Consider the following 1,153,433-nt stretch of genomic DNA (forward strand, 5'->3'; position numbering starts at 1 on the left):
ACTTTGGATCTCAGACTTCAGATCCCAATTTCATCTTGGATTCCAAATCTTGAATCCAATTCCATTCAAAATTTCCGAAACCAAAATCCATCTTGATTCCAATTCTCAAATCTAATTCCATTTTCATCTCAGATTTTCAAAATCCAAATTCCTATTTTCAGATTCTAAATCCAAAATTCAACTTTGAACTCTATTTAGAATCCAGACTTTGGATTCAGATTCCATCTTGAAATTTCAAACTTTCAAATCAACCTTACTTCTCAATTCTATTTAGATTTCCCACATTTCATTCCTATTTCAAACTTCCAAATTAGAAATCAATTCCATTCCAAATATTCATCCAAGTTCAAACTTCTAAATTCAAAGTTCATTTATGACTTTGAAATTTCCTTTCTTCTCTTTTTTTTTATCTCAGTTTCAAGATAATTCCTTTCAAAATCCAGATTTATTTTCCCAAAGCTCTTGATTATTCTAAAAACTTAGAACTTTAAATCTTAAGTTCTAAGTTAGAAACCATTTCTTCGTTTTATCAGATTCATCTCAGAAACACTTGGGAAAATTTCAAAATCATTTTTTGAAAAGAGCATACATCTTTTCATGGCACAAGCATGATTCTCCAGCAATGCCGTCAGCGTGGTGATTTGCTGGCGATGCCATTAGCGTGGTGATTCGCTAACGATGCCATTAGAATGGTGATTTCCTAATGATGCTGCTGGGGTGGTGATTCTCCAGCAATGCCATCTGGGTGGTGATTCTCTGATGATGCCATTAGAGTAGTGATTCTCTAACGATGCCGCTAGGGTGGTGATTCTCTAACGATGATATGATTAATGATGTTACGATTAATGATATCATGTGATGATGATATGATTGACGATGTCATGCGAGTGATGTTTCTTTCGTGTTTTGTTGTGTTAGAGTGGTGATTCTCTAACATTTATCGTCTAGAATGGTGATTTTCTAGCGATAGCGGCCTTGTATGGTGTCGCTTGAGTCCGTTCGTGGAACATGCTTTTATGTCGTGTTGTGTTGTATGATTGAGTTGTGATGTGACTTTTGTTTGAATTGTGTGTTGTGTGCTCATGATCTTTGTATGATTGCTGCGATTATCGTTTAACGAGCGTGGTTGTCAGACCTATCGAGTGATTTTTGTGTCTTTTGTCATGATAGATGACTTGGAAGACTAGATGCAATGATATTATGGGCATTGTGAACAACCTTGCAAAGGTCGTGCAACAGCAGATAGTTGTGATCCAATAGTTGGGTATGAATCTTCAGCACGTAGCCCAAGGTGGGCATAAAATGAGCACGGTTATGTATAAGCGATTCATGGATTTGGATCCTTTTGCTTTTGAGGGTAAGACAGACCCTGAAGCTGTTGAGTCGTGGATACGTGAGATAGAACGAATTTTTCATGTTTTGGGTGTCCCAGAGGAACAGAAAGTGAATTTTGGTACTTATCATTTGAAAAACCATGCTGAGAAGTGGTGGGACATTCTCTTCGGCCAGATTCAAGGACACGAATGTTACGTGGGACGAATTCGTCGAAGTTTTTAACTCTGCGTATTTTCCGAAGCATGAACGAAGTAAGAAGATGCAAGAATTTCTGGATCTTCAACAAGGAACGATGACCCTATCTGATTATATCATGAAGTTCCGTTGTTTGGAACGATACTGTCTGAATGTTTACGTCGCGGAGAATGATCGATCAATGAATTTCGCTCGTGGTTTGAGGCCTACTTTGAAAACCAAAGTGTTCACTAGCGGGCCAAAGTCGCTCCAAGAAGCTATTGAGGTAGCTACTCTATTGGATGAAGACCAAGCCGAGCAACAGACTCATGTTTTTGCGATTACAAGTGAGAAGAAACCTAGTCGGGTGGAGTCTTCGCCACCTACTAGAGAGCGGAAGCGTCAGAAAGTATCTCAGAACCGCCCGCAAAGGCAATCACAGTGATTGAATGTGCAGCAGAAGTGTCGACGATGCAACAAAGATCATACTTCTGGAGCTTGTCCTCGTTACGATGGCAAGTGTTTTAAGTGTAGACAACCTAAGCATATAGCCAAGTTCTATCCTAAGAAGTCTACGAGAGACTTAGTTGTAGCCGATTAGGCTCCGTCAGATGAGATCTGACTATTTTGTGGTTGCTTGTTGTTTTGTGATTTCACAGACGAAATCCTTTTTAAGGAGGGTAGGATGTAAAACCCGCGAATTTTTCTAAGAATTTCACTGCTCACCTAGTGTTGAAATGTATATTTTCGTGTGTATATGAGACTATATTGCGTAATTTGATATAAATTGACTATGCTTTGTGTTTTAGCTTTGTGCGCGCGACCCGAAAATCACATAAATACACTGTGTAAGTAAGAAGAGCCTAATTCCGGACGAATTAGCTTCTAAAATTTTAAGGGTTAATTTATAATATATTTTTGTAGTTTGTCCCGGAATTTGGGACTCATACGATGAAAAAAAATCTGTCAGTGCATGTGAATTATGAGTTTTGCTCTAATATTGGACACGAGTCGTAATACGCTTAATTCTTGCAAACGAAAGAGAATTTTCTTAAGAGTCATTGAACATTCTATGTTAATTAAGATGACAAAAATAACTAAATGATTTATGGAAGTCAATTTAATATTTAAACGCATTAAATAAGCATTATTTTGAAATATCACAATTGGCGATTTTTGGATTTGGATCCGGGTCGACTAGAGGAGGACCCAAACCCATTGGGCGACCTCTCTAGAGGACGATTTTGGCTATGGTGGACCAGCTGGTCAGAGTTTGACTAGCTGGGTGGCATTATTGAAAGTATTTGCATGGTTTTTGAAAAGAAGGCCATGATTGGCCATTGTTCTTTTCAAGACCTCATGATGAAGCCTAGAGCCCATCATGAGGGGCGTTTTTCCATAAAGAGGAGCATGGGGCTGGCGCCCCATGGTATTTTTTGAAACTAATTTGAAAGTTTTCAAATGCTAAAAATCAGTTGGCTGGTTTGGGAGGTAGCCAAGGGCACTCCCTTGTAAATTCTAAAAACAATAAAGGCTTTTTGAAACTCTTTTCAATGCATTTTTGAAAGCCTTTTTAAAAGTTTAAAAAGGAAAGACATGTATTGGGTGTGGGCATGCTATGGGGGGGGGGGGAGGCGTGGAGCACCCCAACCCTCCATCTCATTAGCTTCAATCCCAACCATCCCTTTTCTAAAACCCTACATACTTAAGGAATTAAGAGAGAGAAAGGGGAGCACTTCTCTTTTGGACGATTTTTCTAGGAAGCTCTCTCTCTCTCTCCTCTTGCTCTCCCCTCTCACCTCTCTTATTTCTTACTCTCCAAAAACCGTGAGCAGCTTCATCCCCATCCTTGTGAAAGCCTAGAAGGTGAGACATCTTTTCACCTACCATATGTGGTTTCGATTGATTAAATCTCTACACGATTCTTGCGGTTTTCATGAGCTACTATTACATGTTCTTAGGCGTTTTCTGTAACGCCCCGGATTTCCAAAACAAAGCTAAGTTAAAATTTTCATGAATTTCTTTTTTTTTTCTTTGCAGCGGACTTAGAAAAGCTTTTAGCAGCAGAATCAGACGATAATGAGTCGTCAGTTTTAGAAAACTCCGAGCACGTTGCAAGTATGTGGCCAAACAACTCATTGACCACCCAAGTGTTCCATTTTATTGAAAACCACATGTTTATTACAACATCACTGCTTGGAAAAAGCAGTATAGGTTCAATAAAAGGAAGCAGTACAACTCTGTCTAGACAAACCCTAAAACTTGATGCCGCCTTACTCCGCATATCGCTACACAGGTCCAACACCTGAAATCCCCATTAAATGAGGTCAGAACCACTGATGGTCTGGTAAGCAAGCAATCGTATAACCATTCAACTCAAGCAATGCATTGACCACTCAGGGTCGCAGTTCATAATAACGATGCTCCAGCCTCCAAGACTTATCGTATATCGCAAGAGCCTCCTCAGGGCTATGAGTTGAACATCTGCTCAAGTCTCCACGACTTAGCCTTGACCTCTTCCAGGTCTCAAAGGGATGTTTAGCTCAAGTCTTCATACTTGGCACATCTGTATTCCACGCATCTAAGGACAACTCCTCGAGCTTCGCTTAGCTGTGCGGATACAACACCGGTCTTTGCCCAGTCGGTTCAGTCGTATACCGATCATGACACCTTCACAAAGGTTATGCAGGACTGACTCAACAACGTTCATACACTCATACATTCAAGCATCGCTGAACCTAGAGCTAGTGCATTGTTTCAATAATTAACCTCCTTCACCCTTGGTACGCGGGCGAAGCATTGTCCGGGCATCAACTCGACGTTCTGGGGGTTGATTATTCTATGTATTTTAGATACCCCAGAGACCAGTTGACCCTATCCATAGTAGGGCAGTGTGTTTCAACTAGAAGAACCCTACTAGGCTCATATTCGGATGTATCCTCTACTTGCAGTAGTTGGGTTCAATCCTTCGATCTTAAGGATAATAACGACCCCAAAACCCATGAGTGAGTGAGGCCATCGTAGACTCTATCAGGTCCAAAGTAAAATACGTGTCACTCAAGACTGTACCATCACTGTCATTCCACAGAGAGCATAATTCCTGAAGGGGTCTGCCAGTCTTACAATTACTTGGACAGATATTTGCATGCCATTTAGGCAGCCTGTGTCTCAGCACTACAGGAGTATGTACCCGACCCCATTTAGTCTGCCCCAACATAGTCATCAACTGAGGGGGTACCCCTAACACGATTTTCAACCTTGGGGTATGTGCGACCTTAAGTCTTATTCATATGCATGCAGAACACCGCTCTTGGCACTACGGCCACCACGAGCATCAAACCTCTTTTGGGTGGAAATAATACACTCTGGCTCTTTGACCCTTACGAGTCTGGTTGTGTAATCATTCTCAATGAGCATGCATATGACTTGATCTAAATAGATCGGCTACTCGGCGTATTTTTTAGCAATAGTCCAAACCTGGTTAATGCGCAACCTCTACTCTGGCTCAGTGGCCCTTACGAGTAAGGTGCCCTCGCAGGCATAGGGATACGATCCGTTCTGGCATCGTTCCATCAACGGACATCATTATGTCGTTCAACTAATTTTGACAGTTCTTCTGCCAACCATTTCGTCAACACCTCCCCTGCTCTATCGGCAGTGGTGCGACGAACCTTTTTACGTTGTTGAAAGCATTCTATGAACTCGGTAGCACTCTGTTGTATGACAGAGTATCCTGCTATGTTCTTTCTGAGCTATTCTTAGCTTCTTCAGAAATTTCAGTAGCACTTTCTCTCTTTAACGGAGAAAGCGTGTGTTTCTTTTATCCATTTCAGCGACTTCTTCCCTCTTTGGCAGGAAATCGCTACGCTTAACTCAAGAAATGGATGTGCACCGTTGTGTGTATCTTACATCCATCAAGGTTTTAGGAACCCTGGGCCATAGCCAGGCCATACATAATTGACTTAGTCTTTACGTAAAGAGCATTTTGCCAAAAAGCAAAGCCTTTCCAATAGGGGTTTCATTCGTCAAGCAGAATCTTGAACGAGGAGCGATAAGGGAATCACATTTGCGATTTGAAGTGGATCTCCATTTGAATACTCATTTTACCCGCCATATATGTAGTATAAGCAGAAGCATGTGCTTTATACAGCGGCGGCATAAAGAAATGCATATACTATTGTTAGGGGTGTTTAACCGAACGAAATATTCCACATATATATTTGCAGAAAGCAGAAGCCTTGGTGTCTTTCAACACGACGGCGTAAGTAAATGCATAATCAAAAATTGCAGAAAGCATGAGCCTTGGCATCATACGACGCGACGGCAAAGGTAAATTACATAGCCTATGCGATATAAGACGTGTCGGCAGAATCAGTAGATATACACCTAGATCCATATCCAACGATAGTTACGAGGCAAGCGGGTGAACCCCGAAGTGTTCTGAAGGTCTCAACCAAGAACTAAGGCAAGATACCATTTTTAAGAACGCATATATTGCGTATTTGAATATATATATCCGACGATAGTTGCGAGGCGAGCAGGTGAACACTAAAGTGTCCAAAAGGGGCTCAACCAAGAACCAAAGCAAGATACTACTTCATAAAGTATATGTTATATACAAACAATCAAATACTTGAGAGAGATGGATCAACGAAGAGAACTTACTTCAATTTGTGAAAGAAATGACTCCAAAATGCTCTGATGCTTTGAACGAGGTTCAATCCTTCCTTCAAGAGGTCTGACTAGGTCTGGGTTCAGAAAAATCAAAACCAGAATCTGGGACAAAAAAGACCTTTGGCTTTGACTTCAAACCCAACTAGGTTCAAGTCAAGTCAACTAGGTTTATACCAGGTCAAGTGGGTTCAGACCAGGTCAGGCAGGCTCAGACCAAGTCAGGTGGGCTTAGGTGAGTTAGGCTAGGTAGGAGAGGTTTGGAAAAAGGAGGAGAGAGAGAGGGCTAGACGATTTTTTAAAGGAGGGGGGCTCCTCTATTTATAGATTCTGAAACTTGAGCCCCAAGTTTCAGAATTTTTATTTTAGTCCATAGCTTTTTCAGAAATTCCATTTGATCTTATCTAGATGAGTCACTGATCTTATCCATCTAACTGTTTGATCTTATCCAGAAGGAATATTCCATAGAATATTCCCTGGAAGGTGCTGAAAGGTCCTAGAAGGCTCTAGAATATTGTAGAATATTCTAGAATATTTTTTGAGAAATATTTTTGTGGGTCCCACAAATATTTTCACGAGTCCCGCAAAAAAGTCGAGTTTTCGATATTTTTTCTGAAAAATTCTGAGTAGGTCATTATTTTCGTATTGACGTAACTAAGAAAGTTGACTCGTACAAATCTCTTGATTTCGCTTATGTAGGAAGTTATGGCTTCCAGAGTGTTTGAGCATATATTCGTGCAGATACAAATATCCTAAGTATATTTAGGTCGTAGAAATCAGTTTGATTCGCTTTACGGTAAAAATGCTATTTTTCACTAGAAAATGCCTTAAGAATTTATTCAGAGTTTGAACTGAAAAATTACGGGTCTTACATCATTACCCCCTTAAAGGAATTTCCTCCGCGAAATTCAGTTAAGAGTACTAAGTGCGTAACTCGGGATATCTCTCCCATATGTTAGATTCATAATGTTATTCACTTAGTTCAATATCATATTCATTCCAATCATAACCTCATATCATGATTCATGGTCGATGAGGTATGCTTCTCATATCTGAGTTCAAATTACGCTATAACCACAACAGTTTTGTTGAATCAATGTTCTTCCAACTGGCTATCAACATAACCATCTTGTGTAACTATTTCATACACACAGATCATTCTTCTAGAGATTAACCATATTGGAATAAGTCCCCTATCTGACTACCTGGTATTGGAAACGTACCTCCTCACAGGTTCGCCCTCGTTAGACTTACCTGATATTGGATCAGTACACCCTCACAGAATCATACTAGCCAAGCTACTAATTTTGGAACATATACACTCGCACAGAGCTGTATACACTCACAGGCTCGCTCTGGCTAGACGATCTGATCTTGAATATGTAAAACCTCACATGACTCACTTTTTGGGAACAGTTCCTCAATGGTTTATTTTATTAAGTTATTTTTAACGTTCTAATTATGCAAACTTAATTTCTCAATCATGTGGTCTATAGCCATCAATTTTTTTGGGTATAAGCACTTAAAATTTCAATTTAACAAATCCAATATTACTATAGAGAGCAAGGATACATATCGATCCAGATGACCGTACACAAGGTCATAAGCCACTTGTCTCAAGCATTTATTGAATCTTGTCTTTCAATTGCTTCTTACCCTATACAACTCTATCTATCAAGGTATTCAGATTCCTTGATATGATCATTATCCATGAGTTGTTTGGCTGTCACCGCATAGACACGACCTGCCATGGGTTTCTGCTCTGCCCTAGGTAGTGGCAGTCATTGTTGTTGAGAAGGTCCTCCAGATCCCATATTTCTTCGTTGAAAATCTGAGGCCTTCTTGCGACATTCTCTTACACGATGCTTCAGTTTGCCGCAATATAGGCAACCTTCTGTATCGCGAGGACAAACCCCTCCGGGATGATCTGAGCTATACCTCGGGCATCGGAAATTAGGTTGTTGGTACGGCTGATTGGCTTCTACCATCTGTAATGGCCGCTCGGCCTGTGGAGTAAAGTTGTTCTCTTGAAAATTCCTCTTATAAAAAGGTGGTTGCGATTCTTGGCCATCTGGGAACGTTCTCTTGTTGTTTTCATTACTTGTTACTGATCTCTTTACTATGATCTTTTTGGATTGCTCCTAGTCCGCACTAATCTTTGAAGTTGTCATCACAGCGGCCTGGAATGTCTGGGGCATGCTAGTTATCACACGAGACCGTAGCCCTTCCCAAAATTCATTGATATATTTATCGGCCCTCTCCTGGTCAGTGTCAAATAACCGAGAGCAGTACTGCTCAAGGTTCTGAAACTTGGTAGTATAGTCGATGAGACTCATACCACCCTACTCTAGTTATAGAAACTCCATCATTTTTTTATTTCTGAAGTGCAACGGGAAGTAGTTATGCAAAAATGCTCTCCGAAAATCATTCCAGGGGATGACTTCGTGATGTGAGAACTGGATAATCCTAGTGGTATCCCACCACTTTCGTGCATTATCCTTCAGCCTCTATGTGCCGAAGTTAGTCTTTCTATTCTCTGGTACTCCCAATACCAGGAATGCATGCTCTGTTTCCTCAATCCAGCTTTCTTCAAGCTCTAGATTAGCACTGCCAACGAAAATCGGTGGGTCGATGTAAACACCCCAAATTTTCACTCACTTCCCTGACATCTCCATCAATCATCACATTTCGGTTCTATGAAATCACTGGAGGGCAAAATGGTCATTTTCTGAGAGTTGACCTTGCAAAAAAAATGAGATTTCATTTCTGAGTCTCAAAATTTCTCCAAACTGCAAAATTTCAAAATCCTACTCTTGACAAGAAGCTAGAATTTTCAATTCCTAAGTCAGAGGGGCATTTCAGAAAACATGTCTTTCCATAGCATTGCATGAACATTTCACACGATTTCACTGCACAACATGTCATTTTGAGATCCAGAACTCCTGATTTTTAAAATCCTCATTCCAGATTCGAGTTTTAACTCTTTTCAAAATTGATTTTAAAACCCTGGGTCTTTAAAATTGCCAATCTTTCCCATTTTACCCCTAGGACTCTGAATTACAAAAGTTTTTTTTTTAGGAAAACAATCTGGATAATTTGATATTTATTTTAAATTTAGAACATTTTATCTCAAAACTTTTTGCAAAAAGACTTTAAATCTCTTTAGAAAATTTTTGTATTTTATATATATTTATTTATTTATTTATTTATTAGCTCTGAAAACCCATTTTCTTCCAAATTCTTGAAAAAAAAAAGGCAATTTTATCTCGTATTATAAAAATTCCAAAAATAAGTTATTTCTTCTGCTTTTTATTTTCAAATAAATGGTGTGGGACCCGCCTTGAACTAGCATCACACTCAGACTCTCAGGTATGTTTCTTATTTTCAAGCGGAGTCCACCCGGAGATGGCACCAATTTTGCAAATTCCTATTTGTAAATTTTCAATGTTATTTATCTTATAAAATAGTTAGTGGGCCCACACACAGGTGGCGCCCCACTAGAGCTCCCTGTAGGAAAATTTGCCAAACAAAAATAAAACTTATGTCAAAAAGGTTTTAAATCCGAATGTGGTAGCATTACCCTAAAAACTCCTGTTTGTTTGGTTTTATTATTTTATTTATTTCTTTATAACAGCAGCCTTAGATGGCGCCACGACCCAACTTTCCTAAATTTTTTTTTTTACCTAAACTTAAGATAAACGCACCAAAAAATTTGAAAGTGATAAAGGTTTGTCCTTTTTGAAAACGGCGGATTTTCAAAACCAATTAAATTTTTCCGTTTCAAAATTTTCAAAAAAATGTAACGGAACCGCAGAAGGAAAGCTGCGATTTTGTTTTGGAAAAAGGGCTCAAAACCTTTAAAAAGGGGCATTCGGAAGGAAAGAAGAGGCCGATTTGATTTTGATCTTTTTGTTCTTATCGTAGAGGCCCTTTTTCTCTGCCGTGAAGCCTTTCCCCTTTGGGATTTCGGCTCTCCTGTCCAGATTGTAAAGAGCTCCCCGAGGCACCTTCCCATTTCCTTCAACCCAGCAGCAGAGGGTCCCAACACAAAAGGGGTCTGCGATTTCTCTGAGGAGTCTGCAATTTCTCTGAGGAGGCTGCGATTTCCCTGGAGAAGGCCAACCCTCGACGGCTGCTCCCCCCTATCTCTGGATTTCGTCTGCTCCCTCTCCATTAGTCCTCGCTCCCCTCATGGTTGCCTGCTTCCATCCTCTCTCAACGAAATCTTCAAGGAGCTCGATTTAGTTGGGAGCAAAAGAAAGAGGAAGGACCCTTCTTGCGCAATCCAAACTCGCCCAAGGTAAAGGCCACTCTCTCCTTGTTTTCTTCAGTCGGTTTCCTACTTCGTCTCCTTCCTTGTTGACCTGAACATTTGATTCCTTCAAATGTTCTTATTTTCCTTATAAGTGCTACTACCATTGAAGCAGGTTATGTGATATCAATCTGCATGTAGCAGTATTGATACACATCAAGCAATATGAACTTTAGCCCCTTTGCTGGCTACATTCCCTCCTTCATAGTTTTTAGACCCTTCATTAGCCTCTTTACATTTCATTTTTTTTCATTATTCAAAAGCATGTCATGGTAGTTCTGTACATTTGGTTAAAATTGATGTGTTTCATGACCTTACTGTTTCCCAATCATCATCATCTGTATCCATCTAGGTCGGCCCCTCAGCGATTTGATCAATTTTGCTCATGTCTATGGGGGAAGGTGGGGGCATCAGATTTGATTCGCTGTAGGGTCACAGTCTCACTCTGGCAATCAGATGGAGCATATGATCTAATTTTTTGATCAATCCCTAGTTTGAATTTCGAAAATTCGATGTCTGCTAAATCAACTCATTGCACAGGGTTTGAAGGATCTGCAATCGATCTACTATATGTAATATAATGACCTATGTCTATAGTCAGGTCATCCAAAATATGAAAATTTGTGTCTTTGTTTTAAATATCTTAGCTTATTTTATCTGGTGCCTGGATTTGATCAAGCTTTGGATATTTTTGTGCATGCCATCTGTGTGTTGTCGTTGGAGCTGGTATCTCCTGTTGTTGGAGGGCTGAAACTTACATTTCAGGTAAAGCTGTGTGTACAGTCATCAAGACTAGTTCATACAGAAATCTTGCAATATAATGCTCCATACACCAGTGTTTTCTGCTGAACAATGGTAAATAGGGCTGATTCGCAGGTATAGATATATCATATCACCCATCTTAAGATGATCTCCCATTTCCATTCCATCTAGAAATTAAAATGTTACAGAACATACTATGCTGGTAATATCCCAAGTTCTACAAAGTTTTCTTGCATTGTTCTGTATACGTCCTGAATCAACTCATTGCAAAATTTCTGATTTACATTTCTGTTCTTCTATTACAATGTCTGATGTGCTTTTTCTATTGTAAGTCTCTCTGCAAGTATTTCATTAATAGTTGCTGAAAATTCCTTACAAACGCATTTTATAAATTTTTTGTTAAAACCCTTTTACAAAATACATTTCTTTGTACATTTGCTACACAGCATAATGTCTGACTTTCATTAGCCTGTTATAAATACATTGCTGGACACTCCAACGATATATTTTGTATCATTTTTCAACTATTTGCTGGATACCTGCCAGCATGTTATCATATCCCAATACCCCTTTACCACCTTGTAGCCGTTTCCATAGTGTCATTCAACCTCCTACTGCACCTACATTTCCACTTGCAGCATCACTTGCATATTTTCTTTTATCCTCACTACACTTTCCACAACATCTTCACATCTCCACTATGCTTTTCACAGCACCCTTAAAGCCAGTCCATGGTGCTTATGCAGCACATCTCCTGCACCTTGTTCCAATTTCAATAATCAAATATCATTTGTATATCTAGTCTATTGTTATTCTGTTTTATTAAGATTTGTCTCAAATCTCCAATAATGTATACATTGTAAAACATCTGTTGCATGGGTACTATGCATATTTGTCAATGTGTTGCTGATTTTGTACTTATTTCATGCTCTATTCTTGGCCCATCATGCCCGTATAACATCTATGGTAACATCACCCTTTTTACATTCATCCCACCCACATATATAGCCTATCATTTGTATGTATACATCTGACAAAAAGGAAACATATCTCTCTCTCTCTCTATATATATATATATATATATATGAGCCTCTTCATATGCATTCGTTTTTTATGCATAAGCATTTAGGTAGATATTTTTTCCTGTAAATACATCTCCATCATTACATTCATTTAGCATAAATGTAAGCATTTAGAGATATATGTATATATTTCTCATTTAAGTTTAAGCATGGTACCTAGATATTATCATAGGCATTTCAGTCATGTTTTAGCCATTGTATTGTATATTTCAGTGTAATCCAAGTGTAATTACTTAGGCATTGTCTTTCATGTGAAATTTGTAAATTTCTCTTTTGTATGCCATATTTCTCGTACTAATTCTCATTTTGCAGAAAAATCTTGAAGATATGGTTTCTTTTGGAGCTATCAAATATTTAGTTATATTTTTTTTTGTCAATAATGTAACAATCAAATCTAAACTTTGGAATAATATTTATTTTTTTGCTTAGATTAAGATGCATTTCATATAGTTTGAATTCCTTATGTGATTCATGCATTTTATTTTGAAAATCACTTTTGATGGACTCGAATGGCACGTGCACCAACTCTTAGAGAGTTGATGAACTCGGTGGAGTCCATATTTACGGCCCTAGTCGGAATATGGACGAGACCCGGATCCATCATCTTTCTACCAGTCATATTTAGCCTACGCTCTTAGGCTATCTTCAAAATTGCACATCATATTTCCAATTTTGCAAAATATTGTGAATTAAATCAATTAAACTCTGAACATATTCATGACCACAGTCAGAATATGTGAAGAATTTACTTTGACTTAATACACATTTTTCCAACAAATTTCTTAGAAAATTTTTCCAGATGTCCTTTTCCAAAGTGCATTCATACATTCAAATCATCTGCATCATGGCATCATCTGCTTTTCTCATGATTTTCCCAAGAAAATTTCACTCCATGGAAATTGATTCCTCAAGAAACTCTGAAAATTTTCGAAGTTGGATTTCTCAAGTCAAGTTTTCCATGATTTTCCCTAGAAAATGTCCTTTTCTTGAGATTCATTTTCAAAAGGAATTTCTCATCTTTCTCAAGAATCAAAATCAATTTTCAAATATTTCAAGGTTAATATTCTCAGGATTTCAGTTTCTCGAGTTTTGATTTTCATTCTCCAAAGAGTTTTTCAATGAATTTCGATCATTTTCCTGAGAAACTTTTCAAAAGCTAGAATTTTCCCGACAGACATTTTCCTTTTTAATTGTTTATCTTTTCTCAAGAATTCTTTCCATTTTTCCAAGATTTTCACTCATTCATGATTTTCCCAAAACTTCCTAAATTTTCTCGAGATTTCAAATCCTTTACATCAAAGTTTCCTGAGAGACTGATTTCCACCTTTTCCCTGAGAAATATTTTTCAACTCCAAAGCATTTTCTGAGCATACGTCATGTTTTCCAACTTGCATTTTACAAAATCTCATAGTACATGCCTGAATTCTCTGTGCATTTAGGATAGAACACAATTTTGATAATTTAACTAAGTCAAGCACACTTTTGGTCCTTGGTTTGATTACCCTTGTTAAAGGCGGCAGAAACGGTCGAACCTTGTACCGACAGGTCGAGCCCCATCCCATGGATTTTTCCGCTATTTTAAAAAATGGAGGCGAGTATTTCAAAACAATTTTCAAACTCAGGTCAAGTTTGACTCGCAAAAGCATTATCCTCTCTCTCGCGCAAGGAAGGGAGGATGGAAAAATTTTGCGACGATAACAGGTTTGGCGACCGTGATGGGACATGTCCTTGTCTGATCAAAAATGTGCTTGGCTTAGTTCAATTATCAAAACTGTGTTCTTGAAATGTCAGCTCTTTTGCTTTCTGATATCATGCTGACATTGACTGCATATAGCTTAGACATGGTTTGGTAGGACCAGATTGAGGAGATATTTTCATGTTCACATAGACTTAGGTCTAAACACAACTCTCCTCAATTTAGGATCTGAATGCAAACAATGTATGCTTCTTCAAAGATTTTCAAAAGTCTATCTCTCTAGGACTTAGAGCCCTCTATTTCTTGCATGTGATCATTTTTTCAAACCTCCTTTACCTATCTTTACCTGGTCTTCACGTTGCTGGGCTCTCTTCCAGAACCCTAGTTCGGGACAGAGCCTCACAACTGGGCCACTTATTTGGGTTAACACCCCCCTACCACGTACTGCGGGCCACAGTCCAAAGTATATCGATAGGTGCTCAAGGATGTTGGAAAACCTTACCTTAGAACCAGAGTTGAAATTATATGCCACGTACCTCGGATTTTGATTCGGGTATATCAACATAACTGAATTAGACAAAGATGATCTGAACCTAGAGTTAAGATTAGGGTCCTACAGTTGTTTTCCAAAATGATGTATATAGAGTCAGCCTTCTAGGGAGCGTTGTATGTGCATAAATGTTTGTGCAGGATGTGACTATTTGTATGCCTGTGATCATCGCAAAAATTTTCCTCTCTTGGGATTTCTCTCTCTTCCTTCTCTTTTCCTTTCTAATACCTATTTCCTCCTTTTTGTAGGGAGAAAGTAAAAGACAGAAAAGAAGAGAGAAGATAAAAGAAAAAGAAAGAGGAACTCTTTTGCGAGGTCTCACTTGACCTTAATTTTGAAGATATTTAAGAAAATAACTCACCTCCGTTTTGAAATATTTACGGGAAAATTGAGAGACGAGATTCGCTCGTCGGTACAAGGTTCGACTATTTCTGACGCCTTTACCATGGGTAATCGAACAAAGGGTCGAATTCATGCATTTTTGCTTTGCTAAAAGATTATCTAAGAATTTATTCTAAGTCTAGATGCACAAAGAATCATGCTTGTGCAAATGCAAGAATGTATGCTCTTTCAAAAATGATTTTGAAAATCTCCAAGTGTTTCTGATGAATAGAGTGAAGAAATGGTTTCTAACTTAGAACTTTAAGATTTTAAAGTTCCAAGTTTTGGAATAATCAGAGTTTGGAAAAATACATCTAGACTTTGAAAGGAATGTTTTTGAAGTTGAAATAAAAGGAAAAGAAAGGAATTTTCAAAGTCATAAAATGGACTCTGAATTAGAGTTTTGAATCAGGATAGAGATGAAATTTGTAATTTTGAATTTCAGTTTTAAAGTTTTGAAATCAGAGTGAGATTTGAGAAATTCAAATAGAATTGAGAAATAGAATTGGTTTTTGGAATCTTGAGAATCAAGATAAACTTGAATTTTGAAATCTGGAATGAAAATGGAATTAGATATGGAGATAGAATTTGATTTGAAATTTGGAATTCAGGATGGAATTTAAATCCAAAGTTTGGATTCTAAATAAAACTGAGATTTAAGATTAAATCCTGGATTTAGAATCCTGTATGGGAATTGGATCTGAAATCTGAGATCCAATGATGGAATTGGATCCAAAATTTGGAATGGAATTTGGACCTGAAATCTAAGATCCAAGATGGAGTTGGATTCTGGATCCTAAAATGGATTTTGGATCTGAAGCCTGAGATTCAAGATGAAGTTGGATTCTGGATCTAGGATCCTAAATGGGGATTGGATCTGATGTCTAAGATCCAAGATGGAATTTGATTCTGGATCCTAAAGGGAATTTGGATCTGAGGTCTGAGATCCAAGATGAAATTGGATTCTAGATCTATGATCCTAAATGGGGATTTGATTTGATGTTTGAGATCCAAGATGGAATTGGATTCTGGATCCTAAAGGGAATTTGGATCTGAGGTCTGAGATCCAAGATGAAATTGGATTCTGGATCCTAAATGAAATTTTGGATCTGAAGGTCTGAGATCCAAAAGTGGAGTTTGCACTTAGAAATCTGGATCCAAGTGGGGATTAGTATCTTAACTTTGGATTTTGGATTTTGAAAGTCCAAAAGGGACTTTTGAAGATGGATCTGGGTTTTGAAAACCCAGATTGAATTTAAAATTTAGGAAGGGTCAAGCTTTGAGATTCAGAATCAATCTCAAATTATGATTTTGAATTTAAAGATAAGAAGATAAACTTGGTTTTGAATCAGAAGATGAATAAAAAACTTCAAAGTTAATTTGAACTTTGAAGTTTGGTTTTTGAATTTGAAAATTGAAGTACAAGATGATTTTGAAATTTCAAAGTCAAATTGGACTTTGAAATTAAATTTTTGAATCTTGAGAAATAGAATTGAATTTGAATCCATAAATAAGGTTAGATCTGAGAAATGAAAAAAAAGAATCACTTGGAATTTTGAAAAGGGAATTTTAAAAATATGATGCAATTCTATCCTAAATGATGAATGAATTTAAAGGATTTGAAATTTGGATTTTAAAAATCAAATTTCATTCTTTAAATGAATGTAAATAAGATTAATGATATAATACACTCCTGACTATGGTCATTGAATGTATTATATAATAATCACATTTAAATTCACGTGAAGAATCAAACATATGTTGGTGCTTTTATAGAGTTTAGAATGAAATTAACTCTCAATATATCCTGACTATGGCCATTGATATATGTATTGAATTAATTTTAAACTAAACTCTGATAAAAAAGGAAGAATATATGAAAATATGATGAATTTTGAAAAGGATCCAATATAGATCTAGTGTTTATTTTATAAAAGATAAAAATCCTAAGTTTTGTTTACATCCTCACTATGGCCATTGATGTAAATCATCAACTTAGGATTAATTACCTCTTACGAAATGGTGCACGTGCCATTCGTGTTCCCATTTGTGAAACTTTGAAATGAAGGAAAATGATGCAACAAATGATATGCTCATTCATTATAATCTAGAACGGGAAATGTAAATTCTCATTAAGATCTAATCTATTACAACACTTAAAATACAAATCCCAAGTAATGACATTTTCCACATATTTCCTGCAAAACAACTGGTTAGTATGAAAAGAGAAGAGAAATGGCACATATCATATAGATGTCAATAGTAAAATGCTCATGTACCAAGATATACATGATGGAAAAGATGGGAAATGATATATATATACTTATATACATATCTATGTATATATGTATATATGTATATATGTATATATATATAGGTATACATACATATATGATATATACAAATAAGATGAGAATTGTGGTTGGAAATGAGTGAAGGTGTTGTGGTAGGTAGAGGTGATAATGTGCAATGGATAATATGAGTGACAAAAAAAATGTTGTGCAACTAATATTGGCAAAGGTGTGGAGCTGGATGCTGGCAACCGTAGGTGGCACCATAAATGTTGCAACAGCCATGATTATGGCTAACAAAAAAGATGTGCTGAAATGAGCCAGCATTATGCTTAGTGGATGGTAGGGGATGTGCAGAAAAATATGGCCAATGCTACTGTAAAAGCTATGTGAATGGGGATGACACATGGAGAGACACAGAGTGAGTATGAGAATGCACTTGAACAAGTAAGATGCTATGTGTAATACACAAGGGTGACAACAAGTGGACTGGGTATTGTTGGGGGTTGCAGCAGGGAAGGCTGTAAGGTAGGTGCTTGTAAGATAATGGAAGTGCATGAAAAGTGGTGGGGATGTGTGTTTCCATGAGAAAAGCTAAGGTGCTGAAGATGCAGCCAGTTGTAGCAACATTCTTCATTACAGTAGGTGACCCAATGAAATCACAATAGTGTGCACACACTGCTATGGAGATCAAAAGTGCAATTGCAGTAACGCCTAAAACACCACTGTAGGAGACAATATGGGTGCATGTTGCTGCGTAGCAGATGCAAAAGCATGTAACATGCGGCTGGAATGAAGGTGGGCTGAAGGGAAGGTACACAAATACCAATTTGATGGGTAGTGGAGTACCAACGATGAAGATAGCACTATGTTGCAGTCAGCATGATGAATATAGAAAGTAAGGGATGAGTATGTTGTTGTAGTTGATGAAATGGGTGCAGCACAATAAAGGTACTAAGTAAGTGGGGCTGGGGTGCAGGTGAGAGTTGATGATGCACAACCAGCGAAATTTATGCATTATGGATGTGAAATCAGATGTTACATTATATGTATGATGATGCTGAAAATATATTGTAAAATATATGTAAATGTGCAGGTGATAGTGGGAGTTTACTGCTGCAGCTGGTATTAAATGCTAGATAACAAATGTAAAAGGGTGGCGCCACACAGGAAAGGCAGGTTATAAACAAATAAAAAAAAATGACAACTATGCAAAAGAATGCCAAACCTGACAATATATCCAAAAATGCATCCAGAACATCAAGCTTTTGAACCAATATGTAGAGAATTCTTGGTAATGCTAGATCATTCTAAAGAAAAATAACTTTCAAAAGGAAAAGGAAAATCAGTAAAGAGCCATAGAGACATACCCTAGTCTCTTGATTAAGAAAGACTACTCTCTTCATTAATAGGAATAATAACCAGCCATACCACATCCCATCCGATCATTATCTGCTAAAAGGCTAACTTTTCTCTCTTTTTTTTTTTTGATCTGAGCAAACTTACAGAAAGATGAGGATTGAAAGAAGAAATAACTGAGATCTTGAAAGCTATTTATCATTAACCAGAAATATTCATTCAACCTTAACTATGGCAATCTTTTAGACAAGCATGGCAGCATGAATATAATATGTCAGACATAATTAAGCATGAGCACCAACAAGTGGTGCTTTATTCACTGTTGCAACTAGTGAAATACCTACATAAACACAATATGCACATAACCACTTTTGAATACTTTAACTAATACGCAGGTAACCTACATCAGATGATACTTAACAGATGTTGTGAGGGTGTATATGTGCTGAAAATGGATTCAGTTTATCCCCAATCATTTCAAGCCAATTGGGATCACCTGCTTATAATGCCATTATGCAATTCCTAACATTGGCAAACTGTCTCAGAATCATATTAATGCTTATAAGTTTCTGTCAAGCACAGGTTGCGTAAGTGACATCAGGTGCCAAGATACAATGCGTTGCTCAGCTTGAGCCATATGCATGTGCCTATTCAGGTGGAAATCACTCAAAGCCCAAATTGAACCTTTGTGGTAGCTCTTTTCAGCTTGATCTCACATGGTCAATTCACTTCGATACATCGGACCCTCGCAACTTGAGACTCATGTAAGCCAGCCATTTTTTTTTAATAGCTGATTATGACAATCATCTCTGACGAGCTTAAATCTGGATAGTCCCATTGACTGTAATTCACATTCCTATTGCAGAGGCCCAGATTCTTGTTTCAGTGGATCAGGATGGATGGGCAGCAAACCAAATTGAGGTCATGTGAGGTTTTCTGCTTAAGATCAACCCTCAAATTCAGCAGACTGGATGAGAATTGGGCTACTAATAACCCGTAAGCTTGAGTCAACAATAGATGGTGACTGTAGTCTAATGGGGTTACCAAAATGAAAGCTGATGCAAACATCGACTCAATGTGCAAGTTATCAAGGACAGGGCAAAGAGGAGGTATATAATAATGCTAGTCAGTAAAAAAAAATGTAGTAAACCGATGAATAAATGTAAACACCCCAAATTTTCACTCACCTCCCCGACATTTCCACCCAGCATCATCATTCACCTCCCCGGAAATCGCCGAAGGGCAAAATGGTCATTTTATGAGTCTGGACCTTACAGAAGTCTAAATTGCATCTGCAACTCTCAAAATTTCTCTATTTTTGGCTCAGATGTTCAAAATTCTACTCCTGACAGGAGACGAGAATCTCCAAAGCCCGGTTCAGGATTATATTTCATAAGACATGTCATTGCATAGCATTGCATGAACATTTCATATCACTGCACTGCACATGTCATTTCGAGGTCCAAAACTCTCGATTTCAAAATTTTCAATCCAGATTTGAATTTCAACTCTTTTTTAAATCAATTTCAAAACCCTGGGTCTTCAAAATGATCAATTCTTCCCATTTTACCCCCAGGACTCTGAATTTCAAAATATTTTATCAAGAAAACAATCTGGATAGTTTTCAATATGGATTTCAGCCACCTTATCTCAGATTTTGCCCTTTTGACAATTTCAAATATCTTTCTTATACAAAATTGCCCTACAGGGGCCAACTCTTTTCAAAATTTCTGTTTTGCTAATTAGTCTAGATTTTATGAAAATTCCAAAAAAAAAGAATTTACTGTCTTGTCCTTATTTCAATAAAGAAGCAATGTGGGACCCACGTTGAGGTGGTGTCACATAGGCTTTTCTTTTGAAAAAACTGAATTTTGAAAAAAATCCAAAAATATAGGAGTCTTGTCCCTAGATTGGCGCCACTTGTCATTTTCTCTCTCCTTCCATCCTCCGACACGTATCAGTGTGGGGCCACCTTAAGATGCTGTCACATGTCATTAGACATCCTCTTCATTCCATGCCACGTGTCAGTGTCCACCATCTTCACCCTGTGCCATGTGTCATTCCAAGGTCACCATGAGATGCCACATGTCATGTGTTGTCCTGTTCAGAAAAAGTAAAGCTTGTCTCCCCTGAGGTGGCACCAGTTGAAGTGTGTCTCCTGTAGAGGACACGTGTCAATCTCTCCCTCCTTCAGAAAAAGCAGGATGACACAAGTCTCTCCTAACTTTTCTCAGAAAAGTAAGTGACACATGTCACTCCTAGCTTCTTTCAGAAAAAGTAGAGGACATGTGTCACTCTTGGCCTTCTTCAGAAAAAACAACCATTCAAAAAAATTCAAACAAGACCTATGTGGCGCAAATCTTGAACTTTACTTTTTTCTTCTGGTCTGAGATGGCGCCACATGTTCCTTGTTCCTCTCTCCTGCCACATGGCATTGTAGGAGCCACCCTAAGGTGGTGCCACATGTCCACCCTCTATTCTTCCAGAGCCAACCTCATTTGAATTTCAAATTTCTTCCTTGAGGTGGCGCCATCTAAAGAACCTCCTCCAGCAAGCTGACACTTGTCAGGTATGGAACCATCCTGGACTGCCACATGTCCAGATCTTTTTTCATCAGAAAAAGTAGAACTCAAACTCCTCTCAGGGGGCACCTTCTGAGCCCACTACTCTGTTCTTCTGAGATGTGTCAAGAGCCACTCTGATGTGGCGCTACATGGCATGCTCCTACTGCTTCTAGATTCAAATCTCAAACACCTTTTGAGGTAGCACCATTCTAGATCTCCCACTTGGCTTCATTTTTTATTTTTATTTTATTTAAAATAAAAGTAGCCCACCATGAGGTGGAGCCACATGAGGGCTCCCTGCAAAAAGCAAACTTTGAATTTCAAACTCCAGGTAGCACCCTCTGAGGTGGCGCCATTTGGGAGACTCCTGTAGAGAAGATCAAGCTACATTTTGAAAATTTCCAAAAAAATCCCCTGCTGAGGTGTCTCACCCACAAAGTTCTCATTTTTATTTTCTGAAAAATCAAAATGGCATGCCTTGAGATGGCGCCACATGGAAGGTTCAGATTCACTATGTTTAAATTTTGAAAATCTCCAAAATTTCTACAAATACCCTAGCCCACGCCCAGCTCAAGGGAGCCCTGTTTGAGAACTGAACTTCATAATTCCATTTTTTTTCTTTCTTGGTTTCCTCTAGATTCACGCCCCTCTGGAGCCCATTATTGAGGTAGCCGCTCATTTCGGGAGTTCCAAAACCACATGAGAACACAAGGTAAGCCCCTATTCCAATCGATTTTATCATGATTTGATTCGTGTTGTCGTTTGAAGAAAGAGCTCATCTGAGGGATGGATCGAGCTATTCTCATAAAATGACATATATCAAAAAAATGTTTTAATGCTTTTTTTGATTAGATTTCATGCATTCATCATGTTCATGCATTAAAAATAGGTAAGATTTATGTTTTATTTTATTTAAATATCATGTTCCATGAATTTATTTAATATTTCATGAATTCAGCTTCATTTATGTAACTCTCTGTTTTTGTGAGTCAGTCTACACGTCATTTCATGCATTTATTTTTTGTTAAAAATTCTGTGAAAATCATAGTATGTGCCCTTAGGTGTTCCTAACAATCTGCCAAAAACTCGGAATGATTTGAAATTGTTTACTGCATTAAAAGTTCAAAATGGTAGGTCGGGTTTTGTTACCCGGGATACGTTTTGAAAATTTACTTCCGACTTGTAAAATCGAGATCTCTCTCATATAAGGTCCGATTTTAGATCCAAAAAATGTCCTGAACTAGGGATGATGTCTAGTATTTAATATGATGTTTTCAAATTTTTCAGAAGTTTTGTGACATCTGACAAAAATCCGAGAGTTCAGGACACGTGTCAGAGCCTGATTTGGGTCTCTGAGATTTTGGATCGACTTAAGTTGATAGGTTATCCTTGGGTATTGCTCCAAATCCGAATCTGTAAAAACTGAATGTCATGTTTGGGATGTCCTCTGTTTGAATCTGAAATCTTATGATTTTTAGAACAGTATTAATATCTGTTTTGGATTTGTCTTGTCAGTCTCCTGTTTTGTCATATTCGTCTGCTTTGTTGATTTAGGCATGAAAAGTCGTATTTTTATCTTTGTTCTTGTTGATCAAATGCAGAAAGCATAAACGTAAAAGTTGTTCTTGTGTGTGTCATTAGTTCCTCAGTTACATATCAGAAATTTCTATAGTAGAATGCTATTTTACATCGGATTGGGTTGATTTTGCCTTCGTCAGAATCAAATTCTCGTTACCGCACTCACCGTAGTTCAAATTCCGGCGCTGTAAAAGACAAAATTTCTTATTTTCATGTCATTTAGCAGTCTGCAAAATCTCAGATGTTTCTATGGTGGAATTTGCGTATTACTGCATTAAGTGTTGCATTTGGTTCGGGTCCGTAGGCGAAATTTGCCCTTTTTAGGATTTTCTTTAAATTTTAGTATCTAAACCAAGTCATTTTGTGCGTTTTAACATTCTAGGATGTTTATCAGAATAGGTAGATGCTCCATACTGAATTTTACAGCATTTGGAATTCATTTGAGGCTCGGTTTAGCCATATCATCAAAACAGGGCCCTGGGGGACCCTGATCCAAGCGAAAATCAAGCGAAATTCATTATTTTTCATGAATGATAGCATGTCAAAATTCTGCTTTTACAATCCTAATGTGTTTAGCAGTATGTCATAATGCCTCATACTGCATTTCATCATCATTTGTTTCAATTCGAATTTCAAAATCTCAATTTTACCAAAATTTCCTTCAAAAAACCCTGATTTTAAAAGTGTAACCTTAATATTAGGGGTATTTTGGTCATTTTGACCACAACTTCGAATTTCAAACTATTTTCTACTGAATTTCTTGCATTTACATTATTTCAAATATCAAGAAAGCATGAAAATAGGGTTTATATCCAATTAAGTCCAATAATTTCAGAAGATTATTGGAAAATGTTGGAAAAACCCACATATTTGAGCTAACCCCATTTCAAGTTTGGCAGGAACATTCAAAAGAAGGAACTGAAGTCTGCAATTTCTCTTTATTTCATTTATTTAGTGATGTAATAATGTAAATTTTAGAATAAGAGATTTAATTTTCTGCTTAGACTAGGATGCATATCATATAGTTTGAATTCATGCAATATCTTGTTTATGTGATTCTTGCATTTTATTTCAAAAGCACTATGGATGTACACAAATGGCACGTGCACCAACTCTTAGGGAGTTGATGAACTCGGTGGAGTCCATATTTACGGCCCTAGTCGGAATATGGACGAGACCCAGATCCATCATCTCTCTACCAGTCACATTGAGCCTACACTCTTAGGCTATCTTAAAATGCACATCATATTTCTAATTTTGCAAAGTATTGTGCATTAAATCAATTAAGCTCTGAACATGTTCATGGCCACAGTCAGAATATGTGAAGGATTTATTTTGACTTAATACACATTTTTCCAACAAATTTCTCAGAAAATCTTTTCAAAGTGCATTCATTCACTCATATCATTTGCATCATGAAATCATTGGTTTTCTCATGATTTTCTCAAGAAAACTTCATTCTCAAGAAAATCGATTTCTCAAGAAACTCTGAGAATTTTTCAAAAGTCGGTTTTCCCAAGTCAAGTTTTCCACAGTTTTCCATGGAAAAGGTTATTTTCTCAAGATTTTCAAAAGGGAGTGTAAACACCCCAAATTTTTACCCTCATCCAGTGTTTGTCCATTCCATAAGTCATTACAGATCATTGCATGTCATTGCATGTATTCTGCATAGCATTGCATGTCATTACATCTCATCTTCGAGATCCAGCACTCTTATTTCAAAACATTCAATCCAGATTTGAATTTTAAAGCTTTATTTCAAAATCAATTTCAAAACCTGGGTTTTTATTCAATACTTTGTCATTTTCCAACCCCAGGACTTTATATTTCGAAATATTTTCTTAGAAAACAATCTGGATTCCTTTCAAATTCAAACTTTAATCGATTTCAATTCATAGATGAGACCCATTTAGATGGTGTCGCTTCTGAATGCCTCTATTCATCAAATTTCTCAAATTTTTGAAAGTTTCAGTCCGATCAGGACTCTGTCTCAGAGTCCTAATCCGGTCAGAAGTCTGTTTTACTTCCATTCTCAATCTTTTTCGATTATTTTCAAAATTTAGGTCATTTTACAGAGTCCAGTTAGTTCAGGACTCTATTTTAGAGTTCGGTCGAGTTAGGAGTCTAACCCTGACTGTGTTTTCTAACTTATTTCATCATTTCTTAATAAAATCTTTTGAAAATTCTTTCATTTGGCTTTTAAAATCTAAAATCTCAGAATCCTAAGAGTTCAGGACTCTAACCCGGAGTTCCAGTTCGCTTGAGACCCTATTTTCAAGGATCTTGAATTTCAAATACTGATTTTAACCCCTTTTCAAAGCCATTTTCAGTGTTTATTTCAAAAATGTTCAAAATTCGATGTGGGCCCACTCAGTTGGCACCATATCCAGAGGAATTCTAACTCAGTTAGGACCTTATGCCATTTCAAAAATCCTAATTTTAAGTTTACTTTTGAAAATCTTTTGAAAACTCCTTCAATTTCAAGTTTTAAAATCGCTTTTTGAAAAACTCAAGTAGGACCCACTCGGGGTGGCGCCATATTCGAGTAAGTCAGGGATAGACTAGGGGTAGTTGATGTCTTGGTTAGTGTTAGAGGTTTAGAAGAGTCAAAACCATTTTGAAAAACTCATTTTTGAAAGTTAGTTTTTAAAACTAGTGTTTTTAAAGGTTTTTAAAAGTGTTTTAAAAAACCAATGTGAGAGAATGCCAAGTGGCACCACATTTGGAATCTTTTTTAGGTTTAGCTAGGGGTTAATTAAGAACTATTTAGGATAATTTAGACTAGGGGTAGTTAGGTAACTCCACCCCAAAATCGCCCCCCTTAGAAGAGTCCAAAAATTTTTAAATTGTCAATTTTTAAAACATAAAAAAATTCTATAAATAGGGACCCATAGGGGGTCGATTTTCCCAATCTCTCTCCTATTGGATTATTGGAGCTTCTCTCTCCTCTCCAGCCTTTCCTCCATTGCTGCAACTCCAAGGTATGAACTTCTTCACTTTTCTTATTTTATTTAATGTTTTTTAATGCTTTAAACCTAGATTTAGGCTTGGACACCAATCCTTATGGAAGATCAACCATGGTTTCACCTCAAGAACTATCAAGAACCAGCAAGAACAATCCAAGAAGGTGATCTAACCCTGTTTTGGATAATTTACAGAGATTTTAATCCATTAGAATTGATTTTAATATGATTCTTTACATTATTAACCAATAAAATATATGATTTACCCTTTTTAATGGGTTAAATCTATGTTTTAAAGGTGATATCAAATTCCAGCCATTGATTCCCTGTTTTTAATTTATTTTCATGGTTTATTCATGTTTGTTTTACGTTCTATAGCATAGAAATAAGTTTTATTTACTGTTTTATGGCTTATTTTATTTATTTACATTAGTTAATGCATGGTTTTTCAAGTTTCTTAAATTTCTTTGTGTTTTAGGTTTAGAACAGTAAAGATGATGTTATTTCGGATTGAAGCACTCGTTGTTTATTTCTGATTTTTTTATATGTGATGCATGCATGAGTTATTGAGTTACTGTAGAAAAATCAGAGGTTTTGGATCTCAGGAACCCTGTCAAAAAAATCAGACATCAAATCGGGTTTTTAAAGCTTTAAAATCATGGTTAAAATCAAGAAGGTAACTTGCTGTGATGATATTTCTCTCATCTTATATTAGATTTTAGATCTGTAAAGTGCTATGGATTCACATTGAGTAGATCGGTCTGCTGTGAAATTTTCGAATTTTTTTTATCACTATTTAGTATTTTTCCCCTTTCAGAGAATCTGTTTTTAAATTTAAAACTCGTTAGGGTTTACCAAAACCCTAATCAGACTTGTGTTAGTCATAAATCCCAAACCACAGATCCGATTTTAGATCTGTAAAAAGTGAGTATTATTATTTTTATGTCTACTGTTCACCACTAAAATTTCAGATATATTTGTTTATAATTGCTATTTATTTCTGTATTTTCAATCTGAAGTATCCGTTTTAATCCCTGTTAAAAGTGATATATTTTAGCTCAGATTGCCGGAAGGCTTTCTCCCTAACCGAAGATGCTTTTCCCGATCTGTAAATTGGGAAATCTCTGTTTTCCTTTCTAGTTAGTCTCTGTAAAATTTCATAAATTTCCATGGAGATTTGACCCCTGGTTCAGGTCTTGGATTGAAACTGGTTGGTGAATTAGGTCAAAAATAGCATATTTTTAGGGTTTAATGCAATTTTCGGATTAATTTAATGTCAAAAAATTATTTTTATGATTCCAATTCGACATTAGGGTTATAACAAGTGCATATACCAATTTTTATGGATTTTGGAATCCATTTGATGGCTGAATCAAGCAAATTGCAAAACCGGGTTCCTGAAAGATCCAAAAACACTGCAAAAATCATAAAATTTGTGATATTCATGGATTTTCGTGCATAAGCATATATTTTTAGGGTTTAATCATGTTCATAATCATATTAGGATGCTTTAGGTTTAATTTTGTGCTCATTTGATTTCATTTAGTGCATAAAACCTAAGTTTTTACCAAAATCTCTTTTTAAAAACCCTGATTTCAAGGCCATAGTCTTGCTATCTGGGGCAATTTGGTCATTTGACCTAAATTTCGAAATCCCTAACCCTAATTTTCATATTTTTAAGCATGTCATATCATATTTAGCTTAGTTTATTCCATTCAAATTTCAAAACTTGCATTTTATCAAAATATCTTTCAAAAAACCCTAATTTCAAGGCCATAGTCTTGTTATTAGGGGTATTTTGGTCATTTTGACACCAATTTCGAAATTTCATATTTTACCTTTATTATTTCTTCATATTTTATCATTTTGATTTAAGGGAATCATGGCAAAAAGGCTTATATCTAGCAAAATCCAACAATTTCCTGATATTGTTGGATAAATCTAGAAAAGCCAACATATTTTCATTAACCAAGTTTTATAGTTTTGCAGGTACATTGAAGACTTTATTTTTCATGTATTTAAATTTCAATAGTGATGTAACTTGTAATTAAACTTTGGAATAAGAATTTATATTTCCTGCTTAGCTTCGGTTGCATTGCATATAGTTTATAATTTTAATGTGTGATGGATGATGATTCATGCATATTTTTATAAATTCACCATGGTCTACACGAATGGCACATACACTAGCTTTTATGAAGTTTATAAACTTGGTGGAATTTGTATTTATGGCCATAGTCAGAATATGAATGATACCCAGATTTATGATCTTCACATTAGCCACATTCAGCCTACACTCTTAGGCTAACTTCAAAATGCACTGCATTTCTCAAAAAATACAAAAAGTATTTCTCAATTCCTCAAATCCATATTCATTCATTTCATGCATTTGTCAACTCCAATTCAAAATCCAAGTCAAGGAAATTGAATCTCCTAAGTCTTATAGCAAAATCGATTTTCCCAAAGACATTGAATTTCAATGATATTTCAAATATTTCCCAAGTTCCAAATTCAAATTTTCTAAGTTGGAATTTCAATTTCAATGTTTAAATTCAGAGAAACCAAATCTCAGAATCGATTTTCACCAAATGTCAAGGATTTCTCAAAATCGATTTTTATCCCAATTCACGATTTTTCATGTGATACCTATTCTAAATATTTCAATCATTCAAAGCAAACATCATGTTTTCAAATGTGCATTTTCTGAAAATTCATAGCACATGCCTGATTCTATGTGCATTTAGAGATTAGAATATGATTTAGACAAGTTGAATAGAGTAGAGCATAAGATTGATCCTTGGTTCAATTACCCCTGTTAAAGGTGGCAGGAACGGTTGAACCTCGTACCGACAGGCGAGTCCCATTCTACGGAATTTTTCCGCATTTTAAAAACGGAGGTGAGTTATTTTCAAAAACTTTTCAAAGGTCAGTTTGATTTGCAAAAGTAAAATTTTGCGATGATAACAGGTTTGGCGACCGTGATGGGACCTGTTTTCGCCTGATCAATCTAATGCTCTACTTAGTTCAAATTGTCAAAATAGATTTCCATTGAATGTCAGCTTTGCTTTATGATATCATGTGAACCTAGGAGCCTAGACTTGAACCCAGCTGACATGGAATGCATATAGACTAGGTATGGTTTGGTAGGACAATATTGAGGAGAATTATTCATAGACTTAGGTCTAATACAACACTCCGCAATTTAGGAATTGTATGAAAACAATGCTTGCTTCTTCAAATATTTCAAAATTCTATCTCTTTAGGACTTAGAGCCTTCTGTTTGATTGCATGTGCTCATGTTTTTCAAAAATCACCCCACCTGTATTGTCCCGGTCTTCACGTTGCTGGGCTCTCTTCCAGAACCATAGTTCGGGACAGAGCCTCACAACTGGGCCACCTATTTGAGTGAAAACCACCCTGCCACGTACCAAGGGCCATAGTCCAACGTATATCGGAAGGTGCTCAAGGATGTTGGAAAACTTGAACCTAGAACCGGAGAAATTGATTTTATGCCACGTACATCGAGCCTTGGCTTGAGTATATAGGCATAATTGGATTGGATACAGTTGATCTGAACCTTAGAGTTAGGATTAAGGTCCTACAGATATTTCAAAATTTGTGCATCTAGAGTCAGCTTTTAGGGAATGCTGTATGTGCATACTTGTTTGTGCAGAATGTGATTGAATATGTTATAGTCATTTCCTTTTATTTTCCATATTTTCCCCGATTTTCTCAAAATTCCCCAATCTATGTCCATGTACTGTCGAAGTTTTAAATCTTGGATGATTTTCCAAAATACTTCATTTTCCATTTATTTCTCCATATTTCATCAAACCCTAGACGATTTTCCAAATTTCCCTTCATTTCCTTCAAAACTCTAGGTGATTTCCCATCTTTCCTGTCTTCTGGATCTCGAATTTCCTGCTTTATTTTTATCCTGCCTGCATTTTTCTCAAAATTACTGTATTTTTCTCAAATCTTATTCCAATTTCCATGTCTTCCAGTCCGATGGCATTCAGTCAACTTGATTCAGTCTTCCCTGAGGGTCACATCTCCTACGAGGTGCGACAACGTCTTCCCGAACATCGAGTCATCAGCATCGGATCCTTCTTTCCCCAGTGGTATTATTCATGGTTCAAGAACTTCTCTCGTATGTTTCCGGACCATCTGGATGAGTGTGGATTGGAACTGGCATCCGCAGTGGGAAAGCAGATAGTCAACGGCAACTTGATCCATGCACTAGCAGAGTGGTGGAATCCGAGCACTTCTACCTTCTGGTTCCCGTGGGGCGAGATGACAGTGCTGATGGATGAAGTTTTAGAGATCATGGGATTGCCCGAGCCAGCCGGTCAGCCTGGAGATCCATTGGAGAAACAGTTTTTGATTAATGTTAAGGGTCTGGACCCTAAGGATGCCTTAGCCCGCATGACAGGACGCAAGTCTTGGCCTCTGATTGAAGAAGATGGAAATGAATATGTGGATCTGCTCGAAATCTACAGACAGCATGGGACATTTGTGGAAGTCAGTTCGTTGTCTAGGACAACTCGAGAGAGAATTCAGCATGCGATGGTTCTGTGCACGGTGGGATTGGCTTTCTTTCCCGACGGACGAAATTACATGGATATCAGAATAGTTCAGCTTCTAAGGAGATGGGGAAGTCGACAGACCAGCCGCCTCTCAATAGCCATAGCCGCACTCGCCTTTCTATACCGAGGGTTGACTCGTTTCGCACTCGGAGAATCGATTCTAGTCGAAGGGTGCACCTATGCCTTGCAGTCTTGGTTCCTCCGGCATGTGCCAGTCCGAGCCAATTCATTCAGATACAATGGAGAGAAACTTCTTCCAGTTGCACGATACCGGTTCTTGATCGACAACCTCCAGGAGGAAGAGGTCGTATGGGACTACTTTGATCGCCAGGAATCACCTCCCAGATATACTTATGCATACGACAAGCGATTCAGGCTACTTGGCCCGTTTTTCTACGCATACTATCATCCAGAGCGGTGTGTCAGGCAGTTCTCTCAGAGGCAGAAGCGCGTAGAGATTCGTCCACTAGTCGGGGTTCTGCCAGAATTCGATCTCGCATCAGATCAGTGGTCCGGAGCATACCATTCTGCCAGACATGGCTGGGATTCCTTTGTCAGTCTTACTATTTTTCCTGGTCCTCGTGTATCTTCTGATTATCTGGAGTGGTGGAAAATTGTTTGTCCCCCTCCCCTTTGTCAAGTGTATTATTGATAAAATCATGTTTTTCCTCTCAATAAAAATTCCTTTATTTTACATTGGTTTGACGACCTCGCCTCAGTAACAAGGCATACCTTCAGTTGTTTATCTTGCAAATAATAGCAACACAATTGTCGTAATCCCAGCGACGACTCAATCCCTAGTAATGGGATATTATTTCAATTGTCTACCAAAATTCTCAACAAATATTTTCCTCCAAACCAAATTTCCTTCAGAAGCCTAACCATCAGTTCTGCCCTGCAGAGAGCATCAGTAATATTCAAGAGAACATTTGTGATACCCGATGGTTGATACAAGATCCAGAAACAAAGCCGCATCAGTTGAAGGCATCGCGTACTCAGTAGCTTCAGAAGAGGAAATGGACTCACCCCGTAGTCAGGGTCAGCAAGCAGAGGATGACATGGATCCCCAAATGTACGTCATGTTCAAAAAAATGATGACCAAGATGCTGGCAGAGCAAGCTGAGGCCAGTACTGAGCAAATTCATACCAAACAGAAGGATAGGGATCACACAACAAAGAATGTGAAAATCATTAAAAAGCAGAATCGCCATGAGAAAATGTCTGATGAGTCAGAATCAGCAGATGATACTGACAAAGAGTATGAAAACAAGCGAGAATTCAAAAGGTCGACTCAGGGGCAGGGGTCGGCCTACAAATCCAAGAATCAGTCTGTTGACGACCCTACGCAGTCACAACTGAAAGATGTGATGAAGATGGTTAAGGATCTTCAAGCTCGTGACAAGGGCAAAAGAGTCTTTACAAGTGAAGACTTCTATGATGCACTGGATGGGGATGATGATCTCGATAACCTCCCCAAGAAATTCATTAAGTTTGATGGTTCGGGTGTCCCAAAGTCACACCTCGCCCTTTTCTTTGCAGAGTGTTCCAAGTTCAGGAGGAATAACCGAGCCTTATTTCTTTGTTTCCCTCGCAGTCTGGATGGTATTGCAGCAAAATGGTATTCAGAGCATATTAATCCCATAGAGCTGAAAGAGTTTGATAAAGTGGTCAATTTGTTTATTGAGCGCTTTTTATTCAATGTTGAAGCACTCCCGACTCTCAGTCATCTCTGCAGTCTGAGGCAGAAGGAAAACGAGAAGGCCAGGGATTTCATTCACAGATGGAGATCCGCTTGCAATAAGATGCGTGAGCCAATAGCAGAAGGACACACACTATCTTTGATCCTGAGCAACTTCTCGCAACCCCTGAGGGGACTGATTTCTACATCTCCATCGAAGAGCTTCATAGAACTGACAGAACGAGCTGAATGGATTGAGTTGAGTATGGAAAATGGATCTTATGAAGGTTTCATATTCACCAAAAGCAGCAGTCAGCAGGAATCTAACAAGAAAACCCATTTTACCTACTCTACCAGCAACAACAAGAACCATTATAAGGGAAATGTGAAAGATCACAGCTCTGGCCCAGGGGGACCAAACCCCAACAAAAATGAGCAAAAAGGTGAGTCGATTCCCCAGTATGATAAGCAACCTCAGCGATCTTTTGAGCAAGGGTCGAGACCTCAAGAAAAGTCGAAGCACGACAACTGGAGTTTTGAATGTGACTTTACTCCCCTAGATCAACCGCGTGAAGAAATCCTTGAATATATGTTGGTCAAAGAGATGATTAAGCTCCCAAGAGTCAATGATCCTCCTATCACTAGGGGAAGATATAAAGATCAATTCTGCAAGTTTCATCGGGCCATGGGGCATGATACCGAGTACTGTTTCGTTCTCAGGAATATTATTCAAGACTATATCGATAAAAATATCCTTGTGGAAGGCAAAGAAGAAGATAAAGCAACCAGCTCATCAGCCCCTTAAGAGCGACAAGGCCATCACTCTTTCATTCTTGCATTTTGCTTTCGTCGTTTTGTATGCATGGCATGGTCTCATCTCTTTCATCAATAAAATTATCAATCTTCCTCATAGTTTGGCATCATCTTTTGTATTTCTCCTTTTTTACAAAAGGCCTTTTCACAATGAGTAACCTCTTTCAGAGTGTCTCCCGAATTCATCAAGAAGCACATCGTCAATCTTTCCACTGTTATCTTCAAAGAACATTCCTCAAATATCAATTATTTATCCTTTCATCCAATATCTTACTCCCCCATTACACTGGGGCATTATTTTAAAAATTGTCTTCAAAACATCCTGTATGCAGGCAGGTACAAGCAAATCTCTCATTTTGCACACATGTGTACTCATTTACATCATTTTGCATTTGCATCAATTCATTTGCATTTTTGCATACATCAACTTGCATCAATCCAATACCCATTTAGGATAAGGGATGAATTCTGAGACTCATGGCATTTGTCTAGGTCAGCGTGAGGGTAAAAGATTGAAAATCTCACATTACAATCATCAAGCGCTTTCTAAACACCAACCTTTTTCAAGTTCGTCCTGCGGGCCGAGTTTTTATCAAAACCATTTTTACCGGTCAACCTTCGGGTGAAGCGAACTTTCTAAATCCAGTTTTCACTGGTCGAACTTCTTAAATCCGGTTTTCACTGGTCGAACTTCCTAAATCCAGTTTTTGCTGGTCGAACTTCTTAAATCCAGTTTTCACTGGTCGAACTTTCTAAATCCAGTTTTCACTGGTCGAACTTCTTAAATCCGATTTTCACTGGTCGAACTTCCTAAATCCGGTTTTCACTGGTCGAACTTCCTAAATCCGGTTTTTACTGGTCGAACTTTCTAAATCCAGTTTTCATTGGTCGAACTTCCTAAATCCGATTTTCACTGGTCGAACTTCCTAAATCTGGTTTTTATTGGTCGAACTTCCAGAATCCAGTTTTCACTGGTCGAACTTCCTAAATCCAGTTTTCGCTGGTCGAACTTTTTAAATCCAGTTTTCACTGGTCGAACTTCTTAAATCCGGTTTTCACAGGTCGAACTTCCTAAATCCGGTTTTCACTGGTCGAACTTCCTAAATCCGGTTTTTACTGGTCGAACTTCCAGAATCCAGTTTTCACTGGTCGAACTTCCTAAATCCAGTTTTCGCTGGTCGAACTTCCTAAATCCGGTTTTCACTGGTCGAACTTTCTAAATCCGGTTTTTACTGGTCGAACTTCCTAAATCCAGTTTTCACTGGTCAAACTTCCTAAATCCGGTTTTTACTGGTCGAACTTCTTGAATCCAGTTTTTACTGGTCGAACTTTCTAAATCCGGTTTTTACTGGTCAAACTTCCTAAATCCGGTTTTTACTGGTCAAACTTCTTGAATCCAGTTTTCGCTGGTCGAACTTCTTAAATCCAGTTTTCACTGGTCGAACTTCCTGAATCCAGTTTTCACTGGTCGAACTTCCTGAATCTGTTTTTACTGGCCGAACTTTCTAAATTCAGTATTCACTGGTCAGACTTTTTCAAAGCCCAGCGTTCGTGCGGGTACTTTTTTTGAAATCCAATGCTCTTACTGGTAACCTTCCAAAATCCAGCCCTCGTACTGGCAATCTTTCAAAACCCAGTGCTCGTGCTGGTAACCTTTCAAAATCCAGTGCTTGTACTGGTAATCTTTTAAAACCCAGTGCTCGTACTGGTAATCCTTCAAAACCCAGTGCTCGTACTGGTAACCTTTTAAAACCCAGTGCTCGTACTGGTAATCTTTTAAAACTCAGTGCTCATACTGATAACCTTTTAAAATCCAGTGCTCGTACTGGTAACCTTTTAAAGTCCAGTGCTCGTACTGGTATCCCTTAAAAATCCAATGCTCGTACTGGTAATCTTTTAAAATCCACTGCTCGTACTGGTAACCTTTTAAAGTCCAGTGCTCGTACTTGTATCCTTTAAAAATCCAGTGCTCGTATTGGTAATCTTTTAAAATTCAGTGCTCATACTGATAACCTTTTAAAATCCAGTGCTCGTACTGGTAACCTTTTAAAGTCCAGTGCTCGTACTGGTATCCTTTAAAATTCAGTGCTCATACTGATAACCTTTTAAAATCCAGTGCTCGTACTGGTAGCCTTTTAAAGTCCAGTGCTCGCACTGGTATCCTTTAAAAATCCAGTGCTCGTACTGGTAATCTTTTTATACAGTGCTCGTATTGGTACTTTGTCAAAGTTCGGTCTTCATACTGGTCGCAACATAACTCTCACATTGAGGTTCAGGCTTAATCTTTAGACCTGCGAACCAAACAATCTGTATCAGACTCTTGGGTCGTTCCATTCTGTTAGTCTGACATTCGGGTTGCCGATTTTGTCAAGACCTCTAGTCATTCGTGTTATCAAGCAGTTCTTTGAGTTATCAAAAGCTATCAAAATCAATCGCCAAGTATCTCTCTTGCGAGGGACCCTTGTTTCCAGGGAGAGTTCGAGGGAGCTCGTTTCTTTTCGCATGTCTTTATTGTTCGTTCGTTGAACCCCTTTTTCTAGGGAGAGTTTGAAGGGACTCGTGATTCACGAACAGTTTGCAAAATAATCTTTATTGTCACACAAGGAACCCTTTTTCTAGGGAGAGTTTCGACGGAAGCTCGTCCTCCTTGTAGCCTTAAATGTCTTTTGTTAGGCCACCCCCGTCGTCGAGGACCCTTTTTCCAGGGAGAGTGTGAAGGACTCGTTCCTCTATGATATCCTTTCAATATCTGTTAGCGGCCCCCTTTCCATAAGAGAAGCCTAGAAATAGGGAGTTTTGACGAAAACTCTATTTCTCTTCGAAAGTTCGTTTTGCAAACACCTCCTCTTCAGGGAAGAGAGGAGTATCTTTTGTTACCCGTTCAGGTAAGGGTCAAGCCTGAGTCTCTCCTTTGGGGAAAGGAGAGGAGAATCTAGCCACGGATGTGTCATTTAGATCTCAAGTGATTTCTTTCACCAAGGATTTCAGGAATATTTTGCCAATTTGTCATGAAAAATAGTTGTTGATCTCAAAATCTTTACTGCATAAAATTGTACCTCAGAATACCTTTAGTATTACTTCCGAAAGGACAAAGCTTTTGTGAAAAAGGATTCAAAATTCAAAATCTTTCTATTGGCCAACCAAAAGGATGAAGAATAAATCCGCGATATGGCCAGCAAAGAAAATTCAATGTTGTTGTAAAGCCAGAAGTGATTGATATTGATCGCAGTCAATGGCATATTTTTAAAGACCATTCTTGGAAAATAAGCAGTCAAAATATCCTGGGTGATACAGAAAAATCCACTCAATCTCCATATCTCCTCAATCACCTAAGCTGCAATTAAATATCTGCAAAAGGGATCTCTCAACTGTCGTCAAGATGAAGGCGAATTAGACGAGTCGACCCCCGGGGCCAAAGAAGATTTGAATCATCTCCAAGATGACGGAGTTTGTGACGGATCCTTCCAGGGAAAGTTCAGATCACCGTCGAGATGAAGGCGAGTGTGATGAGCCTCTCGACAATCCCTAAAAGGTATTTAATTTCCGCTATCATCAAGAGATTCCCAACCAATGAGCCAATAACCATCAATATAATCCCTGAGAGAAAAGAAGGATCGGAACATCTCTGAGATGAAGGAGTTTGTGACGTACCCTTCAAAAAAAAAATAAAGAGAGAAAAAGCTAGGACATCTCCAAAATGAAGGATGATGTAATTCCCTAAAAATCCAAGAGAGCTCCAATTCTATCAAAAAGAGAGTGCGGAAAGATCATCATGAGAAGAGAATCCCAGGATATCAGACTGCCGAATCTATCAAGAATCTTCTTTAATTTTGTGAAATTCTTTTATCAATATCCTTTCGCTAATAGCTCTCGCAATATCAAGAATACATTCTTTTCCGTCCATATCAATGAAATTGATAGCCTCCTTGAAGGAAAGTCAATTGCAAGTAATTTGAATTCGAATCTTGATTCTACGGAGTTAAGCCCAGTCGGAGGTAATACTTCAGGTAGAAAAGAGGGAATATTTTTCATATATATATGTGCTTATCATTCTTGAATTAACTACAATTTTTTTATCTTATTGGCAATCTTTTTAAGTTATCCTGACATGAAGTGAGAACTTGATGTTTATTTTGATGTATCCAGGCGTTGTTGTTATCCCCTTTAGGATCGGATGATGGGAGTTGTCCAAGATCCTTCCCTTCTTGTTTTGATTTGAGTGCCTGGGCTCTCAGATTCGCACACTTCCCTATGCTCCCCACTATCCCACCATAGACAGTTCCCGTTCAGGTTAAGGGTTAAACTTGAATTTTCTGCAAAAGGTCATCTGTCTTAAAAGCCATTCAGTCTTAGCAATGAGACGTCCAAGATCAATCCCTTTTCAAGCTTTAGGGAACCCCCTTTCTTCCTTTTGCAAACCCCTCTCGGATTTATTGTGCAGAATTCGAAGGTTCCATCATGGTTTCTTCATTTGAGAATTCCGTATATCGTCCCCTTTCAGGTTAAGGGTTAAGCCTGAACCTCGTTTTTCCACGAGGTATCGTCCCCTTTCAGGTTAAGGGTTAAGCCTGAGCCTCATTTTTCCACGAGGTATCGTCCCCTTTCAGGTCAAGGGGTTAAACCTGAGCCTCATTCTGATGAGGTATTTCATTTATCGTCTCCTTTCAGGTTAAGGGTTAAGCCTGAGCTTCGTTCCATACGAGGTATTTCCTGTCCCATCCAGGTTAAGGGCAAAACCTGAATCTCACTTCTTTTCGAAATAAAATTTTCTCCTTATTCTTCATTTCATATCTATCATCATCATTTGAACTAATTCTTTCATACCCAGTCAGATTCATCTAACTGGGGCATTTTTATAGTCCAAATTTGGTGTGTTTTCTTTGCCACTAAGCTCGGCTTTCAACCGGCTTAGCAGCAAAGAGGGGCATCTATAAACATCCCAAATTTTCACCCTCATCCAGTGTTTGTCCATTTCATAAGTCATTACATATCATTGCATGTCATTGCATGTATTCTGCATAGCATTGCATGTCATTACATCTCATCTTCGAGATCCAGCACTCTTATTTCAAAACATTCAATCCAGATTTGAATTTTAAAGCTTTATTTCAAAATCAATTTCAAAACCTGGGTTTTTATTCAATACTTTGTCATTTTCCAACCCCAGGACTTTATATTTCGAAATATTTTCTTAGAAAATAATCTGGATTCCTTTCAAATTCAAACTTTAATCGATTTCAATTCATAGATGAGACCCATTTAGATGGTGTCGCTTCTGAATGCCTCTATTCATCAAATTTCTCAAATTTTTGAAAGTTTCAGTCCGATCAGGACTCTGTCTCAGAGTCCTAATCCGGTCAGAAGTCTGTTTTACTTCCATTCTCAATCTTTTTCGATTATTTTCAAAATTTAGGTCATTTTACAGAGTCCAGTTAGTTCAGGACTCTATTTTAGAGTTCGGTCGAGTTAGGAGTCTAACCCTGACTGTGTTTTCTAACTTATTTCATCATTTCTTAATAAAATCTTTTGAAAATTCTTTCATTTGGCTTTTAAAATCTAAAATCTCAGAATCCTAAGAGTTCAGGACTCTAACCCGGAGTTCCAGTTCGCTTGAGACCCTATTTTCAAAGATCTTGAATTTCAAATACTGATTTTAACCCCTTTTCAAAGCCATTTTCAGTGTTTATTTCAAAAATGTTCAAAATTCGATGTGGGCCCACTCAGTTGGCACCATATCCAGAGGAATTCTAACTCAGTTAGGACCTTATGCCATTTCAAAAATCCTAATTTTAAGTTTACTTTTGAAAATCTTTTGAAAACTCCTTCAATTTCAAGTTTTAAAATCGCTTTTTGAAAAACTCAAGTAGGACCCACTCGGGGTGGCACCAGATTCGAGTAAGTCAGGGCTAGACTAGGGTTAGTTGATGTCTTGGTTAGTGTTAGAGGTTTAGAAGAGTCAAAACCATTTTGAAAAACTCATTTTTGAAAGTTAGTTTTTAAAACTAGTGTTTTTAAAGGTTTTTAAAAGTGTTTTAAAAAACCAATGTGAGAGAATGCCAAGTGGCACCACATTTGGGGGATTTTTAGGTTTAGTAAGGGGTTAATTAGGAACTATTTAGGATAATTTAGACTAGGGGTAGTTAGGTAACTCCACCCCAAAATCGCCCCCCTTAGAAGAGTCCAAAAATTTTTAAATTGTCAATTTTTAAAACCTAAAAAAATTCTATAAACAGGGACCCATAGGGGGTCGATTTTCCCAATCCCTCTCCTATTGGATTATTGGAGCTTCTCTCTCCTCTTCAGCCTTTCCTCCATTGCTGCAACTCCAAGGTATGAACTTCTTCACTTTTCTTATTTTATTTAATGTTTTTTAATGCTTTAAACCTAGATTTAGGCTTGGACACCCCTCCTTATGGAAGATCAACCATGGTTTCACCTCAAGAACTATCAAGAACCAGCAACAACAATCCAAGAAGGTGATATAACCCTGTTTTGCATAATTTACAGAGATTTTAATATGATTCATTACATTATTAACCAATAAAATATATGATTTACCCTTTTTAATGGGTTAAATCTATGTTTTAAAGGTGATATCAAATTCCAGCCACTGATTCCCTGTTTTTAATTTATTTTCATGGTTTATTCATGTTTGTTTTACGTTCTATAGCATAGAAATAAGTTTTATTTATAGTTTTATGGTTTATTTTATTTATTTACATTAGTTAATGCATGGTTTTTCAAGTTTCTTAAATTTCTGTGTGTTTTAGGTTTAGAACAGTAAAGATGATGTTATTTCGGATTGAAGCACTCATTGTTTATTTATGATTTTTTTATATGTGATGCATGCATGAGTTATTGAGTTACTGTAGAAAAATCATAGGTTTTAGATATCGGGAACCCTGCCAAAAAAATCAGACATCAAATCGGGTTTTTAAAGCTTTAAAATCGTGGTTAAAATCAAGAAGGTAACTTGCTGTGATGATATTTCTCTCATCTTATATTAGATTTTAGATCTGTAAAGTGCTATGGATTCACATTGAGTAGATCGGTCTGCTGTGAAATTTTTGGATTTTTTTTATCACTGTTTAGTATTTTTCCCCTTTCAGAGAATCTGTTTTTAAATTTAAAACTCGTTAGGGTTTACCAAAACCCTAATCAGACTTGTGTTAGTCATAAATCCCAAACCACAGATCCGATTTTAGATCTGTAAAAAGTGAGTATTGTTATTTTTCTGTCTGCTGTTCACCACTAAAATTTCAGAGATGTTTGTTTAGGATTGCTATTTATTTCTATATTTTCAATCTGAAGTATCCGTTTTAATCCCTGTTAAAAGTGATATATTTTAGCTCAGATTGCCGGAAGACTTTCTCCCTAACCGGAGATGCTTTTCCCGATATGTAAATTGGGAAATCTCTGTTTTCCTTTCTAGTTAGTCTCTGTAAAATTTCATAAATTTCCATGGAAATTTGACCCCTGGTTCAGGTCTTGGATTGAAACTGGTTGGTGAATTAGGTCAAAAATAGCATATTTTTAGGGTTTAATGCAATTTTCGGATTAATTTAATGTCAAAAAATTATTTTTATGATTCCAATTCGACATTAGGGTTATAACAAGTGCAGATACCAATTTTTATGGATTTTGGAATCCATTTGATGGCTGAATCAAGCAAATTGCAAAACCGGGTTCCTGAAAGATCCAAAAACACTGCAAAAATCACAAAATTTGTGATATTCATGGATTTTCGTGCATAAGCATATATTTTTAGGGTTTAATCATGTTCATAATCATATTAGGATGCTTTAGGTTTAATTTTGTGCTCATTTGATTTCATTTAGTGCATAAAACCTAAGTTTTTACCAAAATCTCTTTTTAAAAACCCTGATTTCAAGGCCATAGTCTTGCTATCGGGGGCAATTTGGTCATTTGACCTAAATTTCGAAATCCCTAACCGTAATTTTCATATTTTTAAGCATGTCATATCATATTTAGCTTAGTTTATTCCATTCAAATTTCAAAACTTGCATTTTATCAAAATATCTTTCAAAAAACCCTAATTTCAAGGCCATAGTCTTGTTATTAGGGGTATTTTGGTCATTTTGAACCCAATTTCGAAATTTCATATTTACCTTTATTATTTATTCATATTTTATCATTTTGATTTAAGGGAATCATGGCAAAAAGGCTTATATCTAGCAAAATCCAACAATTTCCTGATATTGTTGGATAAATCTAGAAAAGCCAACATATTTTCATTAACCAAGTTTTCTAGTTTTGCAGGTACATTGAAGACTTTATTTTTCATGTATTTAAATTTCAATAGTGATGTAACTTGTAATTAAACTTTGGAATAAGAATTTATATTTCCTGCTTAGCTTAGGTTGCATTGCATATAGTTTATAATTTTAATGTGTGATGGATGATGATTCATGCATATTTTTACAAATTCACCATGGTCTACACGAATGGCACATACACTAGCTTTTATGAAGTTTATAAACTTGGTGGAATTTGTATTTATGGCCATAGTCAGAATATGAATGATACCCAGATTTATGATCTTCACATTAGCCACATTCAGCCTACACTCTTAGGCTAACTTCAAAATGCACTGCATTTCTCAAAAAATACAAAAAGTATTTCTCAATTCCTCAAATCCATATTCATTCATTTCATGCATTTGTCAACTCCAATTCAAAATCCAAGTCAAGGAAATTGAATCTCCTAAGTCTTATAGCAAAATCGATTTTCCCAAAGACATTGAATTTCAATGATATTTCAAATATTTCCCAAGTTCCAAATTCAAATTTTCTAAGTTGGAATTTCAATTTCAAAGTTTAAATTCAGAGAAACCAAATCTCAGAATCGATTTTCACCAAATGTCAAGGATTTCTCAAAATCGATTTTTATCCCAATTCACGATTTTCCATGTGATACCTATTCTAAATATTTCAATCATTCAAAGCAAACATCATGTTTTCAAATGTGCATTTTCTAAAAATTCATAGCACATGCCTGATTCTATGTGCATTTAGAGATTAGAATATGATTTAGACAAGTTGAATAGAGTAGAGCATAAGATTGATCCTTGGTTCAATTACCCCTGTTAAAGGTGGCAGGAACGGTTGAACCTCGTACCGACAGGCGAGTCCCATTCTACGGAATTTTCCCACATTTTAAAAACGGAGGTGAGTTATTTTCAAAAACTTTTCAAAGGTCAGTTTGATTTGCAAAAGTAAAATTTTGCGATGATAACAGGTTTGGCGACCGTGATGGGACCTGTTTTCGCCTGATCAATCTAATGCTCTACTTAGTTCAAATTGTCAAAATCGATTTCCATGGAATGTCAGCTTTGCTTTATGATATCATGAGAACCTAGGAGCCTAGACTTGAACCCAGCTGACATGGAATGCATATAGACTAGGTATGGTTTGGTAGGACCATATTGAGGAGAATTATTCATAGACTTAGGTCTAATACAACACTCCTCAATTTAGGAATTGTATGAAAACAATGCTTGCTTCTTCAAATATTTCAAAATTCTATCTCTTTAGGACTTAGAGCCTTCTGTTTGATTGCATGTGCTCATGTTTTTCAAAAATCACCCCACCTATATTGTCCCGGTCTTCACGTTGCTGGGCTCTCTTCCATAACCATAGTTCGGGACAGATCCTCACAACTGGGCCACCTATTTGGGTGAAAACCTCCCTGCCACGTACCAAGGGCCATAGTCCAACGTATATCGGCAGGTGCTCAAGGATGTTGGAAAACTTGAACCTAGAACCGGAGAAATTGATTTTATGCCACGTACATCGAGCCTTGGCTTGAGTATATAGGCATAACTGGATTGGATACAGTTGATCTGAACCTTAGAGTTAGGATTAAGGTCCTACAGCTATTTCAAAATTTGTGCATCTAGAGTCAGCTTTTAGGGAATGCTGTATGTGCATACTTCTTTGTGCAGAATGTGATTGAATATGTTATAGTCATTTCCTTTTATTTTTCATATTTTCCCCAATTTTCTAAAATACTGGACGATTTTCTCAAAATTCCCCAATCTATGTCCATGTACTGTCCATGTTTTAAATCTTGGACGATTTTCCAAAATACTTCATTTTCCATTTATTTCTCCATATTTCATCAAACCCTGGACGATTTTCCAAATTTCCCTTCATTTCCTTCAAAACTCCAGGTGATTTCCCATCTTTCCTGTCTTCTGGATCTCGAATTTCCTGCTTTATTTTTATCCTGCCTGCATTTTTCTCAAAATTCCTGTATTTTTCTCAAATCTTATTCCAATTTCCATGTCTTCCAGTCCGATGGCATCCAGTCAACTTGATTCAGTCTTTCCTGAGGGTCACATCTCCTACGAGGTGCGACAACGTCTTCCCGAACATCGAGTCATCAGCACCGGATCCTTCTTTCCCCGGTGGTATTATTCATGGTTCAAGAACTTCTCTCGTATGTTTCCGGATCATCTGGATGAGTGTGGATTGGAACTGGCATCCGCAGTGGGAAAGCAGATAGTCAACAGCAACTTGATCCATGCACTAGCAGAGCGGTGGAATCCGAGCACTTCTACCTTCTGGTTCCCGTGGGGCGAGATGACAGTGCTGATGGATGAATTTTCAGAGATCATGGGATTGCCCGAGCCAGCCGGTCAGCCTGGAGATCCATTGGAGAAACAGTTTTTGATTAATGTTAAGGGTCTGGACCCTAAGGATGCCTTAGCCCGCATGACAGGACGCAAGTCTTGGCCTCTGATTGAAGAAGATGGAAATGAATATGTGGATCTGCTCGAAATCTACAGACAGCATGGGACATTTGTGGAAGTCAGTTCGTTGTCTAGGACAGCTCGAGAGAGAATTCAGCATGCGATGGTTCTGTGCACGGTGGGATTGGCTTTCTTTCCCGACGGACGAAATTACATGGATATCAGAATAGTTCAGCTTCTAAGGAGATGGGGAAGTCGACAGACCAGCCGCCTCTCAATAGCCATAGCCGCACTCGCCTTTCTATACCGAGGGTTGACTCGTTTCGCACTCGGAGAATCGATTCTAGTCGAAGGGTGCACCTATGCCTTGCAGTCTTGGTTCCTCCGGCATGTGCCAGTCCGAGCCAGTTCATTCAGATACAATGGAGAGAAACTTCTTCAAGTTGCACGATACCGGTTCTTGATCGACAACCTCCAGGAGGAAGAGGTCGTATGGGACTACTTTGATCGCCAGGAATCACCTCCCAGATATACTTATGCATACGACAAGCGATTCAGGCTACTTGGCCCGTTTTTCTGCGCATACTATCATCCAGAGCGGTGTGTCAGGCAGTTCTCTCAGAGGCAGAAGCGCGTAGAGATTCGTCCACTAGTCGGGGTTCTGCCAGAATTCGATCTCGCATCAGATCAGTGGTCCGGAGCATACCATTCTGCCAGACATGGCTGGGATTCCTTTGTCAGTCTTACTATTTTTCCTGGTCCTCGTGTATCTTCTGATTATCTGGAGTGGTGGAAAATTGTTTGTCCTCCTCCCCTTTGTCAAGTGTATTATTGATAAAATCATGTTTTTCCTCTCAATAAAAATTCCTTTATTTTACATTGGTTTGACGACCTCGCCTCGGTAACAAGGCATACCTTCAGTTGTTTATCTTGCAAATAATAGCAACACAATTGTCGTAATCCCAGCGACGACTCAATCCTTAGTAATGGGATATTATTTCAATTGTCTACCAAAATTCTCAACAAATATTTTCCTCCAAACCAAATTTCCTTCAGAAGCCTAACCATCAGTTCTGCCCTGCAGAGAGCATCAGTAATATTCAAGAGAACATTTGTGATACCCGATGGTTGATACAAGATCCAGAAAGAAAGCCGCATCAGTTGAAGGCATCGCGTACTTAGTAGCTTCAGAAGAGGAAATGGACTCACCCCGTAGTCAAGGTCAGCAAGCAGAGGATGACATGGATCCCCAAATGTACGTCATGTTCAAAAAAATAATGACCAAGATGCTGGCAGAGCAAGCTGAGGCCAGTACTGAGCAAATTCATACCAAACAGAAGGATAGGGATCACACAACAAAGAATGTGAAAATCATTAAAAAGCAGAATCGCCATGAGGAAATGTCTGATGAGTCAGAATCAGCAAATGATACTGACAAAGAGTATGAAAACAAGCGAGAATTCAAAAGGTCGACTCAGGGGCAGGGGTCGGCCTACAAATCCAAGAATCAGTCTGTTGACGACCCTACGCAGTCACAACTGAAAGATGTGATGAAGATGGTTATGGATCTTCAAGCTCGTGACAAGGGCAAAAGAGTCTTTACAAGTGAAGACTTCTATGATGCACTGGATGGGGATGATGATCTCGATAACCTCCCCAAGAAATTCATTAAGTTTGATTGTTCGGGTGACCCAAAGTCACACCTCGCCCTTTTCTTTGCAGAGTGTTCCAAGTTCAGGAGGAATAACCGAGCCTTATTTCTTTGTTTCCCTCGCAGTCTGGAGGGTATTGTAGCAAAATGGTATTCAGAGCATATTAATCCCATAGAGCTGAAAGAGTTTGATAAAGTGGTCAATTTGTTTATTGAGCGTTTTTTATTCAATGTTGAAGCACTCCCGACTCTCAGTCATCTCTGCAGTCTGAGGCAGAAGGAAAACGAGAAGGCCAGGGATTTCATTCACAGATAGAGATCCGCTTGCAATAAGATGCGTGAGCCAATAGCAGAAGGACACACACTATCTTTGATCCTGAGCAACTTCTCGCAACCCCTGAGGGGACTGATTTCTACATCTCCATCGAAGAGCTTCATAGAACTGACAGAACGAGCTGAATGGATTGAGTTGAGTATGGAAAATGGATCTTATGAAGGTTTCATATTCACCAAAAGCAGCAGTCAGCAGGAATCTAACAAGAAAACCCATTTTACCTACTCTACCAGCAACAACAAGAACCATTATAAGGGAAATGTGAAAGATCACAGCTCTGGCCCAGGGGGACCAAACCCCAACAAAAATGAGCAAAAAGGTGAGTCGATTCCCCAGTATGATAAGCAACCTCAGCGATCTTTTGAGCAAGGGTCGAGACCTCAAGAAAAGTCGAAGCACGACAACTGGAGTTTTAAACGTGACTTTACTCCCCTAGATCAACCGCGTGAAGAAATCCTTGAATATATGTTGGCCAAAGAGATGATTAAGCTCCCAAGAGTCGATGATCCTCCTATCACTAGGGGAAGATTTAAAGATCAATTCTGCAAGTTTCATCGGGCCATGGGGCATGATACCGAGTACTGTTTCGTTCTCAGGAATATTATTCAAGACTATATCGATAAAAATATCCTTGTGGAAGGCAAAGAAGAAGATAAAGCAACCAGCTCATCAGCCCCTTAAGAGCGACAAGGCCATCACTCTTTCATTCTTGCATTTTGCTTTCGTCATTTTGTATGGATGGCATGGTCTCATCTCTTTCATCAATAAAATTATCAATCTTCCTCATAGTTTGGCATCATATTTTGTATTTCTCCTTCTTTACAAAAGGCCTTTTTACAATAAGTAACCTCTTTCAGAGTGTCTCCCGAATTCATCAAGAAGCACATCGTCAATCTTTCCACTGTTATCTTCAGAGAACATTCCTCAAATATCAATTATTTATCCTTTAATCCAATATCTTACATCCCCATTACACTGGGGCATTATTTTAAAAATTGTCTTCAAAACATCCTGTATGCAGGCAGTTACAAGCAAATCTCTCATTTTGCACACATGTGTACTCATTTACATCATTTTGCATTTGCATTAATTCATTTGCATTTTTGCATACATCAACTTGCATCAATCCAATACCCATTTAGGATAAGGGATGAATTCTGAGACTCATGGCATTTGTCTAGGTCAGCGTGAGGGTAAAAGATTGAAAATCTCACATTACAATCATCAAGCGCTTTCTAAACACCAACCTTTTTCAAGTTCGTCCTGTGGGCCGAGTTTTTATCAAAACCATTTTTACCGGTCAACCTTCGGGTGAAGCGAACTTTCTAAGTCCAGTTTTCACTGGTCGAACTTCTTAAATCCGGTTTTCACTGGTCGAACTTCCTAAATCCAGTTTTTGCTGTTCGAACTTCTTAAATCCAGTTTTCACTGGTCGAACTTTCTAAATCCAGTTTTCACTGGTTGAACTTCTTAAATCTGGTTTTCACTGGTCGAACTTCCTAAATCCGGTTTTCACTGGTCGAACTTCCTAAATCCGGTTTTTACTGGTCGAACTTTCTAAATCCAGTTTTCACTGGTCGAACTTCCTAAATCCGGTTTTCACTGGTCGAACTTCCTAAATCCGGTTTTTACTGGTCGAACTTCCAGAATCCAGTTTTCACTGGTCGAACTTCCTAAATCCAGTTTTCGCTGGTCGAACTTCTTAAATCCAGTTTTCACTGGTCGAACTTCTTAAATCCGGTTTTCACTGGTCGAACTTCCTAAATCCGGTTTTCACTGGTCGAACTTCCTAAATCCGGTTTTTACTGGTCGAACTTCCAGAATCCAGTTTTCACTGGTCGAACTTCCTAAATCCAGTTTTCGCTGGTCGAACTTCCTAAATCCGGTTTTCACTGGTCGAACTTTCTAAATCCGGTTTTTACTGGTCGAACTTCCTAAATCCAGTTTTCACTGGTCAAACTTCCTAAATCCGGTTTTTACTGGTCGAACTTCTTGAATCCAGTTTTTACTGATCGAACTTTCTAAATCTGGTTTTTACTGGTCAAACTTCCTAAATCCGGTTTTTACTGGTCAAACTTCTTGAATCCAGTTTTCGCTGGTCGAACTTCTTAAATCCAGTTTTCACTGGTCGAACTTCCTGAATCTAGTTTTCACTGGTCGAACTTCGTGAATCTGTTTTTACTGGCCGAACTTTCTAAATTCAGTATTCACTGGTCAGACTTTTTCAAAGCCCAGCGTTCGTGCGGGTACTTTTTTTTAAATCCAGTGCTCGTACTGGTAACCTTCAAAAATCCATCCCTCGTACTGGAAATCTTTCAAAACCCAGTGCTCGTGCTGGTAACCTTTCAAAATCCAGTGCTTGTACTGGTAATCTTTTAAAACCCAGTGCTCGTACTGGTAATCCTTCAAAACCCAGTGCTCGTACTGGTAACCTTTTAAAACCCAGTGCTCGTACTGGTAATCTTTTAAAACTCAGTGCTCATACTGATAACCTTTTAAAATCCAGTGCTCGTACTGGTAACCTTTTAAAGTCCAGTGCTCGTACTGGTATCCTTTAAAAATCCAATGCTCGTACTAGTAATCTTTTAAAATCCAGTGCTCGTACTGGTAACCTTTTAAAGTCCAGTGCTCGTACTGGTATCCTTTAAAAATTCAGTGCTCGTATTGGTAATCTTTTAAAATTCAGTGCTCATACTGATAACCTTTTAAAATCCAGTGCTCGTACTGGTAACCTTTTAAAGTCCAGTGCTCGTACTGGTATCCTTTAAAATTTAGTGCTCATACTAATAACCTTTAAAATTCCAGTGCTCGTACTGGTAGCCTTTTAAAGTCCAGTGCTCGCACTGGTATCCTTTAAAAAGCCAGTGCTCGTACTGGTAATCTTTTTATACAGTGCTCGTATTGGTACTTTGTCAAAGTTCGGTCTTCATACTGGTCGCAACATAACTCTCACATTGAGGTTCAGGCTTAATCTTTAGACCTGCGAACCAAACAATCTGTATCAGACTCTTGGGTCGTTCCATTCTGTTAGTCTGACATTCGGGTTGCCGATTTTGTCAAGACCTCTAGTCATTCGTGTTATCAAGCAGTTCTTTGAGTTATCAAAAGCTATCAAAATCAATCGCCAAGTATCTCTCTTGCGAGGGACCCTTGTTTCCAGGGAGAGTTCGAGGGAGCTCGTTTCTTTTCGCATGTCTTTATTGTTCGTTCGTTGAACCCCTTTTTCTAGGGAGAGTTTGAAGGGACTCGTGATTCACGAACAGTTTGCAAAATAATCTTTATTGTCACACAAGGAACCCTTTTTCTAGGGAGAGTTTCGACGGAAGCTCGTCCTCCTTGTAGCCTTAAATGTCTTTTGTTAGGCCACCCCCGTCGTCGAGGACCCTTTTTCCAGGGAGAGTGTGAAGGACTCGTTCCTCTATGATATCCTTTCAATATCTGTTAGCGGCCCCCTTTCCATAAGAGAAGCCTAGAAATAGGGAGTTTTGACGAAAACTCTATTTCTCTTCGAAAGTTCGTTTTGCAAACACCTCCTCTTCAGGGAAGAGAGGAGTATCTTTTGTTACCCGTTCAGGTAAGGGTCAAGCCTGAGTCTCTCCTTTGGGGAAAGAAGAGGAGAATCTAGCCACGGATGTGTCATTTAGATCTCAAGTGATTTCTTTCACCAAGGATTTCAGGAATATTTTGCCAATTTGTCATGAAAAATAGTTGTTGATCTCAAAATCTTTACTGCATAAAATTGTACCTCAGAATACCTTTAGTATTACTTCCGAAAGGACAAAGCTTTTGTGAAAAAGGATTCAAAATTCAAAATCTTTCTATTGGCCAACCAAAAGGATGAAGAATAAATCCGCGATATGGCCAGCAAAGAAAATTCAATGTTGTTGTAAAGCCAGAAGTGATTGATATTGATCGCAGTCAATGGCATATTTTTAAAGACCATTCTTGGAAAATAAGCAGTCAAAATATCCTGGGTGATACAGAAAAATCCACTCAATCTCCATATCTCCTCAATCACCTAAGCTGCAATTAAATATCTGCAAAAGGGATCTCTCAACTGTCGTCAAGATGAGGGCGAATTAGACGAGTCGACCCCCGGGGCCAAAGAAGATTTGGATCATCTCCAAGATGACGGAGTTTGTGACGGATCCTTCCAGGGAAAGTTCAGATCACCGTCGAGATGAAGGCGAGTGTGATGAGCCTCTCGACAATCCCTAAAAGGTATTTAATTTCCGCTATCATCAAGAGATTCCCAACCAATGAGCCAATAACCGTCAATATAATCCCTGAGAGAAAAGAAGGATCGGAACATCTCTGAGATGAAGGAGTTTGTGACGTACCCTTCCAAAAAAAAATAAAGAGAGAAAAAGCTAGGACATCTCCAAAATGAAGGATGATGTAATTCCCTAAAAATCCAAGAGAGCTCCAATTCTGTCAAAAAGAGAGTGCGGAAAGATCATCATGAGAAGAGAATCCTAGGATATCAGACTGTCGAATCTATCAAGAATCTTCTTTAATTTTGTGAAATTCTTTTTTCAATATCCTTTCGCTAATAGCTCTCGCAATATCAAGAATACATTCTTTTCCGTCCATATCAATGAAATTGATAGCCTCCTTGAAGGAAAGTCAATTGCAAGTAATTTGAATTCGAATCTTGATTCTACGAAGTTAAGCCCAGTCGGAGGTAATACTTCAGGTAGAAAAGAGGGAATATTTTTCATATATATATGTGCTTATCATTCTTGAATTAACTACAATTTTTTTATCTTATTGGCAATCTTTTTAAGTTATCCTGACATGAAGTGAGAACTTGATGTTTATTTTGATGTATCCAGGCGTTGTTGTTATCCCTTTTAGGATCGGATGATGGGAGTTGTCCAAGATCCTTCCCTTCTTGTTTTGATCTGAGTGCCTGGGCTCTCAGATTCGCACACTTCCCTGTGCTCCCCACTGTCCCACCATAGACAGTTCCCGTTCAGGTTAAGGGTTAAACCTGAATTTTCTGCAAAAGGTCATCTGTCTTAAAAGCCATTCAGTCTTAGCAATGAGACGTCCAAGATCAATCCCTTTTAAAGCTTTAGGGAACCCCCTTTCTTCCTTTTGCAAACCCCTCTCGGATTTATTGTGCAGAATTCGAAGGTTCCATCATGGTTTCTTCATTTGAGGATTCCGTATATCGTCCTCTTTCAGGTTAAGGGTTAAGCCTGAACCTTGTTTTTCCACGAGGTATCGTCCCCTTTCAGGTTAAGGGTTAAGCCTGAGCCTCGTTTTTCCATGAGGTATCGTCCCCTTTCAGGTCAAGGGGTTAAACCTGAGCCTCATTCTGATGAGGTATTTCATTTATCGTCCCCTTTCAGGTTAAGGGTTAAGCCTGAGCTTCGTTCCATACGAGGTATTTCCTGTCCCATCCAGGTTAAGGGCAAAACCTGAATCTCACTTCTTTTCGAAATAAAATTTTCTCCTTATTCTTCATTTCATATCTATCATCATCATTTGAACTAATTCTTTCATACCCAGTCAGATTCATCTAACTGGGGCATTTTTATAGTCCAAATTTGGTGTGTTTTCTTTGCCACTAAGCTCGGCTTTCAACCGGCTTAGCAGCAAAGAGGGGCATCTATAAACATCCCAAATTTTCACCCTCATCCAGTGTTTGTCCATTTCATAAGTCATTACATATCATTGCATGTATTCTGCATAGCATTGCATGTCATTACATCTCATCTTCGAGATCCAGCACTCTTATTTCAAAACATTCAATCCAGATTTGAATTTTAAAGCTTTATTTCAAAATCAATTTCAAAACCTGGGTTTTTATTCAATACTTTGTCATTTTCCAACCCCAGGACTTTATATTTCGAAATATTTTCTCAGAAAACAATCTGGATTCCTTTCAAATTCAAACTTTAATCGATTTCAATTCACAGATAAGACCCATTTAGATGGTGTCGCTTCTGAATGCCTCTATTCATCAAATTTCTCAAATTTTTGAAAGTTTCAGTCTGATCAGGACTCTGTCTCAGAGTCCTAATCCGGTCAAAAGTCTGGTTTTTAAGTCTGTTTTACTTCCATTCTCAATCTTTTTCGATTATTTTCAAAATTTAGGTCATTTTACAGAGTCCAGTTAGTTCAGGACTCTATTTTAGAGTTCGGTCGAGTTAGGAGTCTAACCCTGACTGTGTTTTCTAACTTATTTCATCATTTCTTGATAAAATCTTTTGAAAATTCTTTCATTTGGCTTTTAAAATCTAAAATCTCAGAATCCTAAGAGTTCAGGACTCTAACCCGGAGTTCCAGTTCGCTTGAGACCCTATTTTCAAAGATCTTGAATTTCAAATACTGATTTTAACCCCTTTTCAAAGCCATTTTCAGTGTTTATTTCAAAAATGTTCAAAATTCGATGTGGGCCCACTCAGTTGGCACCATATTCAGAGGAATTCTAACTCAGTTAGGACCTTATGCCATTTCAAAAATCCTAATTTTAAGTTTACTTTTGAAAATCTTTTGAAAACTCCTTCAATTTCAAGTTTTAAAATCGCTTTTTGAAAAACTCAAGTAGGACCCACTCGGGGTGGCACCATATTCGAGTAAGTCAGGGCTAGACTAGGGTTAGTTGATGTCTTGGTTAGTGTTAGAGGTTTAGAAGAGTCAAAACCATTTTGAAAAACTCATTTTTGAAAGTTAGTTTTTAAAACTAGTGTTTTTAAAGGTTTTTAAAAGTGTTTTAAAAAACCAATGTGAGAGAATGCCAAGTGGCACCACATTTGGGGGATTTTTAGGTTTATCTAGGGGTTAATTAGGAACTATTTAGGATAATTTAGACTAGGGGTAGTTAGGTAACTCCACCCCAAAATCGCCCCCCTTAGAAGAGTCCAAAATTTTTTAAATTGTCAATTTTTAAAACATAAAAAAATTCTATAAATAGGGACCCATAGGGGGTCGATTTTCCCAATCTCTCTCCTATTGGATTATTGGAGCTTCTCTCTCCTCTCCAGCCTTTCCTCCATTGCTGCAACTCCAAGGTATGAACTTCTTCACTTTTCTTATTTTATTTAATGTTTTTTAATGCTTTAAACCTAGATTTAGGCTTGGACACCCCTCCTTATGGAAGATCAACCATGGTTTCACCTCAAGAACTATCAAGAACCAGCAAGAACAATCCAAGAAGGTGATCTAACCCTGTTTTGGATAATTTACAGAGATTTTAATCCATTAGAATTGATTTTAATATGATTCTTTACATTATTAACCAATAAAATATATGATTTACCCTTTTTAATGGGTTAAATCTATGTTTTAAAGGTGATATCAAATTCCAGCCATTGATTCCCTGTTTTTAATTTGTTTTCATGGTTTATTCATGTTTGTTTTGCGTTCTATAGCATAGAAATAAGTTTTATTTACTGTTTTATGGTTTATTTTATTTATTTACATTAGTTAATGCATGGTTTTTCAAGTTTCTTAAATTTCTGTGTGTTTTAGGTTTAGAACAGTAAAGATGATGTTATTTTGGATTGAAGCACTCGTTGTTTATTTCTGATTTTTTTATATGTGATGCATGCATGAGTTATTGAGTTACTGTAGAAAAATCAGAGGTTTTAGATCTCGGGAACCCTGCCAAAAAAATCAGACATCAAATCGGGTTTTTAAAGCTTTAAAATCGTGGTTAAAATCAAGAAGGTAACTTGCTGTGATGATATTTCTCTCATCTTATATTAGATTTTAGATCTGTAAAGTGCTATGGATTCACATTGAGTAGATCGGTCTGCTGTGAAATTTTTGGATTTTTTTTATCACTGTTTAGTATTTTTCTCCTTTCAGAGAATCTGTTTTTAAATTTAAAACTCGTTAGGGTTTACCAAAACCCTAATCAGACTTGTGTTAGTCATAAATCCCAAACCACAGATCCGATTTTAGATCTGTAAAAAGTGAGTATTGTTATTTTTCTGTCTACTGTTCACCACTAAAATTTCAGAGATGTTTGTTTAGGATTGCTATTTATTTTTGTATTTTGAATCTGAAGTATCCGTTTTAATCCCTGTTAAAAGTGATATATTTTAGCTCAGATTGCCGAAAGGCTTTCTCCCTAACCGGAGATGCTTTTCCCAATCTGTAAATTGGAAAATCTCTGTTTTCCTTTCTAGTTAGTCTCTGTAAAATTTCATAAATTTCCATGGAAATTTGACCCCTGATTCAGGTCTTGGATTGAAACTGGTTGGTGAATTAGGTCAAAAATTGCATATTTTTAGGGTTTAATGCATATTTCGGATTAATTTAATGTCAAAAAATTATTTTTATGATTCCAATTTGACATTAGGGTTATAACAAGTGCAGATACCAATTTTTATGGATTTTGGAATCCATTTGATGGCTGAATCAAGCAAATTGCAAAACCGGGTTCCTGAAAGATCCAAAAACACTGCAAAAATCACAAAATTTGTGATATTCATGGATTTTCGTGCATAAGCATATATATTTAGGGTTTAATCATGTTCATAATCATATTAGGATGCTTTAGGTTTAATTTTGTGCTCATTTGATTTCATTTAGTGCATAAAACCTAAGTTTTTACCAAAATCTCTTTTTAAAAACCCTTATTTCAAGGCCATAGTCTTGCTATCGGGGGCAATTTGGTCATTTGACCTAAATTTCGAAATCTCTAACCCTAATTTTCATATTTTTAAGCATGTCATATCATATTTAGCTTAGTTTATTCCATTCAAATTTCAAAACTTGCATTTTATCAAAATATCTTTCAAAAAACCCTAATTTCAAGGCCATAGTCTTGTTATTAGGGGTATTTTGGTCATTTTGACCCCAATTTCGAAATTTCATATTTACCTTTATTATTTATTCATATTTTATCATTTTGATTTAAGGGAATCATGGCAAAAAGGCTTATATCTAGCAAAATCCAACAATTTCCTGATATTGTTGGATAAATCTAGAAAAGCCAACATATTTTCATTAACCAAGTTTTCTAGTTTTGCAGGTACATTGAAGACTTTATTTTTCATGTATTTAAATTTCAATAGTGATGTAACTTGTAATTAAACTTTGGAATAAGAATTTATATTTCCTGCTTAGCTTAGGTTGCATTGCATATAGTTTATAATTTTAATGTGTGATGGATGATGATTCATGCATATTTTTACAAATTCACCATGGTCTACACGAATGGCACATACACTAGCTTTTATGAAGTTTATAAACTTGGTGGAATTTGTATTTATGGCCATAGTCAGAATATGAATGATACCCAGATTTATGATCTTCACATTAGCCACATTCAGCCTACACTCTTAGGCTAACTTCAAAATGCACTGCATTTCTCAAAAAATACAAAAAGTATTTCTCAATTCCTCAAATCTATATTCATTCATTTCATGCATTTGTCAACTCCAATTCAAAATCCAAGTCAAGAAAATTGAATCTCCTAAGTCTTATAGCAAAATCGATTTTCCCAAAGACATTGAATTTCAATGATATTTCAAATATTTCCCAAGTTCCAAATTCAAATTTTCTAAGTTGGAATTTCAATTTCAAAGTTTAAATTCAGAGAAACCAAATCTCAGAATCGATTTTCACCAAATGTCAAGGATTTCTCAAAATCGATTTTTATCCCAATTCACGATTTTCCATGTGATACCTATTCTAAATATTTCAATCATTCAAAGCAAACATCATGTTTTCAAATGTGCATTTTCTGAAAATTCATAGCACATGCCTGATTCTATGTGCATTTAGAGATTAGAATATGATTTAGACAAGTTGAATAGAGTAGAGCATAAGATTGATCCTTGGTTCAATTACCCCTGTTAAAGGTGGCAGGAACGGTTGAACCTCGTACCGACAGGCGAGTCCCATTCTACGGAATTTTCCCGCATTTTAAAAACGGAGGTGAGTTATTTTCAAAAACTTTTCAAAGGTCAGTTTGATTTGCAAAAGTAAAATTTTGCGATGATAACAGGTTTGGCGACCGTGATGGGACCTGTTTTCGCCTGATCAATCTAATGCTCTACTTAGTTCAAATTGTCAAAATCGATTTCCATGGAATGTCAGCTTTGCTTTATGATATCATGTGAACCTAGGAGCCTAGACTTGAACCCAGCTGACATGGAATGCATATAGACTAGGTATGGTTTGGTAGGACCATATTGAGAAGAATTATTCATAGACTTAGGTCTAATACAACACTCCTCAATTTAGGAATTGTATGAAAACAATGCTTGCTTCTTCAAATATTTCAAAATTCTATCTCTTTAGGACTTAGAGCCTTCTGTTTGATTGCATGTGCTCATGTTTTTCAAAAATCACCCCACCTATATTGTCCCGGTCTTCACGTTGCTGGGCTCTCTTCCATAACCATAGTTCGGGACAGATCCTCACAACTGGGCCACCTATTTGGGTGAAAACCCCCCTGCCACGTACCAAGGGCCATAGTCCAACGTATATCGGCAGGTGCTCAAGGATGTTGGAAAACTTGAACCTAGAACCGGAGAAATTGATTTTATGCCACGTACATCGAGCCTTGGCTTGAGTATATAGGCATAACTGGATTGGATACAGTTGATCTGAACCTTAGAGTTAGGATTAAGGTCCTACAGCTATTTCAAAATTTGTGCATCTAGAGTCAGCTTTTAGGGAATGCTGTATGTGCATACTTGTTTGTGCAGAATGTGATTGAATATGTTATAGTCATTTCCTTTTATTTTCCATATTTTCCCCAATTTTCTAAAATACTGGACGATTTTCTCAAAATTCCCCAATCTATGTCCATGTACTGTCCATGTTTTAAATCTTGGACGATTTTCCAAAATACTTCATTTTCCATTTATTTCTCCATATTTCATCAAACCCTGGACGATTTTCCAAATTTCCCTTCATTTCCTTCAAAACTCCAGGTGATTTCCCATCTTTCCTGTCTTCTGGATCTCGAATTTCCTGCTTTATTTTTATCCTGCCTGCATTTTTCTCAAAATTCCTGTATTTTTCTCAAATCTTATTCCAATTTCCATGTCTTCCAGTCCGATGGCATCCAGTCAACTTGATTCAGTCTTCCCTGAGGGTCACATCTCCTACGAGGTGCGACAACGTCTTCCCGAACATCGAGTCATCAGCACCGGATCCTTCTTTCCCCGGTGGTATTATTCATGGTTCAAGAACTTCTCTCGTATGTTTCCGGACCATCTGGATGAGTGTGGATTGGAACTGGCATCCGCAGTGGGAAAGCAGATAGTCAACAACAACTTGATCCATGCACTAGCAGAGCGGTGGAATCCGAGCACTTCTACCTTCTGGTTCCCGTGGGGCGAGATGACAGTGCTGATGGATGAATTTTCAGAGATCATGGGATTGCCCGAGCCAATCTCAGAATCGATTTCTAAGTTGGAATTTCAATTTCAAAGTTTAAATTCAGAGAAACCAAATCTCAGAATCGATTTTCACCAAATGTCAAGGATTTCTCAAAATCGATTTTTATCCCAATTCACGATTTTCCATGTGATACCTATTCTAAATATTTCAATCATTCAAAGCAAACATCATGTTTTCAAATGTGCATTTTCTGAAAATTCATAGCACATGCCTGATTCTATGTGCATTTAGAGATTAGAATATGATTTAGACAAGTTGAATAGAGTAGAGCATAAGATTGATCCTTGGTTCAATTACCCCTGTTAAAGGTGGCAGGAACGGTTGAACCTCGTACCGACAGGCGAGTCCCATTCTACGGAATTTTCCCGCATTTTAAAAACGGAGGCGAGTTATTTTCAAAAACTTTTCAAAGGTCAGTTTGATTTGCAAAAGTAAAATTTTGCTATGATAACAGGGAGTCTCTCACCTTTCTAAAAAATCAAGATCGATTTTCAATTTCTCAAGGCTAAAATTTTCTGAATTTCAAGTTCCTAAGATTCGATTTTCCTTCTCCAAAAGTTTTCCTATGAATCTTCAAGCATTTTCCAAAGAAAATTTTCAGAGCTATAGTTTTCCTGGCAAACATTTTCTCTTTCAATGTTTATCTTTTCTCAAGAATTCCCTCCATTTTCCGAGGATTTTCTCACATCCTCAGAAACTTTCTTATGATTTTCAAATCCTTTTATTTGAGTTTTCCTGAGAAATTGATTTCCATCATTTGCCTTAAAAAATATTTCCAACTCAAAAGCATTTTTCAAGCATGCATCATGTTTTCCAACTGGCATTTTACAAAATTTCATAGCACATGCATGAATTCTCTGTGCATTTAGGATAGAACACGATTTCGATGATGTAACTAAGTCAAGCACAATTTTGGTCCTTGGTTCGATTACTCTTGTTAAAAGCGGCAGGAACGGTCGAACCTCGTACCGACAAATCGAGCCCCATCCCATGGATTTTCCCGCAATTTTCAAAACAGAGGTGAGTATTTCAAAACAATTTCCAAAATCTGGTCAAGTTTGACTCGCAAAAAAGGTTTTCCCTCTCTCCCGCAGGGAAGGGAAATCAAATTTTACAATGATAATAGGTTTGGCGACCGTGATGAGACCTGTCCTTGTCTGGTCAAAATTGTGCTTGACTTAGTTCAATTATCGAAATTATGTTCACAAAATGTCAGCTCTTTTACTTTTGATATCATGCGAACCTAGGAGCCTAGATTCTGACCTAGCTGACATTGACTGCATATAGACTAGGCATGGTTTGGTAGGACCAGATTTAGGAGATATTTTCATGTTCACATAGACTTAGGTCTAAATATAACTCTCCTCAATTTAGGATCTGAATGCAAACAATGTATGCTCCTTCAAAGTTTTCAAAATCTATCTTTCTAGGATTTAGAGCCCTCTATTTCTTGCATGTGATCATTTTTCAAAATCTCCATTACCTATCATTACCTGGTCTTCACGTTGCTGGGCTCTCTTTCAGAACCCTAGTTCGGGACAGAGCCTCACAACTGGGTCACTCATTTGGGTTAACCCCCCCTACCACGTACCGCGGGCCACAGTCTGAAGTATATCGGTAGGTGCTCAAGGATGTTGGAAAACCTTACCTTAGAACCGGAGTTGAGATTACATGCCACGTACCTCGGATTTCAATTCGGGTATATCGGCATAACTAGATTGGACAAAGATGATTTGAACCTAGAGTTAGGATTAAAGTCCTACAACTGTTTTCAAAATGATACATCTAGAGTCAGCCTTTTAGGGAGTGCTGAATGGGCATAAATGTTTGTGCAGGATGTGAGTTTGTATGCTACCTTTATTTCTCTCATATTTTCCCCAAAAATATTTTTCAAATATCCATATTCTCATCTTTTCCTTTATTTTCTCAAACCCTGGATGACTTTTTAAAATATCCTATTTCTTTCAAAACTCCAGGTGATTTTCCATTCTCCCTTTCTACTGGATCTCAAATTTCCAGCCGCATTTTATCCTGCCTACAATTTTCCAAAACCATATGTTTTCTCTCATTGGATTTTCAATCCTTTTGTATATTTGCAAAATTCTTCATCTTATTTTCCTAAGGCATACCTTGATTGTTGTGGTGGAAATTGTTTACCCACTTGCCTTCTCCTTATTCTAAATCCATTTTCGGATTGTTTTTCCAAAAGATATCTCTTTTCTTCAAAATGGTGTTTTCCTCGTGGTTGACGACCTCGCTTAGGTAACAAGGCACATTTTCCGTTGTTTATTTCCCTTGCAAAAGGATGACAACACAATTGTCGTAATCCTTACGACCACTCAATCCCTATTAATGGGATAATCTTCCAATGGTCTACCATATTTTTCTCAAAATTTGATCCTATCTTTGCTCTGCAGAGTCCTGCAGAGAAAGAAAGAGAACACAAGAAAGCCTTCACAGCATTTGATGGTTCAGACAAGGTCCGAAAGGAAAACATCATTGCAGCGTATCAGCTACTCATCAACATCAGAAGGAGAGATGAATTCGCCAAGGTCAGACAAAGACCAAGAGCAGCCATAAGATGATAGTATCGACCCTCAGATATACGCGATGTTTCAGAAAATGATGAAGAGGATGATGAGTGAGCAGGCTGGCATCAACTCAGACAAAGATCCTTTCAGTCAGAGAATTAGAGATCGTGTGGCCAAGAAATCAATCAAGTCCTCTGAGAAGAATGTTCAAGATACTTCAAACGAAGGAGAGTCAGCAGATGATACCGAGGAAGAATGCGAGATCATTCATGAAGCAACTCGCAAACCAAAAAGTCAAGTCGCAGAAGATCCCCTGCAGACGCAGTTCAAAGAAATGGCCAGAGTTGTTAAAGACCTGCAAGCTCATGACAAGGGCAAGAAAGTCTTTACCAGTGAGGATTTTTATGACGGTTTAGAAAGGGATGAAAATCTGGAGAATTTGCCCCGCAAGTTCATTAAATTCGATGGTTCTGGTGATCCCAAAGCCCACCTTGCCATGTTCTTCGCCGAATGCTCCAAATTTAAGAGAGACAATAGGGCCCTATTTCTCTATTTTCCTCGTAGCCTAGAAGGCACTGCCGCCAAGTGGTACTCTGAGCATATCAATCCAATCGAGCTACGAGAATTCGATAAGGTGGTCAACCTATTCATTGAGCGATTTCTGTTCAATACTGAAGCGCTCCCAACATTGAGCCATCTCTGCAATCTAAGGCAGAATGAAAATGAAAAGGCAAGGGACTTCATTCGCAGATGGAGAGAGACCTGCAATAAAATGAGGGATCCTATATCAGAAAGTCATGCTTTATTGCTGATCCTCAACAATTTTTCGCAACCTCTAAGAGGATTAATCTCTACCTCACCCTCCAAATCTTTCGTTGAACTCATTGAGCGAGCAGAATGGCTCGAGCTGAGCGTGGAGAATGGAGTCTATGAAGGCTTCACATTTTTCAAAAATAACCCTCAAGGTGAACAAAAGAAGAAGGCTCACTTCACTTTTGCGGCCAAATCTTTCAATAATAGCAAAGACAACAAGAATGATCATGGCAACATTTTGGAGAGAATCAAAAAGCAAAAAGGGAAGGACATCAACAGTGATAAACCTCTCCAATCCAGCCCTCAGCATCAAAAGAAAGATCAGGAAAAATCAAAGTGCAAGGACTGGAGAACTGATCAAGAATTCACACCTCTGGATGAGACACTCGAGAGTATCCTTGAGTATATGCTTGTGAAAGACATTGTTCGGTTGCCTAAAGCCGTTGATCCTCCAACAATTATGGGCAGATTCAAAGAACAATTTTGTAAGTTTCATCGAGCAGTAGGGCACGATACAGAAAACTGCTTCGTCCTTAAGAACATTGTTCTAGACTGCATTGACAAGAAGCTCCTCGTTGAAGATGAAAAGGAGGACTAGTCATCCTGACTAAGCTTTTTCCACAATCATTCTAGAAGATGACAATGCCAACACTTTCCTATTTCTCATCTTGCTTTTTCAAAAGAATAATGTAATCCCTTTCTTCTTTCCTTGATTTTAAAGTATCAATAAAGTCATCGAATTTTTCAATAACTTGGCGCCATCTTATTTGTTTCTCCTTCCTTTTGACAATGTCTCTATTGTGAGGAATGATCTTGAGAATGTCTATCAGTCAAGAAGCTTGTCGCCTTATTCATCAATTATCCTTCTTTTATTCAAAAATTTCCTCCCTAGTTACACTGGGGCATTTTTTTGAAAATTTATCTTTACCTCAAAACATCATGTATGCAGGCAGGATAAACCAATCTCTCATTTTGCATATATATGCACTCATTTGCATTAATTTTGCATTCATTTGCATCAATTTGCATTCAATCATATTCATTTGCATTAAATTTGCGTCAAAATTTCCCCTTCAAGTTAAGGGATAAACCTGAATCATTTTCCATAATTCTTCAATTTCGACCCTCGGGTCATTCAATTCTTCGATTTCGACCCTCGGGTCATTCGATTCTTCAATTTCGACCTCTGGGTCACCCAATTTCCAATTTTCAATTCAAATTACCAAAATTCTCAATTTCGACCACGAGGTCATCCAATTTCTATTTCCCGTTCAGGATAAGGAAATAATACTGAAACCATTCATAGAAGCGATCCAACTCTCTATAATGGTCCTCGTTCTTCATTGAACTGATAGGGTTCCAAGTGAACTGATAGTCGTTCTTCATCGAACTAATAGTCGTTCTTCATTGAACTAATAGTGTTCTCAAGTGAACTGATAGTCGTTCTTTATCGAACTAATAGCGTTCCCAAGTGAACTGATAGTCGTTCTTCATCGAACTAATAGTGTTCCAAGCGAACTGATAATCATTCTTCATTGAACTGATAAGTGTTCCAAGCGAACTGATAATCGTTCTTCATGGAACTGATAGTGTTCCAAGCGAACTGATAATCGTTTTTCATCGAACTGATAGTGTTCCCAAGTGAACTGATAATCGTTCTTCATTGAACTGATAGTGTTCCAAGTGAACTGATAGTCATTCTTCATCGAACTCATAGTCATTCTTTATCGAACTGATAGCGTTCCCAAGTGAACTGATAGTCGTTCTTCATCGAACTAATAGTGTTCCAAGCGAACTGATAATCGTTCTTCATCGAACTAATAGTGTTCCAAGCAAACTGATAATCGTTCTTCATTGAACTGATAAGTGTTCCAAGCGAACTGATAATCGTTCTTCATTGAACTGATAGTGTTCCAAGTGAACTGATAATCGTTCTTCATCGAACTGATAGTGTTCCCAAGCGAATTGATAATCGTTCTTCATTGAACTGATAGTGTTCCAAGTGAACTGATAGTCGTTCTTCATCGAACTGATAGTGTTCCAAGTGAACTAATAGTTGTTCTTCATTAAACTGATAACGTTCCCAAGTGAACTGATATTCGTTCTTCATTGAACTAATAGTCATTCTTCACCAAACCGATAGTGTTCCAAGTGAACTGATAGTCGTTCTTCATTGAACTGATAACGTTCCAAATGAACCGATGGTCATTCTTAATTGAACTGATATTATTCCCAGGAATGGTCGTTCTTAATTGAACTGATAGTATTCCCAAGCGAATTGATAGTCGTTCCCAGCGAACCGATGGGCGTTCTTAATTGAACTGATATTATTTTCAATGAACCGATGGTCGTTCTTAATTGAACTGATATTATTCCCAGTGAACTGATAGTCGCCTCCTTTGGGGAAAGGAGAGGATAATTTTCGTCACGGATGCGTTGAGCCGGACCTCAAATGCTCTCTTTCACCAAGGATTTAAAGAATATGTTGTCAATTTGTCGATGAAATTACTTGTTGATTTCAAAAACTTTATTATACAAATTCTTACCTCAGTTTACCTTCAGCATTACTTCCAAAAGAATGAAGCTTTTGTGAAAAGAGATTCAAAATTCAAATTCTTTTTATTGGCCAACCAAAAAGGATGAAGGATAAATCCTCAATATGGCCAGAAAAGAAGATTCAATGTTATTGAAAGGCCATAGATGATTGATATTGATCGCAGTTATGGCACATCTCTAAAGATTATTCTTGTAAAGACAAGGCAATGAAAATATCCTGAGCGCTAGAAAAAGAGAGAATTCATCCAAGCCCCGTCTTCTCAAAATCACCTAAGCTGCAATTAAATATCCGCAAAAGGGATCTCTCAATTGTCGTCAGGATGAAGGCGAATTAAGCGAGTAGATCCCCGGGGCCAAAGAAGATTTGAAACATCTCCAAGATGATGGAGTTTGTGACAAATCCTTCCAGGGAAAGTCCAAAGCACTGTCGAGATGAAGGTAGATGCGATGAACCTACCGACAATCCCTAAAGGATATTTAATTTCAGCTATCATCCAAAGATCTCTAACCCATGAGCCAATACCGTCAAAGAAGGACCGAAACATCTCCAAGTTGAAGGAGTTTGTGACGTACCCTTTCCGAAAAAAAAAGAGAGAAAGAGAGGAAAAAGAAAGAGAGAAAATGTCAGATTATCTCCAAAATGAAGGAGAATGTAGCCAAAACCCAAAAGATCCCAAAAAGAGTGTAGAAAGATTATCATGAGAGAAGCTCCCAGGATATCAAATTGCCAAATTTATCAAGAATCTTCTTTAAATTTGTGAAATTCTATTATCAATATTCTTTCATCCATTGCTTTCATAATATTAAATTCTCACTTTCCTGTTCATATCAAGGAAATTGATAACTTTCTTGAAGAAGGTCAATCACAAGTAATTTGGATTCCCAATCTCGATTCTACGAAGTGAATCTCATTTGGAGGTAGTACTTCAGGTAGAAAAGAAAGAATGTTTTTGCCACAATATGCATCATTTTCAAATATTTTGGATCAACAACAAAATTCTCAACATTTTGACAATATTTTCTAGCTATCCGGACGTGAAGTGAGAGCTTGACATCCGTCTTTGATACATCCTGACACCAATTTTAAATCCCTCTTAAGGACTTGATTCCCGCCCAATCAGGATAAGGGTACAAACCTGAGCCTCATTCAAAAAGGTATTTCATCTTCCGTCCGATCAGGATAAGGGTACAAACCTGAGCCTCATTCAAAGAGGTATTTCATCTTCTGCCCGATCAGGATAAGGGTACAAACCTGAGCCTCATTTAAAGAGGTATTTCATCTTTCGCCCGATCAGGATAAGGGTACAAACCTGAGCCTCATTCAAAGAGGTATTTCCGCTTCCACCCAATCAGGTTAAGGGTACAAACCTGAATCTCACTTTATGAGATATTTGATTCCCCAATCAGGTTAAGGGTCAAACCTGAGCTTCGTTCCATGCGAGGTATTTCTGTCCCATCTAGGTTAAGGGCAAAAACCTGAACTTCACTCTCGCAGAGTGAATCTTTCCTCTTCATCCGCCATTTCATATCTACCAATCTTCACTGGGCTAATATCTCTATACCCGGTCAGATCCTTCTAACTGGGGCATTGTTTTTAGCCCAAATTTGGTGTGTTTTTCTTTGCCACTAAGCTCAGCCACTAGTCGGCTTAGTAGCAAAGAGGGGCATCTGTAAACACCCCAAATTTTCACTCACCTCCCCGACATTTCCACCCAGCATCATCATTCACATCCCTAGAAATTGCCGAAGGGCAAAATGGTCATTTTCTGAGCCCAGACCTTACAGAAGTCTAAATTGCATCTGCAACTCTCAAAATTTCTCTATTTTTGGCTCAGATGTTCAAAATTCTACTCCTGACAGGAGACGAGAATCTCCAAAGCCCGGTTCAGGATTATATTTCATAAGACATGTCATTGCATAGCATTGCATGAACATTTCATATCACTGCACTGCACATGTCATTTCGAGGTCCAAAACTCTCGATTTCAAAATTTTCAATCCAGATTTGAATTTCAACTCTTTTTTAAATCAATTTCAAAACCCTGGGTCTTTAAAATTATCAATTCTTCCCATTTTACCCCCAGGACTCTGAATTTCAAAATATTTTATCAAGAAAACAATCTGGATAGTTTTCAATATGGATTTCAGCCACCTTATATCAGATTTTGCCCTTTTGACAATTTCAAATATCTTCCTTTTACAAAATTGCCCTACAGGGGCCAACTCTTTTCAAAATTTCTGTTTTGCTAATTAGTCTAGATTTTATGAAAATTCCAAAAAAAAAAGAATTTACTGTCTTGTCCTTATTTCAATAAAGAAGCAATGTGGGACCCACGTTAAGGTGGTGTCACATAGGCTTTTCTTTTGAAAAACCTGAATTTTGAAAAAAATCCAAAAATATAGGAGTCTTGTCGCTGGATTGGCGCCACTTGTCATTTTCTCTCTCCTTCCATCCTCCGACACGTGTCAGTGTGGGGCCACCTAAAGATGCTGCCACATGTCATTAGACATCCTCTTCATTCCATGCCACGTGTCAGTGTCCACCATCTTCACCCTGTGCCATGTGTCATTCCAAGGTCACCATGAGATGCCACGTGTCATGTGTTGTCCTGTTCAGAAAAAGTAAAGCTTGTCTCCTCTGAGGTGGCACCAGTTGAAGTGTGTCTCCTGCAGAGGACACGTGTCAATCTCTCCCTCCTTCAGAAAAAGAAGGATGACACATGTCTCTCCTTACTTTTCTCAGAAAAGTAAGTGACACATGTCACTCCTAGCTTCCTTCAGAAAAAGTAGAGGACACGTGTCACTCTTGGCCTTCTTCAGAAAAAGCAACCATTCAAAAAAATTCAAACAAGACCTAGGTGGCGCAAATCCTGAACTTTACTTTTTCCATCTAGTCTGAGATGGCGCCACATGTTCCTTGTTCCTCTCTCCTGCCACATGGCATTGTAGGAGCCACCCTGAGGTGGCGCCACATGTCCACCCTCTATTCTTCCAGAGCCAACCTCATTTGAATTTCAAATTTCTTCCTTGAGGTGGCGCCATCTTAAAAACCTCCTCCAGCAAGCTGACACTTGTCAGATATGGAACCATCCTGGACTGCCACATGTCCAGATCTCCTTTCATCAGAAAAAGTAGAACTCAAACTCCTCTGAGGTGGCACCTTCTGAGCCCACTGCTCTGTTCTTCTGACACGTGTCAAGAGCCACTCTGATGTGGCACCACATGGCATGCTCCTACTGCTTCTAGATTCAAATCTCAAACACCTTTTGAGGTGGCGCCATTCCAGAGCTCCCACTTGGCTTCATTTTTTATTTTTATTTTATTTAAAATAAAAGTAGCCCACCATGAGGTGGTGCCACATGAGGGCTCCCTGCAAAAAGCAAACTTTGAATTTCAAACTCCAGGTAGCACCCTCTGAGATGGCACCATTTGGGAGACTCCTGTAGAGAAAATGAAGCTACATTTTGAAAATTTCCAAAAAAATCCCCTGCTGAGGTGTCTCACCCACAAAATTCTCATTTTTATTTTCTCAAAAATCAAAATGGCATGCCTTGAGATGGCGCCACATGGAAGGTCCAGATTCACTGTGTTTAAATTTTGAAAATCTCCAAAATTTCTACAAATACCCTAGCCCATGCCCAGCTCAAGGGAGCCCTGTTTGAGAACTGAACTTCATAATTCTATTTTTTTTCTTTCTTGGTTTCGTCTGGATTCACGCCCCTCTGCAGCCCATTATCGAGGTAGCCGCTCATTTCGGGAGTTCCAAAACAGCATGAGAACACAAGGTAAGCCCCTATTCCAATAGATTTTATCATGATTTGATTCGTGTTGTCGTTTGAAGAAAGAGCTCATCCGAGGGATGGATCGAGCTATTCTCATAAAATGACAGATATCAAAAAAATGTTTTAATGCTTTTTTTTATTAGATTTCATGCATTCATCATGTTCATGCATTAAAAATAGGTTAGATTTATGTTTTATTTTATTTAAATATCATGTTCCATGAATTTATTTAATATTTCATGCATTCAGCTTCATTTATGTAACTCTCTGTTTTTGTCAGTCAGTCCACACGTCATTGCATGCATTTAATTTTTTGTTAAAAATTCTGAGAAAATCATAGTATGTGCCCTTAGATGTTGTTAAAAATCTTCCAAAAACTCGAAATGATTTGAAATCGTTTACTGCGTTAAAAGTTCAAAATGATAGGTCGGGTTTTGTTACCCGGGATACATTTTGAAAATTTACTTCCGACTTGTAAAATCGAGATCTCTCTCATATGAGGTCCGATTTTAGATCCGAAAAATGTCCTGAACTCAAGATGATGTCAAGTATTGAATATGATTTTTTTAGATTTTGTTGAAGTTTTGTGACATCTGACAAAAACCGAGAGTTCAGGACACGTGTCAGAGCCTGATTTGGGTCTCTGAGATTTTGGATCGACTTAAGTTGATGGGTTATCCTTGGGTATTGCTCCAAATCCAAATCTGTAAAAAATGAATGTCATGTTTGGGATGTCCTCTATTCGAATATGAAAGCTTATGATTTTTAGAACAGTATTAATATTTGTTTCGGATTTTTCGTGTCAGTCTTTTATTTTGTCATATTCGTCTGCTTTGTTGATTTTGGGCTTGAAAAGTCATATTTTTATCTCTGTTCCTGTTGATCAAATGCCGAAATCATAAACATGAACGTTGTTTCGGTGTGTGTCATTAGTTCCTCAGTTAAATATCAGAAATTTCGATGGTAGGATGCTATTTTGTATGCAATTTTACATTGGATCGGGTTGATTTTTCTTCCGTCAGAACCAAATTCTCGTTACCGCACTCACTGTAGTTCAAATTCCGGGGCTGTAAAAGACAAAATTTCTTATTTTCATGTAATTTAGCAGTCTGCAAAATCTCAGATGTTTCTATGGTGGAATTCGTGTATTACTGCATTAAGTGTTGCATTTGGTTCGGGTCCGTAGGCAAAATTTGCCCTTTTTAGGATTTTCTTTAAATTTTAGTATCTAAACCATGTCATTTCGTGAGTTTTAACATTCTAGGATGTTTATCAGAATAGGTAGATGCTCCATACTGAATTTTACATCATTTGGAATTCATTTGAGGCTCGGTTTAGCCATATCATCAAAACAGGGCCCCGCGGGACCCTGATCCAAGCGAAAATCAAGCGAAATTCATTATTTTTGATGAATGATAGCATGTCAAAATTCTGATTTTACAATCCTAATGTGTTTAGCATCATGTCATAATGCCTCATACTGCATTTCATCATCATTTGTTTCAATTCGAATTTCAAAATCTCAATTTTACCAATTTTTCCTTCAAAAAACCCTGATTTTAAAGGTGTAACCTTAATATTAGGGGTATTTTGGTCATTTTGACCATAACTTCGAATTTCAAACTATTTTCTACTGAATTTCTTGCATTTACATTATTTCAAATATCAAGAAAGCATGAAAATAGGGTTTATATCCAATTAAGTCCAATAATTTCAGAATATTATTGGAAAATGTTGGAAAAACCCACATATTTGAGCTAACCCCATTTCAAGTTTGGCAGGGACATTCAAAAGAAGGAACTGAAGTCTGCAATTTCCCTTTATTTCATTTATTTAGTGATGTAATAATGTAAATTTTAGAATAAGAGATTTAAATTTCTGCTTAGACTATGATGCATATCATATAGTTTGAATTCATGCAATATCCAGTTTATGTGATTCATGCATTTTATTTCAAAAGCACTATGGATGTATATGAATGGCACGTGCACCAACTCTTGGGGAGTTGATGAACTCGGTGGAGTCCATATTTACGGCCCTAGTCGGAATATGGACGAGACCCAGATCCATCATCTCTCTACCAGTCATATTGAGCCTACACTCTTAGGCTATCTTAAAATGCACATCATATTTCCAATTTTGCAAAGTATTGTGCATTAAATCAATTAAGCTCTGAACATGTTCATGGCCAGAGTCAGAATATGTGAAGGATTTATTTTGACTTAATACACATTTTTCCAACAAATTTCTCAGAAAATCTTTTCAAAGTGCATTCATTCACTCATATCATTTGCATCATGAAATCATTGGTTTTCTCATGATTTTCTCAAGAAAACTTCATTCTCAAGAAAATCGATTTCTCAAGAAACTCTGAGAAATTTTCAAAAGTCGGTTTTCCCAAGTCAAGTTTTTCCACAGTTTTCCATGGAAAAGGTTATTTTCTCAAGATTTTCAAAAGGGAGTCTCTCACCTTTCTCAAAAATCAAGATCGATTTCCAATTTCTCAAGGCTAAAATTTTCTGAATTTCAAGTTCCTAAGATTCGATTTTCCTTCTCCAAAAGTTTTCCTATGAATCTTCAAGCATTTTCCAAAGAAAATTTTCAGAGTTGTAGTTTTCCTGGCAAACATTTTCTCTTTCAATGTTTATCTTTTCTCAAGAATTCCCTCCATTTTCCCAGGATTTTCTCACATCCTCAGAAACTTTCTTATGATTTTCAAATCCTTTTATTTGAGTTTTCTTGACAAATCGATTTCCATCATTTGCCTTAAAAAATATTTCCAACTCAAAAGCATTTTTCAAGCATGCATCATGTTTTCCAACTGGCATTTTACAAAATTTCATAGCACATGCCTGAATTCTCTGTGCATTTAGGATAGAACACAATTTCGATGATGTAACTAAGTCAAGCACAATTTTGGTCCTTGGTTCGATTACCCCTGTTAAAGGCGGCAGGAACGGTCGAACCTCGTACCGACAGGTCGAGCCCCATCCCATGGATTTTCCCGCAACTTTCAAAACGGAGGCGAGTATTTCAAAACAATTTCAAAAATCCGGTCAAGTTTGACTCGCAAAAAAGGTTTCCCCTCTCTCCCGCAGGGAAGAGAAATCAAATTTTGCGATGATAACAATAAATGAACTAATTAACAGGCTAAAGTGTGTGATGCAGGATGCCATATGATGGATTTAATCAAGAAATTCCATAGGATGCAACAAATAAAATCAGAAACATAAATCATGGAGCACCAAAACGATGTGCTGCAGTATGATGAAGTGGATTGATATGAATGACAACCATTGACGATGATAAGATGTTAGAAAGAAATAGATGAGAGGCATGGGAATGATATAAAAACAAAGGTGCAGAAGCCTGGTGAACATAAATCCAAACCGAAATACTTGCAGGGGAATTTCAATGAGGTAGGAAAAATATGATGCTAAAGCATGAGAAATAATATTGTATGATACGGGAGATTGACAATGAAATTACATTGAAAACAGAAGGTAAATCATGTATAAACAGAAATAAAGGATAAACTAGGCCGAAAGCACACCCGAAATCGCAATGAATCCAAAAATAAATTATCTACAAATGTTGGAATAAGTATTTTCCATTAATATTGCACATGGATAGATCGATGTTGCTACAAGCAACTCGATGCTACCCAGAGTGCTTCAATGGGGCATCGAACGGGAAAAATCAAAGAAAACTGAAATTACAGAAGAGAGAGTACTCACCTGTTTTTTTAACAGAGGGTTTTGTTTTTCTTCTAACGACTGTGGAGGAAGCGCCTTGAGGGATCATTCTTCCACCCCTAATAGAGTCTAGTTACAGGGATCAAACTCAAATTCAGGATCAAACTGTGGCTTTTGCAAGATTAAAGCGATGGGATCAAGGTTCCTCTTCTACCATGGAGGGCTTTCACTACCGATCGCTGGAGGGTTGGTCTTTTTTCAGTAATGTCCAGAAAGAAGAGAGGGGGAATACGCATGATGGAGAATGATGAAGGTGATGGCAATGGATGCTGTCGATAATGGATTAGAAGGAAACTTGATGCCCCTTGAAGAGGCTTGAATCCCCCTTCTTAAAGAGGGGAGGGAAGTTTCCTGAAGGGGAATTGGTTAAGCATTGAGGGCTTAGAGAACAAAAAGCTGTTGAAGATCGACGATAGTGGGGAGTCCTCCTGTGATGGAGTTCGATGGAGATTTCTAGAGGGGGAAATGCGCGAGAGCAGGCCGTTGCGACTTTTTTTTTCAAAAGAAGGGTCCCTTTTAAGATTTTTTTTTATAAAATGGTTTATAATGCGGTTTTTAGCAAAATTAACTTTTAAAAAGCTTTAAAACCATTTATTTTTCTCGTAGTTTTTCCAATTTTTTGGTTTTTGTGTTATTTTTCATTTTTTTGCATTTTTAGAATAAAATCCTAAAGTTTTACGAGAAAACAAAGATTAAAAACAATTTTTTTGTATTTTTTCAAAAATATTTAGAAAAGAGAATTTTTCTGAGAATCCAAAGCTATTTCTCTAAAAAATTCTTCAGAAAACGAATTTGGACTCGAAATGTGAGGTGATATTTGAGGTTTGGACCTCGAATCGAGAAAATATAAAATAGTGGATCCAAATGGGTGCCGAATGAGCTGTTTGAGCCATTCAAAAAATGTTTTTGATATTTTATAATTTCAATTTGTAAATTAAGTAATGCGGCTCAAATTTGGACCTTAAACACCGGGTTCAGTTCCAAAATCGAGTTTGAATGAAATTCAATCCAGAAAATCTAAAGAACAACTGAAATTTAGTTTTGACTTTCTCAAAAAATGGTGCCAGGGGAAAAAAGGTCATTTTTACAAAAATTTTGAAAAATTTGGGGTGTTCACAAATGCCTCTCTTTGCTACTAAGCCGGTTGAAAGCCGAGCTTAGTTGCAAAGATAACACTCCAAATTTTGAAAATGCCCCAGTCAGCAGATCTGAACTGGGTGTGGAAGAATTTATTTGAAAGATGGCTTCTCAGGCTTAAAACCTTATCCTGAATGGTTTTGGGGAGACAAAATCCTCAAAGATTATGTGATCAAATAATAGAAATGAGGAAATCGATATGGGACTTTGGGTGAACATCCCGAAATGGTGGAATAAGAATTTTGATCAAGTCTCATGGGTGAGACATGATACGCTTTTTGGAATGATTCAGGTTTAGCCCCTGGATGAGACGAAGATATATCAAAATGAATTGAATGGGGAAAGGAATACATGAGAACCTTGATGGGACATTTTTGGAAAAATGCCTCGTGAGGTGAAGTTCAAGTAAAATCCTATCCCGGAGGGATATACGAAGCATGGATTCCTCGATGGGAAGAACCATGATGGGACTAGAAGAAAACATCTCGTCAAAACGAGGAATTTTGTTTGGAATGAGACTCAGGTTTAACCCAAACCTGAAAAGGAAGATACCTCGAGGGGCGAGGTTCAGGCTTAACCCTTGACCTGAAGGGGATGACCAAGATGGAATCCTCAAATGGAGAAACCATGATGGGACCTTCGGAGTTTGGACGAACAAATCCGAAAGGGGTTTGCGAGAGGAAGAAGATGGGGTTCCCTAAAGCTTGGAAAAGGGGATGATTTTGGGTGTCTCATTGCTGAAGCTGAAATAGCTTTTGAAATGAATGACCTCTCACAGAAAATTCAGGTTTTGACCCTTAACCTGAGTGGGTACGACCATACGGATTCTTGCATGAGAAAACCGTGATGAGAAAGGAAGAGATACTTCAATCGAATGAGGCAACTCTTTTGGAAAATATAAACAACGTTAGGTTGCATCAAAAATGGATATTGAATACTTATTTCATTCTTGGAATAACTAGAAAATTTTGCCAATAAGATAAAATTATTGTTGATTCAAACGCTTCAAAAATGTGCACGTATGTGCAAAAAGATATTCTCTCTTTTACCTAGAGTATTTCCTCCATCGAGGCTAACTCCTCGGTTTTAAGAGTCAAATTCAAAATTTTAGCATTGATGATTTTCTTCAAGGAAGCTATCCAATTCCCTGATATAAGAAGAGAAGAAATATTCTTAATTTCATAAAAGCAAGTAATGAAAAGATATTGATAAAAGAATTTTGCATGAGAAAAGATGACTTCTGGCAATTTTGGCATTTTGAAATCTGGGTGTTTTCCTATGATGATTTTTTTGCACTCTTTTTGAGTCATTGAACTTTCTCGGTTTTTCACATCATCCTTCATTTGGATGTGTCGTGACTTTTCTCTCTTTTTCAGGGAAGGGTACGTCACAAACTTCTTCATCTTGGAGATGTTTCGATCCTTCTTTTATCTTAGGGATTCTATTGATGATATTGTCTTGAAAGGTCTTTAGATGATAGCAGAAATCAAATATCCTTTAGGGTTTGTCGGTAGGTTTATCACACTCGCCTTTATCTCGACGGTGATCTGAACTTTCTCTAGAAGGATCCTTCACAAACTCCTTCATCTCGGAGATGATCCAAATCTTCTTTGGCCCCGGAGGTCTAACTCGTCTATTCGTCTTCATCTTGATGACAGTTGAGAGATCCCTTTTGCAGATATTTGATTGCAACTTTAAATGAATGTGAAGACATGGGTTGAGTGGATTCTTTTTGCAGATATTCGATTGCTGCTTAAATGGTTGAGAAGACAAGGATTGAGTGGATTCTTTTATGGCTCAAGATATTTCCACTGCCTGATTGCCAGATAACTGTCTTTAAACATGCGCCATAGCTATGATCAATATCAATTCGCTTCTTGCTTTTCAACATCATTGAAGATTTCTTTCATCAATCATATCGAGGACATTTCTTACATCCTTTTGGTTAATCAAGAGGAAAAGTTTTAAATTTTACCTCTTTTTGCAAAAAGTTTCACCCTTTTTGAAAGAAATACTAGAGGTAATCTGGGGTAATTCTTTCATGTAGTAAGAATATTGGAATCAACAACTGTTTTTAGCAAATTGGCATAATGTTCCAGAATCCTTTTGTGAAATAATCACTCAATATGGATTTTGATGAGACCTTTAGTTGTAATTTGGAGGAACGGTTTAAAAATCAGACTCGACTGATAAAAGACATTAGATTTTGGAAATCCCGACCAGTTATAAGAAACTGAATTTTGATAATCCTGACCAGTGAAAACACTGGATTTCAAATCCCGACCATTTATGAAAAACTGGATTTTGAAAATCCCGACCAGTGAAAACACTGGATTTTAAATCCCGACCAGTTATGAAAAACTGGATTTCAAATCCCGACCAGTGAAAACACTGGATTTCAAATCTTGACTAGTTATGAAAACAGGATTTTAAAAATCCCGACCAGTGAAAAACACTGGATTTCAAATCCCGACCAATTATAAGAAACTGGATTTTGAAAATCCCGACCAGTGAAAACACTGGATTTCAAATACCGACCAGTTATGAAAAACTGGATTTTTGAAAATCCCGACCAGTGAAAACACTGGATTTCAAATCCCGACCAGTATGAAAAACTGGATTTTTGAAAATCCTGACCAGTGAAAACACTGGATTTTAAATCCCGACCAGTTATGAAAAAATTGGATTTTAAATCCCGACCAGTGAAAAATACTGGATGTCAAATTCCGACCAGTTATGAAAAACTGGATTTTAAATCCCGACCATTGAAAAATACTGAATTTTAAATCCCGACCAGTTATAAAAAACTGGATTTCAAATCTCAACCAGTGAAAAATACTGGATTTCAAATCCCGACCAGTGAAAAATACTGGATTTCAAATCCTGACCAGTGAAAAATACTGGATTTCAAATCCCGACCAGTTATGAAAAACTAGATTTCAAATCCCGACCAGTGAAAAATACTGGATTTCAAATCCTGACCAGTAAAAAATACTGGATTTCAAATCCCGACTAGTGAGAAATACTGGATTTCAAATCCCGACCAGTTATGAAAAACTAGATTTTAATTTGAAAAGGTTTTGAAGGTTTGAAAATGATTGAAATTGGGAGATTATAATCCGAGGGTTGAGAAAATGATGAAGTATTGCAACCCAGAGGTTGAGAACTGATGGAATTGAGAGATTAAAGATTTTGAAGGTTTGGAAATGATAGATTTGAGAAGATGGAAAACTCGAAGGTTCGAAAATGAGAGAATGGAGAAATCGCACCCTAAAGGTTTGATTTGTGGAACAAATTTGATTTGGGAGCTCCACACTTATGAGTTGGGACTTTTCGAAATACATGACCAGCGAGATGCTGGGTCTTTTTGGAATACATGACCAGCGGAAGCTGGATCTTTTGGAATACATGACCAACGAGTGTTGGATCCTTTTGAAATACATGATCGTCGAGGGTTGGATCTTTTTGAAAATACATTACTAGCAAGATGTTGGATCCTTTGGAAAAATATGACCAGCGAGATGTTGTACATGACCAGCGAGATGTTGGATCCTTTGGAAATATATGACCAGCGAGATGCTGGATCTTTTGGAAGACATGACCAACGAGTGTTGAATCCTTTTAGAAATACATGACCAGCGAGATGCTGGATCCTTTGGGAAATACATGACCAGCGAGATGCTGGATCCTGTGGAAGTACATGACCAGCGAGATGCTAGATCCTTTGGAAATATATCAAATTTTGGGAAGTTCAAGTTAAAACTTTAATTTTGCAGAAGGAAGGTCTTTGATCAGAAGACTGAATTTAGAAAGTTACCGGTGTGAGAACCGGATTTTCCAGATGAGCTCAATATATGATTAGAAAGTTTGAGAAATAACCAGTGCGAGGACTGGGTTTTGAAGATGAGCTAGATTTTCAAAATGAATTTAGAAAATAAAGGTTCTTGGTGAGAATTAATGGACCATCATAGTTTAATTGCATGTGGTCGGCTTTAAGGATTTATCCCCTTATCCTGAACGGGGAGAAATAATAAAAAAAGAATACCTCATTGAAAGGAGGCATCAGGTTTATCCATTAACCTGAAAGGGTACTTTTTTAAAGACAAAGGTAAATAAAAGATAAGATTGATGAAAATTGTTTAAAACATGACAAACATTGATAATAATTTGATGAAAATTTGATTAATTTGAGAAAATAAAACATATGAAAGAAATTATCAAAGATCACAAGATCATTTGAAAGTTAGTAGGATTTGAGAAAAGGATTTTGTCTAATCTTGCCTGCATATGATGAAGGAAGATGATTATAGATCACAAATAAAAATGCCCCAATATCATGAAGAAGAATGTAAGAATTGATAGAAGATCATTGTTTTATTGAAATGGCTCTTTGAATAGTACAAAAGGCTTTAGAATGAAAATTGTAAGTATAAAATTTCTTCAGATGCAGAGCGTTGACATGATCTGGCATTTCCACCCCATCTACGTTGATTAGACGATACGAGTTGCGAGGCAATGCTTCCTTAACCACATAAGGGCCTTCCTAATTGGGTGACCACTTGCCCTGTGGTCGATGCTTGAGATGAGTTGTTGATCTGAGCACCAAATTATTAACTCGAAATCTTTTCTCAATGACGGACTTGGCATAGTGTCGAGCTATCCTTTGTCGATAAGCTTGAGCATGCTCTGCTGCCTTGAGCCTTTTTTCATCAATTAGATCTAGCTGCACCAATCTTTGCTGTTGATATTGATCAAGTGGCAATTCTATAAGTGAGGCAAATTTGAGAGCGGGCTTCTGGACATGGAGAGGTAACACCACTTTAGTTCCGTAAACAAGTTCTGAAGGAGTGGCATTGGTCGGAGTCCGAATGGTGGTTCGGTAAGCCCAAAGTGCATCATGAATTTTCTCATGCCAATCTCGACCTGTTCTCACAGTCCTCTCTAAAATGCGGATCAGATTTTTATTGGTAGCCTCTGCTTGGCCATTCCCTTGAGGATAGTAGGGAGCTGAGAAATGATGGCAAATTTTGAATTTAGAACAGAAGGTTTTCATCCTCTCATTTTTGAAATGACTTCCATTGTCGGAAACAATATCATGTGGTATGCCAAAGTGGCAGAGAATATTCTTGTGAATGAAAGAAACAACATGGTGGCCTTCTACTGTGTGTAGAGTAACAACTTCAACCCATTTGGTGAAATACTATGTCGCAGCCAGAAAGTATTTGTAGTCGTTTGAAGCAGAAGGAGTAATCGGGCCTATGACGTCGAAAGCCCACATAGAAAATGGCCAAGGAGAAACAACTGATTATAGATATGTGGCCGGTGCATGAATGGAAGGCGCGTGCATTTGGCACTTAACGCACTTCTTCACAAATCGATGACAGTCCTGCTGCATGGTATTCCAGTTGTACCCTGCTCGGACGATCTGCTTGACGAGAGTCTGATAGCCAACATGGCCACCACAAATCCCTTCATGTGCTTCTTGGATAATTTTCATAGCCTCTTCTTTGTCTAAGCATCTTGCATACTCAGAACTGAACCCACGGCGATAGAGGACATTGGCAAGAATGAAATAACGAGTAAGCCATACGCTGAATCGCACGCTGCTCCCTTTTTGGCATTTCTGGTAGAAATTCACCAGTCTCAATGAAATTTTTGATATTTTGATACCAAGGCTTCTCCTTCTGATCGACCTGGTTTACTTGCATGGTTGAAATGAAAGCAGGTTGCTCAAGTCTGCCAACTTCAAAAGAACGACATGATTCACTGCCTTTGAATGATAAAATGGAGCCCAGGCTGGCTAAGCCATCGGCTATCTGATTATGCTCTCTTCTGATATGGCTGAGCTGAAATTCTTCGAAGCTATCTACAAGAGCTAGGACGATCTTCTGATATGGGATCAATTTTGAATCTTTCACTTGCCATTCAGTGTTAACTTGACTGACAACAAGTAATGAATCGCCAAAGGCATGCACTCTCTTGACATTGAAACTTTGCAGAATTTTGAGGCCTTGTATCAGAGCTTCATACTCGGCCATATTATGAGTGCATTGGAAACCAAGCTTGAGAGAATAAGGGATCATTTCTTTTTCTAGAGTGATTAACAAGACTCCAATCTTTATGCCAGACATATTTTTAGAGCCATCGAAGAATAGGTTCCAAACTGGAGGCTGTTGGACATTGCAGATGTGCTCATCAGGGAAATCATCCTCAGCTTTAATTTCTTCTATCAAAGGAAAATCTGCCAACTGATCTGCGATCGCCTAGCCCTTAATCGACTTTTGAGAAACATACTTGTAAACACCCCAAATTTGCACTCACTTTCCTGATATACCCATTAATCGACACATTTAAGTTCTCCAGAATCAATGAATGGCAAAATGGTCATTTTTTGAGATTGAACCTTGCAAAAAGTCCTAAAATCCATTCTCGAGTCTCAAAACTTCTCTATTTAGACTCAGAAACATCTTCAAACTGCAAAATTTCAAAATCCTATTCTTGACAAGAAGCTAGAATTTTCAATTTTAAATTCAGAGTGGCATTTCAGGAAACATGTCTTTGCATAGCATCGCATAAACCTTCCACATCATTTCATTGCATAACATGTCATTTTGAGATCCATAACTCCTGATTTTCAAAAGTATCGATCCCGATTCGAGTTTCAAATATTTCAAAATTGATTTCAATCCCCTGGGTTTTTAAAAATTGCCAATTCTTCCCATTTTACCCTCAGGACTCCGAATTTCAAAAGTCTTCTCAAGAAAATGATCTGGATAGTTTTTGACATTGATTTTCAAGATTTCGTCAGTTGAAAAGAGGGGGACACAATTTCAAATTCATAAGACCTTATTTCAAACTTTTACAAAAGGGCTTTGAATTTCTCCACATCTTTCTAAATTTTACCCTGAAGAGCCATTTTCTTCTAAGTTTTGAAACCGAACCAAAGTTCACTTCGTGTTTTCTAAACTTAGCTTACTATTATGAAAATTCCAAAAATCTCACTTGGCTTTTATTTCAAATAAGTGACGTGGGACCCACCTTGAGGTGGTGTTACACTCAAATTCTCAAAAATTTCTCTTATTTTTAAAACAGTGCCCAATCGAGAGTGGCACCGACTTATAAAACTCTTTCATTTGATTTAATAAAATAATTAGTGGGCCCACGTAGGTGGCACCCCACTAGAGTCCTCTGCAAAGAAAAACAAACTTTTTCAAAAAGTTTTCAAATCCAGTGAGGTGGAACCACCTTAAAAAAAAGGGGGGGGGAAAGAAAAGAAAAAAAACAAAATTCGTTTTTATCACTTTTTTTTTTATTACTTTTCGCCCCCCCAAAGGGCGCCGCCGTGAAGCCCTACCCACAAAAGGGGTTCACTTTACCTAAGTTGCAGGTAAATGAACCCAGATTTCTGAACAAGCCAGTTGCCCCCTTCTCAAGGATTGACGAAGCTTTCAAAAATTTTCAAAAATTCGTTTAAAAGACCTTCAAATGCTTTCGAAGGTTTGGTGGAAAAGTTTAAAAAACGCTGATCTTTTGGATAAAAAACATTGAAAATCTTTAAAAAGGCCCGACTTCTCCCATTTCGGGGGACCCCTCTTCCTTCTCCCTTAACCTATCGCCCCTTTTCTTGACACCAAGGTCGGTTCCCCTCTCCTAGCAGAGGACCTCCTCCCATCTCGGCTAGCAGGAGACCATCAACTTCCACTATTCTTCAAGGAAGTTCCAAAGAGCCTGCCAGACCTAAGGAAGAAGAACCCCCTTTGTTGGTTGTCGATCCTGCACAAAGGGATCCATCTCAGCACGCCAGTTTCCAGGAGTCAACCTCCGAGAGGTGTGCAACGCATAATAAGGTAGGGAATCATCCCTTTCTTTATTGGCAGACCTTCTGAGAAGTTATCTCCCATCATTTTCATTGAGGCAGACATGCGCCCAACCATGTTCACTTAAGTATTTTATTTTTACATCAGCATAGGTTTGCCTCATTACCTATGACTGCGAAACTGGGTAAATAGGCATTGTATTCATTTAGTGGGGATCATAAACTCTGTTCATCGGTTGAAGTGGCATGCATACATGGTGGTCTCTTGCATCGATGAGCGATGATGCCTCGCAATGGCATCATCCGCTACCCCCCCCCCCCGAAGATCATATTTTCTAAAGTCTGCAATTCCTTTCTTCTTCTTATTTTTTTCCTCTTTTCTTTTCTTTTTGTTTTTTGTTTTGTTTGTTTATCTTGACATAGGATGATATTTGGTTTTAACTGATGAATTTTCAGAATCATATTCGCATCATACCATGTTACATGACTCCACTTATGCTAGTGGGGGTCATTCTGTAACTAATTTCTAGTCTGCTAACGTTCCAAATTTTTTTTTTTAAATTCAGTGGAGGTGATATTAGTTGGTATCATTCTCATCTTCCTTTAGGCAGCCCTGTTATTACCCATGTTTCCCCACATAGTAACGTTTACTATAACTCCTCTGTATTTCAATCTTTTTTTTATCCATACAATTTTTTTTTTTTTGCATATGCATGTCATGACCACAAGCGATACCCTTATGGAGCTATCGTAAAGAAAATAGCACCCTGGACCCAGGTGCAACACCGGAGTTTGACATAAGTCATCATCTCAATTTGTTATAATGTTTCATTTACATATTGCAATAGTAGTTGTTGTTATCTGTGCTTTAAGTTTCTTTGTTTTCGGTAAGCTCATATCCAGGGCATTGTTTTAATGATAATCAAAGCCCTTAATCTAATTGATATGTTAGTCTGCAAATTCTTCTTAGCAGGCTCAGCACTAGAGAGTTTCCTGTCTGTTTTTTCATTGCTTACCTCTTTTCCTCTCATAAAGGATACTGCAATTCAAGAAGTATAACCATTTGTTTAAACATTTGATTCATAGTTATCATCTGTAAAATCCAGATCTGGATTTTTGCTGGGTCTTGGTGAAAAACATTGGTTGTAACAGGGGTGATTTACGTTTCACCACTATGAGATGCCATTTCGGAAGATCGGTTACGTTTTTTTTTTCTTTTTTCAATACTTGCCAAAGTCGATAAATATCTGTCATATGGGCTTTGTATTCATCATGAGAGATGTGATTTCACAACACGTTACTGTGTTCCCATGGATATAACACCTAGTCCTAAGTAGAAATGACCAAGACAGTCCTCTGTAATTTGAACCCTTTCACAACCTAACAGCATCATGGTAATCGACATCAAGGTAAAACACTCGCTCAGTTCGGCTAGGGGATGTGGATTCAGATTGGCAAAGCATAAGTGCTCCAGCATTGGCTGTGTGCCATTGCTTCCTCACCTTTGTGTTATATTTTTTTTTCTTTATATTTCAGCCTTTTAGATCCCTACACTCTAATTTCTGTATAATTATCTGTTTTTTTTTATGCACCTGTCTGATAAATCTTACTTTGCTATCACCACGCTGGCATAGTTAGGAGAACTTGCTGGTATTGAAACTGGCAGCAACCTATTTCTTCCCCTTTCACCTTCACGGCTGGCATGTAGATGCTAATAGTATAGTGCTTCTCCCCTACACACTCTATTATTGCCTTCTATTATATCTAGGCACTTTACATTAAGCACATCACTATTGCATGTATCTCTATCATTATGTATAACACCATTCTAGTAAATTGATGCACAGCTCCGGCACATTATATCTGTACACTATATGTCTCACTGTGTTATAACTACAGCTTCAGTAGTTTTTTTTTTTTACCTTATGATTCTTGCCTCAACCATATATGGTGTTTTACAAAACCCTTTATAACAGTTTTCTAGTCCAGGTAAGATTGATTTGTAAGCCGGTGCTGTAGGAATTTATTTTCCTGGCATGCCATTCGGTACATATAGGTCATCAGTTTAATCCATGTGCATTCCATTTTTCAGTTTACCAATGAATTAGAAGTCGTTTTGATCTTTACGTTGTCCTGCTGTAAGTGCTTTATGGCTAAGTAGGTTATGTAAAAAACACTATATCCTGGGAGCAACCTTTGGATTGTACGCTGCAGAATAGCTGATGTTTCCTCACTTTGCTGAATGTGAGCATGGTCATGTCATCACGTGGATGTCTAGTGTATCTTAACATTATTTCTGCATGATATATAGAATACTCTTACGCAAGCATTGATGAATCCCCAGGCACATTTTCATAAGCATTCCATATATGCTTCCAATATTATAGTTTCATAGACATTTTCCTTGTAATTCATATATAATCGTTGGTGCATTGACACTAATTTGAGATTCATGATCTCTTTTGCGTTATTCCTTGGTGCTAACTCACTTTGTAGAAAAGGCCGGGAAATGCCAAGTCCTTTTGAATTTTTTTTTTTTTACGTCAGAATTGTAACAATCAGATCTAAACTTGGAATAATATTTACTTTCACAACTTAGATTAGGTTGCATATCATGTAGTTTGATTTTGTAATATCCTGATTATGCAATTCATGCATGTTATTTCAAAAGCACTATGGATGTACACGAATGGCACGTGCATCAACTCTTAGAGAGTTGATGAACTCGGTGGAGTCCATGTTTACGGCCTTAGTCGGAATATGAACGACACCCAGATTCATCATCTTTCTACCGGTCACATTGAGCCTACACTCTTAGGTTATCTTCGAAATGCACATCATATTTCCAACTTTTCAAAATATTGTGAATTAAATCAATTAAACTTTGAACATGTTCATGGCCACAGTCAGAATATGCGAAGGATTTATTTTGACTTAATACACATTTTTTCAACAAAATTTCTCAGAAAATCTTTTCAAAGTGCATTCGTACATCCAAATCATTTGCATCATGGCATCATTTGCTTTTCTCATGATTTTCTCAAGAAAATGTCATTCTCCGGAAATCGATTTCTCAAGATACTCTAAACATTTTCAAAGTTGGATTTTCCAAGTCAAGTTTTCACGTGATTTTCCCTGGAAAATGTCATCTTCTTAAGACTCATTCTCAAAAGGAATTTCTCATCCTCCTCAAGAATCCAAATCGATTTTCAGGTATTTCAAGGATAATATTCTCAGAATTTCAATTTCCTAAGTTTGGATTTTCCTTCTCCAAAGAATTTTCCCATGAATTTCAATCATTTTCCAAAGAAAATTTTCAAAGTCAGAGTTTTCCCTGACAAGCATTTTCCCTTCAAATGTTTACCCTTTTCTCAAGAATTCTTTCCATTTTCACAAGATTTTCTTGCATTAAAAATTTTGCCAAAATCTTTATAAATTTTCTTGAGATTTCAAATCCTCTTATCAGAATTTTCTGAGAAATCGACTTCTCTTTTTTTTTTGAGAAATGCATTTCAATTCCAAAGGTTTCCTAAGCATATATCATATTTTTCCAACTTACATTTTACCAAATCTCATAGCACATGCCTGAATTCTTTGTGCTTTTAGGATAGAACACAATTTCGATGATTTAACTAAGTCAAGCACATTTTGGTCCTTGGTTCGGTTACCCCTGTTAAAGGCGGAAGGAACGGTCGAACCTCGTACCGACAGGTCGAGCCCCATCCCATAGACATTTTCGCTATTTTCAAAATAGAGGCGAGTATTTCAAAACAATTTCCAAAATCCGGTCAAGTTTGAATCGCGAAAGCATTTTTCCTCTCTCTCCCGCAGGGAAGGGAAGAGGGAAAATTTTTGCGATGATAACAGGTTTGGTGACCGTGATGGAACCTGTCCTTGTCTGACCAAAATTATGCTGGACTTAGTTCAATTATCGAAACTGTGTTCTCAAAATGTCAGCTCTTTACTTTCTGATATCATGCAAACCTAGGAGCCTAGACTCTGACCTAGCTGACATTGACTTTATATAGCTTAGGCATGGTTTGGTAGGACTATATTGAGGGGATATTTTCATGCTCACATAGACTTAGGTCTAAATACAACTCTCCTCAATTTAGGATCTGAATACAAACAATGTATGCTTCTTCAAAGATTTTCAAAAATCTATCTCTCTAGGTTTAGAGCCATCTATTTCTTGCATGTGATCATTTTTTCAAACCTCAATTACCCATCATTACTCGGCCTTCACGTTGTTGGGCTCTCTTCTAGAACCCTAGTTTGGGACAGAGCCTCACAACGGGCCAATTATTTGGGTTAACACCCCCCTACCACGTACAACGGGCCACAGTCCGAAGTATATTGGTAGGCGCTCAAGGATGTTGGAAAACCTTACCTTAGAACCAGAGTCGAAATTATATGCCACGTACCTCGGATTTCGGTTCGGATATATCGGCATAACTGGATTGGACAAAGATGATCTGAACTTAGAGTTAGGATTAAGGTCCTATAGCTGTTTTTCAAAATGATGCATCTAGAATCAACCTTTTAAGGAGTGTTGTATGTGCATAAATGTTTATGCAGGATGTGACTGTTTGTGTTACCTTTATTTCTCTCATAGTTTCCCCAAAATATTTTCCAAATATCCATATTCTCATCTTTTCCCTTTATTTTCTCAAACCCTGGATGACTTTTCTAAATATCCAATTTCTTTCAAAACTCCAGGTGATTTTCCATTCTCCCGTTCCACTGGATCTGGAATTTCCAGCCGCATTTTATATCCTGCCTATAAAATTTTCAAAATTTCCATAATTTTTCCAAGTCTGACTCCAAGTTTTCCTCTGTTTTCAATCCAATGGCATTCTGTCAAGTCGATCCTATCTTTCCAGAAGGTCACATCTCCTACGAGGTGCAACAAGGTCGTCCCGAACATTGAGCCCTTTGAACCGAAACTTTCATTCCCCGGTGGTACTATTCCTGGCTCAAAACCTTTTCCCGAATGTTCCCGGACCATTTAAGCAAGTGCGAATTAGAATTGGCGTCAGCAGTCGGAAAGCAGACCATCAATGGCAACTTGATCCACGCAATGACGAAGCGATAGAATCCACAAACCTGTACCTTTTGGTTCCCATGGGGAGAAATGACCGTTTTAATGGATGAATTTTCAGAAATCATGGGATTACCAGAACCATCCGGTCAACCAAGAGATCCATTAGAGCATCAATTCCTAATCAATGCCAAGGGTTTGGATCCCCGAGATTCTTTAGCTCGTATGACAGGCCGCCGATCTTGGCCTCTGATCCAGTTAGACATAAATAAATATGTCAACCTGCTCGAGTTGTACCGCCAGTATGGGACCTTCATTGAAGTCAGCTCACTATCAAGGACAACTAGAGAAAGGATTCAGAATGCAATGGTCCTATGCACTGTAGGATTAGCCCTCTTCCTAGATGGACAAAACTATATGGACATCAGAATAATCCAGCTTATGAGAAGATGGGGAAGTCGACAGACCAACCGACTCTCCATAGTCATGGCAGCGCTCGCTTTCCTATATCGGGGTCTTACTCATTTCTCACTTGGAGAGTCTATTCTCGTCGAAGGTTGCATCTACGCACTTCAATCCTGGTTCTTCCAGCACGTTCCAGCCCGAGCAAGCTCTTTCAGATACAATGGACAAGAACTCCTTCCAGTGGCACAGTACCGGTCCATGATCGACAACATTCAAGAAGATGACGTAGTCTGGGATTACTTTGATCGACAATTGTCCCCTCCTAGATATACATATGCTTATGGCAAGCGGTTCAAATTGTTGGGACCATTCTTCTGCACTTACTACCAACCGGAGTGATGTGTTCGGCAGTTCTCCCAGAGGCAGCAGTATGTCGAAGCCAGATTACTATCAGGAGCTATGGCAGAATTTGATCTCACTTCCGCACAATGGTCCCAGGCATATCATTCAGACCGCTACAGATGAGATTCTTTTATTTCTCTTAAAATCTTTCCTGGTCCTAGAGTGTCTACCGACTATCATGAATGGTGGCAAATTGTTTGTCCTCCACCTCTTTGTCAAGATCAATAAAAGTTCAATTTTCTTATTCCAATAAAATTTTCTCTCTCTATTGTGGTTTGACGACCTCGCCTAGGTAACAAGGCATATTTTTGTTGTTTATTTCTCTTGCAAAAAGAATGACAACACAATTGTCGTGATTCCCGCGACGACTCAGTCCCTAGTAATGGGATATCTTTTTCAAATTTTCTACCATATTTTCAGCAAATATTTCTTCCAAAAAAACAATTCCTTCAGAATCTAATCAGGTCTTTGCCCTGCAGAGAGCATCTATAACATTTGATGGTTCAGACAAGATCAGGCAAAAGAACAATGGCATCTCAATACTCGTCAGCCTCAGAAGAAGATATGGGCTCCCTGCGATCCGAGAGGAGTCAAGAGCAGCAACAAGAGGTTGATGGCATAGACCCTAAAATGTATGCCATGCTTCAAAAAATGATGAATAAGATGATGAATGAGCAGCCCGGGACCAGCTCAGAAAAGAATCCATTTAGAGAGAAGTTTAACTTGAGACTTCAAAAATAAGAATATACAAAAAGGAAAATCTGAGTCGGAACCCGGTTTTTAAGAAAGAGAAAAACAAAAAATGGAAAATGAAATCCTGAGTCGGAACTCAGATGGGAAGGAAAAGATTCCAACCCGGGAGTCGGAAATTAAAGGAGTGACAAAAGCATGAATAGATTTCGACGATGAAAAAGATTCCTTCGAGATCCTTGACCCAAGGTGGCCTAAGATCCGAATTTATTTATGATGGCTTCAGGATTTTTTCCCTATCCTGAGGGAGTATAGAACAAAATTGGAAGTGAATTGAAGAATCTATAGGAAATAATTTAGATTTATCCCTTAACTTGAAGAAGAATAACATTTATAAAAATGGAGAAGAATTTAAAGAGATTTATTGAAAATTTGTTTTGAAGAGGAATCCTCACGGGTAGCAGCGATGCTTGATGTTTTCTTTTAAATCGTTGTAATTTTGAAAAGATTTTTAAATGTAAAACATGTGAAAACCAGACATCAAATAATAAAAACCGGTTCTCACTAGTGGATGAGACCGGGTCGAACTCAGGGAACGGGAATATTTTGTATTCAAGCACACAATTCTAAACTATTCTTTATTGCCGAATTATTGAAATGTAGAATGTTTAAGAAAAGTAAAACAACTAACTATTATAACAAATGAATACCCTTCGCAGAGGGCGTAAAGTGCAATATTTACAAACCCAATTAAATTCCTAATTCTAAACTGAAAAGTAAAAAGAAGCTTTATTCTTCGTACTTCGTGTCATGTAATCGCTTCCGCTCTAGTCTGTGCTATCCTGCATAATTCAAATGAACACGAGCAGTACCAGAGATAGACATAGACTATACTAAACTAGCTAGATGCTAAAAATAGAAAATTCTAACACGTTTAGATCCGAAATATGATTTCTAATTAGATCTAACTAATTAACTACAGTTTAAGTAACTAACCAACTAAGCTAACAATTACAAGATGAAACAAACAAGAAAACATAGGAAATCGAGCATGATGAACAAATTGAAAAGAAAAAAAAAATCAAAAGGTCAGAATGTAAGAAAAGAAGAAATTGAATAGAAAAACTAAGCTAGATGAATATATTGAAAAACAGGAAGATGATAGAATTGAAAAACAAGAGAAAAGCAGGAATTGAATATCATGAAATGAATATTACAAACAGGAAAATTAACATCAACAAGCATGCAATTAAAAATCATATGGACTTAAGCAAAACATAAAAGAAATGAGCAGAAAATTAAAAGAAACTGAAATGAAATAGTAATTCAGGATACTTTGAAATGAAAGAAAACAAACTATTAATAAAATCAAAACAGGAAAACTACTATTACTAAAATCAAAACAGGAAAACTAAAATAAAAAAAAAAATAGGAACTCCACCGATCAAATGTATAAGCATGAACATGAACATAAAAAAAAACAAAGCAGTAAAAAAAAAAAACACAGGAATTGAAGAACTCAAAGCAAAGTTGCAGGAAAAAAAATAGGAAATTAAAACATTAATCAACAAAAATTCAAACAATGGCTGAATTGAAAACGTGAAATAAGATGTAATGAAAGCAACAATGAATGAAAGCAACAAGAAATTAGGGACGAATACATCAAACAACTACTGAATCAATTAACAAAATCTAAAAAAAAAATCACTGTAAACTAAAAGATCGGCCGATGAACAAAAGAAACATAATCGTGAATGTATTTTTTTCATTTTTGTTTTTTTTTCAGTTTTTTTTTTTCTTTTTATTTTCGTTTTACAGATACGGCAATAACAAGAAGAAGATTTGAAGAATAAGAAGAAGAAGAACGGAATTAATGGAAGAAGAAGAAGGATTAGCTGAAGAAGAAAGAGATCGACAGAAAAAAAATCAGAAAAAGAAGAAGAAAAAGAAGAAGATCAGACAAAGCAGAAGAAGAAGAAGAAGAATTGGAAGAAGAAGAATTGGAAGAAGAAGAAGAAGATGATGAAGAAGACTCACCGTGAACTGGAGGGGTTAGAGGAGAAGCTGGCGGTCATCGACCGTGCGTCGTTGCCGGATTGAAGATCCATCACCACCATCGGCTGGAAGACTGAATAGAGAAAGAGGGAGAAGGGGAAAGAAGCAGCCGATGGTGGTAGCTGGTGAGAAGAGAAGGAAGAGAGGGAAAAAGGGGAAAGAGGGGAAAGAAGAAGAGGGTCTGGCGTACAGGGGAGACGCCCTTTTTTCTCTGTTTTGGGGTTTTAAAAAAAACTTCAAAACTGGTTCACTGGTTTGTAACAACTTTTGAAAGAAATGCAAACCGGTTAAACCGGTTTGTGTTATATTTTTTTTTCAGTTTTTTTTTTAACAAATGCAAACCGGTTTGAACCGGTTTGGTTTATTATTTTTTTCTTTTAAAAAAATCTAAAAAAAAAAACTATTTAAAAGTTTTTGTTTGCTAAAAACCTAGAAACCTTATTTGATTATTATTATTTTTTTTTATCTAAAAAATATAACTATTCTAATCTATATATTTAATATATTTTTTTTTTCATCTTTTCTATAAAGAAAACCAAAATGATTTAACTAAATGGCAAAATGAAACTATGTTTCTCTATTTTCTTTATTTTTTTATTTTTATTTTTAATAAAAACTAAAACTAAACTACTATGACTATAACAAAAACTAAAATATGCATAAAAATGTAAAATAAAATGAATTTTCATGCATTTTCTATTTTTAAATCATTTTAGCACATTTACTCGAAAACTAACATAAAATTGGGTTTTTGAAACATTATTTTATAAAATCATGCATATTTAAATGTTAATTAACCCTGAATTATATAAATGATCAAATACCCCCACGCTTATGTTTTGCTAGTCCTCGAGCAAACTAGAAAAATGCAAGAAATCAAACTATCACCTAACTCACTTTCGTAGGAATCACGGTTGTATTTAGCTTATGCAACAAGCCCTTTCAACCCCTGGGTTACCCCAGTGGACGAGTAAGGTCTCGTGAGGGTTTGCAGTGATGCTACCCACAAACATCTCTGTCATGTATGCATAATATTACACATCCTCATAAGCAGTAGGTAATTAAAGACTTTGTTTTCACAAATACTTCCTGTTACAAAAAAAATCAAGACATAATTAGAGTCTTTTATATACCACCACAGAAAAGAATTCTTTCACTTTTCTAAATATCATAATTATTTATGTTTTATTCTTAGAAAATCCAATAAAAACATATTATTATTTACTTATCCTCACTCATATGTTTTCTGCACAGGTTTTCTCAATCACACTTCTAAGCACTGAACTTTTCTTTCTTTTTCAGCTCTTTTCTCGATTTTTTTTCATTTTTTTCACGCTTTTTCTTTTTGCACACTTATTCTTCTCTTATAGCTTGCGTGTGGTCTGCTTTTATGCCTTGTGCAATGTCAATATCTTCTATACTTTTTCAATACATACCAAAAGATATCAACTAAGACATAAAAGTGACTTCCTTCATTCACCCTTATAACATGAGAGTCAAACATTTCAACTTGTATCTGTTCTCAGTTACTTAGGATCACAAAGTTTTTCACTCTCCTTTTCGAAAATGGAATTAAAAGTTTCAACTTACATCTAAGTTCCATCTACTAAGGATTGTGGAATTATCCAAACAACCTAACGCATGCTATTTTTTCTCTTTTGAGTTTTTTTTTTTTTTTTTTTACACTTTTGTTCATTTGCTTAGTTTTTTCAAAAATAGAACTGTGCATATTCATATTTGCAATTCAAAATAAATTCTAACATGTATCTATCATCATTTCTTTGAAATCTGCATAAACAACCATAATTTTTAGATTTATGTCAGAAAAATTTTTCGTGGGGCTTAAAAATCCTCTAAAAACATTAGATTTGAAATAACATTCATATAAGTTCAAACTCTTTCTTTAAAAATCTACTTTTCATGAGAGATGTGTAAACATGTGCAAGAACGTAAACAGAAATATCAAGGTGTGCACTCTACACCCTCCCCCATGCTTGAATGACATTGTCCCAGTGACACTCCCCCATGCTTATATGAAACTACGTGAATGCACATGAGAGAAATAAATGAGGGAAAAGAGTAGAATAACATGACATGAATTAAAAATGCACGTTCTATGAAGATAATGAATGCAATGTATACATGACAAAACACAAAACTCATGAATGAAACAAAAAGAACATGAAAAACTCATGAAAAAGTAAAAACAAAATAAAATCTATAAATTCTAAGCAATTCTAATAATATACAAGATATGGGTTGCCTCCCATAAAGCGCTAAGTTTCACGTCCCCAGCTAGACGGATCCCTGGAAAAACCTTCATCGTCCATGAGATCAATGGACATGAAGTATCACTCAATGAGGCTCTATAAAGAAAAGAATGTCATCTGTGGCACTACGCACTGTGTTTCCATCACGTCTTCCTCTAACTGTAGTATCAAAACTCTCTCGACGTGAAGAACAGAGATTAGTCTCATCTGAGAGACTGGTCAAGAAATGAGAGTCTAGGACCGACCAACTATCAATGAATGCAACTTCAGACAAGTGGTGAATATGATCAGGCTTGACTTGGTCAAGCACCTCCTTCATTTGCACCTCTTGCTTAGTAACAATTGGTGATCCTAAAGGCTGAGAAAATGGGGCTTTATATGATGAAAATGTATGCTGTGAGTAAGGCCCCTTCTGCTAAGGTATCATGGAGATCGACTCGTCAGTAGAAATGATATGATGTTCATGAGTCGATTCCTGAGTGGAGTGAGACACCTTCCCATACTGAAGGGATGTAATAGATTTGACTTGCTCATGATGTGAAGCAGTGGGTTGCAAGTCAAATGACATGGAATCCTCTCCCTTTGAGACAACAGACTGACTATGAAGGTTCCCCTAGCTTTGCCTACTCAAGGTCTCAACCAACTGTCCCATTTAAGTCTCTAGCTTGGCTATTGACTGCGTATGGGAGCTCAAAACTTGTAATATCCTATCTTGGAAGGATTGACTAAATGAAGGCTCATGAGGATGGGGTTGAGTATAAGCATGTTGGGTTGGAGAATGAACCTGTGAAAAAATGGGGCGCGAGTAACCTTGTGAAGGGTTACTGGGTCTATACTGTGTTTGAGAGGGTTGATGGGATGGGGAAATAGACTGGTTTCGCCAACCTGGGTTATATGAGGATGTAAATGAATCGGGCATGGGTTTAGCGAAACCTTGGGCAGCATTCACCTGCTCCTGAACGAATTCAGGATATAATGGCGCTGCCGGACAATCCGCAACACAGTGTGCAGGGCTAGAACATAGCTCACACACTCTTTCTACTGGATTTCTCGAGGAATTGGCTAGGAATTGATCTAACTTCCTAGTCAACTGGTCAACCTTGATACGCAATTCTAACTCGGACCCAACTTCGGAAATCCCAACTTTCCTAGGACCACTAGACAGAGATGTAGTCCTATCAAGCCGTGAAGACAAGGTATGATGCATCGTGTTTTCACTCAAGGTCTCGAATAGAGACAATGCCTCGTCCTCACTCTTGAGCATAAAAGTGCCCCCACAAGACGAATCAACCATTTGACGATGCTTTTCAGTAAGCCCGCCATAAAAATACTGCACCAACTGCCAACGAGGCACCTGGTGATGGGGACACTTGCGGAGAAGATCTTTCAATCTCTCCCAAGACTCGTGAAACTGTTCTCCCTCAATTTAAGAAAAACTGGTTATAGCTTTACGAAACTGGTTCGTCTTACCAATTGAGAAATATTTTTTTAAGAATTCTCTTTGCATTCCTTCCCAAGTAGTAATACAAACCGTCTCAAGAGATTTTAGCCAGTGCTTGGCTTTATCTTTGAGAGAGAACGGAAAAAAAGTTAACCTCATAGCGTCGTCTCCAAAATTATTGATTCGCAAAGTCGAGCAAATCTCAAGGAATTCGTCGAGATGACGATATGGGTCTTCATTGCTAAGGCCATAAAACGAAGGTAACATTTGAATCACACTGGCCTTAATCTCAAAATGGCTCGCTCCTACATCAGGTCTCGTGATGCAGGAGGCGAGGTATACGTATTTGGCATGAAGTACTCCCTCAAAGGACGGATCAATTGATGATCGTCAGCCATTGCGTATACCTTGGAGTAGACCGGTGTAGCACACGTCCTAACTTTGGGTTTTCTACCTAACTAACGCACTAAGTGGCCAAACCACGCAAACCACAAAGCGAGTAAACTAAAAACAAAAAAAACTAAACAAACACCACGCAGTTACACATAACAGAGATTATGCAAAAGAAATATAAAATCTATGTGTACGGTACCAATCGTACACAATCACCTCTAAGGGAATCCTAATAGGTGGGCTATGCAAAAAAGTAAGCTCGTCTCTAAGATATGCACATATGTGGTTCTAAACCTAAATGCAACACAAACACTAGGCAATAAAGTGAATACTAATATTACGCCGTTCCCCGGCAACGGCGCCAAAAATTTGATGTCTTCTTTTAAATCGTTGTAATTTTGAAAAGATTTATAAATGTAAAACATGTGAAAACCAGACATCAAATAATAAAAACCGGTTCTCACTAGTGGATGAGACCGGGTCGAACTCAGGGAACGGGAATATTTTGTATTCAAGCACACAATTCTAAACTATTCTTTATTGCCAAATTGTTGAAATGTAGAATGTTTAAGAAAAGTAAAACAACTAACTATTACAACAAATGAATACCCTTCGCAGAGGGCGTAAAGTGCAATATTTACAAACCCAATTAAATTCCTAATTCTAAACTGAAAAGTAAAAAGAAGCTTTATTCTTCGTACTTCGTGTCATGTAATCGCTTCCGCTCCAGTCTGTGCTATCCTGCATAATTCAAATGAACACGAGCAGTACCAGAGATAGACATAGACTATACTAAACTAGCTAGATGCTAAAAATAGAAAATTCTAACACGTTTAGATCTGAAATATGATTTCTAATTAGATCTAACTAATTAACTACAGTTTAAGTAACTAACCAACTAAGCTAACAATTACAAGATGAAACAAACAAGAAAACATAGGAAATCGAGCATGATGAACAAATTGAAAAGAAAAAAAAAATCAAAAGGTCAGAATGTAAGAAAACAAGAAATTGAACAGAAAAACTAAGCTAGATGAATATATTGAAAAACAAGAAGATGATAGAATTGAAAAACAAGAGAAAAACAGAAAAACAGGAATTGAATATCATGAAATGAATATTACAAACAGGAAAATTAAGATCAACAAGCATGCAATTAAAAATCATATGGACTTAAGCAAAACATAAAAGAATTGAGCAGAAAATTAAAAGAAACTGAAATGAAATAGTAATTCAGGAATTCATACTTTGAAATGAAAGAAAACAAACTATTAATAAAATCAAAACAGGAAAACTACTTTTACTAAAATCAAAACAGGAAAACTAAAATAAAAAAAAACAGGAACTCCACTGATCAAATGTATAAGCATGAACATGAACATAAAAAATAACAAAACAGTAAAAAAACAACAACACAGGAATTGAAGAACTCAAAGCAAAGTTGCAGGAAAAAAAAAACAAGAAATTAAAACATTAATCAACAAAAATTCAAACAATGGCTGAATTGAAAACGTGAAATAAGATGTAATGAAAGCAACAGTGAATGAAAGCAACAAGAAATTTGGGAAGAATACATCAAACAACTACTGAATCAATTAACAAAATCTAAAAAAAAAATCACTGTAAACTAAAAGATCGGCCGATGAACAAAAGAAACATAATCGTGAATGTATTTTTTTTCATTTTCATTTTTTTTCAGTTTTTTTTTTCTTTTTATTTCCGTTTTATAGATATGGCAATAACCAGAAGAAGATTTGAAGAATAAGAAGAAGAAGAACGGAATTAATGGAAGAAGAAGAAGGATTAGCTGAAGAAGAAAGAGATCGGCAAAAAAAAAATCAGAAAAAGAAGAAGATCAGACAAAGCAGAAGAAGAAGAAGAAGAAGAAGATGATGAAGAAGACTCACCGTGAACCGGAGGGGTTAGAGGAGAAGCTGGCGGTCATCCACCGTGCGCCGTCGCCGGATTGAAGATCCATCACCACCATCGGCTGGAAGACTGAATAGAGAAAGAGGGAGAAGGGGAAAGAGGGGAAAGAAGCAGCTCATGGTGGTAGCTGGTGAGAAGAGAGGGAAGAGGGGAAAGAAGAAGAGGGTCTAGCGTACAGGGGAGACGCCCTTTTTTTTCTGTTTTGGGGTTTTAAAAAAAACTTCAAAACCGGTTCACCGGTTTGTAACAACTTTTGAAAGAAATGCAAACCGGTTAAACCGGTTTGTGTTATTTTTTTTTTTCAGTTTTTTTTTTTAACAAATGCAAACCGGTTTGAACCGGTTTGGTTTATTATTTTTTTCTTTTAAAAAAATCTAAAAAAAAACTATTTAAAAGTTTTTGTTTGCTAAAAACCTAGAAACCTTATTTGATTATTATTATTTTTTTTTATCTAAAAAATATAACTATTCTAATCTATATATTTAATATATATTTTTTTCATCTTTTCTATAAAGAAAACCAAAATGATTTAACTAAATGGCAAAATGAAACTATGTTTCTCTATTTTCTTTATTTTTTTATTTTTATTTTTAATAAAAACTAAAACTAAACTACTATGACTATAACAAAAACTAAAATATGCATAAAAATGTAAAATCAAACTATTTTTCATGCATTTTCTATTTTTAAATCATTTTAGCACATTTACTCGAAAACTAACATAAAATTGGGTTTTTGAAACATTATTTCATAAAATCATGCATATTTAAATGTTAATTAACCCTGAATTATATGCATGATCAATGCTCCTATGAGGGGTATCAGGATTATCCCTTATCCTGAATGGGAATGTCTCGGACAATGAGGGTCAGGTTTTTTTCTTAACCTGAGGGGAAAATATAAATAAAAGAATACCTCATGGGAAAGAGGCATCAAGTTTATCCCTTAACCTGAAGGGGGTACTTTTTAAAGATAAAGGAATAAAATTTAGTAAACATAAAACTTAATGAAATTTGACAAATTGATAAAATTGACAATAAGTTGATAAAACTTGATTAGATAAAAAGAAAAATGAAATGAACACAATTTAATGAAGATAACCAAGTTAACAAAGAGTTGGTAAGATTTTTAGAAAAGGACTTGTCTAATCCTGCCTGCATATGACGAAGGAAGATAAGTATAGATCAAAATAAAATGCCCCAGTATCAGGGGGAAGGAGATTATTGCTTTATTGAAAGACTTTTGAAGAGTACAAAAGGCCATGATGAACAACTCAAGTGTAAAATCTTTTCAAATGTAAAGCATTAATAGGATCTGGCAGCTCCACTCCATCTGCGTTGATCAAATGATAGGAATTGCGGGGCAGCGCCTCTTTAACCACATAAGGGCCTTCCCAATTGGGTGACCACTTGCCCTTCGGCCGATGCTTGAGATGAGCTGTTGATCTCAGCACAAGATCATTGACTCAGAATCTTCTCTCAATAACTGATTTGACGTAGTGTCGAGCTATCCTCTGACGATAGGCCTGAGCGTGTTCCACTGCCTTGAGCCTTTTCTCATCTAATAGATCCAGTTGTACCAACCTCTGCTGCTGATACTAATCAAGCGGGAGCTTGATGAGCGATGCAAACTTGAGTGCAGGCTTCTGAACGTGGAGAGGTAACACCACCTCGGTCCTGTAGACGAGCTCTGAAGGAGTAGCATTGGTTGGAGTCCGAATGGTGGTTCGGTATGCCCAAAGTGCAGTGTGCATCTTCTTGTGCCAATCGCGGCCTGTTTCCACTGTTCTTTCCAGGGTGCGGATCAAAATTTTGTTAGTGGCCTCTGCCTAGCCATTTCCTTGAGGATAATAAGGAGCTGAGAAGTGGTGATGAATCCTGAACTTCGAGCAGAAAGTCTTCATCTTCTCATTCTTGAAATGACTACCATTGTCTGACACAATATCATGGGGGACGCCGAAATGGCAAAGAAGATTTTTATGGATAAAGGAAACCACGTGTCGGCCTTCTAATGTTCACAGAGTTATGACTTCGACCCATTTGGTGAAGTATTCTGTAGTCGCGAGGAAATATCGGTGGCCATTAGAAGCCGAAGGAGTGATCGGACCAACTACGTCGAAGGCCCACATCGAAAAGGGCCAAGGAGAGACCACGGATTGCAAGTATGCGGCTGGCGCATGAATGGAAGGTGCGTGCTTTTGACACTTGACGCACTTCCTTACAAATTGATGACAATCCTACTGCATGGTTTTCTAGTAATATCCTGCCCGAATAATCTGCTTGACGAGTGTTTGGTAGCCGATGTGACCACCACAAATTCCCTCGTGTGCCTCTCGGACAATTTCCATGGCTTCATCTTTATCTAAGCATCTGGCGTACTCAGAACTGAACCCACGACAGTAGAGAACATTGGCAAGGATAAAATAACAGGCTGACATGCGCTGAATCGCGTGTTGCTCCTTTTTTGGCATTTCCGCTGAGAATTTACCAGTTTCAATGAAATTTTTGATGTCCTGGTACCAAGTCTTCTCTTTCTGAGTGGCTTGGTTCACTTGTTCAACTGGAATGTAGGTAGGTTGATCAAGTCTGCCGATTTCGAATGAACGACAGGATTCTCTGTCTTTAAAAGATAGGATGGAGCCTAAACCGGCTAAGCCATCTGCTATATGATTGTATTCCCTCTTGACATGATTAAGCTGAAATTCTTCAAAGTTGTCTATGAGAGCTAAGGAAATCTTTTGATAAGGGATTAACTTTGACTCCTTGACTTGCCATTCAGCATTAACTTGGCTTACAACGAGCAATGAGTCACCAAAGGCATGTACTCTCTTGACATCAAAGTCTTGCAAAATTTTGAGGCCTTGTATTAGAGCTTCATACTCGGCCATGTTATGAGTGCATTGGAAGTCAAGTTTGAGGGAATAAGGGAGCATCTCCTTTTCAGGAGTGATTAGTAAGTTACCAATTCCTATACCAGACATATTTCGGGCTCCATCAAAGAATAGAGTCCAAATTGGGGATTCCTGAATACTGCAAATACGATCGTCAGAGAAATCATCTTCTGCTTTGATCTCTTCTGTCAACGGGAAATCTGCCAACTGATCTGCAATGGACTGACCCTTGACTGACTTCTGAGAAACATATTGTAAATCGTACTGCACCAGGAGGACTTGCCATTTTGCAATTCCTCCAGTAAGGAAGGCTGCTCAAGGATGTACTTGAGGGGGTTAAGTCTTGACAGAATTTTGATCTCTGAAGCCATCAGATAATGTCTTAACTTTTGACACATCCATACTAAGGCTAGGCATGTCTTCTCCATCTGAGAGTATCTTTTCTCATAATCGATGAAGGTCTTGCTGATGTAATAGATGGCATGCTCAATCCGGCTGCCTTCCTCGTACTGCGTAAGAAATCCCTCGCAAGCATTATGGTTGACGGAGATGTACAAGAGAAGCGGCTTTCCCAGTTCTGGTGGCTTCAGAACTGGTGGATTGAGAAGATACTGCTTGATGCGCTCAAATGAGAGCTGACATTTTGGTCCCCACTCAAACTTCACTTCTTTTCTCAGCAAGTGATTGAAGGGTTCGCACCTCATGGCCAAATTGGAGATAAAACGTCAAATTGACTGAATACGACCTTGAAGGCTTCGCAGCTCTTTAAGATTGGTAGGAGGCGGCATATCAATGATCGCCTTCGCCTTGGCAGGATCTACCTCTATGCCTTTCTTGCTGATCATGTAGCCAAGCAGCTTGCCTGACTCCACTCCGAAGACGCATTTCTGTGGATTGAGTCTCAGCTTGTAGAAAATAAGTCTTTCAAAGACTTGGTTGAGAGCATCAAGATGATCCTCTCCTTCCTTGGACTTGACCAAAATATCATTCACATAGGCATCCATATTTTTGTGCATCTGGTCATGAAAGATAACTGCCATTGCTCTCTGATAGGTTGCCTCAGCATTCTTGAGCCCGAACGGCATGACTGTATAGCAAAATGTACCCCAAGGCGTAGTGAAGGAAGTTTTGGATTGGTCACGAGCGGCCAATTTGATCTGATTATAGCCTGAGTATCCATCCATAAAGGAAAACATGGCATGACTTGCCGTGCTATCGATCAGAAGATCGATGTTGGGGAGTGGATAATCATCTTTTGGGGTGGCTTTGTTCAGATCTCTGAAGTCAATACAGATCTGGACTTTGCCATTCTTCTTGGGAACCGCCACGATGTTCGCCAACCAGTCTGGATATTCAATGGTCCGAATGAATCCTGCTTTTAATAATTCTTCAAGTCCTTCTTTAACTTGTGGTGTCACTCGAGGATCCATCTTTCTCAATTTTTGCTTGATTGGTTTGCAATCTAGCTTCAACATAAGGCGATGCTCGACTAACTTGGAGTCTAAGCCTGGCATATCCTCATAAGTCCAAGCGAAGACTTCCTGATGCTGCTTGAGGAAGTAGACGAGCCTTTTCTTCTCATTCGAACTCAAGCTGGAACCAATCTTGAGGATTTTTGGGTCATCTTCTGAACCGATGTTGACATCCTCTGTCGGGTCTTGAACTAATGGTGATGGTTCATCCTGCTTCTGAATACTGGCGAATTCTGGCAAAGCTTGAATCGTCGAGTCGAATTCTGCCAACTCTTCGATCTGCTCTGTCATTCTGCTGACTTCTGCTCCTGCCTTTGCCTTGCAGATTCTAGCCGGTCGGGATTTATTTTGAGAAAAATTGGTATTGATGACGAGTTTTCTGAGCGATTTTGGAGCCATGATCCCAGCAATCCTGAAAGCGTAACGAAGGTTTTTGAGAAAAGGATAAAAGGTTTTTTGAAAGATAGCCTTTTGTAAGAAAACAAAGAATGACAATTATGGAAATAGAGATATAAGCGAGAATTTGTGCACACCAAGATGAGAAATAGGAATCAAAATTTCATTGATTTAAGTAACTCTGATATTTATAGACGATGGAAGAAAAGAAAGAAAACTGGGGCAGATCTTTTGCCCCTTACAAGATGACTCAAATGGGAAAGAAAAAGCAGAAAACATTGGCATTGTCTTTATTGTGCTCCTTTGATGAAAATGGTCTTCTTGCCGGATGATTGACCTGTGAAACCCAAGCCTGTACCTTCGATATGCTGAGCAGGGACGATCGGTTCCAGAATGCCGTCTTCATTCCTGCCTAGGCCCCTGAAGGGCTGATAACCGTGTTTCATCAGAAAATCAAACCCTCTCTTAGCTTTTGAGAACTGAGGAAAAAGAGGGTGATCCTGAAAGGAAGTGCAGTCGAGGTGCCCACCTAGTTTGAAGAAGTGGGGTCCCTGCCATTGAACCACTGCTGCAATATTCTCCGTTGGCTGGACTTCTTTCAGTTTCATCATGTCCAAACTTTCACTTAAATTGATTTCATCGACTTCTCGGATGCTCGGGATGTCGGCCGTGAAAGTAGGACGGGGAATCATTGGCTGCGGGAGTCGCTCTTTTGGATCCTCTCCTAGGACCGTAGTGATCATGCCTCTCTTCGACCACTTGATGCATTGGTGTAAGGTTGATGGAACAACATTGGCGTTGTGGATCCAAGTGCGTCCAAGCAATAGATTGTGCATAGGTGGCACATTCACTACGTGGAAAAGGACAGTATGCACCGAATAGTTAATGAAGATTTCGAGGAATATCTTTCCCTTGGCCGTCTGTCCATGGTTGTCGAAACCGTAGATCGTTATCGGATCCGGGGTATATTCCTCTTCTTTTAAGCCCAATGCCTTGGCTGTTGTCTCCGGACAGATATTGAGGCTGCTGCCTTCATCAACGAGCACATGGGGGACTGTCATGCCCCTGGTTCACACCACTATGTAGAGAGCGTTGTTGTGAAACGAATGAGGCTTTGGAAAATCCTCATCCGAGAATATGATCGGTGCATTCGTCATTGCTTGATTGACGATCTGAGCCATATCCTGCGGGGTGGTGCTAGGCTTGACTTTAATTTTTCTGAGAAGCTCTTTTAGCACTTGTTGGTGCTCGGGTGAAGCGTGGGTCAGATCCAGGATAAAAATGTTGGATAGAGCGGTGATTGGCTTCTGAATTGACTCTGAAGCTTTTCCTTCCTTCGAAGCCGCCTTAATAAAGCACTTCGGGATCCTGGGAACTAGGCTGGCAATGTCTGCCGTTACTTTTGTTGATTTCTGTTTGCTGGAAAATGCAGTGATATCCACCCTCTTGGCGGAAGACTCCGCCTGACGAAGGACCAGGACCTGATGCTGATCCTTAATGTCCTGACTAGAACATGGCTGGATGCTACCTTGAAGAGAGAATGCCTGCTCCGTGATGACTGAAGCTGAGTGCTTGGGAAATGGCTTGGATAAAATTTCCAGTTGCTCTTCTTCATCCTCGATTAACAGGTTCTTGTCGATGCAATCCTGGATGATGTTTTTAAGGACAAAACAGTGCTCTGTGTCATGTCCAACAGTCCAGTGAAACTTGCAGAATTTATCCGTCCATTTTCCCATAGTGACCGGAGGATCTTCCACTTTGGGGAGTTTGATCATTCCCTTTGACATCATATATTCTAAGATATCTTCGCGGGACTGTTCCAGAGCTGTGAACTCTCGGTCATAACTCCAACCCTCGTGTTTCGGCTTTTCTGACTGCTTCGCTTCTAGATGAGGTGTTGACTGAACAGGTTGTGGCTTGACAAACTTCTCCTTTTGGGCTGCAGAGTTTGTCCTTTCGGCCCTGGAATGTCCGACATTCTTGTTACGATTTTTCTTGCTCTTCTTGTTGCCAGAACTACCGCTGCCTTGATCTGAGAATTCTGTAGCATAGGCGACATGTGCCTTTTTCTCTTGATCAGGATTCATTCTGACAAAAGGATATCCTTCATAAAGGCCATTGTCTAGGCCGGTCTCGAGCCATTCAGCTCTTTCGATTAGTTTGATGAATGATTTGGCGGGTGAAGTAGAAATGAGGTTCCTCAGAGGTTGGGCAAAATTAATCAGAATAATCTGTAGGGAGTGCTCCTCCAGGATGGGAACCTTCATTCTGTTACACGTGTTTCTCCACCTGTGGATGAATTCGCTGGCTTTCTCATTCTCATTCCGTTTTAAATTGTACAGATGATTGAGGGTTGGTGAGGCTTCAACATTGAACATGAAGCGCTCAATGAACAAGTTCACGACTTTATCGAACTCTCGTAGTTCGATAGGATTAATGTGGTCTGCATACCACCTGGCCGCTACCCCTTCTAGGCTGCGCAGAAAGCAAATGAACAACGCCCAGTTATCTTTCCTGAAACGGCCGCATTCGGCATAGAAAGTGGCCAAATGAGCCTTAGGGTTGCTCGTTCCGTCAAATTTAAGGAACTTGCGAGGGAGGTTTTCCATATTGTCATCCCCATCCAGGCCATGGTAAAAATATTCACCGGAGTAGGTCTGCTTGCCCTTGCTTTTGGCCTGAATATCCTTGATAGCCCAATTCATTTCTTTCATCTGCTCTTGCATCGGGTCATTAACCGGAATGGGTTTGTTGATTGATTCGGGCTCTGCAGTGGTCTTTAGAAGCTGCGGCGGAGGATTTTGATGATAAACAAACTACTCTTCTTCTTTTGATTCCTCTTCCACTAACTCTGTTTCTTCAGAAGTGGTGTCAGGCTGGACTTTCTTCTTGATGATCCTGATTGGCCTTTTCACAGCCTTCTTCTTGGGCTTGCTTTTCGGAGCAGCCTCCTTCTGGCTGGCTTCTGCCTGTTCTGACATCATTCTGGTCATCATCCTTTTGAACTGGTTGTACATCACAGGGTCTATATCATCGGCCTGATTCTGATTCTGCCCTCTGACTGACTTAGGAGAGCTGACTGCCTCGACTTCACTATCGCTGTGCTGAGGAGCCATTTCTTTTCCAGCTCTGGTTTGCACCATTTTCGACAATGCCAGATGATTTCTTTGTAACTAGAAGAACGGTTAGAGTCTAGAGGAATTTTAAAAAATGCAATCTTTTGAGAAAAAAACATGAAAGAAGGAATTGATAGATGATTTAAACAAGTTATCCCATTACCAGGGATTGGGTCATTACAAATTTTGCAATAATTGTGTCCCCATTTTGCGGCAACGAAAATGCGCCTTATGACCTAGGCAAGGTCGTCCATCGTGAGAGATAATCGAAGAAGAATATAAGAGAGAAGTCTCATCACTGGGGATGAGGTTGTCCCGAGGATCGTAACCATATAAAATTTGGCCAAAAAAAAAAGCTCTTTATCAGAACAAAAAGTTTGCATTTTCATTGATGACAAAATTTAAATACAAAGAGAGGGTGGGCACACAGTTTGCCACCATTCTCGATACTCTGATGATACATTAGGACCAGGAAATATAGACAAAGAAATGAAAGATTCCGAAGTGTATTTGGTGACGTGGTATGCTCCAGACCACTGAGACAATCGTAGATCGAACTCTGGCATGCGGCCCGTCGGGAAGTGGGTGTTGACACGAATCTGCCGCTGTGAGAACTATCAAAGACACATCTCTGGCTGATAGTCGACGCAGAAGAAAGGGCCGAGCAATTTGTAGTGCTTGTCACAAGCATAGGTGTATCGAGGAACGGTCTCTCTTCTGTCGAAGAAGTCCCAAATGATTTCCTCCTGATGCAGCTTCTCGATCAAAGCTCAGCAGTGAATGGCTGACTTTGGTTGCTTACTACTGAATCTGAAAGAACTGGCATTTGACGGCACATGTCGCAGAAACCATGACTGCAAGGCATACGTGCATCCTTCCACCAAGATGGTCTTTGGTTGATATTTTGAGATGATCTTTTTAAAACAATTATTTTCAATAAAACTTTGGAAAATCGTCAACCAAAAGTATAAAAACCGACTTTCCACAAAGTGGTAAGTACGGGTCGAATCCTCAGGGAACAGGAATTAATCAAGATATTTCTGTAAAATTTAATTTATTAATTACAAATGTCAATCTACAATTATAAAGCTAATACAACTACAATTAATCACTAAAATGAAAATGAAAAAACAACTAAGTCTTCTGCTCCACACCAAGGGTATTTCTGTCTTTTTGCCAATTATTCACTCATCGCACTTGGACAATAACCCTGTAAACTAAATATGTTTTTCAACGTAAAAATGAAGGAAAATATAAAGTTAGTATTCTATCCTAACAATGAAAACAATAAATAAAACTAAGTCTAATTTTACGAAATTAATAAAACAAATGCTAATTATCAGACAATAATGAAATAAAATACTAAACTAATTCTAAAATTAACTAAATTAATTCTACTAATGCTGTATGATGATTATGCATCTCCTAAAATGCAGACATTACTGAAAACAGGTCTAAAATGCCGAAACTAAGAAAATTACGAAACTGCCCCTAACTAGTGTAAAATAGAATTCTGACAGGTTGTCGGAAAACCACTGTTTGACAAGGCAAACGAGGTCCGATTTTCCCGAAACTTGTTCTGTTCTGTAACTGACAGATTAAACAATCTAACCGTTTTTACAGAACAAAAAAAATATCTGAAACTCCAGATATAAGCATTTCAAAACTGAGAAAAATCAGGATATCGAAAGTCCTGTAATTTAAAAACCAGAAAAAGCGGTTTTCGCAAAACGCTTAAAAATCAGACCAAATCAACTCCGAAAGAGCTGAAATTTGGTCTGCAGTCAGATAACACGTTGATAAAGTGAATAGAACAAAAATTTGCTAAAAACTCAAAATTTTTGCCTACGAAATTACGACAGTGCGATGCAGCAAAAATCAGTCTTTTCTTTCAATGCACTATTCACTCTATTAATCTATTTTACACACTAAGAATGTAATCTAAATGTAATGCGGATTTAAATGATCCTATATGAGTGATTATATGCTGATATTAACTACGATGAAGCTAAATAAAATCTAAATGAAGTATGATATGCATTTTATGACTAATAGCTAAATGAAATAATAATGCAATTACAACTAAGGCACTAAATCATGCAATTAACTATATGACTAAGTGCTGCACCAAATATAAACTAAATGCACTATACTAACTAAATTATTAACATACAAGAAACCAACAAGCACACATCAAATCAACAAATATAAAATTTAACTAAAACAATTAAATAAATAACTATACTAGCTATTCTAAAATCACTATGGATTAAATCTAAAATGAATGAGAATAAAAGGTTGCAATAAAATATGGAGTTGAAATAGGACTAGGGTCGACTCTACTAGGCTCGGTTGACTTAGGTGGACTCGGTTTTGACTTAGCTAAGGTTGGGTTGACTTGGCTAAGGTTGACTCGAACTAGGCTCGGTCTTGACTCACCCTGGGTTGGACTAAGACTCGACTAGGGTTAAGTCTTGACTAAGTTAGGTTTAAGTAAGACTAGGTTGGACTCGGTTTAGGGTTGACTTAGTCAACTAAGGTCAGTTTGGTTTAGGTGGGCTCGGTTTAGGTTAGGTTGGATAAGATAGGCTCGGACTAAGGTTGACTCAACTAGGCTTGGCTTAGATTAGGTTAGGTAGACTCGGTTGACTTAAACTTAGGTTCGGTTGACTCAACCTAGATTTGACCTAGATTAGGTTTGACTTGGACTAAGGTTGACTCGACCTATACTCGGTCTTGACTCACCCTGGGTTGGACTAAGACTTGACTAGGGTTAGGTCTTGGTCTATGACTTGACCTAGAGTTGACTCGACCTAGGTTTGGTCTATACTTTGACTTAGGCTAGGCTCGGTTTTGACTAGGTTAGGTTGGACTCGGTTGACCCAAGCTTAGGTTAGGTTTGACTAGGCTCGAGTTGGGTAAGGTAGGCTCGGGTGGGTTTAGACTAGGGTTTGACTCACTTAATTGGGTCGACTAAAGTAGTAGCCTCTTAATTATCCTAAAATTAATTCAAAGTTAACGATTTTAATGTAGAAGGTTGGAAAATAAGGTAATAAGTAGCAATGCTCAAAATTTGAAATGATTTGGATTCTCAAAAATCGCCAACTTAATGAGGGAGTTACACTCCTTAATTATGTTTAAAGGCTCTCTTTGGAAAAATGAAAAGTCCAATCTAAAAACCCACGATTTTTGCTTTTCAAGATGGAATTAAATTGCTTTTATTTCTTTATGGAAACCGTGGAGCCTAGATTGGAGGTTTAATTAAATTTCAAAAACACTTTCCAAAGCCAATGAGTAACTCCTTTCTTTAATGGACATTCAAAATTTAATGCTCTTTTGAATGCTCCACATGATTTTTGAAGAAACTACTCTTTCCAAAAACTTTTCAAATGCAATTACCTTAATTACCTTCCTTCTCAAAAATCGTCAACCCTAATGGTGCTACTTTCTAAACTAATGCAATTAAAACTACCTAGGGAATAAAAGGATTTAAATAGAAAAACAATTTTCTAGGATTAAATGCTACCCTAATTCCCAAAACTTACTTAAATGACCCCTAAAAACGGCTAACGCAATAAACCCTAATACATTGAACCTAGACACCTTCCTAACCTACCTAATTGCAATTAATACTTTCTAAAAAATCGACCTAGATCTCAATTGGAGCTCTAATGGCTGCCGCCCCACCTTGGGGAAGAAGAAGACCAACAAAAATAAAAATATAAACTAACAAAAATGATTAAACTAAGTAACCACTTGTAAACACCCCAAAATTTTCAAAAATTTGTAAAAATGACCTTTTTGCCCCTAACTTCATTTTTTGAGAAAACCAAAGCTAAATTTTTATCATTCTTCAGATTTTCTAAATTAAAATCCATATTGATATATTCAAAATCAACTCCGGATCCGAATCCAGTACATTAAATCCATATTTCCTCAAAATCCGGATCAAAACCCATTTCTGAAGAAATTCTCTCAAAATAGCTTTTAGTTCTCAGAAAAATGCCCTTTCGTAAATATTTTTGCAAAAACACAAAAAAAATAGTTTTAATCCTTATTTTCTCACAAATTTTAGGATTTCTACCTAAAAATACAAAAAAAATGAAAAAATAACACAAAAACCAAAATTTTGGAATTTTTTTGAGAAAAACGAAGGATTTTTAATCCTTTTGAAACCATTTTGCCGAAAAACTCATTTTCAAAACCATTTTATAAAAAATTCCTAAGAAGGGGACCTCTTTTTGAAAAATTGAAAATTTTCAACGGACTCCTCCCGCGCTTCCCTCTTCTTCTCTCATCACCGTCCGATCTGCAACAGCCTACCTTCATCTCCACCTTCAATCCTCAACGAGTTTTCCCCTTTCGAAGCTTCCATTCCCCCTTTAAGAAGAGGCGAGCTCCTGTCTTCAGGCATCCATTTTTTTTCCTAGAGATCGACTTTTCCTTCCTTCAGATCCATCTTTGCAATCCATCAAATTTATCTCCTACAATCCGTGAACTTCAACCAGCTTTTTTTTACCAACATTGCTTCTGATCAATACTTCTTCTGAAGGAGATACCCGTCACCCACATCCATTATCAGCATTATCCATCCCATTATCGAGAAGGAACAACTTCAATAGACTTCTGTTCATCCAGCAACTCCATCGGTGATCAAGTTGATCTTCTAAAGGAAGGACTTCAACCCATCTTCCATCCAGCATCTCCCCCATCCAGAACAGTCGATCGAACGTCCGCCTTTCTTCTTTCCTCCTTCAGAAACTCTGTAAACTGGGTAAAGTTCTTTTCTCCTTATTTTCAATTTTTCTTTCTTTCATTTTTTTTTAGAGCTGCCATTGATGCACCATTAGTGGTGTCGATGCTGCTTGTGCAAATATCGACCCATCCTGTGCGATATCAAAGGAATTCCCGAAATTCCTACATTATTCCCTTTTTTTTTATTACTCTTTCCTTTTCTCCTTATTTTATCGTTCGATCTTCCGATTACTACAAGATGTGCATATCGAATGGTTTATTCTATATTTTATTTCTAAGGATCGGATCATCCATCCTGTTAACTGAACTTTTATTACCTTTATTTCTGAGTATTCGATGATTCAAAAACCTCCTAATACTACCCTCCAGTTTGTTTATATTCTGTTTTCTCTGACTTTATCTACCCATTCCCTATTTCGTTTCTTGATTGGAATATTATCTGTATATCTTCTGTCGTTTTTTTTTTTAGAACAAATGGGTTTCAATTATGAGATATATTCATAATCTATATATTCAGAGAGTTCAAGTTCACATCATGTTATTATTTCGCTATGTTATGGGCATCGTATGACTGTCATCTAACGTCCTCTGTATGTTCATACCTTCTCTGTTTCACCACATCATGCCATTCACTTGATGTTAATTTCCATTTAGTGTTACACTCCTTTTTCTGAGTAGTGGATGTTCATGGCTCGCATACTTACATCCTCTATATCGCCCATCCAGGTAAGTTCAAAAGTGGTTTCATCTTTCTCCTATTTCTGGATTTTACCATCTGTAATTATCCAATCTACTTACATGCAGTAATGTTGTGTTGGACATTTGTGAACACCCCAAAATTTTCAAAATATTGTAAATATTTCCTTTTTGCCCCTGACCTCGTTTTCTGGGTAATTGAGTCACTTTTAAATCTAAATTTCATTTTATTTCTCAAAGTTTTTTCTAAAATTAAATCCATTTTATACATCCCACTCAATTTCGGATCCGGATCCAGATAAAAGATCCAAATCTGAGCATTGTCATCCAATTTTAAATTAAATTCTCAAAATTACCAAAATAACTTTTAAAAGGCTTAGACACTTCGTCCGGTATTCGTTTGGATCTATCGCGTTGTATTCCTCGATTCGAGGTTTAAAACTCGAATATTTTCTCAAAACTGCGTCCAAATCCATTTTCTGGAGAAATTTCCTCAAAATAGCCTTGAAAAACCCTTCTTTTGTAAATATTTATCAAAAATGCAAAAAAATTAGTTTAAATCCTTGTTTTTCCGAAAATTTTAGGATTTTATTCCAAAAATATCAAAAAAATGTAAAAAATGAAGAAAAGAACAAAAATAAATAAAAATATAGAAAAGAAACAAAATTCAGATTTTGGAAAACTCTTTTTGAAAACGATCTTTTAACTAAAACCATTCTTTTGCAAAAAACTTTTGAAAAGACCACCGTTTTGAAAACTTTTTCATAGGGAACCGCCTTTTTGCAAAAGCCCCTTTTTAACGTTTTTTTTTAGGGTTCGGAGACCCTCTCTCTCGACCCATCTCCCTTCTCTCAAACCCCTTTGCCACCAAAACCCTCAGCCGTAGGAGTTTCCTACGACCTCTCCAAACCCTCGATCGCCAACGGCCTGGCACGCTTCATTTCTACACCTTCGATTGCCAACGACGCACAACCTTCGCCCTCCATCATCAAACGGCTTGCCGTTCCCCATCCTTAGCCCTCCATCTCTAACGGAAGCTCTTCTGGAGTCTTCTTCTTCTTCTTTAAAAGGGAGGCCATTCCTCACACTCGGTATGAATTATCTGTCGATCTCATCCACCCTCACGCAGTGCTCTCTGTCTCTCGCGCTTATCACTTCAGATCAACCTTCCTTGAAAGATATCCATTTCTGTTCACGATTCACTTCACATCGAGGACCACCACCCATCCGTGTCGACTTCTCTGGAGCGGGCTTCATTCTGAACAATGCCCATCGGCACTTTACCCTTCCCCTCTGGTGATCCATCTTTGATTAGTGGAGGATAAATTGAACATCAGCTAAGCTACAAACTGGTACTTATCTCTCCTTTCTCCCGAATTTCGATCTTTTTTTTTTAAGTTCTTTGTATTTCCCTTTCCATTGTTGAAGTTGTTTTCCCCTTTTGGTCATATTCGCCTTTCCCTCTATTCGTTTTTTTTCTTTTATCCTTTTATTTTCTTTCCTTTTTTTTTCTTTTTTTTTTTTCTTCTTTTTGTTTTCTTCTGCTTTATTTGGTATTATCCATTAATGCATGTTCTGCAATCCCGATTTGCATGTAGCAAATCAGGTTGCAGGTAAGCAATATCGAGAGGAGCAGAGATGTTCTGACAAATTTTTTTTACTCATGGTTTCCTCTTTTTATATGCCGATTCACCTTGCATTTGGAGTTCCTATTAGTGTGGTATCCTTTTTTTTTTACTTTATTTTCCTAGGATTATTTGTTTCTATCGCCGCTCTATCTCAACTATCCCTTTTCTCTTTTCTTTTTTTTTTTTACTTCTTAAGTCAGCACCAATGTCTCTTTCTATCATCCTTTTGGATAAAAACTTCCAGAGTCAGACACTGATTTCTGACAGAAGCAGAGCCATCGTGAAGATTAATTCACGGTAAAATGGTGATTTCCATCAGTTAGTGCTAAGCCCATTCTGAAGGGACTAAGAAAGAAGTCCCGCCAGATCATATGCTTGTTCAGATCGTTTATGAATTTTTTTTCTCATCAAGTTTTGACCTGAAGTGACTTTCTCTAGCATCATTATAGCATAGATTCATGTTTTCCATAACATTAACTTGTGCTCTTGGGTTCTTCAAGTTCCGACCATGGTATCTGATTGTACCTAAACATAATGTAAATATGTTTTTTTATCATGATTTGAGTTTGTGCTTCACCAGGGGATCGAAGTCTACTGTATCCCCGATGCTCCATTTCATACCCCTCCCCCCAACTGCATCATGTCGTCCAATTTGGTCTAGCTTTTATTTCAATTTGACATATCCCTGCTTCTGAGTATTGAATGTTCATGGACTCATATATCTATATTCTTTGCATTCTTATCCATATAAATTTAAATTGGTTTCATCAACCACCTATTGCTTTCGTTATTAAATTTCATTGCCTATAGTCATCTTGATCTATTTTGCATCAGTCTGTTTCACCACAATGCAGTATAATGTTTGGCACTCCTCGATCTGTGTTTCTAATTTTATGCATTGTATTCCATGGCACTTGGTGATTGGATCCACCGTATGACATCCTGCATCATGCATTTTTAGTATTAGCTCACTCGTTCATTAATTAATATGTCTTTGCTTATTTGCATTACTATATATATCCCCTAATCTCTGCAATGTGTCATATAGTCTATTCTTTGTTCTAATATGTTGACTCCATCTCATATCATATCACCTTCTGGTTTCCATTATGAGGATCTATTGTATGTCTTTTTTATTTTATCTCCTGTCTAACATATATTGTTTGGTACCCTCCCTTCATCAACATGGTGTTCGGGTTCTGATCCTCTAGCTTCATTTGGTAATGGCGAGGACTTTCCTCTGTATGCATTCATCTCGATATTTTTTTATATTTTGTCTTACTACATGTTGTCAAACTATATACATATTTCTTTCCAAATATCATATACCATGTGCCTTTGATTAACAACATGTACATGACATGGTAAATTGAAACATGAATGTTGAGGAACTTCTTTGTATGGGTACATCATGGCAAACTTGATAAAACACCAGACTTGCTAATGGACCATTGACATGAATGTCCATCTAGTAGAGGAAAAGGTAAAATCGACACATTATTATTCAAGTTGGCATAGGTGCAATGGTGTGTGGCTGTATGATGCTTATTCAGGTAAGAAAATGGTTTGTGAGCATGTGCAAAGGTATGCTCCAGAGAGAATGTCATTTACCCAAGAAGTAAGACCAAAAGAGTGAATATTGATGAAGTTGTTGAAGAAATATGTCCTCTGTGTTTAAATGGACCAGTGGTAACTACTTCCAGCCATAAGGATAAGTTTGTTGTCGTCATACACACTTCTGAATGACTTTGCAATGGAGATCAGGCATTAAAATTTAAACTGTTAAACAATTCTGGTAAAACTCTAACCACCATGGGCTTAAGGTAAAAGGGAAGTGATCTACGATCTGGTTCAAAAGATGCCCTTTGCTTGACATTCACAGTAGGTGGCTTCCAAGGACCAACCATATCTGAAATTTGTGGACAGGAAGGACTGGGGGGGGCTACATGTAGATCCATTAGTGATTTAGAGGTCACAAAAATTGAGGTTCTCCTTCTTTCATTTGAGGTTAAGTGCAGGAGACAAAACCTTTGGCAGCATTCCTTTTGTTTATTTTTAGCAGGTGATTCAAGCAAACCTACAGCTGATGATGCCACCGACTGGAGTAAATTTTCTGGAACATTCTGACAGAAGATCTATTTGAGTGGTTTCATACTACAGATGTCTTATCTATTCTTAATTTTTCTGCAGAATTTTGCTAACCTATGTCTGTTTGGTTTCTTTCAGCCCATGAATATAATATTTTGGTCAACAAACGACATGATCTGTGCAAACCCCTGCAACTTGAAGTTACCATTGGGTAACTAAGTTACACTATCATTAGTTTATTTTGTAATGTATCATCTGAGTTCTTATTTTTTTTTATTAATGATGCTTGTCAATTTATAGCCATTACATGTTTATAACTCAGGCACAATGTTTGTTTGAAATTTGTTGAAAGTATACTTTAGAATCAGGAAGATTTACATGATTGCTATCTTCAAATGAGTGTTATAGAATCGTAGGGGTACGTTTTCACCATCATATTATTTCAAGAGTTGTTATTGCTATTCCCCCATAGTTTCACCATACCCTTGTATCACTCATTTGCACTGATTTTCGTTGCATCGATCCGTTACCTCTGAAACTGAATATTAGTTAGGTGTATCCTTTCTTTTGTGCAAATGTGTAAAAGATTGTGCTGAGAGGAACAAGCCTTTAGATTATTGTCTCGTCCCAGTGATCGAAAGCATAGTGGAGTCTAGAGGTTCAAAAGTGACCTTGTGGAGATTATTATAAGGAAATTAGATCACTATATTCCATTTGGGTGGTGCATCCTAATTCGTAGCCTGGTCTCTCATGTGTTCGCTGCAGACAAATAACCAGAAATAACTGTATGCATTCCTATCCTTACTGAAGCTTTTACTGAGAAACAAATGATTTCCAATGCTTCAAGTCATCAATGTCCAAAGTCCTGGCCGAACATAAAGCACCAACTGGTCATCATGTTGCCTTCTGCTACCAGGGAGGCTGGGAGTGTTGTCAGTTCTCCATATGGTTCAGAAATTCATCGAAATGAGGTTGTTACTGTGGGATCATTTGGATAAAATCATTTTCCTTGCTCAGAAATTTCAAACTTAGCAGGTCCTTATATGCAAAAGGGTTGGCATAAGTGCTAAAGTGGTTGCTAGTCTTTTTTTTAGAGGAAATTCTCAAGGTGAGCCCGATGAATTAATAATTTAGACAGCTTATGTCCTTGCTTGCCCCTTTGTTGGGAAATACTATGTAAAACTCCTGTGCCTGGAGGACAACACAATCTCCTCAAATTTCAAGGATATGCTGGACCAACATCTTAAGGCTATGTGCAAGATGGTCATGAAGAACAGGCTGATGAAGGGAGCAGTTCTGTTAAGACTAGAAAGTTTTTTTTTTTTTTTGCCGTGATTCTGAAAATCACATCCTTCACAGTCATATGTACTCTAGCATCATCCCTTTCACAACACCCTGCACCGTGTTACACCCACAGGTACAGTACTTCCAATACTACACTTGTTGCATATACACTTCAACATTCTGAGCCTTCAACAAACCACCTTGTTTGCTGCAAATTCTTACCACCCGCACGCCACTTGCATTTACTAGAGTCCTTCTCACACTATCCTTTTCACCACTGTGCACCACTAGTTTAATACAGCAACACACTGTCTTCCACTTCCATCATCTGAACTTCTGACTTTCACCACATGACATACTCATCAATAATAGTATTTAGGTCATTCTATGATGCTTTACCCCACCTACTTGTTGTTGCATTTCATACTTTTAACAGCTGCAAATGTCATACTCTATATAGCATCACCTTCATTGTGATCATCTGCCGCCACCTGTGCACATCTACTATACAACCATTATATAGCACCTATCACTTCTATCTCATTGTCAAATATACCCACTATATGCACCACCACCACACTCATATTTCCGCACCTCTTTTCCATAAAACACCTCACTGCACAACACTCCCTTCCCAGCATCACCTCCATTTTTGGTATTCATTTTTCCCGTTACATCAACCATCATTGACTGCCCATCACTTCTTCATATATCACACCTTGTTTTATGTCCCTTCATCAGCATCACTCTCATTCACCTGCATTTAATGTATATCAGATATGACATATATATATATATATATATATATATATATATATATATATATATATATATATATATATATATGTGTGTGTGTGTGTGTGTGTGTGTGTGTGAATACATACATATATATATGTATATGTACTTGTATGTACTCATGTGAATATAGGCATGCATACATATATATATACGTACATATATAGGTATGTATGTCATTTTCCATTTTTTTATCATATATATCTTGATATATGAACATTTCACCATTGATCTCCACGTGATATGTACAATCTCTCTCTTCCTTTCATATTAATCAAGTGTTTTGTAGGGAATGTGTGGAAGATATCATCATTGGGAGTTGTAAATTTTGGTGCATTGTGATAGTTAGATCTTAATGAAAATTTACATTTTCTGGTTTAGATAGAATGAATGAGCATTGTAAGTATCATAAATTGCTTGTTTTCATACTTTTTGCCTTTATTTCTCAAAATCTCACAATGGAGAAACACGAATGGCACCTGCACCATTTCATAAGAGGTAATTGATCCTAAGTCGATGATCCACATCAATGGCCATAGTCAGGGTGTGGACAAAACTTAGAATTTTTATCTTTTACGAAATAACACTGGATCCACACTGGATCCGATTTTCAAAATTCATCATATTTTCTTAAATATATATTTTTTTCTTTTATTAGAATTTAACTTAAAATTAACTCAAAATATATACCAATGGCCATAGTCAGAGTATATTGAGAGTTAATTTCATTTTAAATTCTATAAAAGCACCAAATGTATTTTATTCTTCTCTTGAATTTAAATATAGATTATTATATAATACATTCAATGACCATAGTCAAGGATGTATTATATCTTCAATCTTATTTTAAATTCATTTAAAGAATGAAACAACTTTTCAAAGTCCAATTCAAAATTCTTCAAATTCATTAATCACTTAGGATAGATTTGCATTATATTTTCAAAATGTCTTTTTCAAAAACTCCAAGTAAATGTAAATACCTTCCTCAATCTATCTTCAATCCTTCTCAAATCCAATTCATTCTTTTAATTTCCAAAATTCTATTCCATTTTCAAATCTTAAAGATCAAACTAACTTTGAGATTTCAAACTCATTTTATATTCAAATCAGATTTCAAAGTTCAATTTAACTTTGAATTTCCAAATTCATTTATATTCAATTCCAAATCAAATCCAAAAGTCAAATTAACTTTGAGATTCCTTCCACCTTTATTTCAAATTCCAAATTCAAAAATTCAAGGTCTAAATTGGCTTTGAAATTTGTTTGTATATTCAAATTCTAAATTTCAAGTTCAATTTTAAAAAGTTCTTGATTCATCTTCTGAATTTAAAATCCAAATCCATTTTAGGATCCAAGATTCAATACTCATATTGGATCTCAGACTTCAGATCCAATTCCTCTTTAGGATCCAGACTCCAAATTTCACTTTGGATCTAAGACTTCAGATCCAAAACCATCTTAGGATCCAGAATCCAATCTCACATTGAATCTCAGACTTCAGATCCAAATCCATCTTAGGATCCAAAGTCCAACTCTACTTTGGATCTTAGACTTCAGATCCAATTCTCTCATAGGGTCCAGAACCAATTTTATCTCGGATCTCAGATCTTAAATCCATCTTTAGATCCAATTCCATTCCCAATCCTAGATTTCAAATCCAATTCCATTTTCATATCTCCTTCAAGATTCCCTAAATCCATTTCTATTTTTCAAATACCATTTGACCTTCTTAAATCCATTCTAAATTTCAAAACTTTAAAGTCTAAGTTCAATTTCATCTCAAGTATTCCTTTCTTCTTCTAAATTCAAGTTCAAAGTCCTTCTCTGACTTTGAAGCTTCATTTCCTTTCTTTTCAAAACTTTAAATCATTCTTTCTCCAACTCTGATCATTTCAAAGACTTAGAACTACTCTGATCCATCTCAAAAGTTCTAAGTTAGATTCAAATCATTTTTTTTACTCCCTTATCAAGTCCATCTCAGAACACTTGAAAATTTTCAAAACATCTTTCAAAAGGAGCATACATTTTGCATTGCACAAACATGATTCTCTGTGCATTTAGAGTTAGAATAAATTCTTAGATCATATTTAGGCAAAGCAAAAGGCATAGATTTGATCCTTGGTTCGATTACCCCTGGTAAAGGCACCAGGAACGGTCGAACCTCGTACCGACGAGCGAATCCCGTCTCTCCATTTTTCCTGCGAATTTTTCAAAACGGAGGCGAGTAATTTTCTAAATGTTTTCAAATAAAGGTCAAGTGAGACTACGCAAAATAGTTCATCTTCTCTCTCTATCCTTCTTTCTTTTTCTCTTCTCTCTTTCTTTTCTTTCTTTTTATTTTTCTCCCTTCAAAAAGGAGGAAAATAGAGGTTAGAAAGGAAAAGAGAAGGAAGAGAGAGAACATCACGAGAGGAAAATTTTTTTGATGATCACAGGTTTGGCGACCGAGATGGGACCTCGTCTTCGTCCGGTTGGAACTATGCCTTTGCTTTGCTTTTATATAATCTAAGTCTTTATTCTAACATATGTCAGCTACATTTTCCATGCAAACCTTAGGAGCCTAGATTTGGTCCTAAAGCTGACATCATTGCATATAGGATCTAAGTATGGTTTGGTAGGACCATATTGAGGAGATTATATCCATGTTCAGATCAGACTTAGGTCTTAAATACAACTCTCCTCAATTTTAGGAATTGAATGCAAACAATGTATGCAAGTGTATGCTTCTTCTCATTTAAATATATCTCTTTAGGACTTGCATTAGAGCCTTCTGGTTTTATCTGCATGTGATCATGTTTTTGAAAACATCCCTACCTATATTGTCCCGGTCTTCACGTTGCTGGGCTGTCCCACTGAACCATAGTTCGGGAGAGAGCCTCACAACTGGACCACTTATTTGGGTTCGCGCCCCCCTACCACGTACCTAAGGGCCATAGGCCGAGGTATATCGGTAGGTGCTCAAGGATGTTGGGAAGCCCTTACCTTAGAACCGGAGAAATATCTTATATGCCACGTACTTCGAGCTTCGGCTTGAGTATATCGGCATACCTTGATTGAAATCAGATGATCTGAACCATAGAGTCAGGATTAAGGTCCTACAAGCTATTTCAAATATTGCATATAGAGTCAGACTTTAGGGAGTGTTGTGTGCGCATCCTTGTTTGTGCAGCTATGATTATGCGATGTTTTCCTTGTGTTCTCCTATATCGACCTCTTTTAAAACCCTGGGTGTACTCTTTAAAACTTCCTCTATTTTCAAAGACCCCAGGTGCATACTTTTTCCTTTGCCTATATTTTTTTCCCCTTTTTTATGTCAAAACTTTTCTTAAAAACCCTGGAAAGTCTTTTTCAAACCCCCTGTTCTTTCCAAAATTTCCAAGATTAATGTTTGACCCCTTCTTTCATCGAAAAGTCTATCCGTAAGTCCTGCATTCTATCTGACCCTTTTCCTTGTTGCCTCAGTATCACTCCGATGGCATCAGAATCTCCCGATGCTATCTTTCCTTGGGATCATGTCTTCTATCAAATAAAGGATGGAACCCCAGATCATCGGGTCATTCAGTCTCGTACCTTCTTCCCTCGGTGGTACTATTCTTGGTTCACCGCCTTCTCGCGTATGTTCCCAGACCACTTGGACGATTGTGGATTGGAGATGGCATCGACAGTTGGCAAGCGAACCATCAACGGCAGTCTAATTCAAGCTATGGCAGAGCGATGAAATCCGCATACCTGCACGTTTTGGTTTCCGTGGGGAGAGATGACTATGCTAATGGACGAGTTCAATGATATCATGGGATTGCCAGAACCAGCTGGTCAGCCATATGACCCGGTCGAGCAGCAATTCTTGATCAATGTCAAAGGGGTAGATGTTCGAGAAGCATTGGCCAGAGCTACAGGGAGCAGATCCTGGCCTCTCACAGAGATCAGCGGAAATCAGTTCATCGACCTGTTCGAACTCTACAACAAATATGGGGCCTACGAAGAAGTCGATACCTTATCTCGGGCAGCGAAAGAAAGAATCCAACATGCCATGGTCCTATGCACAGTGGGGCTGGCATTCTTTCAGGATGGTCATAATTTCATCGATATCAGAGTCGCCCAACTCTTTCGAAGATGGGGAAGCAAGCAGACCCGTCAGCTTTCAGTATCCATGGCAGCTCTAGCTTTTTTCTACAGAGGTTTGGCTCGATTTGCCCTCGGAGAGACCATTTTGGTAGAAGGGTGCACGTATGCCCTGCAGTCGTGGTTCCTGCGACATGTGCCGTCAAAAGCCAGTTCTTTCAGATTCAGCAACAAGCAGCCGAAGTCAGCCATTCAGTACCGAGCTTTGATTGAGAAACTGCATCAGGAAGAAATCACTTGGGACTTCTTCGACAGAAGAGAGACCATTCCTCATTACACCTATGCTCGTGACAAGCGCTACAAACTGCTCGGCCCTTTCTTCTGCGTAGACTATCAGCCAGAGAGATGTCTCAGACAGTTTTCGCAGCGGCAGATTCGTGCCAACTCTCGCTTCCCGACAGGACGCATGCCAGAGTTCGATCTACGGTCGGATCAGTGGTCTGGAGCATACCACGTTGCCAAATACACTTGGGACTCCTTTATTCCTTTGTCTATATTTCCTGGTCCTAATGTATCATCAGAGTATCGAGAATGGTGGCAAACTGTCTGCCCACTTTCTCTTTGTATTTAAATTTTGTCAATCAATGAAAATGCAAGCTTTTTGTGACCAAATCTTATTTTGTTTCATATAGTTACGGATTCATCCCCAGTGATGAGACCCATTCTGTCTATTTCTTCTATCCCTCGTCATGACAGACGACCTCGCCTAGGTCATAAGGCTTATTTTATCACCATAAAAGGATGACGCAATCATTGCAAAATTTGTCAATTCCTTCCCTCATGTCTTTTTCTAAAAGAAATCACATTTCCAAAAATTTCCTCCAAACCCTAATCATTCTTTTCACCTTCAGCAGGAAATGACTGGCATTGGAAAAATGGTGGTAACAAGGGCACGAAAAGAAACAATTCCTCAACACAGCGACAGTGAGGCCGGAGGGATGGATTCCCCCAAATCAGTCAGAGGACAGAATCAAACAGATGATATAGATCCAACCATGTATAATCTGTTTAAAAGAATGATGACCAAAATGATGGCTGAGCAGGCTGAGGCCAGTCAGAAAGAAGTTGTTCCAAAAAGCAAGCCAAAGAAGAAAGCTGTAAAGAAGCCAGTCAGGATTGTTAGAAAGCAAGTACAGCCCGACACCACTTCTGAAGAAGCAGAATCAGTTGAGGAATCGGAAGAGGAAGAGCAACTTGTTTATCAGAATCTCCCACCACAGTTGGTAAAAACCGCTGCAGAGCCCGAATCCATCAATAAGCCCGTCCCGACTAACGACCCGATGCAGGAGCAGATGAAAGAAATGAATCGGGCCATCAAGGATATTCAGGCTAAAAGCAAGGGCAAGCAGACCTACTCCGGTGAAGATTTTTACCATGGCCTGGACGGGGATGACAATCTCGAGAATCTCCCTCGGAAGTTCCTTAAATTCGATGGAACCAGCAACCCCAAGGCTCATTTAGCCACCTTTTATACTGAATGCGGCCGTTTCAGAAAAGATAATCGGGCGTTATTCATCTGCTTTCCTCGCAGCCTAGAAGGGGTAGCAGCCAGGTGGTATGCAGACCACATTAATCCTATCGAACTAAGAGAGTTCGATAAAGTTGTGAATTTATTCATAGAACGCTTCATGTTCAATGTTGAAGCCTCACCAACCCTCAATCATCTATACAATTTAAAACAGATGGAGAATGAGAAAGCCAGTGAATTCATCGACAGGTGGAGAAGCACCTGTAACAGAATGAAGGTTCCCATCCCGGAGGAGCACGCCCTGCAGATTATTCTGAATAATTTCGCTCAGCCTCTGAGGAACCTCATTTCTACATCGCCCGCTAAGTCATTCATCAAGCTGATTGAGAGAGCCGAGTGGCTCGAGACCGGCCTGGATAATGGCATGTATGAGGGTTACCCTTTCGTTCGAGGAAACCCTGAGCAGAAGAAAAAGGCTCATGTTGCTTATTCTACGGATTTTCCTGACAACAACAGTAGCTCTGGCAAAAAGAAAAGCAAGAAGAATCGTAACAAGAACTCAAGGCATCCTAGGGCCGAAAGAGCAAACTCAGCAGCCCAGAAGGGAAAATTTATTAAGCCGCAGCCTGTTCAGTCAGCGCCCCAGTCAGAAGCAAAGCAGCCGGAAAAGCCGAAGCATGAAGGTTAGAGTTATGATCGGGAATTCTCAGCCTTAGAACAGTCCCGCAAAGACATCTTAGAATATATGATGTCGAAAGGAATGATTAAGCTCCCCAAGGTGGCAGACCCTCCCGTCGCCATGGGTAAATGGACGGATAAATTCTGCAAATTCCATCGGACTGTCGGACACGACACCGAACATTGCTTTGTCCTCAAGAACATCATTCAGGATTGTATTGACAAGAACATGCTAATTGAGGACGAGGATGAGCAACAGCCAGAGATCTTGTCCAAACCATTCCCTAAACATTCAGCTTCGGTCATCTCAGAGAAGGCATTCTCTCTGCAAGGCAGTATCCAACCATGTTCTAGGCAGGACATTCAGGATCAACATCAGGTCCTAGTCCTTCGCCAGGCACAGTCATCCGTCAAGAGGGCGGATGTCACCCCATTTTCCAGCAAGCCAACAAAGGCAACGACCAAAGTGGTCCCCAGGATCCCGAAACGCTTTATCAAGGCAGTTTCGAAGAAAGAAGAGGCTTCAGGGTCAGTTCAGAAGCCAATTACTGCATTATCCAACATCTCTATCTTGGACCTGACTCACGCCTCATCTGAGCACCAGCAAGTGCTAGAAGATCTTCTCAGAAAGATCAAAGTCAAGCCTAGCACGACTTCGCAGGACATGGCTCAAATAGTCAATCAGGCCATGACGAATGCGCCAATCACCTTTTCGGATGAGGATCTGCCAAAACCTCATTCTTTTCATAACAACGCCCTATATATAGTAGTGCGGACCAGGGGCATGACAGTCCCTCATGTGCTAGTCGACGGGGGCAGCAGCCTAAATATCTGTCCAGAAATGACAGCCAAGGCGTTGGGTTTAAAAGAAGAGGAATACACCCTAGATCCGATCACGATCTACGGTTTTGATAACCATGGGCAGACAGCCAAGGGGAAGATATTTCTCAAGATTTTCATCAACTATTCGGTACATACGGTCCTGTTTCATGTAGTGAATGTGCCACCTACGTACAATCTGCTCCTCGGGCGCACTTGGATCCACAATGCCAATGCAGTCCCATCAACCCTGCACCAGTGTATCAAATGGTCGAAGGGGGGCATGATCACTACGGTCCTAGGAGAGGATCCAGAAGAACGACTCCCGCAGCCGATGATTCCCCGTCCTACTTTCACCGCCGACATCCCAAGCATCAGGGAAGTCGACGAGATCAATCTGAGTGAAAGTCTGGATATACTGAAATTGAAAGAGGTCCAGCCCACAGAAAATGTCATCGCAGTTGTTCAGTGGCAGGGACCTCGCTTCTTCAAGCTGGGAGGACGCCTCGATTGTACTTCATTCAAAGATCACCCACTTTTTCCTCGATTCTCCAAATCAAGGAAAGGATTTGACCTCCTAATGAAGCACGGGTATCCGCCCTTCAGGGGCCTGGGCAAAGATGAAGATGGCATCCTGGAGCCGATCATCCCCACTTAGCATGTCACCGGCGCAGGCTTAGGTTTCACAGGTCAGTCATCAGGCAGAAAGACCGTCTTCGTCAAGGGAGTTCAGTAATGAAGACAATGCCAGTGTTTTCTGTTCTCTTTCCTTTTCGTCATCTTGTAAGGGCAAGATCCACCCCAGTTTCTTTCTTTTCCTCAAAACAACTGCTTGTAAATATCAAAGTTTACTCAATCAATGAAAAGTTTATTTGCTCTGTTCATTTTGGTGTGCACAAATTCTCTGCTTATATCCTTATCTATGTTGTCATTCTTTGTCTCTGTACAAAAGGCTATTTTTCGAACATTTTACCTTTTCTCAAAAGGCCTCCTTTTCACTTACAGGATTGCCAGGATCATGACTCCTAAATCATTCAAAAAGCTCGTTATCAATACCAACCTTTTTCAAAATAAAACAGCCAAAGCATGCAAAGCGAAGACAGGGGCAGAAGTCAGCAAAATGACAGAGCAGATTGAAGAGTTGGCAGAATTCGACTCGACAATTCAAGATTTGCCAGCATTCAGAAGCAGGATGAACCATCACCATTGGTTCAAGATCCAACAGAGGATGTCAATATTGGTTCGGAAGACGATCCAAGAATCCTCAAAATTGGTTCCAGACTAAGTTTAGATGAGAAGAAAAGGCTCATATACTTCCTCAAACAGCATCAGGAAGTCTTCGCTTGGACTTATGAAGATATGCCAGGTTTAGACTCTAAGTTAGTCGAGCATTGCCTTATGTTGAAGCCGGATTGCAAACCAATCAAACAGAAACTCAGAAAAATGGATCCTCGAGTGGCACCACAAGTTAAAGAAGGGCTTGAAGAGTTATTAAAAGCAGGGTTCATTCAGACCATCGAATACCCAGATTGGTTGGCGAACATTGTGGCAGTCCCCAAAAAGAATGGCAAAGTTCGGATTTGTATTGACTTTAGAGATCTGAACAAAGCAACTCCGAAAGATGATTATCCACTCCCCAACATCGATCTTCTGATCGATAGCACGTCAGGCCATGCCATGTTCTCCTTCATGGATGGATACTCGAGCTACAATCAAATCAAATTGGCTGCTCGTGACCAATCCAAAACTTCCTTCACCACGCCTTGGGGGACCTTTTGCTATACAGTCATGCCGTTTGGACTCAAGAATGCTGGGGCAACCTATCAGAGAGCTATGGCAGTGATCTTTCATGATCAGATGCACAAGAACATGGATGCCTACGTGGATGACATCCTGGTCAAATCTAAAGAAGGAGAGGATCATCTCGATGCTCTCGGCTAAGTCTTTAAAAGACTTATCCTCTACAAATTACGACTCAATCCGCAGAAATGTGTCTTCGGGGTAGAGTCAGGCAAACTGCTTGGCTACATGATCAGCAAGAAAGGCATAGAGGTGGATCCTGCCAAAGCAAAGGCGATCATTGACATGCCGCCTCCCACCAACCTCAAAGAATTAAGGAGCCTTCAGGGGCGCATTCAGTCTATTCGACGTTTCATCTCAAATTTGGCCATGAGATGCGAGCCCTTCAATCACTTATTAAGAAAAGAAGTGAAATTTGAATGGGGATCAGAATGTCAGCTCTCATTTGAGCGCATCAAACAGTATCTCCTAAATCCACCTGTTCTGAAGCCACCAGAACTTGGAAAGCCGTTGCTCCTGTATATTTCTGTCAACCACAATGCTTGTGGCGGATTTCTTGCGCAGTATGAGGAAGGAAGCCGGATAGAGCATGCCATCTACTACATCAACAAGACTTTCATCGATTATGAGAAGAGATATTCTCAGATGGAAAAGACGTGTCTAGCCTTAGTGTGGATGTGTCAGAAGCTGAGACATTATCTAATGGCATCAGAAATCAAGATCCTGTCGAGACTCAACCCTCTCAAATACATCCTTGAGCAGCCTTTTCTTACTGGACGGATTGCGAAATGGCAAGTCCTCCTGATGCAATATGACTTGGAATATGTTTCTCAAAAGTCAGTCAAGGGTCAGTCCATCGCAGATCAGTTAGCAGATTTCCCGTTGACAGAAGAGATCAAAGCAGAAGATGATTTTCCTGACGATCGCATCTGCAGTGTTCAGGAATCTCCACTCTGGACTCTATTCTTTGATGGAGCCAGAAATATGTCTGGTATAGGAATTGGGATCTTGTTAATCACTCCTGAAAAGGAGATGCTCCCTTATTCCCTCAAGCTCAATTTCCAATGTACTCACATGGCTGAGTATGAAGCTCTAATACAAGGCCTTAAAATTTTGCATGACTTTGATGTCAAGAGAGTACACGCCTTCGGCGACTCATTACTTGTTATCAGCCAAGTTAATGCTGAATGGCAAGTCAAGGATTCAAAGTTAATCCCTTATCAGAAGATTGCCTTAGCTCTCATAGGCAACTTTGAAGAATTTCAGCTCAATCATATCAAGAGGGAATACAATCACATATCCAATGGTTTAGCCTGCTTGGGCTCTATTTTGTCTTTCAAAGACAGTGAATCCTGTCGTTCCTTCGAGATCGGCAGACTTGATCAACCTGCCTACATTCCAGTTGAGCAAGTGAACCAGGCCGCTCAGAAGGAAAAGCCTTGGTACCAAGACATCAAAAGCTTTATCGAAACTGGAGAATTCCCACCAGACATACCAAGAAGGGAACAACGTGCAATGCAACGCATGTCAGTTCGCTATTTCATCCTTGCCAATACTCTCTACCGTCGTGGGTTCAGTTCTGAGTATGCCAGATGCTTAGACAAAGACGAAGCCATGGAAGTTGTCCAAGAGGCGCACGAAGGAATCTGTGGTGGCCACGTCGGCTACCAAACACTCGTCAAGCAGATTATCTGCGCAGGATATTACTGGAAAACCATGCAGCAAGATTGCCATCAATTTGTAAGGAAGTGCATCAAATGTCAAATGCACGCACCTTCCATTCATGCGCCAGCCGCATACTTGCAATCTGTGGTCTCTCCTTGGCCCTTTTCGATGTGGGCCTTCGACGTAGTTGGTCCGATCACTCCTTCTGCATCAAATGATCACAAATACTTCCTCGCAGCCACAAAATACTTCACCAAATGGGTCGAAGTTGTCACTCTGCGAACGGTAGAGGGCCGACACGTGGTTTCGTTTATCCATAAGAATCTTCTTTGCCGCTTCGGCGTCCCGCATGATATTGTGTCAGATAATGGCAGTCACTTCAAGAATGAGAAGATGAAGACCTTCTGCTCGAAGTTCGGGATTCATCCTCACTTCTCAGCTCCTTACTATCCCCAAGGGAATGACCAGGCTGAGGCCACCAACAAGATTTTGATCCGCATTCTGGAAAGAACAGTGGAAACAGGCCGTGATTGGCACGAGAAGATGCATGATGCACTTTGGGCGTACCGAACCACCATTCGAACCCCAACAAATGCTACGCCTTCAGAGCTTTTTTATGGAACAGAGGTGGTGTTACCTCTACATGTTCAGAAGCCCGCACTCAAGTTTGCGTCGCTCATTGAACTTCCACTTGATCAGTATCAGCAGCAGAGATTGGTGCAGCTTGATCTATTAGACAAAAAAAGACTCAAGGCAGCAGAGCACGCTCAGGCCTATCGTCAAAGGATAGCTAGGCACTACGCCAAATCGGTCATTGAGAGAAGATTTTGAGTTAATGATCTTGTGCTCAGATCGACAGCTCATCTCAAGCATCGGCCGAAGGGCAAGTGGTCACCCAATTGGGAAGGCCCTTATGTGGTCAAGAAAGCATTGCCCCGCAATTCCTATCGTCTGATTAGCGCAGATGGGGCGGAACTGCCAGATCCTATTAATGCCTTACATTTGAAGAGATTTTACACTTAAATTCCTAGCCTTTTGTACTCTTCAAAAATCTCTCTCAATAAAGCGACGTTTTTCTATTAAATTCTCACATCTTCCCCCTGATACTGGGGCATTTTTTTTATTTTGATCTATACATGTCTTCCTTCGTCATATGCAGGCAGGATTAGACGAACTCTTTTTCTGAAAAAAACTTGTCAATCTTTCAGTTGATCTATTTTTATTTTGCATCTATTTCATTTTCCGATTTGATTGAATTTTCATCGATTTGTTATCTATTTTTATCATTTTGTCAAGTTTTTATCAAGTTTTATCAAACTTTTAAATTTTATCGATTTTTTTTGTATTTTACATCCCTTTCAGGTTAAGGGTTAAAACCTGAACTACTTCCCATAAACTCTTCAATTCATATTAATCTTTTATTCATTCTCCTCCAGGATAAGAGAAAAATCCTGAAGTAATCAAAGTTCAGACCATCTTGGGTCAAGAGCCTTGAATAAATCTTTTTAATCATCGGAATCTATTCATGCTTTTTGTCAATACTTTCAAACCGACTCTTGGGTAGGAATTATCTCCTTCTCATCTGGGTTCCGACTCGGATTTTCCTTCTTTTATATATATATTCTCATTCTTGAAGTCTCAAGTTTCGACTTGAACTTCCTTTTGAATCCAACGCTCGTGTTGGACAATTCTTTGTTTTGAGGATTTGAGTTTTCGAACCCGATTCTCACTTTCTTTCTTGTATTAAAAACCGGGTTCCGACTCGGATTTTCCTTCTTTTATATATATTCTCATATTTTTGAAGTTTCAAGTTCCGACTTGAACTCCCTTTTGAATCCAATGCTCGTGTTGGACAATTCACTGCTTTGGGAATGCGAGTTTTCAAACTCAATTCTCATTCATTTTCTCATATTTAAAAACCGGGTTCCGACTCGGATTTTCCTTTTTTGTATATTCTCATCTTTTTGAAGTTTCAAGTTTCGACTTGAACTCCTTTTTGAATCCAATGCTCGTGTTGGACAATTCACTGCTTTGGGAATGCGAGTTTTCAAACTCAATTCTCATTCATTTTCTCATATTTAAAAACCGGGTTCCGACTCGGATTTTCCTTTTTTGTATATTCTCATCTTTTTGAAGTTTCAAGTTCCGACTTGAACTTCCTTTTGAATCCAATGCTCGTGTTGGACAATTCACTGCTTTGGGAATGCGAGTTTTCAAACTCAATTCTCATTCATTTTTCTCATATTTAAAAACCGGGTTTCGACTCGGATTTTCCTTTTTTGTATATTCTCATCTTTTCGAAGTTTCAAGTTCCGACTTGAACTTGCTTTTGAATCCAATGCTCGTATTGGACAAGCTATTGTGAATTCGAGTTTTCACTCATCACTTCCCCTTCAGGATAAGGGATAATCCTGAAACACCGGCAATCATTCTCACTTAATTCTCAAGTATCTTTGAATGTCGGTCTCATTTTTCAAATTCTCCTATTGAACCATCCAGTGCTCGTGCTGATGTGCATTTCAAAAACCCGGTGCTCGTACTGGTGTGCATTCCGAAAACCTGGTGCTCGTACTGGTGTGCATTTCAAAAACCCAACACTCGTGCTGGTATGCATTTCGAAAACCCGGTGCTCGTACTGGTGTGCATTTCGAAAACCCGGTGCTCGTACTGGTGTGCATTTCAAAAACCCAGCACTCGTACTGGTGTGCATTTCAAAAACCCAGCACTCGTGCTGGTTTGCATTTCGAAAACTCGATGCTCGTACTGGTGTGCATTTCAAAAACCCAGCACTCGTGCTGGTGTGCATTTCGAAAACCCAACACTCATACTGGTGTGCATTTCAAAAACCCAGCACTCGTGCTGGTATGCATTTCGAAAACCCGGTGCTCGTACTGGTGTGCATTTCAAAAACCCAGCACTCGTGCTGGTGTGCATTTCGAAAATTTGGTGCTCGTACTGGTGTGCATTTCAAAAACCCAGTGCTCGTATTGATGTGCATTTCAAAAACCCAGTACTCGTGCTGGTGTGCATTTCGAAAATCCAGTGCTCGTACTGGTGCGCATTTTTAAAAAACCCAGCGCTCGTACTAGGGCTTTCTTTTTGAAATCTAGTGCTCGTGTTGGCACATCTAGTGCTTGTGCTAGTATTTGGCTGACTAATCAGTTGGCCCTCCAGGTTCAGTCTTTGTGCTAACCAAGCATCATCATTTCAAGCTATAAATTCTCAATTTCGACCTTCAGGTCACCATTTTATCAAGAATCAACCTTTTTCTCTTGCGAAGGACCCTCTTCAGGGAGAGTTCGAGGGAGTTCGAGGGAGTTCGTTCTTTTCGCATGCAACCATCTGTCGTTCGCAAGGACCCTCTTCCAGGGAGAGTTTGAAGGGACTCATTTTCTTCGCGAACAGTTTGCAAAACAACAACCAACTTTACACGAGAGAACCCTTTTTTTCCAGGGAGAGCTTCGACGGAAGCTCGTTTCTTTTGTGGCCCCTGTTTTTATCATCTTTGGCCAACCCCTTCACAGAGGACCCTCTTCTAGGGAGAGTGTGATGGACTCGTTCCTCTGTGATACTTTCTCAACTTTGTTTTTTGACCGCCTTTCCATGAGAAAAGCCTAGAGATAGGGAGTTTTGACGAAAACTTAATTTCTCTTCGAAAGCTCCGTTTTGCAAACGCCTCCTCTTTCAGAGAAGAGAGGAGTATTTCCAACTTCCCATTCAGGTAAGGGCTCAAGCCTGAGTCTCTCTTTTTGGGGAAAAAGAGAGGAGAATTTTGTCATGGATGTGTCAATTCGATATCGAGCATTCTCTTTCATCAGGGATTTATAGAATACGTTGCCAATCTACTATAAAAAATCATTGTTGATCTCAAAAGTTTTCATCGCATAAAAGAATTTATCTCAAACTACCTACAATATCATTTTCAAAAAGAGCAAGACTCTTGCAAAATAAGAACTAAATTCAAGCTGTTCTGTTGGTCGACCAAGAGGATGAAGAAAAATCTTCGATATGACCGGCAAAGAAAAATTCAATGATGTTGAAAAGCCATAAGTGAACTGATATTAATCATAGCAGTGGCGCATTCTTAAAGATTATTCTTTTGGCGGTAAGACAGTGGAAATATCCTGGGCACTAAAAAGAACCTACCCAATCCATATATCCTCAGTCATCCAGGCTAAGCTGCAATCAAATATCCGCAAAAGGGATCTCTCAATTGTCGTCAAGATGAAGGCGAACTAAGCGAGTAGACCCCCGGGGCCAAAGAAGATTTGAAACATCTCCAAGATGACGGAGTTTGTGACGAATCCTTCCAGGGAAAGTTTGGATCATGGTCTAGATGAAGGCGGATGCAATGAGCCTACCGACAAACCCTAAAAGATATTTGATTTCTGCTACCATTTAGAGATTTCAACCCAAGAACCGATGTCATAATTCCGGAGAAAGAAAAAGAAGAATCGGATCATCTCCAAGATGAAGGAGTTTGTGACGTACCCTTCCTCGAAAAAGAGAGAAAAGTCAGAACATCCCCCAAATGAAGGAGGATGTAAAAGAAACCAAAAAAGATCCATGGTTCAAAAGAGTGCAAACAGATCATCATGGGAAATGCCCAGGATATCAAACTGCCCGAAACCGTCAAGACTCATCTTTATCTATGTGAAATTCTTTATCAATGTCTTTTCACTTAATTGCTTTCAAGAAGCTAAGAATGTTTCTCTCTCTTTTCATGTCAAGGAAATTGATATCTTCCTTAAAGAAACTCAACAGCAACAAATTTGATTTTTAGATCTTAAATTCTATAGAGTTAGCCCAATTGAAGCTAATACTCTAGGTAGAAAGAGGTGATATCTTCACACATGAGCACAATTCAATCATTCCGAATCAACTACAATTTTTGGCATCTTATTGGCAATATTTTCTGATTATCCCAACATGAAGTATGAACTTGAAGATCGTTTTGACGTATCTTGACGTCATCCCTCCTTGAGACTGAAAAGTCCTTTCCTTCCGTCTGATCTGAGCGCTCTCAGATTCGCACACTTCCCTGTGCTCCCCACTGTCCCGCCATAGACAGTTCCCGCTCAGGATAAGGGTTAAACCTGAACCTTTTGCAAAAGATCTGTTATTGTCAAAAAGCTATTTTCAGTCTCAGCAATGAGGCGCCCAAGAACAATCCCTTTTCAAGCTTTAGGGACCCCCATTTTTATCCTTTTGCAAAACCCCTCTTGGACTTATTGTGCAAAGTCTAGAGGCCCATCACAGTTTTCCTCGCTCCTCGAGGATTCTGTATTCATTCAGGCTAAGGATTAAACCTGTCACATCGCCCCTCGAGGTGTAACCCAAAAACCTTCTGCGAGAGGTCGGTTGTTTTTAGAAAGCTGATTTTAGTCTCAGCAATGAGGCGCCCAAGATCATCCCCTTTCCAAGCTTTAGGGAATCCCCTGTTTTTCTCTTCTCGCGAACCCCTTTCGGATTTGTTCGTCCAAATTCTGAAGGACCCATCATGGTTTCTTCATCCAAGGATCCCGTATGATCATCCCTTTCAGGTTAAGGGTTATGCCTGAACCTCACTTCATGAGGTACCTTCCATTCAGGTTAGGGTTAAACCTGAGTCCCATTTCCGACTAGATATCCTTCTAGTCCCATCACGGTTCTTTCATCCGAAGATTTCGCTTCACCTCCCACTCAGGTCAAGGGTTAAACCTGAATCTCGCTTCAGCGATGCATCTGTTATCCCATCACGGTTTCTTCACTCGAAGATTCTGTGTGGTCGTCCCTCTCAGGATAAGGGCGAAGCCTGAACCTCGCTCCGCGAGGTACCTTCCTTTCAGGTTTGGGTTAAACCTGAGCTTCATTTAGACGAGGCAATCCTCCTGTCCCATCATGATTTTTCCCACAAAGGAATCCGTGCTCTTTGTACATCCATCCAGGAAAGGATCGTCCTTGAGTTTCATCTCATGAGGCATTTTCCTCAAAAATGTCCTATCAAGGTCTGCCTATATTCCTCCCTCATCCAAATTACCTTGATCTATCTTCGTCCCATCCAGGTTAAGGGCTAAACCTGAGTCATTCCAGAGGGATGATCTTGTCTCACCCATGAGACCTGATCAAAAATCTTATCTCCCATCATTTTGGGATCTTCGCCTAAAGTCCCATCACGATTTCCTCATTTCTATCATCCAGTCGTATCATTGTCGAGGATTTCGTCCCCCCAGGACCGTTCGGGTTAAGGTTTTAAGCCTGAAAAGCCACGTTGTGAAATAATCCTTCCACACCCAGCTCAGATCTGCTGACTGGAGCATTTTTCAAAATTTGGAGTGTTTCTTTGCCACTAAGCTCGGCTTTCCACCGGCTTAGTAGCAAAGAGGGGCATCTGTGAACACCCCAAATTTTTCAAAATATTGTAAATATTTCCTTTTTGCCCCTGACCTCGTTTTCTGGGTAATTGAGTCACTTTTAAATCTAAATTTCATTTTATTTCTCAAAGTTTTTTCTAAAATTAAATCCATTTTATACATCCCACTCAATTTCGGATCCGGATCCAGATAAAAGATCCAAATCTGAGCATTGTCATCCAATTTTAAATTAAATTCTCAAAATTACCAAAATAACTTTTAAAAGGCTTAGACACTTCGTCTGGTATTCGTTTGGATCCATCGCGTTGTATTCCTCGATTCGAGGTTTAAAACTCGAATATTTTCTCAAAACTGCATCCAAACCCATTTTCTGGAGAAATTTCCTCAAAATAGCCTTGAAAAACCTTTCTTTTGTAAATATTTATCAAAAATGCAAAAAAATTAGTTTAAATCCTTGTTTTTCAGAAAATTTTAGGATTTTATTCCAAAAATATCAAAAAAATGTAAAAAATGAAGAAAAGAACAAAAATAAATAAAAATATAGAAAAGAAACAAAATTCAGATTTTGGAAAACTCTTTTTGAAAACGATCTTTTAACTAAAACCATTCTTTTGCAAAAAACTTTTGAAAAGACCACCGTTTTGAAAACTTTTTCATAGGGAACCGCCTTTTTGCAAAAGCCCCTTTTTAACGTTTTTTTTTTAGGGTTCGGAGACCCTCTCTCTCGGCCCATCTCCCTTCTCTTAAACCCCTTTGCCACCAAAACCCTCAGTCGTAGGAGTTTCCACCGCCCTCTCCAAACCCTCGATCGCCAACGGCCTGGCACGCTTCATTTCTACACCTTCGATTGCCAACGACGCACAACCTTCGCCCTCCATCATCAAACGGCTTGCCGTTCCCCATCCTTAGCCCTCCATCTCTAACGGAAGCTCTTCTGGAGTCTTCTTCTTCTTCTTTAAAAGGGAGGCCATTCCTCACACTCGGTATGAATTATCTGTCGATCTCATCCACCCTCACGCAGTGCTCTCTGTCTCTCGCGCTTATCACTTCAGATCAACCTTCCTTGAAAGATATCCATTTCTGTTCACGATTCACTTCACATCGAGGACCACCACCCATCCATGTCGACTTCTCTGGAGCGGGCTTCATTCTGAACAACGCCCATCGGCACTTTACCCTTCCCCTCTGGTGATCCATCTTCGATTAGTGGAGGATGAATTGAACATCAGCTAAGCTACAAACTGGTACTTATCTCTCCTTTCTCCCGAATTTTGATCTTTTTTTTTAAGTTCTTTGTATTTCCCTTTCCATTGTTGAAGTTGTTTTCCCCTTTTGGTCATATTCGCCTTTCCCTCTATTCGTTTTTTTTCTTTTCTCCTTTTATTTTCTTTCCTTTTTTTTTTTCTTTCTTTTTTTTTTTTTCTTCTTTTTGTTTTCTTCTGCTTTATTTGGTATTATCCATTAATGCATGTTCTGCAATCCCGATTTGCATGTAGCAAATCAGGTTGTAGGTAAGCAATATCGAGAGGAGCAGAGATGTTCTGACAATTTTTTTTTACTCATGGTTTCCTCTTTTTATATGCCGATTCACCTTGCATCTGGAGTTCCTATTAGTGTGGTATCCTTTTTTTTTTACTTTATTTTCCTAGGATTATTTGTTTCTATCGCCGCTCTATCTCAACTATCCCTTTTCTCTTTTCTTTTCTTTTTTTACTTCTTAAGTCAGCACCAATGTCTCTTTCTATCATCCTTTTGGATAAAAACTTCCAGAGTCAGACACTGATTTCTGACAGGAGCAGAGCCATCGTGAAGATCAATTCACGGTAAAATGGTGATTTCCATCAGTTAGTGCTAAGCCCATTCTGAAGGGACTAAGAAAGAAGTCCCGCCAGATCATATGCTTGTTCAGATCGTTTATGAATTTTTTTTCTCATCAAGTTTTGACCTGAAGTGAGTTTCTCTAGCATCATTATAGCATAGATTCATGTTTTCCATAACATTAACCTGTGCTCTTGGGTTCTTCAAGTTCCGACCATGGTATCTGATTGTACCTAAACATAATGTAAATATGTTTTTTTATCATGATTTGAGTTTGTGCTTCACCAGGGGATCGAAGTCTACTGTATCCCCGATGCTCCATTTCATACCCCTCCCCCCAACTGCATCATGTCGTCCAATTTGGTCTAGCTTTTATTTCATTTTGACATATCCCTGCTTCTGAGTATTGAATGTTCATGGACTCATATATCTATATTCTCTGCATTCTTATCCATATAAATTTAAATTGGTTTCATCAACCACCTATTGCTTTCGTTATTAAATTTCATTGCCTATAGTCATCTTGATCTATTTTGCATCAGTCTGTTTCACCACAATGCAGTATAATGTTTGGCACTCCTCGATCTGTGTTTCTAATTTTATGCATTGTATTCCATGGCACTTGGTGATTGGATCCACCGTATGACATCCTGCATCATGCATTTTTAGTATTAGCTCACTCGTTCATTAATTAATATGTCTTTGCTTATTTGCATTACTATATATATCCCCTAATCTCTGCAATGTGTCATATAGTCTATTCTTTGTTCTAATATGTTGACTCCATCTCATATCATATCACCTTCTGGTTTCCATTATGAGGATCTATTGTATGTCTTTTTTATTTTATCTCCTGTCTAACATATATTGTTTGGTACCCTCCCTTCATCAACATGGTGTTCGGGTTCTGATCCTCTAGCTTCATTTGGTAATGGCGAGGACTTTCCTCTGTATGCATTCATCTCGATATTTTTTTATATTTTGTCTTACTACATGTTGTCAAACTATATACATATTTCTTTCCAAATATCATATACCATGTGCCTTTGATTAACAACATGTACATGACATGGTAAATTGAAACATGAATGTTGAGGAACTTCTTTGTATGGGTACATCATGGCAAACTTGATAAAACACCAGACTTGCTAATGGACCATTGACATGAATGTCCATCTAGTAGAGGAAAAGGTAAAATCGACACATTATTATTCAAGTTGGCATAGGTGCAATGGTGTGTGGCTGTATGATGCTTATTCAGGTAAGAAAATGGTTTGTGAGTGTGTGCAAAGGTATGCTCCAGAGAGAATGTCATTTACCCAAGAAGTAAGACCAAAAGAGTGAATATTGATGAAGTTGTTGAAGAAATATGTCCTATGTGTTTAAATGGACCAGTGGTAACTACTTCCAGCCATAAGGATAAGTTTGTTGTCGTCATACACACTTCTGAATGCCTTTGCAATGGAGATCAGGCGTTAAAATTTAAACTGTTAAACAATTCTGGTAAAACTCTAACCACCATGGGCCCAAGGTAAAAGGGAAGGGATCTACGATCTGGTTCAAAAGATGCCCTTTGCTTGACATTCACAGTAGGTGGCTTCCAAGGACCAACCATATCTGAAATTTTTGGACAGGAGGACTGGGGGGGGCTACATGAAGATCCATTAGTGATTTAGAGGTCACGAAAATTGAGGTTCTCCTTCTTTCATTTGAGGTTAAGTGCAGGAGACAAAACCTTTGGCAGCATTCCTTTTGTTTATTTTTAGCAGGTGATTCAAGCAAACCTACAGCTGATGATGCCACCGACTGGAGTAAATTTTCTGGAACATTCTGACAGAAGATCTATTTGAGTGGTTTCATACTACAGATGTCTTATCTATTCTTAATTTTTCTGCAGAATTTTGCTAACCTATGTCTGTTTGGTTTCTTTCAGCCCGTGAATATAATATTTTGGTCAAAAAATGGCGTGATCTGTGCAAACCCTTGCAGCTTGAAGTTACCATTGGGTAACTAATTTACACTATCATTAGCTTATTTTGTAATGTATCATCTGAGTTCTTATTTTTTTTATTAATGATGCTTGTCAATTTATAGCCATTACATGTTTATAACTCAGACACAATGTTTGTTTGAAATTTGTTGAAAGTATACTTTAGAATCAGGAAGATTTACATGATTGCTATCTTCAAATGAGTGTTATAGAATCGTAGGGGTACGTTTTCACCATCATATTATTTCAGGAGTTGTTATTGCTATTCCCCCATAGTTTCACCATACCCTTGTATCACTCATTTGCACTGATTTTCGTTGCATCGATCCGTTACCTCTGAAACTGAATATTAGTTAGGTGTATCCTTTCTTTTGTGCAAATGTGTAAAAGATTGTGCTGAGAGGAACAAGCCTTTAGATTATTGTCTCGTCCCAGTGATCGAAAGCATAGTGGAGTCCAGAGGTTCAAAAGTGACCTTGTGGAGATTATTATAAGGAAATTAGATCACTATATTCCATTTGGGTGGTGCATCCTAATTCGTAGCCTGGTCTCTCATGTGTTCGCTGCAGACAAATAACCAGAAATAACTGTATGCATTCCTATCCTTACTGAAGCTTTTACTGAGAAACAAATGATTCCCAATGCTTCAAGTCATCAATGTCCAAAGTCCTGGCCGAACATAAAGCACCAACTGGTCATCATGTTGCCTTCTGCTACCAGGGAGGCTGGGAGTGTTGTCAGTTCTCCATATGGTTCAGAAATTCATCGAAATGAGGTTGTTACTGTAGGATCATTTGGATAAAATCATTTTCCTTGCTCAGAAATTTCAAACTTAGCAGGTCCTTATATGCAAAAGGGTTGGCATAAGTGCTAAAGTGGTTGCTAGTCTTTTTTTTAGAGGAAATTCTCAAGGTGAGCCCGATGAATTAATAATTTCGACAGCTTATGTCCTTGCTTGCCCCTTTGTTGGGAAATACTATGTAAAACTCCTGTGCCTGGAGGACAACACAATCTCCTCAAATTTCAAGGATATGCTGGACCAACATCTTAAGGCTATGTGCAAGATGGTCATGAAGAACAGGCTGATGAAGGGAGCAGTTCTGTTAAGAACAGGCTGATGAAGGGAAATCCAAATCCATTTTAGAATCCAAGATTCAATACTCATATTGGATCTCAGACTTCAGATCCAATTCCTCTTTAGGATCCAGACTCCAAATTTCACTTTGGATCTAAGACTTCAGATCCAAAACCATCTTAGGATCCAGAATCCAATCTCACATTGGATCTCAGACTTCAGATCCAAATCCATCTTAGGATCCAGAGTCCAACTCTACTTTGGATCTTAGACTTCAGATCCAATTCTCTCACAGGGTCCAGAACCAATTTTATCTCGGATCTCAGATCTCAGATCTTAAATCCATCTTTAGATCCAATTCCATTCCCAATCCTAGATTTCAAATCCAATTCCATTTTCATATCTCCTTCAATATTCCCTAAATCCATTTTTATTTTTCAAATACCATTTGACCTTCTTAGATCCATTCTAAATTTCAAAACTTTAAAGTCTAAGTTTAATTTCATCCCAAGTATTCATTTCTTCTTCTAAATTCAAGTTCAAAGTTCAAAGTCCTTCTCTGACTTTGAAGCTTCATTTCCTTTCTTTTCAAAACTTTAAATCATTCTTTCTCCAACTTTGATCATTTCAAAGACATAGAACTACTCTGATCCATCTCAAAAGTTCTAACTTAGATTCAAATCATTTTTTTTACTCCCTTATCAAGTCCATCTCAGAACACTTGGAAATTTTCAAAACATCTTTCAAAAGAAGCATACATTTTGCATTGCACAAACATGATTCTCTGTGCATTTAGAGTTAGAATAAATTCTTAGATCATATTTAGGCAAAGCAAAAGGCATAGATTCGATCCTTGGTTCGATTACCCATGGTAAAGGCGCCAGGAACGGTCGAACCTCGTACCGACGAGCGAATCCCGTCTCTCCATTTTTCCCACGAATTTTTCAAAACGGAGGCGAGTAATTTTCTAAATGTTTTCAAATAAAGGTCAAGTGAGACTACTCAAAATAGTTCCTCTTCTCTCTCTATCCTTCTTTCTTTTTCTCTTCTCTCTTTCTTTTCTTTCTTTTTATTTTTCTCCCTTCAAAAAGGAGGAAAATAGAGGTTAGAAAGGAAAAGAGAAGGAAGAGAGAGAACATCACGAGAGGAAAAATTTTGCGATGATCACAACATTCCATGATTCAATGTAAATTTAGCTTTTACATTCTCACGACATTTTTCACACTTCTATGAGGTATATCACATGGCAATCTGTTTAGGGTAGCAATTATCAGGAAGTGACCAGTTTGATGAACCATCTCATTTTCCTACCAAGCTCAAAATCCTTCCGAGTGATGTCTAGGAAGTGCTCCTCTGAGATAATGGTATGGCCAAGGATACCCTAAGGATCTTTTGATGGGTAAAAGATGGACCTGGTATCATTACAGACATCGTGGTGTCTAAAAAAAAAAGAAGCAGAAGAGCAAACAAAATAATAAAGGGAGTTTTATCGTATGGAGCTAAAATGGTTGTCATTGGGATAGGACTGAAGTTCCAAGGTGCTCCTGGGTTAAGCCATAGCCTAATCCAGGTCGTGCCAAATGAAATTTCTTTTAGGCACACTCACAACCAAAGCTTTGATGCTACGGTTGGGACTGACTTTTTGATGATTAACTGCCATTCATCCACTATGGCCTTATGAACGTTTTGGGAGTTTTGATTATTACAGGAACAAATATTTGTACTGAAGAATCTGTCATGGATGGTTTAAAATCCCTGTGAAAACAAATCTTGCATTAGCCTAATTCATAAATCAATGGATCACCTTTGTTTCATAACAAACCAAATCAATTTGCTCTGAATATTTGATTTCTAACATTGATTTGTCGAGTCGGTTAGCTGCCATCAGGGGTAAAGTTGGCCTCCTGCGTGAAGTCCCAACTCAAATCTGAAATGCTGCTGGCTTCAATATCATGAGAAAAGCTGTTAAGTGAGGAGATGTGCTCTCCAGAGTTCAGCGAGCAAATGTTGGTTCACCTCTGAAGCAGTGAACGAGTCCTATTACATCACTGGACTCGGTTGAGATCTACTAAGCATTTGTTAAGAATAATACCCTTCTTTTTTTTTCCTGTGTCTGCCTTTGAATTTCAATGAAATATTTGGGCTAACTTCTAAGGTCAGATCCTTGAGTTGTTGTGGAAAGCAAACTAGCCTTATTCTCAAGGCACTTTATTCTTTTTATTTACCATTCATTTTACAGTTCTCCAATTATGCAAATATAAACACCAGTTTATGTTAATCTTAAGTTCAATACTCCATCCGATCATTCATAGTCTCATGCTATGGATCTTTTATTGTTTTTGCATCCCAGCATGCTATCTCTTGCATGTTATTTCTTTTATTATTATTATTGATCCTTTGTTTTCATTGATGTGTTACATTGAGTGCAGTTAACATCAGTTCCTCTCTATACATGCACTTCTATGTCTTTGATTTTGCTGCCATTCATGTATGTCATTAGCAATTTTACTAAAGCATTCCATCTGATCATGAATACCTTTTTTTGAATCCTCAGCATAACTCTCCACTTCACCTGTTCAGCATCATCAGTTTATTTGGAATTATTGATCCTGGGTTGTGGTAGGTATTAACATTTATATGTCCATCATCTTGATATATTTTGTGGCATGATATCAGGGCACCGTGAGACTGATCCAAGTCAGGTCATAAGTGATGAGTCTTATTTTTTGAGATTTTTGCGTGAAGGCTCGGTGAAAAGGTTGCAAGGGCTAATTACCACTGCAGAATTCAAGAGGCCCACCTAAGGTTGCAGATAGACCTGCGTGGATTCATAGACCTTCAATAGTCCCACCAGGTCAAGGAACCATAGCCTTGTAGGGAATTTTACTAATGCTTAGAAATAGGTCCTATAGTTACACCCATACAACCCTTAGGATTCACCCAGCTGATGTCTGACAGGTCTGTTGTCCATTTCCTTCACAGCTGCCATATATTCACACTTAGCCCCCGCCCCCCCCCTTTGTCGCACCTGCTAATTCATCACCTCCACTACGCTCTTTTTATCACTCGCACATCACTACATTCGCTTTGTTCTTTTTTCTTTCCATTACATGTTACAACCTCATTCATTTACTGATATATCATACCCATTTCATATATTTTTTTTACAGCATTCACTGCACAGTCCTTGCTTGTTTGCATTCCCATCTGTTCCTTTGCTGCAACTCACAAAGAGTACCCACTGTAGCACAATAGCGTTCACTTGTTGGCTGTGCGTTACAGCTCCAGCAACCCTTACTGTCCCCACTTTACTGCATCAACACTCGGGCACTTTTTTACTTAGCTGTATGCACAATTCCCAACAGTTCTGTAGTTTCCTTTCATCTGCCGAAGACAATCATCGCTGCGATGATTTTTCTGCATCTACAGCAACTCCCTGAATTGCTATAGCCTCATTGCTGTAAATTACAAATCAAGCTTGCAGCAAACTCAGTTGGTTGTACCTGTTAGGCACATCCTCATTTATCTTTACTAAGCACATGTTATATGTATATATGTACATATGTGCACATATGTATTTACATATATGTGCCATTTTCCATCCTTTTTATCATACATATATTTTTACCATTTCATTTCCATATATATATGATTTTCCTTCTCTTTTTCATTACTAACCTGGTTGCTTTGCAGGAAATATGTAAAATATATCATTACTTGGGGTTGTACATCTGGTTTTATCTATTGTAATAGTTAGATTGGAATGAAAATTTACATTTCCTGCTTTAGGTAGAATGAATGAGCATTGTAAAATATCATGAATTGTTTGTTTTCATGCATTTTTACCTTTATTTCTCAAAATTCTCACAATGGTGAAACACGAATGGCACGTGCACCATTTCGTAAGAGGTAAATTAATCCTAAGTTGATGATTTATATCAACGGCCATAGTCGGGATGTAAACAAGACTTAGTATTTTTACCTTTTATGAAATAACACTGATTCCACACTGGATCCCTCTTTTTAAAAAATCATCGTATTTTCTTTAAATATTTTCTCTTTTATCAGAATTTAATCTAAAATTAATTCAATATGTATACCAATGGCCATAGTCAGGGTATATTGAGAATTAATTTCATTTTAAATTCTATAAAAGCACCAAGAAGGTATTTTATTCTTCATTTGAATTTAGATATGATTATTATATAATACATTCAATGACCATAGTCAGGAGTGTATTATATCATTAATCTTATTTAAATTCATTTGAAGAATGAAATATGATTTTCAAATCCAATTTCAAACTTATTCAATTTCATTCATCATTTAGGGTAGAATTGCATCATATTTTCAAAATTCCCTTTCAAAAACCCAAGTGATTGTGAATATCCCTTCTTCAAAATTCTATTTCAAATTCCAAATCTACCCCAATTTCAAAGTCCAATTTGACTTTGGAATTTCAAAATCATCTTATATTCAAACTTCAAAATTCCAATTCAATTCAAAATTCAATTTCAAAGTTCCATTTAAACTTTGAAATTCTTGATTCATTCTCAAAATCAAGTTCATCTTCTTATCTTCAAAATTCACAAGTTTGAGATTGATTTTGAATCTTGACTCTCCTTAAATTTTAAATTCAACCTGGGTTTTCAAAACCCAGATCCATCTTCAAAAGTCCCATTTGGACTTTTCAAAACCCAAATCCAAAGTTAGATCAACTTGGATCCAGTTTTCTAAATATAGTTCTACTTTTTGGATCTTAGACTTCAGATCCAAATTGCATCATGAATTCCAGACCTTAGATCCAAATTCCAATTCCTAGGATCTAGAGCCCAACTCATCTTGGATCTCAGACTTCAGATCCAAATCAATTCTAGGATCCAGAACCCAATCCTACATTGGATCTCAGACTCCAGATCCAATTCCATCTTAGGGTCCAGAGTCCAACTCTATCTTGGATCTCAGATTTCAGATCCAAAAACCATCTTAGATTCCGAACCTTGAATCCAATTCCATTCAAAATTTCAGATCCAAATTCCATTTTAATTCCAATTCTTAAAACTAATCCCACTTTATTCCAGATTTCAAATCAAGTTCCCATCTCGGATCCTAAAATCCAAAAATTCAACTTTGAACCCTATTTAGAATCCAGATCTTGGATTCAGATTTCATCTTGAAATTTCAAATTTCTAAATCAATTTCATTTCTCAATTTTATTCAAACTTCCCAATTCCATATTTCCTCCTGATTCAATTCCACTTTCATTTCTATTTTGATTCAAAGTCTATTTATGACTTTGAAAATTCCTTTCTCCTTCTTTTATCTCAAAAACTTCAAAATCATTTTCCAAAAATTCAGATTTATTTTCCCAAGCTCTTGATTATTCTAAAAACTTAGAACTTTAATCTTAAGTTCTAAGTTAGAAGCCATTTCTTCACTTTATCAGATTCACTTGGAAATTCTTCAAAACATTTTTTAAAAAGAGCATACATCTTTTGCATTTGCACAAGCATGATTCTTTGTGCATTTAGACTTAGAATAATTTCTTAGATAATTTCTTAGCAAAACAAAAGGCATAAATTCGACCCTTGGTTCGATTACCCCTGGTAAAGGCGCCAGGAACGGTCGAACCTCGTACCGACGAGCAAATCCCGTCTCCCAATTTTCCCGCAAATATTTCAAAAACGGAGGCGAGTTATTTCAAAAATTTCCAAAATTAAGGTCAAGTGAGACCCGCAAAAGAGTTCCTCCTCTTCTTTCCTTTTCTATTTCTTTTCTCTTCTCTCTTTCTTTCTATTTTTTATTTTCTCTCCCTTAAAAAGGAGGAAAATAAGAGGTTAGAAAGGAAAAGAGAAGGAAGAGAAAGAATATTATGAGAGGAAAAATTTTGCGATGATCACAGTTTTGGCGACCGTGATGGGACCTGTCTCCGTCCGGTCGAGTTATGCCTTTTCTTTTGCTTTGACATTATCTAAGTTTTTTTCTTCAAAATGTCAGCTATATTTCGATGCAAACTTTAGGGAGCCTAGATTTTGTCCTAAGTTGACATCATTGCATATAGGATTTAAGTATGGTTTGGTAGGACCATATTGAGGAGATTATTTCATGCTCACATTAGATCTATGTCTGAAATACAACTCTCCTCAATTCTAGGGATTGAATGCAAACAATGTATGCAAGTATATGCTTCTCTTCATTTTAATCTACCTCTTTTAGGACTTGCATTAGAGTCATCTGATTTCTTGCATGTTGAGCATATTTTGAAAACCTCCCTACCTAATATTGTCCCGGTCTTTACGTTGCTGGGTTGTCTCACTGAACCATAGTTCGGGAGAGAGCCTCACAACTGGACCACTTATTTGGGTTCGCGCCCCCTACCACGTTCCTAAGGGCCATAGTCCGAGGTATATCGGTAGGTGCTCAAGGATGTTGGGAAGCCATTACCCTAGAACCGGAGAAATATTTCTATGCCACGTACTTCGAGCTTCGGCTTGGGTATATTGGCATATCTTGATTGAAATCAGATTATTTGAACCCTAGAGTTAGGATTAAGGTCCTACAAGCCATTTCAACTATTGCATTTAGAGTCAGCCTTTAGGGAGTGCTGTGTGCGCATCCTTGTTTGTGCAACTTTAGTTATATGATATTTCTCATATATATATGTATCAAACCCTTTTTTAAAACCCTGGGTGTATTATTCAAAAACTTACCCTTATTTTCAAAAACCCCAGGTGTATATTTCTCTCTACCTACATTTCTTTTCTCTTTTAGATCAAATTTTCTTCAAAACCCTGGAAAATTTCTTTAAAAATTTTTCTCATCCTTTTTAAAATTTCCAGGTTTGATTCTTTAAAGAGTTCATCCGTAAGTCCTGCATTCTCTCTAAATTTTCCTTATTTCTTCTTTACCTCAGTATCACTTCAATGGCGTCAAATTCCCTCGATGTTGTCTTTCCCCGAGATCATGTCTTCTATCAGATTCAGGATGGATCTCCGGATCTGCGGGTCATCCAGTCTCGACCTTTCTTCCCTCGGTGGTATTATTCTTAGTTCGCCACCTTCTCACATATGTTCCCAGACCACTTGGATGACTGTGGGTTGGAGATGGCATCAACGGTAGGCAAGCGAACCATCAATGGAGCTTTGATTCAGGCCATGGCAGAACGGTGGAATCCACGTACCTGCACATTCTGGTTTCCTTGGGGAGAGATGACTCTACTGATGGATGAGTTCAATGATATTATGGGATTGCCCGAGCCAGCTGGTCAGCCAGATGATCCTGTCGAGCAGCAGTTTTTTATCAACATCAAAGGGGTGGATGTTCGAGAAGCCTTGGCCAGAGCAACCTGAAGCAGATCCTGGCCTCTTATTGAGATTGGTGGGAATCAATTCATCAACCTATTCGAACTCTATCGCAAGTATGGGACCTACGAGGAGGTTGACACTTTGTCTCGAGCAGCAAAAGACAGAATTCAGCATGCCATGATCCTATGCACACTGGGGTTAGCTTTCTTCCAAGATGGTCAGAATTTCATAGATATCAGAGTTGCCCAGCTCTTTCGAAGATGGGGAAGCAAGCAGACCCGCCAACTTTCAGTCTCTATGGCCGCATTAGCCTTTCTGTACAGAGGCTTGGCTCGATTTGCTCTTGGGGAGACCATTTTGGTAGAAGGGTGCACTTACGCCCTGCAGTCGTGGTTCCTGCGACACGTTCCCTCGAAGGCCAGTTCTTTCAGATTCAATAGTAAGCAGCCGAAGACAGCCATCCAATGTTGAGCTTTGATCGAGAAACTGCACCAGGAGGAGATTACTTGGGACTTCTTCGACAGAAGGGAGACCGCTCCTCGATACACCTACGCTCGAGACAAGCGCTACAAGTTGATGGGCCCTTTTTTTTGTGTTGATTATCAGCCGGAATGATGTCTGAGGCAGTTTTCCCAGCGGCAGGTTCATGCCAACACCCGCTTCCCGACGGGCAACATGTCAGAATTCAACCTATAGTCGGATCACTGGTCTGGGGCATATCATGTCACTAAATATACCTGAGACTCCTTTATTTCTCTGTCTGTATTTCCTGGACCAAATGTATCATCTGAATATCGAGAGTGGTGGCAAACTGTCTGCCCACCCTCTCTTTGTCATTGAATGTTAATATCAATAAAATTTACTTTTTGGCCAAAAATTTTATTTCTTGTATTTTGTTTATAGCACAAATAGTCACAAATTTTGAGTGACGACCTCATCCTGGGTAAATGGGACATTCCTTCCACATTTTCTTCAATATATTTCCTCATGGTTGACGACCTCACCTAGGTAACAAGGCACATTTCTCTGTTATCATCAAATGGTAACACAATTATCACAAATCGTGTGATGACCCAATCCTGGGTAATGGGATAATCGCTTGAAATTGTCTACCAAATCCCTTCATTTCTTGCTTTTTCTCAAAGAAATTATGATTTTCAAAAGCTTCTCCATATCTAACCATTCCCATATTCTGCAAGAAAGCTTTGGCATTTAAAAATGGTTCAGACAAGGGCTGGTAAACAGGCTGCTCAACGGCACAGTGACAACGAACTCGAGGAGATGAATTCTCCTAGATTATCTAAGAAGCATGATTCGGGGGATGAAAGCGATGTTGATCCGGCCATGTACCGATTTTTTCAAAAGATGATGACCAAGATGATGGCCGAGCAGGCTAAAGCTGGTCCCAAGAAGGCAGCTTCTAAGAGTAAAGCTAAAAAGAAGCCCATGAAGAAGCCAGTCAAGATCAGCAAGCAGAAGATTCAGCGTGACAGCACCTCGGAAAATTCAGAATCAGCAGAAGAGAACGCCGAAGAAGAGCAGCTGATTTACGTTTTGAAGCATCTGCGGCAGTCCAAGAGGCCAGTGTCAGTAAACAAGCCCAAGTATGGGGCCCCCGCAGAGGATTCGATTCAAGCTTTGACCAAGATAGTCAAGGACCTGCAAATCCGTGACAAAGGAAAGAGGTCATACACCAGGCAGGACTTCTATCTCGGTTTAGAAGGGGACAAGGATCTGGAGAACCTCCCCCGGAAATTCATTAAGTTTGACGGAACCGGCGATCCAAAAGCTCATTTGGCAATGTTCTTCGCAGAATGTGCCCGGTTCAGTGAAGATAACCGCACCCTTTTTCTCTGTTTTCCCCGTAGCCTGGACGAGATAGCAGCGAAGTGGTACGCTGAACATGTCAATCCCATCGAATTGAGGGATTTTGACAAAGTTGTTAATATGTTTGTTGAACGCTTCCTGTTCAACACGGAAGCCCTACCTACCCTAAACCACTTGTGTAACCTCAAACAAGAGCCCAATGAGAAGGCCAAGGATTTCATCCATAAGTGGAGGAGCATTTGCAATAAGATGAGGAATCCCATTTCAGAAGAGCATGCCCTTCAAGTCATCCTAAACAATTTTTGTCAGCCTCTAAAAAGTCTCCTTTTCCCATATCCCTCCAAATCCTTCATCGAACTAACAGAGCGAGCAGAATGGCTCCAAATGGGGGTAGAAAATGGGATGTATGAAGGCGTCGCTCTGGCCAAAAACATCCTGGACCCAAAGAAAAAGGCCCATTTTACCTACTCAGCTGATATCCCCGAAGACAATCAGGGCAGTAGCAGTAAGAATGACAGCGGCAGTGGCATGAGGCCTGAACAGAATAGAGGCAGAAAGGGGAAGTTCTTCAAAAGCAATGATAAGTCTCTCCCAACTGGTCCTCAACAAAAAGGGGACTTTCAAGAAAAACCTAAACACATCAATTGGAGCAAGGATAGAAAGTTCACTCCTTTGGACCAGCCTCTGGAGAAAGTGCTGGAATACCTGCTATCCCATGGAATGGTGAAGTTACCTAAAATTGCGGATCCTCCAGTATTCATGGGCAAATACAGAGAGCAATACTGCAAATTCCATAGAGCCATGGGGCATGATACAGAACACTGCTTCATCTTGAAGCATTTGGTCCAAGACTGTATCGACAAAAGCATCCTCGTAGAAGATGAAGATGGCCATCATTTTCCATGATCAAATGCACAAGAATATGGATGCATATGTGGATGACATTCTAGTTAAGTCTAAAGAAGAAGAGGATCACCTTGATGCTCTTAGTCAAGTTTTTGAAAGGCTCATTCTTTACAAATTGAGGCTTAACCCTCAGAAATGTGCTTTTGGAGTTGAGTCTGGCAAATTACTCGGCTTCATTATCAGCAAGAAAGGGATCGAGGTGGATCAGGCCAAAGCAAAAGCCATTATTGATATGCCACCTCCAACTAATTTCAGAGAATTGCGAAGCCTTCAAGGGCGTATTCAGTCTATTCACAGATTCATCTCTAATCTGGCCATGAGATGCGAGCCTTTCAACCATTTGCTAAGAAAATGAGTTAAATTTGAATGGGGATCAGAATGTCAGCTCTCGTTTGAGCGCATCAAGCAGTATCTCCTTAATCCACCAGTTTTAAAGCCGCCAAAACAGGGAAAGTCTCTCCTACTATATATTTCAGTCAATCAGAATGCCTGTGGTGGATTCCTCACTCAGTATGAAGAGGGCAGCCTGATAGAGCACGCCATCTACTACGTGAGCAAAACTTTCATTGATTATGAAAAGAAGTATTCTCAGATAGAGAAAACTTGTCTAGCTCTGGTCTGGATGTGCTAGAAATTGAGACATTACCTATTGGCTTCTGAAATCAAGTTCCTATCAAAGCTTAATCCTCTCAGATACATTCTTGAGCAACCTTTTCTCACTGGACGGATTGCGAAATGGCAAGTCCTCCTAATGCAATATGACTTAGAGTATGTTTCTCAAAAGTCGATTAAAGGCCAAGCAATCGCAGATCAGTTAGCATATTTCCCCCTGACAGAAGAGATTAAAGCAGAGGATGATTTTCCCGATGAGCACATCTGTAATATCCAACAGCCCCCAGTTTGGAACTTGTTCTTCGATGACTCTAAAAACATGTCTGGCATAGGGATTGGAGTCCTGTTAATCACTCCCGAAAAAGAAATGAACCTGTATTCTCTTAAACTTGGTTTCCAATGCACTCATAATATGGCCAAGTATGAAGCTCTAATACAAGGCCTCAAAATTCTGCAAAATTTCAATGTCAAGAGAGTGCATGCTTTTGGCGATTCACTACTTGTTGTCAGTCAAGTTAACACTGAATGGCAAGTAAAAGATCCAAAATTAATCCCATATCAGAAGATCGTCCTCGCTCTTGTGGACAACTTCGAAGAATTTCAGCTCAATCACATAAGCAGAGAACACAATCAGATAGCCGATGGTTTAGCCAGTCTGGGCTCCATTCTATCCTTCAAAGGTGGTGAATCATGTCATTCTTTCGAAGTTGGCAGACTTGAGCAACCTGCTTTTGATTCAGCTATGCAAGTAAACCAGGTCAATCAGAAGGAGAAGCCCTGGTATCAAAACATCAAAAATTTCATCGAAACCGGTGAATTTCTACCAGAGATGTCAAAAAGGGAGCAACGTGCGATTCAACGTATGTCTACCCGATATTTCATTCTTGCCAATATCCTCTACCGCCGTGGGTTCAGTTCTGAGTATTCAAGATGCTTAGACAAGGAAGAGGTTATGGAAGTTATCCAAGAGGCACATGAAGGGATTTGTGGTGGCCATGTTGGCTATCAAACTCTCATGAAGCAGATCGTTCGAGCAGGGTACTACTGGAATACCATGCAGCAGGACTGTCATCGATTTGTGAGGAAATGCGTCAAGTGCCAAATGCACGCACCTTCCATTCATGCTTCGGACGCATACCTACAATCAGTTGTTTCTCCTTGGCCATTTTCTATGTGGGCATTCGATGTCGTCGGCCCAATTACTCCTGCTTCCAACGGTCACAAATACTTTTTGGCTGCGACAGAGTATTTCACAAAATGAGTTGAAGCTGTTACTCTATGCACGGTAGAAGGCCGTCATGTAGTTTCTTTCATTCATAAGAACATTCTTTGCCGCTTCGGCATACCACATGATATTGTCTCAGACAATGGAACTCATTTCAAAAATGAGAGGATGAAGACATTTTGTTCTAAATTCAGAATTTCCCATCATTTCTCAGCTCCCTATTATCCTCAAGGGAATGGCCAAGCAGAGGCTACCAAGAAAATCTTGATCCGTATTTTAGAAAGGACTGTGAAAACAGGTCGAGACTGGCATGAGAAAATTCATGATGCACTTTGGGCATATCGGACCACCATTCGGACCCCGACTAATGCCACTCCTTCAGAACTGGTTTATGGAACTGAAGTGGTTTTGCCTCTCCATATCCAGAAGCCCGCTCTCAAATTTGCTTCCCTTATAGAATTGCCACTCGATCAGTATCAGCAGCAAAGACTGGTGCAACTGGATCTGCTAGATGAGAAGAGACTCAAAGCAGCAGAGCACGCTCAAGCTTATCGGCAAATGATAGCTCGACATTATGCCAAGTCTGTCATTGAGAGAAAATTTCGAGTTAACGATTTGGTACTCAGATCAACGGCTCATCTCAAGCATCGACCACAAGGCAAGTGGTCACCCAATTGGGAAGGCCCTTATGTGGTTAATGAAGCGCTTCCTCGCAATTTATATCATCTAATCAATGCAGACGGAATGGAAATGCCAGACCCTATCAACGCTCTGCATCTGAAGAAGTTTTACACCTGAAATGTTCATTCTAAAGCCTTTGTACTCTTCAAAGAGCCATTTCAATAAAACAATGATCTTCTATCAATTCTTACATTCCTTTCCATGATACTGGGGCATTTTATTTTAATCCATGATCATCTTCTTTCATCATATGCAGGCAGGATTAGACAAAAGCTCTTTTTCTCAAATTTTGTTAATTCTCATTTGATCTTGTGATCTTTATTCTCATTTCATTTGATTTACTTTTTGGTTTGAGCAAATTTTCTTCAAGCTATTGCTCATCTTTGTCAAATTTTAACAAAATTTTCAATCTTATTAAAATTTCATCTACCGTTATCTTTAAAATTACCCTTTCAGGTTAAGGGATAAACTTGATGCCTCCTGTCAATGAGTTATTCTCTTTTTATTTCCCCCGTTCAGGACAAGGGGACAAAATCCTGAAAGTCGACCACATACAAATAAACTATGTTGGTCCATTAATTTTTACCAAAGAATATTTATTTTCTCAAAAATTCACGTTGTTTAGCTCATCTTTACAACCCAGTCCTCGCACTAGGGTATTTCCCAAAATCTTTAATCATATATTGAGCACATTTGGAGGATCTAACCCTCGCACCAATAACTTTCTACATTTGATCTTTTGATCAAAATCCTTTCTTCTACAAAATTCAAGTTCTAATTTAAAATCTCTTAAAAGCTAATGTATTTCAAACGTCCCAGTTTTTACTGGTCAGGTATTTCCGAAAAGATCCAACACTCGTTGGTCATATATTCTAAACGTCCCGGCTTCTCTCTGGTCAGGTATTTCAAACGTCCCAGCCTTTGCTGGTCAGGTATTTCAAAAAGATCCAACACTCATTGGGCATGTATTTCAAACGTTCCAGCTTCTTGCTGGTAAGGTATTTCAAATGTTCCGGCTTTTTGCTGGTCAGGTATTTCCAAAAAAAAAAGATCCAACAACTTGTTGGTCATATATTCCAAACGTTCCAGCTTCTCGCTGGTCGGGTATTTCAAACGTCCCAGCTTCTGCTGGTCAGGTATTTCAAAAGATCCAACACTCATTGGGCATGTATTTCAAACGTTCTAGCTTCTTGTTGGTAAGGTATTTCGAACGTTCCAGCTTTGTGCTGGTCAGATCTAACACTCGTTGCTTATGTATTTCAAAAGTTCCAGCTTCTCGTTGGTCATGTATTTTAAACGTTTCAGCTTTTGCTGGTCAGGTATTTCAAAAGATCCAACACTCGTTGGGCATGTATTTCAAACGTTCCAGCATTTCGCTGGTCATGTATTTCAAACGTTCCAGCTTTTGCTGGTCAGGTATTTCCAAAAAAAGATCCAACACTCGTTGGTCATGTATTTCAAACGTTCCAGCTTTTCGCTGGTCAGGTATTTCAAACGTTCCAGCTTTTCGCTGGTCACGCATTTCAAACGTTCCAGCTTTGCTGGACATGCATTCCCAAAAAAGGACTCTGCTTTTGGTCATGTATTTCCAAAAGATCCAGCTCTCGCTGGTCATATATTTCAAAAAGTCCCAGCTCACAATTTTCGAGCTCCCAAATCAACCTATTCCATAAATCAAACTTTCAGGTTGCGATTTCTCCATTCTCTCATTACCAAACCTACGGGTTTCAATCTCTCAAAATCTATCATTTCCAAACCTTCATATCTCCAAAATCTCTCAAGATTATCAATTCTCCAACCTCTGGGTACAATGTTTTCAAAAAATTCACCATTTTCTAAACCCCCAGGTTATAATCTCCCAATTTCGATCATTCTCAACCTTTTTATTAAAACTCCGTTTTTCATAACCATTTGTGTATTTCCCAAAAGACCCAACACTCGTTGGTCATGTATTTCCAAAATGTTCCAGCATTATTGCTGGTCATATATTTTAAATGTTCCAGTTTTACTAGTCAAGTATTTCAAAAGGTTCCAGCTTCTCGCTGGTCACATATTTCAAAGGTTTCAGCTTTCGCTGGACAGGTATTTCAAAAGATCTCAACGTCTATTTGTCATGTATTCCAAAAGGTTCCAGCTTTCGCTGGTCATGTATTTCGAAAAGGTTCCAGCTTTCGCTGGTCATGTATTTCAAAGGGTCCAGCTTTCGCTGGTCATGTATTTCAAAAGTCCCAGCTTTTTGCTGGTCATGTATTTCCAAAATCGAAGATACAACTCAAGTTCTCATTAAAATCTATATTGAGTGATTATTTCACAAAGAATTTGTGAAAACTTTGCCAATTTGCTAAAAGCATTTGTTGATTCTAAATATTCTTACTGTACAAAGAGAATTTCCTCAGACTACCTCTAGTATTTCTTTCCAAAAAGGTAAAACCTTCTGCGAAAAGAGGTAAAATACAAATCTTTTCCTGATTGATCAACCAAAAGGATGTAAGAAACGCCCTCAATATGATCAATAAAAGAAATCTTCAATGATGTTGAAAAGCCAGAAGTGAATTGATATTGATCTTGGCTATGGCGCATGTTTTAAATAACTTTCTGGCAATCAGGCAGTGGAAATATCTTGAGCTATAAAAAGAATCCACTCAACCCATATCTTCTCGTTTTCGTTTAAAAAGTTGCAATCAAATATCCGCAAAAGGGATCTCTCAATTGTCGTCAAGATGAAGGCGAATTAAGCGAGTAGACCCCCGGGGCCAAAGAAGATTTGAAACATCTCCAAGATGACGGAGTTTGTGACGGATCCTTCCAGGGAAAGTTCAGATCACCGTCGAGATGAAGGCGAGTGGGATGAACCTATCGACAAACCCTAAAAGATATTTGATTTCTGTTATCATCTAAAGACCTTTTGAGCCAATGCCATCAATAGAATCCTTGAGATAAAAGAAGGATCAGAACATCTCCAAGATGAAGGAGTTTGTGACGTACCCTTCCCTGAAAAAAAAAAGAGAGAAAAGTCAAGATCCATCCAAATGAAGGATGATGTAAAAAACCGAGAAAACCCAATGACTCAAAAAGAGTGCAAAAAGATCATCGTAGGTAAAACACCCAGATATCAAACTGCCAAAGTTGCCAAAAGTCATCTTTTCTCATGCAAAATTCTTTTATCAATATCTTTTCATTACTTGCTTTTATGAAATTGAGAATATTTCTTCTCTTCTCATATCAGGGAAATGGATAGCTTCCTTGAAGAAAATCATCAGCTTTAAAATTTTGAATTTTACTCTTAAAACTGAGAAGTTCACCTCATTTAGAGGAAATACTCTAGGTAAAAGAGAGAATATCTTTGCACATACGTGCACATTTTCAAGTGTTTGAAACAACTACAATTTTATCTTATTGGCAGAATTTTCTAGCTATTCCAAAAAGGAAATAAACATTCAATATCCATTTTTTTTGATGCAACCTAGCGTTGTCTATATCTTCCAGAAGAGTTGCCTCATTCAGTTGAAGTATCTCTTCCTGTCCCATCGCAGTTTTCTTCAGTCAAGGATCCCGCATGGTGCCCCCACTCAGGATAAGGGTCAAACCTAAACCATTTGCAAAAGATCATTTAATTTCAAAAGCTATTTCAGTCTCAGCAATGAGACGCCCAATTTCTTCCCCTTTTCAAAGCTTTAAGGAACCCTATATTTCCTCCTTTCGCAAAAACCCCTTTCGGATTTGTTCGTCCAAATTTCGAAGGTCCCATCGTGTTTTCTCCTTTCGAGAAATCCGTATGGTAGATTTCCTATTCAGTTTAAAAGTTAATCTGGAACCTCGCTTCGCGATGTATTTTCCTTGCAGGTTTGGGTTAAACCTGAGTCTCGTTTCAACGAGATTCCTCGTTTGGACGAGATGATTTCTTCCAGTCCCATCATGGCTCTTCCCATCAAGGAATCCATGCTTTGTATATCCATCCAGGATAGGATTCCTACTTGAGCTTCATTTCATGAGGCATTTTTCAAAATGTCCCATCAAGGTTCTCATGTACTCCTTTCCTCATTCAAAACACTTTTTGATATATCTTCGTCCCATCCAGGTTAAGGGCTAAACCTGAAAAATTCCAAAAAGAGTATCTTGTCTCATCCATGAGACCTGATCAAAATTCTCATTTCCCACCATTTTGGGGTTTTCACCCAAAGTCCCATCACGATTTCCTCATTTCTATCATTCGATCACACCATCTTCGAGGATTTCGTCTCCCCAAAACCATTCAGGATAAGGTTTCAAAGCCTGAAAAGCCATGTTTCCCAAATAAATTCTTCCACACCCAGTTCAGATCTGCTGACTGGGGCATTTTCAAAATTTGGAGTGTTATCTTTGCCACTAAGCTCGGCTTTCAACCGGCTTAGTAGCAAAGAGGGGCATCTGTAAACACCCCAAATTTTTCAAAAATTTGTAAAAATGACCTTTTTGCCCCTGGTTTCATTTTCTGAGAAAACCAAAGCTAATTTTTTATCATTCTTCAGATTTTTTGAATTAAAATCCATATTGATATATTCAAAATCAACTCTGGATCCGAATCCAGTACTTTAAATCCATATTTCCTCAAAATCCGGATCAAAACCCATTTCTGAAGAAATTCTCTCAAAATAGCTTTTAGTTCTCAGAAAAATGCCCTTTCATAATTATTTTTGCAAAAACACAAAAAAAATAGTTTTAATCCTTATTTTCTCACAAATTTTAGGATTTCTACCTAAAAATACAAAAAAATTGAAAAAATAACACAAAAACCAAAAATTTGGAAATTTTTTGAGAAAAACGAAGGATTTTTAATCCTTTTGAAACCATTTTGCCGAAAAACTCATTTTCAAAACCATTTTATAAAAATTTCCTAAGAAGGGGACCTCTTTTTGAAAAATTGAAAAATTTCAACGGACTCCTCCCGCGCTTCCCTCTTCTTCTCTCATCACCGTCCGATCTGCAACAGCCTACCTTCATCTCCACCTTCAATCCTCAACGGGTTTTCCCCTTTCGAAGATTCCATTCCCCCTTTAAGAAGAGGCGAGCTCCTGTCTTCAGGCATCCATTTTTTTTCCTGGAGATCGACTTTTCCTTCCTTCAGATCCATCTTTGCAATCCATCAATTTTATCTCCTACAATCCGTGAACTTCAACCAACTTTTTTTTACCAACATTGCTTCTGATCAATACTTCTTCTGAAGGAGATACCCGTCACCCACATCCATTATCAGCATTTTCCATCCCATTATCAAGAAGGAACAACTTCAATAGACTTCTGTTCATCCAGCAACTCCATCGGTGATCAAGTTGATCTTCTAAAGGAAGGACTTCAACCCATCTTCCATCCAGCATTTCCCCCATCCAGGACAGTCAATCGAACGTCCGCCTTTCTTCTTTCCTCCTTCAGAAACTCTGTAAACCGGGTAAAGTTATTTTCTCCTTCTTTTCAATTTTTCTTCCTTTCATTGTTTTTTAGAGCTGCCATTGATGCACCATTGGTGGTGTCGATGCTGCTTGTGCAAATATCGACCCATCCTGTGCGATATCAAAGGAATTCCCGAAATTCCTACATTATTCCCTTTTTTTTTATTACTCTTTCCTTTTCTCCTTATTTTATCGTTCGATCTTCCAATTACTACAAGATGTGCATATCGAATGGTTTATTCTACATTTTATTTCTAAGGATCGGATCATCCATCCTGTTAACTGAACTTTTATTGTCTTTTATTTCTGAGTATTCGATGATTCAAAAACCTCCTAATACAACCCTCCAGTTTGTTTATATTATGTTTTCTCTGACTTTATCTACCCATTCCCTGTTTCGTTTCTTGATTGGAATATTATATGTATATCTTCTGTCATTTTTTTTTTAGAACAAATGGGTTTCAATTGTGAGATATATTCATAATCTATATATTCAGAGAGTTCGAGTTTACATCATGTTATTATTTCGCTATGTTATGGGCATCGTATGACTGTCATCTAACGTCCCCTGTATGTTCATACCTTCTCTGTTTCACCACATCATGCCATTCACTTGATGTTAATTTCCATTTAGTGTTACACTCCTGTTTCTTAGTAGTGGATGTTCATGGCTCGCATACTTACATCCTTTATATCGCCCATCCAGGTAAGTTCAAAAGTGGTTTCATCTTTCTCCTATTTCTGGATTTCACCATCTGTAATTATCCAATCTACTTACATACAATAATGTTGTGTTGGACATTCCATGATTCAATGTAAATTTAGCTTTTACATTCTCACGACATTTTTCACACTTCTATGAGGTATATCACATGGCAATCTGTTTAGGGTAGCAATTATCAGGAAGTGACCAGTTTGATGAACCATCTCATTTTCCCACCAAGCTCAAAATCCTTCTGAGTGATGTCCAAGAAGTGCTCCTCTGAGATAATGGTATGGCCAAGGATACCCTCAGGATCTTTTGATGGGTAAAAGATGGACCTGGTATCATTACAGACATCGTGGTGTCTAAAAAAAAAAGAAGCAGAAGAGCAAACAAATAATAAAGGGAGTTTTATCGTATGGAGCTAAAATGGCTGTCATTGGGATAGGACTGAAGTTCCAAGGTGCTCCTGGGTTAAGCCATAGCCTAATCCAGGTCGTGCCAAATGAAATTTCTTTTAGGCACACTCACAACCAAAGCTTTGATGCTACGGTTGGGACTGACTTTTTGATGATTAACTGCCATTCATCCACTATGGCCTTATGAACGTTTTGGGAGTTTCGATTATTACAGGAACAAAATTTTGTACTGAAGAATCTGTCATGGATGGTTTAAAATCCCTGAGAAAACAAATCTTGCATTAGCCTAATTCATAAATCAGTGGATCACCTTTGTTTCATAACAAACCAAATCAATTTGCTCTGAATGTTTGATTTCTAATATTGATTTGTCGAGTCGGTTAGCTGCCATCAGGGGTAAAGTTGGCCTCCCGCGTGAAGTCCCAACTCAAATCTGAAATGTTGTTGGCTTCAATATCATGAGAGAAGCTGTTAAGTGAGGAGATGTGCTCTCCAGAGTTCAGCGAGCAAATGTTGGTTCACCTCTGAAGCAGTGAACGATTCCTATTACATCACTGGACTCAGTTGAGATCTACTAAGCATTTGTTAAGAATAATACCCTTCTTTTTTTTTCCTGTGTCTGCCTTTGAATTTCAATAAAATATTTGGGCTAACTTCTAAGGTCAGATCCCTGAGTTGCTGTGGAAAGCAAACTCCCCTTATTCTCAGGGCACTTCATTCTTTTTATTTACCATTCGTTTTACAGGAGTTCTCCAATTATGCAAATATAAACACCAGTTTATGTTAATCTTAAGTTCAATACTCCATCCGATCATTCATAGTCTCATGCTATGGATCTTTTATTGTTTTTGCATCCCAGCATGCTATCTCTTGCATGTTATTTCTTTTATTATTATTATTGATCCTCTGTTTTCATTGATGTGTTACATTGAGTGCAGTTAACATCAGTTCCTCTCTATACATGCACTTCTATGTCTTTGATTTTGCTGCCATTCATGTATGTCATTAGCAATTTTACTAAAGCATTTCATCTTATCGTGAATACCTTTTTTTGAATCCTCAGCATAACTCTCCACTTCACCTGTTCAGCATCATCAATTTATTTGGAATTATTGATCCTGGGTTGTGGTAGGTATTAACATTTATATGTCCATCATCTTGATATATTTTGTGGCATGATATCAGGGCACCGTGAGACTGATCCAAGTCAGGTCATAAGTGATGAGTCTTATTTTTTTAGAGTTTTGCGTGAAGGCTCGGTGAAAAGGTTGCAAGGGCTAATCACCACTGCAGAATTCAAGAGGCCCACCTAAGGTTGCAGACAGCCCTGTGTGGATTCATAGACCTTCAATAGTCCCACCAGGTCAAGGAACCATAGCCTTGTAGGGAATTTTACTAATGCTTAGAAATAGGTCCTATAGTTACACCCATACAACCCTTAGGATTCACCCAGCTGATGTCTGACAGGTCTGTTGTCCATTTCCTTCACAGCTGCCATATATTCACACTTAGCCCCCCCCCCCTTGTCGCACCTGCTAATTCATCACCTCCATTACACTCTTTTTATCACTCGCACATCACTACATTCGCTTTGTTTTTTTTCTTTCCATTACATGTTACAGCCTCATTCATTTACTGATATATCATACCCATTTCATATATTTTTTTTACAGCATTCACTGCACAGTCCTTGCTTGTTTGCATTCCCATCTGTTCCTTTGCTGCAACTCACAAAGAGTACCCACTGTAGCACAATAGCGTTCACTTGCTGGCTGTGCGTTACAGCTCCAACAACCCTTACTGTCCCCACTTTACTGCATCAACACTCGGGCACTTTTTTACTTAGCTGTATGCACAATTCTCAACAGTGTTGTAGTTTCCTTTCATCTGCCGAAGACAATCATCGTTGCGATGATTTTTCTGCATCTACAACAACTCCCTGAATTGCTATAGCCTCATTGCTGTAAATTACAAATCAAGCTTGCAACAAACTCTGTTGGCTGTACCTGTTGGGCACATCCTCATTTATCTTTACTAAGCATATGTTATATGTATATATGCACATATGTATTTACATATATGTGCCATTTTCCATCCTTTTTATCATACATATATTTTTACCATTTGATTTCCATATATATATGATTTTCCTTCTCTTTTTCATTACTAACCTGGTTGCTTTGCAAGAAATATGTAAAATATATCATTACTTGGGGTTGTACATTTGGTTTTATCTATTGTAATAGTTAGATTGGAATGAAAATTTACAATTCCTGCTTTAGGTAGAATGAATGAGCATTGTAAAATATCATGAATTGTTTGTTTTCATGCATTTTTACCTTTATTTCTCAAAATTCTCACAATGGTGAAACACGAATGGCACGTGCACCATTTCGTAAGAGGTAAATTAATCCTAAGTTGATGATTTACATCAACGGCCATTGTCGGGATGTAAACAAGACTTAGTGTTTTTACCTTTTATGAAATAACACTGATTCCACACTGGATCCCTCTTTTTCAAAAATCATCATATTTTCTTTAAATATTTTCTCTTTTATCAGAATTTAATCTAAAATTAATTCAATATGTATACCAATGGCCATAGTCAAGGTATATTGAGAATGAATTTCATTTTAAATTCTATAAAAGCACCAAGAAGGTATTTTATTCTTCATTTGAATTTAGATATGATTATTATATAATACATTCAATGACCATAGTCAGGAGTGTATTATATCATTAATCTTATTTAAATTCATTTGAAGAATGAAATATGATTTTCAAATCCAATTTCAAAGTTATTCAAATTCATTCATCATTTAGGGTAGAATTGCATCATATTTTCAAAATTCCCTTTCAAAAACCCAAGTGATTATGAATATCCCTTCTTCAAAATTCTATTTCAAATTCCAAATCTACCCCAATTTCAAAGTCCAATTTGACTTTGGAATTTCAAAATCATCTTATATTCAAACTTCAAAATTCCAATTCAATTTCAAAGTTCCATTTAAACTTTGAAATTCTTGATTCATTCTCAAAATCAAGTTCATCTTCTTATCTTCAAAATTCACAAGTTTGAGATTGATTTTGAATTTTGACTCTCCTTAAATTTTAAATTCAACCTGGGTTTTCAAAACCCAGATCCATCTTCAAAAGTCCCATTTGGACTTTTCAAAACCCAAATCCAAAGTTAGATCAACTTGGATCCAGTTTTCTAAATATAATTCTACTTTTTGGATCTTAGACTTCAGATCCAAATTGCATCATGAATTCCAGACCTTAGATCCAAATTCCAATTCCTAGGATCCAGAGCCCAACTCATCTTGGATCTCAGACTTCAGATCCAAATCAATTCTAGGATCCAGAACCCAATCCTACACTGGATCTCAGACTCCAGATCCAATTCCATCTTAGGGTCCAGAGTCCAACTCTATCTTGGATCTCAGATTTCGGATCCAAAAACCATCTTGGATTCTGAACATTGAATCCAATTCCATTCAAAATTCCAGATCCAAATTCCATTTTAATTCCAATTCTTAAAACTAATCCCACTTTATTCCAGATTTCAAATCAAGTTCCCATCTCGGATCCTAAAATCCAAAAATTCAACTTTGAACCCTATTTAGAATCTAGATCTTAGATTCAGATTTCATCTTGAAATTCCAAATTTCTAAATCAATTCCATTTCTCAATTTTATTCAAACTTCCCAATTCCATATTTCCTCCTTGTTATCATCGCAAAATTTTCAACTTTTGCAAGTCAAACTGACCTTTGAAAAAGATTTTGAAAATAACTCACCTCCGTTTTTAAAATGAGGGATTATTCCGAAGAATAGGACTCGCCTGTCGGTACGAGGTTCAACCGTTCCTGCCACCTTTAACAGGGGTAATCGAACCAAGGATCAATCTTATGCTCTACTCTGTTCAACTTGTCTAAATCATATTCTAATTTCTAAATGCACATAGAATCAGGCATGTGCTATGAATTTTCAGAAAATGCACATTTGAAAACATGATGTTTGCTTTGAATGATTGAAATATTTAGAATATTTAGAAAATGTAAATCTTGGAAATGAAAAATCGTGAATTTGGATTTGAAATGTACTTCTGAGAGAAGTAAAAAAATCGATTTTGAGGAATCCTTGACATTTGGTGAAAATTGATTCTGAGAAACTTGGTTTCTCTGAATTCAAACTTGGAAATTGAAATTCTAACTTAGAAAATTTGAATTTGGAACTTGGGAAATACTTGAAATATTCTTTGGCAAATCCATATTTTGAGAAAATCGATTTTTGAATAAGACTTAGAAAATTTTTGATTTCTCTAACTTCAAACTTTGAAATTGACTGTATAACTTAGAAAATTGAGTTCTTGAACTTGAGAAACACTTGAAATATTCTTTGAAATTCAATGCTTTTGGGAAAATCGATTTTGCTATAAGACTTAGGAGATTTTGAGGAATTCAATTTCCTTGACTTAGAATTTGAATTGGAATTGGCAATTGCATGAAATGAATGAATATGAATTTGAGGATTTGAGAAATACTTTTTTGTATTTTGAGGAATGCATTGCATTTTGAAGTTAGCTTAAGAGTGTATGCTGAATGTGGCTAATGTGAAGATCATAAATCTAAGTATCATTCGTATTCTGACTATGGCCATAAATACAAATTCCACCAAGTATATAAACTTCATAGAAGCTAGTGCATGTGCCATTCGTGTAAACCATAGTGAATTTATGAAAATGTGCATGAATGATACATTCATCAGACATTTAATATTTGCAGAATTAAACTATATGCAATGCAATCCTAGTCTAAGCTGGAATTTAAATTCTTATTCCAAAGTTTAATTACAAATTACATCACTATTGAAATTTAAATACAGGAAAAATAAAATCTTCAATGTTCCTGCAAAACTAGAAAACTTGGTTAATGAAAATATGTTGGCTTTTCTAGGTTTATCCAGTAATATCTAGAAATTACTGGATTTTGCTAGATATAAGCCTTTTCCTTGATTACCTTAAATAAAAATGATAAAGATATGAAATCAAATTGAACAAATAATGAATATAAGATATGGAATTTCGAAATTGGGGTCCAAATGACCAAAATACCCCTAATAACAAGACTATGGCCTTGAAATTAGGGTTTTTAGAAAGATATTTGGTAGAATGCGAGTTTTGAAATTCGAATGGAATAAGCTAAGCTAAATATGATGTGACATGCTTAAATATGTAAAAACTAGGGTTAGGGATTTCGAAATTGAGGCCAAATGACCACATTACCCCTGATAGCAAGACTATGGCCTCGAAATCAGGGTTTTCTGAAATAGATTTTGGTAAAAACTTGGGTTTTTTGCCATAAATGAAATCAAATAACTACAAAATTAAACCTAAAGTATCCTAAGATGCTTATGAACATAATTAAACCCTAAAACTATATGCTTATGCACGAAAATCCAATAATATCACAAAAAATATGATTTTAACAGTGTTTTTGGATCTTTCAGGTATCCTGTTTTGCAATTTTCTTAATTCAGACATCAAATGGATTCCAAAATCCATACAAATTGGTACCGGCACTTGTTATAACCCTAGTTTTGACTTAGAATTATAAAAATAATTTTTTGAGATTAAATTAACCCGAAAATTGCATCAAACCCTAAAAATATGCTATTTTTGACCTAATTCATCAACCAGTTTCAGTCCAAGACCCAAACCAGGGGTCAATATTTCATGAAAATCTATGAAATTTTACAGAGACAAACTAAGAAGAAAAACAGAGATTTCACAATTTACAGATCGGAAAAATCATCTCCGGTTAGGGATAAACCCTTCCGTCAATCTGAGCTAAAATATATCACTTTTAACAGGGATTAAAACGGCTACTTCAGATTGAAAATACAAACATAAATAGCAATCCTAAACAAAAATCTCTGAAATTTTAGTGGTGAACAGTATACAGAAAAATAGTAATACTCACTTTTTACAGATCATGAAGTGGATCTGTATTTTAGGATTTATGAATAACACAAGTCTGGTTAGGGTTTTGGTAAACCCTAACGAGTTCTAAATTTAAAAACAGATTCTCTGAACACGGAAAAATACTAAACAATGATAAAAAAATCCTAAAATTTCACAGCAGACAGATCTACTCAATGTGAATCCATAGCACTTTACAGATCTAAAATCGAATATAAGATGAGAGAAATATCATAACAGCAAGTTACCTTCTTGATTTTAACCATGATTTTAAAGCTTTAAAAGCCCGATTTCATGTCTGATTTTTTTGACAGGGTTCCCGAGATCCAAAACCTCTGATTTTTCTAAAGTAACTCAATAACTCATGCATGCATCACATATAAAAACATCAGAAATAAACAATGAATACTTCAATCCGAAATAACATTATCTTTACTGTTCTAAACCTAAAACACACAGAAATTTAAGAAACTTGAAAAACCATGCATTAACTAATGTAAATCCATAGAATAAACTATAAAACAGTAAATAAAATTATTTCTATGCTATATAACATAAAAAAATCATGAATAAACCATAAAAATAAAATAAAAATAGGGAATCAATGGCTGGAATTTGATATCACCTTTAAAACATAGATTTAACCCATTAAAAGGGTAAATCATATATTTTATTGGTTAATAATGTAAAGAATCATATTAAAATTAATTCTAATGGATTAAAATCCTTGTAAATCACCCAAAACAGGGTTAGATCACCTTCTTGGATCATTTTTGCTGATTCTTGATGGTTCTTGAGGTGAAACTATGGTTGAATCCATGAAATAGGAGGTATTAAGGGCTAAAATTGTTTTAAAACTATTAAAAACATGAAATAAAAGCTAAAAATTAAACAAAATAATTACCTTGAGGTGGCTGCAATGGAGGAAGGGCTGGAGAGGAGAGAAAAGCTCCAAGAATCCCAAGGAGAGCAAGTAGGAAAAATCGACCCACTATGGCCTTCTATTTATAAAAAAATTTTAGGTTAAAAATCAAATGTTTTAAAAAAATTGGACTCTTCTAAGGGGGGGGCGATTTTTGGGTGGAAAGACCTAACTACCCCTAGCCTAAATTATCTAAACTAATGCCTAATTAACCCCTAGACTTTCCTAAAAAATCCCCAAATGTAATGCCACTTGGCATTTTCTACATTTGGCTTTTTAAAACACCTTTAAAAACACTAGTTTTAAAAACTAACTTTCAAAATGAGTTTTTCAAAATGGTTTTGACTCTTCTAAACCTCTAACACTAACCAAGACATCAACTAACCCTAGTCTAGCCCTGACTAACTCGAATATGGCACCACCCCGAGTGGGCCCTACTTAAGTTTTTTTTTTTCAAAAAGCGATTTTAAAACTTGAAATTGAAGGAGTTTTCAAAAGGATTTTTCAAAAGCAATCTTAAAATTAGAATTTTTAAAATGGCATAAGGTTCTAACTGAGTTAGAATTCCTCTGGATATGGTGCCAACTGAGTGGGCCCACATCGAGTTTTGGAAATTTTGAAATAAACACTGAAAATGGCTTTGAAAAGGGGTTAAAATCGATATTTGAAATTCAAGATTTCTGAAAATAGGGTCTCAAGCGAACTGAAACTCTGAGTTAGAGTCCTAAACTCTTAGGACTCTGAGATTTTAAATTTTAGAATTCAAATATAAGAATTTTTGAAAGATTTTATCAAGAAATGATGAAATAAGTCAGAAAACATAGTCAGGGTTAGACTCCTAACTCGACCGAACTCTAAAATAGAGTCCTGAACTAACTGGACTCTGTAAAATGACCTAAATTTTGAAAACAAACGGAAAAGATTGAAAATGGAAGTAAAACAAACTTCAAAACAGACTCCTAACCGGATGAGGACTCTGAGACAGAGTCCTGATCGGACTAAAACTTTCAAAAATTTGAGAAATTTGATGAATAAAGGAATTCAGAAGCGACACTATCTCAATGGGCCTTATCTGTGAATTGAAATCGATTAAAATTTGAAGTTAAAATGAATCCATATTGGTTTCTGAGAAAATATTTCGAAATATAAAGTCCTGGGGTTGGAAAATGACAGAACGTTGAATAAAAACCCAGGTTTTGAAATTGATTTTGAGAGAAAAGCTTAAAAACTCGAATCTGGATTAAAAATTTTGAAAACAGGAGTGCTGGATCTCAAGAATAAAATGCAATGACTTGTAATGCGGTGCAATGCAATGAAATGATATGCAAAATGTATGCAATGATATGCAATTACATATGAAATGGACAAACACTGGATGAGGGTGAAAATTTGGGGTGTTTACAGATGCCCTTCTTTGCTACTAAGCCGGTATAGGGCCGAGCTTAGTGGCAAAGAAAACATACCAAATTTGAACCATAAAAAATGCCCCAGTTAGATAAATCTAACTGGGTATGAAAGAATTAATTCAAAGAATGATGGTAGATATGAAATGGAGAATAAGGAGAAAATCTTATTTCAAAAGAAGTGAGATTCAGGTTTTGCCCTTAACCTGGATGGGACAGAAAATACCTCGTATGGAACGAAGTTCAGGTTTAACTCTTAATCCTGATTGGGAAATGAAATACCTCATCAAATGAGGCCCAGGTTTATACCCTTAACCTGATTGGGAAATGAAATACCTCATCAAATGAGGCCCAGGTTTATACCCTTAACCTGATTGGGCAGAAAATGGAATAGACCCTCGAAAGAAAAGACTGTGATGGAACCTTCGGATTTCCGCACAATGAATCCGATAGGGGTTTAGCAAAAGGATGGAATTGGGGTCCCTAAAGTTTAAAAAGGGATTTGATTTTGGGCGCCTCATTGCTGAGACTAAGTAACTTTTGAAATTGCCTTTTGCTGGAATTGGTGGCTTAACCTCAAGCCGAAATTGGACTGTCTATGGTGGGACAGTGGGGATACAGGGAAGTGTGCGAATCTGAGAGCCCATGCACTCAAATTATACCAAAGAAGGGAAGGAATCTTGAAAACTCCCATTATCAAGTCCTAAAAGGGATGGTGTCAGAATGCGCCAAAGATGAACCTCAAGCTCTCGCTTCATGCCAGGATAGCTAGAAAATATTGTCAAAATGTTGAAAATTATTGTTGATTCAAAATAATTGAAAATGATGCACATTGTTTTGAAAGTATTCCCTCTTTTCTACCTGAAGTATTACCTCCGACTGGGCTTAACTCTGTAGAATCAAAATTCGAATTCAAATTGCGTGCGATTGACTTTCTTTCAAGGAAGCTATCAATTTCCTTGATATGGACGGGAAAGAAAGTATTCTTGATATTGCGAGAGCTATTAGTGAAAGAATATTGATAAAAGAATTTCACAAAATTAAAGAAGATTCTTGATAGATTTGGCAGTCTGATATCCTGGGATTCTTTTCTCATGATGATCTTTCTGCACTCTTTTTTTTTAGCAGATTGGAGCTCTCTTGGATTTTTCGGGAATTACATCATCCTTCATTTTGGAGATGTCCTGACTTTTCTCTCTTTTTTTTCTTGAGAAGGGTACGTCACAAACTCTTTCATCTCAGAGATGTTCCGATCCTTCTTTTTCTCTCAGGGATTATATTGATGATTATTGGCTCTTTGGTAGGAAATCTCTAGATGATAACTGAAATTAAATATCTTTTAGGGTTTGTCGGTAGGCTCATCACACTCGCCTTCATCTCGACGGTGATCTGAACTTTCCCTGGAAGGATCCGTCACAAACTCCGTCATCTTGGAGATGATCCAAATCTTCTTTGGCCCCGGGGGTCGACTCGCTTAATTCGCCTTCATCTTGACGACAATTGACAGATCCCTTTTGCAGATATTTAATTGCAGCTTAGGTGATTGAGGAGATATGGAGATTGAGTGGATTTTTTTGTATCGCCCAGGATATTTTGACTGCTTTATGTTTCAAGAATGCTCTTTAAAAATGTGCCATTGACTGCGATCAATATCAATCACTCATGGCTTTGCAACAACATTGAATTCTCTTTGCTGGCCATATCGCGGATTTATTCTTCATCCTTTTGGTTGGCCAATAAAAAGATTTTGAACTTTGAATCCTTTTTCGTGAAAGCATTGCCCTTTCGGAAGTAATAGTGGAGGTATTCTGAAGTAATAATTTTGTGCAATAAAGATTTTTGAAATCAACAAATGTTTAATGACAAATTGGCAAAATTTTCTTGAAATCCTTTTGTGAAAGCGAGCATTTGAAGCACAACGCAACACATCCATGACAAAAATTCTCTTCTCCTTTCCTCAAAGGAGAAGATTCAGAAATTAGAATTGGGAATTACTCCTCTCTTCCCTGAAGAGGAGGTGTTTGCAAAACGAACTTTCTAAGAGAAATTAAGCTTTCGCCAAAACTTCCTAACATTAGGCTTCTCTTATGGAAAGGGGGCCGGAATTGGTGAGGTTGGTAAATTGGTCATGAAGGAACGAGTTCATCACACTCTCCCTGAAAAGAGGGTCCTTCATGATGAAATGGCCTAGTCTGAAATTATGGTTACAAGGAAAACGAACTTCCGTCGAAGATCTCCCTGAACTAAGAATTCCTTGTATGAAATTGGAATTTTGTTTTGCAAACGGTTCACAAAGGCACGAGTCCCTTCAAACTCTCCCTAAAAGGGGGCTAAGTGAACGAATTGGATAGCATGCGAAAAGAGCGAGCTCCCTCGAACTCTCCCTATACAAAGGGTATCTCGCAAGAAAAATTTTTTGGAATTCGGTATTGGGTGACCAAAAGGTCGAAATTTGGAATTTTGAATTTTGAATTTTTGAAATTAGAATTTTGATATTTGAAATTAGAAATTGGAAATTTGGAATTTGGAAATTGATATTTGGAAATTGGAAATTAGAAATTGGGAATTTTGGAATTTGGAAATTGATATTTGGAAATTGGAAATTGGAAATTGGAAATTTGGAATTTTGGAATTTGGAAATTGATATTTGGAAAATGGAAATTAGAAATTTGGGAATTGGATGAGTGATCAGCACGAAGACTGAACTCAAGAGGTCGACTGACCTAACCATTCAGTGGAACACTAACACGAGTGCTCAATTTTGAAAGGATACCGGTATGCGACTGGTTTAAAATGTACCAGTTTGGATACTGGATTTTGGTTCAGTTCTGGTGATTGTCTTTCAATCTTAAATCGTTAGGAATTGTGATGGGATTGATAGTTGAAATCTCAATACTGACCAGATCGTTATTAATGTGATTGTATGCAAATGAATGCAAATTGATGCACATGAATGCACAAGTGCGTGAAATGAGAGATTTGTTTATCCTGTCTGCATACAGGATATTTGTAGATAAAAACAAAATTTTAAAATGCCCCAGTGTAACTGGGAAAAAGAATTTTGATCATTATTGAAGAAAATTTGGAAGAATTACAAAGAATAGGAAATTGTTCAAGTATAGAATTTTTTCAAATGTCGAGCATTGATGGGATCTGGTAATTCTATTCCATCAGCGTTGATGAGCCGATATGAATTGCGAGGTAGTGCCTCTTTGACAACATAAGGACCTTCTCAATTTGGTGACCATTTGCCACCCGGGCGGTGCCTGAGATAAGCTGTTGATCTGAGCACTAGATCATTGACCCGAAATTTTCTCTCAATGACAGATTTTGCATACTGTCGGGCTATCCTCTAGCGATAGGATTGAGCATGCTCTGCTGCTCTGAGCCTTCTTTCATCGAGCAAATCAAGCTGTACCAGTCGCTGTTGCTGATACTGATCAAGAGGTAATTCTAGAAGTGATGCAAATTTCAGAGCAGGTTTCTGAACATGTAGAGGTAGTACTACTTCAGTTCCGTAGACAAGTTCTGACGGAGTAGCATTCGTTGGAGTTCGAATGGTGGTTCTGTATGCCCATAATGCATCATGAATCTTTTCATGCCAGTCACGGCCCGTTTCTAAAGTTCGCTCCAGGATTCGAATCAGAATCTTGTTGGTGGCTTCTGTCTGACCATTCCCTTGAGGATAATAAGGAGCGGAAAAATGATGATGAATTTTGAACTTTGAGCAGAATGTCCTCATTCTCTCATTCTTGAAATGACTGCCATTATCCGACACAATATCATGCGGTATACCGAAACGGCAAAGGATATTCTTATGGATGAAAGAAACCACGTGTCGACCTTCTACTGTGCGTAGGGTGACTGCTTCTACCCATTTAGTAAAATATTCTGTTGCGGCAAGAAAATATTTATGACTATTGGAGGCTGAAGGAGTGATGGGGCCTACAACATCGAAAGCCCACATGGAAAATGGCCATGGCGAGACGACAGATTGCAAGTATGTCGATGGCGCATGCATCTGACATTGAACGCACTTCTTCACAAAATGATAACAATCTTGTTGCATAGTTCTCCAATAATATCCTGCTCGGATGATTTGTTTGACGAGAGTCTGATAGCCAACATGACCACCGCAAATGCCTTCATGTGCTTCTTGCACAACTTCTTTGGCTTCTTCTTCGTCCAAACATATGAAATACTCAGAACTGAATCCACGACGATAAAGGACGTCGGCAAGAATAAAATATCGAGCAGACATGCGTTGAATTGCTCGCTGCTCTCTCTTTGATAATTCTGGAAGAAATTCGCCAGTTTTAATGAAACTCTTGATATCATGATACCAAGGCTTCTTCTTCTGCTCAGCCTGGTTTATCTGCTCTACTGGGACAAAAGCGGGTTCATTAAGTCTGCCAATTTCAAAGGAGCGACAAGATTCTCCACCCTTGAAAGACATGATGGATCCCAGATTAGCTAAACTGTGTGCAACTTGATTGAAATCTCTCTTGATATGAAAAAGTTGGAATTCTTCAAATTTGTTGGCAAGAGCTGAGACAATCTTCTGGTAAGGAAGTAATTTCTGATCTTTCACTTGCCATTCGGCTAGGACTTGATTGATGACGAGCAAGGAGTCGCCATAAGCATGTACTCTTTTGACATTGAAGTCCTGTAGAATTTTCAAACCTTGTATCAAAGCTTCATACTCGGCCATATTGTGAGTGCACTGAAAATCCAGTTTGAGAGAAAAGGGAATCATCTCTTTCTCTGGTGTGATTAGCAGAATTACGATTCCTATGCCTGCCATATTCTTGGAACCGTCGAAGAATAAATTCCAAATTGGGGATTGTTGAATATTGCAGATCCGCTCATCGGGGAAATCATCCTCAGCTTTAACATCCTCTGCTAGAGGAAAATCTGCTAATTGGTCTGCAATTGCTTGGCCTTTGATAGATTGCTGAGAGACATATTCCAAGTCGTATTGCATTAATAGGACTTGCCATTTGGCGATTCGTCCGCTGAGAAATGGTTGTTCAAGAACGTACTTGAGAGGATTTAATTTAGATAGAATCTTGACTTCAGACGCCAATAGATAATGTCTCAATTTCTGACACATCCATACCAGAGCTAAACACGTCTTCTCTATCTGAGAGTATTTCTTCTCGTAATCAATAAAGGTCTTGCTCACATAGTAAATGGCATGTTCTATCAAGCTGCCTTCTTCGTATTGCGCCAAGAATCCGCCGCAAGCAACTTGATTAACTGAAATGTATAGCAATAGGGGTTTCCCTAATTCTGGCGGCTTTAAAACAGGAGGATTGAGAAGATATTTCTTGATGCGTTCGAACGACTGCTGACACTCTGGTCCCCATTCGAACCTCACTCCTTTTCTGAGCAAATGATTGAAAGGCTCACATCTCGTGGCCAAATTAGAAATGAATCGCCGAATTGATTGCATGCGTCCTTAAAGGCTACGCAATTCTTTGAGATTAGTCGGGGGCCGCATGCCAATGATAGCTTTGGCCTTAGCGGGATCCATTTCTATCCCCTTCTTGCTAACCAAGAAGCCTAGCATCTTGCCTGATTCGACTCCAAAGACACATTTTTGTGGATTGAGTCTTAGCTTGTAAAGAATGAGTCGCTTGAAGACTTGATTAAGAGCTTCGATGTGATCTTCCTCTTTTTTGGATTTCACCAGAATATTATCGACATATGCATCCATAGTCCTGTGCATCTGATCATGGAAAATAACGGCCATAGCGCACTGATAAGTGGCTCCATCATTCTTAAGCCCAAAAGGCATAACCGTGTAACAAAAAGTGCCCCATGGCGTGGTAAAGGATGTTTTGGATTGGTCACGAGCGACCAACTTGATTTGATTATATCCGGAGTATCCGTCCATAAAGGAAAACATAGCATGCCCGGCTGTGCTATCGACTAGGAGATCAATGTTTGGGAGCAGATAGTCATCCTTCGGAGTGGCTTTATTGAGATCACGGAAGTCGATACAGATTCACACTTTACCATTCTTCTTAGGAACTGCTACAATATTCGCCAACCAATCCGGGTAATCAATTGCTCGAATGAATCCTGCTTTAAGCAGATCCTCAAGTCCTTCCTTGACCTGTTGCTCGATTCGAGGATCCATTTTTCTCAACTTCTGCTTGACTGGTTTCGCCTCAGGCTTCAGAACGAGGCGATGTTCCACCAATTTTGGATCTAAACCTGGCATATCCTCATAAGTCCATGCGAATACTTCTTCATGCTGCTTGGGGAAATTAGTGAGCCTTTCTTTCTCTCCTGGACTCAAACCACTGCCAATCTTGAGAATTCTAGGATCGTCTTCTGATCCGATATTGATATCCTCAGTCGGATCTTGAACTAAGGATGATGGCTCATCTTGCTTTTGAACCGATGCAAATTCTGGCAGTTCTTGAAGAGCTGAATCGAACTCTGCGGATTCTTCTGACTGCTTTGCAGTTTGACTGCATTCTGCTCTTATTCTGACCTGATGAACTATTGCTGATTTCGAACAGGCTTTTGGATTAAAGACGAGCTTCTTGATAGATCGGGAAGACATTCTGAAAATTGGAGGATAAATTGATTTAGGGAAATTGCTCATCATGAAATAAATTGCTTTTATTGAAAATAATTGGAAAGATAAAAGAGCAAAATGATTTCAATTTTGTGAAGATTTAATATTGAGAAGTAAAGAGACAAATGGCACCAAGATAGAAAACTTGCAACTTTATTGAAAGATAGAATTAATCAAAATGACAATGATGAGAATGAAATGGGATATCATCCTGACAAAAGAATAGAAAAGGAAAGACAAATGAATTCTTCTAATGCGTTCCCTTAATGAAAATAGTGCCCTTCTGAGATCTTCGGCCATTAAAGCCCAATCCGGCCCTTTTAGAGCAATGCTGAGGAATCACTGGTTCAAGACGACCATCTTCATTTTTGCCTAGGCCTTGAAAAGGCTGGTAGCCATGCTTCACTAGTAAATCAAATCCCTTTTTAGCCTTCATAAATTGGGAGAATAGAGGATGACCCTTAAGTGTGTTGTAATCAATTCATCCTCCAATCTTGAAGAACTGTGGGCCTCCCCATCGGGTCGTAGCCACCATATGCCCGGGTTGCTCTGTCATCTGTATTATTCCCGAATTCTCTTCAAAGCTGACCTCTTCAATCCCTCTAATGCTAGGGATATCAGTAGTGAAAGAGGGCCTGAGAACCATGGGCTGTGCTAGCCTCTGCTCCGGATCTTCGCCTAAGACTGTCGTGATCATACCACCTTTTGACCACTTGATGCACTAATGCAGAGTAGACGGTACTGCATTTGTGTTGTGGATCCATGGTCTCCCGAGAAGCAGATTATAAGTGGGCGGCACATTGACCACGTGAAAGAGAATTGAATGGACCGAGTAGTCAATGAAGATCTCCAGGAAGATTTTTCCTTTCGCTGTTTGGCCATGATTGTCGAACCCATAAATGGTGATTGGATCTGGAATGTATTCTTCTTCTTTAATGCCCAAAGCTTTGGCGGTCATTTCCGGACATATATTGAGGCTGCTGCCTCCGTCGATCAGCATATGAGGAACTGTCATCCCTCTGGTTCGAACCACAACATACAAGGCATTGTTGTGAAATACATGAGGTTTAGGGAGATCCTCATCGGAGAAAGTAACTGGAGCATTAGTCATGGTCTGATTGACTATGTGGGCCATGTCTTCCAGAGTTATGCTTGGTTTCACCTTGATTTTCTGCAACAGATTATTTAATACTTGCTGATGTTTAGCGGAAGCTTGGGTTAAGTCCAAAATTGAGACATTGGATAATGCTGTAATAGGCTTTAGAGTGGATGTCTCACTTTTCTTTGGGACGGATTTAATGAGATGCTTAGGGAGCCATGGCATAGTTCTGGCTACCTCGGGAGATACCCCAGCGGGCTTGTCAGATACTTTCATTTTGCCGAAAGCTAAAATAAGGTCCATCTTCTGGGCCTTGGATTGAGCCTGTTCCAATACCCAAACCTGATGCTGATCTTGCATATCATTTTCAGAGCATGGCCTGATATGCTCCTGTGGTTGAAACGACTGTTCGGTGATGACTACTGTAGAATGACGAGGAAATGGCTCTTTTAGAATATCTATATTTTCATCTTCCGCACCTTCTACCATAAGATTTTTATCAATAAGGTCCTGAACAATGTTCTTCAGAATGAAGCAATTCTCAGTGTTGTGCCCCACTGTTCGATGAAATTTGCAAAATTGGTCTTTGAATTTTCCCATAGGAGCGGAAGGATCGACCAGCCTGGGCAATTTGACCATCTCCTTGGTCAATAGGTACTCGAGCACAGTCTCGAGTGATTGATCTAATGGAGTGAACTTCCTCTCATAGCTCCATCCTTCGTGCTTCACTTTCTCTTGGGGTTTTGGTCCCTGCTCTAGCTGAAGCGGCTTGCTGAATTGCGGGATCGACTTTCCTTTCTGGTCATTCTTGTTTGAACCTCCTGCCCCATAACAGAAGTCTCTATTCTACCCCTTGCGATGATTCCGTTTATTACTGACAAAATTAGTGAAATGAGTCTTCTTTTTCGACTCATTCTGACTGTTGTTCTTGGTGAAAGTGAAACCTTCGTAGAAACCATTTTCCATACTCAATTCGAGCCATTCGGCTCACTCTGTTAACTCTATAAAGGTTCTGGATGGTGCGGTGGAGATGAGGCCTTTTAGAGGCTGCGAGAAATTGCTTAGAATCAAGGACAAAGCATGCCCTTCTGATATGGGGTCTCTCATCTTATTGCAAGCTGACCTCCAGCGGTGGATAAAATCTCGGGCCTTTTCATTTTCTCTCTGTTTCAGGCCACAGAGGTGGCTGAGGGTCGGGAGCGCCATTGCATTGAACAGAAAGCGCTCAATGAACATATTCACCACCTTATCAAATTCTTTCAGCTCTATGGGGGTGATGTGCTCCGAGTACCATTTAGCTGCCGTTCCCTCCAGACTGCGAGGGAAGCAAAGGAAGAGTGCCCGATTGTCATGCTTGAATCGTGAACATTGAGCAAAAAACATGGCGAGGTGAGCCTTAGGGTCGCCAGAACCATCAAACTTGATAAATTTTCTGGGGAGATTATCCAGATTGTCGTCCCCATCTAAACCATCATAGAAGTCTTCGCTGGTGAAGACTTTCTTGCCCTTGTCGCGGGCCTGCAGATCTTTGACCATTCTCATCATATCTTTTAATTGTGACTGGGTAGGGTCGTCAACAGACTGATTTTTGGATTTGTAAGCCGACCCCTGGCCCTGAGTCGACCTTTTGAATTCATGTTTATTTTCACATTCCTTGTCAGCATCGTCAGCTGATTTTGACTCATCAGACATTTCCTTGTGACGACTCTGCTTTTTGCTGATCTTCACATTCTTAACGGTATGACCCTTATCTTTCTGTTTGGTCTGAATTTGCTCAGTATTGGCCTCAGCTTGCTCTGCCAGCATCTTGGTCATCATTTTCTTGAACATGACGTACATTTGAGGATCAATGTCATCCTCAACCTGCTGTCCCTGATTTTTAGCTGATCGGGGGAATCCATCTCTTCTTCTGAAGCTACTGAGTACGCGATGCCTTCAACTGATGTGGTTTTCTTTCCGGATCTTGTATAAACCATCGAGTATCACAAATGTTCTCCTGAATGTTGCTGATGCTCTCTGCAAGGTAGAACTGATAATTAGGCTTTTGAAGGAAATTTGGTTGGAGGAAAATATTTGTTGTGAATTTTGGTAGACAATTGAAATAATATCCCATTACTAGGGATTGAGTCGTCGCTAGAGTTACGACAATTGCGTTGCTATTCTTTGCAAAATAAACAACTGGAAATATGTCTTGTTACCTAGGCAAGGTCGTCAAACCAAGGTGAAATGTAGAATAAAGGAATTTTATTAAAAACATGATTTTATCAATAATACACTTGACAGAGGGGAGGGGGACAGACAATTTTCCACCACTCCGGATAATCAGAAGACACACGAGCGCCAGGAAAAATAGTAAGATTGACAAAGGAATCCCAGCCATGTCTGGCAGAATGGTATGCTCCGGACCACTGATCCGATGCGAGGTCGAATTCTGATAGAACCCCTGCTAGTGAACGAATCTCTACGCGCTTCTGCCTCTGCGAGAACTGCGTGACGCACCGCTCTGGATGATAGTATGCGCAGAAGAAGGGACCAAGTAGCCTGAATCGCTTGCCATATGCATAAGTATATCTGGGAGGTGATTCCTGACGATCAAAGTAGTCCCATACGACTTCTTCCTCCTGAAGGTTGTCGATCAAGAATCGGTATCGCGCAACTGGCAGAAGCTTTTCACCATTGTATCTGAAGGAACTGGCTCGAGCTGGCACATGCCGGAGGAACCAGGATTGCAATGCATAAGTGCACCCTTCGACTAGAATTGATTCTCCGAGTGCGAACTGAGTCAACCCTTGGTATAGAAAGGCGAGTGCGGCCATGGCTATCAAGAGGCGGCTGGTCTGTCGACTTCCCCATCTCCTTAGAAGCTGAACTATTCTGATATCCATATAATTCCGTCCGTCGGGAAAGAAAGCCAATCCCACCGTGCACAGAACCATCGCATGCTGAATTCTTTCTCGAGCTGTCCTTGACAACGAGCTGACTTCTACGAATGCCCCATATTGTCTGTAGATTTCGAGCAGGTCCACATATTCGTTTCCATCCTCCTCTATCAATGGCCAAGACTTGCGTCCTGTCATGCGAGCTAAAGCGTCTCGGGGATCCAGACCCTTGACATTAATCAAAAACTGTTTCTCCAATGGATCTCCAGGTTGACCGGCTGGCTCGGGCAATCCCATGATTTCTGAAAGTTCATCTATCAGCAACGTCATCTCGCCCCATGGAAACCAGAAGATAAAAGTGCTCGGATTCCACTGCTCTGCTATGCATGGATCAAATTGCCGTTGATTGTCTGCTTTCCCACTACGGATGCCAGTTCTAACCCACAATCGTCCAAGTGTTCCGGAAACATACGAGAGAAATTCTTGAACCATAAATAGTACCACCGGGGAATGAAGGATCCGGTGCTGAGGACTCGATGCTCGGGAAGACTTTGTCGCACCTCGTAGGAGATGTGACCCTCAGGGAAGACTGAATCAAGCTGACTTGATGCCATCAGACTGGAAATCATGGAAAATTGGAATAAGACTTGGGAAAATACAGGAAATTTGAGGAAAATGCAGGCAGGATAAAAATAAAGTAGGAAAATCGAGATCCAGAGGACAGGAAAGATGAGAAATCACCTAGAGTTTTGAAGGAAATTAAGGGAAATTTGGAAAATCGTCCAGGGTTTAATGAAATATGAAGAAATAAATGGAAAATGAAGTATTTGGAAAATCGTCCAAGGTTTAAAACATGGACAGTACATGGACATAGATTGGGGAATTTTGAGAAAATTGTCCAGTATTTTAGAAAATTGGGAAAATATGGAAAATAAAAAGGAAATAACACATTCAATCACATTCTGCATAAACAAGTATGCACATACAACATTCCCTAAAAGCTGACTCTAGATGCACAAATTTTGAAATAGCTGTAGGACCTTAATCCTAACTCTAAGGTTTAGATCAACTGTATCCAATCCAGTTATGCCTATATACTCACGCCAAAGCTTAATGTACGTGGCATAAAATCAATTTCTCCGGTTCTAGGTTCAAGTTTTCTAACATCCTTGAGCACCTGCCGATATACGTTGGACTATGGCCCTTGGTACGTGGCAGGGGGGTTTTCACCCAAATGGGTGGCCCAGTTGTGAGGCTCTGTCCCGAACTATGGTTCTGGAAGAGAGCCCAGCAACGTGAAGACCGGGACAATATAGGTGGGGATGGTTTTTGAAAACATGAGCACATGCAATCAAATCAGAAGGCTCTAAAACCTAAAGAGATAGAGATTTTGAAATATTTGAAGAAGCAAACATTGTTTTCATACAATTCCTAAATTGAGGAGTGTTGTATTAGACCTAAGTCTATGTGAGCATGAATAATTCTCCTCAATATGGTCCTACCAAACCATACCTAGTCTATATGCATTCCATGTCAGCTGGGTTCAAGTCTAGGCTCCTAGGTTCACATGATATCATAAAGCAAAGCTGACATTCCATGGAAATCGATTTTGACAATTTGAACTAAGTAGAGCATTAGATTGATCAGGCGAAGACAGGTCCCATCACGGTCGCCAAACCTGTTATCATCGCAAAATTTTTAACTTTTGCAAGTCAAACTGACCTTTGAAAAAGATTTTGAAAATAACTCGCCTCCGTTTTTAAAATGCGGGATTATTCCGAAGAATGGGACTCGCCTGTCGGTACGAGGTTCAACCGTTCCTGCCACCTTTAACAGGGGTAATCGAACCAAGGATCAATCTTATGCTCTACTCTGTTTAACTTGTCTAAATCATATTCTAATTTCTAAATGCACATAGAATCAGGCATGTGCTATGAATTTTCAGAAAATGCACATTTGAAAACATGATGTTTGCTTTGAATGATTGAAATATTTAGAATATTTAGAAAATGTAAATCTTGGAAATGAAAAATCGTGAATTGGGATTTGAAATGTACTTCTGAGAGAAGTAAAAAAATCGATTTTGAGGAATCCTTGACATTTGGTGAAAATCGATTCTGGGAAACTTGGTTTCTCTGAATTCAAACTTGGAAATTGAAATTCTAACTTAGAAAATTTGAATTTGGAACTTGGGAAATACTTAAAATATTCTTTGGCAAATCCATATTTTGAGAAAATCGATTTTTGAATAAGACTTAGAAAAATTTTGATTTCTCTAACTTCAAACTTTGAAATTGACTGTATAACTTTGAAAATTGAGTTTATGAACTTGAGAAACACTTGAAATATTCTTTGAAATTCAATGCTTTTGGGAAAATCGATTTTGCTATAAGACTTAGGAGATTTTGAGGAATTCAATTTCCTTGACTTAGAATTTGAATTGGAATTGGCAAATGCATGAAATGAATGAATATGAATTTGAGAATTTGAGAAATATTTTTTTGTATTTTGAGGAATGCAGTGCATTTTGAAGTTAGCCTAAGAGTGTAGGCTGAATGTGGCTAATGTGAAGATCATAAATCTATGTATCATTCGTATTCTGACTATGGCCATAAATACAAATTCCACCAAGTTTATAAACTTCATAGAAGCTAGTGCATGTGCCATTCGTGTAAACCATAGTGAATTTATGAAAATGTGCATGAATGATACATTCATCAGACATTTAATATTTGCAGAATTAAACTATATGCAATGCAATCCTAGTCTAAGCTGGAATTTAAATTCTTATTCCAAAGTTTAATTACAAATTGCATCACTATTGAAATTTAAATACAGGAAAAATAAAATCTTCAATGTACCTGCAAAACTAGAAAACTTGGTTAATGAAAATATGTTGGCTTTCCTAGGTTTATCCAGTAATATCTAGAAATTACTGGATTTTTCTAGATATAAGCCTTTTCCTTGATTCCCTTAAATAAAAATGATAAAGATATAAAATCAAATTGAACAAATAATGAATATAAGATATGGAATTTCGAAATTGGGGACCAAATGACCAAAATACCCCTAATAACAAGAATATGTCCTTGAAATTAGGGTTTTTAAAAAGATATTTGGTAGAATGCGAGTTTTGAAATTTGAATGGAATAAGCTAAGCTAAGCTAAATATGATGTGACATGCTTAAATATGTGAAAAATAGGGTTAGGGATTTCGAAATTGAGGTCAAATGACCACATTACCCCTGATAGCAAGACTATGGCCTCGAAATCAGGGTTTTCTGAAATAGATTTTGGTAAAAACTTGGGTTTTATGCCCTAAATGAAATCAAATAACTACAAAATTAAACCGAAAGTATCCTAAGATGCTTATGAACATAATTAAACCCTAAAACTATATGCTTATGCACAAAAATCCAATAATATCACAAAAAATATGATTTTAACAGTGTTTTTGGATCTTTCAGGTATCCTGTTTTGCAATTTTATTAATTCAGACATCAAATGGATTCCAAAATCCATAAAAATTGGTACCTGCACTTGTTATAACCATAGTTTTGATTTAGAATTATCAAAATAATTTTTTGACATTAAATTAACCCAAAAATTGCATCAAACCCTAAAAATATGCTATTTTTGACCTAATTCATCAACCAGTTCCAGTCCAAGACCCGAACCAGGGGTCAATATTTCATGAAAATCTATGAAATTTTACAGAGACAAACTAAGAAGAAAAACAAAGATTTCTCAATTTATAGATCGGAAAAAGAATATCCGGTTAGGGATAAACCCTTCCGTCAATTTGAGCTAAAATATATCACTTTTAACAGGGATTAAAACGGCTACTTCAGATTGAAAATACAGACATAAATAGCAATCCTAAACAAAAATCTCTGAAATTTTAGTGGTGAACATTAGACAGAAAAATAGCAATACTCATTTTTTACATATCATGAATCAGATCTGGATTTTAGGATTTATGAATAACACAAGTCTGGTTAGGGTTTTGGTAAACCCTAACGAGTTCTAAATTTAAAAACAGATTCTCTGAAAAAGGAAAAATAATAAACAGTGATCAAAAAATCCTAAAATTTCACAGCAGAAATATCTACTCAATGTGAATCCATAGCACTTTACAGATCTAAAATCAGATATAAGATGAGAGAAATATCATAACAGCAAGTTACCTTCTTGATTTTAACCACGATTTTAAAGCTTTAAAAACCCGATTTGATGTTTGATTTTTTTGACAGAGTTCCCGAGATCCAAAACCTCTGATTTTTCTACAGTAACTCAATAACTCATGCATGCATTACATATAAAAAAATCAGAAATAAACAATGAATACTTCAATCCGAAATAACATTATCTTTACTGTTCTAAACCTAAAACACACAGAAATTTAAGAAACTTGAAAAACCATGCATTAACTAATGTAAATCCATAGAATAAACTATAAAACAGTAAATAAAATTATTTCTATGCTATATAACATAAAACAAACATGAATAAACCATAAAAATAAAATAAAACAGGGAATCAATGGCTGGAATTTGATATCACCTTTAAAACATAGATTTAACCCATTAAAAGGGTAAATCATATATTTTATTGGTTAATAATGCAAAGAATCATATTAAAATTAATTCTAATGGATTAAAATCCCTGTAAATCACCCAAAACAGGGTTAGATCACCTTCTTGGATCGTTCTTGTTGATTCTTGATGGTTCTTGAGGTGAAACCATGGTTGAATCTATGAAATAGGAGGTATTAAGGGCTAAAATTGATTTAAAACTATTAAAAACATGAAATAAAAGCTAAAAATTAAACAAAATAATTACCTTGAGGTGGCTGCAATAGAGGAAGGTCTGGAAAGGAGAGAGAAGCTCCAAGAATCCCAAGGAGAGCAAGTTGGAAAAATCGACCCCCTATGGCCTTCTATTTATAAAAAAATTTTAAGTTAAAAATCAAATGTTTTAAAAAAATTGGACTCTTCTAAGGGGGGGGCGATTTTTGGGTGGAAATACCTAACTACCCCTAGCCTAAATTATCTAAACTAATGCCTAATTAACCCCTAGACTTTCCTAAAAAATCCTCAAATGTAATGCCACTTGGCATTTTCTACATTTGGCTTTTTAAAACAGCTTTAAAAACCTTTAAAAACACTAGTTTTAAAAACTAACTTTCAAAATGACTTTTTCAAAATGGTTTTAACTCTTCTAAACCTCTAACACTAACCAAGACATCAACTAACCCTAGTCTAGCCCTGACTGACTCAAATATGGCACCACCCCGAGTGGGCCCTACTTGAGTTTTTTTTTCTTCAAAAAGCGATTTTAAAACTTGAAATTGAAGGAGTTTTCAAAAGGATTTTTCAAAAGCAATCTTAAAATTAGAATTTTTGAAATGGCATAAGGTTCTAACTGAGTTAGAATTCCTCTGGATATGGTGCCAACTGAGTGGGCCCACATCGAGTTTTGGAAATTTTGAAATAAACACTGAAAATGGCTTTGAAAAGGGGTTAAAATCGATATTTGAAATTCAAGATTTCTGAAAATAGGGTCTCAAGCGAATTGGAACTCCGAGTTAGAGTCCTAAACTCTTAGGACTCTGAGATTTTAAATTTTAGAATTCAAATGTAAGAATTTTTGAAATATTTTATCAAGAAATGATGAAATAAGTCAGAAAACACAGTCAGGGTTAGACTCCTAACTCGACCGAACTCTAAAATAGAGTCCTGAACTAACTGGACTCTGTAAAATGACCTAAATTTTGAAAACAAACGGAAAAGATGGAAAATGGAAGTAAAACAGACTCCTGACCGGATTAGGACTCTGAGACAGAGTCCTGATCGGACTGAAACTTTCAAAAATTTGAGAAATTTGATGTATAAAGGAATTCAGAAGCAACACTATCTCAATGGGCCTCATCTGTGAATTGAAATCAATTAAAATTTGAAGTTAAAATGAATCCAGATTGTTTTATGAGAAAATATTTTGAAATATAAAGTCCTGGGGTTGGAAAATGACAGAACGTTGAATAAAAACCCAGGTTTTGAAATTGATTTTGAAAGAAAAGCTTTAAAACTCGAATCTGGATTAAATATTTTGAAAACAGGAGTGCTGGATCTCAAGAATAAAATACAATGACATGTAATGCGATGCAATGCAATGAACTGATATGCAAAATGTATGCAATGATATGCAATTACATATGAAATGGACAAACACTGGATGAGGGTGAAAATTTGGGGTGTTTACACTCCTGATTCAATTCCACTTTCATTTTTATTTTGATTCAAAGTCTATTTATGACTTTGAAAATTCCTTTCTCCTTCTTTTATGTCAAAAACTTCAAAATCATTTTCCAAAAATCCAGATTTATTTTCCCAAGCTCTTGATTATTCTAAAAACATAGAACTTTAATCTTAAGTTCTAAGTTAGAAACCATTTCTTCACTTTATCAGATTCACTTGGAAATTCTTCAAAACATTTTTTAAAAAGAGCATACATCTTTTGCATTTGCACAAGCATGATTCTTTGTGCATTTAGACTTAGAATAATTTCTTAGATAATTTCTTAGATAATTTCTTAGCAAAACAAAAGGCATAAATTCAACCCTTAGTTCGATTACCCCTGGTAAAGGCGCCAGGAACGGTCAAACTTCGTACCGACGAGCGAATCCCGTCTCCCAATTTTTCCGCAAATATTTCAAAAACGGAGGCCAGTTATTTCAAAAATTTCCAAAATTAAGGTCAAGTGAGACCCGCAAAAGAGTTCCTCCTCTTCTTTCCTTTTCTCTTTCTTTTCTCTTCTCTCTTTCTTTCTGTCTTTTATTTTCTCACCCTTAAAAAGGAGGAAAATAAGAGGTTAGAAAGGAAAAGAGAAGGAAGAGAAAGAATATTATGAGAGGAAAAATTTTGCGATGATCACACCACTATTTTGATAAAACTAAAGTAAAATATAATAAAAAGAACTCCTAATTACACAAATGCAAACATGAACAGCACTATGCTGGAATTCATTAAAAACATAAAGAAAATAAAACTCGATTTTTGTAATTTTTTTCAATAGACACAAAACACAAAAAAAAAACAAAATGATTAAAACAATTATTTAGAACAATCCTAAAACACTGAAATGAACTAACACAATTTTATGCTGCTGTTAACATACAAAACACACAGCAAACCACATGACTTACCAACCTAAACACACACATTTAACAAAAATGCAAAGATCGGCTAGAATAAATCTAGCCGATTTTTTTTTCTTTTTAAAAATGAAAGCAAAACAAGACACAATCAAATCCCACGAATAAAATGAATCAAAATGAAATTTTATAATTGGATTTTCAGTAGAACAGAACCAAGAACACCTATGACAAACTTGAAGAATCGGCTAGATGAAGATCTAGCCGATTTTCACGATTTGGTTGAAAAATAAAAAAAAACTCGATTCAAATGAATCAATCAAACAAATTCACCTAAGCTAACGTGCTGGCTTATGCACAAAATCTAATCTAAGGTTGAAACAAAAAGAAAAATAAGAAACACACAGAAAATAAAAAAATAAAATCAAACACAAAATTTCGGTTTTAGCTAGAAGAGAAGGAAGAAGAAGACCTACCTCTTGGAAGATCCGACGACCGGGGGGATGAAGAAGAGCAGACCGTGGCTTGATCTTGACGTCCCAAACAGTTTGAAAATGCTGGACTTCACCAAAAAACAGCACCTTTGCAGCTGCTACACGTTGGAGATCCACCGAAGATGGAGTATACGTCGATTCTCGATCGGATGGTGTAGAAAACCGGATGGAGGTAGGGCCGGCTCACCTTGTTGGTGTGTTTCGCACTCCCACACAAGGTTAGTAGTCTCCACCTCTGCTACACCTGCAAAAACACATCAAAATGGTGAAAACACAGCAAGGAAGAAGAAAGAAATGCAAAGAAAACACAAGGGAGATCAAAATATGCTTGGAACCCAAGCATAAACCAGTCTTCAATGGCCAAAACGTGGGAGAATGGAGAGGAAGGAGGTGCTGGAGCTAGAGGCACTGCAAGGGGCGTCCAAACAAAGCCAAAGACGCCTAGGGTTCCTCTAAAAAAACTATTTATAATTTTGACATTTTTCAGAAATAAGGTTAAAAAATAAAAAATTGCTAGGCGCCACTTTCTGGGGGGTTTTCTGCAAAACTTTTTGAATTGGATATGGATAGGCGTGTGGGTTGGGTTTTGGGCTTTCTAAGGGTTGATCCAAAGTCCAAATAACCTAATTGGGTCGGATATGGATCCGATCCACCTCGAAATCCGTGCCCAAACACTGAAATAGCCATAATGCTCTCATTTTAACTCCGATTTTTCTGAAATTTGAACCATAACCCCTTACTATCAAAATACATCTAAACATGGGTTTAAAACTTTAAACTTGATACAAAATGCATGAAAAACTTATTAACATGATGCGCATTTCATGCATCATCAAATACCCCCATGCTTGAATGTTTGTTAGTCCCTTAACAAACCTTAATTATGCTATACAACAGAGACAAGAAATGCTAAATATGAATGCATAAAAACTAACTCACTTTCGTAGGAATCACGGTTGCATTTAGCATATGCAACAAGCCCTTTTAACCCCTAGCTTACACTAGTGGACGAGTAAGGTCTCGTGAGGGTTTGCAGAGATGCTACCCACAAACATCAATGAAATGCAAGGATGATTTTTTTCAAAAATATGTGGCTCTTAAGAATGCAGTTGGAACAAATATTTCATGTAATTGACATTCTCAAAACAAGTTTAAAAATCTCATGCCACCACAGTAAAAATTCTTTTCCTTCACTTTTCTAATATTGTAGCTAGTTTATGATTTTTCTCAGAAAGTCAAGTATTCTTATGTTTTACTCATTTATTCTCACTTGTATATTTTTTGCACAGTAATACACATATATGCCTAAGCAATGAAAATTTTCTCATTCACCACATTATCTTTTTTTCTTTCTTTCATTTTTCACCCTTTTTCAAATTTGTTCTCTTGAGCATTCTTCTCACATGAGCACTATTTCGAATAGTCAGTTTTCGTGACCCGTGTAGCGAGCTTTGGGTCATTGACTCCCAAGCCGGCCGGCCTTAGCGCACTAGATACGGAGTATCCCTCGGACTTAATTGCTCGAGTCACTAGACCTTCTATTCTAATAGTTTACGTATAGTCTTCCTCTCGTCATGTGCAATCTCTCTATCTCATAGGCTTTATATGTAGTTCATGTAACGAGTTTTCGAACCGGTGGCTCCCAAACCAGCTGGCTTTGGGGCACCAAGTGTAAAACACCCCTCAGATTCTACTTACTCGAACTACAAAGGCCACAGATATCAACTAGACAAGAGGATGATCTCCTTCGTTATCCTTTTCGTTAAGAGTCTCAAACCCTTCATCTCGTGTCTGAGTTCTACTACTAGGATTCACGAAGACATCAACAACTAAACGTAGCTCTATTCTTTTTAAACTCATTTTTCAAAAACATCTTTCCATTGCTTATTTCTTTCACAAAACACACTGTGCATACTTATACTAAAGTGATTCAAAATTTTCTAACAATCAAATACTATCTTTTCTTTGAATTTTCTCATGAATAACTACTCTATTTGACTCAGTTCAGGAAAAAAAAATTTCATGGGGCTTTAAAAATTTATAAACTGTTAGATTATGCCAAAAACAATCATATATGATACAACTTGTTCTCAAATGCCTACTTTAATTACCAGTCATAAAAAAAAAATTGAAAATTTTGTGCATCTAAACCACCCCCCCATGCTTGAATGACACTGTCCCTAGTGGCATACAAAATATATAACAATACGATGCACATACACTAAAAGACCAAAGAATATGGGAGAAAGGATAGATACAACCTGATCTGCTCTGAGCTTCTGAAGTTGAATTTCATCTGATCTTTGAATTCTTTGAAAGCTCTGCTCTGTACCTGGTAACTGATACACTAAATGTTAGATTCATCCTGCATAGATCAAAAACAAATGTCAGCACAATTGAGATAAAATACTGAATAATAATAAAAAAAATACTAAAATAAAAAACAAACTAGTGTACGTATGATACATCCCTCTGGTTGAATCCTCATGCCTTCGTGAGATGCACTATCTCACACTCACCATCCTGCAAGGAATCTGAAATAAAGGGCTTCAATCTTTGCCCATTTACCTTGAATGTACCTTGGGTCATAGGATCGAATAATGTCACTGCTCCATGGGGAAATACTTCTTTCACAATGTAAGGACCTGTCCATCTCGATCTTAACTTCCCTAGGAATAAATGCAAACGAGAATTGTATAACCACACTTTCTGCTCTGGCTCAAACACTTTCCTGGCAATATGCTTATCATGAAATGCTTTCGTGCGAGCTTTGTATAATTTGGCATTCTCATACGCATCATTCCTGAGTTCCTCTAATTCTGAGAGCTGCAGTGCTCTCTCTTTGCCAGCCTGAGTGAGGTCAAAATTCAATTTCTTGATAGCCCAATACGCTCTATGCTCTAACTCGACAGGAAGATGGCATGCTTTCCCGAATACAAGGCGATACGGGGACATGCCAATGGGAGTCTTAAATGCAGTTCTATATGCCCAAAGTGCATCATCTAAGCGCTGGGACCAATCCTTGCGGTCCGGGCGAACTATCTTTTCTAAAATTTGCTTAATCTCCCTATTGGACACTTCAACCTGTCCACTAGTCTGCGGATGATATGGAGTGTTGAATCTATGATTGACAGAATATCTTCTCAGCAGAGAAGCTATCTGTACATTCTTAAAATGCTTGCCACCATCGCTAATCATCGCACGTGGCACACCAAAACGACTGAAAATATTGTGCTTAATGAACTTAAGCACTACTCTATGATCATTGGTCTTGGTTGCCACAGCCACGACCCACTTGGACACATAATCAACCACAACCAGAATGTATAAATTTCCGAATGAAGGCAGAAATGGTCCCATGAAATCAATGCCCCAAACATCAAAAATCTCGACTATCAAAATCGGAAGCAAGGGCATCATGTCCCTCTTGGACATGTTCCCAATCTGCTGACATCGAAGACATCGTCTACAGAACTCATGAGCATCCTTGTGGAGTGTAGGCCAATAAAATCCCGACTACAAAACCTTTGCAGCTGTCTTCCTACTGCTAAAATGCCCTCCACAGGCTAATGAATGGGAAAAATTAAGAATGGACTGGTACTCCTCCTCCGGAACACATCTCCTAATGATCTGATCTGCACAGTATTTGAACAACTCTGGTTCATCCCAATAATAGTGCCTCACTTGAGATAGGAATCTCTCACGCTCATTTTTGTTCCAATGCTCAGGTATCTGCCTCAAAACCAGATAGTTCACAATATCTGCAAACCAAGGTAACTGCGGTGTACTGACTGACATGATCTGCTCGTCGGGGAAAGAATCACTGATCGGTCTCTGATCCTACATGGTCTCTATGATCAGTCTGGACAGGTGGTCTGCTACTACATTCTCGCTTCCCTTCTTATCTCGAATCTCGAGATCAAACTCCTGTAGTAGTAGAACCCAACAAATCAATCTCGGTTTGGTGTCTTTCTTATTCAAAAGATATTTCAATGCCGCATGGTCAGAATAGACAACCACCTTCGAACCGAGTAAATAGGACCTGAACTTATCCAATGTAAAAACTACCGCAAGTAGCTCCTTCTCTGTCGTAGTATAATTCATCTGAGCATCAGACAGAGTTCTACTAGAATAGTAGATCACATAGGGTTTCCTATCAATGCATTGTCCTAAAATAGCCCCCATAGCTTAATCAGATGCATCACACATAATTTCAAATGGGAGAGTCCAATCCGGAGGTCTCAAAATGGGTGCAGTAATCAAGGCCTCTTTGAGAATCTCAAAGGCCTTCATACAATCCTTACCGAAAACAAAGGGCTGATCTTTCTCCAGTAAAGTGCAAAGCGGTCTAGAGATTTTGCTGAAATCTTTTATGAACCGCCTATAAAATCCCGCATGCCCTAAAAATGATCTAATCTGCCTCACAGAGGTGGGTGGAGTCAAACGGGAAATGGATTCCACCTTTGCTCTGTCAACCTCAATACCACGCTTGGACACAATGTGTCCAAGCACAATCCCCTCCTGGACTATAAAATGGCTCTTTTCCCAACTCAGGACGAGATTTGTTTCCGCACACCTACTCAGTACTCGAGTAAGTTTTTGGAGGCAATCTTTAAAAGAAGAGCCATACACTGAAAAGTCATCCATAAAAACTTCCATCACATCATCTATCATGTCCGAGAAGATAGCAAGCATGCACCTCTGAAAAGTGGTCGGGGCATTGCAGAGCACGAACGACATACGTCTAAATGCAAAGGTGCCATAAGGACATGTAAACGTAGTCTTCTCCTGGTCGTCAGGATGGACAACTACCTGATTATATCCTGAATATCTGTCTAGAAAACAGTAGTAGCTCTGTCCTGCGAGTCTCTCTAAGATCTGATCAATGAATGGCAATGGGAAATGATCTTTCCTAGTTGCCACATTCAGCTTCCTATAATCGATGCAAACTCGCCATCCTGTAGTGGTCCTCATCGGAATTCTCTCACCCTTCTCGTTCTCAACCACAGTGAGTCCTGACTTCTTCGGCACAACCTGAATCGGACTGACCCACTGGCTATCAGAAATACGGTAAATGATTCCGGCATCCAACCACTTCACCACCTCGTTCTTCACAACTTCCTTCATGTTGGGATTTAGCTTTCTCTGCATATCCCTAACTGGCTTGACTTCCTCATTACAATGAATTCTATGCATGCAGAATGAAGGATCAATCCCCTTCAGATCAGCAACTCCCCAGCCAATCGCTTGTGCTCTCGAAGAATAGTCAGCAATCTCTGCTCCTGCTCCTCAGTGAGCAGGGACGAGATGATCACATGCAGAGTGTCATCATCTCCAAGGTATGCATACTTGAGTGAATCCGGTAAGGGTTTCAACTCAAGTTTCGGAGGTGACTCGATCGAAGATTTGGCGGGGGTCTCCGCAAGTGGAGGAAGAGTCTCAATGATGGCTCCCCAAGGTGGTCTCTCTGACGACACTCTAGACACATCTACACTATCTACACCACTATTCTTCTCTATATGGTACAAATCTAAAGAATCTTCAGTAATATACAACTCGGGCTGCTCCTCCACTAACTCATGTGTAATATCTACATGAAAGCAGTCCATGTCTCCCGCTGGTCCCATCGCGACATTGAAAATATTTAGCTTGACCTTCCGATTGCCGAATGAGAGATCCATGGCTCCGGTCCTACGGTTGATGCACGTATTGGCAGTCGCCAAGAATGGTCTGCCTAAAATAATCGGAGTCTGGTGCTGGCTATCCATTCCTTCCATATCCAGAATAATGAAATCGACGGGAAAATAAATGTCATCCACCTTAACTAGCACGTCCTCTAAGACACCTCTCGGTACCTTGACAGAACGATCTGCCAATTGAAGTGTAATAGGAGTCGATCTCATCTCTCCTAGCCCAAAAGAATCAAAGAAATACCCGGGCAGAATGTTCACGCTTGCTCCAAGATCGAGCAATGCGTGTTCTATCCGGATGTTCCCTATGGTACACGCAATGATCGGGGCTCTAGGGTCCTTGAGCTTTGGTGGTGTTTGATGCTGAAGTACTGAACTCAACTGCTCAGTAAGATGGACCCTGTTAGGAACTCTCTCTCTAGATTTCCGCTTCTGCGTACATAGCTCCTTCAGGAATTTGGCATATGCCAGCACCTGCTGAATCGCATCGAGCAAAGGTAGGTTGATCTACACATGCTTGAATATGTCAAGTATGTCCTGGATCTTCGCACCTTGCATCCCTCTATATCCCGGAGACTCTAATGCTTTGGGATAGGGTGGTGGGGGAATATACTCTGCTGGCTCCTCCTCTTTGTGAGAAGTCTCACTCCTATCCTTCTTCTGCATTGAGGATGAAGATCATGATGATGAAGATAATGAAGATGAAGATGGGGATAAGGATGATAATGATGGCTGAGCCGACGTAGGTGAAACAATGGTCTCTGGCTCCTCTATCCTCTCTCTACTCTCTCTCTCTCTCTACTCCTGACGTGATACTCACGTCCACTCCTCGGGGCCATAATAGATTTGGCCTGCTGCTGTGTCTCAGTATGAAACAGGCCTCCAGTCATCTGGTCCTTGCCCTTCGGGTTCATGACAGCCTGACTCGGCAATGTACCCTCGAGTCTCCTACTAATAGCCTTAGCTAACTGTCCCATTTGCGACTCTAACTTCGCAATGGACTGCGTATGTGAGCTCAAAATCTGGCTACACTTCTCGAAGGCATTCTGATTAGAGGTTTTCACCTCTTGGAATGCCTGATGAAGTCTCTCCTCAAAAGATGTCTGCGGGGCAGATTCCTGCTGAATCGGGGAAGGGACTGAAGAAGAAGAAGACTGAGAATAGCTCGGTCTTTGAAATGGCTGAGTAAAAGCTGGCTGCCGATTTGGCTGAGAGGATGTAGGCATCTGCATGGAAGACTGTGAATTCTTCCATGAAAAATTGGGATGGTTACGCCAACCCGGATTATATGTCGATGAAAATGGGTTATTCGGCGGTCTGACGTAACCCTAAGCTGCCTGAACTTGTTCTTGAACAAATTCAGGGTACTGAGATGCCGAAGGGCACTCAGTGATATCGTGTGCCGGACTGGCACAAAGAGTACACTCCTAATGTGTAGTGGCCGGTGCTGAGAGAAGCTGGTCCACCTTCTGAGCAATCATGTCTACCTTGCACTGTAGTGCAGTAGATGGATCAATCTTAAGAACACCAGCTTTCTTCTGAATGTTGGGTGTGGCTCTATCAGAATGATAGCTTGAAGCATGGTGGAGGGAATTCTCGGCCAATGTATCAAATAACCTCCATGCTTCATCATCGCTCTTCAGCATGAATGTCCCTCCACATGAAGAGTCGATCATCTGACGATTCTTGTCAGACAATCCATCGTAGAAGCTCTGCACCAGTTGCCATTTCGGTACCTGATGATGAGGACATTTCCTGAGGAGATCTTTCATTCTCTCCCAGGTCTCATGAAAGCGCTCACCATCTAGCTCTAAAAAGCTAGTGATGGCTCTACAATATTGGTTTGTACAACCAATGGAAAAGTATTTTCGAAGAAACTCCTGTTGCAATTGATCCCAGGACTCTATTTCTACAGAATCTAAGGACTTTAGCCAATACTTGACTTTGTCCTTCAATGAAAAAGGAAATAGAGTCAACCTCAAAGCATCATCATCGAAATTCTGTATCTTTATAGTAGAACAGATTTTGAAAAATTCATCTAAATGTCGGTAGGGATCTTCATGACTAAGGCCATAAAAAGATGGGAGCATCTGAATAATGTTGGCCTTAATCTCATAATGTGGCGCTCCTACATCGGGTCTCCGAATGCAGGATGCCTGGACATAATCTGTGGGAATAAAGTATTCCCGCAAGGGACGTGGATGAACTGGGGGTGGAGGTGGAGGATCCATGTCAGCCATTGTTGTCGAACTTCGATGAGAATGTAAAATTCTCTCTGGGTTGTCAACAAATGGGTGTAATGGGGTTCCTAAACCTCGTCTCCCCTGCATACACTGGTACTAAGACTAGATGTAGGCAAACAACCTAAATCTAAATCTAAACTAACACAAGTACTAAAATGTAAATAAAACAAATAACAGTACTACGAAACAGAGATGCTATCTATCTATGTCAGAATTCTATAACTAAATAAAGAAATAACAAAGTAAACTATTCTACAATACTGAAACAAATAAATACAGGAAATCACAAACTAAGTTTTTCTAAAACCCACCTGTCCAATCGCTCCTTACAGAATGAAAATTAAGTGAATCCTAGAAAGAACAATACGTGAATCCTATATTTACTAACTATGTTAATCCTATATTCACTTACTAATCCTACTAACTAAAAAGAAAACAACTAATTAACTAACTAAAACAAATTAATAAATCAAACTCTAAGAAATAAAGTAATTAATTCGCCGTTCCCCGGCAACGGCGCAAAAATTTGGTTGATATTTTGAGATGATATTTTTAAAACAATTATTTTCAATAAAACTTTGGAAAATCGTCAACCAAAAGTATAAAAATCGACTTTCCACAAAATGGTAAGTACGGGTCGAATCCTCAGAGAACAGGAATTAATCAAGATATTTCTGTAAAATTTAATTTATTAATTACAAATCTCAATCTACAATTATAAAGCTAATACAACTACAATTAATCACTAAAATGAAAATAAAAAAACAACTAAGTCTTCTGCTCCACACCAAGGGTATTTCTATCTTTTCACCAATTATTCACTCTTCGCACTTGGACAATAACCCTGTAAACTAAATATGCTTTTCAACCTAAAAATGAAGGAAAATACAAAGTTAGTAATCTATCCTAACAATGAAAACAATAAATAAAACTAAGTCTAATTTTACGAAATTAATAAAACAAATGCAAATTATCAGACAATAATGAAATAAAATACTAAACTAATTCTAAAATTAACTAAATTAATTCTACTAATGATCTATGATGATTATGCAGCTCCTAAAATGCAGACATTACTGAAAACAGGTCTAAAATGCAGAAACTAAGAAAATTACGAAACTGCCCCTAACTAGTGTAAAATAGAATTCTGATAGGTTGTTGGAAAACCACTGCTTGACAAGGAAAACGAGGTCCAATTTTCCCAAAACTTGTTATGTTCTGTAACTGACAGATTAAACAATCTAACAGTTTTTACAGAACGAAAAAACAATATCCGAAACTCTAGATATAAGCGTTTCAAAACTGGGAAAAATCAGGATATCGAAAGTCCTGTAATTTAAAAACCAGAAAAAGTAGTTTTCGCAAAACGCTTAAAAATCATACCAAATCAACTCCGAAAGAGCTGAAATTTGGTCTGCAGTCAGATAACACGTTGATAAAGTGAATAGAACAAAAATTTGCTAAAAACGCAAAATTTTTGCCTACAAAATTACGATAGTGCGATGCAGCAAAAATCAGTCTTTTCTTTCAATGCACTATTCACTCTATTAATCTATTTTACACACTAAGAATGTAATCTAAATGTAATGCAGATTTAAATGATCCTATATGACTGATTATATGCTGATATTAACTACGATGAAGCTAAATGAAATCTAAATGAAGTATGATATGCATTTTATGACTAATAGCTAAATGAAATAATAATGCAATTACAACTAAGGCACTAAATCATGCAATTAACTATATGACTAAGTGCTGCACCAAATATAAACTAAATGCACTATACTAACTAAATTATTAACATACAACAAACCAACAAGCACACATCAAATCAACAAATATAAAACTTAACTAAAACAATTAAATAAATAACTATACTAGCTATTCTAAAATCACTATGGATTAAATCTAAAAAGAATGAGAATAAAAGGGAGCAATAAAATATGGAGTTGAAATAGGACTAGGGTCCACTCTACTAGGCTCGGTTGACTTAGGTGGACTCGGTTTTGACTTAGCTAAGGTTGACTCAAACTAGGCTCGGTCTTGACTCACCCTGGGTTGGACTAAGACTCGACTAGGGTTAAGTCTTGACTAAGTTAGGTTTAACTAAGACTAGGTTGGACTCGGTTTAGGGTTGACTTAGTCAACTAAGGTCGGTTTGGTTTACGTGGGCTCGGTTTAGGTTAGGTTGGATAAGATAGGCTCGGACAAAGGTTGACTCAACTAGGCTTGGCTTAGATTAGGTTAGGTAGACTCGGTTGACTTAAACTTAGGTTAGGTTTAAATAGGTAGGTTCGGTTGACTCAACCTAGATTTGACCTAGATTAGGTTTGACTTGGACTAAGGTTGACTCGACCTAGACTCGGTCTTGACTCACTCTGGGTTGGACTAAGACTTGACTAGGGTTAGGTCTTGGTCTATGACTTGACCTAGAGTTGACTCGACCTAGGTTTGGTCTATACTTTGACTTAGGCTAGGCTCGGTTTTGACTAGGTTAGGTTGGACTCGGTTGACCCAAGCTTAGGTTAGGTTTGACTAGGCTCGAGTTGGGTAAGGTAGGCTCGGGTGGGTTTAGACTAGGGTTTGACTCACTTAATTGGGTCGACTAAAGTAGTAGCCTCTTAATTATCCTAAAATTAATTCAAAGTTAACGATTTTAATGTAGAAAGTTGGAAAATAAGGTAATAAGTAGCAATGCTCAAAATTTGAAATGATTTGGATTCTCAAAAATCACCAACTTAATGAGGGAGTTACACTCCTTAATTATGTTTAAAGGCTTTCTTTGGAAAAATGAAAAGTCCAATCTAAAAACCCACGATTTTTGCTTTTCAAGATGGAATTAAATTGCTTTTATTTCTTTATGGAAATCGTGGAGCCTAGATTGGAGGTTTAATTAAATTTCAAAAACACTTTCCAAAGCCAATGAGTAACTCCTTTCTTTAATGCACATTCAAAATTTAATGCTCTTTTGAATGCTCCACACAATTTTTGAAGAAACTACTCTTTCCAAAAACTTTTCAAATGCAATTACCTTAATTACCTTCCTTCTCAAAAATCGCCAACCCTAATGGTGCTACTTTCTAAACTAATGCAATTAAAACTACCTAGGGAATAAAAGGATTTAAATAGAAAAATGATTTTCTAGGATTAAATGCTACCCTAATTCCCAAAACTTACTTAAATGACCCCTAAAAACGGCTAAGGCAATAAACCCTAATACATTGAACCTAGACACCTTCCTAACCTACCTAATTACAATTAATACTTTCTAAAAAATCGACCTAGAGCTCAATTGGAGCTCTAATGGCTGCCGCCCCACCTTGAGGAAGAAGAAGACCAACAAAAATAAAAATATAAACTAACAAAAAACGATTAAACTAAGTAACCACTATTTTGATAAAACTAAAGTAAAATATAATAAAAAGAACTCCTAATTACACAAATGCAAACATGAACAGCACTATGCTAGAATTCATCAAAACATAAAGAAAATAAAACTCGATTTTTGTAATTTTTTTCAATAGACACAAAACACAAAAAAAAAACAAAATGATTAAAACAATTATTTAGAACAATCCTAAAACAATGAAATGAACTAACACAATTTTATGCTGCTGTTAACATACAAAACACATAGCAAACCACATGACTTACCAACCTAAACACACACATTTAACGAAATTGCAAAGATTGGCTAGAATAAATCTAGCCGATTTTTTTTTCTTTTCAAAAATGAAAGCAAAGCAAGACACAATCAAATCCCACGAATAAAATGAATCAAAATGAAATTTTATAATTGGATTTTCAATAGAACAGAACCAAGAACACCTATGACAAACTTGAAGAATCGGCTAGATGAAGATCTAGCCGATTTTCACGATTTGGTTGAAAAATAAAAAAAAACTCGATTCAAATGAATCAATCAAACAACTACACCTAAGCTAACGTGCTGGCTTATGCACAAAATCTAATCTAAGGTTGAAACAAAAAGAAAAATAAGAAACACACATAAAATAAAAAAATAAAATCAAACACACAATTTCGGTTTTAGCTAGAAGAGAAGGAAGAAGAAGACCTACCTCTTGGAAGATCCGACGACCAGGGGGATGAAGAAGAGCGGACCGTGGCTTGATCTTGACGTCCCAAACAGTTCGAGAATGTTGGACTTCACCAAAAAACAGCACCTTCGCAGTTGCTACACGTTGGAGATCCACCGAAGATGGAGTATACGTCGATTCTCGATCGGATGGTGTAGAAAACCGGATGGAGGTAGGGCCGGCTCACCTTGTTGGTGTGTTTCGCACTCCCACACAAGGTTAGTAGTCTCCACCTCTGCTACACCTGAAAAAACACATCAAAATTGTGAAAACACAGCAAGGAAGAAGAAAGAAATGCAAAGAAAACACAAGGGAGATCAAAATATGCTTGGAACCCAAGCATAAACCGGTCTTCAATGGCCAAAACGTGGGAGAATGGAGAGGAAGGAGGTGCTGGAGCTAGAGGCACTGCAAGGGGCGTCCAAACAAAGCCAAAGACGCCTAGGGTTCCTCTAAAAAAAACTATTTATAATTTTGACATTTTTCAGAAATAAGGTTAAAAAATAAAAAATTGCTAGGCGCCACTTTCTGGGGGGTTTTCTGCAAAACTTTTTGAATTGGATATGGATAGGCATGTGGGTTGGGTTTTGGGCTTTCTAAGGGTTGATCCAAAGTCCAAATAACCTAATTGGGTCGGATATGGATCCGATCCACCTCGAAATTCGTGCCCAAACACTAAAATAGCCATAACTCTCTTATTTTAACTCTGATTTTTCTGAAATTCGAACCATAACCCCTTACTATCAAAATACATCTAAAATGGGTTTAAAACTTTAAACTTGATACAAAATGCATGAAAAACTTATTAACATGATGCACATTTCATGCATCATCAGTCTCTCGGAGGGCGAAACGAGCTAAGCCTTTGTAGAGGAAGGCTAGAGCTGCCATGGACACCGAAAGCTAACGGGTCTGCTTGCTTCCCCATCTTCGAAAGAGTTGGGCGACTCTGACGTCGATGAAGTTTTGACCATCCTGAAAGAACGCTAGTCCCACTATGCATAGGACCATGGCATGTTGGATTCTTTCTTTCACTGCTCGAGACATAGTATTGACTTCTTCGTAGGCCCCATACTTGCGATAGAGTCCAAACAGGTCGATGAACTGACTTCCGTTGATCTCTGTGAGAGGCCAAGATCTTCTCCCTGTAGCTCTGGCCAATGCTTCTCGAACATCTATCCCTTTGACATTGATCAGGAACTGCTGCTCGACCGGATCGTATGGCTGACCAGCTGGTTCTGGCAATCCCATGATGTCACTAAACTCATCCTTTAGCAGAGTCATCTCTCCCCATGAAAACCAAAATGTGCAGGTACGCGGATTCCACCGTTCTGCCATAGCTTGAATCAGACTGTCGTTGATGGTTCGCTTGCCAACTGCCGATGCCATCTCCAATCCGCACTCATCCAAGTGGTCTGGAAACATACGCGAGAAGGTGGCGAACCAAGAATAATACCACCGAGGGAAGAAGGTACGAGACTGGATGACCCGATGATCTGGGGTTTCATCCCTTATTTGAAAGAAGACATGATCCGTGAGAAAGATAGCATCGGGAGATTCGGATGCCATCAGAATGATACTGAGGCAAGAGAGGAAAAGAGTCAGATAGAATGCAGGACTTACAGATAGACTTTTGATGAAAGAAGAGGACAGACATAAATCCTGGAAATTTTGGGAAGAACAAGGGACTTGAAAAAGACTTTCCAGGGTTTTTAAGAAAAGTTTTGACATACAAAAGGGAAAAGAATATAGGTAAAGGGAAGATATGCACCTGGGGTTTTCGAAAATAGAGGGAAATTTTAAATAGTGTACCCAGGGTTTTAAAGAAGTTTTTGATATACACAGGAGCACACAAGAAGATATTATACACTTATAACTGCACAAACAAGGATGCGCACACAACGCTCCCTAAAGGCTGACTCTAAATGCCATATTTGAAATAGCTTGTAGGACCTTAATCCTAACTTTTAAAACATGGCACTTGATCCAAACTTTTAAGCTGAGTTGAGCATTAAATTGATCTGTCAGTATGATTATTAGCAGGAATAGTGTTTAAAATTTATGTATGGAAATCTTAGTGAAAGGGCAAATTAAAATAACATGGTATGACTTAGATATAGGGCTCGACAGTGACCGATTACCATGATCCCGAACACAGATGCAAAAACGTAACTACCAAACATACCTTACTGGTAGTTGGTGACACCGGTGATCAGGTAGCTGGGCAGTGTGTAGATGGGCGGAGGCCAGCAAGATTATACCTGTAAAAAGAAAAAAAAGAAAAAATAAGAACATATCAATCTCAAACCAGGATATGTGATTATCAATCATGCGTTATAAGGCAGCTGTAGCCATTGTGAGTCTGGAAATATATGGATGCCGCGGAGGGCGAATGAAGCTTCAAAGAGGAGACATATGAGGTGCATTAGCTGTGCACAACATGAGAGTAAGCAGAGGTTACACTGAGTAATAACCTACAACGATTCACATATACATACTTGGCAACACTATGCTGTGAGTGGTGGCGCAAACTCTAAACCTGATTTTCTTCCCATGTCAGCAATAATATACAAGTGAAGGCCAGGATGCAGAGATCAGCATATTACAACAGACGAGATATAGAGAATAAAATTATGTGAAGTTTGCCATGGCGAAATCATAACTGGAACAACCACAATATTTGCAAATCTGTGGACCTAAAATCCCAACTCACGCAGTCAAACTGGGTATCTGAAGCTCCACCTTGATGTAATGAGATTGCGAGAATGATATTAATGTAAATATCCACTTCAAATGTGCTACAAGATAAGACAATCAGGAATCATATAATTAATTAGTATATAATGAAAATGCCATGGTGGTGATGATAAACAGAAGGTATTGAGCTGAAACCATTCATGCTGACAGCAATATCCTTGACTTATTGCCCATCATGGACGATTGCTGAATCGAGATACTACCTCATGTCTTTAATTAACCGACCCACTCTAGTGTATTGACGTTAATCTGCTTAGATAAGCATAATGAGGCATGTAAATAATGAAAGGTACTGGAAAAGCAGGGTCGAGTTTTCATGTCATCCACGTCACCAATTTTAAGTTGGTCACAGGATCCGGACCAGGGGTGTGGAAAAGACATGAAAAAAAATAACAACCTACTACCAAATATAGCATCATAGTAAAAACACAGATGGTCAGGGCTCAATCCGATGGTAGATATCTCGATGGTACAGTAATCTCTGTCTATATTGAGATAGATTCCTGACGCCTCATATGATTTGATAAACATGAGAATGCAATAAGTAATGCAGATTGAAGCAAACAGGTCAAAATAGAGAAAATTGATTAAAACAGAATAGGCATTGAAAGAGACTTCAAGAAATGCATAGAATGCAGGCTCGGTTTTTTTTTTTAGGCTTCTCCACTTTGCCTTAATCGCAGGAAACAAAATGCAATTTCATTGTAAAAGAGAGCACAACATCCCTTTTAGGGGAAGAAGATGCAGTGATTATGAGCAAGGCACAATGAATCAAATTCAAGAAATATTAAATCACAGTGGTATTATCCAATTCAAACAATTACTCCTGCAAGAAACAAATCATGAAGACGAAACAGATTAATAATACTAAACTGTGAGATATCATGAAGAAACTTTATAGAATGATACTGAAAAAAAAGTTTGTGAAGCAAAGCTAGATGATAGGCTAAAAGAGAAACTTACAAATTGTTATCATCGCAAAATTTTACTTTTGCAAATCAAACTGACCTTTGAAAAAGTTTTTGAAAATAACTCACCTCCGTTTTTAAAATGCGGGAAAATTCCGTAGAATGGGACTCGCCTGTCGGTACGAGGTTCAACCGTTCCTGCCACCTTTAACAGGGGTAATTGAACCAAGGATCAATCTTATGCTCTACTCTATTCAACTTATCTAAATCATATTCTAATTTCTAAATGCACATAGAATCAGGCATGTGCTATAAATTTTCAGAAAATACACATTTGAAAACATGATGTTTGCTGTGAATAATTGAAATATTTAGGAAATTTAGGAAATGACATCACATGGAAAATCGTGAATTGGGATTTGAAATACTGTATTTGAGAAAGTGAAAATTGATTTCTGCAGAATTTAGAGGTTTTTGTGAAAATCGATTTTGAGAAATGTGAACTAACTCTAGAAAGCTTGATTTCTTTGAATTCAAACTTTGAAATTGAAAATATAACTTAGAAAAATCGAATTTGGAACTTAGGAAATACTTGAAATATCATTGGCAATCCATATTTTAAGAAAATCGATTTTGAATAAGACTTAGGAAATTTTGAAGAATTTGATTCCTTTGACTTGGAATTTGAATTGGAGAATTCATGAAATGAATGAATATGATTTTGAGGAATTGGGAAAAACTCTTTGTATTTTTGAGAAATGCAGTGCATTTTGAAGTTAGCCTAAGAGTGTAGGCTGAATGTGGCTAATGTGAAGATCATAAATCTAAGTATCATTCGTATTCTGACTATGGCCATAAATACAAATTCCACCAAGTTTATAAACTTCATAGAAGCTAGTGCATGTGCCATTCGTGTAGACCATGGTGAGTTTGAATATGCATGAATCATCATCCATCACACATTAACATTATTTAAAAAAAATAAACTATATGCAATGCAGCCTAAGCTAAGCAGGAAATGTAAATTCTTATTCCAAAGTTTAATTACAAATTACATCACTATTGAAATTTAAATACAAGAAATTAAAGGAAAATAAAGTCTTCAATGTACCTGCAAAACTAGAAAACTTGGTTAGTGAATATATGTTGGCTTTTCTAGATTTATCCAGCAATATCGGGAAATTGCTGGATTTTGCTAGATATAAGCCTTTTCCTTGATTCCCTTAAATAAAAATGATAAAGATATAAAATCAAATTGAGCAAATAATGAATATAAGATATGAAATTTCGAAATTGGGGTCCAAATGACCAAAATACCCCTAATAACAAGACTATGGCCTTGAAATTAGGGTTTTAGAAAGATATTTGGTAAAAATGCAAGTTTTGAAGTTTAGATGAAATAAACTAAGCTAAATATGATGTGACATACTTAAATATATGAAAACTAGGGTTAGGGATTTCGAAATTGAGGTCAAATGACCAAATTACCCCTGATAGCAAGACTATGGCCTTGAAATCAGGGTTTTTAGAAAGATATTTTGGTAAAAATTTGGGTTTTATGCCCTAAATGAAATAAAATAACTGCAAAATTAAACCTAAAGCATCCTAATATGCTTAAAAACATAATTAAACCCTAAAACTATATGCTTATATACGAAAATCCAACAATATCACAAAAACTGTGATTTTTGCAGTGTTTTTGGATCTTTCAGGGGCCTGTTTTGCAATTTTATTAATTCAGACATCAAATGGATTCCAAAATCCATAAAATTTGGTATCTGCACTTGTTATAACCCTAGTTTTGACTTAGAATTATAAAAATAATTTTTTGACATTAAATCAACCCGAAAATTGCATCAAACCCTAAAAATATGCTATTTTTGACCTAATTCATCAACCAGTTTCAATCTAAGACCCGAACCAGGGGTCAAATCTCCATGAAAATTTATGAAATTTTACAGAGACTAACTAAGAATAAAAACAGAGATTTCCCAATTTACAGATCGTAAAAAGCATCTCTGGTTAGGGAAAAACGCTTTTGGCAATCTGAGCTAAAATATATCACTTTTAACATGGATTAAAACGGCTACTTCAGATTGAAAATACAGACATAAATAGCAATCTTAAACAAAAATCTCTGAAATTTTAGTGGTGAATCGTAGACAGAAAAATAAGAATACTCACTTTTTACAGATCATGAATCGGATCTGTGGTTTGGGATTTATGACTAACACAATTCTGATTAGGGTTTTGGTAAACCCTAACGAGTTTTAAATTTAAAAACAGATTCTCTGAAAGAGGAAAAATATTAAACAGTGATAAAAAAATCTGAAAATTTTACAGCAGACATATCTACTCAATGTGAAGCCATATCACTTTACAGATCTAAAATCGGATATAAGATGAGAGAAATATCATAACAGAAAGTTACCTTCTTGATTTTAACCACGATTTTAAAGCTTTAAAAACCCGATTTGATGTCTGATTTTTTTTACAGAGTTCCCGAGATCCAAAACCTCTGATTTTTCTACAGTAACTCAATAACTCATGCATGCATCACATATAAAAGAATCAGAAATAAACAATGAGTACTTCAATCCGAAATAACATTATCTTTACTGTTCTAAACCTAAAACACACAGAAATTTAAGAAACTTGAAAAACCATGCATTAATTAATGTAAATCAATAAAATAAACCATAAAACAGTAAATAAAAATTATTTCTATGCTATATAACGTAAAACAAGCATGAATAAACCATAAAAATAAAATAAAAATAGGGAATCAATGGCTGGAATTTGATATCACCTTTAAAACATAGATTTAACCCATTAAAAGGGTAAATCATGTATTTTATAGGTTAATAATGCAAAGAATCATATTAAAATTAATTCTAATGGATTAAAATCCCTGTAAATCACCCAAAACAGGGTTAGATCACCTTCTTGGATCATTCTTTCTGATTCTTGATGGTTCTTGAGGTTGGATCTTGGTTTAATCCATACAATAGGAGGTATTAATGGCTAAAATTGATTTAAAAGTATTAAAAACATGAAATAAAAGCTAAAAATTAAACAAAATAATTACCTTTTGGTGGCTGCAATGGAGGAAGGGCTGGAGAGGAGAGAGAATCTCCAAGAATCCAATAGGAGAGAGAGATGGAAAAATCGACCCCCTATGGCCTTCTATTTATAAAAAAAATTTAGGTTAAAAATAAAAGGTTTTAAAAAAATTGGACTCTTCTAAGGGGGGGTGATTTTTGGGTGGAAAGACCTAACTACCCCTAGCCTAAATTATCTAAACTAATGCCTAATTAACCCCTAGACTTTCCTAAAAAATCCCCAAATGTAATGCCACTTGGCATTTTCTACATTTGGCTTTTTAAAACACCTTTAAAAACCTTTAAAAACACTAGTTTTAAAAACTAACTTTCAAAATGAGTTTTTCAAAATGGTTTTGACTCTTCTAAACCTCTAACACTAACCAAGACATCAACTAACCCTAGCCTAGCCCTGACTGACTCGAATATGGCACCACCCCGAGTGGGCCCTACTTGAGTTTTTCAAAAAGCGATTTTAAAACTTGAAATTGAAGGAGTTTTCAAAAGATTTTCAAAAGTAAACTTAAAATTAGAATTTTTGAAATGGCATAGGGTTCTAATCGAGTCATAACTCCTCTGGATATGGTGCCAACTGAGTGGGCCCACATCGAGTTTTGAAGAATTTTGAAATAAACACTAAAAATGGTTTTGAAAAGGGGTTAAAATCAATAGTTGAAATTCAAAGTTTTGAAAGTAGAGTCTCAAGCGAACTGGAACTCCGAATTAGAGTCCTGAACTCTTAGGACTCTGAGATTTTAAATTTTAGAATTCAAATGTAAGAATTTTTGAAAGATTTTATCAAGAAATGATGAAATAAGTCAGAAAACACAGTCAGGGTTAGACTCCTAACTCGACCGAACTCTAAAATAGAGTCCTGAACTAACTGGACTCTGTAAAATGACCTAAATTTCGAAAACAAACGGAAAAGATTGAAAATGGAAGTAAAACAGACTCCTGACCGGATTAGGACTCTAAGACAGAGTCCTGATCGGACTGAAACTTTTAAAAATTTCAGAAATTTGATGAATAAAGGAATTCAGAAGTGACAGCATCTCAATGGGCCTCATCTGTGAATTGAAATCGATTAAAATTTGAAGTTAAAATGAATCTAGATTGTTTTCTGAGAAAATATTTCGAAATTTAAAGTCCTGGGGTTGGAAAATGACAGAATGTTGAATAAAAACCCAGGTTTTGAAATTGATTTTGAAAGAAAAGCTTTAAAACTCGAATCTGAATTAAATATTTTGAAAATAGGAGTGCTGGATCTCAAGAATGAAATGCAATGACATGTAATGCAATGCAATGCAATGAAATGAGATGCAAAATGTATGCAATGATATGCAATTGCATATGAAATGGACAAACACTGGATGAGGGTGAAAATTTGGGGTGTTTACACAAATACAGTGGTCTGCGACCGTAACAAATTTAACAACATGAATGACTAAAGAATGTACAAGTTCAGTAACAACTTCTATTAAAGGAATAAGATGTCAAATTAACAGAGGAACTTCGGTAACCGTGAGCAAATACTAAACACAGTGAGCGATTCGTAACAAAACTAAAGAAAGAGAGAAAAAGAAAAAAAAAAGAAAGAAAGAAAAAAAATGTGGGAATCTGATATCATTCCGTTGGTTGTTGCACAATAGAAGGATCGGTGTTGCAATAAGCAATCCCAGTCCCTCCGGAGTGCGTTAATAAGGACTGATGTAAAGAAAGGAGAAAAGAACAAACAGGGGAAAAGGATTTATCGTATTCCCCTTTACAGAAGTGGCTGGTCTTCTTGGTTCTGCTCCTTCCTTTGACGAATGAGAGATAGTTCGTTCCTTCAGCAACCTGGGTGCCTGCTGATTGGGGAAGAAGACTGGCTGCTTGAGATTCCTATGAAGATTACTCGTGATGGGTGTTACTCAAAGAAGATGGATGCCCGATAGCAGATGCGAAAAAACTATCTCTTAAGAAGATCGATGATGTGAATAATGGGTGCCTTTTTTTTTTCCTTTTGCTTTTCTTCTCCCCCCCTCTTATAGACGTCGAAGAAACCTCGAGAAGGGGGTTTCTGTTGCAGATGGAGGGTGGATGAGAAGGGCTTTGGAGATTGGCCGATCGTCTCCCTCCATCTTGCATCCTTGGTGTTGCCTACTGTATCCTGCGGAAAGCCAAAACCCTAGCCGATCCTCAGAGGGGGAGAGGTCGTTAGGCATCGAGGGTTGAGGATCAAAATGGGGGTTGATCGCAGGGGTGGAAAGTGAAGAAGGGTCAATGGCTGCGATGAGCCGAAGAGGGGAATCGGGCGGCTGATGGGGGAAAAAGATGAGGCGATTGGCTGAGGGTTTTGGTGAGAGAGGCGAGAGAAGAGACTGAGAGAGGGAGAGAGGCGCCGTAACCCTCTCTCTTACGAAAGGTTTTTCGTAAAAACCCTAAAAGGATAAATTTACAGAGGGGTCTTTTTATTTTCGGGTTTTTACGAAGAGGGGGCTCCCTAACAAATTTTTTTTTTTAAAAAAAAGGTGTTTTTCATAAAACTCGATTCTCAAAAGGTGTTTTCAAAGGATTATTTTTGTGCTCTATTTTTTCTATTTTCTTTTTTTTGTTTTTGTTTTTTTCTTGACATTTTATATATATATATATATATATATATGACATTTTTAGAATAAAACCCTAAAATTATGAAAAGCAAAGATTTAAAACTTTTTTTTTTGTATTTTTGAGAAATATTTACAAAAGTGGTTTTTTCTGAGAAATCAAGGTCATTTTTGGGGAAATTTCTTCAGAAAATCGGTTTGAACCCAAGTTTTGTGAAAATGTTCGAGTTTTGAAACTCGAATCGAGAAATATAACATGATGGATCCAAACGGATACTGGACGAAGTGTATAAGCTTTTCAAAAAGTTATTTTTAGAAAATTTGATTTTAAACATTGGACAACGAAGCTCAGATTTGGATCTTTTATCTTGATCCGGATCCGAAATTGAGTCAGATCTATGAAATGAATTTAATTTCAATAAATCTTGAGAAATAAAATAGAATTTAGATTTAAAAACTGACTCAATTAACCAGAAAATGAAGATAAAGGGCAAAAGGGGGATATTTACAAACTTTTGAAAAATTTGGGGTGTTCACAGATGCCCCTCTTTGCTACTAAGCCGGTAAGAAACCGAGCTTAGTGGCAAAGATAACACTCCAAATTTTGAAAATGCTCCATTCAGCATATCTGAACTGGATGTGGAAGAATTATGGCTTTTCAGGCTTAAAGCCTCGTCCTAAATGGCTCTGGGGGACAAGATCCTTGAAAATGATATGACTGAATAGATAGAAATGAGGAAATCATGATGGGACTTTGAATGAAGGTCCCGAAAATGGTGAAGGATTTTGATCAAGTCACATGAGAGAGGCGAGATCAATCTTTTGGAATGAGTCAGGTTTAGCCCTTAACCTGGATGGGACGAAGATATATCAAGATAATTTGGGATGGGGAAAGGAATATAAGTGGACCTCGATGGGACATTTCTGAGAGAAATGCCTCGTGAGATGAAACTCTAGCATGATCCCTTCCTGGATGGATATACAGAGCATGGATTCCTCGATGAAAAGAACCACGATGGGACTGGAGGAAAACACCTCGTCGAAACGAGACTCAGGTTTAACCCAAACCTGAAAAGGGAAAATACCTCGAAGCACGAGGTTCAGGCTTAACCCTTATCCTGAAAGGGACGACCATACAGAATCCTTGAACGAGGAAGCCGTGATGGGACATCAAATGCATCGCAAAAGCGAGATTCAGGTTTAACCCTTGACCTGAGTGGGGGGAAATCGCACGAATTCCTTGGATGAAGAAACCGTGGTGGGACTAGAAAGGATATCCAGTCGAAACGAGATTCAAGTTTAACCATAACCTGAACGGAAAGGACACCTCGCGAAGCAAGGTTCAGGCTTAACCCTTAACCTGAAAGGGCGACCATACAGAATCCTCGGATAGAGGAACCATAATGGGACCTTCGGAATTTGGACGAACAAATCCGAAAGGGGTTTTTGCGAGAAGAGAAAAACAAGGGATTCCCTAAAGCTTTGGAAAGGGGATGATCTGGGGCGTCTCATTGCTGAGACTAAATTAACTTTCTAAAAACAGACGACCTCTCACAGAAGGTTTTGGGTTATACCTCGAGGAGCGAGGTAACAGGTTTAATCCTTAGCCTGAATGGATACAGAATCCTCGAAGAGTGGGAAAACTGTGATGGGACCTCTAGACTTTGCACAATAAGTCTGAGAGAAGTTTTGCAAAAAGATGAAAAATGAAGGTCCCTAAAGCTTGAAAAGGGGTTGTTCTTGGGCGCCTCATTGCTGAGACTGAAAATAGCTTTTGACAATAACAGATATTTTTGCAAGAAGTTCAGGTTTAACCCTTATCCTGAGCGAGAACTGTCTATGGTGGGACAATGGGGAACACAGGGAAGTGTGCAAATCTGAGAGCGCTTAGATCAGACAGAAGGAAAGGACTTTTCAGTCCTAAGGAGGGATGACGTCAGGATACGTCAAAACGAACATCAAGTTCACACTTCATTTTGGGATAATGAGAAAATATTGCCAATAAGATGCCAAAATTGTAGTTGATTCAGCATGATTGAATTATGTATGAAAAATATCACCTCTTTCTACCTAGAGTATTAGCTTCAATTGGGCTAACTCTGTAGAATCAAGAGTCAAATTCAAAGTTTGTTGTTGTTGAACTTCTTTAAGGAAGACATCAATTTCCTTGATATTAAAAGAGAGGGAATATTTTTAGCTTCATAAAAGCAATTGAGTGAAAAGATATTGATAAAAGAATTTCACATAGAAAAAGATGATTCTTGGCAATTTCGGGCATTTTGATATACTGGGCATTTCCCATGATGATCTTTTTGCACTCTCTTGAGTCATGGAGCTTTCTTGGGTTTTTACATCATCCTTCATTTTGGAGATGCCCTGACTTTTCTCTCTTTTCAGGGAAGGGTACGTCACAAACTTTTTTATCTTGGAGATGCTCTGATCCTTCTTTTTCTTTCTCAGGGATCAGGTTGATGATATAGGTTTATTGGTCAAAATTCTCTAGATGATAGCAGAAATCAAATATCTTTTAGGGTTTGTCGGTAGGTCCATCACACTCGCCTTCATCTCGACGGTCATCCGACTTTCCCTGGAAGGATCTGTCACAAACTCCATCATCTTGGAGATGTTTCAAATCTTCTTTGGCCCCGGGGGTCTACTCGCTTAATTCGCCTTCATCTTGACGACAATTGAGAGATTCCTTTTGCAGATATTTGATTTGCAGCTTAGCTGACTTGAGGAGACATGAATTGGGTAGGTTCTTTTCTGACTGCCCAGGATATTTCCACTGTCTTAGTGCCAAAGAATAATCTTTAAGAATGTGTCATAGCTATGATCAATATCAATTCGCTCATGGCTTTTCAACATCATCGAATTTTCCTTTGCCGGTCATATCGAAGATTTTTCTCCATCCTCTTGGTTGACCAACAGAAAAAGTTTGAATTCAGTTCTTATTTCACAAAAGTCTTGCTCTTTTGGAAATAATACTAAAGGTAGTTTGAGATAGTTCTTTATACGATGAAAATTTTGAGATCAACAATGACTTGATAACAAATTGGCAAAATATTCTTAAAATCCTTGATGAAAGAGATTATTTGATATCAAATTGACACGTCCGTGACAAAATTCTCCTCTCTTTTTTCCCAAAAAGAGAGACTCAGGCTTAAGCCCTTACCTGAATGGGAAGTTGGAAATACTCCTCTCTTCCGTGAAAGAAGAGGTGTTTGCAAAACGGAATTTTCGAAGAGAAATTAAGTTTTCGTCAAAACTCCCTATCTCTAGGCTTCTCTTATAGAAAGGTGGCCGAAAAACAAAGTTCAGAAAGTATCACAGAGGAACGAGTCCATCACACTCTCCCTAGAAGAGGCTCCTCTATGAAGAGGTTGGCCAAAGATGAGAAAAAATAAGGGCCACAAAAAGAAACGAGCTTCCGTTGAAGCTCTCCTTGAAGAAAAGGGGTTCTTTTGTGTAAAGTTGGTTGTTGTTTTGCAAACTGTTTGCGAAGAAAATGAGTCCCTTCAAACTCCCCTCCGGAAGAGGGTTCTCGCGAACGAAAGATGGTTGCATGCGAAAGGAACGATCTCCCTCGAACTCTCTCTGAAGAGGGTCCTTCGCAAGAGAAAAAGATTTGAAATTTTGACAAAATGATAACCCGAAGGTTGAAATTGAGAATTTAGAGCTTGAATGATGATGATTGGTTAGTACAAAGACTGAACCGGGAAGGCTAACTGATCAGTCAGCCAGACACTAGCACGAGCGCTAGATGTACCAGCACTGGATTTGAAAAACATACCAGTACGAGCACTGGATTTCGAAAAATGCCCCAGTACGAGCGTTGGGTTTCGAAAATGCATAACAGTGCGAGCATTGTGTTTTCGAAAGATGCACCAGAACGATTACTGGGTTTTCGAAGGTGTGTACCAGTACGAGCACTGGTTTTCAAAAATGCATACCTGTATGAGCACTGGTTTTCGAATGGAGAGTTGAAAACAAGACTGACATTCGAAGATACTTGAGAATTTAAGCGAGAATGATTGTCATTGTTTCAGGATTATCCCTTATCCTGAAGGGGAAGTTCAGGTTTTGTCCCTTAACCTGAATGGGAAAGTTCAAGGAGAACACCGGTCCCAATACGAGCATTGGATCGACAGGGAAAGTTCAAGCCGGAACTTTGAGAAAATAAGGATATACAAAAGCGAAAATCCAAGTCGAAACTCGGTTTTTCAAATACAAGAAACAAGTGAGAATTTGAGGACTCAAATTCTCGACACCACGATTTATCCAATACGAGCATTGGATTCAAAAGGAAGTTCAAGTCGGAACTTGATACTTCAAAAATCAGAATATACAAAGAAAAATCTGAGTCGGAACCCGGTTTTTAAATATAAGAAAAGAGTGAGAATTGAGTTTGAAAACTCGAATTCTCGACACAACGATCTGTCCAATACGAGCATTGGATTCAAAAGGAAGTTCAAGTCGGAACTTGAGACTTCAAAAATAAGAATATACAAAGAAAAATCTGAGTCGGAACCCGGTTTTTAAATATAAGAAAAGAGTGAGAATTGAGTTTAAAAACTTGAATTCTCGACACAACGATCTGTCCAATACGAGCATTGGATTCAAAAGGAAGTTCAAGTCGGAACGTGAGACTTCAAAAATAAGAATATACAAAGAGAAAAATCCGAGTCGGAACCCAATTTTTTTAAATATAAGAAAAGAGTGAGAATTGCGTTTGAAAACTCGAATTCTCGACACAATGATCTGTCCAATACGAGCATTGGATTCAAAAGGAAGTTCAAGTCGGAACTTGAGACTTCAAAAATAAGAATATACAAAGAGAAAAATCCGAGTCGGAACCCGGTTTTTTAAATATAAGAAAAGAGTGAGAATTGAGTTTGAAAACTCGAATTCTCGACACAATGATCTGTCCAATACGAGCATTGGATTCAAAAAGAAGTTCAAGTCGGAACTTGAGACTTCAAAAATAAGAATATACAAAGAGAAAAATCTGAGTCGGAACCCGGTTTTTAAATATAAGAAAAGAGTGAGAATTGAGTTTGAAAACTCGGATTCTCGACACAACGATCTGTCCAATGTGAGCATTGAATTCAAAAGGAAGTTCAAGTCAGAACTTGAGACTTCAAAAATAAGAATATACAAAGAAAAATTTGAGTCGGAACCCGATTTTTAAATATAAGAAAAGAGTGAGAATTGAGTTTAAAAACTCAAATTCTCGACACAATGATCTGTCCAATACGAGCATTGGATTCAAAAGAAAGTTCAAGTCAGAACTTGAGACTTCAAAAATAAGAATATACAAAGAGAAAAATCCGAGTTGGAACCCGGTTTTTTAAATATAAGAAAAGAGTGAGAATTGAGTTTGAAAACTCGAATTCTCGACACAATGATCTGTCCAATACGAGCATTGGATTCAAAAAGAAGTTCAAGTCGGAACTTGAGACTTCAAAAAAAGAAATATACAAAGAAAAATTCTAGTCGGAACCCGGTTTTTATATATAAGAAAAGAGTGAGAATTGAGTTTGAAAACTTGAATTCTGGACACAACGATCTGTCCAATACGAGCATTGGATTCAAAAGAAAGTTCAAGTCAGAACTTGAGACTTCAAAAATAAGAATATACAAAGAGAAAAATCCGAGTCGGAACCCAGATTTTTAAATATAAGAAAAGAGTGAGAATTGAGTTTGAAAACTCGAATTCTCGACACAATGATCTGTCCAATACGAGCATTGGATTCAAAAGGAAGTTCAAGTCGGAACTTGGGACTTCAAAAATAAGAATATACAAAGAGAAAAATTCGAGTCGAAACCCGGATATTTTTTTTTTTTAAAAATAATGATAAAATGGAAAATAAAATCCTGAGTTGGAACTCAGATGGGAAGGAAATGATTCCAACCCGGGAGTCCGAACTTGAAGGATTGACAAAAGCATGAATAGATTTCGACGATGAAGATGAGAGATTCATTCAAGATCCTTGACCCATGGTAGCCTAAGATCTGAATTTATTTATGATGACTTTCGGATTTTCCCCTATCCTGAGGGAATATAGAATAAAATTTGATGTGGATTGAAGAATTTATAGGAAATAATTCAGGTTTATCCCTTAAAATGAAGAAGAATAAAATTTATAAAAATGGAGAAGAATTTAAAGAAATTTATTGGGAATTTATTTTGAAAAAGAATTTTCACGGGTAGCCTTGGTGCTCCTATGAGGTGTATCAGGATTATCACTTATTCTGAATGGGAACACCTCGGGCAACGAGGGTCAGGTTTTTCCCTTAACCTGAGGGGGAAAAATAAATAAAAGTATACCTCATGGGAAAGAGGCATCAGGTTTATCTCTTAACCTGAAGGGTTTTTAAAGATAAAGGAATAAAATTTGATAAAACTTAATGAAACTTGACAAATTGATAAGATTGACAATAAACTGATAAGATTTGATTAGATTAAAAAATGAAATGAACGCAATTTAATAAAGCTAAACAAGTTAACAAAAAGCTGGTAAGATTTTTAGAAAAGGATTCGTCTAATCCTGCCTGCATATGATGAAGGAAAATGAGCATAGATCCAAAATAAAAATGCCCCAGCATCAGGGAGAAGAATGTGAGAATTTAATGGAAGATTGATTGCTTTATTGAAAAAGACTTTTGAAGAGTACAAAAGGCTATAATTAACAATTTAAGTGTAGAATCTCTTCAAATGCAGAGCATTAATAGGATCTGACAGCTTCACTCTATCTGCGTTGATCAAACGATAGGAATTGCGGGGCAACGCCTCTTTAACCACATAAGGGCCTTCCCAATTGGGTGACCACTTGCCCTTCGGCCGATGCTTGAGATGAGTTTTTGATCTGAGCACAAGATCATTAACTCGAAATCTTCTCTCAATAACCGATTTGGCGTAGTGCCGAGCTATCCTCTGACGATAGGCCTGAGCGTGCTCCGCTGCTTTGAGCCTTTTCTCATCTAACAGATCAAGTTGTACCAACCTCTGCTGCTGATACTGATCAAGCGGAAGTTCGACGAGTGACGCGAACTTGAGTGCGGGCTTCTGAACGTGGAGAGGTAATACTACCTTGGTCCCGTAAACAAGCTCTGAAGGAGTAGCATTGGTAGGAGTCCGAATGGTGGTTCAGTACGCCCAAAGTGCGTCATGCATCTTCTCATGCCAATCGCGGCCCGTTTCTACGGTTCTTTCTAGAATGCGGATCAAAATCTTGTTGGTGGCCTCTGCCTGACCATTTACTTGAGGATAATAGGGAGCTGAGAAATGGTGATGAATCCTGAAATTCGAGCAGAAAGTCTTCATCTTCTCATTCTTAAAGTGGCTGCCATTGTCTGACACAATATCATGTGGGATGCCAAAGCGACAAAGAAGATTCTTATGAATAAAAGAAACCACATGTCGGCCTTCCACTGTCTGGAGAGTGGCAACTTCGACCCATTTGGTGAAGTATTCTGTAGCCGCGAGGAAGTATCGGTGGCCATTAGAAGCCGAAGGAGTGATTGGGCCAACCACGTCGAAAGCCCACATCGAAAAGGGCCAAGGAGAGACCACAGATTGCAAGTATGTGGCTGGCGCATGAATGGAAGGTGCGTGCATCTGACATTTGACGCACCTCCTTACAAATTGATGGCAATCCTGCTGCATGGTTCTCCAATAATATCCCGCCCGGATAATCTGTTTGACGAGCGTTTGGTAGCCGACGTGACCACCACAAATCCCTTCGTGTGCCTCTCGGACAACTTCGCTGGATTCATCTTTATCTAAGCATCTGGCATTCTCAGAACTGAATCCACGACGATAAAGAGTATCAGCAAGGATGAAATAACGGGCTAACATGCGCTGAACCGCGTGTTGCTCCTTTCTTGGCATTTCCGCTGGGAATTCACCAGTTTCAATAAAGCTTTTGATATCTGTGAACACCCCAAATTTTTCAAAGTTTTGTAAAAATGACCCTTTTGCCCCTAACCCCATTTTCTGAGAAAATCAAGTCATTTCTTCAGATTCTCTGAATTAAAATCCATATTGATATATTCAAAATCAAACTCCGGATCCGAATCTAGTACTTTAAATCCATATTTTCTCCAAAAATCCGGATCAAAACCCATTTCTGAAGAAATTTTCTCAAAATAGCTTTTAAATTCTCAGAAAAATCCCCTTTTATAAATATTTTTACAAAAACACAAAAAAAATTAGTTTTAAATCTTTGATTTCTCGTAAAGCTTTAGGATTTTATTCTAAAAATACAAAAAAAATAGAAAAATAAACTAAAAACCAAAATAAAAAATAAAAAATAAAAAATGAGAAAGATTACAAGAAAAACAAGTGATTTTTCAAAACTTTTGAAACTTTTAAAAACAATTTTTCCAAAAAACCTCATTTCTTAAACAATCTTTCGAAATTTCTTAAAAAGGGAACCACCTGTGTGAAATAGGAAAAAGTTGTAACGGAACCCTCCCGCATATTTCCTCCTTTAGAAGCCTCCATCGCAGGATGGCTCTCCCACCATTGATCTTCAACGAACCCCTTCTGGAGGCCTCCACTGAGCCCTTCACCCTCCGATCATTGGCCTCTCACTAAGACCATCGATCTGCAACAAAAGCTTGGTTCTCTCGAGGCTTCTCCTTCCTCTATAAAGGAAGGCCAGCCAGAAGCGAAAAAGGAGGGGGGGATCCACTTGGAGGCAGCAAATTCTCCTTCAGCATCATCCAGTTTTGCTCTATCTATCGCATCGATTTCCCTCCGGAGGAGCCACTATCCATCAATTTCTTCCATTAATCATCGGCTTTGCTTCTGGATGATCGGTCAACTTCCTTAATTCCTCACCCAGGCTCCTTCTAGGTGAGACATCAAAGAACGATTTCCCTCAAGGCACCTCCTCGGTCAAAAGAAAACCGGTAAGAGCTACTCTTCCCTTTTGTGTTTTTTTTTTCTTAGTTTTGATCATTCTGTATTCCGTTAAAGCACCGCTCATGTTAATTGCTTTGCTGATATGCAAACCAATCCACATATGTGCGATATCAAAGGGAACAAATCCTGTTCCAACATTTTTTTTATGTACTTACGATTTTGCTAGTTCTGATCCATGTTTTTCCTCCTGTCCATCCTGATTTGGGGTTCCCCTTTGATTTTGTTTTTGTTTGTTTTGATTTTCTGCTGGTCTTGATATTCCGTCTATAGAATTTTATGTCTCGTTTATATTCAGATTTTCAAAATTACGTTGGATTCCCAGCTTATCTCATTGGGTTTTCTTAATCTATAGATTTGATTGTGGTTCACCTTCTTTGTTTTCTTTATATAGATTTGATTCATCGGTGGTGCGATCATTGCGCTCCATGGCAATGAATTTGGTCTTTTAAGTTCATCTCCATTGTCGATTACATGGGTCTTTATTTCTCTCTGCGTTCTGGTCTTCCTATCCAGTATTTTCTTTTATTGTTATGCCCTGTTCTGGTTATCATAATGCACATTGTTTCCTATACTCTGGTTAGAAGATTATTCGATGGCTGAAGTTAGCAAGCCAATGGCTATACATTTTTTTTAGCCATAGATGATCACCGTCGAGTTTTGGCTTAAACTCTAATCACCTGAATCCGATAACCAGAATCACATAATGTTCTGATCATCGGATTCAGGTCACTCTCTATGTGCTTTACGTAGGCCATGAGATCACTGTGGTCATCCAAACGCCGGGATCCCTTGAAATAAATCTCAGATTTCCTAAATTCTAATGGCTAATCATTGTGGGAATCACTGTACCCCTCTTATAGTTCATTATTTTATCCGAATGTCAGCATGCTCTGGTTCTTTCATTCCCTTTACAGTGGCTTTAACCTTACATGAGCATTCAACCGTATGTTCCTGCACCTCATAATACTGGCATTTTAGTCTAATTAAGCCCCAGCATCACCCAGCCTCCCCAGCTTCAATTGCGATGTCAATTCCCCCAGAAATCGTTGTTCAAAAGAAGATCAAAGAAAATTATGATATGTGAGCAGCAGCCCTCATCTGCAATAGCAATAGAAAGTATGGCGACAACGGGGATGACTTAGGCATTGATGACAGTTTTCAACGATAAATGGCAGAAAATTCTTCGCAATATGTCAAGGTAGGGGTTCGGAGGTTCAATAGATCCCCTAGTTTGTATAAAGCACCCTTACGGAGCCTTACTAGATAACTTCTGGAGCATGAGAGAATCAAAATAACTAGAAATAGAGCAAGTGCCATGAGGAAATATGTCGGCAAGAGGATCCCTTCAGCCAAAGATAGGTTCTCTTCATAAAAAAAAAAAGGGGGAAAGGAGGCAGGTATTAGGGTTTATATATGAAAAGCAGATTGTCCCTGCTGTTTTTGCAGAGATTGGAGATAAATATGGTGATAGGAATGAAGGGTATACATGGATTATCAGAATTTTTTTTTTTGCCAAGGTACGGGGATAACACCCCCATAGCATTCATTGAACTTGTGTAGGTATTATACCTTCTCCACTATGATCGATTGCCTACTGAAAATGAGTTTGCAGGTCTCTGCTTTAAAATTTAAATACTCATCTACTGGTCTCTGCTTTAAAATTTAAATACTCATCTACTGTTCGAAACCTTTTGGATTCTTTACATTTAGAAGTTTTCAACAAAATGTTTGCCCTTCTTTAGCTTGCGTAGAGATATAGCTAACTTTGTTACAACATATGAACATGAATTTCTTTTGTCTAACTTTGCTATTATATATATATATATATATATGTACAGTCTCTGATTTCCTTGCTTTATTATTTATTTTTATTTTTATTTTTATTTTTTTGTCCCTAGCAATGTTGTAGTATACACAGATGATGTTTCATAGTTCAAAAGCTTCACCCATCAATTTACAGCATATTCACTGCAGCACCTATTGTGTTGTTATCTCTATCTACAACAGCACAAGCTCCAGCAGCACTCTGCACCTGCTTTGGCTTCAGCATTGGCATCCCATACCACTCTGCACTATCCACCCTGTTACCAGCACATCATCATTGGCTGCCTTTACAAAACCATCTGCAGTTACCCACTACAGCATAGTCTATTTATTGAAGCCATCAAAATGGCTTACAAAACTAAGTCTCAGTACATCATGACACTTGCTCTTTATTTTCTTGCAACCATTATGGTAGCTTTATCAACAACACTCTGTACCATGCGCAATCTTTACTTATGAACATGTTCCCTAGTGCGTCATTTGCTATCTTTGCCACATTCACCTTACCTGTTGTACATTTTCTGCAAAAACCACTATTTACAACACTCACTCCACTCAGCACATGCATGTATTCTCAATGTAACAGCAGCTCATTATGTGCTGTCATTTCCTGCTGCAACCCGCCAATGTCCTACTATCATTAGCTACAGCAGTATCACTTCGATATCCTGCACATGCCCCATCTTCACTCACCGTGACACCTTACTGATCACCAGCATGCATCATTTACCTTCTACACTGCATCTTATTCTCCATAGCAATCATGCTGTATCCATTTCCCACATCACACTCTCACCCTCACAGCATTACCAGCATATTTTTCCATTCCAGTATGGCATATAGATATGTTTAGCTCCATCCTCGGCATTTCCCTTGTATTTCTACCAGCCACGGTCACGCTTCTCTAACCTGTTTTCACCATTGCTGCGCGTATGCCATGTATATTCATTAGATGATCACTGCTATACCCTACATATAGCAGTGTATCTAGGAGTTGCATCTCTCCAGTAGACTTCATTGTATTGTTATCAGCATTAGCACCTACTTTCTCCATGTTTGTCTCACTAACACCATCGTGTACACATATATCTTATTAGTTGTATACTTGTAAATCTCCTTTTTATAAATTATTATCTCAATGTGTATGCTCGAGTGTTTTATTAGTTAGGCTCAATGTGATGTAAATTGCTTCTTATATGCATCTTTTGTATTGTACTAAGCCTGTTTTGCAGAAAATAGGCAATGCCACCCTCCTTCTGAGATTAGCAGTTTTTGTGATTCTTGTAATAGATAGATTTTAATAAAAAACTTCTTTTCCTGCTTTAGGTAGAATGAATGAGCATCATAAAATATCATGAACTGTTGGTTTTCATGCATTTTCTCCTTCAATTCTCAAAATTCTCACAATGGTAAAACACGAATGGCACGTGCACCATTTCGTAAGAGATAATAAATACTAAGTTGATGATCCACATCAATGGCCATAGTCAGGGTGTGGACAAAACTTAGCATTTTTATCTTTTACAAAATAACACTCGATCCACACTGGATCCATTCATCATATTTTCCCAAAATATTTTCTTCTTTTATCAGAATTTAACTTAAAATTATCTCAAAACATATACTAATGGCCATAGTCAGGGTATATTGAGGGTTAATTTCATTTTAAATTCTATAAAAGCACCAAAAATGTATTTCATTCTTCACTTGAATTTTAATGTGATTATTATATAATATATTCAATGACCATAGTCAAGGATATATTATATCTTCAACCTCATTTTTAATTCATTTAAAGAACGGAATAGCTTTTTCAAAAATCTAATTTCAAGTTCTTCAAATTCATTCATCATATAGGATAGAATTGCATCATGTTTTCAAAATTTCCTTTTCAAAATTCCAAAGTGATTTTTCTTCTTCCTTTCTCAGATCAAATCTTATTCAAATCCAGTTCCATTTCATTCCAAAGATTCAAAATTCAATTTCAAAGTCCAATTTGACTTTGAAATTCCAAAATCATTTTATATTCAAACTTCAAATTTCCAACTCAATTCAAAATTCGATTTCAAAGTTCAATTTAACTTTGAAGTTATCTTCTGATTTCAAAATCAAGTTCACCTCCTTTATCTTCAATCAAGGTTTGGATTTGAATCTCAAAACTTAAATTTTGGGTTTTCAAAACCCAGTCCATCTTTAAAAAGTCCTATTTGGACTTCTCGAAACTCAAATCCAAAGTCAAATCCTAGTTTCAACTTGGATCTAGATTTCCAAGTATAAACTCCATTCCACTTTGGATCTCCAATTACAGATCCAAATTCCATTTAGGATCCAAATCCTTATTTCACTTTGGATTTCCAATTACAAATCCAAATTCCATTTAGGATCCAGATCCTCATTCTAACATTGGATCTCAGATTCAGATCCAAATTCCAATTCTTAGGATCCAGAATCCTTATTCCACTTTTGATCTCCAATCATAGATCCAAATTTCTTCTAGGATCCGGATCCTCATTCTACCATTGGATCTCAGATTCAGATCCAAATTCCAATTCTTAGGATCCAGAACTCGATTCCCCTTTGGATCTCAGACTTCAAGATCCAATTCCATCTTAGAATCCAAAGCCCAGCTCTACATTGGATCTTAGACTTCAGATCCAAATCCATCTTAGGATCTAGAACCCAAATCTACATTTGGATCTCAGACTTCAGATCCACTCCATTTTAGGATCCGGAATCCAATTCCAATTCTAGATTTCAATTTCATTCTTCGGATCTAATCTGAATCTCTTAAACCCATTTCTATTCTTAAATACCATCTGGATTTCTCATATCCATTCTAAAATTCCAACTTCAAAAATCTAAGTTCAAATTTCATCTCAAGTATTCGTTTTCTTTCCTAAATTCAAAATTCAAAATTCAAAATTCAAAATTCAAAGTCCGTTTCTAACTTTGAAACTTCATCTTCTTTCATCTCAAAGCTTCAAGTCATTCTTTCTCATTTATTCTTCCAACTCTGATCTGCTTCAAAAGACTTAGAACTCCTCTGATCTATCTCAAGTTCTAAGTTAAATTCAATCATTTCTTCACTCCCTTATCAGATTCATCTCAGAAACACTTGGAAATTCTTCAAAACATTTTTTTAAAGAGCATACATCTTTGCATTTGCACAAGCATGATTCATTGTGCATTTAGACTTAGGATAAATACTTAGATAATCTCTTAGCAAAGCAAAAGGCATTAATTCGACCCTTGGTTCGATTACCCCTGGTAAAGGCGCCAGGAACGGTCGAACCTCGTACCGACGAGCGGATCCCGTCTCCCAGTTTTCCCGCAATATTTTCAAAAACGGAGGCGAGTTATTTGCTAAATATTTTCAAATTAAGGTCAAGTGAGACTGCGCAAAATTAGTTCCTCTTCTCTCTTTCTCTTTCTTTCTTTCTTTTTTCTTCTCTTTCTCTTTTCTTTCTTTTATTCTTCTCCCTTCAAAAAGGAGGAAAATAGAGGTTAGAAAAGGAAAAGAGAAGGAAGAGAGAGAATATTAAGAGAGGAAAGATTTTGCGATGATCACAGTTTTGGCGACCGTGATGGGACACGTCTTCGTCCGGTTGGATCTATGCCTTTGCTTTGCTTTTATATAATCTAAGTCTTTATTCTAACATATGTCAGCTACATTTTCATGCAAACCTTAGGAAGCCTAGATTTTGTCCTAAGCTAATATCATTACATATAGGATCTAAGTATGGTTTGGTAGGACCATATTGAGGAGATTATCCATGTTCACATTAGACTTAGGTCTTAAATACAACTCTCCTCAATTTTAGGGATTGAATACAAACAATGTATGCAAGTGTATGCTTCTCTTTTAAAATCTATCTCTTTAGGACTTGCATTAGAGCCTTCTGATTTTATTGCATGTTGATCATATTTTGAAAACATCCCTACCTATATTATCCCGGTCTTCACGTTGCTGGGCTCTCTCACTGAACCATAGTTTGGGAGAGAGCCTCACAACTGGACCACTTATTTGGGTTCGCGCCCCCCTACCACGTACCTAAGGGCCATAGTCCGAGGTATATCGGTAGGTGCTCAAGGATGTTGGGAAGCCTTTACCTTAGAACCGGAGTAAATACTTTATATGCCACGTACTTCGAGCTTCGGCTTGAGTATATCGGCGTACCTTGATTGGAATCAGATGATATAAATCTTAGAGTTAGGATTAAGGTCCTATCAGCCATTTCAAATATTGCATATAGAGTCAGCTTTAGGGAGTGTTGTTGGTATATCCTTGCTTGTATATCTGTGATTGTGTGATATTTTATATCTTCCTTATATTTTCCAAAACCCTGGGTATATGTTTCAAAATGTCCTCTTTATTTTTAAAACCCAGGTGTATTTTTCTTTATCCTTTTCTTCTTCTTCTTCTAAAAATTCTTCCAAAATCTTCTGATCCTGCCTGCAAGTTCTTCAAAAGTTTAAATCCTTACCATTTATTCTCAAAATTCCATTTTTCCTTTTATTTTTCTTCTGTTTTTATATTCTTATAAAAATCTCTTTCCATCAAGAGATATCCTTTTCAAAAATAATATTTTCTTTTCATATTTTCAGTTGGTTACTCTCCCTCGTAGAGTAAACAACGCAATTGTCACAAATTTGGTGGCGACTCATTCCCTAGTAATGGGATACAATTAAATTTTTAACCTAAATCCTTCCTCTTTGTCAAAATATCTCCAAAAAGTTTCTTTGGTCTAAAAACCTCCATTTTTCCTCCACAGAGAGTTCTGATATTTCAAAAATGGTCACTACAAGAGGGGGAAAAGAAACAGTTCCTCAACTCAGCGACAGTGAGGCGGAGGAGATAAGCTCTCCTAAATCAGTCAGGGGACAGAGTCAGAGCCAGAAGGATGACATCGACCCCGCTATGTATGACATGTTCCAAAGGATGATGGCAAGGATGATGTCAGAGCAAGTCGAGGCTAAGCTGAAAGAGGCAGTTCCTAAAAGCAAGCTGAGGAAGAAGCCTGTAAAGAAGCAAGTCAGAATCATTAGAAAGAAGTTACAACCAGACACTACTTCTGAGGAATCAGAGTCAGTCGAGGAAGAGTCAGAAGAGGAAGAGCAGATTGTCTACAAGCATAATCCTCCGAGACAGTCTGTAAAGATAGTTGCGGAAGAGCCTGAATCTGTCAACAAGCCCAAATCTGGGACTCCAGCAGAGGACCTGATGAGTAAACAGATGAAGGAAATGAATCGAGCTATTAAGGATATTCAAGCCAAGGGTAAGGGCAAGCAGACCTACACCGGCGAAGATTTCTATGATGGTCTAGATGGGGATGATAACTTGGAGAATCTTCCCCGTAAGTTTCTCAAATTTGACGGGACTGGCAACCCTAAAGCCCACCTGGCCACATTTTATGCAGAGTGCATCCGTTTCAGGAAAGATAACTGGGCTTTATTCATCTGTTTTCCCCGCAGTCTGGAGGGTGTAGCAGCCAGATGGTATGCTGATCACGTGAATCCTATCGAACTACGAGAGTTCGATAAGGTAGTAAATCTGTTCATCGAACGCTTCTTATTCAACACTGAAGCCTCACCTACATTAAATCATCTTTACAACCTGAAGCAAGGAGAGAATGAAAGAGCAGGTGATTTCATTCACAGGTGGAGAAGCACCTGTAATAAGATGAAGGTACCCATTCCTGAGGAACACGCATTGCAGGTGATCCTCAACAATTTCTCTCAGCCTATAAGGAGCCTCATCGCCACTTCCCCGGCGAAATCCTTCATTAAGTTGATTGAGCGAGCCGAATGGCTCGAAGCGGGAATAGAAAGCGAACTTTACGGGGGCACGCCTCTAGTCAAGAATATCCAAGACCAGAAAAAGACGGCGTCGTTCGCTCATTCGGTTGAGGCCTCCTGCAATAATCTTGGCAGCAGCAACAAAGGAAACAAGAACAACAGTGGCAGTGGTCCGAGAGTAGATCAGAACAAGGGGCAGAAGGAGGGATCCTTTAAAAACAATGACAAGCCGCTTCCAATTGGCATCCAACAGAAAGGGGATCTTCAAGAGAAGCCCAAGTACATCAAGTGGGAAAAAGATCGAGTCTTCACTCCGTTGTCCGAAAGTTTAGAGGTGATTATGAATTACCTTTTGAAGCACGGGATGATCAAGCTCCCTAAAATAGCAGATCCTCCCGTAATCTTGGGAAAATTCAAAGATCAATTCTGCAAGTTCCATAGAGCAACGGGGCATGACACAGAGCATTGCTTCGTCCTCAAACACATGATACAAGACTGCATTGACAGAAGTGAGCTGATAGAGGACGAGGAAGAAAAGCAGCCAGCAGTCCTGACAGAACCATTCCCGGACCACTCAAAGAATTAATAAAGCCAAAGTTTTGTTTGCTTTCGTCACTTTTTTTCAGTTGTCCTGTAGGGGCTAGTCAGCCCAATCTTCTATGAGTCTTTTTTCTTTTCAAGTTCTTGTAAATATTCAGTTGTTATCAAACCTTTGCTTATCAAATGAAATGTCAATTTCCTTTATATCTTTTATATCCGCTGCTTCTTTTCTCTTTGCCATACTGGGGCATTTTAATTCCCGTTCTTTTTCAGAATGCAGGGCAATCCTGAAATCATTCATGAGAGAAATGATATTACCTATGAGGGCTTTTTCAAAAATCATGAAATTTAAAAAAAAAAATAAATAAATAAATAAAAAAAAAATCTTCGTTATGACCAAGGAGTTCAAATATTCCTTGGTCTAACCTTTGACAAAAAAATCAACCCTCGTGTTGATCATGTCTTCAAAAATAAGTTTTTCAAACCATTATATTGAAAGATCAACCCTTGTGTTGGTCCTATCTTCCAAAATGAATTCTTAACTTTTATATTCAAAGATCAATCCTTGTGTTGGTCTTATCTTCCAAAATGAATTTTTAACTTTTATATTGAAAGATCAACCCTTGTGTTGGTCTTATTTTCCAAAATAAATTTTAAACTTTTGTATTCAAAGATCCATCCTTGTGTTGATCTTATCTTTCAAAATGGATTTTAAAAGATCAATCTTTGTGTTGATCTTATCTCTTAAAACGGATTTCAAATCTTTATAGATCAACCCTTATCTTTCAAAGTGGATTTTAAAAAAAAAAACCTTTATATTCAAAGATCAATCCTTGTATTGATCTTATCTCATGGATTTCAAATCTTTTTATTCAAAAGATCAACCCTTGCGTTGGTCTTATCCTCCAAAATTGATCTCAAAACTTTTCAAAGACCAACCTTGGCGTTGTTCTTATCTTTTAAAATGGATTATAAATCATCATATTCAAAGATCAATCATTGCATTGATCTTATCTTACAAAAATGGGTTTTTAAACCATTATATTCAAAGATCGACCCTGTGTTGGTCTTATCTTCCAAAGATTGGTTTTTAAGCATTACCTTCAACGATCAACCCTTGTGTTGATCTTATTATCAATTTCGAGCTGTTATTTTTAGAAATCAGATCTATTATTGATCTTCTTTTTCAAGATTAGGTATTCAAAACCATTGCCTTCGAAAATTAACCCTCATGATGATCTCTCATGTTTGGTTTAAAGGATCAGTTCTCGCACTGATTACTCTTCTTACAGTAATTTTTCTTCCCAAAAATGATTTTTCACTTATCTTTTAAATAAACATTTTCCTTTCAAGATCCCATATGCAGGCAGGATCAGAAAAACTTCTTTTTCTCAAATCTTGTAAATCTTCAGTTAATTTTGATATCTTTATCAGTTTCATTCATTTCATTCATATTTTTATCAAGTTTACATCAATTTTATCAAGTTTTATCAAGTTTATCAAATATTTTCTCAAAAATTCTATTAAAATTTTTATCAATTCTATACCCTTCCAGGTTAAGGGATAAACCTGACCCTCGTTGTCCGAGGTGCTCCCATTCAGGATAAGGGAAAATCCTGAGACCCCTTGTAGGAGCAACAACGCTACCTATGAGGATTCTTTTGTAAATACAAGTTTTGTTAATCTTTATTGATTTTCTAGATTTTTATCAATTTGCCTTCACTAAATTTTCTTAAATTCTATTCTTTTCCCATTCAGGATAAGGGATAATCCTGAAACCCCTCGTAGGAGCAATAATGCTACCTATGGAGATTCCTTTGTAAATACAAGTTTTGTCAATCTTTTGTTGATTTTCTAGATTTATATCAATTTCCCATTTAATCTCTTTAAAAATTCTATTCTTTTTCCCATTCAGGATAAGGGATAATCCTGAAGATCACTCATAGGCAAGGTTGTTAAATAGGATGAGGCGAAGCGAGGCGTTGAGCCTGCGCCTCGCCTCTGAGGCGTACGCCTCAAGTACTGAGGCGTACGCCTCTCACAACTGGTATGAAAGTGAAGCGGTGGGAGGGGAGGCAGGGAGCGGTGGTGGAGCAGCTGGCCGGCACCTGGCGGTGGATCCACCGGCACTTGGGGTTAGCACAGCCGACAAATCGGGCGGAGGAGGAAGACTTGGGGATGAAGGAAGGCTTCAGTAGGTGGATCCACCGGCAATTTGCGCATCACAGCACGCCTCAGTACCTTGAGCGTGCGCCTCGCCTCTGAGGCGTACGCTTTAGGTACTGAGGCGTACGCCTCTCACAACACTGCTCATAGGGGCAACCATGCTACCTGTGAGAAATTCTTTTTATAAAAGTAAATCAATTTCCTCAAATGTTCTATATCCTTTTGTCTCCTCAGAGTTTATTCTTTTTATATCCCCCGTTACATACCTGGTTCATCTAAATCATAGATCATAAATTCTAAATCTTGTTATATCCCTTCTAAATTCAAGTCTCAGGTTATCTCTTAATAAAATCTTCTATTTCCCCTTCAGGATAAGGGATAAACCTGAATCATTCTTTTCCTAAATTCTCATCAAATGTCTATTCCATTTCCCTTTCAGGTTAAGGGATAAACCTGAATCATTCTTTTTCTAAATTCCCTTCAAAATATATATTTTGTTTTCCCCTTTAGGATAAGGGATAATCCTGAAACCCCGGCCATTCTTCTTGCTTCAATCTCTAAATATCTTAAAATAGGCCGATCTCCTTCCCGACTCTCAGTTGAAAAACCTAGTGTTCGCATTGGGTATTTTGCTAAGTTTCCAAATCTAAAAATCAAGTTCATCAGTCCTCGTGCTGTTTGTCTCTCAGAAAGTCTCAATCTTAAATCAAGCCATTAAATGAAATGTCCCAGCTACTTCGCTGGTCGTTAAATGATTAAATGAAATGTCCCAGCTACTTCGCTGGTCGTTAAATGATTAAATGAAATGTCCCAGCTACTTCGCTGGTCGTTAAATGATTAAATGAAATGTCCCAGCTACTTCGCTAGTCGTTAAATGATTAAATGAAATGTCCCAGCTACTTCGCTGGTCGTTAAATGATTAAATGAAATGTCCCAGCTACTTCGCTGGTTGTTAAATGATTAAATGATTAAATGAAATGTCCCAGCTACTTCGCTGGTCGTTAAATGATTAAATAAAATGTCCCAGCTACTTCGCTGGTCGTTAAATGATTAAATGAAATGTCCCAGCTACTTCGCTGGTCGTTAAATGATTAAATGAAATGCCCCAGCTACTTCGCTGGTCACTAAATGAAATGTCCCAGCTACTTCGTTGGTCGCTAAATGCCGAAGCTACTTCGCTGGTCGCTAAGTGAAATGTTCCAGCTACTTCGTTGGTCGCTAAATGAAATGTTCCAACTCCTTCGTTGGTCGTTAAATGAAAGGTCCTAGTTTTTACTGGTCATTAAATGAAATGTTCCAACTCCTTCGTTGGTCGTTAAATGAAAGGTCCCAGTTTTTACTGGTCATTAAATGAAAGGTTCCAGCTCCTTCGCTGGTCGTTAAATGAAAGGTTCCAGTTTTACTGGTCAGAATGTCCAAAATCATAGATTACAACTAAAGGTCGCATCAAAATCTATATTGAGTAAATATTTCACATAGAAGTCATGAAAAATTTGCCAATTTGCTAAAAATATGTGTTGATTCCAAATAAATCTTACTGCACTAGATTATCACCTCAGATTACCTCTAGTATTTCTTCCAAAAGGTGAAACTTTTTTGCGAAAAAGAGGTAAAATACAAATCTTTTTCCTGTTGATCAACCAAAAGGATGAAAGAAATATCCTCGGTATGATTAGCGAAAGAAATATTCAATGACGTTGAAAAGCCAGAAGCGAATTGATATTGATCATAGTTATGACGCATGTTTTAAAATGACTTTCTGGCAATTAGACAATGGAAATATCCTGAGCTATAAAAGAATTCACCTAATCCATATCTTCTCATTTCTAAACCTGCAATCAAATATCTGCAAAAGGGATCTCTCAATTGTCGTCAAGATGAAGGCGAATTAAGCGAGTAGACCCCCGGGGCCAAAGAAGATTTGGATCATCTACCGAGATGAAGGAGTTTGTGAAGGATCCTTCCAGGGAAAGTTCAGATCACCGTCGAGATGAAGGCGAGTGTGATGGACCTACCGACAAACTCTAAAAGATATTTGATTCCAGCTATCATCTAAAAAACCTTTTGAGCCAATATCATATATAATCTCTGAGAGAAAGAAGGATCGGAGCATCTCCAAGATGAAGGAGCTTGTGACGTACCCTTCCCTGAAAAAGAGAGAAAAGTCAGGACATCCAAATGAAGGATGATGTGAAAAACCGAGAAAGCCCAATGACTCAAAAAGAGTGCAAAAGATCATCGTAAGGAAAACACCCAGATATCAAACTGCCGAAGTTGCCAGAAGTCATTTTTTCTCATGAAAAAAATTCTTTTATCAATATCTCTTCATTTTCTGCTTTTATGAAATTAAGAATATTTCTTTTATTCTCATATCAGGGAAATGGATAGCTTCCTTGAAGAAAATCATCAGTGTTAAAATTCTGGATTTGACTCTTAGAACCGAGAAGTTAACCTCATTGGAGGAAATACTCTAGGTAAAAGAGGAATCTCTTTGCACAGACGTGCACATTTTCAAGCATTTGAATCTACTATAATTTTATCTTATTGGCAAAATTTTCTATCTATTCCAAGAATGAAATAAACATTCAATATTCATTCTGATGCAATCTAGCGTTGTTTATATCTTCCAGAAGAGTTGCCTCATTCGGTTGAAGTATCTCTTCCAGTCCCATCACGATTTCCTCATTTTCTACTCAACTCATATCATTTCGAGGATTTCGTCTCCCCAAAACCATTCAGGACAAGGTTCTAAGCCTGAAAAACCATATTTTCAAAATAATTCTTCCACACCCAGTTCAGACCTGCTGACTAGGGCATTTTAAAAATTTGGAGTGTTGTCTTTGCCACTAAGCTCGACACTCAACCGGCTTAGTAGCAAAGAGGGGCATTTGTGAACACCCCAAATTTTTCAAAGTTTTGTAAAAATGACCCTTTTGCCCCTAACCCCATTTTCTGAGAAAATCAAGTCATTTCTTCAGATTCTCTGAATTAAAATCCATATTGATATATTCAAAATCAAACTCCGGATCCGAATCTAGTACTTTAAATCCATATTTTCTCCAAAAATCCGGATCAAAACCCATTTCTGAAGAAATTTTCTCAAAATAGCTTTTAAATTCTCAGAAAAATCCCCTTTTATAAATATTTTTACAAAAACACAAAAAAAAATAGTTTTAAATCTTTGATTTCTCGTAAAGCTTTAGGATTTTATTCTAAAAATACAAAAAAAATAGAAAAATAAACTAAAAACCAAAATAAAAAATAAAAAATAAAAAATGAGAAAGATTACAAGAAAAACAAGTGATTTTTCAAAACTTTTGAAACTTTTAAAAACAATTTTTCCAAAAAACCTCATTTCTTAAACAATCTTTCGAAATTTCTTAAAAAGGGAACCACCTGTGTGAAATAGGAAAAAGTTGTAACGGAACCCTCCCGCATATTTCCTCCTCTAGAAGCCTCCATCGCAGGATGGCTCTCCCACCATTGATCTTCAACGAACCCCTTCTGGAGGCCTCCACTGAGCCCTTCACCCTCCGATCATTGGCCTCTCACTAAGACCATCGATCTGCAACAAAAGCTTGGTTCTCTCGAGGCTTCTCCTTCCTCTATAAAGGAAGGCCAGCCAGAAGCGAAAAAGGAGGGGGGGATCCACTCGGAGGCAGCAAATTCTCCTTCAGCATCATCCAGTTTTGCTCTATCTATCGCATCGATTTCCCTCCGGAGGAGCCACTATCCATCAATTTCTTCCATTAATCATCGGCTTTGCTTCTGGATGATGGGTCAACTCCCTTAATTCCTCACCCAGGCTCCTTCTAGGTGAGACATCAAAGAACGATTTCCCTCAAGGCACCTCCTCGGTCAAAAGAAAACCGGTAAGAGCTACTCTTCCCTTCTGTGTTTTTTTTTTTTTTTTTCTTAGTTTTGATCATTCTGTATTCCGTTAAAGCACCCCTCGTGGTAATTGCTTTGCTGATATGCAAACCAATCCACATATGTGCGATATCAAAGGGAACAAATCCTGTTCCAACATTTTTTTTATGTACTTACGATTTTGCTAGTTCTGATCCATGTTTTTCCTCCTGTCCATCCTGATTTGGGGTTCCCCTTTGATTTTGTTTTTGTTTGTTTTGATTTTCTGCTGGTCTTGATATTCCGTCTGTAGAATTTTACGTCTCGTTTACATTCAGATTTTCAAAATTACGTTGGATTCCCAACTTATCTCATTGGGTTTTCTTAATCTATAGATTTGATTGTGGTTCACCTTCTTTGTTTTCTTTATATAGATTTGATTCATCGGTGGTGCGATCATTGCGCTCCATGGCTATGAATTTGGTCTTTTAAGTTCATCTCCATTGTCGATTACATGGGTCTTTATTTCTCTCTGCGTTCTGGTCTTCCTATCCAGTATTTTCTTTTATTGTTATGCCCTGTTCTGGTTATCATAATGCACATTGTTTCCTATACTCTGGTTAGAAGATTATTCGATGGCTGAAGTTAGCAAGCCAATGGCTATACATTTTTTTTAGCCATAGATGATCACCGTCGAGTTTTGGCTTAAACTCTAATCACCTGAATCCGATAACCAGAATCACATAATGTTCTGATCATCGGATTCAGGTCACTCTCTATGTGCTTTACGTAGGCCATGAGATCACTGTGGTCATCCAAACACCGGGATCCCTTGAAATAAATCTCAGATTTCCTAAATTCTAATGGCTAATCATTGTGGGAATCACTGTACCCCTCTTATAGTTCATTATTTTATCCGAATGTCAGCATGCTCTGGTTCTTTCATTCCCTTTACAGTGGCTTTAACCTTACATGAGCATTCAACCGTATGTTCCTGCACCTCATAATACTGGCATTTTAGTCTAATTAAGCCCCAGCATCACCCAGCCTCCCCAGCTTCAATTGCGATGTCAATTCCCCCAGAAATCGTTGTTCAAAAGAAGATCAAAGAAAATTATGATATGTGAGCAGCAGCCCTCATCTGCAATAGCAATAGAAAGTATGGCGACAACGGGGATGACTTAGGCATTGATGACAGTTTTCAACGATAAATGGCAGAAAATTCTTCGCAATATGTCATGGTAGGGGTTCGGAGGTTCAATAGATCCCCTGGTTTGTATAAATCACCCATACGGAGCCTTACTAGATAACTTCTGGAGCATGAGAGAATCAAAATAACTAGAAATAGAGCAAGTGCCATGAGGAAATATGTCGGCAAGAGGATCCCTTCAGCCAAAGATAGGTTCTCTTCATAAAAAAGAAAAAGGGGGAAAGGAGGCAGGTATTAGGGTTTATATATGAAAAGCAGATTGTCCCTGCTCTTTTTGCAGAGATTGGAGATAAATATGGTGATAGGAATGAAGGGTATACATGGATTATCAGAAATTTTTTTTTTTTGCCAAGGTACGGGGATAACACCCCCATAGCATTCATTGAACTTGTGTAGGTATTATACCTTCTCCACTATGATCGATTGCCTACTGAAAATGAGTTTGCAGGTCTCTGCTTTAAAATTTAAATACTCATCTACTGTTCGAAACCTTTTGGATTCTTTACATTTAGAAGTTTTCAACAAAATGTTTGCCCTTCTTTAGCTTGCGTAGAGATATAGCTAACTTTGTTACAGCATATGAACATGAATTTCCTTTGTCTAACTTTGCTATTATATATATATATATATATATATATACATGTACAGTCTCTGATTTCCTTGCTTTATTATTTATTTTTATTTTTATTTTTATTTTTTATTTTTTTTTTGTCCCTAGCAATGTTGTAGTATACACAGATGATGTTTCATAGTTCAAAAGCTTCACCCATCAATTTACAGCATATTCACTGCAGCACCTATTGTGTTGTTATCTCTATCTACAACAGCACAAGCTCCAGCAGCACTCTGCACCTGCTTTGGCTTCAGCATTGGCATCCCATACCACTCTGCACTATCCACCCTGTTACCTGCTATCATTGGCTGCCTTTACAAAACCATCTGCAGTTACCCACTACAGCATAGTCTATTTATTGAAGCCATCAAAATGGCTTACAAAACTAAGTCTCAGTACATCATGACACTTGCTCTTTATTTTCTTGCAACCATTATGGTAGCTTTATCAACAACACTCTGTACCATGCGCAATCTTTACTTATGAACATGTTCCCTGGTGCGTCATTTGCTATCTTTGCCACATTCACCTTACCTGTTGTACATTTTCTGCAAAAACCACTATTTACAATACTCACTCCACTCAGCACATGCATGTATTCTCAATGTAACAGCAGCTCATTATGTGCTGTCATTTCCTGCTGCAACCCGCCAATGTCCTACTATCATTAGCTACAGCAGTATCACTTCGATATCCTGCACATGCCCCATCTTCACTCACCGTGACACCTTACTGATCACCAGCATGCATCATTTACCTTCTACACTGCATCTTATTCTCCATAGCAATCATGCTGTATCCATTTCCCACATCACACTCTCACCCTCACAGCATTACCAACATATTTTTCCATTCCAGTATGGCATATAGGTATGTTTAGCTCCATCCTTGGCATTTCCCTTGTATTCCTACCAGCCACGGTCACGCTTCTCTAACCTGTTTTCACCATTGCTGCGCGTATGCCATGTATATTCATTAGATGATCACTGTTATACCCTACATATAGCAGTGTATCTAGGAGTTGCATCTCTCCAGTAGACTTCATTGTATTGTTATCAGCATTAGCACCTACTTTCTCCATGTTTGTCTCACTAACACCATCGTGTACACATATATCTTATTAGTTGTATACTTGTAAATCTCCTTTTTATAAATTATTATCTCAATGTGTATGCCCGAGTGTTTTATTAGTTAGGCTCAATGTGATGTAAATTGCTTCTTATATGCATCTTTTGTATTGTACTAAGCCTGTTTTGCAGAAAATAGGCAATGCCACCCTCCTTCTGAGATTAGCAGTTTTTGTGATTCTTGTAATAGATAGATTTTAATAAAAAACTTCTTTTCCTGCTTTAGGTAGAATGAATGAGCATCATAAAATATCATGAACTGTTGGTTTTCATGCATTTTCTCCTTCATTTCTCAAAATTCTCACAATGGTAAAACACGAATGGCACGTGCACCATTTCGTAAGAGATAATAAATACTAAGTTGATGATCCACATCAATGGCCATAGTCAGGGTGTGGACAAAACTTAGCATTTTTATCTTTTACAAAATAACACTCGATCCGCACTGGATCCATTCATCATATTTTCCCAAAATATTTTCTTCTTTTATCAGAATTTAACTTAAAATTATCTCAAAACATATACTAATGGCCATAGTCAGGGTATATTGAGGGTTAATTTCATTTTAAATTCTATAAAAGCACCAAAAATGTATTTCATTCTTCACTTGAATTTTAATGTGATTATTATATAATATATTCAATGACCATAGTCAAGGATATATTATATCTTCAACCTCATTTTTAATTCATTTAAAGAACGGAATAGCTTTTTCAAAAATCTAATTTCAAGTTCTTCAAATTCATTCATCATATAGGATAGAATTGCATCATGTTTTCAAAATTTCCTTTTCAAAATTCCAAAGTGATTTTTCTTCTTCCTTTCTCAGATCAAATCTTATTCAAATCCAGTTCCATCTCATTCCAAAGATTCAAAATTCAATTTCAAAGTCCAATTTGACTTTGAAATTCCAAAATCATTTTATATTCAAACTTCAAATTTCCAACTCAATTCAAAATTTGATTTCAAAGTTCAATTTAACTTTGAAGTTATCTTCTGATTTCAAAATCAAGTTCACCTCCTTTATCTTCAAACAAGGTTTGGATTTGAATCTCAAAACTTAAATTTTGGGTTTTCAAAACCCAGTCCATCTTTAAAAAGTCCTATTTGGACTTCTCAAAACCCAAATCCAAAGTCAAATCCTAGTTTCAACTTGGATCCAGATTTCCAAGTATAAACTCCATTCCACTTTGGATCTCCAATTACAGATCCAAATTCCATTTAGGATCCAAATCCTTATTTCACTTTGGATTTCCAATTACAAATCCAAATTCTATTTAGGATCCAGATCCTCATTCTAACATTGGATCTCAGATTCAGATCCAAATTCCAATTCTTAGGATCCAGAATCCTTATTCCACTTTTGATCTCCAATCATAGATCCAAATTTCTTCTAGGATCCGGATCCTTATTCTACCATTGGATCTCAGATTCAGATCCAAATTCCAATTCTTAGGATCCAGAACTCGATTCCCCTTTGGATCTCAGACTTCAAGATCCAATTCCATCTTAGAATCCAAAGCCCAGCTCTACATTGGATCTTGGACTTCAGATCCAAATCCATCTTAGGATCTAGAACCCAAATCTACATTTGGATCTCAGACTTCAGATCCACTCCATTTTAGGATCCGGAATCCAATTCCAATTCTAGATTTCAATTTCATTCTTCGGATCTAATCTGAATCTCTTAAACCCATTTCTATTCTTAAATACCATCTGGATTTCTCATATCCATTCTAAAATTCCAACTTCAAAAATCTAAGTTCAAATTCCATCTCAAGTATTCGTTTCCTTTCCTAAATTCAAAATTCAAAATTCAAAATTCAAAGTCCGTTTCTAACTTTGAAACTTCATCTTCTTTCATCTCAAAGCTTCAAGTCATTCTTTCTCATTTATTCTTCCAACTCTGATCTGCTTCAAAAGACTTGGAACTCCTCTGATCTATCTCAAGTTCTAAGTTAAATTCAATCATTTCTTCACTCCCTTATCAGATTCATCTCAGAAACACTTGGAAATTCTTCAAAACATTTTTTTAAAGAGCATACATCTTTGCATTTGCACAAGCATGATTCATTGTGCATTTAGACTTAGGATAAATACTTAGATAATCTCTTAGCAAAGCAAAAGGCATTAATTCGACCCTTGGTTCGATTACCCCTGGTAAAGGCGCCAAGAACGGTCGAACCTCGTACCGACGAGCGAATCCCGTCTCCCAGTTTTCCCGCAATATTTTCAAAAATGGAGGCGAGTTATTTGCTAAATATTTTCAAATTAAGGTCAAGTGAGACTGCGCAAAATTAGTTCCTCTTCTCTCTTTCTCTTTCTTTCTTTCTTTTCTCTTCTCTTTCTCTTTTCTTTCTTTTATTCTTCTCCCTTCAAAAAAGAGGAAAATAGAGGTTAGAAAAGGAAAAGAGAAGGAAGAGAGAGAATATTAAGAGAGGAAAGATTTTGCGATGATCACAATATCTTGGTACCAAGTCTTCTCTTTCTGAGTGGCTTGGTTCACTTGTTCAGCCGAAATGTAGGCAGGTTGATCGAGTCTGCCAATCTCGAAAGAACGACAGGATTCACTGTCTTGAAAAGATAAAATGGAACCCAGACAGGCTAAGCCATCGGCTATATGATTGTACTCTCTCTTGACATGGTTGAGCTGAAACTCTTCAAAGTTGCTTATGAGAGCTAAGGCAATTTTTGATAAGGGATTAACTTTGAATCCTTGACTTGCCATTTAGCATTAACTTGACTGACAACAAGTAATGAGTTGTCGAAGGCATGTACTCTCTTGACACCAAAGTCTTGTAAAATCTTGAAGCCTTGTATTAGAGCTTCATACTCGGCCATATTATGAGTACATTGGAAGTTGAGCTTGAGGGAATAAGGGAGCATCTCCTTTTCAGGAGTGATTAGCCAAATCCCAATCCCCATACCAGACATATTTTCGGCTCCATCAAAGAATAGAGTCCAAACTGGGGACTCCTGAACACTGCAAATGCGATCGTTAGGGAAATCATCTTCTGCTTTGATCTCTTTCGTCAATGGGAAATCTGCCAACTGATCTGTGATGGACTCTTGACTGACTTCTGAGAAACATATTCTAAATCGTACTGCATCAGGAGGACTTGCCATTTTGCAATCCGTCCAGTAAGGAAAGGTTCCTCAAGGATGTACTTGAGAGGGTTAAGTCTTGACATAATTTTGATTTCTGATGCTAACAGATAATGTCTCAACTTCTGACACATCCATACTAAGGCTAGACATGTCTTTTCCATCTAAGAGTATCTTTTTTCATAATCGATGAAGGTCTTGCTAATGTAGTAGATGGCATGCTCTATCCGGCTGCCCTCCTCGTATTGTGCAAGAAATCTGCCACAAGCATTGTGGTTGACGGAGATGTGCAAGAGAAGCAGCTTTCCAAGTTCTGGTGGCTTCAGAACTGGTGGATTGAGAAGATATTGCTTGATGCGTTCAAATAAGAGCTGACATTCTGGTCCCCACTCAAATTTCACTTCTTTTCTCAACAAGTGATTGAAGGGTTTGCATCTTATGGCCAAATTAGAGATAAAATGCCGAATTGACTGAATGCGACCTTGAAGGCTTCACAGCTCTTTAAGATTAGTGGGAGGCGGCATATCAATGATCACCTTTGCTTTGGCAGGATCCACTTCTATGCCTTTCTTGTTGATCATATAGCCAAGCAGTTTACCTGACTCTACGCCGAAGACGCATTTCTATGGATTGAGTCTCAACTTGTAGAGAATAAGTCTTTCGAAGACTTGACCGAGAGCATCAAGATGATCCTCTCCTTCTTTTGACTTGACCAGGATGTCATCCACATATGCATCCATATTCTTGCGCATCTGGTCATGAAAGATAACTGCCATTGCTCTCTGATAGGTTGCCCCAACATTCTTGAGCCCGAACGGCATGACCGTATAGCAAAACGTACCCCAAGGCGTGGTGAAAGAAGTTTTGGATTGGTCACGAGCGGCTAATTTGATCTGAGTATCCATCCATAAAGGAAAACATGGCATGGCCTGCCGTGCTATCAATCAGGAGATCGATGTTGGGAAGTGGATAATCATCTTTTGGGGTTGCTTTGTTCAGATCTCTGAAATCAATACAGATCCAGACTTTACCATTCTTTTTGGGAACCGCCATGATGTTTGCCAACCAGTCTGGGTATTCGATAGTCCGAATGAATCCTACCTTTAACAACTCTTCAAGTCCTTCTTTAACTTGCGGTGCTACTCGAGGATCCATTTTTCTTAATTTCTGCTTGATTGGTTTGCAATCTGGCTTCAACACAAGGCGATGCTCGACTAACTTGGGGTCTAAGCCTGGCATATCCTCATAAGTCCAAGCGAAGACTTCCTGATGCTGTTTGAGAAAATAGACGAGCCTTTCCTTCTCATTCGAATTCAAGTTGGAACCAATCTTGAGGATTTTCGAATCATCTTCCGAACCGATGTTGACATCCTCTGTTGGATCTTGAACCAATGGTGATGGTCCATCCTGCTTCTGAATACTGGCAAATTCTGGCAAATCTTGAATCATTGAGTCGAATTCTGCCAACTCTTTGATCTACTCTGTCACTTTGCTGACTTCTGCCCCTGCCTTTGTCTTGCAGATTCTGGCCGGTTTGGACTTATTTTGATAAAAATTGGTATTGATGACGAGCTTCTTGAGCGATTTAGGAGCCATGATTCCGACAATCTGAAAGCGCAAAGAAGGTTTTTGAGAAAAAGGTTTTGAAAAATAGCCTTTTGTATAGAAAAGAATGACAATCATGGAAAATGATGTAAACATAGAATTTGTGTACACCAAGATGAGAAATAGGAATCAAAATTTCATTGATTCAAGTAACTTTGATATTTATAGACAATTGAAGGAAAGAAAGAAACTGGGGTGGATCTTTTGCCCCTATAAGAAAAAGAAAGAAAGCAGAAAACACTGGCATTGTCTTCATTGTGCTCCTTTGACGAAAGTGGTCTTCCTGCCGGTCGATTGACCCGTGAAACCCAAGCCTGTACCTTCAATATGCCAAGCGGGGACGATCGGCTCCAGAATGTCGTCTTCATTTCTGCCCAGGCCCCTGAAGGGCTGATAATCATGCTTTATCAGAAGATCAAACCCTCTCTTAGCTTTTTGAGAACTGAGGGAAAAGAGGGTGATCCAGAAAGGAAGTGCAGTCGAGGCGCCCACCTAGTTTGAAGAAGCGAGGTCCCTGCCACTGGATTACTGCTGTCACATTCTTTGTCAACTGGACTTCCTTCAGCTTCAACATGTCCAAGCTTTCACTTAAAGTGATTTCATCGACTTCCTGGATGCTCGGGATGTTGGCAGTGAAAGTAGGATGGAGAATCATTGGCTGCGGGAGTCGCTCTTACGGATCCTTTCCTAGGACCGTAGTGATCATGCCTCCCTTTGACCACTTGATACATTGGTGCAAGGTTGATGAAACAGCATTGGCGTTATGTATCCAAGTGCGTCCAAGCAACAGGTTGTAGGTAGGTGACACATTCACTATGTGGAAAAGGACAGTATATACTGAATAGTTGATGAAAATCTCAAGAAATATCTTTCCCTTGGCTGTCTGCCCATGGTTGTCAAAACCGTAGATCGTGATCGGATCTGGGATATATTCTTCTTCTTTCAGTCTCAAAGCCTTGACCGTCATTTCAGGACAGATATTGAGGTTGCTGCCTCCATGGACGAGCACATGAGGGACTGTCATGCCCCTGGTTCGCACCACTATGTATAAGGCGTTGTTGTGAAATGAATGAGGCTTTGGCAAATCCTCATCCGAGAATGTGATTGGTGCATTCGTCATTGTTTGATTGACGATCTGAGCCATGTCTTGCGGTGTCGTGCTAGGCTTGACTTTGATTTTTCTAAGAAGCTCTTCTAGCACTTGTTGATGCTCAGGTGAAGCATGGGTCAGATCTAGGATAAAAATGTTGGATAGAGAAGTGATTGGCTTCTGAACTTGCCCCGAAGTTTCATCCTTCCTCGAAGCCACCTTGATGAAGCGCTTCAGGATCCTGGGAACTATCTTGGCAATTTTTGCCGCTGCTTTTGCTGGTTTCTTGTTGTTGGAGAATGCTGTAATATCCACCCTCTTGGCGGAAGACTGTGCTTGGCGAAGGACCAGGACCTGATGTTGATCCCGAATGTCCTGACTAGAACACGGCTGGATACTTCCCTGAAGAGAAAATGCTTGTTCTGTGATGACTGAAACTGAATGCTTGGGAAATGGCTTGGACAAGATTTCCGGCTGTTCTTCTTCATCCTCAATTATCAAGTTCTTATCAATGCAGTCTTGGATGATGTTTTTAAGGACAAAACAGTGCTCTATATCATGCCCAATAGTCCGGTGGAATTTGCAGAATTTATTCGTCCATTTTCCCATAGCAACGGGAGGATCTGCCACTTTGGGGAGTTTGATCATTCCTTTTAACATCATATACTCCAAGATATCTTCGCGAGATTGTTCCAAAGCTGTGAACTCTCGATCATAACTCTAACCCTCGTGTTTCGACTTTTCGGGTTGTTTCGCTTCTGGCTAAGGCACTGACTGGACGGGCTGTGTTTTAACAAATTTTCCCTTCTGGGCTGCTGAATTCGTATTTTCGGCCCTGGAATGTCCGGCATTCTTGTTACGATTTTTCTTGTTCTTCTTGCTGTTAGAACTATCGCTGCTCTGATCCAAAAATTTTGTAGCATAGGTGACGTGCGCCTTCTTCTTCTGATCAGGATTCCCTCTAACAAAAGGGTACCCTTCGTACAGACCATTGTCCAGGCCGGTCTCGATCCATTTGGCTTTCTCAATTAGTTTGATGAATGATTTGGCAGGTGAGGTAGAAATGAGGTTCCTCAGGGGCTGGGCAAAGTTGTTCGAAATAATTTGTAGGGCGTGCTCCTCTGGGATGAGAACCTTCATTCTGTTACAGGTGCTTCTCCACCTATGGATGAATTCGCTGGCTTTCTCATTCTCATTCTGTTTTAGATTGTACAGATGGTTGAGGGTTGGTGAGGCTTCAACATTGAACATGAAGCGCTCAATGAACAGGTTAACAACTTTATCAGACTCTCGTAGTTCGATAGGATTAATGTGGTCTGCATACCACCTGGCTGCTACACACTCTAGGCTGCGAGGAAAGCAAATGAATAACGCCCGATTGTCTTTCCTGAAACGACCGCACTCAGCATAAAAAGTGGCCAAATGAGCCTTAGGGTTGCTTGTTTCATCGAACTTAAGGAACTTGCGAGGGAGATTTTCCAGATTGTCATCCCCATCTAGGCCATTGTAAAAATCTTCACCGGAGTAGGTCTGCTTGCCTTTGCTTTTGGCTTGGATATCCTTGATGGCCCGATTCATTTCTTTCATCTGCTCTTGCATAGGATCATTAGCCGAAATGGGCTTGTTTATTGATTCGAGCTCTGCAGCAGTCTTTATAGGCAGAAGATTCTAATGATGAACAAACTGTTCTTCCTCTTCTGATTCCTCTTCAACTGACTCTGTTTCTTCAGAAGTGGTGTCAGGCTGCACTTTTTTCCTGACGATCCTGACTGGTTTTTTCACAGCTTTCTTCTTTGGCTTTCTTTTCGGAGCAACCTCCTTTTGACTGGCCTCAGCCTGTTCTGACATCATTCTGGTCATCATTCTTTTGAACAGGTTGTATATGGCAGGATCTATATCATCGGTTTGGTTCTGATTCTGCCCCCTGACCAATTTGGGAGAATCCATTGCTTCGATTTCGCTGTCACTGTGCTGAGGAGCAGTCTCTTTTCCAGCTCTTGTTTGCACCATTTTTTACAATACCAGATGATTTCTGTCAAAATAGAGGAATGGTTAGAGCCCGGAGGAATTTTTGAAAATGCGATGCTTTGAGAAAAAAGATAGGAAAGAAGGATTTGATAGACAATTTAGACAAGTTATCCCATCACCAGGGTTCGGGTCATCACAATTTTTGCGATAATTGTGTCCCCATTTTGCGGTGACAAAAATGTGCCTTATGACCTAGGCGAGGTCATCCATCACGATGAGAGATAATCGAAGAAAGAATATAGGAAAGTGGTCTCATCATCGGGGATGAATTTGTCACGAGAATCGTGACCATATAAACAAAATAAAATTTGGCCATAAAAAGCTTTTTATCAGAACAAAAAGTTGCATTTTTATTGATGACAAAATTTAAATACAAAGAGAAGGTGGGCAGACAGTTTGCCACCATTCTCGATATTCCGATGATACATTAGGACCAGGAAATATAGACAAAGGAATGAAGGAGTCCCAAGTGTATTTGGTGATGTGGTATGCCCCAGACCACTGATCCGACTGCAGATCGAATTCTGGCATGCGGCTTGTCGGAAAGCGAGTGTTGACACGAATCTGTCGCTGCGAGAACTGTCTGAGACACCTCTCTGGCTGATAGTCGACACAGAAGAAAGGGCCGAGCAATCTGTAACGCTTGCTACGATCATAAGTGTAGCGAGAAACTGATTCTCGTCTGTCAAAGTAGTCCTAGAGGATCTCTTCCTGGTGCAGACTCTCGATTAATGCTCGACACTGAATGGCGGACTTCGGCTTCTTGCTGTTGAACCTGAAGGAACTGGCTTTTGATGGCATATGTCATAGGAACCACGACTGCAAGGCATACGTGCATCCTTCCACCAAGATGGTTTCTCCGAGGGAGAAACGAGCTAAGCCTTTGTAGAGAAAGGCTAGTGCTGCCATGGACACTGAAAGCTGATGGATCTGCTTGCTTCCCCATCTTCGAAAGAGTTGAGCGACTCTGACATCGATGAAATTCTGACCATCCTGAAAGAACGCTAGTCCCACTGTGCATAGGACCATGGCATGTTGGATTCTTTCTTTTGCTGCTCGAGACATAGTATTGACTTCTTCGTAGGCCCCATACTTGCGATAGAGTCCAAACAGGTCGATGAACTGACTTCCGTTGATCTCTGTGAGAGGCCAAGATCTTCTCCCTGTAGCTCTGGCCAATGCTTCTCGAACATCTATCCCTTTGACATTGATCAGGAACTGCTGCTCGACTGGATCGTCTGGCTGACCAGCTGGTTCTGGCAATCCCATGATGTCACTTAACTCATCCTTTAGCAGAGTCATCTCTCCCCATGGAAACCAAAATGTGCAGGTACGCGGATTCCACCGTTCTGCCATAGCTTGAATCAGACTGTCGTTGATGGTTCGCTTGCCAACTGCCGATGCCATCTCCAATCCGCACTCATCCAAGTGGTCTGGAAACATACGCGAGAAGGTGGCGAACCAAGAATAATACCACCGAGGGAAGAAGGAATGAGACTGGATAACCCGATGATCCGGGGTTCCATCCCTTATTTGATAGAAGACATGATCCCTGGGAAAGATAGCATCGAGAGATTCGGATGCCATTGGAATGATACTGAGGCAAAAGAGGAAGAGAGTTATATAGAATGCAGTACTTACAGACAGACTTTTGATAAAAGAAGAGGACAAACATAAATCCTGGAAATTTTGAGAGGTTAAAGGACTTAGAAAAGTCTTTCCAGGGTTTTTAAGAAAATTTTTGACACACAAAAGAGAAAAGAATGTAGGTAAGGGAAAAATATGCACCTGGCTTTTTTGAAAATAGAGGGAAATTTTGAATAGTACACCCAGGGTTTTGAAAAAGGTTCGATATATATAGGAGGATATAAGGAAGACATCGTACAATCAGAGCTGCACAAACAAGGATGCGCACACAGCACTCCCTAAAGGCTGACTCTAAATGCAATATTTGAAATAGCTTGTAGGACCTTAATCCTAACTCTATGGTTCAGATCATCTGATTCCGATCAAGGTATGCCGATATACTTCAAGCCGAAGCTCAAAGTACATGGCATATAAGATATTTCTCCGGTTCTAAGGTAAGGGCTTCCCAACATCCTTGAGCGCCTACCGATATACCTTGGACTATGGTCCTTAGGTACGTGGTAGGGGGGCGCGAACCCAAATAAGTGGTTCAATTGTGAGGCTCTCTCCCGAACTATGGTTCAGTGAGATAGCCCAGCAACGTGAAGACCGGGACAATATAGGTAGGGATGTTTTCAAAAATATTCTCAACATGCAAGAAATCAGATGGCTCTAATGCAAGTCCTAAAAGAGATAGATTAAAATGAAGAAAAGCATACACTTGCATACATTGTTTGCATTCAATCCCTAAAATTGAGGAGAGTTGTATTTAAGACCTAAATCTAATGTGAACATGAAATAATCTCCTCAATATGGTCCTACCAAACCATACTTAGATCCTATATGCAAATAATGTCAGCTTAGGACAGAGTCTAGGCTCCTAAGGTTTGCCTGGAAAATGTAGCTGCCATAGAAGAATAAAGACTTAGAAAAATATTAAAGCAAAGCCAAGGCATAATTCGACCAGACGGAGACGTGTCCCATCATGGTCGCCAAAACTGTGATCATCGCAATTTTTTTCCTCTCTTGTGGTTTCTCTCTCTTCCTTCCCTTTTCCTTTTCTAACCTCTATTTTCCTCCTTTTTGAGGGGAGAAAAATAAAAGACAGAAAAGAAAGAGAGAAAGAGAGAAGAAGAACTCTTTTGCACGGTCTTAATTGACCTTAATTTGAAAATATTAATAAATTTAACTCGCCTCCGTTTTGAAAATTTGTGGGAAAATTGAGAGATGGGATTTGTTCGTCGGTACAAGCTTCGACCGTTCCTGACGCCTTTACCAGAGGTAATCGAACCAAGGATCGAATCTATGCCTTTTGCTTTGCCTAAATATCATCTAAGAATTTATCCTAAAGATCTAAATGCACAAAGAATCATGTTTGTGCAATGCAAGGATGTATGCTCTTTTTGAAAGATGTTTTGAAAATTTCCAGGTATCCTGAGATGAACTTGATAAGGGAGTGAAAAAATGATTGAATCTAACTTTAGAACTTGAGATAGATCAGAGAAGTTCTAAGTCTTCAGAGTTGGAAAAATAAATCTTGATTTTGAAAAGAAAGATTTGAAGATGAAAGATAAAGAAATGAGGCTTCAAAGTCAAAAATGGATTTTAAAGTTGAAATTGAGTTTTTAAACTTTGGATCTAGGAAATGGAATGAAATGGAATTTGAATTTCAAATTTGAAATCAGGATGGATCTGAGAAATCCAAAATAGAAATGAATTTAAGAAATCCAGATGTAATCTGTAAATGGACTTTAGATTTGAATTCTGGAAATGAAATGGAACTGGATTTGAAAGTTGGAATTAAGAAATGGGGTTGGATTCTAGATTCTGAAATAGGTTCTGGATCTTAAAGTGGATTTAGGATCTAAAATCTAAGATCCAAAAATAGAGTTAGACTCTGGACCGTAAGATGGATTTTTGGATCTGAAGTCTGAGATCCAAATTAGAGTTGGATTCTGGATCCTAAAAGGGATTTGGATCTGAAGTCTGAGATCCAAAGTGGAATTGGATTCTGGATCCTAGAATGGAGTGGATCTAAAGTTTGAGATCCAAAGTAGAATTGGGTCCTGGATCCTAGAATGGAGTGGATCTGAAGTCTGAGATCCAAGATGATGTTGGATTCTGGATCTAGGATCCTAGATGGGAATTGAATCCAAAATCTGGAATCCGAGATGTAATTTGGATCTAACTTTGGAGTTTGGAATTCCAGACTTGATTTGAGAATAAATGAATTTCAAAGTCAAATTGGACTTTGGTTTTGGAGCTTTGAATTTGGAATGAATCAAGAATTTCAAAGTTAAATTGAACTTTGAATTTTGATTGGGGTTTTTGAGCACAAGATAAATTTGAAATCTCAAAGTTTAAATTGAACTTTGAGATTTGGAAATGAAAATAGAATAAAAAGATGAATTGGATTTTACAAGAATTGAAGATCGATTGAAGAAGATATTTACATTACTTGGAGTTTTGAAAAAAGGAAGTTTGAAAACATGATGCAGTTCTATCCTAAGTGATGAATGAATTTAAAGAATTTAAAATTAGATTTTGAAAAGCATATCCTATTCTTTAAATGAATTAAAATAAGATTGAAAATATAATACATCCTTGACTATGGTCATTGAATGTATTATATAATAATCTATATTTGAATTCAGGTGAAGAATAAAACATATTTTTGTGCTTTTATAGAGTTTAAAATGAAATTAACTCTCAATATACCCTGACTATGGCCATTGATATATATTTTGAGCCAATTTTAAGTTAAACTCTAATAAAAGAAGGAAATATTTGAAAATATGATGATTTTTGAAGAGGATCCAGTGTGAATCATTGTTATTTTATAAAAAATAAAAATCCTAAGTTTTGTTCACATCCTGACTATGGCCATTGATGTAAATCATCAACTTAGGATTAATTTACCTCTTATGAAATGGTGTACGTGTCATTCGTGTTTCACTATTGTGAGATTTTGGAAAATAAAGGGAAAAGCATGAAAACAAGCAATTTATGATTTTTACAATGCTCATTCATTCTATCTAAAACAGGAAATGTACAATTTTCATTAATATCTGACTTATTACATTGTTGGAATTGCATTTGAAATCCTAATCTAAGAAGGAAATCTGCATATTAGATGTATTTCCTACAAAACACTTGGTTAGTGTAAGGCAAAATTGCAAGAAATGCAGGATGATGGAAAGATATCCGGTAAAACCCGAATGCCAAATTTATAGAGAAGGTACATGGGACTGCATTTATCTAAACAAATGTAAGAATGTATTTACACATAGGAAATATATATTATCTAAAAAGACAAGAGGATGCATCTACCTAGCTGCTGTGTATGGGAGTGGAGGATTGACCCTGTGTATTATTTAAAGATGGTAAAACCATTTTTTTTTATCATTCAAATGTTGTATCTATCTAGAATGATATGAACAGGCCGACTGAGGAGGCACAAATCAAAACTATGGCAAGCATACTAATCTCAATTAGGTATACAATGGCCCTAAGAGAACTATCAATAAATTGGATGGTTCTACCAATAATATAAAATGCAACAGTGAAGAAGCAGGATAATCACCATAATCTAAAAAAAAAAAATCTTAGAGACTTGGGTTTACAAAAGAAAAACCTGAGCATGACCAGCTTTATCTTTTTCCTCAAGTGTTAATTTTAACTGAACATTAGCCCTACACCTATCCGACTCTTACCATTCTGAGCATATCAACATAACCACAACATTTTGGAGTAACTAGTAAGTCAGAATTTGTTGTTTTTAGTTAGCACACTAAACTGCAGCTAAATACAAAGATATAGCAGTGAACATGGGGAACATGACATATGGTGACATATAGATCTAGAAAATTATCATAATTTCCTAGCCGTTGATCCTTGAGAGCACATAGGAATATAACAATGTGTTGAGCTTATAGTGATCATAGTGGTAAAATGCAAGGATCTCCTGATCTTTATGCCCATCTCTAAGACATTGAGAGTGTTCCATGAAAAGGCCAATTTGTAATGTGACAGACCAAATATTTAACAATCAGTTATTGTTTGACAGGATGGACTACACGTTTAACATTCCTTGAACCCTCAGACTCAAATACTTGAGAGCTCAACTGGGAACCCAGAGAGCTGCAATAATCATTAATATGTTGGCAGGTCCTGTAAATGTAGGAAGAAGAGACCACAATGTTTCTTTGCAAAAAGAAGAAGTCGAGTGTTGTTAATGGGAATAACAAGATGTTGTTGAGATACTCACAACAAGTGGTATGGGGTAATTACGTGGCATGATACATGCTATATGCTTAGATATGCCCTTTATCAACCATTAATGCCTATGCTATGTCTGATGACTTTTGATCTCAACAAAGTTGACAACATTGATATTTACTGGTATTGAGCTGTCAACACCTATCAACCTAAACTCAGTCCATTTGGCAAGGACCGACTTATCCACTATTTAACACTTTCTAGAATTCAATTTTACCGTTGACTTACTAAGACAGATCATGTAAACTTATTGGCTACCTAAACAAGCAATATACATCATCTAATCTAATACCCATCAAGCCAATTAACGACAATTATTTTAAAACATGGCACTTGATCCAAACTTTTAAGCTGAGTTGAGCATTAAATTGATCTGTCAGTATGATTATTAGCAGGAATAGTGTTTAACATTTATGTATGGAAATCTTAGTGAAAGGGCAAATTAAAATAACATGGTATGACTTAGATATAGGGCTCGACAGTGACCGATTACCATGATCCCGAACACAGATGCAGAAACGTAACTACCAAACATACCTTACTGGTAGTTGGTGACACCGGTGATCAGGTAGCTGGGCAGTGTGTAGATGGGCGGAGGCCAGCAAGATTATACCTGTAAAAAGAAAAAAAAGAAAAAATAAGAACATATCAATCTCAAATCAGGATATGTGATTATCAATCATGGGTTATAAGGCAGTTGTAGCCATTGTGAGTCTGGAAATATATGGATGTCGCGGAGGGCGAATGAAGCTACAAAGAGGGGACAGATGAGGTGCATTAGTTGTGCACAACATGAGAGTAAGCAGAGGTTACACTGAGTAATAACCTACAACGATTCACATATACATACTTGGCAACACTATGCTGTGAGTGGTGGCACAAATTTCGAACCTGATTTTCTTCCCATGTCAGCGATAATATACAAGTGAAGACCAGGATGCAGAGATCAACATGTTACAACAGACGAGATATAGAGAATAAAATTATGTGAAGTTTGCCATGGCAAAATCATAACTGGAACAACCACAATATTTGCAAATCTGTGGACCTAAAATCCCAACTCACGCAGTCAAACTGCGTATCTGAAGCTCCAACTTGATGTAATGAGATTGCCAGAATGATACTAATGTAAATATCCACTTCAAATGTGCAACAAGATAAGACAATCAGGAATCATATAATTAATTAGTATATAATGAAAATGCCATGGTGGTGATGATAAACAGAAGGTATTGAGCTGAAACCATTCATGCTGACAGCAATATCCTTGACTTATTGCCCATCATGGACGATTGCTGAATCGAGATACTGCCTCATGTCTTTAATTCACCGACCCACTCTAGTGTATTGACGTTAATCTGCTTAGATAAGCATAATGAGGCATGTAAAAAATGAAAGGTACTGGAAAACCAGGGTCGAGTTTTCATGTCATCCACGTCACCAATTTTAAGGAGGTCACAGGATCCGGGCCAGGGGTGTGGAAAAGAAATGAAAAAAAATAACAACCTACTACCAAATATAGCATCATAGTAAAAACACAGATGGTCAGGGCTCAATCCGATGGTAGATATCTCGATGGTACAGTAATCTCTGTCTATATTGAGATAGATTCCTGACGCCTCATATGATTTGATAAACATGAGAATGCAATAAGTAACGCAGATTGAAGCAAACAGGTCAAAACAGAGAAAATTGATTAAAACAGAATAGGCATTGAAAGAGACTACAAGAAATGCATAGAATGCAGGTTTGGTTTTTTTTTTAGGCTTCTCCACTTTGCCTTAATCGCAGGAAACAAAATGCAATTTCATTGTAAAAAAGAGCACAACATCCCTTTTAGTGGAAGAAGATGCAGTGATTACGAGCAAGGCACAATGAATCAAATTCAAGAAATATTAAATCACAGTGGTATTATCCAATTCAAACAATTACTCCTGCAAGAAACAAATCATGAAGACGAAACAGATTAATAATACTAAACTGTGAGATATCATGAAGAAACTTTATAGAATGATACTGAAAAAAAAGTTTGTGAAGCAAAGCTAGATGATAGGCTAAAAGAGAAACTTACAAATACAGTGGTCTGCGACCGTAACAAATTTAACAACATGAATGACTAAAGAATGTACAAGTTCAGTAACAACTTCTATTAAAGGAATAAGATGACAAATTAACAGAGGAACTGTGGTAACCGTGAGCAAATACTAAACATAGTGAGTGATTCGTAACAAAACTAAAGAAAGAGAGAAAAAGAAAAAAAAAAGAAAGAAAGAAAAAAAATGTGGGAATCTGATATCATTCTGTTAGTTGTTACTCAATAGAAGGATCGGTGTTGCAATAAGCAATCCCAGTCCCTCCGGAGTGCCTTAATAAGGATTGATGTAAAGAAAGGAGAAAAGAACAAACAGGGGAAAAGGATTTACCGTATTCCCCTTTACAGAAGTGGCTGGTCTTCTTGGTTCTGCTCCTTCCTTTGACGAATGAGAGATAGTTCGTTCCTTCAGCAACCCGGGTGCCTGCTGATTGGGGAAGAAGACTGGCTGCTTGAGATTCCGATGAAGATTACTCGTGATGGGTGTTACTCAAATAAGATGGATGCCCGATAGCAGATGCGAAAAAACTATCTCTTAAGAAGATCGATGATGTGAATAATGGGTGCCTTTTTTTTTTCCTTTTCCTTTTCTTCTCCCCCCCTCTTATAGACGCCGAAGAAACCTCGAGAAGGGGGTTTCTGTTGCAGATGGAGGGTGGATGAGAAGGGCTTCGGAGATTGGTCGATCGTCTCCCTCAATCTTGCATCCTTGGTGTTGCCTATTGTATCCTGCGGAAAGCCAAAACCCTAGTCGGTCCCCAGAGGGGGAGAGGTCGTTAGGCATCGAGGGTTGAGGATCAAAATGGGGGTTGATCGCAGGGGTGGAAAGTGAAGAAGGGTCAATGGCTGCGATGAGCCAAAGAGGGGAATCGGGCGGCTGATAGGGGAAAAAAATGAGGCGATTGACTGAGGGTTTTGGTGAGAGAGGCGAGAGAAGAGAGTGAGAGAGGGAGAGAGGCGCCATAACCCTCTCTCTTACGAAAGGTTTTTCGTAAAAACCCTAAAAAGATAAATTTACAGAGGGGGTCTTTTTATTTTTGGGTTTTTACGAAGAGGGGGCTCCCTAACAAATTAAAAAAAAAAGGTGTTTTTCATAAAACTCGATTCTCAAAAGGTGTTTTCAAAGGGTTATTTTTGTGCTCTGTTTTTTCTATTTTCTTATTTTTTTTGTTTTTTTCTTGACATTTTATATATATATATATATATATTTTTTTTTGACATTTTTAGAATAAAACCCTAAAATTACGAAAAGCAAAGATTTAAAACTATTTTTTTGTATTTTTGAGAAATATTTACAAAAGAGGTTTTTTCTGAGAAAGCAAGGTCATTTTTGGAGAAATTTCTTCAGAAAATGGGTTTGGACCCAAGTTTTGTGAAAATGTTCGAGTTTTGAAACTCAAATCGAGAAATATAAATGATGGATCCAAACGGACACCGGACGAAGTGTCTGAGCTTTTCAAAAAGTTATTTTTAGAAAATTTGATTTTAAACATTGGACAACGAAGCTCAGATTTGAATCTTTTATCTTGATCCGGATCCGAAATTGAGTCAGATCTATGAAATGAATTTAATTTCAATAAATCTTGAGAAATAAAATAGAATTTAGATTTAAAAACTGACTCAATTAACCAAAAAATGAAGATAAAGGGCGAAAGGGGGAAATTTACAAACTTTTGAAAAATTTGGGGTGTTCACAGTGAGACCCCGCAAAAGAGTTCTTCTTCTTCTTTTCTCTTCTTTTCTCTTCTCTCTTTCTTTTTCTTTCTTTTATTTTTCTCCCTTTAAAAATGAGGAAAATAGAGGTTAGAAAAGGAAAAGAGAAGGAACTGAGAGAAACAACAAGAGAGGAAAAATTTTGCGATGATCACAGATTTGGCAACCGTGATGGGACCTCGTCTCCGTCTGGTCGAATTATGCCTTTGCTTTGCTTTAATATTTTCTAAGTCTTTATTCTTCTATGTCAGCTTCATTTCCATGCAAACATTAGGAGCCTAGACTCTGTCCTAAGCTGACATCATTGCATATAGGATCTAAGTATGGTTTGGTAGGACCATATTGAGGAGATTATTCCATGTTCACATTAGATTTAGGTTTGAAATACAACTCTCCTCAATTTTAGGGATTGAATGCAAACAATGTATGCAAGTGTATGCTTCTTTTCATTTAAAACTATCTCTTCAGGACTTGCATTAGAGCTTCCTGGTTTTATTTTGCATGTTGATCATGTTTTTGAAAACATCCCTACCTATATTGTTCTGGTCTTCACGTTGTTGGGCTGTCTCAATGAACCATAGTTCGGGAGAGAGCCTCACAACTGGACCACTTATTTGGATTCGCGCCCCCTACCACGTACCTAAGGGCAATAGTCCGAGGTATATCGGTAGGTGCTCAAGGATGTTGGGAAGCCTTTACCTTAGAACTGGAGAGATATCTTATATGCCACGTACTTCGAGCTTCGGCTTGAGTATATCGGCGTACCTTGATTGAAATCAGATGATCTAAATCTTAGAGTTAGGATTAAGATCCTATTAGCCATTTCAAATATTGCATATAGAGTCAGCTCTAGGGAATGCTGTTTGTACATCTTTGTTTGTATATCTGTGATTGCATGATATTTTATATTTTCCTTATATTCTCCAAAACCCTGGGTATATATTATTTTAAAATTTTCCCTTTTTAAAAAAACCCAGGTGTACTGTCTTTTCTTCTGATTTTTTTCCAATTCTTTTTTATCCTGCTTGCTATTTTTCAAAAATTTTAAATCCTTATCATCTATTTTAAAATTTGTTTTCCTCCATCATGAGAGAAATGATATTACCTATGAGGGCTTTTCAAAAATCATGAAATTTTAAAGTCTTCGTTATGACCAAAGAGTTCAAATATTCTTTGGTCCAACCTTTGTCAAAAATCAACCCTCGTGTTGATCATATTTTCAAAAATAGGTTTTTGAACCATTGCATTAAAGGATCAACCCTTGTGTTGGTTTTATCTTCCAAAAATAGGTCTCAAATCTTGTGTTGATCATCTTTTCCAAAAGTGTTTTTTCAAACCGTCACATTTAAAGATCAACCCTTGCATTGATCTTATCTTCCAAAATGGGTTATAAATTATTATATTCAAAGATCAACCCTTGCGTTGATCTTATCTTCCAAAATGGGTTATAAATCATCATATTCAAAGATCAATCCTTGTATTGGTCTTATCTTCCAAAAATGGGTTTTAAATCATTATATTCAAAGATCAACCCTTGTGTTGGTCTTATCTTCCAAGATTGGTTTTTAAACATTATCTTCAAAGATCAACCCTTGTATTGATCTTATTATCAATTTCAAAGTGTTATTTTTAGAAATCGGATCTATTGTTGATCTTCTTCTTCAAAACTAGGTTTTTCAAACCATTGCCTTCAAAAAATTGATCCTCATGATGATCTCTCATGTTTGATTTAAAGGATCAGATCTCGCGTTGATCATTCTTCTTGTGGTGGATTTTTTTCCCCCAAAATGATTTCTCATTTATCTTTTAAATAAACATTTTCCTTTCAAAATCCCATATGCAGGCAGGATCAGAAAAACTCCTTTTTCTCAAATCTTATAAATCTTCAGTTAATTTTGATATCTTTATCAGTTTCATTTGTTATTTGTATTTTTAGCAAGTTTACGTCAATTTTATCAAGTTTTATTAAATTTTCCTCAATTCTATTAAATTTTATCAAATCTCTTTCCCTTTCAGGTTAAGGGATAAACCTGATGCCTCTTTCCCATGAGGTATTTTCTAAATCTTGTTTCTCGCTCAGGTTAAGGGAAAAACCTGACCCTCGTTGTCCGAGGTGTTCCCATTCAGAATAAGGGATAATTCTGAAACCCCTTGTATGAGCAATAATGCTACCTATGAGGATTCTTTTTCAAATTTTCTCAATTTTGTAAATGTCTATTAAATTTCTCTTTATTAATTTTCTCCCAAAATTCTATTCTTTCACATTACCCTTTCAGGTTAAGGGATAAACCTGATGCCGCTTTCCCATGAGGTATTTCCTTTATTCTTTTTCCCCCTCAGGTTAAGGGATAAAGCTGACCCTCATTGTCCGAGGTGTGCCCTTTCAGGTTAAGGGATAAAACTTGACCCTCGTTGTCCGAGGTGCTTCCCATCAGGTTAAGGGATAAACCTGACCCTCGTTGTCCGAGGTGTTCCCATTCAGGATAAGGGATAATCCTGAAACCCCTCGTAGGAGCAATAACGCTACCTATGAGGATTCTTTTGTAAATACAAGTTTCGTCAACCTTCATTGATTTTCTAAATTTATATCAATTTATCTTCAATTAAATTCCTTGAATTCTTTTTTCAGGATAAGGGAAGATCCTGAGACCCCTCGTAGGAGCAATAACGCTACCTATGAGGATTCTTTTGTAAATACAAGTTTCCTATACCTTCATTTGATTTTCTAAATTTATATCAATTTTTCTTTATTTAAATTCCCTAAATTCTTTTTCCCATTCAGGACAAGGGATAATCCTAAGACCTCTCGTAGGGGCGACAATGCTACCTATGAGAATTCTTTTTGCAAATACAAGTTTTATTGATCTTTATTGATTTCTAAATTTATATCAATTTCTCTTTAAATTCTATTCTTTTCCCCATTCAGGATAAGGGATAATCCTGAGATCACTCCTAGGGGCAACCATGCTACCTGTGAGAATTCTTTTTTACAAAAATAAATCAATTTCCTTAAATGTTCTACATTTTTTTCAAAGTTCTATATCCTTCTGTCTTCTCAAAGTTTATTCTTTCTATATTCCCCGTCAAGATAAGGGTTTAATCCTGAAAATTGGACCGCATACCTGGTCCATCTAAATCATAGATCATAAATTCTAAATCTTGTCATATCCCTTCTAAATTCAAGTCTCAGGTTATCTCTTCATAAAATCTTCTATTTCCCCTTCAATATCTTAAGAATGCCGGTCTCCTTCCCGACTCTCAGTTGAAAAAAAAAAACCAATGCTCACACTAGTTATTTTGCTAAAGTTTTTAAATCTAAAGATCAAGTTCAATCCTCGTACTGGTTGTCTTTCAAAAGTTTCGAACTTAAATCAGGTCATTAAATGAAAAGTCCCAGCTACTTCGCTGGTCGTTAAATGATTAAATGAAAAGTCTCAGCTACTTCGTTGGTCGTTAAATGATTAAATGAAATGTCCCAGCTACTTCGCTGGTCGTTAAATGAAATGTCCTAGCTACTTTGCTGGTCGTTAAATGATTAAATGAAATGTTCCAACTCCTTCGTTGGTCGTTAAATGAAATGTCCCAGCTACTTCGCTGGTCGTTAAATGAAATATCCCAGTTTTTACTGGTCATTAAATGAAATGTCCCAGTTTTTACTGGTCATTAAATGAAATGTCCCAGCTACTTCATTGCTCGTTAAATGAAATGTCCCAGCTACTTCGCTGGTCATTAAATGAAATTTCCCAGCTACTTCGTTGGTCGTTAAATGAAATGTCCCAGCTACTTCGCTGGTCGTTAAATGATTAAATGAAATGTTCCAACTTCTTCGTTGGTCGTTAAATGAAATGTCCTAGCTACTTCGCTGGTCGTTAAATGAAATGTCCCAGTTTTTACTGGTCATTAAATGAAATGTCCCAGTTGTTACTGGTCATTAAATGAAATGTCCCAGCTACTTCGCTTGTCGTTAAATGAAATGTCCCAGCTACTTCGCTGGTCATTAAATGAAATGTCCCATCTACTTCACTGGTCATTAAATGAAATGTCCCAGCTACTTCGTTGGTCGTTAAATGATTAAATGAAATGTTCCAACTTCTTCGTTGGTCGTGAAATGAAATGTCCCAGCTACTTCGCTTGTCGTTAAATGAAATGTCCCAGCTACTTCACTGGTTGTTAAATGAAATGTCCCAGTTTTTACTGGTCATTAAATGAAATGTCCCAGTTTTTACTGGTCATTAAATGAAATGTCCCAGCTACTTCGTTGATCGTTAAATGAAATGTCCCAGCTACTTCGCTGGTCATTAAATGAAATGTCCCAGCTACTTCGCTGGTCGTTAAATGAAATGTCCCAGCTACTTCGCTGGTCGTTAAATGAAATGCTCCAACTCCTTTGTTGGTCGTTAAATGAAATGTCTCAGCTACTTCGTTGGTTGTTAAATGAAATGTCCCAGCTACTTCGCTGGTCGTTAAATGAAATGTCCCAGCGACTTTGCTGGTCGTTAAATGAAATGTCCCAGCTACTTCGCTGGTCGTTAAATGAAATGTTCCAACTCCTTCGTTGGTCGTTAAATGAAATGTCCCAACTCCTTTGTTGGTAGTTAAATAAAAGGTTCCAGCTCCTTCGCTGGTCGTTAAATGAAAGGTTCCAGTTTTACTGGTCAGAATGTCCAAAATCATAAATTGCAACTAAAGATTGTATCAAAGTCTATATTGAGTGATTATTTCACAAAGAATTCATGAAAAATTTGCCAATTTGCTAAAAGTGTTTGTTGATTCCAATATTCTTAAATGCACAAAAGAATCACCTCAAATTTCCTTTAGTATTCTTTCAAAAAATGTGAAACTTTTTGCGAAAAAGAGGTAAAATTCAAATCTTTTCCCTATTAATCAACCAAAAGGATGAGAGAAATATCCTCGGTATGATTGGCGAAAGAAATATTCGATGACGTTGAAAAGCCAGAAGCGGATTGATATTGATCATGGCTATGACGCATGTTTAAAGATAATTTTCTGGCAATCAGACAGTGGAAATATCCTGAGCTACAAAAGAACCCACTTAATCCATATCTTCTCATTCTAAAGTTATAATCAAATATCTGCAAAAGGGATCTCTCAATTGTCGTCAAGATAAAGGCGAATAGGCGAGCAGACCCCCGGGGCCAAAGAATATTTGGATCATCTACCGAGATGAAGGAGTTTGTGAAGGATCCTTCCAGGGAAAGTTCAGATCACCATCGAGATGAAGGCGAGTGTGATGAACCTACCGACAAACCCTAAATGATATTTGATTTCTGCTATCATCAATAGACCTTTTGAGCCAATATCATCAATAGAATCTCTGAGATAAAAGAAGGATCGAAACATCTCCAAGATGAAGGAGTTTGTGACATACTCTTCTCTGAAAAAGAGAGAAAAGTCAGGACATCTCCAAAATGAAGGATGATGTAAAAAGCCCAAAAAAGTTCAATGACTCAAAAAGAGTGCAAAAAAAGTTTATCAGGAGAAAAACACTCAGAAATCAAACTGCCTAAATTGCTAGAAGTCGTCTTTTCCCATGCAAAATTCTTTTATCAATGTCTTTTCACTATTTGCTTTTATGAAATTGAGAATATTTCTTCTTTTCTCATATCAGGGAAATGAATAGCTTCCTTGAAGAAAATCATCAGCGCTAAAAACTTTGAATTTGACTCTTAAAACCAAGAAATTAGCCTTGTTGGAGGAAATACTCTAGGTAAAAGAGGAAATATCTTTTCACACATGTGCACATTTTCAAGCGTTGAAGTCAACTACAATTTTATCTTATTGGCAAAATTTTCTAGATATTCTAAGAATGAAATAAATATTCAATATCCATTTGGATGCAACCTAGAGTTGTTTACATTCCCCGTCTTTCGCTTTGTCGAGAGACTCGCCTTCTCGTTGATAAAAGGATTGCCTTCTCTGTCTTTCGCTTTGTCGAGAGACTCGCTTTCTCCTTGATAAAAGGATTGCCTTCTCTGTCTTTCGCTTTTTCGAGAGACTCGCCTTCTTCTTGATAAAAGGATTGCCTTCTCCGTCTTTCACTTTGTCGAAAGACTCGTCTTCTCCTTGATAAAAGGATTGCCTTCTCCGTCTTTTGCTTTTTTGAGAGACTCACCTTCTGCTTGATAAAAGGATTGCCTTCTCCGTCTTTCGCTTTGTCGAAAGACTCGTCTTCTCCTTGATAAAAGGATTGCCTTCTCCGTCTTTCACTTTGTCGAGAGACTCGCCTTCTCCTTGATAAAAGGATTGCCTTCTTCGTCTTTCGCTTTGTCGAGAGACTCGCCTTCTCCTTGATAAAATGATTGCCTTATTCATCTTTTGCCTTGATCAAAAGATTTGCCTTTTCCTTGTTAAAAGGATTGCCTTCTTCATATTTCACATTTTTGCCTTCTCCTTGTTAAAAGGATTGCCTTCTTCATATTTCACATTTTTGCCTTCTCCTTGTTAAAAGGATTGCCTTCTTCATATTTCACATTTTGCCTTCTCCTTACCAAAAGGATTGCCTTCTTCATATTTCACATTTTTGCCTTCTCCTTGTTAAAAGGATTGCCTTCTTCATATTTCACATTTTGCCTTCTCCTTACCAAAAGGATTGCCTTCTTCATATTTCACATCTTGCCTTCTCCTTGCTAAAAAGATTCCCTTCTTCATATCTTCATATTTTACCTTCTCCTTGCTAAAATAATTGTCATCTTCATATTTTACCTTCTCCTTGCTAAAAGGATTGCCATCTTCATCGCCATCTTCATATTTCGCTTTCACCTTCTCCTGTCCAAAGGATTTGCCCTCTTCTATCTTTAGCCTTGTCAAGAGATTCGTCTCCTTGATAAAAGGTTTGCCTTATTCATCTTTTACCCCATCAAAAGATTTGCCTCCTGTTACCTTATTCATCGTTCATTTTGTCTCACATCTCGTCCATCTCTCACATTCCCAGAAGAGTTGCCTCATTCAGTTAGAGTATCTCTCCGGTCCCATCACGGTGTCGAGAAATCCGTATGGTTGTCCCCACTCAGGTTAAGGGTCAAAAACCTGTATTTTCTGCGAGATGTCATTAAATTTAAAAGCTATTTCAGTCTCAACCATGAGACTCCCAAGTTCACCCCTTTTTCAAAGCTTTAGAGAACCCCATTTCCTTCCTCCTCTCGCTAACCCCTTTCGGATTTGTTCGTCCAAACTCCGAAGGTCCCATCATGGTCTTTTCACTCGAGAATTCCGTATGGTCGTCCCCTTCAGGTTAAGGGTTTAAGCCTGAACCTCGCCCCTCGAGGTATCTTCCTTTTCAGGTTTTGGTTAAACTTGAGTCTCATTCCGACATAATTTCTCGTTTTAACGAGGTGTTTCCTTCCAAGTCCCATCATGGTTCTTCCCATCGAGGAATCCATGCTTTGTATATCCATCTAGGATAGGATCCTACTCGAGCTTCATCTCATGAGACATTTGCCAAAAATGTGCCATCAAGGTCATCATATATTCCTTTCCCCCATTCAATTCATCCTGATATATCTTCGTCCCTGAGTCATTCAAAAAGCTGATCTCGCCTCACTCATGAGACTTGATCAAAATTCTTACCTTTCATCATTTCAGGATCTTCACCCAAATTCCCATCATGATTTCCTCATTTCTAGTCATATCATTTTCGAGGATTTCGTCTCCCCCAAGCCACTAAGGACAAGGTTTTAAGCCCGAAAAGCCATAATTCTTCCACACCCAGTTCAGATCCGCTGACTGAGGCATTTTTTTCAAAATTTGGAGTGTTATCTTTGACACTAAGCTCAGCTTTCAACCGGCTTAGCAGCAAAGAGGGGCATCTGTGAACACCCCAATTTTTTCAAAAGTTTGTAAATATTCCCTTTTTGCCCTTTATCTTCATTTTCTGGGTAATTGAGTCACTTTTAAATATAAATCCCATATTATTTCTCAAGTTTTCTGAAATTAAATTCATTTTGTGTATCTGACTCAATTTCGGATCTGGATCCAGATAAAAGATCCAAATCTGAGCTTCGTTGTCCAATATTTAAAATCAAATTCTCGAAATTTCCAAACTAACCTTTTGAAAAGCTCAGACAGTTCGTCCTGTATCCGTTTGGATCCATCGAACTATATTTCTCAATTCGAGGTAAAACTCGAACATTTTCTCAAAACTCCGGTCCGAACTCATTCTTCTGAAGAAATTTCCCTGAAATGGTCAGAAATTCTCAGAAAAATACTTTTGTAAATATTTCTCAGAAAAATACAAAAAAAAATAGTGTTTAATCTTTGTTTTCTCGTAAAATCTTTGATTTTTATTCCAAAAATACAAAAAAAATGAAAAATAACACAAAAATTAAAAAAAAATGGAAAAAAATAAAGAAAGCAAATGGTTTTTAAGCTTGAAAGAGTTGAACTTTGCTAAAAACCTCTCTTAAAACCCCTTTTTGAAAACCAAAAAAACCACTTTTAGAAAAAATTCTGAAAAGGAGACCCCTCTTGGGAATTTCAGAAAAACTGCAACGGCCACTCCCGTTCGCGCCCTCTATCGCCCCTCTCCCGATCAATGGCCTTCCATCGCCAACTGCTTCATCTTCTAGAGGATTTGAGTCTCTCTTTAAGAAGAGACCTCCAAGCCTCTACGAAGCCATCCATTTTCACCCTACCACTGCATTCCTCCTTCATTCTCTCTCACCGCTTTTCACCCCCGCATCTTCCTTCATCTTCAGCATCCGTTTTCACCCTACCACTGCATTCCTCCTTCATTCTCTCTGACCGCTTCTCACCCCCGCATCTTCCTTCATCTTCAGCATCCGTTATCACCCTTCCCTATCCTCATCTTCACGAAGCCTCCCCTTTTTCCTCTGAGTCCTTCCCCTCAAGGTTACAGAAGAAACGTCCTTCTCCTTCCTTCGGAATCCTTGCAGATTTGGGATTGCTCTTCACCCTTGATCCCCTTGTTTCCTCTCTGGTGTCTTCCGTGGAGCAATTGAAGGAGCCACGATCCCCCCTCCAAATACTCCGATAAGTACCTCTTTCTTCCCTCTTTTATCCCATTTTCCTTGATTTTTCATGTTTTTGCCCAATTAGAGCATCCACGTAGTATCGATCTTGCATACAGCAAGTGTCGATCTATGTAAATATGCAATATCAAAAGGAACGAATGTGTTCCAACCTTTTGTTTTACTCTTATCCTGTTCATGCTATCGGATTCCGTAAGGTTATATAGTTCAGTTGAACCGCAATCCGATCTTCCCACCAGTTTGCAATTTTATCTGCATTTTTTATTTCCTGTTTATGTTATAATCCTCATATTCTAACATTTTCTCTCTGCTTTTTTTGTAATTCTTTTCAATTTTCCTCAGTTCATATGAGTTTAAATATGTATTTATGTTATTTAGATGCAATCCTCCCTTGTGATTTCGTTATTGGTCCCTCATATATGCCACAGGCACCTTGTGATTCGAATTCTGCATCGTAATAGCGCGTCTCTCTCTCTCTCTGACTCTTTCGCTCTCTGTTCTGTGATCTCAGGGAGAGAGGATTGTGTTTGTTCTCTTTTCTGTTTCTTTTTGCTTTTTTTTTTTTTGCTTTTTGGCGGTGAGGGGATCAGATCTCATGGAGGTTGACGACGACCAGAGGAGAGGAGGACGTTCCTGCTCTTGCTTCTAGAACGTTCCTTTGACGAGGTTCATAGAGCTGAAGCACGTTAAAAGCTTCCCACTGTCATTTAATGAGGCCCTTGACAATGGACAAAGAAAACATCATATGTGATGGAGCTTCAAAGCCTACAGGTCGAATTACACGTGCAAGAGTAGCAGCTATGCGTGCTGCTATTGGAGCAATCCTCGCAAGGGCATCTTCTACAAAGCAAGGGAAGAAACCAATCCCTCATGGATATTCTAAGAGGGCGACCATGGATGAAAACCAAACTGCTCTAGGCATTCCCAACTTGCAGAATATGAAGCAGGCGGTGCTGAAGGATATTTCCAATGTTATTTGTGAGAGTTCATATGCTAACTGCATTAAAACAGCCAAACTGAAGACTAAGAGTTGCAAGAATATTAGGCGTAATACTGAAATGGACTCCAAGATTGCTTCCTCTGGTGCGGAAGTGGTGATAGAGTTTCAAAAGAAGGCAGAAGTAGCAGAGTGTCAAGAGAAGGCATAAGTGATTTACAGACTGACAATCTGGTTGACCTTGAGCACAAGAAAATAAATAAAGTCCCTGAACATACTTCAGAAGTTGTGATCTTTACTGACAAATGTGTGTGAACACCCCAAATTTTTCAAATTCTTTTAAATATTCCTTTCTTGCCCCTAAATCCATCTTTGAGCAAATGAGTCATTTCAAATCTAAATTCCAGTTCATTTATCAAATTTTACTAAATCTAAATTCATTTCATATGTTTAAATTGATTTCGGATCTGGGTCCATTGTCCATATCCAAATCTGAGTCTCCTTGTTCAAATTTTAAATTAAAATTATAGAAAATACCAAAAATAGCCTTTAAATAGCTCGGACAGTCCATTCGACATCCGTTTGGATCCATCACATTGTATTTCTCAATTCGAGGTTTAAAACTCGAATATTTTTTTTTAAAACTTGGGTCCAAACCCATTTTTAGAAGAAATTTCCTCAAAATAGCCTTAGAAACCTTCTCTTGTAAATATTTCCCCAAAAATACAAAAAAAATAGTTTAAATCTTTGTTTTTCTGTAAAATTTAGAATTTTATTCCGAAAATATCAAAAAAATGTGGAAAACGAAGAAAAGAACAAATATATATATATATATATATATATATAAAAATAGTTTTTATAAGGAAACACCTTTTTCAGAAAAACTCGTAAAGGAGCCCCCTCTTTGTAAAATCTCGAAAATCAATGGGGATCCTCTACGAAACTTTTTTTAGGGTTTGAAAACCCCTTTGTAAACAAGGAAAGAGGCCAGCCGGCTGGCGCCTCCCCCCCTTTCTTCTTCTTTGCCTCTCCCAAACCCTCCATGGCCGACCCTCATCTTCAGCCCTTCATCGCCAAGCCTCCTTTATCCAGCCACCCATCTTCAACCGAACCTCCTCCTTCTCCCATATAAAGAAACCTTACAACGAAAACCCTAGGACTGCTTCTTCACCCCTCCATCCTTCTATACATTTGATTTTTTTTCCTCTGCTTCTTCAGGATGAATCCTTCTTCTTCTCTCGCAACTTCTCCTTTTCCCTTTTTTTTTCATATCCAATCGATTGAAGGAATTTATTAGCCTCTGTGAATGAGAACACCAGCGACACCTCTCCTGTTTCAATTAAAATAAAATCATTAGGTAAATCCTTCTCTCCTTTCTGATCTCTGTTTTTATTTTGGTTTTATTGTTCATCGCCCTCTCTTCATTTTCTGCAAGATTTCTTCATCCTCTATGCTACAATTTGGTTTCTTTCACATTTTCCCTTTATTTATTTACCAAGAAGCACCGTCCGTAATGCCGATTTGCCTATACCAATATCGGTCTACGCATTGCAACATAGATGGAACCGTCATGTTCCCACATCTGCTTTTCCCTTTTCCACTTATAATCTTTTTTGGGGTTTTGCTTTCCTGTTTCCATCGTCTTTTAATCTTAATTCTCCATTGATTTTATCAATTTTCCATTCCATCTCTTCTTTACAGTTCGTTTTCTGACTTTTTTTTTTGATTTGTTTTGATCCTCGTTTTCTTTTATCTATTTCGATTCATGCTTAGTTTATTTTCTTTCTCTTAAGTTTGGCTTTATTACAACATTTCTCTTATTTGTAGCATCTTCATATTTCATTCTTTGTTTAGGCATCTGTTCTCATTGTCATCACTCATTCTATATGTCATTTCGAGTAAATTTTTTTTTCTCACGATTCTGCACCTTTTCTCTTTAGTGTTAAGTTTGATGTGCATTCTTTCATTTTATATATGATGGGCCTTTGTTCACCTCCGCTTTGAAAACATGAGAGCAGTGGAGATCGACCTGCTTCACGGATGGGTGTAGTATCTGATGATCTGAAATCAGATCATACAAGTGATCGTGTTTTTGTTGGTTCAGATCTGCATGAGTCATGAAATCTGAAAGAGTTTGTTTTAAAGTTCTGTTGTAGATGTTCATTTTTATATTCATCTTCGCCTCTTCTATCAATAAACATCACCAGGTTACTTGAGCATTCTTTTAATTGTGTTATCGTGCTGTTACTATATCACTCCCCCAGAAACCTGACCCATAGGGGAGGGTCGTCGTCCCAGACTCCAAAAGGAAGGTCTGGGATTACTTTGAAGCTTCCATCGATGATCATGGTAGCACCTTTGCTGCCCCCATTCAGCATATAATGAATTGCGAAGGAGTTAATTGAAATCTGTAACAGCAGAAACATCGTTCCAATAGAGAAGAAAAGGGCCTCTGCAACACTTGTAACTCAATCATCCAATCTGTCCCTGCTGGCTCTTCTACCTGCACATTTTGTTCTATAGTTAAGAAATAAATCTGGACGGCTTAAAATTCTTGGAAATGGGTATAACATAAAGTAATGACCCTAGATATCTCATTCAGCTGGGAGGATTAGCCATGCTCTTTCTTTCCATTTGAGGTCCTGAATTGAGGTATGTATCTGATCTCTAGAGTTCAGAGTCGATGATCACCACCCTATGCCATATATTTTTCAAAACATTCCTCCCCTCTGTCTCACCCGAATTATAAGTTTTTTTTCAGGTGTTGAAGGTTATTCACTGTAAGTAAATCTCTGCATGGGTTTTCCATGTTTGCATTATGTTATTTCAAATTTCCATATCTTGTCCCTGAAATTATGGCCATTTTCTTAGGTATTATTGGGTACCCCCGTCCATATGCTTTTCCATTTATACTTCCACTAGTTTATCAACTCTATCAGCTTCAGGATTTTGTTGTCCTTGCTGCTCTAATTCGCCCAAATAAACCATGATCAGAATCATATTCAGGTGTTTTTTGAAGTTTAGAGAGTCGGGACGAGGAAACCTTACAGTGGAAGAGGAGGGCAACGTGTGGAAAGTTGAGATTTCATTGGTCAAGATCGTGGAAGTTGCAGCATTAGTGTTTCATTTGAGTGTTTCCACAACTCTCGAATTTTGACAGAAGTTCTTTTGCAAGATACAGAGAGTGAGTGAGGCTACAAGGCTTTGGAACCAAATGCTGAGGCAGAAACTAGTTCCCGAAGGCCGGCCAAATGATGCTTTGTTGGTCTTGGATACTATGTTGGAGATGGGCTAATTGCCTTAGTGAATTTGTCGAACATGCCAGTGAGCTTTGCCCAAGTTCTGCGCAGAAAGCAAGTACTTATATAAGATTCTTAAAGATAAAACCCACCGCTCAAAATGCTGAAGAATGATGAATACCAGTGTTCCCTGGCAAGCTTAGACCATATCCATGATGAGTGATTTTGGCCTGTGTTTTCTCATAATTTTTTGCCCCTCCAATGAAAGATATTTCAACAAATGGCCTTACGAGAAGTTCTCCAAGGAAGGTAAGATTGGGATCACAATGTATTTTGGGTTCCAACGTCGGTACCAGCCAACCTTTCCAACCCCTTTGCCAAACCATGAAGTTTCTTGAAAAGTCTGCTATTGAGAGAGCTCTCCTGATATTTTGGTGATGTTACGCTTCAGGTTTTTAGATGAAATTATTGCTAAAATCAGTGTAAAAAAAAAATATGCTTCTGCAAGAAATGTTCTTGAGAGTTTTGATCTCTCCTCTGTGGCTCGGACTGATCCTCAGGCTGAATCTGCTGAAAATAGGTCGTCGGAGTTCCCATCTAAGCCGAATTGGTTGATTTCTGCTCCATTTCAATTTTCTCTGCATCTGAAAGGTAGGTTGGTTCTATTTGGCCTTGGATATTTTGTTGTATAAATTGCATGCATGTCTTGCCAGATTTGTACTTCTTGGAAAAGAAGTGCAAGGGTGAACCATTTGTAGTTATTGGAGTTCATTCAGCAAAGTTCGACAATGAGAAAGACCTGGGACCATTGCTGAAGTCGTGATAAAGGGGATTTCCCATTATTCTAAATGATTACATTGCTGGTCAGGAGGCTGGTAATGTGCCTTATGTTGTAGATGACGGAATTGGAAGATTCTCTAAAAATCATCAAAAGAGATAGAAAAGATTGTTGCTTAATGTTTTGGTTCAAAATTTGATGAGCTAAGAACCATGTCTTAGAATGCACAAAAGCTTATACCTCCAGGTACATCCAAGATGGTTAATGATCTCCATGAACTGGTGATGGCAGAGAAGTCTGCTAACGGCCCAATGTGCTTTTAAATAGCTAATTGCCTTTTCCAATTTTTGTAAGTTATTTGTTATTGCCTCACCCCAAGCCACGAGTATTCACCCGCTAATGACTGTTGTTCATTTTCCTTTTGCTTTCACTGTTGTCTTCTTGCTGCTTTGTGGGGTGTGCATTTTATTCATTTTTGTTCTTTGGCTGTTAGTTCCAGCGGTCCCATGATCCTGTAGGGCTTAGATGGACATATAAGCCCATGTGAAGGTCTTTGGTCACCATCATTATGGTCAATTTTAGTGACATGCTTGCAGATGTTATGACTGGCTGGATGTCTATCAGAGAGCTTCCTGGTCATGCACGACATGGTCCATCCAGCACAACCCAGGATACGATGAATTGCTTTTGAGCCCTGGAACAGATTCTGCTGGTAACTTGTGGTTGCTTCTGGGCTACTGGCTAGATGATGCACACAGTTTACTTTAACAAACAGAGATTCCAATGGTGGCATCGCCAGAGAAAATTCTGCTTCTCTATTGATAAATATGGAGACAGGATAAATACTGACCTTTGGAGTCACATACTGCAAATGCATCGATTCCTGTAAAATCAGATGCCTTATAATCTACAAAATCATCATCTCATGTTGGTGAAGGGTCTTCCCAAAGCGGCAATTTGCTACAAGAAGCACCATGTGGCGTTCCTGATAGAAAAGATTCGGATGCACAAATCACTGCGGGCAGAGGAACAAAAGCAGAAATACCAGGTTCAGTGTCTCATACCTTTCCCTTGCGTCATTTCTCTGCATATATTATTACATCTACATGATCTCATCATATCAAACACACTGTTGGAAGACTCATCCACTGCTGTCATTCCTGTTGCACAACACTTCACTTGATTACCCGTGCACATTGCTACCACTGCACTTACAACAATGCATGCGCTGTCACCTTTGTTTATTACTCACAACATCCATGTGTACAGTACATTGTTGCCATACCTACCCTCTACTCGCCATTTTCACAGTGTCATACATCTCCCATCTCATAGCATTATCTTCAGTCATCATATCCCCGCATCCCCTGTTGTAGCATGATGATCACATGAATTTTCTGCGATTTGTTTAGAGTATTGGTCCCCCCCTGTATACTTAAGCAGCAGAAACCATTTCGTTACTATGAACCTTGGGAAGCCGATAACTGAGGTCGATCTGACAATCAGTTGGTACCTTGGGCTGAAAGGATTGATGTTCATATTAGATTCATTGTGAATCCTCATTTCACTTGCTAAAAACCCTGATTTCAGGAAGCTATCGAGTTTCAGTATAACTTGTTAAAAAAACCCCGTTTGCTTCAAAAGATCTGCAAATATCATTTTTTTCATATACAAACCCAACTTTCACGTTGAACCAAGCCAAGGAAGCTGATCATTTTCTTGCAAATGAAATTCGTCGGTCGATAAAAGTTAATACTGCGCCAGAGGTTGAATCAAAGCAGCTGAAAAGGCTGCATTCATGAATGGGGGTTTAAAAGCAGGCAACCTTGTAGCTTTTCAGATAATAAAAGACCCAGATCAGAGAACACGATGGGCTGTTCTGGATTGGGAACAATACCATGATTAGGTGTTCAAAAGGTGAGAGCAGCATTAGCTGGTATGTCAGTGAATTTCAAGTTTATTTCCTTCTTTAAAGAAGAAATTTCTGAATGTTGAAGGATTATCGGTTCATATATGCACTGTTGATCATTTGTTCTATAAGTATTTATCATGATTCGTAAGGGAAAGGGTTTATTTCATACCATGATTAATCAGATTATTTCTATAGTTTGTCTTTGCCTTAACAGGGATTTAGTGTATCTCCTTTCAGTCATATATGTTTGTTCAAAACTAACATGAATTATAACATGCTGGGCCAGATATTAGCTTTGGTGACTGCTGAAGGTGGTAAAAACCTTTGGATTCACGCATAAGGTTGGTAAGGTCGAATCACATTTTCTATAACTGCATACACCTGTGTACAATGTTCAAATTTGATAAAGGATGTACATGCTTGTAAGACTATAAACATTGTTTCGTTGGCATTTTGATAGTTTGTATTCTGTTAAGCTACTAGAATTACATGATATGATCTAGATGATTTTTTTTTTTTGAAACGAAAGATATAGCTGTTGGGCTTGAATATTAGAAATGAAAGATGGGCAACACTTACCATCTCGCCATCTATTATCTTTACAACTCATTTTTTTCATAAATGTCTTGCATATAGCACCCCCTTTTCAACATTCATCTAGAAGTAGGCGGGTTAACATTGTCATATATCCTCCATATATATATGCCTATAGATTCTTGATTCTACATTTATTCAGGTCATACCTTCTACTAACTGGAATTTTGCAGGGAACATATGGAAAATGTCATTTCTTGGGAATCGTATTTTCAATTTCTAAATGTTGTAATAAGTTAGGCCTTAATGAGAATTTATATTCCCTGTCTTAGATAGAATGAATGAGCATTATAAAATACCATGAATTGCTTGTTCTCATGCATTTTTTTTGCCTTTATTTCTCAAATTCTCACAATGGTGAAACATGAATGGCACGTGCACCATTTCGCAAGAGGTAAATTAATCCTCAGTTGATGATTTACATCAACGGCCATAGTCGGGATGTAAACAAAACTTAGGATTTTTATCTTTTACGAAATAACACTGGATCCATTTTCAAAATTCATCATATTTTCCTTAAATATTTTTTTCTTTTATCAGAATTTAACTTAAAATTAACTCAAAATATATACCAATGACCATAGTCAGGGTATATTGAGGGTTAATTTCATTTTAAACTCTATAAAAGCACTAAAATATATTTTATTCTTCACCTGAATTTAAATATAGATTATTATATAATACATTCAATGACCATAGTCAAGGATGTATTCTATTTTCAATCTTATTTTAATTCATCTAAAGAATGGAATAGCTTTTCAAAATCCAATTTCAAATTCTCTAAATTCATTCATCATTTAGGATAGAACTGCATCATATTTTCAAAACTCCTTTTCAAAAACTCCAAGTAATGTAAATATCTTCCTCAATCTATCTTCAATCCTTCTCAAATCCAATTCATCCTTTCATTTTTCGAAATTCTATTTTTAATCTCAAAGTTCAATTCAACTTTGAGATTTCAAATTCATTTTTATATATTTAAATTCAAATCAGATTTCAAAGTTCAATTTGACTTTGAAATTTCAAATTCCTTTTCAAAAGCTCTAATCAAACTCAAAGTTCAATTTAACTTTGAGATTCTTGATTCATTTTTCTAAATTTCAAATTCAAACTTCAAATCCAAGGTCTAAATTGACTTTGGGATTCATCTGTATATTCAAAATTCAATTTCTAAAATTCCTTTTCCCAAATTCAAATCAGATTTAGAAATTCTTGATTCATCTTCTGAATTTAAAGTCCAAATCCATTTTAAAATCCAAGATTCAACACTCACATTGAATCTCAGACTTCAGATCCAATTCTATTTTAGGATCCAAGACCCAATCCTACATTGGATCTCAGATTTCAGATCCAAAATCCATCTTAGGATCCAGAATCCAGTTCCACTTTTGGATCTCAGACTTCAGATCCAAAATCCATCTTAGACTCCAGATCCATCTCACATGTGGGATTCTAGACTTCAGATCTAAATCCATCTTAGGATCCAGAACCCAATTTTTATCGGATCTCAAATCTCAGATCTTAAAACCATTTTTAGATCCAATTTCATTCTCAATTCTAGATTTTGAATCCAATTCCCTTTTCGAATCTCATCCGAATTCCATAAATCCACATCTATTTTAGATCCAGTTTAAAGATCCAATTCCATTCCATTTCCATATTCCAAAACTAAATCCACTTAAAGATCATATCTGGATTTCTTAAATTCATTTCTGCACCATTTAGATTTCTTAGATCCATTCCAAATTTCAAACTTCAAATTCAATGTCATTCCAAGTATTCATTTCCTTTTCTAAATTCAAAGTTCAAATTCAAAGTCTATTTCTGACTTTGAAATTTTATTTCCTTTCATTTTCAAAGCTTCAAGTCATTCTTTCTCATTTATTCTTCCAATTCTGATTTACTTCAAAGACTTAGAACTTCTCTTATCTATCTCAAGTTCTAAGTTAGATTCAATCATTTCTTCACTCCCTTATCAAGTTCATCTCAGAATAACTTGGAGATTTTCAAAATATCTTTCAAAAAGAGCATACATTATGGCATTACACAAGCATGATTCTTTGTGCATTTAGATCTTTTAGAATAAATTCTTAGATTATATTTAGGCAAAGCAAAAGGCATAGATTCGATCCTTGGTTCGATTACCCCTGGTAAAGGCGCCAGGAACGGTCGAACCTCGTACCGACGAGCGAATCCCGTCTCTCCATTTTTCTGCAATATTTTCAAAAACGGAGGCGAGTTAAATTTCTAAATGTTTTTAAATGAAGGTCAAGTGAGACCGCGCGAAATAGTTCCTCTTCTCTCTTTCTTTCTTTCTTTTCCCTTCTCTTTCTCTTTTCTTTCTTTTATTCTTATCCCTTCAAAAAAGAGGAAAATAGAGGTTAGAAAAGGAAAAGAGAAGGAAGAGAGAGAAACCAACAAAGAGAATAGGAAAAATTTTGCGATGATCACAAGGTGATGCAGTCAATAACGAACGCATGGAGATGAGGGAAGCATCTACCAGTTTGCACTTCACAAACATTGATATTGACCACAAGGATTCTCAAATGTGTGTAGCCTTTATGCCCCAGACATTTATGCTTACTTACAAGAAGCTGAGTTGAAGCAGCAGCCATCAAATAATTACATGAATATGGTTCAATGGGATATTTCTCCAGCTATGCGTGCAATTCTTATAGACTGGCTTGTTGAGGTCTGTGAAGAATATAGGCTTGTTCCAGACACACTTTATCTCACAGTCTACTACATTGATAAGTTCCTCTCTCACAATGTTGTTGAAAGGAAGATGCTACAACTAGTTGAAATTACATGTATGTTTATTGCATCGAAATATGAAGAGATTTGTGCACCTCGTGTGGAGGACTTCTGCTTGATTACAGATAATACATACAATAAGTAACAAATTTTTGAAGGTTGATGTTTTGAAACATTTGTGCTTTGAGTTGGCCACACCAACTTTAAAGACCTTTCTCAGGAGGTTTCTACGAGCAGCACAAGCTTCATACAAGATAGATCGTATATTTGCGTTGGAGTTCCTGGAAAATTATCTAGCAGAACTTACATTACTTGATTATGGATTCCTGAAGTTCCTTCCTTCTCTTGTAGCTGCATCTGCCATATTCCATGCCAAATGGACACTCGATCAATTATCACATCCATGGAATTCAACCCTTGAGCACTAAAGGAATCATAAGGTATTGGATCTAAAAGCTGCAATATTTGAAATTCATCGTTTGCAGGTGGATGTCAAGGCTACGGCTTCAAAGCCACCTTAGATGCCATCACCTTCACACAGTTCCAAATTCTGTTTGCCCAAATTGCGAATCCTGGTGACTGGTGGAGCTGGATTTGTTGACTCCCACCAAGTAGACAAATCGACAAAAAAAATGATAAAAAAAAAGAGATTTGTAGAGGTATCAACAACTTTTCAGTTGTGCACTCAAATTTTGAAGGTGGGAAATGGATTTCCCACTCTGAAGTTTTATCCATGACGAGGAACTAGCCAAGAGTAAAGCGCTTTGTGGGGCTCTCAGGGATGTAGTTGTTCGTTTGCCAAAATTCCTAGTTGATGGGCTATTCAAATATGTTGTTGGGATTCATCAGCCATTAGCTTGTTCCAGTAGTATGTGGCGATTGCTTCGTCAAAGAATCTTCGAACTCATCACCACCCCAGCACCTCATCATTTTTACAATGATACTACATTTCCCATATGTTGCTGCAAAGTCGCTGGAGTAACTGCTGCTGGTCGACACCTCTGGGCTGAGCCGCCAGTCAAGTTGTGGTGGTTAGGTGCGCACTCTTTATCCTTCTTATCTGTTGTTTGAAATTTTTATAGGTGTTGTGTGCCGCTTCCACTAACTTCTGCATATCAACTAACCCTTGCATTCACATATTGACCCACATAAAGGTTGATATTGATCCCACATCACTGTATCCACGGTATGTTTTTCCACCTGCAGTATCCTTACCCTTTTGCACTGGCTGCACATGGTCTTAGTGCCACGCCTAATACTCAGTCCAGCAGTTACTTACTGCAGGGTTGCCGACATTCCTGCTTACCTATCATCACCTGTACATGACCATTCCTAGAACTGGAATGTTTGGTCAGAACTTCAGTCATTATTGATGCTTTGAATAGTGGGAATGTAAATATAAAGAATGATCGAATGAAGGATTCCTTGCTATGCCTGGAACTGAAGAGATATTGGTGAAATCCTAAAGAAACCCGAACATCTGCAAGAAAGCTTCAGAGAGTATATTTAAGTTCAGATTGCAATGTGTCTATATGGTTTATGTGAATTTGATGAAGTACAGGCAACCTTTGATGATCTGCTGAGAAGTGATCCCTACAAAATCAGTGTCTTAACCAACCTAAAAGTGCTGTTGAAAACAAATTTTCTAGAAATTTGCCTGCTTCTGTAACCAAGCTTGTTTCACTTGATATGTTTGCCAGCCAATTTACTGACCTTTTTCCACCTTCTCTTCCGACCTTCAATTGTCGTTTTACAGTAATTTCACAGGCTTGGTTCCAGTGAACCTTAGGAAATTTCCTGATTCTTCTTTTATCCTGGCAAATGAAATCCTTATTCCCCATCTGGACCCAATTCGGTCCTTGGTGGAAGTCATCACAAACCGATTATGGCCATTACAAAGGTTGTAGTGATCATAGCTGGTATGGTTGTATTTATCATCATCCCTCTGGCAGTTTTTCATACATTATAAGAGGATCTCAAAGATAAAGTATAGTACCAAAAACAAAGTTGTTTGGGGTTTAGATGTCACTGGTTCTGCTGTTTTGGTTATATTTGCTGAAGAATTTATTGCCTTCTAGAGGCAATCTCATAAATATATAGCTCACAGCTACCACCTGTGTTGGCATCACCTAAACACATCTCTAGCACCCCTCATCAGTCATCTCCATAGCTCATTTCACTGTAAATACATCAACATCACCTTGTTATACATGTACCACTATTTTCCCAGGATCCCTTCATTTCCAGCACTCTCGTCCACCTACACTGAGTGCATCATATGTGATATATATATATATATATATATATATATATATATATATATATATATATATATATATATATATATATATATATATATATATACATATAAACTTGTATATGTGTGTATATATAGGCATACATATGTATATATGGATATATAATGTCATTCTCCATCTTTTCCATCATTTACATCTTGGCACCTGAGCACTTTATCATTAACATCTACATGATATGGGCAATTTATCTTCTCTTTTCATGCTAATCAAATGTTTTGCAAGGAATAGGTGGAAAAAGTCATTTCTTGGAATTTTATATTTCAATATTGTAATAAGTTAGGCCTTAATGAGAATTTACATTTCCTGTCTTAGATAGCATGAATGAGCATTGTAAATATCATAAATTGTTTATTTTCATAATGTTTACCTTTATTTTTCAAAATCTCACAAATGGGAACACGAATGACACATGCACCATTTCGTAAGAGGTAATTAATCCTAAGTTGATGATTTACATCAATGGCCATAGTCAGGATGTAAACAAAACTTAGGATTTTTATCTTTTATAAAATAACACTGGATCCACACTAGATCCGTTTTCAAAATTCATCATATTTCCTTAAATATTTTCTTCTTTTATCAGAATTGGACTTAAAATTAACTCAAAATATATACCAATGGCCATAGTCAGGGTATAATGAGAGTTAATTTCATTTTAAATTCTATAAAAGCACCAAATGTATTTTATTCTTCTCTTGAATCTAAATATAGATTATTATATAATACATTCAATGACCATAGTCAAGGATGTATTATATCTTCAATCTTATTTTAATTCGTTTAAAGAATGGAATAGCTTTTTAAAATCCAATTTCAAATCCTTCAAATTCATTCATCATTTAGGATAGAACTGCATCATGTTTTCAAAATTCCTCTTTCAAAACTCCAAGTGATGTAAATATCTTCTTTAATCAATCTTCAATTCTTGTAAATCCAATTCATCTTTTCATTTTCAATTTAGTTTCATTTTCAATCTCAAAGTTCAATTTAACTTTGAGATTTTAAATTCATTTTATGTTTAAAAACTCCAATTCAAATCAAGATTTCAAAGTTCAATTTGACTTTGAAATTCCAAATTCATTTTTATATTCAATTCAAAATCAGATTTCAAAGTTCAATTTGACTTTGAAATTCCAAATTCGTTTTATATTCGAAAATCAAAATTCAAAGTTCAATTTAACTTTGAAATTCTTGATTCATTTTCTAAATTCCAAATTCAAGCTCCAAGTTTAGAATCAAATTCCACTTTTGGATCTCAAACTTCAGATCCAATTCCATTTTAGGATCCAGAATCCAATTCCACTTTTGGATCTCAGACTTTAGATCCAATTCCATTTTAGGATCCAGAATCCAATTCCACTTTTGGATCTCAGACTTTAGATCCAAAACCCATCTTAGGATCCAGAATTCAACTTCCATCTTGGATCTCAGACTTCAGATCCAAATTCATTTCAGGGTCCAAAATCCAATTCTACTTTGGATCCTAGACTTTTGATCCAATTCCATTTTAGGATCCAGAATTCAATTCCACTTTTGGATCTCAGATTTCAGATCCAATTCCATTTTAGGATTCAAAACTCAACTTCCATCTTGGATCTCAGGCTTAAGATCCAAATCCATTTTAGGGTCCAGAGTCCAACTCTACATTGGATCACAGACTCTAGATCCAATTCCATTTTAGGATCCAGAACTCAACTTCCATCTTGGATCTCAGACTTCAGATCCAATTTCCTTGTAGGATCCAGAACCCAATTCTATATCGGATCTCAGATTTCAGAGCCTAAATTCATTTTAAGATCCAATTCCATTCCCAATTCTAGATTTCAAATCCAATTCCATTTTCAGATTTCATCTGAACTTCCTAAATCCATTTCTATTTTTAAATACCATTTGATTTTCTCGGATCCATTCTAATATTCGAATTCAATATCACTTCAAAATTTCATCTTCTCCTCCTAAATCCATGATTAAATTCAAAGTCCATTTCTGACTTTGAAACTTCATTTCCTTTCATTTCAAATCTGTAAATCATTGTCTTTCCCAAAATTAAGATTTATTCTTCCAAACTCTTAATTACTTCAAAAAAACTTAGAAATTCTCTGATGTATCACAAGTTCTAAGTTAAATTCAAATCAATTCTTCACTCCACTATCAAGTCCATCTCAGAATACTTGGAAAATTTTCAAAACATCTTTAAAAAAGAGCATACATCCTTACATTGCACAAGCATGATTCTTTGTGCATTTAGATCTTTAGAATAAATTCTTATGTAATATTTAGGCAAAGCAAAAGGCATAGATTCGATCCTTGGTTCTATTACCCCTGGTAAAGGCGCCAGGAACGGCTGAACCTCGTACCAACGAGCGAATCCCGTCTCTCCATTTTCCCGCAAATATTTTTCAAAACGGAGGCGAGTTAAATTTCTAAATATTTTCAAATTAAGGTCAAGTGAGACCCCACAAAAGAGTTCCTCATCTTCTTTTCTCTTCTTTTCTCTTCTCCCTTTCTTTTTCTTTCTTTTATTTTTCTCCCTTCAAAAAGGAGGAAAATAGAGGTTAGAAAAGGAAAAGAGAAGGAAGAGAGAGAAACAAAAAGAGAGGAAAATTTTTGCGATGATCACATTTAGTCACGGCTCATCCATTAACATAGCTATCTAAATTCAGCATAATGTTTTTGTAAATCATTAGCCTTTTGCACAGTAATCTCCATTATGTATAGCCCACACATGTATATATCCTTTTACGTAGATATCTATTACCTATGGAAAATCAATTATTATGCATATTTTCCTATTTATCTGTATATATATACATCTACATTTATATACATATATATATGTATATGTATACCTATATGTCTATATATGTATCTCTTCATATACATTGGTTTTCATGTATAAGCATTTAGGTAGATATTTTCTCCTATAAATATGCATCCATTATTACATTTCATTTAGCATAAATATATATATATATATATATATATATATATATATATATATATATATATATATATATATATATATATTTTCATTTAAGTCTAAATGTGATGCCTAGATATTACCGCAGGCATTTCAGTCATGTTTTAGCCATTATATTGTACATTTCCATTATAGTCCTGGTGTAACTACCTATGTATGTTCATTGATGTAAAATTTGCAAATCTCTCTTTTGTATGCCGTATTTCTCGTACTAATTCTCATTTTGCAGGAAAATCTGGAAGATATGGTTTCTTTTGGAGTTATCATATATTTATTTATATTTTTATTTTTGTCAACAATATAACAATCAAATGTAAACCTTGGAATAATATTTATTTTTCTGCTTAGATTAAGATGCATTTCATATAGTTTGAATTCTTGCAATATCCTGATTATGTGATTCAGACATTTTATTTTGAAAGTCACTTTGGATGGACACGAATGGGACGTGCACCAACTCTTAGAGAGTTGATGAACTCGGTGGAGTCCATATTTATGGCCGTAGTAGGAATATGGATGAGACCCAGATTCAACATCTTTCTACCAGTCACATTGAGCCTACAGTCTTAGGCTATCTTCCAAATTTTCAATGCATACTTTCAATTTTACCAAATATTTTAGAGTTAGTCAAGTAAATTACAAGCCTATTTGCGGCCATAGTCGGAATATGTGATGATTCTACTTGGTTTAATTCTAAAATTGCATATTTCCTGAAAAGATGTTTTCTCAAATGACATTCATTCATTCACATCATTTGCATCATGAAATCACCTGCATTTCTCATGATTTTCTCAAGAAAATTTCACTCCTTGGAAATCGATTCCTCAAGCAACTCTGAAAATTTTCAAAGTTGGACTTCCCAAGTCAAGTTTTCCCGTGATTTTCCCTGAAAAATATTCTTTTCTCAAGATTCATTTTCAAAAGGAGTTTTTCAATCTTTCTCAAGAATCAAAATCGATTTTCAAAATATTTCAAGTCTAATATCCTCAGGATTTCAGTTTCTTGAGTTTTGCTTTTCCTGCTCCTAAGAGTTTTCCGACGAATTTCAATCATTTTCCAAAGAAAATTCTCAAAGACAGAACTTTCCTGACAAATATTTTCTTCTTCAAATATTCATCTTTTCTCAAGAACTCTTTCTCTTTTCCGAGGATTTTCCAACCATTCATGATTTTCCCAAATTTTTATAAACTTTCTCGAGATTTCAAATCTTTTCATCAGAGTCTCATGAGAGATTGATTTTCATCTTTTTCTTGAGAAATGTTTTCCAACTCCAAAGCATTTTTTGAGCATACATCATGTTTTTCCAAATTGCATTCTACAAAATTTCATAGCACATGCTTGAATTCTCTGTGCATTTAGGATAGAACACAATTTCAATGATTTACCTAAGTCAAGCACATTTTTGGTCCTTGGTTCGATTACCCCTGTTAAAGGCGGCAGGAATGGTCGAACCTCGTACCGACAGGTCGAGCCCCATCCCATGGATTTTTCTGCTATTTTCAAAACGGAGGCGAGTATTTTAAAACAATTTTTCAAAACTCTGGTCAAGTTTGAATCGCGGAAACATTTTCCTCTCTCTCCCGCAAGGAAGGGAAGACGAAAAAAATTTCACGACGATAACAGGTTTGGCGACCGTGATGGGACTGTCTTTGTCTGATCAAAAGTGTGTTTGACTTAGTTCAATTATTAAAATTGTGTTCACAAAATGTCAGCTCTTTACTTTCTGATATCATGCGAACCTAGGAGCCTAGATTCTGACCTAGCTGACATTGATTGCATATAGACTAGGCATGGTTTGGTAGGACGAGATTGAGGAGATATTTTCATGCTCACATAGACTTAGGTCTAAATATAACTCTCCTCAATTTAGGATCTGAATGCAAACAATGTATGCTTCTTCGAAGTTTTCAAGAATCTATCTCTCTAAGACTTAGAGCCCTCTATTTCTTGCATGTGATCATTTTTTCAAATCCCCCTTACCTATCTTTACCCGGTCTTTACGTTGCTGGGCTCTCTTCCAGAACCCTAGTTCGGGACAGAGCCTTACAACTGGGCCAATTATTTGGGTTAACGCCCTCCTACCACGTACCGCAGGCCATAGTCCGAAGTATATCGGTAGGCGCTCAAGGATGTTGGAAAACCTTACCTTAGAACCGGAGTTGAAATTATATGTCACGTACCTCGGATTTCGGTTCGGATATATCGGCATAACTGGATTGGACAAAGATGTTCTGAACTTAGAGTTAGGATTAAGGTCCTACAACTGTTTTTCAAAATGATGCATCTAGAGTCAGCCTTTTAGGGAGTGTTGTATGTGCATAAATGTTTGTGCAGGATGTGATTGTTTGTATGTTACCTTTATTCCTCTCACATTTTTCCCAAAAATATTTTTTTTCAAATATCCATAATTCTCACCTTTTCCTTTATTTTCTCAAACCCTTGATGACTTTTCAAAATATCCTATTTCTTTCAAAACTCCAGGTGATTTTCCATTCTATCGTTCTACTGGATCTCGAATTTCCAGCTGCATTTTATATCCTGCCTGCAAATTTTTCAAAAATTTCCTATATTTTCCTAAGTCTCATTCTGAGTCTTTCTCTGTTTTCAGTCTGATAGCATCCAGTCAAGTCGATCCTATCTTTCTTGAAGGTCACATCTCCTACGAGGTGCGACAAGGTTGTCCCGAACATCGAGCCCTTAGCACTGGAACTTTCATTGCCCGGTGGTATTATTCATGGCTCAAAAGCTTTTCTCGAATGTTCCCGGACCATTTAAGTGAGTGTGGATTAGAAGTGGCGTCAGTTGTCGGAAAGCAGATAGTGAATGGCAACCTGATCCATGCAATGGCGGAGCGATGGAATCCATGAACCTGTACCTTCTGGTTCCCGTGGGGAGAGATGACTGTTTTAATGGATGAATGTTCAGAAATTATGGGATTACCAAAACCAGCCGGTCAACGAGGAGATCCGTTAGAGCATTAATTCTTGATCAATGTCAAGGGTTTGGACCCCTGAGACTCATTAGCCCGTATGACAGGACACCGATCCTGGCCCCTGATTCAGTTAGACGGAAATGAATATGTCAATCTGCTTGAGTTGTACCATCAATATGGGTCCTTCGTCGAAGTAAGCTCAATATCAAGGACAACTAAAGAAAGAATCTAGAATGCAATGGTTCTATACACTGTAGGATTAGCCCTCTTCCCATATGGACAAAACTACATGGACATCAGAATAATCCAACTCATGAGAAGATGGGGAAGTCGACAGACCAAGCGTCTCTCCATAGCCATGACAGCGCTCGCTTTTCTATATCGGGGATTGACTCGTTTCTCACTTTTAGAATCCATTCTCGTCGAAGGATGCATTTACGCGCTTCAATCCTGGTTCTTCCAGCATATTCCAGTCCGAGCAAGCTTTTTCAGATACAACGGCCAAGAACTCCTTCCAGTAGCGCAGTACCGATCCATGATTGACAACATTCAAGAAGATGACATAGTCTGGGACTATTCTAATCGACAATTGTCTCCTCTCAGATATACGTATGCTTATGGCAAGTGATTCAAGTTGTTGGGACCATTCTTCTGCACTTACTATCAGCTGGAGCGATGTGTTCAACAGTTTTCCCAATAACAATAGTACATTGAAGCCAGACTACTATCAGGGGCTATGGCAGAATTCGATCTCACTTCCGCACAATGGTCCGGGGCATATCATTATGCCCGCTACAACTGGGATTCCTTTGTCTCTCTCAAATTCTTTCCTAGTCCTAAAGTGTCTGTCGACTATCATGAATGGTGGCAAATTGTTTGTTCTCCACCGCTTTGTCAAGATCAATAAAATCATATTTTTCTTATTCCAAATAAGATTTTCTTTCTTTCTATTGTGGTTTGACGACCTCGCCTAGGTAACAAGGCATATTTTTTATTGTTTATTTCTCTTTCAAAGAATGACAACACAATTGTCGTAATTATTGCGACGACTCAATCCCTAGTAATGGAATAACTTTTTTAAATTGTCTACCATATTTCCAACAAATATTTCTTCCAAAAACCAATTCCTTCAGAATCTAATCAGGTCTTTGCCCTGCAGAGAGCATCCACAACATTTGATGGTTTGGAAAAGATTAGGCAAAAGAACAACAACATCTCAGTACTCATCAGCATCAGAAGCAGAAATGGATTTCCCTAGATCCATCAGGAGGTAAGAACAACAACAAGAGGACGATGGCATAGATCCACAGATGTATGCCATGTTCCGGAAGATGATGAACAAGATAATGAGTGAACAGCCCGGGACCAGTTCAGAAAAGAACCCGTTTAGGCAACAGTTCCATGGTCGCAAAAAATAATAGATCAATCAAGACTTCCAAGAAGCAAGTTCAGCCGGAAGAGATCTCAGACGGGACAAAATCAGCGGAAGACATCGATGAAGAGTATGAGGTGCCTCCGACATTCCAGAAATATGGCAGGAAGAGCCGCAAACCAAAGAGCCAGGTCGCAGAAGACCCCCTGCAAGCACAATTCAAGGAAATGGCAAGAGTCGTTAATGATTTGCAAGCCTGCGACAAGGGCAAGAAAGTCTTCACCAACAAAGATTTTTATGATGGCTTAGAAGGTGATGAAGACCTGGAAAATCTACCTCGTAAATTCATCAAGTTTGACGGTTCTAGCGACTCGAAAGCTCATCTCGCCACATTCTTTGCTGAGTGCTCGAGGTTCAAGAGAGACAATAGAGCACTATTTTTGTGTTTCCCTCGCAGCTTGGAAAGAGTTGCAGCTAAATGGTATGCTGAGCATATCAATCCCATCGAGCTCAAAGAGTTCGATAAAGTGGTGAATTTGTTTATCGAACGCTTTCTGTTCAATACAGAGGCACTCCTGACATTAAGCCATCTCTGCAATATAAGGCAAAATGAAAATGAAAAAGCATGGGATTTTATTCATAGATGGAGATCAGCCTGCAATAAAATGAGGGATCCTATACCAGAAAGACATGCTTTATCCCTAATCCTCAATAACTTTTCGCAACCACTGAGAGGATTAATCTCCACCGCACCATCCCGTACTTTCATTGAGCTGACCGAACGAGCTGAATGGCTCGAGCTGAGTGTGGAGAATGGAGTCTATGAAGGCTTCACGTTTCCCAAGAACAACCCTTAAGGTGAACAGAAGAAGAAAACTCACTTCACCTATTCTGCCAACAACAACAACAGTCAAAACCATTATAAAGGGTAGAAGAAAGATTACTGCTACAGCGTAGGCAATTCTAACAACAAAGGAGATCAGAAAGTAAAACTTGCTCCTCAATACAGCAAGCCTCCTTGTAAACACCCCAAATTTTTCAAAATCTTTTAATATTCCCTTTTTGCCCCTAAATTCATTTTTTTTGAGAAAATGAGTCATTTCAAATCTAAATTCCAGTTCATTTCTCAAGTTTTATTGAAATTAAATTCATTTCATATGTTTAAATTGATTTCGGATCTGGATCCATTGTCCAGATCCAAATCTGGGTCTCCTTGTTCAAATTTTAAATTAAAATTATAGAAAACACCAAAAATAGCCTTTAAATAGCTCAGACAGTCCATTCAACATCCGTTTGGATCCATTACATTATATTTCTTGATTCAAGTATCAAAACTCGAACATTTTCTCAAAACCTGGGTCCAAACCCTCTTTTTTGAAGAAATTTTCCCGAAATGGTCTGAAATTCTTAGGAAGAAACTTTTATAAATATTCTTTTTAGAAAAATACAAAAAATTAGGGTTTAGTCTTTTGTTTTCTCAGATTTTCATTCCAAAAATACAAAAAAAATATATATACTCAGAAAAGAACAAAAAAATTAAAAAATAACAAAAGAAAATTACAAAAAATAGAAATGGTTTTTAAGAGAAACCCGTTTTTGAAAAATCTTTTATAGGGAGACCTCTTTTGGAAAAAGTAAAAACCCTTGCAAAACTCACAAATCGAGTTAGGGTTTCGGGGGGGAGACCCTCTCGAAATTTTCTCCCTCAGCCGCCTCCATTTCTCTCTTCACTCTCTCTTTCTCCCGATTCTCTTCTTCACGAAACCCTACATCTCCCAAAAATCTCTTTCCTCCATGCCCCGATCTTCAACTTCCCCATTCTCCACCTTCGATCGCCAACCTCTCCTCCCTCATCCCGCTCATCTTCAACAAACTCACCTTCTCGATCCTTCTCTCTCCCCTATTTAACAAACCGAAAAGAAAACCCTCAGGACCGCTTCTTCACCTCCCCACTTCTTCTTCACGATCCGTTTCCACCCTTTCCCCCTTTGCTCTTTCCTTCAGAATCATCGCCTCTCACCCCCGCACCCTTCTCTTCTTCATGCATCGATCCATTTCCACCCTTCCCCCTTTCTCCTATTGACTTTCTTTTCGATCTTCCTCCCTATCGGCTGGACCGGAGTTGCTTTCAATCTCCTGAGCTTCAAGCAACTACGCACAACTCTGCCAAAACAGAGAAAATCCTCCTCCTTCCTTCAGACTCCTGCAAAACCGAGATTCCACCACCAGCCCGTTCACAAGAAGCACCGTTCCCTCTTCAGTGGGAGTCTCACAATCGGAAGTTTCAATCCCGAAACTAAAACCACGAGTTCTTCCCTGGCGGCTGCAGAAGGTCGACTCCTTAAGGCAAGTTGAATAACTATCCCTTTCATTTTGATCTTATTTTACAGCATCCCTCCTGTTTAATTTTGCTCTTTATCTGCATTTTTTTTTTTTGGCATCAAGGGTTTCGATTGACCTGCATATAGCAGGATCGATCTACCCTGCGCTACAGCGATGGAATCTTTGATTCCAACAAATCATGCCTTTAAAATCCCCTAGTTCAAACGATTTAAATATCAGCTAGTCCAATATGCCCTGATACTTAGATTCAGCTTGCCTTTTCTTATCCCAACTTTTTGATTTCATGTTTATTTTAACTCTCGGTTCATATTTGATTCCTGGTTGGGGGATATTATCTGATGACATTCTCGTATCTTCTGATGATTCGGCATTATTGAGATCAGATGGAGGAAATCATCCTCATAGATTAACCATTTCTCCAGCACACGATGTAGGATACAGGGGCCCTGTATTTCGTAAATCCACTAAATCTCCAGCATCGTCTTATTCAGGTTTCAAGTTTATACTTTATAGTGAGCGTACATGCTCTGGGTAGAATCGTGATGACCAATTTCAGATCTAGCTTCTTGCATTTACTATGTCTTGTGGTTTTGTTTCAGCATGATCTAATTTATTGCATATGTTCATCCTGTCATCGGCACCATCTCGTCATATGATTTTCATCTATCCTCATAGCAAGTTCATATCGCATCTCATATAAATTTTTCATAGTATCCATTGATTATTCCGTCTCCTGAACATTCATGCATCATTCATTGTTCATTTCTTCTTAGATTTTTTTTCTTTTCTTTTTTTTTAACCTAGGCAATGTCACCCTGAATCCTGGTCATTTATGCATAATCTCTGTTGCAATAGCAAGGTTAAGGCATCATTCCTCATCTGATCAGTCGGGTACATGGGTGTTGGTACATAAATTCCATCGATATTCCAAAAAAAAAAATATATTAGTTTACAAGTCAGGCTAAAACGATGAGCATTCCACAGTTCATACTGTTGAGAAACTCGGTTTTGATGTCACATAATATGATACACTGTCTTATTTGATTTTGTATGATATGATAATATGTTCTCTTGAAATAATGTTATATTATGACTGAATATGTTTTGCCTTAAATCTAACGAGTATTTGATGCAAGGATATCTCACCCAATAAGGATGGAGACTTCCTGTTCAAGTACAACTATGGTGCAATCATACTCCTTGAAGAAAAAGCTTGATGAGCCATGCTTTCCTAAAGTTCAAATGAAGAAATCGGCTACCTCAAGATGAAGATTTTTTCTTCTTTAGAGTCATATGTAACAGAACCTTCAGGAACTTGCATATTGCATATTACATACTCATTCATACATACTATATCATAAAAGTATACGATAGTTTCAAAAAGATTCTTTTTTTGAAAACCAATAAGTGTACCTTCTTACAACCTTTTATGAAAGAGATATTTTGTCATATAATAATTGTACCTTCTTACAACCTTTTATGAAAAAGACATTTTGTCATTGTACCTTACACTATATACAAGACAACATGAAAAAAAAAAGAATGTAGGAAAAAGACAAAAACATAAAATCGACTACATAAGAAAAACAAATAAAATATGTTTTTGAAAAGACTTTAGTTATCTTCTTTAATGAAATGTTTCTTAATACAAGAAGAAGACAAAAAACATAAATCGACTACACAAAAGAAAAACAAATAAAATATGTTTTTTTAAAGGACTCTAGTTACTTTTTCTCATAACCATAGAATGTCGACTTACATGAAGTCATCATTCTCTTTACAAAGCATTAAATGCCTTCTGTAACAAATCCTTGTTAAATATCCTTCTCAAAGAATGTCGACCTTCCTTTTGGTCCTCATTCTCTCTAGAGACTTTGAAATACACAACATAAAGAAAACACTTGACATGACTATGTACAAATAAATATCTCAAAACACTCATAGTACTTACACTCATTTAAAGCAAAGAAGTACTAATGTACCTCAAATCATTAATTAGAATAAAGACAAAACTACAACCCAACGTTCAATGTACTATTGTAAGAAATAGACTTTTTACATAAAATATGTATTACTTAAAAACAATACAACGACTAGTGTACCCTCTATTTTACTCTTCTGGAAAAAGGCATTCTCGATCTTCTCTAAAAGATATTTTTGAAATGACATAACATTTCACATTTCAAAAAGTTACAATTCCAAAATGTAACGACTACTTTTTAAAGGCTATATAAACACACTCAAATAAACTATTAAACAAGAGGAATGGAATAGACGTGTGAGCTTACAAAGAGAAAAAGTTCTATTCGTGATTTGAAAAGAGAGCCTTGAAAAAGAAAGAGAAAAAGAAAAAGGAAGAAAAGAGAAAAAGTCAAGTCCAGCTCTTTGACAAAGAGTATCCTCTGAGTGACAAACAGAACATTCTTAGAATCCTTCATTCGTGCATTCATATCATTCTGAAGGTTCTATAGGAAGTATTGTAACTCTGTTATTCACTGTATTCCTTCTTTGTTTAAAGAAGTAGACCTCTGTGAAAGAGGGTGTTGCCCTTCTCTGTTGAGAGAAGAAGACCTCTTGGGAAGAGGGTGTGCCCCTTCTCTGTTGAGAGAAGAAGACCTCTTGGGAAGAGGGTGTTGTACTATTTATCCGGTAACTCGGATGTTATAGTGGAATCTCAAGTGGTTTGCTTGGGGACTGGATGTAGGTCTGGATATTGACCGAACCAGTATAACTTCTGTGTTTTATGTGTTGTGCCTTATTGCTTAATTCTTTTATTTTATCGATCATTATCATATTTCTCTATTCACCCCCCCTCTAGTGGAATTTCATTTGGTATCAGAGCAGGTTTGCTGGTTTCGACGTAACAAGTCTTCCAGCACAAAATGGCATCTACCTCTTATGCTCGTGATATTGAAGGTCAACACGCATCTCGTCCTCCTTTCTTCAATGGCTCCAACTATGGATATTGGAAGTGCAGAATGACTATCTTTCTCAAATCCATAGACTTTGCTGTATGGAAAATTGTTGAGCATCCATACACATCTTCATCCGCAGACTATAACTTATGGTCTGATGAAGAAAAGAAAATGGCAAACCTAAATGCAAAGGCTATGAATGCCTTATATTATGCCATTGATCAGAATAAATTCAACAGAATATCTATATGTGAATCTGCATATGACATTTGGCATTCTTTGGAGGTTATTCATGAGGCAACCAACAAAGTTAAAGAAGCCAAAATATCATCTCTTGTTAGAAAATATGAGTTGTTCAAAATGAACCAAGATGAACCCATCACAGAGATGTTTACCAGATTCACCAACATCACCAATGATCTGAAATCTCTGGGTGTAACATATTCCCAGACTGAAAAGGTGAAGAAAATCTTGAGATCTCTCACAACTGATTGGGAGAAAAAGACTACTGCTATTAAAGAAGCTCAAGATTTATCTAAGCTTACATTGGACGACTTAATAGGCAATCTTATGGCCTATGAAGTCCACATGAAAGAAAGAAGGGAAGAAGAGCAACCAGTAAAGAAAACTCTAGCTTTCCCGGCCCTATCTGAGAATGAAAACTCAGATAAAGAATCAGAAATTGCGCTACTTACCAGAAAATTCCAGTGCTTCATGAGAAGGAACCGGCTTCCAAACAGGCACAAGGAAAGAAAAGATCTTAAAGAAGATCCCATGTGCTTTCAGTGTAATAAGCCAGGCCACTTAAAACGTGACTGTCCCCTTCTCAAAAGAAAGTCCAGGACTGAGGAACCAAAGAAGAGGTTCTTCAAGAAAAAGGCTCTGCATGCTCAATGGGATGATTCAGAACCATCCACTAGTGAAGAGTCAAGTGATGATGAAACCGAAACTGCAAATATGTGCTTCATGGCAAACGAAAGTTCGGTAAGTGAAATCTCTGATTTTTCCTTTGAAGAACTTCTAGATGCTTTTCAAGAACTATTTGCAGAATCTAGAAAATTGAGTTTCAAAAATAAAGTTTTAAAATCTGAAAATTTAGAGCTTTCTCAAGAGAATGAAAAACTCAGCAGTGAAAATTCTGAGTTAAAAAAGAAATTTTTTTTGCTTATATCTGAAATTTCTTCTACTAGCTCCAAAACTAAAAATATGCAAGTAGAAATTTCAGAGCTAAAAAGTAAAACTGAGAACCTCATGAAAACGGTTTTCAAGTTTACTAAAGGTAAAGAGAACTTGGATAAACTCTTATCCTCTCAGAAGGTCTCCTTTTACAAGAATGGGATTGGCTATTCTCATTTCAAAAAACCTTCTTGTATAAATCAAAAGACCACGTTTGTGAAAAGTTCATCTGAACCAAATAAGGAGTATTATATTGATAATCTTTTTAACTCCTCTAAAGAGATAGACAAACCCAAATCCAAATGGATATGGGTTCCAAAGTCTAACAAAAAGGGACCCGATTGGGTACCAAAAAGAAGATTTACTTAATGTTTTGCAGGCTCCAAAGAAGAAGAACAGATGGATACTAGATAGTGGATGTTCAAAGCACATGACAGGACATCCAGACCTTTTTGCTGTTCTTCATTATAAAGAAGGAGGAACCGTCACCTTTGGAGATAACAACAAAGGTTTGATAATTGGTATTGGAAATATTGGTAACATAGACAAACCTCTTATCAAAGACGTTCTCCTTGTTAAAGGCTTAAAACATAACCTACTAAGTATCAGTCAAATGTGTGACACAGGTTATAATGTTAGCTTTAATCATGATGCATGTCTCATAGCTGACACAAATGAAAACATCATCTTAAAAGGTATAAGAAAGAATAATATATATGAACTATACCTAGAAAATATCACAGAACATTGCCTCATAGCTAATAATGACACTCAACATCTATGGCACATGAGAATGGGCCATGTCAACTCTAAATACATGTCTAAACTAGCTAAAGATAAGTTAGTACGTGGGTTACCCAACATATCTTTTAAAAAGGATTATTTTTGTGATGCATGTCAATTAGGAAAATTGTCAAAATCTTCTTTCAAATCAAAAAATGTCATTTCAAGTAAAAGACCTTTAGAGCTTCTCCACCTGGATCTCTTTGGTCCTTCTAGGGTAGCTAGCCTTAATCAAAATAGATATGCTTTTGTCATTGTAGATGATTACTCAAGATTTACTTGGGTAATATTTTTGAAAAACAAAAGTGACACGTTTTGTCAGTTTGAAATCTTATGTAAAAAATTACAAAACGAAAAATCGTGTTCTATTGTTAAAATCCGTAGTGACCATGGAGGAGAATTTGAAAATGAACTCTTTGAAAATTTTTGTAACTTGCATGGTATTTCTCATAACTTTGTCTTTCCTAGAGCTGCACCTCAAAATGGTGTAGTAGAAAGAAAGAATAGAACCCTTCAGGAATCTGCGGACTATGCTCCAACACAATAATCTTGCAAAATCTTTTTGGGCAGAAGCTGTTAATACTGCATGCTACATAACAAATAGAGTTCTCATTAGACCCTTATTAAATAAAACTCCCTATGAACTATTCTATGACAGAACTCCAAGAATAGACTACTTCAAAGTCTTTGGATGTAAATGCTTTATCCTAAACACAAAAGATAGCCTGGATAAGTTTGATGCTAAATCTGTTGAATGCATATTCTTAGGATATTCAAGTCATAGTAAAGCATACAGAGTTTTCAATAAGTGTCATAATACTATTGAAGAATCTATGCATGTTAGTTTTTGTGAATCTATTGATCAATCTGTTCATATACAAACTAATGATGATGATGTTGAAAGTACGGATTTATTTTTAGATAACACAGCTAAGTCTAATGAAGATGATCACCAAAGAACCTTTGTCGATATCAAAGATCATCCTCAAAAGCAGATTTTGGGAGAACTAACAAAGGGGGTTCAAACTAGAGCTCAGCTAGAACGGATTGCAAACATGGCATTCATTTCTCAACTTGAACCAAAGAAGATTGATGAAGCCATCATTGATGAGTTCTGGATGCTAGCTATGACTGAAGAACTTAATCAATTCCAAAGAAATGACGTTTGGGATCTTGTACCGAGACCAAAGGATCATCAAATCATTGGGACAAGATGGATCTTCAGAAACAAGCTAGACGAAACAGGTAATGTTATAAGAAACAAGGCCAGACTAGTAGCTCAAGGATACAACCAGGAGGAAGGTATTGACTTTGATGAAACATTTGCTCCTGTTGCTAGACTTGAATCTATTAGAATGCTCTTAGCATATGCAAGCTATATGGATTTCAAATTATTTCAAATGGATGTTAAAAGTGCTCTCTTAAATGGTTTTATAAATGAAGAAGTCTATGTAAAACAACCTCCAGGATTTGAAAATGAACAATACCCAGATCATGTTTTTAAACTCAAACGTGCTTTGTATGGTTTAAAACAGGCACCTCGTGCTTGGTATGAAAGACTTAAAACCTTTTTATTAAAAACTGGGTTTTCTGTTGGCAAAGCAGATTCTACATTATTTGTCAAAGTAGTGAATAATCATACCCTAATTGTTCAAATCTATGTCGATGACATCATCTTTGGATCTTCTAACAACACTCTCTGTGAAGATTTTTCTAAGTCCATGCAGAAGGAATTCGAAATGAGTATAATGAGAGAACTCACCTACTTTCTTGGACTGCATATTAAGCAAACCAAGGATGGACTTTTCATCAACCAATCTAAGTATGCTCATGAACTTCTGAAGAGGTTCAACATGAACTCAACTGCTTCAAAATCCACTCCTATGAGCACTACTACTGTGTTGGACAAAGATGAAGATGGTAAGACTGTTGATACAAAGGTATACCGAGGTATGATAGGATCACTTCTTTATTTAGCTGCTAGCCGTCCAGATATAATGTTTAGTGTTTGCTTGTGTGCTAGGTTCCAGTCAAATCCAAAAGAATCACATCTTAAAGTTGTAAAAAGAATAATGAGATATTTAAAAGACACAGTTGATTTTGGATTATTCTATTCAAAATCCTCTACATTTGATCTAATCTCATACAGTGATGCTGACTTTGCTGGAAGTAAATCTGACAGAAAAAGCACAAGTGGAACATGTCACATGCTAGGGCACTCACTAGTATCATGGTTCAGTAAGAAACAGAATTGTGTATCATTATCAACTACTGAAGCCAAATACATTGCTGCTAGCCTAGCTTGTACTCAAGTTATCTGGATGAAACAAACATTAAAAGATTTTGGTTTAAATTTTGAAAATACAACTATTTTCTGTGATAATACGAGTGCTATAAACCTATCTAAGAATCCTATTTTACACTCATGAACTAAGCACATTCAAATAAGACACCACTTCTTAAGAGAACAAGTCTTAAACAACATAATTAAACTAGAATTCATACCCACTAATCTACAGTTAGCAGACATATTCACTAAACCATTAAAACATGAAGACTTCACACGAATTAGAAGGGAACTAGGAATATGCAAACTAAGTGACTTATAAATTAATTACACTTAATATAATACTTCTTATAAGTCTTGTTTAAATCGTATTTTAAATTGCTTTCCTTCTTATCGTTTTTAGTTAGTCAAACTAAGTTTCCTTATTCACATATTCTTATAAGACACATTCTTTATGTCATTCAAACTTGTCATCCTTCAAGTACACATCCATTATAACTCCTTGTCCTATCTCCTTTCTCTCATATCCATAAGAACTAATTATATTAAAAGCCATCATAACAATGTTCACATCACTCAACTCCTTTATTATTTTTGTCCTTTTATAAAAACTTTTCTTACGATAAATGGTCCTACTTAGTTTATGAGAACTTATTACTCTTCATTAGTTAAAATCGAATGACTATTTAGTTCCTTTAAAAGATCTAGTTGCTATATTCTCACGTAAATTATTTTTTTACTATATCATATGTTATATCATAGCCCTACAAACTATCTATTATCATCTCTTTCATATACAAATTAAGCCTCCATTCTTGTCAACTCTTGTTTTAACCTAACCTTGTTGAGTTTCTTTAAGAATATAAATAATAATTCATATCAATCATAACTTTATGTCTTTCATCAATCTTTTTTATTACTTCTTTATCCTTTACAAAAATCCATATATGTCATCTCACTTCTCTCTATGACAACTCTCATTTATTACTCTTCATTCATAAATATTTCTTTGTCTCCTCATTTCATCTCTCAAATACATTTTTTTTATACATTTTTGAATCCGACTCCTACATGTCTATTCTTATTTCAATTCTTATATATTTTTTAACTCTTTCTCCTTTTTATCTCATCATCTATCTCACCACTAGTCTAAGTCCAAATATGTCCTTCTCATATCCACGTATACTCTTTAAAAAAAAAAAAAAATTTATTTACAAATATTAATCATGAAACATTTTTTTTTGGGCACTCTTTTCTTTAAAATGTCATATCTTTCAAAGTACACATCACATGATCACCCTATGACCTTTCTTTCCATCCGTGACCTTGTCTCTCTCTTATTGTATGTCTCTCTAAAATCGAGAACCTTTAAAGTCTTGCCTCCAAGCAAACCTTTATTTATTCTATCTTTACTTTATGTCATATCTAAATCAAGTAAATGTTGTCCTTTATTTTCTTTCTCTCCTCTCTAGATATCCACATCATCTTTTTTATGTCTTTAACTCTCCATTCACGAATTTAGAATCCCTTCACATAGAATAACAAGTTGTTTGTCTTGTTAGGCCATTATTCTCAAAGATCAATCATTTTGTTATTCAACATGACACCCCATACTCTATTAATGGGTTCTCTCACTAGTCGATAAACTCACCCATAGTAAAATCTATATATTTCAATAACTATGTCCTCCTCAATCTAATATAATACACTATCCTCAAACATTGATTTGATTTGTCATTCACAAGTCCATTAACTTACTCCTCACGGATTTCCTTATTTGACTAAAATCTAAAAATTACTCACTTCCAATGTCATTCATTTCATATCAACAATTATTTTCCTCTTTCTATTTAATCTATTGGTTCATCTCTTACCATTCCATTCGAACTTTTCTATCCTTATACAAACTTTCTCTCGATTCTAGCTCCTTTCTCTCCTAGTGCTTCATTTTCAAGACACTCGAAAATGGCTTCCTCCTCTACCAATGTGATCACCTCCGCAAATCTAAGATACCCCGACCTTTTTCACCACTTTCAGTACATTAGCACCTTGCCAATTCAAACTGGCAAACTAGTCAACTTCGACGCCTTCACATCCTTTGATCTCCATACCTCTCTTCAAGATTTTGTTCCCATCTTAGGAACGACTAACTCCATGACCTACTATCCTCATCTCATCAAAATTTTCTATACCAACCTCTCTGTAGACCGTGACCACACCACCATTACATCCATGGTACATGGAAAACTCATCTCCTTCAATATCTCTCAACTAGGCTGCATTCTAAACCTTTCCTCCTATGGCATTGAGCTTCCTAACATAGTTCCGATAGATCGAACTGTGTTTAAGAAAGTCCTTCTCTCCACTCGCTGCACCCATTTCCCATGGCATACGAGCAATCTCAAACCTCATGCTCTAATACTCTCACACATCCTCTCATCCAATGTCTTTCCAAAGCTTCCTTCCAAGGGTTTCGTGGCAAACGAAATCTCCCTTCTCCTATATGCAATCTTCTGCAACTTTCCCATCAACTGGTCCAGTATCATTTTCAATAACATGATCAATTTTCGGGCCTTCCACTCTCTTCCTTTCGGGTACTTCATCACCCATATCCTTCAGCACTTCCAGGTGCCTCTCCACCAAGACATCATTCACCAGTCTGATCATGCTTTCGATGACTCATACCTCCCTGAGGAAGGGTCCCCTCGAGATCACTCTGACGATGAAAGCACCAGTGAAGCTGATCCCCCCGCAAGCTCTGACCCTGACATCTTCTCTACCCTCGTAGACATCCAAAATACCCAGGCTCTACTTCTCAGGAATCAAGCCTCTCTGCAACAAGCCTTTGACTCCTTGACAATGGGCCAAGATTCACATCGCCGTCGCCGCACGCTCAATACCACTGACTCTGACTAAGACTCATTTTTTATTATATTTGGTCTGTAATAACTTTTAAATACTTTCGGTCTGTAATATTTTTTTTACTCTTATCCCTCCTTTTTGTCCATGACAAAGGGGGAGAAAACCTGTCTCCATTATTGGAGAAATATTCTCTCTTTAAACATTATTTCACCTTTTTTATCATATTATTATTTCTATGCATAATGTCTTTTTGACAGGGGGAGCATATTTTGTCATCATCAAAAAGGGGGAGAATGTTGAGAAACTCGGTTTTGATGTCACATAATATGATACACTGTCTTATTTGATTTTGTATGATATGATAATATGTTCTCTTGAAATAATGTTATATTATGACTGAATATGTTTTGCCTTAAATCTAACGAGTATTTGATGCAAGGATATCTCACCCAATAAGGATGGAGACTTCCTGTTCAAGTACAACTATGGTGCAATCATACTCCTTGAAGAAAAAGCTTGATGAGCCATGCTTTCCTAAAGTTCAAATGAAGAAATCGGCTACCTCAAGATGAAGATTTTTTCTTCTCTAGAGTCATATGTAACAGAACCTTCAGGAACTTGCATATTGCATATTACATACTCATTCATACATACTATATCATAAAAGTATACGATAGTTTCAAAAAGTTTCTTTTTTTGAAAACCAATAAGTGTACCTTCTTACAACCTTTTATGAAAGAGATATTTTGTCATATAATAATTGTACCTTCTTACAACCTTTTATGAAAAAGACATTTTTTCATTGTACCTTACACTATATACAAGACAACATGAAAAAAAAAAGAATGTAGGAAAAAGACAAAAACATAAAATCGACTACATAAGAAAAACAAATAAAATATGTTTTTGAAAATACTTTAGTTATCTTCTTTAATGAAATGTTTCTTAATACAAGAAGAAGACAAAAACATAAATCGGCTACACAAAAGAAAAACAAATAAAATATGTTTTTTTAAAGGACTCTAGTTACTTTTTCTCATAACCATAGAATGTCGACTTACTTGAAGTCATCATTCTCTTTACAAAGCATTAAATGCCTTCTGTAACAAATCCTTGTTAAATATCCTTCTTAAAGAATGTCGACCTTCCTTTTGGTCCTCATTCTCTCTGGAGACATTGAAATACACAACATAAAGAAAACACTTGACATGACTATGTACAAATAAATATCTCAAAACACTCATAGTACTTACACTTATTTAAAGCAAAGAAGTACTAATGTACCTCAAATCATTAATTAGAATAAAGACAAAACTACAACCCAACGTTCAATGTACTATTGTAAGAAATAGACTTTTTACATAAAATATGTATTACTTAAAAACAATACAACGACTAGTGTACCCTCTATTTTACTCTTCTGGAAAAAGGCATTCTCGATCTTCTCTAAAAGATATTTTTGAAATGACATAACATTTCACATTTCAAAAAGTTACAATTCCAAAATGTAACGACTACTTAAAGGCTATATAAACACACTCAAATAAACTATTAAACAAGAGGAATGTAATAGACGTGTGAGCTTACAAAGAGAAAAAGTTCTATTCGTGATTTGAAAAGAGCGCCTTGAAAAAGAAAGAGAAAATAAAAAAGGAAGAAAAGAGAAAAAGTCAAGTCCAGCTCTTTGACAAAGAGTATCCTCTGAGTGACAAACAGAATATTCTTAGAATCCTTCATTCATGCATTCATATCATTCTGAAGGTTCTATAGGAAGTATTGTAACTCTGTTATTCACTGTATTCCTTCTTTGTTTAAAGAAGTAGACCTCTGTGAAAGAGGGTGTTGCCCTTCTCTGTTGAGAGAAGAAGACCTCTTGGGAAGAGGGTGTGCCCCTTCTCTGTTGAGAGAAGAAGACCTCTTGGGAAGAGGGTGTTGTACTATTTATCTGGTAACTCGGATGTTATAGTGGAATCTCAAGTGGTTTGCTTGGGGACTGGATGTAGGTCTGGATATTGACCGAACCAGTATAACTTCTGTGTTTTATGTGTTGTGCCTTATTGCTTAATTCTTTTATTTTATCGATCATTATCATATTTCACTATTCACCCCCCCTCTAGTGGAATTTCACATACCAGGGTTATTTGGTGTGGGGAATCGTACTGGGTGTTGACAGCATGAGCATCAATAAGGCTGGATTGCAGGAGGCCAAATCCAACCCTCGTACGAGGAATTTTCATAGCAATAACACCTAACTCGTTAATTCACTGGATCCCCTAACTCGTGAATTCCATTTTTGAACTACTGTGGAAATACCATAAAGCACGGTACAAGGTCTGTTCGTGATGCAGTGATAAAAGGTGTATCTCTGACTCGACTTTTTACTCCAGAGCAAGTTAGGGAGCATATTGTTAGTCTTCGGCAATGGGTTGGTCAGGTCAGTCCTTTCTGTTTGTTTATTCTTTTTCATATCACTAATATGTCTGATTTACAGGTCATTATCACTGTTTTGGGCATAATTAGGCACAAATTGATCCAACTCATCTGTTGTCTTTTACTGTGTATGGTCTTGCCTTTAGAATGTGGAACAGATGCAATCTTGCTTTCACATGTAGCAGAGAATTTTGTCATTTTTTTATTTTTTATATGAAAGATGAAAACAATGATGTGGTTAAAATGTATACATTTAACTCATTTTTTTATGTCAGGGATTTGGTTGGTGATAGCTGCCCTCAGCGTAAAATTTCACAGAAACTCCCCATTGCCCACTGGAAAGGTTTTTCTTGTGTGTTGGTTTGTGCATCGTATGCACCCTCCTGGTTTTGAATTCGAAATGTTCATCTTAAATAAATCATGCTTCCCCCTTTTTGCCTGACGTGCAGGGCCCATGTAGACAGTTAGACTCATGTTTACAAACCTACTCTTTTTAAGCCTGGTAGCATTTCCCTTGTGAATTATGATTCTATTATAATCTATGCTTTACCACACATAAGCAAAGGTTGCAGTGAGCTAGAAAACTCTATGGTTGTGGAAGATCCCTTATAGAATTTGGAAATATGGGGCTCCGGATTCTTAAAATCAGTGCCAAAAACAAGGTATGTCAATATTCTCAAAGAAATCTTCGTGATTAAACCAGTGTTGAGATTCTTGCATTAATATAGTTTCTGTCTTATGTTGATCACGTTTATAAGTTACATGTACTGATCATATTGTACAGGTTAGTCTATTAGTTGTGTATTGTGTTAACTTGTATATGCAATTGTGTGGCTGAATGCTAGAATTTATTCAGTATCCATGTGAGTTAGGTGTACTGATATCCTCTATGTCTGTCCATTGCTTCAGGTAAGTGTTGTACATCTCCACTGACACCAAGATATCACATCACTAATGTATTCTGTGATCACACCCTGCAGCTTATCCCATAGCTTCCACTTGCTTATCCCATAGCTTCCACTTGTAGAAAGCACACACACCTTGCACCCACCTCCATTACATGATGTTATAGTAACCACCATACCTGCCACATAATACGCAACCCCCACTGAATACACTCACTGTCAACTGCATTTCATTAGCAAATGAGCATTGGACCCAGCAGCAAAAATAGAATTTCTGAAGTTGAAGCGATCAAGATGAATGCGGTCTCTATGCTAGCAGAGGTAGAGGCAGAAAATGAACACTGCCTCTTAACTCGTCCCCTACAAAGGGGTTCACTATAACATTTTCTTGATATCTACATTGTTGTAGATTCCGTTAACAGATATATTCTCACTAGGCATTCACCAACCATTCCCATGATCACCTTTCATTATCTGCAGCAGCATTGCTGCCATCCTCTCCACATGAAATTGTCCCGAGCCATCTCCCTAATCTCTTTGATTTCCCGTTTAGATCATAACTTACATTTGTTTAGTCAACGACATTTTTTTGCTAACTGGTCATACATCCAAACCTCATATCTACCTTTCATCAGTTGACGTTTTGCCATATTCCAATATGCACCAATTAGGTATGATCAATCTGCGAGCTTCACCAAAGCTCGATCTATCCATTTCTAACCTTGCATCATAACCACTCCCCTGCAGCCTTGCTGCACCTGCCCATATCCATTCCATGGTACTCTTCATCACTTGTTGTTAGTTACAACAATTAGCATCTGTCCCTTCTCTCATTCACTGTTGTCACAAATGCAGCACACTTGGCACAACATTCATAAACCCTCCATTTCAAGCATCCCCCGTGGTATATAACACATACTCACTATTTCTTGTATATTTCCATTTGTTATATCTACATCTTCATATTATATGTTTCCATCAATATCGAGCTTGTTCATACATACTCCAGTTATCATTGAACATATGCCTCTTATGTGCCCTCTAATCTCATGAGATATAGCTATATCTCTTTATTTACACTAACTCATCTTTTGCAGGGAATATATGGAAAATGTCATTATCGGGAGTTTAAAAATTCTATTTTATGTGTTGTAATAGTTAGATCTAAATGAGAATTTACATTCCCTGTTTTAGATAGAATAGATGAGCATTATAAAATCATAAATTGCCTGTTTTCATGCATCTTCTTACCTTTATTTCCCAAATTCTCACAATAGTGAAACACGAACGACACATGCACCACTTCGTAAGAGGTAATTAATCCTAAGTTGATGATTTACATCAATGGCCATAGTCAGGATGTAAACAAAACTTAGAATTTTTATCTTTTACGAAATAACACTGGATCCACACTAGATCCGTTTTCAAAATTCATCATATTTTCCTTAAATATTTTCTCCTTTTATCAGAATTTAACTTAAAATTAACTCAAAATATATACCAATGGCCATAGTCAGGGTATATTGAGAGTTCATTTCATTTTAAATTCTATAAAAGCACCAAATGTATTTCATTCTTCTCTTGAAATTAAATATAGATTATTATATAATACATTCAATGACCATAGTCAAGGATGTATTATATTTTCAATCTTATTTCAATTCATGTAAAGAATGAAATATGTTTTTCAAAATCCAATTTCAAAAATTTAAAATCATTCATCATTTAGGATAGAACTGCATCATATTTTCAAAATTCTTTTTCATAAATCCAAGTGACTCTTTCCTTCATTTCTTAGATCAAATCCTATTCATAAATTCAAATTCAACTCTATTTCTCAAAAGGATTCAAGAATTCAATTTCAAAGTCCCATTTGACTTTGAAATTTCAGAATCATCTTGTATTTCAAATTCTAAATTCTATCTTTCAATTTGACTTTGAAATTCCAAAATCATTTTTGTATTCAAACTTTAAATTTCCAATTTAAATTCAAAATTCAAATTCAAAGTTTAAAACTTTGAAATTTTTGATTCATCTTCTGGTTCAAAATTCAAAGTCTAAATTGACTTTGAAACTCATTTCGTATATTCAAGGTTCAAAATTTCATTTTTCAAGTTTAAATTCAAACTTGGAAGTTCTTGATCCATTTTCTGAATTTAACAACTCCAAATCCATTTTAGGATCCAGGAGTCAACATTCATATTGGATCTCAGACTTCAGATCCAATTCTCCTTTAGGATCCAGAATCCAATTTCACTTTGGATCTTAGACTTCAAATCTAATTCCATTTTAGGATCCAGAATCCAATTCCACTTTTGGATCTCAGGTTTCAAATCCAATTCCATTTTTAGGATTCAGAACTCAACTTCCATCTTGGATCTCAAACTTCAGATCCAAATCCATCTTAGGATCCAGAATCCAATTTTACATCGGACCTCAGATCCCAGATCTTAAATCCATTTTAGAGATCCAATTCCATTTCAAAGCCTAGATTTCAAATCCAAACCCATTTTCCAGATCTCATTTGAACTCCCTAAATCCATTTCTATTTTAAATATGATTTGATTTTCTGAGATCCATTCTAAAATTCAAATTCAATATCACTTCCAAATTTCATCTTCTTCTTCTAAATCCATGATTAAATTCAAAGTCCATTTTTGACTTTGAAACTTTATTTCCTTTCATTTCGAAGCTTTAAATCATTTCTTTCTCCAAAATCGAGATTTATTCCTCCAACTCTGATTTACTTCAAAAAAAAAACTTAGAACTTCTCTGATCTATCTCAAGTTCTAAAGTTAAGATTCAAACATTTCTTCATTCCATTACCCAATTCATCTCAGAACACTTGGGAATTTTCAAAACATCTTTTCAAAAGAAGCATACATCCTTGCATTACACAAGTATGATTCTTTGTGCATTTAAAGTTAGGATAAAATTCTTAGATTATATTTAGGCAAAGCAAAAAGGCATAGATTCGATCCTTGTTTCGATTACCCCTGGTAAAGGTGCCAGAAACGGTCGAACCTCGTACCGACGAGCGAATCCCGTCTCTCCATTTTTTCCCGCAATATTTCAAAACGGAGGCGAGTTAAATTTCTAAATATTTTTCAAATCAAGGTCAAGTGAGACCGCGCAGAGGAATTCCTCTTTCTTTCTTTTCTCTTCTCTCTTTCTTTTCTTTCTTTTATTTTTCTCCCTTCAAAAAGGAGGAAAATAGAGGTTAGAAATGGAAAAGAGAAGGAAGAGAGAGAATATTACAAGAGGAAATTTTTTTTGCGATGATCACACTCCTCTGCAAGATCAAGTGCCGAAACTACGTGAAAAGGTTAAACATGAAGGATGGAGCTACGACAGAAAATTCACTCCCCTCGATCAATCACTCAAAGATGTGCTCGAGTACATGCTGACGAAGGAAATGGTCAAGTTGCTTAGACTGACTGATCCCCCTATGCCTATGGGGAAATGAAAAGACCAATTTTGCAAGTTCCACAAGACAGTTGGACACAACACTGAGAACTACTTCATTCTCAAGAACATCGTGCAGGATCTTATTGATAAGAATCTTTTAGTGGAAGGAGATGAAGAAGAAAAAACGGATATTCTCAACCAGCCATTTCCGCCACACACCACGGCAGTGATATTTGAACATCCATTCCTACCTCATGAGTACATCAAACCATGTTCTGTTCAAGATCTCCAAGTTCAGCATCAGGTGTTAGTGTTACGACAAGCAGCACCAACCTCCAAAAAGGTGGACATAATTTCAGCTTTTGATAAGCTAAAAGTGTCAGCAGAGCCAATCAAAGTATTTCCTACAGCAGCCAGTCAAATTCCAGGGTTCCCAAAACATTTTCTCAAATCCATCCCAAAAAAGGGAGAAATTTCAATTCAAAAGCCTCTGACTGCTTTGTCCAATGTTTCAATTTTGGACTAGACCAAGAATTCCCGCAAGCACCAACAAGTACTAGATGATTTGCTCAGAAAAATTAAAGTCAAACCCAGTACCTGTGAACACCCCAAATTTTTCAAAATCTTTTAAATATTCCCTTTTTGCCCCTAAATTCATTTTTTGAGCAATTGAGCCACTTTTAAATCTAAATCCCAGTTCATTTCTCAAGTTTTACTAAAATTAAATTCGTTTTATATGTTTGACTCGATTTCGGATCCAGACCCATTGTCCAGATCCAAATTTGAGTCTCATTGTCCAACTTTTAAATTAAAATTACAGAAAATACCAAAAATAGTTTTTAAATAGCTCGAACAGTCCATCTGACATCCGTTTGGATCCATCATGTTGTATTTCTTGATTTGAGTTTCGAAACTCAAACATTTTCTCAAAACTCGGGTCCGAACCCATTCTTCTTAAGAAATTTCCCCGAAATGGTCTGAAATTCTCAGAAAAATACTTTTGTAAATATTTCTTAGAAAAATACAAAAAATTAGTGTTTAATCTTAGTTTTTTCGTAAAACATTAGATTTTTATGCCAAAAATACAAAAAAATGAAAAATAACACAAAAAATCAAAAAAATTGAAAAAAATAAAAAGAAATCAAATGGTTTTTAAGGTTGAAAGAGTGGAACTTCGCTAAAAACCTCTCTTAAAACCTCTTTTTGAAAATAAAAACCATTTTTTTAGAAAAAAACTGAAAAGGAGACCCCTGTAGGGAATTTCAGAAAAACTGCAACGGCCATTCCCGTTCGCACCCTCCATCGCCCCTTCTTCTCCCGCTCAATGGCCCTCCATCCCCAACCGAACTCCTCTCTCGAAGGTTCCTCTTCTTCTTTAAAAGGGGAGCACACAGATGAATTGAGGATCCGTTATCACCCTTCCCCATTGTATTCTTCGCGAGCTCCTCTGCTACATCCGTCTTTTGTTTCCTCTGGTGCTTTCCCTCTTTACTGAAGAGAGCCCTCTCACTCTTCTGGCAAAACTCTGCAAAAACGAAGGACAACTGAAGGAGTCTCAGCCTCTTCCCTCCGATCGGGCGAAGAAGATCAACACTCCCTGCAACACTTCGGTGAGTCCTTTTCCTCTCTCATCTTCTTAAACTTTTTTTCCCTTTTCGACCCCTACTCAGGCACCTCTTGTGATATTAACTTGCATATAGCAAATCGATTCACAGTATTGCAAGATTAACACAGTCCCTGACTCTCACATCCAATCATCCATTTCTTTTTCTTTTTCTTTTTTTATTTTATCTATTCATCTTTTATATTTCAATTTTCTATTTTAAATAGCATCCAAAGAGCGTTTCATTCGTCTCATGATTGTTGCATCTGTCCCTGATTATTTTTTTTTTCTCTTTCTCCCTTTATATTTTCTTTGAATTTTGCTAGGTCCAGTTAATGCATCCTCTATTAATCCCGATTTGTGTACTGCAATTTCGGTTCATAGACATGCAATATTAATGGAACTCGTTGATTCCAACATGTTTTCCCTGTTTTTCTATAGTTTTTATCTCCTTTTTCTCTGTTCCTCATTCGTAGCTTAATTTATTCCCCGGTTTTACTTCTCTGTTTATGTTTTACCTTCTCTGGTAGATGTTTGATCCCTTACTTCCATGTTAGTTATCTTCAAATAACCACTCACATCTCAATTCTCCTGTATTGTATTTGTTCTTTTTGCTGAGATTATCACTAATTCAGAAATACAAGAGATGGTGACTGTGATAACATTCTTCTATATTGTAAGAATTGACAGTTTTACGAGAGGAGTATCCCTCTCTAAGCTCATTATAGAGAGCTTTGGTAATGTCTGAAATCGGTTGGGCAGATTTATATTCTCCTCCTTTAGATCGAACCATCATCAGTTGGGGATGCCAAACGTAGAAGGAAAGAGGCGGATGAATGAGCGAAGTCTGAAGTTCTGCATCATAATGCTTTATCCTGACCTTGGTATAAGTAGAGATAAAAAAAATGACCGTTAATGCTGAAGTCGGGTTTACCATTCATAGCCACGAGTTGTATGCGTCCATCGTGAAACCATGACGAGGATCATTTTTTTCTAACTCTCAGCAGAAAGTTTCCAATTATAGCATATGGTTCTTTCCTACCTTGACCTTTGTTCTATCATTTCCCTAAAATATGCGCATGTCCTCACTAAAAAATTGCCTGATAATTTATTTTTCTTTATGACTCGCTGAGTCCACCATAAAATTTATTCCATCGTAAGTTTGTTTCAGTGATTTTGTTCCTTTTTTTTAGATAGTTTTATCTTGAGATTGTAGTGGGAAAATCCCTTTGAGAATGCTTCATGTTTACTGTTTGCTGTGAAATCCTTGATTCATTGAGAGGACCCTTCCTCTGAATATATGGTAACTCTCTTAACAGAATTTGCAAGAAAAAAACTTTCCTGCATCATGGTCAAACATTGATTGTGATGATGTTTGTTTGTAAAATCTGGAGTTAATCCAAAAAAGCACCTAATTCCATTCTATCATGATAGACTGAGGTGAAATGACTTAACTGAGCCGAAATTTTCTTGTACATCACCTAAAGCTCTGCCTGAATATAAAGAGGCAAAAGAGGTCAGAGTTAAAATTGTTTCTGCCATTATGGGTTCTGTCTCATATTTGTTGCTGTCTAAACCAGCAAAAGATCGTTGGAGTAACTTGGATTCAATATAATGAACCTACCCTTGTCCCGGGTTTGGACTCTCATCAACTTCAAAGCATTTACAGAAGCAACCTACAGAGCTGGAATCACCCTTCTCTGGTTTGAATGCCAAGTCTGCTTTACTAATATCCCTGTGGAGGCTATCAAAACCACTATTTTGTGGAGTGATCTGGGTTGTGGATAGAAGGAATGACATCCTTGCTAGAAGGAAGGACATCCTTGCTGGAAAGTTCTGATATGCTGGGAATTGTAGATAGAAGCAAAATCTCGATTAATGACTTGATTATATCTACTAGCATTTTGCACAAGCTGGAGGCTATTACAGGTAAGGATAAGTTTATTGTTTTCATTTCATCTTCGCTGCTACCTGGCTATCGCCTGCCGTTTGCCTCTCCACCATTGTCACTTACTTTGTATATATGTGCTTCCTGCTATCATAGTAGCTGCTTAATACATGTTTACTTAGGCTTATTTTCCTCATTCACTTCCTGCACACCCATGCCCTGTAACTTCACTTACAGCGGCCCACCACTGCATCACACACTTGTTGATTCACCATACCCTCTAAAGCCTGCAATACCTAAAACACTCTACAGTTAGCCTACAACTTCTTCAATACCCTTGCTTTCGTTTCCAATCCTGGTACCTATTCCCACCTAAACATTCACAACAATGTTTTGTATTGCTGTAAACACCTACAGCAATACTTTACATTATTTCAATCACTTGTAACAATCCTTGACATTGCTATGATATCTCAAACATCTATAGAGATGCCTAAAATTGTTGTAAACTACCCCATTACTCGCATCGTCTCCTGCATTTGTAATAAATCAACCCCAAATATCCATCCCCTGTACCTACCATGCTGCCTATCATTGCCACTGTAACATCCTGTTACAAGCTCCTGTGTTATATTGTTGTCACCACTAAACTTCCCCAACTTCAACATAATCTTCCTATCAAAGTCACGTTTTTCCTACTGCCCATGTTTTCCTCATATCTTATTCACCTCACTAACCATCACAAATACTAACAATCCAACCTCCAACTTGCTGTCTCCTTTTTACCCATCTCCACCTCTTATCCATTTTCACTTTCATTGCCCAGCCCACCTTTCCAGCATGTTATCCATTCTCTATACTTGTTGCTACATAGCAACATTCATTGTAATTCTGCCCTTTGGCATAGCAGCAACATGACCTATCCATCTGTGTATATTCCTTATACATCATTTGACACTTACCTTCTCCACCTTCTCACTGTCATAACACACCCACTACCTTCACACAACATTATCCATTTGTATATTACCTGCCATAGTCATTCCCTCATTGCTTGAATTTTCTGCAGCCTTATCCAGCATGACTGCCATCGTTTCCATTATGTTACAGCATTCCTTCATCTACCATTTATTCCCTGTAGTATATTAGCTCCCACATACCTTGTCATCTGTTGCTACAACCCACCTCATCTGTATGCTCTGCACCTTACCATCCCACACCTCATTATTGCACACTCAATACAGTTGCTATTTATGTTGAGGCACCCTACAGCCTAGTCATACCACCTGTGTTCACAAGCACCTCACAGCACGTCTCCACTACACCTTCCACAGCATCACCTTCCTCATTTCACGCACACAGTACATTACCTTCAGCCACCCAGTTTTACACTTTCATCATAACCAGCAGTGACCTTCAGCCACCTTACCCTTGCAGCACCCTCCATTCTACCTGTGCCCTCATCCACCTGCCACTGCATCATTTCTCCACACATGCCACTTCATCATCATACTGCTGGAAAACTTCATCTCCTGCTACTGTTATTTTACCTGTGAAATTCACCCTCAGCTACTACAATTAGACAGTTGTTGTAACCTTCTCATTCACACTGTCATCACTCTATACTTGAACATATCCTCTTTCACAGCCTTTCACTACCATTCATAGCATGCTGTCTCTTCATCAAGTAGTGCATCCCACCACCGCCCATAGTTAGTTTTTAGGGTTTCTTCATATTTGACATCTGTTAGATATCTTCACCGAATATGTAGATCAATTTTTACATAGACTTCCTAATCAGCTGCATAGTAGTTAGAAGTTTCCTGTATATTTTCCCACTAAGTCATGCAAATATATTTCCAATTTAGCATAAGAGCAGTGATTTGCGTGTGCATTTTCTAAAGTGAAGTAAGTATAGACTCATGCACTTGTACTCTGATATGATATCTTCCATTCACCTTGAGCTAACTTTGTTTTGCAGGATTATGGATTTTCCCTTTTTCAAGATAGATGTTTTCCATCTCTTCAGAATTCATTCCTATAATGTAATAGTTAGATATAATGAAAATATTTATATTTCCAGTTCTAGATAGAATGGATGAGCATTATAAACATCATGAATTGCTTGTTTTCATGCATTTTTGCCTTTATTTCTCAAATTCTCACAATGGTGAAACGCGAATGGCACGTGCACCATTTTCGTAAGAGGTAATTGATCCTAAGTTGATGATCCACATAAATGGCCATAGTCAGGGTGTGGACAAAACTTAGGATTTTTATCTTTTATGAAATAACACTGGATCCACACTGGATCCGTTTTCAAAATTCATCATATTTTCCTTAAATATTTTCTCCTTTTATCAGAATTTAACTTAAAATTAACTCAAAATATATACCAATGGCCATAGTCAGGGTATATTGAGAGTTCATTTCATTTTAAATTCTATAAAAGCACCAAATATATTTTATTCTTCACCTGAATTTAAATATAGATTATTATATAATACATTCAATGACCATAGTCAGGGATGTATTATGTCTTCAATCTTATTTTAATTCATTTAAAAGAATGAAATAGCTTTTCAAAATCCAATTTCAAAATTCTTTAAATTCATTCATCATTTAGGATAGAACTGCATCATGTTTTCAAAAATTCCTTTTTCAAAACTCCAAGTGATGTAAATATCTTCTTCAATCAATCTTCAATTCTTGTAAAAACCAATTCATCTGTTCATTTTCAATTCTATTTCATTTTCAATCTCAAATGTTCAATTTAACTTTGAGATTTCAAATGTATTTTATATTCAAAAATTTCAATTCAAATCAGATTTCAAAGTTCAATTTGACTTTGAAATTCCAAATTCAATTTATATTCAAAACTCCAAATCAAATCCAAAGTTCAATTTAAGTTTGAGATTCTCTTCATCTTCTAAATTTCAAATTCAAAATTCAAATTCAAAGTCTAAATTGACTTTGAAATTCATTTGTATATTCAAGATTCAAATTATAAATTTCAAGGTCAATTCAAATTTGGAAATTCTTTATTCATCTTCTAAATTTAACAAACTCCAAATACATTTTAGGATCCAGGATTCAACATTCATATCGGATCTCAGACTTCAGATCCAAATCCATCTTAGGTTCCAGAATCCAATTCCACTTTGGATCTCAAACTTCAGACCCAAATCCATTTTAGAATCCAGAACCCAGTTCCACTTTTTGGATCTCAGACTTCAGATCCAAAATCCATCTTAGGATCCAAAATCCAATTCCACTTTGGATCTCAGACTTCAGATCCAAATTCATTTTAGGATCCAGAATCCAATTCCACTTTGGATCTCAGACTTCAGATCCAAATTCATTTTAGGATCTAGAACCCAATTCTACATCGGATCTCAGATTTCAGATCTTAAGTCCATTTTAAGATCCAATTCCATTCCCAATTCTAGATTTCAAATCCAATTCCCTTTTCAAATCTCATCTGAACTTCCTAAATCCATTTCTATTTTTAAATACATTTGATTTTCTCAGATCCATTCTAAGATTCAAATTTAATATCACTTCAAAATTTCATCTTCTTCTCCTAAATCCATGATTAAATTCAAAGTTCATTTCTGACTTTGAAACTTCATTTCCTTTCATTTCAAAGCTTTAAATCATTCTTTCTCAAAGGCAAAGATTTATTCTTCCAAATCTGATATACTTCAAAGACTTAGAACTTCTCTAATCTATCTCAAGTTCTAAGTTAGAATCAATCATTTTTTCACTCCCTTATCAAGTTCATCTCAGAATACTTGGAAATTTTCAAAACATCTTTTAAAAAGAACATACATCCTTGCATTGCACAAGCATGATTCTTTGTGCATTTAGATCTTTAGGATAAATTCTTAGATAATATTTAGGCAAAGCAAAAAGCATAGATTCGATCCTTGGTTCGATTACCCCTGGTAAAGGCGCCAGGAACGGTCGAACCTCGTACCGACGAGCGAATCCTGTCTCTCAATTTTTCAGCTAATATTTTCAAAACAGAGGTGAGTTAAATTTCTAAATATTTTCAAATAAAGGTCAAGTGAAACCCCGCAAAAGAGTTCATCTTCTCTCTTTCTTTCTTTCTTTTCCCTTCTCTCTTTCTTTTCTGTCTTTTATTTTCTCTCCCTTCAAAAAGGAGGAGAATAGAGGTTAGAAAAGGAAAAGAGAAGGAAGAGAGAGAAACCACACGAGAGGAAAAAATTTGCGATGATCACAGTACCACACATGAAGACATGACACAAATTGTTAATTCAGCCATGACCAATGCGCCGATCACTTTCTCGGATGAGGACCTTCCAAAGCCTCACTCCTTTCACAACAATGCCTTGTACATTGTCGTTCGAGTAAGAGGAATGACAGTACCCCATGTGCTGGTTGATGAAGGCAGCAGTCTCAATATATCTCCTGAAATGACAGCGAAGGCATTAGGCATTAAGGAAAAAGAATACATTTCAGATCCTATCACTATATACGTATTTGACAACCATGGTCAAACGGCCAAAGGCAAGATATTCCTGGAAGTATTCATCAACTATTCAGTACATTCAATGCTTTTTTATGTGGTCAATGTGCCACCCACCTACAATCTGCTGCTCGGAAGGACATGGATCCACAATGCAAATGCAGTACCTTCCACCCTTCATCAATGCGTAAAATGGTCCAAAGGTAGAATGATTACAACAGTATTGGGAGAAGACCCTGAAGAAAGGCTCTCACAGCCCATGATCCCTCGACCATCATTCACAACAGATATCCCTAGCATCAGGGAAAGTGAAGAAATCAGTCTCGGAGAATATCGGAAATACTCCAGACAACATCAGAACTGTCTCTGCACACTGTGGCCATGACCCGATGGAGAGGTCCTGAATTCTTCAAGATCGGAGGTCGGGTCAACTACAATACTATCAAAGATCATCCGTTTTTCCCATAATTCATGAAAGCAAGAAAGGGATTTGATTTACTCCTGAAGCATGGTTATCAACCCTTCAAAGGACTGGGCAAAAATGAAGATGGTCGTGTCGAGCCAATGATCCAAAAGTATCATCCCCACAGAGGAGGACTAGGGTTCTCCGACAGAAGCTCACCAAAGAAGACTGTTTTTGTCAAAGTGGCACATTGAGAACTATTTGTTATTTCCTTTCTATTCTTTCCAAATAAATGTCTAATTCTATCAATGTCTTCGATCAATTCAAAATCAATAAAATTTCAAGTTTCTTTGTCTATCTAGATGCTATTTGTCTCCTTTCCGTCTATCTCCTCATTTTATAATTTTAATGCCATTTTATGCATGTTTCTTTTCAATTGATTGTTTGTCTTATAATGGGCAATTTTCTCTGAATCAAATTTCTTATCCAAAATTTCAAAATGTCTTCCCGAACAATCAAGAAGCTCGTTCTCAATCCAAAGGCTTTCCAGAAGTCGGCAGCGATTCACCAAGTTAAAGCGAGCACAGAAGATGGCAAGGTTACAATACAGTCAGATGAGTATGTAGAATTTGATCAATCTCTTCAGGAATTACCAGAGTTCGCCTCAGTTCAGAAGCAAGATGAACCATCTACTCTAGTACAAGATCCCACTCAAGATGTCAATATCGGTTCAGAGGACAATCCCAAGATTTTCAAGATCGGTACCAGTCTGAGCCCGGAGAAGAAAGAAAGGCTCACTAACTTTCTCAAACAACATGAAAAAGTGTTCGCATGGACATATGAAGATATGTTAGGTTTAGACCCAAAATTAGTCAAACACCGCCTCGTTTTGAAGCCAGATGCTAAGCCAGTTAAGCAGAAGTTGAGGAAAATGGATCCCAGAATAGAACAACAAGTCAAAGAAGGACTCGAAGATTTGCTCAAAGCAGGATTTATCTGAACTATTGACTACCCAAATTGGTTATCCAATATTGTCGTTGTTCCAAAGAAAAGTGGCAAAGTGAGAATTTGCATAGACTTCAGGGACCTCAATAAGGCAACTCTGAAAGATGATTATCCACTTCCAAGCATCGATCTTCTAGTCGACAGCACGGCAGGACATGCCATGTTCTCATATATAGATGGATATTTCGGCTACAATCAGATTAAGTTGGCCGCCCGCGACCAATCAAAAACTTCCTTCACTACGCCTTGGGGCACTTTCTGCTATACATTTATGCCTTTTGGGCTCAAGAATGATGGAGCAACGTATCAACAAGCAATGGCTGTTATCTTTTACGATTAGATGCGCAAAATCATGGATGCGTATGTCAATGATATTCTTGTGAAATCCAAAAAGGAAGAAGATCACCTCAAATCCCTTGATCAAGTTTTCAAGTGACTCATTCTTTATAAGCTAAGACTTAACCCTCAAAAGTGTGTTTTTGGAGTCGAATTAGGCAAACTGTTGGGTTTTCTGGTCAGTAAAAAGGGAATTGAAGTTGACCCAGCCAAAGCAAAGGCTATCATTGATATGCCACCCCCGACAAATCTCAAAGAATTGTATAGCCTTCAGGGGCGCATGCAATCAATTCGACGATTTATTTCCAACTTGGCAATAAGATGCGAGCCTTTCAACCACTTGCTCAGAAAAGAAGTGAAGTTCGAATGGGGACCAGAATGTCAGCAATCATTCGATCGAATCAAGAAGTATCTCCTTAATCCTCCTATCCTGAAGCCACCAGATTTAGGGAAACTTCTTTTACTATACATCTCAGTCAATCAAGTCGCATGCGGCGGATTCTTGGCGCAATACAAAGAAGGCAACTTGATAGAGCATGCCATTTATTATGTGAGTAAGACTTTCATAAACTATGAAAAGAAATACTCCCAAATAGAGAAGACCTGCCTAGCTCTAGTATGGATGTGTCAGAAGTTAAGACACTATCTACTAGCATCTAAAGTTAAAATCTTGTCTAAACTCAATCCTCTCAAGTACATTTTGGAGCAACCTTTTCTTAGTAGACGAGTCGCCAAATGGAAAGTCTTACTGATGCAATATGACTTAGAATATGTCTCACAGCAATCAATCAAAGGCCAAGTCATTGCCGATCAATTGGCAGATTTTCCTTTGGCAGAAGAGGTGAAAGCGGAAGATGATTTCCCAGACGAGCAAATATGCAATATCCAGTCTGAAATTTATTTTTTGATGGTTCCAAGAATATGGCTGGAATAGGCATTGAGATCTTATTAATCACTCTGGAGAAGGAGATGATTCCCTTTTCCCTTAAGCTTGATTTTTCATGCACCCACAATATGGCTGAGTATGAAGCCCTGATTCAAGGTCTAAAGATTCTGCTAGACTTCAATGTTAAGAGAGTGCACGCTTACGGCGACTCCTTACTAGTTGTGAATCAAGTCTGAGCCGAATGACAAGTGAAAGATCAGAAGCTATTTCCTTATCAGAAAATCGTTTCAGCCCTTGTCAACAAGTTTGAAGAATTTCAGCTCTTTCTTATCAAGAGAGATTCTAATCAAGTGGCCGATAGCCTAGCCAGTTTAGGCTCCAATATGGCATTCATAAACGAAGAATCTTGTCGCTCCTTTGAAATTGGTAGACTTGACCAACCTGCTTTTCTTCCAACAGAACAAGTAAACCAGGCTGAGCAAAAGAAGAAGCCTTGGTATTACAATATCAAGAATTTCATAGAAACCGATGAATTTCTTCCAGAACTCTCAAAGAAAGAGCAGTGAGCAATTCAGCGCATGTCTACCCGATATTTCATTCTGGCCAATGTCCTATATCGTTGCGGATTCAGTTCATAATATTCTAGATGCTTAGATGAAGACGAAGCCAAAGAAGTCATGCGAGAAGCACATGAAGGCATTTGTGGTGGCCACGTTGGCTACCAAACCCTTGTCAAGCAAATCATCAGAGCAGGTTACTATTGGAAGACTATGCAGCAAGACTGTTACCATTTTGTGAAGAAATGTATCCAATGTCAGATACATGCACCTTTTATTCATGCTCCCACAACATATTTACAGTATGTTGTCTCTCCATGGCCGTTCTCTATGTGTGCCTTCGATGTCGTAGGTCCCATCACTCCCTCTGCTTCAAATGGCCACAAATACTTCATTGCCGCAACAGAATATTTCACCAAGTGGGTAGAAGCCATCACCCTTCGCACAGTAGAAGGACGACACGTGGTCTTTTTCATCCACAAGAGTATCCTTTGTCATTTCGGCATCCCACATGACATCGTGTCAGATAATGACAGTCATTTTAAGAATGAAAAGATGAAGACATTCTGCTCAAAGTTCAAAATCTATCATCATTTTTCTGCTCCATATTACCCTCAAAGGAATGGTCAGGCATAAGCTACCAACAAGATCTTAATCCGTATCTTGGAGCAAACTGTAGAAACCGGCCATGACTGGCATGAGAAGATCCACGATGTATTAAGGGCCTACCGGACCACCATTCACACTCCAACAAATGCTACTCCATCAGAGCTGGTCTATGGAACAGGAGTAGTATTGCCGCTACATGTTCAGAAACCCGCTTTGAAATTTGCTTCACTTCTGGAACTACCCCTTGATCAATACCAGCAGCAGTGACTGGTATAGTTAGACTTGCTTGATGAGAGAAGGCTAAAAGCAGCAGATCATGCTCAATCCTATCGCCAGAGAATAGCCAGGCAGTACGCGAAGTCTGTCATCGAAAGGAGATTCAAAGTCAATGATCTAGTACTTCGATCCATAACCTATCTCAAGCATCACCCTGGCGGTAAATGGTCACCAAATTGGGAAGGTCCCTATGTCGTCAAAGAAACATTACCCCGCAACTCATATCGGCTCATCAATGCCGATGGGGTAGAATTACAAGATCCCATTAATGCTCGACACTTGAAAAAGTTCTATACTTGAAGCATCTATTCTTTCTTTGTAACCTTCCTATTTTCTTCAATAAGGATCAAACTTTCTTTTCCCAGTTACACTGGGGCATTTTTAAAATTTTGTTTTGTATGTAGGCAGGATAAAAAAATCTCTCATTTTACACACTTGTGCATCCATGTGTATCAATTCGCATTCATTTGCATTCAATTGCATGTGCATCAATTCGCATTCATTTGCATTCAATTGCATTAACATTAATTCGGTCAGTATTGGGATTTCAACAAACAATCCCATCACAATTCCTAATTGTTATTCAAAATTGAAAAACAATCATTAATATTGAACCAAAATCCAATTCTCGAACTGGTATTATTTCAAAATCCAGTGCTCGAACTGGTATTATTTCAAAATCCAGTGCTCAAACTGGTACATTTTCAAAATCCAACTTTTAAGTCAGTCTATATTTTTTCCTTTGAAAAACCGAGCTCCAACTCATGTTTTATTTCAGATTATTTTCTTTGAAGATCCGAGTTCTGACTGAGGTTTTCTTTCAAATTATTTCTTTGAAAAACCGAGTTTCGACTCAGGTTTTCTTTCAAGTTATTTTCTTTGAAAAAACAAGTTCCGACTCGAGTTTTCTTTCAAATTATTTTTCTTTGAAAAATCGAGTTCTGACCCAGGTTTTCCTCTAAATTATTTTTCCTTTGAAGATCTGAGTTCTGACTCGAGTTTTCCTTTAAATTATTTTTCCTTTAAAAATCTGAGTTCCGACTCAGGTTTTCCTTTAAATCGTTTTTTCCTTTGAAGATCCGGGTTTCGACTCGGGTTTTCCTTTAAATCATTTCCTTTGAAAAACCGAGTTCTGACTCGGGTTTGCCCTCAAATTATTTTACCTTTAAAAAACTGAGTTCCGACTCGGGTTTTCCTTCAAATTATTCTTTTTCTTTCAAGATCTGAGTTTCGACTCAGGTTTTCCTTTAAATCATTTTTCCTTTGAGGATCTGAGTTCCGACTCAGGTTTTCCTTCAAATTATTTTTCTTTTGAAGATCCGAGTTCCGACTCGGGTTTTTTTTCAAAATTATTTTTCTTTTGAAAATCCGAGTTCTGTCTCGGGTTTTCCTTCAAATTATTTCTCTTTTGTTGATCCGAGTTCCGATTCGAGATCTCCTTACTTTATTCGAGCTCTGGCTCGAGCTCTTCATTCTCCTTTGTCGATCCGGGTTCCGACTCGTGATCTCTTTACCTTATTCAAGCTTTGACTTGAGTCATTAATGCTCCTATGTCGATCCAAGTCATTTCGATCCTCAAGAACAATCAATTTCTCAAATCTGGCATTTTGCCCACCAATTCCCAATTTAATTTTTTGGATTATAAAAATTCTCAATTTCGACCGTCAGGTCATCCAATTTCCAATTTCGACCTTCGGGTCAATCAATTCTCAATTTTGACCTCCGGGTCACACAATTTCGACCTTCGGGTCATCCAATTGCCAATTTTGACCTTCGGGTCACCCAATTTCCAATTTTGACCTCCGGGTCACCCCATTTTCAATTCTCAATTCCAATTATCAAATTCTCAATTTCGACCACCAGGTCACTCAAATTTCAATTTTGACCTCCAGGTCATTCAATTTCCAATTTCGACCTTCAGGTCACTCAATTCTCAATTTCGAGCTTCGGGTCACACAATTTTGACCTTTTGGTCAACCAATTCTCAATTTCGATCATTAGATCATCCAATTTCAAACCTTCAGGTTATCAATTCTATCTCAATCATTTTTTATCTGTGGGTCACCTTTGCCAATCTAGGTTACGTTCATTCCGCCTATTGGCTCAATATCCAATTTCAATCATTTTCGCTTGCGAGAGACACTTTTTAGGGAGAGTTCGAGGGAGCTCGTTCTTTTTGCATACTATCCAATCCGTTCACTTAGCCTCTTTAGGGAGAGTTTGAAGGGACTCGTTGTGATCATCGCAAAATTTTTCCTCTCTTGTGGTTTCTCTCTCTGCCTTCTCTTTTCTTCTCCAACCCCTATTTTCCTCCTTTTTGAAGGGAAAAAATTAAAGACAGAAAAGAAGAGAGAAGAGAAAAGAAAAGAAGAGAAGAAGAGGAACTCTTTTGCGGGGTCTCACTTGACCTTGATTTGAAAATATTTAGAAAATTACTCGCCTCCATTTTGAAATATATTGCGGGAAAATGGAGAGACGGGATTTGCTCGTCGGTACAAGGTTCGACCGTTCCTGGTGCCTTTACCAGGGGTAATCGAACCAAGGATCGAATTTATGCCTTTTTGCTTTGCCTAAATATTATCTAAGAATTTATCCTAAGTCTAAATGCACAAAGAATCATGCTTGTGCAATGCAAGAATGTATGCTCTTTTAAGAAAATATTTTGAAAATTTGCAAGTTTTCTGAGATGAACTTGATAGTGGAGTGAAGAAATGATTTCTGAATGGTTGAATCTAACTTAAAACTTGAGATAGATTAGGATATTTTGATGTTCTAAGTCTTTGAAATGATCAGAGTTGAGAAAATAAATCTTTAAATTTTGAAAAGAATGATTGGAAGATGAGTGAAAAAGAAATGAAGCTACAAAGTCAGAAATGGACTTTGAATTTGATTTTGAATTTTAAACTTGGATTTAGGAGAGGAAATGAATATTTGAAGTGAAATTGAATTTTAGATTTAAGGTTGGAAATCAGGATGGAATTTAGACTTGAGCAATCCAAATGGAATTTAAAAATAGAAATAGATTTAAGAAGTCCAGATGGGATTTGAAAGTGGAATCAGATTTGAGATCCAGAAATCAGGATAGAATTTGAATCCACAGTCTGAATCCTAAGATAGAATTTGAATCTGAAATCTGAGATCCAAGATGAAATTTGATATGAAATTTGGAATGGAATTTGGATCTGAAATCTGAGATCCAAGATGGAATCGAATTCTGGATCCTAAATGGAATTTGGATCTGAAGTCTGAGATTCAAAGTGGAATTGGGTTCTGAATCCTAAAATGGAATTGGATCTGAAGTCTAAGATTCAAAGTGGAAGTTGAATTTTCGATCCGAAAATGGAATTGAATCTAAAGTTTGAGATCCAAAAGTGGAGATGGATTATGAATCTTAAATGGAATTGGGTCCAAGGTGTGGAATCCAAGATGTAATTTGGATCTAGAGTCTGAGATCCAAAAGTGGAGATTGTATTTAGAAATCTGGATCCAAGTTGATCTAACTTTGGATTTGGACTTTGAAAGTGCAAATGGGACTTTTGAAGATGGATCTGGGTTTTGAAAACCCAAATTGAATTTAAAACTTTGGAAAGGTTTAAGCTTTTGAGATGCAGAATTAATCTCAAACTTTGATTTTGAATTTTGAAGATAAGAAGATTGAACTTGATTTTGAATTTTGAAATCAGAGGATGACTTCAAAGTTAAATTGAACTTTGAAGTTTGGATCTTGATTTGGAGATTAAAATTTGAATACAAAATGATTTTAAATTTCAAAGTCAAATTGGACTTTAAAATTGAATTTTTGAATCTTGAAATGAGATAGAATTTGAGTTTGAATCTATAAATAAGATTTGATCTGAGAAATGAAGAAAAAGAATCACTTGGAATTTTGAAAAGGGAATTTTGAAAATATGATGCAATTCTATCCTAAATGATGAATGAATTGAAATAATCTTGAAATTTGGATTTTGAAAATCGTGTTTTATTCTTTAAATGAATGTAAATAAGATTAATGATATAATACATTCCTGACTATGGTCATTGAATGTATTATATAATAATCACATTTAAATTGAAATGAAGAATTAAACATATTTTGGTGCTTTTATAGAGTTTTGAATGAAATTAACTCTCAATATATCTTGACTATGGCCATTGATATATATTTTGAGTTAATTTTAAGTTAAACTCTGATAAAAGAAGAAAAATATTTAAAAATATGATGATTTTTTTAAGAGGGTTCAGTGTGGATCAAATGTTATTCCATAAAAGATGAAAATCCTAAGTTTTGTCCACATCCTGACTATGGCCATTGATGTGAATCATCAACTTAGGATTTAATCACCTTTTATTAGAATGGTGCACGTGCCATTCGTGTTCCAATTCGTGAATTTTGGAATAAAAAAAAAATAGTATGAAAAACAAGTAATTCTAGAGAAATGTGTATGCTCATACATTCTAATATGATACAGGAGGTATAAATTTCTCATTTAGAATCTAACTATCACATTATAACATTGAAACTTGAAAATGTCAAAAATCTCTAATCGCCGAAAAGAAGTCTGAACCTTCTGTGATTCCTGCAAAAGCAGAGTTAGCACAAAGATGCATCTGACAAAAGATATCATATGTGCATGATGAGACACATATAATTGATTAGAAAATATTTACACCAACTCTAAATGCCATACGTGGGTTGTTGAGAGTATATACATACATGAGGATATGCCTATCTGGGATGCATGAGTAGTATCCTAAACTCATGGAAAATTGGATGTGATAATGTGTATATGATGTTGTTGTAGGGGTGGTAGAGCTGGGAATGGATATGAGGGAAATAAATAGGAAAATACCATGAATGTGTGTAGTGTTGTGGTCGCTACAGTGATGGTTGTAGGAAATAGTTATGAATAACTATCGTGGGTACATCAGATGGTGCTGCTATAGGGAGGGCAATTAGTGAATGGTATTGTAGATGGATGAGGTTAGTGAAGGGTGCTAATAGGCAATGGGCTGACTTGCAGTAGTGATGGGGGTTGTGTACATAGAGCTACAGATAGACACTGTAAAAAGGTGACAACAAATGCACAGGTAGCAGGGGAATGAGTGTGACAAGATGCTGTGATGAAGAGAGTGTTATGGTGACAGGGGTAGGTTCGCTAAAAATGAGATAAGGAAGGTGCTGAATGTAGATGGCGATGCAAAAAGAAAAAAAAAATGTAGTGTGGATGTGACAGCGAATAGGGGATGGACTGGGGATACATCAAATGAGGATCGATTGCAAGTGAATGTCGGCATATATTATTGGCTACAGAACCATTCTTGATTGCCACTTCAGTTGATAGAATAGATTCAGCACCTTCATTCAAAGGACTTTTAACACAGCTTGGGCAGGTATTCTTTTCTCAGTTATAGCAGACTCTTCTTCAGATGATGGTGGACGTCCAGGACCTTCCTTTGGCTGACTTGGTGGCGTCATAGTTGTTGAGAAATCAGGTCGGGACATTGAATATTTTGTAACAGATTTTGAATGCCTTTGGAGATTTAGAAACCCCTGCACGTTTGTTACCAAGAATAGTCCTTTTGTAAGAAACCAGCTCTTTCATGGATTCCCATGTTTAATTGATCCAAGCAAAATATTGATATTCTTGTCTTCATTGTGAGCTATAGTGGGAATCCTAACTGAAATCAAGTTGGCTGGCTTTTTAGGCCCTGAACCTTGGCTATCATAATGACTTGACAGAAGTAATTGATGCTTTTGAAGGCTTATTTAACCATGGCTGAACAGAACTGATTTTCTTTATGACTCCAGACACCTAGTAAACAGAGGTTGTCGATTCTTCACTGATCCATTAGCAGTCAAGCCAGTCACTCCTGATCGGCTTAAGGCAGCATAAGACTCCGTAAAGTTATCAGACAAAACAACAAGAAACTGTGGATTTTTCTTTTATATTTATTATTATTTTTTTATTATATATATATATATATATATTGCTATGTCTAGATCTTCTTCTGGTTGCATTGTATTTTGGAAGCTGTTTTGGTGAGATAATTGACAAAGAAAACATGGTATTAAATAAATGATTTTGCAACTGCCTTGACATCACCAAGGAAACCTTCCACTCTATTTCAACACTTTCCTTCTCCTCCAGCTCTTGAGTAGGTGGTAGTGAAAGGAAGTTTAGGTGTTAGATGAAGAAGAGGATATGCTGTGGTAGAGAAGGTAAGTATACATGTGGATGAGGGAGGTGTGTGTGGCTACTATTCCTATAAAGGCCTACATGCATGAAGGGTGATTGTAAATGTGAAGGTATGAATGATAAACCAAGTGTGTAGGAAATGACAGAATATAGTTGGAATATATGTTAGGCTTGCAAGACATAAAATGAACCCATAAATGGCAATGTAGAAAACAAAGGAAGATGCCAACGCAACACAATTCTGCAACAGAAAAATGCAAAATATTTGAAACAATGTAAAGCATACAAGGAAGTGCCGATTCTAAAACAAAAACCCAAGGCAATAGAGAGAGAGACACAACACCAATCATAAGGAAACGTTGATCATTGATGCTTCAAATAAGTTACATGAGAACATACAGGTTCTACAGATGTATCAGCACATTTATAACTACAGAAAATGAAACTTTGAATCTTTAAATTTATAATTTAGCGATGAGATACAAGTAATAATGCTAATGCTGAGCAGAGACAAGGTGTTACGATATTTTAGATACCTCACCATGAAAGACAGATTGCTGGGATGAGGAGCCTTATCAGGAAATATGTTTTCCAGTCATTCGACAAGATGATCTCACAAGTCATGAGGCTGAGGCCGAGCAAAATTTGGCTCGTGGCCAACCAGATTCCAGCAATGGGTAATCGATTTTAATGAACTAATGATTTGGCATGGACAGACAGCAGACCAAATCAAGTATTACATTCAAGAAATGGGGCGGAAATTGAGCTAAAATTATCTCATGAACTTGAGTCATCAGTCAAGCTGGGGATGGATCCATGGGGTCCAGTTTTTTAAAAAAAATAGATTGGTGCACGCTGGCTCACTAATGCTTAGTAGGCTCTATACTTCCATGTGAGATTTACAGGTGATAACGAACATGATATAGAGATCATATGGTGAACACTTACCTGGGTGATCCTGTATGATGTCTCTGGCATCACGTGAAAGAGGTTCTTTGATGCTAACCTTATTAGGAGCTTCATTGAAAGCAGAATTATCAGCATCTTTTACCAGGATTTTCACAAATTTCCTTTTATGAAACTATGCAGTTATAGATATTCCTTGCAGGTGCTATCAGATTCCCACAGGCCCTAACTTATACAACCTTAGCCTCCTGGCCATTGGGCTTCCAGCAATGCAGTTAGTGATATACCCTTGAACAGAGGGGTGTCATACTAACAGTAATTTCGGTGGAGACAGACATTCCGGCCATCACTACCAACATAGATATGTTATCTGAACATAATGTTTGAACATGCTAAGACGAGGGAAAAGAGGCTGCCTATATTGAGAGTTCTCAAAGAAAGGGAACAGACTGATTCCTTCCCTCAATGAGGAAAATCAAGCAATGTTACACCCATTAATCCTTAACCCAGGAAGAATGCAAATGACATGACAAAACATGATTGCAGAGAAGATACATTATGGCGTTATGAATGAGTGATCCTACAACAAAGGAGCAATGTACATATGCAATGCTTGAAATAAGGGTGAACAAAGGGCAGATCCTAAATGATATTATGCTTAAAATATGATGGGTGCAGTGAATTGGCCAAGAGGATCAAACATAATGATGTATTAGAGAAACGAAAGAAAAAAAAAATGATGTATACAGGTATTCGGGGATAGATTAGAAAGAGGGAAAATAACGATGCGTTATAAAATATAGAAATCCATAGAAAATGGGAAAACCAGAAATCGAACTAAGAAGACTCTAAATGTAATGAATAACGATATATCACAAAAGAAATGAACACAATAAAATGGACAAATCGAATATCATCTTAAACCAGAAATTAAACGTAAATGAAAAGAAAGAGAAGAAAAAAAAATGTTGGAACGCATTTGTTTCCTTTGATATTGCATCTTTTCATAGATCGGTGCTTGCCATAGGTAAGATCGATGCTATGTGGATGCTCTAATGGGGGCAGTTATAAGAAAACAAACATTACAGAGGGAAGGTGGGGAAAGGTTCTTACCGGATTACTTGGGGTTTTGAAGGAGAGAGCTGAGTTCTTCTTCTTTGCTGTCGAAGTCTTCTGCTACTATAACCCACGATGATGAATCCCTTAGAGAAAATGTCGATGTCTTTAAGAAGATGGGGTGTCGACCATGGATTCATAGGAGGAACTCAATGGTCTGAGGTGGAGAGTTGATGTGGATAACGGATGCCTCAGAGAAAAAGGAAAACTCAGTTAGCAGAGAACGCACGATGACGATGGGTTTTTATCCGTCCCCAACCCTTCTCCTTCACGCCCCTTTTAAAGAAAAAGGAGGAAGCTTCAAGAATTCCTTCGTTGAAAATGGAAGGTGTGGAGCAGATAGGTTTGTTTTAGATTGACGATGGAGAGAGGAGAAGAGGGAGGCGCAGGAGCAAACCGTTGGAATTTTCCCCTTTTTCCATAAAGATGGTCATCTTTTAGGAAAATTTTTGAAAAGTGGTTAAAAAGTGAGATTTATCGAAAAATTATAAAAAGTTAAATATGGTCCTACCAAACCATACTTAGATCCTATATGCAATGATGTCAGCTTTTAGGACAGAGTCTAGGCTCCTATGGTTTGCATGGAAATGTGGCTGCATATGTTAGAATAAAGACTTAGATTATATAAAAGCAAAGCAAAGGCATAGATCCAACCGGACGAAGATGAGTCCCATCTCGGTCGCCAAAACTGTGATCATCGCAAAAATTTTCCTCTCTTGTGGTTTCTCTCTCTTCCTTCTCTTTCCCTTTTCTAACCTCTATTCTCCTCCTTTTTGAAGGGAGAAAAATAAAAGAAAGAAAAGAAAGAGAGTAGAGAAGAGAAAAGAAGAACTATTTTGCGCGGTCTCACTTGACCTTAATTTGAAAATATTTAGCAAATAACTCGCCTCCGTTTTTTAAAATATTGCGGGAAAATGGAGAGACGAGATTCGCTCGTCGGTACGAGGTTCGACCGTTCCTGGCGCCTTTATCAGGGGTAATCGAACCAAGGATCGAATCTATGCCTTTTGCTTTGCCTAAATATAATCTGAGAATTTATTCTAAATCTAGATGCACAAAGAATCATGCTTGTGCCATGCAAAGATGTATGCTTCTTTTGAAAAGATGTTTTGAAAATTTCCAAGTGTTCTGAGATGAACTTGGTAAGGAAGTGAAAAAATGTTTGCATCTAACTTTAGAACTTGAGATAGATCAGAGAAGTTCTAAGTTTTTGAAGTAAATCAGGATCGGAAGAATAAATCTTGATTTTGAGAAATAATGATTTGAAGTTTTGAAATGAAAGGAAATGAAGTTTCAAAGTCGAAAATGGACTTTGAATTTTGAACTTGTATTTAGGAAAGGAAATGAATACTTGAGATGGAATTGAATTTAGATTTTGGAGTTGGAAATTTAGAATGGATCTGAGAAATCCAGGTGGTATTAAAAAATAGAGATAGATTTAAGAAATTCAGATGTGATCGGTAGATGGAATTGGATTTGAAATCTAAATTTGGAAATGGAATTAAATTCTGGATCCTAAGATGGATTTTGGATCTGAAGTCTGAGATTCAAATGTAGAGTTGGACTCTGGATCCTAAGATGGATTTGGATCTGATGTCTGAGATCCAATGTAGAGTTGGACTCTGGATCCTAAGATGGATTTGGATCTGAAGTCTGAGATCCAAGGTAAAATTGGATTATGGATCCTATGAGGAAATTGGATCTGAAGTCTAAGATCCAAAGTAAAATTGGATTCTGGATCCTATAAGGAAATTGGATCTGAAGTCTAAGATCCAATATAAGTGTTGAATCCTGGATCCTAAAATGGATTTGGAGTTAAATTCAGAAGATGAATCAAGAATCTCAAAGTTAAATTGAACTTTGATTTTGATTGGAGTTTTGAATATAAAATGAATTTGGAATTTCAAAGTCAATTTGAACTTTGAAATCTAATTTGAATTTGAATAAAAATGACTTTGAAATCTCAAAGTTAAATTGAACTTTGAGATTGAAAATGAAATTGAATTTTGAAGATGAAAAGAATGAATTGGTTTTTATAAGAATTGAAGATAGATTGAGGAAGATATTTACATCACTTGAAGTTTTTGAAAAAAGAATTTTGAAAATATGATGCAGTTCTATCTAAATGATGAATGAATTTAAATTTTTGAAATTGGATTTTGAAAAGCTATTCCATTCTTTAAATGAATTAAAATAAGATTGAAGATATAATACATCCTTGACTATGGTCATTGAATGTATTATATAATAATCTATATTTAAATTCAGGTGAAGAATAAAATACATTTGGTGCTTTTATAGAATTTAAAATGAAATTAACTCTCAATATACCCTAACTATGGTCATTGGTATATATTTTGAATTAATTTTAAGTTAAATTCTGATAAAAGAAGAAGATATTTAAGAAAAATATGATGAATTTTCAAAACGGATCCAGTGTGGATCCAGTGTTATTTCGTAAAAGATAAAAATACTAAGTTTTGTTTACATCCCGACTATGGCCGTTAATGTAAATCATCAACTTAGGATTAATTTACCTCTTACGAAATGGTGCACGTGCCATTCGTGTTGCTATTTGTGAGAATTTAAGAAATAAAGGAAAAATGCATGAAAAACAAGCAATTCATGATATTTACAATGCTCATTCATTCTAATCTAAGCTAGAAATATAAACTTCTCATTGATATCTGGCTATTACAACATTGGAATTTGAAAATATCACAAATTTCTAATCTAAGAAAGAGATTCAAGCTTTTCACATATTCCTGCAAAACAGAGTTATTATGAAGCAAAATGGAAAATATATAAAAAAAATGGAAAGTACTATGCTAAGAATCAACATGCATATGATCATATCCAGGCTAATGAATGAATGCATATGTAATGCCCCAAACAAGAATAAAATGAAGTGTTATGATATCACATGAATCCTAATACCCAAAAACCGGTTGTCATAAGGTTTATAAAGAGCATATGGCTATTTTTGCAATCCATTACCTAAAGCATATGGCTTATGCCTAAAATGTAATGCCTACGAATATGCTATGACATGATAAAACCACATGAACATGATACGAAAATGATGCAAGGGGAAATGAAAACACCATGTGACTGTCCAGTGATATTCAATAAAAACGCTAAGTGTTGTTAAATGACATTTGGGTGACACCAAGTGATTGATAATAAACTGAAAGCACAGGTAACTGGTAGGGGATATGGTAATTGATGGTATAATAACCATGTTAGTAACGAATTTAGCATTCTCCCAATGATGAGAATATGCAGCAATATGGGGATACTATGAAATGCTATGGTGAATGACACCACAGGGAAGCTGAAGGATTGTGAAAGTGTAGAAGATGGGTATTGCAGGAAGCGCTGCAGGTGCTGTGGAGGACATGTGGCTGAATGCCAATGCTTGGAGCGAAGATGGTGTAAAGAAAGTGCATGAAGGTGTGGGTGATGATTACTAGATATATGGTGCTATGGTATGAAGGGGCATGGCTGGAAGTGAAATGATGGATGGTTAGTGATGGATACAAGGGTGGGTAGTGGTAGCTGGAGGTAGATGCCAATGATGAAGGTGGCAATGTGCCACCGTCAACATAATACAAGAGGCGAGGATGATACAGATGATAATGATAAAAAAAAAAGTAGGCTATAGGCTGAGTAATGTTGCACAGAAATAACTTCTGCACCCATTACTACAATGAGAACGTGCTTTTTCCAATTCCCTGTTTATGGATAAAAAGACATATCCCAGCTTAAATATTGCAGTTTTCTCTTCTTTACTGCCGAGTACACATGCTGCAAAGTCCTATATGGTCACATACCATAAAATCTTGTACAAGACTATAGAAAGATGTTGATTAACTCTATGTGAAAAAAAAAAAAAAGGGTACAGAAAACACACTAAAAAGTGGGCAAATCTGAGAATTGTGCTGGTAATTCTGTTGAGGCTTCATTAGAATCTGAAGCCACTTCTTGTATAACTCAAGCAACAAATTGGTATGGCCTACTTTGAAGATATTACCGGAGCTAAACAGTGATATACTTCAGCATACTACATGACCCTCCAGAATTTTCTAAGAAGCATGTCTTATTAACACATTGATATTAAGATAGTGAAGGACACCAGCTATATCAATCAGGTATGATATGCATGACTATATAATGTGGCCAGCAATGTTTCAAGGATCATCACAATATACTCAGCCAGCAGCTAACATGTTTAACGTCCAGAATGAAGATTTTATTGCTCCTATCCGACTCCAAACAGGAAATAATCATACAAAAGAAGAAGATGTCGTTTACACCCAACATTAACCAAGCAGAGACCACATAAAACAAACACAAACAAAGGCAACAATAAAAAAAATTGATGCTATTAACAGGTGAACTTTACCTTGCTGTCAAAGGGAGTAGTTCTCCCATCGATACTCTCCCTTTCAACCTCATTCTGAGTGTATTCTCATACCAGCATGGAGTTTGAATACACGTTATTTAATTAACTCCACAAATTAAGGAGATGCAAACAAAAAATGGCCATAACTTCCTTATGGTCTCTGTTAATAAATGTTACATGTAATGAATAATCATGAAACTGGACTTAGCTATTACATGGAACAAGCTGTAACATAAGGCTTACCCCTTTGACATATCTCAAAAACTCTCTAGACATTGGGACAATTGTCTCTTCCATTCAAAAAGAAACAACAACGATTGAACCAGTTTGATAATGGGTGTCACTGATATGGTAATATAAATAATATAGAAAACAGATGCTAAAAAAAATGATCGATGAAGTAAAGGTTTAACAAACTTACGATGCCAAGGTGCGCGGGTATGTTGCAAAAAGAAAAAAAAAATGCTGAACAAAAGAGGATGGAGAAGGTCACAATGAACCAATATTCTCATGTAATTTAATGGAAGTTAATTAGAGAAATGAAAGGGGAATAGGAACAATACAATGAAACAAGTGGATCGAGGCAAATGAAGTGCATGAAGGAAATCGGCTAATGTACTGAATTGACAGAAGCAAATGAATGCTCACATTTTCACGGTAAATATGGATGAGATAAACCCAGAAACATGGAATGTTTTTTATGTGATGCAAAAGAAATTAAAACAACAAAACAAAAGAACAAAACGAAATATATATATACGTTGGGATTAGGGGGGGTGTGTGTTTGTTATTATCGCTACAATTGCAACAGGAAAGGGGATGAAGCTGTTGTAACGAGGGTGTATATGAAGGTTATGAATGAAGCATCAGATGGCCTATGCAATGGGGTGGAGAACTGCAGGTATCACATAGGGGAGGAGGATGATACGTGGATGTAATCAGAGACACAAGCAGATAATCGAGATTAATAAATATTCAAAGCGGGATAGGAGATCGACTATCAGGAAGAAAGTGTAAACAGAAAATCTAAAGCCAAAAGGGGAAATCAAAAATGTAAATCGATCATCTAAATGAAGTAAGAAATCAAATGCCGGCATGAAACCGAAAATAAAACCAGACATGGGTTGGGATGTAATATAAATGAAACATAAAAGAGAAGAAGAAAAAGAAATTATGTTGGAATAAAGCTATTCCATCGTTGTAGCTACAGGAGGATCGATCCTGCTATATGCAGGTCGATCCCCTCTTTTTGCCTTGTGATTAAGAGAAGAAAATAAAGAATAACGCAGGTAAAAAAGGAAGAGATGGTACAAAAGAAAAAAAAAAAGAAAAAAAAATGCAAAGAATCAAAGAAGGAGGCAATGACTACTTACCTGAGATTGAGGAGATAATTGATCTCTTTCTGTTACGTATTCTGCAGAAATTTTGAAGGGTGGATAGAGGGCTTTAGTTTATCGATCGAGTGTTGACACTCTCTCCTGATGTGAAGATGAAGCCAATCCTGTAACCTTGCTGCGAAGGTTTGCTCCCTTCAACTAACGGAGAAGGCAACCAGAGGGAGGAATTGCTGTGATGCGTGCTTCTTCTGAGATCTTAAAGATGTAGGCAACCTTCTTCTTCAGTCGACAGAAAGAGGAAGAGAGGGTTAGAGAAAAAGAACGAAGAAGATATATGCAGAAAAGGGCAATGGTGAGGTGAGAATGGATCAGAAGGCATGTCGTGGTGAGGTGGGAGATGGATGCCCGAATCCTTCTACGTGCTCTCCTCTTAAACGAGAAGAGGAGCCTTCGAGAGAGGGAGGTGGTTGAAGATCAGGGGTTGAGGGAGAAGAAGTTGGTTTGGAGATGAAGGGTCAGCAAGTGAGAGGGGAAGTGCGCGGGTGGTGTTTGTTGGAGATTTTCCAAATTTCCAAAAGAAAGCCCCCTTTGAAAGAATTTTTGTAAAAAGAGTTGTTCAAGAGAGGTTTTTGGCAAAAATTCAATTTTTCAAGTTTTAAAACCTTTTGCTTTCCCCAATTTTTTCAATTTTTGCATCATTTTCCATTTTTTGTAGTTTTGTAGTAGAAAACTAAGATTTTAAAAAAAAACTAAGTTTTAAACACTAATTTTTTGTATTTTTCTGAGAAATATTTACAAAAGTATTTTTCTGAGAATTTCCGACCATTTCGGGGAAATTTCTTCAGAAGAATGGGTTTGGAGCCATGTTTTGAGAAAATGTTCGAGTTTTGACACTCGAATCGAGAAATATAATGTGATGGATCCAAACGGATGTCGGATGGATTATCCCAGCTATCTAAAAACTATTTTGGTATTTTCTATAATTTTAATTTAAAATTTGAACAAGGAGACTCAGATTTTGATCTGGACAATGGATCCAGATCCGAAATCAATTTAAACATATGAAATGGATTTAATTTCAATAAAACTTGAGAAATGAACTGGAATTTAGATTTGAAATGACCCATTTGCTCAAAAAAAATGAATTTAGGGGCAAAAAGGGAATATCAAAAGATTTTGAAAAATTTGGGGTGTTCACAGATGCCCCTCTTTGCTACTAAGCCGGTTGAAAGCCGAGCTTAGTGGCAAGGATAACACTCCAAATTTTGAAAATGCCCCAGTCAGCAGATCTGAACTGGGTGTGGAAGAATTATGGCTTTTCAGGCTTAATACCTTATTCTGAATGGCTTTGGGAAGATGAAATCCTCGAAAATGATATGTCTGAATAATAGAGATGAGGAAATCATGATGGGATTTTGGGTGAAGATCCCGAGATGATGAAAGATAAGAAGTTTGATCAAGTCTCATGGGTGGGACAAAATCAGCTTTTCAGAGTGACTTAGGTTTAGCCCTTAACCTGGATGGGACGAATATATCTCAACATAACCTGAATGGGGAAGGGAATATATGATGACCTTGATGGGACATTTTTTGAGAAAATGCCTCATGAGATGAAGCTCAAGTAGGATTTTATTCCAGATGGATATACAAAGCATGAATTCCTCGATGGGAAGAACCATGATGGGATTGGAGGAAAAACACCTCGTCGAAACGAGACTCAGGTTTAAACCCGAACCTGAAAAGGAAAATACCTCGAGGGGCGATGTTCAGGCTTAAACCTTAGCCTGAAGGAGACAACCAAATGGAATCCTTGAGTGAAGAGACCATGCTGGGACCTTCAGAGTTTGGATGAACAAATCCGAAAGGGGTTTGCGAAAGGAGGAAAGAAATGGGGTTCCCTAAAGCTTTGAAAAAGGGGTGAACTTGAGTGTCTCATTGCTGAGACTGAAACCAACTTTTGAATTTAATGACCTCTCGCAGAAAGTACAGGTTTTGACCCTTAACCTGAGTGGGAACGACCATACGGGATCCTCGAAACCGTGATGGGACAGGAGAGATACTTCAGCTGAATGAGGCAACTCTTCTGGAATGTGAGAGATGGAAAATAAGGAGATGTGAGGAAAAATGAACGATGAATAAGGTAACAGGAGGCGAATCTTTCGATGGGGTGAAAGATGAATAAGGCGGACCTTTTATCAAGGAGACGAATCTCTTGACAAGGCGAAAGATGGAACAAGGCAAATCATTTGGACAGGAGAAGGTAAAAGTGAAATATGAAGATGGCAATCCTTTTTAGGAAAGAGAAGGTAAGATATGAAGATATGAAGATGGCAATAGTAAGGAGAAGGCAAAATGTGAAAATGACAATCCTTTTGGCAAGGAGAAGGCAAAATGTGAAATATGAAAATGGCGATGGAGATGGCAATCCTTTTGATAAGGAGAATGTAAGATGTGAAATATGAAGAAGGCAATCCTTTTAACAAGGAGAATGTAAGATGTGAAATATGAAGAAGGCAATCCTTTTAACAAGGAGAATGTAAGATGTGAAATATGAAGAAGGCAATCCTTTTAACAAGGAGAATGTAAAATGTAAGATATGAAGAAGGCAATCCTTTTAACAAGGAGAAGGCAAGTCTCTCGACAAAGAGAAAGACGAGGAAGGCAATCATTTAATCAAGGAGAAAGGCAAATCTTTTGACAACGCAAAAAGACAGGGAAGGTGATCCTTTTATCAAGGAGAAGGCGAGTCTTTCGACAAAGCAAAAAGATGAGGAAGGCAATCCTTTTATCAAGGAGAAGGCAAGTCTCTCGACAAAGCGAAAGACGGGGAAGGCAATCCTTTTATCAAGGAGAAGGCGAGTCTCTCGACAAAGCGAAAAAATGAGGAAGGCAATCCTTTTATCAAGGAGAAGGCGAGTCTCTCAACAGAGCGAAAGACGAAGAAGGCAATCCTTTTATCAAGGAGAAGGCGAGTCTCTCGACAAAGCGAAAGACGAAGAAGGCAATCCTTTTTAGAAAAGGAGAAGGCGAGTCTTTCGACAAAGTGAAAGACGAGGAGGGCAATCCTTTTTAGAAAAGGAGAAGGCAAGTCTCTCGACAAAGCGAAAGATGAAGAAGGCAATCCTTTCATCAAGGAGAAGGCGAGTCTCTCGACAAAGCAAAAGATGAAGAGGCAACTCTTATGAAAGAGGGGAAGGCAACTCTTTTGACTATGCGAAAGAAGGAAAAGGCAACACCAAGATATATCAACAACAGATGTCACGTTCTTATTTCTTATCAAGAAAGCTGGAAAATTTTGCCAAAATGATAACATTTATAGTTGTTTCAAGGTAATTGAAGGTAAGCACTTTTTGAAAGACGTTCCCTCTTCCACCTAGAGTATTACCCCCAACTAGGTTTACTCTATAGAATCCAGGATCAAAGTCAAATTTTGTTGTTGATTTTTCTTCAAGAATGCTATCAATTTCCTTGACATGAAAGGAAAGGAAATATTCTTAGCTTCATAAAAGTAATTGAATGAAAATATATTGATAGAAGAATTTCACATAGATAAAGAAGATTCTTTGCAGTTTGGGCAGTTTGATATCCTGGGCACTTTCCCATGATGATCTTTTTGCACTCTTTTGAGTCATAGGGCTTTCTTGGTCTTTTATTTTGGAGATGTCCTGACTTTTCTCTTTTTTTCGGGGAAGGGTACGTCACAAACTCCTTCATCTTGGAGATGTTCCGATCCTTCATTTATCTCAGGGATTATATATGATGGTATTGACTCAAAGGTATTTAGATGATAGCTGAAATCAAATATCTTTTAGGGTTTGTCGGTAGGTCCATCACATCCGCCTTCATCTTGACGGTGATCCGAACTTTCCTTGGAAGGATCCGTCACAAACTCCGTCATCTTGGAGATGTTTCGAATCTTCTTTGGCCCCAGGGGTCTACTCGCTTAATTCGCCTTCATCTTGATGACAATTGAGAGATCCCTTTTGCGGATATTTGATTTGCAGCTTAGCTGACTTGAGGAGACATGAATTGGGTAGGTTCTTTTCAGACTGCCCAGGATATTTCCACTGTCTTACTGCCAAAGAATAATCTTTAAGAATGTGCCATAGCTATGATCAATATTAGCTCATTTATGACTCTTCCGCATCATTGAATATTTCTTTTATCGGTCATGTTGAAGATTTTTCTTCATCCTCTTGGTTGACCAAGAGAAAATTTGAAGTATGAGCCTTTCTTCACAAAAGTTTCATCCTTTTGGAAGGAATATTTAAGGAGATTTGAGGAAATTCTTTATGTAATAAAAGTTTGAGATCAACAACTATTTTATGGCAATTTGGCAAGATATTCCTGAAATCCTTAATGATGAAACCTTTGCTTAACATCGAATTTTGACATATCAGTGGGATTCTGGGGAAGAATCCAACATGAAGCTGAATTCTGAAGGTAAATGTAAATTTAAAGTTCTGAAGGCAAGTTTGACATAAAACTGGGTTTTGAAGGTAAGCCTTTGAAAAAGTATCTGAATCAGGACTCGAATTCTGCGAGAAAAACAGGGAAATTTGAGTTTAAAACTCTAATTTTCAAAGGAAAACTAAGAGGTTCGAGTCGGGGCTCGAATCTCAAGGGAAAACTTGAAAATTCATTTATTGAAGGCAAGAAAACTCGAGATAAAACTCAAATTTTCGAAGGACAGCCGGAAGGTTCGAGTCAGAGCTTGAATCTCAAAGGAAAACTTGAAAGTTCATCTATTGAAGGTAAGAAAACTTGAGACAAGACTCCAATTTTTGAAGGAAAGTAAGGAGGTTCGAGTCAGGGCTCGAATCTCAAAGGAAAACTTGAAAGTTCATCTATTGAAGGTAAGAAAACTTGAGACAAGACTGAAATTTTCGAAGGGAAGCAGGGAAGTTCGAGTCAGAGCTCGAATCTCCAAGGAAGACTTGAAAGTTTTTAGATTTTTGAAGGAAAGAAGACTCGAGTTAAGACCCAAATCTTCAAAGGAAAGCTGGAAAATTCGAGTCAGGGCTCGAATCTCAGGGAAAGAGTTGGAAGTTCGAGTCGAAACTCGAATCTTAAAGGAGAATTTGATGAGAAGGGATAGGAATTGATGGAAGATTGACAGAATTTGAGGAAAATTGAGGAAAGATTGTGACCTGAGGGCCAACTGATTGGTCAGCCAAACACTAGCACGAGTGCTAGGCTTACCTGTATGAGTATTGAATTTTTCAAAAAAATGCCCCAGTGTAAGTACTGGGTTTTCTGATGGAGATTTGAAGAAAAAGGGGACACCGACATTCTTTAAGATACTTGAGATTTGAGCAAGAATGATTGTCGGCATTTTCAGGATTTTCCCTTATCCTGAAGGGGAAAATGAAATAGACATTTGATGAGAATTTAGAAAGGAATGATTCAGGTTTACCCCTTAACCTGAAAGGGGAGAAGAATAAAATTTATAAAAATGGAGAAGAAGAAAGGAAAGAAATTTTGAAAATTTATTTTGGAAAAGAATTCTCACAGGTAGCATTGTTGCTCCTATGAGGGGTCTCAGGATTATCCCTTATCCTGAATGAGAACAACAATAGAATTTAAAGATATTTAATGAAGAAAAATTGATATAAATTTAGAAAATAAACGAAGATTGATAAAACTTGTATTTATAAAAGAATCCTCATAGGTAGCATTGTGGCTCCTACGAGGGGTTTCAGGATTGTCCCTTATCCTGAATGGGAACACCTCGGACAACGAGGGTCAGGTTTATCCCTTAACCTGAGGGGGAATGAATAAAGGAAATACCTCATGGGAAAGAGGCATCAGGTTTATCCCTTAACCTGAAAGGGTACAAAGATTGATAAAATTTAATGGAATTTGAGGAAATATTGATAAACTTGATAAAACTTGATAAAATTGATGTAAACTTGATAAAATATGAATAAAATGAATGAAACTGATAAAAATATAAAATTTAACTGAGAATTTATAAGATTTAAGAGGAAAAAAGAGTTTTTCTGATCCTGCCTGCATATAGGATCTTTGAAAGAAAAATGTTTATTTAAAAGATAAATGAGAAATCATTTTGGGGGAAGAAAATCCACCTCAAGAAGAATGATCAGCGCGAGATCTGATCCTTTAAATCAAACATGAGAGATCATCATGAGGGTCAAATTTTGAAGGCAATGGTTTGAAAATATATTTTTGAAGAAGAAGATCAACAATAAATCTAATTTCAAAGAACAACAGTTCGAGACTAATAATAAGATCAATACAACGGTTGATCTTTGAAGATAATGTTTAAAAACCAATCTTGGAAGATAAGACCAACACAGGGGTTGACCTTTGAATATAATGATTTAAGACCCATTTTTGGAAGATAAGACCAATGCAAGGACTGACATTTGAATATGACGGTTTGAAAAACCAAACTTGGAAGACAAGACCAACACAGGGGTTGATCGTAGACTATAATGATTTAAAATCAATTTTTTGGAAGATGAGACCAATGCCAGGATTGATCTCTGAATATAATGTTTTAAAAAACCACTTTTGGAAAATATGATCAACACAAGATTTGAGACCTATTTTGGAAGATAAGACCAACACAATGGTTGATCCTTCAATGCAATGGTTCGAAAACTTATTTTTGAAAACATGATCAACACGAGGGTTGATTTTTGGACAAAGCTTGGACTGAAGAATATTTGAACTCTTTGGTCATAACGAAGACCTTTTGAAATTTCATGATTTTTGAAAAGGCCCTCATAGGTAATATCATTTCTCTCATGAATGATGTCAGGATTAGTCCCGCATTCTGAAAAGAACAGGAAAATGTGGTTTTAATAGAAGTTGATGAATAGATTTTTGAAATATAGATTTTCAAAAGCAAATGCCCCTATGTGGCAGAGGAAGTAAGTATTGTGATGTCAGAGATATAAAGGAAAAATTGACATTTCATTGATGTGCGAAACTGATAACAAAAAATATTTACAAATACTTTGACCAAAAGGTCACAAAAGGACTGGGGTGGCTGGCCCCCCTACAAGGTGACTGGCAAAAAGGGGAGAAAAGTAGGAGAAGTCTGGCATCTTCAATCTTCTGAGTAGCTGAGGAGAGACTTGGTCATGACGGCTAGGTCATCCTCCTCTTCATCTTCAACAAAGAGACTCTTGTCGATGCAGTCCTGAACAATATTTTTGAAGACGAAGCAGTGATTGGTATCATGCCCCACTGCTCGATGGAATTTGCAGAACTGATTTGTGAACCTTCCCATGACCGTAGGAGGATCCGCGACTTTTGGGATTTTAACCAATCCCTTGGCCAGCATGAATTCAAGGGCTTCTTCGAGCGTTTGCTTCAGAGGAGTGAACTCACGATCATTACTCCAACCTTCGCGCTTTATCTTTTCTTTTTGCGAAAAGTTAGACTGAGACGACTTGTTATTCTGCTTGGAAGACTTCTCCCTTTGAGCTGCGTCGTGGTTCTGTCCATTCTTGCTGTCATTTCTGTTTCTTCTGCTACTGTCATGATCATTGCTAGAGGTATCAGCTGCATGAGTGAACTGCGCTTTCTTTTTCTGATCTTGGATATTTTTGGCAAGAGGCATGCCCTCGTAAAGCCCACTTTCTATTCCTGCCTCGAGCCATTCAGCTCGTTCAATCAACTTGATAAAGGATTTTGCTGGAGAAGTGGCAATGAGGCTTCTCAGGGGCTGAGAGAAATTGCTGAGGATTATTTGCAATGCATGCTCCTTTGGAATGGGAACTTTCATCTTGTTGCAGGTACTTGTCCACCTGTGGATGAACTCTCCTGCTCTTTCTGTCTCATTCTGCTTTAGGTTGTAAAGGTGATTGAGCGTAGGGGAGACCTCAGTGTTGAATAGAAAACGCTCAATGAACATATTTACTACCTTATCGAACTCTCGTAGTTCGATAGGATTCACATGATCAGCATACCATCTGGCTGCTACACCCTCCAGACTGCGAGGAAAACAGATGAACAGAGCCCTGTTATCTTTCCTGAAACGGCTGCACTCTGCATAAAATGTAGCTAAATGGGCTTTAGGGTTGCCCGTTCCATCAAATTTGAGAAACTTGCGAGGAAGATTCTCCAGGTTATCATCCCCATCTAGACCATCGTAAAAATCTTCGCCAGTATAGGTCTGCTTGCCCTTACGCTTGGCTTGAATATCCTTAATAGCTCGATTCATCTCCTTCATCTGCTTGCTCATCAGGTCCTCTGCTGGAGCCCCGGACTTGGCCTTGTTGAGGAATTCAGGCTCTTCTGCAGCTATTTTTACGGACTGCTTTAGAGGATTCTGTCTGTAGACAATCTGCTCTTCTTCGACTGATTCTGATTCCTCCGAAGTTGTAAGACCCGCAATTTTTCAGAAAATATCTGAATAAAATTCATGAGGCATTTACCGGTAAAAATAGCATTTCTTCTCAGAATGCAAAACGAATCAATTCCTGCGAGCCAGTTATACTTAGGATATTCGTCGAATCGCGAATATATGCTCAAACACTCTGAAAGCCATAACTTCCTACCTGAATGAAATCAAAGGATTCCTACGAGCCAACTTTCTTAGTTACGTCAATACGAAGAAAATGGCGTACTCAGAATTTTTCGGAAAAAATCGCCGGAAACCCGAAATTCTTGCGGGACCCACGGAAATATTGGTGGGCCCCACAGAAATATTCCTCAGAAAATATCTGGTAGGACCCACAAAAATATCCCATGGAATATCCAAGTGGGCCCCACACCAAGGAACCTCTTGGAATTAAAAAGAAGCCAAGGGGGTAGAAGGGGCATGAGAAAATCCAAGAGGAGGTGGGCTTGGGCTATAAATAGCCCTCCCCACTCTCTCTCTTCTCATAAAAATCGACCCCCTCTCTCTCTTGCCTTCTCTCTCTCTCTCCTAAACCTCCCCTACCTAGCCTAGCCCACCTGAGCCCACCTGACCTGGTCTGAGACTGCCTGACCTGGTCCTAACCCACCTGACCTGGGTCTGAACCCACTTGACCTGGTCCAAACCCAGTTGACTTGACTTGAACCTAGTTGGGTTTAAAGTCAAAGTCAAAGTCCTTTTTGGTCCAGATTCCGGTTTGGATTTCTGAACCCAGACTTAGCCTACTTGAGCTGAGTTCGAACCTGCTGAACCCAGTTGACTTGGATCGAACCCTGTTTGGTTCAAACCACTTAGGTTGAGTAGCTTGACCTACTCTACCTCTTTCTCAACTAAGTCAGCTTCATCTGACTTAGTCTGACCTCTCGAAGGAAGGCTCGAAGCCAAAGAAGCAACCCGGAGCCGTTTCTTCCACGATTTGAAGTAAGTTCGCTTCGTTGATCCATCTCTCTCAAGTATTTGACTGTTTGTATATAGAATATACTTTCTGAAGTAGTATCTTGCTTTAGTTCTTGATTGAGCCCTTTTTGGACACTTCGGTGTTCACCCGCTCGTCTCGTAACTATCGTCGGATATATCTAAGTTCAAACACGCAGTATTTGCGTTCTTCAAAATGGTATCTCGCTTTAGTTCTTGGTTGAGCCCTTTAGGACACTTCGGTGTTCACCCGCTCGCCTCGTAACTATCGTTGGATGCTGATCTAGGTGTATATCTGCTGATTCTGCCGACGCGTCTTATATCGCACAGGCTATGTAATTTACCTTTGCCGTCGCGTCGTATGATGCCAAGGCTCCTGCTTTCTGCAATGTATTTACTTACGCCGTCGCGTCGAACGATGCCAAGGCTTCTGCTTTGTTATATATGTAGAATATTTCGTTCAGTTACACACCCTGAACAATAGTATATGCATTTCTTTACGCCGCTGCTGTATAAAGTACAGGCTTCTGCTTATACTACATATATAGCGCATAAATGAGCGTTCAAATGGAGATCAAACTCCAAATCGCCCATGCGATTCCTTGACCGCTCCTCGTTCAAGATTCTGCTTGACGAATGAAGCCCCTATTGGAAAGGCTTCGGTTTTTGGCAAAATGCTCTTTACGTAATGACTAAGCCAATTTCGTATGGCCTGGCTATGACCAAGGGTTCCTGCAACCTTGATGGATGCAAAGTACGCACAACGGTGCGCATCCATTTCCCGAAATAAGCGTGGCGATTTCCTACCAAAGAGGGGAGATGCCGCTGAAATGGATAAAAGAAACGCACGCTTTCTCCGTAAAAGAGAGGAAGTGATGCTAAAATTTCTGAAGAAGCTAAGAATAGCTCAGAAAGAATGTAGCAGGATACTCTGACATATAGCAGAGTGCTACCCAGTTCATGGTTTGCCCTCTACAACGTAGAAGGGTTCGTCGCACCACTGCCGGTAGAGCAGGGGAGGTGCTGACGAAATGGTTGGCAGAAGAGCTGCCGGAACCAATGGAACGGCATAATGATGTCCGTTGATGGAACGATGCCAGATCGGCTCGTATCCTTGTGCCTGCAAGGGCACCTTGCTCGTAAGGGCCGCTGAGCCGGAGTAGAGGTTGCGCCTTGGCTAGGTTTGGACTCGTTGCGTAAAAATACGCCGAGTAGCCGATCTATTTAGATCGAGTCATATGCATGCTCATTGAGAACGGTTACACAACCAGACTCGTAAGGGCCGAAGAGCCAGAGTGTGTTGTTTCCACCCAAAGAGGTGTGATGCTAGTGGTGGCCGAAGTGCCAAAGAGCGGTGTTCTGCATGCATATGAATAAGACTTAAGGTCGCACATACCCCGCGGTTGAAGATCGTGTTAGGGGTACCCCCTCAGTAATGACTGTGTTGGGGAAGACTGAATGGGGTCGGGTACATACTCCCGTAGTGCTGAAAGCACGGGCTGCCTAAATGGCATGCAGATTCTGTCCAAGTAATTGTAAGACTGACAGACCCCTTCAGGAATTATGCTCACTATGGAATGACAGTGATGGTACAGCCTTGAGTGACATGTATTTTACTTTGGACCTGATAGAGTCCACGATGGCCTCAGTCACTCATGGGTTTTGGGGTCGTGGTTATCCTTAAGATCTAAGGATTGAACCCAACTACTGCAAGTAGAGGATGCATCCGAATATGGGCCTAGTAGGATTCTCCCAGTTGAAACACACTGCCCTACTATGGATAGGGTCAACAGGCCTCTGGGGTATCTAAAATACATAGAATAATCAACCCCCAGAACGTCGCGTTGATGCCCGGACAATAGCTCTACCTGCGTACCAAAGGCGGGAGCGGTTAATTATCAAACAATGCATTAGTTCTAGGTACAGCGATGCTTTGAATGTATGAGTGTATGACGTGTTGAGTCAGTCCTGCATAACCTTTGTGAAGGTGTCATGTTCGGTATACTACTGGACCGACTGGGCAAAGACCCGTGTTGTATCCGCACGACTAAGCGAAGCTCGAGGAGTTGTCCTTAGATGCGTGGGATACAGATGTGCCAAGTATGAAGACTTGAGCTAGACATCACTTTGAGACCCGGAAGAGGTCATGGCTAAGTCGTGGAGACTTAAGCGGCTATTCAAATCACAACCCTGAAAAGGCTTGCTCTAAGTCATGAAGACTTGAGCGGATGTTCAACTCATAGCCCTGAGGAGGCTCCTGCGATATACGCTAAGTCTTGGAGGCTTGAGCGTCGTTATTGCGCATTGCGACCCTGAGTGGTCATTATCGTGCTTGAGTTGAATGGTTACATGATTGCATGCTTACCAGACCATCAGTGGTTCTGACCCCGTTTTATGGGGATTTCAGGTGTTGGACCTGCGTGGCGATATGCGGAGCAAGGCGGCATCGAGTTCCAGGGTTTCTCTAGACAGATTTTGTACTGCTTCCTTTTATTGAACCTATACTGCTTTTCTAAGCAGTAGTGTTGTAATAAACATGTGGTTTTCGATAAAATGGAACACTTTGGTGGTCAATGAGTTGCTTGGCCACATACCTGCAACGTGCTCGGAGTTTTCTAAAACTGACGACTCATTATCGTCTGATTCCGCTGCTAAAAGCTTTTCTAAGTTCCGCTGCAAAGAAAAAAAAAAAAAGAAATTCATGAAAATTTTAACTTAGCTTTGTTTTGGAAATCCGGGGCGTTACAGAATTGGTATCAGAGCATGAGTCTGAGAAACCTGGTTCAAGATCCGTCATGGTCCCGATATCGCACTGTAAGTATATGTTTTTATACTTTTGTTCTGATCTGGGTGCATCTTTGTATAGATGGCAACTCATGACTCGCGTGGATATTGCTATCGCTGCAAGGTCATGCACGATGAGTGGATATGCCCGTATGAAGTCCAAGACTGCCAATATTGTGGCGAAGATGAGCATTCCGCCAACGAATGCCAAAGGAAATATACCGCCGATATGGGTCGGCGGGCTTCAAAGGGTCTCAGGGATGAGACTTCGCGTGTCAGTGGACCGCATCACTCTAGTGTTGGGAGCAACCATACCCCAACATCTTTTGATGAATTACCAAGGCTGAGGGATTTTGATTTGAACTTCCCTGCAGAAGTCTATCACTCGCCAAGCTACCATCCGGCATCACATATGCCGAGCTTAAATGGCAGGAACAAAAGAGGGGATTCTTTCTGTTCGCCAATCATTATTCCAGACTCCCAGAGTCTTGATCTTGCTGACTGGGAAAGTGGACTGGAGTCTCTCATATATCCCCAGTATTCGCTTGCTAGTGCGGAAGTGCCGCCCAAGCCAAAACTAGTAGTGCCTGCACCAAGGCCATGTGGCAATAGATGGACCTTTAGGAGTTTGTCTTCATCAAAGAAATCCAAGTCTTAAAGAGACTGGTGATGTTTTGGAGTCAGTAGACTCATGTATATAGTTTCTCAACGCCTAAAGTCTGCCAGTGCGGCATGACGTTTTGTTTAAGGCGATGCTTGTGTAAATGTGATGTATATTAAGTAAATAAAGCTTTTTACTTCCTCATATACATCGAGAAACTAAAAACAAGTGCTTGTGTGTGCATAGATAAATGACTCCTACGACGAGGAGAACCATACCAAGCGAGGAGTCCCATACGCAAGGATTCCTGTTGGAGACACTCAACAACCTGGTTACCGCCATCCGTGAAACGAGGCCAGAACCAGTCGCACCACGAAACGAGCACCTGGGAGGAGTGACTTATGAGAAGTTCCTCAAGCTTGACCCGCCAGTTTTCATTGGCAGAGCCGATCCTGAGCTCGCGGAGAGTTGGATCGAAGAGACAGAACGTGCCTTCTCAGTACTGGGAGTACCAGAAGAGAAGAAGACCAACTTTGGCACGTATCGATTAAAAGATAATGCACGGAAGTGGTGGGATACCACTAAACTTATCCAGTTCTCACAAGTCGAAGTCATTCCTTGGACTGACTTTCGGAGGACTTTTATGGATAACTACTTCCCGTTGCATTCCAGAAACAAGAAAAAGATGGAGTTTCTGGAGTTGGAACAGGGCGGTATGAGTCTAATGGACTATACCACCAAATTTCAGAATCTAGAGCGCTACTGCTCTCGATTGTTCGAAACAGACCAAGAAAGGGCCGACAAATATGTGAATGGTCTGCGCGAAGGGCTGCGATCTCGAGTGATAACAAGCATGCCTTCGACTTTTCAGGCTGCGGTAGCAGCAGCTTCAAAAATCCAAGAGGATTGGGCGCGATCTAAAGTGATCATAGCAAAGAAGCCCATAGTGAATGGTGGGAATCGTAAAAGGACGTTCCCAAGTGGCCAGGGTTCACGACAACCCTTTCAAAAGAAGAAGTTCCAAGGAGGGAACAACACTCAGCAAGTCGTGAGGCCAAGACAAAACACAACTCTGAATGGTCAGCCGTCCAACTTCAGCTGCCCAAGGTGTCGTATGAACCACCCCGAAAAGCCATGTCCTCGTGACATTGGTGGGTGCTTGTATTATGGCAAGATGGGCCACTTTATAAGGGATTGCGCCAAGAAGGCTGCAGATGAACAGAGGAGTAGTGCCGAATCTGCCGGACCCTCTCGACCAGCACCACAACGTTCTCAGTTTCAACGACCTCCACCTAGAATAGAACAAAGGCCTGCTGCAGGTCGTGTATATGCTGTAACGACTGAACAAGTCGAAAATGGTGACCTGATTGAAGGCACCGTACCTGTTAATGGACATGCAGCTTACGTCTTGTTTGATTGTGGTGCTACTCATACGTTTATCTCTGACGATTTCACCGAACAACTCCACGCCTCGGTGCAACCGATTGATAAAATGATCGAAGTATATAACCCGTTGGGTTCACGCACCAAATGTATCCGGTGTGTGAAAAATTTGGATATTGAGATAGCAGGGCAACACTTGCCTACTGACGCCATCCTGATCGATATGGTACAGTACGATGTCATTCTGGGAATGAATTGGTTGGCTCAGAATAATGCCAAGATTCTGTGCCGCGAGGGCAGAGTGATTCTATCTCGACCCGGATTGCCTAAGATGGAGTACCGGTTATCCAAACCAGTTCCACAGAAAAGGCTTATATCAGCACTTAAGGTACAAAAATACCTTAGGAAGGGTTGTGTGGCCTTCCTGTTGAGTCTCTCGGTGGAAAAATCCAATGACCAACCCCTTGAGAGTTTGGAAGTGGTGCGGGAGTTTCCCGATGTGTTTCCTGAGGAATTGCCAGGACTTCCTTCACTTCGTGAGGTTGAATTTGGAATTCAATCCTTACCTGGAACAGCGCCGATATCCAAAGCCCCGTATCGAATGGCGCCAGCTGAACTCAGTGAGTTGAAGTGTCAGTTGGAAGAACTGATGGAACAAGGGTTCATCCGACCGAGTGTGTCACCGTGGGGAGCCCCGGTACTATTTGTAAAGAAGAAGGATGGATCCCTTCGGTTATGCATCGATTATCGGATGCTTAACCAGGCAACTGTTAAAAATAAGTACCCGTTGCCTCGGATTGAGGACTTATTCGATCAGCTCAGAACAGCGAGGGTGTTCTTCAAGATCAACCTCAGGTCTGGGTACCATCAGCTCAGAGTAAAGGAAGAGGATATACCCAAGACAGCCTTCAGAACGAGATACGGCCATTATGAGTTCGTAGTAATGCCCTTCGGACTCACTAATGCGCCTGCTGCCTTTATGGATCTAATGAACCGGATATTCAGACCATATTTGGATAGCTTTGTCATCGTCTTTATTGATGACATTCTCGTATATTCTGAGAACAAGGAACAACACGTGGAGCACTTGAAAATCGTCTTGAAAACCCTTCAAGATAACCAACTCTATGCTAAGTTTTCAAAATGTGAATTCTGGCTAGATAAAGTGATGTTCCTTGGTCATGTGATCTCAAAAGATGGAATCGCAGTGGATCCTGCGAAGGTGGAAGCTGTGATGGACTGGAAGCAGCCAAAAAATATCACTGAGGTCCGTAGCTTCCTTGGACTTGCCGGATATTATCGGAAGTTCATACAAGACTTCTCCCGAATCGCCGTACCGATGACGAAATTACTTAAAAAGGGAGTCAAGTTTGAATGGACTGACCAGTGTAAGGAGTGCTTTGAGGTTCTCAAACAGAGGCTTACCACTGCCCCTGTCCTTACCTTACCTTCTGGTGAGGGAGGCTTCGTTGCTTATACCGATGCCTCGGGAACAGGTCTGGGTTGTGTGTTGATGCAGCATGGCAAAGTAATCGCCTATGCATCACGACAGTTGAGGGTCCATGAGAAAAACTATCCAACACACGACTTGGAGCTTGCCGCGGTAGTGTTCGCGCTTAAAATCTGGCGACACTACCTGTATGGAGAGAAATTTGAGGTCATGTCGGACCATAAAAGCCTAAAATACCTCTTTTCTCAAAAAGAACTCAATATGCGGCAACGGCGATGGCTGGAATTCCTCAAAGACTATGAATTCACGCTTTCCTATCACCCTGGAAAGGCGAATGTTGTAGCAGATGCCCTTAGTCGCAAGACTGTTGGCACTCTGGCCAGCCTAACTGGACAATGGAAGTTGATGGAGGATTTCGTCAAGTGGAAGCCATTTTTGGCTGATTCAGGTAGAATCCAAATGTCATGTTTGACGATCCACATTGAATTCCTCGATCGCATCGTAGCCGAACAGTTCAAGGATCCCCAGTAGTTGGAATTGAAAGCTCGTGCTGAAAAAGATAACACTTTCTTCCATTTGAAAGAAGATGAAGGAATATGGATGGAAGAAAGAATTTGGGTTCCAAATAACCCTGAGCTAAGACAGGAAGTACTCCAGGAGGCTCATAATAGCAAGTACACCATTCACCCTGGAGGTACGAAGATGTTCCGAGATTTGCAGAGGAAGTACTGGTGGAAGGGTATGAAACGTGATGTGGCTACGTTTGTCTCGAAGTGTTTGATCTGCCAGCAAGTTAAGATCGAACATCAGCGCCCTGGTGGAAAGATGCAACGGATCGAGATTCCAGAATGGAAATGGGAAGGCATTACGATGGATTTCATCGTTGGATTGCCTCGATCCAAGAGACAACATGACTCAATATGGGTGATCGTGGACAGACTCACCAAGTCTGCTCATTTTCTGCCAATCAACACTCGTTACTCAACTGAACGATTGGTGGAGATCTACATTCGGGAAATCGTTAAACTCCATGGAGTGCCGATTTCGATCATATCTGATCGTGACCCGAAGTTCACCTCTCACTTTTGGGAGCAGCTTCAGAAAGCCCTGGGGACGAAACTCAAGTTCAGTACAGCATTCCATCCCCAAACAGATGGGCAATCAGAACGAACCATACAGACTCTTGAAGATATGCTAAGAGCCTGTATGCTGGAATGGAAAGGTGATTGGGATTCCCACCTAGCGTTGGCTGAATTTGCTTATAATAATAGCCACCACGCTAGCATTGGGATGGCGCCGTATGAAGCCTTGTATGGACGACCCTGTAGATCACCGATCCATTGGGGTGAAGTGGGTGAGCGAACCTTGGACTCGCCCATTGTGTTGGAGCATTATACTGAGCAGGTCCACATGATCAGAAAGAAGCTACTGACTGCTCAGAGTCGACAGAAGAGCTACGCCGATCAGCGGCGTAGGGAACTCGCTTTTGCGGTTGGAGATAAGGTTTTTATCAAGGTCTCTCCAACCAAGAGTGTGTTTCGTTTTGGAAAGAAGGGGAAGCTCAGCCCCAGATTCGTTGGTCCCTTCGAAGTTTTGAGCCGAATCGGAGAGACTGCCTACCGAGTAGCATTGCCACCACAATACGCGCAAATACATGATGTATTTCACGTATCAATGCTTCGAAAGTACATTCATGATCCTTCTCACGTCATTCAACATGAAGACATTGACATCCGAGAAGATATGACGGTAGAAGAAAGGCCAATGGAGATCATGGACCGACGGGAGCAAGTGCTAAGAACGAAGGTCATTCCACTTGTTAAAGTGAGGTGGCAGCATCATGGAATCGATGACTGCACTTGGGAGCCTGAATCGGATATGCGGGATAAATATCCTGAACTCTTCACCTTGTACTCTTAGCTGAATTTCGCGGACGAAATTCCTTTAAGGGGGTAATGATGTAAGGCCCGCAATTTTTCAGAAAATATCTGAATAAAATTCATGAGGCATTTACCGGTAAAAATAGCATTTCTTCTCAGAATGCAAAACGAATCAATTCCTGCGAGCCAGTTATACTTAGGATATTCGTCGAATCGCGAATATATGCTCAAACACTCTGGAAGCCATAACTTCCTACCTGAATGAAATCAAAGGATTCCTACGAGCCAACTTTCTTAGTTACGTCAATACGAAGAAAATGGCGTACTCAGAATTTTTCGGAAAAAATCGCCGGAAACCCGAAATTCTTGCGGGACCCACGAAAATATTGGTGGGCTCCACAGAAATATTCCTCAGAAAATATCTGGTGGGACCCACAAAAATATCCCATGGAATATCCAAGTGGGCCCCACACCAAGAAACCTCTTGGAATTAAAAAGAAGCCAAGGGGGTAGAAGGGGCATGAGAAAATCCAAGAGGAGGTGGGCTTGGGCTATAAATAGCCCTCCCCACTCTCTCTCTTCTCATAAAAATCGACCCCCTCTCTCTCTCTCTCCTAAACCTCCCCTACCTAGCCTAGCCCACCTGAGCCCACCTGACCTGGTCTGAGCCTGCCTGACTTAGCCTGAGCCTGCCTGACCTGGTCCTAACCCACCTGACCTGGGTCTGAACCCACTTGACCTGGTCCAAACCCAGTTGACTTGACTTGAACCTAGTTGGGTTTAAAGTCAAAGTCAAAGTCCTTTTTGGTCCAGATTCCGATTTGGATTTCTGAACCCAGACTTAGCCTACTTGAGCTGAGTTCGAACCTGCTGAACCCAGTTGACTTGGATCGAACCCTGTTTGGTTCAAACCACTTAGGTTGAGTAGCTTGACCTACTCTACCTCTTTCTCAACTAAGTCAGCTTCATCTGACTTAGTCTGACCTCTCGAAGGAAGGCTCGAAGCCAAAGAAGCAACCCAGAGCCGTTTCTTCCACGATTTGAAGTAAGTTTGCTTCGTTGATCCATCTCTCTCAAGTATTTGACTGTTTGTATATAGAATATACTTTCTGAAGTAGTATCTTGCTTTAGTTCTTGATTGAGCCCTTTTTGGACACTTCGGTGTTCACCCGCTCGTCTCGTAACTATCGTCGAATATATCTAAGTTCAAACACGCAGTATTTGCGTTCTTCAAAATGGTATCTCGCTTTAGTTCTTGGTTGAGCCCTTTAGGACACTTCGGTGTTCACCCGCTCGCCTCGTAACTATCGTTGGATGCGGATCTAGGTGTATATCTGCTGATTCTGCCGACGCGTCTTATATCACACAGGCTATGTAATTTACCTTTGCCGTCGCGTCGTATGATGCCAAGGCTCCTGCTTTCTGCAATGTATTTACTTACGCCGTCGCGTCGAACGATGCCAAGGCTTCTGCTTTGTTATATATGTAGAATATTTCGTTCAGTTACACACCCTGAACAATAGTATATGCATTTCTTTACGCCGCCGCTGTATAAAGCACAGGCTTCTGCTTATACTACATATATAGCGCATAAATGAGCGTTCAAATGGAGATCAAACTCCAAATCGCCCATGCGATTCTTTGACCGCTCCTCGTTCAAGATTCTGCTTGACGAATGAAGCCCCTATTGGAAAGGCTTCGGTTTTTGGCAAAATGCTCTTTACGTAATGACTAAGCCAATTTCGTATGGCCTGGCTATGGCCAAGGGTTCCTGCAACCTTGATGGATGCAAAGTACGCACAACGGTGCGCATCCATTTCCCGAATTAAGCGTGGCGATTTCCTACCAAAGAGGGGAGATGCCGCTGAAATGGATAAAAGAAACGCACGCTTTCTCCGTAAAAGAGAGGAAGTGCTGCTAAAATTTCTGAAGAAGCTAAGAATAGCTCAGAAAGAACGTAGCAGGATACTCTGACATATACCAGAGTGCTACCCAGTTCATGGTTTGCCCTCTACAACGTAGAAGGGTTCGTCGCACCACTGCCGGTAGAGCAGGGGAGGTGCTGACGAAATGGTTGGCAGAAGAGCTGCCGGAACCAATGGAACGACATAATGATGTCCGTTGATGGAACGATGCCAGATCGGCTCGTATCCTTGTGCCTGCAAAAGCACCTTGCTCGTAAGGGCCGCTGAGCCGGAGTAGAGGTTGCGCCTTGGCTAGGTTTGGACTCGTTGCGTAAAAATACGCCGAGTAGCCGATCTATTTAGATCGAGTCATATGCATGCTCATTGAGAACGGTTACACAACCAGACTCGTAAGGGCCGAAGAGCCAGAGTGTGTTGTTTCCACCCAAAGAGGTGTGATGCTCGTGGTGGCCGAAGTGCCAAAGAGCGGTGTTCTGCATGCATATGAATAAGACTTAAGGTCGCACATACCCCGCGGTTGAAGATCGTGTTAGGGGTACCCCCTCAGTAATGACTGTGTTGGGGAAGACTGAATGGGGTCGGGTACATACTCCCGTAGTGCTGAAAGCACGGGCTGCCTAAATGGCATGCAGATTCTGTCCAAGTAATTGTAATACTGGCAGACCCCTTCAGGAATTATGCTCACTGTGGAATGACAGTGATGGTACAGCCTTGAGTGACATGTATTTTACTTTGGACCTGATAGAGTCCACGATGGCCTCAATCACTCATGGGTTTTGGGGTCGTGGTTATCCTTAAGATCTAAGGATTGAACCCAACTACTGCAAGTAGAGGATGCATCCGAATATGAGCCTAGTAGGATTCTCCCAGTTGAAACACACTGCCCTACTATGGATAGGGTCAACAGGCCTCTGGGGTATCTAAAATACATAGAATAATCAACCCCCAGAACGTCGCGTTGATGCCCGGACAATAGCTCTACCTGCGTACCAAAGGCGGGAGCGGTTAATTATCAAACAATGCATTAGTTCTAGGTACAGCGATGCTTTGAATGTATGAGTGGATGACGTGTTGAGTCAGTCCTGCATAACCTTTGTGAAGGTGTCATGTTCGGTATACTACTGGACCGACTGGGCAAAGACCCGTGTTGTATCCGCACGACTAAGCGAAGCTCGAGGAGTTGTCCTTAGATGCGTGGGATACGGATGTGCCAAGTATGAAGACTTGAGCTAGACATCACTTTGAGACCCGGAAGAGGTCATGGCTAAGTCGTGGAGACTTAAGCGGCTATTCAAATCACAACCCTGAAAAGGCTTGCTCTAAGTCATGAAGACTTGAGCGGATGTTCAACTCATAGCCCTGAGGAGGCTCCTGCGATATACGCTAAGTCTTGGAGGCTTGAGCGTCGTTATTGCGCATTGCGACCCTGAGTGGTCATTATCGTGCTTGAGTTGAATGGTTACATGATTGCATGCTTACCAGACCATCAGTGGTTCTGACCCCGTTTTATGGGGATTTCAGGTGTTGGACCTGCGTGGCGATATGCGGAGCAAGGCGGCATCGAGTTCTAGGGTTTCTCTAGACAGATTTTGTACTGCTTCCTTTTATTGAACCTATACTGCTTTTCTAAGCAGTAGTGTTGTAATAAACATGTGGTTTTCGATAAAATGGAACACTTTGGTGGTCAATGAGTTGCTTGGCCACATACCTGCAACGTGCTCGGAGTTTTCTAAAACTGACGACTCATTATCGTCTGATTCCGCTGCTAAAAGCTTTTCTAAGTTCCGCTGCAAAGAAAAAAAAAAAAGAAATTCATGAAAATTTTAACTTAGCTTTGTTTTGGAAATTCGGGGCGTTACAGAAGTAGTGTCTGGCTGCACCTTCTTTTTTATGATTCTGATTGTCTTTTTCACAGGCTTCTTCTTCAGCTTGCTTTTAGGAGCTGCCTCTTTCAGCTTGGCCTCAGCTTGCTCCGACATCATCCTTGCCATCATCTTTTGGAACATGTCATACATAGTGGGGTCGATATCATCTTTCTTGTTCTGACCCTGTCCCCTGACTGATTTAGGAGAGCTCATCTCTTCCGCCTCACTGTCGCTGAGTTGAGGATCTGTTTCTTTTCCCGCTCTTGTCGTAACCATTTTTGAAATATCAGAACTCTCTGCGGAGAAAAAAAGTGGTGGTTTTTAGACCAAAGAAACTTTTTGGAGAAATTTTGACAAAGGGAAGGATTTAGGTTGAAAATCTAAAAGATTGTTATCCCATTACTAGGGATTGAGTCGCCACAAAATTTATGACAATTGTGTTGTTTACTCCACGAGGGAGAGTAACCAACTAAAAATATGAAAAAGAAAATATTATTTTGAAAAGGATATCTCTTGACGGAAAGAGATTTTTATGAAAATATAAACAAGAATAAAAAATCAGAAGAAAATAAGAGAATACATGAAATTTTGAGGATGAATGGTAAAGATTTAAAATTTTAAGAACTTGCAGACAGGATCAGAAGAATTTTTGAAGAATTAGAAGAAGAAGAAAAGGATAAAGAAAAATACACCTGGGTTTTAAAAACAAAGAGGAAATTTTGAAATATATACCCAGGGTTTTGGAAAATATAAGGAAGATATAAAATATCACACAATCATAGATATACAAGCAAGGATACACAAACAGCACTCCCTAAAGCTGACTCTATATGCAATATTTGAAATGGCTGATAGGACCTTAATCCTAACTCTAAGATTTATATCATATGCTTCCAATCAAGGTATGCCGATATACTCAATCCGAAGCTCGAAGTACGTGGCATAAAATATTTCTCCGGTTCTAAGGTAAAAGGCTTCCCAACATCCTTGAGCACCTACCGATATACCTCGGACTATGGCCCTTAGGTACGTGGTAGGGGGGCGCGAACCCAAATAAGTGGTCCAGTTGTGAGGCTCTCTCCCGAACTATGGTTCAGTGAGACAGCCCAGCAACGTGAAGACCGGGACAATATAGGTAGGGATGTTTTTCAAAATATGATCAACATGCAATAAAATCAGAAGGCTCTAATGCAAGTCCTAAAGAGATAGATTTAAATGAATAGAAGCATACACTTGCATACATTGTTTGCATTCAATCCCTAGAATTGAGGAGAGTTGTATTTAATACCTAAGTCTAATGTGAACATGAATAATCTCCTCAATATGGTCCTACCAAACCATACTTAGATCCTATATGTAATGATGTCAGCTTTTAGGACAGAGTCTAGGCTCCTATGGTTTGCATGGAAATGTAGCTGACATATGTTAGAATAAAGACTTAGATTATATAAAAGCAAAGCAAAGGCATAGATCCAACCGGACGAACACGAGTCCCATCTCGGTGGCCAAAACTGTGATCATCGCAAAAATTTTCCTATCTTGTGGTTTCTCTCTCTTCCTTCTCTTTCCCTTTTCTAACCTCTATTCTCCTCCTTTTTGAAGGGAGAAAAAAAAAAGAAAGAAAAGAAAGAGAGAAGAGAAGAGAAAAAGAAAGAAAGAGAAAAGAGGAACTATTTTGCGCAGTCTCACTTGACCTTAATTTGAAAATATTTAGCAAATAACTCGCCTCCGTTTTTTAAAATATTACGGGAAAATGGAGAGACGGGATTCGCTCGTCGGTACGAGGTTCGACTGTTCCTGGCGCCTTTACCAGGGGTAATCGAACCAAGGATCGAATCTATGCCTTTTGCTTTGCCTAAATATAATCTGAGAATTTATTTTAAATCTAGATGCACAAAGAATCATACTTGTGCCATGCAAAGATGTATGCTTCTTTTGAAAAGATGTTTTGAAAATTTTCAAGCGTTCTGAGATGAACTTGGTAAGGGAGTGAAAAAATGTTTGCATCTAACTTTAGAACTTGAGATAGATCAGAGAAGTTCTAAGTTTTTGAAGTAAATCAGGATCGGAAGAATAAATCTTGATTTTGAGAAAGAATGATTTGAAGTTTTGAAATAAAAGAAAATGAAGTTTCAAAGTCGGAAATGGACTTTGAATTTTGAACTTGTATTTAGGAAAGGAAATGAATACTTGAGATGGAATTGAATTTAGATTTTGGAGTTGGAAATTTAGAATGGATCTGAGAAATCCAGGTGGTATTAAAAAATAGAGATAGATTTAAGAAATTCAGATGTGATCGGTAGATGGAATTGGATTTGAAATCTAAATTTGGAAATGGAATTAAATTCTGGATCCTAAGATGGATTTTGGATCTGAAGTCTGAGATCCAAATGTAGAGTTGGACTCTGGATCCTAAGATGGATTTGGATCTGATGTCTGAGATCCAATGTAGAGTTGGACTCTGGATCCTAAGATGGATTTGGATCTGAAGTCTGAGATCCAAGGTAAAATTGGATTATGGATCCTATGAGGAAATTGGATCTGAAGTCTAAGATCCAAAGTAAAATTGGATTCTGGATCCTATAAGGAAATTGGATCTGAAGTCTAAGATCCAATATGAGTGCTGAATCCTGGATCCTAAAATGGATTTGGAGTTAAATTCAGAAGATGAATCAAGAATCTCAAAGTTAAATTGAACTTTGATTTTGATTGGAGTTTTGAATATAAAATGAATTTGGAATTTCAAAGTCAATTTGAACTTTGAAATCTAATTTGAATTTGAATAAAAATGACTTTGAAATCTCAAAGTTAAATTGAACTTTGAGATTGAAAATGAAATTGAATTTTGAAGATGAAAAGGATGAATTGGTTTTTATAAGAATTGAAGATAGATTGAGGAAGATATTTACATCACTTGAAGTTTTTGAAAAAGGAATTTTGAAAATATGATGCAGTTCTATCTAAATGATGAATGAATTTAAATTTTTGAAATTGGATTTTGAAAAGCTATTCTATTCTTTAAATGAATTAAAATAAGATTGAAGATATAATACATCCTTGACTATGGTCATTGAATGTATTATATATAAATCTATATTTAAATTCAGGTGAAGAATAAAATACATTTGGTGCTTTTATAGAATTTAAAATGAAATTAACTCTCAATATACCCTGACTATGGTCATTGGTATATATTTTGAATTAATTTTAAGTTAAATTCTGATAAAAGAAGAAGATATTTAAGAAAAATATGATGAATTTTCAAAACGGATCTAGTGTGGATCCAGTGTTATTTCGTAAAAGATAAAAATACTAAGTTTTGTTTACATTCCGACTATGGCCGTTAATGTAAATCATCAACTTAGGATTAATTTACCTCTTACGAAATGGTGCACGTGCCATTCGTGTTGCTATTTGTGAGAATTTAAGAAATAAAGGAAAAATGCATGAAAAACAAGCAATTCATGATATTTACAATGCTCATTCATTCTAATCTAAGCTAGAAATATAAACTTCTCATTGATATCTGGCTATTACAACATTGGAATTTGAAAATATCACAAATTTCTAATCTAAGAAAGAGATTCAAGCTTTTCACATATTCCTGCAAAACAGAGTTATTATGAAGCAAAATGGAAAATATATAAAAAAAATGGAAAGTACTATGTTAAGAATCAACATGCATATGATCATATCCAGGCTAATGAATGAATGCATATGTAATGCCCCAAACAAGAATAAAATGAAGTGTTATGATATCACATGAATCCTAATACCCAAAAACCGGCTGTCATAAGGTTTATAAAGAGCATATGGCTATTTTTGCAATCCATTACCTAAAGCATATGGCTTATGCCTAAAATATAATGCCTACGAATATGCTATGACATGATAAAACCACATGAACATGATACGAAAATGATGCAAGGGGAAATGAAAACACCATGTGACTGTCCAGTGATATTCAATAAAAACGCTAAGTGTTGTTAAATGACATTTGGGTGACACCAAGTGATTGATAATAAACTGAAAGCACAGGTAAGTGGTAGGGGATATGGTAATTGATGGTATAATAACCATGTTAGTAACGAATTTAGCATTCTCCCAATGATGAGAATATGCAGCAATATGGGAATACTATGAAATGCTATGGTGAATGACACCACAGGGAAGCTGAAGGATTGTGAAAGTGTAGAAGAAGGGTATTGCAGGAAGCGCTGCAGGTGCTGTGGAGGACATGTGGCTGAATGCCAATGCTGGGAGCGAAGATGGTGTAAGGAAAGTGCATGAAGGTGTGGGTGATGATTACTAGATATATGGTGCTATGGTATGAAGGGGCATGGCTGGAAGTGAAATGATGGATGGTTAGTGATGGATAGGTAGTGGTAGCTGGAGGTAGATGCCAATGATGAAAGTGGCAATGTGCCACCGTCAACATAATACAGGAGGCGAGGATGATACAGATGATAATGATAAAAAAAAAGTAGGCTATAGGCTGAGTAATGTTGCACAGAAATAACTTCTGCACCCATTACTGCAATGAGAACGTGCTTTTTCCAATTCCCTGTTTATGGATAAAAAGACATATCCCAGCTTAAATATTGCAGTTTTCTCTTCTTTAGAGCCGAGTACACATGCTGCAAAGTCCTATATGGTCACATACCATAAAATCTGGTACAAGACTATAGAAAGATGTTGATTAACTCTATGTGAAGAAAAAAAAAAAGGGTACAGAAAACACACTAAAAAGTGGGCAAATCTGAGAATTGTGCTGGTAATTCTGTTGAGGATTCATTAGAATCTGAAGCCACTTCTTGTATAACTCAAGCAGCAAATTGGTATGGCCTACTTTGAAGATATTACCGGAGCTAAACAGTGAAATACTTCAGCATACTACATGACCCTCCAGAATTTTCTAAGAAGCATGTCTTATTAACACATTGATATTAAGATAGTGAAGGACACCAGCTATATCAATCAGGTATGATATGCATGACTATATAATGTGGCCAGCAATGTTTCAAGGATCATCACAATATACTCAGCCAGAAACTAACATGTTTAACGTCCAGAATGAAGATTTTATTGCTTCTATCCGACTCCAAACAGGAAATAATCATACAAAAGAAGATGTCGTTTACACCCAACATTAACCAAGCAGAGACCACATAAAACAAACACAAACAAAGGCAACAATAAAAAAAATTGATGCTATTAACAGGTGAGCTTTACCTTGCTGTCAAAGGGAGTAGTTCTCCCATCGATACTCCCCCTTTCAACCTCATTCTGAGTGTATTCTCATACCAGCATGGAGTTTGAATACACGTTATTTAATTAACTCCCCAAATTAAGGAGATGCAAACAAAAAATGGCCATAACTTCCTTATGGTCTCTGTTAATAAATGTTACGTGTAATGAATAATCATGAAACTGGACTTAGCTATTACATGGAACAAGCTGTAACATAAGGCTTACCCCTTTGACATATCTCAAAAACTCTCTAGACATTGGGACAATTGTCTCTTCCATTAAAAAAGAAACAACAACGATTGAACCAGTTTGATAATGGGGGTCACTGATATGGTAATATAAATAATATAGAAAACAGATGCTAAAAAAAAAATGATCGATGAATTAAAGGTTTAACAAACTTACGATGCCAAGGTGCAGGGGTATGTTGCAAAAAAAAAAAAAATGCTGAACAAAAGAGGATGGAGAAGGTCACAATGAACCAATATTCTCATGTAATTTAATGGAAGTTAATCAGAGAAATGAAAGGGGAATAGGAACAATACAATGAAACAAGAGGATCGAGGCAAATGAAGTGCATGAAGGAAATCGGCTAATGTACTTAATTGACAGAAGCAAATGAATGCTCACATTTTCACGGTAAATATGGATGAGATAAAACCAGAAACATGGAATGTTTTTTATGCGATGCAAAAGAAATTAAAACAACAAAACGAAAGAACAAAACAAAATATATATATATGTTGGGATTAGGGGGGGTGCGTGTTTGTTATTATCGCTACAATTGCAACAGGAAAGGGGATGAAGCTGCTGTAACGAGGGTGTATATGAAGGTTATGAATGAAGCATCAGATGGCCTATGCAATGGGGTGGAGAACTGCAGGTATCACATAGGGGAGGAGGATGATACGTGGATGTAATCAGAGACACAAGCAGATAATCGAGATTAATAAATATTCAGAGCGGGATAGGAGATCGACTATCAGGAAGAAAGTGTAAACAGAAAATCTAATTCCAAAAGGGAAATAAAAAATGTAAATCGATTATCTAAATGAAGTAAGAAATCAAATGCCGACATGAAACCGAAAATAAAACCAAACATGGGTTGGGATGTAATATAAATGAAACATAAAAGAGAAGAAGAAAAAGAAATTATGTTGGAACAAAGCTATTCCATCGTTGTAGCTACAGGAGGATCGATCCTGCTATATGTAGGTCGATCCCCTCTTTTTGCCTTGTGATTAAGAGAAGAAAATAAAGAATAACGCAGGTAAAAAAGGAAGAGATGGTACAAAAGAAAAAAAAAAAAAGAAAAAAAAAATGCAAAGAATCAAAGAAGGAGGCAATGACTACTTACCTGAGATTGAGGAGATAATTGATCTCTTTCTGTTACGTATTCTGCAGAAATTTTGAAGGGTGGATAGAGGGCTTTAGTTTATCGATCGAGTGTTGACACTCTCTCCTGATGTGAAGATGAAGCCAATCTTGTAACCTTGCTGCGAAGGTTTGCTCCCTTCAACTAACGGAGAAGGCAACCAGAGGGAGGAATTGTTGTGATGCGTGCTTCTTCTGAGATCTTAAAGATGTAGGCAACCTTCTTCTTCAGTCGACAGAAAGAGGAAGAGAGGGTTAGAGAAAAAGAACGAAGAAGATATATGCAGAAAAGGGCAATGGTGAGGTGAGAATGGATCAGAAGGCATGTCGTGGTGAGGTGGGAGATGGATGCCCGAATCCTTCTACGTGCTCTCCTCTTAAACGGGAAGAGGAGCCTTCGAGAGAGGGAGGTGGTTGAAGATCAGGGGTTAAGGGAGAAGAAGTTGGTTTGGAGATGAAGGGTTAGCAAGTGAGAGGGGAAGTGCGCGGGTGGTGTTTGTTGGAGATTTTCCAAATTTCCAAAAGAAAGCCCCCTTTGAAAGAATTTTTGTAAAAAGAGTGGTTCAAGAGAGGTTTTTGGCAAAAATTCAATTTTTCAAGTTTTAAAACCTTTTGCTTTCCCCAATTTTTTCGATTTTTGCATCATTTTCTATTTTTTGTAGTTTTGTAGTAGAAAACTAAGATTTTAAAAGGAAACTAAGTTTTAAACACTAATTTTTTGTATTTTTCTGAGAAATATTTACAAAGTATTTTTCTGAGAATTTCCGACCATTTCGGGGAAATTTCTTCAAAAGAATGGGTTTGGACCCAGGTTTTGAGAAAATGTTCGAGTTTTGACACTCGAATCGAGAAATACAATGTGATGGATCCAAACGGATGTCGGATGGATTATCCCAGCTATCTAAAAACTATTTTGGTATTTTCTGTAATTTTAATTTAAAATTTGAACAAGGAAACTCAGATTTTGATCTGGACAATGGATCCAGATCCGAAATCAATTTAAACATTTGAAATGGATTTAATTTCAATAAAACTTGAGAAATGAACTGGAATTTAGATTTGAAATGACCCATTTGCTCAAAAAAATGAATTTAGGAGCAAAAAGGGAATATCAAAAGATTTTGAAAAATTTGGGGTGTTCACAGATGCAAATGAGATATGAGCCGAAATCCTGTAACGAGGTGTATCATGACAGAGAAAAATACACAAGGAGCTACAACGATGTTCTTCTTAGCATGGTAGAAAAATACTGTTCAGCAAATACAGAGTGCATTAATAGTTCCTGAGTTGTCTTTAATTTGACGCAGAAATCCAACTTGCTGAGGTCAAGATAGCTATAGGAAGCTTGGTGCGATCTATGGTTGGATCAAGTTAGATATATTGACATGAACTAAAAGGCCCTAAGGTAGTTTTTAAGCTAAGACAGGGGAGGAAATAAAATGTAATGAAGATGGTATGAGAAATGATCATTAAAACATGAGCATCTAATATGCAGAACATCGTAAGAAAATCAAAGAGAATAAAGAATGGGGAGAACTAAATTTAAATCACAGACAACACAATTTATATGCAAAAACGAAATTGCTAAAACATTATGAATCCAGTCCAGATTTAACGCCCAAAGGAATATAATCTCATGTTGGTTCTTTAACAGGATTTTTTTTTAGTCGACCAGCCATGCGAGGCTGATTTATCAGCTCAAGGGTCTTGGGAACCTACTTGATATAACCCCTCTGCGATCATGCCTAGGGGTAACAGGACCCAACATTTAATCTGATGAAGGCCACTGTGGATGGTATGAATAATATTATAAATCAGACTGAAATAATGGAACTGGCATGGAAAATGAAGCCTAGGGAATGGACAACACAAGAAGATGCTACAACGTGAGATAGAGAAGAAGAAGAAAAAAAAGAAAACGATGGATTCTAATCACCTAGAAATAGTAAAACGAATTGGGAGGCAGCCCCAGAGAGGCTCTAAACCATCGAACATCCAAAAATAAAAATAAAAAAAATAAGCTGCAGAAGTTCGTTTAACAGAACAACAAATCTTTCCAAAACAGGAAATCAAACATGGAATCATTCAATATGAGCATTAAGAACAAACGGGAAATAAGAGAAATCAAACACAGAAGCAGGGAGTAAAAGAAGGCAAGAAATTAGAGTTAAAGAACATAATAACATAAAAAAAAATGGTTAAGCCATGGAATAAATTGAATATCATGGATCATCAAATATAACTAGATTCAATGTAAAACGAAAAAAAAAAAATAAATGCATAAATAAAATGCCATCCAATGCTTTTAAATGAAAGATCAAATGCAAAAGATAAAAGAAAAAAAAAGAAAACTAAAACAAGGAAGAAGCATTTCAGGGAAACGAATGCAAAGCATAATAAACAGGAAATGGGAAAAAGGAAATCAAATATACTAAAACTGGCTATGGACTGAATTCGTAAATGAAACAATGAAAATATAAGAAGAAACTAAAATATGTTGGAATCGAAGGATTCCTTTGATGTAACGCTGTGTAAACCAATTTGATATATACAAATTGTGTTTACAGGACGTATGTTGATAGGGGCAAAGTAAGAAGATCAAAAGAAGGAAAAAAAATCAGAAACAAATGGAGGAAAGATTCTTACTGAGATCGGCTTGCGTTGTAGGGTGGAATCAGAGCTCCTTCTATCGCTTAAAGGGAGACACCAGGGAGGAGAGAAGGAAAAACTGAAGAATTGAAAGGAATGAGGGAGCAATATGCACATAAGGAGAGGTAGGGGATGGATTTGTTGTGGATAGTGGATGCTGGTGGATGAAGTCGATGGATGAGGGATTCCTCTGTATACTCCCCTTTTAAAGAAGAAGAGGATAGTTCGAGAGAGATGAGTCGTTGGAGATGGAGGGCCATCCAGCGGGAGAGAAGGCGATGGCCGTTGCCATTTTCCTCAAATTCCAAAGAGGGGCTTTCTTCAAGGGTTTTTCTAAAAAGTGGTCTTTGATTTTTAAAAAGGGGTTTTAAGAGAGGGTTTTTAACAAAACAAGTTGTTTTTTAAAAAAAGAGTCATATTTCTTGAAATTTTGGATTTTTTATTGTTTTTCTTTTTCGATTTTCTTATTTTTTTGTTCTTTTCCTGAAATTATATATATATTTGTATTTTTGAAAACAAGACTTTAAAAACTAAGGAATTTAAATTAATTTTACAAAATTTCAAAATATTTACATAAGAAGGGTTTTTCTGAAAAATCAAGGTTATCTTGGGGAAATTTTTTCAGAAAATGGGTTTTGATCCAGGTTTTGAGAAAAATGTTCGAGTTTTGAAACTCGAATCGAGAAATACAACGTGATGGATCCACATGGATGTCGGATGGACTGTCCGAGCTATTTAAAAACTATTTTTGGTATTTTCTATAATTTTAATTTAAAAGTTGGACAACGAGACTCAGATTTGGATCTTGACAATGGATCCGAATCCGAAATCGAGTTAGATATATAAAATAAATTTAATTTCAGTAAAACTTGAGAAATGAACAGGAATTTAGATTTAAAAATGACTCAATTGCACAGAAAATGAAATCAGAGGCAAAAAGGGAATATTTAAAAGATTTTTGAAAATTTTGGGGTGTTCACAGATACCCTTTTTTGCTACTAAGTTGGTAAAAAGCCGAGCTTAGTGGCAAAGATAACACTCCAAATTTTGAAAATGCCCCAGTCAGCAAATCTGAACTGGGCGTGGAAGAATTTATTTGAAAGACATGGCTTTTCAGGCTTAAAACGTTATCCTGAATGGCTTGAGGGAGACAAAATCCTCGAAAATGATATGACTGAATAATAAAAATGAGAAAATCGTGCTGGGACTTTGGGCGAAGATCCCAAAATGATGAAAGATAAGAATTTTGATCAAGTCTCATGGGTGAGACAAGATCAACTTTTTGGAATGACTCAAGTTCAGCCCTTAACCTGGATGGGACGAATATATCTCAAGATAACCTGAATGGGGAAAGGAATATGAGTGGACCTCGATGGGACATTTTTGGAAAATCCCTCATGAGATGAAGCTCAAGTAGGATCCTATCCTGGATGAATATATAAAGCATGGATTTCTCTATGGGAAGAATCATGATGGGACTGGAAGGAAACACATCGCTAAAACGAGAAACCTTGTCAGAACCAGACTCAGGTTTAACCCAAACCTAAAAAAGGAAGATACCTCGTGGCACGAGGTTTAGGCTTAACCCTTAACCTTGAAAGGGGCGACCAAATGGAATCCTCGAGTGAAGAAACCATGATGGGACATTCAGAATTTGGATGAACAAATCCGAAAGGGGTTTGCGAAAGGAGGAAAATGGAGTTCCCTAAAGCTTGAAAAGGGGATGACCTTGAGCGTCTCATTGCTGAGACTGAGATAGCTTTTGAAATCAATGGCCTCTCGCGGAAAAATACAGGTTTGGCCCTTAACCTGAGTGGGTACAACCATACAGAATTCTCAAAACCGTGATGTGACAGGAGAGATACTTCAACTGAATGGGGCAACTCTTCTGGAAAATATAAACAACGCTAGGTTGCATCAAAATGGATATTGAATATTTATTTCATTCTTGTAATAGCTAAAAAATTTTGCCAATAAGATAAAATTGTAGTTGACTCAAATGCTTGAAAATGTTCACGTATGTGCAAAAGACATTCTCTCTTTTACGTAGAGTATTTCCTCCAACGAGGTTAACTTCTCGGTCTTAAGAGTCAAATTCAAAATTTTAGCGATGATGATTTTCTTCAAGGAAGCTATCCATTTCCCTCATATGAGAAGAGAAGAAATATTCTTAATTTCATAAAAGCAAGTAGTGAAAAGATATTGATAAAAGAATTGTCCATGAGAAAAGATGACTTCAGGCAACTTTGGCAGTTTTGATATCTAAGTGTTTTCTCATAATGATCCTTTTGCACTCTTTTTGAGTCCTTGAACTTTCTTGGGTTTTAACATCATCCTTTATTTGGATGTGTCTTGATTTTTCTCTCTTTTTCGGGGAAGGGTACGTCACAAACTCCTTCATCTTGGAGATGTTTCGATCCTTCTTTTATCTCAGAGATTCTATTGAGGATAATGGCCCAAAAAGTCTTTAGATGATAGCAGAGATCAAATATCTTTTAGGGTTTGTCGGTAGGTTCATCACACTCGTTTTCATCTCGACGGTGATCTGAACTTTCCCTGGTAGGACCCTTCACAAACTCTTTCATCTCGGAGATGATCCAAATCTTCTTTGGCCCCGGGGGTCTAGCTCGCATATTCGTCTTCATCTTGACGACAGTTGAGAGATCCCTTTTGCAGATATTTGATTGCAACTTTAAATGAAGATATGGATTAGGTGGATTCTTTTATAGCTCAAGATATGTCCAATGCCTGATTGCTAGATAGCCATCTTTAAACATGCTCTATAGCCATGATCAATATTAATTTGCTTCTGGCTTTTCAACATCATTGAATATTTATTTTGCTAATCATACCGAGGATATTTCTTTCATCCTTTTGGTTGATCAACAGGGAAAAGTTTTGAATTTTATCCCTTTTTCACAAAAAGTTTCACCTTTTTGGAAAGAATACTAGAGGTAATCAAAGGTGACTCTTTTGTGCGGTAAAAATATTGGAATCAACAAATATTTTTAGCAGATTGGCAAAGTTTTCATGAATTCTGTGTGAAATAATAACTCAATATAGATTTTGATGAGACCTTGAGTTGAACTTTTGATTTTGGAAAATTTTGACTAGTAAAACTAGGACTTTTTATTTAATGACCAGCGAAGGAGCTGGAACCTTTTTTATTTAATGACCAGAAAAGACTGAAACCTTTGATTTAATGACCAGTGAAAAATAGAACCTTTTATTTAACGACCAACGAAGGAGCTGGAACCTTTCATTTAACGACCAGTGAAAACTGGGACCTTTCATTTAACGACCAGCGAAGGCGCTGTTACTTTCATTTAACGACCAGTGAAAACTAGGACCTTTCATTTAACGACCAGTGAAGGAGCTGAAACCTTTTTTATTTAATGACCAGAAAAGACTGAAACCTTTGATTTAATGACCAGTGAAAACTGGAACCTTTCATTTAACGACCAGTGAAGGAGCTGGAACCTTTCATTTAACGACCAGCGAAGGAGCTAGAACCTTTCATTTAAAGACTACTGAAAACTGGGACCTTTCATTTAACGACCAGCGAAGGAGCTGGAACCTTTCATTTAACGACTAGTGAGAATTGAGACCTTTCATTTAACGACCAGCGAAGGAGCTGGAACCTTTCATTTAACGACTAGTGAGAATTGGGACCTTTCATTCAACGACCAGCGAAGGAGCTGGAACCTTTCAATCAATGACCAACGAAGGAGCTGGAACCTTTCATTTAACGACTAGTGAGAACTTGGACATTTCATTTAACGACCAGCGAAGTAGCTGGGACTTTTCATTTAACGATCAGTGAAAACTGGAACCTTTCATTCAACGACCAGCGAAGGAGCTGGAACCTTTCATTTAACGACCAGTGAAAACTGAGACCTTTCATTTAACGACCAGTGAAGGAGCTAGAACCTTTCAGTTAACGACTAGTCAAAACTGGGACCTTTCATTTAACGACCAGCGAAGGAGCTGGAACCTTTCATTTAACGACCAGTGAGAACTGGGACCTTTCATTTAACGACTAGCGAAGGAGTTGGAACCTTTTATTTAACGACCAGTGAGAACTGGGACATTTCATTTAACGACCAGCGAAGTAGCTGGGACTTTTCATTTAACGACCAGTGAAAACTGGGACCTTTCATTTAACAACCAGCGAAGCAGCTGGAACCTTTCATTTAACGACCAGTGAGAACTAGGACATTTCATTTAACGACCAGCGAAGTAGCTGGGACTTTTCATTTAACGACCAGCGAAGTAGCTGGGACTTTTTATTTAACAACCAGTGAGAACTGGGACACTTCATTTAACGACCAGCGAAGTAGCTGGTACTTTTCATTTAACGACCAGTGCGAAGTGGGACATTTCATTTAACGACCAACGAAGTAGCTGGGACTTTTCATTAAACGACTAGTGAGAACTGGGACATTTCATTTAACGACCAGCGAAGTAGCTGGGACTTTTCATTTAACGACCAGTGAAAACTGGGACCTTTCATTTAACGACCAACGAAGGAGTTGGAACCTTTCATTTAACGACCAGTGAAAACTAAGACATTTCATTTAACGACCAGCGAAGTAGCTGGGACTTTTCATTTAACGACCAGTGAGAACCGGGACATTTCATTTAACGACCAGTGAAGTAGCTGGGACTTTTCATTTAACGACCTGTGAGAACTAGGACATTTCATTTAACGACCAACGAAGTAGCTGGGACTTTTCATTTAACGACCAGTGAGAACTAGGACATTTCATTTAACGACCATCGAAGTAGCTGGGACTTTTCATTTAATGACCAGTGGAAACTGGGACATTTCGTTTAATCACCAGCGAAGTAGCTTAGACTTTTCATTTAATGACCAGTGGAAACTGGGACATTTCATTTAACGACCAGCGAAGTAGCTGAGACTTTTCATTTAATGACTAGTAGAAATTGAGACATTTCATTTAACGACCAGCAAAGTAGCTGGGACTTTTTATTTAACGACCTTTGATTTAATGATTTGGTCTAAGATTGAGACTTTCTGAGAGACAAACAACACGAGGACTGATTTTTGTGAATGAACTTGATCTTTAGATTCGAAGATTTTGAGAAGTAACCCGCGCGAGGACTGAATTTTGAAAGCATACTAGTAAGAGCACTGAATTTTGAAAAATGTACCAGTACGAGCATTAGATTTTCCAACTAAGAGTCGAGAAGGAGACCAGCATTCTTAATATATTCGAAGATTTGAAGCAGGAATGATTGCCGGGGTTTCAGGATTATCCCTTATCCTGAAGGGGAAATAAAATAGACATTTGATGAGAATTTAGGAGAACATAAAAAATGATTCAGGTTTTATCCCTTAACCTGAAAGGGAAAAGAATACCTCAAAGGCCGAGGTTCAGGCTTGTCCCTTAATCTGAAAGGGAAAAAGAAGATTTTTGTGAAGAGATGACCTGAGACTTGAATTTAGAAGGGATATGACAAGATTTATGATTTATGATTTAGATGGACCAGCACATTTAGCTGTATGCGGTCCAATTTTCAGGATTAACCCTTTATTCTGAGCGGGGAGTAGAAAGAATAATATTTGAGAAGATAGAAAGAGATAGAATTTGATGAAAATTTGATAAAAATAAAGAAAAATTGAGGAAATTTGATTTATTTTGTAAAAGAATTCTCACAAGTAGCATTGTTGCTCCTATGAGTGATTTCAGGATTATCCCTTATCCTGAATGGGAAAAAGAATACCTCGAATGTCGAGGTTCAGGTTTATCCCTTAACCTGAAAGGGGAACACCTCGGACAACGAGGGTCAGGTTTATCCCTTAACCTGAAAGGGTAAAGATTAAAATTAAGGAAAATTTGATAAAACTTGATAAAATTTGATAAAAAATCGATGTAAACTTGATAGAAATATGAATAAAATAAATGAATCTGATAAAGCTAATAAGATTAACTGAAAATTTATAAGATTTGAGAAAAATGAGTTTCTCTGATTCTGCCTGCATATGGGATCTTCAATGTGAAAGAAAAAATGTTCTATTGAAAGACAAGTGAGAAATCATTTTTGGGAAGAAGGTCAACCGCAAAAAGAATGATCAGCGCGAGATCTGATCCTTTAATCAAACATGAGAGATCATCATGAGGGTCAATTTTTGAAGGTAATGGTTTTGAAATCTAATTTTTGAAAAAGAAGATCAACAATAGATCTGATTTCTGAAAATAACAGTTTGAAACTAATAATAAGATCAATACAAGGGTTGATCTTTGAATACAATGTTTAAAAACCAGTCTTGGAAGATAAGACCAACACAAGGGTTGATCTTTGAATATAATGATTTTAAACCCATTTTGGAAGATAAGACCAACACAAGGGTTGATCTTTGAATATAATGTTTCGAAACCAATCTTGGAAGATAGGATCAACACGACGGTTGAATTTTCAATGCAATGGTTCGAAAACTTATTTTTGAAAATATGATCAACACGAGGGTTGATCTTTCAATGTAATGGTTCGAAACCTATTTTGAAAATATGATCAACACGAGGGTTGATTTTTCAATGCAAAGGTTCGAAACCTATTTTCGACAATACGATCAACACGAGACAAAGGTTGGACCAAAGAATATTTAAACTCTTTGGTTATCATAACGAAGACTTTCAAAATTTCATGATTTTTGAAAAACCCTCATAGGTAATATCATTTCTCTCATGAATGATGTCAGGATTTTGCCTTGCATTCTGAAAAAAAACAGGAATTTAATGCCCCAGTATTGCAAAGGAAAAAGAAGTATTGGATATAAAAGATATAAAGGAAATTGACATTTCATTTGATAAGCAAAGGTCCGATAACAAAACTAAATATTTACAAGAACTTCGAAAGGAAAGGATTCAAAAAAGACTGGGCTGACTTGCCCCTACAAGATGACTACCAAAAAGAAAATGACAGTGCAGAAAAACTTGGGCATCCTCAATTCTTTGAGTGATCTGGAAATGGCTCTGTTAGGACTGTTGGACGCTCTTCGTCCTCATCATCCACCAACTCACTTCTGTCAATGCAATCTTGTATCATATGCTTGAGGACGAAGCAATGCTCTGTGTCATGCCCTGTTGCCCTATGGTACTTGCAGAACTGGTCTTTGAATTTTCCCAAGATTACGGGAGGATCTGCTATTTTAGGGAGTTTGATCATCCCATGCTTTAAAAGGTAATCCAGAACTGTTTCCAAAGTTTGATCTAATGGAGTGAAGACTCGATCTTTCTCCCACTTTATATACTTGGGCTTCTCTTGAAGATCACCCTTTTGCTAGAGGCCAATTGGAAGTGGTTTGTCATTGTTTTTAAAGAACTTTTCCTTCTGCCCCTTGTTTTGATCTATTCTCGGGCCACTGCCATTGTTGTTCTTGTTTCCTTTGCTGCTACTGCCAAGACTATTGCTGGAGGCATCAACTGAATGAGCGAACTGCGCCTTCTTCTTTTGGTCTTGGATATTCTTGACTAGAGGCGTGCCCTCGTAAAGCCCACTTTCTATTCCTGCTTCGAGCCATTCGGCTCGCTCGATCAACTTGATAAAGGATTTCGCCAAGGAAGTGGCGATGAGGCTCCTTATGGGCTGAGAGAAGTTGTTGAGGATTATCTGCAATGCGTGCTCCTCTGGAATGGGTACCTTCATCTTATTACAGGTGCTTCTCCACCTGTGAATGAAATCTCTTGCTCTTTCAGTCTCACCTTGCTTCAGGTTGTAAAGATGATTTAATGTAGGTGAAGCTTCAGTGTTGAATAGGAAGCGTCCAATGAATAAATTTACTACCTTATCGAACTCTCGTAGTTCGATAGGATTGATGTGGTCGGCATACCACCTGGCTGCTACACCTTCTAGACTGCGGGCAAAAAAGATGAACAAAGCCCTATTGTCTTTTCTGAAACGGCAACATTCTGCATAAAAGGTGGCTAAGTGGGCTTTAGGGTTGCTAGTCCCGTCAAATTTGAGAAACTTGCGAGGAAGATTCTCCAGGCTATCATCCCCATCTAGGCCATTGTAAAAATCCTCGCCGGTGTAGGTCTGCTTGCCCTTACTTTTGGCTTGAATGTCCTTGATTGCTTGATTCATCTCCTTCATTTGTTTGCTCATCGGGTCCTCTGCTGGAATCCCAGACTTGGGCTTGTTGATGAATTTGGGCTCTTCTACAACTATCTTTACGGACTGCCTCGGAGGATTTTGATTGTAGACAATCTGCTCTTCCGCTTTTGATTCTTCCTCGACTGACTCTGATTCCTTAGAAGTAGTGTCTGGTTGTACCTTCTTTCTGATGATTCTGACTTGCTTTTTTATAGGCTTCTTCCTCAGTTTGCTTTTAGGAACTGCATCTTTCATATTGGCCTCGGCTTGCTCTGACATTATCCTCGCCATCATCTTTTGGAACAGACCATACATAGCGGGGTCAATGTCATCTCCTTTGTTCTGACCCTGTCCTCTGACCAACTTAGGCCGACTTAGGAGAGTTCATCCCTTTCGCCTCACTGTCGCTGTGTTGAGGAACTGTTTCTTTTCCAGCTCTTGTCTGAACCATTTTCAAATATCGATGCTTTATGCAGAGGAAAGTGGAGGTTTTTAGACAGAAGAAACTTTTGGAGAAGTTTTGACAAGAGGAAGGATTAGGTTAAAATCTATTAAAAAAATTGTATCATATTACTAGAGATTGAGTCGCCACAAAATTTATGACAATTGCGTTGTTGTACTCTACGAGGGAGAGTAACCTACTTAAAACACGAAGAAAATGCTAATTTGAAAAGGATATCTCTTGACGGAAAGAGATTTTATTTAGGAAAATATAAACAAGAATATAAAATTAGAAGAAAAATAGGAGGGAAAATGAAATTTTGAGAATAAATGGTAAAGATTTAAAATTTGAAGAACTTGCAGGCAGGATCAGAAGAATTTTGAAGAAGTTTAGAAGAAGAGAAGGGAAAATACACATGGGTTTCAAAAACAAATAGGAAATATTTGAATAATATATACCCAGAGTTTTGGAGAATATAAGGAAGATATAAAATATCATATAATCACAAATATATAAGCAAGGATGCATAAACAACATTCCCTAAGGCTGACTCTAAATGCAATATTTGAAATGGCTGAGAGGACCTTAATCCTAACTCTAAGATTTAGATCATCTAATTCCAATCGAGGTATGCCGATATACTCAAGCCGAAGCTCGAAGTACGTGGCATAAAATATTTCTCTGGTTCTAATGTAATGGCTTCCCAACATCCTTTAGCACCTACCGATATACCTCGCACTATGGCTCTTAGGTACGTGGTAGGGGGGCGCGAACCCAAATAAGTGGTCCAGTTGTGAGGCTCTCTCCCAAACTATGGTTCAGTGAGACAGCCCAGCAACGTGAAGACCGGGACAATATAGGTAGTGATGTTTTCAAAAACATGTTCAACATGCAATAAAACCAGAAAAACTCTAATGCAAGTCCTAAAGAGATAGAATTTAAATGAATAGAAGCATACACTTGCATACATTGTTTGCATTCAATCCCTAGAATTGAGGAGAGTTGCATTTCAGACCTAAGTCTAATGTGAACATGGAATAATCTCTTCAATATGGTCCTACCAAACCATACTTAAATCTTATATGCAATGATGTCAGCATAGGACAGAGTCTAGGCTCCTAAGGTTTGCATGGAAATGAAGCTGACATATGTTAGAAATAAAGACTTAGATAATATCAAAGCAAAGCAAAGGCATAATTCGACCAGATGGAGACGCAGTCCCATCACGGTCGCCAAAACTGTGATCATCGCAAAATTTTTCCTCGCTTGTGGTTTCTCTCTCTTCCTTCTCTTTTTCTCTCCAACCCCTATTTTCCTCCTTTTTTAAGAGAGAAAAATAAAAGACAAAAAAGAAAAGAAGAGAAGAAGAGGAACTCTTTTGCGCGGTCTCACTTGACCTTGATTTGAAAATATTTAGAAAATTACTCACCTTCGTTTTGAAATATATTGCAGGAAAATGGAGAGACGGGATTCGCTCGTCGGTACGAGGTTCGACCGTTCCTGGCGCCTTTACCACGGGTAATCAAACCAAGGATCAAATTTGTGCCTTTTTGCTTTGCCTAAATATTATCTAAGAATTTATCCTAAGTCTAAATGCACAAAGAATCATGCTTGTGCAATGCAAGGATGTATGCTCTTTTGAGAAAATGTTTTGAAAATTTGCAAGTTTTTTGAGATGAACTTGATAGTGGAGTGAAGAAATGATTTCTGAATGGTTGAATCTAACTTAGAACTTGAGATAGATTAGGATATTTTGAAGTTTAAGTCTTTGAAATGATCAGAGTTGAGAAAATAAATCTTTGAATTTTGAAAAGAATAATTGGAAGATGAGTGAAAAAGAAATGAAGCTTCAAAGTCAGAAATGGACTTTGAATTTGATTTTGAATTTTAAACTTGGATTTAGGAGAGGAAATGAATATTTGAAGTGGAATTGAATTTTAGATTTAAATGAATATTTGAATTTGAACTTGAGCAATCCAAATGGAATTTAAAAACAGAAATAGATTTAAGAAGCCCAGATGGGATTTGGAAGTGGAATCGGATTTGAGATCCGGAAATCAGGATAGAATTTTAATCCACAGTCTGAATCCTAAGATGGAATTTGAATCTGAAATCTGAGATCCAAGATGGAATTTGATCCGAAATTTGGAATTGAAATATGAGATCAAAGATGGAATTGAATTCTGGATCCTAAATGGAATTTGGATCTGAAGTTTGAGATCCAAAGTGGAATTGGGTTCTGGATCCTAAAATGGTATTGGATCTGAAGTCTGAGATTCAAAGTGGAAGTTGAATTCTGGATCCTAAAATGGAATTGGATCTGAAGTCTGAGATCCAAAAGTGGAGATGGATTCTGAATCCTAAATGGAATTGGGTCCAAGGTCTGGAATCCAAGATGTAATTTGGATCTGGAGTCTGAGATCCAAAAGTGGAGATTGTATTTAGAAATCTGGATCCAAGTTGATCTAACTTTGGATTTGGACTTTGAAAGTTTAAATGGGACTTTTGAAGATGGATCTGGGTTTTGAAAACCCAGATTGAATTTAAAACTTAGGAAAGGTTTAAGCTTTTGAGATGCAGAATTAATCTCAAACTTTGATTTTGAATTTTGAAGATAAGAAGATTGAACTTGATTTTGAATTTTGAAATCAGAGGATGTCTTCAAAGTTAAATTGAACTTTGAAGTTTGGATCTTGACTTGGAGATTGAAATTTGAATACAAAATGATTTTGAAATTTCAAAGTCAAATTTGACATTGAAATTGAATTTTTGAATGTTGAAATGAGATAAAATTTGAGTTTGAATCTATAAATAAGATTTGATCTGAGAAATGAAGAAAAAAAATCACTTGGAATTTTGAAAAGGGAATTTTGAAAATATGATGCAATTCTATCCTAAATAATGAATGAATTGAAATAATCTTGAAATTTGGATTTTGAAAATCGTATTTCATTCTTTAAATAAATGTAAATAAGATTAATGATATAATACATTCCTGACTATGGTCATTGAATGTATTATATAATAATCACATTTAAATTCAGATAAAGAATTAAACATATTTTGGTGCTTTTATAGAGTTTAGATTGAAATTAACTCTCAATATATCCTGACTATGGCCATTGATATATATTTTGAGTCAATTTTAAGTTAAACTCTGATAAAATAAGAAACATATTTGAAAATATGATGATTTTTTTAAGAGGGTCCAGTGTGAATCCAATGTTATTCCATAAAAGATGAAAATCCTAAGTTTTGTCCACATCTTGACTATGACCATTGATATGAATAATTCAACTTAGGATTTAATCACCTTTTATTAGAATGGTGCACGTGTCATTCGTGTTCCAATTCATGAATTTTGGAATAAAAAGAAAAATAGTATGAAAAACAAGTAATTCTAGAGAAATGTGTATGCTCATACATTCTAATATGATACAAGAGGTATAAATTTCTCATTTAGAATCTAACTATCACATTATAACATTGAAACTTGTAAATGTCAAAAATATCTAATCTTAGAAAAGAAGTCGGAACCTTTTGTGATTCCTGCAAAAGCAGAGTTAGCACAAAAATGCATATGACCAAAGATATCATATATGCATGATGAGACACATATAATTGATTAGAAAATATTTACACCAACTCTAAATGCCATACGTGGGTTGTTGAGAGTATATATATATATATATATTTACACACACACACACACACACATATATATATATGAGGATACCCAGATTATGCATGAAATGACATGTTTATGCTACTAAAAACTACTTATGACAATGCCTTTAAGATGAAGAGCAAGAATCTATAATGTATGAATGGGACTAATGTGTATACCAATGAGAGGGCTAAGTTCACATGCACAAAAAACTATGAAAAGCACCGCAGGATGTACAAGGATATGAGTGACAATGGTGCAGCAATGAATGTGGATGTTGCAGGAAACCTGGGGGTGTTTGTGAGATAAGTGCTGGTAAGTAGCTGAACATGGTGACAGTGGGAATTGGAGCTTCAGTATTGCTGCAAACAAAGGGATGCAAGGGTGTATGCATGACGTGTATGTGTTGTGTAGATGTAATAGGGTGTTAGCTTTGTGGTGCAGGGCATGTAGTAGCACTTTAGTGGAGTTTGGGTGGTGTTCAGTGATGACAAGAGATGGACAGTGCCCTTTTGCAGAATATGCAGGTGGATGACATATGTGGTAGATGGTTCAATGATGCACTTATGAATGAGAAAGTATAAATAGTAGATAAATTTATGAATACGTTGAGAGTGAAATGCAAAACAGGAAATAAAAGGCAAAACAAGAAATACAGGTGCAATGCAATATTTGAAGTCCAGCTGGACCTAAGTTATGTATTTGAATGAATGATATGCCCAGTTACAGGGCACTCTGTATCTTAACAAAGGGTTTAAAATGATATATAGGTGCTATGTGCAGAAATGGCAGTATGGTGAGGTGAATGAGATTTAGCAGCAAGTATGGTGGGTATGGTGGGTGGTACGGATGGCAAGTGCAGAAATGGCGTTAAGAGGCTATGCAATCAGCAATGAATGGGATGCTAAAGACCACCGTTGCTGTACAGGAAAATGGTGGTGAGCAAGATAAGCAGTGACATAAGCATTACGGTATGCAGCTGGTAGGCAAGTGAAAACAGTATTATATATGACAGTGAGTGGATAATATGTACAACAAATTTGGCAGGAAGTAAGAGAAGTGGTTGTGTAAGTGAGAGCTTCTCCAAGCCGATCAAACCTGTTATCCAAGTTGATTCTCACAGCAAATCGAATCAACATGTCGATTCTTCCATTCAAGCTTTGTCTTCTTAACAGATTAAATCCGCTATTGCAACAGATCAAATAGGCTTTTGCTATTACAATGGATCAGGAATTTATTTCACTATCAGCCAGAGTGAATCTGAGAGTTAAAAAAAAAGTGAAATGCCAGGGCTATAGCTAGTATGATGCTAATGAGATATGAGCCAAAATCCTCTAACGAGGTGTATCATGACAGAGAAAAATACACAAGGAGCTACAACGATGTTCTTCTTAGCATGGTAGAAAAATATTGTTCAGCAAATACAAAGTGCAATAATAGTTTCTGAGTTGTCTTTAATTTAACGCAGAAATCCAACTTGCTGAGGTCAAGATAGCTATAGGAAGCTTGGTGCGATCTATGGTTGGATCAAGTTAGATATATTGACATGAACTAAAAGGCCCTAAGGCAGTTTTTAAGCTAAGACAGGGGAGTAAATAAAATGTAATGAAGATGGTATGAGAAATGATCATTGAAACCTAAGCATATAATATGCAGAACAACGTAAGAAAATCAAAGACAATAAAGAATGGGAAGAACTAAATTTAAATCACAGAAAACACAGTTTATATGCTAAAATGAAATTGCTAAAACATTATGAATCCAGTCCAGATTTAACGCCCAAAGGAATATAATCTCACGCTGGTTCTTTAACAAGATTTTTTTTTGGAGTCGACCAGCCATGCGAGGCTGATTTATCAGCTCAAGGGTCTTGGGAACCTACTTAATATAACCCCTCTGCGATCATGCCTAGGGGTAACAGGACCCAACATTTAATCTGACGAAGGCCACTGTGGATGGTATGAATAATATTATAAATCAGATTGAAATAATGGAACTGGCATGGAAAATGAAGCCCAGGGAATGGACAACGCAAACAGATGCTACAACGTGAGATAGAGAAGAAGAAGAAAAAAGAAAAAAAGAAAAAAAAAGAAGAAAAAAAAATGATGGATTCTAATCACCTAGAAATAGTAAAACGAATTGGGAGGCAGACCCAGAGAGGCTCTAAACCATCGAACATCCAAAAAAAAAATAATAAGTTCGTTTAACAGAACAACAAATCTTTCTAAAATAGGAAATCAAACATGGAATAATTCGATATGAGCATTAAGAATAAACAGGAAATAAGAGAAATCAAACACAGAAGCAGAGAATAAAAGAAGGCAAGAAATCAGGGTTAAAGAACATAATAACATCAAAAAAAAAAATGGTTAAGCCATGGAATAAATTGAATATCATGGATAATCAGATATAACTAGATTTAATGTAAAACAAACAAAAAAATGCATAAATAAAATGCCATCTGATGCTTTTAAATAAAAGATCAAATGCAAAAGATAAAAGAAAAAAAAAAGAAAACTAAAACAAGGAAGAAGCATTTCAGGGAAACGAATGCAAAGCAGAATAAACAGGAAATGGGAAAAAGGAAATCAAATATACTAAAACCGGCTATGGACTGAATTCGTAAATGAAACAAGGAAAATATAAGAAGAAACTAAAATATGTTGGAATCGAAGGATTCCTTTGATGTAACGCTGTGTAAACCAATTTGATATATACAAATTGTGTTTACAGGACATATGTTGATAGGGGCAAAGTAAGAAGATCAAAAGAAGGAAAAAGAAAATTAGAAACAAATGGAGGAAAGATTCTTACTGAGATCGGCTTGCGTTGTAGGGTGGAATCGGAGCTCCTTCTACCGCTTAAAGGGAGACACCAGGGAGGAGAGAAGGAAAAACTGAAGAATTGAAAGGAATGAGGGAGCAATATGCACAGAAGGAGAGGTAGGGGATGGATTTGTTGTGGATAGTGGATGCTGGATGGAAATGGATGTTGGTGGATGAAGTCGATGGATGAGGGATTCCTCTGTATACTCCCCTTTTAAAGAAGAAGAGGATAGTTTGAGAGAGAGGAGTCGTTGGAGATGGAGGGCCATCCAGCGGGAAAGAAGTCGATGGCCGTTGCCATTTTCCTCAAATTCCAAAGAGGGGCTTCCTTCAAGTGTTTTTCTAAAAAGTGGTCTTTGATTTTCAAAAAGGGGTTTTAAGAGAGGGTTTTCAACAAAACAAGTTTTTTTTTTAAAAAAGAGTCATATTTCTTGAAATTTTGGATTTTTTATTGTTTTCATTTTTCAGTTTTCTTATTTTTTGTTCTTTTCTTGAAATTATATATATATATATATATATATATATATATATATATATATATATATATATATTTGTATTTTTGAAAACAAGACTCTAAAAACTAAGGAATTTAAATTAATTTTACAAAATTTCAAAATATTTACAAGAGAAGGGTTTTTCTGAAAAATCAGGGTTATCTTAGGGAAATTTCTTCAGAAAATGGGTTTGGATCCAGGTTTTGAGAAAAATGTTCGAGTTTTGAAACTCGAATCGAGAAATACAACGTGATAGATCCACATGGATGTCGGATGGACTGTTCGAGCTATTTAAAAACTATTTTTGGTATTTTCTGTAATTTTATTTTAAAAGTTGGACAACGAGACTCAGATTTGGATCTTGACAATGGATCTGGATCTGAAATCGAGTCAGATATATAAAATGAATTTAATTTCAGTAAAACTTGAGAAATGAACTGGAATTTAGATTTAAAAGTGACTCAATTGCTCAGAAAATGAAATCAGGGGCAAAAGGGAATATTTAAAAGATTTTTGAAAAATTTGGGGTGTTCACACTCGTGTCTTCGTGAACCGTTTGCAAAACAATTTTCAATTTCATACAAGGAACCTTTTTATAGGGAGAGGCTCGACGGAGACTCGCTTTTCTTGTGCCCCCCCCAATGTTCCTACTAGGCCATTTTCGTCATGGAGGACCCTCTTCTTAAGGAGAGTGTGATGGACTCGTTCCTTCATGACCCAATTTTTCAACCTCACTATTATCGGCTGTCTTTCCATAAGAGAAGCCTAATATTAGGGAGCTTTGACGAAAGCTTAATTTCTCTTCGAAAGTTCATTTTGCAAACACCTCCTCTTCAGGGAAGAGAGGAGTAATTTTCTTTTCTCATTCAGGTAAGGGCTAAGCCTGAGTCTCTTTTTTTGGGGAAAAATAGAGGAGAATTTTCGTCATGGATGTGTTGAGCCGGACCTCAAATGCTCTCTTTCGCCAAGGATTTCAAGAAAGTTTTGTCAATTTGTCAATCAAATTATTTGTTGATTTCAGAATCTTTATTGCATAAATCTTTACCTCAGTTTACCTTCAGCATTACTTTCAAAAGAGTGAACCTTTTGCGAAAAGAGATTCAAAATTCAAATTCTTTCTATTGACCATCCAAAAGGATGAAGGATAAATCCTCTATATGGCCAGAAAAGAAGATTCATTGTTATTGCAAAGCCATAGATGATTGATATTGATCGCAGTCAATGACACATCTCTAAAGATTATTCTTGTAAAGATGAGGCAGTGAAAATATCCTGAGCGCTAGAAAAAGAGAGGATTCACCCAAGCCCCGTCTCCTCAAAATCACCTAAGCTGCAATTAAATATCCGCAAAAGGGATCTCTCACTTGTCGTCAAGATGAAGGCGAATTAAGCGAGCAGACCCCCAGGGCCAAAGAAGATTTGAAACATCTCCAAGATGATGGAGTTTGCGACAGATCCTTCCAAAGAAAGTCCAAAGCACTGTCGAGATTAAGGCAGATGCGATGAACCTCCTGACAATCCCTAAAAGATATTTAATTTCTGCTATCATCCAAGGATCTCCAACCAATGAGCCAATCTCATCAACATGACCCCTAAGGTAAAGAAGGATCGAAACATCTCCAAGTTGAAGGAGTTTGTGACGTACCCTTCTAAAAGAGAGAAAGAGAGGGAAAAGAAAGAGAGAAAAAATCAGGACATCTCCAAAATAAATGACGATGTAATAAACTCTCACAAAGCCCAAAAGAGCCAAAAGAGTGTAGAAAGATTATCATGAGGGAAGCTACCAGGATATCAAACTGCCAAGTCTATCAAGAATCTTCTTTAAATTTGTGAAATTCTATTATCAGTACTCTTTCATCATTTGCTTTCATAATATCAAATTCTCTTTCTTGTTCATATCAAGGAAATTGATAGCTTCCTTGAAGAAGGTCAATTGCAAGCAACTTGGATGCTCAATCTTGATTCTATGAAGTGAATCTCGTTTGAAGGTAATACTTCAGGTAGAAAAGGAGAAATATCTTTGCAACAATATGCGTCATCTTCAAATATTTTGGATCAATAACAAAATTCTCAACATTTTGACAATATTTTCTAGCTATCTTGACGTGAAGTGAGAGCTTGATGTCCGTCTTTGATACATCCAGACACCAATTTTTAAATCCCTATTAAGGACTTGATTCCTTCCCTTCTTTGAGAGCGTGAGCTCTCAGATTCACACACTTCCCTGTGTCCCCACTGTCCCACCATAGACAGTCCCATTTCGCTTCGAGGTCGAACCACCAATCATTTTCTCGCAAAAGGCAATTTCAAAAGCTATTTAGTCTCTAAAATGAGGCGCCCAAGATCAACCCCTTTTCAAGCTTTAGGGACACCATTTTCTTTCCTTTTACAAAACCTCTGTCGGATTTATTGTGCAAAATCCGAAGGTTCCATCATGGTCTCTTCTTTCGAGGACTCCATCCATTTTCCGCCCAATCAGGATAAGGGTATAAACCTGAGCCTCATTCAATGAGGTATTCTATTTCTCGCCCAATCAGGATAAGGGTACAAACCTGAAACTCGTTTAATGAGGTATTCCATTTTCCGCCCAATCAGGATAAGGGTACAAACCTGAGCCTCCTTTGATGAGGTATTCCATTTTCCGCCCAATCAGAATAAGGGTACAAACCTAAGCATCCTTTGATGAGGTATTCCATTTTTCACCCAATCAGGATAAGGATACAAACCTGAGCCTCCTTTGATGAGGTATTCCATTTACCGCCCGATCAGGATAAGGGTACAAACCTGAGTCTCATTTCGATGAGATATTTCATTCCCCAATCAGGTTAAGGGTTAAAACTGAGCTTCATTCCATACGAGGTATTTCCGTCCCATCCAATATAAGGGCAAAAAAAACCTGAACTCCGCTCTCATAGAGTGAATCTTTCCTCTTCAGTCCCCATTTCATATCTACCATCTTCACCGGGCTAATACCTCTATACCCAGTCAGATCCTTCTATCTGGGGCATTTTTTTTATATATAGCCCAAATTTGGTGTGTTTTTCTTTGCCACTAAGCTCGGCCACAAGTCGGCTTAGTAGCAAAGAGGGGCATCTGTAAACACCCCAAATTTTCACTCACCTTCCTGATATCTCCATCAATCAGCACATTTCAGTTCTCCGGAATCAATGAAGGGCAAAATGGTCATTTTCTGAGATTGAACCTTGCAGAAAGTCCTGAATTCCATTCTCAAGTCTCAAAATTTCTCCATTTAAACTCAAAAATATCTTCAAACTGCAAAATTTCAAAATCCTACTCTTGACAAGAAGCTAGAATTTCCCAATTCCTAATTCAGAGGGGCATTTCTGGAAACATGTCTTTGCATAGCATTGCATGAACACTTCACATCATTTCACTGCACAACATGTCATTTTGAGATCCAGAACTCCTGATTTTCAAAAGTATCAAACCAAATTTGAGTTTTAAATATTTCAAACTTGATTTCAAACCCCTAGGTTTTCAAAATTGCCACTTTTTCCCATTTTACCCCTAGGACTCCGAATTACAAAAGTTTTCTCAGGAAAACGATTTGGATGGTTTTTTATATCGATTTTTAAAATTTCCGTCAGTTGGAAGGAAGGGGATGCAACTTTAAATTTAGAAGACTTTATTTCAAGTTTTTACAAAAAAGGCTCTAAATGTCTTTATAAAATCTCTGTCTTTTTAAATTTTGCCCCGAAGTACCACTTTCTTCTAAATCCTTGAAATCAAACCAAATTTTACTGCGTATTTCCTAAACTAGCCTACAATTGCGAAAATCCCAAAAAGAATTTATTCTGGCTTTTATTTCAAATAAATGACGTGGGACTCGCCTTGAGGTGGTGGCACCAATGTATAAAACTCTTTCTTTAACTTAATTTTCAATTCTAGTTGTTTTAATAAAATAATAAGTGGTCCCACACATAGGTGGCACCTCACTAAAATTCCCTGTAGAGAAATCTTATTTCAAAGAGTTTTTCTCTATTTTACTTTTTTTTTTTTCGGCTGAGGTGGCACCACCTTGAAAAAAAATTCCCTTTATCGTTTTACCCACCCTCTATCTTTTACTTTTTTCAACCCCAAAAGGGAGCCATCGTGAAAACCCTCGTCTTTACCTCCCAAAATTTTCCTTCAGAAAATAACGTTGTCCTCTTCTCAACGATTGGCGAATTTCAAAAATTTTCAAAATTTTGTTTGAAAATGCTTTCAAAATTCAGTTCGGATGATTTCAAGAGGCCCGATTTTTTTGTAAAACATGTTGAAATTTTTTGAAAAGGGGACCCTGTTCGGAGAAAAGGGGCATCGGCGATTTCCCTTAAGCCCAGCTCTTCGACTCTTTCTCTCCCCTTTTCACGAGTTCCTGGTTTCATCTCCTTTCAACCAAACAGTCCAAGAGGATCGACCAAACCTGCAAAGGAGTACATGAGTTATACTACCTTCTTGCAATCAACCCTAGACTTCGAGTTCCTCGTTTTCAAGTGAAGAGTTTCCAGAAATCGTCATCAAGGAGGCATCTAGTTCCAACGATTAGGTGAGGAATCCCTTTTTATATCTGCAACTCAGTAAATTAAACAGCATATTCATGCCATATGCATTGTAAGTTCATTACTTTCATTGATGAAATTTACACCCATGGGTATTGCGTGCATTAAGAATCGTTGATGCCTCTTAATGGCATCATCGGTCCCTCTGAAGGGTCGATTTTAGTTAGATCATTACTTTCTTATAACGTTTTGCCTTAATTGGTTTCAGCATTATAAGCTTATGGAGACAATATTTTCCTTTCAATTCAAAGTTATTTTTTTTTTTACCCATGTCATCCTCCATCACATACCACCGATTTCCTTAAATTGAAGTTTTTTTTTTACAAGAAATATCGATCTATTTCAATCTTTGTACATGTAGAGGATGGAATCTCATATGGCATCATTGGTCGTTTTGCTATATCCAACAATCTTCCCTTATTTTCATACAGTTCATTGTCCAACTATTCTGCATCTCGTTGTTTTCAGTATAACTACCTGATCCTCTTGTTTTGATTAAGACAACTGCATATCATTGCATCATGAGGTCCCGAAGGACTCATCGTACAGTAAAGGGTGCCAGTGACCTAGGCACAACATCTTCGTCGCCCCTATAATTTTCTTTTTTTTCAGCAGTTTGTGAACCCTGTTTTCAATAGTTTTAAACTTCATTTCTTTATATCTCATTTTCTGTTGATTTTCTGCCTTTACCTTATCACATTTTATATCCCATCGCATCATTTCATCATACATGGCATGGGCGTGTCTGTAGTATCTTCACCGATTTAGAGTAATAAAAGCCAGAAGTATAACCTCTGTACATTTCATGTGATGCATTCCCTCTGAGGTCCATCTGCTAAAAGTACTGTTGTCTGGACATCTTATATACTGATTTCCTCAGTTATGCTTCTCTCAACATTAAGTTTTATTTCAGTTTGAGCTATGGCCTCTTGTTTTGCTAAATCCTCTTCATTATCCTGTGTGTTCTATATCATTTTTTTTTGTATTACCTTAAGACAATCTTGGATGAGGTATGATTTGAGATGGAATCTTGGTTTGACATATCTGTTGTAAGATTGATGTTCATGTCTGTATATCCAACTGTTTAAGAATTTAGGTATTTATATTGCAAATCGTGCTCATATCGGGTTTCATTTCCCATTTCTTTTGCTTTCTAAACTCCGCTTTGGCATAGTTCTCAGCCATCAAGATGGTTTATTGGACCATAATGTGAGGGGAAATTGTGCTTCGATTTTAATGGCTGGATTTTGAGGAAAGTCCTTTTGGTGAAAGTGACAATAATATTTTAGAAAACCGCATGGGAGAAAAGTCTCAGGCCTTCTTTTGTTAGGGAAGGGGAACATGAGTTGCTCAGATTGTAGAGTGATTATCTCCTCCTTAAATAAAAGTAAACCTTATAATTGGGCAGGTGGGTTGGTACATCAAGTAGCCTGAGTGATAAAGAATAGCATCAAATCATATTTCGTAACAGAGAAGAATTATTCCCTTGTTTACTGCAAATGTGATACTCAAAGATCAAGCAAATTGTATCTTTGCTCTCTTTTGAGAACTGGTGCAAATTTACTGAATGCACGTTTGTGTAGAAATAGAATTTCATAATGCAATATTTTTTTTTTAGTGCCAGCAGTTGATCACCTTATAATGCCCTCTGTCAAGATTGTTACTTGACAAAACATAGGAAAGTTGCATAAGTTAGCTGTATAGGCTGGTAAACTGTAGTTGCAGAAATTTTTTTATGGGAAATGTGAAATTTATGTATCCAAACTCTGTATATTTTTCCTTCTAGGTTTTGGAGTATAGGTCCTGTATGTATAGTTTTTTTTTTTTTCATACAGATATACATGTAATATCCTGTGTCAAGATTACCATAAATAGGCTTGTAACACGTATGGAATAGATAGAATTTCCTGTTCTTACTTTTCCATCTTTTCTTCTTTCTATCTATCTACCATTACTCTTCCCCTGTACACTTTAGCCACGGCTCATCCATTAACATAGCTATCTAAATTCAGCATAAATTTTTTGTAAATCATTAGCCTTTTGCACAGTAATCGCCATTATGTATAGCCCACACATGTATATATCCTTTTACGTAGATATCTATTACCTATGGAAAATCAATTATTATGCATATTTTCCTATTTATCTATATATATATATACATCTACATTTATATACATATATATATATATATGTATATGTATACCTATATGTCTATATATGTATCTCTTTATATACATTGGTTTTCATGTATAAGCATTTAGGTAGATATTTTCTCCTGTAAATACACATCCATTATTACATTTCATTTAGCATATATATATATATATATATATATATATATATATATATATATATATATATTCATTTAAGTCTAAGCGTGATGCCTAGATATTACCGCATGCATTTCAGTCATGTTTTAGCCATTATATTGTACATTTCCATTGTAGTCCTGGTGTAACTACCTATGTATGTTCATTGATGTAAAATTTGCAAATCTCTCTTTTGTATGCCATATTTCTCGTACTAATTCTCATTTTGCAGGAAAATCTGGAAGATATGGTTTCTTTTGGAGTTATCATATATTTATTTATATTTTTATTTTTGTCAATAATGTAACAATCAAATGTAAACCTTGGAATAATATTTATTTTTCTGCTTAGATTAAGATGTATTTCATATAGTTTGAATTCCTACAATATCCTGATTATGTGATTCAGGCATTTTATTTTGAAAGTCACTTTGGATGGACACGAATGACACGTGCACCAACTCTTAGAGAGTTGATGAACTCGCTGGAGTCCATATTTACGGCCCAAGTCGGAATATGGATGAAACCCAGATTCAGCATCTTTCTACCAGTCACATTGAGCCTACACTCTTGGGCTATCTTCCAAATTTTCATTGCATACTTTCAATTTTACCAAATATTTTAGAATTAGTCAAGTAAATTACAAGCCTATTTGCAGCCATAGTCGGAATATGTGATGATTCTACTTGGTTTAATTCTAAAATTGCATATTTTCTGAAAAGATGTTTTCTCAAATGACATTCATCCATTCACATCATTTGCATCATGAAATCACCTGCATTTCTCATGATTTTCTCAAGAAAATTTCACTCGTTGGAAATCGATTCTTCAAGCAACTCTGAAAATTTTCAAAGTTGGACTTCCCAAGTCAAGTTTTCCCGTGATTTTCCCTGGAAAATATTTTTTTCTCAAGATTCATTTTCAAAAGGAGTTTTTCAATCTTTCTCAAGAATCAAAATCGATTTTTAAAATATTTCAAGTCTAATATCCTCAAGATTTCAGTTTCCCGAGTTTTGCTTTTCCTGCTCCTAAGAGTTTTCCGACGAATTTCAATCATTTTCCAAAGAAAATTCTCAAAGACAGAACTTTCCTGACAAATATTTTCTTCTTCAAATATTCATCTTTTCTCAAGAACTCTTTCTCTTTTCCCATGATTTTCCAACCATTCATGATTTTCCCAAATTTTTATAAACTTTCTCGAGATCTCAAATCTTTTCATCAGAGTCTCCTGAGAGATTGATTTTCATCTTTTCCCTGAGAAATGTTTTCCAACTCCAAAGCATTTTTTGAGCATACATCATGTTTTTCCAAATTGCATTCTACAAAATTTCATAGCACATGCCTGAATTCTCTGTGCATTCAGGATAGAACACAATTTCGATGATTTACCTAAGTCAAGCACATTTTTGGTCCTTGGTTCGATTACTCCTGTTAAAGGCGGCAGGAATGGTCGAACCTCGTACCGACAGGTCGAGCCCCATCCCATGGATTTTTCCGCTATTTTTAAAATGGAGGGGAGTATTTCAAAACAATTTTCCAAAACTCTAGTCAAGTTTGAATCGCGGAAACATTTTCCTCTCTCTCCCGCAGAGAATGGAAGACGGAAAAAATTTTGTGACGATAACAGGTCAATACAGTAATGAATGTTAAAGGGAAAATGAAGGATAATCCGAAGGCCCGTATGGATTTAAAATTAATATGTAAAATACCAGAATTGGAACTCAAAGAGTATAATGGCAAAGTACTGAAACCAAAGGCAAAGTACGTGCTCGGACCTGATCAAATAAAACATGTATGTCAATGGTTGAAACAATTGAGATTTCCAGATGGATATGTCTCTAACATTGCTCGGGCTGTGAAGATTGACGATGGACAGTTATATGGGTTGAAGAGCCATGATTGTCATATCTTTATACAACGATTGATACCCCTAGCATTTCATGATATGTTAGACAAACCTATATGGGGGGTATTGTCTGAGTTGTGCAGATTTTTCAGAACATTGTGTGCATCGAAAGTCGTAGTATCAGATGTAAAGAATCTCGAAGACTCTGTCATCACCACTGTTTGTCTGCTAGAAAAGATATTTCTGCCAACATTTTTCGATGTTATGGAACATTTGATCATACATTTGCCATATGAACTAAGGGTTGGTGGCCCTGTGCAATATCAATAGATGTACCCATTTGAAAGGTATATGTTTTTTTATATTTGTCTCTTTAATGACAAATATTTAAAATTTGAAATGTATATTTTTGCCAGATGCATGTTCGACCTCAAAAAAGAGGTTCGTAATAACGCAAGAGTAGAAGGCTCTATTTGTGAGGCGTACACTTTATAAGAGATTTCAAATTTCTCATCTATGTACTTCGAACCTCATATTCCAACACGTTACACATGCCCGCCCCGTAACGATGATGGAGAACAAGTAACTGTAGCTGACACGCTGTCGATATTTCAACCACTTGGGCATGCATTTGGTAGTTGTCGTTCAAGGCTCTTGACAGATCGAGAGCAAGACGCAACACACATCTATATTCTTTTTAATTGCTCAGTGATCGACCCATACATCGAGTAAGTATATGTAGACGCAACACAATTATAAATCCTTTTGTTTTCTATACGTGGATACATGGCTTGGTAATATAAGTATTTGTGGTTTGCAGATGATTTGATCCGAAGTTGCAAAGAGAAGTTTCATATCTCACTGATGCAGAAGTACAAAAAGAACGTGAAACTAAGTTTGTGGAGTGGTTGAAACAGTTGGTAAAGAAGCTAACATAAATTTTGTACTTGTAAACAACACTAAGTTACTTAATTGATCGTGATCACAATCATTGTTTTTGTCTGTACGTAGGTCCGTCATGGTGATGTTAAAGATCAAGGAATATGTGATTTAGAAAATGGTCTGACCAAAGTTGTGCAATGCTACAACGGGTACATCGTAAATGGCTATCGATTTCATACAAAAGATTATGGTATAAACAAATCAACGATGAATAGTGGCATGTGTGTCAAGGGTAGCAGCTACGGTGAAAATGAACATGATTACTACGGTGTTATAGAGGAAATAATGGAGTTGACTTACTTAGGCATAAATAATAGGGTAACTTTATTCAAGTGTCATTGGTTTGATCCAACTGGAACAAGACTGCATTGTGGAGGTGAATCATAAATCCAGGTTTGGAATATATGAACCATTCATATTAGCCTCACAAGCTCAACAAGTCTATTATACTTCATATCCGAGTATAAAAAAGTCAGATAGAAATGAATGGTGGGAAGTTTGCAAGGTGAAGTCCAAACTATACCCTGAGTATGATCACTTACAGGAAGATAAGTTAGCTGAAGACAGCGATTACTATCAATCAGATGATATCTATGACTTCGCTTATGGTCACGATGTTGCGCATGATATGCATGTCATATCTCCATTGGCCGATGAAACATTCATAGAGGAATGTGATCCAAATGATGTACCAAGTGGATAGGTAAACAATGAAGAAGAAGAAGAAAGTCAAACAAGTGACGAGGAAGAATTCTCAAGCTAGTGAGCAAAATCTTATAATACAAACCTCTATTTAAATGCATTGTAATACTTGATGTGAATGATTTGAATTATTTGAATGTATTGTAATACTTGATGTGAATGATTCGAATGCATTGAAATACTTGATGTGAATGATTTGAATTATTTGAATGTATTGTAATACTTGATACTAATGATTTGAATTATTGCAATACTTGATGTGAATGATTTGAATTATTTGAATTATTTGAATGCATTGTAATACTTGATGCGAATGATTTGAATGCATTGCAATGCTTGATGTGAATGACTTGAATGCATTGCAGTACCTGATATGAATGATTCGAATGTATTGTAATATTTGTTGCGAATCATTTGAATGTATTGCAATACTTGATGCGAATGATTTGAATTATTGTAATACTGGATGCGAATGACTTGAATGTATTGTAATACTTGATGTGAATTATTTGAATGTATTGTATGACATATGTTTTTTGTTAGAATATGGTTCGTGGAGGTTACAGTGGTCGCTCATCCAGTAGTAGCCAAGCCCAGCCTTCATCTTCACGGGCTCCTGTGATAGGTATATGATTTAACTAATTTGATGTTTGATTAGTTCAAATGCGCATTCTGAGAATTTCTAACATATTTTTTTACAGATGATGTTTCGCCTATACACGACCCACCTACACCAGTTGATCACACAAGTTAGGAGCCAACACAGGAAGCAGGGTCTTCTCAGTCTGGCACAAGAAGACTCATTCGAATAGTGTATATCGATAATCGACCGTAAGTATTTCATTTTCAATTATTGCATATCTTATAAATATTTTATATTGATATTTATTGTGTACCAATTCATGTGCAGCACGAGGTTTGAGCCACAAGAAGTAGTACGGGAGATTAGGAATTCACTTCTTCAACATCTACCAGGACTGGTTGCTCAATGAAAAGAGTACCCAAAGGTGGTGTTAGACAGATTGTGGTCCTCATTCACGGTATATAGTTGTTTCTCATAGTTAATGTGTTTCATATTTAATTTTTTTAAGTCATGTCTACTAACTTTCTGAAAATATTTGTAGGCTTTGAATCGCTTCGCAACTACGGTGGAAGAAAATGATGCAAGGAAGGTGTGGCAGAAGGTGGCTGCCAATCGATTTGCAGACATGCTGCACAATATGAAGACTGCAACAAAAAAAACATCTAGCGTAATAGATGATCCACTACAGTGGAAGGGCCATGACCCTATTACTATTAGGAGAGATTATTGGGATGAAATGTGCGATAAGTGGGGGGGAGATGAATTTTGAAATCGCTCTATGAAGGCTGCACAAAATCGAGCGAAAATGCCTGAAGCCCATCTACACATAGGTGGATCTAAGACATTTGAGACCCACCTGAAGAAAATTGTGACTCATCAATATATAATATTAATTTTATATGTATTGTTGTAAACTTGTGAACTAAATCTTTTGTCCTTTAACTTCGCAGGAAGAAGAAAAAGGAGCAGTGTACCATATAAGGATGTGTTTGTTGAAACACATAAACGGAAGACCACGGGAGTCTTCGTATCAGAGAAGGCGAGAACGACAACGATATGTATTTATTCTATTAATAATCATTGCAATATGCAAGTTATCATAATGTTATCATTAATTATTAATGCATACTTTAAACATTATTTTGTAGGAGGCATATGAGCAACAGATGGTAGAGCAATATGGAGATGACGCTACTCAGCATCCATCATTTGATCCTGCAGCATGGGTGACTGCAGCAGGTGAACCCAAAAAAGGTCACGTGTTCGGGTTTGGGAGTAATATGAACACTTCACCAGTTATCGCTTCTTCCAGTTACGACTCAGACTTCTTCCGTCGACCTAAGCTCGAAGCAGCAACCTATTCTTTCCGGTGATGATGTACGCCAGATTATTAAGGACACACTGAATGACTACTTCCATGACACCATCGCCCCCTTTCTTCGAGATGAGTTCAACAGTTTTGTGTTGAACAGGGGATCTTCGATTGCAGGTCTCTCTCAGGTATAATCACATATTTAGTTTTTTGTCTGCCTTAGAACACATATGAGCATAATTGAATCACATATATAACTTTTTGTCTGCCTTAGAGCACATATGAGCATGATAGAATCACATATAGAGTTTTTTGCCTGCCTTTGAGCACATATGTGTTACGACAATGAAGCCGTATAAGATACTTCAAGTACAAGGTTTTGATGATGAGCAAGTGAAATCAACTGCATTTCAGCTAAGGCAATGAAGACATTGAAGATATCAATGAAGAATCTTTGAAGACTAGTGTGCAAATGTTAAATTTATTAAAAGTCTTAGATTCTTGTAAGAGCCTTACTTAGAGTGCATATTTAGGTTGCATTTTACCTAAAAAGTCTTTAGAAAAAAACTTTTCTAAAAGAACCCTTCATGAAAATCTTTTTATAAAACTCTTTTCTTAAATTTTCGTGTTTATTAGTCGACTAATAGACTCACCGGTCGACTAATCCTTTCGCGCCATATTTTCTAAAAAGTTATTTTTGTCAAATTAGTCGACCGAAGGTTTTATCAGTCGACTTGACAGAATGTCTGTTTTCTGGAAATTTAGCAGCAGTCGATTAATGCTTTTATTAGTCGACCGGACAAAATGTATGTTTTTAAGAAGATTTTAGAAGTAGTCGACTGAAAGGTTTTTCAGTCTACTGATGATATTATCAGTCGACTAATTTTATCTCTAGTCGACTAAGTTTCAAAAGTTCAGATTTTCAAACGGCTCGATAAACAGATCAGTCGACCGACAATAACTGTCAGTCTACTAATAACTAACTATTAGTCGACTAACTACTATTTCAGTCGACTAATTTTGCCGTTTTTCTGGAAACTTTAAAAAGGCGAGTCTTTTCATTTTTCAAACGTTTTGATCGTTCAAAATGGACTGTTTTGACACCCTTTCATACCCTCAAAGTATGAAAACTTTCAACTATAAATATGAGTGCATTTTATACTCAAATATACTTTAATTCAATCAATTTGAATCAATTACTCTTTGCTTTTCACTCATATTCATTTTCTCACTCACGTGATATTTTTCACTCAAATTCCTTTGAGAGATAGTGAATTCGTGAGTAGAGTATTCCAACAACCTCAAAAGCCAATTGCATCTCATTTGCATTCAAAAGAAGAGCTCATAGGTTGTATTGTAAGTTGTTACTTATTTTCTGTAAAAGAAAGGACTCCTTGGTTTAAAGGAGTTGTTTGCTTTCAGTAGGTGTGTTACTGAAAGTGGGACCGGATTTGGTCTGTATGATCTTGTAGTAACACAAGGTTGATAGTGGAAATCTCAAGCGGATTTTGCTTGGGGACTGGATGTAGGTCGGGAAAGACCGAACCAGGATAAATTATTGTGTTCTTTGTGTATTTGCTTTTCAAATTGCAAAATTCGTCAATATTCCGCAGACAATTTTTAAAAAGCACTATTCACCCCCCTCTAGTGCTTGTTGCTTCGATCCTACTGCACTTTCAATATGAGCATGCTATAATCACATATAAAGTTTTTTGCCTGCCTTAGAGCACATATGAGCATGATAGAATCACATATAAAGTTTTTTTGACTGCCTTAGAACACATATGAGCATGCTATAATCACATATTCAGTTTTTTGAATGCCTTAGAACACATATGAGCATGTTATAATCACATATTCAGTTTTTTTACTACCTTAAAACACATATGAGCATGCCAAAATCACATATAGAGTTTTTTTACTGCCTTAGAACATTTATCATTCATGATAGAATCACATATAAAGTTTTTTGCTTTGCCTACCTTAGAGCACATATGAGCATGATAGAATCACATATAGAGTTTTTCTGTTTGCCTTAGAACACATATGAGCATGCTATAATCACATATTCAATTTTTTGACTGCCTTAGCACACATATGAGCATGATCGAATCACATATATAGCTTTTTGTCTGCCTTAGAGCACATATGAGCATGGTAGAATCACATATAGAGTTTTTCTAGCTGCCTTAGAACTCATCTGAGCATGATATAATCGCATATAAAAAAATTTTAATGCCTTAAAACAAATATATTTCATGATAGAATCGCATATAGAGTTTTTTGCCTACCTTAGAGCACATATGAGCATGATAGAATCACATATAAAGTTTTTTTATTGCCTTAGAACACATATGACCACATGATAGAATCACATATAGTGTGTAATTTATTTCATTATATTTTGTTTATCAATACTGACTGTTCTTTTCTTGTGTAGGCTGCTAGCGATAATCAGCGTAGCGGAGCTGAAGGGACAGATAAAGGCAATGAACAAGAAGACGCACAAAATCTTGGCGATGATTAGAGAACTGTGTTGAAGAAATTTTATTTTTTTTGTTTCCAAATTGTAATTGTTGAATTGTAAATAATTAAACTTGTTAATTTTAAGGTGGAACAATTAATTGTTGTAGATTCCTTTTATATGAAATTTTATGTGTAGTTTGTTTTTTATTTATAAGAAATATAAATTGTACCGTTCTCGGTATTTAATTTTCAAATAAATTTTTTTATTTTTTTTTCATGTTTGCGACGGATTAGCGACGGATGTTTCCGTTGCTATGCATATAAATCTAGCGACGGATGTAAATCCGTCGCCAACCGAGGTCGCCATTTAGTACCGGTGGATTGGCGATGGAATACGTCGCTCGTTATTCTGTCGCAATTAGCGACGGACCGGGCGATAAATTTATTTCGTCGCCAGTTAGCGTCGAAAAAATCGCGACGTAAGCATACCGTCGCCTCGTCGTCGCTAAGCCTGTTAGCGACGGATTAGCGACGGAATAATGACGGAATATGGTCGTCGCTAATCCACTGCTTTGTTGTGGTGAATCGTCAACAAAAGATATTAAAAACTGACTTTCCACAGAAGTGGCGAGTAGGGGTCGAATCCATAGGGAACGGGATACATTCTGAATTAAATCTAAAATAACAATTTATTAATATCACAGAGTTTTACAACTATGTTAATATTACAAATCTAATTAAATTACAATCTAAAAACATGAAAATGAACAAAAGCATGCATCTAAGTCTTCTCCAAATCGCCAGGGGTAAATCTGTCTTTTCACCACATGTGCATCTGCACTTCACATTGGAAATACACCTGTAAATCTGTGTCTAACTTATCAACCTACAACAATGAAAAGAAAAAGTTAGTACAATTCACAATTAAATCTAAATTACAAGCTACAATTAATTCTAAACTAATAAAGAAATTAAACTACAATTAAATAAAGTCAGAAAACTAAAATTACAAATTCTAACTAAACTAACTAAATAAATCAATCCTAATTAGTCTAACTACAGTTAATTCACTAATTACAAGCTAGAAAATACTGGAAACTACGTTAAATCGAACAATTAACTAAATGACTATTATGTCCCTAAATAGTGCAAAAGTGGATTTTGACAGATTTTTGCAAACAGATAATTTGAATGGGCAAAAAAATTTCAAATTTCACAAAATCACTTCTGTTCTATTCTTGACAGATTCAAGAATCTGACAGTTTTTACGGATTTGGAAAATTCATTCTGGATCTCCAGATATAAGCGCTTCAAAATCAGGAAATTTCTGGAAATTGCAGAACCCGAAATTGGAAAACCTGAAAAAACTGTTTTTGAAAAATGCTTAAAAATCAGACCAAAATAAACTCGAAATGAGCTGATTTTTGGTCTGCAGACAGTAAACACACGGATGTGGAGAATGAAAGAAGAATTTTCATAAAACTCAAAAAATATTCACATAAAATGACGAGTGCACGATAGGGTAAAAATCGGTTTTGAAAATCAGTGCACTATTTATTCATACAAATCCACTAATGACACTTTTGCTTGAAATCACACATCAAAAAGAGTCATGACTGAACCTAGTTTACTGTTAAACTACAGCAAAAGGGCAACAATTAATCTAATTAGCAAAACTTGTAAATTAACTAATCTAAACTAAGACTAAATCTAATCCAAACTAACCACTAAGACTAAGATATCCTAAACTAAGTTATGATTCTAATTAAGCTATCTAGCTAACTGAAATTAATTAACTCTTATGTACTTTATCTAATCATAAACTAACTAAACTAAGTATTCAATGATTAACTCTAAATCCTATTTAAACCACAAACACTATCTAATGTTAATGTAACTAGTGTTAGTATTAACTAAGATTAATAACTAACTAACTATGGTTAGCTAAGGTTAAAAAATAATTACAATAAAACCTAACAAATTAAGACTCTTAACTAAAATCGATAATTGAAAGAATTAAAGCTAAAACGTCATACATTTAATTTAGACAACTAACTATAATAAAAACTAACACTGAGGGCAATATAACACACTAAATAAACATTCCTAAAACCTACCACACGATTTTGTTAGACCTAATCTAAGACTAATTCAAAACTTACTAGATTAGTTAGTATTAAATGTAGGCTAGGTCAAACTAAAAAATTAACAATTAGGGTTGTTGAATGATGATCACGATTTTTTTAATGAATTCCTCATCCATAATTGCCTTAATTCTCAAAATGGAAAGGTTTGAAAATGAGTAAACGTCCAGCTGGTTGGCTCCACACGGTTTTGAGGTTGACATTACAAGAATTAAAGCATTTAAATTCTTACCCAAAAATCATGTAAACAATTTTAGAAAGGGTTTTGAAATTCAAAGCACAGGATCCCTTTTTAAAACCTTTCCCTAAACCTTATACACGTTTTTAGCATAAAATTTAAAACTCTAATTTTGTTTCCAAACGTGTAGAAGGAAGAATATCTTCTCTTGGCTGGATAACAAAAGTCAAATCTTTCCTGGAATGGAACCCACAAATTTGGATGGATTAACATCATACCAAAATCAATTTCTCACTACAATAACCACATTGACCTTTATCTAAAATATAAACTAATTAACTAACTAAGCTAATATAACATTAATCTAACTACCTTAATATATATAAATCAATCAAAGGGCATGAATAAGAAGTAAAACCGAAAATGAAAATCTAGCTATTTTAACTACTACACACAAATCAAAATTACTAGATTAATTCTAAATTGCCTAAAACGAAATACACTGAACCTTGACACTATAATTTTTACTTAAAACATTCAAAAGAAGCCTACCAATTTCGAATTAATACAACTAGCACACAATGCAAACTTACTTAAATTAGAATACAAGAAAACATTTTACACTAATACACCTACATTACATTTAGACACTTTAGTTAATCTATAGCTATACCTATTCTAAAATGCATCAAAGATTAACTTAACATACTAATACATACAGAATTTTAACAAAACACAAATCAAACAAGACAAACATCAATTTATACAATAAAAAGAAATTTAAACTAAATTGTATCTAACCCTATGACGACAACCAAGAATCTAATCTAAATTACCCTATCACACGATTAAATCTGAACTTTTAACTAATAAACACAAACACTAATCTAATTAATATGCTGGAAATTAAACACATACAGAAAAACGCATTCTAAGAATTTACACTACAATCGACTAACTCCAAATCAAAATAAAATTAATCTAGAACTCAATCTGCTACACTATGAATACTACCTTACAATTACACAACAACTTAACTCCATTAAATAATAAATCAACCTAATACTCTGCAGAAAACGCTACAGCTAGAATTAAACTAATCAATTTATACAAACTACAGAAATTGCTATTCATAAGAATCAATCATACGATCAAGAAACTAAAAATGAAATCAACTAGTAAAACATCTAATCAATCTAGTGCTGGCAAGAACATACTGTTATCATCGCAAAATTTTTAACTTTTTGCGAATCAAACTGACCTTTGAAAAAGATTTTTGAAAATAACTCGCCTCCGTTTTTAAAATGTGGGAAAATTCTGTAGAATGGGACTCGCCTGTCGGTACGAGGTTCAACCGTTCCTGCCACCTTTAACAGGGGTAATTGAACCAAGGACCAATCTTAGGCTCTACTCTATTCAACTTTTCTAAACCATATTCTAATTTCTAAATGCACATAGAATCAGGCATGTGCTATGGATTTTTAGAAAATGCACATTTTGAAAACATGATGTTTGCTTTGAATGATTGAAATATTTAGAATAGGTATCACATGGAAAATCGTGAATTGGGATTTGAAATATACTTCTGAGAGAAATAAAAGTCGATTTTGAGGAATCTTTGACATTTGGTGAAAATCGATTCTGAGAAACTTGGTTTCTCTGAATTCAAACTTTGAAATTGAAATTCTAACTTAGAAAATTTGAATTTGGAACTTGGGAAATACTTGCAATATCATTGGCAAATCCATATTCTTTTGAATAAGGCTTAGAAAAATTCTAACTTCAAACTTTGAAATTGACTGCATAACTTTGGAAAATTGAGTTTATGAACTTGAGAAACACTTGAAATATTCTTTGAAATTCAATGCTTTTGGGAAAATCGATTTTGCTATAAGACTTGGGATTTTGAGGAAATGAACTTCTTTGAATTGAGATTTGAATTGGAACTGGCAAATGCATGAAATGAATGAATATCGATTTGAGAAATACTTTTTGTATTTTTTAGAAATGCAGTGCATTTTTGAAGTTAGCCTAAGAGTGTAGGCTGAATGTGGCTAATGTGAAGATTATAAATCTGAGTATCATTCGTATTCTGACTATGGCCATAAATACAAATTCCACCAAGTTTATAAACTTCATAGAAGCTAGTGCATGTGCCATTCGTGTAGACCATGGTGAATTTGTAAAAATATGCATGAATCATCATCCATCACACATTAAAATTAAAAATAAACTATATGCAATGCAACCTAATCTAAGCAGGAAATATAAATTCTTATTCCAAAGTTTAATTACAAATTACATCACTATTGAAATTTAAATACATGAAAAATAAAGCCTTCAATGTACCTGCAAAACTAGAAAACTTGTTAATGAATATATGTTGGTTTTTCTAGATTTATCCAACAATATCAGGAAATTATTGGATTTTGCTAGATATAAGCCTTTTTGCCATGATTCCCTTAAATCAAAATGAAAAAGTATGAAATAAAATTGAATAAATAAGGAAGATAAGATATAAAATTTCGAAATTGGGGTCCAAATGACCAAAATACCCCTAATAACAAGACTATGGCCTTGAAATTAGGGTTTTTTAAAAAGATATTTTGATAAAATGCAAGTTTTGAAATTTGAATGTAATAAACTAAGCTAAATATGATATGATATGCTTAAATATGTGAAAATTACGGTTAGGGATTTCGAAATTTAGGTCAAATGACCAAATTGCCCCTGATAGCAAGACTATGGCCTTGAAATCAGGGTTTTCAGAAATAGATTTTGGTAAAAACTTAGGTTTTATGCACTAAATGAAATCAAATGAGCACAAAATTAAACCTAAAGCATCCTAATATGATTATGAACATGATTAAACCCTAAAAATATATGCTTATGCACGAAAATCCAAGAATATCACAAATTTTGTGATTTTTGCAGTGTTTTTGGATCTTTCAGGAACTCGGTTTTGCAATTTGCTTAATTCAGCCATCAAATGGATTCCAAAATCCATAAAAATTGGTACCTGCACTTGTTATAACCCTAATGTCGAATTGGAATTATAAAAATAATTTTTTGACATTAAATCAATCCGAAAAATGCATTAAACCCTAAAACTATGCTATTTTTGACCTAATTCACCAACCAGTCTCAGTCCAAGACCTGAACTAGGGGTCAAATCTCCATGGAAATTTATGAAATTTTACAGAGACTAACTAAGAAGAAAAACAGAGATTTCCCAATTTACATATCGGAAAAATCATCTTCGGTTAGGGAGAAACCCTTCCGGAAATCTGAGCTAAAATATATCACTTTTAACAGGGATTAAAACGGCTACTTTAGATTGAAAATACAGACATAAATAGCAATCTTAAACAAAACTCTCTGAACTTTTAGTGGTGAATAGTAGACAGAAAAATAACAATACTCGCTTTTTAAAGATCTAAAATTGGATCTGTGGTTTGGGATTTATGACTAACACAAGTCTGATTAGGGTTTTGGTAAACCCTAACGAGTTTTAAATTTAAAAACAGATTCTCTAAAAGGGGGAAAATACTAAACAGTGATCAACAAATCCGAAAATTTCACAGCAGACATACCTACTCAATGTGAATCCATAGCACTTTACAGATCTAAAATCGGATATAAGATGAGAGAAATATCATAACAGCAAGTTACCTTCTTGATTTTAACCACGATTTTAAAACTTTAAAAACCCGATTTGATGTCTGATTTTTTTGACAGGGTTCCCGAGGTCCAAAACCTCTAATTTTTCTACAGTAACTCAATAACTCATTCATGAATCACATATAAAAAAATCATAAATAACCAATGAGAACTTCAATCCGAAATAACATTATCTTTACGGTTCTAAACCTAAAACACACAGAAATTTAAGAAACTTGAAAAACCATGCATTAACTAATGTAAATAAATAAAATAAACCATAAAACAGTAAATAAAACTTATTTCTATACTATAGAACGTAAAACAAACATAAATAAACCATGAAAATAAAATAAAAACAGGGAATCAATGGCTGGAATTTGATATCACCTTTAAAACATAGATTTAACGCATTAAAAAGGGTAAATCATATATTTTATTGGTTAATAATGTAAAGAATCATATTAAAATCAATTCTAATGGATTAAAATCCCTGTAAATCACCCAAAACAGGGTTAGATCAACTTATTGGATTGTTCTTACTGATTCTTGATTGTTCTTGAGGTGAAACCATGGTTGATCTTCCATAAGGAGGGGTATCTAAGCCTAGATCTAGGTTTAAAACATTAAAATCATTAAATAAAATATGAAAAAGGCAAAGGAATTCATACCTTGGAGTTGCAGCAATGGAGGAGGGGCTGGAGAGGAGAGAGAGGCTCCAAGAATCCAATAGGAGAGAGATGAGAAAATCGACCCCCCTTTTGCATCTATTTATAATAAAAAATTAGGTTTAAAAATTGACAATTTTGAAAATTTTGGACTCTAAAGGGGGGGGCGATTTTTGGGTGGAGTTACCTATATGCCCTTGACCTAAATTATCCTAATTAACCCCTAGCTAAACCTAAGAATCCCCCAAATGTGGCACCACTTGGCGTTTTTCCACATTGGGTTTTTAAAACACCTTTAAAAACCTTTAAAAACACTAGTTTTAAAAACTAACTTTCAAAATGAGTTTTTCAAAATGGTTTTGACTATTCTAAACCTCTAACACTAACCAAGACATCAACTAACCCTAGTCTAGCCCTGACTTACTCAAATATGGCGCCACCCCGAGTGGGCCCTACTTGAGTTTTTCAAAAAGCGATTTTAAAACTGGAAATTGAAGGAGTTTTCAAAAGGATTTTCAAAAGCAATTTTAAAATTAGAATTTTTGAAATGGCATAGGGTTCTAACTGAATTAGAACTCCTTTGGATATGGTGCCAACTGAGTGGGCCCACATCGAGTTTTGGAAATTTTGAAATAAACACTAAAAATGGCTTTGAAAAAGGGTTAAAATTGACATTTGAAATTCAAGATCTTTGAAAATAAGGTCTCAAGCGAACTGGAACTCCGGGTTAGAGTCCTAAACTCTTAAGACTCTGAGATTTTAAATTTTTAGAATTCAAATGAAAGAATTTTCAAAAGATTTTATCAAGAAATGATGAAATAAGTCAGAAAACACAGTCAGGGTTAGACTCCTAACTCAACCGAACTCTAAAATAGAATCCTGAACTAACTGGACTATGTAAAATGACCTAAATTTTGAAAATAATCGAAAAAGACTAAAAATGGAAGTAAAACAGACTTAAAAACTAGACTCCTGACCGGATTAGGACTCTGAGACAGAGTCCTGATCGGACTGAAACTTTCAAAAATTTGAGAAATTTGATGAATAAAGGAATTAAGAAGCGACACCACCTCAATGGGTCTCATCTGTTAATTGAAATCGATTAAAATTTGAATTTGAAATGAATCCAGATTGTTTTCTGAGAAAATATTTCGAAATATAAAGTCTTGGGGTTGGAAAATGACAGAGTATTGAATAAAAACCCAGGTTTTGAAATTGATTTTGAAATAAAGCTTTAAAATTCAAATCTGGATTGAATGTTTTGAAATAGGAGTGCTGGATCTCAAAAATGAGATGCAATGACATGCAATGACATGCAATGACATGCAATGACATGCAATGCTATGCAGAATACATGCAATGACATGCAATGATCTGTAATGACTTATGAAATGGACAAACACTGGATGAGGGTGAAAATTTGGGGTGTTTACAGATGCCCATCTTTGCTGCTAAGCCAGTTGAAAGCCGAGCTTAGTGGCAAAGAAAACACACCAAATTTGGATTATAAAAATGCCCCAGTTAGATGAATCTGACTGGGTATGAAATAATTGGTTCAAATGATGGTGGTAGATATAGCATAAAGAATAAAGAAGAAGATTCACCTCATCGAAATGAGGCTCAGGCTTAGCCCTTAACCTGGATGGGATGACAAATGAAATACCTCATCAGAATGAGGCTCAGGTTTTGACCCTTGACCTGATTGGGAAATGAAATACCTCATCAAAGGAGGCTCAGGTTTGTACCCTTGACCTGATTGGGCAGAGAATGGAATACCTCATCAAAGGAGGCCCAGGTTTATACCCTTAACCTGATCGTGTAGAAAATGAAATACCTCATCAAAGGAGGCCCAGGTTTATACCCTTAACCTGATTGGGTAGAAAATGAAATACCTCATCAAAGGAGGCTCAGGTTTATACCCTTAACCTGATCGGGTAGAAAATGAAATACCTCATCAAAGGAGGCCCAGGTTTATACCCTTAACCTGATTGGGCAGAACATGAACGGAATCCTCGAAAGAAGATACCGTGATGGAACCTTCGGATTTCCGCACAATGAGTCCGATAGGGGTTTTGCAAAAGGAATGAAATTGGGGTCCCTAAAGTTTGAAAAGGGATTGATTTTGGGTGCCTCATTGCTGAGACCAATTAACTTTTGAAATTGCCTTTTGCTGAAATTGGTGGCTTAACCTCAAGCCAAAATTGGACTGTCTATGGTGGGACAGTGGGGACAGAGGGAAGTGTGCGAATCTGAGAGCCCGTGCGCTCAGATTATACCAAAGAAGGGAAGGAATCTTGAAAACTCCCGTAATCAAGTCCTAAAAGGGATAACAACTGATGTCAGGATGTGCCAAAGATGAACCTCAAGCTCTCGCTTCATGCCAGGATAGCTAGAAAATATTGTCAAAATGTTGAAAATTGTTGTTGATTCAAAATAATTGAAAATGATGCACATTGTTTTGAAAGTATTCCCTCTTTTCTACCTGAAGTATTACCTCCGACTGAGCTTAACTCCGTAGAATCAAGATTCGAATTCAAATTGCTTGCGATTGGCTTTCTTTCAAGGAAGCTATCAATTTCCTTGATATGGACGGGAAAGAAAGTATTCTTGATATTGCGAGAGCTATTGGTGAAAGAATATTGATAAAAGAATTTCACAAAATTAAAGAAGATTCTTGATAGATTCGGCAGTCTGATATCCTGGGATTCTTTTCTCATTATGATCTTTCTGCACTCTCTTTTTAGCATATTGGAGCTCTCTTGGATTTTTCAGGATTTACATCATCCTTCATTTTGGAGATGTCCTGACTTGTCTCTCTCTTTTTTTCTTGGGAAGGGTACGTCACAAACTCCTTTATCTTAGAGATGTTCCGATCCTTCTTTTCTCTCAGGGATTATCTTGATAGTTATTGGCTCATTGGTTGAGAATCTCTTGATGATAGCTGGAATCAAATATCTTTTAGGGTTTGTCGGTAGGCTCATCACACTGGCCTTCATCTCGACGGTGATCTGAACTTTCCCTGGAAGGATCTGTCACAAACTCCGTCATCTTGGAGATGATCCAAATCTTCTTTGGCCCCGGGGGTCGACTCGCTTAATTCACCTTCATTTTGACGACAATTGAGAGATCCCTTTTGCAGATATTTAATTGCAGCTTAGGTGATTGAGGAGATATGAAAATTGAGTGGATTTTTCTGTATCACCCAGGATATTTCGACTGCTTTATTTTCCAAGAATGGTCTTTAAAAATGTGCCATTGACTGCGATCAATATCAATCACTCATGGCTTTGCAACAACATTGAATTCTCTTTGCTGGCCATATCGAGGATTTATTCTTCATCCTTTTGGTTGGCCAATAGAAAGATTTTGAATTTTGAATCCTTTTTCGCGAAAGCATTGCCCTTTCGGAAGTAATACTGAGGGTATTCTGAGGTAATAATTTTGTGCAATAAAGATTTTTGAAATCAACAAATATTTAATGACAAATTGGCAAAAAATTTCTTGAAATCCTTTGTGAAAGCGAGCATTTGAGGCACAACGCAACACATCCATGACAGAAATTCTCTTCTCCTTTCCCCAAAGGAGAAGATTCAGAAATTAGAATTGGGAATTACTCCTCTCTTCCCTGAAGAGGAGGTGTTTGCAAAACAAACTTTCGAAGAGAAATTAAGCTTTCGTCAAAACTTCCTAACATTAGGCTTCTCTTATGGAAAGGGGGCCGGAATTGGTGAGGTTGGTAAATTGGTCATGAAGGAACGAGTTCATCATACTCTCCCTGAAAAGAGGGTCCTTCATGATGAAATGGCCTAGTCTGAAATTATGGGACCACAAGGAAAGCAAGTCTCCGTCGAGTCTCTCCCTATAAAAAGGGTTCCTTGTGTGAAATTTGGAATTTTGTTTTGCAAACGGTTCACAAAGACACGAGTCCCTTCAAACTCTCCCTGAAAAGGGGCTAAGTGAACGAATTGGATAGCATGCGAAAAGAGTGAGCTCCCTCGAACTCTCCCTATAAAAAGGGTCTCTCGCAAGAGAAAATGATTGAAATTGGTATTGGATGACCAAAAGGGTCAAATTTTAGAAATTGGAATTTTGAAATTTGATATTTGAAATTTGAAATTGGAAATTGGAAATTGGAAATTGGAAATTGGAAATTGAAAATTGAAAATTGAAAATTTGGAAATTTGAAATTTGGTAATTGGGAATTTAAAAATTGGAAATTGATTGACTCAAAAGGTCGACATTTGAAATTGGAAATTGGATGACCTGGAGGTCAAAATTGTGAATTGGTTTACTGGGAACGACATGGGTTCTGTAGGGATTCAGCCTAAGAACGACATTGGTTCCGCAGGGGTTCGACCTACGAACTATCAATTCCATAGGAATTCAACCTAAGGATCATAGCTTAAGAAGGAATGGTTCCCACTTGTGAGCTTTGAATGGACCAGGTGCTAAACTGGGTTTTTGAGGGAAGATTCGAATCGGAATTCAACTCTTTAAGGAAAACTAGACGAATTGGATTTTGAAAGAGAATTCGAGTCGGAACTCGAATCTTCTAGACCAGTTCTGAATTGGATTTTAGAAGAAGATTCAAGTCGGGACTCGGATCTTCTAGACCAACTCTGAAGGAAAGGAAAACTCGGATCGGAACCCGAATCTTTGAAGGAAGACTAGATTCATCGTGGAAGGAAAAGAAATTCGAGTCGGAACCCGAATCCCAAAGGCAAACTGGATCAACTAGAAGGAAAGAAGATTCGAGTCGGAACTCGAATCTCGAAGGAAAACTAAACCGGTTAGAAGGAAAGGAAATTTGAGTCAAAACTCGAATTTCGGAGGAAAACTAGGTTAACCAAAAGGAAAGAAAATTCGAGTCAGAACTCGAATCCCGAAGGAAAACTAAACCGGTTAGAAGGAAAGGAAATTCGAGTCGGAACTCGAATTCCGGAGGAAAACTAGGTTAACCAATAGGAAAGAAGATTCGAGTCGGAACTCGAATCCCGAAGGAAAACTAAACCGGTTAGAAGGAAAGGAAATTCGAGTCGGAACTCGAATTCCGGAGGAAAACTAGGTTAACCAAAAGGAAAGAGGATTCGAGTCGGAACTCGAATCTCGAAGGAAAACTAGACCGGTTGGAAGGAAAGGAAATTCGAGTCGGAACTCGAATTCCGAAGGAAAACTAAATTAGTGGACACTGAATTTTAAAGTGTACCAGTGCAAACACCGGATTTTGAAAATGTGCCAATACAAGCATTATGTTTTGAAAAATTACCAGTACGAATACCGGGTTTTGGAAGATTACCAGTACGAGCGCTGGATTTTGGAAGGTTACCAGTACGAGCACTGGATTTTAAAAGGTTACCAGTACGAGCGCTGGATTTTAAATGGTTACCAGTACGAGCACTGGGTTTTGGAAATTTACCAGCACGAACACTGGATTTTTGAAAAATTACCAGCACAACACTGGATTCTGAAGAATTACTAATTGATTTTGATGGAAAATTTTCAGTCTTCACCCTCACGACGACTTGGACAACTGTCGGGGTCTCAGGATTTATCCCTTATCCTGAATGGGTAATCGATGCAAATGCAAATTGATGCAGATGAATGCGAATGAATGCATGTAAATGCAAATGAATGTAAATGGGTGCGCGTGAATGCATAAGTGCGTGAAATGAGAGATTTGTTTATCCTGCCTGCATACAGGATATTTGTAGATAAAAACAAAATTTTAAAATGCCCCAGTGTAACTGGGAAAAAGAATTTTGATTATTATTGAAGAAAATTTGGAAGAATTACAAAGAATAGGGAATTGTTCAAGTATAGAATTTTTTCAAATGTCGAGCATTGATGGGATCTGGTAATTCTATTCCATCAGCATTGATGAGCCGATATGAATTGCGAGGTAGTGCCTCTTTAACAACATAAGGACCTTCCCAATTTGGCGACCATTTGCCACCCGGACGGTGCCTGAGATAAGCTGTTGATCTGAGCACTAGATCATTGACCCGAAATTTTCTCTCAATGACAGATTTTGCATATTGTCGGGCTATCCTCTGGCGATAGGATTGAGCATGCTCTGCTGCTCTGAGCCTTCTTTCATCAAGCAAATCAAGTTGTACCAGTCGCTGTTGCTGATACTGATCAAGAGGTAATTCTAGAAGTGATGCAAATTTTAGAGCAGGTTTCTGAACATGTAGAGGCAGCACTACTTCAGTTCCGTAGACAAGTTCTGACGGAGTAGCATTCGTTGGAGTTCGAATGGTGGTTTTGTATGCCCATAATGCATCATGAATCTTTTCATGCCAGTCACGGCCCGTTTCTAAAGTTCGCTCCAGGATTCGAATCAGAATCTTGTTGGTGGCCTCTGCCTGACCATTCTCTTGAGGATAATAAGGAGCGGAAAAATGATGATGAATTCTGAATTTTGAACAGAATGTCCTCATTCTTTCATTCTTGAAATGACTGCCATTATCCGACACAATATCATGCGGTATACCGAAACGGCAAAGGATATTCTTATGGATGAAAGAAACCACGTGTCGACCTTCTACTGTACGTAGAGTGACTGCTTCTACCCATTTAGTAAAATATTCTGTTGCGGCGAGGAAATATTTATGACCATTGGAGGCTGAAGGAGTGATGGGGCCTACGACATCGAAAGCCCACATGGAAAATGGCCATGGCGAGACGACAGATTGCAAGTATGTCACTGGCGCATGAATGGAAGGCGCATGCATCTGACATTGAACGCACTTCTTCACAAAACGCTAGCAATCTTGTTGCATAGTTCTCCAATAATATTCTGCTCGGATGATTTGTTTGATGAGAATCTGATAGCCAACATGACCACCACAAATGCCTTCATGTGCTTCTTGCACAACTTCTTTGGCTTCTTCTTCGTCCAAACATCTGGAATACTCAGAACTGAATCCACGACGATAAAGAACGTTGACAAGAATAAAATATCGAGCAGACATGCGTTGAATTGCTCGTTGCTCTCTCTTTGATAATTCTGGAGGAAATTCGCCAGTTTTAATGAAATTTTTGATATCATGATACCAAGGCTTCCTCTTCTGCTCAGCCTGGTTTATCTGCTCTACTGGGACGAAAGCGGGTTGATCAAGTCTGCCAATTTCAAATGAGCGACAAGATCCTCCACTCCTGAAAGACATGATGGATCCCAGATTAGCTAAACTGTCTGCAACTTGATTGAAATCTCTCTTGATATGAAAAAGTTGGAATTCTTCGAATTTGTTGGCAAGAGCTGAGACAATCTTCTGGTAAGGCAGTAATTTCTGATCTTTCACTCGCCATTCGGCCAGAACTTGATTGACGATTAACAAAGAATCGCCATAAGCATGCACTCTTTTGACATTGAAGTCCTGTAGAATTTTCAGACCTTGTATCAAAGCTTCATACTCGGCCATATTATGAGTGCACTGAAAATCCAGTTTAAGAGAAAAGGGAATCATCTCTTTCTCTGGTGTAATTAGCAGAATTCTGATTCCTATGCCTGCCATATTCTTGGAACCGTCGAAGAATAAATTCCAAATTGGGGATTGTTGAATATTGCAGATCCGCTCATCGGGGAAATCATCCTCAGCTTTAACATCCTCTGCTAGAGGAAAATCTGCTAATTGGTCTGCAATTGTTTGGCCTTTGATAGATTGCTGAGAGACATATTCCAGGTCGCATTGCATTAATAGGACTTGCCATTTGGCGATTCGTCCGCTGAGAAATGGTTGTTCAAGAATATACTTGAGAGGATTTAATTTAGATAGAATCTTGACTTCAGACGCCAATAGATAATGTCTCAATTTCTGACACATCCATACCAGAGCTAAACACGTCTTTTCTATCTAAGAGTATTTCTTCTCGTAATCAATAAAGGTCTTGCTCACATAGTAAATGGCATGTTCTATCAAGCTGCCTTCTTCGTATTGTGCCAAGAATCCGTCGCAAGCAACTTGATTAACTGAAATGTATAGCAATAGGGGTTTCCGTAATTCTGGCGGCTTTAAAACAGGGGGATTGAGAAGATATTTCTTGATGCATTTGAACGACTGCTGACACTCAGGTCCCCATTCAAACCTCACTCCCTTTCTGAGCAAATGATTGAAAGGCTCACATCTCATAGCCAAATTGGATATAAATCGCCGAATTGACTGCATGCGTCCCTGAAGGCTACGCAATTCTTTGAGATTAGTCAGAGGCGGCATGCCAATGATAGCCTTGGCCTTAGCGGGATCCATCTCTATCCCCTTCTTGCTGACTAAGAAGCCTAGCAACTTGCCAGATTCGACTCCAAAAACACATTTTTGTGGGTTGAGTCTTAGCTTGTAAAGAATGAGCCGCTTGAAAACTTGATTGAGAGCTTCGATGTGATCTTCCTCTTCTTTGGATTTTACTAGAATATCATCAACGTATGCATCCATGATTTTGTGCATCTGATCATGAAAAATAACAGGCATAGCACGCTGATAGGTTTCCCCAACATTCTTGAGCCCAAAAGGCATGACTGTATAACAGAAAGTGCCCCATGGCGTGGTAAAGGATGTTTTGGATTTGTCACGAGCGGCCAACTTGATTTGATTATATCCGGAGTATCCGTCCATAAAGGAAAACATAGCATGCCCGGCTGTGCTATCGACTAGGAGATCAATGTTTGGGAGCGGATAGTCATCCTTTGGAGTGGCTTTATTGAGATCACGGAAGTCGATACAGATTCGCACTTTCCCATTCTTCTTAGGAACTGCTACGATATTTGCCAACCAATCCGGGTAATCAATTGCTCGAATGAATCCTGCTTTAAGCAGATCCTCAAGTCCTTCCTTGACCTGTTGCTCGATTCGAGGATCCATTTTTCTCAACTTCTGCTTGACTGGTTTCGCCTCAGGCTTCAAAACGAGGCGATGTTCCACCAATTTCGGATCTAAACCTGGCATATCCTCATAAGTCCATGCGAATACTTCTTCATGCTGCTTGAGGAAATTAGTGAGCCTTTCTTTCTCTCCAGGACTCAAACCACTGCCAATCTTGAGAATTTTAGGATCGTCTTCTGATCCGATATTGATATCCTCAGTCGGATCTTGAACTAAGGATGATGGCTCATCTTGCTTCTGAACTGATGCAAATTCTGGCAGTTCTTGAAGAGTTGAATCGAACTCTGCAGATTCTCTTGACTGCTTTGCAATCTGACTACATTCTGTTCTTATTCTGACCTGATGAATTATTGCTGATTTCGAACAGGCTTTGGGATTAAAGACGAGCTTCTTGATAGATCGGGAAGACATTCTGAAAATTGGAGGATAAATTGATTTAGGGAAATTGCTCATCATGAAATAAATTGCTTTTATTGAAAATAATTGGAAAGATAAAAGAGCAAAATGATTTCAATTTTGTGAAGATTTAATACTGAGGAGTAAAGAGACAAATGGCACCAAGATAGACAAAGGAAACTTGCAACTTTATCGAAAGATAGAATTAATCAAAATGACAATGATGAGAATGAAATGGGATATCATCCCGACAAAAGAATAGAAAAGGAAAGACAAAGGAATTCTTCTAATGCGCTCCCTTAATGAAAACAGTCCCTCTCTGAGATATTCGGCCATTGAAGCCCAATCCGGCCCTTTTAGGGCAGTGCTGAGGAATCACTGGTTCAAGACGACCATCTTCATTTTTGCCTAGGCCTCGAAAAGGCTGGTAGCCGTGCTTCACTAATAAATCAAATCCCTTCTTAGCTTTCATAAATTGGAAGAATAGCGGATAATCCTTAAGTGTGCTGTAATCAATTCGTCCCCCAATCTTGAAGAACTGTGGGCCTCCCCATCGGGTCGCAGCCACTGTATGCTCGGGTTGCTCTGCCGTCTGTATTATTCCTGAATCCTCTTCGAAGCTAACCTCTTCAATACCCCTAATGCTAGGGATATCAGTAGTGAAAGAGGGCCTGGGAACCATGGGTTGTGCCAGCCTCTGCTCAGAATCCTCGCCCAAGATTGTCGTGATCATACCACCTTTTGACCACTTGATGCACTGATGAAGAGTAGACGGTACTGCGTTTGTGTTGTGGATCCATGGTCTCCCGAGAAGCAGATTATAAGTGGGCGGCACATTGACTACGTGAAAGAGAATTGAATGGACCGAGTAGTCAATGAAGATTTCTAGGAATATTTTTCCTTTTGTTGTTTGGCCGTGATTGTCGAACCCATAAATGGTGACTGGATCTGGAATGTATTCTTCTTCTTTTATGCCCAAAGCTTTGGCGGTCATTTCCGGACATATATTTAGGCTGCTGCCTCCATCGATCACCACATGAGGAACTGTCATCCCTCTGGTTCGAACCACAACATACAAGGCGTTGTTATGGAACACATGAGGCTTAGAGAGATCCTCATCGGAGAAAGTAACTGGAGCATTAGTCATGGCCTGATTGACTATGTGGGCCATGTCTTCCGGAGTTATGCTTGGTTTCACCTTGATTTTCTGCAACAGATTATTTAATACTTGCTGATGTTTAGCGGAAGCTTGGGTTAAGTCCAAAATTGAGATATTGGATAATGTTGTAATAGGCTTTAGAGTGGATGTCTCGCTTTTCTTTGGGGTGGACTTAATGAGATGCTTAGGGAGCTATGGCATACTTCTGGCTACCTCGGGAGATATCCCAGCGGGCTTGTCAGATACTTTCAATTTGCCGAAAGCTGAAATAAGGTCCATCTTCTGGGCCTTGGACCGAGCCTGCTGCAATACCAGGACTTGATGTTGAGCTTGCATATCATTTTCAGAGCACGGCCTGATATGCTTCTGTGGTCGAAACAACTGTTCGGTAATGACTACTGTAGAATGACGAGGAAATGGCTCTTTTAGAATATCTATATTTTCATCTTCCGCACCTTCTACTAGAAGATTCTTGTCAATGAGATCTTGAACTATGTTCTTGAGAACAAAGCAATTCTCTGTATTGTGCCCCACTGTTCTGTGGAACTTGCAGAATTGGTCTTTGAATTTTCCCATAGGAACGGGAGGATCGGTCAGCCTTGGCAACTTGACCATCTCCTTGGTCAACATGTACTCGAGCATAGTCTCGAGTGATTGATCTAATGGAGTGAATTTCCTGTCATAGCTCCATCCTTCATGCTTCACTTTCTCTCGGGGTTTTGGTCCCTGCTCTAGCGGCTTGCTGAATTGCGGGATCGGCTTCCCTTTCTGATCATTCCTGTTTGAACCTCCTGCCCCATAACAGAAGTCTCTATTCTGTCCCTTGCGATGATTCCATTTATTATTACTGACAGAATTAGTGAAGTGAGTCTTCTTCTTTGACTCGTTCTAGCCGCTGTTCTTGGTGAAAGTGAAACCTTCATAGAAGCCATTCTCCATACTTAATTCGAGCCACTCGGCTCACTCTGTTAATTCAATAAAGGTTCTGGACGGTGCGTTGGAGATGAGGCCTTTCAGTGGTTGCGATAAGTTACTCAGAATTAGAGACAAAGCGTGCCCCTCTGATATGGGATCTCTCATTTTATTACAAGCTGACCTCCAGCGGTGGATGAAGTCTCTAGCTTTTTCATTTTCTTTTTGTTTCAGGCCACAGAGGTGGCTGAGGGAAGAGAGCGCCTCAGCATTGAACAAAAAGCGCTCAATGAACATATTTACCACCTTATCAAATTCTTTCAGCTCTATGGGGTTGATGTGCTCCGAGTACCATTTAGCTGCAGTTCCCTTCAGACTGCTAGGGAAGCAAAGGAAGAGTGCCCGATTGTCACGCTTGAATCATGAACATTCAACGAAAAACATGGTGAGATGAGCCTTAGGGTCGCCCGAACCATCAAACTTGTAAATTTTCTGGGGAGATTATCCAGATTGTCGTCCCCATCTAAACCATCATAGAAGTCTTCCCTGGTGAAGACTTTCTTTCCCTTGTCTCGGGCCTGCAGATCTTTGACCATTTTCATCATGTCTTTTAGCTGTGACTGAGTAGGGTCATTAACAGACTGATTTTTGGATTTGTAAGCCAACCCCTGACCCTGAGTCGACCTTTTGAATTCATATTTATTTTCACATTCCTTGTCAACATCGTCAGCTGATTCTAACTCGTCAGATATTTCCTCATGACGACTCTGCTTTTTGCTGATCTTCACATTCTTGACGGCATGACCCTTATCTTTCTGTTTGGTCTGAATTTGCTCAGTACTGGCCTCAACTTGCTCTGCCAGCATCTTGGTCATCATTTTTTTGAACATGACGTACATTTGGGGATCGATGCCATCATCCGCCTGCTGACCCTGACTCTGGATGGATCGAGGTGAGTCCATCTCTTCTTCTGAAGCTACTGAGTACGCGACGCCTTCAACTGATGTGGTTTTCTTTCTGGATCTTGTATGAACCATCGAGTATCACAAATGTTCTTTTGGATGTTGCTGATGCTCTCTGCAGGGCAGAACTGATGGTTAGGCTTCTGAAGGAAATTTGGTTTGGAGGAAAATATTTGCTGAGAATTTTGGTAGACAATTGAAATAATATCCCATTACTAGGGATCGAGTCGTCGCTGGGATTATGACAATTGTGTTGCTATTCTTTGCAAGATAAACAACTGAAAATATGCCTTGTTACCTAGGCGAGGTCGTAAAACCAAAGTGAAATGTAAAATAAAGGAATTTTATTGAGGGGAAAAACATGATTTTATCAATAATACACTTGACAGAGGGGAGGGGGACAGACAATTTTCCACCACTCTACAAAATCAGAAGACACACGAGGACCAGGAAAAATAGTAAGATTGACAAAGGAATCCCAGCCATGTCTGGCAGAATGGTATGCTCCGGACCACTGATCTGATGCGAGATCGAATTCTGGCAGAACCCCCGCTAGTGGACGAATCTCTACGCGCTTCTGCCTCTGAGAGAACTGCCTGACACACCGCTCTGGATGATAGTATGCGCAGAAGAATGGGCCAAGTAGCCTGAATCGCTTGCCATATGCATAAGTATATCTGGGAGGTGATTCCTGACGATCAAAGTAGTCCCATATGACTTATTCCTCCTGAAGGTTGTCGATCAAGAACCGGTATCGCGCAACTGGAAGAAGCTTCTCTCCATTGTATCTGAATGAACTGGCTCGGCCGGGCACATGCCAGAGGAACCAAGACTGCAAGGCATAGGTGCACCCTTCGACTAGGATCGACTCTCCGAGTGCGAAACGAGTCAACCCTCGGTATAGAAAAGCGAGTGTGGCCATGGCTATCGAGAGGCGGCTGGTCTGTCGACTTCCCCCATCTCTTTAGAAGCTGAACTATTCTGATATCCATGTAATTTCGCCCATCGGGAAAGAAAGCTAATCCCACCGTGCACAGAACCATCGCATGCTGAATTCTTTCTCGAGCTGTTCTGGACAACGAGTTGACTTCCACAAATGTCCCATACTGTCTGTAGATTTCGAGCAGATCCACATATTCGTTTCCATCCTCCTCTATCAATGGCCAAGACTTGCGTCCTGTCATGCGAGCTAAGGCATCCTTAGGGTCCAGACCCTTAACATTAATCAGAAACTGTTTCTCCAATGGATCTCCAGGCTGACCGGCTGGCTCGGGCAATCCCATAATCTCTGAAAATTCATCCATCAGTATTGTCATCTCGCCCCACGGAAACCAAAAGGTAGAAGTGCTCGGATTCCACCGCTCTGCTAGTGCATGAATCAAGTTGCCGTTGACTGTCTGCTTTCCCACTGCGGACGCCAGTTCCAATCCACACTCGTCCAGATGGTCCGGAAACATATGAGAGAAGTTCTTGAACCATGAATAATACCACCGGGGAAAGAAGGATCCGGTGCTGAGGACTCAATGTTCGGGAAGACTTTGTCGCACCTCGTAGGAGATGTGACCCTCAGGGAAGACTGAGTCAAGCTGACTGGATGCCATCGGACTGGAAGACATGGAAATTGGAATAAGACTTGGAAAATACAGGAATTTTGAGGAAAATGCAGGCAGGATAAAAATAAAGCAGGAAATTCGAGATCCAGAAGAAAAGAAAGATGGGAAATCACCTGGAGTTTTGAAGGAAATTAAGGGAAATTTGGAAAATCGTCCAGGGTTTGATGAAATATGAAGAAATAAATGGAGAATAAAGTATTTGGAAAAATCGTCCAAGGTTTAAAACATGGACAGTACATGGACATAGATTGGGGAATTTTGAGAAAATCGTCCAGTATTTTAGAAAATTGGGGAAAATATGGAAAATAAAAAGGAAATAACATATTCAATCAAATTCTGCATAAACAAGCATGCACATACAGCATTCCCAAAAAGCTGACTCTAGATGCACAAATTTTGAAATGGCTGTAGGACCTTAATCCTAACTCTAAGGTTCAGATCATCTGTGTTCAATCCAGTTATGCCTATATACTCAAGCCAAGGCTCGATGTACGTGGCATAAAATCAATTCCTCTGGTTCTAGGTTCAAGTTTTCCAACATCCTTGAGCACCTGCCGATATATGTTGGACTATGGCCCTTGGTACGTGGCAGGGGGGTTTTCACCCAAATAGGTGGCCCAGTTGTGAGGCTCTGTCCCGAACTATGGTTCTGGAAGAGAGCCCAGCAACGTGAAGACCGGGACAATATAGGTGGGGGTGGTTTTTTGAAAACATGAGCATATGCAGGCAAATAGAAGGCTCTAAGTCCTAAAGAGATAGAATTTTGAAATATTTGAAGAAGCAAACATTGTTTTCATACAATTCCTGAATTGAGTAGGGTTGTATTAGACCTAAGTCTATGTGAACATGAAAATTTCCTCCTCAATATGGTCCTACCAAACCATACCTAGTCTACATGCATTCCATGTCAGCTGGGTTCAAGCCTAGGCTCCTAGGTTCACATGATAGCATAAATTAAAAGCTGACATTCCATGGAAATCGATTTTAACAGCTTGAACTAAGTAGAGCATTAAATTGATCAGGCGAAGACAGGTCCCATCACGGTCGCCAAACCTGTTATCATCGCAAAAATTTTACTTTTTGCGAGTTAAACTGACCTTTGAAATAGTTTTTGAAAATAACTCGCCTCCATTTTAAAATGCGGGAAAATTCCGTAGAATGGGACTCGCCTGTCGGTACGAGGTTCAACCGTTCCTGCCACCTTTAACAGGGGTAATTGAACCAAGGATCAATCTTAGGCTCTACTCTATTCAACTTTTCTAAACCATATTCTAATTTCTAAATGCACATAGAATCATGCGTGTGCTATGGATTTTTAGAAAATGCACATTTTGAAAACATGATGTTTGCTTTGAATGATTGAAATATTTATAATAGGTATCACATGGAAAATCGTGAATTGGGATTTGAAATATACTTCTGAGAGAAATAAAAGTCGATTTTGAGGAATCTTTGACATTTGGTGAAAATCGATTCTGAGAAACTTGGTTTCTCTGAATTCAAACTTTGAAATTGAAATTCTAACTTAGAAAATTTGAATTTGGAACTTGGGAAATACTTGCAATATCATTGGCAAATCCATATTCTTTTGAATAAGGCTTAGAAAAATTCTAACTTCAAACTTTGAAATTGACTGCATAACTTTGGAAAATTGAGTTTATGAACTTGAGAAACACTTGAAATATTCTTTGAAATTCAATGCTTTTGGGAAAATCGATTTTGCTATAAGACTTGGGATTTTGACGAAATGAACTTCTTTGAATTGAGATTTGAATTGGAACTGGCAAATGCATGAAATGAATGAATATGGATTTGAGAAATACTTTTTGTATTTTTGAGAAATGCAGTGCATTTTTGAAGTTAGCCTAAGAGTGTAGGCTGAATGTGGCTAATGTGAAGATTATAAATCTGAGTATCATTCGTATTCTGACTATGGCCATAAATACAAATTCCACCAAGTTTATAAACTTCATAGAAGCTAGTGCATGTGCCATTCGTGTAGACCATGGTGAATTTGTAAAAATATGCATGAATCATCATCCATCACACATTAAAATTAAAAATAAACTATATGTAATGCAACCTAATCTAAGCAGGAAATATAAATTCTTATTCCAAAGTTTAATTACAAATTACATCACTATTGAAATTTAAATACATGAAAAATAAAGCCTTCAATGTACCTGCAAAACTAGAAAACTTGTTAATGAATATATGTTGGTTTTTCTAGATTTATACAACAATATCAGGAAATTATTGGATTTTGCTAGATATAAGCCTTTTTGCCATGATTCCCTTAAATCAAAATGAAAAAGTATGAAAAAGAATTAAATAAATAAGGAAGATAAGATATGAAATTTCGAAATTGGGGTCCAAATGACCAAAATACCCCTAATAACAAGACTATGGCCTTGAAATTAGGGTTTTTTAAAAAGATATTTTGATAAAATGCAAGTTTTGAAATTTGAATGTAATAAACTAAGCTAAATATGATATGATATGCTTAAATATGTGAAAATTACGGTTAGGGATTTCGAAATTTAGGTCAAATGACCAAATTGCCCCTGATAGCAAGACTATGGCCTTGAAATCAGGGTTTTCAGAAATAGATTTTGGTAAAAACTTAGGTTTTATGCACTAAATGAAATCAAATGAGCACAAAATTAAACCTAAAGCATCCTAATATGATTATGAACATGATTAAACCCTAAAAATATATGCTTATGCACGAAAATCCAAGAATATCACAAATTTTGTGATTTTTGCAGTGTTTTTGGATCTTTCAGGAACTCGGTTTTGCAATTTGCTTAATTCAGCCATCAAATGGATTCCAAAATCCATAAAAATTGGTACCTGCACTTGTTATAACCCTAATGTCGAATTGGAATTATAAAAATAATTTTTTGACATTAAATCAATCCGAAAAATGCATTAAACCCTAAAACTATGCTATTTTTGACCTAATTCACCAACCAGTCTCAGTCCAAGACCTGAACTAGGGGTCAAATCTCCATGGAAATTTATGAAATTTTACAGAGACTAACTAAGAAGAAAAACAGAGATTTCCCAATTTACATATCGGAAAAATCATCTTCGGTTAGGGAGAAACCCTTCCGGAAATCTGAGCTAAAATATATCACTTTTAACAGGGATTAAAACGGCTACTTTAGATTGAAAATACAGACATAAATAGCAATCTTAAACAAAACTCTCTAAACTTTTAGTGGTGAATAGTAGACAGAAAAATAACAATACTCGCTTTTTAAAGATCTAAAATCGGATCTGTGGTTTGGGATTTATGACTAACACAAGTCTGATTAGGGTTTTGGTAAACCCTAACGAGTTTTAAATTTAAAAACAGATTCTCTAAAAGGGGGAAAATACTAAACAGTGATCAACAAATCCGAAAATTTCACAGCAGACATACCTACTCAATGTGAATCCATAGCACTTTACAGATCTAAAATCGGATATAAGATGAGAGAAATATCATAACAGCAAGTTACCTTCTTGATTTTAACCACGATTTTAAAACTTTAAAAACCCGATTTGATGTCTGATTTTTTTGATAGGGTTACCGAGGTCCAAAACCTCTGATTTTTCTACAGTAACTCAATAACTCATTCATGAATCACATATAAAAAAATCATAAATAACCAATGAGAACTTCAATCCAAAATAACATTATCTTTACGGTTCTAAACCTAAAACACACAGAAATTTAAGAAACTTGAAAAACCATGCATTAACTAATGTAAATAAATAAATTAAACCATAAAACAGTAAATAAAACTTATTTCTATGCTATAGAACGTAAAACAAACATAAATAAACCATGAAAATAAAATAAAAACAGGGAATCAATGGCTGGAATTTGATATCACCTTTAAAATATAGATTTAACCCATTAAAAAGGGTAAATCATATATTTTATTGGTTAATAATGTAAAGAATCATATTATAATCAATTCTAATGGATTAAAATCCCTGTAAATCACCCAAAACTGGGTTAGATAACCTTCTTGGATTGTTCTTGCTGATTCTTGATGGTTCTTGAGGTGAAACCATGGTTGATCTTCCATAAGGAGGGGTATCTAAGCCTAGATCTAGGTTTAAAACATTAAAATCATTAAATAAAATATGAAAAAGGCAAAGGAATTCATACCTTGGAGTTGCATCAATGGAGGAGGGGCTGGAGAGGAGAGAGAGGCTCCAAGAATCCAATAGGAGAGAGATGAGAAAATCGACCCCCCTTATGCATCTATTTATAATAAAAAATTAGGTTTAAAAATTGACAATTTTGAAAATTTTGGACTCTAAAGGGGGGGGGGGCGATTTTTGGGTGGCGTTACCTATATGCCCTTGACCTAAATTATCCTAATTAATCCCTAATTAACCCCTAGCTAAACCTAAGAATCCCCCAAATGTGGCGCCACTTGGCGTTTTTCCACATTGGGTTTTTAAAACACCTTTAAAAACCTTTAAAAACACTAGTTTTAAAAACTAACTTTCAAAATGAGTTTTTCAAAATGGTTTTGACTATTCTAAACCTCTAACACTAACCAAGACATCAACTAACCCTAGTCTAGCCCTGACTTACTCAAATATGGCGCCACCCCGAGTGGGCCCTACTTGAGTTTTTCAAAAAGCGATTTTAAAACTTGAAATTGAAAGAGTTTTCAAAAGGATTTTCAAAAGCAATTTTAAAATTAGAATTTTTGAAATGGCATAGGGTTCTAACTGAATTAGAACTCCTCTGGATATGGTGCCAACTGAGTGGGCCCACATCGAGTTTTGGAAATTTTGAAATAAACACTGAAAATGGCTTTGAAAAAGGGTTAAAATTGACATTTGAAATTCAAGATCTTTGAAAATAAGGTCTCAAGCGAACTGGAACTCCGGGTTAGAGTCCTAAACTCTTAAGACTCTGAGATTTTAAATTTTTAGAATTCAAATGAAAGAATTTTCAAAAGATTTTATCAAGAAATGATGAAATAAGTCAGAAAACACAGTCAGGGTTAGACTCCTAACTCAACCGAACTCTAAAATAGAATCCTGAACTAACTGGACTATGTAAAATGACCTAAATTTTGAAAATAATCGAAAAAGACTAAAAATGGAAGTAAAACAGACTTAAAAACTAGACTCCTGACCGGATTAGGACTCTGAGACAGAGTCCTGATCGGACTGAAACTTTCAAAAATTTGAGAAATTTGATGAATAAAGGAATTAAGAAGCGACACCACCTCAATGGGTCTCATCTGTGAATTGAAATCGATTAAAATTTGAATTTGAAATGAATCCAGATTGTTTTCTGAGAAAATATTTCGAAATATAAAGTCCTGGGGTTGGAAAATGACAGAGTATTGAATAAAAACCCAGGTTTTGAAATTGATTTTGAAATAAAGCTTTAAAATTCAAATCTGGATTGAATGTTTTGAAATAGGAGTGCTGGATCTCAAAAATGAAATGCAATGACATGCAATGCTATGCAGAATACATGCAATGACATGCAATGATCTGTAATGACTTATGAAATGGACAAACACTGGATGAGGGTGAAAATTTGGGGTGTTTACAGATGCCCCTCTTTGCTGCTAAGCCAGTTGAAAGCCGAGCTTAGTGGCAAAGAAAACACACCAAATTTGGATTATAAAAATGCCCCAGTTAGATGAATCTGACTGGGTATGAAAGAATTGGTTCAAATGATGGTGGTAGATATAGCATAAAGAATAAAGAAGAAGATTCACCTCATCGAAATGAGGCTCAGGCTTAGCCCTTAACCTGGATGGGACGACAAATGAAATACCTCATCAGAATGAGGCTCAGGTTTTGACCCTTGACCTGATTGGGAAATGAAATACCTCATCAAAGGAGGCTCAGGTTTGTACCCTTGACCAGATTGGGCAGAGAATGGAATACCTCATCAAAGGAGGCCCAGGTTTATACCCTTAACCTAATCGTGTAGAAAATGAAATACCTCATCAAAGGAGGCCCAGGTTTATACCCTTAACCTGATTGGGCAGAAAATGAAATACCTCATCAAAGGAGGCTCAGGTTTATACCCTTAACCTGATCGGGTAGAAAATGAAATACCTCATCAAAGGAGGCCCAGGTTTTTAGAAAACCTTTTAGAAAAATGTGAATGACTGGGTTGGAGTGAATTTTGCTTCATTTTGGTCTAGATCCAAGGTCTAGATGAGTGGTTTGGATCCGAAATATGACCCACTACACTGTAAATGCCATAACTTCTTCATTTTAAGTCCGATTTTGATGAAATTTGAACCATAGCTTCAAAACATCAATATGAATCTAAGTGTGGACCCTAAAAATGTAGATGATGCATTTATGCAGTGAAAATATATTAATATTACATATATTTAATGCATCATCACTTCATATCTTTGATGTCATATATTTCTCTCTTTTTCCACAATGGGGCATTTATTTTTGAAAATTTGTATTTTCTTCATTGACTTCTATTAAGCCGCATCAAATTCCTATTCTTTTTTAAAAAAACAGGGACAATCCCGACATCATTCATGAGAGAAATGATATTAACTATGAAGGTTTTTCAAAATCATAAAATCTTGAAATTTTTTGCAAAATTTTCGTCATAAAGTTCAAATCTTTTTCAAAATAAACCATCACGTTGATTTTCCTTTTCCAAAATATGTTGTAAACCATTGTCTTCAAAGTCAACCCTCGTGTCGGTTCTCTTTTCGAAAATTGGTTTCGAACCACTATCTTCAAAATCAACCCTCATGATGATCTCTTATGTTGATTCCCCTTTTCAAAGATCAGCTCTCGCGCTAATCATTCTTCTCATGGTTGATTTTCCTCTCAAAATGATTTCTCAATTGTCTTTTAAACATTCTCCTCTCACTGTAAACATTCTCCTCTCACTGTAATGATTTCTCAATTTTTATCAATTTTAATTTAATCTTTTATCCATTTTTATCCTTCTTTATTTTTATCAATTTCTCAATTCTTTCAATTTTGGATAATTCTATTCTATTCTTTTACCCTTTTAGGTTAAGGGATAAACCTGATGCCTCTTTCCCATGAGGTGTTCCTTTATTCTTTTTCCCCTCAGGTTAAGGGATAAACCTGACCCTCGTTCCCCGAGGTGTTCCCATTCAAGATAAGGGATAATCCTGAGACCCCTCATAGGAGCGATATTGCTACCTATGAGAATTCTTTTTCACAAAACAATTTTTATTAATCTCTCTTTATTTTTGTAAATTTCTATCAATTTCTCTTTTAATTTTCCCCAAAATTCTATTCTGTTCTTTACCCTTTCTGGTTAAGGGATAAATCTGATGCCTCTTTTCAATGAGGTATTCTTTATTCTTCTTCCCCCTCAGGTTAAAGGATAAACCTAACCCTCGTTGTCCAAGGTGTTCCCATTCAGGATAAGGGATAATCCTGAGACCCCTCACAGAAGCAACAAGGCTACTTGTGAGAATTCTTTTAAAAACAAAAATTTTCAGAAATTTATTCAATTTTTCTCCACTTTAGAAATTTTATTCTTTATCCCCTTTCTGGTTAAGGGACAAACCTGAACTTCCCCTTCAGGATAAGGGATAATCCTGAAAATACCGACAATCATTCTCGCTCAATTCTTAAGTATCTTAGAATGTCGGTGTCCTTTTTCTTCAACTCTCCATTTTCAAAACCCAGTACTCATACTGGGGCATTTTTTTGAAAAATCCAGTGCTCGTACTGGTATGCCTAGCGCTCATGCTAGTGTCTGGCTGATTGATCAGTTTCCCCCCCAGGTTCAGTCTTTGCACTAACCATTCATCAAAATTCCAAAGTTTCAATTCCAATTTTGACCTTTGGGTCACCCAATGCTCGTTTTCAGGCCTTCGAGTTACAATTTCATCAAGTGTCTATTATTGTCAAACCTTCTGGTTACAATTTTATCAATATCTCTCGTCTTTCAAGCCTTCGGGTTACAATTTCAGCAAAATCTATCATTTTCAAGCCTTCGGGTTACAATTTCATCAATGTCTATCCTTTTCAAGCCTTCGGGTTACAACTTCATCAATGTATATCAAGTTCAAGCCCTTGGGTTACAATTTCGTCAAATATCCATCATTTTCAAACCTTCGGGTCACAACTCTATCAATGTCAATCATTCTTACAATTTCAAATCCTACTTTCGAGCTGTGCGAACAAAAAAATCCTGCTTTTGAGCTGGTCGAACTATCAAAATCCTGCTTTCGAGCTGGTCGGTCAAAAAAATCCTGCTGTTGAGCTGGTCGATCAAACAAAAATCCTGCTTTTGAGCTGGTGGAACAATCAAAATCCTGCTTTCGAGCTGGTACTTCCAAAAAAATCCTGCTTTCGAGCTGGTCGAACAATCAAAATCCTGCTTTCGAGCTGGTCGAACAATCAAAATTCTGCTTTAGAGCTGGTCGGTCAAAAAAAAAATCCTGCTTTCGAGCTGGTTGAATAATCAAAATCCTGCTTTCGAGCTAGTCGGTCAAACAAATCCTGCTTTCGAGCTGGTCGATCAAACAAATCCTGCTTTCGAGCTGGTCGGTCAAACAAATCCTGCTTTCGATCTGGTCGATCAAACAAATCCTGCTTTTGAGCTGGTCGGTCAAACATATCTTGCTTTCGAGCTGTTTAGTCAAACAAATCCTACTTTCGAGCTGGTCGTTAAAAAAAAATCCTGCTTTCAAGCTGGTCGAACAATCAAAATCCTGCTTTCGAGCTGGTCGAATAATCAAAATTTTGCTTTCGAGCTGGTACTTCCAAAAAATCTTGCTTTCGAGCTGGTACTTCCAAAAAATCCTGCTTTCGAGCTGGTCGAACAAAAAAACTTGCTTTTGAGCTGATCAATCAATTAAAATCCTGCTTTCAAGCTGGTACTTCCAAAAAATCCTGCTTTCGAGCTGGTGCTTCCAAAAAATCCTGCTTTCGAGCTGGTCAGCCAAATAAAATCCTGCTTTCGAGCTGGTATTCCAAAAACAAAGTCCAGTTTTGCTGGTAAAAAAATTTATTGCCAAAAGGCTCATTTTCATTTCATTTTCTCAAAATTTCAACTCGAGGCCTCATCAAGATCTATATTGAGTGATTATTTCACAAAGAATTCTCGAAAACTTTGCCAATTTCCTAAAAATATTTGTTGATTCCAATATTCTTACTGAACAAAAGAATCACATCAGATTACCTCTAGTATTCTTTCCAAAAAGGTGAAACTTCTTGCGAAAAGGGATAAAATTCAAATCTTTTCCCTGTTGATCAACCAAAAGGATGAAAGAAATATCCTCGAGTATGATTAACGAAAGAAATATTCAATGATGTTGAAAAGCCAAAAGCGAATTGATATTGATCATGGCTATGGCGCATGTTTAAAGACGGCTATTTGGCAATCAGGCAATGGAAATATCTTGAGCTATACAAAGAATCCACTCAATGCATGTCTTCTCAACCATTTAAGCAGCAATCAATTATCTGCAAAAGGGATCTCTCAACTGTCGTTAAGTTGAAGACGAATAGGCGAGCTAGACCCCCGGGGCCAAAGAAGATTTGGATCATCTCCAAGATGAAGGAGTTTGTGAAGGATCCTTCCAGGGAAAGTTCAGATCACCGTCGAGATGAAGGCAAGTGTGATGAACCTATCGACAAACCCTAAAAGATATTTGATTTCTGCTATCATCTAAAGACCTTTTGTGCCAATACCATCAATATAATACCTGAGACAAAAGAAGGATCAGAAAATCTCCAAGATGAAGGAGTTTGTGACGTACCCTTCCCCGGAAAAGAGAGAAAAGTCAGCACATCTCCAAAATGAAGAATGATGTTGAAAGCCTGAGAAAGCCGAATGACTCAAAAAGAGTGCAAAAAGATCATCATGGGAAAACACCCAGATATCAAACTGCCAAAGTTGCCAAAAAGTCATCTTTTCTCATGCAAAATTCCTCTATCAATATCTTTTCACTACTTACTTTTATGAAATTAAGAATATTTCTTCTCTTCTCATATCAGGGAAATGGATAGCTTCCTTGAAGAAAGTCATCAGCACTAAAGTTTTGAATTTGACTCTTAAGACCAAGGAGTTAACCTCGTGGTTGGAAATACTCCAGGTAAAAAGAGGGAATATCTTTTGCACATACGTGCACATTTTCAAGTGTTTGAGTCAACTACAATTTTATCTTATTGGCAAAAATTTTTAGCTATTCCAAGAATGAAATAAATATTCAATATCTATTTTGATGCAACCTAGAGTTGTTTACATTCTTCCAGAAAAGTTGCCTCATTCAGGAAAGGTATCTCTTCCTGTCCCATCATGGTTTCTTCACTCGAGAATTCTGAATGGTCGTACCCGCTCAGGTTAAGGGTCAAACCTGTACTTTCTGCGAGAGGTCATTGATTTCAAAAGCTGATTTAGTCTCAGCAATGAGACGCCCAAGATCATCCCTTTTTTGAGCTTTAGGGAACTCCATTTTCTTCCTTTCGCAAACCCCTTTCGGATTTGTTCGTCCAAACTCCGAAAGTCCCATCATGGTTTCTTCGTCTGAGGATTCCATTTGGTTGTCCCCTTCAAGATAAGGGTTAATCCTGAACCTCGCCCCTTGAGGTATCTTCCTTTTTTCAGGTTTGGGTTAAACCTGAGTCTCGTTGGAAAAGAATTTTGAAAATATAATGCTGTTATGATGATTTTGAAGAAGATTCAGTGTGGATCCAATGTTCTGAAAGTTAAAAAACTTAAGCATTGCCCATATTTTGACTATGGCCATCAATGTGAGTCATTTGCTTAGGATTAATTACCTCTCATTAGAATGATGCATGTGCCATTCGTGTTCCCATTCATGAATTTTTGAAATAAAAGATCAAAAAGATATGAAACGAGCAATCTATGATGTTTATACCTTCACATACACTCATAGTCAGATATATTGAGAGTTATCTTTCTTCAATCTCTATTTCAATTTATTCTTCTATCTTATTTCAAAGATTTAAATTTTGACTTTAAAGTCCAATTTGACTTTGAAATTTCAAATTCAATTCTATATTCAAAATCCCATTTCCAAATTCCAGTCCAATTTCAAAGTTCAAATTAACTTTGAAAATCTTTGATTCATCTTTTGATCTCAAAAACTCAAGTTTTAAAATCAAATTCATCTTTTATTTCTCATTAGGTCTTGGTTCTCAAAATTCAAATCAAAGTTTTGAGATTGACTCTGAATCTCAAAATTTCGATTATTCTCCAAAGTCTTAAATTCAAATCTGGGTCTTCAAAACCTAGATCCATCTTTAAAAGTCCCAATTTTGGATTTTCAAAATCTTATCCCAAAGTTAGATCCCAATCCCAACTTGGATCCAGATTTCTAAATGCAATCTCCACTTTTGGATCTCAAACTTCAGATCCAAATTCCATTCCAGATTTCAAACCCAATTCCATCTTGGATCTCAAACTTCAGATCCAAAATCCATCTTGATTCCAGATCTTGGATCCAATTCCATTTAAGATCCAGAATTCAATTTCATCTTGGATCTCAGTCTTCAGATCCAAATTCCATTTAGGATTCCAGATTTTGGATCCAATTCAATCATGGATCTCAGACTTCGGATCCAAATTCCATTTAGGATTCAGACTTTGGATTCAAATTCCATCTTGGATCTCGGATTTCAAATCCAATTTTATTCTCAATTCCAGATTTCAAATCCAAATCTATCTTGATTTCTAGATTTCAAATCCAATTTCAGATCTCATCTGGACTTCTTAAATCAATTTCTATTTTTTCCATTTGGATTCCTCAAATCCAAATTCCATCCTGATTTCAAACTTTAAATCTGGAATCTAATTCCATTTCAAAATTTCATCTCCACTTTGAAATCTAGATCCAGAATTCAATATTCAAAGTCTATTTCTGACACTGAAACCTCATTTCTTTTATTTCAGCTTCAAATCCTTCTTTCTCAAAGACAAGGTTTATTTACCCAACTCTGTTTATTTCAAATACTTAGAACTTCAAACATCTTTTCTGATCTATCTCAAGTTCTAAGTTAGATTCAACTATTCAGAAATTATTTCTTCATTTCTATCATCACATTTTCGCTTGGAAAAACTCAGATTTCCAAAAGTGTTTTCTCAAAAACATACATTTTTGCATTTACATTGCACAAGCATGATTCTCTGTGCACTTAGACTTAGAGTAAATTCTTAGATGATATTTTAGCAAAGCAAAAAGGCATAAATTCGATCCTTGGTTTGATTACCCCTGGTAAAGGCGCCAGGAACGGTCGAACCTCGTACCAACGAGCGGGCCCCATCTCCCCATTTTTCTGCAAATATTTTCAAAACGGAGGTGAGTTATTTTCTTAAATATTTTCAAAAATTAAGGTCAAGTGAGACCACAGAAGAGAATTCCTCTCTCTCTCTCTTCTTTCTTTTCTCTTCTCTCTTCTTTTCTGTCTTTTATTTCTCCCTTCAGAAAGGAGAAATAGGGATTAGAAAGGAAAAGAGAAGAAAGAGAGAGAAAGAAACCAAAGAGGAAAAATTTTGCGATGATCTCAATCACAAAACATCAAACAACGACAAAAAGGTCAGATCTCATCCACCACAACAAAGTAGTGGATTAGCGACGACCACATTTTGTCGCTATTCCGTCGCTAACCAGCTTAGCGACGACGAGGCGATGGTATGCTTACGTCGCAAATTTTTCGACGCTAACTGGCGATGAAATAAATTTGTCACCAGGTTCGTCGCTAATTGCAACAGAATAATGAGCGATGTATTCCGTCGCCAATCCGCCGATACTAAACGGCGACCTCGGCATGGCGACGGATTTACGTCCGTCGCTAGATTTATATGCATAGCGACGGATGTTTTCGTCGCTAATCCGGCGCAAACACGAAAAAAAATAAAAAAATTTATTTGAAAATTAAATACCGAGAATGATACAATTTATATTTTCTGTATAATTTATATTTCCTGTAAATAAAAAACAAGTTACACAAAAAATTCTATATAAAAGGAATCTACAACAATTAATCGTTCCACCTTAAAATTAACAAATTTAATTATTTACAATTCAACAATTACAATTTGGAAACAAAAAAAATAGAACTTCTTCAACACAATTCTCAAATCATTGCCAAGATTTTGTGCGTCTTCTTGTTTATTTCCTTTATCTGTCCCTTCAGCTCCGCTACGCTGATTATCGCTAGCAGCCTACACAAGAAAAAAATAGTCAGTATTGATAAACAAAATATAATGAAATAAATTACACACTATATGTGATTCTATCATGTGCTCATATGTGTTCTAAGGCAATAAAAAAACTTTATATGTGATTCTATCATGCTCATATGTGCTCAAAGGTAGGCAAAAAACTCTATATGTGATTCTATCATGAATTATATATGTTTTAAGGCATTAAAATTTTTTTATATGTGATTATATCATGCTCGGATGAGTTCTAAGGCAGCTAGAAAAACTCTATATGTGATTCTACCATGCTCATATGTGCTTTAAGGCAGGCAAAAAGCTATATATGTGATTCGATCATGCTCGTATGTGCGCTAAGACAGTCAAAAAATTGAATATGTGATTATAGCATGCTCATATGTGTTCTAAGGCAGACAATAACTCTATATGTGATTCTATAATGCTCATATGTGCTCTAAGGCAGGCAAAGCAAAAAACTTTATATGTGATTCTATCATGAATGATATATGTTCTAAGGGAGTAAAAAAACTCTATATGTGATTTTGGCATGCTCATATATGTTTTAAGGTAGTCAAAAAACTGAATATGTGATTATAACATGCTCATATGTGTTCTCAGGCAGTCAAAAAACTGAATATATGATTATAGCATGCTCATGCGTGTTCTAAGGCAGTCAAAAAAACTTGATGGTTAGGCTTTTGAAAGAAATTTGGTTTGGCGGAAGATATTTGTTGAGAATTTTGGTAGACAATTGAAATAGTATCCCATTACTAGGGATTGAGTCATCGCTGAAGTTACGACAATTGTGCTGCTATTCTTTGCAAAATAAACAACTGAAAATATGTCTTGTTACCTAGGCGAGGTCGTCAAACCAAAGTGAAATGAAGATTAAAGGAATTTTATTGAAAATATGATTTTAGTAATACACTTGACAGAGGGGAGGGGGAGAGACAATTTTCCACCACTCCTGATAATCAAAGGACACTCGAGGACCAGGAAAAATAGTGAGAGTGACAAAAGAATCACAGCCATGTCTGGCAGAATGATATGCTCTAGACCACTAATCTGATGTGAGATCGAACTCTGGCAAGACCCCTGATAGTGGACGAATCTCTACACGTTTTTGTCTCTGAGAGAACTGCCTGACACACCGCTCTGGATGGTAGTATGCGCAGAAGAATGGGCCAAGTAACCTGAACCGCTTGTCGTATGCGTATGTGCATCTGGGTGGTGATTCCTGACAATCAAAGTAGTCTCATACGACTTCTTCCTCCTAAAGGTTATCGATCAAGAACCGGTAGAGCGCAACTGGCAGAAGCTTTTCACCATTATATCTGAATAAACTGGCTCGGGCTGGCACATGCCGAAGGAACCAAGATTGCAATGCATAGGTGCACCCTTCGACTAGAATCGATTCTCCAAGTGTGAAACGGGTCAACCCCCGGTACAGAAAGGCGAGTGTGGCCATGGCTATAGAGAGGCAGTTGGTCTGTCGACTTCCCCATCTCCTTAGAAGCTGAACTATTCTGATATCTATATAATTCCGTCCATCGGGAAAGAAAGCTAATCCCACAGTGCATAGGACCATCACGTGTTGGATTCTTTCTCGAGCTGTTCGAGACAATGAGCTGACCTCCGCAAATGCCCCATACTGTCTGTAGATTTCGAGCAGGTCTACATATTCGTTTCCATCCTCCTCTATCAATGGCCAAGACTTGCGTCCTGTAATGCGAGCTAAAGCTTCTCGGGGGTCCAGACCCTTGACATTAATTAAAAACTGCTTCTCCAATGGATCTCCAGGCTGACCGGCTGGCTCGGGCAATCCCATAATCTCTGAAAATTCATCTATCAGCAACGTCATTTCTCCCCATGGGAACCAGAAAGTAGAAGTGCTCGGATTCCACCGTTCTGCTAGTGCATGGATCAAATTGCTGTTGACTGTCTGCTTTCCCACTGTGGACGCCAGTTCTAACCCAAAATCGTCCAAGTGGTCCGAAAATATACGAGAGAAGTTCTTGAACCATGAATAATACCACCGGGGAAAGAAGAATCCGGTGTTGAGGACTCGATGTTCTGGAAGACCTTGTCGCACCTCGTAGGAGATGTGACCCTCAGGAAAGACTGAATTGAGTTGACTGGATGCCATCAGATTGGAAAACATGGAAAAACTGGAATAAGACTTGGGAAAATACAGGAAATTTGAGGGAAATGCAGACAGGATAAAAATAAAGCAGGAAATTCGAGATCCAGAAGAAAGAAAGGATGGAAAATAACCTAGAGTTTTGAAGAAAATTAAGGGAAATTTGGAAAATCGTCCAGGGTTTGATGAAATATGAAGGAACACTTCATAAAATGGAAAATGAAGCATTTGAAAAATCGTCCAAGGTTTAAAGCATGGACAGTATATGGAAATAGATTGGGGATTTTTGGAAAAATCGTCCAGTATTTTTTTAGAAAATTGGGAAAATATGGAAAATAAAAAGGACATGATTATAACACATTCAATTACATCCTGTATGAACAAGTATGCACATACAACAATCCCTAAAAGCTGACTCTAGATGCACAAATTTTGAAATGGTTGTAGGACCTTAATTCTAACTCTAAGGTTCAGATCAACTGTATCTAATCCAGTTATGCCTATATACTCAAGCCAAGGCTCGATGTACGTGGCATAAAATCAATTTCTCCGGTTCTAGGTTCAAGTTTTCCAACATCCTTGAGCACCTGCCGATATACGTTGAACTATGGCCCTTGGTACGTGGTAGGGGGGTTTTCACCCAAATAGGTGGCCCAGTTGTGAGGCTCTGTCTCGAACTATGGTTCTGGAAGAGAGACCAGAAACGTGAAGACCGGGACAATATAGGTGGGGGTGGTTTTTGAAAACATGAGCACATGCAAGCAAATCAGAGGGCTCTAAGTTCTAAAGAGATAGAATTTTGAAATATTTGAAGAAGCAAACATTGTTTTCAATCAAACCTATATTGAGTAGGGTTGTATTAGACCTAAGTCTATGTGAACATGAAAATTTCCTCCTCAATATGGTCCTACCAAACCATACCTAGTCTACATGCATTCCATGTCAGCTGGGTTCAAGCCTAGGCTCCTAGGTTCACATGATAGCATAAATTAAAAGCTGACATTCCATGGAAATCGATTTTAACAGCTTGAACTAAGTAGAGCATTAAATTGATCAGGCAAAGACAGGTCCCATCACGGTCGCCAAACCTGTTATCATCGCAAAATTTTTACTTTTTGCGAGTCAAACTGACCTTTGAAATAGTTTTTGAAAATAACTCGCCTCCATTTTAAAATGCGGGAAAATTTCGTAGAATGAGACTCGCCTGTCGGTACGAGGTTTGACCGTTCCTGCCACCTTTAATAGGGGTAATCGAACCAAGGATCAATCTACTGCTTTGCTTTATTCAACTTATCTAAATCATATTCTAATTTCTAAATGCACATAGAATCAGGCATGTGCTATGAATTTTCTGAAAATGCATATTTGAGAACATGATGTTTGCTTCAAAGATTGAAAAATATTTGGAAAATAAACTCTTTGAAAATCGTGAATCAAGGTTGAGATACTGTATTTGAGAAAGTGAAAATCGATTTCTGAAGTATTCAAGAGATTTTTGTGAAAATCGATTCTGAGAAATGTGAAATAACTTTGGAGAACTTGATTTCTTTGAATTCAAACTTTGAAATTGAATATATAACTTGGAAAATCGAATTTGGAACTTGGGAAATACTTGAAATATCATTGGCAAATCCATATTTTGAGAAAATCGATTTTTGAATAAGACTTAGAGAATTTTGAGAAAATGAACTTCTTTGAATTGAGATTTGAATTGGAATTGGAAAATGCATGAAATGAATGAATATGGAGTTAAGGAATTGAGAAATACTTTTTGTATTTTTGAGAAATGCAGTGCATTTTGAAGTTAGCCTAAGAGTGTAGGCTAAATGTGGCTAATGTGAAGATCATAAATCTGAGTATCATTAGTATTCTGACTATGGCCATAAATATGAATTCCACCAAGTTTATAAACTTCATAAAAGCTAGTGTATGTGCCATTCGTGTAGACCATAGTGAATTAATAAAATGTGCATGAATTGGCATACATGGCAGTTATATATCAAAGTTTAAACTATATGAAATGCAAATCCTAATCTATGCAGGAATTTAAATTCTTATTCCAAAGTTTACATTTAATTTACATCACTATTGAAATTTAAATACATGAAATTAAAATCTTCAATGTACCTGCAAAACTAGAAAACTTTGTTAGTGATGATATGTAGGCTTTTCTAGGTTTATCTAGTAATATCTAGAAATTACTGGATTTTGCTAGATATAAGCCTTTTCCATGATTCCCTTAAATCAAAATTGATAAAATATGAAATAAAATTGAATAAATATGAAAATGGAATTTGAAATTTCAAAATTGGGGTCAAAATGACCAAAATACTCCTGATAGCAAGACTATGGCCTTGAAACCAGGGTTTTTAGAAAGATATTTGGTAAAATGCAAGTTTTAAAATACAAATAAAGATAAATCAAACTAAATATGATGTGACATGATTAAAAATATGAAAATTAGGGTTAGGGATTTCGAAATTGAGGTCAAATGACCAAATTGCCCCCGATAGCAAGACTATGGCCTTGAAATCAGGGTTTTTTAGAAATATATTTTGGTAAAACTTAGGTTTTATGCACTAAATGAAATCAAATGAACATCAAATTTAACCTAAAGTATCCTAATATGATTATGAATATGATTAAACCCTAAAAATATATGCTTATGCATGAAAATTCAAGAATATCACAAATTTTATGATTTTTGCAGTGTTTTAGAATTCTTCGGGTGTCCTGTTTTGCAATTCTATTAATTCAGACATCAAATGAATTCTAAATTTCATACAAATTGGCACAGACACTTATTATAACCCTAAAATCAGATTGAAATTATAAAAATAAATTTTTTACATTATTTTAATCCGAAAATTGCATTAACAACCTAAAATAAGCTATTTTTAACCTAGGTCACATACCAGTTTCAAAGTTAGACCCGAATCAGGAATCAATCTTGCATGAAAACTTCTGAAGTTTTACATAGACAAACTAGGAATAAAAACAGAGATTTCCCAATTTACATATTGGAAAAAGCATCTCTGGTTAGGGAGAAACCCTTCCAGCAATTTGAACTAAAATATAATAAATTTAACAAGGGTTAAAACAACTACTTTAGATTGAAAATACAAACATAAATAGCAAACTTAATCAAAAATTTCTAAGATTTTTGCAGTTAACATTTGACAGAAAAATAACAATACTCACGTTTTACAGATCATGAATCGGATCTGTGGTTTGGGATTTATAAACAACACAAGTCTGATTAGGGTTTTGGTAAACCCTAACGAGTTTTAAATTAAAAATCAGAGTCTCTGACAGAGAAAAAATACTAAACAGTGATCAAAAATTCTGAAAATTTCATAGTAGATAGATCTAATCAATGTGAATCCATGGCACTTTATAGATCTAAAATCAGATATAGGATGAGAAACATATCATCACAGCAAGTTACCTTATTGATTTTAACAACGATTTTAAAGCTTTAAAAACCCGATTTGATGTCTGATTTTTCTGACAAGGTTTCCGAATCCCAAAAACTCTAATTTTTTTACAGTAGTTCATTTACACATGCATGTATCACATATAAAAAAATCAGCAATTAACAGTGAATATTTTAATCCAAAACAGCATGCTCTTTTCTGTTCTAAACTAAAAACACACAGAAATCTAAGAAACTTGAGAAAACATGCATTAACTAATAAAAAACAATAAAATAAACCATAAAACAGTAAATAAAAATTATTTCTATGCTGGAAAACGTGTAATGAACATGAACAAACAAATAAATAAATAAAAATCAGGGAATCAATGGCTGGAATTTGATGTTACTTTAAAAGCATGGATTTAACCCATTAAAAGGGTAAATCACATGTTTTATCGGTTAATAATATAAAAAATAATGCAATAAATGATTTTAATGGATTAGAATCATGAAAAACAACATGTAATAGAGTTAGATCATCTTCTTGAATTGATTTTGGGGTTCTTGGATGAAATTCATGGTTAAATCCATGAACACAAGAGTTTCCATGGTGAAATCTATTGAAAAATCATAAAAAAACTAATAAAAAATAATAAAATAATATTAAATAACTCACCTTGGGGCTGCAGCTGCAATGGAGTAAGGTGGAGGTGCTGGAGAGGAGAGAGAAGCCACGAAAATTTGAGAGAAAAAGAGCCCCCTTTAACCCCTCTAAAGAGCCCTTATTTATAGTTTTTCAAAACCTCCTTAATTAGGGTTAATTAAGGAGTTTTATTTTTTTAGAACTCTTTCTAATAAATCCAATAAAGGGGGCAACGATTTTTTGGAGAATTATAGCCTATGTGGGACTCTAATTAATCCCTAATTAATACCTAATTAAACCCTAGAAAGTCCAAATGTGGCATCACCTAGTATGGACCCACATTTGGTTTTTAAAACTTGAATTTAAAACCTTTAAAAACCAACGGTTTAAAACTTAAATAAAATGGATTTTTAAAATTACTTTTGACTCCTCTAAACCCCTAGCCTAACTAGGACAATGACTAACCCTGGTCTAACCTTGACTTCCTCAAATGTGGCACCACCCCGAGTGGGCCCTACTTGAGTTTTTCAAAAGGCGATTTTAAAACTTGAAATTGAAGGAGTTTTCAAAAGGATTTTCAAAAGCAATCTTAAAATTAGAATTTTTGAAATGGCATAGGGTTCTAACCGAGTCATAACTCCTCTGGATATGGTGCCAACTGAGTGGGTCCCCATCAAATTTTGAAGAATTTTGAAATAAACACTGAAAATGGCTTTGAAAAGGGGTTAAAATCAATATTTGAAATTCAAGATTTCTGAAAATAGGGTCTCAAGCGAACTGGAACTCCAAGTTAGAGTCCTGAACTCTTAGGACTCTGAGATTTTAAATTTTAGAATTTAAATGAAAGAATTTTCGAAAGATTTTATCAAGAAATGACGAAATAAGTCAGAAAACACAGTCAGAGTTAGACTCCTAACTCGACCGAACTCTAAAATAGAGTCCTGAACTAACTGGACTCTATAAAATGATATAAATTTTGAAAACAAACGGAAAAGATTTAAAATGGAAATTAAACAGACTTCAAAACAGACTCCTGACTGGACTAGGACTCTGGGACAAAGTCCTGATCGGACTGAAACTCTAGATTTTTTTTTGGGTATTTTCTGAAAAACAGTTGAAAGAACTTATGAAAACAGCAAAAACAATAATAAATATTGGAATAAAACAGAGTTCTGATTCAACTAAGACTCTGGGGACAGAGTCCTAATTGAACTAGAACTCTCAGATTTTTGGATTTTCTGAGAAAACAAATGAGAGAATTTTGAAAAACAGTTAAAAACAGGATAAAATTGAAGTTTTGGTTCAGAGTCCTGATCTGATTAGGACTCTGAAAAAGAGTCCTGATTTGATCAGAACTCTAAGAATTTTGGTTTTTCTGGTAAGCAAATGATGAATTTTAAGCAAAGCTTTTGAAAACCAGTGAAAATGAAGCGAGAAAATCAATTTTGGATAGAGTCCTACTTCGATCAAGACTCTGGGGTAGAGTCCTGATTTGATCAGGACTCTGAGATAAAATCTCAGAATTTTGAAATTCTTTGATAAAAGTGTAATGGTTTTGGTAGATTGAAAGATTTCTGAAAGATTCTCTCAAAATTGAAATCAGGATCAGAGTCCTGATCCAACTAGGATTCTCTGGACAGAGTCCTGTTTTGACTAAAACTCTGAGTTTCTGACTCATTTTGAAAGATTTTGAAAGATTTGATTGAAAATGGATAAAATAGCTGTAAAAGATTAGAGTCCCAATCCAATTAAAACTCTGAAGAAGAGTCCTGATCCGACTGGACTCTTGAAGAAGAGTCCTGATCCAACTAGAACTCTGAAATTTTGGCCAAAATAGAAGATTTTGAAAGGTTTTCTTCAAAGACATGTAAAAAGGTAGTGAAAATTAGAGTTTTGATCCGACTAAGACTCCGAAAAAAGAGTCCTGATCCAACTAGGACTCCAAAATTTTTGAGATTTTTGATAAGTGAAGGAATCCAGAAGCGACACCACCTAAATGGGCCTCATCTGAGAATTGAAATCAATTGAAATCAATTGAAATTGAGTTTGAAATGAATCCAGATTGTTTTCTGAGAAAATATTTCGAAATGTAAAGTCCTGGGGTTGGAAAATGACATAATGTCGATTAAAAACCCAAGTTTTAAAATTGATTTTGAAAGAAAGGTTTTAAAAACTCAAATCTGGATTAAACATTTTGAAAACAAGAGTGCTGGATCTCGAAAATGAGATGGGATGACATGCAGTGCTATGCAATGCGATGAAATGATATGCAAAATGTAAGCAGTGATATGCAATTACATATGAAATGGACAAACACTGGATGAGGGTGAAAATTTGGGGTGTTTACAGATCCTAAAGAGAATTGGATCTGAAGTCTGAGATCCAAAATGAAGTTGAATTCTGGATCCAGAATGGAATTGGATCCAAGATTTAGAATCCGAGATGAAATTTGGATCTGAAGTCTGACATCCAAAAGTAGAGATTGCATTTGAAAATCTAGATCCAAGTTGGGATTGAGTTCTAACTTTGGTTTTGGATTTTCAAAAGTCCAAATGGGACTTTTGAAGATAGGTCCAGGTTTTAAAAACCCAAATTGAATTTAAAATTTTAGGAAGAATCAAATTTTGAGATCCAGAATCAATTTCAGAGCTTTGATTTTGATTTGAGAAGCATTTTGAAGATAAAGAATAATTCTGAATTTTGAAATCAGAAGATGAATTAAATTTTTTGAAATTGATTGATTTGAACTTGAATTTGATTTTGAATTTCAAAAATGATCTTAAAATTTTGATTTGAAACTTGAAATTTGATTAGAATTAGAAATTAAATTTTGAATATACAAATGAATTGGACTTTGAATCTGAAGCTTGAATTTGGATTTGAAAATGAATCAAGAATTTTAAATTGAACTTTGAATTTGATTGGAGTTTTGAATATAAAATGAATTTGAAACTTCAAAGCCAAATTGGACTTTGAAAATGAGATAGAATTGATGAATTGAAATAGAAATTGAAGAAAGATATTCAAGATTACTTGGAGTTCTGAGGGGGAATTTTAAAAATATGATGCAATTCCATCCTAAATGATGAGTGAATCTAAAGAATGTGAAATTGGATTTGAAAATCTTATTTTATTCTTTAAGTGAATTAAAATAAGATTGAAAATATGATACATCCCTAACTATGGTCATTGAGTGTATTATATAATAATCATATTTAAATTCATATGAAGAATAAAATACATTTTTGGTGCTTTTATAGAGTTTAAAATGAAATTAACTCTCAATATATCCTGACTATGGCCATTGATATATATCTTGAGTTAATTTTAAGTTAAACCCTGATAAAAGAAGAAATATTTAAAAATATGATGTTTTTTAGAAAGAGATCCAGTGTGGATCCAATATTATTCCATAGAAGATGAAAATCCTAAGTTTTGTTTACATCCTGACTATGACCATTGATGTAATTCATCAACTTAGGATTAATCACCTTTTATAAAATGGTGCACGTGCCATTCGTGTGCCCAGTTGTGAATTTTTGGAGAATTAATAAAAAGAATGATATGAAAATAAGCGATTTATGATGCTCATTCATTCTATCTAGTGCAGAAAATGTAAATTCTCATTTAAGACCTAACTTATTACAACATTTAAAATTGAAATTACAACTCCCAAGTAATGACATTTTCCACATATTCCCTGCAAAACATTTAGGTAGCATAAAAATATAAGGGAATTGCACATATCATATTGATTTCAAAGATGCCAATGGTGAAATGCTCATATGCCAAGATATTCATGATGGAAAGCGACATATATATACCTATATACATACATATATATATATATGCATATATATGTATATATATAGGTATATATATATATGTACATATATATATATATATATATATATATATATATATATATATATATATATATATATGGCATGTATAATAGCTTGTGAGATAGGGGATGAGGTAAGGGACTGTAGCAACAAATGATAGGATGGACAATATGCTGAAATATGGGTGGTTGGAGAATGTAAAACAGAAATAAAATGTGCAGTGGAGCAAGTGTTGGATAAGTGCTATAACGGTTTTAAACATGATGTTGTACAACAAAGTGTTGGTGAAAATTCTAAAGGGGTAGGCTGTGAAGATGACAAAACCTTGTGAGATGCTACATATGAATGCAATCTGAAGGTGAGGTATGACACAACAATGCTTTAACAGGATGTATGTTGCAGGTGTCACTGTGGTAATGAAATGGTGACAGCAAATGGATGATGTATGATGCGATATAGACAAATAAAGTGGTAGGGTGGTATGCAGAGAAGATAGTGGAATGGAGTTAGTATGGGTGTTATAAATGTGCGTACAGGCATAAGGTGTCAATGCAGGGGTGCAACAAGTGTGGAAGCAGCCAATACAAGGCGTTGTTATTGGAAATGTGCAGGGTTGGTGCACAGTGGGTATTGGAATGAGTTGTAATAGTGGTTTGATGAAGACTGGTTCAACAGTGAACCGTCTCCTGCTAATGGGAGGTGGTGCTGGTTTGTAGCAGTGGTGGCAGCAAGGGTTGCTGTATATTATAACAGATGGTACAGTGGATGCTGGAGCCATAATGCACGGCCAGTAGGTGGGTATTACTCTGCTACAGCGGGTGCCACATTGCTGTAAATGGAGCATAACATGGGTGGGGCTGTAGCAGGTGGTGCTACAGTGGCATTTGCAGGAAAAATATCCAGTGACACTGCAGGTTGTAAAGAGGGCGGGAACGTTATGTTACAGTAACTGGTAGGTATGACCGTGAGGAAATGGAAGGTAGTACATGGGATGACTATAGTGGCAAAGTGTGGCTGGGGATAGGACAACATAAGGTGTTGTGACAAAGTGAATGCTGGAAGGTGAAGTGCAGCAAGGTAGTGGTCATCGCAAATTTTTTTTTCTCGTAATGTTCTCTCTCTTCCTTCTTTTTTCCTTTCTAACCTCTGTTTTCCTCTTTTTTGAAGGGAGAAAAATAAAAGAGAGAAAAGAAGAGAGAAGAGAAAAAGAAAGAGGTGAAGAGAAGAGGAATTCTTTTGTGGGTCTCACTTGACCTTAATTTTGAAAATATTTGAAATAACTCGCCTCCGTTTTTGAAATATTTGCGGGAAAACTGGGAGACGGGATCCGCTCGTCTGTACGAGGTTCGACCGTTCCTGGCGCCTTTACCAGGGGTAATCGAACCAAGGGTCGAATTAATGTCTTTTGCTTTGCTAAGAAATTATTCTAAGTCTAAATGCACAAAGAATCATGCTTGTGCAAATGTATGCTCTTTTTGAAAATGTTTTGAAAAATTCCCAAGTGAATCTGATAAAGTGAAGAAATGATTTCTAACTTAGAACTTAAGATTAAAGTTCTAAGTCTTTAGAATAATCATGAGCTTGGGGGAATAAATCTGGATTTTTGAAAAATGATTTTGAAGTTTTGAGATAAAAAGAATTTTCAAAGTCATGAATGGACTTTGAATCAAAATAGAAATGAAAATAGAATTGAATCAGAAGAAAAGATAGTATTGGGAAATCTGAATATAATTGGAACATGGATAGAATTGATTTGAAATTTCAAGATGAAATCCAAATCCAAGATCTGGATTCTGAACAAAGTTCAAAGTTGAGTTTTGAATTTAAGATGAGAACTTAATTTGAAATCTGGAATGAAATGGAATTGGTTTTGGAATTTAAGGTGGGATTTGGATTTGGAATTTTTGAGGGGAATTGGGTTCAAGACTTGGAATCCAAGATGGTATTTGGATCTGAAATCTGAGATCCAAGATAGAGCTGAACTCTGGATCTTAAGATGGAATTGGATCTGAGGTCCAAAGTAGAATTGGATTCTGGATCCTAGAATGGATTTGGATCTGAAGTCTGAGATCCAATGTAGAATTGGGTTCTGGATCCTAAGAATTGGAATTTGGATCTGAATCTGAGACCCAAAGTAGGGTTGGATTCTGGATCCTAAGAATTGAAATTTGGATCCGAATCTGAGATCCAATGGTAGAATGAGGATCTGGATCCTAAGAGAAATTTGGATCTATGATTGGAGATCCAAAGTGGAATAAGGATTTGGATCCTAAATGGAATTTGGATACGTGATGGGAGATCTAAAGGATTTGGATCCTAAATGGAATTTTGGATATGTGATGGGAGATCCAAAGTGGAATAAGGATTTGGATCCTAAATGGAATTTTGGATCTGTGATGGGAGATCTTAAGTGGGATAAGGATTTTGATCCTAAATGGAATTTGGATCTGTGATGGGAGATCCAAAGTGGAATGGAGTTTATACTTGGAAATCTGGATCCAAATTGAGAATAGGATTTGTCTTTGGATTTGGGTTTTGAGAAGTCCAAATAGGACCTTTAAAGACGGATCTGGGTTTTTTAAAAACCCAAATTTAAACTTGAGATTCAAATCCAAACCTTGATTGAAGATAAGGGGACGAACTTGATTTTGAAATCAGAAGATAACTTCAAAGTTAATTTGAACTTTTGAGTTTTGAATTTTGATTTGAGGTAGAAATTTGAAGTTTTGAATATAAAATGATTTTGGAATTTCAAAGTTAAATCGGACTTTGAAATTGGATTTTGAATCTTTGAAATGAGATAGAATTGGATTTGAATAAGATCTGATCTGAGAAATGAAGAAGAAGAATCACTTGAATATTTGAAAAGTAAATTTTGAAAATATGATGCAATTCTACCCTATATGATGAATGAATTTGAATAAGTTTGAAATTGGATTTAAAAATCATATTTCATTCTTCAAATGAATTTAAACAAGACTAATGATATAATATATTCCTTACTATGGTCATTGAATGTATTATATAATAGTCATATCTAAATTCAAGTGAAGGATAAAATACCCTTTTGGTACTTTTATAGAATTTAAAATGAAATTAACCCTCAATATACCCTGACTATGGCCATTGGTATATATTTTGAGTTAATCTTAAGTTAAATTCTGATAAAAGAAGAAAATATTTAAGAAAATATGATGAATTTTGAAAATGGATCCAGTGCGGATCCAGTGTTATTTCATAAAAGATAAAAATACTAAGTTTTGTTTACACCCCGACTATGGCCGTTGGTGTAAATCATCAACTTATAATTAACTTACCTCTTATGAAAAGGTGCACGTGCCATTCGTGTTTCACCATTGTGAGAATTTGAGAAATAAAGGCAAAAATGCATGAAAAATAAGTAATTCATGATATTTACAATGCTCATTTATTCTACCAAAAACAGAAAATGTAAATTCTCATTAAGGCCTAACTATTACATCTCATAAAATCAATTTTACAGCTTCCGATAACTTTATACACATATTTCATGCAAAACAAGAGTTAGCCTAAACAAGAGATAATATATCACAAGAGATGTCACAGTGGGAATTTAAGACAACATGATATACATATTTAGACAACATACATGTACATGTTACTTAGTATGATACATTCACACCCATTGAACTGATGTGTAAGAGAAAGGTGATATTATGTATACACAGCAGGTGGTTTTGTAAGGAATGGGGGGGGGGGGGGGTTACGAATGCCTCGAATGCATAAATGGTTAGGTGAAGTACTTATACAAATACCACTATTAGAATAGGGATATCCTATATGGAGGATGAAGTGAGTGTGGCTGCTGGGACTATATGATGGCTGTGGAGATGGAATGAATGCAACAATGAAGTGATGTGGGTGTTGGGAAGGCTATATATGACAACAGGTAGGGTGAAACTGGTGCTATGCATCTACTGTGCATAATGGATGCTGTGAAGAGTAAGTGAAGAGCACAAAGGTGTGGCTGTGCATATGGGTGCTGATGCAGCAGGTGAAAACAGGGTTGGTGGATGAGCACTGTGGATGATGTGGTAAGTGAAGGTCCTGCTGCTACATGGGTGGCAGCAAGGTCTCGGAATGGTATGCTTGGTGGAAATGAAATTGCTGAAGTAACTGAAGTATGCTTTCAGTAATGAGATTTGACGCAGCATATCCATAAGCACTGGTATCTACAGATGATATAGGTGCTGGAGTTGTGATGCACAACCCATCGATGGGTATTACTCTGCTACAGAGAATGCAGCAAGCAGTTTTAAGGGATATGGTGCCGACCATTGGCAATAATAAAATACTATTTGAGATGCTTACAGCAGACAATATGAAAGGGGAGGGTGAAGTAGAAGGTGGTAACAGCAGAATGCCATTGGAGGTGGATGCATCATAATTTTCTGCAAGGTGCCTGTGATGAAAATCAAAGGCAATGGATGATAGTGTGTGCTGGTACGTGACATGCTTGGTGATATCCAAATGAAAACACAGAGAAAAAAAATAGTGATAAATATGGATAATGTATTATGTTATGAAAATTCTGACAAAATAAACGCACCAATATGACATTTTACCTTGACCTATAGTTATCAGCAGTGGCACCATTCAGAGGGGAAACTCAATTTTTGAAATAGATATGTGGATTGATTGCGACTTTTGCAAATCGATTGTCGACTTGAATCATTTTGAGACATCCCTCTCTTTAGCACTGTCATCAGTGCTCTTGGAATCCACACATGCAGTGGCTGTTTATCACGGCATCCCTTAGGCAAGGCTATTTCATGATTGATACCACCATCAGAATTTGGTCATTATGGATGCATTTGAATGGTTATGACAGAACACCATTTACGAGCTTTTGTCATTTACCAATTATCGGTCATTGGAAGAATATCATCAAACCATTGTAATGATCATCCAGAGGAATCAGTGTTGTTTTCCAGAAATCTAAGAGGGAAACTTGAAGAAGTTTGAGAAACCTCAATTTTCGCCCTTCAGGGAGTGATCTCCTGAGAGATATACTATATGGAGTATAAAGTTTCATTTCCATCACAAATTGTTACTCATCTTAACTTACCTGTGCTATCTACATCATAGGCTAAGTTGAAAACCCTGTGTTAGACATAAATCCATATATGGTAAAAAAAAAACAATCAAAATATGGTTCTGAAATCAATAACGTAAAACATCCCCTGATGCTTCAATCGTGGATTAGGATGGCGGTAAACTTACAGTGGTAATAGGACATTAGTATGATCAGTGTTACCTAGCTCGTATGCCCTGGAGCTTAGACTCAAAGTCAGACCCTTGTCAAAAGTAACCTTAGATCCTAGAACACATTCTGGAGCTTCTTCAAGGATACAGGATAGCAGAATACAAACCGCAGGGTCTTTATTAGTAGTGGGTTTAATACATGCTATCAGGCCATCTCAACTGCAACTGATGCTTGCACAGTATAACAAAACATTCATGGGATATATTATTGGTATGACAGTATGCATAAAGAGGTCGAACAAGTAGTCAATGAAACGGTGGTGAGTGAACTCAGTAAAAAAAAAATGAACATCAAGGAGACTTATGACATTAACGTAAGGAGAAGGGGATGAATGGACAACGTGAGATGAAGGGGAAAAGAGGAAAACCATGTATACCCAATCAGGTAATGAACTGGGCACTGTCTAATTATGATGGAATATAAAGATTTTATCCCTCTTCGTCCATCAAACACAATGTAAGGATGATCCAGGAAATCGGGCCCATCCAATACCCTGGCCATTTGCTTCAAATGTTATTAACTGAGAAATTTGAAGAAAGGGTATGAATCTTTGTTGCTCAGATATTTGAAATTTGTCAGGAATAATATCATGGGAAATTTAAGTTTAACGAAACAATGAATCAAGGAATCCCAAGAAAGTCGAACATAGCAGGAAAAAAAAAAAAAAAAAAAAAAATTGCAGAATCATAGTGGGAGGATCAGCATATATATGTGCGACCATTGAGGTTCCACAATCAAAAGAAGGAAGGAATAGTAAAATAAAGTGAATGTTGGAATGACTGTGTTCCTTTGATTTAGCACGCAGGTGGGTCGGTGCTGCTATATGCAGACCAGTCCCTACCTATTGTGCCTTAAGATGCAGATAAAAAAAAAGAATAAACACAGAATAGCAAAGAAGATCGAATCAGAAAATGCTGGAAAATAAAAAGAACAAAGTATTTGAAGAGAATAGGAGAGAGTAGGGTAGTTACTTTACCTGTTATTGCAAAATTTTGGGTGAAAGAGGAACTCGCTTGCAGGGTTCTGCTCAAACCGAATGGAGAAGAAGGCCTGCCTGCTTCTCTCTGCCACAAAATTTTCTTTGCTCGATCAAGTGTGGGAAGAAGGAGAATGGTTGTCGATCCCAGATTCAACAGGGAAAACACCGATCGGATGGGGTCAAAACTGGATGTTGTCGATGGATTTGTAGAGAAGTTCCGATGACTTCCGGTGAAGAAGAATCAATGGATGTTGGAGGAAATTGGCTTGTTGCTTCAAATAAGACGGATGGGAAGGAGAACTCGATCACCGATTATGGTGGATTGTAATGGGTGTAGCTTAAAGAGGATGGGTTGTGATGCTTTTTGTAGAGAAACTCGGCGTTTGATCGATATTCACCAGGGAAAAAGTGGATGCTGATAAAGGAGATGGATGCCAGAGACAGGGAATGGATATTTGGAAGAAAAATGGGATGATCCCCCAAAGGGGTTCGGGGTCTCTTCTTAAGGAGGGCGTAGAAGACTCGAGAGAGGAGGCCGTTAAGGATCGAAGGTTGAGGAGAGGGGAGGTTGTTGAAAATCGGACGAGAGAGAGAGGCAGCGAGCCTGCAACCGTTGCAAATCTTCTCTATTTCAAAAAGGAGGTCCCTTTAAAAAAGGAATTTTTATAAAATGGTTTTCCAAAATGTGGTTTTTAGCAAAAACAATTTTAAGACGCTTAAAGTCATTCATTTTTCGCGTAGCTTTTCTCAATTTTTGATTTTTTATGTTATTTTTCCATTTTTTTGTAGTTTTTAGAATAAAATCCTAAAGTTTTATAAGAAATCAAGGGTTAAAACTAATTTTTTTTTTTGTGTTTATGCAAAAATATTTACAAAAGGGAATTTTTCAGAGCTATTTTGTAACGCCCCGGATTTCCAAAACAAAGCTAAGTTAAAATTTTCATGAATTTCTTTTTTTTTCTTTGCAGCGGAACTTAGAAAAGCTTTTAGCAGCGGAATCAGACGATAATGAGTCGTCAGTTTTAGAAAACTCCGAGCACGTTGCAGGTATGTGGCCAAGCAACTCATTGACCACCAAAGTGTTCCATTTTATCGAAAACATATGTTTATTACAACACTACTGCTTAGAAAAAGCAGTATAGGTTCAATAAAAGGAAGCAGTACAAAATCTGTCTAGAGAAACCCTGGACTCGATGCCGCCTTGCTCCGCATATCGCCACGCAGGTACAACACCTGAAATCCCCATAAAACGGGGTCAGAACCACTGATGGTCTGGTAAGCATGCAGTCATACATCCATTCAACTCAAATACAATAATGACCACTCAGGGTCGCAATGCGCAATAACGACGCTCAAGCCTCCAAGACTTAGCGTATATCGCAAGAGCCTCCTCAGGGCTATGAGTTGAACATCCGCTCGAGTCCTCATGACTTAGAGCAAGCCTTTTCAGGGCTGTGATTTGAATAGCCGCTTAAGTCTCCACGACTTAGCCATGACCTCTTCCGGGTCTCAAAGTGATGTCTAGCTCAAGTCTTCATACTTGGCACATCCGTATCCCACGCATCTAAGGACAACTCCTCGAGCTTCGCTTAGTCGTGCGGATACAACACGGGTCTTTGCCCAGTCGGTCCAGTAGTATACCGAACATGACACCTTCACAAAGGTTATGCAGGACTGACTCAACACGTCATCCACTCATACATTCAAAGCATCGCTGAACCTAGAACTAATGCATTGTTTCGATAATTAACCGCTCCCGCCTTTGGTACGCAGGTAGAGCTATTGTTCGGGCATCAACGCGACGTTCTGGGGGTTGATTATTCTATGTATTTTAGATACCCCAGAGGCCTGTTGACCCTATCCATAGTAGGGCAGTGTGTTTCAACTGGGAGAATCCTACTAGGCCCATATTCGGATGCATCCTCTACTTGCAGTAGTTGGGTTCAATCCTTAGATCTTAAGGATAACCACGACCCCAAAACCCATGAGTGACTGAGGCCATCGTGGACTCTATCAGGTCCAAAGTAAAATACATGTCACTCAAGGCTGTACCATCACTATCATTCCACAGTGAGCATAATTCCTGAAGGGGTCTGCCAGTCTTACAATTACTTGAACAGAATCTGCATGCCATTTAGGTCGCCCGTGCTTTCAGCACTACGGGAGTATGTACCCGACCCCATTCAGTCTTCCCCAACACAGTCATTACTGAGGGGGTACCCCTAACACGATTTTCAACCGCGGGGTATGTGCGACCTTAAGTCTTATTCATATGCATGCAGAACACCGCTCTTTGGCACTTCGGCCACCACGAGCATCACACCTCTTTGGGTGGAAACAACACACTCTGGCTCTTCGGCCCTTACGAGTCTGGTTGTGTAACCGTTCTCAATGAGCATGCATATGACTCGATCTAAATAGATCGGCTACTCGGCGTATTTTTACGCAACGAGTCCAAACCTAGCCAAGGCGCAACCTCTACTCCGGCTCAGCGGCCCTTACGAGCAAGGTGCCCTTGCAGGCACAAGGATACGAGCCGATCTGGCATCGTTCCATCGACGGACATCATTATGCCGTTCCATTGGTTCCGGCAGCTCTTCTGCCAACCATTTCGTCAGCACCTCCCCTGCTCTACCGGCAGTGGTGCGACGAACCCTTCTACGTTGTAGAGGGCAAACCATGAACTGGGTAGCACTCTGCTATATGTCAGAGTATCCTGCTACGTTCTTTCTGAGCTATTCATAGCTTCTTCAGAAATTTCAGCAGCACTTCCTCTCTTTTACGGAGAAAGCGTGCGTTTCTTTTATCCATTTCAGCGGCATCTCCCCTCTTTGGTAGGAAATCGCCACGCTTAATTCGGGAAATGGATGCACACCATTGTGCGTACTTTGCATCCATCAAGGTTGCAGGAACCCTTGGCCATAGCCAGGCCATACGAAATTGACTTAGTCATTACGTAAAGAGCATTTTGCTAAAAACCGAAGCCTTTCCAATAGGGGCTTCATTCGTCAAGCAGAATCTTGAACGAGGAGCGGTCAAGGAATCGCATGGGCGATTTGGAGTTTGATCTCCATTTGAACGCTCATTTATGCGCTATATATGTAGTATAAGCAGAAGCCTGTGCTTTATACAGCGGCGGCGTAAAGAAATGCATATACTATTGTTCAGGGTGTGTAACTGAACGAAATATTCTACATATATAACAAAGCAGAAGCCTTGGCATCGTTCGACGCGACGGCGTAAGTAAAGACATTGCAGAAAGCAGGAGCCTTGGCATCGTTCGACGCGACGGCGTAAGTAAATGCATAATCGGAAGTGCAGTAATCGGAAGTACAGAAAACAGGGAGCCTTGGCATCATACGACGCGACGGCAAAGGTAAATTACATAGCCTGTGCGATATAAGACGCGTCGGCAGAATCAGCAGATATACACCTAGATCCGCATCCAACGATAGTTACGAGGCGAGCGGGTGAACACCGAAGTGTCCTAAAGGGCTCAACCAAGAACTAAAGCGAGATACCATTTTGAAGAACGCATATACTGCGTGTTTGAACATAGATATATCCGACGATAGTTACGAGACGAGCGGGTGAACACCGAAGTGTCCAAAAAGGGCTCAATCAAGAACTAAAGCAAGATACTACTTCAGAAAGTATATTCTATATACAAACAGTCAAATACTTGAGAGAGATGGATCAACGAAGCGAACTTACTTCAAATCGTGGAAGAAACGGCTCCGGGTTGCTTCTTTGGCTTCGAGCCTTCCTTCGAGAGGTCAGACTAAGTCAGATGAAGCTGACTTAGTTGAGAAAGAGGGAGAGTAGGTCAAGCTACTCAACCTAAGTGGTTTGAACCAAACAGGGTTCAGTCCAAGTCAACTGGGTTCAGCAGGTTCGAACTCAGCTCAAGTAGGCTAAGTCTGGGTTCAGAAATCCAAACCGGAATCTGGACAAAAAGGGACTTTGACTTTGACTTTAAACCCAACTAGGTTCAAGTCAAGTCAACTAGGTTAGGACTAGGTCAAGTGGGTTCAGACCCAGGTCAGGCAGGCTCAGACCAGGTCAGGTGGGTTCAGGCCAGGTCAGGTGGGCTCAGACTCACTTGGGCTCACTAGGGGAGGTTTAGGAGAGAGAGAGAAGGTAAGAGAGAGAGGGGGGGTCGAAATTATGAGAAGAGAGAGAGTGGGGAGGGCTATTTATAGCCCAAGCCCACCTCCTCTTGGGTTTTTCCATGCCCTTTTTACCCCTTGGCTTCTTTTAAATTCCTGGAGGTTCCTTTTGAAGTGGGGCCCACAAGATATTTCCATAGGATATTTTGTGGGTCCCACAAGATATTTTCTGAGGAATATTCCTGTGGGTCCCACCAATATTTCTGTGGGTCCCGCAAGAATTTCGGGTTTCCGGCGATTTTTTTCCGAAAAATTCTGAGTACGCCATTCTCTTCGTATTGACGTAACTAAGAAAGTTGGCTCGAGGAAATCCTTTGTTTTCATTCAGGTAAGAAGTTATGGCTTCCAGAGTGTTTGAGCATATATTCGCGATTCGACGAATATCTCAAGTATAACTGGTTCGTACAAATCGATCTGATTTGTATTTCGGGTTCAGATGTTATTTTTACTTGAAAATGCCTCGTGAATTTCTTCAGAAAGATACTGAAAAATTGCGGGTCTTACATATTTTGAGAAAATTTCTTCAAAAAATGGATTTGGATCCGGTTTTTGAGGAAATATGGATTTAAGGTCTTGGATTCGGATCCGAAATTAACTTTGAATATACTAATATGTAATTTAGTTCAAGAAATCTGAAGAATGACTGAAATTTAACTTTTGAAATCTCTTTGATTTTCTCAAAAATAGAGTCAGGGGCAAAAAGGGTCATTTTTACAAAACTTTGAAAAATTTGTGGTGTTTACAAATGCCCCTCTTTGTTACTAAGCCGGTTGGGAGCCGAGCTTAGTGGCAAAGACAACACTCCAAATTTTGAAAATGCCCCAGTCAGCAGATCTGAACTGGGTGTGGAAGAATTTATTCGGGAGACATGGCTTCTCAGGCTTTGAAACCTTATCCTGAATGGTTTTGGGGAGACGAAGTCCTCGAAGATGGGGTGATCAAATGATAGGAATGAGGAAATCATGATGGGACTTTGGGTGAAAATCTCGAAATGGTGGGAAATGAGAATTTTTGATCAGGTCTCAAGGACGAGACGAGATACTCTTTTGGAATGATTCAGATTTAGCCCTTAGCCTGAATGTGACGAAGATATATCAAAAAGTGTTTTGAATGAGGAAAGGAGTACATGAGAATCTTGATGGGACATTTTAAAAAATGCCTTGTGAAATGGAGCTCAAGTAGGAATCCTATCCTGGGTGGATATACAATGGATTCCTTGATGGGAAGAGCCATGATAGGACTGGAAGAAATCATCTCGTCCAAACGAGGAATTTCGTTGGAACGAGACTCAGGTTTAACCCAAACCTGCAAGGAAGATACCTCGCGAAGCGAGATTTCGGGTTAACTTTTAACCTGGATAGGAAATCTACAATACGGATTTCTCAAATGGAGAAACCATAATGGGACCTTTGGAACTTGGACGAACAAATCCGAAAAGGGGTTTTTGCGAAAGGAGGAAATGTAGGGCTCCCTAAAGCTTGGAAAAAGGAATGATTTTGGGCGTCTCATTTGCTGAGACTGAAATAGCTTTTTGAAATCAATGACCTCTTGCAGAAAATTCAGGTTTTGACCCTTAACCTGAATGGGAACACCATACGGAATCCTTGACTGAAGAAGCCATGATGGGACAGGAAGAGATACTTCAACTGAATGAGGCAATTCTTCTGGAAGATATAAACAACGCTAGGTTGCATCATAATGGATATTGAATGTTTATTTCATTTTTGGAATAGCTAGAAAATTTTGCCAATAAGATAAAATTATAGCTGATTCAAATGCTTGAAAATGTGCACGTATGTGCAAAGATATTCCCTCTTTTACCTAGAGTATTTCCTCCAATGAGGTTAACTCCTCAGTTCTAAGAGTCAAATTCAAAATTTTAGCACTGATGATTTTCTTCAAGGAAGCTATCCATTTCCCTGATATGAGAATAGAAGAAATATTCTTAATTTCATGAAAGCAGGAAATGAAGAGATATTGATAAAAGAATTTTGCATGAGAAAAGATGGCTTTCGGCAACTTTGGCAGTTTGATATCTGGGTGTTTTCCCATGATGATCTTTTGCACTCTTTTTGAGTCATTGGGCTTTCTCGGTTTTTCACATCATCCTTCATTTGGATGAGTCCTGACTTTTGTCTCTTTTTTCAGGGAAGGGCGCGTCACAAACTCCTTCATCTTGGAGATGTTCTGATCCTTCTTTTATCTCAGGGATTCTATATGATATTGGTTCAAAAAGGTATTTAGATGTAGCTGAAATCAAATATCTTTTAGGGTTTGTCGGTAGGTTCATCCCACTCGCCTTCATCTCGACGGTGATCTGGACTTTCCCTGGAAGGATCCGTCACAAACTCCGTCATCTTGGAGATGTTTCGAATCTTCTTTGGCCCCGGGGGTCTACTCGCTTAATTCGCCTTCATCTTGACGACAATTGAGAGATCCCCTTTTGCGGATATTTGATTACAACTTTTAAACGAAAATGAGAAAATATGGGTTGAGTGGATTCTTTTTATGGCTCAAGATATTTCCACTGCCTGATTGCCAGAAAGTCATTTTAAAACACGCGTCATAGCCAAGATCAATATCAATTTGCTTCTGGCTTTTCAACATCATTGAAGATTTCTTTCATTGATCATATCGAGGATATTTCTTACATCCTTTTGGTTGATCAACAGGAAAAGATTTGAATTTAACCTCTTTTTCGCAAAAAAGTTTCACCTTTTGGAAGGAAATACAGGAGGTAATATGAGAAAATTCTTTTTATGTAGTAAGAATATTTAGAATCAACAAATGCTTTTAGCAATTTGGCAAAGTTTTCATGAATTCTTTGTGAAATAATCACTCAATATAGATTTTGATGAGACCTTGAGTCGCAATCTCTTGATTTTGGAAATACATGACCAGCAAAAGCTGGAACCTTTGAAATACATGACCAGCAGAAGCTGGAACATTTGAAATACATGACCAACAAAATCTGGATCTTTTGGAAATACATGACAAAATAGACGTTGAGATCTTTTGAAATACCCGTCCAGCGAAAGCTGGAACCTTTGAAATACGTGACCAGCGAGAAGCTGAAACCTTTTGAAATACTTGACCAGTAAAACTGGAACATTTAAAATACATGACCAGCAATAATGCTGGAACATTTTGGAAATACATGACCAACGAGTGTTGGGTCTTTTGGGAAATACACGAATGGTTATGAAAAACTGGGTTTTAATAAAAAGATTGAGAATGATCGAAATTGGGAGACTATAACCCGAGGTTTGAGAAAATGGTGAATTTTTTTTTTTTTGAAAACATTGTACCCAGAGGTTGGAGAATTGATAATCTTGAGAGATTTGGAGATATGAAGGTTTGGAAATGATAGATTTTGAGAGATTGAAACCCGAAGGTTTGGAAAGAAGAGAATGGAGGAATCACACCCTGAAGGTTTGATTTATGGAAAATAGGTTGATTTGGGAGCTCGAAAATTGTGAGCTGGGACTTTTTGAAATATATGACCAGTGAGAGCTGGGTCTTTTGAAAATACACGACCAAAAGCTGAGTTCTTTTTTTTTTTTTTTTGGGAATACATGACCAGCAAAGCTAGAACGTTTGAAATGCGTGACCATTGAAAAGCTGTAACGTTTGAAATACCTGACCAGCGTAAAACTGAAACATTTGAAATACATGACCAACGAGTATTGGATCTTTTTTGGAAATACCTGACCAGCAAAGGCTGGAACGTTTGAAATACTTGACCAGCAAGAAACTGGAACGTTTGAAATACATGCCCAACGAGTGTTGGATCTTTTTTGAAATACCTAACCAGCAAAAGCTGGGACATTTGAAATACCTGACCAGCGAGAAGCTGAAACATTTGAAATACATAACCAACGAGCGTTGGATCTGACCAGCAAAAAGCTGGAACGTTTGAAATACCTGACCAGCAAGAAGCTGGAACGTTTGGAATACATGCCCAACAAGTGTTGGATCTTTTGAAATACCTGACCAGCAGAAGCTGGGACATTTGAAATACCTGACCAGTGAGAAGTTGGAACGTTTGGAATATATGACCAACAAGTGTTGGATCTTTTTGGAAATACGTGACCAGTAAAAAGCTGGAACGTTTGAAATACCTGACCAGCAATAAGCTGGAACGTTTGAAATGCATGCCCAACGAGTGTTGGATCTTTTTGAAATACCTGACCAGCAAAAGCTGGGACGTTTGAAATATCCGACCAGCGAGAAGCTGGAACGTTTGAAATATATAACTAACGAGTTGTTGGATCTTTGCGGAAATACCTGACCAGTAAAAACTGGGACGTTTGAAATACCTGACCAGTAAAAACTGGGACGTTTGAAATACCTGACCAGTAACAACTGGGGCGTTTGAAATACATCAGCTTTTGGGAGATTTTAAATCAGAACTTGAATTTTGTAGAAGAAAGGATTTTGATCAAAAGATCGAATGTAGAAAGTTATTGGTGCGAGGGTCAGATCCTCCAAATGAGCTCAATGGATGATTGGAGATTTTTGGGAAATACCCTAGTGCGAGTACTGGGTTGTAAAAGATGAGCTAAATAAAGTGAGATTTTCAGAGAATAAAGATTCTTTGGTAAAATTTAAGGGACCATCATAGTTTAATTGCATGTGGTCGACTTTCAGGATTTTGTCCCCTTGTCCTGAACGGGGGGGGGGGATAAAAAGAGAATACCTCATTGACAGGAGGCATCAGGTTTATCCCTTAACCTGAAGGGGTATATTTTAAAGATAAAGGTAGGTGAAAATTTTAATAAGATTGAAAATTTTGTTAAAACTTGACAAAGATGAGCAATAGCTTGAAGAAAATTTGCTCAAACCAAAAAGTAAATCAAATATAATGAAAATAAAGATCATAAGATGAGAATTAACAAAATTTGAGGAGAAGAGCTTTTGTCTAATCCTACCTGCATATGATGAAAGAAGATGATTATAGATCAAAAATAAAATGCCCCAGTATCATGGAGGAGAATGTAAGAATTGTAGAAGATCATTATTTTATTGAAATGGCTCTTTTGAAGAGTACAAAGGCTTCAGAATGAACATTTCAGGTGAAAAACTTCTTCAAATACAGAGCATTGATGGGATTTGGCATTTCCACTCCATCTGCGTTGATTAGGCGATATGAATTGCGAGGAAGTGCTTCCTTAACCACATAAGGGCCTTCCCAATTGGGTGACCACTTGCCCTGTGGTCGATGCTTGAGATGAGCTGTTGATCTGAGTACCAAATCGTTAACTCGAAATTTTCTCTCAATGACGGACTTGGCATAGTGTCGAGCTATCCTCTGTCGATAAGCTTGAGCGTGCTCTGCTGCTTTGAGCCTCTTTTCATCCAGTAAATCTAGCTGCACCAATCTCTGCTGCTGATATTGATCAAGTGGCAATTCTATGAGAGAAGCGAATTTGAGAGCGGGCTTTTGGACATGGAGAGGCAATACTACTTCAGTTCCGTAAACAAGTTCTGAAGGAGTGGCATTAGTCGGAGTCCGAATGGTGGTCCGATATGCCCAAAGTGTGTCATGAATTTTCTCATGCCAGTCTCGACCTGTCTTCACAGTCCTTTCCAAAATACGGATCAAAATTTTATTGGTGGCCTCTGCTTGGCCATTCCCTTGAGGATAATAAGGAGCTGAGAAATGATGGGAAATTCTGAATTTAGAACAGAAGGTTTTCATTCTCTCATTTTTTAAATGGGTTCCATTGTCTGAGACAATATCATGTGGTATGCCAAAGCGGCAAAGGATGTTTTTGTGAATGAAAGAAACCACATGGCGGCCTTCTACTGTGCGTAGAGTAACAACTTCAACCCATTTTGTGAAATACTCTATCGCAGCCAGGAAGTATCTGTGGCCGTTGGAAGCAGAAGGGGTAATCGGGCCGACGACGTCGAATGCCCACATAGAAAATGGCCAAGGAGAAACAACTGATTGTAAATATGCGGCCAGAGCATGAATGTAAGGCGCGTGCAATTGGCACTTGACGCACTTCCTTACAAACCTATGACAGTCCTGCTGCATGGTATTCCAATAGTACCCTGCTCGAACGATCTGTTTGACGAGAGTTTGATAACCGACATGGCCACCACAAATCCCTTCATGCGCCTCTTGGATGATTTCCATAGCTTCTTCTTTGTCTAAGCACCTTGAATACTCAGAACTGAACCCACTGCGGTAGAGAACATTGGCAAGAATGAAATAACGGGTAGACATACGCTGAATTGCACGTTGCTCCCTTTTTGGCATTTCTGGTGGAAATTCACTAGTCTTGATGAAATTCTTGATATTTTGATACCAAGGCTTCTCCTTTTGATTAACCTGGTTTACTTGCCTATTTGAATCGAAAGCGGGTTGCTCGAGTCTGCCAACTTCAAAAGAATGACAAGACTCACTGCTTTTGAAGGATAAAATGGATCCCAAGCTGGCCAAGCCATCGGCTATCTGATTGTGCTCTCTTCTGATATGATTGAGCTGAAATTCTTCGAAGCTGTCCACAAGAGCTAAGACGATCTTCTGATATAGAAATAATTTGGGATTTTTCACTTGCCATTCAGCGTTAACTTGACTGACAACAAGTAGTGAATCGCCAAAAGCATGCACTCTCTTGACATTGAAATTTTGCAGAATTTTGAGGCCTTGTATTAAAGCTTCATACTTGGCCATGTTATGAGTGCATTGGAAGCCAAGCTTGAGGGAATAAGGGATCATTTCTTTTTCTGGGGTGATCTACAAGACTCCAATCCTGATGCCAGACATATTTTTAGAGCCATCGAAGAACAAGTTCCAAACTGGGGGTTGTTGGATATTACAGATGTGTTTATTAGGAAAATCATCCTCTGCTTTAATTTCTTCTGTCAGAGGGAAATCGGCCAACTGATCTGCGATCGCTTGGCCTTTAATTGACTTCTGAGAGACATACTCTAAGTCATATTGCATCAGAAGGACTTGCCACTTCGCAATCCGTCCAGTAAGAAACGGTTGCTCTAAAATATATCTGAGAGGATTAAGTTTCGATAGAAACTTGATTTCAGAAGCCAGTAGGTAATGTCTCAATTTCTGGCACATCCAAACCAAAGCCAGACAAGTTTTCTCCATCTGAGAATACTTCTTTTCATAATCAATGAAAGTTTTGCTCACGTAGTAAATGGCGTGCTTTATCAGGCTGCCCTCTTCATACTGCGCGAGGAATCCACCACAAGCATTCTGATTGACAGAAATGTATAGTAGAAGAGGTTTTCCCAACTTTGGCGGCTTCAACACTGGTGGATTTAGGAGATATTGCTTGATGCGCTCAAACGAGAGCTGTCATTCTGATCCCCATTCGAATTTAACTCCTTTTCTTAGCAAATGGTTAAAAGGCTCACATCTCATAGCCAAATTAGAGATGAATCTGCGAATAGACTGAATACGCCCTTGAAGGCTTCGCAGTTTCCTAAGATTAGTTGGAGGCGGCATGTCAATAATGGCTTTTGCCTTGGCTGGATCCACCTCGATCCCTTTCTTGCTGATGATGAAGCCGAGTAATTTGCCGGACTCAACTCTGAAAACACATTTCTGAGGGTTAAGTCTTAATTTGTAAAGAATAAGTCTTTCAAAAACTTGACTAAGAGCATCGAGATGATCCTCTTCTTCTTTAGATTTAACCAAAATATCATCCATATACGCATCCATATTCTTGTGCATTTGATCGTGGAAAATGACGGCCATCGCCCTTTGATAAGTTGCTCCGGCATTTTTGAGTCCGAATGGCATGACTGTATAGCAAAAGGTTCCCCATGGTGTAGTAAATGAAGTCTTGGACTGATCACGAACGACCAGCTTGATCTGATTATAACCTGAATATCCGTCCATGAAAGAAAACATGGCATGACCTGCTGTGCTATCCATCAAGAGGTCAATATTAGAAAGTGGATAATCATCTTTCGGGGTGGCCTTATTGAGATCCCTGAAATCAATGCAAATCCGAACTTTTCTGTTCTTTTTAGGGACTGTCACGATATTTGCTAACCAATCTGGGTAATCAATAGCTCGGATAAAGCCTGCTTTTAGCAAATCTTTAAGTCCTTCCTTGACTTGCTGCTCAATTCGAGGGTCTAACTTCCTCAGTTTCTGCTTGATTGGTCTGGCTTCTGGTTTCAACTTGAGTCGATGCTCAACCAGCTTGATATCCAATCCTGGCATATCTTCATAAGTCCAGGCAAATACTTCCTGATGCTTTTTGAGGAATTGGATGAGTCTAGCCTTTTTAATTTCGCTTAGACTCGACCCGATTTTGAGAATTTTCGGATTATCTTCCGACCCAATGTTGATATCTTCAGTTGGATCTTGCACCAAAGATGAGGGTTCATCCTGCTTCTGAATGTGAGCAAATTCTGGCAATTTCTGAATGATGGAATCAAACTCGGCTGGCTCTTCAGTCTGATCTGCTGCCTGACTGACCTCTGCTCTGTCTTTCATCTCAGGAAACCTTGCCAATTTTAGATACTTGGGATTGATAACAAATCTTGTCATTGATTCAGGAGTTAATGGTCCTGAAAATGCCAAAAAGAGGTTGTTTTTAAGAGAAAGTATGAGCCAAATCAAAATTTTTGTATAAAGTAAAGAACAATGATATAGACAGAGTATAAGGAGAAAATGATAGATGCCTGAATATGAGGAAAAAGATTGATCTTTCATTGATTGAAGTAAAGTATTTACAAGACTCTGACAAAAGATGGGACTGTGTTGTCCCTACAAGATTGAGACAAAGAAATGAGAAATAGAAAAGCAGGAAAAATTAAGGCATCATCTCTTCATTGGCTTCCTCTGACAAAAATTATCTTTTTACTGAGATCCTGACCGGTGAACCCCAACCCTGAACTGTCCGCATGCCGAACTGGAATGATGGGCTCTATCATGCCGTCTTCATCTTTCCCCATGCCTCAGAATGGCTGGTATTCGTGTTTTATCAACAGTTCGAACCCCTTTCTGGTTTTGGAGAACTGGGGGAATAAAGGGTGATCTTTGAAGGAGGCGTAATCAATGCGTCCTCCTAACTTGAAGAAACAAGGTCCCTGCCATTGGACCGTGGCTGCAACGTTCTCTTCATCCATGACATCTTTCAGTTTTAGCATCTCTAGGCTGTCGCTAAGATTGATTTCATCCGCTTCTCGGATGCTTGAAATATCTGATGTGAATGTTGGACGAGGAATCATAGCCTGTGGCAGCCTTTCTTCAGGGTCTTCGCCCAAGATAGTAGTAATCATTCCACCCTTGGACCACTTGATGCACTGGTGGAGAGTTGATGGGACAGCATTGGCATTATGGATCCATGTTCGTCCCAACAAAAGATTATAAGTTGGCGGTACATTGATGACATGGAATAGCACCGTATGTACTGAGTAGTTGATAAAAATCTCTAAAAAGACTTTGCCTTTTGCGGTCTGCCCATGATTATCAAAGCCGTAGATGGTGATGGGATCAGGCACGTACTCTTCCTCTTTCAATCCCAGTGCTTTCGATGTCATCTCTGGGCAAATATTGAGGTTGCTGCCTCCATCAACGAGCACATGCGGGACAGTCATGCCCCGGGTCCTTACTACGATGTATAATGCATTGTTGTGGAATGAATGAGGCTTTGGCAAGTCCTCATCTGAAAAGGTAATAGGCGCGTTTGTCATTGCTTGATTTACAATTTGCGCCATGTCTTCGGGCGTGGTGCCCGGCTTCACCTTGATCTTCCTCAATAAGTCATCTAGTTTTTATTGATGCTTAGAAGAATCATGGGTTAATTCGAAGATGGAAATCTTGGAGAGTGCTGTAATTGGCTTCTGGAAATCATCGGCCTGTTCCTCTGCTGCTTTAGAGGTTTCTACTTTCTCTGTGCAGGCCTCTTTCTTGAGGAAACTTCTTGGGAAAATTTGGATTCTTTCATTCTTGACTGGTACACTAACTTGGTCAAGAAGCGAGAGGATATCCATTTTCTGATACACAGGCTGGTCCTGATGTAGAACCATTACCTGATGCTGGAGTTTTAGCTCTTCACTAGAGCATGGATGTATATGGCTCTGTGGAAGGAAAGGGTGTTCTGAGATGGTTGATGCCGAATGCTTCGGGAATGGAGCAGATAAAATTTCCATTTTACCCTCCTCTTCATCTTCTACGAGGATGCTTTTGTCGATACAGTCCTGGACCAAATGCTTAAAGACGAAGCAATGCTCTGTATCATGCCCCATGGCTCTATAAAATTTGCAATACTGCTCTCTGTACTTCCCCATGAATACTGGAGGATCTGCAATTTTGGGCAACTTCACCATCCCATGGGACAACAGGTATTCCAGCACTTTCTCCAGAGGCTGGTCCAAAGGAGTGAACTTCCTATCCTTGCTCCAATTGATGTGTTTTGGTTTTTCTTGAAAGTCCCCTTTTTGTTGAGGACCGGTTGGGAGAGACTTGTCATTGTTTTTGAAGAACTTGCCCTTTCTTCCTCTGTTATGTTAAGGCCTCATGCTACTGTTGCTGTCATTCTTACTGCTACTGCCCGGATGGTCTTCGGGGATATCAGCTGAGTAGGTAAAATGGGCCTTTTTCTTTGGGTCCAAGATGTTCTTTGCCGAAGAGACACCTTCGTACATCCCATTTTCTACCCCCATTTCGAGCCATTCTGCTCGCTCGGTTAATTCAATGAAGGATTTGGAGGGATATGGGAAGAGGAGGCTTTTCAGAGGCTGACAGAAATTGTTGAGGATGACCTGGAGGGCATGTTCCTCAGAAATGGGATTCCTTATTGCAAATACTTCTCCACTTATGGATAAAATCCCTGGCCTTTTCATTGGGCTCTTGCTTCAAGTTGCATAGGTGGTTCAGGGTAGGCAGAGCCTCTGTGTTGAACAGGAAGCGTTCAACAAACATATTAACAACTTTGTCGAAATCCCTCAGTTCGATGGGATTGACATGCTCAGCGTACCACTTGGCCGCTATCCCGTCTAGGCTGCGGGGAAAACAAAGGAAAAGGGCACGGGTATCCTCACTGAACCGGGCGCATTCTGCGAAGAACATTGCCAAATGAGCTTTCGGGTCGCCGGTTCCATCAAACTTGATGAACTTCCGGGCGAGGTTCTCCAGATCCTTGTCCCCTTCTAAACTGAGATAGAAGTCCTGCCTGGTGTATGACCTCTTTCCTTTGTCACGGATTTGCAGGTCCTTGACTATCTTGGTCAAAGCTTGAATCGAATCTTCTGCGGGGGTCCCATACTTGGGTTTGTTTACCGATACTGGCTCTTCCACTGGCCTCTTGGACTGCCGCAGGTGCTTCGGAATGTAGATCAGTTGCTCTTCTTCTTTAGAGACTTCTCCTACTGACCCAGAATCCTCAGAAGTATTGTCACGCTGTTTCTTCTGTTTGCTGATCTTGACTGGCTTCTTCATGGGCTTTTTCTTAGCTTTGCTCTTAAAAGCTGCCTTCTTGGGAGCAGCTTTGGCCTGTTCAGCCATCATCTTGGTCATCATTTTTTGAAAGATCCGGTACATGGCCGGATTAACGTCGCTTTCATCCCCGGAGTTATTCTTCTTGGACAATCTAGGAGAATTCATCTCCTCTGACTCGCTGTCGCTGTGCTGTTGAGCAACCCTCTTATCAGCTCTTGTCTGAACCATTTTCAGATGCCTAAGCTTTCCTGCAGAATATGGGAATGGTTAGAGTATGAAGAAACTTTTTTGAAAATCACAATTTCTTTGAGAAAAAGCAAGAAATGAAGGGATTTGGTAGACAATTTCAAGAGATTATCCCATTACCCGGGATGGGGTCATCACACGATTTGTGATAATTGTGTTACCATTTGATGATAACAGAGAAATGTGCCTTGTTACCTAGGTGAGGTCGTCAACCATGAGAAAATATATTTGAAGAAAAAAATGTGGAAGGAATGTCCCATTTACCCGGGATGAGGTCGTCACTTAAAATTTGTGACTATTTGTGCTATAAACAAAATACAGAAAACAACATTTTTGGCCAAAAAGTAAATTTTTATTGATATTTTTAACATTCAAAGACAAAGAGAGGGTGGGCAGACAGTTTTCCACCATTCTTGATATTCAGATGATACATTTGGTCCAGGAAATATAGACAAAGAAATAAAGGAATCCCAGGTATATTTGGCGACATGATATGCCCCAGACCACTGATCTGACTGCAGGTTGAATTCTGGCACGTTGCCTGTTGGGAAACGGTTGTTGGCACGAACCTGCCGCTGCGAAAACTGCCTCAGACATCATTCTGGTTGATAATCAACACAAAAGAAAGGGCCTATCAACTTGTAGCGTTTGTCACGGGCATAAGTGTATCGAGGAACAGTCTCTTTTCTGTCAAAAAAATCCCAGGTAATTTCCTCCTGATGCAGCTTCTCGATCAGAGCTCGGCATTGGATGACTGTCTTTGGCTGCTTACTGTTGAATCTGAAAGAACTCGCCTTCGAGGGAACGTGTCACAGGAACCATGACTGCAGGGCGTAGGTGCACCCTTCTACCAAAATGGTCTCTCCAAGGGCAAATCGAGCCAAGACTCTGTAAAGAAAGGCTAAAGCGGCCATGGAGACTGATAGCTGACGGGTTTGCTTGCTTCCCCATCTCCGAAAGAGCTGAGCAACTCTGATATCTGTGAAATTCTGACCATCTTGGAAGAAAGCCAACCCCACTGTGCACAGGATCATGGCATGCTGAATCCTGTCTTTCGCTGCTCGAGACAGAGTGTCAACTTCTTTGTAGGCTCCATACTTTTGATATAGTTCGAATAGGTCGATGAACTGATTTCCACCAATCTCAGTAAGAGGCCAGGATCTGCTCCCCGTTGCTCTTGCTAAGGCTTCTCGAACATCTACCCCTTTGATGTTGATCAAAAACTGTTGCTCGACAAGATCATCTGGCTGCCCAGCTGGTTCGGGCAATCCCATAATATCATTGAACTCATCTATCAGTAGAGTCATCTCTCCCCAGGGAAACCAGAATGTGCAGGTACGTGGATTCCACCGTTCTGCCATGGCCTGAATCAGAGCTCCGTTGATGATTCGTTTGCCTGCTACCGACGCCATCTCCAACCCACAGTCATCCAAGTGGTCTGGGAACATACGTGAGAAGGTGGCGAACCAAGAATAATACCACCGAGGGAAGAAAGGTCGAGACTGGATGACCCGCAGATCCGGGGATCCATCCTGAATCTGATAGAAGACATGATCTCGGGGAAAGACAGCATCGAGGGAATTTGACGCCATTGGAGTGATACTGGGTCAAAAAATAAGGGGAATTAGATAGAATGCAGGACTTATGGATAGACTCTTTTAAAGAATCAAACCTGGAAATTTTGAAAAGGTTGATGAATTTTTAAATGAATTTTTCAGGGTTTTTGAAGAAAATTTGATCTAAAAGAGAAAAAGAAATGTAGGTATATAGAAATATACACCTGGGGTTTTTGAAAATAAGGGTAAGTTTTGAATAATACACCCAGGGTTTTTGAAAAGGGTCTGATACATATATATGAGAGAATAAGAGAAATATCACACAACCAAAGCTGCACAAACAAGGATGCGCATACAGTACTCCCTAAAGGCTGACTCTAAATGCAATATTAGAAATGGCTTGTAGGACCTTACTCCTAACTCTAGGGTTCAAATTATCTGATTTCAATCAAGATACGCCGATATACCCAAGCCGAAGCTCAGAGTACGTGGCATAAAAATATTTCTCCGGTTCTAAGGTAATGGCTTCCAAACATCCTTGAGCACCTACCGATATACCTCAGACTATGGCCCTTAGGTACGTGGTATGGGGGCGCGAACACAAATAAGTGGTCCAGTTGTGAGGCTCTCTGCCGAACTATGGTTCAGTGAGACAGCCCAGCAACGTGAAGACCGGGACAATATAGGTAAGGAGGTTTTCAAAATATGCTCAACATGCAAGAAATCAGATGGCTCTAATGCAAGTCCTAAAGAGATAGATTAAAATGAAAAGAAGCATACACTTGCATACATTGTTTACATTCAATCCCTAGAATTGAGGAGAGTCGTATTTAAGACCTAATCTAATGTGAACATGGATAATCTCCTCAATATGATCCTACCAAACCATACTTAGATCCTATATGCAATGATGTCAGCTTTAGGACAGAGTCTAGGCTCCTAAGGTTTGCATGTAAATGAAGCTAACATATGTTAGAATAAAGACTTAGATAAAAAGCAAAGCAAAGGCATAAATTCAACCGGACGAAGACATGCTGTCCCATCACGGTCGCCAAACCTGTGATCATCGCAAAATTTTTCCTCTCGTAATATTCTCTCTCTTCCTTCTCTTTTCCTTTCTAACCTCTTATTTTCCTCCTTTTTGAAGGGAGAAAGATAAAAGACGGAAAAGAAAGAGAGAAGAGAAAAGAAGGAGAGGAATTCTTTTGCGGGTCTCACTTGACCTTAATTTAGAAAAAAATTTGAAATAACTCGCCTCCGTTTTTGAAATATTTGCGGGAAAACTGGGAGACGGGATCCGCTCGTCAGTACGAGGTTCGACCGTTCCTGGCGCCTTTACCAGGGGTTATCGAACCAAGGGTCGAATTAATGCCTTTTGCTTTGCTAAGAAATTATTCTAAGTCTAAATGCACAAAGAATCATGCTTGTGCAAATGTATGCTCTTTTTGAAAATGTTTTAAAAAATTCCCAAGTGAATCTGATAAAGTGAAGAAATGATTTTTAACTTAGAACTTAAGATTAAAGTTCTAAGTCTTTAGAATAATCATGAGCTTGGGAAAATAAATCTGGATTTTTGAAAAATGATTTTGAAGTTTTGAGATAAAAGGAATTTTCAAAGTCATGAATGGACTTTGAATCAAAATAGAATTGAATCAGAAGAAAAGATAGTATTGGAAAATCTGAATATAATTGGAACATGGATAGAATTGATTTGATATTTCAAGATGAAATCCAAATCCAAGATCTGGATTTTGAACAGAGTTCAAAGTTGAGTTTTGAATTTAAGATGAGAACTTAATTTGAAATCTGGAATGAAATGGAATTGGTTTGGGAATTTAAGGTGGGATTTGGATTTGGAATTTTTGAGGGGAATTGGGTTCAAGACTTGGAATCCAAGATGGTATTTGGATCTGAAATCTGAGATCCAAGATAGAGCTGAACTCTGGATCTTAAGATGGAATTGGATCTGAGGTCCAAAGTAGAATTGGATTCTGGATCCTAGAATGGATTTGGATCTAAAGTCTGAGATCCAATGTAGAATTGGGTTCTGGATCCTAAGAATTGGAATTTGGATCTGAATCTGAGACCCAAAGTAGGGTTGGATTCTGGATCCTAAGAATTGGAATTTGGATCCGAATCTGAGATCCAATGGTAGAATGAGGATCTAGATCCTAAGAGAAATTTGGATCTATGATTGGAGATCCAAAGTGGAATAAGGATTTGGATCCTAAATGGAATTTGGATCCGTGATGGGAGATCTAAAGGATTTGGATCCTAAATGGAATTTTGGATCTGTGATGGGAGATCCAAAGTGGAATAAGGATTTGGATCCTAAATGGAATTTTGGATCTGTGATGGGAGATCTTAAGTGGGATAAGGATTTTGATCCTTAATGGAATTTGGATCTGTGATGGAAGATCCAAAGTGGAATAGATTTTATACTTGGAAATCTGGATCCAAATTGAGAATAGGATTTGTCTTTGGATTTGGGTTTTGAGAAGTCCAAAAGGACCTTTAAAGACGGAACTGGGCTTTTTAAAAACCCAAATTTAAACTTGAGATTCAAATCCAAATCTTGATTGAAGATAAGGGGACGAACTTGATTTTGAAATCAGAAGATAACTTCAAAGTTAATTTGAACTTTTGAGTTTTGAATTTTGATTTGAGGTGGAAATTTGAAGTTTTGAATATAAAATGATTTTGGAATTTCAAAGTTAAATCGGACTTTGAAATTGGATTTTGAATCTTTGAAATGAGATAGAATTGGATTTGAATAACATCTGATCTGAGAAATGAAGAAGAAGAATCACTTGGATTTTTGAAAAGTAAATTTTGAAAATATGATGCAATTCTACCCTATATGATGAATGAATTTGAATAAGTTTGAAATTGGATTTAAAAATCATATTTCATTCTTCAAATGAATTTAAACAAGACTAATGATATAATACATTCCTGACTATGGTCATTGAATGTATTATATAATAGTCATATCTAAATTCAAGTGAAGGATAAAATACCCTTTTGGTGCTTTTATAGAATTTAAAATGCAATTAACCCTCAAAATACCCTGACTATGGCCATTGGTATATATTTTGAGTTAATTTTAAGTTAAATTCTGATAAAAGAAGAAAATATTTAAGAAAATATGATGAATTTTGAAAATGGATCCAGTGCGGATCCAGTGTTATTTCATAAAAGATAAAAATACTAAGTTTTGTTTACACCCCGACTATGGCCGTTAGTGTAAATCATCAACTTAGAATTAACTTGCCTCTTCTGAAAAGGTGCACATGCCATTCGTGTTTCACCATTGTGACAATTTGAGAAATAAAGGCAAAAATGCATGAAAAACAAGTAATTCATGATATTTAGAATGCTCATTCATTCTACCTAAAACGGAAAATGTAAATTCTCATTAAGGCCTAACTATTACATCTCATAAAATCAATTTTACAGCTTCCGATAACTTTATACACATATTTCCTGCAAAACAAGAGTTAGCCTAAACAAGAGATAATATATCACAAGAGATGTCACAGTGGGAATTTAAGACAACATGATATACATATTTAGACAACATACATGTACATGTTACTTAGTATGATACAGTCACACCCATTGAACTGATGTGTAAGAGAAAGGTGATATTATGTATACACAGCAGGTGGTTTTGTAAGGAAAATGCAAGTGGCTATGATATATTGCATGACATGGGCTATTTATACCTAAGTGGGGGGGGGGGGGTTACGAATGCCTCGAATGCATAAATGGTTAGGTGAAGTACTTATACAAATTCCACTATTAGAATAGGGATATGCTATATGGAGGATGAAGTGAGTGTGGCTGCTGGGACTATATGATGGCTGTGGAGATGGAATGAATGCAACAATGAAGTGATGTGGGTGTTGGGAAGGCTATATGTGACAACAGGTACGGTGAAACTGGTGCTATGCATCTACTGTGCATAATGGATGCTATGAAGAGTGAGTGAAGAGCACAAAGGTGTGGCTGTGCATATGGGTGCTGATGCAGCAGGTGAAAACAGGGTTGGTGGATGAGCACTGTGGATGACGTGGTAAGTGAAGGTCCTGCTGCTACATGGGTGGCAGCAAGGTCTCAGAATGGTATGCTTGGTGGAAATGAAATTGCTGAAGTAACTGAAGTATGCTTCCAGTAATGAGATTTGACGCAGCATATCCATAAGCACTGGTATCTACAGATAATATAGGTGCTGGAGTTGTGATGCACAACCCATCGATGGGTATTACTCTGCTACAGAGAATGCAGCAAGCAGTTTTATGGGATATGGTGCCGACCATTGGCAACAATAAAATACTATTTGAGATGCTTACAACAGACAATATGAAAGGGGAGGGTGAAGTAGAAGGTGGTAACAGCAGAATGCCATTGGAGGTGGATGCATCATAATTTTCTGCAAGGTGCCTGTGATGAAAATGAAAGGCAATGGATGATAGTGTGTGCTGGTACGTGACATGCTTGGTGATATCCAAATGAAAACACAGAGAAAAAAAAATAGTGATAAATATGGATAATGTATTATGTTATGAAAATTCTGACAAAATAAACGCACCAATATGACATTTTACCTTGACCTATAGTTATCAGCAGTGGCACCATTCAGAGGGGAAACTCAATTTTTGAAATAGATATGTGGATTGACTGCGACTGTTGCAATTCGATTGTCGACTTGAATCATTTCGAGACATCCCTCTCGTTAGCACTGTCATCAGTGCTCTTGGAATCCACACATGCAGTGGCTGTTTATCACGGCATCCCTTAGGCAAGGCTATTTCATGATTGATACCACCATCAGAATTTGGTCAATATGGATGCATTTGAATGGTTATGACAGAACACCATTTACGAGCTTTTGTCATTTACCAATTATCGGTCATTGGAAGAATATCATCAGACCATTGTAATGATCATCCCGAGGAATCAGTGTTGTTTTCCAGAAATCTAAGAGGGAAACTTGAAGAAATTTGAGAAACCTCAATTTTCGCCCTTCAGGGAGTGATCTCCTGAGAGATACTGTATGGAGTATAAAGTTTCATTTCCATCACAAATTGTTACTCATCTTAACTTACCTGTGCTATCTACATCATAGGCTAAGTTGAAAACCCTGTGTTAGACATAAATCCATATATGGTAAAAAAAAAAACAATCAAATTATGGTTCTGAAATCAATAACGTAAAACATCCCCTGATGCTTCAATCGTGGATTAGGATGGCGGTAAACTTACAGTGGTAATAGGACATTAGTATGATCAGTGTTACCTAGCTCGTATGCCCTGGAGCTTAGACTCAAAGTCGGACCCTTGTTAAAAGTAACCTTAGATCCTAGAACACATTCTGGAGCTTCTTCAAGGATACAGGATAGCAGAATACAAACCGCAGGGTCTTTATTAGTAGTGGGTTTAATACATGCTATCAGGCCATCTCAACTGCAACTGATGCTTGCACAGTATAACAAAACATTCATGGGATATATTATTGGTATGACAGTATGCATAAAGAGGTCGAACAAGTAGCCAATGAAACGGTGGTGACTGAACCCAGTAAAAAAAAAATGAACGTCAAGGAGACTTATGACATTAACGTAAGGAGAAGGGGATGAATGGACAACGTGAGATGAAGGGGAAAAGAGGAAAACCATGTATACCCAATCAGGTAATGAACTGGGCACTGTCTAATTATGATGGCATATAAAGATTTTATCCCTCTTCGTCCATCAAACGCAATGTAAGGATGATCCAGGAAATCGGGCCCATCCAATACCCTGGCCATTTGCTTCAAATGTTATTAACTGAGAAATTTGAAGAAAGGGTATGAATCTTTGTTGCTCAGATATTTGAAATTTGTCAGGAATAATATCATGGGAAATATAAGTTTAACGAAACAATGAATCAAGGAATCCCAACAAAGTCGAACATAGCAGGAGAAATAAATAAAAAATAAAAAAAAATTGCAGAATCATTGTGGGAGGATCAGCATATGTATGCGACCATTGAGGTTCCACAATCAAAATAAGGAAGGAATAGTAAAATAAAGCGAATGTTGGAATGACTGTGTTCCTTTGATTTAGCACGCAGGTGGGTCGGTGCTGCTATATGCAGACCGGTCCCTACCTATTGTGCCTTAAGATGCAGATAAAAAAAAAGAATAAACACAGAATAGCAAAGAAGATCGAATCAGAAAATGCTGGAAAATAAAAAGAACAAAGTATTTGAAGAGAATAGGAGGAGAGAGTAGGGTAGTTACTTTACCTGTTATTGCAGAATTTTGGGTGAAAGAGGAGCTCGACTGCAGGGTTCCGCTCAAACCAAATAGAGAAGAAGGCCGGCCTGCTTCTCTCTGCCATCGAATTTTCTTTGCTCGATCAAGTGTGGGAAGAAGGAGAATGGTTGTCGATCCCGGATTCAACAGGGAAAACACCGATCGGATGGGGTCGAAACTGGATGTTGTCGATGGATTTGTAGAGAAGTTCTAATGCCTTCCGGTGAAGAAGAATCAATGGATGTTGGAGGAAATTGGCTTGTTGCTTCAAAGAAGACGGATGGGAAGGAGAACTCGATCACCGATGATGGTGGATTGTAATGGGTGTAGCTTAAAGAGGATAGGTTGTGATGATTTTTGCAGAGAAACTCGGCGTTTGATCGATATTCACCAGGGAAAAAGTGGATGCTGATAAAGGAGATGGATGCCAGAGACAGGGAATGGATATTCGGAAGAAAAATGGGATGATCCCCCAAAGGGGATCGGGGTCTCTTCTTAAGGAGGGCGTAGAAGACTCGAGAGAGGAGGCCGTTAAGGATCGAAGGTTGAGGAGAGGGGAGGTTGTTGAAAATCGGACGACAGAGAGAGGCAGCGAGCCTGCAAGCATTGCAAATCTTCTCTATTTCAAAAAGGAGGTCCCCTTTAAAAAAGAAATTTTTATAAAATGGTTTTCCAAAACGAGGTTTTTAGCAAAAACAATTTTAAGACGCTTAAAGTCATTCATTTTTCGCGTAGCTTTTCTCAGTTTTTGATTTTTTATGTTATTTTTCCATTTTTTTGTAGTTTTTAGAATAAAATCCTAAAGTTTTACGAGAAATCAAAGGTTAAAACTAAATTTTTTTTTTGTGTTTTTGCAAAAATATTTACAAAAGGGATTTTTTCAAAGCTATTTTGAGAAAATTTCTTCAAAAAAATGGATTTGGATCCGGTTTTTGAGGAAATATGGATTTAAGGTCCTGGATTCGGATCCAAAATTAACTTTGAATATACTAATATGGAATTTAGTTCAAGAAATCTGAAGAATGACTGAAATTTAACTTTTGAAATCTCTTTGATTTTCTCAAAAATAGAGTCAGGGGCAAAAAGGGTCATTTTTACAAAACTTTGAAAAATTTGGGGTGTTCACAAAGGTGCTGCTAGAGTGATGTAAAGGTGTATCCTGGGAACACTTACATCAACGCAGGGTATGTGCTGTAAATGTTTACAGCAACACAAGGTATTTGTTGTAAGTATTTACAACAACACAGAGTATTTGCTGTAAATACTTAGGCGGCTGAAGGGTGAGCCGTGTGCTGGTTGTAACAATGAACCAACAGTGTTGAGAAGAGGTGTAAAAAAAAAAAGAAAACTGCTTAAAATAGAACAACAATGTCCAACGTGCTGATTGAACCACCAATATATCAGTTGGACTTAAAAGGTCAAAGAAAAGACATGAAAAAAATAAACCATACAGTTACATGAAGAATACTTTCCAGCCATGTTCACTATAGCAGCACTGGATATGATACTCAAGAGCATACCTTTTGGAGTTCTCATAAATCAAAAGGATCAATTAAAGTTGTATGACTTTTATTTCTTTCTATTGTTTAAGCAACAACAGGAGAGTTTTGATAATGATTATAGCAGCTCAATGTAATAGCAAAAGATTAAATAAAAAAAAGGTTGGTGTTAGTCAAACACAACATTTAAGTTGCAAATTAAAGTACTAAAAATGCCAAACAATATGATGGTTATTATTCATGTGAAAGGGATTAAAGGTCTCTCATAAACAAACGACCTATATTTGTTTGTTGAGATATCCTTACAAGTAAAGATGATATAAGGCATACAATAATGAACAAATGGCAAAATACAGCCTTAAGGGTCAAAGAATTTAAATGCAGAATTATCTACATATGTTGCTACGTGGTGATCATATCACCAGATAAGCAGAAATATTAATTATACAGGTTGCAAAAACATGATATAGACTGGAAAAAGAAAACAAGCGTCTACCTATCTGGTACAGAGTAAGCTTCCACTGAATTTCTTTCTTGTCTAATGGAGCCCTTTCAATAGACTCTATTTTATCAAACCCAGAAGCATAGGCATTCAAAATCAATTTGTCATGTACTCTACTTTCCTAATCTTCTATGAACAATGGAGTCACCTTCAGACCTTGCCGAGCATGGCTCTATAGCTTCCAAAAAAAAAAAGCAACAGAGGTCAAGAGGTTTCAATGCATTAAGCTTCTATAAATTGAAACTCACGCAATCAGGCCACTGTCAGCAATCAACTCCAACGAGTCGAATCAACACAATATTATTTTCTACAGTTCACACTCGCATTACAAAGATTCTAATTCACATTCCAGCAAATTGTGATGGACGATTAACACGAGACGATGCCAAACAGCTTGAAAAGGATTAAAATACAGCAAAGAAGACTATCTCCATTCAGGATTGACTCTACAAATTTCGGTGTACTTATGTTATACTGATATACAAAAAATGATAAGGTTAAAACGAAATACCAGATTCAAATTATAATGAGAAGGGTACAGGAAGCATGAAAATATCAATGACAGAAGCTAAAGATGCCAATGCACAGACATGCTGGGATGAACAATGAGTCTGCAAGAATTAAGTAACTGCAAAAACCATAGGCAAAGATGAAATAGATAACCGAGATACCAATATATGAATGTAAAAACAACAATATAGAGGGGAAATGAAAGGGGTATTACTATACAACATTATATGCTTGCTGGAGATCTTGTCAGCCTTAAGTAATAAATTTGGCCATCACAGAGCAAAGGAGCATGTCTGCTAGTGTCTTGGAGGCTTTTTCCTTTTAGGGCCTGTGTGTGTCCAAACTCTACTCATGGAGACCCACAGTACATATGTCATAGATTTGGGAATGGGTTGGAACGTCAAATATTACATTTCTAAATCACATCACGTTCTGCTCTTCCCAACATTCAGCTTGGCAGCTATCATTTGCATCAATAGTGAGCAATCATTTAGCTCAAAACTCCTCAAAGTCTCTTCTTAACCAATCTTCACCATACTTCCAACCCTTTCACTGCGCTACTGGGAGATCTGACCAACCTATATGCTGCAGAGAAAAACTCAGGCCAGGGTATCATCGTCATTCCATTTAGTAAAGATTTGGGCCTTTTGTATATATATCCAGATGCTCCAAGAACTTCCAGCACTATATAACCCAGCTGCCTTGTTACCAGCGTTAGAAAATAGGGGAAGTATTGAAATTGATAAATGATCGGCATGGATTACAAAAAAAAAAAATTAAGTCCAAATTTGAGTCTCGTGACTCAATTTACAAATTGAAATTATAAAATATCAAAAACATTTTCTGAGTTGCTCAAATAGCTCATTCGGCACCCATTCGAATCCACTAATTTATATTCTCTCGATTTGAGGTCCAAACCTCAATAATCACCTCAAATTTCGGGTCAAAATCTGCCTTCTGAAGAATTTTTCAAAGAAATAGCTTTTAATTCTCAGAAAAACTCTCTTTTATAATTTTTTTTTTATACAAAAAATTAGTTTTAAATATTTGATTTTAGGATCTTATTCTAAAAATGTCAAAAAAAAAATATAGAGAGAATGTCAAGAGAAAAACAAAAAAAATATATATATAAGAAAAAGAAGAACATAAAAATAGCCTTTTGAAAAACCTCCCTTTTGAAGAAAACAAACCTTTTAACCAAAAACCATTTTTTTGCAAAAAAAACTTTTGAAAAGACCACCGTTTTGAAAAAAAATTCACAGGGAACCGCCTTTTTGGTAAAACCTCTTTTAAAATTTCTTTAGGGTTTCAGAAACTCCCTCTCGCTCACCATCGCCTTCTCCCTCTCTCACTCTCAAACCTTCCATGGTCGACCCCATGTGCGTTCCTCCTTCATCCAAAACCCTCTGATCTTCTCACCTTCTCGCCAACCCTTCATCACCAACAGCATCTCCTCCTCCTTCACAAAGTCTCCTCAAGAACCCTCATCGCACGCTCCATGGCGATGGCTCCAGAACCGTCGATGGCCAACGGCCTCACAAACCTTCCCCTCTCTCCAAACCTTCCATCTTTAACGAAAGCCCTTCTGGAGCTTTCTCCTTCGTCTTTAAAAGGGGAGGCCATTCCACACATAAAGAAAAAGAAAACTGACTCTTTTCATCCGTGATCAATGCCTATCCTCCATCGAGTTTTTTTTCATCTACGCTCATACATCCATCTCTTTGCTAACGATCCTCGATTTCCCTTAAGAGACATCCACTTTCTACATTAAACATCAAGACTATCCCCATCGACTTCTCTTCCAGAGGAATCATCTCCAAGCATCTCCCATCATCTCCATCGAAGGCCGATCTCTTCTTCCTAAACCCTCACAGCTTCTCGGAGTTCTATTTGGTAGCAGTAACATCCAGCAGGAGTGCTTCCCTCCCGGATTCTGCAAAATCGGAGATCCATTCGCATCCGTGGGGAAAATGTCGCCAGGATAGAACAGAAGCCTCGTTGCTCTCTCTTTCGCAATTCCTGTCAAACAAGGTGATTTCCTTCAATCCTCTTTCCACCCTTCTTTTGTTTGTTCTTCCTGGTCATTTGCCCCATGGATGCACCGTGGGTAGAGTCTGAGTTGTCTTTAGCAACTCTGATGTATCCTGTGCAATATTAAAAGGAATTTTCTAATTCCAACACCTTTTTTTTTTCTTCTATGATATGATCTATTTCATCAAGATCTCTCGGTTCATAATTGTTCATGCCACTCAGATTCCCTTTAAAATTTTACCATAGCAATTTCCTTTACTACTGTTTTTCCTTTTTTTTACTTATTTTCGTAGATGTCTTTTACATTACGGTGATATCATTTTGATGCTCTCTTTGATCAGTATTTCCAGTTTAGCATCTCTTGATTAAATTTTTTTTTCTGTAATTCAGCATGACTGGATGGTCCCTGTTAATCACATCCATCCATCTAACATAGCTTTCAATTTTATTTGCGTGATAGCCCTTAATTCTGGTTTTCTGTTGTTACTGCAAAATATTGGATTATGTTTTTTTAGTTTAGTTATTGCAATCCCTACATTTATTTTATCAGATTATTTCGGTGTCTGCCATGATTTTCCATGATTTGTCTGCAACTCTATCAGATTAATTTAAATCGTTGGCATATGTTTCCAAATATACCTATATTTCTCACATCTTTTCCAACTTTTTACACCATTCGTTGCCCTGTCACCTGAAAACAGGGAGACGTGTTTGGCTCCCTGTTGCAAGTCGACCATCTATCCACTTTTGCTTTCGATTGCCTGAAGGCAGTCTTCATATCATCAATAAATCATCACACGATTTGCATGTGGTGTTAACACATCATTCATGTGACCAAAGGATGCCACGATATATAGATCCGATGATGTAGGAGTAAGAGGAAAAAGCCACGATGCCATGTAGAGAAATACATTTGTATAATTTTAGATGTTTTCAAGCATACACAAGAAAAACCCTTAAAATCCATTCACGCCTATATGAGGGATGTCGTTGATATCCATTTGCCATCCTGTGATCTATCTATTTGTTTTTTACTAGCAAACTTGCTCTGAAAGAGATCTGTGATCATCGCAAAATTTTTCCTCTTGTAATATTCTCTCTCTTCCTTCTCTTTTCCTTTCTAACCTCTTATTTTCCTCCTTTTTGAAGGAAAAAAGATAAAAGATAGAAAGAAAGAGAGAAGAGAAAAAGAAGAGAGGAGAGAAGAAGGAGAGGAACTCTTTTGCGGGTCTCACTTGACCTTAATTTGAATTTTTTTTGAAATAACTCGCCTTCGTTTTTGAAATATTTGCGGAAAAACTGGGAGACGGAATCCGCTCGTCGGTACGAGGTTCGACCGTTCCTGGCGCCTTTACCAGGGGTAATCGAACCAAGGGTCGAATTTTATGCATTTTGCTTTGCAAAGAAATTATCTAAGAAATTATTCTAGTCTAAATGCACAAAGAATCATGCTTGTGCAAATGCAAAGATGTATGCTCTTTTGAAAATGTTTTGAAGAATTTCCAAGTAAATCTGATAAAGTGAAGAAACAATTTCTAACTTAGAACTTAAGATTAAAGTTCTAAGTCTTTAGAATAATCATGAGCTTGGAAAAATAAATCTGGATTTTAGAAAATGATTTTGAAGTTTTGAGAAAAAGGAATTTCTAAAGTCATAAATGGACTCTGAATCAGAATAGAAATGAAAATGGAATTGAATCAGAAGGAAAGATGGATTTGGGAAATCTGAATAAAATTGAGAAATGGAGTTTATTTAAAAGTTGAAATTTCAAGATGAAATCCGAATCCAAGATTTGGATTCTGAATAGAGTTCAAAGTTTGAATTTTGAATTTAGGTTTTGAAATGGGAACTTGATTTGAAATCTAAAATGAAGTGGAATTGGTTTTAAGGATCAGAATTAAAGTGGAATTTGGACTTGGAATTTTTGAATGGAATTGGATTCAAGATTTGGAATCCAAGATGGTATTTGGATCTGAAATTTGAGATCCGAGATAGGGTTGGACTCTGGATCCTAAGATGAAATTGGATCCGAAGTCTGAGATCCAAAGTAGAATTGGATTCTGGATCCTAGAATGAATTTGGATCTATAGGTCTGAGATCCAAAATAGAGTTGGGTTCTGGATCCTAGGAATTGGAATTTGGATCCGAATCTGAGATCCAAAGTAGAATTGGATTCTGGATCCTAGAATGGAACTGGATCTGAAGTCTGAGATCCAAAGTAGAATGAGGTGTTACGACAATGAAGCCATACATGATACTTCAAGTACAAGGTTTTGATGATGAGCAAGTAGAATCAATTGCATTTCAGCTAAGGCTATGAAGAAATTGAAGAATTCGGTGAAGAATCTTTGAAGACTTGTGTGCAAATGTTTAATTCATTAAAAGTCTTAGATTCTTGTAAGAGCCTTACTTAGAGTGCATATTTAGGTTGCATTTCACCTTAAAAGTCTTTAGAAAAACTTTTCTAAAAGAAACTCTTTTGAAAATCTTTTTAGAAAACTCTTTTCTTAAATTTTCATGTTTATTAGTCGACCAATAGACTTATCAGTCGACTAATCCTTTCGCGCCATATTTTCTAAAAAGTCATTTGTGTCAAATTAGTCGACCGAAGGTTTTATCAGTCGACTGGACAGAATATCTGTTTTCTGGAAAATTAGCAGCAGTCGACTAATGGTTTTTCAGTCGACTGAACAGAACATGTGTTTTCTGAAAAATTTAGCAGCAGTCGACTAATGCTTTTTATCAGTCGACCGAACAGAATGTTTGTTTTTCAGAAGTTTTTAGCAGCAGTCGACTAAAAGGTTTTTCAGTCTACTGATGATATTATTAGTCGACTAACTTTTCTGAAGTCGACTAAGTTTCAAAAGTTCAGATTTTCAAACGGCTCGATTAACAGATCAATCGACCGACGATAACTGTCAGTCTACTAATAACTAACTATTAGTCGACTAACTGATGCTTCAGTCGACTAATTTTGCCGTTTTCCTGAAACTTCAAAAAGGTTTGTCTTTTCATTTTTCAAACATTTTGATCGTTCAAAATGGACAGTTTTGACACCCTTTCATACTCTCAACGTATGGAATCTTTTAACTATAAATATGTGTGCATTCTACACTCAAAAATATGAAATTCAATAGAATTATATTGAATTACTTCTTGCTTTTCACTCCTATCCATTCAAGTATTTGTTTTCTCACTCACGTGATATTTTCACTCAAATCACTTTGAGAGATAGTGAATTCGTGAGTAGAGTAATTCAACAACCTCAAAAGATAATTGCATTTCATTTGCATTCAAAAGGAAAGCTCATAGGTTGTATTGTAAGTTGTTATTTCTTTTGTGTAAAAAGAAGGACTCCTTGGTGTAAAGGAGTTGTTTGCTTTCAGTGGGATTGTTACTGAAAGTGGGACCGGTTATGGTCTGTGTGATCTTGTAGTTTATAAGGTTGATAGTGGAAAATCTCAAGCGGGTTTTGCTTGGGGACTAGATGTAGGTCGGGTTTGACCGAACCAGGATAAAATCTTGTGTTCTTTGTGTGTTTGCTTTGAGATTTGCAAAATCCTTCAATATTCCGCAGAAAGTTTTAAAAGCACTATTCACCCCCCCTCTAGTGCTCGTTGCCTCGATCCTAGTGCACTTTCATTTGGTATCAGAGCCCAGGTTTGCTATTACTTTGATTTGACCATCATCTAGCATGACAACTACAATATCTCAGCACAAAGAAGGAAGCTCCTCTGTTCGTCCTCCTCTCTTCGACGGAACAAACTATGGATACTGGAAAGTAAGAATGACAATATTTCTGCAATCCATGGATCTCGATATCTGGACAGTTGTTTCAGAAAAGTACCAAATTCCATCAACTGATTTCAGCCGATGGACCGATGATGAAAAGAAGACTGCTTCACTTAATGCCAAGGCAATGAATGCCTTATATTGTGGCGTTGACAAGGTAGAGTTCAATCGCATCTCTCAATGCTCTACAGCTAATGAAATCTGGCATAATCTTCTCGTAACTCACGAAGGTACGTCAAAGGTAAAGGAATCTAAAATTGCTTCTTTAGTTCATAAATTTGAATTGTTCAAAATGAAGCAAAATGAATCTATATCGGACATGGTAACTAGAATGACCGATATAACTAACACTTTGAAATCCCTTGGAAAAGAATATTCACAAGTGGATTTAGTCAGAAAGATTCTAAGGTGTTTAACTCCTGAATGGGAGAGAAAAACCACTGCTATTGAAGAAGCAAATGATCTCAATACTCTCACTCTTGAAGACTTAGTTGGTAACCTAATGGCATATGAGGTTTAACTTCAAGACAGACAAGAAGAAGAGCCTAAAAAGAAGTCTCTTGCTTTTAAGGCTACTTCTGACTCAGAAGATTCTGAAGAAGATGAAGATGAAGATATTGCCCTCATCAAAGGGCAATTCAGAAGATTCATCAAAAAGGGAAGATTTCAAAGAAAGGCAAAGAAAGCAGATTCTTCCATTCCCAATGAAGTAAAGTGCGTTAACTGCAAAAGGCAGGACATATCAAGAAAGATTGTCCTCTTCTCAAATTCAAGCCCAAGGACCAATTCAAGAAGAAAAAAGCATTTCAAGCCTGTTGGGATGATAGTGACTCCTCTTCCGATGAAGAATCAAATGAAGAAGTCGCCAACATGTGTTTTGTAGCACAAGAAGATTCGGTAAGTCAATTTGACTATGATGAGTTATTTGAAGCATTTAATGATTTATATGCTAAATTTAAGTCTTAGTTCTAAAAATAAAGAGTTAAAAACTGAAAATTTAACTCTTGACTCTCAAAATAAAGTGTTACTTCAAAAAATAGAAGATCTCAAGAAGGAAAATTCTTGCCAAGCACTTGAGATAAAAGAAATTGGAGTTAGAACCAATCTCTTACAAAAAGAAATATCTAGTCTTAAAGAAAAGTCAAATGATCTTCTTTCTATAGTGACCAAATTCACAAATGGTCAAGAGAATATAGAAAAACTTCTTGGTTCTCAAAGATGCTCGGTTAATAAAACCGGATTGGGATATAGCTTCTTTGATACTCAAAATAGACCAAACTATGTGGTGAAAAATCAAAGACATTATTCTCAACCTTTTGTTCATAAAACTAAATTTTCTAGTTCTAATAGAAATGCATCTAGAAATGATTATTCTAGAAATGTTTATTCTAAATCCTTTTATAGAAAGAATACTTATTATCAAAGGAAACCAAAATCCAAATGGATATGGGTTCCTAAGACTAACTCTCATGGACCCGAAAATAGAAAGGGGTCAAATGCTCTGTTGTCTGATTTTGTTGTAGGTACACAACATAAGGAGCAAATGGATATTGGACAGCGGCTGTTCCAAACATATGACTGGAAGGCCGGAGTTATTTTCCACCCTCCAAAATAAGGATGGAGGAACCGTCACCTTTGGTGACAATAACAAGGGAAAAGTGATAGGTATTGGTAATATTGGTAATCCAAAATTTTTCTTGATAGAAAATGTTCTTTTAGTGGATGGTTTAATGCATAATTTAATATCTATTAGTCAATTATGTTATAAAGGTTTTCATGTTTCTTTTGAAAATGATTTATGCTTAATTTCTGATTTTCAATCTAAAAAGATCATTTTTAAAGGTAAAAGAAGAAACAATGTGTATGAACTATATCTAGATGAATTACTCTCTTTTAATGAAAAATGTCTTATTGTTTCAAATGAAATTCAATGGTTATGGCATAAGAGACTTGGACATGTTAACTTTAAAATTATTTCAAAATTATCCAAGAATGATCTTGTAAGAGGCCTACCTAGAATACCATATAAAAAGGATCACTTATGTGATGCTTGTCAAAGGGGTAAACAAATCAAGAGTTCTTTTAAAGCAAAAGATATAGTTTCAACAAAACGTCCTCTTGAACTTCTACATTTAGATCTATTTGGACCATCTAGAATTCAAAGTTTGAATGGTAGCAAGTATGCTTTTGTTATAGTAGATGATTATTCTCGGTTTACATGGGTGATTTTTTTAAAAAGCAAAAATGATGCTTTTTCAGAATTTTCTAAACTTTGTAGAAGAATTACAAATGAAAAATCTACATCTATTATTAAAATTCGTAGTGATCATGGTGGTGAATTTGAAAATGAATCTTTTCTAAAGTTTTGTGATTTACATGGTATATCTCACAACTTTGCTTTTCCTAGAGCGGCTCCACAAAATGGAGTTGTTGAAAGAAAGAAAAGAACTTCTCAAGAGATTTGGGACAGACTCATCGAAATCAAGAAGGAATCCTATGAGTACAACTACTTCTCTTGATAAAGATGAAAATGGAAAAAGTGTAGATACTAAGCTCTACAGAGGTATGATCAGATCTCTATTATACTTAACTGCTAGTCGACCTGATATTATGTTTAGTGTTTGTATGTGTGCAAGATTTCAAGCTAATCCAAAGGAATCTCATTTAACTGCAGTAAAAAAAAAATTCTTCGATATTTGAAAGATACTTCAGATTTCGGTTTGTTTTACCCAAAATCATCTTCCTTTGATTTAGTTTCATATAGTGATGCAGATTTTGCAGGTAGTAAATCTGATCGCAAGAGTACTAGTGGAACTTGTCATTTCTTGGGAAATTCCTTAGTCTCTTGGTTTAGTAAAAAGCAAAATTCAGTATCACTCTCAACAACTGAAGCTGAATATATAGCGGCTAGTTTAGCATGTTCACAAGTACTTTGGATGAAACAGACCTTAAAAGATTTTGGTTTAAACTACTCCACAACAACTATTTATTGTGATAACATTAGTGCTATAAATCTTTCGAAAAATCTTATTCAGCACTCAAGAACTAAGCATATTGAAGTTAGACATCATTTTTTAAGAGATCATGTGTTAAAATGAGATATTTCGTTAAATTTTATTTCCGCTAAAGAACAACATGCCGATATCTTCACTAAACCTCTTAAAAATGAAGTTTTTATGAGATTTAGGAGAGAACTAGGTATTTGCTCATTTTTGGATTTATAAAAAATGCTGATTTATGAACAAAATCTCAAAATCGCACTATTTTAGTCGACCGATAAAATTTTAGTCGACTGGTGTTTTTATATTTTGGAATGTATCGCATCATATTAGTCGACCGATATAGTTCTAGTCGACTGATGATATTTTTAGAATAAGTCGCACTTTTTTAGTAGACCGATAAAGTTTTAGTCGACTAAATTTTTTTTAAAAAAATTTTAAGTGAAGGGACCCGACACCCCTTGGATTTGTTTTTTAAAACCCGTTTTTAAGGAGGCATCGTTTCACTTCGTACCTTTTCGTTTAAAAACGAAACCCTTAAACCAAAAACCCCTCTTTCTCTTTTGCCTCTCTCTCTCTTCCGAAAAACCCTCGGAGTGTCGTTCGACTCCATCATCGCTGAGATTTTCTTACCGTAACAGGGAGACGCCGGAATCTTCTGGCCGTGATCTTGAAACGCCGGAATCCTCTTGCAGTGACTGGCGCATCTTCAAAACACGCCGGAACTCTCTTGTTGTGTTTTAAAATAGAGATACGAGTTAAAAGTCTATTTCTGCTTATGCTATTTTTGCCCTTACTCTTTTTTATTCTGACAAAGGGGGAGAAAAAGATAAAGATAGCATTACAGGAGATCTTGCATTAATAAAGATAGCATTACATTGAGATCTTGAGAAAAAGATGATAGCAATTACATTACAGGAAATCTTGCATGAGAAATGCAAAATTAAGAGAAAAAGAAAGCTTTGAATGAATGTATTTCTAAATGCATGAAGAAATGATGAATGGAAATGCAAACCAATCAATATGTGATATATGTGCTTTAAATGTGCTAACTTTTAATGTCTTGCAGCATATTGATAGGGGGAGTAAAATCTCCATCTATGCATCTAAATGCTTCATCTTTGATTAAGTTTGTCATCATCAAAAAGGGGGAGATTGTTATGACAATGAAGCCATACATGATACTTCAAGTACAAGGTTTTGATGATGAGCAAGTAGAATCAACTGCATTTCAGCTAAGGCTATGAAGAAATTAAAGAATTCGGTGAAGAATCTTTGAAGACTTGTGTGCAAATGTTTAATTCATTAAAAGTCTTAGATTCTTGTAAGAGCCTTACTTAGATTGCATATTTAGGTTGCATTTCACCTTAAAAGTCTTTAGAAAAACTTTTCTAAAAGAAACTCTTTTGAAAATCTTTTTAGAAAACTCTTTTCTTAAATTTTCATGTTTATTAGTCGACCAATAGACTTATCAGTCGACTAATCCTTTCACGCCATATTTTCTAAAAAGTCATTTGTGTCAAATTAGTCGACCGAAGGTTTTATCAGTCGACTGGACAGAATGTCTGTTTTCTGGAAAATTAGCAGCAGTCGACTAATGGTTTTTCAGTCGACTGAACAGAACATGTGTTTTCTGAAAAATTTAGCAGCAGTCGACTAATGCTTTTTATTAGTCGACCGAACAGAATGTTTGTTTTTCAGAAGTTTTTAGCAGCAGTCGACTAAAAGGTTTTTCAGTCTACTGATGATATTATTAGTCGACTAACTTTTCTGAAGTCGACTAAGTTTCAAAAGTTCAGATTTTCAAACGGCTCGATTAACAGATCAGTCGACCGACGATAACTGTCAGTCTACTAATAACTAACTATTAGTCGACTAACTGATATTTCAGTCGACTAATTTTGCCGTTTTCCTGAAACTTCAAAAAGGTTTGTCTTTTCATTTTTCAAACGTTTTGATCGTTCAAAATGGACAGTTTTGACACCCTTTCATACTCTCAACGTATGGAATCTTTTAACTATAAATATGTGTGCATTCTACACTCAAAAATATGAAATTCAATAGAATTATATTGAATTACTTCTTGCTTTTCACTCCTATCCATTCAAGTATTTGTTTTCTCACTCACGTGATATTTTCACTTCAGTTTTTCACTCAAATCACTTTGAGAGATAGTGAATTCGTGAGTAGAGTGTTTCAACAACCTCAAAAGCCAATTGCATTTCATTTGCATTCAAAAGGAAAGCTCATAGGTTGTATTGTAAGTTGTTATTTCTTTTGTGTAAAAAGAAGGACTCCTTGGTGTAAAGGAGTTGTTTGCTTTCAGTGGGATTGTTACTGAAAGTGGGACCGGTTATGGTCTGTGTGATCTTGTAGTTTATAAGGTTGATAGTGGAAAATCTCAAGCGGGTTTTGCTTGGGGACTAGATGTAGGTCGGGTTTGACCGAACCATGATAAAATCTTGTGTTCTTTGTGTGTTTGCTTTGAGATTTGCAAAATCCTTCAATATTCCGCAGAAAGTTTTAAAAGCACTATTCAACCCCCCTCTAGTGCTCGTTGCCTCGATCCTAGTGCACTTTCATTTGGTATCAGAGCCCAGGTTTGCTATTACTTTGATTTGACCATCATCTAGCATGACAACTACAACATCTCAGCACAAAGAAGGAAGCTCCTCTGTTCGTCCTCCTCTCTTCGACGGAACAAACTATGGATACTGGAAAGTAAGAATGACAATATTCTTGCAATCCATGGATCTCGATATCTGGACAGTTGTTTCAGAAAAGTACCAAACTCCATCAACTGATTTCAGCCGATGGACCGATGATGAAAAGAAGACTGCTTCACTTAATGCCAAGGCAATGAATGCCTTATATTGTGGCATTGACAAGGTAGAGTTCAATCGCATCTCTCAATAATCTACAGCTAATGAAATCTGGCATACTCTTCTCGTAACTCACGAAGGTACGTCAAAGGTAAAGGAATCTAAAATTGCTTCTTTAGTTCATAAATTTGAATTGTTCAAAATGAAGCAAAATGAATCTATATCAGACATGGTAACTAGAATGACCGATATAACTAACACTTTGAAATCCCTTGGAAAAGAATATTCACAAGTGGATTTAGTCAGAAAGATTCTAAGGTGTTTAACTCCTGAATGGGAGAGAAAAACCACTGCTATTGAAGAAGCAAATGATCTCAATACTCTCACTCTTGAAGACTTAGTTGGTAACCTAATAGCATATGAGGTTTAACTTCAAGACAGACAAGAAGAAGAGCCTAAAAAGAAGTCTCTTGCTTTTAAGGCTACTTCTGACTCAAAAGATTCTGAAGAAGATGAAGATGAAGATATTGCCCTCATCACAAGGCAATTCAGAAGATTCATCAAAAAGGGAAGATTTCAAAGAAAGGCAAAGAAAGCAGATTCTTCCATTCCCAATGAAGTAAAGTGCTTTAACTGCAAAAGGCAGGACATATCAAGAAAGATTGTCCTCTTCTCAAATTCAAGCCCAAGGACCAATTCAAGAAGAAAAAAGCATTTCAAGCCTGTTGGGATGATAGTGACTCCTCTTCCGATGAAGAATCAAATGAAGAAGTCGCCAACATGTGTTTTGTAGCACAAGAAGATTCGGTAAGTCAATTTGACTATGATGAGTTATTTGAAGCATTTAATGATTTATATGCTAAATTTAAGAGTCTTAGTTCTAAAAATAAAGAGTTAAAAACTGAAAATTTAACTCTTGACTCTCAAAATAAAGTGTTACTTCAAGAAATAGAAGATCTCAAGAAGGAAAATTCTTGCCAAGCACTTGAGATAAAAGAAATTGGAGTTAGAACCAATCTCTTACAAAAAGAAATATCTAGTCTTAAAGAAAAGTCAAATGATCTTCTTTCTATAGTGACCAAATTCACAAATGGTCAAGAGAATATAGAAAAACTTCTTGGTTCTCAAAGATGCTCGGTTAATAAAACCGGATTGGGATATAGCTTCTTTGATACTCAAAATAGACCAAACTATGTGGTGAAAAATCAAAGACATTATTCTCAACCTTTTGTTCATAAAACTAAATTTTCTAGTTCTAATAGAAATGCATCTAGAAATGATTATTCTAGAAATGTTTATTCTAAATCCTTTTATAGAAAGAATACTTATTATCAAAGGAAACCAAAATCCAAATGGATATGGGTTCCTAAGACTAACTCTCATGGACCCGAAAATAGAAAGGGGTCAAATGCTCTGTTGTCTGATTTTGTTGTAGGTACACAACATAAGGAGCAAATGGATATTGGACAGCGGCTGTTCCAAACATATGACTGGAAGGCCGGAGTTATTTTCCACCCTCCAAAATAAGGATGGAGGAACCGTCACCTTTGGTGACAATAACAAGGGAAAAGTGATAGGTATTGGTAATATTGGTAATCCAAAATTTTCCTTGATAGAAAATGTTCTTTTAGTGGATGGTTTAATGCATAATTTAATATCTATTAGTCAATTATGTTATAAAGGTTTTCATGTTTCTTTTGAAAATGATTTATGCTTAATTTCTGATTTTCAATCTAAAAAGATCATTTTTAAAGGTAAAAGAAGAAACAATGTGTATGAACTATATCTAGATGAATTACCCTCTTTTAATGAAAAATGTCTTATTGTTTCAAATGAAATTCAATGGTTATGGCATAAGAGACTTGGACATGTTAACTTTAAAATTATTTCAAAATTATCCAAGAATGATCTTGTAAGAGGCCTACCTAGAATACCATATAAAAAGGATCACTTATGTGATGCTTGTCAAAGGGGTAAACAAATCAAGAGTTCTTTTAAAGCAAAAGATATAGTTTCAACAAAACGTCCTCTTGAACTTCTACATTTAGATCTATTTGGACCATCTAGAATTCAAAGTTTGAATGGTAGCAAGTATGCTTTTGTTATAGTAGATGATTATTCTCGGTTTACATGGTGATTTTTCTAAAAAGCAAAAATGATGCTTTTTCAGAATTTTCTAAACTTTGTAGAAGAATTACAAATGAAAAATCTACATCTATTATTAAAATTCGTAGTGATCATGGTGGTGAATTTGAAAATGAATCTTTTCTAAAGTTTTGTGATTTACATGGTATATCTCACAACTTTGCTTTTCCTAGAGCGGCTCCACAAAATGGAGTTGTTGAAAGAAAGAAAAGAACTTCTCAAGAGATTTGGGACGGACTCATCGAAATCAAGAAGGAATCCTATGAGTACAACTACTTCTCTTGATAAAGATGAAAATGGAAAAAGTGTAGATACTAAGCTCTACAGAGGTATGATCGGATCTCTATTATACTTAACTGCTAGTCGACCTGATATTATGTTTAGTGTTTGTATGTGTGCAAGATTTCAAGCTAATCCAAAGGAATCTCATTTAACTGCAGTAAAAAAAAAATTCTTCGATATTTGAAAGATACTTCAGATTTCGGTTTGTTTTACCCAAAATCATCTTCCTTTGATTTAGTTTCATATAGTGATGCAGATTTTGCAGGTAGTAAATCTGATCGCAAGAGTACTAGTGGAACTTGTCATTTCTTGGGAAATTCCTTAGTCTCTTGGTTTAGTAAAAAGCAAAATTCAGTATCACTCTCAACAACTGAAGCTGAATATATAGCGGCTAGTTTAGCATGTTCACAAGTACTTTGGATGAAACAGACCTTAAAAGATTTTGGTTTAAACTACTCCATAACAACTATTTATTGTGATAACATTAGTGCTATAAATCTTTCGAAAAATCTTATTCAGCACTTAAGAACTAAGCATATTGAAGTTAGACATCATTTTTTAAGAGATCATGTGTTAAAAGGAGATATTTCGTTAAATTTTATTTCCACTAAAGAACAACATGCCGATATCTTTACTAAACCTCTTAAAAATGAAGATTTTATGAGATTTAGGAGAGAACTAGGTATTTGCTCGTTTTTGGATTTATAAAAAATGCTGATTTTTGAACAAAATCTCAAAATCGCACTATTTTAGTCGACCGATCAAATTCTAGTCGACTGGTGTTTTTATATTTTGGAATGTATCGCATCATATTAGTCGACCGATATAGTTCTAGTCGACTGATGATATTTTTAGAATAAGTCGCACTTTTTTAGTCGACCGATAAAGTTTTAGTCGACTAAATTTTTTTTTAAAAAAATTTAAGTGAAGGGACCCGACACCCCTTGGATTTGTTTTTTAAAACCCGTTTTTAAGGAGGCATCGTTTCACTTCGTACCTTTTCGTTTAAAAACGAAACCCTTAAACCAAAAACCGCTCTTTCTCTTTTGCCTCTCTCTCTCTTTCGAAAAACCCTCGGAGTGTCGTTCGACTCCATCATCGCTGGGATTTTCTTACCGTAACAGGGAGACGCCGGAATCTTCTGGCCGTGATCTTGAAACGCCGGAATCCTCTTGCAGTGACTGGCGCATCTTCAAAACATGCCGGAACTCTCTTGCCGTGTTTTAAAATAGAGATACGAGTTAAAAGTCTATTTCTGCTTATGCTATTTTTGCCCTTACTTTTTTTTATTCTGACAAAGGGGGAGAAAAAGATAAAGATAGCATTACAGGAGATCTTGCATTAATAAAGATAACATTACATTGAGATCTTGAGAAAAAGATGATAGCAATTACATTACAGGAAATCTTGCATGAGAAATGCAAAATTAAGAGAAAAAGAAAGCTTTGAATGAATGTATTTCTAAATGCATGAAGAAATGATGAATGGAAATGCAAACCAATCAATATGTGATATATGTACTTTAAATGTGCTAACTTTTAATGTCTTGCAGCATATTGATAGGGGGAGTAAAATCTCCATCTATGCATCTAAATGCTTCATCTTTGATTAAGTTTGTCATCATCAAAAAGGGGGAGATTGTTACGACAATGAAGCCATACATGATACTTCAAGTACAAGGTTTTGATGATGAGCAAGTAGAATCAACTGCATTTCAGCTAAGGCTATGAAGAAATTGAAGAATTCAGTGAAGAATCTTTAAAGACTTGTGTGCAAATGTTTAATTCATTAAAAGTCTTAGATTCTTGTAAGAGCCTTACTTAGATTGCATATTTAGGTTGCATTTCACCTTAAAAGTCTTTAGAAAAATTTTTCTAAAAGAAACTCTTTTGAAAATCTTTTTAGAAAACTCTTTTCTTAAATTTTCATGTTTATTAGTCGACCAATAGACTTATCAGTCGACTAATCCTTTCGCGCCATATTTTCTAAAAAGTCATTTGTGTAAAATTAGTCGACCGAAGGTTTTATCAGTCGACTGGACAGAATGTCTGTTTTCTGGAAAATTAGCAGCAGTCGACTAATGGTTTTTCAGTCGACTGAACAGAACATGTGTTTTCTGAAAAATTTAGCAGCAGTTGACTAATGCTTTTTATCAGTCGACCGAACAGAATGTTTGTTTTTCAGAAGTTTTTAGCAGCAGTCGACTAAAAGGTTTTCCAGTCTACTGATGATATTATCAGTCGACTAACTTTTCTGAAGTCGACTAAGTTTCAAAAGTTCAGATTTTCAAATGGCTCGATTAACAGATCAGTCGACTGACGATAACTGTCAGTCTACTAATAACTAACTATTAGTCGACTAACTGATGTTTGAGTCGACTAATTTTGTCATTTTCCTGAAACTTCAAAAAAGTTTGTCTTTTCATTTTTCAAACGTTTTGATCGTTCAAAATGGACAGTTTTGACACCCTTTCATACTCTCAACGTATGGAATCTTTTAACTATAAATATGAGTGCATTCTACACTAAAAAATATGAAATTCAATAGAATTATATTGAATTACTTCTTGCTTTTCACTGTTATCCATTCAAGTATTTGTTTTCTCACTCACGTGATATTTTCACTTCAGTTTTTCACTCAAATCACTTTGAGAGATAGTGAATTCGTGAGTAGAGTGTTTCAACAACCTCAAAAGCCAATTGCATTTCATTTGCATTCAAAAGGAAGGCTCATAGGTTGTATTGTAAGTTGTTATTTCTTTTGTGTAAAAAGTAGGACTCCTTGGTGTAAAGGAGTTGTTTGCTTTCAGTGGGATTGTTACTGAAAGTGGTACCGGTTATGGTCTGTGTGATCTTGTAGTTTACAAGGTTGATAGTGGAAAATCTCAAGCGGGTTTTGCTTGGGGACTGGATGTAGGTCGGGTTTGACCAAACCAAGATAAAATCTTGTGTTCTTTGTGTGTTTGCTTTGAGATTTGCAAAATCCTTCAATATTCCGCAGAAAGTTTTAAAAGCACTATTCACCCCCCCTCTAGTGCTCGTTGCCTCGATCCTAGTGCACTTTCATGAGGATCTAGATCCTAAGTGGAATTTGGATCTGTAATCTGAGATCCAAAGTAGAGTGGAATTCTGGATCCTAGAATGGATTGGATCCAAGACTTGGAATCCAAGATAAAAGGTGGATCTGAAGTCTAAGATCCGAAGTGGAATTGAATTCATACTTGGAAATCTGGATCCAAGTTGAGATTTAACTTTGGATTTGGACTTTTGAAAGTCAAACTGGGATTTTTGAATTATGGATCTGGGTTTTGAAAACCCAGATTAAATTTAAGAAAGGTCAAACTTTTGAGAATCAATCTCAAACTGTGGTTTTTGAATAGATAAGAAGATGAACTTTTGAGAATGAGTTTAAGAACTTCAAAGTTTAAATGGAACTTTGAAATTGAGTTTTTGAATTGAATTGGATTTTTGAAATTTCAAAATTGATTTGAGAATTTGAACCATAAATGAATTTCAAAGTCAAATTTAGACTTTGAATTTGAAGCTTTGAATTCGGAATGAATCAAGAATATAAAGATTGAATTTTGAAATTTCAAAGTCAAATTGGACTTTGAACTTAGATTTTAGATCTTTGAAATAAGATAGAAGAATGAATTAAACTATAAATTGAAGAAAGGTATTTGAGATCACTTGGATTTTTGAAAGAGAATTTTGAAAATATGATGCAATTCTACCCTATATAATGAATGAATTTGAATAAGTTTGAAATTGGACTTTGAAAAGCTATTTCATTTTTTAAATGAATTAAAATAAGATTGAAAATATAATACATCCTTGACTATGGTCATTGAGTGTATTATATGATAATCTATATTTAAATTCAAAAGAAGAATAAAATATATTTTTAGTGCTTTTATAGAATTTAAAATGAAATTAACTCTCAATATACCCTGACTATGGCCATTGGTATATATTTTGAGTTAAATTTAAGTTAAACTTTAATAAAAGAAATATTTGAAAAAAAATATGATGATTTTTGAAAAGGACCCAGTGTAGATCCAGTGTTATTTTATAAAAGATAAAAATGCTGGATTTTAGAATAAAATCCTAAAGTTTTTCAATAAGACCTAACATCATTTGCTTTTCTCGTAGTTTTTCCAAGTTTTTTGGTTTTTTTGTGTTATTTCTCAATTTTTTGTATTTTTTAGAATAAAATCCTAAAGTTTGTGAGCAAACAAAGATAAAAGCTAATTTTTTTTTGTATTTTTGCAAAAATATTTACAAAAAAGGATTTTTTTCTGAGAATTTAAAAACTATTTTGAGAAAATTTCTTCAGAAATGGGTTTTTGATTCAGATTTTAAGGAAATATGGATTTAAAGTGCTGGATTCGGATCCGGAGTTGATTTTGAATAGATTAATATGAATTTTAATTCAGAGAATCTGAAGAAATGACTTGATTTTCTCAGAAAACGAGGTTGGGGGCAAAAAGGTCATTTTTACAAAACTTTGAGAAATTTGGGGTGTTCACAGATGCCCCTCTTTGCTACTAAGCCGGTTGAGAGCCGAGCTTAGTGGCAAAGACAACACTCCAAATTTTGAAAAATGCCCCAGTCAGTAGGTCTGAACTGGGTGTGAAAGAATTATTTTGGAAACATGGCTTCTCAGACTTTAAAACCTTATCTTGAATGGTTTTGATGGGACGAAATCCTCGAAAATGATATGATTGAGTAGAGAGTGAGGAAATCGTGATGGGACTTTGGGTGAAAATCCCGAAATGGTGGGAAATGAGAATTTTGATCAGGTCTCATGGGTGAGACAAGATACTCTTTTTGGAATGATTCAAGTTTAGCCCTTAACCTGGATGGGACGAAAATGTATCAAGATGAATTAGATGAGGAAAGGAATACATGAGAACCTTAATGGGACATTTTTGAAAAATGCCTTGTGAAATGCAGCTCAAATGGAATTCTATCCTGGGCGGATATACAAAGCATGGATTCCTTAATGGAAAGAGTCATGATGGGACTGGGGGAAAACATCTCGTTTAGAACGAGGAATCTCGTTGGAACGAGTCTCAAGTTTAACCCAAACCTGAAAGGAAAATACCTCGCGAAGCAAGGTTCCGGGTTAACTCTTAGTCTGAATAGGAAATCTACCATACGGATTTCTCAAATGGAGAAACCATAATGGGACCTTCGGAATTTGGATGAACAAATCCTGAAAGGGGTTTGCGAAAGGAGGAAAATATAGGGTTCCCTAAAGCTTTGAAAAGGGGAAGAAATTGGGCATCTCATTGCTGAGACTTGAAATAGCTTTTTTTGAAATTAATGACCTCTAGCAGAAAATTCAGGTTTCGACCCTTAACCTGAATGGGAACACCATACGGAATCCTTGACTAAAGAAACCGTGATGGGACAGGAAGAGATACTTCAACTGGATGAGGCAACTCTTCTGGAAGATATAAACAACGCTAGGTTGCATCAGAATAGATATCAGATGTTTATTTCACTCTTGGAATAGCTAGAAAATTTTGCCAATAAGATAAAAATTATAGCTGATTCAAATGCTTGAAAATGTGCACGTATGTGCAAAAGATATTCCCTCTTTTACCTGGGATATTTCCTTCAATGAGGTTAACTCCTTAGTTCTAAGAGTCAAATTCAAAATTTTAGCACTGATGATCTTCTTCAAGGAAGCTATTCATTTCCTTGATATGAGAATAGAAGAAATATTCTTAATTTCATAAAAGCAAGTAATGAAAAGATATTGATAAAAGAATTTTGCATGAGAAAAAATGACTTCTCACAACTTTGGCAGTTTGATATCTGGGTGTTTTCCCACAATGATCTTTTGCACTCTTTTTGAGTCATTGGGCTTTCTCGGGTTTTTATGTCATCCTTCATTTGGATGTCGTGACTTTTCTCTCTTTTTCAAGGAAGGGCACGTCACAAACTCCTTCATCTTGGAGATACTCCGATCCTTCTTTCTCTCGGGGATTGTATATGATATTGGCTCAAAAAGGTCTTTAGATGATAGCTGGAATCAAATATTTTTTAGGGTTTGTCGGTAGGTTCATCGCATCTGTCTTCATCTCGACAGTGATCCGAACTTTCCATGAAAAGATCCGTCACAAACTCCGTCATCTTGGAGATGTTTCAAATCTTCTTTGGCCCCGGGGATTTACTCGCTTAATTCGCCTTCATCTTGACGACAATTGAGAGATCCCTTTTGCGGATATTTGATTGCAACTTTTAAATGAAATGAGAAGAGATGGGTTGAGTGAATTCTTTTTATAGCTCAAGATATTTCCACTGACTGATTGCCAGAAAGTCATTTTAAAACAAGTGCCATAGCCAAGATCAATATTAATTCGCTCCTGGCTTTTCAACATCATTGAAGATTTCTTTTATTGATCATATAGAGGACATTTCTTACATCCTTTTGGTTGATCAGCAGGAAAAGACTTGAATTTTACCTCTTTTCGCAGAAAGTTTCACCTTTTTGGAAGGAAATACAGAAGGTAATCTGAGAAAATTCTTTTTGTGGAGTAAGAATACTTAGAATCAACAAATGCTTTTAGCAAATTGGCAAAGTTTTCATGAATTCTTTGTGAAATAATCACTCAATATAGATTTTGATGAGACCTTGAGTTGCAATCTTTTGATTTTGAGAAATACATGACCAGCAAAAGTTGGGACATTTGAAATACATGACCAATAGAAGCTGGAACGTTTGAAATACATGACCAGTGAAGGCTGAAACATTTGAAATACCTGACCAGCTAAAGCTGGAACACTTGAAATACCTGACTAGCGAAAGCTGAAACATTTAAAATACCTGACCAGCGAGAAGATGGAACCTTTTGAAATACTTGACCAGTAAAACTGGGAAATTTAAAATACATGACCAGCAATAATGCTGGAACATTTTGGAAATACATGACCAACGAGTGTTGGGTCCTTTGGAAAATACACGAATGGTTATGAAAAACTGACTTTTAATAAAAAGATTGAGAATGATCGAAATTGAGAGATTATAACCCGAGGGTTGAGAAAATGGTGAATTTTTTGAAAATATTGTACTCAGAGGTTGGAGAGTTGATAATCTTGAGAGATTTGAAGATTTAGGAAATGACATATTTGAGAGATTGAAATCCGAAGGTTTGGAAAGAAGAGAATGGAGGAATCACACCCTGAAGGCTTGATTTATGGAAAATAGGTTGATTTGGGAGCTCGAAAATTGTGAGCTGGGACTTTTTGAAATATATGACCAGTGAGTGAGAGCTGGGTCTTTTGAAAATACACGATCAAAAGCTGAGTTCTTTTTTGGGAATACATGACCAGCAAAGCTGGAACGTTTGAAATGCATGACCAGCGAAAAGCTGGAACGTTTGAAATACATGACCAACGAGTTTTTTGAAAATACCTGACCAGCGAAAGCTGGAACGTTTGAAATACATGACCAGCAAAATGCTGGAACGTTTGGAATATATAACCAACGAGTGTTGGATCTGACCAGCAAAAAGCTGGAACGTTTAAAATACCTGACCAGCAAGAAGTTGGAACGTTTGAAATGCATGTCCAATGAGTGTTGGATCTTTTGAAATACCTGACCAGCAGAAGCTGGGACATTTGAAATACCTGACCAGCGAGAAGCTGGAACGTTTAAAATATATAACCAACGAGTGTTGGATCTGACCAGCAAAAAGCTGGAACGTGCGAAATACCTGACCAGCAAGAAGCTGGAACGTTTTAAATGCATGCCCAACGAGTGTTGGATCTTTTGAAATACCTGACCAGCAGAAGCTGGGACATTTGAAATACCTGACCAGCGAGAAGCTGGAACGTTTGGAATATATGACCAACAAGTGTTGGATCTTTTTGGAAATACGTGACCAGTAAAAAGCTGGAACGTTTAAAATACCTGACCAGCAAGAAGCTGGAACGTTTGAAATACATGCCCAACGAGTGTTGGATCTTTTTGAAATACCTGACCAGCAAAAGCTGGGACGTTTGAAATATTCGACCAGCGAGAAGCTGGAACATTTGAAATATATGACCAACGAGTGTTGGATCTTTTCGGAAATACCTGACCAGTAAAAACTGAGACGTTTGAAATACCTGACCAGAAAAAACTGGGACGTTTGAAATACCTGACCAGTAAAAATTGGGACGTTTCAAATACATCAGCTTTTGGGAGATTTTAAATCAGAACTTGAATTTTGTCGAAGAAAGGATTTTGATCGAAAGATTAAATGTAGAAAATTATTGGTGCGAGGATTGGATCCTCCAAACGAGCTCAATATATGATTGAAGATTTTGGGAAATACCCTAGTGCGAGGACCGGGTTGTAAAAGATGAGCTAAAACAAAGCGAAATTTTCAGAGAATAAAGATTCTTTGTTAAAATTGAATGGACCATCATAGTTTAATTGCATGTGGTCGACTTTCAGGATTTTGTCCCCTTGTCCTGAACGGAGAGAAATAAAAAGAGAATACCTCATTGACAGGAGGCATCAGGTTTATCCCTTAACCTAAAAGGGTAATTTTTGAAAATAAGAATTAAGAAGAATTAATAAAATGGATAAATATTAATAAAAATGAATAAAAATTGATAAAATTGATAAAAATGGATAAACAAAAGGTTCATAGAAGTTGAGAAAATAATTTGATCCTGCCTGCATGTGGGATCTTTTAAAATGAGAGAAGATGATGAGAAAATCATTTTGGAAGGAAGGATTAACCATGAGAGCTAATCTTTGAAAGGGGATCATTCATGAGAGATCATCATAAGGGCTAATTTTTTGAAGCAATGATTTGAAAATCAATTTGTAGAAAATATGATCAACCCGAGGGTTGATATTGGAATGCAATGATTCAAAATCAATTTTTAGAAAATATGATCAACACAGGGGTTGATCTTTGAATGCAATGATTTGAAATCAATTTTTTTAGAAAACATAATCAACACCAGGATTGATTTTTGAATGCAATGATTTGAAATCAACTTTTTAGATCAATACAAAAGTTGATGTTTGAATGTAACGAAATCAATTTTTTGGAAAATGAGATCAACACAAGGGATTGATCTTTGAATGAAATGAAATCAAATTTTTGGAAAATGAGATCAACACAAGGGTTGATCTTTGAATGAAATGAAATCAAATTTTTGGAAAATGAGTTCAACACAAGGGTTGATCTTTGAATGAAATGAAATCAAATTTTTGGAAAATGAGATCAACACAAGGGTTGATCTTTGAATGTAATGGTTTGAAACCAATTTTTAGAAAATATGATCAACACAAGGGTTGATCTTTGAATGTAATGATTCAAAGTCAATTTTTGAAAATATGATCAACACAAGGGTTGATCTTTGAATGTAATGATTTGAAGTAAATTCTTTGGAAAATATGATCAACACAAGGGTTGATCTTTGAAATGTGATAATTCGAAATCAGTTTTCAGAAAATATGATCAACGCAAGGGTTGATCTTTGAAAAAGGTTGAAATAAAATATATGAACTAAAATTTTCATGATTTTTGAAAGACCCTCATAGGTAATATCATTTCTCTCATGAATGATGTCAGGATTGTCCCGAATTTTTGAAAAAGAGATTTTAATGCCCCAATATAGCAAAAGGAAGAAAGTATTGAATATCAAAGATATAAAGAAAATCGACATTTCATTGATAAGCAAAAGTTGACGACAAAACTTGAATATTTACAAGTATTTTAACTAGAAAGAAGTCACAAAGACTGGGCTGACTTGCCCCTACAAAGCGATTAACAGAAAGAGATGAAAGCGAAAAATTCTTGACATTCTCAATTCTCTGATTGGTCTGAAAAAGGTCCGGTTGAAACTGCAGGCTGCTCTTCTCCTTCCTCTGGTACCAGAAGCTCTTTATCAATGTAGTCCTGCACAATGTTTTTGAGGATGAAGCAGTGATCCGTGTCATGCCCCCTTGCTCGATGAAATTTGCAAAAGCGATTCTTCCATTTTCCTTTGGTGACAGAGGGATCATCCTGCTTTGGGAGCTTGATCATTTATTTCTCGAGTAGGTATTGGAGAACTTCTTCAATCGACTGACCTATAGGGGTAAACTGACGATCATAACCCCAGCCTTCATGCTTTGCTTTCTTCGGCTTGTTTGGCTTCTCCTGAGCACTGACCCCTATCTGGCAACTAGACTGAGCTTGCATGTTTAGGAGATCCGGATGCTTTTATCCTTTATTTTGGACAAAGAGATTTTTATCAAGGCAATCCTGAACGATATTCTTGAAGATGAAGCAATGCTCAGTGTCATGCTTTGTTACTTGATGGTATCTGCAGAACTGGTCTATGTATTTTCCCATGACTGTGGAAGGGCTGGCGGCTTTTGGGAGCCTGAGTAATCCGTTGGCCATCATGTATTCGAGGATTTTGTCGAGCGGTTCATCCAAAAGAGTGAAATCTCGATCCCTGCTCCAATCCTTGCGCTTTGGTTCTTCTTGCTTCTTGCCTTTTTACTGAGGATTGTATTGAAGAGGTCTATCATGGTTTTCACAATATTTCCCAATCTGGCTTTTATGCTCTCTCAAGTTGTTACCTTGATTGCTGCCCCTATTGGCTTTGGAATTTCCTACACTGATATTGTTGTGCTTATTCATGGGGAAAGTGACAGGTGCCTTTCCTTCTGTGGGAGCTTTTCCGCAACTAGCTTCAGCTTGCTCAGATAATATCTCCACCATCATCTTTTTGAATAATTGATATATCGCAGGATCAATCTCACTTTTGTTGTCCTGAACTCCTTCTCTGACAGACTTTCGAGAATCCATTCCTTACTTTCTGCTTTGTAACTGGGATGTTAGAGCAGTGTAATCTCTGAGCTTTGCCCCAAATCAACTGATAATGCTGATGCTCTCTGTAGAGTAAAAACAGGCCTTTTTAGAAAAGATCTAGGAAGAAATTTTAATAAAGGAGGAAATCATAATCTGAAAATGAAAACATCCCATTACGAGGGATCGGGTTGTCACCAAAATTTGCGACAACTGCACTGTTTTTCTGAAAAAGGATACAAGTAAAAATGTGAAATAAAGATAAGTTTTGAAAAGGACATATCCTGACAAAAGATGTTTTATTGTAAATGAGGGTAAGGAATAGAATATAGAAAAGGGTTTCAAAATTTTGAAGAATTGCAGGCAGGATCAAAAAAGAATTTAGAAGAAATTAAGAGAAAAAAAAAGGAAAATACACCTGGGTTTTAAAACAAGGAGAAAATTTTGAATAATATATACCCAAGGTTTTGGAATATCAAATATTATACAATCATAGATATACAAACAATGATGCACAAACAGCAATCCCTAGAGGCTGACTCTAAATGCAATATTTTGAAATGGCTTGTAGGACCTTAATCCTAACTCTAGGGTTCAGATCATCTGATTCCAATCAAGATATGCCGATATACCTAAGCCGAAGCTCGAAGTACGTGGCATAGAAATATTCCTCCGGTTCTAAGGTAATGGCTTCCCAACATCCTTGAGCACCTACCGATATACCTCGGACTATGGCCCTTAGGTACGTGGTAGGGGGGCGTGAACCCAAATAAGTGGTCCAGTTGTGAGGCTCTCTCCCAAACTATGGTTCAGTGAGACAGCCCAGCAACGTGAAGACTGGGACAATATAGGTAAGGGATGTTTTTTGAAAACATGTTCAACATGCAAAAATCAGATGGCTCTAATGCAAGTCCTAAAGAGATAGATTTAAAATGAAGAGAAGCATACACTTGCATACATTATTTTGCATTCAATCCCTAGAATTGAGGAGAGTTGTATTTCAGACCTTGATCTAATGTGAGCATGGAATAATCTCCTCAATATGGTCCTACCAAACCATACAGAAATCCTATATGCAATGATGTCAGCTTAGGACAGAGTCTAGGCTCCTAAGGTTTGCATGGAAATGAAGCTGACATATGAAAAATAAAGACTTAGATAATGTCAAAGCAAAAGAAAAGGCATTAAATTCGATCGGACGAAGACGAGTCCCATCACGGTCGCCAAAACTGTGATCATCGCAAAATTTTTCCTCTTGTAATATTCTCTCTCTTCCTTCTCTTTTCCTTTCTAACCTCTTATTTTCCTCCTTTTTGAAGGGAGAAAGATAAAAGATAGAAAGAAAGAGAGAAGAGAAAAAGAAGAGAGGAGAGAAGAAGGAGAGAAACTCTTTTGCGGGTCTCACTTGACCTTAATTTGAAAATTTTTGAAATAACTCGCCTCCGTTTTTAAAATATTTGCGGGAAAACTGGGAGACGGAATCCGCTCGTCGGTACAAGGTTCGACCGTTCCTGGCGCCTTTACCATGGGTAATCGAACCAAGGGTCGAATTTTATGCCTTTTGCTTTGCAAAGAAATTATCTAAGAAATTATTCTAAGTCTAAATGCACAAAGAATCATGCTTGTGCAAATGCAAAGATGTATGCTCTTTTAAAAATGTTTTGAAGAATTTCCAAGTAAATCTGATAAAGTGAAGAAACGATTTCTAACTTAGAACTTAAGATTAAAGTTCTAAGTCTTTAGAATAATCATGAGCTTGGAAAAATAAATCTGGATTTTGGAAAATGATTTTGAAGTTTTGAGAAAAAGGAATTTCCAAAGTCATAAATGGACTCTGAATCAGAATAGAAATGAAAATGGAATTGAATTAGAAGGAAAGATGGATTTGGGAAATCTGAATAAAATTGAGAAATGGAGTTTATTTAAAAGTTGGAATTTCAAGATGAAATCTGAATCCAAGATTTGGATTCTGAATAGAGTTCAAAGTTTGAATTTTGAATTTAGGTTTTGAAATGGGAACTTGATTTGAAATCTAAAATGAAGTGGAATTGGTTTTAAGGATCAGAATTAAAGTGGAATTTGGACTTGGAATTTTGAATGGAATTGGATTCAAGATTTGGAATCCAAGATGGTATTTGGATCTGAAATCTGAGATCCGAGATAGGGTTGGACTCTGGATCCTAAGATGGAATTGGATCCGAAGTTTGAGATCCAAAGTAGAATTGGATTCTGGATCCTTGAATGAATTTGGATCTAAAGTCTGAGATCCAAAATAGAGTTGGGTTCTGGATCCTAAGAATTTGAATTTGGATCCGAATCTGAGATCCAAAGTAGAATTGGATTCTGGATCCTAGAATGGAATTGGATCTGAAGTCTGAGATCCAAAGTAGAATGAGGATCTAGATCCTAAGTGGAATTTGGATCTGTAATCTGAGATCCAAAGTAGAGTGGAATTCTGGATCCTAGAATGGATTGGATCCAAGACTTGGAATCCAAGATGAAAAGTGGATCTGAAGTCTAAGATCCGAAGTGGAATTGAATTCATACTTGGAAATCTGGATCCAAGTTGAGATTTAACTTTGGATTTGGACTTTTGAAAGTCCAACTGGGACTTTTGAATTATGGATCTGGGTTTTGAAAACCCAGATTAAATATAAGAAAGGTCAAACTTTTGAGAATCAATCTCAAACTGTGGTTTTTGAATAGATAAGAAGATGAACTTTTGAGAATGAGTTTAAGAACATCAAAGTTTAAATGGAACTTTGAAATTGAGTTTTTGAATTGAATTGGATTTTTGAAATTTCAAAATTGATTTGAGAATTTGAACCATAAATGAATTTCAAAGTCAAATTTAGACTTTGAATTTGAAGCTTTGAATTCGGAATGAATCAAGAATATAAAGATTGAATTTTGAAATTTCAAAGTCAAATTGGACTTTGAACTTAGAATTTAGATCTTTGAAATAAGATAGAAGAATGAATTAAACTATAGATTGAAGAAAGGTATTTGAGATCACTTGGATTTTTGAAAGAGAATTTTGAAAATATGATGCAATTCTACCCTATATAATGAATGAATTTGAATAAGTTTGAAATTGGACTTTGAAAAGCTATTTCATTCTTTAAATGAATTAAAATAAGATTGAAAATATAATACATCCTTGACTATGGTCATTGAGTGTATTATATGATAATCTATATTTAAATTCAAAAGAAGAATAAAATATATTTTTAGTGCTTTTATAGAATTTAAAATGAAATTAACTCTCAATATACCGTGACTATGGCCATTGGTATATATTTTGAGTTAAATTTAAGTTAAACTCTAATAAAAGAAATATTTGAAAAAAATATGATGATTTTTGAAAAGGACCCAATGTAGATCCAGTGTTATTTTATAAAAGATAAAAATGCTAAGTCTTGTTTACATCCCGACTATGGCCGTTGATGTAAATCATCAACTTAGGATTAATTTACCTCTTACAAAATGGTGCACGTGCCATTCGTATTTCACCATTGTGAGAATTTGAGAAATAAAGAAAAAAAATGCATGAAAACAAGCAATTCATGAAATGCTTATTCTATCTAAAACAGGAAAATATGAAAGTTTTGTCAACACTCAATCATTAAAACTTTGAATTTAATGTTCCTAAACTAAAATAACACTTTTAACTTACTACCTGCAAAACAAAGTTAGTATAGGGCAAGGTTGCATAAATATGGAAAGATGATAGAAGATGTTAAATTGAACCTAAGATGTTATGCTCATATGGAAAATATATACGAAGATATCTTCATTCAAATGAGAAGGTGATACTTACCTCAGCCGATGAAACATGCCTAGCAAGCTGTGGAAGCAACGATGATGATATGCAAGAAATAGGAGGAAGGTGCTGGAAAACAAAGGTATAGGGGAATACAAGATGTACAGGTGATAATACATTTGAAAAGATATACAGGTATATCCCATATAAGTTCCACTTTATAATATTCGTTTTAACAGGTTTTGCCCCTATAAATCCAAAATCGCATATAGTGTACTTCTTTAAAGATGATAACAGGTTTGGCGACCAAAATCCGAAGGTTCCACTTTATAATATTCGTTTTAACAGGTTGGTGATACCAGTTGGTGGCATACGGCACCACAAAATGGCTTAGCAGATTGGTTCCTGCAAAGGATTGTCTAAGAGGCCCTGCACTATGTAAAACACGCAGCAACCATGAGACTTTAGTGATACTAAATACTTGGCAATCATATGGGAGCCGGTATACAGAGTTTAAAATGAAACGAAACATTGATAGGTAAATGTACCCATGTGGAATACACAGATGCTGTCAAAATAAAGTGAAATGTATACAAATATAAAATATGCAGATGCCAACACAGAATGTACAAATATTTCAATCATGTGAGAAGTGAAGAAGATGTTATGGAAATGGATGATAGTACAGGTGTGATACGCAGTGGCGAGTGCTGAGATGGCTATTGTATTAATGTTTGGCACTATTTTTATATACAGGAGAGCCATAGCAGGATAGGACACTGCTAAAGGTGCCAAATCAATATTTAGCATGGTTGTTGACATGGGAGAATCATAACAGTGCTGAGCACCGTGATGGGTGCCCTGAAGTGACAGCCATAACAAGGCCGGGTGATGGATGTTGTGTGTTTAAGTGAAGGTATGAAGGAAAAAGAGTGGTAGTTGGGAACTGCAGGTGAATGGAGAATGGTGCTGATGAAAAGTGTTACTTGCAGAAAACTGCAAATTACTGTGAGGCTGAGTGAAGGCGTGAGGGCTTGATTTGCTTCTCTTGTGATGATTCTACCGACGCAATTTTCCCACCCAGAAGTATGGTTTGTTTGGCCTGGGATCTCAAAATTTTCATGTAAAAGGGGATATGAAATAACATTCCCGATCCCACATGGTTCTAAGCCTCTTTGATCTTGTTAGCTTTTTATTGGTATATCGATGCCATTGACTTCACCATTCTGAGCCTCTTGGAACCAATTATCCCATGATTTCCTGTCACCTAATCAAATGAACTATCTTAGGCAATTATGATTCTGTATGACAGATAAGATGTTTGCCACAATAGGCTAATGTTGATGTCAAATTTGCCTTGAACTAATACCCTGATTTATCAAAGAGACCAACTGTACAACCTTAGGAGGGCTCATAAGCCCTCCTTCTGACTTCATTGCTATAGTGAAAACCTTCAAACTAAAAAAAAAGTTTTTCTGGGTCCTGCCATTGATTATCACTAAAACTTTGGCATATGCATGAATTTTAACTTGCTGCAGGAGATTTGCAACATGAGCGCAAAGTGAAAGAACGCTTACCAGCATCATATGATTCGGTTTTATGTTTGAAAGCACCATTTCTCTCTTCTTTTCAACAATCAGGAAATGAAAGACCCCAGTCCATCTTTTGATTCTGCTGCTATAGTTCAAACAATGGCCAACACTATTGATGGTTGCATCCCCTCTAACGTATTATTGTACAGACAGTAAATCAACTGGTTTGATTATCAATATCTATAGGCTGAAAGATTCAGAACTGAACATCTTGATTACATTAAATGAAATGGCTGACGTAACAAAAACCATGGAATTATAACATGAATTATTTGAAAAGAAAAACCTGAATGGGCTAGAATCTACTGACCTTTGGGCTGTATGATCCTTGCAAGGTAAGATGTTTTGTCTTGATATCCAAAGCTCGTCTCCTGAGGTACTATCTTGCAGGCTTTGTTATAAGTGCCAAAGATACTGTAAGATCCACTTCAGTTGTTTGTTTGTTTTTTTTGTTTAAATGGAAATCCATTTAAAAGCCTGATGCCATGTACAGGAAGGATAGATGCAGGGAGCAAAACGCTGAATGTGACTTTCCTTCTTGAACAATCAGAACACTCTACTTCTTGAATAACAAAGCATCAAGAATTAACAACAAGCCTTTACATGATTTTTCCTGCCCCCAAGGCACACCTTGCGAAGGATGGATAAGCTGATTATACTGTTTTTGGCTGCACGAGAGAAGACTATCTATCTTTCTGCTTGAACATCTGTGCCCTCATCAAACTCACGTTCGTAACATTCTAAGAATGACTTTAACAAAGACTCAAGTGAAATTTCAGGGACATCATGCATGAATCCTCTTACAATTTCTGCCAAGGCAGAAGTTCAATCCTGAATTTCCTTACCCAAGTTTTACTTCCTGTCTACAAGAAGCAAGTGAAGCAGGCCTATCATAAGAACACATCCACTGAAGAAATGGATCGAGAAGACCATGTTTTGTGCCATTGAATGATCCCACTAAACTGATCAAGGCTAAACATGACAAGTTGTTGGTGCTTGGCCTTGAATTCTCGTTCCTTCACAATGGCCACTGCAACTATACAGGTACAAAGGACAGAGCAAAATTAATGATAATGGCAATTGAAAATACCTCCAAATCATGGTGCTGTTGAGCGGCTGTCATCGGCAATGGATGGTTTTGAGTACGAACAACCATATTTCTATCATGCCTAGCAAATCCCAAAATGGCATCATTCACTAAATCGATGCAGGTTGGAGCTGCATGCTGACAGGAACAGTTGTGAAGCATATTGTAACCAATGCTTTCATCCATATTTTGTTCATCCATTAAGACCACGCCATATGTCTGCTCACGGGGATGATTTGAAACATAAGGATCAAGCTTCCAACTTCTCCATAGCTGCACAATATCTCTCAAATTTATCCAACAACCACTTAATGACACCAAGGGAAATTACCATCATGCGAACTTGACAATATGAAGCTCCCATCACCATCATGCTCATATTCCCACACTTTTTATGTAGTTTCCAGTTTTTAACCATTGATCAAAACTGGTTGGCTGGATTTTGATTTTGCAGCAGCATTCTCCTTTGTTGCTATCTGAACTAAAGGCTTCCTGTAGCCTTTATTGATGTCAAATCTGCAATATTTCATCACCTTCTCTTGAACAAGTCGAGGTTTGCCCTGGACCCAGCAGATTCACCACTGGAATGACAGCAAAGAGTAGTAGAACTCCTAAAAAGACCAGGACGTTATGTTCGAAACTGAAAAAAAAAAAGATTTCCAATTGTATAACAAGAGAACACATGGTAAGAACAAGACAATGTGATTATCATCGTCATTATGTTATCAGAGAGCAGAAACAAACTGCATGAATGGGCATCGAAATGTGAATGGAATGCTCAATTGATGCAATGAAAACATGAACTGATGCTTATGAATCAGGTAAATATAAGCGGAGGGGCAGTATGAAATCTGAAATCAAATAAAGTGATTGTACAAGTTGTACCTGGCTGGAGACGGTCATACAAATTAGGATCACTTGGAGCTACCTGTTTTGATGACTCTGTTAGCAGCAAATATATCCTTTTAGCCGGAGTCTAGTCTGATTTATTCAGCGTGAAATTTCTTCTTTCACTGTCATATCCCCACTCCGCAACACCATAAACAAACATTTGCCTTTGGAGGAATTTTCAACAGAAACTTTACATGCAGGGGTTCAAAAAGATCGACCTTTGTAGTTGTCTGAAGATATCTTAGCAGAACCTATTGTTACCCTTTCATGTTTTAATGAGTACGTCTTCAGTAGAGATTTCAAGAAAGTAAACACAGGGATGAGATATGCACGAAGATGGTTTAATACCCATGAACCTGGTCATTGAATGATGCCTGTAATTCCAAGATGCTTAAACAACATTTTTAATGACCCATCATAAATACTCCTTTAACTGAATCAGACAATATACATAAAACAAACAACACAAGAGGGAAAGAAAAGAGAACATTGGCACCAGTGAATCCAGCAGAGCCTACAACGAACTCACAACAAATCCCATAATCCTCGAGGAGTACCCGCCATCCCTTGATGTTCAAATCGGTGATAACCCACTCGATTCCAATTGCAGAGATTTAATTCATGAGTTAAACCCAAATCGGGGATGGGATTCGATGATGGCTTGGGTCTAGCATGCAAGAGATGCTACATTCTAAACACGATGATGCATCATGATTAAAACGAAACAAGACAGGGAAATGAATGATGATAAAAGAAATACGCAGATACGATTGAATCTAAACTGAAGGAAGAAGTATGAAGATGCAGGGGAAATGGCATGACGTAAACGAAGTATTAAGCCTAATATACCATTAATAATGTATATGAAGGTAAACTAATACGAACGAAAGTGGGATCACAGCGATGAAAGGCACTAGATAGCGAAAACATGAAAGAAAATAAGCAAACAAAGAAGAAAAAGGAAGAAAAAAAAAAGAAAAAAGGTAGGGATGGGCGATGAGAGTGAAAATACAAAAAAAAAACAGACTATCAACGTATATCAAAATCAAAACAAACCGTAAATAAAAGATGAAAGAGAGAAATGAGGTGTTGGAATCGGGGATTCCGTAGCTGTAGCACTTGGTAGATCGGTCTTGCTATACGCAGACCGATCTTACCGTGTGTGCATGAAGAGAAATCTAATTGTGATAGAACAAGGTGATAAGAGAAGAAGACTATTTACAGAAAATCTATTGTGAAAGAGGAGGATTACTCACCGAGGCCTTGCGGGGATGACCGACCTTTCTGTCGATCGGAGAGCATCAAAGGGGAAGGGAAAATGAAAGAGGTGAAGGTTGGAAAACCGATCGAGAAGAAGAAGATGGAGGGGTAGAAGACGATCTGGAAGAAGCTAAAGAAGGGAATATGCGGGGGTGAAGAGCGATGGTCTAGGGTTTCCTCATCATCCCCTTCTTAAGGAGAGGGGACGATGGTTCGGGAAGGGCAGGTAGTTGAGGATGAAGGGCCCAGGTGACGGCCACTGGTGATGGAAGGATGAAGGAGGTGCGCCATGGTGAAGAGAGAATGGAGAGGGGGGCGACAGTTTTCCCTTTTCCTTATGAAGAAAAAAAAACCCTAAAGAGTTTTTTTCCCTTTGATTTTTTAAATTTTTACAAAAAGGGGTTTCGCAAGGTTTTTAGCAAAATTAATTTTCAAAAAGACCTAAGCTTTTTCTCGTAGTTTTTCCAAGTTTTTTGGTTTTTTGTGTTATTTCTCAATTTTTTGTATTTTTTAGAATGAAATCCTAAAGTTTGTGAGGAAACAAAGATAAAAGCTAATTTTTTTTGTATTTTTGCAAAAATATTTACAAAAAAGGAATTTTTTCTGAGAATTTAAAAACTATTTTGAGAAAATTTCTTCAGAAATGGGTTTTTGATCCGGATTTTAAGGAAATATGGATTTAAAGTGCTGGATTTGGATCCGAAGTTGATTTTGAATAGATTAATATGAATTTTAATTCAGAGAATCTGAAGAAATGACTTGATTTTCTCAGAAAACGAGGTTGGGGGCAAAAAGGGTCATTTTTACAAAACTTTGAGAAATTTGGGGTGTTCACAAGATCCCAGTCCAGGATAGGATCTCCCATGAATGAGCTTCATGGAGCCCAGCATTGTTTCAAGTAAACTCTCTTGACAGGTCAGTAGGGTTATATTCTGCAGATCATGTGAGGAGTTGTGTTCTCTCACCATCTCTATAACGATTGAGGATAATCGTAGGTCTATGAGAAGAATTTCCAATTTATCGAACACCCACGATCCGGTCATCATTTAGAGAAAGTTCAGCAACTTCACATGTGATGTTAATTCTATGCTTATATTTCAGCAGCATTATTGAGGAAATTGATGGTTCATTGTGTGTCATTTACCATATATGTACATATGTCTGAATCAAAATGTAAAGTTGATTGTCCAGTAGGGGTCTATTGTTACATGAGATCCCGCGTCTCCTTCCCAGTTCTCCCTTTTTGTTTGGAACAATTTGTTGATTCCTTGATGGTATTAACCTGCTTTGTTGACCATTGAGCATTTTCAAGATACAGGTACATGATACACATTCCCATATCTCTGTTTCCAGGCCTATCAGTAAAAGTCTCTATTAACAGGCCCCTGTAAGTCATGATGCTGGTAATGGGATCACTGCAAACGTAAAAGGGGTGGAGTTTATCATAATAGTTTTCTGTTCATGGTTAAAACCACTCTGAATGACCAGTATAAGGTAAAAAATATGTGCATCATAATGAAATTTGGTGCCTTTCTGGTGGTACAACTATGTCTGCTGTTAAGCCCATCATAAAAAAAAAACACAGCGAAAGAAAAGGAAATTCTGTGGCATCTTATCATGTATAAGCGTTCCCTGCATTTCATACCATCTATTATCTATTGTTTATGTCCATCTCAGAAAGCATCTCTTGCGTATCACAAGGAAAATACTGAAGCATATGAATTGATTTCAGCATTTGAGGTTGAGGTAAAAGTTCTTTTTTTTTTAGAGAAATAGAGGCTGGATATTTAAGTTGCAAGGATCAATCGCTGTACATTTTTTTTAATATAGTTGCATTCAGTAAATGTTATTGTCACTTGTGTTAGCAGCAACATCAACTTAGACATTTCATCTCCACTTACTTTCATGGGCTGCGTCACCTTTGTTTCCATTAATATTTAATATTCAATGCTAGTAACAGTCATTCACTCTGCATTATTCACCTACACAGCGGCACACTATGCTGCTCCTCAACCTCCCTTCACTTCCCATTCAGCCACAACAAGTGCTGAGCACGGCCGTGATTTCCTTACACCTATAGCAGCCATTGTCATTTTTTGTTTTATAACAGCACCTCATGTCAATGTTCACTGTGGATCCTCATTGATCCTTACCTGCAACATATCTCCAGGCCCCTCTAACATATCTTCCCTAACATCCACTGCATAACACGTCAGCATTACTATGTCTTTAGAGTTTCTTGACATTATAAATATAGTTGCGTTTTCAGCACAGGTGCACCTTTGTCACCTTTCCCTACACTTGCACAACTATCTTCCCCACTTACCATTCTCAACAGCCCTCTGTTGTTGCCATCAGCAACACTTCAACCACCCTGCACCACCATTGCACTTCACTGTCACAGCATCCACCTACTTGCAGCAAACCAAAACCATGTTCCATAAGGCTGAAAAGATAAATATTGGTTTGATATGAGGGATCTTTCAGGTGGGTATGCAAAACCAAGGCCAATCAGTTGTCATGATGGGAGTCAGTTCACAGGAAATAAACTGTTAATATATTTCAATCGTGGTTGCTATTCATGTATATACCTACATTTGCATTTCTTATATTCACCATATGTGTTCATCACTTCATCTTTATCATTATGTAGCATATCATCCGCCATTTATTATATATAGCATAGGCGTCTTTTCATTAATAGTGATCATGTGTATGTCACTTTCAGTATGATTTCTCTTATATTTCTATGCTTTGTAAATGCCATAACTTGTTAACCCTGTTTTACAGGATTATAGACTTTTTTTCTTTTTTTTTAGTTAGATGTTTCTCCATCCTTTCAGAAGTCATATCCATGATGTAATAAATTAGATCATCAATGAGAATTTACGTTTCCAGTCTTAGATTAGAATAGATGAGCATGTAAATAACATTTGTTTCATCATTTTCCTTTGTTTTCCCGAAGACTCACAAATGGTGAAAACATGAATGGCACGTGCACCATTATAATAGAAGGTGATTAATCCTAAGTTGAGGATTTGCATCAATGGCCATAGTCAGGATGTGAACAAAACTTAGGGTTTTCATCTTTTATGGAATAACACTGAATCCACACTGGATCCTTTTCAAAATTCATCATATTTTCTTTAAATACTTTCCTCTTTTATCAGAGTTTAGTCTAATAATTGATTCAATACATATATCAATGACCATAGTCAGAATATATTGAGAATTAATTTCATTTTAAACTCTATAAAAGCACCAAGATGTATTTTATTCTTCATTTGAATTTAGATATGATTATTATATAACACATTCAATGACCATAGTGAGGAGTGTATTATATCATCAATCCTATTTACATTCATTTAAAGAATAAAATATGATTTTCAAAAGCCAATTTCAAAAATCTTTAAGTTCATTTCATCATTTAGGATAGAATTGCATCATATTTCAGAATTCCTTTTTTTTCTTTTCAAAATTCCAAGTGATTCCTTTCTTTCTTTCTCAGATCAAATCTTATTTATAGATTCAAATTCAATTCTGTCTCATTTTCAAGACTCAAAAATTCGATTTCAAAGTCCAATTAGACTTTGAAATTTCAAATTCATTTCAAAACTTCAAAATTTCCAATATAAATCAAACTTCAAAGTTCAAATCAACTTTGAAATTCCAAATTCATTTTCAAAATGCAAAATCAAATCAATATCTCAAATTCAATTTCAAAGTTCAATTTAACTTTGAAATTCTTGATTCATCTTCTAAATTCCAGAGTCAAGCTTCAAATTCAAAGTCCAATTTGACTTTGAAATTCATTTTGTATATTCAAAATTCAATTCTCAAATCAATTTTAAAATTCCAAATCCAAAGTTAGATCTTAATTCCAACTTGGATCCAGATTTCCAAGTACAATCTCCACTTTTTGATCTCGGACTTCAGATCCAAATCTATTTTAGGATCCAGAACCCAATTTCATCTCGGATCTCAGACTTCGGATCCACTCCATTTTTAGGATCTGGAATCCAATTCTACATTGGATCTTAGACTTCAAGATCCAAATCCATTTTTAGGATCCAGAACCCAGTTCTACTTTTGGATCTCAGACTTCAGATCCAAAATCCAGAGTCCAACTCTATCTTGGATCTCAGATTTCAGGTCCTAAATCCATTTTAAAATCCAAAATCCATTTTAGGATTCAGAATCCAATTCCATCTTGGATTCCAGATCTTGGATCCAATTCTATTTAGTATCCAGGATCCAATTCCATTCCCAATTCTAGATTTCAAATCCAATTCCATTTTTCAGGTCTCATCTATACTTCCTAAATCCATTTCTATACCATTTGGATTCAAATTCCACCCTGATTTTAACTTTTAAAATTCAATTCCATTTCAAATTTTATCTCTTCTCCTAAATCTAAGTTCAAAGTCCATTTTCTGACTTTGAAATCTCCTTCCTTTTTGCTTTTTCTCTCATCTTCAAATCATTCTTTCTGAATTCAAGAGATTTATCTTCCTAACTCTGATTGCTTCAAAGACTTGAAACTTCTCCGATCTATCTCAAATTCTAAGTTAGATTCTACCATTGTTACACTCCATTATCAAGTTCATCTCGAAACACTTGGAGATTTTTCAAATCATTTTTCAAAAAAAGAGCATACATTTCTGCATTGCACAAGCATGATTCTTTGTGCATTTAGACTTTAGGATAAATTCTTAGATAATATTTAGGCAAAGCAAAAGGCATAAATTCGATCCTTGGTTCGATTACCCCTGGTAAAGGCGCCAGGAACGGTCGAACCTCGTACCGACGAGCGAATCCCGTCTCTCCATTTTTCTCGCAATATATTTCAAAACGGAGGCGAGTAATTTTCTAAATATTTTCAAATCAAGGTCAAGTGAGATCCCGCAAAAGATTTCCTCTCTCTTCTCTTTCTTTTCTTTTCTCTTCTCTCTTCTTTTCTATCTTTTATTTTTTTCCTTTCAAAAAGGAAAAAAATAGAGGTTAAAGAAAAAAGAGAAGGAAGAGAGAGAAACTACAAGAGACGAAAAATTTTGCGATGATCACAGTTTTGGCGACCGTGATGGGACTCGTTTTCGTCCGGTCGAATTTGTGCCTTTTGCTTTGCTTTGATATTTTCCTAGTCTTTATTTCACCAATGTCAGCTTCCTTTCCATGCAAAACTTAGGAGCCTAAATTCTGTCCTAAGATGACATCATTGCATATAGGATCTAAGTATGGTTTGGTAGGACCATATCGAGGAGATTATTCCATGTTCACATTAGACTTAGGTCTTAAATACAACTCTCCTCAATTTTAGGGATTGAATGCAAACAATGTATGTAAGTGTATGCTTCTTTTCATTTAAGTTCTATCTCTTTAGGACTTGCATTAGAGCTTTCTGGTTTTATTTTGCATGTTGATCATGTTTTTGAAAACATCCCTACCTATATTGTCTCGGTCTTCACGTTGCTGGGCTGTCTCACTGAACCATAGTTCGGGAGAGAGCCTCACAACTGGACCACTTATTTGGGTTCGCGCCCCCTACCACGTACCTAAGGGCCATAGTCCAAGGTATATCGGTAGGTGCTCAAGGATGTTGGGAAGCCTTTACCTTAGAACCGAAGAATTATTTTTATGCCACGTACTTCGAGCTTCGGCTTGAGTATATCGGCATACCTTGATTGGAATCAGATGATCTGAACCATAGAGTTAGGATTAAGGTCCTACAAGCTATTTCAAATATTGCATTTAGAGTCAACCTTTAGGGAGTGTTGTGTGCGCATCCTTGTTTGTGCAGCTTTGATTATGCGATATTTTCTTGTATTCTCTTATATATATCAAACTTTCTCAAAACCCTGGGTATATTATTAAAAAAATTTCCCTTATTTTCAAAAACCCCAGGTATATACTTTTCCTTTACCTACATTCTTTTCTCTTTTATATCAAATTTTCTCTAAAAACCCTGGAAAGTCTTTTCCTAAATCCCTTAATCTTTTTACAAATTTCCAGGATTCATGTCTATCTTCTCCTTTCATCAAATGTCTATTTGTAAGTCCTACATTCTATTTAATTCTCTTCCTCTTTTGCCTCAGTATCATTCCGATGGCGTCTGATTCTCTCGATGCTATCTTTCCCAGGGATCATGTCTTCTATCAAATAAGAGATAGAACCCCGGATCATCGGGTTATCTAGTCTCATTCTTTCTTCCTTCGGTGGTATTATTCTAGGTTTGCCACCTTCTCGCGTATGTTCACAGACCACTTGGATGATTGTGGATTGGAGATGGCATCCGTAGTAGGCAAGCGAACCATCAATGGCAGCTTAATTCAGGCTATGGCAGAACGGTGGAACCCGCGTACCTGCACATTCTGGTTTCCATGGGGAGAGATGACTCTGCTAATGGATGAGTTTAGTAACATTATGTGATTGCCAGAACCAGCTGGTCAGCCAGATGATCCAGTCGAGCAGCAGTTTCTGATCAACGTCAAGGGGATAGATGCTCAAGAAGCATTGGCCAGAGCTACAGAGAGCAAATCTTGGCCTCTCATGGAGATCAACGGGAGTCAGTTCATCGATCTATTCGGACTATATCGCAAGTATGTAGCCTACGAGGAAGTTGACACCTTGTCCCAAACAGCAAAGGAAAGAATCCAGCACGCCATGGTCCTATGCACAGTGTGATTAACATTCTTTTAAGACGGTCAGAATTTCATCGATGTCAGAGTTGCTCAACTCTTTCGAAGATGGGGAAGCAAGCAGACTGCAAGGAGACGTGTCAGCTTTCAGTGTCCATGGCAGCTCTAGCCTTTCTCTATAGAGTCTTAGCTCGTTTTTCTCTCGGAGAGACCATCTTTATAGAAGGATGCACGTATACCTTGCAGTCATGGTTCCTGCGACATGTTCCATCAATCGGCAATTCCGTCAGATTCAGCAGCAAAAAGCCGAAGTTTGTAGTTGAGTACCGAACTTTGATCGAGAAACTGCATTAGGAGGAGATCCTCTGAGATTACTTTGACAAACGAAAATCAGTTCCTCGCTACACTTATGCTCGTAGCAAGCGTTACAGATTGCTTGGCCCTTTCTTCTGTGTCGACTATCAGCCAGAGAGGTGTCTCAGACAGTTTTCGCAGCGGCAGGTTCGTGTCAACACTCGCTTCCCGACAGGCCACATGCCAGAGTTCGATCTGCAATCGGATTAGTGGTCTGGGGCATACCATGTAACCAAATACACTTGGACTCCTTCATTCGTCTGTCTATGTTTCCTGGTCCTAATGTATCTTCGGAATATCAATAATGGTGGCAGACTGTCTGCCCACCTTCTCTTTGTATTTAAATATTATCATCAATAAATATGCAACTTTGGGTTTTGTTAAAAAGCTCTTTGTGGCCAAAATTTTATTCTTTTATTGTTTTATGTGGTCACAATCCCGTGACAACCTCATTGTGATCATCGCAAAATTTTTCCTCTTTTGTGGTTTCTCTCTCTTCCTTCTCTTTTCCTTTTCCAACCTTTTATTTTCCTCCTTTTTGAAGGGAGAACAATAAAAGAAAGAAAAGAGAAAGAGAAGAGAAAAGAAAGAAAGAAAAAGAGAAGAGGAATTCTTTTGCGCGGTCTCACTTGACCTTTATTTGAAAAATATTTAGAAATTTAACTCGACTCCGTTTTGAAAATATTTGCGGGAAAATGGAGAGACGGGATTCGCTCATCGGTACAAGGTTCGACCGTTCCTGGCGCCTTTACCAGGGGTAATCAAACCAAGGATCCAATCTATGCCTTTTGCTTTGCCTAAATATAATCTAAGAATTTATTCTAACTCTAAATGCACAAAGAATCATACTTGTGCAATGCAAGGATGTATGCTCTTTCTAAAAGATGTTTTGAAAATTTTCAAGTATTCTAAGATGAACTTGGTAAGGGAGTGAATAAATGATTTAATCTAACTTAGAACTTGAGGTAGATCAGAGAAGTTCTAAGTCTTTGAAGCAAATCAGAGTCAGAAGAATAAATCTTGATTTTGAGAAAGAATGTTTAAAAGCTTTAAAATGAAAGGAAATGAAGTTTAAAAGTCAGAAATAGATTTTGAATTTAATCATGGATTTAAGAGAAGAAGATGAAGTCTTGAAGTGATATTGAATTTGAATCTTTAGAATGGGTCTGAAAAAAATTGAATGGTATTTAAGAATATAAATGGATTTAAGAGATTTAGATTAGATCCGAAAATAGAATTGAAATCTAAATTTTTGGAATTGGATTCCGAATCCTAAACAGAATGGGATCCGAGATTTGGAATCCAAGATGGACTTTGGGTTCAAGATCCTGAAATGGAATGGATCTGAAGTCTGAGATCCAAATATAGAGTTGGACTCTGGATCCTAAGATGGATTTGGATTTGAAGTTTGAGATCCAAGGTGAAATTGGATTCTGGATCCTATAAGGAAATTGGATCTGAAGTCTAAGATCCAAAGTGAAATTGGAGTCTGGATCCTAAAAAGGAATTGGATCTGAAGTCTGAGATCCAATATGAGTGTTGAATCCTGGATCCTAAAAATGGATTTGGAGTTAAATTCAGAAGATGAATCAAGAACTGGAAAAAAAATGAAATTTAGAATTTTGAATGTACAAACGAATTTCAAAGTCAAATTAGAACTTGATTTTTTGAATTTGGAATTTTAGAAGGTGAATCAAGAGTCTCAAAGTTAAAATTAAACTTTTGAGCTTGATTAGAGTTTTGAATATAAAATGAATTTGGAATTTCAAAGTCGAATTGAACTTTGAAATCTGATTTAAATTTGAATATAAAAATGACTTTAAAATCTCAAAGTTAAATTGAACTTTAAGATTGAAAATGAAATTGAATTTGAAAATGAAAAGGATGAATTGGATTTGATAAGGATTGAAGATAGATTTGAGAAAAATATTTACATTACTTGGAGTTTTGAAAAATGAATTTTGAAAACATGATGTAGTTCTTTCCTAAATGATGAAATGAATTTAAATAATTTGAAATTGGATTTTGAAAAGCTATTCTATTCTTTAAATGAATTAAAATAAGATTGAAGATATAATACATCCTTGACTATGGTCATTGAATGTATTATATAATAATCTATATTTAAATTCAGGTGAAGAATGAAACACATTTGGTGCTTTTATAGAATTTAAAATGAAATTAACTCTCAATATACCCTGACTATCGCCATTGGTATATATTTTAAGTTAATTTTAAGTTAAATTCTGATAAAAGAAAAATATTCAAGGAAAATATGATGAATTTTGAAAACGGATCCAGTGTGGATCCGATGTTTATTTTATAAAAGATAAAAATACTAAGTTTTGTCCACACCCTGACTATGACCATTGATGTGGATCATCAACTTAGGATTGATTTACCTCTTACGAAATGGTGCAGGTGCCATTCGTGTTTCACAAATGTGAGATTTTGAGAAATAAAGACAAAAGCATGAAAACAAGTAATTCATGGTATTTTACAATGCTCCTTCATTCTATCTAAAACAAATAATGTAAATTTTCATTAAGATCTAATTATTACATTATTTGAACTGAATCCGAAAATGTCAAGGCTTCCTAAATCAAAGAAGAAATTCTTCAAAACAAGAGTTAGCTTAAGACAACAAACAACTATAAAAGAGATTGTGAATATCAAATGATAAAATGTTCATGCATATGTCTCATGTAAAGAAAAAGTACAATACATCATGCTGATGAAAGATCTGAATGCATAAGGGATGCTTTATACTAAGAAGGGAGTGGATGCTAAAATGCATGCTAAACATCCTAATTTAGTGAGAGAATAGGTATTATAACATGGGAAGATCTATACATGAATATATATGCACACTAAAACTAAAAAAAAAAAACCTAACTGAGAAGGCATAGACAATGATTCATGTGAAATATTGGTTCAGGACTATACCTTTTGCAGCAAACCAGATACTAATTTTTGAATTAGCCTACCAACTGCTTCATGTCATATCCGAAAACTCACGTATAAACCGATGAATCACAGTCTTACAACAAACTCTATTAACCTTATAGCAAGATGTGAATGAAATGGCAATTCCGGTGGACTGTCAGCAGTTGAATCTGTTTCCGCAATCCGATATTCAGGGCAACAGTCAAGGGATAGGCTAAAGTGCAGGGGAAAAGAACACACGACAGCTATGTTCATAACAAGGGAGGGAATTGTGAAGGGATGTGCTTAAAAATGCAGGAACAGCAAGGTGAAAATGGCAAGGTGCTTTGGGCGTGTACTGTGAGGAAATGCAATGCAGTAAGCACGAGTGAGTGTGAAAGTGTGGCTACAGGTGATGCTAATGAAGTGATTATGGCAGTGAAAATAGGGAAAATGAAGCTGAGCCACGTGAAGACAAGAGACAGGAAGATAAATAACAAAAGGAAAAGAAAAGAAATAGACATGTGAATGCTGGGAATTTGATGCTATACAAGGATGAATTAAAATAGATGCCACGTAAATAGGTTTGCAAACGAAATCAAGTAATACTAGCATATGAGGCCAATCAATAATGTAACTAATAAGCATAAATATGATTTCACATGAAAGTTTGATCTGGAATATGCAGAGTGCAGGTGACGTGCAATGTTATGGAAATATGTCTTTTGAAATACAGAGGACAACAAATTGGCCATAACAATGGGTAAAGGTAACCAATAAGATGGGTATAAGGTGGTAAGGGTATAGATGTAGCTGTGGGGGTTGTATTGTAGTAATGGTGAAGATGAGGTTATGAACTGAGTGCTATGAGATATGCAGAGACGTGTGTACACAGGAGGTGTGGCGATTGCAATCTTAATATCGAATTCACCCATGGAATGACCGACCATGATGATATCTCTGGGTAACCTTTCCAGAGGCATCAACCTCTTCTTTGGGTTGTACATTATGAGACTACATGTACTGATCAAGACCAGTTTCTTGATGTCAATCCACCTTTTCTTACCATTCATGACAAAAAAAACACAGTTGATGCCTAAATTTTTTTTTTTTTAGAAAACAAGCAAATCAAATCTGTAATTGGAACTTATTTCCCCCCCAGCAAACTGAATCAGTTATTCAAATTCATTTCCATGGCGAATCAGATCTGCTATTACAGCAACTCAGATCGACTCACAACATCTATAAATTGTGTGGGTTTCTAAATATTATAGAGATGCTGAATAATGAATCGGCCAACAAAACTATAAAGACTTCTTCAGACTACTAACCGAATGTAAAAGATCCTATACAAATGAGCTGAAAGTATATGATTGCAGAAATGAGAATATCAGGGTGTTCACAAACATACTTGGCGCCAGAAGGAAAAAAATTTATATATATATATATATATATATAAGGAAGAAAGTGTATGGATATCGTACCTGTTAATAAATCAGCAAGCAATCCTTCACGTATGGATTATCCTCCAGGCTTTTATTCCATATTCCCTGGAATACCAGGAGCTGGTTTTGGGAGAACTGGTATACGAACTCCTGAAAACAGATTTTCAGAGTGTTAAACAATATATGGGCTTCTGCTATTTAAGTGCAGAGTGAGTCGATCCCTGTTTGGGGAAAGATCTGGGTCACCGCAGGGTCAAATGAAGTCCTCTGACGGCCAGACCCAACAAAGGATTCCTTTCATCTCAATTAGCATAAATCTCACGAAAAGGAGCTAGTCCTCTTCCTTTCCATGATCGCCACAAGCCCTTACAGTAAATTTCTACCGCAATGCTCATTTCTAGAATATAACTTTACACCTGTTTAAAGGTTCATGTAAACCAATTGTTGAAGATTCATCAGATTATTCTGACAAATTAACCCAATGCGATGGGCTCGCTATAATGGGATTCTATCCATGCGACAAATTCGGATCTAAACCAGGTGAAACCAAATCAACACCTAATCAGATGAAAATAAGAACTAGCCCAAACAGTGTTAGTGAACCATGAAGATAAACATATGAAGAAGATGACGCATATGAATGACATAAAATGGATGGCAAACAACTAAGATCAATGCTGAGTAGAGGAAATGAAACAGATAAAGGTTGGAAATACCACCTGATGGATGTCGACGCTCACATGCACAAGAAAAGAGCAAACCATGAAACGGGAAACCGTATAACAATATAAGATGTACAAAAAATAAGAGAAAACATGTTGCAGAACATTTTGTAACACAACAAACGCTCATATCTCTGAAATGAACATGCAAGGCATGCGCCAGTTGATGGGTATTAAATAAGTATGAGAATCTAGCCGATGAGCGCAGCAGAGGGCATGATTTCGACTCTGAATCCAATGCAAGTGGTGAATGCTTGAAAGAGTAAAACAATCTAAGGGAATGCAAGAAAACTAATGGCGAGAATCTAAATCAATCTCGATTTAGAAGTTCCCTGTATAATGTACTTTTTAATGCAGGAGAGATATTTAAATAGTGAAAGTATAAAGCTAAATCAAACCAACATTGCTGAATCAAACAGTACTGCTGAGCATCCAGGTTGTTGTTATGCCCAGAATAAAAGGGAAACAGAGGATCATTCAGAAGCTTAAAAGAAACCTGGTGTTGGCCGAATGGTCATAAGGTAAAGGATCAAACAGAGCACGAAATCAAATATCCATTAGAAATCAGATGGGGATAGAATTTCACACTGAGAACAACCTCAGATACGATGAACCATTAAATGCCAAAGGATGAAATACAACATTATGAACAGACTGAATAAAATGTAACTAAAAGATCAGTCGAACGTAATAGAAAATCAGATATAAACAGGAAATCGACTTATAATGGACAATCTAAGTATTTAAAAGCAAATGCAAATGCAATTTACGGGAATGATGTTAAAATTAAAATTGGAAAGAAAAGATCAGACACAGACAAAAATTAACAATGATAAACAAAGAAAATTTCAATGTACGGGGTGATAAAGGAAGCATCGATATCACTAAAATTTAATAACAAAAAGAAGAAGAAAAGAGGAAAAAGAAAAAAAAATGTGGGAATGAGGCCATTCTGTCAATGTCGCAATGGGTGGGTCGATCCTGCTACAGGCAGGCCGATCCCACCATTGTGCAAAAAAAAAAAAAAAAGTGAAGAAAAATGAAAGAGTAGAAAAAGAACGAAAAACCCAAAGAAAATAAGGTGATGCTATAAAAGGAAAAGGCAATTTCTGAAGGAATCAGAAAGAGGAGGGTTACTTACCTGCAATAAATTTTTTTGGAATCGATCGACTTCTTTTGTTTTGCAAGGATTTCTCTATTGCAGTACTTGAAAGGGGGTTGAAGTTTCTTCGATCAATCAGGGAGGATCTGAGATTCTGGATCCAACTCGGTCATCTTTCAAGAGGTGCCGATTACTGCAGGGGATGATCGCGTTGTTTCCTTTAGGCGATGGAGAGGAGTGCGGTGGTGAAGAAGCGGTGGCCATTTGGTTTCAGGATGGTGGTTTATGTAGAGGGTGGAGGAGGATTCTAGAAAGGTTTGTTGGCGATGGAGGGTTTCTGGAAGAGGAGATGGAGGTTGTTTAGGATGAGTGGAGGATCCTTCTGGAAAGGGGAGCCTGCGGCTGATGGAGGTATGAAGGAGAATCAGTGGTTGAAGATGAGGGGTTGAGGGAGAAGAAGTTTGTTCGAAGATGGAAGGCTGTCCGAAGGAGAAATTGTTGAAGATGAAGGGTAGGAGTAAAGGGGAGGATGCGTGGGAAAGAGGTCGTTGCCTCTTTTCCAAATTTCCAAAAGAAGGATTCCCTCTTTTAAGATTTTTATAAAATGGCTCAAAATGAGGTTTTTGGCAAAAGCTTTAAAAAGCACTTATTTTTCTCATAGTTTTTCTGATTTTTTTGTTTTTTTGCATGATTTTTCCACTTTTTTGTATTTTTGTAGTAGAAAACTAAGATTTTTAAAGGAAAACTAAGTTTTAAACACTAATTTTTTTGTATTTTTTCTGAGAAATATTTACAAAAGTGATTTTTTGAGAATTTCCGACCATTTCGGGGAAATTTCTTCAGAAGAATGGGTTTGGACCCAGGTTTTGAGAAAATGTTCAAGTTTTGACACTTGAATCGAGAAATACAATGTGATGGATCCAAACGTATGTTGAATGGACTGTCCGAGCTATTTAAAGGCTATTTTTTGTATTTTCTATAATTTTAATTTAAAATTTGAATAAGGAGTCTCAGATTTGGATTTGGACAATGGATCCAGATCCGAAATCAATTTAGACATATGAAATGAATTTAATTTCAGTAGAACTCGAGAAATGAGCTGGAATTTAGATTTAAAAATGACTCATTTTCTCAGAAAATGATATCAGGGGCAAAAGGGGAATATTTAAAAGATTTTGAAAAATTTGGGGTGTTCACAGATGCCCCTCTTTGCTACTAAGCCGGTTAAAAGCCGAGCTTAGTGGCAAAGATAACACTCCAAATTTTAAAAATGCCCCAGTCAGCAGATCTGAGTTGGGTGTGGAAGAATTTATTTGAAAGATACAGTTTCAGGCTTAATACCTTATCCTGAATGGCTTGGGGGAGACAAAATCCTCGAGGATGATATGACTGCACAACAGAAATAAGGAAATCGTGATGGGACTTTGGGTGAAGATCTCGAAAATGATGAATGGTAAGAATTTTGATCAAGTCTTATGGGTGAGACAAGACCAACCTTGTGGAATGACTCGGGTTTAGCCCTTAACCTGGATGGGACGAAGATATATCAAGATAATTTGGATGGGGAAAGGGATATATGAGGATCTTGATGGAACATTTTTGGAAAATGGCTCATGAGATGAAGCTCAAGTAGGATCCTATCCTGAATGGATATACAAAGCATGGATTCCTTGATGGGAAGAACCATGATGGGACTGGAAGAAAACATCTTGTCAAAATGAGGAACCTTGTCAAAACGAGACTCAGGTTTAACCAAAACCTGAAAAAGGAAGATACCTCGATGCACGAGGTTCAGGCTTAACCCTTAACCTGAAGGGAACGATCATATGGAATCCTCGAGTGAAGAGACCATGATGGGAACTTCGGAGTTTGGACGAACAAATCCGAAAGGGGTTTGCGAAAGGAGGAAGGAAATGGGGTTCCCTAAAGCTTGAAAAAGGGATGAACTTTGGGCGTCTCATTGCTGAGACTGAAACCAACTTTTGAATTTAATGACCTCTCGCAAGAAGTATAGGTTTTGACCCTTAACCTGAGTGGGAACAACCATACGGGATCCTCGGATGAAGAAACCGTGATGGGACAGGAAGAGATACTTCAATTGAATGAAGCAATTCTTCCGGGAAATGTAAGAGATGGAAAATAAGTAGATGTGAGACAACATGAACGATGAATAAGGTAACAGGAGGCGAATCTTTCGATGGTGTGAAAGATGAATTACGCGAACCTTTTATCAAGGAGCTGAATCTATAAAAAAGATGGAAGAGGGCAAATCCTTTGGACAGGAGAAGGTAAAAGCAAAATATGAAGATGGCGATTAAGATGGCAATCCTTTCAGCAAGGAGAAGAAAAAATATGAAGATGTGAAAATGGCAATAGTAAGGAGAAGGCGAAATATGAAATATGAAGAAGGCAATCAAGGAGAAGGCATAAATATAAAATATGAAGAAGGCAATTCTTTTATCAAGGAGAAAGCAAGATGTGAAATATGAAGAAGGCAATCCTTTTGGCAAAAAGTGAAATATGAAGAAGGCAATCCTTTTGGTAAGGAGAAGGCAAAAATGTAAAATATGAAGAGGGCAATCCTTTTAACCAGGAGAAGGCAAGTCTCTTGACAAAGCGAAAGACGAGGAAGGCGATCATTTAATCAAGGAGAAAGGCAAATCTTTTGACAACGCAAAAAGACAGGGAAGACGATCCTTTTATCAAGGAGAAGGCGAGTCTTTCGTCCAAGCGAAAGAAGGAGAAGGCGAGTCTCTCGACAAAGTGAAAGACGGAGAAGGCGAGTCTCTTGACAAAACGAAAGACGGAGAAGGCGATCCTTTTATCAAGGAGAAGGTGAGTCTCTCGACAAAGCGAAAGACGCAGAAGGTGAGTCGCTCGACAAAGCGAAAGACGGGGAAGGCAATCTATTTATCACGGAGAAGGCGAGTCTCTCGACAAAGCAAAAGACGAGGAAGGCAATCCTTTTAGAAAGGAGAAGGCGAGTCTTTCGACAAAGCGAAAGACAGGGAAGGTAATCCTTTTATCAAGGAGAAGGCGAGTCTCTCGACAAAGCGAAAGACGAGGAAGGCAATCCTTTCATCAAGGAGAAGGCAAGTCTCTCGACAAAGCGAAAGACGGAGAAGGCAACACCAACATGTATCAAAACAAATGTCAAATTATTATTTCTTATCAGGAAAGCTGGAAAATTTTGCCAAAATGATAAAATTTATAGTTGTCTTAAGGTATTTAACGGTGAGCAGTTTTGAAAGATGTTCCTTCTTCCACCTAGAGTATTACCCCCAACTAGGTTAACTTTATAGAATCCAGAATAAAAGCCAAGTTTTTGTTGTTGGTTTTTCTTCAAGGATGCTATCAATTTCCTTGATATGAAAGGAGAGAAAATATTCTTAGCTTCATAAAAGTAATTGGATGAAAAGATATTGATAGAAGAATTTCACATAGATAAAGAAGATTCTTTGCAATTTGGGCAGTTTGATATCTTGGGTATTTTCCCATGATGATATTTTTGCACTCTTTTGAGTCATGGGGCTTTCTTGGGCTTTTACATCATCCTTCATTTTAGAGATGTCCTGACTTTTTCTCTCTTTTTCGGGGAAGGGTACGTCACAAACTCCTTCATCTTGGAGATGTTCTGATCCTTCATTTATCTCAGGGATTATATATGATGGTATTGACTCAAAGGTATTTAAATGATAGCTGGAATCAAATATCTTTTAGGGTTTGTCGGTAGGTCCATCACATCCGCCTTCATCTTGACGGTGATCCGAACTTTCCCTGGAAGGATCCGTCACAAACTCCGTCATCTTGGAGATGTTTTGAATCTTCTTTGGCCCCGGGGGTCTACTCGCTTAATTCGCCTTCATGTTGACGACAATTGAGAGATCCCTTTTGCGGATATTTGATTTGCAGCTTAGCTGACTTGAGGAGACATGAATTGGGTAGGTTCTTTTCAGACTGCTCAGGATATTTCCACTATCTTACTGCCAAAGAATAATCTTTAAGAATGTGCCATAGCTATGATCAATATCAGCTCATTTATGGCTCTTCAGCATCATTGAATATTTCCTTTACCGGTCATGTCGAAGATTTTTTTCTTCATCCTCTTGGTTGACCAACAGAAAATTTGGAGTTTGAGCCTTTCTTCACAAAAGTTTTTACCCTTTTGGAAGGAATTCTAAAGAGATTTGAGGAAATTCTTTATGTAATAAAAGTTCGAGATCAACAACTATTTTATGGCAATTTGGCAAGATATTCCTGAAATCCTTGATGACGAAACCTTTGCTTAACATCGAGTTTTGACATATCAGTGGGATTCTTGGGGAAGAATCCAACATGAGGTTGAATTCTGAAGGTAAATGTGAATTTAAAGTTCTGAAGGTAAGCTTGACATAAAACTAGATTTTGAAGGTAAGCCTTTGAAAGAGTATCCGAATCAGGACTCAGATTCTACAAGAAAAATAGGGAAATTTGAGTTTAAAACTCGAGTTTTCAAAGGAAAACTGGGAGGTTTGAGTCGGGACTCGAATCTCAAAGGAAAATTTGAAAATTCATTTATTGAAGGCAAGAAAACTTGAGACAAAACTCAAATTTTCGAAGGAAAGCATGAAGGTTCGAGTCAGGGCTCGCATCTCAAAGGAAAACTTGAAAATTCATTTATTGAAGGCAAGAAAACTTGATACAAAACTCAAATTTTTGAAGGAAAGCAGGAAAGTTTGAGTCAGGGCTCGAATCTCGAAGGAAAACTTGAAAGTTTTAGATTTTGAAGGAAAGAAGACTCGAGTTAAGACCCAAATCTTCAAAGGAAGTTTGGAAAATTCGAGTCAAGGCTCGAATCTTAAGGAAAGAGTCGGAAGTTCGAGTCGAAACTCGAATCTCAAAGGAGAAGTGATAGAAATAGATGGAAGATTGACAAAATTTGAGGAAAATTGAGGAAAGATTATGACCTGAGGGCTAACTGATCGGTCAGCCAGACACTAGCACGAGTGCTAGGCTTACTTGTATGAGTACTGGATTTTTCAAAAAAAATGCCCCAGTATGAGTACTGGATTTTCTGATGGAGATTTGAAGAAAAAGGGGACGCCGACATTCTTTAAGATAGTTGAGATTTGAGCAAGAATGATTGTCGGTGTTTTCAGGATTTTCCCTTATCCTGAAGGGGAAATGAAATAGACATTTGATGAGAATTTAGAAAGTTATGATTCAGGTTTATCCCTTAACCTAAAAGGGAAGAATAATAAAATTTATAAAAATGGAGAAGCGAAAAGGAAAGAAATTTTGAAAATTTATTTTGGAAAAGAATTTCCACAGGTAGCATTGTTGCTCCTATGAGGGATCTCAGGATTTTCCCTTATCCTGAATGGGAACAAGAATAAAATTTAAGAAAATTTAACGAAGAGAAATTGATATAAATCTAGAAACTCAATAAAGATTGATAAAACTTGTATTTACAAAAGAATCCTCATAGGTAGCGTCATCGCTACTACAAGGGGTCTAAGGATTTTCCCTTATCCTGAATGGGAGCACCTCGGACAATGAGGGTCAGGTTTATCCCTTAACCTGAAAGGGGAAGAGAATAGATAAAAAAAAAAATTTTAATAGAATTGAGGAAATATTGATAAACTTGATAAAATTGACGTAAACTTGATAAAAAGATGAATAAAATGAATGAAACTGATAAAGATATCAAAATTAACTGAAGATTTACAAGATTTGAGAAAAAGGAGTTTTTTTTATCCTGCCTGCATATGGAATTTTGAAAGGAAAATGTTTATTCAGAAGATAAAAGAGAAATCATTTTGGGGGAAGAAAATCCACCACAAGAGGAATAATCAGCGCGAGATCTGATCCTTTAAATCAAACATTAGAGATCATCATGAGGGCCAAATTTTGAAGGCAATGGTTTGAAAATCTAAAAGAAGAAGAGCAACAACAGATTTGATTTCTAAAAATAACAGTTTGAAACTGATAATAAGATCAACATAAGGGTTGATCTTTGAAGATAATGTTTAAAAACCAATTTTGGAAGATAAGACCAACACAGGGGTTGATCTTTGAATATATTGATTAAAAATCAGTTTTGGAAGATAAGACCAACACAAGGGTTGATCTTTTGAAATAAAAAGATTTGAAATCCATTTTGGAAGATAAGACCAACACAAGGATTGATCTCTTGAATATGATGATTTATAACCCATTTTGGAAGATAAGATCAACGCGAGGATTGATCCTTCAATGCCATGGTTCAAAAACCTATTTTGGAAAACATGATCAACACGAGGGTTGATTTTTCAATGCAATGGTTCAAAGCCTATCTTTTGGAAAATACGATCAACACGAGGATTGATCTTTGACAAAAATTGAAAAAAGAATATTTGAACTTTTTATTTATGAAGACTTTCAAAATTTCATGATTTTTGAAAAAGACCTCATAGGTAATATCATTTCTCTCGTGAATGATGTCAGGATTGGTCCCGCATTCTGAAAAGAACAGAAAAAAATATAGTTTTAATAAAAGCTGATGAAGAGATTTTTGAAATATAGATTTTCAAAAGCAAATGCCCCTATGTGGCAGAGGAAGGAAGTATTGTGATGTTAGAGATATAAAGGAAAATTGACATTTCATTGATGTGCAAAACTGATAACAAAGAGTTGAAATATTTACAAATACTTTGACCAAAAGGTCACAAAAGGACTGGGCTGACTGGCCCCCTACAAGGTGACTTTGGCAAAAATAAGGGAGAAAAGTAGTAGAATTCTGACATCTTCAGTCTTCTGAGTAGCCGGGGAGAGACTTGGTCATGACGGCTAGGTCATCTTCCTCTTCCTCTTCAACAAAGAGACTTTTGTCGACGCAATCCTGAACAATATTTTTGAAGACGAAGCAGTGATCGGTGTCATGCCCCACTGCTCGATGGAATTTGCAGAACTAATTTGTGAACCTTCCCATGACCGTGGGAGGATCCGCGACTTTTGGGAGTTTAACCAATCCTTTGGCCAGCATGAATTCAAGGGCTTCTTCGAGCGTTTGCTTCAGAGGAGTGAATTCACGATCATTACTTCATCCTTCGCGTTTTATGTTTTCTTTCCGTGGAAAGTTAGACTGGGACAACTTGTTATTTTGCTTGGAAGACTTCTCCCTTTGAGTTGTGCCATGGTTCTGACCATTCTTGTTGTCATTTCTGTTTCTTTTGTTATTGTCATGATCATTGCCAGAGGTATCAGCTGCATGAGTGAAATGTGCTTTCTTCTTCTGGTCTTGGATATTTTTGGCTAGAGACATGCCCTCGTAAAGCCCACTTTTTATTCCTGCCTCGAGCCATTCGGCTCGTTCAATCAACTTGATAAAGGATTTTGCCAGAGAAGTGGCAATGAGGCTTCTGAGGGGCTGAGAGAAATTGTTGAGGATTATTTGCAATGCATGCTCCTCTGGAATGGGAACTTTCATCTTGTTGCAGGTACTTCTCCACCTGTGAATGAATTCTCCTGCTCTTTCAGTCTCATTCTTCTTTAGGTTGTAAAGGTGATTGAGCGTAGGGGAAACCTCAGTGTTGAATAGGAAATGCTTAATGAACAAATTTACCACTTTATCGAACTCTCGTAGTTCGATAGGATTGATGTGGTCAGCATACCACTTGGCTGCTATACCCTCTAGACTGCGGGGAAAGCAAATGAATAAAGCCCTGTTGTCTTTTCTGAAGCGGCAACATTCTGCATAGAAGGTGGCTAAGTGGGCTTTAGGGTTGCCAGTTCCATCAAACTTGAGAAATTTATGAGGAAGGTTCTCCAGATTATCATCCCCATCTAGACCATCGTAAAAATCTTCGCCAGTATAGGTCTGCTTGCCCTTACTTTTGGCCTGGATGTCTTTAATTGCTCGATTCATCTCCTTCATCTGCTTGTTCATCAGGTCCTCTGCTGGAGCCCCAGACTTGGGCTTGTTGACGGATTCGGGTTCTTCTGCAGCTATTTTTACGAACTGCCTTGGAGGATTCTGTTTGTAGACAATCTGCTCTTCTTCTTCTGATTCTTCCTCGACTGACTCCGATTCCTCAGAAGTAGTGTCTGGCTGTACCTTCTTCCTGATGATTCGGATTTGCTTTTTTACAGGCTTCTTTCTCAGCTTGCTTTTAGGAACTGCTTCTTTCAGCTTGGCCTCAGCTTGTTCTGACATCATCCTCGCCATCATCTTTTGCAACATATCATACATAGCGAGATCAATGTCATCTTTCTTGTCCTGACTCTGTCCCCTGACTGATTTAGGAGAGCTTATCTCTTCCGCCTCATTGTCGCTGAGTTGAGGAACTGTTTCTTTTCCCGCTCTTGTCATGACCATTTTTGAAATATCGGTGCTCCCTGTGTGGAGGAAAAGTGGAGGTTTTTAGACCAAAGAAACTTTTTGGAGAAGTTTTGACAAGAGGGAGGATTTAGGTTGAAATCTAAACAATTGTATCCCATTACTAGAGATCGAGTCGCCACAAAATTTGTGACAATTGCGTTGTTTACTCTGCGAGGGGGAGTAACCAACTAAAAAATATGAAAAAGAAAATATTATTTTGAAAAGGATATCTCTTGACAGAAAGAGATTTTTATGAAAATATAAACAACAATATAAAATCAGAAGAAAATAAGAGGAAAAAATGGAATTTGAGAATAAATGGTAAAGATTTAAAATTTGAAGAATTTGCAGGCAGGATCAGAAGAATTTTTTTTGAAGAAATTTAGAAGAAGAGAAAAATACACCTGGGTTTTAAAAACAAAGGAGAAATTTTGAAATATATATACCCAGGGTTTTGGAAAATATAAGGAAGAGATATATATATATATGTAATATCATTCAATCACAGACATACAAGCAAGGATGCAACACTCCCTAAAGCTGACTCTATATGCAATATTTGAAAAGGCTGATAGGACCTTAATACTAACTCTAAGATTTATATCATCTGATTCCAATCAAGGTACGCCGATATACTCAAGCCGAAGCTCAAAGTACGTGACATATAAAGATATCTCTTCGGTTCTAAGGTAATGGCTTTCCAACATCCTGGAGCACCTACCGATATACCTCGGACTATGGCCCTTAGGTACGTGGTAGGGGGGCGCGAACCCAAATAAGTGGTCCAGTTGTGAGGCTCTCTCCCAAACTATGGTTCAGTGAGACAGCCCAGCAACGTGAAGACCGGGACAATATAGGTAGGGATGTTTTCAAAAACATGATCAACATGTAGATAAAACCAGAAGGCTCTAATGCAAGTCCTAAAGAGATAGAATTTAAATGAAAAAGGAGCATACACTTGCATACATTGTTTACATTCAATCCCTAAAATTGAGGAGTGTTGTATTTAAGACCTAAATCTAATGTGAACATGTATATAATCTCCTCAATATGGTCCTACCAAACCATACTTAGATCCTATATGCAAATAATGTCAGCTTAGGACAGAGTCTAGGCTCCTAAGGTTTGCATGGAAAATGTAGCTGACATATGTTAGAATAAAGACTTAGATTATATAAAAAGCAAAGCAAAGGCATAGATTCAACCGGACGAAGATGGGTCCCATCACGGTCGCCAAAATTGTGATCATCGCAAAATTTTTCCTCTTTTGTGGTTTCTCTCTCTTTCTTCTCTTTTCCTTTTCCAACCTTTTATTTTCCTCCTTTTTGAAGGGAAAAGAATAAAAGAAAGAAAAGAGAAAGAGAAGAGAAAAGAAAGAAAGAAAAAGAGAAGAGGAATTCTTTTGCGCTGTCTCACTTGACCTTGATTTGAAAAATATTTAGAAATTTAACTCGCCTCCGTTTTGAAAATATTTACGGGAAAATGGAGAGACGGGATTCGCTCGTCGGTACGAGGTTTGACCGTTCCTGGCGCCTTTACCAGGGGTAATCGAACCAAGGATCGATTCTATGCCTTTTGCTTTGCCTAAATATAATCTAAGAATTTATTCTAACTCTAAATGCACAAAGAATCATACTTGTGCAATGCAAGGATGTATGCTCTTTCTAAAAGATGTTTTGAAAATTTCCAAGTATTCTAAGATGAACTTGGTAAGGGAGTGAAGAAATGATTTAATCTAACTTAGAACTTGAGGTAGATCAGAGAAGTTCTAAGTCTTTGAAGCAAATCAGAGTCAGAAGAATAAATCTTGATTTTGAGAAAGAATGTTTAAAAGCTTTAAAATGAAAGGAAATGAAGTTTAAAAGTCAGAAATAGATTTTGAATTTAATCATGGATTTAAGAGAAGAAGATGAAGTCTTGAAGTGATATTGAATTTGAATCTTTAGAATGGGTCTGAAAAAAATCGAATGGTATTTAAGAATATAAATGGATTTAAGAGATTTGGATTAGATCCGAAAATGGAATTGAAATCTAAATTTTTGGAATTGGATTCCGAATCCTAAACAGAATGGGATCCGAGATTTGGAATCCAAGATGGACTTTGGGTTCCAGATCCTGAAATGGAATGGATCTGAAGTCTGAGATCCAAATATAGAGTTGGACTCTGGATCCTAAGATGGATTTAGATTTGAAGTTTGAGATCCAATGTGAAATTGGATTCTGGATCCTATAAGGAAATTGGATCTGAAGTCTAAGATCAAAAGTGAAATTGGAGTCTGGATCCTAAAGAGGAATTGGATCTGAAGTCTGAGATCCAATATGAGTGTTGAATCCTGGATCCTAAAAATGGATTTGAAGTTAAATTCAGAAGATGAATCAAGAACTGGAAAAAAATGAAATTTAGAATTTTGAATATACAAACGAATTTCAAAGTCAAATTAGAACTTGAATTTTTGAATTTGGAATTTTAGAAGGTGAATCAAGAGTCTCAAAGTTAAAATTGAACTTTTGAGCTTGATTAGAGTTTTGAATATAAAATGAATTTGGAATTTCAAAGTCGAATTGAACTTTGAAATCTGATTTGAATTTGAATATAAAAATGACTTTGAAATCTCAAAGTTAAATTGAACTTTGATATTGAAAATGAAATTGAATTTGAAAATGAAAAGGATGAATTGGATTTGATAAGGATTGAAGATAGATTTGAGGAAAATAATTACATTACTTGGAGTTTTGAAAAAGGAATTTTGAAAACATGATGCAGTTCTTTCCTAAATGGTGAAATAAATTTAAATAATTTGAAATTGGATTTTGAAAAGCTATTCTATTCTTTAAATGAATTAAAATAAGATTGAAGATATAATACATCCTTGACTATGGTCATTGAATGTATTATATAATAATCTATATTTAAATTCAGGTGAAGAATGAAACACATTTGGTGCTTTTATAGAATTTAAAATGAAATTAACTCTCAATATACCCTGACTATGGCCATTGGTATATATTTTAAGTTAATTTTAAGTTAAATTCTGATAAAAGAAAAATATTCAAGGAAAATATGATGAATTTTGAAAACGGATCCAGTGTGGATCCGATGTTTATTTTGTAAAAGATAAAAATACTAAGTTTTGTCCACACCCTGACTATGGCCATTGATGTGGATCATCAACTTAGGATTGATTTACCTCTTACGAAATGGTGCACGTGCCTTTCGTGTTTTACCAATGTGAGATTTTGAGAAATAAAGACAAAAGCATGAAAACAAGTAATTCATGGTATTTTACAATGCTCATTCATTCTATCTAAAACAAATAATGTAAATTCTCATTAAGATCTAATTATTACATTATTTGAACTGAATCCGAAAATGTCAAGGCTTCCTAAATCAAAGAAGAAATTCATCAAAACAAGAGTTAGCTTAAGACAACAAACAACTATAAAAGAGATTGTGAATATCAAATGATAAAATGTTCATGCATATGTCTCATGTAAAGAAAAAGTACAATACATCATGCTGATGAAAGATCTGAATGCATAAGGGATGCTTTATACTAAGAAGGGAGTGGATGCTAAAATGCATGCTAAACATCCTAATTTAGTGAGAGAAAAGGTATTATGACATGGGAAGATCTATACATGAATATATATGCACACTAAAACTAAAAAAAAAAAAAACCGAACTGAGAAGGCATAGACAATGATTCATGTGAAATATTGGTTCAGGACTATACCTTTTGCAGCAAACCAGATACTGATATTTGAATTAGCCTACCAACTGCTTCATGTCATATCCAAAAACTGACGTATAAACCGATGAATCACAGTCTTACAACAAACTCTATTAACCTTATAGCAAGATGTGAATGAAATGGCAATTCCGGTGGACTGTCAGCAGTTGAATCAGTTTCTGCAATCCGATATTCAGGGCAACAGTCAAGAGATAGGCTAAAGTGCAGGGGAAAAGAACACACGACAGCTATGTTCATAACAAGGGAGGGAATTGTGAAGGGATGTGCTTGAAAATGCAGGAACAACAAGGTGAAAATGGCAAGGTGCTGTGGGCGTGTACTGTGAGGAAATGCAATGCAGTAAGCACGGGTGAGTGTGAAAGTGTGGCTACAGGTGATGCTAATAAAGTGGTTATGGTAGTGAAAATAGGGAAAATGAAGCTGAGCCACGTGAAGACAAGAGACAGGAAGATAAATAACAAAAGGAAAAGAAAAGAAATAGACATGTGAATGCTGGGAATTTGATGCGATACAAGGATGAATTAAAATAGTTGCCACATAAATAGGTTTGCAAACGAAATTAAGTAATACTAGCATATGAGGCCAATCAATAATGTAACTAATAAGCATAAATATGGTTTCATATGAAAGTTTGATCTGGAATATGCAGAGTGCAGGTGACGTGCAATGTTATGGAAATATGTCTTTTGAAATACAGAGGACAACAAATAGGCCATAACAATGGGTAAAGGTAACCAATAAGATGGGTATAAGGTGGTAAGGGTATAGATGTAGCTGTGGGGGTTGTATTGTAGTAATGGTGAAGATGAGGTTATGAACTGAGTGCTATGAGATATGCAGAGACGTGTGTACACAGGAGGTGTGGCGATTGCAATCTTAATATCGAATTCACCCATGGAATGACCGACCATGATGATATCTCTGGGTAACCTTTCCAGAGGCATCAGCCTCTTCTTTGGGTTGTACATTATGAGACTACATGTACTGATCAAGACCAGTTTCTTGATGTCAATCGACCTTTTCTTACCATTCATGACAAAACAAACACAGTTGATGCCTAAATTTTTTTTTTTTTTAGAAAACAAGCAAATCAAATCTGTAATTGGAACTTATTTCCCCCCCAGCAAACTGAATCGGTTATTCAAATTCATTTCCATGGTGAATCAGATCTGCTATTACAGCAGCTCAGATCGACTCACAACATCTATAAATTGTGTGGGTTTATGAATATTACAGAGATGCTGAATAATGAATCGGCCAACAAAACTATAAAGACTTCTTCAGACTAATAACCGAATGTAAAAGATCCTATACAAATGAGCTGAAAGTATATGATTGCAGAAATGAGAATATCAGGGTCTTCACAAACATACTTGGCGCCAGAAGGAAAAAAAATTATATATATATATATATATATATATATATATATATATATATATATATATATATATATATATATATATATATATATATATATATATATATATATATATATAATAAGGAAGAAAGTGTATGGATATCATACCTGTTAATAAATCAGCAAGCAATCCTTCACGTATGGATTATCCTCCAGGCTTTTATTCCATATTCGCTGGAATACCAGGAGCTGGTTTTGGGAGAACTGGTATACGAACTCCTGAAAATAGATTTTCAGAGTGTTAAACAATACATGGGCTTCTGCTATTTAAGCGCAGGGTGAGTCAATCCCTGTTTGGGGAAAGATCTGGGTCACCGCAGGGTCGAATGAAGTCCTCTGACGGCCAGACCCAACAAAGGATTCCTTTCATCTCAATCAGCATAAATCTCACAAAAAGGAGCTAGTCCTCTTCCTTTCCATGATCGCCACAAGCCCTTACAGTAAATTTCCACCGCAATGCTCATTTCTAGAATATAACTTTACACCTGTTTAAAGGTTCATGTAAACCAATTGTTGAAGATTCATCAGATTATTCTGACCAATTAACCCAATGCGATGGGCTCGCTATAATGGGATTCTATCCATGCGACAAATTCGGATCTAAACCAGGTGAAACCAAATCAACACCTAATCAGATGAAAATAAGAACTAGCACAAACAGTGTTAGTGAACCATGAAGATAAACATATGAAGAAGATGACGCATATGAATGACATAAAATGGATGGCAAACAACTAAGATCAATGCTGAGTAGAGGAAATGAAACAGATAAAGGTTGGAAATACCACCTGATGGATGTCGACGCTCACATGCACAAGAAAAGAGCAAACCATGAAACGGGAAACCGTATAACAATATAAGATGTACAAAAAATAAGAGAAAACATGTTGCAGAACATTTTGTAACACAACAAATGCTCATATCTCTGAAATGAACATTCAAGGCATGCGCCAGTTGATGGGTATTAAATAAGTATGAGAATGTAGTTGATGAGCGCAGCAGAGGGCATGATTCCGACTCTGAATCCAATGCAAGTGGTGAATGCTTGAAAGAGTAAAACAATCTAAGGGAATGCAAGACAACTAATGGCGAGAATCTAAATTAATCTCGATTTAGAAGTTCCCTGTATAATGTTCTTTTTAATGCAGAAGAGATATTTAAATAGTGAAAGTATAAAGCTAAATCAAACCAACATTGCTGAATCAAACAGTACTGCTGAGCATCCAGGTTGTTGTTATGCCAAGAATAAAAGGAAAACAAAGGATCATTCAGAAGCTTAAAAGAAACCTGGTGTTGGCCGAATGGTCATAAGGTAACGGATCAAACAGAGCACGAAATCAAATATCCATCATAAATCAGATGGGGACAGAATATCACACTGAGAACAACCTCAGATACGCTGAACCATTAAATGCCAAAGGATGAAATACAACATTATGAACAGAATGAATAAAATGTAACTAAAAGATCAGTCGAACGTAATAGAAAATCAGATACAAATAGGAAATCGACTTATAATGGACAATCTAAGTATTTAAAAGCAAATGCAATTTACGGGAATGATGTTAAAATTAAAACTGGAAAGAAAAGATCAGACACAGACAAAAATTAACAATGATAAACAAAGAAAATTTCAATGTACGGGGTGATAAAGGAAGCATTGATATCACTAAAATTTAATGACAAAAAGAAGAAGAAAAGAGGAAAAAGAAAAAAAAATGTGGGAATGAGGCCATTCCGTCAATGTCGCAATGGGTGGGTCGATCCTGCTACAGGGAGGCCAATCCCACTATTGTGCAAAAAAAAAAAAAGAAAAGTGAAGAAAAATGAAAGAGTAGAAAAAGAACGAAAAACCCAAAGAAAATAAGGTGATGCTATAAAAGGAAGAGCCAATTTCTGAAGGAATCAGAAAGAGGAGGGTTACTTACCTGCAATATTTTTTTTTGGAATCGATCGACTTCTTTTGTTTTGCAAGGATTTCTCTATTGCAGTACTTGAAAGGGGGTTGAAGTTTCTTCGATCAATCAGGGAGGATCTGAGATTCTTGATCCAACTCGGTCATCTTTCAAGAGGTTTCGTTTACTGCAGGGGATGATCGCGCTGTTTCCTTTAGGCGATGGAGAGGAGTGCGGTGGTGAAGAAGCGGTGGCCATTTGGTTTCAGGATGGTGGTTTATGTAGAGGGTGGAGGAGGATTCTAGAAAGGTTTGTTGGCGATGGAGGGTTTCTGGAAGAGGAGATGGAGGTTGTTTAGGATGAGTGGAGGATCCTTCTGGAAAGGGGGAGCCTGCGGCTGATGGAGGTATGAAGGAGAATCGGTGGTTGAAGATGAGGGGTTGAGGGAGAAGAAGTTTATTCGAAGATGGAAGGTTGTCCGAAGGAGAAATTGTTGAAGATGGAGGGTAGGAGTAAAGGGGAGGATGCGCGGGAAAGAGGCCGTTGCCTCTTTTCCAAATTTCCAAAAGAAGGATTCCCTCTTTTAAGATTTTTATAAAATGGCTCAAAATGAGGTTTTTGGCAAAAGCTTTAAAAATCACTTATTTTTCTTGTAGTTTTTCCGATTTTTTTTGTTTTTTGCATGATTTTTCCACCTTTTTGTATTTTTGTAGTAGAAAACTAAGATTTTTAAAAGAAAACTAAGTTTTAAACACTATTTTTTTTGTATTTTTCTGAGAAATATTTACAAAAGTATTTTTCTGAGAATTTCCGACCATTTCAGGGAAATTTCTTCAAAAGAATGGGTTTGGACCCAGGTTTTGAGAAAATGTTCAAGTTTTGACACTTGAATCGAGAAATACAATGTGATGGATCCATACGGATGTTGAATGGACTGTCTGAGCTATTTAAAGGCTATTTTTGGTATTTTCTATAATTTTAATTTAAAATTTGAACAAAGAGTCTCAGATTTGGATCTGGACAATGGATCTAGATCTGAAATCAATTTAGACATATGAAATGAATTTAATTTTAGTAGAACTCGAGAAATGTGCTGGAATTTAGATTTAAAAATGACTTATTTTCTCAAAAAATGATATCAGGGGCAAAAGGGGAATATTTAAAAGATTTTGAAAAATTTGGGGTGTTCACACTCATCCCTAGTGATGAGACTTTGCCTTATATTCTTCTTCAAATTATCTCTTATCATGATGGACGACCTCGCCTAGGTGACAAGGCATATTTTTCCGTTGCCGCAAAATGGTGACACAATTATCGCAAAATTTGTGATGACCCGATCCCTGGTAATGGGATAACTCGTTTAATTGTCTATCAATTCCTCCTTTCTTGTCCTTTTCTCAAAGGGTTGCTTTTTCAAAAATTTCTCCAAGCTCTAACCATTCCTTTATTTCCAAAAAAATCATTGGCATTGGCAAGATGGTTCAGACCAGAGCTGAAAAAGAGACTGCTCTTCAACACAGCGACAGCGAAGCCGAGGCAACAAACTCTCCTAAGTGAGTCAGAGGGCAGAATCAGAACCAAACCGATGATATGGATCCTGCCATGTACAACATGTTTAAGAGAATGATGACCAGAATGATGTCAGAACAGGCTGAGGCCAGTCAGAAGAAGGTCGTTCCAAAGAGCAAACCAAAAAAGAAAGTTGTGAAAAACCGGTCAGGATTGTCAGAAAGAAGTACAGCCTGACACCACTTCTGAAGAATCAGCTGAGGAAGAATCAGAAGAGGAAGAACAATTTGTTTACCATCAGAATCCTCCGCCGCAGTTTGTAAAGACCGCTGCAGAGCCCGAATCAATAAACAAACCCATTCTGACTAATGATCTGATGCAAGAGCAAATAAAAGAAATGAATCGGGCCATCAAGGATATCCAGGCCAAAAGCAAGGGCAAGCAGACCTACTTTGGTGAAGATTTTTATAATGGCCTAGATGGGGATGACAATCTAGAGAATCTCCCTCGGAAGTTCCTCAAATTTGACGGAACAGGCAACCCCAAGGCTCATTTGGCCACTTTCTATGCTGAGTGCGGCCGTTTCAGGAAAGAAAACCGAGCATTATTCATTTGCTTTCCTCGCAGTCTAGAGGGTGTAGCAGCCAGGTGGTATGCAGACCACATTAATCCTATTGAACTACAAGAGTTCGATAAAGTTGTTAATTTGTTCATCGAGCGCTTCATGTTCAATATCGAAGCGTCACCAACCCCCAGCCATCTGTATAATTTAAAACAGAATGAGAATGAGAAAGCAAGCGAATTCATTCATAGGTGGAGAAGCACCTGTAACAGAATGAAGGTTCCCGTCCCAGAAGAGTACGCCCTGCAGATTATCTTGAGCAACTTTGCTCAGCCTCTGAGGAACCTCATTTCTACATCACCTGCCAAATCGTTCATCAAGTTGATTGAGAGAGCCGAATGGCTCGAGACCGGCTTAGAGAATGGCCTGTATGAAGGATATCCTTTTGTCAGAGGGAATCCTGATCAGAAGAAGAAGGCACACGTTGCCTATTCTACAAAATTTTCAGGAGATGGCAGTGGCTCTAGCGGCAAGAAAAATAAGCAGAACCACAACAAAAACTCAGGGCACTCCAGGGCCTAAAGAACAAACTCTGCAACCCAGAAAGAAAATTTTGTAAAGCTGCAGCCTGTCCAAGCAGCGCCTCAGCCAGAAGCCAAACCGCAAGAAAAGTCAAAACATGAGGGATGGAGTTATGATCAAGAGTTTACAGCTCTAGAACAGTCCCGTGAAGACATCTTGAAATATATGATGTCGAAGAAAATGATAAAACTCTCCAAGGTGGCAGATCCTCCCGTTGCTATGGGAAAATGGACTGATAAGTTCTGCAAGTTTCACCGGACTGTGGGGCATGACACAGAGCACTATTTTGTCTTGAAGAACATCATTTAGGACTGTATTGATAAGAACTTGTTTATCGAGGATGAAGAAGAATAACCAAAAATCTTGTCCAAGCCATTTCCCAAGCATTCAGCTTCAGTCATCGCAGAACAGACATTTTCTTTGCAAGGTAGCATTCAACCATGTTCCAATCAGGACATTCAGGATCAACATTAGGTCCTGGTCCTTCGTCAAGCGCAGTCTTCCGCCAAGAGGGTGGATATTAATGCATTTTCAAGCAACAAAAAAACAACCAAGGAACCAGTCAAAGTAGCGGCAGCCATTGCCAAGCTAGTCCCCAGGATTCTGAAGTGCTTCGTCAAGGCAGCTTTGAAGAAAGAAGAGGCTTCAGGGTCAGTTCAGAAGCCAATTACTGCTTTATCCAACATTTTTGTCCTGGATCTGACCCATGCTTCCCTAGAGCACCAGCAAGTGTGTGAACACCCCAAATTTTTTAAAAATTTGTAAAAATGACCTTTTTGTCCCTGGTTTCATTTTCTGAGAAAACCAAAGCTAAATTTTGATTATTCTTCAGATTTTCTAAATTAAAATCCATATTGATATATTCAAAATCAACTCCGGATCCGAATCCAGTACTTTAAATCCATATTTCCTCAAAATCCGGATCAAAAACCCATTTCTGAAGAAATTTTCTCAAAATAGCTTTTAGTTCTCAGAAAAAAATTCCCTTTTGTAAATATTTTTGTAAAAACAAAAAAAAAATTTAGACTTAGAATAATTTCTTTGCATTTCGCACAAGCTTGATTCTTTATGCATTTAGACTTAGAATAATTTCTTAGATAAATTCTTAGCAAAACAAAAGGCATAAAATTCGACCCTTGGTTCGATTACCCCTGGTAAAGGCGCCAGGAACGGTCGAACCTCGTACCGACGAGCGGATCCCGTCTCCCAGTTTTCCCGTAAATACTTCAAAACGGAGGTGAGTTATTTCAAAATATTTTCAAAATTAAGGTCAAGTGAGACCCGCGAAAGAAATCTTCTCCTCTTCTCTTCTTTCTTTTCTCTTCTCTCTTCTTTTCTCTCTTTTATTTTTCTCCCTTCAAAAAGGAGGAAAATAGAGGTTAGAAATGGAAAAGAGAAGGAAGAGAGAGAATATTACGAGAGGAAAAATTTTGCGATGATCACAGGTTTGGAGACCGTGATGGGACTCGTCTTCGTCCCGTCGAATTTAATGCCTTTTTCTTTTTTGCTTTGATATTATCTAAGTCTTTATTCTTCAAATGTCAGCTTCATTTCCATGCAAACCTTAGGAAGCCTAGATTTTGTCCTAAGCTGACATCATTGCATATAGGATCTAAGTATGGTTTGGTAGGACCATATTGAGGAGATTATTCCTTGCTCACATTAGACTTAGGTCTTAAATACAACTCTCCTCAATTCTAGGGATTGAATGCAAAACAATGTATGCAAGTGTATGCTTCTTTTCATTTTAATCTATCTCTTTAGGACTTGCATTAGAGACATCTGATTTCTTGCATGTTGAGCATATTTTGAAAACCTCCTAACCTAAATTGTCCCGGTCTTCACGTTGCTGGGCTGTCTCACTGAACCATAGTTCGGGAGAGAGCCTCACAACTGGACCACTTATTTGGGTTCGCGCCCCCCTACCACGTACCTAAGGGCCATAGTCCGAGGTATATCGGTAGGTGCTCAAGGATGTTGGGAAGCCATTACCTTAGAACCGGAGGAATACTTCTACGCCACGTACTTTGAGCTCCGGCTTGGGTATATCGGCATATCTTGATTGGAATCAGATGATTTGAACCCTAGAGATAGGATTAAGGTCCTACAAGCCATTTCAAAATATTGCATTTAGGGTCAACCTCTAGGGAGTGCTGTTTGTGCATCTTTGTTTGTATATCTATGATTGTATGATATTTTTCCTACATTTTTCAAAACCCTGAGTATATATTGTTCAAAATTTCCTCTTTATTTTAAAACCCAGGTGTATTTTCCTTTTTTTCTCTTAATTTCTTCAATTTCTTTTTTGATCCTGCCTGCAATTCTTCAAAATTTTTCTTCTTTCTATATTCTATTCCTTACCTTCATTTACAATAAAACATTTTTTGTCAGGATATGTCCTTTTCAAAATTTATCTTTATTCACATTTTACTTGTCTATCCTTTTTTAGAAAAACAACGCGGTTGTTGCAAAATTTGGTGACAACCCGATCTCTCGTAATGGGATGTTTTCATTCTTCAGATTATGATTTCCTCCTTTATTAAAATTTCTTCCTAGATCTTCTCTAAAAAGACCCATTTATGCTCTCCAGAGAGTATCAGCGTTATCAGTTGAGTCAGACAGAGCTCAAGAGATTACACTGCTCTAACATCCCAGTTATAAGCAGAAAGAGTAAGGAATGGATTCTCAAAAGTTTGTCAAAAGAGGAGTTCAGGACAGCAAAACTGAGATCGATCCCACGATATATCAATTATTCAAAAAGATGATGGTGGAGATATTATCTGAGCAAGCTGAAGCTAGTTGTGAAAAAACTCCCACAGAAGGAAAGGCACCTGTCACTTTCCCCATGAATAAGCACAGCAATATCAGTATAGGAAATTCCAAAGCCAATAGGGGCAGCAATCAAGGCAACCAGGGCAACAACTTGAGAGAGCATAAAAGCCAGATTGGGAAATATTGTAAAAACCATGATAGACCTCTTCAATACAGTCCTCAGCAAAAAGGCAAGAAGCAAGAAGAACCAAAGCGCATGGATTGGAGCAGGGATCGAGATTTCACTCCTTTGGATGAACCGCTCGACCAAATCCTCGAATACATGATGGCCAACGGATTACTCAGGCTCCCAAAAGCCGCCAACCCTTCCACAGTCATGGGAAAATATATAGACCAGTTCTGCATATACCATCAAGTAACAGGGCATGACACTGAGCATTGCTTCGTCTTCAAGAATATCATCCAGGATTGCCTTGATAAGAATCTCTTTGTCAAAAATGAAGGAGAAAAGCATCCGGATCTCCTAAACATGCAAGCTCAGTCTAGCTACCAGGCAAGGGTCAATGCTCAGCAGAAGCCAAACAAGCCGAAGAAAGCAAAGCATGAAGGCTGGGGTTATGATCGTCAGTTTACCCCTCTAGGTCAGCCGATTGAAGAAGTTCTCCAATACCTGCTCGAGAAAGAAATGATCAAGCTCCTAAAGCAGGATGATCCCTCTGTCACCAAAGGGAAATGGAAGAATCGCTTTTGCAAATTTCATCGAGCGAGAGGACATGACACGGAGCGCTGCTTCGTCCTCAAAAACATTCTACAGGACTACATTGATAAAGATCTTCTGGTACCAGAGGAAGGAGAAGAGCAAACTGCAGTTCCGCCCAAACCATTTCCATACTACTAAGAGAATTGAAAATACCAAGAGTTTTCGCTTTCATCCCTTTCTGTTAGTCGTTTTGTAGGCGCAAGTCAGCCCGGTCTTTGTGACTTCTTTTTAGTTAAAATACTTGTGAATATTCAGTTCTGTTATCAACTTTTGCTTATCAATGAAATGTCGATTTTCTTTTTTTCTTTGATATTCAATACTTCCTTCTTGCTATATTGGGGCATTAAATTCCTTTTTCTTTTTCAAAAATATGGGACAATCCTGACATCATTCATGAGAGAAATGATATTACCTATGAGGGTCTTCCAAAAATCATGAAAATTTTAGTTCATATATTTTATTACAAAGATCAACCCTTGCGTTGATCATATTTTCTGAAAACTGATTTCAAATTATCACATTTCAAAGATCAACCCTTGTGTTGATCATATTTTCCAAAGAATTGATTTCGAATCATTACATTCAAAGATCAACCCTTGTGTTGATCATATTTTCAAAAATTGACTTTGAATCATTACATTCAAAGATCAACCCTTGTGTTGATCATATTTTCTAAAAATTGATTTCAAATCATTTGCATTCAAAGATCAACCCTTGTGTTGATCTCATTTTCCAAAATTTGATTTCATTACATTCAAACATCAACCTTTGTGTTGATCATATTTTCTAAAAATTTGGTTTTCAAAACATTACATTTCAAAAGATCAATCCTTATGATGATCATACTGATTCCAAACCATTGCATTCAAAGATCAATCCCTTGTGTTGATCCCATTTTCCAAAAATTTGATTTCATTTCATTCAAGGATCAATCCCTTATGTTGATCCCATTTTCCAAAAATTTGATTTCATTTCATTCAAGGATCAATCCCTTGTGTTGATCCCATTTTCCAAAAATTTGATTTCATTTCATTCAAAGATCAACCCTTGTGTTGATCATATTTTTCTAAAAAGATTCATTTCGAATAATACATTCCAAGATCAACCCTTGTGTTGATCATATTTTCTAAAAAGTTGATTTCAAATCATTGCATTCAAAGATCAACCCTTGTGTTGATCTCATTTTCCAAAAAAAAATTATTAATTAATTTCATTACATTCAAAGATCAACCCTTGTGTTGATCATATTTTCCAAAAAAATTGGTTTCAAACCATTACATTCAAAGATCAAACCTCGTGTTGATCTCATTTTCCAAAGTTTGATTTCATTACATTCAAACATCAACCCTTGTGTCAATCATATTTTCTAAAAAGTTGATTTCAAATCATTGCATTCAAAGATAGACCCTGTGTTGATTATGTTTTCTAAAAATTGATTTCAAATCATTTCATTCAAAGATCAACCCTTGCGTTGATCATATTTTCTAAAAAAAATGATTTTGAATCATTACATTCAAATATCAACCCTCGTGTTGGTCATATTTTCTACAAATTGATTTTCAAATCATTGCTTCAAAAAAATTAACCCTCATGATGATCTCTCATGAATGATCCCCTTTCAAAGATCAGCTCTCGCAGATAATCTTTCTTTCTAAAAATGATTTTGTCATATCCTTCTCTCATTTTGAAGATCCCTCATGCAGGCAGGATCAAATCTTTCTCAACTTTTTCAAATTTTCATTTATCAAATCTTCTTTTTCGTCTTATCAGTTTTATTCATCTTTATCAAATTTTATTTTATTCATTCATTTTTATTAATTCTTCTTGTCAAATTCTTATTTCAAAATCCTACCCTTTCAGGTTAAGGGATAAACCTGATGCCTCTTTCCCATGAGGTATTTCTTTTTCTTTCTTCCTCTCCCCCTTTAGGTTAAGGGATAAAACCTGAAACCTCATCTTACGAGGTCCTTCTTTCTTCAGAATAAGGGATAGTCCTGAATGTCTTTCTCTTTTAAAGCTTCATTAATCTCTGTTAAATCTTTTTCTTTATCTAATTTTTACCAATTTTATTTTTTTATCAAATTTTGTCTTTTCTTTATCGAGCCTTTTATTAATTTTTGGCCAAAATTTATTCCTTTCCCATTCAGGATAAGGGATAATCCTGAAACCCCTCATAGGAGCGACAATGCTACCTGTGAGAATTCTTTTACAAAGATGATTCCCATAAAATCTCCTTGATTCTTCTCTTTCGTCTAATCTCCCATCAATTTCTATCTCTTGTCATTTGTTCTTTTAGATTTTATTTCTCTCCAATCAAGATAAGGGGGCAATCAGATCATTCAGTCTCCTAAATGGTCATTCTCAATCCCAGGTCCGTTCCTTGCGCTGGCAAATTTTTAAAATTCAATCTTTTGATTAAAAAACTTTTTGTCAAAGACCTGAGTCTCCACTTGGGCTTCTTCCTCTATTTCTTTCATTTGAAGTTCTGAGTTCCGACCAGAACTTCCTTCTGAATTCAATCCTCGCATTGGAAATCCGAGTTCCAGCTCGGGTTTTTCTTCAATTATTTTCAGTCGAAGTTCTGAGTTCTGACCAGGACTTCCTTTTGAATCCAATCCTCGCATTGGAAATCCTTCATTCCTTTGGAAATCCGAGTCCCGGCTCGGGTTTTTTTTTTCTATTATTTTCGTTCGAAGTTCGAAGTTCGAAGTTCTGAGTTCCGACCAGGACTTCCTTCTGAATCCAATCCTCGCATTGGAAATCCTTCATTTCTTTGGAAATCCGAGTTCGAGCTCGTGTTTTTCTTCTATTATTTTCAGTCGAAGTTCTGAGTTCCGACCAGGACTTCCTTTTGAATCCAATCCTCGCATTGGAAATCCTTCATTCCATCTCATGTTTTTCTCCTATTATTTTCAGTTGAAGTTCTGAGTTCCGACCAGGACTTCCTTTTGAATCCAATGCTCGCATTGGAAATCCTTCATTCTTTTGGAAATCCGAGTTCCAGCTCGGGTTTTCCTTCTATTATTTTCAGTCGAAGTTCTGAGTTCCGACCAGGATTTCCTTTTGAATCCAATCCTCGCATTGGAAATCCTTTATTTCTTTGAAAATCCGAGTTCCAGCTCGGGTCTTTCTTCTATTATTTTCAGTCGAAGTTCTGAGTTCCGACCAGGACTTCCTTTTGAATCCAATCCTCGTATTGGAAATCCATCATTTCTTCTTCCCTTTCAGGTTAAGGGATAAACCTGATGCCTCTTGGAAATCCATCATTTCTTCTTCCCCTTTCAGGATAAGGGGATAAATCCTGAAGATAGACCACATGCAGTTAGGATGTGATGGTCCATTGAATTCAGAATTTCTCATCAAATTTTACTTTCCTAGCTCATTTTCACAACCCAGTCCTCGCACTGGTTATTTCTCAAATTTTTCAATCACATATTAAGCTCATTTGGAGGATCCGGTCCTAGCACCAATAACTTTCTACATTCAATCTTTTGATCAAAATCCTTAATTCTACCAAAATTCAAGTTCTGATTTAAAATCTCCCAAAAGCTGATGTATTTCAAACGTCCCAGTTTTTACTGGTCAGGTATTTCAAATGTCCCAGTTTTTTTTTACTGGTCAGGTATTTCAAATGTCCCAGATTTTACTGTTCAGGTATTTCCGAAAAGATCCAACAACTTGTTGGTCATATATTTCAAACGTTCCAGCTTCTCGCTAGTCAGGTATTTCAAACGTCCCGGCTTTTGCTGGTCAGGTATTTCAAAAGATCCAACACTCGTTGGGCATGTATTTCAAATGTTCCAGCTTCTTGCTGGTTAGGTATTTCAAACGTCCCAGCTTTTTACTGGTCAGGTTTTTCCGAAAAGATCCAACACTCGTTGGTCATATATTTCAAAAGTTCCAGCTTCTCGCTGGTCAGGTATTTCAAACATCTCAGCTTCTGCTGGTCAGGTATTTCAAAAGATCCAACACTTGTTGGGCGTGTATTCCAAACGTTCCAGCTTCTTGCTGGTCAGGTATTTCAAACGTTTCAGCTTTTTGCTGGTCAGATCCAACGCTTGTTGGTTATGTATTTCAAATGTTCCAGCTTCTCGCTGGTCAGGTATTTCAAAAGTCCCAGCTTCTGTTGGTCAGGTATTTCAAAAGATCCAACACTCGTTGGGCATGTATTTCAAACGTTCCAACATTTTGCTGGTCATGTATTTCAAACGTTCCAGCTTTCGCTGGTCAGGTATTTCCAAAAAAGATCCAACACTCATTGGTCATGTATTTCAAACGTTCCAGCTTTTTCGCTGGTCAGGTATTTCAAATGTTCCAGCTTTTCGCTGGTCACGCATTTCAAACGTCCCAGCTTTGCTGGTCATGTATTCCCAAAAAAGAACTCAGCTTTTGGTCGTGTATTTTCAAAAGACCCAGCTCTTGCTGGTCATATATTTCAAAATGTCCCAGCTCCCAAATTTCGAGCTCCCAAATCAACCTATTTTCCATAAATCGAACCTTCAGGGTGTGATTCCTCCATTCTCTCATTTCCAAACCTTCGGGTTTCAATCTCTCAAATATGTCATTTCCTAATCTTCAAATCTCTCAAGATTATCAATTCTCCAACCTCTGGGTACAATGTTTTCAAAAAATTCACCATTTTTCTCAACCCTCGGGTTATAATTTCCCAATTTCTATCATTCTCAACCTTTTTATTAAAACCCAGTTTTTCATAACCATTCTTGTATTTTCCAAAAGACCCAACACTCGTTGGTCATGTATTTCTAGGATGTTCCAGCATTATTGTTGGTCATGTATTTTAAATGTTCCAATTTTACTGGTCAAGTATTTTAAAAGGTTCCAGCTTCTCGCTGGTCACGTATTTCAAAGGTTCCAGCTTTCGCTGGACAGTTTTTTTAAAAAAAATCCCAACGTCTATTTGTCATATATTCCAAAAGGTTCCAGCTTTCGCTGGTCATGTATTTCGAAAAGGTTCCAGCTTTCGCTGGTCATGTATTTTAAAGAGTCCAGCCTTCGCTGGTCATGTATTTCAAAGGTCCCAACTTTTTGCTGGTCATGTATTTCCAAAATCAAAGATACAACTCAAGATCTCATCAAAATCTATATTGAGTGATTATTTCACAAAGAATTCGTGAAAACTTTGCTAATTTGCTAAAAGCATTTTGTTGATTCTAAATATTTTTACTGCACAAAAAGAATTTTCTCAGATTACCTCTTGTATTTCCTTCCAAAAGGTGAAACTTTTTGCAAAAAGAAGTAAAATTAAAATCTTTTCCTGTTGATCAACCAAAAGGATGTAAGAAATATCCTCGATATGATCAATAAAAGAAATCTTCAATGATGTTGAACAACCAGAAGCGAATTGATATTGATCTTGGCTATGGCGCATGTTTAAAAAATGACTTTCTGGCAATCAGGCAGTGGAAATATCTTGAGCTATAAAAAGAATCCACTCAACCCATCTCTTCTCATTTTCATTTAAAAGTTGCAATCAAATATCCGCAAAAGGGATCTCTCAATTGTCGTCAAGATGAAGGCGAATTAAGCGAGTAGACCCCTCGGGGCCAAAGAAGATTTGAAACATCTCCAAGATGACGGGGTTTGTGACAAATCCTTCCAAGGAAAGTTCGGATCACCGTCGAGATGAAGGCGGATGTGATGGGCCTACCGACAAACCCTAAAAGATATTTGATTCCAGCTATCATCTAAAGACCTTTTGAGCCAATATCATCATATATAATCCCTGAGAAAAAGAGGGATCGGAACATCTCCAAGATGAAGGAGTTTGTGACGTACCCTTTCCTGAAAAAGAGAGAAAAGTCAGGACATCCAAATGAAGGATGATGAGAAAAATCGAGAAAGCCCAATGACTCAAAAAGAGTGCAAAAAGATCATTGTGGGAAAACACCCAGATATCAAACTGCCAAAGTTGCCAAAAGTCATCTTTTCTCATGCAAAATTCTTTTATCAATATCCCTTCATTACTTGCTTTTATGAAATTAAGAATGTTTCTTCTATTCTCATATCAGGGAAATGGATAGCTTCCTTGAAGAAAATCATCAGCACTAAAATTTTGAATTTGACTCTTAGAACTGAGGGGTTAACCTCATTTGGGGAAAATAATCTAGGTAAAAGAGAGAATATCTTTTGCACATATGTGCACATTTCCAAGCGTTTGACTCTACTATGATTTTATCTTATTGGCAAAATTTTCTAGCTATTCCAAGAATAAAATAAACATTCAATATCCATTTTGATGCAACCTAGCGTTGTTTGTATTTCCCAAAAAGAGTTGCCTCAGAAGAAGTATTTCTTCCTGTCCCATCACAGTTTTCTCATTAACAAAATCCGTATGGATGACCAACTCAGGATAAGGGTCAAACCTGAACCATTTGCGAAAGATCATTTAATTTCAAAAGCTATTTCAGTCTCAGCAATGAGACGCCCAATTTCTTCCCCTTTTCAAAGCTTTAGGGACTCTATATTTCCTCCTTTCGCAAAAACCCCTTTCGGATTTGTTCGTCCAAATTCCGAAGGTCCCATTATGGTTTCTCCATTTTTGAGAAACCTGTATGGTAGATTTCCCCCACTCAGGATAAGGGCCAAACCTGAACCATTTGCGAAAGATCATTTGATTTTAAAAGCTATTTCAGTCTCAGCAATGAGACGCCCAATTTCTTCCCCTTTTCAAAGCTTTAGGGACTCTATATTTCCTCCTTTCGCAAAAACCCCTTTCGGATTTGTTCGTCCAAATTCCGAAGGTCCCATCGTGCTTTTTCTATTTTTGAGAAACCTGTATGGTAGATTTCCCCCACTCAGGATAAGGGTCAAACCTGAACCATTTGCGAAAGATTATTTAATTTTAAAAGCTATTTCAGTCTCAGCAATGAGATGCCCAATTTCTTCCCCTTTTCAAAGCTTTAGGGACTCTATATTTCCTCCTTTCGCAAAAACCCCTCTCGGATTTGTTCGTCCAAATTTCGAAGGTCCCATCGTGCTTTCTCCATTTCTGAGAAACCCATATGGTAGATTTCCTATCCAGATTAAGAGTTAACCCGGAACCTCGCTTCGTGAGGTATCTTCCTTGCAAGTTTGGGTTAAACTTGAGTCACATTCCAATGAGATTCCTCGTTTTTGACGAGATGTTTTCTTCCAGTCCCACCATGGTTGTTCCCATCAAGGAACCCATGCTTCATATATTCCTCCAAGAAAGGATCATACTTGAGCTTTATTTCACGAGGCCTTTTTCAAGATGTCCCATCAAGGTACTCATGTATTCCTTTCCTCATTTCCAAATTCATTTTTGATACATCTTCGTCCCATCCAGGTTAAGGGCTAAACCTGGATCATTCCAAAAAAAGTATCTTGTCTCACCCATGAGACCTGATCAAAATTTTCATTTCCCACCATTTCAGAATTTCCATTTAAAGTCCCATCACGATTTCCTCATTTTCTACTCAATCATATCATCTTCGAGGATTTCGTCTCCCCAAAACCATTCAGGATAAGGTTTCAAAGCCTGAGAAGCCATATTTTCAAAATAATTCTTCCACACCCAGTTCAGACCTGCTGACTGGGGCATTTTTAAAATTTGGAGTGTTGTCTTTGCCACTAAGCTCGGCTTTCAACCGGCTTAGTAGCAAAGAGGGGCATCTGTGAACACCCCAAATTTTTTAAAAATTTATAAAAATGACCTTTTTGTCCCTGGTTTCATTTTCTGAGAAAACCAAAGCTAAATTTTGATTATTCTTCAGATTTTCTGAATTAAAATCCATATTGATATATTCAAAATCAACTCCGGATCCGAATCCAGTACTTTAAATCCATATTTCCTCAAAATCTAGATCAAAAACCCATTTCTGAAGAAATTTTCTCAAAATAGCTTTTAGTTCTCAGAAAAAAATTCCCTTTTGTAAATATTTTTGTAAAAACATTTTTTTTTTTAATCTTTGTTTTCTCACAAGCGTTAGGACTTTATTCTAAAAATGCAAAAAAATGGAAAATTAAAACAAAAACCAAAAAATGGAAAATTTCAAGAAAAATGAATGAGTTTAAACTTTTTAAATCGATTTTGCTAAAAAAATCATTTTTAAACCATGTTTATGAAAATTGTTGTTAAGGGAGCCTCTTTTTGAAAAAAATAAAAAAAAAATCACAAATAAACCCTAATCGCTCCCCTCTCTTTCACTCTCGCCATTTTCCCTTCTCTCCCTTTCGGCCTCCATTACCCATCGCACTCCTCCTCAAAACCACCCATCTTCGCACAAACCCTTCCATCGCCCTTCATCTTCAACCGTCAGCCCATTCCCGAACCTTCTTTTCTCCTTAAAAGGGCATGCACAAAGACCCTCTCTGGCACCGTCTTCTACCCTACCATCTTCTTCTCCTTCCTTCTTCACGATCTCCTGACCACCTTTTCATCCCCCTCATTCTCTGATATCAATCCCTAGAATCTCAATACATCGGCTAGATATCAAAAGTTCTTCGCTCATTCTTCAAATCGGAGCCCCATTAAATCGGGAATCGCTTAAGAAGCCGATCTACAGGATACCCCTTTTCGCTTCAGTTGAGCCGAGCATCCCAATATTGGCGACAATAAGAGGCTGGAGCATTATTTTCTCCTTCTTCCTTCGTGATCCCTGCAAACAAGGTGAGTGTTTCCCCTTAGTCCTTTCTTGTTATCAGTATCTTCTCCTTCGAGCTTCTTGCAGAGTCCCATTAAAGCAATTGTGGTAAGGATGATCTGCTTATAGTAGATCATCCCACCCCAATGCAATATTAACGGAATAACTTGATTCCGACATTTTTTTTAGTTTTCCCTTCTTTTGATCTTCAGTATACGTCGATGCCCTCATTATCGCACTGTAGATTACGATTCATATATAGTTTTATTTTAATTTCTTTTCTCATTCCTATTTCATACATGATCTTCAGTTTCCTTTTTTTTAGGGTTTATGTTTTGATTACTTACGGATTTGTGAATTTCTGCTTTGCTTTGGTCATTCGTTGATTTGAGTGTGTTGTTTTTGATAATCGGTTGCATCGCATATAACATTGGATCTTGCGTCTCATCTCACTAAGCATAATCTGTGAGCAATAATCATCATCCGCATTCTTTAGCATGTGTCAATGTTCCTTTCTAAAAAAAAAAAAAGAGAAAGGGGTTCTGGGGTGTGTAGTGTACATTCTCCCTGTAAGGTAACCTGTGTGCACCAATGATTCAATCAGAGGCTTGTATGCACCCATGTTCATCAAACTCAAGATTGTCACCAGCATTCCTCATTAATGTTCTGTGTTTCCCTTTGCTGTGGTCATCGTTTAATGTCATTTGTCTGATATGCCTTCTGGTTTAGTTTAGTATTATGCTTGGGTCTTAATCTCAGTAACTTCAGTTGTGTGGTTATCAAGCGATAACCTGCGACTTGGCTTTGACGAGGAAATCAATTCTAAACCCTGGGATTGAATAAAAGAGGGTTCAAGTTCTGACATGTTTGTATGTCTTAAAACTAGGTAATGCTTTCTTTTTATTAGATTAACATTTACCGTGTGGACTTTTGGCTTTGTTCCCAGTCATTTCTATCAATGGCTAAAAGTAACCAGGTCACTTAGGAGAAATTCAAAATTTTCTCTTTGGGGTGTATGTTACATTGAGATTGCCAAGTCAATCGGGCTTCACAGTAAGATCACTATTCATCCATGGAAGTTCCATCGTGGAAGATGAAGGCTATGTGAATTTCACAAATCTCTAAAGAGATCTCTATTTAAAGATCGTTTTGGTTCCAGGCCCTAAGGGAATTCTACCTGCAAACACCATAATATGAAGGATGGGTTAGTCTGACTCTCATGCCTTCCAGCTATTGTCGAATCCTTTCTCTACATTCAAGTTTACCAAGAGGATCCTTCATCTATGAAAGCTTATAAGGGAATTACCCCATCTGGGAGCATTTTTCTACTGAAAGATCCTCTGGAGATTGGCTGGATCGAAGTAATTGTTTCCTTTCACAAGGTATGTCGCATGGGTTTCTTTTATTTTAGTTTAGCCATTGATTATCTCACATTCAGCTAATTGCTTGCTTTACATTTCTTTTTATCATATATTTTGCATCAAGATCCCATCCTTCGCCAAGTTGCAACCTACAGTCATCTTATTTATGTCTGGCAAAAAAAAAAAAAAAGTTTCTTGTGGTAATCGGTTGAGGTATAATTAATAAAATGTCTACTGAGAATGTGCAAAATCAACAAAATATTGTAATGGGATCATTATCATTTTACATACTGATGATCCCTTATGCCTGTTAATAATAAAAAAAAAAAATTGTGCCCACATTTGACATTCTGTCTACATGATCCTCAAAGATTTCGTATCTGCATGTTTAAATCATCAGAGATATTAATTGTTTTATATATTCAGCAAAATTTGACAAGAGGTCACGACCATTGTAGATCTTGGCGTTATTTTGTTGCTATTTGGTTTTCTTTGTTTACTGCTCTCAGCTGCATATATTGAGAATCTTCTCTTCTCATCACCAAAGTCATACAGGTGTTTCAGAAAGAATCTTGAAGCCAAGCGATGAAGAGAGCTCTCACAAGGGCGTCATCTCCCCTTTAAAAATTCATACTTATGGTTGAAATATAAGCTTTGTTGAAATGATGGCAACGACCAATGGTTCTGGTTCAGTCCAGAAACCTCCAGCAACACCTTAGCACCTCATCCTATGTCATGTTACTTGCAATTCCTGTATATAGTTCTTTTTGTATGATTCCCTGTATATATTTTCATGGCATGTGTATATGAATTCTTGTGTATTACCTCTTGCATTTCGCCGGCCAACCTCCAGCTATTACCGGTTGGGGATGGAAGGATATTTCACCAAATCAGACCAGTCCACCTGCATTATTAGTGTATTATGTTCACACATAACCCCAGCCACACTCTGTACAGCACCTGCTATAATCTTCACAGCGGCACTGGCACAATCCCTACTTGCATCCATACCTTCATTCCCATTTGATGCACCAGCGTCATCCTGATAATACTCCTGCGCACACACCCACTGCACTTCCCTTTCAGCCTGAATACATCATTGCACACATATTCACTGTTGTGCATTTGTAACAGCAGAATTTCATAGGTGAAACAATATACATAACATTTCATGTAGGTTTTCTGTTTTACAACAGAATCTCCAATGATAGCCATCCCACTTGCCTCAACAACATTTTGATTAAATGTAAGTTTTCACTTGGTGGATGCCGCTGAAAGCTTCAGTCCTTCGGGACTGCTGTGCATTATTAGTAGTTTACCCATATCCATTAGAATCACTTTGAAACATTAGCTGAAATACCGATTTTTCTCATGATCTACTGAACATCGAGGTTTGATCTGCTGCATTTTGAATTTTTGTCATAAACAAGCAGTGTGAAAACATTGCTTATATGTTGATTTGTTCCATCTATATTCAACATATTTCATTTCATCAACATCACTCTCATCCACCTATGTTTCTTGTATATCATATGTAATGCATATATACGTATGCATGTATATATATGTGTGTAAGTATGTATATATTATTTCTCACATCTCAAGTCATAAAAATCATGGCATATGAACATCTTATTTTACATCTTTGAAATCAAGGTGATATTCTCTTCTACTTTCATACTAACCAAGTTTTTTTTTAGGAATCTCTGGAGAATGTTGATCTCTCTCTTAGATTGGGATTCAGTCATGTCAATTCTCATTGTAATAAACTAGCTATTAATGAGAATTCTTTACATTTCTAGTTCTAGATAGAATGAATGAGCATCGTAAAATCATGAATTGCTTGTTTTCATGCATTTCTTGCCTTCATCTCTCAAATTCTCACAATGGCGAAACACGAATGGCACGTGCACTATTTCGTAAGAGGTAAATTAATTCTAAGTTGATGATTTACATCAACGGCCATAGTCGGGGTGTAAACAAGACTTAGTATTTTTATCTTTTACGAAATAACACTGGATCCACACTGGGTCCTTTTTCAAAAATCATCATATTCTTCAAATATTTCACCTTTTATCAAAGTTTAACTTAGAATTAATTCAATATATATACCAATGGCCATAGTCAGGGTATATTGAGAGTTAAATCCATTTTAAACTCTATAAAAGCACAAAATATGTTTCATTCTTCACCTGAGTTTAAATATAGATTATTATATAATACATTCAATGACCATAGTCAAGGATGTATTATATTTTCAATCTTATTTCAATTCATGCAAAGAATGAAATACAATTTTCAAAATCTAATTTCAAAATTTAAATTCATCATAGAAATGCATCATATTTTTCAAAACCTTTTCATAAATCCAAGTGGTTCTCTCCTTCATTTCTCAGATCAAAACCTCTTCAGATTCAATTCTATTTCTTAAAAGGATTCAAGAATTCAATTTCAAGGTCCCATTTGACTTTGAAACTTCAGAATCATCTTGTATTCTAAATTCCAAATTCTATATCAAAATTTGATTTAACTTTGAAATTCATTTCGTATATTCAAGATTCAATTCTTAAAATTCATTTTTTCCAAAAATTCAATTCAAACTTAGAAATTCTTGATTCTAGATTCAAACTTAGAATTCGTAGTCCAATTTGACTTTGAAATTCATATTCAAAATCAAATCCAAAGTTAGATCTCAAATCCAACTTGGATCCGGATTTCCAAGTACAACTCCACTTTGGATCTCAGATTTCAGATCCAAAATCCATTCTAGGATCCAGAACCCAATTCTACCTTGGATCTCAGACTTCAGATCCGAAATTTCCTTTAGGATCCAGAATCCAATTTTACCATGGATCTTAGACTTCAGATCCGAAATTTCCTTTAGGATCCAGAATCCAATTTTACTTTGGATCTCAAACTTCAGATCCGAAATTTCCTTTAGGATCCAGAATCCAATTTTACTTTGGATCTCAGACTTCAGATCCGAAATTTCCTTTAGGATCCAGAATCCAATTTCACCTTGGATCTCAGACTTCAGATCCAATTCCATCTTAGGATCCAGAATTCAAATCCACCTTTGGATCTCAGATTTCAGATCCAAATACCATCTTGGATTCCAAATCTTGAATCCAATTCCATTCAAAATTCCTAATCCAAATTCCACTTTAATTCTAATCCTTAAAACCAATTCCATTTCATTACAGATTTCAAATCAAGTTCCCATCCTAAATTCAAACTTCAACTTTGAATTTTATTCAGAATCCAGATCTTGGATTCAGATTTCATCTTGAAATTCCAACTTTTAAATCAATTCCATTTCTCAATTTTATTCAGATTTCCCGATTCTATCTTTCCTTCTGATTCAATTCCATTTTCATTTCTATTCTGATTCGAAGTCCATTTATGACTTTGAAAATTCCTTTCTTCTCTTTTATCTCAGTTTCAAGATCATTTTCCAAAAATCCAGATTTATTTTCTCAAGCTCTTGATTATTCTAGAAACTTAGAATTTTAATCTTAAAGTTCTAAATTAGAAAATCATTTTCTCACTTTATCAAATTCATCTCAGAAACACTTGGAAATTCTTCAAAACATTTTAAAAAAGAGCATACATCTTTGCATTTCGCACAAGCTTGATTCTTTATGCATTTAGACTTAGAATAATTTCTTAGATAAATTCTTAGCAAAACAAAAGGCATAAAATTCGACCCTTGGTTCGATTACCCCTGGTAAAGGCGCCAGGAACGGTCGAACCTCGTACCGACGAGCGGATCCCGTCTCCCAGTTTTCCCGCAAATACTTCAAAATGGAGGCGAGTTATTTCAAAATATTTTCAAAATTAAGGCCAAGTGAGACCCGCGAAAGAAATCTTCTCCTCTTCTCTTCTTTCTTTTCTCTTCTCTCTTCTTTTCTCTCTTGTATTTTTCTCCCTTCAAAAAGGAGGAAAATAGAGGTTAGAAATGGAAAAGAGAAGGAAGAGAGAGAATATTACGAGAGGAAAAATTTTGCGATGATCACAAAGTGCTAGAAGACCTGCTCAGAAAGATCAAGGTCAAGCCTAGCACAACACCGCAAGACATGGCTCAAATCGTCAATCAAGCCATGACAAACGCACCAATCACTTTTTCTAATGAGGATTTGCCGAAGCCTCATTCATTTCACAGCAACGCCTTATACATAGTGGTGCGAACCAGGGGCATGACAGTCCCTCATGTGCTGGTTGACGGGGGCAGGAACCTAAATATCTGTCCAGAAATGACGGCTAAGGCATTGGGCCTGAAAGAAGAGGAATATACCCCAGATCCGATCACGATCTACGATTTCGACAACCATGGGCAGACAACCAAGGGGAAGATATTTCTCGAAATCTTCATCATTTACTCAGTGCATATTGTGCTCTTCCACGTGGTCAATGTGCCGCCCACCTACAATCTTTTGCTCGGGCACACTTGGATCCACAATGCCAATGTTGTTCCTTCAACCCTTCACCAGTGTATCAAATGGTCGAAGGGAGGCATGATCACCATGGTCCTAGGAGAGGATCCAGAAGAGAGACTCCCACAACCAATGATTCTTTGTCCTACTTTCACTGCCGACATCTCGAGCATCAGGGAAGTCGATGAAATCAATCTAAGTGAAAGCCTGGACATGCTGAAGTTAAAAGAAGTCCAGCCAACATAAAATGTGGCAGCAGTAACCCAGTGGCAGGGACCTCGCTTCTTCAAGTTAGGCGAGCGCTTTGATTGCACTTCACTCAAAGATCACCCTCTTTTCCCTCAGTTCTCAAAAACTAAAAGAGGGTTTGACCTTCTAATGAAGCTCTGTTATCAGCCTTTTAGGGGCCTGGGCAGAAATGAAGACGGCATTCTGGAGCCGATTGTCCTCGCTCGGCATATTGATAATATAGGCTTGGGATTCACTAGTCAGTCGTCCGGCAGGAAGACCACCTTCGTCAAAGGCGCCCAGTGAATAAGACAATGCCAGTGTTTTCTGCTTTCTTTTTCAATGTCATCTTGTAAAGGGCAAAGATCCGCCCCAGTTTCTTTCTATCTTCCAACAATCATCTGTAAATATCTTACTTAATCAATGAAAACTTTGTTTACTCTACTCGTCTTGGTGTATACAAATTCTTTGTTTATATCCTTTACTATGATTGTCATTCTTTGTTTCTGTACAAAAGGCTATTTTCAAACCTTTTATCCTTTTCTTAAAAAAACCTTCTCTGCGCTTTCAGAATTGCTAGAATCATGACTCCTAAATCGCTCAAAAAACTCGTTATCAATACCAACTTTTCTCAAAATAAATCCAAACCGGCCAGAATCTGCAAGGCAAAAGCAGGGGCAGAAGTCAGCAAGATAACGGGGCAGATCGAAGAGTTAGCAGAGTTCGACTCAGTGATTCAGGATTTGCCAGAATTTGCCAGCATTCAGAAGTAGGACGAACCATCGCCATTGGTTCAAGATCCGACAGAGGATGTCAACATCGGTTTAGAAGATGATCCAAAAATCCTCAAAATCGGCTCCAGCTTAAGTTCAGATGAGAAGGAGAAACTCATCCATTTCCTCAAACAGCACCAAGAAGTCTTTGCTTGGACTTATGAGGATATGCCAGGCTTAGATCCCAAGTTGGTCGAGCATCGTCTTATGCTTAAACCCGATTGCAAGCCAATCAAGCAGAAATTGAGAAAGATGGATCCCCGAGTAGCACCACAAGTTAAAGAAGGACTTGAAGAGTTGCTAAAAGTAGGATTCATCCGGACTATCGAATACCCAGACTGGTTGGCGAACATCGTGGCAGTCCCCAAAAAGAATGGCAAAGTCCGGATTTGCATTGATTTCAGGGATCTGAACAAAGCCACCGCAAAGGATGATTATCCACTCCCCAACATCGATCTTTTAATCGATAGCACGGCAGGTCATGCCATGTTTTTCTTTATGGATGGATACTCAGGCTACAATCAGATCAAATTGGTCACTCGTGACCAATCCAAAACTTCTTTTACTACACCTTGGGGTACATTTTGCTATACGGTCATGCCGTTCGGGCTCAAGAATGCTGGGGCAACCTATCAGAGAGCAATGGTAGTTATTTTCCATGACCAGATGCATAAGAACATGGATGCCTATGTGGATGACATCTTGGTCAAGTCAAAAGAGGGAGAGGATCATTTTGATGCTCTCGGCCAAGCCTTTGAAAGACTTATCCTCTACAAGATGAGACTCAATTCGCAGAAATGTGTCTTCGGAGTAGAGTCAGGCAAGTTGTTAGGCTATATGATCAGCAAGAAAGGCATAGAGGTGGATCCTGCCAAGGCAAAGGCGATCATTGATATGCCGCCTCCCACCAATCTCAAAGAATTATGAAGCCTTCAAGGTCGCATTCAGTCGATTCAGCGCTTCATTTCCAATTTGGCCATGAGATGCGAACCCTTCAATCACTTGTTGAGAAAAGAAATGAAATTTGAATGGGGACCAGAATATCAGCTTTTGTTTGAGCGCATCAAGCAGTATCTCCTCAATCCACCAGTTCTGAAGCCACCAGAACTTGGAAAGCTACTTCTCCTATATATTTCTGTCAACCATAATGCTTGTGGCAGATTTCTTGCGTAGTACGAGGAAGGAAGCCGGATAGAGCATGTCATCTACTACATGAGCAAGACCTTCATCGATTATGAGAAAAGATACTCTCAGATGGAGAAAACATGTCTTGCTTTAGTGTGGATGTGTAAAAAGCTGAGACATTATCTTTTAGCTTCGGAAATCAAAATTTTATCAAGACTCAATCCTCTCAAGTATATCCTTGAACAACCTTTCCTTACTGGACGAATTGCGAAATGGCAGGTCCTCCTGATGCAATATGACTTGGAGTATGTTTCTCAGAAATCAGTCAAGGGTCAGTCCATCGCAGATCAGTTGGCAGATTTCCCGTTGATAGAGGAGATCAAAGCGGAAGATGATTTTCCTGATGATCGCATCTGCAATATTCAGGAGTCCCTAGTTTGGACCATTTTCTTTGATGGAGCCAGAAACATGTTTGGTATAGGGATTGGGATCTTGTTGATCACTCCCGAAAAGGAGATGCTCCCTTATTCCCTCAAGCTCAACTTCCAATGTACTCATAATATGTCCGAGTATGAAGCTCTAATTCAAGGCCTCAAGATTTTGCTAGACTTTGATATCAAGAGAATACACGCCTTCGGCCACTCATTGCTTGTTGTCAGTCAAGTTAACGTTGAATGGCAAGTCAAGGATTCAAAGTTGATTCCCTATCAGAAGATTGCTATAGCCCTTATAGGAAACTTTAAAGAATTTCAGCTTAATCATGTCAAGAGGGAATACAATCATATAGCAGATGGCCTAGCCTGTCTAGGCTCTATTTTGTCTTTTAAAGACAGTGAGTCCTGTCGTTCCTTCGAGATTGGCAGACTTGATCAACCTGCCTACATTCCAGCTGAGAAAGTGAACCAAGCCGCTCAAAAAGAGAAACCTTGGTACCAAGACATCAAAAGCTTTATTGAAACCGGTGAATTTCCATCAGAAATGCCAAGAAAGGAGCAGCATGCAATCGAGCGTATGTCAGCATGTTATTTCATCCTCGCCAAGACTCTCTACCGTCGTGGGTTTAGTTCTGAATATGTCAGATGCTTAGATAAGGATGAAGCCATGGATGTTGTCCGAGAGGCACACGAGAGAATTTGTGGTGGTCACGTCAGCTACCAAACACTCGTCAAGCAAATTATCCGAGCAGGGTATTATTGGAAGACCATGCAGTAGGATTGCCATCAATTTGTGAGGAAGTGCGTCAAATGTCAGATGCACACACCTTCCATTCATGCGTCAGCCGCATACTTGCAGTCTGTGGTTTCTCCATGGCCTTTCTCGATGTGGGCCTTCGACGTGGTAGGCCCCATCACTCCTTCGACTTCTAATGGCCACCGATATTTCCTCACAGCTACGGAATACTTCACCAAATGGGTCGAAGTTGTAACTCTGCGGACGGTGGAAGGCCGGCACATGGTTTCTTTCATTCATAAGAATCTTCTTTGCCGCTTCAGCGTCCCACACGATATTATGTCAGACAATGACAGGCATTTCAAGAATGAGAGGATGAAGACTTTCTGCTCAAAGTTCAAGATTCATCACCACTTCTCACTTCCTTATTATCCTCAAGGAAATGGCCAGGCAGAAGCCACCAACAAGATTTTGATCCGCATTCTGGAAAGAACTGTGGAGACGGGTGTGATCATCGCAAAATTTTTTCTCTCTTGTGGTTTCTCTCTCTTCCTGCTCTTTTCCTTTTCTAACCTCCATTTTCCTCCTTTTTGAAGGGAGAAAAATAAAAGACAGAAAAGAAAGAGAGAAGAGAAAAGAAAGAAAGAAAGAGAGAGAAGAGGAACTCTTTTGCGCGGTCTCACTTGACCTTGATTTGAAAAATATTTAGAAATTTAACTCACCTCCATTTTGAAAATATTGCGGGAAAAATGGAGAGACGGGATTCGCTCATCGGTACGAGGTTCGACCGTTCCTGGCGCCTTTACCAGGGGTAATCGAACCAAGGATCGAATCTATGCCTTTTGCTTTGCCTAAATATCATCTAAGAACTTTATCCTAAAGATTTAAATGCACAAAGAATCATGCTTGTGCAATGCAGGGATGTATGCTCTTTTGAAAAGAATGATTTGGAAATTTCCAAGTACTCTGAGATGAAAGTAATAGAGTGAAGTAATGATTGAATCTAACTTTGAACTTGAGATAGATCAGAGAAGTTCTAAGTCTTTGAAGCAAATCAGAGTTGAAAGAATAAATCTTGATTTGAAAGAATGATTTGAAGTTTTGAAATGAAAGAAGATGAAGTTTCAAAGTCAGAAATGGACTTTGAATTTAATCATGGATTTAGGAGAAGAAGATGAATTTTTAGAGTGATGTTGAATTCAAATCTTAGAATGGATCTGAGAAAATCAAAAAGGTATTTAAAATAGAAACGGATTTAGGAAATTCAGATGAGATCTGAAAATGAAATTGGGTTTTGAAATCTAGAATTGGGTTTTGGATCCTAATATGGATTCAGATTTTTGGAATCTGAGATCCAAAGTGAAATCAGATTCTGGACCTTAAAATGGATTTGGATCTGAAGTTCAAGATCCAAGATGGAAGTTGAATTCTTGATCCTAAATGAAATTGGATCTGAAGTCTGAGATCCAAAAAGTGGATTGGGTTCTGGATCCTAAAATGGAATTAGATCTGAAGTATGAGATCAAAAAGTGAAATTGGATTCTGGATCCTAAAAATGGAATTGGATCTAAAGCCTGAGATCCAAGATGGAAGTTGAGTCCTGGATCCTAAAATGGATTTTGGATCTGTAATCTGAGATCCAAAGTAGAATTGGGTTCTGGATCCTAGAATGGAATCGGATTTGAAGTCCAAGATCCAAAGTGAAGTTGGATTCATACTTGGAAATCTGGATCCAAGTTGAGATTTAGGATCTAACTTGGGATTCTGGATTTTCAAAATTGATTTGAGGATGAATTTCAAAGTCAAATGGGACTTTGAATTGGAAAACTTGAATTTGGAATTCAGAAAATGAATCAAGAATTTCAAGGTTAATTTGAACTTTGAATTTGGTTTCAAAGTCATAATTTGGGCTTTTGAAGAAGAGATAGAATTGATGAGTTTGAAGTAGAAATTGAAGAAAAAGATGTTCAAAATCACTTGGGTTTTTGAAAAAAATTTTGAAGATATGATGCAATTCTGTCCTAAATGATGAATTTAAAGAATTTGAAATTGGTTTTTGAAAAGCTATTCCATTCTTTAAATGAATTAAAATAAGATTGAAGATATAATACATCCTTGACTATGGTCATTGAATGTATTATATAATAATCTATATTTAAATTCAAGAGAAGAATGAAATACATTTGGTGCTTTTATAGAATTTAAAATGAAATGATCTCTCAATATACCCTGACTATGGCCATTGATATATATATTGAGTTAATTTTAAGTTAAATTCTGATAAAAGGAGAAAATATTTAAGGAAAATATGATGAATTTTGAAAACGGATCCAGTGTTATTTTGTGAAAGATAAAAATGCTAAGTTTTGTCCACATCCTGACTATGGCCATTGATGTGGATCATCAACTTAGGACCAATTACCTCTTACGAAAATGGTGCACGTGCCATTCGTGTTGCCATTTGTGAGAATTTGAGAAGTAAAGGCAAAAAAATGCATGAAAAACAAGCAATTCATGATATTTACAATGCTCATTCACTCTACCTAAAGGAGGAAATGTAAACTTCTCATTAGCATCTAACTATTACAGACTTTGAATGAAGTTGAAATTACAAATTTTCTTAATCTCAAAGGAAAACCACACCATTTGCCCATTTCCTGCAAAGTTCAAGTGTTAGTATGTAGTGGAAAACACACATAGAAAAGAAACATAACACTTGATATGTAAGACGAAAAGTGTAATGAGATATATAAGGCTGAAGTGGCAAATGCCATGTGTGTAATGGCTGTATGTTGAGGCCATGGTAACTGTGTAAAATGTTGTGGAGCGGGTTAGCAGCTGAATGTGGATGCTGCAGGGACCCTGGAGAGGTATTGACAGTGGGAAATATGATAATTTGAAGGTGATAAGTGAGTAAAGGTAGCAAAGCTGCTAGAGGTAAACAAGGAACTATAGTGTTGATAGCACCAGTATGGCAACAATTGTAATGAATGCCGGAGATGAAGAGATGCTGGGCTGGAGGTGTTGTAAGGGGTATAACATGGGCTGCTACACAGATATAGGTATAGGGAATGGGCTGGGCAGTTGAAATAATGAATACAGTGATAAATATGATGGAGGATATGAAATGATAGATGTTGTGAATTGTTGTCGAAATGACACCATAGAGTTTGGTGAAAAGGAATGGCTAATGAGGAGATGGTACAGTACACTTTTGTGAATGCAGTAGTGATGGACTGAAGGTAAAACTGCATAGATTGGAGTACCATGGTGGTGGAATACTTGCTGGTGCTGGACAGCAAGTGGTGGTACTGCATGAGATCGCAGCAATTGACTGTATACGCTGCTGTAAGAACCACAGCAGAGGGAAATGTGCTGGGCATTGGGACTGGCGTTGAGCATGGGTACTGTTGTAGCTAGCAACAAAGGTGCAACAATGTGTTATCTGCGGGCAGTGACTGGGGGGTATAGCAGGCTACAGGGTATGATGGGGGTTAAGTGATGAGAGTGAATAGGGGAGTGATAAGTGGGTTGAAGCTGTGTTCCTCCAGAAGGCACCAGACCAGGAACAGGAAAAACGAAAGATACCTTTTGATTAGCAGAACAAAGCTGGGTTCAATTCTTCTGAACCCACATAATAAAAAAAAATTGACTCCAAGAGAGGATTGCAACGGACGAGTGATGGCATGATTGGTAATTTCAACCGAGATAACTCAGCTAAGATAACAAGCTAATAACTCCTGTTTCCAGGTCAGCCCTCACATAGCATAATTGTTTGTTGTTCTAAATGTGCAAACCTAGTGGTCAACTCTGAAGTTTAAAAATAATAACTGCTTCAACCAACTTGACAGGATTCAAACTCAACTAAACAAGGGCAAGAAATTCTTCAACGAATCAATTGATGAGAGGATATCTCAGTAAAGAAGTGGAGTTCATACCATGATTTCAAATTTGTATGTGAACCCCCAAACGTAACCATTTATATGAAGAAAGCCCCGCGCATTTGGTAATCCTACCATTTTTAACGATATTGGCTCCTTAATCCATAGCCAAATACTTATCATGCCCTTCAAACCTCAAGAAGATTCAACTCTAGAAGATATCGATAGAATATTATTACTCAAAGAACTCAATATCTTTCATCATTTTATTCCCTGAAAAATGACAACTTGAAAGTTTGAATGCAGAAAGCAGCACATTTGCAATACTACACAACTGAAAAATGTTAGAAACTAGAATCGATTCGAATAGGACAACCTGAATTTAGACAAATCTTGCTTATAGTAGTCACAATCTAGTTTTCTTGGAATGATAAAGTTTAAAGCTGGTTTATCCGAATACCATGCTCAACAAGTAGAACTTGCGTGAGCATAATATGATCTTATAAACGAGTTGAACATGTAAAATTATGATCTCATCCACAAATTAGAACCCAATTTTTTTTTTTTTTTTTACAAAAAGTGCCAATGAAAATTAGCCATATGACAGAAAGGTTTACATTCTTAACATTTAAGATCTTTCCATCCCAGATATGGGCATTCTCAAATCCAAGGGCCATATATGGCCAACATCTGATCTTTCATGACCACGATATAAGACCAATGCAATTAAAATGCTGATCATGCTTTCACATCCTCAAATGGTCTGCACCGATCCTCCATGATCACAATGTAGGACTAATGCAGTTAAAATGCTGACCGTCCTTTCCTATCTACACACCACCTCCAAGAGAAGTACCCCCAACAATTCCAAGATAAGAGTCATCCATGCACACACTAACTACCCATATACTAACACAACCTATGCTAATTCACCGACTGAATAATTCGTTATACAAATTACCTGAACATTGTACATTAATTCATGTGCCGAAATAATTCATCTAATCCTAACATATTACTAACATACCCATGCTAACACACTTTTGATATGAAGTTATAGACACACTTTAGAAAAATCTATATTGCAATTAGTGAATAAAAGCAACGTATGATCCAACAATCATGATATTACCAAAGAATATAATGCAATAAGGGAAACAAAGCATACCTGTTTAAGAAAAACCCATCATCATCCCCACCACTACCATTACCAACCCAATTTGCAAGCAAATGACCATTAATCCAACTAGGTTTTGCATTAGCCATTATACCTTGAAGGATGACCTTTGAATGTGATGGTGATGAAGACAGGAAATAGCTACTTCCAGCAGATTCTCGCAGCAAAATCGAGTGAGGACAAAATTCAATGGCGATTTTTAATTCTAGAATCCTGGACTGTTTTGACAGCACCATGCAGTTGGTTAAAACCCAGTGTATCAATCGCTTTGAGATTGAGCCCTTCCTTCTTGTTTCCTCTCAATTGATTTGACCACCTTTCAGCACAAATGAATCAGTAAAATTTACTAACAGATATTCCTCTGCAAGTACTGAATTTACCTTTCGTTATTCCTTCTCCTTTCACTTCCTTGACCCCATCACTTTAGCCAACAGACCATGACCAATTTTATCAAACGTGAATACCCCAAGAGTGAATGCAAGTAAATGTTGTGAAGGTATGCTGTAGTCAGTAGTGTAAGTGAGAGTATACAGGTGAAGGTGCATAAGTGAAAGGGTGATTAAATGATGTGCATGCAGATGTAATGCATTATGCGGGTGAGGAACGAATGTGTAACAAGTCCAGGGATCATGCCAAGATATTATACTAGTGAATACACACAATCAGTAAAAATGCAGGGGAAATATCACATGGCAGATGAACGACACTTCTAAGAAGTGATGCACCAAAGGAAAATTCTTAGACCAACACAGAATCAAGCAAAGCTCATGAATATCTCTTGTAAATTCCATATTGAGCTATATAGGACAATGATGCAAAGATGTCGGCTGAAAATTTCCTTCTTTCAGTAAACAAGCCAACGTCTCCAGATGTCTGCCTTTTGCAAGTGCAAGGGTAATGCAGTAAACAATAGTGGGTGGACGGGTGTACTAACGACATGAATGCAATATGAGACACACAGCAAAAAAAAAATGCTAATATGGTATGCGCCGATGGTAAAGATAGAGGGGATAGAAACAAGAAATTGGAAACATGAACGAGAAATCGAGATTCTAAGGGGATAACGAAGATAAGAAAATAGAAACCAGAGGAAATTGTGAACAGAAAATCAAAGATGAAAGAAAATATGAAAAAAAAAGGATAACAAGAAACAAAATCAGATATGTATTAAAATGCAATAAACCCAAAACCCTCTGATACTACCAAAATTAAAAAATCAGATATTAAAAGATAATCAGGAAAACTGGAGATTAGTTACGGCATATGAAAGGAAATGAAAATAAGAAATCATGTTAGAAATCAAAATGTAAACAAGAGAATGAAATCAAAGGGGAATTTAAGCTATGATTGGGGAATTGAAAATCGAAAGGGAAATCAGATTGAAAAGGAGGAATAAACTCAAATATAAATCATGATCAAGATGAAATACAAAATAATATAAATGGAGAAAGAAAATAAAATAAAACAAAAAAAAAGGGAGAAGAAGATGTCGGAACATGATCGTTCCATTTGTTGTAGCATTAGGTGGATTGACACTGCTATCAGCAGGTCGATCCTACCTATTATGCTTTTATGACAAACAAGGAAAGAAAATTAAAACAAAGGAGAAACAAAGAATAACAAGGAAATTCTACGGAAAAAAAAAATGTTATAAGAAGAAAAACCTTTACAGAGAAGAGGAGGATCGCTGCTTACCGTTGTTTCTTTGGGATGTTGAGAGGCGCCTTCTTCAAAAGCTCAGAGAGGAAGAGATTAGAGGGAGAGGAAAAGCATAGCAGAGCAATGGAGGATGAGAATGATCGATCCCTTCCCCTTTTCTCGATGTTCATTTTTATAAGCATCAGAAGGTTTGGGAAAGGGGAAGGTTTGTTAGGAATCGACGGTTTTGAGGAAGGCCATGGATGATCGGAGGGTGATCCTCAGAAGGAGAGGCCGTTGGTGATGGGAGATGGAGAGGCTGAGAATGGAGATTTTTCCGCGATGGACGAAGGAGGAGAGAAAGAGGGCCATGGAGGAGTGCGGCTGAGGGCTTCGAGAGTGAGAGAGGGAGAAGTTTTTGGAGGAGGGGAGAAAGTGTTCGGCCTCCAACCTCTTGCGAGAAAACCCTAAAAAAATGTTTGGTCCCTCAGATCTTTCATGTAATTTCCAAAAAGAAGGCTCCTTTACCAGATTTTTCAAAAAAAGTACTTTTTTTTTAAATGAATTTTTTAGCAAAATTGGCTTAAAAAGTTTTAAACTCATTCGTTTTTTCCTCATAATTTTCTTATTTTTTTATTTTTGCATTATCTTTCAATTTTTTTGTATTTTTAGAATAAAATCCTAAGGTTTGTGAGAAAACAAAGATTAAAATTATTTTTTTTGTGTTTTTGCAAAAATATTTACAAAAGGGATTTTTTCTGAGAATTTAAAAGCTATTTTGAGAAAATGTCTTCAGAAATGGGTTTTGGATCCGGATTTTGAAGAAATATGGATTTAAAATACTGGATTAGGATCCAAAATTAATTTTGAATATACCAATATGGAATTTAATTCAGAAAATCTGAAGAATGACTGAAATTTAGCTTTGAAATTGCTTTGACTTTCTCAAAAAATGGGGTTAGGGGCAAAAGGGTCATTTTTACAAAATTTTGAAAAATTTGGGGTGTTTACAGATGCCCCTCTTTGCTACTAAGCTGGTTGAAAGCCGAGCTTAGTGGCAAAGACAATACTCCAAATTTTGAAAATGCCCCAGTCAGCAGATCTGAACTGGGTGTGGAAGAATTGATTTAAAAGACATGGTTTTCAGTCTTAAAATCTTATCCTGAATGGTCTTGGGGAGACGAAATCCTCAAAAATGATATGATTGAGTAGAAAAATGAGAAAATTGTGATGGGACTTTGGGTGAAGATCCTGAAATGATGAAAGATAAGAAGTTTGATCGAGTCTTATGGGCGAGACAAGATCAGCCTTGTGGAATGACTCGGGTTTAGCCCTTAACCTGGATGGGATGAAGATATCTTAAGATAACCTAAATGGAGAAAGGAATATGTGAGGACCGTGATGGGACATTTTAGAAAATGCCTCGTGAGATGAAACTCAAGTAGGATCCTATCCTGGATGAATATACAAAGCACGGATTCCTCGATGAGAAGAACCATGATGGGACTGGAGGAAAACACCTCGTCGAAACGAGGGAAACTCGTTGGAACGAGATTCAGGTTTAACCAAAACCTGAAAAAGGAAGATACCTCGAGGGGCGAGGTTCAGGCTTAACCCTTAACCTGAAGGGGACGACCATACGGAATCTTCGAGTGAAGAGACCATGATGGGACCTTCGGAGTTTGGACGAACAAATCCGAAAGGGGTTTGCGAAAGGAGGAAGGAAAAGGGGTTCCTAAACTTTGAAAAAGGAAGGATCTTGGGCGTCTCATGGCTGAGACTGAAATAGCTTTTGAATTTAATGACCTTTCGCAAAAAGTACAGGTTGGGCCCTTAGCTTGAGTGGGAACAACCATACGGATTTCTCGAAACCGTGATGGGACATGAGAGATACTTCAACTGAATGGGGTAACTCTTCTGGAAGATATAAACAATACTTGGTTGCATCAAAAATGGATATTGAATATTTATTTCCTTCTTGTAATATCTAGAAAATTTTGCCAATAAGATAAATATACAGTTGACTTCAACGCTTGAAAATGTGCACGTGTGTGCAAAAGATATTCCCTCTTTTACCTAGAGTATTTCCTCCAACGAGGTTAACTTCTTGGTTTTAAGAGTCAAATTCAAAGTTTTTGGCGCTGATGATTTTCTTCAAGGAAGTTATCAATTTCCTTGAGATGAAAAGAGAAGAAATATTCTTAATTTCATAAAAACAAGTAGTGAAAGGATATTGATAAGAGAATTTCGCATAAGAAACGATGATTTCTGACAATTTTGGCAGTTTAATATCTGGGTGTTTTCCCATGATGATCTTTTGCACTCTTTTTGAGTCATTGGGCTTTTCGGACTTTTACATCATCTTTCGTTTTGGAGATGTCCTGACTTTTTTCTCTTTTTTAGGGAAGGGTACGTCACAAACTCCATCATCTCGAAGATGCTCCGATCCTTCTTTTTCTCAGGGATTATATATGATATTGGCTCAAAGGTCTTTAGATGATAGCTAAAATCAAATATCATTTAGGGTTTGTCGGTAGGTTCATTACACTCACCTTCATCTCGACGGTGATCTGAACTTTCCCTGGAAGGATCCTTCACAAACTCCTTCATCTCGGTAGATGATCCAAATCTTCTTTGGCCCCAAGGATCTGCTCGCCTATTCGCCTTCATCTTAACGACAATTGAGAGATCCCTTTTGCCGATATTTGATTGCAGCTTTAGAAATGAGAAGATATGAATTAAGTGGATTCTTTTTGTAGCTCAGGATATTTCCACTATCTGATTGCCAGAAAATCATCTTTAAACATGCGTCAAGCTATGATCAATTTCAATTCGTTTCTGGCTTTTCAACGTCATCAAATATTTCTTTCGCTAATCATACTGAGGATATTTCTTTCATCCTTTTGGTTGATCAACAGGGAAAAGATCTGAATTTTACCTCTTTTCGCAAAAAGTTTCACCTTTTTGGAAAGAAATATTAGAGGTAATCAGAGGTGATTCTTTTGTGTAGTAAGATTTATTGGAATCAACAAGTATTTTTAGCAAATTGGCAAATTTTTCATGATTCTATGTGAAATGTTTACTCAATATAGATTTTGATGCGACCTTTAGTTGCAACTTTTGGGAAGGAATATTTAAGTTTTTGTTTTGACCGACCAGCTCAAAAGCAGGATTTTTTGGAAGCACCAGCTCGAAAGCAGAATTTTGATGGAAGTACCAGCTCGAAAGCAGGATTTTATTGCCCGACCAGTTCGAAAGCAGGATTTTATTGCCCGACCAGCTCAAAAGCGGGATTTGATTGCCCGACCAGCTCGAAAGCAGGATTTTGATTGACCGACCAGCACGAAAGCAGGATTTGTTTGACCGACCAGCTCGAAAGCAGGATTTTTTGGAAGTACCAGCTCAAAAGCAGGATTTTATTGCCCGACCAGCTCGAAAGCAGAATTTGATTGCCCGACTAGCTCGAAAGCAGGATTTTGATTGACGGACCAGCTCGAAAGCAGGATTTTTTTGACCGACCAGCTCGAAAGCAGGATTTTTTAGAAGTACCAGCTCGAAAGCAGGATTTTATTGCTCGACCAGCTCGAAAGTAGGAATTGATTGCCCGACCAGCTCGAAAGCAGGATTTTGATTGACCGACCAGCTCGAAAGCAGGATTTTTGGAAGTACCAGCTCAAAAGCAGGATTTGTTTGCCCGACCAGCTCGAAAGCAAGATTTTTTGGAAGCACCTGCTCGAAGGCAATATTTGATTGCCCAACCAGCTCGAAAGCAGGATTTGATTGACCGACCAGCTCGAAAACAGGATTTGTTTGACCGACCAGCTCGAAAGCAGGATTTGTTTGACCGACCAGCTCGAAAGCAGGATTTTTTGGAAGTACCAGCTCGAAAGCAGGATTTTTTGCTTGAAATAGTAAAATGATTGGTATTGATAGAGTTGTAACCCGAAGGTTTGAAAATGATGGATATTTGATGAGATTGTAACCCGAAGGCTTGAACTTGATATACATTGATGAATTTATAACCCGAAGGCTTGAAAAGGATATATGTGGATGAATTTGTAACCCGAAGGCTTGACAGTGAAAGACATTAATGAGATTGTGACCCGAAGGCTTGAAATTTTAAGAGATATAAATAAAATTGTGACCCGAAGGCTTGAAAATGATATGCTCTGATGAAGTTGTGACCCGAAGGCTTGAAAATGATAGACATTGATAAAATGGTAACCCGAGGGATTGATAATGAAAGACATTTGATGAATTGATAGACATTTGGTGAGAATTTAGGATATAATAGACAATGATTCAGGTTTATCCCTTAACCTGAAAGGGAAGAGGGAGATTTTGAGGATATACTTGAGACTTGAATTTAGAAGGGATGACAAGATTTATGATTTATAATCTAGGATTTAGATGGACCGCACGGTTTTGTGGTCCAGTTTTCAGGATTTTAACCTCTTATCCTAAACGGGAAAAAGAAGGAATAAAATTTAAGAAGATAGAAGAAAAATAGAATGAAGAAAATTTTGAGGAAATTTATTCACTTTGCAAACAAATTCTCACAAGTAGCATTTGTTGCTCATATGAGCGATCTCAGGATTATCCCTTATCCTGGGAAAGAATACCTCGAATGTCAAGGTTCAGGTTTATCCCTTAACCTGAAAGGGAAAAGAAATAGAATTTAAGAAAATAAGTTTGGAGAACCAATTTGATGAGACTTGTATTTGCAAAAAGAATTCTCATAGGTAACATTATTGCCCCCACGAGAGGTCTCAGGATTATACCTTATCCTGAATGGGAAAAAGAATAACATTTTAAGGAGAATAAATGAAGGGAAATATATAAATTTGGAAAATCAGTAAAGATTGATGAAAAACTTGTATTTACAAAGGAATCCTCATAGGTAGCATTATTGCTTTCACGAGGGGTTTCAGGATTGTCCCTTATCCTGAATGGGAAAAGAATCTAAGAAATTTAAATGAAGAGAAATTGATATAAATTTAGAAAATCAATGAAGGTTTACGAAAACTTGTATTTACAAAAGAATCCTCATAGGTAGCGTTATTTGCTCCAACGAGAGGTCTAAGGATTTTCCCTTATCCTGAATGGACAACGAGGGTCAGGTTTATCCCTTAACCTGAAAGGGCCAAAAAGAAGATTTAGAAAATACCTCATGGGAAAGAGGCATCAGGTTTATCCCTTAACCTGAAAGGGTAATATAAAAGAATAGAATTTAACAAAAATAAAATTGATGAAAAATCAATAAAAAATGATGAGATTTAGACAAGATTGACAAAAGTTTTAATGAAAAATTGATAAAAATTGAGACGAGAAAAGAAAAATTATTTGATCCTGCCTGCATGTGGGATCTTTAAATCGAAAGGAGAATGTTTTAAAAGACAATTGAGAAATAACTTTGAGAAGAAAATCAACCACGAGGAGAATAATTAGCGTGAAAGCTGATCCTTAAAAAAGTAATCATCATAAGAGATCATCATGAGGGTTAATTTTGAAAAATGATGGTTTAAAAACTCATTTTGAAAAAGAAAAATCAATGTGATAGTTTCTTTTCAAGAAGTTTAGATAAAAATTTTGAACTTTTGGTGATCATGAAGAAGTTTTTGCCGAAATTCTCAAGATTTTTATGATTTTGAAAATCCCTCATAGTTAATATCATTTCTCTCATGATGATGTTTTGGGATTGTCCCTTATTTTAAAAAGAATACAATTTTTTTTTTCAAAATAAATGCCCCATCGTGGCGAAGGATAGAAGTATTTGATATTTACAGATATAAAGAAAATTGGCATTTCATTGATAGGAAATATTGATAACAACGACTAAAATATTTACAAGTTTGTTGACCAAGGGTCACAAAAGACTGGGACTAAGTTGCCCCTATTAGGTGACTGAAAAATACTGACATGGTTCGGGAAGCTAAGCCAGAACGGGTAGCTACTCTTTTTCTTGATCTTCCACCAGTAGCTTTTTATCAATGCAGTCTTGGACGATGTTTTTGAAAACAAAGCAGTGCTCGATGTCATGACCCATCGCCCGATGGAATTTGCAGAATTGATCCTTGAACCTTCCCATAGTCAGAGGAGGATCTGCTACCTTGGGAAGTTTAACCATCTCTTTTGTTGTCATATACTCAAGAACTTCCTCAAGCGATTGCTCTAAGGGGGTAAACTCACGGTCATATCCCCAACCATCGTGCTTTGGTTTCCCTTGAGGCTTTGATTCTAACTAGATGCTCGAGGGAGTGATGTTATTCTGTCTGTTGATCTGTGATCATCGCAAAATTTTTTCCTCTCTTTATGGTTTCTCTCTCTTCCTTCTCTTTTCCTTTCCAACCTTTATTTCCTCCTTTTTGAAGGGAGAAAATAAAAGAAAGAAAAGAAGAGAGAAGAGAAAAGAAAAGAAGAGAGAAGAGGAACTCTTTTGCGGGGTTTCACTTGACCTTGATTTGAAAATATTTAGCAAATAACTCACCTCCGTTTTGAAATATATTGCGAGAAAAATGGAGAGACGGGATTCGCTCGTCGGTACGAGGTTCGACCGTTCCTGGCGCCTTTACCAGGGGTAATCGAACCAAGGATCGAATTTATGCCTTTTGCTTTGCCTAAATATCATCTAAGAATTTATCCTAAAGGTCTAAATGCACAAAGAATCATGCTTGTGCAATGCAAGGATGTATGCTCTTTTGAAAGATGTTTTGAAAATTTCCAAGTTTTCTAAGATGAATTTGATAAGGGAGTGAAGAAATGATTGAATCTAACTTAGAACTTGAGATAGATCAGAGAAATTCTAAATCTTTGAAGTAAATCAGAGTTGGAAGAATAAATCTAGATTTTGAGAAAGAATGGTTTGAAGCTTTGAAATGAAAGAAACTGAAATTTCAAAGTCAGAAATGGACTTTGAATTTAATCATGAATTTAGGAGAAGAAGATGAAATTTTGAAGTGATATTGAATTCAAAATTTAGAATTTGAAGTCAAGATGGGTATGAGGAAATCAAATGATATTTAAGGATAGAAATGGATTTAGGAGATTTCAGATTAGATCCGAGAATGGAATAGGATTTGAAATCTAGACTAGGGAATGTAATTGGATTATGGATCCTAAAATGGAGTTGGATCTGAAGCCTGAGATCCAATGTGGAATTGTGTTATGGATCCTAAAGGGATTGTGCATCTGAAGCCTGAGATCCAAAAAGGTGGAATTGGGTTCTGGACCTTAAGATGGATTTTGGATCTGAAATCTGAGATCCAAAGTAGACTTGGGTTCTGGATCCTAAGATGGAATTTGGATCTGAAGTCTGAGATCCAAGATGGAAGTTGAGTTCTGGATCCTAAAATGGAATTTGGATCTGAAGTCTGAGATCCAAATGTGGAATTGGATCTGAAGTCTGAGATCCAATGTAGAGTTGGACTCTGGATCCTAAAATGGATTGTGGATCTTGAAATCTGAGATCCAATGTTGACTTGGGTTCTGGATCCTAAAGGGGAATTAAAGTTGTTAAATTCAAAAGATGAATTAAGAACTTCCAAGTTTAAATTGAACTTGGAAACTGAAATTTAGAATTTGAATATACAAATGAATTTCAAAGTCAAATTGGACTTTGAATTTGGGGCTTGAATTTGGAATTTTAGAAAATGAATCAAGAATCTCAAAGTTAAATTGAACTTCGAGTTTGATTGGAGTTTTGAATATAAAATGAATTTGGAACTTCAAAGTCAAATTGAACTTTGAAATCTGTTTTGAATTTGAATATAAAATGAATTTGAAATCTCAAAGTTTAAATTGAATTTTTGAGATTGAAAAATGAAATAGAATTTAAAAAAATGGAAGGATGAATTGGATTTTACAAGAATTGAAGCTTGATTGAAGAAGATATTAACTTCACTTGGAGTTTTTGAAAAAGGAATTTTTGAAAAACATGATGAAATTCTATCCTAAATGATGAATGAATTTAAAGATTTTGAAATTGGACTTTGAAAAATATATTTCATTCTTTACATGAATTGAAATAAGATTCAAAATATAATACATCCTTGACTATGGTCATTGAATGCATTATATAATAATCTATATTTAAACTCAGGTGAAGAATAAAACATATTTTGTGCTTTTATAGAGTTTAAGATGAAATTAACTCTCAATATACCCTGACTATGGCCATTGGTATATATTTTGAGCCAATTTTGAATTAAACTCTAATAAAAGAGGGAAATATTTAAAAAATATGATGATTTTTGAAGAGGATCTAGTGTGAATCCAATGTTATTTTATAAAAGATAAAAATCCTAAGTCTTGTTTACATCCCGACTATGGCCGTTGATGTAAATCATTAACTTAGGATTAATTTACCTCTTACGAAATGGTGTACGTGCCATTCATGTAGCCATTTGTGAGAATTTGAGAAATAAAGGCAAAAATGCATGAAAATAAGCAATTTATGATATTTACAATGCTCATTCATTCTATCTAAAACTGGAAATATAAATTTTCATTCAAAATCTAATTATTACAACCTATAAAATAGAATTTACAACTCCAAGTAATGATATTTTCCATATATTCCCTGCAAAACACTCTAGTTAGTATGAAAGCAAAATAGAATGTCACATCGGTTTCGAAGATACAGATGATGAGGTGCTCACATGCCATGGTATTTATGATGAAAAGATGAAAAAATGGCATATACATACATATATGTTCATGCATATATATATGTATATCCATATAGATAGGTACGTATATATGTACATATGTATATATTATGTAGGGCATATGCAATGGCTTATGAAATGTGAGATGTGGTAAGGGACTCTAGCAACGAATGATAAAGTGGGTAATGTAAAGTTGGTTATGAAGGTATGGACTGTAGCAATGAATATAATGTTACAGGGTGGCTGGAGTTGCAATAGATATATTTGAATATAAGTGAGATATAGTTTAACCCATCTAATGTTGAATAACCAATGCATAGTACCATTACCGAATCCCAAAACGTCTGATTTTTTTACAGTAGTCCACCGACATATCCGTAAACAACATATAAAAAAATCAGAATTTTTTAGTGAATATTTCAATACGAACTAACATACTTTCTACTAATCTGAAATTAAAATATGCAGAAATCTAAGAAACACTAAAAAAATATGATTTAACCATGAAAAATCATAAAAATTTATCTAAACAGAAAACAAAATTGATTTTTATGATGAAACACATGTAATAAACATTAATATGCTAAAAAAATAAATAAAACACAGAGAACCTATGGCTGAAATTGCTTTTACCCTTGAAACCATGGATTTAATCCATTTAATCAGATAAATCTCATGTTTTCTTGGTTAAGAATATAAAAAACAATGCAATAAATGATTCTAATGGATTAGAATCATGGAAAACAACATGGAATAGGGTTAGATCATCTTCTTGAATTAAATTTGAGGTTCTTGAGGTTGAATCCATGGTTTAATCCATGAAAGGGGAGATGCCAATGGTGAAATCTAATATAAAATCATAAAAAACTAATAAAAAATAATAAAATAATATTAAGAAAAACTCACCTTGGGGTTGCAGCTTCAATGGAGGAAGAAGAGGTGCTGGAGAGAGGAGGGAGACCATGAAAATTTGAGAGAAAAACCACATTTTGCCCCTCTAAATACCCCTTTTTATAGTTTTTCAAAACCCATGTAATTAGGACTAATTAATACTTAACTTTGACTTTTTCAAACTCTATCTAAAACCACCAAGGGAGGATGATTTTTTGTGGTTTCCTAACCCTAAATGAACTCTAACTAAAACCTAATTAACACCTAATTAAACCCTAGAAAGTCCAAATGTGGCACCACCTAGTATGGACCCACATTTGGTTTTTAAAACTTGAATTTAAAACCTTTAAAAACCAATGGTTTAAAACTTAAATAAAATAGATTTTTAAAATTGCTTTTGACTCCTCTAAACCCCTAACCTAACTAGGACAATGACTAACCCTAGTCTAACCTTGACTTCTTCAAATGTGGCGCCACCCCGAGTGGGCCCCACTTGAATTTCCAAAAACGATTTTAAAACTTGAAAATGAGAGGTTTTTCAAAAGAGATTCAAAAGTAGACTTTGAGATTGAAAGTTTTGAAATGGTACAGAGTCTTGACTGAGTCAGAACTCCTCTGGATATGGCGCCAACTGAGGGGAACCCACACCAGGTTTTGAAAAGCTTGAAACATCAACTGAAAATGACTTTGAAAAGGGGTTAAAATCAATAATTGAAGTTCAAAGTTTTTGAAAATAGAGTTCTAAGCGAACTAAAACTCTGGACTAGAGTCTTGAACCAATGAGGACTCTGAGATTTTGGATTTTAAAAGCCAAATAAAGGGGGTTTTGAAAGATTTTATCAAAATTGGTAAAATAAGTCAGAAAATACAGTCAGGGTTAGAGTCCTAACTCAACCGAAACTCTGAAATAGAGTCCTGAATTAACTCGACTCTGTAAAATGACCTAAAATTTGAAAAACAAATGAAAATGAATGAAAATGGAAGTAAAAATAGACTCTTGACAGGATTAGGACTCTAGGACAGAGTCCTGATCAGACTAAAACTCTAGATTTTTTTTGGTATTTTATGAAAAATAGATGAAAGAACTTGTGAAAATAGTGAAAACAATAACAAATATTGAAATAAAACAGAGTTATGATTCAACTGAGACTCTGAGGACAGAGTCCTAATTGAACAAGGACTCTCAGATTTTTGGATTTTCTAAGAAAACAAATGAGAGAATTTTGAAAAATAGTTAAAAACAAGATAACATTGAAGTTTTGGTTCAGAGTCCTGATTCGATCAGAACTCTAAGAATTGTTGGTTTTCTGATAAGAAAATGATGAAGTTTAAATAGAAATTTTGAAAATCAGTGAAAATGCAGTGAGAAAACAAACTTTGGATAGAGTCCTAATTCGATCAGGACTCTGGGGCAGAGTCCTGATTCTATCAGGACTCTAGGATAAAATCCCAGAATTTTGAAATTCTTTGATAAAAGTGTAATAGTTTTGATAGATGGAAAGATTTTTGAAAGATTCTCTCAAAATTGAAATCAGGATCAGAGTCATGATCCAACTAGGACTCTCTAAACATAGTCCCGTTTTGACTGAAACTTTGCGTTTTGACTCATTTTGAAAGATTTGGTTAAAAATAGGTAAAAATAGTGACAAAAGACAGAGTCCTAATCCGACTAAAACTCTGAAGAAGAGTCCTAATCCGACTGAGATTCTTGAAGAAGAGTCCTAATACAACTAGGACTCTGGGATTTTAGCCAAAATGGAAGTTTTTAAAAGGTTTTCTCCAAAACAGGTAGAAAAGGTAGTAAAAAGTAGAGTTCTGATCTGACTGAGACTTTGAAAAAAGAGTCTTGATCCAACTAGGACTCTAAGATTTTGGCCAAAATGGAGGAAATGGACAAGGGATATGACCATAACTGGTTTAAAATCAAAATGGAGTTTTGAAAATGTTTTCAAAAAGATAAAAAGATAGAGTCCTGATCCAACTAGGACTCTGAAATTTTTGAGAAGTTTGATAAGTGAAGGAATCCAGAAGCGACACCACCTAAATGGGTCTCATCTGAGAATTGAAATCAGTTGAAAATTGAGTTTAAAACCAATCCAGAGTGTTTTTTGAGAAAAACATTTCAAAATATAAGGTCATGGGAGTTGGCAAATGACAGAATGTTGATTAAAAACCCATGTTTTAAAATTGATTTTGAAAGAAAAGTTTTAAAACTCGAATCTGGATTAAATATTTTGAAAACAAGAGTGCTGGATCTCGAAAATGAGATGTGATGACATACAATGCTATGCAGTGTAATGAAATGATATGCAATGACACATGAAATATATAAACACTAGATGAGGGTGAAAATTTGGGGTGCTTACAGATGCCCCTCTTTGCTACTAAGTCGGTTGTAAGTCGAGTTTAGTAGCAAAGAAAAACACACCAAATTTGGACTATAAAAATGCCCTAGTTAGAAAAATTTGGCTGGGTGTGAAAGAATTAATTTAGATGATGATGGTAGATATGGAATGGAGAATAAAGAAGAAGATTCACCTCATCAAAATGAGGCTCAGGCTTAGCCCTTAACCTGGATGGGACGGGAAATGAAATACCTCATCAGAATGAGGCTCAGGTTTAACCCCTTGACCTGATCGGGGATGATAGACAGAATCTTCAGATGAAGAAACCATGATGGGACCTTCGAATTTTGCACAATAAATCCGAGAGGGTTTTGCAAAAGGAAGGAAAATGGGGTCCCTAAAGCTTGAAAAGGGATTGATCTTGGGCGTTGTGATCATGCAAAATTTTTCCTCCCGTTCCTCTTTTTCATTCTCTTTGCCTTTCTAGCCTCTATTCCCCCTTTTTAAACGAAAAAAAAAGATAGAAAAGAAAAGCGAGTGAGAAAAAGAGAAAAGAGAGAGAAACTCTTTTGCAAGGTCTCATCTGACCAAAATCTTGAAAAATGTTTTTTTTTTTAATTACTCGCCTCCGTTTTGAAAATCTGCGAGAAAAATGGAGAGACGGGATTCGCTCGTCGGTACGAGGTTCAACCGTTCCTGGCGCATTTACCAGGGGTAATCGAACCAAGGATCGAATGCATGCCTTTTGCTTTGCTAAAATATCATCTAAGAATTTATCCTAAGTCTAAATGCACAAAGAATCATGCTTGTGTGAATGCAAAGATGTATGCTCTTTTGAAAAAAAATGGTTTGAAAATTTTTCCAAGTGTTTCTGAGATGAACCTGATAATGGAGTGAAGAAATGATTCAAAGGATTGAATTTGATTTTAGATTTTAGATTTTTAATCCAACTCAGGATTTTGAAATAGATCTGGAAGAAGAGACTTGAGTTTCCAAGTCTTGGAATGATCAGGATTTGGGGAGATAAGTATGTGGATGAAGAGAAGAAGAATTTAGATTTGGAATTTTGAAATAAGAATGATTTTTCAAAGTCATGATGAACTTTGAATTAGGATCAATTTTCAAGAATTGATTTTGAATTCAATGTCTAAACAGGAATTGAATTTGGATTTAGACTTGAGAAGTAGATTTTGACATTGGCTTTTGAAATTTGGAAATGAAATTAGATTTGAAAATCCAGAACAAAATTTTGATCTGAAATCTATTATCCAAGATGGAACTGAATCCGGAATCTGGAATTTCTAAATGGAATTTGGATCCAAAGTCTGAGATCTAAGATTGAGCTGGATTTGAAATCTGGATTCCTAAATGGAATTTGGATTCAAAATTTGGGATCCAAGGTGAGATTGGTTTTTGAAGATTTGAATCCAATACGGAATTGGGTTCTAAATTTAGAATCCAAGGTGGAATTTTGGATCTTTTGAAGATTCGAAATGGGACTTTTGAAGAGGGATCTGGGTTTTGAAAACCCAAATTGAATTTAAAACGTAGGAAAAACTAAATTTTTGAGATTTTAAAATCAATCTCAAAACTTTGATTGAGAATCAAGACTCAATCTTTAGATAGCACTTTGAAGATAAAGAACAAACCTGATTTTAAAGTTTTGAATTTGAAACCAGAAGATGAATCAAGAATTTCAAAGTTAAATTGAACTTTGAAATTTGATCTGAGATGTTAAATTTGAAATTGAATCTTAAAAATGAATTTGGAATTCCAAAGTTTGACTTGAATTTTGAAATCTTTAATTGGAGATTGAATTTTGAATATAGGAAGTGAATTCAAAATTTCAAAGTCAAATTGGACTTTGAAATTGAATTTTGAATTTTGAAATGAGATAGAAAGATGAATTTAAGTAGAAATTGAAGACTGGTTTGAGAAATGAAGAAGATATTTGGAAGTATATCTCAAAATCACTTGGATTTGGAAAAAAAGAATTTTGAAAATATGATGCAATTCTATCCTAAATGATGAAATGAATTAAAGAATTTGAAATTGAATTTGAAAAGCATATTTCATTCTTTAAATGAATTGAAATAAGATTGAAGATATGATACATCCCTGACTATGGTTATTAAATGTATTATATAGTAATCATATTTAAATTTCAGTAAAGAATAAAACACATTTTTGGTGCCTTTATAGAGTTTAAAATGAAATTAACTCTCAATATATCCTGACTATGGCCATTGATATATATCTTGAGTTAATTTTAAGTTAAACTCTAATAAAAGAAGAAACTATTTGAAAATACGCTGATTTTTTAAAAAGGATCCAGTGTGTACCCAATGTTATTCCATAAAAGATGAAAATCATAAGTCTTGTCCACACTCTGACTATGGCCATTGATGTAAATCATCAACTTAGGATTTAATCACCTTTTATAAAATGGTGCACATACCATTCGTATTCCCATTTGTGAAATTTTGAAATACAAGAGGAAAATGACATGAAACAAGCAATTCTAGATGATATGCATGCTCATACATTCTGATCTAATGTAGGGAATGAAAAATTCTCATTATAATCTAGCTATTACAATATTAGAATTGAATTTGAAAATATCAAAGTCTCTAATCTAAGGAGAAAATCCACATATATTTCCTAAATAATAAAAAAAAAAAATTGAATTAGCCATACAGCCAGATATCCAATAAACATTGATGAAAAGATGCATATATGATATACTTAAGCAAATGTAAAAAAAAAACGAATTCAAAGTGCATATGAGATGCATTGGGTTGATGGGGAAGTGCATGTGGCAAAAGATACGTGATGCCTTAAATGATATTATGAGATGTATAGGTAGGATGATAATTGAATATACATTATATATATATAAGGGTGCTAATGAAAGTATCTTTGTTAAATTTAAAAATAGGCTGGATGATACGACCGATTTGTATAAGATGCAAGAAATGAGATAAACACAGTGGATAACAACATACATGTGACATGCAATGTGTAGGTAATATGCAAGTGTTGTGGCTGGGGTAGTGAAATGCAGTGACGACGATGTTCTGCTAAGCATAAGTGCAGAGAAAGTTAGGTAACAAGATGCAGGGGATGGTGTAAGATGCTTGAAATGAAGCCACAACAATGCATTGATCATTACTGTGGTTATGTGTGAGGCTACAGCAGTGCACAACACTGCTGTAGGTATATGGTAGGTGGCAGCAATGTTTGACACTGCTACAACTGTATAAAAGTTATAAAATGCATGGAAGGTTATGGGAGATGTGCATATGCTCTGAGGGAGTGTAAATGTGATGCTGAAGAACACAGGTGTTGTATGTTGGAGGTTGAAATGCTATGCACAAAGATGTGGCTGGAAGCATAGGGGTGAGAATGAAGATGTTGTGTTGTGACTATATAGGGGATCACAACATGGTTTTGTGAATGCATATGAGGGTGTGTTAAAGTCACAACAGCCAATGGGCTGTTGGGCATACCTACGAGACTGTGTTATGGGTGCCTTATGAGGCCATAGTAATACAACAGTTTGATTAATGTAACCAAGTGACTATATTCATCATTCAGTAATGCAACAAATTACTAGAAAGAAAATTCCATATTTTCCTGTATTTTCGAGCTACACAGGGTTATAGAAAGTGAAACAAGTTCATCACCGACCACATTATTACGAAACAGGGGTCCACCACATCCTTCTAGATTCTTAATATTTCATTTTCAGAGTATAGGAAAGCAACGCAGGAACAATTTCAGCTTTACCTTTTAATAGATAAAGTTTCTTTTTTTTACCTATTGTAATGAAAAATAAGGTAAAAGAGGATGCTCCTAACAAAGTTATAGAACATCAACAAAGTTTTAAAGAAAACTACTTCAGAGAAAGATGTGAAGTAAGCACAGAATGATCCATAAGCCCCCCCCCCCTCCTTTTAAAATCCCAAGGGAAACTGGCACTAATGCTCTAGACAGGATTGCTTCTCTGATGGGAGTGCAATCACCAATTGTTGTAACGTACATGACAACCAGATATCTACCCTTTTCCCTATTTCAAATTTTCTTGTTTCATAAATTAATCAGATACAGAAGAATAATGTGCTTGTGATCTTCAATTATGTCCTACATCTTGTTCCTATCAAATAGGAGCCAAAGGTTGCAATTCATTATTTGTATCACAGTAATCGTAGCCTAAAAGGGGTTTAATTGTCTGGCATATCAAAAGTTCTGTAAACACTCATCCTGAGCTATGGGTAACAACGAATAGCCACGTTCTGCAACCTAACACCCTTGCGTAGTAACCTGGCTTTCCTACAGAGAACAAAAAAAAAAACAAATATTAATATGGCTTCTAAGCATCACTAATACAGAATTCCACAGAAAATTTGTTTTAGGATTCACGCCAGTGCAGGGATAAGATCATACCTGAGTGATCACCAACACACGGATTCTGCGATTTATTCCATCTCTTGCACATTGGAACTGTAACCAGAAAGCAAATTTGCTTGCAAGTGATGGAATGTGTCGTTGATCCCTGTGGCTGAGAATACAACTCCATTTTTTTTTCTTTTTAGGGAAAGATGTACGGGGCTTTTGAAGCCAACCATACTGACTTCCTCATCCTCTTTAGCATATAAGTTGTCCATGATTTCACAGTAGGCAGACTAGATGCCTTTTAATTATGATATCTTTACTAACCATCAATTCTCGAGATTTAAGGGAGACGTTGATGGTTCACTGGAGGATGACTTGCCATATGTGATGAACAGAGGATACCAAACGTAAATGTTGTGATATTCCTGAATTGATGCAGATGGAGTGCTAGATTGAAACTCATCTAAATGAATTATAACATAGAGAATGAACTTGTAATGCGAGTGGTGAAATCAAATGCAATATGGAGTCTGTTCAGAGAAGGAAAACACATTACGCAAGATCAACTAGCTTCATTATACTGGTAGATAATGCAGTCACCCATTATGAAAAGATGAATAAACAGGAACGCAACACCATATTCTATATTTCAATATTTCAGCTTACCTGGTTCATCCTCAAGACAAGTAGACATAACCAACCATCTCCTAAGCTCAGTGATAACACCCGAATCAGCCATCCATCTTGTACACATTGAACTTCAACAAGCAAGGTGCAGAGTGTGTTGTTTTGAGAAAACTCAAAACACGAAAATAGTAAGCAAGGTGAATCTAGCATGATTACGGGTAGAATACAAAGTTAATTGAAGATCTCTCACAGAGTAAGCCCGATCTGATACTGGATCAGATCGGACATTGCTGTGAAGGCTATTCTCAGATGCCGGATGAAGATGAACATAAAGGAAATTCACATGGATGAAAGAAGACAGAGAATAACATACCAGAATATAAAGCATAAAAGAAAAGAAAATGACACGACGAACTGCAAAGGGATATTAGATCTAAATAACGTAAGTAGAGTTTAGCACTTACATAAACTAAAGAAATTCAACAAAATAAGTTGTAAAGCAAATGTTGGAATCGATCGTCCCGTTGATATCGCACATAGGTAGGTTGATTTGCTATAGGCAAATTGACGTTACCAATGGTGCTTTAATGGCATAAGAAAAAAAAAGAAAGCAGGAAAATCAAGAAATCAAAATTAAAGGGGGAGGGGGGACAAAAGATACTCACCGCGATTTGTTGAAGCTTTAGGATTTTGAAAGCAGTCAGATGGGGCTTCAGTCGTGGCTTTACAGGTTACTACTGGTTCGATCGGACTCCGTAGCTTTTCGAATCGCAGTCGACCCTCAGACCCTAACGGGGGAGATCTCAGGATAAAAGAAGGAGAAGAAGCAGGACTGAAGGAGGGGACAAGGGAAGAAAGAGAAGCAGAGTGAAAACCGGATGCAATCGATGTAGTGAAGGGGCAGAAAACTGATGTAATGGATCCCCTCGGTCAACCCTTGCAGTTTCTTATATAGAGGATAGAGGAAGGATCGAGAACGGGTTCGTTGGAGATGAAGGGTGGAGGGGTTGTCGGGCAGAAGATGGAGATCGATCTTGAGAGGGTGAAGCCGTTGGGGATCGACGGACCAACGAGAGGTAGCCGATTGACGGTTTTGAGGAAAAATACAGGGAACTCTCTGGATCGGGAGAGGGGGCGATGCTCGTGAACGGGAGAGCATTTTCCATTTTGCAAAAGGTGGGTTCCTAAAAAAATGCTTTTTCAAAAAAACGGTTTTCAGAAAGGGGTTTTTAGTAAAACAAGCTTCAAAGAGTTTTAAACTACTTATTTTTTGCATATTTTTTGATTTTTTTTGGATTTTTTTCGTGTTTTCCGTAGTTTGTTTATTTTTGAAATAAAACCCTAAACTTACGAGAAAACAAAGTACTTTTTAAAATATTTTTGTAAAATTTGAAAATATTTATAAAAGGTTTTTCGAGAATTCAGGGCTATTCTCTGAAAATTCTTTAAAAAAAAATAGATTCGGATCCAAGGTTTTGAGAAAGTATTAGAGTTTTGGATCTCGAATCGGGGAATATAGGGCAATGGATCCAAACGGGTACCAGATGGACTATCCGAGCCATTCAAAAACTATTTTTGGTATTTTTGTAATTTTAATTTAAAAACTGGACAATGAGGCTCAGATTTGGATTTTGATATTGGATCCGGATCCGAAATCGAGTCAGATATAGAAAATTGATTTAATTCCAGTAAATTTGAGAAATAAACTGGAATTTTGAGTGAGAAAGACTCGATTTACTTGAACAATGGGGGTCAAGGGCAAAAAGGTAATATTTACAAAATTTTGAAAAATTTGGGGTGTTCATAGATTCCCCTCTTTTCTACTAAGCCGGTTGAAAGCTGAGCTTAGTGGCAAAGAAAACACTCCAAATTTTAAAAAATGCCCCAGTCAGCAGATCTTGAACTGGGTATGGAAGAATTAACTTGAAAAAGAAAAAAAAACTTACCCTGAACGGTTTTGGGGAGATGAAATACTCAAAAATGGTATAACTGAATAACAGAAATGAGAAAATCGTGATGGGACTTTGGGCGAAAGTCTCAAAAATGTGGAAAATCAGAATTTTGATCAAGTCTTATGGGTGACACAAGATAAATTTTTGCAATGAGTCAGGTTTAACCCTTAACCTGGATGGGACGAAGATATATCCAAATAATTTGGATGGGAAAAGGAATATAAGCGGACCTCGATGGGATATTTTTTGAGAAAAATACCTCGTGAGATGAAACTCAAGTATGATCCTTTCTTGGATGGATATACAAAGCATGAATTCCTTTGTGGGGAAAAAAGACATGATGGGACTGGGAGGATTGCCTTGTCGAAACGAGGCTGAGGTTTAACCCAAACCCAAACAGAAGATACCTCGTGAGCGAGGTTCAAGCTTCACCCTTATACTGAAAGGGATGACCATACAGAATCCTCGGACGAGGAAGCCGTGATGGGACAAAACGAAACACATCGCCAAAACGAGATTCACGTTTAACCCTTGACCTAAGTGGGGGGAACCGTACGGAATCTTCGGATGAAGAAACCGTGATGGGACTAGAAATGATATCTAGTCGAAATGAGATTAAGGTTTAACCCTAACCTGAACGGAAGATACCTCGCGGAGCGAGGTTCAGGCTTAACCCTTAACCTAAAAGGGGGACAATATGGAATCCTCGAATGAAGAGTCCATGATGGGACCTTTGGAATTTGGATGAACAAATCCAGAAAGGGTTTGCGAGAAGAGAAAAATAAGGGATTCCCTAAAGCTTGGAAAAGAAATGATCTGGGGCGTCTCATTGCTGAGACTAAATCAGCTTTCTAAAAACATACGACCTCTCGGAGAAGGTTTGGGGGACACCTCAAGGAGAGAGGTAACAGGTTTAATCCTTAGCCTGAATAGATACAGAATCCTTGAGGAGCAAGGAAACTGTGATGGGACCTCTAGACTTTGCACAACAAGTCCAAGAGGGGTTTGCAAAAGGATGAAAAATGGGGGTCCCTAAAGCTTGAAAAAGGGGTTGATCTTGGGCGCCTCATTGCTGAGACTGAAATAGCATTTGACAATAACAGACCTTTTGCAAAAAGTTCAGGTTTGACCCTTATCCTGAGCAAGAACTGTCTATGGTGGGACAGTGGAGAACACAGGAAAGCGTGCGAATCTGAGAGCGCTCAAATCAGATAGAAGGAAAGGACTTTTCAGTCCTAAGGAGGGATGACGTCAGGATACGTCAAAATGAACATCAAGCTCTTACTTCATGTTTGGATAACTAGAAAATATTGCCAATAATATGCCAAAAATTCTAGTTGATTCAGAGTGATTGAATTATGCTCATATGTGTGAAAATATTACCTCTTTCTACCTAGAGTATTAACTCTAATTGGGCTAATTCTGTAGAATCAAGAATCAAACTCAAATTTGTTGTTGTTGAGCTTCTTCAAGAAAGATATCAATTTTCTTGATATGAAAAGAGAGGAAATATTCTTAGCTTTATAAAAACAATTGAATGAAAAGATATTGATAGAAGAATTTCACATAGATAAAGATGATTCCTGGCAATTTCGGGCAGTTTGATATCCTGGAGCTTTTCAATGATGATATGTTTGCACTCTTTAGAGTCATGGAGCTTTCTTGGGCTTTTGGGAGAAGCTTATTACATCATCCTTCATTTTTGAGATGTCATGACTTTCTCTCTTTTTTGGGGAAGGGTATGTCATAAACTCCTTCATCTTGGAGATGCTCCGATCCTTCTTTGTCTTGGGAGTTACACTGATAATATTGTTTCTTGATAAAAAACTCTCTAAATGATAGCAGGAATCAAATATCCTTTAGGGATTGTCGGGAGGCTCATCGCAATCACCTTCATCTTGACGGTGGTTGTGAACACCCCAAATTTTTCAAAATCTTTTAAATATTCCCTTTTTTCCCCTAAATTCAATTTTTTTTTTAGCAAATGGGTCATTTCAAATCTAAATTCCAGTTCATTTTCTCAAGTCTTATTGAAATCAAATTCATTTCATATGTTTAAATTGATTTCGGATCTGGATCCATTGTCCAGATCCACATCTGAGTCTCCTTGTTCAAATTTTAAATTAAAATTACAGAAAATACAAAAAAAAAGTTATTAAATAGCTCAGACAGTCCATCCGACATCCGTTTGGATCCATCACGTGTATTTCTCGATTCGAGTGTCAAAACTCGAACATTTTCTCAAAACCTGGGTCCAAACCCATTTTTTTGAAGAAATTTCCCCGAAATGATCTGAAATTTTCAGGAAAATACTTTTGTAAATATTCCTTTTAGAAAAATACAAATAAATTAGGGTTTTAGTCTTTGTTTTCTCAAATCTTCATTCTAAAAATACAAAAAAATAAAAATACTCAGAAAAGAACAAAAAATTCAAAACAAAAAGAAAATTACAAAAATAGTTTTTAGAAAAAACCTTTTTCGAGGATAGACTTTTGAAACAAGCCTTCTTCTGGAAAGTTCGTAAATTTAAAGGGACCCCCTTTACAAAACCTCTTATAGGGTTTTTTGTAAAAGGGGCGGATGGGTTACAGCGCCTTCTCCCCCTCAACCGCCGCACTCCTCCATGGCTCCTCTCCTCAACCCTCTCCATTCTCATCGCCTAGCCGCCCGATCACCTTCCCGAGCCACCCATCTGCAACAACCTTCATCCAGCCACCCATCTACAACCGAACCCCCCATCGACCCTTGATCTCCAACAACTCGAGTCAGCTTCTTCTTTAAGAAGGGGTCGCCTGTGCCTCTTCAAGGGCACCGCTTCCCACCCCCGCACCCTTCTTCATGCATGATCATCTTCACCTCTCCCTTTTCTTGTGTACACAACACCCCTCTTCTCCTTCACGATCGCTTCTTCACCTCCCCATTTCCCTTTCTCCTTCCTTCAGTTTTCCCTTATTATTGTTGTTGCTTTTGATCGACAGAAGAAGATACCACGTTCTTCCTCTCCTTCACATTTTCGTTTCGGCTCTTCCCCAACCGACAAAAAAGGATCGATCAATCTCGAAAGTTACAGGTAAGTAACCTTGCCCTATCTAATTCTTTCTAAAATTCCTCTCTTCCTCTCATAATATCGTCCTGTATTTCTTTTGGTTTTCATTTTTTTCTTTTAGGCATAATGGTGGGTCGACTTGCCTATAGCAGGATCGACCCATCCTATGCAACATCAATGGGATATCTATTCCAACAAGTTTTTTTTTTCTTTCTTTCTTCTTTTATTATTAGATTTTAAGGTATACTTTGTGTTTTATTTTTTTTTTCTTCTGCAGCATCAGTTAGATCGTCCCCTTTTGCTCCATAAGTACATTATTTTGTTTGAGCGGAATGCTAAAATTGCCAAATGCTTTCATTCAGCAAATTCCTGGTTGATGTTTTGATACTTTTCCCTAATTCATTTGAAATTTCCATGATTCAACTTCCATGTCTATATGTCTGCATTAGCTTTTGCATTGTATAGACAGATTTATATCTTTATGCTTCACATTGACACTTGCCAACACCTGCATTTTCTGTCATGCTTCCCCCTTCATTCTCATCGTTATAATCACCCCTGTATCATGTTTCAAATATGCCTTCCTCACTCACCAATGGAATTAATAAGGTAATCCCCACCAGCCATTGCACACCAAAGTTATCATCTATAGTGCATCTCGTACTATTAATCCCCTGTGTTTGAACTCTTTTATGTTGCAAAGAGATCAAGAAATCTGTTAGCAGGTGGGTTCTGCCGTAAGACCAGTTCCTTAATGGAGGATGGCACAGCTGAGGAGCATCGAACCACATTCGATACTGTTTGCTCAATTGATTTTATCATGGAGAAACTCCAGACGCCTTGAGCCATCAATAGCGTGTCCTCACTCACTTGGTTTGGTGCTGACGACCACATTGGATATCATCGCCTCATAGCATCACGTAGTTGTTTCTTGGAGATTGACCTCCTGTACGCACCATACATCAAAAAAAAAAAAAAATTTGTTCAACCTTGAATCTCAATCTACTTTTGTGAAAATCCCTTACAGGATTCCATTATTAAAGTTACAACTTGCAAGTACTTAGTTTTTTTTTTTATTTTAACACTCTTCTACAAGTAACTGTAAAACTTTCTTTACAATTTTGTAGCATCTTTTATCATTCTTATACTGACAATGTATGTAGTAATGCTGCAGATAGATTCTCTTGATGTTCAAACACTACAAGTGCCTTGCTGGGAGTTCTTTATTTTATTTTGGCTATTTTGCTTTTGAGATTCTGTTAAGAGTAGATTGGTTTGGTGTCTTTATTGCCTTCTCATTTTTTTTTTATCCTTCCACAGTATATTGTGCACAGGTTTTCCTTCGAACCCTACAGTATGGATAGTCAATCCATCAGATTTGGTAATGCCTGAAGGTGTAACGCACTTTCATAATTTGAATATGGATTATGAGATCTGAATATGTATCTTCCATTTCCACCATCCCATCTCCTATGTATCGATCATGAATTTAGTGGTTAAACAGGGTTCGATCAAGAGGGAGGAAAGGCTGAACGTCCACATTTTACAAAATACTGATACCCATTGTGATGTATGGTCTACTGTTTCGGCTTGCTCTACCAGAGACAACTCCTTCGATTTGTCAGAAGATTAGATTTGTCTGAAGGGAGTACATCAATCCCTGTTGTCAATTGAGGATGGAATTTCCCCTCTTTGTTGTGCCCATTACAATGCATGCCTCTGCTATGTTGAGGATATCCCTCTTTGATTGTGCTCTTTGTTGTGCTTATGATTGAATAAACTTTATGCATGATTCATAGCAGAACCTCCCTCATTTCGCTAAGTAATTCCCTCGTGTGCACTGCTTCTTTCCTTTTCATAGTTTGTTGTCGTGTCATTTGCATGATGTTGCATTACATTTGGTGGATCGATTACAATAGCCACAAATGGAAGCTCCAGCAGGTATTCCCCTAACACTCTCCTCATCATATGTGTTGTAAATTTCTGCTGAATTCAATGACAGGGAATATGATAAGTTGATTTTGCTATTATCGGTTCGATGTTTTCATTCTCTCTAGAAAGAATAGCTGGGAAACAGGAGTTGTTAAAGATTGTTAGCTTCATTTTTCTATTGCAATAACATAATAGTCCTTCCTGTTATCGATATGGTGAGTATTTATATTCTTGCGTGAGAAGTCCCATGAATGAAAAGGGTATTGTCCAAAAGAAAAAGAGATATTTCCTATTTGGTGGATTAACTAAGTTTGTCTGGTCATTTTATGAGGAAGATCTCATTATAGCTGTGTATTATAGTATAAATTGGTCACATAGTTACCTGCAAGTTAAATGTATATAAATAAGGCCACGAGACCCTGTTGATTTTATTGCTGAATTACATATAATCTGTATAATGGTAGTGAATAAGAAATTCCACTGTTTGATAGATTAAGGGTGGCCATGATCCAGCATTTTGATCATGACGAGTTGTTTTGGATTAGGAATAGCAAGGTGATTTATGTTTCATAAGGTGGAAATTGCTACGTGCTGTGTGATAAACATTGTTCCTGTTTTAGTATTTTCAAAATAGAAGAATTTACCTTCAATCGGTAAGGGAGTTCAATGACCATCGTTCACAGTGAATAAAGCCTGATAGCATCAGCATACCTGGCCACTGCTTGAGTTTGTGTTAGTTATCTGCTAAAGCATCCATTTTACCCTAAAACTATTATTGTTTGTTCCTTGTGGATATTGCTGATTCAGAAACAGGTTTCTGAACTTCGGTGTGAAGTTAGTGTTGATATCTTGTGATGTTGATTACGTAATAAAATTGACCTCCCCTGGATATGTCTTAAAACTAATCCAGCTTTGGAATTTCAAGTACCACCACCAATTCTGGAGGTGGGGTTGACGTGTACAGGAGAATAGCCAAAAGGTAATTTGGCTAGGACCAGTGCAGTGGTGAGATTGAAGAAGGTAAAGGAAGGTGTTGTTTGCTTCTGCCGATCGGTAAATTAAGAGCCAGAGTACATTTTGCATGTTTAAATTAAATAGCCTCCCTTTACACAGCATATCTCCCATTTTCTCACCCTCATTCACCCCTTTTATTTGCACAGTTTCTTCACAGCAGCACCTTCACAAATATCTGTTGTAATCTAACTGCCACTGTGCAAGTTTCCAACATCCATTTTCCTGCAGTAGATCATTAATCACAGCACCACAACACTTCATTAACTGTTTTACATGCTACAATGTCCCTCAAACCTACCATTCCAATAGCCATACATCATTTGTGGTGTAGCACATACACCACCTACTCACTAGGCACATCACCCATTTACAACACCACAACTTGTGCATCTGTCACTTACATTTCCACCCTTTCCATCACCTCTCACATTCTCAGCCTCTCCACCAACTTCCACCATAGCACTTCTTCTACTCACCTACTACAGGCCCATCTTCCGTCATATTTTCTTTATATCCACTTCCAATCCCACAACCCATCCTCATCCACCTACATTGAGTGTATGCCATATATGATATATATATATATATATATATATATATATATATATATATATATATATATATATATATATATATATACATATATATATGTATATATATGTATATCTAGGTATGCATGAACATATATAGGTATATAATGTCGTTTCTCCATCTTTTTCACCATTTATATCTTGACATCCTAACTCTTGCCATTGATATCCATACGATGTATACAAAATTCCTCTATGATCATACTAACCAAGCATTTTGCAGGAAATAGGTGGAAAATATCATTATTAGGAAATTGTATATCTGATTTCATGTATTGTAATAGCTAGATATAATGAGAATTTACATTTCCTGTCTTAGGTAGAATGAATGAGCATTATAAAATCACAAATTGCCTGTTTTCAGACATCTTTTGCCTTTATTTCTCAAATTCTCACAATGGGAACACGAATGGCACATACACCATTTCGTAAGAGGTAATGGATCCTAAGTTGATGATCCACACCAATGGCCATAGTCAAGGTGTGGACAAAACTTAGGATTATTATCTTTTACAAAATAACACTGGATCCACACTCGATCCGTTTTCAAAAATCATCATATTTTCCTTAAATATTTTCTTCTTTTATTAGAATTTAACTTAAAATTGACTCAAAATATATACCAATGGCCATAGTCAGGGTATATTGAGAGTCAATTTCATTTTAAACTCTATAAAAGCACAAAAATATGTTTTATTCTTTATCTGAAATTAAATATAGATTATTATATAATACATTCAATGACCGTAGTCAAGGATGTATTATATCTTCAATCTTCTTTTAATTCATTTAAAGAATGGAATAGCTTTTTTTTTTAAATCCAATTTCAAATTCTTCAAACTCATTCATCATTTAGGATAGAATTACATCATGCTTTCAAAAATTCATTTTTCAAAAACTCCAAGTAAATGTAAATATCTTCCTCAATCTATCTTCAATCCTTAATCAAATCTGATTCATCCTTTCATTTTTCAAAATTCTATTTTCAATCTCAAAGTTCAATTTAACTTTGAGATTTCAAATTCATTCTATATTCAGATTCAAATCAGATTTCAAAAAAATCAAATTTGACTTTGAAATTCCAAATTCATTCAAAACTTCAATCCAATCTCCAAGTTCAATTTAACTTTGAGATTCTTGATTCATCTTCTAAATTTCAAATTCAAGGTCTAATTTGACTTTGAAATTCATTTGTGTATTCAAAGATTCAATTTCTAGAAACTCATTTTCCAAGTTCAAATTTAACTTGGAAGTTCTTGATTCATCTTCTAAATTTCAAATTCAAGGTCTAATTTGACTTTGAAATTCATTTGTATATTCAAAGATTCAATTTCTAAAATTCATTTTCCAAATTCAAATTAAACTTGGAAGTTCTTGATTCATCTTCTGAATTTAACTCCAAATCCATTTTAGGATCCAGGATTCAACACTCATATTGGATCTTAGACTTCAGATCCAAATCCATCTTAGGATCCAGAACCCAATTCTACATTTGGATCTTAGACTTAAGATCCAAACTCATTCCAGGATCCAGAACTCAAGTCCATCTTGGATTCCAAATCTCGGATCCCATTCCGTTTAGGATCCGGAATCCATTCCCAATTCTAGATTTCAAAATCCAAGTCCATTTCCAGGTCTCATTTGAACTTCCTAAATCCATTTCTATTCTTAAATACCATTTGGTTTTCTCAGATTCATTCTAAGACTCAAATTCAATATCACTTCAAAGAACTTCATCTTCTTCTCCCAAATTCAATTCCATTTCAAGTATTCATTTCTTTTTCTAAATACAAGTTTAAATTCAAGGTCTATTTCTGACTTTGAAACTTCATTTCCTTTCATTTTTAAAAGCTTCAAGTCATTCTTTCTCATTTATTCTCCTAACTCTGATTTACCTCAAAAACTTAGAACTTCTCTGGTCTATCTCAAGTTCTGAAGTTAGATTCAATCATTTCTTCACTCCCTTATCAAGTTCATCTCAGAATAACTTGGAAATTTCTTCAAAATCTCTTTCAAAGAGAGCATACATCCTTGCATTGAACAAGTATGATTCTTTGTACATTTAGATCTTTTAGAGTTAGGATAAATTCTTAGATTATATTTAGGCAAAGCAAAAGGCATAGATTCGATCCTTGGTTCGATTACCCCTGGTAAAGGCGCCAGGAACGGTCGAACCTCGTACTGACGAGCGAATCCCGTCTCTCCATTTTTCTCGCAATATATTTCAAAACGGAGGCGAGTTAAATTTGCTAAATATTTTTCAAATCAAGGTCAAGTGAAAACCTGCAAAAGAGTTACTCCCTCTTCTCTCTTCTTTCTTTTCTCTTCTCTCTTTCTTTTCTTTCTTTTAATTTTCTCCCTTCAAAAAGGAAGAAAATAGAGGTTAGAAAAGGGAAAGAGAAGGAAGAGAGAGAAACCACAAGAGAGGAAAATTTTTGCGATGATCACAGTTTTGGCGACTGTGATGGGACCCATCTTCGTCCGGTTGAATCTATGCCTTTGCTTTGCTTTTATATAATTTAAGTCTTTATTCTAACATATGTCAGCTACATTTCCATGCAAACCTTAGGAGCCTAGACTTTGTCCTAAGCTGATATTATTTTCATATATGATCTAAGTATGGTTTGGTAGGACCATATTGAGGAGATTATCCATGTTCACATTAGACTTAGGTCTTAAATACAACTCTCCTCAATTCTAGGGATTGAATTCAAAACAATGTATGCAAGTGTATGCTTCTCTTTATTTAAATCTATCTCTTTAGGACTTGCATTAGAGCCTTCTGGTTTTATCTGCATGTTGATCATATTTTGAAAACATCCCTACCTATATTTGTCCCGGTCTTCACGTTGCTGGGATGTCTCACTGAACCATAGTTCGGGAGAGAGCCTCACAACTGGACCACTTATTTGGGTTCGCGCCCCCCTACCACCTACCTAAGGGCCATAGTCCGAGGTATATCGGTAGGTGCTCAAGGATGTTGGGAAGCCTTTTACCTTAGAACCGGAGAGATATCTTATATGCCACGTACTTCGAGCTTCAGCTTGAGTATATCGGCGTACCTTGATTGGAATCAGATGATATAAATCTCAGAGTTAGGATTAAGATCCTATTAGGCATTTTTTATTGCATATAGAGTCAGCTTTAGGGAATGTTGCTTGTACATCATTGTTTGTATATATGTGATTGTATGATATTTTATGTCTTCCCTATATTCTTCAAAACCCTGGGTATGTATTATTCAAAAATTTTCTCTATTTGAAACCCAGGTGTATTTTCCCTCTATTCTTCTGATTTCTTTAAATTCTTCGATCCTACCTGCAATTCTTCAAATTTTTCTTTAAATATCCTCTTTCAAATTCTTTCGTGATAAAACAAATTTTTGTCAGGATATGTCCCTTTTCAAAATTAAGTATTTGTTTATTCTTTTTCAGAAAAACAATGTGGTTGTCACAAATTTTTTTGGGTGACAACCCAATCCCTCGTAATGGGATATTTTCATTATCAGACTTTGATTTCTTCCTTTATCATAATTTTTCTAAATACCCCATTTTTACCTTCAGAGAGGACATTGACATTTCATCATGGTTCGGATGAGGACTGGAAAGGAAACAGTGCCCCAGTAAAGCGACAGTGAAGGAGAAGAAATGAACTCCATCAGGTCATCCAAGCAGCAGGGCCAAGAAGCAGAAAGCAATGTTGATTCAGCTACATACAAGTTATTTCAGAAAGTGATGGCCAAAATGATGTCTGAACAAGCTGAGGAAAACCCTGAGAAAATATCTTCTAAAAGCAAATCCAAGGGAAAAGGCAGCAAGAAGCAAGTTCAGTATGACAGTACTTCAGAGTCAGCAGAGGAGGACTCAAAGGAAGAGCAACCGACATATTTTCACAATCCCTTGTATCGGCCCAAGAAAGTCAATGAGGGGCACGAGTCAGCAAGCAAAGCCAAAGGTCAGATCCCAGCAGAAGATCCGATGCAGGAGAAAATGAGAGAAATGACTCGTGCGATCAAAGACTTACAAGCCCAGGACAAAGGCAAAAAGAGCTACACCGGTGTAGATTTTTATGACGGCCTAGAAGGAGATGACAACTGGGAAGATCTTCCTCATAAATTCATAAAATTTGATGGGACCGGCAACCCCAAGGCTCATCTGGCCACATTTTTCGCCGAGTGCAACCGATTCAGAAAGAACAATAGGGCTTTATTCCTATGCTTTCCACGCAGTCTAGAGGGAGTTGCAGCAAGATGATATGCCGACTACATCAACCCGATTGAACTGCGAGAATTTGACAAAGTCATCAACTTGTTTATTGAAAGGTTTCTCTTCAATACTGAGGCTTCGCCTACCCTCAACCATCTTTTCAACCTAAAGCAAAATGACAATGAGACGGCAAAGGATTTCATTCATAGATGGAGATCCACCTGCAACAGGATGAAGGATCCAATATCAGAGGGGCATGCACTCTCGATAATTTTGAACAATTTCTCTCAACCTCTAAAGGGCCTGATCTCTACTTCTTTGTCTAAATCTTTCATCAAGTTAATAGAGCGAGTCGAATGGCTCGAAATGGGATTAGAGAATGGAACCTATCATGGCTTCACCTTGGCAGGAGGCAGTCAGGATGTGAAAAAGAAAACCAACTTTACCTTTTCTATCAGTTTCTCCAACAACAATGGCAAAAACAAAAGAGGTGGCAGAAAGAACCACACTGGCGGGTCAGGCAGAGATGACTATTTCAGTCAAAAGAGTGGGATCAGCAGGCAGAATGGCAGCCCTCCCTCGAGCATCCAGCTAGAGTCTAAGCCCCAAGGGAAGCCGAAGCATGATGGTTGGGGATATGACCGCGAGTTTACCCCCATAGAGCAAACACTTGAGGAAGTTCTTGAGTATATGACAACAAAAGAGATGGTTAAACTTCCCAAGGTGGCAGATCCTCCTGTGACTATGGGAAGATTCAAAGATCAGTTCTGCAAATTCCATCGGGCGATGGGGCACGACATCGAGCACTGCTTTGTTTTCAAAAACATTGTCCAAGACTACATTGATAAACATCTGCTGGTGGAAGATCGAAAAAAAGAGTAGCTACCGTTCTGGCCTAGCTTCCTGAACCATGTCAATATTTTTCTGCTTTCTCTCTTTTTAGTCACCTAATAGGGACAACTCAGTCCCAGTCTTTTGTGACCTTTGGTCAACAAGCTCGTAAATATTTCAGTCGTTGTTATCAATGTTTTCCTATCAATGAAAATGACAAAATTTTCTTCATACCTGTTAAATACCAAATACCTCTATCCTTTGCCACGATGGGGCATTTATTTTAGAAAAATTTGTATTTCTCCTATTCTTTAAAAAAAAAAAAAAAAAAAATAAGGGACAATCCTAAAAACATCATCATGAGAGAAATGATATTACCTATGAGGATTTTCGAAATCATAAAAATCTTGAGAATTTCTGCAAAAACTCCTTCATTATCACAAAAATTCAATATTTTGATCTAATCTTCTTCAAAGCAAACTATCACATTGATTTTTTTTCTTAAAATGAGTTTTTAAACCATTATTTTCAAAATTAACCCTCATGATGATCTCTCATGATGATTCCTTTTAAAAAAGATCAGATCTCATAACCGATCATTCTCCTTACAGTGGACTTTCTCCCCAAAAATGCTTTCTCACTTATCTTTTAAATAAACATTTTTCTTTCCAGACCCCATATGCAGGCAGGATCAGAAAAACTCCTTTTTCCTTTTAATCTTGTAAATTTGGATATCTTTATCAGTTTTATTCATGTTATTCATATTTTGTCAAAGTTTACATCAATTTTATCATGTTTTATCAAGTTTATCAATATTTCCTATTAAATTTTATCAAAACTTACCCTTTCAGGTTAAGGGATAAACCTGATGCCTCTTTCCCATGAGGTATTTCCTTTATTCTATTCCCCCTCAGGTTAAGGGATAAACCTGACCCTCGTTGTCCGAGGTGTTCCCATTCAGGATAAGGGATAATCCTGAAACCCCTCGTAGGAGCCATAACGCTACCTATGAGGATTCTTTTGTAAATACAAGTTTTGTTAATCTTTATTGATTTTCTAGATTTATATCAATTTGCCTTCACTAAATTTTCTTAAAATCTGTTCTATTCCCATTCAAGATAAGGGATAATCCTGAGACCCTCGTAGGAGCAATAACGCTACCTATGAGAATTCTTTTGTAAATACACGTTTTGCCAATCTTTATTGATTCTTTGTAGATTTATATCAATTTTCTTTTATTAAATTTTCTTAAATTTTATTCTTTTTTCCACTCAGGATAAGGGATAATCCTGAGACCTCTCATAGGGGCAATGAAGTTACCTATGAGAATTCTTTTTGCAAATACAAGTCTCATCAAATTGATTTTCTAAATTTCTTTTCTTAAATTCTATTCTTTCCCCTTTCAGGTTAAGGGATAAACCTGAACCTCGACATTCGAGGTATTCTTTCTCAGGATAAGGGATAATCCTGAGATCGCTCATAGAAGCAACAAATGCTACTTGTGAGAATTCTTTTATAAAGTAAATAAATTCCCTCAAAATTTTCTCCATTATTTATCAATATTTCATCAAATTTTATTTTCCTTCCATCTGTTTAAATTTTATTCTTTTTCCTGTTCAGGACAAGGGGTTAATCCTGAAAATTGGACCGCATACAACCAAATGTGCTGATCCATCTAAATCATAAATCATAAATCTTGTCATATCTCTTCTAAATTCAAGTCTCAAGTATATCCTCAGGTTAAGGGATAAACCTGAATCATTGTCTATTATATCCTAAATTTCCATGAAATGTCTATCAATTCATCAAATGTCTTTCATTATCAAGCCCTCGGGTTACCATTTTATCAATGTCTATCATCTTCAAGCCTTCGGGTCACAACTTCGTCAAAGTATATCATTCTCAAAACCTTTGGGTCACAACTCTATCAATATCAATCCTTCTTTAAAAAAATCCTGCTTTCGAGCTGGTCGGTCAAACAAATCCTGCTTTTGAGCTGATCGGGCAATCAAAATCTTGCTTTTGAGCTGGTCGGTCAAACAAATCTTGCTTTTGAGCTGGTACTTCCATCAAAATCCTACTTTCGAGTTGGTCGGTCAATCAAATCCTGCTTTCGAGCTGGTCGGGCAAACAATTCCTGCTTTCGAGTTGGTCGGGCAAACAAATCCTGCTTTCGAGCTGGTCGAGCAATCAAATCCTGCTTTCGAGCTGGTACTTCCAAAAAATCCTGCTTTCGAGCTGGTCGGTCAATCAAATCCTGCTTTCGAGCTGGTACTTCCAAAAAAATCCTGCTTTCAAGCTGGTCGGGCAAAACAAATCCTGCTTTCGAGCTGGTCAGGCAAAACAAATCCTGCTTTTAAGCTGGTCGGGCAATCAAATCCTGCTTTTGAGCTGGTCGGGCAATCAAATCCTGCTTTCGAGCTGGCCGGGCAATCAAATCCTGCTTTCGAGCTGGTACTTCCAAAAAATCCTGCTTTCGAGCTGGTCGGGCAAAACAAATCCTGCTTTCGAGCTGGTCGGGCAATCAAATCCTGCTTTCGAGCTGGTCGGGCAATCAAATCCTGCTTTCGAGCTGGTCGGGCAATCAAATCCTGCTTTCGAGTTGGTACTTCCAAAAATCCTGCTTTCGAGCTGGTCGGTTAATCAAATCCTGCTTTCGAGCTGGTCGGGCAATCAAATCCTGCTTTTGAGCTGGTACTTCCAAAAAATCCTGCTTTCGAGCTGGTCGGGCAAAACAAATCCTGCTTTCGAGTTGGTCGGGCAATCAAATCCTGCTTTCGAGCTGGTCGGGCAATCAAATTCTGCTTTTGAGCTGGTCGAGCAATCAAATCCTGCTTTTGAGATGGTACTTCCAAAAATCTTGCTTTCGAGCTGGTCGGTCAATCAAATCCTGCTTTCGAGCTGATACTTCCAAAAATCCTGCTTTCGAGCTGGTCGGTCAAAACAAAAATCTAAATATTTCTTTCCAAAAGTTGCAACTAAAGGTCGCATCAAAATCTATATTGAGTAAATATTTCACATAGAAGTCATGAAAACTTTGCCAATTTGCTAAAAATATTTGTTGATTCCAAATAAATCTTACTGCACAAAAGAATCACCTCTGTTTACCTCTAGTATTTCTTTCCAAAAGAGTGAAACTTTTTTGCGAAAAAGACGTAAAATTCAAATCTTTTCCCTGTTGATCAACCAAAAGGATGCAAGAAATATCCTCGGTATGATTGGCGAAAGAAATATTCGATGATGTTGAAAAGCCAGAAGTGAATTGATATTAATCTTAGCTTTGACGCATGTTTAAAGATGATTTTCTGGCGATCAGACAGTGGAAATATCCTGAGCTATAAAAAGAACCCACTTAATCCATATATTCTTATCCATTTTAAAGCTGTAATCAAATATCTGCAAAAGGGATCTCTCAATTGTCGTCAAGATGAATGCGAATTAAGCGAGTAGACCCCCGGAGCCAAAGAAGATTTGAAACATCTCCAAGATGACGGAGTTTGTGACGGAGCCTTCCAGGGAAAGTTCGGATCACCGTCGAGATGAAGGCGGATGTGATGGACCTACCGACAAACCTTAAATGATATTTGATTTCAACTATAATCTAAAGACCTTTTGAGCCAATATCATATATAATACCTGAGAAAGAAAAGAAGGATCGGAACATCTCCAAGATGAAGGAGTTTGTGACGTACCCTTCCCTGAAAAAGAGAGAAAAGTCAGGAACATCCAAAATGAAGGATGATGTAAAAGCCCGAAAAAGCTCAATGACTCAAAAAGATTGCAAGAAGATCATCATGGGAAAAACACCGAGATATCAAACTGCCGAAATTGCCAGAAGTCGTCTTTTCTCATGCGAAATTCTTTTATCAATGTCTTTTCACTACTGGCTTTTATGAAATTGAGAATATTTCTTCTCTTCTCATATCAGGGAAATGGATAACTTCCTTGAAGAAAATCATCAGCGCTAAAAATTTTGAATTTGACTCTTAAGACCGAGAAGTTAACCTCGTTGGAGGAAATACTCTAGGTAAAAAGAGGGAATATCTTTTGCACACATGTGCACATTTTCAAGCATTGAAGTCAACTATAAATTTATCTTATTGGGAAAATTTTCTAGATATTCTAAGAATGAAATAAATATTCAATATCCATTTTGGTGCAACCTAACGTTGTTTTCCAGAAGAGTTACCCCATTCAGTTGAAGTATCTCTCTTGTCCCATCACGGTTTCGAGAAATCCGTATGGTTGTTCCCACTCAGGTTAAGGGTCAAAACCTGTACTCCCTGCGAGAGGTCATTAAATTCAAAAGCTGATTTAGTCTCAGCAATGAGACGTCCAAGTTCATCCCTTTTTCAAAGCTTTAGGGAACCCCATTTCCTTCCTCCTTTCGCAAACCCCTTTCGGATTTGTTCGTCCAAACTCTGAAGATCCCATCATGGTCTCTTCACTCGAGGATTCCATATGGTCGTCCCCTTCAGGTTAAGGGTTAAGCCTGAACCTCGTGCATCGAGGTACCTTCCTTTTTCAGGTTTGGGTTAAACCTGAGTCTCGTTTCGACGAGGTATTTTCCTCCAATCCCATCATGATTCTTCCCATCGAGGAATTCATGCTTTGTATATCCATCCAGGACAGGATCCTATTTGAACTCCATCTCACAAGGCCTTCTCTCATAAATGTCCCATCAAAGTCCTCATATATTCCTTTCCTCATTCAGGTTATTTTGATATATCTTTGTCCCATCCAGGTTAAGGGCTAAACCTGAGTCATTCCACAAGGATGATCTTGTCTCACCCATAAGACTTGATCAAAATTCTTATATTTCATCATTTGGGGATCATCGCCCAAAGTCCCATCACGATTTCCTCATCTCTATCATTCAGTCATATCATGGTCGGGGATTTCGCTCCCCCAAGCCATTCAGTATAAGGTATTAAGCCTGAAACCATGTCTTTCAAATAAATTCTTCCACACCCAGTTCAGATCTGTTGACTGGGGCATTTTTCAAAATTTGGAGTGTTTTCTTTGCCACTAAGCTCGGCTTTCAACCGGCTTAGTAGCAAAGAGGGGCATCTGTGAACACCCCAAATTTTTCAAAATCTTTTAAATATTCCCTTTTTGCCCCTAAATTCATTTTTTTTTTTAGCAAATGGGTCATTTCAAATCTAAATTCCAGTTCATTTTCGCAAGTCTTATTGAAATCAAATTCATTTCATATGTTTAAATTGATTTCGGATCTGGATCCATTGTCCAGTTCCACATTTGAGTCTCCTTGTTCAAATTTTAAATTAAAATTACAGAAAATACAAAAAAAAGTTTTTAAATAGCTCGGACAGTCCATCCGACATCCGTTTGGATCCATCACATGTATTTCTCGATTCGAGTGTCAAAACTCGAACATTTTCTCAAAACCTGGGTCCAAACCCATTTTTTTGAAGACATTTCCCCGAAATGATCTGAAATTTTCAGGAAAATACTTTTGTAAATATTCCTTTTAGAAAAATACAAAAAAATTAGGGTTTTAGTCTTTTTTTTCTCAAATCTTCATTCCAAAAATACAAAAAAATAAAAAGAACTAGAAAAGAACAAAAAAGTCAAAACAAAAAGAAAATTACAAAAATAGTTTTTAGAAAAACCCTTTTTCGAGGATAGACTTTTGAAACAAGCCTTCTTCTGGAAAGTTCGTAAATTTAAAGGGACCCCCTTTACAAAACCTCTTTTAGGGTTTTTTGTAAAAGGGGCGGATGGGTTACATCGCCTTCTCCCCCTCAACCGCCGCACTCCTCCATGGCTCCTCTCCTCAACCCTCTCCATTCTCATCGCCCAGCCGCCTGATCACCTTCCCGAGCCACCCATCTGCAACAACCTTCATCCAGCCACCCATCTACAACCGAACCCCCCATCGACCCTTGATCTCCAACAACTCGAGTCAGCTTCTTCTTTAAGAAGGGGTCGCCTGTGCCTCTTCAAGGGCACCGCTTCCCACCCCCGCACCCTTCTTCATGCATGATCGTCTTCACCTCTCCCTTTTCTTGTGTACACAGCACCCCTCTTCTCCTTCACGATCGCTTTTTCACCTCCCCATTTCCCTTTCTCCTTCCTTCAGTTTTCCCTTATTATTGTTGTTGCTTTTGATCGACTGAAGACGATACCACGTTCTTCCTCTCCTTCACATTTTCATTTTGGCTCTTCCCCAACCGACAGAAAGGGATCGATCAATCTCGAAAGTTATAGGTAAGTAACCTTGCCCTATCTAATTCTTTCTGAAATTCCTCTCTTCCTCTCATAATATCATCCTGTATTTCTTTTGGTTTTCATTTTTTTCTTTTAGGCAAAATGGTGGGTCGACTTGCCTATAGCAGGATCGACCCATCCTATGCAACATCAATGGGATATCTATTCCAACAAGTTTTTTTTTCTTTCTTCTTTTATTATTAGATTTTAAGGTATACTTTGTGTTTTATTTTTTTTTTCATCTGCAGCATCAGTTAGATCGTCCCCTTTTGCTCCATAAGTACATTGTTTTGTTTGAGCGGAATGCTAAAATTGTCAAATGCTCTCATTCAGCAAATTCCTGGTTGATGTTTTGATACTTTTCCCTAATTCATTTGAAATTTCCATGATTCAACTTCCATGCCTGTATGTCTGCATTAGCTTTTGCATTGTATAGACAGATTTATATCTTTATGCTTCACATTGACACTTGCCAACACCTGCATTTTCTATCATGCTTCCCCCTTCATTCTCATCGTTATAATCACCCCTGTATCATGTTTCAAATATGCCTTCCTCACTCACCAATGGAATTAATAAGGTAATCCCCACCAGCCATTGCACACCAAAGTTATCATCTATAGTGCATCTCGTACTATTAATCCCCTGTGTTTGAACTCTTTTATGTTGCAAAGAGATCAAGAAATCTGTTAGCAGGTGGGTTCTGCCGTAAGACCAGTTCCTTAATGGAGGATGGCACAACTGAGGAGCATCGAACCACATTCGATACTGTTTGCTCAATTGATTTTATCATGGAGAAACTCCAGACGCCTTGAGCCATCAATAGTGTGTCCTCACTCACTTGGTTTGGTGCTGACGACCACATTGGATATCATCGCCCAATAGCATCATGTAGTTGTTTCTTGGAGATTGACCTCCTGTAGGCACCATACATCAGAAATAAAAAAAAATATTTGTTCAACCTTGAATCTCAATCTACTTTTGTGAAAATCCCTTACAGGATTCCATTATTAAAGTTACAACTTGCAAGTACTTAGTTTTTTTTTTTTTAACACTCTTCTACAAGTAACTGTAAAACTTGCTTTACAATTTTGTAGCATCTTTTATCATTCTTATACTGACAATGTATGTAGTAATGCTGCAGATAGATTCTCTTGATGTTCAAACACTACAAGTGCCTTGCTGGGAGTTCTTTATTTTATTTTGGCTATTTTGCTTTTGAGATTCTGTTAAGAGTAGATTCGTTTGGTGTCTTTATTGCCTTCTCATTTTTTTTTTTATCCTTTCACAGTATATTGTGCACAGGTTTTCCTTCGAACCCTACAGTATGGATAGTCAATCCATCAGATTTGGTAATGCCTGAAGGTGTAATGCACTTTCATCATTTGAATATGGATTATGAGATCTGAATATGTATCTTCCATTTCCACCATCCCATCTCCTATGTATCGATCATGAATTTAGTGGTTAAACAGGGTTCGATCAAGAGGGAGGAAAGGCTGAACGTCCACATTTTACAAAATACTGATACCCATTGTGATGTATGGTCTACTGTTTCGGCTTGCTCTACCAGAGACAACTCCTTCGATTTGTCAGAAGATTAGATGTGTCTCAAGGGAGTACATCAATCCCTGCTGTCAATTGAGGATGGAATTTCCCCTCTTTGTTGTGCCCATTACAATGCATGCCTCTGCTATGTTGAGGATATCCCTCTTTGATTGTGCTCTTTGTTGTGCTTATGATTGAATAAACTTTATGCATGATTCATAGCAGAACCTCCCTCATTTCTCTAAGTAATTCTCTCGTGTGCACTGCTTCTTTCCTTTCCATAGTTTGTTGTCCTGTCATTTGCATGATGTTGCATTACATCTGGTGGATCGGTTACAATAGCCACAAATGGAAGCTCCAGCAGGTATTCCCCTAACACTCTCCTCATCATATGCGTTGTAAATTTCTGCTGAATTCAATGACAGGGAATATGATAAGTTGATTTTGCTATTATGGGTTCGATGTTTTCATTCTCTCTAGAAAGAATAGCTGGGAAACAGGAGTTGTTAAAGATTGTTAGCTTCATTTTTCTATTGCAATAACGTAATAGTCCTTCCTGTTATCGATATGGTGAGTATTTATATTCTTGCGTGAGAAGTCCCATGAATGAAAAGGGTATTGTCCAAAAGAAAAAGAGATATTTCATATTTGGTGGATTAACTAAGTTTGTCTGGTCATTTTATGAGGAAGATCTCATTATAGCTGTGTATTATAGTATAAATTGGTCACATAGTTACCTGCAAGTTAAATGTATATAAATAAGGCCACGAGACCCTGTTGATTTTATTGCTGAATTACATATAATCTGTATAATGGTAGTGAATAAGAAATTCCACTTTTTGATAGATTAAGGGTGGCCATGATCCAGCATTTTGATCATGACGAGTTGTTTTGGATTAGGAATAGCAAGGTGATTTATGTTTCATAAGGTGGAAATTGCTACGTGCTGTGTGATAAACATTGTTCCTGTTTTAGTATTTTCAAAATAGAAGAATTTACCTTCAATCGGTAAGGGAGTTCAATGACCATCGTTCACAGTGAATAAAGCCTGATAGCATCAGCATACCTGGCCACTGCTTGAGTTTGTGTTAGTTATCTGCTAAAGCATCCATTTTACCCTAAAACTATTATTGTTTGTTCCTTGTGGATATTGCTGATTCAGAAACAGGTTTCTGAACTTCGGTGTGAAGTTAGTGTTGATATCTTGTGATGTTGATTACGCAATAAAATTGACCTCCCCTGGATATGTCTTAAAACTAATCCAGCTTTGGAATTTCAAGTACCACCACCAATTCTGGAGGTGGGGTTGACGTGTACAGGAGAATAGCCAAAAGGTAATTTGGCTAGGACCAGTGCAGTGGTGAGATTGAAGAAGGTAAAGGAAGGTGTTGTTTGCTTCTGCCGATCGGTAAATTAAGAGCCAGAGTACATTTTGCATGTTTAAATTAAATAGCCTCCCTTTACACAGCATATCTCCCATTTTCTCACCCTCATTCACCCCTTTTATTTGCACAGTTTCTTCACAGCAGCACCTTCACAAATATCTGCTGTAATCTAACTGCCACTGTGCAAGTTTCCAACATCCATTTTCCTGCAGTAGATCATTAATCACAGCACCACAACACTTCATTAACTGTTTTACAGTTATGTTTTACATGCTACAATGTCCCTCAAACCTACCCTTCCAATAGCCATACATCATCTGTGGTGTAGCACATACACCACCTACTCACTAGGCACATCACCCATTTACAACACCACAGCTTGTGCATCTGTCACTTACATTTCCACCCTTTCCATCACCTCTCACATTCTCAGCCTCTCCACCAACTTCCACCATAGCACTTCTTCTACTCACCTACTACATGCCCATCTTCCGTCATATTTTCTTTATATCCACTTCCAATCCCACAACCCATCCTCATCCACCTACATTGAGTGTATGCCATATATGATATATATATATATACATATATATATGTATATATATGTATATCTAGGTATGCATGAACATATATAGGTATATAATGTTGTTTCTCCATCTTTTTCACCATTTATATCTTGACATCCTAACTCTTGCCATTGATATCCATACGATGTATACAAAATTCCTCTATGATCATACTAACCAAGCGTTTTGCAGGAAATAGGTGGAAAATATCATTATTAGGAAATTGTAAATCTGATTTCATGTATTGTAATAGCTAGATATAATGAGAATTTACATTTCCTGTCTTAGGTAGAATGAATGAGCATTATAAAATCACCAATTGCCTGTTTTCAGGCATATTTTGCCTTTATTTCTCAAATTCTCACAATGGGAACATGAATGACACATACACCATTTCGTAAGAGGTAATGGATCCTAAGTTGATGATCCACACCAATGGCCATAGTCAGGGTGTGGACAAAACTTAGGATTATTATCTTTTACAAAATAACACTGGATCCGTTTTTAAAAATCATCATATTTTCCTTCAATATTTTCTTCTTTTATTAGAATTTAACTTAAAATTGACTCAAAATATATACCAATGGCCATAGTCAGGGTATATTGAGAGTCAATTTCATTTTAAACTCTATAAAAGCACAAAAATATGTTTTATTCTTTATCTGAATTTAAATATAGATTATTATATAATAGTTTCAATGACCATAGTCAAGGATGTATTATATCTTCAATCTTCTTTTAATTCATTTAAAGAATGGAATAGCTTTTTTTTTTTTTTTAAATCCAATTTCAAATTCTTCAAACTCATGCATCATTTAGGATAGAATTACATCATGCTTTCAAAAATTCAATTTTCAAAATCTCCAAGTAAATGTAAATATCTTCCTCAATCTATCTTCAATCCTTAATCAAATCCGATTCATCCTTTCATTTTTCAAAATTCTATTTTCAATCTTAAAGTTCAATTTAACTTTGAGATTTCAAATTCATTCTATATTCAGATTCAAATCACATTTCAAAAAAATCAAATTTGACTTTGAAATTCCAAATTCATTCAAAACTCCAATCCAATCTCCAAGTTCAATTTAACTTTGAGATTCTTGATTCATCTTCTAAATTTCAAATTCAATGTCTAATTTGACTTTGAAATTCATTTGTGTATTCAAAGATTCAATTTCTAGAAATTCATTTTCCAAGTTCAAATTTAACTTGGAAGTTCTTGATTCATCTTCTAAATTTCAAATTCAAGGTCTAATTTGACTTTGAAATTCATTTGTATATTCAAATATTCAATTTCTAAAATTCATTTTCCAAATTCAAATTAAACTTGGAAGTTCTTGATTCATCTTCTGAATTTAACTCCAAATCCATTTTAGGATCCAGGATTCAACACTCATATTGAATCTTAGACTTCAGATCCAAATCCATCTTAGGATCCAGAACCCAATTCTACATTTGGATCTTAGACTTCAGATCCAAACTCATTCCACGATCCAGAACTCAAGTCCATCTTGGATTCCAAATCTCGGATCCCATTCCGTTTAGGATCCGGATTCCATTCCCAATTCTAGATTTCAAAATCCAAGTCCATTTCCAGGTCTCATTTGAACTTCCTAAATCCATTTCTATTCTTAAATACCATTTGGTTTTCTCAGATTCATTCTAAGATTCAAATTCAATATCACTTCAAAGAACTTCATCTTCTTCTCCCAAATTCAATTCCATTTCAAGTATTCATTTCCTTTTCTAAATACAAGTTCAAATTCAAGGTCTATTTCTGACTTTGAAACTTCATTTCCTTTCATTTTCAAAAGCTTCAAGTCATTCTTTCTCATTTATTCTCCTAATTCTGATTTACCTCAAAAACTTAGAACTTCTCTGGTCTATCTCAAGTTCTGAAGTTAGATTCAATCATTTCTTCACTCCCTTATCAAGTTCATCTCAGAATAACTTGGAAATTTCTTCAAAATCTCTTTCAAAGAGAGCATACATCCTTGCATTGCATAAGTATGATTCTGTGATCATCGCAAAATTTTTCGTCTCGTGGTTTCTTTCTCTTCCTTCTCCTTCCCTTTTCTAACCTCTATTTTCCTCCTTTTTGAAGGGAGTAAAATAAAAGAAAGAAAAGAAAGAGAGAAGAGAAAAGAAAGAAAGAGAAAAGAGGAACTCTTTTGCGGGTTTTCACTTGACCTTAATTTTGAAAATTTTTGAAATAACTCACCTCCGTTTTTGAAATATTTGCGGGAAAACTGGGAGACGGGATCCGCTCGTCGGTACGAGGTTCGACCGTTCCTGGCGCCTTTACCAGGGGTAATCGAACCAAGGGTCGAATTTTATGCCTTTTGCTTTGCTAAGAATTTGTCCTAAGTCTAAATGCACAATGAATCATGCTTGTGCAATATGCAAAGATGTATGCTCTTTTTGAAAATGTTTTGAAGAATTTCCAAGTGAATCTGATAAAGTGAAGAAATGTTTTTCTAACTTAGAACTTAAGATTAAAGTTCTAAGTTTTTAGAATAATCAAGAGCTCGGAAAAATATATCTAGATTTTGGAAAGTGATTTTGAAGTTTTGAGATAAAAAGAGAAGAAAGGAAATTTTCAAAGTTTATAAATGGACTTTGAATCAGAATAGAAATGAAAAATGGAATTGAATTAGAAGGAAAAGATAGAATTGGGAAATCTGAATAAAATTTGGGAAATGGAATTGATTTGGAATTTCAAGATGTAATCCGAATCCAAGATCTGGATTCTGAATAGAGTTCAAAGTTTGAGCTTTGAATTTAGGATCTGAAATGAGAACTTGGTTTGAAATCTGGAATGAAATGGAATTGATTTTAAGAGTTGGAATTAAAGTGAAATTTGGATTTTGGAATTTTGAATGGAATTGGATCCAAGGTTTGGAATCCAAGATGGTATTTTGATCCGAAATCTGAGATCCAAGATAGGGTTGGACTCTGGATCCCAAGATGGAATTGGATCTGAAGTCTGAGACCCAAAGTAGAATTGGATTCTGGATCCTAGAATGGATTTGGATCTGAAGTCTGAGATCCAATGTAGAATTGGTTTCTGGATCCTAAGAATTGGAATTTGGATCTGAATCTGAGATCCAATGATAGAATGAGGATCTGGATCCTAAAAGAAATTTGGACCTATGATTGGAGATCCAAAAAGTGTAATAAGAATTTGGATGGAATTTGGATTTGTGATGGGAGATCCAAAATGGGATAAGGATTTGGATCCTAAGAATTTTGGAATTTTGATCTGAATCTGAGATCCAAAGCAGAGTTGGATTCTGGATCCTAAGAATTGGAATTTGGATCTGAATCTGAGATCCAATGGTAGAATGAGGATCTGGATGAATTTTGAATCTGTGATTGGAGATAAAAAAAGTGGAATAAGGTTTCGGATCCTAAATGGTGATGGGAAATCCAAAGTGGAATGGAATTTATACTTGGAAATCTGGATCCAAGTTGAGATTAGGATTTGATTTTGGATTTGGTTTATGAAAAATCCAAATAGGACCTTTAAAGACGGATCTGGGTTTTAGAAACCCAAATTTAAACTTGAGATTTGAATCCAAACCTTGATTGAAGATAAGGGGATGAACTTGGTTTTTGAAATCAGGAGATAATTTCAAAGTTAAATTGAACTTTGAATTTGGATTTTGATTTGAGTTGGAAATTTGAAGTTTCGAATATGAAATGATTTTGAAATTTCAAAGTCAAATTGGTCTTTGAAATTGAATTCTTGAATCTTGAAATGAGATAGAATTGGATTTGAATAAGATCTGATGAAGAAGAAGAAACACTTGGAATTTTAAAAAGGAAGTTTTGAAAATATGATGCAGTTCTACCCTGAATGATGAATGAATTTAAATTTTGAAATTAGATTTTGAAAATTGTATTTCATTCTTTACATGAATTGAAATAAGATTGAAGATATAATACATCCTTGACTATGGTCATTGAATGTATCATATAATAATCTATATTTAAACTCAAATGAAGAATGAAACATATTTTGTGCTTTTATAGAGTTTAAAATGGAATTAACTCTCAACATACCCTGACTATGGCCATTGGTATATATATTGAATTAATTCTAAGTTAAACTCTGATAAAAGGTGAAATATTTGAAGAATATGATGATTTTTGAAAGAGGATTCAGTGTGGATTCAGTATTATTTCATAAAAGATAAGAATACTAAGTCTTGTTTACACCCCGACTATGGCCGTTGGTGTAAATCATCAACTTAGAATTAACTTACCTTTTATGAGATGGTGCACGTGCCATTCGTGTTTCACCATTGTGGGAATTTGAGAAATGAAGAAAAAATGCATGAAAACAAGCAAATCATGATTTTACAATGCTCATTCATTCTACCTAAAGCAGGAAATGTAAATTTTTATTCCAATCTAACTATTACAATGGATAAAATCAAATGTACAACCCTAAGTGATGATATCTTTTCTATATTTCCTGTAAAACAACCAGGTTAGTAAAAGGGAAAATCATATATATATATGAAAATTAAATGATGGAAATGATAAAAGGATGGAAAAGATATCTATATACTTACATGCATATATATACATACATATATATACATACATATATATAGGTATATTCACATAAATATATATATCAATGTATAGGCATATGTACATATATATACATATAGAGGTATATTCAATGGAGAGATGTGCTGAGGGACAGATTATGTCCAGGTTGCTGCAAGCAACCCCTTTCAGTAATGAAGGCAGTTTGTGATAAATAAAAAAAAAAGCGAGGTACATGGTGTTTGGGAAATGTGAATTTTTAGGTGCAGCAGTGAAGGTATTCATTTCAGCTGGTGACAACAGCTGGTGGAAGAATGTTGATGATGGATCAAGAATAAATGTGGATGCCATTCGATTGGATGATATAGTACATAGGAAATGAAGCACAAAGAGTCTTGGTTAACATGCAAGCACAAGGAAACATCTGATCAAGAGATAAATCAAATACAATTCAAAACAGGAGATCACATATGAATCAGAAATCAATATGAAATAGGCCATCTAGAGAAGAAAGAAGAAAAAAAAAAAAAGTGAAACAGGGGATAGGGTGTAAATGTTGGTGTGAAGGGCAGTGTACTTAATGAATACAGCTAATTATGCTTATTGTGGGGTTGATGATAGCTCACAGCCATCGGTGGATCTGCTGTAGCAAATGTGAAGCCACCGCAACTCAGGGAGTTGCTGTAGATGGATGGTGGGGATGATGTTGGTAGTGGACAGGGTATGTGTTATCGTCGCAAAATTTTTCCCGTCTTCCCTTCCTTGCGAAAGAGAGTGGGAAATGCTTTCGCGATTCAAATTTGACCGGATTTTGGAAATTGTTTTGAAATACTCGCCTCCGTTTTGAAAATTGCGGGAAAATCCATGGGATGGGGCTCGACCTGTCGGTACGAGGTTCGACCGTTCCTACCGCCTTTAACAGGGGTAATCGAACCAAGGACCAAAATTATGCTTGACTTAGTAAAATCATTGAAATTATGTTCTATCCTAAATGCACAGAGAATTCAGGCATGTGCTATGAGATTTGGTAAAATATAAGCTGGAAAACTATGATGCATGCTTAGAAAATATTTAAAGTTGAAAAGTAGTTCTTGGGAAAAGATGGAAATCAATCTCTCAGAAAAACTCAGACGAAGAAGGTTTGAAATCTCGAGAAAGTTTATAAAGAGTTGGAAAATCTTGAAGAAGAGAGAATCTCGAGAAAATCTTGAGAAAGTTTATAAGACTTGGAAAATTATGAAGAGGTGAGAATCTCAGGAAAATGAAGGAATTCTTGAGAAAAGATGATCATTTGAAAAGAACAACACTTATCAGGAAAACTTGGATTTTGAGAATTTTCTTAAGAAAAGGATAGAAAATTTATAGAAAAGATTCATTGGAGAAGGAAATTCAAAACTTAGGAAATTGAAATCCTGAGAATCTGGTTTTTTGAAATATCTGAAAATCAATTTGGATCTTTGAGAAAATGAGAAATTCCTTTGAAAAGAATCTTAAGGAAATAACTTTTTAAGGAAAATCACAGGAAAACATTTGATTTGGGAAATCCAACTCCGAATATCATCATAGTCTCTTGAGAAAACCTATTCCATGAAGTGAAAATCTTTTGAGAAAATCATGAGAAAAACAAATGATGCAGATGATGTGAATGAATGAATGCACTTTTGAAAGGATTTCTGAAAATTTTATTGGAAAAATGTGGATTAAGCCAAAGTAAATCCTTCATATATTCTGACTGTGGCCATGAATATATTCAGGGTTTATTTGAATTAATTCACAATATTTTGAAAAACATTGGAAATATGAGGTGCATTTTCAAGATAGCCTAAGAGTGTAGGCTCAGTGTAACTGGTAGAAAGATGATGGATCTGGGTCTCGTCCATATTCCGACTAGGGCCGTAAATATGAACTCCACCGAGTTCATCAACTCTCTAAGAGTTGGTGCACGTGCCATTCGTGTTCATTCACGGTGAATTTGGAAAATTGAGATATATGCATCATAGAATCAGGATATTACTGAAATCAAACTATATGAGATGCGGCCTAATCTAAGCAGTAAAAGTAAATCTTATTCCAAGGTTTACATTGGATTATTACATTTCATAACATAAAAAAAAAAAATTTGAAATGGAGCCAAAGAATCTGCATCTTCTATATTTTCCTGCAAAATGAGAGTTAGTACAAAATAAACAAGGAAATGGACATATATACTATATACAACAAAGATATATAGGTAAATATAGAAATACTCGAACTTATGATGGATGATATATGATAATGAAGATATATTTACAAAAGTAAGAGAAAATGAAAACATATGTAATAACAAGTACACATGAAGGGATATATATATATATATATGTATATAAGTATGTATACATGTATATATATATAGACATATACATATACATATATACGTATACATATAGGTAGATATACTATAGATATACATATACATAGATATATATATATATACATATAATGAGAAAATATACAAATTTAATGGAAATTCCATATAATGGGTAAAACCAGAAAATACAGATATATACATTTTCTGTAGGCAATTTTACACAGTCATATTTCACAAATTACAACATATTTTGCAACAAAATCGGGTATAGAGCTTCTCCATATATCAGTAATGAAGCACGCCAAAGAGGGCAGATAGATCATGAACGGATATGGATATATCCGTTCATGAACATAGCCGATTATCAAGACTGCATACCTGCAGAAAATGGATGAGTATAGTGGAATACATAAGTAGATAAAGGGTAGGACTTAAGTGAATTGCCAACTATAATTGGGTTCATGTGAAATAGATTGCTTTCAGCTCTTATGATTCATATTTATAGACAATATATGAATTTCATTTAATCCAGCTGAGTTTCAAACTCATTGTGGACTAGTTGGTTTTCAGCCATTCGATCATTATAATCTCACCAAATCCACTTGATAACTCAAAGACCATGAAGCGAAAACGATTTCCCTTCTTTTTAGCTAATGTAGAACATTAATATGTAATCATATGATATGAGTAGAGATGCTCAAAAGAGGCAAAGACAGTAGATGTAAAATAATCAGAAGAAAGATAAAATTGAAAATAAGCAAGAGACCAAGTCACATATGCTGCTGAATTGCTAACTTGTAGAAGATATACATAGGATCAAGGTAAAAATATGAAATAATCAATATATAGGTGTATGTAAAAAAAAAACATTCTGCAAGACACTAAGTGTAGGGAATAGCATGAAGTTTTACAGATATCAAATGCTCTGTCATAATTCAATACACCGAAAGTAACTTGAGTTTTACAAGATCAGCTTAACATAAGCTAAATTCAATCACATAACTGGAACCTAATGAAATTATAGTATTAACTTTAATATCAAATTTTACATAAAACAATGTAGACAACCAAATATTCCACACACACACAAAAAAAAAAAATGAGTAGCCTTATGTAAAGACTATGGAGCTTCTCTCTCTGCAAGAGATTGATACTCAATACAGAAATTTCACTAACGTGTCTGTTTTAGTAAATTTGTAAACATAGGGACCTACTAATACTAATGGATGGATCATGTACAGTGATCTGTAAAGGAGTTTAACAGCTAATCTATGGGTCATGGCAGTTTGAATGAAAAATTTTATATAATTTTTTTTTTTGTTGAGATGTAATCTGTACATCTTTTGGTTTGACTGAAGATAAATAAGCTAAGCTGCACAGGGGAACAATCCACGCTCCTGCTTAATGCCAACAGTCCCCTTTTACAGATGTTACCTGTATTTGGTGAAAACTTTTCCAACTGATGGCTTGTTCCATGTGTACAAATGGTTCCTCTAAAAGGTTCCTTTTTATGCTTTGTTAATAAAACCAAAGCCAGCTGATTTAAAAGTCACGAATAAATTGAGATTTTACCTTCTGCTCCAGATTAGAAGAAGTATTTTTTTTTTTTTTTTGTAAAATCGGGGCAATGGTGTTGCTGTAAACTTCTTATTGGAGATGACTATGGACAACTTGGATTTCTATTCTTCAATGGGGCTGCTGGAGCCTCTGCTGATGGGTTGCAGGCAAGGTGATTTCCTGCTGGATTCCCCTGTGCTAAAAGCAGCTGGTGAGACACTGGCTGGGCTGAAGGAAAGGGTTGAAGAGGATGAAGATGGAAGACCTCCCACTGGGTCTCCTGCTGGCTGGTGTGCTGAAGAAGATGGTCTTCACGCTAACCCTCCTGCTGGCTGGACTGAAGTGGAGGTGAATATGCGACAGCCCTTTTGAAATTTCAGCTGGTGTGCTGAAGCCGATGCAGAGGCAGCTGCTGGAGGTACCCTGTGGCTGGTCTGAAGGAGATCGGATATTGATGGTGCTGGCTGATGAAGGATGGCGCTGGCTGAAGAAGGCGAAAACGCTGGATTGAAGGGGCTGAGTGAACGGGGAATGTATTGGCTCGTCAGATGGGCTGAAATGGATGAAGCCGAAGGTCCTCCTTTGCTCGGGCTGAGGATGGCTTGAAAGAAATCTCTCAAGGTCGATGAAGATGTGGCCCTTTTTTGCTGAAGATGGCTCCCTCTCTAAATGGTTGGCTGAAGCTTGAAAACGCCTCTTCCCTTTCTCCTTTGAGCTCCCCTACCAAAAACCGAAAATCCAAATCAAAAGATCCTCCTCCTTTCCTTCGTGAGTGTTTCTCTTTCTAAAGAAAAAAAAACTTTCCTTTCCTCTACAAAAGCAACGCATCCCCTTCCCCTTAATGAGGTTACGTTAAATTTTTTTTTTTTTTTTTTTTGAAATTTTTTGCAAAAGGCATGAAACCGATGCCTCATTGCTTTGAAAGCTTGCTATTTTTAAAAGAGGCGCTCTTTGGTTTTTTTTTTTTTTTTTTCAAAACCTTGTTTTCTTTCCTAAGTTTAGATAGAAATCAAATTTATTACTTTTTTTTTTATTTTGGAAGTTCGGCTGTGCCATTTAAGGCTGCCTCCTTCTAAAAAAAAACTTTATTTAAACAAATAAAAAGAAATAAAAAATAAAAAAAATGAGAGGCTTTTATGAAAATGCCACCTCAACCCACTTTTAAAATCCTTTCGAAAATAAAGTTTTGTTTTGTTTTTGAAAGTCTTTTATTTTCAATTGGGGTGCCACATGTGTGTGGGCCCACTAACTAAAAAAAAAAATAATAAGAAATGAAAAAGACAATTTTGCAAATCGGTACGAACTCCGAGTGGGTCCCATTTGAGAATAAGATACTTACCTGAGAGTCTGAGTATGATGCTAGTTCAAAGGCGGGTCCCGCTCCATTTATTTGAAAATACGAGATAAAACATTATTTGTTTTTTCAAGAATTTAGAAAAATTGGGTTTTCAGGGCAAAAATATGGATAAATGTAAAAACAAAATTTGTAAAGAAATTTAAAATCTTTTGCAAAAAGTTTTGAGATAAAATCTTTAAAATCAATATCCAAATATCCAGATTGTTTTTCTTGAGAAATTTTTTTTGTAATTCAAAGTCCTGGGGGTAAAATGGGAAAGATTGGCAATTTTGAAAACCCAGGGTTTTAAAAATCAATTTTGAAAAGTTTACAAATCAAATCTGGATGGACAATTTTGAAAATCAGGAGTTCTAAATTTCAAAATGACATGCTGTGCAGTGAAATGATGCAATGCTATGCAAAGACATGTTCTATGAAATATCACTCTGAACTCGGACTTGGAAATTCTAACTCTTTGTCCAGAAAGAGGATTTTTGAAATTTTGCCATTTGAAGATGTCTCTGAACCTAAATATAGAAATTTTGAGGCTCAAGAGTAAAATTTAGGACTTTCTACAAGGTTCAATCTTGGAAAATGACCATTTTGCCCTTTATTGCTTCCGGAGAACTGAAATGTGCCGATTGAGGGCAATGTCAAGAAGTGAGTGAAAATTTGGGGTGTTTACAGATGCCCCTCTTTGCTACTAAGCCAGCTTATGGTCGAGCTTAGTGGCAAAGAAAACACACCAAATTTGGGCTATATAAAATGCCCCAGTTATAAGGATCTGACTGGGTATGAAGAACTTAGCCCGAGGAAGATGATAGATATGAAATGGAGAAATAAAGAGGAAAGACTCACTCTGTGAGAGTGAAATTCAAGTTTATGCCCTTAACCTGGATGGGACAGAAAATGCTTCGTATGGAACAAAGCCCAGGTTTTAACCTTTGACCTGATTGGGGAATGAAAATATCTCATCAAAATGAGATTCAGGTTTGTACCCTTAACCTGATCAGGTGAAAAATGGAATACCTCTTTGAATGAGGCTCAGGTTTGTACCCTTATCCTGATCGGGTGGAAAATTGAATACCTCTTTGAATGAGGCTCAGGTTTGTACCCTTATCCTGATCGGGCGGAAAATAGAATACCTCTTTGAATGAGGCTCAGGTTTATACCCTTATCCTGATCGGGTGGAAAATGGATTGGTATGATGGAACCTTTGGATTTTGCACAATAAATCCAACAGGGTTTTTGCAAAAGGAAGGAAAATGGGGTCCCTAAAGCTTGAAAAGGGGTTGATCTTGGACGTCTCATTGCTGAGACTAAAATCAGCTTTTGAAATTGCCTCTTGCGGGAAATGATTGTTGGTTCGACCTCGAACCGAAATGGGACTGTCTATGGTGGGACAGTGGGGACACAGGGAAGTGTGCAAATCTGAGAGTTCATGCTCTCAAAGAAGAGAATGAATCAAATCCTTAGGAGGGATTTAAAATTGGTGTCAGGATGTATCAAAGACGGATATCAAGCTCTCACTTCACGTCAGGATAGCTAGAAAATGTTATCAAAATATTGAGAATTCTGTTGTTGATTCAAAGTTTTTGAAAATGTTCCACATTGTTGCAAAGATATTCCTTATTTTCTACCCAAAGCATTACCTCCAAACAAGGTTCACTTCGTAGAATCGAGACTTGAAATCCAAATTGCTTGCAATTGACCTTCTTCAAGGAAGCTATCAATTTTCTTGATATGAACAGGAAAGTGAGAATTAAATATTATAAAAGCAATTAATGAAAGAGTATTGATAATAGAATTTCACAAGTTTAAAGAAGATTCTTGATAGATCTGACAGTTTGATACCCTGAGGGCTTCTCTCGTGATAATCTTTCTGCACTCTTTTGGCTCTCTTGTGTTTTGGTTGTATTCTCCTTCATTTTGGAGATGTTCTGACTTTTTCTCTCTTTCTTTTTCCTCTCTTGCTCTCTTTTGGGAAGGGTACGTCACAAACTCCTTCATCTTGGAGATGTTTCAATCCTTCTTTGACGATATTGGCTCATGGGTTAGAGATTTTTTTGGATGATAGCTAAAATTAAATATCTTTTAGGGATTGTCGAGAGGTTCATCGCATCTGCCTTCATCTCGACAGTGCTTTGGACTTTCCCTGGAAGGACCCGTCACAAAGTCCGTCATCTTGGAGATGTTTCGAATCTTCTTTGGCCCCGGGGGTCTACTCGCTTAATTCGCCTTCATCTTGACGACAATTGAGAGATCCTCTTTTGCGGATACTTAATTGCAGCTTAGGTGATTCTGAGGAGACAGGGTTTTGATGAATACTCTCTTTTTCTAGCGCTCAAGATATTTTCACTGCCTCGTCTTTTCAAGAATAGTCTTTAAAGATGTGCCATTGACTGCGATCAATATCAATCATTTATGGCTTTGCAATAACACTGAATCTTCTTCGCTGGCCATATTGAAGACTTATCCTTCATCCTTTTGGTTGGCCAATAGAAAGAATTTGAAGTTTGAATCTCTTTTCGCCAAAGCTTCACTCTTTTGGAAGTAATGCTAAAGGTAAACTGAAATAAAGATTCTGAAATCAACAATTAATTGATTGTCAAATTGACAAAATTTTCTTGAAATCCCTAGTGAAAGTGAGTATTTGCAATCTGGCTCAATACATTTGTGACGAAAATTCTCCTCTCTTCTTCCCCAAAAAGAGAGACTCAGGCTTAGCCCGTACCTGAATGGGAAATGGGAAATACTCCTCTCTTCCCTGAAGAGGAGGTGTTTGCAAAATGAACTTTCGAAGAGAAATTAAGCTTCCGTCAAAGCTCCCTAATATTAGGCTTCTCTTATGGAAAGGGGCCGATAATAATGAGGTCTGAAAATTGGGTCATGAAAGGAACGAGTCCATCACACTCTCCCTGCAAAGAGGGTCTTTCATGATGAAAAATGGCCTAGTATGAAATTGGGGGGGTCACAAGAAAAACGAGTCTCCGTCAATCCTCTCCCTTAAAAAGGGTTCCTCGTGTGAAATTGGAAATTGTTTTGCAAACGGTTCACAAAGACGCGAGTCTCTTCAAACTCTCCCTGAAAAGGGCTAAGTGAACGAAATGGATAGCATGCGAAAAGAACGAGCTCCCTCGAACTCTCCCTAAACGGGTCTCTCGCAAGAGAAAATGATTGAAATTGGATATTGAAATTGATTGACACAAAGGTCGAAATTGGAAATTGGAAAATTGATTGTTTGAAAATTGGATGACCCGGAGGTCGAAATTGGATGATTGAATGACCTAACAGTCGAAATTGGGAATTGATAGACCAAAAGGTCGAAATTGTGCGACCCGAAGGTCGGAATTGAGAATTGAGTGACCCGAAGGTCGAAAATTAGAAATTAAGTGACCTGGAGGTCAAAATTGAGAATTGAGAATTGAAATTGGAATTTGGGTGATCCCATGGGTCGGAATTGGAGAATTGCATGATCCAAAGATTAAAATTGGAAATCAGTGGGCAAAATGTCAAATTTGAGCAATTGACAGACCGTGATGGTTGAAATGACTTGGATTGATCAAAGGAGGATGATGAGTTTGAGTCAGAGCTCGAATAAAATATAGAGATCACGAGTCGGAACCCGGATCAACAAAAGAAAGTGATGTGAAATAAAACCCGAGTTGGAACTCGGTTTTTCAAAAGTTTGGGATTTTGAAAATGTACCAGTTTAAACATTGGATTTTGAAACAATACCAGTTCGAGCACTGGGTTTTAGTTCAGTATTGGTAATTACCTTCAAATTTTGAATCATTAGAAATTGTGATGGGACTGTTTATTGAAATCCCAATACTGACTGGGCTTGTTGTTAATGTAGTTGAATGCAAATGAATATGAATTGATGCACATGAATGCACAAGTGCGTGAAATGAGGAATTTGTTTATTCTGCCTGCATACAGAACAAAATTTTAAAAATGCCCCAGTGTAACTATGAAAGAAAGTTGAATCATTATTTGAAAGAAACAGGAAGATTACAAGAGGAGACTAAATGTTTCAAGTATAGAACTTTTTCAAGTGTCGAGCATTAATGGGATCTGGCAATTCTACCCCATCGGCGTTGATGAGCCGATATGAGTTGCGGGGTAATGCTTCTTTGACGACATATGGGCCTTCCCAATTTGGCAACCATTTCCCGCCGGTATGATGCTTGAGATAAGTTGTGGATCGAAGTACTAAATCATTGACTTTGAACCTTCTTTCGATGACAGACTTCGCATACTGCCTGGCTACTCTCTGGCGATAGGATTGAGCATGTTCTGCTGCTTTTAGCCTTCTCTCGTCGAGTAAGTCTAACTGTACCAATCGCTGCTGCTGATATCGATCAAGGTGTAATTCTAGCAGCGATGCAAATTTTAAAGCGGGCTTTTGAACATGTAGCGGCAATACTACTTCTGTTCCATATACCAATTCTGATGGAGTAGCATTCGTTGGGGTGCGAATAGTGGTCCGGTAGGCCCATAGTGCATCGTGGATCTTCTCATGCCAGTCACGTCCTGTTTCCACAGTTCGCTCCAAGATACGAATTAAAATCTTGTTGGTGGCCTCTGGCTGACCATTCCCTTGAGGATAATATGGAGCGGAAAAATGGTGATAGATCTTGAATTTTGAGCAGAATGTCTTCATTCTTTCATTCTTGAAATGACTACCATTATCTAATACAATGTCATGCGGGATGCCGAAACGGCAAAGGATGCTCTTGTGAATAAAAGAGACCACATGTCGGCCTTCTACTGTGCGAAGAGTGATAGCTTCTACCCACTTGGTGAAATATTCTGTTGCAGCAAGGAAATATTTATGGCCATTTGAAGCTGAAGGAGTGATGGGACCTACAACATCGAAGGCCCACATAGAGAACGGCCATGGAGAAACAACAGACTGTAAATAAGTTGCCGGAGCATGAATAGAATGTGCATGTATTTGGCATTGCACACACTTCTTCACATAATGATAACAGTCTTGTTGCATAGTCTTCCAATAGTAACCTGCTCTGATGATCTGCTTGACAAGGGTTTGGTAGCCGACGTGGCCACCACAAATGCCTTCGTGTGCTTCTCGCACGACTTCTTTGGCTTCTTCTTCATCTAAACATCTGAAATACTCTGAGCTGAATCCACGATGATAGAGGACATTGGCCAAAATGAAGTATCGAGTAGACATACGCTGGATTGCTCACTGCTCTTTCTTTGAGAGTTCTGGGGGAAATTCGCCAGTTTCTATGAAAATTTTGATGTTGTAATACCAAGGTTTCTTCTTTTGCTCAGCCTGGTTTACTTGTTCCGCTGGAAGGAAAGCAGACTGGTCAAGTCGGCCAATTTCAAAAGAGCGACAAGATTCTCCATTTCTGAATGCCATAATGGAGCCTAAACTGGCGAGACTATCGGCCACTTGATTAAAATCTCTCTTGATGTGGAATAACTGAAATTCTTCAAACTTGCTGACAAGAGCTGAAACAATTTTCTGATAGGGAAATAACTTCTGATCTTTCACTTGCCATTCGGCTCGAACTTGATTGACAACAAGTAATGAGTCGCCGTAGGCATGCACTCTCTTAACATTGAAGTCTAGTAGAATCTTTAGACCTTGAATCAGGGCTTCATATTCAGCCATATTGTGGGTACATTGAAAATCCAACTTGAGAGAAAATGGAATCATCTCCTTCTCAGGAGTGATTAATAAAATTCCAATGCCTATTCCGGCCATGTTCTTAGAACCATCGAAAAATAAGTTCCAGATTGGAAATTGCTGGATATTGCAAATCTGCTCATCAGGGAAGTCATCTTCGGCTTTCACTTCTTCGGCCAGAGGAAAATCCGCCAATTGATCTGCAATTGCTTGGCCTTTGATTGATTGCTGCGAGACATATTCTAGGTCGTACTGCATCAGTAAGACTTGTCATTTGGCGACTCGTCCGCTTAGGAAAGGCTGCTCTAAAATATACTTGAGAGGATTGAGTTTAGACAAGATTTTGACTTCTGATGCTAGCAGGTAGTTTCTTAGCTTCTGACACATCCATACCAGAGCTAGGCAGGTCTTCTCTATTTGAGAGTATTTCTTTTTATAATCTACGAAAGTCTTACTCACGTAATAAATGGCATGTTCTATCAGGCTGCCTTCTTTGTACTGCGCCAAGAATCCGCCGCATGCAACTTGATTGACTGAGATATATAACAGAAGAGGTTTTCCCAATTTTGGCGGCTTCAGGATTGGAGGATTGAGAAGATACTTCTTGATCTGATCGAACGATAGCTGACACTCTGGTCCCCATTCGAACTTCACTCCTTTTCTGAGCAAGTGGTTGAAAGGTTCACATCTCATCGCCAAGTTGGAAATAAATTGCCGAATTGATTGCATGCGTCCCTGAAGGCTACGCAACTCTTTGAGATTTTTCGGTGGTGGCATATCAATGATAGCCTTGGCTTTGGCTGGGTCAACTTCAATTCCCTTTTTACTGACCAGAAAACCCAACAGTTTGCCTGATTCGACTCCAAAGACACATTTTTGCGGGTTAAGCCTTAACTTGTAAAGAATGAGTCTCTTAAAGACTTGATCAAGGGCTTCGAGGTGATCTTCTCCCTCTTTAGATTTCACGAGAATATCGTCAACATACGCATCCATGATTTTGCGCATTTGATCATGAAAGACAACGGCCATCGCCCGTTGATATGTTGCTCCAGCATTCTTGAGCCCAAAAGGCATAACTGTATAGCAAAAAGTGCCCCAAGGTGTAGTAAAGGAAGTTTTAGATTGGTCGCGAGCGGCCAACTTAATCTGGTTGTAGCCGGAATATCCATCCATGAAGGAGAACATGGCATGTCCCGCTGTGCTGTCAATCAGCAGATCAATGCTTGGCAGTGGATAGTCATCCTTCGGAGTTGCCTTGTTGAGGTCTCTAAAGTCTATGCAAATCCTGACTTTGCCACTTTTCTTTGGGACAACGACGATATTGGCTAACCAGTCTGGGTAGTCAATAGTTTGAATAAATCCTGCTTTTAGCAGATCTTCAAGTCCTTCTTTGACTTGTTGCTCTATTCTAGGATCCATTTTTCTCAGCTTTTGCTTAACTGGCTTTACATCTGGCTTCAAAACGAGTCGGTGTTCGACCAATTTGGGATCTAAACCCGGCATATCTTCATATGTCCACGCGAACACTTCTTCATGTTGCTTGAAGAACTTTGTAAGCCTTTCTTTCTCTTTCGGACTTAGACTGGTACCGATCTTGAGAATCTTGGGATCTTCCTCTGAGCCGATATTGACATCTTCAGTAGGATCTTGTACTAGAGCGGATGGTTCATCTTGCTTCTAAACTTTGGCGAACTCTGGTAATTCCTGAAGAGACGGATCAAATTCTGCATAATCATCTAACTGCTTTGCAAACTTGCTATCTCCTGTGCTTGCTTTGACTCGGTGAATTGCTGCCGATTTCTGGAAAACCTTGGGATTGATAACGAGTTTCTTGATTGCTCGGGAAGACATTTCTGAAATTTTGGATAAGAAATGGGATTCAGGAAAAATCGTCCATCATACAACAAACCATCATTTAAAAAGAATTATGCATAAAATGACATTGAGTTATAAAATGAGGATGTAGAGACAAAAAAGGCAGATGGCATCCAGATAGACAAAGAAACTTGACATTTTATTGATTTCAATTGATAAAAGACATTAAGACATTTATTTTGAAAGGAATAAAAAGGAAATGCAACAACGATTCTCAATGTGCCCCTCTAACAAAAACAATCTTCTTTGGTGAGCTCCCGCCGGAAAACCCTAATCCTGCCCTGTGGGGACGATGCTTTTGGATCATTGGCTCGACACGACCATCTTCATTTTTGCCCAGTCCTTTAAAGGGTTGATAACCATGCTTCAGAAGTAAATCGAATCCCTTTCTTACTTTCATGAATTGTGGAAACAATGGATGATCTTTGACAGTGTCGTAGCTGACACGACCTCCAATCTTGAAGAACTTGGGACCTTTCCATCGGGTCATAGCTACAGTGTGCAGGGATAATTCTGATGTTGCCTGGAGTATCTCCTGACTTTCTTTGAGACTGATTTCTTCATTCTCTCTGATGCTAGGAATATCTGCAGTAAATGATGGTCGAGGTATCATAGGCTGTGGGAGCCTTTCTTCCGGGTCCTCTCCGAGCACAGTTGTAATCATTCCACCTTTTGACCATTTTACGCATTGATGTAAGGTGGAAGGTACTGCATTTGCATTATGAATCCATGTCCTTCCGAGCAGCAAATTGTAGGTGGGTGGCACATTGACCACATGAAAAAGCACTGAATGTACCGAATAATTAATGAATACTTCCAGGAATATCTTGCCTTTTGCCGTCTGACCATGGTTGTCAAACCCATAGATGGTGATAGGATCTGGAATGTATTCTTCTTCCTTAATGCCTAGCGCCTTTGCGGTCATTTCGGGACATATGTTGAGGCTGCTGCCTCCATCAACTAGTACATGGGGTACTGTCATTCCCCTTACCCGAACGACGATGTAAAGAGCATTATTGTGAAAGGAATGAGGCTTTGGAAGGTCCTCATCCGAGAAAGTAATCGGCGCATTAGTCATAGCTGAATTCACAATTTGTGCCATGTCTTCAGGAGTGATACTGGGCTTAACTTTGATTTTTCTGAGCAGATCGTCCAGTACTTGCTGATGTTTGCAGGAACTCTTGGCCAAGTCAAGAATGGAAACATTGGACAGAACGGTCAGAGGCTTCTGACTTGAATTCCCCGGCTTGGGCTTGATGATTTGATTAAGAAAATCCGGAAGTCCCTTTGACTTGGGGGCTGACTTTACCGATGCTTCGGAGACTTTCATCTTGCCCAATGCTGAGATTAGATCCATCTTCTTAGAATCAGGAGTTGCTTGTCGAAGCACTGACACCTGATGTTGAACTTGTAGGTCTTGTGTAGAACACGGCTTGATGTGTTCGTGAGGCAGGAATGGTTGGGCAGATACTACTGCTGTGGTGTGTGAAGGAAAAGGCTGCTTAAGAATATCCATTTTTTTTCTTCTTCTCCTTCTACCAATAGATTTTTATCGATAAGATCCTGTACAATGTTCTTGAGAACGAAACAGTTCTCAGTGCTATGTCCCACTGTTCTGTGGAACTTGCAGAATTGATCCTTCCATTTCCCCATAGGCACAGGGGGATCAGCCAATCTAGGCAACTTGACCATTTCTTTCGACAACATATACTCGAGCACATCTTCGAGTGATTGGTCGAGAGGAGTGAATTTTCGGTCATAGCTCCATCCCTCATGTTTAACTTTTTCGCGCAGTTTCGGCCCTTGGTCTTGCTGAGAGGGCTTGCTGTATTGAGGAGCAGGCTTTGTTTTCTGATCTCCTTTATTGTTGGAATTGTTTGTGCCATAGCAGTAATCTTTCTTCTGCCCTTTGTACTGGTTTTTGTTGTTATTGTTGGCAGAGAAGGTGAAGTGAGCTTTCTTCTTTTGCTCACCTTGGGGATTACTCTTGGAAAAGGTGAAGCCTTCATAGACTCCATTCTCTACGCTCAGCTCGAGCCATTCGGCTCGTTCAGTCAACTCGATGAAAGTTCGAGATGGTGCGGTGGAGATCAATCCTCTTAACGGCTGCGAAAAGTTGTTGAGGATTAAGGACAGTGCGTGCCTTTCCGAGATAGGATCTCTCATTTTGTTACAGACTGACCTCCACCTGTGAATGAAGTCCCTTGCTTTTTCATTCTCATTCTGCCTCAGACTGCAGAGATGACTTAATGTCGGGAGCGCTTCTGTATTGAACAAAAAGCGTTCAATAAATAAATTCACCACTTTATCGAACTCCTTGAGCTCGATGGGATTGATATGCTCAGCATACCATTTAGCTGCAACTCCTTCCAAGCTGCAAGGGAAACACAAGAACAATGCTCGGTTGTCCCTTTTGAACTTAGAGCATTCTGCAAAGAAAGTGGCGAGATGAGCTTTCGGATCGCCAGAACCATCGAACTTGATAAATTTTTGGGGAAGGTTTTCGAGATCATCATCCCCTTCGAGGCCGTCATAGAAGTCCTCACTGGTAAAGACTTTCTTGCCCTTGTCGCGAGCTTGGAGATCCTTAACAACTCGGGCCATTTCCCTGAATTGCGACTGCAGGGGTTCCTTTGTAACTTGATTCTTTGCTTTGCGGCTCCTCCTTTGTTCTCGACCACGTTTCTGAAATGCCGGAGGCACCTCATATTCTTCCTCAGTGTCTTCAGTTGATTCAGATTCATCTGAGATTTCTTATGATTGAATCTGCTTTTTGGGAGCCTTCTTATTCTTGTGCCTGTGGAACTTTTCTCTGAATTGGTTTTTTTCTGCACTAGTCCCAGACTGTTCACTCATCATTTTATTCATCATCTTTCGGAACATGGCATATATTTGAGGGTCTATGCCGTCATCCTCTTGTTGCTGATCTTGACTCTTCTCGGATCGGGGAGAGCCCATCTCTTCTTCTGAGGCTGACGAGTACTGCGATACCGTTGTTCTTTTGCCTGATCTTGTCTCAACCATCAAATGATATGGATACTCTCAGATTTTGCTGCGGATGCTCTCTGCAGGGCAAAGACCTGATTAGATTATGAAGGAATTGGCTTTTGGAAGAAATATTTATTAAAAAATATGATAGACAATTCGAAGATGTCCCATTACTAGGGACTGAGTCGTTGCGAGAATCACGACAATTGTATTGTGAATTCTTAGCACGAGAAACAAACAACGAAAATATGCCTTGTTACCTAGGCGAGGTCATCAAGCCATAATAGAAAAAGAGAGAATTTTATTAAAATGAGAAAACATGATTTTATTGATCTTGACAAAGAGGTGGAGGACAAACAATTTGCCACCATTCACGATAATCAGCAGACACTCTAGGACCAGGAAAAATTTTAAGAGAGACAAAGGAATCCCAGCCATAGCGGGCAGAATGATATGCCCTGGACCATTGCGCGGAAGTGAGATCAAACTCTGCCATAACACCTGATAACAATCGGGCTTCGACGTACTGCTGTCTCTGGGAGAACTGCCGGACACATCTCTCTGGTTGGTAGTAAGTGCAGAAGAATGGGCCCAGTAACTTGAACCTCTTGCCATAAGCATAGGTGTATCTGGGAGGAGATAGTTGCCGATCAAAATAGTCTCAGACTACATCATCTTCTTGAATGTTGTTGATCATAGACCGGTACTGTGCCACTGGAAGAAGTTCTTGACCATTATATCTGAAAGAGCTTGCTCGGGCTGGAACATGCTGAAAGAACCAGGATTGAAGCGCGTAGATGCATCCTTCAACTAAGATGGATTCTCCAAGTGAGAATCGAGTCAGACCTCGATATAGGAAGGCGAGCGCTGCCATGGCTATGGAGAGGCGATTAGTCTGCCGACTTCCCCATCTTCTCATGAGCTGAATTATTCTGATGTCCATGTAGTTTTGTCCATCTGGGAAGAGGGATAATCCTACGGTGCACAGAACCATTGCATTTTGAATCCTTTCTTTGGCTGTTCTTGATAGCGAGCTGACTTCGACGAAGGTCCCGTACTGGCGATACAACTCAAGTAGGTCAAGATATTCATTTCCTTCCAACTGGATCAGAGGCCAAGATCGGCGGCCTGTCATACGAGCTAAGGAGTCTCGGGGGTCCAAACCCTTGACATTAATAAGGAATTGATGCTCTAATGGGTTTCCTGGTTGACCGGCTGGTTCTGGCAACCCCATGATTTCTGAAAATTCATCCATTAAAACGGTCATCTCTCCCCATGAGAACCAGAAGGTACATGTTCGAGGATTCCATCGTTCTGCCATTGCATGGATCAAGTTGCCATTGATGGTCTGCTTTCCAACTGCCGACGCCAATTCTAATCCGCACTCGCTCAAATGGTCCGGGAACATTCGGGAAAAGATCTTTAGCCAGGAATAGTACCACCGGGGAATGAAAGTTCCGGTGCTAAGGGCTCGATGTTCAGGACGACCTTGTCGCACCTCGTAGGAGATGTGACCTTCAGGAAAGATAGGATCGACTTGACTGGATGCCATCGAACTGAAAACAGAGACAGACTCAGAATGAGACTTAGGAAAATATGAGAAATTTTGAAAAATTTTGCAGGCAGGATAAAAATGCAACTAGAAATTCGAGATCCAGTGGAAAGGTAGAATGTAAAATCACCTGGAGTTTTGAAAGAAATGGGATATTTGAGAAAATCATCCAGGGTTTGAGAAGAACATCTGGTGGAAAATAAGGATGTTTTGAAAAAGGCCTAATAAGTTGGAAAACATTTGGGAAATATAAAGAATTGAGGAAATCACACATATAATCACATCCTGCACAAACATTTATGCACATTCAGCATTCCCTAAAAGGCTGACTCTAAATGCATCCATTTGAAAACAGCTGTAGGACCCTAATCCTAACTCTAGGTTCAGATCATCTTTGTCCAATCCAGTTATGCCGATATACCCGAACCGAAATCCGAGGTACGTGGCATATAATTTGAACTCCGGTTCTAAGATAAGGTTTTCCAACATCCTTGAGCGCCTACCGATATACTTCGGACTGTGGCCTGCGGTACGTGGTAGGGGGTGTTAACCCAAATAATTGGCCCAGTTGTGAGGCTCTGTCCCGAACTAGGGTTCTGGAAGAGAGCCCAGCAACGTGAAGACCGGGTAATGATAGGTAATTGGGGTTTGAAAAAAAATGATCAAATGCAAGAAATAGATGGCTCTAAGTCCTAGAGAGATAGACTTTTGAAAACTTTGAAGAAGCATTACATTGTTTGCATTCAGATCCTAAATTGAGGAGAGTTGTATTTAGACCTAAGTCTATGTGAACATGAAAATTTCTCCTCAATCTGGTCCTACCAAACCATGCCTAAGCTATATGCAGTCAATGTCAGCTAGGTCAGAATCTAAGCTCCTAGGCTCACATGATATTGAAAGTAAAAGCTGACATTTTGTGAACATAATTTCAATAATTGAACTAAGTCAAGCATAATTTAGGTCAGACAAGGACAGGTCCCATCACGGTCGCCAAACCTGTTATCGTCGCAAAATTTTTCCCGTCCTCCCTTCCTTGCGGAAGAGAGTGGGAAATGCTTTCGCGATTCAAATTTGACCGGATTTTGGAAATTGTTTTGAAATACTCGCCTCCATTTTGAAAATTGCGGGAAAATCCATGGGATGGGGCTCGACCTGTCGGTACGAGGTTCGACCGTTCCTGCCGCCTTTAACAGGGGTAATCGAACCAAGGACCAAAATTATGCTTGACTTAGTAAAATCATTGAAATTATGTTCTATCCTAAATGCACAGAGAATTCAGGCATGTGCTATGAGATTTGGTAAAATATAAGCTGGAAAACTATGATGCATGCTTAGAAAATATTTAAAGTTGAAAAGTAGTTCTTGGGAAAAGATGGAAATCAATCTCTCAGAAAAACTCAGACGAAGAAGGTTTGAAATCTCGAGAAAGTTTATAAAGAGTTGGAAAATCTTGAAGAAGAGAGAATCTCGAGAAAATCTTGAGAAAGTTTATAAGACTTGGAAAATTATGAAGAGGTGAGAATCTCAGGAAAATGAAGGAATTCTTGAGAAAAGATAATCATTTGAAAAGAACAACACTTATCAGGAAAACTTGGATTTTGAGAATTTTCTTAAGAAAAGGATAGAAAATTTATAGAAAAGATTCATTGGAGAAGGAAATTCAAAACTTAGGAAATTGAAATCCTGAGAATCTGGTTTTTTGAAATATCTGAAAATCAATTTGGATCTTTGAGAAAATGAGAAATTCCTTTGAAAAGAATCTTAAGGAAATAACTTTTTAAGGAAAATCACAGGAAAACATTTGATTTGGGAAATCCAACTCCGAATATCATCATAGTCTCTTGAGAAAACCTATTCCATGAAGTGAAAATCTTTTGAGAAAATCATGAGAAAAACAAATGATGCAGATGATGTGAATGAATGAATGCACTTTTGAAAGGATTTCTGAAAATTTTATTGGAAAAATGTGGATTAAGCCAAAGTAAATCCTTCATATATTCTGACTGTGGCCATGAATATATTCAGGGTTTATTTGAATTAATTCACAATATTTTGAAAAACATTGGAAATATGAGGTGCATTTTCAAGATAGCCTAAGAGTGTAGGCTCAGTGTAACTGGTAGAAAGATGATGGATCTGGGTCTCGTCCATATTCCGACTAGGGCCGTAAATATGAACTCCACCGAGTTCATCAACTCTCTAAGAGTTGGTGCACGTGCCATTCGTGTTCATTCACGGTGAATTTGGAAAATTGAGATATATGCATCATAGAATCAGGATATTACTGAAATCAAACTATATGAGATGCGGCCTAATCTAAGCAGTAAAAGTAAATCTTATTCCAAGGTTTACATTGGATTATTACATTTCATAACATAAAAAAAAAAAATTTGAAATGGAGCCAAAGAATCTGCATCTTCTATATTTTCCTGCAAAATGAGAGTTAGTACAAAATAAACAAGGAAATGGACATATATACTATATACAACAAAGATATATAGGTAAATATAGAAATACTCGAACTTATGATGGATGATATATGATAATGAAGATATATTTACAAAAGTAAGAGAAAATGAAAACATATGTAATAACAAGTACACATGAAGGGATATATATATATATATATATATGTATATAAGTATGTATACATGTATATATATATAGACATATACATATACATATATACGTATACATATAGGTAGATATACTATAGATATACATATACATAGATATATATATATATACATATAATGAGAAAATATACAAATTTAATGGAAATTCCATATAATGGGTAAAACCAGAAAATACAGATATATACATTTTCTGTAGGCAATTTTACACAGTCATATTTCACAAATTACAACATATTTTGCAACAAAATCGGGTATAGAGCTTCTCCATATATCAGTAATGAAGCACGCCAAAGAGGGCAGATAGATCATGAACGGATATGGATATATCCGTTCATGAACATAGCCGATTATCAAGACTGCATACCTGCAGAAAATGGATGAGTATAGTGGAATACATAAGTAGATAAAGGGTAGGACTTAAGTGAATTGCCAACTATAATTGGGTTCATGTGAAATAGATTGCTTTCAGCTCTTATGATTCATATTTATAGACAATATATGAATTTCATTTAATCCAGCTGAGTTTCAAACTCATTGTGGACTAGTTGGTTTTCAGCCATTCGATCATTATAATCTCACCAAATCCACTTGATAACTCAAAGACCATGAAGCGAAAACGATTTCCCTTCTTTTTAGCTAATGTAGAACATTAATATGTAATCATATGATATGAGTAGAGATGCTCAAAAGAGGCAAAGACAGTAGATGTAAAATAATCAGAAGAAAGATAAAATTGAAAATAAGCAAGAGACCAAGTCACATATGCTGCTGAATTGCTAACTTGTAGAAGATATACATAGGATCAAGGTAAAAATATGAAATAATCAATATATAGGTGTATGTAAAAAAAAAACATTCTGCAAGACACTAAGTGTAGGGAATAGCATGAAGTTTTACAGATATCAAATGCTCTGTCATAATTCAATACACCGAAAGTAACTTGAGTTTTACAAGATCAGCTTAACATAAGCTAAATTCAATCACATAACTGGAACCTAATGAAATTATAGTATTAACTTTAATATCAAATTTTACATAAAACAATGTAGACAACCAAATATTCCACACACACACAAAAAAAAAAAATGAGTAGCCTTATGTAAAGACTATGGAGCTTCTCTCTCTGCAAGAGATTGATACTCAATACAGAAATTTCACTAACGTGTCTGTTTTAGTAAATTTGTAAACATAGGGACCTACTAATACTAATGGATGGATCATGTACAGTGATCTGTAAAGGAGTTTAACAGCTAATCTATGGGTCATGGCAGTTTGAATGAAAAATTTTATATAATTTTTTTTTTTTGTTGAGATGTAATCTGTACATCTTTTGGTTTGACTGAAGATAAATAAGCCAAGCTGCACAGGGGAACAATCCACGCTCCTGCTTAATGCCAACAGTCCCCTTTTACAGATGTTACCTGTATTTGGTGAAAACTTTTCCAACTGATGGCTTGTTCCATGTGTACAAATGGTTCCTCTAAAAGGTTCCTTTTTATGCTTTGTTAATAAAACCAAAGCCAGCTGATTTAAAAGTCACGAATAAATTGAGATTTTACCTTCTGCTCCAGATTAGAAGAAGTATTTTTTTTTTGTAAAATCGGGGCAATGGTGTTGCTGTAAACTTCTTATTGGAGATGACTATGGACAACTTGGATTTCTATTCTTCAATAGGGCTGCTGGAGCCTCTGCTGATGGGCTGCAGGCAAGGTGATTTCCTGCTGGATTCCCCTGTGCTAAAAGCAGCTGGTGAGACACTGGCTGGGCTGAAGGAAAGGGTTGAAGAGGATGAAGATGGAAGACCTCCCACTGGGTCTCCTGCTGGCTGGTGTGCTGAAGAAGATGGTCTTCACGCTAACCCTCCTGCTGGCTGGACTGAAGTGGAGGTGAATATGCGGCAGCCCTTTTGAAATTTCAGCTGGTGTGCTGAAGCCGATGCAGAGGCAGCTGCTGGAGGTACCCTGTGGCTGGTCTGAAGGAGATCAGATATTGATGGTGCTGGCTGATGAAGGATGGCGCTGGCTGAAGAAGGCGAAAACACTGGATTGAAGGGGCTGAGTGAACGGGGAATGTATTGGCTCGTCAGATGGGCTGAAATGGATGAAGCCGAAGGTCCTCCTTTGCTGGGGCTGAGGATGGCTTGAAAGAAATCTCTCAAGGTCGATGAAGATGTGGCCCTTTTTTGCTGAAGATGGCTCCCTCTCTAAATGGTTGGCTGAAGCTTGAAAACGCCTCTTCCCTTTCTCCTTTGAGCTCCCCTACCAAAAACCGAAAATCCAAATCAAAAGACCCTCCTCCTTTCCTTCGTGAGTGTTTCTCTTTCTAAAGAAAAAAAAACTTTCCTTTCCTCTACAAAAGCAACGCATCCCCTTCCCCTTAATGAGGTTTCGTTAATTTTTTTTTTTTTTTTTTTTAAATTTTTGCAAAAGGCATGAAACCGATGCCTCATTGCTTTGAAAGCTTGCTATTTTTAAAAGAGGCGCCTCTTTGGTTTTTTTTTTTTTTTTCAAAACCTTGTTTTCTTTCCTAAGTTTAGATAGAAATCAAATTTATTACTTTTTTTTTATTTTGGAAGTTCGGCTGTGCCATTTAAGGCTGCCTCCTTCTAAAAAAAAACTTTATTTAAACAAATAAAAAGAAATAAAAAATAAAAAAAATGAGAGGCTTTTATGAAAATGCCACCTCAACCCACTTTTAAAATCCTTTCGAAAATAAAGTTTTGTTTTGTTTTTGAAAGTCTTTTATTTTCAATTGGGGTGCCACATGTGTGTGGGCCCACTAACTAAAAAATAAAAAAAAATAAAATAAAAAAATAATAAGAAATGAAAAAGACAATTTTGCAAATCGGTACGAACTCCAGGTGGGTCCCATTTGAGAATAAGATACTTACCTGAGAGTCTGAGTATGATGCTAGTTCAAAGGCGGGTCCCGCTCCATTTATTTGAAAATACGAGATAAAACATTATTTGTTTTTTCAAGAATTTGGAAAAATTGGGTTTTCAGGGCAAAAATATGGATAAATGTAAAAACAAAATTTGTAAAGAAATTTAAAATCTTTTGCAAAAAGTTTTGAGATAAAATCTTTAAAATCAATATCCAAATATCCAGATTGTTTTTCTTGAGAAAATTTTTTTGTAATTCAAAGTCCTGGGGGTAAAATGGGAAAGATTGGCAATTTTGAAAACCCAGGGTTTTAAAAATCAATTTTGAAAAGTTTACAAATCAAATCTGGATGGACAATTTTGAAAATGAGGAGTTCTGAATCTCAAAATGACATGCTGTGCAAAGACATGTTCTATGAAATATCACTCTGAACTCGGACTTGGAAATTCTAACTCTTTGTCCAGAAAGAGGATTTTTGAAATTTTGCCATTTGAAGATGTCTCTGAACCTAAATATAGAAATTTTGAGGCTCAAGAGTAAAATTTTGGACTTTCTGCAAGGTTCAATCTTGGAAAATGACCATTTTGCCCTTTATTGCTTCCGGAGAACTGAAATGTGCCGATTGAGGGCAATGTCAAGAAGTGAGTGAAAATTTGGGGTGTTTACAGTATGCTGGTAGTGTTGTAGCTGAGCTAAAAATAAGTGACAGCCATGGATGGTAAGTGGAAGAGGTGTTAAGTTGATATAATATCAACTTTTATACTGTGGCAAACACAGTGTTTTGTGAAGGAAGAGTGCTGTGAGTTGCAGCCATCGTGAGCTATTGTCAAGGGCTCATAGCAAGGTGAACATGACTGTTACAGGGAAGTGAGAGTGTGCAAAGATATATAAAATAAAAAATAAAAAAAAATGCAGAGGAGTGTAAATGGGTAGGCTAAGCCGCAGGAGCAGCTGTGGGAATATATACTGCAAACACGGACTTTACTAATGTTGATGGGTGGATTGTTGGCAGTTACGGTATGGTGAGATGGACTGTGCCAGTACTGACGTGGAGATTACAGCAAGTGATATACAAAGTATGGCTGGGGTTGTGTATAAACTATCTTTAAGTAATGTTCTTCCATCTCCAGCCGGTGACAGCTAGAAGTAAAAAGAAAATGGCAGGCGAAATACAGGAAGTAATATACATGAACTTATATATATGCCATGAAAGTATAGACATGGGATCATACACAAATAACTATACACAGAAATTTCAGGTAGTATCACACAAGATGTACAAAACGATGCTATGATATTTTGCAAAAAAAAAAAAAAGAAGAAAAAGAAAAGTAGAAACAGGTGGAAATTTCATCAATATGAGTGGAAGCACATGTTGAACATACAGAGATTGCTATGCACGTGAACTTTAGCAAACTTTTCCATTGCTTTATCAGCAGCTGTTTCAGCAACATTGATTATTTCTGAAATATAAAGAAGATATCGCAGAGATAAATAATGAAGGTGTTTCATCAGCAAGATTGATATGACATGCTTAAGGTTCCTGCCAGCGAAGGATTATGGGAGCTCCATCTCTTCCCTGTGTAGGCATTTCTGATTTTTTATTTTTTTATTTTTTTATTTTTGTTTTTGTTTCATAGTGGCAGCTCAACATTTCCCAGATGTGACACAGATGAGATGATCTCATCTGTAAGTGTCATGATTTATTTTCTGTTTATCATTGATATTGCATGGGGATCCCCTGTTTGATGGCACTCTAAGAGGTGTAGAATCCTCCATTTTACACTTCCTGAAATTGAAATATATCTCAGTTTTCACAAGGAGCTGCTCCAAACGTGAACCTTTCTTTCACTTCCTAACCCAATTGGATGATGTCTTACTGCCATAAACCCTTTTGTCTCCTAGATGCTCAACCATGCCGATCGTAAAATTTGAAGCTGAAGTCAAGATGCCGTATACAAGTTAGTCCTTCCTGCTATGGTTTTATATGAATATTTTCCCAATTTTAAAGATAACTGTGACATGCCTACTTGCTACCATTGCCATGGTTACTTAATCTCTGAGAGAGAGATCCAAACATTTAAGGATGCCTTGGTGAAAAACTACAGAGGTTTAGGTCTTACATTGAGGATTCCTACCTATGACAAGGTCTACCATCCGCTCACATTCACAGCTTAGCTCTTTCAGCTATTTTAACCCTGGATATCACGTAATGCTGGGCCTTCCATCTCCCTTTTAAATGATCTACATTTTTATGGCCCTACTCTTTGTATCATAACTAAATAGGCAGGCGTCACCATCTATAGGATGACTACTGTCTGAAAACAGAGGTTAACCAGAACCCATCTCTTCTGATAGCCGACACTTCTAGGGCTCATGATTTTCTGGCGAAAAACTTATTAGAATTCATCGAGTTCACCATGCGAGTTACTGTATTAACCAACAGAAAAATATCTATACTCTTTTCCTAACTGAGTAGATTGACAATCGGCTCTCTCTCTCTCTCTCTGGGCAACATAAACCGATAAGAGGAATTGGACATAATATCTTATTTTCTAAACCCCCCCTAAAACCCATACTCAGAAAGACTTTTTCCATCCGTTAACCATTGCTAACGATCCATCTACCATTCAACCAACACTAAAAAAAAAAAAAAAATCCACAAAGTCAAAATAGATAAAAGCAGATCGGATGTTGAATTGCAATGACTGTAATTGGTTTATCTGATAAAGAATAAAATGGATGCTGCAGGTAAAATCAAATGTAATATAAAAAAAAAATACAAACCAATAATGAATCAAACAAAGGCAAGACAGACATATGTACTTACGTAAACTGAAGAATTAACAAAATGGATGAAAGACCAGAATCCGATCAAAGGATTGGTATGTATTATAATGAACACAGGTGATGATATCCGAACAAACTTATAGCAAGAAGAAACCGAAACTAGCATGAATATAGGAAAAAAATGAGTTACCGAAACAGGAGAGCAAAAAAAAAAAAAAAATTTGTTGGAATGCACGATTCCTTTGATATTGCTTTATCTATAACTCGATTTGCTATATGCAAATCGAGATTATAGAGAGTGCGTTAATTGGGGTGATGAGAATCAAGTCAAAATCAAAAAAAAAAAAAGAGAGAGAGAAGATTCTTACCTGTCTTGCAGGGAGTCGAAGCTTCGTATTTACCCTGGCGGGCTTTTTACGGCTGAAAGAAGAGGCAAGTTGATTGAAGAAGGGAGGTGCGAGAACTCCAGTCGATCGTCGGATGGTGCTTCCCGATGGTCGATATGGGAGAGGGATCGGAAGAGATGGATCTGAAGGAAGGAAGAGTCGACCTCCAGGAAGATAATCGATTGTGAGAGATGAGTTTTTGATCGATTGTAATGCCCACTTGAAGTAAAATCGATCTCCAGGAAAAAAAAAGGGGGTCCCGAGAAGAAGCTGGGAGGCCTCTTCTTAAAGGCGCCGTGGAGGGTTCAGGAAGAAAATTTGTTGGGAATCAAAGGCTGGGAGAGGAGGAGGCCGTTTGAAGATCTGCGATGGAGGGAGGCAGCGAGCCTGCAGCCGTTGCAAATCTTCTCCATTTCAAAAAGGAGGTCCCCTTTTAGAAAAACTTTTGAAAAGTGGTTTAAAATGAGGTTTTTGGTAAAAATGGTTTCAAAAAGCTTGAAAATCATCCATTTTCCTTGTAGTTTTTCCCATTTTTTTTTTTGGTTTTATGTTATTTTTCTATTTTTTTGTAATTTTAGAATAAAATCCTAAGGTTTTACGGGAGAAATAAAGATTAAAACTTATTTTTTTTTTGGTGTTTTTATAAAATATTTACAAAAAGAGTTTTTCTGAGAATTTTAGAAACTATTTTGAGAAAATTTCTTTAGAAATGGGTTTATGTCTGAATTTTTGAGAAATAATCGAGGTTTAAAACTTCGGACTGAAAAATATAGGGTCGAGGATCCAACAGAGTGCCGGATGAGCTGCCCGAGCCTTTCAAACTCATTTTTTGGTATTTTTGTGATTTTATTTTGGAAATCGGACAACGGGGCTCAGATTTGGATTTAAAATACTGAATTCAGACCCGGAGCTGAATTTGAATATATTAATGCGGAATTTAATCCAGAAATCTGAAGAAATAACTTGATTTTCTCAGAAAAACGGGGTTAGGGGCAAAAGGGTCATTTTTACAAGATTTTGAAAAATTTGGGGTGTTCATAGATGCCCCTCTTTGCTACTAAGCCGGTTGAGAGCCGAGCTTAGTGGCAAAGACAACAGTCCAAATTTTGAAAATGCCCCAGTCAGCAGATCTAAACTGGGTGTGGAAGAATTATTTTTTGAAAATATGATTTTTCAGGCTTTGAAACTTTATCCTGAATGGTTTTGGGGAGACGAAATCCTCGAAAATGATATGATTTGAGTAGAAAATGAGGAAATCGTGATGGGACTTTAGATGGAAATTCTGAAATGGTGGGAAATGAAAATTTTGATCAGGTCTCATGGGTGAGACCAGATACTATTATTTGGAATGATTCAGGTTTAGCCCTTAACCTGGATGGGACGAAAATATATCAAGATGAATTAGATGAGGAAAGGAATACATGAGAACCTTGATGGGACATTTTTTTTGGAAAACGCCTTGTGAGGTGCGGCTCAAGTAAAATCCTTTCCTGGATGGATATACAAAGCGTGGATTCCTTAATGGGAAGAGCCATGATGGGACTGGAAGAAAACATCTCCTCAAAAATGAGGAATCTCATTGGAATGTGACTCAAGTTTAACCCAAACCTGCAAGGAAGATACCTCGCGAAGTGAGGTCACGGGTTAATTCTTAATCTGAATAGGAAATCCACCATACGGGCTTCTAAAAAATGGAGAAAGCACGATGGGACCTTCGGAATTTGGACGAACAAATCCGAGAGGAGTTTTTGCGAAAGGAGGAAATATAGAGTCCCTAAAACTTCGAAAAGGGGAAGAAATTGGGCGTCTCATCGCTGAGACTGAAATAGCTTTTGAAATCAAAGAATCTTTCGCAAATGGTTCAGGTTTTTACCCTTATCCTGAGTGGGTCGTCCCTACGGAATTCTTTTAATGAGAAAACCGTGATGGGACAGGAAGAGATGCTTCCACTGGATGAGGCAACTCTTCTCGGAAATATAAACAATGCTAGGTTGCATCAAAAATGGATATCGAATGTTTATTTTATTCTTGGAATAACTAGAAAATTTTGCCAATAAGATAAAATCATAGTAGATTCAAACGCTTGGAAATATGTACGTATGTGCGAAAGATATTTTCTCTTTTACCTAGAGTATTTCCTCCAATGAGGTTAACTCTTCAGTTTTAAGAGTTAAATTCAAAAATTTAGCATTGATGATTTTCTTCAAGGAAGCTATCCATTTCTCTGATATGAGAATAGAAGAAATATTCTTAATTTCATAAAAGCAAGTAATGAAAAGATATTGATAAAAGAATTTTGCATGAGAAAAGATGACTCCTGGCAACTTTGGCATTTTGATATCTGGGTGTTTTCCCATGATGATCTTTTTGCACTCTTTTTGAGTCATTGGGCTTTCTCGGTTTTTTTCACATCATCCTTCATTTGGATGTCCTGACTTTTCTCTCTTTTTCAGGGAAGGGTACGTCACAAGCTCCTTCATCTTGGAGATGCTCTGATCCTTCTTTCTCTCAGGGATTGTATATGATATTGGCTCAAAAGGTCTTTATATGATAGCTGAAATCAAATATCTTTTAGGGTTTGTTGGTAGGTTCATCGCATCTGCCTTCATCTCGACAGTGATCCGAACTTTCCCTGGAAGGATCCGTCACAAACTCCGTCATCTTGGAGATGTTTCAAATCTTCTTTGGCCCCGGGGATCTACTCGCTTAATTCGCCTTCATCTCGACGACAATTGAGAGATCCCTTTTGTGGATATTTGATTGCAACTTTTAAACGAAAATGAGAAAGGATGGGTTGAGTGGATTCTTTTTATAGCTCAAGATATTTCCACTGCCTGATTGTCAGAAAGTCGTCTTAAAACATGCGTCATAGCCATGATCAATAACAAATCACTCTTGGCTTTTCAACATCATTGAATATTTCTTTCACTGATCATATCGAGGACATTTCTTACATCCTTTTGGTTGATTAACAGGAAAAGATTTGAATTTTACCTCTTTTTCACAAAAAGTTTCACCTTTTGGAAAGAAATAGTAGAGGTAATCTGAGGAAATTCTTTTTGTGTAGTCAAACTTTTTAGAATCAACTAATGCTTTTAGCAAATTGGCAAAGTTTTCACGAATCTCTTGTGAAATAATCATTCAATATAGATTTTGATGAGACACTTAGCTGTAATTTAAAGAAATGGTGCAAGAATCAGACTTTAGAAAACTGAACTGATGAAATACATTAGGTTTTGGAAATCCTGACCAGTTTATGAGAAACTGGATTTTTGATAATCCCGACCAGTGAAAACACTGGATTTCAAATCCCGACCAGTGAAAAATACTGGATTTCAAATCCCGACCAGTTATGAAAACTGGATTTTAAATCCCGACCAGTTATGAAAGCTGGATTTGAAAATCCCGACCAGTTATAGAAACTGGATTTGAAAATCCCGACCAGTTATAGAAACTGGATTTGAAAATCCCGACCAGTTATAAAACTGGATTTGAAAATCCCGACCAGTTATAAAAACTGGATTTGAAAATCCCGACCAGTTATAGAAACTGGATTTGAAAATCCCGACCAGTTATAGAAACTGGATTTGAAAATCCCGACCAGTTATAAAAACTGGATTTGAAAATCCCGACCAGTTATAAAACTGGATTTGAAAATCCCGACCAGTTATAGAAACTGGATTTGAAAATCCCGACCAGTTATAGAAACTGGATTTGAAAATCCCGACCAGTTATAGAAACTGGATTTGAAAATCCCGACCAGTTATAGAAACTGGATTTGAAAATCCTGACCAGTTATAGAAACTGGATTTGAAAATCCCGACCAGTTATAGAAACTGGATTTGAAAATCCTGACCAGTTATAGAAACTGGATTTGAAAATCCTGACCAGTTATAGAATCTGGATTTGAAAATCCCGACCAGTTATAGAAACTGGATTTGAAAATCCTGACCAGTTATAGAAACTGGATTTGAAAATCCCGACCAGTTATAAAAACTGGATTTGAAAATCCCGACCAGTTATAAAACTGGATTTGAAAATCCCGACCAGTTATAGAAACTGGATTTGAAAATCCTGACCAGTTATAAAAACTGGATTTGAAAATGAAGGATTTAATCTGATGATTTACAAAGTGACTGAATTTGGGAGGTTATAACCCGAGGGTTGAGAGAATGATGAGATTTTGAAGATATTGTAACCAAAGGTTGGGAAACTGATAGAATTTTAAAAGATTGAAGATCTCGAAGGTTTTGGAAATGATAGGATTGAGAAGTCGCACCCTAAGGGTTTGATCTTCTGGAATACACGACCAGCGGGAGCTGGATTGTAACGCCACGGATTTCCAAAATAAAGCTAAGTTAAAATTTTCATGGATTTCTTTTTTTTTTCTTTGCAGCGGAACTTAGAAAAGCTTTTAGCAGCGGAATAAGATGATAATGAGTCGTCGGTTTTAGAAAACTCCGAGCACGTTGCAGGTATGTGGCCAAGCAACTCATTGACCACCAAAGTGTTCCATTTTATCGAAAGCACATGTTTATTACAACACTACTGCTTAGAAAAGCAGTGAAGGTTCAATAAAAAGGAAGCAGTACAACTCTGTCTAGAGAAACCCTGGAACTTGATGCCGCCTTGCTCCGCATATCGCCACGCAGGTTCAACACCTGAAATCCCCATTAAACGGGGTCAGAACCACTGATGGTCTGGTAAGTAGGCAAACACCTATCTATTCAACTCAAGTAAATGCATAGACCACTCAGGGTCGCAGTTCGTAATACGACGCTCAAGCCTCCATGACTTAGCGTATATCGCACAAGCCTCATCAGGGCTATGAGTTGAACATCCACGCAAGTCGTCATGACTTCGCATAAGCCTCTTCAGGGCTGTGAGTTAGAATAACCTCTCAAGTCTCTACGACTTAGCCTTGACTTCCTCAGAGTCACGAATGGATGTCTAGCTCAAGCCTTTATGCTTGGCACATCCGTATCCTACGAATCTAAGGACAGCTCTCCGAGCTTCACTTAGTCGTACGGATATCAATGGGGTTCTTTCCCAATCGGTCCAGTAGTATACCGACCATGACACCTTCACAAAGGTTATGCAGGACTGACTCAACAACGTCATCCACTCATACATTCAAAGTAGCGCTGTACCTAAGCTAATGCTTTGTTTCGATAATTGCACCTCCCCCTGGGCTTAGGGGACTCATATCTGGGCGACAACGCGACGATCTGGGGGTTGATTATTCTATGTATTTTAGATACCCCAGAGGCCTGTTGACCCCATCCCCCTAGTAGGACGGTACAACATACCGGAAGAGATCCTTACTAGGTATCCGAATGCATTCTGCTACTGCAGTAGTTGGGTTCAATCCTTAGATATTTAAGGATAACCACGACCTCCATACCTCTGAGTGACGAAGGCCATCAATGAAATCTATCAGGTTCGGGTGAAATATATGTCACTCAAGGCTGCGCCATCACCGTCTTCCTCGGTGAGAAATTCTGAAAGGGGCCTGCCGGTCTTACAATTACTTGACGAACATTGCATGCCTATAGGGCAGCCTTTGAGAAGTATGTACCCGACCCCAATCAACCACACGGTTTTCACCGTGGAACAAAGGTTTTATTCATATGCATGCTTAACTCTACTCTCGGCACTTCGGCCTTAACGAGCACTTCACCTCTTTCGGTGGAAACAACACACTCCGGCTCAGCGGCCCTTACGAGTCTGGTTGTCTGATAATTCTTAATGAGCATGCACATGACTCGATCTCTACGGATCGGCTACTCGGCGTATCTTTACGCAACGAGCTCAGGACCTTGTCAAGGCACTACCACTACTTTGGCGCAAAGGCTCTTACAAGTATGATGCCCTTACAGGTGTCAGGGAGACGAGTCATTCTGACATCGTTTCAACAAAGGACATCATTGTGCCACTTAACTGGTTCTGGCAGCTCTTCTGCCAACCATTCTGTCAACACCTTCTCTGCTCTACCGGCAGTGGTGCGACGAACCTTTCTACATCGTAGAAGGCGTTCCATAACTGGGTAGCACTTCTGCTACGTTCTTTCTGAGCCATTCTTAGCTCCTTCAGGAATTTCAGCAGCACTTCCTCTCTTTTACGGAGAAAGCGTGTGTTTCTTTTATCCATTTCAGCGGCATCTCCCCTCTTTGGTGGGAAATCGCTACGCTTAACTTGGGAAATGGATGCGCACCGTTGTGCGTACTTTGCATCCATCAAGGTTGCAGGAACCTTGGGCCATAGCCAGGCCATACGTAATTGATTTAGTCTTTACGTAAAGAGCATTTTGCCAAAAGGCGAAGCCTTTCCAATATGGGCTTCATTCGTCAAGCAGAATCTTGTACGAGGAGCGGTAAGGGAATCGCATGGGCGATTTTGGAGTTGATCTCCATTTGAACGCTCACTTACGCGCCATATATGTAATATAAGCAGAAGCCTGTGCTTTATACACCGGCGGCGTAAAGGAAATGCATATACTATTGTTCAGAGTGTGTAACTGAACGAAATATTCTACATATATAACAAAGCAGAAGCCTTGGCATCGTTCGACGCGACGGCGTAAGTAAATACATTGCAGAAAGCAGAAGCCTTGGCAGCGTTCGACGCGACGGCGTAAGTAAATGCATAATCGGAAGTGCAGTAATCGGAAGTACAGAAAGCAGGGAGCCTTAGCATCATACGACGCGACGGCAAAGGTAAATTACATGGCCTGTGCGATATAAGACGCGTCGGCAGTATCAGCAGATATACACCTAGATCTGTATCCAACGATAGTTACGATGCGAGCGAGTGAACACCGAAGTGTCCTAGAGGGCTCAACCAAGAACTAGGGTGAGATACTATTTTGAAGAACGCATATACTGCGTATTCGAACATATATATCCGACGATAGTTACGAGGCGAGCGCGTGAACACCGAAGTGTCCTAGAGGGCTCAACCAAGAACTAAAGCAAGATACTACTTCAGAAAGTATATGCTATATACAAACAATCAAATACTTGAGAGAGATGGTTTAATGAAGCGAACTTACTTCAATTTGAGGAAGAAACGACTCCGATTGCTTCAAACGCTTCGAATGAGGCTCGACTTCGAAAAAGGATCAACTTCGAACTTCGGACGAAAAAGGACTTGGACTTTGACTTTGAACCAAACCAGGTTCAAGTCAAGTCAACTGGGTTCAGACTTAGGTCAAGTAGGTTCAGACCTAGGTCAGGTGGGTTAGGACCAGGTCAGGCAGGCTCAGACCAGGTCAAGCAGGCTCAGGCTAAGTCAGGCAGGCTCAGACCAGGTCAGGTGGGCTCAGGTGGGCTAGGCTAGGTAGGGGAGGTTTGGAAAAGGAGGAGAGAGAGAGGGGTTGGCGATTTTCTAAAGGAGGGGGGGTCCTCTATTTATAGGTTGTGAAACTTGGGCCCCAAGTTTCAGAATCCCCTCTTTACCCTTGGGCTTTTCTGAGAATCCCTTCCATGGAAGGTGTTGGAAGGAGCTGGAAGGCTCTGGAAGGTGCTGGAATATTCTAGAATCTTCTAGAATATTTTCTGAGAAATATTTCTGTGGGTCCCACCCATATTTCTGTGGGTCCCGCAGGAATTTCGGGTTTTCGGCGATTTTTTTCCGAAAAATTCTGAGTACGCCATTATCTTCGTATTGATGCCATTAAGAAAGTTGGCTCGCAGGAATCCTTTGATTTTGTTCAGATAGGAAGTTATGACCTCCAGAGCGTTTGAGCATATATTCGTGAAGATACGAATATCTTAAGTATATCTGGGTCGCAGGAATCGGTTCCATTCGCTTTACGGTAAAAATGCTATTTTTCACTGAAGAATGCCTCAGGAATTTATTCAGAGTTATCTGAAAAATTGCGGGTCTTACATCATTACCCCCTTAAAGGAATTTCGTCCGCGAAATTCAGTTAAGAGTACTAAGTGCGTAACTCGGGATATTTCTCCCATATGTTAGATTCATAATGTTGTTCACTTAGTTCAACGTCGTATTTATTCCAATCATTACCTCATATCATGATTCCTGATCAATGAGGTATGTTTCTCATATCTGAGTTCAAATTATGCTACAACCACGATAGTTTGTTGAATCAATGTTCTTCCAACCGGCTATTTAACATAGCCATCTTGTGTAACTATTTCATACACACAGATCATTCTTCTAGAGATTAACCATATTGGAATAAGTCCCCTGTCAGACTACCTGGTATTGGAAACGTACCTCCTCACAGGTTCGCCCTCGTCAGACTTACCTGATATTGGATCAGTACACCCTCACAGAATCATACTAACCAAGCTACTGGTTTTGGAACATATACACTCACACGGAGTTGTATACCCTCACAGGCTCGCTCTGGCTAGACGATCTGATCTTGAATATGTAAAACCTCACAGGACTCTCTTCTTGGGAATAATTCCTCGATGGTTTATTTTATTAAGTGACTTTTATCGTTCTAATTACGCAAACTTAATTTCTCAATCATGGGGTCTATAGCCATCAACCTTTGGGCATAAGCACTTAAGATTTTATTTTGACAAATCCAAAATTTCTTTAGAGAGCAAGGATACATATCGATCCAGATGACCGTACACAAGGTCATAAGCCACTTGTCTCAAGCATTCATTGGATCTTGTCTTTCAATCGCTTTTTACCCATTACAACTCTATCTATCAAGGTATCCAGATTCCTTGATATGGTCATCATTCGTGAGTTATTCGGCTGTCACCGCATAGACACGACCTGCCACAGGTTTCTGCTCTATTCTGGATAGTGGCAGTCGTTGTTGTTGTATTTGTTGAGAGGGTCCTCCAGATCCCATATTTCTTCGTTGAAGATCTGAGGCCTTCTTGCGGCATTCGCTTACACGATGCCCTGGTTGGCCGCAATACAGGCAACCTCCCGTATCGCGAGGACAAACCCCTCCGGGATGATCTGAGCTACACCTTGGGCATCGAAAATTAGACTGTTGGTAGAGCTGATTGGCTTCTACCATCTGTAATGGCTGCTCGGTCGGTGGAGTAAAGTTGTTCTCTCGAAAATCCCTCTTATAAAAAGCTGGTCGTGATTCCTGGCCATCGGGAAACGTACTCTTATTGTTCCGACCATCAACTATGGGCCTCTTTGCTATAATCACCTTAGATCGCGCCCAATCCTCGCTAATCTTTGAAGATGCTGCCACAGCAGCTTGAAAAGTCGAGGGCATACTTGTTATCACACGAGATCGCAACCCTTCTTGCAATCCATTTATATATTTATCGGCCCTTTCTTGGTCAGTATCGAATAACGTGGAGCAATATCGTTCAAGGTTTTGAAATTTAGTGGTATAGTCCATCAGACTCATAACACCTTGCTCCAATTCCAGAAACTCCATCTTCTTCTTATTTCTGGAGTGTATCGGAAAGTAATTATCCAAGAAAGTTCTCCGAAAATCATCCCAAGGGATGACTTCAAGCTGAGAGAACTGGATTATCTTAGTGGTATCCCACCACTTTCGTGCATTATCTTTCAGCCTGTACGTGCCAAAGTTGGTCTTCTTTTCTTCTGGTACTCCCAACACCAGGAATGCACGCTCTGTCTCCTCGATCCAGCTTTCTACGAGCTCTGGATCGGCACTACCAACGAAAACAGGTGGGTCGAGTTTGAGGAACTTTTCATAAGTCACTCCTCCCAGATTCTCATTGCGAGGTGGGGCTGGTGCTTGCCTTGATTCATGAATGGCAGACACAAGTCTGTTGAGTGTTTCCAGCAGGAAGCCCTGTGTATGGGACTCCTCACTCGGCATGGTTCTCCTCGTCCTAGGAGCCATTTTATCTATTCTCACAAATACACCCAAATCAGAGAAAGTATAAAATTTATACTTACAGTGCGATACCGCAAACACGACGGATCTCGAACCAGGTTTCTCAAACTCATGCTTTGATACCAATTCTGTAGCGCCCCGGATTTCCAAAATAAAGCTAAGTTAAAATTTTCATGGATTTCTTTTTTTTTTTCTTTGCAGCGGAACTTAGAAAAGCTTTTAGCAGCGGAATAAGATGATAATGAGTCGTCGGTTTTAGAAAACTCCGAGCACGTTGCAGGTATGTGGCCAAGCAACTCATTGACCACCAAAGTGTTCCATTTTATCGAAAGCACATGTTTATTACAACACTACTGCTTAATAAAAAGGAAGCAGTACAACTCTGTCTAGAGAAACCCTGGAACTTGATGCCGCCATGCTCCGCATATCGCCACGCAGGTTCAACACCTGAAATCCCCATTAAACGGGGTCAGAACCACTGATGGTCTGGTAAGTAGGCAAACACCTATCTATTCAACTCAAGTAAATGCATAGACCACTCAGGGTCGCAGTTCGTAATACGACGCTCAAGCCTCCATGACTTAGCGTATATCGCACAAGCCTCATCAGGGCTATGAGTTGAACATCCACGCAAGTCGTCATGACTTCGCATAAGCCTCTTCAAGGCTGTGAGTTAGAATAACCTCTCAAGTCTCTACGACTTAGCCTTGACTTCCTCAGAGTCACGAATGGATGTCTAGCTCAAGCCTTTATGCTTGGCACATCCGTATCCTACGAATCTAAGGACAGCTCTCCGAGCTTCACTTAGTCGTACGGATATCAATGGGGTTCTTTCCCAATCGATCCAGTAGTATACCGACCATGACACCTTCACAATGGTTATGCAGGACTGACTCAACAACGTCATCCACTCATACATTCAAAGTAGCGCTGTACCTAAGCTAATGCTTTGTTTCGATAATTGCACCTCCCCCTGGGCTTAGGGGACTCATATCTGGGCGACAACGCGACGATCTGGGGGTTGATTATTCTATGTATTTTAGATACCCCAGAGGCCTGTTGACCCCATCCCCCTAGTAGGACGGTACAACATACCGAAAGAGATCCTTACTAGGTATCCGAATGCATTCTGCTACTGCAGTAGTTGGGTTCAATCCTTAGATATTTAAGGATAACCACGACCTCCATACCTCTGAGTGACGAAGGCCATCAATGAACTCTATCAGGTTCGGGTGAAATATATGTCACTCAAGGCTGCGCCATCACCGTCTTCCTCGGTGAGAAATTCTGAAAGGGGCCTGCCGGTCTTACAATTACTTGACGAACATTGCATGCCTATAGGGCAGCCTTTGAGAAGTATGAACCCGACCCCAATCAACCACACGGTTTTCACCGTGGAACAAAGGTTTTATTCATATGCATGCTTAACTCTACTCTCGGCACTTCGGCCTTGACGAGCACTTCACCTCTTTCGGTGGAAACAACACACTCCGGCTCAGCGGCCCTTACGAGTCTGGTTGTCTGATAATTCTTAATGAGCATGCACATGACTCGATCTCTACGGATCGGCTACTCGGCGTATCTTTACGCAACGAGCTCAGGACCTTGTCAAGGCACTACCACTACTTTGGCGCAAAGGCTCTTACAAGTATGATGCCCTTACAGGTGTCAGGGAGACGAGTCATTCTGACATCGTTCCAACAAAGGACATCATTGTGCCACTTAACTGGTTCTGGCACCTCTTCTGCCAACCATTCTGTCAACACCTTCTCTGCTCTACCGGCAGTGGTGCGACGAACCTTTCTACATCGTAGAAGGCGTTCCATAACTGGGTAGCACTTCTGCTACGTTCTTTCTGAGCCATTCTTAGCTCCTTCAGGAATTTCAGCAGCACTTTCTCTCTTTTACGGAGAAAGCGTGCGTTTCTTTTATCCATTTCAGCGGCATCTCCCCTCTTTGGTGGGAAATCGCTACGCTTAACTTGGGAAATGGATGCGCACCGTTGTGCGTACTTTGCATCCATCAAGGTTGCAGGAACCTTGGGCCATAGCCAGGCCATACGTAATTGATTTAGTCTTTACGTAAAGAGCATTTTGCCAAAAGGCGAAGCCTTTCCAATAGGGGCTTCATTCGTCAAGCAGAATCTTGTACGAGGAGCGGTAAGGGAATCGCATGCGCGATTTTGGAGTTGATCTCCATTTGAACGCTCACTTACGCGCCATATATGTAATATAAGCAGAAGCCTGTGCTTTATACAGCGGCGGCGTAAAGGAAATGCATATACTATTGTTCAGAGTGTGTAACTGAACGAAATATTCTACATATATAACAAAGCAGAAGCCTTGGCATCGTTCGACGCGACGGCGTAAGTAAATACATTGCAGAAAGCAGAAGCCTTGGCATCGTTCGACGCGACGGCGTAAGTAAATGCATAATCGGAAGTGCAGTAATCGGAAGTACAGAAAGCAGGGAGCCTTGGCATCATACGACGCGACGGCAAAGGTAAATTACATGGCCTGTGCGATATAAGACGCGTCGGCAGTATCAGCAGATATACACCTAGATCTGTATCCAACGATAGTTACGAGGCGAGCGAGTGAACACCGAAGTGTCCTAGAGGGCTCAACCAAGAACTAGGGTGAGATACTATTTTGAAGAACGCATATACTACGTATTCGAACATATATATCCGACGATAGTTACGAGGCGAGCGCGTGAACACCGAAGTGTCCTAGAGGGCTCAACCAAGAACTAAAGCAAGATACTACTTCAGAAAGTATATGCTATATACAAACAATCAAATACTTGAGAGAGATGGTTTAATGAAGTGAACTTACTTCAATTTGAGGAAGAAACGACTCCGATTGCTTCAAACACTTCGAACGAGGCTCGACTTCGAAAAAGGATCAACTTCGAACTTCGGACGAAAAAGGACTTGGACTTTGACTTTGAACCAAACCAGGTTCAAGTCAAGTCAACTGGGTTCAGACTTAGGTCAAGTAGGTTCAGACCTAGGTCAGGTGGGTTAGGACCAGGTCAGGCAGGCTCAGACCAGGTCAAGCAGGCTCAGGCTAAGTCAGGCAGGCTCAGACCAGGTCAGGTGGGCTCAGGTGGGCTAGGCTAGGTAGGGGAGGTTTGGAAAAGGAGGAGAGAGAGAGGGGATGGCGATTTTCTAAAGGAGGGGGGGTCCTCTATTTATAGGTTCTGAAACTTGGGCCCCAAGTTTCAGAATCCCCTCTTTACCCTTGGGCTTTTCTGAGAATCCCTTCCATGGAAGGTGCTGGAAGGAGCTGGAAGGCTCTGGAAGGTGCTGGAATATTCTAGAATCTTCTAGAATATTTTCTGAGAAATATTTCTGTGGGTCCCACCCATATTTCTGTGGGTCCCGCAAGAATTTCGGGTTTTCGGCGATTTTTTTTCTGAAAAATTCTGAGTACGCCATTATCTTCGTATTGATGCCATTAAGAAAGTTGGCTCGCAGGAATCCTTTGATTTTGTTCAGATAGGAAGTTATGACCTCCAGAGCGTTTGAGCATATATTCGTGAAGATACGAATATCTTAAGTATATCTGGGTCGCAGGAATCGGTTCGATTCGCTTTACGGTAAAAATGCTATTTTTCACTAAAGAATGCCTCTGGAATTTATTCAGAGTTATCTGAAAAATTGCGGGTCTTACATCATTACCCCCTTAAAAGAATTTCGTCCGCGAAATTCAGTTAAGAGTACTAAGTGCGTAACTCGGGATATTTCTCCCATATGTTAGATTCATAATGTTGTTCACTTAGTTCAACGTCGTATTTATTCCAATCATTACCTCATATCATGATTCCTGATCAATGAGGTATGTTTCTCATATCTGAGTTCAAATTATGCTACAACCACGATAGTTTGTTGAATCAATGTTCTTCCAACCGGCTATTTAACATAGCCATCTTGTGTAACTATTTCATACACACAGATCATTCTTCTAGAGATTAACCATATTGGAATAAGTCCCCTGTCAGACTACCTGGTATTGGAAACGTACCTCCTCACAGGTTCGCCCTCGTCAGACTTACCTGATATTGGATCAGTACACCCTCACAGAATCATACTAACCAAGCTACTGGTTTTGGAACATATACACTCACACGGAGCTGTATACCCTCACAGGCTCGCTCTGGCTAGACGATCTGATCTTGAATATGTAAAACCTCACAGGACTCTCTTCTTGGGAACAATTCCTCGATGGTTTATTTTATTAAGTGACTTTTATCGTTCTAATTACGCAAACTTAATTTCTCAATCATGGGGTCTATAGCCATCAACCTTTGGGCATAAGCACTTAAGATTTTATTTTGACAAATCCAAAATTTCTTTAGAGAGCAAGGATACATATCGATCCAGATGACCGTACACAAGGTCATAAGCCACTTGTCTCAAGCATTCATTGGATCTTGTCTTTCAATCGCTTTTTACCCATTACAACTCTATCTATCAAGGTATCCAGATTCCTTGATATGGTCATCATTCGTGAGTTGTTCGGCTGTCACCGCATAGACACGACCTGCCACAGGTTTCTGCTCTATTCTGGATAGTGGCAGTCGTTGTTGTTGTATTTGTTGAGAGGGTCCTCCAGATCCCATATTTCTTCGTTGAAGATCTGAGGCCTTCTTGCGGCATTCGCTTACACGATGCCCTGGTTTGCCGCAATACAGGCAACCTCCCGTATCGCGAGGACAAACCCCTCCGGGATGATCTGAGCTACACCTTGGGCATCGAAAATTAGACTGTTGGTAGAGCTGATTGGCTTCTACCATCTGTAATGGCTGCTCGGTCGGTGGAGTAAAGTTGTTCTCTCGAAAATCCCTCTTATAAAAAGCTGGTCATGATTCCTGGCCATCGGGAAACGTACTCTTATTGTTCCGACCATCAACTATGGGCCTCTTTGCTATAATCACCTTAGATCGCGCCCAATCCTCGCTAATCTTTGAAGATGCTGCCACAGCAGCTTGAAAAGTCGAGGGCATACTTGTTATCACACGAGATCGCAACCCTTCTTGCAATCCATTTATATATTTATCGGCCCTTTCTTGGTCAGTATCGAATAACGTGGAGCAATATCGTTCAAGGTTTTGAAATTTAGTGGTATAGTCCATCAGACTCATAACACCTTGCTCCAATTCCAGAAACTCCATCTTCTTCTTATTTCTGGAGTGTATCGGAAAGTAATTATCCAAGAAAGTTCTCCGAAAATCATCCCAAGGGATGACTTCAAGCTGAGAGAACTGGATTATCTTAGTGGTATCCCACCACTTTCGTGCATTATCTTTCAGCCTGTACGTGCCAAAGTTGGTCTTCTTTTCTTCTGGTACTCCCAGCACCAGGAATGCACGCTCCGTCTCCTCGATCCAGCTTTCTGCGAGCTCTGGATCGGCACTACCAACGAAAACAGGTGGGTCGAGTTTGAGGAACTTTTCATAAGTCACTCCTCCCAGATTCTCATTGCGAGGTGGGGCTGGTGCTTGCCTTGATTCATGAATGGCAGACACAAGCCTGTTGAGTGTTTCCAGCAGGAAGCCCTGTGTATGGGACTCCTCACTCGGCATGGTTCTCCTCGTCCTAGGAGCCATTTTATCTATTCACACAAATACACCCAAATCAGAGAAAGTATAAAATTTATACTTACAGTGCGATACCGCAAACACGACGGATCTCGAACCAGGTTTCTCAGACTCATGCTTTGATACCAATTCTGTAGCGCCCCGGATTTCCAAAATAAAGCTAAGTTAAAATTTTCATGGATTTCTTTTTTTTTTTCTTTGCAGCGGAACTTAGAAAAGCTTTTAGCAGCGGAATAAGATGATAATGAGTCGTCGGTTTTAGAAAACTCCGAGCACGTTGCAGGTATGTGGCCAAGCAACTCATTGACCACCAAAGTGTTCCATTTTATCGAAAGCACATGTTTATTACAACACTACTGCTTAGAAAAGCAGTGAAGGTTCAATAAAAAGGAAGCAGTACAACTCTGTCTAGAGAAACCCTGGAACTTGATGCCGCCTTGCTCCGCATATCGCCACACAGGTTCAACACCTGAAATCCCCATTAAACGGGGTCAGAACCACTGATGGTCTGGTAAGTAGGCAAACACCTATCTATTCAACTCAAGTAAATGCATAGACCACTCAGGGTCGCAGTTCGTAATACGACGCTCAAGCCTCCATGACTTAGCGTATATCGCACAAGCCTCATCAGGGCTATGAGTTGAACATCCACGCAAGTCGTCATGACTTCGCATAAGCCTCTTCAGGGCTGTGAGTTAGAATAACCTCTCAAGTCTCTACGACTTAGCCTTGACTTCCTCAGAGTCACGAATGGATGTCTAGCTCAAGCCTTTATGCTTGGCACATCCGTATCCTACGAATCTAAGGACAGCTCTCCGAGCTTCACTTAGTCGTACGGATATCAATGGGGTTCTTTCCCAATCGATCCAGTAGTATACCGACCATGACACCTTCACAAAGGTTATGCAGGACTGACTCAACAACGTCATCCACTCATACATTCAAAGTAGCGCTGTACCTAAGCTAATGCTTTGTTTCGATAATTGCACCTCCCCCTGGGCTTAGGGGACTCATATCTGGGCGACAACGCGACGATCTGGGGGTTGATTATTCTATGTATTTTAGATACCCCAGAGGCCTGTTGACCCCATCCCCCTAGTAGGACGGTACAACATACCGGAAGAGATCCTTACTAGGTATCCGAATGCATTCTGCTACTGCAGTAGTTGGGTTCAATCCTTAGATATTTAAGGATAACCACGACCTCCATACCTCTGAGTGACGAAGGCCATCAATGAACTCTATCAGGTTCGGGTGAAATATATGTCACTCAAGGTTGCGCCATCACCGTCTTCCTCGGTGAGAAATTCTGAAAGGGGCCTGCCGGTCTTACAATTACTTGACGAATATTGCATGCCTATAGGGCAGCCTTTGAGAAGTATGTACCCGACCCCAATCAACCACACGGTTTTCATCGTGGAACAAAGGTTTTATTCATATGCATGCTTAACTCTACTCTCGGCACTTCGGCCTTGACGAGTACTTCACCTCTTTCGGTGGAAACAACACACTCCGGCTCAGCGGCCCTTACGAGTCTGGTTGTCTGATAATTCTTAATGAGCATGCACATGACTCGATCTCTACGGATCGGCTACTCGGCGTATCTTTACGCAACGAGCTCAGGACCTTGTCAAGGCACTACCACTACTTTGGCGCAAAGGCTCTTACAAGTATGATGCCCTTACAGGTGTCAGGGAGACGAGTCATTCTGACATCGTTCCAACAAAGGACATCATTGTGCCACTTAACTGGTTCTGGCACCTCTTCTGCCAACCATTCTGTCAACACCTTCTCTGCTCTACCGGCAGTGGTGCGACGAACCTTTCTACATCGTAGAAGGCGTTCCATAACTGGGTAGCACTTCTGCTACGTTCTTTCTGAGCCATTCTTAGCTCCTTCAGGAATTTCAGCAGCACTTCCTCTCTTTTACGGAGAAAGCGTGCGTTTCTTTTATCCATTTCAGCGGCATCTCCCCTCTTTGGTGGGAAATCGCTACGCTTAACTTGGGAAATGGATGCGCACCGTTGTGCGTACTTTGCATCCATCAAGGTTGCAGGAACCTTGGGCCATAGCCAGGCCATACGTAATTGATTTAGTCTTTACGTAAAGAGCATTTTGCCAAAAGGCGAAGCCTTTCCAATAGGGGCTTCATTCGTCAAGCAGAATCTTGTACGAGGAGCGGTAAGGGAATCGCATGGGCGATTTTGGAGTTGATCTCCATTTGAACGCTCACTTACGCGCCATATATGTAATATAAGCAGAAGGTTGTGCTTTATACAGCGGCGGCGTAAAGGAAATGCATATACTATTGTTCAGAGTGTGTAACTGAACGAAATATTCTACATATATAACAAAGCAGAAGCCTTGGCATCGTTCGACGCGACGGCGTAAGTAAATACATTGCAGAAAGCAGAAGCCTTGGCATCGTTCGACGCGACAGCGTAAGTAAATGCATAATCGGAAGTGCAGTAATCGGAAGTACAGAAAGCAGGGAGCCTTGGCATCATACGACGCGACGGCAAAGGTAAATTACATGGCCTGTGCGATATAAGACGCGTCGGCAGTATCAGCAGATATACACCTAGATCTGTATCCAACGATAGTTACGAGGCGAGCGAGTGAACACCGAAGTGTCCTAGAGGGCTCAACCAAGAACTAGGGTGAGATACTATTTTGAAGAACGCATATACTGCGTATTCGAACATATATATCCGACGATAGTTACGAGGCGAGCGCGTGAACACCGAAGTGTCCTAGAGGGCTCAACCAAGAACTAAAGCAAGATACTACTTCAGAAAGTATATGCTATATACAAACAATCAAATACTTGAGAGAGATGGTTTAATGAAGTGAACTTACTTCAATTTGAGGAAGAAACGACTCCGATTGCTTCAAACGCTTCGAACGAGGCTCGACTTCGAAAAAGGATCAACTTCGAACTTCGGACGAAAAAGGACTTGGACTTTGACTTTGAACCAAACCAGGTTCAAGTCAAGTCAACTGGGTTCAGACTTAGGTCAAGTAGGTTCAGACCTAGGTCAGGTGGGTTAGGACCAGGTCAGGCAGGCTCAGACCAGGTCAAGCAGGCTCAGGCTAAGTCAGGCAGGCTCAGACCAGGTCAGGTGGGCTCAGGTGGGCTAGGCTAGGTAGGGGAGGTTTGGAAAAGGAGGAGAGAGAGAGGGGTTGGCGATTTTCTAAAGGAGGGGGGGTCCTCTATTTATAGGTTCTGAAACTTGGGCCCCAAGTTTCAGAATCCCCTCTTTACCCTTGGGCTTTTCTGAGAATCCCTTCCATGGAAGGTGCTGGAAGGAGCTGGAAGGCTCTGGAAGGTGCTGGAAGGTGCTGGAATATTCTAGAATCTTCTAGAATATTTTCTGAGAAATATTTCTGTGGGTCCCACCCATATTTCTGTGGGTCCCGCAAGAATTTCGGGTTTTCGGCGATTTTTTTTCTGAAAAATTCTGAGTACGCCATTATCTTCGTATTGATGCCATTAAGAAAGTTGGCTCGCAGGAATCCTTTGATTTTGTTCAGATAGGAAGTTATGACCTCCAGAGCGTTTGAGCATATATTCGTGAAGATACGAATATCTTAAGTATATCTGGGTCGCAGGAATCGGTTCGATTCGCTTTACGGTAAAAATGCTATTTTTCACTGAAAAATGCCTCAGGAATTTATTCAGAGTTATCTGAAAAATTGCGGGTCTTACATCATTACCCCCTTAAAGGAATTTCGTCCGCGAAATTCAGTTAAGAGTACTAAGTGCGTAACTCGGGATATTTCTCCCATATGTTAGATTCATAATGTTGTTCACTTAGTTCAACGTCGTATTTATTCCAATCATTACCTCATATCATGATTCCTGATCAATGAGGTATGTTTCTCATATCTGAGTTCAAATTATGCTACAACCACGATAGTTTGTTGAATCAATGTTCTTCCAACCGGCTATTTAACATAGCCATCTTGTGTAACTATTTCATACACACAGATCATTCTTCTAGAGATTAACCATATTGGAATAAGTCCCCTGTCAGACTACCTGGTATTGGAAACGTACCTCCTCACAGGTTCGCCCTCGTCAGACTTACCTGATATTGGATCAGTACACCCTCACAGAATCATACTAACCAAGCTACTGGTTTTGGAACATATACACTCACACGGAGCTGTATACCCTCACAGGCTCGCTCTGGCTAGACGATCTGATCTTGAATATGTAAAACCTCACAGGACTCTCTTCTTGGGAACAATTCCTCGATGGTTTATTTTATTAAGTGACTTTTATCGTTCTAATTACGCAAACTTAATTTCTCAATCATGGGGTCTATAGCCATCAACCTTTGGGCATAAGCACTTAAGATTTTATTTTGACAAATCCAAAATTTCTTTAGAGAGCAAGGATACATATCGATCCAGATGACCGTACACAAGGTCATAAGCCACTTGTCTCAAGCATTCATTGGATCTTGTCTTTCAATCGCTTTTTACCCATTACAACTCTATCTATCAAGGTATCCAGATTCCTTGATATGGTCATCATTCGTGAGTTGTTCGGCTGTCACCGCATAGACACGACCTGCCACAGGTTTCTGCTCTATTCTGGATAGTGGCAGTCGTTGTTGTTGTATTTGTTGAGAGGGTCCTCCAGATCCCATATTTCTTCGTTGAAGATCTGAGGCCTTCTTGCAGCATTCGCTTACACGATGCCCTGGTTTGCCGCAATACAGGCAACCTCCCGTATCGCGAGGACAAACCCCTCCGGGATGATCTGAGCTACACCTTGGGCATCGAAAATTAGACTGTTGGTAGAGCTGATTGGCTTCTACCATCTGTAATGGCTGCTCGGTCGGTGGAGTAAAGTTGTTCTCTCGAAAATCCCTCTTATAAAAAGCTGGTCGTGATTCCTGGCCATCGGGAAACGTACTCTTATTGTTCCGACCATCAACTATGGGCCTCTTTGCTATAATCACCTTAGATCGCGCCCAATCCTCGCTAATCTTTGAAGATGCTGCCACAGCAGCTTGAAAAGTCGAGGGCATACTTGTTATCACACGAGATCGCAACCCTTCTTGCAATCCATTTATATATTTATCGGCCCTTTCTTGGTCAGTATCGAATAACGTGGAGCAATATCGTTCAAGGTTTTGAAATTTAGTGGTATAGTCCATCAGACTCATAACACCTTGCTCCAATTCCAGAAACTCCATCTTCTTCTTATTTCTGGAGTGTATCGGAAAGTAATTATCCAAGAAAGTTCTCCGAAAATCATCCCAAGGGATGACTTCAAGCTGAGAGAACTGGATTATCTTAGTGGTATCCCACCACTTTCGTGCATTATCTTTCAGCCTGTACGTGCCAAAGTTGGTCTTCTTTTCTTCTGGTACTCCCAGCACCAGGAATGCACGCTCCGTCTCCTCGATCCAGCTTTCTGCGAGCTCTGGATCGGCACTACCAACGAAAACAGGTGGGTCGAGTTTGAGGAACTTTTCATAAGTCACTCCTCCCAGATTCTCATTGCGAGGTGGGGCTGGTGCTTGCCTTGATTCATGAATGGCAGACACAAGTCTGTTGAGTGTTTCCAGCAGGAAGCCCTGTGTATGGGACTCCTCACTCGGCATGGTTCTCCTCGTCCTAGGAGCCATTTTATCTATTCACACAAATACACCCAAATCAGAGAAAGTATAAAATTTATACTTACAGTGCGATACCGCAAACACGACGGATCTCGAACCAGGTTTCTCAGACTCATGCTTTGATACCAATTCTGTAGCGCCCCGGATTTCCAAAATAAAGCTAAGTTAAAATTTTCATGGATTTCTTTTTTTTTTTCTTTGCAGCGGAACTTAGAAAAGCTTTTAGCAGCGGAATAAGATGATAATGAGTCGTCGGTTTTAGAAAACTCCGAGCACGTTGCAGGTATGTGGCCAAGCAACTCATTGACCACCAAAGTGTTCCATTTTATCGAAAGCACATGTTTATTACAACACTACTGCTTAATAAAAAGGAAGCAGTACAACTCTGTCTAGAGAAACCCTGGAACTTGATGCTGCCATGCTCCGCATATCGCCACGCAGGTTCAACACCTGAAATCCCCATTAAACGGGGTCAGAACCACTGATGGTTTGGTAAGTAGGCAAACACCTATCTATTCAACTCAAGTAAATGCATAGACCACTCAGGGTCGCAGTTCGTAATACGACGCTCAAGCCTCCATGACTTAGCGTATATCACACAAGCCTCATCAGGGCTATGAGTTGAACATCCACGCAAGTCGTCATGACTTCGCATAAGCCTCTTCAGGGCTGTGAGTTAGAATAACCTCTCAAGTCTCTACGACTTAGCCTTGACTTCCTCAGAGTCACGAATGGATGTCTAGCTCAAGCCTTTATGCTTGGCACATCCGTATCCTACGAATCTAAGGACAGCTCTCCGAGCTTCACTTAGTCGTACGGATATCAATGGGGTTCTTTCCCAATCGATCCAGTAGTATACCGACCATGACACCTTCACAAAGGTTATGCAGGACTGACTCAACAACGTCATCCACTCATACATTCAAAGTAGCGCTGTACCTAAGCTAATGTTTTGTTTCGATAATTGCACCTCCCCCTGGGCTTAGGGGACTCATATCTGGGCGACAACGCGACGATCTGGGGGTTGATTATTCTATGTATTTTAGATACCCTAGAGGCCTGTTGACCCCATCCCCCTAGTAGGACGGTACAACATACCGGAAGAGATCCTTACTAGGTATCCGAATGCATTCTGCTACTGCAGTAATTGGGTTCAATCCTTAGATATTTAAGGATAACCACGACCTCCATACCTCTGAGTGACGAAGGCCATCAATGAACTCTATCAGGTTCGGGTGAAATATATGTCACTCAAGGCTGCGCCATCACCGTCTTCCTCGGTGAGAAATTCTGAAAGGGGCCTGCCGGTCTTACAATTACTTGACGAACATTGCATGCCTATAGGGCAGCCTTTGAGAAGTATGTACCCGACCCCAATCAACCACACGGTTTTCACCGTGGAACAAAGGTTTTATTCATATGCATGCTTAACTCTACTCTCGGCACTTCGGCCTTGACGAGCACTTCACCTCTTTCGGTGGAAACAACACACTCCGGCTCAGCGGCCCTTACGAGTCTGGTTGTCTGATAATTCTTAATGAGCATGCACATGACTCGATCTCTACAGATCGGCTACTCGGCGTATCTTTACGCAACGAGCTCAGGACCTTGTCAAGGCACTACCACTACTTTGGCGCAAAGGCTCTTACAAGTATGATGCCCTTACAGGTGTCAGGGAGACGAGTCATTCTGACATCGTTCCAACAAAGGACATCATTGTGCCACTTAACTGGTTCTGGCACCTCTTCTGCCAACCATTCTGTCAACACCTTCTCTGCTCTACCGGCAGTGGTGCGACGAACCTTTCTACATCGTAGAAGGCGTTCCATAACTGGGTAGCACTTCTGCTACGTTCTTTCTGAGCCATTCTTAGCTCCTTCAGGAATTTCAGCAGCACTTTCTCTCTTTTACGGAGAAAGCGTGCGTTTCTTTTATCCATTTCAGCGGCATCTCCCCTCTTTGGTGGGAAATCGCTACGCTTAACTTGGGAAATGGATGCGCACCGTTGTGCGTACTTTGCATCCATCAAGGTTGCAGGAACCTTGGGCCATAGCCAGGCCATACGTAATTGATTTAGTCTTTACGTAAAGAGCATTTTGCCAAAAGGCGAAGCCTTTCCAATAGGGGCTTCATTCGTCAAGCAGAATCTTGTACGAGGAGCGGTAAGGGAATCGCATGGGCGATTTTGGAGTTGATCTCCATTTGAACGCTCACTTATGCGCCATATATGTAATATAAGCAGAAGCCTGTGCTTTATACAGCGGCGGCGTAAAGGAAATGCATATACTATTGTTCAGAGTGTGTAACTGAACAAAATATTCTACATATATAACAAAGCAGAAGCCTTGGCATCGTTCGACGCGACGGCGTAAGTAAATACATTGCAGAAAGCAGAAGCCTTGGCATCGTTCGACGCGACGGCGTAAGTAAATGCATAATCGGAAGTGCAGTAATCGGAAGTACAGAAAGCAGGGAGCCTTGGCATCATACGACGCGACGGCAAAGGTAAATTACATGGCCTGTGCGATATAAGACGCGTCGGCAGTATCAGCAGATATACACCTAGATCTGTATCCAACGATAGTTACGAGGCGAGCGAGTGAACACCGAAGTGTCCTAGAGGGCTCAACCAAGAACTAGGGTGAGATACTATTTTGAAGAACGCATATACTGCGTATTCGAACATATATATCCGACGATAGTTACGAGGCGAGCGCGTGAACACCGAAGTGTCCTAGAGGGCTCAACCAAGAACTAAAGCAAGATACTACTTCAGAAAGTATATGCTATACACAAACAATCAAATACTTGAGAGAGATGGTTTAATGAAGTGAACTTACTTCAATTTGAGGAAGAAACGACTCCGATTGCTTCAAACGCTTCGAACGAGGCTCGACTTCGAAAAAGGATCAACTTCGAACTTCGGACGAAAAAGGACTTGGACTTTGACTTTGAACCAAACCAGGTTCAAGTCAAGTCAACTGGGTTCAGACTTAGGTCAAGTAGGTTCAGACCTAGGTCAGGTGGGTTAGGACCAGGTCAGGCAGGCTCAGACCAGGTCAAGCAGGCTCAGGCTAAGTCAGGCAGGCTCAGACCAGGTCAGGTGGGCTCAGGTGGGCTAGGCTAGGTAGGGGAGGTTTGGAAAAGGAGGAGAGAGAGAGGGGTTGGCGATTTTCTAAAGGAGGGGGGGGTCCTCTATTTATAGGTTCTGAAACTTGGGCCCCAAGTTTCAGAATCCCCTCTTTACCCTTGGGCTTTTCTGAGAATCCCTTCCATGGAAGGTGCTGGAAGGAGCTGGAAGGCTCTGGAAGGTGCTGGAAGGTGCTGGAATATTCTAGAATCTTCTAGAATATTTTCTGAGAAATATTTCTGTGGGTCCCACCCATATTTCTGTGGGTCCCGCAAGAATTTCGGGTTTTCGGCGATTTTTTTTCTGAAAAATTCTGAGTACGCCATTATCTTCGTATTGATGCCATTAAGAAAGTTGGCTCGCAGGAATCCTTTGATTTTGTTCAGATAGGAAGTTATGACCTCCAGAGCGTTTGAGCATATATTCGTGAAGATACGAATATCTTAAGTATATCTGGGTCGCAGGAATCGGTTCGATTCGCTTTACGGTAAAAATGCTATTTTTCACTAAAGAATGCCTCAGGAATTTATTCAGAGTTATCTGAAAAATTGCGGGTCTTACATCATTACCCCCTTAAAGGAATTTCGTCCGCGAAATTCAGTTAAGAGTACTAAGTGCGTAACTCGGGATATTTCTCCCATATGTTAGATTCATAATGTTGTTCACTTAGTTCAACGTCGTATTTATTCCAATCATTACCTCATATCATGATTCCTGATCAATGAGGTATGTTTCTCATATCTGAGTTCAAATTATGCTACAACCACGATAGTTTGTTGAATCAATGTTCTTCCAACCGGCTATTTAACATAGCCATCTTGTGTAACTATTTCATACACACAGATCATTCTTCTAGAGATTAACCATATTGGAATAAGTCCCCTGTCAGACTACCTGGTATTGGAAACGTACCTCCTCACAGGTTCGCCCTCGTCAGACTTACCTGATATTGGATCAGTACACCCTCACAGAATCATACTAACCAAGCTACTGGTTTTGGAACATATACACTCACACGGAGCTGTATACCCTCACAGGCTCGCTCTGGCTAGACGATCTGATCTTGAATATGTAAAACCTCACAGGACTCTCTTCTTGGGAACAATTCCTCGATGGTTTATTTTATTAAGTGACTTTTATCGTTCTAATTACGCAAACTTAATTTCTCAATCATGGGGTCTATAGCCATCAACCTTTGGGCATAAGCACTTAAGATTTTATTTTGACAAATCCAAAATTTCTTTAGAGAGCAAGGATACATATCGATCCAGATGACCGTACACAAGGTCATAAGCCACTTGTCTCAAGCATTCATTGGATCTTGTCTTTCAATCGCTTTTTACCCATTACAACTCTATCTATCAAGGTATCCAGATTCCTTGATATGGTCATCATTCGTGAGTTGTTCGGCTGTCACCGCATAGACACGACCTGCCACAGGTTTCTGCTCTATTCTGGATAGTGGCAGTCGTTGTTGTTGTATTTGTTGAGAGGGTCCTCCAGATCCCATATTTCTTCGTTGAAGATCTGAGGCCTTCTTGCGGCATTCGCTTACACGATGCCCTGGTTTGCCGCAATACAGGCAACCTCCCGTATCGCGAGGACAAACCCCTCCGGGATGATCTGAGCTACACCTTGGGCATCGAAAATTAGACTATTGGTAGAGCTGATTGGCTTCTACCATCTGTAATGGCTGCTCGGTCGGTGGAGTAAAGTTGTTCTCTCGAAAATCCCTCTTATAAAAAGCTGGTCATGATTCCTGGCCATCGGGAAACGTACTCTTATTGTTCCGACCATCAACTATGGGCCTCTTTGCTATAATCACCTTAGATCGCGCCCAATCCTCGCTAATCTTTGAAGATGCTGCCACAGCAGCTTGAAAAGTCGAGGGCATACTTGTTATCACACGAGATCGCAACCCTTCTTGCAATCCATTTATATATTTATCGGCCCTTTCTTGGTCAGTATCGAATAACGTGGAGCAATATCGTTCAAGGTTTTGAAATTTAGTGGTATAGTCCATCAGACTCATAACACCTTGCTCCAATTCCAGAAACTCCATCTTCTTCTTATTTCTGGAGTGTATCGGAAAGTAATTATCCAAGAAAGTTCTCCGAAAATCATCCCAAGGGATGACTTCAAGCTGAGAGAACTGGATTATCTTAGTGGTATCCCACCACTTTCGTGCATTATCTTTCAGCCTGTACGTGCCAAAGTTGGTCTTCTTTTCTTCTGGTACTCCCAGCACCAGGAATGCACGCTCCGTCTCCTCGATCCAGCTTTCTGCGAGCTCTGGATCGGCACTACCAACGAAAACAGGTGGGTCGAGTTTGAGGAACTTTTCATAAGTCACTCCTCCCAGATTCTCATTGCGAGGTGGGGCTGGTGCTTGCCTTGATTCATGAATGGCAGACACAAGCCTGTTGAGTGTTTCCAGCAGGAAGCCCTGTGTATGAGACTCCTCACTCGGCATGGTTCTCCTCGTCCTAGGAGCCATTTTATCTATTCACACAAATACACCCAAATCAGAGAAAGTATAAAATTTATACTTACAGTGCGATACCGCAAACACGACGGATCTCGAACCAGGTTTCTCAGACTCATGCTTTGATACCAATTCTGTAGCGCCCCGGATTTCCAAAATAAAGCTAAGTTAAAATTTTCATGGATTTCTTTTTTTTTTTCTTTGCAGCGGAACTTAGAAAAGCTTTTAGCAGCGGAATAAGATGATAATGAGTCGTCGGTTTTAGAAAACTCCGAGCACGTTGCAGGTATGTGGCCAAGCAACTCATTGACCACCAAAGTGTTCCATTTTATCGAAAGCACATGTTTATTACAACACTACTGCTTAGAAAAGCAGTGAAGGTTCAATAAAAAGGAAGCAGTACAACTCTGTCTAGAGAAACCCTGGAACTTGATGCCGCCTTGCTCCGCATATCGCCACGCAGGTTCAACACCTGAAATCCCCATTAAACGGGGTCAGAACCACTGATGGTCTGGTAAGTAGGCAAACACCTATCTATTCAACTCAAGTAAATGCATAGACCACTCAGGGTCGCAGTTCGTAATACGACGCTCAAGCCTCCATGACTTAGCGTATATCGCACAAGCCTCATCAGGGCTATGAGTTGAACATCCACGCAAGTCGTCATGACTTCGCATAAGCCTCTTCAGGGCTGTGAGTTAGAATAACCTCTCAAGTCTCTACGACTTAGCCTTGACTTCCTCAGAGTCACGAATGGATGTCTAGCTCAAGCCTTTATGCTTGGCACATCCGTATCCTACGAATCTAAGGATAGCTCTCCGAGCTTCACTTAGTCGTACGGATATCAATGGGGTTCTTTCCCAATCGATCCAGTAGTATACCGACCATGACACCTTCACAAAGGTTATGCAGGACTGACTCAACAACGTCATCCACTCATACATTCAAAGTAGCGCTGTACCTAAGCTAATGCTTTGTTTCGATAATTGCACCTCCCCCTGGGCTTAGGGGACTCATATCTGGGCGACAACGCGACGATCTGGGGGTTGATTATTCTATGTATTTTAGATACCCCAGAGGCCTGTTGACCCCATGCCCCTAGTAGGACGGTACAACATACCGGAAGAGATCCTTACTAGGTATCCGAATGCATTCTGCTACTGCAGTAGTTGGGTTCAATCCTTAGATATTTAAGGATAACCACGACCTCCATACCTCTGAGTGACGAAGGCCATCAATGAACTCTATCAGGTTCGGGTGAAATATATGTCACTCAAGGTTGCGCCATCACCGTCTTCCTCGGTGAGAAATTCTGAAAGGGGCCTGCCGGTCTTACAATTACTTGACGAATATTGCATGCCTATAGGGCAGCCTTTGAGAAGTATGTACCCGACCCCAATCAACCACACGGTTTTCATCGTGGAACAAAGGTTTTATTCATATGCATGCTTAACTCTACTCTCGGCACTTCGGCCTTGACGAGCACTTCACCTCTTTCGGTGGAAACAACACACTCCGGCTCAGCGGCCCTTACGAGTCTGGTTGTCTGATAATTCTTAATGAGCATGCACATGACTCGATCTCTACGGATCGGCTACTCGGCGTATCTTTACGCAACGAGCTCAGGACCTTGTCAAGGCACTACCACTACTTTGGCGCAAAGGCTCTTACAAGTATGATGCCCTTACAGGTGTCAGGGAGACGAGTCATTCTGACATCGTTCCAACAAAGGACATCATTGTGCCACTTAACTGGTTCTGGCACCTCTTCTGCCAACCATTCTGTCAACACCTTCTCTGCTCTACCGGCAGTGGTGCGACGAACCTTTCTACATCGTAGAAGGCGTTCCATAACTGGGTAGCACTTCTGCTACGTTCTTTCTGAGTCATTCTTAGCTCCTTCAGGAATTTCAGCAGCACTTCCTCTCTTTTACGGAGAAAGCGTGCGTTTCTTTTATCCATTTCAGCGGCATCTCTCCTCTTTGGTGGGAAATCGCTACGCTTAACTTGGGAAATGGATGCGCACCGTTGTTCGTACTTTGCATCCATCAAGGTTGCAGGAACCTTGGGCCATAGCCAGGCCATACGTAATTGATTTAGTCTTTACGTAAAGAGCATTTTGCCAAAAGGCGAAGCCTTTCCAATAGGGGCTTCATTCGTCAAGCAGAATCTTGTACGAGGAGCGGTAAGGGAATCGCATGGGCGATTTTGGAGTTGATCTCCATTTGAACGCTCACTTACGCGCCATATATGTAATATAAGCAGAAGGCTGTGCTTTATACAGCGGCGGCGTAAAGGAAATGCATATACTATTATTCAGAGTGTGTAACTGAATGAAATATTCTACATATATAACAAAGCAGAAGCCTTGGCATCGTTCGACGCGACGGCGTAAGTAAATACATTGCAGAAAGCAGAAGCCTTGGCATCGTTCGACGCGACGGCGTAAGTAAATGCATAATCGGAAGTGCAGTAATCGGAAGTACAGAAAGCAGGGAGCCTTGGCATCATACGACGCGACGGCAAAGGTAAATTACATGGCCTGTGCGATATAAGACGCGTCGGCAGTATCAGCAGATATACACCTAGATCTGTATCCAACGATAGTTACGAGGCGAGCGAGTGAACACCGAAGTGTCCTAGAGGGCTCAACCAAGAACTAGGGTGAGATACTATTTTGAAGAACGCATATACTGCGTATTCGAACATATATATCCGACGATAGTTACGAGGCGAGCGCGTGAACACCGAAGTGTCGTAGAGGGCTCAACCAAGAACTAAAGCAAGATACTACTTCAGAAAGTATATGCTATATACAAACAATCAAATACTTGAGAGAGATGGTTTAATGAAGTGAACTTACTTCAATTTGAGGAAGAAACGACTCCGATTGCTTCAAACGCTTCGAACGAGGCTCGACTTCGAAAAAGGATCAACTTCGAACTTCGGACGAAAAAGGACTTGGACTTTGACTTTGAACCAAACCAGGTTCAAGTCAAGTCAACTGGGTTCAGACTTAGGTCAAGTAGGTTTAGACCTAGGTCAGGTGGGTTAGGACCAGGTCAGGCAGGCTCAGACCAGGTCAAGCAGGCTCAGGCTAAGTCAGGCAGGCTCAGACCAGGTCAGGTGGGCTCAGGTGGGCTAGGCTAGGTAGGGGAGGTTTGGAAAAGGAGGAGAGAGAGAGGGGTTGGCGATTTTCTAAAGGAGGGGGGTCCTCTATTTATAGGTTCTGAAACTTGGGCCCCAAGTTTCAGAATCCCCTCTTTACCCTTGGGCATTTCTGAGAATCCCTTCCATGGAAGGTGCTGGAAGGAGCTGGAAGGCTCTGGAAGGTGCTGGAAGGTGCTGGAATATTCTAGAATCTTCTAGAATATTTTCTGAGAAATATTTCTGTGGGTCCCACCCATATTTCTGTGGGTCCCGCAAGAATTTCGGGTTTTCGGCGATTTTTTTTCTGAAAAATTCTGAGTACGCCATTATCTTCGTATTGATGCCATTAAGAAAGTTGGCTCGCAGGAATCCTTTGATTTTGTTCAGATAGGAAGTTATGACCTCCAGAGCGTTTGAGCATATATTCGTGAAGATACGAATATCTTAAGTATATCTGGGTCGCAGGAATCGGTTCGATTCGCTTTACGGTAAAAATGCTATTTTTCACTGAAGAATGCCTCAGGAATTTATTCAGAGTTATCTGAAAAATTGCGGGTCTTACATCATTACCCCCTTAAAGGAATTTCGTCCGCGAAATTCAGTTAAGAGTACTAAGTGCGTAACTCGGGATATTTCTCCCATATGTTAGATTCATAATGTTGTTCACTTAGTTCAACGTCGTATTTATTCCAATCATTACCTCATATCATGATTCCTGATCAATGAGGTATGTTTCTCATATCTGAGTTCAAATTATGCTACAACCACGATAGTTTGTTGAATCAATGTTCTTCCAACCGGCTATTTAACATAGCCATCTTGTGTAACTATTTCATACACACAGATCATTCTTCTAGAGATTAACCATATTGGAATAAGTCCCCTGTCAGACTACCTGGTATTGGAAACGTACCTCCTCACAGGTTCGCCCTCGTCAGACTTACCTGATATTGGATCAGTACACCCTCACAGAATCATACTAACCAAGCTACTGGTTTTGGAACATATACACTCACACGGAGCTGTATACCCTCACAGGCTCGCTCTGGCTAGACGATCTGATCTTGAATATGTAAAACCTCACAGGACTCTCTTCTTGGGAACAATTCCTCGATGGTTTATTTTATTAAGTGACTTTTATCGTTCTAATTACGCAAACTTAATTTCTCAATCATGGGGTCTATAGCCATCAACCTTTGGGCATAAGCACTTAAGATTTTATTTTGACAAATCCAAAATTTCTTTAGAGAGCAAGGATACATATCGATCCAGATGACCGTACACAAGGTCATAAGCCACTTGTCTCAAGCATTCATTGGATCTTGTCTTTCAATCGCTTTTTACCCATTACAACTCTATCTATCAAGGTATCCAGATTCCTTGATATGGTCATCATTCGTGAGTTGTTCGGCTGTCACCGCATAGACACGACCTGCCACAGGTTTCTGCTCTATTCTGGATAGTGGCAGTCGTTGTTGTTGTATTTGTTGAGAGGGTCCTCCAGATCCCATATTTCTTCGTTGAAGATCTGAGGCCTTCTTGCGGCATTCGCTTACACGATGCCCTGGTTTGCCGCAATACAGGCAACCTCCCGTATCGCGAGGACAAACCCCTCCGGGATGATCTGAGCTACACCTTGGGCATCGAAAATTAGACTATTGGTAGAGCTGATTGGCTTCTACCATCTGTAATGGCTGCTCGGTCGGTGGAGTAAAGTTGTTCTCTCGAAAATCCCTCTTATAAAAAGCTGGTCGTGATTCCTGGCCATCGGGAAACGTACTCTTATTGTTCCGACCATCAACTATGGGCCTCTTTGCTATAATCACCTTAGATCGCGCCCAATCCTCGCTAATCTTTGAAGATGCTGCCACAGCAGCTTGAAAAGTCGAGGGCATACTTGTTATCACACGAGATCGCAACCCTTCTTGCAATCCATTTATATATTTATCGGCCCTTTCTTGGTCAGTATCGAATAACGTGGAGCAATATCGTTCAAGGTTTTGAAATTTAGTGGTATAGTCCATCAGACTCATAACACCTTGCTCCAATTCCAGAAACTCCATCTTCTTCTTATTTCTGGAGTGTATCGGAAAGTAATTATCCAAGAAAGTTCTCCGAAAATCATCCCAAGGGATGACTTCAAGCTGAGAGAACTGGATTATCTTAGTGGTATCCCACCACTTTCGTGCATTATCTTTCAGCCTGTACGTGCCAAAGTTGGTCTTCTTTTCTTCTGGTACTCCCAGCACCAGGAATGCACGCTCCGTCTCCTCGATCCAGCTTTCTGCGAGCTCTGGATCGGCACTACCAACGAAAACAGGTGGGTCGAGTTTGAGGAACTTTTCATAAGTCACTCCTCCCAGATTCTCATTGCGAGGTGGGGCTGGTGCTTGCCTTGATTCATGAATGGCAGACACAAGCCTGTTGAGTGTTTCCAGCAGGAAGCCCTGTGTATGAGACTCCTCACTCGGCATGGTTCTCCTCGTCCTAGGAGCCATTTTATCTATTCACACAAATACACCCAAATCAGAGAAAGTATAAAATTTATACTTACAGTGCGATACCGCAAACACGACGGATCTCGAACCAGGTTTCTCAGACTCATGCTTTGATACCAATTCTGTAGCGCCCCGGATTTCCAAAATAAAGCTAAGTTAAAATTTTCATGGATTTCTTTTTTTTTTTCTTTGCAGCGGAACTTAGAAAAGCTTTTAGCAGCGGAATAAGATGATAATGAGTCGTCGGTTTTAGAAAACTCCGAGCACGTTGCAGGTATGTGGCCAAGCAACTCATTGACCACCAAAGTGTTCCATTTTATCGAAAGCACATGTTTATTACAACACTACTGCTTAGAAAAGCAGTGAAGGTTCAATAAAAAGGAAGCAGTACAACTCTGTCTAGAGAAACCCTGGAACTTGATGCCGCCTTGCTCCGCATATCGCCACGCAGGTTCAACACCTGAAATCCCCATTAAACGGGGTCAGAACCACTGATGGTCTGGTAAGTAGGCAAACACCTATCTATTCAACTCAAGTAAATGCATAGACCACTCAGGGTCGCAGTTCGTAATACGACGCTCAAGCCTCCATGACTTAGCGTATATCGCACAAGCCTCATCAGGGCTATGAGTTGAACATCCACGCAAGTCGTCATGACTTCGCATAAGCCTCTTCAGGGCTGTGAGTTAGAATAACCTCTCAAGTCTCTACGACTTAGCCTTGACTTCCTCAGAGTCACGAATGGATGTCTAGCTCAAGCCTTTATGCTTGGCACATCCGTATCCTACGAATCTAAGGATAGCTCTCCGAGCTTCACTTAGTCGTACGGATATCAATGGGGTTCTTTCCCAATCGATCCAGTAGTATACCGACCATGACACCTTCACAAAGGTTATGCAGGACTGACTCAACAACGTCATCCACTCATACATTCAAAGTAGCGCTGTACCTAAGCTAATGCTTTGTTTCGATAATTGCACCTCCCCCTGGGCTTAGGGGACTCATATCTGGGCGACAACGCGACGATCTGGGGGTTGATTATTCTATGTATTTTAGATACCCCAGAGGCCTGTTGACCCCATGCCCCTAGTAGGACGGTACAACATACCGGAAGAGATCCTTACTAGGTATCCGAATGCATTCTGCTACTGCAGTAGTTGGGTTCAATCCTTAGATATTTAAGGATAACCACGACCTCCATACCTCTGAGTGACGAAGGCCATCAATGAACTCTATCAGGTTCGGGTGAAATATATGTCACTCAAGGTTGCGCCATCACCGTCTTCCTCGGTGAGAAATTCTGAAAGGGGCCTGCCGGTCTTACAATTACTTGACGAATATTGCATGCCTATAGGGCAGCCTTTGAGAAGTATGTACCCGACCCCAATCAACCACACGGTTTTCATCGTGGAACAAAGGTTTTATTCATATGCATGCTTAACTCTACTCTCGGCACTTCGGCCTTGACGAGCACTTCACCTCTTTCGGTGGAAACAACACACTCCGGCTCAGCGGCCCTTACGAGTCTGGTTGTCTGATAATTCTTAATGAGCATGCACATGACTCGATCTCTACGGATCGGCTACTCGGCGTATCTTTACGCAACGAGCTCAGGACCTTGTCAAGGCACTACCACTACTTTGGCGCAAAGGCTCTTACAAGTATGATGCCCTTACAGGTGTCAGGGAGACGAGTCATTCTGACATCGTTCCAACAAAGGACATCATTGTGCCACTTAACTGGTTCTGGCACCTCTTCTGCCAACCATTCTGTCAACACCTTCTCTGCTCTACCGGCAGTGGTGCGACGAACCTTTCTACATCGTAGAAGGCGTTCCATAACTGGGTAGCACTTCTGCTACGTTCTTTCTGAGCCATTCTTAGCTCCTTCAGGAATTTCAGCAGCACTTCCTCTCTTTTACGGAGAAAGCGTGCGTTTCTTTTATCCATTTCAGCGGCATCTCTCCTCTTTGGTGGGAAATCGCTACGCTTAACTTGGGAAATGGATGCGCACCGTTGTTCGTACTTTGCATCCATCAAGGTTGCAGGAACCTTGGGCCATAGCCAGGCCATACGTAATTGATTTAGTCTTTACGTAAAGAGCATTTTGCCAAAAGGCGAAGCCTTTCCAATAGGGGCTTCATTCGTCAAGCAGAATCTTGTACGAGGAGCGGTAAGGGAATCGCATGGGCGATTTTGGAGTTGATCTCCATTTGAACGCTCACTTACGCGCCATATATGTAATATAAGCAGAAGGCTGTGCTTTATACAGCGGCGGCGTAAAGGAAATGCATATACTATTATTCAGAGTGTGTAACTGAATGAAATATTCTACATATATAACAAAGCAGAAGCCTTGGCATCGTTCGACGCGACGGCGTAAGTAAATACATTGCAGAAAGCAGAAGCCTTGGCATCGTTCGACGCGACGGCGTAAGTAAATGCATAATCGGAAGTGCAGTAATCGGAAGTACAGAAAGCAGGGAGCCTTGGCATCATACGACGCGACGGCAAAGGTAAATTACATGGCCTGTGCGATATAAGACGCGTCGGCAGTATCAGCAGATATACACCTAGATATGTATCCAACGATAGTTACGAGGCGAGCGAGTGAACACCGAAGTGTCCTAGAGGGCTCAACCAAGAACTAGGGTGAGATACTATTTTGAAGAACGCATATACTGCGTATTCGAACATATATATCCGACGATAGTTACGAGGCGAGCGCGTGAACACCGAAGTGTCGTAGAGGGCTCAACCAAGAACTAAAGCAAGATACTACTTCAGAAAGTATATGCTATATACAAACAATCAAATACTTGAGAGAGATGGTTTAATGAAGTGAACTTACTTCAATTTGAGGAAGAAACGACTCCGATTGCTTCAAACGCTTCGAACGAGGCTCGACTTCGAAAAAGGATCAACTTCGAACTTCGGACGAAAAAGGACTTGGACTTTGACTTTGAACCAAACCAGGTTCAAGTCAAGTCAACTGGGTTCAGACTTAGGTCAAGTAGGTTCAGACCTAGGTCAGGTGGGTTAGGACCAGGTCAGGCAGGCTCAGACCAGGTCAAGCAGGCTCAGGCTAAGTCAGGCAGGCTCAGACCAGGTCAGGTGGGCTCAGGTGGGCTAGGCTAGGTAGGGGAGGTTTGGAAAAGGAGGAGAGAGAGAGGGGTTGGCGATTTTCTAAAGGAGGGGGGGGTCCTCTATTTATAGGTTCTGAAACTTGGGCCCCAAGTTTCAGAATCCCCTCTTTACCCTTGGGCTTTTCTGAGAATCCCTTCCATGGAAGGTGCTGGAAGGAGCTGGAAGGCTCTGGAAGGTGCTGGAAGGTGCTGGAATATTCTAGAATCTTCTAGAATATTTTCTGAGAAATATTTCTGTGGGTCCCACCCATATTTCTGTGGGTCCCGCAAGAATTTCGGGTTTTCGGCGATTTTTTTTCTGAAAAATTCTGAGTACGCCATTATCTTCGTATTGATGCCATTAAGAAAGTTGGCTCGCAGGAATCCTTTGATTTTGTTCAGATAGGAAGTTATGACCTCCAGAGCGTTTGAGCATATATTCGTGAAGATACGAATATCTTAAGTATATCTGGGTCGCAGGAATCGGTTCGATTCGCTTTACGGTAAAAATGCTATTTTTCACTAAAGAATGCCTCAGGAATTTATTCAGAGTTATCTGAAAAATTGCGGGTCTTACATCATTACCCCCTTAAAGGAATTTCGTCCGCGAAATTCAGTTAAGAGTACTAAGTGCGTAACTCGGGATATTTCTCCCATATGTTAGATTCATAATGTTGTTCACTTAGTTCAACGTCGTATTTATTCCAATCATTACCTCATATCATGATTCCTGATCAATGAGGTATGTTTCTCATATCTGAGTTCAAATTATGCTACAACCACGATAGTTTGTTGAATCAATGTTCTTCCAACCGGCTATTTAACATAGCCATCTTGTGTAACTATTTCATACACACAGATCATTCTTCTAGAGATTAACCATATTGGAATAAGTCCCCTGTCAGACTACCTGGTATTGGAAACGTACCTCCTCACAGGTTCGCCCTCGTCAGACTTACCTGATATTGGATCAGTACACCCTCACAGAATCATACTAACCAAGCTACTGGTTTTGGAACATATACACTCACACGGAGCTGTATACCCTCACAGGCTCGCTCTGGCTAGACGATCTGATCTTGAATATGTAAAACCTCACAGGACTCTCTTCTTGGGAACAATTCCTCGATGGTTTATTTTATTAAGTGACTTTTATCGTTCTAATTACGCAAACTTAATTTCTCAATCATGGGGTCTATAGCCATCAACCTTTGGGCATAAGCACTTAAGATTTTATTTTGACAAATCCAAAATTTCTTTAGAGAGCAAGGATACATATCGATCCAGATGACCGTACACAAGGTCATAAGCCACTTGTCTCAAGCATTCATTGGATCTTGTCTTTCAATCGCTTTTTACCCATTACAACTCTATCTATCAAGGTATCCAGATTCCTTGATATGGTCATCATTCGTGAGTTGTTCGGCTGTCACCGCATAGACACGACCTGCCACAGGTTTCTGCTCTATTCTGGATAGTGGCAGTCGTTGTTGTTGTATTTGTTGAGAGGGTCCTCCAGATCCCATATTTCTTCGTTGAAGATCTGAGGCCTTCTTGCGGCATTCGCTTACACGATGCCCTGGTTTGCCGCAATACAGGCAACCTCCCGTATCGCGAGGACAAACCCCTCCGGGATGATCTGAGCTACACCTTGGGCATCGAAAATTAGACTGTTGGTAGAGCTGATTGGCTTCTACCATCTGTAATGGCTGCTCGGTCGGTGGAGTAAAGTTGTTCTCTCGAAAATCCCTCTTATAAAAAGCTGGTCGTGATTCCTGGCCATCGGGAAACGTACTCTTATTGTTCCGACCATCAACTATGGGCCTCTTTGCTATAATCACCTTAGATCGCGCCCAATCCTCGCTAATCTTTGAAGATGCTGCCACAGCAGCTTGAAAAGTCGAGGGCATACTTGTTATCACACGAGATCGCAACCCTTCTTGCAATCCATTTATATATTTATCGGCCCTTTCTTGGTCAGTATCGAATAACGTGGAGCAATATCGTTCAAGGTTTTGAAATTTAGTGGTATAGTCCATCAGACTCATAACACCTTGCTCCAATTCCAGAAACTCCATCTTCTTCTTATTTCTGGAGTGTATCGGAAAGTAATTATCCAAGAAAGTTCTCCGAAAATCATCCCAAGGGATGACTTCAAGCTGAGAGAACTGGATTATCTTAGTGGTATCCCACCACTTTCGTGCATTATCTTTCAGCCTGTACGTGCCAAAGTTGGTCTTCTTTTCTTCTGGTACTCCCAGCACCAGGAATGCACGCTCCGTCTCCTCGATCCAGCTTTCTGCGAGCTCTGGATCGGCACTACCAACGAAAACAGGTGGGTCGAGTTTGAGGAACTTTTCATAAGTCACTCCTCCCAGATTCTCATTGCGAGGTGGGGCTGGTGCTTGCCTTGATTCATGAATGGCAGACACAAGCCTGTTGAGTGTTTCCAGCAGGAAGCCCTGTGTATGGGACTCCTCACTCGGCATGGTTCTCCTCGTCCTAGGAGCCATTTTATCTATTCACACAAATACACCCAAATCAGAGAAAGTATAAAATTTATACTTACAGTGCGATACCGCAAACACGACGGATCTCGAACCAGGTTTCTCAGACTCATGCTTTGATACCAATTCTGTAGCGCCCCGGATTTCCAAAATAAAGCTAAGTTAAAATTTTCATGGATTTCTTTTTTTTTTTCTTTGCAGCGGAACTTAGAAAAGCTTTTAGCAGCGGAATAAGATGATAATGAGTCGTCGGTTTTAGAAAACTCTGAGCACGTTGCAGGTATGTGGCCAAGCAACTCATTGACCACCAAAGTGTTCCATTTTATCGAAAGCACATGTTTATTACAACACTACTGCTTAATAAAAAGGAAGCAGTACAACTCTGTCTAGAGAAACCCTGGAACTTGATGCCGCCATGCTCCGCATATCGCCACGCAGGTTCAACACCTGAAATCCCCATTAAACGGGGTAAGAACCACTGATGGTCTGGTAAGTAGGCAAACACCTATCTATTCAACTCAAGTAAATGCATAGACCACTCAGGGTCGCAGTTCGTAATACGACGCTCAAGCCTCCATGACTTAGCGTATATCGCACAAGCCTCATCAGGGCTATGAGTTGAACATCCACGCAAGTCGTCATGACTTCGCATAAGCCTCTTCAGGGCTGTGAGTTAGAATAACCTCTCAAGTCTCTACGACTTAGCCTTGACTTCCTCAGAGTCACGAATGGATGTCTAGCTCAAGCCTTTATGCTTGGCACATCCGTATCCTACGAATCTAAGGACAGCTCTCCGAGCTTCACTTAGTCGTACGGATATCAATGGGGTTCTTTCCCAATCGATCCAGTAGTATACCGACCATGACACCTTCACAAAGGTTATGCAGGACTGACTCAACAACGTCATCCACTCATACATTCAACGTAGCGCTGTACCTAAGCTAATGCTTTGTTTCGATAATTGCACCTCCCCCTGGGCTTAGGGGACTCATATCTGGGCGACAACGCGACGATCTGGGGGTTGATTATTCTATGTATTTTAGATACCCCAGAGGCCTGTTGACCCCATCCACCTAGTAGGACGGTACAACATACCGGAAGAGATCCTTACTAGGTATCCGAATGCATTCTGCTACTGCAGTAGTTGGGTTCAATCCTTAGATATTTAAGGATAACCACGACCTCCATACCTCTGAGTGACGAAGGCCATCAATGAACTCTATCAGGTTCGGGTGAAATATATGTCACTCAAGGCTGCGCCATCACCGTCTTCCTCGGTGAGAAATTCTGAAAGGGGCCTGCCGGTCTTACAATTACTTGACGAACATTGCATGCCTATAGGGCAGCCTTTGAGAAGTATGTACCCGACCCCAATCAACCACACGGTTTTCACCGTGGAACAAAGGTTTTATTCATATGCATGCTTAACTCTACTCTCGGCACTTCGGCCTTGACGAGCACTTCACCTCTTTCGGTGGAAACAACACACTCCGGCTCAGCGGCCCTTACGAGTCTGGTTGTCTGATAATTCTTAATGAGCATGCACATGACTCGATCTCTACGGATCGGCTACTCGGCGTATCTTTACGCAACGAGCTCAGGACCTTGTCAAGGCACTACCACTACTTTGGCGCAAAGGCTCTTACAAGTATGATGCCCTTACAGGTGTCAGGGAGACGAGTCATTCTGACATCGTTCCAACAAAGGACATCATTGTGCCACTTAACTGGTTCTGGCACCTCTTCTGCCAACCATTCTGTCAACACCTTCTCTGCTCTACCGGCAGTGGTGCGACGAACCTTTCTACATCGTAGAAGGCGTTCCATAACTGGGTAGCACTTCTGCTACGTTCTTTCTGAGCCATTCTTAGCTCCTTCAGGAATTTCAGCAGCACTTTCTCTCTTTTACGGAGAAAGCGTGCGTTTCTTTTATCCATTTCAGCGGCATCTCCCCTCTTTGGTGGGAAATCGCTACGCTTAACTTGGGAAATGGATGCGCACCGTTGTGCGTACTTTGCATCCATCAAGGTTGCAGGAACCTTGGGCCATAGCCAGGCCATACGTAATTGATTTAGTCTTTACGTAAAGAGCATTTTGCCAAAAGGCGAAGCCTTTCCAATAGGGGCTTCATTCGTCAAGCAAAATCTTGTACGAGGAGCGGTAAGGGAATCGCATGGGCGATTTTGGAGTTGATCTCCATTTGAACGCTCACTTACGCGCCATATATGTAATATAAGCAGAAGCCTGTGCTTTATACAGCGGCGGCGTAAAGGAAATGCATATACTATTGTTCAGAGTGTGTAACTGAACGAAATATTCTACATATATAACAAAGCAGAAGCCTTGGCATCGTTCGACGCGACGGCGTAAGTAAATACATTGCAGAAAGCAGAAGCCTTGGCATCGTTCGACGCGACGGCGTAAGTAAATGCATAATCGGAAGTGCAGTAATCGGAAGTACAGAAAGCAGGGAGCCTTGGCATCATACGACGCGACGGCAAAGGTAAATTACATGGCCTGTGCGATATAAGACGCGTCGGCAGTATCAGCAGATATACACCTAGATCTGTATCCAACGATAGTTACGAGGCGAGCGAGTGAACACCGAAGTGTCCTAGAGGGCTCAACCAAGAACTAGGGTGAGATACTATTTTGAAGAACGCATATACTGCGTATTCGAACATATATATCCGACGATAGTTACGAGGCGAGCGCGTGAACACCGAAGTGTCCTAGAGGGCTCAACCAAGAACTAAAGCAAGATACTACTTCAGAAAGTATATGCTATATACAAACAATCAAATACTTGAGAGAGATAGTTTAATGAAGCGAACTTACTTCAATTTGAGGAAGAAACGACTCTGATTGCTTCAAACGCTTCGAACGAGGCTCGACTTCGAAAAAGGATCAACTTCGAACTTCGGACGAAAAAGGACTTGGACTTTGACTTTGAACCAAACCAGGTTCAAGTCAAGTCAACTGGGTTCAGACTTAGGTCAAGTAGGTTCAGACCTATGTCAGGTGGGTTAGGACCAGGTTAGGCAGGCTCAGACCAGGTCAAGCAGGCTCAGGCTAAGTCAGGCAGGCTCAGACCAGGTCAGGTGGGCTTGGCTAGGTAGGGGAGGTTTGGAAAAGGAGGAGAGAGAGAGGGGTTGGCGATTTTCTAAAGGAGGGGGGGTCCTCTATTTATAGGTTCTGAAACTTGGGCCCCAAGTTTCAGAATCCCCTCTTTACCCTTGGGCTTTTCTGAGAATCCCTTCCATGGAAGGTGCTGGAAGGAGCTGGAAGGCTCTGGAAGGTGCTGGAAGGTGCTGGAATATTCTAGAATCTTCTAGAATATTTTCTGAGAAATATTTATGTGGGTCCCACCCATATTTCTGTGGGTCCCGCAAGAATTTCGGGTTTTCGGCGATTTTTTTCCGAAAAATTCTGAGTACGCCATTATCTTCGTATTGATGCCATTAAGAAAGTTGGCTCGCAGGAATCCTTTGATTTTGTTCAGATAGGAAGTTATGACCTCCAGAGCGTTTGAGCATATATTCGTGAAGATACGAATATCTTAAGTATATCTGGGTCGCAGGAATCGGTTCGATTCGCTTTACGGTAAAAATGCTATTTTTCACTAAAGAATGCCTCAGGAATTTATTCAGAGTTATCTGAAAAATTGCGGGTCTTACATGGATCTTTTGGAATACAGGACCAACGAGATGCTGGATCCTCTAGAAATACATGACCAGCGAGATGCTGGATCTTTTGGAAATACATGACCAGCGAGATGCTGGATCCTTTGAAAATACATGACCGGCAAAAGCTGGATCTTTTGAAAATACATGAAGTTTTGGAATATTTAAGTCAGAACTTGAATTTAGAAGGAGAAAGGTCTTTGGTCAGAAGACTGATTTTAGAAGGTCACCGGTGTGAGAACCGGATTTTCCAAATGAGCTCGATTTTGAGAAATAGCCAGTGCGAGAGCTGGGTTTTGAAGATGAGCTAGGTTTTCAAAACGAGTTTTTAGAAGATAATTCAGGATTTATCCCCTTATCCTGAACGGGGGAAATAAAAAAGAATACCTCATTGAAAGGAGGCATCAGGTTTATCCCTTAACCTGAAGGGGTATCTTTGAAGATAAAAGTAGAGGAAATTTTTAAATAAGATTGGAAAATTTGTTAAAACTTGACATAAACGAGCATTAGCTTGATGTAAATCTGATCAAAGCAAAATGAATCAAATGAAAATAAAGATCACGAGATCAATTAAGAATTAACAAAATTTTGAGGAAAAGAACTTTCGTCTAATCCTGCCTGCATATGATGGAAGAAGATGATTATAGATCAAAAATAAAATGCCCCAGTATCATGGAGAAGAATATAAGAATTGATAGAAGATCATTATTTTATTGAAATGACTTTTTTTTTTAATAGTACAAAGGCTTTAGAATGAACATTTCAGGTGTAAAACTTCTTCAAATGCATAGCATTGATGGGATCTGGCATTTCCACTCCATCTGCGTTGATTAGACGATACAAATTGCGAGGAAGTGCTTCCTTAACCACATAAGGGCCTTCCCAATTGGGTGACCACTTTTCCCTTGGTCGGTGCTTGAGATGAGCTGTCGATCTGAGCACCAAATCGTTAACTCGAAATTTTCTCTCAATGACGGACTTGGCATAGTGTCGAGCTATCCTCTGTCGATAAGCTTGAGCATGCTCTGCTGCCTTGAGCCTCTTTTCATCTAGCAGATCTAGCTGCACCAATCTCTGCTGCTGATACTGATCAAGTGGCAATTCTATAAGTGAAGCAAATTTGAGAGCGGGCTTTTGGATATGGAGAGGTAACACTACTTCAGTCCCGTAAACAAGTTCTGAAGGAGTGGCATTGGTCGGAGTCCGAATGGTGGTCCGATATGCCCAAAGCGCGTCATGAATTTTCTCATGCCAATCTCGACCTGTCTTCACAGTCCTTTCTAAAATACGGATCAAAATCTTATTGGTGGCTTCGGCTTGGCCGTTCCCTTGAGGGTAATAAGGAGCTGAGAAATGATGGGAAATTCTGAATTTAGAATAGAAGGTTTTCATCCTCTCATTTTTGAAATGGGTTCCATTATCTGAGACAATATCATGTGGTATGCCGAAGCGGCAAAGAATGTTCTTGTGAATGAAAGAAACCACATGGCGGCCTTCTACTGTGCGTAGAGTAACAGCTTCAACCCATTTCGTGAAGTACTCTGTCGCAGCCAGAAAGTATTTGTGGCCGTTGGAAGCAGAAGGGGTAATCGGGCAGACGACGTCAAAAGCCCACATAGAAAATGGCCAAGGAGAAACAACTGATTGTAGGTATGCGGCCGGAGCATGAATATAAGGTGCGTGCAATTGGCACTTGATGCATTTCTTCACAAATCTATGACAGTCCTGCTGCATGGTATTCCAATAGTACCCTGCTCGAACGATCTGCTTGACGAGAGTCTGATAGCCGACATGGCCACCACAAATCCCTTCATGCGCCTCTTGGATAACTTCCATAGCCTCTTCTTTGTCTAAGCACCTTGAATACTCAGAACTGAACCCACGACGGTAAAGGACATTGGCAAGAATGAAATACTTGGTAGACATGCGCTGAATCGCACGTTGCTCCCTTTTTGGCGTCTCTGGTGGAAATTCACCAGTCTCAATGAAATTTTTGATATCTTGATACCAAGGCTTCTCCTTCTGATTGACCTGGTTTACTTGCATATTTGAATCGAACGCGGGGTGTTCAAGTCTGCCAATTTCAAAAGACCGCATGATTTACCACTTTTGAAGGATAGAATGGAGCCCAGACTGGCTAAACCATCAGCTATCTGATTATGCTCTCTTCTGATGTGACTGAGCTGAAATTCTTCAAAGCTGTCCACAAGAGCTAAGACGATCTTCTGATACGGAATCAATTTTGGATCTTTTACTTGCCATTCAGTGTTAACTTGACTGACAACAAGTAGAGAATCACCAAAGGCATGTACTCTTTTGACATCAAAATTTTGCAAGATTTTGAGGCCTTGTATTAGAGCTTCATACTCGGCCATATTATGAGTGCATTGGAAACCAAGCTTGAGAGAATAAGGGATCATTTCTTTTTCTGGAGTGATTAACAAGACTCCAATCCCGATGCCAGACATGTTTTTAGAGCCATCGAAGAACAAGTTCCAAACTGGGGGCTGTTGGACATTACAGATGTGCTCGTCAGGAAAATCATCTTCTGTTTTAATTTCTTCTGTCAGAGGGAAATCTGCCAACTGATCCGCGATCACTTGGCCCTTAATCGACTTTTGAGAAACATACTCTAAGTCATATTGCATCAGCAGGACTTGCCACTTTGCGATTCGTCCAGTGAGAAAAGGTTGTTCAAGAATGTATCTGAGCGGATTGAGCTTTGAAAGAAACTTAATTTCAGAAGCCAACAAGTAATGTCTCAATTTCTGGCACATCCAGACCAGAGCTAGACAAGTTTTCTCCATCTGAGAATACTTCTTTTCATAATCAATGAATGTTTTGCTCACGTAGTAGATGGCGTGCTCTATCAGGCTGCCTTCTTCATACTGAGCGAGGAATCCACCACAGGCATTCTGATTGACTGAAATATATAGTAGGAGAGGCTTTCCCAGCTTTGGCGGCTTCAAAACTGGTGGATTAAGGAGATACTGCTTGATGCGCTCAAATGAGATTAGAGATGAATCTGATCCCCATTCACGTAGTAGTTGTTATTCTGATCCCCATTCGAATTTAACTCCTTTTCTTAGCAAATGGTTGAAAGGCTCGCATCTCATGGCTAGATTAGAGATGAATCTGCGAATAGACTGAATACGCCCTTGAAGGCTTCGCAGTTCCCTGAGATTAGTTGGAGGCGGCATGTCAATAATGGCTTTTGCTTTGGCCGGATCCACTTCGATCCCTTTCTTGCTGATGATGAAGCCGAGCAGTTTGCCGGACTCTACTCCAAAAACACATTTCTGAGGGTTAAGTCTTAATTTGTAAAGAATAAGTCTTTCAAAAACTTGACTAAGAGCATCGAGGTGATCCTCTTCTTCTTTAGACTTAACCAAAATGTCATCCACATAAGCATCCATATTCTTGTGCATTTGATCGTGGAAAATAACGGCCATTGCCCTTTGATAAGTTGCCCCGGCATTTTTGAGCCCGAATGGCATCACTGTATAGCAGAAGGTTCCCCATGGGGTAGTAAATGAGGTCTTCGACTGATCACGAACGGCCAACTTGATCTGATTATAACCTGAATATCCGTCCATGAAAGAAAACATGGCATGACCTGCTGTGCTATCGATCAAGAGGTCAATATTGGGAAGCGGATAATCGTCTTTCGGAGTGGCCTTATTGAGATCCCTGAAATCAATGCAGATCCGAACTTTTCCGTTCTTTTTAGGGACTGCTACGATATTTGCCAACCAATCTGGGTAATCAATGACTCGGATGAAGCCTGCTTTCAATAGATCTTCAAGTCCTTCCTTGACTTGTTGCTCAATTCGAGGGTCTAATTTTCTCAATTTCTGCTTGATTGGTCTGGCTTCTGGTTTCAACTTGAGTCGATGCTCAACCAGCTTGATATCCAATCCTGGCATATCTTCGTAAGTCCAGGCGAATACTTCTTGATGCTTTTTGAGGAATTGGATGAGTCTAACCTTTTCAGTTTCGCTTAGACTCGACCCGATTTTGAGAATTTTCGGATCATCTTCCGATCCAATGTTGATATCCTCAGTTGGATCTTGAACCAAAGATGATGGTTCATCCTGCTTCTGAATGTGAGCAAATTCTGGCAAATCCTGGATAGTGGAATCAAATTCAGCTGGTTCTTCAGTCTGCTCTGTTGCCTGACTGACCTCCGCTCTGTCTTTCATCTCAGGGAACCTTGCCAATTTCAGATATTTGGGATTGATAACGAATCTTGTCATCGATTCAGGAGTTAATGGTCCTGAAAATGTAAGAAAGGTTTTTATTTAAGAGAAAGTACGAGCCAAATCAAACTTTTGTATAAGTAAAGAACAATGATATAGACAAAATATAAGAAGAAATGATAGATGCTCAAAATGTGAAGAGAGAATTGATTTTTTATTGATTGGAAATGAAGTATTTACAAGACATTGATAAAAGATGGGATCGCGTTGTCCCTACAAGATTTTACAAAAGATAAGAAAAGAAAGCAGGAAAACTAAGGCATAATCTTCATTTGTTTCCTCTGACAAATACTGTTTTCTCGCTGGAATCCTGGCCGGTAAATCCCAACCCTGAACTGTCCGCATGCCGAACTGGAATGATGGGCTCTATCATGCCGTCTTCATCTTTTCCCATGCCTCGGAATGGCTGGTATCCGTGTTTGATCAACAGATCGAATCCCTTTCTTGCTTTAGAAAACTGAGGAAATAAGGGATGATCTTTGAAGGAGGCGTAATCAATGCGTCCTCCTAACTTGAAGAAACAAGGTCCCTGCCATTGGACCGTGGCTGCGACATTTTCCTCTCCCATGACATCTTTTAGCTTCAGCATATCTAGACTGTCACTGAGATTGATCTCATCCGCTTCTCGGATGCTTGGAATATCAGTTGTGAATGTCGAACGAGGAATCATAGGCTGTGGCAGCCTCTCTTCAGGATCTTCACCCAAAATGGTGGTGATCATTCCACCTTTGGACCACTTTATGCATTGGTGGAGAGTTGATGGAACTGCATTGGCGTTGTGGATCCATGTTCGTCCCAATAATAGATTGTAAGTTGGCGGCACATTGACAACATGGAATAGCACCGTGTGCACTGAGTAGTTGATAAAAATTTCCAGGAAGATCTTTTCCTTGGTAGTCTGCCCGTGATTATCAAAGCCGTAGATGGTGATGGGATCAGGCACATATTCTTCTTCTTTTAATCCCAATGCTTTCGCTGTCATTTCTGAGCAAATATTCAGACTGCTGCCCCCGTCCACAAGTACGTGCGGGACAGTCATGCCCCTGGTCCTGACCACGATGTATAATGCATTGTTGTGGAATGAATGAGGCTTAGGCAAGTCCTCATCTGAAAAGGTAATAGGCGCGTTTGTCATTGCTTGGTTCACTATCTGCGCCATGTCTTCGGGCGTGGTACCCGGTTTCACCTTGATCTTCCTCAATAGATCATCTAATTTTTCTTTATGCTGGGGGGAGTCGTGAGTTAACTCAAAGATGGAGATGTTGGAGAGCGCTGTAATCGGCTTCTAAAGGCTTCTGACCCGCTCTTCTGCTGCTTCTGAGGTTTCTGCTTCCTCTGTACTAGGTTCCTTTTTCAGAAATCTTTTTGGAAAAACTTGGGTTTTCCCACTCTCCACTGACGTGTTTCTGATGTTAAAAAATGAGAGGATATCCCCTCTCCGAGATGCAGGCTGGTCCTGGCGTAGAACCATTACCTGATGCTGCAGACTCATCTCCTCTTCGGAACAAGGATGTATGTGACTCTGCGGGAGAAAAGAATCTTCTGAAACGGTTGATGCGGAATGCTTTGGAAACGGGGCGGTCAAGATGTCCATTTTGCCCTCTTCTTCATCCTCGATGAGGATGCTTTTATCAATACAATCCTGAATCAGATGCTTCAGGACGAAGCAATACTCAGTGTCGTGGCCCATTGCTCTATGGAACTTGCAGTACTGTTCCTTAAATATTCCCATGAGCACTGGTGGATCTGCCACCTTGGGAAGTTTTACCATCCCGTGAGATAGCAAGTATTCCAAAATTTTCTCCAAAGGCTGATCGAGGGGAGTGAACTTCCGATCCCTACTCCAGTTTATATGTTTGGGCTTTTCTTGAAGGTCCCCCTTTTGTTGAGGACCGGCCGGAAGAGGCTTATCATTGTTCTTGAAGAATTTTCCTTTCCTTCCTCTGCTCTGCTCGGGCTTTGTGCCACTGCCACTGCCCTGTTTACTGCTACTGCCCTGATCATCCCCTGGAACCTCGGTGGAGTAGGTGAAGTGTGCCTTCTTCTTTGGGTCTGAGATGTTCTTGGCCAAGGTGATACCTTCATACATTCCGTTCTCCACCCCCATCTCGAGCCATTCCGCTCGCTCTGTCAGTTCGATAAAGGATTTGGAGGGGTACGGAAAGAGGAGGCTTTTTAGAGGCTGGGAGAAGTTGTTGAGGATGACTTGGAGGGCATGTTCCTCAGAGATAGGGTTCCTCATTTTGTTGCACAGGCTTCTCCATTTGTGAATGAAATCCCTAGCCTTTTCATTGGGCTCCTGCTTCAAGTTGCACAGGTGGTTTAGGGTGGGCAGAGCTTCCGTGTTAAATAAGAAGCGCTCAACAAACATGTTGACGACTTTGTCAAAATCCCTCAATTCGATGGGATTGACATGTTCAGCGTACCATTTGGCAGCTATCCCCTCCAAACTGTGGGAAAAACAGAGAAATAGGGCACGGTTGTCTTCGCTGAACCGGGCGCATTCTGCAAAGAACATGGCAAGATGGGCCTTGGGATCTCCGGATCCATCAAATTTAATGAATTTTCGGGGGAGGTTCTCCAAATTGATGTCCCCCTCTAAACCGAGGTAGAAATCCTGCCTGGTGTATGACCTTTTTCCTTTATCCCGGACTTGCAGGTCTTTGACGATTTTGGTCAGTGCCTGGATCGAGTCTTCTGCGGGGGCCCCATACTTGGGCTTGTTCACTGACACTGGCTCCTCTACCGGCCTCTTGGACTGCCGCAGATGTTTCGGGATGTAAATCAACTGCTCTTCTTCAGAATTTTCTTCCGCTGACTCAGAATCTTCAGAGGTACTGTCACGCTGCACTTTTTGCTTGCTAATCTTGACGGGCTTCTTCATGGGCTTTTTCTTCGCTTTGGTCTTAGAAGCCGCCTTCTTTGGAGCCACCTTAGCCTGCTCGGCCATCATTTTAGTCATCATTTTCTGAAAAACCCGGTACATGGCCGGATCAACATCGCTTTCATCTCCGGAGTCATGCTTCTTGGACAATCTAGGAGAATTCATCTCCTCTGACTCGTTGTCACTGTGTTGTTGAGCAGCCCTCTTGTCAGCCCTTGTCTGAACCATTTTTTAGATGCCAAAGCTTTCCTGCAGAATATGGGAATTGTTAGAGTATGGAGAAGCTTTTTTGAAAATCATAATTTCTTTGAGAGAAAGCAAGAAATGAAGGGATTTGGTAGACAATTTCAAGAGATTATCCCATTACCCAGGATTGGGTCATCACACGATTTGTGATAATTATGTTACCATTTGATGATAACAGAGAAATGTGCCTTGTTACCTAGGCGAGGTCGTCAACCATGATAAGATATATTGAAGAAATGCGAAAGGAATATCCCTTTTTCCCGGGATTAGGTCGTCATCCAAAATTTGTGACTTTTATTTGTGCTATAAACAAAATATAGAGAACAACATTTTTGGCCAGAAAAGTAAATTTTTATTGATATTTTTAACTTTCAAAGACAAAGAGAGGGTGGACAGACAGTTTGCCACCACTCCTGATATTCAGATGATACATTTGGTCCAAGAAATATAGACAGAGAAATAAAGGAGTTCCAGGTATATTTTGCGACATGATATGCCCCAGACCACTGATCCGACTGCAGGTTGAATTCTGACACGTTGCCTGTCGAGAAACGGGTGTTGGCACGAACTTGCCGCTGCGAAAACTGCCTCTGACATCGTTCCGGCTGTTAATCAACACAAAAGAAAGGGCCCATCAACTTGTAGCGCTTGTCACGAGCATAAGTGTATCGAGGAACAGTCTCTCCTCTGTCAAAGAAATCCCAGGTGATCTCCTCCTGATGCAGCTTCTCGATCAGAGCTCGGCATTGGATGACCATCTTCGGCTGCTTACTGTTGAACCTGAAAGAATTGGCCTTCGAGGGAACGTGGCGTAGGAACCATGACTGCAAGGCGTAACTGCATCCTTCTACCAGAATGGTCTCCCCAAGAGCAAATCGAGCCAAGCCTCTGTAAAGGAAGGCTAATGTGGCCATGGAGACTGAAAGTTGGCGGGTCTGCTTGCTTCCCCATCTCCTAAAGAGCTGAGCAACTCTGATGTCTATAAAATTCTGACCATCTTGGAAGAAGGCTAACCCCACTATGCACAGGATCATGGCGTGCTGAATTCTGTCCTTCGCTGCTCGGGACAAAGTGTCAACCTCTTTGTAGGCTCCGTACTTTTGATATAATTCGAACAGGTCGATGAACTGATTCCCACCAATCTCGGTGAGAGGCCAGGATCTGCTCCCCGTTGCTCTTGCTAAGGCTTCTCGAACATCTACCCCTTTGATGTTGATAAAAAATTGCTGCTCGACAGGATCATCTGGCTGACCAGCTGGTTCGGGCAATCCAATCATGTCATTGAACTCGTCCATCAGTAGGGTCATCTCTCCCCATGGAAACCAGAATGTGCAGGTACGTGGATTCCACCGTTCAGCCATGGCCTGAATCAAAGCACCATTGATGGTTCGCTTGCCTACCGCTGATGCCATTTCCAACCCACAGTCATCCAAGTGGTCTGGGAACATACGTGAGAAGGTGGCGAACCAAGAATAATACCACCGAGGGAAGAAAGGACGAGACTGGATGACCCGCAGATCTGGGGTTCCATCCCTTATTTGATAGAAGACATGATCCCAAGGAAAGATAGTATCGGGAGATTCGGATGCCATCGGAGTGATACTGAGGCAAAAAGAGGAAGTGAGTCAGATAAAATGCAGGACTTACGGATAGACCTAGAAATTTTGAAAGATTGAGGAGATTTTTAAAAGACTTTTCCAGGGTTTTGAAGAAAATTTGATCTAAAAGAGAAAAAGAAATGTAGGTAGATAAAAATACTCACCTGGGGTTTTTGGAAATAAGGGTAAGTTTTGAATAATACACCCAGGGTTTTTGAAAAGGGTCTGATACATATATATGAGAGAATAAGAGAAATATCACATAACCAAAGCTGCACAAACAAGGATGCGCATACAGCACTCCCTAAAGGCTGACTCTAAATGCAATATTTGAAATGGCTTGTAGGACCTTAATTCTAACTCTAGGGTTCAAATTATCTGATTCCGATCAAGATACGCCGATATACCCAAGCCGAAGCTCGAAGTACGTGACATAGAAAATATTTCTCCGGTTCTAAGGTAATGGCTTCCCAACATCCTTGAGCACCTACCGATATACCTCGGACTATGGCCCTTAGGTACGTGGTAGGGGGGCGCGAACCCAAATAAGTGGTCCAGTTGTGAGGCTCTCTCCCGAACTATGGTTCAGTGAGACAACCCAGCAACGTGAAGACCGGGACAATATAGGTAAGAGATGTTTTCAAAATATGATCAACATGCAATAAAATCAGAAGGCTCTAATGCAAGTCCTAAAGAGATAGATTAAAATGAGAAGAAGCATACACTTGCATTCATTGTTTACATTCAATCCCTAGAATTGAGGAGAGTTGTATTCAAGACCTAAGTCTAATGTGAGCATGGAATAATCTCCTCAATATGGTCCTACCAAACCATACTTAAATCCTATATGCAATGATGTCAGCTTAGGACAGAGTCTAGGCTCCTAAGGTTTGTATGGAAATGAAGCTGACATTTAAAGAATAAAGACCTAGATAATATCAAAGCAAAGTAAAAGGCATAAATTCGATCGGACGGAGACGGGTCCCATCACGGTCGCCAAAACTGTGATCATCGCAAAAATTTTTCTCTCGTGGTTTCTTTCTCTTCCTTCTCCTTCGCTTTTCTAACCTCTATTTTCCTCCTTTTTGAAGGGAGTAAAATAAAAGAAAGAAAAGAAAGAGAGAAGAGAAAAGAAAGAAAGAGAAAAGAGGAACTCTTTTGCGGGTTTTCACTTGACCTTAATTTTGAAAATTTTTGAAATAACTCGCCTCCATTTTTTAAATATTTGCGGGAAAACTGGGAGACGGGATCCGCTCGTCGGTACGAGGTTCGACCGTTCCTGGCGCCTTTACCAGGGGTAATCGAACCAAGGGTCGAATTTTATGCCTTTTGCTTTGCTAAGAATTTGTCCTAAGTCTAAATGCACAATGAATCATGCTTGTGCAATATGCAAAGATGTATGCTCTTTTTGAAAATGTTTTGAAGAATTTCCAAGTGAATCTGATAAAGTGAAGAAATGTTTTTCTAACTTAGAACTTAAGATTAAAGTTCTAAGTTTTTAGAATAATCAAGAGCTCGGGAAAATAAATCTGGATTTTGGAAAGTGATTTTGAAGTTTTGAGATAAAAAGAGAAGAAAGAAAATTTTCAAAGTTTATAAATGGACTTTGAATCAGAATAGAAATGAAAAATGGAATTGAATTAGAAGGAAAAGATAGAATTGGGAAATCTGAATAAAATTTGGGAAATGGAATTGATTTGGAATTTCAAGATGTAATCCGAATCCAAGATCTGGATTCTGAATAGAGTTCAAAGTTTAAGCTTTGAATTTAGGATCTGAAATGAGAACTTGGTTTGAAATCTGGAATGAAATGGAATTGATTTTAAGAGTTGGAATTAAAGTGAAATTTGGATTTTGGAATTTTGAATGGAATTGGATCCAAGGTTTGGAATCCAAGATGGTATTTTGATCCGAAATCTGAGATCCAAGATAGGGTTGGACTCTGGATCCCAAGATGGAATTGGATCTGAAGTCTGAGACCCAAAGTAGAATTGGATTCTGGATCCTAGAATGGATTTGGATCTGAAGTCTGAGATCCAATGTAGAATTGGTTTCTGGATCCTAAGAATTGGAATTTGGATCTGAATCTGAGATCCAATGATAGAATGAGGATCTGGATCCTAAAAGAAATTTGGACCTATGATTGGAGATCCAAAAAGTGTAATAAGAATTTGGATGGAATTTGGATTTGTGATGGGAGATCCAAAATGGGATAAGGATTTGGATCCTAAGAATTTTGGAATTTGGATCTGAATCTGAGATCCAAAGCAGAGTTGGATTCTGGATCCTAAGAATTGGAATTTGGATCTGAATCTGAGATCCAATGGTAGAATGAGGATCTGGATGAATTTTGGATCTGTGATTGGAGATAAAAAAAGTGGAATAAGGTTTCGGATCCTAAATGGTGATGGGAAATCCAAAGTGGAATGGAATTTATACTTGGAAATCTGGATCCAAGTTGAGATTAGGATTTGATTTTGGATTTGGTTTATGAAAAGTCCAAATAGGACCTTTAAAGACGGATCTGGGTTTTAGAAACCCAAATTTAAACTTGAGATTTGAATCCAAACCTTGATTGAAGATAAGGGGATGAACTTGGTTTTTGAAATCAGGAGATAATTTCAAAGTTAAATTGAACTTTGAATTTGGATTTTGATTTGAGTTGGAAATTTGAAGTTTCGAATATGAAATGATTTTGAAATTTCAAAGTCAAATTGGTCTTTGAAATTGAATTCTTGAATCTTGAAGTGAGATAGAATTGGTTTTGAATAAGATCTGATGAAGAAGAAGAAACACTTGGAATTTTAAAAAGGAAGTTTTGAAAATATGATGCAGTTCTACCCTGAATGATGAATGAATTTAAATTTTGAAATTAGATTTTGAAAATTGTATTTCATTCTTTACATGAATTGAAATAAGATTGAAGATATAATACATCCTTGACTATGGTCATTGAATGTATCATATAATAATCTATATTTAAACTCAGGTGAAGAATGAAACATATTTTGTGCTTTTATAGAGTTTAAAATGGAATTAACTCTCAACATACCCTGACTATGGCCATTGGTATATATATTGAATTAATTCTAAGTTAAACTCTGATAAAAGGTGAAATATTTGAAGAATATGATGATTTTTGAAAGAGGATCCAGTGTGGATCCAGTATTATTTCATAAAAGATAAGAATACTAAGTCTTGTTTACACCCCGACTATGGCCGTTGGTGTAAATCATCAACTTAGAATTAACTTACCTTTTATGAGATGGTGCACGTGCCATTCGTGTTTCACCATTGTGGGAATTTGAGAAATGAAGAAAAAATGCATGAAAACAAGCAAATCATGATTTTACAATGCTCATTCATTCTACCTAAAGCAGGAAATGTAAATTTTTATTCCAATCTAACTATTACAATGGATAAAATCAAATGTACAACCCTAAGTGATGATATCTTTTCCATATTTCCTGTAAAACAACCAGGTTAGTAAAAGGGAAAATCATATATATATGAAAATTAAATGATGGAAATGATAAAAGGATGGAAAAGATATCTATATACTTACATGCATATATATACATACATATATATACATACATAAATATATATATCAATGTATAGGCATATGTACATATATATACATATAGAGGTATATTCAATGGAGAGATGTGCTGAGGGACAGATTATGTCCAGGTTGCTGCAAGCAACCCCTTTCAGTAATGAAGGCAGTTTGTGATAAATAAAAAAAAAAGTGAGGTATATGGTGTTTGGGAAATGTGAATTTTTAGGTGCAGCAGTGAAGGTCTTCATTTCAGCTGGTGACAACAGCTGGTGGAAGAATGTTGATGATGGATCAAGAATAAATGTGGATGCCATTCGATTGGATGATATAGTACATAGGAAATGAAGCACAAAGAGTCTTGGTTAACATGCAAGCACAAGGAAACATCTGATCAAGAGATAAATCAAATACAATTCAAAACAGGAGATCACATATGAATCAGAAATCAATGTGAAATAGGCCATCTAGAGAAGAAAGAAGAAAAAAAAAAAGTGAAACAGGGGATAGGGTGTAAATGTTGGTGTGAAGGGCAGTGTACTTAATGAATACAACTAATTATGCTTGTTGTGGGGTTGATGATAGCTCACAGCCATCGGTGGATCTGCTGTAGCAAATGTGAAGCCACAACAACTCAGGGAGTTGCTGTAGATGGATGGTGGGGATGATGTTGGTAGTGGACAAGGTATGCTGGTAGTGTTGTAGCTGAGCTAAAAATAAGTGACAGCCATGGATGGTAAGTGGAAGAGGTGTTAAGTTGATATAATATCAACTTTTATACTGTGGCAAACACAGTGTTTTGTGAAGGAAGAGTGCTGTGAGTTGCAGCCATCGTGAGCTATTGTCAAGGGCTCATAGCAAGGTGAACATGACTGTTACAGGGAAGTGAGAGTGTGCAAAGATATATAAAATAAAAAAAAAAAAAATGCAGAGGAGTGTAAATGGGTAGGCTAAGCCGCAGGAGCAGCTGTGGGAATATATACTGCAAACAGGGACTTTACTAATGTTGATGGGTGGATTGTTGACAGTTACGGTATGGTGAGATGGACTATGCCAGTACTGACGTGGAGATTACAGCAAGTGATATACAAAGTATGGCTGGGGTTGTGTATAAACTATCTTTAAGTAATGTTCTTCCATCTCCAGCCGGTGACAGCTAGAAGTAAAAAGAAAATGGCAGGCGAAATACAGGAAGTAATATACATGAACTTATATATATGCCATGAAAGTATAGACATGGGATCATACACAAATAACTATACACAGAAATTTCAGGTAGTATCACACAGGATGTACAAAACGATGCTATGATATTTTGCAAAAAAAGAAAAAAAGAAGAAAAAGAAAAGTAGAAACAGGTGGAAATTTCATCAATATGAGTGGAAGCACATGTTGAACATACAGAGATTGCTATGCACGTGAACTTTAGCAAACTTTTCCATTGCTTTATCAGCAGCTGTTTCAGCAACATTGATTATTTCTGAAATATAAAGAAGATATCGCAGAGATAAATAATGAAGGTGTTTCATCAGCAAGATTGATATGACATGCTTAAGGTTCCTGCCACCGAAGGATTATGGGAGCTCCATCTCTTCCCTGTGTAGGCATTTCTGATTTTTTATTTTTTTATTTTTTTATTTTTTTATTTTTTTTGTTTTTGTTTCACAGTGGCAGCTCAACATTTCCCAGATGTGACACAGATGAGATGATCTCATCTGTAAGTGTCATGATTTATTTTCTGTTTATCATTGATATTGCATGGGGCTCCCCTGTTTGATGGCACTCTAAGAGGGGTAGAATCCTCCATTTTACACTTCCTGAAATTGAAATATATCTCAGTTTTCACAAGGAGCTGCTCCAAACGTGAACCTTTCTTTCACTTCCTAACCCAATTGGATGATGTCTTACTGCCATAAACCCTTTTGTCTCCTAGATGCTCAACCATGCCGATCGTAAAATTTGAAGCTGAAGTCAAGATGCCGTATACAAGTTAGTCCTTCCTGCTATGGTTTTATATGAATATTTTCCCAATTTTAAAGATAACTGTGACATGCCTACTTGCTACCATTGCCATGGTTACTTAATCTCTGAGAGAGAGATCCAAACATTTAAGGATGTCTTGGTGAAAAACTACAGAGGTTTAGGTCTTACCTTGAGGATTCCTACCTACGACAAGGTCTACCATCCGCTCACATTCACAACTTAGCTCTTTCAGCTATTTTAACCCTGGATATCACGTAATGCTGGGCCTTCCATCTCCCTTTTAAATTATCTACATTTTTATGGCCCTACTCTTTGTATCATAACTAAATAGGCAGGTGTCACCATCTATAGGATGACTACTGTCTGAAAACAGAGGTTAACCAGAACCCATCTCTTCTAATAGCCGACACTTCTAGGGCTCATGATTTTCTGGCGAAAAACTTATCAGAATTCATCGAGTTCACCATGCGAGTTACTGTATTAACCAACAGAAAAATATCTATACTCTTTTCCTAACTGAGTAGATTGACAATCGGCTCTCTCTCTCTCTCTCTGGGCAACATAAACCGATAAGAGGAATTGGACATAATATCTTATTTTCTAAACCCCCCCTAAAACCCATACTCAGAAAGACTTTTTCCATCCGTTAACCATTGCTAACGATCCATCTACCATTCAACCAACACTAAAAAAAAAAAATCCACAAAGTCAAAATAGATAAAAGCAGATCGGATGTTGAATTGCAATGACTGTAATTGGTTTATCTGATAAAGAATAAAATGGATGTTGCAGGTAAAATCAAATGTAATATAAAAAAAAAAAATACAAACCAATAATGAATCAAACAAAGGCAAGACAGACATATGTACTTACGTAAACTGAAGAATTAACAAAATGGATGAAAGACCAGAATCCGATCAAAGGATTGGTATGTATTATAATGAACACAGGTGATGATATCCGAACAAACTTATAGCAAGAAGAAACCGAAACTAGCATGAATATAGGAAAAAAATGAGTTACCGAAACAGGAGAGCAAAAAAAAAAATTTGTTGGAATGCACGATTCCTTTGATATTGCTTTATCTATAACTCGATTTGCTATATGTAAATCGAGATTATAGAGAGTGCGTTAATTGGGGTGATGAGAATCAAGTCAAAATCAAAAAAAAAAAAAAGAGAGAGAAGATTCTTACCTGTCTTGCATGGAGTCGAAGCTTCGTATTTACCCTGGAGGGCTTTTTACGGCTGAAAGAAGAGGCAAGTTGATTGAAGAAGGGAGGTGCGAGAACTCCAATCGATCGTCGGATGGTGCTTCCCGATGGTCGATATGGGAGAGGGATCGGAAGAGATGGATCTGAAGGAAGGAAGAGTCGACCTCCAGGAAGATAATTGATTGTGAGAGATGAGTTTTTGATCGATTGTAATGGCCACTTGAAGTAAAATCGATCTCCAGGAAAAAAAAAAGGGGGTCCCGAGAAGAAGCTGGGAGGCCTCTTCTTAAAGGCGCCGTGGAGGGTTCAGGAAGAAAATTTGTTGGGAATCAAAGGCTGGGAGAGGAGGAGGCCGTTTGAAGATCTGCGATGGAGGGAGGCAGCGAGCCTGCAGCCGTTGCAAATCTTCTCCATTTCAAAAAGGAGGTCCCCTTTTAGAAAAACTTTTGAAAAGTGGTTTAAAATGAGGTTTTTGGTAAAAATGGTTTCAAAAAGCTTGAAAATCATCTGTTTTCCTTGTAGTTTTTCCCATTTTTTTTTTGGTTTTTATGTTATTTTTCTATTTTTTTGTAATTTTAGAATAAAATCCTAAGGTTTTACGGGAGAAATAAAGATTAAAACTGATTTTTTTTTTGGTGTTTTTATAAAATATTTACAAAAAGAGTTTTTCTGAGAATTTTAGAAACTATTTTGAGAAAATTTCTTTAGAAATGGGTTTATGTCCGAATTTTTGAGAAATAATCGAGGTTTAAAACTTCGGACTGAAAAATATAGGGTCGAGGATCCAACAGAGTGCCGGATGAGCTGCCCGAGCCTTTCAAACTCATTTTTTGGTATCTTTGTGATTTTATTTTGGAAATCGGACAACGGGGCTCAGATTTGGATTTAAAATACTGAATTCAGACCCGGAGCTGAATTTGAATATATTAATGAGGAATTTAATCCAGAAATCTGAAGAAATAACTTGATTTTCTCAGAAAAATGGGGTTAGGGGCAAAAGGGTCATTTTTACAAGATTTTAAAAAATTTGGGATGTTCACAGATTCTTTGTGCATTTAGATCTTTTAGAGTTAGGATAAATTCTTAGATTATATTTAGGCAAAGCAAAAGGCATAGATTCGATCATTGGTTCGATTACCTCTGGTAAAGGTGCCAGGAACGGTCGAACCTCGTACCGACGAGCGAATCCCGTCTCTCCATTTTTCTCGCAATATATTTCAAAACGGAGGCGAGTTAAATTTGCTAAATATTTTTCAAATCAAGGTCAAGTGAAAACCCGCAAAAGAGTTCCTCCCTCTTCTCTCTTCTTTCTTTTCTCTTCTCTCTTTCTTTTCTTTCTTTTATTTTTCTCCCTTCAAAAAGGAGGAAAATAGAGGTTAGAAAAGGGAAAGAAAAGGAAGAGAGAGAAACCACAAGAGAGGAAAAATTTTGTGATAATCACAGTGGTCCGAACGTTCCTTGGAAGGATCCATCACAAACTCTTTCATCTCAGAGATGATCGAAATCTTCTTTGGCTCCGGGGGTCTAACTCGCCTATTCTTCTTCATCTTGACGACAATTGAGAGATCCTTTTTGCAGATATTTGATTGTTGCTCAAATAACTGAGGAGATATGGATTGAGTAGGTTCTTTTTACTGCGCAGGATATTTCCACTGTCTTACTGCCAAAGAATGATATTTAATAATGTGCCATAGCTATGATCAATATCAATTCGCTTATGACTTTTCAACATCATCGAATTTTTCCTTTGCCGGTCATATCGAAGATTTTTTCTCCATCCTTTTGGTTGACCAACAGAAAAAGCTTGAATTCAGTTCTTATTTCGCAAAAGTCTTACTCTTTTGGAAAGAATACTAAAGATAGTTGGAGGAAATTCTTTATGTGATGCAAACTTTGAGATCAACAATGACTTTTGATAGCAAATTGGCAAAATATTCTTGAAATCCTTGATGAATGTAATCGCTTGACGGTCGATCGACACGTCCTTGACAAAAGTCTACTCTCTTTTTTCCCAAAAAGAGAGACTCAGGCTTAGCCCTTACCTGAATGGGAAGTTGAAAATACTCCTCTCTTCCCCAAAGAGGAGGTGTTTGCAAAACAGAACTTTCGAAGAGAAATTAAGTTTTCGTCAAAACTTCCTATCTCTAGGCTTCTCTTATAGAAAGGCGGCCGAAAAAAACAAAGTTGAGAAAGTATCACAGAGGAACGAGTCCATCACACTCTCCCTAGAAGAGGGTCTTCTGTGAAGGGGTTGGCCAAAGATAAGAAAAATGGGGGCCACAAAAAGAAATGAGCTTCCGTTGAAGCTTTCCCTGAAAAAAGGGTTCTTTTGTGTAAAGTTGGTTGTTGTTTTGCAAATTGTTCGCGCAGAAAATGAGTCCCTTCAAACTCTCCCTGGAAGAGGGTTCTTGCGAACGAAAGATGGTTGCATGTGAAAGGAACGAGCTCCCTCGAACTCTCTCTGAAGAGGGTCCTTCGCAAGAGAAAAAAATGATTTTTGATAGAATGGTAACCCGAAGGTTGAAATCGATATTTAGAGCTTGAATTGTTGATGATTGGTAAGCATAGAGACTGAACCTGGAGGGCTAACTTGATCAGTCAGCCAAACACTAGCACGAGCACTAGATGTACCAGCACGAGCACTAGATTTGAAGATGTACCAGTACAAGCACTGGGTTTTAAAATAAACACACTAGTACGAGCACTGGATTTCAAAAATGTCCTAGTACGAGAACTAAGTTTAAAAAATGCACATCAGTACGAGCACTGGGTTTTCGAAAGTGCACACCAGTACGAGCATTGGGTTTCGAAAATGCACCTAGTACGAACACTGGGTTTTCGAAAATGCACACCAATACGAGCACTGGATTTTGAAGATGTACCAGCACGAGCCCTGGGTTTTTGAAAAATATACCAGTACGAGCACTCGGTTTTTGAAAAATATACCAGTACGAGCACTGGATTTTGAAAATGTACCAGCACGAGCACTAGGTTTTTGAAAAATATACTAGTACGAGCACTAGATTTTGAACAAAACACCAGTACGAGCACTGGATTTTGAAAATTCACCAGTACGGACACTGGATTTTGAAAGACACACCAGTACAAGCACTGGGTTTCAAAATGCACCAGTACGAGCCCTAGGTTTCAAAATGCACACCAGTACGAGCACTGGGTTTTGAAGAAGAGACTGACACTCCTAAGATGTTTGGAAATTGAAGTGGGAATGAACTTATCCCTTATCCTGAAGGGGAAGTTCAGGTTTGTCCCTTAACCTGAAGGGGAAGTTCAGGTTTGTCCCTTAACCTGAAAGGGGAAGAAAACCCGAGTCAAAACCCGGGTTTTCAAAATAACAGATAAAAGAGAAAATCGAGTTTTGAAAACTCGAATTTTCAAAGGAATGATCGGTTCCAACACGAGCATTGAATCCGATAGGAAGTCTGAGTCGGAACTTGTAACTCAAAAAATAAGAATATATACAAAAGAAAAAACCCAAGTCGTAACCCAGTTTTTGAAAATAGAAGATAAAAGAGAAAATCGAGTTTTGAAAACTCAAATTTTCAAAGGAACGATCGGTTCCAACACGAGCGTTGAATTCGATAGGAAGTCCAAGTCAAAACTTGAAACTTCAAACGAAAAGATAAAAGGGAAAAACCCGAGTCAGAACTCAAATTTTGAAAATAAAGATAAAATGGAAAATCCGAGTTTGAAAACTCGAATCTTCAAAGAAATGATCAGTTCCAACACAAGTGTTGAATCCGATAGGAAGTCCGAGTTGGAACTCGTAACTCCGAAAATAAGAATATATACAAAAGGGAAAACCCGAGTCGGAACCCAGTTTTTCAAAATAGAAGATAAAAGAGAAAATCGAGTTTTAAAAACTCGAATTTTCAAAGGAATGATCGGTTCCAACATGAGCGTTGAATCCGATAGGAAGTCCGAGTTGGAACTCGAAACTTCAAACGAAAAGATAAAAGGGAAAACTCGAGTCAAAACTCGGATTTTGAAAATAAAGATAAGATGGAAAATCTGAGTTTGAAAACTCGAATCTTCAAAGGAACGATTGGTTCCAACACGAGCGTTGAATCTGATAGGAAGTCTGAATCGAAACTCGAAACTTCAAACGAAAAGATAAAAGGGAAAACCCGAGTCGAAATTCAGATTTTGAAAATAAAGATAAAATGGAAAATCCGAGTTTGAAAACTTGAATCTTCAAAGGAACGATTAGTTCCAACACGAGCGTTGAATCCGATAGGAAGTCCTAGTCAGAACTCGAAACTTCAAACGAAATATCAAAAGGGAAAAACCCGAGTCGGAACCCAGATTTTTAAAAAGGAAAACCCGAGTTTGAAAACTCGAATCTTCAAAGGAACGATCGGTTCCAACATGAGCGTTGAACCCGATAGGAAGTCCGAGTCGGAACTCAGAACTTCAAAGGATATATAAAAGGGAAAAACCCGAGTCGGAACCTGGATCTTTAAAAATAAAAATAAAAATAAAAATAAAAAAGAAAAACAAAAACCTCAGTCGAAACTCAAATTGGAATGAAATAATTCCTACCCAAGAGTCGGATTCTGGAAGGATTGACAAAATGTATGAATAGATTCCGACAATGAAGAAGATGAGAGATTCATTTGAGATCCTTGACCCAAGACGGCCTAAGATTCGAATCTATTTATGACGGCTTCAAGATTTTCCCTTATCTTGAAGGAGTATAGAATAAAATTTGATGCGAATTGAAGAATTTATGGGAAGTAGTTCAGGTTTATCCCTTAACCTGAAGGGGACGTACTTCAAAGAACGAGGTTCAGGTTTATCCCTTAACCTGAAAGGGAACACCTCGATGAACGAGGGTCAGGTTTGTCCCTTAACCTGAAAGGGTAAACGAATAAAAGAATACCTCATTGAAAAGAGGCATCAGGTTTATCCCTTAACCTGAAAGGGTTATAAGAAAAGGTTGATGAAATTTAATAAAATTGGCAAAAAATTTGATAAAACCTGACAAAACTTGATAAAACTGGATAACAAATTGACGAAAAATTTGATTAAATTGAAAAATGAAATGAATGCAATTAATAAAGATAACAAGATTAACTGAAAATTTGATAAGATTTTTAGGAAAAGAGTTTTGACTGATCCTGCTTGCACGTGGTGAGCGAAGACGAGTATAGATCAAAATAAAATGCCCCAGTATCATGGAGAAGAATGTGAAAATTTGATAGAAAATTATTGCTTTATTGAAAAAAGCTTGATGATGCATGAAATGCACATCATGTTATTAATATATTCATGCATTTTTAGGTGATTTTAAGGTTTATAACCCATGATTGGATGTATTTTAGCATAATAGAGTTATGGTTTGAATTTCAGGAAAATCGGAGTTAAATTGAGTGAGATATGGCCATTATAGTGTTTGGGCATGGATTTCAAGGTGATTCGGATCAAGATCCGTCCCAAATAGGCCATCTTGGGCCGTGGATCAGTGTTTAAAACATCATAATCCATCTCTAACGTGATCCAAAACCCATTTAGAAAAGGTTTTCAGAAAACCCCCTCCAAAAGAGGCGCAGAGCAAAAGTTTTTATTTTAAACCTCTTTTGGAAATTTTAGAAACTTGAACCATAATATAAAAACATCATTTCTGAAAACCCTAGCCATTTTTTGCCTAGGGATTTGTGCCTCCTCAACTCAATCTTGCTCCATCCACCTTCTTCCCCAACCATTCCACGCCAACACCATTTTGTCTTTGGGTTTTGCTTAAGATTCAAGCATTTTCCCTTTGTTATTTCTATTCGATTTCATATCTATTTCCCCTTGTTTTCCTCCTTGTTGGTTACTGAGCATATGTGCTTTATTTTGCAGGTGTAACAGAGGTTGAAGACACTATTCTTGCGTGGAGTGTCGTATACTCCAACAAGAAAGATCGACCATACCTCCATCTGATCCTCTACTCCACCGGATCGCGAATCGGTTCACTTTCCGCCCTCGATGTGTTACGACAATGAAGCCATACATGATACTTCAAGTACAAGGTTTTGATGATGAGCAAGTGGAATCAACTGCATTTCAGCTAAGGCTATGAAGAAATTGAAGAATTCGATGAAGAATCTTTGAAGACTAGTGTGCAAATGTTTAATTCATTAAAGTCTTAGATTCTTGTAAGAGCCTTACTTAGAGTGCATATTTAGGTTGCATTTCACCTTAAAAATCTTTAGAAAAACTTTTCTAAAAGAAATACTTTTGAAAATCTTTTTAGAAAACTCTCTTCTTAAATTTTCATGTTTATTAGTCGACCAATAGACTTACCAGTCGACTAATCCTTTCGCACCATATTTTCTAAAAAGTCATTCTTGTCAAATTAGTCGACCGAAGATTTTATCAGTCGACTGGACAAAATGTCTGTTTTCTGGAAAATTAGCAGCAGTCGACTAATGGTTTTATCAGTCGACTGAACAGAACATGTGTTTTCTAAAAATTTAGCAGCAGTCGACTAATGCTTTTTATCAGTCGACCGGACAGAATGTTTGTTTTTCAGAAGTTTTTAGCAGCAGTCGACTAAAAGGTTTTTCAGTCTACTGATGATATTATCAGTCGACTAACTTTTCTCAAGTCGACTAAGTTTCAAAAGTTCAGATTTTCAAACGGCTCGATTAACAGATCGGTCGACCGACGATAACTGTCAGTCTACTAATAACTAACTATTAGTCGACTAACTGATGTTTCAGTCGACTAATTTTGTCGTTTTCCTGAAACTTCACAAAGGCATGTCTTTTCATTTTTCAAACGTTTTGATCGTTCGAAATGGACCGTTTTGACACCCTTCAATACTCTCAACGTATGAAAAACTTTAACTATAAATATGAGTGCATTTTACACTCAAAACAACAAGAATTCAATCGATTTGAATCATTTACTTATTGCTTTTCACTCCTATTCATTCAAGTATTTGTTTTCTCACTCACGTGATATTTTCACTCTAATCACTTTGAGAGATAGTGAATTCGTGAGTAGAGTATTTCAACAACCTCAAAAGCCAATTGCATCTCATTTGCATTCAAAAGGAAGGCTCATAGGTTGTATTGTAAGTTGTTATTTCTTTTCTGTAAAAAGAAGGACTCCTTGGTGTAAAGGAGTTGTTTGCTTTCAGTAGGATTGTTACTGAAAGTGGGACCGGTTATGGTCTGTGTGATCTTGTAGTTTACAAGGTTGATAGTGAAAAATCTCAAACGAGTTTTGCTTGGAGACTGGATGTAGGTCGGGATAGACCGAACCAGGATAAAATCTTGTGTTCTTTGTGTGTTTGCTTTGAGATTTGCAAAATCATTCAATATTCCGCAGAAATTTTTAAAAGCACTATTCACCCCTCCTCTAGTGCTCGTTGCCTCGATCCTAGTGCACTTTCAATTTGTATGAGAGCACAGGTTTGCTATTACTTTGATTTGACCATCGTCTAGCATGGCAACTACAACATCTCAGCACAAAGAAGGAAGCTCCTCTGTTCGTCCTCCTCTCTTCGACGGAACAAACTATGGATACTGGAAAGTAAGAATGACAATATTCCTGCAATCCATGGATCTCGATATCTGGAGAGTTGTTTCAGAAAAGTACCAAACTCCATCAACTGATTTCAGCCGATGGACCAATGAAGAAAAGAAGACTGCTTCACTTAATGCCAAGGCAATGAATGAATTATATTGTGGCGTTGACAAGGTAGAATTCAATTGCATCTCTCAATGCTCTACAGCTAATGAAATCTGGCATACTCTTCTTGTAACTCACGAAGGTACGTCAAAGGTAAAGGAATCTAAAATTGCTTCTTTAGTTCATAAATTTGAATTGTTCAAAATGAAGCAAAATGAATCAATATCGGACATGGTAACTGGAATGACCGATATAACTAACACTTTGAAATCCCTTGGAAAAGAATATTCACAAGTGGATTTAGTCAGAAAGATTCTAAGGTGTTTAACTCCTGAGTGGGAGAGAAAAACCACTGCTATTGAAGAAGCAAATGATCGCAATACTCTCACTCTTGAAGACTTAGTTGGTAACCTAATGACATATGAGGTCTAACTTCAAGACAGACAAGAAGAAGAGCCTAAGAAGAAATCTCTTGCTTTTAAGGCTACTTCTGACTCAGAAAATTCAGAAGAAGATGAAGATGAAGATATTGCTCTCATCACAAGGCAATTCAGAAGATTCATAAAAAAGGAAAGATTTCAAAGAAAGGCAAAAAAAGCAGATTCTTCCATTCCCAATGAAGTAAAGTGCTTTGACTGCAAAAAGGAAGGACATATCAAGAAAGATTGTCCTCTTCTCAAATTCAAGCCCAATGACAAATTCAAGAAGAAAAAGGCATTTCAAGCCTGTTGGGATGATAGTGACTCCTCTTTCGATGAAGAATCAAATGAAGAAGTCGCCAAAATATGTTTTGTAACACAAGAAGATTCGGTAAGTCAATTTGACTATGATGAGTTATTTGAAGCATTTAATGATTTATATGCTAAATTTAAGAGTCTTAGTTCTAAAAATAAAGAGTTAAAAACTGAAAATTTAACTCTTGACTCTCAAAATAAAGTGTTACTTCAAGAAATAGAAGATCTCAAGAAGGAAAATTCTTGCCAAGCACTTGAGATAAAAGAAATTGAAGTTAAAACCAATCTCTTACAAAATGGAATATTTAGTCTTAAAGAAAAGTCAAAAGATCTTCTTTCTATAGTGACCAAATTCACAAATGGTCAAGAGAATCTAGAAAAACTTCTTGGTTCTCAAAGATGCTCGGTTAATAAAACCGGATTAGGATATAGCTTCTTTGATACTCAAAATAGACCAAACTATGTGGTGAAAAATCAAAGACATTATTCTCAACCTTTTGTTCATAAAACTAAACTTTCTAGTTCTAATAGAAATGCATCTAGAAATGATTATTCTAGAAATGTTTATTCTAAATCTTTTTATAGAAAGAATATCTATTATCAAAGGAAACCAAAATCCAAATGGATATGGGTTCCTAAGACTAACTCTCATGGACCCGAAAATAGAAAGGGGTCAAATGCTCTGTTTTCTGATTTTGTTGTAGGTACACAACATAAGGAGCAAATGGATATTGGACAGCGGCTATTCCAAACATATGACTTGAAGGCCGGAGTTATTTTCCACCCTCCAAAATAAGGATGGAGGAACCGTCACCTTTGGTGACAATAACAAGGGAAAAGTGATAGGTATTGGTAATATTGGTAATCCAAAATTTCCCTTGATAGAAAATGTTCTTTTAGTAGATGGTTTAATGCATAATTTAATATCTATCAGTCAATTATGTGATAAAGGTTTTCATGTCTCTTTTAAAAATGATTTATGCTTAATTTCTGATTTTTCAATCTAAAAAGATCATTTTTAAAGGTAAAAGAAGAAACAATGTGTATGAACTATATCTAGATGAATTACCCTCTTTTAATGAAAAATGTCTTATTGTTTCAAATGAAATTCAATGGTTATGGCACAAGAGACTTGGACATGTTAACTTTAAAATTATTTCAAAATTATCCAAGAATGATCTTGTAAGAGGCCTACCTAGAATACCATATAAAAAGGATCACTTATGTGATGCTTGTCAAAGGGGTAAACAAATCAAGAGTTCTTTTAAAGCAAAAGATATAGTTTCAACAAAACGTCCTCTTGAACTTTTACATTTAGATCTATTTGGACCATCTAGAATTCAAAGTTTGAATGGTAGCAAGTATGCTTTTGTTATAGTAGATGATTATTCTCGGTTTACATGGGTGATTTTTCTAAAAAGCAAAAATGATGCTTTTTCAGAATTTTCTAAACTTTGTAGAAGAATTACAAATGAAAAATCTACATCTATTATTAAAATTCGTAGTGATCATGGTGGTGAATTTGAAAATGAATCTTTCTAAAGTTTTGTGATTTACATGGTATATCTCACAACTTTGCTTTTCCTAGAGCAGCTCCACAAAATGGAGTTGTTGAAAGAAAGAATAGAACTTTGCAAGAATGTGCTAGAACCATGCTTCAAGATAAAAATTTACCAAAATATTTTTGGGCTGAAGCAATTAATACAGCATGTTATGTCTTAAATCGTGTTCTTATTTGACCAATTTTACATAAAACATGTTTTGAATTATATTATGATCGTATACCAAAGATCTCATATTTCAAAATTTTTGATAGTAAATGTTTCTTGTTAAATACCAAAGATAATCTTGATAAGTTTGATTCAAAATCAGATGAATCAATATTTCTTGGATATTCTTCTAGAAGTAAAGCATATCATATTTTCAATAAAAGAACATCTTGTATTGAAGAATCTTTACATGTTGCATTTGATGAGAATTGTGAGCAGGTTATACCTCTAAGCGAAGAAGAAGAAGCAATACTTCAAGAAGAACCCTTGATAGAAAGTACTTCTCAAGAAAATATTCCTCTTCAACCGGTTTGGAAAGAAGTTCATAATCATCCACATGAACAAGTTATTGGTGAAATAAAGAGTGGTGTTCAAACTAGAAGGCAGTTGGAAAAATATATTGCAAATGTTGCTTTCATATCTAAATTAGAACCAAAGAATATCAATGAGGCATATGATGATGAATTTTGGCTTTTAGCCATGTCTGAAGAACTTAACCAATTTACTAGGAATGATGTTTGGGATCTACTTGATAGACCAAAGGATCATCCGATAATTGGAACAAGATGGGTCTTCCGAAATAAGCTGGATGAAAATGGTGAAGTCATTCATAACAAAGCAAGGCTAGTGGCACAAGGCTATAATCAAGAAGAAGGCATAGATTTTGATGAAACCTATGCACCAGTGGCTCGATTAGAGTCAATTCGAATGATGCTTGCTTTTGCTAGTTACATGAACTTCAAGTTATATCAAATTGATGTTAAGAGTGCATTCTTAAATGGACACATCAATGAAGAAGTTTATGTAGAGCAACCTCCAGGCTTTGAAAATGAGAAATATCCAGAAAAAGTCTACAAATTGAAAAGAGCTTTGTATGGACTCAAACAAGCACCAAGAGCGTGGTATGAAAGACTACGAAATTTTCTAGAACAATCTGGTTTTTCCATTGGTCGGGTAGACTCCACTTTATTTATTAAAAATCTTAATTCAAATATTCTTATTGTGCAAATTTATGTTGATGACATAATATTTGGTTCTACTAATGATTCTCTTTGTAAAGAATTTGCTAAAGCTATGCAGGAAGAGTTTGAAATGAGCTTGATGGGTGAATTAAACTACTTCCTTGAACTTCAAATAAAGCAAACTGAAGAAGAAATCTTCATCAATCAGGCTAAGTATATAAAAGAACTTCTCAAGAGATTTGGGATGGATTCATCGAAATCAAGAAGGAATCCTATGAGTACAACTACTTCTCTTGATAAAGATGAAAATGGTAAAAGTGTAGATACTAAACTCTACAGAGGTATGATCGGATCTCTATTATACTTAACTGCTAGTCGACCTGATATTATGTTAAGTGTTTGTATGTGTGCAAGATTTCAAGCTAATCCAAAGGAATCTCATTTAACTGCAATAAAACAAATTCTTCGTTATTTGAAAGATACTTCAGATTTCGGTTTGTTTTACCCAAAATCATCTTCCTTGGATTTGGTTTCATATAGTGATGCAGATTTTGCAGGAAGTAAATCTGATCGCAAGAGTACTAGTGAAACTTGTCATTTCTTAGGAAATTTCTTAGTCTCTTGGTTTAGTAAAAAGCAAAATTCAGTATCACTCTCAACAACTGAAGCATAATATATAGCGGCTAGTTTAGCATGTTCACAAGTACTTTGGATGAAACAGACCTTAAAAGATTTTCGTTTGAATTACTCCACAACAACTATTTATTGTGATAACACTAGTGCTATAAATCTTTCAAAAAATCCAATTCAGCACTCAAGAACTAAGCATATTGAAGTTAGACATCATTTTTTAAGAGATCATGTGTTAAAAGGAGATATTTCGTTAAATTTTATTTCCACTAAAGAACAACATGCTGATATCTTCACTAAACCTCTTAAAAATGAAGATTTTATGAGAATTAGGAGAGAACTAGGTATTTGCTCATTTTTGGATTTATAAAAATGCTGATTTTTGAACAAAATCTCAAAATCGCACTATGTTAGTCGACCGATAAAGTTTTAGTCGACTAGATTTTTTTTTTTTTTAAAAAAAAAAATTTAAATGAAGGGACCCGACACCCCTTGAATTTGTTTTAAAACCTATTTTTTTAAAAAGAGGCATCGTTTCGCTTCGTACCATTTCGTTTTTCTTAAAAACGAAACCCTTAAAAATGAAAACCCCTCTTTCTCTCTTGCCTCTCTCTCTTCTGAAAAACCCTCGGAGTGCCTGTAAACACCCCAAATTTTCCTCATCCATTCTCAAACAACCCCCCTCGTGCAGTGCCAACCTTGTTAGGTCAATGTAGGAGTTAACCCCAAGTCAGTTTCGAAAAAATTACTATTTTACCCATTTTTATTAGGAAAATTACTATTTTACCCCTAGGTCATCCCGGACCCTAGTCAGTCGGAGTCAACAAAGCTCACTGGTCAGTTCAGAACATTTAGAATATCAGTCATTCCAAGCTCATCTGAGCTCACAATGAACAGACCATTTCCATTTCTGACCATTCCTGCTAAGATGGGATCATTTCTTCAGAAATGAGCTCATTTCTCACTCAAATCCAAGCCAATTGTCTCCGAGTCAGTCATATTCCCCAGAGTCTAACCTGAGCTCACCAGGAGTTCAAGTGCTCTAGTTTCAGTTCAAAATCATTTCCAAGTGTTCAGGAGCCCATTTTAGTCCATTTCAGCTCTTTCAGCTGAAATTGAGCTGAGTTGAGCCAATTGAGCTAGTGTTCGAGCTTCGATTTTAGTTCACATCAGTATTATTGACCTTTTTTTTTTAGCTCGAAGTCAGTTCAAGTTCGTAATTCACTTCATTCCAATGACCATTCCATACCATTTCTCTAAAAGTGGCAGCTTTTCTTGAAAATTCAGTTGGAAAGGTCAGTTGAGTCAGTGTCCGGTGAGTTCATTTGAGTTCTGAAACTCTAAAACCCAACTCAATCCAGTTCATTTCAGTTGAATCCAGCTCAAACCCTAATTTTCAGTGTTACTCTAGCTTGACAGAGCTCGAAAATCATTTCTTCAACCATTTTTGCAAATTTTGTCAATTTTAACACTTTTGAACTGGTACAAGTGTCAATCGGGTTCTAACATCCAAAATTCTTCATTCAGGGTTAGCATTTTGCATAGCATTTCATGTCATTTCTCATCATTTCATATCATTTCTCAGCATTTCATAACATTTCATCACATTTCATTCCACTTTCGAAGTCCAGAACTCCAGTTTTATAAATTTCAATCCAGATTGAGTTTTAAAAGTTTTCAGAAATCAATTTCAAACCCTGGATTTTCAAAATTGACATTTTTACCCCCAAGATTCTAAATTTGGAAATATTTTCTCAAGAAAAACAATCTAGATTTCTTTTAAAATCAAATTTTCAAATTCTACACTGGATTTGCTTCGCAACGGGGTATTGAACTTCAAAATCCGAGCTCGTTTCAAAAACTGCCAAAAATAGCTCGTTTCGTTTGGAAATATTTTCTCAAGAAAAACAATCTGGATTTCTTTTAAAATCAATTTTTCAAATTCTACACTGGATTTGCTTCGCAACGGGGTATTGAACTTTAAAATCCGAGCTCGTTTCAAAAACTGCCAAAAATAGCTCGTTTCGTTTGAAAACTTTCTGAAAAGACTATTTTACCCCTCTAATTGTCAAAATGAATTTCAAAATCAAAATTTGGACCCTCTCTGAGATGGCCCATCCATTTGCATTCTCTTGTTTTAATTTATAAGAAAAGAAAAAAAAATTATCTTTTTCTTTATTTTTTTGTTGTTTGTTTTATTTTATTTTATTTTTTTTTTTATGTTATTCTTCCTAAGGTGGGACCCACAAGGTGGTCACCCAAACCTCCAGCCCCCTCTCCTCTCCTTTCATTCCTTTCCTTTTTCTTTTTCCCTTTCTCTTTCCCTTTCTTCTTCCTTTCTTTCCTTTTCTTTTTCTTCTTTCTTTCTTTTTTTTTTCTTCCCTTCCTTCTTTCCTTCCTCCCTTCCTTTCCCTCTTGCCCAGCCATTCACGTAAACTTCTGGATCTTCTTTTTCATTAGGTTATCAAAGACCTAAGTTGGGGATATTAAAGACCTAAGTTTTGTTTTAACAAAAGGAGAAAAGAAGCACAAAAAAAAAAGGATACGGCTGCCCACCTCTTGAGGCCTCTCTCTTTCTTTCTCTCTCTCCTTCCCTTGATTCTCCCTTTGCTCCAGCTTGCAGCCACACCTCCACCTTGAAGGTCCAGCACCACTCCAATGCCTTGCAGCAAGATCCACACCTCTATCTTATTGCAGCCAGCTCCCAGCCCTCCTTGGTCATTGCTCCAACGTCTCCAAGCCACCATTCACAACATAGTTGAAGCAGCCACCATTGCTCCAGCTTTGCCGTGGTGATAGTCATCTCCACCACAGCAGCAAGTCCTCCTTCCTTAGCGCCATCTCCAATCGGTTCCAGCATCATCTCCAACCTACCAAGCCAAGGTAATAAGCTCTTTCTTCTTCTTTTTTTTAGGTTTTACATGAACTTAGGGCTATACGGATGAGGAAGTCCATCCGTTCAATGGATGAAGCCCCTTATTCCGAATAGCTAAAGCAAATTTCAAGTATGCCTCCTCGATTATTTTCTGTTTTTTTTTTATTATTTCTCATATAGCTTTCATGTTTTAGACAGCATGTTTAGTTTGCTTTTCATTCATTTCATTTAGTTAGTTGTCTTATTGAAATTTCATTGATAGTTTATAAATTTAAATTCATGCGTGTAGTTCAATTATAATTTCATATTTAATTTTCTATTCATAAATAGCCTTAAAATTTCCAGATCATAAGTAGCCTGTCTGCAAAAACTTTCAATATGAAAGTTGTTTCTAACATAATTTCCTGTCATTTACCAAAATTTGGGAATTTTTGGATCTGTTTCATTATTTTTCCCGGATTTTCCCTTTCTGTCTAACAGATCCAATGTCCAGGAATTCCAGAGATTTAGGTCTCTGATAACAGTGTGGCCTTTTCCAAACCGTAACCCTAATCCCAATGGTGTCAAAAGATCAAATCTTCCTCTGTTTGTCAGGGACATTTTCCCACAATTTAAGCCATTTTTTCATCTGTCTGCCATTTTTCCTACATTTTCTACCGAAACCTGTCTGTTTCCTTCATTTACTAGAGTCGCCGGATTCCGATCCGACTTGCCAGAGTGTTACAGCTCCGACCATAGGTCAAAACCAGAAAGTGTAAAAATAAAAAATCCTTGAATTACTGTCCTTTGTCACCCCATGAAATTTGGGAAATTTTTATGGAAATTTGATATCCTAAATCCCCTTTAGAATCGACATTTTAGGCAAAAATCATAAAATTTAGGGTTTTTATTTGAATTTCCATATTTAAAAATATAAAAAATTAAATTTTCGAGATCCATTATATTTCTAGGGTTATTTTAGGTGTCCGTGCCAAATTTGGCTTAATTCCAAGTTCATTTGCTCCATGTGTTAGTTTATCTTTAAATTCAGAAGCGAAAATCAGTCGAAAATCAGGTTAAATTTGATATTTATGATATTTTTGCCATTTTAGGGTTTTTATCATGTACATAAGCATGTAGAATCATATTAGGGTTAATTTTAATGTCATTTTCATTTCATATTTTTCAATTTTATAAAATTTATTTCAGAAAACCCTGGTTTCAAGGCCATAGTCTTGTTATCGGGGGTATTTTGGACATTTTGGCCTAAATTTCGAAATTTCAATTTCTAATTCTCCAAAATTTCATGCATATCATCATATTTTATCATATTATGTTTGATTTATTTCATTTGATTTTCAAATTTCCAAAATTTACAAAAATTCTTTCAGAAAACCCTGATTTCAAGGTCATCAGGGGTATTTTGGTCATTTTGACCCCAATTTCGAATTTTCAAGTTTATTTTTGAAATTTATTCATTATTTATCATGTTTATATCAAAGGGGGTATGAATCTGGGTTTATATCTGAATAATATCCGATAATTTTTCATATTTTCGGATAAATTCAGAAAAACCTACATTTTTGTGCTTACTTTATTTTCCAGTTTTGCAGGAATATTCAAGAAGAAGACTTAGCCATTTTATTTCTTTTATTTCAATTCAATGTAAAAAATCAATGTAATATTTGGAATAAGAGTTACATTTCTGCTTAGAATAGGGTTGCATTGCATATAGTTTAATTTCTGCAAAATTTTAATATGTGATGTATGATTCATGCACATTATTTCAAATTCACTATGGTTTACACGAATGACACGTGCACAAGCTTTTATGGAGTTTATAAACTCGGTGGGATTCGTATTTATGGCCATAGTCAGAATACGAAGAAAACCAAGATTTATGATCTTCGTATTAGCCACATTCAGCCTACACACTTAGGCTAACTTCAAAATGCACTGCATTTTTTTAAGTTTTAAAAAGGATTTCTCAATTCCTCAATGAAATTCCCTTTTCAAATTCATATTCATTCATTCATATCATTCAAATTGCATTATTCTCAAATTCATTTTCCAATTTCAATTTCAGAAAATTCAGCTTTCTCAAGAATTCCCAAGTCTTTCTCAGGATCTGATTTTCTCAAAATCCTGAGTTTTCAAAAGAGATTTCAAAGCATTTCCCAAGTTCAAACCAAGATTTTCCAATGTTTTAAAATTCTCAAATTTCAAAATCCCAAGTTTTCAAAAATCGATTTTCTCAGATTTCCTATTTTCCTGAGAACCCAGTTTTCCTGAGAATTCATTCTCCTTTTCAGAAATCCTTTTCCAATGAATTTCCTGATTTTCCCAGCATTTCTCAAATCCATTTTCTCATAAAATCAATTCCAAGTTTCCAATCTCAAAACCAATTTTCTCAGATTTTAAGCTTTCCTGAAAAATCACTTTCCAATGCAAATTTCTGATTTTCAATGAACTTCAATGATTTTCCCAGGAATCCCAATTTCAAGTACTTTTCCAATCATTTTTCCAGCATATTTCAATTTTCCAAAGCAAACATCATGTTTCTCAAACTTGCATTATTTTCAAAATTTCATAGCACAAGCCTGATTCTTTGTGCATTCTAGGAAAATAGAGCATAATTTAGATATTTGAGTCGAGTTAAAGCACATAATTGGTCCTTGGTTCAATTACCCCTGGTAAAGGCGCCAGGAACGGTTGAACCTCGTATCGACAGGCGGATCCCATTCCACGGAATTTTCCCGCAAATTTTTAAAACGGAGGTGAGTAATTTTTAAAACCATTTTCAAAACTTTGGTCGAGTTTGACTCGTAAATTCGTTTCTCTCTCGCAAGGGAGGGGAAAAATTTTGCGATGATAACAGTCCCATTCGACTCCATCTTCGCCGGGATTTTCTTACTGTAACAGGGAGACGCCAGAACTCTCTTGCCATGATAGTGCATTGCCGGAATCCCCTTGTGGCCGACTTCTCACTCACCGTCAGCCATTGTATCCTCCTCTGGTTCTGTTTCACATCGCAGGACAGCGTTAATATTTTAAACTTGTATCTCTATTTTGCTTATGCTATTTTTGCCCTTACTCTTTTTGATTCTGACAAAGGGGGAGAAAAAAGATAAAGATAGCATTACATTGAAATTGCAGGAGATCTTGAGAAAAAGATGATATCAATTACATTGCAGGAGATCTTGCATGAGAAATGCAAAATTAAGAGAAAAAAAAAGCTTTGAATGAATGTATTTCTAAATGCATGAAGAAATGATGAATGGAAATGCAAACCAATCAATATGTGATATATGTGTTTTAAATGTGCTAACTTTTAATGTTTTGCAGCATATTGATAGGGGGAGTAAAATCTCCATCTATGCATCTAAATGCTTCATCTTTGATTAAGTTTGTCATCATAAAAAAGGGGGAGATTGTTACGACAATGAAGCCATACATGATACTTCAAGTACAAGGTTTTGATGATGAGCAAGTGGAATCAACTGCATTTCAGCTAAGGCTATGAAGAAATTGAAGAATTCGATGAAGAATCTTTGAAGACTAGTGTGCAAATGTTTAATTCATTAAAGTCTTAGATTCTTGTAAGAGTCTTACTTAGAGTGCATATTTAGGTTGCATTTCACCTTAAAAGTCTTTAGAAAAACTTTTCTAAAAGAAACACTTTTGAAAATCTTTTTAGAAAACTCTCTTCTTAAATTTTCATGTTTATTAGTCGACCAATAGACTTACCAGTCGACTAATCCTTTCGCGCCATATTTTCTAAAAAGTCATTCTTGTCAAATTAGTCGACCGAAGATTTTATCAGTCGACTGGACAAAATGTCTGTTTTCTGGAAAATTAGCAGCAGTCGACTAATGGTTTTATCAGTCGACTGAACAGAACATGTGTTTTCTGAAAATTTAGCAGTAGTCGACTAATGCTTTTTATCAGTCGACCGAACAAAATGTTTGTTTTTCAGAAGTTTTTAGCAGCAGTCGACTAAAAGGTTTTTCAGTCTACTGATGATATTATCAGTCAACTAACTTTTCTCAAGTCGACTAAGTTTCAAAAGTTCAGATTTTCAAATGGCTAATTTTGCCGTTTTCCTGAAACTTCACAAAGGCGTGTCTTTTCATTTTTCAAACGTTTTGATCGTTCGAAATGGTCCGTTTTGACACCCTTTCATACTCTCAACGTATGGAAAACTTTAACTATAAATATGAGTGCATTTTACACTCAAAACAACAAGAATTCAATCGATTTGAATCATTTACTTATTGCTTTTCACTCCTATTCATTCAAGTATTTGTTTTCTCACTCACGTGATATTTTCACTTTAGTTTTTCACTTAAATCACTTTGAGAGATAGTGAATTCGTGAGTAGAGTGTTTCAACAACCTCAAAAGCCAATTGCATCTCAGTTGCATTCAAAAGGAAGGCTCATAGGTTGTATTGTAAGTTGTTATTTCTTTTCTGTAAAAAGAAGGACTCCTTGGTGTAAAGGAGTTGTTTGCTTTCAGTAGGATTGTTACTGAAAGTGGGACCGGTTATGGTCTGTGTGATCTTGTAGTTTACAAGGTTGATAGTGAAAAATCTCAAACGAGTTTTGCTTGGAGACTGGATGTAGGTCGGGATAGACCGAACCAGGATAAAATCTTGTGTTCTTTGTGTGTTTGCTTTGAGATTTGCAAAATCATTCAATATTCCGCAGAAATTTTTAAAAGCACTATTCACCCCTCCTCTAGTGCTCGTTGCCTCGATCCTAGTGCACTTTCACGATGTACTTCAAACGTGGTGCAGCTGTAAGAAAGAGCTCCGTTGTGAGGTTCCAGCATCATTGAAGAAGACGGGATGCATCTCCATAGGCTGATTCCGCTCTTTCCACCCCCACAGTCATCGGATCGCCCTTGAGGTAGGTCTTCCTTTCCTCCATTCTTTTAGATAGATTCGTGTCCACCTACAGTCGTCTCCTCTAATCTTCACCTCTTTCTGATTTTTCTCGTTCTTTGACAGCAAACCATTGTCGTTTTTCTGTTATTTTCTGTTTTTGAATGTCGTTTTTGGGTCTAGATTAGGCGCAATCTTGAATTTACAACTCGTTTTAGCCAAAAAGTGGAAATCGGCTAGATCTAGTGTAGCCGATTTCAGCGTTTTCTCATCTTCTATTTTCTGAGGCTTGTTTCAGTAGTAAACTGTGTTAAAATGTATTTAGTCTGGTTTAATTTCATGTTGGGTCATTGTTCTTGTCTTAGGTTTGTCAAGCCGAATTGATCGGCTATTGTGTATCGTGTTCATGTCTAGCGAATTTTATATTTCAGTTTAGAGTCGTTATTTCTTTTTCGTCATAGTTCTATAATCTGTGTATTGTTTAAATCTGCATTTAGTGGATAGTAGGTTGTGTTTGCATTTTGGTAGAAATTTATTTCAAAAAGAAAAAGAAAAAATTTATTATTATTGTTTTTCCTAGTTTAGGTAAAGTCAATTTTTTTAGTTAGAGGGCTTTCTTCTCCAAGGAGGGACATCTGCCATTAGAGTCCAAAAAGGTCAGAATCAGTATTTTTGGGAAGTCTTTTAGGATTAGGCAGGTTAGCTAGATTGTCTAGATTCAATGTATTGCTTGTTGATGTAAAAACGTTTTTAGTAGTGTTAGATGTCTAAAATCGAATTTCATAATTTAAGAAGGTTTTGAATATTTTTGTTAATGAGTGTAGTGTCTAGGTTCATGGTATTTTGTTTTAGTCATTTAGAATTAATTTAGAAATGTCGATTTAGGGTCTTATTCAAAAATCGTTAGTTTCTTTCCAATTTGTGTTTTACATGCTATTCTTTGAATTAGGTATGTATAGATTAATTTAATTAGGTTAATGTTAGAGTATATTAGATAAGTAATGAGTTTTGCATCTTAGATAAAGGGCAATTGAGTAATTAAGGTGAAGAAACGATTTTGGTAAATTTGGACTCCTCCAAATTCGTGGGATTCAATTAAGGAAAGCTTTGAAATTTTTTATCCAGCCAAGTAAGAAGGGATTTAGCTTTTAAATTTTGGAAACAAATTTTGAGTTTCAAATCACTTTCTAAAAGGGTTGATCACGATTTTGGGAAAGGGCTTAATTGCTAAACTTTCTTTAAAGAAAACCAAAAACATGTTTGGCCCTCCAGCTGGACGGTTTTACCTTCTCAAGCTTTCTAATTTGGTTTTTAAGGCAATTATGGAGGATGAACTTCTTTCCAAATTCGTTGGCTTTCATTTGTAAGCCCATTTATTAACTTCATATCTTGACCTAGAATAGCTATAGTAATAATCATTTTAGTAAGTTTGAATTAGCCTTAGGTTTTAGTAAGTGATTCATCATTTAGGTAGGTCTTAATTAGATTAATTGCATTGCATTTAGGCGTGTAATTTAGATAGCTTCCTTTAGTTTTTTTTATTTTCGGTTTTAAATAAAATAATCTTTAATTCTTAGGTTTTTATTTTAATTAATTTTCTAACTTAGTCAACCTAGTGTGTTCATAAGGTGGCGTGAACCTAAGTCAAACTCAATCGTAAACAGCCCCCTTAAATAACCCTAGTTCCCAATTAACCCTAGATAGTTACTCATTTTAGTTAAGTTAATTAGTTAATTTGAGTTAATGTTCTTTGTAATTCTAATGTTAATTTAGCTTTAGATGTGAATTGTGTGTTTGTAGTTCTCATTTAGTTTATATAAGAGTTAGTGCATTAGGATTATTTAAGTTTATTACTTTAGATATTCCAATTAGTAGTACATATTAGTTTATGATAGTTAACCTTGGCGTGTTAGTTAGATTAGAATTATCATTAACATGGTTGTTTCATTTCAATGTTCATGTATTTATTTTAATTACGTTTATTCTTTGTATTTTGACAGTCATTTAACAGTGTTTAGGACTGTTTTTGCATCTAATTTACAGTCATAGTGTCATTAGTGGATTCGTGCAAGTGAATAGTGCATTGATTTAAAAACTTGATTTTTGCCGCATCTTGCACTCATCATTTTATGTGCAAACTTTTAAAGTTTTCTAAAAAATTTTATTTTGTTCTCTTCATCAAGGTGTTTGCTATCAGCAGACCAAAAATCAGCTTATTTTGAGTTGATTTGGTCTGATTTTTAAGTGTTTTCTAAAATCAGCTTTTTCAGTTTCGGAACCTGCGATTTCTAGAATTTTCACAAATTTGAAATGCTTATATCTGGAGTTTCAGAACAAACTTTTCAAATCCGTAAAGTCTGACAGATTCTTGAATCTGTCAGAAACAGAACAAAAGAAATTTTGTGAAATTCGGACTTTGTTTTTCCCTTCAAACTCTCTGTTTGCAAAAAGCTGTTTGAATCCACTTTTGCACTAGTCGAGGGTAAAACAATCATTTCATTGTTAGTTTGATTTTCGGTAGTTTTCAGTGTTTTTCTGCATATTAATCAGTTTATCTGAATTAATTAACGTAGTTAGACATAGCATCATTAGTTGGTAGACTTAGAATTGCTAATTTAGTTAATTTTTAGTTTTAATTAGAATTTAATTCAGTAATTCTTCGTAGAATTAGGTTTAGCATAATTTTTAGATTTATTTATTATAATTGCGTACTGACTTGTTCTTTTTCTTTGTTTTAGGTTGATAAGCTTACTACAGATTACAAGGTTAATCTTGTCCAGTGTGAAAAAGTGATATTTGGTGAAAGGATGAAATTGCCCTTGGCGATCTGCAGAAGAAATTAGATTTATGTTTCTAGTTAATTGTAAATTTTAGTCTGTAGTTTCTTTAGAATTGTACTTGTTAACTTAGATTCAGCGTTTGACATTAATAAATTGAAATTTTAGAATTAATTTGGATATTTCATGTTCCCTGTGGATTCGACCCGTACTTGCCACATTCGTGGAAAGTCGGTTTTTATTACTTTTGGTTGACGATTTTCCAACTGTTTTATTGAAAAATATTATTTTAAAAATACCGCTTACCAAAATCCAACCAAAATTTTGGCGCCGTTGCTGGGGAACGGCGAATATATTTTGTTATTTCTTTGATTTTAGTTTATTAATTTGTGTTTAGTTTGCTAGTTGTTCTTATTTTTCTAGTTAGCAGGATTAACATAGTTAGTAAATATAGGATTCACTTACTGTTTTTCTAGGATTCACTGAAATACATTCTTCAAGGAGCGATTAGAAAGGTGGGTTTTAGAGAACATAGTTTGTGTTTTCCTGTATTCTTTTAGTTTGGTAATTTAGATTAATTTTTGTTTTATTATTCATTTAGCATAGTTAGATAATTCTGACATAGTTAATATAGCATTATTAGTTATTCTTTACTTTTGTTATTTGTATTACAGTACTTAGATTAGTTTAGTTTAGATTTAGATTTAGGTTATTTCATACATCTGGTCTTAGTACCAGTGTATGCAGGGGCGAAGAGCTTTGGGTACTCCATTGCATCCATTTGTTGACAACCCAGAGAGAATTTTACATTCTCCTCGAAGTTCGACAGCAGTGGGTGATATGGATCCTCCATCTCCAATTCCTCCACGCACTCTAAGGGAGTACTTCACTCCCACAGACTATGTTCAAGCATCCTGCATTCGAAGACCCAATGTAGGAGCGCCTCATTACGAGATTAAGGCCAGTATTATTTAGATGCTTCCATCATTCTATGGCCTTATTCATGAAGATCCCTATAGGCATTTAGATGAATTCCTCGAAATCGGTTCTATAGTGAAGATACAAAATTTCGATGATAATGCATTGAGATTGACCTTGTTCCCATTCTCATTGAAGGACAAGGCCAAGTATTGGCTAAAGTCCTTAGATTTCATAGAAATAGGGTCCTGGGATCAGTTACAGTAGGAGTTCCTGAGGAAATACTTTCCTATCGGTAGGACGAACCAGTATAGGCGAGCCATCACTAGCTTTTTAGAGCTAGATGGTGAGCAGTTTCATGAGAGCTAGGAGAGAATGAAGGATCTCCTTAGGAAGTGTCCCCACCATCAGGTGCCGAGATGGCAATTGGTGCAGAGCTTCTACGATGGATTGTCTGACAGGAATCATCAGATGATTGATTCTTCTTGCGGAGGGACCTTCATATTGAAGAGCGAAGATGAAGCATAGAGATTGTTTGATACGTTAGCAGAGAATTCCTTCCATCATGCTTCTATCTCTCATATGGATAGAACCACACCCAGCATTCCTAAGAAAGGTGGTGTTCTCGAGATTGGTCCATCTACTGCATTACAATGCAAGGTGGATATGATTTCTCGAAAGTTGGATCAACTTCTTGCGGGCCTATCTACCTGTCAGCAGATATGTATTCTCTGTGTCAGTCTGGCACATTCGATCACTGAGTGCCCTTCGGCAGCTCAGTACCCTGAATTTGTGCAAGAGAAAGTTCATGCTGCTCAGGGTTATGTCAGACCCCCGAACAATCCATATTCACCTACATATAATTCGAGGTGGCGTAACCATCCTAATTTTTCATGGAAGAATCCTCAGTCTTCTATTCAGCTTCCATCTTCTCAGCCGGCTCGGCCACCACCATTCACTCAAACATTTCAGAGGTCGAGCTATCCTCAGAACACTCCTTCTTTTCCTCCTTAGATCTCACAAGAGTCTGCTCCACAGACCTCTTTTGAGGAGAGACTTCTTTAAGTATTTCAAGAGGTGAAAACCTCTAATCAGAATGATTTCGAGAAGTGTAGTCAGATTTTGAGCTCGCATACTCAGTCCATAGTGAAGTTAGAGTCGCAGATGGGACAGTTAGCAGAAGCGATTAGTCGAAGAGCTGAGGGTAGTTTGCCGAGTCAGGCAATGATGAACCCGAAGGGCAAGGAACAAATGACGGGAGACATGTACATTACTGAGTCACAACAACATGCCAAATCTGTTATGGCCCTTAGGAGAGGATGTGAGTATCACATCGAGAGTAGAGAGAGGACAGATGAGACAGATTCGAGTATACCATCTTCTGCAGCTCAGCCCTCTACCCCAGTTCAGGAGCAGGATAGGAGTGAGCCTTCTCACAAAGAGGAGGACCCCTAGATGTATATCCCCAAACCACCATATCCCAAAGCGTTAGAATCTCTCGGTGTCAGAGAAAAGCAAGGCACGAAGGTCCAGGACATGCTTGAGATCTTCAAGCATGTGCAGATCAACCTGCCTTTGCTAGATGTCATTCAGCAGGTGTCGGCTTATGCCAAATTCCTTAAGGAACTATTTACCCAGAAGAGGAAATCTAGAGGAAAAGTTCCTACCAAGGTCCATCTGACTGAGCAGGTGAGTTCAGTGATTCAGCATGAGACTCCACCAAAGCTCAAGGACCCTGGAGCCCCGATCATTGCATGTACTATAGGAAACATCCAAATAGAACGCGCTTTGCTCGATCTTGGAGCAAGCGTGAACATTCTGCCTGAATATTTCTATGATTCATTTGGGCTAGGAGAAATGAGATCGACTCTGATTACACTTCAGCTAGTAGATCGTTCTATCAAGGTACCGAGAGGTGTCTTGAAAGACATGCTAGTTAAAGTGGATGAGTTTTACTTTCTAGTCGATTTCATTATCCTTGACATGGAAGGAGTTGATAGCTAGCACCAGACTCTGATCATTTTGGGCAGACCATTCTTGGCGACTGCCAATGCATGTATCAATTATAGAACCGGAGCCATGGACTTGTCATTCGGCAATAGAAAAGTCAGGTTGAACATTTTCAATGCCGCGATGGGTCCAGTGGTAGATATGGAGTGCTTCCAGGTTGATATCGCACAGGATTTAGTGAAAGCACAACCAGAGTTGTATATGACAGAGGATTCCCTGGATTTGTATCATACAGGAGAGGATAGTTGTAGAGTTAGTGTAGATGTGTCTGTAGTTTCATCAGGATTCCCTCCTTGGAGAGGAAGCATTGAGCCTTTCCCACCACTTGCTGAGACCCCAGCCAAATCATCGATAGAGTCTCCCCCGAAACTTGAGCTGAAACCCTTACCAAATTCACTCAAGTATGCATATCTCAGAGTTGGTGAGATTCTGCCTATGATCATCTCGTCACTGCTCACAGAGGAGCAGGAGCAGAGACTGCTTGATATTTTACGAGAGCACAAGACAACGATTGGTTGGGGAGTTGCTGATTTAAAAGGGATTGATCCTTTATTCTGCATGCATCCGATTCGTTGTCACGAAGAAGCTAAGCCAGTGCGTGACATGTAGAGAAGATTAAATCCTAACATGAAAGAAGTGGTGAAAAATGAGGTGGTCAAGTGGTTGGATGCTGGGATCATATACCCCATTTCTGATAGCCAGTGGGTCAGTCTGATTCAAGTGGTACCGAAGAAATCTGGACTCATTGTTGTGGAGAATGAAAAGGGGGAAAACATTCCAATGAGGACCACCACGGGGTGGCGAGTCTGTATTGATTATAGGAAGTTGAATGTGGCAACACGGAAGGATCACTTCTCGTTGCCATTCATTAATCAGATTTTGGAAAGACTCGCAAAACAGAGCTACTACTGTTTCTTGGACGAATATTCGGGATATAATCAAGTAGCTTTCCATCCTAACAATTAGGAGAAAACCACATTTATCTGTTCGTATGGCACTTTCGCGTTCAGACGTATGTCGTTCGGGCTCTGCAATGCCCCAACAACTTTTCAGAGGTGCATGTTAGCTATCTTCTCTGACATGGTGGATGATGCCATGAAAGTATTTATGGACGTTTTTTTGGTGTATGGCTCTTTATTTGAGGATTGCCTTCAGAAACTTACTCGAGTACTAAGTAGGTGTATGGAGACAAACCTGGTTTTGAGTTGGGAAAAGAGTCATTTTATGGTCCCGGAAGGGATTGTGCTCAGACACATTATGTCCAAGAGAGGGATAGAGGTTGATAGAGCGAAGGTGGAATCTATTTCTCGATTGACTCCACCCACCACTGTTAGGCAGGTTCGGTCATTTTTAGGGCATGCAGGATTTTACAGGCGGTTCATCAAGGATTTTAGCAAAATCTCTCGATCGTTTTGCTCATTATAGGAGAAAAATCAGCCCTTTGAGTTTAGTGATGATTGCATGAAGGCCTTTGAGATACTCAAAGAGGCCTTAACCACTGCACCCATTTTGAGACCTCCGAATTGGACGCTTCCATTCAAGATTATGTGTGATGCTTCTGACTATGCTATGGGGGCCGTTTTAGGACAAAGAATTGGCAAGAAGCCATATGTGATATACTATGCGAGTAGAACTCTGTTTGATGCTCAAATGAATTATACCACGATAGAGAAGGAACTACTCACAATAGTATTCGCATTAGATAAGTTTAGGTCCTATCTTCTTGGTTCGAAGGTGGTTGTCTATTCTGATCATGCTGCATTGAAGTACCTTCTTAGCAAGAAAGACACCAAACCGAGACTCATCCGATGGGTCCTGCTACTACAGGAGTTTGATCTCGAGATTCGAGATAAGAAGGGAAGCAAGAATGTAGTAGCAGACCATCTCTCTAGACTGATCGTGGACACCACTTAGGATCAGAGACCGATCAGTGACTCTTTCCTCGATAAGCAGATCATGGCAGTTAGAACATCGCAGTTACCCTGGTTTACAGATATTATGAATTATCTGGTTTCGAGACAGATCCCTGAGCATTAGAATAAGAATGAGTGAGAGCGATTCTTATCACAGGTGAGACAGTATTATTGGGATGAACCAGAATTGTTTAAATATTATGCAGACCAGCTCATCAGAATATGCATCCCAGAGGAGGAGTATGAGTCCATTCTCAGTTTTTGTCATTCATTAGCCTGTGGAGGGCATTTTAGTAGTAGGAAGACAGCTGCAAAGGTTTTGCAATCTAGATTTTTTTGGCCCACACTCCACAGGGATGCGCATGAGTTCTGTAGGAAATGTATTCGTTGTCAGCAGACTGGGAACATGTCCAAGAGGGACATGATGCCCTAGCTCCCGATTTTGATTATTGAGATTTTCGATGTTTGGGGCATAAATTTTATGGGCTCATTTCTGCCATCATTCGGTAATTTGTATATCTTAGTGGCGGTTGATTGTGTCCAAATGGGTCGAGGTTGTGGCAACCAAGACCAATGATCATAGAGTGGTGCTTAAGTTCATTAAGGATAATATTTTCAGTCATTTTGGTGTGCCACGCGCGATGAGAAGTGATGGTGGCAAGCATTTCAGGAATGTACAGATAGCTTCTCTTTTGAGAAAGTATTCTCTCAATCATCGGTTCACCACCCCTTATCATCCGCAGACCAGTGGACAGGTCGAGGTTTCTAATAGGGAGATCAAGCAAATTTTAGAAAAGACAGTTCGTCTGGACCGCAAGGATTGGTCCCAGCGCTTAGATGATGCACTTTGGGCATATAGGACTGCATTTAAAACTCCCATTGGCATGTCCCTGTATCATCTTATTTTTGGGAAAACATGTCACCTCCTTGTCGAGCTGGAGCATAGAGCATATTGGGCAATCAAGAAGTTTAATTTTGACCTCACCCAGGCTGGCAAAGAAAGATCATTGCAGCTCACCGAGTTAGAAGAGCTTAGGAATGATGCATATGAGAATGCCAAGTTATATAAAGCTCGCACTAAGGCATTTCATGACAAGCACATTATCAGAAAAGTGTTTGAGCCGGATCAAAAAGTTTGGTTGTTCAATTCTCGTTTGCATATATTCCCAAGAAAATTAAAGTCAAAATGGGATGAACCTTACATTGTGAAAGAAGTATTTCCACACGGGGTAGTGACATTATTCGATCCACAGACTGGAGGCACATTCAAAATGAATGGGCAAAGACTGAAGCCCTACATATCAAATTCCTTACAGGCTGGTGAGTGTGAGGTCTGGGATCTCGCGAAGGAATAGGATTTGAGCAGAGGAATGTATCACATGTAGATAGTAGAATTAGTTTTGTTTTTCAGTTCAACATTTTCTTTTCTTCAGTTATTTTATTTCATATGAACTTACATTTGTTCTGATTCATGCAAGTTTTATCTAATATTCAATGTGTGAGGATTAGTTACCAGGTATAGGGCACAACTTTCAGAGCAAACCATTGACCAGATTAGCAAAAAATTATGCATTCATATAAGCATAGGGTGGTGCAAAGTCAAGTCAATCATCAACTTCAGAGGCCCGACACATATCAGGTTGTATCTATCCTTTCTTCTGTATTTAGTTTACTGATCTTTAGTGTGCATTTGCATTGCATGTTTGTATATTTTGTATGCCACTAGGGACAGTGTCATTCAAGCATGGGGGTGGTTTAGATGCACACTAATTTTTTTTTTATGTCAGGTAGCTAGAAACTCATAAAAGTAGGCCTTTAAGAACAAGTTTGTAGCATATATGATTATTTTTGGCATAATCTAACAATTTAGAAATTTTTAAGCCCCATGTAAAAAAAAAGTTTCTGATCTGATCTAAATATAGTAATTATTTATGAAATTGTTCAAAGAAAAGATAGTATTTGAATGTTAGAAAGTTTTGAATCACTTTAGTATAAGTATGCACAATATGTTTTGTGGAAGAACTAAGCAATGGAAAGATGTTGTGAAATATGAGCTTAAAGGAAAAGAGATACGTTTAATTGTTGATGTCTTCGCAATTCCTATTAGTGGAACTCAGACACAAGTTGAAGTGTTTGAGTCTCTTGACGAAAAGGATAACGAAGGAGATCATCTTCTTGTCTAGTCGATATCTGTGACCTATGGGGTTCGAGTAAGTAGAGTCTGAAGGGTGTTTTACAGCTGGTGCCATAAAGCCATCTGGTTTGGGAGCCACCGATTCGAAAGCTTGTTACATGAACTTTTTACACAACATTTGTTTATACTAGCACATGTACACTTGGTACATCATGTTTGCATACCACTTCTGTTACTTCCTGCAAAATTTGTTATATCCACTCACAGCACAAAGCCACCACATTCATGCTATCACCATCTGCTATACTCAGCACACCTCACCAGTCCCTACAAGAGTGCTTGGCACTGCTGTAGCCTCTTGCATACTTACCACAGTGCTCGTGCACCGCTATGTTTTCTCCTATTAACATTCACAGCAGTACTTAAGCACTGCTGTGATTCCATCTTGGTACCTGCAGAGGTGCTAATTACCTCCGGTACCTATATCCCCTTTCATAGCCTTTCACTACCATTCACAGCATGCTGTCTCTTCATCAAGTAGTGCATCCCACCATCACCCATAGTTAGTTTTTAGGGTTTCTTCATGTTTGACATCTGTTAGATATCTTCACCGAATATGTAGATCAATTTTTACATAGACTTCGTAATCAGTTGCATGGTAGTTAGAAGTTTCCTGTGTATTTTCCCACTAAGACATGCAAATATATTTCCAATTTAGCATAAAAGTATTGATTTGCGTGTGCATTCTCTAAAGTGAAGTAAGTATGGACTCATGTACTTGTACTCTGATATGATATCTTCCATTCACCTTGAGCTAACTTTGTTTTGCAGGATTATAGATTTCCTTTTTCAAGATAGATGTTTTTCCTCTCTTCAGAATTCATTCCTATAATGTAATAGTTAGATATAATGAAAATATTTATATTTCCAGTTTTAGATAGAATGAATGAGCATTGTAAATACCATGAATTACTTGTTTTCATGTTTTTTGTCTTTATTTCTCAAAATCTCACAATGGGAACACGAATGGCACATGCACCATTTCGTAAGAGGTAAATCAATCCTAAGTTGATGATTTACATCAATGGCCATAGTCAGGATGTAAACAAGACTTAGTATTTTTATCTTTTATAAAATAACACTGGATCCACACTAGATCCTTTTCAAAATTCATCATATTTTCTTTAAATATTTTATTCTTTTATCAGAATTTAACTTAAAATTAACTCTAAATATATATACCAATGGCCATAGTCAGGGTATATTGAGAGTTCATTTCATTTTAAATTCTATAAAAGCACCAAATATATTTCATTCTTCTCTTGAATCTAAATATAGATTATTATATAATACATTCAATGATCATAGTCAAGGATGTATTATATCTTCAATCTTTTTTTAATTCATCTAAAGAATGGAATAGCTTTTCAAAATCCAATTTCAAATTCATTCATCATTTAGGATAGAACTGCATCATATTTTCAAAATTCTTTTTTCAAAAACTCCAAGTGATATTAATATCTTCTTCAATCAATCTTCAATTTCTATAAAATCCAATTCATCCTTTCATTTTTCAAATTCTATTTCATTTTTCAATCTCAAAGTTCAATTTAAACTTTGAGATTTCAAATTCATTTTATATTCAAATTCAAATCAGATTTCAAAGTTCAATTTGACTTTGAAATTCCAAATTCATTTTTTCAAAACTCCAATCAAACTCAAAGTTCAATTTAACTTTGAGATTCTTGACTCATTTTCTAAAATTCCAAATTCAAGCCCCAAATTCAAAGTCCAATTCGACTTTGAAATTCATTTGTATATTCAAATTCTAAATTTCATTTTCCAAGTTCAATTTAAACTTGGAAGTTCTTAATTCATCTTCTGAATTTAACAACTCCAATTCCCCTTTAGGATCCAGAATTCAACATTCATATCGAATCTCAGACTTCAAATCCAATTTCCTTTAGGATCCAGAATCCAATTTCACCTTGGATCTCAGACTTCAGATCCAATTCCAATTTAGGATCTAGAATCCAATTCTACTTTGGATCTTAGACTTCAGATCCAATTTCATTTTAGGGTCCAGAGTCCAACACTACGTTGGATCTCAGACTTCAGATCCAAATCTATCTTAGGATCCAGAACCCAATTTTACATCGGATCTCAGATCCCAGATCTTAAATCCATTTTAAAATCCAATTTCATTTCAAAATCTAGATTTCAAATCCAAGTCCATTTCCAGATCTTATTTGAACTCCCTAAATCCATTTCTATTTTTTTAAATACCATTTGATTTTCTCAGATCCGAATTCAATACCACTTCAAAATTTCATATTCTTCTCCTAAATCCATGATTAAATTCAAAGTCCATTTCTGACTTTGAAACTTCATTTTCCTTTCATTTCAAAGCTTTAAAACATTCTTTCTCAAAGCCAAAGATTTATTTTCCCAACTCTGATTTACTTCAAAGACTTAGAAATTCTCTGATCTATCTCAAGATCTAAGTCAAAATCAATCATCTTTTTTACTCTTTTACCAAGTTCATCTCAGAATACTTGGAAACTTTCAAAACATCTTTCAAAAAGAGCATACATCCTTGCATTGCACAAGTATGATTCTTTGTGCATTTAGAGTTAGAATAAATTCTTAGATTATATTTAGGCAAAGCAAAAGGCATAGATTCGATCATTGGTTCGATTACCCCTAGTAAAGGCGCCAGGAACGGTCGAACCTCGTACCGACGAGGGAATCCCATCTCTCCATTTTCCCGCAATAATTTTCAAAACGGAGGCGAGTTAAATTTCTAAATATTTTTCAAATCAAGGTCAAGTGAGACCCCGCAAAAGAGTTCCTCTTTTCTCTTCTTTTCTTTTCTTTTCTCTTCTCTCTTTTTTTTCTGTCTTTTATTTTTCTCCCTTCAAAAAGGAGGAAAATAGAGGCTAGAAAAGAGAAAAAAGAAGGAAGAGAGAGAAGCTACAAGAGAGGAAAAATTTTGCGATGATCACAGTTTTGGCGACCGAGATGGGACCTTCGTCTTCGTCCGGTTGAATATATGCCTTTGCTTTGCTTTTATATAATCTAAGTCTTTATTCTAACATATGTCAGCTACATTTTTCATGCAAACCTTAGGGGCCTAGACTCTGTCCTAAGCTGACATTATTTTGCATATAGGATCTAAGTATGGTTTGGTAGGACCATATTGAGGAGATTATTCCATGTTCACATTAGACTTAGGTCTTAAAATACAACTCTCCTCAATTCTAGGGATTGAATGCAAACAATGTATGCAAGTGTGTGCTTCTATTCATTTAAATTCTATCTCTTTAGGACTTGCATTAGAGCCTTCTGGTTTTTATCTGCATGTTGATCATATTTTCGAAAACATCCCTACCTATATTTGTCTCGGTCTTCACATTGCTGGGCTGTCCACTGAACCATAGTTCGGGAGAGAGCCTCACAACTGGGCCACTTATTTGGGTTCGCACCCCCCTACCACGTACCTAAAGGCCATAGTCCGAGGTATATCGGTAGGTGCTCAAGGATGTTGAGAAGCCTTTACCTTAGAACCGAAGAGATATCTTATATGCCACGTACTTCGAGCTTCGGCTTGAGTATATCGGCTTACCTTGATTGGAATCAGATGATATAAATCTTAGAGTTAGGATTAAGGTCCTATGAGCCATTTCAAATATTGCATTTAGAGTCAGCTCTAGGGAATGTTGTTTGTACATCTTTGCTTGTATATCTGTGATTGTATGATGTTTTATATCTTCCTTATATTTTCCAAAACCCTGGGTATATATTATTCAAAATTTCCTCTTTTGTTTTTAAAACCCAGGTGTATTTTCCTTTTATTCTTCTGATTTCTTCAAAATCTTTTTGATCCTGCCAGCTATTTTTAAAAAAAATTTAAATCCTTGTCATCTATTTTCAAAATTTATTTTCCTCCATCATGAGAGAAATGATATTGCCTATGAGGATTTTCAAAATCATAAAATTCCTTCTAAAGTCTTCAAAAGATTCAAATATTTTGATCTAAATCCATTTTAAATAAACTAACATGCTGATTTTCGTTTTTCAAATTAGGTTTTGAAAACCATTTGTCTTCAAAATCATCACCTCATGTTTGTTTTCTCTTTCAAAATTGGTTTTTAAACCACTATTTTCAAAATCAAACCTCATGATGATCTCTCATGATGATTCCCTTTTTTTAAAAAGATCAGATCTTGCGCTGATCATTCTTCTCGCTGTGGATTTTCCTTCCCAAAATGATTTCTCACTTATCTTTTAAATAAACATTTTCCTTTCAAGATCCCATATGCAGGCAGAATCAGAAAAACTCCTTTTTCTCTTAAATTTTATAAATTTTTAGGTAAATTTGATATTTATATTAGTTTCGTTCATTTTATTCGTGTTTTTATCAAGTTTATATCAAATTTTATCAAAGTTTTTATCAAGTTTTATCAAGTTTTATCAATTTCTCCTCAATCTTATTAAATTTTATCAGAACTTTACCCTTTCAGGTTAAGGGATAAACCTGATGCCTCTTTCCCATGAGGTATTTCCTTTATTCTCCTTCCCGCTCAGGTTAAGGGATAAACCTGACCCTCGTTGTCCGAGGTCTTTCCCATTCAGGATAAGGGAAAATCCTGAGACCCCTTGTAGGAGCAATAACACTACCTATGAGGATTCTTTTGTAAATACAAGTTTTATCAATCTTTATTGATTTTCTAGATTTATATCAATTTTCCTTCACTAAATTTGTCTTTCCCATTCATGATAAGGGATAATCCTGAGATCTCTCGTAGGGGCAATAATGATTACCTATGAGAATTCTTTTTTGCAAATACAAGTTTCATCAAATTGATTTTCTAAATTGATTTTCCTAAATTTTATCCTTTCCCCTTTCATGTTAAGGGATAAACCTGAACCTTGACATTCAAGGTATTCTTTCTCAGGATAAGGGATAATCCTGAGATCGCTCATAGGAGCAACAAATGCTACTTGTGAGAATTCTTTTACAAAGTAAATAAATTCCCTCAAAATTTTCTCCATTTTTTATCAATATTTCATCAAATTTTATTTTCCTTCTATCTGTTTAAATTTTATTCTTTTTCCCGTTCAGGACAAGGGGTTAATCCTGAAAATTGGACCGCATACAGCCAAATGTGCTGGTCCATCTAAATCCTAGATCATAAATCATAAATCTTGTCATATCTCTTCTAAATTCAAGTCTCAAGTATATCCTCAAAAATCCCCCTCTTCCCTTTCAGGTTAAGGGATAAACCTGAATCATTGTCTATTATATCCTAAATTCTCAGCAAATGTCTATCAATTCATCAAATGTCTTTCATTACCAAGCCCTCGGGTTACCATTTTATCAATGTCTATCATCTTCAAGCCTTCGGGTCACAACTTCATCAAAGTATATCATTTTCAAGCCTCCGGGTCACAATTTTATCTATCTCTCTCAAAATTTCAAAGCCTTCGGGTTACAATCTCATTCATGTCTATCACTGTCAAGCCTTCGGGTTACAAATTCCTTTTCAAGCCTTCGGGTTACAACTTCATCAATGTATATCAAAATGCGAGCCTTCGGGTTACAATTTCATCAAATATTCATCATTTCCAAGCCTTCGGGTCACAACTCTATCAATACCAATCATTTTACCAAACAAAATCTTGCTTTCGAGCTGGTTGGGCAAACAAATCCTGCTTTCGAGCTGGTCGGGCAAACAAATCCTGCTTTCGAGCTGGTACTTCCAAACAAATCCTGCTTTCGAGCTGGTACTTCCAAACAAATCCTGCTTTCGAGCTAGTTGGGCAAAAAAAACCTGCTTTCGAGCTGGTCGGTCAAAAAAATCCTGCTTTCGAGCTGGTCGGGCAATCAAATCCTGCTTTCGAGCTGGTCGGGCAAACAAATTCTGCTTTCGAGCTGGTACTTTCAAACAAATCCTGCTTTCGAGTTGGTCGGTCATACAAATCCTGCTTTCGAGCTGGTCAGTCAATCAAATCCTGCTTTCGAGCTGGTCGGTCAAACAAATCCTGCTTTCGAGCTGGTACTTCCAAACAAATCCTGCTTTCGAGCTGGTCGGTCAATCAAATCCTGCTTTCGAGCTAGTCGGTCAATCAAATCCTGCTTTCGAGCTGGTCGGTCAATCAAATCCTGCTTTCGAGCAGGTCAGGCAAACAAATCCTGCTTTCGAGCTGGTCGGGCAATAAAATCCTGCTTTCAAGCTGGTCGGGCAATAAAATCCTGCTTTCGAGCTGGTACTTCCCAAAAAATCCTGCTTTCGAGCTGGTCGGTCAAAACAAAAATATAAATATTCCTTCCCAAGTTTCAACTCAAGGTTTCGTCAAAATTTATATTAAGTGATTATTTCACAAAGGATCCTTGAAAACTTTGCCAATTTGCTAAAGATACTTGTTGATTCCAATATTATGACTACACCAAAAGAATCACCTCAGGTTACCTCTAGTATTCTTTCCAAAAAGGTGAAACTTTTTTGCGAATAAGGGATAAAATTCAAAACTTTTCCCTGTTGATCAACCAAAAGGATGAAAGGAATCTCCTTGGTATTATTGGCGAAAGAAATATTCGATGATGTTGAAAAGCCAGAAGCAAATTGATATTGATCATGGCTATGGCGCGTGTTTAAAGACAATTTTCTGGCAATCAGGCAGTGGAAATATCCTGAGCGATAAAAAGAATCCACTCGAACCATGTCTCCTCACTTCATTTTAAAGCTGCAATCAAATATCTGCAAAAGGGATCTCTCAATTTTCGTCAAGATAAAGGCGAATATGCGAGCAGACCCCCGGGGCCAAAGAAGATTTGGATCATCTACCGAGATGAAGGAGTTTGTGAAGGATCCTTCCAGGGAAAGTTCAGATCACCGTCGAGATGAAGGCGAGTGTGATGAACCTACCGACAAATCCTAAATGATATTTGATTTCTGCTATCATCAATAGACCTTTTGAGCCAATATCATTAATAGAATCCTTGTGATATAAGAAGGATCGAAACATCTCCAAGATGAAGGAGTTTGTGACGTACCCTTCCCTGAAAAAGAGAGAAAAGTCAGGACATCTCCAAAATGAAGGATGATGTAAAAGCCCGAAAAGCCCAATGACTCAAAAAGAGTGCAAGAAAATCATCATGGAAAAACACCTAGATATCAAACTGCCAAAATTGCCAGAAGTTATCTTTTCTTATGCGAAATTCTTTTATCAATGTCTTTTTACTACTTGCTTTTATGAAATTGAGAATATTTCTTCTCTTCTCATACCAAGGAAATGGATAGCTTCCTTGAATAAAGTCATCAGCGCTAAAATTTTGAATTTGACTCTTAAAACCAAGAAGTTAACCTCTTTGGAGGAAATACTCTAGGTAAAAGAGGGAATATCTTTTCACACATATGCACATTTTCAAGCGTTGAAGTCAACTACAAATTTATCTTATTGGCCAATTTTTTCTAGATATTCTAAGAAAGAAATAAGTATTCAATATCCATTTTTGATGCAATCTAGCATTGTTTATATCTTCCAGAAGAGTTACCCCATTCAGTTGAAGTATCTGTCCTGTCCCATCACGGTTTCGAGAAATCCGTATGGTTGTTCCCTTTCAGGTTTGGGTTAAACCTGAATCTCGTTTCAACGAGATGTTTCCTTCCAGTCCCATCATGGCTCTTCCCATCAAGGAATCCATGTTTTGTATATCCATTCGGAATAAAATCCTACTTGAGCTTCATCTCATGAGGCGTCCTCTCAAAAATGTCCCATCAAGGTCATCATATATTCTCTTCCCCATTCAGGTTATTTTGAGATATATTCGTCCCATCCAGGTTAAGGGCTAAACCTGAGTCATTCCACAAAGATTGATCTCGCCTCACCCATGAGACTTGATCAAAACTCCTATCTTTCATCATTTCGGGATCATCACTCAAAGTTCCATCATGATTTCCTCATTTTATATTCAGTCATATCATTGTTGAGGATTTCGTCTCCCAAGCCATTCAGGACAAGACTTTAAGCCTGAAAAGCCATAATTCTTCCACACCCAGTTCAGATCTGCTGACTGGGGCATTTTTTAAAATTTGGAGTGTTTTTTTTGCCACTAAGCTCAGCTTTCAACAGACTTAGTAGCAAAGAGGGGCATCTGTGAACACCCCAAATTTTTCAAAATCTTTTAAATATTCCCTTCTTGCCCTAAATTCATTTTTTGAGCAAATGAGTCATTTTTTAAATCTAAATTCCAGTTCATTTCTCAAGTTTTACTGAAATTAAATTCATTTTATATGTTTAAATTGATTTCGAATCTTGATTCATTGTCCAGATCCAAATCCAAGTCTCATCGTCCAAATTTTAAATTAAAATTACAGAAAATACCAAAAATAGTTTTTAAATAGCTCGGACAGTCTATCCGATATCCGGTTGGATCCATCAAGTTGTATTTCTCGATTCGAGTGTCAAAACTAGAACATTTTCTCAAAATTTGGGTCCAAACCCCTTTTTCTGAAGAAATTTTCACGAAATGGTCTGAAATTCTCAGAAAAATACTTTTGTAAATATTTTTTAGAAAAATACAAAAAATTAGGGTTTAATCTTTGTTTTCTCGTAAAATCTTAGATTTTCATTCCAAAATATAAAAAATAAAAATATTGAGAAAAGAACAAAAAAATCAAAAATAAATGAAGGAAATTGCAATGGTTTTTGAAAACTCGTTTTTAGAAAAATCTTTTAATAAAAGACCTCTTTTTGAAAAAAAAGTAAAACCCTTACAAAATTCACAAGTCGAGTTAGGGTTTTGGGGAGGAGACCCTCTGGAGTTTTCTCTCTCTAGCCCAAAACCCCCATCGGCGAAATCTCCTTCTCGAAACCTCCATGGCTTCCAGCCGCAACAACCTCCCTTCTCTCCTCCGCCCATCACCAACCGAACTCCCCATCAACCCTTGATCATCAACAACTCGACCCCTCCGGATTCAGCTTCTTCTTCTTTAAGAAGGGGTCGCATATGCCTCTTCAAGGGACCGCTTCTTCACCTCTCCCCTTTCCTGTAAATAACTCTCACTATCCTCTCGATCGACCCGACCGCGTTTCACCCCCGCACCCCTCTTCTTCCAGCAGCAGATCCATCTTCACGCTTCCATCGCACCTTTCCTTCAGCCATCCCGTTTTCACTTCCGCACCTTCTCCCTTCTCCTCAATCAGCCATTCACCTCTTCATGATGTTCTTCACATGGAGCAAAGAAGAGCGAGCTTCACCTCCCCATTTCCTCTTTCACGCACCAACTTCTTCTACTCCATCCCCCCTTTTCCTATTTTGAGCATTTTTTTGGTTCCCTGAAGAAAATCCCGACGAGCAGGTGAGTAACCCTCTCCTTCTTCTTTTAATCCCCTGTAAAGTTTTTCTTTTCTGCTTTGCTTAATCCCTTCATTTTTTTAGCATATCCCCCTCGTTTATCTTTTTTTTTTCTTTCTTAAGGCACCCACGGTGGAGTCAACCTGCATGTAGCAGGATCGATCCACCTGCTGCTATAGTAATGGAATGCAATGATTCCAACATCTTTTTCTTCTCCCCTTTTGCTAAATCCCTTTTTACTTTTGCAAGATCTTGAACATCTGCTTGCATTTAATTTTCGATTTTTTATTTTAACTGATTGTCATCTACGGTTTCCTATTTTTATTTCTGAAATTATGTGCTCATTCTGACTTTCGATTGATGTTTTGATTCTCCAGTTTTTTTTTGCATTATACATAGTTGATTAGTGTTAGCATTTTTTTTTTACCCCCATTAATTCATTTACTAATGATTTGCTGGGCATTCCTTTTGATCATATAATCATATCATTCCCATCGATTCTGCATCATTCGGCGTTTGGGGTGTGGGCGCTGAATTAGAAACGCCTGGAGTATATTATACAGCAACTACCCAGAGGCATATCAATGAATGGTTGAAGCCATGTTCTGGTTAATTCTATGAATATTGCATCAGTTTGTCATATCTTAACAATTTCCTGTAACATCACATCCTCGGTTCTTCGAGATCGAAAGTCAATTCGATCTGGGATCATGGAGCATCAGCAGGACCGGATCAAAGGAGGCCAATCCCATCTTTACAGAGTAAATTTTAAAGTTACAGCCATAATGATTGGAACTCTTTGATTCAACCCTCTATACCTATATTTTTTTCTCTTACGCATATATCATGTTTTTCCTTTATCCCACATCTCATTACATCTTAACCACCGATCATGGCACCATCAGGGCATTTTCCCTGTGTTTGTTCCTCGGGATCTACCGCAGATCATCTATTGCTCATTCGGTATCTTTTTTTTTTTTTTTTGTTCCTCTTACGTCTATTGCATTTATTAATTTCATTTTTTATGTCACTCATGTGTTCATTTCTCTTTTATAGCATTTTTTTGCGCAAATTGCAGCCCATCCTCACCCCTGCTCTACAAGGTGTATTCTTTTCATGTATCCCTTGCACAGGTTTCGCGAAGTACCTTCGTATTTATTTTAAGCATGCTCCATGGTAATATTGATAACATATCTGTGCAACTGAGTCGTGGATTTCAGTGGGATGGTCTCATCTAATTTATGCCTTTCATCATATTCCCCTTTACTATTTTAATATATCCCCTGTACCCATACTTGAATCATCTTAGATCATATCTTTTGCAGGGAAGTCTTAGGTTTTGCAGAAGGAGGCCCACCAGGGAAGTTAAGATTACATTGGTTACGAATATGTATGGTAGGTTTGCATGTTGGTGGTGTTATCAGGTTAATACATGATGAACAAGTTGTACAAGGATGACATATTTGATTTCAGCAATTGTTATTATATTTGCTTTCTTTGGGTTCATGTATCAGTAAATTCGCGTGGCTACATACATTTGGGTTGAACATGATGCTGAGGCTGTATAGGTTTTGGTTCCTGTGCATTAGGTGGTGAATGCGAGTAATGAGAATGATGTTCGTCAAGCATTTTCGCCATAATGGGTTTAATTTGTAAAGTCATTTTTTTTTGGGTGTAAGGAGTTCATGTTTAAGCCTTAAGGATAACAGTAAATCTGGATTAGTCCATGTATTTAAAAAGTTATTGTTTATCCTCCATTACCCCCAGGTTTTGTTACTCTCTCTCTGTTTCTCCTGAAATTCGACATTAGTATTCGCTTCGCGGTAAGTTGTTCATTTTATAAACTCCTGCTTTGGATTTATTTCCTTTTTCTGTCAAACTGGTAATGATTTGTTGCAAAGGTATCGGCTTTGCTGAAAAATGATGTCGATATCTGTCTTGAAATCTGCTTAAGCTATCAAATCCTCTCGCTAAGTTGTTACTTTGTTCTTCAGTTGCTGGAGAGATGAAGTTGTCATCCTTTGGTGAAATAGGCACAACGATTTGATAAGATTTATATCATTGTCGAGCTGCCTTATGCAAAGAATGTGAAGCCCAAACTTGAACTCGCAAAGAGATTTGCATTTTCTGCCACTGAAGAGGATATTCCCTATGAAATAGATTTTAAGTTGTTTAACAAAGCGAATGTTGAGAAAAGCAAGGCCATGTTGTTATGAAGAGCATCATCTATGTGATACAGAAGGCTGAGAAGAAATGGTGGAAATCCCCTTTCTCCTATTGGTAGAGGTGTTCTCTTTTTAAAAGAGTCTGGAATCAAGTGGGACTCAAGAATGTACAAGAAAAGATCAATAACAGGAAGGAGTTCCTTCTCTAGTGGACCAAGTGACTGCCTTTGTCACCATAAACTGGAATAGCCTCACTATCATACCCAGCATCCACTTATCTGTATACTGCCCAGCCGTCTGAGTAAACTTGACAATCAGTGTTACCATCCTCCAATAAGGTTGTATCACGACAATCCAGACATGAAACTATGAGATGAATAAGATGGTTGGCCGTAGATGGAACTGAGCTACCGAGGATCACGTCAAGGTTGTTATGGTCATCAATATGAGAAATTGAGAAATCAATGAGAATGATCTTCATCCAGCCTGTATTTTCCTTATCTCTTGCTCTGCGGCTTATTTCTTTTGAGGAAACAATTTTCAAACCAAGGTACTGATGATGTTTGCATTCTAGATAGTAAGATATATATATATATATATATATATATATATATATATATATATATATATATATATATATATATATATTCTTTTCTTTTTTTCTTTTTCTTTTTCCTTTTACTCCATGTAAATTGATCCTTTGACTTGTTACTTGGGAGATTTCTCCACATTCATTTTCATCTCTGGAAGCCTAATTTTGTGCTGACATTTTGCAGCCTTTATGTTTTCTATGCACTTAAGTAGCTCTTTTCTTTGTAAGAAATGAGCAATGAGGAAAAACCCAGGCTTTTGCTCATATCATATCGTAATGACCGTGCTCTTGTCTGAAGTGGTGGAATGCCATCAAGGTATGAGCTTTCAAACTGGCCAATCAGACCTTAAGGAAGTAGAACTAATGCTTTTCTTTCACATATTCACATTGTGCTTGATTTGGCCAGCAACATGCCAATAGTGACTTAACTTGCTCAGCTGTTGAAAGATTTTAACGGAACTTGGGAATAAATCTTGAGGAGTTTGTGAATTGTTGGGAAGGAAATTTGACAAATTGATTTATTACACTTCATTTTTTTCTTTTAGCCATTCGGTCTTTACTGTTTGCTTGGCTGTTGATTGTAGACTTCTGTCCATTCTGTTCAGAATGATCTCAAGCACTCATTACACGTCTTCATATGTTCTAGCGCAAGGTTCTAGCTAGTGAGACAGTCATTAATGCGAGCAAAAACATGGTACATTCGTTTATTCTTTTGTTGTTCCTAATAATGTCTTGGCAGTTCATTGCTGATATATATACTATTCCTCATTATGCTTTTCTGAGTTACACCTATTTAACATTCTGACACTGGTCTTGGTCTCAATATTGTTTGCTAGCAAATTGTCATTGCCATGTAATGTCATTGCTGTGTCCATCCCTGCATCATCTTACACAGCACACTCACTATGCTTATCTCATTACATTCTACTTAGTGCATGTCACCTGCATGTTAGCTAGCTGCACATAAAACCTGCTGCGTGGGTATTATACTGTGTTATTTTGTGGCATGCTACTACTGTATATTAGCACATCATCTGTATATTATCTTATTCACCATTATTATTTTCTGTGTGTTAGTCTAAATATGCACATGCATATACATTTTTGTTTATACCCATATCAATTGATTCAATCCAGGATCAGGTGTTGTGTCTTACACAACATTTGTTTATACTAGCACATGTACACTTGGTACACCATGTTTGCATACCACTTCTCTTACTTCCTGCAAAATTTGTTATATCCACTCACAGCACAAAGCCACCACATTCATGCTATCACCATCTGCTATACTCAGCACACCTCACCAGTCCCTACAACAGTGCTTGGTACTGCTGTAGCCTCTTGCATACTTACCACAGTGCCCGTGCACCGCTGTGTTTTCTCCTATTAACATTCACAGCAGTACTTAAGCACTGTTGTGATTCCATCTTGGTACCTGCAGAGGTGCTAATTACCTCCGGTACCTATATCCCCTTTCACAGCCTTTCACTACCATTCACAGCATGCTGTCTCTTCATCAAGTAGTGCATCCCACCATCACCCATAGTTAGTTTTTAGGGTTTCTTCATGTTTGACATCTGTTAGATATCTTCACCGAATATGTAGATCAATTTTTACATAGACTTCCTAATCAGCTGCATGGTAGCTAGAAGTTTCCTGTGTATTTTCCCACTAAGACATGCAAATATATTTCCAATTTAGCATAAGAGTGGTGATTTGCGTGTGCATTCTCTAAAGTGAAGTAAGTATGGACTCATGTACTTGTACTCTGATATGATATCTTCCATTCACCTTGAGCTAACTTTGTTTCGCAGGATTATAGATTTCCTTTTTCAAGATAGATGTTTTTCCTCTCTTCAGAATTCATTCCTATAATGTAATAGTTAGATATAATGAAAATATTTATATTTCCAGTTTTAGATAGAATGAATGAGCATTGTAAATACCATGAATTACTTGTTTTCATGCTTTTTGCCTTTATTTCTCAAAATCTCACAATGGGAACATGAATGGCACATGCACCATTTCGTAAGAGGTAAATCAATCCTAAGTTGATGATTTACATCAATGGCCATAGTAAGGATGTAAACAAGACTTAGTATTTTTATCTTTTATAAAATAACACTGGATCCACACTGGATCCTTTTCAAAATTTATCATATTTTCTTTAAATATTTTATTCTTTTATCAGAATTTAACTTAAAATTAACTCAAAATATATACCAATGGCCATAGTCAGGGTATATTGAGAGTTTATTTCATTTTAAATTCTATAAAAGCACCAAATGTATTTTATTCTTCTCTTCAATCTAAATATAGATTATTATATAATACATTCAATGACCATATTCAAGGATGTATTATATCTTCAATCTTATTTTAATTCATCTAAAGAATGGAATAGCTTTTCAAAATCCAATTTCAAATTCTTCAAATTCATTCATCATTTAGGATAGAACTGCATCATATTTTCAAAATTCCTTTTTCAAAAACTCCAAGTGATATTAATATCTTCTTCAATCAATCTTCAATTTCTGTAAAATCCAATTCATCCTTTCATTTTTCAAATTCTATCTCATTTTTCAATCTCAAAGTTCAATTTAAACTTTGAGATTTCAAATTCATTTTATATTCAAATTCAAATCAGATTTCAAAGTTCAATTTGACTTTGAAAGTCCAAATTCATTTTTTCAAAACTCCAATCAAACTCAAAGTTCAATTTAACTTTGAGATTCTTGACTCATTTTTTAAAATTCCAAATTCAAGCCCCAAATTCAAAGTCCAATTCGACTTTGAAATTCATTTGTATATTCAAATTCTAAATTTTATTTTCCAAGTTCAATTTAAACTTGGAAGTTCTTAATTCATCTTCTGAATTTAACAACTCCAATTCCCTTTTAGGATCCAGGATTCAACATTCATATCGGATCTCAGACTTCAAATCCAATTTCCTTTAGGATCCAGAATCCAATTTCACCTTGGATCTCAGACTTCAGATCCAATTCCACTTTAGGATCTAGAATCCAATTCTACTTTGGATCTTAGACTTCAGATCCAATTCCATCTTAGGGTCCAGAGTCCAACTCTACGTTGGATCTCAGACTTCAGATCCAAATCCATCTTAGGATCCAGAACCCAATTTTACATCGGATCTCAGATCCCAGATCTTAAATCCATTTTAAAATCCAATTCCATTTCAAAATCTAGATTTCAAATCCAAGTCCATTTCCAGATCTTATTTGAACTCCCTAAATCCATTTCTATTTTTTTAAATACCATTTGATTTTCTCAGATCCACATTCAATACCACTTCAAAATTTCATCTTCTTCTCCTAAATCCATGATTAAATTCAAAGTCCATTTATGACTTTGAAACTTCATTTTCTTTTCATTTCAAAGCTTTAAAACATTCTTTCTCAAAGCCAAAGATTTATTTTCCCAACTCTGATTTACTTCAAAGACTTAGAAATTCTCTAATCTATCTACGGATCTAAGTCAAAATCAATCATCTTTTTCACTCTTTTACCAAGTTCATCTCAGAATACTTGCAAACTTTCAAAACATCTTTCAAAAAGAGCATACATCCTTGCATTGCACAAGTTTGATTCTTTGTGCATTTAGAGTTAGAATAAATTCTTAGATTATATTTAGGCAAAGCAAAAGGCATAGATTTGATCCTTGGTTCGATTACCCCTGGTAAAGGCGCCAGGAACGGTCGAACCTCGTACCGACGAGCGAATCCCGTCTCTCCATTTTCCCGCAATAATTTTCAAAACAGAGGCGAGTTAAATTTCTAAATATTTTTCAAATCAAGGTCAAGTGAGACCCCACAAATGAGTTCCTCTTTTCTCTTCTCTCTTCTTTTTCTGTCTTTTATTTTTCTCCCTTCAAAAAGGAGGAAAATAGAGGCTAGAAAAGAAAAAAAAGAAGGAAGAGAGAGAAACCACAAGAGAGGAAAAATTTTGCGATGATCATAATTATGATGTTTAAACACTAATCCATGGCCCAAGATGGCCTATTTGGGACAGATCTTGATCCGAATCACCTTGAAATCCATGCCCAAACACTAAAATGGCCATATCTCACTCAATTTAACTCTGATTTTTTTAAAATTCGAACCATAACTCCAGTATGCCAAAATACATCCAATCATGGGTTTTAAACCTTAAAATCACCTAAAAATGCTTGAATATATTTATAACATGATGTGCATTTCTTGCATCATCAAATACCCTCTTGCTTGAATGTTTGTTAGTCCCTTAACAAACAACTAACTATGTTATGAAATTGAAAAATAAACAAATATCCACTCAACAATTAAAATCCTAACTCACTTTCATAGGAATCACGGTTGCATTTAGCTCATGCAACAAGCCCTTTAAACCCCTGGGTTACCCTAGTGGACGAGCAAGGTCTCGTGAGGGTTTGTAAAGATGCTACCCAAAAACATAAATGTCATGCAAGAATGATTTTTCAGAAATATTAGGCAATTAAGAAATCAGTTTAAGCAAATATTTCATGTAATGTACACTCTCGTAACAAATTCAGAGTTCTTATGCCACCACAGTAAAAATCTTTTTCTTTCACTTTTCTAAAACTGTAATTATCTATGATTTTTCTCAGAAAGTCAAGTATGATCATGTTATTATTCATTTATCCTCACTTGTATATTTTCTGCATAGTATTTCACAATTTTTCCTAAAGAATGAATTTTCCTCATTAAGCTCACTCCTTTTCTTTTGATTTTCAATTTTTCACCCTTTTTCAATTCCTCTCACATGAGCATTCTTCTCACTTGAGCACTATTTCAAATATCCAGTTTCGTGACCCGTGTAACGAGCTTTGGGTCAGTGACTCCCAGGCCATACGACCTTAGGGCACTAGATACAGAGTATCCCTCAGACTTAATTGCTCGAGTCACTAGACCTTCTATTTTAATACTTTACGTATAGTCTTCTTCTCATCATGTGCAATGTCTCTATCCCTTAGGCTTTGCAGTCACTTGGTCCACTAGAGAAGGAACTCCTTCCTGTTATTGATCTTTTCTTGTACATTCTTGAGTCCCACTTGATTCCAGACTCTTTTGAAAAGAGAACACCTCTACCAATAGGAGAAAAGGGATTTCCACCATTTCTTCTTAGCCTTCTGTATCACATAGATGATGCTCTTCTTAAGAACATGGCCTTGCTTTTCTCAACATTCGCTTTGTTAAACAACTTAAAATCTATTTCATAGGGAATATCCTCTTCAGTGGCAGAAAATGCAAATCTCTTTGCGAGTTCAAGTTTGAGCTTCACATTCTTTGCATAAGGCAGCTCGACAATGATATAAATCTTATCAAATCATTATGCCTATTTCACCAAAGGTTGACGACTTCATCTCTCCAGCAACTGAAGAACAAAGTAACAACTTAGAGAGAGGATTTGATAGCTTAAGCAGATTTCAAGACAGATATCGACACAATTTTACAGCAAAGACGATACCTTTGCAACAAATCATTACCAGTTTGACAGAAAAAGGAAATAAATCCAAAGCAGGAGTTTATAAAATGAACAACTTACCGCGAAGCGAATACTAATGTTGAATTTCAGGAGAAACAGGGAGAGAGTAACAAAACCTGGGGGTAATGGAGGATAAACAATAACTTTTTAAATACACAGACTAATCCATATTTACTGTTATCCTTAAGGCTTAAACATGAACTCCTTACACCAAAAAAAAATGACTTTACAGATTAAACCCATTATGGCGAAAATGCTTGACGAACATCATTCTCATTACTGGCATTCGCCACCTAATGCCCAGGAACCAAAACCTATACAGCCTCAGCATCATGTTCAACCCAAATGTATGTAGCCACGCGAATTTACTGATACATGAACCCAAAGAAAGCAGATATAATAACAATTGCTGAAATCAAATATGTCATCCTGGTACAACTTGTTCATCATGTATTAACCTGATAACACCACCAACATGCAAACCTACCATACATATTCGTAACCAATGCAATCTTAACTTCCATGGTGGGCCTCCTGCAAAACCCAAGACTTCCCTGCAAAAGATATGATCTAAGATGATTCAAGTATGGGTACAGGGGATATATTAAAATAGTAAAGGGGAATATGATGAAAGGCATAAATCAGATGAGACCATCCCACTGAAATCCATGACTCAGTTGCACAGATATGTTATCAATATTACCATGGAGCATGCTTAAAATAAATACGAAGGTACTTCGCGAAACCTGTGCAAGGGATACATGAAAATAATACACCTCGTAGAGCAGGGGTGAGGATGGGATGCAATTTGCGCAAAAAAATGCAATAAAAGAGAAATGAACACATGAGTGACATAAAAAATGAAATTAATAAATGCAATAGACGTAAGAGGAACAAAAAAAAATACCAAATGAGCAATAGATGATCTGCGGTAGATCCCGAGGAACAAACACAAGGAAAATGCCATGATGGTGCCATGATCGGTGGTTAAGATGCAATGAGATGTGGGCAAAACATGATATATGCGTAAGAGAAAAAAATATAGGTATGGAGGGTTGAATCAAAGAGTTCCAATCATTATGGCTGTAACTTTAAAATTTACTCTGTAAAGATGGGATTGGCCTTCTTTGATCCGGTCCTGCTGATGCTCCATGATCCCAGATCGAATTGACTTTCGATCTCGAAGAACCGAGGATGTGATGTTACAGGAAATTGTTAAGATATGACAAACTGATGCAATATTCATAGAATTAACCAGAACATGGCTTCAACCATTCATTGATATTCCTCTGGGTAGTTGTTGTATAATATACACCAGGCGTTTCTAATTCAGCACCCACACCCCAAACGCCGAATGATGCAGAATCGATGGGAATGATATGATTATATGATAAAAAAGAATGCCCAGCAAATCATTAGTAAATGAATTAACGGGGGTAAAAAAAAAATGCTAACACTAATCAACTATGTATAATGCAAAAAAAAAAATAGAGAATCAAAACATCAATCGAAAGTCAGAATGAGCACATAATTTCAGAAATAAAAATAGGAAACCATAGATGACAATCAGTTAAAATAAAAAATCGAAAATTAAATGCAAGCAGATGTTCAAGATCTTGCAAAAGTTAAAAGGGATTTAGCAAAAGGAGAGAAGAAATAGATGTTGGAATCATTGCATTCCATTACTATAGCAACAAGTGAATCGATCCTGCTACATGCAGGTCGACTCCACCGTGGGTGTCTTAAGAAAGAAAAAAAAAGATAAACGAGGGGGATATGCTAAAAAAACAAAGGGATTAAGCAAAGCAGAAAAGAAAAACTTCACAAGGGATTAAAAGAAGAAGGAAAGGGTTACTCACCTGCTTGTCAGGATTTTCTTCAGAGAACCAAAAAATGCTCAGAATAGGAAAAGGGAGGATGGAGTAGAAGAAGTTGGTGCGTGAAAGAGGAAATGGGGAGGTGAAGCGCGCTCTTCTTTGCTCGATGTGAAGAACATCATGAAGAGATGAATGGTTGATTAAGGAGAAGGGAAAAGGTGCAGAAGTGAAAACGGGATGGCTGAAGGAAAGGTGCAATGGAAGCGTGAATATGGATCTGCTGCTGGAAGAAGAGGGTCCGGGGGTGAAACGCGGTCTGGTCGATCGAGAGGATAATGAGAGTTATTTACAAGAAAGGGGAGAGGTGAAGAAGCGGTCACTTGAAGAGGCATATGTGACCCCTTCTTAAAGAAGAAGAAGCCGAATCCGGAGGGGTCGAGTTGTTGGAGATCAAGGGTTGGTGGGGGGTTCGGTTGGTGATGGGCGGAGGAGAGAAGGGAGGTTGTTGCGGCTGGAAGCCATGGAGGCGTCGAGAAGGAGATTTCGCCGATGGGGGTTTTGGGCTAGAGAGAGAAAACTCCAGAGGGTCTCCTCCCCGAAACCCTAACTTGACTTGTGAATTTTGTAAGGGTTTTACTTTTTTTTCAAAAAGAGGTCTTTTATAAAAAGAATTTTCTAAAAACGGGTTTTCAAAAACCATTGCAATTTCCTTCATTTATTTTTGATTTTTTTGTTCTTTTCTCAATATTTTTATTTTTTATATTTTGGAATGAAAATCTAAGATTTTACGAGAAAACAAAGATTAAACCCTAATTTTTTGTATTTTTCTAAAAAATATTTACAAAAGTATTTTTCTGAGAACTTCAGACCATTTCGGGAAAATTTCTTTAAAAAAAGGGGTTTGGACCCAGGTTTTGAGAAAATGTTCTAGTTTTGACACTCGAATCGAGAAATACAACATGATGGATCCAACCGGATGTCGAATAGACTGTCCGAGCTATTTAAAACTATTTTTGGTATTTTCTGTAATTTTAATTTAAAATTAGGACGATGAGACTCGAATTTGGATCTGGACAATGAATCCAGATTCGAAATCAATTTAAACATATAAATTGAATTTAATTTCAGTAAAACTGGAGAAATGAATTGGAATTTAGATTTAAAAATGACTCATTTGCTCAAAAAATGAATTTAGGGGCAAGAAGGGAATATTTAAAAGATTTTGAAAAATTTGGGGTGTTCACAATAATCCATCTCCAATGTGATCCAAAACCTATTTAGAAAAGGTTTTCAGAAAACCCCCTCCAAAAGAGGCACAAAGCAAAAGTTTTTTATTTTAAACCTCTTTTGGAAATTTTAGAAACTTGAACCAAAATATAAAAATGTCATTTCTGAAAACCCTAGCCGTTTTTTGCCTAGGGATTTATGCCTCCTCAACTGAATCTTGCTCCAGCCACCTTCTTCCCCAACCATTCCACACCAACACCATTTTGTCTTTGGGTTTTGCTTGAGATTCAAGCATTTTTCTATTGTTATTTCTATTTGATTGCATATCTATTTCCCCTTGCTTTTCCTCCTTGCTGGTTACTCAGCATATGTGCTTTATTTTGCAGGTGTAGCAAAGGTTGAAGACACTATTCTTGTGTGGAGTGTCGTCTACTCCAACAAGAAAGATCGGCCCTACCTTCATCCGATCCTCTACTCCACCCGATCGCGAATCGGTTCACTTTCCGCCCGCGATGTACTTCAAACGTGGTGCAACTGTAAGAAAGAGCTCTGTTGTGAGGTTCCAGCATCATTGAAGAAGACAAGATGCATCTCCATAGGCTGATTTCGCTCTTTCCACCCCCACAGTTGTCGGATCGCCCTTGAGGTAGGTCTTCCTTTCCTCCATTCTTTTAGATAGATTCGTGTCCACCTATAGTCGTCTCCTCTAATCTTCACCCCTTTCTGATTTTTCTCGTTCTTTGACAGCAAACCACTATCATTTTTCTATTATTTTCTGTTTTTTAATATCGTTTTTGGGTCTAGATTAGGCGCAATCTTGAATTTACAACTCGTTTTAGCCAAAAAATGGAAATTGGATAGATCTAGTCTAGCCGATTTCAGCATTTTCTCATCTTCTATTTTCTGAGGCTTGTTTCAGTAGTAAACTGTGTTAAAACGTATTTAGTCTGGTTTAATTTCATGTTGGGTCGTTGTTCATGTCTTAGGTTTGTCAAGGCGAATTGATCGGCTATTGTGTATCGTGTTCATGTCTAGTGAATTTTATATTTCAGTTTAGAGTCGTTATTTCTTTTATGTCATAGTTCTATAATCTGTGTATTGTTTAAATCTGCATTTAGTGGATAGTAGGTTGTGTTTGCATTTTGTTAGAAATTTATTTCAAAAAGAAAAAGAAAAAATTTATTATTAGCATTTTTCCTAGTTTAGGTAAAGTCAAATTTTTTAGTTAGAGGGCTTTCTTCTCCAAGGAGGGACGTCTGCCATTAGAGTCCAACAAGGTCTGAATCAGTATTTTTGGGAAGTCTTTTAGGATTAGGCAGGTTAGCTAGATTGTCTAGATTCAATGCATTGCTTGTTCATATAAAAATGTTTTTAGTAGTGTTAGATGTCTAAAATCGAATTTCATAATTTAGGAAGGTTTTGAATATTTTGGTTAATGAGTGTAGTGTCTAGGTTCATGGTATTTTGTTTTAGTCATTTTGAATTAATTTAGACATGTTGATTTAGGGTCTTATTAAAAAATCGTTAGTTTCTTTCCAATTTGTGTTTTACATGCTATTCTTTGAATTAGGTATGTATAGATTAATTTAATTAGGTTAATGTTAGAGTATATTAGATAAGTAATGAGTTTTGCATCTTAGATAAAAGGCAATTGAGTAATTAAGGTGAAGAAACAATTTTGGTAAATTTGGAATCCTCCAAATTCGTGGGATTCAATTAAGGAAAGCTTTGAAAATTTTTATCCAGCCAAGTAAGAAGGGATTTAGCTTTTAAATTTTGGAAACAAATTTTGAGTTTCAAATCACTTTCTAAAAGGGTTGATCACGATTTTGGGAAAGGGCATAATTGCTATACTTTCTTTAAAGAAAACCAAAAACGTGTGGCGCCCTCCAGCTGGACGGTTTTACCTTCTCAAGCTTTTTAATTTGGTTTTTAAGGCAATTATGGAGGATGAACTTCTTTCCAAATTCGTTGGCTTTCATTTGAAAGCCCATTTATTAACTCCATATCTTGACCTAGAATAGCTATAGTAATAATCATTTTAGTAAGTTTGAATTAGCCTTAGGTTTTAGTAAGTGATTCATCATTTAGGTAGGTCTTAATTAGATTAATTGCATTGCATTTAGGCGTGTAATTGAGATAGCTTCCTTTAGTTTTTTTTATTTTTGGTTTTAAATAAAATAATCTTTAATTCTTAGGTTTCTATTTTAATTAATTTTCTAACTTAGTCAACCTAGTGTGTTCATAGGGTGGCGTGAACCTAAGTCAAAGTCAATCTTAAACCGCCCCCCTAACTAACCCTAGTTCCCAATTAACCCTAGATAGTTACTCATTTTAGTTAAGTTAATTAGTTAATTTGAGTTAATGTTCTTTGTAATTCTAATGTTAATTTAGCTTTAGATGTGAATTGCGTGTTTGTAGTTATCATTTAGTTTATATAAGAGTTAGTGCATTAGGATTATTTAAGTTTATTACTTTAGATATTCCAATTAGTAGTACATATTAGTTTATGATAGTTAACCTTGGCGTGTTAGTTAGATTAGAATTATCATTAACTTGGGTGTTTCATTTCAATGTTCGTGTATTTCTTTTAATTACGTTTATTCTCTGTATTTCGACAGTCATTTAACAATGCTTAGGACTGTTTTTGCATCTAATTTACAGTCATAGTGTCATTAGTGGATTCGTGCAAGTGAATAGTGCATTGATTTAAAAACTTGATTTTTGCCACATCTTGCACTCATAATTTTATGTGCAAAATTTTAGATTTTTCTCAAAATTTTTATTCTGTTCTCTTCATCAAGGTGTTCGCTATCAGCAGACCAAAAATCAGCTCATTTTGAGTTGATTTGGTTTGATTTTTAAGTGTTTTCTAAAATCAGCTTTTTCGGCTTTTTCAGTTTCGGGACCTGCGATTTCTAGAACTTTCACGAATTTGAAACGCTTATATCTGGAGTTTCAGAACGAATTTTTCAAATCCGTAAAGTCTGACAAATTCTTGAATCTGTCATAAACAGAACAAAAGAAATTTTGTGAAATTCAGACTTTGTTTTCCCCTTCAAACTCTCTGTTTTCAAAAAGCTATTAGAATCCACTTTTGCACTAGTCGAGGGTAAAACAGTCATTTCATTGGTAGTTTGATTCTCGGTAGTTTTCAGTATTTTTCTGCATATTAATCAGTTCATATGAATTAATTAACGTAGTTAGACATACCATCATTAGTTGGTAGACTTAGAATTGCTAATTTAGTTAATTTTTAGTTTTAATTAGAATTTAATTCAGTAATTCTTCGTAGAATTAGGTTTAGCATAATTTTTAGATTTATTTATTGTAATTGCGTACTGACTTGTTCTTTTTCTTTGTTTTAGGTTGATAAGCTTACTACAAATTACAAGGTTAATCTTGTCCAGTGTGAAAAAGTGATATTTGGTGAAAGGATGAAATTGCCCTTGGCGATCTGCAGAAGAAATTAGATTTATGTTTCTAGTTAATTGTAAATTTTACTCTCTAATTTCTTTAGAATTGTACTTGTTAACTTAGATTCAGCGTTTGACATTAATAAATTGAAAATATTAGAATTAATTTGGATATTTTTTGTTCCCTGTGGATTCGACCCGTACTTGCCACGTTCATGGAAAGTCGATTTTTATTACTTTTGGTTGACAATTTTCCAACTGTTTTATTGAAAAATATTGTTTTAAAAATATCGCTTACAAAAATCCAACCAAGGCTCTTTAAAGAGTACAAAGACTAGAATGGACATTTTAAGCATAGAACTTCTTTAGATACAGAGCGTTGATAGGATCTGGCAGTTCTACCACATCTGCGTTGATCAGACTGTATGAATTATGAGGCAGTGCTTCCTTAACCACATAAGGGCCTTCCCAATTGGGTGACCACTTGCCCCTCGGCCAATGCTTAAGATGAGCTCTCGATCTGAGCACAAGATCATTAACTCGAAATCTTCTTTCAATAACTGACTTGGCATAATGCCTAGCTATCCTATGGCGATAAGCTTGAGCGTGCTCTGCTGCCTTGAGTCTTTTCTCGTTCAACAGATCAAGCTGCACCAACCTCTGCTGCTGATACTAATCAAGTAGAAGCTCGATGAGCGATGCGAACTTGAATGCAGGCTTTTGAACGTGAAGAGGTAATACTACTTCAGTTCCATAAACAAGCTCTGAAGGAGTAGCATTGGTTGGAGTCTGAATGGTGGTTCGGTACGCCCAAAATGCATCGTGCATCTTCTCGTGCCAATCACGACCTGTTTCCACAGTTCTTTCCCGAATGTAAATCAAAATCTTGTTGGTGGCCTCTGTCTGGCCATTCCCTTGAAGAAAATAAAGAGTTGAGAAGTGATGATGAATCCTAAACTTCGAGCAGAAGGTCTTCATCCTCTCATTTTTGAAGTATTGCCGTTATCTGACACAATATCCTGTGGCACACCAAAACGACAAAGAAGGTTCTTATGAATGAAAGAAACCACGTGTCGTCCCTCCACCGTTTGCAGAGTTACGAACTTGACCCATTTGGTGAAGTATTCTATAGCTATGAGGAAGTATCTGTGGCCATTAGATGCAGAAGGAGTGATTGGGCCTACCACGTCGAAGGCCCGCATCGAAAAGGGCCAAGGAGAAACCACAGATTGTAAATACGCGGTTGCCGCATGAATGGAAGGTGCATGCATTTGACACACTTCCTCACAAATTGATGGCAGTCTTGCTGCATGGTTTTCCAATAATATCCTGCCCAGATGATTTGCTTGACGAGTGTTTGGTAGCCGACATGGCCACCATAAATTTCCTCGTGTGCCTCTTGGACAACTTTCATGGATTCATCCTTCTCTAGGCATCTGGCGTACTCAGAACTGAACCCACGATGGTAGAGAGTATCGATGAGGATGAAATAATGGGGCGACATGCGTTGGATCGCACGTTGCTCGTTTCTTGGCATTTCCGATGGAAATTCACCAGTTTCAATAAAGTTTTTGATGTCTTGGTACCAAGGCTTCGCTTTCTGAGTGGCTTGGTTCACTTGCTCAGCTGGAACGAAGGCAGGTTGATCAAGTCTACCAATCTCGAAGGAACGACAGGATTCACTGTCTTTGAACGACAAAATGGAACCCGGACAGACTAGGCCATCTGCTATGTGATTGTATTCCCTCTTGACATGATTGAGCTGAAATTCTTCAAAGTTGCCTATGAGAGCTAAAGCAATCTTCTGATAGGGAATTAATTTTGAATCCTTGACTTGCCACTCAACATTAACTTGACTGACAACTAGCAATGAGTCACTGAAGGCATGTACTCTTCTGACATCGAAATTCTGCAGAATCTTGAGGCCTTGTATTAGAGCTTCATACTCGGCCATGTTATGAGTACACTGAAAGTTGAGCTTAAGAGAATAAGGGATCATCTCCTTTTTGGGAGTGATTAACAAGATCCTTATCACAATGCTAGACATATTCCTAGCTCCATCAAAGAATAGGGTCCAAACTGGAGATTCTTGAACATTGCGAATTTGATCATCGGGAAAATCATCTTCCGCCTTGATCTCTTTTGTCAACGGGAAATCTGCCAATTGATCTGCGATGGACTGACCCTTGATTGACTTCTGAGATACATACTCCAAGTCGTATTAGCATCAGGAGGACTTGCCATTTCGCAACTCATCCAGTAAGAAAGGGCTGCTCAAGGATATACTTAAGAGGATTGAGCCTTGCCAGAATCTTGATCTCTGAGGCCATCAGATAATGTCTCAGCTTTTGACACATCCACACTAAGGCTAGACATGTCTTTTCCATTTGAGAATATCTCTTCTCATAATCGATGAAGGTCTTGCTTATGTAGTAGATGGCATGCTCTATCCGACTGCCTTCCTCATACTGTGCAAGGAATCCGCCACAAGCATTCTGATTGACAGAAATATATAGGAGAAGTGGCTTTCCCAGTTATGGTGGCTTCATAACAGGTGGATTGAGGAGATACTACTTGATGCGCTCAAATGAAAGCTGACATTCTAGTCTCCACTCAAATTTCACTTCTTTTCTTAACAAGTGATTGAAGGGTTCACATCTCATGGCCAGATTGGAGATAAAGTGTTGAATCGACTGAATGCGCCCTTGAAGGCTTCGCAATTCTTTTAGATTGGTGGGAGGCGGCATGTCAATGATTGCCTTTGCCTTGGCAGGATCCACCTCTATGCCTTTCTTGCTGATCATAAATCCAAGCAGCTTGCCTGACTCTACCCCGAAGACGCACTTCTGCGGATTGAGTCTCAACTTGTACAGAATGAGTCTTTCAAAGACTTGGCTGAGAGCATCGAGATGATCCTCTCCTTCTTTGGAATTGACTAGGATGTCATCCACATAGGCATCCATGTTTTTGTGCATCTAGTCATGGAAAATAACTGTCATTGCTCTCTGATAGGTTGCCCCAGCTTTCTTGAGTTCAAACAGCATGACTGTATAGCAAAAAGTACCCCAAGACGTGGTAAAAAAAGTTTTTGACTGGTCACGAGCGACCAGTTTGATCTGATTGTAGCCTGAGTATCCCTCCATAAAGGAAAACATGGCATGGCCTGCCATGCTATCGATCAAAAGATCGATGTTGGGAAGTGGATAATCATCCTTTGGGGTGGCCTTGTTTAGATCCCTGAAATCAATGCAGATTCAGACTTTGCCATTCTTTTTGGGAACTGCTATGATGTTTGCCAACCAGTCCGGGTAATCAATGGTTCGGATGAATTCTGCCCTTAACAACTCCTCAAGTCCTTCTTTAACTTGTGGTGCTACGCAGGGATGCATTTTTCTGAGTTTCTGCTTGATCGACTTGCAGTTCGTCTTTAGCACGAGACGATGTTCAACTAACTTTGGATCCAACCCCGGCATATCCTCATAAGTCCACGCGAAAACTTCCTGATGTTGCCTGAGAAAATGGATGAGCCTTTCCTTCTCATCTGGACTCAAGCTAGAACCAATTTTGAGGATCTTCGGGTCATCTTCTGAACCAATATTAACATCCTCTGTCGGATCTTGAACCAACGACGATGGTTCATCCTACTTCTGAATACTGGCAAATTCTGGCAATTCTTGAATCGTTGAATCGAACTCTGTTAATTCTTCGATCTGCCCTATCACTTTGCTGATCTCTGCCTCTGCCTTCGCCTTATAGATTCTTGCCGGTTTAGAATTACTTTGAGGAAAATTGGAATTCTGTAAACACCCCAAATTTTCCTCATCCATTCTCAAACAACCCTCCTCGTGCAGTGCCAACCCTATCAGGTCGGTGTAGGAGTCAAACCCCGAGTCAATCTCAGAAAATCACCATTTTACCTATTCTCACTAGGAAAATTACCATTTTACCCCTAGGTCATCCCAGACCCCAATCAGTCAGAGTCAACCAAGCTCGGTGGTCAGTTTAGAATAGTTAGAATATCAGTTATCTCAAGCTCACTCGAGCTCACAATGAACAGACCATTTTTCATTTCTGACCATAACTGCCAAAACGGGATCATTTCTTCAGAAATGAGCTCATTTCTCACTTAAATCCAAGCCAATTGTCTCTGAGTCAGTCATTCCCAGTCAGTCATATTCCTCAGAGTCTAACTTGAGCTCACCAGAAGTTCAAGCACTCCAATTTTAGTTCAAAACCATTTCTAAGTGTCCCAAAACCCATTTTAGTCCATTTCAGCTCTTTAAGCTGAAATTGAGCTGAGTTTAGCCAATTGAGCTAGTGTTCAAGCTTCAATTTTAGTTCATGTTAGTATTACTGACCTTTGTTCTAGCTCAAAGCCAGCTCAGATCCCTAATTCAATTCACTCCAGTGACCATTCTGTACCATTTCTCTAAAAATGGCAGTATGTCTTAAAAATTTAGTCGGAGAGTCTAGTTGAGTCAGTACCTTGTCAGTTCATTTGAGTTCTGAAACTCTAAAACCCAGCTCAATCCAACTCATTTCAGCTCAAACCCTGATTTTCAATGTCACTCTAATCCAATAGAGTCCAAAAACCATTTCTTCAATCATTTTGCAAATTTTATCAGTTTTTATGCTTTTTAAACTGGTACAATTGCCAATCGGGGTCTAACATTCAAAATTCTTCATTCAGGGTCTGTATTTTGCATGTCATTTCTCATTATTTCATATCATTTCTCAGCATTTCATAACATTTCATTTCATTTTCGAAGTCCAGAACTCCAGTTTTATAAATTTCAATCCAGATTGAGTTTTTAAAGTTTTCAGAAATCAATTTCAAACCATGGGTTTCCAAAATTGACATTTTTACCCCCAAGAATCTAAATTTGGAAATATTTCCTCAAGAAAAACAATCTGGATTTCTTTCAAAATTAAATTTTCAAATTCTACACTGGATTTGCTTCGCAATGAGGTATTGAACTTCAAAATCTGAGCTCGTTTCAAAAATTGCCAAAAATAGCTCGTTTTGTTCAGAGATTTTTTCTGAAAAGACTATTTTACCCCTTTAATCCTCAAAATAAATTTCAAAATTTGGACCCGCTTGGAGATGACCCATTCATTTACATTTCTATTTTATTAAAAAAAAAAAGATGTTTCTTTTTATTTGCTTGTTTTTGTTTTTATTGATTTTTATTTATTTATTTTATTTTAGAGAGGTGGGACCCACAAGGTGGTCGCCAAAACCTCCAGCCCCTCTATTTCTTATTTCCTTTTCTTTCTTCCTCTCCTTTCTTCTTCTTTCTTCTCCTTCCTTCTTTTCTTTCTTTTTCTTTCTTTTCTTCCTTCTTTCTTTCCTTTTCTCTTTTCCTTTTCTTCCCTTTCTTTCCTTCCCTTTCTTTCCTTCTTCCCTTCCTTCCTTTCCCTCTTGCCCAGCCATTCACGTAAACTTCTTTTGTTTTCTTTTCATTAAGCCTATCAATACCTAAGTATTGGATTCAATTAAACCCTAAGTTTCCTTGGGTTGAAAGAGAACATACGACTGCCCCAATCCATCTCTCATCTCACGCCTCTCTCTCTCTCTCTCTCTCCCTTTAGCTCTCTCCTTCTCTCCCCCTTTTCTGCTGCAGCCACAACAGCCACCACCCCTAGCTGGACCTCCATCCAGCTGCAGCCACAACAACCACCTTCAGCTTCCCCTTTGCTGCTACAGTCACACAGCCACTGCCACCATTACATGCTAGCCCAGCCACCAAAGGGAAGCATCAGCCGGCGCCCCTTCAAGCTTCCATCCTTCAACCAACCTTGGTGGCACCTCGAGTCCAACCACCTCCAGCAGTCCAGCCTCCTTTGTTTCAGCACCAACACATCTCCAGCTTCCCCTTTCACGCCCAACAGCCATTGCCACCACTGCTACATCCCTGCAACCGGCTGCAACCTCTCCTTCAACACTTCCTACAATTCCAGCCATGCCTCATGGCAGCAAGGCATCCGGCTTTGGCAGCGCCACCTTCCCTCAAGCATTGAAGCTACAGCCAACCACTTTGAAGGTTGCAAACAACTGCCAGCCAGCCTTCATCACCCTCAATAGTAGTCACGCCTCCCTCTTGCTTCAGCAACCGGTGAAACTCCTTTCACCTCCACAGTAAGTAGCAGCATCTGCAGTTGATCGAAGAAAAACCCAAAGGTAAAATTGGTTTCTTTTGATGGATCTGATATAAAAAACTAGTTTAGAACTGGGTTTGTATTGTAAAATTAAAGAAAAGCATGCTAGCTTGTGTGTTCAAGCTACATAGTGGGAGCGATCAATCCGATAAAGTGGATTGGATCCCCCACTCTTTAATGGCATATACCAAGTTAAGATTTTGTCCCCTTGAATTTTTTTTTATTATCATTTTAGATAGATTTCATTTTTTTTTAAATGTATTTAGCTTTGTCTTCATTGTTTTATGTCATGTAGCTTAGTTTCATTAATAGTTTGTCATATTGTTGGTTTAGGTGTTCAGTCCTGGTATCATTTCATGTTTATTTTTTCATCATTAAATCCCAAAAAATTATATTTCAGTTGAGTTTATTTCTTTGTGATATTCTTCCAAAAACCCAGGTCCGTTCGGGTTTCAGAACCCATCTAAATCGATCAAACTCTAAATCGGGTTTTTTGTCTCTGAACTTCCAGTTTGTGCTTTAGCAGACAAGAACCTTTGGATTTCCCTTATGGAGGATTTGAATCATCCTCCAAAAATTACAGTGGATTCACAATTGAATCTACTAATGATTTAGAGATTTTGAGGTCTTCACAAGCAATTTTGGCCTCTGTCAAAATTCGATTTTCCAAGACCCTTGGGAAAATCTCGCTTTTCCTTCGTCAGGTATAGACAGAGCTTAATGCACCGAGTCCTCTCAACCCGTAGCCCGTCTGCAAAAGTTTTCAACACAAAAGTTGTTTCGGACATATGTTTCTATCATTTTCTAAAATTTGGGAATTTTTGGAATTGTCTCAGTATTTTTTCAGAAAATTTCTTTTCTGTCTGACAGATTCCAATATCCAAAAATTCCAGAGATTTGAGTCTCTGATAATAGTGTGCCCTTTACCAAACTGTAAGCCAAATTGCAATGTTGTGAAAAGCTAAAATTTTCCTCTGATTGTTAGAGACATTTTCCCACAATTTCAGCCTTTTTCCCATCTATATGATATTTTCCCCATATTTTCTACCGAAACCTGTCTATTTCCCCCAAATCCTAGAGTCACCGGATTCCGATCCGATTTGCCGGAGATGTACAGCTCCTACCATAGGTCAAAACTTGAAAGTGTAAAAATACAAATATTCTTTCCTTACTGTCCTCTGTCACCCCATAAAATTTGGAAAATGTTTATGGAAGTTTGATATCCGAAATCCCCTTTAGAATCAACATTTTAGGCAAAATTTTGATTTTCTTAGGATTTTAACTATTTTCCATATTAAAAAAATACAAAAAAAAAGATTTTCGAGCTCTATTCTGTTTCTAGGGTTAGTTTAGATGTCCATGCCAAATTTGGCATAATTCCAAGTTCATTTGATTTACATGTTAGTTTATCTTTAAATTCAGAAGCGAAAATCAGGCGAAAATCAAGTTAAAATTGATATTTTATAATATTTTAGCCATGTTAGGGTTTTTATCATGTACATAAGCATGTAGAATCATATTAGAGTTAATTTCAATGTCATTTGCATTTCACATTTTCCATTTTTGCAAAATTTATTTCAGAAAACCCTGATTTCAAGGCCATAGTCTTGTTATCATGGGTATTTTGGTCAGTTTGACCTAAATTTTAAATTTTCAATTTCTAATTCCATAAATTTTTATGCACATCATCATATTTCATTATATTGTATTTGATTTATTTCATTTGATTTTCAAATTTTACAAAATTTCTTTCAGAAAACCCTGATTTCAATGTCATTAGGGGTATTTTGATCATTTTGACCCCAATTTCGAATTTTTAAGTTTATTTTCAAAATTTATTAATTATGTATTATGTTTATATCAAAGGGGGTATGAATTTGGGTTTATATATGAATAATATCTGACAATTTCCCATATTTTAGGATAAATTCAGAAAAACCTACATTTCTGTGCTAACATGGTTTTCTAGTTTTGCATGAACATTCAAGAAGAAGACTTAGCTTTTATTCTTTTATTTCAATTCAATGGAACATCAAATATAATAATTTGGAATAAGAGTTACTTTTCTGCTTAGAATAGGGCTGCATTGCATATAGTTTCATTTCTGAAAAATTTCAATATTTGATGTATGATTCATGCACATTTATTTCAAATTCACTATGGTTGACACGAATGGCACGTGCACAAGCTCTTATGGAGTTTATAAACTTGGTGGAATTTGTATTTTTGGCCATAGTTAGAATACGAATGAAACCTAGATTTATGATTTCATATTAGCCACATTCAGCCTACACTCTTAGGCTAACTTCAAAAATGCACTGCATTTCTCAAAGTTTCAAAAGGATTTCTCAATTCCTCAAATGAAATTCCCTTTCAAATTCATATTCATTCATTCATATCATTCAAATTGTATTATTTTCAAATTCATTTTCCAATTTTAATTTAAAAAAAAATTTCCAATTTTCTCAAGGATTTATCAAGTCTTTCTGAGGATTGGATTTTCTCAGAATTCTGAGTTTTCAAATGACATTTCAAAGTATTTTCCAAGTTCAAATTATGATTTTCCAAGATTTCCACATTCTCAATTTTGTTTTCCAATCTCAAAATCAATTTTCTCAGATCTCCCATTTTCCTGAGAACCCAGTTTCCTGAGAATCCATTTTCCATTTCAAAAGTCATTTTCCAATGAATTTCTTGATTTTCTCAGAATTCTCAAATCCATTTTCTTAGAAAAGCAAATTCCAAATCTCAAAAATCGATTTTCCCAAGATTCAAGTTTTCTTGAGAATTCATTTTCCAATCCATTTTCTCATTTCCAATGAAATTCAATGATTTTCCCAAGAATTCTAATTTCAAGCATTTTTCCAATCATTTTTCCAGCATATTCCAATTTTCCAAAGCAAACATCATATTTCTCAAACTTGCATCTTTTCAAAATCCATAGCACAAGCCTGATTCTTTGTGCATTCTAGAAAAAATAGAGCATAATTTAGATATTTGAGTCAAGTTAAAGCACATAATTGATCCTTGGTTCAATTACCCCTGGTAAAGGTGCCAGGAACAGTTGAACCTCGTACCGATAGGTGGATCCCATTCCACAGAATTTTCCTGCAAATTTTTAAAACAGAGGCGAGTTAATTTTAAAAACCATTTTCAAAACTTTGGTCGAGTTTGACTCACGAAATTCATTTCTCTCTCGCAAGAGATGTGGAAAATTTTTGCGATGATAACAGGTTTGGCGACTGTGAACACCCCAAATTTTTCAAAATTTTGTAAATATTCTCCTTTTCCCTTGGGCCCCCATTTTCTGAGTAAATTGAGTCAATTTCAAATCTAAATTCCAGTTTATTTTTCAAATTTTACAAAAATTAAATCTATTTTATATATCTGACTCAATTCCGGATCAGGATCCGGATCCGAATCCAATCCAGAATCCAAATCTGAGCCTCGTTATCCAATCTTTTAAAACCAAAATTACAAAAATACCAAAAATAATTTTTGAATGGCTCGGATAGTCCGTCCATCATCCGTTTTGGATTCACAGCTTTATATTTCTTGATTTGAGATTCAAAAACTTGAATATTTCCTCGAGTTTCGAATCAAAACCCATTTTTTGAAGGATTTTTCAAAGAATAGCTTTAAAAAAAAAACTCTCAGAAAACCTTTCCTTTTATAAATATTTCTAGACTTTTGCAAAATTAAATTAAAGTCATTTAGCTTTCTCAGTTTTTATGTCAAAAATACAAATATATATATATAATATATAAAAAAAAATGATGATGATAGAAAACTCCCGTTTTTTTTTTTTGAAAAACCTTTCTTTAGCTAAAGTCACGTTTAGAAAGAATTTTTTTAAGAAAGCAAAACCGTTATTTAAATTCTTTGAAAAAGATTGGGCCTCCCGTGAAAAATCTTAACGGCCATCTGTTGCGGGAAACACCACAGAAGAGAAGGCGATGAAGACAATGGGTCCTCTACCCTTCGATCCTCTTGGTCCCTCTTCACCCGTTCATCCCTAAACTACCTTCTCGATCCTTCGGATGCCTATAAAAGAGAGCATTGAGAAGGGGTCAGGCATCCATCTTCTTTAAACTACACCCATTGTATCCACTCTCCTCTGGCATCCATTTTCCTTGCGAATACCGATCGATCACCAAGTTTTTTTTTTTTTTTGCAAAAATCCACAAGAGTCCATCATCATCGTACTCTCTGCCAGGAGGCGATTACGATCCCATCAACTTCATCGGTTCATCAAATTCCCCTGCAGAATCCGTCATCTTCAACCTTACCCAGCGGCAACTCATAGAAGCAACAGCCTCTGCCCTCTGGATAAGAAGCCCGAGCACGGTAAATCCCCCCTTCTTCTTTCTGAACTCCTAATTACTTTTGCATTTTCCTCTTCTTCATTCTATTATTTATTTTCTTTTCCAAGCATCCATGAGGATATTGATTTGCATATAGAAAATCAAACCACCCCTGATGCAACAGTAAATGGAATCCTCGATTCCAACAGATTACCCTTTCTTTCTTTTTTTCATCTTTTTTTTATATATCTTTTTTTTTATTTCATTCTCAATTCTCGATTGGTTTTTCATAAGATCTTCATATACATTTATAGTTCGACTTTTTTTTTTTTTTGCATTTTCGCTTTCATTGTATGTCCATATACTGATTAGGTATCTTGGTTCCAAGATTGACATGGAACCCCCAACTTTATTTTGTATATTCTCGGTCATAGCAGGAACCGATGGTGCTTCGCAATAAGCATCATCGATTTCTCCCTTTTCTTTTCTTTTTCTTTTTTTTCTTTCTTTCCTTTTCTTTTTCCTTTTCGACATCAGTTTAGGTTCTCATCTCTCTTTCCTTCTGTATGACGAGGCATCCAAGAATGTGCTTAAGGCATATGCGTCAACAGAGTACCCCATAGTGGGATTGAAAGATGACTCAAAAATTTCTTTTATTGTATTTATCTATGGATTCAGCCCTCGTTTGATACACAACTGATAGTTTTTTTTTATTTTATTTTTACTCTTGTTTTTCATATAACTATTATCATTTATTTGGACAGTATTGCCATTACGACTTGCCATGTTCTGATACTCTTTGCATTTATGTTGATCACTCATTTCATTTTGCAGGTTCATTTGATGGGTTATTCCTGTATCTCAGTATGATTATTTCAGTTCATTCATGTTCTCCCCTTTTGATTTAGCCTATTCCTTTCATTTTAATATTCTCTGTATTTTAAATTCGTGGCATTATCAGATTTCCTAGCTCTTTCATTCACCTCTAGCATTTCATGCCATTGTTTTCAATAGTTTCATTTCAGAGTACCCATCAACTTGCCTGTTACGGCAGCACATGCTAACATTTAACCACAGTCTTTTACAAATATCAATCCTCTGTTATGTGATAATTTGATCGGCAGCATCATCATCCCATTTGTGGAAGTTTACCCATCTTTTCGATTATAATCAGGGTCAGGACATGATTTGCATATCAGCAGTTTCATAGTTAAAAAGAAAAATACACAGGGTAGCGTCTCTAGTGGTTTTATGGACCGGAGACCTTGACAAATAGGTAATCTCACGGTTGAAAGGAGTCACGAGGGATGTGTGGCGCATCACCTTGGTAGGACAGTCCTTATAAGCAACCAATTCAATCAGATGTTTGCACTCCTTCAGCCATATTTCTGTTTGAGAGTCTGAGTCATAGTTCATTTTCTTTTTCTATCATGCTTGAGTCTAAAATCTCAGAAATACCAGTTGCAAGAATATCATAGCAATGACCAGACCATGGGAAAATTTGAATCCCAATTATCTATAGGGCAACAAAGCCTCTCAAACCATTCTTGAGCCTATGTCAAGAAGTGTGTTAATGAAGGTCTCCTCAGCTACAATGCTGAAGCATTTCAAAACAAAGATATGTTCAGATAAAACACTACCTTCTGAATCTAAAAAAAAAAAATGTATGAACAGCCTACACTAGTAATCAAATGTTAGGTCTTCTCCCTGGCTCATTCATCTTGCCATGTTTCACATTTCGTTATGCACACACGCACCCCATTCCCTGTGGCTTGAAGAAAGCATGATGGTTCAAATAAAAAAAAGAAGAAAAGAGAAAATCTGGATACAGGGAAGCAACCAGTGCTGCCCCTGTACCAATTAGTACTGCTGGCGTAGATATGCCAGCAGCCTTATCTGGGCAATGTTGTATCCTCAGGAGCTTCGACTCCCATGGTTGGAAGTAAAAAGAAAAAAGAAAGGAGAGAATGCATGCTTATATATATATACATATACATATGTATATAAGATCAGCTTGTTATATATATATTTTTTTTCAATTCACTGAGAATGCATTACAGGGACGTCATTTCAAAATCCCATTCGTGGAGAATGCTCAGCTCACAACTTTCCATGGCTATATAGGTCACTCAGGTTGACATGGGTATGGGATTATCGGTCTGGCCCCAAAAACAAATTCTGTCTATATGAGTGGACTATGCGTCTTCTCATTTCTTTTCTTTTTACAGTTCACATCTTATGAGATTTTCTTTTAGTTAATCCTCTTTTACAGGTACAGCATTACAGTACATTTTCCATGCACTTCCTCACATTTTTTTTTCTTTTCTTTCAGGAGTGCTCAACTTTTTTTGGAGTCCGATTACCTGTTACAGCGAAACCCCGGTAACTTGGCTTGCTAGATTTCATCTCATTGTTGTATGCTCCACCATCATGGCTTTTATTTTCCATTTAGGATCCTTCCTTCAGTTGTCTGGATTTACTAAGTGCGTTACTACAGCAGAAATGCTCAAGATCTGTCTTCATGATAACTAGTCATAACTTCCTTAATGCATTAAATGCTGGATTGTTATAAATAAATGAGATATCCCCATGCTGTGGCCTGGGTTTTAAAAATATAGACTATACAGTAAGTCCACCAATATGCAACATACCTACCAGCCAAATCCAGTTTAAGCAGTGATTGTGGAATATCACCTGCTGAGAATCTCATGGTTGAGCTCTCTGTGAAGAGGGTCTGAAGGCAAGAAGGATGGGTTGCTTCAAGAACAAGAAGATCCGATAAGTAGGTCGTTGGGTCTCTTACTGGCGCCAAGAAAATCAGATGTTATATAGATAGGCCCAAACTCCAAATTCTGCACTTTCTCTCAATCTTTTCTTTAGAATGATAACTCGCTTCATAAGGTATGGCATGCTCTCGATTTCATAACAAGATCGTGTGAATACTTTCTTGTTTTTGGCCTTCTATTTCACCACCTTCGCAACCCAGCACCTTTGTTGACAACACTTTTTAAAAAAAAAAAAAACATCTACATTTATTTTCATTGCATCAGCATCTGTGATCTCAATACCTCAGATTCCTTCATGACCCCTGTTCCTGGCACTAACACCCACAGTCCCTACTTTCAGATATTTTCACCCACTCATGTGCTTTTCCATTTATATTACTACTATCACAACCCCACTTATTCCACCTGTGTAATTTATCCCCACAGCATCATCGTGAGTACACTTACCTGCTACATACACGTGAGCAGCATATCATTTTGCTGCCACCTCCATAGTGAAGCTTTTTTTTTTTTAGCTACCAACACCACTCCACTTGCCAGTGCACAGCAGCATCACTGTTTCCACCATGTCACCACCATTCACCGCATGGCTGTCACCATAGCATCTCCCTTTTCTTTATCCAACACCTGCACCCTATTTCCAGCATACAAGAATCATATTGGTTGTATTTTTGTTATCTTTCATTTTGATTCTTTAGCACCTTCTCTTCATAACATTTTATCTTTTTGTCATATAGCATTAGGGGTCATAATATCCTACCACTACTATGCTTACAGTATGTCATCTTCATCATTTGAAGCCAATTTAACATAGGCCATGCAACCCTTTACCTCACTGTTACAGTGCTGCTTGTTGTAGCATTGAAGGCATTCTGTCAACGGCATTTTACTTCCATCTTCACTGTCGTACCATGTAGCAGCAGAACCCTTACCAGGTGTGATGTTCACAGTAACGCTCACAAGAATATCTATGGCAAAATTTGCTGTTTGCACAGCAGCCCCTCCTATATAGCCGCACTATTGCACATCACTGCTGCCATTTGCATTCACTTTGCTACTGCACATTCATATCTTCCACTATATCACCATCTTCGCATTTACTTACCTACCACTTCATCTTATTTCACTACCTACTGCACTAAGCTGTCCTTATTTTAGCTATATATGTACATGACCTACATTTTCATGCTTAGTTTAGATATAATATTTGTTCTTTAACTAGCATAGGTGTTATTCCCAGCTAAATGCATTCTTTAGATACAAAAACCCTTTTCCTACTCCATATAGGCAATATAGGATATATTATACACATTCACTCTAAACATCTATATACTCATTCAGTATAACCATATGCATGCTGATTCCAATATGTTGCTTCTTCTTACATGTTTGCTTTTCTATTTGCCTTCTACTAACTTACATTTTGCAGGAGATATATGAAAAAAAGGCTATCTTTCTTCTTGAATTAAGATTTCAATTTCCAGTTAATGATGTAATAAGCTCGACCTTAATGAAAAACTCTACATTTCCTGTTTAGATAGAATGAATGAGCATTGTAAATATCATGAATTGCTTGTTTTCATGCATTTTTGCCTTTATTTATCAAATTCTCACAAATGGCAACACGAATGGCACATGCACCATTTCGTAAGAGGTAATTGATCCTAAGTTGATGATCCACATCAATGGCCATAGTCAGGATGTGGACAAAACTTAGTATTTTTATCTTTTACAAAATAACACTGGATCCACACTCGATCCATTTTCAAAATTCATCATATTTTCCTTAAATATTTTCTCCTTTTATTAGAATTTAACTTAAAATTAACTTAAAATATATACCAATGACCATAGTCAGGGTATATTGAGGGTTAATTTCGTTTTAAATTCTATAAAAGCACCAAAAAGGTATTTTATTCCTCATTTGAATTTAGATATGACTATTATATAATACATTCAATGACCATAGTCAGGAGTGTATTATATTATTAATCTTATTTAAATTCATTTAAAGAATGAAATATAATTTTCAAATCCAATTTTAACTTATTCAAATTCATTCATCATTCAGGATAGAATTGCATCAATATTTTCAAAATTTCCTTTCAAAAATCCAAGTGATCTCAAATATCTTTCTTCAAGTCTATAGTTTAATTCATTCTTCTATCATATTTCAAAGATTTAAATTCCAAGTTCAAAGTCCAATTTGACTTTGAAATTTCAAAATTCAATCTTTATATTCTTGATTCATTCCAAATTCAAGCTCCAAATTCAAAGTCCAATTTGACTTTGAAATTCATTTATAATTCAAATTCTCAAAACAAATCCCAATTCAGTTCAAAAATTCAATTTCAAAGTTCCATTTAAACTTTGAAATTCTGGACTCATTCTCAAAATCAAATTCAAAAACCACAGTTTAAGATTGATTCTCAAAAGCTTGACCTTTCTCAAATTTTAAATTCAATCTAGGTTTTCAAAACCCAGATCCATAATTTAAGAGTCCCAGTTGGACTTTTAAAAGCCCAAATCCAAAGTTAAATCTCAAACTTGGATCCATCTTTCCAAGTACGAATCCAACTTCCCCTTTAGATCTTAGACCTCAGATCCGCATTTCATCTTGGATTCCAAATTTTGGATCAAATCCATTCTAGGATCCAAAACCCAATCCTACATTGGATCTCAGACTTCAGATCCAATTCTATTTTAGGATCCAGAACCCAATTCTACCTTGGATATCAGATTCAGATCCAAATTCCAATTCTTAGGATCCAAAATCCAATTCTACTTTGGATCTTAGATTCAGATCCAAATTCCAACTCTTAGGATCCAGAATCCAACTCTACTTTGGATCTCAGACTTAAGATCCAAATCCATTCTAGGATCCAGAACCCAATTCACTTTGGATCTCAGACTTTAGATCCAAATCCGTCTCAGGATCCAGAGTCCAACTCTATTTTCATATCCAAAAACCATCTTGGATTCAAAACCTTGAATCCAATTCCATTCAAAAATTCCAGATTCAAATTCCATCTTGAATCTCATATTTTAAATCAACTTCTCAAACCAATTCCACTTTATTCAGATTTCAAGAACAAGTTCCCATTTCGGATCCTAAATCCAAAAATTCAACTTTGAACCTTATTTAGAATCCAGATCTTGGATTCAAATTTCATCTTGAAATTCCAACTTTTTAATCGATTCCATTTTCTCAATTTTATTCAGAGTTCCCAATTCTATCTTTCCTTCTGATTCAATTCCGTTTTCATTTCTATTCTGATTCAAAGTCCATTTATGACTTTGAAAATTCCTTTCTTCTTCTTTTATCTCAAGACTTCAAAATCATTTTCCAAAATCCAGATTTATTTTCCCAAGCTCTTGATTCTTCTAAAAACTTAGAACTTTAATCTTAAGTTCTAAGTTAGAAATCATTTCTTCACTTTATCAGATTCACTTGGAAATTCTTCAAAATATTTTCAAAAAGAGCATACATCTTTGCATTTGCACAAGCATGATTCATTGTGCATTTAAACTTAGGATAAATACTTAGGTAATTTCTTAGCAAAGCAAAAGGCATTAATTCGACCCTTGGTTCGATTACCCCTGGTAAAGGCGCCAGGAACGGTCGAACCTCGTACCGACGAGCAGATCCCGTCTCCCAGTTTTCCCGCAAATATTTCAAAACCGGAGGTGAGTTATTTCAAAAATCTTCAAAATTTAGGTCAAGTGAGACCCGCAAAAGAGTTTCCTCTTCCCTTCTCTTCTTTCTTTTCTCTTCTCTCTTTCTTTCCGTTCTTTTATCTTTTCTCCCTTCAAAAAGGAGGAAAATAAGAGGTAGGAAAGGAAAAGAGAAGGAAGAGAGAGAATATTACGAGAGAAAATTTTTTGCGATGATCACAGTTTTGGCGACCGAGATGGGACTCGTCTTCGTTCGGTCGAATTATGCCTTTTTCTTTTGCTTTGATATTATCTAAGTCTTTATTTCTACATATGTCAGCTTCATTTTTCATGCAAACCTTAGGAGCCTAGACTCTATCCTAAGCTGAGATCATTGCATATAGGATTTAAGTATGGTTTGGTAGGACCATATTGAGGAGATTATTCCATGCTCATATTAGACTTAGGTCTTAAATACAACTCTCCTCAATTCTAGGGATTGAATGGAAACAATGTATGCAAGTGTATGCTTCTCTTCATTTCAATCTATCTCTTTAGGACTTGCATTAGAGCCATCTGATTTATTTTGCATGCTGAACATGTTTTCAAAAACATCCCCTACCTATATTATCCCGGTCTTCACGTTGCTGGGCTGTCTCACTGAACCATAGTTTGGGAGAGAGCCTCACAACTGGACCACTTATTTGGGTTCGCGCCCTCCTACCACGTACCTAAGGGCCATAGTCCGAGGTATATCAGTAGGTGCTCAAGGATGTTGGGAAGCCATTACCTTAGAACCGGAGAAATATTTCTATGCCACGTACTTCGAGCTTCGGCTTGGGTATATCGGCGTATCTTGATTGGAATCAGATGATTTGAAACCTAAAGTTAGGATTAAGGTCCTACAAGCCATTTCAACTATTGCATTTAGAGTCAGCCTTTAGGGAATGCTGTATGCGCATCCTTGTTTGTGCAGCTTTGGTTGTGTGATATTTCTCTTATTCCCTCATATATATATGTATCAGACCCTTTTTCAAAACCCTGGGTGTATTATTCAAAACTTATCCTTATTTTCAAAAACCCCAGGTGTATGTTTCTCTCTACCTACATTTCTTTTTCTCCTTTTTTTTAGATCAAATTTTCTTCAAAACCCTGGAAAATTCCTTTAAAAATTTTTATCAACCTTTTCAAAATTTCCAGGTTGAATCTTTAAAGAGTCTATCCATAAGTCCTGCATTCTATCTAATTCTCCTTATTTCTTCTTTTTCCCCAGTATCATCTCAATGGTGTCAAATTCCCTTGATGCTGTCTTTCCCCGAGATCATGTCTTCTATCAGATTCAGGATGGACCCCCGGATCTGCGGGTCATCCAGTCTCGTCCTTTCTTCCCTCGGTGGTATTATTCTTGGTTCGTCACCTTCTCACGTATGTTTCCAGACCACTTGGATGACTGTGGGTTGGAGATGGCGTCGACGGCAGGCAAACGAGTCATCGACGGAGCTCTGATTCAGGCCATGGCAGAACGGTGGAATCCACGTACTTACATATTCTAGTTTCCATGGGGAGAGATGACTCTGCTGATGGATGAGTTCAATGACATTATGGGATTGCCCGAACCAGCTGGTCAGCCAGATGATCCTGTTGAGCAGTAGTTTTTAATCAACATCAAAGGAGTGGACATTCGAGAAGCTTTGGCCAGAGCAACAGGGAGCAGATCTTGGCCTCTCACTGAAATTGGCGGGAATCAGTTCATCGACCTATTCAAACTATATCAAAAGTATGGATCCTACAAAGAGGTTGACACTCTGACTCGAGCAGTGAAGGATAGGATTCAGCATGCCATGATCCTGTGTACAGTGGGGTTAGCTTTCTTCCAAGATGGCCAGAATTTCATAGATGTCAGAGTCGCTCAGCTCTTTCGAAGATGGGGAAATAAGCAGACCCGTCAGCTTTCAGTTTCCATGGCCGCATTAGCCTTCCTTAACAGAGGCTTGGCTCGATTTGCTCTTGGGGAGACCATTCTGGTAGAAGGATGCACTTACGCCCTGCAGTCGTGGTTCCTGCGACACGTTCCCTCGAAAGCCAGTTCTTTCAGGTTCAACAGTAAGCAGCCAAAAACAGTCATCTAATGCTGAGCTCTGATCGAGAAGCTGCATCAGAAGGAGATCACTTGGGATTTCTTTGACAGAAGAGAGACTGTTCCTTGATACACTTATGCCCGTGACAAGCGCTACAAGTTGATGGGCCTTTTCTTTTGTGTCGATTATCAGCCGGAACGATGTCTGAGGCAGTTTTCACAGCGGCAGGTCCGTGCCAACACCCATTTCCCGACAGGCAACGTGTCAGAATTCAACCTGCAGTGGGATCAGTGGTCTGGGACATATCATGTCGCTAAATATACCTGGAACTCCTTTATTTCTCTGTCTATATTTCCTGAACCAAAGGTATCATCTGAATATCAAGGGTGGTGGCAAACTGTCTGCCCACCCTCTCTTTGTCTTTGAATGTTAAAAAATATCAATAAAAATTTACTTTTTGGCCAAAAATGTTGTTTTCTGTATTTTGTTTATAGCGCAAATAAAAGTCACAAATTTTGGGTGACGACCTAATCCTGGGTAAAAGGGACATTCCCTCCGCATTTTTTCAAAATATTTTATCATGGTTGACGACCTCGCTTAGGTAACAAGGCATATTTCTCTGTTATCATCAAATGGTAACACAATTATCACAAATCGTGTGATGACCCAATCCTGGGTAATGGGATAATCTCTTTTAATTGTCTACCAAATCCCCTCATTTCTTGCTTTTTCTCAAAGAAATTATGATTTTTGAAAGCTTCTCCATACTCTAACCATTCCCATATTCTGCAGGAAAACTTTGGCATCTGAAAATGGTTCAGACAAGGGCTGATAAGAGGGCTGCTCAACAGCACAGTGACAGCGAGCCAGAAGAGATGATTTCTCCTAGACATTCCAAAAAACATGACTCCGAAGATGAGAGTGATGTTGATCCGGCCATGTACCGGGTTTTCCAGAAAATGATGACTAAAATGATGGCCGAGCAGGCTAAGGCGGCTCCAAAGAAAGCAGCTTCTAAGGCCAAGGCTAAGAAGAAGCCCATAAAAAAGCCGGTTAAAATCAGCAAGCAGAAAGTACAGCGTGATAGTACTTCTGAAGATTCTGAGTCAGCGGAAGAGAACTCCGAAGAAGAGCAGCTGATCTACATCCCGAAACATCTGCGGTAGTCCAAGAGGCCGGTAGAAGAGCTAGTGTCAGTGAACAAGCCCAAGCATGGGGCCCCCGCAGAGGATTCAATCCAAGTCTTAACCAAGATAGTCAAAGACCTGCAAGTCTGGGATAAAGGGAAAAGGTCATACACTAGGCAGGATTTCTACCTCGGCCTAGAAGGGGACATCAATTTGGAGAACCTCCCCCGAAAATTCATTAAATTCGATGGATCCGGAGACCCCAAAGCTCACCTTGCCATGTTCTTCGCGGAATGCGCCCGATTCAGCGAAGACAATCGTGCCCTATTTCTCTGTTTTCCCCGCAGTCTGGAGGGGATAGCTGCCAAAAGGTACGCTGAGCACGTCAATCCCATTGAACTAAGGGATTTTGACAAAGTTGTCAATATGTTTGTTGAACGCTTTCTGTTCAACACAGAAGCTCTGCCCACCCTGAACCACCTGTGCAACCTGAAGCAGGAGCCCAATGAGAAGGCCAGAGACTTCATTCACAAATGGAGGAGCCTGTGCAACAAAATGAGGAATCCTATTTCTTAGGAGTATGCCCTCCAAGTCATTCTCAATAATTTCTCTCAGCCTCTAAAAAGCCTCCTCTTCCCATACCCCTCCAAATCCTTTATCGAACTGACAGAGCGAGCAGAATGGCTCGAGATGGGGGTGGAGAACGGGATGTATGAGGGTGTTGCTTTGGCCAAAAATATCTCGGACCCAAAGAAGAAAGCACACTTCACCTACTCCGCCGAGGTTCCCAGGGATGATCAGGGCAGTAGCAGCAAGCATGGCAGTGGTAGTGGCACGAAGCCTGAGCAGAACAGGGGAAGAAAGGGCAAATTCTTCAAGAACAATGACAAGCCTCTCCCGACCGGTCCTCAACAAAAGGGGAACCTTCAAAAAAAGCCCAAACATATAAACTGGAGCAGGGATCGAAAATTCACTCCCCTCGATCAGCCTTTGGAGAAAATTTTGGAATACTTGCTATCTCATGGGATGGTGAAACTTCCCAAGGTTGCAGATCCGCCAGTGCTCATGGGAAGATTTAAGGAACAATACTGCAAGTTCCACAGAGCGATGGGCCACGACACTGAGTATTGCTTCATCCTGAAGCATCTGATTCATGACTGTATTAATAAAAGCATCCTCATCGAGGATGAAGAAGAGGGCAAAATGGGCATTCTGTCCGCCCCATTCCCAAAACATTCAGCGTCAACCGTTTCAGAAGATTCTTTTCTCCCACAGAGTCACATACATCCTTGCTCCAGCGAAGAGATAAGTTTGCAGCATCAGGTAATGGTTCTACATCAGGATCAGCCTGCATTTCAGAGAGGGGATATCCTCTCATTTTTTAATATAAGAAACATGTCAGTTGAGAATGGAAAAATCCAAGTTTTTCCAAAGAGATTTCTGAGAAAAGAGACCTGCACAGAGGAAGCAGAAACCTCAGAAGCAGTGGAAGAGCGGGCCAAAAGCCTTCAGAAGCCTATTACAGCGCTCTCCAACATCTCCATTTTTGAGCTGACTCACGACTCTCCCCAGCACAAGGAAAAATTAGATGACTTATTAAGAAAGATCAAGGTGAAACCGGGCACCACGCCCGAAGATATGGCGCAGATAGTGAATCAGACAATGACAAACGCGCCTATTACCTTTTCAGATGAGGACTTGCCAAAGCCTCATTCATTCTACAACAATGCATTATACATCGTAGTAAGGACCCGGGGCATGACTGTCCCGCATGTACTCATTGATGGAGGCAGCAGCCTCAATATTTGCCCAGAGATGACAGCAAAAGCCTTGGGATTGAAGGAAGAGGAATATGTGCTTGACCCTATCACCATTTACGGCTTTGATAATCACGGGCAGACTGCAAAAGGCAAAATCTTTTTAGAGATTTTCATAAACTACTCAGTGCATACAGTATTATTCCATGTCGTCAATGTGCCACCGCCTTACAATCTTCTGTTGGGACGAACATGGATCCACAATGCCAATGTTGTTCCATCAACTCTCCACCAGTGCATCAAGTGGTCCAAAGGTGGAATGATCACTACCATTTTGGGCGAAGACCCTGAAGAGAGGCTGCCACAGCCTATGATTCCTCGTCCAACATTCATAGCTGATATTCCAAGCATCCGAGAAGCGGATGACATCAATCTCAGTGACAGTCTAGAGATGCTGAAACTGAAAGATGTCATGGAAGAGGAGAATGTTGTAGCTACGATCCAATGGCAGGGACCTTGTTTCTTCAAGCTAGGAGGACGCATTGATTACGCCTCCTTCAAAGATCACCCTTTATTTCCCCAGTTCTCCAAAGCCAGAAAGGGATTTGATCTGCTGATAAAACATGGATACCAGCCATTCCGAGGCATGGGGAAAAATAAAGACGGCATGATAGATCCAATCATTCCAGTTCGGCATGCGGACAGTTCAGGGCTGGGGTTCACCGGCCCGGATTCCAGCAACAAGACAGTTTTTATCAAAGGAAGCCAATGAAGAGATGATGCCTTAGTTTTCCTACTTTCTTTTCTTATCTTTTGTTAAATCTTGTAGGGACAACGCGATCCCATCTTTTGTCAATGTCTTGTAAATACTTTATTTCCAAACAATGAAAGATCAATTTTCTCTTCACATTTTGAGCATCTATGATTTGTCTATGTCATTGTTCTTTGTTTTATACAAAATTTTTTGATTTGGCTCGTATTTTCTCTAAAAAACAACCTCTTCTTGTCATTTTCAGGACCTTTAACTCCTGAATCCATGACAAGATTTGTTATCAATCCCAAGTATTTAAAATTGGCAAGGTTTCCTAAGATGAAGGACAGAGCGGAGGTCAGTCAGACAGCGGAGCAGACCGAAGAGCCAGCTGAATTTGATTCCACCATTCAAGAATTGCCAGAGTTTGCTCACATTCAGAAGCAGGATGAACCATCATCTTTAGTTCAAGATCCAACTGAGGATATCAACATTGGATCGGAAGATGATCCGAAAATTCTCAAAATTGGGTCGAGTCTAAGCGAAATTGAAAAGGTTAAACTCGTCCAATTCCTCAAAAAGCATCAGGAAGTATTTGCCTGGACTTATGAAGATATGCCAGGATTGGATATCAAGCTGGTTGAGCATCGACTCAAGTTGAAACCAGAAGCCAGACCAATCAAGCAGAAATTGAGGAAATTAGACCCTCGAATTGAGCAACAAGTCAAGGAAGGACTTGAAGATTTGTTGAAAGCAGGCTTCATCCGAGCCATTGATTATCCAGATTGGTTGGCAAATATCGTAGCAGTCCCTAAAAAGAACGGAAAAGTTCGGATCTGCATTGATTTCAGGGATCTCAATAAGGCTACCCCGAAAGATGATTATCCACTTCCTAATATTGACCTGTTGATCGATAGCACAGCGGGTCAGGCCATGTTTTCTTTCATGGACGGATATTCAGGTTATAATCAGATTAAGTTGGCCGTTTGTGATCAGTCAAAGACTTCATTTACTACCCCTTGGGGAACCTTTTGCTACACTGTGATGCCATTCGGAATAAAAAATGTCGGGGCAACCTATCAAAGGGCGATGACCATTATTTTCTACGATCAAATGCACAAGAATATGGATGCATATGTGGATGACATTTTGGTTAAGTCTAAAGAAGAAGAGGATAACCTTGATGCTCTTAGTCAAGTTTTTGAAAGACTTATTCTTTACAAATTGAGACTTAACCCTCAGAAATGTGTTTTTGGAGTAGAGTTCGGCAAACTGCTCAGCTTCATTATCAGCAAGAAAGGGATCGAGGTGGATCCGGCTAAGGCAAAAGCCATTATTAATATGCCGCCTCCAACTAATCTCAGGGAACTGCGAAGCCTTCAAGGGCGTATTCAGTCTATTCACAGGTTCATCTCCAATTTAGCTATGAGATGTGAGCCTTTTAACCATTTGGTAAGAAAAGGAGTTAAATTCGAATGGGGATCAGAATGCCAAATCTCGTTTGAGCGCATCAAGCAGTATCTCCTTAATCCACCAGTTTTGAAGCCGCCAAAGCTGGGAAAGCCTCTCTTGCTATATATTTCAGTCAATCAGAATGCCTGTGGTGGATTCCTCGCTCAGTATGAAGAAGGCAGCCTGATAGAGCACGCCATCTACTACGTGAGCAAAACCTTCATTGATTATGAAAAGAAGTATTCTCAGATGGAGAAAACTTGTCTAGCTCTGGTTTGGATGTGCCAGAAATTAAGACGTTACCTATTGGCTTCTGAAATCAAATTTCTGTCAAAACTTAATTCGCTCAGATATATTCTTGAGCAATCGTTTCTCACTGGATGGATTGCGAAGTGGCAAGTCCTTCTGATGCAATATGACTTAGAGTATGTTTCTCAAAAGTCGATTAAAGGCCAAGCGATCGCAGATCAGTTGGCAGATTTCCCTCTGACGGAAGAAATTAAAACAGAAGATGATTTTCCTGACGAGCACATCTGTAATGTCCAACAGCCCCCAGTTTGGAACATGTTCTTCGACGGTTCTAAAAACATGTCTGGCATAGGGATTGGAGTCTTGTTAATCACTCCAGAAAAAGAAATGATCCATTATTCTCTCAAACTTAATTTCCAATGCACTCATAATATGGCCGAGTATGAAGCTTTAATACAAGGCCTCAAGATTCTGCAAAGTTTCAATGTCAAGAGGGTACATGCCTTTGGTGATTCCCTACTTGTTGTCAGTCAAATTAACACTGAATGGCAAGTGAAAGATTCCAAGTTAATCCCATATCAGAAGGTCGTCCTAGCTCTTGTGGACAGCTTCGAGGAATTTCAACTCAATCACATAAAAAGAGAGCACAATCAGATAGCCGATGGCTTAGCCAGCTTGGGCTCCATTTTATCATTCAGAGGCAGTGAATCTTGTCGTTCTTTCGAAGTTGGCAGACTCGATCAACCTGCTTTCGATTTAATTATGCAAGTAAACCAGGTCGATCAAAAGGAGAAGCCTTGGTATCAAAATATAAAAAATTTCATTGAGTCTGGTGAATTTCCACCAGAGATGCCAAAAAGGGAGCAACGTGCGATTCAACGTATGTCTACTCGTTATTTCATTCTTGCCAATCTCCTTTACCGCCGTGTATTCAGTTTTGAATATGCCAGATGTTTAGACAAAGAGGAAGCTATGGAAGTTATCCAAGAGGCACATGAAGGGATTTGTGGTGGCCATGTCGGCTATCAAACTCTCGTCAAACAGATTGTTCGAGCAGGGTACTATTGGAATACCATGCAGCAGGACTGTCATAGATTTGTGAAGAAATGCGTCAAGTGCCAATTGCATGCACCTTATATTCATGCTTCGGCCGCATATCTACAATCAGTTGTTTCCCCTTGGCCATTTTCCATGTGGGCTTTTGACGTCGTCGGCCCAATTACTCCTTCTGCTTCCAACGGCCACAAATACTTCCTGGTCGCAATAGAGTATTTCACGAAATGGGTTGAAGTTGTTACTCTACGCACAGTAGAAGGCCGCCATGTGGTTTCTTTCATCCATAAGAACATCCTTTGCCGCTTCGGCATACCACATGATATTGTCTCAGACAATGAAACCCATTTCAAAAATGAGAGAATGAAAACCTTCTGTTCTAAATTCAGAATTTTCCATCATTTATCAGCTCCTTATTATCCTCAAGGGAATGGCCAAGCAGAGGCCACCAATAAAATTTTGATCCGTATTTTGGAAAGGACTGTGAAGACAAGTCGAGACTGACATGAGAAAATTCATGACGCGCTTTGGGCATATCAGACCACCATTCAGACTCCGACTAATGCCACTCCTTCAGAACTTGTTTACGGGACTGAAGTGGTGTTACCTCTCCATATCCAAAAGCCCGCTCTCAAATTTGCTTCACTTATAGAATTGCCACTTGATCAGTATCAGCAGCAGAGATTGGTGCAGCTGGATCTGCTAGATGAAAAAAGGCTCAAGGCAGCAGAGCAAGCTCAAGCTTATTGACAGAGGATAGCTCGACACTATGCCAAGTCCGTCATTGAGAGAAAATTTCGAGTTAACGATTTGGTGCTCAGATCGACAGCTCACCTCAAGCATCGACCACTGGGCAAGTAGTCACCCAATTGGGAAGGCCCTTATGTGGTTAAAGAAGCTTTGCCTCGCAATTCATATCGTCAAATCAACGCAGATGGAGTGGAGATGCCAGATTCCATCAATGCTCTGCATTTGAAGAATTTTTATACTTAGAATTTTCATTCAAAAACCTTTTGTACTATTCAAAGAGCCATTTCAATAAAAACAATGATCTTCTATCAATTCTTACATTCTTCTCCATGATATTGGGGCATTTTATTTTAATTCATAAAAATCTTTCTCATCATATGCAGGCAGGATTAGACGAAAGTTCTTTTCCTCAAAATTTTGTTAATTCTTAATTGATCTTGTGATCTTTATTTTCATTTGATTCATTTTGCTTTGATCAGATTTACATCAAGCTAATGCTCGTTTATGTCAAGTTTTAACAAATTTTCCAATCTCATTAAAATTTCCTCTACTTTTATCTTCACAATACCCTTTCAGGTTAAGGGATAAACCTGATGCCTCCTTTCAATGAGCTATTCTTTTTATTATTTCCCCCATTCAGGATAAGGGGATAAATCCTGAATTATCTTCTAAAAACTCATTTTGAAAATCTAGCTCATCTTCAAAACCCAGCTCTCGCACTGGTTATTTCTCAAAATTGAGCTCATTTGGAAAATCCGGTTCTCACACCAGTAACCTTCTAAAATCAGTCTTCTGACCAAAAACCTTTCTCCTTCTAAGTTCAAGTTCTGACTTAAATCTCCCAAAATTTCATGTATTTCCTAAAGATCCAACACTCGTTGGTCATGTATTTCCAAAAGATCCAGCATCTCGCTGGTCATGTATTTTCAAAGGATCCAGCATCTCGTTGGTCCTGTATTCCAAAAGATCTAGCTCCCGCTGGTCATGTATTCCAAAAGATCAAACCCTTAGGGTGCGACTTCCCAATCTTATCATTTCCAAACCTTCAAGATCTTCGATCTTTCAAATTCTATCAGTTTCCCAACCTTTGGTTGCAATATCTTCAAAATCTCATCATTTTCTCAACCCTCAGGTTATAACCTCCCAAATTCAATCACTTTCAAACCATCAGATTAAATCCTTCATTTTCAAATCCAGTGTTTTCACTGGTCGGGATTTTCAAATCCAGTTTTATAACTGGTCGGGATTTTCAAAATCCAATTTTATAACTGGTCGGGATTTTCAAATCCAGTTTCTATAACTGGTCGGGATTTTCAAATCCAGTTTTATAACTGGTCGGGATTTTCAAAATCTAGTGTTTTCACTGGTCGGGATTTTCAAATCCAGTGTTTTCACTGGTCGGGATTTTGAAATCTAGTTTTTATAACTGGTCGGGATTTTCAAATCCAGTTTTATAACTGGTCGGGATTTTCAAAATCCAGTTTTATAACTGGTCAGGATTTTCAAATCCAGTTTCTATAACTGGTCGGGATTTTCAAATCCAGTTTTATAACTGGTCGGGATTTTCAAATCCAGTTTCTATAACTGGTCGGGATTTTCAAATCCAGTTTCTATAACTGGTCGGGATTTTCAAATCCAGTTTCTATAACTGGTCGGGATTTTCAAATCCAGTGTTTTCACTGGTCGGGATTTTCAAATCCAGTGTTTTCATTGGTCGGGATTTTGAAATCCAGTTTTCATAACTGGTCGGGATTTGAAATCCAGTTTTCATAACTGGTCGGGATTTGAAATCCAGTTTTCATAACTGGTCGGGATTTAAAATCCAGTATTTTTCACTGGTCGGGATTTGAAATCCAGTTGTCATAACTGGTCGGGATTTGAAATCCAGTTTTCATAACTGGTCGGGATTTAAAATCCAGTATTTTTCACTGGTCGGGATTTGAAATCCAGTTGTCATAACTGGTCGGGATTTAAAATCCAGTATTTTTCACTGGTCGGGATTTGAAATCTAGTTTTCATAACTGGTCGGGATTTGAAATCCAGTATTTTTCACTGCTCGGGATTTGAAATCCAGTTTTCATAACTGGTCGGGATTTGAAATCCAGGATTTTTCACTGGTCGGGATTTGAAATCCAGTGTTTTCACTGGTCGGGATTATCAAAAATCCAGTTTCTCATAAACTGGTCGGGATTTCTAAAACCTAATGTATTTCATCAGTCTAATTCTTACACCATTTCTTTAAATTACAGCTAAGTGTCTCATCAAAATCTATATTGAGTGATTATTTCACAAGAAATTCGTGAAAACTTTGCCAATTTGCTAAAAAGCATTTGTTGATTCTAAATAATCTTACTGCACAAAAAGAATTTTCTCAGATTACCTCCTGTATTTCCTTTCAAAAGGTGAAACTTTTTGCGAAAAAGAGGTAAAATTCAAATATTTTCCTGTTGATCAACCAAAAGGATGTAAGAAATATCCTCGATATGATCAATAAAAGAAATCTTCAATGATGTTGAAAAGCCATAAGCGAATTGATATTGATCTTGGCTATGGTGCGTATTTTAAAATGACTTTCTGACAATCAGGCAGTGGAAATATCTTGAGCTATAAAAAGAATCCACTCAACTCATATCTTCTCATTTCATTTAAAAAGTTGCAATCAAATATCCGCAAAAGGGATCTCTCAATTGTCGTCAAGATGAAGGCGAATTAAGCGAGTAGACCCCCGGGGCCAAAGAAGATTTGAAACATCTCCAAGATGACGGAGTTTGTGACGAATCCTTCCAGGGAAAGTTCAGATCACCGTCGAGATGAAGGCGAGTGTGATGAACCTACCGACAAACCCTAAAAGATATTTGATTTCTGCTATCATCTAAAGACCTTTTGAGCCAGTGAGATCAATAGAACCCCTGAGATAAAAGAAGGATCGAAGCATCTCCAAGATGAAGGAGTTTGTGATGTGCCCTTCCCTGAAAAAAAAAAAAAAAAAAAAGAGAGAAAAAGTCAGGACATCCAAATGAAGGATGATGAGAAAAACCCGAGAAAGCCCAATGACTCAAAAAGAGTGCAAAAAGATCATCGTGGGAAAACACCCAGATATCAAACTGCCAAAGTTGCCAGAAGTCATCTTTTCTCATGCAAAATTTTTTATCAATATCTCTTTGCTTCCTGCTTTTATGAAATTAAGAATATTTCTTTTATTCTCATATCAGGGAAATGGATAGCTTCCTTGAAGAAAATCATCAGTGCTAAATTTTTGAATTTGACTCTTAAAACCGAGGAGCTAACCTCATTAGAGGAAATACTCTAGGTAAAAGAGGGAATATCTTTGCACATACATGCACATTTAGAAGCATCTGAATCTGCTATGATTTTATCTTATTGGCAAAATTTTCTAGCTATTCCAAGAATTAAATAAATATTCAATATTCATTTTGATGCAACCTAGCGTTGTTTGTATTTTCCAGAAGAGTTGCCTCTGAAAGAAGTATCTTTTCCTGTCCCATCACGGTTTTCTCATTAACGAATTCCGTATGGATGACCCACTCAGGATAAGGGGCAAACCTGAACCATTTGCGAAAGATCATTAATTTCAAAAGCTATTTCAGTCTCAGCAATGAGACACCCAATTTTTTCCCCCTTTTTAAAGCTTTAGGGACTCTATATTTCCTTCTTTCTCGAAAACCCCTCTCGGATTTGTTCGTCCAAATTTCGAAGGTCCCATTATGGTTTTCTCCATTTTTGAGAGACCTGTATGGTAGATTTTCCCCCACTCAGGATAAGGGTTAAACCTGAACCACTTGCGAAAGATTCTTTGATTTCAAAAGCTATTTCAGTCTCGGCAATGAGACGCCCAATTTCTTTCCCTTTTCAAAGCTTTAGGGACCCTATATTTCCTCCTTTCGCAAAAACCCCTCTCGGATTTGTTCGTCCAAATTCCGAAGGTCCCATCGTGCTTTCTCCATTTTTGAGAAACTTGTATGGTAGATTTCCCCTACTCAGGATAAGGGTTAAACCTGAACCATTTGTGAAAGATTCTTTGATTTCAAAAGCTATTTCAGTCTGGGCAATGAGTCACCCAATTTCTTCCCATTTTCAAAGCTTTAGGGACTCTATATTTCCTCCTTTCGCAAAAACCCCTCTCGGATTTGTTTATCCAAATTCCGAAGGTCCCATCGTGCTTTCTCCATATTTGAGAAACCCGTATGGTAGATTTCCTATCCAGATTAAGAATTAATCTGGAACCTCGCTTCGCGAGGTATCTTCCTTGCAGGTTTGGGTTAAACCTGAGTCACATTCCAATGAGATTCCGCGTTTTGACGAGATGTTTTCTTCCAAGTCCCATCATGGCTCTTCCCATCTAGGAATCCATGCTTTGTACATCCATCCAGAATATGATCCTACTTGAGCTTCAAATTCACGAGGCATTTTCCAAAAATGTCCCATCAAGGTACTCATGTATTCATTTCCTCATTTCCAAATTCATTTTTTGATATGTCTTCGTCCCATCTAGATTAAGGTCTAAACCTGAATCAGTCCAAAAAGAGTATCTTGTCTCACCCATGAGGCTTGATCAAAATTCTTATTTCACCATTTCGGAATTCCCATCCAAAATCCCATCACGATTTCCTCATTTTCTACTCAAACATATTACTTTCGAGGATTTCGATTCCCCAAAACCATTCAGGATAAGGTTTTAAACCTCAGAAGCCACCTTTTCAAAAATAATTCTTCCACACCCAGTTCAGATCTGCTGACTGAGGCATTTTTCAAAAATTTGGAGTGTTTTCTTTGCCACTAAACACGGCTTTCAACCGACTTAGTAGCAAAGCGGGGCATCTGTGAACACCCCAAATTTTTCAAAATTTTGTAAATATTCTCCTTTTCCCTTGGGCCCCCATTTTCTGAGTAAATTGAGTCAATTTCAAATCTAAATTCCAGTATTTTTTTCAAATTTTACAAAAATTAAATCTATTTTATATATCTGACTCAATTCCAGATCTGGATCCAGTCCAGAATCCAAATCTGAGCCTCGTTATCCAATCTTTTAAAACCAAAATTACAAAAATACCAAAAATAATTTTTGAATGGCTCGGATAGTCCGTTCATCATCCGTTTTGGATTCACAGCTTTAAATTTCTTGATTCAAGATTCAAAAACTTGAATATTTCCTCGAGTTTCGAATCAAAACCCATTTTTTGAAGGATTTTTCAAAGAATAGCTTTAAAAAAAAAAAAAAACTCTGAGAAAACCTTTCCTTTTATAAATATTTCCAGACTTTTTGCAAAGTTAAATTAAAGTCATTTAGCTTTCTGAGTTTTTATGTCAAAAATACAAAAATATATATATATAATATATAAAAAAAAAATGATGATGATAGAAAACTCCCGTTTTTTTTTTTTTGAAAAACCTTTCTTTAGCTTAAGTCACGTTTAAAAAGATTTTTTTTAAGAAAGCAAAACCGTTATTTAAATTCTTTGAAAAAGATTGGGCCTCCCGTGAAAAATCTTAATGGCCATCTGTTGCGGGAAACACCACAAGAGAGAAGGCGATGAAGACAATGGGTCCTCTACCCTTCGATCCTCTTGATCCCTCTTCACCCGTTCATCCCTAAACTACCTTCTCGATCCTTCGGATGCCTATAAAAGAGAGCATCGAGAAGGGGTCAGGCATCCATCTTCTTTAAGCTACACCCATTGTATCCACTCTCCTCTGGCATCCATTTTCCTTGCGAATACTGATCGATCACCAAGTTTTTTATTTTTTTTGCAAAAATCCACAAGAGTCCATCATCATCGCACTCTCTGCCAGGAGGCGATTACGATCCCATCAACTTCATCGGTTCATCAAATTCTCCTGCAGAATCCGTCATCTTCAACCTTACCCAGCGGCAACTCATAGAAGCAACAACCTCTGCCCTCTGGATAAGAAGCCCCAGCACGGTAAATCCCCCCTTCTTCTTTCTGAACTCCTAATTACTTTTGCATTTCCCTCTTCTTCATTCTATTATTTATTTTCTTTTCCAAGCATCCATGAGGATATTGATTTGCATATAGCAAATCAAACCACCCCTGATGCAACAGTAAATGGAATCCTCGATTCCAACAGATTACCCTTTCTTTCTTTTTTTCATCTTTTTTTTTTATATATCTTTTTTTTTATTTCATTCTCAATTCTCGATTGGTTTTTCATAAGATCTTCATATACATTTATAGTTCAACTTTTTTTTTTTTTTGCATTTTCGCTTTCATTGTATGTCCATATACTGATTAGGTATCTTAGTTCCAAGATTGACATGGAACCCCCAACTTTATTTTGTATATTCTCGGTCATAGCAGGAACCGATGGTGCTTCGCAATAAGCATCATCGATTTCTCCCTTTTCTTTTTTTTTCTTTTTTTTCTTTCTTTCCTTTTCTTTTTCCTTTTCGGCATCAGTTTAGGTTCTTATCTCTCTTTCCTTCTGTATGACGAGGCATCCAAGAATGTGCTTAAGGCATATGCGTCAATAGAGTACCCCATAGTGGGATTGAAAGATGACTCAAAAATTTCTTTTGTTGTATTTATCTATGGATTCAGCCCTCGTTTGATACACAACTGATAGTTTTTTTTATTTTATTTTTACTCTTGTTTTTCATATAACTATTATCATTTATTTGGACAGTATTGCCATTACGACTTGCCATGTTCTGATCCTCTTTGCATTTATGTGGATCACTCATTTCATTTTGCAGGTTCATTTGATGGGTTATTCCTGTATCTCAGTATGATTATTTCAGTTCATTCATGTTCTCCCCTTTTGATTTAGCCTGTTCCTTTCATTTTAATATTCTTTGTATTTTAAATTCGTGGCATTATCAGATTTCCTAGCTCTTTCATTCACCTCTAGCATTTCATGCCATTGTTTTCAATAGTTTCATTTCAGAGTACCCATCAACTTGCCTGTTATGGCAGCACATGCTAACATTTAACCACAGTCTTTTACAAATATCAATCCTCTGTTATGTGATAATTTGATCGACAGCATCATCATCCCATTTGTGGAAGTTTACCCATCTTTTCGATTATAATCAGGGTCAGGACATGATTTGCATATCAGCAGTTTCATAGTTAAAAACAAAAATACACAGGGTAGTGTCTCTAGTGGTTTTATGGATCGGAGACCTTGACAAATAGGTAATCTCACGGTTGAAAGGAGTCACGAGGGATGTGTGGCGCATCACCTTGGTAGGACAGTCCTTATAAGCAACCAATTCAATCAGATGTTTGCACTCCTTCAGCCATATTTCTGTTTGAGAGTCTGAGTCATAGTTCATTTTCTTTTTCTATCATGCTTGAGTCTAAAATCTCAGAAATACCAGTTGCAAGAATATCATAGCAATGACCAGACCATGGGAAAAATTGAATCCCAATTATCTATAGGGCAACAAAGCCTCTCAAACCATTCTTGAGCCTATGTCAGGAAGTCTGTTAATGAAGGTCTCCTCAGCTATAATGATGAAGCATTTCAAAACAAAGATATGTTCAGATAAAACACTACCTTCTGAATCTAAAAAAAAAAATGTATGAACAACCTACACTAGTAATCAAATGTTAGCTCTTCTCCCTGGCTCATCCATCTTGCCATGTTTCGCATTTTGTTATGCACACACGCACCCCATTCCCTGTGGCTTGAGGAAAGCATGATGGTTCAAATAAAAAAAAGAAGAAAAGAGAAAATCTGGATACAGGGAAGCAACCAGTGCTGCCCCTGTACCAATTAGTACTGCTGGCATAGATATGCCAGCAGCCTTATCTGGGCAATGTTGTATCCTCAGGAGCTTCGACTCCCATGGTTGGAAGTAAAAAAAAGAAAGAAAGGAGAGAATGCATGCTTATATATATATACATATATATATATATGTATATAAGATCAGCTTGTTATATTTTTTTTTTTTTCAATTCACTGAGAATGCATTACAGGGACGTCATTTCAAAATCCCATTCGTGGAGAATGCTCAGCTCACAACTTTCCATGGCTATACAGGTCACTCAGGTTGACATGGGTCTGGGATTATCGGTCTGTCCCCAAAAAAAAATTCTGTCTATATGAGTGGACTATGCGTCTTCTCATTTCTTTTCTTTTTACAGTTCACATCTTATGAGATTTTCTTTTAGTTAATCCTCTTTTACAGGTACAGCATTACAATACATTTTCCATGCACTTCCTCACATTTTTTTTTCTTTTCTTTCAGGAGTGCTCAACTTTTTTTGGAGTCCGATTACCTGTTACAGCGAAACCCCGGTAACTTGGCTTGCTAGATTTCATCTCATTGTTGTATGCTCCACCATCATGGCTTTTCTTTTCCATTTAGGATCCTTCCTTCAGTTGTCTGGATTTACTAAGTGTGTTACTACAACAGAAATGCTCAAGATTTGTCTTCATGATAACCAGTCATAACTTCCTTAATGCATTAAATGCTGGATTGTTATAAATAAATGAGATATCCCCATGCTGTGGCCTGGGTTTTGAAAATATAGACTATACAGTAAGTCCACCAATATGCAACATACCTACCAGCCAAATCCAGTTTAAGCAGTGATTGTGGAATATCACCTGCTGGGAATCTCATGGTTGAGCTCTCTATGAAGAGGGTCTGAAGGTAAGAAGGATGGGTTGCTTCAAGAACAAGAAGATCCGATAAGTAGGTCGTTGGGTCTCTTACTGGCGCCAAGAAAATCAGATGTTATATAGATAGGCCCAAACTCCAAATTCTGCACTTTCTCTCAATCTTTTCTTTAGAATGATAACTCGCTTCATAAGGTATGGCATCCTCTCGATTTCATAACAAGATCGTGTGAATACTTTCCTGTTTTTGGCCTTCTATTTCACCACCTTCGCAACCCAGCACCTTTGTTGACAACATTTTAAAAAAAAAAAAAAAAAAACATCTACATTTATTTTCATTGCATCAGCATCTGTGTTCTCAATACCTCAGATTCCTTCATGACCCCTGTTCTTGGCACTAACACCCACAGTCCCTACTTTCGGATATTTTCACCCACTCATGTGCTTTTCCATTTATATTACTACTATCACAACCCCACTTATTCCACCTGTGTAATTGATCCCCACAGCATCATCCTGAGTACACTTACCTGCTGCATACATGTGAGCAGCATATCATTTTGCTGCCACCTCCATAGTGAAGCTTTTTTTTTTTTAGCTACCAACACCACTCCACTTGCCAGTGCACAGCAGCATCACTGTTTCCACCATGTCACCAACATTCACCGCATGGCTGTCACCATGGCATCTCCCTTTTCTTTATCCAACACCTGCACCCTATTTCCAGCATACAGGAATCATATTGGTTGTATTTTTGTTATCTTTCATTTTGATTCTTTAGCACCTTCTCTTCATAACATTTTATCTTTTTGTCATATAGCATTAGGGGTCATAATATCCTACCACTACTATGCTTACAGTATGTCATCTTCATCATTTGAAGCCTATTTAACATAGGCCATGCAACCCTTTACCTCACTGTTACAGTGCTGCTTGCTGTAGCATTGAAGGCATTCTGTCAACGGCATTTTACTTCCATCTTCACTGCCGTACCATGTAGCAGCAGAACCCTTACCAGGTGTGATGTTCATAGTAACGCTCACAAGAATATCTATGGCAAAATTTGTTGTTTGCACAACAGCCCCTCCTATATAGCCGCACTATTGCACATCACTGCTGCCAGTTGCATTCACTTTGCTACTGCACATTCATATCTTCCACTATATCACCATCTTCGCATTTACTTACCTACCACTTCATCTTATTTCACTACCTACTGCACTAAGCTGTCCTTATTTTAGCTATGTACACGACCTACATTTTTATGCTTAGTTTAGATATAATATTTGTTCTTTAACTAGCATAGGTGTTATTCCCAGCTAAATGCATTCTTTAGATACAAAAACCCTTTTCCTACTCCATACAGGCAATATAGGATATATAATGCACATTCACTCTAAACATCTATATACTCATTCAGTATAACCATATGCATGCTGATTCCAATATGATGCTTCTTCTTACATGTTCGCTTTTCTATTTTCCTTCTACTAACTTACATTTTGCAGGAGATATATGAAAAAAAGGCTATCTTTCTTCTTGAATTAAGATTTCAATTTCCAGTTAATGATGTAATAAGCTAGACCTTAATGAAAAACTCTACATTTCATGTTTAGATAGAATGAATGAGCATTGTAAATATCATGAATTGCTTATTTTCATGCATTTTTGCATTTATTTATCAAATTCTCACAAATGGCAACACGAATGGCACGTGCACCATTTCGTAAGAGGTAATTGATCCTAACTTGATGATCCACATCAATGGCCATAGTCAGGATGTGGACAAAACTTAGTATTTTTATCTTTTACAAAATAACACTGGATCCACTTTCAAAATTCATTATATTTTCCTTAAATATTTTCTCCTTTTATTAGAATTTAACTTAAAATTAACTCAAAATATATACCAATGGCCATAGTCAGGGTATATTGAGGGTTAATTTCGTTTTAAATTCTATAAAAGCACCAAAAAGGTATTTTATTCCTCATTTGAATTTAGATATGACTATTATATAATACATTCAATGACCATAGTCAGGAGTGTATTATATTATTAATCTTATTTAAATTCATTTAAAGAATGAAATATGATTTTCAAATCCAATTTTAACTTATTCAAATTCATTCATCATTCAGGATAGAATTGCATCAATATTTTCAAAATTTCCTTTCAAAAATCCAAGTGATCTCAAATATCTTTCTTCAAGTCTATAGTTTAATTCATTCTTCTATCATATTTCAAAGATTTAAATTCCAAGTTCAAAGTCCAATTTGACTTTGAAATTTCAAAATTCAATCTTTATATTCTTGATTCATTCCAAATTCAAGCTCCAAATTCAAAGTCCAATTTGACTTTGAAATTCATTTATAATTCAAATTCTCAAAACAAATCCCAATTCAGTTCAAAAATTCAATTTCAAAGTTCCATTTAAACTTTGAAATTCTGGACTCATTCTCAAAATCAAATTCAAAAACCACAGTTTAAGATTGATTCTCAAAAGCTTGACCTTTCTCAAATTTTAAATTCAATCTAGGTTTTCAAAACCCAGATCCATAATTTAAGAGCCCCAGTTGGACTTTTAAAAGCCCAAATCCAAAGTTAAATCTCAAACTTGGATCCAGCTTTCCAAGTACGAATCCAACTTCCCCTTTAGATCTTAGACCTCAGATCCGCATTTCATCTTGGATTCCAAATTTTGGATCAAATCCATTCTAGGATCCAAAATTTAATCCTACATTGGATCTCAGACTTCAGATCCAATTCCATTTTAGGATCCAGAACCCAATTCTACCTTGGATATCAGATTCAGATCCAAATTCCAATTCTTAGGATCCAGAATCCAATTCTACTTTGGATCTTAGATTCAGATCCAAATTCCAACTCTTAGGATCCAGAATCCAACTCTACTTTGGATCTCAGACTTAAGATCCAAATCCATTCTAGGATCCAGAACCCAATTCACTTTGGATCTCAGACTTTAGATCCAAATCCGTCTCAGGATCCAGAGTCCAACTCTATTTTCATATCCAAAAACCATCTTGGATTCAAAACCTTGAATCCAATTCCATTCAAAAATTCCAGATTCAAATTCCATCTTGAATCTCATATTTTAAATCAACTTCTCAAACCAATTCCACTTCATTCAGATTTCAAGAACAAGTTCCCATTTCGGATCCTAAATCCAAAAATTCAACTTTGAACCTTATTTAGAATCCAGATCTTGGATTCAAATTTCATCTTGAAATTCCAACTTTTTAATCGATTCCATTTTCTCAATTTTATTCAGAGTTCCCAATTCTATCTTTCCTTCTGATTCAATTCCGTTTTCATTTCTATTCTGATTCAAAGTCTATTTATGACTTTGAAAATTCCTTTCTTCTTCTTTTATCTCAAGACTTCAAAATCATTTTCCAAAATCCAGATTTATTTTCCCAAGCTCTTGATTCTTCTAAAAACTTAGAACTTTAATCTTAAGTTCTAAGTTAGAAATCATTTCTTCACTTTATCAGATTCACTTGGAAATTCTTCAAAATATTTTCAAAAAGAGCATACATCTTTGCATTTGCACAAGCATGATTCATTGTGCATTTAAACTTAGGATAAATACTTAGGTAATTTCTTAGCAAAGCAAAAGGCATTAATTTGACCCTTGGTTCGATTACCCCTGGTAAAGGCGCCAGGAACGGTCGAACCTCGTACCGACGAGCGGATCCCGTCTCCCAGTTTTCCCGCAAATATTTCAAAACCGGAGGTGAGTTATTTTTCAAAACCATTTTCAAAACTTTGGTCGAGTTTGACTCACGAAATTCGTTTCTCTCTCGCAAGAGATGTGGAAAAATTTTGCGATGATAACAGGTTTGGCGACCGAGATGGGACCTGTCTTTGTCTGATCAATTTTGTGCTTTGACTTAGCTCAATTATCAAAATCATGTTCTATGGGATGTCAACTTTTACTTTCTGATATCATGTGAACCTAGGAGCCTAGGCTTGAACTCAGCTGACATGGACTGGATGTAGACTAGGCATGGTTTGGTAGGACCATATTGAGGAGAATTATGCATGCTCACTTAGACCTAGGTCTGAAATACAACACTCCTCAATCTAGGACTTGTATGAAAACAATGTTTGCTTTTTCAAAAAATTTCAAAATCTCTATCTCTTTAGGTTTTAGAGCCCTCTATTTGCCTGCATGTGATCATGCTTTCAAGAACCACCCCACCTATGTCTACCCGGTCTTCACGCTGCTGGGCTCTCTTCCAGTACCATGGTTCGGGACCGAGCCTCACAATTGGACCACTTATTTGGGCTAATGCCCCCCTGCCACGTACCAAGGGCCATAATCCAACGTATATCGGCAGGCGCTCAAGGATGTTGAGAAAACACAAGCCTAGAATCGAAGATGAAATTTTACGCCCCGTACTTCGAGCCTCGGCTCGAGTATATCATCATAGCATGATTGAACACAGTTGATCTGAGCCTAGAGTTAGGATTAGGGTCCTAAAGCTCTTTCAAAATTGATGCATTTAGAGTCAGCTTCTTAGGGAACGTTGTATGTGCATAATTGTTTGTGATTGAATGTATGATATTGTGAACACCCCAAATTTTTTAAAAACCTTATAAATAATCCCTTTTTTGCCCCTGACCCCATCTTCTGAGAAAATAAAAGCAATTTCAAAACTAAGATTTAGTTATTCTTCAGATTTTCTGGATTAAATTCCAAGTTGATATATCCAACTCAATTTCGGATCCAGACCCAGTCTTTAAAATCCAAATTTGAGCGTCGTTATTCAATTTACAAATCGAAATTATAAAAATGCCAACAACATTTTCTGAATGGCTCAAACAGCTCATCCGGTATCCATTGGGATCCTCTATTTTATATTTTCTCGATTCAAGGTCTGAAACTCGAATATCACCTCAAATTCCGGATCCAAACTCACTTTCTGAAGAATTTTTCAAAAAAAGAATAGCCTTGAATTCTCAAAAAAACTTCTCTTTTATAAATATTTCTCAAAAATACAAAAAAAAAAGTTTTAAATTTCTGTTTTCTCGTAAATTTTAGGGTTTTATTCTAAAAATACAAAAATATCAACAAAACAACAACAAAAAAAAAATCGGAAAAACTAGGCAAAGATCGAGTAGTTTTAAGCTTTTTAAAAAGTTCATTTTCTAAAAAACTCTTTTTAGAACCACTTTACAAAAAATTGTTTTAAAGGGATGGTCTTTTTGGAAAAATCGGAAAGGTGCAACGGCCTCTCTCACAAGCACTCCCCCTCTCGAACCCTTCTCCTCTCCACCTTCCATCCTCAACGATCCTCTTCATTTTCGACCTTCCATCCTCAACAAACTGCCTCTCGAGCCTTCCATTTTCCCTTTAAGAAGAGGCCTCCAGGCTTCTTCTGGGATCATCCATCAATTCCCTCTATCGAAGCTCTATCCATCTTTAGAATTCCTGCAAGACCAAGAGGAAGCCCACAATAATAAAAAAAAAGAGGATCCATCACCTCCCTTGTTCTCTGATTCCCCATTTCAAGCCAAGAAGCTCCACTCTGAAGTCTTAAGCAATCCAAAGAAGATCGATCATCCTCTCCATTGAAGGAAATCCCCCTTCCTTCTTCAGAACTCCAGCATATCAGTAGAATACAGAAGGCGTGACTCCTTCCTTCAAAATTCCTAGAAACCCGTGAGAATCCTGTCATTTCTTTCCTTTTTCTTCACAATTCTTGCTCTCTCTCCTTATTATATTTGATCCTCGGAGGCAACCCTGTATCATTGATCTGCCCATCGCAGCCTCAATGATACATATATTGCTACAGTAACATTTTCCCCTAAATGTTTATTGCATTTGGAGCTACAACCAATTATATACGTATTATATTTTCTTGTTAATTTTCTGTTTGAATTCTGTATATATTGTCCAAATGCACTTATTCATCAGGTTATAATTCATGCCTTTTCATACTCTGTTGTTGTTTGATTTCCTGTATGTTATTTTCCATTTTCAAGATCCATTCGTCATCTACTGCATTTACATGAATTATGATAATCATTTTAGACTTCAATAATCCCGAAATCTGCTATATACCTGAAATAAACATTTGATTCACCGTGGATCAGACTCAAGATTGATCTCACGGTGAAGCATCGATTCATTGAGCAACCATTCATGTCACCCATCTCCTCTGTTTTTTTTTTACGTGAGTATTCATTATCAGGGATATTTCATTTTTTTTTTACATCGATCTGTGCCATCACTGATTCACATATGGTAACTCTGAGTCAATTACCATTACAGTTTGTAAGGAACACATTATATTCATTTGGTGTCACGTTCTAATCCTATAAGCCCCTATTTTATAATTATCATATGGATTTTCCATTTTTTTTCTCTTTTCTGGATCGATCTTTATATTTCCTCATTAATTTTCTTTCACTATCAATTTTTCATTTGTATCTTATTATTTACGCATTGACCATGAATATCATCAATGATTGTAATGAATTATTACATTGATGCTTTAATCCTGTGTTGTAACCATCGTCTGCTACATAATTTTGCTCATTATATAACATCACTTGAGAATATCCTCTTTATTATGTAATTCTGTTTTCGTAGCCATTTTGATCCACTCTGGATCTTTACTCTGCATCCTCTTCGTCTGATATTCAATATACTGCTTGTCATGGCATTCACCATTAGCATAAAGGTTTAAAATCTAATTACTCATAGCCAATCTCTGCAATTTGGGATGAATTTTTGGATACCTGCGTGTCTTGCAGTTCTGTGAAATGTCCTGAAGGTGGGTTTGAAGTAAGACCTCTAAAAAAAATATATACTAACTTTGTGTTTTCCCTTTTTGTACTCCACTGCTTGGCGTGCTAATTGCAAAATTTATCTGGAAGGCATATTCAGTTGTATGGACTGCAAATGCTTTTTGTAGGCAAAAGGTAGGGATGTGTTACTTCATCTGTTTTCAATCATTTTGCACATCACTATTTCAGTTGATATCCTTTATATCATTGTGTTGTTCTGTTTTGTTACTGATTTTCATCCATATGCTCGGTTATGAAAAGTCATCTTTGTGATATTTTTGAAATCATTGATTCGCCATCTGTATATCACCCAGCTCATTTCCTTCTAGGAGTCCTTGCGAACCCACTAGGTGATTGCTAACTTAGTTACTGGTTGTGATGAATTACATGACATTTCTTAAGATGATCAACATATAGGTTAAGGCCTAGATGCATTCTAGTATCAAGTGTGAATTTGCATTTTTTTTTAGCTATCAACATGGGTTAGATGCATTCTAAAATAGATTCCTAGTTTTTGTTGTAATGTATATTAAGCTATTTTACCTTATCTTGTACAATGTCCAGCACTTTATAGCATCTCGGTCTCATCAAGGCCCATTATAACGTCGTTTAAGCTTGCAGCCGTGGCTCTAAGTCAATCTGCCATAGTACATGTTATGAGAGCAAAATAATTCATTTTGACAAAATCTCTGATCAGCTGCTGTCTAATGAGAAATAGCTTGATAGACTTTCAGTAACAGAGAAATGTAGGTGTTGGAATCAAGACTCGTGTTGCCATCACCTCTCTCATCTGAATTCTCGTTATATAACACATGATATGCTCTCAACACACCATCTGATATATATTTAGCATGTCACTGAATAGGCTTCCGGCATATCATTTGATACTTTCTTAGCATGTCATTGGATGTGTCGTCGGCGTATCAATCGAGGTACAGGTAATATACACTCTGATGTCAAAAGTACCAGTCAGTGGGTTGGCTCCTCCCCACTATACAAGTTCCATCCTGAGAACATAGGAACTTCATATAGCCAACTGTGGCTATACCCACCTTTCAGTCGCCTAAGTACTTGCAGAAAAATATTTTGGATTGCTGTAAGTGCTTACAGCAAAAACTCTGTGTTGTTGTAAATACTTACAGCAAATACATTGTGTTGCTGTAAACATTTACAACAAATATTTTATGTTGATGTAAGTACACACCTTTTCATCACCTTAGCAGCACCTTGCTGCACTTCACCTTCCAACATTCACTTTGTCATAACACCTTATGCTGTCCTATCCCCAACCAGACTTTGCCGCTACAGTCATCCCCTGTACTACCTTCCAGCATGTTTTGCAACACATGTTACCACTACCTCCTTCACTACTATTGTGATTTATTGCATCCCTTACTTGTCCCATTCATTTTATTGATGTTCATTTGATACTGTCCTTGCATGCTAGCATTATCATATACTACTCATTAGCATGTTTGTAATGAACAAACAAACTAATGCCACGCTGTGCAACCAGCCCTCCATCTCACAAGCTATCATCCACCTATGTTGCATATATGCCATATATATATATATATATATATATATATATATATATACATGTATGTATATAGGTATATATATATATCACCTTTTCTTCACTTTAAATCATAAATATCGTGGCATGTGAGCATCTCACCATCTGCTTCTTTGAAATCAATGTGACATATGCAATTCTCCTCTGCTTTCACACTAACGTAGGGTTTTGCAGGAATCTCTAGAAGATGTTGATTTCCCTCTTAGATCAGGATTCTATCATGTCAATTTTCATTGTAATAAGCTAGCTATTAATGAGAATTCTTTACATTTCCAGTCTTAGATAAAATGAATGAGCATATAAAATAAATCACTTGTTTTCACATCGTTTTCATCTTATTTTTTTAAAAATTTCACAAGTGGGATCACAAATAGCACGTGCACCATTCTAATAAGAGGTGATTAAATCCTAAGTTGACAATTTGCATCAATGGTCATAGTTAGAATGTGAACAAAACTTAGGATTTTCATCTTTTATGGAATAACATTGGATCCACACTAGATCTCTTTCTAAAAATCATCATATTTTTAAATATTTTCTTCTTTTATCAGAGTTTAACTAAAAATTAGCTCAAAATATATATCAATGGCCATAGTCAGGATATATTGAGAGTTAATTTCATTTTAAACTCTATAAAAGCACCAAAATATGTTTTATTCTTCACCTGAATTCAAATATGATTGTTATATGATACATTCAATGACCATAGTCAGGGATGTATTATATCTTCAATCTTATTTGCATTCATTTAAAGAATGAAATATGATTTTTAAAATACAATTTTACATACTTTTAGATTCATCCATCATATAGGATAGAATTGCATCATATTTTCAAAATTCTCTTTCAAAACTCCAAGTGGTTTTGAGTATCTTCTTCAAATCAATCATTATTCATAGATTCAGATTCAAATTCTATCTCATTTTCAAGACTCAAAATTCGATTTCAAAGTCCAAATTGACTTTGAAATTTCAAATTCATTTTGTATTCAAAACTTCAATTTCCAATTCAAATCAAATTTCAAAGTTCAAATCAAACTTTGAAATTCCAAATTCACTATTTCAAGATTCAATTTCAAACTCAAATCAATATCTCAAAATCAATTTCAAAATTCAAATTTAACTTCGAAAATTCTGATTCATATTCTGATTTCAAAATTCCAAATCAAGTTTGTTTCCTTATCTTCAAATTCAAAATCAAGGTTTTTGAGATTGATTCTAAATCTCAAAATTTGATTCTTCTCTAAAGTTTTAAATTCAATCTGGGTTTTCAAAACCTAGACTCATCTTCAAAATTCCCATTTGGACTTTCAAAATCCAAATCCAAAGTTAGAACCCAATTCCATCTTGGATCTCAGACTTCAAATCCAAATTTCACCTTGAATTCTAGATCTTGGATCCAATTCCATTTAGGATCCAGAATTCAACTTCATCTTGGATCTCAGATTTCAGATCCAATTCTCATTTAGGATTCTAGATCCAGAATTCAACTTCATCTTGGATCTCAGACTCTGGATCCAATTCCATTTAGGATCTTAGAATTCAACTTCATTTTGAATTCCAGACTTCAGATCCAAATCCACTTAGGATGCCAGATTTCAAATCCAAGTCTATCTTGATTTCTAAATTCCTAAAAACCAATTCCATTTCTCATATCCCATCTTGATTTCTTAAACCCAATTCTATTCTTTAAACTCAATTTGGATTTCTCAAATCTCATTCTGATTTCAAACTTCGAATCTAAAATCTAATCCCATTTCAAATTTTATCTCCCCTCCTAAATTCAAGTTCAAAATTTCAAATTCAAAGTCCATTTCTGACTTTGCTTTTATCTCAACTTCAAATAATTCTTTTCAAAGTCCAGATTTATCTTCCCAAAACTCTGATTATTTCAAAGACTTAGAACTTTAAATCTCAAATTCTAAGTTAGAAACCATTTTTTCACTCTATTATCAAATTCATCTCAGGAATACTTGGAGATTTTTCAAACCATTTTTTTTTAAAAGAGCATACATCCTTGCATTGCACAAGCATGATTCTTTTTGCATTTAGATTTAGGGTAAATTCTTAAATGATATTTTAGCAAAGCAAAAGACATAAATTCGATCCTTGGTTTGATTACCTCTGGTAGAGGCATCAGGAACGGTCGAACCTCGTACCGACGAGCGAATCCCGTCTCCCGATTTTCCTGCAAATATTTCAAAAATGGAGGTGAGTAATTTCCTAAAATATTTTTCAAAATTAAGGTCAAGTGAGACCCTGCAAAAGAGTTTCTCTCTCTTCTTCCTTTTTCTCATTCTCTCATCTTCTCTATGTTTTAGTCCCCTTTCAAAAAGGGAACAAAGGTTAGAAAGGCGAAGAGAAAGGAAAAGAGGAACGAGAGGAAAAATTTTACGATGATCACAGATTTGGCGACCGTGATGGGACCCGTCTCCGTCCGGTCGAATTTGTGCCTTTGCTTTGTTCTGATATTATCTAAGTCTTTATTCTAACAAGTGTCAACTTCATTTCCATGCAAACCTTAGGAGCCTAGACTCTGTCCTAAGCTGACATCATTGCATATAGGATCTAAGTATGGTTTGGTAGGACAATATTGAGGAGATTATTCCATGTTCACATTAGACTTAGGTTTGAAATACAACTCTCCTCAATTCTAGGGATTGAATGCAAAACAATGTATGCAAGTGTATGCTTCTCTTCATTTAAAATCTATCATTTTAGGAGTTGCATTAGAGCCATCTGATTTCTTGCATGTTAAGAATACTTTTGAAAACATCCCTACCTATATTGTCCCGGTCTTCACGTTGCTGGGCTGTCTCACTAAACCATAGTTCGGGAGAGAGCCTCACAACTGGACCACTTATTTGGGTTTGCACCCCCCTACCACGTACCTAAGGGCCATAGTCCGAGGTATATCGGTAGGTGCTCAAGGATGTTGGGAAGCCATTACCTTAGAACCAGAGAAATGTTTCTATGCCACGTACTTTGAGCTTCGACTTAAGTATATCGGTGTATCTTGATTGGAAACTGTGAACACCTCAAATTTTTCAAAATCTTTTAAAATATTCCCCTTTTGTCCCTAAATTCATTTTTTGAGCAAATGGGTCATTTCAAATCTAAATTCCAGTTCACTTCTCTAGTTTTATTGAAATTAATTTCATTTCACATGTTTAAATTGATTTCGGATCTGGATCCATTGTCCAAATCCAAATCGGAGTCTCATTGTTCAAATTTTAAATTAAAATTATAGAAAATACCAAAAATAGCCTTTAAATAGCTCGGATAGTCCATTCGACATCCGTTTGGATCCATCACATTGTATTTCTCGATTCAAGTGTCAAAACTCGAACATTTTCTCAAAACCTGGGTTCAAACCCATTCTTCTAAAGAAATTTTCCCCAAAATAACCCTGATTTTTCAGAAAAAACTTTCTCTTATGAATATTTTGAAATTTTGTAAAATTAGTATTAATTTTCTTAGTTTTAGTGTTTTGTTTTTACAAATATATGTTTAAAAAGAAAAAAATAAGAAAATCAAAAATCCAAAAATTTCAGAAACTATGCAATCTACCTTCATTTTTTAAACCTTTTTGATAAAACCCTCTCTTGAGACCTCTTTTTGAAAACAAAAACTATTTTTTAGGAAATTTCTGAAAAGGAGACCCCTGTAGGGAATTTTAGAAAAATTACAACGGCTCCCTCCGCTTCCCACCATTGATCTTCAACCAACCTCCCTGGAGTCTCCCTCAACCTTCCATCTGCAACAAAATCTCCTTCTCGCGAACTCTCTTTTGGCTCTTTAAAGGGGAGCATACAGATGAAGCCAGATGATCCGCTTTTCACCCTTCCCCTTTTCTGCTTCTTCACAATCGGGCTCCTACCTCTCCATTGTCACCCATTTCCATCCACTTGATCTCATTAACATCGTTGAGCATCCATTCCATTCCATCCCACTCGATCGACTCCACACCCTCTGGAAGCTTAGCCGAAGCAAAGAGATCATCCTTGCAGTGGCAATCAAGTTGAAGGAAATCGATAACATAACAGAGATTCACGGTAAGTAATATACCACTCTCTCATTTTCCCGTTTTCTTTCTTTCCCTTTCTCACCTTATTCACTCTGATTTTTGCTTCCTTACGATCTCGTTTTTTTTATTATAAAAGCATATTAGTAGCGTCGATCTGCCTATGGCAGCTTCGATGCTATGTATTGCGACATCAACCCTGCCTTTGTTCCTATGCTCACTGCATCTAAGGCAATATTGTATGATTCATTTTCTATTTTAATGCACCGATTTCATTTTTTTTTTACCTCATATAGTTGTCTCTTGTTCATTATAGCATAGGCATCAACCCGTAGGCCCATCCTGTGAGATAAGAGTCTGCATTACCATGTTAATAAGATCGAATTGGAGCATTTTCAGATTGATGCTGCGAAGTAACCTCAGAGTCTGGCCAAATCTATGCTTATTACCCCTCTGGAAGATAACGTTAGAGGCATCTGAATGCCAGCATCGTTTGTTTCATTTATGACTTTTTCGCATGTCTGCCCGTCCCTTGCCTCCGTAGCCCACAGCCCTATGGCTTTTTGTTCAAAGACAGTACTGGAAATAATAATCAATTTAGACATTGGTGACCCCTTCTTTGCATTAGAGAGTTTCCAATTCTCTCATCTGCCAGGAATACACCCTGCCTTACCCACTCAGCAAGATTTGTCTTACATTCCCGGTTCCAGATTATATTCACCCTCATGTCAGGTGGTAAATCACGGCTATCCTTAGCCAACATAGCAGAACCCTCGTAGGCATGTCTCTTGACTGAAGTCATGGGAGCCATACACCATCATTGTGCGATAAACCCAAAGAGGAATTACTTCCTTGGCTGTCACAGTTCATAATTCAATTCCTTGATCAGATTCCAGAGGATCTGATCCATCAAAATGCAAATTGCGTGAGGCATTTTTCTTAGAGAGATTGAAGACAAGTCGGTCTCCTGTCAGATGCAGCCATTATATATATTTTGCAAAAACCATTGGGACCATTTTCGTATTTATTTTCTTTTATTGAGGTTGCATCCATCAGGAATGTATTATGCATTAATGGGACTATTGATTGGTTCAACATCTGATAAATTTTGGCTGAAGCACAAGAATTATTCAGTATTGTCATTGGTTTACTATATATACTGAATCATATCATGTGGTTTCTTTCCTTTTACTGCAGATATATTTTTTTTTTCTCTTTCTTTCTCTGTTCCAAAAATTGTGTATGATTGATTTGTTTATCATTTTCAAAAACTGTGCATATCCATCACCACCTGTGTGATTTGGTTCAGCAAGCTCAGAAGTAATTGAATCTCTATTTTTACAAAGAAGGTGTACATCTGCGTTCAGAGAAGAATCAATGATCATAATCACATTTGAGCATTGGTGGTGTTTACCTGTAGCCCCTCCGTCATCTGTTCTTTGATGTATTCACATTTTTTGCATATTATCCTTATCATATGTGGTAGCACATGGGCTTCAATATCAACAGACACATTCATGCCTCAAGTCATAGAGTATGTTGAGGGCTATTAGCCATATTAGGCCCTCAGGATAGATGTTATCGTAAAGATGGAGAGGTGGCTTTCGATTGTAGGTGTTTTGGGCACAAGACAGGGCAAAATCTCAGGACTATGATGAATACCTGAATCGTTGTTTACCTGCAAGTAATTATAAATGCTCCTTTTTGCAGGGAGGAGCTGCGTTTCTGTTTTCAAAAGGACACATCGTATCATCTCAGTGGTACATCAAAATTTGTCATAACATTTGTTCTTATATATATATATATTTTTATTCAGCAAGTCTAAACCTATCATGTTTTATGTCTGTCTAAGCATTTTTTTTTCTCTCCTCAATTTCATTCATTTGCTCTGATCATCTTGCATCACTGCTAAACACTTTGTCAATCAACATCCTTCAACCACATTGCTACAGCTCCCACACACAAGAGCAATCATCCTGTTTTCTCACTACTAGCAGCCCTTCCACAGCAACACCAATATAGGTCAGCCACTTACTTGTCACAACAATGAATATATTTTGTTAACATAGAGCTGCACCTATTATTTTGTCATCAAATGCCATCCTCACACAGCACCTACTCGTAGCAACCTTTGCTGCATTATACATCACCTCAACCTCCTGCATTTCCTTCATAAGGCAATCAATAGGCTTTCCTTACCTTGCAAAGTCACTGTTATGATCACCTAGCACAGCATCATCTTCAATCACCTGTATATCTCCATCCACTTTCAGCATCATTAGTAGCCCCACTGTTGTACACTCTTAACAATTACGTCTGTTACAAATCTAGTAACCCCCCATAAGCTTCTACTACATCTCCTTCATATGCACAGTGTATGGGATGTGCATAGCGCCATCTGTTTCACTACTACATACCATTAGTTTATCTACAACCACACTTGTGTGGAACACCACAGTTTTGTTGTCTCATAGGCAAATGGAGTTCCATATAACCACTCGTTGGAAAGTCTTTTGCTTAGCACTTCTGAGAGGCAATATCCTTTCTATTTTCAGAAATGATTGTTCGAGCTGAAGTCTTTTGGCTCTGCTTTATTGTTGTTAAGACAGTTGATGGCCATCATGGACTTTGGCTGCCAGGTTCCCCGCTCCATATATTTTCATAACACTTCAGCTTAATATTATTTCCATTGCCCCTCACCATCCTTCATGATGGTATGCACCTTCACTTCATTACCCCACACACCTACAGCAACTCCCCTAGTTATTATGATATCATGATTACCCCAGCAGCTTGGAAAACTGCTGTAAGATATTTTTTAACCCATCATATACATTGAGTATATGTCATTAGGTGATATATACACACACACACATATATATATATATATATATATATATATATATATAAATATATGTAGGTATATATATTCGTATGTATGTACGGGTATATAGGCATGTATGTATATATGCGTATAGGCATTTATGTCATTCTTTTCATCCCTCCATCATGTATATCTTGATACATAAGCATTTTTTGACATCTATATGATATATGCCATTTTCTTCTATTTTCATATTAACCCAGTTGTTTTGCAGGGAATATGTGGAAAATCTCATTACTTGGAGCTTGGGATTCAACTTTATGTGTTGTAATAGTTAGATCTTAAATGAGAATTTACATTTCCGGTCTTAGATAGGACGAGTGAGCATTGTAAATATCATAACTTGCTTATTTTCATGCATCTTTTGTTTTATTTTTCAAATTCTCACAAATGGCAACACGAATGGCACGTGCACCATTTTGTAAGAGGTAAATTAATCCTAAGTTGATGATCCATATCAATGGCCATAGTCAGGGTGTGGACAAAACTTAGTATTTTTATCTTTTACAAAATAACACTGGATCCGTTTTCAAAATTCATCATATTTTCCTTAAATATCTTCTTCTTTTATTAGAATTTAACTTAAAATTAATTCAAAATATATACCAATGACCATAGTCAGGGTATATTGAGAGTTAATTTCATTTTAAATTCTATAAAAGCACCAAATGTGTTTCATTCTTCACCTGAATTTAAATATAGATTATTATATAATACATTCAATGACCATAGTCAAGGATGTATTATATCTTCAATCTTGTTTTAATTCATTTAAAGAATGGAATAGCTTTTCAAAATCCAATTTCAAAAATTTAAATTCATTCATCATTTAGATAGAATTGCATCATATTTTTAAATTCTTTTTCATAAATCCAAGTAATTCTTTCCTTCATTTCTCAGATCAAACCCAATTCATAAATTCAAATTCAACTCTATTTCTCAAAAGAATTCAAGAATTCAATTTCAAAGTCCCCTTTGACTTTGAAACTTCAGAATCATCTTGTATTTCAAAATCCAAATTCTAAATCAAATCCAAAGTTCAATTTAAACTTTGAAATCCATTTGTATATTCAAGATTCAATTTCTAAAATTCCTTTTCCCAAATTCAAATCAGATTTAGAAATTCTTGATTCATCTTCTGAATTTAACTCCAGAATTCATTCTAGGATCCAAGATTCAACACAACTTTTTGGATCTCAGACTTCAGATCCAAATCCATTCTAGGATCCAGAACCCAATTCTACACTTGGATCTCAGGCTTCAGATCCATTCCAATCTAAAACCCAGAGTCCAACTCTACCTCGGATCTTAAACTTCAGATCCAAATCCATTCTGGGATCCAGAACCCAATTCTACATTTGGATCTCAGACTTCAGATCCAAATCAATCTTAGGATCCAGAACCCAATTTTATATCGGATCTTAGATCTCAGATCTTAAATCCATCTTTAGATCCAATTCCATTCCCAATTTTAGATTTCAATTTCAAATTACATTTTCAGATCTAATTCGAATCTCTTAAATCCATTTCTATTTCTTAAATACCATTTAATTTTCTCAGTCCATTCCAATTTCAAACTTCAAAATCTAAATTCAATTCCATCTCAAGTGTTCATTTCCCTTCCTAAATTCAAGTTCAAAACTCGAAATCCATTTCCGACTTTGAAATTTCATTTCCTTTCATTTTCAAAAGCTTCAAGTCACTCTCAAAATCAAGATTTATTCTTCCAATTCTGATTTACTTCGAAGATTTAGAACTTCTCTGATCTATCTCAAAGTTCTAAAGTTAGATTTAAACATTTCTTCACTCCCTTACCAAGTTCATCTCAGAACACTTGGGAATTTTTAAAATATCTTTTCAAAATAAGCATACATCCTTGCATTGCACAAGCATGATTCTTTGTGCATTTAGAGTTAGGATAAATTCTTAGATTATATTTAGGCAAAGCAAAAGGCATAGATTCGATCCTTGGTTCGATTACCCCTAGTAAAGGCGCCAGGAACGGTCGAACCTCGTACCGACGAGCGAATCCCGTCTCTCCATCTTTTTCTCGCAAATTTTCAAAACGGAGGCGAGTTATTTTATAAATATTTTTTTTCAAATCAAGGTCAAGTGAAAACCCGCAAAAGAGTTCCTCTTCTCACCCTCTTTCTTTCTTTTCTCTTCTCTCTTTCTTTTCTTTCTTCTATTTTTCTTCCTTCAAAAAGGAGGAAAATAGGGGTTAGAAAAGGAAAAGAGAAGGAAGAGAGAGAAACCAATGAGAGAGGAAAAATTTTGCGATGATCACAGTTTTGCGACCGTGATGGGACTCGTCTTCGTCCGGTTGAATCTATGCCTTTGCTTTGCTTTTATATAATCTAAGTCTTTATTCTAACATATGTCAGCTACATTTCCATGCAAACCTTAGGAGCCTAGATTCTGTCCTAAGCTGACATTATTTTCATATATGGTTTGGTAGGACCATATTGAGGAGATTATTCCATGTTCACATTAGATTTAGGTCTTAAATACAACTCTCCTCAATTTTAGGGATTGAATGCAAAACAATGTATGCAAGTGTATGTTTCTTCTTATTTAAATCTATCTCTTTAGGACTTGCATTAGAACCTTCTAATTTTATTGCATGTTGATCATGTTTTTGAAAACAACCATACCTATATTGTCCCAGTCTTCATGTTGCTGGGTTGTCTCACTGAACCATAGTTCGGGAGACAGCCTCACAACTGGGCCACTTATTTGGGTTCGCGCCCCCTACCACGTACCTAAGGGCCATAGTCCGAGGTATATCGGTAGCTGCTCAAGGATGTTGGGAAGCCTTTTACCTTAGAACCGGAGAAATATTTTATGCCACGTACTTCGAGCTTCGGCTTGAGTATATCGGCATACCTTGATTGGAATCAGATGTTATAAATCTTAGAGTTAGGATTAAGGTCCTATCAGCCATTTCAAATATTGCATATAGAGTCAGCTTTAGGGAGTGCTGTTTGTGTATCCTTGCTTGTATATCTTTGTGTGATATTTTATATCTTCCTTATATTTTCCAAAACCCTGGGTATATATTTCAAAATTTCCTCTTTGTTTTAAAACCCAGGTGTATTTTTCTTTATCCTTTTCTTCTTCTTCTAATTCTTCAAAAATTCTTCTGATCCTGCCTGCAAGTTCTTAAAATTTTAAATCTTTACCATTCATCCTCAAAATTTCATGTATTCTCTTATTTTCTTCTGATTTTTTATTCTTGTTTATATTTTCATAAAAATCTCTTTCCGTCAAGAGATATCATTTTCAAAATAATATTTTCTTTTTCATATTTTAGTTGGTTACTCTCCCTCGTAGAGTAAACAGCACAATTGTCACAATACTCAATCCCTAGTGATGGGATAACAATTTTTTAGATTTTCAACCTAAATCCTTCCTCTTGTCAAAAACTTCTCCAAGAAGTTTCTTTGGTCTAAAAACCTCCTCTTTCCTCCACAGAGAGAGCTCTGATATTTCAAAAATGGTCACGACAAGAGCGGGAAAAGAAACAGATCCTCAACTCAGCGACAGTGAGGCGGAAGAGATGAGCTCTCCTAAATCAGTCAGGGGACAGGGTCAGAACAAGAAAGATGACATCGACCCCGCTATGTATGACATGTTCCAAAAGATGATGGCAAGGATGATGTCGGAGCAAGCTGAGGCCAAGCTGAAAGAGGCAGCTCCTAAAAGCAAGCTGAAGAAGAAGCCTGTGAAAAAGACAATCAGAATCATCAAAAAGAAGGTGCAGCCAGACACTACTTCGGAGGAATTAGAGTCAGAAGAGGAAGAGCAGATTGTCTACAGACATAATCCTCCAAAGCAGTCCGTAAAAATAGCTGCAGAAGAGCCTGAATCCGTCAACAAGGCCAAGTCTGGGGCTCCAGTAGAGGACCTGATGAGCAAGCAGATGAAGGAGATGAATCGAGCTATTAAGGATATTCAAGCCAAGGGTAAGGGCAAGCAGACCTATACTGGCGAAGATTTTTACGATGGTCTAGATGGGGATGATAACCTGGAGAATCTTCCTCGCAAGTTTCTCAAATTTGATGGAACGGGCAACCCTAAAGCCCATTTAGCCACATTTTATGCAGAGTGCAGCCGTTTCAGGAAAGATAACAGGGCTCTGTTCATCTGTTTTCCTCGCAGTCTGGAGGGTGTAGCAGCCAGATGGTATGCTGATCATGTGAATCCTATCGAACTACGAGAGTTCGATAAGGTAGTAAATATGTTCATTGAGCGTTTTCTATTCAACACTGAGGTTTCCCTTATGCTCAATCACCTTTACAACCTAAAGCAGAATGAGACTGAAAGAGCAGGAGAGTTCATCCACAGGTGGAGAAGTACCTGCAACAAGATTAAAGTTCCCATTCCAGAGGAGCATGCATTGCAAATAATCCTCAGCAATTTATCTCAGCCTCTGAGAAGCCTCATTGCCACTTCTCCGGCAAAATCCTTTATCAAGTTGATTGAACGAGCCGAATGGCTCGAGGCAGGAATAGAAAGTGGGCTTTACGAGGGCATGCCTCTGGCCAAAAATATCCAAGATCAGAAAAAGAAAGCGCAGTTCGCTCATGCAGTCGATACCTCTAGCAATAATCTTGATAACAACAGAAGAAACAGAAATGACAACAAGAATGGTCAGAACCACGGCGCAGCTCAAAGGGAGAAGTCTTCCAAGCAGAATAACAAGCTGTCTTAGTCTAGCTTTCCGCAGAAAGAAAAGATAAAGCGCGAAGGTTGGAGTAATGATCGTGAGTTCACTCCTCTGAAGCAAACGCTTGAAGAAGCCCTCGAATTCATGCTGGCCAAGGGATTGGTTAAACTCCCAAAAGTCGCGGATCCTCCCACGGTCATGGGAAGGTTCACAAATCAGTTCTGCAAGTTCCATCGAGCAGTGGGGCATGACACCGATCACTACTTCGTCTTCAAAAATATTGTTCAGGATTGCGTCGACAAGAGTCTCTTTGTTGAAGACGAAGAGGAAGATGACCTAGCCGTCATGACCAAGTCTCTCCCCGGCTACTCAGAAGATTGAAGATGTCAGAGTTCTCCTACCTTTTCTCTTTTTGCCAGTCACCTTGTAGGGGGCCAGTCCGCCCAGTCCTTTTGTGACCTTTTGGTCAAAGTGTTTGTAAATATTTCAGTTCTTTGTTATCAGTTTTGCTCGTCAAATGAAATGTCAATTTTTCCTTATATCTCTAAATATCCCAACACTTTCTTCCTCTACCACATAGGGGCATTCGCTTTTTTTTAAAATCTATATTTCAAAAATCTCTTCATCGGCTTCTCTTAAAACCACATTTAAATTCCTGTTCTTTTCAGAATGCGGGACTAATCCTAACATCATTCATGAGAGAAATGATATTACCTATGAGGGCCTTTTTCAAAAATCATGAAATTTCAAACATTCTTTGGTCTAACCTTTGTCAAAAATCAAACCCGCGTGTTGAACATGTTTTCAAAAATAGGTTTTTTGAACCATCGCATTGAAAAATCAACCCTCGTATTGATCATGTTTTCCAAAATAGGTTTTTGAAACCATTGCATTGAAGGATCAACCCTTGTGTTGGTCTTATCTTCCAAAAATAGATCTCAAATCTTTTGTTGATCATATTTTCCAAAAGTGGTTTTTCAAAACGTTATATTCAGAGATCAATCCTGGCGTTGGTCTCATCTTCCAAAAATTGATTTTAAATCATTATAGTCAAGGATCAACCCCTGTTGGTCTTGTCTTCCAAGTTTGGTTTTCAAACTATCATATTCAAAAGATCGATCCTTGCATTGGTCTTATCTTCCAAAAATGGGTTTTAAATCATTATATTCAAAGATCAACCCCTGTGTTGGTCTTATCTTCCAAAGTTGATTTTTTATCTTCCAAGATCAACCCTTGTATTGATCTTATTATCAGTCTCGAACTATTGTTTTTGAAATCAGATCTATTTTTGATCTTCTTCTTCAAAAATAGGTTTTCCAAACCATTGCCTTCAAAATTTGACCCTCATGATGATCTCTCATGTTTGATTTAAAGGATCAGATCTCGCACTGATCATTCTTCTTGTGGTGGATTTTCTTCCCCCAAAATGATTTCTCATTTATCTTTTAAATAAACATTTTCCTTCCAAAGATCCCATATGCAGGCAGGATCAGAAAAACTCTTTTTTCCTCTTAAATCTTATAAATTCTCAGTTAAATTTTATATTTTTATCAGTTTCATTCATTTTATTCATATTTTATCAAGTTTATATCAATTTTATCAAGTTTTATCAAGTTTATCAATATTTCCTCAAATTCCATTAAATTTTATCAATCTTTGTACCCTTTCAGGTTAAGGGATAAACCTGATGCCTCTTTCCCATGAGGTATTTCCTTTATTCTTATTTTCCTGCTCAGGTTAAGGGATAAACCTGACCCTCGTTGTCCGAGGTGTTCCCATTCAGGATAAGGGATAATCCTGAAACCCCTCGTAGGAGCCACAATGCTACCTATGAGGATTCTTTTGTAAATACAAGTTTTGCCAATCTTTATTGATTTTCTAGATTTATATCAATTTCCCTTCATTAAATTTTCTTAAATTCAGAATAAAGGGATAATCCTGAAACCCCTCATAGGAGCAACAGTGCTACCTATGAGAATTCTTTTCCAAAATAAATTTTCAAAATTTCTTTCCTTTCTTCTTCTCCATTTTTATAAATTTTGTTCTTCTCCCCTTTCAGGCTAAGGGGTAAACCTAAATCATTCGTTTCTAAAATTCTCATCAAATGTCTATTCCACTTCCCATTCAGGATAAGGGATAATCCTGAAACCCCTCGTAGGAGCCACAATGCTACCTATGAGGATTCTTTCGTAAATACAAGTTTTATCAATCTTTATTGATTTTCTAGATTTATATCAATTTCCCTTCATTAAAACTCTTTAAATTATATGCTTTTTCTCACTCAGGATAAGGGATAATCCTGAGACCCCTCATAGGAGCAACAATGCTACCTGTGGAAATTCTTTTCCAAAATAAATTTTCAAAATTTCTTTCCTTTTTTCTTCTCCATTTTTTATAAATTTTATTCTTCTCCCCTTTCAGGTTAAGGGGTAAACCTGAATCATTCCTTTCTAAATTCTCATCAAATGTCTATTCCACTTCCCTTTCAGGATAAGGGAAAATCCTGAAAACGCCGACAAATCATTCTCGATCAAATCTCAAGTATCTTAAAGAATGTCGGTGTCCCCTTTTTCTTAAAATCTCCATCAGAAAACCCAGTACTTACACTGGGGCATTTTTTTTGAAAAATTCAATACTCATACACGTAAGCCTAGCACTCGTGCTAGTGTTTGGTTGACCGATCAGTTAGCCCTCAGGTCACAATTTTCCTCAAATTATGTCAATCTTCCATCAATTTCTATCCAATTCTCCTTTGAGATTCGAGTTTCGGTTCAAACTTCCTACTTTTTCCTCAAGGTCCGAGCCTTGACTCGAACTCTCCAACTCTCCTTCAAGGATTTGGGTTTTAACTCGAGTCTTCTTTTCCTTCGAGATCTAAAACTTTCAAGTTTCCCTTTGAGATTCGGGCCCTGACTCGAACTTTCCGGTTTTCCTTTGAAAAATTGAGTTTTGAGTCTTCTTTTCTTTAATATAACTTTCAAGTTTTCCTTTCAGATTCGAGCCCTGACTCGAACTTTCCTGCTTTCCTTCGAAAACTTGGGTTTTATCTCGAGTTTTCTTGCCCTCAATAAATGAACTTTCATGTTTTCCTTTGAGATTTGAGCTCTGACTCAAACCTTCCGGCTGTCCTTCGAAAATTTGAGTTTTATCTCGAGTTTTCTTGCCTTCAATAAATGAATTTTCAAGTTTTCCCTTGAGATTCGAGCCCCGACTCGAACCTCCTAGTTTTCCTTAGAAAATTCGAGTTTTAAACTCGAATTTTCCTGTTTTCCTTGTAGAATCCGAGTCCTGATTCAGATACTCTTTTCAAAGGCTTACCTTCAAAACCCAGTTTTATGTGAAGCTTACCTTCAGAACTTTAAATTCACATTTACCTTCAGAATTCAACCTCATGTTGGATTCTTCCCCAGAATCCCACTGATATGTCAAAATTCGATGTTAATCAAAGGTTTCATCATTAAGGATTTCAGGAAAATCTTGCCAAATTGCCATATCATAGTTGTTGATCTCAAACTTTTATTACATAAAGAATTTCCTCAAATCTCCTTAGTATTCCTTCCAAAAGGGTGAAACTTTTGTGAAGAAAGGCTCAAACCCCAAATTTTCTATTGGTCAACCAAGAGGATGAAGAAAAATCTTCGACATGACCGGTAAAGGAAATATTCAATGATGCTGAAAAGTCATAAATGAGCTGATATTGATCATAGCTATGGCACATTCTTAAAGATTATTTTTTGGCAGTAAGACAGTGGAAATATCCAGGGCAGTCTGAAAAGAACCTACCCAATTCATGTCTCCTCAAGTCAGCTAAGCTGCGAATCAAATATCCGCAAAGGGGATCTCTTAATTGTCATTAAGATGAAGGCGAATTAAGCGAGTAGACCCCCGGGGCCAAAGAAGATGCGAAACATCTCCAAGATGACGGAGTTTGTGACGGATCCTTCCAGGGAAAGTTCGGATCACCGTCGAGATGAAGGCGGATGTGATGGACCTACCGACAAACCCTAAAAGATATTTGATTCCAGCTATCATCTAAATACCTTTGAGTCAATACCATCATATATAATCCCTGAGATAAATGAAGGATCGAAACATCTCCAAGATGAAGGTGTTTGTGACGTACCCTTCTCTGAAAAGAGAGAAAAGTCAGGACATCTCCAAAATGAAGGATGATGTAAAAGCCCAAGAAAGCCCCATGACTCAAAAGAGTGCAAAAAGATTATCATGGGAAAATGCCCAGGATATCAAACTGCCCAAATTGCAAAGAATCTTCTTTACCTATGTCAAATTCTTCTATCAATATCTTTTCATCCAATTTCTTTTATGAAGCTAAGAATATTTCCTCTCTTTTCATATCAAGGAAATTGATAGCATCCTTGAAGAAGACCAACAACTAAATTTGACTTTGATCCTGGATTCTATACAGTTAACCTAGTTGGGGGTAATACTCTAGGTGGAAAAGGGAACATCTTTCGAAAGTACTTACCTTCAATTACCTTGAAACAACTACAATTTTATCACTTTGGCAATATTTTTCCAGCTCTCCTGATGAGAAATAAGAACTTGACATCTGTTATTGATATACCTTGGCGTTGCCTTTTCCTTCTTTTCGCGTAGTCGAAAGAATTGCCTTCCCCTCTTTCATAAGAGTTGCCTTCCCCGTCTTTCGCTTTGTCGAGAGACTCGCCTTCTCCTTGATAAAAGGATCGCCTTCCCCGTCTTTCGCTTTGTCGAGGGACTTGCCTTCTCCTTGATTAAATAATTGCCTTCTCCGTCTTTCGCTTTGTCGAAAGACTCGCCTTCTCCTTGATAAAAGGATTGCCTCTCCGTCTTTCGCTTTGTCGAGAGACTTGCCTTTCTCCTTGATTAAAGGATTGCCTTTCCCGTCTTTTGCTTTGTCGAGAGATTCGCCTTCTCCTTTATGAAAGGATTGCCTTCTTTGTCTTTCGCTCTTGTCGAGAGACTTGCCTTCTCCTTGATAAAAGGATTGCCTTCCCCGTCTTTCGCTTTGTCGAGAGACTCGCCTTCTCCTTGATGAAAGGATTGCCTTCTTCGTCTTTCGCTCTGTCAAAAGACTCACCTTCTCATTGATAAAAGGATTGCCTTCTCCGCCTTTCGCTTTGTCGAAAGATTTGTCTCTCCTTGATAAAAGGATCGCCTTCCCTGTCTTCTTGCGTTGTCAAAAGATTTGCCTTTCTCCTTGATAAAAGGATCGCCTTCCCTATCTTTTTGCGTTGTCAAAAGATTTGCCTTTTTCCTTGATTAAATGATTGCCTTCCTCGTCTTTTGCCTTGATCAAAAGATTTGCCTTCTTCTTACCAAAAGGATTGCCTTCTTCATATCTTACATTTTGCCTTCTCCTTACCAAAAGAATTGCCTTCTTCATATTTCACATTTCGCCTTCTCCTTACTATTGTGATCTTCATATCTTCATATTTTACCTTCTCCTTACCAAAAGGATTGCCTTCTTTATATTTCGTATTTTACCTTCTCCTTGCTAAAAGGATTACCATCCTCATCGCCATCTTCATATTTCGCTTTTACCTTCTTCTGTCCAAAAGATTTGCCCTATTCCATCTTTTTGCCTTGTCAAGAGATTCGTCTCCTTGATATTCACCTTATTCATCATTCACCTCATTGAAAGATAAGCCTCCTGTTACCTTATTCATCGTTCATTTTCCTCACATCTCCTCATTTTTCCATTTTTCACATTTCCAGAAGAGTTGCTTCGCTCAGGCGAAATATCTCTTCCTGTCCCATCACGGCTTCTTCACCCGAGGATCCCGTATGGTTGTTCTCACTCAGGTTAAGGGTTAAAACCTGTACTTTCTGCAACAAGTCATTAAATTCAAAAGTTATGCTTTAGGGAACCCCGTTTCCTTCCTCTTTTCGCAAACTCCTTTCAGATTTGTTCGTCCAAACTCCGAATGCCCCATCATGGTCTCTTCACTCGAGGATTCCGTTTGGTCGTCCCCTTCAGGTTAAGGGTTAAGCCTAAACCTCATACCTCGAGGTATCTTCCTTTTTCAGGTTTGGGTTAAACCTCAGTCTCGTTTCGATGAGGTGTTTCTTCCTCCAGTCCCATCATGGTTCTTCCCATCAAGGAATTCATGCTTTGTATATCCATCCAGGACAGGATCCTATTTGAGCTCCATCTCACAAGGCCTTCTCTCATAAATGTCCCATCAAAGTCCTCATATATTCTTTTCCCCATTCAGGTTATTTTGATATATCTTCGTCCCATCTAGGTTAAGGGCCAAACCTGAGTCATTTCAGAAGATTGATCTTGTCTCGCCCATGAGACTTGATCTAAACTCTTACCTTTCATTATTTCGGGATCTTCGCCCAAAGTCCCATCGCGATTTTCTCATCTCTATCACTCAATAATATCATTTTCGAGGATCTCGTCTTCCCAAAGCCATTCAAGGATAAAGTTTTAAACCTGAAGAACCATGTCTTTCAAATAAATTCTTCCACACCTAGTTCAGATCTGCTGACTGGGGCATTTTCAAAATTTGGAGTGTTATCTTTGCCACTAAGCTCGGCTTTCAACCGGCTTAGTAGCAAAGAGGGGCATCTGTGAACACCCCAAATTTTTCAAAATCTTTTAAAATATTCCCCTTTTGCCCCTAAATTCATTTTTTGAGCAAATGGGTCATTTCAAATCAAAATTCCAGTTCACTTCTCTAGTTTTATTGAAATTAAATTCATTTCACATCTTTAAATTGATTTCGGATCTGGATCCATTGTCCAGATCCAAATCCGAGTCTCATTGTTCAAATTTTAAATTAAAATTATAGAAAATACCAAAAATAGCCTTTAAATAGCTCGGATAGTCCATTCGACATCCGTTTGGATCCATCACATTGTATTTCTCGATTCGAGTGTCAAAACTCGAACATTTTCTCAAAACCTGGGTTCAAACCCATTCTTCTGAAGAAATTTTTCCCAAAATAACCCTATTTTTCAGAAAAACCTTTCTCTTATGAATATTTTGAAATTTTGTAAAATTAGTATTAATTTTCTTAGTTTTAGAGTTTTGTTTTTACAAATATATGTTTAAAAAGAAAAAAATAAGAAAATCAAAAATCCAAAAATCCAAAAATCCAAAAATTTCAGAAACTATGCAATCTACCTTCCTTTTTTAAACCTTTTTGATAAAACCCTCTCTTGAGACCTCTTTTTGAAAACAAAAACTATTTTTTAGGAAATTTCTGAAAAGGAGACCCCTGTAGGGAATTTTAGAAAAATTACAACGGCTCCCTCCGCTTCCCACCATTGATCTTCAACCAACCTCTCTGGAGTCTCCCTCAACCTTCCATCTGCAACAAAATCTCCTTCTCGCGAACTCTCTTTTGGCTCTTTAAAGGGGAGCATACAGATGAAGCCAGATGATCCGCTTTTCACCCTTCCCCTTTTCTGCTTCTTCACAATCGGGCTCCTACCTCTCCATTGTCACCCATTTCCATCCACTTGATCTCATTAACATCGTTGAGCATCCATTCCATTCCATCCCACTCGATCGACTCCACACCCTCTGGAAGCTTAGCCGAAGCAAAGAGATCATCCTTGCAGTGGCAATCAAGTTGAAGGAAATCGATAACATAACAGAGATTCACGGTAAGTAATATACCACTCTCTCATTTTCCCGTTTTCTTTCTTTCCCTTTCTCACCTTATTCACTCTGATTTTTGCTTCCTTACGATCTCGTTTTTTTTATTATAAAAGCATATTAGTAGCGTCGATCTGCCTATGGCAGCTTCGATGCTATGTATTGCGACATCAACCCTGCCTTTGTTCCTATGCTCACTGCATCTAAGGCAATATTGTATGATTCATTTTCTATTTTAATGCACCGATTTCATTTTTTTTTTTACCTCATATAGTTGTCTCTTGTTCATTATAGCATAGGCATCAACCCGTAGGCCCATCCTGTGAGATAAGAGTCTGCATTACCATGTTAATAAGCTCGAATTGGAGCATTTTCAGATTGATGCTGCGAAGTAACCTCAGAGTCTGGCCAAATCTATGCTTATTACCCCTCTGGAAGATAACGTTAGAGGCATCTGAATGCCAGCATCGTTTGTTTCATTTATGACTTTTTCGCATGTCTGCCCGTCCCTTGCCTCCGTAGCCCACAGCCCTATGGCTTTTTGTTCAAAGACAGTACTGGAAATAATAATCAATTTAGACATTGGTGACCCCTTTTTGCATTAGAGAGTTTCCAATTCTCTCATCTGCCAAGAATACACCCTGCCTTACCCACTCAGCAAGATTTGTCTTACATTCCCGGTTCCAGATTATATTCACCCTCATGTCAGGTGGTAAATCACGGCTATCCTTAGCCAACATAGCAGAACCCTCGTAGGCATGTCTCTTGACTGAAGTCATGGGAGCCATACACCATCATTGTGCGATAAATCCAAAGAGGAATTACTTCCTTGGCTGTCACAGTTCATAATTCAATTCCTTGATCAGATTCCAGAGGATCTGATCCATCAAAATGCATATTGCGTGAGGCATTTTTCTTAGAGAGATTGAAGACAAGTCGGTCTCCTGTCAGATGCAGCCATTATATATATTTCGCAGGAACCATTGGGACCATTTTCGTAATTATTTTCTTTTATTGAGGTTGGATCCATCAGGAATGTATTATGCGTTAACGGGACTATTGATTGGTTCAACATCTGATAAATTTTGGCTGAAGCACAAGAATTATTCAGTATTGTCATTGGTTTACTATATATACTGAATCATATCATGTGGTTTCTTGTCTTTTACTGCAGATATATTTTTTTTCTCTTTCTTTCTTTGTTCCAAAAATTGTGTATGATTGATTTGTTTATCATTTTCAAAAACTGTGCATATCCATCACCACCTGTGTGATTTGGTTCAGCAAGCTCAGAAGTAATTGAATCTCTATTTTTACAAAGAAGGTGTACATCTGCGTTCGGAGAAGAATCAATGATCATAATCACATTTGAGCATTGGTGGTGTTTAGCTGTAGCCCCTCCGTCATCTGTTCTTTGATGTATTCACATTTTCTGCATATTATCCTTATCATATGTGGTAGCACATGGGTTTCAATATCAACAGACACATTCATGCCTCAAGTCATAGAGTATGTTGAGGGCTATTAGCCATATTAGTCCCTCAGGATAGATGTTATCGTAAAGATGGAGAGGTGGCTTTCGATTGTAGGTGTTTTGGGCACAAGACAGGGCAAAATCTCAGGACTATGATGAATACCTGAATCGTTGTTTACCTGCAAGTAATTATAAATGCTCCTTTTTGCAGGGAGGAGCTGCGTTTCTGTTTTCAAAAGTCCACATCGTATCATCTCAGTGGTACATCAAAAATTGTCATAACATTTGTTCTTATATATATATATATTTTTATTCAGCAAGTCTAAACCTATCATGTTTTATGTCTGTCTAAGCATTTTTTTTTTCTCTCCTCAATTTCATTCATTTGCTCTGATCATCTTGCATCACTGCTAAACACTTTGTCAATCAGCATCCTTCAACCACATTGCTACAGCTCCCACACACAAGAGCAATCATCCTGTTTTCTCACTACTAGCAGCCCTTCCACAGCAACACCAATATAGGTCAGCCACTTACTTGTCACAACAATGAATATATTTTGTTAACATAGAGCTGCACCTATTATTTTGTCATCAAATGCCATCCTCACACAGCACCTACTCGTAGCAACTTTTGCTGCATTATACATCACCTCAACCTCCTGCATTTCCTTCATAAGGCAATCAATAGGCTTTCCTTACCTTGCAAAGTCACTATTATGATCACCTAGCACAGCATCATCTTCAATCACCTGTATATCTCCATCCACTTTCAGCATCATTAGTAGCCCCACTGCTGTACACTCTTAACAATTACATCTGTTACAAATCTAGTAACCCCCCATAACCTTCTACTGCATCTCCTTCATATGCACAGTGTATGGGATGTGCATAGCGCCATCTGTTTCACTACTACATACCATTAGTTTATCTACATCCACACTTGTGTGGAACACCACAGTTTTGTTGTCTCATAGGCAAATGGAGTTCCATATAACCACTCGTTGGAAAGTCTTTTGCTTAGCACTTTTGAGAGGCAATATCCTTTCTATTTTCAGAAACGATTGTTCGAGCTGCAGTCTTTTGGCTCTGCTTTATTGTTGTTAAGACAGTTGATGGCCATCATGGACTTTGGCTGCCAGGTTCCCCGCTCCATATATTTTCATAACACTTCAGCTTCACATTATTTCCATTGCCCCTCACCATCCTTCATGATGGTATGCACCTTCACTTCATTACCCCACACACCTACAGCAACTCCCCTAGTTATTATGATATCATGATTACCCCAACAACTTAGAAAACTGTTGTAAGATATTTTTTAACCCATCATATACATTGAGTATATGTCATTTGGTGATATATACATATACATATATATATATAGGTATATATATTCGTATATATGTATGGGTATATAGGCATGTATGTATATATGCGTATAGGCATTTATGTCATTCTTTTCATCCCTCCATCATGTATATCCTGATACATAAGCATTTTTTGACATCTATATGATATATGCCATTTTCTTCTATTTTCATATTAACCCAGTTGTTTTGCAGGGAATATGTGGAAAATCTCATTACTTGGAGCTTGGGATTCAACTTTATGTGTTGTAATAGTTAGATCTTAAATGAGAATTTACATTTCCGGTCTTAGATAGGACGAGTGAGCATTGTAAATATCATAACTTGCTTATTTTAATGCATCTTTTGTTTTATTTTTCAAATTCTCACAAATGGCAACACGAATGGCACATGCACCATTTTGTAAGAGGTAAAATAATCCTAAGTTGATGATCCATATCAATGGCCATAGTCAGGGTGTGGACAAAACTTAGTATTTTTATCTTTTACAAAATAACACTGGATCCACACTGGATCCATTTTCAAAATTCATCATGTTTTCCTTAAATATCTTCTTCTTTTATTAGAATTTAACTTAAAATTAATTCAAAATATATACCAATGACAAGAGTCAGGGTATATTGAGAGTTAATTTCATTTTAAATTCTATAAAAGCACCAAATGTGTTTCATTCTTCACCTGAATTTAAATATAGATTATTATATAATACATTCAATGACCATAGTCAAGGATGTATTATATCTTCAATCTTGTTTTAATTCATTTAAAGAATGGAATAGCTTTTCAAAATCCAATTTCAAAAATTTAAATTCATTCATCATTTAGATAGAATTGCATCATATTTTTAAATTCTTTTTCATAAATCCAAGTAATTCTTTCCTTCATTTCTCAGATCAAACCCAATTCATAAATTCAAATTCAACTCTATTTCTCAAAAGAATTCAAGAATTCAATTTCAAAGTCCCCTTTGACTTTGAAACTTCAGAATCATCTTGTATTTCAAAATCCAAAATCTAAATCAAATCCAAAGTTAATTTAAACTTTGAAATCCATTTGTATATTCAAGATTCAATTTCTAAAATTCCTTTTCCCAAATTCAAATCAGATTTAGAAATTCTTGATTCATCTTCTGAATTTAACTCCAGAATCCATTCTAGGATCCAAGATTCAACACTCATATTGGATCTCAGACTTCAGATCCAACTCCTCTTTAGGATCAAAACTCCAATTCCACTTTTTGGATCTCAGACTTCAGATCCAAATCCAATATAGGATCCAGAACCCAATTCTACACTTGGATCTCAGACTTCAGATCCATTCCATTCTAAAACCCAGAGTCCAACTCTACCTCGGATCTTAAACTTCAGATTCAAATCCATTCTGGGATCCAGAACCCAATTCTATATTTGGATCTCAGACTTCAGATCCAAATCCATCTTAGGATCCAGAACCCAATTTTATATTGGATCTTAGATCTCAGATCTTAAATCCATCTTTAGATCCAATTCCATTCCCAATTTTAGATTTCAATTTCAAATTCCATTTTCAGATCTAATTCGAATCTCTTAAATCCATTTCTATTTCTTAAATACCATTTGATTTTCTCAGTTCATTCCAATTTCAAACTTCAAAATCTAAATTCAATTCCATCTCAAGTGTTCATTTCCCTTCCTAAATTCAAGTTCAAAACTCGAAATCCATTTCCGACTTTGAAATTTCATTTCCTTTCATTTTCAAAAGCTTCAAGTCACTCTCAAAATCAAGATTTATTCTTCTAATTCTGATTTACTTCGAAGATTTAGAACTTCTCTGATCTATCTCAAAGTTCTAAAGTTAGATTCAAACATTTCTTCACTCCCTTACCAAGTTCATCTCAGAACACTTGGGAATTTTCAAAATATCTTTTCAAAAGAAGCATACATCCTTGCATTGCACAAGCATGATTCTTTGTGCATTTAGAGTTAGGATAAATTCTTAGATTATATTTAGGCAAAGCAAAAGGCATAGATTCGATCCTTGGTTCGATTACCCCTGGTAAAGGCGCCAGGAACGGTCGAACCTCGTACCGACGAGCGAATCCCGTCTCTCCATCTTTTTCCCGCAAATTTTCAAAACGGAGGCGAGTTATTTTCTAAATATTTTTTTTCAAATCAAGGTCAAGTGAAAACCCGCAAAAGAGTTCCTCTTCTCACCCTCTTTCTTTCTTTTCTTTCTTCTATTTTTCTTCCTTCAAAAAGGAGGAAAATAGGGGTTAGAAAAGGAAAAGAGAAGGAAGAGAGAGAAACCAACGAGAGAGGAAAAATTTTGCGATGATCACAGAAACAAATGATCTAAACCTTAGAGTTTGGATTAAGGTCCTATCATCCATTTCAAATATTGCATTTAGAGTCAGCCTTTAGGGAGTGCTGTGTGCACATCCTTGTTTGTGCAGCTTTGGTTATGCGATGTTTCTCTTATATATATATATATATATATATATATATATATATATATATATATATATATATATATATATATATATATATATATATATGTGTGTGTGTGTGTGTGTGTGTATCAAAACCTTTTCAAAAACCCTGGGTATATTATTCAAAACTTCCCCTTATTTTTCAGAAACCCCAAGCGTATATTTTCCTTTACCTACATTCTTTTCTCTTTTAAATCAATTTTTTCCTCAAAACCCTGGAAAATTCTTTTTAAATTTCCTCGACCTTTCAAAAATTTCCAGGTTTGTATCTTCAAGAGTCTATCCATAAGTCTTGCATTCTATCTGATTTTCCTCATTCTTCTTTGCCCCAATATTATTTCGATGGCATCCAATTCACTCGATGTTGTCTTTCCCAGAGATCATGTCTTCTATCAGATACAGGATGGATCCCTGGATCATCGGGTCATCCAGTCTCATCCTTTCTTCCCTCGGTGGTATTATTCTTGGTTCGCCACCTTCTCGCGTATGTTCCCAGACCACTTGAATGATTGCAGGTTGGAGATGGCATCGACAGTGGGCATGCGAACCATCAATGAAAGTTTGATTCAGGCTATGGCAGAATGGTGGAATCCACGTACCTGCACATTCTGGTTTCCATGGGGAGAGATGACTCTACTGATGGACGAATTTAATGATATTATGGGATTTCCCCGAACCAGCTGGTCAGCCAGATGATCCTGTCGAGCAGCAGTTCCTGATCAACATCAAAGAGCTAGATGTTTGAGAAGCTTTGGCCAGAGCAACTAGGAGCAGATCTTGGCCTCTCACTGAGATCAATGGGAATCAGTTCATTGACCTGTTCAGACTCTATCGCAAGTACGGAGCTTACGAAGAGGTTAACACCTTGTCTCGAGCAACAAAAGACAGAATTCAGCATGCCATGATCTTATGCACAGTGGGATTAGCTTTCTTCCAAGATGGTCAGAATTTTATAGATGTCAGAGTTGCCCAACTCTTTCGAAGATGGGGAAGCAAGCAGACCCGTCAGCTTTCAGTCTCTATGGTAGCCTTGGCTTTTCTTTACCGAGAATTGGCTCATTTCGCTCTTGGGGAGACCATTCTGGTAGAAGGATGCACTTATGTCGTGCAGTTGTGGTTCCCGCGACATGTTCCATCAAAGGCCAGTTCCTTCAGATTCAGCGTCGAGCCTTAATCGAGAAACTGCATCAGGAGGAGATCTTTTGTGTTACGACAATGAAGCCATACATGATACTTCAAGTACAAGGTTTTGATGATGAGCAAGTAGAATCAACTGCATTTTAGCTAAGGCTATGAAGAAATTGAAGAATTCAGTGAAGAATCCTTGAAGACTAGTGTGCAAATGTTTAATTCATTAAAAGTCTTAGATTCTTGTAAGAGCCTTACTTAGAGTGCATATTTAGGTTGCATTTCACCTTAAAAGTCTTTAGAAAAACTTTTCTAAAAGAAACTCTTTTGAAAATCTTTTTAGAAAACTCTTTTCTTAATTTTTCATGTTTATTAGTCGACCAATAGACTTATCAGTCGACTAATCCTTTCGCGCCATATTTTCTAAAAAGTCATTCTTGTCAAATTAGTCGACCGAAGGTTTTATCAGTCGACTGGACAGAATGTCTGTTTTCTGGAAAATTAGCAGCAGTCGACTAATGATTTTTCAGTCGACTGAACAGAACATGTGTTTCCTGAAAATTTAGCAGCAGTCGACTAATGATTTTTATCAGTCGACCGAACAGAATGTTTGTTTTTCAGAAGTTTTTAGCAGCAGTCGACTAAAAGGTTTTTCAGTCTACTTATGATATTATCAGTCGACTAACTTTTCTTAAGTCGACTAAGTTTCAAAAGTTCAGATGTTCAAACGGCTCGATTATCAGATCAGTCGACCGACGATAACTGTCAGTCTACTAATAACTAACTATTAGTCGACTAACTGATGTTTCAGTCGACTAATTTTGCCGTTTTCCTGAAACTTCAAAAAGGCGTGTCTTTTCATTTTTCAAACGTTTTGATCGTTCGAAATGGACCGTTTTGACACCCTTTCATACTCTCAATGTATAGAATCTTTTAACTATAAATATGAGTGCATTTTACACTCAAAAACAACAATTCAATCGATTTGAATCTTGGTTTTCACTCCTATCCATTCAAGTATTTGTTTTCTCACTCACGTGATATTTTCACTTCAGTTTTTCACTCAAATCACTTTGAGAGATAGTGAATTCGTGAGTAGAATGTTTCAACAACCTCAAAAGCCAATTGCATCTCATTTGCATTCAAAAGGAAGGCTCATAGGTTGTATTGTAAGTTCTTATTTCTTTTCTGTAAAAAGAAGGACTCCTTGGTGTAAAGGAGTTGTTTGCTTTCAGTGGGATTATTACTGAAAGTGGGACCGGTTATGGTCTATGTGATCTTGTAGTTTACAAGGTTGATAGTGGAAAATCTGAAGCGGGTTTTGCTTGGGGACTGGATGTAGGTCGGGTTTGACCGAACCAGGATAAAATCTTGTGTTCTTTGTGTGTTTGCTTTGAGATTTGCAAAATCATTCAATATTCCGCAGAAAAGTTTTAAAAGCACTATTCACCCCCCCTCTAGTGCTCGTTGCCTCGATCCTAGTGCACTTTCATTTGGTATCAAAGCACAGGTTTGCTATTACTTTGATTTGACCATCATCTAGCATGGCAACTACAACATCTCAGCACAAAGAAGGAAGCTCCTCTGTTCGTCCTCCTCTCTTCGATGGAACAAACTATGGATACTGGAAAGTAAGAATGACAATATTCCTACAATCCATGGATCTCGATATCTGGAGAGTTGTTTTAGAAAAGTACCAAACTCCATCAACTGATTTCAGCCGATGGACCGATGAAGAAAAGAAGACTGCTTCACTGAATGCCAAAGCCATGAATGCATTATATTGTGGCGTTGACAAGGTAGAGTTCAATCGCATCTCTCAATGCTCTACAACTAATGAAATCTGACATACTCTTCTCGTAACACACAAAGGTACATCAAAGGTAAAGGAATCTAAAATTGCTTCTTTAGTTCATAAATTTGAATTGTTCAAAATGAAGCAAAATGAAGCAAAATGAAGCAAAATGAATCTATATCGGACATGGTAACTAGAATGACCGATATAACTAACACTTTGAAATCCCTTGGAAAAGAATATTCAGAAGTGGATTTAGTCAGAAAGATTCTAAAGTGTTTAACTCCTGAATGGGAGAGAAAAACCACTGCTATTGAAGAAGCAAATGATCTCAATACTCTCACTCTTGAAGACTTAGTTGGTAACCTAATGGCATATGAGGTCCAACTTCAAGACAGACAAGAAGAAGAGCCTAAAAAGAAGTCGCTTGCTTTTAAGGCTACTTCTGACTCAGAAGATTCTGAAGAAGATGAAGATATTGCCCTCATCACAAGGCAATTCAGAAGATTCATCAAAAAGGGAAGATTTCAAAGAAAGGCAAAGAAAGCAGATTCTTTCATTCCCAATGAAGTAAAGTGCTTTAACTGCAAAAAGGCAGGACATATCAAGAAAGATTGTCCTCTTCTAAAATTCAAGCCCAAGGACCAATTCAAGAAGAAAAAGGCATTTCAAGCATGTTGGGATGATAGTGACTCCTCTTTCAATGAAGAATCAAATGAAGAAGTCGCCAACATGTGTTTTGTAGCACAAGAAGATTCGGTAAGTCAATTTGATTATGATGAGTTATTTGAAGCATTTAATGATTTATATGCTAAATTTAAGAGTCTTAGTTCTAAAAATAAAGAGTTAAAAACTGAAAATTTAACTCTTAACTCTCAAAATAAAGTGTTACTTCAAGAAATAGAAGATCTCAAGAAGGAAAATTATTGCCAAGCACTTGAGATAAAAGAAATTGGAGTTAGAACCAATCTCTTACAAATTGAAATATTTAGTCTTAAAGAAAAGTCAAAAGATCTTCTTTCTATAGTGACCAAATTCACAAATGGTCAAGAGAATCTAGAAAAGCTTCTTGGTTCTCAAAGATGCTCGGTTAATAAAACCGGATTGGGATATAGCTTCTTTCATACTCAAAATAGACCAAACCTTGTGGTGAAAAATCAAAGACATTATTTTCAACCTTTTGTTCATAAAACTAAACTTTCTAGTTCTAATAGAAATGCATCTAGAAATGATTATTCTAGAAATGTTTATTCTAAATCCTTTTATAGAAAGAATATTTATTATCAAAGGAAACCAAAATCCAAATGGATATGGGTTCCTAAGACTAACTCTCATGGACCCGAAAATAGAAAGGGGTCAAATGCTCTGTTTTCTGATTTTGTTGTAGGTACACAATATAAGGAGCAAATGGATATTGGACAGCGGCTGTTCCAAACATATGACTGGAAGGCCAGAGTTATTTTCCACCCTCCAAAATAAGGATGGAGGAACCGTCACCTTTGGTGACAATAACAAGGGAAAAGTGATAGGTATTGGTAATATTGGTAATCCAAAATTTCCCTTGATAGAAAATGTTCTTTTAGTGGATGGTTTAAAGCATAATTTAATATCTATTAGTCAATTATGTGATAAAGGTTTTCATGTTTCTTTTGAAAATAATTTATGCTTAATTTCTGATTTTCAATCTAAAAAGATCATTTTTAAAGGTAAAAGAAGAAACAATGTGTATGAACTATATCTAGATGAATTACCCTCTTTTAATGAAAAATGTCTTATTGTTTCAAATGAAATTCAATGGTTATGGCACAAGAGACTTGGACATGTTAATTTTAAAATTATTTCAAAATTATCCAAGAATGATCTTGTAAGAGGCCTACCTAGAATACCATATAAAAAGGATCACTTATGTGATGTTTGTCAAAGGGGTAAACAAATCAAGTATTCTTTTAAAGCAAAAGATATAGTTTCAACAAAACGTCCTCTTGAACTTTTACATTTAGATCTATTTGGACCATCTAGAATTCAAAGTTTGAATGGTATCAAGTATGCTTTTGTTATAGTATATGATTATTCTCGATTTACATGGGTGATTTTTCTAAAAAGCAAAAATGATGCTTTTTCAGAATTTTCTAAACTTTGTAGAAGAATTACGAATGAAAAATCTACATCTATTATTAAAATTCGTAGTGATCATGGTGGTGAATTTGAAAATGAATCTTTTCTAAAGTTTTGTGATTTACATGGTATATCTCACAACTTTGCTTTTCCTAGAGCAGCTCCACAAAATGGAGTTGTTGAAAGAAAGAATAGAACTTTGCAAGAATGTGCTAGAACCATGCTTCAAGATAAAAATTTACCAAAATATTTTTGGGCTGAAGCAATTAATACAGCATGTTATGTCTTAAATCGTGTTCTTATTCGAGCAATTTTACATAAAACATGTTTTGAATTGTATTATGATCGTATACCAAAGATCTCATATTTCAAAATTTTTGGTAGTAAATGTTTCTTGTTAAATACCAAAGATAATCTTGATAAGTTTGATTCAAAATCAGATGAATCAATATTTCTTGGATATTCTTCTAGAAGTAAAGCATATCGTATTTTCAATAAAAGAACATCTTGTATTAAAGAATCTTTACATGTTGCATTTGATGAGAATTGTGAGCAGGTTATTCCTCTAAGCGAAGAAGAAGCAACACTTCAAGAAGAACCCTTGATAGAGAGTACTTCTCAAGAAAATATTCCTTTTCAACCGGTTTGGAAAGAAGTTCCTAATCATCCACATGAACAAGTTATTGGTGAAATAAAGAGTGGTGTCCAAACTAGAAGGCAGTTAGAAAAATATATTGCAAATGTTGCTTTCATATCTAAATTAGAACCAAAGAATATCAATGAGGCATGTGATGATGAATTTTGGCTTTTAGCCATGTCTGAAGAACTGAACCAATTTACTAGGAATGATGTTTGGGATCTAGTTGATAGACCAAAGGATCATCCAGTAATTGGAACAAGATGGGTCTTCCGAAATAAGCTGGATGAAAATGGTGAAGTCATTCGTAACAAAGCAAGGCTTGTGGCACAAGGCTATAATCAAGAAGAAGGCATAGATTTTGATGAAACCTATGCACCAGTGGCTCGATTAGAGTCAATTCGTATGATGCTTGCTTTTGCTAGTTACATGAACTTCAAGTTATATGAAATTGATGTTAAGAGTGCATTTTTAAATGGACACATCAATGAAGAAGTTTATGTAGAGCAACCTCCAGGCTTTGAAAATGAGAAATATCCAGAAAAGGTCTACAAATTGAAAAGAGCTCTGTATGGACTCAAACAAGCACCAAGAGCGTGGTATGAAAGACTACGAAATTTTCTAGAACAATCTGGTTTTTCCATTGGTCGGGTAGACTCCACTTTATTTATTAAACATTTTAATTCAGATATTCTTATTGTGCAAATTTATGTTGATGACATAATATTTGGTTCTACTAATGATTCTCTTTGTAAAGAATTTGCTAAGGCTATGCAGGAAGAGTTTGAAATGAGCTTGATGGGCGAATTAAACTACTTCCTTGGACTTCAAATAAAGCAAACTGAAGAAGGAATCTTCATCAATCAGGCTAAGTATACAAAAGAACTTCTCAAGAGATTTGGGATGGACTCATCGAAATCAAGAAGGAATCCTATGAGTACAACTACTTCTCTTGATAAAGATGAAAATGGTAAAAGTGTAGATACTAAGCTCTACAGAGGTATGATCGGATCTCTATTATACTTAACTGCTAGTCGACCTGATATTATGTTTAGTGTTTGTATGTGTGCAAGATTTCAAGCTAATCCAAAGGAATCTCACTTAACTGCAGTAAAACAAATTCTTCGTTATTTGAAAGATACTTCAGATTTCGGTTTGTTTTACCCAAAATCATCTTCCTTTGATTTAGTTTCATATAGTGATGCAGATTTTGCAGGAAGTAAATCTGATCGCAAGAGTACTAGTGGAACTTGTCATTTCTTAGGAAATTCCTTAGTCTCTTGGTTTAGTATAAAGCAAAATTCAGTATCACTCTCAACAACTGAAGCTGAATATATAGCGGCTAGTTTAGCATGTTCACAAGTACTTTGGATGAAACAGACCTTAAAAGATTTTGGTTTGAATTACTCCACAACAACTATTTATTGTGATAACACTAGTGCTATAAATCTTTCGAAAAATCCTATTCAGCCCTCAAGAACTAAGCATATTGAAGTTAGACATCATTTTTTTAAGAGATCATGTGTTAAAAGGAGATATTTCGTTAAATTTTATTTCCACTAAAGAACAACATGCCGATATCTTCACTAAACCTCTTAAAAATGAAGATTTTATGAGAATTAGGAGAGAACTAGGTATTTGCTTGTTTTTGGATTTATAAAAATGCTGATTTTTGAACAAAATCTCTAAATCGCACTATATTAGTCGACCGATAAAATTCTAGTCGACTGGTGTTTTTATATTTTGGAATGTATCGCATCATATTAGTCGACCGATATAGTTCTAGTCGACTGATGATATTTTTAGAATAAGTCACACTTTTTTAGTCGACCGATAAAGTTTTAGTCGACTAATTTTTTTTTTAAAACTTAAATGAAGGGACCCGACACCCCTTGGATTTGTTTTTTAAAAAAAAAAAAAACCCATTTTTTTTAAAGAAGGCATCGTTTCATTCTCGCACCTTTTCGTTTTTTTTAACGAAACCCTTAAACCGAAAACCCCTCTTTCTCCTTTGTCTCTCTCTCTCTCTTCCGAAAAACCCTCGGAGTACCGTTCGACTTCATCATCGCCGGGAGTTTCTTACCGTAACAGGGAGACGCCGAAATCTTCTGGCCGTGATCTTCAAACGCCGGAATCCTCTTGCAGCGACTGGCGCATCTTCAAAACACTCCGGAACTCTCTTGCCGTGACAGTGAACTTGCATTACCGGAATCCTCTTTTGGCCGACCTCTCATCACCGTCAGCCACCACATTGTCCTTCGTTTTTTATCGCCGGAAAGCTTTTTCCCTTTGCCGGACGTCATTTGGAAGCTGACATTTTGGTAACCATGCCTCGCACAAAGTCTACATCTGCAAAAGGTTTAGGTTCTCCTCCTCCTACACCTACTTCAAGACATGGTTTTTCACTAAGATTACTTCGTAACCCTCTTCTCTATGACACTTTTAGATCAATTTCTGCACTACCTATTTTACCAGGCCGAAATGTTCTATTTCACTTGTTTTCTCGTTACAAAATAAGAGAATTATTTCCTAGTATTTCACATCTTTTTGATGCTTGTGCAGATACACTTCACTATCCTTTTCTCATTCACTTGTTTTACACAAATTTACAAATGAACCATGAAACTGGAATTTTATCTTTTCTTGTTCGTGATGTTGAAATCGAGTTTGATTCGAAATTACTTGGAGAAATTCTTGAAATTCCATCTTCAGACACTCTTTTCAACACTATTGAAATGAATGATGAAAGAGTTTTTGAACAAATTCTTCTTCCAGAAGCACCTCACTGCCCTCCTTTCAAAAATACTAATCTTCAAACTCGTGCACGCATTGCTGGACGAATCCTTGCCCACAATGTTCTACCCAAAACTGGTTCTTTTGATTATTATTCCACAGATCTATCTACGGCTCTTTATGTTTTATTTGGGAATATTTCTGTCAACTGGGCCAATGTGTATTTTACAAACTTGTGGAAACAAAAATCATTTCTTCCTTATGGTTGTCTTTTAACCCGTATTTTTAGACATTTTAAAGTTCCTTTAACAAATGAAAAGTACATTGAGCAAAAAGAGTTTTTTGATCAAACAATTTTTAAAAGAATGAAAATTAAATATCTGCCTCCCTTAAATGTTGATCAAACTGAACCATCTGATCCTAATGAACCATCTATTTCTAAACCTTCACCTTCTGCGACACCTTCATCTCATGCAAAAAGAAAGAAATTTTCAACAAATCAAGACCATGATGAAGTTATGCAGAGACTGGAAGCTTTGGAGCTACATCAACACACCTTTCGTGAAGATGTGACTCAACAACTTGCTTCAATTCAGAAGGATGTAACTGCCATTAAGGACTTGCTAAACTCTCTTTTCTGATCTTTGATCTTTGAAAAACATTCTTTATGGGTTGTAATATTTTAGACTTATCTCTATTTCTGCTTATGCTATTTTTGCCCTTACTCTTTTTTATTCTGACAAAGGGGGAGAAAAAGATAAAGATAGCATTACTTTGAAATTGCAAGGAGATTTTGAGAAAAAGATGATAGCAATTACATTACAGGAGATCTTGCATGAGAAATGCAAAATTAAGAGAAAAAGAAAGCTTTGAATGAATGCATTTCTAAATACATGAATACATGATGAATGAAAATGCAAACCAATCAATATGTGATATATGTGCTTTAAATGTGCTAACTTTTAATGTTTTGCAGCATATTGATAGGGGAAGTAAAATCTCTATCTATGCATCTAAATGCTTCATCTTTGATTAAGTTTGTCATCATCAAAAAGGGGGAGATTGTTACGACAATGAAGCCATACATGATGAATGAAAATGCAAACCAATCAATATGTGATATATGTGCTTTAAATGTGCTAACTTTTAATGTTTTGCAGCATATTGATAGGGGGAGTAAAATCTCTATCTATGCATCTAAATGCTTCATCTTTGATTAAGTTTGTCATCATCAAAAAGGGGGAGATTGTTACGACAATGAAGCCATACATGATACTTCAAGTACAAGGTTTTGATGATGAGCAAGTAGAATCAACTGCATTTCAGCTAAGGCTATGAAGAAATTGAAGAATTCAGTGAAGAATCCTTAAAGACTAGTGTGCAAATGTTTAATTCATTAAAAGTCTTAGATTCTTGTAAGAGTCTTACTTAGAGTGCATATTTAGGTTGCATTTCACCTTAAAAGTCTTTAGAAAAACTTTTCTAAAAGAAACTCTTTTGAAAATCTTTTTAGAAAACTCTTCTTAATTTTTCATGTTTATTAGTCGACCAATAGACTTATCAGTCGACTAATCCTTTCGCGCCATATTTTCTAAAAAGTCATTCTTGTCAAATTAGTCGACCGAAGGTTTTATCAGTCGACTGGACAGAATGTCTGTTTTCTGGAAAATTAGCAGCAGTCGACTAATGATTTTTCAGTCGACTGAACAGAACATGTGTTTCCTGAAAATTAAGCAGCAGTCGACTAATGATTTTTATCAGTCGACCGAACAGAATGTTTGTTTTTCAGAAGTTTTTAGCAGCAGTCGACTAAAAGGTTTTTCAGTCTACTTATGATATTATCAGTCGACTAACTTTTCTTAAGTCGACTAAGTTTCAAAAGTTCAGATGTTCAAACGGCTCGATTATCAGATCAGTCGACCGACGATAACTGTCAGTCTACTAATAACTAACTATTAGTCGACTAACTGATGTTTCAGTCGACTAATTTTGCCGTTTTCCTGAAACTTCAAAAAGGCGTGTCTTTTCATTTTTCAAACGTTTTGATCGTTCGAAATGGACCGTTTTGACACCCTTTCATACTCTCAATGTATAGAATCTTTTAACTATAAATATGAGTGCATATTACACTCAAAAACAACAATTCAATCGATTTGAATCTTGGTTTTCACTCCTATCCATTCAAGTATTTGTTTTCTCACTCATGTGATATTTTCACTTCAGTTTTTCACTCAAATCACTTTGAGAGATAGTGAATTCGTGAGTAGAATGTTTCAACAACCTCAAAAGCCAATTGCATCTCATTTGCATTCAAAAGGAAGGCTCATAGGTTGTATTGTAAGTTCTTATTTCTTTTCTGTAAAAAGAAGGACTCCTTGGTGTAAAGGAGTTGTTTGCTTTCAGTGGGATTATTACTGAAAGTGGGACCGGTTATGGTCTATGTGATCTTGTAGTTTACAAGGTTGATAGTGGAAAATCTGAAGCGGGTTTTGCTTGGGGACTGGATGTAGGTCGGGTTTGACCGAACCAGGATAAAATCTTGTGTTCTTTGTGTGTTTGCTTTGAGATTTGCAAAATCATTCAATATTCCGCAGAAAAGTTTTAAAAGCACTATTCACCCCCCCTCTAGTGCTCGTTGCCTCGATCCTAGTGCACTTTCAGTTTGGGATTACTTCGACAGGAAAGAAACAATTCCTTGCTACACTTATGCTCGCAGTAAGCGTTACAGATTGCTCAGCCCCTTCTTCTGTGTCGATTATCAGCCAGAGAGATGTCTCAGACAATTTTCACAGCGGCAGGTTCGTGTCAACGTTCGCTTCCCGATGGGTAACATGCCATAATTCAATCTGCAGTTTGATCAGTGGTCTGGGCATACCATGTCACCAAATATACTTGGGATTCCTTCATTGCTCTATCTGTATTTTCGGGATCAAATGTATCTTTTGAATATCAAGAGTGGTGGCAAACTGTCTGCCCACCCTCTCTTTGTCCTTGAATTTACATCAATAAAATTTACTTTTTCTACTGAAAAGCTTTCCTTTTATTTGTTTTATAGCATAAAATGGTTATGATTCTGGTGATGACCTCATTCCAGGTAAATGTGACATTCCTCCTACTTCTCTTCAATATCTTTTATCATGGTTGATGACCTCGCCTAGGTAACAAGGCATATCTTTTCGTTATCGTAAAATGGTAACACAATTATCATAAATCTTGTGATGACCTAATCCTGGGTAATGGGATAATCACTTAAAATTGTCTACCAAAACCCTTCATTCTTTTCTAAAAAATCTTGGTTTGCAAAAGGTCTTTTACGCACTCTAACCATTCCCTTATTCTGCAGGAGAACTTTGGCATCTCAAGATGGTTTAGACTAGAGCTGACATGCAGACTGTTCAGCAGCATAGTGACAGCGAGACACAAGAAATGAATTCTCCCAGATCGTCCAGGGGACATGACTCAGGGGAAGAAAGTGATGTTGATCCTGCCATGTATAAAGTGTTCCAGAAGATGATGTCTAAAATGATGGTTGAGCAGGCTAAGGCTGGTTCGAAGAAAGCCTCAACTAAAAGCAAAATCAAGAAGAAGCCCATGAAAAAACCTGTCAAGATCAGTAAGCAGAAAATCCAGCGTGACAACACTTTTGAGAACTCAGAATCGGCAGAAGAGGACTCTGAAGAAGAAGAGCAGCTGATTTATATCCCAAAGCATCTGCAACAGTCCAAAAGGGCAGTTGAAGAGCCTGTACCATTTAGCAGACCCAAGTATGGGCCCCCCGTAGAAGATCCGATCTAAGCACTGACAAAGATAGTCAAGGATATGCAAATCCGAGACAAAGGGAATAAATCATATACCAGGCAAGATTTTTACCTCGGATTGGAGGGGGATAACAATCTGGAGAACCTCCCGAGGAAGTTCATTAAGTTCGACGGAACCGGCGATCCCAAAGCCCATCTCGCAATGTTTTTTGCAGAATGCACCAGTTTCAGCGAAGATAACCGCGCCCTCTTCCTATGCTTTCCCCACAGCCTGGAAGGCATAGCTACCAAGTGGTACGCCGAGCATGTCAATCCCATTGAATTAAGGGATTTCGACAAGGTTGTTAACATGTTTATTAAGCACTTTCTGTTCAACACAAAAGCTCTGCCTACGCTTAATCATCTATACAACCTCAAGCAGGAACCCAATGAAAAGGCCAGAGATTTCATCCTAAATGGAGAAGTATTTGTAACAAAATGAGGAATCCCATTTCTAAGGTGCATGCCCTCCAAATTATCCTCAACAACTTCTCATAGCCTTTGAAAAGCCTCATTTTTTCATACCCATCCAAATCATTCATTGAACTGACAGAACAAGCAGAATAGCTCGAAATGGGAGTAGAGAGTGGAATATATGAAGGCATCACTCTGGCCAAAAATGCCCAGGATCAGAAGAAGAAAGCACATTTTACTTACTCGGCCGACACTCTAGGGGATAATCAGAGCAGTAGCAGCAAGAACGACAACAACAGTAGCACAAAGCCTGATCAGAACAGAGGAAGAAAAGGAAAGTTCTTTAAGAACAATGATAAGCCTCTCTCGAGCGGTCCTCAACAAAAAGGGGATCTTCAGAAAAAGCCCAAACATATCAATTGGAGTAAGGATCACAAATTTACTCGTTTGGACCAGCCTCTAGAAAAAGTTTTGGAATATCTATTGTCTCACGAAATGGTTAAACTTCCCTAAATTGCAGATCCACCAGTGATCATGGGAAGATTCAAAGAGTAGTATTGCAAATTCCACAGAGCGATGGGGCATGATACAGAGTATTGCTTCGTCCTAAAGCACTTGATCCAAAACTGCATTGACAAGAGCATCCTCATAGAAGATAAAGAGGAAGGAGAAATGGAAATCCTAGCAGCTCCATTCCCAAATCATTCCGCAGCAACCATTTCAGAACATTCATTTCTTCCACAAAGCCATATATGTCCATGCTCCGAGAATGACATAAGTCTTCAGCATCAGGTAATGGTTCTGCATCGGGACCAGCCTATATCCCAGAAAATGAACATCATCTCAATTCTAAACCAAATGAATTCATCAGTTGAGAGCAAAAGGAGCCAAGTTTTCCCAAAAAGATTCATTAAAAAGGAAGTCTTCACAGAGGAAGCAGAAACCTCTAAAGCAGTCGAAGAGTGGGCCAATATTCTTCAGAAGCCGATCACGGCGCTCTCCAACATTTCAATTCTAGAATTAACTCATGATTCCCCCAAGCATCAAGAGGTGTTAGACGATATGTTAAGAAAGATTAAGGTGAAACCAGGCACTACGCCAGAAGATATGGCACAAATCGTAAATCATGCGATGACTAATGCGCCTATCACCTTTTTCGATGAGGACTTGCCAAAACCTCATTCTTTCCATAACAATACACTATGCATCGTGGTAAGGCCCAAGGGCATGACTGTCCCACATGTACTTATTGATGGAGGCAGCAGCCTCAACATTTGCCCAGAAATGACAATGAAGGCCTTGGGATTAAAAGAAGAAGAATATGTGCCTAATCCAATTACGATCTATGGCTTCGACAATCATGGACAAGATCTTTTTGGAAATCTTCATTAATTATTCAGTACATACAGTTTTGTTCCATGTCGTCAATGTGTCGCCCACCTACAATCTTTTGTTGGGATGAACATGGATCCACAATGCCAATGTTGTTCCGTCAACCCTCCACCAATGCATAAAATAGTCCAAGGGAGGAATGATCACCACCATTCTGGGAGAAGATCCCGAAGAAAGGCTGCCACAACCTATGATTCCCCGTCCAACATTTACGGCAAACATCCCCAGTATCCGAGAAAGCGATGAAATCAATCTGAGCGAGAGCCTAGAGATGTTGAAGCTGAAGGATGTCCTGAAAAAAGAAAATGTTGCAGCCACGGTCCAATGGCAAGGACCCTGTTTCTTCAAGTTAGGAGGATATATCAACTACACCTCCTTCAAAGATCATCCTTTATTTCCGCAATTTTCCAAAGCAAGAAAATGATTTGATCTGCTGATAAAACATGAATACCATCCATTCCGGGGCATGGGAAGAAACGAATATGGTATAGTGAAGCCTATCATTCCCGTTCAGCATTCAGATAGTTCGGGGTTGGGGTTCACCGACCAAGCTTCCAGTAAGAAAACAGTTTTTGTCAGAGGAATCAAATGAGAAGATGATGCCTTAGTTTTTCTGTCTTCTATCTTTATTTTCTGTCAATCTTGTAGGGACGACACAGTCCCATCTTTTTGCCAATCTTGTAAATATCCCATATTCAGTCAATGAAAGATTAATCTTCTCTTCATATTTTGGGCATCTATCATTCTTGCTTATATTTTATCTGTGTCATTATTCCTTGCTTTGTACAAAATGCTTGTTTTTGGCTTGTACTTTCTCTTAAAAACCTTTCTTGACATTTCAGGACCATCAAAAACATAACTCCTGAATCGATGAAGAAATTCATTATCAATCCCAAATATTCAAAATTGGCAAAGATTCCTAAGATAAAGATCAGAGCAGAGGTCAGCAGGCAACAAAACAGACCGAAGAACTAGCAGAGTTTGATTCAACTATCCAAGAATTGCCAGAATTTGCTCACATTCAGAGGCAGGATGAACCATCGTCTTTGGTTCAAGATCCAACTGAGGATATCAACATTGGTTCGGAAGATGATCCGAAAATCCTCAAAATCGGTTCGAGTCTAAATGCAGTTGAAAAAGCAAGACTCGTCCAATTCCTTAAGAAGCATCAAGAAGTATTTGCCTGGACTTATAAAGATATGCCAAGGTTAGATCCCAAGATGGTTGAGCATCGACTCAAATTGAAACCAGATTCCAGACCAATCAAGCAGAAACTGAGGAAATTAGACCCTCGAGTTGAGCAGCAAGGAGAGACTTGAAGATTTATTAAAAGTAGGTTTCATCTGAGCCATTGATTACCCAGACTGGTTGGCAAATATCGTGGCAGTTCCTAAAAAGAACGGAAAGGTTCAGATTTGAATTGATTTCAGGGATCTCAATAAGGCTACCCCAAAGGATGATTATTCACTTCCCAATATTGATCTTCTGATCGATAGCACAGCAGGCCATGCCATGTTTTCTTTCATGGATGGATATTCAGGCTATAATCAGATCAAGCTGGCTGTTCATGATCAGTCAAAAACTTCTTTTACTACACCATGGGGAACCTTCTGCTATACAGTCATGCCATTCAGACTCAAAAATGCTGGGGCAACTTATCAAAGGGCAATGGCCATTTTTTTCCATGATCAAATACACAAAAATATGGATGCATATGTAGATGACATTCTGGTCAAATCTAAAGAAGAAGAGGATCACTTCGATGCTCTTGGTCAAGTCTTTGAAAGACTCATTCTTTATAAGTTGAGACTTAATCTTAAGAAATGTGTTTTCGGAGTTGAGTCCGGCAAATTGCTCGGTTTCTTTATCAGCAAGAAAGGAATAGAGGTGGATCCAGCAAAAGCAAAAACAATTATTGACATGCCACCCCCAACTAATCTGAGGGAACTGCGAAGCCTCCAAGGGCGTATCTAGTCTATTCGCAGATTCATCTCCAATTTGGCCATGAGATGTGAACCTTTCAATCATTTGCTAAGAAAAGGAGTAAAATTTGAATGGGGATCGGAATGCCAAATCTCGTTTGAGCGCATCAAGCAGTATCTCCTTAATCCACCAGTTTTGAAGCCGCCAAAATTGGGGAAGCCTCTCTTACTATATATTTCCGTCAATCAGAATGCCCGTGGTGGATTCCTCGCACAGTATGAAGAGGGCAGCCTGATAGAGCACGCCATCTACTATGTGAGCAAAACTTTCATTAACTATGAGAAGAAATATTCTCAGATGGAGAAGACTTGTCTTGCTCTGGTTTGGATGTGCCAGAATATGAGACATTATTTGTTGGCGTCTGAAATCAAATTCCTATCAAAGCTTAATGCTCTTAGATACATTTTGGAACAACCATTTTTCACTGGACGGATTGCGAAGTGGCAAGTCCTCCTAATGCAATATGACTTAGAGTACGTTTCTCAAAAGTCGATTAAAGGCCAGGCAATCGCAAATCAGTTGGTAGACTTTCCTTTAACAGAAGAAATTAAAGCAGAGGATGATTTTCCTGATGAGCACATCTGCAATGTCCAACAACCTCCAGTTTGGAACCTATTCTTCGATGGCTCTAAAAATATGTCTGGCATAGGGATTGGAGTCTTGTTAATCACTCCAAAAAAAAAATGATCCCTTATTCTCTCAAGCTTGGTTTCCAATGCACTCATAATATGGCCGAGTATGAAGCTCTAATACAAAGCCTCAAAATTCTGCAAAGTTTCAATGTCAAGAGAGTGCATGCCTTTGGCAATTTGTTACTTGTTGTCAGTCAAGTTAACACTAAATGGCAGGTGAAAGATTCAAAATTGATCCCGTATTAGAATATCGTCGTAGATCTTGTGGACAACTTCAAAGAATTTCAGCTTAACCATATCAGGAGAGAGCAGAATTAAATAGCCGATGGCTTAGCCAACCTGGGCTCCATTTTTTCATTCAAAGGCAGTATATCATGTCGTTCTTTTGAAGTAGGTAGGCTTGAACAACCTACTTTTATTTCAACCATGCAAATAAACCAGGTCAATCAGAAAGAGAAGCCTTGGTACCAAGATATCAAAAATTTCATTGAGACTGGTGAATTTCCACCAGAAATGCCAAAAAGGGAGCAACGTGCAATTCAGCGTATGTCTACCCGTTATTTCATTCTTGCCAATGTCCTTTACCGTCGTGGTTTCAGTTTTGAATATGCCAGATGTTTAGACAAAGAAGAAGCTATGGAAATTATCCAAGAGGCACATGAAGGGATTTGTGGTGGCCATGTTGGCTATCAAACTCTCATCAAGCAGATCGTCCGAGCAGGGTACTACTAAAATACCATGCAATGGGACTGTCATCGATTTGTGAAGAAGTGCGTCAAGTGCCAAATGCACGCACCTTCCATTCATGCGCCAGCCACGTATCTACAATCAGTTGCTTCTCCTTGGCCATTTTCTATGTGGGCTTTCGACGTCGTAGGCCCAATTACTCCTGCTTCCAATGGCCACAAGTATTTTCTGGCTACTACAAAGTATTTCACCAAATGGGTTGAAGTCGTCACTCTACGCACAGTAGAAGGCCGCCATGTGGTCTCTTTCATTCACAAGAACATTCTTTGCCGCTTCGGCATACCACATGACATTGTTTCAGACAATGGAAGTCATTTAAAAAATGAGAGGATGAAAACCTTCTATTCTAAATTCAAAATTTGCCATCATTTCTCGGCTCCCTATTATCCTCAAGGGAACGGCCAAGCGGAGGCTACCAATAAGATTTTGATCCGCATTTTGGAAAGAACTGTGAGAACAGGTCGAGATTGGCATGAGAAAATTCATGATGCACTCTGGGCAGACTGAACCACCATTCGGACTCCGACCAATGCCACTCCTTCAGAACTTGTTTACGGAATTGAAGTAGTGTTGCCTCTCCATGTCCATAAGCCCGCTCTCAAATTTGCTTCCCTTATAGAATTGCCACTTGATCAATATTAGCAGTAGAGGTTGGTGCAGCTGGATTTACTGGATGAAAGAAGGCTCAAGGCAGCAGAGCATGCTCAAGCTTACCGTCAGAGGATAGCTCGACACTATGCCAAGTCCGTCATTGAGAGAAAATTTTGAGTTAACGATTTGGTGCTCAGATCGACAGCTCATATCAAGCATCGACCACGGGGTAAGTGGTCACCCAATTGGGAAGGTCCTTATGTGGTTAAAGAAGCATTACCTTGCAATTCATATCGTCTGATAAACGCAGATGGGATGAAAATGACAGAACCTGTCAATGCTCTGCATCTGAAGAAATTTTATACTTGAAATGTTCATTCTAGCCTTTGTACTATTCAAAGAGCCATTTCAATAAAACAATGATCTTCTATCAATTCTCACATTCTTCTCCATAATACTGGGGCATTTTTATTTTGATCTATAATTATCTTCCTTCATCATATGCAGGCAGTATTAGACAAAAATTCTTTTTCTCAAATTCTACCAACTTTCAATTGATCGTATGGTTTGTATTAATTTCATTCATTTCTCAACTTAATCAAATTTTCATCAAATTGTTGACAATTTTTGTCAAGTTTTAGCAATGTTTTGTCAATTTTTAATCTTTATTTCTAATTACCCTTTCAGGATAAGGGATAAACCTGATGCCTCCTTTTAATGAGGTATTCTTTTTATTATTTTTCCCTGTTCAGGATAAGGGGATAAAACCTAAAAGCAGACCACATACAGTTAAAACTATGATGGTCCATTAATTTTCATCAAGGATCTTTGATTTCTAAATTGTTTTTGAAAATCGAGCTCATCTTTAAAAACCCGGTCCTCGCACTGGTTATTTCTCAAACTTTTCAATCATATATTGAGCTCATTTGGAAGATCTGGTCCTCGTACCGGTAACTTCCTAAATTCAGTATTCTGAGCAAAGTCTTCTCTTCTACAAAATTCAAGTTCTAACTTAAATCTCCCAAAATTTGATATATCTCAAAGAACCCAGCTCTCGCTGGTCATATATTCCAAAAGATCCAACACTCATTGGTCTTGTATTTCCAAAAGATCTAGATTTTGCTGGTCATGTATTCTGAAGAGATCCAGCTCTCGTTGATCATATATTCCAAAAGATCCAACACTCGTTGGTCATGTATTTCCAAAAGATCCAGATTTTGCTGGTCATGTATTCTAAAGAGATCCATCTCTCGCTGGTCATATATTCCAAAAGATCCAACACTCGTTGGTCATGTATTTCCAAAAGATCCAGATTTTGCTTGTCATGTATTTTGAAGAGATCTAGCTCTCGTTGGTCATGCATTCCAAAAGATCTAGCTCTCGCTGGTCATGTATTCTAAAAAGATCCAGCTCTCGCTGGTCATGTATTTCAAAAGTCCTAGCTCATGCTAGTTGAGCTCCTGAATCAATTTACTTCACAATCAAACCTTCAAGTTTCAATTTCCCCATTCTAACATTTCCAAACCTTCGGGTATCATATTCTCAAATCTATCATTTTCTCAAACCCCGGGTTATAATCTCCCAAATTCAATCACTTTCAAACCATCAGATTAAATCTTTTATCTAAAATCTAGTGTTTTCACTGATCGGGATTTTCAAAATCCAGTGTTTTCACTGGTCGGGATTTCAAATCCAGTTTTTTATAACTGGTCGAGATTTTCAAAATCCAATATTTTCACTGGTCGGGATTTCAAATCCAGTTTTCATAACTGGTCGGGATTTTCAAAATCTAGTGTTTTCACTGGTCGGGATTTCAAATCCAGTTTTCATAACTGGTTGGGATTTTCAAAATCCAGTGTTTTCACTGGTCGGGATTTCAAATTCAGTTTTTCATAACTAGTCGGGATTTTCAAAATCCAGTGTTTTTCATTGGTTGGGATTTCAAATCCAGTTTTTCATAACTGGTCGAGATTTCAAATCTAGTGTTTTCACTGGTCGGGATTTCAAATCCAGTGTTTTCACTGGTCGGGATTTCAAATCCAGTATTTTCACTAGTCAGGATTTAAAAATCCAGTTTCTCATAACTGGTCGGGATTTCAAATCTAGTATTTTTACTGGTCAGGATTTAAAAATCAAGTTTCTCATAACTGGCCGGGATTTCAAAATCCAGTGTCTTCATTGGTCGGGATTTCAAAAATCCAGTTTCTCATAACTGGTCGGGATTATCAAAAATCTAGTCTCTTATAACTGGTCGGGATTTCCAAAATCAAGTGTCTTTCACCGGTCAAGATTTCCAAAATTTGGATTTTTACACAATTTCTTCTAAATTACAGCTAAAGGTCTCATCAAAATCTATATTGAGTGATTATTTCACAAAAGGATTCTGGAATATTATGCCAATTTGCTAAATACATTCGTTGATTCCAATATTCTTACTACACAAAAGAATTACCTCAGATTACCTCTAGTATTCTTTCCAAAAGGTAAAACTTTTTGCGAAAAAAGATAAAATTCAAATCTTTTCCATATTTATCAACCAAAAGGATGTAAGAAATGTCTTCGATATGATTAATGAAAGAAATATTCAATGATGTTGCAAAGCCAGAAATGAATCGATATTGATCATAGCTATAGCGCATGTTTAAAGACAACTATCTGGCAATGAAAATATCTTGAGTTATGAGAAGAATCCACTCAACCCATATCTTCTCATCCATTTGAAGCTGCAATCAAATATCTGCAAAAGGGATCTCTCAATTGTCGTCAAGATAAAGACGAATATGTGAGCTAGACCCCCGGGGCCAAAGAAGATTTGGATCATCTCCGAGATGAAGGAGTTTGTGAAGGATCCTTCCAGGGAAAGTTTAGATCACCGTCGAGATGAAGGCGAGTGTGATGAACCTACTGACAAACCCTAAAAGATATTTGATTTCTGCTATCATCTAAAGACCTTTTGAGCCAATATCACCAATAGAATTCCTGAGATAAAAGAATGATGCTAAAACCCCGAGAAAGTTCAATGACTCAAAAGGAGTGCAAAAGGATCATCATGGGAAAAACACCCAGATATCAAACTGCCAAAATTGCCAGGAGTCATCTTCTCTCATGCGAAATTCCTTTATCAGTATCTTTTCACTACTTGTTTTTATAAAATTAAGAATATTTCTTCTCTTCTCATATCAAGGAAATGGATAGTTTCCTTGAAGAAAAACATCAGCGCTAAAATTTTGAATTTGACTCTTATGACCGAGGAGTTAACCTTGTTGGAAGAAATGCTCTAGGTGAAAGAGGGAATGTCTTCTACACATACGTGAACATTTTCAAGCATTTGAGTTAACTACAATTTTTATCTTATTGGCAAAATTTTCTAGCTATTCTAAGAATGCAATAAATATTCAATATCCATTTTGATGCAACCTAGCGTTGTTTATATTTTCCAAAAGAGTTGCCTCCTCCAGGAGAAGTATCTCTTCGTGTCCCATCACAGTATCTCCGTTCAAAGAATTTCGTATGGTAGTTCCCACTGAGGTTAAGGGTCAAAACCTGAACTTTTCTACGAAAGGTCATTTATTTCAAAAGCTATTTCAGCCTCAGCGATGAGACGCCCAAGATCATCCCTTTTCCAAAGCTTTAGGAAACCCCATTTTCCTCCTTTCGCAAACCTTTTTCGGATTTGTTCATCCAAACTCCAAAGGTCCCATCATGGTTTCTTCATTCAAGGATTCCATTTGGTCGTCCCACTCAGGTTAAGGGTCAAAATCTGAACTTTTCTGCGAAAGGTCATTCATTTCAAAAGCTATTTCAGCCTCAGCGATGAGACGCCCAAGATCATCCCTTTTCCAAAGCTTTAGGGAACCCTATTTTCCTCCTTTTGCAAACCTCTTTCGGATTTGTTCATCCAAATTCCGAAGATCCCATCATGGTTTCTTCATTCGAAGATTCCATTTGGTCATCCCCTTCAGATTAAGGGTTAAACCTGAACCTCGTGCCATGAGGTATCTTCCTTTTTTAGGTTTGGGTTAAACCTGAGTCTCATTCTGATGAAATTCCTCATTTTGGCAAGGTGTTTTCTTCCAGTCCCATCATGGTTTCCCCATCAAAAGAACCCATGCTTCATATATCCATCCAAGAAAGGATCATACTCGAATTTCATCTCGCGAGGTATTTTTCTCAAAATAAAATGTCCCATCAAAGTTCTCATATATTTCTTTCCTCATTCAATTCATCTTGATATATCTTCGTCCCATCCAGGTTAAGGGCTAAACCTGAGTCAGTCCAAAAGGTTGATCTTGTCTCACCTATAAAAGACTGAATCAAAATTATGATTTCTCTACCATTTCGGGATCTTCATCCAAAGTCCCATCACGATTTTCTCATGTCTGTTATTTGGTCACATCATCTTCGAGGATTTCCTCTCCCCAAAACCAGTCAGGATAAGGTTTTAAGCCAGAAAAGTAATATTTTCAAAATAATTCTTCCACACCCAGTTCAGATCTGCTGACTAGGGCATTTTTCAAAATTTGAAGTGTTTTCTTTGCCACTAAGCTCGGCTTTCAACCGGCTTAGTAGCAAAGAGTGGCATCTGTGAACACCCCAAATTTTTTAAAAACCTTATAAATATTCCTTTTTTGCCCCTGGCCCCATCTTTTGAGAAAATCAAAGCAATTTCAAAACTAAGATTCAGTTATTCTTCAGATTTTCTGGATTAAATTCCATGTTGATATATCCAACTCGATTTCAGATCCAAACCCAGTGTTTAAAATCCAAATTTGAGCCTCGTTATTCAATTTACAAATCGAAATTATAAAAACGCCAAAAACATTTTCTAAATGGCTTAAACAACTTATCTGGTATCCATTGGGATCCTCTATTTTATATTTTCTTGATTTGAGGTCCGAAACTCAAATATCACCTTAAATTCCAGATCCAAACTCACTTTCTGAAGAATTTTTCAAAACAAGAATAGCCTTGAATTCTCAGAAAAACCCCTCTTTTGTAAATATTTCTCAAAAATACAAAAAATTAGTTTTAAATTTTTCCTTTCTCATAAATTTTAGGGTTTTATTCTAAAAATACAAAAATATCGACAAAACAACAAAAAAACCAAAAAAAAATATCGGAAAAACTATGCAAAGAACAAGTAGTTTTAAGCTTTTTAAAAAGTTCATTTTTCTAAAAAGCTCTTTTTAGAACCACTTTACAAAAAAATGTTTTAAAGGGATCGTCTTTTTGGAAAAATCGGAAAGGTGCAACAGCCTCTCTCCCGCGCACTCCCCTTTTCGAACCCTTCTCCTCTCCACCTTCCATCCTCAACGATCCTCTTCATTCTCCACCTTCCATCCTCAACAAACTGCCTCTCGAGCCTTCCACTTTCCCTTTAAGAAGAGGCCTCCAGGCTTCTTCTGGGATCATCAATCAATTCCCTCCATCGAAGCTCTGTCCATCTTCAGAATTCTTGCAAGACCAAGAGGAAGCCCGCAATAATAATAAAAAAAAAAGGATCCATCGCCTCCCCTGTTCTCCGATTCCCCATTTCAAGCCAAAAAGCTCCACTCTGAAGTCTTAAGCAATCCAAAGAAGATCGATCATCCTCTCCATTGAAGGAAATCCCCCTTCCTCCTTCAGAACTCCAGCATATCAGTAGAATACAAAAGGCGTGACTCCTTCCTTCGAAATTCCTAGAAACCGGTGAGAATCCTGTCATTTCTTTCTTTTTTCTTCACAATTCTTGCTCTCTCTCCTTATTATATTTGATCATCGGAGGCAACCCTGTATCATTGATCTGCCCATCGCAGCCTCAATGATACATACATTGCTACAGTAACATTTGCCCCTAAATGTTTATTGCATTTGGAGCTACAACCAATTATATATGTATTATATTTTCTTGTTAATTTTCTGTTTGAATTCTGTATATATTGTCCAAATGCACTTATTCATTAGGTTATAATTCATGCCTTTTCATACTTTGTTGTCGTTTGATTTCCTGTATGTTATTTTCCATTTTCAAGATCTATTCGTCATTTATTGCATTTACATGAATTATGATAATCATTTTAGGCTTCAATAATCCCGAAATCTGCTATATACCTGAAATAAACATCTGATTCACCGTGGATGAGATTCAAGATTGATCTCACGATGAAGCATCGATTCATTGAGGAACCCTTCATGTCACCCATCTCCTCTATTTTTTTTTTACGTGACTATTCATTATCAGGGATATTTCATTTTTTTTTTACATCGATCTGTGCCATCACCGATTCGCATATGGTAACTCTGACTCAATTACCATTACAGTTTGTAAGCAACGCATTATATTCATTTGGTGTCACGTTCTAATCCTGTAAGCTCCTATTTATATTTATCATATGGATTTTCTATTTTTTTTCTCTTTTCTTGATCTCGATCTTTATATTTCTTGATTAATTTTCTTTCACTATCAAATTTTCATTTGTATCTTATTATTTACGCATTGACCATGAATATCATCAATGATTGTAATGAATTATTACATTAATGCTGTAATCCTGTGTTGTAACCATCGTCTGCTACATAATTTTGATCATTATATAACATCACCTGAGAATCTCCTCTTTATTATGTAATTTTGTTTTCGTAGCCATTTTGATCCACTCTGGATCTTTACTCTGCATCCTCTTCGTCTGATATTCAATATACTGCTTGTCATGGCATTCACCATCAGCATAAAGGTTTAAAATCTAATTACTCATAGCCAATCTCTGCAATTTGGGATGAATTTTTGGATACCTGCGTGTCTTGCAGTTCTGTGAAATGTCCTGAAGGTGGATTTGAAGTAAGACCTCTAAAAAAAATATAATAACTTTGTGTTTTCCCTTTTTGTACTCCACTGCTTGGCGTGCTAATTGCAAGATTTATCTGGAAGGCATATTCAGTTGTATGGACTGCAAATGCTTTTTGTAGGCAAAAGGTAGGGATATGTTACTTCATCTGTTTTCAATCATTTTGCACATCACTATTTCAGTTGATATCCTTTATATCATTGTGTTGTTCCGTTTTGTTACTGATTTTCATCCATATGCTCGGTTATGAAAAGTCATCTTTGTGATATTTTTGAAATCATTGATTCGTCATCTGTATATCACCCAGCTCATTTCCTTCTAAGAGGCCTTGCGAACCCACCAGGTGACTGCTAACTTAGTTGTTGTGATGAATTACATGACATTTCTTAAGATGATCAACATATAGGTTAGTGCCTATATGCATTCTAGTATCAAGTGTGAATTTGCATTTTTTTTTTAGCTATCAACATGGGTTTGTTCACTGTTGGATCAATTCCTGGTTAAACAAGAAATGTTCGTTTTCTTTTACTGCTAAAATAGATTCCCAGTTTTTGTTGTAATATATATTAAGCTATTTTACCTTATCTTGTATAATGTCCAACACTTTATAGCATCTCGGTCTCATCAAGGCCCATTATAACGTCGTTTAAGCTTGCAGCCTTGGCTCCAAGTCAATCTGCCATAGTACATGTTATGAGAGCAGAATGATTCATTTTGACAAAATCTATGATCAGATGTTGTCTGATGAGAAATAGCTTGACAGACTTTAAGTAACAGAGAAATGTAGGTGTTGGAATCAAGACTCGTGTTGCCATCACCTCTCTCACCTGAATTCTCGTTATATAACACATGATATGCTCTCAACACACCATTTATATTCAGCACGTCACTGAATAGGCTTCTGGCATATCATTTGATATTTTCTTTGCATGTCATTGGATGTGTCATTGGCGTATCAATCGAGATACAGGTAATATACACTCTGATGTCAAAAGTACCAGACAGTGGGTTGGATCCTCCCCACTATACATGTTCCATCCTGAGAACATAGGAACTTCATATAGCCAACTGTGGCTATACCCACCCTTCAGTCGGCTAAGTACTTGCAGCAAAATATTTTGTATTGCTGTAAGTGCTTACAGCAAAAACTCTATGTTGCTGTAAATACTTACAGCAAATAAATTGTGTTGCTGTAAACATTTACAACAAATATTTTATGTTGCTGTAAGTACACACCTTTTCATCACCTTAGCAGCACCTTGCTACATTTCACCTTCCAACATTCACTTTGTCACAACACCTTATGTTGTCCTATCCCCAACCAGACTTTGTCGCTACAGTCATCCCCTGTACTACCTTCCAGCATGTTTTGCAACACATGTTACCACTACCTCCTTCACTACTGTTATGATTTATTGCATCCCTTACTTGTCCCATTCATTTTATTGATGTTCATTTGATACTGGCCCTGCATGCTAGCATTATCATATACTACTCATTAGCATGTTTGTAATGAACAAACAAACTAATGCCACACTGTGCAACCAGCCCTCCATCTCACAAGCTATCATCCACCTATGTTGCATATATGCCATATATATATATATATATATACATGTATGTATAAAGGTATATATATATATCACCTTTTCTCTACTTTAAATCATAAATATTGTGGCATGTGAGCATCTCACCATCTGCATCTTTGAAATTAATATGACATATGCAATTCTCCTCTACTTTCACACTAACCTAGGGTTTTGCAGGAATCTCTGGAAGATGTTGATTTCCCTCTTAGATCAGGATTCTATCATGTCAATTTTCATTGTAATAAGCTAACTATTAATGAGAATTCTTTACATTTCCAGTCTTAGATAGAATGAATGAGCATATAAAATAAATCACTTGTTTTCACATCATTTTCATCTTATTTTTTTAAAAATTTCACAAGTGGGATCACGAATAGCACGTGCACCATTCTAATAAGAGGTGATTAAATCCTAAGTTGACGATTTGCATCAATGGCCATAGTCAGGATGTGAACAAAACTTAGGATTTGCATCTTTTATGGAATAACATTGGATCCACACTGGATCGCTTTCTAAAAATCATCATATTTTTAAATATTTTCTTCTTTTATCAGAGTTTAACTTAAAATTAGCTCAAAATATATATCAATGGCCATAGTCAGGATATATTGAGAGTTAATTTTATTTTAAACTCTATAAAAGCACCAAATTATGTTTTATTCTTCACCTGAATTCAAATATGATTGTTATATGATATATTCAATGACCATAGTCAGGGATGTATTATATCTTCAATCTTATTTGCATTCATTTAAAGAATGAAATATGATTTTTAAAATCCAATTTTACATTCTTTTAGATTCATCCATCATATAGGATAGAATCGTATCATATTTTCAAAATTCCAAGTGGTTTTGAGTATCTTCTTCAAATCAATCCTTATTCATAGTTTTAGATTCAAATTCTATCTCATTTTCAAGACTCAAAATTCAATTTCAAAGTCCAAATTGACTTTGAAATTTCAAATTCATTTGTATTCAAAACTTCAATTTCCAATTCAAATCAAATTTCAAAGTTCAAATCAAACTTTAAAATTCCAAATTCACTATTTCAAGACTCAATTTCAAACTCAAATCAATATCTCAAAATCATTTTCAGAATTCAAATTTAACTTTAAAAATTCTGATTCATATTCTGATTTCAAAATTCCAAATCAAGTTTGTTTCCTTATCTTCAAATTCAAAATCAAGGTTTTTGAGATTGATTCTGAATCTTAAAAATTGATTCTTCTCTAAAGTTTTAAATTCAATCTGGGTTTTTAAAACCCAGACTCATCTTCAAAAGTCTCATTTGGACTTTCAAAATCCAAATCCAAAATTAGAACCCAATTCCATCTTGGATCTCAGACTTCAGATCCAAATTTCACCTTGGATTCCAGATCTTGGATCCAATTCCATTTAGGATCCAGAATTCAACTTCATCTTGGATCTCAGATTTCAGATCCAATTCCCATTTAGGATTCTAGATCCAGAATTCAACTTCATCTTGGATCTCAGACTCCAGATCCAATTCCATTTACGATCTTAGAATTCAACTTCATTTTGAATTCCAGACTTCAGATTCAAATCCACTTAGGATGCTAGATTTCAAATTCAAGTCTATCTTGATTTCCAAATTCCTAAAAACCAATTCCATTTCTCATATCCCATCTTGATTTCTTAAACCCAATTCTATTCTTCAAAGTCAATTTGGATTTCTCAAATCTCATTCTGATTTCAAACTTCGAATCTGAAATCCAATCCCATTTCAAATTTCATCTCCCCTCCTAAATTCAAGTTCAAAATTCAAAATTCAAAGTCCATTTCTGACTTTGCTTTTATCTCAACTTCAAATCATTCTTTTCAAAGTCCAGATTTATCTTCCTAAAACTCTGATTATTTCAAAGACTTAGAACTTTAAATCTCAAGTTCTAAGTTAGAAACCATTTTTCCACTCTATTATCAAATTCATCTCAAGAATACTTGGAGATTTTTTAAACAAATTTTTTTTTTGAAAAGAGCATACATCCTTGCATTGCAGAAGCATGATTCTTTTTTGCATTTAGATTTAGGATAAATTCTTAGATAATATTTTAGCAAAGAAAAAGGCATAAATTCGATCCTTGGTTTGATTACCCCTGGTAAAGGCGCCAGGAACGGTCGAACCTCGTACCGACAAGCGAATCCCGTCTCCCAATTTTCCCGCAAATATTTCAAAAATGGAGGCGAGTAATTTCCTAAAATATTTTTCAAAATTAAGGTCAAGTGAGACCTCGCAAAAGAGTTCCTCTCTCTTCTTCCTTTTTCTCATTCTCTCCTCTTCTCTATCTTTTAGTCCCCTTTCAAAAAGGGAACAGAGGTTAGAAAGGCGAAGAGAAAGGAAAAGAGGAACGAGAGAAATTTTTTTTCGATGATCACAAATATTCATTTCTATTTCAACTTCCCATATTTTTCCCAGTTTTTCTAAAATACTGGATAATTTTCCAAAATACTTCATTTTCACATTTATAAAGCATTTCTTTGTAAACCTGTGAACACCTCAAAATTTTCAAAATATTGTAAATATCCCCTTTTTTGCCCTTTTCTCCCATTTTTTGGGTAATTGAGTCGGTTTTAAATCTAAATCCCATTTTGTTTCTCAAATTTTGTTGAAATTAAATTCATTTTACATATCTGACTCAATTTCGGATCCGGATCTACATCAAAATCCAAATCTGAGCTTCATTATCCAATTTTAAATCAAATTCTCAAAATTATCAAAAATAACCTTTTGAAAGAAAAAAAACTCAGACACTTCGTCCGGTATCCGTTTGGATCCATCGTGTTATAGTCCTCAAATCGAGGTTTAAAACTCGAATATTTTCTCAAAACTTGGGTCCAAACCCATTCTTCTGAAGAAATTTCCCCAAAATGGTCTGAAATTCTCAGATAAATACTCTTGTAAATATTTCTCAGAAAAATACAAAAAATTAGGGTTTAATCTTTGTTTTCGTATAAAAAAAAAACTTAGATTTTGTTCCAAAAATACAAAAAAAATGGAAAAATCATGCAAAAAACCAAAGAAATTAGTGGATTTTTGCCGAAAAACTCACCTTTAACCATCTTTTTAGAAAAACCTGAAAAGGAGGCCTTTTTTTGGAAAAACTATTTTTCGAGGTTTAAGGGTCGAGTTAGGGTTTTGAAAACCCTAACTCACCTTCCTCCCCCAGCAGCCGCTCTCTCATCTCTTCCTCCACAAGCCACCCATCTCCGAACCTTCATCCTCCACCTTCGATCGCTAACCTTCGCCCTCAAGAAGCTTCTATGGCTACCAACAACATCGCATGCCCCCATGCGCGTTCCTCTTCCACCAAAACCCTCCATCAGCCACCCGATCTTCCCATCTTCCCTGAAAAACCATTGATTCCTAACAAACCTTCCCTCTTTCTCAAACCTTCTCATGCTTATAAAAAGGAACATCGAGAAAGGGGGAGGATCATCGATCATATTGGAGAAAACCCCGATCGTCATCTCACCACTCTCGCTCCCATAGCTCGCCTACCCATCCATTTCTTTTCTTTATCCCCAATTAGAATCAATTTTTCATCTCAGCATCTCGCTCCTCCCCCCTCCAGTATTCTCTTCCCCTGTGAACAAGTGAAGAAGACCCGATCTCCCATAACAGCTGTGTCACACAAAAGGAAAAGGAGGGATCTCCAGGAAAGAATAGAAGTCCCGACTCTCTTCCCTTGAGACTCCTTGCCGAATCAGAAGGAAATCAAGTGACAGCAAGCAATCTGGTAATAATCCTTCCCTGTTCTACCTTTGTGATCTCTGATTTCTTTACCCTCTTTAATTTTCTCATTTCAACGCATACATGTAATGTCGGCCTGTCCATAGCAAGATCGACTTACACAATGCAAGATTGAAGGAATGATCTCATTCCAACACAGTTTCCTCCCCTTTCATTTTCTTTTACGTTTTGCTATCCCGTTCAGCGTTATGCTCCAGTCCATAGTTTTTTTTTTTTATTATTACATCTTTGATTTCCGATTCGTATTTAATCTTTGTTTCTCTACTAATGATCGGTTGGCATTTAGGGCTTTTTGGTCTCCTATACGCATTACAATTTAACTTCCCACTAACTTTTTTTTTTCTTTCACCATGATTCTCATCCGCTATCTCTGTGTTTTACCTGTGATTCTGTTAGAACTATTTGAATTGTTGTTTATTTGACTCTATGTCATCAACGTGGTTCAGTGGGAATTGCGTGATATCACCTGCTGCATATAATAATCTTTTTGCGCATTTGCTCAGTGTCTTTATTTTCATCCGATATATACTCTGTGTACATCACACTGCATCTGCCATTTCTTGGAATCTGAGCATACTTACGGCTTCTCCTGGTTTTCCTGCATAAATTAAGTTTAGTTTATGATTTGGATTCACATTTTTTTCTGAAGGATTAAATGTCTGGTGCTGCTAGAAATTTTTGAATAATTTTTAAGTTGGGTCTTGAAGCTTGCGCATGAGGAAATTGAGTTTGATGATGACACTGTCATATTGTGGATAACATTTTTCTGTCTACTGCATATTTTGTCTTCCATCGGTTGGTTTATATTTTACCGATCCATCCGCATAATATATCATCGGCATTGAGTGGTCCATCCGGGCAGGGTCTTATCAAAGGGGCGATGGTCGCCTACAGATGCATTCTACCCAGTCGTTGGGATCTCAATGGTCAATACCAGGTTCAGATTAAGAGAGAGTTTTTTGCTTTCTCTTGTTGGGTGATGTTAAAAACTGGCATTCTCAGTTAATTTCAGAATAAGTAGTATGCAGCGATCAATATGGTTTCATTTTCTTAGTGCCTTCCATGAAGAAGCAGGTTATGGGGGGAAAGTTCATGCATCTACTAAAAAGCCCATCAAGCCATGAGCACTGCACTTTTAATATATTTTCAAATACATCAGTATTTTATTTCTGTTTACATTTCATCATTCAGGACATCCGTTGATGCCCATTACTTTCATTGATATATCAAACCATGTTCATTATAAAGTCTGCTGAATGTTAGTAGGTCAATGATGGGTTATCATTGGAACCTTGCTACAGCAAGCTATTAATCTAAATGGTAGTAGAGAGGAGGCACTCATCTCTGAATATTTTGATTTCTCTAAAAGGGGTCTGAATGCACGAGCATTGGTCATAGGAAGGCACAATTTCCTGTTGTTAAACTCCGACAGGAGCCTTATGGTTTGGGTTTCACGGTCATGAATCTCTGTTGCATATTAATGGAGGTCGGGTATAAATCTCTGTTACACATTACTGGAGGTTGGGTTGCGTCTGTGAGCAAAATCTCTCTGTAGCCATGTAGCTGCGTTCTTTTGAGCAGATACAAGTGATATATCATCACGTTGAGCTAGTGATCATGATGCTGGTCTTACATCGTGCAATGCACGATCTCTTGAAGGATGAATGTGTCAATTCCAAAGGGAAGCTTCTTGTAATTTGTGGTCATGAACTTTTAAGAGTCTGAAGTATTCACAAATGCCACAACAACCATTATGTTTGCCATGTAAGTATGCATCTCTCCCAGTCCCTGCACTTTTTTTTTTGTCACAAGCATCATCATCTGCACGGTAACCATTAGCACCACCTTTTGTTTCTTTTGCTATTGCATAATCTGTGTGCATGCATTCCCGTCACCATTTTATATACATATATATATATATATATATATATATATATATATATATATATATATATATATATCCCACTTACACTCATTACCAAACCTACTCATACCATTTAGCCATCGTCTTCCTCCTGTGACCTACCGTAGCATAACTCATCTGCTCCATGAGACCGTGAAGCTCCAGAATGCTTCTAATAATAACATGGTTTTTGTCTTTGGTGTCAAGTTTTTGCAGCATGCCCCAAGCACTCCGGTGGCCAATAATCCCAGGGCATATGACATAGCTTTCGTAACACATGTTATTGTTTTAAGTATTTTAGTTTCCATACTCTATCACCAAAAACAGGGTTCCCATCATTTGTCTTATATAACCATTACTGTCACATCTTCATGGATGAACAAGTCTCATTGGCATCGACTCCATATGAGATAGACCGAACATTCATGAGAAGCCCCTGATGTCAAGACATGGAGAAGGCTCAATTTCCAGTTGGATGCAGAACATTCATCTTTAATTCCGATTCTAAGTTCTTTAGCCACCTGCCTACCATCGTGGCCCTATGGTCTGGAACCGGATCTCTTATTAAGTAAAGCTCCTTGCAGAATTCTGAAATGAATCATATAAATTACTCATAATGCCAGATGTTCTAAATTGTAAATGTTTGAAAGCCATTGATTAACCTTCAGGTATCATCATGGTTTCTGCAACCTGTTTTCTTTTCAGCATTTATATCTGATTTATTAATTGTTTGTATGGTTTAATGCAGATATCTGAGAATCTTTGATCCACCTTCAGGTATCTTCATAACTTCTGCAATCTGTTTTCTTTTCAGCATTTATGTCCGATTTGTTATTTGCTTGTATAGTTCAATGCAAATATTTGAGAATCTTTGATCCACTTTGAGATATCTTCATGGCTTCTGTAATCTGTTTCCCTTTTCAGCATTTATATATGATTTGTTGCTTGTATGGCTTAATACAAATTCCTGTTTTGATCTACTGTAAGACTTCATTTCATTCACTAAAAAAAAAAATTTTTTTAGTTGCGAATATGAGAACTCAGGTTGATGGTATCCATTTGAACCTTTCTCAATCAGAAATGACTGATAAGCTCGTATTCTATAAACCGGCATGTAGGATGGTGCGAAAATGAACTCGGTGCCTCAATTGAGTCATCAGGTAGATCAGGAGAATTATGGTTTTCTAGTATGAATGGGTTGAACCGGTTGTTGTGTTACTGATTGATTGTCACCATGAGAGTAGTTGTGCCTATTGCCCTCTCATCGTCTTTTATCATTAAGCATTGCATCTCCACTTACCACCATCTGCACTCTCCAACCATTGTGACAACCATTAAAATGGGTTTTAGATATGATCCCTCGTAGGCTCATAGCATTGCATCTCCATTTACCTACCGTGGATTCCACCCCAGCATTCCCTTAATCCTATGTCAATAGCCCATCAGTTATAAGTTGCTCATTGAGATCTTTAAACCATATGTCATTAGTACACTATTAACTAGTTACCCATATTAATTGTGCATTCATAGTTTCACTCGCAGGGTATAGTGAATTATATCAACCACTTACTCATAAACCATGCACTCAAGCACACTTTTCACCTGCATATAGGCATGTCAGTTAATCTCACACTGTCATCTTACACTTGCGAGTTACAGTCCCTATCACCATCTGCCCTTAACATGGTTCCACTGATGCTCCAGCACACGTCACAACAGCCATACCCCTTGCCCCTAATGTTGTGTCATATCTAGGCGTGTAAACACTCTGTGTCTTATCCACTGCTGTTGTGCATCTTCCCTACCATCTTAGTCACTTAGCTCCAAGCATCCCACTACACATTGGCTGTCCTTATATCAGTCACTTACAACATCTACCTCCATAGCAGTCCTCTTGATTTGTTGTTGTCTCCAGCTTCTTACGGTAGTTCATTTCAAATGATGGCGGCCTCCGCTGCCATTGACATTAATTCATGATAAGCTGCTACGGCTCTAATCTGTGCATCGGTTCAGCATGAACTTTTATGGCTGTTTCCTTTCACACCTGGGGTCACTATGGTTTCAGCCTTCTACAGTAGCCATGAACGGCTACAACCCTACATCAAGTTGTTGTATATGCCCTATATATATACTTATATACATATATACCCATATACATATGCCCTATATATATTATATACTTATATGCATGTATATGTATATACCCCTAAGTATAAAATGTCATTCTCTGTATTTCCACCATTTACATCTTGGCATATGAACATTGTACCATTGATATTCATATGATATGTACAAATTCCTCTATGATCATACTAATCAAGTGTTTTGCAGGGAATTTGTGGGAAAATATCGTTACTTGGGGCTGTAAATTCAATTTTTTATATATTGTAATAAGTTAGATCTTAATGAGAATTTACACTTCTTGTTTTTAGATAGAATGAATGAGCATTGTAAATCTCATAAATTGCTTATTTTCATGCTTTTTATTTTTATTTTTCAAAATCTCACAATGGTGAAACATGAATGGCACGTGCACCATTTTCGTAAGAGGTAATTAATCCTAAGTTGATGATTTACATCAATGGCCATAGTCATGATGTAAACAAAACTTAGGATTTTTATATTTTATGAAATAACACTGGATCCACACTGGATCTCTTTCAAAATTCATCATATTTTTCTCTAAATATTTTCCTCTTTTATCAGGGTTTAGTTTAAAATTAACTCAAAATATGTATCAATGGCCATAGTCAGGATATATTGAGGGTTAATTTCATTTTAAACTCTATAAAAGCACCAAATGTGTTTCATTCTTCACCTGAGTTTAAATATAGATTATTATATAATACATTCAATGACCATAGTCAAGGATGTATTATGTCTTCAATCTTATTTTAATTCATCCAAAGAATGAAATAGCTTTTCAAAATTCAATTTCAAATTCTTTAAATTCATTCATCATTTAGGATAGAATTGCATCATATTTTCAAAATTCCTTTTTCAAAAACTCCAAGTGATGTAAATATCTTCCTCAATCTATCCTTATAAAATCCAATTCATCATTTCATTTTCAAATTCAATTCAATTTCATTTTCAATCTCAAAGTTCAATTTAACTTTGAGATTTCAAAGTCATTTTTGTATTCAAATTCAAATCAGATTTCAAAGTTCAATTTGACTTTGAAATTCCAAATTCAATTTATATTCAAAACTCCAATCAAACTCAAAGTTCAATTTAACTTTGAGATTCTTGATTCATTTTCTAAATTCCGAATTCAAGCTCCAAATTCAAGTCCAAATTTGACTTTGAAATTCATTTGTATATTCAAGATTCAAATTCTAAATCTCATTTTTCAAGTTCAATTCAAACTTGGAAGTTCTTGATTCATCTTCTGGATTTAACAAACTCCAAATACATTTTAGGATCCAGGATTCTACATTCATATCGGATCTCGGACTTCAGATCCAATTCCACTTTAGGATCCAGAATCTAATTTTACTTTGGATCTCAGACTTCAGATCCAATTCCACTTTAGGATCCAGAATCCAATTTTACTTTGGATCTCAGACTTCAGATCCAATTCCACTTTAGGATCCAGAATCCAATTTTACTTTGAATCTCAGACTTCAGATCCAATTCCATTTTAGGATCCAGAATCCAATTCTACTTTGGATCTCAGGCTTTAGATCCAAAATCCATCTTAGGGTCTAGAGTCCAATTCCACTTTGGATCTCAGACTTCAGATCCAATTCCACTTTTGGATCTCAGACTTCAGATCCAATTCCATCTTAGGATCCAGAACCCAATTTTTCATCGGATCTCAGATTTCAGATCTTAAATCCATTTTAAGATCCAATTCCATTCCCAATTCTAGATTTCAAATCTAATCTCATTTGAATTCCCTAAATCCATTTCTATTTTTAAATACCATTTGATTTTCTCAGATCCATTCTAAGATTCAAATTCAATATCACTTCAAAATTTCATCTTCTTCTCCTAAATCCATGATTAAATTCAAAGTCCATTTCTGACTTTGAAACTTCATTTCTTTTTATTTCAGAGCTTCAAATCATTCTTTCTCAAAGCCAAGATCTATTCTTCCAAACTCTAAATTACTTCAAAGACTTAGAACTTCTCTGATCTATCTCAAGTTCTAAGTTAGATTCAATCATTTCTTCACTCCCTTATCAAGTTTATCTCAGAAATACTTGGAAATTTCTAAATCAATTTTCAAAAGAGCATACATCCTTGCATTGCACAAGCATGATTCTTTGTGCATTTAGAGTTAGAATAAATTCTTAGATTATATTTAGGCAAAGCAAAAGGCATATGTTCGATCCTTGGTTCGATTACCCCTGGTAAAGGCGCCAGGAACGGTCGAACCTCGTACCGACGAGCGAATCCCGTCTCTCCATTTTTCCCGCAAAACTTTCAAAACGGAGGCGAGTTAAATTTCTAAATGTTTTCAAATTAAGGTCAAGTGAGACTGCGCAAAATAGTTCCTCTTCTCTCTTTCTTTCTTTCTTTTCTTTTCTCTTTCTCTTTTCTCTCTTTTATTCTTCTCCCTTCAAAAAGGAGAAAAATAAGAGGTTAGAAAAGGAAAAGAGAAGGAAGAGAGAGAAAACAACGAAAGAGGACAAATTTTGCGATGATCACAAAACCCTGAATGATTTTTCTAAATTATCCACTTTTTCTTTAAAACTCCAGGTGATTTTTCATTCTTTCATTCCTCTGGACTTCAAATTTTCAGCATTTCACTTTATTCTACCTGTAATTTTCAAAATTCTTGTATTTTTCCAAAGTCTAATTCGAATCTTCGTATCTTTCAGTTGTGATCATCGCAAAATTTTTCCTCTCTTGTGGTTTCTCTCTTCCTTCTCTTTTCCTTTTCTAACCTCTATTTTCCTCCTTTTTGAAGGGAGAAAGATAAAAGACAGAAAAGAGAGAGAGAAGAGAAAAGAAAGAAAGAGAGAGAGAAGAGGAACTCTTTTGCACGGTCTCACTTGACCTTAATTTGAAAACATTTAGAAATTTAACTCGCCTCCGTTTTTTAAAATATTGCGGGAAAATGGAGAGACGGGATTCGCTCGTCGGTACGAGGTTCGACCGTTCCTAGCGCCTTTACCAGGGGTAATCGAACCAAGGATCAAATCTATGCCTTTTGCTTTGCCTAAATATAATCTAAGAATTTATTCTATCTCTAAATGCACAAAGAATCATGCTTGTGTAATGCAAGAATGTATGCTCCTTTTAAAAGATGTTTTGAAAATTTCCAAGTATTCTGAGATGAATTTCATAAAGGAGTGAAGAAATGACTTAAATCTAACTTGAGATAGATCAGAGAAGTTCTAAGTTTTTGGCGTAAATCAGAGTTTGGAAGGATAGATCTAGACTTTGAGAAATAATGATTTGAAGCTTTGAAAATGAAATTTCAAAGTCAGAAATGAACTTTGATTTTAATCATGGATTTAAGATAAGAAGATGAAGTTTTGAAGTGATATTGAATTTGAATCTTAGAATGGGTCTGATAAAATCAAATGGTATTTAAGAATAGAAATGGATTTAGGGTGTTTAGATGAGATCTAAAAAAATGGAATTGGATTTGAGATCTAGAATTGGAAATGGAATTGGATCTTAAAATGGATTTAAGATCTGGGATTTGAGATCCGATGTAAAATTGGGTTCTGGATCCTAAGATGGATTTGGATCCAAAGTCTGAGATCCAATGTAGATTTGGACTCTGGATCCTAAGACGGATTTGGATCTAAAGTCTAAGATCCAATATAAAATTGATTCTGGATCCTAAGTGGATTTGGATATGAAGTCTGAGATCCGAAGTGGAATTGGATTCTGGATCCTAAGATGGATTTTGGATCTGGAGTCTGAGATCCAAAAGTGGAACTGGATTCTGGATCCTAAGATGGATTTTGGATCTGAAGTCTGAGATCCAATGTAGAGTTGGACTCTGGATCCTAAGATGGTTTTTGGATCTGAAGTCTGAGATCCAATGTGAGATTGGATTCTGGGTCATATAAGGAAATTGGATCTGAACTCTAAGATCCAAAGTGAAATTGGAGTCAGGATCCTAGGGAGGAATTGGATCTGAGATCCAATTTGAGTGTTGAATCCTGGATCCTAAAAAAGAATTAAAAATTCAGATGATGAATCAAGAACTTCCAAGTTTGAATTTGAAAAATGGAATTTAGAATTTGAATATTGAATATACAAAATAAATTTCAAAGTCAATTTAGACTTTGAATTTGAAGTTTGAATTTGGAAGATGAAAAGAATCTCAAAGTTAAATTGAACTTTGAATTTGATTGGAGTTTTGAATATAAAATGAATTTGAAATCTCAAAGTTAAATTTGAACATTGAGATTGGAATAAAATTAAAAATAAAAAGATGAATTGGATTTTACAAGAATTGAAGATTGATTGAAGAAGATATTTACTTTACTTGGAGTTTTGAAAAAGGAATTTTGAAAACATGATGCAGTTCTATCCTAAATGATAAATGAATTTAAATTTTGAAATTGGATTTTGAAAAGCTATTCCATTCTTTGGATGAATTAAAACAAGATTGAAGATATAATACATCCTTGACTATGGTCATTGAATGTATTATATAATAATCTATATTTAAATTCAAGAGAAGAATAAAACACATTTGGTGCTTCTATAGAATTTAAAATGAAATTAACTCTCAATACACCCTGACTATGGCCATTGGTATATATTTTGAATTAATTTTATATTAAATTCTGATAAAAGAAGAAAAAATTTAAGGAAAATATGATGAATTTTGAAAACGGATCAAGTGTGGATCCAGTGTTATTTCTTAAAAGATAAAAATCCTAAGTTTTGTCCACACCCTGACTATGGCCATTGATGTAGATCATCGACTTAAGATCAATTACCTCTTACGAAATGGTGCACGTGCCATTCGTGTTGCCATTTGTGAGAATTTTGAGAAATAAAGAAAGAAAAAAAAAATGCATGAAAAACAAGCAATTCATGATATTTATAATGCTCATACATTCTTTTCTTTTCTCTTTCTCTTTTCTCTCTTTTATTCTTCTCCCTTCAAAAAGGAGAAAAATAAGAGGTTAGAAAAGGAAAAGAGAAGGAAGAGAGAGAAAACAACGAGAGAGGAAAATTTTTGCGATGATCACAGTTTTGGCGACCGTGATGGGACCCGTCTCCGTCTGGTCGAAGTATGCCTTTGCTTTGCTTTTATCTAAGTCTTTATTCTAACATATGAACATATGTCAGCTTCATTTTTTCATGCAAACCTTAGGAACCTAGACTCTGTCCTAAAGCTGACATCATTGCATATAGGATCTAAGTATGGTTTGGTAGGACCATATTGAGGAAAATTATCCATGTTTACATTAGATCTAGGTTTTAAATACAACTCTCCTCAATTTTAGGGATTGAATATAAACAATGTATGTAAGTGTATGCTTCTTTTCATTTAAATCTATCTCTTTAGGACTTGCATTAGAGCCTTCTGATTCTATTGCATGTTGATCATATTTTGAAAACATCCCTACCTATATTGTCCCGGTCTTCACGTTGCTGGGCTATCTCACTGAACCATAGTTCGGGAGAGAGCCTCACAACTGGACCACTTATGTGGGTTCGCGCCCCCCTACCACGTACCTAAGGGCCATAGTCCGAGGTATATCGGTAGGTGCTCAAGGATGTTGGGAAGCCATTACCTTAGCACCGAAGAGATATCTTTATATGCCACGTACTTCGAGCTTCGGCTTGAGTATATTGGCATACCTTGAGTGGAATCAGATGATCTGAACCATAGAGTTAGGATTAAGGTCCTACAAGCTATTTTCAAATATTGCATTTAGAGTCAGCCTTTAGGGAATGCTGTATGCATATCCTTGTTTGTGTGGTTTTGGTTATGCAATGTCTCTCGTGTTTTCATATATGTATATATATCAAACCTTTCCAAAACCCTGGGTATATTATTCAATTTTTTTTTTCTTCTTATCTTCAGAAACTGATCATGCATATAATTCAGGGTTTATTAACATTTAAATATGCATGATTTTATAAAATAATGTTTCAAAAACCCAATTTTATGTTAGTTTTCGAGTAAATGTGCTAAAATGATTTAAAAATAGAAAATGCATGAAAAATAGTTTTATTTTACATTTTTATACATATTTTAGTTTTTGTTATATTCATAGTAGTCTAGTGTTAGTTTTCAATTAAAAATAAAATAAAAAAATAGAGAAAATAGTTTTTAAAATCATTTGAAGTGTTTGTTTTTTTTAGAAAAGAAGAAAAAAAAATTATTATTAGAATAGTTTTATTTTTAGTTTCTTTTTAAATAAAAAAATAAATAAAGAAAGAAAATTTTGTTTGTAACTTTTTGAAAATTTTTTCTAAACCGGTTTACACGGTTTTTGACTTGGAACTGAAAAAAAATTCTGTTTGAACCGTTTCAAGCCGGTTTGCAGTTTTTTTTTAAAAGTTGAAAAAAATCTGTACAAACCGGTGAACCGGTTTGATGTTTTTAAAAACCCAAAAAACGAAAATCTCCAGGCTTCCCCATTCACAGCTGGAGCTCTTTTCGTTCCCCCTCTTTTCCTTCTTCTTTCCTCCCTTCTCCACTACCGCCGGACCCTCTTTCCTCTCTTTTCCCCTATCTTCTTCCCCTCTTCCTCTTTCCCTTTCTTTCATGCCGGTGGTAGTGGACTCTTCAGTCCGGTGACAGCAGTGGTGGAGGAAGCCGCCGCCCTTCTTTCCCTAATCCCTCTTCTGGTTCACGGTGAGTTTTCTTCTTCCTATTTTTTTTCATTTCTTCTTCTTCATTTGAATCTTATTCTTCTGATATTCTTCTTCTTCTTTCATCTTTAGATCTTCTTCTTCCAATTTCTTCCTCTTCTTCAGCTTCTTTTTCATCTTCTTCTTCTCCTTCAGATCTTCTTCTCCTTCCTCTTCATCTTCTTTTCTTCTCCTAATCTTCTTTTCCTAATTTTTTTTATTGTTCATTACAGTAGTCGATCAGTTGCTTAAAATCAAAATGAAAAAAAATGTGTAGATTAAATTTCGTTTAATCATGTGTTTCAGAATTTAGTTTTTTTTTTTCTTCAAAATGTTTTGTTCTGCTGTATTTTGAGCATATTGATAATTGACTCCAGAAATTGGATATAAAGTTCATTGATCCTTTGATCTAAAGTTTGTTACCGGATGTCAACATAATCTCACAGAAATGTGATCGATCATCTGGATCGATTCTCATTCTTTTTCAAGTGATTACTGTGTGTAAAATGAATCGGGATTGATATTCTGATCCCAATCAATAGTGTTCTCAATTGATGCTCAAGTTATGCTTGTAATTGAAAATTTTGGTATCGATCGGAGAACTGGATTTATTCCAGCCGTGAATAGTTATAACTGGCCAGAATCCCCTGCATAAACCGGATTGCCTTTGATCTCTGTAATGATTCACCTTTGATTTACATTGCTGTTGTGTCTGGAAGCATCTGAGCAGTGCCATGATATTGCTCAATCGTCTGAGGTTTGAGAATTTGTCTGAGTGCTGGAAATTAATTGGATGAGTATCTAACTTCAGTATATCTGTTTAAACTCTGACATGTATTTGAACTACTAAAATCTCTATGTCTTTACCGTGAGGATAGATCAGTTCCTCTTCAGAAGTGTCTCCAACTAGGGTCTATTATTTCAGTATAAGTGTGATTTTGTTTTTGAGAATATTATGTCAGGATTTGTGTTTCAATATGATTAATGTGAATCAACATCACAACTTAGTCCAGTGAATGTTGAGTTTTGACAATGCATGTACATGATTTCCAGCTGAGTGGATTAATGTGAGTCACTGATTGTCAACTACTGATTTTTACTGAATTCCACTGTTGATTTGCAATGAGCTTCATTGTATGTTTTCATTAAGTGATTAAATAGAGCAAATTTGAGTTTCATTGAGAATTGTTGAGTTTTTATTGTTGATGTTTCGTTTTAAAGAGTATTAGTTCATTAGTTGTAGTTGTTTAGTTTAATCTACCATCAGTTAGTTGTTAGTTCATTAATAGTTAGTAATCATTTTTAATTAGAATTGTCAATTAGACTTTATAATTTTTTTTTAGTATAGTTTTATTCTTTTATTTTGCACTGCTCGTGTTCATTTGACTTGTGCAGGATAGCACAGGACTGGAGTGGAATTGATTACGAAACACGAAGTGCAAGAATAGAAGAATTGTACTTTTCAGTTTAGAATTAGGAATTTAATTGGGTTTGTAAATATTGCACTTTACGCCCTCTGCGAAGGGTATTCATTTGTTGTAATAGTTAGTTGTTTTTACCTTTTCTTAACAATTTACATTTCAAATAATTCGGCAATAAAGAATAGTTTAGATTTGTGTACTTGAATACGAAATATTCCCGTTTCCTGAGTTCGACCCGGTCTCATCCACTAGTGAGAACCGGTTTTTATTATTTGATGTCTGGTTTTCACATGTTTTTCATATAAAAATCTTTTCAAAATTACAACGATTTAAAAGAAGACATCAGAAACCCAGGTGTATTTCCTTTCTTTTCCTGATTTCTTTAAATTCTTTTTTTATCCTGCCTGCAATTTTTTCCAATTTTTCAAAATTTACCATCTATTATTCTAAAATTTTCTTCTACGTTTCTTCTAAATCTATTCTGTAACAAAAATCTCTCTCATTAAGAGATGTCCTTTTGATCATATTCTAAATTGTTTATTTCTTCTCACGGGGAAATAATACGATAGTCGTGCCTTTCGTACGGACTCAATCCCTAGTAGTGGGATATCTCTTTGTCAATTTGATTTCTTCCTTTATCAAAGTTTCCTTCGAAATCTTTCTAAAAGGGTCCCATTCTGCCCTACAGAGAGAGCATTTGGTATTAACGGGTGATTTAGACTAAGATCAAAGACCACACCAGTTAGAAGCAAGAATTGAGAAATGGACTCTCAGAGGTTTGCCAGAGAAGGAGTTCAGGACAACCAGAATGAGATTGATCCTGCTATATATCAGTTGTTCAAAAAGATGATGGTTGAGATATTATCAGAGCAGGCTAAAGCCAGTTTTGGAAAAGCTCCCACCAAGGAAGAGGCATCTGTCGCTTTCCCAATAAGCAAACAAAGCGATAGCAGTGCAGGAAGTTCTAAAATCAGCAGGAGTAGCAACAAAGGCAACCCGGGTAGTCAAAACAGCAATTTGGAGTCATCTAGGAACCAGAAGGGAAAGTTCAGCAGAAACCAAGATGAACCACTTCAATCAAGTCCTCCACAGAAGGAGAAGAATCAGGAAAAGCTAAAACGTAAAAATTGGAGTAGTAACTGAGATTTCACTCCCTTGGACGAGCCGCTGGATAAAGTTCTCGAATACATGTTGACCAAGAGATTGGTCAGGCTCCCAAAAGCCACGAGTCCTTCCACTGTCTTGGGAAAGTACAAGAACCAATTCTGCAAATTCCATCGGACGACAGGACATGACACTGATCATTGCTTTGTCTTCAAAAATATTATTCAAGACTGCATTGATAAGAATCTTTTTGTTGAAGACGAAGAAGAAAAGTGCCCGATTCCCCTAACCAAGCGTGCTCCGTCTAAGGAAAGGAACATCTCTCGACAAAAATTAGGCAAGCCAAAGGAGGCAAAGCATGTTAGCTGGAGTTATGATCGCGAGTTTTCCCCTTTAGGTCAGCCAGTCGAGGAGGTTCTCGAATACCTGCTCACGGAAGATATGATCAAGCTTCCCAGGGGAGTTGATCCTTCGGTCACCATGGGAAAATGGAAAGAGTGTTTTTGCAAATTTCATCAAGTAAGGGGGCACGATACAGAACATTGCTTCGTCCTCAAAAACATCATACAGGATTTCATCGACAAAGAAATTTTGGTACCAGAGGAAGGAAGGGAGCAACCTGCAGTTCCGACCTAGACTCCTCCGGATCACCCGAAGAGTTGATAAAGCCAAAGTTTCCTGCTTTTGTCTCTTTTTGTTAGTCATCTTGTAGGGGCAAGTCAGCTCAGCCTTCTATGGATCTTTTCCTTTTTAAAGTTCTTGTAAATATTCAGTTTTTGTCATCAAACCTTTGCTTATCAATGAAATGTCAAGTTTTCTTTATATCTTTGATATTCAAATACTTCCTTCTTTTGCCATACTGGGGCATTTAAATTCATGTTCTTTTCAAAAATTGCGGGACAATCCCGACATCATTCATGAGAGAAATGATATTACCTATGAGGGCCTTTTCAAAAATCATGAAATTTCAAAAGTCTTCGTTATGACCAAAGAGTTCAAATATTCTTCAGTCCAAGCTTTGTCAAAAATCAAACCTCGTGTTGATCATGTTGTCAAAAATAGTTTTTTTAAACCATTGCATTGAAGGATCAACCGTTGTGTTGGCCTTTTTTTTTTCCAAAATAGGTCTCAAATCTTATATTGATCATATCTTCCAAAAATGGTTTTTCAAAACGTTATATTCAAAGATCAATCCTAGCATTGATCTCATCTTCCAAAAACGGTTTTTTTTAATCATTATATTCAAAGAATCAACCCTGGTGTTGGTCTTATCTTTCAAAATGGATTTCAAATCTTTATAGGTCAACCCTTATCGTTCAAAGAGGATTTCAAACCTTTATATTCAAAGATCAATATGTGCATTGGTCTTATCTTCCAAAAATGGGTTTTAAATCAAGATCAACCCCAGTGTTGATCTTCTTCTTCAAAAATAGATTTTCCAAACCATTGCCTTCAAAATTTAACCCTCATGATGATCTCTCATGTTTGATTTAAAGGATCAGATCTCGCGTTGATCATTCTTCTTGTGGTGGATTTTTCTTCCCCCAAAATGATTTCTCATCTATCTTTCAAAATAAACATTTTCAAGATCCCATATGCAGGCAGGATCAGAAAAACTCCTTTTCTTCAAATCTTATAAATCTTCAGTCAATTTTTGATGTCTTTAAAAGTTTCATTCATATTTTTTATCAAGTTTACATCAATTTTATCAAGTTTTATCAAGTTTTATCAAGTTTAGCAATATTTTCTCAATTTTATTAAAAATTCTATTCTTTAACCCTTTCAGGTTAAGGGATAAACCTGATGCCTCTTTCCCATGAGGTATTTCCTTTATTCTTATCTTTCCGCTCAGGTTAAGGGAAAAACCTGACCCTCGTCCGAGGTGTTCCCATTCAGGATAAGGGAAAGTCCTGAAACCCCTCGCAGGAGCGATAGTGCTACCTATGAGGATTCTTTTGTAAATAACAAGTTTTATCAACCTTCATTCGATTTTCTAAATTTATATCAATTTCTCTTCATTTAAATTTTCCTTAAATTCTATTCTTTTCCCATTCAGGATAAGGGGTAATCCTGAAATCCCTCATAGGAGCATCAATGCTACCCGTGAGAATTCTTTTTCAAAATAAATTTCCTTAAATTCCTCCCCATTCTTTTATTTTCCTTCTTCCTTCAGGATAAAAGATAATCCTGAAGTCTTTCCTCATCAATTTCTCTCTCAATTTTCTATTAATTTTTAATTTTATCAATTTTGTTGATTCTTTGTTAAATTCTTCTTTATTCTTCAAAATCTATTTGTCATTTGTTCTTTCCCCTTTCAAGTTAAGGGATAAACCTGAACCTTGTTCTTCGAGGTACATCCCTTTCAGGTTAAGGGATAGACCAGAATTATTTCCCATAAATTCTTTCATTCATATCAATCTTTATTCATTCTCCTTCAGGATAAGGGAAATCTTGAAGTCATCATAAATAATTCAAGGTTCAGACCATCTTGGGTCAAGAATCTTGAATAAATCTTTATATTCGTCGGAATCTATTCATGCCTTTGTCAATTCTTTCGATCCGACTCTTGGGTAGTAATTATTTCCTTCCTGTCTGAGTCCCGACTCAGGTTTTTTGTTTTTTTTTGTTTTCATTTTTATTTTCAAGATCCGGGTTCCGACTAGGGTTCTTTTCCTTGTTATATATCGTTTAAAGTTTCGAGTTCCGACTCGGACTTCCTATCGGATTCAACGCTCGTATTGGAACCGATAGTACCCTTGAAGATTCGAGTTTTTCGAAAACTCGGGTTCTTCCATTTTATCATTATTTTAAAGAATCCGGGTTCCAACTCGGGTTTTCCTTTTTATATATCGTTTGAAGTTTTGAGTTCCGACTCGGACTTCCTATCGGATTCAACGCTTGTGTTGGAACCGATTGTACCCTTGAAGATTCGAGTTTCTCAAAACTCGAGTTCTTCCATTTTTATCATTATTTTAAAGATCCGGGTTCCGACTCAGGTTTTCCTTTTTATATATCGTTTGAAGTTTTGAGTTCCGACTCGGACTTCCTATCGGATTCAACGCTCGTGTTGGAACCGATCGTACACTTGAAGATTCGAGTTTCTCAAAACTCGAGTTCTTCCATTTTTATTATTATTTTAAAGATCCGGGTTCCGACTCGGGTTTTCCTTTTTATATATCGTTTGAAGTTTTGAGTTCCGACTCGGACTTCCTATCGGATTCAACGCTCGTGTTGGGACCGATCGTACCCTTGAAGATTCGAGTTTCTGAAAACTCGAGTTCTTCCATTTTTATCATTATTTTAAAGATCCGGGTTCCGACTCGGGTTTTCCCTTTTATATATCGTTTGAAGTCCCAAGTTCCGACTCGGACTTCCTATCGGATTCAACGCTCGTGTTGGAACCGATCGTACCCTTGAAGATTCTAGTTTCTCAAAACTCGAGTTCTTCCATTTTTATCATTATTTTACAGATCCGGGTTCCGACTCGGGTTTTCCTTTTTATATATCGTTTGAAGTTTTGAGTTCCGACTCGGACTTCCTATCAGATTCAACATTTGGAACCGATCGTGCCCATGAAGATTCGAGTTTTTCAAAAACTCGGGTTCTTTCATTTTTATCATTATTTTAAAGATCCAGGTTCCGACTTGGGTTTTCCTTTTTATATATCGTTTGAAGTTTTGAGTTCCGACTCGGACTTCCTATCGGATTCAACGCTCGTGTAGGGACCGATCGTACCCTTGAAGATTCGAGTTTCTCAAAACTCGAGTTCTTCCATTTTTATCATTATTATAAAGATCCGGGTTCCGACTCGGGTTTTCCCTTTTATATATCGTTTGAAATCCCGAGTTCCGACTCGGACTTCCTATCGGATTCAACGCTCGTGTTGGAACCGATCGTACCCTTGAAGATTCGAGTTTCTCAAAACTCGAGTTCTTCCATTTTTATCATTATTTTAATGATCCGGGTTCCGACTCGGGTTTTCCTTTTTATATCGTTTGAAGTTTTGAGTTCTGACTCGGACTTCCTATCAGATTCAACATTTGGAACCGATCGTGCCCTTGAAGATTTGAGTTTTTCAAAAACTCGGGTTCTTTCATTTTTATCATTATTTTAAAGATCCGGGTTCCGACTCAGGTTTTCCTTTTTATATATCGTTTGAAGTTTTGAGTTCCGACTCGGACTTCCTATCAGATTCAACACTCGTGTTGGGACCGATCGTACCCTTGAAGATTCGAGTTTCTCAAAACTCGAGTTCTTCCATTTTTATCATTATTTTAAAGATCCGGGTTCTGACTCGGGTTTTCCCTTTTATATATCGTTTGAAGTCCCGAGTTCCGACTCGGACTTCCTATCGGATTCAACACTCATGTTGGAACCGATCGTACCCTTGAAGATTCGAGTTTCTCAAAACTCGAGTTCTTCCATTTTTATCATTATTTTAAAGATCCGGGTTCCGACTCGATTTTTCCTTTTTATATATCGTTTGAAGTTTTGAGTTCCGACTCGGACTTCCTATCAGATTCAACATTTGGAACCGATCGTGCCCTTGAAGATTCGAGTTTTTCAAAAACTCGGGTTCTTTCATTTTTATCATCATTTTAAAGATCCGGGTTCCGACTCGGGTTTTCCTTTTTATCGTTTGAAGTTTCGAGTTCCGACTCGGACTTCCTATCGGATTCAACGCTGGTGTTAGAACCGATCGTGCCCTTGAAGATTCGAGTTTTGAAAAACTCGAGTTCTTCCATTTTTATCATTGTTTTAAAGATCCGAGTTCCGACTCGGATTTTCCTTTTTTTATGTTCTTATTTTTGAAGTCTCAGGTTCCTACTTGAACTTCCTTCGGAATTCAATGCTCGTGTTGGACAAATCGTTGTTTTGAGAATTCGAGTTTTCAAAAACTCGATTCTCACTCATTTCTTATATTTGAAAACCAGGTTCCGACTCGGATTTTCCTTTTCGTATATTCTTATTTTTGAAGTCTCAAGTTCCGACTTGAACTTCCTTTTGAATCCAATGCTCGTATTGGATAAATTATTGTAAATTCGAATTTTCACACTCATTTCTTCCCCTTCAGGATAAGGGATAATCCTGAAAACACTGGCAACCATTCTTATTCAATTCTCAAGCATCTTAGAATGTCGGTCTCCTGTTCCAATCTCCGTTGAAAAATCCAGTGCTCGTGCTGGTATACATTTTTTTGAAAACCCAGCGCTCGTACTGGGGCATTTTGAAATCCAGTGCTCGTACTGGTACATCTGGCACTCGTGCTAGTTGTTTGGCTGACTGATCAGTTAGCCCTCCAGGTTCAGTCTTTGTACTAACCAATCATCATTACTCAAGTTCTAAATTCTGAATTTCGAATTCCTTTCGCATGCAACCATCTTCCGTTTGCAAGAACCCTTTTTCAGGGAGAGTTTGAAGGGACTCGTTTTCTTCGCGAACAGTTTGCAAAACAACAACCAACTTTACACAAAAGAACCCCTTTTGTTAGGGAGACCTTCGACGGAAGCTCGTTCCTTTTTGTAGCCCTTGTTTTTCTCATCTTTGGCCAACCTCTTCACAGAGGACCCTCTTCTAGGGAGAGTGTGATGGACTCATTCCTCTGTGATACTTTCTCAAATTTTGTTTTTCGGCCGCCTTTCCATAAGAGAAGCCTAGAGATAGGGAGTTTTAACGAAAACTTAATTTCTCTTCGAAAGTTCCGTTTTGCAAACACCTCCTCTTTCAGGGAAGAGAGGAGTATTTTCAACTTCCCATTCAGGTAAGGGCCTAAGCCTGAGTCTCTCTTTTTGGGGAAAAAGAGGAGAATTTTGTCACAGACGTGTCGATTTGATATCGAGCAATTTCTTTCATCAAGGATTTTAAGAATATTTTGCCAATTTGTTATCAAGTCATTGTTGATCTCAAATTTTTTTATCATATAAAGAATTACCTCAAACTACCTTTAATATTATTTCCAAAAGAGGAAGACTTTTGTGAAATAGGAACTGAATTCAAGCTTTTTCTGTTGGTCAACCAAGAGGATGAAGAAAAATCTTCGATATGACCGGCAAAGGAAAATTCGATGATGTTGAAAAGCCATGAGCGAATTGATATTTATCATAGCTATGGCACATTCTTAAAGATCATCCTTTGGCAGTAAGACAGTGAAAATATCCTGGGCAGTAAAAAAGGACCTACCCAATCCATATATCCTTAGTCCTTCCAAGCTGCAATCAAATATCCGCAAAAGGGATCTCTTAATTGTCGTCAAGATGAAGGCGAATTAAGCGAGTAGACCCCCGGGGCCAAAGAAGATTTGAAACATCTCCAAGATGACAAAGTTTGTGACGGATCCTTCCAGGGAAAGTTCGGATCACCGTCAAGATGAAGGCGGATGCAATGAACCTACCGACAAACCCTAAAAGATATTTGATTTCTGCTATCATCTAGAGATTTTACCAAAGAGTTTATACCATCAAGGTCATAATTCCTGAAAAAAGAAAAAGAAGGATCAGAGCATCTCCAAGATGAAGAAGTTTGTGACGTACCCTTCCTAAAAGAGAGAAAAAGTCAGGACATCTCCAAAATGAAGGATGATGTAAAAGAACCCAAGAAAGCTCCATGGTTCAAAAGAGTGCAAAAAGATCATCATGGGAAATGCCCAGGATATCAAACTGCCCAAAGTTTCCAGGAATCATCTTTTTCCATATGGTATTCTTTTATCAATATTTTTTCACTCAATTGCTTTTATGAAGCTAAGAATATTTCCTCTCTTTTCATATCAAGGAAATTGATATCTTCCTCAAAGAAGCTCAACAGTAACAAAATTGAGTTTGATTCTTGATTCTACAGAGTTAGCCCAATTAGAGCTAATACTCTATGTAGAAAGAGGTAATATTTTCACATATATGCAAAATTCAATCATCTTTTAGATCAACTACAAATTTGACATCTTATTGGCAATATTTTCTCGTTATCCCAACATGAAGAAGAAACTTGATGTTCGTTTTGACGTATCCTGAAGTCATCCCTCCTTAGGACTGAAAAGTCTTTTCCTTCAGTCTGATCTGAGCATTCTCAGATTTGCACACTTCCCTGTGTTCCCCACTGTCCCGCCATAGACAGTTCCCGCTCAGGATAAGGGTTAAACCTGAACTTTTTGCAAAAGATCTGTTATTATCAAAAGCTATTTTCAGTCTCAGCAATGAGGCGCCCAAGTACAATCCCTTTTCAAGCTTTAGGGACCCCCATTTTTATCCTTTTGCAAAACCCCTCTTGGACTTGTTGTGCAAAGTCTAGAGGCCCATCACAGTTTTCCTCGCTCCTCGAGGATTCTGTATCCATTCAGGCTAAGGAGTAAACCTGTCGCCTCGCTCCTCGAGGTGTAACCACCCGAACCTTCTACGAGAGGTCGTCTGTTTTTAGAAAGCTGATTTTAGTCTCAGCAATGAGGCGCCCAAGATCATCCCTTTTCCAAGCTTTAGGGAATCCCTTGATTTTCTCTTCTCGCAAACCCCTTTCGGATTTGTTCGTCCAAATTCTGAAGGTCCCATCATGGTTTCTTCATTCAAAGATTCCGTATGGTCGTCCCTTTCAGGTTAAGGGTTAAGCCTGAACCTCGTTCCACGAGGTATCTTCCATTCAGGTTAGGGTTAAACCTGAGTCCCATTTTCTGACTAGATGTCCTTTCTAGTCCCATCACAGTTTCTTCATTCGAAGATTCCACATCATCTCCCACTCAGGTCAAGGGTTAAACCTGAATCTCGCTTCAGCGATGCATTTGTTGTCCCATCACGGCTTCCTCATTCAAGGATCCCGTATGGTTGCCCCTTTCAGGATAGGGATAAAGCCTGAACCTCGCTCCGCGAGGTACCTTCCTTTCCGGTTTGGGTTAAACCTGAGCCTCGTTTAGACGAGGTAATCCTTCCCGTCCCATCATGGTTTTCCCCACAAAGAAATCTGTGCTCTTTGTACATCCATCCAAGAAAGGATCGTCCTTGAGTTTCATCTCACGAGGCATTTCTCTCAAAATGTCCCATCGAGGTCCATTTATATTTCCTTTCCCCCATCCAAATTATCTTGATCTATCTTCGTCCCATCCAGGTTAAGGGCTAAACCTGAGTCATCCCAAAGGGCTGATCTTGTCTCACAGAATTCTTATCTTTTACCATCCTTGGGATTTTCACCCAAAGTCCCATCACGATTTCCTCATTTCTATCATTCAGTCGTATCATTGTCGAGGATTTCATCCCCCCAGGACCATTCAGGATAGGGTTTTAAGCCCGAAAAGTCGTGCTTTCAAAATAAATTCTTTCACACCCAGTTCAGATCGGCTGACTAAGGCATTTTTCAAAATTTGGAGTGTTTCTTTGCCACTAAGCTCGGCTTTCAACCGGCTTAGTAGCAAAGAGGGGCATCTGTGAACACCTCAAATTTTTCAAAATGTTGTAAATATCCCCTTTTTTGCCCTTTTTCCCCATTTTTTGGGTAATTGAGTCGGTTTTAAATCTAAATCCCATTTTGTTTTTCAAATTTTGTTGAAATTAAATTCATTTTACATATCTGACTCAATTTCGGATCCGGATCTACATCAAAATCCAAATCTGAGCTTTATTATCCAATTTTAAATCAAATTCTCAAAATTATCAAAAATAACCTTTTGAAAAAAAAAAACTCAGACACTTCGTCCGGTATCCGTTTGGATCCATCGTGTTATAGTCCTCAAATCGAGGTTTAAAACTCAAATATTTTTTCAAAACTTGGGTCCAAACCCATTCTTCTAAAGAAATTTCCCCAAAATAGCCTGAAATTCTCAGATAAATACTCTTGTAAATATTTCTCAGAAAAATACAAAAAATTAGGGTTTAATCTTTGTTTTCGTATAAAAAAAAAACTCAGATTCTGTTCCAAAAATACAAAAAAATGGAAAAATCATGCAAAAAACCAAAGAAATTAGTGGATTTTTGCCGAAAAACTCACCTTTAACCATCTTTTTAGAAAAAACTGAAAAGGAGGCCTTTTTTTGAAAAAACTAATTTTCGAGGTTTAAGGGTCGAGTTAGGGTTTTGAAAACCCTAACTCACCTTCCTCCCTCAGCAGCCGCTCTCTCATCTCTTCCTCCGCAAGCCACCCATCTCCGAACCTTCATCCTCCACCTTCGATCGCTAACCTCCACCCTCAAGAAGCTTCTATGGCTACCAACAACATCGCACGCCCCCATGCGCGTTCCTCTTCCACCAAAACCCTCCATCAGCCACCCGATCTTCCCATCTTCCATGAAAAACCATTGATTCCTAACAAACCTTCCCTCTTGCTCAAACCTTCTGATGCTTATAAAAAGGAACATCGAGAAAGGGGGCGGATCATTGATCATATTGGAGAAAACCCCGATCGTCATCTCATCACTCTCGCTCCCATAGCTCGCCTACCCATCCATTTCTTTTCTTTATCCCAAATTAGAATCAATTTTTCATCTCAGCATCTCGCTCCTCCCCCCTCCGGTATTCTCTTCCCCTGTGAACGAGTGAAGAAGACCCGATCTCCCATAACAGCTGTCACACGAAAGGAAAAGGAGGGATCTCCAGGAAAGAATAGAAGTCCCGACTCTCTTCCCTTGAGACTCCTTGCCGAATTAGAATGAAATCAAGTGACCGCAAGCAATCTGGTAATAATCCTTCCCTGTTCTACCTTTGTGATCTCTGATTTCTTTACCCTCTTTAATTTTCTCATTTCAACGCATACATGTAATGTCGGCCTGTCCATAGCAAGATCGACTTACACAATGCAAGATTGAAGGAATGATCTCATTCCAACACAGTTTCCTCCCCTTTCATTTTCTTTTACGTTTTGCTATCCCGTTCAGCGTTATGCTCCGGTCCATAGTTTTTTTTTTTATTACATCTTTGATTTCCGTTTCGTATTTAATCTTTGTTTCTCTACTAATGATCGGTTGGCATTTAGGGCTTTCTGGTCTCCTATACGCATTACAATTTAACTTCCCACTAACTTTTTTTTTTCTTTCACCATGATTCTCATCCGCTATCTCTGTGTTTTACCTGTGATTCTGTTTGAACTATTTGAATTGTTGTTTATTTGACTCTATGTCATCAACGTGGTTCAGTGGGAATTGCGTGATATCAGCTGCTGCATATATGTGATCATCGCAAAAAAAATTTCCTCTCGTACGATTTCTCTCTCTTCCTTCACTTTTCCTTTCTAACCTCTATTTTCCTCCTCTTTGAAGGGAGAAAAATAAAAGAGAGAAAAGGAGAGAGAAGAGAAAAGAAAGAAGAGAAAAGAAAGAAGAGAAGAGAAGAGGAATTACTTTGCGGGTTTCACTTGACCTTCAATTTTGAGAAATTTTGAAATAACTCGCCTCCGTTTTTGAAATATTTTGCGGGAAAACTGGGAGACGGGATCCGCTTGTCGGTACGAGGTTCGACCGTTCCTGGCGCCTTTACCAGGGGTAATCGAACCAAGGGTCGAATTTTATGCCTTTTGCTTTGCGAAGAATTTATCTAAGTATTTATCCTAAGTCTAAATGCACAATGAATCATGCTTGTGCAAATGCAAAGATGTATGCTCTTTTTGAAAGTGTTTTGAAGAATTCCCAAGTGTTTCTGAGATAAATCTGATGATAGAGTGAAGAAATGGTTTCTAACTTAGAACTTAAGATTAAAAAGTTCCAAGTTTTTGTAAATAATCAAGAGCTTGGGAAAATAAATCTGAGTTTGGAAAATGATCTTGAAACTGAGATGAGAGAAAAAAAGAAGAAAGAAAATTTCAAAGTCATAAATGGACTTTGAATTAGAAATTTGAACTTGGATGAATATTTGGAATGAAATTGAATTCTAGTTTTGAAGTTTGAAATCAGAAGGAAGGATAGAATTGGGATTGATTTTGGAATTCAAGATGGAATTTGAATCTAAAATTCTGAATGAAATTGGATTTAAGAATTGAGGATCTGAGATGGAGTTGTATCTGAAGTTTCGAATGGAATTGGATCCAAGATTTAGAATCCAAGATGAAATTCGGATCTGAAGTCTGAGATCCAAAGTGGAACTGGGTTTTGGTTCCTATAATGGATTTTGGATCTGAAGTCTGAGATCCAAAGTGAATTGGGTTCTGGATCCTAAGAATGGGTTTTTGGATCTGAAATCTGAGACCCAAGATGAGATTGGATTCTGGATCCTAAAGAATGGATTTGGATATGAAGTCTGAGATCCAAAGTGAAGTTGGATTCTGGATCCTAAGAATTGGAATTCGGATCTGAATCTGAGATCCAATGGTAGAATGAGGATCTGGATCCTACATGGGATTTTTGGATCTATAATTGGAGATCCAAAGTGGAATAAGGATTTGGATCCTAAATAGAATTTGGATCTGAAGTTAGGAATTCATGATGCAATTTGGATCTGAAGTCTAAGATCCAAAAGTAGAATTGTATTAAAAAAAAAACTAGATCTAAGTTGATCTTTTGATTTGGATTTTGAAAGTCCAAATGGGACTTTTGAAGATGGATCTGGGTTTTGAAAACCCAGATTTGAACTTAGGAATGTTTGGATTTTGAGATTCAAAGTCAATCTCAACTTTGGTTTAAAACTTGGAAAAAAACTTGATTTTGAATCAGAGGATGAATCAGAAATTTCAAAGTTAAATTGAACTTTGAAATTGGATTTTGAATTGAGTTGGAATTTTGGAATTTCAAAATTGATTTGAGAATTTGAATTTATAAATGAACTTCAAAGTCAATTTGGACTTTGAATTTGGAGCTTGAATTTGGAATGAATCAAGAATATAAAGATTGAATTTTGAAATTTCAAAGTCAAATTGGACTTTGAACTTGGAATTTAAATCTTTAAACTATAGATTTAAGAAAGATATTTGAGATAACTTGGATTTTGGAAAAGAATTTTGAAAAGTATGATGTAATTCTATCCTATATGATGAATGAATTTGAATAAGTTTGAAATTGGAATTTGAAAAGCTATTCTTTAATTGAATTAAAATAAGATTGAAAATATAATACATCCTTGACTATGGTCATTGAATGTATTTTATGATAATCTATATTTAAATTCAAAAGAAGAATAAAATACATTTTAGTGCTTTTATAGAATTTAAAATGAAATTAACCCTCAATATACCCTGACTATGGCCATTGGTATATATTTTGAGTTAATTTTAAGTTAAATTCTGATAAAAGAATAAAATATTTTAGAAAAAATATGATGAATTCTGAAAATGGATCCAGTGTTATTTTGTAAAAGATAAAAATACTAAGCTTTGTCCACACCCTGACTATGGCCATTGATGTGGATCATCAACTTAGCACTTATTATCTCTTACGAAATGGTGCACGTGCCATTCGTGTTCCCATTTGTGAGAATTTGAAAAATAAAGGCAAAAATGCATGAAAAACAAGTAATTCATGATATTTACAATGCTCATTCATTCTATCTAAGACAGGAAAATGTAAATTTTCATTCAAATCTAGCTATTACAACATGTGAAATTAATTTTACAACTTCAAATGATAACTTTATCCACATATTTCCTGCAAAACAACCTGGTTAGTAATGAAAGAAAAAAAATAGGAGGAATTTGCATATGTCGCACAGATATCTAAAAAAAAAAAATCATATATCAAGACGTAAATGATGGAAAGATAGAAAATATGGTACATATGATTATGTATATATACATGTATGCATATATCATATACATGGATGTATATATGCGTATATATAGACATATATGTCATAAAGGGAAGATGGGCCAAAGGGGCTGCAGTGATGACATAACACAGAAGGTGGTAAAATATGGGAAGAAGATAATACAATATGGGAAGTGAAATGCAAATTTTAAGGTAGATATCAACATTTGGGCGTAATGAACAGGCATACTGAAGCTGATGACCCTATGGTAGAAGGGTCACATGCTGCTGGAGGATGGATTAACAGTTACTGGACCCTTTTTCCATGAGTTTTCGTGGGCTACCTTCAGCAGCCACAGGCTGGTTTACATGGGTTTTAATGGCAAAATAAACTTCCAGCAGCATCCATTTACTGATTTTAACCTGTCAATCAACAGAGCTGGATGACAATCTAATCGGATGAGCATGGGTGGGAATGTAGCCAGAGATTGTATGCTGGTAGTTTGGAATATGTGAAAACAGAGGCTAGGTAGCAGTGTGCTTTGAACATGTGACACTGCAGGAGGCACAAAAGTAGCAGGTGATACTCCATCAGGGATGCCGTGACTAAAAAAAAAAAAAAATGGTCTAATGATATGCCAGACAAATTATGTCAATATGACCTATACATGAATATTAGGGTGCTGATGTACACTACCTACCCGCGCCTATATCAACATAACCTATATTGACCTGTCATGCATGCAAACTGATACTCCAATTTTAATAGGTAATGTATGCTAAACCTCACACATCGACGCTGTTCTGCTCAATACTGATGCATTACTAGTACAAAATTACCGATCTATTCTTACCTCTAATTGCACTAACACATAATATCTGATATAGACTAATGCATGTTGCCAAGCCAAGACTGGCCTATACACTGATACAGACTCACTAACTTACTGATTTGTTAACAGAGTAACACAAACTATCAGCCTATGCTACGTAATGCCAACACATTAATTGTTAATGTGTATTGACTGTAAGAGGCCACCCAACACAATTTATATCGACCTTTAGTGCTCAGCACTGATTCATTTATCCATTCATGCAGGTTACTTAATACTCTACTTCCCAACTTTGAGAAATTGTAATGGGGCACATAAAAAAAAAAAATCAGATGTCAAAACACAGATATAACTCGCTATGAACCTGCGGCCAAAACACAGATATGTTGTTCCTTGTAGCAGCTGCTGGTGAATACGAAATATGCTCTACTGGAGATCAGTTATCAGATTCCCTTTGGAAAGATCATGCACATGGATGCAGTTCAGTGGTAATCATATTACTTTCAATAATAATCATTGAAGATTCCTACAACTGGAATAAGATGTTTGATTTAACATCGACTATATTCAATAACTTTTAACTTAAGACAGATGGTAAGACATTCAATAGCTAATACAGATATGAACATAAACAAACAAAAGGAAGAAAGGAAAAAGAAAGAAAACAAAAAAAATGGTATATCAAAACTGTAAATATGGCTCTCTTTCCCGTGGCATATAGATGTGAGGGCTGCACAAGTTGTAATTCTGTTATGACTGAAGCCCTCATCCATATATCTGAATATACAATAATGGCTTATCCAAAAGCTAATACCCCACATTTCAGAAGATGCACACCCCATTTTTTTTTTAGAGAAATCAAATGAACAGAAACAAAAAAAAAAAAACTTGACAAACATGAGACAATATAATCATCAGATCCTAATATATACAGAATGCTGCAGGTCATGATTTGAAAGCTAGCAACCAGACTCATATTCTCCACCCCTTTTCTCTCTTCCCTCTCTCTTTTTTTTTTTACCGGAAAGTTTTATCTGTTTCTGGATATGGCATTGCTGCCCATTCAACACATATATATAGGTCTTCTCATAAGTAGCAACAGGAAACTTTCTGACTGAATGGCATTATCCATATATTGTGTATGGCTTCTTTGCAACACCTTCACCTTCAAAACTTAACAATACTGTAACGAATTTTCACAACTTTAAGCTAATATTCATCCAGGGATGGATTTGGGTCACCATACACCATGAGCAAGGATACAACAGATGGATGTTATGCCGAAAGAGGCAGGCGATGATAGGTGATGAAATCAGACGAATGCTAGGAGATAGGATTTTATAATACCAAGGTTTTTGAAGACCGCAAATTATACTTGTGTATTGACAAATGTAAACCACATAAGGATAGCACAGGAGAAAAAAAAAACGAACAATATAATTCTGCAGTAAAAAAAAATGGAACTACTATGCTGGAACAGGAGATTGATCCTGAATTTCCAATGACTCCATATCCCTACTCCCTGAACATTATTCCCATTACATACAGGATGAGAATAGGACTGGTCAATAGGGCTCTTGATACAAATGAAGTACTGTGTGCTTATGATGTCGATCAGGCTCGATGCTGGACGTTGATACCCATTTGACCCATGACCATGATAAAAGGTAAGAACCCCATGGATGTGTGCTAAGAATCTGAGTAATCCTTATCTCTCTTTTTTTTTTTTTTACACACTAGTCCCTCGTTCAATGCCTGGCTAACCGAATGAACCAAGTCTGATGTTAACAATACCTCACCATCAAGATGTCAATCTGATGCAAGATATACAGTAATTTACTTATAGTATATCAAGTCCCACAAATATGATTTTACATAACAATCGACTTCATGAACCGAATACGACCAAGGTGATATGAATATGGTGAGATGAAAATAATGGATGAGTACAAACTCATGTAAATGAAACTATAAAGCTAACTCCAGTTACCTACTGACGCGATATCAAGTATGGACATGAGAATGAAATGATAAGAGATGGCTTACATCAACAAGATAATGTATCTGATTGAACTGTGATACTAACATGGAGATGCAACTAATGAGGGGAAAGAAAGAGGATAAAAGAAAAAAAAAGACAGAGGGGAGAGATTTTAAGGCAGCAAGTCAGCCAACAATACCCGATCAAACATTGCCTGAAATCGGATTCATCATGAAAATCAAATGAGAATTTCGTGGTAAATTGAATCGCATGGGACCCCAGAACGGATTGAGCCATGCTGGGCGAATACTCAGATCTTCCTTCACGGTATATCAGGAGCTAGATATATGCGCATATGAACGAATGTCAAAATTTAAACTAAAGACACAAAGTAATATAGAAGTAGAAATAAATGGCAATTTTATGCGATAAAAAAAAGAAAGAAGAATTCATAAATGAACGACAAAAGGGAAAAGAAAATCAAAAGAAAAGTATGTCGGGATTAAAGGATCCTGTTGTTATTGCACAGGATGGGTTGAGGTTGGTATAAACAACCCAACACCACCCATAGTGCATCAAAAAGGGGTAAAAAAAAGAAGAAGAAGAAAGAAACGAAAAAAAAATGAACCTCATAGGAAATCACAGAAGAAGAAATTAGAATGAAATCGGATTGGCGACTTACCAGGGTTCTACTGAAATTCCGAGGGATGAAGAAGAGGCTTCGTGTTTCCCCTAGAGGGCTCCTCCCTTTTGCTGAACGAAGAGACAAATTGATTGAAGAAGAGGGGTGCGAAAACTTCAGTCGATCGACGGATGATTGCTTCCCGATAGTCGGTGTGAAAATGAATATTTGAAGAGGAAAACAGACGAATGCCGAAGGAGGGTTGTTACGTGAAAGTTGATCAAAAAAAGGATGCCCGATCATTGGGGAAGTTCTCTTCTTAAAGAAGAGATAGAAGGTTCGAGTGAAGAATTCGTTGAAAATGGAGGGCGAAGATCGAAGGATTTGTTTGAGATCTGCGATGGAGAGAGGAGAAAAGAGGAGCGTGGGAGGAGTCTGTTAAAATTTTTCCAAATTTTCAAAAAGGTGGTCCTCTTTTAGAAAGATTTTTGAAAAGTGGTTCAAGCTGAGGTTTTTGGTAAAAATGGTTTAAAAAGTTTTGAAAATCATTCGTTTTCTTTGTAGCTTTTCTCGATTTTTTGGTTTTTATGTTATTTTTCTATTTTTTTGTATTTTTAGAATAAAATCCTAAAGCTTTACGAGAAATCAAAGATTTAAAACTAATTTTTTTGTGTTTTTGTAAAATATTTACAAAAGGGAATTTTTCTGAGCTATTTTGAGAAAATTTCTTCAGAAAATGGATTTGTGTCCAAACTTTTGAGAAATATTCGAGGTTTATAACTTCGAACTGAGAAATATAGGGTCGAGGATCCAACAGAGTGCCGGATGAGCTGCCCGAGCCTTTCAAAATCATTTTTTGGTATTTTTGTGATTTTATTTTGGAAATCGGACAACGAGGCTCAGATTTGGATTTAAAATACTGAGTTCAGACGCAGAGCTGAATTTGAATATATCAATGTGGAATTTAATCCAGAAATCTAAAGAATAACTGAAATTTAGCCTCGGTTTTCTCAGAAAATGGAACCAGGGGCAAAAAGGTCATTTTTATAAATTTTTGAAAAATTTGGGGTGTTCACAGATGCCCCTCTTTGCTACTAAGCCGGTTTGAAAGCCGAGCTTAGTGGCAAAGATAACACTCCAAATTTTGAAAATGCCCCAGTCAGCAGGTCTGAACTGGGTGTGGAAGAATTATTTTGAAAGTATGATTTTTCAGGCTTTGAAACATTATCCTGAATGGTTTTGGGGAAGACGAAATCCTCGAAAACGAAATGATTGAGTAAAAAGTGAGAAAATCGTAATGGGACTTTTGGGTGGAAATTTCGAAATGGTGGGAAATGAGAATTTTGATCAGGTCTCATGGGTGAGACAAGATACTCTTATTGGAATGATTCAGATTTAGCCCTTAACCTGGATGGGACAAAGATATATCAAAATGAATTTGATATGAGGAAAGGAATACATGAGAATCTTGATGGGACATTTTTGGAGAATGCCTCGTGAAATGAAGCTCAAGTAAGATCCCATCCTGGATGGATATACAAAGCATGGGTTCCTTGATGGGAAGAAACCATGATGGGATTGGAAGAAAATATCTTGTCAAAACGAGGAATTTTGTTGGAACGAGACTCAGGTTTAATCCAAAACCTGCAAGGAAGATACCTCGCGAAGCGAGGTTCCGGGTTAACTCTTGATCTGGATAGGAAATCTACCATACGAGTTTCTCAAAAATGGAGAAAGCACGATGGGACCTTCGGAATTTGGACGAACAAATCCGAGAGGGGTTTTTGCGAAAGGAGGAAATATAGAGTCCCTAAAGCTTTGAAAAGGGGAAGAAATTGGGCGTCTCTTTGCTGAGACTGAAATAGCTTTTGAAATTAAATGATCTTTCGCAAATGGTTCAGGTTTGCCTCTTATCCTGAGTGGGGGAAATCTACCATACAGGTTTCTCAAAAATGGAGAAAGCACGATGGGACCTTCGGAATTTGGACGAACAAATCCGAGAGGGGTTTTTGCGAAAGGAGGAAATATAAAGTCCCTAAAGCTTTGAAAAGGGAAAGAAATTGGGCGTCTCATTGCTGAGACTGAAATAGCTTTTGAAATTAAATGATCTTTCGCAAATGGTTCAGGTTTGACCCTTATCCTGAGTGGGGGAAATCTACCATACAGGTTTCTCAAAAATGGAGAAAGCACGTTGGGACCTTCGGAATTTGGACGAACAAATCCGAGAGGGGTTTTTGCGAAAGGAGGAAATATAGAGTCCCTAAAGCTTTGAAAAGGAGAAGAAATTGGGCGTCTCATTGCTGAGACTGAAATAGCTTTTGAAATTAAATGATCTTTCGCAAATGGTTCAGGTTTGACCCTTATCCTGAGTGGGGGAAATCTACCATACAGGTTTCTCAAAAATGGAGAAAGCATGATGGGACCTACGGAATTTGGACGAACAAATCTGTGATCATCGCAAAATTTTTCCTCTCGTAATGTTCTCTCTCTTCCTTCTTTTTTCCTTTCCAACCTCTTATTTTCCTCCTTTTGAAGGGAGAAAAGATAAAAGAACGGAAAGAAAGAGAAAAGAGAAAAGAAAGAAGAGAAGGGAAGAGGAAACTCTTTTGCGGGTCTCACTTGACCTTAATTTTGAAGATTTTTGAAATAACTCGCCTCCGTTTTTGAAATATTTGCGGGAAAATCGGGAGACGAGATCCGCTCGTCGGTACGAGGTTCGACCGTTCCTGGCGCCTTTACCAGGGGTAATCGAACCAAGGGTCGAATTAATGCCTTTTGCTCTGCAAAGAAATTATCTAAATATTTATCCCAAGTCTAAATGCACAAAGAATCATGCTTGTGCAAATGCAAAGATGTATGCTCTTTTGAAAAATGTTTTGAAGAATTCCAAGTGAAATTGATAAAGTGAAGAAAAATGACTTCTAACTTAGAACTTAAGATTAAAGTTCTAAGTTTTAGAATATTCAAGAGCTTGGAATATGAGTCTGGATTTGGAAAAAATGATCTTGGAATTGAGAGGAAAGGAGAAGAAAGAAAATTTTAAGGTCATAAATGGATTTTGAATTTGGATTTTAAGTCTTTGGAATGGATTTGAATTTTATCTTTGAAATCAGAATGAAATGTGGGAAATTTAAATAGAATTTTGGGAAATAGAATTGATTTGAAAGTTGGAATTCAAGATGGAATTGGATCTGAAGTCTGAGATCCAATGTAGGATTGGGTTCTGGATCCTAGAATGGATTTGGATCTAAAGTCTGAGATCCAATGTAGAATTGGTTTCTGGATCCTAAGAATTGGAATTTGGATCTGAATCTGAGATCCATTGGTAGAATGAGGATCCGGATCCTAAAAGAAATTTGGACCTATGTTTGGAGATCCAAAGTAGAATAAGAATTTGGATCCTAAATGGAATTTGGATCTGTAATGGGAGATCCAAAATGGGATAAGGATTTGGATCCTAAGAATTGGGAATTTGGATCTGAATTTGAGATTCAATGGAATGAGGATCTGTATCCTAAATAGAATTTGGATCTGTAACTGGAGATCCAAATGGAATAAGGATTTGGATCCTAAATGGAATTTGGATCCGTGATTGGAGACCCAAAGTGGAATGGAGTCCTATACTTGGAAATCTGGATCCAAGTTGAGATTAACTTTGTATTTTGGGTTTTGAAAGTCCAAATGGGACTTTTGAAGATGGATCTGGGTTTTAAAAACCCAGATTGAACTTTAGGAAGGTTTGGATTTTGAGATTCAGAATCAATCTCAACTTTGATTTAAAACTTGAAGAAAAACTTTGATTTTTGAATCAGAAGATGACTCAGAAACTTCAAAGTTAAATTAAACTTTGAAATTTGAATTTTGAATTGAGTTGGAATTTTGAAGTTTGAATATAAAGTGTTTTTGGAGTTTCAAAGTCAAATTAGACTTTGAAATTGGATTTTTGAATCTCGAAATGAGATAAAATTGGATTTGAATAAGATTTTGATCTTGAGAAATGAAGAAGAAGAATCACTTGGAATTTTGAAAAGTAAATTTTGAAAATATGATGCAATTCTATCCTATATGATGAATGAATTTGAATAAGTTTGAAATTGGATTTGAAAATCATATTTCATTCTTCAAGTGAATTTAAACAAGACTAATGATATAATACACTCCTGACTATGGTCATTGAATGTATTATATAATAGTCATATCTAAATTCAAATGAAGGATAAAATACCTTTTTGGTGCTTTTATAGAATTTAAAATGAAATTAACCCTCAATATACCCTGACTATGGCCATTGGTATATATTTTGAGCTAATTTTAAGTTAAATTCTGATAAAAGAAGAAAATATTTTAAGAAAATATGATGACTTTTGAAAATGGATCCAGCGTGGATCCAGTGTTATTTTGTAAAAAAATAAAAAAATGCTAAGTTTTGTCCACACCCTGACTATGGCCATTGATGTGGATCATCAACTTAGTATTTATTATCTCTTACGAAATGGTGCATGTGCCATTCGTGGTCCTATTTATGAGATCTTGAAAGAGAGAAGATGATATGAAACAAGTAATTCTAGAATATACAAATGCTCATACATTTTAATCTAATGCAAGAAGTGAGAATTTATTATCGTCTAAGTATTGCAACTTGGAAAATGGAATTAAATCTACAATTTCTAAGCTAAAAATGACATTTAAGGTGAATGGTATGGGTACTGAGCATCACCACTCAGCAATAAGAAGAGACAAGGTAAAAACCCATATACAAATAAATGATCAAATTTAATTGAAACTAATATGCTACCTAACATACTTGGTTACTGCTAATTATACTAACACAAACTAAGCTAATCTGTTGCTAGTGCTAACATATATTAGCCACAAATGCATATACAATACTGATAAATACCATACTAACATACTCTGTTAATTTTCAATACCCAACGTTAACACTAATTTATTCACTGTTTAAAGGCTAACTTACACTAGCAATTGACGCATGCACTAACTGTCAACACACAGCCTTCATTAACTCACATACAGATATTACTGCACTCAATTACTAGTGTAAAGGATTTGCAAAGAACCAATGTTAAGCACCTAATATACTAACTATCTTAAATCAACTTAAGTCAAATAACTAACAATTATTAACAGCTAAGCTAAACAGTTTTAGGAATTAAAAGAATGACTAAGAATTGTAAACTGAAATAATGAAGTAATAAGAGAACAAGAATATGAACTCACAGTCAGGAAATTAATGAGTGAATATGAGATCAGAATAATGAATATGCTGTATAAATGTAATGAGATGGTGAAACGGTATGCAAGTGAAATTGAATGCTGACAGGTGATAGAATATAGACGTGCAGCAGTGGATGTTCCTCTCAGCAGAAATTTGGTGGAGCAAGTTTGATACTATCTTGGATCATCGAGTCATTATCAGTGTGGCCTTGGAAGAGGTTGGCAGCATTAGATATCTCGGTGAACTGTACTTCAGTGGCAGCTTGTGTTCTGATGGAGTCCTGCACTCTCTGTAACTGACAGGGGGTATGTTTACAACACCGTAACAACGCCGCACGAAAGGCTGGAGATTTTACAGTGAGGAACCACGCAGCCGGACACTAAATGGTACCGCTAGTGTGACATGACATACCGATGCTCATGATGTTAGTGGATCTTCCAAGGTGACGGATGATATACCAGTATCGTACACCAAAATGCTGTAAATGTTATGCATCAAAATAGGACTTGACATAGATTTATGAAGACATCTGTTTACTAAAATGAAATATTGGAAAATGGACTCAGTTCAACTCCGATTTTTGTTCTGAGCCAAACTTTTGATAACGCCCTTTTTCTGTCAACACCATGCCATTCTAATATTAACAGATTGTTTCAGGACTACTGTAGTGGTTATGAATTCCTGCAAAAAGCACCATGTGACTAGCAGCAGATATCGAAAAATGTGGTGCATTACTCAGCCTGTACCATACGTATATACATAATCGGATGGAGGTAAAAACTGAATCTCTGCTGTGATATGATCGATATATAATGACCCCTGGATGCTCACAATATTTAGCAAATGTAATTTATGCAAGCGTTACTCTACGAATATAAGTCATACATATCTACCTCCTGACGATTAAGACCTACTTCATCGCAATACCCTTCAGAGGTGCGACTCATCATGAGATGGATGCCAGGAATCCCATCGCTGGCATTCAGTATATCTCAGAAAGAAAACACCATCGAGCAGATACATGGGGTGTGAATGAGTAACGCAAGATTTAAAAATAAACCAGAAAATAGAATCAAAGAAAGAAATCAAGGATATCAATAAGAGATCAAATACCCTGGGTGATTTGAACTAGAAACAGATGATCAATGAATATAACAAAACGCAAAAAAATGTAACTAGGTAATTGAAGATCCAATAGGAAAATAAAATGATAAAAGAAAAAGAGAGAGAAATAAAGAGGGTCATCTGGATGAAACAAGCAAACAAATCGAGGTTAGATTGATAAATCAAATGAAAATAAGTAAAACGGCAAATGATTGAACTGCTGGAAAGATTGGTCTCACGCATCAAGCCTATCAAGTAAAACTTTTAAACCATTCCGATAGCTGTATTCAACAGACCCAAAATTCTCAGGGCAGATGATGTCCTGATTCCTGTAACAGGCGCTATGGTGAAACACACCTTGCTTACTGCGAATTTGCAAACCTTCATGTATATGGTGGATGTTAAGAAGAAGGGAAGTGATAATGACATTAGCAGTGAATCAGAGGCGATGCGTGATATACAAACGCAAATGATGTTATGTAGGTCCAGCAGGAGATGTGGCGGCCTAATGACATATGCGACGAGGCAGGAACTCCAAATCTACGAATGATCAAAACAGAGCAGAAATTCGAAAATTAATAAGCAGACAAAACAGAAATCGGTTATCAGAAAAACAAATATGAAAGGGGAGCATAAATACGAAGGGGAAATAAAAAAGAATATATATATGAATGAAAACCATAACCTCCAGCACAACAACAGCATGTATACAACCATAGAAATTCCATGATCAAAAGAGAGTAAAAAAAAAAAGAAATGTCGGAATAGGTATATCCCGTTGGTTTTGCATGCAGGTGGGTCGGTCCTGCCATATGCAGGCCGATCCCACCCCTTTGCTCTTTTTTTTTTTTAAATGAAGGAGAATGGAGTTTTAATATAGAAAGATGATGCAAAAGAAGAAGAAAAAGAAAGTGCAAAGAATCAGAGGAGAGGGATACTATTACTTACCTGTAGAAAAGGGTACCGTGAAGGAGGGGTCAATGGCAGCCGCTTGCCATTCTTGCTGAAACTCTGAAATAAGAGTGATTTCTTTTCCAGATGCCGCTGCTGCAAGGATTTTTAGATGGAGACGACACTCGACTGTAGGGCTTCCTGTAGCTCTGCTGCCGAGATGATCAGCCGAATGGGGAGAAACCAAAACAAAGGAAAAAGAAGAAAAGAAAAAAAAAAAGGAAGAAAGAAGCAGAGGAAGAAGGAAAGGTCGGGGTGAAGAGCGATGGTGGAGTAGAAGACGGTGAAATGGGGAGGGGATCCGCGGTGTAGAGAGGAAGAAGGTGCCGGGGTGAAGATGGATGTCCCTAGGGTTCCCTCGAGTGCTTCTCTTAAAGGGGGAGAAGGAGGTTCGAGAGGGAGGGGTTCGGTTGAGGATTGAGGGTTGAGGATGAAGGTTCGAAGATGGAGGGCGATGGGGAGAGGAAGCCATTTGAGAAGAGGAGTTTCAAGGGTTTCGGTGGAGAGAGAGAGTGAAGAGAGGCGGCTCTCTTTTCCCTTTTCTTATTCACGAAGGGTTTTCGAAAACCCTAAAAGAGCATTTCGCATAAGACCCCTCTCTAATTTTTGAGTTTTTACAAAAAGAGGCTCTCAGGGCTTTTTAGCAAAAATTTGATTTTAAAGTTTTGAACTAATTCATTTTTTTTTTCTCAAAATTTTTCCATTTTTTGGTTTTTTTTGGTGTTATCTTTCTATTTTTTTGTATTTTTAGAGTAAAATCCTAAAGTTTTCACAAGAAATCAAAGATTGAAACTAATTTTTTGATGTTTTTGTAAAATGTTTATAAAAGGAGTTTTTCTGAGAATTTTAGAAACTATTTTGAGACAATTTCTCCAGAAATGGGTTTTGATCCGAATTTTTGAGACACATTCGAGGTTTACAACCTCGAACTGAGAAATATAGGGCCGAGGATCCAACAGAGTGCCGAATGAGCCGCCCGAGCCTTTCAAAATCATTTTTCGGTATTTTCGTGTTTTTATTTTGGAAATCGGACAACGGGGCTCAGATTTGGATTTAAAACACTGATTTCAGACCCGAAGTTGAATTTGAATATATCAATGTGGAATCTAATCCAGAAATCTGAAGAAATAACTTGATTTTCTCAGAAAGCGGGGTTAGGGGCAAAAGGGTCATTTTTACAAGACTTTGAAAAATTTGGGGTGTTCACAGATGCCCCTCTTTGCTACTAAGCCGGTTGAGAGCCGAGCTTAGTGGCAAAGACAACACTCCAAATTTTGAAAATGCCCCAGTCAGCAGATCCAAACTGGGTGTGGAAGAATTATTTTTGAAAATATGATTTTCCAGGCTTTAAAACCTTATCCTGAATGGTTTTGGGGAGACAAAATCCTCGAAGATGATATGATCGAGTAGAAAACGAGGAAATCGTGATGGGACTTTTAGGTGAAAATTCTGAAATGGTGGGAGATGAAAATTTTGATCAGGTCTCATGGGTGAGACAAGATACTCTTTTGGAATGATTCAGGTTTAGCCCTTAGCCTGGATGGGACGAAAATGTATCAAGATGAATTTGAAATGAGGAAAGGAATACACGAGAACCTTGATGGGACATTTTGAAAAATGCCTCTAAGACGAAGCTCAAGTAAAATCCTTTCTTGGATGGATATACAAAGCATGGATTACTAGATGGGAAGAGCCATGATGGGACTGGAAGAAATCATCTCATCCAAACAAGGGATCTCGTTGGAACGAGACTCAGGTTTAACCCAAACCTGTAAGGAAGATACCTCGCAAAGCAAGGTTCTGGTTTAATTTTAAACCTGGATAGGAAATCTACCATACGGGTTTCTCAAAAATGGAGAAAGCACGATGGGACCTTCGGAATTTGGACGAACAAATCCGAGAGGGATTTTGGCGAAAGAAGGAAATATAGAGCCCCTAAAGCTTTGAAAAATGAATGATTCTGGGTGTCTCATTTGCTGAGACTGAAATAGCTTTTTGAAATCAAATGGCCTCTTGCAGAAAATTCAGGTTTTGACCCTTAACCTGAGTGGGAACACCATACAGAATCCTTGACTGAAGAAACTGTGATGGGACAGGAAGAGATACTTCAACTGGATGAGGCAACTCTTCTAGAAGATATAGACAACGCTAGGTTGCATCAAAATGGATATTGAATGTTTATTTTATTTTTGGAATAGCTAGAAATTTTTGCCAATAAGATAAAATCGTAGTCGGTTCAAACACTTGGAAATGTGCACGTATGTGCAAAAGATATTCTCTCTTTTACCTAGAGTATTTCCCCCAAATGAGGTTAACTCCTCAGTTCTAAGAGTCAAATTCAAAATTTTAGCACTGATGATTTCTTCAAGGAAGCTGTCCATTTCCCTGATATGAGAATAAAAGAAATATTCTTAATTTCATAAAAGCGAGAAATGAAGAGATATTGATAAAAGAATTTTGCATGAGAAAAGATGACTTCTGACAACTTTGGCAGTTTGATATCCGGGTTGTTTTCCCACGATGATCTTTTGCACTCTTTTTGAGTCACTGGGCTTTCTCGGTTTTTCACATCATCCTTCATTTGGATGGGTCCTGACTTTTCTCTCTTTTTCAGGGAAGGGTACATCACAAACTCCTTCATCTTGGAGATGTTCCGATCCTTCTTTTCTCTCAGGGATTCTATATGATATTAGCTCAAAAAGGTCTGAAATCAAATATCTTTTAGGGTTTGTCGGTAGGTTCATCGCATCTGCCTTCATCTCGACAGTGATCCGAACTTTACCTGGAAGGATCCGTCACAAATTCCGTCATCTTGGAGATGTTTCAAATCTTCTTTGGCCCCGGGGATCTACTCGCTTAATTCGCCTTCATCTTGACGACAATTGAGAGGTCCCTTTTGCGGATATTTGATTGCAACTTTTAAACGAAAATGAGAAGGGATGGGTTGAGTGGATTCTTTTTATAGCTCAAGATATTTCCACTGCCTGATTGTCAGAAAATCATTTTTAAAACATGCGTCATAGCCAAGATCAATATCAATTCTCTTCTGGCTTTTCAACATCATTGAATATTTCTTTCACTGATCATATCAAAGACATTTCTTACATCCTTTTGGTTGATCAACAGGAAAAGATTTGAACTTTACCTCTTTTCGCGAAAAGTTTCACCTTTTTTGGAAGGAAATAGAAGAGGTAATCTGAGAAAATTCTTTTCGTGCAGTCAGACTTTTAGAATCAACTAATGCTTTTAGCAAATTGGCAAAGTTTTCACGAATTTCTTATGAAATAATCACTCAATATAGATTTTGATGAGACATTTAGCTGTAACTTAAAGAAATGGTGCAAGAAATCAGTCTTTAGAAAACTGGACAGATGAAATATATATTAGGTTTTGGAAATCCCGACCAGTTTATGAGAAACTGGATTTTTGATAATCCCGACCAGTGAAAACACTAGATTTCAAATCCCAACCAGTGAAAAAATACTGGATTTCAAATCCCGACCAGTTATAACAACTGGATTTCAAATCCCGACCAGTTATAAAACTGGGTTTCAAATCCCGACCAGTTATGACAACTGGATTTCAAATCCCGACCAGTTATGACAACTGGATTTCAAATCCCGACCAGTTATAAAACTGGGTTTCAAATCCCGACCAGTTATGACAACTGGATTTCAAATCCCGACCAGTTATAAAACTGGGTTTCAAATCCCGACCAGTTATGACAACTGGATTTCTGATAATCCCGACCAGTGAAAACACTGGATTTCAAATCCCAACCAGTGAAAAATACTGGATTTTAAATCCCGACCAGTTATAACAACTGGATTTCAAATCCCGACCAGTTATAAAACTGGGTTTCAAATCCCGACCAGTTATGACAACTGGATTTCAAATCCCGACCAGTTATAAAACTGGGTTTCAAATCCCGACCAGTTATGACAACTGGATTTCTGATAATCCCGACCAGTGAAAACACTGGATTTCAAATCCCAACCAGTGAAAAATGCTGGATTTCAAATCCCGACCAGTTATGAAAACTGGATTTCAAATCCCGACCAGTGAAAAATACTGGATTTTGAAAATGAAGGATTTAATCTGATGGTTTGAAAGTGATTGAATTTGGGAGATTATAACCCGAGGGTTGAGAAAATGATAAGATTTTGAGGATATTACAACCAGAGGTTGGGAAACTGATAGAATTTTAAAAGATTGAAGATCTTGAAATGATAGAATTGAGGAGTCGCACCCTAAGGGTTTGATCTTTTGGAATACACGACCAGCGGGAGCTGGATCTTTTGGAATACAGGACCAACGAGATGCTGGATCCTCTGGAAATACATGACCAGCGAGATGCTGGATCTTTTGGAAATATATGACCAGCGAGATGCTGGATCCTTTGGAAATACATGACCGGCAAAAGCTGGATCTTTTGAAAAATACATGAAGTTTTGGGAATACTTAAGTCAGAACTTGAATTTAGAAGGAGAAAGGTCTTTGGTCAGAAGACTGATTTTAGAAGGTTACCGGTGTGAGAACCGGGTTTTTCTATATATGATTGAAAAGTTTGAAAACAACCAGTGCGGGAACTGGGTTTTGAAGATGAGCTTAGATTTTTCAAAATGAGTTTTTAGAAGATAATTCAAGATTTATCCCCTTATCCTGAACGGGGAAAATAAAAGGAAGAATACCTCATTGAAAGGAGGCATCAGGTTTATCCCTTATCCTGAAAGGGGTGATTTGAAGATAAAAGTAGAGAAAATAAGATTGGAAAATTTGTTAAAACTTGACATAAACGAGCATTAGCTTGATGTAAATCTGATTAAAGCAAAATGAATCAAATGAAAAGACAATAAAAATCACAGGACCAATTAAGAATTATCAAAATTTGAGGATAAGAACTTTCGTCTAATCCTGCCTGCATATGATGGAAGAAGATGATTATGGATAAAAATGCCCCAGTATCATGGAGAAGAATGTAAGAATTGATAGAAGATCGTTATTTTTATTGAAATGGCTCTTTGAATAGTACAAAAGATTTTTGAGTGAAAATTCTAAGTATAAAATTTCTTCAAATGCAGAGCATTGATGGGATCTGGCATCTCCACCCCATCTGCATTGATTAGACGATACGAATTGCGGGGCAAAGCTTCCTTAACCACATAAGGGCCTTCCCAATTGGGTGACCACTTGCCTTGTGGTCGATGCTTGAGATGAGCTGTCGATCTGAGCACCAAATCGTTAACTCGAAATTTTCTCTCAATGACAGACTTGGCATAATGTCGGGCTATCCTCTGTCGATAAGCTTGAGCGTGCTCTGCTGCTTTGAGCCTCTTTTCATCCAGTAAATCTAGTTGCACCAATCTCTGCTGCTGATACTGATCAAGTGTCAATTCTATGAGAGAAGCAAATTTGAGAGCGGGCTTTTGGATATGGAGAGGTAACACCACTTCAGTCCCGTAAACGAGTTCTGAAGGAGTGGCATTAGTCGGAGTCCGAATGGTGGTCCGATATGCCCAAAGCGCGTCATGAATTTTCTCATGCCAGTCTCGACCTGTCTTCACAGTCCTTTCCAAAATACGAATCAAGATTTTATTGGTGGCTTCAGCTTGGCCGTTCCCTTGAGGGTAATAAGGGGCTGAGAAATGATGGGAAATTCTGAATTTAGAACAGAATGTTTTCATCCTCTCATTTTTGAAATGGGTTCCATTATCTGAGATAATATCATGTGGTATGCCAAAGCGGCAAAGGATGTTCTTATGAATGAAAGAAACCACATGGCGGCCTTCTACTGTGCGTAGAGTAACAGCTTCAACCCATTTCGTGAAATACTCTATCGCAGCCAGGAAGTATTTGTGGCCGTTGGAAGCAGAAGGAGTAATCGGGCCGACGACGTCAAAAGCCCACATAGAAAATGGCCAAGGAGAAACAACTGATTGTAGGTATGCGGCCGGAGCATGAATGTAGGGTGCGTGTAATTGGCACTTGACGCATTTTTTCACAAATCCATGACAGTCCTGCTGCATGGTGTTCCAGTAGTACCCTGCTCGAACGATCTGCTTGACGAGAGTTTTATAGCCAGCATGACCACCACAAATCCCTTCGTGTGCCTCTTGGATAACTTCCATAGCTTCTTCTTTGTCTAAGCACCTTGAATACTCAGAACTGAATCCACGGCGGTAGAGGACATTGGCGAGAATGAAATATCGGGTGGACATACGCTGGATTGCACGTTGCTCCCTTTTAGGCATTTCTGGTGGAAATTCACCAGACTCAATGAAATTCTTGATACTTTGATACCAAGGCTCCTCCTTCTGATTGACCTGATTTACTTGCATAATTGAATCGAAAGCGGGTTGTTCGAGTCTGCCAACTTCGAAAGAGCGACATGACTCACCACCTTTGAATGATAAAATGGAGCCCAAACTGGCTAAGCCATCGGCTATCTGATTATGCTCTCTTCTGATGTGATTGAGCTGAAATTCTTCGAAACTGTCAACAAGAGCTAAGACGATCTTCTGATATGGGATCAATTTGGGATCTTTCACCTGCCATTCAGTGTTAACTTGACTGACAACAAGTAGTGAGTCGCCAAAGGCGTGTACTCTCTTGACATTGAAACATTGCAGAATTTTGAGGCCTTGTATTAAAGCTTCATACTCGGCCATATTATGAGTGCATTGGAAACCAAGCTTAAGAGAATAAGGGATCATTTCTTTTTCTGGAGTGATCAACAGGACTCCAATCCCGATGCCAGACATATTTTTAGAGCCATCGAAGAACAAGTTCCAAACTGGGGGCTGTTGGACATTACAGATGTGCTCGTCAGGAAAATCATCCTCTGTTTTAATTTCTTCTGTCAGAGGGAAATCTGCCAACTGATCTGCGATCGCTTGGCCCTTAATCGACTTTTGAGAAACATACTCTAAGTCATATTGCATCAACAGGACTTGCCACTTTGCGATTCGTCCAGTGAGAAAAGGTTGTTCAAGAATGTATCTGAGCGGATTAAGTTTCGATAGAAACTTGATTTCAGAAGCCAATAAGTAATGTCTCAATTTCTGGCACATCCAGACCAGAGCTAGACAAGTCTTCTCCATCTGAGAATACTTCTTTTCATAATCAATGAATGTTTTGCTCACGTAGTAGATGGCGTGCTCTATCAAACTGCCTTCTTCATACTGAGCGAGGAATCCACCACAGGCATTTTGATTGACTGAAATATATAGCAAGAGAGGCTTTCCCAGCTTAGGCGGCTTTAAAACTGGTGGATTAAGGAGATACTGCTTGATGCGCTCGAACGAGAGCTGACATTCTGATCCCCATTCAAATTTAACTCCTTTTCTCAGCAAGTGGTTAAAAGGCTCACATCTCATAGCCAAATTGGAGATGAACCTGCGAATAGACTGAATACGCCCTTGAAGGCTTCGCAGCTCTCTCAGATTAGTTGGAGGCGGCATGTCAATAATGGCTTTTGCTTTAGCCGGATCCACCTCGATCCCTTTCTTGCTGATAATAAAGCCGAGCAGTTTGCCGGACTCTACTCCAAAAACACATTTCTGAGGGTTAAGCCTCAATTTGTAAAGAATAAGTCTTTCAAAAACTTGACTAAGAGCATCGAGGTGATCCTCTTCTTCTTTAGACTTAACCAAAATGTCATCCACATACGCATCCATATTCTTGTGCATTTGATCGTGGAAAATAACGGCCATTGCCCTTTGATAAGTCGCCCCGGCATTTTTGAGCCCAAATGGCATAACTGTGTAGCAGAAGGTTCCCCATGGAGTAGTAAATGAGGTCTTCGACTGATCACGAACGGCCAACTTGATCTGATTATAACCTGAATATCCGTCTATGAAAGAAAACATGGCGTGACCTGCTGTGAAGTCGATCAAGAGGTCAATATTAGGAAGTGGATAATCATCTTTCGGGGTGGCCTTATTGAGATCCCTGAAATCAATGCAGATCCGAACTTTTCCATTCTTTTTAGGGACTGCTACGATATTTGCCAACCAATCTGGGTAATCAATGGCCCGGATGAAGCCTGCTTTCAATAAATCTTCCAGTCCTTCTTTGACTTGTTGCTCAATTCGAGGGTCTAATTTCCTCAATTTCTGCTTGATTGGTCTGGCTTCTGGTTTCAACTTGAGTCGATGCTCAACCAGTTTGATATCCAACCCTGGCATATCTTCGTAAGTCCAGGCAAATACTTCCTGATGCCTTTGGAGGAATTGGATGAGTCTAGCTTTTTTCAATTTCGCTTAGGCTCGACCCAATTTTGAGAATCTTCGGATCATCTTCCGACCCAATGTTGATATCCTCAGTTGGATCTTGAACCAAGGCTGATGGTTCATCCTGCTTCTAAATGTGAGCAAATTCTGGTAAATTCTGAATAGTGGAATCAAATTCAGCTGGCTCTTCAGTCTGCCCTGTTGTCTGACTGACCTCTGCTCTGTCTTTCATCTCAGGAAACCTTGCCAATTTTAGATACTTGGGATTGATAACAAATCTTGTCATTGATTCAGGAGTTAATGGTCCTGAAAATGCCAAAAAGAGGTTGTTTTTAAGAGAAAGTATGAGCCAAATCAAAATTTTTATATAAAGCAAGAGTGATGATATAGACAAAGTATAAGAAGGAATTGATGGATATTTGAAGAGAAAATTTTGATCTTTCATTGATTGAAGTAAAGTATTTACAAGATTTTAACAAAAGATGGGACTGTATTGTCTCTACAAAAAAGAGAATAAAAGAAAGCAGGAAAACTAAGGCATCATCTTCACTTGTTTCCTTTGACAAAAACTGTTTTTTTTTTTTTGCTGGAATCTTGGCCGGTGAACCCCAACCCTGAACTGTCCGCATGCCGAACTGGAATGATGGGCTCTATCATGCCGTCTTCATCTTTCCCCATGCCTCGGAATGGCTGGTATCCATGTTTTATCAGCAGATCAAATCCCTTTCTGGCTTTGGAGAACTGGGGGAATAAACGGTGATCTTTGAAGGAGGCGTAATCAATGCGTCCTCCTAACTTGAAGAAACAAGGTCCCTGCCATTGGACCGTGGCTGCGACATTTTCTTCTTCCATGACATCTTTTAGCTTCAGCATCTCTAGACTGTCACTGAGATTGATCTCATCCGCTTCTCGGATGCTTGGAATATCAGCTGTGAATGTCGGACGAGGAATCATAGGCTGTGGCAGCCTCTCTTCAGGATCTTCACCCAAAATGGTGGTGATCATTCCACCCTTAGACCACTTGATGCACTGGTGGAGAGTTGATGGAACGACATTGGCATTGTGGATCCATGTTCGTCCCAACAGAAGATTGTAAGTCGGTGGTACATTGACGACATGGAACAACACAGTATGCACTGAGTAGTTGATGAAGATTTCCAAAAAGACTTTGCCTTTGGCAGTTTGCCCATGATTATCGAAGCCATAGATGGTGATGGGATCAGGCACATATTCTTCCTCCTTTAATCCCAATGCTTTCGCTGTCATTTCTGGGCAAATATTCAGACTGCTGCCCCCATCAATGAGTACGTGCGGGACAGTCATGCCCCTGGTCCTGACCACTATATACAATGCATTGTTGTGGAATGAATGAGGCTTAGGCAAGTCCTCATCTGAAAAGGTAATAGGCGCGTTAGTCATTGCTTGGTTTACTATCTGCGCCATGTCTTCGGGCGTGGTGCCCGGCTTTACTTTGATCTTTCTTAATAGATCATCTAGTTTTTCTTTATGCTGGGGAGAGTCGTGAGTCAACTCAAAGATGGAGATGTTGGAGAGCGCTGTGATGGGCTTCTGAAGGCTTTTGGCCCGTTCTTCTGCTGCTTTCGAGGTTTCTGCTTCCTCTATGCAGGCTTCCCTTTTCACAAATCTTTTTGGAAAAACTTGGATCTTTCCACTCTTAACTGACATGTTTCTAATATTTAAAAATGAGAGGATATCCCCTCTCTGAAATGCAGGTTGACTCTGATGTAGAACCATCACCTGATGCTGCAAACTTATTTCTTTGCTGGAGCAAGGATGTATGTGACTCTGCGGGAGAAAAGAACCTTCTGAAACGGTTGACACTGAATGTTTCGGGAATGGGGCGGACAGAATGTCCATTTTGCCCTCTTCTTCATCCTCGATGAGGATGCTTTTATCAATACAATCCTGAATCAGATGCTTCAGGACGAAACAGTACTCAGTGTCGTGGCCCATCGCTCTGTGGAATTTGCAGTATTGTTCCTTAAATCTTCCCATGAGTACTGGTGGATCTGCCACCTTGGGAAGTTTTACCATCCCGTGAGACAGCAAGTATTCCAAAATCTTCTCCAGTGGCTGGTCGAGGGGAGTAAACTTCCGATCCCTGCTCCAGTTTATATGTTTAGGTTTTTCTTGAAGGTCCCCCTTTTGTTGAGGACCGGTCGGGAGAGGCTTATCATTGTTTTTGAAGAATTTCCCTTTCCTGCCTCTGTTCTGCTCGGGCTTCGTGCCACTGCCACTGCCCTGTTTGCTGCTACTGCCCTGATCATCCCCTGGAACCTCGGCGGAGTAGGTGAAGTGTGCCTTCTTCTTTGGGTCTTGCACATTTTTGGCTAAGGCAACACCTTCGTACATCCCGTTTTCTACTCCCATCTCGAGCCATTCTGCTCGCTCCGTCAGTTCAATAAACGATTTGGAGGGATATGGGAAGAGGAGGCTTTTTAGGGGCTGGGAGAAGTTGTTGAGAATGACTTGGAGGGCATGCTCCTCAGAGATAGGGTTTCTCATTTTGTTGCACAGGCTTCTCCACTTGTGGATAAAATCCCTAGCCTTTTCATTGGGCTCTTGTTTCAGGTTGCACAGGTGGTTCAGGGTGGGCAGAGCTTCCGTGTTGAATAGGAAGCGTTCCACAAACATATTGACGACTTTGTCAAAATCCCTTAACTCGATGGGATTGACATGCTCGGCATACCATTTGGCGGCTATTCCCTCCAAACTGCGGGGAAAACAGAGGAAGAGGGCACGGTTGTCTTCGCTGAACCGGGCGCATTCTGCGAAGAACATGGCAAGGTGGGCCTTGGGGTCTCCGGATCCATCGAATTTAATGAATTTTCGGGGGAGATTCTCCAAATTGATGTCTCCTTCCAAACCAAGGTAGAAATCCTGCCTAGTGTATGCCCTTTTTCCTTTATCCCGGACCTGCAGGTCTTTGACGATTTTGGTCAGTGCCTGGATAGAGTCTTCTGCAGGGGGCCCATGCTTGGGCTTGTTCACTGACACTGGCTCCTCTACCGGCCTCTTGGACTGCCGCAGATGTTTCGGGATGTATATCAACTGCTCTTCTTCAGAATTCTCTTCTGCTGACTCAGAATCTTCAGAGGTACTGTCACGCTGTACCTTTTGCTTGCTGATCTTGACTGGCTTTTTCATGGGCTTCTTCTTAGCCTTGGTCTTAGAAGCTGCCTTCTTTGGAGCCGCCTTAGCCTGCTCGGCCATCATTTTAGTCATCATTTTCTGAAAAACCCGGTACATGGCCGGATCAACATCGCTTTCATTTCCGGAGTCATGCTTTTTGGACAATCTAGGAGAATTCATCTCCTCTGACTCGTTGTCACTGTGTTGTTGAGCAGCCCTCTTGTCAGCCCTTGTCTGAACCATTTTCCAGATGCCAAAGCTTTCCTGCAGAATATGGGAATGGTTAGAGTATGGAGAAGCTTTTTGAAAATCATAATTTCTTCGAGAGAAAGCAAGAAATGAGGGGATTTGGTAGACAATTTCAAGAGATTATCCCATTACCCGGGATCGGGTCATCGCACGATTTGTGATTATTGTGTTACCATTTGATGGTAACAGAGAAGTGTGCCTTGTTACCTAGGCGAGGTCGTCAACCATGATAAGATTTGAAGAAATGCGGAAGGAATATCCCTTTTACCTGGGATTAGGTCGTCACTCAAGTTTTTGTGACTTTTATTTGTGCTACAAACAAAATACAGAAAATAACATTTTTGGCCAAAAACTAAAATTTTATTGATATTTGTAACTTTCAAGGAAAAAGAGAGGGTGGGCAGACAGTTTGCCACCACTCTTGATATTCGGATGATACATTTGGCCCAGGAAATATAGACAGAGAAATAAAGGAATTCCAGGTATATTTTGCGACATGATATGCCCCAGACCACTGATCCGACTGCAGGTTGAATTCTGACACATTGCCTGTCGAAAAACGGGTGTTGGCACGGACCTGCCGCTGTGAAAACTGCCTCAGACATCATTCCGGCTGATAATCGACACAAAAGAAAGGGCCCATCAATTTGTAGCGTTTGTCACGAGCATAAGTGTATCGAGGAATAGTCTCTCTTCTGTCAAAGAAATCCCAGGTGATCTCCTCCTGATGCAGCTTCTCGATCAGAGCTCGGCATTGGATGACTGTCTTTGGTTGCTTACTGTTGAACCTGAAAGAACTGGCTTTTAAGGGAACGTGGCATAGGAACCACGACTGCAAGGCATAAGTGCATCCTTCTACCAGAATGGTCTCCCCAAGAGCGAATCGAGCCAAACCTCTATAAAGGAAGGCTAATGCGGCCATGGAGACTGAGAGCTGACGGGTCTGCTTGCTTCCCCATCTCCGAAAGAGCTGGGCAACTCTGATGTCTATAAAATTCTGACCATCTTGGAAGAAGGCTAACCCCACTGTGCACAGGATCATGGCGTGCTGAATTCTGTCCTTCGCTGCTCGGGACAAAGTGTCAACCTCTTTGTAGGCTCCGTACTTTTGATATAATTCGAACAGGTCGATGAACTGATTCTCACCAATCTCGGTGAGAGACCAGGATCTGCTCCCTGTTGCTCTTGCTAAGGCTTCTCGAACATCTACCCCTTTGATGTTGATCAAAAATTGCTGCTCGACAGGATCATCTGGCTGACCATCTGGTTCGGGCAATCCCATAATGTCGTTGAACTCGTCCATCAGTAGAGTCATCTCTCCCCATGGAAACCAAAATGTGCAGGTACGTGGATTCCATCGTTCTGCCATGGCCTGAATCAACGCTCCATTGATGACTCGCTTGCCTACTGCTGATGCCATCTCCAACCCACAGTCATCCAAGTGATCTGGGAACATACGTGAGAAGGTGGCGAACCAAGAATAATACCACCGTGGGAAGAAAGTACGAGACTGGATGACCCGCAGATCTGGGGTTCCATCCCTTATTTGATAGAGGACATGATCCCAAGGAAAGATAGTATCGGGAGATTTAGATGCCATCGGAGAGATACTGGGGCAAAGAAAATAAGGAGAATTAGATAGAATGCAGGACTTATGGATAGACTCTTTAAAGAATCAACCTGGAAATTTCTGAAAAGGTTGATAAAATTTTAAAGAAATTTTCCAGGGTTTTGAAGAAAATTTGATCTAGAAGAGAAAAAGAAAATGTAGGTAGAGAGAAATATACACCTGGGGTTTTTAGAAATAAGGGCAAGTTTTGAATAATACACCCAGGGTTTTTGAAAAAGGGTCTGATACACATATATGAGAGAATAAAATATCACACAACCAAAGCTGCATAAACAAGGATGCGCATACAGCACTCCCTAATGGCTGACTCTAAATGCAATATTGAAAATGGCTTGTAGGACCTTAATCCTAACTCTAAGGTTCAAATTATCTGATTCCGATCAAGATACGCCGATATACCCAAGCCGAAGCTCGAAGTACGTGGCATAGAAATATTTCTCCGGTTCTAAGGTAATGGCTTCCCAACATCCTTGAGCACCTACCGATATACCTCGGACTATGGCCCTTAGGTACGTGGTAGGGGGGCGCGAACCCAAATAAGTGGTCCAGTTGTGAGGCTCTTTCCCGAACTATGGTTCAGTGAGACAGCCCAGCAACGTGAAGACCGGGACAATATAGGTAAGGAGGTTTTCAAAATATGTTCAACATGCAAGAAATCAGATGGCTCTAATGCAAGTCCTAAAGAGATAGATTAAAATGAAGAGAAGCATACACTTGCATTCATTGTTTTTACATTCAATCCCTAGAATTGAGGAGGGTTGTATTTCAGACCTAAGTCTAATGTGAGCATGGAATAATCTCCTCAATATGGTCCTACCAAACCATTCTTAAATCCTATATGCAATGATGTCAGCTTTAGGACAGAGTCTAGGCTCCTAAGGTTTGCATGGAAATGAAGCTGACATATATAGAATAAAGACTTGGATAATATCAAAGCAAAAGAAAAGGCATAATTCGACCGGACGGAGACGGGTCCCATCACGGTCGCCACTTCTGTGATCATCGCAAAATTTTTCCTCTCGTAATGTTCTCTCTCTTCCTTCTTTTTTCCTTTCCAACCTCTTATTTTCCTCCTTTTGAAGGGAGAAAAGATAAAAGAACGGAAAGAAAGAGAAAAGAGAAAAGAAAGAAGAGAAGGGAAGAGGAAACTCTTTTGCGGGTCTCACTTGACCTTAATTTTGAAGATTTTTGAAATAACTCGCCTCTGTTTTTGAAATATTTGCGGGAAAATCGGGAGACGGGATCCGCTCGTCGGTACGAGGTTCGACCGTTCCTGGCGCCTTTACCAGGGGTAATCGAACCAAGGGTCGAATTAATGCCTTTTGCTCTGCAAAGAAATTATCTAAATATTTATCCCAAGTCTAAATGCACAAAGAATCATGCTTGTGCAAATGCAAAGATGTATGCTCTTTTGAAAAATGTTTTGAAGAATTCCAAGTGAAATTGATAAAGTGAAGAAAAATGACTTCTAACTTAGAACTTAAGATTAAAGTTCTAAGTTTTAGAATATTCAAGAGCTTGAAATATGAGTCTGGATTTGGAAAAAATGATCTTGGAATTGAGAGGAAAGGAGAAGAAAGAAAATTTTAAGGTCATAAATGGATTTTGAATTTGGATTTTAAGTCTTTGGAATGGATTTGAATTTTATCTTTGAAATCAGAATGAAATGTGGGAAATTTAAATAGAATTTTGGGAAATAGAATTGATTTGAAAGTTGGAATTCAAGATGGAATTGGATCTGAAGTCTGAGATCCAATGTAGGATTGGGTTCTGGATCCTAGAATGGATTTGGATCTAAAGTCTGAGATCCAATGTAGAATTGGTTTCTGGATCCTAAGAATTGGAATTTGGATCTGAATCTGAGATCCATTGGTAGAATGAGGATCCGGATCCTAAAAGAAATTTGGACCTATGTTTGGAGATCCAAAGTAGAATAAGAATTTGGATCCTAAATGGAATTTGGATCTGTAATGGGAGATCCAAAATGGGATAAGGATTTGGATCCTAAGAATTGGGAATTTGGATCTGAATTTGAGATTCAATGGAATGAGGATCTGTATCCTAAATAGAATTTGGATCTGTAACTGGAGATCCAAATGGAATAAGGATTTGGATCCTAAATGGAATTTGGATCCGTGATTGGAGACCCAAAGTGGAATGGAGTCCTATACTTGGAAATCTGGATCCAAGTTGAGATTAACTTTGTATTTTGGGTTTTGAAAGTCCAAATGGGACTTTTGAAGATGGATCTGGGTTTTAAAAACCCAGATTGAACTTTAGGAAGGTTTGGATTTTGAGATTCAGAATCAATCTCAACTTTGATTTAAAACTTGAAGAAAAACTTTGATTTTTGAATCAGAAGATGACTCAGAAACTTCAAAGTTAAATTAAACTTTGAAATTTGAATTTTGAATTGAGTTGGAATTTTGAAGTTTGAATATAAAGTGTTTTTGGAGTTTCAAAGTCAAATTAGACTTTGAAATTGGATTTTTGAATCTCGAAATGAGATAAAATTGGATTTGAATAAGATTTTGATCTTGAGAAATGAAGAAGAAGAATCACTTGGAATTTTGAAAAGTAAATTTTGAAAATATGATGCAATTCTATCCTATATGATGAATGAATTTGAATAAGTTTGAAATTGGATTTGAAAATCATATTTCATTCTTCAAGTGAATTTAAACAAGACTAATGATATAATACACTCCTGACTATGGTCATTGAATGTATTATATAATAGTCATATTTAAATTCAAATGAAGGATAAAATACCTTTTTGGTGCTTTTATAGAATTTAAAATGAAATTAACCCTCAATATACCCTGACTATGGCCATTGGTATATATTTTGAGCTAATTTTAAGTTAAATTCTGATAAAAGAAGAAAATATTTTAAGAAAATATGATGACTTTTGAAAATGGATCCAGCGTGGATCCAGTGTTATTTTGTAAAAAAATAAAAAAATGCTAAGTTTTGTCCACACCCTGACTATGGCCATTGATGTGGATCATCAACTTAGTATTTATTATCTCTTACGAAATGGTGCATGTGCCATTCGTGGTCCTATTTATGAGATCTTGAAAGAGAGAAGATGATATGAAACAAGTAATTCTAGAATATACAAATGCTCATACATTTTAATCTAATGCAAGAAGTGAGAATTTATTATCGTCTAAGTATTGCAACTTGGAAAATGGAATTAAATCTACAATTTCTAAGCTAAAAATGACATTTAAGGTGAATGGTATGGGTACTGAGCATCACCACTCAGCAATAAGAAGAGACAAGGTAAAAACCCATATACAAATAAATGATCAAATTTAATTGAAACTAATATGCTACCTAACATACTTGGTTACTGCTAATTATACTAACACAAACTAAGCTAATCTGTTGCTAGTGCTAACATATATTAGCCACAAATGCATATACAATACTGATAAATACCATACTAACATACTCTGTTAATTTTCAATACCCAACGTTAACACTAATTTATTCACTGTTTAAAGGCTAACTTACACTAGCAATTGACGCATGCACTAACTGTCAACACACAGCCTTCATTAACTCACATACAGATATTACTGCACTCAATTACTAGTGTAAAGGATTTGCAAAGAACCAATGTTAAGCACCTAATATACTAACTATCTTAAATCAACTTAAGTCAAATAACTAACAATTATTAACAGCTAAGCTAAACAGTTTTAGGAATTAAAAGAATGACTAAGAATTGTAAACTGAAATAATGAAGTAATAAGAGAACAAGAATATGAACTCACAGTCAGGAAATTAATGAGTGAATATGAGATCAGAATAATGAATATGCTGTATAAATGTAATGAGATGGTGAAACGGTATGCAAGTGAAATTGAATGCTGACAGGTGATAGAATATAGACGTGCAGCAGTGGATGTTCCTCTCAGCAGAAATTTGGTGGAGCAAGTTTGATACTATCTTGGATCATCGAGTCATTATCAGTGTGGCCTTGGAAGAGGTTGGCAGCATTAGATATCTCGGTGAACTGTACTTCAGTGGCAGCTTGTGTTCTGATGGAGTCCTGCACTCTCTGTAACTGACAGGGGGTATGTTTACAACACCGTAACAACGCCGCACGAAAGGCTGGAGATTTTACAGTGAGGAACCACGCAGCCGGACACTAAATGGTACCGCTAGTGTGACATGACATACCGATGCTCATGATGTTAGTGGATCTTCCAAGGTGACGGATGATATACCAGTATCGTACACCAAAATGCTGTAAATGTTATGCATCAAAATAGGACTTGACATAGATTTATGAAGACATCTGTTTACTAAAATGAAATATTGGAAAATGGACTCAGTTCAACTCCGATTTTTGTTCTGAGCCAAACTTTTGATAACGCCCTTTTTCTGTCAACACCATGCCATTCTAATATTAACAGATTGTTTCAGGACTACTGTAGTGGTTATGAATTCCTGCAAAAAGCACCATGTGACTAGCAGCAGATATCGAAAAATGTGGTGCATTACTCAGCCTGTACCATACGTATATACATAATCGGATGGAGGTAAAAACTGAATCTCTGCTGTGATATGATCGATATATAATGACCCCTGGATGCTCACAATATTTAGCAAATGTAATTTATGCAAGCGTTACTCTACGAATATAAGTCATACATATCTACCTCCTGACGATTAAGACCTACTTCATCGCAATACCCTTCAGAGGTGCGACTCATCATGAGATGGATGCCAGGAATCCCATCGCTGGCATTCAGTATATCTCAGAAAGAAAACACCATCGAGCAGATACATGGGGTGTGAATGAGTAACGCAAGATTTAAAAATAAACCAGAAAATAGAATCAAAGAAAGAAATCAAGGATATCAATAAGAGATCAAATACCCTGGGTGATTTGAACTAGAAACAGATGATCAATGAATATAACAAAACGCAAAAAAATGTAACTAGGTAATTGAAGATCCAATAGGAAAATAAAATGATAAAAGAAAAAGAGAGAGAAATAAAGAGGGTCATCTGGATGAAACAAGCAAACAAATCGAGGTTAGATTGATAAATCAAATGAAAATAAGTAAAACGGCAAATGATTGAACTGCTGGAAAGATTGGTCTCACGCATCAAGCCTATCAAGTAAAACTTTTAAACCATTCCGATAGCTGTATTCAACAGACCCAAAATTCTCAGGGCAGATGATGTCCTGATTCCTGTAACAGGCGCTATGGTGAAACACACCTTGCTTACTGCGAATTTGCAAACCTTCATGTATATGGTGGATGTTAAGAAGAAGGGAAGTGATAATGACATTAGCAGTGAATCAGAGGCGATGCGTGATATACAAACGCAAATGATGTTATGTAGGTCCAGCAGGAGATGTGGCGGCCTAATGACATATGCGACGAGGCAGGAACTCCAAATCTACGAATGATCAAAACAGAGCAGAAATTCGAAAATTAATAAGCAGACAAAACAGAAATCGGTTATCAGAAAAACAAATATGAAAGGGGAGCATAAATACGAAGGGGAAATAAAAAAGAATATATATATGAATGAAAACCATAACCTCCAGCACAACAACAGCATGTATACAACCATAGAAATTCCATGATCAAAAGAGAGTAAAAAAAAAAAGAAATGTCGGAATAGGTATATCCCGTTGGTTTTGCATGCAGGTGGGTCGGTCCTGCCATATGCAGGCCGATCCCACCCCTTTGCTCTTTTTTTTTTTTAAATGAAGGAGAATGGAGTTTTAATATAGAAAGATGATGCAAAAGAAGAAGAAAAAGAAAGTGCAAAGAATCAGAGGAGAGGGATACTATTACTTACCTGTAGAAAAGGGTACCGTGAAGGAGGGGTCAATGGCAGCCGCTTGCCATTCTTGCTGAAACTCTGAAATAAGAGTGATTTCTTTTCCAGATGCCGCTGCTGCAAGGATTTTTAGATGGAGACGACACTCGACTGTAGGGCTTCCTGTAGCTCTGCTGCCGAGATGATCAGCCGAATGGGGAGAAACCAAAACAAAGGAAAAAGAAGAAAAGAAAAAAAAAAAGGAAGAAAGAAGCAGAGGAAGAAGGAAAGGTCGGGGTGAAGAGCGATGGTGGAGTAGAAGACGGTGAAATGGGGAGGGGATCCGCGGTGTAGAGAGGAAGAAGGTGCCGGGGTGAAGATGGATGTCCCTAGGGTTCCCTCGAGTGCTTCTCTTAAAGGGGGAGAAGGAGGTTCGAGAGGGAGGGGTTCGGTTGAGGATTGAGGGTTGAGGATGAAGGTTCGAAGATGGAGGGCGATGGGGAGAGGAAGCCATTTGAGAAGAGGAGTTTCAAGGGTTTCGGTGGAGAGAGAGAGTGAAGAGAGGCGGCTCTCTTTTCCCTTTTCTTATTCACGAAGGGTTTTCGAAAACCCTAAAAGAGCATTTCGCATAAGACCCCTCTCTAATTTTTGAGTTTTTACAAAAAGAGGCTCTCAGGGCTTTTTAGCAAAAATTTGATTTTAAAGTTTTGAACTAATTCATTTTTTTTTTCTCAAAATTTTTCCATTTTTTGGTTTTTTTTGGTGTTATCTTTCTATTTTTTTGTATTTTTAGAGTAAAATCCTAAAGTTTTCACAAGAAATCAAAGATTGAAACTAATTTTTTGATGTTTTTGTAAAATGTTTATAAAAGGAGTTTTTCTGAGAATTTTAGAAACTATTTTGAGACAATTTCTCCAGAAATGGGTTTTGATCCGAATTTTTGAGACACATTCGAGGTTTACAACCTCGAACTGAGAAATATAGGGCCGAGGATCCAACAGAGTGCCGAATGAGCCGCCCGAGCCTTTCAAAATCATTTTTCGGTATTTTCGTGTTTTTATTTTGGAAATCGGACAACGGGGCTCAGATTTGGATTTAAAACACTGATTTCAGACCCGAAGTTGAATTTGAATATATCAATGTGGAATCTAATCCAGAAATCTGAAGAAATAACTTGATTTTCTCAGAAAGCGGGGTTAGGGGCAAAAGGGTCATTTTTACAAGACTTTGAAAAATTTGGGGTGTTCACAAAATCCGAGAGGGGTTTTTGCGAAAGGAGGAAATATAGAGTCCCTAAAGCTTTGAAAAGGGGAAGAAATTGGGCGTCTCTTTGCTGAGACTGAAATAGCTTTTGAAATTAAATGATCTTTCGCAAATGGTTCAGGTTTGCCCCTTATCCTGAGTGGGGGAAATCTACCATACAAGTTTCTCAAAAATGGAGAAACCATAATTGGACCTTCGGAATTTGGACGAACAAATTCGAGAGGGGTTTTTGCGAAAGGAGGAAATATAGAGTCCCTAAAGCTTTTGAAAAGGGAGAAGAAATTAGGCGTCTCATTGCTGAGACTGAAATAGCTTTTGAAATCAAATGATCTATCGCAAATGGTTCAGGTTTGACCCTTATCCTGAGTGGGGGATCTACACGGAATTCGTTAATGAGAAAACCGTGATGGGACAGGAAGAGATACTTCTTCTGAAGGAGGCAACTCTTCTGGAAAATATAAACAACGTTAGGTTGTATCAAAATGGATATTGAATGTTTATTTTATTCTTGGAATAGCTAGAAAGTTTTGCCAATAAGATAAAATCATAGTAGATTCAAACGCTTCTAAATGTGCATGTATGTGCAAAGATATTCCCTCTTTTACCTAGAGTATTTCCTCCAATGAGGTTAACTCCTCAGTTCTAAGAGTCAAATTCAAAATTTTAGCACTGATGATTTTCTTCAAGGAAGTTATCCATTTCCCTGATATGAGAAGTAGAAGAAATATTCTTAATTTCATAAAAGCAGGAAATGAAAAGATATTGATAAAAGAATTTTGCATGAGAAAAGTTGACTTCTGGTAACTTCGGCAGTTTGATATCTGGGTGTTTTCCCACGATGATCTTTTTGCACTCTTTTGAGTCATTGGACTTTCTCAGTTTTTCACATCATCCTTCATTTGGATGTCCTAACTTTTCTCTCTTTTTCAAGGAAAGGTACGTCACAAGCTCCTTCATCTTGGAGATGCTTCGATCCTTCTTTCTCTCAGGGATTATATGTGATATTGGCTCAAAAGGTCTTTTAGATGATAGCTGGAATCAAATATCTTTTAGGGTTTGTCGGTAGGTTCGTCGCATCTGCCTTCATCTCGACAGTGATCCGAACTTCACCTGGAAGGATCCGTCACAAGCTCCGTCATCTTGGAGATGTTTCAAATCTTCTTTGGCCCCGGGGATCTACTCGCTTAATTCGCCTTCATCTTGACGACAATCGAGAGATCTCTTTTGCGGATGTTTGATTGAAGCTTTAAATGAATAAATGAGGAGATATGGATTGAGTGGATTCTTTTTATGGCTCAAGATATTTCCACTGCCTGATTGCCAGAAAGTCATTTTAAAACACGCGTCATAGCCAAGATCAATATCAATTCGCTTCTGGCTTTTCAACATCATTGAAGATTTCTTTTATTGATCATATCGAGGATATTTCTTACATCCTTTTGGTTGATCAACAGGAAAAGATTTGAATTTTACCTCTTTTCGCAAAAAAGTTTCACCTTTTGGAAGGAAGTACTGGAGGTAATATGAGAAAATTCTCTTTGTGCAGTAAGAATATTTAGAATCAACAAATGCTTTTAGCAAATTGGCAAAGTTTTCATGAATTCTTTGTGAAATAATCACTCAATATAGATTTTGATGAGACCTTGAGTTGCAGTCTTTTGATTTTGGAAATACATGACCAGCAAAAGCTGGAACCTTTGAAATACATGACCAGCAGAAGCTGGAACGTTTGAAATACATGACCAGCGGAAAGCTGAAACGTTTGAAATACATGACCAGCAAAATCTGGATCTTTTGGAAATACATGACCAACGAAAGTTGGATCTTTTGGGAAACACATGACCAGCAAGATGCTGGATCTTTTGGAAGTACATCAAATTTAAGTCAGAACTTGAATTCTGTAAAAAGGAAAAAATTTGATCAAAACACTGAATTTAGAAGGTTACCGATGCGAGGACCGGTTTTTTCTAAATGAGTTCAACATATGATTAAAAAATTTGAGAAATAGCCAGTGCGAGGACTGGGGTGGGAAGATGAGCTAGGAAAGTAAAATTTTGATGAAAGATTCTGAATTCAATGGACCGTCACATCCTAACTGCGTGTGGTCTGTTTTCAGGATTTATCTCCTTATCCTGAACTAGGAAGGAAGGAAAGAAATACCTCATTAGCAGGAGGCATCAGGTTTATCTCTTAATCTGAAGGGGTAGAAGAAATGATGAATTCCCAATGCGAGGATTGGATTCAAAAAGAAGTCCTGGTCGGAACTCAAAACTTCGACTGAAAACAATAGAAGAAAAACCCGAGCTGGAACTCGGATTTCAAAAGAGATGGAGGATTTCCAATGCGAGGATTGGATTCAAAAGGAAGTCCTGCTCGGAACTTAGAACTTCGACTGAAAATAATAGAAGAAAAACCCGAGCTGGCACCCGGATTTTCAAAGAAATTTTCAATGCGAGGATTGGATTAAAAAAGAAGTCCTGGTCGGAACTCAGAACTTCGACTGAAAAAAATAGAAGAAAAAACCGAGCTGGAACTCGGTTTTCCAAAGAAATTTTCAATGCGAGGATTGGATTCAAAAGGAAGTCCTGGTCGGAACTCAGAACTTCGAACGAAAGAATAAAAGGGAGAAGCCTGAGTAAAAACTCGGGTTTTTGACAAGAGATTGAGTTCTGGAAATTTGCCAGTGCGAGGACCGGACCTGGGATTGAAAACGGCCATTTAGGGGACTAAATGATCTGATTGCCCCCTTATCTTGATTGGGGAGGAAATAAAATTTAAAAGAACAAATGAGAAGAGATAGAAATTGATGGGAGATTTGACGAAAGAGAAGAATCAAGGAGTTTTTTTATGGAAATATTTCTCACAGGTAGCATTGTTGCTCCTATGAGGGGTTTCAGGATTATCCCTTATCCTGAATGGGAAAAGAATAAAATTTAAGCAAAAGCTGATAACAAGGCTTTGATAAAGAATTGGAAGGATTAAAAACTTAATCAAGAAATAAAATTGATAAAATTTGAATGAAGATTTAGCAGATATTAATGAAACTTTAAAAGAAAAAGACATTCAGGACTATCCCTTATCCTGAAGAAAGAAGGACCTCGTAGAATGGGGTTTCAGGTTTATCCCTTAACCTGAAAGGGGGGAAGAAAGAAATGAAAAGAAGGAAAAGAAATACCTCATGGGAAAGAGGCATCAGTTTTATCCCTTAACCTGAAAGGGTAATTTTTGAAAATAAGAATCAAGGAAAATTAATAAAATGGATAAATAATAATAAAATGAATAAAAATTGATAAAACTGATAAAAATGGATAAACAAAAGGTTGATAGAAGTTGAGAAAAGAATTTGATCCTGCCTGCATGTGGGATCTTTTAAAATGAGAGAAGATGACGAGAAAATGATTTTGGAAGGAAGGATTAACCACGAGAGCTAATCTTTGAAAGGGGATCATTCATGAGTGATCATCATGAGGGTTAATTTTTTGAAGCAATGATTTGAAAATCAATTTGAAGAAAGTATGATCAACCCGAGGGTTGATATTGGAATGCAATGATTCAAAGTCAATTTTTAGAAAACATGATCAACACAGGGGTTGATCTTTGAATGCAATGATTTGAAATCAATTTTTTTAGAAAACATAATCAACACCAGGATTGATCTTTGAATGCAATAAAATCAAAATTTTTGGAAAAATGAGATCAGCACAAGGGTTGATCTTTGAATGCAAATGATTTGAAATCAAAATTTTTAGGAAAATATGATCAACACAAGAGTTGATGTTTGAATGAAATCAAATTTTTGGAAAGTGAGTCCAACACAAGGGATTGATCTTCGAATGAAACCAATTTTTTTTTTTAGAAAATATGATCAACACAAGGGTTTATCTTTGAATGCAATGATTCAAAGTCAATTTTTGAAAATATGATCAACACAAGGGTTGATCTTTGAATGTAATGATTCGAAGTCAATTTTTTGAAAAATATGGTCAACACAAGGGTTGATCTTTGAAAATGTAATAATTCGAAATCAATTTTTAGAAAATATGATCAACGCAAGGGGTTGATCTTTGAAAAAAAGGTTGTAATAAAATATATGAACTAAAATTTTCATGATTTTCGAAAGACCCTCATAGGTAATATCATTTCTCTCATGAATGATGTCAGGATTGTCCCGAATTTTTGAAAAAGAAATTTTAATGCCCCAATATAGCAAAAGGAAGAAAGTATTGAATATCAAAGATATAAAGAAAATCGACATTTCATTGATAAGCAAAAGTTGATGACAGAACTGAATATTTACAAGTATTTTAACTAGAAAGAAATCACAATGACTGGGCTGACTTGCCCCTATAAAGCGACTAACAGAAAGGGACGAAAGCGATAAATCTTGGTAGTTTCAACTCTCTGAGTAGTATGAAAATGGTTTGGCTGAAACTGCAGACTGCTCTTCTCCTTCCTCTGGTACCAGAAGCTCTTTATCAATGTAGTCCTGCACAATGTTTTTGAGGACGAAGCAGCGCTCCGTGTCATGCCCCCTCGCTCGATGAAACTTGCAAAAGCGATTCTTCCATTTCCCTTTGGTGACTGAGGGATCATCCTGCTTTGGGAGCTTGATCATTTCTTTCTCGAGCAGGTATTGGAGAACTTCTTCTATCGGCTGACCTAGAGGGGTAAGCTGACGATCATAACCCCAACCTTCATGCTTTGCTTTCTTTGGCTTGTTTGGCTTCCGCTGAGCACTGACCCCTATCTGGCAACTAGACTGAGCTTGCATGTTTAGGAGATCTGGATGCTTTTCTTCTTCATTTTTGACAAAGAGATTCTTATCGAGGCAATCCTGAACGATATTCTTGAAGATGAAGCAATGCTCAGTGTCATGCCCTGTTACTTGATGGTATCTGCAGAACTGGTCTATATATTTTCCCATGACTGTGGAAGGGCTGGCGGCTTTTGGGAGCCTGAGTAATCTGTTGGCCATCATATATTCGAGGATTGTGTCGAGCGGTTGATCTAAAGGAGTGAAATCTCGATCCTTGCTCCAATTCTTGCACTTTGGTTCTTCCTGCTTCTTGCCTTTCTGCTGAGGACTGTATTGAAGAGGTCTATTATGGTTTTCACAATATTTCCCAATCTGGCTTTTGTGTTCTCCCAAGTAGCTGCCCTGGTTGCCTTGATGGATGATCCTGCTGGCTTTAGAGTTTCCTGCACTGATGTGGCTGTGTTCAGTCAGAGGAAAGGCGACAGGTGTCTTTCCTTCTTCGGGAGCTTTTCCGCAATTGGCTTCAGCTTGTTCAGATAATATCTCCATCATCATCTTTTTGAATAATTGATATATCGCAGGATCGATCTCACTTTTGCTTTCCTGAACCCCTCTTTTGACAAACTTTTGAGAATCCATTCCTTACTCTTTCTGCTTATAACTGGGATGTTAGAGCAGTGTAATCTCCTGAGCTTTGCCAGTCTCAACTGATAACGCTGATACTCTCTGTAGAGCATAAATGGGTCTTTTTAGAGAGGATCGAGGAACAAATTTTAATAAAGGAGGAAATCATAAAATGAAAACATCACATTACAAGGTATTGGGTTGTCACCAAAATTTGCGACAACCGCATTTGTTTTTCTGAAAAGGATAGACAAGTAAAATGTGAATAAAGATAAATTTTAAAAAGGACATATCCTGACAAAAAGATGTTTTATTATAAATGAAGGTAGGGAATGGAATATAGAAAAGAAATTTTTTGAAGAATTGCAGGCAGGATAAAAAAAAGAATTAGGAGAAATTTAAGAGAAGGAAAGGAAAATACACATCGGTTTTAAAACAAAGAGGAAATCTTGAATAATATATACCGAGGGTTTTGGAAAATATAGGGAATATAAAATATCATACAATCATAAATATACAAACAAGGATGTACGAACAGCAATCCCTAGAGGCTGACTCTAAATGCAATTTTTGAAATGGCTTGTAGGACCTTAATCCTAACTCTAGGGTTCAAATCATCTGATTCCAATCAAGACACGCCGATATACTCAAACCGAAGCTCGAAGTACGTGGCATAGAAATATTCCTCCAGTTCTAAGGCAATGGCTTCCCAACATCCTTGAGCACCTACCGATATACCTCGGACTATGGCCCTTAGGTACGTGGTAGGGGGGCGCGAACCCAAATAAGTGGTCCAGTTGTGAGGCTCTCTCCCGAACTATGGTTCAGTGAGACAGCCCAGCAACGTGAAGACCGGGACAAAATTAGGTAGGGAGGTTTTCAAAAATATGCTCAACATACAAGAAATCAGATGTCTCTAATGCAAGTCCTAAAGAGATAGATTTAAAATGAAGAGAAGCATACACTTGCATACATTGTTTTGCATTCAATCCCTAAAATTGAGGAGAGTTGTATTTCAGACCTAAGTCTAATGTGAGCATGGAATAATCAACTCAATATGGTCCTACCAAACCATACTTAGATTTTATATGCAATGATGTCAGCTTAGGACAAGATCTAGGCTCCTAAGGTTTGCATGGAAATGAAGCTGACATATGTTTAGAATAAAGACTTAGATAATATCAAAGCAAAAGAAAAGGCATTAAATTCGACCGGACGGAGACGAGTCCCATCTCGGTCGCCAAACCTGTGATCATCGCAAAAAAATTTTCCTCTCATACGATTTCTCTCTTTTCCTTTCTAACCTCTATTTTCCTCCTCTTTGAAGGGAGAAAAATAAAAGAGAGAAAAGGAGAGAGAAGAGAAAAGAAAGAAGAGAAGAGAAGAGAAGAGGAATTACTTTGCGGGTTTCACTTGACCTTCAATTTTGAGAAATTTTGAAATAACTCACCTCCGTTTTTGAAATATTTTGCGAGAAAACTGGGATACGGGATCCGCTCGTCGGTACGAGGTTCGACCGTTCCTGGCGCCTTTACCAGGGGTAATCGAACCAAGGGTCGAATTTTATGCCTTTTGCTTTGCGAAGAATTTATCTAAGTATTTATCCTAAGTCTAAATGCACAATGAATCATGCTTGTGCAAATGCAAAGATGTATGCTCTTTTTGAAAGTGTTTTGAAGAATTTCCAAGTGTTTCTGAGATAAATCTGATGATAGAGTGAAGAAATGGTTTCTAACTTCGAACTTAAGATTAAAAAGTTCCAAGTTTTTGGAAATAATCAAGAGCTTGGGAAAATAAATCTGAGTTTGGAAAATGATCTTGAAACTGAGATGAGAGAAAAAAAGAAGAAAGAAAATTTCAAAGTCATAAATGGACTTTGAATTAGAAATTTGAACTTGGATGAATATTTGGAATGAAATTGAATTCTAGTTTTGAAGTTTGAAATCAGAAGGAAGGATAGAATTGGGATTGATTTTGGAATTCAAGATGGAATTTGAATCTAAAATTCTGAATGAAATTGGATTTAAGAATTGAGGATCTGAGATGGAGTTGTATCTGAAGTTTCGAATGGAATTGGATCCAAGATTTAGAATCCAAGATGAAATTCGGATCTGAAGTCTGAGATCCAAAGTGGAACTGGGTTTTGGTTCCTATAATGGATTTTGGATCTGAAGTCTGAGATCCAAAGTGAATTGGGTTCTGGATCCTAAGAATGGGTTTTTGGATCTAAAATCTGAGACCCAAGATGAGATTGGATTCTGGATCCTAAAGAATGGATTTGGATATGAAGTTGGATTCTGGATCCTAAGAATTGGAATTCGGATCTGAATCTGAGGTCCAATGGTAGAATGAGGATCTGGATCCTAAATGAGATTTTTGGATCTATAATTGGAGATCCAAAGTGGAATAAGGATTTGGATCCTAAATGGAATTTGGATCTGAAGTTAGGAATTCATGATGCAATTTGGATCTGAAGTCTAAGATCCAAAAGTAGAATTGTATTAAAAAAAAACTAGATCTAAGTTGATCTTTTGATTTGGATTTTGAAAGTCCAAATGGGACTTTTGAAGATGGATCTGGGTTTTGAAAACCCAGATTTGAACTTAGGAATGTTTGGATTTTGAGATTCAAAGTCAATCTCAACTTTGGTTTAAAACTTGGAAAAAAACTTGATTTTGAATCAGAGGATGAATCAGAAATTTCAAAGTTAAATTGAACTTTGAAATTGGATTTTGAATTGAGTTGGAATTTTGGAATTTCAAAATTGATTTGAGAATTTGAATTTATAAATGAACTTCAAAGTCAATTTGGACTTTGAATTTGGAGCTTGAATTTGGAATGAATCAAGAATATAAAGATTGAATTTTGAAATCTCAAAGTCAAATTGGACTTTGAACTTGGAATTTAAATCTTTAAACTATAGATTTAAGAAAGATATTTGAGATCACTTGGATTTTGGAAAAGAATTTTGAAAAGTATGATGTAATTCTATCCTATATGATGAATGAATTTGAATAAGTTTGAAATTGGAATTTGAAAAGCTATTTCATTCTTTAAATGAATTAAAATAAGATTGAAAATATAATACATCCTTGACTATGGTCATTGAATGTATTATATGATAATCTATATTTAAATTCAAAAGAAGAATAAAATACATTTTAGTGCTTTTATAGAATTTAAAATGAAATTAACCCTCAATATACCCTGACTATGGCCATTGGTATATATTTTGAGTTAATTTTAAGTTAAATTCTGATAAAAGAATAAAATATTTTAGAAAAAATATGATGAATTCTGAAAATGGATCCAGTGTGGATCCAGTGTTATTTTGTAAAAGATAAAAATACTAAGCTTTGTCAACACCCTGACTATGGCCATTGATGTGGATCATCAACTTAGCACTTATTATCTCTTACGAAATGGTGCATGTGCCATTCGTGTTCCCATTTGTGAGAATTTGAAAAATAAAGACAAAAATGCATGAAAAACAAGTAATTCATGATATTTACAATGCTCATTCATTCTATCTAAGACAGGAAAATGTAAATTTTCATTCAAATCTAGCTATTACAACATGTGAAATTAATTTTACAACTTCAAATGATAACTTTATCCACATATTTCCTGCAAAACAACCTGGTTAGTAATGAAAGAAAAAAAAATAGGAGGAATTTGCATATGTCGCACAGATATCTAAAAAAAAAAAAAATCATATATCAAGACGTAAATGATGGAAAGATAGAAAATATGGTACATATGATTATGTATATATACATGTATGCATATATCATATACATGGATGTATATATACGTATATATAGACATATATGTCATAAAGGGGAGATGGGCCAAAGGGGCTGCAGTGATGACATAACAGAAGGTGGTAAAATATGGGAAGAAGATAATACAATATGGGAAGTGAAATGCAAATTTTAAGGTAGATATCAACATTTGGGCGTAATGAACAGGCATACTGAAGCTGATGACCCTATGGTAGAAGGGTCACATGCTGCTGGAGGATGGATTAACAGTTACTGGACCCTTTTTCCATGAGTTTTCGTGGGCTACCTTCAGCAGCCACAGGCTGGTTTACATGGGTTTTAATGGCAAAATAAACTTCCAGCAGCATCCATTTACTGATTTTAACCTGTCAATCAACAGAGCTGGATGACAATCTAATCGGATGAGCATGGGTGGGAATGTAGCCAGAGATTGTATGCTGGTAGTTTGGAATATGTGAAAACAGAGGCCAGGTAGCAGTGTGCTTTGAACATGTGACACTGCAGGAGGCTCAAAAGTAGCAGGTGATACTCCATCAGGGATGCCGTGACTAAAAAAAAAAAAAAATGGTCTAATGATATGCCAGACAAATTATGTCAATATGACCTATACATGAATATTAGGGTGCTGATGTACACTACCTACCCACGCCTATATCAACATAACCTATATTGACCTGTCATGCATGCAAACTGATACTCCAATTTTAATAGGTAATGTATGCTAAACCTCACACATCGACGCTGTTCTGCTCAATACTGATGCATTACTAGTACAAAATTACCGATCTATTCTTACCTCTAATTTCACTAACACATAATATCTGATATAGACTAATGCATGTTGCCAAGCCAAGACTGGCCTATACACTGATACAGACTCACTAACCTACTGATTTGTTAACAGAGTAACACAAACTATCAGCCTATGCTACGTAATGCCAACACATTAATTGTTAATGTGTGTATTGACTGTAAGAGGCCACCCAACACAATTTATATCGACCTTTAGTGCTCAGCACTGATTCATTTATCCATTCATGCAGGTTACTTAATACTCTACTTCCCAACTTTGAGAAATTGTAATGGGGCACATAAAAAAAAAATAAAAAAAAATATCAGATGTCAAAACACAGATATAACTCGCTATGAACCTGCGGCCAAAACACAGATATGTTGTTCCTTGTAGCAGCTGCTGGTGAATACGAAATATGCTCTACTGGTGATCAGTTATCAGATTCCCTTTGGAAAGATCATGCACATGGATGCAGTTCAGTGGTAATCATATTACTTTCAACAATAATCATTGAAGATTCCTACAACTGGAATAAGATGGTTGATTTAACATCGACTATATTCAATAACTTTTAACTTAAGACAGATGGTAAGACATTCAATAGCTAATACAGATATGAACATAAACAAACAAAAGGAAGAAAGGAAAAAGAAAGAAAACAAAAAAAATGGTATATCAAAACTGTAAATATGGCTCTCTTTCCCGTGGCATATAGATGTGAGGGCTGCAAAAGTTGTAATTCTGTTATGACTGAAGCCCTCATCCATATATCTGAATATACAATAATGGCTTATCCAAAAGCTAATACCCCACATTTCAGAAGATGCACACCCCATTTTTTTTTTTTTTTTAGAGAAATCAAATGAACAGAAACCAAAAAAAAAAAAATGAATTTGGAATTTCAAAGTCAAATTGAACTTTGAAATCCGATTTGAATTTTGAATATAAAATGAATTTGAAATCTCAAAGTTAGATTGAACTTTGAGATTAAAAAATGAAATAGAATTTTGAAAATTGAAAGAATGAATTGGATTTGATAAGAATTGAAGATAGATTTGAAGAAAGTATTTACATTACTTGGAGTTTTTGAAGAGGAAATTTCGGAAATATGATGCAATTCTATCCTAAATGATGAATGAATTTAAATTTTTGAAATTGGATTTTGAAAAGCTATTTCATTCTTTAAATGAATTCAAAATAAGATTGAAGATATAATACATCCTTGACTATGGTCATTGAATGTATTATATAATAATCTATATTTAAATTCAAGAGAAGAATGAAACACACTTGGTGCTTTTATAGAATTTAAAATGAAGTTAACTCTCAATATACCCTGACTATGGCCATTGGTATATATTTTGAATTAATTTTAAGTTAAATTCTGATAAAAGAAGAAAATATTTAAGGAAAATATGATGATTTTTTAAAACGGATCCAGTGTTATTTTGTAAAAGATAAAAATCCTAAGTTTTGTTTACATCCTGACTATGGCCATTGATGTAAATCATCAACTTAAGATTAATTACCTCTTATGAAATGGTGCACGTGCCATTCGTGTTCCCATTTGTGAGATTTTGGAAAATAAAGGTAAGAAGCATGAAAACAAGTAATTCATGGTATTTACAATGCTCATTCATTCTATCTAAAACATGAAATGTAAATTCTCATTTAAGATCTAACTATTACAAATACATGAAATGGAATTTATAACTCCAAATAATGATCTTTTCCACATATTCCCTGCAAAACAACTCAGTTAGTGTAATCATAGAAAGGAATTGCTCATGTCATACGGATTTCAAAGATGCCAATGATGAAATGTTCATATGGCAAGATATTTATGACTTAAGGTGTAAGAAGTGACATATACATGTATATACATACATACATACCTACATACATATATACATATATATGAATATGCATATGTTATATGTGCAACATAGGTGGATGAGAGTGATGCTGGAATTTATGGGTAGTGATCAAATGGATGACTGCTAAAATTACCATGGGAATGTAAGTGCTTTTGTAGGAAAGTTCAGCAAAAGACAGGTGGGGGCTGAACAATGTGAAGTGCTTGTAGTGTTGATGAATTGGGAATAACATTGGTAGGGAAGAGGGGCAATACAAGTATGAATATAGACATTATTTGCAAAGTAATAGTAAACTGATCCTAACCATCCAACCTTAACTTAGTAGTTCGACTTCACAATGTAACAACTGGATGAGTCTTTTTATCAAGCAAATCAGTTTGTAATGAATTTAATCTTTGCAAACCTGATCTAGGCTGAGTCGAACGATGCATGGTGGAATGAATGCCTAAATGCTATGATATATCAAGCACACCAGTGATCAAGCTTTAAGAAGGGCCCTATGACAGGATGTGAATCCCTCATTTAGGTTTATCATTGCTGGGGGTGAAGAAATTGAACCTGACATCAACAGAACCAGACTTTTCTACAGTGTCAATATATCCTATATTGGTGATTCCCCTGTAACTCTCATTATAATCTTGATATTCAGGCTTTACTTATCAAACAGGAATGGTAACATAGTACATTGTTCCAAGATCAGGATCTATTGAAACATTCAATTGAACTTTGTCCTGAGGGTCTATCTCCACGAAATCAGACAGTACTGCCACAATATTATTCACGATCTTCTGTTCTGCATCATCACTTAACAACATATCTGTCAGAGAAAGTATCATTTTCAACCTCTGCTTTGCAATTCTGGCATTTGAATTCCTTCTTGCTGTTGGTGTTGGAAATAAGATCTTCCAAGCCAACTCACATGCTCAAAGAAGCTCAGGCGTAGAGTATTAAGGATGAGGTTTTCAGACTCTTGATTTAGTGTAATATTTGAAACAATGTTCCCCACGAAAGCAAAATAATGTCAAATAGAATGAAGGAACTGTTACAGGATATTGACAAGAGATGTCCATGAGGAGGTATAATGAAATCGATGTGGGGAACCAACCTGAACTCAAAGAGGGAAATACGAGCCAGCGAGATAGAAGATGCACAGAGTGACGAAAAAAAAAAAAAAAACAGGACCAAGGTTAAATGCCACGCTTGAATTAACAAGTGTAAAAGCACAATTGATATTGTGGAATGAATCAGAAATGAAATGTCGGTTGTGAATCTTCTGGAACCTGAATGAAGCTACCCATAAAATGAAGATACTCTGGTAAGAAAAAAAAAAACAAAACAAAACATACACATTGATATAAATATGAAATACAGAAACTGTAATTCTTGAGCCATTTACCTTTAATATGCAAGACAATAACAAACTGAAGGTATTCTAATATGTCATGGAACCAAAACATGTGATAAGGCCACAAGGAATCAATGTATAGAAGCAATGTTGATGCATAAGATGCAGAGGAACTAATGTTGGTTAATCATATACAATGCAAAAAAAAGAAATAGAGAAAAAAAAAAGGAATATGTACATAAGAGATCAACAATTAGCAAATCCTATGTAACAGACAATTGCTGTAGAATGAATGTTGATAAAGACATAGGACACACAGCAGAAGATGTAGTCATACCAGATTGGTGCTAAAGCATGATATCATAGCAGAGGTATAGAGATTTATTTTGAGTGATCCTAGATCTTAACCCAACGGTTCGCATGCTGGATTTAATGATGCTGACGTTGCATCAAATGGGTTTACCCCATTATAGTTTTGACAGAGTGATACCGTGGCTATGATGCTAATATGAGAATGTTGGCCAACGTTAACATCATGCCTAATCAGGAAGCTCGATGCTTATGGACATATAAAAATAAAAATAAAATGAACGAAACACAGCAGACTAGAGTGAGCGAAAATGCCATCTGATGCTTTTAAAGCAAAAAAATCAAATGCAAATGATAATAAATGAACAGGAACCAGAGATCAGATGTAAGAGGGAAATTGAAATGATAACAATAAAAGTAAAAATGAAATCAAAATAATAAAAAAAAGAAGAAGAAGAAGGGAAACCCACAACAAAACAAAATATGATGCGCAGTACTGGGTGAATAAGAGTTTGACGTTGATGATGATGCTTAGATGAATCACGAAAGGAGAAACAATCGAACGGCATCGTCCTTCAGATTAAGCATGTGTCAGGCGATATACAAAATAAAATTGGGGATTTCAATGCAAATGGGAAACTGGAATAAGCATCAAAATGTGAAAGAAGGGTTATACATGAACAAACAATAAATAAAAAAAAAGTGGGAATAAAAAAAAAATGGGAAATCGAGTTTATAAATGAACATTCACAATCGGTGAAAACTACGGGAATTCATGAATAAATTAAAGAATAATAAAAAAAGGGGGGTGTCGGATTGCATATATTCCATTATTGTAGCTGTAGATGGATCGATCCTGCTATATGCAGGTCGATCTCATCATTGGCGCTTTATAATGAGAAAAAAAAATGTGAAGAAGAATGAGATTAAAACGAAGAAATATCGTAAAGGAAGAGTTATGGACAATCAATGAGGAGAAGAAAATGATCACTCACTCGATGGCAAGGCTTCAACCGAAGAGGGAATGGCCTCTGCTGATGTAGTGTGAGAGCGACTAACTTGATCGATCAGGTGGTATTTCCTCCAAATTCGTCACTGTAGAGATTCAATGAAGCTACGCAGGAGAGGACTCTTTCCTCTTAATGACGCTTCTGTAGTAGGGTCGACGTGGGACTTGCAGTTGCATGCCATCCCCTTTCTTTGGTTGATTCAGAGCAATCGAGAGGAGGACAGGGATTTGGTTGCGCGACCTCTTTCAGAAAAGTGAAGAAGAATGGAAATTGGGGAGGGAAGGAGGAAAAAGATTGAGAAATGGGGAGATGAAGGCGATGGTGGAGGAGAAGAGAGGTGCTGGGGTGATAACGGGTCCGTGAAGGAGAAATGGGGAGGTGAAGAAGCGGTGCCCTTTAGGGTTTCGTGAGTCCCCTTTTAAGGAGGAAGAAGGAGGATGCGGTTGGAGGTTTGTTGCAGATGGACGGAGATCGGGAGATGGGAGGTTTGGTTGGTGATGGGCGGCTTGGGTGAAGCCTCTGGAGGGTTCGGTGGAAGGATCCTTCTGAAGGGGGAAGAAGAGGGAGGGTTTGGAGAGAAGACAGGCGATGAGAGTCGGCCACCCGACCTTTTGCGAAAGAAAAACTTTAGAAAATATTCGTAACGGGGGCTCTGAAAAAGAATTTTTTCATAAAAGGGGTCTTCAAAATGAGGTTTTTAGCAAAGCCTTTAAAAACTACTTATTTTCCTCGTAGTTTTTCCAATTTTTCAGGGTTTTCCATTTTTTTTTGTACTTTTGGAACAAAAACCTAAGTTTTTATACAAAAAAAACAAAGATTAAACACTATTTTTTTTTTTTTTTTGTATTTTTCTGAGAAATATTTACAAAAGTATTTTTCTGAGAATTTCAGACCATTTCGGGGAAATTTCTTCAGAAGAATGGGTTTGGACCCAGATTTTAAGAAAATGTTCGAGTTTTGACACTTGAATCGAGAAATACAATGTGATGGATCCAAACGGATGTCGAATGGACTGTCCGAGCTATTTAAAGGCTATTTTTGGTATTTTCTATAATTTTAATTTAAAATTTGAACAAGGAGACTCAGATTTGGATCTGGACAATGGATCCAGATCCGAAATCAATTTAAACATATGAAATGAATTTAATTTCAATAAAACTAGAGAAATGAGCTGGAATTTAGATTTAAAATCACTCATTTACTCAAAAAATGAATTTTAGGGGAAAAAAGGGAATATTTAAAAATTTTGAAAAATTTGGGGTGTTCACAGTTGCGTCTGTGAGCAAAATCTCTCTGTAGCCATGTAGCTGCGTTCTTTTGAGCAGATACAAGTGATATATCATCACGTTGAGCTAGTGATCACGATGTTGGTCTTACATCGTGCAATGCACGATCTCTTGAAGGATGAATGCGTCAATTCCAAAGGGATGCTTCTTGTAATTTGTGGTCATGAACTTTTAAGAGTCTGAAGTATTCACAAATGCCACAACACCCATTATGTTTGCCATGTAAGTATGCATCTCTCCCAGTCCCTGCACTTTTTTTTTTGTCACAAGCATCATCATCTGCACGGTAACCATTAGCACCACCTTTTGTTTCTTTTGCTATTGCATAATCTGTGTGCATGCATTCCCGTCACCATTTTATATACATATATATATATATATATATCCCACTTACACTCATTACCAAACCTACTCATACCATTTAGCCATCGTCTTCCTCCTGTGACCTACCATAGCATAACTCATGTGCTCCATGAGACCGTGAAGCTCAAGAATGCTTCTAATAATAACATGGTTTTTGTCTTTGGTGTTGAGTTTTTGCAGCATGCCCCAAGCACTCCGGTGGCCAATAATCCCAGGGCATATGACATAGCTTTCGTAACACATGTTATTGTTTTAAGTATTTTAGTTTCCATACTCTATCACCAAAAACAGGGTTCCCATCATTTGTCTTATATAACCATTACTGTCACATCTTCATGGATGAACAAGTCTCATTGGCATCGACTCCATATGAGATGGACTGAACATTCATGAGAAGCCCCTGATGTCAAGACATGGAGGAGGCTCAATTTCCAGTTGGATGCAGAACATTCATCTTTAATTCTGATTCTAAGTTCTTTAGCCATCTGCCTACCATCGTGGCCCTATGGTCTGGAACCGGATCTCTTATTAAGTAAAGCTCCTTGCAGAATTCTGAAATGAATCATATAAATTACTCATAATGCCAGATGTTCTAAATTGTAAATGTTTGAAAGCCATTGATTAACCTTCAGGTATCATCATGGCTTCTGCAACCTGTTTTCTTTTCAGCATTTATATCTGATTTATTAATTGTTTGTATGGTTTAATGCAGATATCTGAGAATCTTTGATCCACCTTCAGGTATCTTCATAACTTCTGCAATCTGTTTTCTTTTCAGCATTTATGTCCGATTTGTTATTTGCTTGTATAGTTCAATGCAAATATTTGAGAATCTTTGATCCACTTTGAGATATCTTCATGGCTTCTGTAATCTGTTTCCCTTTTCAGCATTTATATCTGATTTGTTGCTTGTATGGCTTAATACAAATTCCTGTTTTGATCTACTGTAAGACTTCATTTCATTCACTAAAAAAAAAAAAAAGTTATTAGTTGCGAATATGAGAACTCAGGTTGATGGTATCCATTTGAACCTTTCTCAATCAGAAATGACTGATAAGCTCGTATTCTATAAACCGGCATGTAGGATGGTGCGAAAATGAACTCGGTGCCTCAGCTGAGTCATCAGGTAGATCAAGAGGATTATGGTTTTCTAGTATGAATGGGTTGAACCGGTTGTTGCGTTACTGACCGATTTTCACCATGAGAGTAGTTGTGCCTATTGCCCTCTCATCGTCTTTTATCATTAAGCATTGCATCTCCACTTACCACCATCTGCACTCTCCAACCATTGTGACAACCATTAAAATGGGTTTTAGATATGATCCCTCGTAGGCTCATAGCATTGCATCTCCATTTACCTACCGTGGATTCCACCCTAGCATTCCCTTAATCCTATGTCAATAGCCCATCAGTTATAAGTTGCTCATTGAGATCTTTAAACCATATGTCATTAGTACACTATTAACTAGTTACCCATATTAATTGTGCATTCATAGTTTCGCTCGCAGGGTATAGTGAATTATATCAACCACTTACTCATAAACCATGCACTCAAGCACACTTTTCACCTGCATATAGGCATGTCAGTTAATCTCACACTGTCATCTTACACTTGCGAGTTACAGTCCCTATCACCATCTGCCCTTAACATGGTTCCACTGATGCTCCAGCACACGTCACAACAGCCATACCCCTTGCCCCTAATGTTGTGTCATATCTAGGCGTCTAAACACTCTGTGTCTTATCCACTGCTGTTGTGCATCTTCCCTACCATCTTAGTCACTTAGCTCCAAGCATCCCACTACACATTGGCTGTCCTTATATCAGTCACTTACAACATCTACCTCCATAGCAGTCCTCTTGATTTGCTGTTGTCTCCAGCTTCTTACGGTAGTTCATTTCAAATGATGGTGGCCTCCGCTGCCATTGACATTAATTCATGATAAGCTGCTACGACTCTAATCTGTGCATCGGTTCAGCATGAACTTTTATGGCTGTTGCCTTTCACACCTGGGGTCACTATGGTTTCAGCCTTCTACAGTAGCCATGAACGGCTACAACCCTACATCAAACTGTTGTATATGCCCTGTATATATATACTTATATACATATATACCCATATACATATGCCCTATATATATTATATACTTATATGCATGTATATGTATATACCCCTAAGTATAAAATGCCATTCTCTGTATTTCCACCATTTACATCTTGGCATATGAACATTGTACCATTGATATTCATATGATATGTACAAATTCCTCTATGATCATACTAATCAAGTGTTTTGCAGGGAATTTGTGGGAAAATATCGTTACTTGGGGCTGTAAATTCAATTTTTTATATGTTGTAATAAGTTAGATCTTAATGAGAATTTACACTTCTTGTTTTTAGATAGAATGAATGAGCATTGTAAATCTCATAAATTGCTTATTTTCATGCTTTTTATTTTTATTTTTCAAAATCTCACAATGGTGAAACACGAATGGCACGTGCACCATTTTCGTAAGAGGTAATTAATCCTAAGTTGATGATTTACATCAATGGCCATAGTCATGATGTAAACAAAACTTAGGATTTTTATATTTTATGAAATAACACTGGATCCACACTGGATCCCTTTCAAAATTCATCATATTTTTCTCTAAATATTTTCCTCTTTTATCAGAGTTTAGTTTAAAATTAACTCAAAATATGTATCAATGGCCACAGTCAGGATATATTGAGGGTTAATTTCATTTTAAACTCTATAAAAGCACCAAATGTGTTTCATTCTTCACCTAAGTTTAAATATAGATTATTATATAATACATTCAATGACCATAGTCAAGGGTGTATTATGTCTTCAATCTTATTTTAATTCATCCAAAGAATGAAACAGCTTTTCAAAATTCAATTTCAAATTCTTTAAATTCATTCATCACTTAGGATAGAATTGCATCATATTTTCAAAATTCCTTTTTCAAAAACTCCAAGTGATGTAAATATCTTCCTCAATCTATCCTTATAAAATCCAATTCATCATTTCATTTTCAAATTCAATTTCATTTTCAATCTCAAAGTTCAATTTAACTTTGAGATTTCAAAGTCATTTTTGTATTCAAATTCAAATCAGATTTCAAAGTTCAATTTGACTTTGAAATTCCAAATTCAATTTATATTCAAAACTCCAATCAAACTCAAAGTTCAATTTAACTTTGAGATTCTTGATTCATTTTCTAAATTCCGAATTCAAGCTCCAAATTCAAGTCCAAATTTGACTTTGAAATTCATTTGTATATTCAAGATTCAAATTCTAAATCTCATTTTTCAAGTTCAATTCAAACTTGAAAGTTCTTGATTCATCTTCTGGATTTAACAAACTCCAAATACATTTTAGGATCCAGGATTCTACATTCATATCGGATCTCGGACTTCAGATCCAATTCCACTTTAGGATCCAGAATCCAATTTTACTTTGGATCTCAGACTTCAGATCCAATTCCACTTTAGGATCCAGAATCCAATTTTACTTTGGATCTCAGACTTCAGATCCAATTCCACTTTAGGATCCAGAATCCAATTTTACTTTGGATCTCAGACTTCAGATCCAATTCCATTTTAGGATCCAGAATCCAATTTTACTTTGGATCTCAAACTTCAGATCCAAAATCCATCTTAGGGTCTAGAGTCCAATTCCACTTTGGATCTCAGACTTCAGATCCAATTCCACTTTTGGATCTCAGACTTCAGATCCAATTCCATCTTAGGATCCAGAACCCAATTTTTCATCGGATCTGAGATTTCAGATCTTAAATCCATTTTAAGATCCAATTCCATTCCCAATTCTAGATTTTAAATCCAATCTCATTTGAATTCCCTAAATCCATTTCTATTTTTAAATACCATTTGATTTTCTCAGATCCATTCTAAGATTCAAATTCAATATCACTTCAAAATTTCATCTTCTTCTCCTAAATCCATGATTAAATTCAAAGTTCATTTCTGACTTTGAAACTTCATTTCTTTTTATTTCAGAGCTTCAAATCATTCTTTCTCAAAGCCAAGATCTATTCTTCCAAACTCTAAATTACTTCAAAGACTTAGAACTTCTCTGATCTATCTCAAGTTCTAAGTTAGATTCAATCATTTCTTCACTCCCTTATCAAGTTTATCTCAGAAATACTTGGAAATTTCTAAATCAATTTTTAAAAGAGCATACATCCTTGCATTGCACAAGCATGATTCTTTGTGCATTTAGAGTTAGAATAAATTCTTAGATTATATTTAGGCAAAACAAAAGGCATAGATTCGATCCTTGGTTCGATTACCCCTGGTAAAGGCGCCAGGAACGGTCGAACCTCATACCGACGAGCGAATCTCGTCTCTCCATTTTTCCCGCAAAACTTTCAAAATGGAGGCGAGTTAAATTTCTAAATGTTTTCAAATTAAGGTCAAGTGAGACCGCGCAAAATAGTTCCTCTTCTCTCTTTCTTTCTTTCTTTTCTTTTCTCTTTCTCTTTTCTCTCTTCAAAAAGGAGAAAAATAAGAGGTTAGAAAAGGAAAAGAGAAGGAAGAGAGAGAAAACAACGAGAGAGGAAAAATTTTGTGATGATCACAAAACCCTGAACAATTTTTCTAAATTATCCACTTTTTCTTCAAAACTCCAGGTGATTTTTTATTCTTTCGTTCCTCTGGACTTCGAATTTTCAGCATTTCACTTTATTCTACCTGCAATTTTCAAAATTCTTGTATTTTTCCAAAGTCTAATTCGAATCTTCGTATCTTTCAGTTGTGATCATCACAAAATTTTTCCTCTCTTGTGGTTTCTCTCTCTTCCTTCTCTTTTCCTTTTCTAACCTCTATTTTCCTCCTTTTTGAAGGAAAAAAGATAAAAGACAGAAAAGAGAGAGAGAAGAGAAAAGAAAGAAAGAGAGAGATAAGAGGAACTCTTTTGCGCGGTCTCACTTGACCTTAATTTGAAAACATTTAGAAATTTAACTCGCCTCCGTTTTTGAAAATATTGTGGGAAAATGGAGAGACGGGATTCGCTCGTCGGTACGAGGTTCGACCGTTCCTGGCACCTTTACCAGGGGTAATCGAACCAAGGATCGAATCTATGCCTTTTGCTTTGCCTAAATATAATCTAAGAATTTATTCTATCTCTAAATGCACAAAGAATCATGCTTGTGTAATGCAAGAATGTATGCTCCTTTTAAAAGATGTTTTGAAAATTTCCAAGTATTCTGAGATGAATTTGATAAAAGAGTGAAGAAATGACTTAAATCTAACTTTAGAACTTGAGATAGATCAGAGAAGTTCTAAGTTTTTGGAGTAAATCAGAGTTTGGAAGGATAGATCTAGACTTTGAGAAAGAATGATTTGAAGCTTTGAAAATGAAATTTCAAAGTAAAAAATGGACTTTAATTTTAATCATGGATTTAAGATAAGAAGATGAAGTTTTGAAGTGATATTGAATTTGAATCTTAGAATGGGTCTGATAAAATCAAATGGTATTTAAGAATAGAAATGGATTTAGGGTGTTCAGATGAGATCTAAAAAAATGGAATTGGATTTGAGATCTAGAATTGGAAATGGAATTGGATCTTAAAATGGATTTAAGATCTGGGATTTGAGATCTGATGTAAAATTGGGTTCTGGATCCTAAGATGGATTTGGATCCGAAGTCTGAGATCCAATGTAGATTTGGACTCTGGATCCTAAGACGGATTTGGATCTAAAGTCTAAGATCCAATGTAAAATTGATTCTGGATCCTAAGTGGATTTGGATATGAAGTCTGAGATCCGAAGTGGAATTAGATTCTGGATCCTAAGATGGATTTTGGATCTGAAGTTTGAGATCCAAAAGTGGAACTGGATTCTGGATCCTAAAATGGATTTTGGATCTGAAGTCTGAGATCCAATGTAGAGTTGGACTCTGGATCCTAAGATGGTTTTTGGATCTGAAGTCTGAGATCCAATGTGAGATTGGATTCTGGGTCATATAAGAAAATTGGATCTGAACTCTAAGATCTAAAGTGAAATTGGAGTCTGGATCCTAGGGAGAAATTGGATCTGAGATCCAATTTGAGTGTTGAATCTTGGAACCTAAAATGAATTTAAAATTCAGAAGATGAATCAAGAACTTCCAAGTTTGAATTTGAAAAATGGAATTTAGAATTTGAAAAATGGAATTTAGAATTTAGAATTTGAATCTTCAATATACAAAATGAATTTCAAAGTCAATTTTAGACTTTGAATTTGAAGTTTGAATTTGGAAGATGAAAAGAATCTCAAAGTTAAATTGAACTTTGAATTTGATTGGAGTTTTGAATATAAAATGAATTTGAAATCTCAAAGTTAAATTTGAACATTGAGATTGGAATAAAATTAAAAATAACAAGATGAATTGGATTTTACAAGAATTGAAGATTGATTGAAGAAGATATTTACTTTTTGAAAAAGGAATTTTGAAAACATGATGCAGTTCTATCCTAAATGATAAATGAATTTAAATTTTGAAATTGGATTTTGAAAAGCTATTTCATTCTTTGGATGAATTAAAACAAGATTGAAGATATAATACATCCTTGACTATGGTCATTGAATGTATTATATAATAATCTATATTTAAATTCAAGAGAAGAATAAAACACATTTGGTGCTTCTATAGAATTTAAAATGAAATTAACTCTCAATATACCCTGACTATGGCCATTGGTATATATTTTGAATTAATTTTAAGTTAAATTCTGATAAAAGAAGAAAAAATTTAAGGAAAATATGATGAATTTTGAAAACGGATCAAGTGTGGATCCAGTGTTATTTCGTAAAAGATAAAAATCCTAAGTTTTGTCCACACCCTGACTATGGCCATTGATGTAGATCATCGACTTAGGATCAATTACCTCTTACGAAATGGTGCACGTGCCATTTGTATTTCCGTTTGTGAGAATTTTGAGAAATAAAGAAAGAAAGAAAAAAAATGCATGAAAAACAGACAAGAATGTAAATTTCTCATTGATAGCTAGCTATTACAAACTTGAAATCAATTAAAGTTCACAAGAAAATTCCAATTTCCATATGTTCCCTGCAAAAACACTTAATTTGTCCAAAAGTATATAAAGAACAATTTACATGACAACATATTGGACCTAAGAGGTTACTCCTGAAGCAATTAGGTATATATCTCATATTATGGAAAATGAAAGATAAATGATGCCATCTATATTAGAATGACATATTCAAGTTAATTTTCATATGAGAACCGGCGTAATGCCTTAAGGTAACTGAACTAGACATTGAAATCCATACAAGATGTCCTAAACTGTTTGGGATGCATGATATGAGCTGAATGTCATGTAGTTACATAGGTGCTGGAGGTGTTGTAATGGGGCTGTGTGCCTGTAATGCATATGCAGCAGCAGGAAAGAGGTGGAAGATAGTGTAATGACATACTTGGCGAGGCTATGAGTGATAATGGAGCTGGAGCGTGAAGGTCCAGCAGAGTGTAAGACTACTGTGCAACAAATTTGGAGGGAAGATGGTGGTGTACAGCCGTGAGGGGTAGGCAAATGAAGGGAGGTACTGCTGTGTGTAGATGGTTGAGAAGAAGTGACAGCCATGGGCGCCAAGGCCATGGTGAACAAATGTGGCAGATGTAAGAAAAAATGCAGTGAAAATGATAACAGGTGGATGTCATTAGTACCACGCAGCAGAGATCTTAGTGTGTATGTGCAAAGTATATGATCTGTGACATAGGTGTAGGCTTAAGATCTGAGATGCCAATGATGAGGGCTAAAGGAAAATGGAAGATGCGAATTTCAACCAAGCATGATATACCATAGGGAGCTTAAACAGTAAGTCAGGGGATGATAGGGAATGGATAATGGCGATGGGTCGGTACTTCTGTAGTTATCCGAAGTGGAGCTGCTGCAGTGCCTAATCACTGTTGTAGCTAGGGAAAAGACTACAGCTGCGAATGATGGTGTTGAAAGTGAGGTTCCAGCACAGTGAGTTGTATGTATTGTTATGAATACGATGGTAATGAGGGTAATATAGGGGTTAGAATGCTTGTAATGTAAGGACAGCAACGATGTACTGGAGGTGAACAACTTCACTAATAGATGGTTGTGGTAGACGTTGCTGTGGAGACATACAGCTGAGTGTAGGTAATGGGTGACATGAGTGGCTGTAGGTATGAGATGGAGCTGTCGGCAGAGCCAATTGGGAATGATATGATGCAGTGGCTGGGAGGTGTTGAAGAAAGCAGTGCACAGAAATGACTGGTGGCGCTGGGAGTTATGAATGGTATATCCTAAAATGGCTATAATACATAACCCTTGTTCACAGGCTGAAGCTCACGTAGATCTATCACCAGCCCTGATTTCCTGGTCTTGACACCTTCTGAACAGCTTATGCCAATCTCAAAATATGATGGCAGGCAATGAGACTCCCAACCTTTGATAGAGAGTCTGATTCCTTTACAGAAAATGAAACTAGTAAAATTCTCATTCTAAGATCATAATTACAAGACAAGGGTAGGCTACAGGTAGCCTAATAGATCAGGATGAACAAGCACAGAACGAATTGTCTCTCCAATAGCTCATAGTAAACACTGGTGAAATAAATGATTCCTAATAGCCTGGGTTTTGAATAGGCAATTTTTGCCTAAAGAAGGAAAACTCCTTTGAAATTTGTTGGCATACCTGCTGGTGTCATTTCCATCTTGTGAATACTGAGTTGCAATATTATCCTAATAAAAAGAAATGACCCATAATGTCATGGAATGAAAGCACCTATCTATGCTATCGAAGCCAAAACACTCACCATATTAAGATTTAAGGGACTAAGGACACAGATACGTGAGTGTGTGCTATGCATGATAACAAGGTGTGGGGAATATATGATAAAATGGATATGCTGGGTAAGTGATTACAGATGTGGTTTGGTGATAGATAAACATATGGAGAGATGTGGTTTGGTGATAGATAAACATATGGAGAGATCTACAACAACGGTTCCAACTCATTCCGGTTAAGCATAACATTCTCATGCTATTTTAGTTTCCTTCAACTCACTGGCAAGTAATAACAACAACATCAAATTCATTCTAACGTACATCAAAATTGGCTAGAAAACACCATGAAATGTAGGAAATTAGCATTCACTAATTTACAGGACAAGGCTATTAATTTTAACCTCTAACCTGTATATCCGAGAATATTGCGAAGATGCTACCTTGAGGAGATCTCAACCTTGATTTTCTGCGACAACAAGATTTTAATAAGATATACCGCAAACTTCCAGGAACAATACGCATATACTGGGCCATAGCAAAGAAACGAGATGTCCGATAAGTTGGGTATATTGAACCGAAAATACAGGCCTTTCCACCAAGCTTTCAAAACCCTGTATGCTTCCTTTATACTTATCTGAGGGATACCAGACCAGTTTTTTGCGATGGCCTCTCCAGCCCATATCAGCTGATATTGGCGACAGAGGTTCAATGCCTTGGATGTTTGGATTTTTTCATCACCGTAGATCGTGAGGTCTCTAACTGCCAGACAAACCCCAATTGACATACCTGAGGCCGTAGCTCCTTATCACGGTATATTTAGTCCACAACAGGCCACCGAAGAAAGGGGTTTTCAATGAAAATAACGAATTTCACAGTAAATACATCTCACAATATGAGGATTTATGCAGTATGACTATTTTAAAAAATTTTCATCATTTGCCTTGTATTAATCATGGTCACTGCGAACTGACAGTAGCCATTGCTTCCTAAAAAAAAAAAAACCTTCCTAGATTTTATCAGGGAACGTCCATTCTTAATCAAAGTATCGCTTCCTCCAGAAAAAATAAAAAAAATAAAAAAAAAGATATTAAGGAAACTCAGGTACATTCGGTGGTAGGTCTAAGGTACCAGCATTATGCCCATAATCATGAAGAGTGACAAATATAAATGATTCGAGATAGGAAATGACTAGAAAAAAAAATCATCCGGAGACAACAAATCGCTGAAATGGGCTGGTAAACTCCAGAGCATCATTGACAGAAGCATAATCTTGGGAGATGGTTATTAGTAAAGACGAAGTCAGTCAGATATATATACACATAATAGGGTAAATGAGATCGAGGGATAAAGGCTAAAAAAAATAACAGAATACAAAAAGGAAGTTAAAAAGAAAAAAAATTTGCAGGGGAAAAACTCGACCAAAAATAATACTAACAGGAAAGTATACTTCATAAACTACAGGGTTCCTGTAAAATGATACAGAAAGTAGAGGAAAAGAAACGATAAAGATCAAAAGAGAGGGACTAAATGTAAACTAATTATCTGGAATGGGACCAGAAACCAGACGTTTGATCGTGGGTGAACAAAAAAAAATGTTGAAAGTAAAGGATTGTTGGAAACATGGTCGTTCCCTTTTGCAATAGCACTAAGATGGATCAATGTCATATGAACAACATTGATATCATCAGGGGTGCGTTAACGGGTGAGAAACGAAAGCAACAAGATTAAGAAAAACCAGAGACGATACAAAGGCAATGGAAAAAGAAAATGATTCTTACCCGATTTACGGGAGCTGCAACCTAAGAGGGAGCAATTCCACTAGTCGCAATATGAAATTGATACCTTCCGTGGCTATATTCGAGAGAGGTCGGAGGGTTATGGATGCCGAAAAGATGGATGATTAGGAAGAGAAGGTCCTCTGGCAGATGGCGACGCCGTGGTCCAAGAGGTTCTCCCTTTTGCTTCCAAGGGACAATCAACACCCAATGAGAAGAATCAAGGTATGCTGCAGGCGGATAGTTGGGTCCTCCTCCTTTTTCGCCTCTTGCTGGCCTCCCTTTATGGAGAAAAAAAAAGAAACTTCGAGAGGGAGAAGTGTCGTTCAAGATGGAAGGTTAAGATGAGGGGAAGCAGTTGATGATCAATGGTTGAGGGTTTTGGAGCCATTGCCATGGAGCGTGCCATCAGGGTCCTTGAGGAAGCTTCGTGAAAGAAGAGGTGATGAAGGGCGACGAAGGCTGAGAATGGGGATTTTGTTAGAGATGGACGAAGGAGGGGGAGATTGTTGGTGATGGAGGGTCCATGGAGGATGAAAATGGGGGTCGCACATGGGGATGTTCGATGGAAGCTTCGCAAAGGAGGGCTTCTGTTGCAGATCGATGGTCCGAGTGAGAGGGCAGTGATCGGAGGGTGGAGCCTGATGTCTCACGTGGGGTTGGCGGGGAGAGGAAGAAGGCCTGCGAGGCCGTTGAAGATGAATGGAGGAGGCCAATGGCCAGGGCGATCGAAGGTGGCTGAAGAGGAGGGTTTTGGTGAAAGAGGGAGAAGCCACGGATGGGGGGGGGCGCCCTCCTTTACGAAAGCTCTTCAGAAAAAACCCTAAAACAATTTTGCGAGAAGGGGGCTCCTTTCAGAAAGATTTTCATAAATGAGGTTTTCAGCAAAAAATGATTTTAAAAGCTTAAACTTACTTGTTTTTCTTGTAATTTTTCAATTTTTTGGTTTTTGTTTTATTTTTTATTTATTTTTTTTTGTATTTTTGGAATAAAAGTCTAAGACTCTACGAGAAAACAAAGATTAAAATACTAATTTTTTTTTGTACTTTTCTGAAAAATATTTACAAAAGTGTTTTTCCGAGAATTTCAGGCCATTTTGGGGAAAATTCTTCAGAAGAATGGGTTTTTGACCCAAGTTTTGAGAAAATGTTCGAGTTTTGAAACTCGAATCGAGAAATACAACGCAATGGATCCAAACGGATACCGGACAAACTGTTTGAGCTTTTCTAGAAGTTATTTTTTTGGAAATTTTGAGAATCTGATTTAAAATTGGATAATGAAGCTCAGATTTGATTTTGACAATGGATCTGTATTCGAAATTGAGTCAAATATATAAAATGAGTTTAATTTCAGCAAAATTTGAGAAATAAAATAGAATTTAGATTTAAAATTGACTCAATTACCCAAAAAGTGGGGTCACAGGCAAAAAGGGGAATATTTACAATATTTTGAAAATTTTGGGGTGTTCACAGATGCCCCTCTTTGCTACTAAGCCGGTTGAAAGCCGAGCTTAGTGGCAAAGAAACTCTCAAAATTTTGAAAAATGCCCTAGTCAGCCGATCTGAGCTGGGTGTGGAAGAATTATGACTTTTTAAAGCTTAAAATCCTCATCCTAAATGGTCCTAGGGGGGACGAAATCCTCGACAATTATACGACTGAATGATAGGAATGAGGAGCTTGTGATGGGACTTTTGGGCGAAGACCCGAAGTGATGGGAGATAAGATTTTTGATTCAAGTCTTATGGGTGAGACAAGATCAACCTTTTGGAATGAGTCAGGTTTAGCCCTTAACCTGGATGGGACGAATATAGATCAAGATAATTTGGATGGGGAAAGGAATATAAGCAGACCTCGATGGGACATTTTGAGAGAAATGCCTCGTGAGATGAAACTCAAACATGATCCTTTCCTGGATGGATGTACAAAGAGCACAGATTCCTTTGTGGGGAAAACCATGATGGGACTGGTGGGATTACCTCGTCGAAACGAGGTTTTAGGTTTTAACCCAAACCTAAAAAGGAAAATACCTCGAGGCATGAGGTTCAGGTTTTAACCCTTATCCTGAAAGGGACGACCATACAGAATCCTCGGACGAGGGAGCCGTGATGGGACAATGAATGCATCGCCGAAGCGAGGTTCAGGTTTAACCCTTGTCCTGAGTGGGGGGAGGATACGGAATCTTCGAGTGAAGAAACCGTGATGGGATTAGAAAGGATATCTAGTCAAAACGGGACTCAGGTTTTAACCCTTCCTGAACGAAAAGATACCTCATAGAACGAGGCTCAGGCTTAACCCTTAACCTAAAAGGGGCGACCATACCGAATCCTTGGATGAAGGAATGTGAACACCCCAAAATTTCCAAAAATCCAAAAATTCCTTCTTTGCTTCTAACCTCCGTCTTTTGAAATAATAAGGTTAATTTTTGATAAAATTCCCATTCATTTCTCGGATTCGTTGGAATCCATACTCGATTTTCATTTCTAAACCACTTTTTTTTGAAGAATTTTTCCAAAGAACAATGTTAAAACTCTTGAAAAAACCCTTCTTCTGTAAATATTTTCAAATTTCACAAAATATTTCAAAAATCCTTTTTGTTTTCTCATAAATTTCAGAGTTTTATCTTGAAAACACCAAAAAAAATAGGAAAATGCCAAAAGAAAATCCAAAAATTAGAAAATGTGAAGTTCAAAACTTTTTTTTGAAGCTTGTTTCACTAAAAACCTCATTTTGAAAACCATTCCATGAAAAAACCTTTTGAAAGAGTCTCTTTTTGGAAAATCAATTTTTTTTTTTTCGCACGCAAGCTTCTTCCAAGCTCTCTCTCTCCCTCTCTCGGCTCAGCCTTCACAAACCCGCCCATCGCCGAAATCCTCTTCCTCAAACCCTCCAATGGCCGACTCCCCCTCGAGCCATCCGATCATCTGCCTTCCCCTTCAACCGTCGATGTTTAACCATCGACTCCTTCTCGATGTTTCCTACATCCTCTATTTAACAAACCGCAGGAAGAACCCTAACCCCATCCGTCTTCACCCCACCATCCTTTGATCTCTCTTTACACGATCGACTCTCCACCCCTGCACCTTCTCCTCTTTGATCGATCGTCTTCTACCCCTCCACCTTCTCCTCCTTCTTCCTCTTATTTTTCCTGGTTTTCCCAAGCAATCAAATATCGACTACCCCTACGGTAACCAGATTTCTTCCCGATCGATTGAGGAAGGTCGACCTCTCGAGGCAAGGAAATCCCAACCTCCGGTGATAGCCACGAGCCCTAGCCCTCTCTTGGCCTCCCAGAATTACTCGAAGGAAAAGGGTCATCTCTACAGTAGGATCAAGAGGCCAGCACTGCAGATAGCAATCATCAAGCTCCATCCAGTGACAACGGCATCCAGCAAGATCGTTTCCCCCTTTTTTTTTTAATCGAAGCCAGCTTTATCCACGGATTTCCAAGCAATCCGATTGGTTGAATATCAGTGAAGTGCGGGAACTACAGGTAAGTGAATACTTCTTATTCCATTTGATTCCCCGCTAAATCCTCCTTCCATTTATTGCATTTTCTCTTTATTGCTCGAAGGTTTTCTTCCGATCATTTCCCCTTCCTTTTTTATTTTATTTTTATTTTATTTTTATTTTTATCGATCTTTTGATTTTCTTATTTTGATCCTATTGATGCACCCTCTGCAATCTCGATTTGCATATAGCAAATCGAGATCACAGGCAAGCAATATAAAAAGGGAACCAAGGTGTTCCGACATTATTTTTTTTCTTTTCTCTTTCGTTTGCATTCCCATCTATTTTGCTATTTTAGTCCCATTCTGATGCATTAGATTGATTTCATCACCATTTTCGTTTATTTACTTTCTTACATCATTTTCAGTTTGATTACCTATTGTAAGTGAGTTTATACTTTTTCATAGGCCCAGGTTCTGCAAATCGTTTTGATTTCCCGCCCCCTTTCTTTAGTCATCTGTTACAATTCATTTTTCTTTTTCGTTCCCCCCTCTCTTTTTTTTTTCTGTTTCATGCACATAGCGTCAGAATCGTTGCATTAGAGAATGTTCGACCCCTGTTTCTGGATGTTACATTATATGTTTCATTCATGCAGCAGCAACAACATGATGTCAGGTTTAGATTCAATGAAGCGTGAACTATGTTGCATCATTTTCATCCAATCCTGTGTTGTGTTTGTTTGAAATAGTTATTTACATTATCCCTTTCATTCATGCTTTTCTTTGTTTACTTTCTCAGCATTGTTTATTTAAATTTGGCCTTAACATCCACTATTATTCGTTCCTGTTTCATCTAGCATTTTTTTTTCTTCAGCATATATATATCCCTGCAGTTGATTTTCCTTCTCTTTTAGCATCGTAAACCTCGCCCTTTCTTCCACAGATTTCTCATGTATGCTAAAACCATTCATTCTCACTGTATATATCCTATACATTAGGCTAAACCAAATATTAAAAATCACATCCCTTAGTTCACTGTGTAGGCATATCATACATCTTTCCTTTTTTGTGTTTTGTTTTGTTATTATCACTACTAACGTTTCCAGCTTTCTTCTGTTTAGTTCACAGGATTAAATGAGGGGATAAAAGCCTCCTTCTGTGTTTCTTTGCTGTTTTCATGATTTTGTTCAGAAAGGCTACTGGCCTCACCTTTTTTTTTTCTCTTTTGCATTCGTGGGTGGCTTGTGGATCTAACTTCTGTTCAGAATGCAGTGGTTCAATCAGCGCCGGTATCTCCAGTTGAAAATAAGATTACTAATTCAGACAAACCATCAGGTCTTTCTTGGCCTTTAAAATATTTTTTTTAGATTGATTTTGTTTTTAATGGATTTGCAAATATCCTTGAGATCGTCCATATCCATATGGATGGCTTTCATTGATAAAATCTTGATTCCAAGTTTTCCTTCAATTTAAATTAGATGGCCACCGTGATGAAGCATGTGAACCTGCTGTTTTTCTTATGAAATTAGAATTGAAGCCACTGTTTAGTATGCTTTGTAAGCTTTTACATAAGTTAAATTAGATATAAATAAGTGTAAGCATTGGCAGTAGTGATAGAAATCTCATATACCTAAAGCAAGAAAACAATCTTGAGAATTAGCATATAGTGATCAATTAGTGCAATCCACGTTTTCCTCAAATGTTCATAAATATCATGTGCTTACATACAGTTCATTTCGTGGTACTCTCTGTTTCTGCATATTACCATCATTTATATGTTTTATCCCATCCATTGATAACCTCACATCGCCACCAACATACACAGCATCCCCTCACAGCCCCAATATGCACGTTCCCTAGAGTGATATAGTGATGCTGCTTCACATTTTCTTTAGCAGCAGAATTGACTGGAAACAAGTCATTTCAAGCCATGTGTCAAAATTAAGCAGTTGTTTTCCTATATATACATTGGTGATGTTGAATCCTCTTCCCAGACACTAGATTTAATCAATTTCTTCATAGATGTCCAAGAGAAAATTTGTGTTCTTTTTGCTTATGGGCTTCCACAGATGAGGCAACATAATTTGCAAGAAGCATGAATTCGCTTAGCAAGCAGACTAAGTCTCGCTCATCAGCATTTGGAGAATGTTCAACTTGTTTTACAGTATCTTACTGCTTTTGGTAGCTTGGCATTGCCTCTATATAACACTGGACAGGCTAGAGATTTTTTTTTTTTTTTTTACAAAATCATCACCTTGAGCTAATTAGCATACGTAATTCTGGAGTGGATTTCTTTGCTTCTGCATATCAAAAACAGTATTATTAGGTCCCCAAGGCTCCCCATTTGTGAAGCCACAACAACCTGGGCATCCAAATGTGTCTCTGTAACCGCTAAACTGAAATCACCTTTCATATAATCCACATTGTTTACTTTTTTTTTTAGTATAAATCATCCAGGATGTAAATTTCCTACATTTCTAGTAAACTTCATCCACCTTTGCTATATTCTGCACATACTCACCTCTAGCCTCAGCATCTTCAAGTATAATTGCCAACATCTCATTTGCATTCTTTGCAGTAGCATCATTACACTTACAGATGTAGGAACATCATCATCTTCCTCATCCATCTGCCACTGCATCATTTCTCCACAAAAGCATCACTAATCATCTCCTGCATTTCACTTTCAGCATGCACACATCACCGTGCACACATTTTCTGCCGCACATCTGTAACAGCAGAATTCCATATGTATAATTCACATGAAATAGTATACATATTTTCAGTAGGTTCTCTGTTTTCACATCAGAGTCTCTCATTTTAGTCATCCCACTTGCCTCAACAACACATGAATAGTTTAAGTTTTTACTTAGTGGATGCAGCTGGAGGGCTTAGTCCTTTGTGCATTACCAATTTTTTTTCCTTTCACATCCATCAGAATCATTTTTGACATTAGCTGAGGTATCGAGCATCAAGGTTCAATCTATCACATTTGAATTTTGTCATAAGTAAGCCGTATGAAAGCATTACTTGTACATTAAATTGTTTCATCTATATTCAACATATTTCATTTACTTGCCCATTTCATCAAACACCTTTCATCCACCTGTATCGAATGTAGGTATGTGATATATGCATATATATGTATATATTCGTATATATATACATATAAGTATGTATATAGGTATATATGTCGTTTTTCATCTTTTAATCAGGTGTGCCTTGACCTATGAACATTTTTTTTTTCTTTTTTTTCTCTTAACATCTTTTGACATTCACATGATATGTACAAATCTCTTCTTTTTTTCATATTAATCAAGTGTTTTGCAGGAGAATATGTGGAAAAGATCATTATTTGGGGTTGTGAATTCAATGTTATATGTTGTAATAGTTAGATCTTAATGAGAATTTACATTTTCTATTTTAGATAGAATGAATGAGCATTGTAAATATCATGAATTACTTATTTTTCATGCATTTTGTCTTTATTTCTCAAATTCTCACAAATAGCAACACGAATGACACGTGCACCATTTTGTAAGAGGTAAATTAATACTAAGTTGATGATTTACATCAACGGCCATAGTCGGGATGTAAACAAGACTTAGTATTTTTATCTTTTATCAAATAACACTGGGTCCACACTGGATCCTTTTTCAAAAATCATCATATTTTCAAATATTTCCTTCTTTTATTAGAGTTTAACTTAAAATTAACTCAAAATATATACCAATGGCCATAGTCAGGGTATATTGAGAGTTAATTTCATTTTAAATTCTATAAAAGCACCAAATGTATTTTATTCTTCACTTGAATTTAAATATAGATTATTATATAATACATTCAATGACCATAGTCAAGGATGTATTATATCTTCAATCTTATTTTAAATTCATTTAAAGAATGGAATAGCTTTTCAAAATCCAATTTCAAATCATTTAAATTCATTCATCACTTAGGATAGAACTACATCATATTTTCAAAATTCCTTTTTCAAAACTTCAAATGATGTGAATATCTTCTTCAATCAATCTTCAATTCTTGTAAAATCCAATTCATCTTTTCATTTTCAATTCTATTTCATTTTCAATCTCAAAAGTTCAATTTAAACTTTGAGATTTCAAATTCATTTTATATTCAAACTCCAATTCAAATCAGATTTCAAAGTCCAATTTGACTTTGAAATTCCAAATTCATTTTTTATATTCAATTCAAATCAAATTTCAAATGTTCAAATTAAACTTTGAAACTTCTGATTCAAATTCAAACTTCAAATCCAAGGTCTAATTGGACTTTGGAATTCATTTGTATATTCAAGATTCAATTTCTAAATTTTATTTTCCAAATTCAAATTAAATTTGGAAGTTCTTGATTCATCTTCTGAATTTAACTCCAAATCCATTTTAGGATCCAGGATTCAACACTCATATTGGATCTCAGACTTAGATTCAATTCCTCTTTAGGATCCAGACTCCAATTTCACATTGGATCTTAGGCTTCAGATCCAATTTCCTTATAGGATCCAGAATCCAATTTCACCTTGGATCTCAGACTTCAGATCTAAATCCATCTTAGGATCCAGAACCCCATTTCTACATTTGGATCTCAGACTTCAGATCCAAACCCATTCTAGGAACCAGAACTCAAGTCCATCTCGGATTCCAAATCTCGAATCCCACTCTGTTTAGCATCCGGAATCCAATTCCAATTCTAGATTTCAATTCTCGGATCTAATCTGAATCTCTTAAATCCATTTCTATTCTTAAATACCATTTGATTATCCCAGATCCATTCCGAACTTAAAAATCCAAATTCAATTCCATTTCAAGTATTCATTTTCCCTTCTTAAATTTAAAATTCAAATTCAAAGTCCATTTTCCAACTTTGAAATTCCATTTCCTTTCATCTTCAAAAGCTTCAAGTCATTCTCAAAATCAAAAATACATTTTCCCAACTTCAAAGACTTAGAACTCCTCTTATCTATCTCAAGTTCTAAGTTAGATTCAAACATTTCTTCACTCCCTTATCAAAGTTCATCTCAAAATACTTGGAAATTTCCAAATCAAATTTTTTGAAAAGAGCATACATCCTTGCATTGCACGAGCATGATTCTTTGTGCATTTAGAGTTAGGATAAATTCTTAGATTATATTCAGGCAAAGCAAAAGGCATAGATTCGACCCTTGGTTCGATTACCCCTGGTAAAGGCGCCAGGAACGATCGAACCTCGTACCGACGAGCGGATCCCATCTCCCAGTTTTCCCGCAAATATTTCAAAAACGGAGGCGAGTAATTTTCTAAATATTTTCAAATAAAGGTCAAGTGAAAACCCGCAAAAGAGTTCCTCTTCTCTCTCTCCTTCTTTTCTCTTCTCTCTTTCTCTTTTCTTTCTTTTATTCTTCTCCCTTCAAAAAGGAGGAAAATAGAGGTTGAAAAAGGAAAAGAGAAGGAAGAGAGAGAAACCACAAGAGAGGAAAAATTTTGCGATGATCACAAGAAAACATGATGGGACCTTCGGTATTTGGACGAACAAATCCGAATGTTTTTTTTTTTTGCGAGAAGATAAGAAAAAAATAAGAGATTCCCTAAAGCTTGGAAAGGGGATGATCTGGGGTGTCTCATTGCTGAGACTAAATCAGCTTTCTAAAACAGACGACCTCTTGCAGAAGGTTTTTGGGCTATACCTCGAGGAGCGAGGTTACAGGTTTAATCCTTAGCCTGAATGGATACAAAATCCTCGAGGAGCAAGGAAAACTGTGATGGGACTCTAGACTTTGCACAACACGTCCAAGAGGGGTTTTTGCAAAAGGATAAAAATGGGGGTCCCTAAAGCTTGAAAAGGGGTTGTTCTTGGGCGCCTCATTGCTGAGACTGAAAATAGCTTTTGACAATAACAGATCTTTTGCAAAAAGTTCAGGTTTAACCCTTATTCTGAGCGGGAACTGTCTATGGCGGGACAGTGGGGAACACAGGGAAGTGTGCAAATCTGAGAGCACTCAGATCAGACGGAAGGAAAGGACTTTTCAGTCCTTAGGAGGGATGACATCAGGATATGTCAAATCGAATATCAAGTTCTTTCTTCCTTTTGGGATAATGATAGAATATTGCCAATAAGATGTCAAGAAAAATTGTAGTTGATCTAAAAATGATTGAATTGTGGATGAAAATATCACCTCTTTCTACCTAGAGTATTAGCTTCAATTGGGCTAACTCTGTAGAATCAAGAGTCAAACTCAATTTTGTTGTTGTTGAGCTTCCTCAAGGAAGATATCAATCTCCTTGATATGAAAGAGAGGAAACATTCTTAGCTTCATAAAAGCGATTGAGCGAAAAGATATTGATATAAGAATTTCACATAAATAAAGATGATTCCTGACAGTTTCGGGAGTTTGATATCCTGGGCATCTCCCATGATGATCTGTTTGCACTCTTTTGAGTCATGGAGCTTTCTTGGGCTTTTTACATCATCCTTCATTTTGGAGATGTCCTGACTTTTCTCTCTTTTTCGGGGAAGGGTACGTCACAAATTCCTTCATCTTGGAGATGCTCCGATCCTTCTTTTTCTTTTTCAGGAATTAGGCTTGATGACATTGGTTCATGGGTTGAAATCTCTAGATAGCATAAATCAAATATCTTTTAGGGTTTGTCGGGAGGTTCATCGCATCCGCCTTCATCTCGACGGTGATCCGAACTTTTCCTGGAAGGATCCATCACAAACTTCGTCATCTTGGAGATGTTTCAAATCTTCTTTGGCCCCGAGGGTCTACTCGCTTAATTCGCCTTCATCTTGACAACAATTGAGAAATCCCTTTTGCGGATATTTGATTTACAGCTCAAACGACTGGGGAGATATGGATTGGGTAGGTTCTTTTTTACTGCCCAGGATATTTCCACTGTCTTACCGCCAAAAGAATAATCTTTAAGAATGCGCCACAGCTATGATCAATATCAGTTCACTTATGGCTTTTCAACATCATTGAATTTTCCTTTGCCGGTCATATCGAAGATTTTTCTTCATCCTCTTGGTTGACCAACAGAAAAAGCTTGAATTTAGTTCTTGTTTCGCAAGAGTCTTGCTCTTTTGAAGATGATACTAAAGGTGGTTTGAGATAATTCTTTGTGCGATGAAAGCTTTGAGACCAACAAATGGCTTTTGATAGCAGATTGGCAATGTATTCTGGAAATCCTTGATGAAAGAAATTGCTTGATATCAAATTGACATGTCCGTGACAAAATTCTCCTCTCTTTTTCCCCAAAAAGAGAGACTCAGGCTTAGGCCCATACCTGAATGGGAAGTTGGAAATACTCCTCTCTTCCTTGAAAGAGGAGGTGTTTGCAAAACAGAACTTTCGAAGAGAAATTAAGTTTTCGTCAAAACTCCCTATCTCTAGGCTTCTCTTGTGGAAAGGCGGCCGAAAAACAAAGTTGAGAAAATATCATAGAGGAACGAGTCCATCACACTCTCCCTAGAAGAGGGTCCTCTGTGAAGGGGTTGGCCAAAGATGATAAAAACAGGGGCCACAAAAGAAACGAGCTTCCGTCGAAGCTCTCCCTAGAGAAAGGGTTCTCTTGTGTAAAGTTGGTTGTTGTTTTGCAAACTGTTCACGAAGAAAACGAGTCCCTTCAAACTCCCCCTCGAAAAGAGGGTTCTTGCGAATGAAAGATGATTGCATGCGAAAGGAACGAGCTCCCTCGAACTCTCCCTAAAGAGGGTCCTTCGCAAGAGAAAATGATTGATTTTTGATAGAATGATGACCTGAAGGTCGAGATTGAGAATTTGTAGCTTGAAATGATGATGTTTGGTTAGCACAAAGGCTGAACCTGGATGGCTAACTGATTAGTCAGCCAAACACTAGCACGAGCGCTAGATGTACCAGCACGAGTACTGGATCTCGAAAAATGCCCCAGTACGAGCGCTGGGTTTTGAAAAATGCACACCAGTACGAGCACTGGATTTTTGAAATGCACATCAGTACGAGCACTGGGTTTTCGAAATGCACACCAGTACGAGCACTGGGTTTTTCAAAAGGAGGATTTGAAAAATGAGACCGACATTCAAAGATACTTGAGAATTAAGCGAGAATGATTGCCGGTGTTTCAGGATTATCCCTTATCCTGAAGAGGAAATTCAAGGAGAACTCTGCTCCACAAGTGAGCATTAAATTGGCAAGGAGATTCAAGTCAGAATTTTGAGAAAATGAGGATGTACAAAAGTGAAAATCCAAGTCGGGACTCAGTTTTTCAAATATAAGAAATGGGTGAGAATTGAGCTTGAAAAACTCGAATTCTCAACACAACAATTCATCCAACACGAGCATTGGATTCAGAAGGAAGTTCAAGTCGGAACTTGAGACTTCAAAAATAAGAATATACAAAAAGGAAAATCCGAGTCGGAACCCGGTTTTTAAATGAGTGAGAATCGAGTTTGGGAAAACTCAAATTCTCAAAACGATGATTTGTCCAACACGAGCATTGGATTCAAAAGGAAGTTCAAGTCGGAACTTGAGACTTCCAAAATAAGAATATACAAAAGGAAAATCCGAGTCGGAACCCGGTTTTGAAATGAGTGAGAATTGAGTTTGGAAAAACTCAAATTCTCAAAACAATGAATTGTCCAACACGAGCATTGGATTCAAAAGGAAGTTCAAGTCGGAACTTGAGACTTCAAAAATAAGAATATACAAAAGGAAAATCCGAGTCAGAACCCGGTTTTTAAGAAAGATAATGGAAAAATGAAATCTTGAGTCGGAACTTAGATGGGAAGGAAACGATTCCGACCCGGAAGTCGGAACTCGAAGGATCGACAGAAGCATGAATAGATTTTGATGATGAAGATGAGAGATTTATTCGGGATCCTTGACCAAAAGTGGCCTAAGACCAGAATTTATTTATGATGAGTTAAGTATTTTTCTCTATCCTGAGGGAACATAGAACAAAATTTGAGGTGAATTGAAGAATTTATGGGAAATCATTCAGGTTTTATCCCTTAACCTGAAGAAGAATAAAATTTATAAAGATGGAGAAGAATTTATTGAAAATTTATTTTTGAAAAGGAATTTTCACGGGTAGCAGCGATGCTCCTATGAGGGGTATCAGGATTATCCCTCATCCTTGATGGGAACACCTCAGACAACGAGGGTCAGGGTTTTCCCTTAACCTGAGGGGAAAAAATAAAAAGAATACCTCATTGGAAAAGAGGCATCAGGTTTATCCCTTAACCTGAATGGGGTTTTTTTTTTTTAAGATAAAGGAATAAAATTTAGTAAAATTTGATTAAACTTAATGAAATTTTGACAAATTGATAAAATTGACAACAAATTGATAAAATTGGATTAGATAAAAAGAAAAATGAAATAAACGCAATTAAATAATGATAACCAAGTTATCAAAGAGTTGGTAAGATTTTTAGAAAAAGATTCATCTGATTCTGCCTGCATTATGATGGAGGAAGATAAGTATAAATCAAAAATAAAAAAAATGCCCCAGTATCAGGGAGAAGAATGTGAGAAGAATATTGCTTTATTTGAAAAGACTTTTGAGGAATACAAAAGGCTATGATGAACGATTCAAGTGTAAAATCTTTTCAAATGTAAAGCATTAATAAGATCGGACAGTTCCACTCCATCCGCGTTAATCAGACGATAGGAATTGCGAGGCAGCGCTTCCTTAACTATATAAGGGCCTTCCCAATTGGGTGACCATTTGCCCTTCGGCCGATGCTTGAGATGAGCTGTCGATCTGAGCACAAGATCATTGACTCGAAATCTTCTCTCAATGACTGATTTGGCGTAGTGCCGAGCTATCCTTTGACGATAGGCCTGAGCGTGCTCTACTGCTTTAAGCCTTCTTTCATCTAACAGATCAAGCTGTACCAACCTCTGCTGCTGATATTGATCAAGCGGAAGCTCGATGAGTGATGCAAACTTGAGTGCAGGCTTCTGAACGTGGAGGGGTAACACCACCTCGGTCCCGTAGACGAGCTCTGAAGGCGTAGCATTGGTTGGGTTCGAATGGTGGTTCGGTACGCCCAAAGTGCGTTGTGCAACTTCTCGTGCCAATCACGACCCGTCTCCACAGTTCTTTCCAGAATGCGGATCAAAATCTTGTTGGTGGCCTCAGCCTGGCCATTCCCTTGAGGATAGTAGGGAGCTGAGAAATGGTGATGAATCCTGAACCTCGAGCAGAAAGTCTTCATCTTCTCATTCTTGAAATGGCTGCCATTATCTGACACAATATCATGTGGGACGCCGAAGCGGCAAAGAAGATTCTTATGAATAAACGAAACCACGTGTCGGCCTTCAACTGTTCGCAGAGTAACAACTTCGACCCATTTGGTGAAGTATTCTGTAGCCGCGAGGAAGTATCGGGGGCCATTAGAAGCCGAAGGAGTGATCGGACCGACTACATCAAAGGCCCACATCAAAAAGGGCCAAGGCGAGACCACGGATTGCAAGTATGTGGCTGGCGCATGGATGGATGGTGCGTGTATTTGACATTTGACGCACTTCCTTACAAATTGATGGCAATCCTGTTGCATGGTTTTCCAGTAATACCCTGCCCGGATGATTTGCTTGACGAGTGTTTGGTAGCCGACGTGGCCACCACAAATTCCCTCGTGTGCCTCTCGGACAACTTCCGTGGCTTCATCCTTATCTAAGCATTTGGCATACTCAGAACTGAAACCACGACGGTAGAGAATATCGGCGAGGATGAAGTAACGCACTAACATGCGCTGAATCGCGTGTTGCTCCTTTCTTGGCATTTCCGCTGGAAATTCACCGGTTTTAATAAAGCTTTTGATATCTTCGTACCAAGGCTTTTCTTTCTTAGTGACTTGACTCACTTGCTCAACTGAAATGTAGGCAGGTTGATCAAGTATGCCTATCTCGAAGGAACGACAGGATTTACTGTCTTTAAAAGACAAGATAGAGCCTAAGCAGGCTAGGTCGTCGGCTATGTGATTGTATTCTCTCTTGACATGATTGAGCTGAAACTCTTCAAGGTTGCCTATGAGAGCTAAGGCAATCTTCTAATAAGGGATTAACTTTGAGTCCTTGACTTGCCATTCAGCATTAACTTGACTGACAACAAGTAATGAGTCGCCGAAAGCATGTACTCTTTTGACATCGAAGTCTTGCAAAATCTTGAGGCCTTGTATTAGAGCTTCATACTCGGCCATGTTATGAGTACATTGGAAGTCGAGTCTGAGGGAATAAGGGAGAATCTCTTTTTCAGGAGTGATCAACAAGATCCCAATCCCTACACCAGACATATTTCTGGCTCCATCAAAGAATAGAGTCCAGACTGGAGATTCTTGGATGCTACAGATGCGATCGTCGGGAAAGTCATCTTCCGCCTTCATCTCTTCTGTCAACGGGAAATCTGCCAACTGATCTGCGATGGACTGACCCTTGACAGACTTTTGAGAAACATATTCCAGGTCATACTTGTAACGGCCCAACATTTTATAGTAAAAATTTTGGAGTAAATTTTTTTTTTTTTTGAAATAGCGGAAGTGCGTAAAATACAAGTCGGGCGCATTACAGGGTAAAACAAAGTACTAAACATACTATTCATTAATTGAAACATTAATGTCATTGATTTCATCCCATAACAGAATTATAAATCTACTAATCAGAGTTCAAACATAAAATACTGAATAAATGAGATCTCTTGGCTTTATCCAAAACGACACCCCGATGCTCCAATTATTTGCTAACTGAAAAACATTTAAAGCAGAAGGGTCAGACTCCCCTGTCTGCGTAAGAAGCATTATATTTATATGTGGTGCTCAGTGACCTGTGTACAAATATGTGCAAGTACTGCAGATATAACTAGCATGAAAGTTTATAACATTCTAAGAAGATGATTATGCTTTCTAATTCATGATACAGTGCAAAGGATGACTGAACTAGAGGTATATTTATCCACATTAATACAAGCTGTAGATTCCACAAGTTTTACTAAAGTCAACTCAACAGAATGTAATTCTTCAGAGATAAGTTTCTAGTCAACTTAAATTATTTAATGCTTATCTTACTCTTACCCTGTGGGTACACACAGGCATAGACCTCGTAGCGGACCGAGACCATACGGGGGTCTATTATTTAACAACCCGTATGACTAGCCGTACGGATATCTAAAGGGGACGGTCAGTGACCGAGAGAGAACTCCCCAGTGGCTAGAACAACCATTAGGATGCACCCTGTACTTCTGCAGAAGACTTGGATCTACCACCTAGGACATACTGGTAGTCCTGATCCCCTAACTTCGTGGACTGGGGACCGGGTGAGACGCCTAGCTCTCACAAGAACAAGAATGTCCACGAAGCTTGTACCACCTACCCTCTCCAAGGTAGACCATGGGTCCAGTAACATACACCATCTTTCAGGTATACCCAGAGCCCTGGGAAACCAGTAACATATACCATTTTCAGGTATACCCAGAATCCAACATATTTAATTTATATGTGTATAAATTTTCAATCTTGTTTGTTTGGATCCCGTAACATACATCTTCTTTCAGATGTACCCAGAACCCTGAGAAACCAGTAACATATACCATCTTTCAGGTATACCCAGCATCCCACATTTAGGTTATGTGTGCATATTTTTTTTTTTTATTTATTCTTATGTGCAAGTCATTGCACCACAGGGGATTTTCAAAACCCCAACTCATACTCAGGTTGATCTTAGTATATGCACATTACCCATCGAATGCCTCAAAGGCACCAACCACAATTTCTCATAATTCTGGTTCAACTTTGTGTCGAGTACTCAAAAATTCGGCATTTTCAGTTTTGTTTATGAGCTCGAGTGTACGTTTCGTACCCCCACTGGTTATGCCGCAACATGGCATTATCCAACTTTATCATGTGTGTTCCATGTATTGGACATAATCCTAAAGTCCATATGTGAATCTCATATTTAGTTTACCATCAAAACTATTTCCTTCATAGATATTTCAATTGCATTTCACCTAAAAAGTCTTTAGAAAAACTTTTCTAAAAGAACCCTTCACGAAAATCATTTTAGAAAACTCTTTACTCAATTTTTCATGTTTATTAGTCGACCAATAGGCTCACCGATCGACCAACCTTTTTGGCTTCAAATCTTCTAAGCAAAACGTTATTTTTTTAAAAAATTAGTCGACCGAAGAATTTATCAGTCGACCGGATAGAATGTCTGTATTCTGGAAAAGTTTAGCAGCAGTCGACTGAAGGGTTTATCAGTCGACTGATCATAAAATTAGTCGACCGAAAGTTTTATCAGTCGACCGAACAGAATGTCCGTTTTCTGAAAAAATTTAGCAGCAGTCGACTGAAGGGTTTATTAGTAGACTGATCATAAAATTAGTCGACCGAAAGTTTTATCAGTCGACCGGACAGAATGTCCGTTTTCTGGAAAAATTTAGCAACAGTCGACTGAAGGGTTTATCAGTTGACTGAACAGAATATCAATTTTCTGAAAATTTTAGCATCAGTCGACTGAAGGTTTTATCAGTCAACTGATCAGAATATCTGTTTTCTGGAAAAATTTTAGCATTAGTCGACTGAGGGTTTTATCAGTCGACTGATCAGAATATCTGTTTTCTGGAAAAAAATTTAGCATCAGTCGACTGAAGATTTTATCAATCGACTGAACAGAATGTCTGTTTCCTGGAAATTTTAGTAGTAGTCGACTGAAGGTTTTATCAGTCGACTGAACATATTATCAGTCGACTGAACATATTATCAGTCGACTAACTATTGTCTCAGTCGACTAATTTTGCCATTTTTCTGTAACTTTTAAAAGGGTGTATCTTTTTATTTTTCAAACATTTTGATCATTCTAAATGGACTGTTTTGCCACCCCTTTCATCCTCAATGTATAGAATCTTTCAACTATCAATATGAGTGCATTCCACACTGTGAACACCCCAAATTTTTCAAAATGTTGTAAATATCCCCTTTCTGCCCTTTGTCCCCATTTTCTGGATAATTGAGTCAGTTTCTAATCTAAATTCCATTTTATTTCTCAAATTTTTCTGAAATTAAATTCATTTTACATATCTGACTCAATTTCGGATCCGGATCTAGATCAAAATCTAAATCTGAGCTTCATTATCCAATTTTAAATTAAATTCTCAAAATTACCAAAATAATCTTTTGAAAAGCTCAGACACTTTGTCCGGTATCCGTTTGGATCCATCGAGTTGTATTTCTCGATTCGAGGTTTAAAACTCGAACATTTCCTCAAAACCTGGGTCCAAACCTCTTTTTCTGAAGAAATCTTCCCCAAGATGGCCTGAAATTCTTGAGAAAACATTTTTAAATATTTCTTAGAAAAATACAAAAAAATTTAGTGTTTAAACTTTAAATCTTAGTTTTTCTATTACAAAATTACAAAAAGATGAAAAAAAAAATACAAAAAAATTAGTTTTAATCCTTGTTTTCTTACAAGCTTTAGGATTTTATTCTAAAAATACAAAAAAAGGGAAAAATCACGCAAAAATCAAAAAAAAAAAATTAGGAAAGACTACGTGGTTTTCAAAGATTTTACCGAAAATTTCACCTTTAACCACCCTTTTAGAAAAATTAAAAAAAAAAGGAGGCCCTTTTTGGAAAAACCGATTTTTAATGTTTAAAGGGTCGAGTTAGGGTTTTTAGAACCCTAAACTCGCCTTCCTCCCAAAACACCCGATCTCCCTCCATGGCCTCCCTTGATCCCTCTTGGCGAAACCGCCTTCCTTACCCTCTGCCCTCCATCTCCAACGGCCTGGCAAATCATCCACCAACCCTTTGATCATCTTGATTCGCCTGGAGCCATCGATGCGAAACGGCCTCTCCTCTTCCAGACCCTTCCGACCCTTTGATAAAAGGGGCATAGGGTGAACGAAGAGAGGGGGGGAGAAAGAAAAAAAACGGAAGCATCAATCGACGCCATCTGCCTTCAGCCTCTCCGCTTTCCTTCTCTCTTCGTTGGAAAAGAGTTGTAGAAGGAAGCAAAGAAGAAACTCCCTTCATCTCCGGAATTCCCCCAAACCAAAGGCTCGAATCCATCCAGCATTCAAAGGTTTCTTCCTTCCAAGGCTCCATTTCGACTGTTCCCCTTCCTTCAAGAGCTCCAGCTTCGATCAATAAATCCGGTAAGCACTCTTTACCTGTATTTTTTTTTTTCTTCTCCATCTATGCATCATTGATGGTGTTAAATTGCTTGTGCAATCTTGACCCATCGCCGTGCAAACAGCAATGGGATCTCTGATCCCAACAAATTTTCCTATACATATGTCTTTGATCTAATTCGATGTTAGTTTTTTTTTCTTTCTTTCTTTTTTTCTTTTTTTCTTTTTTTTTTCCCCTTTATTTTGATCCTGTTTCGATCGTTCCCCGTCCTTACTTTATTAGCTTGATACCTGTTTTTCTCGTGCTTAATCTGTTCATTTTTTTTTTCTCGCTGGTTTATGTCTTATCTGCTGACCATAATTATCTGCTATACTTCCAATCTCCTGTTCACGATACTCACCACTCATATCATGTTATTAGAATCACTCACTTGATATTCTCATTTAACATCATTGATCATCTGTTTTGTTATCTCATTTCCCTTGATTAATCGATTGATTATGTTTAGTGATTTCTTTGATTCAGTATCATTATGTCCATTTACAGCATTTTGTTTCTTCTGTTAATTCATTTGTTCACCCCTACATTATCATATACCCCCACGTATATCGCTAACATTGATCCAGTATCATCTATTTATTGCATTCATGTTTGGAATATGTCAGCGTTTTGTTTACATCCATATATTCACTCGTTTCAGTATTAGATAACATATACGATTAATTTACTTATGAATTTTTTTTTTATCTCATCGTGAACCAACCCTGATTCACGGTGAGATCTACTGTAAACCCCCTAATCTGCCAAAACCCCACTGAGTTATTGAATGAATTAGAGTCATTGTTGATACAAAATCGTGGAGATATAAAAGATTCATATACTTCTACAGAACAGCTGAAGGATACAGTAAAATTAAACCTGTCATGAACTGACTTTTGGGCAGCTTTATAGTGCTGAAATCCCTATCTGCAATTTCTCTTTAGTGGTTGTTTCATCATTACAGCTGAAAATTTGAATGTCACTTTTTTTTTTTTTTTTAGAGTTTCACGTTCATATGTCTGTTGTCTTACAAAATTACAGACCGGCTGATGGTTTTGAAGTGTTTTTATCACCATTTTGTTGAGGATCCTGTCTGATTCGTTAGCGGGGAATGCACATTAGCACCAAGAACTGCTTTCTTGTGTTAAAATCGATGTTACTATTACAGGAATAAAATCTTCTCCAGAATGTACCTTTGAAACAGCCATGGATTTTTGCTGTTGTTTTGACATTTTTGGCTAGAATCTTGCCAAATTCAATACAGGCCATCATTGAAAATACGATAAATTCCGAGGTTGATGATGAGGGTGATATTGGCATAGATCTTTTTGGGAAGAGATTTGGAACAACAGATTTCCAATGCTATAGATTCCTCCTTCCTAAAGCAGTTGGCAAATAATGTATTGAAGGGGATGAAACATGATTATTCGCACGAAAGTGCACTAAGTGACTCTGAGATAGCAGTTGTTGGTATTCTGTGCATTACTGCATGTTATTTTTTTTAGTATTACCATTGGAACATATTATGGCTGGACTTACATACAATTCTGAGCTTGTTCCTACCTTTTGGAACCTTATGAAAAGGTGCCACAAGAATCAGAGGTGGCCACCCTTGTCTGAGTTAACAGCATGCTCATCTGTAGATGTTCCTGGATGGTCGTTACCTCTGTTTGTTTTCAGTCCAGTATATAGGTATATGTTGATGATAATAACGAAGAGTTTGCTGAATAGCAAACACTCCAAACCCTCAGCAATCCATCTTGTTTGTTGTAAGTTCCTAACACCTGCTTCAATCTTACCCAAACACAATGTGGTTGGTGCCTTCTTCAGTATAGCATTCAATCATAAGCAAGCTTTATCCCATTTGGTTCCATTTGGAAAGGGGATTCGTTAGAACTCTGTGGCCAACTTTGGTATAACGTTTTATTTTCTGAAATGGAAAAGGTTATTCTGAACATGAGAGCTAAAGTGGCTCAGTTTGAAGGCCAATTGTTGTTGTTGTTTTACTATCAAAGGAACAATAATATCTGGCGTCTGTCACTTGTTCCAATATTAAGCAATGGATATAAGGTACATCAAGTTGTGATGCTCTTTTGTTATTTGTTCATGATTCCGTAACATCTTTAGTCGATATTACTGAGTTATATATCCCTGTCTCACAACACCTCACATCTCCACTATTTACCACCTTCCAGATGCTATATTTCCATCGCTGCAGGCTTTACATACAAACAGTCCATGCTCTTACCACATGCCTGTACATTTTTGTTTTCTGTGGCATCTTTGTTAACTCCCACCTTTTGCACAGCGTACAGTAGTTAGTATACATGCCATAGTCTGAATATATGGATCAACATTCGAATACCATCTAGATGAAAGCTCCCAATGCACTTCGGGGTGAATCATCTGCAAAAAAAATTTTGTGTCTTTATCTGCATGTTTAGTACTCCCTACCTTGTATCCATGTATATTTCATTTTTCGCACAAGTTCATTATCTGTGTTATGTTGTATTTAACTTCTTGTATACTCTCATTGTGATTAGTTCATGTATAAATATGTGATAATCTAGCTCAGCATGATTTGTATAGCATTTCAAATTTTTTTTTTTTAGCAATATATGTGTTCATGGCCATAGCATAATCCCTTCCTTGTGTGCTCTGCATTTACTTTCAGCAATTCTTGTGTATAGCCCCTGTACATTCAATTTCTTCCTCTCTTTCACTTATATATGCCCAACACTTGTATTTCTCATTTATGCTCCAAGTAAATACTAGGGGCATGACTAACAAGACACTTTACTATGTGATTGTTATAAACTAACCTCCCACCACCGTCATACTTCATCTCCAGTATGTTGTCATTACAGCATTGTAGCAATACTAAAAAAAAAAAAAAATCGTAAGGTATACAACAGTGCCTAGCACTGCTGTAAGTCGTTTGCAGGTATACAGCAGTGCCTAGCACTGCTGTAAGCTGTTTGCATGTACACAACAGTGCCTAGCACTGCTGTAAGCTATTCGCATGCACACAGCAGTGCCTAGCACTGCTGTAAGCTATTTACAGGTATACAGCAGTGCCTGGCACTGCTGTAAGCTGTTTGCATGTACACAACAGTGCCTGGCACTGCTGTAAGTCTTTGCACATTTGCAGCAGTGCCCGACACTGTTGTAAGCCTTTTTTTTTATTTTTCACAGTGTTTGGCACTGCTGTGATTGGCATATAACTATAACAGTGTCCACACACTGTCATGGTTCTCCCATCTTCCCTTATGTGTCTCCCACAAATTCTCTCATTTTCACCATTTGTGCATTCAAAAACATTTCGCTGTACAATACCCATATACCTTTTTGCTACATTAAATCACTTTAACTCTCAAATCATTTGCATGTCATCATCATTCTACTCTATATATGCGTTTTGTAGTAAATGGTGATTTGGTTCAATGTTATCTGTACAGTGACATGCCTTCAACAGTGTCCTCACTTCATCATTTTTTTTTTCTTTTCCTAACATATCAGCTATCATAGGCATTCGTTTGGTTTGCTAAGTCACATTTTCCTCATATCCAATGACTTCTCATTCATAACACGTACCAGATGATTAGTCTGTGCATAACAATGATAGATTTCTCCCATTGCTGACATGTTAGACCTCCTCATGATCTCGCATATATTCCATTCCCCTAAGCATATATACATATCCCATTGTATTTCCATCATATCATGCTATTTCATTTTCTTTGTAGGAAATTTAGAAGAATTGCTATTCTCTTTGCTTAGAATCAATAACTCTTATAATCTTGAGTTAAACTCAAAACATTGTAATAATTAATCAATGAGAAATTTACATTCCTGCTTTAGATAGAATGAATGAGCATTGTAGATATCATGAATTACTTGTTCTTCATGCATTTTTCCTCTATTTCTCAAAATCTCACAATGATGAAACACGAATGGCACGTGCACCATTTCGTAAGAGGTAAATTAATCCTAAGTTGATGATCCATATCAATGGCCATAGTCAGGGTATGGACAAAACTTAGGATTTCTATCTTTTACGAAATAACACTGGACCCATATTGGATCCATTTTCAAAATTCATCATATTTACTCAAATATTTTCTTCTTTTATTAGAGTTTAACTTAGAATTAATTCAATATATATACCAATGGTCATAGTCAGGGTATATTGAGAGTTAATTTCATTTTAAACTCTATAAAAGCACCAAAATGTATTTTATTCTTCACCTGAATTTAAATATAGATTATTATATAATACATTCAATGACCATAGTCAAGGATGTATTATATCCTCAATCTTATTTTAATTCATCCAAAGAATGAAATAGCTTTTCAAAATCCAATTTCAAGATTCTTTTTGAATCATTCATCATTTAGGCTAGAACTGCATCATATTTCAAAATTACTTCTTCAAAACTCCAAGTGATGTAAATATCTTCTTCAATCAAATCTTCAAATCCTGTTCATCTTTTTCAAATTCTATTTCATTTTTCATCTCAGAGTCCAATTTAACTTTGAGATTTCAATTTCATTCCATATTCAAAAATCCCAAATCATTTTCAAAGTGCAATTTTACTTTGAAAATTCAAATTCATTTTCAAAAGCTCCAATCAAAAGGTTCAATCTTAACTTTGAGATTCTTGATTCATTTTCAAACTTCAAATCCCAGGACTAAATTGACTTAGGATTCATCTGTATATTCAACATTCAACTTCTAAAAATTCCCTTTTCCCAAACTCAAATCAGACTTAGAAATTCTTGAATTAACTCCAAGTCTATTTTTTCTAAAATTCAGCACTCATATTGGATCTCAGACTTCAGATCCAATTTCTCTTTAAGATCCAGAATTCAACACTCATGTTGGATCTTAGGCTTCGGATCCAATTCCTTTTTAGGATCCAGAGTCCAATTTCACTTTTGGATCTCAGACTCCAGATCCAATTCCTCTTTAGGATCCAGAGTCCAATTTCACTTTGGATCTCAGACTCCAGATCCAATTCCTCTTTAGGATCCAGAGTCCAATTTCACTTTCGGATCTCAGACTCCAGATCCAATTCCCAATTAGGATCCAGAATCCAATTCTACTTTGGATCTCAGGCTTTTAGATCCAAAAAATCCATCTTAGGATCCAGAATTCAATCACACTTTGGATCTCAGACTTCAGATCCAATTCAACTTTAGGATCCAGACTCCAATTTTACTTTGGGTCTTAGACTTTAGATCCGAATCTATTTTAGGATCCGAAACCCAATCTACATTCCCAATTCTGGATTTCAAATCCAATTCCATTTTCAGATCTCATTCGAACTCCCTAAATCAATTCCTATTCCTAAATACCATTTGGATCCCTCAGATCTATTCTAAATTTCAAACTTCAAAATCTAAATTTAAATTCATTTCATTTCCTTTCCTAAAAATTTAAATTCAAATTCAAAATCCATTTTTCTTAAAACTTTGAAACTTCATCTCCTTCTATTTTCAAAGCATTTCCTCCTCATTTATCTTTTCCAAAAATTCTGATCTACTTCTCTGATCGATTTTAAGTTCTAAATGAGATTTAAACATTTCTTCACTCCCGTACCAAGTTCATCTCAGAATACTTGGAAATTTCTAAATTAATTTTTGAAAGAGCATTCATCCTTGCATCGCACAAGCATGATTCTTTGTGCATTTAGATCTTTAGAATAAATTCTTAGGTTATATTTAGGCAAAGCAAAAGGCATAGATTCGATCCTTGGTTCGATTACCCCTGGTAAAGGCGCCAGGAACGGTCGAACCTCGTACCGACGAGCGAATCCCGTCTCTCCATTTTTCCCGCAATATTTTCAAAACGGAGGCGAGTGATTTTCTAAATATTTTTCAAATCAAGGTCAAGTGAAACCACGCAAAATAGTTCCACCTCTCTCTTTCTTTCTTTCTTTTCTCTTCTCTCTTTCTTTTCTTTCTTTTATTTTCTTCCCTTCAAAAAGGAGGAGAATAGAGGTTAGAAAAGGAAAAGAGAAGGAAGAAAGAGAAGTCATAAAGAGGAAAAATTTTGTGATGATCACAGGTTTGGCGACCGAGATGGGACACGTCTTCGTCTGGTCGGATTATGCCTTTGCTTTGCTTTTATATAATCTAAGTCTTTATTCTTCATATGTCAGCTACATTTCCATGCAAACCTTAGGAGCCTAGACTCTGTCCTAAGCTGACATCATTGCATATAGGATCTAAGTATGGTTTGGTAGGACCATATTGAGGAGATTATCCATGTTCACATTAGACTTAGGTCTTAAATACAACTCTCCTCAATTTTAGGGATTGAATGCAGGCAATGTATGCAAGTGTATGCTTCTTTTCATTTAAAATCTATCTCTTTAGGACTTGCATTAAAGCCTTCTGATTTTATTGCATGTTGATCATATTTTTGAAAACATCCCTACCTATATTGTCCCGGTCTTCACGTTGCTGGGCTGTCTCACTGAACCATAGTTCGGGAGAGAGCCTCACAACTGGACCACTTATTTGGGTTCGCGCCCCCCTACCACGTACCTAAGGGCCATAGTCCGAGGTATATCGGTAGGTGCTCAAAGATGTTGGGAAGCCCTTACCTTAGAACCAGAGAAGTATCTTATATGCCACGTACTTCGAGCTTTGGCTTGAGTATATCGGCATACCTTGATTGGAATCAGATGATCTGAACCATAGAGTTAGGATTAAGGTCCTACAAGCTATTTTCAAATATTGCATATAGAGTCAGACTTTAGGGAGTGCTGTGTACGCATCCTTGTTTGTGCAGCTATGATTATGCGATGTTTTTCTCGTATTCTCCTATATCGACCTCTTTTAAAAACCCTGGGTGTACTCTTTAAAACTCCCTCTATTTTCAAAAACCCCAGGTGCATATTTTCTCCCTTTGCCTATATTTCTTTTTTTCCCTTTTTATATGTCAAAATTTTTCTTAAAAACCCTGGGAAGTCTTTTTCAAATCTCTTGTTCTTTCCAAAATTTCCAGGATTAATGTTTGTCCCCTTCTTTCATCAAAAAGTCTATCCGTAAATCCTGCATTCTATCTGACTCTCTTCCTCTTTTGCCTCAGTATCACTCTGATGGCATCCGAATCTCCCGATGCTATCTTTCCTTGGGATCATGTCTTCTATCAAATAAGGGATGGAACCCCAGATCATTGGGTCATCCAGTCTCGTACCTTCTTCTCTCGGTGGTATTATTCTTGGTTCACCGCCTTCTCGCGTATGTTCCCAGACCACTTGGATGATTGTGGATTGGAGATGGCATCGGCAGTTGGCAAGCGAACCATCAACGGCAGTCTGATTCAAGCTATGGCAGAGCGATGGAATCCGCGTACCTGCACGTTTTGGTTTCCGTGGGGAGAGATGACTATGCTAATGGACGAGTTCAATAATATCATGGGATTGCCAGAACCAGCTGGTCAGCCAGATGATCCGGTCGAGCCGCAATTTTTGATCAATGTCAAAGGGGTAGATGTTCGAGAAGCATTGGCCAGAGCTACAAGGAGCAGATCCTGGCCTCTCACAGAGATCAGCGGAAGTCAGTTCATCGATCTATTCAAACTCTACAATAAATATGGGGCCTACGAAGAAGTCGATACCTTATCTCGAGCGGCGAAAGAAAGGATCCAACATGCCATGGTCCTATGCATAGTGGGGCTGGCATTCTTTCAGGATGGTCAGAATTTTATCGATATCAGAGTCGCCCAGCTTTTTCAAAGATGGGGAAGCAAGCAGACCTGTCAGCTTTCAGTCTCCATGGCAGCTCTAGCTTTTCTCTATAGACGTTTGGCTCGATTTGCCCTCGGAGAGACCATTCTGGTGGAAGGATGCACGTATGCCTTGCAGTCATGGTTCCTGCGACATGTGCCGTCAAAAGCCAGTTCTTTCAGATTCAGCAGCAAGCAGCCGAAGTCAGCTATTCAGTGTCGAGCTTTGATCGAGAAACTGCATCAGGAGGAAATCGTTTGGGACTTCTTCGACAGAAGAGAGACCATTCCTCGTTACACCTATGCTCGTGACAAGCGTTACAAACTGCTCGGCCCGTTCTTCTGCGTAGACTATCAGCCAGAGAGATGTCTTAGACAGTTTTCACAGCGGCAGGTTCGTGCCAACACTCGCTTTCCGACAGGCCGCATGCCAGAGTTCGATCTACGGTCAGATCAGTGGTCTGGAGCATACCACGTCGCCAAATACACTTGGGACTCCTTTATTCCTTTGTCTATATTTCCTGGTCCTAATGTATCATCAGAGTATCGAGAATGGTGGCAAACTGTCTGCCCACCTTCTCTTTGTATTTAAATTTTGTCATCAATGAAAATGCAAACTTTTATTTTGTGGCCAAATCTTATTTTATTTCATATAGTTACGGATTCATCCCCAGTGATGAGACCCATTCTGTCTATTCTTCTATCCCTCGTCATGATAGACGACCTCGCCTAGGTCATAAGGCGCATTTTGTCACCATAAAAGGGTGATGTGATCATTGCAAAAATTTGCCAATTCCTTCCCTCATGACTTTTTCTAAAAGAAATCACATTTTCAAAAATTTCCTCCGAACCCTAATCATTCCTTTCACCTCCGCAGGAAATCACTGGCATTGGCGAAATGGTTGTAACAAGGGCAGGAAAGGAAACAGTTCCTCAACACAGCGACAGTGAGGCCGGAGGGATGGATTCCCCCAAATCGGTCAGGGGACAAAATCAGAATCAAACAGATGATATCGATCCAGCCATGTATAATCTGTTTAAAAGAATGATGACCAAAATGATGGCTGAGCAGGCCGAGGCCAGTCAAAAAGAAGCTGTTCCAAAAAGCAAGCCAAAGAAGAAGGCCGTAAAGAAGCCAGTCAGGATTGTCAGAAAGCAAGTACAGCCCGACACCACTTCTGAAGAAACAGAATCAGTTGAGGAATCAGAAGGAGAAGAGCAGCTTGTCTATCAGAATCCTCCACCGCAGTTTGCAAAGACCACTGCAGAGCCCGAATCAATCAACATGCCCGTTCCAACTAATGACCCGATGCAGGAGCAAATGAAAGAAATGAATTGGGCCATCAAGGATATTCAAGCTAAAAGCAAGGGCAAGCAGACCTACTCCGGTGAAGACTTCTATCATGGTCTGGACGGAGATGACAATTTGGAGAATCTCCCTCGAAAGTTTCTTAAATTCGATGGAACCAGTAACCCCAAGGCTCATTTGGCCACCTTTTATGCCGAGTGCAGCCGCTTAAGAAAAGATAATCGGGCGTTATTCATATGCTTTCCTCGCAGCCTTGAAGGGGTAGCGGCCAGGTGGTATGCAGACCACATTAATCCTATCGAACTACGAGAGTTCGATAAAGTTGTCAACTTATTCATTGAGCGCTTCATGTTCAATGTTGAAGCCTCACCAACCCTCAATCATCTATACAATTTAAAACAGATGGAGAATGAGAAAGCCAGTGAGTTCATCCACAGGTGGAGGAGCACCTGTAACAGAATGAAGGTCCCCATCTCGGAGGAGCACGCCCTGCAGATTATTCTGAATAACTTTGCCCAGCCTTTGAGGAACCTCATTTCCACTTCGCCTGCCAAGTCGTTCATCAAATTAATTGAGAGAGCCGAGTGGCTCGAGACCGGCCTGGACAGTGGTCTATACGAAGGATATCCTTTTGTCAGAGGAAATCCTGATCAAAAGAAAAAGGTGCACGTCGCCTATGCCGCAGAATTGACAGATCAGGGCAGCAGTGGTTTCGGCAGAAAGAAGAACAAGAAGGGCCGCAACAAGAACTCAGGACATCCCAGTACCGAAAGGACAAACTCGACAGCCCAGAAAGGAAAATTTGTTAAGCCCATCCAACCATCGCCCCAGCCAGAAGCAAAGCAGCCAGAAAAGCCGAAGCATGAAGGTTGGAGTTATGATCGGGAATTCTCAGCCTTAGAACAGTCCCGCGAAGACATCTTATAATATATGATGTCGAAAGAAATGATTAAGCTCCCCAAGGTAGCGGATCCTCCTGTCGCTATGGGTAAATGGACTGACAAGTTCTGCAAGTTCCATCGGACTGTCGGACATGACACCGAACATTGCTTTGTTCTCAAGAACATCATTCAGGACTGTATCGACAAGAACATGTTAATTGAGGACGAGGATGAGCAGCAGCCAGAAATCTTGTCTAAACCATTCCCTAAGCATTCAGCTTCGGTCATCTCAGAACAAGCATTCTCTTTGCAAGACAGTATCCAACCATGTTCTAGGCAGGACATTCAGGATCAACATCAGGTCCTAGTCCTTCGCCAAGCACAGTCATCCGTCAAGAGGGCGGATGTCACCCCATTTTCCAATGAATCAACAAAGGCAGCAACAGGAACTGCCAAAGTAGTCCCCAGGATCCCGAAGCGCTTTATCAAGGCAGCTTCGAAGAAAGAAGAGGCTTCAGGGTCAATTCAGAAGCCGATTACTGCATTATCCAACATCTCTATCTTGGACCTGACCCACGCTTCATCTGAGCACCAACAAGCGCTAGAAGATCTTCTCAGAAAGATCAAAGTCAAGCCTAGCACGACTCCGCAAGATATGGCTCAGATTGTCAATCAGGCCATGACGAATGCACCAATCACCTTTTCTGATGAGGATTTGCCAAAGCCTCATTCGTTTCATAACAACGCCCTATACATAGTAGTACGGACCAGGGGCATGACAGTCCCTCATGTGCTCGTCGATGGAGGCAGCAACCTAAATATCTGTCCAGAAATGACAGCCAAGGCTTTGGGATTAAAGGAAGAGGAATACACCCCAGATCCGATCACGATCTACGGTTTTGATAACCATGGACAGACAGCCAAGGGGAAGATTTTTCTCGAAATTTTCATCAACTATTCGGTACATACGGTCCTGTTTCATGTAGTAAATGTGCCACCTACATACAATCTGCTCCTCGGACGCACTTGGATTCATAACGCCAATGCAGTCCCATCAACCTTGCACCAGTGCATCAAATGGTCGAAGGGAGGCATGATCACCACGGTCCTAGGAGAGGATCCGGAAGAACGACTCCCGTAGCCGATGATTCCCCATCCCACTTTCACTACCGACATCTCGAGCATCCGGGAAGCCGAAGAAATTGATCTAAGTGAAAGTCTGGATATGCTAAATTTGAAAGAAATCCAGCCTACAGAAAATGTCACTGCAGTTGTTCAGTGGCAGGGACCCCGCTTCTTCAAGCTAGGAGGACGCCTCGATTGCACCTCTATTAAAGATCACCCTCTGTTTCCTCGATTCTCAAAATCAAGGAAAGGATTTGATCTCCTAATGAAGCACGGGTATCAGCCTTTTAGGGGTTTGGGCAAAGATGAAGACGGCATCCTGGAGCCGATCATCCCTGTTCAGCATGCCACCGGCACAGGCTTGGGTTTCACAGGTCAGTCATCAGGCAGAAAGACCATCTTCGTCAAGGGAGCTCAGTAATGAAGACAATGCCAGTGTTTTCTGTTCTCTTTCCCTTTTGTCATCTTGTAAGGGCAAGATCCGCCCTGGTTTCTTTCTTTCCTTCAAACGATCACTTGTAAATATCAAAGTTATTCAATCAATGAAAAGTTTGTGTGCACGAATTCTTTGCTTATGTTTTTGTCTATATTGTCATTCTTCATTTCTGTACAAAAGGCTATTTTTCGAACATTTTTACCTTTTCTCAAAAGGCCTCCTTTTCACTTACAGGATTGTCGTGATCATGGCTCCTAAATCATTCAAAAAGCTCGTTATTAATACCAACCTTTTTCAAAATAAACCAGCCAAAGCGTGCAAAGCGAAGGCAGGGGCAGAAGTCAACAAAATGACAGAGCGGATTGAGGAGTTGGCAGAATTCGACTCGACAATTCAAGATTTGCCAGAATTTGCCAGCATTCAGGAGCAGGATGAACCATCGCCGTTAGTTCAAGATCCAACAGAAGATGTCAATATTGGTTCAGAAGATGATCCAAGAATCCTCAAAATTGGTTCCAGTCTAAGTTTTGATGAGAAGGAAAGGCTCATCTACTTCCTCAAAAGCCATCAGGAAGTCTTCGCTTGGACTTATGAAGATATGCCAGGATTAGACTCCAAGTTAGTCGAACATCGCCTTATGTTGAAGCCAGATTGCAAACCAATCAAGCAGAAACTCAAAAAAATGGATCCTCGAGTGGCACAACAAGTTAAAGAAGGGCTTGAAGAGTTATTAAAAGCAGGGTTCATTCGGACCATCGAATACCCAGATTGGTTGGCGAACATCGTGGCGGTTCCCAAAAAGAATGGCAAAGTTCGAATCTGCATTGACTTCAGAGATCTGAACAAAGCAACCCCGAAAGATGATTATCCACTCCCCAACATCGATCTTCTGATCGATAGCACGGCAGGCCATGCCATGTTCTCCTTCATGGATGGATACTCGGGCTATAATCAAATCAAATTGGCCGCTCGTGACCAATCCAAAACTTCTTTCACTACGCCTTGGGTACTTTTTGCTATACAGTCATGCCGTTTGGACTCAAGAATGCCGGAGCAACCTATCAGAGAGCAATGGCAGTTATCTTTCATGATCAGATGCACAAGAACATGGATGCCTACGTGGATGACATCCTGGTCAAATCTAAAGAAGGCGAGGATCATCTCAATGCCCTCAGCTCAGTCTTTGAAAGACTTATCCTCTATAAGTTGAGACTCAATCCGCAGAAATGTGTCTTCGGGGTAGAGTCAGGCAAGCTGCTTGGCTACATGATCAGCAAGAAAGGCATAGAGGTGGATCCTGCCAAAGCAAAGGCAATCATTGACATGCCGCCTCCCACCAATCTCAAAGAATTAAGGAGCCTTCAGGGGCGCATTCAGTCTATTCGACGCTTCATCTCTAACCTAGCCATGAGATGTGAGCCTCTCAATCACTTGCTAAGAAAAGAAGTGAAATTTGAATGGGGACCAGAATGTCAGCTCTCATTTGAGCGCATCAAGCAATATCTTCTCAATCCACCAGTTCTGAAGCCACCAGAACTCGGAAAGCCGCTCCTTTTATATATTTCCGTCAACCACAATGCTTGCGGCGGATTTCTTGCGCAGTATGAGGAAGGCAGCCGGATAGAGCATGCCATCTACTACATCAGCAAGACCTTCATCGATTACGAGAAGAGATATTCTCAGATGGAAAAGACATGTCTAGCCTTAGTGTGGATGTGTCAGAAGCTGAGACATTATCTAATGGCATCAGAAATCAAGATCCTGTCGAGGCTCAACCCTCTCAAATATATCCTTGAGCAGCCTTTCCTTACTGGACGAATTGCGAAATGGCAAGTCCTCCTAATGCAGTATGATTTGGAGTACGTTTCTCAGAAGTCAGTCAAGGGTCAGTCCATCGCAGATCAGTTAGCAGATTTCCCATTGACAGAAGAGATCAAAGCAGAAGATGATTTTCCTGACGATCGCATCTGCAGTGTTCAGGAATCCCCACTCTGGACTCTATTTTTTGATGGAGCCAGAAATATGTCGGGTATAGGAATTGGGATCTTGTTAATCACTCCTGAAAAGGAGATGCTCCCTTATTCCCTCAAGCTCAATTTCCAATGTACTCACAACATGGCTGAGTATGAAGCTCTAATACAAGGCCTCAAAATTTTGCACGACTTTGATGTCAAGAGAGTACACGCCTTCGGCGACTCATTACTTGTTATCAGCCAAGTTAATGCTGAATGGCAAGTCAAGGATTCAAAGTTGATCCCTTATCAAAAGATTGCCTTAGCTCTCATAGGCAACTTTGAAGAATTTCAGCTCAATCATGTCAAGAGGGAATACAATCACATAGCCGATGGCTTAGCGTGCTTAGGCTCTATTTTGTCTTTTAAAGACAGTAAATCCTGTCCTTCCTTCGAAATCGGTAGACTTGATCAACCTGCCTACATTCCAGTTGAGCAAGCGAACCAGGCCGCTCAGAAGGAAAAGCCTTGGTATCAAGACATCAAAAGCTTTATTGAAACCGGTGAGTTTCCAGCAGAAATGCCAAGAAAGGAACAACATGCGATTCAACGCATGTCAGTCCGCTATTTTATCCTTGCCAATACTCTCTACCATCGTGGGTTCAATTCTGAGTATGCCAGATGCTTAGACAAAGACGAAGCCATGGAAGTTATTCGAGAGGCACATGAAGGAATTTGTGGTGGCCACGTCGGCTACCAAACACTCGTCAAGCAGATTATCCGCGCAGGATATTATTGGAAAACCATGCAGCAAGATTGCCATCAATTTGTAAGGAAATGCGTCAAGTGTCAAATGCACGCACCTTCCATTCATGCGCCAGCCGCGTACTTGCAATCCGTGGTCTCTCCTTGGCCCTTTTCAATGTGGGCCTTCGACGTGGTGGGTCCAATCACTCCTTCTGCATCTAATGGACACAAATACTTCCTCGCGGCTACAGAATACTTCACCAAATGGGTCGAGGTTGTGACTCTGCGAACAGTAGAAGGCCGGCATGTGGTTTCATTTATTCATAAAAATCTTCTCTGTCGCTTCGGCGTCCCACATGATATTGTGTCAGATAATGGCAGCCATTTCAAGAATGAGAAGATGAAGACCTTCTGCTCAAAGTTCGGGATTCATCGCCACTTCTCAGCTCCTTACTATCCTCAAGGGAATGGCCAGGCTGAGGCCACCAACAAGATTTTGATCCGCATTCTGGAAAGAACAGTGGACACGGGCCGTGATTGGCACGAGAAGATGCACGACACACTTTGGGCATACCGAACATCCATTCGAACCCCAACCAATGCTACGCCTTCAGAGCTTGTTTATGGGACGGAGGTGGTGTTACCTCTACATGTTCAGAAGCCCGCACTCAAGTTTGTGTCACTCGTTGAACTTCCGCTTGATCAATATCAGCAACAGAGATTGGTACAGCTTGATCTATTAGACGAGAAAAGACTCAAGGCAGCAGAGCACGCTCAAGCCTATCGTCAGAGGATAGCTAGACACTACGCCAAGTCAGTCATTGAGAGAAGATTTCGAGTTAATGATCTTGTTCTCAGATCGATAGCTCATCTCAAGCATCGGCCAAAGGGCAAGTGGTTAGCCAATTGGGAAGGCCCTTATGTGGTTAAAGAAGCATTACCCCGTAATTCCTATCGTCTGATCAACGCAGATGGAACGTGTAAACACCCCAAATTTTCACTCACCTCCCTGACATTTTCACCAAACATCATCATTCAGCCTTTGAAATTGTCGGAGGGCAAAATGGTCATTTTTTGAGTTCGAACCTTGTAAAAGTCCAAATTTCATCTGGAACTCTCAAAGTCTCCCTATTTTAGCTCAGATGTTCAAAATTTTATTCCTGACAGGAGACAGGAATCTCCAAGTCTTGGTTCAAGATTATATTGCATAAGACATGTCATTGTATAGCATTGCATGAGCATTTCATATCACTGCACTGCACAGCATGTCATTTCGAGGTCCAGAACTCTCGATTTCAAAATTTTCAATCCAGATTAGAATTTCAACTCTTTTCAAAATTGATTTCAAAACCCTGGGTCTTCAAAATTATCAGTTCTTCCCATTTTACCCCCAGGGCTCTGAATTTTAAAATATTTCCTCAGGAAAATGATCTGGATAGTTTTAATATGGATTTCAGCCACCTTATCTCAGATTTTGCCCTTTTGACAATTTCAAATATCTTCCTTTTACAAAATTGTCCTACAGGGGCCAACTCTTTCCAAAAATTTCTGTTTTACCAATTAGTCCAAATTTTTATGAAAAATCCAAAAAGAGGTTGTTGTCTTGTTCTTATTTCAATAAAGAAGCAATGTGGGACCCACACTGAGGTGGTGTCACATAGACTTTTCTTTTGAAAAACCTGAACTTTGAAAAACCCAAAAAAATAGGAACCTTGTCCCCTAGATTGGTGCCACTTGTCCTTTCTCTCTCCTCCCATTTACCTGCCATGTGTTAGCATAGGGTTCACCTAGAAGTGCCACATGTCACCTTCTCTCTTCTGCCATCCTTTGACACGTGTCAGCGTGGGGCCACCTTAAGATGCCGCCACATGTCATTAGTCATCCTCTTCATTTTATGCCACGTGTCAATGTCTACCATCTTCACCCTGTGCCATGTGTCATTCCAAGGTCACCATGAGATGCCACGTGTCATGTGTTGTCCTGTTCAGAAAAAGTAGAACTTGTCTCCTCTGAGGTGGCACCATTTGAATTATGTCTCCTGCAAGTGACACATGTCACTCTCTCCTTTCCTCAGAAAAAGCAAGCGACACATGTCAATCTCTGCTCCTTTCAGAAAAAGCAGAGGACACATGTCTCCCTCCTATTTTTCTCAGAAAAGTAGATGACACATGTCATCTCCAGCTTCCTTTAGAAAAAGTAGAAGACACATGTCACTCCCTGCTTTTCTCAGAAAAAGCAAGTGACACATGTCACCCTCTGCTATTCTCAGAAAAAGCAAGGGACACGTGTCTCTCTCTGCTTTCTTCAGAAAAAGCAAGTGACACATGTCACTTTCTGCCTCCTTCAGAGAAAGCTAGAATTCAAATGTTCAAACTCCAGTCTGAGGTGGCGCAAATCCTGAACTTCACCTTTTCTATTTTGTGTGAGATGGTGCCATGTGTCCCTTTTCCTCCCTCTTGCCACATGTCATTGTAGGAGCCACCCTGAGGTGGTGCCACATGGCAGTCTCTCCTTTCCTCTAGAAAAAGCAGAAATTTAAATTTCAAACTCTCTCAGAGGTGGCACCATCTGAATCCTCTGCCTTTCCTTCTGACACATGTCAATGAAGATGCTCTGAGATGGCGCCACATGTCAGTCTCTCCTTTCATCAGAAAAAGTAGAATTCAAACCCCTCTGAGGTGGCGTCTTCTGCTTCCTCTGCTCCTACCTTCTGACACATGGCAATGTGGATGCTCTGAGATGGCGCCACATGGAAGTCTCTCCTCCTTCCAGAATAAAGCAGAATTTGAATTTCAAACTCCAAGACAACACCCTCTGATATGGCTCCACATGGAGGGCTCAGATTAAGCTTCTTTGAATTTCAAAATTTTCCAAAAATCTCTATAAATACAAGGCCCCATGCCCAGCCTAGGGGAGCTTCTTTTGGATTTAGCATTTTCACTCTGAGAGCCCTGTTTGAGAATTGAACTTCAGAATTCCATTTTCATTCTTTCTTGGTTTCCTCTGGATTCACGCCTCTCTGGAGCCCATTATCAAGGTAGCCACTCATTTTGGGAGTTCCAAAACCGCTGGAGAACACAAGGTAAGCTTCCATTCCTATTGATTTCACTATGATAATTCTTTTGGTTTGATTCGTGTTGTCGTTTGAAGAAAGAGCTCATCCGAGGGATGGATTGAGCTATTCTCATAAAACGACATATATAAAAATACATAATTATACTTCCTTGATGATTTTAACATGCATGTAGTTAGCTAGATTTAATTTGCATTTTATTTCATTCATTTAGTACATTTCATGAATTAATTAGGATTAATTTAGCATTTATTTCAATTCTGCTTATTTTCAGTAGGTCCCTGTTTTTGTCAGTCAGTCCACACGTTATTTCATGCATTTATGTTTTATTAAAAATCCCAAAAAAATCACGGAATGCGCCTATAGGTGTCCCTGAAATTTTGCCAAAAATTCAGAGGCATTTGAATTTGTTTACTATGGTAAACATTCAAAATGGCAAGTCGGGTTTTGTCACCCGGGATGCGTTTTGAAAATCATTTGCCGACTTGTAAAATCTAGATATCCCTCAGGAAAGATCCAATTTTCGATTAGAAAACTGTTATGAATTTGGGAAAATGTCTAGTTTTAAATATGATTTTTTCAGATTTTTCGGATTTTTTTTATATCTGAAAACAATCCGAGAGTTTGGGACACGTGTCAGAGCCTAATTTGGGTTTCTGAGATCTTGGATCGACTTAGGGCTATGGTTTCTCTTTGTGTGTTGCTCCAAATCCGAAACTGTAAAACGTGAAAGTGGTGTCCGAGATGTCCTCTGTTTGAATATGAAAGGCTGTAATTTTTAGAATAGTGTTGATTCCTGCTTCGGATTTTTCTTGACAGCCCCCTGTTTTGCTACATTTGTGCGTTCTGTTAGTTTAGGCAGAAATAGTTATATTTTTATCTGTGTTTCCGTTGATCAAATGCCAAAGTCGTAAACATAAAAGTTGTTCATGTAGGTGTCGTGCATAACTCTGATTAATTTCATAAATTTCCATGGCCGTTTTGTATTTATTTAGCATTTTTCATCAGATTAGTGTGATTTTTACCTCTGTCAGAACTAAATCTCTGTTATTGAACTCACCATAGCTCAAATCCCGAGGCTATAAAAACCAAAAATGTTCCATTTTGAGTCTTTTAGCAGTATGCAAAATATCAGAAGTTTTCATGGTGTAAATCTTGCATTATCATGTTAAGCATTGCATTTGGTTCGGATCCATAGGCAAAATCCATCATTTTAGGACTTCCTTTAAATTTTAGCATTTAAATCATATCATTTCATGATTTTTAGCATTCTAGGTTGTTTATCAGAGTGTTTAGATGCTTAATACCGAATTTGGTGCAATTTGGAATCCATTTGAGGTTCGGATCATCCATAATACCAAAACAGGGTCCCGCAGGACCCGGATCCAAGCGAAAAACAAGCGAAAATCGTTATTTTTGATAAATTGCAAAATACCAAATTCTGATTTTACAGTCTTAATGTGTCTAGCATCATGTCATCATATCTCTTACTGCATTTTATCATCATTTGATTCAATTTGAATTTCAAAATCTCAATTTTATCAAAATTTCCTTCAAAAACCCTGATTTTAAAGGTATCACTTTGATTTTAGGGGTATTTTGGTCATTTTGACCACCATTCCGAATTTCAAACTATTTTCTACTGAATTTCTAGCATTTTCATCATTTCAAAATATCAAGGAAGCATGAGAATAGGGTTTATATCCAATTAAATCCAATAATTTCATAATATTATTGGAAAATCTTTGAAAAACCCACATATTTGAGCTAACTTTATTCCAAGTTTGGCAGGGACATTCAAAAGAAGGAGCTGAAGTCTGCAAATTTCTTTTATTTCCTTTATTGAGTGATGTAATAATGTAATTTTTGGAATAAGAGAGTTAATTTCCTGCTTAGACTAGGATGCATATCATATAGTTTGAATTTATGCAATATCCTGCTTATATGATTCATGCATTCTATTTCAAAAGCACTATGGATGTTCACGAATGGCACGTGCACCAACTCTTAGGGAGTTGATGAACTCGGTGGAATCCATATTTACGGCCCTAGTCGGAATATGGACGAGACCCAGATCCATCATCTTTCTACTAGTCACATTGAGCCTACACTCTTAGGCTATCTTGAAAATGCACATCATATTTCCTATGTTTTCAAAATCTTGTGCATTAAATCAATTAAACTCGGAACATATTCATGGCCACAGTCAGGATATGTGAAGGATTTACATTGACTTAATACACATTTTTCCAACAAAGTTCTTGGAAAATCTTCCAAAATGCTCTCATTCACTCATATCATTTGCATCATGAAATCATTGGTTTTCCCATGACTTTTTTAAGAAAACTTCATTCTCAAGAAATCGATTTCTCAAGAAACTCTAAGGATTTTTCAAAATCAGTTTTCCAAAGACAAGTTTCTCTACAGTTTTCCCTGGAAAATGATATTTTCTTAAGAGATTCAAAAGAGTTTCCCAATCTTTCTCCAAGATCCAAAATCGATTTCCAAGTATTTCAAAAGGTAAAATTCCCAGGATTTCGATTCCCCAAGTTTTGAATTTCCTTCTCCAATGAATTTTCCTATAAATCTTCCATCATCTTCCTAAGAAAACTCTCAAAGTTCAAGTTTTCCTAAGAAGTGTTTCCCTTTTCAAAAGGTTCATCTTTTCTCAAGAATCACTTCCATTTTCCCAGGATTTTCAACCATTCATGATTTTCCCACAACTTCATGAACTTTCCCGTGACTTCAAAAACCCTTTTTTTCACATGAGTTTTCCTGAGAAATTGACTTTCATCTTTTTCCTAAGAGAATCTTTTCAACTCCAAATATTTTCCAAGCATACATCATGTTTTTCCAAGCTGCATTTTCCAAAATCTCACAGCACATGCCTGAATTCTCTGTGCATTTAGGATAGAACATAACTTTGATAATTTCGCTAAGTCAAGCATAATTTTGGTCCTTGGTTCGATTACCCCTGTTAAAGGCGGCAGGAACGGTCGAACCTCGTACCGACAGGTCGAGCCCCATCCCATGGATTTTCCCGCAATTTTCAAAACGGAGGCGAGTATTTCAAAACCATTTTCAAAATCCGGTCAAGTTTGAAGCGCGAAATCGTTTCTCTCTTTCTCTCTTCCGCAAGGAAGGGAAGACGGGGGAAAAATTTCGCGACGATAACAGGTTTGGCGACCGTGATGGGACCTGTCCTTGTCTGACCTAAATTATGCTTGACTTAGTTCAATTATCAAAATTGTGTTCACAAAATGTCAGCTCTTTACTTTTGATATCATGCGAACCTAGGAGCCTAGATTCTGACCTAGCTGACATTGACTGCATGTAGCTTAGGCATGGTTTGGTAGGACTAGATTGAGGAGAAATTTTCATGCTCACATAGACTTAGGTCTAAATACAACTCTCCTCAATTTAGGATCTGAATGCTAACAATGTGTGCTTCTTCAAAGTTTTCAAAATCTATCTCTCTAGGACTTAGAGCCTTCTATTTCTTGCATGTGATCATTTTTTTAAAACTCCCTTACCTATCTTTACCCGGTCTTCACGTTGCTGGGCTCTCTTCCAGAACCATAGTTCGGAACAGAGCCTCACAACTGGGCCAACTATTTGGGTTAACACCCCCCTACTACGTACCGCGGGCCACAGTCCGAAGTATATCGGTAGGCGCTCAAGGATGTTGGAAAACCTTACCTTAGAACCGGAGTGAAAATTCTATGCCACGTACCTCGGATCTCGATTCGGGTATATCGGCATAACTGGATTGGACAAAGATGATCTGAACTTAGAGTTAGGATTAAGGTCCTACAGCTGTTTTCAAAATGATGCATCTAGAGTCAGCTTTTTAGGGAGTGCTGAATGTGCATAAATGTTTATGCAGGATGTGAGTTTGTATGCTACTTTTATTTCTCTCATATTTTTTTCAAAAATATCTTTCCAAATATCCATATTCTCATATTTTCCTTTATTTTCTAAAACCCTGGATGGTTTTTCCCAAATATCCCTTTTCTTCCAAAACTCCAGGTGATTTTTCATTCTCCCTTTCTACTGGATCTCGAATTTCCAGCTGCATTTTTATCCTGCCTGCAATTTTTTAAAATCATATGTTTTCTCTCATTGGATTTTCGATCCTGTTGTTTACTTGCAAAATTCTTCACCGCATTTTCCTCGTGCATACCTTGATTATTGTGGTGGAAATTGTTTACCCACTTGCCTTCTTCTTACTTTAAATCTGTTTCCGGATTGTTTTTCCAAGAGGTATCTCTTTCCTTCAAAATGGTATTTTCCTCGTGGTTGACGACCTCGCCTAGGTAACAAGGCACATTTTCCGTTGTTCATTTCTCTTACAAAGAATGACAACATAATTGTCGTGACTCCAACGACGACTCCATCCCTAGTAATGGGATATTCTTCCAATTGTCCACCATATAATTTTCTTCCCAATCCAAAAATTTCCTCAGAGTCTAATCAAGACCTTATCCTGCAGAGAGCCTTCGCAACATTTGATGGTTCAGACAAGGTCAGGGAAGAAGACCGCACCAATTCAGCGTATCAGTTACTCATCAACATCAGAAGGAGAGATGAATTCGCCAAGGTCAGACAAAGACCAAGAGCAGCCAGAAGATGATGGTATCGACCCTCAGATGTACGCAATGTTTTAGAAGATGATGAAGAGGATGATGAGTGAGCAGGCTGGCACCAGCTCAGACAAAAATCCATTCAGTCAGAGAATTAGAGATCGTGTGGCCAAGAGGTCAACCAAGTCCTCTGAGGAGAATGTTCAAGATACTTCAGACGAAGATGATACCGATGAAGAATATGAGGTGCCTCCGGCATTTCATAAATGTGGCCAAAGGAGGAGTCACAAATCAAAAAGTCAGGTCGCAGAAGAGCCCCTGCAAGCACAATTCAGGGAAATGGCCAGAGTGGTCAAGGATCTGCAAGCCCGCGACAAGGGCAATAAAGTCTTCACCTGCGAGGACTTCTACGACGGTTTAGAAGGGGATGATGATCTGGAGAATCTTCCCCGAAAATTCATCAAGTTCGATGGTTCTGGCGACCCAAAAGCCCATCTCGCCATGTTCTTCGCTGAATGCTCTAGGTTCAAGAGAGACAACAGAGCATGGTTCTTATGCTTTCCCCGCAGCCTGGAAGGAGTCGCAGCCAAATGGTACGCGGAACATGTCAATCCTATAGAACTGAAAGAGTTCGACAAAGTCGTGAATTTATTCGTTGAACGATTCTTGTTCAATACTGAAGCGCTCCCAACATTGAGCCATCTCTGCAACCTAAGGCAGAATGAAAATGAAAAGGCAAGGGACTTCATTCGCAGATGGAGAGAGACCTGCAACAAAATGAGGGATCCTATATCAGAAAGACATGCTTTATCATTGATCCTCAATAATTTTTTGCAACCTCTGAGAGGATTAATTTCTACCTCACCATCCAAATCTTTCGTTGAACTCATTGAACGAGCAGAATGGCTCGAGTTGAGTGTGGAGAATGGAGTCTATGAAGGCTTCACATTTTCCAAGAATAACTCTCAAGGTGAACAAAAGAAGAAGGCTCACTTCACTTTTGCGGCCAAATCTTTCAATAATAGCAAAGGCAACAAGAATGATCATAGTTTGGAGAGAATCAAAAAGCAAAAGGGGAAGGACATCAACAGTGATAAACCTCTCCAATCCAGCCCTCAACATCAAAAGAAAGATCAGGAAAAATCAAAGCGAAGGACTGGAGAACTGATCGAGAATTCACCCCTCTGGATCAGACACTCGAGAGTATCCTCGAGTATATGCTTGAGAAAGACCTTGTCCGGTTGCCTAAAGCTGCTGATCCTCCAGCAATTATGGGCAGATTCAAAGAACAATTTTGCAAGTTTCATCAAGCAGTAGAGCATGATACAGAAAACTGCTTCGTCCTTAAGAACATTGTTCAAGACTGCATTGACAAGAAGCTCCTCATTGAAGATGAAAAGGAAGACTAGTCATCCTGACAAAGATTTTTTCTACAATCATTCAAGAAGATGACAATGCCAACAATTTCCCATTTCCCATCTTGCCTTTTCAAAAGAATAATGTAATCCCATTCTCTTTCCTTGATTACTGATATTATTCCCACTGATGGTTGTTCTTAATCGAACTGATATTGTTCCCAGCAAACCGATGGGCGTTCTTAATTGAACTGATATTGTTTCCAGCGAACCGATGGTCGTTCTTAATTGAACTGATATTGTTCCCAGTGAACTGATAGTCACCTCCTTTGAGGAAAAGAGAGGAGAATTTTCGTCACGGATGCGTTAAGCTGGACCTCATGTGCTCTCTTTCAACAAGGATTTCAAGAAAATTTTGTCAATTTGTCAATCAATTGTTGATTTCAAAATTTTATTGCATAAATCTTTACCTCAGTTTACCTTCAACATTACTTTCAAAAGAGTGAAGCTTTTGCGAAAAGAGATTCAATCTTCAAATTCGTTCTATTTGACCAACCAAAAGGATGAAGGATAAATCCTCGATATGGCCAGAAAAGAAGATTCAATGTTATTGAAAAGCCGTAGATGATCGATATTGATCACAGTCAATGGCGCATCTTTAAGGTTTATTCTTGTAAAGACAAGGCAGTGGAAATATCCTGAGCGCTAGAAAAGAGAGCGTTTACCCAAGCCCCGTTTCCTCAAAATCACCTAAGCTGCAATTAAATATCCGCAAAAGGGAGCTCTCACCTGTCGTCAAGATAAAGGCGAATTAGGCGAGTAGACCCCTGGGGCCAAAGAAGATTCGAAACATCTCCAAGATGACGGAGTTTGTGACGGGTCCTTCCAGGGAAAGTCCAAAGCACTGTCGAGATGAAGGCAGATGCGATGAACCTCTCGACAATCCCTAAAAGATATTTAATTTCAGCTATCATCCAAAGATCTCCAAACCCATCGTCCAAGAAGGATCGAAACATCTCCAAGATGAAGGAGTTTGTGACGTACCCTTCCAAAAGAGAGCAAGAGAGAAAAAAGAAAGAGAGAAAAAAAAAGTCAAAATATCTCCAAAATGAAGGAGAGTGTAGCAAAAACCCAGAGAGCCAAAAGAGTGCAGAAAGATTATCAAGAGAGAAGCTCTCAGGATATCAAGCTGCCAGATTTATCAAGAATCCTCTTTAATCTTGTGAAATTCTATTATCAATACTCTTTCATCAATTGCTTTCATAATATCAAATTCTCTTTCTTGTTCATATCAAGGAAATTGATAACTTCCTTGAAGAAGGTCAATTGCGAGCAATTTGGGTTTCAAATCTCGATTCTACAAAGTGAACCCTGTTTGGAGGTAATGCTTTGGGTAGAAAAGAAAGAATATCTTTGTAGCCATGTGCAACATTTTCAAAAACTTGGAATCAACAACAAAATTCTCAATATTTTGACAATATTTTCTAGCTATCCTGACGTGAAGTGAGAGCTTGATATCCGTCTTTGATACATCCAGACACCAATTTTAAATCCCTCTTAAGGACTTGATTCCTTCCCTTCTTTGAGAGCATGAACTCTCAGATTTGCACACTTTCCTGTGTCCCCACTGTCCCACCATAGACAGTCTCATTTCGGTTCGAGGTCAAACCACCAATCATTTCCCGCAAAAGGCAATTTCAAAAGCTGATTTTAGTCTCAACAATGAGACGCCCAAGATCAATCCCTTTTCAAGCTTTAGGGACCCCATTTTCCTTCCTTTTGCAAAAAACCCTGTCGGATTTACTGTGCAAAATCCAAAGGTTCCATCATGGTCTCTTCCTTCGAGGATTCCATTCATTTTCCGCCCGATCAGGATAAGGGTACAAACCTGAGCCTCCTTTGATGAGGTATTCCATTTTACACCCAATCAGGATAAGGGTATAAACCTGAGCCTCAATCAAAGAGGTATTTCATTTTCCGCCCGATCAGGATAAGGGTACAAACCTGAGCCTCCTTTAAAGAGGTATTTCATCTTCCGCCCGATCAGTTTAAGGGTACAAACCTGAATCTCATTTCAATGAGATATTTCATTCCCCAATCAGGTCAAGGGTTCAAACCTGAGCTTCGTTCCATGCGAGGTATTTTTGTCCCATCCAGGTCAAGGGCATAAACCTGAACTTTGCTCTCACAGAGCAAATCTTTCCTCTTCATTCTCCGTTTCATATCTAGCATCTTCCTCGGGCTAATTTCTTCACACCCAGTCAGATCCTTCTAACTGGGGCATTTTTTTATGTATAGCCCAAATTTGGTGTGTTTTTCTTTGCCACTAAGCTCGGCCATGAGCCGGCTTAGTAGCAAAGAGGGGCATCTGTAAACACCCCAAATTTTCACTCACCTCCCCGACATTTTCACCAAACATCATCATTCAGCCTTTGAAATTGCCGGAGGGCAAAAAGGTCATTTTCTGAGTTCGAACCTTGTAAAAGTCCAAATTTCATCTGGAACTCTCAAAGTCTCCCTATTTTAGCTCAGATGTTCAAAATTTTATTCCTGACAGGAGACAGGCATCTCCAAGTCTTGGTTCAAGATTATATTGCATAAGACATGTCATTGTATAGCATTGCATGAGCATTTCATATCACTGCACTGCACAGCATGTCATTTCGAGGTCCAGAACTCTCGATTTCAAAATTTTCAATCCAGATTAGAATTTCAACTCTTTTCAAAATTGATTTCAAAACCCTGGGTCTTCAAAATTATCAGTTCTTCCCATTTTACCCTCAGGGCTCTGAATTTTAAAATATTTCCTCAGGAAAATGATCTGGATAGTTTTAATATGGATTTCAGCCACCTTATCTCAGATTTTGCCCTTTTGACAATTTCAAATATCTTTCTTTTACAAAATTGCCCTACAGGGGCCAACTCTTTCCAAAAATTTCTGTTTTACCAATTAGTCCAAATTTTTATGAAAATTCCAAAAAGAGGTTGTTGTCTTGTTCTTATTTCAATAAAGAAGCAATGTGGGACCCACACTGAGGTGGTGTCACATAGACTTTTCTTTTGAAAAAACTGAACTTTGAAAAACCCAAAAAAATAGGAACCTTGTCCCCTAGATTGGTGCCACTTGTCCTTTCTCTCTCCTCCCATTTACCTGCCATGTGTCAGCATAGGGTTCACCTAGAAGTGCCACATGTCACCTTCTCTCTTCTGCCATCCTTTGACACGTGTCAGCGTGGGGCCACCTTAAGATGCCGCCACATGTCATTAGTCATCCTCTTCATTTTATGCCACGTGTCAATGTCTACCATCTTCACCCTGTGCCATGTGTCATTCCAAGGTCACCATGAGATGCCACGTGTCATGTGTTGTCCTGTTCAGAAAAAGTAGAACTTGTCTCCTCTGAGGTGGCACCATTTGAATTATGTCTCCTGCAAGTGACACATGTCACTCTCTCCTTTCCTCAGGAAAAGCAAGCGACACGTGTCAATCTCTGCTCCTTTCAGAAAAAGCAGAGGACACATGTCTCCCTCCTATTTTTCTCAGAAAAGTAGATGACACATGTCATCTCCAGCTTCCTTTAGAAAAAGTAGAAGACACATGTCACTCCCTGCTTTTCTCAGAAAAAGCAAGTGACACATGTCACCCTCTGCTCTTCTCAGAAAAAGCAAGGGACACGTGTCTCTCTCTGCTTTCTTCAGAAAAAGCAAGTGACACATGTCACTTTCTGCCTCCTTCAGAGAAAGCTAGAATTCAAATGTTCAAACTCCAGTCTGAGGTGGCGCAAATCCTGAACTTCACCTTTTCTATTTTGTGTGAGATGGTGCCACGTGTCCCTTTTCCTCCCTCTTGCCACATGTCATTGTAGGAGCCACCCTGAGGTGGTGCCACATGGCAGTCTCTCCTTTCCTCTAGAAAAAGCAGAAATTTAAATTTCAAACTCTCTCAGAGGTGGCACCATCTGAATCCTCTGCCTTTCCTTCTGACACATGTCAATGAAGATGCTCTGAGATGGCGCCACATGTCAGTCTCTCCTTTCATCAGAAAAAGTAGAATTCAAACCCCTCTGAGGTGGCGTCTTCTGCTTCCTCTGCTCCTACCTTCTGACACATGGCAATGTGGATGCTCTGAGATGGCGCCACATGGAAGTCTCTCCTCCTTCCAGAATAAAGCAGAATTTGAATTTCAAACTCCAAGACAACACCCTCTGAGATGGCTCCACATGGAGGGCTCAGATTAAGCTTCTTTGAATTTCAAAATTTTCCAAAAATCTCTATAAATACAAGGCCCCATGCCCAGCCTAGGGGAGCTTCTTTTGGATTTAGCATTTTCACTCTGAGAGCCCTGTTTGAGAATTGAACTTCAGAATTCCATTTTCATTCTTTCTTGGTTTCCTCTGGATTCACGCCTCTCTGGAGCCCATTATCAAGGTAGCCACTCATTTTGGGAGTTCCAAAACCGCTGGAGAACACAAGGTAAGCTTCCATTCCTATTGATTTCACTATGATAATTCTTTTGGTTTGATTCGTGTTGTCGTTTGAAGAAAGAGCTCATCCGAGGGATGGATTGAGCTATTCTCATAAAACAACATATATAAAAATACATAATTATACTTCCTTGATGATTTTAACATGCATGTAGTTAGCTAGATTTAATTTGCATTTTATTTCATTCATTTAGTATATTTCATGAATTAATTAGGATTAATTTAGCATTTATTTCAATTCTGCTTATTTTCAGTAGGTCTCTGTTTTTGTCAGTCAGTCCACACGTTATTTCATGCATTTATGTTTTATTAAAAATCCCAACAAAATCACGGAATGCGACTATAGGTGTCCCTGAAATTTTGCCAAAAATTCAGAGGCATTTGAATTTGTTTACTACGGTAAACATTCAAAATGGCAAGTCGGGTTTTGTCACCCGGGATGTGTTTTGAAAATCATTTTCCGACTTGTAAAATCGAGATATCCCTCAGGAAAGATCCAATTTTCGATTAAAAAACTGCTATGAATTTGGGAAAATGTCTAGTTTTAAATATGATTTTTTCAGATTTTTCGGATTTTTTTTATATCTGACAAAAATCCGAGAGTTCGGGACACGTGTCAGAGCCTAATTTGGGTCTCTGAGATCTTGGATCGACTTAGGGCTATGGTTTCTCTTTGTGTGTTGCTCCAAATCCAAAACTGTAAAACGTGAAAGTGGTGTCCGAGATGTCCTCTGTTTGAATATGAAAGGCTGTAATTTTTAGAATAGTGTTGACTCCTGCTTCGGATTTTTCTTGACATCTCTCTGTTTTGCTACATTTGTGCGTTCTGTTAGTTTAGGCAGAAATAGTTATATTTTTATCTGTGTTTACGTTGATCAAATGCCAAAGTCGTAAACATGAAAGTTGTTCATGTAGGTGTCGTGCATAACTCTGATTAATTTCATAAATTTACATGGCCGTTTTGTATTTATTTAGCATTTTTCATCAGATTAGTGTGATTTTTACCTCTGTCAGAACTAAATCTCTGTTATTGAACTCACCATAGCTCAAATCCCGAGGCTATAAAAACCAAAAATGTTCCATTTTGAGTCTTTTAGCAGTCTGCAAAATATCAGAAGTTTTCATAGTGTAAATCTTGCATTATCATGTTAAGCATTGCATTTGGTTCGGATCCATAGGCAAAATCCATCATTTTAGGACTTCCTTTAAATTTTAGCATTTAAATCATATCATTTCGTGATTTTTAGCATTCTAGGTTGTTTATCAGAGTGTTTAGATGCTTCATACCGAATTTGGTGCAATTTGGAATCCATTTGAGGTTCGGATCATCCATAATACCAAAACAGGGTCCCGCAGGACCCGGATCCAAGCGAAAAACAAGCGAAAATCGTTATTTTTGATAAATTGCAAAATACCAAATTCTGATTTTACAGTCTTAATGTGTCTAGCATCATGTCATCATATCTCTTACTGCATTTTATCATCATTTGATTCAATTTGAATTTCAAAATCTCAATTTTATCAAAATTTCCTTCAAAAACCCTGATTTTAAAGGTATCACTTTGATTTTAGGGGTATTTTGGTCATTTTGACCACCATTCCGAATTTCAAACTATTTTCTACTGAATTTCTAGCATTTTCATCATTTCAAAATATCAAGGAAGCATGAGAATAGGGTTTATATCCAATTAAATCCAATAATTTCATAATATTATTGGAAAATCTTTGAAAAACCCACATATTTGAGCTAACTTTATTCCAAGTTTGGCAGGGACATTCAAAAGAAGGAGCTGAAGTCTGCAAATTTCTTTTATTTTCTTTATTGAGTGATGTAATAATGTAAATTTTGGAATAAGAGAGTTAATTTCCTGCTTAGACTAGGATGCATATCATATAGTTTGAATTTATGCAATATCCTGCTTATATGATTCATGCATTCTATTTCAAAAGCACTATGGATGTTCACGAATGGCACGTGCACCAACTCTTAGGGAGTTGATGAACTCGGTGGAATCCATATTTACGGCCCTAGTCGGAATATGGACGAGACCCAGATCCATCATCTTTCTACTAGTCACATTGAGCCTACACTCTTAGGCTATCTTGAAAATGCACATCATATTTCCTATGTTTTCAAAATCTTGTGCATTAAATCAATTAAACTCGGAACATATTCATGGCCACAGTCAGGATATGTGAAGGATTTACATTGACTTAATACACATTTTTCCAACAAAGTTCTTGGAAAATCTTCCAAAATGCTCTCATTCACTCATATCATTTGCATCATGAAATCATTGGTTTTCCCATGACTTTCTTAAGAAAACTTCATTCTCAAGAAATCGATTTCTCAAGAAACTCTAAGGATTTTTCAAAATCAGTTTTCCAAAGACAAGTTTCTCTACAGTTTTCCCTGGAAAATGATATTTTCTTAAGAGATTCAAAAGAGTTTCCCAATCTTTCTCCAAGATCCAAAATCGATTTCCAAGTATTTCAAAAGGTAAAATTCCCAGGATTTCGATTCCCCAAGTTTTGAATTTCCTTCTCCAATGAATTTTCCTATAAATCTTCCATCATCTTCCTAAGAAAACTCTCAAAGTTCAAGTTTTCCTAAGAAGTGTTTCCCTTTTCAAAAGGTTCATCTTTTCTCAAGAATCACTTCCATTTTCCCAGGATTTTCAACCATTCATGATTTTCCCACAACTTCATGAACTTTCCCGTGACTTCAAAAACCCTTTTTTTCACATGAGTTTTCCTGAGAAATTGACTTTCATCTTTTTCCTAAGAGAATCTTTTCAACTCCAAATATTTTCCAAGCATACATCATGTTTTTTCAAGCTGCATTTTCCAAAATCTCACAGCACATGCCTGAATTCTCTGTGCATTTAGGATAGAACATAACTTTGATAATTTCGCTAAGTCAAGCATAATTTTGGTCCTTGGTTCGATTACCCCTGTTAAAGGCTGCAGGAACGGTCGAACCTCGTACCGACAGGTCGAGCCCCATCTCATGGATTTTCCCGCAATTTTCAAAACGGAGGCGAGTATTTCAAAACCATTTTCAAAATTCGGTCAAGTTTGAAGCGCGAAATCGTTTCTCTCTTTCTCTCTTCCGCAAGGAAGAGAAGACGGGGGAAAAATTTCGCGACGATAACAGGTTTGGCGACCGTGATGGGACCTGTCCTTGTCTGACCTAAATTATGCTTGACTTAGTTCAATTATCAAAATTGTGTTCACAAAATGTCAGCTCTTTACTTTTGATATCATGCGAACCTAGGAGCCTAGATTCTGACCTAGCTGACATTGACTGCATGTAGCTTAGGCATGGTTTGGTAGGACTAGATTGAGGAGAAATTTTCATGCTCACATAGACTTAGGTCTAAATACAACTCTCCTCAATTTAGGATCTGAATGCTAACAATGTGTGCTTCTTCAAAGTTTTCAAAATCTATCTCTCTAGGACTTAGAGCCTTCTATTTCTTGCATGTGATCATTTTTTTAAAACTCCCTTACCTATCTTTACCCGGTCTTCACGTTGCTGGGCTCTCTTCCAGAACCATAGTTCGGAACAGAGCCTCACAACTGGGCCAACTATTTGGGTTAACACCCCCCTACTACGTACCGCGGGCCACAGTCCGAAGTATATCGGTAGGCGCTCAAGGATGTTGGAAAACCTTACCTTAGAACCGGAGTGAAAATTCTATGCCACGTACCTCGGATCTCGATTCGGGTATATCGGCATAACTGGATTGGACAAAGATGATCTGAACTTAGAGTTAGGATTAAGGTCCTACAGCTGTTTTCAAAATGATGCATCTAGAGTCAGCTTTTTAGGGAGTGCTGAATGTGCATAAATGTTTATGCAGGATGTGAGTTTGTATGCTACTTTTATTTCTCTCATATTTTTTTCAAAAATATCTTTCCAAATATCCATATTCTCATATTTTCCTTTATTTTCTAAAACCCTGGATGGTTTTTCCCAAATATCCCTTTTCTTCCAAAACTCTAGGTGATTTTTCATTCTCCCTTTCTACTGGATCTCGAATTTCCAGCTGCATTTTTATCCTGCCTGCAATTTTTTAAAATCATATGTTTTCTCTCATTGGATTTTCGATCCTGTTGTTTACTTGCAAAATTCTTCACCGCATTTTCCTCGTGCATACCTTGATTATTGTGGTGGAAATTGTTTACCCACTTGCCTTCTTCTTACTTTAAATCTGTTTCCGGATTGTTTTTCCAAGAGGTATCTCTTTCCTTCAAAATGGTATTTTCCTCGTGGTTGACGACCTCGCCTAGGTAACAAGGCACATTTTCCGTTGTTCATTTCTCTTACAAAGAATGACAACATAATTGTCGTGACTCCAACGACGACTCCATCCCTAGTAATGGGATATTCTTCCAATTGTCCACCATATAATTTTCTTCCCAATCCAAAAATTTCCTCAGAGTCTAATCAAGACCTTATCCTGCAGAGAGCCTTCGCAACATTTGATGGTTCAGACAAGGTCAGGGAAGAAGACCGCACCAATTCAGCGTATCAGTTACTCATCAACATCAGAAGGAGAGATAAATTCGCCAAGGTCAGACAAAGACCAAGAGCAGCCAGAAGATGATGGTATCGACCCTCAGATGTACGCAATGTTTTAGAAGATGATGAAGAGGATGATGAGTGAGCAGGCTGGCACCAGCTCAGACAAAAATCCATTCAGTCAGAGAATTAGAGATCGTGTGGCCAAGAGGTCAACCAAGTCCTCTGAGGAGAATGTTCAAGATACTTCAGACGAAGATGATACCGATGAAGAATATGAGGTGCCTCCGGCATTTCATAAATGTGGCCAAAGGAGGAGTCACAAATCAAAAAGTCAGGTCGCAGAAGAGCCCCTGCAAGCACAATTCAGGGAAATGGCCAGAGTGGTCAAGGATCTGCAAGCCCGCGACAAGGGCAATAAAGTCTTCACCTGCGAGGACTTCTACGACGGTTTAGAAGGGGATGATGATCTGGAGAATCTTCCCCGAAAATTCATCAAGTTCGATGGTTCTGGCGACCCAAAAGCCCATCTCGCCATGTTCTTCGCTGAATGCTCTAGGTTCAAGAGAGACAACAGAGCATGGTTCTTATGCTTTCCCCGCAGCCTGGAAGGAGTCGCAGCCAAATGGTACGCGGAACATGTCAATCCTATAGAACTGAAAGAGTTCGACAAAGTCGTGAATTTATTCGTTGAACGATTCTTGTTCAATACTGAAGCGCTCCCAACATTGAGCCATCTCTGCAACCTAAGGCAGAATGAAAATGAAAAGGCAAGGGACTTCATTCGCAGATGGAGAGAGACCTGCAACAAAATGAGGGATCCTATATCAGAAAGACATGCTTTATCATTGATCCTCAATAATTTTTTGCAACCTCTGAGAGGATTAATTTCTACCTCACCATCCAAATCTTTCGTTGAACTCATTGAACGAGCAGAATGGCTCGAGTTGAGTGTGGAGAATGGAGTCTATGAAGGCTTCACATTTTCCAAGAATAACTCTCAAGGTGAACAAAAGAAGAAGGCTCACTTCACTTTTGCGGCCAAATCTTTCAATAATAGCAAAGGCAACAAGAATGATCATAGTTTGGAGAGAATCAAAAAGCAAAAGGGGAAGGACATCAACAGTGATAAACCTCTCCAATCCAGCCCTCAACATCAAAAGAAAGATCAGGAAAAATCAAAGCGAAGGACTGGAGAACTGATCGAGAATTCACCCCTCTGGATCAGACACTCGAGAGTATCCTCGAGTATATGCTTGAGAAAGACCTTGTCCGGTTGCCTAAAGCTGCTGATCCTCCAGCAATTATGGGCAGATTCAAAGAACAATTTTGCAAGTTTCATCAAGCAGTAGAGCATGATACAGAAAACTGCTTCGTCCTTAAGAACATTGTTCAAGACTGCATTGACAAGAAGCTCCTCATTGAAGATGAAAAGGAAGACTAGTCATCCTGACAAAGATTTTTTCTACAATCATTCAAGAAGATGACAATGCCAACAATTTCCCATTTCCCATCTTGCCTTTTCAAAAGAATAATGTAATCCCATTCTCTTTCCTTGATTACTGATATTATTCCCACTGATGGTTGTTCTTAATCGAACTGATATTGTTCCCAGCAAACCGATGGGCGTTCTTAATTGAACTGATATTGTTTCCAGCGAACCGATGGTCGTTCTTAATTGAACTGATATTGTTCCCAGTGAACTGATAGTCACCTCCTTTGAGGAAAAGAGAGGAGAATTTTCGTCACGGATGCGTTAAGCTGGACCTCATGTGCTCTCTTTCAACAAGGATTTCAAGAAAATTTTGTCAATTTGTCAATCAATTGTTGATTTCAAAATTTTATTGCATAAATCTTTACCTCAGTTTACCTTCAACATTACTTTCAAAAGAGTGAAGCTTTTGCGAAAAGAGATTCAATCTTCAAATTCGTTCTATTTGACCAACCAAAAGGATGAAGGATAAATCCTCGATATGGCCAGAAAAGAAGATTCAATGTTATTGAAAAGCCGTAGATGATCGATATTGATCACAGTCAATGGCGCATCTTTAAGGTTTATTCTTGTAAAGACAAGGCAGTGGAAATATCCTGAGCGCTAGAAAAGAGAGCGTTTACCCAAGCCCCGTTTCCTCAAAATCACCTAAGCTGCAATTAAATATCCGCAAAAGGGAGCTCTCACCTGTCGTCAAGATAAAGGCGAATTAGGCGAGTAGACCCCTGGGGCCAAAGAAGATTCGAAACATCTCCAAGATGACGGAGTTTGTGACGGGTCCTTCCAGGGAAAGTCCAAAGCACTGTCGAGATGAAGGCAGATGCGATGAACCTCTCAACAATCCCTAAAAGATATTTAATTTCAGCTATCATCCAAAGATCTCCAAACCCATCGTCCAAGAAGGATCGAAACATCTCCAAGATGAAGGAGTTTGTGACGTACCCTTCCAAAAGAGAGCAAGAGAGAAAAAAGAAAGAGAGAAAAAAAAAGTCAAAATATCTCCAAAATGAAGGAGAGTGTAGCAAAAACCCAGAGAGCCAAAAGAGTGCAGAAAGATTATCAAGAGAGAAGCTCTCAGGATATCAAGCTGCCAGATTTATCAAGAATCCTCTTTAATCTTGTGAAATTCTATTATCAATACTCTTTCATCAATTGCTTTCATAATATCAAATTCTCTTTCTTGTTCATATCAAGGAAATTGATAACTTCCTTGAAGAAGGTCAATTGCGAGCAATTTGGGTTTCAAATCTCGATTCTACAAAGTGAACCCTGTTTGGAGGTAATGCTTTGGGTAGAAAAGAAAGAATATCTTTGTAGCCATGTGCAACATTTTCAAAAACTTGGAATCAACAACAAAATTCTCAATATTTTGACAATATTTTCTAGCTATCCTGACGTGAAGTGAGAGCTTGATATCCGTCTTTGATACATCCAGACACCAATTTTAAATCCCTCTTAAGGACTTGATTCCTTCCCTTCTTTGAGAGCATGAACTCTCAGATTTGCACACTTTCCTGTGTCCCCACTGTCCCACCATAGACAGTCTCATTTCGGTTCGAGGTCAAACCACCAATCATTTCCCGCAAAAGGCAATTTCAAAAGCTGATTTTAGTCTCAACAATGAGACGCCCAAGATCAATCCCTTTTCAAGCTTTAGGGACCCCATTTTCCTTCCTTTTGCAAAAAACCCTGTCGGATTTACTGTGCAAAATCCAAAGGTTCCATCATGGTCTCTTCCTTCGAGGATTCCATTCATTTTCCGCCCGATCAGGATAAGGGTACAAACCTGAGCCTCCTTTGATGAGGTATTCCATTTTACACCCAATCAGGATAAGGGTATAAACCTGAGCCTCAATCAAAGAGGTATTTCATTTTCCGCCCGATCAGGATAAGGGTACAAACCTGAGCCTCCTTTAAAGAGGTATTTCATCTTCCGCCCGATCAGTTTAAGGGTACAAACCTGAATCTCATTTCAATGAGATATTTCATTCCCCAATCAGGTCAAGGGTTCAAACCTGAGCTTCGTTCCATGCGAGGTATTTTTGTCCCATCCAGGTCAAGGGCATAAACCTGAACTTTGCTCTCACAGAGCAAATCTTTCCTCTTCATTCTCCGTTTCATATCTAGCATCTTCCTCGGGCTAATTTCTTCACACCCAGTCAGATCCTTCTAACTGGGGCATTTTTTTATGTATAGCCCAAATTTGGTGTGTTTTTCTTTGCCACTAAGCTCGGCCATGAGCCGGCTTAGTAGCAAAGAGGGGCATCTGTAAACACCCCAAATTTTCACTCACCTCCCCGACATTTTCACCAAACATCATCATTCAGCCTTTGAAATTGCCGGAGGGCAAAAAGGTCATTTTCTGAGTTCGAACCTTGTAAAAGTCCAAATTTCATCTGGAACTCTCAAAGTCTCCCTATTTTAGCTCAGATGTTCAAAATTTTATTCCTGACAGGAGACAGGCATCTCCAAGTCTTGGTTCAAGATTATATTGCATAAGACATGTCATTGTATAGCATTGCATGAGCATTTCATATCACTGCACTGCACAACATGTCATTTCGAGGTCCAGAACTCTCGATTTCAAAATTTTCAATCCAGATTAGAATTTCAACTCTTTTCAAAATTGATTTCAAAACCCTGGGTCTTCAAAATTATCAGTTCTTCCCATTTTACCCTCAGGGCTCTGAATTTTAAAATATTTCCTCAGGAAAATGATCTGGATAGTTTTAATATGGATTTCAGCCACCTTATCTCAGATTTTGCCCTTTTGACAATTTCAAATATCTTTCTTTTACAAAATTGCCCTACAGGGGCCAACTCTTTCCAAAAATTTCTGTTTTACCAATTAGTCCAAATTTTTATGAAAATTCCAAAAAGAGGTTGTTGTCTTGTTCTTATTTCAATAAAGAAGCAATGTGGGACCCACACTGAGGTGGTGTCACATAGACTTTTCTTTTGAAAAAACTGAACTTTGAAAAACCCAAAAAAATAGGAACCTTGTCCCCTAGATTGGTGCCACTTGTCCTTTCTCTCTCCTCCCATTTACCTGCCATGTGTCAGCATAGGGTTCACCTAGAAGTGCCACATGTCACCTTCTCTCTTCTGCCATCCTTTGACACGTGTCAGCGTGGGGCCACCTTAAGATGCCGCCACATGTCATTAGTCATCCTCTTCATTTTATGCCACGTGTCAATGTCTACCATCTTCACCCTGTGCCATGTGTCATTCCAAGGTCACCATGAGATGCCACGTGTCATGTGTTGTCCTGTTCAGAAAAAGTAGAACTTGTCTCCTCTGAGGTGGCACCATTTGAATTATGTCTCCTGCAAGTGACACATGTCACTCTCTCCTTTCCTCAGGAAAAGCAAGCGACACGTGTCAATCTCTGCTCCTTTCAGAAAAAGCAGAGGACACATGTCTCCCTCCTATTTTTCTCAGAAAAGTAGATGACACATGTCATCTCCAGCTTCCTTTAGAAAAAGTAGAAGACACATGTCACTCCCTGCTTTTCTCAGAAAAAGCAAGTGACACATGTCACCCTCTGCTCTTCTCAGAAAAAGCAAGGGACACGTGTCTCTCTCTGCTTTCTTCAGAAAAAGCAAGTGACACATGTCACTTTCTGCCTCCTTCAGAGAAAGCTAGAATTCAAATGTTCAAACTCCAGTCTGAGGTGGCGCAAATCCTGAACTTCACCTTTTCTATTTTGTGTGAGATGGTGCCACGTGTCCCTTTTCCTCCCTCTTGCCACATGTCATTGTAGGAGCCACCCTGAGGTGGTGCCACATGGCAGTCTCTCCTTTCCTCTAGAAAAAGCAGAAATTTAAATTTCAAACTCTCTCAGAGGTGGCACCATCTGAATCCTCTGCCTTTCCTTCTGACACATGTCAATGAAGATGCTCTGAGATGGCGCCACATGTCAGTCTCTCCTTTCATCAGAAAAAGTAGAATTCAAACCCCTCTGAGGTGGCGTCTTCTGCTTCCTCTGCTCCTACCTTCTGACACATGGCAATGTGGATGCTCTGAGATGGCGCCACATGGAAGTCTCTCCTCCTTCCAGAATAAAGCAGAATTTGAATTTCAAACTCCAAGACAACACCCTCTGAGATGGCTCCACATGGAGGGCTCAGATTAAGCTTCTTTGAATTTCAAAATTTTCCAAAAATCTCTATAAATACAAGGCCCCATGCCCAGCCTAGGGGAGCTTCTTTTGGATTTAGCATTTTCACTCTGAGAGCCCTGTTTGAGAATTGAACTTCAGAATTCCATTTTCATTCTTTCTTGGTTTCCTCTGGATTCACGCCTCTCTGGAGCCCATTATCAAGGTAGCCACTCATTTTGGGAGTTCCAAAACCGCTGGAGAACACAAGGTAAGCTTCCATTCCTATTGATTTCACTATGATAATTCTTTTGGTTTGATTCGTGTTGTCGTTTGAAGAAAGAGCTCATCCGAGGGATGGATTGAGCTATTCTCATAAAACAACATATATAAAAATACATAATTATACTTCCTTGATGATTTTAACATGCATGTAGTTAGCTAGATTTAATTTGCATTTTATTTCATTCATTTAGTATATTTCATGAATTAATTAGGATTAATTTAGCATTTATTTCAATTCTGCTTATTTTCAGTAGGTCCCTGTTTTTGTCAGTCAGTCCACACGTTATTTCATGCATTTATGTTTTATTAAAAATCCCAAAAAAATCACGGAATGCGCCTATAGGTGTCCCTGAAAGTTTGCCAAACATTCAGAGGCATTTGAATTTGTTTACTACGGTAAACATTCAAAATGGCAAGTCGGGTTTTGTCACCCGGGATGTGTTTTGAAAATCATTTTCCGACTTGTAAAATCGAGATATCCCTCAGGAAAGATCCAATTTTCGATTAAAAAACTGTTATGAATTTGGGAAAATGTCTAGTTTTAAATATGATTTTTTCAGATTTTTCGGATTTTTTTTATATCTGAAAAAAATCCGAGAGTTCGGGACACGTGTCAGAGCCTAATTTGGGTCTCTGAGATCTTGGATCGACTTAGGGCTATGGTTTCTCTTTGTGTGTTGCTCCAAATCCAAAACTGTAAAACGTGAAAGTGGTGTCCGAGATGTCCTCTGTTTGAATATGAAAGGCTGTAATTTTTAGAATAGTGTTGACTCCTGCTTCGGATTTTTCTTGACATCTCTCTGTTTTGCTACATTTGTGCATTCTGTTAGTTTAGGCAGAAATAGTTATATTTTTATCTGTGTTTCCGTTGATCAAATGCCGAAGTCGTAAACATGAAAGTTGTTCATGTAGGTGTCGTGCATAACTCTGATTAATTTCATAAATTTACATGTCCGTTTTGTATTTATTTAGCATTTTTCATCAGATTAGTGTGATTTTTACCTCTGTCAGAACTAAATCTCTGTTATTGAACTCACCATAGCTCAAATCCCGAGGCTATAAAAACCAAAAATGTTCCATTTTGAGTCTTTTAGCAGTCTGCAAAATATCAGAAGTTTTCATAGTGTAAATCTTGCATTATCATGTTAAGCATTGCATTTGGTTCGGATCCATAGGCAAAATCCATCATTTTAGGACTTCCTTTAAATTTTAGCATTTAAATCATATCATTTCGTGATTTTTAGCATTCTAGGTTGTTTATCAGAGTGTTTAGATGCTTCATACCGAATTTGGTGCAATTTGGAATCCATTTGAGGTTCGGATCATCCATAATACCAAAACAGGGTCCCGCAGGACCCGGATCCAAGCGAAAAACAAGCGAAAATCGTTATTTTTGATAAATTGCAAAATATCAAATTCTGATTTTACAGTCTTAATGTGTCTAGCATCATGTCATCATATCTCTTACTGCATTTTATCATCATTTGATTCAATTTGAATTTCAAAATCTCAATTTTATCAAAATTTCCTTCAAAAACCCTGATTTTAAAGGTATCACTTTGATTTTAGGGGTATTTTGGTCATTTTGACCACCATTCCGAATTTCAAACTATTTTCTACTGAATTTCTAGCATTTTTATCATTTCAAAATATCAAGGAAGCATGAGAATATGGTTTATATCCAATTAAATCCAATAATTTCATAATATTATTGGAAAATCATGGAAAAACCCACATATTTGAGCTAACTTTATTCCAAGTTTGGCAGGGACATTCAAAAGAAGGAGCTGAAGTCTGCAAATTTCTTTTATTTCCTTTATTTAGTGATGTAATAATGTAAATTTTGGAATAAGAGAGTTAATTTCCTGCTTAGACTAGGATGCATATCATATAGTTTGAATTTATGCAATATCCTGCTTATATGATTCATGCATTCTATTTCAAAATCACTATGGATGTTTATGAATGGCACGTGCACCAACTCTTAGGGAGTTGATGAACTCTGTGGAATCCATATTTACGGCCCTAGTCGGAATATGGACGAGACCCAGATCCATCATCTTTCTACTAGTCACATTGAGCCTACACTCTTAGGCTATCTTGAAAATGCACATCATATTTCCAATGTTTTCAAAATCTTGTGCATTAAATCAATTAAACTCGGAACATATTCATGGCCACAGTCAGGATATGTGAAGGATTTACATTGACTTAATACACATTTTTCCAACAAAGTTCTTGGAAAATCTTCCAAAATGCTCTCATTCACTCATATCATTTGCATCATGAAATCATTGGTTTTCCCATGACTTTCTTAAGAAAACTTCATTCTCAAGAAATCGATTTCTCAAGAAACTCTAAGGATTTTTCAAAATCAGTTTTCCAAAGACAAGTTTCTCTACAGTTTTCCCTGGAAAATGATATTTTCTTAAGAGATTCAAAAGAGTTTCCCAATCTTTCTCCAAGATCCAAAATTGATTTCCAAGTATTTCAAAAGGTAAAATTCCCAGGATTTCGATTCCCCAAGTTTTGAATTTCCTTCTCCAATGAATTTTCCTATAAATCTTCCATCATCTTCCTAAGAAAACTCTCAAAGTTCAAGTTTTCCTAAGAAGTGTTTCCCTTTTCAAAAGGTTCATCTTTTCTCAAGAATCACTTCCATTTTCCCAGGATTTTCAACCATTCATGATTTTCCCACAACTTCATGAACTTTCCTGTGACTTCAAAAACCCTTTTTTTCACATGAGTTTTCCTGAGAAATTGACTTTCATCTTTTTCCTAAGAGAATCTTTTCAACTCCAAATATTTTCCAAGCATACATCATGTTTTTCCAAGCTGCATTTTCCAAAATCTCACAGCACATGCCTGAATTCTCTGTGCATTTAGGATAGAACATAACTTTGATAATTTCGCTAAGTCAAGCATAATTTTGGTCCTTGGTTCGATTACCCCTGTTAAAGGCGGCATGAACGGTCGAACCTCGTACCGACAGGTCGAGCCCCATCCCATGGATTTTCCCGCAATTTTTAAAACGGAGGCGAGTATTTCAAAACCATTTTCAAAATCCGGTCAAGTTTGAAGCGCGAAATCGTTTCTCTCTTTCTCTCTTCCGCAAGGAAGGGAAGACGGGGGAAAAATTTCGCGACGATAACAGAACGGAACTGCCAGATCCTATTAATGCTCTACATTTGAAGAGATTTTACACTTAAATTTCTAGCCTTTTGTACTCTTCAAAAGAATCTCTCTCAATAAAGCGACGATTTTTCTATTAAATTCTCATATCTTCTCCCTGATACTGGGGCATTTTTATTTTTGATCTATACATGTCTTCCTTCGTCATATGCAGGCAGGATTAGACGAACTCTTTTTCTAAAAAAAAAAAAAACTTGTCAATTTTTCAGTTGATCTATTTTTATTTGGCATCTATTTCATTTTCCAATTTAATTGAATTTTCATCGATTTGTTCATTTTGTCAAGTTTTTATCAAGTTTTTATCAAACTTTTAAATTTTATCGATCTTCTATTTTACATCCCTTTCAGGTTAAGGGATAAAACCTGAACTACTTCTTATAAACTCTTCAATTCATATCAATCTTTTATTCATTCTCCTCCAGGATAAGGGAAAATCCTGAAGTCATCAAAACTCAGACCATCTTGGGTCAAGAATCTTGAATAAATCTCTGTAATCGTCGGAATCTATTCATGCATTTTGTCAATTTTTCTAAAATCCGACTCTTGGGTAGGAATTATCTCCTTCTCATCTGGATTCTGACTCGGATTTTTTTTTGTATATTCTTATCCTTGAAGTCTCAAGTTCCGACTTGAACTTCCTTTTGAATCTAACGTTCGTGTTGGACAATTCTTTGTTTTGAGAAATTCGAGTTTTCGAACCCGATTCTCACTTTCTTTCTTTTATTTAAAAAAACCGGGTTCCGACTCGGATTTTCCTTTTGGTATATTCTTATTTTTGAAGTCTCAAGTTCCGACTTGAACTTCCTTTTGAATCCAACGCTCGTGTTGAACAATTCTTTGTTTTGAGAATTCGAGTTTTCGAACCCGATTCTCACTTTCTTTCTTGTATTTAAAAACCGGGTTCTGACTCGGATTTTCCTTTTTGTATATTCTTATTTTTTAAGTCTCAAGTTCCGACTTGAACTTCCTTTTTAATCCAACGCTCGTGTTGGATAATTCTTTGTTTTGAGAATTTCGAGTTTTCAAACCCGATTCTCGCCTTCTTTCTTATATTTAAAAACCGGGTTCCGACTCGGATCTTCCTTTTTTTAAAGTCTCAAGTCCCGGCTTGAACTTCCTTTTGAATCCGATGCTCGTGTTGAGAATTCGAGTTTTCAAACTCAATTCTCACTCATTTCTTATATTTGAAAAAACCGAGTTCCGACTAGGATTTTTCATTTTCCCTAAATTTTCATTAAAATGTCCATTCTATTTCCCCTTCAGGATAAGGGATAATCCTGAAACACCGACAATCATTCTCGCTCAATTCTCAAATATCTTCGAATGTCGGTCTCATTTTTTTAATCCTCCTTTTGAAAAACCCAATGCTCGTACTGGTGTGCATTTCGAAAACCCGGTGCTCGTACTGGTGTGTATTTCAAAAACCCAGTATTCGTGCTGGTGTGCATTTCGAAAATCTAGTGCTTGTACTGGTGTGCATTTTTCAGAAAACTCAGCGCTCGTACTGGGGCATTTTTTTTTTTTCAAAATCCAGTGATCGTGCTGGCACATCTAGCGCTCGTGCTAGTATTTGGCTGACTAATCAGTTAGCCATCCAGGTTCAGCCTTTGTGCTAACTAAACATCATCATTTCAAGCTATAAATTCTCAATTACAACCTTCGGGTTATCATTTCATCAAAAATCAATCTTTTCTTGCGAAGGACCCTCTTCAGGGAGAGTTCGAGGGAGCTCGTTCCTTTCGCATGCAACCATCTTCCGTTCGCAAGAACCCTCTTCCAGGGAGAGTTTGAAGGGACTCATTTTCTTCGCGAACAGTTTGCAAAACAACAACCAACTTTACACAAGAGAACCCTTTGTCCAGGGAGAGCTTCGACGGAAGCTCGTTTCTTTTGTGGCCCATGTTTTATCATCTTTGGCCAACCCCTTCACAGAGGACACTCTTCTAGGGAGAGTGTGATGGACTCGTTCCTCTGTGATACTTTCTCAACTTTGTTTTTCGGCCACCTTTCCATAAGAGAAGCCTAGAGATAGGGAGTTTTGACGAAAACTTAATTTCTCTTCGAAAGTTCCGTTTCGCAAACACCTCCTCTTTCAGGGAAGAGAGGAGTATTTCCAACTTCCCATTCAGGTAAGGGCTTAAGCCTGAGTCTCTCTTTTGGGGAAAAAGAGAGGAGAATTTTGTCACGGACGTGTCGACTCGATATCAAGCGACCTTCGTCAAGGATTTATAGAACACGTTGCCAATCTGCTATCAAAAATCATTGTTGATCTCAAAACTTTCATCACACAAAGAATTATCTCAAACTACCTTCAGTATCATTTTCAAAAGAGCAAGACTCTTGCGAAATAAGAGCTAAATTCAAGCTTATTCTGTTGGTCAACCTAGAGGATGAAGAAAAATCTTCGATATGATCGGCAGAGGAAAATTCAATGATGTTGAAAAGCCATAAGTGAGCTGATATTAATCATAGCAGTGGCGCATTCTTAAAGATTATTCTTTTGGCGGTAAGACAGTGGAAATATCCTGGGCAGTAAAAAGAACCTACCCAATCCATATATCCTCAGTCATCCAGGCTAAGCTGCAATCAAATATCCGCAAAAGGGATCTCTCAATTGTCGTCAAGATGAAGGCGAATTAAGCGAGTGGACCCCCGGGGCCAAAGAAGGTTTGAAACATCTCCAAGATGACGGAGTTTGTGACAGATCCTTCCAGGGAAAGTTCGGATCACCGTCAAGATGAAGGCGGATGCGATGAACCTACCGACAAACCCTAAAAGATATTCGATTTCAGCTACTATTTAGAGATTTCAACCCAAGAACCAATGTCATAATTCCCGAGAAAGAAAAAGGAGGATCAGAGCATCTCCAAGATGAAAGAGTTTGTGACATACCCTTCCTCGGAAAAGAGAGAAAAGTCAGGACATCTCCAAAATAAAGGATGATGCGAAAGAAGCCCAGAAAAGATCCATGGTTCAAAAGAGTGCAAACAGATCATCATGGAAATGCCCAGGATATCAAACTGCCCGAAACTGTCAAGAATCATCTTTATCTATGTGAAATTCTTTGTCAATTTCTTTTCACTTAATTGCTTTTATGAAGCTAAGAATGTTTTCCTCTCTTTTCATGTCAAGGAAATTGATATCTTCCTTAAAGGAGCTCGACAACAACAAATTTGAATTTTAGATCTCAAAATTTTACAGAGTTAGCCCAATTGAAGCTAATACTCTAGGTAGAAAGAGGTGATATCTTCACACATGAGCACAATTCAATCATTCTGAATCAACTACGATTTTTGGCATCTTATTGGCAATATTTTTCTGATTATCCCAACATGAAGTGTGAACTTGAAGATCGTTTTGACGTATCCTGACGTCATCCCTCCTTAGGACTGAAAGGTCCTTTCCTTCCGTCTGATCTGAGCACTCTCAGATTCGCACACTTCCCTGTGCTCCCCACTGTCTCACCATAGACAGTTCCCGCTCAGGATAAGGGTTAAACCTGAACTGTTTGCAAAAGATCTGTTATTGTCAAAAGCTATTTTCAGTCTCAGCAATGAGGCGCCCAAGAACAATCCCTTTTCAAGCTTTAGGGACACCCATTTTTATCTTTTTGCAAAAAACCCTCTTGGATTTGTTGTGCAAAGTCTAGAGGCCCATCACAGTTTTCCTCGCTCCTCGAGGATTCTGTATCCATTCAGGCCAAGGATTAAACCTGTTGCCTTGCTCCTCGAGGTACCACCCAAACCTTCTGCGAGAGGTCGTCTATTTTTAGAAAGCTGATTTTAGTCTCAGCAATGAGGCGTCCAAGATCATCCCTTTTCCAAGCTTTAGGGAATCCCTTGATTTTCTCTTCTCGCAAACCCCTTTTGAATTTGTTTGTCCAAATTCCGAAGGCCCCCATCATGGTTTCTTCACCCGAGGATTCCGTATGGTCGTCCCTTTCAGGTTAAGGGTTAAACCTGAACCTCGCTCCACGAGGTACCTTCCGTTCAGGTTAGGGTTAAAACCTGAGTCCCATTCCGACAAGATATCCTTTCTAGTCCCATCACCGTTTCCTCGCTCCTCGAGGATTCTGTATTCATTCAGGCCAAGGATTAAACCTGTTGCCTCGCTCCTCGAGGTACCACCCAAACCTTCTGCGAGAGGTCGTCTATTTTTAGAAAGCTGATTTTAGTCTCAGCAATGAGGCGCCCAAGATCATCCCTTTTCCAAGCTTTAGGGAATCCCTTGTTTTTCTGTTCTCGCAAACCCCTTTCAGGATTTGTTCGTCCAAATTCTGAAGGCTCCATCACAGTTTCTTCATCCGAAGATTCCGTATCATCCCCCACTCAGGTCAAGGATTAAAATCTTAAATCTTCTTCTGATGATATGTTCCTTCCTGTCCCATCACGGTTTCTTTGTTTAAAGAGTCCGTATGGTCATCCCTTTCAGGATAAGGATGAAGCCTGAACCTCACTCCGTGAGTTACCTTCCTTTCAGGTTTGGGTTAAACCTGAGCCTCGTTTTGACGAGGCAATCCTCCTGTCCCATCATGGCTTTCCCCACAAAAGAATCTGTGCTCGTTGTACATCCATCCAGGAAAGGATCGTCCTTGAGTTTCATGTCACGAGGCATTTCTCTCAAAATGTCCCATCAAGGTCCACTTATATTCCTTTCCCCATCCAAATTATCTTGATCTATCTTTGTCCCATCCAGGTTAAGGGCTAAAACCTGAGTCATTCCAAAGGGCTGATCTTGTCTCACCCATGAGACTTGATCAAAATTCTTATCTCTCACCATCCTTGGAATTTTCACCCAAAGTCCCATCACGATTTCCTCATTTCTATCATTCAGTCGTATCATTGTCGAGGATTTCATCCCCCCGGGACCATTCAGGATAAGGTTTCAAGCCCGGCAAGCCATGTTTTCAAAGTAATTCTTCCACACCCAGCTCGGATCAGCTGACTGGGGCATTTTTCAAAATTTGGAGTGTTTCTTTGCCACTAAGCTTGGCTTTCAACCGGCTTAGTAGCAAAGAGGGGCATCTGTGAACACCCCAAATTTTTCAAAATGTTGTAAATATCCCCTTTATGCCCTTTGTCCCCATTTTCTGGATAATTGAGTCAGTTTCTAATCTAAATTCCATTTTATTTCTCAAATTTTTCTGAAATTAAATTCATTTTACATATCTGACTCAATTTCGGATCCGGATCTAGATCAAAATCCAAATCTGAGCTTCATTATCCAATTTTAAATTAAATTCTCAAAATTACCAAAATAATCTTTTGAAAAGCTCAAACACTTCGTCCGGTATCCATTTGGATCCATCGAGTTGTATTTCTCGATTCGAGGTTTAAAACTCGAACATTTCCTCAAAACCTGGGTCCAAACCCCTTTTTCTGAAGAAATCTTCCCCAAGATGGCCTGAAATTCTTGAGAAAACATTTTTAAATATTTCTTAGAAAAATACAAAAAAATTTAGTGTTTAAACTTTAAATCTTAGTTTTTCTATTACAAAATTACAAAAAGATGAAAAAAAAATACAAAAAAATTAGTTTTAATCCTTGTTTTCTTACAAGCTTTAGGATTTTATTCTAAAAATACAAAAAAAGGAAAAAATCACGCAAAAATCAAAAAAAAAAAAAATTAGGAAAGACTACGTGGTTTTCAAAGATTTTACCGAAAATTTCACCTTTAACCACCCTTTTAGAAAAATTTAAAAAAAAAAGGAGGCCCTTTTTGGAAAAACCGATTTTTAATGTTTAAAGGGTCGAGTTAGGGTTTTTAGAACCATAAACTCGCCTTCCTCCCAAAACACCCGATCTCCCTCCATGGCCTCCCTTGATCCCTCTTGGCGGAACCGCCTTCCTTACCCTCTGCCCTCCATCTCCAACGGCCTGGCAGATCATCCACCAACCCTTTGATCATCTTGATTCGCCTGGAGCCATCGATGCGAAACGGCCTCTCCTCATCCAGACCCTTCCGACCCTTTGATAAAAGGGGCATAGGGTGAACGAAGAGAGGGGGGGAGAAAGAAAAAAAACAGAAGCATCAATCGACGCCATCTGCCTTCAGCGTCTCCGCTTTCCTTCTCTCTTCGTTGGAAAAGAGTTGTAGAAGGAAGCAAAGAAGAAACTCCCTTCATCTCCGGAATTCCCCCAAACCAAAGGCTCGAATCCATCCAGCATTCAAAGGTTTCTTCCTTCCAAGGCTCCATTTCGACTGTTCCCCTTCCTTCAAGAGCTCCAGCTTCGATCAATAAATCCGGTAAGCACTCTTTACCTGTATTTTTTTTTTCTCCATCTATGTATCATTGATGGTGTTAAATTGCTTGTGCAATCTCGACCCATCGCCGTGCAAACAGCAATGGGATCTCTGATCCCAACAATTTTTCCTATACATATGTCTTTGATCTAATTCGATGTTAGTTTTTTTTCTTTCTTTCTTTTTTTTCTTTTTTTCTTTTTTTTTTTCCTTTATTTAGATCCTGTTTCGATCGTTCCCCGTCCTTACTTTATTAGCTTGATACCTGTTTTTCTCGTGCTTAATCTGTTCATTTTTTTTTTCTCGCTGGTTTCTGTCTTATCTGCTGACCATAATTATCTGCTATACTTCCAATCTCCTGTTCACGATACTCACCACTCATATCATGTTATTAGAATCACTCACTTGATATTCTCATTTAACATCATTGATCATCTGTTTTGTTATCTCATTTCCCTTGATTAATCGATTGATTATGTTTAGTGATTTCTTTGATTCAGTATCATTATGTCCATTTACAGCATTTTGTTTCTTCTGTTAATTCATTTGTTCACCCCTACATTATCATATACCCCCACGTATATCGCTAACATTGATCCAGCATCATCTGTTTATTGCATTCATGTTTGGAATATGTCAGCGTTTTGTTTACATCCATATATTCACTCGTTTCAGTATTAGATAACATATACGATTAATTTACTTATGAATTTTTTTTTTTATCTCATCGTGAACCAACCCTGATTCACGGTGAGATCTACTGTAAACCCCCTAATCTGCCAAAACCCCACTTGGTTATTGAATGAATTAGAGTCATTGTTGATACAAAATCGTGGAGATATAAAAGATTCATATACTTCTACAGAACAGCTGAAGGATACAGTAAAATTAAACCTGTCATGAACTGACTTTTGGGCAGCTTTATAGTGCCGAAATCCCTATCTGCAATTTCTCTTTAGTGGTTGTGTAAGACCCGCAAATTTTTCAGATAACTCTGAATAAATTCCTGAGGCATTTTTCAGTGAAAAATAGCATTTTTACCGTAAAGCGAATCGAACCGATTCCTGCGACCCAGATATACTTAAGATATTCGTATCTTCACGAATATATGCTCAAACGCTCTGGAGGTCATAACTTCCTATCTGAACAAAATCAAAGGATTCCTGCGAGCCAACTTTCTTAGTGGCATCAATACGAAGATAATGGCGTACTTAGAATTTTTCGGAAAAAAATCGCCGAAAACCCGAAATTCTTGCGCGACCCACGAAAATATTGGTGGGACCCACTGAAATATTTCTCAGAAAATATTCTAGAATATTCCAGCACCTTTCAGCATCTTCCAGAGCCTTCCAGCATGTTCCAGCACCTTCCATGGAAGGGATTCTCAGAAAGCCCAAGGGCAAAATGGAAATTCTGAAACTTGGGGCTCAAGTTTCAGAATCTATAAATAGAGGAGCCCCCCTCCTTTGAAAAATCGTCTAGCCCTCTCTCTCTCCTCCTTTTCCAAACCTCCCCTACCTAGCCTAGCCCACCTGAGCCCACCTGACCTGGCCTGAGCCTGCCTGACCTGGTCCTAACCCACCTGACCTAGGTCTGAACCCACCTGACCTAGCTCAAACCCAGTTGACTTGACTTGAACCTAGTTGGGTTGGTAGTCAAAGTCAAAGTCCCTTTTGGTCCAACTTTTGGTTTGGATTTCTGAACCCAGACTTAGCCTACTTGGGTTGAGTTTGAACCTGCTGAACCCAGTTGACTTGGATCGAACCCAGTTTGGTTCAAACCACTTAGGTTGAGTAGCTTGACCTACTCTACCTCTTTCTCAACTAAGTCAGCTTCATCTGACTTAGTCTGACCTCTCGAAGGAAGGCTCAAAGCCGAAGAAGCAACCCGGAGCCGTTTCTTCCACGATTTGAAGTAAGTTCGCTTCATTAAACCATCTCTCTCAAGTATTTGATTGTTTGTATATAGCATATACTTTCTGAAGTAGTATCTTGCTTTAGTTCTTGGTTGAGCCCTCTAGGACACTTCGGTGTTCACTCGCTCGCCTCGTAACTATCGTCGGATATATATGTTCGAATACGCAGTATATGCGTTCTTCAAAATAGTATCTCACCCTAGTTCTTGGTTGAGCCCTCTAGGACACTTCGGTGTTCACTCGCTCGCCTCGTAACTATCGTTGGATACAGATCTAGGTGTATATCTGCTGATACTGCCGACGCGTCTTATATCGCACAGGCCATGTAATTTACCTTTGCCGTCGCGTCGTATGATGCCAAGGCTCCCTGCTTTCTGTACTTCCGATTACTGCACTTCCGATTATGCATTTACTTACGCCGTCGCGTCGAACGATGCCAAGGCTCCTGCTTTCTGCAATGTATTTACTTACGCCGTCGTGTCGAACGATGCCAAGGCTCCTGTTTTGTTATATATGTAGAATATTTCATTCAGTTACACACCCTGAACAATAGTATATGCATTTCCTTTATGCCGCCGCTGTATAAAGCACAGGCTTCTGCTTATATTACATATATGGCGCGTAAGTGAGCGTTCAAACGGAGATCAACTCCAAAATCGCCCATGCGATTCCCTTACCGCTCCTCGTACAAGATTCTGTCCAAGTAATTGTAAGACTGGCAGACCCCTTCAGGAATTATGCTCACTGTGGAATGACAGTGATGGTACAGCCTTGAGTGACATGTATTTTACTTTGGACCTGATAGAGTCCACGATGGCCTCAGTCACTCATGGGTTTTGGGGTCGTGGTTATCCTTAAGATCTAAGGATTGAACCCAACTACTGCAAGTAGAGGATGCATCCGAATATGGGCCTAGTAGGATTCTCCCAGTTGAAACACACTGCCCTACTATGGATAGGGTCAACAAGCCTCTGGGGTATCTAAAATACATAGAATAATCAACCCCCAGAACGTCGCGTTGATGCCCGGACAATAGCTCTACCTGCGTACCAAAGGCGGGAGCGGTTAATTATCAAACAATGCATTAGTTCTAGGTACAGCGATGCTTTGAATGTATGAGTGGATGACGTGTTGAGTCAGTCCTGCATAACCTTTGCGAAGGTGTCATGTTCGGTATACTACTGGACCGACTGGGCAAAGACCCGTGTTGTATCCGCACGACTAAGCGAAGCTCGAGGAGTTGTCCTTAGATGCGTGGGATACGGATGTGCCAAGTATGAAGACTTGAGCTAGACATCACTTTGAGACCCGGTAGAGGTCATGGCTAAGTCATGGAGACTTAAGCGGCTATTCAAATCACAGCCCTGAAAAGGCTTGCTCTAAGTCATGAGGACTTGAGCGGATGCTCAACTCATAGCCCTGAGGAGGCTCTTGCGAAATACGCTAAGTCTTGGAGGCTTGAGCGTCGTTATTGCGCATTGCGACCCTGAGTGGTCTATGCATTTACTTGAGTTGAATAGATAGGTGTTTGCCTACTTACCAGACCATCAGTGGTTCTGACCCCGTTTAATGGGGATTTCAGGTGTTGAACCTGCGTGGCGATATGCGGAGCAAGGCGGCATCAAGTTCCAGGGTTTCTCTAGACAGAGTTGTACTGCTTCCTTTTTATTGAACCTTCACTGCTTTTCTAAGCAGTAGTGTTGTAATAAACATGTGCTTTCGATAAAATGGAACACTTTGGTGGTCAATGAGTTGCTTGGCCACATACCTGCAACGTGCTCGGAGTTTTCTAAAACCGACGACTCATTATCGTCTTATTCCGCTGCTAAAAGCTTTTCTAAGTTCCGCTGCAAAGAAAAAAAAAAAGAAATCCATGAAAATTTTAACTTAGCTTTGTTTTGGAAATCCGGGGCGTTACAGAATTGGTATCAAAGCAAGAGTCTGAGAAACCTGGTTCAAGATCCGTCGTGTTTGCGGTATCGCACTATAAGTATAAGTCTTATACTTTCTCTGATTTGGGTGTATTTGTGTGAATAGATAAAATGGCTCCTAAGACGAGGAGAACCATGCCGAGTGAGGAGTCCCATACACAGGGCTTTCTGCTGGAAACACTCAACAGGCTTGTGTCTGCCATTCATGAATCAAGGCAAGCACCAGCCCCATCTCGCAATGAGAATCTGGGAGGAGTGACTTATGAAAAGTTCCTCAAACTCGACCCACCTGTTTTCGTTGGCAGTGCCGATCTAGAGCTTGCAGAAAGCTGGATCGAGGAAACAGAGCGGGCATTCCTGGTATTGGGAGTACCAGAGGATAGAAAGACTAACTTCGGCACATATAGGCTGAAGAATAATGCACGAAAGTGGTGGGATACCACTAAGCTTATCCAGTTCTCACAAGTCGAAGTCATTCCTTGGACTGACTTTCGGAGAACTTTCTTGGATAACTACTTTCCGATACACTCCAGAAATAAGAAGAAGATGGAGTTTCTGGAATTGGAGCAAGGTGTTATGAGTCTGATGGACTATACCACTAAATTTCAAAACCTTGAATGATATTGCTCCACGTTATTCGATACTGACCAAGAAAGGGTCGATAAATATATAAATGGATTGCAAGAAGGGTTGCGATCTCGTGTAATAACAAGTATGCCCTCGACTTTTCAAGCTGCTGTAGCAGCATCTTCAAAGATTAGCGAGGATTGGGCGCGATCTAAGGTGATTATAGCAAAGAGGCCCATAGTTGATGGTCGGAACAATAAGAGGACGTTACCAGGTGGCCAGGACTCACGACCACCTTTTTATAAGAGGAATTTTCAAGACAACAACTTTACTCCACCGGCCGAGCGGCTATTGCAGATGGTAGAAGCCAATCAGCCCTACCGACAGTCTAATTTTCGATGCCCGAGGTGTAGCTCAGATCACCCCGGAGGGGTTTGTCCTCGCGATACAGGGGGTTGCCTGTATTGCGGCAAACCAGGGCATCGTGTAACGGAATGCCGCAGGAAGGCCTCAGATCTTCAACAGAGAAATATGGGATCTGGAGGACCCTTTCAACAAATACAACAACAACGACTGTCACTACCCAGGATAGAGCAGAAACCTGTGGCAGGTCGTGTCTATGCAGTGACAGCCGAACAACTCACGAATGATGACCATATCAAGGAATCTGGATACCTTGATAGATAGAGTTGTAATGGGTAAAAAGCTATCAAAAGACAAGATCCAATGAATGCTTGAGACAAGAGGCTTATGACCTTGTGTACGGTCATCTGGATCGATATGTATCCTTGCTCTCTAAAGTAATTTTGGATTTGTCAAATTAAAATCTTAAGTGCTTATACCCAGAAAATGATGGCTATAGACTCCATGATTGAGAAATTAAGTTTGTGTAATTAGAACGTTAAAAGTTACTTAATAAAATAAACCATCGAGGAATTGTTCCCAAGAAGAGAGTCCTGTGAGGTTTTACATATTCAAGATCAGATCGTCTAGCCAGAGTGAGCCTGTGAGGGTATACAGCTCCGTGCGAGTGTATATGTTCCAAAACCAGTAGCTTGGCTAGTATGATTCTGTGAGGGTGTACTGATCCAATATCAGGTAAGTCTGACGAAGGCGAACCTGTGAGGAGGTACGTTTCCAATACCAGGTAGTCTGACAGGGGACTTATTCCAATATGGTTAATCTCTAGAAAAATGATCTGTATGTACAAAATAGTTACACAAGATGGCTATGTTAAATAGCCGGTTGGAAGAACGTTGATTCAACAAACTATCGTGGTTGTAGCATGATTTGAACTCAGATATGAGAAACATACCTCATCGATCATGAATCATGATATGAGGTAATGATTGGAATAAATACGATGTTGAACTAAGTGAACAACATTATGAATCTAACATATGGGAGAAATATCCCGAGTTACGCACTTAGTACTCTTAACTGAATTTCGCGGACGAAATTCCTTTAAGGAGGTAATGATGTAGGACCCGCAAATTTTTCAGATAACTCTGAATAAATTCTTGAGGCATTCTTCAGTGAAAAATAGCATTTTTACCGTAAAGCGAATCGAACCGATTCCTGCGACCCAGATATACTTAAGATATTCGTATCTTCACGAATATATGCTCAAACGCTCTGGAGGTCATAACTTCCTATCTGAACAAAATCAAAGGATTCCTGCGAGCCAACTTTCTTAGTGGCATCAATACGAAGATAATGGCGTACTTAGAATTTTTCGGAAAAAAATCGCCGAAAACCCGAAATTCTTGCGGGACCCACGAAAATATTGGTGGGACCCACTGAAATATTTCTCAGAAAATATTCTAGAATATTCTAGAATATTCCAGCACCTTCCAGCATCTTCCAGAGCCTTCCAGCATGTTCCAGCACCTTCCATGGAAGGGATTCTCAGAAAGCCCAAGGGCAAAATGGAAATTCTGAAACTTGGGGCTCAAGTTTCAGAATCTATAAATAGAGGAGCCCCCCTCCTTTGAAAAATCGTCTAGCCCTCTCTCTCTCCTCCTTTTCCAAACCTCCCCTACCTAGCCTAGCCCACCTGAGCCCACCTGACCTGGCCTGAGCCTACCTGACCTGGTCCTAACCCACCTGACCTAGGTCTGAACCCACCTGACCTAGCTCAAACCCAGTTGACTTGACTTGAACCTAGTTGGGTTGGTAGTCAAAGTCAAAGTCCCTTTTGGTCCAACTTTTGGTTTGGATTTCTGAACCCAGACTTAGCCTACTTGGGTTGAGTTTGAACCTGCTGAACCCAGTTGACTTGGATCGAACCCAGTTTGGTTCAAACCACTTAGGTTGAGTAGCTTGACCTACTCTACCTCTTTCTCAACTAAGTCAGCTTCATCTGACTTAGTCTGACCTCTCGAAGGAAGGCTCAAAGCCGAAGAAGCAACCCGGAGCCGTTTCTTCCACGATTTGAAGTAAGTTCGCTTCATTAAACCATCTCTCTCAAGTATTTGATTGTTTGTATATAGCATATACTTTCTGAAGTAGTATCTTGCTTTAGTTCTTGGTTGAGCCCTCTAGGACACTTCGGTGTTCACGCGCTCGCCTCGTAACTATCGTCGGATATATATGTTCGAATACGCAGTATATGCGTTCTTCAAAATAGTATCTCACCCTAGTTCTTGGTTGAGCCCTCTAGGACACTTCGGTGTTCACTCGCTCGCCTCGTAACTATCGTTGGATACAGATCTAGGTGTATATCTGCTGATACTGCCGACGCGTCTTATATCGCACAGGCCATGTAATTTACCTTTGCCGTCGCGTCGTATGATGCCAAGGCTCCCTGCTTTCTGTACTTCCGATTACTGCACTTCTGATTATGCATTTACTTACGCCGTCGCGTCGAACGATGCCAAGGCTCCTGCTTTCTGCAATGTATTTACTTACGCCGTCGCGTCGAACGATGCCAAGGCTCCTGTTTTGTTATATATGTAGAATATTTCGTTCAGTTACACACCCTGAACAATAGTATATGCATTTCCTTTACGCCGCTGCTGTATAAAGCACAGGCTTCTGCTTATATTACATATATGGCGCGTAAGTGAGCGTTCAAACGGAGATCAACTCCAAAATCGCCCATGCGATTCCCTTACCGCTCCTCGTACAAGATTCTGTCCAAGTAATTGTAAGACTGGCAGACCCCTTCAGGAATTATGCTCACTGTGGAATGACAGTGATGGTACAGCCTTGAGTGACATGTATTTTACTTTGGACCTGATAGAGTCCACGATGGCCTCAGTCACTCATGGGTTTTGGGGTCGTGGTTATCCTTAAGATCTAAGGATTGAACCCAACTACTGCAAGTAGAGGATGCATCCGAATATGGGCCTAGTAGGATTCTCCCAGTTGAAACACACTGCCCTACTATGGATAGGGTCAACAAGCCTCTGGGGTATCTAAAATACATAGAATAATCAACCCCCAGAACGTCGCGTTGATGCCCGGACAATAGCTCTACCTGCGTACCAAAGGCGGGAGCGGTTAATTATCAAACAATGCATTAGTTCTAGGTACAGCGATGCTTTGAATGTATGAGTGGATGACGTGTTGAGTCAGTCCTGCATAACCTTTGCGAAGGTGTCATGTTCGGTATACTACTGGACCGACTGGGCAAAGACCCGTGTTGTATCCGCACGACTAAGCGAAGCTCGAGGAGTTGTCCTTAGATGCGTGGGATACGGATGTGCCAAGTATGAAGACTTGAGCTAGACATCACTTTGAGACCCGGTAGAGGTCATGGCTAAGTCATGGAGACTTAAGCGGCTATTCAAATCACAGCCCTGAAAAGGCTTGCTCTAAGTCATGAGGACTTGAGCGGATGCTCAACTCATAGCCCTGAGGAGGCTCTTGCGAAATACGCTAAGTCTTGGAGGCTTGAGCGTCGTTATTGCGCATTGCGACCCTGAGTGGTCTATGCATTTACTTGAGTTGAATAGATAGGTGTTTGCCTACTTACCAGACCATCAGTGGTTCTGACCCCGTTTAATGGGGATTTCAGGTGTTGAACCTGCGTGGCGATATGCGGAGCAAGGCGGCATCAAGTTCCAGGGTTTCTCTAGACAGAGTTGTACTGCTTCCTTTTTATTGAACCTTCACTGCTTTTCTAAGCAGTAGTGTTGTAATAAACATGTGCTTTCGATAAAATGGAACACTTTGGTGGTCAATGAGTTGCTTGGCCACATACCTGCAACGTGCTCGGAGTTTTCTAAAACCGACGACTCATTATCGTCTTATTCCGCTGCTAAAAGCTTTTCTAAGTTCCGCTGCAAAGAAAAAAAAAAAGAAATCCATGAAAATTTTAACTTAGCTTTGTTTTGGAAATCCGGGGCGTTACAGGTTGTTTCATCATTACAGCTGAAAATTTGAATGTCACTTTTTTTTTTTTTTTAGAGTTTCACGTTCATATGTCTGTTGTCTTACAAAATTACAGACCGGCTGATGGTTTTGAAGTGTTTTTATCACCATTTTGTTGAGGATCCTGTCTGATTCGTTAGCGGGGAATGCACATTAGCACCAAGAACTGCTTTCTGGTGTTAAAATCGATGTTACTGTTACAGGAATAAAATCTTCTCCAGAATGTACCTTTGAAACAGCCATGGATTTTTGCTGTTGTTTTGACATATTTGGCTAGAATCTTGCCAAATTCAATACAGGCCATCATTGAAAATACGATAAATTCTGAGGTTGATGATGAGGGTGATATTGGCATAGATCTTTTTGGGAAGAGATTTGGAACAACAGATTTCCAATGCTATAGATTCCTCCTTCCTAAAGCAGTTGGCTAATAATGTATTGAAGGGGATGAAACATGATTATTCGCACGAAAGTGCACTAAGTGACTCTGAGATAGCAGTTGTTGGTATTCTGTGCATTACTGCATGTTATTTTTTTTTAGTATTACCATTGGAACATATTATGGCTGGACTTACATACAATTCTGAGCTTGTTCCTACCTTTTGGAACCTTATGAAAAGGTGCCACAAGAATCAGAGGTGGCCACCCTTGTCTGAGTTAACAGCATGCTCATCTGTAGATGTTTCTGGATGGTCGTTACCTCTGTTTGTTTTCAGTCCAGTATATAGGTATATGTTGATGATAATAACGAAGAGTTTGCTGAATAGCAAACACTCCAAACCCTCAGCAATCCATCTTGTTTGCTGTAAGTTCCTAACACCTGCTTCAATCTTACCCAAACACAATGTGGTTGGTGCCTTCTTCAGTATAGCATTCAATCATAAGCAAGCTTTATCCCATTTGGTTCCATTTGGAAAGGGGATTCGTTAGAACTCTGTGGCCAACTTTGGTATAACGTTTTATTTTCTGAAATGGAAAAGGTTATTCTGAACATGAGAGCTAAAGTGGCTCAGTTTGAAGGCCAATTGTTGTTGTTGTTTTACTATCAAAGGAACAATAATATCTGGCGTCTGTCACTTGTTCCAATATTAAGCAATGGATATAAGGTACATCAAGTTGTGATGCTCTTTTGTTATTTGTTCATGATTCCGTAACATCTTTAGTCGATATTACTGAGTTATATATCCCTGTCTCACAACACCTCACATCTCCACTATTTACCACCTTCCAGATGCTATATTTCCATCGCTGCAAGCTTTACATACAAACAGTCCATGCTCTTACCACATGCCTGTACATTTTTGTTTTCTGTGGCATCTTTGTTAACTCCCACCTTTTGCACAGCGTACAGTAGTTAGTATACATGCCATAGTCTGAATATATGGATCAACATTCGAATACCATCTAGATGAAAGCTCCCAATGCACTTCGGGGTGAATCATCTGCAAAAAAATTTTTGTGTCTTTATCTGCATGTTTAGTACTCCCTACCTTGTATCCATGTATATTTCGTTTTTCACACAAGTTCATTATCTGTGTTATGTTGTATTTAACTTCTTGTATACTCTCATTGTGATTAGTTCATGTATAAATATGTGATAATCTAGCTCAGCATGATTTGTATAGCATTTCAAAATTTTTTTTTTTAGCAATATATGTGTTCATGGCCATAGCATAATCCCTTCCTTCTGTGCTCTGCATTTACTTTCAGCAATTCTTGTGTATAGCCCCTGTACATTCAATTTCTTCCTCTCTTTCACTTGTATATGCCCAACACTTGTATTTCTCATTTATGCTCCAAGTAAATACTAGGGGCATGACTAACGAGACACTTTACTATGTGATTGTTATAAACTAACCTCCCACCACCGTCATACTTCATCTCCAGTATGTTGTCATTACAGCATTGTAGCAATACTAAAAAAAAAAAAAAATCGTAAGGTATACAGCAGTGCCTAGCACTGCTGTAAGTCGTTTGCAGGTATACAGCAGTGCCTAGCACTGTTGTAAGCTGTTTGCATGTACACAGCAGTGCCTAGCACTGCTGTAAGCTGTTTACAGGTATACAGCAGTGCCTGGCACTGCTGTAAGCTGTTTGCATGTACACAACAGTGCCTGGCACTGCTGTAAGTCTTTGCACATTTGCAGCAGTGCCCGACACTGTTGTAAGCTTTTTTTTTTATTTTTCACAGTGTTCGGCACTGCTGTGATTGGCATATAACTATAACAGTGTCCACACACTGTCATGGTTCTCCCATCTTCCCTTATGTGTCTCCCACAAATTCTCTCATTTTCACCATTTGTGCATTCAAAAACATTTCGTTGTACAATACCCATATACCTTTTTGCTACATTAAATCACTTTAACTCTCAAATCATTTGCATGTCATCATCATTCTACTCTATATATGCGTTTTGTAGTAAATGGTGATTTGGTTCAATGTTATCTGTACAGTGACATGCCTTCAACAGTGTCCTCACTTCATCATTTTTTTTTTCTTTTCCTAACATATCAGCTATCATAAGCATTCGTTTGGTTTGCTAAGTCACATTTTCCTCATATCCAATGACTTCTCATTCATAACACGTACCAGATGATTAGTCTGTGCATAACAATGATAGATTTCTCCCATTGCTGACATGTTAGACCTCCTCATGATCTCGCATATATTCCATTCCCCTAAGCATATATACATATCCCATTGTATTTCCATCATATCATGCTATTTCATTTTCTTTGTAGGAAATTTAGAAGAATTGCTATTCTCTTTGCTTAGAATCAATAACTCTTATAATCTTGAGTTAAACTCAAAACATTGTAATAATTAATCAATGAGAAATTTATATTCCTGCTTTAGATAGAATGAATGAGCATTGTAGATATCATGAATTACTTGTTCTTCATGCATTTTTCCTCTATTTCTCAAAATCTCACAATGATGAAACACGAATGGCACGTGCACCATTTCGTAAGAGGTAAATTAATCCTAAGTTGATGATCCATATCAATGGCCATAGTCAGGGTATGGACAAAACTTAGGATTTCTATCTTTTACGAAATAACACTGGACCCATATTGGATCCATTTTCAAAATTCATCATATTTACTCAAATATTTTCTTCTTTTATTAGAGTTTAACTTAGAATTAATTCAATATATATACTAATGGCCATAGTCAGGGTATATTGAGAGTTAATTTCATTTTAAACTCTATAAAAGCACCAAAATGTATTTTATTCTTCACCTGAATTTAAATATAGATTATTATATAATACATTCAATGACCATAGTCAAGGATGTATTATATCCTCAATCTTATTTTAATTCATCCAAAGAATGAAATAGCTTTTCAAAATCCAATTTCAAGATTCTTTTTGAATCATTCATCATTTAGGCTAGAACTGCATCATATTTCAAAATTACTTCTTCAAAACTCCAAGTGATGTAAATATCTTCTTCAATCAAATCTTCAAATCCTGTTCATCTTTTTCAAATTCTATTTCATTTTCCATCTCAGAGTCCAATTTAACTTTGAGATTTCAATTTCATTCCATATTCAAAAATCCCAAATCATTTTCAAAGTACAATTTTACTTTGAAAATTCAAATTCATTTTCAAAAGCTCCAATCAAAAGGTTCAATCTTAACTTTGAGATTCTTGATTCATTTTCAAACTTCAAATCCCAAGACTAAATTGACTTAGGATTCATCTGTATATTCAACATTCAACTTCTAAAAATTCCCTTTTCCCAAACTCAAATCAGACTTAGAAATTCTTGAATTAACTCCAAGTCTATTTTTTTCTAAAATTCAGCACTCATATTGGATCTCAGACTTCAGATCCAATTTCTCTTTAGGATCCAGAATTCAACACTCATGTTGGATCTTAGGCTTCGGATCCAATTCCTCTTTAGGATCCAGAGTCCAATTTCACTTTTGGATCTCAGACTCCAGATCCAATTCCTCTTTAGGATCCAGAGTCCAATTTCACTTTGGATCTCAGACTCCAGATCCAATTCCTCTTTAGGATCCAGAGTCCAATTTCACTTTCGGATCTCAGACTCCAGATCCAATTCCCAATTAGGATCCAGAATCCAATTCTACTTTGGATCTCAGGCTTTTAGATCCAAAAAATCCATCTTAGGATCCAGAATTCAATCACACTTTGGATCTCAGACTTCAGATCCAATTCTCCTTTAGGATCCAGACTCCAATTTCACTTTGGGTCTTAGACTTCAAATCCGAATCTATTTTAGGATCCGAAACCCAATCTACATTCCCAATTCTGGATTTCAAATCCAATTCCATTTTCAGATCTCATTCGAACTCCCTAAATCAATTCCTATTCCTAAATACCATTTGGATCCCTCAGATCTATTCTAAATTTCAAACTTCAAAATCTAAATTTAAATTCATTTCATTTCCTTTCCTAAAAATTTAAATTCAAATTCAAAATCCATTTTTCTTAAAACTTTGAAACTTCATCTCCTTCTATTTTCAAAGCATTTCCTCCTCATTTATCTTTTCCAAAAATTCTGATCTACTTCTCTGATCGATTTTAAGTTCTAAATGAGATTTAAACATTTCTTCACTCCCGTACCAAGTTCATCTCAGAATACTTGGAAATTTCTAAATTAATTTTTGAAAGAGCATTCATCCTTGCATCGCACAAGCATGATTCTTTGTGCATTTAGATCTTTAGAATAAATTCTTAGGTTATATTTAGGCAAAGCAAAAGGCATAGATTCGATCCTTGGTTCGATTACCCCTGGTAAAGGCGTCAGGAACGGTCGAACCTCGTACCGACGAGCGAATCCCGTCTCTCCATTTTTCCCGCAATATTTTCAAAACGGAGGCGAGTGATTTTCTAAATATTTTTCAAATCAAGGTCAAGTGAAACCACGCAAAATAGTTCCACCTCTCTCTTTCTTTCTTTCTTTTCTCTTCTCTCTTTCTTTTCTTTCTTTTATTTTCTTCCCTTCAAAAAGGAAGAGAATAGAGGTTAGAAAAGGAAATGAGAAGGAAGAAAGAGAAGTCACAAAGAGGAAAAATTTTGCGATGATCACACACACTCAAAAACATCGAATCCAATCGAATTACTCAATAGGAATGATATATCTTTATTTTACCATGATGTGAAATAGCAATCACGTATACATAACTTCAGACCTGATTAAAACCATTCAATCTACAAGGTATGAAAGGTGTATTGAACAAGAAAATACAACCAAACAATAATTTCATGAACAATAATCCAAGATACTTAAGGTTCCACGCCATTTTATCTACTTTATTTTTGTTTCGATCTTGAATCCGTCATGGGTAACACCCACACCAAAAATATATGCATTTTCCTACATAGATTCGAACTGTAGGTTTTGATATGAGTACTACATATCACCAGGCACACACATAGGAACAAAATGCCCTTACAAAGAACACCATAGTGCCCCAACGTTGGCCAAGGGTGAGAACCATTGGCTAAACCACTACATATTAACCTATTGGCGAGTAGGTGTTTCCGCTCATGCCACCTCGGTCTCGAGGCGCTAAACATTCCTATATACAGGTGGTGCTTGTCGCGTAAACTCCATGATATCGCAACATAGATGTGCAACAAGGCATCAACCACTTACATACAAAAAGCAATGCTCCTTACCTTATTGGAGTCTCACGACGGCAAGGCTGCAACCCCTTCTCTTCGTTAGAGTAGCACCCCACGTCGATAATGGATGTTCACGCGTTCAGCAAGGGAGGTCCACACAGTCCAACAATGGAGGTCGACCACCACCGTGAGAGAGAGAGAGAGAGAGAGAGAGAGAGAGAGAGAGAGAGAGAGAGAGAGAGAGAGAGAGAGAGAGAGAGAGAGAGAGAGAGAGACGTCTAATGTAACTCCTTACCAAAAATCTCTCATTTAACTCCTCTATTTAGGGGGAAGTTACCAAATTTTCAAAGCATTAAATCTTCACCCAAATCTCACGTTTTTGGTGGGTGATGTTTATTTCCAACAATGCCCCCTCCTCTCCTTGGCATGATTTTCTCTAACTTCCCTCACTATTTGCTTTATGGGTATCCCTCTTCCATGTCACCTGGGATTCTCCTCAATCCTTGGTAGAGCTAGATGAAAAAGCCAAAAATTTAGGCTTAACTTAATCCCACGTTTTTACCCTTTTCACCAAGGTAGAAGTCATCACTTTCTTGTAAAAAAAAATAATTTGTGCACAGGGGGTTTTGAACTTGGGTGGTGGTATCACACACCGTGTGTCCTACCACAACACCATACCATCACTTGGTGTTTACTTTTGCAGAAAATTCTCTTTATGTCACAATGGGACATTTTTTTTCTTGTTGATAGATTTCTTTCGTTTTCACATGGATTTTTCACCCGTTTGGTCTAAACTTGCACTCGCTTACTCTAATTGTGTTTCGGATTTTACGCTATCATCCTGAAACCATCGGGTTTCCTTACTTGGCCTCGTGAACCAGGTCAGATCATTTGATCTCGTCAAGGTCCGGATCCAAGTACCCTTTCCAGTATTCGTTATTGGGTTCGCTCGACTGGCCCGCAAGCCTCAAAATCACATTGAATATCTCATAAACCATATTATCTCATGTAAACACACATTTTTATTTCATTGAAAATTCTCTAAAATTCATGGGTTTTACATCCTACCCTCCTTAAAAAGGATTTCGTCCGCGAAATCACAAACATCACTCGACAAAAAGGTTACGGTATTTCTTACTTATTGGCACGTCTTTTCTTTCAATGAAGTCAAATCAGCTTAAACTAAATTTTCAGTAGACTTCTTCGGGCAAAACTTAGCAATATGTCCTGGTTGCTCACATTTGAAACACTTGCCATTATAGAGAGGGCAAACTCCGAAGAGATGATCTTCATCGCACCGTCGACAAATTTGTTGAACCTTTGGTTGTTGTGATTTCCTTTGTTGTTGGCGGTTCGGGTAGCCTTCCTGCCGCATTCTCTTTTTTATAGGTGGTGTGAACTCCCTTTCACTAGGATTTTTCCCATTAGTACTCACATAAACCTTGATTTGTTGCTCGGGTTTATTCCATTGGTTCTTTTGCTCTTTGACCCAGTCTTCTTCCAATAGGGTCGCTACTTCGATGGCCTCATCGAGTGATTTTGGCCCTCGGGTGAACACCTTGGTTCTCAAAGCTGGCTTCAATCCACGAGCAAACTTCATTGCTCGATCATCTTCCACGGTGTATACATTTGGGCAATATCGTTCCAGACAACGAAACTTAGTGATATAATCCATCAGTGTTGTTGCCCCTTGTTGTAGGTCTAAAAATTCTTGCATCTTCTTACTACGTTCATGATTAGGGAAATATGCAGAGTTAAAAACCTCAACGAACTTGTCTCAAGTAACCTTTTCATTCTGGAACTTGACCGCAGAGATCGTGTCCCACCACTTCTCAGCGTGGTCCTTCAAACGATAAGTACCAAAGTTCACCTTTTGTTCCTCTGGAACATTCAAAACACGAAAAATACGTTCAATCTCACGTATCCACGTCTCAGTCGCTTCAGGATTCGTCTTGCCCTTAAAAACAGGAGGATCCATTTCCATAAAGCGCTTGTAAGTGACTGCTCCTATAATCTGCCTATCTTGGGCCACCTATTGAAGGTTTGCACCCACTTGTTGCATTGCAACCACCTGCTGTTGCACAACCTCGGCAAGGTTGTTCACAGTGTCCATGATGTCGTTGCACCTGGCTTCCCATGCCATCTATCAGGACAGAAGCATAGTTAATCGTTAGGTTACACAATTATGCTTGCTAAGTAATATCCTTAGCAATCTTTCATAGTTCTCAAATGTACGATACACAATTCAAACAGTACCATAATAAAATTTATTGGTGCAATAACTCATTTTATACATATATTCTTCGAATGACCTCAAGCGACACCGCATAAGGCCGCTATCGTCAGAAAATCACCATTCTAGACAACCCACGTTAGAGAACTTCCGCTCTAACACACTATCCGGAGAATTACCACTCCGATATCATAAAGAAAGAGTCATCACTCGAATGACATCGTTAGAAGATCATTATTCTAACGGTATTGTTGAAGAATCACCACTTCATTAGAGAATCATCATTCTAATGACATTGTTAGAGAATCACCACTCTAACGATATTGTTGAAGAATCACCACTTCAACATCCTCATTAGGGAATCGTCACCCTAATGGCATCGTTAGGAAATCACCACCTTAACGGCATTACTGAAGAATCACCACTCCAACAACCTTCATTAGAGAATCACCACTCTAATGGCATCGTTAGGGAATCACCACCCTAACGGCATCGTTAGAGAATCACAACTCTAACGGCATTGCCGGAGAATCACCACTCCAACAACCTTCATTAGAGAATCACCACTCTAATGGCATCGTTAGGGAATTACCACCCTAGCGGCATCGTTAGAGAATCACCACTCTAACGGCATTGCCGGAGAATCACCACTCCAACAACCTTCATTAGAGAATCACCACTCTAATGGCATCGTTAGAGAATCACCACCCTAGCGGCATCGTTAGAGAATCACTACTCTAACGGCATCGCTGAAGAATCACCACTCCAGCAACCTTCATTAGAGAATCACCACTCTAATGACATCATTTGAGCATCACCACCCTAATGACAACGTTGACATTACCCGAAATCACCACCTGAGCCAACTCAACTCACCACAATCCCTTTCAACTGTGGTTGAGAAACAAGAATTCCCACAATGCTCTTTCAAAAGCCATAACACCCAGAAGTCTGGTGTTATATAGTCCCCAACTATGACCCTCTCAGGAGTCGATTGCCATCATCGGCAACCCCGAAGCCATTTGCTAAGCATATAACATCATTTACATTCTCATCACCAAGAACAACTGGGGATCTACAACATCCTCCAACGAGGAACTCAAAGGTTTAATGAGCACAGACAAGGCTTTCACATTCTGTTCGAAAGACTATTCGGGAAGGTACCCCTCATCAATGATAGAGTCACTAACATCTTCAACGAAGTTGAAAAGAGGAAAAACATTAATTTAGAGCCTCATCTGATGACTCTTATCAACAAAATCATCGTTTCGAATGCGATTGGGATAATAATTTTGATATTTGTTACAATTCACCAAATCAGTTTCGAGAAGGTAGAATACGCGAGCAGTTCATGGGTTTCGCTCCAGAACTTCAACTCTCGCAGGAGTTGACACGAGACTAACTTGGGAAGCTATGCCCTCAAGTGCATCCACGTTTCCCATCTAGAAAAAATATATATCATACTTTAGGTGGCACTCATCTTCTATGTATCCTCTAATGGGTCACAAGATGTAAATTGTCACCCACCAGCTGCATTGCAGCAGCCTGTCAGCCTACCACTTCAGCCAGGTTATGTAGCATCTCCATAAATCATTGCAACGATTTACCCAAGCCATTCGTTTGGGAAGTAAAAGGTCATTCTAACCTTAGTTATAACTCCATGAAAATATAATTTGCAATTATATGTTTTTATCTCTACATTAAGAAAACCACATTTCTACATACTTACAGAGCCATCGCGGTCGCTGGAAGAGCCAAGATCTCAGATTTTTCAGTCCTGCTCTGATACCAAAGCTGTAACGCCCCAACTTTTTATAGTAAAAATTTTGGAGTAAATTTTTTTTTTTTTTTTGAAATAGCGGAAGTGCGTAAAATACAAGTCGGGCGCATTACAGGGTAAAACAGAGAAGTACTAAACATACCATTCATTAATTGAAACATTAATGTCATTAATTTCATCCCATAACAGAATTGTAAATCTACTAATCAGAGTTCAAACATAAAATACTGAATAAATGAGATCTCTTGGCTTTATCCAAAACGACACCCCGATGCTCCAATTAGTTGCTACCTGAAAAACATTTAAAGCAGAAGGGTCAGACTCCCCTGTCTGCGTAAGAAGCATTATATTTATATGTGGTGCTCAGTGACGTGTGTACAAATATGTGCAAGTACTGCAGATATAACTAGCATGAAAGTTTATAACATTCTAAGAAGATGATTATGCTTTCTAATTCATGATATAGTGTAAAGAATGACTGAACTAGAGGTATATTTATCCACATTAATACAAGCTGTAGATTCCACAAGTTTTACTAAAGTCAACTCAACAGAATGTAATTCTTCGGAGATAAGTTTCTAGTCAACTTTAATTATTTAATGTTTATCTGACTCTTACCCTGTGGGTACACACAGGCATAGACCTCGTAGCGGACCGAGACCATACGGGGGTCTATTATTTAACAACCCGTATGACTAGCCGTACGGATATCTAAAGGGGACGGTCAGTGACCGAGAGAGAACTCCCCGGTGGCTAGAACAACAATTAGGATGCACCCTGTACTTCTGCAGAAGACTTGGATCTACCACCTAGGACATACTGGTAGTCCTGATCCCCTAACTTCGTGGACTGGGGACCGGGTGAGACGCCTAGCTCTCACAAGAACAAGAATGTCCACGAAGCTTGTACCACCTACCCTCTCCAAGGTAGACCATGGGTCCAGTAACATACACCATCTTTCAGGTGTACCCAGAGCCCTGGGAAACCAGTAACATATACCATTTTCAGGTATACCCAGAATCCAACATATTTAATTTATATGTGTATAAATTTTCAATCTTGTTTGTTTGGATCCCGTAACATACATCTTCTTTCAGATGTACCCAGAACCCTGAGAAACCAGTAACATATACCATCTTTCAGGTATACCCAGAATCCCACATTTAGGTTATGTGTGCATATTTTTTATTTATTTATTCTTATGTGCAAGTCATTGCACCACAGGGGATTTTCAAAACCCCAACTCATACTCAGGTTGATCTTAGTATATGCACATTACCCATCGAATGCCTCAAAGGCACCAACCACAATTTCTCATAATTCTGGTTCAACTTTGTGTCGAGTACTTAAACATTCGGCATTTTCAGTTTTGTTTATGAGCTCGAGTGTACGTTTCGTACCCCCACTGGTTATGCCGCAACATGGCATTATCCAACTTTATCATGTGTGTTCCATGTATTGGACATAATCCTAAAGTCCATATGTGAATCACATATTTAGTTTACCATCAAAACTATTTCCTTCATAGATATTTCAATTGCATTTCACCTAAAAAGTCTTTAGAAAATTTTTCTAAAAGAACCCTTCACGAAAATCATTTTATAAAACTCTTTACTCAATTTTTCATGTTTATTAGTCGACCAATAGGCTCACCGGTCGACCAACCTTTTTGGCTTCAAATCTTCTAAGCAAAACGTTATTTTTTTGAAAAATTAGTCGACCGAAGAATTTATCAGTCGACCGGACAGAATGTCTGTTTTCTGGAAAAGTTTAGCAGCAGTCGACTGAAGGGTTTATCAGTCGACTGATCATAAAATTAGTCGACCGAAAGTTTTATCAGTCCACCGGACAGAATGTCCATTTTCTGGAAAAATTTAGCAGCATTCGACTGAAGGGTTTATCAGTCGACTGATCATAAAATTAGTCGACCGAAAGTTTTATCAGTCGACCGGATAGAATGTCCGTTTTCTGGAAAAATTTAGCAGCAGTTGACTGAAGGGTTTATCAGTCGACTAAACAGAATATCAATTTTCTGAAAATTTTAGCATCAGTCGACTGAGGGTTTTATCAGTCGACTGATCAGAATATCTGTTTTCTGGAAAAAATTTAGCATCAGTCAACTGAAGGTTTTATAAGTCGACTGATCAGAATATCTGTTTTCTGGAAAAAAATTTAGCATCAGTCGATTGAACAGAATGTCTGTTTCCTGGAAATTTTAGCAGTAGTTGACTGAAGGTTTTATCAGTCGACTGAACATACTATCAGTCGACTAACTATTGTCTTAGTCGACTAATTTTGCCGTTTTTCTGTAACTTTTAAAAGGGTGTATCTTTTTATTTTTCAAACATTTTGATCATTCTAAATGAACTGTTTTGCCACCCCTTTCATCCTCAATGTATGGAATCTTTCAACTATAAATATGAGTGCATTCCACACTCAAAAACATCGAATCCAATCGAATTACCCAATAGGAATGATATATCTTTATTTTACCATGATGTGAAATAGCAACCACGTATACATAACTTCAGACCTGATTAAAACCATTCAATCTACAAGGTATGAAAGGTGTATTGAACAAGAAAATACAACCAAACAATAATTTCATGAACAATAATCCAAGATACTTAAGGTTCCACGCCATTTGCCTACTTTATTTTTGTTTCGACCTTGAATCCGTCATGGCTATATAACACCCACACCAAAAATATATGCATTTTCCTACATAGATTCGAACTGTAGGTTTTGATATGAGTACTACATATCACCAGACACACACATAGGAACAAAATGCCCTTACAAAGAACACCATAGTGCCCCAACGTTGGCCAAGGGTGAGAACCATTGGCTGAACCACTACATATTAACCTATTGGCGAGTAGGTGTTTCCGCTCATGCCACCTCGGTCTCGAGGCCCTAAACATTCCTATATACAGGTGGTGTTTGTCGCGTAAACTCCATGATATTGCAACATAGATGTGCAACAAGGCATCAACCACTTACATACAAAAAGCAATGCTCCTTACCTTATTGGAGTCTCACGACGGCAAGGCTGCAACCCCTTCTCTTCGTTAGAGTAGCACCCCACGTCGATAATGGATGTTCACGCGTTCAGCAAGGGAGGTCCACACAGTCCAACAATGGAGGTCGACCACCACCGTGAGAGAGAGAGAGAGAGAGAGAGAGAGAGAGAGAGAGAGAGAGAGAGAGAGAGAGAGAGAGAGAGAGAGACGTCTAATGTAACTCCTTACCAAAAATCTCTCATTTAACTCCTCTATTTAGGGGGAAGTTACCAAATTTTCAAAGCATTAAATCTTCACCCAAATCTCACGTTTTTGGTGGGTGATGTTTATTTCCAACAATGCCCCCTCCTCTCCTTGGCATGATTTTCTCTAACTTCCCTCACTATTTGCTTTATGGGTATCCCTCTTCCATGTCACCTGGGATTCTCCTCAATCCTTGGTAGAGCTAGATGAAAAAGCCAAAAATTTAGGCTTAACTTAATCCCACGTTTTTACCCTTTTCACCAAGGTAGAAGTCATCACTTTCTTGTAAAAAAAAATAATTTGTGCACAGGGGGTTTTGAACTTGGGTGGTGGTATCACACACCGTGTGTCCTACCACAACACCATACCATCACTTGGTGTTTACTTTTGCAGAAAATTCTCTTTATGTCACAATGGGACATTTTTTTTCTTGTTGATAGATTTCTTTCGTTTTCACATGGATTTTTCACCCGTTTGGTCTAAACTTGCACTCGCTTACTCTAATTGTGTTTCGGATTTTACGCTATCATCCTGAAACCATCGGGTTTCCTTACTTGGCCTCGTGAACCAGGTCAGATCATTTGATCTCGTCAAGGTCCGGATCCAAGTACCCTTTCTAGTATTCGTTATTGGGTTCGCTCGACTGGCCCGCAAGCCTCAATATCATATTGAATATCTCATAAACCATATTATCTCATGTAAACACACATTTTTATTTCATTGAAAATTCTCTAAAATTCATGGGTTTTACAATACTGCATTAGGAGGACTTGCCATTTCGCGATCCGTCCAGTAAGGAAAGGCTGCTCAAGGATGTATCTGAGAGGGTTAATTCTTGACAAAATTTTGATCTCTGAGGCCATCAGATAATGTCTCAGTTTCTGACACATCCACACTAAGGCTAGACATGCCTTCTCCATCTAAGAGTATCTCTTCTCAAAATCGATGAAAGTCTTACTGATGTAGTAGATGGCATGCTCTATTCGACTGCCTTCCTTGTACTGTGCAAGAAATCCGCCACAAGCATTGTGGTTGACAGAAATATACAAGAGCAGCGACTTTCCAAGTTCGGGTGGCTTCAGAACTGGTGGATTGAGAAGATATTGCTTGATGCGCTTAAATGAGAGCTGACATTCTGGTCCCCATTCAAACTTCACTTCTTTTCTCAGCAAGTGATTGAAGGGCTCGCATCTCATAGCTAAATTGGAGATAAAGCGACGGATGGACTGAATGCGACCCTGAAGGTTTCGCAGCTCTTTAAGATTGGTGGGGGCCGGCATATCAATGATTGCCTTCGCCTTGGCAGGATCCACCTCTATGCCTTTCTTGCTGATCATGTAGCCAAGTAGCTTGCCTGACTCTACTCCGAAGACACATTTCTGCGGATTGAGTCTCAACTTGTAGAGGATAAGTCTTTCAAAGACTTGGCCGAGAGCATCAAGATGATCCTCTCCTTCTTTAGATTTGACCAAAATATCATCTACATAGGCATCCATGTTCTTGTACATCTGGTCATGGAAGATAACTGCCATTGCTCTCTGATAGGTTGCCCCAACATTCTTGAGCCCAAATGGCATGACTGTATAGCAAAAAGTACCCCAAGGCGTGGTAAAGGAAGTTTTGGATTGGTCACGAGCGGCCAATTTGATCTGATTATAGCCTGAATATCCGTCCATAAAGGAGAACATGGCATGGCCCGCCGTGCTATCGATCAGAAGATCGATGTTGGGTAGTGGATAGTCATCTTTCGGGGTGGCTTTGTTTAGATCTCTGAAATCGATGCAGATTCGGACCTTGCCATTCTTTTTGGGAACTGCCATGACGTTCGCCAACCAATTTGGGTACTCAATAGTCCGGATGAATCCTGCTTTTAATAATTCTTCAAGCCCTTCTTTAACTTGCGGTGCTACTTGAGGATCCATCTTTCTGAGTTTCTGCTTGATTGGCTTGCAATCTGGCTTCAGTGCGAGACGATGCTCGACTAACTTGGGATCTAAGCCTGGCATATCTTCATAAGTCCATGCGAAGACTTCCTGATGTTGTTTGAGAAAATAGACGAGCCTTTCCTTCTCATCTGAACTTAAGCTCGAACCAAGTTTGAGGATCTTTAGATCATCTTTCGAACCAATATTGACATCCTCTATCGGATCCTGAACCAACGGCGATGGTTCATCCTGCTTCTGAACACTGGTAAATTCTGGCAATTCTTGAATCGCTAGATCGAACTCTGCTATTTCTTTGATCTGCCTTGTCACTTTGCTGACTTCTGCCCCTGCCTTTGCCTTGCATGTTCCGGTGGGTTTATTTTGAAAAAAGTTGGTATTGATAACGAGCTTTTTGAACGATTTAGGAGCCATGATTCCGGCAGTCCTGTAAGCGAAAAGAAGGCCTTTGAGAAAAAGAGGTAAGATATATATATATATATATTTTAAAAATAGCCTTTTGTACAGAAACAGAGAGCGACAAAATAGACCAAGATATAAGCAAAGAATTTGTGTACACCAAGATGAACAGAGAAAACAAACTTTTTCATTGATTTAAGTAAACTTTGATATTTACAAGTGATTGTTTGAAGGAAAGAAAGAAACGGGGGCGGATCTTGCCCTTACAAGATGACAGAAAGAAAGGAAAAAGCAGAAAACACTGGCATTGTCTTCTTTATTGGGCTCCCTTGACGAAGGTGGTCTTTCTGTCGGATGACTGACCTGTGAAACCCAAGCCTGTGCTGGTGACATGCTTAGCGGGGATGATCGGCTCCAGGATGCCATCTTCATCTTTGCCCAGGCCCCTGAAGGGCTGATAATCGTGTTTCATTAGAAGATCAAACCCTTTCTTAGCTTTGGAGAATTGAGGAAACAGAGGGTGATCTTTAAATGAAGTGCAATCGAGGCGTCCTCCTAGCTTGAAGAAGCGAGGTCCCTGCCACTGAACTACTGCGGTGACATCTTCTGTCGGCTGGACTTCTTTTAAATTTAGCATGTCCAGACTTTCACTCAGATTAATTTCTTCGGCTTCCCGGATGCTCGAGATGTCGGCAGTGAAAGTAGGACGGGGAATCATCGGTTGCGGGAGTCGTTCTTCCGGATCCTCTCCTAGGACCGTGGTGATCATGCCTCCTTTCGACCACTTTACGCACTGGTGCAAGGTTGATGGGACAGCATTGGCGTTGTGAATTCAAGTGCGCCCAAGTAGCAGATTGTATGTAGGTGGCACATTCACTACATGAAAGAGCACAGTATGTACTGAATAATTGATGAAGATTTCAAGAAATATTTTTCCCTTGGTTGTCTGCCCATGGTTGTCGAAGTTGTAGATCGTGATCGGATCTGAGGTATATTCCTCTTCTTTTAAACCCAACGCCTTGGCTGTCATCTCTGGACAGATATTGAGGTTGCTGCCTCCATCAACGAGCACATGAGGAACTGTCATCCCCCTGGTTCGCACCACTATGTAAAGTGCATTGTTGTGAAACGAATGAGGTTTTGGCAAATCCTCATCCGAGAATGTAATCGGTGCATTCGACATTGCTTGATTGACGATCTGAGCCATGTCCTGCGGAGTGGTGCTAGGCTTGACTTTGATCTTTCTGAGAAGATCTTCTAGCACTTGCTGGTGCTCAGGTGAAGCGAGGGTTAGATCCAGGATGGAAGTGTTGGATAAAGCAGTAATTGGCTTCCGCACTGACCCTGAAGCCTCTTCTTTCTTTGAAGCTGCCTTGATAAAGCGCTTCAGGATTCTGGGACTATCTTGGCAACTTCTGTCGTTGCCTTTGTTTTGCTGGAAAATGCAGTGACATCCGCCCTCTTGGCGAAAGACTGTGCTTGACGAAGGACCAGGACTTGATGCTGATCCTGAATGTCCTGACTAGAACACGGCTGGATGTTGTCCTGCAGAGAGAATGCCTGCTCCGTAATGACTGAAGCTGAATGCTTGGGAAATGGCTTGGACAAGATCTCTGGCTGCTGCTCATCCTCATCCTCAATTAGCATGTTCTTGTCAATACAATCCTGAATGATGTTTTTGAGGACAAAACAGTGTTCGGTGTCGTGTCCGACAGTCCGATGGAATTTACAAAATTTATCAGTCCATTTACCCATAGCGACGGGAGGATCTGCTACCTTGGGAAGTTTGATCATTCCCTTAGACATCATATATTCCAAGATGTCTTCGCGGGACTGTTCCAGGGCTATGAACTCTCGGTCGTAACTCCATCCCTCGTGCTTCGGCTTCTTTGGCTGCTTTGCTTCTGGCTGAGGAGCTGACTGAGCAGGCTGTTGCTTGACAAATTTCCCCTTCTGGGCTGCGGAGTTTGTCCTTTCGACCTTGGCTCCTGAGTTCTTATTGCGATTTTTCTTGCTCTTCTTTCTGCCAGAACTACTGCTGTTGTCTGAGAAATCTGTGGAATAAGCAACATGAGCCTTTTTCTTCTGCTCAGAGTTTCCTCGGACGAAAGGGTAACCCTCATATAGGCCATTATCTAAGCCGGTCTCGAGCCACTCGGCTCTCTCAATCAGTTTGATGAATGATTTGGCGGGCGAAGTGGAAATGAGGTTCCTCAGAGGTTGGGCGAAGTTATTCAGAATAATCTGCAGGGCGTGCTCCTCTGGGATGGGAACCTTCATTCTGTTACAGGTGCTTCTCCACTTGTGGATGAATTCGCTGGCTTTCTCATTCTCCATCTGTTTTAAATTGTATAGATGATTGAGGGTTGGTGAGGCTTCGACATTAAACATGAAGCGCTGAAAAAACAAGTTCACGACCTTATCGAACTCTTTTAGTTCAATAGGATTAATGTGGTCTGCATACCACCTGGCCGCTACCCCTTCTAAGCTGCGAGGAAAGCAAATGAATAACGCCCGATTGTCTTTCCTAAAACGGCCGCATTCGGCATAAAAGGTGGCCAAATGAGCCTTAGGGTTGCTAGTTCCATCAAACTTAAGGAATTTGCGAGGGAGATTTTCCAAATTGTCATCCCCGTCCAGACCATGATAAAAATCTTCGCCAGAGTAGGTCTGCTTGCCTTTGCTTTTGGCCTAGATATCCTTAATGGCCCGATTCATTTCTTTCATCTGCTCTTGCATCGGGTCAATAGCCGGAACGAGCTTGTTTATCGATTCGGGCTCTGCAACGGTCTTTACAAACTGCGGTGGAGGATTCTGATAAACAAACTGCTCTTCCTCTTCCGATTCTTCAACTGATTCCGTTTCTTCAGAGGTGGTGTTGGGTTGTACTTTCTTTCTAATAATCTTGATTGGTTTCTTCACAGCCTTCTTTTTTGGTTTGCTATTTGGAGCGACCTCCTTCTGACTGGCCTCGGCCTGCTCGGACATCATTCTGGTCATCATTTTTTTGAACAGATTATACATGGCAGGATCTATATCATCTGCTTGATTCTGATTCTGTCCCCTGACCGATTTGGGAGAATCCATCCCTTCGGCTTCACTATCGCTGTGTTGAGGAACTGTTTCTTTTCCTGCCCTTGTTACAACCATTTTGCCAATGCCAGTGATTTCCTGTGAAGGTGAAAGGAATGGTTAGAGCACGGGAGATCTTTTTGTAAACATGACTTTTGAGACAAAGACGAGAACGAAGGGACTTTGATAGACAATTAAACAGATTATCCCATCACCAGGGATCGGGTCATCACACAGCTTGCGATAATTGCGTTACCATTCTGTGATAACGAGGAAAAATGCGCCTTATTACCTAGGCGAGGTCGTCCATCATGATAAGGGATATTTACAGAAGAAACGAAAGGAAATGTCTTATCATTAGGGATGAGATTGTCACGGCAATCGTGACCCTTTACAACATAAAAGAATCATTTTGCAAAAAAAAAAGAGCTTTTTAGACAGAAGAAAAGTCGCATTTTATTGATGACGAATTCAAATACAAAGAGAAGGTGGGCACACAATTTGCCACCATTCTCGATATTCGGAAGATACATTGGGTCCAGGAAATATAGACAAAGGAATGAAGGAATCCCAAGTGTATTTGGCGACGTGGTATGCTCCAGACCACTGATCCGACCGTAAATTGAACTCTGGCATATTGCCGGTTGGGAAGCGAATGTTGGCTCGAACCTGCCGCTGCGAGAACTGTTTGAGGCATCTCTCTAGCTGATAGTCGACACAGAAGAATGGACCAAGCAATCTGTAGCACTTGTTACGAGCATAAGTGTAGCGAGGAACCGACTCTCGCCTGTCGAAGTAATCCCAAAGGATCTCCTCCTGGTGCAGATTCTCAATCGAAGCTCGATATTGAATGGCGGACTTCGGCTTCTTGCTGTTGAACCTGAAAGAGCTGGCTTTTGATGGCACATGTCGCAGAAACCAAGACTGCAAGGCATAAGTGCATCCTTCCACCAAAATGGTTTCTCCGAGGGCGAAACGAGCTAAACCTCTGTAGAGAAAGGCTAGAGCTGCCATGGATACTGAAAGCTGACGGGTCTGCTTGCTTTCCCATCTTCGAAAAAGTTGGGCGACTCTGACATCGATGAAATTCTGACCATCCTGAAAGAATGCCAGCCCCACTGTGCATAGGACCATGGCATGCTCTTTCTTTCGCTGCTCGAGATAAGGTACCGACTTCTTCGTAGGCCCCATACTTGTGATAGAGTTCGAACAGATCAATGAACTGACTTCCGTTGATCTCTGTGAGAGGCCAGGATCTGCTCCCTGTAGCTCTGGCCAATGCTTCTCGAACATCTATCCCTTTGACATTGATCAAGAATTGCTGCTCGACCGGGTCATCTGGCAGACTAGCTGGTTCTGGAAATCCCATGATGTCACTGAACTCATCCATTAGCAAAGTCATCTCTCCCCATGGAAACCAAAACGTGCAGGTATGCGGATTCCACCGCTCTGCCGTAGCTTGAATCAGACTGCCGTTGATGGTTCGCTTGCCAACTGCCAATGCCATCTCCAATCCACAATCATCCAAGTGGTCTGGGAACATATGCGAGAAGGCAGTGAACCAAGAATAGTACCATCGAGGGAAGAAGGTACGAGACTGGATGACCTGATGATCTGGGGTTCCATCCCTTATTTGATAAAAGACATGATCCCAAGGAAAAATAGCATCGAGAGATTCGGATGCCATTGGACTGATACTGAGGCAAAAGAGGAAGAGAATTAGGACGCAGGACTTACGGATAGACTTTTGATGAGAGAAAAGGGATAGACATAGTTTCCTGGAAATTTTGTAAAAAGATCAAGGGATTTTGAAGAAAGAATTTCCAGGGTTTTTAAAGAAAGATTGACACAAAAGAGAAAAGAACGTAGGTAAAGGAGAAATATACACCCGGGGTTTTTGAAAATAGAGGAAGTTTTTGAACAGTACACCCAGGGTTTTGAAAGAGGTTCGATATATAAGAGAACACAAGGAAAACATCGCATAATCATAGTTGCACAAACAAGGATGCGCACACAACACTCCCTAAAGGCGGACTCTAAATGCAATATTTGAAATGGCTTGTAGGACCTTAATCCTGACTCTATGGTTCAAATCATCTGATTCCAATCAAGGTATGCTGATATACTCAAGCCGAAGCTCGAAGTACGTGGCATATAAGATATTTCTCCGGTTCTAAGGTAAGGGCTTCCCAACATCCTTGATCACCTACCGATATACCTCGGACTATAGCCCTTAGGTACGTGGTAGGGGGGTGCGAACCCAAATAAGTGGTCCAGTTGTGAGCCTCTCTCCCGAACTATGGTTCAGTGAGACAGCCCAGCAACGTGAAGACCGGGACAATATAGGTAGGGATGTTTTCAAAATATGAACAACATGCAAATAAAACCAGAAGGCTCTAATGCAAGTCCTAAAGAGATAGATTTAAATAAAGAGAAGCATACACTTGCATACATTGTTTTGCATTCAATCCCTAGAGTTGCAGAGAGTCGTATTTAAGACCTAGGTCTAATGTGAACATGGATATAATCTCCTCAATATGGTCCTACCAAACCATACTTAGATCCTATACACAATGATGTCAGCTTAGAACAGAGTCTAGGCTCCTAAGGTTTGCATGGAAATGTAGTTGACATATGTTAGAATAAAGACTTAGATTATATAAAAGCAAAGCAAAGGCATGGATTCAACCGGACGAAGACGCAGTCCCATCACGGTCGCCAAAACTGTGATCATCGCAAAATTTTTCCTCTCTTGTGGTTTCTCTCTCTTCCTTCTCTTTTCCTTTTCTAACCTCTATTTTCCTCCTTTTTGAAGGGAGAAAGATAAAAGACAGAAAAGAGAGAGAGAAGAGAAAAGAAAGAAAGAGAGAGAGAACAGGAACTCTTTTGCGCGGTCTCACTTGACCTTAATTTGAAAACATTTAGAAATTTAACTCGCCTCCGTTTTTGAAAATATTGCGGGAAAATGGAGAGACGGGATTCGCTCGTCGGTATGAGGTTCGACCGTTCCTGACGCCTTTACCAGGGGTAATCGAACCAAGGATCGAATCTATGCCGTTTGCTTTGCCTAAATATAATCTAAGAATTTATTCTATCTCTAAATGCACAAAAAATCATGCTTGTGTAATGCAAGAATGTATGCTCCTTTTAAAAGATGTTTTGAAAATTTCCAAGTATTCTGAGATGAATTTGATAAAGGAGTGAAGAAATGACTTAAATCTAACTTTAGAACTTGAGATAGATCAGAGAAGTTCTATGTTTTTGGAGTAAATCAGAGTTTGGAAAGATAGATCTAGACTTTGAGAAAGAATGACTTGAAGCTTTGAAAATGAAATTTCAAAGTCAGAAATGGACTTTGATTTTAATCATGGATTTAAGATAAGAAGATGAAGTTTTAAAGTAATATTGAATTTGAATCTTAGAATGGGTCTGATAAAATCAAATGGTATTTAAGAATAGAAATGGATTTAGGGTGTTTAGATGAGATCTAAAAAAATGGAATTGGATTTGAGATCTAGAATTGGAAATGGAATTGGATCTTAAAATGGATTTAAGATCTGGGATTTGAGATCCGATGTAAAATTGGGTTCTGAATCCTAAGATGGATTTGGATCCGAAGTCTGAGATCCAATGTAGATTTGGACTCTGGATCTTAAGACAGATTTGGATCTAAAGTCTAAGATCCAATGTAAAATTGATTATGGATCCTAAGTGGATTTGGATCTGAAGTCTGAGATCCGAAGTGGAATTGGATTCTGGATCCTAAGATGGATTTTGGATCTGGAGTCTGAGATCCAAAAGTGGAACTGGATTCTGGATCCTAAGATGGATTTTGGATCTGAAGTCTGAGATCCAATGTAGAGTTGGACTCTGGATCCTAAGATGGTTTTTGGATCTGAAGTGTGAGATCCAATGTGAGATTGGATTCTGGGTCATATAAGGAAATTGGATCTGAACTCTAAGATCCAAAGTGAAATTGGAGTCTGGATCCTAGGGAGGAATTGGATCTGAGATCCAATTTGAGTGTTGAATCCTGGATCCTAAAATGAATTTAAAATTGAGATGATGAATCAAGAACTTCCAAGTTTGAATTTGAAACATGGAATTTAGAATTTGAATCTTGAATATACAAAATGAATTTCAAAGTCAATTTAGACTTTGAATTTGAAGTTTGAATTTGGAAGATGAAAAGAATCTCAAAGTTAAATTGAACTTTGAATTTGATTGGAGTTTTGAATATAAAATGAATTTGAAATCTCAAAGTTAAATTTGAACATTGAGATTGGAATAAAATTAAAAATAAAAAGATGAATTAGATTTTACAAGAATTGAAGATTGATTGAAGAAGATATTTACTTTACTTAGAGTTTTGAAAAAGGAATTCATGAAAACATGATACAATTCTACCCTAAATGATAAATGAATTTAAATTTTGAAATTGGATTTTGAAAAGTTATTCCATTCTTTGGATGAATTAAAACAAGATTGAAGATATAATACATCCTTGACTATGGTCATTGAATGTATTATATAATAATCTATATTTAAATTCAAGAGAAGAATAAAACACATTTGATGCTTCTATAGAATTTAAAATGAAATTAACTCTCAATATACCCTGACTATGGCCATTGGTATATATTTTGAATTAATTTTAAGTTAAATTCTGATAAAAGAAGAAAAAATTTAAGGAAAATATGCTGAATTTTGAAAACGGATTCAGTGTGGATCCAGTGTTATTTCGTAAAAGATAAAAATCCTAAGTTTTGTCCACACCCTGACTATGGCCATTGAGGTAGATCATCGACTTAGGATCAATTACCTCTTACGAAATGGTGCACGTGCCATTCGTGTTGCCATTTGTGAGAATTTTGAGAAATAAAGAAAGAAAAAAAAATGCATGAAAAACAAGCAATTCATGATATTTATATTGCTCATCCATTCTATCTAAGACAAGAATGTAAATTTCTCATTGATAGCTAGCTATTACAAACTTGAAATCAATTAAAGTTCACAAGAAAATACCAATTTCCATATGTTCCCTGCAAAAACACTTAATTGGTCCAAAAGTATATAAAGAACAATTTACATGACAATATATTGGACCTAAGAGGTTACTCCTTAAGCAATTAGGTATATATCTCATATTATGGAAAATGCAAGATAAATGATGCCATCTATATTAGAATGACATATTCAAGTTAATTTTCATATGAGAACCGGCGTAATGCCTTAAGGTAACAGAACTAGACATTGAAATCCATACAAGATGTCCTAAACTATTTGGGATGCATGATATGAGCTGAATGTCATGTAGTTACATAGGTTCTGGAGGTGTTGTAATGGGGCTGTGTGCCTGTAATGCATATGCAGCAGCAGGAAAGAGGTGGAAGATAGTGTAATGACATACTTGGCGAGGCTATGAGTGATAATGGAGCTGGAGCGTGAAGGTCCAGCAGAGTGTAAGACTATTGTGCAACAAATTTGGAGGGAAGATGGTGGTGTACAACCATGAGGGGTAGGCAAATGAAGGGAGGTACTGCTGTGTGTAGATGGTTGAGAAGAAGTGACAGCCATGGGCGCCAAGGCCATGGTGAACAAATGTGGCAGATGTAAGAAAAAATGCAGTGAAAATGATAACAGGTGGATGTCATTAGTACCACGCAGCAGAGATCTTACTGAGTATGTGCAAAATATATGATCTGTGACATAGGTGTAGGCTTAAGATCTGAGATGCCAATGATGATGGCTAAAGGAAAATGGAAGATGCGAATTTCAACCAAGCATGATATACCACAGGGAGCTTAAACAGTAAGTCAGGGGATGATAGGGAATGGATAATGGCGATGGGTCGGTACTTCTGTAGTCATCCAAAGTGGAGCTGTTGCAGTGCCTAATCACTGTTGTAGCTAGGGAAAAGACTACAGCTGCGAATGATGGTGTTGAAAGTGAGGTTCCAGCACAGTGAGCTGTATGTATTGTTATGAATACGATGGTAATGACGGTAATATAGGTGTTAGAATGCTTGTAATGTAAGGACAACAACGATGTACTGGAGGTGAACAGCTTCACTAATAGATGGCTGTGGTAGACGTTGTTGTGGAGACATACAGCAGGGTGTAGGTAATGGGTGACATGAGTGGCTGTAGGTATGAGATGGAGCTATCGGCAGAGCCAATTGGGAATGATATGATGCAGTGGCTGGGAGGTGTTGAAGAGGGCATTGCACAGAAATGACTGGTGGCGCTGGGAGTTATGAATGGTATATCCTAAAATGGCTATAATACATAACCCTTGTTCACAGGCTGAAGCTCACGTAGATCTATCACCAGCCCTGATTTCCTGGTCTTGACACCTTCTGAACAGCTTATGCCAATCTCAAAATATGATGGCAGGCAATGAGACTCCCAACCTTTGATAGAGAGTATGATTCCTTTACAGAAAATGAAACTAGTAAAATTCTCATTCTAAGATCATAATTACAAGACAAAGGTAGGCTACAGGTAGCCTAATAGATCAGGATGAACAAGCACAGAACGAATTGTCTCTCCAATAGCTCACAGTAAACACTGGTGAAATAAATGATTCCTAATAGCCTGGGTTTTGAATAGGCAATTTTTGCCTAAAGAAGGAAAACTCCTTTGAAATTTGCTGGCATACCTGCTGGTGTCATTTCCATCTTGTGAATACTGAGTTGCAATATTATCCTAATAAAAAGAAATGACCCATAATGTCATGGAATGAAAGCACCTGTCTATGCTATCGAAGCCAAAACACTCACCATATTAAGATTTAAGGGACTAAGGACACAGATACGTGAGTGTGTGCTATGCATGATAACAAGGTGTGGGGAATATATGATAAAATGGATATGCTGGGTAAGTGATTACAGATGTGGTTTGGTGATAGATAAACATATGGAGAGATCAACAGCAACGGTTCCAACTCATTCCGGTTAAGCATAACATTCTCATGCTATTTTAGTTTCCTTCAACTCACTGGCAAGTAATAACAACAACATCAAATCCATTCTAACGTACATCAAAATTGGCTAGAAAACACCATGAAATGTAGGAAATTAGCATTCACTAATTTACAGGACAAGGCTATTAATTTTAACCTCTAACCTGTATATCCGAGAATAGTGCGAAGATGCTACCTTGAGGAGATCTCAACCTTGATTTCCTGCGACAACAAGATTTTAATAAGATATACCGCAAACTTCCAGGAACAATACGCGTATATTGGACCATAGCAGAGAAACAAGATGTCTGATAAGTTGGGTATATTGAACCGAAAATACAGGCCTTCCCACCAAGCTTTCAAAACCCTGTATGCTTCCTTTATACTTATCTGAGGGATACCAGACCAGTTTTTTGCGATGGCCTCTCCAGCCCATATCAGCTGATATGGGCGACAGAGGTTCAATGCCTTGGATGTTCGGATTTTGTCATCACCGTAGATCGTGAGGTCTCTAACTGCCAGACAGACCCCAATTGACATACCTGAGGCCGTAGCTCCTTATCACGGTATATTCAGTCCACAACAGGCCACCGAAGAAAGGGGTTTTCAGTGAAAATAAGGAATTTCGCAGTAAATGCATCTCACAATATGAGGATTTATGCAGTATGACTGTTTTAAAATTTCTTCATCATTTGCCTTGTATCAATCATGGTCACTGCGAACTGACAGTAGCCATTGATTCCTAAAAAAAAAAAAACTTCCTAGATTTTATCAGGGAACGTCCATTCTTAATCAAAGTATCGCTTCCTCCAGAAAAAATAAAAATAAAAAAAAAGATATTAAGGAAACTCAGGTACATTCGGTGGTAGGTCTAAGGTACCAGCATTATGCCCATAATCATGAAGAGTGACAAATATAAATGATTCGAGATAGGAAATGACTGAAAAAAAAATCATTCGGAGACAACAAATCGCTCAAATGGGCTGGTAAACTCCAGAGCATCATTGACAAAAGCATAATCTTGGGAGATGGTTATTAGTAAAGACGAATTCAGTCAGATATATATACACATAATAGGGTAAATGAGACCGAGGGATAAAGGCTCAAAAAAATAGCAGAATACAAAAACGAAGTTAAAAAGAAAAAAAAATTGCAGGGGAAAAACTCGACCAAAAATAATACTAACAGGAAAGTATACTTCATAAACTACAGGGTTCCTGTAAAATGATTCAGAAAGTAGAGGAAAAGAAACGATAAAGATCAAGAGAGAGGGACTAAATGTAAACTAATTATCTGGAATGGGACCAGAAACCAGATGTTTGATCGTGGATCAACAAAAAAAAAAATGTTGAAAGTAAAGGATTGTTGGAAACATGGTCGTTCCCTTTTGCTATAGCACTAAGATGGATCAATGTCATATGAACAACATTGATATCATCAGGGGTGCGTTAACGGGTGAGAAACGAAAGCAACAAGATTAAGAAAAACCAGAGACGATACAAAGGCAATGGAAAAAGAAAATGATTCTTACCCGATTTACGGGAGCTGCAACCTAAGAGGGAGCAATTCCACTAGTCGCAATATGAAATTGATACGTTCCGTGGCTATATTCGGGAGAGGTCGGAGGGTTATGGATGCTGAAAAGATGGATGATTAGGAAGAGAAGGTCCTCTGGCAGATGGCGACGCCGTGGTCCAAGAGGTTCTCCCTTTTGCTTCCAAGGGACGATCAACACCCAATGAGAGGAATCAAGGTATGCTGCAGGCGGATAGTTGGGTCCTCCTCCTTTTTCGCCTTATGCTGGCCTCCCTTTATGGAGAAAAAAAAAAGAAACTTCGAGAGGGAGAAGTGTCGTTCAAGATGGAAGGTTAAGATGAGGGGAAGCGGTTGATGATCGATGGTTGAGGGTTTCGGAGCCATTGCCATGGAGCGTGCCATCAGGGTCCTTGAGGAAGCTTCGTGAAAGAAGAGGTGATGAAGGGCGATGAAGGCTGAGAATGGGGATTTTGTTAGAGATGGACGAAGGAGGGGGAGATTGTTGGTGATGGAGGGTCCATGGAGGATGAAAATGGGGGTCGCACATGGGGATGTTCGATGGAAGCTTCGCGAAGGAGGGCTTCTGTTGCAGATCGATGGTCCGAGTGAGAGGGCAGTGATCGGAGGGTGGAGCCTGATGTCGCACGTGGGGTTGGCGGGGAGAGGAAGAAGGCCTGCGAGGCCGTTGAAGATGAACGGAGGAGGACAATGGCCATGGCGATCGAAGGTGGCTGAAGAGGAGGGTTTTGGTGAAAGAGGGAGAAGCACGGATGGGGGGGGGGGCGCCCTCCTTTACGAAAGCTCTTCAGGAAAAACCCTAAAAACAATTTTACGAGAAGGGGGCTCCTTTCAGAAAGATTTTCATAAATGAGTTTTCAGCAAAAATTGATTTTAAAAGCTTAAACTTACTTGTTTTTCTTGTAATTTTTCAATTTTTTGGTTTTTGTTTTATTTTTTATTTTTTATTTTTTTTTTTGGAATAAAAGTCTAAGACTCTACGAGAAAACAAAGATTAAAATACTATTTTTTTTTTGTACTTTTCTGAAAAATATTTACAAAAGTGTTTTTCCGAGAATTTCAGGCCATTTTGGGGAAAATTCTTCAGAAGAATGGGTTTTTGACCCAAGTTTTGAGAAAATGTTCGAGTTTTGAAACTCGAATCGAGAAATACAACGCAATGGATCCAAACGGATACCGGACAAACTGTTTGAGCTTTTCTAGAAGTTATTTTTTTGGAAATTTTGAGAATCTGATTTAAAATTGGATAATGAAGCTCAGATTTGATTTTGACAATGGATCCGGATCCGAAATTGAGTCAAATATATAAAATGAGTTTAATTTCAGCAAAATTTGAGAAATAAAATGGAATTTAGATTTAAAACTGACTTAATTACCTAGAAAGTGGGGTCACGGGCAAAAAGGGGAATATTTACAACATTTTGAAAAATTTGGGGTGTTCACATCAGTCCAATGGCATTCAGTCAGCTCGATTATGTTTTTCAAGAGGGTCACATCTCCTACAAGGTGCGATAAAGTCTTCCTGAGCATCGAGCTCTCAACACCGAACCCTTCTTTCCCCGGTGGTACTCTACTTGATTCAAGAACTTCTCTCATATTTTTCTGGACCACTTGAGCGAATGCGGGTTGGAACTGGCATCCGCAGTGGGAAAGTTGGCAGTAAACAACAATCTGATCCATGCATTGGTAGAGCGGTGGAATATATGCACACTTGCATATTCTGGTTCCCGTGGGGCGAGATGACCCTGCTGATGGATGAGTTTTCAGAGATCATGAGATTGCTCGAGCCAGCCGGTCAGCCTGAAGATCCATTGGAGCAGCAATTTTTTATCAATGTCAAGGGTCTGGACCCTAAAGATGCTTTAGCTCACATGACAGAGCATAATTCTTGGCCATTGATTGAGGAAAATGGAAATGAATATGTGAAACTGATCGAGATCTACCGACAGTATGGGGCATTTGCAGAAGTCAGCTCATTATCCATAACAGCTCGAGAAAGAATTCAGTATGCGATGGTCATATGCATTGAAGGACTCACTTTCTTCCCAGATATACATATTTGTATGGCAAGCAGTTCAAGCTACTTGGCCCATTTTTCTGTACCTACTACTATCTAGAGTGATGCGTCAGGCAATTTTCTCAGAGACAGAAGCGCATAGAAGCTCAGCTACTATCAGGGGTTATGCCAGAGTTCAACCTTGCATCAGCGCAGTGGTCCGAAACATACCATTCTGCCAGATATGACTGAGATTCTTTCATCATTCTCACTCTTTTTTCCGGTCCTCATGTCTCTGCTGATCATTGAGAGTGGTGGCAGACTGTCTATATGCTCCCTCTTTCTCGAGTACACTATTGATGCAATCATATTTTTCCTTCAATAAATAAAAATCCTTCAATTTTCATTCTATCACGGTTTGACGACCTCGCCTAGGTGACAAGGCATATTTGTAGTTGTTTGTTCTCCTCGCAAAGAATGGCAACACAATTGTCGCGACTCCAGCAGTGACCCAATCCCTAGTAATGGGATATTCTTTCAATTATCTACCAAATTCTCATCAAATATTTTTCCTATATTCATTTATATCCTGAATCTTCATCATCGAAATTTAATCATTCATCTCATTTTGTAGAGAGCATCAGTATTCTCAAGTGGTTCAGATCAGGTCAAGCAAGAAGACACCACTGTGTCAGTGCATCAATGATTTTAGAAGCAGGCAAGAAGAAATGGATTCTCCAAGAACTGTTAGAAGACAGAGTCCAAATGATAGAGATGACATTGATCTTGCTGCGTATCAGATGTTTAAGAAAATGATGATTAGGATGATGTCTAAGCAAGTTGAAGACAATCTCAGAAAGGCTCATATCAAGGAGAAGATATCTATCTCCTTCTCTCAGAATATCACTGGTAAGAGTAACAAGCGATTTGGCGTGTGTCTACCCAATATTTTATTCTCGTAGATGTCCTCTATCATCGTGGATTCAATTCTGAATATTCCAGATGCCTAGACGAAGATGAAGCCAAAGAAGTCGTGCGGGAAGTACACTAAGGCATTTGCGGTGGTCACGTCGGCCACCAAACTCTTATCAAACAAATTATCCAAGCAGGATATTACTGAAAAACTATGCAACAAGATTGCCATCATTTTGTGAAGAAGTGCATTCAATGCCAGATGCATGCACCTTCCGTTCATGCGCCAACAACATATTTGCAATTTGTTGTCTCTCCATGACTATTTTCTATGTGGGTCTTTGATGTTATGGGCCCCATCACTCCTTGTGCTTCAAACAGCTATAAATATTTTATTGCCGCAATAGAATATTTCACTAAATGAGTTGAAGCTATTACTTTGCGTACAATAGAAGGTCGGCACATGGTCTCATTCATCCACAAGAATATCCTTGGTCATTTCGGCATACCGCACGATATCGTGTTGGACAATGGCAGTCATTTCAAGAATAAGAGAATGAGGACATTTGACTCAAAGTTCAGAATTCAGCATCATTTCTCCGCTCCCTATTATCCTCAAAGGAATGGTCAGGCAGAGGCCACCAATAAAGTTTTGATTAGAATTCTGGAGCGAACGTTGGAAACAGGTCGTGACTGGCATGAGAAGATCCATGATGCATTGTGAGCATACAGAACCACCATTCGAACTCCAACTAATGCTACTCCATCAGAACTTGTCTACAGAATTGAAGTAGTACTATCTTTACATGTTCAGAAACCTGCTCTAAAATTTGCATCACTTCTAGTAACAATAAAAAGGATTAGTTAGAAATTTTAAGAAAAAATTGATGACAAAAGAATTTAGGATCATCCTTTGTCTTGAAAGATAGGGATCTTGTGGGATGAGACTCAGGTTTTATCCCTTAACCTGAAAGGGAAATACCTCATTGAAACGAGGCATCAGGTTTATCCCTTAACCTGAAGGGGTGATAAATAAAGGAATAAAATTTAATAAAATTGATAAAACTTGAGAAAATTGGTAAAATTGACAATAAATTGATAAAAGTTTGATTAGATTGGAAAATGAAATAAATGCAATTTAATAAAGATAACAAGATTAACAAAAAGTTGATAAGATTTTTAGAAAAAGATTCGTCTGATCCTGCCTGCACATGATGAAGGAAGATAAGTATAGATCAAAATAAAATGCCCCAGTATCAGGGAGAAGAATGTGAGAATTCAATAGAAGATTATTGCTTTATTGAAAAAGACTTTTGAAAAGTACAAAAGGCTATGATGAACAATTTAAGGGTAAAATCTCTTCAAATGCAGAGCATTGATAGGGTCTGGCAGTTCCACTCCATCTGCATTGATCAGGCGATAGAAATTGCGAGGCAGCGCTTCCTTAACCATGTAAGGGCCTTCTCAATTGGGTGACCACTTGCCCTTCGGCCGATACTTGAGATGAGTTGTCGATCTGAGCACAAGATCATTAACTCGGAATTTTCTCTCAATAACTGACTTGGCGTAGTGCCGAGCGATTTTCTGACGATAGGCCTGAGCATGCTCTGCTGCGTTGAGCCTTTTCTCATCTAACAAATCAAGTTGTACCAACCTCTGCTACTGATACTGATCAAGCGGGAGTTCAATGAGTGACACAAACTTGAATGCGGGCTTCTGAACGTGGAGAGGTAATACTACTTCCGTTCCATAAACAAGCTCTGAAGAAGTAGCGTTGGTTCGGGTCCGAATGGTGGTTCGGTATGCCCAAAGTGCATCATGCATCTTCTCGTGCCAATCACGGCCTGTTTCCACAGTTCTTTCTAGAACCTCCTGATTAGTATCAACAACAACGACTAGTACAACTTGATTTACTCGATGAAAGAAGACTCAGAGCAGCAGAGAACACTCAATAATATCGTCAGAGGATAGTGAGGCAGTACGCAAAATCTGTCATTGAAAGAAAATTCTGAGTCAATGATCTAGTGCTCAGATCAACGACTTATCTCAAGCACCGCCCAGGTGGCAAGTGGTCACCAAATTGGAAAGGCCCCTATATTGTCAAAGAGGCATTAACTCGCAATTCATATCGGCTTATCAATGCCGACGGAGTGGAACTGCCCGATCCCATCAATGCTCAACATTCAAAAAAATTCTATACTTAAATCCTCTATTCCATCCTTTGTAATTCCTCAATATATTTTCTTCAATAATGGTCAAATTATTCTTTCCTAGTTACATTGGGGCATTATTTTGAAAATTGTCTTCAAAATGTCCTGTATGTAGGCAGGATCAAACAAATCTCTCATTTTGCACGCATGTGCATCTATTTACATTATTTTGCATTCATTTCCATACATTTTCATTCATTTACATTTGCATGCATTCATTTGCATGCATTCATTTGCATCAAATTCATTTCCCCTTCAGGTTAAGGGATAAACCTGAACCTCCCCTTCAGGTTAAGGGATAAACCTGAACTTCCCATTCAGGATAAGGGATAATCCTGAGACGTCGACAAAGTCGTCCAAAAGTTATCACGAGGATGAAGATTGAAAATCTCCCATCGTGACCAACAAACACTTTTCAAAACATTAATCTTTTTCAAATTTGACCTACGAGTCAAGTCCTTTATCAAAGTCATTTTTGTCAATCTTGTCAAAATCAACCTTCGGGTTAAGCCTTTTCCAAACCCAGTTTAACACCTGGTCCTTCTAAACCCAGTTTAGCACCTGGTCCTTCCAAACCCAGTTTAACACCTGGTCCTTCTAAACCCAGTTTAGCACCTAGTCCTTCCAAAACCCGATTTAGCATCAGTCCTTCCCAAAAACCAATCTTCGAATTGGTCCTTCCAAACCCAACTTAGCTCTGGTCCTTCCAAACCTAGTCTAGCACCTGGTCCTTCCAAACCTGATTTAGCATCGGTCCTTCCCAAAGTCCAATCTTCAAATTGGTCCTTCTAAACCCAGTTTAGCACCTGGTCCTTCTAAACTTAGTCTAGCACCTGGTCCTTCTAAACCCAGTCTAGCACCTGGTCCTTTCAAACCCGATTTAGCATTGGTCCTTCCCAAAGTCCAATCTTCAAATTGGTCCTTCTAAACCCAGTTTAGCACCTGGTCCTTCTAAACCCAGTTTAACACGTGGTCCTTCTAAACCCAGTCTAGCACCTGGTCCTTCTAAACCCAGTCTAGCACTTGGTCCTTTCAAAACCCGATTTAGCATCGGTCCTCCTTAAAGTCCAATCTTTGAAGTGGTCCTTCTAAACCCAGTTTAGCACCTGGTCCTTCCAAAACATGATTTAACATCGGTCCTTCCCAAAAACCAATCATTGAATTGGTCCTTCCAAAAACCCAGTGTTCGTGCTAGTAATTTTTCAAAAAAAAACCCAGTGTTTGTACTGGTAATTTTTTCAAAACTCAGTGTTCGTGCTGGTAATTTTTCAAAAAAAATAGTGTTTGTGCTGGTAATTTTTCAAAAAACCCAGTGTTCGTGTTGGTAATTCTTCAAAACCCAGTGTTCATGCTGGTAATTCTTCAAAATCGAATATTCGTACTGGTAATTTTTCAAAACATAATGCTTGTACTGGTTCATTTTCAAAATCCGGTGTATATACTGGTACACTTTAAAATTCAGTGTCCACATTGGTCTAAGTTTTCCTTCAGGATTCGAGTTCCGACTCAAATTTCTTTTCCTTCCAAATTGATCTATTTTTCTTTCAGGATTCGAGTTCCGACTCGAATTTCTTTTCCTTCCAAATTGATCTATTTTTCCTTCAGGATTCGAGTTCCGACTCGAATTTCTTTTCCTTCCAAATTGATTTATTTTTTCTTTAGGATTCGAGTTCCGACTCGAATTTCTTTTCCTTCCAAATTGATCTACTTTTCCTTCAGGATTCGAGTTCCGACTCGAATTTCTTTTTCTTCCACAATGGATCTAGTTTTCCTTCGAAGATTCGAGTTCCGACCCGAGTTTTCTTTTCCTTCTGAATTGGTCTAGAAAATTAGAGTTCTGACTCGAATTTTCTTCTAAATCCAATTCAAATGTCTAGAATCGGTCTAGAAAATTAGAGTTCCGACTTGAATTTTCTCCCAAATCCGATTTGCTTAGCTTTCCTTTAAAGGTTTAAACTCCTATTCAAACTTTTCTACAATTTAGTAATTGGTCTAGAAGATCCAAGTTCCGACTTGAATTTTCTTTCAAAACCCAATTCATTTAGTTTGTCCTTAAAGATTTGAATTCCGATTCAAATCTTCCCTCAAAACCCAGTTTAGCATCTGGTCCATTCAAAGCTCACAAGTTGAATCCTTCCTTCTTAAACTGTGATTCTTAGGTTAAATCCGTATGGAATTGATAGTTCGTAGGTCGAACCTCTGCGGAACCAATGTGATCCTTAGGCTAAATCCCTATGGAATTGATAGTTCGTAGGTCAAACCCCTGCGGAACCAATGTGATTTGTAGGTTAAACGCCTGTCAAACCAATACGGCTCATAGGTTGAACCCCTTTGTGAACCAAAAGTCCTTCTCAACCCAGTGGTTCTTAGGTTGAACCCCTTTCGAACCAATCTCATTCTCAAAAATTTGATCTGTAGGTTGAATTCCTACTGATCCCCGGTTCTTAGGTTGAACCCCTCCAGAACTAATCCCACTGCAAAAAAATTGATCTGTAGGTTGAAGTCCTCCTGATCCAATATTCTTTACAGTCCTTAGGTCAAACTCCTTTTAGATTGGTATTTTTCAGATATGTGATTTGTAGGTTGAAGTCCTTCTGATCCACGTTCTTAGGATGAATCCCTACCGAACCCTTGTCGTTCCCAGTGAACCAATGTCATTCTCTATTGAATCAATGTCGTTCTTAGGCTGAATCCCTATTGAACCCACGTCGTTCCCAGTGAACCCATGTCGTTTTCTATTGAACCCATGTCGTTCCCAATAAACTAATTTCTAATTTTGACCTTCGGGTCAATCAATTTCCAAATTCAAGTCTTTAGGTTACAATCTTACCAACATCAGTCATTTTCCTGCCCTCGGTTTACAACTTTATCAATATCTATCACTTTCTAAGCCTTCGGGTTACAACTTCATCAATGTCAATCAATTTCAAATCATCAAATTCAATCTTTCAATCAAAATCCTGCTTTCAAGTTGGTCGGTCAACAAATCCTGCTTTCGAGCTGGTCGATCAACAAATCCTGCTTTCGAGCTGGTCGGTCAACAAATCCTGCTTTCGAGCTGGTCGATCAACCCAAATCCTGCTTTCGAGCTGGTCGGTCAAAAAATTATGCTTTCTAGCAGGTCTGTCAACAAAATTATGCTTTCTAGCAGGTCTGTCAACAAAATTCTGCTTTCTAGCAGATCGGTCAACAAAATCCTGCTTTCGAGCTGGTCGGTCAAACAAATCCTGCTTTCTAGTTGGTCGATCAACAAAATCCTGCTTTCGAGCTGGTCGGTCAACAAATCCTGCTTTCGAGCTGGTGGGTCAACAAATCCTGCTTTCGAGTTGGTCGATCAACAAATCCTGCTTTCGAGCAGGTCGGTCAACAAATCCTGCTTTCGAGCTGGTCGGTTAACAAATCCTGCTTTCGAGCTGGTCGGTTAACAAATCCTGCTTTCGAGCTGGTCGGTCAACAAATCATGCTTTCGAGCTTGTTAGTCAAAACAAAACCCAACTTTCAAGTTGATCTTTTATTGAGTCTTTTCAGGACTCAATTTGGTCATGGATGTGTCAATTAGACATCAAACAATTTTTTTTCACAAAGGATTTCAAGAATATTTTGTCATTAAATATTTGTTGATTTCAAAAATCTTTATTGCACATAAACATTACCTCAGAATACCTTCAATATTACTTCTGAAAGGTCAAAGCTTTCGTGAAAAAGGATTCAAAATTCAAAATCTTTCTATTGGCCAACCAAAAGAATTAAGATAAAATCCTCGATATGGCCAACAAAGAAAATTCAATGTTGTTGCAAAGCCATAAGTGATCGGTATTGATCGCAGTCAATGGCACATTTTTAAAGATCATTCTTGAAAAATAAAGCAGTCGAAATATCCTCAGTGATACAGAAAAATCCATTTAATTGTCATATCTCCTCAATCACCTAAAGTTGCAATTAAATATCTACAAAAGGGATCTCTCAATTGTCATCAAGATGAAGACGAATTATGCGAGTTAGATCCTCGGGGCCAAAGAAGATTTGGATTATCTCCGAGATGAAGGAGTTTGTGACGGATCCTTCCAGGGAAAGTTCAAAGCACCATCAAGATGAAGGCGACTGCGATGAGCCTCTCGACAAACCCTAAAGGATATTTAATTTCTGCTATCACCAAGAGATTTCCAATCAATGAGCCAATAACCGTCATTATAATCCTTGAGAGAAAGAAGGATCGGAACATCTCTGAGATGAAGGAGTTTGTGACGTACCCTTCCCAAAAAGAGAGAAAAGTCAAAACATCTCCAAAATGAAGGATGATGTAATCCCCAAAAAACCCAAGAGAGCTCTAATTCTGCCAATAAAAAAAAAGTGGGCAGAAAGATCATCATGAGAAAAGAATCCCAGGATATCAGACTGCCAAATCTGTCAAGAATCCTCTTTAATTTTATGAAATTCTATTATCAATATTCTTTCACCAACTGCTTTCACAATATCAAGAATACTCTCTTTTCTGTTCATATCAAGGAAATTAATAGCTTCCTTGAAAGAAAGTCAATTACAAGCAATTTGAATTTGAATCTTGATTCTATGGAGTTAAAACCAGTCAGAGGTAGTACTTCAGGTAGAAAAGAGGGAATATTTTTGCATCAATGTGCATCAGTTTCAATTATTTTGAATCAACAACAATTTTCAACAGTTTGACAATATTTTCTAGCCATCCTGACGTGAAGCGAGAGCTTGAGGTTCATCTTTGGTGCATCCTAACATCAGTTGTTATCCCTTTCAGGACTTGATAACGGGAGTTTTCAAGATTCCTTCCCTCCTGTTGGTATAATCTGAGCGCCTGAGCTCTCAGATTTGCACACTTCCTTGTGTCCCCACTGTCCCACCATAGACAGTTCAATTTCGGCTTGAGGTTAAGCCACCAATCATTTTCTCGCAAAAGGTCATCAATTTCAAAAGTTATTTAGTCTCAGCAGTGGGGTGCCCAAAATCAAACCCCTTTTCAAGCTTTAGGGACTCCAATTTCATCCTTTTGCAAAACCCCTATCGGATTTATTGTGCGGAAGTCCGAAGGTTCCATCACGGGTTCTTCTTTCGAGAAATCCCATCATTTTCATTCCTGGTCAGGTTAAGGGTTTAAATCTGAGCCTCATTTTGATGAGGTATTTGTGAACACCCCAAATTTTTCAAAATTTTGTAAAAATGACCTTTTTTTCCCCTGGTTCCATTTTCTGAGAAAATCAAAGCTAATTTTCAGTTGATCTTCGGATTTTCGGGATCAAAATTCTATTTTAAACTTAATTTCAAAGCCGAACCCGGTGTTTAAGGTCCAAATTTGAGCCTCATTACTCAATTTACAAATCGAAATTATAAATGACTAAAAACATTGTCTGAATAGCTCAAACAGCTCATTGGCACCCATTCGGATCCACTATTTTATATTTTCTCGATTTGAGGTCAAAACCTCGAATATCACCTCAAATTCCAGGTTTGAATTCACTTCTTAAAGAATTTTTCAGAGAAATAACTTTGAATTCTCAGAAAAACTCTCTTCTGTAAATATTTTGCAAAAATATGAAAAATAGTTTTTAATCTTTGTTTTCTCGCAAATCTTAGGATTTTATTCTAAAATACAAAAAAAATGAAAAAAATAAATAAATAACACAAAAAAATTTGAAAAAACTGCGAAGAAAAACAAATAGTTTTGAAGCTTTTTAAGATAATTTTTCTGAAAACCTCACTTTTTAACCACTTTACAAAAATTTTCTAAAAAAGGGGACCTCCTTTCTGAAAAAAGGAAAACTTGCAATGGTCGTAGGCTCGCTTCTCCTCTCCGCCTTCGATTTCCAAAGCCCTCTTCACTCTCCTCCACCCATCCGCAACAAACCTGCTCTCGAACCCTCTACATCCCCTTTAAGAAGAGGTCTCCAAGTTTCTGAAGGGCATCTACGTTCACGCATCCATCTTTCTCTCAAAATCATCCATTGTTCTTCACTTCATCTAGTTTTTCTATCCATCATCTGCAAGCAATATCGGGTTTTCCTCTTCAAGCACCCATCGCATCCCTGGTCTCTGATTCCCCTTCTCAAGCTTCGAAGCTCCAAAATGATGAATAAGTCTGTTAGAAGTGTTGGGTGCTGAACACATTATGCTCTAAAGGTATGAAATGTGTAGGGAACCCTCTGGTTATGAGTTCCAGCTATTACATTTTGGGGTATCAAATGTATAACGTATTGTTTGGGTTTGAAATTCTGTATTAATTCTCCGTTGAATGCATCAGATGCATGTTTTTAATATATGACTGTACCCTTACATCCTGTATTTCATACTCAGCACATCACTTTTATTCTCCTGATACATCCTAATAACCATCAATATAACAACACCTTGATTCATAGCACAGGCCTCCCTTCCATCTGTGGCCCTCCCTTCAATTAGAACAGTTTTTTTTTTACCTTCATACCAGTAGCTATCGTAAGCCATATTCATATTCTCAACCTTCACGGCACTCGTTGTGTGCCTTGCATCATTACCTGTCACCCCTGACCGTGGCATCACCTGTGGGATGTTCCCACTGCTGAACCATGTCTCACGCAATCATATAGCATCCAGCCACTTTGGCTTTCCACCGCTACAATCATTATTGCACAACATCCACTCCTACTGCCTCACAAACCTCACTGTCATAAGCAGTCCACTGTCAATACAACCACACCTCATCACCAGCTATGTCTCTGACACCTTGACCTCCCACCTCTATCATGTGCTTTCATTAGCTACACAGTAGCATATTAGTGTCTTTACCTCAGACTGTCAAAATTGCTCCAGCTTTACCACATAGGTTTGGTCCATCTCAGAGTGGCATTTCCTCCCTGCCCATTTTGTCAGGCCAAATATTGGTATGCTATGACAAAGTAAAACTCTGGATATTCTGCAAGAGGCACTATGCAGTTCCAGTCCTGCCACCAGCCACTGTCACTCACTTTATCTCTGTCAAACCGACATGGCCACCTGTTGCAATCTGGCAGTCTCTTGCCCTGTTTACTGCATGTCATAATACCTGCCATATTCCCACATCACCTATCATATACCCATCGTATATGTGCATTTTCCTGTTAAAGGTATTACTTATCATGGTCCCTCAATGCCTGAATTCTCTGCAGGTTGCATTATCCTGTAACATTGCCTTGCAGCAGGTTAAAACCTGTTGCTTTCACTTACCATAGCCAAACTTCAAAACCCCCACCATGCTGTACCTGAACACGGCCCCACTGCACCTTAGTTACCCTTGTAGCAGTTACCTACAGTACCCCACACGGCATTGTCATAACAAACCACTATTTGCAGCCCATTAACTCATCTCCTTTCTCATGTCATGTATATCCATATATATATATGTATATATATACCTATATATATAACATATGCATGTATATATATATATGTATGTATAAATATATATATCATTTCTTCCATCTTTCCATCATTCATATCTTGGTATATGAACATTTTTTGTAGATATCCATATGATATATGCCATTTTTCTTCCATTTTCATGTTAATCCAGTTGTTTTGTAGGAATATATGGAAGATATCATCATTGGGAGTTGTAAATTCAATTTTATGTATTGTAATAGTTAGATCTTAATGAAAATTTCATGTTTTAGATAGAATGAATGAGCATTGTAAATATCATAAATTGCTTATTTTCATGCTTTTACCTTTATTTTCTAAAATCTCACAAATGGGAACACAAATGACACGTGCACCATTTCGTAAGAGGTAATTAATCCTAAGTTGATGATTTACATCAATGGCCATAGTCAGTATGTAAACAAAACTTAGGATTTTTATCTTTTATAAAATAACACTAGATCCACATTCGACCCTTTCTAAAATGCATCATATTTTCTTTAAATATTTTCCTCTTTTATCATAGTTTTATCTAAAATTAATTCAATATATACACCAATGGCCATAGTCAGGGTATATTGAGAGTTAATTTCTTTTTAAACTCTATAAAAGCACCAAAATATGTTTTATTCTTCACTTGAAGTTAAATATAGATTATTATATAATACATTCATTGACCATAGTCAAGGATATATTATATCTTCAATCTTATTTTAATTCATTTAAAGAATGGAATAGCTTTTCAAAATTCAATTTCAAAGATTATTTAAACTCATACTTTATTTAGGATAGAATTGCATCATGTTTTCAAAATTCCCCTTTTAAAAACCCAAGTGATTGTGAATATCTTTTCTTCAATTTCTATTTCAATTTATCAATTCTATCTTATTTTCAAAGTCCAAAATGTTGACTTTGAAATCAAGTTCAAAGTTTAATTCAACTTGATTCATTTTCTAAAATCCAAAACTCAAGCTTTAAAGTCCAATTTGACTTTGAAAATCATGTATATATTCGAAATTCCATTCTCAAATCACCCTTGAAATTCCAAGATTCTAATTCAATTCAGATATCTCAAAATTCCACCTTCCAAAGTTCAATTTAACTTTAAAAACTCTGAGTTATCTTCTGATTTCAGATTAGGTTCAAAATTTGAGATTGATTCTGAATCTCAAAAACTTGACCCTTCTTAGAAGTTTTAAATTTAATCTGGGTTTTCAAAACCCAGATCCATCTTCAGATGTCCCATTTGGTCTTTCGAAACCCAAATCCAAAGATAGATCCTAAACTTGGATCCTGATTTCCAAGAACAATCTTCACTTTAGATCTCAGATTCAGATCCAAAACCCATTTTAGGATCCATAATCTAATTCCATTTTTTTGGATCTCAGATTTCAGATCCAAGTTCCATCCCAAAATTTTGGATCCTATTCTACTTTGGATCTTAAATTTCAGATCCAAATTTCCATCTTGGATTCCAAATCTTGGATCAATTCTATTTTAGGATCCAGAATTCAACTTCCACTTTGGATCTCAGACTTTAGATCCAAATCCATTCTAGGATCCAGAATCCAATCTCATCTCGGATCTCAGATTTTAGATTCGAAATCCATTCCAGGATCCAGAATCCAATCTCTTCTTGGATCTCAAGATTTCAGATCCAAAATCCATTCTAGGATCCAGATCTTAATTCTACCTTGGATCTCAGACCTTCAGATCCAACCTCCATTTAGGATCTAGAATCCAATTCCACCTTGGATCTCAGACTTCAGATCCAGATTCCACCTTTGGATTCCAAATCTTAGATCCAATTCCATTTAGAATTCAGAATCCAATTTCATCTTGGATCCCAAAATTCAAAACCAATTCTCATTTTCGGATTCTAAATCCAGAATTCAATTTTGATCTCAAATTAAAATCCAGACATTTGATTCAAATTCCATCTTGAATTCCAACTTTCAAATCAGTCCCATTTTTCAATTCTATTTAGATTTCCCACATTTCATTCTGATTTCAAACTTCAAAGTTAGAATTCAATTCCATTTCATCTCTATTCTAATTTACAGTCCATTTATGACTTTGAAATTTCCTTTCTTCTCCTTTTATCTCAAACTTCAAAATCATCTCTTTCAAAATCCAGATTTATTCTTTTCAAAATCTGATTACTCAAAAAACTTAGAACTTTAACTCTTAAGTTCTAAGTTAGAAACCCTTTCTTCACTCCTTTATCAGATTCATCTCAGAAACACTTGGAGATTTCCAAATGATTTTTCAAAAAGAGCATACATCTCTGCATTGCACAAGCATGATTCTTTGTGTATTTAGACTTAGGATAAATTCTTAGGTAATATTAAAGCAAAGCAAAAGGCATGAATTCGACCCTTGGTTCGATTACCTCTGGTAAAGGCGCCAGGAACAGTTGAACCTCGTACCAACGAGCAAATCCAGTCTCCCAGTTTTCCCGCAAATATTTCAAAAAATGGAGGCGAGTTATTTTTCATTTTAAAAAATTAAGGTCAAGTGAGACCCCACAAAAGAGTTCCTCTTCTCTCTTTTTTTCTTTTCTCTTCTCTCTTCTTTTCTGTCTTTTATTTTCTCCCTTCAAAATGGAGGAAATAAGGGATTAGAAAGGAAAAGAGAAGGAAGAGAGAGAATATTACGAGAGGAAAAATTTTGCGATGATCACAGTTTTGGCGACCGAGATGGGACTCGTCTCCGTCCGGTCAAATTTTTGCCTTCTGCTTTGCTTTGATATTATCTAAGTCTTTATTCTACAAATGTCAGCTACATTTCCATACAAACCTTAGGAGCCTAGACTCTGTCCTAAGCTGACATCATTGCATATAGGATCTAAGTATGGTTTGGTAGGACCATATTGAGGTGATTATTTCATGTTCACATTAGACTTAGGTCTAAAATACAACTCTCCTCAATTCTAGGGATTGAATGCTAACAATATATGCAAGTGTATGCTTCTTTCACTTTAAATTCTATCTCTTTAGGACTTGCATTAGAGATTTCTGGTTTTATTGCATGTTGAACATGTTTTTAAAAACATCCCTACCTATATTGTCCCGGTCTTCACGTTGCTGGGCTATCTCACTGAACCATAGTTCGGGAGAGAGCCTCACAACTGAACCACTTATTTGGGTTCGCGCCCCCCTACCACGTACCTAAGGGCCATAGTCTGAGGTATATCGGTAGGTGCTCAAGGATGTTGGGAAGCCATTACCTTAGAATCAGAGAAATATTTCTATGCCACGTACTTCGAGCTTCGGCTAGGGTATATCAGCATATCTTGATTGAACTCAGATGATCTGAACCTTAGAGTTAGGATTAAGGTCCTATAAGCCATTTCAAACATTGCATTTAGAGTCAGCCTTTAGGGAGTGCTGTGTGCGCATCCTTGTTTGTGCAGCTTTAGTTGTGTGATATTTCTCTTATTCTTTCATATATATGTATCAAACCTTTTTCAAAAACCCTGGGTGTATTATTCAAAATTTTCCCTTACTTTCAAAAACCTCAGGTGTATATTTTCCTCTACCTACATTTTCTTTTCTACTTTTAGATCAAATTTTCTTCAAAACCCTGGAAAATTCCTTTAAAATTTCCTCGATCTTTCAAAATTTCCAGGTTTGTATCTTCAAAGAGTCTATCCACAAGTCCTGCATTCTATCTAATTTTTCTCCTTATTCCTCTTTGCCCCAATATCATTTCGATGGCGTCTGATTCCCTCGATGTTGTCTTTCCCCGAGATCATGTCTTCTATCAGATTCAGGATGGCTCATCGGATCAACGGGTCATCCAGTCTTGTCCTTTCTTCCCTCGGTGGTATTATTCTTGGTTTGTCACCTTCTCACGTATGTTTCCAAACTACTTGGATGACTGTGGGTTGGAGATGGTATCGGCAACAGGCAAGCGAACCATCAATGGAGCTTTGATTCAGGCTATGGCAGAACGGTGGAATCCACGTACCTGCACATTCTGGTTTCCTTGGGGAGAGATGACTCTACTGATGGATGAGTTCAATGATATTATGGGATTGCCCGAACCAGCTGGCCAACCAGATGATCCTGTCGAGCAGCAGTTCTTGATCAACATCAAAGGGGTAGATGTTCGAGAAGCCTTGGCCAGAGCAACAAGGAGCAGATCTTGGCCTCTCACTGAGATTCGTGAGAATCAATTCATCGACCTGTTCGGACTATATCGCAACTATGGGACCTATAAGGAGGTTGACACTTTTTCTCGAGCGACAAAAGACAGAATTCAGCATGCCATGATCCTATGCATAGTAGGATTAGCTTTTTTCCAAGATGGCCAGAATTTCATAGATGTCAGAGTTGCCCTGCTCTTTCGAAGATGGGGAAGCAAGCAAACCCGTCAGGTATCAGTTTCTATGGCAGCCTTGGCTTTTCTTTACAGAGGCTTGGCTCGATTTGCTCTTGAGGAGACCATTCTGGTAGAAGGATGCACTTACGCCTTGCAGTCGTGGTTTCTGCGGCATGTGCCATCAAAGGCCAGCTCTTTCAGATTCAGCGGTAAGCAGCCAAAATCTACCATTCAGTATCGAGCCTTGATCGAGAAGCTGCAATAGGAGGAGATTGTTTGGGACTTCTTTGACAGAAAAGAGACCGTTCCTCGATATATTTATGCTCGCAGCAAGTGTTACAGATTGTTGGGCCCCTTCTTCTGTGTTGATTATCAGCCAGAACGATGTCTCAGGCAGTTTTCGCAGCGGCAGGTTTGTGCCAACACCCGCTTCCCGACAAACAACATGCCAGAATTCAACCTGCAGTCGGATCAATGGTCGGGGGCATACCATGTCACTAAATATACCTGAGACTCCTTTGTTTCTCTGTCTGTATTTCCTGGGCCAAATGTATCATCTGAATATCAAGAGTGGTGGCAAACTGTCCGTCCACTCTCTCTTTGTCTTTGAATGTTAAAAATATCAATAAAAATTACTTTTTGGCCAAAATTTTATTTCTTGTATTTTTTTATAGCACAAATGGTCACAATTTTGGTGACAACCTCATCCCAGGTAAATGGGACATTCCTCCCACATTCCTCAATATATTTTATCATTGTTGACGACCTCGCCTAGGTAACAAGGCATATTTTTCCGTTATCATCGAAGTGGTAACACAATTGTCACAAATCTTGTGATGACCCAATCCTGGGTAACGGGATAATCTCTCAAAATTGTCAGCCAAAATCCTTCATTCCTTTTCCTCTAAAATTTTGGTTTTTAAAAAGCTTCTCCATACTCTAACCATTCTCATATTCTGCAGGAAAACTTTGGCATCCAAAGATGGTTCAGACAAGGGCCGATAAGCAGGCTGCTCAGCGGCACAGTGACAGTGAACAAGAGGAAAGGAATTCTCCTAGATCATCTAAGAAGCATGACTCAGGGGATGAGAGCGACGTTGATCCAGCCATGTACCGGGTCTTTCAAAAGATGATGACCAAAATGATGGCCGAGCAGGCTAAGGCTGGTCCCAAGAAGGCGGCTTCTAAGAGCAAAGTTAAGAAGAAGCCCATGAAAAAACCTGTCAAGATCAGTAAGCAGAAGATCCAGCGTGACAGCACCTCGAAAAATTCAGAATCAGCGGAAGAGAACTCCGAAGAAGAAGAGCAGCTGATTTACATTCCGAAGCATCTGTGGCAATCCAAGAGGCCAGTGAAAGAACCATTGTCAGTGAACAAGCCCAAGTATAGAGCCCCCACCGAGGATTCGATCCAAGCCTTAACAAAAATAGTCAAGGACCTTTAAATTCGGGACAAAGGAAAGAGGTCATACACCAGGCAAGACTTCTACCTCGGCTTGGAAGGTGACAACAATCTGGAGAATCTTCTCCAAAAATTTATTAAGTTTGACGGATCCGGAGATCCCAAGGCCCATTTGGCAATGTTTTTCGCCGAATGTGCCCGATTCAGTGAGGACAACCGTGCCTTATTTCTCTGTTTTCCCCGCAGTTTGGAGGGGATAGCTGCCAAGTGGTATGCCGAGCACGTCAATCCCATTGAATTAAGGGATTTTGACAAAGTTGTCAACATGTTTATTGAGCGCTTCATGTTCAACACGGAAGCCCTACCTACCCTAAACCATTTGTGTAACCTAAAGCAGGAGCCTAATGAGAAGGTCAGGGATTTCATTCACAAATGGAGGAGTGTCTGCAACAAGATGAGAAACCCTATTTCTGAGGAACATGCCCTCCAAGTCATTCTCAACAATTTCGCTCAACCCATGAAAAGCCTCCTTTTCCCATATCCATCCAAGTCATTCATCGAACTGACAGAATGAGCAGAATGACTTGAGATGGGGGTGGAAAATGGAATGTACGAAGGTGTCGCTCTGGCCAAGAATGTCAAGAATCCAAAAAAGAAAGCACACTTCACCTACTCAGCTGAGGTTCCATGGGATGACCAGGGCCGCAATAGCAAGAATGGCAGCGGCAGTGGCACAAAGCACGAGCAAAGCAGAGGGAGAAAGGGGAAATTCTTCAAGAACAATGACAAGCCTCTCCCAACCGGTCCTCAACCAAAAGGGGACCTTCAGGAAAAACCCAAACATATAAACTGGAGCAGGGATCGAAAATTCACTCCCCTTGACCAGCCTTTGGAAAAAATTCTGGAATATTTGCTATCTCACAAAATGGTGAAGCTTCCCAAAGTTGCAGATCCGCCAATGATCATGGGAAGATTCAAGGAATAGTATTGCAAGTTCCACAGGGCAACTAGACATGATACTGAATATTGTTTCATCCTGAAACATCTGATCCAGGACTGCATCGATAAGAGTATCCTCATCGAGGATGAAGAAGAAGGCAAAATGGATATCTTGTTCGCCCCATTCCCAAAACATTCAACATCAACCATTTCAGAACATTCTTTCCTTCCGCAGAGTCGCATACGTCCATGTTCCAGCAAAGAAATAAGTCTTCAGCATCAGGTGATGGTTCTACATCAGAATCAGCCTACATCTTAGAGAGGGAATATCCTCTCATTTTTTAACATAAGAAATATGTCAATTGAGAGTGAAAAAACCCAAGTTTTTCCAAAAAGATTTTTGAAAAAGGAAGCCTCCACAGAGGAAGCAGAAACCTCCGAGGCAGCAGAAGAGCGAGCCAAAAGCCTTCAGAAACCAATTACCGCGCTCTCTAACATCTCTATTTTTGAGTTAACTCATGATTCTCCTCAACATCGGGAAAAAATATATGATCTACTGAGAAAGATCAAAGTGAAGCCAGGCACTATGCCCAAAGACATGGCGCAAATCGTAAATCAGGCGATGACTAACGCGCCTATTACTTTTTCAGATAAGGACTTGCCAAAGCCCCATTCATTCCACAACAATGCACTGTACATCGTGGTCAGGATCAAGGGCATGATTGTCCCGCACGTACTTGTCGATGGAGGCAGCAGTCTAAATATTTGCCCAGAAATGACAGCAAAGGCCTTGGGATTGAAGGAACAAGAATACGTGCCTGATCCCATTACCATCTATGGATTCGACAATCACGGGCAGACGACAAAGGGAAAGATCTTCCTAGAAATTTTTATCAACTATTCAGTGCACACGGTTCTATTCCATGTTGTCAATGTGCCGCCAACTTACAATCTTTTGTTGGGACGAACATGGATCCATAACGCCAATGCCGTTCCATCAACCCTCCACCAGTGCATCAAGTGGTCCAAGGGCGGAATGATTACCACCATTCTGGGCGAAGACCCATAAGAAAGGTTGCCACAACCTATGATTCCCCGTCCAACATTCATAGTTGATATTCCAAGCATCCGAGAAGCGGATGAAATCAATCTCAGCGAGAGCTTAGAGATGTTGAAACTGAAAGATGTCATGGATGAAGAGAATGTTGCAGCCACGGTACAATGGCAGGGACCTTGTTTCTTCAAGTTAGGAGGCTGCATCAATTACACCTCCTTCAAAGATCATCCCTTATTTCCTCAATTTTCCAAAGCCAGAAAGGGATTTGATCTGCTGATAAAACTGTTGAGAAACTCTGTTTTGATGTCACATAATATGATACACTGTCGTATTTGATTTTATATGATATGATAATATGTCCTCTTGAAAAATGTTATATTATGACTGGATATGTTTTGCCATAAATCTAACGAGTATTTGATGCAAGGATATCTCACCCAAAAAGGATGGAGACTTCCTGTTCAAGTAAAACTAGTGCAATCATACTCCTTGAAGAAAAAGCTTGATGAGCCATGCATTCCTAAAGATCAACTGAAGAGATCGGCTACCTCAAGATGAAGATTTTTTTCTTCTTTAGAGTCATATGTAACAGAACCTTCAGGAACATACATATTGCATATTACATACTCATTCATAAAAACTATATCATAAAAGTATACGATAATTTCAACAAGCTTCTTTTTTAAAACTAATAATTGTACCTTCTTACAACCTTTTATGAAAAAGGTATTTTGACATGATTTCAACATATAATAATTGTACCTTACATCATATACAAGACAACATGAAAAGAAATGTAGGAAAAAGACAAAACATGAAATCGGCTACATAAAGAAAAACAAATATAATATGTTTTGAAAAGACTCTAGAAATGATTTTAAATATAGGAAAAAGACAAAACATGAAAATCGGCTACACAAAGAAAACAAATATAATAAAGGTTTTGAAAAGACTCTAGTTACCATCTTTAAAGAATTGTCTTCAAATATAGGAAAAAGACAAAACATGAAAATCGGCTACACAAAGAAAACAAATATAATAAAGGTTTTGAAAATACTCTAGTTACCTTTTTACAAACCCATAGAATGTCGACTTACTTGAAGTCATCATTCTCTTTGTATAGCATTAAATACCTCCTGTAAGAAATCCTTGTTAAATATCCTTCTCAAGAATGTCGACTTTCTTGTAGTCTTCATTCTCTCTAAAGAGATTGAAAAACACAACATAAAGAAAAAACTTGACTTGACTATGTACAAATAAATATCTCAAAGCACTCATTGTACTTACACTCATTTAAAGTAAAGAAGTACTTATGTACCTCAAATCATTAATTATAATAAAGACAAAACCACAATCCAACGTTCAATGTACTATTGTAAGAAATAGACTTTTTACATAAAATATGTATTACCTAAAATATTACAACGACTAGTGTACCCTATATTTTACTTTTATGGAAAAAGACTTTTTCGAATTTCTCCAAAGATGTTTTTGAAATGACATATCATTTCACATCTCAAGAAGGCTACGATTTCAAAATGTAACGACTACTTTTTTAAAAGCTATATAAACACACTGAAATAAACTATTCAACATGGAATGGACATGTGAGCTTACAACGAGAAAAATTCATATTCGATATTTGAAAAGAGAGCCTTGAAAAGGAAAGAGAAAAAAAAAAGAAAGAAAAGAGAAAAAGTCAAGTATAGCTCTTTGACAAAGAGTATCCTCTAAGTGACAAACAGAACATTCTGAGAATCCTTCATTCGTGCATTCATATCATTCTGAAGGTTCTATAGGAAGTATTGTAACTCTGTTATTCACTGTTTTCCTTCTTTGTTGAAAGAAGTAGACCTCTGTGAAAGAGGGTGTTGCCCTTATCTGTTGAGAGAAGAAGACCTCTGTGAAAGAGGGTGTTGTCCTTCTCTGTTGAGAGAAGAAGACCTCTGTGGAAGAGGGTATGCCCCTTCTCTGTTGAGAGAAGAAGACCTCTGAAGAAGAGGGTGTTGTACTATTTATCCGGTGACTCGGATGTTATAGTGGAAAGCTCAAGTGGTTTGCTTGGGAACTGGATGTAGGTCTGGGTATTGACCGAACCAGTATAAATTCTGTGTTTTATGTGTTGTGCCTTATTGCCTGATTATTTTATTTTATCGATCTTTATCGTATTTCACTATTCACCCCCCCTCTAGTGGAATTTCATTTGGTATCAGAGCAGGTCTGCTGGTTTCGACATAACAAGTCTTCCAGCACAAATGGCATCTACCTCTTATGCTCGTGATATTGAAGGTCAACACGCATCTCGTCCTCCTTTCTTCAATGGCTCCAACTATGGATACTGGAAGTGCAGAATGGCTATATTTCTCAAGTCCATAGATTTTGTTGTATGGAAAATTGTTGAGCATCCATACACATCTCCATCCGCAGACTATAACTTATGGTCTGATGAAGAAAAGAAAATGGCAAACCTAAATGCAAAGGCTATGAATGCCTTATATTGTGCCATTGATGAGAACGAATTTAATAGAATATCTATATGTGAATCTGCATATGATATTTGGCATTCTTTAGAGGTTATTCATGAAGGAACCAACAAAGTGAAAGAAGCCAAGATCTCATCTCTTGTCAGAAAATATGAGTTGTTCAAAATGAACAAAGATGAACCCATCACAGAGATGTTTACCAGATTCACCAACATCACCAACGATCTGAAATCTCTGGGTGTAACATATTCTCAGACAGAAAAGGTGAAGAAAATCTTGAGATCTCTCACAACTGATTGGGAGAAAAAGACTACAGCTATTGAAGAAGCTCAAGATTTATCTAAGCTTACTCTGGACGACTTAATAGGCAATCTTATGGCCTATGAAGTCCACATGAAAGAAAGAAGGGAAGAAGAACAACCCTTGAAGAAAACTCTAGTCTTCCCAGCCCTATCTGAGGATGAGACTCAGAAAAAGAAACTGAGATTGCGCTACTCACCAGAAAATTTCAGCGCTTTATGAGAAGGAACTGGCTTCCAAATAAGCACAAAGAAAGAAAAGATCCAAAAGAAGATTCTATGTGCTACCAGTGTAATAAGCCAGTTCACCTGAGACGCGACTCTCCTCTTCTCAAAAGAAAATCCAAGACTGAGGAACCAAAGAAACGGTTCTTCAAGAAAAAGGCTCTGCATGCTCAATGGGATGATTTAGAACCATCCACTAGTGAAGAGTCAAATGATGATGAAGCCGAAACTGCAAACATGTGCTTCATGGCAAACGAAAGCTCTGTAAGTGAAATTTCTGATTTTTCCTTTGAAGAACTTCTAGATGCTTTTCAAGAACTATTTGAAGAATCTAGAAAATTAAGTTTCAAAAATAAAACTTTAAAATCTGAAAATTTAGAACTTTCCCAGAAAAATGAAAAACTCGGCAGTGAAAACTCTGAGATGAAAAAGAAAAATCTTCTTATTACTTCTAAAATCTTATCTACTAGCTTAAAGACTAAAACTCTGCAAGTAGAAATTTCAGAATTAAAAAGTAAAACTGAAAACCTTATGAAAATAATTTTCAAGTTTACTAAAGGAAAAGAGAACTTGGATAAACTCCTATCTTCTCAAAAAGTCTCTTTCTACAAGAATGGTATTGGCTACTCTCATTTCAACAAGCCTTCTTGTATGAATCAAAAGATCACTTTTGTGAAAAGTTCGTCTGAACTAAATAAGGAGTATTATAAAGTTAATTTTTTTAACTCCTCTAAGGTTGTAGACAAACCCAAATCCAAATGGATATGGGTTCCAAGGTCTAACAAAAAGGGACCCGATTGGGTACCAAAAAGAAATTTTACTTGATGATTTGCAGGCTCCAAATAAGAAGAACAGAGGGATTCTAGACAGTGGATGTTCAAAACACATGACTGGAAATTCAGACCTCTTTGCTGTTCTTCATAAAAAGGAAGGAGGAACCGTCACCTTTGGAGATAACAACAAAGGTTTGATAATAGGTATTGGTAATATTGGAAATATAGATAAACCTCTTATCAAAGACGTTCTCCTGGTTAAAGGCTTAAAACATAACCTTCTAAGTATTAGTCAAATGTGTGATACAGGTTATACTGTTAGCTTTAATCATAATGCTTGTCTTATAGCAGACACCAACGAAAATATTATCTTAAAAGGTATAAGAAAAAATAATATATATGAACTATACCTAGAAAACATCACAGAACATTGCCTTATAGCTAATAATGACTCTCAACATCTATGGCACATGAGAATCGGTCATGTCAATTCTAAATACATGTCTAAATTAGCTAAAGATAAGTTAGTACGTGGGTTACCCAAAATATCTTTTAAAAAGGATTATTTTTGTGATGCATGTCAATTAGGAAAACTGTTAAAATCATCTTTTAAATCAAAAAATATCATTTCAAGCAAAAGACCTTTAGAGCTTCTCCACCTGGATCTTTTTGGTCCTTCTAGGATAGCTAGTCATAATCACAATAAATATGTTTTTGTCATTGTAGATGACTACTCAAGATTTACTTGGGTGATATTTTTGAAAAACAAAAGCGATACGTTTTGTCAATTTGAAATTTTATGTAAACAATTACAAAATGAAAAATCTTGTTCTATTGTTAAAATCCGTAGTGACCATGGAGGAGAATTTGAAAATGAGCTTTTTGAAAAATTTTGTAACTTGCATGGTATTTATCATAACTTTGCCTTTCCTAGAGCTGCACCTCAAAATGGTGTAGTAGAAAGAAAGAATAAAACCCTTCAGGAATCTGCTAGAACTATGCTCCAACACAATAATCTTGCTAAATTTTTTTGGGCAGAAGCTGTTAATACTGCATGCTACATAACAAATAGAGTTCTCATTAGACCCTTATTAAATAAAACTCCCTATGAACTATTCTATGACAGAACTCCAAGAATAGACTATTTCAAAGTCTTTGGTTGTAAATGCTTTATCCTAAACACAAAAGATAGCCTAGATAAATTTGATGCTAAATCTATTGAAGACATATTTTTAGGATATTCAAGTCATAGTAAAGCATACAGGGTTTTCAATAAGTGTTCTAAGTCTATTGAAGAATCTATGCATGTTAGTTTCTGTGAATCTATTGATCAATCTGTTCATAAGCAAACTAACCATGATGATGTTGAAAGTACAGATTTATTTTTAGATAACACAGCTAAGTCTAATGAAGATGATCATCAAAGAACATTTGTCGATATCAAAGATCATCCTCAAAAGCAGATTTTGGGAGAACTGACAAAGGGGGTTCAGACTAGAGCTCAGCTAGAACGGATTGTAAATATGACATTCATTTCTCAACTTGAACCAAAGAAGATTGATGAAGCCATCATCGATGAGTTCTGGATGCTAGCCATGACTGAAGAACTGAATCAATTCCAAAGGAATGAAGTTTGGGATCTTGTACCAAGACCAAAGGATCATCCAATCATTGGGACAAGATGGATCTTCAGAAACAAGCTAGATGAAACAGGTAATGTTATAAGAAATAATGCAAGACTAGTAGCTCAAGGATACAACCAGGAGGAAGGTATTGATTTTGATGAAACATTTGCTCCTGTTGCTAGACTTGAATCTATCAGAATTTTTTAGCATATGCAAGCTATATGGATTTCAAATTATATCAAATGGATGTTAAAAGTGCTTTTCTAAATGGTTTTATAAATGAAGAAGTTTATGTAAAACAACCTCCAGGATTTGAAAATGAACAATATCCAGATCATGTTTTCAAACTCAAACGTGCTTTGTATGGTTTAAAACAAGCACCTCGTGCTTGGTATGATAGACTTAAAACCTTTTTGTTAAAAACTGGTTTTTCTGTAGGCAAAGCAGACTCTACATTATTTGTAAAAATAGTAAATAATCATACCCTAATTGTTCAAATATATGTAGACGATATCATCTTTGGATCTTCTAACAACACTCTTTGTGAAGAATTTTCTAAGTTCATGCAGAAAGAATTTGAAATGAGTATGATGGGAGAACTCACCTACTTTCTTGGACTGCATATTAAGCAAACCAAGGATGGAGTTTTCATCAATCAATCTAAGTATGCTCGTGAACTACTGAAGAGGTTCAACATGAACTCAATTGCTTCAAAAACAACTCCTATGAGCACTACTACTGTTTTGGACAAAGATGAAGATGGTAAGTCTGTTGATACAAAGGTATACCGAGGTATGATAGGATCACTTCTCTATTTAACTGCTAGCCGTCCAGATATTATGTTCAGTGTTTGCTTGTGTGCTAGATTTCAGTCAAATCCAAAAGAATCACATCTTAAGGCTGTAAAAAGAATAATGAGATATTTAAAAGACACATTTGATTTTGGATTATTCTATTCAAAATCCTCTACATTTGATTTAATCTCATACAACGATGCTGACTTTGCTGGAAGTAAATCTGACAGAAAAAGCACAAGTGGAACATGTCATATGCTAGGGCACTCACTTGTATCATGGTTCAGTAAGAAACAAAACTGTGTATCCTTATCAACTACTGAAGCCGAATACATTGTTGCTAGCCTAGCCTGTACACAAGTTATCTGGATGAAACAAACCTTAAAAGATTTTGGTTTAAATTTTGAAAATACAACTATTTTCTGTGATAATACTAGTGCGACAAACTTATCTAAGAATCCTATTTTACACTCACGAACTAAGCACATTCAAATAAGACACCACTTCTTAAGAGAACAAGTCTTAAACAATATAATTAAACTGGAATTCATACCCACTAATCAACAGTTAGCAGACATTTTCACTAAACCATTGAAACATGAAGACTTTACACGAATTAGAAGAGAACTAGGAATATGCAAACTAAGTGACTTATAAATTAATCACACTTATTATAATACTTCTTATAAGTTTTGTTAAAATCTTATTTTAAAAGTTTTTCTTCTTATCGATTTTTGTTAGTCAAACTAGATTTCCATATTCACGTACGCTTTAAACCTCTTATAAGACACATTCTTTATGTCTTTCAACTTGTCATCTTTTCAAGTACACATCCATTATGACTTCTTGTCCTATCTCCTTTCACTCATATCCATAAAAACTAATTATATTAAAAGCTATCATAACATTGTTCACATCACTCATCTCATAACTCCTTTATTATTTTTGTCCTTTTGTGAAAACTTCTCTTACGATAAATTGATTCACCTTCAACATGAAAACATATTAGTTTATGAGAACTCTTGCTTTTCAAATTATTAGTTAAAATCGAATGTTTATTTTGGTTCTTTTACCTTTCTCTAAAAGATCTAGTTGCTATGTTCTCACGTAAATTTTTACTATATCATTTAATATATCATAGATTACGTACACTCTATTATATCTCATGTAAATTTTCACTATATCATCTTTTATATCATAGCCTAAAGAATTATCTATTATCATCTCTTCATGCTTTACATCTTTTACAAAAAGTATTTGTACTCCACCCATTAGTACGTTTTGTAACAACTTTTTTTTTATCTCTCTCTCTCTATATATTTCACGAAGCTCCTTTTTCATCCTTAACCATGACTCTCTCATACATTTTATATCTCTCTCCAATCGAGACTCATTAAAACTTTGTCCTTCATATTTTTTTTTTATTCTCATTAGTACCTTTAGTACTTTCTCTCTCTCTCATACAAATTGAGCCTCCATTCTTGTCAAACCGTGTTTGTGACTCCTTTACTAGTTTAAAACTTAACTTTATTCTCTATGAACTTCCTCAAATTGAGTTTCTTTAAAAATATGTTTATCAAATAAACAATAATTCATGTCAATCATAACTTTATGTCTTTTATCAATCATGATTTTTTATTACTTCTTATCCTACTCGAAAATCCATATATGTCATCTCACTTTTCTCTATGACTACTCTCACTCCTTCCACGCATATCCATAAAAATATTTCTTATAAAAGCAATTATTACTCTTCATTCATAAATATTTTTTTGTCTCATCACTATTCATAGTCAAAGTGTGTCCCTCTCATCTTTACGTATACTCATAAAACAATACAAATGTGAAGACACATTAATCATGACACATTTTTTAAGGCATTCTTTTCTTTCAAAAATGTCATATCTTTCAAACCACATATCCGTATCACCCTTCTTTATGTCTATTCATTCTTTTTCCACACATATCAAAATATATACTTATTAAATAACAAATTATTGCCTCTCACTCTCTTATCTTTGTTTGTCTTATTCCAAAATCACTCTTCACGGATTTGGAATGCTTCCACATCAAGTAATATCATGTAGAAAAAGTTGTTTGTTTTATTAGGCCATTATTTTCTTCACTCTCTTCAATATGTCACTCCATACTCCATTCATAACATTTCTCACTACTCGATAAACTCTCCCATAGTATATTTGTTCAAATCTATGTCCTTCTTAACTTACATACCAATATGATATACTATCTTCCACCATTGATTTGATTTGTCATTCACAAGCCCCTTAACTTATAACTCACGAATTTCCTTATTCAAACTACAATCCAAAAATCATTCACTTCCATTGTCATTCAATTATTGTCACAATTATTTTCTCTCTTCTATTTAATCGATTGGTTCATTCCTCACCAATACCACTCGTAGCTCACTATCTTCATATATACTTTCAAACTCCTCCTCTCTCAACTTCCTTTTGCAATGGCTTCCTCTTCAAACTCTGCAATCACTGTCGCAGATCTTAGGTATCCAGGTCTTTTTCATGACTACAACTTACTTTGTTCTCGACCCATTCATGAAGAAAAATTAGTTCACTATGAAGACTTCATGCTATTTGACCTAGACAGCTATCTCCCCGAACTCAAACATCTACTAGGATCTTCATCCCAAGCTGCCTACTATCCTGAACTAGTTCGACTATTCTATACAAACTTTTCTTCTGATCATGAACAAACTACAATCACCAGTAAAGTCCGAGGAAAGCTGATGTTTTTCGATGCTTCCGACCTAGGTAGAATTCTAAACCTACCTTCCACCGCCATCGACCTCAACAACATAGTACCAATCGAACGATCGATACTTCGAAAAATTCTTCTCTGCACCAACTGCTACCAACTTCCCTAGCACATGAGGAATCTCCAACCTCATGCTCAATTACTTGCCCAGATTCTTCTCCACAACATCTATCCCAAGTTTCCAGCAAGGAATTAGTTCCACGAAAAATCTCTCTCCTTATCTACGCAATTTTTTCTTCTACTCCGATAAACTGGTCCTCCATTCTTTTTGACCTTTTTATTCGTTATCAAAAATTCAAGCCTCTTCTTTTCGGGTGTTTTATAACTCCCATCCTAAAATACTTCAAAGTACCCCTTCACAACGAAGTTATCCTCCATCCCTCTCAGGTCCTTGATGCTACTACCTTCAATCTAAGGTCTCTGCACCTGCCCGGCTCTGATGAAGAAGATCCAACATCCACCTTCAATTACTTCTCTGCTCTGATGGATATCCAGCGTTCTCAGGATCGTATTCTTCGCCGTCAAGCCGCGTTGCAGCAAACTCTACAGACCCTCCAGTCGGATCAAGTCAACCGAACACATCAACCTACTCCACCTTCGGGATAAACTTATTTTTTTTTACTGTAATATTTATTATTGGTCTGTAATAACTCTCTTACTCTGATCCCTTCCTTTTTGTCTATGACAAAGGAGGAGAAAACCTGTCTCCATTATTGGAGAAATACTCTCTTTAAACATTTTTCAATATTTTATCATATTATTATTTCTAAGCATAATGTCTTTTTGACAGGGGGAGCATATTTTGTCATCATCAAAAAGGGGGAGAATGTTGAGAAACTCTGTTTTGATGTCACATAATATGATACACTGTCGTATTTGATTTTATATGATATGATAATATGTCCTCTTGAAAAATGTTATATTATGACTGAATATGTTTTGCCATAAATCTAACGAGTATTTGATGCAAGGATATCTCACCCAAAAAGGATGGAGACTTCTTATTCAAGTAAAACTAGTGCAATCATACTCCTTGAAGAAAAAGCTTGATGAGCCATGCATTCCTAAAGATCAACTGAAGAGATCGGCTCCCTCAAGATGAAGATTTTTTTCTTCTTTAGAGTCATATGTAACAGAACCTTCAGGAACATACATATTGCATATTACATACTCATTCATAAAAACTATATCATAAAAGTATATGATAATTTCAAAAAGCTTCTTTTTGAAAACTAATAATTGTACCTTCTTACAACCCTTTATGAAAAAGGTATTTTGACATGATTTCAAAATATAATAATTGTACCTTACATCATATACAAGACAACATGAAAAGAAATGTAGGAAAAAGACAAAACATGAAATCGGCTACATAAAGAAAAACAAATATAATATGTTTTGAAAAGACTCTAGAAATGATTTTAAATATAGGAAAAAGACAAAACATGAAAATCGGCTACACAAAGAAAACAAATATAATAAAGGTTTTGAAAAGACTCTAGTTACCATCTTTAAAGAAATGTCTTCAAATATAGGAAAAAGACAAAACATGAAAATCGGCTATACAAAGAAAACAAATATAATAAAGGTTTTGAAAAGACTCTAGTTACCTTTTTACAAACCCATAGAATGTCGACTTACTTGAAGTCATCATTCTCTTTGTATAGCATTAAATACCTCATGTAAGAAATCCTTGTTAAATATCCTTCTCAAGAATGTCGACTTTCTTGTAGTCTTCATTCTCTCTGAAGACTTTGAAAAACACAACATAAAGAAAACACTTGACATGACTATGTACAAATAAATATCTCAAAGCACTCATTGTACTTACACTCATTTAAAGTAAAGAAGTACTTATGTACCTCAAATCATTAATTAGAATAAAGACAAAACAACAATCCAACGTTCAATGTACTATTGTAAGAAACAGACTTTTTACATAAAATATGTATTACCTAAAATATTACAACGACTAGTGTACCCTATATTTTACTTTTATGGAAAAAGACTTTTTCGAATTTCTCCAAAGATGTTTTTGAAATGACATATCATTTCACATCTCAAGAAGGCTACGATTTCAAAATGTAACGACTACTTTTTTAAAAGCTATATAAACACACTGAAATAAACTATTCAACATGGAATGGACATGTGAGCTTATAACGAGAAAAAATCCTATTCGATATTTGAAAAGAGAGCCTTGAAAAAGAAAGAGAAAAAGAAAAGAAAGAAAAGAGAAAAAGTCAAGTATAGATCTTTGACAAAGAGTATCCTCTGAGTGACAAACAGAACATTCTGAGAATCCTTCATTCGTGCATTCATATCATTCTGAAGGTTCTATAGGAAGTATTGTAACTCTGTTATTCACTGTTTTTCTTCTTTGTTGAAAGAAGTAGACCTCTGTGAAAGAGGGTGTTGCCCTTCTCTGTTGAGAGAAGAAGACCTCTGTGAAAGAGGGTGTTGTCTTTCTCTGTTGAGAGAAGAAGACCTCTGTGGAAGAGGGTGTGCCCCTTCTCTGTTGAGAGAAGAAGACCTCTGAGGAAGAGGGTGTTGTACTATTTATCCGGTGACTCAGATGTTATAGTGGAAAGCTCAAGTGGTTTGCTTGGGGACTGGATGTAGATCTGGGTATTGACCGAACCAGTATAAATTTTGTGTTTTATGTGTTGTGCCTTATTGCCTGATTATTTTATTTTATCGATCTTTATCGTATTTCACTATTCACTCCCACCCCCTCTAGTGGAATTTCAAAAACATGGATATCAGTCATTCCAAGGCATGGGGAAGAATGAGGACGGCATAATAGAACCTATCATTCCAGTCCAGCATGCGGACAACTCAGGGTTGGGGTTCATCGGCCAGAATTCCAGCAAAAAGACCATTTTTGTCAAAGGAAGCAAATGAAGGGATGATGCCTTAGTTTTCCTGCTTTCTTTTCTTATCTTTTTGTTAATCTTGTAGGGAAGACGCATTCCCATTTCTTTTTTGAAATCTTGTAAATATCATACTTCCAATCAATGAAAGATCAATTTTCTCTCCATACTTAAGTATCTATCATTCTTTCTTATACTTTGTCTATGCCATTATTCTTTACTTTGTACAAAATTTGTTTTGGCTTGTACTTTCCCTTAAAAACCTTTTCTTGGCATTTTCAGGACCATTAACTCCTAAATCAATGATGAAATTCGTTATCAATCCGAAGTATCTAAAATTAGCAAGGTTTCCTGAGATGAAAGACAGAGCAGAGGTCAGCCAGGCAGCAAAGCAGACCGAAGAGCTATCTGAATTTGATTCCACCATTCAGAAATTGCCAGAATTTGCTCACATTCAAAAGCAGGATGAACCCTCATCTCTGGTTCAAGATCCAACTGAGGATATCAACATTGGGTCGGAAGATGATCCAAAAATTCTCAAAATCGGGTTGGGTCTAAGCGAAGTTGAAAAAGCAAGACTCATCCAATTCCTTAAGCATCATCAAGAAGTATTCGCCTGGACTTATGAAGATATGTCAGAATTAGATCCCAAGTTGGTTGAGCATCGACTCAAGTTGAAACCAGAAGTTAGACCCTCAAATTGAGCAGCAAGTCAAGGAAGGACTTAAAGATTTATTAAAAGCAAGCTTCATCCGAGCCATTGATTATCCCGATTGGTTGGCAAATATTGTAGCAGTCCCTAAAAGGAACAGAAAAGTTCGGATCTGCATTGATTTCAGGGATCTCAATAAGGCTACCCCGAAAGATGATTATCCACTTCCCAATATTGACCTGTTGATCGATAGCACAGCAGGTCATGCCATGTTTTCTTTTATGGATGGATATTCAGGCTATAATCAGATCAAGTTGGCCATTCGTGATCAGTCAAAGACTTCCTTTACTACACCATGGGGTACCTTCTTGTTATACTGTGATGTCGTTCGGACTCAAAAATGCTGGGGCAACTTATCAAAGGGCAATGGCCGTCATTTTCCATGATCAAATGCACAACAATATAGATGTATATGTGGATGACATTCTGGTTAAATCTAAAGAAGAAGACGATCACCTTGATGCTCTTAGTCAAGTTTTTGAAAGACTTATCCTCTACAAGTTAAGACTTAATCCTCATAAATGTGTTTTTGGAGTTGAGTCTGGCAAATTGCTTGGCTTCATTATCAGCAAAAAAGGAATCGAGGTGGATCCAGCCAAGGCAAAAGCCATTATTGATATGCCACCTCCAACTAATCTCAGGGAACTGTGAAGCTTTCAAGGGCGTATTCAGTCTATTCGCAAGTTCATCTCCAATTTGGCCATGAGATGTGAACCTTTCAATCATTTGCTAAGAAAAAGAGTTAAATTTGAATGGGGATTAGAATGCCAACTCTCGTTTGAGCGTATCAAACAGTATCTTCTTAATCCACCAGTCTTGAAGCCGCCTAAGTTGGTGAAACCTCTTTTACTATATGTTTCTGTAAATCAGAATGCCTGCGGTGGATTCCTCGCACAGTATGAAGAAGGCAGCCTGATAGAGCACACCATCTACTACGTGAGCAAGACTTTCATTGATTATGAAAAGAAGTATTCTCAGATAGAGAAAACTTGTCTAGCTCTGGTTTGGATGTGCCAGAAATTAAGACATTACTTGTTGGCATCTGAAATCAAATTCCTATCAAAGCTTAATCCCCTCAGATACATTTTAGAACAACCATTTCTCACTGGACGGATTGCGAAGTGGCAAGTCCTTCTAATGCAATATGACTTAGAGTATGTCTCTCAAAAGTCAATTAAAGGCCAGGTGATCGCAGATCAGTTGGCGGATTTCCCTTTGACAGAAGAAATTAAAGCAGAGGATGATTTCCCTGATGAGCACATATGCAATATCCAACAGCCCTCAGTTTGGAACCTTTTCTTCGATGGCTCTAAAAATATGTCTGGCATAGGGATTGGAGTCTTGCTGATCACTCCAGAAAAAGAAATGATCCCTTTTTCCCTCAAGCTTGGTTTCTAATGCACTCATAACATGGCCGAGTATAAAGCTCTAATACAAGGCCTCAAAATTTTGCAAAGTTTCAATGTCAAGAGAGTACATGCCTTTGGCGATTCACTACTTGTTGTCAGTCAAGTTAACACTAAATGGCAGGTAAAAGATTCCAAATTGATTCTCTATCAGAAGATCGTCCTAGCTCTTGTGGACGGCTTCGAAGAATTTCAACTCAACCATATAAGAAGAGAGCACAATCAGATAGCCGATGGTTTAGCCAGCTTGGGCTCCATTTTATCTTTCAAAGGCAGTGAATCATGTCATTCTTTTGAAGTTGGCAGACTTGAGCAACCTGCTTTCGCTTCAACCATGCAAGTAAACCAAGTCAATCAGAAAGAGAAGCCTTGGTACCAAAACATCAAAAATTTCATTGAGACTGGTGAATTTCCACCAGAAATGCCAAAAAGGGAGAAACGTGCAATTCAGCGTATGTCTACCCGATATTTCATTCTTGTCAATGTCCTCTATCGCCGTGGATTCAGTTCTTAGTATGCAAGATGCTTAGACAAAGAAGAAGCTATGGAAGTTATCCAAGAGGCACACGAAAAGATTTGTTGTGGCCATGTCGGCTATCAAACTCTTGTCAAGCAGATCGTTCGAGCAGGGTACTACTGAAATACCATGTAGTAGGACTGCCATCGATTCGTGAAGAAGTGCGTCAAGTGCCAAATGCACGCACCTTCCATTCATGCACCAGTCACGTATCTATAATCAATTGTTTCTCCTTGGCCATTTTCAATGTGGGCTTTCGACGTCGTAGGCCCAATTACCCCTTCTGCTTCCAACAGCCACAAATACTTTCTGGCTGCAATAGAGTATTTCACCAAATGGGTTGAAGTCGTCACTCTACGCACAGTAAAAGGCCGCCATGTTTCTTTCATTCACAAAAACATTCTTTGCCGCTTTGGCATACCATATGATATTGTTTCAGATAATGGAAGTCATTTTAAGAATAAGAGGATGAAAACCTTCTGTTCTAAATTCAAAATTGCCCATCATCTCTCAGCTCCCTATTATCCTCAAGGGAATGGCCAAGCAGAAGCCACCAATAAAATCTTGATCCGTATTCTGGAAAGGACTTTGAAAACAGGTCGAGATTGGCGTGAGAAAATTCATGATGCACTTTGGGCATACCGAACCACCATTCGGACTCTGACTAATGCCACTCCTTCAGAACTTGTTTACGGAACTGAAGTGGTATTACCTCTCCATGTCCGGAAGCCCGCTCTCAAATTTGCTTCCCTTATAGAATTGTCACTTGATCAGTATCAGCAGCAGAGATTGGTGCAACTAGATTTACTTGATGAAAAGAGACTCAAGGCAGCAGAGCATGCTCAAGCTTATCGACAGAGGATAGCTCGACACTATGCCAAGTCCGTCATTGAGAGAAAATTTTGAGTTAATGATTTGGTGCTCAGATCAACGGCCCATCTCAAGCATCGACCATGGAGCAAATGGTCACCCAATTGGGAAGGACCTTATGTGGTTAAGGAAGTTTGATCTCGCAATTCGTATCATCTGATCAATGCAGACGGGGTGGAAGTGCCAGACCCTATCAACGCACTACATCTGAAGAAATTTTATACCTAGAATTTTCATTCTAAAGCCTTTTTGTACTATTCGAAGAGTCATTTCAATAAAAACAATGATCTTCTATCAATTCTTACATTCTTCTTCATGATACTGGGGCATTTTATTTTGATCTATAATTATCTTCTTTCATCATATGCAGGCAAGATTAGACAAAAGCTCTTTTCCTCAAATTTTATTAATTCTCAATAGATCTCGGTATCTTTATTTTCATTTCATTTGATTCACTTTTTGGTTTTGATCAAATTTTTATCAAGCTATTGCTCATTTATGTCAAGTTTTAAACAAATTTTTGTCAAATCTTATTAAAATTCCATCTACCTTTGTCTTTAAGAATACCCTTTCAGGATAAGGGATAAACCTGATGCCTCCTTTCAATGAGGTATTCTTTTTGTTATTTCCCCATTCAGGATAAGGGGAAAAATCCTGAAAGCCGACCACATGCAACTAAAATATGATGGTCCATTAATTCTCACCGAGAATCTTTACCTTCTAAATTCATTTTGAAAATCTAACTCATCTTCAAAACCCAGTCCTCGCACTAGGTTATTTCTCAAACTCTTCAATCGTATATTGAGCTCATTTGAAGAATCTGGTCATCGCACCGGTAACTTCCTAAATTCAGCCTTTTGATCAAAGCTTTTCCTTCTACAAATCAAATTCTGACTTAAAATTCTGAATTTCATGTATCTCAAAAGATCCAACCCTCGTTGGTCATGTATTTCCAAAGGATCCAGCATCTCGTTGGTCATGTATTTCCAAAAAGATCCAATATCAGTTGGTTATATATTTCCAAAAGATCCAACACTCGTTGGTCATGTATTCCCAAAAGATCCAGCTCCCGTTGGTCATGTATTTCAAAAAGAATCAAACCTTTCGATCTTTCATCTCTCAACTCTATCAGTTTCCCAACCTCTGGTTGCAATATCTTCAAAATCTCTTCATTTTCTCAACCCTCGGGTTATATTCTCCCAAATTCAATCACTTTCAAACCATCAAATTAAATCCTTTGATTTCAAAATCCAGTATTTTTCACTGGTCGGGATTTTTTTTTCAAACCCAGTTTTTATAACTGGTCGAGATTTTTCAAATTCAGTGTTTCTCACTGGTCAGGATTTTTAAATCCAGTTCTTTATAACTGGTCGGGATTTCCAAATTCAGTGTTTTTCACTGGTCGGGATTTTTAAATCCATTTTTTTATAACTGGTAGGGATTTTTCAAATCCAGTGTTTTTCACTGGTCGAGATTTTCAAATCCAGTTTTTATAACTGGTCTGGATTTTCAAATCCAGTTTTTATAACTGGTCGGGATTTTCAAATCCAGTGTCTTTCACTGGTCGGGATTTTCAAATTCAGTTTTCATAATTGGTCAGGATTTGAAATCCAGTGTTTTCACTGGTCGGGATTATCAAAATCCAGTTTCTCATAACTGGTCAGGATTTCCAAAACCTAATGTATTTCATCAGTCAAGTCTTCTAAAGTATGATTCTTACACCATTCTTTAAATTATAGCTAAAGCTCTCATCAAAATCTATATTGAATGATTATTTCACAAAAGAATTCTGGAACATTATGCCAATTTGCTAAAAACATTTGTTGATTCCAAATATTCTTACTACACAAAAGAAATTCCTTGGATTACCTCTAGTATTCCTTTCCAAAAAGGTGAAACTTTTTGCAAGAAAGAGGTAAAATTCAAATCTTTTCCTATTAATCAACCAAAAGGATGTAAGAAATGTCCTCGATAGGATCAGTGAAAGAAATCTTCAATGATGTTGAAAAGACAGAAGCAAATTGATATTGATCATGGCTATGGCGCATGTTTAAAGACCTCTATCTGACAATAAGGCAGTAAAGATATCTTGAGCTATAAAAAGATTCCACTCAACCCATATCTTCTCATTCATTTAAAGTTGCAATCAAATATCGGCAAAAGGGATCTCTCAACTGTCGTCAAGATGAAGACGAATAGACGAGTTAGACCCCCAAGGCCAAAGAAGATTTGGATCATCTCCAAGATGAAGGAGTTTGTGAAAGATCCTTCCAAGGAAAGTTTAGATCACCGTCGAGATGAAGGCGAGTGTGATGAACCTACCGACAAACCCTAAATGATATTTGATTTCTGCTATCATTTAAAAACCTTTTTGAGACAATACCTTCAATAGAATTCCTGAGATAAAAGAAGGATCAGAACATCTCCGAGATGAAGGAGTTTGTGACGTACCCTTCCCCCAAAAAAGAGAGAAAAGTTAGGACACATCCAAATGAAAGATGATGTGAAAAATCGAGAAAGTTCACTGACTCAAAAAGAGTGCAAAAGGATCATCATGAGAAAAAAACACTCAGATATCAAACTGCCAAAGTTGCCAGAATTCATCTTTTCTCATGCAAAACTCCTTTGTCAGTATCCCTTCACTACTTGCTTTTATGAAATTAAGAATATTTCTTTTCTTCTCATATCATGGAAATGGATAGCTTCCTTGAAGAAAATCATTAGCGCTAAAATTTTGAATTTTACTCTTAGAACCAAGGAGTTAACCTCATTAGAGGAAATACTCTAGGTAAAAGAAGGAATATCTTTTGCACATATATGCACATTTCTAAGCATTTGAATTAGCTATAATTTTATTTTATTGGCAAAATTTTCTAGCTATTCTAAGAATGAAATAAATATTCAATATTCATTTTGATACAACCTAGCATTGTTTATATCTTCCATAAGAGTTGCCTCATTTAGTTGAAGTATCTCTTCCCGTCCCATCATGGTTTCTTCAGTCGAGTTCCGTATGGTCGTACCCACTCAGGTTAACGATCAAAACCTGAAATTTCTTGCGAGAGGTCATTGATTTCAAAAGCTATTTCAGTCTCAGCAATGAGACGCCCCATTTCATCCCTTTTTCAAAGCTTTAGGAAACTCTATTTTCCTCCTTTTCGCAAAACCCCTTTCGGATTTTGTTCGTCCAAAACTCTGAAGGTCCCATTATGGCTTCTCCATTTGAGAAACCCGTATGGTAGATTTCCCCTTTCAGGTTAAGGGTTAAGCTTGAACCTTGCTTCGCAAGGTATCTTCCTTTTTCAGGTTTGGGTTAAACCTGAGTCTTGTTCCTACAAAATTCCTCGTTTTAACGAGGTGTTTTTCTTCTAGTCTCATCATGGCTCTTATCATCGAGGAATCCATGCTTCATATATCCACCAAGAAAGGATTTTACGTGAGCTGCATCTCACGAGGCATTTTAAAAAATGTCCCATCAAGGTCTTCATGTATTTCTTTCCTCATTCAAACACATCTTGACATATCTTTGTCCCATCCAGGATAAGGGCTAAACCTGAATCATTCCAAAAGTGTGTCTTGTCTCACCCATGAGACTTGATCGAAATTCTTATTTTCCATCGTTTTTGGGATTTTCAACAAAAGTCCCATCACGATTTCCTCATGTCTATTATTTGATCGCATCATCTTCAAGGATTTCGTCCCCCCAAAACCATTCAGAATAAGGTTTTAAGCCTGAGAAGCCATCTTTTAAATAAATTCTTCCACACCCAGTTCAGATTTGCTGACTGGGGCATTTTCAAAATTTGGAGTGTTGTCTTTGCCACTAAGCTCGGCTTTCAATCGGCTTAGTAGCAAAGAGGGGCATCTGTGAACACCTCAAATTTTTTAAAATTTTGTAAAAATGACCTTTTTTCCCCTGGTTGCATTTTCTGAGAACATCAAAGCTAATTTTCAGTTGATCTTCGGATTTTCGGGATCAAAATTCTATTTTAAACTTAATTTCAAAGCCGAACCCGGTGTTTAAGGTCCAAATTTGAGCCTCGTTACTCAATTTACAAATCGAAATTATAAATCACCAAAAACATTGTCTGAATAGCTCAAACAGCTCATTGGCACCCATTCGGATCCACTATTTTATATTTTCTCGATTCGAGGTCCAAATCTCGAATATCACCTCAAATTACGGGTCCGAATTCACTTCTTAAAGAATTTTTTAAAGAAATAACTTTGAATTCTCAGAAAAACTCTCTTCTGTAATTATTTTGCAAAAATATGAAAAATAGTTTTTAATCTTTGTTTTCTCACAAATCTTAGGATTTTATACTAAAAAAAAAAAATGGAAAATAAATAAATAAATAACACAAAAACAAAAAAAAAAATTTGAAAAAACTGCGAAGAAAAACAAATAGTTTTGAAGCTTTTTAAAACATTTTTTCTAAAAACCTCACTTTTTAACCACTTTACAAAAATTTTCCAAAAAAGGGGACCTCCTTTCTGAAAAAAGGAAAACTTGCAACGATCGCAGTCTCGCTTCTCCTCTTCGCCTTCGATTTCCAACAACCCTCTTCACTCTCCTCCACCCATCCGCAACAAACCTACTCTCGAACCCTCTACATCCCCTTTAAGAAGAGGTCTCCGAGTTTCTGAAGGGCATCTACGTTCACGCATCCATCTTTCTCTCAAAATCATCCATTGTTCTTCACTTCATCCAGTTTTTCTATCCATCATCTGCAAGCAATATCGGATTTTCCTCTTCAAGCACCCATTGCATCTGTGGTCTTCGATTCCCCTTCTCAAGCTTCGAAGCTCCAAAACGACGAATAAGTCTGTTAGAAGTGTTGGGCGCTGAACACATTATGCTCTAAAGGTATGAAATGTGTAGGGAACCCTCTGGTTATGAGTTCCAGCTATTACATTTTGGGGTATCAAATGTATAATGTATTGTTTGGGTTTGAAATTTTGTATTAATTCTCCGTTGAATGCATCAGATGCATGTTTTTAATATATGACTGTACCCTTACATCCTGTATTTCATACTCAGCACATCACTTTTAGTCTCCTGATACATCCTAATAACCATCAATATAACACCACCCTGATTCATAGCACATGCCTCCCTTCCATTTGTGGCCCTCCCTTCACATAGCACAGTTTTTTTTTACCTTCATACCAGTAGCTATCGTAAGCCATATTCATATTCTCAACCTTCACGTCACTCGCTGTGTGCCTTGCATCATTACCTGTCACCCCTGACCATGGCATCACCTGTGGGATGTTCCCACTGCTGAACCATGTCTCACGCAGTCATATAGCATCCAGCCACTTTGGCTTTCCACCGCTATAATCATTATTGCACAGCATCCACTCCTACTGCCTCACAAACCTCACTGTCATAAGCAGTCCACTGTCAATACAACCACACCTCATCCCTATCCCACCTCTATCACGTGCTTTCATTAGATACACAATAGCATATTAGTGTCTTTACCTCAGACTGTCAAAATTGCTCCAGCTTTACCACATAGGTTTGGTCCATCTCAGAGTGGCATTTCCTCCTTGCCCATTTTGTCAGGCCGAATATTGGTATGCTATGACAAAGTAAAACTTTGGATATTCTGCAAGAGGCACTATGCAGTTCCACTCCTGCCACCAGCCACTGTCACTCACTTTACCTCTGTCAAACCGACATGGCCACCTATTGCAATCTGGCATTCTCTTGCCCTGTTTACTGCATGTCATAATACCTGCCATATTCCCACATCACCTATCATATACCCATCATATATGTCCATTTTCCTCTTAAAGGTATTACTTATCATGGTCCCTCAATGCCAGAATTCTCTGCAGGTTGCATTATCCTGTAACATTGCCTTGCAGCAGGTTGAAACCTGTTGCTTTCACTTACCATAGCCAAACTCCAAAACCCCCACCATGCAGTACCTGAACACGGGCCAACTGCACCTTAGTTACCCTTGTAGCAGTTACCTACAGTACCCCACACGGCATTGTCCTAACAAACCACTATTTGCAGCCTATTAACTCATCTCCTTTCTCATGTCATGTATATCCATGTATATATATACCTATATATATATAACATATGCATGTATATATATACGTGTGTATAAATATATATATCATTTCTTCCATCTTTCCATCATTCATATCTTGGTATATGAACATTTTTTTGTAGATATCCATATGATATATGCTATTTTTCTTCCATTTTCATGTTAATCCAGTTGTTTTGCAAGAATATATGGAAGATATCTTCATTGGGAGTTGTAAATTCAATTTTATGTATTGTAATAGTTAGATCTTAATGAAAATTTTCTGTTTTAGATAGAATGAATGAGCATTGTAAATATCATAAATTGCTTATTTTCATGCTTTTACCTTTATTTTCCAAAATCTCACAAATGGGAACACGAATGGCACGTGTTCCATTTCGTAAGAGGTAATTAATCTTAAGTTGATGATTTACATCAATGGCCATAGTCAGGGTGTAAACAAAACTTAGGATTTTTATCTTTTATAAAATAACACTGGATCCACATTGGACCCTTTCTAAAATTCATCATATTTTCTTTAAATATTTTCCTCTTTTATCAGAGTTTTATCTAAAATTAATTCAATATATATACCAATGGCCATAGTCAGGGTATATTGAGAGTTAATTTCATTTTAAACTCTATAAAAACATCAAAATATGTTTTATTCTTCACTTGAAGTTAAATATAGATTATTATATAATACATTCAATGACCATAGTCAAGGATGTATTATATCTTCAATCTTATTTTAATTCATTTAAAGAATGGAATAGCTTTTCAAAATCCAATTTCAAAGATTATTTAAACTCATACATCATTTAGGATAGAATTGCATCATGTTTTCAAAATTCTCCTTTTAAAAACCCAAGTGATTGTGAATATCTTTTCTTCAATTTCTATTTCAATTTATCAATTCTATCTCATTTTCAAAATCCAAAATGTTGACTTTGAAATCAAGTTCAAAGTTTAATTCAACTTGATTCATTTTCTAAAATCCAAAACTCAAGCTTCAAAGTCCAATTTGACTTTGAAAATCATGTATATATTCGAAATTCCATTCTCAAATCACCCGTGAAATTCCAAGATTCTAATTCAAGATTCTAATTCAAGATTCAAATTCAATTCAGATATCTCAAAATTCCACCTTCCAAAGTTCAATTTAACTTTAAAAACTCTGAGTTATCTTCTGATTTCAGATTAGGTTCAAAATTTGAGATTGATTCTGAATCTCAAAAACTTGACCCTTCTTAGAAGTTTTAAATTCAATCTGGGTTTTCAAAACCCAGATCCATCTTCAGAAGTCACATTTGGACTTTCAAAACCCAAATCCAAAGTTAGATCCTAAACTTGGATCCTAATTTCCAAGAACAATCTTCACTTTAAATCTCAGATTCAGATCCTGTGATCATCGCAAAATTTTTCCTCTCGTAATATTCTCTCTCTTCTTTCTCTTTTCCTTTCCAACCTCTTATTTTCCTCCTTTTTGAAGGAAGAAAAGATAAAAGAACGGAAAAGAAAGAGATAAGAGAAGAGAAAGAAGAGAAGAGAAGAGGAACTCTTTTGCGGGTCTCACTTGACCTTAATTTTTTTTTAAAAAAAGTATTTGAAATAACTCGCCTCCGTTTTGAAATATTTGCGGGAAAACTAGGAGACGAGATCCGCTCGTTGGTACGAGATTCGACCGTTCCTGGAGCCTTTACCAGGGGTAATCGAATCAAGGGTCAAATTAATGCCTTTTGCTTTGCTAAGAAATTATCTAAGTATTTATCCTAAGTCTAAATGCACAAAGAATCATGCTTGTGCAAATCCAAAAATGCATGCTCTTTTTGAAAGTGTTTTTGAAGAATTCCCAAGTGTTTGAGATGAATCTGATAAAGTGAAGAAATGATTTCTATCTTAGAACTTAAGATTGAAGTTCTAAGAATAATCAAGAGCTTGGGAATATGAAACTGGATTTGGAAAAATGATTTTTTGAAGTTTTTGAGATAAAAGGAATTTTCAAAGTCATAAATGGACTTTGAATTAGAAGAAAAATGGAATTGAATCAAAAGGAAAGATAGAATTGGGAATTTTGATCAAAATTTGAAAAATGGAATTGATTTAAAAGTTGGATTTTCAAGATGAAATTTGAGTCCAAGATAAGGTTCAAAGTTGAATTTTTGGATTTTAGGATCCGAAATGGGAACTTGATCTTGAAATCTGAATGAAGTGGAATTGGTTTGAGAAGTTGATTTAAAATATGGGATTTGAATCTGGAATTTTTGGAATGGAATTGGATTCAAGGTTTTGAATCCAAGATGGTTTTTGGATAAGAAAATAGAGTTGGACTCTGGATCCTAATATGGAATTGGATCTGAAGTTTGAGATCCAAAGTAGAATTGGATCCTGGATCCTAAGATGGAATTGGATCTGAAATCTGAGATCCACAATAGAATTGGGTTCTGGATCCTAGAGTGGATTTGAATCTGAAGTCTGAGATCCAAAGTGAAGTTTGAGTCTGGTTCCTAAGATAAATTTGGATCTGAAGTCTGAGATCCAATGTAGAGTTGGGCTCGGGATCCTAAGATGGATTTGGATCTGAAATCAGAGATCCAATGTAGAGTTGGGTTCTAGACCCTAAGATGGAATTTGGACCAGAAGTCTAAGATCCAAAGTGAAATCGGAGTCTGGATCCTTAGGAGGAATTGGATCTGGAGCCTGAGATCTAACATGAGTGTTGAAAAATGGATTTGTAGTTAAATTCTGAAAATGAATCAAGAATCTCAAAGTTAATTTGAACTTTGATTTTGATTGAAAATGTGAATATAAAATGAATTTGGAATTTCAAAGTCAATTTGAACTTTGAAATTTGATTTGAATTTGAATAAAATGACTTTGAAATCTCAAAGTTAAATTGAACTTTGAGATTGAAAATGAAATTGAATTTTGAAAATAAAAAGAATGAATTGGATTTGATAAGGATCGAAGATAGATTGAAGAAGATATTAACATCACTTGGAGTTTTTGAAAAAGGAAGTTTTGAAAATATGATGCAATTCTATCCTATATGATGAATGAATTTGAATGATTTTGAAATTGGAATTTGAAAAGCTATTTCATTCTTTAAATGAATTAAAATAAGATTGAAAATATAATACATCCTTGACTATGGTCATTGAATGTATTATATAGTAATCTATATTAAAATTCTAGTGAAGAATGAAACACATTTTTGTGCTTTTATAGAGTTTAGAATGGAATTAACTCTCAATATACCTTGACTATGGCCATTGGTATATATATTGAATTAATTCTAAGTTAAACTCTGATAAAAGGTAAAATATTTGAAGAATATGATGATTTTTGAAAGAGGATCCAGTGTGGATCCAGTGTTATTTCATAAAAGATAAGAATACTAAATCTTGTTTACACCCCGACTATGGCCGTTGGTGTAAATCATCAACTTAGAATTAACTTACCTTTTATGAAATGGTGCACGTGCCATTCGTGTTTCACCATTGTGAGAATTTGAGAAATAAAGAAAAAATGCATGGAGTAAACAATTCATGGTATTCTATGATGCTCATTCATTCTACCTAAGACAGAAAAATGTAAATTCTCATTAAATTCTAGCTATTACAACACAAAATAAAATTTACAACTCCAAACAATAGCCTTTTCCATGTGTTTCCTGCAAAACACTTGATTAGTAGAAGAAAATAGGAGGAAATTGTACATATCAAAAGTGTTTATACATAAGGGGAAGAAATAAAATGATACACGTATATATATATATATATATATAGGTAGACATATATACATGTATGTCATATATGATATTTTGTAAAATAGGAAAGAGGAGAATGGAGTGTACACTCTTGTTGTATTGCTGAGTTGATTTGTTCCAGTTTATAGACTACAAAACCACTCTCTCCAAAACAGATTCGAAATTGATTTTATGATGAAATCAACAACCAGAGGATATCAAAGTTAAATTCCATATTGAAAGTCAGCAATATTTACAAGGACTGGAAAAGGATGGGTACCGAGCATATGGGGAGATTGTGTGAAGGTGAAACACAGCAGAATACTGTTTGTGACTTGTGACAGCGAGAAGTATAGTAGTGTGATGCAGGGAAATATTAAAAAAAATGAACGCAAGCAGTGACCTACAATGTAGTGTTACTACTGTGGGCATACAGGAAAATGCAGAAAAATGTGCATTATATGAAATGCTTGTAATGCAGTAAACTGAAAACAACATTATGCTGTTATGAGGTGAAGGGGGTACCATCGCCGAGGATGTTGAAGATACAGGTGAAAAAGGGGAGTGCAGTGGGTGTTATATGCATAGTGAAGGGAGGTTGAAAGTGCTGTGTTGTGGAAGAGATACTACAGTGACAGTGATGATACTGGTAGGCAGGGGTCGACAGGGGAAATGTGTAAAATTTTAAGTGATCCACATGTATATCGTTGTGATAAGAATGCATGCTGTATGCATATTTAGGAATAATATCATAGATCTTAACAAAGAATGAGTTTTCAATGGCCAAGAAAGGGGAATCCAGGGACTGATTGATGGCTTCTGAATAAAATTGAGTTGAGCTTCCCTTTTCCTGTAAGATGTGAGAAATAACACAGGAACAGATTCTTGATGCCGCAGACATAACCAGTGAGGAGGTAGCAAAAGCATTAACAACACTTAGATTCGTAACACAAAAAAAAAAAAAATGAAGCACATCTGCAATCTGAGAGAATGTTAACAAAAAAAAAAATGCAGGATGGCATCGACCATCGATCATAAATTTACTGGACCTAGATGAGCTTAGGGCCTTGGGCTCCAGCAATTTTATTCAAGAAGTATTATCAACAAAAGTATAGCAGCAAAGGTATCACCTGTGAAAGAGATTCATGACACAATCCCCACCAGCACGTTACTGTATCTTGAACACTACTGCTAAGAAGAGCCCAATGCCTATGTAATCTGGGCTTTACTCCTCTTTGTTTGAAGCAATTTGGATAGCTAACATCAGTATGATATAACATCTAAATACACCAATGATATGACCTTAAACCAAACATCAAATTAAGTGGGGAAATCAGATAGTAAAAGGGGACTTCGATTTCTATGGTGTTCTTAAATAATTTTGGGAGCCCTTTCATGATGAGATAAAGAGGCCCTTGAGCCAGAAATCTACATGCTAAACAAAATGCAGGATGTATACTACCAGTACCGAGTGAGCCATATGTGGTGATAATCTATTGCAAAAATGTAAACCAAAGGGGTGGGGGTGCTTCAGCAAATGATGACAGGGTGAAAATATGAGATAAAATTTATCTGAAATGTTCATTGCAGTGACGAAATCATAGAAAAAGAAGGTATCAACCTAATTCTATAACTAAACTAGTACATTCAAGACAAACAGCTGATAGATAAATAACAGAAGAAGAAAAGAAAAAAAAAGAAAGAGAAGAAAAGAAAAGAAAAAAATAATAATAATAACTAAATAAACTCAGCAAGAAAAGGAACATTTCACTGTGAACAAAGCTTCCCTTGATAGAAGAAAACCTCAAATATTGATTTCATGAACCTTGCAGGAACATTAGCTGAAGGAGATATGATATGAACTATGATACTCTGTTGTATCTAACATATACCAGACGTATTCCAGATTGCCCAAAAAAAAAATGTTTACTAAGTTACTCATGCAGAAACTAAGAATTGCAGTTGGGGATGAATGGAATCACGATGGATCAATACACCGTGGCCTAAGATTGCAGTTGGGATGGACCCTATGCTTAACTGTTATGGTACATTATACCCAAATATTCTAATAAGTAAAAAAAAAAAAAGATGAAAACATGGCAGACAAAATTGATTTCAAGAAGATGGCTGTGAACCAGTGGGAAGTCGAACCGGAATATGCACAGGAATAAAGAAAACTCCTAAATACCAACTGATCGATAATGAAAGAAAGAAAGCAAGCAATATAGAAAAAAAAATTTATTAAACGAAATAGCAAAACATAAAAGGGAATGAAAAGGGGAAAATTGTGTAGGAATGAAATCATTCCGCTGTTTTCGCACGGAGAGGTGTTGGGGTTGCTATAGGCAACTCAACGCCGCCCATGGTGCTTTTACAGAGCCCAAAATAAGGAAAACCGAAATAAGTCAGAAACATAAAGAAAGAAAATGAGAAGAGAAATGGGAACTCAAAATGGATTGCAGTAGTAAAAAAAAAAAAGAAAGGGTAACAAGAGATGAGTAATATGAAAATGAAAGGGAAAAAGTAGGTCTATAGAAGGAGAACCAGGGAGAAGGCGATTCTTACGGTATATGGATCCGATCTGGGATGGAAGATGTGCTGCTTCTGTGTATTGCTGTAGAGAGAGTTGATTCCCCTCGATTAGCCTGCTTGTTTTCCGAAAAGGGAGGCTGGATCAACTTCTGGTGGTTCTGCTGATATTCAATCGGTCCTTCACTGGTTGAGGAGGAAGCGCCAGAGGGAGGGGAGTTATCACGTGAGAGTTGATGGAAATGGATGTTCTTAAGAAAAAGGGTCAGAAGCAATATAGATAAAGAGTTGGATGGAATTCCTGGATTGTAAGAGATGCGATTGATGAATGGTAAGAGATCGCACTGAAGGAAGATAATGGATGAAGTCGGTTGATGGATGGATTAATAATTGCTCGTAGTGTGTGTAATGGATGCTAATAGGGAGGTAGAAGATGGAAGGCAGCGGAATGGTAGGAGACCGATCCTGTGAAGCAGAGGGAGTCCTCCTTCTTAAGAAGATGATGGAAGCTTCCCGAAAGGGGAATCCGTTCCAGATCGATGGAAGAGAATGAAGAGGCTGTTTTAGATTTGCGATGGAGAGGAGAAGGAAAAGGCGCGGGAGGAGTTTGTTAGAATTTTTCCTAAATTTTCAAAAAGGTGGTTTCCCTTTTAAGAATTTTCTAAAAACTGGTTAAGGAATGAGGTTTTTGGTAAAAACGTCTCAAAAAGCTTGAAAATCATCTGCTTTCTTTGTAGTTTTTCTCGATTTTTTTGGTTTTTATGCTATTTTTCCATTTTTTGTAGTTTTTAGAATAAAATCCTAAGGTTTTACGGGAGAAATAAAGATTAAAACTAATTTTTTTGGTGTTTTTATAAAAATATCTACAAAAGAAGTTTTTCTGAGAACTCAAGACGATTTCAAAGAAAATTTCTTCAGAAAGTGGATTTATATCCGGATTCTGAGGAATTATGGATTCAAAGTCCTAGATTCGGATCCGAAATTGACCTTAAATATACCAATATGGAATTTAATTCAGACAATCTGAAGAATGAGCTTTGAAACTGCTTTGATTTTCTTAGAAAACGGGGTTAGGGGCAAAAGAGTCATTTTTACAAAACTTTGAAAAATTTGGGATGTTCACAGATGCCCCTCTTTGCTACTAAGCCGGTTGAGAGCCGAGCTTAGTGGCAAAGACAACACTCCAAATTTTGAAAATGCCCCAGTCAGCAGGTCTGTACTGGGTGTGGAAGAATTATTTTGAAAATATGGTTTTTTTTAGGCTTTGAAACCTTATCCTGAATGGTTTTGGGGAGACGAAATCCTCGAAGATGATATGATTGAGTAGAAAATAAGGAAATCGTGATGGGACTTTAGATGGAAATTCTGAAATGGTGGGAAATGAAAATTTTGATTAGGTCTCATGGATGAGACAAGATACTCTCTTTGGAATGATTCAGGTTTAGCCCTTAATCTGGATGGGACGAAAATATATCAAGATGAATTTGAACTGAGGAAAGGGATACACGGGGACCTTGATGGGACATTTTGGAAAATGCCTTGTGAAATGAAGCTCGAGTCAAACCCTTTCTTGGATGGATGTACAAAGTATGGATTCATCAATGGGCAGAACCATGATGAGATTGGAAGAAAACATCTCGTCAAAACGAGGAATCTCATTGGAATGTGACTCAGGTTTAACCCAAACCTGCAAGGAAGATACCTCGCGAAGCGAGGTTCTGGGTTGACTCTTAATCTGGATAGGAAATCTACCATACGGGTTTCTCAAAATGGAGAAAGCACGATGGGACCTTCGGAGTTTGAACGAACAAATCTGAAAGGTTTTTTTTTTTTTGCGAAAGGAGGAAATATAGGGTCCCTAAAGCTTTGAAAAGGGGAAGAAATGGTGCGTCTCATTGCTGAGACTGAAATAGCTTTTGAAATTAATGATCTTTCGCAAATGGTTCAGGTTTGCCCCTTATCCTGAGTGGGGGTCAGCCGTACGGAATCCTTGACTGAAGAAACCGCGATGGGACAGGAAGAGATACTTCAACCGAGTGAGGCAACTCTTCTGGAAGATATCAACAATGCTAGGTTGCATCAAAAATGGATATTGAATGTTTATTTCATTTTTGGAATAGCTAGAAAATTTTGCCAATAAGATAAAATCATAGCAGATTCAGATGCTTCTAAATGAATACCCTCTTTTACCTAAAGTATTTCCTCTAATGAGGTTAGCTCCTCGGTTTTAAGAGTCAAATTCAAAAATTTAGCACTGATGATTTTCTTCAAGGAAGCTATCCATTTCCCTGATATGAGAATAGAAGAAATATTCTTAATTTCATAAAAGCAAGTAATGAAAAGATATTGATAAAAGAATTTTGCATGAGAAAAGATGACTCCTGACAACTTTGGCAGCTTGATATCTGGGTGTTTTCCCATGATGATCTTTTTGCACTCTTTTTTGAGTCATTGGGCTTTCTCGGGTTTTTCTCATCATCCTTCATTTGGATGTCCTGACTTTTTCTTTTTTTTCAGGGAAGGGCACATCACAAACTCCTTCATCTTGGAGATGCCCCGATCCTTCTTTTATCTCAGGGGTTCTATTGATCTCACTGGCTCAAAAGGTCTTTAGACGATAGCAGAAATCAAATATCTTTTAGGGTTTGTTGGTAGGTTCATCACACTCGCCTTCATCTCGACGGTGATCTGAACTTTCCCTAGAAGGATCCGTCACAAACTCCGTCATCTTGGAGATGTTTCAAATCTTCTTTGGCCCCTGGGGGTCTACTCGCTTAATTCGCCTTCATCTTGACGACAATTGAGTGATCCCTTTTGCGGATATTTGATTGCAACTTTTTAAATGAAAAGAGAAGATATGAGTTGAGTGGATTCTTTTTATAGCTCAAGATATTTCCACTGCCTGATTGTCAGAAAGTCATTTTAAAATACGCACCATAGCCAAGATCAATATCAGTTCGCTTCTGGTTTTTCAACATCATTGAAGATTTCTTTTATTGATCATATCGATGATATTTCTTACATCCTTTTGGTTGATCAACAGGAAAATATTTGAATTTTACCTCTTCTTTGCAAAAAGTTTCACCTTTTGAAAGGAAATACAGGAGGTAATCTGAGAAAATTCTTTTTGTGTAATCAGATTTTTAGAATCAACAAATGCTTTTAGCGAATTGGCAAAGTTTTCCCGAATTCTTTGTGAAATAATCACTCAATATAGATTTTGATGAGACATTTAGCTATAATAAGAAAAAAAAAATGGTGTAAGAATCGGACCTTAGGAAACTGGACTGATGAAATACATTAGGTTTTGGAAATCCCGACCAGTTACAAAAACTGGATTTGAAAATCCCGACCAGTTATAGAAACTGGATTTGAAAATCCCGACCAGTTATAAAAACTGGATTTGAAAATCCCGACCAATTATAAAAACTGGATTTAAAAATCTCGACCAGTCATAAAAACTGGATTTGAAAATCCCGACCAGTTATAGAAACTGGATTTGAAAATCCCGACCAGTTATAGAAACTGGATTTGAAAATCCCGACCAGTTATAGAAACTGGATTTGAAAATCCCGACCAGTTATAGAAACTGGATTTAAAAATCCCGACCAGTTATAGAAACTGGATTTGAAAATCCCGACCAGTCATAAAAACTGTATTTGAAAATCCCGACCAGTTATAGAAACTGGATTTGAAAATCCTGACGAGTTATAGAAACTGGATTTGAAAATCCCGACCAGTTATAGAAACTGGATTTGAAAATCCCGACCAGTTATAGAAACTGGATTTGAAAATCCTGACCAGTTATAAAAACTGGATTTGAAAATCCCGACCAGTTTATAAAAACTGGATTTGAAAATCCCGACCAGTTTATAAAAACTGGATTTGAAAATCCCGACCAATTATAAAAACTGGATTTGAAAATCCCGACCAGTGAAAACACTGGATTTGAAAATGAAGGATTTAATCTGATGTTTTGAAAGTGATTGAATTTGGGAGGTTATAACCTGACGGTTTGAGGAAATGATAAGATTTTGAAGATATTACAATCGGAGGTTGGGAAACTGATAGAATTGTGAGATTGAAGATCTTGGAAATGATAGAATTGAGGAGTCGCATCCTAAGGGCTTGATCTTTTGGAATACATGACCAGCGGGAGCTGGATCTTTTGGAAGATATGACCAACGAGTGTTGGATCCTTTTGGAAATTCATGACGAGCGAGATGCTGGATCTTTTGGAAATATATGACCAACGAGTGTTGGATCTTTTGGAAATACATGAAATTTTGAGAGATTTAAGTCAGAACTTGAATTTTTAGAAGGAGAAAAGTCTTTGGTCAGAAGACTGATTTTAAAAGGTTACCGGTGTGTGAACACCCCAAATTTTTCAAAAAAGTTTTGTAAAAATGACCCTTTTGCCCCTAACCCCGTTTTCTGAGAAAATCAAGTCATTTCTTCAGATTCTCTGAATTAAAATTCATATTGATATATTCAAAATCAACTCCAGATCCGAATCCAGCACTTTAAATCCATATTTCCTCAAAATCCGGATCAAAACCCATTTCTGAAGAAATTTTCTTAAAATAGTTTTTTTTAAATTCTCAGAAAAATTCCTTCTTGTAAATATTTTTGCAAAAACACAAAAAAAAATTATTAGTTCTAACCTTTGTTTTCTCACAAACTTTAGGATTTTATTCTAAAAATACAAAAAAATTGAAAAATAAAAAAAACCAAAAAAATGGAAAATAAAAATCATTTTTAAACCATTTTTATGAAAATTTTTGTTAAGGGAGCCTTCTTTTGGAAAAAACCGAAATTTTTTCACAAATAAACCCTAATCGCCCCCCCTCTCTTTCACTCTCGCCACTTTCCCCTCTCTCTCTTTCTCTCTCCTCCATCTGCCTTCTTCCTCTGCTCCTCCTTCTCTCCATCTCCACCTTCCATTTCCACCGATCGCCCCCCCTTTCCTCCCATCGATCTCTAACCGAATCCCTCCCGAACCTTCGTCCCCCTCCTTAAGAGGGGCACGATGAGGAAACCCTAGGGATCGCTCTTCACCCGCGCACCTTCTTCCTTCTTCTCAATCTGCCTTCACCTCTTTTCCCTTCTCTGAACCCATTCCCTTTCATGCTTCTCCTACAATCGGCCGCCATCAAATCCCCTCCACAGTGCCTCCACTGCAGGATCAACACCCATCACCAACCCAGCGCCAGCAAAAGGATCGGTCCTCCCTATCGAGCTCTGTGGAGGAACATTAGCCATCTCTATAGTCAAGCTACGAATCGAGTTTTCAATTCCTAAAGAAAATATCATCATTCAATCGACGGAAGCAAAATTGATTTTACGACAAAATTTCTGCTGAGGAACCCTATCTTACAGCAACAATACTTATAGAAGGCGTTCCTTGCCTCCTTTCCTCAGATCTCCAGCCCTCCCTGCAGCAAGAGTACAGTAAGTAACCATCGTATCCCGCTGTTTCTTTCTTATTTCCTTCCCTCCTCCTTGCCTTACTAGCTTTGATTCTGTTTCGTTACAATTTTACCTCTTTCTTTTCTTCTTTCTTTGTTTTATCCTTTCACTAATTCATAAAAGCATGTCAGTAGCGTCGACCTGCGTTTAGCAGTCTCGATGCTGCGCAAATGCAACAACAACCTTGCCTCCGTTCCAATGCCTATGGCATTTTTGAGGCCACATTCTCGTCCCTTGTTTTAATGTATAAATGTTGTTTTCTTTCTATATTCGGTTTGAAAGATTTACTATATTCCGTGAATGCTCTGGTCCATCATTTTATCCTTTGTTTCATTATGTTTTAGAAACGTCTGATATCTGCCCTTGCTTGGTTTATTGTTTTAGGCTATCAGTTGCATTAGTTGTTTTAGTTCACCAGCATCATATTATCCATATCAATTTTCTTTCAGCTGACGCTGGAACTCATCCCGTAAGTAAAAGAATCAGAAGCCAAAAGAGGGAATGTCGTCCTCAATCTCAATTTATGTGACCCATCATCTCTAAAAAACCATAGGTTAGCTGTTGGAGTCTTATGATATCCGAAGCAGGCGTGAATTTGTTCTGTATCCAATGGCTGCTGATGTTAAAACTCGATTTAAAATCAACCTGTCAAGATGTTGCATCCCCTGCAATCCAATATCGGGCATCTGCTAAGATTGCTCGGATCTCGTCTCCAGCATCACGACCCTGAAGGTTGTTTCCTGTAATTTTAGACCAAACGCAGTGTCAGGCCTTCTTTCTTCTTGTCTTCGTGGCCTATTATTGGCTGCTGTGTGATACTCATGCATTTTCTTCTTTGCTAACATGATGGCAGTAACTATGATATTTGCATTGTCTGGATCCTAGTATGTGTTCTCTCATCATTAGGAACCTGCTACAGTTTTGAACATATCATCTGGGTTCTTTCAGGTGTACTACAATTCGTTGCCATTTTGTGACGAATTTGTCGGGTCCTGGATAAGCCTAACCTTTGTCAAAAAGGTGTGTTGAGTATAAGTTATTTATAAAAAGCAAGTGCTGTCATGGAGTTCCTGCAAAAGAGACGGTAAGGTTCTAAATTCTCTCAGATATCTCAAATCTAGCATCAATAAGGTATGTGAAGATCATTTTTTTTTTATATATATGTCATCCTGTGAGTCAAGTAAATGTTATGATGCGTACCATTGCGTGGATACTCTTCTCCTCAAAAAGAATTATAAGCATCGATTTGTTCATGTCATTCTTACATTCCCCTGTTATGAACCAGCTTTTGCATCGGTATTTCCTTATGCTTTCGTATTAGCATCTATAGGTTTGCTCTATGTTTTAAACATATTGTGTCATTCCTTGCATGCTTAACTTGTCATATCTCCTACCTTCTCAGCGTGTCATATGCACCATCACGCGAGAAATCGTGATACCTGTGTTCTCAAAGCTCATCGAGTGCAATGCATTTCCTCACAGTATCTGATGCAGAAACTTAAGTCACAATAGCAGCTGTCATGAAGGCCCAAGTAGCGTGATGTAAATTTTCCACCTGTAATTCCTGCATCATACTGCTTAACCATTGAGTTTATCAAGTACAGCACATGTCGACACAACATCCATGACCAAGACCTGATCCAGGGCAGTACCTGCTGTAAAAATCTCGGTCTACCAAAGATGACTACTGGGGCCTATTAAAAGGTAAGTTCAGCCTGTTTTGAAGAAATGCTGTTTTCATTTCTCTTGACTGCATTGATAACATGTAGTTTGATATCTTCATCCTCCAACCTGATACATCTCCTGTTTTTGCGCTTAGATTTTCCTATGTCATGGTGTTTTGGTTCTTGTTCTGTAAGTCTTGGTTTTTCTGTAGTTTTCTTTCATTTTGAATTTCATTATTGTAATGATAAATTCCATCCTTATATGGTCTTCTGCATTTAGTTCCCTTTTAAATCTTATATCCCATCTCATAGACCATGTTCTTTTCTTTTGCATGCATATTATCATAAGTTCTAAAATGTTGGTTTTGCGAACACCCCAGATATTGTACTTACTGTTAATCAGACACTCATTTGCTCCATGATCCATTATCGCCTACTATGGGTCGTGACCTATATCTTCTCACAGCAATCCAAAGGGGTCATTCTGATTCTCTGAAGTATATATCAGTTTAAAGAATTGCTGTATTTTGTATCTTTCAAGAGTCGCTGTGCCATTTCAGGTTGCACAGTAATGCTTAGAGTTGCTGCAACCCCCCGAGTTGTTGCAATTTCCTTGGGTGCACTGCAGTTGAAAGAATGGCTGTAACTCAGGCCTCCTTCACAACAACTCAATGAGTTACTGTGATTTCCTGGCCTATACAAAAATTCTTGCGAATTATACCATCCATCTACAACTTTCACCACACTAAGCTCCCGCACAACACCTATTACACAGCACATCATAATCTTCTCTCTCACTGTTGCACGTCATGTTCACCCTACATGCATTTACCTATGTCATATGTATCATATCCCTTCACTTCCCATTCAGCACCCAGCACTGCTGCATCTTCCTTTCATCTACCGAAAACAATCATCATTGCGATGATTTTTCTGCATCCACAGCAGCTCCCTGAGTTGTTGTAGTCTCATTATTGTAAATCAGAAATCAAACTTTCAGCAAACTCAGTTGGCTATACCTGTTAAGCATATTCTCATTTATCTACATTAAGCACATATCATAGGTGATCCATATATATATATATATACGAATGTGAATGTAAAATACATACATACATATATATATATATATATATATATATATATATATATATATATATATATGCATGTATGTATTTACATATATGTGCCATTTTCCAATCTTTTTTTTTTTTTTTCATACATGTCTTTTCACCATTTGATGTGATTTTTCTTCTCTATTACTAACCTGGTTGTTTTGCAGGAAATATGGAAAGGATATCATTACTTAGGGTTGTACATTTGATTTTATCTATTATAATAGTTAGACTAGAATGAGAATTTACATTTCCTGCTTTAGGTAGAATGGATGAGCATTGTAAATATCATTGAAATTACTTGTTTTTCATGCATTTTGCCTTTATTTTTCAAATTTTTACAAATGGGAACACGAATGGCACGTGCACCATTTCGTAAGAGATAATAAATACTAAGTTGATGATCCACATCAATGGCCATAGTCAGGGTGTGGACAAAACTTAGCATTTTTTATCTTTTTCAAAATAACACTGGATCCACACTGGATCCATTTTTAAAATTCATCATGTTTTCCTAAAATGTTTTCTTCTTTTATCAGAATTTAACTTAGGATTAACTCAAAATATATATCGATGGCCATAGTCAGGGTATATTGAGGGTTGATTTCATTTTAAGTTCTATAAAAGCACTAAAAATGTATTTTATTCTTCTTTTTGAATTTAAATATAGATTATCATATAATACATTCAATGACCATAGTCAAGGATGTATTATATTTTCAATCTTATTTTAATTCATTTAAAGAATGAAATAGCTTTTCAAATTCCAATTTCAAAATTATTCAAATTCATTCATCATATAGGATAGAATTACATCATATTTTTCAAAATTCTTTTCCAAAATTCAAGTGATCTCAAATATCTTTCTTAAGTCTATAGTTTAAACATTTAAATTCCAAGTTCAAAGTCCAATTTGACTTTGAAATTTCAAAATTCAATCTGTATATTCTTGATTCATTCCAAATTCAAGCTCCAAATTCAGAGTCCAGATTGACTTTGAAGTTCATTTATAAATTCAAATTTTCAAAATCAATTTTGAAATCCCAACTCAATTCAAAATCCAATTTCAAAGTTCAATTTAACTTTGAAATTTCTGATTCATCCTCTGATTCAAAATCAAGTTTTCTTCAAATTTTAAACCAAAGTTGAGATTGACTTTGAATCTCAAATCCAAACATTCCTAAGTTCAATCTGGGTTTTCAAAACCCAGATCCATCTTCAAAAGTCCCATTTGGACTTATCAAAAACCCAAATCCTAGTCTCAAACTTGGACCCAGATTTCCAAGTGTAGGACTCCATTCCACTTTGGATATCCAATCACGGATCCAAATTCCATTTAGGATTCAAATCCTTATTCTATTCTGGATCTCCCATCACAGATTCAAATTCCATTTAGGGTCCAAACCCTTATTTCACTTTGGATCTCCAACCACAGATCCAAATTTCATTTAGGATCCAGATCCTCATTCTACCATTGAATCTCAGATTCAGATCCAAAATCCAATTCTTAGGATCTAGAATCCAATCCTACATTGGATCTCAGACTTCAGATCCAAATCCATTCTAGGATCCAGAACCCAATTCTATTTTTGGATCTCAGATTTCAGATCCAATTCCATCTTAGAATCCAGAGTCCAAACCTTATTTTGGATCTCAGATTTCAGATCCAAATACCATCTCGTATTCAAAGTCTTAAATCCAGTTCCCTTCAAAATTTTAAATCCAAAGTTCCATTTAAATTCCAATTCCATTTCATTCAAACCAAGTCCCTATTTCAGATCCTAAAAATCAACTCAAAACTCTATCCAAAACTTGGATTCAGATTTCATCTTGAAAATCTAACTTTTACAAATCTCATTTCTCAATTTCTTTAGATTTCCCATATTCAAAAGTGGAATTCAATTCCATTCCAGATATTCATCCAAGTTCAAAATTCTAAATTCAAAGTCCATTTATGACTTTGAAAATTTCTTTCATTCTCTTTTTATTACAAGACTTCAAAATTAACTTCCAAATTCCAGAATTATCTTCCCAAGCTCTTGATCATTCTAAAAACTTAGAACTTTAATCTTAAGTTCTAAGTTAGGAATCATTTTCTTCACTTTATCAATTTCACTTGGAAATTCTTCAAAACATTTTCAAAAGGAGCATACATCTTTGCATTTGCACAAGCATGATTCATTGTGCATTTAGACTTAGGATAAACACTTAGATAATTTCTTAGCAAAGCAAAAGGCACTAAATTCGACCCTTGGTTCGATTACCCCTGGTAAAGGCGCCAGGAACGGTCGAACCTCGTACCGACGAGCGGATCCCGTCTCCCAGTTTTTCTCGCAAATATTTCAAAAACGGAGGCGAGTTATTTCAAATATTTTCAAAATTAAGGTCAAGTGAGACCCACAAAAGAGTTCCTCTTCTCTTCTCTTCTGTCTTTTCTCTTCTCTCTTTCTTTCTGTCTTTTATTTTTCTCCCTTCAAAAAGGAGGAAAATAAGAGGTTGGAAAGGAAAAGAGAAGGAAGAGAGAGAGTATTATGAGAGGAAAAATTTTGCGATGACCACAGGTTTGGCGACCGAGATGGGACTCGTCTCCGTCCGGTCGAATTATGCCTTTTCTTTTGCTTTGATATTATCTAAGTCTTTATTCTTCAAATGTCAGCTTCATTTCCATGCAAACCTTAGGAAGCCTAGATTTTGTCCTAAGCTGACATCATTGCATATAGGATTTAAGTATGGTTTCGTAGGACCATATTGAGGAGATTATTCGTGTTCACATTAGACTTAGGTCTTAAATACAACTCTCCTCAATTCTAGGGATTGAATGCAAAACAATGTATGCAAGTGTGTGCTTCTCTTCATTTTAAATCTATCTCTTTAGGACTTGCATTAGAGCCATCTGATTTTTGCATGTTGAACATGTTTTAAAAAACATCCCTTACCTATATTGTCCCGGTCTTCACGTTGCTGGGCTGTCTCACTGAACCATAGTTCGGGAAAGAGCCTCACAACTGGACCACTTATTTGGGTTCGCGCCCCCCTACCACGTACCTAAGGGCCATAGTCCGAGGTATATCGGTAGGTGCTCAAGGATGTTGGGAAGCCATTGCCTTAGAACCGGAGGAATATTTCTATGCCACGTACTTCGAGCTTCGGCTTGAGTATATCGGCGTGTCTTGATTGGAATCAGATGATTTGAACCCTAGAGTTAGGATTAAGGTCCTACAAGCCATTTCAAAAATTGCATTTAGAAGTCAGCCTCTAGGGATTGTTGTTTGTACATCCTTGTTTGTATATTTATGATTGTATGATATTTTATATTCCCTGTATTTTCCAAAACCCTGGGTATATATTATTCAAGATTTCCTCCTTGTTTTAAAACCCAGGTGTATTTTCCTTTTCTTCTCTTAAATTTCTTCTAATTCTTTTTGATCCTGCCTGCAATTCTTCAAAAATTTTCTTTCCTTACCCTCATTTACAATAAAACATCTTTTTGTCAGGATATGTCCTTTTCAAAATTTGTCTTTATTTCACTTATATCCTTTTTTAGAAAGACAGTGCGGTTGTCGCAAATTTTGGTGACAACCCGATTCCTTGTAATGGGATGTTTTTATTTTCAGATTATGATTTCCTCCTTTATTAAAATTTCTTCCTAGATCTTTTCTAAAAAGACCCATTTATAATCCACAGAGAGCATCAACACTATCAGTTAAGTCGGGCAAAGCTCAGAGATCACATTGTTCTAACATCCCAGTTACAAGCAGAGAGAGTAAGGAATGGATTCTCAAAAATCTGTCAGAAAGGGAGTTCAGGACAATAGAAGTGAGATCGATCCTGCGATATACCAATTATTCAAAAAGATGATGGTTGAGATATTGTCTGAACAAGCTGAAGCCAATTGTGGAAAAGCTCACGCAGAAGGAAAGACACCTGTCACCTACCCTCTGATTGAACACAGCCACATCAGTGCAGGAAACTCTAAAGCCAGCAGGAGCATCAATCAAGGCAACCAGGGCAGCAACATGAGAGAGCATAAAAGCCAGATTGGGAAATATTGTGAAAACCATGATAGACCTCTTCAATACAGTCCTCAGCAAAAAGGCAAGAAGCAAGAAGAACCAAAGCGCAAGGATTGGAGCAGGGATCGAGATTTCACTCCATTGGATGAACCGCTCGACAAAATCCTCGAATACATGATGTCTAACGGATTACTCAGGCTCCCAAAATCCGCCAGCCCTTCCGCAGTCATGGGAAAATATATAAACCAGTTCTGCAGATACCATCAAGTAACGGGGCATGACACTGAACATTGCTTCGTCTTTAAGAATATCGTTCAGGATTGCCTTGACAAGAATCTCTTTGTCAAAAATGAAGAAGAAAAGCATCCAAATCTCCCAAAAATGCAAGCTCAGTCCAGCTACCAGGCAGGGGTCAGCACTCGGCAGAAGTCAAGCAAGCCGAAGACGGCAAAGCATGAAGGTTGGGGTTATGATCGTCAGCTTACCCCTTTAGGTCAGCCGATCGAGGAAGTTCTCCAATACCTGCTCGAGAAAGAAATGATCAAGCTCCCAAAGCAGGATGATCCCTCTATCACCAAAGGGAAATGGAAGAATCGCTTTTGCAAGTTTCATCGAGCAAGGGGGCATGACACGGAGCGCTGCTTCGTCCTCAAAAACATTGTGCAGGACTACATTGATAAAGAGCTTCTGGTACCAGAGGAAGAAGAAGAGCAGTCTGCAGTTTCAGCCAAACCATTTTTATACTACTCAGAGAGTTGAAACTACCAAGATTTCTTGCTTTCGTCCCTTTCTGTTAGTCGCTTTATAGGGGCAAGTCAGCCCAGTCTTTGTGATTTCTTTCTAGTTAAAATACTTGTAAATATTCAGTTCTGTCATCAACTTTTGCTTATCAATGAAATGTCGATTTTCTTTATATCTTTGATATTCAATACTTTCTTCCTTTTGCTATATTGGGGCATTAAAATTTCTTTTTCAAAAATTCGTGACAATCCTGACATCATTCATGAGAGAAATGATATTACCTATGAGGGTCTTTCGAAAATCATGAAAATTTTAGTTCATATATTTTATTACAACCTTTTTTCAAAGATCAACCCCTTGCGTTGATCATATTTTCTGAAAACTGATTTCGAATTATTACATTTTCAAAGATCAACCCTTGTGTTGACCATATTTTTCAAAAAATTGACTTCGAATCATTACATTCAAAGATCAACCCTTGTGTTGATCATATTTTCAAAAATTGACTTTGAATCATTGCATTCAAAGATCAACCCTTGTGTTGATCATATTTTCTAAAAAAAATGGTTTCAAACCATTACATTCAAGGATCAACCCTTGTGTTGATCCCATTTTCCAAAAAAATTGATTTCATTCGAAGATCAATCCCTTGTGTTGGTCTCACTTTCCAAAAATTTGATTTCATTCAAACATCAACTCTTGTGTTAATCATATTTTCCTAAAATTTTTTATTTCAAATCATTTGCATTCAAAGATCAACCCTTGTGCTGATCTCATTTTTCCAAAAATTTTGATTTTATTGCATTCAAAGATCAATCCTGGTGTTGATTATGTTTTCTAAAAAAAAAAAATTGATTTCAAATCATTGCATTCAAAGATCAACCCCTGTGTTGATCATGTTTTCTAAAAATTGACTTTGAATCATTGCATTCCAATATCAACCCTCGGGTTGATCATACTTTCTTCAAATTGATTTTCAAATCATTGCTTCAAAAAATTAACCCTCATGATGATCTCTCATGAATGATCCCCTTTCAAAGATTAGCTCTCGTGGTTAATCCTTCCTTCCAAAATCATTTTCTCGTCATCTTCTCTCATTTTAAAAGATCCCACATGCAGGCAGGATCAAATTCTTTTCTCAACTTCTATCAACCTTTTGTTTATCCATTTTTATCAGTTTTATCAATTTTTATTCATTTTATTATTATTTATCCATTTTATTAATTTTCCTTGATTCTTATTTTCAAAAATTACCCTTTCAGGTTAAGGGATAAAACCTGATGCCTCTTTTCCCATGAGGTATTTCTTTTTCCCTCTTTCTTTTTTCCCCCCCTTAAGGTTAAGGGATAAACCTGAAACCTCATCCTACGAGGTCCTTCTTTCTTCAGGATAAGGGATAGTCCTAAATGTCTTTCTCTTTTTAAGCTTCATTAATCTCTACTAAATCTTTTTCTTCATTCAATTTTATCAGTTTTATTTCTAAATTAAGTTTTAATTCTTCCAATTCTTTATCAAAGCTTTTTCATCAACTTTTGTCTAAATTTTATTCTTTTCCATTCAGGATAAGGGATAATCCTGAAACCCCTCATACAAGCAACAATGCTACCTGTGAGAATTCTTTCCATAAAATTTCCTCGATTATTCTCTTTTGTCAATCTCCCATCAATTTCTATCTCTTCTCATTTATTCTTTTTTTTTTCTCTCCAATCAAGATAAGGAGGCAATCAGATGATTCAGTCCCCTAAATGGTCATTCTCAATCCCAGGTCCGGTCCTCGCACTGGCAAATTTCCAAAAACTCAATCTCTTGTCAAAAACCCGAGTTTTCACTCGGACTTCTCCCTTTATTCTTTCAGTCAAAGTTCCGAGTTCCGACCAGGACTTCCTTTTGAATCCAATCCTCGCATTGGAAATCCTTCATTTCTTTGGAAATCCGAGTTCCGGCTCGGGTTTTTCTTCTATTATTTTTCGTTCGGAGTTCTGAGTTCCGACCAGGATTTCCTTGTGAATCCAATCCTTGCATTGGAAATCCTTCATTCCTTTGGAAATCAGAGTTCCGGCTCGGGTTTTTCTTCTATTATTTTTCGTTCGCAGTTTTGACTTCCGACCAGGACTTCCTTGTGAATCCAATCCTCGCATTGGAAATCCTTCATTTCTTTGGAAATCCGAGTTCTGGCTCGGGTTTTTCTTCTATTATTTTTCGTTCGGAGTTCTGAGTTCCGACCAGGACTTCCTTGTGAATCCAATCCTTGCATTGGAAATCCTTCATTCCTTTGGAAATCCGAGTTCCAGCTCGGGTTTTTCTTCTATTATTTTCAGTCGAAGTTTTGAGTTCCGACCAGGACTTCCTTGTGAATCCAATCCTCGCATTGGAAATCCATCATTTTTTTAGAAATCTGAGTTCCAGCTCGGGTTTTTCTTCTATTATTTTCGTTTGGAGTTCTGAGTTCCGACCAGGACTTCCTTCTGAATCCAATCATCGCATTGGAAATCCATCATTTCTTTAGAAATTCGAGTTCCAGCTCGGGTTTTTTTCTATTATTTTCAGTCGAAGTTCTGAGTTCCGACCAGGACTTCCTTTTGAATCCAATCCTCGCATTGGAAATCCATCATTCTTCTACCCCTTCAGGTTAAGGGATAAACCTGATGCCTCCTGCTAACGAGGTATTTCTTTCCTTTCTTCCCAATTCAGGATACATGGATAAATCCTGAAAACAGACCGCCACACAGTTAGGATGTGATGGTCCATTGAATTCAGAATTTCTCTTACTTTACTTTCCAAATTTAGCTCATCTTTACAACCCAGTCCTCGCACTGGTTATTTCTCAAAAAATTTCAATCACATATTGAGCTCATTTGGATGATCCGGTCCTCGCACCAATAACTTTCTACATTCAAATCTTTTGATCAAAATCCTTTCTTCTACCAAAATTTAAGTTCTGATTTAAAATCTTCCAAAAGCTGAGGTATTTGAAACGTTCCAGTTTTTACTGGTCAGGTATTTTAAACGTCCCATTTTTTACTGGTCAGGTATTTCAAACGTTCCAGCTTTTGCTGGTCGGGTATTTCTAAAAAGATCCAACAACTTGTTGGTCATATATTTCAAAACGTTCCAGCTTCTCGCTGGTCAGGTATTTTAAACGTCCCAGCTTTTGCTGGTCAGATATTTCAAAAGATCCAACACTCGTTGGGCATGTATTCCAAACGTTCCAGCCTCTCGCTGGTCAGGTACTTCAAACGTTCTAGCTTTTGCTGGTCAGGTATTTCCAAAGGATCCAACACTCGTTGGTCATATATTCCAAAAGTTCCAGCTTCTCGCTGGTCAGGTATTTCAAAAGATCCAACACTTGTTGGGCATGTATTTCAAACGTTCCATCTTCTTGCTGGTCAAGTATTTCAAAAGTTCCAGCTTTTTGCTGGTCAGATCCAACACTCGTTGGTTATGTATTTCAAACGTTCCAGCTTCTCGCTGGTCAGGTATTTCAAACGTCCCAGCTTTTGCTGGTCAGGTATTTCAAAAAGATCCAACACCCGTTGGACATGTATTTCAAACGTTTTAGCATTCCGCTGATCATGTATTTCAAACGTTCCAGCTTTCGCTGGTCAAGGATTTCCAAAAAAAGATCCAACACTCGTTGGTCATGTATTTCAAACGTTCCAGCTTTTTCGCTGGTCAAGTATTTCAAACATTTCAGCTTTTTGTTGGTCACGCATTTCAAAACATTCCAGCTTTGCTGGTCATGTATTTCCAAAAAAAGAACTCAGCTTTTGGTCGTGTATTTTCAAAAGACCCAGCTCTCGCTGGTCATATATTTCAAAAGGTCCCAGCTCACAATTTTTGAGCTCCCAAATCAACCTATTTTCTATAAATCAAACCTCCAGGGTGTGATTCCTCCATTCTCTTCTTTTCAAACCTTCGGGTTTCAATCTCTCAAATATGTCATTTTCTAAATCTTCAAATCTCTCAAGATTATCAATTCTCCAACCTTTGGGTACAATGTTTTCAAAAAATTCATCATTTTCTCAACTCTCAAGTTAAAATCTCCCAATTTCTATCATTCTCAACCTTTTTATTAAAACCTAGTTTTTCATAACCATTCGTGTATTTCCCAAAAGACCCAACACTCGTTGGTCATGTATTTCCAAAATGTTCCAGCATTATTACTGGTCATGTATTTTAAATGTTCCAGTTTTACTGGTCAAGTATTTCAAAAGGTTCCAGCTCCTCGCTGGTCACGTATTTCAAAAGTTCTAGTTTTCGCTGGACAGGTATTTCAAAAAGATCTCAACATCTACTTGTCATGTATTCCAAAAAGGTTCCAGCTTCGCTGGTCATGTATCTCGAAAAGGTTCCAGCTTCCGCTGGTCACGTATTTCAAAGGTTCCAGCTTTCGCTGGTCATGTATTTCAAAAGTCCCAGCTTTTTGCTGGTCATGTATTTCCGGAATCGAAGATTGCGACTCAAGGTCTCATCAAAATCTATATTGAGTGATTATTTCACAAAGAATTCATGAAAACTTTGCCAATTTGCTAAAAGCATTTGTTGATTCTAAATATTCTTACCACACAAAAAGAATTTTCTCAGATTACCTCCTGTATTTCCTTTCAAAAGGTGAAACTTTTTGCAAAAAAGAGGTAAAATTCAAATCTTTTCCTGTTGATCAACCAAAAGGATGTAAGAAATATCCTCGATATGATCAATAAAAGAAATCTTCAATGATGTTGAAAAGCCAGAAGCGAATTGATATTGATCTTGGCTATGGCGCATGTTTTAAAATGACTTTCTGGCAATCAGGCAGTGGAAATATCTTGAGCTATAAAAAGAATTCACTCAACCCATCTCTTCTCATTTTCGTTTAAAAGTTGCAATCAAATATCCGCAAAAGGGATCTCTCAATTGTCGTCAAGATGAAGGCGAATTAAGCGAGTAGATCCTCGGGGCCAAAGAAGATTTGAAACATCTCCAAGATGACGGAGTTTGTGACGGATCCTTCCAGGGAAAGTTCGGATCACTGTCGAGATGAAGGCAGATATGATGAGCCTACCGAAAAACCCTAAAAGATATTTGATTTCTGCTAAAGACCTTTTTGAGCCAATGTCATCAATAGAATCCCTGAGATAAAAGAAGGATCGGAACATCTCCACTATGAAGGAGTTTGTGACGTAGCCTTCCCTGAAAAAAAAAAAGAGAGAGAAAAGTCAGGACATCCAAATGAAGGATGATGTGAGAAACCGAGAAAGCCTAATGACTCAAAAAGAGTGCAAAAGATCATCATGGGAGGACACCCAGATATCAAACTGCCAAAGTTGCCAAAAGTCATCTTTTCTCATGCAAAATTCTTTCATCAATATCTTTTCATTACTTGCTTTTATGAAATTAAGAATATTTCTTTTATTCTCATATCAGGGAAATGGATAGCTTCCTTGAAGAAAATCATCAGTGCTAAAATTTTGAATTTGACTCTTAGAACTGAGGAGTTAACCTCGTTGGAGGAAATACTCTAGGTAAAAGAGAGAATACCTTCGCACATACATGCACATTTCCAAGCATTTGAATCAGCCATAATTTTATCTTATTGGCAAAATTTTCTAGCTATTCCAAGAATAAAATAAACATTCAATATCCATTTTGATGCAACCTAGCATTGTTTATATTTCCCAAAAGAGTTGTCTCTGAAGGAAGTATCTCTTCGTGTCCCATCACGGTTTTCTCATTAACGAATCCCGTATGGATGACCCACTCAGGATAAGGGTCAAACCTGAAATTTCTGCGAAAGATTCTTTGATTTCAAAAGCTATTTCAGTCTCAGCAAAGAGACGCCCAATTTCTTCCCCTTTTCAAAGCTTTTGGGACTCTATATTTTCTCCTTTCGCAAAAACCCCTCTTGGATTTGTTCGTCCAAATTCCGAAGGTCCCATCATGCTTTCTCCATTTTTGAGAAACCTGTATGGTAGATTTCCCCCACTCAGGATAAGGGTTAAACCTGAACCATTCTGCGAAAGATTCTTTGATTTCAAAAGCTATTTCAGTCTCAGCAAAGAGACGCCCAATTTCTTCCCCTTTTCAAAGCTTTAGGGACTCTATATTTTCTCCTTTCGCAAAAACCCCTCTCGGATTTGTTCGTCCAAATTCTAAAGGTCCCATCATGCTTTCTCCATTTTTGAGAAACTTGTATGATAGATTTCCCCCACTCAGGATAAGGGTTAAACCTAAACCATTTGCGAAAGATTCTTTGATTTCAAAAGCTATTTCAGTCTCAGCGATGAGACGCACAATTTCTTCCCCTTTTCAAAGCTTTAGGGACTCTATATTGCCTCCTTTCGCAAAAACCCCTCTCGGATTTGTTCATCCAAATTCCGAAGGTCCCATCGTGCTTTCTCCATTTTTGAGAAACCTGTATGGTAGATTTTCTCCACTCAGGATAAGGGTTAAACCTGAACCATTTGCGAAAGATTCTTTGATTTCAAAAGCTATTTCAGTCTCAGCGATGAGACGCACAATTTCTTCCCCTTTTCAAAGCTTTAGGGACTCTATATTTCCTCCTTTCGCAAAAACCCCTCTCGGATTTGTTCATCCAAATTCCGAAGGTCCCATCGTGCTTTCTCCATTTTTGAGAAACCTGTATGGTAGATTTCCCCCACTCAGGATAAGGGTTAAACCTGAACCATTTGCGAAAGATTCTTTGATTTCAAAAGCTATTTCAGTCTCAGCGATGAGACGCCCAATTTCTTCCCCTTTTCAAAGCTTTAGGGACTCTATATTTCCTCCTTTCGCAAAAACCCCTCTCGGATTTGTTCGTCCAAATTCTGAAGGTCCCATTATGGTTTCTCCATTTGAGAAATTCGTATGGTAGATTTCCTATCCAGATTAAAAGTTAACCCGGAACCTCGCTTCACGAGGTATCTTCCTTGCAGGTTTGGGTTAAACCTGAGTCACATTCCAATGAGATTCCTCATTTTTGACGAGATGTTTTCTTCCAGTCCCACCGTGGTTCTTCCCATCAAAGAACCCATGCTTCATATATTCCTCCAAGAAAGGACCATACTCGAGCTTCATTTCACAACGCCTTTCCCAAAATGTCCCATCAAGGTACTCATGTATTCCTTTCCTCATTTCCAAATTCATTTTTGATATATCTTCGTCCCATCCAGGTTAAGGGCTAAACCTGAATCATTCCAAGAAAAGTATCTTGTCTCACCCACGAGACCTGATCAAAATTTTCATTTCCCACCATTTCAGAATTTTCACCCAAAGTCTGATCACGATTTCCTCATCTTTTACTCAATCATATCATTTCGAGGATTTCATCCCCAAAACCATTCAGGATAAGGTTTTAAGCCTGAAAAACCATATTTTCAAAATACTTCTTCCACACCCAGTTCAGATCTGCTGACTGGGGCATTTTCAAAATTTGGAGTGTTATCTTTGCCACTAAGCTCGGCTCTCAACCGGCTTAGTAGCAAAGAGGGGCATCTGTGAACACCCCAAATTTTTCAAAAAAGTTTTATAAAAATGACCATTTTGCCCCTAACCCCGTTTTCTGAGAAAATCAAGTCATTTCTTCAGATTCTCTGAATTAAAATTCATATTGATATATTCAAAATCAATTCCGGATCCGAATCCAGCACTTTAAATCCATATTTCCTCAAAATCCGGATCAAAACCCATTTCTGAAGAAATTTTCTTAAAATAGTTTTTTTTAAATTCTCAGAAAAAATCCTTCTTGTAAATATTTTTGCAAAAACACAAAAAAAAATTATTAGTTCTAACCTTTGTTTTCTCACAAACTTTAGGATTTTATTCTAAAAATACAAAAAAATTGAAAAATAAAACAAAAACCAAAAAAATGGAAAATTTCAAGAAAAATGAATGAGTTTAAACTTTTTAAAGTCGATTTTGCTAAAAAAATCATTTTTAAACCATTTTTATGAAAATTTTTGTTAAGGGAGCCTCCTTTTGGAAAAAACCGAAATTTTTTCACAAATAAACCCTAATCGCCCCCCCTCTCTTTCACTCTCGCCACTTTCCCCTCTCTCTCTTTCTCTCTCCTCCATCTGCCTTCGCCCTCTGCTCCTCCTTCTCTCCATCTCCACCTTCCATTTCCACCGATCGCCCCCCCTTTCCTCCCGTCGATCTCTAACCGAATCCCTCCCGAACCTTCGTCCCCCTCCTTAAGAGGGGCACGATGAGGAAACCCTAGGGATCGCTCTTCACCCCCGCACTTTCTTCCTTCTTCTCAATCTGCCTTCACCTCTTTTCCCTTCTCTGAACCCATTCCCTTTCATGCTTCTCCTACAATCGGCCGCCATCAAATCCCCTCCACAGTGCCTCCACTGCAGGATCAACACCCATCACCAACCCAGCGCGAGCAAAAGGATCGGTCCTCCCTATCGAGCTCTGTGGAGGAACATTAGCCATCTCTATAGTCAAGCTATGAATCGAGTTTTCAATTCCTAAAGAAAATATCATCATTCAATCGACGGAAGCAAAATTGATTTTACGACAAAATTTCTGCTGAGGAACCCTATCTTACAGCAACGATACTTAGAGAAGGCGTTCCTTGCCTCCTTTCCTCAGATCTCCAGCCCTCCCTGCAGCAAGAGTACAGTAAGTAACCATCGTATCCCACTGTTTCTTTCTTATTTCCTTCCCTCCTCCTTGCCTTACTAGCTTTGATTCTGTTTCGTTACAATTTTACCTCTTTCTTTTCTTCTTTCTTTGTTTTATCCTTTCACTAATTCATAAAAGCATGTCAGTAGCGTCGACCTGCGTTTAGCAGTCTCGATGCTGCGCAAATGCAACAACAACCTTGCCTCCGTTCCAATGCCTATGGCATTTTTGAGGCCACATTCTCGTCCCTTGTTTTAATGTATAAATGTTGTTTTCTTTCTATATTCGGTTTGAAAGATTTACTATATTCCGTGAATGCTCTGGTCCATCATTTTATCCTTTGTTTCATTATGTTTTAGAAACGTCTGATATCTGCCCTTGCTTGGTTTATTGTTTTAGGCTATCAGTTGCATTAGTTGTTTTAGTTCACCAGCATCATATTATCCATATCAATTTTCTTTCAGCTGACGCTGGAACTCATCCCGTAAGTAACAGAATCAGAAGCCAAAAGAGGGAATGTCGTCCTCAATCTCAATTTATGTGACCCATCATCTCTAAAAAACCATAGGTTAGCTGTTGGAGTCTTATGATATCCGAAGCAGGCGTGAATTTGTTCTGTATCCAATGGCTGCTGATGTTAAAACTCGATTTAAAATCAACCTGTCAAGATGTTGCATCCCCTGCAATCCAATATCGGGCATCTGCTAAGATTGCTCGGATCTCGTCTCCAGCATCACGACCCTGAAGGTTGTTTCCTGTAATTTTAGACCAAACGCAGTGTCAGGCCTTCTTTCTTCTTGTCTTCGTGGCCTATTATTGGCTGTTGTGTGATACTCATGCATTTTCTTCTTTGCTAACATGATGGCAGTAACTATGATATTTGCATTGTCTGGATCCTAGTATGTGTTCTCTCATCATTAGGAACCTACTGCAGTTTTGAACATATCATCTGGGTTCTTTCAGGTGTACTAACATTTCGTTGCCGTTTTGTGACGAATTTGTCGGGTCCTGGATAAGCCTAACCTTTGTCAAAAAGGTGTGTTGAGTATAAGTTATTTATAAAAAGCAGGGGCTGTCATGGAGTTCCTGCAAAAGAGACGGTAAGGTTCTAAATTCTCTCAGATATCTCAAATCTAGCATCAATAAGGTATGTGAAGATCGTTTTTTTTTTATATATATGTCATCCTGTGAGTCAAGTAAATGTTATGATGCGTACCATTGCGTGGATACTCTTCTCCTCAAAAAGAATTATAAGCATCGATTTGTTCATGTCATTCTTACATTCCCCCACATATTGTGTCATTCCTTGCATGCTTAACTTGTCATATCTCCTACCTTCTCAGCGTCTGATTCTCTGAAGTATATATCAGTTTAAAGAATTGCTGTATTTTGTATCTTTCAAGAGTCGCTGTGCCATTTCAGGTTGCACAGTAATGCTTAGAGTTGCTGCAACCCCCCGAGTTGTTGCAATTTCCTTGGGTGCACTGCAGTTGAAAGAATGGCTGTAACTCAGGCCTCCTTCACAACAACTCAATGAGTTACTGTGATTTCCTGGCCTATACAAAAATTCTTGCGAATTATACCATCCATCTACAGCTTTCACCACACTAAGCTCCCACACAACACCTATTACACAACACATCATAATCTTCTCTCTCACTGTTGCACGTCATGTTCACCCTACATGCATTTACCTATGTCATATGTATCATATCCCTTCACTTCCCATTCAGCACCCAACATTGCTGCATCTTCCTTTCATCTACCGAAAACAATCATCATTGCGATGATTTTTCTGCATCCACAGCAGCTCCCTGAGTTGTTGTAGTCTCATTATTGTAAATCACAAATCAAACTTTCAGCAAACTCAGTTGGCTATACCTGTTAAGCATATTCTCATTTATCTACATTAAGCACATATCATAGGTGATCCATATATATATATATATACGAATGTGAATGTAAAATACATATATATATATATATATATATATATATATATATATATATATATGTGCATGTATGTATTTACATATATGTGCCATTTTCCAGTCTTTTTTTTTTTTTCATACATGTCTTTTCACCATTTGATGTGATTTTTCTTCTCTATTACTAACCTGGTTGTTTTGTAGGAAATATGGAAAGGATATCATTACTTAGGGTTGTACATTTGATTTTATCTATTATAATAGTTAGACTAGAATGAGAATTTACATTTCTTGCTTTAGGTAGAATGGATGAGCATTGTAAATATCATTGAAATTACTTGTTTTTCATGCATTTTGCCTTTATTTTTCAAATTTTTACAAATGGGAACACGAATGGCACGTGCACCATTTCGTAAGAGATAATAAATACTAAGTTGATGATCCACATCAATGGCCATAGTCAGGGTGTGAACAAAACTTAGCATTTTTTTATCTTTTTCAAAATAACACTGGATCCACACTGGATCCATTTTTAAAATTCATCATGTTTTCCTAAAATGTTTTCTTCTTTTATCAGAATTTAACTTAGGATTAACTCAAAATATATATCGATGGCCATAGTCAGGGTATATTGAGGGTTGATTTCATTTTAAGTTCTATAAAAGCACTAAAAATGTATTTTATTCTTCTTTTTGAATTTAAATATAGATTATCATATAATACATTCAATGACCATAGTCAAGGATGTATTATATTTTCAATCTTATTTTAATTCATTTAAAGAATGAAATAGCTTTTCAAATTCCAATTTCAAAATTATTCAAATTCATTCATCATATAGGATAGAATTACATCATATTTTTCAAAATTCTTTTCCAAAATTCAAGTGATCTCAAATATCTTTCTTAAGTCTATAGTTTAAACATTTAAATTCCAAGTTCAAATTCCAATTTGACTTTGAAATTTCAAAATTCAATCTGTATATTCTTGATTCATTCCAAATTCAAGTTCCAAATTCAGAGTCCAGATTGACTTTGAAGTTCATTTATAAATTCAAATTCTCAAAATCAATTTTGAAATCCCAACTCAATTCAAAATCCAATTTCAAAGTTCAATTTAACTTTGAAATTTCTGATTCATCCTCTGATTCAAAATCAAGTTTTCTTCAAATTTTAAACCAAAGTTGAGATTGACTTTGAATCTCAAATCCAAACATTCCTAAGTTCAATCTGGGTTTTCAAAACCCAGATCCATCTTCAAAAGTCCCATTTGGACTTATCAAAAACCCAAATCCTAGTCTCAAACTTGGACCCAGATTTCCAAGTGTAGGACTCCATTCCACTTTGGATCTCCAATCACGGATCCAAATTCCATTTAGGATTCAAATCCTTATTCTATTCTGGATCTCCCATCACAGATCCAAATTCCATTTAGGGTCCAAACCCTTATTTCACTTTGGATCTCCAACCACAGATCCAAATTTCATTTAGGATCCAGATCCTCATTCTACCATTGAATCTCAGATTCAGATCCAAAATCCAATTCTTAGGATCTAGAATCCAATCCTACATTGGATCTCAGACTTCAGATCCAAATCCATTCTAGGATCCAGAACCCAATTCTATTTTTGGATCTCAGATTTCAGATCCAAATACCATCTCGTATTCAAAGTCTTAAATCCAGTTCCCTTCAAAATTTTAAATCCAAAGTTCCATTTAAATTCCAATTCTAAAAGCCAATTCCATTTCATTCAAACCAAGTCCCTATTTCAGATCCTAAAAATCAACTCAAAACTCTATCCAAAACTTGGATTCGGATTTCATCTTGAAAATCTAACTTTTACAAATCTCATTTCTCAATTTCTTTAGATTTCCCATATTCAAAAGTGGAATTCAATTCCATTCCAGATATTCATCCAAGTTCAAAATTCTAAATTCAAAGTCCATTTATGACTTTGAAAATTTCTTTCATTCTCTTTTTATTACAAGACTTCAAAATTAACTTCCAAATTCCAGAATTATCTTCCCAAGCTCTTGATCATTCTAAAAACTTAGAACTTTAATCTTAAGTTCTAAGTTAGGAATCATTTTCTTCACTTTATCAATTTCACTTGGAAATTCTTCAAAACATTTTCAAAAGGAGCATACATCTTAGCATTTGCACAAGCATGATTCATTGTGCATTTAGACTTAGGATAAACACTTAGATAATTTCTTAGCAAAGCAAAAGGCACTAAATTCGACCCTTGGTTCGATTACCCCTGGTAAAGGCGCTAGGAACGGTCGAACCTCGTACCGACGAGCGGATCCCGTCTCCCAGTTTTTCTCGCAAATATTTCAAAAACGGAGGCGAGTTATTTCAAATATTTTCAAAATTAAGGTCAAGTGAGACCCACAAAAGAGTTCCTCTTCTCTTCTCTTCTGTCTTTTCTCTTCTCTCTTTCTTTCTGTCTTTTATTTTTCTCCCTTCAAAAAGGAGGAAAATAAGAGGTTGGAAAGGAAAAGAGAAGGAAGAGAGAGAGTATTATGAGAGGAAAAATTTTGCGATGACCACAGGTTTGGCGACCGAGATGGGACTCGTCTCCGTCCGGTCGAATTATGCCTTTTCTTTTGCTTTGATATTATCTAAGTCTTTATTCTTCAAATGTCAGCTTCATTTCCATGCAAACCTTAGGAAGCCTAGATTTTGTCCTAAGCTGACATCATTGCATATAGGATTTAAGTATGGTTTGGTAGGACCATATTGAGGAGATTATTCGTGTTCACATTAGACTTAGGTCTTAAATACAACTCTCCTCAATTCTAGGGATTGAATGCAAAACAATGTATGCAAGTGTGTGCTTCTCTTCATTTTAAATCTATCTCTTTAGGACTTGCATTAGAGCCATCTGATTTTTGCATGTTGAACATGTTTTAAAAAACATCCCTTACCTATATTGTCCCGGTCTTCACGTTGCTGGGCTGTCTCACTGAACCATAGTTTGGGAAAGAGCCTCACAACTGGACCACTTATTTGGGTTCGCGCCCCCCTACCACGTACCTAAGGGCCATAGTCCGAGGTATATCGGTAGGTGCTCAAGGATGTTGGGAAGCCATTGCCTTAGAACCGGAGGAATATTTCTATGCCACGTACTTCGAGCTTCGGCTTGAGTATATCGGCGTGTCTTGATTGGAATCAGATGATTTGAACCCTAGAGTTAGGATTAAGGTCCTACAAGCCATTTCAAAAATTGCATTTAGAAGTCAGCCTCTAGGGATTGTTGTTTGTACATCCTTGTTTGTATATTTATGATTGTATGATATTTTATATTCCCTGTATTTTCCAAAACCCTGGGTATATATTATTCAAGATTTCCTCCTTGTTTTAAAACCCAGGTGTATTTTCCTTTTCTTCTCTTAAATTTCTTCTAATTCTTTTTTATCCTGCTTGCAATTCTTCAAAAATTTTCTTTCCTTACCCTCATTTACAATAAAACATCTTTTTGTCAGGATATGTCCTTTTCAAAATTTGTCTTTATTTCACTTATATCCTTTTTTAGAAAGACAGTGCGGTTGTCGCAAATTTTGGTGACAACCTGATTCCTTGTAATGGGATGTTTTTATTTTCAGATTATGATTTCCTCCTTTATTAAAATTTCTTCCTAGATCTTTTCTAAAAAGACCCATTTATAATCCACAGAGAGCATCAACACTATCAGTTAAGTCGGGCAAAGCTCAGAGATCACATTGTTCTAACATCCCAGTTACAAGCAGAGAGAGTAAGGAATGGATTCTCAAAAATCTGTCAGAAAGGGAGTTCAGGACAATAGAAGTGAGATCGATCCTGCGATATACCAATTATTCAAAAAGATGATGGTTGAGATATTGTCTGAACAAGCTGAAGCCAATTGCGGAAAAGCTCTCGCAGAAGGAAAGACACCTGTCACCTACCCTCTGACTGAACACAGCCACATCAGTGCAGGAAACTCTAAAGCCAGCAGGAGCATCAATCAAGGCAACCAGGGCAGCAACATGAGAGAGCATAAAAGCCAGATTGGGAAATATTGTGAAAACCATGATAGACCTCTTCAATACAGTCCTCAGCAAAAAGGCAAGAAGCAAGAAGAACCAAAGCGCAAGGATTGGAGCAGGGATCGAGATTTCACTCCTTTGGATGAACCGCTCGACAAAATCCTCGAATACATGATGTCTAACGGATTACTCAGGCTCCCAAAATCCGCCAGCCCTTCCGCAATCATGGGAAAATATATAGACCAGTTCTGCAGATACCATCAAGTAATGGGGCATGACACTGAACATTGCTTCGTCTTTAAGAATATCGTTCAGGATTGCCTTGATAAGAATCTCTTTGTCAAAAATGAAGAAGAAAAGCATCCAAATCTCCCAAAAATGCAAGCTCAGTCCAGCTACCAGGCAGGGGTCAGCACTCGGCAGAAGTCAAGCAAGCCGAAGAAGGCAAAGCATGAAGGTTGGGGTTATGATCGTCAACTTACCCCTTTAGGTCAGCCGATCGAGGAAGTTCTTCAATACCTGCTCGAGAAAGAAATGATCAAGCTCCCAAAGCAGGATGATCCCTCTATCACCAAAGGGAAATGGAAGAATCGCTTTTGCAAGTTTCATCGAGCAAGGGGGCATGACACGGAGCGCTGCTTCGTCCTCAAAAACATTGTGCAGGACTACATTGATAAAGAGCTTCTGGTACCAGAGGAAGAAGAAGAGCAGTCTGCAGTTTCAGCCAAACCATTTTTATACTACTCAGAGAGTTGAAACTACCAAGATTTCTCGCTTTCGTCCCTTTCTGTTAGTCGCTTTATAGGGGCAAGTCAGCCCAGTCTTTGTGATTTCTTTCTAGTTAAAATACTTGTAAATATTCAGTTCTGTCATCAACTTTTGCTTATCAATGAAATGTCGATTTTCTTTATATCTTTGATATTCAATACTTTCTTCCTTTTGCTATATTGGGGCATTAAAATTTCTTTTTCAAAAATTCGTGACAATCCTGACATCATTCATGAGAGAAATGATATTACCTATGAGGGTCTTTCGAAAATCATGAAAATTTTAGTTCATATATTTTATTACAACCTTTTTTTAAAGATCAACCCCTTGCGTTGATCATATTTTCTGAAAACTGATTTCGAATTATTACATTTTCAAAGATCAACCCTTGTGTTGACCATATTTTTCAAAAAATTGACTTCGAATCATTACATTCAAAGATCAACCCTTGTGTTGATCATATTTTCAAAAATTGACTTTGAATCATTGCATTCAAAGATCAACCCTTGTGTTGATCATATTTTCTAAAAAAAATGGTTTCAAACCATTACATTCAAGGATCAACCCTTGTGTTGATCCCATTTTCCAAAAAAATTGATTTCATTCGAAGATCAATCCCTTGTGTTGGTCTCACTTTCCAAAAATTTGATTTCATTCAAACATCAACTCTTGTGTTGATCATATTTTCCTAAAAATTTTGATTTCAAATCATTTGCATTCAAAGATCAACCCTTGTGCTGATCTCATTTTTCCAAAAATTTTGATTTTATTGCATTCAAAGATCAATCCTGGTGTTGATTATGTTTTCTAAAAAAAAAAATTTGATTTCAAATCATTGCATTCAAAGATCAACCCCTGTGTTGATCATGTTTTCTAAAAATTGACTTTGAATCATTGCATTCCAATATCAACCCTCGGGTTGATCATACTTTCTTCAAATTGATTTTCAAATCATTGCTTCAAAAAATTAACCCTCATGATGATCTCTCATGAATGATCCCCTTTCAAAGATTAGCTCTCGTGGTTAATCCTTCCTTCCAAAATCATTTTCTCGTCATCTTCTCTCATTTTAAAAGATCCCACATGCAGGCAGGATCAAATTATTTTCTCAACTTCTATCAACCTTTTGTTTATCCATTTTTATCAGTTTTATCAATTTTTATTCATTTTATTATTATTTATCCATTTTATTAATTTTCCTTGATTCTTATTTTCAAAAATTACCCTTTCAGGTTAAGGGATAAAACCTGATGCCTCTTTTCCCATGAGGTATTTCTTTTTCCCTCTTTCTTTTTTCCCCCCCTTAAGGTTAAGGGATAAACCTGAAACCTCATCCTACGAGGTCCTTCTTTCTTCAGGATAAGGGATAGTCCTAAATGTCTTTCTCTTTTTAAGCTTCATTAATCTCTACTAAATCTTTTTCTTCATTCAATTTTATCAGTTTTATTTCTAAATTAAGTTTTAATTCTTCCAATTCTTTATCAAAGCTTTTTCATCAACTTTTGTCTAAATTTTATTCTTTTCCATTCAGGATAAGGGATAATCCTGAAACCCCTCATACAAGCAACAATGCTACCTGTGAGAATTCTTTCCATAAAATTTCCTCGATTATTCTCTTTTGTCAATCTCCCATCAATTTCTATCTCTTCTCATTTATTCTTTTTTTTTTCTCTCCAATCAAGATAAGGAGGCAATCAGATGATTCAGTCCCCTAAATGGTCATTCTCAATCCCAGGTCCGGTCCTCGCACTGGCAAATTTCCAAAAACTCAATCTCTTGTCAAAAACCCGAGTTTTCACTCGGACTTCTCCCTTTATTCTTTCAGTCAAAGTTCCGAGTTCCGACCAGGACTTCCTTTTGAATCCAATCCTCGCATTGGAAATCCTTCATTTCTTTGGAAATCCGAGTTCCGGCTCGGGTTTTTCTTCTATTATTTTTCGTTCGGAGTTCTGAGTTCCGACCAGGACTTCCTTGTGAATCCAATCCTTGCATTGGAAATCCTTCATTCCTTTGGAAATCAGAGTTCCGGCTCGGGTTTTTCTTCTATTATTTTTCGTTCGCAGTTTTGAGTTCCGACCAGGACTTCCTTGCGAATCCAATCCTCGCATTGGAAATCCTTCATTTCTTTGGAAATCCGAGTTCTGGCTCGGGTTTTTCTTCTATTATTTTTCGTTCGGAGTTCTGAGTTCCGACCAGGATTTCCTTGTGAATCCAATCCTTGCATTGGAAATCCTTCATTTCTTTGGAAATCCGAGTTCCAGCTCGGGTTTTTCTTCTATTATTTTCAGTCGAAGTTTTGAGTTCCGACCAGGACTTCCTTGTGAATCCAATCCTCGCATTGGAAATCCATCATTTCTTTAGAAATCTGAGTTCCAGCTCGGGTTTTTCTTCTATTATTTTCGTTTGGAGTTCTGAGTTCCGACCAGGACTTCCTTCTGAATCCAATCATCGCATTGGAAATCCATCATTTCTTTAGAAATTCGAGTTCCAGCTCGGGTTTTTTTCTATTATTTTCAGTCGAAGTTCTGAGTTCCGACCAGGACTTCCTTTTGAATCCAATCCTCGCATTGGAAATTCATCATTCTTCTACCCCTTCAGGTTAAGGGATAAACCTGATGCCTCCTGCTAACGAGGTATTTCTTTCCTTTCTTCCCAATTCAGGATACATGGATAAATCCTGAAAACAGACCGCCACACAGTTAGGATGTGATGGTCCATTGAATTCAGAATTTCTCTTACTTTACTTTCCAAATTTAGCTCATCTTTACAACCCAGTCCTCGCACTGGTTATTTCTCAAAAATTTTCAATCACATATTGAGCTCATTTGGATGATCCGGTCCTCGCACCAATAACTTTCTACATTCAAATCTTTTGATCAAAATCCTTTCTTCTACCAAAATTTAAGTTCTGATTTAAAATCTTCCAAAAGCTGAGGTATTTCAAATGTTCCAGTTTTTACTGGTCAGGTATTTTAAACGTCCCATTTTTTACTGGTCAGGTATTTCAAACCTTCCAGCTTTTGCTGGTCGGGTATTTCTAAAAAGATCCAACAACTTGTTGGTCATATATTTCAAAACGTTCCAGCTTCTCGCTGGTCAGGTATTTTAAACGTCCCAGCTTTTGTTGGTCAGATATTTCAAAAGATCCAACACTCCTTGGGCATGTATTCCAAACGTTCCAGCCTCTCGCTGGTCAGGTACTTCAAACGTTTCAGCTTTTGCTGGTCAGGTATTTCCAAAGGATCCAACACTCGTTGGTCATATATTCCAAAAGTTCCAGCTTCTCGCTGGTCAGGTATTTCAAATGTCCCAGCTTCTGCTGGTCAGGTATTTCAAAAGATCCAACACTCGTTGGGCATGTATTTCAAACGTTCCAGCTTCTTGCTGGTCAAGTATTTCAAAAGTTCCAGCTTTTTGCTGGTCAGATCCAACACTCGTTGGTTATGTATTTCAAACGTTCCAGCTTCTCGCTGGTCAGGTATTTCAAACGTCCCAGCTTTTGTTGGTCAGGTATTTCAAAAAGATCCAACACCTGTTGGACATGTATTTCAAACGTTTTAGCATTCCGCTGATCATGTATTTCAAACGTTCCAGCTTTCGCTGGTCAGGGATTTCCAAAAAAAGATCCAACACTCGTTGGTCATGTATTTCAAACGTTCCAGCTTTTTCGCTGGTCAAGTATTTCAAACGTTCCAGCTTTTTGCTGGTCACGTATTTCAAAATATTCCAGCTTTGCTGGTCATGTATTTCCAAAAAAAGAACTCAGCTTTTGGTCGTGTATTTTCAAAAGACCCAGCTCTCGCTGGTCATATATTTCAAAAGGTCCCAGCTCACAATTTTTGAGCTCCCAAATCAACCTATTTTCCATAAATCAAACCTCCAGGGTGTGATTCCTCCATTCTCTTCTTTTCAAACCTTCGGGTTTCAATCTCTCAAATATGTCATTTTCTAAATCTTCAAATCTCTCAAGATTATCAATTCTCCAACCTTTGGGTACAATGTTTTCAAAAAATTCATCATTTTCTCAACCCTCAAGTTAAAATCTCTCAATTTCTATCATTCTCAACCTTTTTATTAAAACCCAGTTTTTCATAACCATTCGTGTATTTACCAAAAGACCCAACACTCGTTGGTCATGTAATTCCAAAATGTTCCAGCATTATTACTGGTCATGTATTTTAAATGTTCCAGTTTTACTAGTCAAGTATTTCAAAAGGTTCCAGCTCCTCGCTGGTCACGTATTTCAAAAGTTCCAGTTTTCGCTGGACAGGTATTTCAAAAAGATCTCAACATCTACTTGTCATGTATTCCAAAAAGGTTCCAGCTTCGCTGGTCATGTATCTCGAAAAGGTTCCAGCTTCCGCTGGTCACGTATTTCAAAGGTTCCAGCTTTCGCTGGTCATGTATTTCAAAAGTCCCAGCTTTTTGCTGGTCATGTATTTCCGGAATCGAAGATTGCGACTCAAGGTCTCATCAAAATCTATATTGAGTGATTATTTCACAAAGAATTCATGAAAACTTTGCCAATTTGCTAAAAGCATTTGTTGATTCTAAATATTCTTACCACACAAAAAGAATTTTCTCAGATTACCTCCTGTATTTCCTTTCAAAAGGTGAAACTTTTTGCAAAAAAGAGGTAAAATTCAAATCTTTTCCTGTTGATCAACCAAAAGGATGTAAGAAATATCCTCGATATGATCAATAAAAGAAATCTTCAATGATGTTGAAAAGCCAGAAGCGAATTGATATTGATCTTGGCTATGGCGCATGTTTTAAAATAACTTTCTGGCAATCAGGCAGTGGAAATATCTTGAGCTATAAAAAGAATTCACTCAACCCATCTCTTCTCATTTTCGTTTAAAAGTTGCAATCAAATATCCGCAAAAGGGATCTCTCAATTGTCGTCAAGATGAAGGCGAATTAAGCGAGTAGATCCCCGGGGCCAAAGAAGATTTGAAACATCTCCAAGATGACGGAGTTTGTGACGGATCCTTCCAGGGAAAGTTCGGATCACTATCGAGATGAAGGCAGATGTGATGAGCCTACCGAAAAACCCTAAAAGATATTTGATTTCTGCTAAAGACCTTTTTAAGCCAATGTCATCAATAGAATCCCTGAGATAAAAGAAGGATCGGTACATCTCCAAGATGAAGGAGTTTGTGACGTAGCCTTCCCTGAAAAAAAAAAAGAGAGAGAAAAGTCAGGACATCCAAATGAAGGATGATGTGAGAAACCGAGAAAGCCCAATGACTCAAAAAGAGTGCAAAAGATCATCATAGGAGGACACCCAGATATCAAACTGCCAAAGTTGCCAAAAGTCATCTTTTCTCATGCAAAATTCTTTCATCAATATCTTTTCATTACTTGCTTTTATGAAATTAAGAATATTTCTTTTATTCTCATATCAGGGAAATGGATAGCTTCCTTGAAGAAAATCATCAGTGCTAAAATTTTGAATTTGACTCTTAGAACTGAGGAGTTAACCTCGTTGGAGGAAATACTCTAGGTAAAAGAGAGAATACCTTCGCACATACATGCACATTTTCAAGCATTTTTATCAGCCATAATTTTATCTTATTGGCAAAATTTTCTAGCTATTCCAAGAATAAAATAAACATTCAATATCCATTTTGATGCAACCTAGCATTGTTTATATTTCCCAAAAGAGTTGCCTCTGAAGGAAGTATCTCTTCGTGTCCCATCACGGTTTTCTCATTAACGAATCCCGTATGGATGACCCACTCAGGATAAGGGTCAAACCTGAAATTTCTGCGAAAGATTCTTTGATTTCAAAAGCTATTTCAGTCTCAGCAAAGAGACGCCCAATTTCTTCCCCTTTTCAAAGCTTTAGGGACTCTATATTTTCTCCTTTCGCAAAAACCCCTCTCGGATTTGTTCGTCCAAATTCCGAAGGTCCCATCATGCTTTCTCCATTTTTGAGAAACCTGTATGGTAGATTTCCCCCACTCAGGATAAGGGTTAAACCTGAACCATTCTGCGAAAGATTCTTTGATTTCAAAAGCTATTTCAGTCTCAGCAAAGAGACGCCCAATTTCTTTCCCTTTTCAAAGCTTTAGGGACTCTATATTTTCTCCTTTCGCAAAAACCCCTCTCGGATTTGTTCGTCCAAATTCCGAAGGTCCCATCATGCTTTCTCCATTTTTGAGAAACCTGTATGGTAGATTTCCCCCACTCAGGATAAGGGTTAAACCTGAACCATTTGCAAAAGATTCTTTGATTTCAAAAGCTATTTCAGTCTCAGCGATGAGACGCACAATTTCTTCCCCTTTTCAAAGCTTTAGGGACTCTATATTTCCTCCTTTCGCAAAAACCCCTCTCGGATTTGTTCATCCAAATTCCGAAGGTCCCATCGTGCTTTCTCCATTTTTGAGAAACCTGTATGGTAGATTTCCTCCACTCAGGATAAGGGTTAAACCTGAACCATTTGCGAAAGATTCTTTGATTTCAAAAGCTATTTCAGTCTCAGCGATAAGACGCACAATTTCTTCCCCTTTTCAAAGCTTTAGGGACTCTATATTTCCTCCTTTCGCAAAAACCCCTCTCGGATTTGTTCATCCAAATTCCGAAGGTCCCATCGTGCTTTCTCCATTTTTGAGAAACCTGTATGGTAGATTTCCCCCACTCAGGATAAGGGTTAAACCTGAACCATTTGCGAAAGATTCTTTGATTTCAAAAGCTATTTCAGTCTCAGCGATGAGACGCCCAATTTCTTCCCCTTTTCAAAGCTTTAGGGACTCTATATTTCCTCCTTTCGCAAAAACCCCTCTCGGATTTGTTCGTCCAAATTCCGAAGGTCCCATTATGGTTTCTCCATTTGAGAAATTCGTATGGTAGATTTCCTATCCAGATTAAAAGTTAACCCGGAACCTCGCTTCACGAGGTATCTTCCTTGCAGGTTTGGGTTAAACCTGAGTCACATTCCAATGAGATTCCTCATTTTTGACGAGATGTTTTCTTCCAGTCCCACCGTGGTTCTTCCCATCAAAGAACCCATGCTTCATATATTCCTCCAAGAAAGGACCATACTCGAGCTTCATTTCACAAGGCCTTTCCCAAAATATCCCATCAAGGTACTCATGTATTCCTTTCCTCATTTCCAAATTCATTTTTGATATATCTTCGTCCCATCCAGGTTAAGGGCTAAACCTGAATCATTCCAAGAAAAGTATCTTGTCTCACCCACGAGACCTGATCAAAATTTTTATTTCCCACCATTTCAGAATTTTCACCCAAAGTCCCATCACGATTTCCTCATCTTTTACTCAATCATATCATTTCGAGGATTTCATCCCCAAAACCATTCAGGATAAGGTTTTAAGCCTGAAAAACCATATTTTCAAAATACTTCTTCCACACCCAGTTCAGATCTGCTGACTGGGGCATTTTCAAAATTTGGAGTGTTATCTTTGCCACTAAGCTCGGCTCTCAACCGGCTTAGTAGCAAAGAGGGGCATCTGTGAACACCCCAAATTTTTCAAAAAAGTTTTATAAAAATAACCATTTTGCCCCTAACCCCGTTTTCTGAGAAAATCAAGTCATTTCTTCAGATTCTCTGAATTAAAATTCATATTGATATATTCAAAATCAACTCCGGATCCGAATCCAGCACTTTAAATCCATATTTTCTCAAAATCCGGATCAAAACCCATTTCTGAAGAAATTTTCTTCAAATAGTTTTTTTTAAATTCTCAGAAAAAATCCTTCTTGTAAATATTTTTGCAGAAACACAAAAAAAAATTATTAGTTCTAACCTTTGCTTTCTCACAAACTTTAGGATTTTATTCTAAAAATACAAAAAAATTGAAAAATAAAACAAAAACCAAAAAAATGGAAAATTTCAAGAAAAATGAATGAGTTTAAACTTTTTAAAGTCGATTTTGCTAAAAAAATCATTTTTAAACCATTTTTATGAAAATTTTTGTTAAGGGAGCCTCCTTTTGGAAAAAACCGAAATTTTTTCACAAATAAACCCTAATCGCCCCCCCTCTCTTTCACTCTCGCCACTTTCCCCTCTCTCTCTTTCTCTCTCCTCCATCTGCCTTCGCCCTCTGCTCCTCCTTCTCTCCATCTCCACCTTCCATTTCCACCGATCGCCCCCCCTTTCCTCCCATCGATCTCTAACCGAATCCCTCCCGAACCTTCATCCCCCTCCTTAAGAGGGGCACGATGAGGAAACCCTAGGGATCGCTCTTCACCCCCGCACCTTCTTCCTTCTTCTCAATCTGCCTTCACCTCTTTTCCCTTGTCTGAACCCATTCCCTTTCATGCTTCTCCTACAATCGACCGCCATCAAATCCCCTCCACAGTGCCTCCACTGCAGGATCAACACCCATCACCAACCCAGCGCCAGCAAAAGGATCGGTCCTCCCTATCGAGCTCTGTGGAGGAACATTAGCCATCTCTATAGTCAAGCTACGAATCGAGTTTCCAATTCCTAAAGAAAATATCATCATTCAATCGACGGAAGCAAAATTGATTTTACGACAAAATTTCTGCTGAGGAACCCTATCTTACAGCAACGATACTTAGAGAAGGCGTTCCTTGCCTCCTTTCCTCAGATGTCCAGCCCTCCCTGCAGCAAGAGTACAGTAAGTAACCATCGTATCCCGCTGTTTCTTTCTTATTTCCTTCCCTCCTCCTTGCCTTACTAGCTTTGATTCTGTTTCGTTACAATTTTACCTCTTTCTTTTCTTCTTTCTTTGTTTTATCCTTTCACTAATTCATAAAAGCATGTCACTAGCGTCGACCTGCGTTTAGCAGTCTCGATGCTGCGCAAATGCAACAACAACCTTGCCTCCATTCCAATGCCTATGGCATTTTTGAGGCCACATTCTCGTCCCTTGTTTTAATGTATAAATGTTGTTTTCTTTCTATATTCGGTTTGAAAGATTTACTATATTCCGTGAATGCCCTGGTCCATTTTATCCTTTGTTTCATTATGTTTTAGAAACGTCTGATATCTGCCCTTGCTTGGTTTATTGTTTTAGGCTATCAGTTGCATTAGTTGTTTTAGTTCACCAGCATCATATTATCCATATCAATTTTCTTTCAGCTGACGCTGGAACTCATCCCGTAAGTAACAGAATCAGAAGCCAAAAGAGGGAATGTCGTCCTCAATCTCAATTTATGTGACCCATCATCTCTAAAAAACCATAGGTTAGCTGTTGGAGTCTTATGATATCCGAAGCAGGCGTGAATTTGTTCTGTATCCAATGGCTGCTGATGTTAAAACTCGATTTAAAATCAACCTGTCAAGATGTTGCATCCCCTGCAATCCAATATCGGGCATCTGCTAAGATTGCTCGGATCTCGTCTCCAGCATCACGACCCTGAAGGCTGTTTCCTGTAATTTTAGACCAAACGCAGTGTCAGGCCTTCTTTCTTCTTGTCTTCGTGGCCTATTATTGGCTGTTGTGTGATACTCATGCATTTTCTTCTTTGCTAACATGATGGCAGTAACTATGATATTTGCATTGTCTGGATCCTAGTATGTGTTCTCTCATCATTAGGAACCTGCTGCAGTTTTGAACATATCATCTGGGTTCTTTCAGGTGTACTAACATTTTGTTGCCATTTTGTGACGAATTTGTCGGGTCCTGGATAAGCCTAACCTTTGTCAAAAAGGTGTGTTGAGTATAAGTTATTTATAAAAAGCAAGTGCTGTCATGGAGTTCCTGCAAAAGAGACGGTAAGGTTCTAAATTCTCTCAGATATCTCGAATCTAGCATCAATAAGGTATGTGAAGATCATTTTTTTTTTATATATATGTCATCCTGTGAGTCAAGTAAATGTTATGATGCGTACCATTGCGTGGATACTCTTCTCCTCAAAAAGAATTATAAGCATCGATTTGTTCATGTCATTCTTACATTCCCCTGTTATGAACCAGCTTTTGCATCGGTATTTCCTTATGCTTTCGTATTAGCATCTATAGGTTTGCTCTATGTTTTAAACATATTGTGTCATTCCTTGCATGCTTAACTTGTCATATCTCCTACCTTCTCAGCGTGTCATATGCACCATCACGCGAGAAATCGTGATACCTGTGTTCTCAAAGCTCATCGAGTGCAATGCATTTCCTCACAGTATCTGATGCAGAAACTTAAGTCACAATAGCAGCTGTCATGAAGGCCCAAGTAGCGTGATGTAAATTTTCCACCTGTAATTCCTGCATCATACTGCTTAACCATTGAGTTTATCAAGTACAGCACATGTCGACACAACATCCATGACCAAGACCTGATCCAGGGCAGTACCTGCTGTAAAAATCTCGGTCTACCAAAGATGACTACTGGGGCCTATTAAAAGGTAAGTTCAGCCTGTTTTGAAGAAATGCTGTTTTCATTTCTCTTGACTGCATTGATAACATGTAGTTTGATATCTTCATCCTCCAACCTGATACATCTCCTGTTTTTGCGCTTAGATTTTCCTATGTCATGGTGTTTTGGTTCTTGTTCTGTAAGTCTTGGTTTTTCTGTAGTTTTCTTTCATTTTGAATTTCATTATTGTAATGATAAATTCCATCCTTATATGGTCTTCTGCATTTAGTTCCCTTTTAAATCTTATATCCCATCTCATAGACCATGTTCTTTTCTTTTGCATGCATATTATCATAAGTTCTAAAATGTTGGTTTTGCGAACACCCCAGATATTGTACTTACTGTTAATCAGACACTCATTTGCTCCATGATCCATTATCGCCTACTATGGGTCGTGACCTATATCTTCTCACAGCAATCCAAAGGGGTCATTCTGATTCTCTGAAGTATATATCAGTTTAAAGAATTGTTGTATTTTGTATCTTTCAAGAGTCGCTGTGCCATTTCAGGTTGCACAGTAATGCTTAGAGTTGCTGCAACCCCCCGAGTTGTTGAAATTTCCTTGGGTGCACTGCAGTTGAAAGAATGGTTGTAACTCAGGCCTCCTTCACAACAACTCAATGAGTTACTGTGATTTCCTGGCCTATACAAAAATTCTTGCGAATTATACCAACCATCTACAGCTTTCACCACACTAAGCTCCCGCACAACACCTATTACATAGCACATCATAATCTTCTCTCTCACTGTTGCACGTCATGTTCACCCTACATGCATTTACCTATGTCATATGTATCATATCCCTTCACTTCCCATTCAGCACCCAGCACTGCTGCATCTTCCTTTCATCTACCGAAAACAATCATCATTGCGATGATTTTTCTGCATCCACAGCAGCTCCCTGAGTTGTTGTAGTCTCATTATTGTAAATCACAAATCAAACTTTCAGCAAACTCAGTTGGCTATACCTGTTAAGCATATTCTCATTTATCTACATTAAGCACATATCATAGGTGATCCATATATATATATATACGAATGTGAATGTAAAATACATATATATATATATATATATATGCATGTATGTATTTATATATATGTGCCATTTTCCAATCTTTTTTTTTTTTCATACATGTCTTTTCACCATTTGATGTGATTTTTCTTCTCTTTTACTAACCTGGTTATTTTGCAGGAAATATGGAAAGGATATCATTACTTAGGGTTGTACATTTGATTTTATCTATTATAATAGTTAGACTGGAATGAGAATTTACATTTCCTGCTTTAGGTAGAATGGATGAGCATTGTAAATATCATTGAAATTACTTGTTTTTCATGCATTTTGCCTTTATTTTTCAAATTTTCACAAATGGGAACACGAATGGCACGTGCACCATTTCGTAAGAGATAATAAATACTAAGTTGATGATCCACATCAATGGCCATAGTCAGGGTGTGGATAAAACTTAGCATTTTTTTATCTTTTTCAAAATAACACTGGATCCACACTGGATCCATTTTTAAAATTCATCATGTTTTCCTAAAATGTTTTCTTCTTTTATCAGAATTTAACTTAGGATTAACTCAAAATATATACCAATGGCCATAGTCAGGGTATATTGAGGGTTGATTTCATTTTAAGTTCTATAAAAGCACTAAAAATGTAGTTTATTCTTCTTTTTGAATTTAAATATAGATTATCATATAATACATTCAATGACCATAGTCAAGGATGTATTATATTTTCAATCTTATTTTAATTCATTTAAAGAATGAAATAACTTTTCAAATTCCAATTTCAAAATTATTCAAATTCATTCATCATATAGGATAGAATTACATCATATTTTTCAAAATTCTTTTCCAAAATCCAAGTGATCTCAAATATCTTTCTTAAGTCTATAGTTTAAAGATTTAAATTCCAAGTTCAAAGTCCAATTTGACTTTGAAATTTCAAAATTCAATCTGTATATTCTTGATTCATTCCAAATTCAAGCTCCAAATTCAGAGTCCAGATTGACTTTGAAGTTCATTTATAAATTCAAATTCTCAAAATCAATTTTGAAATCCCAACTCAATTCAAAATCCAATTTCAAAGTTCAATTTAACTTTGAAATTTTTGATTCATCCCTTGATTCAAAATCAAGTTTTCTTCAAATTTTAAACCAAAGTTGAGATTGACTTTGAATCTCAAATCCAAACATTCCTAAGTTCAATCTGGGTTTTCAAAACCCAGATCCATCTTCAAAAGTCCCATTTGGACTTTTCAAAAACCCAAATCCTAGTCTCAAACTTGGACTCAGATTTCCAAGTGTAGGACTCCATTCCACTTTGGATCTCCAATCACGGATCCAAATTCCATTTAGGATTCAAATCCTTATTCTATTCTGGATCTCCCATCACAGATCCAAATTCCATTTAGGGTCCAAACCCTTATTTCACTTTGGATCTCCAACCACAGATCCAAATTTCATTTAGGATCCAGATCCTCATTCTACCATTGAATCTCAGATTCAGATCCAAAATCCAATTCTTAGGATCTAGAATCCAGTCCTACATTGGATCTCAGACTTCAGATCCAAATCCATTTTAGGATCCAGAACCCAATTCTATTTTTAGATCTCAGATTTCAGATCCAATTCCATCTTAGAATCCAGAGTCCAAACCTTATTTTGGATCTCAGATTTCAGATCCAAATACCATCTCGTATTCAAAGTCTTAAATCCAGTTCCCTTCAAAATTTTAAATCCAAAGTTCCATTTAAATTCCAATTCTAAAAGCCAATTCCATTTCATTCAAACCAAGTCCCTATTTCAGATCCTAAAAATCAACTCAAAACTCTATCCAGAACTTGGATTCGGATTTCATCTTGAAAATCCAACTTTTACAAATCTCATTTCTCAATTTCTTTAGATTTCCCATATTCAAAAGTGGAATTCAATTCCATTCCAGATATTCATCCAAGTTCAAAATTCTAAATTCAAAGTCCATTTATGACTTTGAAAATTTCCTTCATTCTCTTTTTATTACAAGACTTCAAAATTAACTTCCAAATTCCAGAATTATCTTCCCAAGCTCTTGATCATTCTAAAAACTTAGAACTTTAATCTTAAGTTCTAAGTTAGGAATCATTTTCTTCACTTTATCAATTTCACTTGGAAATTCTTCAAAATATTTTCAAAAGGAGCATACATCTTTGCATTTGCACAAGCATGATTCATTGTGCATTTAGACTTAGGATAAACACTTAGATAATTTCTTAGCAAAGCAAAAGGCACTAAATTCGACCCTTGGTTCGATTACCCCTGGTAAAGGCGCCAGGAACGGTCGAACCTCGTACCGACGAGCGGATCCCGTCTCCCAGTTTTTCCCGCAAATATTTCAAAAACGGAGGCGAGTTATTTCAAATATTTTCAAAATTAAGGTCAAGTGAGACCCGCAAAAGAGTTCCTCTTATCTTCTCTTCTTTCTTTTCTCTTTTCTCTTTCTTTCTGTCTTTTATTTTTCTCCCTTCAAAAAGGAGGAAAATAAGAGGTTGGAAAGGAAAAGAGAAGGAAGAGAGAGAGTATTATGAGAGGAAAAATTTTGCGATGACCACACGGTGTGAGAACTGGGTTTTTCAAATGTGCTCTATATATGATTGAAAAGTTTGAAAAACAACCAGTGCGAGAACTGGGTTTTAAAGATGAGCTTAGATTTTCAAAATGAGTTTTTAGAAGATAATTAAGGATTTATCCCCTTATCCTGAACGGGGGAAATAATAAAAAGAATACCTCATTGAAAGGAGGCATCAGGTTTATCCCTTATCCTGAAAGGGTATTTTGAAAAAGTAGAGGAAAATTTTTTAAATAAGATTGGAAAATTTGTTAAAACTTGATATAAACGAGCATTAGCTTGATGTAAATCTGATCAAAGCAAAATGAATCAAATGAAAATAAAGATCACGAGATCAATTAAGAATTAACAAAATTTTGAGGAAAAGAACTTTCGTCTAATCCTGCCTGCATATGATGAGAAAGATTTTTATGAATTAAAATAAAATGCCTCAGTATCATGGAGAAGAATGTAAGAATTGATAGAAGATCATCGTTTTTATTGAAATGGCTCTTTGAATAGTACAAAAGGTTTTTGAATGAAAATTCTAAGTATAAAATTTCTTCAAATGCAGAGCATTGATGGGATCTGGCATTTCCACTCCATCTGCGTTGATTAGACGATATGAATTACAAGGTAATGCTTCCTTAACCATATAAGGGCCTTCCCAATTGGGTGACCACTTGCCCCGTGGTCGATGCTTGAGATGAGCTGTCGATCTGAGTACCAAATCGTTAACTCAAAATTTTCTCTCAATGACGGACTTGGCATAGTGTCGAGCTATCCTCTGTCGATAAGATTGAGCATGCTGTGCTGCCTTGAGCCTTTTTTCATCCAGTAAATCTAGTTGCACCAATCTCTGCTGCTGATACTGATCAAGTGGCAATTCTATGAGAGAAGCGAATTTGAGAGCGGGCTTTTGGACATGGAGAGGCAATACTACTTCAGTTCCGTAAACAAGTTTTGAAGGAGTGACATTAGTCGGAGTCCGAATGGTGGTCCGATATGCCCAAAGCGCGTCATGAATTTTCTCATTCCAATCTCGACCTGTCTTCACAGTCCTTTCCAAAATACGAATCAAGATCTTATTGGTAGCCTCTGCTTGGCCGTTCCCTTGAGAATAATAGGGAGCTGAGAAATGATGGGAAATTCTGAATTTAGAACAGAAGGTTTTCATTCTCTCATTTTTGAAATGGGTTCCATTGTCTGAGACAATATCATGTGGTATGCCGAAGCGGCAAAGGATGTTCTTATGAATGAAAGAAACCACATGGCGGCCTTCTACAGTGCGTAGAGTAACAGCTTCAACCCATTTCGTGAAGTATTCTGTCGCAGCCAGAAAATACTTGTGGCCGTTGGAAGCAGAAGGAGTAATCGGGCCGACGACATCAAAAGCCCACATAGAAAATGGCCAAGGAGAAACAACTGATTGGAGATATGCGGCCGGAGCATGAATGTAAGGCGCGTGCAACTGGCACTTGATGCACTTCTTTACAAATCTATGACAATCCTGCTGCATGGTATTCCAATAGTACCCTGCTCGAACGATCTGTTTGACGAGTGTCTGATAGCCGACATGGCCACCACAAATCCCTTCATGTGCCTCTTGGATAACTTCCATAGCTTCTTCTTTGTCTAAACATCTGTCATATTCAGAACTGAACCCACGGCGGTAAAGGACATTGGCAAGGATGAAATATCTGGTAGACATGCGTTGAATCGCACATTGCTCCCTTTTAGGCATTTCGGGTGGAAATTCACCAGTCTCAATAAAATTTTTGATATTTTGATACCAAGGTTTTTCCTTCTGATTAACCTGCTTTACTTGCATATTTGAATCGAAAGCGGGTTGCTCGAGTCTGCCAACTTCAAAAGAATGACATAACTCACCACTTTTGAAGGATAGAATGGAGCCCAGACTGGCTAAACCATCAGCTATCTGATTATGCTCTCTTCTGATGTGACTGAGCTAAAATTCTTCGAAGCTGTCCACAAGAGCTAAGACGATCTTCTGATACAGAATCAATTTTGGATCTTTTACTTGCCATTCAGTGTTAACTTGACTGACAACAAGTAGGGAATCACCAAAGGCATGTACTCTTTTGACATCAAAATTTTGCAAGATTTTGAGGCCTTGTATTAGAGCTTCATACTCGGCCATATTATGAGTGCATTGGAAACCAAGATTAAGAGAATAAGGGATCATTTCTTTTTCTGGAGTGATCAACAAGACTCCAATCCCGATGCCAGACATATTTTTAGAGCCATCGAAGAACATATTCCAAACTGGGGGCTGTTGGATATTACAGATGTGCTCATCAAGAAAATCATCTTCTGTTTTAATCTCTTCTGTCAGAGGGAAATCTGCCAACTGATCTGCGATCGCTTGACCTTTAATCGACTTTTGAGAGACATACTCTAAGTCATATTGCATCAGAAGGACTTGCCACTTCGCAATCCGTCCAGTGAGAAACGGCTGTTCCAAAATGTATCTGAGAGGATTAAGTTTTGATAGAAACTTGATTTCAGAAGCCAATAAGTAATGTCTCAATTTCTGGCACATCCAAACCAGAGCCAGACAAGTCTTCTCCATCTGAGAATACTTCTTTTCATAATCAATGAAAGTTTTGCTAACATAGTAGATGGTGTGCTCTATCAGGCTGCCCTCTTCATATTGAGCGAGAAATCCACCACAGGCATTCTGATTGACAGAAATGTATAGTAAGAGAGGCTTTCCCAGCTTTGGCGGCTTCAAAACTGGTGGATTGAGGAGATACTGCTTGATGCGCTCAAACGAGAGTTGACATTCTGATCCCCATTCGAATTTAACTCCTTTTCTTAGCAAATGGTTAAAAAGCTCACATCTCATAGCCAAATTGGAGATGAACCTGCGAATAGACTGAATACGCCCTTGAAGGCTTCGCAGTTCTCTAAGATTAGTTGGAGGCGGCATGTCAATAATGGCTTTTGCTTTGGCCGGATCCACTTCGATCCCCTTCTTGCTGATGATGAAGCCGAACAGTTTGCCGGACTCCACTCCAAAAACACATTTCTGAGGGTTAAGTCTTAATTTGTAAAGAATAAGTCTTTCAAAAACTTGACTAAGAGCATCAAGGTGATCCTCTTCTTCTTTAGACTTAACCAAAATGTCGTCCACATATGCATCTATATTCTTATGCATTTGATCATGGAAAATAACAACCATTGCCCTTTGATAAATTGCCCCGACATTTTTGAGCCCAAATGGCATGACTGTATAACAGAAGGTTCCCCATGGGGTAGTAAATGAGGTCTTCGACTGATCACGAACGGCCAACTTAATCTGATTATAACCTGAATATCCGTCCATGAAAGAAAACATGGCATGACCTGCTGTGCTATCGATCAACAGGTCAATATTGGGAAGCGGATAATCGTCTTTCGGGGTGGCTTTATTGAGGTCCCTGAAATCAATGCAAATCCGAACTTTTTCGTTCTTTTTAGAGACTGCTACGATATTTGTCAACCAATCAGGGTAATCAATGGCTCGGATGAAGCCTGCTTTTAACAAATCTTCAAGTCCTTCCTTGACTTGCTGCTCAATTCCAGGGTCTAATTTCCTCAGTTTCTGCTTGATTGGTCTGGCTTCTGGTTTCAATTTGAGTCGATGCTCAACCAGCTTGATATTCAATCCTGGCATATCTTCGTAAGTCCAGGCGAATACTTCCTGGTGCTTTTTGAGGAATTGGATGAGTCTAGCTTTTTCAATTTCGCTTAGACTCGACCCGATTTTGAGAATTTTTGGATTATCTTCCGACCCAATGTTGATATCTTTAGTTGGATCTTGAACCAAAGATGATGGTTCATCCTGTTTCTGAATGTGAGCAAATTCTGGCAATTCCTGAATGGTGGAATCAAATTCAGCTGGCTCTTCAGTCTGTTCTGCTGCCTGACTGACTTCTGCTCTGTCTTTTATCTCAGAAAACCGTGCCAATTTTAGATACTTGGGATTGATAACAAATCTTGTCATTGATTCAGGAGTTAAAAGGTCCTGAAAATGCCAAAAAAGAGGTTGTTTTGAGAAAATATACGAGCCAAATCAAAATTTTTTTGTATAAAGCAAAGAATAATGACACAGACAAGGCATAATAAGGAATTGATGGATACTTGAAGAGAAAATTTTGATCTTTCATTAATTAAAGTAAAGTATTTACAAGACTTTTAACAAAAGATGAGACTGTATTGCCCCTACAAGATAAAAAGAGAATAAAAGAAAACAGGAAAACTAAGGCATCATCTTCACTTGTTTCCTTTGACAAAAACTGTCTTTTTGCTCGAATCCTGGCCGGTGAACCCCAACCCTGAACTGTCCGCATGCCGAACTGGAATGATGGGCTCTATCATGCCGTCTTCCTCTTTTCCCATGCCTCGGAATGGCTGGTATCCATGTTTTATCAACAGATCGAATCCCTTTCTTGCTTTAGAAAACTGAGGAAATAAGGGATGATTTTTGAAGGAGGTGTAATTGATGCGTCCTCCTTGCTTGAAGAAACAAGGTCCCTGCCATTGGACCGTGGCTGCGACATTTTCCTCTCCCATGACATCTTTTAGCTTCAGTATCTCTAGACTGTCACTGAGATTAATTTCCTCTGCCTCCCGAATGCTAGGAATGTCTGCTGTAAATGTGGGACGAGGAATCATAGGCTGTGGCAGCCTTTCTTCAGGGTCTTCGCCCAAAACAATGGTAATCATTCCGCCCTTAGACCACTTTATGCATTGGTGGAGGGTCGACGGAACTGCATTGGCATTGTGGATCCAAGTTCGTCCCAACAACAGATTGTAAGTTGGTGGCACATTGACAACATGGAACAATACCGTGTGCATGGAGTAATTGATGAAGATCTCCAAAAAGACTTTGCCTTTGGCAGTTTGCCCATGATTATCGAAGCCATAGATGGTGATGGGATCAGGCACATATTCTTCCTCTTTTAATCCCAATGCTTTCGCTGTCATTTCTGGGCAAATATTCAGACTGCTGCCCCCATCAACAAGTACATGTGGGACCGTCATGCCCCTGGTCCTGACTACGATATACAGCGCGTTGTTATGAAATGAATGAGGCTTAGGTAAATCCTCATCAGAGAAGGTGATAGGCGCATTAGTCATTGCTTGGTTCATTATCTGCGCCATGTCATCGGGCGTGGTACCCGGTTTCACCTTGATCTTCCTCAATAGATCATCTAGTTTTTCTTTATGCTGGGGAGAGTCGTGAGTCAACTCAAAAATGGAGATGTTGGAGAGCGCTGTAATCGGCTTCTAAAGGCTTCTGGCCCGCTCTTCTGCTGCTTCTGAGGTTTCTGCTTCCTCTGTACCAGCTTCCTTTTTCAGAAATCTTTTTGGAAAAACTTGGGTTTTCCCGTTCTCCACTGACGTGTTTCTGATGTTCAAAAATGAGAGGATATCCCCTCTCCGAGATGCAGGCTGGTCCTGGCGTAGAACCATTACCTGATGCTGCAGACTCATCTCCTCTTCGGAACAAGGATGTATGTGACTCTGCGGGAGAAAAGAACCTTCTGAAACGGTTGACACTAAATGTTTTGGGAAAGGGGTGGACAGAATGTCCATTTTGCCCTCTTTTTCATCCTTGATGAGAATGCTTTTATCAATACAATCCTGAATCAGATGCTTCAGGACGAAGCAATACTCAGTGTCGTGGCCCATCCCTCTATGGAACTTGCAGTATTGTTCCTTAAATCTTCCCATGAGCACAGGTGGATCTACCACCTTGGGAAGTTTTACCATCCCGTGAGACAGCAAGTATTCCAGAATTTTCTCCAAAGGCTGGTCGAGGGGAGTGAACTTCCGATCCCTACTCCAGTTTATATGTTTGGGCTTTTCTTGAAGGTCCCCCTTTTGTTGAGGACCGGTTGAGAGAGGCTTGTCATTGTTCTTGAAGAATTTGCCCTTTCTTCCCCTGTTCTGTTCGGGCTTTGCGCCACTGCCACTGCCCTGCTTGCTGCTACTGCCCTGATCATCCCCTGGAACCTCGGCGGAGTAGGTGAAGTGTGCCTTCTTCTTTGGGTCTTGCACATTTTTGGCTAAGGCGACACCTTCATACATCCCGTTCTCTACCCCCATCTCGAGCCATTCTGCTCGCTCCGTCAGTTCAATAAACAATTTGGAGGGATATGGGAAGAGGAGACTTTTAAGGGGTTGGGAGAAATTATTGAGGATGACTTGGAGGGCATGCTCCTCAGAAATAGGGTTCCTCATTTTGTTGCAAAGGCTTCTCCACTTATGAATGAAGTCCCTGACTTTTTCATTGGGCTCCTGTTTCAGGTTGCACAGGTGGTTTAGGGTGGGCAAAGCTTCTGTGTTGAACAGAAAGCGTTCAACAAACATATTGACGACTTTGTCAAAATCCCTTAGTTCAATGGGATTGACATGCTCGGCATACCATTTGGCGGCTATTCCCTCCAAACTGCGGGGGAAACAAAGGAAGAGGGCACGGTTGTCTTCGCTGAATCGGGCGCATTCCGCGAAGAACATGGCAAGGTGGGCCTTGGGGCCTCCGGATCCATCGAATTTAATGAATTTTCATGGGAGATTCTCCAAATTGATGTCTCCTTCCAAACCAAGGTAGAAATCTTGCCTGGTGTATGACCTTTTCCCTTTATCTCGGACTTGCAGGTCTTTGACTATTTTGGTCAAGGCCTGGATTGAGTCCTCTGCGGGGGCCTCATGCTTGGGCTTGTTCACTAACACTGGCTCCTCTACCGGCCTCTTGGACTGCCGCAGATGTTTCGAGATGTAAATCAACTGCTCTTCTTCAGAATTTTCTTCCACTGACTAAGAATCTTCAGAGGTACTGTCACGCTGTACCTTTTGCTTGCTGATCTTAACGGGCTTCTTCATGGGCTTTTTCTTCGCTTTGCTCTTGGAAGCTGCCTTTTTGGGAGCAGCTTTGGCCTGCTCAGCCATCATCTTGGTCATCATTTTCTGAAAAACCTGATACATGGCTGGATCAACATCACTCTCATCTCCGGAGTCATGCTTTTTGGATAATCGGGGAGAATTCATCTCCTCTAGCTCGCTGTCACTGTGCTGTTGAGCGGCCCTCTTATCAGCCCTTGTCTGAACCATTTTCAGATGCCAAAGCTTTCCTGCAGAATATGGGAATGGTTAGAGTATGGAGAAGCTTTTTTGAAAATCATAATTTCTTTGAGAGAAAGCAAGAAATGAAGGGATTTGGTAGACAATTTCAAGAGATTATCCCATTACCCGGGATTGGGTCATCACACGATTTGTGATAATTGTATTACCATTTGATGATAACAGAGAAATGTGCCTTGTTACCTAGGCGAGGTCGTCAACCATGATAAGATTTGAAGAGATGCGGAAGGAATATCCCTTTTACCCGGGATTAGGTCGTCACTCAAGTTTTTGTGACTTTTATTTGCGCTACAAACAAAATACAGAAAGCAACATTTTTGGCCAAAAGGTAAATTTTTATTGATATCTTTAACTTTCAAAGACAAAGAGAGGGTGGGCAGACAGTTTGCCACCACTCTTGATATTCAGATGATACATTTGGCCCAGGAAAAATAGACAGAGAAATAAAGGAGTTCCAGGTATATTTAGCAACATGATATGCCCCAGACCACTGATCCGACTGCAGGTTGAATTCTGACACGTTGCCTGTCGGGAAACGGGTGTTGGCACGAACTTGCCGCTGCGAAAACTGCCTCAGACATCGTTCCGGCTGATAATCAACACAAAAGAAAGGGCCCATCAACTTGTAGCGCTTGTCACGGGCATAAGTGTATCGAGGAATAGTCTCTCTTCTATCAAAGAAATCCCAGGTGATCTCCTTCTGATGCAGCTTCTCGATCAAAGCTCGGCATTGGATGACTGTCTTCGGCTGCTTACTGTTGAACCTGAAAGAACTGACCTTCGAAGGAACGTGTCGCAGGAACCATGACTGCAAAGCGTAAGTGCATCCTTCTACTAGAATGGTCTCCCCAAGAGCAAATCGAGCCAAGCCTCTGTAAAGGAAGGCTAATGCGGCCATGGAGACTGAGAGCTGACGGGTCTGCTTGCTTCCTCATCTCCGAAAGAGCTGAACAACTCTGATGTCTATGAAATTCTGACCATCTTGGAAGAAAGCTAACCCCACTGTACACAGGATCATGGCATGCTGAATCCTGTCCTTTGCTGCTCGAGACAGAGTGTCAACCTCTTTGTAGGCTCCATACTTTTGATATAGTTCAAATAGGTCGATGAACTGATTTCCACCAATCTCAGTGAGAGGCCAAGATCTGCTCCCCGTGGCTCTGGCCAAGGCTTCTCGAACGTCCACTCCTTTGATGTTGATAAAAAACTGCTGATCGACCGGATCATCTGGCTGACCGGCTGGTTCGGGCAATCCCATAATATCATTGAATTCGTCCATCAGCAGAGTCATCTCTCCCCAGGGAAACCAGAAGGTGCAGGTACGCGGATTCCACCATTCTGCCATAGCCTGAATCAGAGCTCCGTTGATGGTTCGCTTGCCTACCGCTGATGCCATCTCCAACCCGCAGTCATCCAAGTAGTCTGGGAACATACGTGAGAAGGTGGCGAACCAAGAATAATACCACCGTGGGAAGAAAGGACGAGACTGGATGACCCGCAGATCCGGAGATCCATCCTGAATCTGATAGAAGACATGATCTCGGGGAAAGACAACATTGAGAGAATTTGACGCCATTGAAGTGATACTGGGGCAAAGAAAATAAGGGAAATTAGATAGAATGCAAGACTTATGGATAGACTCTTTTAAAGAATCAAACCTGAAAATTTTGAAAGATTGAGGAGATTTTAAAAGAATTTTCCAGGGTTTTGAAGAAAATTTGATCTAAAAGAGAAAAAGAAAATGTAGGTAGAGAGAAATATACACCTGGGGTTTTTGGAAATAAGGGTAAGTTTTGAATAATACACCCAGGGTTTTTTAAAATGGTTTGATACATATATGAGAGAATAAGAGAAATATCATACAACTAAAGCTGCACAAACAAGGATGCGCACACAGCACTCCCTAAAGGCTGATTCTGAATGCAATATTTGAAATGGCTTGTAGGACCTGTTCTCATCGCAAAATTTTTAAACTTTTGCAAATCAAACTGACCTTTGAAAAAGTTTTTGAAAATAACTCGCCTCCGTTTTTAAAATGCGGGAAAATTCCGTAGAATGGGACTCGCCTATCGGTACGAGGTTCAACCGTTCCTGCCACCTTTAACAGGGGTAATTGAACCAAGGATCAATCTTATGCTCTACTCTATTCAACTTGTCTAAATCATATTCTAATTTCTAAATGCACAAAGAATCAGGCATGTGCTATAAATTTTCAGAAAATGCACATTTGAAAACATGATGTTTGCTTTGAATGATTGAAATTTTTAGAAAATGTAAATCTTGGAAATGATATCACATGAGAAATCGTGAAATGGGATTTGAAATATACTTCTGAGAGAAATAAAAATCGATTTTGAGGAATCCTTGACATTTGGTGAAAATCGATTCTGAGAGACTTGGTTTCTCTTAATTCAAACTTGGAAATTGAAATTCTAACTTAGAAAATTTGAATTTGGAACTTGGGAAATACTTGAAATATCCTTTGAAATTCAATGTCTTTGGGAAAATCGATTTTGCTATAAGACTTAGGAGATTTTGAGAAAATGAACTTCTTTGAATTGAAATTTGAATTGGAATTGGCAAATGCATGAAATGAATGAATATGATTTTGAGGAATTGAGAAATACTTTTTGTATTTTTGAGAAATGCAGTGCATTTTGAAGTTAGCCTAAGAGTGTAGGTTGAATGTGGCTAATGTGAAGATCATAAATCTAGATATCCTTCATATTCTGACTATGGCCATAAATATGAATTCCACCAAGTTTATAAACTTCATAAAAGCTAGTGCATGTGCCATTCGTGTAGACCATAGTGAGTTTGAATATGCATGAATCATCATCCATCACACATTAACATTATAAAAGAAAATAAACTATATGCAATGCAACCTAAGCTAAGCAGGAAATGTAAATTCTTATTCCAAAGTTTAATTACAAATTACATCACTATTGAAATTTAAATACATGAAAAATAAAGTCTTCAATGTACCTGCAAAACTAGAAAACTTGGTTAATGAAAATATGTTGGCTTTTCTAGATTTATCCAACAATATCAGGAAATTGTTGGATTTTGCTAGATATAAGCCTTTTTGTCATGATTCCCTTAAATCAAAATGATAAAGTATGAAGAAATAATAAAGGTAAAATATGAAATTTCGAAATTGGGGTCAAAATGACCAAAATACCCCTAATAACAAGACTATGGCTTTGAAATTAGGGTTTTTAGAAAGATATTTTGATAAAATGCAAATTTTGAAATTTGAATGGAATAAACTCAAACCAAATATGCTATGACATGATTAAAAATATGAAATTAGGGTTAGGGATTTCGAAATTTAGGTCAAATGACCAAATTGCCCCCGATAGCAAGACTATGGCCTTGAAATCAGGGTTTTTAGAAAGAGATTTTGGTAAAACTTAGGTTTTATGCACTAAATGAAATCAAATGAGCACAAAATTAAACCTAAAGCATCCTAATATGATTATGAACATGATTAAACCCTAAAAATATATGCTTATGCACGAAAATCCAATAATATCACAAATTTTGTGATTTTTGCAGTGTTTTTGGATCTCTCAGGAACCCGGTTTTGACATTTGCTTAATTCAGCCATCAAATGGATTCCAAAATCCATAAAAATTGGTACCTGCACATGTTATAATCCTAATGTCGAATTGGAATTATAAAAATAATTTTTTGACATTAAATTTATCCGAAAATAGCATTAAACCCTAAAAATATGCTATTTTTGACCTAATTCACCAACCAGTCCCAATCCAAGACCTGAACCAGGGGTCAAATCTCCATGAAAATTTATTAAATTTTACAGAGACTAACTAGGAAGAAAAACAGAGATTTCCCAATTTACAGATCGGAAAAATCATCTCCGGTTAGGGAGAAACCCTTCCGGCAATCTGAACTAAAATATATCACTCTTAACAGGGATTAAAACAGCTATTCCAGATTGAAAATACAGGAAAATATAGCAATCCTAAACAAAAAATTTTGAAATTTTAGTGGTGAACATCAGACATAAAAATAATAATACTCACTTTTTACAGATCTAAAATCGGATCTGTGGTTTGGGATTTATGACTGACACAAGTCTGATTAGGGTTTTGGTAAACCCTAACGAGTTTTAAAATTAAAAACAGATTCTCTAAAAAGGAAAAAATACTAAACAGTGATCAAAAAATCCGAAAATTTCACATAAGACAGATCTACTCAATGTGAATCCATAGCACTTTACAGATCTAAAATCGGATATAAGATGAGAGAAATATCATAACAGCAAGTTACCTTCTTGATTTTAACCACGATTTTAAAACTTTAAAAGCCCGATTTGATGTCTGATTTTTTTGACAGGGTTCCCGAAATCCAAAACCTCTGATTTTTCTACAGTAACTCAATAACTCATGCATGCACCACATATAAAAAAATCAGAAATAAACAATGAGTGCTTCCATCCTAAATAACATCATCTTTACTGTTCTAAACATAGAACACACAGAAATTTAAGAAACTTAAAAAACCATGCATTAACTAATGTAAATAAATAAAATAAACCATAAAACAGTAAATAAAAATTATTTCTATGCTATAGAACGTAAAACAAACATGAATAAACCATGAAAATAAAATAAAAACAGGGAATCAATGGCTGGAATTTGATATCACCTTTAAAACATAGATTTAACCCATTAAAAAGGGCAAATCATATATTTTATTGGTTATTAATGCAAAGAATCATATTAAAATCAATTCTAATGGATTAAAATCTATTTAAATCACCCAAAACAGGGTTGGATCACCTTCTTGGATCGTTCTTTCTGATTCTTGATGGTTCTTGAGGTTGAATCCATGAAGATGATGGTACCAATGGCTAAATCATGTTTAAAACAATGAAAAACATTAAATAAAAACTAAAAATTAGAGAAAATAGTTACCTTGAGGTTGCTGCAATGGAGGAAGGGCTGGAGAGGAGAGAGAAGCTCCAAGAATCCAAAGGAAAGCCAATTGGGAAAATCGACCCCCTATAGCCTTCTATTTATATAAAAAATTTAGGTTAAAAATTAAATGTTTTAAAAAAATTGGACTCTTCTAAGGGGGGCGATTTTGGGGTGTAAAGACTATCCTACCCCTAGCCTAAATTATCCTATTTAATACCTAATTAACCCCTAGACTCTCCTAAAAAATCCCCAAATGTAATGCCACTTGGCATTTTCTCACATTGGGTTTTTAAAACTCCTTTAAAAACCTTTAAAAATACTAGTTTTAAAAACTAACTTTCAAAAATGAGTTTTTCAAAATGGTTTTGACTCTTCTAAACCTCTAACACTAACCAAGACATCAACTAACCCTAGTCTAGCCCTGACTTACTCGAATATGGCGCCACCCCGAGTGGGCCCTACTTGAGTTTTTCAAAAAGCGATTTTAAAACTTGAAATTGAAGGAGTTTTCAAAAGATTTTCAAAAGTAAACTTAAAATTAGGATTTTTGAAATGGCATAAGGTCCTAACTGAGTTAGAATTCCTCTAGATATGGTGCCAACTGAGTGGGCCCACATCGAATTTTGAACATTTTTGAAATAACACTGAAAATGGCTTTAAAAAGGGGTTAAAATCAGTATTTGAACTTCAAGATCTTTGAAAATAGGGTCTCAAGCGAACTGGAACTCCGAGTTAGAGTCCTGAACTCTTAGGACTCTGAGATTTTAGATTTTAAAAGCCAAATGAAAGAATTTTCAAAAGATTTTATCAAGAAATGATGAAATAACTCAGAAAACACAGTCAGGGTTAGACTCCCAACTCGACCGAACTCTAAAATAGAATACTGAACTAACTGGACTCTGTAAAATGACCTAAATTTCGAAAACAAACGAAAAAGATTAAAAATGGAAGTAAAACAGACTTCAAAACAGACTCCTGACCGGATCAGGACTCTGAGACAGAGTCCTGATCGGACTGAAACTTTCAAAATTTTGAGAAACTTGATGAATAGAGGAATTCAAAAGCGACACCACCTCAATGGGTCTCATCTGTAAATTGAAGTCGATTAAAATTTGAATTTGAAATGAATCCAGATTGTTTCCTTGAGAAAATATTTCGAAATATAAAGTCCTGGGGTTGGAAAATGACAGAGTATTGAATAAAAACCCAGGTTTTGAAATTGATTTTGAAATAAAAGCTTTAAAATTCAAATCTGGATTGAATGTTTTGAAATAGGAGTGCTGGATCTCGAAAATGAGATGCAATGACCTGCAATGCTATGCAATGACATGCAATGCTATGCAGAATACATGCAATGACATGCAATGATCTGTAATGACTTATGAAATGGACAAACACTGGATGAGGGTGAAAATTTGGGGTGTTTACAGATGCCCCTCTTTGCTGCTAAGCCGGTTGAAAGCCGAGCTTAGTGGCAAAGAAAACACACCAAATTTGGATCATAAAAATGCCCCAGTTAGATGAATCTGACTGGGTATGAAAGAATTAGTTCAAGTGATGATGATAGATATGAAATGAAGAATAAGGAGAAAATTTTACTTCGAAAAGAAGTGAGATTCAGGTTTTGCCCTTAACCTGGATGGGACAGAAAATACCTCGTGTAGAAATGAAGCTCAGGTTTGACCCTTAACCTGACCGGGAAATGAAAATGGAATACCTCATCAAAGGAGGCTCAGGTTTGTACCCTTAACCTAATCGGGTTGAAAATGAAATACCTCATCAAAGGAGGCTCAGGTTTATACCCTTAACCTGATTGGGTTGAAAATGAAATACCTCATCAAAGGAGGCTCAGGTTTGTACCCTTAACCTGATCGGGTTGAAAATGAAATACCTCATCAAATGAGGCTCAGGTTTATACCCTTAACCTGATCGGGTTGAAAATGAAATACCTCATCAAATGAGGCTCAGGTTTATACCCTTAACCTGATCGGGTTGAAAATGAAATACCTCATCAAAGGAGGCTCAGGTTTGTACCCTTAACCTGATCGGGCAGAAAATGAAATACCTCATCAAAGGAGGCTAAGGTTTGTACCCTTATCCTGATTGGGCAGAAAATGAAATACTCGAAAGAAGAGACCGTGATGGAACCTTCGGATTTCCGCACAATGAATCCGATAGGGGTTTTGCAAAAGGAAGGAAATTGGGGTCCCTAAAGTTTGAAAAGGGATTGATTTTGGGCGCCTCATTGCTAAGACTAATTAACTTTTGAAATTGCCTTTTGCTGAAATTGGTGGCTTAACCTCAAGCCGAAATTGGACTGTCTATGGTGGGACAGTGGGGACACAGGGAAGTGTGCGAATCTGAGAGCCCGTGCGCTCAGATTATACCAAAGAAGGGAAGGAATCTTGAAAACTCCCGTTATCAAGTCCTAAAAGGGATAACAACTGATGTCAGGATGTGCCAAAGATGAACCTCAAGCTCTTGCTTCACGCCAGGATAGCTAGAAAATATTGTCAAAATGTTGAAAATTATTGTTGATTCAAAATAATTGAAAGTGATGCGCATTGTTTTGAAAGTATTTCCTCTTTTCTACCTGAAGTATTACCTCCGACTGAGCTTAACTCCGTAGAATCAAGATTCGAATTCAAATTGCTTGCGATTGGCTTTCTTTCAAGGAAGCTATCAATTTCCTTGATATGGACGAGAAAGAAAATATTCTTGATATTGCGAGAGCTATTGGTGAAAGAATATTGATAAAAGAATTTCACAAAATTAAAGAAAATTCTTGATAAATTTGGCAGTCTGATATCCTGGGATTCTTTTCTCATGATGATCTTTCTGCACTCTTTTTTTTTTTAGCAGATTGGAGCTCTCTTGGATTTTTCGAGAATTACATCATCCTTCATTCTGGAGATGTCCTGACTTTTCTCTCTTTTTTTCTTAGGAAGGGTACGTCACAAACTCCTTCATCTCAGAGATGTTCCGATCCTTCTTTTCTCTCAGGGATTATCTTGATAGTTATTGGCTCATTGGTTGGGAATCTCTTGATGATAACTGGAATCAAATATCTTTTAGGGTTTGTCGGTAGGCTCATCACACTCGCCTTCATCTCGACGGTGATCTGAACTTTCCCTGGAAGGATCCGTCACAAACTCCGTCATCTTGGAGATGATCCAAATCTTCTTTGGCCCCGGGGGTCGACTCGCCTAATTCGCCTTCATCTTGACGACAATTGAGAGATCCCTTTTGCAGATATTTAATTGCAGCTTAGGTGATTGAGGAGATATGAAAATTGAGTGGATTTTTCTGTATCACCCAGGATATTTCGACTACTTTATTTTTCAAGAATGGTCTTTAAAAATGTGCCATTGATTGCGATCAATATCAATCACTCATGGATTTGCAACATTGAATTCTCTTTGCTGGCCATATCGAGGATTTATTCTTCATCCTTTTGGTTGGCCAATAGAAAGATTTTGAACTTTGAATCCTTTTTCGCGAAAGCATTACCCTTTCAGAAGTAATAATGGAGGTATTCTGAAGTAATAATTTTGTGCAATAAAGATTTTTGAAATCAACAAATATTTAAGGACAAATTGGCAAATCTTTCTTGAAATCCTTTTGTGAAATCGAGCATTTGAAGCACAACGCAACACATCTCTGACAAAAACTCTCTTCTCCTTTCCCCAAAGGAGAAGATTCAGAAATTGGAATTGGGAATTACTCATCTCTTCTCTGAAGAGGAGGTGTTTGCAAAATGAACTTTCGAAGAGAAATTAAGCTTTCGTCAAAACTTCCTAACATTAGGCTTCTCTTATGGAAAGGGGGCCGGAATTGGTGAGGTTGGTAAATTGGTCATGAAGGAACGAGTTCATCACACTCTCCCTGAAAAGAGGGTTCTTCATGATGAAATGGCCTAGTCTGAAATTATGGGGCCACAAGGAAAGCAAGTCTCCGTCGAGTCTCTCCCTATAAAAAGGGTTCCTTGTGTGAAATTTGGAATTTTGTTTTGCAAACGGTTCACAGAGACACGAGTCCCTTCAAACTCTCCCTGAAAAGGGGCTAAGTGAACGAATTGGATAGCATGCAAAAAGAGCGAGCTCCCTCGAACTCTCCCTATACAAAGGGTCTCTCGCAAGAGAAAATGATTGAAATTGGTATTGGGTGGCTCAAAAGGGTCAAATTTTGGAAATTGGAATTTTGAAATTTGATATTTAAAATTAGAAAATTGGAAATTAGAAATTTGGAAATTTGGAAATTGATAATTGGAAATTGGAAATTTGGAAATTGGGAATTTGGAAATTGGGAATTTGATGAGTGATCAGCACGAGGACTGAACTCAAGAGGTCGACTGACATGACACGAGTGCTCGATTTTGAAAAGATACCTGTATGCATACTGGTTTAAAAATGTACCAGTTTGGATACTGGATTTTGGAAGATTACTAGTACGAGCGCTGGATTTTGAAAGATTTCCAGTACGAGCGTTGGATTTTAAAAGCTTACCAGTACGAGCGCTGGATTTTAAATGGTTACCAGTACGAGCGCTGGATTTTAAATGGTTACCAGTACGAGCGCTGGGTTTTGGAAATTTACCAACACGAACACTGGATTTTGAAAGTTTACCAGCACGAACACTGGATTTTTGAAAGTTTACCAGCACGAACACTGGATTTTTGAAAAATTACCAGCACGAACACTGGATCCTGAAGAATTACTAATTAATTTTGATGGAAAATTTTCAGTCTTCACCCTCACGACGACTCGGACAACTGTCGGGGTCTCAGGATTTATCCCTTATCCTGAATGGGTAATCGATGCTAATGCAAATTGATGCAGACGAATGCGAATGAATGCATGCAAATGCAAATGAATGTAAATGGGTGCACAGGCGTGCACAAGTGCGTGAAATGAGAGATTTGTTTATCCTGCCTGCATACGGAATATTTGTAGATAAAAACAAAATTTTAAAATGCCCCAGTGTAACTGGGAAAAGAATTTTGATCATTATTGAAGAAAATTTGGAAGGATTACAAAGAATAGAGAATTGTTCAAGTATAGAATTTTTTCAAATGTCGAGCATTGATGGGATCTGGTAATTCTATTCCATCAGCATTGATGAGTCGATATGAATTGCGAGGTAGTGCCTCTTTGACAACATAAGGACCTTCCCAATTTGGCGACCATTTGTCACCCGGGCGATGCCTGAGATAAGTTGTTGATCTGAGTACTAGATCATTGACCCGAAATTTTCTCTCAATGACAGATTTTGCATATTGTCGGGCTATCCTCTGGCGATAGGATTGAGCATGCTCTGCTGCTCTGAGCCTTCTTTCATCAAGCAAATAAAGTTGTACCAGTCGCTGTTGCTGATACTGATCAAGAGGTAATTCTAGAAGTGATGCAAATTTCAGAGCAGGTTTCTGAACATGTAGAGGCAGTACTACTTCAGTTCCGTAGACAAGTTCTGACGGAGTAGCATTCGTTGGAGTTCGAATGGTGGTTCTGTATGCCCATAATGCGTCATGAATCTTTTCATGCCAGTCACGGCCCGTTTCTAAAGTTCGCTCCAGGATTCGAATCAGAATCTTGTTGGTGGCCTCTGCCTGACCATTCCCTTGAGGATAATAAGGAGCGGAAAAATGATGATGAATTCTGAATTTTGAGCAGAATGTCCTCATTCTCTCATTCTTGAAATGTCTGCCATTATCCGACACAATATCATGCGGTATACCAAAGCGGCAAAGGATATTCTTATGGATGAAAGAAACCACATGCCGACCTTCTACTGTGCGTAGAGTGACTGTTTCTACCCATTTAGTAAAATATTCTGTTGCGGCAAGAAAATATTTATGACCATTGGAGGCTGAAGGAGTGATGGGTCCTACAACATCGAAAGCCCACATGGAAAATGGCCATGGCGAGACGACAGATTGCAAGTATGTCGCTGGCGCATGAATGGAAGGTGCATGAATCTGACATTGAACGCACTTCTTTACAAAACGATAGCAATCTTGTTGCATAGTTCTCCAATAATATCCTGCTCGGATGATTTGTTTGACGAGAGTCTGATAGCCAACATGGCCACCGCAAATGCCTTCATGTGCTTCTTGCACGACTTCTTTGGCTTCTTCTTCGTCCAAACATCTGGAATATTCAGAACTTCTTTGGCTTATTCAGAACGATAAAGGACGTCGGCAAGAATAAAATATCGAGCAGACATGCGTTGAATTGCTCGCTGCTCTCTCTTTGATAATTCTGGAGGAAATTCGCCAGTTTTAATGAAATTTTTGATATCATGATACCAAGGCTTCTTCTTCTGCTCAGCCTGGTTTATCTGCTCTACTGGAACGAAAGCGGGTTGATCAAGTCTGCCAATTTCAAATGAGCGACAAGATTCTCCACTCCTGAAAGACATGATGGATCCCAGATTGGCTAAACTGTCTGCAACTTGGTTGAAATCTCTTTTGATATGAAAAAGTTGGAATTCTTCGAATTTGTTGGCAAGAGCTGAGACAATCTTCTGGTAAGGAAGTAGTTTCTGATCTCTCACTTGCCATTCGGCCAGAACTTGATTGACGATTAACAAAGAATCGCCATAAGCATGCACTCTTTTGACATTGAAGTCCTGTAGAATTTTCAAACCTTGTATTAAAGCTTCATACTCGGCCATATTATGAGTGCACTGAAAATCCAGTTTAAGAGAAAAAAGAATCATCTCCTTCTCTGGTGTAATTAGCAGAATTTTGATTCCTATGCCTGCCATATTCTTGGAACCGTCGAAGAATAAATTCCAAATTGGGGATTGTTGAATATTGCAGATCCGCTCATCGGGGAAATCATCCTCAGCTTTAACATCCTCTGCTAGAGGAAAATCTGCTAATTGGTCTGCAATTGCTTGGCCTTTGATAGATTGCTGAGAGACATATTGCAAGTCGTATTGCATTAATAGGACTTGCCATTTGGCGATCCGTCCGCTGAGAAATGGTTGTTCAAGAACGTACTTGAGAGGATTTAATTTAGATAGAATCTTGACTTCAGACGCCAATAGATAATGTCTCAATTTCTGACACATCCATACCAGAGCTAAACATGTCTTCTCTATCTGAGAGTATTTCTTCTCGTAATCAATAAAGGTCTTGCTCACATAGTAAATGGCATATTCTATCAAGCTGCCTTCTTCGTATTGTGCCAAGAATCCGCCGCAAGCAACTTGATTAACTGAAATGTATAGCAATAGGGGTTTCCCTAATTCTGGCGGCTTTAAAACAGGAGGATTGAGAAGATATTTCTTGATGCGTTCGAACGATTGCTGACACTCTGGTCCCCATTCAAACTTCACTCCTTTTTTGAGCAAATGATTGAAAGGCTCACATCTCATGGCCAAATTAGAAATGAATCGCCGAATTGATTGCATGTGTCCTTGAAGGCTACACAATTCTTTGAGATTAGTCGGAGGCGGCATGCCAATGATAGCCTTGGCCTTAGCAGGATCCATCTCTATCCCCTTCTTGCTGACTAAGAAGCCTAGCAACTTGCCAGATTCGACTCCAAAAACACATTTTTGTGGATTGAGTCTTAGCTTGTAAAGAATGAGCCGCTTGAAAACTTGATTGAGAGCTTCGATGTGATCTTCCTCTTCTTTGGATTTTACTAGAATATCATCAACATATGCATCTATGATTTTGTGCATCTGATCATGGAATATAACGGCCATAGCGCGCTGATAAGTGGCTCCAGCATTCTTGAGCCCAAAAGGCATGACTGTATAACAGAAAGTGCCCCATGGCGTGGTAAAGGATGTTTTGGATTGGTCACGAGCGACCAACTTGATTTGATTATATCCGGAGTATCCGTCCATAAAGGAAAACATAGCATGCCCGGCTGTGCTATCGACTAGGAGATCAATGTTTGGGAGCGGATAGTCATCCTTCGGAGTGGCTTTATTGAGATCACGGAAGTCGATACAGATTCGCACTTTCCCATTCTTCTTAGGAACTGCTACGATATTCGCCAACCAATCCGGGTAATCAATTGCTCAAATGAATCCTGCTTTAAGCAAATCCTCAAGTCCTTCCTTGACCTGTTGCTTGATTCGAGGATCCATTTTTCTCAACTTCTGCTTGACTGGTTTCGCCTCAGGCTTCAAAACGAGGCGATGTTCCACCAATTTCGGATCTAAACCTGGCATATCCTCATAAGTCCATGCGAATACTTCTTCATGCTGCTTAAGGAAATTAGTGAGCCTTTCTTTCTCTCCTGGGCTCAAACCACTGCCAATTTTGAGAATTCTAGGATCGTCTTCTGATCCGATATTGATATCCTCAGTCGGATCTTGAACCAAGGATGATGGCTCATCTTGCCTCTGAATCGATGCAAATTCTGGCAGTTCCTGAAGAGCTGAATCAAACTCTGCGGGTTCTTCTGACTGCTTTTCAATTTGACTACATTCTGCTCTTATTCTGACCTGATGAATTACTGCTGATTTCGAACAAGCTTTTGGATTAAAGACGAGCTTCTTGATAGATCGGGAAGACATTCTGAAAATTGGAGGATAAATTGATTTAGGGAAATTGCTTATCATGAAATAAATTGCTTTTATTGAAAATAATTGGAAAGATAAAAGAGCAAAATGATTTCAATTTTGTGAAGATTTAATACTGAGGAACAAAGAGACAAATGGCACCAAGATAGACAAAGGAAACTGGCAACTTTATTGAAAGATAGAATTAATCAAAATGACAATGATGAAAATGAAATGGGATATCATCCCGATAATAGAATAGAAAAAGAAAGACAAAGGAATTCTTCTAATGTGCTCCCTTAATGAAAACAGTCCCTTTCTGAGACCTTCGACCATTAAAGCCCAATCCGGCTCTTTTAGGGCAGTGCTAAGGAATCACTGGTTCAAGACGACCATCTTCATTTTTGCCTAGGCCTCGAAAAGGCTGGTAGCCATGCTTTACTAGTAAATCAAATCTTTTTTTTAGCCTTCATAAATTGGGAGAATAGGGGATGACCCTTAAGAGTGCTGTAATCAATTCGTCCTCCAATCTTGAAGAACTGTGGACCTCCCCATCGGGTCGCAGCCACTGTATGCTCGGGCTGCTCTGCCGTCTGCATTATTCCTGAATCCTCTTCGAAGCTGACCTCTTCAATACCCCTAATGCTAGGGATATCAGTAGTGAAAGAGGGCCTGGGAACCATGGGCTGTGCTAGCCTCTGCTCCGGATCTTCGCCTAAGACTGTCGTGATCATACCACCTTTTGACCACTTGATGCATTGATGCAGAGTAGACGGTATTGCGTTTGTGTTGTGGATCCATGGTCTCCCGAGAAGTAGATTATAAGTGGGTGGCACATTGACCACGTGAAAGAGAATTGAATGGACCGAGTAGTCAATGAAGATCTCTAGGAATATTTTTCCTTTCGCTGTTTGGCCATGATTGTCAAACCCATAAATGGTGATTGGATATGGAATGTATTCTTCTTCTTTTATGCCCAAAGCTTTGGCGGTCATTTTCGGACATATATTGAGGCTGCTGCCTCCATCGATCAGCACATGAGGAACTGTCATCCCTCTGGTTCGAACTACAACATACAAGGCATTGTTGTGAAATACATGAGGTTTAGGGAGATCCTCATCGGAGAAAGTAACTGGAGCATTAGTCATGGTCTGATTGACTATATGGGCCATGTCTTCAAGAGTTGTGCTTGGTTTCACCTTGATCTTTTGTAGCAGATCATTCAACACCTGCTGATGCTTGGCGGAGGCTTGAGTTAAGTCCAAAATTGAGACATTTGATAATGCTGTAATAGGCTTTAGAGTTGATGTCTCGCTTTTCTTTGTGGTCGACTTAATGAGATGCTTAGGGAGCCATGACATACTTCTGGCTACCTCGGGAGATATCCCAGCGGACTTGTCAGACACTTTTAATTTGCCGAAAGCTGAAATAAGGTCCATCTTCTGGGCCTTGGACCGAGCCTGCTGCAATACCAGGACTTGATGCTGAGCTTGCATGTCATTTTCAAAGCATGTCCTGATATGCTCCTGTGGTTGAAACGACTATTCGGTGATGACTACTGTAGAATGACGAGGAAATGGCTCTTTTAGAATATCTATATTTTCATCTTTCGCGCCTTCTACCAGAAGATTTTTATCAATAAGGTTCTGAACAATATTCTTCAGAACAAAGCAGTTCTCAGTATTGTGCCCCACTGTTCTGTGGAACTTGCAGAATTGGTCTTTGAATTTTCCCATAGGAACGGGAGGATCGGCCAGCCTTGGCAACTTGACCATCTCCTTGGTCAACATGTACTCGAGCACAGTCTCGAGTGATTGATCTAATGGAGTGAATTTCCTGTCATAGCTCCATCCTTCATGCTTCACTTTTTCTCGGGGTTTTGGTCCCTGCTCCACCTGAAGCGGCTTATTGAATTGCGGGATCGACTTCCCTTTCTGATCATTCCTGTTTGAACCTCCTGCCCATAACAGAAGTCTCTATTCTGCCCCTTGCGATGATTCCATTTATTATTATTGACAGAATTAGTAAAGTGAGTCTTCTTCTTTGACTCGTTCTGGCCGCTGTTCTTGGTGAAAGTGAAACCTTCATAGAAGCCATTCTCCAGACTTAATTCGAGCCATTCGGCTCGCTCTGTTAATTCAATAAAGGTTCTGGATGGTGCGGTGGAGATGAGGCCTTTCAGAGGCTGCGAGAAATTGCTTAGAATTAAGGACAAAGCATGCCCCTCTGATATGGGATCTCTCATTTTATTACAAGCTGACCTCCAGCGGTGGATAAAATCTCGGGCCTTTTCATTTTCTCTCTGTTTCAGGCCACAGAGGTGGCTGAGGGTCGGGAGTGCCTCAGCGTTGAATAAAAAGCGCTCAATAAACAAATTGACCACTTTATCAAACTCTTTCAGCTCTATGGGATTAATATGCTCTGAATACCATTTTGCTGCAATACCCTCCAAACTGCGAGGGAAACAAAGAAATAAGGCCCTGTTATTCCTCCTGAACTTGGAACACTCTGCAAAGAAAAGGGCGAGGTACGCCTTTGGGTCACTCGAACCATCAAACTTAATGAATTTCTTGAGGAGGTTATCGAGATCATCATCCCCATCCAATCCATCATAGAAGTCTTCGCTGGTGAAGATTTTCTTGCCCTTGTCGCAGGCCTGCAGATCCTTAACCATTTTCATCACATCTTTCAGTTGTGACTGCGTAGGGTCGTCAACAGACTGATTTATGGATTTGTAAGCTGACCCCTGACCCTGAGTCGACCTTCTGAATTCATATTTATTTTCACATTCCTTGTCAGCATCGTCAGCTGATTCTGACTCATCAGATATTTCCTCGTGACGACTCTGCTTTTTGCTGATCTTCACATTCTTGACGGCCTGACCCTTATCTTTCTGTTTAGTTTGAATTTGCTCAGTACTGGCCTCAGCTTGCTCTGCCAGCATCTTGGTCATCATCTTTTTGAACATGATATACATTTGGGGATCGATGCCATCATCCGCCTGCTGACCCTGACTCTGGATTGATCGAGGTGAGTCCATCTCTTCTTCTGAAGCTACTGAATATGCGACACCTTCAACTGATGTGGTTTTCTTTCTGGATCTTGTATTGACCATCGGGTATTGCAAATGTTCTCTTGGATGTTGTTGATGCTCTCTGCAGGGCAGAACTGATGGTTAGGCTTCTGAAGGAAATTTGGTTTGGAAGAAAATATTTGTTGAAAATTTTGGTAGACAATTCAAATAATATCCCATTACTAGGGATTGAGTCGTCGCTGGGATTACGACAATTGCGTTGCTATTCTTTGCAAGATAAACAACTGAAAATATGCCTTGTTACCTAGGCGAGGTCGTCAAACCAAAGTGAAATGTAAAAGAATTTTATTGAGGGGAAAAACATGATTTTATCAATAATACACTTGACAGAGGGGAGGGGGACGAACAATTTTCCACCACTCTACAAAATCAGAAGACACACAAGGACCAGGAAAAATAGTAAGACTGACAAAGGAATCCCATCCATGTCTGGCAGAATGGTATGCTCCGAACCACTGATCTGATGCGAGATCGAATTCTGGCAGAACCCCCGCTAGTGGACGAATCTCTACGCGCTTCTGCCTCTGAGAGAACTGCCTGACACACTGCTCGGGATGATAGTATGCGCAGAAGAACGGGCCAAGTAGTCTGAATCGCTTGCCATAAGTATAAGTGTATCTGGGAGGTGATTCCTGACGATCAAAGTAGTCCCATACAACTTCTTCCTCCTGAAGGTTGTCGATCAAGAACCGGTATCGCGCAACTGGAAGAAGCTTCTCTCCATTGTATCTGAATGAACTGGCTTGGACTGGCACATGCCGGAGGAACCAAGACTGCAAGGCATAGGTGCACCCTTCGACTAGAATGGATTCTCCGAGTGCGAAACGAGTCAAATGTTCAAAATTTTAAAATTTGAATGGAATAAACTCAAACCAAATATGATATGACATGATTAAAAATATGAAATTAGGGTTAGGGATTTCGAAATTTAGGTCAAATGACCAAATTGCCCCCGATAGCAAGACTATGGCCTTGAAATCAGGGTTTTTAGAAAGAGATTTTGGTAAAACTTAGGTTTTATGCACTAAATGAAATCAAATGAGCACAAAATTAAACCTAAAGCATCCTAATATGATTATGAACATGATTAAACCCTAAAAATATATGCTTATGCACGAAAATCCAATAATATCACAAATTTTGTGATTTTTGCAGTGTTTTTGGATCTCTCAGGAACCCGGTTTTGACATTTGCTTAATTCAGCCATCAAATGGATTCCAAAATCCATAAAAATTGGTACCTGCACATGTTATAACCCTAATGTCGAATTGGAATTATAAAAATAATTTTTTGACATTAAATTTATCCGAAAATAGCATTAAACCCTAAAAATATGCTATTTTTAACCTAATTCACCAACCAGTCCCAATCCAAGACCTGAACCAGGGGTCAAATCTCCATGAAAATTTATGAAATTTTACAGAGACTAACTAGGAAGAAAAACAGAGATTTCCCAATTTACAGATCGGAAAAATCATCTCCGGTTAGGGAGAAACCCTTCCGGCAATCTGAACTAAAATATATCACTCTTAACAGGGATTAAAACAGCTATTCCAGATTGAAAATACAGGAAAATATAGCAATCCTAAACAAAAATTTTTGAAATTTTAGTGGTGAACAGCAGACATAAAAATAATAATACTCACTTTTTACAGATCTAAAATCGGATCTGTGGTTTGGGATTTATGACTGACACAAGTCTGATTAGGGTTTTGGTAAACCCTAACGAGTTTTAAAATTAAAAACAGATTCTCTAAAAAGGAAAAAATACTAAACAGTGATCAAAAAATCTGAAAATTTCACAGAAGAAAGATCTACTCAATGTGAATCCATAGCACTTTACAGATCTAAAATCGGATATAAGATGAGAGAAATATCATAACAGCAAGTTACCTTCTTGATTTTAACCACGATTTTAAAACTTTAAAAACCCGATTTGATGTCTGATTTTTTTGACAGGGTTCCCGAAATCCAAAACCTCTGATTTTTCTACAGTAACTCAATAACTCATGCATGCACCACATATAAAAAAATCAGAAATAAACAATGAGTGCTTCCATCCTAAATAACATCATCTTTACTGTTCTAAACATAGAACACACAGAAATTTAAGAAACTTAAAAAACCATGCATTAACTAATGTAAATAAATAAAATAAACCATAAAACAGTAAATAAAAATTATTTCTATGCTATAGAACGTAAAACAAACATGAATAAACCATGAAAATAAAATAAAAACAGGGAATCAATGGCTGGAATTTGATATCACCTTTAAAACATAGATTTAACCCATTAAAAAGGGCAAATCATATATTTTATTGGTTATTAATGCAAAGAATCATATTAAAATCAATTCTAATGGATTAAAATCTATTTAAATCACCCAAAACAGGGTTGGATCACCTTCTTGGATCGTTCTTTCTGATTCTTGATGGTTCTTGAGGTTGAATCCATGAAGATGATGGTACCAATGGCTAAATCATGTTTAAAACAATGAAAAACATTAAATAAAAACTAAAAATTAGAGAAAATAGTTACCTTGAGGTTGCTGCAATGGAGGAAGGGCTGGAGAGGAGAGAGAAGCTCCAAGAATCCAAAGGAAAGCCAATTGGGAAAATCGACCCCCTATAGCCTTCTATTTATATAAAAAATTTAGGTTAAAAATTAAATGTTTTAAAAAAATTGGACTCTTCTAAGGGGGGCGATTTTGGGGTGTAAAGACTATCCTACCCCTAGCCTAAATTATCCTATTTAATACCTAATTAACCCCTAGACTCTCCTAAAAAATCCCCAAATGTAATGCCACTTGGCATTTTCTCACATTGGGTTTTTAAAACTCCTTTAAAAACCTTTAAAAATACTAGTTTTAAAAACTAACTTTCAAAAATGAGTTTTTCAAAATGGTTTTGACTCTTCTAAACCTCTAACACTAACCAAGACATCAACTAACCCTAGTCTAGCCCTGACTTACTCGAATATGGTGCCACCCCGAGTGGGCCCTACTTGAGTTTTTCAAAAAGCGATTTTAAAACTTGAAATTGAAGGAGTTTTCAAAAGATTTTCAAAAGTAAACTTAAAATTAGGATTTTTGAAATGGCATAAGGTCCTAACTGAGTTAGAATTCCTCTGGATATGGTGCCAACTGAGTGGGCCCACATCAAATTTTGAACATTTTTGAAATAACACTGAAAATGGCTTTAAAAAGGGGTTAAAATCAGTATTTGAACTTCAAGATCTTTGAAAATAGGGTCTCAAGCGAACTGAAACTCCGAGTTAGAGTCCTGAACTCTTAGGACTTTGAGATTTTAGATTTTAAAAGCCAAATGAAAGAATTTTCAAAAGATTTTATCAAGAAATGATGAAATAAGTCAGAAAACACAGTCAGGGTTAGACTCCCAACTCGACCAAACTCTAAAATAGAATCCTGAACTAACTGGACTCTGTAAAATGACCTAAATTTCGAAAACAAACGAAAAAGATTAAAAATGGAAGTAAAACAGACTTCAAAACAGACTCCTGACCGGATCAGGACTCTGAGACAGAGTCCTGATCGGACTGAAACTTTCAAAATTTTGAGAAACTTGATGAATAGAGGAATTCAGAAGCGACACCACCTCAATGGGTCTCATCTGTAAATTGAAATCGATTAAAATTTGAATTTGAAATGAATCCAGATTGTTTCCTTGAGAAAATATTTCGAAATATAAAGTCCTGGGGTTGGAAAATGACAGAGTATTGAATAAAAACCCAGGTTTTGAAATTGATTTTGAAATAAAAGCTTTAAAATTCAAATCTGGATTGAATGTTTTGAAATAGGAGTGCTGGATCTCGAAAATGAGATGCAATGACCTGCAATGCTATGCAATGACATGCAATGCTATGCAGAATACATGCAATGACATGCAATGATCTGTAATGACTTATGAAATGGACAAACACTGGATGAGGGTGAAAATTTGGGGTGTTTACAGGACCTTAATCCTAACTCTAGGGTTCAAATTATCTGATTCCAATCAAGATACGCTGATATACCCAAGCCGAAGCTTGAAGTACGTGGCATAGAAATATTTCTCCGGTTCTAAGGTAATGGCTTCCCAACATCCTTGAGCACCTACCGATATACCTCGGACTATGGCCCTTAGGTACGTGGTAGGGGGGCGCGAACCCAAATAAGTGGTCCAGTTGTGAGGCTCTCTCCCGAACTATGGTTCAGTGAGACAGCCCAGCAACGTGAAGACCGAGACAATATAGGTAAGAGATGTTTTGAAAACATGTTCAACATGCAAAAAATCAGATGGCTCTAATGCAAGTCCTAAAGAGATAGATCTAAATAAAAGGAAGCCTACACTTGCATACATTGTTTACATTCAATCCCTAAAATTGAGGAGAGTTGTATTCAAGACCTAAGTCTAATGTGAGTATGGAATAATCTCCTCAATATGGTCCTATCAAACCATACTTAAATCCTATATGCAATGATGTCAGCTTAGGACAAGATCTAGGCTCCTAAGGTTTGCATGGAAATGAAGCTGACATATGAAGAATAAAGACTTAGATAATGTCAAAGCAAAAGAAAAGGCATAATTCAACCGGACGGAGACGGGTCCCATCTTGGTCGCCAAACCTGTGATCATCGCAAAATTTTTCCTCTCGTAATATTCTCTCTCTTCTTTCTCTTTTCCTTTCCAACCTCTTATTTTCCTCCTTTTTGAAGGGAGAAAAGATAAAAGAACGGAAAAGAAAGAGAGAAGAGAAAAGAAAGAAGAGAAGAGAAGAGAAGAGGAACTCTTTTGCGGGTCTCACTTGACCTTAATTTAAAAAAAAAAAAGTATTTGAAATAACTCGCCTCCGTTTTGAAATATTTGCGGGAAAACTAGGAGACGGGATCCGCTCGTCGGTACGAGATTCGACCGTTCCTGGTGCCTTTACCAGGGGTAATCGAATCAAGGGTCGAATTAATGCCTTTTGCTTTGCTAAGAAATTATCTAAGTATTTATCCTAAGTCTAAATGCACAAAGAATCATGCTTGTGCAAATGCAAAAATGCATGCTCTTTTTGAAAGTGTTTTTGAAGAATTCCCAAGTGTTTAAGATGAATCTGATAAAGTGAAGAAATGATTTCTATCTTAGAACTTAAGATTGAAGTTCTAAGAATAATCAAGAGCTTGGGAATATGAATCTGGATTTGGAAAAATGATTTTTTGAAGTTTTTGAGATAAAAGGAATTTTCAAAGTCATAAATGGACTTTGAATTAGAAGAAAAATGGAATTGAATCAGAAGGAAAGATAGAATTGGGAATTTTGATCAAAATTTGAAAAATGGAATTGATTTAAAAGTTGGATTTTCAAGATGAAATTTGAGTCCAAGATAAGGTTCAAAGTTGAATTTTTGGATTTTAGGATCCGAAATGGGAACTTGATCTTGAAATCTGAATGAAGTGGAATTGGTTTGAGAAGTTGATTTAAAATATGGGATTCAAGATGGGATTTGAATCTGGAATTTTCGGAATGGAATTGGATTTAAGGTTTTGAATCCAAGATGGTTTTTGGATATGAAAATAGAGTTGGACTCTGGATCCTAATATGGAATTGGATCTGAAGTTTGAGATCCAAAGTAGAATTGGATCCTGGATCCTAAGATGGAATTGGATCTGAAATCTGAGATCCATAATAGAATTGGGTTCTGGATCCTAGAGTGGATTTGGATCTGAAGTCTGAGATCCAAAGTGAAGTTTGAGTCTGGATCCTAAGATAAATTTGGATCTGAAGTCTGAGATCCAATGTAGAGTTGGGCTCTGGATCCTAAGATGGATTTGGATATGAAATCAGAGATCCAATGTAGAGTTGGGTTCTAGACCCTAAGATGGAATTTTGACCAGAAGTCTAAGATCCAAAGTGAAATCGGAGTCTGGATCCTGAGGAGGAATTGGATCTGGAGCCTGAGATCTAACATGAGTGTTGAAAAATGGATTTGTAGTTAAATTCTGAAAATAAATCAAGAATCTCAAAGTTAATTTGAACTTTGATTTTGATTGAAAATGTGAATATAAAATGAATTTGGAATTTCAAAGTCAATTTGAACTTTGAAATTTGATTTGAATTTGAATAAAATGACTTTGAAATCTCAAAGTTAAATTGAACTTTGAGATTGAAAATGAAATTGAATTTTGAAAATAAAAAGAATGAATTGGATTTGATAAGGATCGAAGATAGATTGAAGAAGATATTAACATCACTTGGAGTTTTTGAAAAAGGAAGTTTTGAAAATATGATGCAATTCTATCCTATATGATGAATGAATTTGAATGATTTTGAAATTGGAATTTGAAAAGCTATTTCATTCTTTAAATGAATTAAAATAAGATTGAAAATATAATACATCCTTGACTATGGTCATTGAATGTATTATATAGTAATCTATATTAAAATTCTAGTGAAGAATGAAACACATTTTTGTGCTTTTATAGAGTTTAGAATGGAATTAACTCTCAATATACCTTGACTATGGCCATTGGTATATATATTGAATTAATTCTAAGTTAAACTCTGATAAGAGGTAAAATATTTGAAGAATATGATGATTTTTGAAAGAGGATCCAGTGTGGATCCAGTGTTATTTCATAAAAGATAAGAATACTAAATCTTGTTTACACCCCGACTATGGCCGTTGGTGTAAATCATCAACTTAGAATTAACTTACCTTTTATGAAATGGTGCACATGCCATTCGTGTTTCACCATTGTATGAATTTGAGAAATAAAGAAAAAATGCATGGAGTAAACAATTCATGGTATTCTATGATGCTCATTCATTCTACCTAAGACAGAAAAATGTAAATTCTCATTAAATTCTAGCTATTACAACACAAAATAAAATTTACAACTCCAAACAATAGCCTTTTCCATGTGTTTCCTGCAAAACACTTGATTAGTAGAAGAAAATAGGAGGAAATTGTACATATCAAAAGTGTTTATACATAAGGGGAAGAAATGAAATGATACACGTATATATATATGTATATATATATAGGTAGACATATATACATGTATGTCATATATGATATTTTGTAAAATAGGAAAGAGGAGAATGGAGTGTACACTCTTGTTGTATTGCTGAGTTGATTTGTTCCAGTTTATAGACTACAAAACCACTCTCTCCAAAACAGATTCGAAATTGATTTTATGATGAAATCAACAACCAGAGGATATCAAAGTTAAATTCCATATTGAAAGTCAGCAATATTTACAAGGACGGGAAAAGGATGGGTACCGAGCATATGGGGAGATTGTGTGAAGGTGAAACACAGCAGAATGTTGTTTGTGACTTGTGACAGCGAGAAGTATAGTAGTGTGATGCAGGGAAATATTAAAAAAAATGAACGCAAGCAGTGACCTACAATGTAGTGTTACTACTGTGGGCATACAGGAAAATGCAGAAAAATGTGCATTATATGAAATGCTTGTAATGCAGTAAACTGAAAACAACATTATGCTGTTATGAGGTGAAGGGGGTACCATCGCCGAGGATGTTGAAGATACAGGTGAAAAAGGGGAGTGCAGTGGGTGTTATATGCATAGTGAAGGGAGGTTGAAAGTGCTGTGCTGTGGAAGAGATACTACAGTGACAGTGATGATACTGGTAGGCAGGGGTCGACAGGGGAAGTGTGTAAAATTTCAAGTGATCCACATGTATATCGTTGTGATAAGAATGCATGTTGTAAGCATATTTAGGAATAATATCATAGATCTTAACAAAGAATGAGTTTTCAATGGCCAAGAAAGGGGAATCCAGCGACTGATTGATGGCTTCTGAATAAAATTGAGTTGAGCTTCCCTTTTCCTGTAAGATGTGAGAAATAACACAGGAACAGATTCTTGATGCCGCAGACATAACCAGTGAGGAGGTAGCAAAAGCATTAACAACACTTAGATTCGTAACACAAAAAAAAATGAAGCACATCTGCAATCTGAGAGAATGTTAACAAAAAAAAAATGCAGGATGGCATCGACCATCGATCATAAATTTACTGGACCTAGATGAGCTTAGGGCCTTGGGGTCCAGCAATTTTATTCAAGAAGTATTATCAACAAAAGTATAGCAGCAAAGGTATCACCTGTGAAAGAGATTCATGACACAATCCCCACAAGCACGTTACTGTATCTTGAACACTACTGCCAAGAAGAGCCCAATGCCTATGTAATCTGGGCTTTACTCCTCTTTGTTTGAAGCAATTTGGATAGCTAACATCAGTATGATGTAACATCTAAATACACCAATGATAAGACCTTAAACCAAACATCAAATTAATTGGGGAAATCAGATAGTAAAAGGGGACTCCGATTTCTATGGTGTTCTTAAATAATTTTGGGAGCCCTTTCATGATGAGATAAAGAGGCCCTTGAGCCAGAAATCTACATGCTAAACAAAATGCAGGATGTATACTACCAGTACCGAGTGATCCATATGTGGTGATAATCTATTGCAGAAATGTAAACCAAAGAGGTGGGGGTGCTTCAACAAATGATGACAGGGTGAAAATATGAGATAAAATTTATCTGAAATGTTCATTGCAGTGACGAAATCATAGAAAAAGAGGGTATCAACCTAATTCTATAACTAAACTAGTACATTCAAGACAAGCAGCTGATAGATAAATAACAAAAGAAGAAAAGAAAAAAAAAGAAAGAGAAGAAAAGAAAAGAAAAAAAAATAATAATAACTAAATAAACTCAGCAAGAAAAGGAACATTTCACCGTGAACAAAGCTTCCCTTGATAGAAGAAAACCTCAAATATTGATTTCATGAACCTTGCAGGAACATTAGCTGAAGGAGATATGATATGAACTATGATACTCTGCTGTATCTAACATATACCAGACGTATTCCAGATTGCCCAAAAAAAAATATGTTTACTAAGTTACTCATGCAGAAACTGAGAATTGCAGTTGGGGATGAATGGAATCACGATGGATCAATACACCTTGGCCTGAGATTGCAGTTGAGATGGACCCTATGCTTAACTGTTATGGTACATTATACCCAAATATTCTAATAAGTAAAAAAAAAGAAGATGAAAACATGGCAGACAAAACTGATTTCAAGAAGATGGCTGTGAACCAGTGGGAAGTCGAACCGGAATATGCACAGGAATAAAGAAAACTCCTAAATACCAACTGATCGATAATGAAAGAAAGAAAGCAAGCAATATAGAAAAAAAAATTATTAAACGAAATAGCAAAACATAAAAGGGAATGAAAAGGGGAAAATCGTGTAGGAATGAAATCATTCCGTTGTTTTCGCACGGAGAGGTGTTGGGGTTGCTATAGGCAACTCAACTCCGCCCATGGTGCTTTTACAGAGCCCGAAATAAGGAAAACCGAAATAAGTCAGAAACATAAAGAAAGAAAATGAGAAGAGAAATGGGAACTCAAAATGGATTGCAGTAGTAAAAAAAAAAAAGAAAGGGTAACAAGAGATGAGTAATATGAAAATGAAAGGGAAAAAGTAGGTCTATAGAAGGAGCACCAGGGAGAAGGCGATTCTTACGGTATATGGATCCGATCTGGGATGGAAGATGTGCTGCTTCTGTGTATTGCTGTAGAGAGAGTTGATTCCCCTCGATTAGCCTGCTTGTTTTCCGAAAAGGGAGGCTGGATCAGCTTCTGGTGGTTCTGCTGATATTCAATCGGTCCTTCACTGGTTGAGGAGGAAGCGCCAGAGGGAGGGGAGTTATCACGTGAGAGTCGATGGAAATGGATGTTCTTAAGAAAAAGGGTCAGAAGCAATATAGATAAAGAGTTGGATGGAATTCCTGGATTATAAGAGATGCGATTGATGAATGGTAAGAGATCGCACTGAAGGAAGATAATGGATGAAGTCGGTCGATGGATGGATTAATAATTGCTCGTAGTGTGTGTAATGGATGCTAATAGGGAGGTAGAAGAAGGAAGGCAGCGGAATGGTAGGAGACCGATCCTGCGAAGCAGAGGGCGTCCTCCATCTTAAGAAGATGATGGAAGCTTCCCGAAAGGGGAATCCGTTCCAGATCGATGGAAGAGAATGAAGAGGCTGTTTTAGATTTGCGATGGAGAGGAGATGGAAAAGGCGCGGGAGGAGTTTGTTAGAATTTTTCCCAAATTTTCAAAAAGGTGGTTTCCCTTTTAAGAATTTTCTAAAAACTGGTTAAGGAATGAGGTTTTTGGTAAAAACATCTCAAAAAGCTTGAAAATCATCTGCTTTCTTTGTAGTTTTTCTCGATTTTTTTGGTTTTTATGCTATTTTTCCATTTTTTTGTAGTTTTTAGAATAAAATCCTAAGGTTTTACGGGAGAAATAAAGATTAAAACTGATTTTTTTGGTGTTTTTATAAAAATATCTACAAAAGAAGTTTTTCTGATAACTCAAGACGATTTCAGAGAAAATTTCTTCAGAAAGTGGATTTATATCCGGATTTTGAGGAATTATGGATTCAAAGTCCTAGATTCGGATCCGAAATTGACCTTAAATATACCAATATGGAATTTAATTCAGACAATCTGAAGAATGAGCTTTGAAACTGCTTTGATTTTCTCAGAAAACGGGGTTAGGGGCAAAAGAGTCATTTTTACAAAACTTTGAAAAAATTGGGGTGTTCACAGATCCAAAACCCATTTTAGGATCCATAATCCAATTCCATTTTTTTGGATCTCAGATTTCAGATCTAAGTTCCATCCCAAAATTTTGGATCCTATTCTACTTTGGATCTTAAATTTTAGATCCAAATTTTCATCTTGGATTCCAAATCTTGGATCAATTCTATTTTAGGATTCAGAATTCAACTTCACTTTGGATCTCAGACTTCAGATCCAAATCCATTCTAGGATCCAAAATGCAATCTCGTCTCGGATCATAGATTTCAGATCCGAAATCCATTCCAGGATCCAGAATCCAATCTCATCTTCGATCTCAAGATTTCAGATTCAAAATCCATTCTAGGATCCAGATATTAATTCTACTTTGGATCTCAGACCTTCAGATCCAACCTCCATTTAGGATCTAGAATCCAATTCCACCTTGGATCTCAGACTTTAGATCCAGATTCCATCTTTGGATTCCAAATCTTAGATCCAATTCCATTTAGAATTCAGAATCCAATTTCATCTTGGATCCCAAAATTCAAAACCAATTCTCATTTTCGGATTCTAAATCCAGAATTCAATTTTGATCTCAAATTAAAATCCAGACATTGGATTCAAATTCCATCTTGAATTCCAACTTTCAAATCAGTCCCATTTCTCAATTCTATTTAGATTTCCCACATTTCATTCTGATTTCAAACTTCAAAGTTAGAATTCAATTCCATTTCATCTCTATTCTAATTTACAGTCCATTTATGACTTTGAAATTTCCTTTCTTCTCCTTTTATCTCAAACTTCAAAATCATCTCTTTCAAAATCCAGATTTATTCTTTTCAAAATCTGATTACTCCAAAACTTAGAACTTTAACTCTTAAGTTCTAAGTTAGAAACCCTTTCTTCACTCCCTTATCAGATTCATCTCAGAAACACTTGGAGATTTCCAAATGATTTTTCAAAAAGAGCATACATCTCTGCATTGCACAAGCATGATTCTTTGTGTATTTAGACTTAGGATAAATTCTTAGGTAATATTAAAGCAAAGCAAAAGGCATGAATTTGACCCTTGGTTCGATTACCCCTAGTAAAGGCGCCAGGAACAGTCAAACCTCGTACCGACGAGCGAATCCCGTCTCCCAGTTTTCCCGCAAATATTTCAAAAATGGAGGTGAGTTATTTTTCATTTTAAAAAATTAAGGTCAAGTGAGACCCCGCAAAAGAGTTCATCTTCTCTCTTCTTTTCCTTTCTCTTCTCTCTTCTTTTGTGTCTTTTATTTTCTCCCTTCAAAAAGGAGGAAATAAGGGATTAGAAAGGAAAAGAGAAGGAAGAGAGAGAACATTACGAGAGAAAAAATTTTGCGATGATCACAATATTTTATTTCTCGGTCAGGTTAAGTGTCAAACCTGAGCTTCGTTTCTACATGAGGTATTTTCCGTCCCATCCAAGTTAAGGGCAAAACATGAATCTCACTTCTTTTGAAGTAAAATTTTTCTTCTTCATTCTCTATTTCATATCTATCATTTTCATAAGGGCTAATTTCTTCATATCCAGTCAGATCCTTCTAACTGGGGCATTTTTATAGCCCAAATTTGGTGTGTTTTTCTTTGCCACTAAGCTCGTCATCAAGTCGGCTTAGTAGCAAAGAGGGGCATCTGTAAACACCCCAAATTTTCCTCATCCATTCTCAAACAACCCTCCTCATGCAGTGCCAAACCCTATCAGGTCGATGTAGGAGTCAATCTCAGAAAATCACCATTTTACCCATTTTTATAAGGAAAATTACCATTTTACCCCTAGGTCATCCCGGACCCCAATCAGTCGGAGTCAACCAAGCTCGGTGGTCAGTTCAAAACAGTTAGAATATCAGTTATCTCAAGCTCACCCGAGCTCATAATGAACAAACCATTATTCATTTCTGACTATTTCTGCCAAAACGGGATCATTTCTTAAAAAATGAGCTCATTTCTCACTTAAATCCAAGCCAATTGTCTCTGAGTCAGCCATTCCCAGTCAGTCATATTCCCCAGGGTCTAACTTGAGCTCACCAGGAGTTCAAGTGCTCCAGTTTTAGTTCAAAACCATTTCTAAGTGTCCCGGAGCCCATTTTAGTCCATTTTAGCTCTTTCAGCTAAAATTGAGCTGAGTTCAGCCAATTGAGCTAGTGTTCAAGCTTCGATTTTAGTTTATGTCAGTATTATTGACCTTTGTTCTAGCTCAAAGCTAGCTCAGATCCCTAATTCAATTCACTCCAGTGACCATTCTATACCATTTCTCTGAAAATGACAGCATGTCTTAAAATTTTAGTCGGAGAGTCCAGTTGAGTCAGTACCTTGTCAGTTCATTTGAGTTCTGAAACTCTAAAACCCAGCTCAATCCAACTCATTTCAGCTCAAACTCTGATTTTCAATGTCACTCTAATCCAGTAGAGTCCAAAAACCATTTCTTCAATCATTTTGCAAATTTTATCAGTATTTATGCTTTTTAAACTGGTACAGCTGCCAATTGGGGTCTAACATTCAAAATTCTTCATTCAGGGTCTGCATTTCGCATGTCATTTCTCATTATTTCATATCATTTCTCAGCATTTCAACACATTTCATTCTATTTTTGAAGTTCAGAACTCCAGTTTTATAAATTTCAATCCAGATTGAGTTTTTAAAGTTTTCATAAATCAACTTCAAACCCTGGGTTTCCAAAATTGACATTTTTACCCCCGAAAGTCTAAATTTGGAAATATTTCCTCAAGAAAAATAATCTGGATTTCTTTCAAAATTAAATTTTCAAATTTTACACTAGATTTGCTTCGCAATGAGGTATTGAACTTCAAAATTCGAGCTCGTTTCAAAAACTGCCAAAAATAGCTCGTTTCATTCAGAGATTTTTCTGAAAAGACTATTTTACCCCTCTAATCCTCAAAATGAATTTCAAAATTTGGACCCACTCTGAGATGGCCCATTCATTTACATTTCTATTTTATTAAAAAAAAAGATGTTTCTTTTTATTTGCTTGTTTTTGTTTTTATTGATTTTTATTTATTTATTTTATTTTAGAGAGGTGGGACCCACAAGGTGGTCACCCAAACCTCCAGCTCCTCTATTTCTTCTTTCCTTTTCTTCCTTCCTCTCCTTTTTTCTTCTTTCTTTTCCTTCCTTCTTTTCCTTCTTTTTCTTTCTTTTCTTCCTTCTTTCTTTCCTTTTCTTTTTTCCTTTTCTTCCCTTTCTTTCCTTCTTCCCTTCCTTCCTTTCCCTCTTGCCCAGCCATTCACGTAAACATTTTTTGTTTTCTTTTCATTAAGCCTATCAATACCTAAGTATTAGATTCAATTAAACCCTAAGTTTCCTTGGGTTGAAAGAGAACATACGGCTGCCCCAATCCATCTCTCATCTCACGCCTCTCTCTCTCTCTCTCTCTCCCTTTAGCTCTCTCCTTCTATCCCCTTTGCTGCTGTAGCCACAACAGCCACCACCCCTAGCTGGACCTCCATCCAGCTGCAGCCACCTTCAGCTTCCCCTTTGCTGCTACAGTCACACAGCCATTGCCACCATTACATGCTAGCCCAGCCACCAAAGGGAAGCATCAGCCGGCGCCCCTTGAAGCTTCCATCCTTCAACCAACCTTGGCGACACCTCGAGTCCAGTCACCTCCAGCAGTCCAACCTCCTTTGTTTCAGCACCAACACATCTCCAGCTTCCCCTTTCACGCCCAGCAGCCATTGCCACCACTGCTACATCCCAGCAACCTCTCCTTCAACAATTTCTACAATTCCAGCCATGCCTTTTGGCAGCAAGGCATCCGGCTTTGGCAGCGCCACCGTCCCTCAAGCATTGAAGCTACACCCGACCACTTTGAAGGCAGCCAACCACTGCCAGCCAGCCTTCATCATCCTCAATAGCAGCCGCGCCTCCCTCTTGCTTCAGCAACCGGTGCAACTCCTTTCACCTCCACAGTAAGTAGCAGCATCTCCAGCCGATCGAAGCAAAACCCAAAGGTAAAATTGGTTTCTTTTGATGGATCCGATATAAAAAACCAATTTAGAACTGGGTTTATATTGTAAAAATAAAGAAAAACATGCTATCTTGTGTGTTCAAGCTACATAGTGGGAGCAATCAATCCGATAAAGTGGATCGGATCCCCCACTCTTTAATAGCATATACCAAGTTAAGATTTTGTCCCCTTGAAAATTTTTTTATTACCATTTTAGATAGATTTCATTTTTTTTTTTTAAATGTATTTAGCTTTGTCTTCATTGTTTTATGTCATGTAGCTTAGTTTCATTAATAGTTTGTCATATTGTTGGTTTAGGCGTTCAGTCCTACTATCATTTTATGTTTATTCTTTCATTATTTAATCCCGAAAAATTATATTTCAATTGAGTTTATTCGTTTGTGATATTCTTCCAAAAACCCAGGTTCGTTTGGGTTTCTGAACCCATCTAAACCGATCAAACCCTAAATCGGGTTTTCTATCTATCTGAACTTCCAGTTTGTGCTTTAGCAGACAAGAACCTTCAAATTCACCCTTATGGGGGATTCAAATCATCCTCCAAAAATCACAGTGGATTCACAATCGAATCTACTAATGATATGGAGATTTTGAGGTCTTTACAAGCAGTTTTGACCTTTGTCAAAATTCAATTTTCCCAGACCCTTGGGAAAATCTCTTTTTTCCTTTGTCAGGGTATAGACAGACCTTAATGCACCGAGTCCTCTCAACCCGTAGCCCGTCTGCAAAAACTTTCAACACGAAAGTTGTTTCTGACATATTTTCATGTCATTTCTCAAAAATTGGGAATTTTTGGAATTGTCTCAGTATTGTTTCCAATTTTTTTTTCTGTCTGACAGATTCCAATATCCAGAAATTCCAAAGATTCGGGTCTCTGATAACAGTGTGCCCTTTTCCAAACTGTAACCTGAATCCCAATGGTGTGAAAAGATAAAATTTTACTATGTTTGTCAAGGACAGTTTTCCACAATTTCAGCCTTTTTCCCATCTATCTGCTATTTTTCCCACATTTTCTACCGAAACCTGTCTGTTTCCCCCAAATCCTAGAGTCACCGGATTTCGATCCGACTTGCCGAAGCTGTACAGCTCCGACCATAGGACAAAACCAGAAAGTGTAAAATACACAAATTCTTGCCTTACTGTCCTATGTCACCCATAAAATTTGGGTAATTTTTATGGAAGTTTGATATCCAAAATCCCCTTTAGAATAAGCATTTTAGGCAAAATTTTTATTTTCTTTGGATTTTAACTATTTTCCATATTAAGAAAATACAAAAAAAATATGTTTTCGAGCTCTATTATGTTTCTAGGGTTAGTTTAGATGTCCATGCCAAATTTGGCTTAATTCCAAGTTCATTTGATTTACATGTTAGTTTATCTTTAAATTCAGAAGCAAAACTCAAGCGAAAATCAAGTTAAAATTGATATTTTATGATATTTACTCCATGTTAGGGTTTTATCATGTACATAAGCATGTATAATCATATTAGGGTTAATTTCAATGTCATTTGCATTTCACATTTTCCATTTTTCAAAATTTATTTCAGAAAACCCTAATTTCAAGGCCATAGTCTTGTTATCAGGGGTATTTTGGTCATTTTCTAATTCCATAAATTTTTATGCACATCATCATATTTCATCATATTGTATTTGATTTATTTCATTTGATTTTCAAATTTTCAAATTTTCAAATTTTACAAAATTTCTTTTAGAAAACCCTGACTTCAAGGTCATCAGGGGTATTTTAGTCATTTTGACCCCAATTTCGAATTTTCAAGTTTATTTTTGAAATTAATTAATTATTTATTATGTTTATATCAAAGGGGGTATGAATTTGGGTTTATATCTGAATAATATCTGACAATTTCTCATATTTTCGGATAAATTCAGAAAAACCTACATTTCTGTGCTAACATGGTTTTCTAGTTTTGCAAGAATATTCAAGAAGAAGACTTAGCTTTTATTCTTTTATTTCAATTCAATGTAACATCAAATGTAATAATTTGGAATAAGAGTTACTTTTCTGCTTAGAATAAGGCTGCATTGCATATAGTTTCATTTCTGCAAATTTCAATATTTGATATATGATTCATGCACATTTATTTCAAATTCACTATGGTTGACATGAATGGCACGTGCACAAGCTCTTATGGAGTTTATAAACTTGGTCGAATTTGTATTTTTGGCCATAGTCAGAATACGAATGAAACCTAGATTTATGATCTTCATATTAGCCACATTCAGCCTACACTCTTAGGCTAACTTCAAAAATGCACTGCATTTCTCAAAGTTTCAAAAAGATTTCTCAATTCAATAAATGAAATTCTCTTTCGAATTCATATTCATTCATTCATATCATTCAAATTGCATTATTTTCAAATTCATTTTCCAATTTCAATTTCAAAAAAAAAAATCAATTTTCTCAAGGATTTACCAAGTCTTTCTTAGGATTGGATTTTCTCAGAATTTTGAGTTTTCAAATGACATTTCAAAGTATTTAAAAAGTTCAAATTATGATTTTCCAAGATTTCCACATTCTCAATTTCGTTTTCCAATCTCAAAATCGATTTTCTCAGATCTCCCATTTTCCTGAGAACCCAGTTTCCTGAGAATCCATTTTCTTTTCAAAAGTCATTTTCCAATGCATTTTTCTTGATTTTCTCAGAATTCTCAAATCCATTTTCTTAGAAAAGAAAATTCCAAATCTCAAAAATCGATTTTCCCAAGATTGAAGTTTTCCTGAGAATTCATTTTCCAATCCATTTTCTGATTTCAAATGAAATTCAATGATTTTCCCAGGAATTCTAATTTCAAGCACTTTTCCAATCATTTTTCCAGTATATTCCAATTTTCCAAAGAAAACATCATATTTCTCAAACTTGCACCTTTTCAAAAATCCATAGCACAAGCCTGATTCTTTGTGCATTCTAGGAAAAATAGAGCATAATTTAGATATTTGAGTCAAGTTAAAGCACATAATTGATCCTTGGTTCAATTACCCCTGGTAAAGGTGCCAGGAACGGTTGAACCTCGTACCGACAGACAGATCCCATTCCATGAAATTTTCCCGCAAATTTTCAAAACGAAGGCGAGTTAATTTTTAAAACCATTTTTAAAACTTTGGTCGAATTTGACTCGCGAAATTTGTTTCTCTCTCGCAAGAGATGGGGAAAAATTTTGTGATGATAACAAATTAATAACGAGCCTTTTGAGCAATTTAGGAGCCATGATTCTGGCAATCCTGAAAAGCGCAAAGAAGGTTTTTAAGAAAAAGGCAAGATGTTCAAAAATAGCCTTTTGTGCTGAAGCAGAGAATGATGATGTAGAAAAAAATATAAGCAAAGAATTGTGTACGCCAAGATAAGAAGAAGAAACAAAAGTTTCATTGATTGAATAACTTTGATATTTACAGATGATTGTTGACGAAGAAAGGAAAAACTGGGGTGGACTTGCCCCTACAAGACAACATAAGGAGAACAGGAAAAGAAAACAGAAAGCAAAGTGATGATGCATGAAATGCACATCATGTTAACAAGTTTTTCATGCATTTTGCAATGAATTTAAGGTTTTAAACCCATGTTTAGATGTATTTTGATAGTAAGGGGTTGTGGTTCGAATTTCAGAGAAATCAGAGTTAAAATGAGAGAGTTATGGCTATTTCAGTGTTCGAACATGGATTTCGAGGTGGATCGGATCCATATCCGACCCAATTAGGCTATTTGGACTTTGGATCAACCTTTAGAAAGCCCAAAATCCAACCCACACGTATATCCATATCCATTTCAAAAAGTTTTGCAGAAAACCCCTCAAAAAGTGGCGCCTAGTGAAAAATTTTATTATAACCTTGTTTTTGAAATTCCAAAAAGTATAAATATACTTTTTAGAAGAACCTTAGGCGTCTTTGGCATTGGGATTGGTGCCTCTTACTATGATTCTAGCTCCATCCCTTCTCCTACCTATCGTTCCATCACGTTCTCCATTGAAGATTGGTTCTTGCTTGGTTTCCAAGCATTAGTCTTTCTCCCGTTTCAATTCTAATCATTTTTTTAGCATCTTTGTTGCGTTTTCTCATCATTTTCTGTATTTTTGCAGGTGTAGCAGATATGGAGACCATTAATCTTGATTGGAAGTGCGAAACACACCATCAAGATGAGCCGGCCCTACCTCCATCCGGTTTTCTAAGCCCTCCGATCGCGAATCGACACCCGTTCCATCTTTGGTGGATCTCTAACGTGTTGCAGCTGTGGAAATATTGTTCGTGGTGATATTCCAGCATTCTAGAACGGTTCGGGACGTCAACCCAAGGCCATTGTCCGCTCTTCTTCCCCACGATCGTCGGATCACCCTAGAGGTAGATCTTCTTCTTCCTTTTCTTCTAGCTAAAGCCCAATTCGTGTGTGTGGTTTTCTTTTATTATTTATGTGTGTTTTCTTTATTTTTATTGTTTCAACCTTAGAATAGCATTCGTGCATAGACCAGCACGTTAGATCTAGGTTTTGATTCATTGTTTTTATGTTCGAGTATTGATTTCCATTGTTTTTCAATCAAAACATGTAAATCGGCTAGAGGTTCTTCTAGCCGATTTGGGTTTTCTTATCCAGCGTTTTTGTCTGTGTTATTTCAACAGAAAAAAAATTTAAAAAGTTCAGTTTGATTTATTTTGGGCGTTGGGTCTAGATCAAAGGACGTTTTTCATTGAAAACCAATAAATCAGCTAGATCCATTCTAGCTGATCTTGATTCATTTTTAATTTTAGCCTTTGATCGCTTTTTGTAGAAAAACTGGGTTAGCAGACCTCATTCAGATTATATTCAAGTTGAGTTTGCTGCAGATCCATTTTGGTTTGAGTTTATGCTTATTGTGTGATGTGTTTTTAACACAATCATTGAATAAGAGTTCTTTTCTGTGAAGTGCGTGTAACCTGCAATTTCCAATTATGTGTCTGCATGTTTTGTTGCTTTTACAGCTTTACAAATGGTTTCTTGGTCGATTTTAACATTTTAGGATTGTTCTACATAGGATTTTAATCGTTTGTTGTTTTGGTGTTGTGTCATATTGAGAAAAATACAAAAATTGAGTGTTCTTGTGTTCTTGATTATAGTGATTATTCAGCCGGCTGTATGTTTGATATCTAACTTAGTTTTCCAATAGTATAATGTGTTAATTCATGTTTATTGAAGTTAGATATTACATTAGAAATAAGTTTATTATTTTTTTATTTCCCTAGCTTAGTACATTAGGTTAGCCGTTTAAATAATTTGTTGTTTTATGTTCGTTGTATTCCCAACATCTTAGACTACTTGTGTAGATTTTTGTTAGTTTAGATTTTTAGTGGTAGATGTAATTTAATTTCGTTTATGCAATTTCATGTTTGTGTTAGCCTAATTATGAAATTTGGATTTTAGTAGCTTAGTAGTCATCTTCCCCAAGGAGGGGCGGCAGCCATTAGAGCTGAAGTCGAGCTCTAGGCTTCTTTTGGTAGCTTGTTAGCATTTTGGTAAGTTTAAAATTTAGGAAGTCTCTAGCGTGTCTAGGTGGATTGTATTAGGTATTGATTATTTTGGACGTTTTAGTGTAAATTTTTAGTAAGTGTCTTATGTTAGGTAATCAAGTTAATTAGCTAATTTGAATTGGTAGAGTCATTGCTCCAAAAAGAAAAACATTTTGAGAAAATTTGATTGCTCCAAAATCGTTGGCTCCCATTTAGTCAAGTTTGAAATTGAGTTCAATAGAATCCATAATTTTGTGAAAAGTTACATTGAAATTTCAAATCTTTTCTAAAAGGTTGAAACGGTTTTGTAGAAGGGACTTATTTGTTTTGAAAATAATTTTTGGTAAGCCAAAATCGTGAAGGATATTTTGAATTAGACCATTCTAAATTGCCTACTTACCTAAATAGTTTGTGAAAGACATTGAAGAGGTGTAACCGTTCCTAGTTGGCCGAATTATACCTCTTACCTTTTTAAATTGATATTTAAGGTAAGCACAGGCAAACCTCAAGCTGGACGATTTTTGAATCTATCAACTTTCCAAAGTTGTTCTTTTTGAGCATTTACTCTTGCTTATTTCATTAACCGTCTATAGTAAGATAGAATAAATTAGTATTAAGTAATTTACTTAATGGTGTTAACATTAGGTTAGTAATTAGGTTCTTATTTAGTAAGGTCTCAACTAGGGTTTAATACAATAGGCGTGTAAGGAAGGGATTCATTAGTGTTATTTAATAGTTTTAATTAATTAGGTTTTAATTTTGATGTTTCTATTTTAGTTAGTCTAACTTAGGTGAGTCGTGTACCTAACCCAACTCGAGTCATAGTTCCAACCAAAACCAAGTCAACCGAGCCTAGTCGAGTCAACCTAGTGAATCTAACCCTAGTCCTATCCTAAACCTGCAGCCCCTTTGGTCCTTAGTGGCTTCATTCCATTCAGTTGTAATTCATATTGATTTTAGAATAACTAGTTTAGTTATTTATTCAATTGATCTAGTTATATTGTAGAAGTGTGTGTTCAAGTTGTAATTGTTTGTTGTGTGTGATTTTTGTAGTTCAATTATTCCAATACTATTTAGTTAGTAATAACTGTAGTTTTTAATTTATTTAACTAGGTTTGCATCTCTTTGATTATCTTAGTTGCATTTGCATCGTTAATTAGCTTAGTGTTAGTCAAAAATTGCATCTTGCGGTTATTCTTTCATTAATTTAGTAAAAGTGCATTCATCATCTCTATATACACTATTAATTAGTGTCATTTAGATTGCATTAGGGTTATTTTGCATTTCTAGTGTTCAAAATAGAATTATTTAGTGAATAGTGCATTGAAAGCAAAACCCGATTTTTGCCCTATCGCACTGTTGTCATTTAATGTGCAAAAATTTCGAGTTTTCAAATTATTATTTTTCTATTCACTTTATTGGTGTGTTAACTGTCTGCAGACCAAATTTCAGCTTGATCCGAGTTGGTTTGGTCTGATTTTTAAGCGTTTTGTGAAAACCGCTTTTTCTGGTTTTTAAATTTCGGGACTTGCGATATCCTGATTTTCCCAGTTTTGAAACGCTTATATCTGGAATTCCAGATATCATTTTTCCATTCTGTAAAAAACTGTCAGATTCTTTAATCTGTTATTTACAGAACAAAACAAATTTTGGGAAAATCGGACATCGTTTGCTCTGTCAAACAATGGTTTTCCAAAGAGCTGTCAGAAGTCTATTTTACACTAGATAGGGGCATCATGGTAATTTCAAGCTTTTCAGCATTTTAGTACTGTTTTCAGTAGGAATTATTTTGCTAATCGCTTGAAAATTAGGTTTAGTTGCATTTTTAACTTGCATTATTAGAATAAATTACTAACTCTTTATTTTCCTTTGTTTTTAGGTTGAAAACCATAATCATTTTCCAGGGTTATTGTCCAAGTTTGAAGAGTGGATAATTGGCGAAAAGACAAAAATACCCTTGGCATGGAATAGAAGACTTATTTGTTTTTCCCTTTCATTTTAGTGTTAATTTGTAATTATAGTAGATTTGTGATTGTAGACTGATATTTGTAATTAATAAATTAAATTTTTGAAAAATATTCTGAGTAATTCCTGTTCCCTGAGGATTCGACCCGTACTTACCACTTTATGGAAAGTCGGTTATTTACTTTTGGTTGACGATTTTCTAAAGCTTTTTTTGAAAATTATTGCTTTAAAAATACCACTTCCAAAATATCAGCCAAAATTTTGGCGCCGTTGCTGGGGAACGACGAATTACTTCTTTTATTTCTTAGATTTTGATTTATTAATCTGTTTAGTAGTTAATTATTTTTTTATTTTCTATTTAGTAGGATTAGTAAGTGAATATATGATTAACATAGTTAGTAAATATAGGATTCACGTACTGTTTTATAGGATTCACTTTATATTCATTCTGCAAGGAGCGAGTAGACAGGTGGGTTTTAGAAAAACTTAGTTTGTGATTTTCTGTATTTCTCTTTTCAGTATTTTAGAGTAGTTTACTTGGTTAGTTCATTTATTTAGTTACATAATTCTGACATAGATAGTTTAGCATATTTGTTTCTTAGTTGCTTTTATTTGTGTTGTTTACATTCTAGTACCTCTTTTAGTTTTAGTTTAGTATTAGGTCGTGTGCTTACACCTGGTCTTAGTACCAGTGTATGCAGGGGAGACGAGGTCTAGGAGCACCATTACACATATTTGTTGACAACCCAGAGAAGATTTTACATTCTCCTCGAAGTTCGACAACAATGGCTGACATGGATCCTCCACCTCCACCCCCAGTTCATCCGCGTCTTCTGCGGGAATACTTCATTCCCACAAATTATGTCCAGGCATCCTGCATTCAGAGACCCGATGTAGAAGCACCTCACTACGAGATTAAAGCTAGCATAATTCAGATGCTCCCATCTTTCTATGGCCTTAGTCACGAGGATCCCTACCGGCATTTAGATGAATTCCTCAAGATCTGTTCTACTGTGAAGATACAGAATTTCGACGATGACGCTTTGAAGTTGACCCTATTCCCCTTTTCATTGAAGATACAGTATTGGCTAAAGTCCTTAGATTCTGTAGAGATAGGGTACTGGGATCAGTTACAGCAGGAGTTTCTTAGAAAATACTTTCCCATTGGTCGTACGAACCAATACCGTAGAGCCATCACTAGCTTTTCAGAGCTAGATGGTGAGCACAACCTGGGAGAGAATGAAGGATCTCCTCAGGAAATGTCTCCATCATCAGGTGCCGAGAGGGCAGTTGGTGCAGAGTTTTTACGATGGATTGTCGGACAGAAATCGTCAGATGATCGACTCTTCATGCAGGGGGACATTCATGTTGAAGAGCGAGGATGAAGCATGGAGGTTATTTGATACATTGGCCGAGAATTCCCTACAACATGCTTCGAGCTCTCATTCGGATAGAGCCACACCTAGCATTTAGAAGAAAGCTGGTGTTCTTGAGATTGGTCCATCTACTGCACTATAATGCAAGGTAGACATGATTTCTCAGAAGTTGGACCAGCTTCTCTCAGGACCACCCACTACCCAGCAGGTGTGTACTCTGTGTGCCAGTCCGGCACATGATATTACTGAGTGCCCTTCGGCAGCTCAGTACCCTGAATTTGTTCAAGAACAAGTTCAGGCAGCTGAGGGTTACGTCAAACCGCCGAACAACCCATTTTCATCAACATATAATCCGGGTTGGCGTAACCATCCCAATTTTTCATGGAAGAATCCACAGTCTTCCATGCAGATGCCTACATCCTCTCTGCCAGCTCGGCCGCCATCTTTTTCTCAGACATTCTAGAGGCCGGGTTATTCTCAGTCTTCTCCCTCATTTCCTCCCTCGATTCAGCAGGAGTCTGCCCAGCAGACATCTTTTGAGGAGAGACTTCTCCAGGCATTCCAAGAGGTGAAAACCTCTAATCAGAATGCCTTCAAGAAGTGTAGCCAGATATTGAGCTCACATACGCAGTCCATTGCGAAGTTAGAGTCGCAAATGGGACAGTTAGCCGAGGCTATCAGTTGGAGACCCGAGGGTATATTGCCGAGCCAGGCTGTCATGAACCCAAAGGGCAAGGACCAGATGACTGGAAGCCTGTTTCATGTTGAGTCACAGCAGCAGGCCAAATCTGTTATGGCCCTGAGGAGTGGACGTGAGTATCACGTCGAGAGCAGAGAGAGAGAGTAGAGAGAGGATAGAGGAGATAGAGACCATTGTTTCACCTTCGTCGGCTCAACCATCATCACCATTCCCACCATCATCTTCATTATCTTCATCATCATCATCTTCATCCTCAGTGAAGAAGAAGGATAGGAGTGAGCCTTCTCACGAAGAGGAGGAGCCACCCGCGTATATTCCCCCACCACCCTATCCCAAAGCATTAGAGTCTCCCGGATTCCGAGGGAAGCAGGGCGCGAAGATCCAGGACATGCTTGACATCTTCAAGCATGTGCAGATCAACTTACCTTTGCTTGATGCGATTCAGCAGGTGCCGGCATATGCCAAATTCCTGAAAGAGCTATGTACGCAGAAGCGAAAATCTAGAGAGAGAGTTCCTAACAGGGTCCATCTTACTGAGCAGGTGAGTTCAGTACTTCAGCATCAGACACCACCGAAGCTCAAGGATGTTGGAGCCCCTATCATTGCTTGTACTATAGAGAACATCCAGATAGAACGCACTTTGCTCGATCTTGAAGCAAGTGTGAACATTCTGCCCGGGTATTTCTTTGATTCTTTCGGGCTAGGAGAAATGAGATTGACTCTTATTACACTTCAGCTGGCAGATCATTCTGTCAAGGTACCGAGAGGTGTCTTGGAGGACATGCTAGTTAAAGTGGATGATTTTTATTTTCCCGTCGATTTCATTATTCTGGATATGGAAGGAGTGGATAGCCATCACCAGACTCCGATCATTTTGGGCAGACCATTCTTGGCGACTCTCAATGCATGCAGCAACTGTAGGACCGAAGCCATGGATCTCTCACTCGGCAACAGAAAGGTCAAGCTGAATATTTTCAATGCCGCTATGGGACCAGCGGGAGACATGGACTGCTTTCATGTAGATATTGCACATGAGTTATTAGAGGAGCAGCCCGATTTGTATATTACTGGGGATTCTTTAGATTTGTACCATATAGAGAAGAATAGTTGTATAGATAGCGTAGATGTGTTTAGAGTGTCGTCAGAGAGACCACCTTGGGGAGCTATCATTGAGCCTCTCCCACCACTTGCAGAGACCCCCGCCAAATCTTCGATCGAGTCACCTCCGAAACTTGAGTTGAAACCCTTACCGGATTCTCTCAAGTATGTATACCTCGGAGATGATAAGACTCTGTCTGTGATCATCTCGTCCCTGCTCATTGAGGAGCAGGAGCAGAGATTGTTGACTATTCTACGAGAGCATAAGGCATTGATTGGCTGGGGAGTTGCTGATCTGAAGGGGATTGATCCTTCATTCTGCATGCATAGAATTCATTGCGATGAGGAAGTCAAGTCAGTGAGAGATATGCAGATAAGGCTAAATCTCAATATGAAGGAAGTGGTGAAGAATGAGGTGGTGAAGTGGTTGGATGCCGGAATCATTTACCCTATTTCTGATAGTCAGTGGGTTAGTCCGATTCAGGTTGTTCCGAAGAAGTCAGGACTCACTATGGTTGAGAACGAGAAGGGTGAGAGAATTCCAATGAGAACCACTACAGGATGGCGAGTCTGCATCGATTATAGGAAGCTGAACGTGGCAACTAGGAAAGATCATTTCCCATTGCCATTCATTGATCAGATCTTAGAGAGACTCGCGGGA

General features: G+C 37.7%; 1 non-coding gene and 1 pseudogene across 1 annotated transcript; both read left to right on the forward strand.

The window, feature by feature from the left end:
• The first annotated feature begins 187,845 nt into the window (after positions 1-187,845).
• Positions 187,846-187,950, forward strand: LOC149832417 (small nucleolar RNA R71). Its single transcript, XR_016433528.1, has one exon. It is a non-coding gene; the product is annotated as a small nucleolar RNA R71 (small nucleolar RNA).
• Positions 187,951-259,615: 71,665 nt separating this feature from the next.
• LOC149832418 (cyclin-A2-4 pseudogene) lies at positions 259,616-265,046 on the forward strand (annotated as a pseudogene).
• Positions 265,047-1,153,433: the final 888,387 nt, after the last annotated feature.

Source organism: Nuphar pumila, chromosome 7, assembly GCF_984573655.1.
Source record: "Nuphar pumila chromosome 7, dmNupPumi1.hap1.1, whole genome shotgun sequence".
Lineage (NCBI taxonomy): Eukaryota > Viridiplantae > Streptophyta > Magnoliopsida > Nymphaeales > Nymphaeaceae > Nuphar > Nuphar pumila.